Source organism: Kogia breviceps, chromosome 2, assembly GCF_026419965.1.
Source record: "Kogia breviceps isolate mKogBre1 chromosome 2, mKogBre1 haplotype 1, whole genome shotgun sequence".
Classification (NCBI taxonomy): Eukaryota; Metazoa; Chordata; class Mammalia; order Artiodactyla; family Physeteridae; genus Kogia; species Kogia breviceps.
The window spans coordinates 105,839,744-106,819,490 of record NC_081311.1 but is presented as its reverse complement, the minus strand read 5'-3'; the positions used below and the strand labels follow the sequence as shown (position 1 = coordinate 106,819,490).

The following is a 979,747-nucleotide window of genomic DNA, read 5'->3' as shown; positions in this document are numbered from 1 at the left end:
CTTCAATCACAAGTCCCTCAAGAGTTTGAGATCCTGAGACCAGAGTCTGTTTGTTAAACACTAAGAGGGCACCACTCGATGCCAGGAGCTGTTCCAAATGCTTTCCAGATAAAACTCGGTTAGTATTCATATCAAGCCTATGAAGTGGGTGTGATTATTATTTCCATTTTCTTGAGGAGGAAACTGAGGCACTGAGATATAAAGGACTTGGCCAAGTGGAACCCAGGTTTGAAGACTACACATCGGGCTCCATGGTCTTAACCATTGCACTCTGTTGCCTCCCATACTGTAAAGTAAAAGAATCCTCAGCCTTTTCATTTGAAAGCCAACCTTCCCTAGGATCTTCTGTTGTCTGCTATATTGGAGCATATTTTTTGACATGATGATTTTTGTTAGAGAAGGAATTCATAAGCGTGTGTGTGTGTGTGTGTGTGTGTGTGTGTGTGTGTGTGTGTGAGATACATGGGTAAAGCAGAATAGAACTTTATACACTACAACTCAGATGCAAAAAAACCCCAAGTAGTAACCTTATATTCATGAACTGAGCCCATCCTGCTTGAGACCAATGCCCTTCTTGCTCATGCTGAGGAAGACACTTACAATTTTTTAAAAAATTAACTCAGTCTTTTCCAGTTTAAAATTGTCAGCTGGGGGTAAATAGTGGATTCAAATTCACTTCCTGTCTCAGGGCTGTATCTCTCTTCTCCTTAGGCACTTGGGTGCAGGGGATGGGGGTGCTTTGGGTTTCCCCTGCCTTCCACGAGATGGGCCTCATCCTACAGGGTCACTGGACCAACCGTACCCATGATGCTGAGAAGTAATGGGTCCTGACTGGAATTCTGGGAATCACTGCTAAAGCTGAAGTTTCCTGATACAGCCTTTAGTCACAAGACCCTATGTTCTGTGACCTACTCCTCCTGATTCCCAGCCTTCCTCTGGTCTACCAGTTTTCTTAGCATTCTCTCATCCACTACTGGTACTTATGGGTCCTCCTCAAGCATCCTCATGTGACATGTAGACTGGGGTCCACTGGACCACTAACTCCTCTTGAATGAAGCTGCTCTATCACTCCTTAAAGGCATCAATGCAGGGCCATTGCCCAATGTGGGACTTCTTTGAATGCCCTGTGGTCTCCTCTGACATAAAACCCCAGTGTTCTCAGGTTTCTCAAAATGTAACAATGGGTTCCTTACACCCCTTCTGGAAGTTTCCACCCAACAAGACATTTGTATCTGACCTTTCGACCCCTCTCCCTTTCCTCTTTCAAATTTTTTGCCCTTATCCAAGTTCTTCCCTTCTCTGTAGTCCAAACTTTATTTCTTCTTTTTTTTTTTTTGGCAGTACGTGGGCCTCTCACTGTTGTGGCCTCTCCCGTTGCGGAGCACAGGCTCCGGACGCGCAGGCTCAGTGGCCATTGGCTCACGGGCCCAGCAGCTCCGGGGCACGAACCCGTGTCCCCTGCATCGGCAGGCGGACTCTCAACCACTGCGCCACCAGGGAAGCCCTATTTCTTCTTATTTAAAGGGAAAATTTCAGAATTTGGAAATACCTTTGTCACTCAGTAAAACCCAGCTTTCAATATTATTATCTTCACCATGACTTTCACATCAGTTTGACAATTAAAGCTGAGCTATGATTTCTTTGATCCCAGTAGTGTTGCCTTCTCTCTGAAACAAAGAACCATTGAAGAATTGTTGAAGCAACGGATGGAGAGTCGCCCAGCAACATGATTCCCCAGGAATGACAAGTAACATTCCTTGATTCAGGTACCAGTATTAGAGAATAATGAGACTTCAACTTAAAAATATTAATTATAGGGCTTCCCCGGTGGCGCAGTGGTTGAGAGTCCGCCTGCCGATGCAGGGGACGCGGGTTCGTGCCCAGGTCCGGGAAGATCCCACATGCCGCGGAGCGGCTGGGCCCGTGAGCCAATGGCCACTGAGGCTGCGCGTCCGGAGCCTGTGCTCCGCAACGGGAGAGACCACAACAGTGAGAGGCCCGCGTACCGCAAAAAAAAAAAAAAAATTAATTATATACTACTTATAGGAGTAGACTGATGTTATGGATAAATACACCTGAAAGCACCCTTTTAAAAATTACACCGTAATCGTTACGGCACGCGGTCTGCTCGCGTTTCTCTCTAGTTGTGGTGTGCGGGTTTTCTCTCTCTAGTTGTGGTGCTCGGGCTCCAGGGCACGTGGGCTCTGTAGTTTGCAGCTCGTGGGCTCTCTTGTTGAGCCATGTGAGCTCAGTAGTTGTGGCGCTCGGGCTTAGTTGCGCCGCGGCATGTGGGATCTTAGTTCCCCGACCAGGCATGGAACCTGCGTCCCCTGTATTGGAAGGCGGAATCTTTACCACTGGACCACCAGGGAAGTCCTCCGTCTCTGTCTTTCTTCTCTACTGCAGTCTGTCCTCGACCTCCTCTAACAGAAATATATTTTGTTCCTTCTCTGTTTTAAATCCCTTGACTTTCTGTCACCTTCAGGATTAAGTTCAGTTTCTTCTGCGATCCGGGCTCAGCCCAAAGTCCAGCTTGCTCTGCTGCCATCCTTTCCCCAGTGCATCCTGTGTCCCGGCTGCCAAAAGCTGAATTCCCTGGAGCCCCTCCTCGGCCTGCTGCAGTCACAACAGCACATACTGCACATGCTGCCAGCTGACCTGAAGGCCTTTCATCCTGCTCCTCCACCCTGGCCACTTGGCTTGTCCTTTAGGACCTAGCTCAAGTGGCGTCACCTCCAGGGAGCTTGTATATAGCTTTGACATAAATTTTCTGAGTTTGATATGTCTCCTCTGAGCTACCTGAGGCCTCACTATTCTAGTATTTATCAAGTTTTTCTTTGTTTTTTTGTTTTTATTGGCTGCGCCATGCACGTGGGATCTTAATTCCCTGACCAGGTATCGAACCTATACCCTCGGCAGTGAAAGCACAGAGTCCTAACCACTAGACCACCAGGGAGTTCCCTATCAATGTGTTTTAATGGTCTGTTGATCTATTTCTTTCTACCACCAGCCTCCCACAGACACACACACACACACACACACACACACACACAAGATCATGGGTTCCAAAAGGCCATAACTTGTGTTTTTATCTCTGTATGCTCAGAATCTAGCATGAGTGTCTGAAACACATTAGATGCTCAAAAATTCTTCATTACTGGGGAGAAGAAAGAAAGGGAGAGGGTACATCAAGGCTCAGGAGAAGTAAGCATTAAGCTTGAAGTTGTTCTACTTATTGGTACAAACAAATTGGCTATAATGAAAAACACTGAAGGCATCAGCTTTTGTTCCCCACTTGATTTACAACTCCTAACATGTTTTGTTTTGCCTTTGCTATTAACAAGACTGTTCATAGCAGGACTGAGTCACAGTGACTGGCACAGTGCTTGGCCCTTAACAAGAGCTCAATACCTATTGGTGAGTTGACTTGTCCAATGTTCTGTTTTGCCTTCCATGGGGCAGGCAACTAGGGATCTCCTGTCAATCTGTGGTTGTGAGCCCCCGCCAAAGGCCTGTGTGAATGTTCTCATTCCGTGCAGTACCCATGCTCCTGAACAGTCACCCCATCAAAATGGCCTTGTAAGGTAAAATGGAAATCCAGGAACCCCCAAATGTCCCAGTTTTCTCCATAATTGTCATTTGAAACTACCAGCTAGAGGGTCCCCATGACAAGCCTTTGACACAACAAGCTTTACCACCTACTCCTCTCCTCCCCTTCCCAGGAAGATAACACCTAAAATCACCAGAAGTGGTAGATAAAACTTCTTCACAAGCCCAGTAGAGGAAAAGGGACTATGTCCCTATTAAACCTCACAGAAGCCATAACTTGGATCAAGACCTCTGCTCTTGGATTGTTCCAACTGTTTTTTTTTTTTTCCAGGATGGCTTATACCTGCAACCATTACACACTTTAAATGCTGTATTGTATATAATTGTGCTTAGTTTCACTGGATGTAACTAATATTTTGGACTTTTCCAGTATGTAGGTAGGAAACGAAGTTACATTTGCTTTTAATGCCCAAACTGATTGTTTGAGTCTTGGCCAGCTGTACTGTGAGATATCAGCAGCTCTTACTTTCTACTTATTTCTGGAAGTTTCTAAAGGTGTGCCTCACGAGTGCTTAGAAATCTGTTTGTCCACTAGATGATCATGCAGCATCACCATGTTCTTCTCTTCCATTCACCACGTTTTGTCCCTCGTGTTCTGGCTCCCCCAGGACAAAATCCACTGCTCTCAAAACTTCCTAAAGGGGGACTTCCCCGGTGGTCCAGTGGGTAAGATTCCATGCTCCCAATGCAGGGGGACCGGGTTCAGTCCCTGGTCAGGGAACTAGATCCTGCATGCATGCCATAACTAAGAAGTCCACATGCCTCAGTGAAGATCCTGCATGCTGCAACTAAGACCCGGCACAGCCAAAATAAATTAAATAATAAATAAAAAGAAAACTTTCTAAAGGAACCTCACTGTGTATTGCCATCGGGGATGGTTTCCTGTTGAAAACTAACCTCAGGGATGGTTTGGGGAGATTTCATGGACCTCCACAATCTTCTCATAATAAAAACAAGTCTCAGACCAAACTCTGCCACCCCTGCTGATATTTATTACAGGAACATTTATTAGCAAGCAGCAGGGACCAAAATGGTCCTAAAACCTCTTCTGTAATTTCAATGAAGTTCCAGCTCCTTGCCATTAAACTTGCCCTGATGACTCCCAACATTCCAGAGGCTGGATTCAGTTCAGGTTAGAGTGGGCGTTGGCAACCGGGAATCCTCAGAAACAATGGCTGGATACGGGACCATTTAGGAACAATCCTTCCTCAAGGTGCAAGATTCTTTCTTCCTGACTATAAAGAGTGGGAAATGTCTCTAAAATATTTTGCCCAGCCTACATATCTTAAATATCATTTATTTTACCAAATGAGAGTGCATTTCTAAGCATGAATCATGTTAGTCAACAAGTTGCTAATTTCATCATTGAAAAGCAATTTCTGGACTTCCCTGGTAGTGTAGTGGTTAAGAATCCACCGGCCAATGCAAGGGACACGGGTTCGAGCCCTGGTCCTGGAAGATCCCACATGCTGTGGAGCAACTAAACCCGTGCGCCACAAATACTGAGGCTGCACTCTAGAGCCCGCGAGCCGCAACTACTGAAGCCCGCTGCACTCTAGAGCCTGCGAACCACAACTACTGGACCCACGCTCCTAGAGCCCATGCTCCTCAACAAGAGAAACCACTGCAATGAGAAGCCCGCGCACCGCAACAAAGAGTAGCCCCCGCTCGCCACAACTAGAAAAAGCCTGCATGCAGCAACGAAGACCCAATGCAGCCCCCCACCCAAAAAAAAGATATAAAGAAAAAAAAGCTATTTCTGACATTCACTGTTCCAGTTAGCAAAGCAGTGAAGGAAAGACTGATATCAGAAACACTCTGTTATGGCTCTTTTGATGTAAGGCCAACTGATCACCCCTGGAACACATATTCTTACTTTGGACAACTGACATACTTAGAGATGATGCTTGAACTAACTAGCACAAATGTAATCACACCTGGTCAGTGATGAAATATTTAAGGCAATTTTCAGACACAGTGGTATGCTCCTGAGGGTTTCAAGAATATCTGTTTCAAGTAGCTCTCTCCTGCTGTTGCTGAAGTCCACTTCCTGGACTTCTAGAGCAGTTGTGGGCAAAATATGGACATGGGTCCTCTTATCTGCTTCATGACCTCTATGCCATACTTTGTTACCGGCCTTGAAACAGTATTGCCCATAAAACTACCACTAGCCCTTATGGTACCTCTGTGCAGATTAGAAAAAATGCACCCCTTCCTTCAGGTAGATGCAGCCTGTGCCAGGAGTGGGTTGGATTTTTGTGTCCACTCACCCTGTTGGCCAGGTGCTCTTGTGCATGGTAGAAAAAAGGCCTTGACTCTCCAAGTATAGACTTCCATTAAACCTCTCACACAAGAAAAAGCTCCTTTAGCCTTTCCCTCGTGTCCTTATCTTTGAAAATTGCCCAAGTGCATCCTCATTTTTAAAACATACATACATACTTCTTAGTAAAATGTAGAAAAGTAACTACCCATCTCTGCAGGAACAAACACTCATTCAGGCACATGCTAGTCTCAGTTTATGGACAGCCAAGAAAGACTGTGCTTCTCCTCCTTCATGGTGCCCTCAATTTTCCCCAACCCATCACAAAACAAACTAGAAGATTCAGAGAAAGACGATTTAGCCTTGTGACTATTTATATGATTAAATTAGAACATTGAAAATTGACTTCAAGTCTTGTATCAGTTAGGACACTTTTAGTGGCAATGAGCAAAAACCTCAAGTGGCTACAACTATAAGAAAAATGTATTACCTCACTTAGCAAGAAGTCTTGAGGTAGAACAGCTGTCACGGCTGAGTAGTCCATTGGCTCAAACAATGTTGTCAGAAGCGCAGATTCTTTCCATCTTTCCACTTTGTGGTCCTCATTATATCAGCTTAGCTCCCTCCCTGTCACAAAGTGGCTGCCATGGTTCCAGGCTTCACACACAGACATGACAATGTCTGGCAGAGTGAGAGGAACTTTTTGTTTAATGTTCTTTTTTGTTTAATGAGTGGGAAAAGGGAATTCCCTGGCGGTCCAGTAGTTAGGGCTCCACACTCTCGCTGCTGAGGGCCTAGGTTCGATCCCTGGTCAGGGAACTAAGATCCCACAGGTGCACAGTGCGGCCAAAAAAATAAATAAATAAATAAAATAAATAAAATTTAGTTAGTGGGAAAACTTTTCCCAGAATCCCCTCTTCCCCCAGCACATTTCCCTTTCATCTCTTTGCCAGATCTGTGTTACAAGCTCACACCCAAACCAGTGACCAGCATTGCAATAGGGAGTGCTGGGATTGACCTTGGACACAACCAGTATTCACCCCTGGAGCTGAGATCAGGAGGAATGAAGGGCTCTTGTGGAGGCGCACAAGTGTGAGAGACACATGTTCTAGGATGTGAGTAAAGTTCTGGGCAGCTGGTAGGGGGCAGACATAGGAGGGACGCAGGGCATAGCACACCATGTTGAGGAGTCGGCCTTTATCCCGCCTGTCACATTGTATTTAATACTCATTTGTAGAAATTATCTTGAAACTAGAAGCTTTGACTTTAAGTTGAAACTGCTTTTATATTCCCTACTGCTCTCCACTGTATATCTTCTAGCGACGCCTAAGTGGAAAAGGATGAGATGGCTTATCTCCTGCCTTCCCATTTCCTCTGGGAGGACTCTGAAATGACCGTGAGATTACCTGAGGAAGCCATTCATAATAGTGGGGCTCAGGCATTCCTCTCGGGACCCACACACATGATTCTTCTGGAGGCCTCAGCAGTTCTCACTCTTCGAGACCCCTCAGACCCCGGGACAGGAACAACTTTTCAATACCCAGGCTGGCCACACTCCTCCTTCCTCACTGACTGGTGCTGTTGAGGCAACTTGGGAGAGCGTCGACACTTCCCCCTGAAGAGAGTTATGCACATTTTCCCAAATTAACTTCTTCCCCTAGGTCGTTTTCATTTTGAACCCTCTTTAGGCCCTGAACTGTGACTTTGAGTCTCAGCACTTCACCTCATATCTATTTTAGTATCAACTGCAAATGTCAAGGTTATGACATGTGATTCCCTCTCTGGAGCACTACTGAAGATGCTAAAGGAGAAGTGTGTCACCAGATGACCTTCTGAGGTCCCCAGAAGGAGGATGCAGAGAGGGAATCCACGTCAACAAGGCTGGTCTCCATGAACAAGAGCAGGAAATAACATTTGCTGTGACCTACTATGGACCAGGGGATCTGCAGACATTTTATTTAGCCTTGCCCCACAGACTTGGCAGGTGGGTATTATCATCTCAGTTTTGCAGGTGTGAAAACCAAGTCTGAGATTAAGTAACTTGATCAAGGTGGGATTTGAGCCCAGGTATGCTGCCTCTAAAATCTGTGGTTTTGGGACTTCACTGGCGGCACAGTGGTTAAGAATCCACCTGCCAATTCAGGGGACACGGGTTCGAGCCCTGGTCCGGGAAGATCCCACATGCCGTGGAGCAACTAAGCCCATGCGCCACAACTACTGAACCTGCGCTCTAGAGCCCATGAGCCGCAACTACTGAAGCCTGTGCTCCTAGAGCCCATGCTCAGCAACAAGAGAAGCCACCGTAATGAGAAGCCCGCGCACCGCAATGAAGAGTAGCCCCTGCTCGCTGCAACTACAGAAAGCCCAGCCCTCCCACAGCAACGAAGACCCAATGCAGCCCAAAATAAATAAATAAATTTATATATATATAAAAAAGTAGGATTACTTGGTCAAAAAGCAAGAATAGGACTTCCCTGGTGGTTCAGTGGTTAAGACTCCACCCTACCAATGTAGGGGGCGCAGGTTCGATCCCTGGTCGGGGAACTAAGATCTCATATGCCGCACAGCATGGAAGAAAAAAAAAAAGAATATTAAAAAAAAAATCTGGGGCTTCCCTGGTGGCGCAGTGGTTGAGAGTCTGCCTGCCGATTCAGGGGACGCAGGTTCGTGCCCCAGTCCGGGAAGATCCCACATGCCACGGAGCGGCTGGGCCCGTGAGCCATGGCCGCTGAGCCTGTGTGTCCGGAGCCTGTGCTCTGCAACGGGAGAGGCCACACAGTGAGAGGCCCGCATACCACACACACAAAAAAAAAAATCTGTGCTTTTATTAGCACATCATGTCAGGCTCTGGCAGGGGTGAATGAGGCTGTGTCTTATGGGCATTGTTGTAAGAGATGACTGACCTCCATGGTGATAAAAATCCTGACTCTGGGGCCCCTGTGGTTGTGTCACAGTTTCTCCTTGTCCTGGCGGGAGCATCTGGAAGGATGGGGCATGGAGTGGGGAAGGTGTGTGTGCGGGAGCAGGAGAAGGGCCAGATTTTGCCCCTCACCCTGTACTCCCTTTGCAAATCAGTATTTAGAGCAGCTGCTCTCTCTTTGGCCTCACAGTTTGCAAGAAATTCAGGCAAAATTCAGTCAGGTCACTGGTTCTGAGCCTTAGCACTAGGTCAGAAATAGAAAGATGACAGTTCCTCTCTGAATGAGATGTTCTGGGAGCTGAAAAGACAAAATGAATTCCCAAAGGTTTTCTCTCTCCACTGTGAAACCGCTGCTGAATACCCTTTCCTGAACCTTGCAGTTTGTGTAAGGAAGTAAATTTCCTGCTGCCACAGAACGAGCCTCTCACTTACCCAATTATGGGTGGAAGCCCCATGGCAGTGAGGCCTGTTATACAGAAGACAGTCACACCAGTCAAGTGCCCATTTATGTGTTTATCCACCAGGTGCCACAGGTACACGTCAGAAAGCCAGGCTCCTCATCTGCTCAGCAGACGGCAGAGCCGAGTGGCCGCACAGCCCAAGGGGAAGCATTGACCATCCTTGTGCAAAACGAGGCATCTTTGGGCAGAAAGCCTGCCTTGGAGAGAGTGATGATATTTTCATGGATGGATATTCACCAGGTGAGTCTCCTAAGGGGCCCCACATTTCCTTTCTCATATTTTTTTTTTTATAAAAAGGCAAAACCAGCTAATACTTTTGGGGCATTGTGTGCCATACAAAATATATACATTAGCAAGAGTCTGAAAGGAAATATATCAAATGGCTAAGAGCAATTATGCTTAATGAGATTATAGGTTATTTACATTTTTGGTGTTTATTATCTGGTGTCTCGTCTCTAAATTGAACATGAAATACTTTCCTACTAAAAAAAGAAAAATAGAAATTAATTGCTCTCAAAATCAAACAAAGGATAAGGAATACAGCTAGTTCACCTCAAATCTTCAATGTAGAAAGGCAGGACCAAGATCTGGGTCCAGACTTTGGCTTTGCCAACGGGTGACCCATTGTTCAATCTCACGTTTTTAAATGCCATTTCTCTGACTCCCAATTTTTATCTCTAGCCCTCTTTCCTGAACTCAAGATTTGGATTTACAACTGCCCATTTGGCAGCTCTACTGGATGTCTCAAAATTAACATTTTATGAACATTTATTAACATTAACATAGAATCTCAAAATTAACTTTTCCCAAACTGAACTAATTATCGCCCCCAAATCCACTTCTCTCTTGAACCTCTTTCTCCAGTGATGGCAGTTCCATCTTTCCAACTGCTCAGACCAAAACCCTTAGGGTCGTTCTTGACTTATCAGTTTCTCTCACATCCTACAATCTGTCTGTAGCTCTGGCTGTATGTCATATCCTGTCATATCATAAAATCAAATTGCTCCTCTTCACCTCCACTGCTAGTACCGTGAACCACGTTATCAATTTCTACCATGATTACCGTGATAACCTCCTGGCTTCCTGCCTTGCATATGAACAGAATTTTAGGAAGGCAGATCTTGTTAGTCTCTGCTCAGATTCCTCCAGAGGCTCTATCTCACTCCAAGGAAAAGACCTCCTCCCAGCTCTCTCTGGCCTTTTTCCCTACCATCTCTCTTACCCTCCACCAGCCCCACTTGTCACCTTCTGCTCTGTGAATGTATCAGATGCACTCCAGCCTCAAGGCCTTTGCACTCGCTGTCCCCTCTACCTGGAATGCGCTTCCCCTCAGGTGTCTGCACAGCTGCCCCCTTTCCTCCTCCAGACCAGTGTCCCCTTCCCCGTGAAGGCTTCCTGGCTCTAAATCCCTTCACCCAGCCTCAACTCACCTTTGCCTCCTTTCCTGCTCTGTACCTCTCCATAGAACTAATCACCATCTAACATGATTTATTTTATTTGTGTTTTTGTTTACTGCCTCCCTCCCCCTGTAATAGGGGCGGGGCAGGCACAAGCTGTAGCAGCCCCGCTCAGCCATTGGTCGGCGCTGCAGTGGCCCCGCCCCCTCCCCCTCTTCTGTATAAGAGGAGCCCGGAATTCGGACTGAGGGAAGATGGTTTTTTTGAGACGCTGGTGTGTCTTCTCTGTCTGCTAGCTTTCCGATTAAAAGCGTTATTCCTTGTTGCCACAGCTTGTCTCCCAATTTACGGGCCTGTCATGCGGTGAGCAGAATGAGCTTGGGCTCCGTAAGGCCCGCAGCTGGAATATGAACTCTATGAGGCAAGGGTTATGTGGCTACTGTCCTGCTGTGTCCTCAGTGCCCGGGGTAGAAGAGGCACCAGCTCAGTTGTGCCTTTTGGGGCAGGCAGAGTAATAGCCCCCAAAGATGTCTGAGTCCTACTCTCCATTCCTTTATTATAAAAGATGCTCATATTCGCTCATACTTTTTTCTGGTATTTTTATAGTTTTTCTCTTTAACGTTTATATCTAGAGTCACCTGGAATTTATTAGGTGTAGGGGTCAAATGAGGGATTCAATTCTTTTTTCTCCCAAGCTGGCAAACCAGTTGTTCCAATACTGTTTATTGAAGAACTTGTTGTTCCCCACTGGTTTGAAGGGACACCTTTATCCCATAACAATTTTTCACAAGCATTTGTGTCTATTTCTGGGCTCTTTTGTATTGAATTGATCTGCCTGTCTATTCACGGGCTACTCTCCAGCTGAGTCTATTAATTATTGTAGTTTTGACAGTGCATTTTAATACCTGCTAGGGTTTGTCTCCTCTCATTTCTTTTCCTTTTCAGAAAATTTTTGGTTATTCTAGTATGTTTATTTTTCCATATGAACTTTAGAATCAGCTTGTGAGATTCCATAAAAAGACCCTGTGGAATTTTCATTGGGAGAACAATCTATTTATAGATTAATTTATGGTGCACTAACATGTTTACAATGTCTAATATCTGTAAAAATTAGTTCAAAAGATATTTTAATACAGAAGTAATTCATGCTCATTGTAAAAAAGTTCTGGCAATTCTGTAATGTAGAAAGTACGGAAGTTCCATTTTTCCTCCTCTAGTCCTTCCCCTGGAGGTAACCATTATTAATAATTAGAGGCTCATCCTGCATGGTATTTTTTAATATGTACTTTTGTAATCATGTATACATATATACATTTTAACATGTGCATATTTTGTTATGTAGCTATATCTAATTTCCATTCACACATACTGTTTCAAACCCACTTTTTTTGTCAATTATGTATCATGAATATATTGATTATATACCGTGTTAATACATGTAGATCTATCATATTCTTTTAAGGGTCACATCGTGGGCCACTATGCAGTGGGACAAGGTTACCAAAATTAATTTACTCATTTGCCCCCGTTGACGAATATTTGCATGTTTCCAGCTTTTTTAAAAATTATTTTAAATTTTTATTTATTTATTTATTTTTGGCTGCGTTGGGTCTTCATTGCTGCGCGCAGGCTTTTCTCTAGTTGTGGCGAGCAGGGGCTACTCTTTGTTGCGGTGCACAGGCTTCTCATTGCAGTGGCTTCTCTTGTTGTGGAGCACGGGCTCTAGGCACACAGGCTTCAGTAGTTGTGGCTCGCGGGCTCTAGAGCACAGGCTCAGTAGTTGTGGTGCACGGGCTTAATTGCTCTGTGGCATGTGGGATCTTCCCAGACCAGGGCTTGAACCCGTGTCCCCTGCACTGGCAGGTGGATTCTTAACCACTGCGCCACCAGGGAAGCCCAGTGAACAGCTTTGAGCGTTATCTTTGCACATTTGTGCTGGTATTTGAACCAGGTAGATTTCTAGAAATAGAACTGCTGGATCAAAGTCTAAAGGCCCTTTCAATGGTCAAGTGTTATGACATAGTAATGACCTCTCCATCAAAGAGAAACTTGTCTGAGAAAGTGCCCTTCTTAAACGCTGCCCTCTCCCAAGCCTGAGCGATGGCATTGCCAGCAGTGTGCAATTCAGAACTCCTGGGGGAGCTCTTTGTCCCTTTACAAGTGCATACAGGTCCAGTGCCTGGTTCAATGAATGCAACTAACAAGTTCTCGGTACATAGAGGCTTGGTTCCACCAAAGGGGCTGTCTCCGAAGGCTGACCAAGTCTCTTACCACATGTTGGGCAGGGATGCTGGAGGAGAGACTCAGAGATGGGCGGTGGCGGCCGGAAGTGTTCCAGTTCTACCGATCTGTAACTTGGAATACCTTTTCCCTTAAATGGTTGTTAATTAGTAATCATGGGAGGTGATACTGAAGTATTAATATAGCATTAGCTCATGACTTCAGGAACTTTGAAGAATAAATGGGCTTTGGCAGTTTGCTGGCTGGAGAACTGAATCACTGTAAACAATAGTTCCAATAGGACAATGCTTTCTGAGTCCTGACAACTTACATAAAAGTAGTTTTGTCACCATTTGTGGATCAGAGGCTGTGCATGGAAGACACCCTTCCAGCCTTCAGCTCTTCCCCCGCTGTGTTTCCCAGCCTCCTTTTCTTTCTTTTGATGATCCCAGATCTGCCAGGGTCCTCTGTTTGTGCCAGACCTTTCACTTGTCTTTAGTCAACTCTCTCTTCCCTTCCAAGCCCTCATCCCTTTCCTTAAGCCTTTCACACAGCCCAGCTCTCTCATAATGGGATGGCTTCATCTCCTAGGTGACCAAAAAATTAGGTCGTTGGGCAAAAACTGTCCTTATTTCCTGCCTCCCACTTTACCCCTAATATATTCCCCTATCCAATCTCAAAGGATGAGTACTGCAACCTATGCTCTAGATCCCAGACCTATCTTCCTCTCCATCAATGATCACTTCTTTCTTATATGCACCTGGGCCACTGCATCACACAGCCATAGCAGGTGTCATCCACATGTAATGCCATGTAAACGATGCCACCTGGGGTTGGCAACGGACAGCGCTGACTTGAAAATCCTACTTCTCTCCCATCCCTTTCTCCTGCCTGTCCTATTAACAATCTCCCTGCCCTTTGTGTCTTCCTTTAACCACACCCATTCTCTCTCCTCTCAGCCAGTCTCCTTAAAAGAGTTGTTACACTTGTCTCCACTTCTTTACCTTCCTTTCCCTCTCCATTATACAGCAATTCATTTATTCCTTCCGTATATATTTATTAACTACCTATCAAATGCCAGGCACCGCACTAGCTGCTCAGACTACAATAGCAAGTAAAAAAAACATAAGCCCCCTCACACTCGTAGAGCTTACAGACTATTGAGAAAGAGAGAGATAACAAGAAATCACATGTTAAAAGTATGCAGTTTCAAACAGAGGTAGGTTTTACCTCCATATTAATGGAAGCAACATGTAAAAGTCTCATGTATAGCAAGGAAACTGATTTGCTATCCAAATTAAGTAATGTATTTGTTTTGTAAAAGGTACAGTCTGGAAATACTACTATATCCTAGGACTAAGGATAGGGATTTCTCACGCTGGATCAGGTCAGTGGGACAGACATTTGAACGTGGCTGAATCTTTTGGCAGCCCTCAGATCTATTTGCTTCAGCACCTGTAGGTCAGCCTATTGGGGTGCAGGGTTAGGCCAGGAGTAAGGAGAGAGGACATTCCATTCATCCTCCCCTGAGCCCTCTGAGTCCAGTACAAAGTGAGTAGCTTGATTTCTGAGGCCCCCTGATGAGAACATGCTGGTTTGGGGGAAGGACCTACCTGTTGAGCCCCAATTCCAGAAAACAGGCGAGTGGAGCATATCAAGCTCCAGACATAAGCACAGTGAAATGAAGGGGGTGCCACGAAGGCAGACGAGTGATGAGTCTTGTTGTTTATTATGACGGCCCCCTTGACAACAGTCTCCACAACACTGAGGGGGGACCTGACTCCCACGGGACTGACCTTCAGGAAGTGTCCGCCCAGAAGGGTGAGAGGAACAGCTGTGCTGAGATCTGGGTCCAGCATCAGCTGAGGCTGGGAAGCCCTTGCATGCTTGTTCAAGCCCATCTTCTCTCAGAGTTGCAGAGTTGGAATTAAACTGGGGGCGGGGCAGAGGTGAGAGCCTGTCCACTTTGGCTTTGCAGACAGGCAGACAGACAGACTCGGCTTTGCAGCCTGGTGCTGCCATGTCCTAGCTGCGTGTCCTTGGCAAGTTATTTATGTGTCAGTATGCGTTGGGTACCATGTGACAGCATTCTCGACTAGCCTGCCTTTATTCCTAAGGACATTTGTGATTTGCTGGAGAAGAAGCCCAGAAGTAGGCAGTACCAGGCTCAGTGAGACCATCAAGGACCAAACTTCCCATCCTTTCCTCCTGCATCCTCAGACACATCCTATCCCCCCACCTCACAACTGCCATAGACTGACAAAGCCGCCAGCTTTTCCTCCTCTCCTGATAACATCCAAAGCCGGAAACAGCAGGAACGAGGCATAAAGGGCTTTCTCTTCTGCTCCTTTTTCTGTCATGAGGGAGAAAATACTTTCCCAGGACCCCCAACTGCCTTCCCCTTGTATCTCTCATGCCCGCATGTGTACCAACTACAAGTAAAGCAGAGCATGGTCACCAAAAACTGGCTTTGACTAAATCTTGACTTGCTGACTCACTAGGAGCTGGGCTCATTGCCACCCCTGACAAAAATCAGGCTTGGTTAACAAGGAAGCAAGTGGTGGGGGCCCTGGGTTGGCAGCCAGAAGCATCTGAGTCTCAGGTGCCTCGTCTCTTCAAAGGGGGTATAATGATACCTGCCTCACTGGGTCGGTATGAGGATGAAATGAATAGCAGAGGAGAGCAGCTGGTGCAGAGTGAGTGCTTACTCAGTGCCCACTCCCTCCTATGGGTTAGACTATCTAGACCCTTGGGTCCAGCAGGGACCTCAGAGGTTAGCTAGGCCAGCCGCCTCCTTTTATGGGTCACAAAGCAAACAGGTGTTGAAGCCAGACCCAAGAAAGAGATAAATGTGGCTTAAAAAAGAGTGGTAAGGAAAGGTCAGACTAGGGCTATATTTTGAAGGTCTTGCCAATGGGATTTGCTGATGCCTTAGGCATATAGGCATGAAAGAGCAGAGTTGAGGATGCTCCAGTGTTTTTAGATGGTGCTGGGTGCTGAGATGGGTAACATCACAGGGGGCTTAGAATTACTGTGGCTAAAATGGGAAGAAGATGATTTGGTTTTTATTTATTTATTTGGCCATGCCATGTGGCTTTTGGGATCTTAGTTCCCCAGCCAACTCTCAGCAGTGAAAGTGTGGAGTCTTAACCACTGAACCGCCAGGGAATTCCTGGAAGAAGGCAGTTTGAAACTTTCAAACTTTCTTGTCTTTACATTCTTTGTTTTACAGATTTTGGAATTATTTATACCATAAAGAATAATGGGTAATTTCTAAATTGTCTGGGGGTGTGGCCAGGACATAAGCAATTTTTTAACACTCCTCCAGTGCTTTTAACATGCAGCCAGGGTTAAGAACCACTCACTTTGTTCCATTCTTCCTTTACAAATAAGCTCATTGAGTCCCAGAACTAGAATAAGGCCACATAGCTCATTAGCTAGTGTATGAGGATTCAAACTCAGGCTTCACAAATCTTCTATCAATGGTCTTAAGAAGAAGGAGGCATAGCCAGAGAGAAAAAGGAGGAAGACTAATTTAGAGGGTTAGGGGAAATGCTTGTGAATTTACTGAATCTAGATAGTTTCTGTGGGTCATCTAAGAGTTGTGGTTAGATCACTTCAAAATGTTCGCCAGTGAGAGGGCATGGCACGGGCAACCGCAGACAACAGCCCTGGTTAGTCTTTCTCCTCCAAAGCCATACCCTGCCTTGGGAGTGGTGCTCTCCACTCTGGGCAAACAGAGTTCAAGTGAGAAAGAACAGAGCTCATGGAGAATGCTGGACTTTTATTTATTTATTTTTTGGCCGCATCACGCAGCATGTGCGATCTCAGTTCCCCGACCAGGGATTGAACCCATGCCCCCCCCGAAGTGCAACCTTGGAGTCTTAACCACTGGCCCACCAGAGAAGTCCCTTTTTTTTTTGAACGCTGGACTTTTAATCTTGGTGTTCCCATGGCTGAAGAACTATGAATGGGAACAGGACACCTGTGCTCATGACATGAAAGAGGGTCACTGGTCAAATTTATAGGAACCAATAACCAAAGTCAAGCATTCTAACACTTTAAAAATAATGCCTGTAGCCCTACATTTACTTTATTTATTTACTTATTTATTTAAAAAATTTTTATTTTCTATTGGAGTGTAGTTGATTTAAGTCATGGTTGGGGGAAGGGTTAATAAGTTTGTCTCTCGTATTATAGATTTCCAAATAAATCCATAGGAACAATACTTCTTAGTAGGATTAATTAATAACTGTAGTCCTTATTTTTCAGACACTTTCTTGAATTAAAAGTTAACAAAGTTGTGACCTTGGGTAGATGTCTAGGAGTGGAATTACTGGGTTGTGTGGTAAATGCATGATTTACTTTTTATGAAACTGCCAAAATATTTTCTAAAGTGTCTGTACTATTTTATGTTCCCACCAGCAATTTTTGAGGGTTCCAGTGGTTCTATATCTTTGCCAACATTTGGTATCATCAGTCTTTTTGATACTTCTAGTAGGTGTGTGGTATCTCATTTTCGTTTTAATTTGCATTTCTCTAATTCCTCATGATGTTAAGCATTTTTCATGTGCTTAATAGCAATTTGGAAGTCATTTTTGGTGAAATGTCTATTCAAATCCTTTGCTCATTTAAAAATTGGATTGTTAGTCATTGAATTTATTAGTCATAGTAGTTTGGGTTTGTTTGCTTGTGTGTTTGTTTTTTGATAGGTTCCTTAGGATTTTCATGTCATTTGTAAATAAAGACGAAGTTTTCTACTTCGTTCTTTCCAATTTGGATGTGTTTTATCTCTTTTTGTTGCCTTATTGCATTGACTAGAACCTCTAGTACAATATTGAATAGGCCTGATGAGAGGGGGCATCTTCGCCTTGTTCCTGATCTCAGGGGTAAACCAATCAGTGTTTCATATTAAGTATGAAGTTAGCTGTAGGTTTTTCACAGATACCGCTTTGCAGACTGAGGAAGTTCCCTTCTTTTCCTATTTCGTTGAGAGCTTTTATCAGGAATGGTGTTGAATTTTGTCAAATGCACTTTTTACATGTATTCGAGATTTAATAGGCCTAATATTGGAATTAGACCTTGGGTGAAGCTGGGAGAGGGAGGTCTGGATGGCTGCAGCTGGAGGATCAGAGGAAAAATCACTAAAGACATGTTGCTGGATTCAGATCGCTAATATTTTGTTAAGAATTTTTGCATCGATATTCATGTCTTTAGTTTTCTTATGATGTCTGTCTGGCTTTGTTGTTAGGATAATAGCAGCCTCATCTAATGAACTGGGGAGTGTTCCTGCATCCTCAATTTTCTGAAATATATATAGGATGTATTATTACTTCTTTAAATACTGGATGAAATTATCCAGGTGAACTTTTAAATGTTTATTTCAAATTATGTTTCTTTTTGGCTTAAAATCCTGTTGCTTTCTATTCCATTCAGATTAAGACCCAACCTCCTCACCTGACTTAGAAAAATCCTAAATGGTCCCTTCTGTCTACTGTCCCAAACTCACCTCTCACCTGTTCACTACCCGCTCTCACTATACTCCAGCTCCCTGAGTTTTGTGCGTCCCTCAAACATTCTGACCTTGCTCTAATCACGCGCAACTTGTTTTCATCTCTGGACCTTTGCGCTAGCTGCTTTCTGGGCCTGGAATCTCCTTTCCCCACATCACTGCCTCATTCATGCCATCCTGTTTTTCAGATCTCAGCCTGAACCTCACTTCCTCAGAGAGGTCTTTCTAAAGTAGAGTCTAGACTAAAGAATCTGGCTCAGTGCTATCACATATCCTATTTTAATTCCCTGCATAACACTTAACCACTCTGGGGTTTTTCTTTTTTTTTAATTAATTTTTATCGGAGTATAGTTGCTTTACAATGTTGTGTTAGTTTCTGCTGTACAGCAAAGTGAATCCGCTGTATGTATACATGTAATCCCCTCTTTTTTGGATTTCCTTCCCATTTAGGTCACCACAGAGCACTGAGTAGAGTTCCCTGTGCTACGCAGTAGGTTCTCATTAGTTATCTATTTTATACTCATTAGTTATCTATTTTATACATTGATACTATTTAGTATCAATAGTTTATATATGTCAATCCCAATCTCCCATTCATCCCACACCCTGGAGTTTTTCTTGGTTATTTGTTAACCGTCTCGTCTCACTGGAAGCTCCCTAAGAGCAGAAACGTCATGTTTTTTCCTGCCAAAATCTTCCCACTACCAAGAACAGTGCTGACACATAATAAGAGGTCAGTAAATATTAGTTGAACAAGTAAACATCCATAACAACAACAGTAGCTGCTCTTTGGGAGCAGGCACTGATTTAAGTGTTTACAAATATCATTTAATCCTCTACCATAACCCTAGATGCAGATATTCTTTTCCTCTATTAACTGAGAAGGAAATGAAACTTAGTGAGGCCATGTTCATAGCCACACAGCTGTTAGGGTGCAGAGCAAGGCCACACCCCGGGTTTGTCTGACGGCAGAGCCTGAGCTAATCTGTACCAGGACATACATCCTCTTTGGTTACAGGCAGGAAAAGCGGATCCACCAAATGAGAGGTAGTGACCTCAGGCTGACAAGTTTTCGTGGAAGCTTAAGGTTGAGTTCCCTTGGTTCCGAGCAGTGCTCCCTGTGGATCAGAGGAACCGCTACCAAGGCCCGCACTTTCCATCCCCAGACAGGCTCAGGCTGTGCTTTCACATCGTCTTTTTGAAAACAGATTTGCTTCCTTAATCACAGTTGGCTTAATCTTGTACATAATGCAAATTCTTACTCCCGTCTTTTGTGAAGTAAGTCAGTGACCTCCACGTGTCTGTGAGCTAAAGCTCTGGTCTTTTAGACAGTCTGGCCTCAGAAGCTAAAAATAACTAAGAATTACTTGAGAGCTTCCTCTGCTCCAGGCAGTGCACCAAAAGCATCTCAGGGAGGATCTCGCATTATCCTCGCAACAGCTCCAAGAGGTAGCTCTGGTTATTAGCCCATTTTATGGATTAGACTCTGAGGCTTTGCAATATTGTGATTTAGAAGAAATATATATAATTAGGTCCTTCAGAGGATCAAAGAATATTTCTCAGATATATTTGGTCTTCATCCACAGCTCCCAAAACCCTTGCAATTTCCTGAACAATAAGAGCAATGGGAGCATCTTTTGTTACAATATTTGGTCTCTCGTCCTTAATTCCTGAAACAAAACAAAACAAACAAAACAAAAACAAAAAACAAAGCAAAACCAAAAATCCCCACAACTGCTCCGGAGCCAGGAAGGTGAAATGGGTGTCTTGTTATCCATAACAAGCCCTTTCCACCATAGCTGGGTTTATGTTAATGAGTAACGATTGGGGCTGGTTGCCAGGGCAACCAAACAGGAATAGAGGGTTGGAATTTTCAGTCCCACTCCCTGATTTCCAGGGAAGGGAGAGGGGCTGGAGGTTGATTCAATCCCCAGTGGCCAGTGAGTTAATCAATCATGCCTATGTGATAAAGCCTCCATAAAAACCAAAAAAGGAAGGATTTGGGGGAGCTACGTTGGTGAACCAGACACTTTCATGTGCCACTGAGCCAGGCTCCAAGCTTCCCAAGAACAGAAGCTCCTTGTTGGGGCCCTCACCCCATGTATCTCTTCATCTGGCTGTTGATTCATATCCTTTGTAAGAAATTGACAATCTAGTGAGTATATGGGTTCTCCTGAGTTCTGTGAGCTCTTCTAGCAAATTAATCAAACCCAAGGAGGGGTCATGGGGACCTCTGATTTAGAGCCAGTCGGTCAGAAACATAGGTAACAATCTTGGCTTATGACCGGCATCTGAGGTGAAGAGCCGTCTTGTGGGACTGAACCCTTTACCTGTGGAATCCGATTCTATCTCCGAGGAGATAGTGTCAGAATTGAGTTTGTTGGTATGGGAAGTCTACACACACACACACACACACACACACACACACACACACACATGCACACACGCACACACGTTGGAATTGGTTCAGGAACCCTTTCAGGCTCAAAGAGGTTAAATTACGTACCCCAAATCACAAAACTAGTCCACGGCAGTGCTGGAACAGGATATGAACCTATGTCTGTCTAGACTCCTACTTCCTACACATGCTTACATTATTGAGCGCAGCATCTGGCAGAGAACCATGCGTTATGTAATGTTTACTATTACTTTTGTACAACAGAGATAAAATGATGGTGATAACTCCCAGCATCTTGATGGGCACTTGAAATACATTACCTTACAGCAGCCCTCTAGGGGGCCCATCCAATCCCCTTTAATTGGCCACACTTCCCCTAGCATCTGTGAGTGCCAGCTGCTCACGGCTCTCAGCTGTTTCCTCCTTCTGAGTCCTGGGCTGCCTAGAAATGACTGCTTTCCCTGCGGAGATGACCCCCCAGCCAATGACTGACAGATATGGGGTGCAAAAGCCTACTCCCTTGTCTCAAGGCCAGACAACTCTGGCGCCATTAGTGCTATAGAGCTCCCTGCGGGATCAGGCTGAGGTTAGAACTCAGCTGCACCACATCTTTCTTGGCTTTTTCCTCTGTTCTCTCCGGCTTCCCTCATTCCTCTTCTCCCCAGAACACTCCTGCCAAGAATCCCCATCTCAGGCCTTGCTTCTGTAGAACCTCGGACAAGCCCTGTGAGTCCACAACTACCATCTGTATTTTTGCAGAGTGAGATCGTGGAGGTACTGTCCCCAATAAAGGCACTCCGAGTTGCTTCTGGAGGCGTGATGTGACTCTGGACTCCCTGCCCAGGGAGGCGAGGTTTCTCCTGTTTGAAACTACTGCTTCCCAAGGATAAGTGGAGTATTTTCACCTTTACGGGCTCTTCACCCTCTGGGTTCACTCTTTCTCATTTTCATCCTTTCCCTGGCTTCTGTTTCATCCTTGTCCCCCATCATCCACCATGGACCATGGCTATCAGACACACGCAGGCAAGCTGGGGGCCGAGGGAGCCATGGATTTTGGCTGCCTGGCATGATTCTCCTCGTGCCCCTTCTGCTGATAACACACCTTGCGCCCCGCCACCTGGCCCGACTTCAGCCACATGTGGGCACACGATGCAGCTGGGTGCAGAGACTGGTTCAGAAGTGAGCACATGACCAAGCCAGGCCAATCAGAGTCCTTACTGGGACGGTTCTGTAGAAACCAAGGAAAAAAGACAGCCTCCTGCCTCTGAGATGCTGGAAGGATTTGAACCTGGGGCTGTGAGTGGCCATCCTCCCCGCTATGTGGAAAAAGCCCTTCTGAGGTCATGGACACTAAGCCAGCCCCCAGGGACCAGCAGCGCTAAGAGGTGGCGAGAGAGAAAACAGTGGTCCTGACAACATGGATGCAATCCTGGGTCCGTCACGCCGAGGCATCCTGTCCTTCCCACTTAACACAACCCAGGGTAGGCCTTGCATCGAGTTCTGTCTGTTGCGCCTGAAAATGTTCTGATCAACACTGAGCACAGCTAGATGTCGCTTACAGGAGGAAGGATCCCAGGGGACAGGCTAGATTCTCCAAGGGCATATCAGCAGCTCTGTCATCAGAAGGTGAGAATTAGCACCAGAAATCACTTCTCCTGACTCCGGGTCCTGTTTCCTTTATTCCCTGGAAAAGCTGGAATTACCAGCCCTTGCACCTGGGTAGTGAATGACCAGGATGCAAATCAGCTGGAAAGGAGCTCAGGAGATGTAACTAGGTCTAGAGGATCCCATTCAGCTAGAAATCCCTCTGCAGAGACATCTCCCCCAGGTCTTTTTATTTATGGCGACTCTTGGTTGCGGTGCACGGGCTTCTCATTGCGGTGGCTTCTCTTGTTGCGGAGCACGGGCTGTAGGCACGCGGGCTTCAGTAGCTGTGGCTCGCGGGCTCTAGAGCGCAGGCTCAGTAATTGTGGTGCATGGGCTTAGTTGCTCCACCGCATGTGGGATCTTCCCAGACCAGGGCTCGAACCCGTGTCCCCTGCATTGGCAGGCGGATTCTTAACTGCTGCACCATCAGGGAAGCCGTTCCCCCCCCCCCCCCCCCCAGCTCTTTTCAGCAGGTGAAGCTCTGGAGCTGACGTCGGGAAAAGAAGTTGTTAAAAGGCAAGTCCCAGAGATATTTTTGGCCTTTGCTTAATCCCCGCAAAGCAGGGTGTCCTCATGGGACTCTCCGTCCTACTGTGGTTTTCCTTACTATGTTTACTCCTCCAGGAAAAATTTAGGAATCTACTCAGGGTGGGGCTGGGAGTTCTGATCACAGTTCGTGCAGATGTGAGCCATTCCAGTGCTGGTTCTGGGGAATGAGGGGAACTGCACATTGGCTTCCCTCTTTGTCCTCTTCCTCTACTTCATCTGACTGCATCTCATGTGTCCACACCCCTCCCTGCATTAAAGTCTCTTCGCAGGAGGGGATCGAATATCCCTTAACTATGGCTTCATGTGGAATGAGATACTGCATACTCTTCTCTGGGAGATTTTGGAAGCTAGATATATATTTGGGTAATAAAAAAAATACTGTTTCGGGCTTCCCTGGTGGCATAGTGGTTAAGAATCTGCCTGCCAATTCAGGGGACAGAGGTTTGCCAATTCAGGGGGCACGGGTTTGAGCCCTGATCCGGGAAGATCCCACATGCCGTGGAGCACCTAAGCCTGTGCACCACAACTACTGAGCCCATGAGCCACAACTACTGAGCCTGTGCACCACAACTACTGAAGCCCACGCGCCTAGAGCCCATGCTCCGCAACAAGAGAAGCCACCACAATAAGAAGCCCGTGAACCGCAACGAAGAGTAGCCCCCGCTCGCCGCAACTAGAGAAAAGCCCGAGCACAGCAACGAAGACCCAATGCAGCCAAAAATAAATAAGTAAAATAAATAAATTTAAACCACACTAATCTATAAAAACAAAACAGAACAAAACACTGTTTCCCATTAAAAGAAGACTTCAGGGAGTGATGGGTGTAGGAGGCATTTTTTGGTGAGAATGGAAAAAAAAAGCATCCCTCCAGAACCTTCTATTTTCACATATAAGGATATCCCTGACTAAAGGCGCTGTGGGGTCCTACCCCCTTCCTGGAAGTACAAGTGCATGATCACAGGTTCTTTTTGGAGACTGTCTCCTTGTTGACGTTGCTTATTCTAATGGACTGATTTTGCCTACTGCCTTGGTTTGAGTTGCTCCAGTTGCAGACCCTACGGTGAGAATTTGCGTGCAAGTAATTCATTTGGGAAGTAATCTTGAGAAATGCTGATAGTGGGGTATGAAAGTGAGAAAGAGAAGGGATAGAAATAAATACGTCGTGTGTTAGCAAGTCAGTTACTTCTAAGGGTAACTGGGACTCAGTCCCTCTGGACAACCCTGAATGAATGAATGAATGAATGGACATATGCATGAGTGACAGTAATTGCCTCTTTGAGTGGTTTCAAGTAAATCAAGGAAAGGGGCTGAGTCCCAGAACTGGATCAGCACAGAATGGGAGAAGACAAGGAGCCAAGAGAAGACAATGGCTGTAGCAGTTCAAATGCACGTATGATTAGGAATTCAATGGCTACAGGAACTCAGAGAGGGTGGGGAGAGATGACCTTGAGAAGATACGATGGAGGAGCTAGCCCATCAGAAGTTAAACAGAGCACGTTTAACTTCTCACAGAACCTGGGGTGGGGGCTGGATTCAATTTTACATAATCTTGAATGACAGGCCTCAGCAGACACCCAGAAGGTAGCTACACAGGAGCAGCCGTGTATCTACCATCCGTCCTGGCTTCTTCCTCATGGTGTCAACTTAAGCAGATCTCTTTACCCCATGCTGTAGCCTGCATAATGGCCCCAGAGATATCCATCTCCTAATCTCTGGAACCTGCGAATGTTACCTCACGTGGTGAAAGGCATTTTGCTGATGTGATTAAATGAAGGATTTTGAGCTACGGGAGATTATCCTGGAGTATTCAGCGGGCTCAAAGTTATCACAGAGGTCCTTATAAGAGGGAGGCAGGAGGATCAGAATCAGAGAGAAGAAGGTGATGTGACCATGGAAGCAGAGACTGGGATGAAGCGGGGGGCAGCCAAGGAGTGCTGGCATCTTGTAGAAGCTGGAAGAGGAAAGGAATGGATTATTCCCTGGAGCCTTCAGAAGGAACCAGGCCTGCTGACATGTTGGCTTTAGCCCCTCAAACTCATTTCAGGCTTCTGACTCCCAGAAATACACAAGAATACATTTGTATTGTTTTAGACCACCAAGTTTGTGATAATTTGTTATGGTAACAATAGGAAACGAATGTAATGCTCGTCTCAAGCTCCTCATCTGTAACGTGGAGGCTCCGGCAAACTTAGATGACCTCCATGGCACCATCTAACTCTCTTTCTCATTCCACAGTCATTATCCTGGCTTTCTTTTGGGCTAGGTAGAGTAAGTATCTATGTCTTTTACAGACATTAAGAAATCAAGGTCTAGTGAGATATAAGGACACATTTCTATGGCCGAGGTGAACTAAAACCCGGTCACTTATCTCTTCATTTCCATTAGATAAAAGAGTTAGAAGAGGTCTTTCTTGCTTATATTGTATTTGGATACAGAACAATTTGAGCCTATTTCAGTGGTGTTGGCTTCACGAGATGAGAGCTCAAGGTCAGACTTGGGACTTGAAAGTCAGAGTCAAGGTGATGAGCAACAGCTCATGGTGATGAATTAGAGCCAATTTTCAAGTTTATAAACAGCTACAAAACCTCATGATCTCATGAGGTAGTGCCATCGGGACTACTATTTTGGAATCAAAGTAACATCAGGACATTTTTCACCTATTAAGGGGCTTTTTATCAGAAGATCTTGATGTGTATTTCTACCCAATAAGTACTTATAATTTTCAGTCTCTACATGAAAAAAGGGGAAGAACGTATTATGGAGGAGAGAGAAGAACAAAAATTTCAGCCCTTGTATATGGGTTCCTTGGAAAATTGGCTTCTAAAATCCTACACAGGGTCTTCCCTGGTGTTCCAGTGGTTAAGACTCCACACTTCCACTGCAGAGGGTACAGGTTCGATGCCTGGTCGGGGAGCTAAGCTCTCACATGCCGTGTGGTGCTGCCAAAAAGAAAAAAACAAACAAACAAAAACCCCTAGGAGATAAAAAATATCAAATAAAATGTTAAAATCCTGCACAATACAGAGAAAAACTACACTGAGTACTTTTAATAGGGTGATTGTTGTTTATTCACTCTTTCTTTCATTAAACCAACAAATATTTATTAAGCATCTACCTTATACTAGATACTATTCTAGACACGGGTTGTATATGGACTGCACATTCTAAATATATTTGATGGAGGTGACATTACAGACAGGTCATTAGGGTACACCATGACCAATGGCAGAAACGCTGATGGCTATAGAATTGGGGCGCTGCCCATGGCCCCTTCATGGGAATGCGAACTGAGTCACTTAGTCAGCGTGAGTCTTGGGCAGCTCTTCCTCCCTCCCACCACACAGCTGCCTCTCCTTTCAATGGATGTGCACGTGGCCCAGCTGGGAGGGCTGGAGCTTGTGGAGCCAGATTCTGTGGTTCCATTCCTGGCTCAGCCGCTCCCATCTGTGCAATTCTGGGAGAGTCACTTTCAACCTCTCTGAGCCTCTGTTTCCTCCGCTGTAAAATGGGGATGATAAGAATGACTTTGTATTGCTGTCATAAGTATTAAAGACTGGAAAATGCTTGGCCCAGAGTAACTGTGATTCTGTTACCTGTTCTTACTCCTAGTTCTGGGCTGGATGAGCCCTGGTGCAAATAGTCTGGGATTTAAGTAGCTGTGGAAGCAGCAGTAAGGAGGGACTTCAGATCTGAGGGAGACAAGCCCGTTTGTGGATGGTAACGAGACAGCAGGCACAGGGCACAGCTGTGAGAGGGCAAGGTATTCATTCATCCATTCATTTATTCAACAAATGTTCACCAAACCCTCCTGTGTACCTGGGCACTGTGTTGGGACCCAGAGAGGCTGAGAGGAAAGATGGACGCAGTCAGGTAAGAGAGACAGATAAGTAGCAATTACAATACAGTGTCATATGTGATCTGACAGAGGCGGGCACTGGTGGGCTTCTGAAAAGGAGGCTCATCTCCCAGCCTGGGCATGGGGAGGGTGTCAGAGAAGGTTTCCTAGACCACGTCACCACTGAACTGAAGGCATTAGCCAGATGGAAGGGCATTCCAGGCAGTGGGAAAGCAAGGGTGAAGGCAGAGCGGTGAAGGAACTTGGTAACTGGGGGGAACCCAGGATGTGAGTGTGGCTAGAGCTTAGGGGTCGAGAGGGGAGAGGCCTTCAGGGGCCAGAATGTAGAGGAGTTTCAACGTCAGGCTACAGAGCTTGTAAACATTAACCTGACGTGATGAGGAGCTATTGATGGACTTTTTGCTGGGGAAAGATGTAACTAAACTCATGTTTTCTATTTCTTTTTGGGGGGTTGCACCACACAGCTTGCAGGATCTTAGTTCCCTGACCAGGCATTGAACCCGGGACCCTGGCAGTGAGATCACCAGGTCCTAACTCCTGGACCACCAGGGAATTCCCTGAACTCATGCTTTCAAACTGTTACTCAGACTTCATTGTGGAGAGTGAGTGAGGTGGGAGAGTAAAGGTGGGGCAGAGTGAGACATTAGGAGGCTCCTGCTCAATTCCGGTGCCAGATGAGGATAGCAAGGGTGAAGGGTGACTTTATGAAAATGGCAGTGGGGCTGGACCATTGGTTCTGCCTTTGGCTATGTAGAGATCACCTGAACAAGCAAACAAAAAATACTTATGTCCAGGCTCCACCCCAAGTTAATTAAATCAGAATATCTTGGGTGGGCTTGGCCATGGGTTTTAAAATCTCCCCAGATGACTGTAATGTGTAGTTAAGGTGGAGAACCACTGGGTTAGAGAGATAAGGGAGAGGAAATATTTTTGATGGGGTTTCTTAGAATTATCTGGAAGCATTTATTAGAAGTACAGGTTCCCTAGCCCCATCACTCAACTAGTGAATCTGAATCCCTGGAGCCCTGGTCTGGGAATCTGCATTCACAAAGCAGTGATTCTTAGCTCCCCAAGATTTGAAAACCACTCTACAGGCATAGAAAGGGAGGTAACCAGCAGAACCTGGGAGAAGCAGAGGACTTCCTGCTCCTGGGAGAACTGCCATCAGAAGTCCAAGAGGTCACAGGGGAGAAGAGACCTAGGGACCACCCAGACAGGGATGGAAGGTCAAAGGGGCTCCGCCTGGCCCAGTCAGAAGTTTCCATCCCATGCTTGGGTTTGGGCATTGTATCAGTACACTAGGGCTTCCATAACAAAGTACCACAGACTGGGTGGCTTAAACAACAGAAATTTAGTTTCTCTCAGTTCTAGAGGCTGGAAGTCCAAGATCAAGGTGTCAGCAGGGTTGGTTCCTTCTGAGGCCCTTGTCTTTCACTTACAGATGGCCCCCTTCTCCCTGTGTCTTTACATGGTCTTCTCTCTGAGTGTGTGTTTCCTAATTGCTTGTTCTCATAAGGACACTGGTCGTATTGAATTAGGGCCCACCTTAGAGACCTCATTTTAACTTAGTTACCTCTTTAAAGACTCCCATCTCCAAATACAGTCACGTTCTGAGGTATTGAGGCTTAGGTCTTCAATGAATCATTTTGCAGGGGACACAGTTCTGCTCATAACAGGCGACTTAGAGCTGGAAAGGGAGAGTAACACAGGCTCTAACACCCACAAGGAATGAGAGTACATAAATAGAACCTTTCTTTCAAAGGCGGGCTGAGAGAACACAGGCCTGAGCTATAGCAAGAGGGTTTTTAGATTATATCTCAGAAAACCTCTGACACGAAGGAGCAGATCTCTGGGACACCTCATTCAGGGACTGAATCAACTCTCCATCAGGGAGATGAATAAAAGGGACAAAGTTATGGTAAAAAATAGAAAAATATTATGAAGGAGAGAACATAAGGAATTGTGTCTATGGTTGAAGACAATGGGAAGGGTATTTCACGGAAAGTTGTTTGTATCAAATATTTTGTATTGACTCCAAATTGCTTCCAAGTGGCTTTCTAGCTAAGTGTCTGGGTGTGTTTGAATGGATTCTGGTGTGAAGGCAGAGGAATGGCTGGGTGACCACTGGGCTTTATTTCAATCCTCCAGTTCCATCAATTTCAGGTTCCTCCTTGACCAAATAACATTTTCACATTTCCCAGTCTAAATTCTATTTCTGCAACTGGCTTTTATTTCCTTTCAATCTAAACCAACAGTGAAATATTTACTACACCCTTGACAGAGGCAGTGTAGCCCATATCTATATTAAACAAAATGATGAAAGAAAAGGAAATTATTCTTTGGATAGAGACTGGTAGAGATATTCCTAGCTGACTTTTTTTTTTTTTTTTTTTTCGGTACGCGGGCCCTCTCACTGTTGTGGCCTCTCCCATTGCGGAGCACAGGCTCCGGACGCGCAGGCTCAGTGGCCATGGCCCACGGGCCCAGGGGCCCAGCCGCTCCACGGCATGTGGGATCTTCCCGGACCGGGACACGAAGCCGTGTCCCCTGCCTCGGCAGGCGGACTCTCAACCACTGCGCCACCAGGGAAGTCCCCTAGCTGACTTTTAAAGAACATTGTGTCCTCTTGTGTTTATAAAAATCATTTAAAACTATCTCTTTCAAATATTACATCAGTTTAAGATATTGTTGAGAATGAAATGATCAATGTAGAATTTTTGTAAAAGAAATGTTTAAAACAGTCTAAATGTTCACCAATTAAGGAAATGGTTAAAAAATTTATTGCTTGCCCATATGATAGAATATCCTGTAATTTTAAAAGTTGAGGTAGATTTATATGTATGTGAAGTTGCAGAATAGTGTTAGTTACAGAATACTGTGATCCCATTTTATTTAAAAGTTATGTTCATGTATATATGAGTGTATGTTTAGACCAAAAATATAAAAAAGACTCAAAGGATATTATTCACTGTAGTGAATAATATTGTGGTCTCCCCAACATCCATTCCAACCATATCCCATTGTGTAGTAAGTGAGTTTGGGTGGAATGGACCCCATGCCCAACTCCAGACATTGGACCTCTTCATGGAGCCAACTAGGATAATTCCATCCATTCTGCCACAAAGGTTGATTCAGGAATGGGAGTTGACCCAATCAATACTTGGCATTCCCCAGGTCTCAGTGGTGTATTTATAAATAAGCACGGGGCCAAATTTGGTCTAATCAGAATGCAGCCTAGGACGTTCACTCCACGGTTGTTGAGTTTCTCTCTCTCTTCCTTTCCTTTCCCTCCTTTCTCCCCTCTCTGAAGAAGCATGAGGCCCTGTTGGCAGTGTTGGGGAGAAAGAATTTTCCTCTTCCGTTCAGTGGTTCTTTTGGCTGGTCTAATAATCAAATCAACATGAGACAGATTAACAGGAGAAAAAGTACATTAATTTTGCACATACAGGAACCCCACATACATGAGAGTTTCAAAGACAGAAAGGTAAAATGAGGTATGTGGCCATCCGGAGCTAAGGAATGGGATAGAGTTCTGGGGCTTCCAAGGACAGGAGGGTCATTCACAGGATGATAAGAAGAAAAGCAGATGCTGGGTAATTAGATGTTTGCCCTGACATACAGATGGGCCACTCAGATAAAATTTAACTCTGATAATAATACTTATTCTGGGAAAGAACCCCAATTTAAATTCTTCCAGGTAGTTAAGGGAGGGGCAAAAGTTTCTCTTGACCCCAAAGGATCTCCATTGCCTTTACCCCAAAAGAATCCACAGACCAAAAATGGCACATTTTGGGGAGGTTCATCTGAGCCCCTTCAGCAGCTATGTTTTGATCATGAAGTGAGCCACTTAGGATGAAGCTGATATCTTGGAAGGCAGAGCAAGGAGACAGAAAGAAACTTGAGTCTTTGGTGACATAGTTGAGGGACTAAATAAAATCCCAAAGCCTGCACTACCTCTGGACTTTTAGAATCTCTTGACATTTTCTCTTTAAGATGTTCAAAATAAATTGGAAGATGTGGCATTGTTTACAACTAAGTTGAACATTACAACCTAAATGTTCATTCACTCAGAAAACAAATAAATTACCAGAGCCAATGCATTATCTTATTGTTTCAACCATTTGGAGTAGAATTTTCTCTCACATGTTGTATAGTCTTCACTGATACATGCACCCACCTGTTACAAGTGTTTAACCTTGGAAATGGGGTGTTCATATGTGTGTACTGTGGTCAGAGTGTAGATGGGAGAAATGCTTTCACTTTCCACATTTTTACACTTCTATTTAGTTTTCACTGCTTACAATGAGCTTATTTTCTTTTACAATTAAAAACTGATTTTTAATTATATAAAATACATAAAGATATAAACTTTTCACAAAATAGTTTGTGTCCAAACCATGTTGGAATTATTTCAATCTACCCTTGGGAGTGTGGGGATGAGGGACTGACAGGGGACAACAGAGGAGATTTGGGGGACTGATAGTATTCTGTTTATTGAATTGGCTCCATGTGGCAGTTCACTTTGTGAAAATTGAGCTTTAACCTTAGGATGTGTGCACTCTTCTGCATGTATGTTAAACCTCAGTAAAAGTTTTATTTGGGTTGGCCAAAAAGTTCATTTGGATTTTTCCATAACATCCTATGGAAAAACCGGAATGCACTTTTTGGCCAACCCAATACATAAAAACAGTGTGGGCTTTTGGGATGAGGTTCTGTCACGTTTAAAACCATGTAATCTCAACAGCATCTGCCGTTGAGAGATGGGTGGGAGAGGGTGTCTGCCATCTTTAAAGGGACAGTACAATTCATACATTTTTTCCCCCTGAAAGTTCTCCCAGTTTAGTAGTTTAAAAGCTAGAACATGGATTTCTCTTTCTCTTCCTACTGAGGGAGGGGCTATGAGGGAGGTGTAATTTCTGGGTACTGCTTCAGTAGCTGGCTATGAAATTAGTCATAAATGATCTATCTGGTCAACTCAGTTATCTAAGGCTTGATATGGGTGTAGCTGAGTTTATTCATTTATTCCTTCAACACTTTTTTTTTTAAACTCTCTGCATGCATTGTGATAAATGCCTAAAACACTAGGATGAATAAACTGCGTTCTTGCCTTGAGACATTTCCGATCAGGCAGAAAGAAGTCTGTATATAAACAAAATTAGAAAAATAAAGTGTGATTCGGGCTATAACAGAAGTTATAGCTGGTGGGTGTATTAGGAAAGACTTTCAGAGAATGGAACTCTTGAAAGAACAGAAGGTACTGGATGTGCTGGCATTTGGCTGGGATTAAGGGAGAGTCTAGAAGGTTCTTCCAGGAAGAGAGAATAGCAAACGCAAAAGCACAGAGGTGTGAATGAATTATCCAGGCAAGTTTGGGGAACAAAAGAGATTTTGCCCAGTTGGAGAGACAGGGGCTGGAGGAATGGGGAGGGTCATTTCAGTAGAAGAGAAAGGCATCGGGACATAGATGAAGAGGGCTTTCCCTACCAACCTAACAGAGTTTTAAAGTCTTTATTCTTTTTTTTTTTTTTTTTAAATTATTTATTTATTTTTGGCTGTGTTGGGTCTTCGTTGCTGTGCGAGGGTTTTCTCTAGTTGTGGCAAGTGGGGGCCACTCTTTATCACAGTGCGCGGGCCTCACTATCGCGGCCTCTCTTGTTGCGGAGCACAGGCTCCAGACGCGCAGGCTCAGCAGCCATGGCTCACAGGCCCAGCTGCTCCGCGGCATGTGGGATCCTCCCAGACCAGGGCTCGAACCCGTGTCACCTGCATTGGCAGGCAGATTCTCAACCACTGTGCCACCAGGGAAGCCCAAAACCTTTATTCTAAGAACAATAACGAACAGAGGAGCAACATGGTCAGTGACTTCTTGGAAAAAGAACTGTAACAGAGGATGGAGGGAGCAGGACAAGAGGAAGACAGACTGGCCAGGAGACCACTGCGACAGTCCAGGCAAAAGTTGGTGGAGGTTTGCAAATAAAACAATAGGAGCCTGGTTGAAAAGTTGGGGATGATATAAGGAGTGTCAAGAAGGTGGAATCAACAGAGGTCAGTCAACAATCACCTGCTGCTTGTAGGGGTGAGAAAGAGTGAAGTCAAGAGGAGGTATTTCTAGGATCCTGGCACGAGGTGACAGTGGATGGAGCTGTAATTCTCCAATAAAGGGAGACTGAAGATGCACAGGTTTGGGGGTGAAAGATAATGTGTTTTGCTTAGGGACAGATTGAGTTTGGGAGGGTTACTCAGGTGGAGATGGAGTTGGATTTAGGGCTCTGAGGGCTCTGGGGAGGTGGGAGGAGAATCAGGGGAGAGTAGATGCCATAAACTTTTTTTTACATGAGCAGGGGAAAATGCAACAGTTTTTTTGAGTTTATATGACTCCATTTTCCCATATCAGATTCAGCTAACTTTGTACTGCATTCTTTTTTTAAAAAAATAAATTTATTTATTTTTGGCCACGTTGGGTCTTCATTGTGGTGCGCGGGCTTCTCACTGCAGTGGCTTCTCTTGTTGCAGAGCACGGGCTCTAGGCGCACAGGCTCAGTAGTTGTGGCTTTCGGGCTTAGTTGTTCCGCAGCATGTGGGAATCTTCCTGGACCAGGATTTGAACCTGTGTTCCCTGTATTGGCAGGCAGATTCTTAACCACTGCGCCACCAGGGAAGCCCTACTGCATTCTCTTTAATGCCCTACCCCTCCCAGTCTTTGACAGCCCATTGAGCCGAGATGACTCGTTAGTCCTGCTGAGTGTCTCCTGGCAACCTCTGCCTGGGTTCAGTAAAAACTGCTTTAGCCACAATATCATCTATCCCTCACAATAGAGGTGGTCATTCTGGATAGACTTTTTATAAATATTTTATTGCAAAATAAAACACAGATGTTGCAGACCACACAAATCAAATGTATGGCTTAAGGAATGATTATAAAACAAGTGCTCCCCAGGTCAAAAACTAGAACTTCCCCAGTCACCCCAATGTGGATCTTGTCATTTCTGCCAAGTTTTGGCTAATTTTATCACAGAATCTTCATGCCCATCATTGCCCTGTCCTGGGATGCTCCCCACCCCCGTAACTGCAAATCACTGTTAGCACTCACCCCCAGGAAGCTGTTCCAGATTGCCCTTTTCTCTGTGTTGAATGCCCACTGTGTGTGTTGAGCATTGAGGAATCCCAGAGAGTACTGTGCCCTACCTAGATCCTACTCCCTCTCTGTATTGCATTACTAATTACTTACACTTTGCTTATTCGATTTTTCCCTTTTGTCAGTTTTGTCCCCTTATCTCTCTCCGTCCTGACTATGTGGTAGATTCTTTCGAATTAGAAACCAAACCTACTGCTCGTGCGTTCCAGACCTTTGCCACTCAGAGGGTGGGCCCAATACCAGCACTAGCATCACCTGGGAGCTGGTTAGATATGCAGAAAATTGTGCCCCACACCAGGCCTGCTGAATTGAAATCTGCATAGTATAAGATCCCTAGGTGGTTCTTGTGCACATTCCAAGTTGAGTAGAACTGTCCTGGAGCAGTACTTTCTCAAGCTTGGCTGCACATTGGAATCACCTGGGGGGTCTTCCAAAAACACTCAGGGATTCCGCTGCAATTGATCAGGGAATTGCTTTGGGCATCAGGATTCTAACAAGCATCCCTACTCTCCCAATTTTCATGGGACTGGGATTTTTTTTTTTTTCAGGATTTAGAACTTTCAGTGCTAAAGTCAGGAACACACTCACCTCAGCAAATCAGGACAAGTCGGTCACCCTAGCCCTGGTGATTATAACATGCAGGTAGAGCTGAGACGCGCTGCTGGAGAGCACATGGCAAAGGCTGCGATGCAGAACTACACCATCCTTAAGTCCCTTAAAAGCAGAGATGGCACTGAACGATTCTTTTGGTATGTCTTGTATTATGGTATTTTGCACACGAAGCCTCATACTAATGCTTATCACTAATATGGTATTTCTCTAAATGTTCCATAGTCACGCCCTCATTTACAAATTTTTTTTATGGTAAAGGGAGTTTATAATGTAACACTCACACCAGCAGGAATGTATGCACACACATACTTCCCACTTTCCAATAAAAGGTCTTAGGGCCCTTCCTGCCGTTCTGGGTTGACTTTGGCAGCCCGTTTAGACACCCCATCATGGGACAGCTCCTCACCCAGCCCCAGGCCTGGGGTTCACTCCTTCAAGGGTTCACTAGCTAGCTGTAAGTGTCTCTTATGTTTCTTCAAGACTTGCAAAAGATGATAATATATTTTACTTGGTTTGCCAAAGCCCACCCATGTAACAAAGTAAGACAAGTATACTTTAGTGTGCAATCCAACATAGGGAGTCAGGTGTAGAAGCCAAGCTCTTGGTCATCTTTAGATTCTTCTGTAGCAGCCATGCAGTGTATTGGTTAAGAGCAATGCTCAGGGAGCTACACTCATGGGTTCATTAGCAATGGTGCTTAACCTGTGCTTCAGTTTCTCTATCCCTAAGATACTGATAATACCTGCTTTATAGGGTTGTGAGGACTAAGAGGACTCTTACATGAGGTGTCCTTAGAACTCATGACCCTTAGCAGGTGGCTCTACCAGAGGTAACTGTGGACTTTTATTCCTGCGGAGGCTCTTACTGCCTGCTTTTTTCTTTGGGCTTCTTGTCCTTTCTTCTCTTTCTTGCATATATTCCTAGGATTAGGGGTCTGGAGACATTTACACGCCTACCTTGGAGATACTGCAGGTTCGGTTCCAGACCACTGCAATAAAGCGAATGTCATAATAAAGTGAGTCCCACAATTTTTTTGGTTTCTCAGTGCATATAAAAGTTATGCTTACACTATACTGTAGTCTAAGGTGCAATAGCATTATGTCTAAAAAGCAGTGTACATATCTCAAAAAAGATTGCTAAAAAGTTCTAGCTGTCATCTGAGCCTTCAGCGTGTCGTAATCTTTTTGCTGGTGAAGGGTCTTGCCTTGATGTTGTTGGCTGCTGACTGATCAGGGTGATGGTTGCTGAAGGCTGAGGTGGCTGTAGCAATTTCTTAAAATAAGACAACAGTGAGGTTTACTGCACGGATTGACTCTTCCTTTCACGAATGATTTATCTGTAACATGAAATGTCGTTTGATAGCATCTTACCCACAGTAGAACTTCTTTCAAAACTGGAGTCAGTCCTCTCAAACCCTGCTGCTGCTTTGTCAACTAAGTTGATGTCCTATTCAAAACTTTTGTTGTCAACAATCTTCATAATATCTTCACCAGGAGTAGATTCCATTCCACTTCTTTGCTCATCCAAAAGAAGCAAATCTTCATCCATTAAAGTTTTATCATGAGATTGCAGCAATTCTGTCACATCTTTGGTCACCACTTCCAGTTCTCTTGCTGTTGCTACTACATCTGCAGTTGCTTCCGCCACTAAAGTCTTGAACCCCTCCAAGCCATCCTTGAGGGTTGGAGTTGACTTCTTCCAAGCTCCTATTAATGTTGATATTTTGACCTCTTCTCATAAATCACAAATGTTATTAATGGCATCTAGAATGGTGAATCCTTTCCAGAAGATTTTCAATTGACTTTGCCCAGATCCATCAGAGGAATCACTGTCTATGGCAGCTATAGCCTTACAAAATGTATTTCTGAAATAATAAGGCTTAAAATTTGAAATTACCCACTGCTCCATGGGTTACAGAATGGATATTGTGTTAGCAGGCATGAAAACAACATGGATTGCATTGTACATCTCCATCAGGGCTCTTGGGTGACCAGGTGTATTGTCAATGAGCAGTAATATCTTGAGAGGAATCTTCTTTTCTGAGCAGTAGATCTCAACAGTGGGCTTAAAATATTCAGTAAACCATGTTGTAAACAGATGTGCTGTCATATAGGCTTTGTTTTTCCATTTATAGAGCACAGACAGAGTAGATTTAGCATAATTGTTAAGGGCTCTAGGATTTTCAGAATGGTGAATGAGCATTGGCTTCAGTTTAAAGTCACCAGCTGCATTGGCCCCTAACAAGAGTCAGCCTGTTTTTGAAGCTTTGAGGCCAGGTATTGACTTCTCCTCTCTAGCTATGGAAGTCCTATATGGTATCTTCTTCCAATAGGAGGCTGTTTCATCTACATTGAACATCTGTTATTTAGTGTATCCACCTTCATTACTTATTTTAGCTAGTCTTCTGGATAACTGGTTGCAGCTTCAGCACTTGCTGCTTCACCTTGTACTTTTATATTCTGGAGATGGTTTCTTTTCTTAAACATCATGAACCATCCTTTGCTGGCTTCAAACTTTTCTTATGCAGCTTCCTCATCTCTGTCAACCTTCACTGCACTGAAGAGAGTTAGTGCCTTGTTCTGGATGGGGCTTTAGCTTAAGGGAATGTTGTGTTTGGTTTGATTTTCTATCCAGACCACTAAAACTTTTTTCATATCAGCAGTAAGGCTGTTTTGCTTTCTTATCATTCATGTGTTCACTGGAGTAACACTGTTAAGTTCCTTCAAGAACTTTTCCTTTTCATTCGCAACAAGGCTAACTATTTAGGGCAAGAGGCCTATTCAGCTTTTGACACGCCTTCCTCCCTAAGCTTAGTCACTTCTAGTTTTTGCCTTAAAGTAAGAGAGGTGTGAATCTTCCTTTTACCTGAACACTTAGATGCCAGTGTAGGGTTATTGTTTTTTTCCGATGTAGGATTATTACCTGGCCTAATGGCTGGTGGTGGAGCAGTCAGAACACACACAATATTTATCAATTAAGTTCACCATCTTATATGGGCACTGTTTGTGGAGCCCCAAAACAATTACAATAGTAACATCAAAGATCACTGACCACAGATCATAACAAATATAATAATAATTTTAAAAGTTTGAAATATCTTGAGAATTACCAAAATGTGAGACGCATAGTGAGCAAATGCTTTTGGAAAAATGATGTCAATAGACTTGCTGGATGTGGGGTTGCCTCAAACCTTCAATTTGTTAAAAAATGCAATCTGCAAAGTATAGTAAAGCAAAGCACAATAAAAGAAGGCATGCCTATACCGAAGATGTAAAAAGGAATAAGTAGCAAAAAAAAAGACACCACTCAATTTGTGGTCTTTCAATAGTCAGGTTACATGTTCATGTGATCTTACCCAAATGTGACATTCTAAAGTGTCCTGGTGGAAGCTCGCTGATTTAAGAACTTGAGATTTCACAAAATTCACAAAAGTTACTAAATCCTTAAATATACTAACAAGTTCCAGTAAAAGCCAGTGGAATAGGCTTAAAATTGTGACTCAGTTTAATTTCATGTCATATTCTAACCATTATTCATGAACATTGTACTCCTGATGACCATATTAAAGTTTCCAAGTAACTTTAAAGTATTATTAAAGACCCCATGTACTTTGTCTTTCCATGGTTTTTCTTCTGCAATGGGCAAAATTTAAGGTTAGGATGTCTATCTCTACTCAAATCTTCCCATCTCCCCCACTTTATTTTACTTTTTTAAAAGTCTACTTTATTTTTTCAGACAGTTTTAGATTGCAGAAAAATTGAGAAGATAGTATAGAAAGTTGCAATATACCCTGCACCCAGTTTCCCCTATTATCGACATCTTATGTTAGTATGGTACATTGCTTCAATTAATGAATTATAATTGATATATTATTATTACTAAGGCCCCATTTGTTCAGATGTTTTAAATTTTAACCTAATGTTCTTTTTCTGTTCCAGCATCTCATCCAGGATATTTTACATTTAATTGTCATGTCTCCCTAGGCTCCTCTTGGCTGTGACAGTTAAGGCTCCCTTTTCATAACAATTATTATATTACTGTAAGTTATTTGGTACTATTCACTATTGTGATCATGAAATAGAATGCATAGTTAGTAGCTACACACATAGTTTAAATATCAGTATAATGACCTAACTATTGATATAATGGAGGAGTAAAAGTAAAACAATAAATATTTAATATGTAGTTGCTTTTATAAATGCTCAGATCTGCATCAGAAATCATAAAATAGTCAGATACTTCATTTATAATTCAAGAGCAATAAGACAAGACTCTGGAATATTACTGACACTTTTTCTTTATTTTTGACATTTTGAAGTAACAGCTAAATAAAAAATACTCATATACACATTTGGAATTACTGGGCCTGTGACAGTTGTACATTTGACAGGTGCTGATGTATTGATTGCCATGAGTGGAACTGGTGTCACTGTCTTGATTTTCCAAAACGGTGAACAAAGTACAATCTTGCCTAGATTTATGCAGTAGTTGCATTTACAGAAAATCCAGTGTGTACTCAAATGGTGCAAAAAAATATTTTGTCTATATGGAAAATAGAGTTAAAGTTCTAATGTAATTAGAAGCACATTTTAACTGCCCCAAATGTCCAGTCTGACACACAAACAACCCCTATGCTGCAAAATCCTGCCCTGGAGGCACTTCCTGCGTCCTCCTACATCTCCAGTTAAATGCCACTGCCCCCTTCTCATCATTGTGAGAACCAATCAAAGCACATGCAAATTTCCAAAACGCCCCCTAGGGGGCGGTACTGCTGTGGGCTGAGGTGCTAGATGGCTTCACAGGGGACTTGCCTTGATTTCTTCCTTTGTAAAATGAGGGTGTCAGTAGTTAAGGGATGGAGACAATGCAAGTAAAAAACACTTAGCAAGGTGCCTAGCACACAGTACGTCCTCCAGAATGTAAGATAATATTCTCTCCCAGCCAATCAGCAGAGATTGTTTGGGGGAACAGTGTGTTCCCCCAGATAGATGCGGGTGAGTGAAGATGGGAATCAGGCAAGCACCGCATTCCCTGCCTCCAACAAGAAATAAGGAGTGAATTATTAAACACAGCTCACAAAAATGAGAGCCCGGGGAGAGCTGGAGTCAGAGAAATCTTTCTGGAGACAAGATTGGCTTATTGAGTCAGGGCAGCTGGTACTTGAAGGAAAATATATTTATCCCATGAATAATAAATAACTCCTAGACCCTTACTTCTCAGAGCGTGGTGTTCAGATTAGCGGCATCAGCAGCGCCTGGAGGTTTGTTGGAAATCTTAGCTTTTACCCTAGACCCACAGAGTTAGAATCTGCATTTTAACAAGAATTCCAGGTGTTCAACTGCACATTCACAGTTGCGACGTGATGGCCTAGAGAACGTACTGAGGAACCAGAGGAAAGAACAATAATACTTTATCCTTTGAGAGAACACAGACCTTGGGTGCTTGTGTGAGAGGAATAGAGAGAGGAGAGAGAGAGAGAAAAGTTCAGATTGTGGAGGGTAGTTAGGTAGTGAGAATCTCAATGGTGGTCCTAGAGCAATCAATCAATATCAGAATGTGTGTGTTATTCAGAAAGATTCTCTGCCTGATCCCAGATTTACTGAATCAGAATCTCAAAGAACAAGGAATCAGCATTTAAATAAATTTTTTTAAAAAAAGCTTCCCTAGATGATTTAAGAATGGGGAGGGACTAACACACCATTGTAAAGCAATTATACTCCAATAAAAACGTTAAAAAAAAAAAAGAATGGGAAGGGAGCTTTAAAAAATACCCACATTATCACCTGTGATATTAGAATCTCTAGCAGCAGGTGAGTCCTGGGTATTTTTGTTTGTAAACTCCCCAGGTGATTCTTATGTTTGAGAGCCATTGCCCGATTTAATGCGAAAACCTGGAGGAAAACAGTCTGGGTGGGAGAGAGTAACAGAGGTGTGTGTGTTGGGGTGTCTGCAAATACCCGAAGTCTGTCGACCTCAGAAGAGAGAAGCAAGGCCAGTGGGTAAAAATTTTCGTTGTTTTTTTGTCCAGAGAATCACAGCGTTTTTCTTTGCTTTTTACCTCTTCCTTTCCTCCCTCCCTTCCTAGCAAGAAGGGGCCTTTGAAACGCCCTAGTCCCAACTCTTTCCGTTTGTAGTTAGATGAGTGGTCCAAAAGGTAACGATGAGCTGGCGAAGGTCAACTCAGATATTCTCATTCCAGCCCTACAACAGCAACACAATAAAATGAGACCCTCTTCCCAGTGCTAGTGCTGTTTCCCCTGCACGACAAAGGCATTTAAATCCCGCTCCGATTTCCATCGCAGGCAAAGCGAGAGTGAGAAAGGAAACTGGTTACTCTTCAGAAAACAGGGTGCCGTTCCCCACAGTAGGCAGGCTTTAAACGAGGAATTGGCATTTTAGAGAACTCATTAAATCTGAAGACTGATTATACATAGGAAGGTGAAAGCTAGGTTCGTGAATTTGGATATTGCTATTACATTCAAGCTGAATCTGACAAATGGCTGATCCCCCCTCGGCACCTCTCCGAGCTACACCGCCGGGCGTGGGTCCCGGAGTGGACGAATTCGCCGCCTCTCTGCGGAGATGAGCCCGACGGCGCAAAGGGACGAGCTCCGTGCGCTCAGAGGTGGGGACAGTTGGCCGCGCCAAGAAAGCCAGGGGAGGGCTTCTTGTAGGAGGGAGGCTTCCATCGGAGGCCTGTAGTACGGGCAAGAGTCGGCTACTCAGAGGGGAAGTAGAGAGCCGGTGGGGGACCGGCTGGGACCAAGGCCCAGGGGCAGTCGCAAGGAGGGCGGGGGGGGGGGTCCAAACATCTTCTAGAACGCCCTGTGGTCCTAAGATACCCGGTCCCCTTAAGTTGGTGCTGGAGGGCAATCGAAGCTCCTAGAAGAAGGCCCGACACGGATGGGCTTGGGGGCAGGTGAACCTCGTTTTCCCGGGAGGGGCGGTGAGGATGGCAGCCTAGGTAGGAGACCCTCCATAGTCTCTGAAGCCTGTGCGACTCCAGAGGAGAAATATGCCAAATTAGGGCGCTGATGGCTTTTTCTACACAAGCGCGGCCTCAGGCTTCTCGGACGGTAAAGGAGTGGGGTCGGGAGAGGGGGCGGTCTCCTCTGGTCACCATCCCGCGGCACGAGTGGGGCAGGTCTCCCGTCACACCCTCACCAGGCCCTGCCCCGGCCGCCTGCTAAGTCACGGCTCTCGCAGTCGTCCTCCCACACCGCCGAGCCTCCGGGTATCAGGCCCGGCCGCATCCCTCCCTTCCCACGGGCCTCGGAGCGCCGGCTCCGGCGCCCGTGCCTCGGGGCGGGTCCCTGCCGCACGCACCTGCCCCCGGGGGCGGAGCGCGGCGCCGACTACTGGGCTGCAGGCTCTGCCACCCGCCACGCGAGCCGCGCCGCGCCGCGCCCGCACCCCCCGCCCCCTGCCGCCGCCGCACCTCCACTCCTCGGCGCCCGCCCTCCCTCTCCGCGCGGTCGGTGCGTCCCTCCGCCTGTTCCCAGCCGCTGCGCCTCGCACTTCTGACTCGAGTCCCCAACGCGCTCGTCGTCGCCGCCCCGCGCCATGGAGCCGGCCGCGGGCAGCGAGCGCCGCAGCCCCCCGGGCCCCGCCGTCCCGCCACCGCCCCGGGTCCACGCGCCCTTGGCTGCCGCCCCCGGCCCGGGCCCGCTGAGCTCCCCCACGCGCGAGCCGCCGCAGCCCGAGGAGGAGCGGCAGCTGCGGATCAGCGAGAGTGGCCAGTTCAGCGACGGGCTGGAGGATCGAGGTGAGCGCGCGCCGCCGCGGCCCCTTTCCCCGGCCCGGCCCTTTCCTCCCGCCGGGCGGGCACGTTGAGGAGCCGCTGCTCGGGGCCCGCCTCTCCCCGCTGGCGGGTGGGGCCGGGCGCGGAGCCGGGACTTCCCGCGAAGGCGCGGAGAGCAGAGGGCGGCAACCCCACCTCCCTCGGCCGGCGCCGCCGGGGCCGCCGAGCCTTCGCCGGAACCCGCGAACCGTGCTGCCTCCTGGGAGACCCCGCCGGGGCCCGCGCCCTCCTCTCGGCCAGCCCTGGTCCCTCCGGCACCCACTGGAAAAGTTTGCGGGAGGCTTGTGTGTGTGATTTTTTTTTTTTTTTTTCCTTTGCTTTCGAAGCCGAGTGCTCCCGGGTACTGCGGGTCCCGCTCAGTTGGGAGGGTCCTGAGCTCGGTGCATCCTCTTTCCCGAGCTCCCTGCGGCCCCCGCCGGCTCCCTGAGAGAACTTCCCTCTGCGGATTTAGCCTCGAGGAGTCCCTCGGCGACCGCCCCGGCGAACGGGAGTCGGGTGACTCCCGACTCTCATTTACAGGGGACCCAGTTTACCGTGGGTCACTGCCCCGCTGCCTGCCGGTGGGAGGAGAGGCCTGGGACACTTGGATTTGGGCCACCAATCCTGGATGGATGCCTTTGGAACCTGATGGTTCCCAGAGCGCCCACCCCTAGCCCCTTCAGAATCCTTCCCAAGACACTGGCCGGGAAGCCCGTCCCTTTCTGGGGAGGCCAAACCCGACCCTCCGACCGACAGCTGATGCCATGCCCCCTTTGAGTTGCCCATAAGGAATGGGAGAGACTACCCTATTCATTCCCGTGTCTCTCTACATTCCTCTTTTTCTCCCTCCCTCGTTTCCTTTTGGCTTAGAGGGAGCCCTCTTCGTAGCCACGTCTATATCTTCTCTGCTTCTTGCTGAATCGAAATCCAAATCGGCCCCCTCAAAAAGACTCAGTGGCTTTCCTAAACCCGGTTAGTGGCCGAAACGGGATTCTGACAGCCGGCCCTTCGGGGGGAGCCGGCTCGTCGCCACTTCCACCCCCTGTTCTTGGAAGCCTTATTTTGTTGGCTGCGGCGGATTTGTATATTTCAGTCTTCGCAGGTTTCTGTCCTATTCTTAGTATCTCCTGTACATTTTTATTCCGGTTTAGTGTTCGGATGCACGATCTCTTTCGTCTTAGAAATTTTAAACTGTAGCATGTGAAGCAGGCAAACGGCAATTCCCAGAGAATCGGCAGGGATGCTCGGGTGAGAACTGGAGCCCCTCCAGGTGCAACGAGTTCCGCGCCTATGTTGCAGTTTCTCCTCCTGTTCTCACCTAACTCGATTATCATTTTCGAGCTGATGATGGGTGACGGGTGACATCACAAGCACCCAGCAAAACCTGTTATTTTTAGTGTAGGTCGTGTTAATTACCTTTCCCACTATAAGAAATGTTGTAGGATTTAAAATTTTTGCATTGAAGAAAGACCGAACTCTGGGCTGGGCTTATTTTTGTAGCATTGCAGGTCGTCTGTAAAAGCTGGCCTATTTCTCCCCACCTCACAAAATGATAGGAGGGAAAAAAGTGCTATGGCCAGTTAATACTTAGTGTCATTTTGTAGCTCCTGCTCAAGTGTAAAAAGCCCTTCTGAATTTATTCTTAAGGTTATTTTTCACTGGTCAACTGAATTTCATTTTCCATTATGTTATAGCATGAAAGCATTCACTGTTCATAAACTGTCACTGTGTGAAAGCGCTGCATGTCACACACTGCCTCTCTGTTAAGATGAACCCTGTCCCCCAAAGAACCCAGCGCCATGTGGCATTGAAAGCTGAAAGTCAGTGTGACATTCTTCTGTTTGACCCATTCCTGGCAGCAAAGAGTTAATGCTGAATGAGTCATTTGTATTAAATACATCAGAAGCTTACCTAGGGAGGTTTCTTATAATATTTTGTGTTTGTGTTATTTTTTCTTAACGGGGCTGCATCTTTCCAATATCGATTTTTTTTTTTGTATCCCTTGGGAACTGTTCCATTGCTGCTACCTTTTTCCTAATGGTGAGAGAATTTGGGGAGGAGGAGACCTCAGCAGTTGCCTGATGTGTATCTCTGCATCATACCTGGCTTGCTTTTTTCGAGGCCTAAATACCTGCCTATGGGTATGTGTGTTTGTGGTGGGTGGGCACCTGGATTTGTACCTATACTTGGCCTTCTCTCTTGCCCTGAATTCCTTCTGAGCTATCAGGACCCTGTGACAGGCTCCAATGAACTTTGATCAAAGGCTTGCTTTGTAAAAATCTAGTGTTTGGAGACTTGAGAGGTATTTTTTTTCCTTAGAAGTGATGTGGGCTGGTTCCCAGAACCCTAATGAGCTCATATTGTCAGCCAAATGACATTGCAGTTACTGAGCCTTGTAGTTCAGGGAGCAAGAGCTTTGTGGTCCAAGACCTTTAGGAACTAAAACAAAACATAGGCCAAGTTTGTCTTATGCATTTCCACGCCCTACCTTTTAATACCCACTCTTCTCCCCCACAGGTGTTTTCCCATCATTCTGCCCCAAGCCTTAGGGCCCTAGAGTGTTACATGCTTCAGCATTTCCTACTACCTTCCCATCTAATGAATATACCCCTTCCCTCAGAGAATCCAAGCGGGACTAACTCTTAGGAGAAAGCAATTGGAACTAATTCATACTAGCATGGACATGACTGATGGCTTCAATTTCCCTGCATATATTTCCATCTCCTCCACCCCAAATAAGGTATCAGTCCTTCATTAATACAACTCTTAGGCTTACTATTGCCAGGCCCAAATTACAAATAGGTGAAATTCAAGTGAGATTAAACATTTAAATGTGGAGGCCAACTACGGGTAGGAAGGATCCAGCCCTGTGTGCAAATGTGAGGCCTGCCTTGGCTTCTGAAGGCTGTGCTGCTTTTCTTCTACCTTTGACACAGCTTCCGGAGTTCTCAGCACATCTCTGTGGCTTGCGCGTGTGCGCGCAGCTAACACAGGGCGGAGGTAGGGACACCTGTGTGTGGACCATTCATTTATGAGCTGGATCCTCATAGGTCATCATACCCCACTTCCTTTGAGAAGTGGGAAGTTTTCCATTCTTGGTATTGGCTCTATTTTTAGAAAGGAAAACTAAGAGGAAACAGAAGGTTGGATAGAAATGGGAAAGTTCTTCCCTTCTTGGATAGTCTTCCAATTTACTCCAATGTTTAAAGTTTGAAGCCTCTCATGGGGAAGCACATACAGTATCAGATCTGGGGAAGAACTACCAGTCCTGCTGATCAGAGGATTCAACTGCCACCTTAGCAGGGCAGTGCAGCCCAGGTGAGCTGGCATCCCAGACTCCCTCCAAGGGGAGTGCTGGCCCACTCTGGGATGAGGCACATGATTGGTCTGTGCGGTCAGCTCCAGTCATATTGTTGGAAACAGCTGGCTTTGGTAGGGAAAATAAATGTCACTTGTTGGAATTGAAAACCCAGATCCTTGTTGTTTCTCTTAGAAAATTAAATCTACTTCTAGAAGAAACCTCGTTTTTACCCCCAGTGGATAACCTCTCAAGATGGTTGCTGTCAAAGTACCCAGCAAATGAACTGCTTATTTGAGTCAGTACTTAAATGTTACAGCTTCACTTTTCTTGAAAATCAATTGGCCAGGATGAAAGGAAGATTTCCATATCATTTGGGCAAAGGGAAATAAATTATTGGGAGTCGCTGGGACCTGCTTATTCTAGGTTGTGGCTTTCACTGGAGTCAAGGGTGATCACAGTTGAAAATTGTGTTTTTTCAGCAGCTAGAGAAGCAGGCAAAGGGACAGTTTGAAATCACTTGTACCCAAGGCACAATTTGATAAGAGAGGTCTGTCTTTTTTCTGTCTAAGTGCATTTTTAATGGAAGGTCTGCGGAGATTTTGACAGTGAGGTGATGGAGATGGAGTTTATTACCTTCCTTTTGCAAATTCATCTACCTTTTGGTTGTAAATAAGTCTATAGGTTTCAATGATTAAAAAATCTGTGGGGCCTTCCCTGGTGGCACAGTGGTTGAAAATCTGCCTGCCAATGCAGGGGACACAGGTTCAAGCCCTGGTCCGGGAAGATCCCACATGCCGTGGAGCAACTAAGTCTGTGTGCCACAACTACTGAGCCCACGTGCCACAACTACTGAAGCCCGTGTGCCTAGAGCCCACGCTCCACAACAAGAGAAGCCACTGCAATGAGAAGCCTGCGCAGCGCAACGAAGAGTAGCCCCCGCTCACCACAACTAGAGAAAGCCCACGCGCAGCAACGAAGACCCAAGGCAGCCAAAAATAAAATAAAAAATAAAATAAATTTATTAAAAAAAATTCTGTGGCTGTACACTGGACTCAGTAAGCAGGCTTCTCCATATTTCCTGTTTATTTAGACCCTCTTCAGGGGGCTTGAATCTGGGTAGTTCATGCAATTGGGAAGTTTTAATAGGGTCCTTGTTATAATTTTTGAACAAGATGCAGTTTTTGGCAACCAGAGGCTTAATGTGGTACCCAGTCAGTCTAACAGGAAGATGCCTTTTCCACAATGCTTAGATGTGATTTGTCGCACACTGTGCCTTATTTTACAGGTGGGTGCTTAATCTCTGACTACCAATTTCTTCATCACTTGGAGCTGTTGTGATGAGGCTGCTCCACCTCTGAAAGGTATATTATGGGTTGTTTGGCCTGAGATGTTGTCCTGTTTACGTAGAATGCCGGGCTGAGAGTTTGGTTCTTCATGCAACTAAGAGATGCCGTATATGATCTCTTTACAAAGGAGAAGAAAAAAATGTAAATCAAGATCGGGCTGAAGATGTTTTGGTCTTCAACCCACGACTGCTGAAGCTTGGGCATTGCCTCAGAGTCGTCCTGAATTTCTTTTGCTGATGAGGACTGTCAATGTTGAAAGCATCGGAGACGAATCAAACCTTTCTTACACGTGACCCACCTGGGAAGCGACCTCCAGTTTTAGCAGGTTTACCCCACTGCAATATTGTGAGAATTTTTGGACATTGGACTGATACAGAGGAATAGATACTATAGAGCAGAAAGAGGAGGGAAGAAAACATGGCTGTTGGTTGTGGTTAAAGGGAAATGGTTCTCCTTCTGTTAACTGTTGGGGAGAGGCATGGAGGCATTTGTATTCCACAACTCCAAAACCCGGTCCGCCAGTTAGGGCCGTGCTGATGGAGCAATGCAAATCAATGCCAAATGCCCAACCAGATGGGGGCTACTTGTGCTATTTTTCTAATGAAAAAGTCTCGTTAGAAGGAGAAATACCTATGTGAGCCAGTGAGCCACAGGGGCAGGGCGATGGCTGGGGTCATATGTCAGGTCAGGGGGTGGTAGGTATGGTACTTTAGAAAGAAGACAGCTGCCATTACCCTTGGGAGCACGAGCCAGATATTACCGGAGCCCGAGATCTTTCAACAGAGGCCAGAAAGCTTGATTTCCATGCGACTCTCCTAAATGTTAAAACACCTCTTGGATAACTGAATCACTTTGCTGTACACCTGAAACTAACACTGTTGTAAGTCAACTATATTTCAATTGAAAAACCCCACATCTTGGCCTGCGGGCTGTCCGTTTGCAATCCTTGGCTAAGAAAGAATAGCTCTAGTTGTGGGTTTCTTAATAAGGAAATGCCTAACTTCCTTTTCTCCTTGTTTTTGTCAGGCTTACTAGAAAGCAGCACTCGGCTAAAACCCCACGAAGCCCAGAACTACAGAAAGAAGGCGTTGTGGGTCTCCTGGTTCTCCATTATTGTTACACTGGCCCTGGCGGTGGCTGCCTTTAGTGAGTATCTGGAGTCTTGCTGATCGATGTTGCCTGTTTTATTCTCTGACTCCTATGGGATGTGCTTTTGCTTTTAGCTGACTATCATTGATGAGTAAATTTTTTTCAATGGTTGCATAGTCAGGGTGCTTATAAATTAGCAAAATGGCTTCTCTCCTCTGCAGAGCAGAGAGGTGGTTAAGACGAAGAAATAGAGAACGGGACTGGGAGATTTGGCTCTCATCAGTATGCGGGTTCGTGGCAGTAGATTCTGGCTGCCAGCTGAATAGTGAAAATATTCTCTTGGTGGATGCCTTTAGCCTGGGCTGACATGTGACAAATATACATTCTTGAGATTCGTATTTTGAGCTTCATGCCATCAGATGAGTGCAATCTTTCCCCCTATTATATCTGCGTAAGGTTTAGAATAAAATCATCCGTACATTTTAATGAAAGGAGAATGGGAGGTTCCTCTCTCAAGTTTTCAGTGGCCACGGAAACAAAAATATTTATTATAATCAAGAAGAACTAAGACAACTGAACACTTTCTGCCCATGGATTATCCTGTTTCTGTGTTAGGAAGCCCCATGACATGTGTTTTCTCCGCTAACATTTGCAGCCTATAGAGATGTGTGTGTGGTGTTTATTCTTATTAATCGTGCAGTGATTCACAAGCTTAAGCAGTGACATTCAGCTTCAGCTCAACTTGCTGGAAACCACAGTGTTATTTATTTTCTTTAATGTTAGGGAAAAGAATGTATTTTGTGCATTTCGTGATTAATTTGTGACTTTAACAGAAAGATCTATATTCTAAGTGATGAGTATCGTATGAGGTGTCTCATGTGACACCCCACAGAGTAGGAGAAGAAAGGGCGGTGTCCACCGGAAGATGCTGCCCTGTGTGTGTTTGAAATTCCATTCTGCACAGTTAGAGCTGCTGCTGGAAGTTGGTGTTGGCTCCCAAGAGGGAATATTAGAATTTGACCATGTGCTCCCTGCAAAACTCAGCATATATTCCTGGAAGCAATTTATATTGGAAACACTGTAGCATGTCTTGGGTTTTTGTTTTGTTTTGTTTTTTGTTTTTTTAAAGCCACACATTTAGCAGCCAAGGATAATGCACTTCATGGTAGAAACATTTACCAGTGAGCCAGAAATCTGATCAAGAAGAATTCTGGGAAGGGTAAACTGGGACGAAGTGAGAGAGTGGCATTGACATATATACACTACCAAAGGTGAAATAGATAGCTAGTGGGAAGCAGCCACATAGCACAGGGAGATCAGCTAGGTCAGCTCGGTGCTCTGTGACCACCTAGAGGGGTGGGATAGGGAGGGTGGGAGGGAGATGCAAGAGGGAGGATATATGGGGATATATGTATATGTATAGCTGATTCACTTTGTTATACAGCAGAAACTAACACAACATTGTAAAGCAATTCTCTCCAATAAAGATGTTAAAAAAAAAAAAAAGAGGAATTCTGATTCCTGAAAATAGCTCCTCCTCCTCCTTTTTTTTTCTTTCTTTTTTTTTTTAAATGCTGAAACAAGAATAACGAGCCCGATTGATGTCCCTGCAGGATAATTCGGTCGTGGTGGCTGGTGGTGGGGTCCGAATCTGACACCATAATTTACATATGGAAAGAAAGAGGAATGCCAGGAAGGGAGAGGTGATTTATGAACAGAATAATAGTTACTCAGATGCCCGGCTGTGTGCCTGATAGAGATGTTAACGACTCTATAATGTGGGTATTTGAATGAGGACCTGAATGAAGAAATACTGAGCAAATCTTTCATTTGGAAGAATCCTACATTTGATGTCTTTAATCTCAGAATAAGAACAAATTAGGAGGAAATTTTGGTTTCCCATATTATGCCTGATCAGTTGGGTTATCATAAAAACTTTGTTCCATTTCTTATAATAGGAAAAGACTGTTGCATAATGCATATGGAATTCGAATATTGCTTTGTGAGAAGCGTTCTGTTTCTTTTCAGAATGATCTTACCACTTTTTTATGGCAAGCAAACAATTTAACTCCTTAAGTTCTTGCCTATAAAATGTTGGCATTGACATATACATGATATGATCTTTGTTGCTTTCTATGGTACATTCAGTTTGTTCCCAAGTTCCTTTCAACATGTTCTGGTCCAGTGAAACTAAAACATGTAGAAGATAAACTATATTTTTTCCCGCTTTAACTTCAGTGTAGCTTCAGTGTATGTGCACCTGTCTGTGTTTCGTATTTTAGACCCTTGAGGTGGCCTGTGGCTGTGTTGTTAGTGCTGCTGGTTTTACTCTTTAGTTTCCTAAGTTTATTTTGTAATATGAAATATAAAAAAAAAATTTAAGGCATCATTTACATGTTGGCAGGCCTTCACTCAATCCTTTTCATAGTTTTGAAGGGAGAGAAAATCAGTAGAGATTAAGCAATATAAGCTGACTTTTGAAGTTGTGTAAATTAGTATTTCAAGGAAAGTGGTATGTTTCAGAAAGTGCAGTAAAAGTATTTTTAAAAAAGTGTCAGGGGCTTCCCTGGTGGCACAGTGGTTGAGAGTCCACCTGCTGATGCAGGGGACGTGGGTTCGTGCCCTGGTCCGGGAAGATCCCACATGCCGCGGAGCGGCCGGGCCCGTGAGCCATGGCCGTTGAGCCTGCGCGTCCGGAGCCTGTGCTCTGCAACGGGAGAGGCCACAACAGTGAGACACCCGCGTACCGCAAAAGAAAAAAAAAAAGTGTCAGAAGGAGCCCACAGTCTTATTCTCCAAGGAGGTGGTTGACAGAGAGATGGGATAAAATGGAATATGGTCTGGCTTGGCAAACCCCCTTTTCTCCTGTGAAATGGTCAGGTTGAATCAGTTAGCATTTTAAAGAGAATTGCTATAGAATGCAGTGCTTTGAGATGGCAGAGAAGTGTTCAGAGTGTGTGTCTGCACGCGCGCGCATGTGTGTGTGTGTGTGTGTGTGTGTGTGTGTGTGTGTGTGTTGCCAGGGGGTGATAATCATGGTGAAGAGTAGAAGACTGTGTTTATTGTCATGCCTTCTTGCCACTACTGGATGGTAAACTCTTTGGGGGCAGGATGAACATCTTTACATGGAATCAGATTGTTGAATGAATGAACTGAGAGAAATTTTAAAAAGTGATTTTTCAGTTACGTGGAAGGAAAAGATTTCTTAGAAATAAATTTCATCTAAACATTTGTTTAGATACCAGGCTTAGGTCTCATTTATTTTATGAACAATTGAAATCTTGTCGAGACAGCTGGAAAATCTGACAGCCGTTCTCTTGCTAAGGGCCCTGTCTTGGAGCTGTATCTGCAGGTTCAGTTAGAAACCCATCTTTATCTCCAACCTGCCATTTTCTCTTTACTCGTAGATGCTGATTTTTAGCTGAGCATCCTCTGGAGAAAGGCTGTTGTCTCTTTTGTGTTTGGAAATGAGGCTGCTGGATATATATTAGTTAGGGGGACACCTTTTCTCAGGGCTGGGAAGATTTGTATTTTTACAAAGTGTGTACATTGCAAATAAAGACTATTACCCTTTACTTCCTATATGCTTGCAAGTAATCAGGTATGCCGTGTTTTCCCAAATTAGTACTTTCCAAAAGACCATTAGATGAAACTAGCTTTGGTCAGTATTACTGAGTGATCTGTGACAAATCACTTACATATGTTACTATGGTTGACATTCATGTGTCTGGTGTAGTTTGAAAAATTAGGTGAATTTTCAAAGTTTGTGACTTGGAAGTATTTTGAGAGGAATATGTGCTTTGAAAGGGAAGTGAACTATTTTTGTTAATACTTGGTAATGTAGTGATTTTTTTGGACCTACTCAAATGCTGATATAAAACCAGATGGTAATACATCTTGAATATTTCAGAGAGAGCTCTACTTTGGCTTTAAAATTACTTCTGTTTATAATCGGTAGGCAGCATGGAAAATGGCAATCCTGTTATGAACAAACCTTAAAAAAAATCTGTTTTAATAATGAGGCTAGAAAGAGAACAGAAGTTCTGTTTCAAAATTCAGGGTTTTGACATCATTGATGTCTTTGTTAGAATGATTTAGGAAAATGCATTCTAACTCTTTCTGAGCTTTGAATGAGTGCAAGTTAATTTTTAGGCACTCAATACATATTCTGTGATAAATGAAGATATATTTGAAACATTCTCAGGGGAAAACTTTTCCTAAGATACACAGTTCTACTTAAAAAAAAAAAAAAAAAAGAAGTACTCCAAACCAAGATCTTCTCAGAAAAAGCTCACTCAAAAATTTTGTGAATCAGTAGATTTAAGAATTAGAAAATTTTCTGAAAGGCGTGATTTTTATATTTGGGAGTTTTAAAATAATATATCTGATTTTCATATAAACTGTTGACCTTTAAGAATGGTAGAATAAGTGTACTTATTCTTTTTATTTTTAATTTGTGAGTCCAAGAGTTGAGAGATAAGTGAAATGAAATTACAGATTCTTTTACAAACTCAGCAAAATATGTCTGGGAACTTTTTAAGGTATCTCTCAAGTGACACATTTGTGAGGTGGGAAAGAAGACAGAAGATCCTCCAGTGGCTTTCTGGTGCCCTAAGAGTAACGTCTAAATAGTTACAGTGGTGGGACTTCCCTGGCGGTCCAGTGGTTAAGACTCTGCTTCCAGTGCAGGAGGACAGTCGGGGAACTAAGATCCCATATGACCCGCGGCGTGGTCAAAAAAAAATTTACAGTGGCCTAAAACGTGTGTCCTGATATGACCCTTGCCCCACTTTCTCAGACACCCCAACTTCTCCTCAGGATGCGAGTGGGCATCCTTCAGCAAAGCTCATCTTCCCATGGATCTCCACGTGGCTGAATCCTCAGAGGGGCCTCCCCAGCCACCAGGACTCATCCGCCAGAGTAGTTTTACCCATCACATGGTGTATTTTCTTCATGCCAGTTTTCCCCTGTGTGTCCCCACCGCCATTGGATGATGCCGCCTGTGAGGCCCTTGCCTTCCCTGCCTGTGTCCTTAAGACTCAGCCCCTGAACTGTTTCCCTGAACCAAAGACTTCACCACTTGGGTCCTATTCTGTTCATAGAATGATCCTTCGTGTTGTTTGCTGTTCTTTTTTATTCCTATTGATAAAAGAAGTATGTGCACATTATAAAAATTTATGAGCCCAAAGGTACACGGTGCCAGTCTCTTTCCCATCCTAACCTCTCTCTCTGTGCCTGCTCCTCCCGGACGATGTTTGTTGCCCGTGTCTTGTATTTTCTTCTAGACATTGTCTGGGCATGGGAAGCCCAGATGTGGTGCCGTGCACACTTCCCGTTGGTGCTTAGGTTAGATATGGCGTCTTATTCTTGCTGGTCTTTCAAAGAGCCCGGCCTCTTCCCAAGCTGCTGTTTCCCTAGTGTAGTGTGAAGTCAGTTCGAGGTGGAGAGTTTTCTGGAACAACTTCCCAACCACGGCCTGCCTGGGCTGCTGAGCCGGGTGAGGCAGTGGGGACAGGATGTGGGCAGGAAGCTTGTGAGCTGCATCCTGGGCGTGCTGAGTAGGATAACTTGCTACCCGGGAGCGTGCCGGGCGAATGATACCGGGGATGGTGATTCTGAGAGGTAGAAACCAGGAGAGAGGAACAGGCTGAAACGCAGTTTGGGCGCCTCATCCTGACAACACGCCCTGCCTCTGGGTTCCTCCTTCATATCCTCGAGGTCGTGTCCTCACAGGTTGCTGCCTGGTCCCCTCCCCCATGCTGGCTCAGTGATGCCTCACAGATGCGGAGTAGTATTTTCGCCCCACCCCTTTGCTTACCTAGAGGCTCCTCCTGATCTTGGCCCCTCCTTCCTGGCTGTGATCGGCTCCTCCCATCTCCCAGCCATGCCAGCCCACAGTCACTCCGTGTAGTTCCCCAAATGCTACGTCCAACCCTTCGCTGTCATACCCATGCATCTGCTCTGCCCTTGGCCTCAGATGCCCTTTGTTCCTGACCCCCCCGCTTTGTTTTCTTGCTAAATTGTATTTATCCCCCAAAACTGAGATGAAAGATCCCCTCTTCCAGGAAGCATTCCCTGACCCTCGGGGCTGTCTGAAATGCCCCTTTTGCCCATGGCGACGTGGGCACCCAGCAGTCAGGAACGTGACACACTATCATTGTCTCTCTGTGCACTGATACACCCTCCTCACAGGCAGGGCGCCGTCTTCTCCAGTCTGCTTTCTCAGCCCCTAACACAGTTGGCGCTCAGATATTGGTTGGACTGGAGTAATTTTTGACATCTTCCTGCTGAGGCCACCGTGGCTGCAGCAGGTTGCAGATGTACATTTGTAGGTAAAGAGCTCCGAAAAAGGCACGGCAGCGTTTTCAAGTGAATGGAAACAAGGGGGAAAGCTGTCTTCAGCTTTGTGGGGAAGGGGGAAGGGGCACGCAGGCCCCTTCTCTCCCCCTCCCCCTCATTCCACTCTCCCGCCCCCCCCTCTCCCTCTACCTCCTCTTGGACCAAAGGATTCAGGGTTCTTTTGACCGGACTCGCTTGTGGCTGTTAGGAGAGCGCATCTTCCTGAGTCTCCACGCTTACCATGAGCTGCTGTTTCCAGCCACAGTGGAGGAGGGGTCTTAGCAGCTGCTTGCTTGTTCTGCCTTCCTTCTCCCTGCATTCTGCACAGAGCCTTTAATTAAAAGCATGGCCAAGGTGCGTTGGCATAGGGGTGTCTTTGTCACACAGCGGTGGCAATGACTCGGGAGCTGGGCAGTGAGCCCCGGCTGGACTCATCTCATTAGGCTCGCCGGGTCCTTGCCCCTCCATGCTTGCACCTGGACTCTGCTGGGAAACGGGCCAGAGCCCTGTGGGAAATTCCTGAGGGCTTTTCCTGTTGCCTCTCAGTCTCTTTCTAGGCATATTTGTTAGCGGGTTGGACAAGAAGGGGTTTTCTGGTCTGACAGTCTCTTGGTCCCCTTGAAGAGCTCCAGCCTAATGGGAAGGGGAACTGTGCAGATGTCAGAGCAAATAGTAGGGACTAGAGGACTTTTACCTTCAATGAAAGGATGGACCAGAATAAACCCACTCACCAGCCTAAGAAGACAATGAGGAAGCTTATCTGACTCATCTTAGCTTGGTGAGGGCTGGGGAGTGTTCCACTAGAATTTATAACCACTGGACTGACCTTGTGCAAGTTTGTGTTTGGAATTTTCATAGGTTGATTTCCTAAGAAATAGACCCTGAGACTCTGAGATTTACTGCAAGAGGTGTATTGGGAGTGGAGGCTGGGAGAGGCTCTAAGGAATAATACCTGAAAGGGAGCAAGGGAATCAAGATTCGGCAAAGGGAGAAATTGAACTTCGATGCCGTTACCTCAGAGGCTTGTCCCACAGGGACTTAGAAGCTGGAATGGCCCTTCAGAATTGTCTAATTGAAGCAAGGCTGTTACAGCAGTCATTGGTGTGAGCTGCCCCATGGAAAAGTGTAACCTTGGGAGAGGCAGCTTCCTTCAGTAGAGGTTGGTTCCAGGAGAGGGATGTAACTGTGAGCTGTCAGCAGCCCTCATTCCTGGTGGCTTGAGGCATGAATGCTCAGGTCCTGAGGGAGGATCCAGGGGATACACCATGGCATCCACTTTAGGAGTTTATCCTGCACGAGTAGCCTAGGAACCCTCAAGCTGAGATATGGCTCTAGGTCAGAAATATCCCTGGAGTGCCTGAAAGAAGCAAGTGTAGAACCTCAGCTAAGTCCCAGCAGCGTCCCATGGATGACGCTCCACCAAAGATGAGCTCATAATCCAACAATAGGAAGCTCCTGAGAAAGGATCCACCATGACTAAGTCAGACAGCATGTGATTAGAACTCCCAATTCCAGAGAGGAGAATTACCTGACAAAATCTGTAAAATGAGTATATTTAATGAGCAGACAATCAAAAAGGAATCAAACACATGAAAGGAAAAGACACCGAAAAGACCAAATGGAAAATAACCAAAGAAATATATATTTTTGTTGTTCTTATGGAAGTCATAACATGGATGTAGTTTTTAAAAATTTAAGAACTATAACAGTCCCCCACTATCTCTCCTCTCTATTTCCTCCTTGTCCCCACCCTGGCAAGCACTTTGCCTCTCTAGTTAGTTGATCCTTGCATTTACTTATATCTGTATAAATAACAGGCTTCTAATGCCAGCTTTTGAATTTTTGTCATTTAGGCATTATTTGTTGACTTCCCACCATGGAAGAAGATAATTTACTCTTTACCATCCTCCTGGTCCCACACAAACATGCTGACTTCTTGAATTTCCATCCTTACATAATAGTTATGGTTTGCATTATTATGACTACATAAATCTTGCTCACTGAGCTATATGGTGAAGAATGATTACTTCTTTCCTGCACCATTTTTTATTTTCTCTTGGTTTTAATATCTGTTTTGTTTAGTCCTATGTTTACTTCTCTCTGCATCTATCTTTTTTTTTTTTTGGTATGCGGGCCTCTCACTGCCGTGGCCTCTCCCGTTGTGGAGCACAGGCTCTGGAGGCGCAGGCTTAGCGGCCATGGCTCACGGGCCCAGCCGCTATGCGGCATGTGGGATCTTCCCAGACTGGGGCACGAACCCGTGTCCCCTGCATCGGCAGGCGGATTCTCAATCCCTGCGCCACCAGGGAAGCCCCTGCATCTATTTCTTATTAAACTCTGATTTAGCATTTATTTCCAACCTCAACTTCTCTGTAGTATTTTCAGATGCGCTAATAATTCTGTCAGTTTCGTCTTGAAGAAATCTCTCTTGGAGCCGTTTGACATCCTCTAATCTGTTTGGTTGCCCTTTCTATTAGGAGCCCAGGTGCATCCTAGGATCACCCTTCACCAGGGATTTGGGCATTCCCTGTATTTTTCTCCTCTGCTGAGTTCCCCGTTTCCTGGATACCACGTTTTTCTCTTCTCTGATTGACACCCTTATCTTCTTTTAGCTCCTCTACCTAGGAAGGGGCACAAGGGAAGGGAAGCTTTCAAGCCTGAAATGTCATTAATATATCGTGACACTTGACTGATGCCTTAATAGAAAATTCTTGGTAGGAAATAATGTTACTTAAGAGTTCTGAAGTTCTTATTTCTAGGGTTACTATTTAAGTCCTAAACCTTTCTAAAGCAGAACCCTTTGTATGAGACTTGCTGCAGTAGGGTCTTTTTCATGAATGTGTGCCATTTCTTTTAATTTTTTAATTTGCCATTTATCCTTTTCTGTCTTTTTGCTCTACATTCTGGGAAATTTCCTCCACTTTATACTCCTACGTTTCTATTGAGCTTTTCATTCCTACTGTCATTTATTTTTAATTGTCTAAGTGTGCCTTTAAAAAAAATCATCCAACTCTTGTTGATCTTTTCCATAGACCTTTTCTTATCTTTCTGAGCAAATATTAATGATGGTTAAAAAAAATCTTTTTCCAGTTCTGATGTTGTCTTCCTCCAAGGTGCTTTTTTTTCCCTGCTTGCCTTGGGTTCATGGCTCATGTGAGGAATCCTGTGAGCGGTGATCCTTGATAGTCTGCTCGTAGTAAGAGTGGGTGTTTAAAAAAAGAAAAAAAAGAGTGAGTGTTTACGCCTATGTTCATAGCAGCACTCTTTACAGTAGCCAAGACATGGAAACAACCTAAATGTCCATCAACAGATGAATGGATAGAGAAGATGTGGCATATATATACAATGGAATACTACTCAGCCATATAAAAGAAGGAAATAGTGCCATTTGCAGCAACATGGATAGACCTAGAGATTATCATACTAAGTGAAGTAAGTCAAACAGAGAAAGACAAATATCATATGATATCACTTATACATGGGATCTAAAATATGACACAAATGAACTTACACATGAAACAGAAACAGACTCAGAGACGTAGAAAACAGACTTGTGGTTGCCAATGGGGAGGGAGTGTGGGGGAGGGATGGACTGGGAGTTTTGGATTAGCAGATACAAACTATTATATAGAGAATGGATAAACAACAAGGGCCTACTGTATAGTACAGGGAATTATATTCAATATCCTGTGATAAAACACGGAAAAAAAAAGAGACAAAAAGAGTTTGTGTTTAAAAGCTGACTAGAATACACCATTGTAAAGCAATTATACTTCAATCAAGATGTTAAAAAAATTAAAAAAATAATAAAAGCTGACTAGAGTTCTGAACATGTAGATGGACTTCCCTGTGGGTTGGACTGTTTTGTTGGGTGGATTCCAGTTTAACTTCCTGATCTTTCCTCTTGGACTTCCCAGGTTGCCCAGAGAAGGGCTTTCTGATCTGCCTGGAGCGTAGGCACCTGATTGCCTGAATTTTGCGAGCTAAGTTGAGGAGGAAGATTGAGATCTCAGCATTCTATTTGGAATTCTTAACTTGGTCTTCCGGTTAAGAGTTCAGTTTGGTTTTCCCACCTTTAGCTGAGTCTGGTGTTCTTCCAACAAGAGACTCTTGCACCTTCTTCAGAGAATAAACCTCTAGTGTCTGATAGGAGTTGGGGAGGGAATTTGGAGGAGTGGTTTTTAAATAGACTTAAAACCAGTCATTCTGTTTTCAGTCTTCTCTTTGTTACCCTGTGCCACCAATTGTTTTTTTTTTCTTCTTCAGTGCCCTGAGTGTAAATTGGGTTGCCTTTTTGCTTTCACACAGCTGTCTTAGGAATTTGCTTTCTGGAGTCTGTTAAATCAATTACTACTTGCCCATATGTTTTCTAGCATCTAAAAATACTTTTTGCTGCCTCTTTCATTTTCTTTTTCTAATGGGGTTGTCTTTTTTTGTTTTTAATACCACTACTTTTAGTTTAGTGAGTTTTTTAGAGGAAGCAAAAGGAAATGTGAGGAACCATCCTGCCATATTTCCTGGGAAGTGTCAAATACAGCAATTTATGGTGAAAAATATACTAAGTGAATCAGAAACCAATGAGAAATAGTGAACCAAAATATAGTCTGAGGAACTTACCCAGAATGTAGCACGAAGTGATTCTTCTCTTTCATATTTTCTAAGAGTCATGGAAGTTAGGAAAATTTCTAAAATAAATGAATAAGGATTACAAAAGTAGAAAAAGAGGAAATGGAGAATAGTCAGTGTTTTTAGAAGTGACTGAGGCTGTTTTGGAATTGATGGAAGGAGTGGAGTACATACATTTCAAACCATTACAGGGGAAAAAGAATTAAAAACTTACCTTATTTAGTAGGCAGCAGGAGAAGTGAAAAAAATGGCACAGAAAAAGCATAGAAAGGGCAAAAAAGTAGAAACAAATCCAAAGTAATTTTAAAAATATAAATGGATTAAATCCATTAGGTAAAAGTCAGATAGGTTGGATTTTTAAAATCTAGCTGTATACTGTTAGTAAGAGATAAACTTAAAACATAAGGTCACAGGATGGCTTAAGTATAGGGATAGAAAATATGTCTGGCAAATAGGAACAGAGGTTTTTGTTACTGTATTAATCAGAGAAAATAGAGGCTTGAAGACAAAATGCATTATTAGATATAAAGGGTGTTACTATATAAACAAAGGTTCAGTTCACCCAGAAGACAAAACACTTGTGAATTTGTGTATACGAAACAAAGCTCCAAAGCCCCTACCAAAATTGATGGAATTATAGGTAGAGATTGATAAATCATAATCATAGTGGTAGACTTTATTGTACCTCTTTTACTTGTTGACAAATGAAAAGACAAAAAACTAGTGAAGACATCGAATATTTGAATTATGGAATTAAGTGGTTTTCAAACATTTTTGACTGCTATCTGTAGTAAAAGGTGCACGTCACCTAGTATATCTGAACTTATGTTTTATATATATACTACATGTCATCGTATCTAAGCACATTTAATTATAATATGGAGCATTTTTTGTGTGTGTGCTAGTAGGAAAATTAAAAAATGCTGTTATTGAACTATATCATACTGACCATGTGTGAATGACTTCATGTCAGAGATTATAAAATTAGAAAAAAAAAGTGCACTTGAACATTTCTCTTTCATTTGAAAAAAGTGCTGGTCACAACCTAACAAATGGATTTTGTGTGCTACCAGTGAGTTGTAACATACAGTTTAAAGAACACTGACCCAATGGGTCAGTATAGAACCATGCGTCCAACAAGTCTGTTTAAAGATATGGAATGTTTTAAAATGTGACCATTTCCATAGTTACAAAGGGAGTCTCATCCAATTACTAAGAGTTTATATTTTACAGTGTTCTCTATCCACAGTGCAATGAACATTTGGAATCAAATATAGTTAAAATACTTCTGTATATCACAACATATGTGGGAAATTAACACCTTTCTGAGTATCACAAGGGGGAGAGATATTAAATATTTAAAAATATTTAGAACTTAAAGGAAATTAGACACTAAAAATTGATGAGCAAAACTATCTAAAACAAGAGACTAAGAAAGGGAAAAGCAGTAAATCCAAAATAGGTGGAAGGAAGAAAGCAATACATTTAAGAGTACAAATTAATGAAAGAAAAAAGATACAGTAGAATCAATAAAACTAAAAGCTGTTTAAGACTAATAAAATAGTCTTAGCTCTAGTAAGACGGATCATAACAGAAAAGGAATGAGTGAAAAGTACTTAGAAGTTAAATGAAGAATAATAATTAGTAATAAAGAAAAATTTAGTAACAAGACTATTATTTACAGTTTTATGCCCATAAATTTGAAAGCTTAGGTGAAATGCATGGTTTCCTAGAATCATAATCTGTCATGATTGACTCAAAGAAAAAAATGACCAAGTATGCCTGATTTAAATTAAAGAAGTTAATCTAGGCCATTGGTTCTTATCCAGGTATGATTTTGCACCTAACGCCCTGCTCCCTCCATTGCCAAGAGACATTTGGCAACGTCAGGGGACGTATTTGGTTTTCATAACTGGGGTTAGGAATGCTACTGGCATCTGGCTGGCAGAGGCCAGGGATGCTACTAAACATCCCACAATGCATAGGACAGTTCCCCACCAGGCAAAGAATTATCTGGCCCCAAATATCAATAGTCCAAGGTTGAGAAACTCTGATCTAGGCCAACATGGTTTTACAGGTGTTTTTATGAATATTCAAGGATTAGATAATCCCACTCATGTATTCTGTTTCACTGAAAAAGAAGGAAAGCTTCCCATATCATTTTTAAAAATTTATGTATTTATTTGGCTGCACTGCACAGTGGGTGGGATCATAGCTTCCCAACCAGGGATTGAACTCGGGCCCCCTACACTGGAGTCTTAACCACTGCACCGCCAGGGAAGTCCTCCCATATCATTTTGAGAGTAGTACTAGCTTGATACCAAAAACCAAAGATGATAGAGAAGGATTTATAGATAAGTATCACTCATGAATATAGATGTGAAAATCTTAAATAAGATATTAGAAAGCTGAATCTCTCTGAGTTTATATAACAAAACAGTAAATAACTGTCATTACCATATTGTGTTAATTTTGGAATGCAAGGATGGTGTAGTTAGAAGAGTTATTATGTAATTCACCATGTTTATAAATTAAGAGGAAAAGTCATAGCATCTCTCAGTAGACATACAGAAAGCATCTGATAGAATTCAAGGCAAGATAAAAAAACTTTTAGTAAAGAAGGGAATTGTTTTAGCCTGATAAAGGGTATCTAACTTAAAATGTCAACAATTATAAGTGGTAAATGTTTGAAGCAGTTCCATAAAATCTAGAATGAAGATAAGGATGCTGCTATTATCCCTTCTCCTTAACATTATTCTTGATGTCCCAGCCAGTACAATAAGGCAAGGAAAAGAAATAAAAGTACACATACTGATTGGAGAGGGAGGAAGAAAGAAACCAGCATTACTCAAGGATAGTATAGTCTGCCCTACATAGAAAAGACAAGGGAGTCTGCAGACACTGTTAGAAGAAATGAGAAATTTCAGCAAAGCTGGTGTGGATGGATAGAAGTTTAATATACAAAAATCAGAGAGCAACAGTCAGCTCTACCCACCACCAGTCCCTCCCATCAGGAAACTTGCACAAGCCTCTTAGATAGCCTCATCCACCAGAAGGCAGACAGCAGAAGCAAGAAGAACTACAATCCTGCAGCCTGTGGAACAAAAACCACATTCACAGAAAGATAGACAAGATGAAAAGGCAAGGGTTAGGTACCAGATGAAGGAACAAGGTAAAACCCCAGAAAAACAACTAAATGACATGGAGATAGGCAACCTTGCAGAAAAAGAATTCAGAATAATGATAGTGAAGATGATCCAGGACCTCAGAGAAAGAATGGAGGCAAAGATTGAGAAGATGCAAGAAATGTTTAACAAAGGCCTAGAAGAATTAAAGAACAACAAACAGATGAACAATACAATAACTGAAACGAAAACTACCTTAGAAGGAATCAATAGCAGAATAACTGAGGCAGAAGAACGGATAAGTGGCCAGGAAGACAGAATGGTGGAATTCACTGCTGCGGAACAGAATAAAGAAAAAAGAATGAAGAGAAATGAAGACAGCCTAGGAGACCCCTGGGAAAACATTAAACACAGCATTATTCATATTATCGGGGTCTCAGAAGGAGAAGAGAGAGAGAAAGGACCAGAGAAAATACCTGAAGAGATTATAGTCGAAAACTTCTCTAATGTGGGAAAAGAAATAGCCACCCAAGTCCAGGAAGCACAGCGAGTCCCATACAGGATAAACCCAAGGAGAAACATGCCGAGACACATAGTAATCAAACTGGCAAAAATTAAAGACAAAGAAAAATTATTGAAAGCAGCAAGGGAAAAAATGACAAATAACATACAAGGGAACTCCCATAAGGTTAACAGCTGACTTCTCAGCAGAAACTCTACAAGCCAGAAGGGAGTGACATGATATACTTAAAGTGATGAAAGGGAAGAACCTACAACCAAGATGACTCTACCCAGCAAGGATCTCATTCACACTCGGTAGAGAAATCAAAAGCTTTACAGAGAAACAAAAACTAAGAGAATTCAGCACCACCAAACCAGCTCTACAACAAATGCTAAAGGAACTTCTCTACGTGGGATACACAAGAGAAGAAAAGGACCTACGAAAACAACCCCAAAACGATTAAGAAAATGGTCATAGGAACATATGTATCAATAATTACTTTAAACGTGAATGGATTAAATGCTCCAACCAAAAGACACAGGCTTGCTGAATGGATACAAAAACAAGACCCATATATATGCTGTCTACAAGAGACTCACTTCAGACCTAGGGACCCATACAGACTGAAAGTGAGGGGATGGAAAAAAGATATTCCATGCAAATGGAAATCAAAAGGAAGCTGTAGTAGCAATGCTCATATCAGATAAAATAGAGGTTAAAATAAAGAATGTTACAAGAGACAAGGAAGGACACTACATAATGATCAAGGGATCAATCCAAGAAAAAGATATAAGAATTATAAATATATATGCACCCAACATAGGAGCACCTCAATACATAAGGCAACTGCTAACAGGTATAAAAGAGGAAATCGACAGTAACACAGTAATAGTGGTGGACATTAACCCCTCATTTACACTAATGGACAGATCATCCAAAATGAAAATAAATAAGGAAACAGAAGCTTTCAATGACACAATAGACCACATAGATTTAATTGATATTTATAGGACATTCCATCCAAAGCCAGCATATTACACTTTCTTCTCAAGTGTTCATGGAACATTCTCCAGGATAGATGACATCTTGGGTCACAAATCAAGCCTCAGTAAATATAAGAAAATTGAAATCAAGCATCTTTTCTGACCAAAATGCTATGAGATTAGAAATGAATTACAGGGAAAAAAATGGAAAAAACATAAACACATGGAGACTAAACAATACATTACTAAGTAATCAAGAGTTCGTTGAAGAAATCAAAGAGGAAATTAAAAAATACCTAGAGACAAATGACAATGAAAACACAACGATCCAAAACCTATAGGATGCAGCAAAAGCAGTTCTAAGAGGGAAGTTTATAGCTATAAAAGCCTACCTCAAGAGACAAGAAAAATCTCAAACAATCTAACCTTATACCTAAAGGAACTAGAGAAAGAACAAACAATTCGCAAAGTTAGCAGAGGGAAAGAAATCATAAAGATCAGAGCAGAAATAAATGAAATAGAAACAAAACAATAGCAAAGATCAATAAAACTAAAAGCTGGTTCTTTGAGAAGATAAACAACATTGATAAACCATTAGCCAGATTCATCAAGAAAAAGAGGGAGAGGACTCAAATCAATAAAATTAGAAATGAAAAAGGAGAAGTTACAAGAGACACCGCAGAAATACAAAGAATCCTAAGAGACTACTACAAGCAACTCTATGCCAGTAAAATGGACAACCTGGAAGAAACGGACAAATTCTTAGAAATAAGAAAAGCTACCGCAATGAGAATCCCACACGCTACAATGAAGAGTATCCCCCACTCACTCACTGCAAGTAGAGAAAGCCTGCGCGCAGCAATGAAGACCCAACATAGCCATAAATAAATAGATTTATTTAAAAAAATAATAAGTGGTGCTGGGAAAACTGGGCAGCTACACATAAAAGAATGAAATTAGAACACTCCCTAACACCATACACAAAAATAAGCTCAAAATGGATTCGAGACCTAAATTTAAGACCGGACAGTATAAAACCCTTAGTGGAAAACATAGGAAGAACACTCTTTGACATAAATCACAGCAAGATCTTTTTTGATCCACCTCCTTGAGTAATGGAAATAAAAACAAAAATAAACAAATGGGACCTAGTGAAACTTCAAAGCTTTTGCACAGCAAAGGAAACTATAAACAAGATGAAAAGACAACGCTGAGAATGGGAGAAAATATTTACAAACGAATCAACGGACAAAGGATTAATCTCCAAAATATATAAACAGTTCATACAGCTCAATATTAAAAAAACAAGCAACCCAATCCAAAAGTGGGCAAAAGACCTAAATAGTAGACATTTCTCCAGAGAAGACATACAGATGGCCAAGAAGCCCATGAAAAGCTGCTCAACATCACTAATTATTAGAGAAATGCAAATCAAAACTACAATGAGGTATCACCTCACACCAGTTAGAATGGGCATCATTAGAAAATCTACAAACAACAAATGCTGGAGAGGGTGTGGAGAAAAGGGAACCCTCTTGCCCTGTTGGTGGGAATGCAAATGGATACAGCCACTATGGAGAACAGTATGGAGTTTCCTTAAAAAACTAAAAACAGGGGCTTCCTTGGTGGCGCAGTGGTTAAGAATCCGCCTGCCAATGCAGGGGACACGGGTTCGTGCCCCGGTCCGGGAAGATTCCCACATGCCACGGAGTGGCTGGGCCCATGAGCCATGACCACTGACCCTGTGTGTCTGGACCCTGTGCTCTGCAATGGGAGAGGCCACAACAGTGAGAGGCCCGCGTACCACAAAAAAAACCCCCAAAACTAAAACTAAAAATAGAATTACCATACAATCCAGAAATCCCACTACTGGGTGTATACCCAGAGAAAACCATAATTCAAAAAGATACATGCACCGCAATGTTCATTGCAGCACTATTTACAATAGCCAGGTCATGGAAGCCACCTAAATGCCCATTGACAGACGAATGGATAAAGAAGTGGTGGTACATATATACAATGGAATATTACTCAGCCATAGAAAGGAGCGAATTTGGTCATTTGTTGAGACGTGGATGGATCTAGAGACTGTCCTACGGAGTTAAGTAAGTCAGAAAGAGAAAAGCAAATATCGTATATTAATGCATGTATGTGGAACCTAGAAAAATGGTACAGATGAACCAGTTTGCAGGGCAGAAATTGAGGCACAGATGTAGAGAACAAACGTATGGACAGAAAGGTGGGAAAGCGGAGGTGGGGTGGGGATGGTGGTGTGATGAATTGGCAGATTGGGGTTGACATGGATACACTGATGTGTATAAAATTGATGAGTAGTAAGAACCTGCTGTATAAAAATATAATTAAAATAAAATTCAAAAATTCAAAAAAAATCAATTCTTTTCCTATACAATGGCAACCCAGAAGTAGAATTTTTAATTTTCATAACAATACCATGTCGTATAGTAACACTCCAAAAGGAATAAATCTATGTACAATTCCTTAATGGAGAAAGTTACAAAATATTATTAAAATGCATAAAATAAAATCTGAATAAAGTGAAAAATCCTGTTTTCATGATTCCGAAGACAATGTAATAAGGATATTAATTTTCCTTAGATTAACCTGAATACATGCAATTTCACTAAGAATTCCAATATTTTTTTTTGTTTTTCAGTAAAGTTGGTAAGCTCTAAAATTTATGTGGAGGAATAAAGGGCTAAGAATATTTAGGGTGATTTTGAAGAACAAGGTACATGCACTTGTCAAAACTTTAAAAACCAGAGCAGTTGAGGACTTCCCTGGCAGTCCAGTAGTTCAGACTGTGTTTCCACTGCAGGGGGTGCACATTCAATTCTTCATCAGGGAACTAAGATCTTGCATGCTGTGCAGCGTGGCCAAAAAATAACAACAACAAAAAAACTAGAGCAGTTGAGATTGTGTTTTTAGGGAGAAACAGACCAAGGAAGTGGAATAGGGAGTTCAGAATTAGCACCACACATATATGGATATTTGATATGCGAGAGAGGTAGTGTCACAAGTTGGAGAGGGAAATAACAGTACTGAAACAATTGGTTGTCTGCACAGAAAAAATGAAAATAAATTTCTACCTCCTACCATACACAAATATAAATTTCAAGTAAGTTAAGACATTAAACATGAAAAGCAGGAATTTAAAACTTTTAAATTAAAATATGATAACATGCATATGAGTTGGCAGTAAAGAAAGTTTGTAAATTTAAGACAGAAAGCACAAACATCAATAAATTTAACCACAGCATTAAAAAACATGAATAAATTTAACATTAGTAAAATAAACACGAATAAATTTATCTACAAGCAGACTGAAATCTTTGTGCATAAGAAAGAACTATGTAAAACAGAAGATGAGCCTATGACTGGGAGAAGATATTTTCAAAGCATGCAATTTTTATATGTGTTTAAGGAGCTACACAGACTGTTCACAGCACTTTTGTTTGTAATGACAAAAAACTGGGAGGGAGACAGATGTCCATTAACAGGAGAGTTGATAAATTGCAGTGTCTTAATACTGTGGATCTCTATATATAGCATCAGTTTGCAGCTTTATGAGATCCAATGTACCCTTTTTATAACAAATACTTCATCATACCCATTTCACTATCTTAAACTTCCATCTATACATAACGTTTACAAAAATAGTATTATATCTTAAGTGCAATATACTGGAGAAATAAAAGGAAGGTAATTTTGAAGAAAATAGTGTATATGTGAACATATAAATACTTGTTGTGATTATATTATTAGATACAACTAAGCGGTTAGTTTTTTACACCTGCAAATAAGGAGGAAGATGGTATATAAGAGAAATAAGATCCCATTGTTGACATTTTCCTTTGTAGGACATTTTGAAACAAGAGCTAAAGAGGTACATTGGTGTGCACATGCAGAGTTATCCTGAATGTGACAGCTACAAGGACAGATTGAAACACTGACCTATTGAAAAAATGACTTACTCATTGATACAATGACTTATTGAAAAAATGACAGATTGAAAAAATGACTAACAGTCTTATCAAACTATGTCTTGTTGATTGCTATTCTGGATCAACTTTTTCCAGGAAGGTATAGCTTGATGTCTTTCTATTTCAGAAATTCTTCTTGAATTATAGTTTTTAGTATTCTGTTCTACTGCTTTGGTTTTATACCTTAGGAACTTCAGGTGTAGGTGTTTTGTATCTTTTTAAAATTTTTTTTAAATTTTATTTTATTTACATTTTTATACAGTAGGTTCTTATTAGTCATCAATTTTATACACATCAGTGTATACATGTCAATCCCAATCGCCCAATTCAGCACACCACCATCCCCACCCACCCGCGGCTTTCCCCACTTGGTGTCCGTACGTTTGTTCTCTACATCTGTGTCTCAATTTCTGCCCTGCAAACCAGTTCATCTGTACCATTTTTCTAGGTTCCACATACATGCGTTAATATACGATATTTGCTTTTCTCTTTCTGACTTACTTCACTCTGTAGGACAGCCTCTAGATCTAGATCCATTCACGTCTCAACAAATGACTCAATTTCTTTCCTTTTTATGGCTGAGTAATATTCCATTGTATATATGGACCACATCTTTATCCATTCGTCTGTCAGTGGGCATTTAGGTGGCTTCCATGACCTGGCTATGTAAATAGTGCTGCAGTGAACATTGGGGTGCATGTGTCTTTTTGAATTATGGTTTTCTCAGGGTATACGCCCAGTAGTGGGATTGCTGGATCGTATGGTAATTCTATTTTTAGTTTTTTAAGGAAACTCCATACTGTTCTCCATAGTGGCTGTATCAATTTTCATTCCCACCAGCAGGGCAAGAGGGTTCCCTTTTCTCCACACCCTCTCCAGCATTTGTTGTTTGTAGATTTTCTAATGATGCCCATTCTAAGTGGTGTGAGGTGATACCTCATTGTAGTTTTGATTTTCATTTCTCTAATATTTAGTGATGTTGATGTTGAGTAGCTTCTCATGTGCTTCTTGGCCATCTGTATGTCTTCTTTGGAGAAATATCTATTTAGGTCTTCTGCCCATTTTTGGATTGGGTTGTTTGTTTCTTTAATATTGAGCTGCATGAGCTGTTTATATATTTTGGAGATTAATCCTTTGTCCGTTGATTCGTTTGCAAATATTTTCTCCCATTCTGAGGGTTGTCTTTTCGACTTGTTTATGGTTTCCTTTGCTGTGCAAAAGCTTTGAAGTTTCATTAGGTCCCATTTGTTTATTTTTGTTTTTATTTCCATTACTCAAGGAGGTGGATCAAAAAAGATCTTGCTGTGATTTATGTCAAAGAGTGTTCTTCCTATGTTTTCCACTAAGGGTTTTATACTGTCCGGTCTTAAATTTAGGTCTCGAATCCATTTTGAGTTTATTTTTGTGTATGGTGATAGGGAGTGTTCTAATTTTCATTCTTTTACATGTAGCTGTCCAGTTTTCCCAGCACCACTTATTGAAGAGACTCTTTTTTCCATTGTATATGTTTGCCTCCTTTTTCATAGATTAGTTGACCATAGGTGTGTGGATTTATCTCTGGGATTTCTATCTTGTTCCATTGATCTGTTTCTGTTTTTGTGCCGGTACCATATTGTCTTCATTACTGTAGCTTTGTAGTATAGTCTGAAGTCAGGGAGTCTGATTCCTCCAGCTCTGTTTTTTTCCCTCAAGACTGCTTTGGCTATTCGGGGTCTTTTGTGTCTCCATATAAATTTTAAGATTTTTTTGTTCTAGTTCCGTAAAAAATGCCATAGGTAATTTGATAGGGATTGCATTGAATCTGTAGATTGCTTTGGGCAGTATAGTATTTTTCACAATATTGATTCTTCCAATCCAAGAACGTGGTATATCTCTCCATCTGCTGGTATCATCTTTCATTTCTTTCATCAGCATCTTATGGTTTTCTGCATATAGGTCTTTTGTCTCCCTAGGCAGGTTTATTCCTAGGTATTTTATTCTTTTTGTTGCAGTGGTAAATGGGAGTGTTTTCTTAATTTCTCTTTCAGATTTTTCAGCATTACTGTATAGATATGCAAGAGATTTCTGTGCATTAATTTTGTATCCTGCAACTTTACCAAATTCATTGATTAGGTCTAGTAGTTTTCTGGTGGCATCTTTAGGATTCCCTATGTATAGTATCCTGTCATCTGCAAACAGTGACAGTTTTACTTCTTCTTTTCCAATTTGTATTCCTTTTATTTCTTTTTGTTCTCTGATTGCTGTGGCTAGGATTTCCCAAACTCTGTTGAATAATAGTGACTAGAGTGGACATCCTTTTCTTTTTCCTGACCTTAGAGGAAATGTTTTCAGTTTTTCACCATTGAGAATGATGTTTGCTGTGGGTTTGTCATATATGGCCTTTATTATGTTGAGGTAGTTTCCCTCTGTGCCCACTTTCTGGAGAGTTTTTATCATCAATGGGTGTTGAATTTAGTCAAAAGCTTTTTCTGCATCTATTGAGATGATCATATGGGTTTTATTCTTCAATTTGTTAATATGGTGTGTCACATTGATTGATTTGTGTATATTGAAGAATTCTTGCATCCCAGGGATAAATCCCACTTGATCATGGTGTATGGTCCTTTTAATGTGTTGCTGGATTCTGTTTGCTAGTATTTTGTTGAGGATTTTTGTATCTATATTCATCAGTGATATTAGTCTGTAATTTTCTTCTTTTGGTATCAGGGTGATGGTGGCCTTATAAAATGAGCTTGGGAGTTTTCCTTCCTCTGCAATTTTTTGGAAGAGTTTGAGAAGGATGGTTGTTAGCTCTTCTCTAAATGTTTGATAGAATTCATCTGTGAAGGCATCTGGTCCTGGACCTTTGTTTGTTGGAAGATACTGTTTTGTTGTTTGTTAAAAAAATTTTTTTTTAAATTAATTTTTATTTATTTATTTACTGGCTCCATTGGGTCTTCGTTGCTGCATGTGGGCTTTCTTTAGTTGCAGGGAGTGGGGGCTACTCTTTGTTGTGGTACGCGCAGGCTTCTCGTTGCGGTGGCTTCTTTTGTTGTGGAGCACAGGCTCTCAACATGCGGGCTTCAGTAGTTGTGGCTCACAGGCTCTAGAGCACAGGCTCCGTAGTTTTAGCCCACGGACTTATTTGCTCTGCAGCATGTGGGATCTTCCCAGACCAGGGCTCAAACCCGTGTCCCCTGCATTGGCAGGTGGATTTTTAACCACTGTGCCATCAGGGAAGCCCTGTTGGAAGATTTTTAATCACAGTTTCAATTTCATTACTTGTGATTGGTCTGTTCATATTTTCTATTTCTTCCTGGTTCAGTCTTGGAAGGTTATACCTTTCTAAGAATTTGTCTATTTCTTCCAGGTTGTCCATTTTATTGGCATAGAGCTGCTTGTAGTAGTCTCTTAGGATGCTTTGTATTTCTGCAGTGTGTGTTGCAACTTCTCCTTTTTCATTTCTCATTTTATTGATTTGAATCCTTTCCCTCTTTTTCTTGATGGGTCTGGCTAATGGTTTATCGATTTTGTTTATCTTCTCAAAGAACCAGCTTTTAGTTTTATTAATCTTTGCTTTTGTTTTCTTTGTTTCTATTTCATTTATTTCTGCTCCGATCTTTATGATTTCTTTCTTTCTGTTAACTTTGGGTTTTGTTTGTTCTTCTTTCTCTAGTTCCTTTAGGTGTAAGGTTAGATAGTTTATTTGAGATTTTTCTTGTTTCTTGAGGTTGACTTGTATTGCTGTAAACTTCCCTATTAGAGCTGCTTTTGCTGCATCCCATAGGTTTTGGATCATCGTGTTTTCATTATCATTTGTCTAGGTATTTTTTGATTTCCTCTTTGATTTCTTCAGTGATATCTTGGTTATTGAGTAAGGTATTGTTTAGCCTCCATATGTTTGTGTTTTTTCCGTTTTTTTGCTTGTAATTAATTTCTAATCTGTTAGCATTGTGGTCAGAAAAGATGCTTGATATGATTTCAATTTTCTTAAATTTACTGAGGCTTGATTTGTGACCCAAGATGTCATCTATCCTGGAGAATGTCTGTGTGCACTAGAGAGGAAAGTGTAATCTGCTGTTTTTTGGATGGAATAGCCTATAAATGTCCATGAAATCTATCTGGTCTATAGTGTCATTTAAAACTTCTGTTTCCTTAGTAATATTTATTTTGGATGATGTGTCCATTTGTGTGAGTGAGGTGTTAAAGTCCCCAAATATTATTGTGTTACTGTCGATTTCCTCTTTTATAGCTGTTAGCAGTTGCCTTATGTATTGAGGTGCTCCTATGTTGGGTGCATATATATTTATAATTGTTATATCTTCTTGTTGGATTGATCCCTTGATCATTATGTAATGTCCTTCCTTGTCTCTTGTAACATTCTTTGTTTTAAAGTCTATTTTAGCTCGTATGAGTATTGCTACTACAGCTTTCTTTTGATATCATTTGCATGGAATATCTTTCCATCCCTTAACTCTCAGTCTGTATGTGTTCCTAGGTCTGAAGGGGGTCTCTTGTAGACAGCATATATATGGATCTTGTTTTTGTTTCCATTCAGCAAGCCTGTGTCTTTTGGTTGGAGCATTTAATCCATTCACGTTTAAGATTATTATCGATATGTATGTTCCTATGACCATTTTCTTAATCGTTTTGGGGTTGTTTTTGTAGGTCCTTTTCTTCTCATGTGTTTCCCACTTAGAGAAGTTCTTTTAGCATTTGTTGTAAAGCTGGTTTGGTGGTGCTGAATTCTCTTAGCTTTCGCTTCTCTGTAAAGGTTTTGATTTCTCCTTCAAATCTCAATGAGATCCTTGCCGGGTAGAGTAATCTTGGTTGTAGGGTTTTCCCTTTCATCACTTTAAATTTATCATGCCACTCCCTTCTGGCTTGTAGAATTTCTGCTGAGAAATCAGCTGTTAACCTTATGGGAGTTCCCTTGTATGTTATTTGTCATTTTTCCCTTGCTGCTTTCAATAATTTTTCTTTGTCTTTAATTTTTGCCAACTTATTGCTGTGTGTCTCAGCGTGTTTCTCTTTGGATTTATCCTGTATGGGACTCTCTGCGCCTCCTGGACTTGAGTGGCTATTTCATTTCCCATATTAGGGAATTTTTCAACTGTAATCTCTTCAAATATTTTCTCAGATCCTTTCTCTCTCTCTTCTCCTTTTGGGACCCTTATAATGTGAATGGTGTTGTGTTTAATGTTTTCCCAGGGGTCTCTTAGGCTGTCTTCATTTCTTTTCATTCTTTTTTCTTTAGTCTGTTCTGAACCATTAAGTTCCATCTTTCTGTCTTCTAGGTCACTTATCTGTTCTTCTGCCTCAGTTATTCTGCTATTGATTCCTTCTAGTGTCGTTTTCATTTCAGTTATTGTAGTGTTCATCTCTGTTTGTTTGTTCTCTAATTCTTCTAGGTCTTTTTTTTTTTTTTTTTTTTTTTGCGGCACGTGGGCCTCTCACTGTTGTGGCCTCTCCCGTTGCGGAGCACAGGCTCCGGATGTGGCTCAGCGGCCATGGCTCACGGGCCCAGCCGCTCCGTGGCATGTGGGATGTTCCCGGACCGGGGAATGAACCCGTGTCCCCTGCATCGGCAGGCAGACTCTCAACCACTGCGCCACCAGGGAAGCCCTCTTCTAGGTCTTTGTTAAACATTTCTTGCATATTTTCCATCTTTGCCTCCATTCTTTTTCCAAGGTCCTGGATCATCTTCAGTGTCATTATTCTGAATTCGTTTTTTGCAAGGTTGCGTATCTGCACTTCATTTAGTTTTTTTTCTGGGGTTTTATCTTGTTACTTCATCTGGTACATAGCCCTCTGCCTTTTCATCTTGTCTATCTTTCTGTGAATGTGGTTTTTGTTCCACAGGCTGCAGGATTGTAGTTCTTCTTGCTTCTGCTGTCTGCCCTCTGGTGGATGAGGCTATCTAAGAGGCTTGTGTAAGTTTCTTGATTGTGTTGGATCTTCTTTACCTGTCATCTGTATCTGTTAATTTTCTTCAAGTCTTTTAATCTTTCATTTATTTTTGAATTTAAAAATTTTCCTCCTTTCCATTTTCTAGGAAATAGTATTACTATTTTTTTGGTGCTCTTGTGGTCTTTCTAGTGTTCTCTTCATTGCTGAACTGAAAATTTTCTTTTGGTTTTAAGCCTTTGCTGAGCTCTCTCATCTATGTTTTGCAAATATTTTATTTCTCCAGTCAAATGTTTCTGAAGTTTTAAATTCTGGTTTATATATACATATATTTCTGTACATGTGTCACTCTATTTCTCTGTGTTCCTTTTGAGATGCTATACTAGAGTTAGTATCAGTTTAGTGAGCATGTTTTTCTGGTTTCCGTGGTTCACCTCATAGAGGGACATTTTCCTGCTTCTCATTCTTTTATTTCATTGAATAATATCTGGGTGCAATCATTTTCTGTGACTCATGTTTAGTTATTTTAAAAATAAATTTATTTATTTATTTATTTATTTATGGCTGTGTTGAGTCTTTGTTGCTGTGCACAGGCTTTCTCTAGTTGCAGTGAGCAGGGGCTACTCTTCGTTGTGGTTCGTGGGCTTCATGGGCTCTAGGCAAGCAGGCTTCAGCAGTTGCGGCACTAGGGCTCAGTAGTTTTGGCACACATGCTTATTTGCTCCGCAGCATGTGGGATCCTCCTGGAGCAGGGCTCGAATCCGTGTTCCCTGCATTGGCAGGCAGTTTCTTAACCACCGTGCCACCAGGGGAGTCCCCTGTGACTCATGTTTAAATGTAATGAGTCTTCCTGTACTTCTACGAGGAAGGGAAGTCTGGAGAGCTTTTTGAGTAGGATAGCTTCTAGAAGTCTTTCTTTTTATTTTTTCATAAAGTGATTAAAGAAATATGGTCTTCTTCTTTGTGTCCACCTCCCATTCTTTGGTTTTGTGCCTTTTCTTCATTTTTCATTATGATGGAGTTTTCCTTTGCCTCAGTTGTTTCTGGTCTATTTTGTTTGGATTCTGCTTCTAGTAATTTTTTTCTCAGTGTGGAACTCTGTCCTAAAAAAGATGTTTGCCTTGCTAGTTCAGTGCACACAGCTTTAACAGACCTTATTGCTGTTCCTTGCCTGTGAGTTGGAGCTTGTAAGGCTTTCTCTAAGTTTGGGCTGCCTTTCTCAGATTGACCTACTACTCATTCTGGTGATTATCTGTTGATTTTGGGGTTTTCCCTTCTGTTTCTTCCTGATCACTGCTGTAGTATGAAGGTAAGTGCTCATATTTTATGTTTTCTGTAAATGCCTTTCACCTAGTTTTGTTGTAAATGTTTGAAGTTTTAGTTTTTCTATCCTAGTTTCTCAGATGTTTTTATGGGGCAATTCAGGGGGATTTAAAAAAAACAACAACCTACCACTTAACTACCATTTCTATCTTAACAGAAAATCTTGGAGTTTATGTTTCTTAACTGGGTACCTTTTCCAAGATGCATTTTTTTTTAAAATTATGGGAACTTTCTGGTATTCATGTTAATTGCATTTAGAAACATTGTAGCATTTTAAGATGACAAGTGAACTTTGTTTATTTGATGAAGTACATTTTCAAAATGGAGACTTCTTGATTTTTTTTTGAAAAAGAGTAGTGTGTATATATAGTCATTTTGTGAGCATTTGGATCGAATCCCAGGTTATTCTTTACTGTGAATGAGGAAATATGGTATCAGAACTGAAGAGATATTTATCACAGAGTAATTGATGTACCAGTCTCCTGAAAGCAGAGGCTTAAACTTTACATGTCCCATAAAGAGAGCATTCTTAGGGAATGATTTTTATACAAAAGATGGCCATTTTTTGTTCTAAGCAGGGACAGACACAATTTATTTCTGGTGAAATAAGAATAAGTTCTTAGTTGCAATTAGATTTCATTACCTTTAAGTGATGAAGTCACCATGCTGAGGACACTAGACCCTCAGTTCTACAATAGTGCCCACTCCATAGGGCACTACCCTACCCTCCAAGAGGGTAGGTCCCTCTTTCCACATACCACCATGTCTAAGTTGCCATCTTGGAGATCCTTTACTCTCTTTAGGTAAATTCTAATGTTCCTCTAGGCTCTGTTTGAATACATCTACTATTGAGATTCTAGTAATTTAGTGAGACCCAGTTTATGTTGCCCAGTCCTAACTTCAGAAAGTTTTGGGACTTCCCTGGTGATCCAGTGGTTAAGATTCTGTGCTTCCACTGCACTGCAGGGGGCACGGGTTTGATCCCTGGTCAGGGAACTAAGATCCTGCATGCTGCGTCCTGTGGCCAAAAATTAAAAATAAAATTAAAAATTAAAAAAAACCAAGAGTTTTTTTTTCATGGTCAGATGAAATGTCTGTTTTTCTTTTTTTAATTAATTAATTTTTGGCTGCGTTGGGTCTTCATTGCTGCGTGTGGGCTGTCTCTAGTTGCAGTGAGCAGGGACTACCCTTCGTTGCGGTGTGCGGGTTTCTCATTGCAGTGGCTTCTCTTGTTGCGGAGCACGGTCTCTTGGCGTGCGGGCTTCACTAGTTGTGGCACACCTGCTCAGTAGTTGTGGCTCGCAGGCTCTAGAGTGAAGGCTCAGTAGTTGTGGCGCACGGGCTTAGTTGCTCCGCAGCATGTGGGATCTTCCTGGACAAGGGTTCGAACCCGTGTCCCCTGCAGTGGCAGGTGGATTCTTCACTGTGCCACCGGGGAAGTCCTCTGTTTTCCTAACTACTGCTTCTTAGTTATTATTTTCCTAGCTAACATTTTATCAAGCACATATATACTGGACACTCTGGTAAATGCTTTACATACATGATAATATTTAATTTTTACAACAGTGCTCTGAGGTAGTTTTATCATTCCCCCCTTTGTAGACAGGGATTTTTAAGTCTCAGAGAAGTCATGGAACTTTCTGGAGGTCCTAGAGCTAATAAGAGATAGATATTGTGTTCACATCCTGACCAGCTTCACTGTACCGTCTGTGTTGTTAACCACAGGATGAATGTCTGTTTCCACATGGCAGAACTTCAGTGTGAGCTTATGCTGTTGACTTGTCACCTCTTCTAAAGACTGAGCATCCTGGACTCTTCTCCTTTTCCTGTGTGAGATAGATTTTGGAGCCCACTGTCTTGGCCAACCTTGTCTGGACTTACAGGTGATAAGTGTCCTTTTTAAAGTGATGACCAGAGGTGAAGGCTGTCCTCTAGGTTATGTCATCAAGAGAGACCAGTTATCAGTGATTACCTCTGAAGATGCAGAATTCACACTCATTCACATTTATGCAGGTAAAGTGTAGAAGATTCATCATCTGTAGGCTCTGGTTCAGTTTTGGGTTATCTAAAATTGCTGGAGTTAATTTTTTAAAATTTGTTTTATTTTTCATACCTTGCTGTTCAGGCAGGGGCCATAGTGGTACCTGATCATGCTCACAGAGGACAGGAGGAATGGCAGAATTTCTCAGAAATAAGGGATTAGGGGCTTCCTTGGTGGCACAGTGGTTGAGAGTCCGCCTGCCGATGCAGGGGACACGAGTTCGTGCCCCGGTCTGGGAGGATCCCACGTGCCGCAGAGCGGCTGGGCCCGTGAGCCATGGCCGCTGAGCCTGCGCGTCCGGAGCCTGTGCTCCGCAACGGGAGAGGCCACAGCAGTGAGAGGCCCGCGTACCACAAAACGAAAGAAAAAGAAATAAGGGATTAGAGAAAAAAAAGATGGTTCTGGTAGCAGGGATGAGGGTGATGCTGAGCAGAGGCAGGAGACAACTTCAGTTGAGAGATCCTGAACTTAGCTCCTGGTGGTACTTGGAGAAGGAAACAGCTGGTGATCAGTGCGAAATGTGAGCCTGGAGACTGAGGTAGGTATAGACAGACAGGTGGACTTTGGGGGTGTTTGCATCAGGGCAGGGGAGTGGGTAACACAGCCTAAGATCATGATGAGAGAGGAGGTGCTGGGGACTGAATTGTGTACCCCCAAATCATATGTTGAAACCCTGACCCCCCCCACATGTGATGATATTTGGAATGGGGCTTTTTGGGAGGTGATTAGGTTTAGATGAGGTCAGGTGGGTGGGACCCTCATGATGGGATTAGTGCCCTTAAAAGAAGAGGAAGAGGCACCAGGGAGCTTGTTCTCTCTCTTTCTTCACCCACATGAACCTAGGAAAAAAGGCCGTGTGAGGACATAGCAAGGAGGTGGCCCATGGTGGCCCATAGAGAGGTCTTACCAGGACCTGGCCCTGCTGGCACCTTGATCTTGGACTAGCAGTCTCCAGAAAGAACGGTGAGAAGTAAATTCTTGTTGTTTAAGCCATTCAGTCTGTGGATTTATGTTATGGTAGCCTGAGGTGACGAAGAAGTGGAGAGGACAGAGGACAGAATTTGGAGAATGACTCCTTTTGTGGGGGAAGACAATAAGGTACTAGCAGAAGACTCGGCAGTCAGAAAAGTCTGGGTAGAATGTATTAGTTTCCTGTGGTTACTGTAACAAAGTATTGAGTTGGCCAGAAACTTCGTTCGGTTTTTCCTGTAAGACCGTAGGGAATGAACTTTTTGGCCAACTCAATACTATAAACTGGATGGCTTAAAACACTAGGAATTTATTCTCTGATGGTTCTGAAGGCCAGAAGTCCAAGATCAGTATCCCTAGATGGAAATCAGTTATCAGTAGGGCCATGCTCCCTCAGGGTCTCCGTGCAAGAACCTCTTCTAATTTCTGGTGGCTGCCGGCATTGCTTGGCTTATTGCTGCATTACTGCAACTTTGAAGGCCAGGTCTTCAAATCTCTCTCTGTTCTTTCTTCACATCACCTTCTTTTCTGTAGACATGTGTCAAATCTCCCTCTGTGTCTCTCTTTGAAGGACACTTGTGATGGCATTTAGGGCCCACTTGGATAAGACCCCCCCTCCCCCATTTTAATATATGGTAATATTCACAGGTTCCAGGTATTAGGACGTGGATATCTTTTGCAGGGGGTGGGGGGAGATTTTTCAGCCTATCACAGGAAACAAGAATCGTACAAGGATACAGAAGCTAAATAAAGCACTTTACCAGGTGAGGTTGTGAGAGTTCCCTGGCAGTCCATTGGTTAGTACTCTGCGCTTTCTTTCACTGCCGTGGCCTGGCTTTAATCCTTGGCTGGGGAACAAAGATCTCACAGTCTGTGCTGCATGGCAAAAAAACCACAACAAAAAACAGTGAGGTTTTGTCCAGCAACGTTACATTGCCTCAGGTCAAGGCTGAGGAGACTGTCATTGGATTTGGTGTTCAGGAAGTCACTAGTGACCTCACAGAGAACATTATGTCAGAGAGGTAGACCAAGAAGGCAGGCTGCCAAGAGATGGGAGTGGGCATAGGAGAAGGAGAGGGACTGTCTGTTGGAGAAACTTGGGGTCACATCGGGGTTATATAAAAAGGTTTTGTGTGTGTGTGTGTGTGTGTGTGTGTGTGTGTGTGTGTGTGGTTAGAGGTGTTTTTTGGAGGTCTATTGAATAACATCCATTTTTTCTGCTGAAGTTCAGAGTCAGTTGAGAGAAGGATAGAGAGAAGTGAAACAGATGGAGGGGCAGACTATCACCCATCTTGCTGATAAACTCAGATTGGAGAACAGGGCTTGCAGTGCAGCCACAGTGGTCTCTTTACATCTGGTGCCTAAACAAGACACACTTAGCGAACTTGTGCCTCGTCCAGGGTGGCAGGGGCTGCCCTGCTCGGTGGGTGGGTCCCGGAGCAGACTCTGGGGCTGCTCTGAAGAGGCAGCAGCAGGGGGTGTATGGGGGCTTCACCCCACCCATCCTTGACATTCACCAGGTGTTTCAGCCACTCCCCTGCTCTCCCCAAAGTCTCACCCTGGGTCCTCACTGCCCTTTGCACAGACCGGCACCCTAATGTGTCCCTCTTGGTTGTTAAGGTGTCTGCCCCACCTCCATCACACTGCGAGCACCTCGGCAGCAGGCACCTGTTCTCTTCTGCTGGGTGTTGCCAGCACCTGTGACACTGCCTGCCTGGAGTCAGTAGCTGGGCAGTCAGGGTTTGTTGAAAACATTGATAAGTAAGTTGTCTCTGAGAGTCATTATTCAGGGCTCCACCTTTATTTCCCCCACCTCTCTTTGTTCCAGCCCTGGGGCAGGTCTCTCTGAAAGCCCAGGTCTCTCTTGCGTGGCGTCAGGCCTTTAGGAAGGGATAGCTTGGAGGGGATGTTATAGCAATGATTATTTGGGGATGTGAGCTGGATGAACCGTGTGTCTAGAGCAGCAGTGTCTAATAGAAACAAAATAGGATTTGAGCCACAAATACGAGCCACATATGCAATTAAAAATTTCCCAGGAGAATGTAAATTGGTGCAGCCACTATGAAAAACAGTATGGAGGTTCCTCAAAAAACTAAAAATAGAGTTGCCATATGATCCAGCAACCCCACTCCTGGCATATATCTGGAGAAAACTATAATTCAAAAAGATATATGCACCCATATGTTCATTGTAGCACTATTCAGAATAGCCAAGACATGGTAACAACCCAAATATCTATTGACAGATAAATGGATAAAGAAGATGTGGTACATATGTACAATGGAATATTACTCAGCCATAAAAAAGAATGAAATAATGACATTTGCAGCAACATGGATGCAACTGGAAATTATCATACTAAATGAAGTAAGTCAGACAGAGAAAGACAATACCATATATCACCTATCTGTGGAATCTAAAATATGACACAAATGAACTTATCTATGAAACAGAAACAGACTCACAGACATAGAGAACAGACTTGTGGTTGCCAAGGGGGAGAGGAGATGGATTGGGAGTTTGGGATTAGCAGATGCAAACTGTTATATTTATGTAGAATGGCTAAACAACACGGTCGTACTGTATAGCGAAGGAAACTGTATTCAGTATCCTGTGGTAAACCATAATGGAAAAGAATATGAAAAAGAATGTATTAATATATATATGTATAATGGAATCACTTTGCCGTACAGCAGAAATGAACACAATATTGTAAATCAACTCTACTTCGAGAAAACAAATTTTAAAAAAATTCCCAGGGCTACATTAAACAAAGGAAAAAGGAACAGGTAAAATTGCCTTCATTGATATTTTTATTTACCCCAGTAGATCCAAAATTTATACCAGCACTTGGTAATAAAAAGATAAGCATCATTAATGAGACATTTTTCACTTTTTTTCACACTGAATCTTTGTATATATGATTTTAAAAAAATAATTTATTTATTTTTGGCTGTGTTGGGTCTTCGTTACTGCACGCAGGCTTTTCTCTAGTTGCAGCGAGTGGGGGCTGCTCTTTATTGCGGTGCGCGGGCCTCTCATTGTGGTGGCTTCTCTTGTTGTGGAGCCCGGGCTCTAGGCACGTGGGCTTCAGTAGTTGTGGCACGTGGGCTCAGTAGTTGTGGCTTGCAGGCTCTAGAGCACAGGCTCAGTAGGTGTGGTACATGGGCTCCGTGACATGTGGGATCTTCCTGGCCAGGGCTCGAACCTGTGTCCCCTGCATTGGCAGGTGGATTTTTTTTTTTTTTTTTCAAACAGAAAGTCACAAAAATTATAATCATCCTCATCAGTTCACTCAGTCCCATGTAATTAATTATTTTTCATCTTGATCTTTTGTTAGCACTTTTATGAATTCATGAGTTTTCCATTAGAGTTCTGAAAATGCTTATTCATTCAGTTCAGCAGTATAGTCAGTTACCAGAAAACTTTACTTGTCAGAGTCTTTTCCATGAATTCCTTGAAGATGAAACCCTTTTATAAGAACTACAAAAGGGTAGTTTGCAAAAGCATCAGAGTACACCCAGAACTGTCTGTAAATGACAAAAGACTTAAAAATGACCACTGGTAAAGATTTGATGAAAGTTCATAATAATGCAATTGACAAGGAAATTTAGTTGTTTCTCAGCTATACATTTTAAAGTAATAACTAGAATTATGATTTATAACATACCAGAACATATAAGATTTTCAGGAATTTCATGTAATGTCTGAAACATCTATATTAACATATTTCCATACAAATAACCCAAAGAAAGTATAGTATTTGTTTTTTGTTTGTTTGTTTTATACTGCAGGTTCTTATTAGTCATCAATTTTATACATATCAGTGTGTACATGTCAGTCCCAATCGCCCAATTCAGCACATCACCATCCCCACCCCTCACAGCTTTTCCCCCTTGGTGTGCATACGTTTGTTCTCTACATCTGTGTCTCAACTTCTGCCCTGCAAACCGGTTCATCTGTACCATTTTTCTAGGTTCCACATACATGCGTTAATATATGATATTTATTTTCCTCTTTCTGACTTACTTAACTCTGTAAGACAGTCTCTAGGTCCATCCACGTCTCAACAAATGACTCAATTTCATTCCTTTTAATGGCTCAGTAATATTCCATTGTATATATGTACCACAACTTCTTTATCCATTCGTCTGTCGATGGGCATTTAGGTGGCTTCCATGACCTGGCTATGTAAATAGTGCTGCAGTGAACATTGGGGTGCATGTGTCTTTTTGAATTATGGTTTTCTCTGGGTATACGCCCAGTAGTGGGATTGCTGGATCGTATGGTAATTCTATCTTTAGTTTTTTAAAGAACCTCCATACAGTTCTCCATAGTGGCCTTATCAATTTACATTCCCACCAACAGTGCAAGAGGGTTCCCTTTTCTCCACACCCTCTCCAGTATTTGTTGGTTGTAGATTTTCTAATGATGCCCATTCTAAGTGGTGTGAGGTGATACCTCATTATAGTTTTGATTTGCATTTCTCTAATATTTAGTGATGTTGAGCAGCTTTTCATGTGTTCCTTGGCCATCTGTATGTCTTCGTTGGAGAAATATCTATTTAGGTCTTCTGCCCATTTTTGGAGTGGGTTGCTTGTTTCTTTAATATTGAGCTGCATGAGCTGTTTATATATTTTGGAGATTAATCCTTTGTCTGTTGATTAGTTTGCAAATATTTTCTCCCATTCTGAGGGTTGTCTCTTTGTATTGTTTATGGTTTCCTTTGCTGTGCAAAAGCTTTGAAGTTTCATTAGGTCCCATTTGTTTATTTTTGTTTTTATTTCCATTACTCAAGGAGGTGGATCAAAAAAGATCTTGCTGTGGTTTATGTCAAAGTGTGTTCTTCCTATGTTTTCCTCTAAGAGTTTTATAGTGTCTGTTCTTACATTTAGGTCTCGAAACCATTTTGAGTTTATTTTTGTGTTTGGTGATAGGAAGTGTTCTAATTTCATTCTTTTACATGTAGCTGTCCAGTTTTCCCAGCACCACTTATTGAAGATACTGTCTTTTCTCCATTGTATATGTTTGCCTCCTTTTTCATAGATTAGTTGACCATAGGTGTGTGGGTTTATCTCTGGGCTTTCTATCTTGTTCCATTGATCTATGTTTCTGTTTTTGTGCCAGTACCATATTGTCTTCATTACTGTAGCTTTGTAGTATAGTCTGAAGTCCAGGAGTCTGATTCTTCCAGCTCCGTTTTTTTTCCCCTCAAGACTGCTTTGGCTATTTGGGGTCTTTCGTGTCTCCATACAAATTTTAAGATGATTTGTTCTAGTTCCATAAAAAATGCCATTGGTAACTTGATAGGGATTGCATTGAATCTGTAGATTGCTTTGGGCAGTATAGTCTTTTTCACAATATTGATTCCTCCAATCCAAGAACGTGGTATATCTCTCCATCTGCTGGTATCATCTTTCACTTCTTTCATCAGTGTCTTATAGTTTTCTGCATATAGGTCTTTTGTCTCCCTAGGTAGGTTTATTCCTAGGTATTTTATTCTTTTTGTTGCAGTGGTAAATGGGAGTGTTCCCATAATTTCTCTTTCAGATTTTTCATTAGAGTATAGGAATGCAAGAGAGTTCTGTGCATAAATTTTGTATCCTGCAACTTTACCAAATTCATTGATTAGCTCTAGTAGTTTTCTGGTGGCATTTTCAGGATTTTCTATGTATAGTATCATGTCATCTGCGAACAGTGACAGTTTTACTCTTTTCCAATTTCTATTCCTTTTATTTCTTTTCCTTCTCTGATTGCTGTGGCTAGGACTTCCAAAACTATGTTGAATAATAGTGGTGAGAGTGGACATCCTTGGCTCATTCTTGATTGTAGAGGAAATGCTTTCAGTTTTTCACCATTGAGAATGATGTTTGCTGTGGGTTTGTCGTATATGGCCTTTATTATGTTGAGGTAGTTTCCCTCTGTGCCCACTTTCTGGAGAGTTTTTATCATAAATGGGTGTTGAATTTAGTCAGAAGCTTTTTCTGCATCTATTGAGATGATCATATGGGTTTTATTCTTCAATTTGTTAATATGGTGTATCACACTGATTGGTTTGTGTATACTGAAGAATTCTTGCATCCCAGGGATAAATCCCACTTGATCATGGTGTATGGTCCTTTTAATGTGTTGCTGGATTCTGTTTGCTAGTATTTTGTTGAGGATTTTTGCATCTATATTCATCAGTGATATTGGTCTGTAATTTTCTTTTTCTGTAGTATCTTTGTCTGGTTTTGGTATCAGGGTGATGGTGGCCTCATAGAATGAGTTTGGGAGTGTTCCTTCCTCTGCAATTTTTTGGAAGAGTTTGAGAAGGATAGTTGTTAGCTCTTCTCTAAATGTTTGATAGAATTCACCTGTGAAGGCATCTGGTCCTGGACTTTTGTTTGTTGGAAGATTTTTTTTTTTTTTTTTTTGTATGTGGGCCTCACACTGTTGTGGCCTCTCCCGTTTCGGAGCACAGGCTCCGGACGCGCAGGCTCAGCGGCCATGGCTCACGGGCCCAGCCGCTCCGCGGCATGTGGGATTCTCCTGGACTGGGGCACGAACCCGTGTCCCTTGCATTGGCAGGCGGATTCTCAACCACTGCGCCACCAGGGAAGCCCTGTTGGAAGATTTTTAATCACATTTTCAATTTCATTACTTGTGATTTGTCTGTTCATATTTTCTGTTTCTTCCTGGTGGCAGGTGGATTATTAACCACTGTGTCACTAGGGAAGCCCCACTCTGAATCTTTGAAATCCAATGTGTGTTTTGTACTTACAGCACATTTCGATTTGGACGAGTCACCTCTCATGTACTCAGTAGTTACACGTGTCTCCCATCTTGGACAGTATCAGTCTCAGGAGTGTGTGTGTGTCTGTGCCCTAGGAGATAGACACTCCATTGTTCAGTATTAGGAGGTATCTTAGTAGGGTTAACACTTTGATGAAAACTGAAGGTCGGTTTTTCCACTGTTGCCAAACATCGATTGCTTCCCCAGAAAAAAGTGGAGAGAGTGTCTATGACTGCTACTAGTGGAGAAACAGTTATAGCTGAGGGATTTTGGTGATGGGAGAACTAAAATTATTTCCTTCTCAAACTCCAAGTCATAAATGATGTAATTATTTTTACCTATTTAAGCATATTTTGAGGATTAATACATTCACATAGACTGGGAGTATATAGGAATTTATATAAAGAGGAAATTGATAGGGACCAGAGATTATAAAATTTCTCCTTTTGTCATTGGTTGATTGCTGTTTTTCATGGTACGCTCTGTGTATCTACTGTGGTGACATTCCTTTTGTGTTATTTTCTGGCCTCTCAATCCCCCTCTTGTGTTTGGAGACTCAGCATTTGTGTCTTGATGGGACAAGAAGGGCTCTGGAAGAAACTTGCTTTCCCAAGGCTGAGGCACATAACCAAAGCTAAACCAGTGAGAAGTCCTTGCATGGGGTTGTGAGTCTGGTAGGGCTGCCCTTTAAATTCCATCCAGCGTTGGAGATGACATCCCTTCAAGGTCAAATCCCTTCTCTGCTTGCTAATCAGAGTTGGTGGGTGGTGTTGACAACCAAGGATTAATCTCCTTGAGTTTGGGAACTGTTTCCATACTTCTTTGTACCATCCCATGGGACTCAGCTCATAGTTTGGTAGTCATTATTTGGTTGATAAACTAGTTCTGCTTTTTACCAAGGATCCATTGGTAAAATAACATGGGGTATGTAAATGTCGATCATGGCATTTGTGATTTTTAAAGAATTTGACCCTCCAGTTGGAATAGCTTTCCCTGTCATGTGGATCTCAGATTTCACAGTTGAACATCATTTAAGATCAAGTATTGCCACCTCTGCTGTATGTACTTTGTCACGCTGCATGACATTTAGAGAGGTCTCTGGTCTGCAGTTGAAACTGTATCCAAAGAATGCATACACAGTGGTTGTGGTTTTTTCCCCCCTCTTATTTTACTTATTTATTTGGTCGTGACTCGTGGCTTGCAGGATCTTAATTACCTGACCAGGGATTGAATCTGGGCCTTCAGCAGTGAAAGCACAGAATCCTAACCTCTGGACCACCAGGGAATTCCCAGTGGTTGTGTTTTGTTGTTAAATTTTTATATATTTAAAAATGAATTTTATTTCTCGAAATGATACATGCTCACGATTTAAGTCAAATAGTGTTAAAGTCAATAACAAAAAACTGTTCCCATTGGTTCTCCCGCCTCCTTCCACCTCACATAGCTGCATCTTATCCCAGAGACATCCACTTCCCAATGATTCTTCTGTGCTTTACTGTAAACCCTGTGTTTCCAAAAGTCATCACTTTTTGGCATTTCTGTTAACTTGTTTAGTCTGCGGAGGTTTTAACTTTCTTCCCCATTGGGAGATAGTTCTTCCTGCGTCTCTTGTGTTTCTGCATGTGTTGCAAGCAGACATACCAACTCCCCTTATTTCAGATTCTCTTTTCAAAGGTGTTTGTATAGTGACCAGCCTTGAAAGCTAGAGATAGTATCTCCTCCAGAGCAGAGGGCAGCTTTGCTTACAGCCTGGGAAGGAGAGAGAGTGTTTTCTTCCAGAGTGAAGAGCAGGCCTGCCTGCTGCCCATGAGCAGAGGTTTAGCTTCTTGAAGCTTGGGGTTCCTCTCCTGCAACACAACCCGTGGTGTGTGCAGGTATCACCAGGGCCTCTGTGAGTGGCCAGGGGAATGCAGGCTTTGACAATCAAAGCAAAAATGACACCCTGGCTACTGCTATTGCAGTGAGTAATAAATTGTCCTTTTTCTCTGACCCAAAGTCTCATGCCTTCTGCCAGCAAACGTGGCAGGTCTAACTTGTTAGTTTGTAAGTCAGGTAAAATCTCTGACCCTTTACAACTTTTCACTTTCATCTCCCCCATTTTCCCAGAATTAAAAATTTTGGTTAAATATGTATTAAGTATATTTATAATTTTGACTACATAAAAATTGTTCACTGATGAGCTGAGTAGCATGCTAGGATTACATCTCCTTTTCTCTACATTTTTTTTTTGCTCTTAAAGTCACTAATTGTCTTTTAAAAATATTTGGTTGATGAGTTTTCTTTAACCTCTGCTCAAGTCTTCCCTCGCTTTCTTTAAAAAAAGGGAGGGATTTATTTTAATTTTATTTTTCTGGTTTTATTTATTTATTTTTGGCTGCGTTGGGTCTTTGTTGCTGTGTGTGGGCTTTAGTTGCAGCGAGCAGGGGCTACTCTTCATTGTGGTGTGTGGGCTTCTCATTACGGCGGCTTCTCTTGTTGCGGAGCACGGGCTCTAGGTGCACAGGCTTCAATAGTTGTGGCGTGCGGGCTCTAGAGCGCAGGCTTAGTAGTTGTGGCACATGGGCTTAGTTGCTTTGCGGCATGTGGGATCTTCCTGGACCAGGGCTCGAACCCATGTCCCCTGCAGTGGCAGGCGAATTCTCAACCACTGCACCACCGGGGAAGTCCTTCCCTGTTGTTCCTTTTCTTTTTCTTTAATAAATTTATTTATCATTCATTTATTTATTTTTGGCTGCATTGGGTCTTTGTTGCTGTGCGTGGGATTTCTCTAGTTGCGGTGAGCAGGGGCTACTTTTTGTTGCAGTACATGGGTTTCTCATTGTGTTGGCTTCTCTTGTTGCTGAGCACAGACTGTAGGGACTCAGGCTTCAGTAGTTGTGGCACACCGGCTCAGTAGCTGTGGCGCATGGGCTTAGTTGCTCTGCGGCATGTGGGATCTTCCTGGACCAGGGCTCAAACCCATGTCCCTTGCATTGGCAGGTGGATTCCCAACCAGTGTGTCACCAGGGAAGTCCCTTCCCTTGCTTTCTAACAACTCTATAATATGTGAAAAACAGCTCAGAGATAGACTGTCAGATAATCTACCAGTTCTGCCTTTTAACTGGAGACCTACGTCTTGGAGCAGCCACTGTCCTGTTCTAATGTGTACCAATTGCTTTTGGGGCTGTACAGCTGCTTTCGCTGAGCCTGGTGGTAGGCTTCCAAACCCCCATTTCCAACCTCTTCTCCATTCCTCCACCTTCTTTAGAGGCTGAGTACGTTATGCTTTCTCTTCCCCAGATTCTGCAGTCTGGGGTGTCTATGTAAAACTTCTGGCAAGTGATATGTGAGCAGAGGTTTATCAGGGTGGTGCTGGGTTTAGGGAGAGTTTTTTTACTTTCCTGATAAAAAGGCCAAGAAGGACCCAGATATTCCTCCTGGCTTGACTGTGGGCATGATACCAGGACCCGTGGCAGCCATTTCTCTAACAGGACAGATGGGTATACAGGATGGTAGGGTCCTTGGCTCAAGCCATACCTAACGTTAGTTTTGCTCTAGATTTTCTTTTTGTAACATGAGTCAGTACATCTACTTTTTGCTTAGGCCAGTGTGGTTTGGATTTTCCATCTCTTGTAATGAAAAAGTCCAAATGATTGCAAAACCTATTTGCTGTCCCTGAATAGGTAATGGAGAATATGATCATGTTCAGGAATGTATAAGGTGGTAGTTTCAGAAAGCGGGTTTAATGATTTTGTGATTGATTTGTAGACAGAGAGTCCTGTCCTTGTTTTGACTGTATTTCATTCTGCCATGTTCCTTTTACAATAGTTTTATAGTGATTGCCTGAAATGCTGATGGACAGAGGTTGAAAGTGGGGCCTGTGGTTGGGAGGTGGTGTGGGCTCCAGATCCAATTAAGCTACTGCTGGACCTTACAGTGACTTTTCTGGAAAACTCCTGATATTATAACTCATATAGGTGTAACATGATGCCAAATTATACTTCATTACGCATAAATAATTCATTTCTGAAATTCGATATTCCTAGCATTCTGAATTGCTAATTTTAGCAAAGAGCAAAATTGTTCCCCCAAAATTGCTCCTGATAAAAACTTCTAGTTACTGATAGGTTGTTGATTTGTTGTTTTCTACCTACTGCGAAAGAAAAAAATGTTGCCTGCCATATCAGTAAACAAAGGATGTTACAGCCATCAAGCCATCACATTATAGGTGCGCTGACGGTGAGCCGTGAGGGAACTCAATATGGAGACAGGATGCCTGCCTAGCGGTCAGTTGCTGTAGCCATCCCCAGTGATGCACCCTGAGGAGACTCAGGATGAGAAGCACAGGATACTGGTCCCCAAGAGCTGAGGTGCACCTCAAAGGAGTGATTTCAGTGACCCCAGACTCTTGCATCTTCCCATACATAGGAAGGTGCTAAATTCCTTAACTTGAGATGTCTGGTTTTCTTTAATTAACAGTAATCTTCTGATGTTCCGACTATGTGCTCTTTGTTACAAAAACTCCTATATATCCTGGCTCCCCCCTTGCATCTTCAGAGCAGTCCCTCAGGGTTATCTGAGATGCTGTGTCCTGGACTTAAGTCCTCAGTCCGCATAACTCAACTTTTAGGTTGTGCATTTTTTTTTCAATTGACACTACCCAGAGGTCTTCCTGGACTAGAAATTTATATGTTATTCAGGATGTTTCGATGATTTGTGTAGAGGAAGAGAGCCCTCAGTGGTGGGTTTATAGTGGAAGTCTAGGGCAATTAGGTGGGAATTTTGGAAACAGTTATTTTTGAGGGTCAGACTTCTCTAAGATATGATGAGTAGCTTCAGTATCCGACTCAGCCAGGATCCTTAAACATAACACTGTGTTTGACTTTGGAGTGGGCACACATGTTTTATTTCAGTTATGACATCAGTGAGGTAAGGACACGAAGATTGAGAGTTAGATTGGAGAGACTGGACATTGTTAGAGTGCCATGTTTTTTGTTTGTTTGTTTGTTTGTTTAGTTGAAGTGTAGTTGATTGACAGTGTTGTGTTAGTTTCATGTGTACTGGAGTGCCATCTTTTATGTGGACCTCGACCTTGGGAGCTAATTCATTCTGCTCTCATGGTATCTCTCTGTGTCTCCAGAACACTGGAGTTGTAGGGCACCATTTTGTTCTTGTGCCCTTTGTTTGGTACCTTTGGAGACCAGCTTCACCAGCCAGTGGCTTGGCTCCAAGGGCTTCCCTCAGAAGGGCTTCCCATTGTCCCAAGCCATGAGAGAACTTTCCACTCCTCAAGGCCCTGCCTGAGCCTTCGCTCACGCTCATGATCGGAATTAATTACCATACTTCTGCCCACTCATGCTTCTACAGCACTGCTGCTTATGGTTTTACTTGGTGCTCATTTCATTTTGTCCTGTAGTGGGGTGTGTCTATAACCCTCACTAGAGGAGCCCCTAGAAGGGTAAGGCTTGTAATTGACAGATCCTTTCAGTTACTAGTAAATGGAAGATGCTCAGTTCAACGTTTGTTAAGAGAATAAATGGATAGGGTGTGTGTATAACAAGGCAAAGACCAAGAGCCGCTTGTTCTTTCTGTGACCTGGGACTATGTGTTGAACTTTTCTATGTCTTCCTTTCCCCACTTGTAAAGCAAAACAATAGTACTTACCTCCGGGTTGTGGTGAGTATTGGCCACCGCTTAGGGTGTTAGAGCACACATAAGTGGCAATGATTGTCATCAGACATTGCTAATAAATTGCCCATTTTACTGCTTTAAATTTACCGCGAGTTAAACTACTCTTCAGAGACCACTCGAAACCAAGGGCATAGTGTACAAAAAGGGTTCCTCCTGTGTTCCCAGTGGTGAGGATCTTAGTGTTGATACGTCAGGTTTAGGGAATTGCTGATCAAGTCACTTTAGTGTCTTCGTTGTCCTTTCATGTGTTGCTGGCCATATTTGTTTCCATAGCATATTCTGATAAACTGTATCGCCCCCTCGCCCCCGTGTCTACCAAACGGCAGAAGCCAGGGGCTGTGCTGGGGATACAGGACTGAGTTAGTAAGATCTGCACCTGCCATTCAGCATGTCTGGAAATGAGCAGGACTTATTACACACTTGATCAGTAGAGTTGCAGAACCTTTAATAAGCAGACATTTAGGTTCTACTGTCAAGTGATTGAGACTTTGTAATTCCCCCTGATGTTTACTCTATCAGAAAAGATGTTCCCGTTGTTTAGAGCTAAACAAATGAGCTTGGTTTGAAATCAGAGTTGAGTGTAGTGGAAAGAGTATGGAATGGGAAGTCAGGAGGCTTGGGCTCCCAGCTTTGGGACTCCAGAAGTCATTGCCATTCCTGGAGCCCTGGCTTCCTTACTCTTTTGTAAGATCTGAGAGTGAAGAACTCTCTTGAGGCTTCTCCAGCTCCAACAGTCTGTGGTTCTGAGGACTTGGGCCCACTTTTCCACTGATTTTATTCCCATATGCCTCTCCTAAAGGGATGGACACCATCCCCTGTGATTTACTGTGGACGATGCTGAGGTATGACATGGTCAGCTGACTGTGACATGGCTTTACCCCCCCCCCCCCCCCCCCCAAAATGAGCTGAGTGTGATCTGGGCCTTCACAAATAGGAAGAGAAGTTTTCAGCCCTGTGAAGTGACAGAGGAAAACAAATACAAATTAACAAGAAAGTCCTCCTCCTCCAGCCTTTCTCAGCATAGGCTCTGCAAGATTATTAAGCCCTCCTGCCTGAAGAAGAGTGCAGTGAATTAATATGCGATGAATTCATATGCAATTAATTCATGCCTGTCTCCTGCGTCTAGAATAGTAGTAGCCATGCACCATGAATGAGAAAACTCACGCTCACCATTTTCTGGGGTCTGTGGTTCAGATGAGGAATCCTGGTTGAAAAGGATTGCATGGCCAAGGGGCATCCTCTTGATTAATCTCATGCAGCGTCTTCTGTATTCCTTTTCTCAGACATCTCTTAAATAAGTATTTGATCAAGTGAGGTTGTTTTTCATATGTAACATGTGTCTGCCCACCCCAACTGCGAGCTTTTTAATTCTTAGTTTTAAAAGTTCCCTTTATATCTGGGTTCCTAATTTATATTTATGAAAATACGCCTACCATGAGGGTGCTTTGGGGCATATGAAAACTGTATTGGCCACATATGGACATTAGGCTGTTTTGTTCCTAGAGGAAAAAGGTGCTTGTTGGTGACCTGTCCATCTGTCCATTCCACAGACCCCTGATTGAGGTCTCTGTGCTGCACACCAGGTTCATCCCATGGAAGGCAGGCAGGAGGACTGGTAAAGCAAGGGTACACTGTGTGCCGTGGGGATGCTCTGCTTAGGGAAAGCATGATGCCTGGGTCCAGTCAAGGAGGCTGGATAGTGGGGTTTCCAAATGGGCTCTTCTGGTCTTCCTTGGTTAAGAGAGAGTGTGTGTGTGTGTGTGTGTGTGTGTGTGTGTGTGTGTGTGTGTGTGTGGAGCGGGGAGGCAGAGTTCCTCAAAACCCTAGTGCCTTCGGGGAATTGCAGGAGGTTAGATCGCTTTGGCAAGAGCACATGGATGGGCTGTGTTGTAGGAGCTACAAGAAGCTAAGCTGAGGAAGGTGGGGGCTGGGGATGCAGGGCCGGCTTTCCTGGCAGGGAGCCGAGACTCTGTCCAGTACTGAGCAGGGTCACCAAAGGAGGTCAGCTAAGAGGGTGGCGCGAGCTGATGTGCATGTCAGAGACGGCCACGTGGCCTGGGTGTGGGTGGAGGAGGGCGCCCTTCTCGCTGGCTGTGGTGGACACTTGGGCGAGAGAGGAGGGGCTTCTGTGTGCACGTACAATGTGCTGGATGGACAGAAGAGGATGACTTAGGAACTTAGGGTAGCTGTCCATGTGCCCTTAAACCACCCGAGGATCTCAGGCAGTTGATCTAAGTGGTTTTAAAGTTTAAACCTTTACTATTCAGTCTCCATCTCACATTATCCAAAGCACCCTATTTAACTGATTTTTAATTTTTTTTTCGGTCCGCAGGCCTCTCACTGTTGTGGCCTCTCCCGTTGCGGAGCGCAGGCTCAGCGCCCATGGCTCACGGGCTCAGCCGCTCCGTGGCACGTGGGATCTTCCCGGACCGGGGCACAAACCCGTGTCCCCTGCATCGGCAGGCAGACTTTCAACCACTGCGCCACCAGGGAAGCCCTGTTTAACTGATTTTTATTCAGTTCTATTTTTTTATTAAATAGTTCACAGTGGTTGTAGCAGTAATCACTATAAAGTTAATCTTTATTGTGCACTTACTGTATGCCAGGCTGTCTTCTAAGCCCTTCTCGTGTTGTTGTGTGATCCTCGCAACAACTCTATGTAGAAACAGAAGCGTGGAGAGGCTAACAGTGCGCTCAAGGGCCTACCACCCACATATGATGGAGCTGGGTTCCAACCTGGGACCTCCAGCTCCAGGGCGATGGTCATCCTTTCTCTATGTGCCTTGATGATAAGCCCTGCCTGCCTGAAACCTCTGATTCTGTGAGCAGGTACGGGAGGCCATCCCTACGTTTGTGAAATGGACAATGGGCAGCGGGTAGGTAACTCTCCAACATACAGATTGCTATCGGAAGGACCGATGGGAAGCTCGCACTGTAATTCAGTCCTTAACAAGCCTTTGGGAATACAATACCAGTGGAGAAGTACAAGTTTTGGTGATTTAGTTAATGAAAAAGTGAAAAACTTGTGGGAAGTGGACGTATGGTTAAATGTGACCAGTGACTGGGCTTTCCTGGTGGTGCAGTGGTTAAGAACCCACCTGCCAATGCAGGGAACATGGATTTGAGCCCTGGTCCAGGAAGATCCCACATGCTGCAGAGCAAATAGGCCTGTGAGCCACAACTACTGAGCCTGTGCTCTAGAGCCTGTGAGCCACAACTACGGAGCCCATGTGCCACAACTACTGAAGCTCGCGCGCAAGTGCAAAAAGAGAAGCCACTGCAATGAGAAGCCCACACACTGCAACAAAGAGTAGCCCCCGCTCGCCGCAACTAGCGAAAGCAGCCAAAAATAAAAATAAATAAATAAATGAAAAAAAAATGTGACCAGTGACTTTAAAGGCTAGTTTTTATAGGTTTCTTCTTTGTGCGTTAAATCTGCTCTTTGATTTAGTCTTTAATTTAATCCTTTTATCTCTCCCTTGAGGATAAGCATCCATTTAAATGAAAATTCCATGAAAACAGTAATGAATCATTTAGAAAATGATTAAAAATTCTTTTAAGGCCTCATTAACATTGTTTTTTTTTTTTTTTTTGCTCCAGAACCTCACATAGAAAAACTTACTTTCCCATGCAACCGTCTACATGGTTAAGAGCCTTCTAAACCGGCAGCCTCCTTCACCAGCCATTGTGCCATATGGCACAGAGTCACAGAACCTGAGATATTTCTGTGCCTATTTTGTGGCTTCGTTGGTTCCTTTGTATTTTAGGAGGAACTGGTGTTTAAGGAGTAAGTTAGGTTTGTTCTGGCAGGCATAGTGTGCAGTCGTTAGGGGAGCGGAACGCCGAACAGATAGTTGAGGACCACGTGGGTGAGTCCCTCCCCGTGGCATCACTCAGTTGTGGGGTGGTGGTAGGGGCTGGGGACCAGCGTCTGGGGTTAGGAAGCTCACTTCTAGACGGGGCAGCCCTTACTAGCTCTGTAACCTTGTGTAAGGTATTGAGTCTCTCTGAGCCTCTTTGACCATGTGTACAATCGGGATAGATATCCCCTCACCGTTGGCCCTTTCCAAGACAGGCGTACGAATCAAAATGCCTTAGAAAGCCCTGGTAAGTTCTGGAGTCATTTTGCAGCTCCTCACTCGCTCTTCCTTCCAACCTGGATCACTTATTCACCGAATCACTTGGGTGAAATTGTTCTTTCTAAAAGTAAATTTTCATAGGGGCCTGGCAGGTATGAATGAAAATGAGTGAAGTGTATGGGGCGGATTGGGGTGATGGCCCACGTGTCACCTACTTGAAATGCCCTCTTGCCTGAAGTGGAGAAGACCTCTTCGAATGTTATGATGTATGATTGAAAATGAATGAATTTGTCCTAAGTTGGTGGACCAAACAAATGAGGCTGCACGTATAGTCTTATACACATATGCAACATATGGTACAAACAAGTGAGACGTGCATGTAGAGTCATATATGCATTAACCAAAGGGCTGGGGGTCAGTGGTCCCTACCAGGACGGTCTGCTGGTTGTTAAAACACCACTTGCTAGTCAGCCACGGGCCCAATCTGCTGCCTCAACCCTTGCCTCCACCCCTACCTCCTACTGAGATCCTGTGGACATACCCACTAACCAGCAGCTGAAAAGGCTGATGACTGCTGTGGGCCTCAAGGACCAACCCTAGCCCGGGAACAGACGCTGTCCTTTATGGCTGATGGGGGCCAGAGCTCTGTTAGTTGTTAAATATGATGATCGTCACCTCTGTGTAGAAGTCCTTTGTTTTTCTTTTTCACTTGGTGAAAGACTTGACATGTCAGCTGTTGGAGTTAACAGTTGTTCTCAAATACAGTGACCTCGTTAAAACAAGGCTTATCTACTTGTAGTTAAGAGGGGAACAAACAGCTCAATAAAAATTCATTTTAAAGCAATTAAAAACCAGTAACTTGAAAGATTAATGTATTCAGCAGGCATTTATTGATCACCTGGAAAAATAATAACGTATCCCAAACAGCGACCATTGGATTGCCTCAGTGAATGTGCCAGGGCTGGGACTGCTTCGGGCACTTGCAGGCCCGTGTACCTGCCGTGGTTCTGGTTTTACAGGTGTGGGATGGGAAGGAGCTTCCCAGGGTAATGTGGCTTGTGAATAGCAGAGGCTGGGTGTGAACCCAGTTCTGAAGGTTCCAGAACCGCTGCTCTGACCTCGATCTCCCCCCCCACCCCACGCCACTGGATGACATGAAGGGAAAAGCTGAGAAAGATAGAGATGATTCTGGATTTTCCTGCAGGAGGTCATTCTAGTGAGAAAGATCTAGTTGTAAACATGAGCAGTCCTCACGATGCCATGTTACTTACAAAAAGGAAAAAACCTCTTCCTCCTTTTCTTTTCTGGAACCATTTGGAGCCCATGAAGCCTGAAAAGGCAGCCAAAGAGAGTAGTAACACATTCCTATGCTGACCTCGAGGGCCTGAGAATGAGGCAGGGCACACCTTTGTACTGTTTTGGCCACGAGCCTCAACTGACACCCGCTAAGCTTCTAGAACAGCGGGATTTCTCCCTGCCCTGGTGTAGCCCATGGACGTGAAACCTCAGAGCTCCTGAGTCTCTGTCCAGCTCTCCTTACTCCTGGTTGTATGCTAGTGGACCGGGGAAAGGGCAGATGTGTTAAAGATGATTTTCAACTGCCCAGTGCAGTTCTAGAAAATGTGCGTTTTGGAACTGAGACAGCAGAATAACTTCGCTTTCCTGAGACCAGAAAGAGAAAGCAACTCTGGCAAAGAGGGCGCTGCAGGTCCTGTTGGGGCAGCCCTGCACCCACTGTTTTCCTGGTTTGGCTGCAGGAGAGTTTTCTGGAAGGCAGGGGAGCTTTTCACGGCCAGAGTTTCTCCTGGCTGTTAAACCCTACCAGGAGAATAATGACCTTACTCGTTCTTGCCGACGTGTCCAGCAACGTGGGAAGAATTGCTGTCCATTTCATTATGAATGGGTGACACGTGGGTATGTTTAAGTTAAAAAGATAAAGATTACTTAGGGGGGCTTCCCTGGTGGCGCAGTGGTTGAGAGTCCGCCTGCCGATGCAGGGGACGAGGGTTCGTGCCCCGGTCCGGGAGGATTCCACATGCCGCAGAGCGTCTGGGCCCGTGAGCCGTGGCCGCTGAGGCTGAGCCTGCGCGTCCGGAGCCTGTGCTCCGCAACGGGAGAAGCCACAACAGTGAGAGGCCCGCGTACCGCAAAAAAAAAAAAAGATTACTTAGGTATTTGTTACCAAGTAATATTATAAAGGTAACACATCACCTGGAAGAAAAAATAGGTAAATAGTCTTCTGTTCTCCCATATCCCAGGGACAGCCATTTTAATATTCTTTGTTCACCCCTGCAACTTTCTTAATCTATTTTAAGAATCATATAGCTGTGGTCATATTATAAATATAGTTTTGTATTCTGCGGTTTGGGGTGACTTTATTATAAACAGACATTTTGGAGATTGAAACTATTTCCCTCCTACGCCACCCCTGCCCAGAGGTGAGGTTTTTCTTTTGTTTATGAGTTTAAACCATGGTATGGTCTTAAAAAAAAAAGGGGGGTGCTGAAAGCTGGTGGTTCCTTTGTTTTAAAAGGCTACTGGCACCTTTATTTTCTGTCTTCCCTGTGCCTTTTCCTACATGGATTTTGCAGTAAGCTTTTTATCTGTAGCGCTTCTCTTACAAGGAGTGGGTTTTCGCTGAGGGAAGGGCACGCACGACAAGATCAGCTGCTGAAACTTGGGAGACGCCTTTAAAAATAGCCCCATCACAGGAGTCCAGCAGGCCTCACGCTTCTGCTGCAGCCTCCGTCCTGCTGTGCGAGGATCCTGGCACATCTTCAAAGGCACCCTTCCTCTACATGGTCAAGGCTACGATGGGAGGGAGGAAGACAGGAGAGCAGGGTCACCAGCTTTGATTCTGGAGCGTCACAAGTTACATTAATGGGATGCGAACATGTTCATGGTATTTTACATCTTTCTCCTTGGTGGCTGTGTCTGCAGAAGGAAGATTGCTGACAGAAAACATGGATGTGTCAGACTCTCCTCTAGTTCATCTTGCCCTATTTATGGTGTCTTATCAGTTGGTTCTACAAGAGAACAGCGAGGGTGGTTAATTTTTTCCATGTAGCACTACCTCATGCAGCACTAGTTCATTATGGTCTGTTCATCTCAAATGTTTTTATGTTTAAAAATATATATACAAAATTACATGGTTTTCATATATGTGAGATACCCAGAATAGGCAAATGTACAGAGGCCGAAAAGTAGACTAATGGTTGCCTAAGGCTGGGGTTGTCTGGGGAAAGTGAGAGGTGGCTTCTGTAGGATAAGGAGTTTCTTTTCGGTGTGATGACAGTGTTCTAACATTAAATGTGGTAATGGTTGTGCAACTCCATTAGTTGTGCAGCTAACAATGATTGACTTGTACACTTTAAATCATTAAATTATATGGTATGTAAATTATGTCTCAGTAACACTTTGAAAAAAATATGAATGTATACATTTCCACAGCAGTACTAAACAATGCAGTTAATAAAACCCATTGAAAAGACATGTCCCTTAAAGAGAGAACCCAAAAAACCAATTCTTTACCCGTAAGAATGAGTGGAGATTTAGGCATCCAGATATGCCTAAATCTCCATATTTTTTTTCTTTTTTCTCTTTTTTTTTTTTTTTGAGAACGAGTGGTGAGCTACTCAATGGAGTCCGCTGGCTTGTGAGAGCCAATTGTTAAGTTTTCAGGATTTTCGTAAGTTGGTGACGTCAAGTTGGTAGCTTGACATTGGCAATGGTGGGTGTATTTGCACCGTGGAAATTGGCAAATGCTGCAAGTCAGGGCTCTTTCTCCTTCCAGGGGGCCATCACAACACTCACCAGCCCTACTCCATTGTACCTTGTATCACACACAAGTCAGCTTTCCTCCTGGCAATTGAATTACAAGCTGGGTTTCGGAGAATTGTATTGGGATGAGGGTGGGGCAGTCAGGAGAACTGATGCCCTGGGTCTCTGCTGCGCTCTCACATTCCTTCTGCCTGAAAGCATCTGATTGACATGTGTCTTTAGCATTTGGGGGTTAAAGACCTGAAGGGTCTTCTCTTTCTGGGGAGCTGTGCTCTGTGGAATGTCTGCTAATAATCAGTGATTGCTTTTGCCTGGCCTTTTTGCTTTTGAAAAAGAAGACAATTTGATTCCCAGATCCCAAGACCAGATTAGTTACTGAGTGCTGTTCTCTCCTGTGGAGGCTGCCCTATTGTGACTCTAGATAAAATTTCCAACTGTGACTTGTGAAGCTGAGGAACAGAATCTACTTTCCTTCTTATTCATCTTCTCTAATTAATTCAATCTGATTTGGGCTTAGGTATCTAAAAGTCATTTTTTCCAGACAGGAAATATCTGAATTATTCATATCCTTCCCATTATGAACTGTGCATATTGGTCCCCTGAGAAATCAGTGCTACGTATCTTACTGCTGTTCCCCTGTGTTAGTTTGTCAACATCTCTCAGGGAGATTAGTAATTAGACAGCCAGCCACACTGGAAATTGTGGAAATAATAGAGGGTTTGGGAAAACCTCAGGTGGTACAAGTGGCTAAAGTTGAAACCGAGATATAATTCTCTTCATACCTGCATGGTTCAGATTTCTTTCATTGGTTCATTATTTTTTTATTAATAAGAAAAGTGGAATAATGTGTTTCATTAAATTATATTAAAATATTTGGTCTGACTCTTTCCTTTGTGTGATGATCAAAATGAAATTTTGACATGAAACTTTGAGTGTTTCCCTCAAATGGAAATTTATTCATGTATTTCTTTTTGATAGTAGATTTGATAAAATATGATTAGTACATAGAAAGTAAGAGCTGATGCTTAATCCTGTCATCAGAGAGGTCCCTCAGATAAGGGAGAGGTACTTTTGTATTAATTGGGATGATACCTGTGATGTAATATATAAAGTGAAAAAGGCAAGTCAGAGAGTAGTGTGTATAGTACAATCTGATTTATGTACAGAAAAATGTACTCTGAATATGGAAGAATATATGCCCTGGACAAAAGTGTATGTATGTACATATGAATGATCAAAAGAGAAATAACAACCTTTTCCTTCCTAATGGATGTGAGGTACTTCATTAACCAGTCCCCTATTGATGGATGCTTAGGAACACAGTTTTAGAATTCTAAACAGTGATGTAATGATAATATACAACAATATAGTCATGTATAGTAATTTGTGCTAGTTTCCTATTGCTGCTGTAACATACAAACAACTACAAACCTAGTGGCTTAAAAACCACACAAAGTTATTATCTTACATTTCTTGAGGTCAGAAGTCTGAAGTCAACCTCAGTGGGCTAAAATCAATTTGTGGGCAAGGCTATACTCCTTCTGGTGGCTCTGGGTCTCCCTAGAGCTGTTTTCTTGCCTTTTCCAGTTTCTAGAAGTTTCCTCATTTCTTGGTATGGGGTCTTTATTCATCCAGCAATCACATTGCTTCAACTTCTGCTTCCGTTGTCACATTCTCCCAGTTTCCCTTATAAAGACTCTTGTGATGATGTCGGGTCCACCCGGATTATCCAGGATAATCTCCGCATCTCAATATCCTTAATTTAATCACATCTGCACAATCCCTTTTGCCATTAGGGTAACATCTTAACAGGTTCTGGGGATCAGGACATGGACATCTTTGGGGGGGGCATTATTCTGTCTACCATACGATTTAAGACAAACTGCTAGCTTAGAGTCAACTTTCCTTATTTTGTTTAACCCATTTCCTAGTCGGAGCACTAGGTTCTAGGGATACAGAAGGTAATGGCACAGTTTTTGCTTTTTCAGGGGGTTATATTGAAAGGAGAAGGGGACTCAGAATGAGGGCTTTTGGAGGGTCCGTGGGTCATTTGAGTACAAGGTGAGAGACCATTGGAAATGAAGGTTCATCAGAGGCAGACCAGCAAGTGCTGGTGTGAGTTTATGACATGGGTCTTCACCTTGTGGATCAGGGCTCCTTATCCTAGGTTAATGGAAGGACGCCAGGGGGTTCCTTGTCCCACCTAACCTTGTATGTGAAATTTTAGGTGTTGTGCGTTTTCCCGCGGTGAGGGTTGATGATATTCATTAGACAGGGACTGAGTTCCTGGATGAAGATGCACCACCCATGAGGAGGAAGGGATCAGCGCTTGAAAGAAAAGAAACGAGCCAGAACTATCCCAGACAGCTTTCGTTTATGCAGGCACCTAACACGGTGTTGGTTTCAAAGTCCTTTAAAATCGAGGACATTCATGTCAAGTAATTGGCTCTTTGTGGAGAGGTTTCTTGTTACAGGTGATCTCACATTCTAGCTGAACTCAGTTAAAAGGCCTTTGGTTTTCCAAAAGGGAAGCTCCCCGCTCCCAGGACATGCCCCTCCCCCTCCTTCCCAGCTTGTGCCTGGGCTCATCAATAAGCCTTTCTTCCCTTTACGTGTCGTGTCGTTTGCCGTGCTGCCCAAAGCCACCGGAGTCTAGCAACTCTTGGCAATTCAGTGAGTGTCACCAGTCCCTTTTTGTTTGTTTGTTTTTTAGTAGCAAGTGAGCCTGATTCCTGGTTGTCAGGGGCCTGCTCTGTGTAGCTATCGTCGTGGAGGAAGGATGGTTAAGGGCGAGAATGCTTGAGAAGAAGTTGGGAGGCCCACATTTTGCCCAGCTCTGCGGGGGCCCTGCTCTGGGTCTGCCCTTGGGGAACACAGGAGGGCCCTTCCCTTCTAGCTGTGGGGATTGCCTAACCCCCGTTCGAGTTGCCTCGAGGTCTCTCAAGGAACCCTGAAAGAGGTATTGTGAAATTCTCAACATCTTGAAGTAAAAATTTAAACTCATTTTCAAAAAGTGCCACGTAGCCTACCAGATGTTGAGTTGTGAAGTTGAACACTGACAAGATGTTCTAAACCTACCCCAGAGGTGACATGTTGCTATCTTGGGAGACAGGTCTACTAAAGATCCTGGGTTCCAGTCACTATGCTGCATAGAAAGGTAATGGCTCAAAACCAACAGTCATCCTTATTATCTCATGGTTTCTGGTGGGTCAGGAATTTGGGAGCCCCTCAGCTGTGTGGTTCGGGACCAGGGTCCCTGGCGGGGTTGCCATCAGAGAATGGTTTGGGTCATGTCAAAGGCTTGTTTACCCACACATCTGGGGCCTGGTGAGGGGACCCTTGAACATCTGGGGGGCTGGCACGGATGGGGCTCCTCAGACAGCTTTCTCTATCCCCATGTAGTCTGTCCACGTTCTCTCTCCAGGATGGTGGCATCAGGGTCACCGGAATTCTTCTATGTTGGCTCAGGGCTCTGAAGGTATGTGTCCCAAGAGAGAAAGAGGTGGAAGCCGGTTCGCCTTGTATGATGTAGCTTCAGAAGCTGTGCTACATTCTCTCAGTTGAAGAAGTTACAAAATTCTGCCCAGGTTCAAGGGAAGGGAATGTAGACCCACCTCTTGGTGGTGAGTGTCAGTGTTAAACTGTGAGATGCACACATGGGATGGGAAAGTTTGGAAACCCAATCTGCCGCACCCCGGGACAGGGAATTTCTTTGGAGGCTGACTTGTCAGAGCTGATGAGCTTTGGAATTGGAGCGTTAGAGAATCTTCATTAGAGATCTGGTTTCTTTCTTCCCTTTGGAAGTGATGAGAAGTGAAAGCAAAAAGAAAGGGACGTGGAGGTGGTCAGGGCTCTTGATTGTTGTTTTCCCTTTTCCATGTGATTGGAAGATAGGGCTAGACCTCAAAAGACTCCGTAGGCTATTGACCAAGGTAGGAGGGACTTTGCAAGGGGAAGAAGCAGCTCAGGAGCATATGATTGGGCATCAGAAGGCGTTAGTGTTAGCTTTGGGGAGGGACTTCGGTCCTTACAGAGTCAGAATATCCTGGAAGTGATCAAAAGACTTTTCATTCACTTCCTATCCTGTTCTTCAGAAGTAAGGGCGGGCAGCTGGAGGCTCTGCTCGCACAGGACGCTGCTGTGGTTGGGAAGTGGCCCTGGGCGCCATGGCCTCTTGTTTGATTCCCTCGTTGGTAGTGGTCTCTTACATGGAGCACATGCTGGAGGCCTGAACTGGTGCATCCCTTGGTGTAAGAGGAGTTCCCGTAGGAAATGACTTCGTTTAGTAACTGAAGTGGACAAGTGACCACACATGGTGGAGTTTGGTTTCCCAAGTGTGAAACAAACACGGGCTCATTTTGCTTCTAAAGGAAAATGATGTAAACATCCAACCACCTTTGTAAATTATTTTGTGGTTGGGTTCTTAGGAGATCAGTCATTTGTTTAAAGTAAATGAACTATGCGTTTACCATATGTAAGTCCACGATAGGGTATGAAGAGGAGAAAGGGCCCCAGAAGGCTTCCCCTGTCCTCTCTTTTGGGAACAACCTCTGTATTCTTTAAACCTAGTGAAAGGGGAAACAGAAGTGGTAGAAACGACCAAAAAAGAAAAAAATGAGGACCTGCTATCTGGGTCTGGGGGCTTGAATTTGGGGTCTGAGTGTCTGGGAAAATGTTAATGCCAATGATCAAGAGACTTTGTAGACCACACCCCATATCCCCCCCACCACCAGTTACCTCAGTGAGAGGAAGATGCGGCCAGTAGTGAGCACACACATGGGAATTCTCGGCTTGTTCCAGAAGAGGGCTTATAGATTTGATGGACTATTTTTGGGGGTTCAGGGTTTTCATTTTGTGTCCTTACTAGGTTTGTTTCTCCTTCCAGTGGCTACTGTTGGGCCATTTCTTCCTTTGGTTGTAGAGTTTTGGTCTCTGGCCCCTCTGAATCTCTCAGCTTCAGTGTTTTACAGATGTAGGAAGTGAGACCCAATGGGTCTTGCTGCCCGGGGCAGGGCTGGACCCACAGCTCAGATCTCCCAGCAGCCGGTCCAGAGCTTTGCCCATTAGAATGGTCCATATTGTTCCAGCTGTGTAGTTCCAAAAATTTGTTGGAAGAAAACATTGTAAATGTCACTGAATGTGTTTGGATGATATTGTCAGATTTAGACTAATGGATTGGTTTTTCTTCCCCATCTCAGGAGATGTAATGATTAACTATCCAGTGTGTGACTCATTAAACAAATAACATTCTAATACTCTAACTGACTGACTGTTCCCTTCTAAGGAGTCACTTCGGGAAATTTCACAGAGTGTTTTCCTTGCTAAAAATGTATTTTAAACTTCTCTTTTGCAGATACCTTTAGAAGTTGTTACATGTCCGAATTAGTCGGTCTATAGGTTCGGTTGCTATAAGAGATAGTCCAAATAGTCGTGTGTCGAGGCGTAAGCATTCCAGGGCTGCTATGGTGGCTCTGTGGTATCAGAGAAGCTGTTTCTTTTTGCTCTGCTTTCTCTAGCATGTTGATCGCATCCACATGAGAAGAGGTTTCCACGTTCTACGTTTCATGTCCATGTGCCAATCAGTGGGAAAGGAGATGGGAGAGGAGAAGGTTTATCCTTTCTCTGACGGGGAAACACCACAAGATGCAGGCCACATTCAGGTCTCATTCATTGGCCAGAACTTGCTCACGCCACCATTCCTAGCTTCAAGGAACACTGGAAATAAAGTCTTCTTCTGGATACCATGTTTCCAGCTACAAACTGGGCTTCTACTGCCACAGAAGAAGCAGGAGGAGGGAATAAATAGCAGAGGATGACCAGCAGCCTCTGCCACAATATTATTTTTGATTATTCTCAGAAGGAGCACTTCATTGGGTGTGGGTTTGATTTAGGGTATCATTAGACCCTCTGAGCTGAATAAGGGTGTTCAAGCACTAGGTCCTACTTCTACTGGGATAAACAAGGGGCCATCATGCGTGCTGAATGGAGTTCCCTAGCGAGGCTTATACTCTGAGTCAGAAAGGGACAGCATCATGGAAGGGCTTCAGTGATGTACTAAGGATGGAAGTTTTTTTTTTTTTTTTTAAACATCTTTATTTGAGTATAACTGTTTTACAATAGTGGGTTAGTTTCTCCTTTACAACAAAGTGAATCAGTTATACATATACATATGTTCCCATAACTCTTCCCTCTTTTGTCACCCTCCCTCCCACCCTCCCTATCCCACCCCTCTAGGTGGTCACTAAGTACAGAGGTGAACTCCCTGTGCTATGCTGTAGCTTCCCACTAGCTATCTAATTTACATTTGGTAGTGTGTATATGTCCCTGCCACTCTCTCACATCGTCACAGCTTACCCTTCCCCCTCCCCATATCCTCAAGTCCATGCTCTAGTAGGTCTGTGTTAGGATGGAAGTTTTGATAGAAAAGAATATAGCCTCCAAGGGTGACATCTCTGAAAGGGAACAGTTAGATTATGTAAGGTCTGGTAACAGCTTACATTTACTGGACACTTACTATATGCTGGACATCATTTGTTATGTGGGTTATCTCCTTTAATCCACATAAAATCTTTATGTGGTAGACAGATACTGTTAATCTATCTATCTAATGTATCTTTCTATATGTGTGTATATATTATATATATATATATACTTTTTCATATTCTTTTTCATTATGGTTTATTACAGGGTGTTGAATATTCATATTAATTTTGTTGTTTATCTCTTTTATATATAGTAGTTTGTATCTGTTAATCCCAAACTCCTAATTTATCCCTCCCCTACTCCTAATTTTTCCCCTTTGGTAACCACAAGTTTGTTCCCTATGTCTGTGAGTCTGTTTCTGTTTTGTAAATAAGTTCATTTGTATATTGTAGCTTCCACATATAAAGATATCATATGGTATTTCTCTTTCTCTGGCTTATTTTGCTTAGTATGATAATCTCTAGGTCTATCCATGTTGCTGCAAATGGCATTATTTCATTCTTTTTTATGGCTGAGTAGTATTCCATTGTGTGTGTGTGTGTGTGTGTGTGTGTGTGTGTGTGTGTGTGTGTATAAAATCCCACACCTTCTTTATCCATTCAGCCAGATGCTACTGTAATCTTTTTTTTTTTTTTTTTTGTCTGTGCTGCACAGCTTGTGGGATCTTAGTTCCCCGACCAGGGATTGAACCCGGGCCCTCCACAGTGAGAATGCAGAGTCCTAACCACTGGACTGCCAGGGAATTCCCTATTATAATCTCCTTTTTTAAAAAAATTAAAAAGTCTTTTAAAGTTTTTGGCTGCGTTGGGTCTTTGTTGCCATGTGCGGGCTTTCTTTAGTTGCCGCGAGCGGGGCCTACTCTTCGTGGTGGTGCGTGGGCTCCTCCTTGCAGTGGCTTCTCTTGTTGCGGAGCACGGCATGGGCTCTAAGTGCTTGGGCGTCAGTAGTTGTGGCACGCGGGCTCAGTAGTTGTGCCTTGTGGCTTTAGAGCGCAGGCTCAGTAGCTGTGGCGCACGGGCTTAGTTGCTCCACGGCATGTGGGATCTTCCCGGACCAGGGCTCTAATCCCCTGCATTAGCAGGCGGATTCTTAACCACTGCGCCACCAGGGAAGTCCCTGTAAGCTCCTTTTTATAGGTGAAAAACTGGAGTAAATCATCTGAGGTCATAAAATGAGGAAGGGGGGGAACAGGGTTTTGAACCTAGGCAGTCTGCTTCCAGAGTCTCTGTTTGTAGGCTTAAGTGAAAGTCTACCCTCTGGATGGTGAAGCTGCTAAGTTGCATTCTTCCACTCATTCCAGAACACGGAGAGCCAGGCTTATATCACCCACCCCCCAGGCAGGAATGCGGAGGAGTCCTCCCTGCAGAAGTTCAGCCTATCATGGCTGTGCTGAAGGTGGAGAAGGTGAGCACCGGGGAAGGGCTTTCAAGGCCGAAGAAGCAGCATGGGGGGGGGCGGGGAGGCAGAAACAAGAGCAGATTCTGAGGAAGTAGTTTGGTAAGTTTGGAGTAGGTGGTCTGTGTGGGTGAGAATGACAATGAGAAATTAGGCTGGAGAGATGGAGGAGCTGGTTGGGCAGAGTAGAGGATATGGTTCTCAAAAAGCTTCTTACTCTTTTTTGTTACTATTTCTAATAATTTACAGACAACATGGTCAGGTTGTGGAGCTGCTTACGGATGTGTTAGTTAGCGTATTATCAAGAAGGAGGCTTCCATTGATCAGAGTAGGGCATATCCATTCAGCTACTTTAAGAGGAGTTTCAAGTCACAAAAATCATAATGGTAGTAGATGTTTGATGAATACTTTGCATTAGCCGAGCAGAACTTAACCCACATCATCTCGTTTAATGCTCTCACTAGTGCCTTGATACTGGACAGAGGCTGGCGGTCGTGTCGCCAAGTTACACATGCAGAGACCAAGGCATGGAGACGTTAAGGGACTGGCTGGACCACAGGGCCCCTGCGTGGTGGAGCCAGGTATTGAACTGGGCTCTGTAACCACTGTGCCGTGCTCTCTCCCTCTCTAAGCCTTAAAGAGAAGGGAGGGGGTGGGTGCAACTTGTAGTGCTCCACACTGTTCGGAATCATCATATCTTCCAGGGGACTGACCATTCCTTACAAGGGCATTAGGTGTGGCCAGGGATAGGTAGAGTGCAGAGTTCTCCAAGTGTGGATCCCGACCAGCGATATCAGTGTCACTGCTGTATTAGTTTCCCATGTCTGTTGTCACAAACTACCAAAATTTAGTGGCTTAAAAAACCAGAAATGTATTCTCTTACAGTCTGGAGGCCAGGAGTCTGAGCTGAGGCTTGTGATGCTAAAATTAAGATCCTGTGGAGAATACATTCTTGCCTCTTCCAGCTTGTGCTAGCTGCCAACATTCCTTGGCTTGTGGCCACATCACTCCAATTTCTGCTCCTTGTTGCCACATTGCCTTCTCCTCTTCTGTCATTGACTCTTCCCAAGCTTGCCTCTCATAAAGACGCTTGACACTACTTTTTTTTTTTTTTTTTTTTGCGGTACGCGGGCCTCTCACTGTTGTGGCCTCTCCCATGGCGGAGCACAGGCTCCGGACATGCAGGCTCAGCGGCCATGGCTCACGGGCCCAGCCGCTCCGCGGCATGTGGGATCTTCCCGGACCGGGGCACGAACCCGCGTCCCCTGCATCGGCAGGCGGACTCTCAACCACTGCGCCACCAGGGAAGCCCGACACTACATTTTTGACCCACCCAGACAATCCAGAATAACTTTCCCATCTCAAGATCCTTAACTGAATCACATCTGCAAAGTCCCTGTTGCCATATAAGATAACATTTACAGGTTCCAGGGATTACGACCTGCATATATTTGGGGGTGGGGAGGTGCACTCTTCAGCCTATCACACTGGGAACTTGTTAGAAATGGAAGTTCTTTGACCCACCCCAGACCTATAGAATCAGAAACTCTAGGGGTGAGCCCAATGGGTCTATGTTTTAACGAGTCATTCAGATGATTTTGTTGGATGCTGAAGTTGACATTGAGCTCACACAGCTCAGCCTGTAATTGGAAACTGTGCTGAGTCAGGGGCTGGGGAAAGGGTAGTCAGAGGTACGAGCATCTTGTGTTGCTCCTTATTGATTTCCACAAGGATGTAACTGGTAACAAGAACCAATATGCACTAGCCGTGATGAAAGCCTGGCTTTGCTGCTTACTAGGGAAGCTGGTCTGAGAATTCCAGACCAGGAACTTACGAAGCAGGAGAGGGGCACATGGTGTAGATAAAAATGCCATGATACAGATGGGAAAAGAGGAGAGTCACAGCCCCCAAATGGGGAAGATGACATTGTTTGGGCCCTTCAGACTATGCCTGTAGGGTTACTGAGAGTCAGCAAGTTGGCCAGGTTGGGTGTTTACCTGTCATAGTGGCCTCAGGGACTCTGGAGCATCTGAGAAGGAGCCAGTGTGGTGGAAAGGGCAGGTGTCTGATGTTGAGTGTCCTGGTTTTGCCACCTTCTAGCTGGGCAGCCTGGGCACGTTGCTTACCATCCCCTCATCTCCCCCTCTCACCTGTGGGATGGAGGCGATTCCTACCTTGAAGGGTGGGAGGAAGGTGTAGGAAGATGCTGGAGGGTGTGTGCGCAGAGCATACAGCATCCCTGCCCAACATAGAGAAGATCAGCGCAGTCCTCTTGATGATGCTCCAGACTGACACCATAGCAGAGATGCTCAGGCAGAAAACACCGTGCGATGCACATATTTAGAGCGCTTGACCACAGCTTCTAAGCTGTCAGTTTCCAGATCTATCCCAGAACACGGTGCATCACTGGTCCACACAGCCAAGCCAGGGCCTCCCCCAGGGCTTATTATCTTTGACTTTTTATGAAGTAGCAAAAAGTTAATGAGGAATTTTGAATTTGATGAGCTTCTGGGGCCTCTGCTGAATTCTGTCCTGCACGTCTGCTTCACTAGCCAGACCAAGAACCTCAGGGGCCACCCTTCAGGCTTTGAAATATCAGGACTAACAAATTTCTGAGGAACAGAAACCAGCCTGAGCTGTCTTCACCCAAAATCAGGGCTTATTCCTAAGGCTTATTCGTACAGGAAGGGGGCCTGGAGCTCAGAGCCGGGACTGTCACCAGGCCCTAGAAACCTGCTGGGACCCCAGCCATCATTTCCTACCTCTGTGCCTCTCTCTGGGTCTGTCTGTTTAATTCTTCTTTCGCCGCAGCTGAGCTTTCTTCACTCCGTAGGCCACAGGGTGAAGTATGGCTGCCTACGAGAAAAGGTTGGTCACACAAAGAGATGGAAGGGTCCACAGGGTGAAGTATGGCTGCCTACGAGAAAGGGTTGGTCACACAAAGAGATGGAAGGGTCCTACAGACCCAATTCAGGGTTTCGTGGCCAGACGGTCTGATTGGCCTGCAGTGGGTGCCTGCTTCAAGCCTTGCTATCAGTGGTGGCTGGGAGGATACTGTCACCACCAGGGCCCCAAGTCTGCCAAGTGTGGCACCGAGAAACTGTAACTTGGTTATTAGGTATAAAGTGTAATGAGAGGTCTTGGAAAGCCCCTTGTTTTTCCTCATTCTTTTGAAGCCCATGATGTGATAAGTCTTGAGAGTTCTGGTGGATTTCAGGTCAGTGGTGCCAAGGGATTAAAACAAATAAATTATGCCCTCTCTCCCTTCATTTCTTCTTTCCTAGGAGATAAATGTAAAGGAGGAGTATAATAATTATTCACCTCTCAAATCCCAGAATGAGTCACTATTAACATTTTAATTATATTTACAGCTAGTCTTTTCTCCGTATGCATACAGGGATTGAAATTATATGAGAAATTATCTTATGAACAGAACATTACACATAAGGTTGTTTTTCATCAGTATCCCCTTTCTGGCCTTGCCTCCAATGTATCTAAAGATAGCCCCTTTTATGAATTTGGCATATATCCTTTTGGTCCTTTTATTATACCTCTCTTTGCATTTTTATGTATGAACTCTAGCCAGTTCAAATATCTATCTTATAGATATTTGAACTGGCTCTAGTTTCTCCTTTACTGACATTACTGAATGTCAGTAAAGAAGGAGAAACTATACCATATGTTTGCACATTGGTTCCCAGGGTAGAAGGGGCTGAATGAAAGTGGTAAGCCCACTACAACGATGCAGCTATAAGAGGAATAAGACCTAAGCTACTGTGGTTGACAATACTGTGTTGTATACTAGACACTGTAAGCATAGAGGCTAATATTCTTGCCATAACAACAGCAGCGAAATGGTAATCATGTGCGTAATTGTGGCAATCACTTCATACTATATACCTGTATCACATCATTACATCATACACCTTAAACTTATACAATTGTTATATGTCAACTCTATCTCAGTAAATCTAGGAAAAATAAAAATAGATGCCATGTGGCATCCTGCATGGGATCCAGGAAAAGAAAAAAGAACATTGGTGGAAACACTAGGGAAATCCACATGAAGTCTGAAGTTTCACTTAAAAACCATAAAAATAAAGTAGGGTAAGTGCTATTAAAAATTTCCAAGCTACAATGAGAGGACACACCAGGAGTAACTAATCAGGACACAAAGATTTCAAAGCAGAATAAAAATCTGGATGTAATTTTTTCAATGAAAAACTCAAGGTACCTGCCTCTAGAAACAGGCGATTATTCTAAAGGTGAACTGACTTGTTTTATTGTGGCTGTTGTAATTATTATTATAATTTATCATTTTTGTCTCTCCTTTGCTACACACACACACACACACACACACACGAATGTAACACACACACACACACACACACACACACTAGAATGTAAGCTTCATGATAAAGGGGTTAAATCTGTATTATTCACTTCCTTACCCCCAGTATCGAGGACAATGCCTGGCGTACAGTAAAACAATGCCTACTGTACGCCTACCTCGAAAAATATATGTGGTAAGTGAATGAATGAGCCATAGAATTGGAAATACTGTAATTCAGTCAATGATTTCCCTGTTAACATGTTCAGATGGTCTCCAATTCAGATTGGTTTTGTTGCGATTGCCTTCCAGTGCTGTGATATACAACATAATCTTTTGCTACTGAAACATATCCTTAACTACTAATCCCTTTGTTCCCGTAGTATAGATTCCTCAAGGTGAAACTTCTGTCATAGCTTTATGCCCCCTTTTAAAAAAATTTAACAGGGAATGCCTTTCCTAAAATGTTGTGCTAATTTACTGTCACATCAGCAGTGTAGAAAACTTTCTTATTTCTTTCCCCACTCTAGATAATGTCAGTGTCATAATGTCAATGTTTTAATATTTTCCAATTTGTTGAATGAATAATTGTATTTCACTTCAAATTCAAATTCAAAATCTTAAAACACTGGGAAAAAAAAGAAAGTAGTAAACCCACGAATATTTCCTTGAAAGACTGTAAAATTTTGATACTCATTTCCAATTCTGACTCCATTAAAAACAAACAAACAAGCAAACACCCTTTTTAAAATCACATAATTCTCCAGGAAATATGTGGAGCCTTCAAGCTCCTAATCTTGGATTGGCAAAATGTTTTTTTCAAGACTGTGGAAGTTTGTGAGCTGTGCACACATTTGCTTAATGTCTGAATGAAAAGGCGTTAAATTAGTCTTGATTCTATAGAATTTACATGGGTTCTATATTGTGAATGGCTCCCTGAGGTCATTCATAAGCCTCTTGAAACTTAACAAATACTGCTGTATGTCACCTGAAAAATTAAGGAGCCGCAAAGTTAAGTCTTCAGATCTCGTTGCATGAGCTTCGTCTAGAGCTGGCAAGATGTAAAGAACACTTAGTGAAGAACACTTAGGGCTGATGCTGTGCTCTCTGGTGAAGCCATTGTTCTGGAACATGAAGATGGCTGCAGATTTCATTTTCCAGTTAAATCAAGGAAGTTATCCTGTGAATAAATACGTTGTGAAAACGATGCCTTGAAACGTGAAAGTACTTTTTCCCAGGGTCACCTTTCATTTCTGAACTATCAGGAAAATACTCTTTCTCTCTCTCTCTCTCTCTCTCTCTCTCATGCACACAAACACGAAGCCACTGGGCAGTTGTTTTGGAAGTCTCCAGCAATACCAGTGGGCACCCAGCTCACCACCTGGCTCAGCTGTTTAAAGTGCGGGCCTGGTGAGGGTCCAGTTTAGATTTGTCTACTGGCCTGGTTTCTCTTGCCTCTGTCTGCTGTACCCTGGCCTTCAGGTGACTGACTTCAAACACTGGTCGTGGCTTAGCCATGTGGACCGTGTTTGGATGCTCAGGCAAATTAGTACCACTACAGAGAGATGTCTTTAAGGATGATTTGGGCATCAGGAAAGGAATTGTTTTTGTTTAAAATAATGTGTTTTGCTTAAACAGAAACAATTCCTTTCAAAGTAATCTGAAATTCTACCTGTGACATTCTTGATTTGCCCCTTTTTCTTATCCCTGCATCTAGTCCCTCTGTGAAGTTCATTTTTAGCAGTTTTCCAAAATGCCCCCAGTCTGCCCAGTCCCCTCTAAAATGGCTTACCTCCCACCTACCATAGCAGATAGATCATTTTGTTTTAAATTACAAACTAAATCTTCCCACTGTCTTACTTTAAAAATCTTCCTTTGCTTCTCTAATGCTCTTATATAAAAATCTAAACTCTTCCTTCTCACCTCTAGGTCTGCAGTGGTCTGACCCTGCCTGACCTTCCCACCTCATAGGGACCCTTCCTATGACTCATTCCCCTCTGACTACTACCACCTTTCTTAGTCCTCCAACACACCCAGACTCCTCAAAAATCCCCTCTGCAGAGAAGCCTGCCCTGACGCTCATCTAAGGTAGCCCCCTCCAGCCCGTATTACTTCATCAAATTGCCCTGTTTTGTTTTCTTCATAAGTTGGACATTACCCGAAGGTTTTTTCTTGTCTTTGTTAACTTTTAAACTATTTTTTCCCCCTTGCTTGAATGTCAGCTCAGTGGCAGGGACTTACCTTTCTCTCTCACCAGGGCACCCTCAAAGCTTAGAACAAATAGAAGGCACTTGGCAAATGTTTGTGGAGTGAATTAGCTAACATGCCTGCAGGAGATGGTGCGTCCCAGCCAAGGAGCGGGTTCCCTGCCTGTCCCGACTGTTCCTGGCGTGGCGTGGCATGGATGGTGGCAAGCTCTGAGCTGCTTGAGTCACCCGTGCTGTGTTCTGAGCGGTCCTTTACAGGGTCTCTGCTCAGTATGGCCGGGAGGCGAGGGGATCTTTATCGTCGTCTCGACTCTCAGACTTTCTTATTTTTTCTATCTTTATTGGAGTATAATTGCTTTACAATGTTGTGTTAGTTTCTGCTGTATAACAAAGTGAATCAGCTATATGTATACATATATCCCCATATCCTCTCCCTCTTGCGTCTCCCTCCCACCCTCCCTATCCCACCCCTCTAGGTGGTCACAAAGCACCGAGCTGATCTCCCTGTTCTATGTGGCTGCTTCCCACTAGCCATCCAGTTTTTACACTTGGTAGTGCGTATATGTCCATGCCACTCTCTCAATTCGTCCCAGCTTTCTCCCCGCCACCCCCATGACCCCAAGTCCGTTTTCTACATCTGGGTCTTTATTTCTGCCCTGCCACTAGGTTCATCAGTACTGTTTGTTTTAGATTCCATACATGTGCGTTAGCATCTGGTATTTGTTTTTCTCTTTCTGACTTACTTCACTCTGTATGATAAACTCTAGGTCCATCCAGCTCCCTACAAATAACTCAATTTCATTCCTTTTTATGGCTGAGTAATATTCCCTTGTATATATATGCCACATCTTCTTTATCCATTCATCTGTTGATGGACGCTTAGGTTGCTTCCACGTCCCGGCTACTGTAAATAGTACTGCAATGAACACTGTGGTACATGACTCTTTTTGAGTTATGGTTTTCTCAGGGTACATGCTCAGTAGTGGGATTGCTGGGTCATATGGTAGTTCTGTTTTTTCAACTCTCAGACTTTAAAGGCTGTTGTCCTCATTCTTTTTGAAGTATCTTAAGTTTCTTTGCAAACCAGAGCTTTGTAAAAACCTAAGTGATTTTTATGTTATCTGTTGCTTTGGAAGATGCATTCTGCTTTTCCTCCTTTAATATGACAGTTGTTTTGCTCATATCAATGCTCAGAACAAGGCCAGGATATTTGTTCTGAAAAACATTAAAAATATATAGTTTTACAGATTTATTATCTGAAAAACATTGTCTAACTTTCTGTGTCATGTGGGGGAGGAGGCAGGGGAAGAACTTATAATTTAAACAAAAGTACATAAAGGCCTATAATATTGCTTTTGCTCTTTGGCGTGAATAGAACCCTGAATTGAAAACTGTGTTTCTGTGATGTTAGAGCTGTTAGATTGGAACAGTGAACATGGCTGAATTTTTTTCTTAGAGATTTTCTTTCTGCAAGGGCAGCTCATGTTTTGGGGACATTGCTTTGTGTCCTCACAGGCTCTCACCCACACATCACAGAAGCTTCCTGAAGTCTATAGGAATCTGCCTGTGGTTGGCTATGACCAGCATGCCGATGAATAAAAGTCGCAGTAAAATATTTGATTCTCATTCCTACCTGTTATAGCTACTTGTTTCTAAAACAAGCTTTTACTTAGAAATAAACCTTTCAATCTTGATTTGTATCATCACCTATAATCTCACTGCTTCAACATTGTCTTAATGTTTTCTTTATTTCAGTTTGATTTTTGAATAAACAAACAATTGATTTTTTAAAATTTAAAAGTAATTTAAGTTGTTAAATATATATATGGTAGAGAAGGGAGTAAGTTAAAAATTAAAGGGTCTAAGCACACTTTTTAAGTGTTAATGTTTGAAATATGTAACTCCAGATTTGTAATGCATATATGTATATAATAAATCATGTACAATATAGTGTAGGGTTTTTTTTTTTTTTTTTTTTTTTTGCGGTACGCGGGACTTTCACTGCTGTGGCCTCTCCCATTGCGGAGCACAGGCTCCAGACGCGCAGGCTCAGCGGCCATGGCTCACAGGCCCAGACGCTTCGCGGCATGTGGAATCCTCCTGGACCGGGGCACGAACCCACGTCCCCTGCATCGGCAGGCGGACTCTCAACCACTACGCCACCAGGGAAGCCCTAGTGTAGGGGTTTTTTTAACACAAAAATATGATCATACTGTGCGTATTGCTCTACACCTTCCTTTTTTTCTCTCAGTAATATATTGAGGACATCTTTGCATGCTAACACGTACAGACCTATTGCATCCTTTATCATGGCTGCATAGTGTCCTATAGCAATAACTTATTTATTTCACCCATTCCAGTATTGGTTGACATTCAGATGGTTTCAAATTTTTGTTATGAAACTAGGCACCCATATGTTAATGTAAATTCCATGTACTTGCAAGTTTTTAATCATTATACACAGTTATCCATGTTTCTCTTTCATAGTTATCGTTTAAGATTGACCTCTTTCAGCCAATACATTACCTAAACAGTTGTAAGTCTCCTAAATTCCACCACATCCTTCAGTGGGTTACATTGCACTGTTGTTTGCAGAAGGGATTGTAAGCATTTCCAATGCAACTAGGACTTTGAGGGTGTATTGGTCCTGAGTACTGGACATGAGAGGGGTCCAGAGGGGAGTATCTGTGTTCTACTAAGCATGAGAATCCTTCAAGTTTTGAGGATTAGTTGAGACTGAACATTTCAAGCATTTATTTCCTTTTCTATGAATTGTGCATATATATTTTGCTCATTTATTTCTTGAAGCTTTGATTTTTTTATGAGTTTGAGAATTTTATGTATTATACATGTCATACTTGGTTATATTTCATGTAAATATTGTCACCAACCCTTTTGCCTATTATTTTGTTGCACAAACTTTTTTACTTTGATAGACCCAAGTGTGTTAAACTTTTCTCTTGATATATCTTAGGTAGAAGATTACGTCTCCAGAGTTCTGACATTCAGTTCTTTTTTTCTATTTCATTTTTTTCCCACTGCAAATAAATGGATGCATAACAATTCTTTAGCAGTTGAAATGATTCCACATCACCATACAAGTTTTTAGCCAGGAGCCATCAACTCCTTGGCTAGTAATATCCTGAGGAAGTGTTTACTTCTGGTTGAAGTGAGTCATTTACGTCCCATATTAGCAAGGGCTGAATGGATATAAGAAATATCACAGTTTAATACTGTTGGCAGGAAACAAGTCCTTGGCACCATGAATCATGTGACCCATTTCAGAGAGCCTATTATAATTAGAAGTAGCAATGCTTACACATATTGACTAGTTTTAAGTTTGTGTGGGGTTGTTGTCTTTTTATGTTTTTGAACGTGTAATTGAAATAGAAATGTAAATGCAATGATTGTTTACTGTTACAAGCTGGATGGTGGTTCTTCTTCACATCCTTAATATGTGTCTTCTCTACTCTTCAACTAGGTTTTCCAAATACTCAAAACTGGTGGTGGGCAATCTGATTTTGAGGTGTCGGCTATTTTTTTTTAAATATCTGTAGGATACAGAGAACATAAATCCTTCTATCAGTTGTGACAGGAGACTTTGTGTATCACCTCCACAATTTACATCGAACTTGACTGTTTAATCCAGATAGAATGAGCATCTAAATATAATTCCCACTGTACATGAGTGCTTAGGAATTGTTGAAGAGAATCCTTCATAGGTGATTTTAGAAGTTGGTAGAACATTCAAAGACCATTAGTTTCTAGCTCTGTTTGAGAGATGACGGATGCTGGGGGGAAATTAAGAGTTTTATTGTTTAAATTTCATAAAAAGACTATCTTTCATGACTTCATTTTGTGCATAAATGCTTCCTCTTTATCAGTTTTCTTTTTACTGCTTAATAAATGTGCTTCCGAGACATTTTGATTAATGAGTTAATGGATAATAATAATATAAACTCAATTTGTGTTGGAAGAGAATGTAAAGGATATTGAGGGGGCATCTTCCTTTCTCAAGTGAGGAAATTGAGGCATGGAGCAGTTAAGTGACTTGTCCAAGAACACACAGCTAACTGAAGGCAGGTCTGGTTTTTCTGAGACAAGTCCAACATCTTCCTTTTCCTTTTCAAGTTGGACATTTGCACCATTCCTTTTGTCTGTGTTGACAGAACTTCCTGAGAAACTGGAAGTAAGGACCCAAATTGGGAATAAACTTTAGCTGATTTGTCTCTAGCAATTACACAACTCCAGATGGGTGAAAATTGTGAGGATGAATTGTTTGTAAGCATGAGTTATCCTAGGGTCTCCTGGAATAGTTTCTTGTGTGGCTTCTTCATGAATCCAACCACAATGTGTTTGAATCCCCGGGCTCCTTCTATGGGCTCAGGCTTTTCATTTAATTGGAAGAAGCAGAATAGGGGGTTGATGTTGAAAACAGAGAAATGAACAACAAAGAAGCTGTTCTGTATGTTTACACATTGAGACTATGTTATGTATATTAACCTTCAGATACTAGAAGTGAATAAACATCTTATATAGGAGAATCATAATATTAGAAGCAAAACTTACTATTTTTAAACTTTACTTTCTAAATTAACATAGAATAAAATTGGCTTTGTTTTCGGTATATATAGTACTATGACTTTTTTTTTTCTTTTCTGGCTGTGCTGCACCACATGTGGGATCTCAGTTCCGGGATCAGGAATCGAACCTGTGCTGCCTTGCAGTAGAAATGCCAAGTCCTAATCACTGGACCACCAGGGAATTCCTGTATAGTACTGTGACTTTTAATATATGTATAGATTTCTGTAATCACCACCATAATTAGGATACAGAACAGTTTTATTACCCACCAAGAAAATCCCTTTGCACTTACCCCTCACACCTAAACCCGGGCAACCACTGATCTGTTCTTTGTCACTATAGCTTTGTCTTTTTGAGGATGTCATACAATAGAATTGTACAGTATGTAACCATTTGAGACTGGCTTCTTTCACTCAGCTTAATGTCTTTGAGATTCATCCAAATTGTGTGTGTCAGCAGTCTGTTCTTATTTATTATTAGTTAGCATGCGATTGTATGGATGTAACAGCTCATTTATCCATTAACCTGTTGAAGGACAGACATTTGGATTGGTTCCAGTTTTTGACGATTATGAATAGGGCTGCTCTGAACATTTGTTTACAGGGTTTTGTGTCAATGGGAGTTTTCTTTACTCTAGGGCAGATGTTGGCAAACTTTTTCTGTAAAGGGCCAAGTAGTAAATATTTTTGGCTTTGTATGATGTATGGTCTCTGTTGCAAGTATTCAACTCCACTCTTGTTGCAGGAAGCAGCCATAAACAATATGAAAACAAATGAGTCTGGTTGAATTTGGACCACTGCTGGGTTTGGCCTGAGGGCTGTAGTCTGCAAGAGTGTAAATGCTTAGGAACAGGATTTTTGGGCCATATGGCAAATTTATCTTTAACTTTCTAAGAACCTGTCAAACTGTTTTCCAGAGAGGTTCAATTATTTTGCACTTCTGCAAAATAAGAGTTCTAGTGGTGTGGGTTTATCTCTGGGCTTTCTTTCTGTTCCATTGATCTATATTTCTGTTTTTGTGCCAGTACCATGTTATCTTGATGACTGTAGCTTTGCAGTATAGTCTGAAGTCAGGGAGTCTGATTCCTCCAGTGCCGTTTTTTTCCCCTCAAGATTGCTTTGGCTATTCAGGGTTTTTTGTGTCTCCATACAAATTTTAAGATTTTTTTGTTCTAGTTCTGTAAAAATGCCATTGGTAATTTGATAGGGATTGCATTGAATTTGTAGATTGTTTTGGGCAGTATAGTCATTTTCACAATATTGATTCTTCAAATCCAAGAACATGGTATATCTCTCCATCTGTTTGAATCATCTTTCATTTCTTTCATCAGCGTCTTATAGTTTTCTGCATACAGGTCTTTTGTCTCCCTATGTAGTTTATTCCTAGCTATTTTATTCTTTTTGTTGCAAAGGTAAATGGAAGTGTTTCCTTAATTTCTCTTTCAGATTTCTCATCATTAGTGTATAGGAATGCAAGAGATTTCTGTGCATTAATTTTGTATTCTGCAGTTTTACCAGATTCATTGATTAGCTCTAGTAGCTTTCTGGTGGCATCTTTAGGATCCTCTATGTATAATATCATGTCATCTGCAAACAGTGACAGTTTTACTTCTTTTCCAATTTGAATTCCTTTTATTTCTTTTTCTTCTCTGATTGCCATGGCTAGGACTTCCAAAACTGTGTTGAATAATAGTGGCGGGAGTGGACATCCTTGTCGATTTCATGATCTTAGAGGAAATGCTTTCAGGTTTTCACCATTGAGAATGATGTTTGCTGTGGGTTTGTTGTATATGGCCTTTATTATGTTGAGATAGTTTCCCTCTATGCGCACTTTCTGGAGAGATTTTATCATAAATGGGTGTTGAATTTTGTCAAAAGCTTTTTCTGCATCTGTTGAGATGATCATATGGTTTTTCTTCTTCAGTTTGTTAATATGGTGTACCACATTGATTGATTTGCGTATATTGAAGAATCCTTGCATCCCTGGGATAAATCCCACTTGATCATGGTGTATGGGCGTTTTAAGGTGTTGTTGGATTCTGATTGACAGTATTTTGTTGAGGATTTTTGCATCTATATTCATCAGTGATATTAGTCTGTAATTTTCTTCTTTTGGTATCAGGGTGATGGTGGCCTCATAGAATGAGAATGGAAGTGTTCCTTCCACTGCAATTTCTTGGAAGCGTTTGAGAAGGATGGGTGTTAGATGTTCTCTGAATGTTTGATAGAATTCACCTGTGAAGGCATCTGGTCCTGGACTTTCGTTTGTTGGAAGATTTTAAATCACAGCTTCAATTTCATTAGTTGTGATCGGCCTGTTCATATTTTCTATATCGTCCTGGTTCAGTCTTGGAAGGTTATACCTTTCTAAGAATTTGTCCATTCCTTCCAGGTTGTCCATTTTATTGGAGTAGAGTTGCTTGTAGTAGTCTCTTAGGATGCTTTGCATTTGTGTGGTGTCTGTTGTAATGTCTCCTTTTTCATTTCTAATTTTATTGATTTGAGTCCTCTCCCTCTTTCTCTTGATGAGTCTGGCTATGGTTTATCAATTTTGTTTATCTTCTCAAAGAACCAGCTTTTAGTTTTATTGATCTCTGCTATTGTTTTCTTTGTTTCTATTTCATTTATTTCTGCTCTGACCTTTGATTTCTTTCCTTCTACTAACTTTGGGTTTTGTTCTTCTTTCTCTAGTTCCTTTAGGTGTAAGGTTAGATTGTTTATTTGAGATTTTTCTTGTTTCTTGAGGTAGGCTTGTATTGCTGTAATCTTCGCTCTTAGAACTGCTTTTGCTGCATCCCATAGGTTTTGGATCGTTGTGTTTTCATTGACATTTGTCTCTAGGTATTCTTTGATTTCCTCTTCAATTTCTTCAGTGATATCTTGGTTATTTAGTACTGTATGGTTTAGCCTCCATGTGTTTGTGTTTTCTACGTTTTTTTCCCTGTAATTGATTTCTAATCTCATGGTGTTGTGGTCAGAAAAGATGCTTGATATGATTTCAGTTTTCTTAAATTTACTGAGGCTTGATTTGTGACCCAAGATGTCATATATCCTGGAGAATGTTCCATGTGCACTTGGGAAGGAAGTGAAATCTGCTATTTTTGGATGGAATGTCCTATAAATATCAATTAAATCTATCTGGTCTGTTGTGTCATTTAAAGCTTGTGTTTCCTTATTAATTTTCTGTTTGGATGATCTGTCCATTGGTGTAATTGAGGTGTTAATGTCCCCCACTATTATTGTGTTACTGTCGATTTCCTCTTTTATAGCTGTTAGCAATTGCCTTATGTATTGAGGTGCTCCTATGCTGGGTGCATATATATTTATAATGGTTATATCTTCTTCTTGGATTGATCCCTTAATCATTATGTAGTGTCCTTCCTTGTGTCTTCTAACATTCTTCATCTTAAAGTCTATTTTATCTGATATTAGTATTGCTGCTCCAGCTTTCTTTTGATTTCAATTTGTATGGAATATCTTTTTCAATCCCCTCACCTATGGTCAACTAATCTATAACAATGGAGACAAGGATATACAATGGAGAAAAGACAGTCTCTTCAATAAGTGGTGCTGGGAAAACTGGACAGCTACATGTAAAAGAATGAAATTAGAATACTCCCTAACACCAAACACAAAAATAAACTCAAAATGGATTTGAGACCTAAATGTAAGACTGGACACTATAAAACTCTTAGAGGAAAACATAGGAAGAACACACTTTGATATAAATCACAGGAAGGTCTTTTTTCACCCACCTCCTAGAGTAATGGTAATAAAAGCAAAAATAAACAAATGGGACCTAATGAAACTTCAAAGCTTTTGCACAGCAAAGGAAACCATAAAGAAGACGAAAAGACAACTCTTAGAATGGGAGAAAATATTTGCAAACGAATCAATGGACAAAGGATTAATTTCCAAAATATATAAAGAACTCATGCAGCTCAATATTTAAAAAACAAACAACCCAATCAGAAAATGGGGAGAAAACTTAAATAGACATTTTTCCAAAGAAGACATACAGATGGACAAGAAGCATATGAAAAGCTGCTTAACATCACTAATTATTAGAGAAATGCAAATGAAAACTACAGTGAGGTATCACCTCACACCAGTTAGAATGGGCATCATCAGAAAATCTACAAACAACAAATGCTGGAGAGGATGTGGAGAAAAGGGAACCCTCTTGCACTGTTGGTGGGAATGTAAATTGATAAGGCCACTATAGAGAACTGTATGGAGGTTCTTTAAAAAACTAAAGATAGAATTACCATATGATCCAGCAATCCCACTACTGGACATATACCCAGAGAAGACCATAATTCAAAAAGACACATGCACCGCAATGTTCATTGCAGCACTATTTACAATAGCCAGGTCATGGACACAACCTAAATGTCCATCGACAGATGAATGGATAAAGAAGTTGTGGTACATATATACAATGGAATATTATGCAGCATAAAAAGGAACGAAATTGGGTCATTTTTGGAGACGTGGATGGATCTAGAGATTGTCATACAGAGCGAAGTAAGTCAGAAAGAGAAAAACAAAGATCGTATATTAACGCATATATTGGAACCTAGAAAAATGGTACAGATGGACTGGTTTGCAGGGCAGAAATAGAGACACAGATGTAGAGAACAAACGTATGGACACCAAGGGGGGAAAGTGGTGGGGGGAGTGGTAGTGGTGTGATGAATTGGGAGATTGGGATTGACATGGATACACTGATGTGTATAAAATAGATAACTAATAAGAACCTGCTGTAGAAAAAAATAAAATTAAAAGAAAAAAAAGAGTTCTAGTTGTTCCACATCCTTGTAAGCACTTTGTATAAGCAGTATTTTCAGTCTATGCCATTCTAATGGGTATGGAGTGGTATCTTTTGAAGGTTTTAATTTGTATTTTCCTAATGAGTAATGATGATAAATACCTTTTCATTGCCTATTTGCTGTCTCTATATGCTCTTTATTGAAGTTTCTTTTCAAGTTTTTTACCCATTAAAAAAATGGACTGTTTTCTTACAGTTGGGTTTTGAAAGTTTTTTTAGCATATTCTGGATAGAAGTCTTTTGTTTGATATGTGATTTGAAAATATGCTCTTAGTCTGTAGCTTGTCCTTTCATTCTCCTTACAGTGTCTTTTGCAGAAAAATATTTTTAATTTTATAAAGACAATTTATCAATTTTTCTTTTATGGACCATGCTTTTGGTTGCATGTCTAAGAACTCTCTGGCTTACCCAGGTCTCCGAAGACTTCTCCTATGTTTTCCCCTAAAATTTTGATAGTTTTATGCTTTACCTTTAGATCTATGACTCATTTAGAATTAATTTTTGTATAATGGGTGAGATGTAGTTGTGGTTTATGTTTTTCCCTTGTATGTGAATGTCCAATTATTCCAACATCATTTGTTGAAAAGACCATCTTTTCTTTATTGAATTGCTTTTGTAACTTTGTACAAGATCAAATGGCCATATATGTGTGGATCTATATCTGGATTCTGTTATGTTCCATTAATCTACTTGTCTCTCCTTTTGCTAATACCACAGTGCCTTAATTACTATAGCTGTATAGCAAATTTTCAAATTGAGTACTGCAGTTCTTTTAACATTGTATTTTTCTTTCAAAATTGTTTTAGCTAGTTCCTTTGCTTTTCTAAATGAATTTTAGAATCAGCTTGTCTATGTCTAGAAAAAAATTCCTGTAATTTGACTGGAATAATGTTAAATGTACAGATCAATTTGTGAGGAATTTGCATTTTAACTATGTTTAGTCTTTCAATTCATAAATGTAGAACGTCTCTCCATTTATTTAGTTCTTCTTTGACCTCTTTTGTCAGTGTTTGTAGTTTTCAACATACTGCTACTGTACGTTTTATTAGATTTACCTATATTTAATTTTTTTGAGCTAGTATAAACATTAAAAAAGTTGTTTCCAGTTATACATTGTCAGTGTATAAAAATATAGTTGGTTTTTGTGTGTTGATCTTATATCCCATATCCTTGCTAACCTTACTTAGTAGTTATATGAGGTTTCTTCCCCCATTTTGTAGATTCTTTGAGATTTTTCTATGTAGACAATGTCATCTGCAAGGAGACAGTTTTCTTTCTTTGCAATCTATTTGTCTTTTATTTCCTTTTCTTGCCTTGTTACACTGGCTAAGACTTCTATTATAATGTTGAATAGTAGTGTTGAGAGTAAATATTCCCTTCTATATGTAGTTTGTTGAGAGTTTTTGACATGAATGGATATTGAATTTTCAGAATTATCAATTGATATCATGATTTTTTTTCTTTATACTGTCAATGTGTTGGATTACATTTGTTGATTTTTGAATATGGAAGCAGTCTTACATTCCTGGGATAAACCTCACTTGTCCATGATGTAGTATTCTGTTTTATATAACTAAACTTTTAAAAACTAGTATTTTGTTGAGAATTTTTTTATCTATGTTCATGAGGGTTATTGGTCTGTATAATAGTTTTCTCTTTTTATACTTTCTTTGGTTATGAAAAAGTTGAGAAGTAGTCCCTCTTCTTTTATTTTCTAGAAGACTCTGTATGGAATTGGAGTTATTTCTTCCAATTTTGGTAGACTTTACTAGTGAAATTTTCTGGATCTGGAGATTTAGTCTTCAGAAGGATTTTTAAATTACAGATTCAATTTGTTTAATAGTTGTAGGGCTATTCAGCTTATGTTTTTCATTTTGAGTGAGTTTTGGTAGTTTATTAGAAATTGATCAATTTAATCAAAATTGACAGAATCAAGTGCATAGAATTTTTTGTGATTTTTATATTCCTTTATTCTTTTAATGTCAGTGGAGTCTGTATTGTTGTCTCCTCTTTCATTTCTGAAATTGATAATTTGTGTCTTCTTTCTTTTTTGGTCAATCTTGCTAGAGGTTTATAAATTTTATTTTTCAAAGAAGTAACTTTTAGTTTTATTCTTTTTTCTCTTTCATTTCTTTGCTTTCAATTTCATTGATTTTTTAAAAAAAATTATTTATATTTGGCTGCATTGGGTCTTTGTTGCTGTTTACAGGCTTCTCATTGCAGTGGCTTCCCTTGTTGTGGAGCATGGGCTCTAGGCACACGGGCTTCAGTAGCTGTGGCTCAAAGGCTCTAGGGCACAGGCTCAGTAGTTGTGGTGTGCGGGCTTCATTGCTCCATGACATGTGGGATCTTCCTAGACCAGGACTCGAACCCGTGCCTCCTGCATTGGCAGGCGGATTCTTAACCACTGCGCCACCAGGGAAGCCCAGTTTCATTGATTGTGTGTGTGTGTGTGTGTGTGTGCGTGTGTGTGTGTGTGTGTGCGTGTGTGTGTGTGTGTGTGTGTGTGTGGTACGTGGGCCTCTCACTGTTGTGGCCTCTCCCATTGCAGAGCACAGGCTCTGGATGCGCAGGCTCAGCGGCCCTGGCTCACGGGCCCAGCCGCTCTGCGGCATGTGGGATCTTCCCGGACCGGGGCACGAACCTGTGTTCCCTGCATCAGCAGGCGGATTCTCAACCACTGCGCCACCAGGGAAGCCCAGTTTCATTGATTTTTGATCTTTATTATTTCCTTCTGCTTGCCTTGCTTATTTTGCTCTTCTATTTCTAGTTTTAAAAGGTGGAAACTAAGGATATTCATTTGAGATCTTCCTTCTTGTCTAATATAAGCGTTTAATAATCAAAATGTTCCTTGAAGCACTGCTTTGTCTGCATCCCATAAATTTTGATATATTGTAGTTTCAGTTAAAAACATTTTGCAATTTCTTTTGAGACATACTGTTTAACTCATGGATTATTTTGAATTGTATTATTTAAATTCTAAATTTTTAAAGTGTTTTTGGTCATTTTTCCATTATTGATTTCTAATTTAATCCTGTTATGGTCAGAAAATATACTTTTTATGATTTCAAGTATTTTTTATTATTAAGATTTGTCTTATGATCTAGAATATGGTCTATCTTAGTGAATGTTCTGTGTGCACTTGAAGTGAATACTTATTCTCCTGTTGTGGGGTAGAGTATTTTATAAATGTCAGTTAGTTCCAGTTGGATGCTAGTGTTATCCAGTTTCTACTTCCTTGCTTATTTAACTAGTTTTATCTGTTAATGCAAGATTAGTATTGAAGTATTCATCTATAACTGTGGATTTGTCTATTTCTCCTTTCAGTTCCTGTTTCATGTGTTTTGAATCTCTATTGTTAGGTGCATGTGCATTTAGGATGTTATTTTTTCTTGATGATTTGAGCCATTTGCCATTACATAATGTCCCTCCTTATGCTCGGTTGTTGTCTTGTTCTGAAATCTACTTTATCTGATATTAATATGTCTACTCCAGGGCTTCCCTGGTGGCTCAGTGGTTGGGAGTCAGCTTGCTGATGCAGGGGACACGGGTTCGTGCCCCGGTCCAGGAGGATCCCACATGCCACGGAGCGGCTGGGCCCGTGTGCTATGGCCACGGGGACTGTGCGTCCAGATCCTGTGCTCTGCAACGGGAGAGGCCGCGACAGTGAGAGGCCCGCATACCACAAAAGATAAATAAATAAATAAATAAATAAATAAATAAATAAATCTACTCCAGCTTTTTTTTTTTTTTTTTTTTGTGGTACGCGGGCCTCTCACTGCTGTGGCCTCTCCCGTTGTGGAGCACAGGCTCCGGATGCACAGGCTCAGCGGCCATGGCTCACGGGCCCAGCCGCTCCACAGCACGTGGGATCTTCCTGGACTGGGGCACGAACCCGCGTCTCCTGCATCGGCAGGCAGACTCTCAACCACTGCGCCACCAGGGAAGCCCTCCAGCTTATTTTTGATTCATGTTTACTGACATATCTCTTTGACTGTTTCCTTTTAACTTAGTATTATTATTATTTTGGCTGCACCGCACGGCATATGGGATCTTAGTTTCCCTACCAGGGATCAAACCCACACCACCTGTGTTGGAAGCTTGGAGTCTTAACCATTGGACCACCAGGGAAGTCCCACTTTTAACTTTTTGATATAAGTGTATTTGAAGTGAACTTATTGTAGGTATAAGATAATTGGGTTATTTTTAAAATTCAGTTCTGATTATCTGTTTTTTAATTGGTGTTTAGACCATTCACATTTAATGTAATTATTGATATACATTCCTTTAAGCATACCATTTGATTATTTGTTTTCTGTTTGTTCCCTCTGCTTTTCGTTCCTGTATTTCTTCTTTTCTGCCCTTTTTTAGTTATTTGAATAATTTTTAGTATTCCATTTTAATTTAACTATTGTGTTTTTGATGATATGTCTATATATTTTTTTAGTAGTTTCATTCATATATATATATATATATATATATATATATACACACCATACACACACACACACACACACACACACACACACACACACACACACACACACACACATATATACACCATATTTTCTCCCTCAGTCTGCTGCTTGCCTTTTTATTTTCTTAATTTTCTTGATCATATCTTTTTCTGAACAGAAGTTTTAAAATTTAATTTCTCAGTTTTTAAAATGATACTGCTTTCTGTGTTACATTTAAGAAATCTTTGCCTATCCTCACTTTGCAAAGGTATTTTCTCATGTTTTCATCTACGAGTTTTATAGTAACCTTTATGTTTATGTCTACAGTCTATTTCAAGTTAATTTTTATGTATGGTGTGAGGTAGAAGTCAGAATCCATTTTTTTCCTTTAAATTGAATATTCATTTATTCCAGCAGCATGTGTTAAAATGATTTGCCGTTTGCCCTTGGAATAACTTGGCACCTCTGTCGAGAATCAATTGACCATATATGTGTGGGTCTATTTTTGTACTTTATGTTCTGTGCCATTGTTTATTTAACTATCCTTATATCAATTTTGATTACTACTGAGCATTTGCACTCGGGGCAATTTCCTTTGGTTTTTCCAGTTATTATATATTTTTTTTCTGACTGTGCCCTTCATAAACTTTCTAAACAATGCTATGAAGCTTTCTTTTTTGAGTTTGTAGTATGTTTGCACATTTGCTTGCTGTTTGCTCTATCACTTGGCTTAGCGTGGGTAAGTCTATCCAGACCTATTTTTTGTTTTTGTTTTTCTAAACATTTATTTATTTATTTGGCTGCACTGGGTCTTAGTTGTGGCAAGTGGGATCTTCATTGCAACATGCGGCATGCGGGGTCCTTTAGTTGCGGCATGTGGGATCTAGTTCCCTGACCAGTGATCAAATCCAGGCCCCCTGCATTGGGAGCACGGAGTCTTAACCACTGGACTACCAGGGAAATCCATAGACCTATTTTTTGTTTTAATAAACTGAAGCTGATTTCTTCAGGACATCCTTTCCATTTTAAATGATACTTGCTTGCCTTCTTCTCTGAGCTGCCGTTTGAGGACACTGAGTATTGTCTTCAAGTTTTCTGTGTCCTGAAGATGCATAGTAGGGAAAAGGGATTGGGGCTGGCACTTGGCTAAAGCTGGTTGCAGCTGTTTTGAATGAACTAAGCTGTGCTTTCTCTTCTGAGATTTGGTTAAAGGTCTTAAACCAGGGTTTACCCCATCAGAGTTAGGGATATGTTTGTTCCCATGAGGTCGGGGTATCCTCAGCCTTGGAAGCATTTTCCCAGTTCACATGGAACTTCCCAAATAACAAGCTCTGGCAGTTTCCCTGACTTCCACTAAGATCTAGAGATACTACAGTGATGGTTAAAACTCATCCCTGCTATTGCCATTTTGCTTGATACTTCTAGGCTGTTATCTGTTTCCTCATCTTGCTTCTCTCTAAATTGATTGGTGTTGGTAAGAATTTTCAATATGTTGCCATACTGAAATGAAACAGTATGCTTCTTTTTTGAGAATTTATCCATTTTCTTTTTATTTATTTATTCTTTTCTCTTTTTTATTGCCTTTTTGGGCTTCTGTTTTTCATCATTTTGTTAGGTATTATTGAAGGGAGGGAGTGCTGGTCCTTAAGCTCTGCCATCTTTACCCAGTTTTCTGAAGGATTGTTCATCCTTCCTTTTTCTGCCTTTGGGTCTATTTATAATTTTACCTTTTGATTTTGCATTTCATTTCCCATTTTACTGACTTGAGTTTTAACCTTTGCCGAAGTACTGGTTGCAGAACTGGTACTTTAAAAATTGAAGCTATATTACTAATAAATAGAAGTGTCAGTAAAGAGACCCAAATTCTTAGATAAACTACAACCTGGAAAAACTGGTTCTTTTAGTGAAATTTGAATTGTGGGCACTATTTATGAGAGAAGTAACAAGATGATTAAATATCCGAAAGAAGTAATTTGCAGAATTTAATGATGTTACTGACTTGATAGTAAAGGAATGAACCAAAGAGACATTAATGGTTTCCTTCCCTGGGAGATATGGGGCATATTCAGAAAAAATAATTTTCATTTCATTTCCAGCAGTAGTTTGGAAAGTATCTAATACCCTAAGCCTTGAGAAGAGCTGTATGTCATCTTTTGCATTGCTGCTTGTTTTTGTGACATTTTATAGATCTTTATTTCAGATTTTGCAGACGGTTTGCTATAACTAGACAAAAAGAGTCCTCCATGGACAAGATTATACACAAATATGGCACATTCAGTTGGCAGCCTGTGTCAGTGACATTTTGCTGTGAGCCTCTTAGAAGCTTCTCTTGATGGAGAAACACCACTGGGGGTTAGCAGCTCACAGCATTTCCAATGGAAGCAAAGGCTACCAGAAAATGGGAAATTGGAGTTGGAACCAGGAACCAAATATAAAAGGAACCATGGCAGTGTTTAAGCAGAGTGACAGTGGGCTGATTTTCAGATGATCGGACTCTCTAGTCAGTCATGATAATGAGGCATTTGGGGCCAATAGTCCTGAGATTTTGCATGTCAGTTACCTCCTCTGTCTTTTCTTCAGTTCTCTGTTCTTTTCACTGAAAACCTTCTCTTTGGCTTGTGAACTCTGAACTCTCTTCCTCTTTTCCTAAGAAAAATCTCATTTTACTGCTCCTCTTGAACCCTGGGTCCATTCTTCTCAGTGCCAGCTTGGTTGAATGCACCTTCTGCCTTGCTTCCTTGAGTTCCTTTGGTGTCTCCCATTTGTATTGAAGACTGGGCCAGGATGCCAGATCATCCCTTTACTCCTCTGCTGTGGGCTTGTCTCTCCCTCCAGGCTACTTTCTACTTGACTCGCCCCCCTGTTGGCTTTCATGACACACCATTACGCTTTTTGTCCCTGCTCTCTCTGTCCGATTGCCTCCTCCTGGCTTCCTAAATGTTAGTGATCCAAGAGAGGTGGTACTGGGCACTCTGTGCCCTTCTCTCCCTGGGTGGATCTGTCTGATCCCAGCCACCTCTATGGGTGGCCTAAATCCCTGTTTCCATTCCTCTTTCCTCTCCTGAGCTTGGTGAGACATTTCCAGCCACAGTTAATAAAGTCCACCTGGTCGTGCCATAGAGTCTCCGTATCACCATGTCTCCTTCATGTAGGACAGTGGACCTCACACAGAGGGTCTTGTTTGGTACCCATGTCCTCCTGCATTGCTCCTGAAATCCCTTTCCCTCTCTTCTTCTTCTTTTTTAAAAAAAAATTTTTAATTTTAATACATGTGAGTATTTATTTAGAATGAGGAGAAAAATCACAACAAATTAGAAATTTTTAAAAGCAGACAAACATCACAAAATCCCAAAATATAACATTTCATCTTTGTTAACTGCCTGAAATACTTTTTCCTTTACAATTTTTGGTTACATATTCTTTTTAAAATTCCAGTTTTATTGAGATATAATTGACAGACAGCACTGTATAAGTTTAAGGTGTGTGGTGTAATGATTTTATTTACATACATCATGAAGTGATTACCACAATAAGTGTATCATCTCGTATAGGTGCAAACTTAAATAGAGAAATAATGTTTTTTTCTGTGATGAGAACTCTAAGGATTTGCTATCTTAACACCTTTCATATATAACATACAGCAGTGTTAATTATATTTATCATATTGTACATTACATCCCTCCTTTCCTTCTCTCCTTGCCCTCAGTCAGGTCCTCTCACCTGTATATCACTACCACCTCCCAGGTAGTTTTCTCCATCATCTCCCTTCCCTGAACCTTTTTTCTCTTCTGTCCAGATTTCCCACCTTGACACACAAATGCCTCTAATCTTGTCCCCCTTTGTTTTCTTGCGTCTCCCACTCACTTAGGAACCTACAGTGGTCCGTACATGCTCTTTGACCCAGCATTTCCACTTCTGCTAGAATATCTCTCGTGAATTTACATAGTTGTGTGCACGTAAAGACTGACACTCCATGGTGTTGGCTGTCACGTTTGTAACAGCAAAAGTGGGTAATAACCTCTGTCTATCAATAGATCATTGCTTAAATTAATAAAGGTAGAGCCATATAGCGAATAGAATACCTTGCGGTGATTAATAATAATGAAATAATAATATTTGCTGACATGTAACAAACTCCAGGATACATTGGTCAGTTGAAAAAAAGGAGAAGGAACATTATAGTGTATATATTAATATATTTCTGTTTGTGTTAAAAAAAGGAAAAGCAGGATGAGTTTATACACACTCTTGAATATTCATAAAATATTTGTGGCAGGTTACCCAACACGGTTTTGTACAATTTATTTTTTGATTGTGTGTATTACATTTTTCCTAAAGAAAACTTAGTTAATAAATAAGCAAAACCTTGTAGGCACTTCTTATGGACTAGAGAAGCAAGTCTGAATTTCTGAACCAGCTTTGTATGAAAGCGCCTTTCGATATGGTGCAGTGGGTGTTGCCAGCCTCGTTTTTATTCCTTTCCTTTACACGGTCTTTGTTAGCCAGCCCGAGCCCAGTGAAGAAAGGCACAGACCTCTCACTCCTGGTCTGGTGGGTGTGGTGTGGGCACAGCCTTAACAGAACGGGCGCTGGACACCGGATCTTGCTGCAGCGTGTTCTCAGTTTAGTAACTGGATTGTGGCGACATGTGGGAAGTCCATGGGGAGACTGGGGAGGAGGACAGCTTGGGTGGCCAGGGTGATGCTGGCAGAGTTACCTAAGGCAGGAGCGGGTACGCCAGGGTGGCAGCCAGATAGCTTCTGATATGGGGGTTTGGGGGGGTCTTCACAACTGGCACAACCAATCTGTTCTCTCCCCTCTGAGTGTGAACCCAAGGTGTCCTTTCTTTGGCCTCTGCTGACCTAAGTGTGTGCCTGTTCCCTCTTAGTCTTTTCCACCTGGAAAAGCCCTCCTAATCTCTGCCTTTGCAGACCCTACCCACCCTTCAAGGTGGGCTGAGATCTTCATCTCTCCTCACTCCTGACTGTAGGTTATGACACTCTGCTCTCTGAAGCTCTGAGCCTTTTATGTATCTGGGTTTTCACATTTATCTCTTTCTTTTCCACATTTATCTCTTTTTTCCCCGTGTCTTATCTCCCCCGCTAAGGACATGCTGCGAAGACCAGAGTAATTCATCTTCATATTCTCTCTGCCATGTGATGAGATTTCCCAGGTCTCTTTCAGTGTTGAATGTTTGGTCTGGTCCTTCTAAGTAGAGTAATATTCCTCAAGTGCAATGGTCTTGACTTCTTTTTTGGAAGATTTTGTCACTCTGAGTTGCCTCAAAGGGTACCTGAACTGATGGGCGATGAGAGAGAGATGGAGAGGGCTGAAGTGAATTCTGCTCCTTTAGCAAAGGACATTAGCAAAGGTACTTCTAGAGTGTAGGTGGGGGGATGGGGGAGGCTCAGGGATGCACTGAACTAAGGGTTGGAAGAGCCCTCCACTGAGCAGCGAGTGCAAGTCCCTGTCACCAGGAAATTAGGTAGTAGTTATATTTTCCAGGTCAGCCCAGGAAGCTTAGCAAGGAATTGGAGACTGTAATTCTCTCAATGTGCAATGTAGATGGGCTTTCATAAATGTTTTTACTTATGTGTTTCTCTAACTTACTATTTTCTGTGAGAGCTTTTAATGTTTTCAGCCAATCCTTTTGTCCTCCCCAAGAACAAAGAAACACTAAATTTGTGAAGCCAGTTGTCACACTTGGAATTCTGCTGACTGGGGTACTTTAAAATTTGATCTTACTTGTCTCAGTATGTGTTTCTCATATCTGTGTTACCTTCTCTAAACCTAGCAGCTGGAGTTAGAGGTTTGAAAACGTTTGCCGTCTTTTATCACCGGGGTCAGCAAACTGTGGCCTAGAGGGCAGCCACAGCCTGTTTCTGTGAATAAAGCTTTACTGGGACACAGCCACACCCATTCATTTATGGATTGTCTGTGGCTGCTTTCCCGGTACGAAGGTAGAGTTGAGTAGTTGTGACGAAGTCTATGTGGCCCTCAAACCCTAAAATTGTTACTCTCTGGTACTTCTCAGAAAAAGTTTGCCGATTCCCTGCTGTATCACGTTAAATTGTCACCCATCCCCTCTCCCCACCCCACAATTGTGTTTTCTTCTTGGTTGGTTCTTCTCCTGTGTCCGGGTCATGACATACAGTCAACCATACAGCAGATACCACTGGCTGGTCGAGCACAGACCTGCCCTTCTCAGCGCTTCCCTCCCCTGGCTGTCCGTGCAGAGAGGGGACTAAGTCCCTGGCTTTCTTGGTCCCAGTGGAGGAGGGGCAGGAGGAGGTGTTGAACAGCTGTTGCTGTTGATGAGGGACCAGGCACTAGGCTAAGTGCTTTCCATGCTTAACCTCCCGCAGCTCACATGTAGAGAGTGGTGTTATCTTCATTTTCCTGGGGAAAAGGAGGCACAGAGCTATTTAGTAACTTGCCGCAAGGCATGATGGGCAAGGGCCAAAGCCGGGATATGCATCAAGGTCTAAGGTCTGTCTGACTGCAGAGAGCAGTGTCTTACCTCCTGCCTCATTAAAACCAAACTCAGCCCGAGGCCCCACAGCCTTGTGTTCCAGCTTGTCCTACTTCATCTTTCTGGTGCATTTGAATTTCTGCCTACTGTTGGTTCCCCTACTTCTTCCACCTAGAGATAGAAATTCCTTCCCGGCTTCTTTCCCTTACCCTTCCTCTTACTTTTGCATCTTGAACCTAGGCATCCTTTAAGATTCTTCTTTTTCAAAGGAACCTTCCTATGCTGTTGGTGGGAATATAAATTGGTGTAGCCGCTATGGAGAACAGTATGGAGGCTCCTCAAAAAACTAAAAATAGAGCTGCCACATGACCTAGCAATCCCACTCCTAGGCATATATCTGGAGAAAACTATAATTTGAAAAGACACATGTACCCCAGTGTTCATTGCAGCACTATTTACAGTAGCCAAGACCTGGAAACAACCTAAATGTCCATTGACAGATGAATGATAAAGAAGATGTGGTGTATGTATATGTGTGTGTGTGTGTGTGTATACACACACACACACACACACACACATACTACTCAGCCATAAAAAAGAATGAAATAATGCCATTTGCAGCAACATGGATGGACCTAGAGATTATCATACCAAGTCTAGTAACTCAGAGAAAGACAAATATCATACGGTGGAATCTAAAAAAATGATAAATGAACTCAATTTACAAAACAGAAAAAGACTCACAGACAAAGAAAACAAAGGGGAAGGAGCGGGAGGGATAAATTAGGAGTTTAGTATTAACAGATGCACACTACTATATATAAAATAGATAACCAGCAAGGACCTATATAGCACATGGAGCTATACTCAATATTTTGCAATAACCTATAAGGAAAAAGAATCAGAAAAAGGGTGTGTGTGTGTGTGTGTGTGTGTGTGTGTGTGTGTGTGTGTACACACATACATATATATATTATACATATTATATATGTATGTATATATATAACTGAATCACTCTGCTATACACCTGGAACTAATGCGGCATTGTAAATCAACTATACTTCATCAAAAATAAGAGATTCTTCTTTCTCACCCTTCTCTTAAGGACTTATCCATGGTTAAAGCTTGAAGAGCCAACATTCTCTAGAAAATCCAAACCTGGAACCTTCTTTGTGAACTAAATCTTGGTCCTGGTCCTCCACCCTCTTCTTTCTAATGTCCTATTGGACTTCCCTCACGTGTCCCCTTGAGATTGCAAACTCATTTTCTCCCTCAGGATCAGTTCTGCCTCTGACCCCAGGGTTTCTGTTCATGGCAGTATTGTTCTTCCACGCACTGAGATTCCAAAGGTAATGGCTAGGTTTCTCCTTATCCTCTTCCCTCCGAGCTTCTTGTGTCTGCATCATCTTGTGTGTTTGTCCCAGTGTGTCCCATACCTGCCACGTCAGCCCCAGGCTAGCCCTCACGATGCCTTTTGCTTACACTGGTAATAGCCTCTTTCTAATTGTCCTTAGTGTTCTGGGCCAGGAATGACAGACTGCCTCATGGTACAGAAGCCTTCTTAACACAGTAGGTGATGATGGCATTCCAACCCATCCCTTCCCTGATTTATTTATGCGGTTACAGTGAAATAATTTTCTGGAAGTGCAGCATCATTTATATCACTGTCCTGCCTAGGAGCTCAGTGGTTCCTTAGCAGTTAGGCAGCTCAGTGGTCCTAATAAGTGGTTGCTTACTTCCCACCTCTATGCTATGCCTTCTTCCTAGAATGCCTTTCCCATCTTGCAAAGCCCATCTCAGTTGCTGTTTCTTCTGTGTTTCTTTGATTTTCAAACTATTGTGAGTTTTCTTCCTTCTAAGCCTCCATATTGTTTTGTTGGAAACTTTCTTAGGGAAATTGTTCTTATGGAACTTGTGCCATGGTGACTGGTGGACTTGTCTGACTGTCAGTTCATTGCACTGCTAATGCACTGAAGCAGGGACTCTTCTCTGCTTAACTAATGTTGAAGATGCCTCAAAAATGCCTAATAAATATTTGTTGAATCAGTCTGAATGGAAGCATAGGAGAAAAGTCATATGGCTGGCCATGAAATTTAACAGGTTTTCATTTCAGTATCCCTAATATACTATTAAGTTCTTCAAAATATGCCTTTGGTAACATTTATTTTAAGTTTTAAAATATTGTCATCTTCAGTTTAAGCCCCAACACGAGCCAGTTCAGTGTGACAGAACACAGAACCGAGGAGCAACTCCCATGGCAGGTGCCCTGTTTTGGCCTCTGATTCAGCTCTATGGCACTGAGCCTGCCTCTTGGCCTTTCTGGGCTTCAATTTTCTCATCTGTAAACTGGGTGTGGATAAAGATCCTCTTCTGGTAGAGGAGCAGTACCAGGGCGTGATTTTGTTTCCCAGGGGACATTTGGCAATATCTGGAGACATTTTTGGTAGTCCCTACCTGGCGATATTGCTAAACTTCCTTGTTGCACAAGACAGCACCCGACATACGATTATTTGGTCCAAGATGTCAATAATGTTGAGGTTGAGAAACACTAAGGTGTAGAGTACAATATGACTCAAAATCTTATTTTAATTAATTGAATGAGTATTACAAATCTGATATTTTAATTATAATTTAGTCGGTGCCTTATTCTTTTTCTAAGAGGTGTTCTGAGATGTAAGATTGTTTTCATTTTCTTAGTGTTTAAGCAGATGGGGATAATTAACATCATTATGGAGGTTTAAAGTGTACGTAATTTAAAATCCTATCCACCTTTATCACATTGGGTCAGTAATTCTCCAGGTTTCTATCTTATTATTAGAACATTTGAAAGAATTTGTAGGGAAGAAGTTCAGAAGAATTGGAAACCACATGTACGTAGGCTGAAGACAGGCTTTAAATAACTGAGAGGAATTAAAAGTGAAACTTTTTTCCCTCTTAATCCCCTAAGTACCACATTTACAGGTGTTGGCTGGGGAAGTTCCTGAAGTCTGATGAAAGTGGGACCTGGGCAGTTTGAAGGTGGGACTATTTGCCATTCCTTGGGACCAGTAAATACACCCAGTTAATGGTGCTTTACAGTATGGAGAGTTTGTCTTGTTAAACACACCAGAGTCCACAAAAGAAATAAAGCTGGTGTGGAGGTAGCAGGGCTGGTCTTGTATACAAAGGTGGGTCCTGCCCGTGTACCGTGCTCGTTCTCCTAGGATGCCAGGAATCCAGTTTGTGCCTCTTGCCAATTGCAGACACCAAAGGGGGTCCTCTCTTACCACGGATGTGTTTGGAGCAGGTTGGGAAGACAAGATCGTTTACTCTTGCTTCTTCCCTCTCTCCATCCATCTCTTCATAGATGAGCTTTGGAAATGGTACCAGGTACAAGAGGAGAAAATGGAATTTAATTTATGGAGAATCACTGTCTTGAATTCAGAGCTGGATTCTAAGAACTTAGTGTGAAGTTGGCACAGTTGCAGTGATTGGCAAAAATATAAAAATAATTGACATATATTGGAATGAAAATGAAAGTATTTACTAATTAAATAGGATTAGATAATTTGGCATTCACACTTATTTATACCGCAGTGCCATTAACTGATGACAGAGAGAGAGAACTCCAACTCCACGATTCCAGCAGAATTCCTGCAGCGTAGGAGGACTTGTACAAAACCTGACTAAGGTGACTTAGCCGAATGGGAGGTTGTTCTCCTCATTTGAATCCAGAGGAAGGCAGTTCAAAATACTGCCAGCGGCCCAGACCTTCTAGCTTTTGCTTCTCCATCCTTAGCAGTATGAGTTTCATTGTCATGTTCATAGGATCGTGGTTTCACCTTCAGGCTTGGCATCCCTCGTGCCTGGCAGACAGAAGAGGGAAAAAGGTCTGAGCGTGCTCTGCTCATGCCTGGTTGGCTGGTTCTGGTTCACCTGGCCACCTGTAGTCGCAAAGGACGCTGGGAATTGGACAGACTGAACCAGGATATTGCTGTCCTACCAGAAGTGGGGTTCTCACGGCAAGGGTTAAAGGAGAATGGATCTCGGAGGAGCCTGAGGAGTGTCTGCCGCTCGGTGTTTTTTTGCACATCATCCAACAGACCTGTGCAAGGATTGCAGATGTATTCCTTCATTGGCCTAAGAGAAACAGATCAGGGAAAAGAATTTTCCTCAAGTTTCCCTGCTGCCATTCTCTTTCACTGGCTGGGTTGAAAGAGATTGTCTTGTATTTGATTTCTTTCTGTTGCCAGAAAGACTTTAAAATCGTCCTTTGCTATGTGCAGCATCCTTGTGCTATTTGATTTCCCTGCCAGGACTAAAATGTTCACTTCCCATGCTGGGGCATAAGTCTAGCTAAAAGGCCTCTGAATGCTGCTCCAGTGAGAGAGGCTACAGACCATGGGCACCTTTTAATTTATAGAGGGGGACATGAGCCCCTTTCTACTTTCATGTTGGTTAAGTGTATGGTGAGATGTTCTGTCAGAGAAAGATGACCTGGCTGTCCAGGTTACCTGTGTTTCTGGAATTTTCTACTCATGAGTGGGTGGAAGTTCTGTGGAAACTGGTAAGAGGTGATGGCCACACAGGCATTGGCTTATGTACTGTGTGCTGTATCTGTAAGGCTTAAGCATACATGCCCGCCCACATGTTTTATTGTTCTTTATTGTTAGCTGTGATTACTGAACAAGCTGTGTTTATTTTTGACCCATCTCACCTGCCTGTGACAGTCAGAACCTCAATGCCCACCTTGATTTATCTCTGGTAGAGATTTGATAAACCTCTTTTGGGTCTGCTTTTTCCTTTTTATCAGGATGTCCTTCTCCATGCCTTGAAGAGGCTCTGGACTGCCTTTAATCCATTCCTTTTAGGCTCTTGTTTGTACTTGGTTGCTGATTTTCCTTTTTCAACCAATTTTTCTTTTTCTCAAGTTTTTGACACTTAGCTGAGTGAGGTTGTCAAAATGTTTTCCTTCTTTCATTAACATAGCCTGTCTTAGCTCAGTGTTGTGTGTGTTTATGGTGGGTTTTTGTTTAATCTGCTGAGCCACAGATTAACAGCCAGACCTCCCCCTCTTCTCCTCACACATCTCCCGTACAGAACGCAGTTGTAAAAAAAAAATTAGTTTCAAAAAGCATTCTAGACATTTGACAGCGCTGAAGAGGACAGGCTGCCTGCTTCATAGACTGGAGGTGGTATGTCTTCTGATGGAGGGTTGCCATGGTGACCGTGTGCAAGCTAAGGCATCCTGGTCATGGGGGAGGGGGGCCTGGCCATCAGGCCCCCGTTCGGCCCCTCAGAAACGTCTTATTTCTTACCGCACCCTTGGGATCGGCATTCAACTCTCCAAGAGCACAATGGATGCGCGCGTGTCGAGATGGCTTTGTCAGTTGTGCCCTTATCTTGGTTATTTGCTTGTGCCTTTCTGTCGCATTCCAGTATCAGGTGTTTCCCTCTCTTCTAGCATCTCTTATTCTCTGCACAGCGCTGCATTGGAGATGAGGGACCTTATAAAGGAAATTCAGATCTGTTAAGACATCGCTACTTGAAAGTGCTGGAAGTGAAAGGAATATTATTTAGAGGGTTTTTTTTCCTTTCTTTTTGAAATGGGCTGGTTGTGTAGCAGGTGTATTAGGAGTGATGATATTTTCCTTTTCTTCAGTACCTACTGTATTCTAGAAACTTATCATGTGTTGTCTCATTTGATCCTCATGGTAATTCCCAAACATGTATGATTATTATTCTCACTTTACACATGAGAAAAATAGGATCAGGGAGTTTAGGTAACTTGCCTGAGATCACACAGCAACTAAATGACAGATGTGACTTAGTTTTATAAGATATTACTCAGTTAAGCACCGTGAACAATCCTGACACACAGTAGGCACATAGAACGTAGGTTGCATGGTTAAATTCAGTTGCTACTGACAAGGTCCTCAGAGGACCTGTGAATATTGATACTGATGTATAATTCAACATATCCTCTAATTAGAAAAGTAGCTCATTGGTGTTTAGACGTAGCTGTTTGCATTAGTTTGTATGTTCACCTGGAATGCCCAGTCATCACTGATCAGTTTGTCCATCAAACCCTTTCTTCACAAGCAGCAGCTGTCAACTATAAGCCAGCCCCCCTTGGAATCAGAAATTCTGAATTGCTGTTCTCTTTATTAATAAGGCTTTGTTCCTGTGTGAAATCCATGCAAATAACTCTAATTAATATACTAATGGAATTTTACTGGAGAACTTGATAGAGTGATACTGAAGTTTATTTAGAAAAGTAACTATGCAGAAATAACCCAGAGTTTGGTGAGGAAGGACTAGTATAACCAGAATTACAGTGAAGTAGACCTTAAAATAAAACAGAATGGTGCAAGGCCTGATCAGTGAAAGAGAACAGAAAGACCAGAAACAGCCACCCCTCCACCTCCCATGTGTCTATAAAAACTGGGCATATGAGAAGGCAGACCTCCTAACTACCAAAAATTATTATAATGTTAATAGATGCTTTTACATCAAAAACACAATACATACGAAAGTTCAAAATAAAAGTAATACCTTTTCTTCCTGTAATCTCACTCCTATGAAGAAGAGATTATTAATATATATATATATATCTTGATGTATATTACAAATGTATCTACAGATATGCACACATTTTGAGAGGGAGGCAGCATGGTGTATTGGTTAAGAATGTTGCCTTTTGATGTAAGATAGCCTGGTTTCAAATACCGGATATGTTATTATAACTCTGTGTGCCTCAGTTTTTCTCATCTTTAAAGTGATGATAATAAAAGTACTTACAGGGTTTTTGTGAGGATCGAATGGCATGATATATGCAGAACACTTAGATAAAGCCTTGCACACATCATGAATGTTCAATAAAAGCTAGCTTTTAAAAATGTAAGGTCATACCCATCATATTGTGCAATTAACTGATTTGTTGTAGGCATCTACTATGAGTGGATACTCATATACATATGTATGTTTCATTCCTTTTAATGGCTGTATACTGTTCCATTGCATCAGTTTATCAAAAGTCCTGTTGGTGTGTTGGGGGTTTTCAAGACCATCCTCCCTCAGCCTTGATGTTTCACTAGAAGGACTCACAAGACTCAGAAAAGATGTTACAGTGAAAGGATACAAACTGAAACCAGCAAGGGAAGAGTCACACGGTGATGGGGTGAAGCCAAGAGAAACTAGGTGTAAGCTTCCATATGTCCTCCCAGTGGAGTCACATGGATGTACTTAATTCTTCCAACAATGATGTGTGACAACACATGTGAAGTGTTGCCAAGCAGGGAAGCTCACCAAGTCCAGGATATTTATTGGGAGTCAGCATGTAGGCATGCACTGCCTGTGTGACTTCCCCTGAGCTCACCACACTCCAGCCCTTCAGAGCAAAAGCAGTCGTCAGCCATATATCATATTGGCACAAACCATCTGATGAAACTGGTAGCTCAGGCATACAAAAACACTCTTCTCAGGCAGAATATTGCAAGGGCTCAGAGCTCATCTCCCCAGAGCTAGTCAAGAGCCAGTCCTGAAGATGGGCCTTTCGTGGCAATGTGCAGGGTTTGATCAGTACAGGTCTACTGAGTTAACCCTATTCCACACAAATAGGCATTTAGAAATCTTCTAGCATTTTGTAAGTATTATGTGTAAAGAATACTTCAATAAGTAGCTGTATACATATTGTCTTAAGAACTTCTGTGAGCATTTTTGTATTATAAATTCATAAAATTTAAATTGTTGAGACAAAGAGCCTATAGAATTCAACTTTTGACAGTTTCGTAAATTGTCCCCAAGAAGATTGCTCTCACACTCCCACCAAAAAAATCAGTGTTGGCATTTCCCCACAACCTCCTCAGTGTTTTATATTCTAAAACTTTGTGATCTTTCCCAAACCAATCGTGACAACATGTCCGTTTAATTTGCAATTCATTGTGATTAGATTGTACATTTTTTATATGTATACTGGCCATTTCTATTTCCTTTTTGAGTTAAGTGGCATATGAAATTCAAAGAATAGAAGGATAGAATAATGTCGGGGCAGTTGGTTAAATTTCTTTGAAAAAGAGTAGGTTTGTATTTCCCCCCAAATACACTAAAGTACATTTCAGATGAATTGCTTTGTCTGTAAAGGACCAGGTAGCAAATACTTCAGGCTTTGTGGGCTATACTGTCTCTGTTGTATATCCTTCTTTCTTCCCCCTGTCAACCTCAAACAGCTCATTGGCCATAAAAAATAAGTATCAGGCCATAGTTTGCTGACCCTTATTTTAATAATTTACTGTAAAAAATAAGTCATCTGATTCTTATATGGTTTTTATCTGATTTTAGTATGAGAATATTTTTATATTAAGTAAAACTCAAATATATAACATTTTCTACCTGCAGTTCAGTATTCTGTTATACTTCAGTTATAAGCAACAAAGGAAGTCAACTTAAGGGAAAATAATGTACCAAAGGGAAAAGCCTGATGATTAAACACATTTTTTAAAATGAGGATTTAACTATTTAGTCCCAAACATCCATAAATACAATTCAAAAAGAAGGTGAAGGGCTTCCCTGGTGGCACAGTGGTTGAGAGTCCACCTGCTGGTGCAGGGGACACGGGTTCGTACCCTGGTTTGGGAAGATCCCACATGCCATGGAGTGGCTGGGCCCGTGAGCCATGGCCGCTGAGCCTGTGTGTCTGGAGCCTGTGCTCTGCAATAGGAGAGGCCACAACGAGGGCCACATACCGCCAAAAAAAAAAAAAAAAAAAGTGAAGAACTAGATATTTGTAAAATACATTTATGAGATGATATTAAAAAATTAACAATCTTAAAGACATTTTCAAAAGCGTAACAAGTAAAGTCCTATTATATTAGAAAATGGGCAAACGACATGACCAGACAATTTCAAAGGAAGAAATACAGGTGACTAGTTAATATAACATCTAGAACACAGTGTTATTGGAAAGAAAAGAAATACGAATGTAAACATTAAGCTAACATTTCCAACCAAGTTGGCGATGATTGAATAAAATGATAATATTTCATGATAGCAAGAGCGGTGTGAAATGGGCACTCTACTATGCTGCTGCTGAGCATGTAAATGAAAAGTCTTTCTAGAGGGCAGTTTGCAAGCTTGTCTCAAGAGCCTTAATCAGGGCCTTAGAGATTCTTAGATCTGAAAAATAACCACAGGAGCGCTGGGTGATTTACATAGTACAGTGTGAGTTTTAGCTTGGGCTATTGTAACCAAATACCATAGACTGGGTGGCTTATCAATAACAGAAATTTATTTCTCACAGTTCTGGAGGCTGGAAGTCTGACATCAGGGTGCAGGATGGTTGGGTTCTGGTCAGGGTCCTCTTCGTGGTTGCAGTCAGCTTCTTATTGTATCTTCACATGGTGGAGAGTAGGGAGACACAAGTACCTATGTCTCTTCTTATAAGGGCACTAATTCCATTCCTGAGGGCTCCACCCTCATGACCTAATTACCCCCAAAGGTCCCACCTGCTCATACTATCACACTGAGGGTTAGGATTTCAAAGTAAGAATTTAGGGGGGAGCACAAACATTCAGCCCTGTTAACGTATCTATTTCAGCATAACAGCAAAATATTTAGAAACAACCCAACAGAAACCATAGGAAAGTATGTGACTTACCCATAAGAGGGAACACTACACATACATTAAAATTCACATTCCTAAAGAGTGTTTTATTACTAGCTGTGGTAGACAGAATAACCACCGCCTTCCCCCACCACCCTGCCAAAGATGTTCATCCCTGGAACCTGTGTATATGTTACTGCACATGGGACCAAAGGGACTCTGCAGAATTAGGTGTGATTAAGTTAAGGATATTGAGATGGGAAGATTATCCTGGATTTTCTGAGTGGGTCTAATGAATCACAAAGCTCCTATGAGGGCGGGAGGAGGTTCAAAGTCAGAGAAGGTGATGTTATGACAGAAGCAGAGGCCAGAGTGATGTGGAGCCAGGAGCCAAGGAATGCAGGCAGCCTTTAGAAGCTGGAAAGGCAAGGAGACAGATTCTAGAGCCTCCAAATGGAATGCAGCCCTGCCAACACCAGGATATTTGCTCACTTAGTTGCCCAGTGAGACTGATTATGGACTTCTGACCTCTAGAACTGTAAAACAATAAATTTTGTGTTGTTTTCAGGCACTAAATTTGTAGTAATTTGTTACATCAGCAATAGGAGAGCAATACCCTAGGGGAAAGCTCACTTACTGTACCTGGTATGGGGAGACAGGATGTCCTCTATCTCAGTGAGGTGGTTGGTGAGGTGAGGTGCTCCCCATGCAACAGACTCTCTGATGAGCTGTTGACCCTGTCTGCCAAAAGCATAAAGTTGCCAGATTAGAAAAGTTGAGGCTGAATTTTGTCCTGTGTCACAGTCTTTTTTTGTATCACTATTCAGGAATGACATATGAAATGATCTATTTTTCAATGGGTGATATTCTCAGCCATTCGGGACCTATTTGGCTTTATTTAAAATTTTTTTTTATTTTTAATTTTTCTTTAATGCAAAGCTTTTTTAAAGTTAATTTTTATTGGTTTATAGTTGATTTCCAATGTTGTGTTAGTTTCTGTTGTACAACAAAGTGAATCAGTTACAGTTATACATCTATCTATCTATCTGTCTACTCCGTTTTAGATTCTTTTCCCATATAGTTCATTTCAGAGTATTGAAAAGAGTTCCCTGTGCTATACAGTAGGTTCTTATTAGTTATCTATTTTATATATAGTAGTGGGTATATGTCAATCCCAATCTCCCAATTTATCCTCCCCTCCCTTTTCTCCTTGGTAACCAACCATAGGTTTGTTTTCTACATCTGTGACTCTATTTCTCTTTTATAAATAAGTTCATTTTTTTATTCCACATGTAAGTGATATATGATATTTGTCTGACTTATTTCACTCAGTATGACAGTCTCTAGGTCCATTCATGTTGCTGCAAATGGCATTATTTCATTCTTTTTTATGGCTAAGTAATGTTCCATCATATATATGTACCATATTGTCTTTATCCATTCATCCGCTGATGGACATTTAGGTTGCTTCCATGTCCTGGCTATTGTAAGTAGTGTTGAAGTGAACATAAGGGTGCATGCATCTTTTCGAATTACGGTTTTCTCCGGATATATGCCCGAGAGTGGGATTGTTAGATCATACGGTAGCTCTGTTTTAATTTTTTAAGGAACCCCCATACTGTTCTCTGTAGTGGCTGCACCAATTTATGGTCCCATCAACAGTGTAGGAGGGTTCCCTTTCCTATTTGGCTTTTGAGTTAAGCTTAGCATCAGCAAAGCTTAGGAAAGTAAAGTCAGGATCACTCTCCAGCTATCTCTGCTTCTAACCTCCTGATTTCCCTGAAAGTTCATTTCCCCTATAGTGTTCTGTGACTCTGGCCCAGAACTGCATGTAGCTTGTGATCACAGAGCAGCCCTTCCCCCTCCGTGAAAGGAAAATATGTATGTGCAGCCGAGTTCCATCAAGAAATGGCTCTCTGTAGTTCTTGGGAGTAAAAAGATTGGTGACTGATTCTAGGTGGTGAGGTTAGTGGTGATTTCTGTCTTCTTGGCTATGCTCTTCTGTGTAGTCAGCTTTTGGCAGTAAATGTGTGTTGATTTCTTTAAATATAACAGTGCTATTTTTTTTTAATTTTATTTTAAGGAAAGTAGAGAAACTTCTATGTATACTTGATCTTTCTTTCTATGTGACTCCTCTACCTGATGATGGTTGTCGGCAATGATCATCTCTCCAGTGTCAGCCGAATACAAGTATTTATTTCCGGACTTGCCTTTATGTGCTGGCCCCAAATTATGGAGATGAAGGATTGTGGTGCCTGGGGGTTCTTGTTTCTGAGCATTCACGGAAATAATATATAGACTAGGGGTTGTCCGCCATCTCCAATTCAGTGATTTCTGTACTTTAATGCCTTGATATTGATTAAGAAACTCCATTTGTGGAGTGGCACATTTGTGTTCACTGACAACAGCAAGTAGTCATATTACTGTCAGTTGTCTTTTGGTCTTGGATGGTCTTTGCTTTTTTTGTTGTAAAAGTGAAGCATGGAATAATGAAAAGAGCACTAAACTCAGAGCCAGAAGGTCAGGATTCTTGGTATAGGCCTGTTGCTAACTGAACCTTGTGAAACTTGCTTCACCTCTCTGGGACCCATATGCCTATATTCCTTTAATAAAATAGGGAGTTGTGGATATTGTGAACTTTCTGGTCTTTCCATGTCTAACATTCTAGAATTCTTAGTTGAATCTAGTCCTTAGACGTAAGTACTGCTTCGACAAAGTGTAAATGGAACTCACAAGATGAACTTAATATGGTCATCCCTTGGTATCCACAGGGGTTGGATCCAGATGTGCACACCACCCACCCCCTGCAGATACCAAAATCCCCAGATGCTCAAGTCCCTTATAAAATGACATAGTATTTGCATATAACCTACACACATCCTCGCTTATACTTTCATCACCTCTAGATTACTTATGATACCTAATTCAATCTAAATGCTATGAAATAGTTAAGCTACAATGTAAATGCTATGTAAATAGTTGCCAGCACAGCAAATTCAAGTTTTGCTTTTTGGAACTTTCTGGAATTTTTTCTTTTTTTTTGTAATATTTTTGATCAAAGGTTGGTTGAATCTGCAGATGCAGAATCCATGCATACGGAAGGATGATCATATACTCTTGGGTATGTAGACTTAGTTGAATGGCTATCATCAGAATTTGTCTGGGGTCTGCATTGTTATATAGGAAAAGGAACACACAAAGCCAGTGTTGTTGAGAAGATGAAGTTCTGTCCCTTTATTTTTTCTCTTTCTCCTATTCTTTTTCACTTTCATCAGAAATCTTCAGAAGAGGGATAGAAAATAGGATGGGAGGGAAGAAATGGTGTGATCCACTGAAAATCCTTCTTAGGAAATTGATGCATGAGTCAGAGGTCAGAGAACCTCTGCTTGCACAAATTCTTGCTCATTTGTGTTTTAGATACCACCTCTCTGCTTCTGCCTTCTTCCTTTCTACTTTCTTCTTGTGGTGAGAGTAGATTTTGTTTAATATTAAAATACCCCAAGGGCCCCCCTGTCCTTCTGTGTAACCAGTGCCCCATTCAGCAAGCAGGCTGATAGTTTTTCAGGACTTAAGAAAACTCCTTGATTTAATATAATAAAAATCAACATACACCATAACTTAAACATCTGCATCTGGAGTTTTCTTGTCATAATACTTCCTGCTGGGAATTCACGTTAAGTCAGTGGAGTGAGTAGAAAGCAGTATCATTTACCCCAATACAGGACAGACCACACTCTCTTGGTGTCTTATGCACTTGGAAGCCAAATGCTTTAGTACAAGTTTCACCACAGGCTGTTGGTGATGCACAGTCTAGCCTTTGCTGTAATTTAGCAAAAAGATCTTCTTGGCAAGTTTCATTCCAGCAATTAGCGTTCTCCCTGTTAGGGAGTAAAGCCGTTGAGTCCCTGCTGTGGGAGTGACAGAGGCAGTGTAAGGATGGAAAACAAACTTATTTGCTGTACCATCCAAGCTATGATTTTTATTGAGGTATAATTTACATAGAAGATCCGCCAGTTGTAAAATTATCAAGTTATGCAACCGTGATCCAGTTGTAAAACATGTCATCGCCCCCCAAAGTTCCCTAATGCCTGTTTGCGTTCAGTACTCGTTCCCAGCCCCAAGTAACCCCAGTTCTTTCTGTTTCTATAAATTTGCCTTTCCTGGAAATTTCATGTAAATGGAACCATGCAACATGTAGTCTTTTGTGTTTTGCTCCTTTCATCTAACATAATGGTTTTGCCTTTCATCCATGTTGTAGCAGGTATCAGTGTTTTATTCATTTTATTTAATTGAAATATAATTTACATATATAATATTGTATAGGTTTAAGCTGTACAACATGCTGATTTGATACATTTATATATTGCATATGTAATATATAAATGTTAAAATATATAAATAATAAATATAATATATACATATATAATAGATATAATCATACTGCAGTATGATTACCATTGTAGTGTTAGCTAACACCTCTGTGTTGCATAGTTATTACTTCTTTTTTGTGCATTAGATCTCCAGGACTTATTTATCTACTAGTTGCAAGTTTGTAGTAACACCATCTCCCAGTTCCCCACCTCCCCAGCCCCTGGTAACCACCATTCTGTTCTCTGTTTTTATGAGTTCGGCTTTTTTTAGATTCATACTGTGAATATTCATATAGTGATCTCATACAGTATTTGTCTTTCTGACTTAATCTCACTTGACATAATGCCCTCAAGGTCCATTCTTCCTGTTGCAAACTGCAGAATTTCCTTCTCATGGCTGAATAATATTCCACTGCATATATGTACCATGTCTTCTTTATCCATTAATCCATTGATGCACACTTGTTTCCATATCTTGGCTATTGTGAACAATGCTACAGAAAACATGGGAGTTCACATATCTTTTCCATATCCTGCTTTCATTTCCTTGTATATACACCCAGAAGTGGGATTGCTGGATCATATGGTGGCTCTATTTTTAATTTTTTGAGTAACTTCCATACTGTGTTCCACAGTGGCTGAACCAATTTACATTCCTACCAACAGTGTACAAGGGTTCCCTTTTCTCTGCATCCGTGTCAACATTTGTTATTGCTTGTCTTCTTAATAATAGCCATTTTTAACAGGTATGAGGTGATATCTCATGGTTTTGATTTGCATTTCCCTGGTGATTAGTTATGTTGATCATCTTTTCCTGTACCTTTTGGCCATTTGGATGTCTTCTCTGGGAATATGTATGTATAGTTAATCTGCTCATTTAAAAAATCAGATTGTTATTGAGTTATATGAGTTATATATTTTGGATATTAACGGCTTATTGATATTTGGTTTGCAAATATTTTCTCCCATCTGTGGGTTGCTTTTTCATTTTGTTTATTGTTTCTTCTGCTGTTCAGGAGCTTTTTAGTGTGATGTAGTCCCATTTGTTGATTTTTCCTCTTGTTGCTTGTGCTTTTTGTATTATATCCCCAAAATTGTCAAGACCAATGCCAAGGAGCTTCTTCCCTTTGTTTTCTTCTAGGAATTTTATGGTATCAGGTCTTTATTTTAAGTTAATTTTTGTTAATTTTGAGTGGTATAAGATAGCAGTCTCTTCCAAACACCATTTGTTAAAAAGACTATCTTTTCCTCATTGAGTGTTTTTGGCTCCTTTGTCAAATATTAGTTGACAGTACATGTGAGGGGTAGTTCTTTTTAATTATTGAATAATATTCCATTGTACACATATGCCACATTTAGTTTACCCATTTGGTTAATGGGCATTCAGATTGCTTCCAGTTTGGAGTTTTTATGAATAACGTGGCTATAAGTATTTTCATAGTGTGAATGTTTTCATTTCTTTGTGTATGTTTTCATTTCTCTTGGTTATATTCTTAGGAGTCGAATTACTGGATTGTATGGTAACTCTATGTTTAACCTTTTAAGAAACTTAAACTGGTTTCCAGAGTGACTGTACCATTTTACATTCCTAACAGCAGTATATGAGAGTCACATTTACTAAATCTTCTGCTAACATTTGTCATTGTTTGTTTGTTTGTTTGCGGTACGTGGGCCACTCACTGCTGTGGGCTGTCCTGTTGCGGAGCACAGGCTCCGGACGCACAGGCTCAGCGGCCATGGTTCACGGGCCCAGCCGCTCCGTGGCATGTGGTATCTTCCCAGACCGGGGTACGAACCTGTGTCCCCTGCATCGGCAGGCGGACTCTCAACCACTGCGCCACCAGGGAAGCCTGAAGTGCAGAAGATTTAAATTTTAATTATATCTGGTTTATCAACTTTTTCTTTTATGGATTGTGCTTTTGGTGTCATATATAAGAAATCTTGACACTCAATCCAAGATCATAAAGATTTTCTCCTACATTTCCCTCCACAAGTTATATAGTTTTGACTCATATCTATTTTAGTCAATTGTCCATTTTAGTTAATTTTTTTTTCCAGGCAAAGGAAGGATTTATTACTTGCAGCAAGGAAGAACACTGGGGATCTTTCCCAAAGCAGTGTCTCTTATTTAATTTAATTTATTAATTTATTAATTTATTTAATATCTTTATTGGAGTATAATTGCTTTACAATGGTGTGTTAGTTTCTGCTTTATAACAAAGTGAATCAGTTATACATATACATATGTTCCCATGTCTCTTCCCTCTTGCGTCTCGCTCCCTCCCACCCTCCCTATCCCACCCCTCTAGGTGGGCACAAAGCACCGAGCTGATCTCCCTGTGCTATGCGGCTGCTTCCCACTAGCTATTTTATGTTTGGTAGTGTATATATGTCCATGCCACTCTCTCACTTCGTCCCAGCTTACCCTTCCCCCTCCCCGTATCCTCAAGTCCATTCTCTAGTAGGTCTGTGTCTTTATTCCCGTCTTGCCCCTAGGTTCTTCATGACCTTTTTTTCCCTTAGATTCCATATATATGTGTTAGCATATAATATTTGTTTTTCTCTTTCTGACTTACCTCACTCTGTATGACAGACTCTAGGTCCATCCACCTCACTACAAATAACTCAATTTCGTTTCTTTTTATGGCTGAGTAATATTCCATTGTATATATTTGCCACATCTTCTTTATCCATTCATCTGTCGATGGACACTTCGGTTGCTTCCATGTCCTGGCTACTGTAAATAGTGCTGCAATGAACATTTTGGTACATGACTCTTTTTGAATTACGGTTTTCTCAGGGTATATGCCCAGTAGTGGCATCGCTGGGTTGTATGGTAGTTCTATTTTTAGTTTTTTAAGGAACCTCCATACTGTTCTCCATAGTGGCTCTATCAATTTACATTCCCACCAACAGTGCAAGAGGGTTTCCTTTCCTCCACACCTCTCCAGCATTTATTGTTTGTAGATTTTTTGATGATGGCCATTCTGACTGGTGTGAGATGATATCTCATTGTAGTTTTGATTTGCATTTCTCTAATGATTAATGATGTTGAGCATTCTTTCATGTATTTGTTGGCAATCTGTAGATCTTTGGAGAAATGTCTGTTTAGGTTTTCTGCACATTTTTGGATTGGGTTGTTTGTTTTTTTGATATTCAGCTGCATGGGCTGCTTGTAAATTTTGGAGATTAATCCTTTGTCAGTTGCTTCATTTGCAGCTATTTTCTCCCATTCTGAGGGTTGTCTTTTGGTCTTGTTTATGGTTTCCTTTGATGTGCAAAAGCTTTTAAGTTTCATTAGGTCCCATTTGTTTATTTTTGTTTTTATTTCCATTTCTCTAGGAGGTGGGTCAGAAAGGATCTTGCTGTGATTTATGTCATAGAGTGTTCTACCTATGTTTTCCTCTAAGAGTTTGATAGTGTCTGGCCTTACATTTAGATCTTTAATCCATTTTGAGTTTATTTTTGTGTACAGTGTTAGGGAGTGTTCTAATTTTATTCTTTTATATGTAGCTGTCCAGTTTTCCCAGCACCACTTATTGAAGAGGCTGTCTTTTCTCCACTGTATATTCTTGCCTCCTTTATCAAAGATAAGGTGACCATATGTGCGTGGGTTTATCTCTGGGCTTTCTATCCTGTTCCATTGATCTATATTTCTGGTTTTTGTGCCAGTACCATACTGTCTTGATTACTGTAGCTTTGTAGTATACTCTGAAGCCAGGGAGTCTGATTCCTCCAGCTCTGTTTTTCTTTCTCAAGATTGCTTTGGCTATTCGGGGTCTTTTGCATTTCCATACAAATTGTGAAAGGTTTTGTTCTAGTTCTGTGAAAAATGCCATTGGTAGTTTGATAAGGATTGCATTGAATCTGTAGATTGCTTTGGGTAGTAGAGTCATTTTCACAATGTGGATTCTTCCAATCCAAGAACATGGTGTATCTCTCCATCTATTTGTATCATCTTTAATTTCTTTCATCAGTGTCTTATAATTTTCTGCATACAGGTCTTTTGTCTCCTTAGGTAGGTTTATTCCTAGATATTTTATTCTTTTTGTTGCAATGGTATATGGGAGTGCTTTCTTAATTTCACTTTCAGATTTTTCATCATTAGTGTATAGGAATTCTAGAGATTTCTGTGCATTGATTTTGTATCCTGGTACTTACCAAATTCATTGATTAGCTCTAGTAGTTTTCTGGTAGCATCTTTAGGATTCTCTATGTATAGTATCATGTCATCTGCAAACAGTGACAGCTTTACTTCTTCTTTTCCAATTTGGATTCCTTTTATTTCTTTTTCTTCTCTGATTGCTGTGGCTAGAAGTTCCAAAACTATGGTGAATAAGAGTGGTGAGCATGGGCAACCTTGTCTTGTTCCTATTCTTAGTGGAAATGGTTTCAGTTTTTCACCATTCAGGATGATGTTGGCTGTGGGTTTGTCATATATGGCCTTTATTATGTTGAGGAAAGTTCCTTCTGTGCCTCCTTTCTGCAGGGTTTTTATCATAAATGGGTGTTGAATTTTGTCAAAAGATTTTTCTGCATCTATTGAGATGATCATATGGTTTTTATTATTTATAATTTGTTAATATGGTGTATCACATTGATTGATTTACGTATATTGAAGAATCCTTGCATTCCTGGGATAAACCCCACTTGGGTCATGGTGTATGATCCTTTTAATGTGCTGTTGGATTCTGTTTGCTAGTATTTTGTTGAGGATTTTTGCATCTATGTTCATTAGTGATACTGTCCTGTCGTTTTCTTTCTTTGTGACGTCTTTGGTTTTGGTATCAGGGTGATGGTGGCCTCGTAGAATGTGTTTGGGAGTGTTCCTCCCTCTGCTATATTTTGGAAGAGTTTGAGAAGGATAGGTGTTAGCTCTTCTCTAAATGTTTGATGGAATTTGCCTGTGAAGCCATCGGGTCCTGGGCTTTTGTTTGTTGGATCTTTGTTTTTGTTTTTTTTTCTTTTGGTTCGCTGGCCTATCACTGTTGTGGCCTCTCCCATTGCGGAGCACAGGCTCCGAATGCACAGGCTCAGCGGCCATGGCTCATAGGCCTAGCCGCTCCGTGCCATGTCGGATCTCCCCAGACTGGGCACGAACCTGTGTCCCCTGCATCGCCAGGCGGATTCTCAACCACTGCACCACCAAGGAAGCCCTGTTGGATGATTTTTAATCACAGTTTCAATTTCAGTGCTTATGACTTGTCTGTTCATATTTTCTGTTTCTTCCTGGTTCAGTGTCGGAAGGTTGTGCATTTCTAAGAATTTGTCCATTTCTTCCAGGTTGTCCATTTTATTGGCATAGAGTTGCTCGTAGTAATCTCTCATGATCCTTTGTATTTCTGCAGTGTCAGTTGTTACTTCTCCTTTTTCATGTCTCTCATTTTAGTTAATGTCTTTTTTGTATATGGTATGAGGGTTAGGGTCTAAATTCTTTTTTCTTCTTTTGTATGTAGATACTTAGTTTACCAGTGCCATTGTTGAAAAGATCGACATATCCCCCAATGAATTGCATTGACACCTTTGTCAAAAAATTAATTTACCATTAACATAAGTTTTTTTTTTTCTGGACTCTCAGTTATTTTTGATTAGTAATTGTTTCTGCCTTATGCTATACTACACTGTTGATTTCTATAGTTTTATGCTGCTGAAATCAGAAAGTGAAAAATCTTCCAACTCTGTATGTGTTTTAAACAATTATTTTGACTTTTCTAGGTCCTTTGAATTTGTATATAAATGTCATGATCAGCTGGCCAATTTCTTTTAAAAAAAATGCTTGGATTTTGATAGTGTTTCTGTTGAATCTATAGATCGATTTTTGGAGAATTGCCATCTTGACATTATTGGATATCATAGTAGCACATTTTCCCATTTATTTATTTATTTGTTTGTTTTTAATAAATTTATTTATTTATTTTTGGCTGCATTGGTTCTTCATTGCTGTGCGCAGCTTTCTCTAGTTGTGGCTAGTGGCGGCTATTTTTCGTTGCAGTGTGCGGGCTTCTCATTGTGGTGGCATGTTTTGTTTCAGAGCTTGGGCTTCAGTAGTTGTGGCATGCAGGCTCAGTAGTTGTGGCTCACGGGCTCTAGAGTGCAGGCTCAGTAGTTGTGGCAGATGGGCTTAGTTGCTCCATGGCATGTGGGATCTTCCTGGGCCAGGGCTCGAACGCATGTCCCCTGCATTGGCAGGCAGATTCCCAACCACTGAGCCACCAGGGAAATCCTTTCCTTTTATTTAAGGTCTTTACTTTAGTAATGTTTGTAGTTTCTATTGTACGTCTTTTGTCAGTATTGTTCCTAAGTATTTCATTCTTTTTAAGCCATTGTGAATGGGATTGTCTTCTTCATACCATTTTCAGATGGTACATTGCAAGAATATAGTGTACAGAAATACACTGAACACCCAGTCTGTGTCCAGAACTCTGTTTGGTGCTAGAGATATGATGAGACATGGGTCAAAGGCATATACTTTGGGGATGTGGCTTTTTTTTTTTAAATTTAATTAATTTTTGGCTGTGTTGGGTCTTCGTTTCTGTGTGAGGGGCTTCTCTAGTTGTGGCAAGTGGGAGCCACTCTTCATCACGGTGTGCGGGCCTTTCACTGTCTTGGCCTCTCTTGTTGCCAGGCACAGGCTCCAGACGCTCAGACTCAGTAGTTGTGGCTCACGGGCCTAGTTGCTCCGCAGCATGTGGGATTTTCCCAGACCAGGGCTCGAGCCCATGTGCCCTGCATTAGCAGGCGGACTCTCAACCACTGCACCACCAGGGAAGCCCGGTGATGTGACTTTTTAAGGACCCCCAAACCCAGTCTACTCCTTCTGGTGGCTGTAGAGCCTGCTGGTTTTCAAAGCTAGTATGGAGCTGGAGAGAGGAGGGTGAGAGTAGTTTGATTTAAAACTCCCTGAGCCTACTGAAGTTACTGAGGTTCAACCTCTTCATAAATAATAAATGCTCTTTGTACTTTTTTTTGTGTGTGTATGGTATGCGGGCATCTCACTGTTGTGGCCTCTCCTGTTGCGGAGCACAGGCTCCAGACACGCAGGCTCAGTGGCCATGGCTCACGGGCCCAGCCACTCTGCAGCATGTGGGATCTTCCCGGACCGGGGCACGAACCCACGTCCCTGGCATCAACAGGCAGACTCCCAACCACTGCGCCACCAGGGAAGCCCAATAAATGCTCTTTGAATTGTTTCAAGTCTTTGGTTAATTTCCAGAGTTCTGAAAAAGTTGATTTTGACAATATTGTTTTTCCTTTTTGTCATAGGTCCTCATTCCACCATTCTGAAAATCCTGCACAGACAGGTCCTGTTAAATTTTTGGCTAGTCCTTCAGTATCCTGCATACCCCAGGATTGCATCCCCAGGCTAGGAGAGATGGGCATAGTTTTCCACCCTCTGGTCCAAAGTAAGTTAGCCCTTTCTGGTAGTGGTGGTACCAGTTTTCACATCCAGCTCTGCCCTTGTGTAACCATCCTGTTCATTGAGCTGTGCTGGGGGTGCTGGTAGCTCCAGGCAAGAGTGTCACAGAGTTCCACTCTACTCACCCAAAGTCGAGCAGTGTTTTGTGAACATATGCATCTCAATATATCGTATACCTTTCGTTATTTTCCAGAGACCTGAAATGATTGTTTTGACAGTTTTATCCACTTATGGTGTTGTATTTTAGAGAAAGGATTTATTGACCTCTTCTTTCCTTTATTACCAGAAGTCATGCCTATGATTTTAAATGTCTAGAATATGTAAGGCATGGTGGAGTATGTGTGAAAGCCTAGTGGAAGAGAAGCAAGGTTTATAATGAACCTCGGTCTGGCATTCCCAATTCTATACATTGTGATCATTTAGTAAGGTCAACTCAAAGTGAGTGTATCACCCAGTGTTGATGGGACCCTCCATGATGCTTATTCTACTGTCATAGGGTAATTCTTATTTAGAGAACCAGAAAAAAAATCTCTTTTGTGTTTATTTTTCCAGTGAGATAATCTGTAAAAATATGACATCATTGATGGAAGTTAAATAGGAGAGACTTAAATAATATTAAAATTAGCCTAGGTTAATTTGCTGCAGACGTCAATACTTCAGTATTCAACTATACTTTGAGTTTCAATAGAATTTACAGAAGAAAATACAAGTTATAATGCAGTTTAACAATGCCATTTAGGTAAATAATATAATAATGTAATTAATGCTAATTTTTTAGTAATTTGTTAGTTGATCATTGAAGATAGTTTACAGTAAAATGCTGACGCTACTGTGAGCTTTAAAATTCTGAGGCATTGTACAAATTAATTGCCTAACACAAGCAATATTATTTTTACATTTCTAAGACAAGTTGTTCACTCTTCTGTGCAGTGTTCTGTTTTTGACAGAGATTCCAAAGATCATTTCCCAAGAAGGCAGGATTATTTTATTTTCAAAGTTAAAATGTAAGCTATATACGGCAAAATGAATCCATCAATATGTAAAACATTATACTCAATAACCAGTGAGATTTATCCCAGGATGCAAGGTTAGTTTAACATCAGAAAATCAATTAATGTAATACCTCATATTAATAAAACAAATGACAAAAGCCACACAATCATCTGAATAGACACAGAAGAAACATTTCACAAAATCTTCCCTTTTGGGATCAAAATACTCAACAAACTAGGAATAGAAAGGAATGTCCTAAATCTGATAAAGAACATCTATGAAAAAGTTACAGCTTAACATCATACTTAATGATGAAAGACTGAATGCTTTCCCTTTAAGATTGGGTTATCTACTCTCACCATTTCTATTCAACATTGTGCTGGGGGTTCTAGTTAGGGTAATCAGGCTAGAAGAAGAAATATATGTATCCAGATTGGAAAGGAAGAAGTAAAACTCTATTTGCAGGTGACATAACTTTCCATATAGAAAATAAGAAGAATTCTCTAAAAAGCTATTAGAACTAATAAATGTGTTCAGCAAGGTTGCAAGATACAAACAAAATAAATATACAGAATCAATTACATTTTATGTAATAGCAATGAAAAGTTCGGGAAGGAAGTTAAGAAAACAGTTCCACTTACAATAGCATCAAAGAAAATCAAATACTTAGGAATAAATTTTATTCCTTAGGAAATTTTTTCCTTGGGAAAAAGAAGTACAAAACTTGAATCTTGAAACTACAAACCATTGTTGAAAGAAAATAAAGAATACCCGAGTACATGGAAATATGTCCATGTCCATGGGTCAGAACACAGTATTATTTTGAAATTCCAGCTCCCTGTTTTTTCAGAAATTGACAAGCTTAGTCTGAAATTCCTATGGAAGTGCAAAGAACCCAGAATTGACAAAACAATCTTGAAAAGAAGAAATTTCACCGACTAATTCTTCTCAATTCCAGAACTAACCAGAAAACTGCAGTATTCAAGACAGTCTGGTATTGGCATAAGGATAGATACATAGATCAATGAAATGGAATTGAGATTCTAGAAATAGACCCTTACATTTACATCAATTGATTTTTTGCAAGGGTGCTAAGACAATTCAATGGGGAAAGAATAATCATGTCAACAAATGGTTTTGGAACAACTGGATATCCACCTAAGAAATGGTAGATTAATGATGGAGCCCCTTTCTCACACCATATACAAAAATTACCTCAAAATGGATCATAGACATAAATGTAAGAGCTAAAATTGTAAAACTCTTAGGAGAAAAATAGAGTAAACCTTTGTGAACTTAGGTTAGGGAAAGCCTTCATAAATATGACTGCAAAAGCACAAGGGACAAAAGAAAAAATATAAATAAATTGAACTTTTTCAAAATCAAAACTTTTATATTGCAAACAATACCATCAAGAAAGTGAAAAGATGACCTACATAATGGGAGAAAATATTTGCAAATCATATATCTGATAAGGCAATGGTATCCAGAATATATAAAGAAATCTTATGTCCACAACAAAAGGACAGCTCATTTAAAAAGTAGGCAAAGAACGTGAGTAGATATTCCTCCAGACATGGTATACAAAGGGCCAGTAAACACATGAAAAGACATTCAATGTCATGTCATTAGTCATTAGGGAAATGTAAATCAAAACCATAATGACATAATAGTTCACACCCACCAGTATGGCTATAATCAATAAGAAAGACAATAATACGTGTTGGGAGGATGTGGAGAAATTGGAACCTGATGTGGGAATGTACAGTGGCGCAGCTGTTTTGGAAAAATTTAGCAGTTCCTCAATATGTTAAGCAGAGTTACCATATGATCTGGCAATTCCAATCCTAGGTGTATACCCAAGAGAAATGAAAACATGCATCTACATACACAAAGACTTGTACAGGAATGATCTTGGTAACACAGTCACAATAGCTAAAAAGTAGTAACAACCCAAATGTTCATCATCCAATGAATGGATCAGTAAAATGTGCTGTACTTATTCAATGGGAAATTATTTGGCAGTAAAAAGGAATGCAGCACTGGTACAGGCAGCAACGTGGATGAAACTTGAAAACATGCTAAATGAAAGACCACATATTGTGCGACCTCATTTATATGAAATGGAATAGGTACAGAAAGTAGATTTGTGGATTAGGATGAGGTGCTTGGGAAGAATGGATAGTGACTATTAGTGGGTACAGGGGTTTTTTTGAGGGTGATGAAAGTCTGCTAAAACTGTGGTGATGGTTGCACAGTTTTGTCAATATACTAAAAACCGCTGAAATGTATACTTAAAATGCATGAATGATATCTCAATAAAGCTGTTTAAAAAAAGCTTTATTTCCCATGAGAGTTTCATAGGGCTCATTCGTCCTTGAGTTTACCAAAACTCAGCTTTCCATATTAATTGTTTCATTGGAATTGTCAGGTTTTCAGAGGTCTTCTAGTGAAGGAGATTGTAGTTAGTACAAGACAGTGCATCATCTTCTAGAGCTTCTTCTGTACTGTTGCATATTTCTTGAGAGGTATTGAGAAACATACACAATGTTATCAACTTATTATTTTAGCATACTTATTATTATGATCAACATTTTCATTAGTTCCTGGGCATTTTGCACAAGCTCTTGAAATACATTTCCTCACTTAGTCATCTTGAAAACTCTATGAAGAAGGTGGTGTATCTCCATTTTTCAGATAAGGAAGTTGAGTCTTAGATACTAAGCAGTCTAGTTACAATTGATGTGGTGATGCTAAAACTAGCACTTAGTTTTGGTTTGATACCAATGATTTTGTCTTTTCCTTGGGCTTCATTGTGCCTGAGTAATATAAGTATTGGGTATATTTTCCTCTTTTGTTTTTTAATACTCTTCCTGGGACACTCTCCATTTGGGGGGGCTTGTTTAGCAGATATTTCACTGTTTTCAGGTAGACTTCTGGGTTCATTCATGAGCCTATCATTATGGCTGCTGTTTGGATGACTTTTCTGCAGGTGCCTATTGTTTAGATCCGTTCCCTCTGATGTGATACTGTGCTCTTTACTGTCTGCCCTGGCAGTCAGACAGAGGTCTGCAGGTGGTTTCTGGTGGTTGGCTTATCTCTCTGGAAAGCCTTGGTATCAGTTGAAAGTATGAAGAGTCCAGGGTGCCAGGTCTCCTTCAGATTACAGAAATGTGTTAAGTGGGTTGAGTCCAGCATTGTTTTCTGGAAAATAATGGAATTCATTTATTTTTGGCCTTTGTTCTTTTGCCCTTCACTCTCTGAAATGCCCTTCCTTTTTATTGTCCCTACTTCACCCCCAGTAAATACCTCTGAATATTTCAAGAGTCAGTCGATTGTCTGTACGTCTGTGGATGATACTTACTAATCCCTGCTCCTCTAGTTAAGTACACCTCACTTTCGTTTATAGCTTCACTGTACCCTGTAAAAATAGTTGCCACAGCACCTTTAACACTTCATTTTACTTTTGGTTTATTTAGGTACTTGTCTCTTCCCTCTAGCCTGTCAGTCCCTTATGGGTAAGGACTGTATTTCTCCATCTTACTAATTTTTGCATCCGTAGCACTGTGCCTGGGGACCTGGCAGCCTTTCAGTAAATGTTGAATGAATGTGTGGGAAACTTAGGTGAAGCCCAAGTATGGGTGAGTGATCCTGGTCCTTGCCATGCTCAGATAGCCTGGATTCTGCTGGTTAGAAATTACAGGTGTGTGCATGTGTATGCGTGCGTGTGTGTGTGTGTTTGTGTGTGTTTTAATGAAGGGTACCTATTTGGCCACAGAGTACCTATTTGCCTGTTAAACTTTTTTGGGTTGTGTTTATTTTATTTTATTTTATATTGGAGTATACTTGATTAATGATGTTGTGTTAGTTGCAGGTATACAGCAGTGTGATTCAGTTATACATATACATGTATCTGTTCTTTTTCAAATTCTTTTCCCATGTAGGTTGTTGCAGAATATTGAGCAGAGAGTTCCCTGTGCTATACAGTAGGTCCTTGTTGGTTATCTATTTTAAATATAGTAGTGTGTATATGTCAGTCCCAAACTCCCAGTTTATCCCTCCCCTAAATTTTATTTTTTTTGTTTGATTTTTCCAAATGCTTGAGTAAAAAGCATCTGTTTTTAATTATATCCTATTTGTCCGCTGTGTGTACAACATCCTGTGAGCTAGTTATTGAACATCGCTGACCTGCCTCTTTCAGAAGACAGTTTGGGAGTTGAAATTACAGCTTGGTAAAGAAGCTCTTTGGATTTAAGGATTTTGCCTAATCTGTAGTAATTACCCCCAGCCCTAGGGTCTTTCCACACACTCCACATTCCTCCCCAAAATTCCCTAAAGCTGTGCTTCTGAATGCTGCTGCTCATTGCATTCACCAGGGGAGCTTGAGAAAAACACTTCTTGGCCCCTCCCACAGAGAATTTCTAGGGGTGAGACCCAGGCGTGGGTATCTTTTGTAAAACTCCCAGATTGAAACCGAGCAAGACCCTTGTGGGGCCATCTTGGGTACAAGAAACTTTCTGTATCCCCCGATTCTTATTTGTAGGGAAAAGGCTTCAGCCTCCTAGTCCTTCCCTGAGTTCCAAAGGGCAGATTCAACAGTTACTAATTAGGAAAGTGAGGGAATGCTGAAACAAAGGAAAAGCAGTCAAGAGACAATAGTACAGCGATAAAGCAGAGTCCTAGTTCCTCCCCAAGGGATGTACATAGCAATCTGTACATATCTTAGAGTTGTTCTGTTGGAACTAAGACCCCCACCCAGGTGGAGGACGGCAACTTCAGGCTGAGCACAAGATTCCTGGAGCACCACCCTGTTACCTCACCACCAACCAATCAGGAGAAAGTTACACACTCTGCAGCCCTCACCCCAAATGTTGCCTATTATGACTCTTCCCTGAAAACCACTGGAGAGCTCGAGCCTTTGAGAACGAGCTGCCCATTCTCCTTGTTTGGCCCTTGCAATAAATAAACCTTTCTGAATGCTCCAAACTCTGATGTTTCAGTTTGTGTGGCCTCACTGTGCGTCAGGCACATGGACTCAGGTTTGGCAGTGAGGCAACTGACGTGCAGCCAGGGTTGAGAATCAAACCCTGTGTGCATCCTGGGGGCCTTTCAAAGATGATGCTGTCAACATGCGTATGAACTTTTTTTTTTTTTTTTTTTTTTTTTTTTGCGGTATGTGGGCCTCTCACTGTTGTGGTCTCTCCCGTTGCGGAGCACAGGCTCCGGACGCGCAGGCTCAGCGGCCATGGCTCACGGGCTTAGTTGCTCCGCGGCATGTGGGATCTTCCCGGACCAGGACACGAACCCGTGTCTCCTGAATCGGCAGGCGGATTCTCAACCACTGCGCCACCAGGGAAGCCCGCGTATGAACTTTTGAGGGCAAATACCTTGTTTGGGAGGATGAATTTAAAGCAGAGGTTCTCAAAGTGTGGTTCCCAGATCAGCAACATCAGCATCACCTGGAAATTAATTCAAAATGTGTATCCTTGGACCTCTACCCCAGACCTAATGGATCAGAAGCTCAGGGGTGGGCCCCAGCAATCTCTTTTCACAAGCGTTGCCGGTGACTGATGTACTCTGAAGTTTGAGAATTATTGAGTTTAAAAGGAAGAGCTCTGTCCTTGGAAGGCATGAGGGCCAGACCACAGCTGGCGATGGTCCCAGCTCTGAGAGTCTGCCCTCCTCAGGCCTCCTGTGTTGCAGGAAAGATTGTGGGGTGTGAGAGGGTGGTCACATCCCAGGACTCAGGCAAGACTCTGGGACGGCCACAAAGTGTGACTTCTTGGCTTTGGGCAGGAAAGAATTCAAGAGTGAGCCATAGTAAAGTGAAAGAAGGTTTATTCAGGGAGATACGTACTTCATAGACAGAGTGTGGGCCATCTCAAAAGGCAAGAAGCCCCCAAATGTGGGGTGGTTAGTTTTTATGGGCTGGGTAATTTCATAGGTTAATGAGTGGAAGGATTATTCCAACTATTTTGGGGAAGGGGCAGGGATCTCCAGGAGTTGTGCCCCTGTCCACTTTTCACCTTTTATGGTCAGCCTTGGAACTGTCATGGCCCTGGTGGGTGTGTCATTTAGCATGCTGATGTATTATTACAGTGAGCGTATACTGAGGCTCAAGGTCTAGTGGAAGTCAACTCATCTGCCATCTTGGAACTAATTGGTTCTAACCAGTTTATGTCGTGTCCTCAATGGCTGTCATTCTTTTAAAGGTTGTGCCCTGCCCCCTTCCTGTTTCAGCTGTACACTCAGCAGAGCAGAAGAAAGCCCAGCTCTGCCTCGATTCAGGAGATGAAGGTCCATCCCGGGCTAGTTTTGTTTTCAGCAGCCTTTCCCCCACTTCCCCCATAGGTAGCGGGACCTCCTTGTTCTTGTAAACACTGGTGCTTTGGCCGATTTTGTTTACCCCTCTTCCCCTTTCTGCTTCCTGCAGGATCTTCAGTTCCTTTGCCTCCCCACACCCAGCATCTTGGGTTTTCTCTCTCTGCTTTCTTCTTCCCTGTCCCAGCCTCCCAGCAGCCCATAAAACCTGCTGTGCTCTTTTCAACACCAGAGTGCCCAGAGGTCTGTGCTCTCCGTCCTCACCGCCTTGCCACGTTCAAGCCTATTTACCCATAAGTCACTTCTTCACTGTTCTAGTGAAGCTGCTTTTCACCGAACTGAAGTTTATGAAATCTAAAGATTCCCGCTGCCACACCCCCCACCCCATTAATCTTAGTCTTCCTTGAATTTTCTGTGGTGTTCGATGCTGTTGGCTACCCTTTCCTGACTGGTAGATAACTTTGTGTCGTTTGCGTGTCACTTACTCTCTTATTTTCCCTGCCTGCCACTTGCTCGTTCCCAGAGCTCTGCCTTCTGTCCACTCATCCACACTGTGTTTGACACTCTGCTTGGTCCTGGGGATATGACGACACACAGACAAAGCCGTCGCCTCCCCGGAGCCACTGGTCCCCCAGCCCCACTCTTCCAGAAAGACTTTGAGGGGAGTGATGGTTCTGCAGGCCTGGTCAGGAGAGACTCACAACAGAGGGGACTTTGGGTAGGGGATGCCCAGGAATTTGCCTGTGGCAAGAGCAGGGAAGAAATCATTCATTGTGAGCAGAGGAAACAACGTGACATTTTCTGACATTTTCTGAGAGTGGCAGTTTTAGTGTTAGAGCACGGGATGCAGGAGGGCAAGTGCTGGAAGTTGACCCTGAAGGGGTTTGGGGGGCCAGATGAAGACATTACGTTCTGTGTTTAGAAATTTGTAATTTACCCTTAGAGCAGTGAGTTTAAAAATACACGTTTCCAATTTAACTTTTGCCCCAAATAACCCATTCTCACTATATCCCCTTCTATAAAACAAACAGCCCCCCTCTGTAGCACTCAAACATTTAAAAGGAAACGTATTTCCTTTCCCACAAAATCACCCCAGGGGTGACTTGTTACCAGTTTTTGTGTGCCCCAGATGGTTTTTTTTTTTTTTAATCTTTACTGGAGTATAGTTGATTTACAATGTTGTGTTAGTTTCTGCTGTACAGTTATACATGTACATTTATCCACTCTTGTTTAGGTTATTTTCCCATTTAGGTCATTACAAAGTATCGAGTAGAGTTCCCCATGCTATACAGTAGGTTCTTATTAGTTATCTGTTTTACATATAGTAGTGTGTATATGTCAATCCCAATCTCCTAATTTATCCCTCCCTGCCCCTTATCCCCTGGTAACCATATTTGTTTTCTATATCTGTGACTCTACTTCTGTTTTGTAAATAAGTTCGTTTGTGCCCCCCTCATTTTTTTAAAGATTCCACATATAAGCGGTATCATATGATATTTGTCTTTCTGTGTGTAATTTACTTCACTCAGTGTGACAAAGTGTAGGTCCATCCGTGTTGCTACAAATGGCATTATTTTGTTCTTTTTTATGGCTAATATTCCATTGTATATATGTACCACATCTTCTTTATTCATTCCTCTGTTGATGGACATTTAGGGTGCTTCCATGTCCTGGCTATAGTAAATAGTGCTGCAGTGAACACTGGGGTGCTTGTTTCTTTTCACAGACTTTTATAAATATAAAGTTTGCTGCTTTCACTTAATACATTGCTCTCATCTTTACACATCAGCATGTTTGGATCTGCCTCATTCGTTCTCATACCCATGGCACTTCATTATATCAGTGTCCTGTATTTTCTTTAACCACTTTCCTATTGATGGGCATTAAGGTTGTCAGATTTTCACCGTTGTGAACACATAGCAGCAAACATCCTTGTCCATGTTTCTTCGTTCTTTCGTGTTCCAGTAAACTTTTGTAAGAGGGAACACAAAGGGGAAATTGCCAAGCCCAAGATTAAGCTCATTCAGACTGTCTCTCCAAGGTGGATGGAGGCAAAAGGAACTTTGCCAAACTGATAGGTGAAAAATAGGCATTTTATATTTTAGTAGATGTCCCTTTCATTAGCGACATTGAGAACATTTTCCTATGTATGTTGACCAGTGATTTCTTCGGCGAAGTGCCTATCGTTTGTCCATTTTCTTATTGGGTTGCTTTCATTTTTTTTCCTTCAAACTTATTTATTTATTTATTTCTGGCTGCGTTGGGTCTTCGTTGCTGCGCGTGGGCTTTCTCTAGTTGCGTTGAACGGGGGCTACTCTTTGTTGTGGTGCGCGGGCTTCGCATTGCAGTGGCTTCTCCTCGCGGAGCACAGGCTCTAGGCATGCGGGCTTCAGTAGTTGTGGCTCATGGGCTCTAGAGCGCAGGCTCAGTAGTTGTGGTATGCGGGCTTAGTTGCTCCGCGGCATATGGGATCTTCCCAGACCAGGGCTCGAACCTGTGTCCCCTGCACTGGAAGGTGGATTCCTAACCACCGCGCCACCGGGGAAGTCCCAGTTGCTTTTTTTTCTTGTTGACGCAGGGCGGTTTTAAAAATATTTGAGATATTATCTTTTCATTTGAATTTAATGAACATTTTAAGTTAAAATGCAGTCTGTAAGTACTTGCAGATACAAGTTTTGAATACTCATGAGGGCAGTCCCTCCACCTCCCTCCCCCAATCCTTATCTTTGTCCCCCTGTCCCAGAACTTTTACCATTTTGGGGAGTGACCTTTCAGGCCCCTTTATATCCCTTTACACACATATGTACTGAGAGAAAATATCTTGCATTACTTTGAGGGTTTTATTTTTCAGTAACTGCTGAGGCTACATTTCAAGTTCTGAAACTTGCTTTTTCATGAACAGTGTGTCTAGTTCATCTTTCTTTGTTGGTACATACAAATCCAGCTGTTGTGTTTACCTGCTGCATAATATTCTGTATGTAGCTGTAACAATTGTTTGAACCATATTCCCCATGGATGAACCCTGCCGACTCCTCGAGTCTTTCCTGTGTTATAAGCAGCGCCACGGTGACCATCCTTGTGCGTACCCCCTTGGGCACTCCAGTATTTGTCGTGCATGGTTTAAAGTAAGAGAGTTAGCATCAGATGTATCTGTCAGAAACCACTCTGACAGCATAGTGAAGGAAAGGGACCTAGCTTGGAACCAATTAGGAGGTTATTGCAATAGTCCAGGTGATAGAGAAATGAATCTGAGGGAATGAATGTGAACTGATGCAGTGGGTTTGGAGAGAGAGAGAGGACCTGTCAGAGGGGTGTGGAGTGGTTAGGCTGTCTGCAGATGAACTACAGAGCTTGAAAGTTGAAACAAAGCTTCTTTCTTCTTATTGATGAAGTCAGTACATAGATTGGCCTGATATGAGTAAAACAGTGCTAGCTGTAGGAATGTTTCCTGTACTGCCGGTCCCAGGGGACAAGGAGAGCGTCTTCAGCCCAGGGAGGATTAAGGGTTACAGCTGTCTCTCTGCCAGGCAGGACCCAGTGTGTGCTGAGGTTAGGGGTGTGTGTGTGTGTGTGTGTGTGTGTGTGTGTGTGTGTGTGTGTGTGTGTGTATGGTCCCAGTGACCTGGAATCCTGAGGGGTGCTACTTGGCTTTCTTTTGTCAGGGAAAGGACAGCAACTGTATTAGTGGTTTCCAGAAGATGCCACAGTAACCTCACCTAGCCCTGAGCAGAGGGCCGGAAGACCCCTTCTTTGGTGGTGCTTCTTTACTAGGGCATCTGGGAATGTATGGGATATATTCACTCACTGTCTTAAATTACTTTGCTAAAATCTCTCATGATCTTCAGTTCAAGATTTGGGGCCCCTTTAGGGCCAAATCCAAACCCTAATGAAATTCCATCATCTTTTATAATAACATTAAGGGTCTTTGAACTTGAACTAATTTAGAGGAGAGTCTGGTAACAAAAGGGCAAAAGCCTTGTTAAAAGGTAAAATCTGCCCAGACCCCTCTGCCTAGGAGGGAAATTTTCTGGGTGATCTCTTCCAGCAGAAAGACAGAAGGTTGAAATGACTTAATGTTGGATATGGGAGTGGGAAAGAAAAGTGAGAGTCGAGAGTGACTGAGTTTGTAGTTCAGGTGACCAGAACGATAATGTATAAATGGGACAGCAATATACATCTGTGCTAGAGTACAGTTTGTTTACAATGCCCATAGCCCATATATTAGGTAGGATTCTGCAGAGAAACAGAACCAATGGGAGACACACACACACACACACACACACACACTCACTCACTCACTCACTCACTCACTCACTCACTCACTCACTCACAACATTTATTATCAGTAACTGGCTCATGTGCTTATGGAGACTGAGAAATCCCCAAGCTGGAGGCCCAGGAAAGAGGTGGTATAGTTCAGTTGGAGTCTGAAAACCAGAGGCACCAGTGGTGTAAATCTCAGTCTGAGGGCCGGAGTACACAATGTCCCAGCTCTGAAGTCAGGCAGAGTGGCAAGTTCTTTTTCTTTCCCTTTTTGTTCTATTCAGGCCCACAATGGATTGGTGGATGCCCACCCACATTGGAGAGAACAGTCTGCTTTACTCAGTCTACTGATTCAAATGCTAATCTCATCCAGGAACATCCTCACAGACATACCCAGAAATAATGTTAGCCTAATATCTGGTCTCTCTGTGACCCAGTAAAGTTGGTACATAAAATTAACCATGCCACTCCATTAGACAGATGTGTCTAATAGGGATTACAGCTCAAGAGGTAGATGAGGACTACAGATATAGGTACACTCATGACTGTGAAAGTGGGAGTTAAAGCTTTGAGAGCGAATGGGAGCCCCAGAAAGAAGGTGTGTCAGTTGAATAGCTAGTGAGACAAGCAGAAAACCAGAGAAGAACTGGGTTCTAGAAGCCTAAGGAAGACAGTTTCAAGGAGGAAAAGATGAGATAATTTAGACATTCCAGTTTGGTTTAGTGTCCTTTGTCCTTGGAAATCAGGAGATCTTCATGCACCCTTTTCAGAAGAGGATGCTGGTCCTTTCCACTTTAAGTGTCTGCTCTGTAGCTGTGTCTGTTGCCTTCGGGCAATTCAAACTAGTTGCTTTAATTACACCTCTAGAAATCTCCTGGGCTTGACACAATTAGGTCATAGTTTCTCACTCATACCACATACTGTGCCGGTAGCTCTGCCTTCCTTGGCAACAGTCCTCCAAGCAGTGACTTGGGAATCTGAGAGCCCTTTATCTTATCATGTTGCCTTCTTTACAATGGTCACTGCACTTGCTGTGGAAGGGGAAGAGAGAGCATGGACAGCATTACAGGGGTGTATGGCCAGGTCTGGAAGCAACATAATTACCTTTCACTCATACCCTTTTGCCTGGAACTGTGTCACATGATCTCTACGTAATTGCACAGGAAAGCCAAGACTGGGAAATGGAATTAGTGAGCATTTAACCCTTCTCTGCTACAATACCAAAGGCATACCCACAGCCTTCACCTCTCTCTCTAGTTACAAGGTCCACATGTTGAATTTATTAGTGGACATTTCAGACTCTACTTGTTTGAATTACAGTTAATCCTTAAATAACATGGGTTTAGGGTGCTGACTCTCCAAGCCGTTGAAAATCCGTGTATAATTTATAGTCCACGCTCTGTGTATGCGGTTCTTCTGTATCCACAGTTCTTCTCTATCCAAGGTTCCACATCCTTGGATGCAACCAGTCTCGGATGGTGTGGTGCTATAGTATTTATTATCGAAAAAAAATCTGTGTACACGTGGACCCACACAGTTCAGACCCATGTTGTTCAAAGGTCAACTGTAGGTCTTAAATACTCCCTTCCTCCATCTACATGAGAGATTGCTTTCAGCTGCTTGTAACAGATTATAATTTTATCCTTTAAGGCCAACTCTGGGAGTCAGAGAGGGACATTCCTATCTCCAAGCCTTTGCTCAAGCTGTCACCTCTTGCTGGAATGCTTTTCCTCCAGGTATTTGCCTCACTGCCTTCATGTCTCTGTTGAAACTTCACCTTCTTCGTGAGGATTGCTTTGTCCTCTCTATTTAATACTGTAACACCCCACCCCACCCCACTTAGAATTCCTGATCCTCCTTACTCTGCCAAACCTGTTTTTTAAAATAATGTGGACCAGGCTTCCCTGGTCGCGCAGTGGTTGAGAGTCCGCCTGCCGATGCAGGGGACACGGGTTCGTGCCCCGGTCTGGGAAGATCCCACATGCCGCGGAGTGGCTGAGCCCGTGAGCCATGGCCGCTGAGCCTGCGCGTCCGGAGCCTGTGCTCCGCCACGGGAGAGGCCACAGCAGTGAGAGGCCCGCGTACTGCAAAAAAAAAAAAAAAAAAAAAAAATGTGGACCATTTTTAAAGTCTTTATTGAATTTGCTACAATATTGCTTCTGTTTTATGTTTTGGTTTTTTGGCCACAAGGCATGTGGGATCTTAGCTCCCCGACCAGGGATCAGACCTGCATCCCCTGCATTGGAAGACGAAGTCTTTAACCACTGGACTGCCAGGGAGGTCCCCCTACATCTTTCTTTATATCTCTTTTACCTTCGGCTGTACAATATACTTGTTTATTATACTTATTTTTTATAGGCTGTTGTCCCAGAAGAATATTAGCCCCAGGGCAGAGATCTTGGTTTTCATTTCCTGACTGAGGAGATCAAGTGTCTTGGACAGTGTTTGACATATAGTAAGCACTCTATAAATATTTGTTGAGTGAATTGCATTGATTCGCTTAGACCAGAAAATCTTGGAACCAGTTTAGGAGGTAGAAGCAGTACGGTTGGCGGTCAAGTCCAGCAGCGTCGTCTTTGCAGTTGCTGTGGCATCTGTTCCCTGGCGTGCTCACGGTTTAGTTACCACTACACTGTTTGGTTGGTTTCTGCATCACTGGCCTTTCAGCTTTGAAGACTCTGGCCTTGCCTTCTCCTGCCCCTCTTCTCACGTAGCCACGTGCATCTTCCTGCAGCGTCCCTGATGCTATGATCACTGTTGTATGAACACAGCTCTTGTACATGGTCTGCTTTGCAGGGGAGGGGGTGTGTGGGTGGGGCTGCCTGGTGTTCCTTGTTCCCGTGGATAGGTTTAGATTGACTTGTCCTCTGTACCAGGCAGTCCTGAGGGCCTAAGATACTTTTGTACTGCACCCATGAAAATATTTTAGTTTGTTTTAAAATCAGTAGAGAAAACTCAGAACTTTTAGGTTGAAGAACAAGCTTGAATATATAATAGCATACTCATCTACAAAGTTGTGAAATACAATAAAATATAATATGTAATTAATAGGTACTTGCTATGTAATTAATTAATATGTAATTACTGGAGGAAGGGGTAAAAGCGACCAGGGCTCATAAAAGTCATATTGCAGCCCTGACCATGACTTGCCTGAGGTCACTCAGAATATGGTGGACTTAGGTCTAAGATTGTCTTCAAGTCCCTCTCATGGATGAGGGAACTGGGGCCCTGAGAGGCTGTCACATAATGTTGAGTTTTTGAGGTCATATTTAGGTCTTCTGAACTGCTGGCTAATGCTTCTTGCCTGTGTGCCATGCCCCTCTGTCTGAGAAACCTTCCGAAGAAGTAACTTAGATGAGTATAGTTGCTAAGTATATCTCATTTATTTGAATTATTCAACAGATGCTTACTGACACTCCATTGCTTAGCCATTTATGAAGAAGATACCTGTGAGTGGCTGCGAAGTGTCCATCCCATTCTTCAGTCACGCTGGATAAAAAGCTTCACTGTGTTAACTAACAAGCCAAGTCTTTTTTTGCGGTATGCGAGCCTCTCACTGTTGTGGCCTCTCCCGTTGCGGAGCACAGGCTCCGGACGCGCAGGATCAGCGGCCACGGCTCACGGGCCCAGCCGCTCCGCGGCATGTGGGATCTTCCTGGACCAGGGCACGAACCCGCGTCCCCTGCATCGGCAGGCGGACTCTCAACCACTGCGCCACCAGGGAAGCCCTTTAGAGTTAATTTTAACTTTATAAAGTTTATGTGTCTACACTAAAACATGTAGATCCTTCCTTTGAATATGGATTTAGTGCCAGGAGTTCTGAATTGAGCTTGTTATAAACCGTATACAGAACATGCTGCCTCTGATTTCCAGTTGCCTCGGGTTAAAGCAGAGCAAGCACAAACACGTCCAGACATGTCAAGTCATCCAAGCCCAGGATTCTACATTTTTTATGACTTTTTTTCCCTCCTACTCTTTCACAATTGTCTTGCCCATACCTGGTGTCAAGCTATTTTTCAACAAAATGGCTATAATAAGTTTTTCTAAAGCATTTAATCCAATTTATACAAACTATTTTTTTTTTGGCCTCATGAATATCAATCTACCTAATATTTGTGTAGCCAAGCCTAGTAGTTAAAAGCATGGGCTGTAGGGCCAGACTGCCCAGGTTCTATCTGAGGTTTGCTACTGTGAGCTTGAAGCTTGGTTGTGGCCTCAGTTTTTTCACTGATAAAATAAGCCTAATGATCAGACATATTGCACAGGATTACTGAGAGAATTATATCAATTAACACCAATGAAGTCCTTAGAGCAACTCCTGGGACATAGTATGTGCTAGCACTTTTTTTTTAAAAAAAAAACTATATTTATTTATTTATTTGGTTGGTTGCACTGGGTCTTAGTTGTGGCAGGCGGGGTCCTTAGTTGCGGCTCGTGGGCTCCTTAGTTGCAGCTCGCTGCCTCCTTAGTTGCAGCATGTGGGCTCCTTAGTTGCAGCATGTAAACTCTTAGTTGCGGCATGTATGTGGGGTCTAGTTCCCTGACCAGGGATCGAACCTGGGCCCCCTGCATAAAGAGCTCGGAGTCTTATCCACTGCGCCACCAAGGAAGTCCATGTGCTAGCTTTTATGATTACTGTAAATATTTAGTATTATGTGATTGTATTAACAAATTCAACTGGCATAAGCAGGATTGGGAGCAGGCAACACTGTTTCCTGGCTAAAAACTGTTGAAGTTGGAATGGAGCAGGCATCCAGGGAGAACAGCCCAGATCCCTGGGTGTTTTACAGTAGTACTAGCGGCCGCTACTCTAGCTAGTGCATAAGTAGAGGTCAGTTAAGAGAGGTTATGCTCGGTGTATAATTGATCGTCTACTTGTGCATACTATAAGTCAGAACATGCATCACTGCCTGGAAGTATATTTTCCATCATTTTTTGTTGTTGTTGTTCAGTGAAAGCCATTGCCTTGCTACAAAACCATTCTCTCTGATTCTCTCAGAAAGAGAATGAGAAAAAGAGAGATAAATAGACAGACAGACAGACTGACCTACCAGCTGATCTAAAGCCCATGCTCCATATCGTGCTGTAGAGTTTAGAGTCTGCAGATTCTATGGGATTCAGAGAATTGGCCACCATGCTCTCTTCTGAATTTGGCACGCTGTATGCTTGATGAAATGATATTTACTTGCTGATCATCCAAACTAGTAGAAAGAAATGAACCTAAAGTAATGAACTCAGCAAGCAGGATTTCTGCCAGGGGGTGTGCCTCTCTGATTTACAGTTCTGCTGCATCGTCAGCTCTTGCAATGGGGAGAGTAACTTTTTGCACCACATATGTCTTTGTTTTCATCCTGCGGTGTGTTTGAGAGGACACGGTGACAGGCAGCCTATAAATAGCTAGCTTCCATTTCTATTTTTAGTGGTAATGACTTTTTTTTGAAATGGGATTTCTTATTTAATAAGTTATGGGATGTATTTACCACCTACTTACAATGTATCACGTTCAATTGAAACTCTCGGTAAAATCAAAGTCCATAAAATAAAATAAGCCTAGTGATGAAACAGATAACCTTTAGGCTACCTTAATATTCAATATTTCCCTCTCTCCCTCTCTTCCTCTCTCTGTCCCTCCCCCCTCCCTTCCTTCCTTCATTTTCTATAAATTGGAATGATGCCACTTAAAAGTGTTTCTGGTGTGAGCTAGTAAAACGCGAAAGATTTATATGATCTGAAGACAAACCAGAGTATTCTGGAGTGAGCTAGATGGCACGTGTCTTCTGCCATCCACAGGTCTCCCATTGTTCAAGGGCTGTACCTATAAGTGGATTTTTCCCTTTGCATCTTCATATAAGTAGTGGCCCACAGCCTTTAAATTTCTCCACCTAGAGAACATGAAGACTTCATTAAATGACCCTCCCTCTCTGGATCAGGAAAAGCTGCATAGTGGTAGTGGCAGAGCAGCCTTCGTAAGGGTTAATCACTGCAAGGCAGCCAGCATCTTCCTGAGCTAAACCTCTGCATATAAAAAAATCCCAGAGCCAGAGTTACCTTCAATTTTTTATGAATCACACTTAGTCACTAGAAACTAGTGACAACTAATTGCAGTTGAAGGAGATCTGAATGGCCTGGGCCCAGATTGGAGAAGCAGTGACGAACGGTCAGTTTCGGACTTGGCTGACTTCCCACCCCCTTCCCTCCCCGGCCCCCTCCCTGCTGGGCTGTGTTCTCACCACCAGAGGTCTGCACATACAGGTCTCTTCATCAGAGGGTTTATTAGGCGGTCTCCTCCAATAGGACTGCAGACAGCACCGGGGCATGTGTCTTTTGAAGAGCTTGGTGGTGACTGGGTCCGCTCAGTTCCTAGGAGACGCTAAGGGCAGAGGGCAAGGAGACTGTCTGCTTCTGCTGGGGCTGTTCTTCTCAACAGTCGGTCTCCGGGGGAAGGTGTGGTGTAGTGTGTGGTTTTTTCACTGGCCGTCAGGCTCAGTGCTACACAAAGGGGGTTCCTCATGTCATTCTTAATTGAATGCATTTAGAATCACAGCGGAGCTTTTAGGGGATTCTTGTGTCCTCTGAGAAGCTGAGAGCGCTTGTCTTTCTCTTCTCCATGTGTCTCAATTCTGCCCTCGCCTCTAAAGGTGAGCTCAAGTTCTAGTCCAGCCCTGTCGGCAGGTCCTGTCCATTCCCATGGATTTCTCCCTTCTCGGAGCTCATAGGAGCTTAATCTGTACCACACAACGCAGGTATTCATCACATAGTGTCTCATCTTCCTAAAAGCTTCATATCTTTATTCCCAGCGAAGCAGAAGCCCTTGGAGCCTGAGCTTTTGGAAGCCGAGTAGATGATTATTACAACATCGGTCTTCTCTCATTTCCAAGGATATATAATATCTATGTCATGCCTGTCTTATATGTGCACATTTCTGGGTTGTGAAGGCTACAGGAAAACATAACATTGTCATTGTTCCTAAAAACCAAATGGGAGGCAGCCACATCTGTAAAGGGTGGCATTTCACCGGCAGTGTGAGTCCCAGAATGTCCGGCTATGGAATTTGAGCTTTATTTGGTAGACACCGGCGGCTATGAACCTTTGTAGATGGAAGTGGTGTGGTGTAGATCTGGGGTTTGGAAGCACTGGGCAAGAACTGGGAGAAGCCAGACCAGAGGTGTGTAATTGGGCGTAGTCACAGATGCCAAGTGACAGCAGACAGGCTGAGTTGGGGACTCTGAGAGCAAGGGGAAAGGTTGGGTGGGAGACTTCAGGGAGGGAGGGAGACAGGTAAGAACATAGGGTTAGAGACAGATGAGCTGGTCTGGCCACTGGCTGTGTGCCCTTGGGCAAGTTACTTACCCTTTCTGTATCTCCACGCGGTCCTTGTCTGAAAATGGGGACCTCAACCTTAACTTCATAGGATTGGATTAGGTGTAGTTCATCAGCAACTCTTGGAAGAAATAAGAATCAGAGGGGCTTAGGACTGGAGGGTAGGAGAAAGCCTGAAAGATGATGGGAATGTAAAGTCTAAGTGACTGATGAATAAGAGCAAGTCTCTTTATCCTAAAAGTCCAAACCATATAGGCTGTTGCCATTAGTAATGTGGTATATGATTCTCTACCTCTCTGGGGTTTCTTGAGTGTTTGGGGGTGTGTTAGTCATATTTGCATTGCCAGTGCACTGCATGCAGTAGGCACTCAATGAGTGTTGAGTGGCTCATCCTTCTCTAAGTGTTGGCCTCTTCTTTGATCCTCGCCTCCCCTTTTCAGTGTCCAGGTCCTCTGTGTTCTGTCTGTACATCAGAGCTCACCCAAGTCCCTGCTCTTTCTACCTCCTCTCGCTTCTGAATATCAAGACCTTGTGCACAAACCATTGTGATAGCCTCATAATTATATTCTGCTTTCAACCTTTGTCTTGTCCAGTCCATCCTGGGGGGTTCCTGGATAATAGCACATCTCGTATTTCCCGCTAACATTCATCGGCCCCCTTTTCCTACTAAATAAAGCCCATGCTCCTTAGTCTGCTGTTTAAGGCCTTCGATGAACGCTACCCTATCCTTCAGTCTAATTGGTCCTCTGCCCTCCACCGGGAACGGCCTCCTGCTCTCCCAATTTTTTGCATATCTGATTGCTACCCTGAGATATTAGCTCAAATATCACCTATTCCATGCAGCCCTTCTTGATTCTGCCATCAGCAAGCAATAAATCTTATGGCCTTTTGGACTCTTAGGACAGGCAAACTTTACATCATGATACATTGGCCTTACTGGTGAGTTTCTAGGCATCAGAGTCCATGTGTATATCCTGGAGTATGCACATGGGTAGGTTCTCCACCACCCCATCTGGTATATGTCTTTTGCACACAGTAGGCATCTAATGAATGCCTACTAGATTGAAGACTCTCCCTCTGTGGTGTAGCCTTGGTTGCTGGCATGTCCTGGTTGAGCACCCTCTCCCTGTGTCCTGGGATGGCCTTGTCTTCCCTCTCAGATATAATGCCACTTCAGTTTCATCTGATTTAGGAACTGTAGATTGGAACCCAAGGTGATAATTGTCGTCTTTGTTTGGCTTTGCTTCTCTGGCCCAAATGATGCTGTGATGGGATGTGATTGGCGTAGGTTGACTATGGGGGCAGATGCCTTCATTGCAGAATCCTTCTCTCTTCCCCCCTCCTTTCTTGTTCTCTGATTTACTCTTTTCTCTTGGAGTTGCCAGAGAATGTTTTTTTAATTCCATTAACAGCTTAACAGCTTTCCAGGCCTGTGGGCTGACTGATTCTCTAGGTTCTTCTCAGCTCTACATGTAGTAGGGTTTATGGAAAGACAACAGTCCTCATATTCACCGGATGAATTCTCTTGGTTCCAGAAGTGTTCATCTAGGACCCCAAGGTAAGTGGACTTGGGCTTAGGGAGATGTTATAAGTTGGGTACAAATCTACCTGACGTTGAAGGGATTGGGGTCCAATTTTTTTTCTGGGCTTCTGTAACGTTTTACATCCCTTTGGATGTGGCGATTTACAGACACTGTAAACTGACAGGGTTATTTTTTTGTTGTAACACAACAGGGAACATGATGAAGCTTCTTTCCTCCTAAAAGTAAATTAAATGTAAACACTCTGTAGTAATTGGATTTGAAATGCATCCCTTCTTGTTATGTTTGAATACCTCTTCATCAGTGCCAAGGAGGTCTCTGGTTGCCTTTTCTGTTTTTGACATCATGTGGCTTAACTGAATCTTTGTTACCAAGGAAAGGAGTCCCACCAGCCACCTACCCCTGGGGCAGCATTTGTGCCTCTTTGCTTAAGCAACTGCTGTCCTATTCAGAGTCTTAGTATTCCAGAATTAGAACGGTCAGGTGATAAAGTTTCTCAGTGCCCTTGATACTTGATCTACCTATGAGTTCCTGTCTCTTTTGTGTCTTCGTTGGCCTTTGGCAGGGACATATATGCCTGGATATGTAGAAAGCCTGGCCCTGGGGAGTGTGACTTATGCAGAACTTTAAAGACCACGGGTTTTCAGGACTCTGGAGTTAGGTATAAAATAAAAAATGGACCCTTATTAAACCCTTGTTTTCCCACCTTTTCATTTTGCCCAATCCTCATGGGGAAGAAAAGTTCCACTCTGTCCACTGTTCATAGGTGTGGAAAGGATAAAGGGATCCTTTTGGATTTCTCTGGTGGATTAAACGTAGGTGATGCTTGACTTAAGATGGCTTGGCATAATAACCCCTGGCATTTTGTTAGATTTCTATGGTTAAGTAAAGCCTTCGGTAACAGCCAGCACTGAGACTTACCGCCATCTTGTGACGGGGTCTGCAGCAGCAGTCCCACTGGACAGGCCTGGACTCTCTCAACAGCTATTACAGGTTGACTTGAGTTTCCCAAAATTTGTATGTTGAAGACCTAACCCCCAGTACCTCAGCATGTGACCATATTTGGAAGTGGCATCAAGCAGCTATAATTAATTAAGATGAGGTCATACTGGAATAGGGTGGGCCCCTAATCCAATATAACTGGTGTCCTTCTACAAAGGAGAAATTGGGACATAGACACACACAGGGAGAATGCCACGTGAAGATGAAGGCAGAGAATTGGGGTAAAGTAGCATAAGGCAAAACAAGACAAAGATTGCCAGCAAACCACAAGAAGCTAGGAGAGAGGCGTGGAGCCTGTTACCTCTTGCAGCTCTCAGAAAGAACCAACCCTCCCGACACCCTGATCTAAGACTTCTAGCCTCCAGAAATGTGAGACAATACATTTCTGTTGGTTGAGCCACCCAGTCTGTGGTGCTTTGTCACGGCAGCCTGGGCACATGAATACAAGCTTGGCTTGAGATTAAGGGATTCCCAAAGAACAGGAAGTTGCCCTGGAAACAGCCCTTTCTGCAACAAGTATCATCCAAAGACCTTCTGGGGCATTTATGTACCTTAACCCAGCTGGGAAAGTTTTTACAGCTGACGGCCCAAACTTTGAATATTGTTTGGAGGTCCTCAGAGCCTTGCTTGCTCTTCATTACAGAATTAATTGCACTCTTATTTCAAAAAGTGTTTTGTGCTAATATAAAAGTCCTCCCCAGGAGGAAGACTGATGATAAGGTGTCTATGGTAAAATTTTGGCTTTATTTATATTTAATGAATGAAAAAACAGCTATTTCTTTCTTTTCATGGTTACTTTTAATGAATGGAATATCCCAATTTTACATCATGTTTTAAGAAATATTAATGATAATAATAGTTAACATTAATTGAGCATTGACTATGCCAGGCTCTGTTCTAAGCACTTTATTGTATTAACTTATTTGATTCTCATGTCAACCCTCTAAGAGGAAATGGAGGAACAGAGAGATTAAGTAATATGCCCAAAATTGCCCAGGTAGGAAGTGGAGGTGAGATTATAAGAGTTCTACAGATGATTCAATTTGCAGCCATCACCTGGAAATGGATTAGTTTAACAGAGTGAGATTGCTCTCTCTTTCTACTCCTGTTTCTGGGGAGGGATGGGGGTAGAAATTAAATGTATAAGTTTAACAAATGCCTCTACACGTGATGTGGTTATAATAGAATGAAAATGTTTGCAGGCAGAGCATGCAGTTTTGCGACCTGTCCTTTAAGTTCCTAAAGAACATCCAGGTGTCCATGAAGTGTCTTGGCCATAGAGCATCTGTGGGGTCACTGTGTGCAGTTGGGGTCCAGAGCTGGGCCTTGAGCTCTGCAGTGTACCAGCTCTGTGGTTCTGGACAAGTCATGGCCTTTGGTGGCCTGAACTTCCTTAGCTGTAAATGGAAATTACAGCTTCCCTATGTTTACAGGCCACACTCAGGGGGAAGGTTCTTTCTCTGCTTGAATTTTCACAGCCAATAAGGAGCACAAGGTTTTATTCAATGGCCAAAGAATGGAGAAGCAGGAACTTAATCTGCAAATCAACTTCTCAGTCTGGTTTGGGATGAGACACCATATGTATAGGAGGGTACAGGTAAAAGGGAGGGAATTGAGTAAAGAGAAGAAAGAATATTCATGAATTCTCTGATGACAGAGGTGTGGTTTGGATCCAGAACTGAGGCAACACTCCTTTTCAGTCCTTATATATGCTCTTCCTGTTGTTGTCATGGCGGTCATCAACTGTCATGGTGCTGGTGGGTGTGTCTTTAGCATATGCTAATGTATTATAATGAGTGTATAATGAGGCTCAAGGTCCACTGGAGGTCAGGTCTTCTGCCACCCTGGGCCTAGTAGGTTCTAACCAGTTTTTGATTTTCTCTTTGTAGCTTCCTCTTTTTGTAATTGGGCCTGAAACTCAGATAAGAGCAGTTATTCTCCATTCCAGGAAGGGGTAGGGATGTGATTCTGGGACAACAGCCTTGGTAACATAACCAGGATGCTTGACTATTCACTTGTGTAGCAAGATGGAAATATAATTGGCTGACTCGAATGTCACCCATTACATTTCTGGTTCCAGAAAGGCTATATCAGTGGAGGCATTGACATAACCAAAATGTTGTGCTCTTCCCTTAGGTGGGTCTGTCTGGGTTTTCCTGTTTGACTTTGGTGAGAGTAATCATTTTGAAATGGGCAAATCCAGAACACAAAAGTGCGAGCAGAATCTATATGTGAACTTTTTTTTCTAGTTAAGTCCTGTGATTAAGACTTTTAATGTAAACCTGTAATGGAGCAGGACCCTATCGGGCCTTCCCTGGACAGGCCTTTACGCATATCCTCTGATTTAGCTACTCTCCAAGTACCTAGATAGTAGTATTTGATGCAAATTTCCTGAGTTGTTTTGCAGATGTGAACCAACCCTCCCCTCCCCCAAAAGGAAGAACTACTTGAAGACTTTGAGCACATAGCCCCAGGCCTCCTGGAGCCTAAGGACTGATAATGTTAACCCCTGTTGCCTCACCATCAGCAAGTCAGAATCGTGAATCGTGCTTGAGCTGATCACACACGATCCACCCTCTCCTGGCCTTTTTTTTTTTTTTTTTTTTGCGGAAGGCGGGCCTCTCACTGTTGTGGCCTCTCCCCTCCCGTTGCGGACACGCAGGCTCAGCAACCATGGCTCACGGGCCCAGCCGCTTTGGGGCACGAACCCGTGTCCCCTGCATCGGCAGGCAGACTCTCAACCATTGTGCCACCAGGGAAGCCCCTTCTCCTGGCCTTTAAAAATGCTTTGCCGAAACCCTTCCGGGAGCTCGAGGCTTTTCAGGGCATGAGCCACCTCCTCTCCTTGCATAGCCTCGCAATAAACCTTTCTCTGCTCCAAACTCCGACGTTGCAGTTTGTTTGGCCTCACTGTGCTTTGGGCACATGAACTTGCATTAACAAACCTGCCAGAACATTGAATATCTCATCTGAAAACCATCTGTTCTCTTCTTTTAAAATTTTGAAGCTAATATAACTATTATCAAAAGTAGGAAAATTAAAGGAGTTATTCAGCCATAATTTCCCCTCATTTAGGATAGAGGTAAATATCCTGTGGGCCCCGAGGCTCACAGTGGCAGGTGGGAGAGAGCAGGGAAATGCCTCCCAGCTGGTGTGGGTGTGGCCTGGGCATCTGGGAGCTTCCTGCTGGTGATCGCAGGTAGAGGGGGAGGTTGGGACGCTTCCCTGCTCCCTCCGTCCTGCCTCTGAGCCTCTGGAACAGTGGCCCCACAGGGACTTCTTTCAGGAGTGGCACCTCTTGCTGGGCTCCAGGCTCCTGCTGGCTCTGGGGACACTGTCCCCTCCCCTTGTCACTCCAGCCTTAGGAGTGGAACCAGCTTCTGAATGTTACATGCCTGGGTGACTCACCATCTTAATTTTGCCCCCTTAACCCTGCAAGGTAAGGTCTGCTCATTTGCGCCATTTGGGGTGACTTCTGTTCCCTGCTGGGACCTTGGTTGATAGAAGGGATTCTTGAGGGAGGGAAAGGACCATCCAGAAGAGAGAGGATGTGATTCCCATAGAGAAAGAACACATATTTTGTTTCTCAAGGGGAGTTGACTTAGAGTCCATGCCATACGTATCTTTGTGTGTGTGGTGTATTGTAAGGTGTGGTGCATATACATGTGTATGTGTATTGTAGACAGAATTTGGGGTGAGGGCTGCAGGGTGTGTGACTTTCTTCTGATAGGTTGGTGGTGAGGGAACAGGGTGGTGCTCCTGGAATTTTGTGCTCAGCCTGAAGTTACCATCCTCCACTTGGGTGAGAGCCTTAGTTCCTGCACAACTAAAGATACCCTTCTGTATATTCCTTGAGGAGGAACCAGGACCCTGCCCCAAGGGTGCACTATTGTTTCTTGATTGCTCCTCCCTTGTTTCTGCATTCCCTCTCTTCCCTGATTAGCATCTGTTTGAATCTGCCCTTTGGAACTCAGGGAGGGTCAAGGAGGGTGAATGAAGCCTATCCTACCAACAAGAAACAGGGGAACAGGGGACAAAGGAAGGACTTGTACAGGGAGGACCCCTTAGGGTCCTCCTTGTTTCATGTGTATGAAATGTATATGTCTGTGTATCTGAAAGGCTAAAAAAAAAAAAAAAAAAAAAAAAGGCTGCTGTCTTCATTAACTTCAGGAGATATTTATCGGGTGCCTGTTTTGGGTCAGCGTCTTTGCTTGGCACTGGGGTGAGGTTGGAGGAGGGGCTTACAAATGGTAATAAGATAGTTGCAGCTGCTGAGTTGCCAGGCTGGAGAAGTCAGAAGAAGCAAACTGGTTTGAATGGGCTGTGTGTGATAGTGCACAGATAAAGGTATCTGCAAGATTTAGAAAGTGCTGGCTGTGCCAGCATATCAGCAGGGAGGATGTATTAGTATCTTTGTTTAATGATAAGTCCATTTAGGAGACTTTAAAGGGTTGTCCCTACCTCCTATCCTTAGCGTTTATAGCCGGAAGAAAGGAACCCTGTGCATCAGAAGAACAAAGGTGGACCTGTTTGCAAAGAGTGTTTGAAATGTTTGCAGATGCATTAGATTTGGGGAGAGCCGTGTCCCTTGCCAGCCCTAAACCCTCAGCTTTGTAAGCAGAGAGGCTCAGGCTTGGCTCGGCCATTATCTTGCGCTCCTGCTGGCTCCTGCTGGTTTGTGTGGGAGACCTTTCTCTCCTAAAAAAGAAAACCTTGGCCTCTGAGAGGCATTCAGCCTGATTGGTAAGGAATCCTGCTGGGCCATTTGTTGAAGCTGCAAATTCTCACTGCCGCATATCTGGTGGCCTTTCATATTGGGAGAGCTGCTTTGCAAGCTGAATTAGGCTCCCCTGGGATCAGGCCCTTATAACTTGGGTGTGCAGCTTTCTCCGAACACGTGAATACCAGTGGCCCTAATTGGTTTCCCAATGTAGGGCTTAGTGAGAAATATAACAGCAACAGACGCTTCATGACTAAAACCACTTTGTTGAATTTCACAGGCAGGTCATAACCCCGTACCTAATATTTTTTTCTGACCTTTTTAAGAGCTCCAAGAGTTTTCACAATCCTCATACTCCCTCTATTCTTCCTTTGTGTCCCTTGTCTCCATTTCAGCCTGCTCAGCTGACCAGTCAGGTGTCCTTTCCTCAGGGGCCTGTCCACCTCTGGACACTGTTGATGCTCCCGCCAGCCCTTCCCTTAAGCACTTAAAGCACTAAACCTCCCAGCCCTCATTTTTCTCCTCCCCGTGGCCCCTTTTTCTTTTTTCACTGACTCTTCCATCCTTGCCCAACTCTTAAGCAGAGGTAGTCCCCAGCGTCCTTCCTAAACCTTCTTTCCATGGAGAACTCCTTTTCCATACGTACCTCAGGGCCCTCCACAAGCCTAGTGCTGATGCTGAGAGCTCGGCCTTTGTGCACCTGTGCTGAATCGAATCTCAGAGACAGAGTTTTGAGTAAATTAGAAAAGAATAGCTTTATTGCTTTGCTAGGCAAAGGGAGATACTGTGGGCTCATGCCCTTGAAAACTGTGTGTCCCAACCTGGGAGGATTTGGTGAGTTTTATAGCATTGTTTCAAGGGTGGGGTTGCTGATAAGATTAGGGTGTGTGCAGGGCCTGCATGTCTCTAATCTGGTCTCAGCAGGCGTCTCCTAATCTTTTAAAAATAAATTTATTTTATCTTGGTTTCATTTGCTCTTCATTGCTGTGCGTGGGCTTTCTTTAGTTGCGGCCAGCGGGGGCTTCTCATTGTGGTGGTTTCTTTTGTCGTGGAGCATGGGCTTTAGGCATGGGGGCTCAGTAGTTGTGGTGCACGGGCTTAGTTGCTCCGCAGCATGTGGGATCTAGGGCTCGAACCCGTGTCCCCTGCATTGGCTGGCGGATTCTTAACCACTGCACCACCAGGGAAGTCCCGGTCTCTTAATCTTCATGAACTTCTCTGGTTCCTTTAATCTGGAATGAAGAATACTAACACTTTCCATTTGTTGGGGGTTTTAGTTCTGTAAAGAGATCAAAGATCCTGATATGTGTATCCCTTGAGGCTGCACTATAGTTTCTTGCTGCTCCTCCCCTGTTTCTGCAATTGCTCCCTTTCCTGATTAGCAACTGTTCTAATCTGCCCTTTGGAACTCAGGGAAGGTCACGGAGGCTGGAGTCTGTTCCCTACAAACAAGAAACCGGGGACAGAAAAGCTTCTGTGCCCAGGAGCACCACAGGGTCCTGCTGTTTCAGTGCCTCTCCTGGGGACTCAGTACTGCTTGGAGATTGTCTCCCTAAAATGTGCATTGTTGTGATGTAGAATGTTCATCACCTGCCGAAATCCTGCCTAACTTAAAATAGAACTCGGTTCATCTGTGAAATCTTTTGTGTTCTCTCCCAGCCCAATTGGACACACTGCACCGCTGCAGTGAATTTGTTCTGCCTTCCTGGAGGCTGGGCATGGCTCCCTGTAATGAGAGACCTATCTCATTAGAGGGTGACAGAGAGGGATGGCTTGGAGCTAGGAAAGATCCTGAGAACACTGCCTATGTGTCTGTTTCCCCTACCAAACTGTGAGCCCCGGGGGCAGGGATTTTTCTGTTCACTTCTGTGCCTGCAACTATTATTGGACTTAAGTCCATGTGCCTGACACACAGTGAGGCCAAACAAATGAAACGTTGGAGTTTGGAGCAGAGAAAGGTTTATTGCAGGGCCAAGCAAGGAGAATGGGTGGCTTGCACTCAAAGGACCTGAACTCCCCTTTTCAGGGAAGAGTTCATAAGCAAAATTTGGGGTGAGGGCTGCAGGGTGTGTGACTTTCTTCTGATTTCTGGTGATGAGGTAAGGCGGTGCTCCAGGAATCTTGTGCTCAGGCTGAAGTTGACGTCCTCCGCCTGGGTGGGGGTGGGGGGAGAACAACTGTAAGATGTATATCAGATTGTTAGGTTCATCCCTTGAGGAGGAACTAGGACCCTGCTTTATTAGTAGTACACTATTGTTCGACTGCCTTTCCTTTGTTTCTGCGTTCCCTCACTTCCCTAATTAGTAACTGTTTGACTCTGCCCTTTGGAACTCAGGGAAGGTCTAGGAGACTGAGGCCTTTTCCCTACAAACAAGAAACAGGGGGCACGGAAAGGCTTTCCTACTCAGGAGGACCCTGGTTTCACAACCCTGCACACATGGCAGACCCTCAGGCGAAGGAGCTGAAATAAAGGCAGGTGTGAGCATTACCCCCAGGGAATTGTCTGACAACCTAGGAGGTAGTTCTCAGCCTGGGCTCCTGGAAGAACATAAGCAGAAATGGTGGGGAGTCGGGGATGGGGGTCTGACTGTGGTTTAGATGGATTTGTTTCCAGACTGCTTAACCAGGTCCCATTGTGTAGGTGGAAATCAAGGCTGAGCATCTGTATAAAGTTATCCCAGCTGTTACTACGTGTGTTTTATGATCATTTCCTTCCTCTTCATTCTTCCCCCTCAAGCTATGCTAAAGAAAACTCCAACAGGGCCAAAGAGGTCAGGAGTCTTCCTCCCCTCCCCTCTGTCTGACCTTCCAGGCTATATGCTTAGGATCCCTACATTGCCCCCTTTCTCCCTGGAGCCTGGCAGGTCTGGGCTGGCCTTGCTCAGTAAATGGTTCCTACATTTTTCCCTACCATGTGGCCTAATCACCTCCAGGCCGTGGGACACCTTTGAGCATATTAGTAAAAGTCCCCCTTTTCTGAGCGTGCCTGCAGCCCCCACCCCAGGGTGCTCAGCTTGGTGGGTCCCCTGTCCCTCACTGGACCCCTTGGCAGGAAGCCCTTGTGTAGTCAACAGCCTGCACAGATGTACAGGGCTTTGCATCAATGTGAGCCATCATGCAATTTTTTCCCTTTTCTTTCTTTTTTTTTTTTTTGATGCCTGTCTCTTTTGCTCAAAGTAATGTTTTTGAGATATTTTTATTTGAATAAGCAGTTTATTCTCTTTTTAAAACGGAGTAATTTAACCTTGTATGAACACATCACAAAACACTTATCCATTCACTTAATAATGTACATTTGGGTTAGTTCAAGTGTGAGGTATTATGAACAAAGATATTGTGAAAATTAACTCACCTGTCTTTTTTTTTAACATCTTTATTGGAGTATAATTGCTTTACAGTGGTGTGTTAGTTTCTGCTTTACAACAAAGTGAATCAGTTATACATATACATATGTTCCCATATCTCTTCCCTCTTGCGTCTCCCTCCCACCCTCCCTATCCCACCCCTCTAGGTGGTCACAAAGCACCTAGCTGATCTCCCTGTGCCATGCGGCTGCTTCCCACTAACTATCCACCCTACGTTTGGTAGTGTATATATGTCCATGCCACTCTCTTACTTCATCCCAGCTTACCCTTCCCCATCCCCATATCCTCAAGTCCATGCTCTAGTAGGTCTGTGTTTTATTCCCGTCCTACCCCTAGTCTCTTCATGACATTTTTTTTTCTTAGATTCCATATATATGTGTTAGCATACGGTATTTGTTTTTATCCTTCTGACTTACTTCACTCTGTATGACAGATTACAGGTCCATCCACCTCACTACAAATAACACAGTTACATTTTTTTATGGCTGAGTAATATTCCATTGTATATTTGTGCCACATCTTCTTTATCCATTCATCTGTTGATGGACACTTAGGTTGGTTCCATGTCCTGGCTATTGTAAATAGAGCTGCAATGAACCTTTTGGTACATGACTCTTTTTGAATTACTGTTTTCTCAGGGTCTATGCCCAGTAGTGGGATTGCTGGGTTGTATGGTAGTTCTATTTTTATTTTTTTAAGGAACCTCCTTACTGTTCTCCATAGTGGCTGTATCAATTACATTCCCACCAGCAGTGCAAGAGTGTTCCCTTTTCTCCACACCCTCTCCAGCATTTATTGTTTCTAGCTTTTTTGATGATGGCAATTCTGACCAGTGTGAGATGATATCTCATTGTAGTTTTGATTGGCATTTCTCTGATGATTAATGATGTTGAGCATTCTTTCATGTGTTTCTTAGTAATCTGTATGTCTTCTTGGGGGAAATGTCTATTTAGGTCTTCTGCCCATTTTTTGATTGGGTAGTTTGTTTTTTTGTTATTGATCTGCATGAGTTGCTTATAAAGTTTGGATATTAATCCTTTGTCAGTTGCTTCATTTGCAACTATTTTCTCCCATTCTGAGGGTTGTCTTTTGGTCTTGTTTATGGTATCATTTGCTGTGCAAAAGCTTTTAAGTTTCATTAGGTCCCATTTGTTTATTTTTGTTTTTATTTCCATTTCTCTAGGACATGGGTCAAAAAGGATCTTGCTGTGATTTATGTTATAGAGTGTTCTGCCTATGTTTTCCTCTAAGAGTTTGATAGTGTCTGGCCTTACATTTAGGTCTTTAAACCATTTTGAGTTTATTTTTGTGTATGATGTTAGGGAGTGTTCTAATTTCATACTTTTACATGTACCTGTCCAGTTTTCCCAGCACCAATTATTGAAGAGGCTGTGTTTTCTCCACTGTATATTCTTGCCTCCTTTATCAAAGATAAGGTGACCATATGTGTGTGGGTTTGGGCTTTCTATCCTGTTCCATTGGTCTGTATTTCTGTTTTTGTGCCAGTACCATACTGTCTTGATTACTGTAGGTTTGTAGTATAGTCTGAAGTCAGGGAGCCTGATTCCTCCAGCTCCATTTCTCGTTCTCAAGATTGCTTTGGCTATTTGGGGTCTTTTGTGTTGCCATGCAAATTGTGAAATTTTTTGTTCTAGTGCTGTAAAAAATGCCAGTGGTAGTTTGATAGGGATTGCATTGAATCTGCACATTGCTTTGGGTAGTAGAGACATTTTCACAATGTTGATTCTTCCAATCCAAGAACATGGTATATCTCTCCATCTATTTGTATCATCTTTAATTTCTTTCATCAGTGTCTTATAATTTTCTGCATACAGGTCTTTTGTCTCCTTAGGTAGGTTTATTCCTAGATATTTTATTCTTTTTGTTGCACTGGTAAATGGGAGTGTTTTCTTAATTTCCCTCTCAGATATTTCATCATTAGTGTATAAGAATGCCAGAGATTTCTGTGCATTAAGTTTGTATCCTGCTACTTTAGCAAATTCATTGATTAGCTCTAGTAGTTTTCTGGTAGCATCCTTAGGATTCTCTATGTATAGTATCATGTCATCTGCAAACAGTGACAGCTTTACTTCTTTTCCAATTTGGATTGCTTTTATTTCTTTTTCTTCTCTGATTGCTGTGGCTAGAACTTCCAAAACCGTGTTGAATAAGAGTGGTGAGAGTGGGCAACGTTGTCTTGTTCCTGATCTTAGTGGAAATGGTTTCAGTTTTTCACCATTGAGAATGATGCTGGCTGTGGGTTTGTCATATATGGCCTTTATTATGTTGAGGAAAGTTCCTCTATGCCTACTTTCTGCAGACTATTTATAATAAATGGGTGTTGAATTTTGTCAAAAGCTTTTTCTGCATCTATTGAGATGATCATAATGGTTTTTCTCCTTCAGTTTGTTGATGTGGTGTATCATGTTGATGGATTTGCATATATTGAAGAATCCTTGCATTCCTGGAATAAACCCCACTTGATCATGGTGTATGATCCTTTTAATGTGCTGTTGGATTCTGTTTGCTAGTATTTTGTTGAGGATTTTTGCATCTATGTTCATCAGTTATATTGGCCTGTAGTTTTCTTTCTTTGTGATGTCTTTGTCTGGTTTTGGTATCAGGGTGATGGTGGCCTCATAGAATGAGTTTGAGAGTGTTCCTCCCTCTGCTATCTTTTGGAAGAGTTTGAGAAGGATAGGTGTTATCTCTTCTCTAAATGTTTGATAGAATTCGCCTGTGAAGCCATGTGGTCCTGGGCTTTTGTTTGTTGGAAGATTTTTAATCACAGTTTCAATTTCAGTGCTTGTGATTGGTCTGTTCCTATTTTCTATTTCTTCCTGGTTCAGTCTTGGCAGGTTGTGCATTTCTAAGAATTTGTCCATTTCTTCCAGGTTGTCCATTTTGTGTGTGTGTGTGTGTTTTGTGGTATGCGGGCCTCTCACTGTTGTGGCCTCTCCTGTTGCGGAGCACAGGCTCCGGACGCGCAGGCTCAGCAGCCATGGCTCACGGACCCAGCCACTCCGCGGCATGTGGGATCTTCCCAGACCGGGGCACGAACCCGTGTCCCCTGCATTGGCAGGCGGACTCTCAACCACTGCGCCACCAGGGAAGCCCCAGGTTGTCCATTTTATTGGCATACAGTTGCTTGTAGTAATCTCTCATGATCCTTTGTATGTCTGCAGTGTCAGTTATTACTACTCCTTTTTCATTTCTAATTTTGTGGATTTGAGTCTTCTCCCTTTATTTCTTGATGAGTCTGGCTAATGGTTTATTAATTTTGTTTATCTTCTCAAAGAACCAGCTTTTAGTTTTATTGATCTTTGCTATCATTTCCTTCATTTCTTTTTCATTTATTTCTGATCTGATCTTTATGATTTCTTTCGTTCTGCTAAATTTGGGGGTTTTTTGTTCTTCTTTCTCTAATTGCTTTAAGTGCAAAGTTAGGTTGTTTATTCGAGATGTTTCCTGTTTCTTAAGGTAGGATTGTATTGCTATAAACTTCCCTCTTAGAACTGCTTTTGCTGCATCCCATAGCTTTTGGGTCGTCATGTCTCCATTTTCATCTGTTTCTAAGTATTTTTTGATTTCCTCTTTGATTTCTCTGGTGATCACTTTGTTATTAAGTAGTGTATTGTTTAGCCTCCACGTGTTTGTAATTTTTACAGATCTTTTCCTGTAATTGATATGTAGTCTTATAGCGTTGTGGTCAGAAAAGGTACTTGATACGATTTCAATTTTCTTAAATTTACCAAAGCTAGATTTGTGACCCAAAATATGATCCATCCTGGAGAATGTTCCATGAGCACTTGAGAAAAATGTGTATTTTGTTGTTTTTGGATGGAATGTCCTATAAATATCAATTAAGTCCATCTTGTTTAATGTATTATTTAAAACTTGTGTTTCCTTATTTATTTTCATTTTGGATGATCTGTCCATTGGTGAAAGTGGGGTGTTAAAGTCCCCTACTCTGATTGTGTTACTGTCGATTTCCCCTTTTATGGCTGTTAGTATTTGCCTTATGTATTGAGGTGCTCCTATGTTGGGTGCATAAATATTTACAATTGTTATATCTTCTTCATGGATCGATCCCTTGATCATTATGTAGTGTCCTTCTTTGTCTCTTGTAATAGTTTTTATTTTAAAGTCTATTTTGTCTGATATGAGAATTGCTACTCCAGCTTCCTTCTGATTTCCATTTACATGGAATATCTTTTTCCATCCCCTCACTTTCAGTCTGTATGTGTCCCTAGGTCTGATGTCTCTTGTAGACAGCATATGTATGGGTCTTGTTTTTGTATCCATTCAGGCAGTCTGTGTCTTTTGGTGGGAGCATTTAATCCATTTACATTTAAGGTAGTTATCGATATGTATGTTCCTGTTACCATTTACTTAATTGTTTAGAGTTTTTTCTTGTAGTTCTTTTCCTTCTCTTGTGTGTCTTGCCTAGAGAAGTTCCTTTAGCATTTGTTGTAAAACTGGTTTGGTGGTGCTGAACTCTCTCAGCTTTTGCTTGCCTGTAAAGTTTTTAATTTCTCCATCAAATCTGAATGAGATCCTTGCTGGGTAGAGTAATCTTGGTTGTAGGTTTTTCTCCTTCATTTCTTTAAATATGTCCAGCCACTCCCTTCTGGCTTGCAGAGGTTCTGCTGAAAGATCAGCTGTTAACCTTATGGGGATTCCCTTGTGTGTTATTTGTTATTTTTCCCTTGCTGCTTTTAATATGTTTTCTTTGTATTTAATTTTTGATAGTTTGATTAATATGTGTCTTGGCATGTTTCTCCTTGGATTTATCCTGTATGGGACTCTGTGCTTCCTGGACTTGATTGACTATTTCCTTTCCCATGTTAGGAAAGTTTTCAACTTAATCTCTTCAAATATTTTCTCAGTCCCTTTCTTTATCTCTTCTTCTTCTGGGACCTCTGTAATTAGAATGTGGTGCATTTAATGTTCTCCCAGAGGTCTCTGAGACTGTCCTCAGTTTTTTTCAGTCTTTTTTCTTTAATCTGCTCTGCAGTAGTTATTTCCACTATTTTCTCTTCCAGGTCACTTATCCGTTCTTCTGCCTCAGTTATTCTGCTATTGATCCCATCTAGAGTATTTTTAATTTCATTTATTGTGTTGCTAATCGTTGCTTGCTTCCTCTTTATTTCTTCTAGGTCCTTGTTAGATGTTTCTTCCATTTTGTCTATTCTATTTCCAAGATTTTGGATCATCTTTACTATCATTATTCTGAATTCTTTTTCAGGTAGACTGCCTATTTCCTCTTCATTTGTTAGGTCTGGTGGGTTTTGACCTTGCTCCTTCATCTGCTGTGTGTTTTTCTGTCTTTTCATTTTGCTTACTGTGTTTGGGGTCTTCTTTTTGCAGGCTGCAGGTTCCTAGTTCCCGTTGTTTTTGGTGTCTGTCCCCAGTGGCTAAGGTTGGTTCAGTGGGTTGAGTAGGTTTCCTGTTTGGGGGGACTAGTGTCTGTGTCTTCCCGTCTTGTAGCTGGGAAATCTGCAAGCACAACACCTCCTGTGAATGAGTTTACCCTACCGTTTCATCTTCAGGTAATTTCTTCATCGAAAGTGGTGTTTTCTTGGTTCAAGTTGAAGAACACCGAAAGGCCTTGACAACTACTAAGTAACTTTGGGGAGAGGACATTTGAGCACACCTTCCTAGGTCTTTGACATTTATATAGTTGGTACCCTGCCTCTGTTTTACTCTCTTAATGCTTGACCATTCCCCCGCCCCCCATAAACACACAACAAGCAGATCTTATTTATTTTTATTGTATTCACCCACTCTGTCTCCTAAGCTACCAGGATCCGCTGCTTTTTGACTGCTTGGCAATGTGCATTTTATTTCCCACTCCTAATTGCTTTCTTGATTTACCAATATTTTTATAGTAGTTTAGAAAATTTTACTCTAAACCGTTAGAAAAGTAATTAAAATTACAAACTGCTGGGTGGTAGCCAGAGGCTCTGGCATGCAGGCCGCGTAACAGATGATGGCTGCCTGGGCTAGCTCTTGGCTGTGGGTCCCTCTCCAAGTTCACCTGAGGGTCTTAACTCCCTGAGTTCTAATAATGGAAGCAGAGCTGCAACTGGCCTCCCAAGTATAATGACCAAATTCTACCAAACAACATTCCAAGTTTTGCAGAATGAAAGGACACAAGCCTTAAAACAGTGAAATAAACAGACTAAAACTCTACCTAAATATTTACAGCAACTGGAATCCTCTGGTTAATTAAGTTAGGTTTTAAATTCTGTTTTAATGTTGGAAATTATCTTTAAATATCATCCTGCTTGACACTAAAGCAGTACAGAATTCTCAGAATCAATCTATGTACACATTCTCAAGAATTGCAAATTGGCCTTTATCTCTTTAGAGCAGTGTTTCCCAGCCTTGGTACTATCCATAACTTTCCCTGGATAATTTTTGTTTTGTGTGTGTGTGTGTGTGTGTGTGTGTGTGTGTGTGTGTGTGTGGTCTGTCCTGTGCATTGTAGGATGTTTAACAGCATCCCCAGCCTCTGCTCACAAGATGCCAGGAGTAACCCTTTGTCCCAAGCTGTGACGTCAGTGTCTCCAGACATTGCCAAATGTCCCCTGGGGTAGGGGCGAGCAATAGTGCCTGCAGGTGAGAAGCGCTGGGTTTACACTTTTCTGACACACCTTGAATGTCATTTCCTAGACTGAGCCCCTTCTATCCATTAGTTTTTTTAAGAAAAATTTGACATGTATTTCACATTAGAATATGGAAACATTCTCATCATTTGAGTCTCCCAGTTGTTTGATGCACATGATGAGAATCTGTTCTGTAGAGAAATGACCAGTTTTCTGTCTTTGTGTGCCTTGGTGGCTCTCTTCCTGTAGTATAATAATGATAACGTGCTGGGGAGCCTGAAATCTGAAATCTCTGTTCCCTCTGACCATGAAATGCCCCTTGATATTCTTTCATCTGCACACAGCTTGCTCAGGAGTTAGGACGTGGAAGGCCCCTTGGTGGTCAGTCCAGTGGCTGCCTTTGTGGGCGGTTGATGTCTTAGGCATGTTGAATCTTTGCAGATTCAGCACTGTGTTGTACTTCTGGGTAATCATGAATATTTACAAGGGGATACATATAAACAGCATCTAAATTTCATATCAAATATCCTCCAGTGTAGCAGTGATTTTTATTAAAATTTATTTCTAATTTGAGGAATATTGGCTCTTTGCAGGGCTATACAGATTTCCTTGCACAGGTCATGAAGAGGACTTTATTTCAGATCATTAAGTACTTAAGGGCGTATAATAAACGTATATGGTCTTCTGAGATATGAGTCTGGGCTGATAGGATATCAAGGGGCACTAGAAGGGCATGTGACTTAAAGTCAGGAGAGGAGGGTTCTAGTCCCAGCTTTTAGACACACTGATGATGGGGCTTCAGTAAACTTGCTTCCCTCCCTGGACCCCAGTGCTTTTTCTGTTAAATAAAGATGTTGGACTAGACGGACCATCTCTAAGGACGTTTCCAGCTTTAAGTGAAAATGTAAATTTTAATTAAAGTGAAAATGAGCTTGTTATTTTCAAATATAATTAAATTGAGTCAGAGAGGTATCTTTTTCTAAGAGGAGGGTTACTGGTAGAATATTAAAAAATTATATTTATTCCATCAGTGAAACTTGCAAAGTGATGGATATAATTAATGTTGCCATGGAGAATTTGTGGCTGGAGAATCAAAGCTCTCTTTGCAATTTCTTCATTTGCAGTCTCTGCTCTCAAGTGAACCTCTTTGGAAGATATGTGTCTGGAGGCTGAGGGTGGGGCTGACTGTACTTTCCTCTCTCTGGGAATCTGGAGACCTGGGTGCCAGTTCTAGCTTTGCTCTGTGCTTTTGGGCAAGCCACTTTGTGTATCAGGGCTCTGGTCTCACTCTGATGTGAGAAATGAAGCTTTGGTCCTGTCTAGAAACCGATAATGTAGCAGGTGGGCTGCTGCTATCCTAGCAAAGCCTGCTTGCAAGGCTGGCCTTTGGGTGGCATGTGGGGACTTGACTGGTGAAGCATGGATATGACACTTTCAATGATCAGAGGGGCTCACTGAGCCTAACCTGTCTGTAGAAACAGTGTGGTTTATGCTGAGCACCTGCTTGCCTTCTGGTAGTCTGGGGTTTTAGTACCTGCTGGACAGGAGGTACTTATAAGACAAGCCCCGCGGCCCGCGTCCTCCCCCATAAAATCGCCAGGTGCTGAGTCTCTAATGAGCTTCTCTGGGACACAACACTTCGTCCCTGTTGTCCCAACTTATTGCGGGAGGAATTAAGCACATCCTTCTCTACCTCGCTGGAAGAGGACTCTTGGAAACTTGTGTCTGGTCTCCTCTGGCCTTTGCTGATTTGGCTTTGTATCCTTTTGCTGTAATCAGTCTTGGCTGTGGCTGTGACTAAATGCTGATTGTTGTGAACCCTTCTGGTGAGTCACCAGGGCTGCTGATGTAGGTAATCTAAAAGTTGGAAAATCTATACAGTAGAATTCTTCAGATTTTTTTTGGGGGGTGGGGGGGTAAAAATAATATCCATACCTTAGGCTTTCCCCACCGCTGAACTTGGTAGTGAGTAAAGGTCATGGCAGAGGCAAGTGGGGGTGAGCTGTCAGAAATCCCCCTGTTCTGTGGTTAAACTATAGCCTAGTTGGTTAGAAAATAAATGCCAGTGAGAAAGGATCACTACAAAGTGAGACGGTAACTAGGCAATACCATTTCAGCCATTATCCTATTAGCTGTGTGCCTCCTTTGTTGTCAAATTGGATGTAATCGGATTCTTAAGACTGAGGATATTTATAATTTGAGGGAAGCTTATTGTTTGCAGAGATCCTTGCATGCATCAGTTCTTAATTTATCTTTGACATGAAGCCAACTTGAGTGGGGGAGTCGTGTTTAGCATTGAGTGTTCTGATTGAAAAAGGGGTTCATGTGTTGTAGCCGTCAAGAGTGTTCAGGTTACAAGCAATAGAGATGCCTCATGTTAATTTAAGCACAATAAATGAGAACATATTACTGAGTGCAATTGGCTGGATCCGTGGCCTCAAGTGATGTTGTCAGAATTCTGTGTCTCTCCTGCCAACCACTCCCTTCCTTCTCTCTCCCCTCTCCTTTATTCTGTGTCAGCCTCATTCTTAGGATGACTCTTCAATTTGTGGTGGCCTTGAATTATCTCAGAAGGCAGGGCCATCTTAGTATCAAGTACTCCCACTGGAAAGGGGCAGACACCCCCAAAAGAAAAGATTTCTTATACCTGAACAGAAAAGCAGAATGAGCAAAAATAACTGTCTAGGATATGTGGATCCCAGAAAAAAGTTCCATGGTGTCCACAAAGTTGAGTATTGTGGGTCCCCTTGGTTGGTGGTAGTTGGTGGACGTCTTTGAGGACCATCTCTGAGTATGGGAACAGAATATGGCCTTATTTTCCCAGCTGCGTAGTAATTTTATTAGGGGGGCCTTCCTGGTGGCGCAGTGGTTAAGAATCCACCTGCCAATGCAGGGGACTCGGGTTCAAGTCCTGGTCTGGGAAGATCCCACATGCCGCGGAGCAGCTAGGCCCGTGCGACACAACTGCTGAGCCTGCGCTCTAGAGCCCCCGAGCTACAAGTGCTGAGACCTCATGCTACAACTGCTGAAGCCCATGGGCCTAGAGCCCGTGCTCCGCAACAGGAGAAGCCACCGCAATGTGAGGACTGTGCAGCGCAATGAAGAGTAGCCCCCGCTCGCTGCAACTGGAGAAAGTCTGTGCGCAACAACAAAGATCCAATGCAGTCAAAAATAAATAAATAAATTTATTTTTTAAAAAAATTTGTATTAGGGGCTTGATTCGTGCCAGAGGCTGGGCATTGGCTAGAACACGAGTCCTACCTAAAAAGGACTGTATGTAGTGTGAAGACCATCCCCCTTATTAATGAGCATAGGGAGCCTTCATATATGTGTTTTTCAAGTGTTTTTTTTTTTTTTTTTTTTTTTTTTTTTTTTTTTTTTTTTTTTTTTGTGGTATGCGGGCCTCTCACTGTTGTGGCCTCTCCCGTTGCGGAGCACAGGCTCCGGACGCACAGGCTCAGCGGCCATGGCTCACGGGCCCAGCCGCTCCGCGGCACGTGGGATCTTCCCGGACCCGGGCACGAACCCGTGTCCCCTGCATCGGCAGGCGGACTCCCAACCACTGCGCCACCAGGGAAGCCCAGGTGTTTGTTTTAATTACCTCTTTGCAGCTAAATTTTGACAGAACCCTAGTTCTTTTTTTTTTTTTAAGAACCCTAGTTCTTAATCAAGGTAAAAAGGAAGTTTCTGTGATGGAAAGGGGGTAGGAGTAGAGTGGGAGACCCTGTGTGATCCCTAAAGGTTGTAAACCTATAGAGCCTAAGGAATTGATTTAGAAAAACCCTGAGGTAGATGGGCCAACCATGGTTAAGAGTTTCATTCACTATCCTGATACGTAGTTATGAGTTATTTATCAGCACTGAGTGGAAATAAAGCTGGTCCTATCAGGGAAGAATTATTGTCATAGGATCAAGAAAAACCATGACTCCTTAGTTATACTTTCTTCTAGGAGCATCAGCACTGATTCCTCTTTGATTTATAGCTCAATATCACTGGGAGATTGTCCCAGTTCATGTAAAATGCCAAAAACACAGCTCTCACGTATAAAATTCTACCGGAGCTTAGTTCAGGCTGTCTGTCTCAGGCACTATGGGTCTTTGGCTTAGTGACACCATGGAGTGTCTATAATTCACGTTCAGGGGTTGTATCGTCCATATTTGTTCTTGCGACTGAGCCTAGGCTTCTCCTGTGAAGTTGTGTTGATTGTGTGATGGGTCTGCTGATGTCTCTTTTTTTGCCGTTGTACTCTCCACACTTTAGAATGCTCACAGGGCACATGCATAGCTGATGCATTTTTTGATTTAGAAACTGAACTTAAGATTTATTTCCTTTATTCTTGTTTCTACCTTCTTGAAGGCCATGATGACTCATGCTCAAGGTTAGTGAAAGCTGACAATATTTTACTGAAACATAATAGACCTGGGACACCCCAAAATATAGCAGTTAACACATGCTTTCAAATATTGTAAGGTGAATTATATTTGTTGGGTAAATTGCCTTATTCTATGATAAATTTTATTTGGATCACATTTAATTTTTTTAAGTGATAAGAATGCTAAGCTTATGCACTGAACTACTTCAGGTGTGATGGTGACCTTTATATAAGAAAACAGGTAAGTCTTCAACCCCCTACAGAGGGTTTCTTCCTACAGAGGGAGCAATGTAGCCAAGTGGAGACCTGACCTTTTTAGCCACTGCAAAATACATTCTCTGACCTTCGTGTCTAGGAGAGAAAGTGAGTGTCCAGGAGGGTTGTATCACTGAGGATGTTTGCATCTGTTCCTTCTCCTCTTGATTTCCCATCACCACCATCCCCAACTAGGAAGGAAATGATTTGTTGCAATGGAGAAAAGTGCTATCTTGGGGCCATTAATTTCGGACAGTCTCTAACCTTTAATTTTACTTTGTGGATATTGACAAATAGTGGGTCTAGGTGATTTTTTTTTCTTTTTCTTTTTTGGGCTGCGCTGTGCAGCTTGTGGGAGCCTGGTTCCCCGACCAGGGATCAAACCCGGGCCCTTGGCAGTGAAAGCGCGGAGTCCTAACCACTGGACAGCCAGGGAATTCCCTAGGTGATTTTTAACTGGAAAGTAGGCCCAGGTAGTCTAAAAAGTTAAAGGCCAGCAACTCTAATCTCCATCTGCACAAGCCCTTTTTGGCTAAATCCAGTTGAAATGTACGATGGCAAGCACCTACATAATAATTGGTTGGCAGTGGCTGTATCAAAAGTGGTTAGCTTTCTTTCTCTGGTTGTGGCACATGAACCTCTATCTCCACCTTGGAAATAGATGCAGGTACGTATGCAGAGTAAGGGACCCAAAGCATACAAAAGGATGTACAGTGGAATGATAGCATCCTTTAAACTTCACACCCCCAGTCCCCTTCTGAGGTCATCATCATCATCTGCAGTTGCGTAACTTCTCTGAAATTTAATCTGCCTATGTATGCATTTATTTCTGTACATACATGCACAATCTATTAATTACCTTGCTTTATTCACTCAGTACATTTTGCAGCATTACACATCTTTTTCAAAGAGCTTAATTATATCATCTCATAGAATGAATGTGCAAAAATTTATTAAATCACTCACTACCTTCTAAATGGATACCTAAGTGGTTAATGTTTTGCTGTTTTGCTGTAATAAACACTCTTATGTGTATTCTTCCTGCACTTATGTCAGTACAAGTACAGTAATTCCCCTGCACACGAACCTTCACGTTGCAAACTTTCAAGGATGCGAACGTGTGTTCACATTTCCAATCACGTAAGTTAGTTCACATGTCTGGCGTACATTGTCACGTGCAGCTTGAACTCCGTCTCCTATTGTGATGATCCTTCAACTCTACCACCTCCCCACCTCCTCTCCCTCCCCCAGTCAGTAACCCTTCTTGCCTGTTCATTCAAAGCCAGCCTCTGTATGCCAGCCGTTGTACTGTACTACTGTACTTTTCAAGGTACTGTACTGTAAGATTAAAAATGTTTATTTTTTGTGTTTGTTTTTTATGTATTATTTGTGTGGAAAGTATTATAAACCTATTACAATACAGTACTATTTAGCCGATTGTGTTAGTTGGGTACCTAGGCTAACTTTGTTGGACTTATGAACAAATTGGACTTAATGAATGGAATTTGTAGGTAGGAGACTTACTGTACCACCAATGTATACATTCTACTGCTGAACATTTGGATTGTTTACAGTTTTGACAATTTAGGAACACTGCTGCTGTCAACATTTTTGTAAGAATCTTTTTTTTTTTTCCCCCGGTACGTGGGCCTCTCACTGTTGTGTCCTCTCCCGTTGCGGAGCACAGGCTCCGGACGCGCAGGCTCAGTGGCCATGGCTCATGGGCCCAGCTGCTCTGTGGCATGTGGGATCTTCCCAGACCGGGGCACGAACCCATGTCCCCTGCATCGGCAGGCAGACTCTCAACCACTGCGCCACCAGGGAAGCCCTGTAAGCATCTTTTGGTATCCATATATATGTATGCATTTCTCTTGGGGATATAGTAGTGGAATTGCTGGGTCATAAAGTGTGATTAGCTTTTATAGATACTGGCAACCAGTTTTCTTAAGTGTTTGTACCAATTTACACTTCCACCATCAGTTTTTAAGAGTTCCAGTTGTATCACATCCTTGCTAACATTTGAAATGGTCAGCCTTTTTTTTTTCTTGTGTAGTGGTATCTCTTTGTGGGTTTTAATTTTATTTTTCCTGGTGACTAATGAAGGTGAGCATATTTTCATATGTTTATTGGTCATTTGTCTATCATCTTTCATGAGGAACTTGTTAAGTCTTTTGCTCATTTTCCTACTGAGTTGTTTTTCTCTTTCTTATTGATTTTGTAAGAATTCACATATTTTGGATAGAAGTCTGCTGGTAGGTATAAGTTTTGCAAATATCTTCTACTGCTCTGTGGCTTGCTGTTTTGCTCTTTTAATGAGGTCTTTTAATGTAGTTTAATTTACTGATCTTTCCCTTTATGATGAGTATATTTAAGTCCTGTTTAAGAAATCTTTTACTTCCTGTAAGATTATGAAAATATTCTCCCATATTATATTTCACATATCTCCTATGTTGTCATTTACTTAGCATATTTTTATCTACAGCTCATCTACAATTGTGTTTTGTGTATGGTGTAAGGTAGGGTCAGCGGCCCAGCACCATTTATTGAAAAGATGTTTTTCACCCCCAGTGTACTTCAGGAGTATCTTTGTTGTAAATCAAGTGACCATATATGTGTGGTTCTTTTTTTGTTTTGTGGTCTTTCTGTTTACCCTTGTGTCAGTACTATTCTATCTTAATTATTATAGCTTTGAAATAAATCTCGATATCTGGTAGTGACTATCTTCCAGTTTTTGTGTTGTTCAGGACTGTCTTGCCTATTTTAACTCTTCACTTTCTATGTAAACTTTAGAATCATCTGATCAATTCTCTCACAAAAAATCTGGTAGAATTTTGATTGCCAGTTGTGAGTCTTCTATCCATGAACATGGTACATCCTTTCATATGTTTAGTCTTCTTTAATTTCTCTTGAAAATGTTTTATTATTTTTCTAGGTAGAGCTCTTACACATTTTTCATTAGTTTTTCCCCAGGTATATGATTTTTATGCTGATGCAAATAGTATCTTTTAAAAATTGCATCTTCTTAGTGTCTGTGGCTAGTATAGAAATAACCAGTAATTGTGTGTTAACTTAATGTCTGGTGGCCTTGCTGAATTAATATCTTAATTCTCTCTGGTTCCCTGGTTCTGTCTGCCAATTTTCCATCCTCCCTGTTCTAATAATTGGGGCTGTATGGCGAGCTGGGGCATGAAGGGAGTGTCATGCAGCTTTAATTTGAGTACCTTTTCTCTGGGTGGTTTACATTCAGACTCAGTTATCTACCTTGGGGAGCATCTTCCTGCCCTGTGAACATGGCTGAGGGTGAAACCTCTGCCCCTCTCCTTGAAGATGCCACTGGTTTCCCAACTGCCTGAGTGTTGTACCAGTGGCTGTCTGAGCAACCACTCCTTTGGTTTCACCTTCCTTGCTTTCTAGTGTGTGGAGTGTGGGGAAGGGGGAAGGGTTCAGGATTGAATGCTTCAGATCACTCCCAAACTTAGAAAACTCACAATTCGATGGTACAATCATCAAGAGCCCAAACAATGACCCCCTTACAGGCAACAGCAAGATTGAAGTATGTTATCAGCTCTCATCATATTCCTTCTGTATAATATAAACTTTAATGTATTTGGTAGATATTCTTTAAATTGGGGGTTTGAGGTTGTCCACTTCCTAGTTTCTTTGATCATTTTTTTTTTTTTTTTTTTTTTTTTTTTTGCGGTATGCAGGCCTCTCACTGTTGTGACTGCTCCCGTTGCCGAGCACAGGCTCCGGACGTGCAGTCTCAGCGGCCATGGCTCACGGGCCTAGCCGCTTCACGGCATGTGGGATCTTCCGGACCGGGGCACGAACGCATGTCCCCTGCATTGGCAGGCGGACTCTCAGCCACTGCGCCACCAGGGAAGCCCTGATCATTATATTCTTTCTCCATGCTTTTTTTTTCCTCCATAGTTTTCCTTGCTTCTTGTTGCTTTGGTGGGTTTTATAGAGAACGATAGGGAGGGAGGGGAGAAAAGGCCTTTATTCTACCATGTTTAACTTTCATTCTTTGAGTGATAATGTTAACTGTTTTCTAATGACTTTGATTCAGCTCAAGTGAGTAAATAATTATTCAGCTCCATCTCTTTAAGCTAAGTCTTTGAAGTCTTATTCAGTGTATTCCTCTTCCCCAACAATATATTCTGATTTTTAAAAAGTTCCTTTAGCACCTCTTTAAACCAAAGGAGTCCAATGTGTGGTATGTGTCAGCAGTGCCAGACTAAGGGGCATCTTAGTCATCTGACAAGGTTACCCTGGGTGGCAACATCGACACCATCACGAGCTCTAGTTGCCCATGGCATTAGCTTTTGGTTCTGATATGAATTAATGATTGCATGTTAAGTAAAAAGCTGACATTATTATTAGGGCTTAGAGATTTCTCAAGAATTTTTTGCTCAATAAGCATTTATTAAGCATCAACTCTGGGCTGGTGCTTTCACAGGCCTTGGAGATAGAGAGTTGAATACAGTGTAATCAGCTTGATTTCAGGTCTTCATAGGCTGGTTGGAGAAGACACAAGGATCATTTCTGTGTGGTGAAAGGTGAGGGCAGCAGGGACAGGGGCTTTGGGTGCCAGAGGACAGATTCTGAGCCAACTTGGAAATAATGGCCTGAGAATGAGCATTCAAGCTTCAAATTCACAGCAACCACACTCAAAACAGAAGGCTAGAGTTGACAAACTGTGAGGTTCTGTTTTATAACATTCCCCCATCTCTGATTTCTGTTCAGTGAATGCTTTATTTATGAGGCAAAAGTAGCAGCATTCTATGATTAAGGGATAGTTAGGGCTTTTAGAGGCATATTTCATCAATCGCAGGGCAAGTCATACCTGTATCCCCAGCTCATCACAGCAGTGTGTGGCACATAGTAGATGCTCAATAAGCATTTATTTATTAAATGAAAGAATGATTGGGAAGCTCAGGCTCCTCATGTTCATCTGGAGAGGGTTGCAGGACAGGGCCAAGTGTCATCTGAGGACCCCTGGCCAAGCCACCTACAGGCAATAGAGCTGTGCTCACAGTAACCAGAGTACAGGGAGGAATAAAATTATATGTAAGGCAGTTGACGTTCAGCAAGAACCTTGCTCCTCCCCTTAGTTCTGGCGAGTGAGGTCTTTGGAATGATTGTAAGAACAAGTGAGGGTGGATCGTTTACTCCACTGATGACTGTCCGTAAAGGATCATCAAAGCTGGGTAACCGTGCTTCCAGCAGCTCTTTATTCCCTGTTTGTAGAAGAAGCGAAGTGAAAGTGTGCTGTGTTGCTGAAGAAACTCTGGCATGAAAAGCTGGGCTCTTGGCTTTTCATCCATGAACTGGTGCCTCCTGTGCCTTGGGACCCTTGAGAGCCTCTCAAAATCCCGTCTTTCCCTGTTAAGTAGCAGTTGTCCCGTTCATGTTCCAGAAACGCTGTTTCCCCACTCTGGAGTGGGGGGTGGGGGGTGCTTTTCATGTTACACTCATTGAAGCAGAGCGAATGAACGTCTGGTGTGTGTTGGAAGGAGTGAGGTGCGCTGGTCCAGGGTGGAGACTTTCCATGGGTTATTCTCATTCTGACTTTCTTTTTTCATGTACTTTTTATTCTGTGCTGGCTCTTGGCTTTCTGGGTTCAAGGCCGTTCTGGCTCTTCCCATAGTCCCAGGTCTTTGTCATTTGCAGATGCTCCAAGTTATCTTTAAAAGAATGGGCCTTACAGAGGCTGCTTTCTCTGTGATGCCTTGCAGAGTGCTGGCTGCCACTCCTGTTTGCTCAGGGAATGGCTGCCTGGTCATGCATCTGGGCCTCTTGGTGCATGTTGAACCCCAGTCCTGTCTGCTTTCTCCCCGAAGAGTTTCTTCACTGCAGGTTGAAGCTAAGCAGTAGGTGTCGTTTCAATCAGTCAATCAATCAATCAATCAATCAATCAATCAAGTTGAGGGCTCCTGTGTGTTCAGGCATTGATTTAGGCATATGAGAGACACTGAGGAACAAAACAGAAAAGCCTATGGCTTTTGTAGTGCTTACATTCTAATGTGTGAAGTGGGGAAAATGGTATACAGTATTCGTAGATAAGTAAGTGGGATGGTGTGGTAGAAGATGTATGTGCTCTAGATAAACAAACCCTAGAGCATGGTAAGGGGAAGGTTGCAGTATTAAGTAGGGTTTCCAGGACAGGCCTACGAGGTGAGCTTTGAACAGAGACCTGAGGGCAATGAGGGAATGAGCCAGTCGGATTCTGTGGTAAGAATGCTCCAGGCGGAAGAATGAGATAGAACCCAGACCAGCAGGAGCATGCCTGGCTCAGGGGAGGTCAGTGAACAGGTGTGGCTGTAATGGAGGAGGTCAGTGCTTGGGACCTCCTCCATCGTAAGGACCTAGGCCTTTCCTGGGAGTGGGACGGCTAGAACCACTCTGGCTGCATGTTGAGAAAGCAGGGGGATGGTTGGGAGGATGGGGAATTCAGGCAAGACACCTTGGGAGTTGCTTCCTGTTATAAACCTGAATGCAAATTCATCTTTCATTGCAGAGCTCCCCAGGTCACCATCAAATGAGGCTCCCCGCCCCATTGCAGTAGCTCAAGGACAATATTTTCTAACCTCTTCATGACTGTCCTTGCTGTGGGTCACACAGGTTATTGTGGGTGTGGGATGGTGGAAGGGACTTTATGGCCACTTTTTGTACATGACCTGCCTCTTGGTCATGTGAAAGAAAGAGAAACCTTCATAATCATCCCTGAGGTCTTGGCAAGAGCTTCCCTGTCTGCAGACAGGCAGAGCCCTGGAGGGTGGGTGGGCAGTGCCCATAGCCTGCCTGGGCTAATGACTGCTTCTCAGGTTCTAGGGAAGATGAATCTCTCAAAGAATGGTGTTGGCTTTGAGAACTGACCCACCTACCGTACAGCTTTCTGTAATTTGTCAAGAGCCAGACCTGACAGTGGAAACGTTGGAGGCTACTGTTCATTCAGTAAAATGAATATTTAGCAGGGATTTTGCGGGCAACTGCAGACACAGAGGTGAAACTACTGTCCTTTCCCTTAAGCTGCTCAGGGCTATACCCTCAAGCCTGCCGGGTCAACTGGATACCAAGAGGGGCCAGGTGGGTGAGTGAGGCCAGCTGGGTCCAATGCTGCAGGAAAGGCAACTGGCCAAGAACACGCCCCATCCAAACACAGCGCTGCACCCCTGAAAGGGACTGCCCAGCACCCGCAGATCTCAGGTTTTCCTGACTTAAAAATGTTGGTAGCCAGTTCTGATGCTTGAATAATACTGTATCGGTCAAACAAAAACTTCTGAATTTCATCCTTAGGTGCCCTTTTGCAAATCATGGTCTAGACAGACCAAAATATTGGGCTGGCCAAAAATTTCGTTGGGGGTTTTCCGTACCATCTTACAATACGAAGTCGTCTCTGTGCTGCCGCTGAAGATGAGTAGTTGAACGGGCTAAGCAGTTCTGTTGATCTATTTTCCGAACTGCTTTACCCTCTTCCTTCAGCGGTGACTGAATTCAGCATCCTGTCACTCATTTATTGGTACGTTATATTCTTGTTTGAGTGGGAGGGAGCATCTGTAAGCTGTTGGAGGTTCTCATGAAGTGGGTCAGAACATCAGTCAGTTAATTTTGACTCCTGCTGCTGCCTGGGTTGCAGCAGCATAATGAAGGTGGATGATGGAAGAATGGGTTCGCAAATGGCGTTAGTTCTGTAGCTGTGGGAGGGGTGGTTGGTAGGCGTCAGAGGGCCAGAGGTGGTCTAATTAAAGTGGGGTTGATTTATTAACAGACCTGTACTGGGCACAGAATTTAGCAATGGGAGGTGTTATGGGACCTGGGGTATTGCTAAAGAGTGCTAAGGCTCAAGACAATTACTGCCTGACTTTGGTGAGAATGACAGATGGGTCCTCGCTGTTGGATAAATTTCGCCTGCAGCTGAAATGGCATTCTTTGTTTCACCCTTGAGGGGCTCTCAGCCTTGACCCTCAGTTGCCTTGCTGGCTCTCTCACCTCCCTCTGCATTTCCAGGACCTCCCTATGCATTTCCAGGGCACTTTGTCTGCACCTCTGCAAGCCTGCTGCTTACTCAGCTGCGGGATTTGCATGTGGCTTTGCCCTAACAATGGGTTGCCTGAGTCCGCTCCATTTTCCAGCTGTCCTTCTGTTTGAATTGGAGTTTCCAGCTGAAGTGATTTCTGGCCTGAGTGGGACTTAAAGAAGTTCTGGTCTTCAACCAGACCTGTATAAATATTTCCATAGGACTTCTGTTGTATGTGTGCTTCTGGGAGTGTAGCTGTTATTACCCCCTTGACATGTTATTGAAAGTGGAGAGTAGGACACGCAAAAACCGCGGAGGCTGGAGGTCCCTTAGACGGGAAGTGATATTTTGCTTGTGTCCCTGGCCTGCCTGCCCACACCATGCTTCTGAGATCCCTTTGGGGGCATTTGCAAGCTGCTCCTGTAGGTGATTTGGCCTCGGGAGATGGATTTCAGAAATGGAGACGTCATAAAGATGTGTATGGTAGTGTGCGTTCCTCTTAGCCAGAAGCATTTGTGAGCTCACAATGCCACCTGCTCTCAGATGTGCATGATAAATCTGATTTCTGCTGTGCTGATTTACATCTTTGACTACGTTGTTACAAGTCGGATAATTTTTCCCCCAAATAAAATGGATTTCTTTTTCTAACTTGAACGGTCATATATGATGGTTGTGGAAAACGTAGGAAATACAAAAAAGTAGAAAGGAAAGAAATCCACTCAAACAGCCCTCAAATATTCCAACCCACCAAAGATTAACCACTGTTATGATTTGAGGGATTTTAAAAAAGTTGCTTTCAATGCATTTTTAAAGTGTAGTTGTACTGTATCACATATATCGTCTTGTCTCTTGCCCTTTTCTACCTAATTTTTTTGCTCAAACAGTAAGGAAATCTCACACAACTTCCCTCTTACTCCCTTTTGTCTTGGACAGAATGGCCTCATAGATGTCAGGTGTCCCACCTCAGGGCCTTTGCAACTGACTCCTCCCATTATCTGGAAGTTTCTTCCTCCACATGATTGCACTGCTCACTTCCTCACCTCCTCCAGACCTTTGCTCAATTCTCACCTTCTCAGTGAAGCCTCTTCTGACCTCTCCATTCAGTTTGCACCTGTACCAGGCAGAGCCGCTCCTGACCAAGACCCATCCTTTCCCACAGCACCCAGTCCTGGTGGCACCAAATATGACAGCTGTTTATTGTCAATACCATTATTCTATCTAGTATGCTAATATCAACGTTAGCCAACAGCACTCTTGGTAAACATTTTTGAACAGCTACGTATAGCTTATTCTTTAAATGGACCATTCTTTAATCATTACCCTACTGCTGGATATTTAAATTGCAACCAGTGTTTTGCTATTATAAATCATGCAAACCTACTGTGAAGCTTTTGTGTAGAAGGTGTTTGTCCATTTCTTAGGCATTAAAAGAGATTCTTGGGGGGCTTCCCTGGTGGCGCAGTGGTTGAGAATCCGCCTGCCGATGCAGGGGACACGGGTTTGTGCCCCGGTCTGGGAAGATCCCACATGCCGTGGAGCAGGTGGGCCCGTAAGCCATGGCCGCTGAGCCTGTGCGTCTGGAGCCTGTGCTCCGCAACGGGAGAGGCCCCAACAGTGAGAGGCCCGCGTACCACACACACACACACACACAAAAGAGATTCTTGGAAAAGGGGTGACTGGCTCAAGGTGTATTAAGACTCATTTGGCTGCCGGTGATACAAACTCAACTCAGACTGCCTGAAAAATTATTGGATATTATTGACTGATGTATTGATATTTGAAAAATATAGGGCTAGACTTCAGGTAGAGCTGATTCCAGAGGTTCAGTCCTTGTCACCAGGGGTTTGATTTGTGTCTGTCTTAATAACTGCTTTCCTCCACGTTTGCTTCATCCTAAGGCATCTGCCCCTCATTTGGGGCAGAATTGCTACTAGGCAGCTCCTGTTTTCTTGCTGCCAGCTCTACTGTCCCCTCTTAGAAAGACATCTTCTTTCCAGTATTTTCAGCAGAAACTTAGGACTGGTTGTCACTGGCTCAAATTGAATTGTGCCATCTCTGAATCATTAACTTTGGCCTTGGGACAGGGGTAGACTAGAGTGGGGGTCACAGCGCCGTCCCACTCAAACCCCCCGTAGTCTGAGGGTAGGGGATATACTGTTTGCTGGAGGAGCCTCCTGGCCCTTCTACCCGAATGGGGAATGGCTGCTGGGCTGGCCCCAAACTATAGATCTTCACTTGACTTAGGAACACCTTAAGAATTCTGTGTCTTAGTATATAAAAAACAAGACACAAGACAGCAGGGAAAGTGAGAGGAGCCCAGTTGCTAATTGTGCATTTTTGGGTTTGCTAAGTGTGCATTTTTGGGTGTGCTAGGCCAGCCTAATCAGATGGCAGCCTAATTCCACTCTGAACATTGGGTCGAGGGTCAGGGTGGGGGAATGAGAGGAGGGAAGCCAAGGACTCAGCTCCCTGGGGAATGAGACTCACTGGCCTGTAGGCTGTACCACCTCCTTGTGTGCGTGGTTCAGTGATGAGTGTTAGAGACAAGTTCAGAATGTAAGGAGCAGAAACATTCCTGAAAATTTCCCTGATTTTCCCACTGCTACCAGTGGTATCCAGATGAACCTGTAGGCTGCTGATGGTTGGGCGTGTAGCCGAAATTCAGCCTCTGTACACCGCTCCTGAACTGAATCTCCGAGACAGAGTTTTGGGTAAAGTAGAAAAGAATAGCTTGGGCCACAGCAGGCTAATGCCCTGAAAACTATGTGTCCCCATTTGGAGGGGGCAGTGAGGAGGTTTTTTAGTAATGGCTGAAAGAGGAGGGCGTGATCAGCTCATGGACATTCTTCTGATTGGTTGGAGGTGAGGTAATTGGGAGTCAGCGTCTTCAACCCTCTGGTTCCAACCGGTCTGGGGTCTGCGTGCTTGGGGGCCGTAGACAGTTAACTTCTCCCACCGGCTGGGGGTTTCAGTATCTGCAAAACAGCTCAAAGATATTGTTCTGTGTATCCCCTGAGGGGGAACTGGGACCCTGCCCCAAGGCTGCACTATTGTTTCTTTTTAAATTTTTTTATTGAAGTAGAGTTGATTTACAGTGTTGTGTTAATTTCTGCTGTACAGCAAAGTGACTCAGTTATACACATATATATAGACATTCTTTTTTTAATATTCTTTTCCATGATGGTTTATCCTAGGAGACTGGATATAGTTCCCTGTGCTAGACAGTAGGACCTTGTTGTTTATCCATTCTAAATGTAATAGCTTGCATCTACCAACCCCAAACTCCCCATAGTGGGAGTTTGCACTATTTTTTCTTGACTGCTTCTCCCTTGTCTCCAAGCTCTCCTCCCTGCCCTGATTAGCAACTGTTTGAACCTGACCTTTGGAACTCAGGGAAGGTCATGGAGGCTGAATGAAGCCTGTTTCCTGCAAACAAGAAGTGGGGGACACAGAAAGGCTTTTGTGCCCAGGAGCCCCACAGGGTCCTACTGGGTTTCAGGTGTTCCATCCAGGAGCAGCTGTGGTGTGTGTTAAACAGCCTCACACTGCGTGCTGAGGGCCACAGAGATTTCATTATCTTCAGCTGGGCCTCTGCCTTGACCCAGAGCAGCCTTCCTAGGAGACCTCCACCCTTGCAATGGGATTGGACCTTGCCAGCTTGCAGCATAATGGTCTGAGGTTGAAATGGCCCTTTCTTCTCTGTTGTCCAGTGTTGAATCTAGCACCTGCCTTAAAGGCACCGCTGGACCTTTGCTGACTTCCCAGCTTCCCTCAGCCAAGTACGTGTGGGCTCCAGGGGCACCTGCCCTGTAATCTCTGCCTTGGTGGGTCATCTTGGCCCAGGATCTCTTGAAGTGAAACTCATTCTTAGCACGAGGGAAGTTGGAAACCCCATAGTTGGCTCTCTTACTGTGGGAGTAGCGGCTGTCTAAACCAATCCGACCCTTTCCTTTGAGTCCCTTCTTATCCCAGAATTAGGATGTGTCATGTCAGGTTAGGGCCAAGGAAAATAAAGTCATTTACTCTTCAGAAATTCCTAAAAGTTGGGCTGACCTCTTCCATTTGGGTCCCGTGCTAACGACTATTTGCTCTTCTGTCTTTGCGAGAGCTGGGGAGCTGCTCCCAAAGGGAAGCTGCCAGAGCTGTGCCCTAGTGGAGGGCCCTTCAGTGCTCCCTCAATTCCCCGTGCAATATTCAGCCTTTCCCCCTTTCCATTGCATCAAGGAAGTTAGATGGAGCCAATTTAGAAGTAAATGAGTCATGGGAATGCCTCCCTTCTCTTCAGGAGTCTAGGTGAACCTGGAGCCCTCCTGCTCCAGTTTTCCTTGGTGTGTGTGGGATAGAACAATATGAAGATTCTACCTGTGCTCTCAGTTATTCATCCACTGGGCAGGCTCAAATCCCACAAGCAGAATTTTCCAGTATAGTTCTGAGAGTACGTGGAATCTGTAGCCCACTCTACAAATGCCTGGTATTACCAAATAACTTGATTAAAACATTTTACAGCGATGGTTTATTGCTTGGAAAGCAGGAGGTCTTCTGTGAAGGCTAGTGGAGGGCTTTTCCACCTGTGTTGTCCATTCCGTACTGCCCGGTCCAGACAGTTCAGGTGGAGACAGAGAGGGGCATCCCGCCCGGGCAGCTCTTCATGTGGGGTATATATTGAGCATCCGTGCAAGATGCTAGTACGAGTTAATAAGGTTTCCATTACTGGTAAAGAAGTCACCCCCGAAAAGCACACAACTAAGATATCCTAAAAACAGATTGTAAAGGAAACAAGCCAGATACTCATTTCCATTCATTTCTATGAAATTTTATTAAGCTTCATTCACAGTTACTGAGAACTTACTGCGAGCCAGGATCAGTGTCTTACAGGGCACTTCAGACCTGGCAAGGGGTCTGCTGCCCTTTTTTTTTTTTTTTTTTTTTTTTGCACATGCCAACCTGGCCGGGAGTTGAGTTCTTTGGGAAGGTCCAGTGCCCCTTTGCATCATCACACCCACGTTGCCCTTGAAAGCTGCAGTCGGTCACTGCACACAGCTGGCTTTGCCCTTCTCTCTGTGCCAGTAAGAGTGACAGCAGGGGTGACAGGAGCAGCTCACATCACAAACACAGAAGGTCAGCAACGTAATGGGTTGCACTCACCTCACATAGCCCGAGGACCCGAAAGTGGTTGAGTCTCTGGAAAGGCTGGGAAACTTCGAGAAGCTAGCAGTTCTCTCTCGCCCCAGTGCTGTGCTTACCCCTGTAAGAGCTTGTCTCTGCTCCTCAGTCTGTGTAGAAAACAGTGTGGCCAACCCTAGCTCTGGTGTTTCAATTCCAACAGCATAAATTGAATGGCTAGACTCTCTCTCTGTCTCAACTCTTTTTTTTTTTTTTTTTTGCGGTACGCAGGCCCCTCAGTCTTGTGGCCTCTCCTGTTGTGGAGCACAGGCTCCGGACGCACAGGCTCAGCGGCCATGGCTCATGGGCCCAGCCGCTCTGCGGCATGTGGGATCTTCCTGGATTGGGGCATGAACCCGTGTCCCCTGCATTGGCAGGCGGACTCTCAACCCCTGCGCCACCAGGGAAGGCCAATTCTTTTTTTTAAGTTTCAAACTTTATTAGAACACTTGCCAATCTTGTGTTGCAATTATCTATAAAAATCAAGCCAGTAGTTGGTTGCTTATAACATTCAAAAATCCATCAAACTGTTGCCAGGCAAAGAAGATAGGTATATTGACAAACTAGATTAGTTCTACCAGGAACTTGGTCAGAATTGGGAGAAATAAGTTCCAGTATATTTATCAGCTACATCCTTTAGAACAATAAAATCCTTTCTATTTCTGCTACACAGAGGAATTCTTAATTCATAGAAAATGAAATATGCTTGGGTTACACTGGGTCAGATGACCCCCTCATGGCTGCGGGCAGGGGTACAAAGCACAATATGGCTGCCCGGGGTCCATATGGATAAGACAGAGAGGAACCCCCAGAGAAGGGACATGTGCTGAGTTGAGTGGGAGTCCAAAGGGGTATTGACCTCCATGCCCTGCATCCATGCCTCCCTTACTCATTGAGGGAGTGCTTGTAATAACATCTGTGCCCAGAACAATCCACTTCAAAGCCTTGCTGACCCACTGGGTTGGGTTTCATTCTTTATCAGTGAGTGGACATATGCTTGTTTCATATGGCTTTTGCGTGGAGACCTGCCTTATTAAGTCAAATTGAGAACTGTCTTTGAAGCTGGACATTGCTTTGGCTCAGAACAGATTACAGAATTAGACAAAAGCGCTACCCAGTCAACTTGCCCCACAAAAGGTTGACTGATTTTTGAATATGGATGGATGAAATGTGTTTTAATTATAACTGTAACACCTACTTTTGTAGACATCTCTTGTTTAAGATAATTTGTTCTTTCTTTTTCTAGACAGTTTTCATGAGGTCCACACTGGATTTTAAGCTCTGGTGGGCAAGAGATTTTATTCCAACCATGCCAGCAATGGTGTGTGCATGTAGTTACCACAACTAATTACCTTATTACGGGAACAATTTGGATGGTTACAGTTTCACTTTCAAAGTTTAATATGGTTCCCAGCTCTCTATTCCCAGTTGTTAAATTCTCAGAGCCTCAGCTGTCATTTGATTGACAACTGCTTGAGCATTTTCATTCTGAAGCTGGCCCTTTGCTGCTTCAGGGCACACTGGGAAGAGAGGGTGTTGCAGGTGAAGTCTGGACGCTTTTCACATTGCTCTTGAATTTTTTTAAGTCTCTGATTTGGCAAGTACAGTTAATTTTTAATTTCCTTCTCTTAGAACTTTTCCACTGATGTGTAAAAGGCCATATCAAATATATGAATAGTCTCACAAATGAGAGAAAATACCTATGAGGTCTTAAAATATTCTGAATAATATTTTCTTTCTTTTTAGCTGTCTCCGTTATGAGGTACAGCGCCTCTGCTTTTGGGTTTGCAGTAAGTAACCTGAAATGTACTTTTATGAAGTTTTGCACGTTTCTCCTGAGCCTGCAAATCTCACGCTGGGCTCTTAATTAAGAGGGTGGTTAGCAGATGAGAGAGAGCATGACAGTCACACCTTTTATGGAAGTGGCTTCTACAAACAGTTATAATTTAATAGAAGTAAACTGCCGTGACGCTGTCTAATTCTCAAAAAGAGATCAGGGCCACCATGTTTTCTGCAGCTGGTTGAGAAGGATGTCTTATAGGGTTTTAGCCCTTCCCTCCAACCCCCCAAGGTTTTAGGTTTGAAAATGGGCACACATTGGAGAGAAGCATTTGCTGGTGTGGGCAGTGCTGTTAGGAGTTAAGATCGGGGCTGCTGGCACTAGGACGTCAGTCCGTAGCCAGACTAGGGATAACCAGGCTGCCCTGCCTGCTTCCTGATGGGTGTTGGTTAGAGAAAATGGGTCTCAGATGCTGGAAACTTGAGTGAAGTCTTCCCACATCCCTTTAAGAGAGTGCTAGTAATTTTCCAGATGAAAAGTGCTGTGTGGTGACTCATGCAGAGAAAGCTCCTTGAAACAGCCCTCCTGCATAGCTTCAGGGCTTCCTGTACCTGAGGGTGTGTGTTCCTGTTCCCAAACCTACTTCTTCCCTTTGTTGTGGGGAGAACTAGGTTTGGGAACAGGAACACACACCCTCAGTGTTTTGAGGCTTGCAGATTCTTTTCAGAATGTTTTGAAAGGTGTGGACTGTCTCTCCAGAAAAATGCCAAAATGCCACATACACGCGCTCACACACTCCAGCCCACACCCCCCCGCCCCCCTGCCCACCTCTCTCTCATACTCCTGTCTCTTTCCCCTCCTCTCTTAACATTTCTCTCTCTCTCTTATGCATTCACTCGTTCATTTGAACAAAAGCATTGAATTTTGCATCCAATTTTACGGTGTTGGCAGACCTCCCGGAGCCCCTGGGTGACCCCACCCTCTGGACCCCTGGACCCCAGGTATCAATAGAACAGTCCCACTGAGAGCCAGAAACACAGAGTCCTTGGCCTGAATCTTCTACTTGGGATGGGCAGGAAAATGCTGAAATTATCTTGCCTGCCCTGGGGAAATCAATTTCACACGTGTCAGAACAGTGTCATCACCCTGCCCATGTCTCCAGAGGGCTGGGAGCCAGAGGCCCCGGGAGCAGATCCTAGCACACCAGAGTGTGGTTTCTCAGGCCCCAGGAGCGAGGGACCCAGGGGGAGCCGTGACCCTGGCACCAGGTAGGCGTGTTGGGTGCCCTGGCTCAGAATTCCCAGGATTCACCTTGAGGATGATGAATGACCAGCATTGTAACGTTGTGAAGCCAGTTTGCTTTGAGGTCACTGGCTCAGATGTTCTGAATCACAGAATGGTTACCTCGTGTCTTCGCAGTTGTACCCTATTAACTCTGGAAAACCACTAATACCGTGTCTCCTTCTCCTAGTTTGATGCCATCCTCGACGTCCTGTCATCTGCGATCGTCCTGTGGCGTTACAGCAACGCGGCCGCTGTACACTCAGCCCATAGGGAATACATGTAAGTGGATTTTTGTCTTCTTCCAGACTGCAGAACCCTCGCAAATGAGGGGCACGTAATTAGGCTGTCAGCACAGCTTACCCTGTAGCTTTGGTCCCAGGGATGAGAATAATAAGTTCCCCAAATTGCCTTTGTGACTGGCTGGTGTGATATCAGCTATATGATAGGCCCCTTCTGGGATGATCAGAGAGATGGCATGTCCCTTTATAATTCTCCCTGTTCTATGCACTTAGCCTGGAGTGAATATTTGTATGCTCATTTGTCTGTCCATCCATTCATCTATCCATGGATCAGTCCGAAACTGCACAACTCAGATTGGGACTTGAACCCCCAGGCCAGGACTCAAACCCCGTCAAACCCCAGTCTGGGACTTGAACCCACTGTCTTTTCATTGAAATCACACACCTGGTCTCAGGATTTACTGAGGCTCAACTTCTTTATGTCTCGGCACAGAAAGAATTCAGTGAGAGACAAAGTGATAGGTGTTTATTTAGAGAGATACACGTTCCAAAGACAGAATGTGGTCCCTGACTTATGGGGTGGCTAGTTTCTATGGGCTGGGTAATTTCATAGACTAAAGAGTGAGAGGATTACTCCAACTATCTTGGAGAAGGGGCAGGGATTTCCACTAATTAGGCCACTGCCCACTTTTTGACCTTTTATGGTTAGCCTCAGAACCATCATGGCTCTGGTGGGTGTGTCTCTTAGCGTGCTGATGTATACAGTGAGTGTATAATAAGGCTCAAGGTTTTTGTCATATCCTCAACGGCTGTGTCATTCTTTTAAAGGTTGTGCCCTGTCCCCTTCCCTCCTGTTTCAAATCCATCTACCAATCCACCCATCCTTCCATCCTCTCTCAATTTGTGTTACCGGAATCTTTGCTCCCTTGAATTTTTATGCTTTTTTTTTTTTCCCTTTCTTTTTAAGTAAGATGAGTTCTCTGCTGTAATTTACAGAAGACATCTTGAAGGCTTTCTAAATTATTCTACTTGTCTTCTCTTCCTCTCTGTATTAGAGGATATTGCTTGCCCCAGTCTCTACATCTTGTGGGTGATGATTTTGTCTTTGAGGTACTTGTGTTTGTGACCATAAAACATGTCTTTCCGATTTCCATTTTTTTATTCTCTTGGTAATCCCCAGGTTCCAAAGTCAGATTTGTTGGCTTTGAATCTCAGCTCCACAACTTGTCAGCTCTTTGACCATGGGAAGCTATCCTAACTGGTCTATGCCTTGTTTCCTTACCTGGAAAAAAGGGGAAATAACAGTACCTCCTCATAGGATTATTGAGACGATTATATGAGTGAGATAATCATCACATATACAATGTAATATAATATTATGTTATATATATTAACTTAGAGCAGTGTTGGGCATATAGTTCAGTAAGCCTTAGCTGCCATTGTTATTATGAGCCATCACTGGTCATTAGAGCAGCAGCTTTACTCCACCTCTGCAGCGTTTGGACAGTTGAATACAAATGAGTAAATGCCCTGTGCTTTGTTGCGGAGCCCAGACAGAAGGTATTCTTGATGGGGGATGCTGGGTCACAATCAGACATACAAATGTTGAGTGTCAGGGGACTCAGATAGTAATATATCTGAGGTTGCGTGTGCCAGATGGAAATCTTGAAAGATGATGCCAAAACTGATTCGAGAATGAGAGCAAATTTTAGTTTAGTTGTTGGCTTTAGATAGAGCACAAAAGCTTCTTTTAAGTGTTAACTGTGTATTTTAATTTGCATTAGCTCCTGTAACAAATATAATTAAAGTATCAAATCTCGGATATCACAGATGATATTCTTTAGGATAAGGTTAATTTTTGAAAAAGTGAGTCAACTTATTGGTTGAAAAAATTAAGAAACAATAGTAGTAAACTGATTTTGTAAAATTTCAAATGATGGTATTATAATGATAGAAGTTGAATTAACACTGGTCTAGCTGAAGGAGCAAGTGAATGCGTCTACCCAGGCTGTTGCTGACTGGTATTTGAGGAATACAGTGAGAACAATCTGGGGAGTGCAGTGCAGACACATACTTGACTTTCAAGAGCTGGTCCCTGTGCTATCAGAAGAACACATATTCTTTGGATTTGTAGTTGCGCTATCCAATATGGCAGCCACTAGAGGCTATTTTAGCATTTATATGTGGCTGGTCCTGAGAGGTGTTGTAACTGTAAAATACACACCAGATTCCAAAGACATAGTAAGAAAAATAGAGTATAAATGTTTTATTAATAATTTAAAAACAATATTGATTACATGTTTAAGAATATTTTGGATGTATTGGGTTTAATAAACTATTACAATTAATTTTACTTCTTTTTACATTTTTAATATGGCTTTTAGAAATTTAAAATGACATATGGGGCTTATATTATATTTCTATTGGGCCTTGCCCTCAGAAGAGAAAGCTCTTCCCTCTGACTTCCCTTATTTTGGAGTTAATAACCCAGAATTTGATTTGCAATTCTAGAAGGAATTGAATTCAGTGTTTCTCAATTTCTCTCTTCTAATTTGCTTTTTAAATCTGATTAGCTTTATGCTAAAATGAATCTCTTACATATTAGTCACAAAGCCACAAATTATTGTGGCTTTCTATATAGTGTTGGGATCTCTGTGAGCATTTGCCAGGTGGCCTGGAGTTTTTCCAACATTAAGGTTGATGACAAGACATGTCATTGGTTTCACTGTTTTTAATGATCCCCAAACAAGTACCCTTAAAAAATGTGTATCTTTATTAATACCCATAAGGCAGAAACTCACAGATTTGCTTTGATAATTCCCAAATGATTGTTCAACATGATGATACCCATGGATTCATTTGAAGATTCTTAATCTAAGGATTAAACTAACACTCAGTCACCTGTATCGTTGGCTTAAAGTTTTAATCTCTGGCTCATCTCATGTAAATTAAAAATTCGTGAAATCACTGCCAGCTGAAAAATTGATGATTGCATATTAATGAACATGAATGAATTATGAGGGGCATAGCCAGAAAAGCCTTTGGTTTTCAGTTAGTTGCTGGCGAATAAGATTTGAGAGAATTTGGAAATACCCAACTAGTTTTTAGTTAACTCTTCTAATTTTCCCTCCTCAGCCTTGCTGCCTGATGACAGTGGGTGTGATGGGTGTTTGATGCTCAGAGGAAGAGAGCATGCCTTCACCACCATCACAGAGCACAGCTCTAATAAGCTTTGCTTTGTTTCACAGTTTTTTTTTTTTAATGCGGTACGCGGGTCTCACTGTTGTGGCCTCTCCCGTTGCGGAGCACAGGCTCCGGACGCGCAGGCTCGGCAGCCATGGCTCACGGGCCCAGCCGCTCCGCGGCATGTGGGATCCTCCCGGACCAGGGCACGAACCCATGTCCCCTGCATTGGCAGGCGGACTCTCAACCACTGCGCCACCAGGGAAGCCCCACACATTTTTATTGTGCTAAAAAACATATCCTATTTACTGTCTTAAATATTTTAAGTTTATAGTTCAGTAGTGTTAAGTGTATTCACGTTGCTGTGGGTAGTCAAATTCACAGAGACAGAAGGTGGAACGCTTCGGTATTTTTAAACAATGTAAAGACATATTTGACTAGAAGATGGCAATAAGAATTGAACAATTATAAACCTAAGCTTCCTCATTTTCCACAGAGCAACTAAACAATAAATACATTTCAAGAAGTAGACGACAGAATACCTCATGCAAAATTCCAAAGTCATGTAGTCACTTAGATTAACCCAAACTGTTTGTAAATTTAAAGGCAACAGCAAAAGGTCACAAAAAGCCTATTTCTTTCACAGCGTCATGGCTGATTCTTTAAGCAGATAAGCAGAGTACTGTAAAGAATGGTCAAAACTTGGCCTGAACTGTCTTCTGGTAATTATTAATACCACTATTTGTAGTTTTGTTGTCCAAGGACAAAAGCTCCATGTGGTCGATCACCTTCTGCTGTTATTGGAACAGATCTCCAGGAATTTTTCATCTTGCAGATTGAGACTCTATACTCTTTAAACAACTCCCTATTACCCCTCCCCTAGCCCTTGGTAGCAACCACTCTACCTTCTGTCTCTATGAATTGGACGACCCTAGGTCCCTCATATAAATAGAATCATATGGCATTTGCCCTTTTGTGACTGGCTTGTTTCACTTAGCCTAGTGTCCTCAAGGTTCATCCATGTTGTAGCATGTGTCAAAAGTTCCTTCCTTTTTAAGACTGAGTAATATTCCGTTGTATGTATAGACCGCGTTTTGTGATTCCATTCATCTACTGATAGACATTTGGGTTGTTTTCATGTCAGCCATTGTGAATAATGGTGCTTTGAATAAGGATGTACACACATCTCTCTTCATGACCCTGCTTTCTGTTCTTTTGGAAATACACCCAGCAGTGGGATTGGTGGGTCATGTGGTAGGACTATTTCTCCCTCCCTCCCTCCCTTCCTTCCTTCCTGATCTAGTTCCCTGACCAGGGATTGAACCCACCTACCCTGCAGTGGAAGCGCGGACCCTTAATCACTGGACGGCCAGGGAAGTCCCAGGACGATTTTTAATGTTTTGAGGAATCTCCATACTTTTCTCCATAGCAGTTGCTTCATTTTGTAATTCCACCAGCTAGTTATGTATTTTGAAAAGCTCCAAATTTACATCATCTGCCTGTGGTAGGAAATATGTATGTGGGGAAGGTGAACTGTTGGGCTTACACGCGGTAACAGTTTTCAACAGGTGACTGCGTTAGAAGGGGGGCAAGGGAGTCATTTGTAAGGGAAGGATTCTAAGAATACACTAGGATATCCAGCTGGGTGAGGGCTAGAAGGACCACAGCAAGGTTAGTGAATAGTCAACGTTGGATTAGAAATCCTGCTTTGGTTGGCAGTTGTTGGTGTGGGGCAGTAACTTGACGGTGGGATGCTAAGGACCAGGATTTCACAGGTGGTTTATTTATTGGTGTGGATGTAGGGTGGGAGTGGGTGGCTGAGGTAGGGTGAGGACAAAAAGTCAGGGCCAGGTGTGAGGCCAGGCGTTGGCTGGATGCTCCGTCTGGGATCCAGGGGTGTTTGCAGAAGTCAGGGAGGGGATGAAGGCAGCAAAGTAGGTGCTATTGTCATCAGTGAACGGGTAGGGGGAGAACCACAGGGAGGGGTCCTGGGTGGTTTAGTCTGAGGGCAACTGGGAGTGTTGGCGGAGAGAGCCAGAGAAGTGGTTTGGAATTCACCAGAAGGAAGACAGGCTTTGAGACTGTGGATGAGAGAGAAACGCTGTCTCCACTGCAAAGGTAGGGAACAGCTTCCTTAGGGAACAGCTAGGGTTTTCGATTTTTTAAAAAACATTTCATTGGAGTATAGTTGATTTACAATTTTGTGTTACTTTCAGGTGTACAGCACCATGATTCAGTCGTACATATATTCATTCTTTTTCATATTCTGTTCCCATATAGGTTATTACAGAATATTGAGTAGAGTTCCGTGTGCTGTACAGTAGGTCCTTGCTGGTTCTCTATTTTATAGATAGTAGCGTGTGTACGTTAATCCCAAGCTCCTAATTTATTCCTCCTCACCTCCCCACTACCTTTCCCCTTTGGTAACTGTAAGTTTGTTTTTGAAATCTGTGAGTCTGTTTCTGTTTTGTAAATAAGTTCATTTGTATCATTTTTAAAAATTAGAGTCCACGTATGAGTGATAACATGATATTTGTCTTTCTTTGTCCCAACCAGGTTTTATTAGGGCAAGAGGTGAGGGGAAGAGGCAGAAAAGTCTGGGAATGTGGAGACTGGGAGTAGGATGGAAGCGTTTGGGGGCAAGGGAGCAGGGAGACACGGAGGAGTGCGGTGGTGACGGTTGTCCTGGCGATAGTGGATTGCTATGAGGCCACGCAAAAGAATGAAGCACGCTTTGTACTCTTATATTGTGATCTCTGAGGTTCATTAAGTGAGGAAAGCCTGGAGCCAAATCGTATTTAGAGTCTTTTCTCTCTGTGGATGCAAACCTCTTTTGTTAAAGCCACACACTGTTTGGGCATATGAACAAAAACCTCCTCAAGCATACAAAGGAGGCCAGCAGCAGGGTCGCCTCTGGGAGGGAGACTGGGGACAGAGAAAGAGGGGGAGACACTTCATATCCTTTAGACCAGAGCTGTGCATTGAACTCTCTGTGATAATGGACATGTTCTCTCTACTGTCCAATACGGTAGCTATTAGCCACACGTGGCCCTTGAGCCGGTGACATGTGGCTAGGATGACCAAGGATCTGGATTTTAAACTTTATTTAATTTTAATTAATTTAAATTTATATAGTCACACGTGTGGCTAGTTGCTACCTTATTGGACAAAGCCTCTTGAGCTACTTTGATCATTTTTACTCTATGTTTTAAAAACAGACAAAGTTGTTAATAAATCACAGTCCAGGGGACTTGGAAATGAGAGAAAGATACTGAGCGGGGATGGAGATGATGGAGGCAGAGGGTGCGGGAGAAATTAGTGTAAGAGGAATTTGGCAAGGTCGAAAGACACAGAGCATTTCACGCCTGTCTTAGCTGTTCTCAGCCCCGGGTACCGTGTAAGGCCACAGGAAGTACCACAGCCTCCTGCTGCCCTCAGCTGTGGGGGGCCCTCGGGATGCTTGCCTTGGAAGGTACAGCTGGATGCTCACTGGGGGCCTGTGACGTTTTGCATATGATTGCAGCACAGGTGGGAGGCCCCCCGAGGGCTCCCCAGCACCAGCTGTCTGTTTGGGCCATCCGTCCTTCAGCTCCCTGAGATGGAGAGGCGGAAGCAGATGGGAGGCTGTGCACCTTTACAGGCTTCTGATTCTGCCACATTGAGGCAAAAACGCAGCCTGGGAGGTTGTTCTCTTGTGCCAGATGTACCTCCAAATGGCATTATGCTCCGCAGCGTATTGGAAAGCGAATGTGAGAGGTACAGAGGAATATTCTTAGAGAGATGGAAATCCTTTGTGTGTCTTCTCATGTGGAAAAGGTGGAGCACGCTTGTTCTCACCCAGGCAGGGTATTTGCCCTGTTTCCTTTTCCAGTTTGCTTGGCCTGAAAACTACCAGTTGACAGGATAGCTCGATAGTCTTTTTAAAAAAAATTTTATTGTTTTTATTTTTTTATACAGCAGGTTCTTATTAGTCATGCATTTTATACACATCAGTGTATCCATGTCAATCCCAATCTCCCAGTTCACCCACCCCCCACCCCCCACCACGGCTTTCCCCCCGTGGTGTCCATACGTTTGTTCTCTGCATCTGTGTCTCCGTTTCTCCCTGCACACTGGTGCATCTGTACCACTTCTCTAGGTCCCACATACATGTGTTAATATGCGATGTTTGTTGATCTCTTTCTGATAGTCTTGATTCCCGGTTTCGGTAGCCCTCTTGCTGGTTTTGAAACCAAGCCAGAAATGGAAAAAGAAAACTGCTGCAGTCAAGAGAGGATGGGTTGGTGATTTGCTTTTGGCATCTGGTCTAAGTGGACTGCAAAGGCAAAGAGTTCCACCAAGAACGTATTAAAATAGCACCACGCCCCTCCACCCCCCTGCCCCCCTTCTCAGGGAGCATTCCATCTACCCTTAAACTGAGGGCTCTGGGAAGGTGAATTGCATTTCCTCCACATTTGTCTAGTGCTCTTAACTTTACAAAGTTCTTGAGTGTGTTTTAGCTCCAGAGCAGACCTTGAACTAGAAGAATAAATAACTTCCAAGATGACCTCCATGCCCGATGAGAGCTAATGCAGAAGGTAGAGCCTTGATAGCAGGGCATGAGCTGCTCTCCTGAGCTCCTCTGCCTGGAATAGTTTAGATTTAGTCTTGCCTGAAGGCAGAAGGGAGTTGCCTTCCGCTGTCAGGAAACGAACATAGGAAGCCCGCCAGACAGAGACATGATATTAATGGGTTGTGATGCGGTAGGCAGGATGTATTGAAGGAAGGAGGGTAGGCTTGGTCCCTGTTACCAGTTGAATTGTGTCTCACCAAAAGATGTTGAAATTCTAACCCCCTATGCCGCAGAATGATACCTTACTGGGAAATAGGATCTTATTGGGAAATCAGGTGTCACCAAGTTAGATGAAGTCCTAGTCCAGTACGACTGGGGTCTTTGTAAGAAGAGGAGACACACAGAGACAGAGGCACTCAAGGAGAAAATGACCATGTGACAATGGGGGCAGAGTTCAGAGTGATGTATGTACAAGCCAAAGAATGCAAGGATTGTTGGTAAATCCCAGCAGCTAGAAGAGACAAGGAAGGCTTCTGCACTGTAGGTTTCAGAGGGAGTGTGAGCCTGCCAACACCTCAATTTCAGACTTTGAGACCCCCAAAACTGTGAGACAAGAAATTGCTGTTGTTTTAAGACCCCCAGTTTGTGGTGCTTTGTTATAGCAGCACAGGAAACAAATACTGTCCCGGAGAAGAATTGTCTTTCAGACCTGCACTCACTTGCTCCGTGACCTTCAGTGGTTTATTAATCTTTTGAAACTTCAGTTTTCTCATGTGTGAAAGTGGGGAGGGCCATCATAGCTACCAAAGGGCATTGAGGTGAAGATTGAACATGATATTGAATGTAACATCAGTATACGCTCAAAAAATGTCAGGCCACTTCTTTTCCATCCCTAGAGGGTTTTTTTTGTTTTTTTGTTTTTTGTTTTGTGGTACGCGGGCCTCTCACTGTTGTGGCCTCTCCCATTGCAGAGCACAGGCTCCGGATGTGCAGGCTCAGTGGCCATGGCTCACGGGCTCAGCCGCTCCGTGGCATGTGGGATGTTCCTGGACTGGGGCACGAACCCGTGTGCCCTGCATTGGCAGATAGGCTCTCAACCACTGCGCCACCAGGAAAGCCCATCCATCCCTAGAGTTTTGAAATTTTTTTTTTTTTTTTTTTTTTTTTTTTTTTTTTTTGCGGTATGCGGGCCTCTCACTGTTGTGGCCTCTCCCATTGCGGAGCACAGGCTCCGGACGCGCAGGCCCAGCGGCCATGGCTCACGGGCTTAGTTGCTCCGCGGCATGTGGGATCTTCCCGGACCAGGGCACGAACCCGTGTCTCCTGCATCGGCAGGCGGATTCTCAACCACTGCGCCACCAGGGAAGCCCTGAAAATGTTTTTTATGAGTCAGTACTGGGATAGTTTCTCATTGTCTGCTGTACTGTTCTATTTTGCTTTCAAGAGTGTGGAATAAAAGACTCTGCAAAGAAAAATTGGAAAAACTGAAATACATGCTTTGGCCTATGTAGAAAGTTGCTTTTGACCTTGAGACATGGGGTAGTAGTGTAGCGAGGTGATAAAAGATTATTCCTTGATTTCCTGATTTCATCCCATACCCCTTCTCCATCCCCCATTTTGGATCAAGACAAAGATTGTAAAAGGTTGGGGTAATTCCTAGTGGCCCAAAGAATAGAGTAAAACTCACTTGTTATAGGACCTCCCTGAACTAACATTTTGATTTATAGCTTGTGTGTGTGTGTGTGTGTATATGCACACATGTTCATGGTTCCATATACATCCTTTTTTCCCACATAAATAGAGATGATCTATGTATACCCTTTTGAAAACTGGGTTTTCTCTGCTACCAGCACGTTTTGAATATCATCCCATCTTACGACAGAGATATGTTATTTTTTGATAGCTATGCGGTATTCTATGTATGGATTTAACATATTTTGTTTAAGCAATTTTCTACTGAAGACATGGGTTGTTTTCAGTGTCCTGAAGTTAGAAACAACCTGAAATAACTACCTGACACATTTATATTTTAATGCTTGTTCTCTTATTTCTTTAGGATAAATTACTAGAAGTCTGGGTCAAATAATATGCTAACTTATAACTGATGCCCGGTGTCAAACTGTGCTCCAAAAAAGGTCATACTGATTTACATTCCCACTGGCAGGGGTGAGGATGTATGTTTACTCACCTTTGCCCGCACTAAGTGTTATCATTCATTTTGATCACAGCCCTTTGTCCAGGTGGAAAATTGAATTCTCTATGTTAACACACATTTAAAGAAATGTTAGTTACCAGTCTAGCTGAGCATTTTCACATATGTGTTTTTGGCATTTGTATATTTCTTTTGGGAAATGGGTTGTCAGAATTTCAAATGGGATGAGAAGTCTTTTATTTCCATTTTGGGACATTGCCCAGACTAGATGGTAGAAGTTCGGTGACTAAGGAAGTACAACTTCCTGCTCTGCCCAACCCCCATCCCCCCATAATTGTTTTTTTGCAGTGCCATATTTTTTCTTTCATAGATCTAATTACCTGTATTTAGTTGATGTATTGGTATATGTGTTTATTGCCCATCGCCCTCACAAGATTTTACGCTCAAAAAAGCATGGGTATTCTTTGACTGTCATATTCTTTTCAACCCCTAGAATAATGCCTGGCATTTAGTAGGTGCCGGTTATCGAGTTGCAGAATGAATGATTGAACTATGGAACCCCTTCATCTTATGTAAATTTTCATAACCTTTATTAAGATGATAAGTATTTACTGAGCACCTGCTCTGTACCTGGTATGTGGGGCTGTGCGTTAGGTAGCGGTATTATTTAACACTTGGTAGAGAAGGTAAATATTGCTGCTGAAGGCTCATGGCTGTAAATGGATACAACTGGAGCTTGAACCTAGGTCTTGCTTGTCTGGAAATTTGCTTGTAACCATTATGTAACACTGCCTCTCCAAAGGACCATTTGTGTATCTTGGTTTTAGCACTTCTTTGTCCTTCTCACCCCTGGAAATGCCCCTTCCTAGCAATTAGCTGCAACCCAAAGTTGATTGGAGGGAGAGGGAAAGTAGAATTAAGAACTATACAGTATTCAACTTGAAGTGCAGTCTTGGGCTTTGGTTCTGTGTACATTGGGGAGACGGTTGGCAGCCGGCCAGGCAAGGATAAACTTGCTTGGGCCACCTCTGGGCAGTCTAGGGGGCAGGGTTGGTCTTCCCAGGAGCTGGTGGTCATGTCCCGGGTCGCCTGGCAATGGCTGCTGAGATAAGCACTGCAGCCCTGTGATGTCTCAAGGGCCTTGCGAATGAGGATCATTTGACTTAGCTGCAGCCTGGATTTCTTCCATGCTCCTTGCAACTTTGGTTCCTGTTTTCAGGCCCAGGTGGCAGCTGGCTAGGGCCTGCAGGATCCTGGGCTGAGGGCTTTGCCGTCAAGGAACAGGAGCCCAAGTTTGTCCGTGGCTGTAGCCTCTCCTCTGGCACCTGCTGCAGGATGGGACGTTTGCTGAGTGGAGAGCATTCTCTCTCCAAGAACACCGGCTGGTCAGTTTCACCCTAAAGACGGTCACCCTTTGGGATTTGGGTTTGGATATCCCATTGACCGTCACCCTGCCATCTGCCACCTTGGGCTGCGGTAGTCTAAACCACTGCCTGTGCTCTGAGGTGAGCGGACTTAGTTCTGAAGCCCTCTTTGAAGCGGGGAGATTTTTTTTTTTTAATATAAATTTATTTAGTTATTTATTTTTTGGCTGCTTTGGGTCTTTGTTGCTGCACATGGTCTGTCTCTAGTTGCAGCGAGCGGGGGCTGCTCATTGCGGTGGCTTCTCTTTGTTGCAGAGCAGGGGCTCTAGGCACGTGGGCTTCAGTAGTTGTGGCACGCGGGCTCAGTAGATGTGGTGCAGAGGCTTAGTTGCTCCGTGGCATGTGGGATCTTCCCGGACCAGGGCTTGAACCCATGTCCCCTGAATCGGCAGATGGATTCTTAACCACTGCGCCACTAGGGAAGTCCGAAGTGGGGAGATTTGAGGCAGTTGAGAATGAGGCCCTTCTCTCTTTTTTTAAAAAAAAAATAAATAATTATTTTTGCCTGCACCGGGTCTTCGTTGCTGGACGCAGGCTTTCTCTGGTTGCGACGAACGGGGGCTACTCTTCGTTGTGGTGCGCAGGCTTCTTGTTGCGGTGGCTTCTCTTGTTGCGGAGCACGGGCTCTAGGCACGTGGGCTTAGTAGTTGTGGCTTGCAGGCTCTAGAGCGCAGGCTCAGTAGTTCTGGTGCGTGGGCTTAGTTGCTCCATGACATGTGGGATCCTCCCGGCCCAGGGATCGAACCCATGTCCCCTGCACTGGCAGGCGGATTCTTAACCACTGTGCCACCAGGGAAGTCCGAGGCCCTTCTCTTTGTGACCACCTTTGTCAGTGGGAGACATTGGCAGATACTTTCCCTTCTCTGAGGGGTCCTATTTTCAGAGAAAATCTCTGTGGGCTTGGTTCCTCCATAGTTGTCTTTGAAGGTTCACAGTCAGAATTTTCAGGGCATATTTCCTCTCCCTTCAGTCTCCTATCGAACATTTTAAATTTAGTTTTGCATAGTACTTGCCACTAATGACTAATTAATGCCAAAATGTTGATGCTAGTTATAAATGGTGGTGACTTTCTTCTTTATACTTTCTGATTTTTGGAAAAATATTTTACAAGGTACATGTGTTATTTTTGTAATCCTCTCAAGCATCCTTTTTTCCCATTGGGGGAATAGAAAGGGCAAGCCAGTGTCGGAACAAAGACTAAAACTCTCCTCTCCTCTCTGTTTTTACTGCCTGCCTGTGGGTGCTGCTGTGCTTACCATCAATGCCACCCAGTGCTTTTACATATGCTTACTTCCTTGATGAACCAACCCACCACAGTGCCTGGAGCCTTCCTATGGGTGGTCATGAAATTGCCTTGATTAGAACTCTGGTGACTTTTTTCTCCCCGGTCTCCTGCCTTTCTCTCTAAATAGAGGCACCCTTTGAGCTTTTAGTCAGCATGGGTTTTACAAGCATCTCTGGCTGATTCAGCTTATTCATATCACTAAATAGAAGAGAAGGCACCTAGAGGGATTCTTGAGTTGGTTTTTTGTTTCCTGGTTTTTTGGGGAATAATTTCTACCTACCTCATGAAGTTGTTAAGAAAAACAAATGAGATAATGTAGGTAAGTTTCTTGTCACAGTATTGCTTGTTATGTATAGTAGGTGTTGGATAAATGGGGGTTATTTTAACTTTTTAAAAAAATATTTAGTTATTTATTTATTCACTCATTTATTTTGGCTGCGCTGGGTCCTGGTTGCGGCACATGGACTCTTAGTTGTGGCACGCATGTGGGATCTAGTTCCCCGACCAGGGATGGAACCAGGGCCCCCTTCATTGGGAGCACAGAGTCTTGCCCACTGGACCACCAGGGAAGTCCCAAACGGGGGTTATTTTTAACAGTAGGCTTTCCAGACGAAATAGAGATAGGTATGTGTTTGAAAAAATAGCTTTATTGAAGCAGACTCACAGATCTAGAGAACAAACTAGTGGTTACCAGTGGGGAGAGAGAAGGGGGGCAATATAGGGGTGGGGAGTAAGAGGTACAAACTCTTAGGTATAAAATAAGCTACAAGGTAAACAACAAGGTCCTACTGTATAGCACAGGGAACTATATTCAATATCCTATAATAAACCATAATGGAAAAGAATATGAAAAAGCATATATATTTGTGTAACTGAAGCACTTTGCTATACAGCAGAAATTAACACACCATTGTAGATCAACTATATGGTAATAAATTATAAAAAAAAAGATTAAGAAATATAAGCTAGGGGCTTCCCTGGTGGCACAGTGGTTGAGAGTCCACCTGCCGATGCAAGGGACATGGGTTCGTGCCCCAGTCCGGGAGGATCCCACATACCATGGAGCGGTATGTGAGCCATGGCCACTGAGCCTGCGCGTCCAGAGCCTGTGCTCCGCAACGGGAGAGGCCACAACAGTGAGAGGCCCGTGTAGCACACACACACACACAAAAAAGAAATATAAGCTACAAGGATACGTTGTACAACATGGAGATTATAGCCAATATTTTATAACTATAAATGGAGCATAACTTTTAAAAAGTGTGAATCACTATATTATATACCTGTAACTATATATTATTGTATAGCAACTATACTTCAATAAAAATATAAAAATAGATTAAATTATAATTCACATAGCATACTGTTTATACACTGAAAGTGTACATACACATCAATGGCTTTTAGTATGTTCACAGTTGTGCATCTGTTGCCACAATCAATTTTAGGACTTTTTTATCACCACAAAAGGAAGCCTCACTCTCTTTAACTTTCACTGTTCCAAACCCTCCCAATCCCTTTTTACCTCTTCCTAGTCCTCGGCAACCACGAATCTCCTGTCTGTCCTGTAGTTTTGCCTACCCAGGACCTCTCATGTAAGTGGAATCATACACTGTGTGGTCCTTTACTTGGCATGTTTTCTTCTTTTCCTTGGTCTGTCACTTAGTTTAATGTTTTCAACATTTCTCCACTTCATAGCAGATATCAGTGTTTCCTTTGTCTTTATTACTGTGTAATATCCCATTGTATGGACGTGCCACATTTAATTTATCCCTTCATCAGTTGATGGACATATGGGTTGTTTTCCTGTTTGGCTATTGTAAATAATGCTGCTGTGAACGTTTCTGCGTAAGTGTTTGTGTGGAAATATGTTTTCATTTGGGGGGATTTATACCTAGGAGTGGAATTGCTGTGTTGTATGGTAACTCTGTGTCTACTATTTGAGGAATTGTCAAACTGTTTTCCGAAGTTGCTGCACCATTTTACATTCCCGCCAGCAACTTTCGAGGGTTCTAATTCCTCCACGCTCTTGCCAACACTCGTTATTACCTGTCTGTTTGATTCTAGCCATCCTAATGAGTGTGAGTAGTATCTTTGTGGCTTTGATTTATACTTGAGGGTTCATATGCTTTGGAAAAATCACCTTTCTCTTCCCTTGTTTTACTCCTGGTCTTGATTCCCAAGGACCCTTTAGAAGGGTCTACCCCTTTGAGCTACCCCTGCTAGTAAAGTGGCTTGTGTCTGGAGAAAGCGGTCTCCAAGAGGCCATCCATCCCACTGACGATATCCTCCTGGCCTTCTGGCTCTGCAGAGTCTGGCATTTGGCCTTATAGGCTGAGGCTTGGTGTTAATGGCACAAGGACAGGGGACTCAGATTAATCAAGCTTATAGACCTGACTGTAAAAACAGGATGCCAATTTATCAGTGGATGCAATCTCCATTATAAGACCTTGTCTGGGTATTCACGTGGTTTTTTCCATCTCTACCCTTGTATGTACACCTATGTGGAAATCCCGGATATTGGAACAAACAGGGGTTACATGAATGCAGTGTTTTGTGGATTTGAGCTCTGGGAGCCTGATATATCCATTTGTATAGCAGACATACTGCTCAGGACTAAAAGGAGCTACCTTTGATACCAGGATACTGCCTGAGAGTCTGTCTCCTTTGGGAAGCATACTCTGGAGGGATTTATCATATTTGTCTTTATGATTAATTTTCTTTTGTGTGTTTCCCTAACTGACCAACCCCTTTCTGTTTTATGAGATTTTTCTTCTGTTTTGTTGAGAGTATCACTGTCTTCTAGCAATGGAGACTTCCCATTCTTTTTTTTTTTTTTTTAATTCCATATTTTCCGAGTGCCTATAGTCCCTAAACATACAGCTGTGGATTTTATAGTCTGGCAGGGAACTAGGGCCAGGGAGCCAAGGGATTTTTGTAGAGTTCCTATTCTGATCTGCTAGGTTTTGATCTAAAAGTTTAACTCTAAAGACAGTCTTAATTACTGATTTTCGTACCATGCTTTGGGCGCTGTGCCAAGTACTTTCTCTGATATGTCTCCTTGAATCCTCAGAACAGTCCTATGAGGTGCAGGTGTCACTGTTCCAATTTTATAGCTGAGGAAATGGAGGCTTAAAGAGACCCAGTGTCTTGCCCAGAGTTGGAGAGCTGGGATTTATGCTGGCAATTTGCACCAAGCCCCGCTGGACTCCAAAGCCTGGTGTTGCCTTCCTTTCGAGATGGCACCGTGTAGATCCTGTTGAGCTGGGAAGCCCCGTGGATTCATTGTGTGCTGATGACCCGGAGTGACATGGACTCAGAAGCAAGCAGGAATGAGGAGAGATCAGCTGGGAGTAGCTCCAAACCTTAGTCATTGCTCACAAGGATGTCTCAGGGCTTCACAGTGAGCTGGAAGGGGTTGGTGAACAGATGGATCTCTTTTCATTTTCCCTGCAGCCCAGAAAGAAGTCATCTTTCCAATGTGAGAGGCCAAAAGATCCCTGTTTTAGGTCTGTTTTTGCTACATATAATGTAACTACCCTTCACTTTTATTTCCTCCTCTATTCGGTAAAGATTAACACTGCCTTGGAGGTATCAGGTAAGGGACGAAAAAAAGAGTGTGTTCTGAAGAGATGAAAAGGATTGCATGTTTGTGTGTTTATATGTGTGTAGATATATACACACACATACATGTATACATAATATACAAGCAAATAAAAGTTTATATGTATAAAAATATGTATTCTTAAATACAATTAAACTACTAAACTTAAATTCTTTAAGACAGTTTTTATTTTATTGTAGTAAGAACATTTAAGGTGAGATCCACCTTAACAAATGATTAAGTCTAAGAAACAGTATTGTTACTATACATTGTGACAGTCGTTGTACAGCAGAATCTCTAGGACTTTGGCATCTTGCTAACAAAATTTTTGCCTGTTGCTAAGCAACTTCCCATTTGCCCCTCCCCCCTTTAGTTAAAGGCTTAAATACAGGGCAGTAGAGGGGAAAATCTCCGAGAAGATTTAGTATATGTACAGAAAATTTGCTGCAAGCTTTAAATGGCAGGGTTAACACCCATCACGCCCCCATAGCTTTCCAAGGGTGACTCTGAGAACCCGCGAAGTTGCCGTGTTTCTCTGTTTGCTACTGTGTTGCTCCTAAGGGCCCCTTTAGTGTGGGTGTGAGCACCCACGAAAATTTGTTCCTTGGAATTTTCAACCAAGAAATCATTTGCCCTTTCTGAGCGTGTACTTTTAATGAGACGACCTGTGTGAAAGATACATCAGTGGCGTGGACATCCCCTACAAACAAGCCTGACCTTACCTGCTTTTAAATCAAAGTTCAAATCCTCATCCTCTCCCAAGGTGACTGAGGCTGAGATCGTGGGAAAGTCGGGTTCTCCGAGGTGCAATTCTTTGGATGTGAAGACATGTGCGGAGTCTGAAATTGAGTGCCCTTCAAAAATAGTAGCGGTAGGGAGACTCTGTTGACAAGTTCTGTCTGAGAGAATAGATGGAAGTTTGGAAAAGTGACATGTCTACGTATTGCAAACATGGGACCCCTTTTTAACCCCTATTCTGAGTAAGCATTTTGTTGGCTCCAGTTAAGACCCGTCTGGCTAAATACCTGCTCTTCCTCAGGGTTCCTATGGCTGTCGGAATCAACAACTCAGGAAAGGTGGTCACAGAGGGGCTCTTTCCTGATGTGTGCGAGTGTAGGAAAGATTTATGGATAAATACATCTTAAGGGACTTCCATGAAGTATAGGTGAATCTAAACCTGGTCCTTCTTTTGAATTCTGTAGCTCATCTGCATTTCTGGGTGATGAATGATGATCTAGGCATCTGGTTTCTGGTCGGATAGGTGTTTTGTGAATTGCGAGGAGCTAAACTTTATTATGTATGTGTGTACGTATCTATGTATTTATTTATTTTCCTCATATGTGAAGAGCTAAACTTTGTTTTGTAGCAAGTCTAGTTTTCCCGATCAGATTCCTATCAGGAGTCGCATTTTCTAACACCCGACTCTGATATGTACTCATTGATTCAGCAATGAATTGCTGAGTGCCCACCAGGTGCCAGGTACTTATCGAGACACCAGAAAACAGACAAACAAGCCTCCGCTCTCATGGACCTAACAGGAGGAGACAGAGTGTAACATGATTGTAGACAGAAGTAACAGCTGTGAAGAAAATCAACCATGTGACGTAACAGAGGATGTGTGGAGGGCTTCTCTGAAGTTGGGGGTCAAAGAAGGTCCCAGAACTGATAATTCGGATGGCAGGAAGGGGCCAGGAGGAAAACCATCCCTGGGCAGATAGGTTGGTGGGAACCAGCCTTGGTGTGTTTAAAGGTCAGAAATATAGGTTCTTGTGGCTGGACCCTGTTAGTGGGGGGCAAAGGGGAGATGAAGCTGGGAGGTGACCAGGGCTTTGGGACCCTTGGGAGGAATTTTGATTGTCAGAACAATGGGAATCCTTGGGCAAGTCAGCGGGGAGAAGTGATCTGATTGTATAATTTCCGTCAGAGAGCTCAGGTGGTTTGTCATAAGGGAATTCTGCCATTCTTGTAAATGTGTGAAGCTGTACGTTGTTTCTTTAAAAATGAAAATATTTTTATTCATTTCACTGATTATAGTTGTACGTATTTGTAGAACAAATACATTTCAATTAATATAAAATTTAAAGTGAAAGTTTGATCTCATTCATACTTACCCTCATCCTTTTCTCTCTCTCCCATAAAAGAGAAATCAGTTGGGTGTATGTATTTCCAGAATATTTTCTATGTAAATACAATATAATATACCACCCATATGCTTTATACACACACGACTAGGTGTAAATGAAAATAGGATCTTTCTGTATATATTGTTCTGGAACCTACCTCTTTTTCCAACATAAAACCCAAGGATATTTCAAAATCTCCTACCTATGGATCTAACCCATTCTTTTTAATGGCCTCATGGAGTTCTGCTGTTGGCTAAACCAGAATTGATTTTGCAGTCTTCTATTAGGAAATGTGAGTTGCTCCAGCTTTTCTGTTGTAAGCTGTCATGCCGTCTACTGCTTGTGTGTGGATCTGTACACACCTCTTTGTGTATTCCTTTAGGCCCTGTGTTTGAAATATGGGGTCCCTTTTTTTTTTTGGGGGGCAGTACACGGGCCTCTCACTGTTGTGGCCTCTCCTGTTGCGGAGCACAGGCTCCGGACGCACAGGCCCAGCAGCCATGGCTCGCAGGCCCGGCCATGGCTCGCAGGCCCAGCCGCCCCGCGGCGTGTGGGATCCTCCCACACCGGGGCACGAACCCGTGTCCCCTGCATTGGCAGGCGGACTCTCAACCACTGTGCCACCAGGGAAGCCCTTTTTTTCATTTTTAATGAGAGACAAACTATGAATTTAAAAATCCCGTAGTTCATACTAGCCCAATCTGTATTCTGAATGAGGGTGAAAGCTGACTTGTTGGCAAGAGCGTGCCTTACACAGGAGACCTGTCAGTCTCCAAGTACGGCTGGGCTGCGGTTTGCCCTGATCTGTAACCTTCGTGGTTCGTGGGGTAGCCACTGTGGTTGGAAACGCCGCCAGCCACAAATGCAATGGAGAATGAGGAACATATGCAGGGGATGATAACCTTACCTACTTTATATGCACGTCAAGCCGGCAGGATTCCCCAGGTGTCTTTCACTGTGCGGGCCCAGCTGCAGGTCTGAAAGAGGTTGCTTTCCCAAATATCATGAGTAATCAGAGCTGGGGCCAGGCTCGCAAACAGTCGACTACACAAAGCTGGGTCGGCCCTTCACATAATTAACCAGCGATTCTGCATTTCCAGAAAAGTCATTGTTGGAGGTCCCAGTCAGGATCAAATACACCTTACTATCGAATCTACATCTTGCAAATACCACATCCTATTAAAAGCAGAGAGCTTAGGGAGAAGGATTTGGCTGATGCAAGGGCTCGGGAGAGAGCAATGGCTTAAAGGGAAGTCTTTGGTGTGTGTGGCTGGACCCAGTCCCCATGATGCAATGATCCAGGAAGGCTAGTCTTGCCGAGATGTTTGGAGAGGAACTGCACAGCACTTGGGGCTTGCTGCGTGTGGTTTGGACGTGAGGCTGGCCTCCATCCACTGCCTCTGTGTGCCCAGTCACCAGCAGGGAGGTGGTGGGTGCCTTCATGGGAAGGTGGATGGGCTTGGGATCCTAGCCCAGGTACATATTTCAATGGCCTTTCACAAGGGGGCTTTTTTGTTTGTTTGCTTTTAAAGGGCAAAGCAGAACCAATGTAGACGTTATCACTCCCTTCTCCACATCAGAGTCAGACAGTGATAGAAGCTGATAAAAGTCATCAGAGCTCAGGCCAGAAGGAATCAAAGCACAGTTGAGGAAATGTGAAAAAGTATGTCCATCAGTTTCTCTTTGGGGCCTAAGCTTTTAAAATGTTTGTTTGGCCCATTTCAAGAAAGGGAGGGTGTGTGTGCACGCGCATGTGTGCTGGGAAATTATACTCTGGGAGAAAATATATTTGCACATTAGCTACTTTCCAGAAATAGTTGCTTTGATTTATCCCCCCTTCAATCCCAGAGGGAAGCCCAGCATATTAGGTTTAGTTCCAAAAGAAGACATGTGTTATTGAGTCAAAGAAACAGCCTTAAAGTAGTAACTCATGTTTTTTTCTTTTTATAGAATAAAAGGATTTGGGTAGATTTATTGAGTAAGACACTTTTTGCATTTCATGGGGACCCATTTTATATTGGGAAGTCAATCTTTTTTCTCCTGTCTCTTAGAGAGTAGAACCCGGAGAGGCATCCACATGGACGGAGGGGCTGTGTCTTGGGCATCTGAAGAAACAGGGGCGTTTGTAGGATTAACTTGAAGGGGAAGAGTAGGTACTGCCCCCGCCTCTTCTCTCTACATATCTCTTCGTAGAGTTTGAGCCCCGTTTTCCTTTTGCTTTGGTACTCACATGGAGACATGGCAACTTCCTCACTTGCCTGATTATAATTTTCTTGTGAAGGCCTGGACACGCCATTACATTGGAAGTGGCCTTGGAGCTCATGATGCCATCTTTTCCCCGGTGTCGAAATCTTCCCTATTGCATTTCGATTACAGTGCCGAAGGGGCTCCCTGAAGCCCCTGCTTGGATATTCATAACTTACCATTTTAAGATTTTGGAAAACCAATTGTAAAAAAACAAAATAGTGTTTTATGACTTTCAACTAGTATATATTTATTATTTTAAAGTTGAAAAAAATCTCAAAGTATAAAAATAAAAATCACTCCTCATCCCTCCACCCAGAGAATATGGTTAACTTTCTTCCAGTCTCTTTTATACCCATTCATAGGTTTGTGGGTATTGTTTAAAAAATTGAGTTAATGCTCTGTGCTCGTTGTACATCCTCCTTTCTCCCCCACCTAACATCCTGGAGTGAGCGTTTCTCTGTCATTAAAAATTTTGATATTTCGTTTTAAGTGTCAGTGTTGCGTCTTATGGATGCACCATCAGTAACCATTCCCATTTGATTAAATACTTGTTTTTCTTCTTTTTCTATTATAATCCAGCAACAAAGAACCTTGTACATTCTTGCCTGTATTTGATTATTTTTTATGAAGAAAATTCCTTGAAATGGAACTTCTAGTCAGAGATGTGATACATATGACTGTATTGTCCTCTGAGAAAGTTATGACAATTTATATTCCAACTGGCACTGGAGTTTTTCATTTTAAAAATGAACAGTTTAGGACTTCCCTGGTGGCACAGTGGTTACGAATCTGCCTGCCAATGCAGGGGACACGGGTTCGAGCCGTGGTGCGGGAAGATCCCACATGCCGTGGAGCAACTAAGCCTGTGCGCCACAACTACTGAGCCTGTGACCCACAACTACTGAGCCTGAGCTCTAGAGCCCACAAGCCACAACTTCTGAGCCTGCGTGCCACAACTACTGAAGCCCATGTGCCTAGAGCCCATGCTCTGCAACAAGAGAAGCCACCGCTCAATGCAACTAGGGAAAAGCCTGCGCGCAGCAATGAAGACCCAATGCAGCCCCCCCCCCAAAATATATATGTATATATAAAAAGACAATTTAAGAGGCACAGTGGTGTCCATTACAACTTTGTTTACTTTACAAATATATTTTTAAGACATGGTGCTAGGTACCTCATTCCAAATCGATTGTGTTTGGCTAATCAAGATTTTCCTGAAGGGTTACCCAAACCAGAGTTTAGTTCACCTAACTAAAGCCATCTGTGAAGGAAATGAAGTTAGGCCAGTGCAATTTAGGTGGACAAAATCTTGTTCATTTTGGAATGTTTCCAATAAATCTGCTGAATAAGTCAACTAAGGGTCTGAAGTAGAGCTTTCATCAATCTTTCATTTCTAAGATCTATTTTAAAATGTTAAGACTTATTTTCAGACCTTTAGAAATGTTTTCTGTCTGCCCTGATTCCTTTTCAAAGACTGCCAGCAAATTTTCCGTAAAGTTGAATGATCCTTCAGTGATGATGGAGTTTGATGGGTTGATGATCCTTCAGGATGATGGGGTTTGGGACCTGGAGGCTGTTAGCGTGACCGGGAGCTTTTCTTCAAGCCTCTCTGGTTGCATTTCTGTGTCTTCTTCATGAATTTCCTTTTCTGTGCCTTGTCTGTGTGGAAGGTCAGAATGCAAATGAAGAGGGAGTGGTGCTTGTTCTGTGTTTTCTTGGTCTCCCCTGGACCATTTTCTTGGGTTCAATCCTGCCTGAGCATTCTTCTCTGAAAAGCACTTGAAAGGTTTTGGTTTTGCCTTAAATATCAAAAAGATGTTTTCAAGGCTCAGCCCATTTGGGACCTATATCTAATATATATGTTTGCACTATTCATTTGGTTGTGTCTTTGACTAATTAATTGACAGTATTTTCTTATGTTCCTCTTAAATCTCACCTCATCCGAGAGTTTCCCATGCTGTCATGATGATGGATTTATGGACATCTTTCCTTTCAATCTTGATATTTTCCAAGCCAGTGCTCCTGGTTTCAGCCAGGACCAGAACAACTCCCTCTATTAGGACAGGTGACTCTGGTACCCTTGCTCAGGACTTTGGAAAGCCAGGAATTGGAAAGTCCCTGAGATGTTGGTCTCACTGCCACATGCTTCTCTGGAAATTATAAAGCTCTTGTCCCTTGAAAACTTCCTGCCATACCTGTGGGTCTCTACTCCCATCCTCAGGCTATATTTTAGCAGGATTTGGGACTCAGGGACTTTTTTTGAGCAAGGATCCTTTGATGAGTTTGTGTTATTTCCCTCTGGAACATTTTCTGTGACTTTTCTGAAGTTTTTTACCAGTCTTTCTGAAGTTTCTTTACAGACTTTCTAAAGTTCCCTCCCCTCCCTCCTTGTCTGTCCATCTCTCTCCCTAGTATATGTATATCTGTATGTCCATAGGTGCACATATACACACATGCACATGACACATACAGGTAGACACACATCACGTGTATACATGCATATGTAGAGATTTTTAGAGGAACCAGGGGAAGTGAGAATGAGAGAATGAAAGTGAGACAGTATCTTAATGACTAAGGATATGAGATTTATTCCTGATTTTAGCTCTTAGTCATGTCTAAAAATGGTCTGTTATGATTGGAAAGGAGATGAGGAATATAGGAGATATACTTAAAACTGGTAGTACTCTAGAGCCCCCGTTTTGTTTTGAGGTGAGGCATTTTTATAAGGACTTGATTCAGGGGACAAGGCTGAGATGGTAGGTAAGTGATGGGAGCCTCTGTCTGTTCTTCTGTCTCCACTGGGGCACACTGGACCTTGCTGTCATGTAGAGGTATTTTATGTACGTTTTTATTACTGCGTTTTCCCAGTGAAAATCTGATTGGAGTTGGTAAGAGACAAGGCATGGAGGATGAGTGTTTACCATGTCCTTCTCAGAATAATTTGTAATGGCCCAGTTAGGATCAAAGCAGACACAGAACTTTAGAAACAATAATGTCTGGAAGTGATTTCCTACAGGACCTATGAGTGCACTGCAGTGGTGGGCTGTTTTCACTGCCGTTTCTAAAGCAATGTGAGCTCTGGTTTTAGAAGTAGGTAACCTAGATCCGGGGTCCCCAGCCTTAGCGGGCCGCACAGCAGGAGGTGATGGCGGGCAAGCAAGCGAAGCTGCGTCAGCCGCTCCCCCTCGTTTGCATTACCGCCTGAAGCGTACCACCCCCGTCCGTGGAAACACTGTCTTCCGCCAAACTGGTCTCTGGTGCCAAAAAGGTTGGGGACCGCTGACCTAGATGGAGAGGCTGCATGAATTACACAAAGGCTCACGTCAGGCAGTCAGGTTGTCTAGCATAGTTGTGGCGTGGATTTTAATTCAGCTCCTCCCTGATAAACTTTTGATATCAGTAACTTTTCCTTGAAATAGTTAGAAATCTTAGGTAGTTTTATAAAATTCTGTTGTCATGCTCAATGTGTCCTGGAGCATTCCTTCCCTTTTCTTTCTTTAAACATTAGAAAAACATGCCTTCCTTCCTATTGGCTTCAGAAAAAGAGTGTTCATTGCAAAGAGTGGAAGTCACCATGTTTTTTGACCTACTGTAGGCAGAGCAGATCTAACTATGAAAGCTCTGTGCCCAGAATTGTGGCTGGTACCCGAAGAGCCCTGGCCCAAACTATCTCTCCAGCATACTCTCTGTACCAACCCCCTCGCCTAGCCTGATGGGTGAATTTGTTTTGCCGTTTAAGTGCCCGTTCCTACCTGCTTGTTCTCGCGAGAAGCCTGCCGCGTCCTCACTCCACCTATCCTCACCTTGCTGCCCTGAAAGACTCACCCTCCTCTGGAAAGCTTTTCTGGACTCCATACACCCACCGGGTCTGGGAGGTTGATTAGGCGAAGAGGCCCCCTTGAAGTCTGACCAGGGGCCGTGGCAGGTTTTGCCGCGGTTTGCACGTGATCCCACCTTGCTCTGAGGTGTGTTGGGCCCTGAGGTGTGTTGGGCCCATGCAGAAGGCAGATTTCAGTGGATCCTTCCCTAAGGACAAAGTTGGAGGTCAAAGTTCATTTGCAGGGTTCCAAACTGTCTATCTATACACCTTTACCCCAGAAGTCAGTCTCAAAAACACACTGTCCATCCCCTTGGGCACACCTTCATACAACACGTGCAGGGCCACAATGAAGGAAACCAGGGCCTTACAAGGCTGCTCAGTGAGTGATTTTGTCATATGTGGGAGAACACAGCAATGTAATTCCAAATGATCAGAAACTGCTGGGTGGCTGGGGGCCTGTCGTCTACTGCAGTGCCACTCAATCTCGGGCACTCCAGTTGCCCGAGGACTGGTGAGAGCTCACGCTGCTGGGCCCACCCAGACCCTCTGGTCAGGAGAGGGAATGAAGCTGGGACTCTGCATTTCTAACAAGTTCCCAGGTGGTTCTCTTGCTGCTGGTCTGGGGACCACACTTTGAGTAGCCCTGATTTACCATATTGGAAGACAGTGGTTCTCACACCTGGCTGCATATCAGAATCACCTGGGGAGCTTTTAAAAGTCTTGCTGCCCAGACCGCTCCCCAGACCAGTTACACCTGGATGTCTGAGGGTGGGACCTATGCAGCGTGCGACCCTGTGATTCCAGGGAGCAGCCAACTTTGAGAACCATTGTTCGAAGTGCGTGCGGCTCAGATGTTAATATCCTTACAAATGCTCTGGGAGGTTAAAATGCAGATGCTGGTTCAGGAAGTCTGGAAAGGGAGCTGAGAGTTTGAAGAGCTCCCAGGTCAATGCTGCTGGTCCACGAGCCACACTTGGGGTGACAAGGCTTGAAAATATTGGAGTAGAACAGGGCATCTTAACCTCCGCTCTGTTGACATTTTGAGTCAGATTAATTCTGTGTTGTGGGGCAGTCCTGTGCACTGTAAGGTATTTTTAGCCGCATCCCTGGCCTCTACTCACTAGATGCTATGGACAGCCACCCACCCACCCAGGTAGGACAACCAAAAAACGTCTCTAGACCATGCCAGCTGTCGCCCCGGGGTGGGGTGGGGTGTGGGTCACCTCGCTGGAGTCAGAGGACTTACTGAGCTGGGACTTAAGGGCCCATCTCCCTTTTTCACATTTCTTTCTTTCATGGAAGTTTTCCCCCTCTGAACAGGAGAAAGACCATTTACTTGCATCTAGACCATTCTAAGTGCCTGGCAGAGGCCACAGATTCACCGCAAGATGAATGAAATACCAGCCCTTCTGCAGAAGGCACAGGGAGATGGCAGAATGGTGATGAAGCAGTAGTTGCCCGAGAAGTTGGGGGACCTGGGGTGGGGCCCACAAATGCCTGAATAATCTTTTAAATAATGGATTTTGAAAGTTGTCAGTAATAGCTTTATATATATTTCTACGTGAAATTTTGCTTGTTCCCAGTTCCAATTATCTCTGAGTTAAAAAAAATTTTTTTTTGAATGTCACATCTCAGCTCCTTTCTGTTAAAGGGAGTTTTTGGCATGTAACCTTTTAACAAGCCCATGAATAATTCCCTTAATTGACTGGCTGGTGATGTTTTTATTCCACGGTGTCGGAGCAGTGTAGCCACAGCACACACACTCCCACCCTGACCTACACACCCAGTGACAAGCTATTAATTCAGCCAGGGGTGCAAATTACATATCTCTTTCATGGTTTTGAATTGTAAGCCTTTTTTACACAGAGCATGTGAATGGTTAATAAAATTACTGTGTACACATGCATCAGTCTTTATCTACAAGACCCTAATTTTCTAATTCGGTTGAACCACCTCTGGCATTAATGGTGCAGATTGAATGCATGTTGTGATTACCCAGGGCCTCATTATATAGGCTCCATTAGGGGCGGTGTCATTCTTTTCCATCTGTCAGGAAACCAGTGGGCTGGTAATTAGGAAGGGAGTGAGCGTTGCAAGGGCTGCTCAGAGCCAGGTGGTATTTTTCTTTCAACATGCACGGGATTCCATCTTTCTTACCCCCTTGCTTAAAAAAAGCAGTGTCAGTTTAATTCAAAACCATTGGGTAGGCAAATTAGAGCAAAATGGGTTACTTGCAACGGTAGGTTGAATAATTATGGCGGGAATAATAAATGACTTTCCTCTTTACTGCTCCCATGATTGTTCATCCCATGTGGCTGGCAGTCTGTCCCTACAAGGCTCTTTTTGTCGTTGGCAAAATAAAGGCAGTGGTTGATAAAAGTCTCTGTTAGATCCAAGTGCCCCAACTCAGGCACAGTGAATTATTTTACAAACAGGCCCTCGTAATTTCTGGCTGTGGGGCTTTGGAGGGACAGATTATCTAGTGCATGCATCCATGAAGCCCTAGCTTGGGACACTGTTAGTGCCAAAATAGCTTAGGAGACTAATCCATTTAGGTGAAACGCATTTCCTTTTTTAAGGAGCTGGCTTCCTGTAGGAGGGGATACCATTTCAAACACTTTCCTTTTGTGTGGTTAATTGAGCCAGCATTTTGTTTTGTTAAGTTCTGTTTTCTCTTCAGGGGAATCTCCCTGTCTTTAGGTAGCAGAGCTGGTCTCTGCCCTCTGTGGGAAACAAGCCCCCAGCATTTGGCCTCAGGAACAGGCTTGGACAAAAGCTATAGAAGTATACAGTGTTTGGTTCTGAGACTTCAGGGCGCTCAGGAATCATCAGTGGAGCTTATAAAGACCCCAGAGTCTGTGCCCATCCCACTCAAGAGATTTTCTACAGATGTGGGGTGGGCCATGGAATGTTAGGTGTAATAAGAGCTTCAGATCATGCTTTGGAGAAATGAAGACCCAGAATGGGGTGAGAAGCAGCGGGGTGGGTGGCCATACCATCCGCTTCTAGTATACTGATGGATGAGGTGTTACCAGTATTATTGGTAATATCTCAGTAATACTGATGGATGAGGTATTACCCAGTATTATTTCTTGGGTAATACCCCCCAAGAAAAAAAAAATAATAATTTAAAACCCAAAGAAATAGAAAAAAGAAAAAAATTTAAAAACAAGAAAAAGAGAAAAGTAAAAAAAGACTGAAGGTTCAACTAGACCTTTCACTGTTGTTGCATTCGGATGGATTTCTCAGAACCTGTGTATGATTCCTTCTGAGAGGCATCCACATCCTTCATTAATGAGTTGACAAATCAGTCATTTTTAGGACATTGAGTAGATTATTTGGAGGAACGTGTGGACGTATCAAACACAGGTGGTCGTTTTGTTTTTTGTGGTACATGGGCCTCTTGCTGTTGTGGCCTCTCCCGTTGCGGAGCACAGGCTCCAGACGCGCAGGCTCAGCGGCCATGGCTCACGGGCCCCGCAGCTCCACGGCATGTGGGATCTTCCCAGACCGGGGCACGAACCCGTGTCCCCTGCATCAGCAGGCGGACTTTCAACCACTGTGCCACCAGGGAAGCCCCTAGGTGTTCTTCTTAAAATGATCCCTCTGTCTTTTTGGTAGTATGTACAGTTAGTGAAATTATAACAAGGTTTTCTTGATGTCCCTCACCCTTATTTTTTTCCTTTTTTTTGGCCTTGCCACGAGGCATGTGGGATCTTAGTTCACTGACCAGGCGAACCCATGCTCCCTGCAGTGGAAGCGCGGAGTCCTAACCACTGGACCGCCAGGGATGTCCTGCCCCTCACCCTTATACTGGCACGAGAGTTTGGTTTCCATATGAGTATTGAGGGTGGGACTGGTAATGTGAACTATCTTGGCCTCTGCAGTTGGCCCTTGGTATCCACGGATTCTGTGTCCCAAAGGACTTGAGCATCCATGGCTTTTGGTATCTGCAGAGGTCCTGGAACCAATGCCCCGCAGGTAGCAAGGGACAATTGTCCTTTGTGCCCCGAAATGTGACCCTGAATGCCGTTCGTCTGGTGCGTAGCTGTCTACACCTGCCTCTCTCCCTGTAGTTACCCCCTCCCTCTGCAGGCGTATCTGTGTTTTAAGATTGCGATTTCTCCCTCCGCTCTCCTTCTCTGCCTTTCTTTTTCTTTCTTTCTTTCTTTTTATTTTTTGAATCAGATCTCTGCCTTTCTGATTGAGCTTTTTCAGATGACTCAACACTCAGGTCTTCCCCCCGATCCTGGACAGTGCCAGCCTTCAGAGGGTCCACTGGCCAAACTTGCCGTGTTTATCTGGCCACAGGAGGCTCATGTCTCTCTCTGCTTCAAACTCCCCCCTGCCTCCTAGTCCATATGCCCAGATGCAGCTTTGTTCTCAGTGCCAACTTGCGGCACAGACCTCAGCCCCGACTCAGCAAGACCTCCTTTTATGGTCTATGGACAGAGGGGAAAATCACGACTTCAGAGGCAAAATATGTAATGATTTGAAGGGGCAAAGTCTCACTTTCTTTGACTCTCTGATCCCATTTCCTTGGCTTGGTTTATTCATAGCCTCGCTTTTGCATCTGTGAGTCTCCTACAGGGTAGTAGGGAATTAACAGGCTCCTACAGCAATTGTGCCCAAGACTGTTGCTTTGGTTGGACATTTGAGCCTGGGAGAGTGGCCCAGTTCTGGGGACCTTGAACAGATTTAATCTGCAAAACCAGGAGAATGTCGATGTGGCTGTCCTGGATCTGTTTGGTTGTTCACATGCATGTTTGTGGTCAGACACTGAGTTCAAACACGTCATCTCTAAGTTATCTTGCTTTCTCTTTGTTTTGACAATATACCACGACTGTCCTTCCTGGAACTCCTCCTGCCTCAGATCAGGGCCTCGGGCAAGGACCTGTCTGCAGGGAGATGATGGGCAGTAGATGATGGGCAGTGATTCTTTTTTTTTTTTTTTTTTTTTTTTTTTGTGGTATGCAGGCCTCACTGTTGTGGCCTCTCCCGTTGCGGAGCACAGGCTCCAGACGCGCAGGCTCAGCGGCCATGGCTCACGGGCCCAGCCGCTCCGCGGCATGTGGGATCTTCCCAGACCGGGGCACGAACCCGTGTCGCCTGCATTGGCAGGCGGAGTCTCAACCATTGCGCCACCAGGGAAGCCCTGGGCAGTGATTCTTGATCCCAGAAGGCAGGAGTGAGAGAGAAGGGAGAGTTAGCGGTGGTGGGGGTGGGGGGTGGGGGGAGGAAAAGAAGATAAAGAGGTGTGGGATTTGGTCGCTTCTGTAGTAGGGGCAGGATTCTCCCCCGGCCTCTGAGAAATGCACTCAGGCCACCGGGACGGGTGCTGAGCTGGGACTCTGTTGGAGAACCCAGAGCCTTCATCTCGGCTGCACCCCTACTCTGAGCTGGCCGAGGGGATGTGGTGTGGCTCTCGAGACACCTGCTATACCTCCCAACCCACTGCAGTCTTTCCGGTGACATCCGTGTGCCCCGCCCACCCGCCTGTGGTTAAAAAAAAAAAAAACCACCTGTTTACTCTGAGATGTCCTTGTATTTATTCGGCACTGCAGCAAGTTACATATAGACTCCTTAATTTTTCCATTCCTAAAATGGGCAGGATGATAATGGATGTGTGAGCATTTCTCTCAAGATGGTGTGATTGGTGATGTTTTTAGCTTACACTACTGATTTGGGGACCCAATCAGTAGCCTATTTGTAGGCAGTTCTGTAGTATTTTATAGGGAAGCATTAGCATTTTGTGACTCCTAATGAGAGAAATCAATGTAACTTAGAGTTCCAGAATTTTCAGGACCTAGCTCCTCCAGGTGAAGGCTTTTAGGATTACTCATTAATGTGCTTTTCCCAAGCTATAATATAGTGAGGCTACAGTATATGCATGTTATTCAAATAATTTAAACTGTTGTTCTGTTTAGAAAACTAGTTACCCAACTCGATAGATGAATAACATTGTGTTTTAAAGTGCTCTCTTTCTGTGTTAAGTATTTTTTCTCTCTTACTCTGGGAAATGTCAGCCTTTCAAAAGAGTAGAGTGTGTAGGTCACAGAGAAGTTGCGGAATTAAGTAAGAGCCCCCCAAAAACGTGGTGAATCTTTCGTGCCGCCTGACAGCTCTGTAGTAGTGTATGAAAGGAAGCCCGTAATTTATACATCGCTCAGTGGGAAACTCATATTTTTTTTCTCCTAACTTGCCAGTAGGTAAATAATACCTACTGTTCAGTTCTTACATCTCAGCTCTGCAAATAAATCTGTGCCTCAAACCTGTTGATTTAAACTAAAAATCTTTAATGAGCCAGAATTCCCACTGCTACCTTGAGACTTGAATATTAGAGTATCAGGACCTTGGTGATTAAATCAAAGTTGCTAACTCTCAAATGAGGAAGCTGAGGTCTAGAGAAGTTCTATTATACTATTCTACTGTTTTTCCCCAAGTTCACGACAAGGATGGTTCTAGAACCCAGGACTCATGAACTGCAACCCCAACTCAGTGACTCCAGCAGTACTGCTTTTTAAGTTAGAAAATTCTGTACACAAAACTGTGTGCAAAAATTGTGTGTGTTAAAATGGACAGAACATCCAAATAAATAAAACTCTAGCTTGTCTATGTTTCAAGCTTTAGATTTGGAGTTGAACTCCAAGTTAGCTACTGACTAGCTTTATAATCCTGTGCAGGTCACGAGGTCTTCCCTAGCTCTCTCTTTGCCTGCATCGTGCTCTCTCAGCCCTTCTAGCTTATCAGATGGCGGCACTGATAAGAAGTCAAGTCCTTGGAAGTTCTCTGTAAGCCACAGACTCTTAGCCACGTGCCAAGGTGTGTTTGCCCCAGGGAATTCATACCCATAGGGCTTGGCCCTAAGACTCTGCTTCAGACTGGACATGCTAAATAGTGGGTCCCAGATATGGAAGAAAATGACATAGGATTAAATGTTATTTTTATTACTTTTACATCTGTTCAGTGTCATCGTAATGACACATAGCATTTTAACCATTGCCTTATTTATGTTCAAAACAGTTTTGCAAAGGAAGTAGTATTTTTATCATCCCTATTTTACTTAGAAGGAAACTGAGTCTTGGAAAGGGGGACACGATCTGTAGAGCTCAGGTGGAAGCTTACTGTATTGCTGAAGTAAGAGTGCTGAAACCCACCAAAAAGCATGCCTTCTACCTGTGCCCCCCTCACCTTGCAGGACACAGAGTAGATGCTCAGTGAAAACCTGATCAGTTTGTGTCATCAAGTTTTTTGTTTTTTTTTTTTCTTGCGGTACACGGGCCTCTCACTGCTGTGACCTCTCCCGTTGTGGAGCACAGGCTCAGCGGCCATGGCTCACGGGCACAGCCGCTCCGCAGCATGTGGGATCCTCCCAGACTGGGGCATGAACCCGTGTCCCCGAACCCGTGTCCCCTGCATCGGCAGGCGGACTCTCAACCACTGCGCCACCAGGGAAGCCCTGCATCATCAAGTTTGAGACTTGATAGAGACCAGCACTTGAGGTCTTATGAAGATACGATAAAAAGAAATGTTAAAAAATGATACAGCTGGAGAAGGCATTTTTAGAAATTTTCTTTTCATTATAAAAGTATAACATACAGAAAAGTAGAAGGAGAAAAAAGTCCATGTTGTCACCACTGTTACTTTTCAGTGTGTTTCCTGCTAAATTTTTTTACCTGGGGTTGAGATTTATTTTTACCTAGTTCTAATCTGCATACATACAATTTTATATATTGCTTTTTTCACTTAATGTTTTACCTGTTGGTAAAACATACCACTTTTATGTTGTAGACAAACAACAGTTTTAAATAGCAGTTAATAGCCTTCTAAATTGATACATCACTGTTACTTAAACCCTCCTTTTGTGGCACATTTAACTTCCCTATTTTTAAATATAAATAAGGCTATCAATGAAGAATGCAGACATTCTTCTGCAGAAAGCTTTTTCTTCAGGGGTAGATTCCCAGAAGCAGATCAAAGAGAATGAACAATTTAAGCCAATTACTTTGAATACAGTAATCAAGAAGGTTAGAAACACTGGAGAATAGGTTACCAAGGAAATGATACAGTATTTTTGTAGGGATGAAAAGAAAGAAGATTCAATTAACCCAGTCATGCCAATAAGCATGTGTCCTGAAGGCTCAGAGTCTTTCATTTCCCACAGAGACAGAAGAGTGGATTAGGTGCCTGATGCCTGGAACGCAGAGATGGGAGTGCCAGAGATCAAGGAGGCTTCCATTCTTGTATACCTTTTTGATTCAGTAAGAATATTCATTCAAGAAGTGGTTTTCTTTGCATATCAGTGACACCAGGATTGCCTGCTTTTCGGGATGGACTAAAACTTGAGGTGCTTCCTCTTTGCCATAAGCAAGCTGTTATCAGACATGTGTTCTACAGTGATCCTTAATTAGCCAGTGTCCTGCTCCAATTTCAGGGCTGCTTTTTTGAGATAGCCTTATGCTGCCACTGCCATAGAGGTTTATCTTTTGAGAACCTCGTATCTGTCAGTTTTGCTGCAATAATAAACAACACCCACAACTAAATGACTTAAACCATAAACATGAATTTCTCAGTCATTTTCCATTTAAGCCGAGGCTTGGTGGTGGCCTTGTTCTACCTGAATTCTCTTTCCAGGTCCTGGGCTGAAGGCGTGGCTCCTCTCTGAGCACCTGAGCAGATGCGTTGTATGTGTTGTACATCATCTCCACTCACATTCCATTGACCCAAACAAGTCACATGTCCAAGCCTGAAAGTGGATAGGATGCCCACTTCCCCTACACAGAGGTGCTGAAAAGCACATGGCAAGGGGAGGAATGTGTAATTGAAATCAAACTGCTGTGAACAATGATGTAATCTACCTACTAGGAGTTGGCTTTCTTGTTTTCTTCTGACATCCATCCATCCTCTTGTCCGCTGCAGTACAGAACCTGGCTCTCTGTGTGAACTGCTTTGACCCTAGCATGAAGAGAGTCTCCAGACAAAAAGGATTTGCTAACCAAGTGTGTGACATTCTTTAATCTTGCCCTGTCCTTCCCCTATAAGAGATGATGTCTCTTTCCCCTCCCTTTAATTTCAGCAGGCTGATGACTGACTCATAACAGAATGCTCTGGAAGGATGCTGTCAGGTTTCCAAGTCTGGAGCCTTCTACCTGATTCTCAGGGAATGCTTGCTCTGGGGGAAGTCAGCCGCCATGTAGGAAGGAAGCCTGACTACCCTGAGTGACACTGGTTAACCACACTGGTCCAGAGTCTCAGCTGAGCTCAGCCTTTCAGCCATCCTTGCTGTGGGATGAATCATCTCTGTGTTCAGTCCTTGTTATCATTCATCTTGGATTCAAAGACCAGGGAAAAAAATATCAAATTAGCACAAGCTTGGGTTGAGTGCCTTGGTCCAAGACCAGGTGCAATGATGGTCAGACTTCCCTTTGAGGAGAGTGGGGCCTGAAATGGGGAACAGATGCAGGTCTGACCCAGCAGATGTTCCTAGAGGCTGTTGACTGAGTCAGCTGTTGAAAATGCAAATCTAATCATCTTACTCCATTTTTAAAGCCCTCGGGCTCTGCATGATTTTCATAAGAAAGTTTAGACAACTACACTTAGTCTGTGAGGTTCTTCAGCATTGGCCCTTGCTCACTTCTCTCCCGTGCTTCCTGGCCAGGATCCCTCATGGAAGCTTCACTCCAGTCTTACTGAGGGACTTGTGATACTTGAGCAAATGATCTCGTCCACTTTCAAGGCTTTTAAGTACAGTCTGTGTGATGACCCCCAGTATATGTCCTGACTTGGACTTTTCTTTGAAACTAAACTCCTGTCTCCAACTGTCTTCTCAGCACCTCCACTTGGGTGTCTAACAGACATCCAGAACAGCGTGTCCAAAACCCAACTCCTGATCAACCCCCTGACCCCCCAAACCCTGCTTTTCCTGCAGTCTTCCCCATCTCAGGAAATGGCAACTCCATCCTTCCCTTTCTTCAGGTCAGAAACCTCGAATCATTCTTGAGTCTTGTTTATTTCATGCTACTTGTCAACTGTACCTTCAGAATAGATCCTGAGCAGACCAAAACTTGACATCAGAATATATCCGACAATCACCTCTCAGTGCTTCAGTCCTGACCCAAGACACCATCATTTGTCACTCTCTCACCCAAGTATTACAATGGCCTTCTAACTGCTCGCCCTGTTTCTTTCTTCGTTAAGCAGCGTGATCCTGTTAAAACACGTGACATCATGTCATCCCCAAGTCAGAGCTTCCAGTGGCTTCCCATCTTTATAAATGTCTAAATCCTTACAGTGGCTTTAAGACTTGATGTGACCTTTACCCTCTGCCTTCAGCTACCATTTTCCTCCTTCATCTTCATCCCACTGGCTGCCTTGATGTTCTTCCATCAAGTCAAGCAGACTTCTGCTTAGAGCCTTGCTCCACCCTCTGCCTGGAAGGTTCTTGCCCCATATATCTGCATGGCCTGCTCCCTAGAATGGTGGCTGGCACAGAGCTTTGCAGGGAAAGTGTTTTGAATGAATGGATTCTGATAGGCCTCTGGATATACTCTTCTGGAAACATACTCTTCTACCCAGCTAACTTCTTTTGGTTCTTTCAAAGTCAACTTAAATCTCAGCTTCTCTAAGAATATTCCTGTGATTTAAATGCCCCCTTTCTCTACTCTTTGAGGAAAAGGACTATGTCTTATTTGTCATTTTATCTAGTGCATCGCAGGTTTCTTGGCATCTGTTCGACCCTCACTAAATATTTCCCTCAATTTCAAATTGATGTAGTATTTAATAGGTGGTGCATGCTTGTTGTTTACAAAATACATAAAATACATGCTAGGGTATATAGGGAAAAGCAAGCTGCTGTTCCCCATGTGCTTTCTGTAGAGGCTGTCATCACTCTTTTTGGGTATCTCCCTGCATATATTTTATGCATACACAAGCCGTTAAACGTTTTTTAAACATTAAAAAAAATTTTTTTTGTTTAAGAAAAAATTTAAATTGGTGCACAGATAATTGACACTAAATATAATTTTAAATATAAAATTGGGCTTCCCTGGTGGCGCAGTGATTGAGAGTCCGCCTGCCGATGCAGGGGACATGGGTTCGTGCCCCGGTCTGGGAAGATCCCACATGCCGCGGAGCGGCTAGGCCCATGAGCCATGGCCGCTGAGCCTGCGTGTCCGGAGCCTGTGCTCCGCAACGGGAGAGGCCACAACAGTGAGAAGCCCGCGTATCGCAAAAAAAAAAATAATAAAATAAATAAATAAATAAATAAATAAATAAATAAATAAATAAATATAAAATTGACTTAAATATACTTAATTGGTTCACTCTGAGTAACCAGTTTGCTTAAGTAGTAAGATTTCTTATTCTCTTGAGAAACAAGTATTACCCTGAAAGTCCTTTTTAAATCTCCCTAAAACCCATCAGTTCACTTCGTACTTCCCTAGGCTGAAAACAGTGACTATCAGCAAATCTGCCTTGGATATCACAAGAATTGGTAGGAAAGAGCCCCCTCTCCCCACCTCCACTTCTCCCGCCCTATTCTAGCATCATCTCTTTCCAGGAGCATTGCTGTTACTGTTACTGAATTAAGCCCTGTGGACCCTGCTTGGGCCATAACCCTACCAGGGCTGCAAAGAAGGTTCTTTTTCTGTTCCGGTTTGTGCAGCCAAAAATGAAAGCAAAGCTGAGATGGAAGCAGTGCAGGCTTTATTCAATGGCTAGAGAATGGAGAAGTGGGAACTTAGTTCGCAAATCAAGGTGGTGAGAGGGATTTGATTTTAGGGTAGAGACAAAGGGAGGAGGAGTGAGGCTAATGATGGGGAGGCATATGCATTAGTCTACTGGGGAAGGGGTGGGGCTTTCTGAGGGAGTGGGGTGCCACCCTCTCTATCCTCTTTTGGTCCTTGACTTCTGGTCATGGCCGCAGGTAGGTGTGTCATTTAATATGCTAATGTAGTAAAATCAGCATATAGTGAGATGGTTGGAGGTTGGATTAGTTGCCATCTTGGTTCCAGCTGGTTCCACTTTTGTTTTTCTCTTCCTTTAGCTTCCGTTTTCCTCTCTTAAAGATTTGTGTTAACTCCTGTTAAAGGTGGGAGCTGATGGGTTTTGATCAAGGATCTGGTACCTGTTCTGGCAACATTACCTTCTCTCTGGCCACCCAGCTTCCACCAGTGTCCCTCTTTGGTCTGTTCTCAGCAGAGCAGCTGGAGTGCTCCTGTTTACCTGTGAGGCATTTCTCTGCTTAATCCATTGTTGGTTTCCTGTCCTTAGCATGACCGTTAAGGTCCTGCATGGTCACTGTGTTCCAGCCTTGTGGGCCCCATCGCTGTTCATGGGCCCTTTCCAGATCCTGAAACAGCAATACCATAGAAACGAATCTCTCTTCCACAAGACTCTTAGGCAAGCAAAGCTTTTTTTTTTATTGAAAGAGAGAGCTTGTGTACAAGGGAGAAAGCAAGAAAAAAAAGCGCCAGCTCCCTGAGTAGAAGGGACAAGTTGCTTTTATAACAAAATGGAGGGTGTGTCTCATGATCACTGATAATTTCCAGAAATTGTCCAAGTTCTTTGATCAGCAGGAGGTGGCTCCACGGTGGCTGTAGGGAGTAGGGAGTGCTTCTGTGCGGGGAAGGGAGGGCAGGAGACTTTCTGCAAGAAAGCACCAGAACAGATGCGGTTAAAATTTATAGTTGAGCTTCTTGTCTTGTGGCAACTAGGTACACTCTTTAGTATAACAGAAATAAACTGAATCTTTGATTCTGCCAGTCTGGTTTTTGCCTCTGGGACTCTGGCCTCCAGGGCCTGTTTTGCCCAAGGCCATACCCTGGTCCTTTTCCAAAATGGATGTGCTCTGTGTCTTTGTGACTCACTTCCTGCATAGGCGCCTTTGCTCTCTGTTTCCTCTGTCTAGAGTGTTCGTCCTCAGGTAGCCGCACAGCACATCTCCCATCTCTTAGGTCTGTGGTTAACTGTCCCCTCCTTAGAGAGAAGTGTGACGACTGTATATAAAATACACTCCCATTGTTCTCCTTTGTGCTGCTTTATGTTTCTATGTAGACTGTGCTTATTTGTTGACATGCTTATTGTCGGTCTCTCCCGTGTAAGCTCCAAGAGAACAGGTAGTTATTCACATGCTTTTTCGCTGGCTGCTGAATCCTTGTACCAGGACACAGTAGGTGTCAATCGGTATTTGTTGGTCGATCAAAGCAGCCTGGGGCTCGTGGGTCTCAGCATGCACCCCCCCCCCCCTTGCAGCATATGTTGAAAGTAGAGGGACTGGGTGGGGTCTGGCAATCATTAGAATGGCTGTGCCCTGTTCCTTTGTCTCCTTGCATCTCTCTACACCACAGAAACAGCATCGTGAGACCGAGGGGCCCAGGAAAATGGCCCTGGGCGGCCAAGCTCAGGTGATGCCTCTTCAGCTAAGGTCCGTGTATCTGGCTGTCTGGACATTGCTTCTCAAGCTTCGCGAGTCCTAGACTAAACTCACTACCAGCTCCTCACTCCAGTCTCATTCCTCCTGCTTTTGGATGTGCCACGACCTCTTTCCTTTAGGAAAGGAAACTCAGGGTGAATTCCTGGCATCCTTCTCTGCTGTCCAGTCAGTTACCATGTTCCATCCACTCTGCCTCCGTAAGGTCTGTCCCGATCGATCCCTTTATCTTGTAGGGCCTTAACTATACTTACACCCCTACTTCCCTATCGATACTTTTGAGCTTTAAGCTTTTTCGGCTGGCAATAAGATACTGGAATGTCCCCCCTGGGCAGAAACCGTTCCGAGCAAACAAGTATGGCGGGGGATGAAACCTCGAGCAAACCAGTATGGCGGGTGATGAGAATGATTAAGCCAGAGTTTAAAGGTCGCCCTAGCCAACCATAACTCATGTGACTCAACCCCCCACCACAAAAACACGAAAATGTAAAGTAGGCATCCGACAGCTAACCAATCAAGGAACTAGAGCCAAGACCCCACTCCGGTAAATGTAAAGTAGGCATCCGACAGCTAACCAATCAAGGAACTAGAGCCAAGACCCCACTCCGGTAAATGTAAAGTAGGCATCCGACAGCCAACCAATCAAGGAAGTAGAGCCAAGTCCCCACTCCGGTCCAGGAACAAACAAACCAATGAGAAAAAAACCCTTGATATATCCACACTTTGCATAATGAAAAATGAAAGCTATAAAATGTATGTGATTCCGCTTGGGGGGGTTCCTCTTCGGCCTCCTGCGTGAGGACCAAGGAACCCCGGTGCACCGGCTCCTAATAAACCTCTTGCGTGTTACAGCGACTCTCGACTCTTGGCGGTTCTTGGGCGAGCTGGGATTCTTCGGAGACCGTTCAGGTCTAACAGATTGGGGGATCGAGGAGAAGCAGATCGGACTGCAAGTCTGGATATATCGCCTTCCGTGAGTCCGGGGCTTCAGATGACTTCTCGGCGTCCGGGGCCTTTTTCAGGGCCAGTACTTCCGACCGTGCTGGTGTGCATGCAGACATGCCTGTTGAGGGAACAAAGGGCCGGACCCACGGAGGCGGGGAGAGAACTAGATCTTCCCAGACCAGGATATATGGTGTCTGGTCTGGGTGTCCGTGGGGTCCTGTGTTAAAGACCCTAGACTTGACTAGCCTGATCTGATCTAACATAAAGGATCCCTCGGGTGGCCACCCTGTCTGAAATGTAGGCCACTCAGAGGTACACAGCGTTTGCCATCTCCCTTTCCTTACTTCTACCGAAAGGTTGTGGGCCCTAGACTTAACTTCGGTCCAGTGACTTAGAGTGAGAGAGAGAGGCGTCGTCATAGTTTGTCCCATTATCGTCCGTCAGGAGAAAGATAGAGCACAGGAGAACAATAAAATTTCAGAAGACACACCTTAATATTGCTGCCGCGAGCTCGTTTTAAAACTGCAACCAACTCAGATTCAGATGGCAGTTTGTATATCCTGCCAGGACCGGTGAAGGGGAGACAAAATTTGTCTCTCCTTCCAGATGGACCACCAGGGCGTCCCCCAGGGTCCGTGGACACCAGCTATTGGCACGTCTGCCTAGCCAGGAGTCCAATACAGATTTCACAGCGAGCCGGTTCGCACGGCTTCTTTCTGATGGCGGCTTACAGAGGACAGAAGACGAACAGACAGACAATTAGGCCTACCTGATACCTCCAACTCCCGAGGTTCCTGCGACCCGGGGCGAGTGGGGATCCCGGACGAGCCCCCAATCTGTTAGACCTGAACGGTCTCTGAAGAATCCCAGCTCGCCCAAGAACCGCCAAGAGTCGAGAGTCGCTGCAACACGCAAGAGGTTTATTAGGAGCCGGTGCACCGGGGTTCCTTGGTCCTCACGCAGGAGGCCGAAGAGGAACCCCCCCAAGCGGAATCACATACATTTTATAGCTTTCATTTTTCATTATGCAAAGTGTGGATATATCAAGGGTTTTTTTCTCATTGGTTTGTTTGTTCCTGGACCGGAGTGGGGACTTGGCTCTACTTCCTTGATTGGTTGGCTGTCGGATGCCTACTTTACATTTACCGGAGTGGGGTCTTGGCTCTAGTTCCTTGATTGGTTAGCTGTCGGATGCCTACTTTACATTTACCGGAGTGGGGTCTTGGCTCTAGTTCCTTGATTGGTTAGCTGTCGGATGCCTACTTTACATTTTCGTGTTTTTGTGGTGGGGGGTTGAGTCACATGAGTTATGGTTGGCTAGGGCGACCTTTAAACTCTGGCTTAATCATTCTCATCACCCGCCATACTGGTTTGCTCGAGGTTTCATCCCCCGCCATACTTGTTTGCTCGGAACGGTTTCTGCCCAGGGGGGACATTCCAGTATCTTATTGCCAGCCGAAAAAGCTTAAAGCTCAAAAGTATCGATAGGGAAGTAGGGGTGTAAGTATAGTTAAGGCCCTACAATCTGACTGTCAGGGCTCCTATGCAGGGGGTCGTCACTTGTTTTCTAGGCTACTAGCATTGTCTCCCCGCTGATTCCCTTGCCTCTAGTTTCTTTCCCTTCAACGCTGCCAAACTGTAAGCCCAGTCCGAGGGTCTTTGTAAAGCCGAGATCACATCATGGACCTCTCTCGCTTAAAACAGTTTAATAACTTCCTGTCGCCACTGCAGGCTTTCTCAGCCTCAGAAGTGTGTTCCACCTTGATGATTTTTGCCCTATCGTACGTACCACCTATGCTATTGCTTACTTAACATTTATTTAAATATAATCATATTTGACTTTTTTCCCCTAGGCAACAATATCCTTGCAGGCATGGGGTAAAAATCAGTTTTTCTAATGTACATTAAAATAAATAACTATTAAATACAATACACTGGTCCTTGTACCATCTAAGATCCGTTGTAAATATCACGTTCTCAAACTCCTCCAAAACATTGAAGAGGAGGGAACACTCCCAAAGACATTCTTTGAAGCCACATCATCCTGATACCAAAACCAGACAAAGGGACCAGCAAAAAAAAGAAAATTACAGGCCAATATCTTTGATGAATATAGATGAAAAATCCTCAACAAAATATTAGCAAACTGAATCCAACAATATAAAAAAGATCATACACCATGACCAAGTAGGATCCATCCCAAGTTCACAAGGATGGTTCAACATATGCAAATCAATCAACATGATACACCACACAGTCAGAAGAAAAGATAAAAACCACAGGATCGTCTCAGTAGATGCAGAGAAAACGTTGTGCATATCATGGCTGTTGTACTCTCCATCTCGAGGGGACTTCCAGAACACAGAGGGCCCTTCGTGTGGTCTTTGCACTGCTGCTCCCCTAGCCAGATGCTCCAGGAACAGCATCTCCACTTTGAATTGCCATGGAAGCAGGACCACCCAGTGTTACGTCTTCACATTTTTGCTTATGACGTTCCCTCTGCCTGGAGCACCCTCCACGTCCACGGCCTTCCGGCTTCACTGCTTGATGACTCCTGTCCAGTCTTTTAGACCCAGATGAACTGTCACACCACAGAACCATCCCTCCTTCCCACTCGGTCCCCAGGTTCTGTTTCATCCCTCTGACCCCTTTCTTTTTGTTCCTTGTCCATTATCTCTTCTCACATTCACAACTAGTGACTGTCCAGTAATGATTTTCAGGTTTCCCATCCCAGATCTGTGCTCTCGGGAGGCTGGGAATAGATTTTGTTTGCCTTAGCCTTGGCATGTAGACCTTGACATGTGAATGAATGCAGTTAGCCTGGTGGAGCAGTAGATGTGCTGGGACTGGTTGACATCAGATGAGAACAAGAGTGAGACTTGGCATGTAAACCTGGGCGCTGGGGTTTCCTGGAGGCATGGAAATGGTGCAGTGATTGAAGAAAGGTACCAAAGGCATGATGCCCTTTTGCAAGGTTTCCTAGAGCAGTCCTGCTGGCCCACTTTTTAAACTTACCTGATGGAGATGAGCAGCTTCTGGGTCTCTCTCTCTGTCTCTCTCCCTATCTATCCATCCATCTATATAAATTTATATATTTTACGAATTTAAATTAACGTTTTGGGTGAACTTCTTCTATATATTTTCAACCCAACCATTAGAGCTCCACTGTCTAATGTGGCAGTCACTAACCACATGTGGTCACTTAAATTTGAATTAATTAAAATTAAATAAATTAGAATTTTAATTCATTTTAAAAGTACTTAAAATGAACACTTCATGTCTTCAGTTGTATTAGGCACATTTGAAGTGCTGAGCAGCCACATATGGCTAGTGGCTGCCCGCTTGGACAGCACAGAATGGAACACCTTCATCATCACAGGAAATTGTATTGGACGGCACAGCTCTAGAATCTAATCCCTCAACAAATCCCCCTTGTTGACTTTTGTCCCTAAAGTTGAAGCCAGGAAGAAAGTTCTACCGAAATGAGATTTTACTTGGATGGGATTAGTCATCTTGTGAATTGTTAGGGATAAAAGTAAAGGGCCATTTGTTGAGTAAAGGAGAGGTTCTTAGTGGTTACGTTGTTGAGGAGTTGGACAATCTAACCATGGACAGGGTTTGACCCCATGCCTGGAGAGCTCTGGCCTGAGCGACGGTCCCTGGTCCAAGACAGCCTCCCCCTCACCACAGCCTGTTCACAAAGCAGCAGGTGGATGAGGTTGAAGCTAAAGAGAGAAGAGAGAGACTTCCTTGGTGGTCCAGTGGGTAAGCCTCCGTGGTCCCAGTGCAGGGGGCCCGGGTTCGATCCCTGATCGGGTAACTAGATCCCGCGTGCATGCCGCAACTAAAGATCCCACGTGCTGCAACAGAGATGCCGCATGCCGCAACTAAGACCCAGCGCAGCCTAAATAAATAAGTAAATAAATATTTTTTAAAAATCAGGAGAGAAGAGAGATGAGGATGTGGGTGGAGAGAGGAGAATGGAGTCTTAGAGCCTGGGAGGGTCAAGTAGGTAAGATGAGTAGGAACTGGAAGAGGAGGGGAGGGAAGTCCTGTGGTGGGAGAGGAGGTGGCTGGTGGTGATTAGTGAAGGAGCAGGGAGTCTTGAATAAAATGGTGGCTGTCAGGGGCTTCCCTGGTGGCGCAGTGGTTGAGAGTCCGCCTGCCAATGCAGGGGACATGGGTTCGTGCCCCAGTCCGGGAAGGTCCCACATGCCGTGGAGCGGCTGGGCCCGTGAGCCATGGCCGCTGAGCCTGCGCGCCCAGAGCCTGTGCTCTGCAACGGGAGAGGCCACAGCAGTGAGAGACCCACGTACAGCAAAAAAAAAAAAATGGTGGCTGTTTGGCATGGCTGTTACAGAGAAGGAGAAATGGCTCATGGCATGCTTGGCACCCTGTCTCCTTCCCTTTATCCTGCCTCCTAGCTGGTTTTGTTCGTGGCTTTATTTAAAATGGCAGACTACGTGGAGTGAAAGAGGACTAGCTGGAATGAAACAGCATCAGAAATCGTGCACCCCTAAGTACTATGTGTACTCACCGCTTGACTGTCTTTCGTTTTTCATTATTTCACATTTGACTGGACGACAACCCAGATTACATGTGCTTTGGAGACTAGGGTGACAGATGATAAATAAAACATTACACTTTAAGCTGTAGATTGAATTGGTTATGTGCCAGAGCTATTGTGTTTTAGGTCTTTTGTAAATTAGGGGATGGTTAGAAGAAGCTTCTCTTTGGAAAATAATTTAGAATGGGTATGATAAGACCCGGGCTTTATTCATGTGAACCACAGGCCTTTAAACCTGCAGTTGACCAGGGACCAAACTTCCAACCTTCTCTCCTTTGGATGTGAGAGTGTCTGCCAACAGGTTTTGCCCTTACAACTTCAGAGGCAAAAATTAATGCTGACTGCAAAGGTGATTCATATATTCACAATGCTGAACGCTATGAGAACTTGGCGGTCTTTCGGAGAAGAAAAAAAATGTGCTAGTGGCTTTAACCATTCCTTTGGATTTTCCTAGTCTTCTTTTAGATATTAAATGTGTCTTTGGCAAGAGCAATACTACCATGGTTCTCAGGCCTCAGCGAACGTCAGAAGGACTTATTAAAACAGATTGCTGGGTCCCACCTGCAGAGTTTCTGAGTCAGTGTGTCTGGGGCGGCCTCTGACATTTTCCTTTCTAACAAGTTCCCAGGCAGTGTGCACATTTCTAGTCCATGGGCCACGCTTTGACAGCCACTGGTCCTGTGGGAATTTAAATGCAGCTTCAGTCTCGGTTGGTTGGGAGATTGTGTTGAAAGGGGGTGGTAGTTCATTTGCCTCTTTTTTCTTTTAATTAAATTTTATTTTTTAAATTTTTATTTGAGTATAATGTAGTTGATTTACAATGTTGTGTTAGTTTCAGGTGTACAGCAAAGTGAATCAGTTATACATATACATGTATCTGCTCTTTTTTAAGATTCTTTTCCCATATAGGCCATTACAGAGTATTTAGAGTTCCCTGTGCTATCCAGTAGGTCCTTATTATCTGTTTTCTTTTTTTGTGGCTGTGTTGGGTGTTTGTTGCTGCACTCAAGCTTTCTCTAGTTGTGGCGAGCCGGGGCTGCTCTTCGTTGAGGTGTGCGGGCTTCTCATTGCGGTGGCTTCTCTTGTTGGGGAGCACAAGCTCTAGGCGTGCGGGCTTCAGTAGTTGCGGCACGCGGGCTCAGTAGTTGTGGCTCGCAGGCTCTAGAGCACAGGCTCAGTAGTTGTGGCGCACAGGCTTAGTTGCTCCGAGGCATGTGGGATCTTCCCAGACCAGGGCTCGAACCCATGTCCCCTGCATTGGCAGGCAGATTCTTAACAACTGCACCACCAGGGAAGTCCTAGTTTTCTATTTTATATATAGTAGTGTGTATATGACAATCCCAATCTCCCAATTTATCCCTCCTCTCAAAGTTTATTTTTTTTAAACTGAAGTATAGTTGATTTACAATATTGTGTTAGTTTCAGATGTACAGCATAGTGAGTTGGGGTATTTTTTTTTTTTGGTAGATTATATTCCATTAAAGGTTATTACAAGATATTGGGTATAATTCCCTGTGCTATACAGTAAATCCTTGCTGTTTATCTATTTTACATATAGTTCTTTGTATCTAGGAAAGGGAAAATCACAATAGGAAAGGCACATATATGGTAAGAATTGGAGATCTCTTAAACCAGTGCGTGGATTAAAAAAACAATCCAAAAAACAGGTTGTAAAAGCCATCATTTGCCTCTTTCTGTTTTTTTGTTTTGTTTTTTGGGTTTTTTTGCGTTACGCGGGCCTCTCACTGTTGTGGCCTCTCCCGTTGTGGAGCACAGGCTCCGGACGCGCAGGCTCAGCGGCCACGGCTCACTGGCCCAGCCGCTTCGCGGCATGTGGGATCTTCGCGGACCGGGGCACGAACCCGTGTCCCCTGCATCGGCAGGCGGATTCTTAACCACTGCGCCACCAGGGAAGCCCCCAGGGAAGCCCCCATTTGCCTCTTTCTGAATCAGTGTTTTCCTGCTGTGGGATTTGGGCTGGAGGGAGGAGGAGTCTGCCTTCACTGCGGTGACCTGGCTCTGCGGGCACACTGCCCTCTTTATGTGCCAGAATAGCCTTTCCAGATGAAGGCCAAGGTGCGCTGATGGAACAATTCCCCTCTCCTGCTCTTCCCCCGCCCCCCATCCATCTCCCCACAAACCAGGAAAGAGCCCACACTTGCTGATTCAGAAGCCTCCATATTTGCAGTATTTGCTCCTGACCCAAATCTTCCTTGCATCCTGGAGACGACTGCAGCCCCAGGGCAGTGGTGGGGTGAGGATGTCACGTGAATGGCCAGAGCCTTCGGGTGGCTGACCACTGGGAGGGCATCAGGAGACCTGTCTTTTACTTCTGGGTGGACTTCAAACTCCTGCGGTGACTTTGGGCAAACCTCCCAAATCCTCGACTTTCCCATTTCGACTCCTTGTGTTTCCGAAATATGACTCTCGCCACCCCCCAGCTCCCAATCCCTAAAATAACAGAAAATCAAAAACCCAGGTCTGGTGAGTGGCCACCAGGGCACTGATGAGCTGATGTGCAGAACTCTGAGCACCTGAGGAGAAAGCTGCTGTGTAAACACAATATATTATTAATAACACGTTAAAAAATAGCATCACACCCTCTGCTCATAATAGCTGCTTTCAGCTCTGGGGGAGCTCTGACACACAGGCTTCCAGCAGTGTTGATGGAAGGGTGACTGTGGGCCTTTGAATTTGCAACACATTTAAAAGAAGATGAAGATAGGTTTTTGAGTCATTTTGAGCATATTCATAGGTATATTTGTGAAGAAAATATGACAACAGATCTGTAAAATTCAATGCAAAAAACCCCAAATCATCCATTTCTTTGGATTTTTTCATTACCTTTCAGAGTTGTTTTACAGTGTGAGCTATTCCATAGGCATTTTGGCTCAAGTGTTAGGAGTCCCTTTCCTGTTCCCAACCCCACTGGTACGTGGTTGATGCCCCTTTAAACTCTAGGGGGGGGGAAACTTACAAGTCAGCTAGTGATTACGTAATCAGTTAATGATTACATCCACTCTACAGATGCATGAAGGGGCAGCTGTTGCGTGCTGCTGTAGATACTGAGAAATAAAAATATGGTTCTTGCCCTTAAGGGATTGGTAGGCAATTTTGATTAAAAATGTATAAGCAAGATATTATATAAGGAGACCACTGCATACCTATCTCTTTAACAAAATCCAACAAAATCCAAATCCACCTTTTGTGCATTATCAAGGTATGCCTGCAGTGATCAGGAGAAACATAGACTCCTGCAGCATCACTGTTCCCTGTCAGGAAGCAGCTCAGACATTTGTTCCTGTCCCCCTCAGAGGATTATGGAGATGGAGGCTTCTTGGGGATGTCGTGATAAATTGTAGAAGGTCTAGCACCCAAGTGGTGGCTGCCCTATTCATGTCTCAGGGAGAAAGGGCTGATCAAGTAACAGATATACTGCAAGTCTCTTAGGGGCCATTAGACCCTTCCTTCCTCAACACCTGGGCTGACTGCTCCCTTCTGTCCAGAGAGTGATGGATTTTTACCCCACAGTGGAAGCTCCCTAAAGACATGGCCTCGCCTGGGTCTAGTCCTGGGTGAGAGATTCTTCAGGGAATTGCCTTGGGAGCTTTTACTTTTTTAAAATTGAAGTATAGTTGATTTACAATGTTGTGTTAGTTTCAGGTGTACAGCTAAGAGATTCAGATACACACACACACACACACACACACACACACACACACACACATGCATATATATATAATATTCTTTTTCAGATTCTTTTCCCCTATAGGTTATTGCAAAAAATTGAGTATAGTTCTCTGGGCTATATAGTAGGTCCTTGCTGGTTATCTATTTTATATATAATAGTGTGTATATGTTAATTCTAAACTCCTAATTTATCCCTCCCCGTCTCTTTCCCCTTTGGTAACCATAAGTTTGTTTTCTATGTCTGTGGGTCTAGTTCTGTTTCTGGGGGGCTTTTAAACAAATACTTAAAAAAATTTTTAATTAAAAATTAAATTTTTTGGGCTTCCCTGGTGGCGCAGTTGTTGAGAGTCCGCCTGCAGATGCGGGGGACGCGGGTTCGTGCCCCGGTCCGGGAGGATCCCGCGTGCCGCGAAGCGGCTGGGCCCGTGGGCCATGGCCGCTGGGCCTGCGCGTCCGGAGCCTGTGCTCCGCGACGGGAGGGGCCGCGGCAGTGAGAGGCCCGCGTACCACAAAAAAAAAAAAAAAAAAAAAAAAATGCCTGGGTTCACCCCCAAAGATTCTGATGAAATTGATCCAAGGAGCAGTCCTTGGGCCACTGTTCCAAAAAAATTCCCCAGGGGAGTGTAAGTTGCCATCCAGGCTGAGAAGCTACGTTGCGGGTTGAATTTATCTGAAAGGATGAATCAGAGAGCATCTCTGCTGGTCACTCCGGAGCTTTTGGAATGGAGGCCTGACTTTCAGCCTCTTTTTCTGAAATGGCACCTCTCACGGTCCCATTTGCTTGAAGAAATGGTTGCTTCACGTGCCAGGCACGGGAGTCCATAGCCTTCTTCCCTGTGGCACAGCTGGGCCTCGGGCCAGTTGCTTCGGGAGCTTTGATTCCCGCAAGCCCTGGAATCCCTGGTCCTGTCCCAGTATCTCGTCAGTTAAAAGGCCCTCCAGTAAGCCACCTTATCCTGCCTGACTGTCCTCTCGGCTGTGGCCCCTCTGCCCCGAGCACCCTGCCAGGACTGTGGTGACCAGGTCCGGCACATTGCCTGCGTTAGCCTTCTTTTTTTTTTTTTTTTTTTTTTTTTTTTTTTGTGGTACACGGGCCTCTCACTGTTGTAGCCTCTCCCGTTGCGGAGCACAGGCTCCGGACGCGCAGGCTCAGTGGCCATGGCTCACGGGCCCAGCCGCTCCACGGCATGTGGGATCTTCCCGGACCGGGGCACGAACCCGTGTCCCCTGCATCGGCAGGCGGATTCTCAACCACTGCGCCACCAGGGAAGCCCTGCGTTAGCCTTCTTCACTCCTGCTGCTGTGTCCCTGTGTGCTTTTGGCCTGCTTTAATCTTCTTCCCCCTTGAGTGTGTGTTTTTCCCCTGGCTCCTTATGGGGATGTATGGCACCCGGGGCAGATTATCCTTTTGGTTTACTGGGCCAGGATTTCCTTTTGCTCAAGCCTGTAGCAAGAGCCGCAGCCTGTTCGTTACTTTTCCGACATCTCTATGTTCTTTTATGTTTCACACCAGCCCGCAATGATCCTTTGTTTCTGTCTGTGTTTTTGAAAGAATAAAACCTACAACTAACGTGTTAATTAGAAGCCTACAGAGTGGGCTCCAAGCAGCCTGTTTATATACTTATTTCTGACTTTTAGGTTTGGGGGAACATTTCTGTCTACAGGTTGGCTAGGATTCTAAGTAGGTGCCACGTTGGGCCATTCTGTTAGTGCAGAGAAGGGAATCCAAGGTGGGTAATGAAAAATGATTTTATCTGATAGCTGGGGAAGAGGGCTGAGAAGGCTGCCAAATGATGGTGACCTCATGTTGGGACAGGAATGATCTAGGGTAGACTGCAGTCATTCTTGTATTTCTCTTTTCTCTCTTTTTCGTTTGGTATTTTGACCCTGGTATTACTATCATCATTTCCTCAGGTTTACTTTCATTTTCTGTCTGTCTTTCTCCTGTGAGTTGTTGTGTCTGGATTGCCAGAGACAGTTGATGCCTCCCGAGCCCATAGACATCCTCCCAGCTCCCCCCACCTCCCAACCCTTGTCTGGGTGTCCTCTGCCTTTACCCTTGGCCTCATCCCTAACTCGGTCCTTCCTCTCCCTGCGCTGGGTGTCTTGGCTGACCTCATCCTTCCTTCTCTCCTCTCATTTCTTTTAAAAGAATTGCTCCATCCTGCCATGAATACTCTTCTTTTGTCATTACCAAATTATTCCTTCTTTTTATCTTTGGGAAAACCCAAAGGTGTCGATCCTGTCGTATCATCAAGAGACATCCAGGGTGGGCTTTTCAGTTACTTTGTTTAAGCCAACATTAATGGGTAACTTTTTTGTGCTCTGTGCAATTACCTCATTTTATCTTCAGGTAGGAAATAGTATTCCCATTTGACAGGCGAGGAAAATGGGGCTAAAAGGAGTTTGGTAGCTTGACCAAGATCAACCAACAGGTTAAATGGTAGGGTTTGGGATGTCTCGTGCCAGAGCCTCCACTCTCTTTTTTAAAATTTTATTTTACTGAGGTATAGTTGATTTTCAATGGTGTTAATATCTGCTATACAGCAAAGTGACTCAGTTATTTATATATATATATATATATATATATATATATAAATAATTTTTCATATTACTTTCCATTATGGATTATCCCAGGATACTGAATATGGTTCCATGTGCTATACAGTAGGACATGTTGTTTATCCATTCTGTATTATAATAGTTTGCATGTGCTAATCCCACACTCCCAATCCATCCCTCCCCCACCCCCTCCAAAGCCTCCACTCTTTGCTATTAAACTCTGCACCCTCCAGCTAGAGGAGAAGTGAAATGTTGTGTTGCCAGGCAAGGGGGAAGGATTTCTTGGCCTTGAAGACCCTCCCACACCAGCATTCATGGGATGCTGTGAGGTCATGTACCATGGTGAGCCCCTTTCCCACAGGATTGATTTTGGTGATATTTCTCTGAACTGTATTCTTCTGAAGATGATTCTGTACCAGTTCTGAGACTAGGGGTGGTCATGGTGGGAGTGTGGCAAATTATGGTGGATCCTAGTACCTCAGGCTGTGTCACTGTCACTGTCATTGTGTAAACCAACAGGGTGGAGTCCTCCCGGTAAAGAGTCCCAATGTTCTGTTTCTTTGCAGAGCCTGTGTCATCTTGGGGGTGATATTCCTTCTGTCATCCGTATGCATAGTGGTCAAAGCCATCCATGACCTCTCGACTAAGCTGCTCCCGGAAGTGGTAAGGTTCTTCTTTTGTCTTAAGAGTTTTTCCTGACGGTACCAGCCTCCTGTGTTACCTCTCACCCCAGAGGTACTGGGGGAAGTTGGGCAGGTGGAGAGAAAACATACAATATTTAGGAGTCCAGAAGAACTCACTGTAGAATGTGAATGACTTGGTGGAGAGAAGCACTGGGCAAGATGAAAAGGTAGTTGAGCTGGTACTGGGTTCCGTGTCCCTCTTCTTAGATCTTTTGACTACTTTTAAAGTCTTTTATGTTAAGAGAAGTGGAGTGAGTTTTATATAGCAGAGCGATCCCATCTGTGTTGTTCGCATCTGTTGTTCTGTGTCCATTCAAGCCCTATTATAATAAGAATTATTTTTTTCCTTTGTACCTCAATTCAGTATATAAATCTGTTCACATTAGGCTTTCTGACACAACTGACATTCAGATGCAAAAACTTGAGGACACAATTTCATATTGAAGTGTGTCTTTGACTGCTTTGTTTTCTGGGTGAGAGGCACCCAGATTCTTTTTTTGGCACTCTGATTCTTTTTTTTTCCCCCCCGCCCGTTATGAATGCTGTGATAAGGAATATTTTTACACTCTCCTATCAGGCTGTCTTCATGTTAGAAGGCAGCTGATTTGATTTACGTACTAGGAGTTTAAGATGCTGCCATTACAGTGCTTCACTGTACAGACATACCTCAGAGATATCGCAGGTTCGGTGCCAGATCACCACAGTACAGCAAATAATGCAATAAAGCAAATCACACAAATTTTTTGGTTTCCCAGTTCACGTAGAAGTTATGTTTACACTATGCTGTAGTCTATTAAGTACTCAATAGCATTATGTATAAAAAAAAAAGTACATACCTTGATTAAAAAATACTTTATTACAAAAAACATGAACTATCATCTGAGCCTTCAGCAAGTCTTAATCTTTTTGCAGTAGTAACAAAGATCACTCATTATAGATCACCATAACAAGTATCACAATCATGAAAAAGTTTGAAATATTGCGAGAATTAACAAAATGTGACACAGGGACAGGAAGTGAGGAAATGCTGTTGGAAAAATGGTGCTGATAGACTTGCTCAACACAGGGCTGCCACAAGCTTTCAATTTGTTTAAAAAAAAAAAAAAAAGCAGTGCAATGAAGTGTACCTGTATGTAAGTTGCATAGTGATTTAATACAAAATTATGGGCTCTTCTTTTAGGATGTGGTTTTGTTTGAGCTTGGCTATGTGCACCATCTTATGAAAGGCCTAAATTATGAGACCTTTAATTTCACTTTTAGAAAAATACATGTTAATCTTTGGGGGGTAATGTATTGCATTTGTGTGTGTGTATAGGGAAGATGAAAATGAAGCAGGGCATTACACTGCATTTAGTAGAGCTGTTAAGGTGAGTGCTCTAAGTTGTACTGTGTGCCCACCCCCCCGCCAACTTGAAACAGACATTAGAGCCATTCCTTTAGTAACTCCTGAGGACGTTAACCATTATTTATCATCGCAGCTGGCAAGGAACATGTTCTCTAATATCTCCATGACATGGAGGAAAGATGGAGAGCAGGGTAGGAGTGTACCTACCTCTGGATTTGGTCTTTGTTTTTTTTTTGCGGTACGCGGGCCTCTCACTGCTGTGGCCTCTCCCGTTGCGGAGCACAGGCTCCGGACGCGCAGGCTCAGCGGCCATGGCTCACGGGCCCAGCCGCTCCGCGGCACGTGGGATCTTCCCAGACCGGGGCACGAACCCGCGTCCCCTGCATCGGCAGGCAGACTCTCAACCACTGCGCCACCGGGGAAGCCTGGGATTTGGCCTTTTTCAGCCGGGCTAGCTCAAACAAATAATCCTATGTCTTGTACTCAGTGTGCTTCCTCTCACATTGTGCTTGTTGCACCTTGATCTTCCTGGTTGCCTGGTATCCTGGACTTTTCCATCCTTTTCCTCCATCAGACTGTCTATCCTGTGTTCCATTCCATCGGAATCTGAAGCTTAGGTAACATGGAGACATAAAAGTGTTAAGCGTGATTGCTTAAGATATCAGTCAGGTAACATCTTTGCATTTTATGAGGGATGGAAATCTGACTCCACTCTAAGAAATGTTTATTGGTGGGAATTTTCAGCCCTGGGCTAGTTGATGCCTTCATTTATTTAGACATTAAAAATCAACGTATAGCTCGGCTCACTTGATGTGGAATAAATAAGTGTGCTCTTGGACCCTTGTTCGTGGCCCTCCTTGTTCTTGTCTTGAAAGCTGAACCATTTTTAACTGGGAACAGTCTTACATGTTACAGTGCATGTACTCTTAAGAGAAGAAGCTCCCCATGTTAAAGTCCACATCAAGGTATAATGTCTGATGCCCACCCTGGCTGGTGTGGGAGAGGGTGAAGAGCTCCATGATTGTACCAAGACTGGCCCTGTTCTGGGAGGCCTCACACCCACTGCCTCTTTTATTAGTCCTGGTGTGGGATTTAAAAATCACACCTGTTTATGGTCATCTCATCAGAACTCTAAGGAAAGATGTAAGGTGGTGTTTTGTTTTGTTTTGTTTTGTTTGTTAAGCCTTCAGAGTTACAGAAAGGTAACAGAGGCATGTGATCTCCTGTTTCCACAGGGGAGGGCTTCTGGTCAGCTGAGTGGCACATGGGGACCAGGTAGATGCTGCCAGGTGTTATCTGACAGCATTTCAATCCCGAGTCTTTGGGTTCCTACTCTCTGCTCTAGAAGTTTGGGGAACCCAAACCCCTGGCCTGCAGTCATTCAAGATGAGCATCCATCCACAATGTCTCATCCGAATTAGCAGCCACAAAGTCAGATGCTCACAGAAGCCAGTCCCGAAAACAGGAGAAACTGCCTGGGTCTGTGGCATCCAGACAGTGTGTGCACAGAGGAAGGGTCGGCCCCTTAGCAGAATTGCCATGGAAACCTATGTTTAATGTGAAATAAATGGGCAACTAATTAAATTTTGGGAACCCTGGTTGGGATTCCGTTTCCCACAGGCCAAATACAGCCTGTGCCTCTCGGCAGCTCCTGGCCTGTGGCGGTAGAAACCAGGGAGACTGGTGTTTATGGCCTTGATGTTCTGAATTTTAAGTCCAAGTTACAGATTCACTCTTGCCCTCACCTGCAGAATTGCCTTTTGATGTATGATTTCCATCAAGTTGTTACTGTGGGTTTGTCTGAAGCAGTGTTTTCCCTGCCCCAGGTCCATCCTGCTTCCACCCCTCGCTCTGGTGGCTTTCTTTTTTCTTTTTCTTTTTTTTTAAAAGGTTTTATTATATTTTATTTTTGGCTGTGTTGGATCTTTTTTACGGCACGTGGGCTTTCTCTAGCTGCAGAGAGCAGGGGCTACTCTTCATTGCAGTGCATGGGCTACTCATTGCGGTGGCTTTTGCTGCAGAGCACGGGCCCTAGAGCACAGCCTCAGTAGTTGTGGCACATGGGCTTCAGTAGTTGTGGCACGTGGGCTCAGTAGTTGTGGCTTGGGGGCTGTAGAGCGCAGGCTCAGTAGTTGTGGTGCACAGTCTTAGTTGCTCCGTGGCATGTGGGATCTTCCCGGACCAGGGCTCGAACTCGTGTTCCCTGCATTGGCAGGCGGATTCTTAACCACTGTGCCACCAGGGAAGTGTCCTCGGCAGCTTTCCTTTTAATGTCACCTGCACAATTGTCAGAGTGTGAGTAATTGTAAGAATGGGTGAGTTTTGAAGAAGAAATATATGCCGTTAGTAATTTCCCACCTGTGAAGTCAGTTGGCTCTGAGCCGTGATGTCGCCTGCCTCTCAGTGTCCTCATGCTGGAGGAATCTGGCCAGCGATGCTCTCAGGGGACCCCCAGACGGGAGTCTGCAGCGTCTGCTGTGAGGGCTTCATGAGCAAATGACTCAAATCTGCTCCCTCGCGACTTGCACGGGGTTGCGTAGGATCATTGATGAAACAGATTCCGAAAGAACCTTCTCAGAAACTCTGCATGAACTGCGGTTCTAGAAGTTGGGGAGCCTGGGTGGTGCCGCAGATGCGGTGGTGATAGTCTGGCCTTATGTCTGGGGCTGCTTTGAAAGGAGTATCATCGTCTTGCTGTTTTTACACCTGCTACAGCCCACTTTGGTAGGTGGGGAAAGGTGGTATGCTTCTCTGTTATGGTGGCATATGGGGGCTCTGAAAGCTGAAGTGATCTTCCCGAGGTCATCAGCTGGCTAGTGGCAGTACCTGGATTTGAACCCTTGTCTCCCCATCTGGGGCTGTCTTGGCTCCTGATAACTGTGAGCTTACATGCTCCTGCTGTTCATAGGCCTTTCAGGTCCAGGCCTTCTGTCTTATTTCTTCTTCTTCTTTTTTAATTTGTTTTTCCTTTTCTGTCTTCTCATCTTCAGATTGGGGTGCCCACACCCCCAGCTGGTCCCATCCCTGGATTTTCTGGCTTCCACTGCTGCCCTCACCATGCGGGCCCCCTGCACTCTGTGCTGCTGACCAGGGTGTGCTCCTTTTACTTGGTCTCTTGAAAAACCTGCAGGCTGGTGAACCAAGAAGCAATGGAGAAGTAGTCCAAGTGTGGATTGAGGGAACTCAGGGGTTACATGGAATCACACGGACGAAGGTGCTTTAGGGAAGCTGCTTAGCGTGTTGAAGGGATGTGGGCATGGGGGGGAGCTGAGCTGTCGGAGGTGTGACGCCCCCTGTCGTATCCACGTGACCGCTGCAGGCAAGTCACTCCATCTCCCTGCCCTGGGCTTCCTAATTCGCACAATGGGGACAGTACTTCCATCAGAGGTCTATGGTATGGATCAAGTGAGCCGTTTATTTAAGATAATTGTCATGAGAAGACAGTGCTACTATGGCGGCTGCTGCTCTCAGCTGTCTGATGTTTAATGTTTCTGAACTGCTCGTCAAAGTTCCAACTTGTGGCCTGAGGTCATTTTAGACGGGCCCCTCCATCCCTCTTTCCTGCCTCCTGGTCCCCCTCCCTCCGGCTGGATGGAACTAGTGCTGTTCTCTCTCTGGCTTCAGGCTGCAGTAGCCAACTCTGGGCCACTGCATTTCGGGGAAATAGCGTGCTGTCTGAAGGCTGGTCCTCTGAGCCTAACTCACCACTCGTTGGCTGTGTGGCTTCCAGCAGATTGTTTCCTCTCTGACCGACGGTTTCCCCTTTGTAAATGGGTGCCATGCCCCCTACTGCACAATAAAAGTTGTGAGAATTAAATGATGTGATGAATGTGCAAAGGCTCTATCAGCCACCGTGTACTTTACAAGAGAAGAAAGTATTGTTTCTGATCCGAATGCCCTAGAGGTCCCATCCTTTCCCACGCACTTTCTCTCTGTGTCTGTTGTCCTGTTGTGTTGGACCCACTCATGAGCTCCTCTGTTAGTAGACTGTGACTTCTTTACCTTGAGCTCTTGACCAGTGTCTGAGTCTAACCTCCTTCAGTCATGTGCACTAATAGTGATAACAATTATAATGAAAATCATGCATGGTTCCCGATTGGCAATGCATAACATATGGTCACATGCTGAGAATAATAACAGTTGCTACCATGTGAATGCCTCCTGATCCCCGGACCCCCTGTCTAGGCACTGGGGATTCAAAGTCAACTAGCACTAATGGCTCAAGTTTTTCATTTCTCTCCAAAGTCCTTGATTTCTCATAGGAGCTGGCTTTTGCTCCCAGGGATCTCACAGCTGGGGAGAGACCCAGAAAGAGATACATCTGGTTTGGGTGATGAGGGTTGTGGTAGAGACAATCGTATGAGAACAGAGAAGATTTCCATATCAAGCCTGGTACGGGGGAGGCGTGTTGGGGTCTTCCTGGAGGAGCGCTCTCTCCATGTGACATCCAAAGGACGAGTGGGCACTGGGCAGGGGGTGGGGGTGGGACCCGGGGAGGAGGGGGCTCTCCAGGGCAGAGGAGCTACAGGAGCCATGGGGTCCGTGTGAGCCTGTTTTCTGTTTCTCGTGTCTTTGTCCTCTGTTGACACCAGCATGTCTGGGTAAGAGGAAGGAATAGAGAGAGAAAAACGTAAGGGAGAAGGAGGCAAAAGGAGGAAAGGAAAAATAACTGTGTTGTGGGTCAGGAGTGATGGCTCAGCATCATTTTTATTCTTCTTCCTTGAGTAACGAGGTTGCCTTCAGACGTCCCCTTGTCTCTCTCCCTGCTAAGTTCTTCCCTGAGATTCCATCCCACCCACCAGAAGAACAAAGGGGCTTCCACCAATAAAAGGGAGCCCCTCACAGTTGCTCATTTTCTTGCAGGCTGCCAGTCATGAGCTCTGTTTCATTTCCAGTCCTCGTGAGACATGAAAGTGGCTTCTGGCAGGGTGGCTGCCTGCTTTCATGGGTGCATGTCTTCACGCAATGTTGCTGCGAGCCTCCTGCGCTCCAAGGGTGGGCTGACTCTGCAGAGCTGGGGGAGGTCAGTGGTGTTCCTGCAAGAGCCTCCAATGAGATCCCACTCTTAGGAGCAAAGCTAGAGAGAAAACTCTTGTAACGGATATTTTAGGGTAATATGCACAAGTCCACAGCTGAGAACTTTCCCTCAGGATCTTCGTACGGAAGTGACCATGATTCTTGGATTTGTGGCTTTTGTGTTTGCAAGGTGTTTAGCGTTCAGTCTCTGTTGTGGGTGGGTAGGAGTTACTTATGTTCTTTAGCTGCGTCTTATCTGGCCCTTGGTGCGTCTTTACCTTGTGGAGAAGATGGAGATGGCCCAGCCTGCCCCATCCCCACACCCCTGTTTTCAGTACAGGGGACCATTTGCCCCCTCCCTTTCATCCTTCCCTCTCACTCAGGGCCTCTCCTTCCCACAGTTAACCCTCTGAACTTCCTCCTTGCCCACCTCCTTGGAAATCTCGCCTTGACCCTCATTCCTTCTCTTTCTGGTACTTTCCATCACTCCCTGCCTGCCACCTCCTCCTCAGGCGTTTCCCTTCAAGTCCTTCCTTGCCCCCTTTTAGTCTCTGCTGCTCTCAAAGATGTTCATGCCTTCCTTCCCGTTCCTCTTGTCACCTCAGGTTCAAACCTTGCCTTCCCTCAACCTGCCCCTGTGGTCTTTCAGGTCCATTCTATATGGCATCCCTTTGGAGGTAGGAACTGGTTAACAGGAGGACCTGAGGGAGGATGGTGGGGCAGCAGTGAAGGTTTGGGGCTGGGTGAGCAGTTTTCACCGAGATGCTACCCACCCAGTCAGCTTGTCAGCCTCAGATATTCTGAGGCCAGTGCCTCATCCATGGGAGCGAGTTTCTCAAGGCTGTTGTACTGAGTGCTCTGAGGCAGTGTCACCTTGTGGTTAAAGACGTTGGAGCTGAAGTCAGGGAGACAGCGCCCAACTCCTACCCCTTCCTAACTAGAGGAAGCTAGAGCATGTGGCTCAGCCTTCTCTGCCTCAGTCTCTTTGCTTGTAAAATGGAAATAATAATAGCGCTCTTCTCGGTAAGATTGTTAAGAAACAGAATAAAAAGATGCAGGGGACGTGCTTAGCACATAACTGTTGAATGAATGCTGGCTAATATTGTTGTTGTTGGACCAGAGAAGAGATTTCTAGGGAAGTTGGTGGACCTTCTGATGCCTTTAGTTCTGGAAGCTTAGGCTGTATTGAACCGCCCAGGAAATGCCTTCAAGGATCCTATTTTCAGCGCAGCTTGGGTAATGCTGTGGACGCCTTCTTGTGCAATAACCTAGAATTCCTGGATCCGCCATCAGCGATAGATTCATCTTCCTGTATGACATGCTCTCAAGCATAACTCTAAATTTAATTTGGGAGTCGCATTGACAAACACTTAAAAACAAACAGTTGCACACAGTCAAGGTCCTCACCATCCATCCACCCTGCCAACATCTCCCCAGCACTGCACAAAGAAAGGCAGAAATTCCTGCTGTTAGACCATCAGTGGTGTCCCACTCTTGTTACTTTAGACAGAATAATTCCATCACTGCAGCAAGACTGACCTCTTCATTCATCCTAAAGCCACAGGCCTACTGGCTTCTAAACAGAAGAGAACTGAGCATGGATCAAAGTGGGTTATTATTGGCTCAAGTGAGCTCAAGGAGAATAGAGCCCAGAAATAGATGCATACATATCTGGTCAACTGGCTTTCAACGAAGGTGCCAGGGCAATTCAATGGAGGAAAGAAAAGGCTCTTTTCCACAAATGGTGCTGGAGCAACTGGAAAGATTTATGGACAAAAATGGACATTCACCTTTATATAAAAATTACTTCAAAATGGATCATAAACCTCAATGTAAAATCTAAACCCCTAAAACTTCTAAAGGAAAACAAAAGAGAAAATCTTTGCAATGTTGGGATAGGCAAAGTGTCTTAGATATGGCACTAAAAGCTTGAACCATAACATTAAAAAAAAATAGAAAATTGGACTTCATTAAAGTGAAAAACCTTTGCTCTTCCAAGACACCAATAAGAAAATGACCAGACTGCACAGACAACACACACAGATCAGACAAAAGACTTGCCTCCAGAATGTATAAAGAACAGTTTCATAAGAAGACAAACAATCCAGTAAGAGAACAGGCATAAGATTTACCAGACAATTCCCCAAAGAAGAGATAAATGAATAGCCAATAAGCATGCAAAAATATGTTCAACATTATTAGTCACCAAGGAATTACAAATTAAAACCACCATAAGATATCACTACATACCCATTTGAATGTCTAAAATTGAAAAAGCAAAAGTACGTGGACCGTCTAGGGCTCACATACATTGATGGTGAGAGAGTAAAATGGTTCATCTGCTTTAGAAAAGAGTTCAGAGGTTCGTTAAAAAGTTAAACATCTGTCTGCCATATGACCTAGCCATTCCACAACCAGGTATTTACCCAAGAAAAATGAACGTATACATATGTACAAAGACCCTTACACAAATGTTTATTGCATTTTTATTTCTAGTATCAAAAACTGGAAAGAATCCAAATGTCTATCAATAGGTGAAATGTGGTACATCCATACAATGGAATACTACTCAGCCATAAAAAAGCACCACTGACTCATGCAACAACATGGATGAAACTCAGAATAATTAAAGTGGGTTCCAGATGCAAAGCAAAATGAAACATATACTAGGGACTTCCTTGGTGGCACAGTAGTTAAGAATCCTCCTGCCAGTGAAAGGAATGCGAGTTCAAGCCCTGGTCCGGGAGGATCCCACATGATGCAGAGCAATTAAGCCCATGCACCACAACCACTAAGCCTGAGTTCTAGAGCCCACGAGCCACAACTACTGAGACTGCACGCCTAGAGCTGGTGTTCCACAACAAGAGAAGCCACTGCAATGAGAAGCCTGCGCACCGCAACGAAGAGTAGGCCCCGTTCTCCACAACTAGAGAAAGCCTGCACGCAGCGACGAAGACCCAACTCAAGCAAAAATAAATACATTAATAAATTAAAGGAAAAAAAGCTATGTGCAAACACATAGCTTTAAAAAAAAAAAAAAAGGAAATATATAATATGCGGGCATATCTTGGAGATGTTGTGGATTTGGCTCCAGACCATCACAATATAGCGAATATCTCAATAAAGCGAGTCATGTAAATTTGTAGGTTTCCCAATACATAGAAAAGTTACATTTACACTATACTGTAGTCTACTAAGTGTGCAGTAACATTGTATCTAAAAAAGCAATGTATATACCTTAATTTTTAAAAATACTTTATTGCTGAAAATACTAACCATCATCTTGAGTCTTCATCGAGTTGTGGGTAACATCAAAGATCACTGGTCACAGATCACCACATATATAATATAATAATCACCACAAATATAATTTTAACGAAAAAGTTTGAAATAGAGTGAGAATTACCGAAATGTGATAGAGAGACACAGAGTGAGCAAATGCTGTTGGAAAATGGCACTAATAGACCTGCTCGATGCAGGGTTGCCACAGACCTTCAATTTATAGAAAATACGGTATATGTGAAGCACAGTAAAAGGAGGTATGCCTGTATCATTCCACTTACATAAAATTTTAGGTGCAATCTAATCTCTAGTGACAGAAGGCAGATAGTGGTTGCCAGAGGACGTGGTGTTAGAGGCGGGGGAGGGATTATTAAAGAGTCACAAGGAAACTAGTGAGGGTGATGGAAATATCCTCTTGCTTTTTTTTGGTGGTGATTTCATAGGCATAAAAAAAGGCAACACTGGGACTTCCCTGGTGGTCCAGTGGGTAAGGCTCCATGATTCCAACGCAGAGGGCCCAGGTTCAATCCCCGGTTGGGGAACTAGATCCTGCATGCATGCCACAACTAAGAGTCTGCATGCCGCAACTGAGAGCCCACATGCTGCAACTAAGAAAGGATCCCATGTGCTGCAATTAAGACCTGGAGGAGCCTAAATAAATAAATAGTTTAAAAAATGTTAATGCTGATTAAGCTGTCTAGTTTAAATATGTGCAGTTCAAGTATCAATACATCCAGATGCTATGCTTGGCCACAAATGACCTCACATTGCTACACCAGATAGGAATCCTGCTCAGATCTATTATAATAGGATAAATATTTTAAGATGCTGTGAAGTGAGGGTTTAGTTTTCTCAGTGTAACCCACATGTTCAGTACCTGGGATGTGGACAGCGCTGCTAAAAGTTATACTATAGTCAATAACATGAAGAAAAAGTGTATGATAAGAGGGGAAAGTGTAAATAGTAGGCTAAATATGACAGCTGTCATCAGAGGTACATAGTAAGAGGAGCTTCTGCTGAATTATGACTGATCTCATGCAATTGTCAGAAACACCCCTGAAGTGCCTGCTCGTGGCTCTGTCTCTTGAGAGTATTAACCTTTTTAAACCTGAAAGTGTGGGTAGTCTGTCCTTTCAGTTCCTTGCATACTGTATGATTTGTCTGTCAGTTCAGGTGTTACCTGGGAAATTGCTCTGAAGTGGTTCTGATTGGTTCTCATTTCCTTGCTGTGTAAGCCTAGGATTTTAATCAGAATGTGATATGTCCGTGATCGGTCTGCCATGTTGCTCTATTTCTATTATGCCTCTTTGCGTTTTCTGCTTCAAAAAAGGGCTTTTTAGCTTGAGGCTCATTAGACCTCCAACGTATTTCCGAAGTAGGCAGAGACATCAGACCCACTGCCATTTTATAACAAGGAAACAAAACCTCAGATAGAAAAATAAAATAACTGTATCAGATCCACTGTCAGAGACACCCATGGCAAATGGAACCAGGTCTTTGACTGGTCAAGAGGTCTTCTTCTGTTCCATGGATTGTCTCCTGAAGTACCCCAGGGTTTGAGAACCAAAAGTCAGCTTTTAAGAAAAGCTAATACAACTGGTTCAGTTTCCCAGTTGAGAAAATATAGCCCAGAGACTTATTCTCACAGGAGATTCTGAATTCAACTCCACATCTAGCATTTCCCACACTCAACTCAGTGGGAGTGAACTCATCTGCCCACCCCTGACGTCTTCGCTGTGGCCTTGAAGACTCCAGCATGACACCTGCTACCAAAAACCTGTCTTAGGAGGCTGCTCGGTTATGGTACCAAAACTGGAGAAGAGAAAGCAAGGCAGGGAGAGAGGGAAACGTGTTCATTCCTCTCCATGTCCTAGGAACGTCTGTGTATTTAAAGATAATGGGTGTTTATCAAAGATGGGCATTGCTGGGTCAAGGTCGAAGATGCTGCTATTCAAATGTGTCTATTCTTTTTTTTGTTTGTTTTGTTTTTTTTGCGGTACGCGGGACTCTCACTGTTGTGGCCTCTCCCGTTGCGGAGCACAGGCTCCGGACGCGCAGGCTCAGCGGCCATGGCTCACGGGCCCAGCCGCTCCGCGGCATGTGGGATCTTCCCGGACCGGGGCACGAACCCGTGTCCCCTGCATCGGCAGGCGGACTCTCAACCACTGCGCCACCAGGGAAGCCCCCAAATGTGTCTATTCTTGACCTTGGGAAACTTATTTAATCTCTTGGTATGAGAATGAGAGGATTTATCACTCTAACTTAGCACTTTTTTCTCTCTGTGAGGTTTTGAGAGCATTGTTATATTTGGAAGGAAGAAAAAAATATTTTTTTTTCAAAAGGTGTTTAACATTTTAAGGTAATTATTTTTTCATTCACTTCCCTAAGTATAACATGGACAACGCAGTCCTCATAATAACATTTCTGTTCTTCTGTTTATTGTTTAGCTAATGGAGAGAATCATACTGAATGCCTTTTTATTTCTCAAGCGTTGACTGAAATGCACCTGTGTGTCTGGTGCGCACAATACATCCTAGTATAGCAGAGCATTTCAGACTAAGTTCCTTCAGTGATGAGAGCTCCTCCTGTAAATTACTTGTGCTCCATTCCCCTTTCACAGGAGCAGTGCTAGTACTTTGCAATAGTCTGCCTGTGACTAGAATGTGAGTATTTGGTGACAAAGCCATACGTGTTACTGGATTGTTAGGGAAACAGTTGATACTGGGAAATAGTTGGGGGCGCACCGGGTAAAAATTCTTATTTCTTAAGTAATCCTATGAAAGTGGGCTCTCTTATCGTCCGAGCCCCCATGGACACAGACCTACTAGAGCATGGACTTGAGGATATGGGGAGGGGGAGGGGTAAGCTGGGACAAAGTGAGAGAGTGGCATGGACATATATACACTACCAAACGTAAAATAGATAGCTAGTGGGAAGCAGCCGCATAGCACAGGGAGATCAGCTCAGTGCTTTGTGACCACCTAGAGGGGTGGGAGGGAGGGAGACGCAGGAGGGCGGGGATATGGGAACATATGTATATTTATAACTGATTCACTTTGTTGTAAAGCAGAAACGGACACACCATTGTAAAGCAATTATACTCCAATAAAGATGTTTATATATATATATATATATGATCTTTACCCTAAAGAACTTTCCAAACAGAGGTAAAACACGAGAACTAGGCTGACTGTGGACACTCATGAAGGTCAGCTGCTTTAGGAGGGACCCTGGACGTTCTCCTTTATTTTCTGTGTGGTGGCTTTTCAAAGAGGGAGGGTATATGCTGAGAGGGTTATAAGAGGAAACAGCTGAGTTAAAGCTCTCATTGTTGAGAGGTGTGGTTGTCCACGTTTCCCCCCTTCTGCTAGTGAGAAACAGCATTGGTGAAAGTTAGTGTTGCACAAGGTCTGCCTGCTGTCCTCCTATTTTAACTAACCCCCTCCTCATCCCCACCCGAATCCCATTTAGAATTGCCCAAATGCCACCCAGCCGCAATACAGGTGCCTGTCCTCTGTGCTCCCATGGCACCCCCTGCTGATCGCTGGTCACACTGCAGTGTAATTTCCTGTCTATTTGCCTCCCTGAGTAGACTGTAGACTGAGGATTTAGCCTTGCTGTTCTCCCAGAACCTAATAGGGTTTGGCGTGTAGCAGAAACTCAATAAATGTGTTGCATGCATGAGGCCATTGGCCCTACCAGGTGACAGGCTAGAACCACACTTAGGAAAAGATTGTAACCAAGAGGAGCTCATCTTTCAAGGAACTCCAAACAGAGATTGCCTGGGACCTTGCCGTGGACATTTTTCACCCCTGTGGGAGAAACATCGCTTGCAAGGCGGGCTTAGTCCAAATGCACCCACCCCCCTTCCCATTTATAGCCTAGAGTCCTCTCTTTGTGCTGTGGTGCTAGTGATGTATGTGAATAGGTGATGCACAGGTGAGGCAGTCCATATATATGGCTCCTTTGACCATCACCCTAAATTTTTGTGATATATATTTATATCCATAGGAAATCCAATATTGTGTGTCATTACATCGATGGATATTGTATATATCACACTGCAACTTTTAAAATCAACATGTTGTTTAAATCTAGACTATTTATGATGTTAATTGCCCATGATATAAATTTATGTGCCTTTAACCCCTCTCCTGTTGATGGACATTGGGTTGTTTCCAGGTTTTTCACTATATCAAAACTGTTAGAATGAACCTTGTTGTACCATCGTGGTAATATGTAGTGTGAGCAGATCGTGTTTCCTGAGGGTAACGTCTTGAAGAGGAATTTTTGGATAGTAGAGGGTGCACGTATTTTAATAAATACTGCCAATTTGCCCTTCACTGTGGCTGTACCAGTTTACGTTCTCAGAATGTCACCATATTTGATATCTTCAAACTTATCACAGTTTTTCAGTCTAATGGGTGAGAAACGGTATTTCATTTTAGTTTGCTTTCCCTTGATTTTTGGTGAAGTTGATTATACTTAAAAAATCGTTTATTTTGTCGTTTGTGTTTCCTCTTTTATAAGCTGCTACTTTGCCCATTTCTCTGTTGTTGTCTTTTTCTTATTGGTTCTTAGGAGTTATTTATATGTTCTGAGTATCAGTCTTGTCATATACAAGTTGCAAATAATTTTAGAAGTAACCCCTTGCCCCCGCCTTCCATTCTGGTGTAATGAAATTTATCAGTCCTTTCCTTTAAGGGGTTGTTGTGGTTGTGTTTCACTGGAGAAAGTAAGGGGTTAAGAGTGCTTTTACTCCTGTGAATTAGATAATAATAGTACATGAATGCAAATAAATGAATGGATGAATGAATAAACCCATCCATCCATCCATCCATCCATCCATCCGTCCATTGGTTTATGCATAATCCTCCAGTAACACAAACTGAGAGTCTGCATTAGGTTTTGTTTTAGGATAAATGGTTATTTCTCATTCCTGCTATTTCCTTTCATATGAAAGAATCATCTATTAAAATAATCTTGGCCTGTCTCTGCCCTTTCATTCACTCTTCCCCAGGGAAGAAGTTTGTTTCTTATCTGATTGATGTATTGGGGAGAAGGGCCTCTCCCTATCTCTCTTTGAGATCTGTCTGTCTGCAGAAAGCACAAGTTCTCTTAACCTTTGCTTGTTTGATACAAAGGCTCTTCCTCCCCTGGGAAGACCTGTGCTTTTCCTGTTGGTCTATTTATGGAGATCAGATTTGGAAACCAGTTTTGCAGCACATCTAAGCCATGTTCTCCAACATCAACTTTAATGGTAATAAAACTTACATTTTGCTTAAAAAAAAAAAAAAAAGAATACCTTACCACCCTGATGCCATAAAGATATATGCCTTTATCTTCTTATTTTCTTTTCACATGTAAGAAATTAGACTTTAAAATTAGACCTTTAGTTCGTCTAGAATTTATTTTTGTGTTTGGTATAAGGTAGACATCCAATTTTGTTGATTTTTTTCCCGCCCTCAGGTGATTATACTACTTTCTCATCACCATTTCAAAGGCTACAACCATCATATGCCAAATTCCCATGGATGTGTGGCTGCCTTTGTCCTTGAGGTTCTGTTCCATGGATCTTTGGTTCATTCCGGTCTAGTGTCATACTTTTAGAATTTCTGTAATTACAGTAAGTGTTAATGTTTGGTCACCCTCTTTTCTAGGGTTTTCAAAGTGGTTTTGACTAATGTTGCATTTCTGGTACTTCATATGAATTTCAAAGTCAGTTTGACAAGTGTAATGAAAAATCCTCTTGAAGTGTTGTGTGAGTTGCTTTCAGTTCATTAATTTTGAGAGAACTGGCTTTTTTAAGCCATTTAATCCTCCCCTCCATTTCATGTTTCTCCATTCGGGTTTTCCTTTATGTTCTGTGGTGAAGTTTTATAATCTTCTCCATACGGACCTTAGGCATTTTTGTTAGGGCTATTCCTGTATAGTTTCTGAGTTCTGTTGCTTTATATATATTTCATTTTCTAAATTATTACTGCATAAAAGAGGTAATGATATTTCGATATTGATTTTGTTAGCCTGTAACCTTGCCGACTTGTAAAAATTAGTTTTGTTTTCCAGTTGATTATTTTGGATGTATTATATAATGACAGTTTCTCCCTTCCAACTGTAACATTTTTCTTTTTTTCTTGTCTTGTTTCTTAGCCAAGATCTTTAGTACAATATTGAATGGTTTGCTGCTGATTTTGGAGTGATGGCTCCATTTCTTTTTTTGCTAGGAGGGTTTTTTTTTTAATCACAAATATGTGTGGAATTTTGAGTAATTTTTCTGTGTACTCTGAGATATTTCTTTTCTTTAACATGTTCATATTTTAATTAATCAATAGTCTAATATTAAGTCATCCTTACCTTTTCAAATACACCCTGCTTGGCCAGATAGTATTATTATTTTATTCCATTTCTGGTTTCCACTTACTATTTCATTTAGGATTTTTGCATCTTTGTTCATAAGTGACATTAGTCTAAAGCCCCTGTCCTTGTGTATCACGTGTAATGGGTTATGTAAGCTTTTCTTCTTTTTCTGTGCTTTGGAGTACTGGTTATAATGTAGGAATTACTTGTTCATTTAAGTTTTAAGAGAACTCAAACTTGGGGCTGCTGCCCTTTGGAGAGACTGTGAAGGATGTTGTCTGTTAAAATAGTGAACTCTGGGGCCAGACTGCCTGCATGAATTAGCTGTGGCACTGGGATCAGTTTACTTCACCTCTTTGGTTCCAATTTTCTCATGTGTAAAATAAACATAACATTAGTGCCTCACTCATAGAGTCGTAACGCTTAACTCAGTTAATAAACATAAAAAGCATTTTAAAAAGTGTCCAACACTTAGTCCTATAATAGGTGTTTGCTGCTTCTATTATTACGATCATCATTATTATTATTGAGACTTTTTTCTTACCGTCTCAAATATTTAATAGTTTATGTTTTGGGAACATTTTTCAAAATTTGTTTTTCTAGAAAATTGCCCATTTTATTTAGACTTTCAAATTTATTGCAGTAAAGTTGCTCATATTACTCTCATATGATTTAAAAATCTCTAATTCATCAGTACTTATGTGCCCTCTTTTATTGCTAGTGTTTATTGATGCTCTTTTTGTCTCTGAAGCTAGCTTGCCAAAAGTTCTATTTATTTTTTTTTAAAAACCTGCTTTTGATTCTGTAGATCAAGTTGATTTTCTTTCTAGTTCATTAAGCTCTCATCTTTATTTTGTTCACACTCAGTTTTAGGGGGTGAGTAAGTGAGTTTCATGATTGTTTAGTTTTCCTTTTTAGTTTTTGCTTTTGGCATCTCATTTTTCTTTTTCTGTTTTTGTTCTCAAACTATGAGAGAGACAAAATATTCATTTATGTGAGGACCTAGCAAAGTCAGTTTGCTCGGAAGGGTGCTGTGTGTGGCACTTTTCCACATTGTCTCTTTTAGGTGTTAAGAAGCTTTCAGATTATGGCATAAACCACACTCTCCTGTGTAAACTGTGCCAGTAACAACCTCTGCTGTAGCCAGTATTTATAAGTGTGAGGAACAATTCAGGTTCTTAAGTGGTTGCCCACCAGTGAGTGCTCTTAGGGTAACCATCTGATGGACCTGGTCTGGAACATGTGTTACATAGTGTGATGGTCAATTTCATGTGTCAACTGGTGAGGCTGTAGTCCCCAGTCGTTCAATCAAACACTCATGTAGGTGTTGCTGTAAAGGCATTTTGTGGATGCGATTAACAACTATTATCAGTTGACTTTAAGGGGATTATCCTTGATAATCTGGGTGGGTTTGATCCATTCGGTTGAAAGGCATTAAGAGCAGTTCTGATGGGACTTCTTCACTGGCGGTCCAGTGGTTAAGACTTCGCCTTCCAATGCAGGGGGTGTGGGTTTGAACCTTGGTCGGGGAGCTAAGATCCCCCACATGCCTTGCAGCCAAAACACCAAAACGTTAAACAGAAGCAATATTGTAACAAATTCAATAAAGACTTTAAAAATAGCTCACCTCAAAAAAAAAATCATTAAAAAAAAAAAAAGAGCAATGCTGAGGCTTCCCTGAGGAAGAAGAAATTCTGCCTTAGAGTCCCAGCCTGCCCTTCTGCTTGGCCCTGTGGATTTGGGACTTGCTTAGCCAACCCTGTAATCACATAAGCCAACTCCTTGCAGTACATCTCTTTCTTTTTTTAAATCCCAAACTCCTATTTATCTCTCCTCCTGCCCCCATCCTTTCCCCTTTGGTAACCAAAAGTTTGTTTTCTGTCTGTGAGTCTGTTTCTGTTTGTAAGTAAATTGTCTGACTTCCTCCACTTGGTATGGTAATCTGCAGGTCCATCCACTTTGCTGCAAATGGCATTATTTCATTCCTTTTTATTGCTGAGTAATATTCCATTGTGTGTGTGTGTGTGTGTGTGTGTGTGTGTGTGTGTGTGTGTGTGTGTACACACATACCTATACATACTACATCTTCCTTATCCATTCATCTGTCGATGGATACTTTGGTTGCTTCCATGTCTTGACTATCGTAAGTAGTGCTTCTGTAAACATTGGGGTGCATGTGTCTTTTCAAATTAGAGTTTTTGTCTTTTCTGGATATATCCCAGGAGTGGGATTGCTGGATCATATGGCAATTCTATTTTTAGTTTTTTGAGTAACCTCCATACTGTTTTTCCACAGTGGCTGCACCAATTTACCAACAGTGTAGGAAGGTTCCCTTTTCTCCACTTCCTCCCCAGCATTTATTATTTGTAGACTTTGATGATGGCCATTCTGACTGGTGTGAAGTGATACCTCATTGTAGCTTTGGCAATACATCTCTTAATATCTATGTCCTACTAGTTCTCTTTCTCTGGCTAATACACTGAGAAATTACCACTCCGAAATATTTTCTTTACATTGAGTTTTAATTTTTATCCAAGCTGTATGTGTTTATAACCTAAATAGTCAATTATTCTATAAGACCCATAAAATATAACCCCCTTCCCAGAGGCAACCATTTATAACTCCTTTTAACTTCCACATCTCTAACATGCATATGTTCCTCCTTCTTGCTTTCTCAGTTATAGTCATGATTTCTTGACTTCCCTCTCCGGGTGTCCCTTTAACCATCGCCATTGCCCAATAACTACCCAGTATATTTACATTGTTATTTTTGTTGGATCGATATTCAACATTGTTATTATTATGATGGTAAATGTTATTAGTAGCTGAGCCCTGTAGTCTTGAGTGATTTGTTTTTCCCTTTAGTGCATTACATTTTGTGTTCCCTGATACTAATAAATGAATATGTAATATAAATTACACACACACACACACGCACACTCTGGGTCCGCTCCACAGTTGCCATCTTGGGATCCATTTATTGTAATCCTGGAGATTCATTTTATTTTTCTCTTGGGTTGCATCTTATTGAATCCCATGTTGTCATCTTTCATGGTTTACTCCATTGTTTTGGAGGAGCACATCCTGCAGTAGCTTCCTAAGAACAGATACAGGGAAGGCAGTTTTTAATTTTTTTTTTTTAGACTTTGAATGTCTGAAAATATTGGTATTCTATCCTCATACTTTATTTGCTGGTTGTTCTGAGTTTACTCTTTGAATTTTGAAGGCACGAATCCACTGTATTTTAATTTCTAAGTGTTGCTTTTGAGAAGTTTAACACTATTCTAATAACAAATTATCCAACCCCCGTTTTTTCCCACGGCACTGTTTTTCCTCTTGGTAAGCTTGTAAGATCTTCTGTTTGTCCTCAGTTTTCTGAAAGTTTACAGTTAGTATTAGCCTTGGTGTGGATTTTTTTTTTCATGTATTGTGCTAGGCACTTAGACCCTTTAATTCTGTAACTCATCCTTCAGTCCTGGGAAATTTTTAAAAATTATTTTATTATTAATGATTTTTTTTTGCTATTGTTTTCTCTGTTCTGTATTTTTATGCTTCCTATTATTTCAAATGTTGGACTTGTTTTCTAATTTTCTCTTCTTTGTCTCCTATATTTTATTTTTTGTATGTTTTTGTTCTACTTCCTGAGAGATTCCCTCAACCTTATCTTCTGATGCTTTTGTTAAGTTGTTAATTTCTGTTATTATACTTTTAAGTTCTAAGAACTTTTAAATTTATATGTTCTTTTCAAAACATCCTTTTCTTGTATGACAGGTGCAGCATCTCCTATCTCTGATGACAGTAACAATAATTTTTAACAGTTTTCTTCTGTTCACAAATGGTTTCCCCAAATTCTAGTGATTATTGGCTGTCTGATTATACTTAAGAAGAGTATACTCATGATTGTGTGTAGGTGAGTTTTGTCATATGTGATTTTAGTTCAAGGATAGGGGTTTATAACCTGGTATTTGAGTCCACGGATGGAATTTAGGGAATCCGTGAACTTTAATTAGAAAGAAGTTGTGTTTTTATTTTCATTTAACTGCTATCTGAAGTTTAGGATTTTCTTCCGTCATAAAATTAGGCAACAAGCCACAGTTGTAATATTAACGTAGTTGTGACGTTGCCACCAATAAAAATCAGATTTGTTTTTTATCTAAGACTGGTTTTGGCAGATATTTCAAAATATCTTTTGTCCTTATCACAACTTAAAATTACTGTACTTATTAGATCTGCTATTAAATACATTAATTTAGAAGCACTTATATTATTAAAGCACAGTGTTTGTTTTATATCTTATTAAGTGTCTGCTAATATAATTGGTTTCCTTTGGATGGCTCCTCTTAGATTCCGTGGCCACATCCAGAGATGAGAGTGCTAGTCCCCCAATGAGCCTTGCACTCCTATCTTGTATGAAAACAGAGTAATCAGACGGATGCTTCATCTAGAAGCCAGGCTGTGTCTGGGAGTGGCAGCCAAGCACTTCAAAGTCCCTTCTTGTCACCGAGGCAGTCGTAGTGCCTCAGCTGATGCTGCCTGTCCCTCCTCTCCTTCATCCCGTGATCCTGCCTGCCTCAGCATCCTGGCGCCTGTGGAGCGGGGCATCTGCTTTCTTCACAAGACTTTGCAGGGACTCCATGGTCAGGTTGGCTAGTGTGGCCAAGCGCTAGGGACTGGGGTTCCCAGTCTGTCTGTAAGTTCTGCCAGTGACCCCTATGGCCACCAGCTGCAGAACCTCCTGGCTACTAAACCTGATTATCTAAACACCAACACTCTTGACCCTCCCAACATCAGAATGGTTCGATGCTAATTTAAAAATTGTGAAGTCACTTAATGTGACTCTATGGCAATTTGTCAGTATAATTTAATAACCAGGGGAAATTGTGGGCTCCTGCTCGGTGTCATTTCCTCCACATCTGCCAGCTTTTCTCATCTGCGGGGGTGGGAAGGGAAGGGGGTGATGAAAAGATCTGAGGCTGAGAGTGACTTTTCATTTCACCTGGGGTCATAAATCAATCCACATTTCTTATTCAGCCAGCATTCGCATTTCCCTGGGTAATTCTATAACGTGTAGTGTCAGAATGGTTTGGAATTTGTCCTCATTAGGAAAGCAAAGGACGCCTTAAAAAAATTTTTTTTTGCAGACCTAAGCGAGTGAGTGAGCCTCCACATTCCCCACAAGCTGTCACACAGCTTACGAAAAGGGAGAGCGTTGGTCTCTGGGGGAATGGGCAAGTTGTATGTTCAGACGTGACCTCTGGCTGGTGTTAGTGGTCACAGCTCCCTGGGACCTGGAATTGCCACCAGTAGTGTCACCTATCACTTGTCACCTATAGGAAGTGACAAGTGGCACTTCAGAAAAGTCAGTGCTACCAAAGATTTTTCTGTGAGCAGCACTGTGAGTTAGAATGCTTTGAGATGAGACTGTATGGGAAAACGGGGGTGTTGGCAGGGGGCACCAAGGAACTCAGTGTTGCAATGTTAGAAATTGCTGCTGGCAGCTGGCCAGCCAGAATCAGGGATTGTCTGTTTTATGTGCTCCGTCAGAAGATGAATTGGATTTACAGGTGTTAATTTCACACCCCTCCCCCCTTCTATTTTGATGTACAGGGTATTGGTGGGAGAGATGGTGGAGGTACCTTAGTCCTTTCTGGCTGCTGTAACAAAATATTGTAGACTCGGTGACTTTACCAGCAAACGTCTGTTTCTTACAATTCTGGAGGCTGGAGAGTCTGAGAACAAGGTGTCAGCAGATTGGTGTTTGGCGAGCGCTCTCTTCCTGGCTCACAGAGGGCCACCCTTCTTGCAGTGTCCTCACGTGGCAGAGAAAGAGAGAGATCCTTTTCCTTGTGTCTGTCCTTACAAGGGCACTAATCCCGTCATGAGGGCCCCACCCTCATGACCTAATTACCTCCCAGAGGCCCCACCTCTAAACACCATCACACTGGGGATTAGTGCTTCAAATAGGACGTTTCGGGGAACACAAACATGCAAGGAGAGTGAGTGAGGTTCTATTTTAGCCCAGCCACTTGTTGAAGGGGTTGGAAAGTTGCATTGGGACGTCTTGGCAGCCATGATCTTGGTCAGTGGTGGGACTGGCCTTTTTGGAGGCTGCTCTCAGATGCTGATGGAAGAGGTGGTTCTAGTAGTTCTCCACCTGAGCTCATGCCACCCTGATATTTTGACCTGAAGGTTCAGCTCTCATGGTGGCAGGTGGTCTCCTATGTAAGGAGAGAGGGTCAGACCCCATCCGCCTCCTTCCTGTGTCTTTGCTTGTTCCTTGAATCAACAACTGTCTATCTTCATTGGGAACCTAAAGAAAAAAACCTGGTGTTAACAGGGGACATATAGATTGAATTATTTAAAAAATCTTTTATGTGAAAATAATCACCAGAATAAGACTCAACAATGCAGAACGCACTGTTGGTACCTACAACAACAGGGACGAGTCTCAAAAACATGTTGACAAAAGAAGCAGAGAAAACAACACATACTATAGATTCCATTTATATAAAATGCAAGAATAGACTAAATCTCTGATGATTGAAGTCAGAAAGTGGTTGCAGGGGGTGGAGAAAGGGACATGAAGGAACTTTCTAGGGTACTGGAAATGTCCTCTGTTTTGTTTGGGGCGGTGTTTAAATGGGTGTTACCATTGACAGAATTCATCAAATTGAATGTCTAAACTTGCACATTTTATCATGTTAGTTACACCTCAGTAAAAAGTATATAACAGTTAAGTCAAAATTGAATCCCTAGGTGCCTTTTGGAGACAGGGAGTCAATTGTGATAAACTGGAGCCCTATGATGGCTGAACTCGAGGTATGGTCTCCTTGGCTACTTTTTGACCATTTGTCAGGTCATAATCTCTATTTGCTCCTTGTCTAGACCACTTGCTAGCCGCTTACTACTTTATTCCAGTTCAGTTCTGTTCTACCTGTTTCTAAATCAACACTATCCAACAAAACTTTCTGTGGTGCTGGAAGTGTTCTAAATCTGCACTCTCCAGTATGACAGCCAATAGCCATGTATGGCTTTTGAGCACTTGAAATGTGGTGAGTCAAATGAGTTTTCAGTTTTATTACAGTAAGTCCCCTACATACAAACGAGTTCCATTCCAAGAGGGTGTTCGCAAGTGCAATTTGTTCGTAAGTCCAACAAAGTTAGCCTAGGTACCCAACTAACACAATTGGCTATATAGTAGTGTACTGAAAAGGTTTATAATATTTTTCACACAAATAATACATAAAAAGCAAACACAAAAATTAAAACATTTTAATCTTACAGTACAGTACCTTGAAAAGTACAGCAGTACAGTACAGCAGCTGGCATCCAGGGGCAGGTAGTGAGTGAACAGGCAAGAAGAGTTACTGACTGGGGGAGGGAGAGGAGGTGGGGGATGGTAGAGCTGAAGGATCGTCAGCAACAGGAGACGGAGGGCAAGCTGCAATGTCACTCACGCCTGACGTTGATGGCACGGGTTCCTTGCTGGATTCAATTCTATCTACCCTCTTGAAAAAACGATCCAGTGATGTCTGGGAAGTAGCTCTTTTTTTCTCATCATAGATGACACACTAACAGTGGATTGCATTCTGAACGGCTGCTGCAACCTTCGTGTACTGTTCTACGTTCCGGTCCTGTGCCTCAGAAACTAATGGTGCCTCCTCAAGTAAAGAAAAGCCCGTTGCCATTTCCTGCGTCATGTATCTCTTCGGTTCTTCAGTTACTTCTTCTTCTTCTTGTCTCTCTTCATCCTTTCTCTGGGCCTCCAGGGCCGTCAGGTGTTCATTAGTAAGCTCCACGTTTGCATCTTTGAAAGTTTACGACTTGAAGGTTCGTATGTAGGGGACTTACTGTAATTTCAAATTTAAAGAGCCAATATGTGTTTGAATGTGAAAAGCTCTGTTAAAAAAAAAACCAATCAGACTCTAGGGGGGAAGGATTATTAGTCAGGGACCGTCTCATTGAGAAGGTGATATTTGAGCAGTGATATGACAGAGGTAAGGGAGTGAGTAGAAACAGCATGTGCAAAGGCCCTGAGGCAGGAGCATGCTCAATGTGTTTGAGGAGCAGGGAGGAGGCTGGGGTGGCTGGAGCCGAGTGAGAGAAGGGGAGAGTGGTAAGGTGAGGGCAGAAGGGTCAGCTTCATACAGTGAGTTTAGTTGGGTTTGACTTCACTGAGAGGAGCTGGAAAAGATCGTCACTTGTGACCTTATGTGAGCATCAGGTCACAGTTACCGTCATCTGCCAGGTCACCAGACTGTGTGTGGGGCAGTGCAGGGGCCCTACATCCTCCTGGGAAAAAGCTGAGCGAGGCCCAGATCTGGCTGACCGAGGTCTCCTGAGCTAGTGTACAAGAACCAATGTCCCATGTCAGCACAAGGATCCTCCCTGGATCTGGTTTTATCAGCTCTTCCCTGATTGCCTTTGGATCCTAAAATTAGCCCTGTGACTTTCACCACATTCCAACCTGGGCTTAGAGAAGTAGAAGGCGTTGGTGGTGCCAGGCTGCTCTGGAGGAGGTGGAGAATGGGTGGGAGCCTCTGCCATCTTTGGGGAGCCACCTGCTCTTCCTGAGCCTCAGTTTCCCCACCTGCAGCATAGGTTACATGATCTCTAGGCTCTTTTGTAGTTCTAATACTCTATGATTTTAATTAAGATCACTTCATGTTTATACAGAAGGTATGCTCTCTCTTGTCTGGTGCTGGGCCAGATTTGGGGGGCTAGTGGTGGTGATGCTGGGGGCATGGGGAGGGGGCGTGTCTCCATGACCTGATCTCTTAGGTGAGACAGGACTAGTCTTGGCACAGACCAGAGAATTGGGGGTGGAGAGCTTTTTTTTTTTTTTTTTTTTTTTTTTTTGTGTGTGTGTGTGTGTGTGTGTGTGTGTGTGTGTGTGTATGTACGCGGGCCTCTCACTGTTGTGGCCTCTCCTGTGGCGGAGCACAGGCTCCGGACGCGCAGGCTCAGCGGCCATGGCCCACGGGCCCAGCCGCTCCACGGCACGTGGGATCCCCCCCCGACCGGGGCACGAACCCGTGTCCCCTGCATCGGCAGGTGGACTCTCAACCACTGCGCCACCAGGGAAGCCCGGTGGAGAGCTTTTTATACCCCAGGGGTCTATCAGGTTCCTGGAATTTCTCTCTAAGTGATTTATTCCACTGAGTAAAGGTGTTGCTTCTCACATTTGGGGATCAACAAAGTTAAAACATTACAGAGTTAAGGCATTACTGGCTCCTGGAAAAGACATGCCACTTAGATGGACTGACCTTTGTCCTTCATCCTATGCTGTCTGGAAGGGAGAGGGCGTGTTGAGAGCAGGCTGAGGGGCCTTCTCCTCAGCTATCCTAAAGTTTGGGTTGGGGGTCATGGGCTATTGCCCAGAAGGACAGGAGGCGCTCAGCAGCTCTGGAGACGGGAATGGGGAGGGCAGTCACGGTCGAGCCCTCGTGTCCCACAGCCCTGGCTGCAGGGAGCAGAGGGGTGTGTTCAGACCCAGCTTGTGTGTGGCATCCTGGAGAGTGAGTGTGGCCGTGAGGATCGTGTGTCAACCCAGGTTCCTCCTGGCGTGGCAGAATATCGGCCCTGCTGCACTGATGTCCTGCTTCCGTCCAGAAGTCCAGGGACACAGCTGGTGCTCAAGAACTGTCTCTGGGGTAGTGTTTCTTCCCACTCCAGGGTACATTCCAGCATCCCATTTGATCAAGGGAAAACCAGCCAGCTTAACCCTCTCCCCTCGCCTTCCCCACCACCCTAGGAATGCATTTACTCAGTTAGATTTTTAACCTTAAGCTCCCTACTTCCACAGAGGGTCAAGGTGATGGACAGATGTGTGGATAAACATTTCTGCAGCATCCATTAAAACAGCTTGTGAAAGACTTTGCTGATTATGATTTTGGTGTCTCTCTGTGCAGTGTAGCATTCCGTATCACAGACAATTTTTTTTTTTTTTTATTGCATTGGGCATAGTGGATGAGAAAGGACCTCTCCTCTCAGTGAGCTCACAAGAGAGGGAGACAGTGAAGGAAGGGTGGGTATCAGAACCAGAAGAAAGAACATGGTTCGGGGGGCATGGAGTGGAAGCGTTGTCAAGAAATGCTTAATAGAAGAGGAAACACTTGAGATGAGTCTATTAAAGAAAGTGTTTATCCACCCAGACAGTGGAAATACAGCAGTAGAGGAAATTCATGAGACTCGAAGGCAGCCCACCTGGGTCCATGTTCCACCACTGACTTGTCAAGCCTCTGATCTAATATTTATAATAACCATGCTGTGATCTCTGTCCTCTGCCTCACAGTATGACAGTGGACATTAAGTCCCTTGTAATAATGTGTATAAGCTGAGTTACGTAAATATTAAGGGTCATCACCTCGGGATTCCCTGAGATAAATTGATTTTTTAAAAAAGTTAGCTTTGGGACTTCCCTGGCAGTCCAGTGGTTTAAGACTTTGCCTTCCAGTACAGGGTGTGCAGGTTCGATCCCTGGTCGGGGAGCTAAGATCCCACATGCCTTGTGGCCAAAAACATAAAACAGCAGTAATATTGTAACAAATTCAATAAAGACTTTAAAAAATTTTAAAAATAAATTTAAAAACTAGCTTTATTGAGATGTTAATGTACATGCAGTAAAATTCCACCCATACAATTTGATGAGTTTTGATAGATGTTTATACAGAACTACCACCACATTGAAGATAGAGGATATTTCTGTCTCTCCAAAAAAGTTCCATCATGCACTTCTGCAGTCATCAATTACCTCTTCTCCCCAATGGCTGATCTGCTTTCTGTCAGCATGGTTTTCCTTTCTAGAATGTAATGGAAATGAAATCACGAACTGTTGAGTCTCTTGTATCTGCTTCCTTTCACTCAGCATGATGCTTTTCAAGTGCAGCCATGTTCTTGTTGAATGCAGCACTAGCTCACTCTTTTTCATTGCTAAGTAGTATTCCATTGCATGGCTGTTTCACAGTTCATTTATATACCACTTGTTGGACATTTAGGCTGTTTCCAGTTTTTCGATGCTATGAAAATGGTAGGTAAGAACGACGGTGTGCAGGGTTTTGTGTGGACTTATGCTTTTGTTTCTCTTGGATAAATATCAAGAAGTAGAATTTCTGGGTCTTATGATAAGTCCATATTTAACTGCTAAGGACTGGCCAGTCTCTTTTACAAAGTGGCTGTACCATTCATTCCTGCAGTACAGGAGAATTCCAGTTGTTCCAAATCCTTACCATAATCTGTATTCTCTCTTTAGTTTTACTGATTCTGATGGGTATGTAGCAATATCTCATAGTGGTTTTGGTTTACATTTCCCTGTTGACTAATGATGTTGCTATCTTTTCATGTGCTTATTTGCTAGTCATGTATCTTCTTTGGTGAAGTGTTTGTTCAAATCTTTTGCTCATTAAAGAAAAAATTGAGTCATCTTTTTTCTTCTTATTGAGTTGTAGAAATTCTTAATATATTTTGGATAGAAACCCTTTAACAAATGTGTTTGCAAATTTTTTTCCCCCAGTCTGTGATTTTCCTTCATTACTTTGATGGTGTCTTTCAAGGAGTGAAAGTTTTTAATACTTTTGTTTTGAGGAAAAATGGTATCTTAGTGTCATTTTTTTTTCTTCTCTTTAATAAATTTATTTAGTTTTGACCGTGTTGGGCCTTTGTTGCTGTGCATGGGCTTTCTCTAGTTGCGGTGAGTGGGGGCTACTCTTCATTGCAGTGCGTGGGCTTCTCACGGTGGTGGCTTGTTGCAGAGCACGGGCTCTAGGCGTGCGGGCTCCAGTAGTTGTGGCACGCGGGCTTAGTAGTTGTGGCTTGTGGGCTCTAGAACACAGGCTCCGTAGTTGTGGCAAACGGGCTTAGTTGCTCCGCATGTGGGATCTTCCCGGACCAGGGCTCGAACTCGTGTTCCCTACATTGGCAGGTGGATTCTTAACCACTGAGTCACCAGGGAAGTCCCTCTTGGTGTAGTTTTGGTTTTTGTTTCTTTTATGAGTGTGCTTACGCATCTTTCATATGTTTAAAATTTGTTTTATTTTTGCCCATGTCCCTTGCCCATTTTCTATTAGTTTTTTAATCTTTGTGTTTTTTTGGATTTCTAAGAGCTCTCTGTATTAGGGAGACTAACCCTTTGTGAAAACATTTTTCCTAGTTTGTATTTGTATCTAACCTATCCTCTGCATATGTTTTAGTTTTCCATGTAGTCAAATATATCAGTCTTTTATGGCTTTGTGATGGTTATAAAGGCCTTCACCACTACAAGGTCATAAAGAAGCTTGCCAGAATGGATGTGATTTACGTAAGCATTTACCTTTAATATGCAGTTATCCTGGGCTTCTGAGTGAGTGGCTAGTTGTCTTAACCTTTTTGCCCTGACCTTCTATCCATTCAATAAAGATCCAGCTGTGATAAATCACAGGGGCCCAGCATAGGTAACAGTGGAAACAGAATACCTAAGGAGGAAATGCCTGTCCCTCTGTTTTTACAGGGTTCACATTCAGCAATGTTAGAGCTGTTTAGGAGACCTTGGTTGAGGCATCCTGGTACAGATTATAGCCGGGAACAAATCTAGGTCCTGCCATTAGCTGAGTGACACTGGGCAAGTCATTTAACCTCTGTGCATCTGTTTCTCCACCTTTCAGATGCCTGCTTGACTGGGCTGTGAGGATTATGTGAGACATGACAGGTATGGCTGCACTTTGAGAGAAGCTACCAGTGGTGCAGACCTACTCGGGTTGCAATTTCTCATCCTCAGCCAGGTCTGCTCTGCCTTCCTGACTCTCAGGAAGGAATCCTCAGAAACTCCTTGTATTACACTCAGGACTGTCTTAGCTCAGGATGCCATAACAAAATACCACAGACTGGGTGGCTTTTATTTGTCATGTTTCTGGAGACCGCAACTCCAAGATCAAGGTGCCAGCAGAGTCAGTGTCTGGTGAGGGATCTGTCCTTGGGTCAGACAGCTGCCTTCTCACCGTGACCTCACCTGACCTTTCCTCAAAGTTTGTAGGTGGAGAGAGAGAGAGAGAGAGAGAGAGAAATCTATTCCTCTCATTATAAGGGCACTAATACCACCATGAGGGCCTCCTCCCTCATCTCCATCTCCAAATACCTTCACAGTGAGGGTTAGGAATTCAACATAATGCATTTGGGGAGGACACAAACAGTCCATAGCAAGGACTTACGTCCTGAGCAGGCTGATGACTACTTCTCTGTGACGTTATGCTCATGCTAACAGAGATGTGGTGTCTGTGTGGAGAGAGGAGAGCCAGGTGGGCTCTGGGTGGGAAAATCACAGCAGAGTTCTAGGATGTTGAAAGCTGCTTTTGGGTAAGGGCATTGGCAGGTCTGTGCCAGCCCAGGTCCTCCGTGGGTCCTTCTTCAGGGTTTATTTTTTCTGAAGCAGATCAGCACAGCAACGGTGAGCAAAGCCTGGATGAGGCTTCAAGGTGGCCACAGTCTCTGTTTTCCCAGACTTGGGGAAGGCAAATGTTCCTTCAGAGCTGATCCTGGGAGCAGACTGTGGTTGCTAGGAATAATCCACAGAGAGGAAAAACCTGAGTTTTGTACGTTGGCTTCTGCATATTTAAATATATCATTTACTCTGTGCCAGGCACTGTTGGAGCACTTTGGAACATCATTATGGAGTAGTATGTGAGGCTCAAGCAGCGTAGCGAACCTCTCTGAGTGGTCAGGACAGGGCTTTGTTGCAAGGATGGGGCCGTGCAGGATGACGGGAGCTGCTGCTGCAGAATCTGGGCCTGAAGTCTACAGGGCTCCCTGGCAGGAGGGAAGCACTGCAGGAAAACTTGGGACCCTGAAGGTGGCCTGAATCCACATCTGACCCTCACGGTCTCAGCCTCGGTGACACGGGTGACCTGCAGAGGAAGCGTGTGTCATGAAGCTGCACATTGACTGGCTCAGGATTCAGAGAAGCTGGAGGGAGGGGATCCAGTGGGAGCCGGCAGAGCTGAGGGCCTGGCTTCTACCCCAACCCCACGCTGACCCAGTGGATCAACAACATGTGCACGGCAGCACCTGGTGCCCTGTACCTGCCTTCAGGGATGAGGGGCCGCTACTTCACCTCCACCTTCTGAATCTTACACAGGTGTCTCTGGTGGCCGAGTGTGACTTGGAAGCACCTAGCAAGGGAATTCCAGGAAACGTAATTCCTGCGGATCCCTGTGGATACACTACACAGCTAACAGGGGTGGCAGGTCTCTTTTTTGCATTTTACAGATGTGTAAACAGAGGAGGAGAGGGGGGGAGGTTCTGTGACTTGCCCAGAGTCACACAGTTATTAAGTGAGGCTTCTGCTCCGGTGCCTTTAATTATCATACAATGCTTCTATTATACTTCATTACATCAGAAACCCCATCTCCTGTTCCTCCGGGATTCCAGTCCATCGGAAGCTTCTCTAAGGCGAAGGCTGGGTTCCAAACACCCCTTCGCCCTTGATAAGCCACTGTGGACCCCAATCATAGTTTCTTTTACATTTTTTTTACATTGCACCATGTGTGCTTCTTTCTAGGTAATAAATTCCCTATGTTTCTTTTATAGGGATGCTTACCATACTTCGGGGCTCACCATTAGCACCTAGCGTGGCTGTTTGGTGGAATAAGTGAGTGTGTGGGTAATGCGTTTGGGGCCTTTAATAACAGTTGCTATGTTTTATTGCACATCAGCTGCCTGCTGGGGGCTGTGGGTATCATACTGCTCTTTATGGAAGAGAGAATTGAAATTTGAGAGCTTGGGTTTGTTTCCCCAGTAAGCAATGAAGTCTAGATTTGAGCAAAGATCTGCTGGCGGATCACTGCCCTTTGTCAGCCAAGCCCCCGTTCAGCAGTTTGCTCCCTGGGTTAGCAGACCCAGGGGAGGATCAGCAAAGCCATGCTGGCTCTTCTCAAGGTGCATCTGGGGGTGGGAGCGGAACCTCAACCCCCAGCTCCCTGGGACCTGGATAGGGCGAACACAGCCTTTCTCTATCTCTGAACATGTAGGGATGAGGGCTTTGCCCACAGATCGGGTGAAGCCAGAAAGGTTTTAGGCATAGGGTGAGCAAAGTGAGAATTCACCTTCTCAATCTGGGGCCTCACAGTATTTAATGGACTGCCTCAGTTTCCCAACTTAGGCTTTTTAAAAAATAATTAATTAATTGATTTGGTTGCACCGGTTCTTAGTTGCTGCAGGCGGACTCCTAAGTTGCGGCATGCGAACTCTTAGTTGCGGCATGTATGTGGGATCTAGTTCCCTGACCAGGGATCGAACCCAGGCCCCCTGCATTGGGAGTGCGGAATCTTGGCCACTGCACCACTAGGGAAGTGCCACCAACTTAGGCTTTTTGAATCTTATCTGCATCTGGGTCTATGTTGGTACGTGATTCCTTAATCATGTTTGCCTTTTTTCTTATGGGCACCCTCTCCCATAATCAGACTGAGTTTCTGCACAAAGAGAGCTTGGGTTTGGGGGTCCTTCCCCACCGCCCGCCCCCGTGGCCCCTGGTGCATCAACCTCATGCACAGCAGGGACTGGGGATCCGTCCAGAGGCCAGGTTTGGCACAGTCCTTACTGGTCATTTGAGGAAGTGAAACTTCAGTGAGGTGATTATTTTTTAAAACTTCAAAATTTGAAATAATTTCAGATTTATACATCAGTTACAAAGACATTACAGAGGGGTCCCATATTCCCTTCCTCCAGCCTCCCCTAAGGTTAACGTCTCACATAGATAACCAGGGTGCCATTACCCAAACTACGGGATGACAACACCATTAACACAGCTCCAGCCTCTGCGCTGATTTATCCGGCTTTCCCACGTAATGAACCTTTTCTGTTTCTGTGGCATTTTGTCCTCACATCTCCTTAGCCTCCAATCTGTGACAATTTCTCGGTGGCTCCTTGTCTTTCACGACCTTGAAATTTCATGACCTTGACATGTGTGAAAAGTAGTGCTCAGGTGTTTTGTAGACTGTCCTCAACGTGGGTTTGTTTGATGGTTTTTCATGATTCAACTGAGGTTATGGATTTGGGGGTAGAACACCCAGAGGCCTTCTTCTTCACGTCCCATCCTATCCGGAGGCACATGATAGCAGCATCACTTATGCATGGTCATGCTCATGCTGATCACTTACTGGGTTTCCCCCCTGTAAAGTCACTATTTTCCTCTTTTCTGTGTTCTGTTTGTTAGCTACGAGTCATGAGTCCAGTCGACGCTCGGTGGAGGAGGGCATTAAGCTGTGCCTTTTTGGGGAGGGAGTAGCACAGGATTTGTGGACATCTGTTAAAACCAACCACCATTGATGAGTGCTGTGGAGGAGGTGCTTTTTGTTTTTGTTTTCTTGCTGCACCGTGTGGCATGTGGGATCTTAGTTCCCTTGGGGGAGATGCTTTGATGCTTTGCAGATGCCCTGTTTCCAGCAGGGTGATTTTTCAGATCACTTTGCTGAGTTTTGAACCCGGGGAAACAGGCTGTCTTCCCTCTTTCCCAGCTTTCTGTTATTTGACTAATAAACAGCTCAAGGAATCCTATTTCTTTGAGTATATATGATGCTTTGTGAGATTTCTGCTGGCAGTGGCATTTTAATATTGGGGAATCTGGAGGCTGTGTTTCATGGGAGTGATGCCTGGGAGCCCCAAGCTGAGAGGCCCTGTGGGCCCTGCTGTCAGGAGATAGATATACGGCTACTCGCTTTTGCATATGTGACTCGTGCATTTGCTTGCAAAGGTAAGCTAACAACTTATAGGAAGTGCTAAGATAAAATATCAATAGCAGACTCTGTTTTTAGATACCTTTTCCCACCTTGAAGGCTATATTTGAACTTCCAGTTGCTTGTGCGAAGTTAAGGAAAAAATATGGTTATAAGTCGCTCCAGCCATAATGGACCCCATGGCAAGTTCAGCGGGCGCTGTTCTTAGGCCAGTGGTCTACTTACATGTTCCGGACTTTGCAGTCGGCTGCTTTTTGACTTCTCCATGGAAAACTCTACATAGAAGTCACTATTTTTAGCATTTGACCAACTCCGTTATCGATCAGTGATTGCCAGCCATTTGGGCAGAATAGCGGGAGGGGGAACCTCCTACAGGAAAAGAAGTATGTAATCGGTTTCTAAGGAAATATAAGTCTGGATTATTTGTTTTTGATCATCTTTTTCGATTCCCAGTGACACAGGTAACTGAGGTATAAAAACAAGCAATATACTCCACCTGGTGGCAGCGTACTCCACTGATGGTTTATTTGTTTTGGGAACAAAGGCCAGCGGTTTGCAATCTGCTCTAGCCTGAGCTGAACTGTTGAAATCTGGAACTTTCTCTTCTAGGATGATTTCCTGTTCAGCGTCTCCATTTTAAGTGGGATCCTTTGCAGCATCCTGGCTGTGCTGAAGTTTATGCTGGGGAAGGTTCTGACCAGCAGAGCCCTCATAACCGATGGTGAGTAAGGCCAGTGTGTCTAGGGGCTGAGCTCACAGTGAGGGAAGGTGCCGTTTGGGTCACTTTTAGCTGCTCTTCTTGCAGAAGAGCTCAACAATTTGGAATCTGTTTCTCACTGTCCTCCCCTCCACCCAGGCTGTTTAGTGATTCTCAGGGTTTCCTGTCAGGGCAGATGTCTTGTGCCCTAGGAATTGAATACACTCTTCCTGAATCACCTCCACCGGGACCTCCTGCCATGGTGGCTCACGGCTCCCCCAGGCTCTTAATCATGGAGCACAAAGGGCTTCCCAGAGCCTTGCATTTGATGTGCGTTGCTCCAAATAAAAAGTAAATGTCTTCCCTGGATTCTATGCAGGTTTCTGTGGTGAATGATCCACGCCCGTTTCCCCCTCCAGCTAGTGAAACGCTTACCTGGGAGTTCAAGTTGCAGTGACCAGGGTTTCTCCAGGGAAATGAGCCCTGTGTTCTCTGCTTAAGACCCAAACCAGGCGGAAGTGTCCCTCTGTGTCCTGTGGGTCAGGAGGAGCTTCCTGCGTGGCCTTTGGGCTGACAGAGAAGGATGTGTGAAAGTAGAGAAAGCACGTTTCCGTTTTTGCAAACTAGTGCTGGCATGTAAACTAGAGACATGATGGACTCTACTGCCTGGCTGTCTTCTTTTTCTTTATCCTGGGGTGTGTGAAGTTTCTGGGGGTCGGGAGTAGGGACCTGAGCCCCTGTGCCCTGGGGTGGGAGGTCCAAGGGTAAAAGCTGGTGGGTTGGTGGATGTGCCTGCACAAAGTAGAGCAGAGAGCAGAGGTTGTTAGGTTTTTCTCTCTCTCTCTCTCTCTTCCTCCTTCCCTCCCTCCCTCTCTCTCCCCCTTTCTTTCTTTCTTCGCCCCTGCCCACCCCCCCCAACTATGCTGCACAGCCTGTGAGATCTTAGTTCCCCAACTAGGGATTGAATCCGGGCCCCAGCAGTGAAAGTGCTGCGTCCTAACCACTGGCCCGCCAGGGAATTCCCATGATTTCTTTTTTAAGGAAAGAACCACTCCGTCCTCCTCCAATTCTCAGAGTTCTCTCCTATGTGAAATACGTGGGTGCAGTCACGTGTGGGTAGCTGTTATCCGTTGAGGACGGGGCGGGTGGCAGTCAGAGGGCCCTTCTCTCCCAAGTGATGAGCATGGTGACACGGTATGGACTTGGACTCCCCATCCTGTGCTGATGCCCTGCCGTGTGTGGAGCTGGGCTTCTGCACGGCGGGGCAGGCAGGCAGGAGGTCAAACTGATGCTTCCAGGATTGGGGGAGAAGTGTTCACTCCCTGTGATTTTTGTGGTCTGGTGTTTTTTAAGCTGGAAAAGAAAACGCCTCCTCTGGCTGTGGAATCCTCCTTTTTTTTAAGAATGAGAGCACGGGCGGCCTTGTGCTGAGAGCATTAACCAGGAGTTCAGGTGTGGGTTCTCCAGCCACCTTTGAGGTTCCTTTCTGTTGCTCTGAGGGGCACAGCTCTGCCTGCACCCTTTAGGCCTGAACAGAGCAGAGGTCTGGCTGGACCTCGCATCTCCAGCGACGTGTTCTGTTCCTTCCTTTCCAAGTCTCTTTACCTTGCACATGAGGGACGGGAAGACAGGCCTGGGGGAAGCTGCACCAGTCAGCACAGTTTTCGGGGCTCCAGGTGGTGAGTACCCAGCAGGCGCTCCTCTGTCTCCCCTGAGTTGATCCCTTAAGTCAGAGAGCCCCTCTGACTTACAGATATCAGCACCTTCTGTATTCAGATGATTGCAGCCGAGACACTGGGCCGGGAGCCTGAATGTGGACCCGGCAGTCAGACCTTCCTCCCAGGCCGCCAGGCAGGAGGCCCTGTCCCCTCCCTACCCATGACCACGGGGCTTGACCCCCTTCTTCTCAGAACAGTGGGTGCCCCTCCCTCGACTGGTGACTTCACCTAACGCTGTATAGGCGTTCCAGATGCTGTTTCTATTTAGGCTTCACTTGTTCTTACGTCCCACCATTTTGTATGGTGTGAGAGAAGCCCCTGATGAGAAGTATGTGTTTTCTAATGAAATAACTCCTGATGTCACATCATCTTCACATACAAAACCATCCACGTGCATAAGCAGTACTTCCATCCTGCTCTTGACCCAGGGAGAGGGGTCATTACAAAGAGAAGTGGATGGTTTAAGTGAAAATTGTCCCACCGACAGGCGGAAAGCCGGGGACAGGCACTCCTGGGGCAGAGGAAGCCGAGTTGGGAGGGGGCCTGGGGCATCCGCGGCGTAAGAGGAGAGAGGGGAGGATGAGGGGCCCCGACGAGTGGGCGAGGGCGGACCATTCGGGACGTTAGGTCAGGTGTGGGATTTTGGATGTTTTGCTAAATGTTTAAACAGGCGAGGAGGTGACATGATGGATGTTTTTAAAAAGAGACTCGTGGCCATCAAGGTAGAGAACAGAGCGGAGAGGCCTCAGGGAGGGGAGAGGTCTCTGAGGAGCTCTCAGGGTGGTGGCCTGGGTCGGGGGTGGGGATATGGGGGAATGGAGGAAGGGTGGGTGATATTTATAACATGGGCAGGGCTGGGGATGAATTGGCTGTGGAGGTTGAGGAGAGACAGACAGGCAGAGCAAGACAGAGGGCGCTATTGCAAAGAGCTGAGGCAGCACCCAGGTCCCCTAGCCTGTCACCCATGAGGGCTCCCTCCCCGCCATCAGGGGGCATGGTTGGCGCACTCCGCAGTCCCCCGCTTGGTGGGAGCGTCAGCTAAATAGGCGGCGGTAATTACAGCCTCCTGCTAATTGCCTTGTCTGGGATCCCGATTTTCCTCATTCATTGATTAGCAGAACTAGGGAACCATCTGTAAGTATCTCCTCTCTGTTCTTCCCTCACGTGGGGAGGTCAGGGGCTGGCTCTGGCTGGGCTTTGGGAGCCACGCCTGCCTGCCGTGACTGTTGGTCCGGCCCAGGGCAGGGGGCCGGGCCAAGTGCTTTCTCTCCAAGCCCAGCCAATTGCTTCTGGTGCTGGGAGGGAGGCCGGGCGGGCGGGTCTCACCTGTCACCCGGCGAGGCGGCTGGTTGCTAAGCTGGAGCTCTGTGTGGACCGGGCCAGGCTGCGCCACCCTGTTGGTGGAGCCGTTTGCACTTATACCGTCCACTTCTCTTTGTAATGACCCCTCTCCGTGGTTCAAGAGCAGCATGGAAGTACTGCCCCTGTGTCCCTGGGTGGTGCCCTTACAGTCAGGAGGCGGGTCTTCAGGGCAATGGGGACAACAATGGTGCGGGTAAATTCCAGACTTCCTTCCCCACGCTGTGCAGCGCAGCGCAGGAAATCATGTCTGGTTGGTTTTCTTGCTTTGGATATTTAGTCAGCATAGGATCATTACTATCAGGACCAGGCTGAAGCTGGCTTTGTATTATTTAAGGCAAAAGGATTTGGGGCAGCAAGTTAATACTACAAATCAGACAGAGGAAGATTGTGGAAAGGTACCTGGGGGGAGTTCTGAACGAGGGGCCAGCAGCCGGGCTCCAGTGCTGCCTGCAGGACAGCTGGAAACCCGAGTTAAGGGGCCTGGGTTGACTGTTCTAAAGTATCAAGAGTCTGTGGTTGTTTTCAAGTACATGAACAACTTTGAGTCAGAATTTCCTGCGTAAAATTAATGTGTGCTTAATTACACAGATTCTTGTCTATTCATCAAAGCCAGACTGTTAAAGCCTCTAATCAAGATCGCCTCAGACATTATTTTGTTTTCTAAGATGATGACAGCGTTTATTTTTGGCAAGAGCCCTGGTTTTAACAGGCAGATAGAACAAGCGTATGGGCCTGGGTGGGGTGGGGAACAGCGGCCCAGAGGTGAGTGACTGATGGGGCCTTGTGTGCCTCGTCAGGAAGACGGGTGCCCTGTGGGCTCAGTGTCCTTCCTGAGGAGTAGCTGCCGCTAGGAAGCCTCGAAAATTCTGAAGGAGGCGGCAGGGTGGGTGCAGAGGCGTCCCCCAGTCTGGGTGTGCTGCTTCCCCGCACAGGCTCATAAGAGGTGCAGCTGAAATGAGCCAGGCTCTGTCATAACCACAGGTGGCCAGAGTGGAGCAGGTCAGAGACTCCTGGAAGGTATGGGTGAAAAAGGTGAAAGAAAGTTCCAGCAGCCGTCAACCGTCCGGAGTCTGCATGGGGTGGGTGGGTCCCCACACTGTCGAAAGGGGAGGCTGGTGGGTACTTGGCTGGCAGAGCGCGGTGACTTGGTGGAGTGAGTGGACATCTAGTGGCCGTCTGGGGGAACCTCCCACCCTCTGCAGCCTTTCTGAGCTCCTCTGGGCTTCTCTGGGGGCCCCGGGGGCCCACTGGTACCCACGATAAAGATGGAGAAAGAAGAGTAAAGGATTCCAGTCTGCCCTGGGGCAGCAGCCATCTCCAGCTTGTCTCTGCCTTTTTCCTGTAGCCACCCCCCCAAAAACAAAATTCCCCCAACGTGATGCCTGAGAGGTAAACTCCAGCCCAGGTAGCCCCTTGATGGAGTAGTGGTCTCTGTGGAAGCTTTTGGTGGCCTTCTGAGAAAAAACGTGGGCTGCAGAGACTTTTTTTTTTAAAGAGGACTGGTCTGATTCCATTTGTTAAAAAGAACAGGGAGATTCAAGGGACAGCCAGATGCAAGAGGGTAAATGCCAGCCTCTTCTAATGGGAGAGGGGAAATACTTTGATGATCCTGATGTATCAGAAGACAGGAGAGAAATATGGCCTCCCCCGTCTCAGAGTCGACCCACTGTCCCCCTCCTTGGGGAGAGATGGAAGCAGAATTGAGGGTGTGATATGCAGAGGCCAAAACCATGGGCAGGACAGAGAGGGGGGAGTTCCAAAGCGCTCTGCGTGCGAGGAGCCGGGAGAGACTCTGCGGTGACAGAAGGGCGGAGTGGAGTCAGCTACATGAGCTGCATGGCAAACAGAGATGGGGGGAGCACGCTGAGTGCTTTCGGAGGAGCTACGGAAACTAACGCCACAGGGGCCTGGGTTGCAGCCTTGTCCCAGGGCGGCCCTGAGAAGGGGAGGCCAGGACGTAGCATGGGGAAGGGCGCCTGTCTCCTGTCGGTCGAAGGTGGAAGGCTTAGAGATTTGGCCTTGGGACCTGGCACTGGTGGGACACATGTCAGGTGAAGCTGATGCTGGACAGGCCTCTAGAGGATATGGTCCCCGGTGGCAGGAAGGTGGAAGGGTTCGCCTTTGCTAACCCATGTCACCTGTATTGAGGTGAAACTGGGTTGGAAGGCTCCGCCAGCTGTGAACCTTGTGGAGAGCCTCGGAAGCCAGTGGGGAAGTTTGGCTTTCCAGGGGGCCCCAGCCCACACCCTGAAGTTCAGGGGTAAATCCTCCACCTTTCGTGGGGGCTGCCTCCCCAGAGCTCTAGCCGCAGGCCCTCCTCGGCAGGGAGGCCCCCAGAGCCTGGGCAGCGGTGGCTTCCTCTCTCCCTCGGGACGGCCCAGCCCGGCCGGTGGGAGTCCATGACTAAGGCCATGTCCATGCCTTCCCCTCCCCCTTCCCTCCGTCTGTTAACTCAGTATTTAATGCAGCGATCAGTCGAGTCCCCGAGAAGTGCCAGCCCCTGTGCTGGGACTTGGAGCAGAGCAAGGAGAGACACAAAACTCCTGTCCTTATGCCGGCATTTCTGGTGGGAAAGAGAGGGATGTCTGCAAAAAGAAAAATGGTAAAAATGTCATGTTAGCGAGAGCAGAGCCCCGGAGAACCTCGAAGCAGCAGCAAGGGCGCGCCGGTAGGAGGGTGTGGCTGGCGGAGGGAGGAGCGGCCTTAGGGCCTCTGAGTCCAGGCTGGGGAAGCAGTGTGGGAGGCCCCAGGACGAGGGGTCAGGCCGGCGGAGGCCTGGGGGGTGGGGAGGCCAGGGCTGGCGGCTGCAGGCGGCGGCGTGGCCGGAGGGGGGACGAGGAGCGGATCGGCGGGCCTGGTGCGGCCGAGGAGGGAGGGGCTGGTCACCGCAGGACTCGCCCACCGTGAAGAGGCTGGATGGTTTTCAGAACTGGGCTGCTGGTCGCTACAGAGGTCAGTCTGGCTGCCGCGAGAGGAATCATGGTGAGGATGGGGGATGCGGGCAGGGGGTGGACTGGGGGCGGGTTTCGGGGGTGACAGTTGGCAAGAATGACTTGATGGGTGGACGAGATTCGGGATGTGAGAAAAGTCCAGGCTGGGCTCCTAGGTGTTTGGCTTCAGCAGCTAGGTGCACGGGGGCGCTGTTTACAGAGAGCGTGGCCGGAGGGTGAGTCGTTGGGAGGCAGCAGTGTTTGCTCTGAGCGTGTTCAGTTTGAGATGCTTCCATGTCTGCAGCTGAGGGGAAAGGTCAGGACGCAAGAGAGCTAGGGAGATGCTGGCTTATGGGATGGAGGTGAGGACCTGGCCGGAGAATATAGGCGGAGGAAGTGTTCAGGGGACTAAGCCAGGCATGCAGATGGGGCGAGGAGGAGGGTCTAGCAAAGGAGACTGAGAAGGGGCAGCTAAGAGTGCAAAGAGGGAAAGCAGCAGAGCGCAGTCACTTGAGGCTGAAGAGACGTGTTCTTATTAGGAGGGCGTACGATGAGGACGAGACGTTACCCACGGCCTGTGGCAGCCGGGAGCCATCCAGGACCAGGGCAGCACTGGGAGGACGGAGGGACCTGTGTGGGAGGGGGTGAAGAGAGAATGGAAGGTGTGATGGGGTAGCCAGCTCTCCAGGGAGTTTTGCAAAGTGCGGTCGTGAAGGGGGATCGTGTGGTGGGTCAAGGAAGGAGGTGGAGGTGGGTGATGATGCTAAGATTTCTCCCAGTGGGAGTGACCCAGGAGAGGGAGGAGAAATTCAAGAGCAAAGCCCTTCAGTGAACAGGGATGAAGGCGCCAGTCTTACGTAGGAATGGCGGTAACTGGAGAAGCAGCTGAGTATGTGAGGGCAGCAGGCATAGGGGGGTGGTGTGGACTTGGTGTTGGGAAGATGAGGTGTTGGTGTCTGAGCTTGTGTGCTCTAAGAAGTACAAGGCCGAGTCCTCAGCTGAGACCTGGAGTGGGGAGATGATGGAGATTTGAGGGGAGAGAAGAGGGTGTGATGCAACAGGCAATCAGAGCCGTCCTCGTAGGCCCAGCTTCATCTCGGTCCCATCGTTGAGGGGCAGCCTGTTGAGGTCTACCCTGTGGATCCTGAGAAAGGGCTTAGCCTAAGTCATCTTTACCTTACACTCTTCTTCCTCTCCCCCAGCTCTTCATTTAGAACACCCCACACCCCCGCAGTGGTGCAGCCCACAGTGAGTGCATTTAAGGTTATTCAGCAGAAGCCTGGCGCCTTTACCCAGGCGGAGTTGCCAGGAAAGGCGGAGTTGCCAGGGCATAGAGCAGGCCTGCTGTCAGAGAGGTTACTGGCCTGCATGGGCAGCTGCCAGGGGACCACCGGGCAGCGTGGACCTGCAGCTGCTCTCAGGCCCCAGTTATGCTGGGGCAGGCGAGGAGCCTTGTGGCTCACAGCATGGCGAGACCCCAGGAGCCCCTTCTAAACCATTCCCTTCCCATGTGGCCTTGGAAAACCCACAGGTAGACTGGAAGTGCGATGCCTCAGTCGCGGGGACCCACTGAGGTGATGTGTTGTGAAAGGAGACGGTGATCCACATCTGTTAGCTCCAGTTCTGGTTGGATTGCCCTTTCTGCAACCAGGTAGCTAATCCTCCTAGTCTTTGCATTTCCTTCCTGGAGAGTCAAAAATCCTTGGGTGACTTAGGAGACACGGCAGAGAAAGATCATGAGTTCAGGCAGAATCCCAGCCCTGCACCCTCTCAATCTGTACAACCCTGGTCAGTTTATTAAACCTCACTCACTCCGGTCAACTTAGTTTTCTCATTGGTAAAACGAGGGTGATAACCTGACTTCACAGGGTTGAGACGATCCCAGCTCTGTACTTGCCCAGCAGACACTGGACAGATGTGAGTCACTGAGTATTGAATGTCCCCTGTGTGTTTGGCAGGCCTGGTGCCCCTGCCCCTCTGGAGACCTGTGTTCCTAGGGCATGGGAGGAAGACGACAGGAACCATACACAGGCTGTCCCCTGGGCATGGTGGCTGGCAGGGGATGGACAGTGAGGGTGACAGCTCCATCCAGGGAGGTTTCTGGTGACGTGTGAGCAGAGACGTGTCAAACCATGTGGGTGTCTGAGGTGGTTGCTATCACCCGAGAAGTGCTTCTGGAACATCCCTTCCAGTACACGTTCCGGGATGCAGAGGCATGCCTGGCATTTGGGTAGTTTTCCTGGTGGCTAAGCAAGTTCCCTGGGCACTGCCCTCAGGCCCTCTCTGCTTCTCTTCCAGGGTTTAACTCCCTCGTGGGGGCCGTGATGGGCTTCTCCATTCTTCTGAGCGCCGAGGTGTTCAAGCACAACTCAGCGGTCTGGTACCTGGACGGCAGCATCGGAGTGCTGATTGGCCTCACCATATTCGCCTACGGGGTCAAGTAAGTGCTGTTTCCTCTTTGCTCTCCTGGCGGCCATGGGTGCTATATTTCCCACCCCTGACGATCATGTCTTGTACCTGTGACCCCCTCAGGTCACAGGTCCTCTCGCCCCCGGGGGAGGTCAGGAGACTGGAAAAGCCCCCTGCAGCCGTCACATACTCTGGTGGCTGGGACAGAAGTGAGGCAAGGACTTGGACCCAGGGGCCTAGGCTTTCAGCCACAAAGGGTCCGCTTTTGTCTGCTGTCTTTATAGTTCACTGAATGGTCCTCCCTTTTTAACCGTTCGTGCCTAAAGATTTGTGCCCCTTTCTTTCTCTATAGTGAGGGTCGTAATGATGCACCAGGGAGGCGTTTGTGGGGGTGTCCTCACCCTTAAAGCCCCCTCTGCCACCTGCTGCAGATGCCAGGACCTCACACTTAGAGAACTTTTTACAAAAGGGACTCGGTGCAGAAGGGCTACATGTAGACTTGGTTCTAGCCCAGCCTGAGGCCTCTCACTGAAGAAGTGCCCAGCAGGCATCTCTCTGGCTCTGCATCCAGCATCTAGGCTGGAGTCGGCCTTTGAAAAGAGAAGTTTCTCAAAGGCGCTGAGCTTTTACATGTTAACATGCTTCCTCTCTCCCACTACGATGGCTATAATAAAAGAGAGACAGTAAGAGTTGGTGAGAATGTGGAGAAATCAGAACCTCCGTATCTTGCCTGTGGGAATGTAAATTGTTCAGCCGCTTTGGGGATAGTTTAGCAGTTCCTCAAAACGTTAAACACGGAGCCGCCATTTGGCCCAGCAATCCCACTCTTCGGTATATACTCCAGCGAAACGAAAACACACATCCACGCAAACACCTATGCGTGAACATTCATAGTGGCATTATTCACAGTGGACAAAAAGTAGAGACAACTCGTATGCCCAACGTATGCGGGTCTTAAAGAACCCAAGTGTCCATTAACTGGTGGATAAATAAAATGTGGTGGAGCTATGCAGTGGAGTATTTGTTCAGCCATAAAAAGAATGAAATACCGATTCATGCTACTGATGGATGAACCTCGAAAACACGCCCAATGAAAGAAACCAGTTACCAGAGGCTGCGTCTTGAATGATTCCACTTATAGGAACCATCCCCAATAGGCAAATCCATGGAGATTGAGAGTAGGTTAGCGGTTGTCATGGGGAGATGGGGTGGGGAGTGACCGCTAGAGGGCACGGGGTTTTTTTTGGGGGGCAATGAAAATGTCCTGGAATTAGGTGGGTGTGATGTTCACAGATACTAAAAACTGCAGAATTGTAGGAATTCTATAGTATGTGAATTATATTTATAAAACACAGAAAGCCCCCATCTGTTTCCCAAGTGCTCAAGCCCAGGGCTGCGGAGTGACTGTGTTGGGGTGACCGGCCCTTCTCTTCGCAGGCTTCTCATCGACATGGTGCCCAGGGTGAGGCAGACACGCCACTACGAGATGTTTGAGTGAAGGTGGCCGGGGCCGGCTGCCCTGCATCTGCATGAGGACTGTCAGGACCACGAGAGGTTTCCATGCAGGCAGACGGTACTGATGTTTAACTGAACAATTTCTTTGTGCTCAAGGGAACCAGGTCTCCCCAGCAGGTCGGACTGCACTGCTGCCCTCCCTCCACTGCCCCCGCCTAACACCGTAGGACAGTGAGCACGGAGCAGGCCCCCGTCTCCAGCGGGAGGACTGACCTTTTCCATCTTCTGCAGTAAAAAGGTTCGTGTGGGGAGGATACGATGTCTGCTCGGTGGAATGCCTCTGTGGTGCTCCCAGCCTCAAACGGATAGCAGCTCCCCAGACCCACCTCCTCGCTCCTCCACGTGGGCCCGGAGTCTCCTGGCAGATTTTGAGAAGAACCGTACCCTCTGGTCCCTCAACCCTGTATCACTCCCTAAATTTCTGTCCATGTATTTCATTCATTTCGTACTGTTTTACTAATCCTCAATCTAAACACCGGATTTGTTCTAAAGGAGGAGACCATTCTATTTTTAAAGTGCTTCGTGATAGATGTGTGAGCTTTTGCATGGTCGAACTCAGCCCCTGACCCTTTCTTGTACATTCACAACCCGAACTACCTGTAAACACAGGATCCCTTTTGGAGAGGTGTGAAACTAGTTTATTTGTAATAAATAATTATATAATCTATCCATATATGTAGCTATCTATCTATATGCTGTGTGAAGTGGTAATGGTACATTACAGTCTGTTCACGTCGTAAGGAACAAGCTGTTCTCGGTTTATGCAGCGTTAGGCATAGATTCTTTAGATTCTGTTAAAGACACACACACAAAAAAATGGTCTCCCCGTGGGCTTCCCTGGTGGCGCAGTGGTTGAGAGTCTGCCTGCCGATGCAGGGGACACGGGTTCGTGCCCCGGTCTGGGAGGATCCCACATGCCGCGGAGCGGCTGGGCCTGTGAACCGTGGCCGCTGAGCCTGTGCATCCGGAGCCTGTGCTCCGCCACGGGAGAGGCCACAACGGTCAGAGGCCCGCGGAACGCAAAACAAAACAAAACAAAACAGTCTCCTCACACGCAACATTCTGTACCTCTAGCACTGCTGCTTGTCCGGGCGACGGTGACGGGGAGGTGTCAGTGAAGGTTGTCACTGTTGTGGGTGAAGCATGGGGTGTCGGTGGGGGGGGTCAGGCTCACCCCCCTCTCAGGAAGGGGAAGAAAGAGAGTAGCCACATATGTCCATGTGGTGGTGCCTGGAGCTGACCCCCGCCCTGGGATGGTCGTGCCCTGCCCCTCGGCTACCTTAGCCTGGGGAAGGGGAGGTGGTGCGGTCCTTTCTTAGAGGTCGCTGACCTTGGAGAGAAAGGCCTGGTGAAAGCATCCGATTAAAACAACAGCATTTTGAGGCGTGTTCTATGGGCTGTTACCATGTTGCACAGGAAAGATGGACACTGTCCAGGTCTGGGAAACGCAAGATTCAGTAGGTTTCTTTTCTGAAGGTTTTCTCCCTGTATTTACTGTTTGATATAGTTCCCATAGTGGCAGCTATGCTGTGGCATCCCCCAAACTTAGGCACTCAAGTTATGCTCACCTTTCTTGGGGACGTGTGTCCCATCAAACATGCCGGCTGTCTCCCATGGTGTCTCTGCTTTGGGCAGCAACCAGACGGTCACCAGCTTCAGAGAGGCGGCATCACAGCCCTCCACCATCCCCACAACAAGCCCCTGGTGGGAGCATGAACTTGAACTTCCTTGTTCCCAAGGCCTGTGCTCACGGACCACACTGAGCCCTGGGGTCAAAGTGCTCTTTCTGAAGTGGGGAAACATGTTCCAGGTCTAAGAAGCCCTCCGATAGCCTCTTAAGGGCTATCTTGCTAGCACATCCTTCAAGATTTTTAAACATCTGACGTAGTACAGTTACCTACAAAACAAAAACAACAGTCTACTTGCAAACTCAATTTCCTTCTAGGTGAGTGGAGGGCAGGGAGAGTGCTCTGCAATTAGTACTGGTGGGTGTGATGATACAAGGGAAAGGGTATTCCATAGTGAGCCCCCCACCTCCCCAATTCCTTAAACCTACCTTCCCATCAGCATTTTCAGCAGCATACCCGCAAACGGTGAAACGCAGTCAGTGGCTGCCACCGCTGGGGGATGCAGCTGGACGGGGTCCTGCTGGCGCCCTGGTACCCACCCGCCCTGCCCCCCAAATCACTTCCATCTGTCACACAAGAAAAGTTTATTGAAAAATAAAGTTCTCCCTAGTTTTCTCTACAACAGTGGAAAACAAAGCAGTGCTCTCTACGCCGGTACAGTACATTTGACAGCAACACCTTATTTGCAGAATCCTGTACTACTTAACCCCAGAAGTGAACAGTAGAAAATGGTTGTACCAGGAGCTGGCTGAAGACACAGACGCGAATGGCCATTAGCTTACAGACATCAAGGCTGTGACAGCAACTACAGCAGAAAGGACGTCACCGTCTCCTTTGGCATAGACTGTTCTGCTCTTGTTCGTCCCGTTCATACCCGGGCAGGCCGGTGAGCAAAGGCGTCCCACGTGTGCTCCATCTCAGCTGTGCCAGAGGTGGCTGCCTGTGCTGGGTTCCTGGCTGGCCGGCCCAGGGAGCCCTCCAGCACCGCAAAGGCTCTGAGCCTCCAGGAGCACCACCCCTGCCCCCACGGACCCAGACAGAGCCCTGCCCGACGCACGAGCGCACGGCTCCCCTTGCGTCCCTTTGCCGTGCCTCACCGGATGCAGGGGGTTGGGGGGTAATCTGAAGGCTCCACAAGATCTGGGAAAAATAGAGGCAATGATGCTTTGAAGAAGGTAAATTCCAATCTTAAATGACCTGCTGATTCAGTTGAAGAGAATCCAAAGGATCTGAAAAAGACACCGGACTCCAACATATTCCTCCATTTTCCACAAATGTAATCTATGCAGAATAGGGCCAAGATAGGAGAGGAGATAAAATTCTAAACCTATCTAGGGAAGCAAGAGGCTGAAACCAACCCCCCCACCCCCGGAAAAAAACAAAAACAAAAAACACAAACTGACATTCAGGTGATCTGGGAAAATATCATTAAGCCCCGAGCAGCCTCTTGGAGCTCTGAAGACGCCCCTGCCACTCCCATAGAATAACCTTTAATGTGAGAGAAACGTAACGACTAACCAGGCTGATCCTCTTGGACTGGACAGTGCAGGAGCCACCCTGGCCAGCAGGGGGCGCCAAAAGGGGCTTCCTGGGGAGCGATTAAGTTCAATTGGTCATTTCCTTTCCCCTTCAATAAAAAACAGAAACGCCTCTATCATTGCATTTCAGAGGAAGATGGGTAACTTTAAGGGGACAGTCTGTCAGAGAATTCATTTTAATTTCCAGCTCACCAAGTCCTGCAAAGAAAAACCCTGGAAGGGTCCAGAAGATAAGAGTGGGGTGCGGTCCAGCATGTGGCCAGAGGTCATCCTCTTATGTTCAGTTTGCTAATTCTTGTGGCCCAGTTCCATCTGGGGCTGAAGTCAGGCATATTTTCCAGTCAGTGCATTTTAACCAGCAGGGTGGACACAGGACTCGGGTACCTTCCACCACCATGTCCTACAACATTCCATCAACTTGGAGTATTCTCCTGTAGGTATTACTTCTGAATCAATGATAAGAAGTGAGCTCAGCTCTTTCTCGAATTTTATGAAAGGCGAATAACAACAATATTTAACACTTACTAGGGCTTACTATATGCCAGACACTGCTAAACACTGCTAATTCACTGCTAAACTGAATCCTCGCAAAAACCCTACGTGCTAAGAAAGCTAGGGTAGTTTTTTTCTGCATCGGACACTAGACAGCTAATTTGGCCTTTTGCTATAAAAACTTGGTTTTCCATTTTTTTGTTGAAGCCCACAAGAAGGAAAGGAACCCGCCCTCCGCTTTAGGAAAATTCCTACCTTCCTAAAGAAGTCTTGAGTCTCTCTACATCCATCCATATCTTCACATGAAGGTGCTCTGCAGCCCCATAGGGATGGATGGGGTTAGAATGAAGCCAGTGTGGAAATGAAAATATTTTTCAATAAATAAAACATTCCAGGCTTGGGAGAGTAACACAACAGAGCCTGTCGTTAACAGACCTTTTTTTAAAAAATCAAGAATTCGGGGGGCATGGGAGAGGGTGGCAATGTCCCCATTAAATACACAATCTAGGTAAACCACCTTGGAGAATGGGGTGGCCTGCCTTGGTCTGGTCTAAAAAGCACAAATCCACCCATAAACAGAACAGTTTGTCTACCTGGTCACACTCGTGGCTTCACTACAAGTGAGCTGCACTGGGGTGCCCCAAAGTGAGCTTACCGGGAAGCTGAGTAGTCACTTTTATCGAACCCCACGTTTGCCAAAGAAACAAAAAAGGGGGTGCGTATGTCTTCCCCTTCATCCTGCTAACCAGATGAAGTGGTTTGGGGCCAGTGCTTCCATGAGTTCAGCAGGGCCTGCTTCCCTTCAGTGCAACCCCTCAGGTAGGGCTGGTCTTCTGCTGCGGCCAGACCTCACCAAGCTCCCAGGGTGGCACGTGTCAACCAGCAGTCCCCAAACAAACCCAAAGACCTGGCCGAACAGCCTGGGAAGGTATGGGCTGGTCTGGAGGAAGTCAGACCTTTTCTTGGGGGTTCTCGTGGCTTCATGGGGGTGTATGTGCCCCTACACGCCCAGGGGGGGCTTAGAGGGCATTTCTGGCACCCAGCCTGAGTTGCCCGCAGTGATGCCAGGGCATGTCCTATCTCCAAGCTGGAGGAGTCTGCTAGCTTCCTTCAACAAAACCCAGATTCCAAAAACCAACCCCACATTCCAAAAACCAACCCGAAAGAAAAGTGAAAAGGCACCTCAGAGAAAAAATAAATATCACCAAAGAAATATCTCCAAACATACAGCAAAACACACAAAAAGTAAACTATAAGCAGTGACAAAACCCAATCTAAGCAAAAATGCAAAAAGCTTCTCCAATTGTACGTGTGCAAATCGAATTACATACAAGAAATAAGTGAGGTGTTTACTGGTGTGAGAAGTGTTTCCCCTTTCAGGAACTTTACTCCCAAAAGTCTTTACATTTCAAAGGAAAGCTTTCTCTCCTTTAATAAATTAAATGTTTTCCCTCGAGTTTTTTTTTTAAGAACTTAGGATCACAGTGGAGGAAAAAAAAAAATCCCAAATCTTTTAGGAAAAAAATGTACGAAAACTAAAGACCAGGCAAGAGATGAGAGATGCTCAGAGCACAAGACACTAATCCTGATTGGGGATTTCTCTCCCCGTGAAATTGTCATCAATTAGCAATTAATTGGTTTAGGATTCTATTAAGATTGACATTGGCAAAACCATTGAAGGCTCCCAGCCCACACTCTGAGAGGTGCCTTCCTCTCCCAGGGCAGGCAGGAATCGCACCCCTTGCTGCGCAGGGCAGATGGAGGCCCCTATCCCAATGCCCTCTTGGGTCACTGACCAGACATGGGCCACGTGTGTGGAGGCCCGAGAGCCAGTATACATTCAGTGTCGCCGCCTCTGTTCATAATGCCCTCAAGAACTGGAGTGTGGGTTTCTTTGCCCCAGGAGTAGCAGCCCTGCGGGCAGAGAGCTCTGGCTTACTTCCATTGCTGGAAATGTGAGGAAGCCCCAGGAATCTTCAAATGGGGGAGGTGCTCTCCTGGCTGCCTGACCTGAGAGTCCTGACATGGAGACGAGGAACTCTCCAGAAGGCGGAGAGTCCCTGAGCTCAGGGGCAGCCAGCAAACAATCCCTGCAGCTTCTGGAACACAAGCCGGGCACAGCATCTTTCTGAGAACAGGGCTTTCCAACTCCCTTGCTTTCAGAGTTCCTCGGCTGGCTGTGACAGCTCTCTCTTGCAAAATGGCTTTATCTGGCAGAGTGGGAAACTGGTCCCGGCCCGCCGGCCCCCCCTGCTGGTCAAACACCGGCACTCACGCCCTCAGCACTGGAAGCTCCCAGAAGAGCCCAGAAGAGGGCAGCACCGGCCCAGGAATTGCAGGTCTGGGCCCTCAAGCAAATTGCCACTAGCGAGGCTGCAGCCAGGAGTTCCATCTGTAGGGAAAAGCAGTTCCCCACAGCAGGGATGGCAGTTGTTTCCTCCCACTGCAGGAAACCGCCCTTGCAAAGCTTCAAAGCACCCAGGCACTCACACCCTCCATCCTTGTTGCTGTTCTCAGCCAGGTTGTGACGGGCGGGCCCCTGCATCCACACTCAGAGCAGAGAGACCTCCCCGCCAGCATTCTCCCTGCCACATGTGGGCCACCTATGGGGTCGGGGAGACCCTGGCTGCCCTTCCTCCTTCCCTCCACTCTCTAAGATGGGAGGTGCAATTAAGACACACGGAGGGTCTAAGAAAAAAAGGCTGGCTGTGCACTTGATATTAATTTTATACCCAAGAAGAATCTAGAAGCAGGCGGAATCTAACTTCCCATAACTCAAGTCTCCACACTCCATCTGGTCCTCAGAAAGCAGAATTCTAACGTTAACCTCACGTCGCGAAGGCCCCCCCACCCAGGCCATTAGCCTTGCCCAGCTGCTCTGCTCGGCGACCAAGGCACTCAAAAGCATGAGTGAGGGCTGGAGAGATCATGGGACAGCTCATAAGGGGGAGACAGAGGAGGGCTCACTCTTACCAGTACGGAGATGCCAGGGGCATCGCAGAAACACGCTTACACGCACAGCACTGAAGCACGGGGTGGAGGTGTGCAGGGCCGGGGAAACTCACACAAAAGCGGGGTGGAGGGTGACTCCACGGTTTGGTTCAACCTGCCAAGCGGCTCACCTTCCACCCCGCTCCCCACAAATATTTTGTGCCTGGAGTAAAAGCCAGCATCAGATTCCTATCCCTTGCAAGCCGCACCCACACTTACAGGTGAGCGGCCAGGATGGTGCACATGCATCCTGGCCTGCCCTTGCTCCCCGAGCCAGCATCAAGTTCACCAAGAGCACCATTCCCTGGACTTCAGTGACACCAGACATTAGAGGGAATACAACACAAGCCCATCCGTCTAGAACCCAGCTCCAGTGGTGCCGCTGGTTTTTAGGGACCAGCTTCACTCCCGTCCAAACCTCAGCTCGAGGACAACTCTTAAGGGGAAAAGAGCACGGCCTCCATGAGCCCCAAGGGTAGCTCTTTTAATCCTAACCAGAAATTACAGCCAAGGTTGTATGTGGGTGTGGGTGGGGGTGCGAGTGTGGTTTTGGCTGGGGATGGGGTGGGACGGAGGAAAGGAGCCTCTAGCTGCAAAGCAGCCCATCTTTGGTCCCTGTGGGCTCTCTGGACCACACAGGCACACCCCCGCACGCCAGGGGCTGCCTGTCCCCTAGCTGCCGTGTGGCAAGCACACAAGATTTGTTCTGTTCTGCCACCATCCAATTTGAGGAGCTAGGTCCCCATAGCTGCCCTTAAGTATGCCATCAACCCCACAGTGTACCCTGCCCAAAGCAGACAGTAGTAATATTATCGTGAAGGTGGATAGCCAACAGTGGAAAATCAAAGACGTTACAGGACACGTGATCAATCCCTCTCTGCCCTCCCCAGCTCCCCCTCCCTCCCTCCCTCCCTCCCAAATAAATAAGTTAATGGGTTTAGGAATGTTCCCATACGAAGTTCTTTCCAACTAGCTCAATTCCTCCTCTGGTTTTGTTTCATTTAAATGAATCTTGAGATTCTCTTTCTACCCTGGAGCAGCTGCATAGACAGTCTCCCTACAGTAACTCCTCCAAAATTAAAAATGAATTTGTGCCAGGGAGAAGCCAGGCTCCCGGCCTGATGTCGACTCTCGTTTTGTTTTGGTGAGAACTCCGCTGTGATGCTCCGACCGCGGCGGAAGCAATACCAAATCGACACCTCCCGCCGGAAAGAGTTCAGGCTCTGTCGAGAGTCCCCGAATGATTGATTTCTGCCCACCGGCCTTGCCCCGATGGGGCTGGAGCCACCGTCTTCCCCAGGAGAGTGCGTGCGGGGACGAGCCGGTTGCTGCTAGAGACAGTCTTTACAGAGAGCCACCTGGCCCTTGATGAAGTCCCGGCAGGGGCAGATCCTCCGGTGCCTGGGATGGGCGCCGGCACAGCTGAACAGCAGGAGGTCACCCTGAAACACACAGTGCTTGTTCTTGGGGTCGAAGGAGGGCACCACGATGTCCTTGGCCATCTCTGAGCTTTGGCAGGTCACCTCGTACCTTGCGGGGGAAGAGAAAGGGGTTAGAGACGCAGGGGTCATCCTCATCCCTGGGCTCCCCCCATCCACCGTCCGAGGCCTGGGGAGCTCGTTTGGGGCTCCTGCAGTAGAAATGAAACATCAGCCAGCCTGTGACCCAGCCATTCTCACCTCTGGAAATCCAGGCTCGAGAAAGGCATGCATGTGCCTGGACACGTGTGTGGGGCTGTATGTTCAAGGCTGCTTAGCGAAGCACTGTCTGTAGTGGAGAAAAACTGGAAATAACCTGAACACTCAGCAAGTGGGAAATGGCTGAATCAACTATGGCTCATCTGTACCGACAGAGTTACATGCAGCCCTTGATGAAGGAGAGGTGGAAATGCAAGCACTAGCATGAGAGCTGTCCTCCTACGGCAGGCGACCACAGGGTGCGCGGTGTGCTGACAGTGTGTGTGTGTGTGTGTGTGTGTGTGTGTGTGTGTGTGTGTGTGTGTGTGTGTGTGTGTGTGTGTGTGTGTGTGTGTGTGTGTGTGTGTGTGTGTGTGTGTGTGTGTGTGTTGTGTGTGAGAGCGGGGGGAGAGGGGAGGGAGAGAAGTCATGAAAGACTACACACTAAAGACGTGATGTTTACTTCTGAGGAGTGAGACTGGGGGAAAGATATGCATTATTTACATGTTTTTCAAAAACTATGTTTAGGGCTTCCCTGGTGGCGCAGTGGTTGAGAGTCCGCCTGCCAATGCAGGGGACGCGGGTTCATGCCCCAGTCTGGGAGGATCCCACATGCCGCGGAGCGGCTGGGCCCGTGAGCCATGGCCGCTGAGCCTGCGCGTCCGGAGCCTGTGCTCGGCAACGGGAGAGGCCACAACGGTGGGAGGCCCGCGTACCGCAAAAAAAAAAAAAAAAAACCCCAAAAACAACTATGTTTAATTTTCTCAATTAATGGCTTAAAGATACCCCTGTTATGTGGCCTTAGTCCCCACTGGAGAGCAGTCAGACGGTCTCCTGGGGAAGGTGCCATCCTGGACCTGAGTCACGGGACCTTGGATGATGGTGGCAATAGTAACACCCCTGCCCCAGCCCTGTCCCCAGCTTGAGGTTTCTGGGTGCACAGAGCAGGGACTGAATCATCCCAGGTCTGTGTTCTTGCCCCTGTGCCATAGTCTCCCAACAGGTGAAAGTTCTGTGGGCTGGAGACCCCTGTGGCTTTGCTTTCTCAGCCTGGGACCACTGCCTGAGGGGGGCGAAAGACAACCAGATGTTTCTGTTTCCAACAGTGTTGGCCTCATATCAAAGAAGAGCCACATAAGTTCACCTCTTACCTGGGGTACCTGGGTCCTACCCACCTTGTCCCCTGTACCCCACATGCCTGATGGGGACCAGTTCAGAGAAGGTGGTATAGGAGGGCCAGAGAGATCTGGGTTTGAGTCCTGGCTTCATCTCTTATGAGCTGTGTGGCCCTGGACCAATGACTGAGCCTCTCTGTGGCTCAGTTTCCTCTTCCGTGAAATGGGGATAAAGAATCCTTACCTCACAGGGAAGGTCCAGGAATTAAATTAATGCTTACAGAGCAGCTAGCAGAGTCTAGCTCTGGGAAGTATTCAACACACAAGAACTATCATGATTACCATCATAGCCCTGCCCCAGCAGACGCTGGCTGGGCTATGCCACCTTCCTCCCTTGCCCAACAGTGAGAATTTACACACATGCCAAGCCAACCATCTCTATTTTGCTTTGTTCACGGAAGTCTTGATTCTTGCTGATAGGGAGGGGATCTGGATGTGGAACCTGAGGTTTCCTGCTGCCTCTGGAAAGCCTCCAAGTGCTGGGGGAAGAGCATCTGGCACCCCCATTACTCCTGCAGCCTCTTTTCTCTTCCTCCCGCCAACTAGCTGCCAGGGCCCACCTGCCCTCCTGCCAGTGTTAATCTGGTGGTTCCCAGTGCATATGCTGGGGCTTCTGGTGAGCTCTCTGAGGCTCCCTGCCTGGATCCTGGTGCCCAGGAGGGCAGCACCGGCCCATCTTGCTGCTGCAGTCACCAGGGAGCTCTGCGACTTCTCTAAGTGGCCCGATCGGTAACCCTTGATGTTAGGAAACCCAGCTGGGAGATGGAGGCACCCAGAGGGCATGGCGCAGGTGGGACGTGGAGGTCTTATGGGTTTCCTAAAGGAAACCTTAGTCAGAGACAGAGGCTAACAGCTCCTTCACGGGACACTCCTCCTGGCCAACACAAAAAGGGGTCTCCAGAGCTCCACAGTGCATGAAATGTTGCCATATGGAATGTGGCGTTGGGATCCAGATTTATGCTTATGCTATTTATTTATTTAGGCGAATCACAGCAGCTGCTGTGTCTTAACTCAAGCCATCTGCCTGGTACACTACTCGTCAGGAGCGTGGAAATCACCACAACTCGTCTCAGACCCCGAGGCAGGGGGGAGAATTGTCAGGAGCCAGGAAGAAACCCTCCTCCTTCTCCTGCCCCTGGCCTCCTGGACTCAGACGCCAGGCCCAGCCTCCTGGGGTGCGAGCACATGAGCCCGTGACCACGAGGCTGCAGCAGTAGCAGCCAGCCCAGGGCCGATGCCCAGAGATGACCACGAAGCACTCAGGCAGCAGGTGGTCCCTGGAGCCATAGGGGACCCGTCCCCAGGCAGCTCCCCAGAGGTTTAGCTGAGGGGCGCCGGAGCCAGCCATGGGTGTGACCCAACCCCCTACCCCGGGGAGCTCTCCCTTCTGTTAGCTGCAGGTCTCCGTCCCACAAGCCCTGGGCGGTCGGGAAGGCCCCTCCAGCATCCTTGCTGAGCTAGTGAGTCACAGTCCTCAGCTGTTGCCGAGGAGACCTTCCCAATGGCTGGAGTACATCCTCACGCTCTGCCGAGGTCCCTCGCCTCTTCAGGGCGTGCGTGTGGCTGTTTCTGCCCCTCTGTTCTTGGGATGTCTGTGCCGCACACACACGTGCACCCATGCGCGCGCGCGCGCGCGCGCGCGCGCGCGCGCGCACACACACACACACACACACACACACACACACACACACACACACACACACACACACACACACACACACACACACACACACACTCCCCGCTCAGACCTGTGGCCCAGTGTGCTGTTTCCTTTCTGTGGGCCCCTGTGGTCCTCACCTCTCTCCAGCTGGCCTCAGTGGCTTCTCTCACAGGATGGGAGCTGGGGCTTCCGAGGCCCCTCAGCCCTTAGTGTAGAGTTTATAGCTCTTGAAGAAGAAGAGAAGGGCAAAGCCCCCCTTCCCGTGGGGCTGCCTATCTCCTGAGAGGAGAGAAGCCGCCCACCCTTCCCCCGACGCAGACCCAACTCAGGATGAAGGGATGGAGGCAGGGCCCACCGGCCAGTCTTACTCCTCCGCCCACCCCATCCTCCTTAGCCGCGCCCTGTATCCACCAAGTCTCCCCAAGCTCCCTCGCCACCACTCTGACTCCGGGCCCCCTCCCTGCCCACGGTCCAGGCCTCATGCCTTAGAATTCCCGTTCTTCAAACCAACCAACCCACACTCAATAAATTAATCTTTTAGAAAGTACAACTTGCAGAGGTCGCAACATCACGAAGGAAGCCTGCCGCTAACGCACGTTCCCATTTCGGAAGCCGAGGTGCGCCCGCCCTGGGTCCCACCAGCCCAGACTCTGGCTCCTCCCGGGGCCTCTGTCCTCCGGCCACTCTGGGTCAGGTTGGGTCCCACCCGAATCACGCACGCTCCGTGCACAGGAGTTTGTGGTCGCCTCTCCATCACTCCCACCACACCCTGCCTGACTCCCCGATTCAAGACGACAGCACGGGGCGCTCCAAAGGGCTCTACTTAAGTCACATCAAGGCACACTGCAGAGCGAGGACAGGCCGGGGACACCCAAAGACGGAGAGGAGCTTCAACTCAGAGCCAGGCCCCAAGCTGGAGAAGCAAGAGCAGCAGCTCTCTGCTAACCAGCCATGAACACGAATAAGCCAGGAGTGCCTCACTGAAGAGAATTCTAACAGACGCACCAGAGAGCCGGGGTTTCAAACTTAGCGGTATTTACAAATGCAGAGGCAAGGTATTCACCAGGGCTCTTGCGCGCAGAAAATTAACTTCAGGCGGCTCCACTGCAAACTCAGCATTCGCGGCGGCCTCCTAGGAAGAAAACCCACGTATCTACACGGGGATGCGGTGGGAGGGGCGTTTAGTAACCCAGGGCACAGGGCCTGGTGCCAAGGTCTTCTGCTCCCTGGGCTCAGCTTGGAAGATGGGGGAGGGCAGACAGGGAGGTGGCAGGGCACTGGCGTTTCTGGTCTCAGCCTGGTGGCCTCGGGCCTGCCCCACTGCCCAAGCTCTCTGCAAGACAGGGCTTTTCTGCTCTGTCTGCAGCACCAGCTGCATCTTCTCTCATTATTACCTCGGCTGTCCCCATCTCACAGGTGAGGACATTGATGGGGACAGAGGAAACTGGTTCCTTGGCTCCCTGTTCTGTGCCTCCGCAGGACCTAGCCCTTGGCCCTGCAGACGGGCGGGCTGTGGTGGACCCCGTGCTCTCCGAGAGCGAGTGAGCCCCGGAAGCCCCGCCTCCGGCCTGGCCAGGGAAGCTGGTGCTGCTGAGGGTCCCGTCCGGGTTCCCTCCTCCAGAGCTGGGGCAGGGGCTGCACGTAGACAGTTCTGTGTAGACGGTCTGTAGTCTGCCCCCAGTGCATCCAGACTTCCCATCAAACAGAGGGAGACACTCGGGGTTCTCAGAAAGCCACTTTGCTACAGGAGCTGTCTGCAAAAGGGGCAAGTGGCAAGCTCCTCCCGGACCTAGAATTTGGGATACGTGCTCTGGAGATGGAAGCTTCTGGCACCATCAGAGGCCTCCCACAGACGTCAGACCAGTCTTCCCTCTCACAAGGCTTCACTGGCTGCAGAGCAGGCTGCCAACCGACTCTGCTGGCCTGGCCTTTATTCTGATGGTGGAATCGAGGCCACCTATGATCCAGGTCTTCATGTAAAAAGAATGAGAAGAAGTAGCATCGCCCACATCTCCACTCAGGAGAGCATCCCTGCAGGCGTGATGCTAGAGACCACGCGCTCTCTCTAAAAAGGGTTTTATACCACACTTGAAGGTAGTAAGACTTACAGGCAGGATCAGGCCAGCTCAAACCACTGGGCACGGAGGAGCACACTGGCCAACATGCTCTAAAAGGGTGTGAAGCCAGAACAGGGACCGGCAAGCAAGCCTCGAGCCCTGAGTCCACTCTGTGCCTTATTATTATTTTTTTTGGGGGGGGGTTGGAGGGGAGATGTACGGCATGCAGGACCTTAGCTCCCTAACCAGGGATTGAACCAGTGCCCCCTGCAGTGGAAGCATGGAGTCCTAATCGTTGGACTTCCAGAGAAGTCTCCAATCTGTTCCTTAAACATTCTCTTCAAGACTGGGGCAGAACCACAGCTCTGCGGAATATCTAGGGCTGGGATAGCAAATCCCTCAGGCGAAAACACCGCATTAGAGTTCTTAAGGTTGGGAGGGGGTGACAGGTAATTAACCAGGTTGTGGCCCAGGGAGGGTGTGATAAATATCAGGGCACAGATTCAGCAGGGACAGGGGGCATGAGTCAGAGGCCAGAAGAAACTTCACATGGAAATCTGCAAAGTGCAAACACCAAACTCAAAATGCCACTGCAAAGGGAAATGAATGGTGTGACTGCAAGTAACACAAACAGCACGAGAAAAGAAATCCCAGCAATAGAGAAGGTCCCTCCCGGTTCACTCTGTCCTGTGAGCCCAGTGCTGCACCCTCACCCCTGCTCAGGGACCCGGCAAAGCCAGGCCTGCTCATGCCCTCAAAGGGGCTGGAATAAAGTGCAAAAGGAGATGGGGCTGCAGGAGGGGAAGGTGGCAGGGAAATTTGCTGCAGGCAGTTCTGTGCTAGCTCCCTGCCCGTATTTTTCATTCCTTCCAGACTCCCTGACTCTGGGGACCTGGCTACAGCCAGGGGACCTCAGGGGCGGGTCCGTCCGTGCTTGTGGTTCTGTGCCCATCTCGGTTCCCATGGTTCTTGGGTACCAATTAGCAAACAACACCTCCCGCCATCTCCAAGCCCCGACTTCCCGTTATTTATGCAAACAAAACACACCCCTATTGGAATTCTAAATATATCAGCAGGCCAGGTGACCTCATCGACCTAACAATAAAAGCGCTGGGCCAACTTTCTCTGGGTGGAAGGGGGTGGTGGGATCATGCTATAACCTTTTCCACATCTTATTCCAACAGCCCACGAGCCTAGAAACGAAAACCTCATCCCTCCCAACCCAGCTCTGACCCAGAGGCGACCTGCAGGCTGAGCCGCCTCTCCCATGCTGCAGCACTTACTTCAGCAAGTCCTTGTCCTTGTTGAGATGCTGGAAGAAGGAAGGCTCACAGATGAGCTGTTTCTCCTGACACACCTGCTTGCAGGACCGCCCGGGCTCAGCAAGCTTTACCTGCAGGGCACTCAGAGGCGGCCACATCACTTGCCCATGGCAGAAGTCCTAGAACGACAATGAAACCATCAGCCAAGGGACCAGGGATGCAAGTGGGGGGTCCCCAGTCTGCCAACTAGTCCCAACAAGGGGGGCGGGCACCTGGTCATGGGAGAGCAGTCAGAGGCACGAGGCAAGACCAGACAGACTTGGGTTGGAACCCGGCTCACCTAGAGCGCGGTCTTGGCCTTGGTCTTCACCTCGACCTACCAGCTTTCTGTGCACAGCACTGTGCCTGCCAGTAACGGGGGCTATTCATCCGTATCGCCACCTACAATGATGCAACCGAGCTAAAGCCTCCACGTTTGAAAGCCCATCTCCAGATCCACCTTCACCAGCTGTTCTACGCCCTCTGCCCTAATTCCAAAGACACTCTCAGTATCTACCTAATTTGGCAGTTACCTAATATGACACTGTTTTGTGAGTGCTGGTTTCAACTTTGGGAAGCAAAGGAGCACAGCAAGAAGTCTGCAGGCCTCTGGGATAGAACCTATTGCGGGGTAGTGGTCTTGATAGAGGCTCGGTGCTTGTTGGTTGAAAACAACCGTAACACACAAATTCAACGGCTAGAGAAACAGTCTGAGGATGTGTGATAGGAGGTCAAGTAAGCTGGTATCCCCTGCAGGGAGGGGCGCCCCGAGGCATGGAAGGTGGTGGCATGCTCGGGATGGGGCTGGGTGGTCATTCCTAGGATCTAGAGGGTGTGCAGGAAATTAACACATCCAAGGAAGTCACGGGTGGGGAGGATCAGGAAGTAACCTGTGCAGCATGGTGAACGGGCAGCCTAGTTATGAAGCTGAGTGTTGAGGAGAAAGACGAACTGGGACCAGGGAAAGGGCAGGCGAGGAGTGGGAACTCTCTCTGCCCTGGGACCCCAGCTTTCATCTCAGCTGTGCTTGGAGCGACCCTGAACAGGTACTGAGGGTGGAAACTCATGCACCACTGGCAACCAGAGCTTGCTCTGCTTGCACGATGTTGATGGAACCCTAGTAAAATTCTTCTGAATCCCCGGGCCGCCCAACCTGCAGAAGATGATGTCAGGGCAGGAGCCCTGAAGAGCCATGTTTGTGTAAATTTTGGGGGGGCAGGCGAGCCCTCAGGGGTACCCAGTGGTTAGGGTTAGGATCCTGGGCTCTGAATTCCACTTGTAGGAATTCACCCCAGACAGTATGGGACACACTGGGCAAAGAAACCTACACAGGACACAGGAATCCCAGCTGTATTGTTAGAAGACTTGAAACAACCTAAAGGCTGTATTTAAACAGGTAACTGTTTAGATACAAAGAATACCAAAAAATGCAACAGGTTCCAATGTGCTGACATGGAAACATCCCCAGGACATACTGAGAAAGAAAAGAAACAGGTTGAAGGCTGGTGTATAGTGTGTTTCCATTTGTGTTGATATGATATGTATAAACAATCATGCCTGGGTTCCTGCAAGAATATCTCTGGTACCAATGAGGAGGGGAAACGGGTAACAGGGTCAGGAATGGTCAGGGAATTTACTTTTATGGTTTTTTTTTTTTTTTTTTTTTTTTTTGCGTTACGTGGGCTTCTCACTGTTGTGGTCTCTCCTGTTGCAGAGCACAGGCTCCGGACGCACAGGCTCAGCGGCCATGGCTCACGGACCCAGCTGCTCTGCGGCATGTGGGATCTTCCCAGAGCGGGGCACGAACCTGTGTCCCCTGCATCGGCAGGCGGATTCTCAACCACTGCGCCACCAGGAAAGCCCGGGAATTTACTTTTAAATGTATGTCCTTCTGGAATATTCTCTTTTTCCTCCTGCCTCCCGTCTCTCCTCTGCATGGATGAGGAGCTGATTAATCATATCAGGCTTTCAGAACCGGTGCTGGCAGGGGAATGTTCCATGTCCCCTGTCAGTCACGTGGAGAATTGCAGGAGGGCCGGGCCCTGCTGGGTCCCTGAGCAGTGAGGTGGGTACAGCCCCAGAATGCAGACCAGAGCTGAATCTAGTTGGGGGGGCCCTTCTGGGCTGCTTGCATTTTTCTCTTTTAAACCTCAGCTTCCTCCTCAGAAAAATGAAGACAATGATACTGATGATTTCCTAGTAAGAACACTGTAGAATGTCTCTCCTTACATGACATCTACAGGCAGTTAGAACCAAGGGTAGCATTTCTACACCTGTTGAGTTTGGCAGACTCTTACGAAACTTTGCTTCTTATCTATTGTGAGCCTTGTGTGGTTATGTGAAGTAGTCCAAGGGGTAAAGCCAGAACGAGGAGAAAGATTCTGCCATGTTAGAATAGGAGGTGATGCGGCCAAGGAATGCATTTCAAGTCTGAGACCCGGATTTGAGGCTAGGTCTCACCAGGCGCGGGGCTGTGGGTATGCTGCTTGGTCCGGTCCTGCCTCCATCGCTTGTCTGTAGAGAGTGATGCCAACAGACTGGGGGTGATGGAGCTGAGCTGAAGGCTGGCAAACAGCAGGAGCTCCCCTAACGCTCACCACCCTCCTCTTGTCCCTCTGCAGAGGCGTTGCCTGCGCCCTGTATCAGGGTTTGGAGGCACTGCAGCACTGGCATCTGTAGAAGCAGGGGCAGCCCTGGATAGATGGAGCACTGCATCTCATCCTGAGCAAGGCAGCACGGCTCTGCGAGGTCTGCAGGAGGGCAAGTGCCTCCAAGCTACGCTGCAGGGCAGATCTGTCCCACCTGCTCATTTCAATAAACTGTTGCAGGCAACCTCTCTGAGGTTCCCTTCATCAGGTGAGCTTAGCTCAATTACACATGAACTCTTAGGCCCCAGTCACTTTTGCTCGTGGCTCACCGGGGGCTGGTCTGGCATCCTCTCAGTACTCTGTTTTAGGGGCCAGTAGGATCAGAAGTAGTGAAAATATGTTGGTGAGAATGTATACTGGTGTAGCCACTATGAAAAACAGTATGGAGGTTACTCAAAAAACTAGAGTTGCCATACGATCCAGCAATTCCATTCCTGCGCATCTATCTGGAGAAAACTCTAATTCAAAAATATATATGCACCCCAATGTTCACAACAGCACTATTTGCAACAGCCAAGACATGGAAGCAACCTAAGTGTCCATCGACAGATGAACAGATAAAGAAATTGTGGTTGGCAGACAGACAGGTAGATATGGATACAGATATAGGAATACTACTCAGCCACGAAAAAGAATGAAATAATGCCATTTGCAACAATATGGATGGACCTAGAGGTTATCATACTAAGTGAAGTCAGTCCGACAAAGACAAATACCATATGATATCATTTATGTGTGGAATCTAAAATATGACACAAATGAACTTATCTATGAAACAGAAACAGACTCACAGAAATAGACTGGTGGTCGCCAAGGGGAAGGTGGGAGGAAGAAGGGGATGGATTGGGAGCTTGGGATTAGCAGATGCGGACTATTAGATGTATGTATAACTGAATCGCTTTGCTGTACACCAGAGACTAACACAACAATGTAAATCAATGAAACTTCAATAAAATAAATTAAAAAAGAAATGGTGAAAAGAGCAGCTAGCCCTTCTTAAGGCTTGGTGAACCATCTGGAAAGCCTGAAGGTGATAAAATTGAACAGATGGAGGCCTGAAGGTGTCCTTAGGCGGTACGACACCAGGGAAGGCAGGAGGAAGTGGGGATCTGAGTTATGATTCTGGCCCCAGCTAGGAGACTTCATAGATGCCCCTCAAGCTCTCTCTGCCCACTTTCCCATCTAAAATAGAGAAAATATCACTTGTCCTTATATAACTCCTGTCAGATAAAAAAAAAAAAAAGAGGTGACTCTTAAGAAGGCACCTACAGATGTTAAAGATAATATTTCAAGGAAGACCATTATTTGCTGCCAGGATCCAGAGGGAAAAGTTGAGTTGCGTATTATATATGATAATCGCCCACAAGGGCCATCCCTTTGCTCAGCTGCTTGAAGGACAACTGACACAGCAGCCCGTCATAAGCCTCTTCGCACCTCCAGGTGCCAGCCCCACTGGGTGCTCGCAGAAAGCTGGAGGTCCTCTGTTTCATTCAACCTCAGCACCGGCTATCAGGGCAATGCCGACATGCCTTGTCTCCTTGTTGGCTCACTCACTCATTCATTTGTTCATTCAATAAAATACTTGCTAAGATGCAGAAAAGCAAAAGGGTTTGGAGCTCAAACTGCTAGGGTTTGAATCTCAGCCTCTCCGTCTAGCAGCTGAGTGCTCTTGGCTAGCTCTGTAATTTTTCTTTGCCTCAGTTTCCTCAACTGTAAAATGAAGAATACATCAACTGCCACCTCAGAGCTGTTGAGGGGAATTAAATTAATTATAATGTGTAAAGTGCTCAGAAAAGTGCCAGATAAATATAACACCATGGGTTGGCTCTTCTAGGCCTTGGCGGTGACTTGGTGTAACAAAAAAAAAGGAACCAAAAACAAAACACCTGCCTTTATAGAGCTTATTTTCAGTGAGGGAGACAGAGAAACAACATAAATCAATTATATGTAATATAGTAAAGGTGATAATTGCTCTCAATAAGAACGAAGTGAGGAAAAGGAATCGGGACTGTTGGGGAAGAGGATATTCAGATAAGTCATCATTGAGAAGGTGACATTCGAGAAAAGACCCGAGGAAGTAAAGGTGTGAGCCATGCAAGTATGTGGGAAGGACATAGCAGGCAGAGGCAAACCCAGATTGGAGGCTCTTACAATGAAGCTTCTAGCAGGCTCCAGGAGGAGAAGGGAGTTGCATGCAGCTTGAGCAGTGTGTGCATGCTGGGGCTGGAGATGGGAGGAGATGGGGTCTGGGAGGTCCCGGGGGTCAGAGTACCCAGAGCTTTGGGGGCCCATGCAAAGCCTTGGCTTTTCCTTGGAGTGAGACAGAAACTACTGGAGAGTTCTGGGCAGAGGAGTGACTGAGCTGAGAATGGAAGGCAGGAGAAGCAGCAGAGGCAGAGAGACGGGAAGCCACACAGCAGTGTGGGAGAGAGAGCGGCCTCAGGCCAGACCCACGTCTTTGTCCAATAAACCTCCATGCCATGCTCATGTCATAGGGTGGCTTTGAAGGTTTTCTCATGCATCCATTCAAAACTTGACAAATGATCATTAAAGTCTATGCTGGGTGCTGGAAATAAGAACATGGATGAGACAGAGTCTGTGGGTTCAAAGACTCCATCTAGTAAGAGAGGCTGGCATTTAAAAAGTTACAGAACAGTACAAAACAGATGTCCAAACAGGATGTAAAGGTCACTGAGAGGAGAGAGAGAATTAACTCTGGGGAAGGGAATGAGGGTAGGGATAACAATCAGAGAAGGCTTCCAGGAAATAGGGACTTCTGGGCTGGGTTTTGTAGGCTAAATAGGAGTTAGTGGCTTATCATAAACATGGTGCTTTGCAGATAACTGGTGCTCAATAAAGAGCTGTTGAACTGCACTGAAGGGTTCTGGCATCGTGGGGCTTTGAGAGTAGAAGTAGAAAAGAATAAGAGTCTAACCCAGAAGCTTTATACAACCAGAAGAGACATAAATAGTCATTTCCACTCTGGTTAACAAGCCCAGTTAGAACACAGAACATCTGCATCCCTCTCTAAAAATTATTTCAACCAGTCACCAAATTTCCCTAAATTTCCTCGACTATGACATTCTCCTAGAGTAACTATAATAAGAAAGGTTGATTAACCAACAAATTTATGAGAAAAAGTAATGTTCAGAACCAATGAACACAATGTACTGTGAAAAAGAAGTAAGGATGCTGCCTTTATAACAAAGGCTAAGTAGCAGCATGGAGAAAACGTTATTTATCAAATACCAAAAGAGCTGGAGAAGACTGGGTAGGGGGACGAGGGAGGCTGCTCCTTAAGAGAGAAGCACCGGGTGGAAGGGCTGGCTTGTCCCTCCCTCTCGGTGGTACGTGGTGGGGTCTTTTCCACAAACCCCCCACCCCCAGAGTGGAGGTCTGCCCAAACCTTTGAGTTACTACGTCCATGACATATCAGGTGCAAGTAGATTTCTGTGGAAATGTACATTGTCGGGAACCAAGAAGACAGGTTCAGATACAGGTCTGGGGGCAGGATCTAAAGGAAGTAAGGTCAGGAATTTGCAAAAAAAAAAGGGGTGGTGGTGGTGGTGGTGTAGGTTCAAGGCCATGAAGTTGGGGTTTGGGCCACGTTCAGCCAGCTATCTTATAGCTGGGAAATCCAGGGCCAAGCACAGAAAAAGTGTCCAATACATTGTGACTGACTAGATTAAACACATTTCAGTCGCCTGCTGGCACCCGCCATTCTCAGCTTGTGCTGTCCTCAAAAAGAGTGAACTCTGTCCATGGGTGGCTCCTGGGGCTGATTCCCAGCAGTGGGTGCGAATTTACATTTCCACAAGGGCAACAGAGAAGGTGGCTGTGAAGCTGAGCTGTGGTGACTAATCTCTATGATGATCTTTACACTGCAATTCAACGAGCCAACCAGCTCACTCTGGAAAGAGTTAAACATAAATCTCCCATATTTCAAATTCTTCTACAACTAGGAGTCTATCGGGAGAAACAAAAACAAACGTCCACATGCATGCGAATGTTCAAGATAACACTCCACTTTTCACGACAGCTAAAAGGAGGAAATGACCCAACTGGAGAATGGATAAACAAACTGTGGTCTATCCATACAATGGAATACTATTCAGCAGTGAAAAAAGAATGAAGTACCAACACATGCTACAACATGCATGAACCTCACAAACATTAAGCTGAGAAATCTCCAGGAAAGGAAAATCTACAAAGACAGAGCACAGATCAGTGTTTTCCTGGGGCTGGGGGAACAAGCCAAGACTGACTGCATATAGGCACAACAAAGCTTTTTAGGGTGATGGAAATGTTAGGAAACTAGATTGTGGTGGTAACTGCCCAAGTCTATCAATTTACTAAAAAAAAAAAAAAAAATCACTGAACTGTACCCTTACATGGAGTGAATTTTAGGGTCTGTAAATTACACCTCAATGAAGCTGTTTAAAAAACTACACCTCAATTGGTTTCTGGGCTCCTGCAGCAGCAAGTACTTCAGGCTTTCAGAGGACCTACTCTGTGCCAAGCATTGTTCTTTGTCTTAAACATGTATTCATCTACTGATTCCTCCTCCACCAGCCCTATGGGGTAAGTAGTATTATCCCCACTGCACAGAAGAGGAAACAGCACACAGAGATTAGAAACTTGATGGAGGTCACCGAGACAGTGGGGGCTGAGCCAGGATGTGAACCTGGCTGTCAAACTGCAGGGCCCAGCAATGAAATCATTACCCACCCAGTCCCTCTGGGTTCAGGAACGGCTGGGCAATTAGCAACCACTGATTTTTCAAGAGGAAACATTCCTAAGTGACTGCCAACTTTCTCCCTGTTTCTATGCCTTTTCCTCTTCCTCTGCAAGCTGGCACCTCCACCATTCCCCCTACGCTGCCAACCAGCTTCGCTGCCAGGCTTGAACATGCCCCATGGAGTTAGGGATGGGCCCCAATGAGCTGGATATCCCAGGAGCTGAAGCTGATTCCACTGCGGCTCTTGGAGCTAACTCTTTTCTCCCCTCTGTATCTCCAGAGTGCTTTTCACATAAATGACACAGCTCCTTGCAAAATAATACGAGCACAGTCATCTTGTAGAGTATTTGCAGGGTCTTTACAGAAAGTAGACAATAGGGCTGAAGAGCATGTGCATGGTTTTCAGAAATCAATCTCAACATCACCAAGAACCTGCTCTACTCTCTAGCCTGAGGCCAAATACCTAAGTCTTTCCCAAGAAATGCACAAGGAGAACCTTAACAGGCCTGGACACACCCAGGTTAGGGAAGAATAGTGCTCTTGATCTTAGATTACAAGGATTTTTCTTCTTGGCACACATTCCCGCTGCTGGAGAGAGTGCCTCTTTTGGAGAGCTGATATAAAACAGCGCGCAAGGCTTCCCTGGTGGCGCAGTGGTTAAGAATCCACCTGCCAATGCAGGGGACACAGGTTTGAGCCCTGGTCCAGGAAGATCCCACATGTCGCGGAGCAACTAAGCCCGTGTGCCACAACTACTGAGCCCACGTTTCACAACTACTGAAGCCTGCGTGACTAGAGCCTGTGCTCTGTGACAAGAGAAGCCACTGCAATGAAAAGCCCACACACCACAATGAAGAGTAGCCCCAGCTCGCCGCAACTAGAGAAAGCCTGTGCACAGCAACGAGGACCCAGTGCAGCCATAAATAAATAAATAAATAGTTACTTAAAAAAAAAAGAAAAGAAAAGAAAGAAAAGAGTGTGCAATCCAAATCAACATTTTTAGTACAGTAAAGGGAGAGGGGGCATTAAGGGAAGAAGCAAGTGGCTTTCCTAAAGCCAGGATTTGTTCCCAGTGGTGCTGCCTGGGCTGGTAGGGCAGTTCAACCTGCTGTCAACCACTCTGTCCAGAGTATATGTTGAAACCTGGGGCTTTCTCAATTGCTGTCAATTGGCTTCCTCTGGTTCCTGTTGCCTGGGGTGAGTGTGATGGACAACCTTGAAAGGGTTCTGGGATAAAAGCTTCCTTATTCCCCTAGCACATCGCATGGAGGACTCTGAAGGCAGAGATCAGCCTAATTAGGGCTGTGATGCTCCTACAGTTTAAGAGATGGGAAGCATATGCTCCCACCACCCCTTCGGAGCTTGAGGCTTTCCTGTTCGTACCAGGAACACCGCTCTCTCCCATCACTGCTCTTTGAAGATATTCTTTTGGCTGCAAAAATAATGAACACCCCAAGCTCTAAAACACTAGAGCCTGGGGCTAATCGTTAGAGGCAGAAGACCCAATCCGTGAACCAGTGGGTTCTTGGCTTCCTAATTTCCCTCTGGTTTGTGGGAACATTATGGCTCTGACAAAACCCTCCCCAGAGGCCTGGGATAAACTCAAAATAGGCCCCTTGATTGCTCATTTAGCAGCACTGAGAGAATGTTGAGTAAGAAATGCCCCAAACACAAGATTCCTAGAATGACTTTTCTAAAACACCAATCTGAGAGCATCACTGCCGTATTCCTGGGTTAAAACCTTTCTCTAGCCTCTTGGCCCAGAAACGAATGCTGAATTCTCCAGCTGAGCCTCAGCATCTTTTCAGGATGTGTCTCCTCCTCCAACCTCTTCTCTCATATCATCTCTCTCTTCAGTCACAGCCAAACTTCCAATAATTCACCACCCAATAATTCACCACCATTTCTCTTTTTCACCCCCAGGCCTTTGCATCGCGACCTCTCTGTACCACGACTTTGCCTTTAGGACTCATCTCCCGCAACGTGCTTCCGTACAGACTCTCCCTCCCCTCCGCCATCCCCACCCTGCATCTGAGTTACGTGATCCCAAAGCACCTGGGCAGTCACTATGACAGGTGTAACCAATGGCAGCAGCATTGCCTGTGACCTTGACCTTGAAGCTACCTGAGGATAGGGCCTCATCCTTTGACACCTCTTCTTGCTCAACTCCCAGCACTGTCTGCAGCCCCCTCCAGCTGACAAATATTTCAGAGCGGATGAATGAATAAACAACAGCAGGCAAAAAAGAAATCCCCAGATTTTTGTGAACCACAGAGTTCTGCAGGAAAACATCTCTACCAAGGAGGTAGTGTAAAAGGGCAGTTTTACGAGCATGTCTTCCAGAAGACAATTTTACTAGCATGCTCTCCAAACCATAAGGGCCAAGATGAGCCTCCTGGTTCTTGGCACACAGGGAAAAAAAGCTCACACACTCACTCCCTTTCTCATTCATTCATTCATGTCTTTGGCTTTTGTACACCTACTCTGTGCCAGGCAGAGGGCTAGGCACTTGGATGTCAAGGGGAACAAGCTGGGTGTGGCCCTGAATCACGGAGCATTTGACAAAGTCTATTTGGGGAATGGGATCTTCCTGTTGGAAAGGAAACCTAGTAATAGATTCACAGAGAACAGGCCACATGAGAACTTCTAAGGACTGGCTGGGATTCAAGAATCTTAGGGAAGAAAGAAAGACAGTCTTCAAATAAATGTGATAAAGAGTCTTTTCAAGTATCATATGATATCACTTATATGTGGAATCTAAAAAAATGATACAAACGAACTTATTTACAAAACAGAAACAGACTCACAGACATAGGAAACAAACTTATGGTTACTAAAGGGGAATGATCGGGGAAGGGATAAATTAGGAGTTTGGGATTAACATACACACACTACTATATATAAAATAGATAATCAACAAGCACCTACTATATAGCACAGGGACCTCTACTCAATATTCTGTAATAACCTACGTGGGAAAAGAATCTGAAAAAGCATGGATATATGTACATGTAAAACGAAATCATTCTGCTGTACACCTGATTGATTTAGGTTGTACACAACATTCTAAATCAACTGTACTCTAATATAAAATTTAAAAAGTCTTTTTACACCTGGTGGTGAGTAACCATTTTCCCTGAGAGGAAGCAGAGACAGGAAAGGCGGAAGTGGGTTCCATAAGCAGCTGCAGGGGTCCTCGTAGGATCCTGGCCTCCTCGGAGGGTAGTTAAAGCTGTGATGTGTTAAATCTCACTGTCAGAGGCCACAGCCGCCCTGTCTGCACCTTCAGGAAGGGCCAGCAGCCCATTGAGATCAAAGAAGATGGGAAGTATAGCTCTGGGACAAGTGCCATCACCCGGGGCCACAGCAACGCTGCTGGTGCCGGCCTGGGATCAGACCAAACCAGCGTCAAACCCTGATTCCATGGCTAAGCCCTGCGACTAAGACTCTCTGTTCCCGTTATGCAGAGAACGGGGTGATGACCGCCACCTCCCAGGATTACTGTGAGGGTAAATGAGAAGATGCGTTGGGACGTGTTGGCATAAAGTCTGTACGTAAAGGGCTGCTCAAGTTATGATGATGATACTGTCATTCTTAAGTTGAGTGTCATGTGAAGAGTGACTGAGATAGTGATTCAAATGCTCAGCTCTTGTGGTAAAGTCTAATACTGTAGAATATATTATGTTATAAAATAATACACAAGAATATAATACAATAATGTATAATATAGTAACATCACTAGTGTGTCTTTACTGAGCAGTATGTGTTAGCCCTGTTCTAAGCACTTCATATGTACTAGGCTCAGTTAATCCTCACATCAGCCCCATGAGGTTCTATTATTACCCTCAGTTTGCAGGGGAGGAAACTAACACATCCAAGTCATACAACCAGAAAGTCTTGGCAGAGGGGCTGGAACCCAGGCGGCTGGCTGCACTGCACTCCCTTCTTGCCACTAACAAAAATTCAGAACATCAGACCTGGCACCCTGAAGCCTCTGCCTCTGGCTCGGCCCGTCCAGCGGCTGCACTCAGGGCTGTTGTCTGCTGCTCACCACGGTCTGTGGCCTCAAATCTTTCCTTTGAAACCTGCCTTGGCCTACGGTCTGCACCTACTTCCACTTTCAACATGCCATTTCTACTTTCAGCCTTCAGAGTCCTCACCCCCTGTTGTGTCAAGATCTCAAGACTGCCCCAAGACGCTCCGCTTTGTCTTTTAAGACCAGCCCCTTATTTCTGGCATCTGCTCAAGGAGTTCATATTCCCCTACCCACAGGGGTGCTCAGTCTGCCTATTTCTGGCTCTGTGTTGCTTTTGAACCCTACGGAATGAAAATGTTTTAAAATGACAGGAATGACACTTTTGGCCTTTACTTCTAAGAGCGCAAGACATAGTTTCCCAACTCTGTTCAGGGTGGTGGGACCCCTGGAACCCTCCTCTGCTTTGGAAGGGAACTTCTCTTTTATCTGTTTTATATACTTGGATTTCACGGGAAGTTTCATTTGAAAACAGGTCCTATTTTTAAAAACGTTTGAAAACCACTGAAGAGTCCGAACATATTTGGAATTACCAAACAGATATTGAGTCATCTCTCTGTTCCCTCCCCACCCAAGTCTTTGTAAGGCCCCTAGAACCCGGGCAGGGCACAGATCTGATGGTGAAGGACGTTTTCATCTTAACCATCCAGTCTCTCCCTTAAGTTTCCATTTGACTTTCCACCATCATAAAGAACATTTTTACCCTAAGGACAGACTGACTCCTTGGAGTGACCTTGACAGTTCATAATTTAGAATTTCAAGAAGCCATTCTCTAGCTTGTAGAGTCCTCCAAATCAGGAAAATAAGCACAGAAACATGGTAAACTCTTAACTGTTCATTGGAGTCCTCTGGGGTAGCAGGAGGTAGGACACAGCAAGGACAGACGGACTTCTGAAGAGCCTTACCTGTTTTTCGATGAAAGCGTTGATTCTCTGTAGCACCCCCTCGCATGTGAATTCATATGGCATGTACGGCTCAATCTGCAGAAACACAACACGGTATCATGAAAGAGGAAGACACAGGACATGCAACACTTACCCAGTCCTCCACTGATTCACTGACACTCAGGTGCCAACACCTGCAGGGATCCTTGTGAGGGGCTAAGACCATGAACTTGGAAGTCAGCAGACCTGGCTTCACAACCTCATTCTGCTCCTTATCAGCTGTGGGACCCTGAGCAAATGATCTACCATCTCTGAGCCTCAGATCCTTCACGTGTAAAATGGTGATAAGAAAAACCCATTTATTGGAACGTGTGGTAAAGATTACCGGGGGAGAAAAAGGGCTTGGTTCAGTGTCTAACACACAGTAGGGACTCAACAGAAGGTGGAGAGTGTCACTTGTTAGAAGGTAAGCTCCATGGGGCAGGGTCCCTGGCTGCTGGGTCATCTGCATCCCGGTGCTGAGTGGGGCGGCACATGTTGGAACCAGCAAACATCTGGTGAATGAATGCATGCTCCCTGCCCTGAGAAAGGCACATGATGAGTGGTTTCAGGACCCATGACAGTGACAAAAGCTTTGTTTTGCATTAGTAGGTGAGCACGTTCCCGAAGAACTCATGGTGCAAAAACAGAGTGATGAAGTGCCCCAGAGAGTTCAGCTAGAGGGTCCCAGGAAGTTAGAAGGTCAAAGCCAACTTCTGCTCATGCTAGGCTTTTAAGGTCAGCTATGACTCCAGCAAGCCAAGACTGAGGAGGGCAAAGATGCGGAAGACTTTCCAGGGGGGAGCATTAGTGGGAGATTTGACATGAAAGAAGGACAGCAGGAGGACAGAACTAGGATCATGGAGACTGATGAGACAGGCTAGGAAAAGGTTCACTGGATTTCCACAAAAGATTTGTGATTTCTACTCTAAGGAGCCTAGCCTTTACTTGAGGGTAGCAAGCAACGTAGAAGGTGCTTCACTGGGGTAGGGGAGGCAATCGGATCAATACTGTGACACCTGATGGAAGGGGAAGAAATGAGGGTTGGAGCTCTGCAATGCCTGTGCCAACACTATGAGGCCTACGTCTTCAGGAGCAGCCTGCTGGCATTATTAATCTGAAATGGAAATTTCACTTGGGAGAATATGGCCAGCAATCCAGTCTGTTACAGCTTCCGAAAGCCCAGTAGCACTTATCAGTACATTCACTACCTCCCTCTTAAGTCTACACTCGCCTATCTCAAATCTACAGGGTGGAGATCTGGACAAAGCATCTGTGAGTTGAGACCTACGAAAAATGGGACAATTGACAGAGAAGACGCCCTTCTGGAGGCAGCCAAGTAGTTGTCCTCAAGGCAGCTTCCCCCGTTTTCTGTGTGTGTTGATTCACACGTTACATTTGAAATCTTCTTCAACCATGATTAGTAATTTCATAACATATCTTTGAATGCACAATTAGATGACACATCACATGGGCTGTACCTCAGACATCCCTGCCCACATCCATCCAGAGAGAGCCAAAAGAGGCTGAGCCATAAGTATTGTAATATCAGGGTAGGACTATTCTGCATGAGCTGAGGTCCTTTTGTTCCTAGATAGTTTATCTCAGAAGAGCTCAAAATGCTTTAACTGACTTATGTCTTCCAAGCTGCGTCTTCTCATCTCAAGCTTTTGCACTTGCTGTGCCTTCTCTAACCCAAACACAGTCCTTTACACCAAATGTAGACTTTTTCTTTTAAAGAATATTTATTTAATGACCTTGTGAGTGACTCCAGAAGCTTTCTCTAACTGTCTAGAGATATGTCTCTTCCCATGTTTGTGGGAAAAGATATGAAGGAATAAGAACAACAACAACAAATGTACAATAGAGGACTTTCATATTGGGCTCATTTATAAGGGGATAAGTAGGATTTCTAGAGTGAGGTAAACAAACATCGGTGGGCCATCTGTCACGCGACTGACAGATCCAGTTATATGGTGGGAAGCATACTGAATACTCAAGAGTCATTCCTACAACATATTCTAAAGGGTATCCATTAGAAATGAAAGTGCATCAATTCAAAGGGCTTATGCAATAAAAACAGAAAAACGGCTCTTCCTGTGTCCTCCTACCAACCAAACCCAGTTTAACCAAAGGGGATGTGACTCATTAACTGCTCTGTGGCTAGTTCACTGTTTTGAAAGATAAGGAGCCAATTTTCCTATAAAGGAAAAGCAAAAAAAAAAAAAAAAAAAAAAAAAAAAAAAAAATGAAAAGAAAGAAAGAAATTGTATTCTTAATCCAACTTTGCCAGTGAGTTCCACTAGCCACCCTGCTGTGTACAGAAGCAGGGCCCTCTCTGTGAGAAAGCGCCCCAGAGCCCCGGCTTTGGGAATACTGAGCACTGGCTAGCCTCTGATGTTGGATCTGCTGCACAGATTGTGTGCGTGTGTGTGTGTGTGTGACAATTTTCTGTAGGACAGTCCTTAAGGAACAAGTCAAGGTCTTTTGGGGGATGAATGAAAGGGAATGTTGAAACCACACCAGTCACTGAGAATCCCAAGTGGGGTCAGTTACGGAGAAGCAGGGGGGAATGTGCTTGGTTATCTTGCTGGTGGACAAAGGACTGTTACTCATATGGCCATATGAAGGATGCCTGCAGGCTGCACCATGCAGTCCCTGCTGGCCTTGGAAACTTTCCCTACCCCCCATCTTTTCGTCCATTTTCTCCTCTTCACCTCCCTTACAGTGGGATTTCCTGTCTCTAGTATTACTCAGCGTTCTAAGTCAGAGTATGACTTCTACAGGGAACTGCTCTCTGATATCAGTTAACCTCTGCATGGTCCCACCTGACAGGTGGCTTGGCATCATTCAATGACAGACGGTCTTAGAAGGTACCAGAAGTCCAGGGGGTGAGTCTTATCTCCTCTATCTACTAAGCACAGAATTTTAAGTCAGACATTTCCTGGAATTTCTCTTGATGATTTCAAATGTAAAATAGGTCATGTCATTCCCCTGCTCAAAACTACCCATCATACTCAGAATAAAATCCAGAATTCCTGTTGTGGCCTATTTAGAGGCCCTACACACTCTGGCTCCTGCAGACCCTTTTATGGTCTCCATTACTTCTGACGGGAAATTGGCGGTCTTTCATACTGTTATTCCCCTGAATGTAATAAAATTTTCTCTGGCTGCTTTCAAGATTATTTTCCTCATCTTTCGTTTTTGGCAGTTCAGCTATGATGTATCTAAGTGTGTTTTGCTCCATATTTATCCTGCTTGGCCTTCACTGAGCTCCCAGGATCTGTAGGTTGATGTTATTCATTAATTTTAGAAAATTCTTAGCATTATCTTTTCACAAATATTTCTTCTAGACAGTCTCTCCTCTGAGATTCTAATTACACATAAATTAGGCTGCTTGATATTGTTCCAGAGATCTCATATGCTCTTTTTTATCTTGTTCTTTTTTCTCTAATTTCAGTAATTTCTATTGATAAGTCTTTAAAGTTCACTGATTATTTTCCTCTGCTGTGTATAGTCTGCTGATAAGCCCACTGAAAGAGTTAATTTCTGATATTGTACTTCTCAGTTCTAGCATTTTTTCATTTGGCTTTTAAAATAAGTTCCCATCTCTCTGCTGAAATCCCCCATGTATTCACATACGTTGTCCACCTTTTTCATCAAAGCTTTTTTTAAAAAAAATTATTTATTTATTTATTTATTTGGCTGCATGGGGTCTTAGTTGTGGCAGGCAGGTTCCTAAGTTGCAGCTCGCGGGCTCCTTAGTTGCAGCATGTGGGCTCCTTAGTTGCGGCACGCAGGCTCCTTAGTTGTGGCATGTGAACTCTTAGTTGTGGCATGCACATGGGATCTAGTTTCCTGACCAGGGATTGAACCCAGGTCCCCTGTATTGGGAACACAGAGTCTTAGCCACTGGACCACCAGGGAAGTCCCCAGCAAACTTTTTAATACATTTATCTCAGCATTTAAAATTTGCTGTATGGTAATTCCAACATCTGAGCCATCTCTGAGTCTGGTTTTATTGATGGTGTCCTCTCTTAATGATGGGTCATGTTTTCTTGCTTTTTTGAGTGTCATGTAATTTAAAATCTTGTAATTAAATATGAGAAAGCTTGGCACCAAATTTCTGACCCATTTATAACAAGCATAAGAATTATAATGATAATAGTCTTTGTATTAATTTCATTCCTTACTTTCTCACTCTAGTCTTTCCCTTTACTTCATTTAATGCTGTTTTTCTTTTTAAATTTTTTCTTAATAAACTAGTCAAAAATATTAGTTTCAATCCAGGTTCTACTACTTACTAGTTGTGTGATTTTATGTAAATTACTTAATTTCTTTAAACCTTAATTTTCTTATCTGCAGAAGGATTAAATGAGATAAGGCTCATAAAGATGTACAGAGAGAGATTCTGGAGGTATAAAAAGAGCTTCTCCCTACATATGACCTACTATTATAATTACTTTTTTTTCCCCCTTAAGTGGCCTTAAATGGTTTTAGGGAAAGGGTTGGTCAGGGTTTTAAAAAGGGGAGCGGTAGATGTTCCATGAAGTGAACAGAGCCTCATGTAGGAGTGGACAGAACTCAGCACCCACTTAGTGCTTTATGTGTCAGGCATTCCCATGAGATTTTTGTTTAACAAAAGGGATCTATTATCTAAAAAGTTTTGGACTCTATGATCCAAGATTTTCTGCCTCTATATTAGCTTTCAAATTACTCCTCTTGAAAAGCATGCACACTTAACTAAGTGTTGTGGGTTGAACTCTGTCCCCCCCCACCAACACCGCCAAAAGATATGTTGAAGTCCTAACCCCCAGTGCCTGTGAATGGGACCCTATTTGGAAATAAGGTCTCTGCAGATGGAATCAAGATAAGAAGAGGTCACAGTGATTTAGGGTGGGCCCTAATCCAACATGACTGATGTCTCTATGAGAAGTGGAGAAAACAGACAGACAGACAGACAGACAGACAGACACACACACACACACACACACACACAACACACCATATGACAGCAGAGGCAGAGATGAAAGCATTGCAGCTGCAACCCAAGGAATACCTGGGGCCACCAGAAGGTGGAAGAGGCGAGGAAGGACCCTCCATGAGAGGCCTCAGAGGGAGTACGGCCCTGCCGACATCGTAATTTCAGATGCCGACATCTAAATTTTTTTTTTTTTTTTTTTTTTTTGCGGTATGCGGGCCTCTCACTGCCGTGGCCTCTCCCGCTGCGGAGCACGGGCTCCGGACGCGCAGGCCCAGCGGCCATGGCTCATGGGCCCAGCCGCTCCGCGGCATGTGGGATCCTCCCGGACCAGGGCACGAACCCGTGTCTCCTGCATCGGCAGGCGGACTCTCAACCACTGCGCCACCAGGGAAGCCCCCGACATCTAAATTTTAATTGCAGCCTCCAGAACTGTAAGAGAATAAATTTCTGTTGTTTCAACCACCACTTTGTGGTTCTTTGTTATGGCAGCTTTAGAAGCTAGTACCCTAGAGGACGCTGAGACTGAAGAAAGAAGAGCCTTCGATCTCTGCAAGAAGGATCCTCTGGTGGGAAACTGCAGATGTGCAGCAGGGACTTGAGTTGGCCAGCAGTACCACACTCACTCGGCACTTCATCTCTTGGCTTGGCCACCAGAGGTCTGGAGGACTTCTGCCCTAAACTTGAGACTGGGGTGAGACTGTACACGTCGCTGACGGGAAGCTCTGAGCAGCTACCTCAAAGCTCAATAACTAGACCTGCTCTAAAGGGACATGGATAACACACTGGAGTACTCTTGTTCCCCAGGAGATGTGCTCAGTAAGCTGAAACTGGCAGTTGGGAGGGCCCCATTTTATTCCCCAAAGGGGAAAGACAGCTCTTTCTTTACATGGGCCAACTGGCAACTCCTCCTGGGATACACGTCTTTCTAGCCTCTTCCCCTTGACTCTCACTGTTCCTCTAACTCATGTCTTTCTGGGCTCACTTCTCAGTTTAACTTTGCAGATTCCTACTCATGTTCTGAGACTTAACTCAATGCTGCATTCTCCAGATGTCCTTATAAGGAGCAAAGAAGACAGAAATAGAAAACAAACTTATGGTTTCCAGAGGGGAAAGGAGCGGGGAGGGATAAATTAAGACTTCGGGAGGAGCAGATACAAACTATCGTGTACAAAGCAGATAAACAACAAGGACCTACTGTATAGCACAGGGAACTATATTCAATATCCTGTAGTTAAACCATAATGGAAAAGAATATGAAAAAGAATATATGTATTCATATATATACACATCTGAATCATTTTTGTTGTACACCAGAAACTAACACAACATTGTAAATCAACTATACTTCAATTAAAAAAAAAAAAAGAAGCAGAGAAGACAGACACTCCTCCATCTCTGGCATGTTGGTCTTGGCACTGAACATACTCTGCCTTACTGTGCTGATTTGCATACATCTATTCCTCGCTCCCTTCATGCCTCCTATCATCCATTAGGTACATCGCTATGCTGGGTCCTGAGAACACAGCAGTGAGACAGATATAGTTCCTGCCCATGTGGCTTACAGTCTAATGGAAATCCAGACTATCACTAACAAAAGAATGTTATAGTATTACGTTAGCCAAGACATGGAAACAACAGTCCATCGACAGATGAATGGATAAAGAAAATGCGGTGTGTATGTGAACACACACACACACACACACACACACACACACACAAACTGGAATATTACTCAGCCATAAAAAATGAAACAATACCATTTGCAGCTACATGGATGGACCTAGAGATTATCATACTAAGTGAAGTCAAAGACATATATGATATCACTTATTTGTGGAATCTAAAATACGACACAAATGAACTTATCTACGAAACAGAAACAGACTCACAAATACAGAGGACAGATTTGTGGTTGCCAAAGGGGTGAGGGGTCAGGAGAGAGTTGGACTGGGAGTTTGGGATTAGCAGATGCAAGCTATTATCTATAGGATGGATAAACAACAAGGTCCTACTGTATAGTATAGGAAACTATATTCAATATCCTGTAATAAACCATAATGGAAAAAGAATATGTAAAAGAATGTATACACATGTACAACAGAATCACTCTGCTATACACTGGAAATGAACACAACACTGTAAATCAACTATACTTCAGTAAAAAAGAATGTTACATTATTTATACGTAGTACTGACTTAATACTCCTGACTAGACATTTATTATGAGATTGACACTGCACTTAAGCACTTTATATTCATTACCTCATTGGATCCTCTCAAGTACCTGTAAAGTAGGTGAAATTAGCCTACATCAGGGATAAGGAAGCTGAGCCTCCGAGGTTAAGTAACTGCCCGAGGGGACACTGCTGGACCCCAACCCAAGTTGTCTGATTCTGGCGTGTCCTCACAACCACACCTATACTGCTTCTCTTAAAAAATTATAACAGAGTAATCGCTGCTCTGATAGGGGGAGGACAGAGGGCAGGATTTACTGGTAGAATCCAAGGCAGTCCCAGGGTTGGGAGAGAGAATAACTTGACCCATCCCTACAGGGTGGTAAGTTTCCTACAAGCAGGGAGTCAGCCCCGTTTATGCTTATGGAAGTGAGAGTCCCTGAAAGTGGTTCAGAGGGCGCTCTGCACACAGTAGGTACTTAATACATGTCTGCTGAATTGTTCTGGAAAGTCCAGAGATGTTAGTTACTTATACAAAATTTTGTAAGATGTTTAGGTAGAAAAGCCAAATAAACAGATGCTATAAAAAAGATTTCCCAGTATTTCCTTAAAGTCCTTTTCCTTCTCACTTTTTTTTTTTTTTTTTTTTTTTTTTTGCAGGGGAGCGGGTCTATCTTTTCTGATCTTTGGGAGAGCTACATAATGAGGTTACTGACACAAGTAGAATTCAAGTTTCTATTGCTGTGTCTGGGACCCAGGAGCCATGTCGAAAGGGTCTATAGAATCCATGCACACATCTGGACACCAGCTCTAATTCCATTTTACAGAACATCCACAAAAATCCCCAGGCCAGTCCTACAGCTGGGCCATTTTCTAATTTCAGAGTCAAGCTGACATGGAAACATTCTAATTACTTGAACGAGGGGCCTGTGATGCTTTCCACATGATCCCGTTCACATCACAAATGGGGGAAAATGGAATAAAAGAAGTAACCTTCTGACTTAAAATTGCTTTCACGGCGTCCTCCACCTCCTCCTGATTATCGAGGTCAACAGTCCAGACGTGTGGCTGGCCGATGAACACTTCGGCATAAGGATGCTGGGAGGTCAGCTGGAAAAGAAAAAACAGAACACCTCAGTCTCACAAACACTGGCTTTTTTCATTTTTCAACCTTCTGTGCTAGGTGAAGCGTTATGCTTTTTACAGTTCCGAGCTGTACCTGCGTAGGTAATGTCATTTCTTGTTTTTGACCCTGGACGATCGAAACCTCCTAAACACCCCGTAAGCAGATAACAATAAAAGAGGGAGGGTTCCACAGCTTTCTTTCTTTCCTTTTTGTTTTGACCAGCAGGACATCTACTGTCAGGACCACCTGGATAAGCAGGCACAGTGCTGACGGGTATAGGTAAGGACTCTGAGGCTGTAAAGTGTGCCCGCTGGCAACAGTTGGCGGTGCCCATGGGTGCCCATCAGGCTCATGTGGGATGTTTTAAAAGACACACGGCCAGGCTACGCTGTCTTAGACCCTTGGAGCTGGGATCTTGGGCACTTTGGAGGGGTTCCTGGGAGTCTAGGGGTCCCAGGAGGGCAGCATGTGGGCCGTGGCCCTGCGTGAGATGACATCCACAGGGCAGGTCCGGTGATGGCTCCTCACCTTGAGTCCCACTTTGGAGAAAGAGTCAGAATGTCATAACCAGGTGACATGGAGGCTGTTACAGATGGCTTCAATCCCCCAAATCACACCAAGAAATAATGAATATTTACCCTCAGTCATAGCCCAGCCCTGAAAATCACCTAGAGCAAACTAGCATCTGTTATAAAATACTGGTTAGGAGAGACAGATAAGTACAAGGAAATTACAATAAAGTTGTCATAGGCTTTAAAGTCAAAGAAGGACACGTAATGGCACATATGAAAAGTGACAGAAAGGGAAATAATGCTACCAGAAAAAGAGAGAATTTTGGAATAATAATTAGCATAACACTGGAGCCTTACGAGTCATAAAGGCAATGTGTGATCAGAAAAGCAAGGAAAGGCAGCTTTTGTTTTAAAGGAGGTTTTATTTTAAAAACTAAGGGTGGCCAAAGAAACCCACAGGAATATTAGCAATTCTCAGTTCTTAAAGAATCCGTTTTTTAAAGACAGTTAAATTTACCCCTCAAACTTATTCCCACCTTTATTCTTGTATCCTTTTAAGGCTGTGGTATAATGAAAGCATTCTGGTGCATTTTCAGTTCTCAAAGTTGGCGGGTGCTGCCCCAACCCGTGGCTGAGGACCAGGGATGCCAGACGACTTGAGATGTGTGTGACCGTCCTGCACAGGGCAGAGCTGTCCACTCCCCACAGGCCTTCACATGCCCCAAGCTCTCAGGTGGGTTCACAGAAGCTGACTCTTTGGCACAGTCTGAATATACACTGAGTTTTCCAGGAACATAATTGCCATGTAAATAAAGAGACGTTTTATTGGGAATTTCACCAATAAGCCGTTATCATTTCAGAAAAATCATGGCAGCAAAGTCAATGCCACGCAGAGGATCTGGGTCTCCAGTACAACATACCCAAACCAATCTGTATTTTTTTTTTTTTGCGAAACGCAGGCCTCTCACTGCTGTGGCCTCTCCCGTTGCAAAGCGCAGACTCTGGATGTGCAGGCTCAGCGGCCATGGCTCACGGGCCCAGCCGCTCCGCGGCATGTGGGATCTTCCCGGACCAGGGCACGAACCCGTGTCCCCTGCATCGGCAGGCGGACTCTCAACCACTGCGCCACCAGGGAAGCCCACCAGTCTGTATTTGAAGCTGTCACAGTAATGCCAATCACATATATCTGTGTGTCTACATGTAGGCACCTTTTTATTTAGCTTCTCTTTCTTTAATGTCAATTATAAGTAAAAAGGGCTGACCAGATTCAGCTCAATGTTTTATTCTTCTTAAATACAAACATATTCACTGTAAGGAGGAATGAGACACCATGATACCTTCTAGTGTGGTTCATGGGTATGATACAGTATTTCTGGACTACATATACACAAAATATCTATTACCTTATAGCAAAGTATTTTCCTTTTACTTCTCTTTCATATTAGAGTTAGAGAATCAGTCTTTGTTAAAATTACATATGTTAGCAGAGGGTATATTTTTCATTTCAGGAGTGAAAAGTAGATGTTATAATACACTTAGAATAAAAGAAGGTGTTGAGTCTGGAAGGGTTGAGGCCAAGCTGGTTCTTTTTTTCTTCAGATCCCAATATACTCAGAGGACTGGGTGACTCAACTGGCACCTCTCCAGCTTGCTCTTGGCCACCGTTCTCTGTGTCTTACCGCACCAATGGTGTGCATGCATTACTCAGGGGGGAAACCCAGAAGATAAATTACTGGGCCTCCACTCTGAGCCTTCTCTGGCCCCCACTCGTGGAAGTCAGGCGATTCTGAGGTGCAGGTATCCTAGACTTTGCTTCTGCCTCTTCTGCCAGAGTCACGCCCCTCGATAGCCTGCAGCTCCTCATGCTTCTGACATATACCCTCTTTCTTTTGCTCAGCTGTGTGGTCAGGGATAGAAGAAGAGTGCCCGCAGGCTCCTGGAGCTGGGGGAGCATCCTTTTCTTTTTCTCAGCACATATTTTACATTGAGCACGGATCAGTGAGGCCCGTCGGTTGGGCCAGGCACTGGGCTAATCACCTGAGCAGACATTATCTATCAGGTTTCCTGTGTACTGATGAGGATTCTGAGGGTTAGAGGGGCTTACAATTCCCCAAGACCACATAGCTAGAAAGCGGCAGAGCAAATTCAAATCTAGATCCTTCAACAAATTTTTACCTTTTGACAAAAAAGCAAGATGACAATTTTTAAAGGATGCTCTTGAGTTCTTAAGACAATGACCAAAAGAAGCTCAATGTAAACACCAGCCTTTTCATCACTTGCTTAAAACCGGCTAACCTAAAACAAAATCCCAGGACTGAATGTATGTCTGTATCAGACCTTTCCTGAAGCTGAGTGAAGTGTCACACCATTTTCATTTTGTGGCCTGGAGAACAAACTAATTAATCCTCCAAACTGAATCAGGGTAAATGAAAGTTGCCATCAATGTCACTATTTAGCAGTCTCTCTCCCCTCTGCCTTTTAAGGTCCCTGCTTATTTACAAGGTTGCTCTAAGCACTTGGAAAATACAAAATGCTGAGCCATTATCATTTTGTTCATTTACATTTATGGAGGGTCACTTAATTTTATGAGTAAGGCATTTTGTGATTCATTATTCCCCCTCTGAATCTTCCATTCCTCCTTGTTAGTTTATTGAGAACCATCTGATCTGAGCTATCGTATATCAATCAGTATATTTACTGGAGTATAGTCTGTAAAAGTAATGAAAATCTTATTAAATATGGGACATTGTTTCAGAGCGGCTGTTAAATCTCCAAGAAGAGCGCAAGTTCTCTTTATGGAAAAGGAAACCCTGGAGCCATAGAATTTCTAATGGTTTACAAAATGTCAGAATAATGATTAAGAACCTACTAATATGTTTCCCAATATAAAGAGAGAAATCCAAATTATATTACACTTAAAGTGTAACTTGAAACAACCACATTATACTTAAGGCATATGGAACTTCTCTTGAGTGTGTACACTGTGGTTTTAAAAATGGGTCCAATGCAAAAATAAAAACAATGCTTTTTGTTTTCTAAATACCAAGAAAAATTTACACTTCTCTTCAAATGAAGGCAAAGAGACAGATGCAATTTATATGGACCCATTTACATGGATCTATTGATGCTTAGCTCAAAAGATTAGCAAGGGCACAAAAAGATAGCTACATAATTATATACACTCTGGTTAAAATTTTTCTATTTGCTGAGAAAAAAAGGATACTTTCTAGGGATATTTGACCCTTAGAAATCTGTACAAGGGTTGATAGCTCTTTCCCAATTAAAAGCATCTTTGATCAGGGGGATTCTGTGAGCTGAAAGAGCAGAGTGGGGAGGCCCACCTGCCTGTGAGGTCAAGTTCACTGGCTCCTCTCAAAGCTGTGTCATGTCACTGGCTATCAGCCTGCTCTCTGCACCGTCTCCAGCGGAGAAGGAAATGCACATCAGATGGAACCTGCCCTCCTGCATAAAGTAAAGTGACCTGCTTGGGGTTTCCCTCCAATGCATCAACCTTCATGCTTCTCCAACTCAAAACCCGACTCTTCTTTTCCTATAAAGCACAGCTCCCTCACTATCCCCTTCTAGCTAACCCAGCACATTCTCCACCAGGCACCACTCCAAGTTAACTTCCCCCGCTTAATGTACTCAGCTATTTCCTTATGCATTCCCGTTGATTAGGCATTGCTCTTATCACACTTCCATATCAAAATCTGAGCTCCTGGGAAACAGGAAATGTGCCTTGGTAAGTTCCCCCAATGCACTGACTTAGTATCATAGGTCCTGTGGGGATACAATGAACATCTGTCAGCTGACCTCTGCATCCGAGCCCTCCCACGGGAGCCCAGGACTGATGGAGTCACCTGTGGGAGGTCACTTGCTGAGCAGCTGTTGAAAGCCTCTCCCAGTACCTTTCTAACTGCAGTCTCATTCCAGCACTGGTAGGACCATCTGAAAGGACAGCAGGAACCAAATATGCCTGAGCTCCAACACCTATTCCCTTTTTATGCCATGAAGAATGAAAACCTTCTATCACCTCAACCAAAAGCAAATTACTCAAGGATCACAACCAAAAGGATGAACATACTTTTCTCAACAATTTCGCACTGGCTGATCTGATCTGTGTAACATTACATCATTCACTGGGAAAGGGTTAGATTGTGTTTTAGAGGGTCTTAAATTTTTTTCAGGAAAAAGTACTCAGTTGTTATACAGTGTTATCAAAATCTTCAGAATTATCAAAATTTAAATTATTATCTAATTCTAATGATCAAGATGGTACCAAGTCAGTCCAAAATACTTTTTTTGTGTGTGTGTGGTACGCGGGCCTCTCACTGCTGTGGCCTCTCCCGTTGCGGAGCACAGGCTCCGGACACGCAGGCTCAGAGGCCATGGCTCACGGGATCAGCCGCTCCGCGGCATGTGGGATCTTCCCAGACCGGGGCATGAACCCGTGTCCCCTGCATCGGCAAGCGGACTCTCAACCGCTGCGCCTTCAGGGAAGCCCCAAAATACTTTTGATGAATCATTTCCCAACGTCTTGTATATAGAAACCGCAGTAAGAAAACTGATGGGTTTCTTTGCTTTTCATGCATTAGTAAGTCAGACAGAGAAAGGCAAATACCATGTGGTATCACTTATATGTGGAATCTAAAAAAATGATACAAATGAACTTATTTACAAAACAGAAAAAGACTCACAGACATAGAAAACAAACTTATGGTTACCAAAAGGGAAAGGATGGGGGAGGGGGAGGGATAAATTAGGAATTGGGGAATAATGTGTACATAGTACCGTATATAAAATGGATAAAAAAACAAGGGCCTACTGTATAGCACAGGGAACTGTACTCAATATTTTGTAATAACCTATATGCGAAAAGAATCTGAAAAAGAAAAAATACATGTATGAAACTGAATCACTTTGCTGTACCCCTGAAAGTAACACAGCATTGTAAATCAACTATATTTCAATAAAAAATCATTTTTAAAGAGCCCTTAGCACATAGTAAGTGCTCCAATAAATGTTAACTAAGATGGTTATTATCATGAGAAAACAGAAAAAAAAATCATGAGGGAAAAATCATCATTAGAATATCACTGTAACAATGGTTGCAAGAAAGATCCACTGATACATGGTAAAAATAAATGGACAAAATTTGGAGGAGAACGAGGGTATTTGCATGGTCTCAGAGTACTTCCCCCAATATAGAGAAAAACAGTAACTTTACGGTAGAGAAACCTGGCAAACACGACCTTAACCAAGTGATCAAGGTTACACCACCAAGTAATAAGACACTGGTATCACGTACCCCCTGACATGATACACTGAGGCCACATGACTTCTGTGGGATTCTTGCCAAAAATGTGTAACCTCAAACTAATCAGGAGAAAACACCAGTCAAATCCAAATGGAGGGACAGTGTACAGAACAACTGACTGGTACTCTTTCAAAATGTCAAGGTCATGAATGACAGTGAAAGACTGAAGAATTGGCACAGATTGGAGGAGACTAAAGAGACATGACAGGTAAAGGCCATGTGGGAGCCTGAACCAGAAAAAGGATGTTAGTGGAAAAACTGGTAAAAGCCAAATAAAGTCCGCAGTTTAGATAATATTAGGGTACCAATGTTAACTTGTTGGTTTTGACAATTACACTGTGGTTTTATAATATGTTACCATTAGCGGAAGCTGCATGAAGCATATAACCAAACTTTGTACTCTTTTTGCAGCTTTTCTTTAAGACTAATATTATTTCAAAATAAATAAAAAGCAAGTTCCAGCAATTCCACTCATAGGTATATATACCACAAAGAATTGAAAGCAAGGACTCAAACAGATACTTGTACACCCACGTTCGTAGCAGCATTTTTCGTAATAGACAAGAAATGGAAACAATACAAGTGTCGATGAACAGAGGAACGGATAAACAAAATGTGGGCTATTCATACAATGAAATATTATTCAGCCTTAAAAAGGAACGATTCTGACACATGTAACAACAAGAACGAACCTTGAAAACATGCTTAGTGAAATAAGCTGGTCACAAACACTGTACGACGACACTTGCATTAGGCACCTAGAATAGGTAAATATATATAGACAGAAAGTAGAGTAGTGGTTACTCTTCTATTCAGGGCTGGAGGAGGGGAGAATGGAGAGTTACTGTTAAGGTACAGAGCTTCCGTTTGGAACAATAAATCTATGAGAGTGGATAGCGGTGATGATTGCACAACATTGCGAATGTACTGAATGCCAGTGAACTGTACACTCAAAAAAGGTTAAAATCTTCGTTTCTCACTGTGTATAATTTATCACAAAAAAGTGGAAAAAACATTGAAAATTACAAATAATTATCCAATTTAGGCAGATGTAGAACTTCAGAGACTTCCTACATTCAAACCTAACACAGGAATGATTTATTAGCCCACATGTTCTACCCAGAGCTCCGAAGTTTCAAAGTCAGTCGCACGCTAAAGCACAGATGCCTAAGTTGAGACATTCTCACTGCTGGGGAGCATCCTTTCAAACCTTTGCAAAGGGTAAGTTCTTGGGTACCAGACTGAAGGTTCCTGATCTGTGTTCTGGTACCTGCCGCGCAGCACGGGAGTCCAAACACTGTGTGCATTAAGTGTTGCTGAGGAATGACCCCCCCGCCCCTCCCAAACACTCCCCAAAATGAAGAACTCAAATTTACAATACTAGCAGAAGGAAAAAGCAAGTGTGCGCGCACGCACACACACATGCGCACGCCTCGTTAACCTTTGTCAGAGGTAATCTGGGCCATAGGCTCATCTTTTTAAGGATAATCTGTGCTCTTGATCTTCTTCCATCTGCTTTGGCCCTTTCACCAGTGATGGGGAGGGTCAAAGAAAAGAACTCTCAGAATGATCAACTCTATTAACTGGTAAGTTCTCTGACTGAAAGGTAAAGAATAATCACGGAAAACGTCGTTTATATACTATTTGGGGAACGGGGCAATGGGGTTGGGAGAACTGACCCAGAAAGGTTTAAAAGTAGCAGAGGTCGGCTTCCCTGGTGGTGCAGTGGTTGGGAGTCCGCCTGCCGATGCAGGGGACACGGGTTCGTGCCCCGGTCCGGGAGGATCCCGCATGCCGCGGAGCGGCTGGGACCGTGAGCCATGGCGGCTGAGCCTGCGCGTCCGGAACCTGTGCTCCGCATCGGGAGAGGCCACAATAGTGAGAGGCCCACGTATCGCAAAACAAACAAACAAACAACAATAAAAGTAGCAGAGGTGAAAAATGTATGCTTTAGAAACATGTCCCGGGAGGGATGCCCAGCAGTATCCTCCCCAGTAGACGGTCCCAAATGACATGGACACCGGGACAAATCGACACTTAGAGGCTTCCTCCTTGAAAGCAGCCTGGAGAGCCACTTACAAACTGTGCAGAAATAAATAAGAAATAACAAGAAATCAATCTTATGGGTTCTTGCACATACGTGTTTCTAACCAGATATAGAAACACCCAGCCTGGTCACTCACATGCTCTAAATGACTTTCGTTTATTGTCCCAAATAGAATCCAACTGCCTTCAATGGTGATTCATCACCCACTGTGGATTTTCAAGAGGACCTCCAAAGGCAATCCAAATAAGGCTTCAGCAAATGGTTCGAGCAATGGCAGGATTGCTTCTCTGGATGGCACCTGATGACAGTCGGCTAAAATACCAGGCATGCTATTCAGTCACCCCGATATGTCTTTTTTCTCAAGGATGATGATTCTTCAAGAAGGACCCCACGGCCCACTTTTTATTCCCCAAAGCTCCTCACAGAGAGTAGGTTCTTTAAAAATACCTGTTAAGCCCTTGATTTTCTTTTTATTCCATAAACTCTAATCATCCAGGAAATCAGAGTTCAGCTAATTGGAAGGCTGGCGATATCTGTTCAAATTAGGATGGAGACAGGGTAGGGCGAAAAGACCCTGTACTTTGTAGAGGGACGGATATAGATTGAAATCCTGGCTCTGCCACAACTTAGTGAGGGGATGTAATCAAGTCATCCATCTCTCTGAGCCCCTGCACACCCTTCTCCTTCCACCCAACTAAGTGAAATGAAGTTGATGATACCTACTGTCCAAGGCTCTGAGGTTCAAATGGGCTCCTAGCACTCAATAAATAGCTACCATTCATATGAGTGAAAGTAGAATGAGTTTTATAGATGCTTACCTCTCTCAGAGTTGGCTTGCCAATGAAAAAGTCTGTGTTTTTGCTGCTTTTGGGTGGGTTGAACTTGGGATTCAGAAAAGCACATCCATTTGCAATGGCCTCCAAGGGAGCCGGGCCTTCATAAGGGAACCCAAGTCCAACAAACAGCTGTAAGACAGAGAAGCACACCACAAGTAAACACATCCATCAGACTGGCGTCCCTGGCTCATGGGGGTCTCTTCTGGCCTCCTTTCCTGTGCTGATGCCTCTGAGACTCTGGTAAGTTCCCAGGCCCTGGTTGGGGGTGGATAAATGAGAAACCAGCTTACACGAGGACCTGAAAAACATGACCAGGGACCTTTAAGGGCCCAGGAAGCTGCTCAGGTCATTAGGAATTTCCCTCCTTTGTAAAAAAGTAAAGCAGTAAGTGTCAGGCTGGGCAGCTGAGGGGGTAGGGAGGTGGAGGTATTCAAAGAATAAAAACAACAACAAAACCCAAGACCCAAAAATAACCTTTCTGTAACTTACCAGGAGACATGACTGCAAAAACACTTGCTTAACTAAACAGAAGGTTTCTTCATTGAACCAAAGGAACAACAGGCCCTTTCAGTGATGCTGGGCCGAGGGGACAGAAAGGTCGCTCGGCGGTTTGATTACAGTTTACACGGAGCTGCATTAAAATGATGGTAGGTCAGCAAACATGGGTTTTCATAATGGGGTTTTCGCTGGGGGACACCAGCATCTTGGGTTTTATTTTCCCCTCAATGTGGGGAGAGGGTGTAGAGCTGTAACTGGGCAAAAGGCTCTTCCACCCCAGCAAGTAAACCACGAGTCGTCCCCACGGCAGACAAGAGATGGCAGCAAAAACACATCTCAGAGTCCTCGCAGGGACCACGGCTGAGAGCCTCTGTGACAAAGGAGACTCCCTGCAGTTCAGTGGCACTGACTCCTGGGTCCAGAAATGAAACATCATCTCATAGAAAGGCATCCTTGCATACCCTCCCCTCGGGGTATTTCACACCACTGGACGGCTGTGGGTCCTGATGGGCTTGGTCCAAGTCTAGGCTTGGTGACATGACCCACATGAAGGAGCCTATCCTGAAACCTCTCCAGTCTCCCAGGCACATCAAGTGGCAAAGGATAACCGGGTCCCAGGGTGTCCTTTCCTTCTGCCATCATGTTGGGGAACATCCACACGGCGATGCCCCGAGAATGAAGGATGCTGCTGAATTGGATACGGCTAGATGCTTGAGTCTCCTTTCCCAGGCCCTCTCCCCAGTAATCCTGTCTCTGCAGTTGCTTTAATTGAATGGTGATTTGCAATACTCCTGCCTAGAAAGCCCTGAGTCTAACCCCGGCAGCACTGGAAGATGCAACCCGTATGTGCTGGGCACTCAATTCCAGGGCTGAACACGCAGTGTGGCCCATGTTAGACATATTGGAGAGTCATGAAGCCCCCGCAGGGAACTTTCTGGGGCAAGAAACTAAAATCTCAGGTTTTCTGGAGAGATGCCCAATCCTATAACTGTATGTTCTTCTGCACAGAACAGGGTACTTAACCTTTTTATTGTTTTGGAAGAATAACCTTTCATATCCTGTAAACCTTGAGATGACCCTCAGGGGCGTCCACAGAAGAGGGTGCTGTGGAAGAAAAGCTTTGAGAAGCCAGCCGAGCTCTCACTGCTGGCTGGGCCATTTCTCCTGGAGCAGAAGACACAGGGGTGAGGGAAAATGTGGTAGCAGAGGAGCTTGGAAGCTGTCTGCCGTGAGGGCATGAAGAACTAGTGCCAAGACATCCCAGCTTTGTTAAATATGAAGAACCAAGGGTTACTACCCTTGAGGCTTTTGATCTCTGTGATCTGCCACCCCCAGCAGATTTTGGAGGGGGGGAGGTGTCGGCTCTCCAGGGAAAAGAGGACCTCTATCAGGCCGTGGCTGGGCTCAGGAAAGCACAGGGCTTCCAGATCCTGGAAGATACAGACAGGGGTCTCCGTGGGTTTAACCAGGGGCTCACAGTGTTTTCTGACCTCTGAAAACCAAGGCCTGCCATGAAGTACTGATACCTTCAACAACACTAAATTACAAAGAATAACTTTGGAGGAAATGTAGGAAGCACAATGGTTGTCTATTTAAATAGAAAATCCCGGGAAAAAAAATTTAATTAGCTCCTTCAGGCCCACCAATCTGAACCCATTAATTAAAAGGATTTGAGGCTGCTGCTTAATGGACTTGAATGTGACCTAGGCTTAATTATATGTGAATAACAATTTGCACCACCTCTTCTGCCCTGCTGGCATCCGTATATCTGACTACACATAAACACTTTGCGCTAACTCTCCAAAGCCTCACCATTTCAGAATGAAGCTAAAGCAAATACCACACAATTTCTTGGCAATGAGTCTTCTCGTCACACTAATTAGGATCATGGGAAATGCATTACTTGGAAACACCAAAATAACAGTTCTTTGTCACTTCTGTCAATAAGCAACCTTCCTTCTTGCTTCCTGTGTACTCACTACCTGTGACATTATAATGGAGCAGATGTATGAAGGTCAAATAGCACACTTGAGGTTTGAATGACAACAGGATAGGCAGAGAGGTCATCACCACCAAAGGGTATTCCATGAACCTTTGAGGGCTTATGGCCTTGCCACACGCTGGTACCTTAACCACACTGAACTGCTTTTCCCCTAATTCCCCACTCCCCCCAACATTGTGCTCGCGTACGGATTTCCTTAGCACAGGGGCAAGACAGACACTGCAAGAATGCATTCAAGTGCAGAGGCTTAACTCCTCAGGAGGACACAGTATATTTTATTGATACTTCATCTGGCTTCCAGAAGCCTAGAATGTAATGAGGATCTTCCAGACAACGGGACATCTCCAAGGCCGCAGCTCTGACTCCATCAATGAGCATTTCTAAACAGAGCTCTAAATTACATGCTCTAAAACTTAACTTTTGAACTAACACTAAGGAAGAGAGAACAGATGAAGCTCCAGGATTGGGAAGTCCCTACATGTCGACAAAGAGTTTAGTTAAACCACTCAGATTTTCACTCTGTGTGAAAGGAGAAACGAAATTGTTTTAAACCCCTAAGCGGAGTAGTTCACAATGAATCCTTTAAAGGTGGAAAAAGGTAGTTCTGAGATCAGGACAATGTGGTGATTAAGAGCACAAGCTCTGGAGTCAGGCTGACCAGGTTTCCCACCCTGACTGCATCATTTCCTAGCTCTGTAACTGTGGGAAATTGTTATATGCCTCTCTCTATGGATTATCTGAGGTCCACTGATAATGCATTCTCTCTAGCTATGGGCCTTAGTCAAGGTAACACAAGCTCTCTAAACCTGTCTTTTCATGTGTAAAGTGGTGAAAGTAATCGTGCTTTCTCTCATGGGGCTGCTCTAAGGATTCGAGGAGATATTTCATGGAAACGATGTATTCCAAGGTTTGGCACTTAGTAAATGTTCGCTAAACGCTAGTCCAAGTTCAAACCCAGGTTCAACTTTAAGTGCAGCACATGCACGACCTTTTGTTATCTAGCTGGAGTTTGCTGTGCAGGAGTTGTGGTTGTGGGGTTTTACAAGAGGTTCAGCACCTGCTTATGTGTATTTATGAGTTCTCTGTGTTTCATAAAGTAGCTGGATTACAAAACAGGGAGGAGCATCCATCAGAAGAGAGAGAGGACATAGTTTACAGTGACTGCCTCAAGCAAAGGCCAGTCCCATGAGCCACATGTTATGGCCAAGCCTTACTTGTTTATTCTTCACATAATGATTGGGAATCATTACACTTTTGATAACAGGTATCCCTTTTATACCTTTAAAAAGAATCCATACAAGGCTGGGTATGGAGAAAATCTATTTTCCTGACAGGTGATACTTTTGTGTAGCCGGCAGGGTCCCCTCTCTGGACATCTGTCTTCCCTTTTGTACCCAACGCTGATGGAAGAAAAAACAGTGGCCAAAATCTCTCCCATATACGTTTGGCTACACCCTCTCCTGGGCTCCATAAGCCCCTAACCTACTCTACCTGAAGGCTGTCTCCTAAAGGCCTAGAAGGGCAAAGGAGACAGAGACAATGATACTTGCCAAGCACGTTTAAGCACCCCAGGTCAGTCAGTCTCGGCCACTAAATCAAAGGTCATTTCCTGGAGACCAGCTCACTGGGTAGACTCTCAGACTATGCCCACTACGTAAGTAGCCTTCCAGAAACAAAACAGAAAAACCAACCACAACATCAAGATCACAAGTCCCTGCCCTTCGGTCATTCGGAAGCCCCAGCACAAAATCAAATGCATTGCAATTTGCATTGCGAAAGCATATTACCCTGGAGATGGGGAGGAAGAGAACATTCAGATACATATACAGCTGTAGATGCCGACCATCTTCAGCTGTGCCAGCATGCAAGTTCCGCCACGAAAAGGCAGCTCAGGTGCACCTCCTTGGAGGAGCTGTCCCGGACTACCACGCTCACACCAAGACCTCACCAGGCCTACCCGTCAGCTCCTAACGGTGCGGAGGCATCACAGGCCTGGCTCACCACCGCAGTTAAGATGGGCTCTAAGGGAACCGAGGTCAGAGGACTTTAGTGATGAAGAAAGAATTCACGAAAAGGGCTTAACACAGGGAAGGGTTCGAGAAACGGTCGTTACTGTTGCAGTAAAACCCCATGGTCGTGCCCCGTGATAATGTGAATGGGTTGTGTGTATTTGGGTGTGAGGAGAGGTTAATGAATCCTGTGTCCGTACCTTTCTCATTCTGTATGCATATGTGGGAGGGGAGGGCGGAGGATGGAGTGTGTGTGCATGTGTAAGTGTATGCAAATTATTTTCCATCTAGTTGGAACGGGAATGGCTTTTGGGACCTGTCACCAGGATGAAACTTGCTTGACTGCCTGAGGTTGAACACTGGAGGACCTGAAGTAGACATGGAAGATGGGTCGCTCCAGCAGTAAGCTTGCTCTTGGGCTCTCTCTCACAGGGCCTGAGGATGTGGGCAACACCACGGAGAGGCAAGCATGGCATATCAGAAGGACAATGTCCCTTCTTGGGGAGATCTTGGAGATCTAGGCACATGATTCAGGAGAAAAGCAAGAAATCACTCCTAAGGGCATGGCCCCAAGATCCCAGATGGCGAGTGGATTTCGTCTGGACTCCTTCCTTCATTCTTCATACGGTTATCTGAAGGCCTCTGCAAGCCAGGCCCTGAGAAGGTACCTCTCAACAGAATAAGCAGAGCCCCTGGGTTCTCATGGAGCTGCACGAGGCTCTGGTCCACTGGTGGTGGCTGCCTTGGGCCCTGGGGTTTTGAGAGAGCTTGTGCAACCACATCCAAGCTTGTAGGAAGAGCCACGGTTGATACGGGAGGTCAGACCCAAGGATGGAATAGAACAGGGACAGTAGTACATACTGCCTATCTTCCAACCCTGCCCGGGCTTCTAGGCGAGTCCCACAGCTAAGCTGCTGAGCTGACGTGGGAGGGAAACAGGGCTGCCATGCCCCATCCAAGGGCTGGAGGGGGAAATGGCCAGAGTTGTGTGCAGAAAAGGTGTGTGGCAGCAGCAGGAGAAGCAGTTGCTTCTTCCTCTCCTTTCCCACAGCCAGATTTGTTCTCAACTCTCACTGTCAGAAAGGGAGGTATGTGTTTGGGCTCACTCCAAATGCTCCTCCAAGCCAGTGTGGGATGCGAATGCCCCAATCTGTAAGGAAATTCCCCTGGTGAGACTGGGGGAGTTGGGCACAGGGAGGGGAAAATTAGGAAGGAGAAGAAAGAAATCACGTTAAGAGAGATGGGGACTGAAGCCAAAAATAAAAACACGCTACCCCAGTTCAGTCCTTATTTGCTGGCTTAAATTGCTCTCCTGGAGTTTGCTGGCCCAAATGACTCGTCTCTGGTCTTTTGATAAATAATGAATTCATCCACATTTATATGCCTATTAGAAGAGACTTCTACATTCAACAACTTCCCAGCTCCTGAGCCCCGACTTGAGGGTTACGATGAATCCCTCCCACCTCCATAGGCTCTGTGGGCCCTTCATGAGGGCCCCTCCTCGCACGCAGGGACATAATTCTGCTGAGGAGACAGTTTTCTGGGCTTGGTGCAGAGACTCAAAGATTGCTCATAAAGAAAAATAATAAGACAAAAGCTGATTATGCATCAATCATTTCAATATGTCTCTAGACCTTGAGGGGCACCCGACTTGCTTCCCTCTCCCATAACGAGTCTGAGAAACGTGCAAATCCCATTCATTCCACACACATTTGCTTCTCTGCATCCCCAGTTCTGCACTTTCAATGTGGATTGGAATAAATCACTTTTAAATTGCTCAGAGACACCGAGAAAGGAGTTAGAGGCAGAAAGGGTTATAAGGGCAAAGCCTGACTAGTCTTTAGTGTCATTATTCCAAAGCCCAAGATTCATTCATTTCAGTGCTGCTGCTGTGTTCTGGGTAGCCTCAGCAATACAACTGCCTCATTTTCATCATATTTGCCAACGGTTTTAGCCACAATTCCACTCGGAGTCCTTTCACATATTCTAGTCTTCTGAACAGGAAATACAAAATGGGATCAGCGACATCCTCTGAAAGTACCAGTTTTTCAAGGATAAACAGATGACCCTTACACTCAAAATTCCAGCTGTAATCCTTGGGTAATCTCCGGCAATCTCCGACCTCATGGCCTAGGCCTTCCAGGCCTCTTCTCTGTTGCTCTCCAGACATCAGGGACCTTAGTTAGCTTCAGCCTATCTCTCATTCTCTGACAGGGTAAGTGGACAGTCTGTAAGTAAGTGTTCTTTTAAGATTTGTAAGGCTGAGTAAGACATTCACACAGCTGGGTTAATAGAAGCGTGTGGGACAGTGATGACAGAGAAGCAGCGCTGCCAACTGTAATTTTAAAGGAGCTTGAGCTTCTCCCACAATCTGATGTGGGGAAAAGTAAAATGAAGCAAAAACAGCATTGCGGCTAAAGAGCCCGGACTTTCTAATGATTCTAAAATGTCCTCCTAAGACAGAAGGTGAACAGAAAGCAAACAGTGCAAACGGGGGAGCACTGGTGATGGCCACCGTCATCAGACTGCAGATGACCTTGTAAAGAAATAAAATCTTAATGAAACAAACCAGATCTTTGGCCAAGGAGAGAAATTTATCAAGTGAATTTGTTCATGGCATCACACACATGACTTGGGAGGTAGAAATGATCAAATGCATTTACCTATGGAGAAACCGAGGCAGAAAGGAGATGCAGATTCTTTGGGCTTGTAAGTATGCACTGAATGTTCTTAAGTGTGTATGTTTATTCATGAGGCTGGTACGTCGAGGGCCTAGCAGAGCTTTCACTTGCAATAAAAAAATCACGAGTCAGGGTTACCCCCAGGGTGACCTCAGTGACAATGGACAAGCCCAACTCTCTAGTCTATTTCCTCCTGTTTAGAATAAAGTTAACAGTAACACCTGCCCTGCCTACCTCTGAAGGGTGTGGTGAGAAGTAAACAGGACAGCATATATGAATATGCTTTCCCACACTGAAGTATCACACACACTGATCAGAAATGCTATGATGCCACAGAAGCTCATCCGCTCAGCCTCTCCCCTCTACCTTGACAATGAAAATGACGTCAGGACCAGAGCTGAACAATTCACTATTGATAATGCAGGGCAGGGATCGTGCTTGTTGTCTTTGCTCCTGGGTCCCTTGCATGATGCCTGGCACATAGGAGCTGCTAGAGACACTTGTAAAATTCACAAATAAGAGCTTATTAATAAACATGAATTTTCATGATATGTATTGCAATCCTCTTTACTTATCTAAATAATTTACTGAAGTCTGATATATTTGTCTAATACCTGTGATGTTATTGTGTTCAATACCGTAACCCTTTTAATGGATTGCAGTATTTCACCTAAAGAACGTGTAGCATTTAGTGGCAGGAATCAGGAATCTATGCCATAAACATGTGAAAAGGTGCTCTACCTCACTCATAAAGAGAGAAAGGTAACAAACACTGACTGATAGACTGTATAATATCTACAGAGCCATTTTGGCTATAACCTTTAAAACTAAAAATGTATATATCCTTTAGCCCAGCTATTTCTCATACGGAAAGATTTTTAAGATATATACGTTTAACTTTTTTTAAAAAGAGCTTATTAATAAACATGAGGAATATATCAACGTGCCAGCCAACGCTTAAAGGCCTAACACTGATCTATTTGCAGGTCCGCTAACCTCACCGGGTGCATCCACATCAGAATTATAGAACGGACAGAGACCACTGGATGGACGCCCCCAGGATGTGAAAACACCACGCTCATCATGCTACTGAAATGACCGTCCATCAGTTATTCCTACCCACCTACCCACACCACGTGGCCTGAATTCTACATCTGTGACATTCAGACCCTCAGCCCCTTATCAGATTTTATCTTCCACTATTTCCTGACACACAGACTCGCTGGCTTGGTCTCTTGACTCTCCTGGGTGTGTCTTCTCCACCTCCACCACCTGACTCACTGCCGTCTGCGCCAAATGCCAGGTGCGTCCACAGCCGCGTCCTTCATCTCTCACAGCTCTCACGATGCCTTCCTTGCTCCCTGAGCCCCCAAGGACTCTTCCCTTGTCTGAACTTCTCCAGTGTCCAGTACAAACGTTTTGAACAGGCAGGTATGATGAAAAGCTAGTTGGGGGATGGGTTCCTTGAACAGGGGTGATTGGAGAGGTGGAGGAGTTAAGTGCCCCAGGCTTGCTGGGAAAGCTGCTGCTCTCTGAGAACGTCTGATATCCTACTTTTCCTGGTTGCCACCATGTCCCCAGCCCCTCACTTGACGCTTCTTGGCACAAAGCAGGTCCTCAGTAAATAAGTTTTAAATGGTAGCAACCTCCTTTCACAATTTGCTAACTTTTAAGCTACACCTAGGCTAGAAAACCACTGCCTAGCAATGACCTGAAGATCAACGGTACCACTGAAAAGAAAGCACTGAAGATTCTGACCTCATTTGCAATGGCAAGAGAAACAAACCTCCGCACAACAATACTGACACATTTTTACAAAACTACAAAAAACTTACCTTGGTTTCTCGGAGAAGAAACTGCAAGTCCCGTCCACTGAGGATCCCGTGGTTTTTCACGTAACTGGGAATGTTCTTTGTGCTGGAACCGTAAACAGTCGCATGCACTTCCATGTATGTGTGAATGATGTCCAAGTAGAGCTTCTTATTCTAAAGAGGGGACACAAGGAGAAGGTATTTCTCTTTTCGTTCTCATAAAAACCTGCCTCATAGCTGGAGGCCACAGAGACAGGAGCTCTTAACATAAAGATTGCATGAATTTGGCAAAACTAAAACTTTTTGTTCCTAAAACTTCTTTCAAAAGTAATCTGGGGCTTCCCTGGTGGCGCAGTGGTTGAGAGTCCGCCTGCCGATGCGGGAGACACGGGTTCGTGCCCTGGTCCGGGAGGATCCCACGTGCCGCGGAGCGGCTGAGCCCGTGAGCCGTGGCCGCTGGGCCTGCGCTTCCGGAGCCTGTGCTCCGCGGCGGGAGAGGCCACAGCAGTGAGAGGCCCGCATACCGCAAAAAAAAAAAAAAAAAAAAAAGTAATCTGACTGGATTTTGAGGGTAAAAACAGTCACATGGATACTGTACAATTCTGCAAGAAGAAACATATCCTATAGCGACATTCTACTGAATACCAACGATGGCTCAAGACCAGTTGTTTTATTTTTTTTTAAATTTTTTATTTTGGTGGTACACGGGCCTCTCACTGTTGTGGCCTCTCCCCTTGCGAAGCACAGGCTCCGGACGCTCAGGCTCAGCGGCCATGGCCTACCGGCCCAGCCGCTGCGCGGCATGTGGGATCTTCCCGGACCGGGGCACGAACCCGTGTCCCCTGCATCCGCAGGAGGATTCTCAACCACTGCGCCACCAGGGAAGCCCAAGACCAGTTGTTCTGAAGTATTGTCCTAGCCTTGTAAATTACCAGGGACCCAACACTTTGCTTTTGGCTTGTCCTCCTTATGGGGGAGTAAGTTTGGGGAAGGAACGCTCAGAGAAGGCAGTCAGTTGGATTGGAATATTTATCTGGAGACGCTAAACTGTCCCCGAGGAACACAAATATCCGCAGCTCTTGCCAGTATTTCTAGTGATGATTAACTTGTGTTGTCAGAACTGGATCCCACCTAATTCGGATCACGGGGAGATGAGAGTTTCCCACAATATACACTGATTGACTCAGCAGATGCAGAGATAATGAGAATATCCAGGTAGACAAAAGTGGAAAAAACGTTAAATGGAAACTTTGAGGAGGCCTGAAACATTCAAGAGTAGTTTTACTTTTCTTAGAAGCAAAACAAAACCTCTCCTCTGTGTTGGTAGGTAGTGAATTTCGAGGCACATTTTCTAAATCAAAACCACCTGAATGGAGGAAGCAAGCTCCTTTTCCCTTCCTCTCCACGTTTCCGTGTGACTAAGTCACACAAGCTGGATTTTGTGTGTTGTCTTTTTTTTTTTTTTTTTTTTTTTTTTGACATTTGAAAGATTCAAGTTCTGTAATGTTTTCCAGTTGTATAAAAGTGGGATGGGTTTTTCCCATGTGAAGCCTGTTTTCACACACTCCAGGAAAGTGTAATAATCGCCGGTTTTGTGACTTAAGACCGCAAGGGACACGGGGGTGTGGCATCAGCAGCCGCAGAGCACATGATGGGGAAGCTGGCTCCGAAGAGAGGAGGGGCAGCGACACCCCTGGGGCGCGGGGCCCTCACTCTGACCTGATAGGGCAGCTCCAGGCATCTTGAGCCCGGTTCAGGGTCTACCCCTTTGCCTACATCTGGCAGGTGAGAATATTACAAAGGACTCAACTTTGGGGGATACACGTTCCAAATCCTGTATCCAAAGTCTTCATGACTGGAAAAACAGTACAGTCCACATTCTCCATTTTATGCACTGAATGATTTTGTTTTGTTTAGAATCAATCAAGTCCACCCCTGCACCCTACTGTGTGAATAAAATGAACATTCCGACTTAAAGTCTAATTTCATGCCACGTTCGGCGTGGCTGGAAGATGCTAAATTCATTACCTCAGAAATGTATACCCTTCCATTCGTGCAGAGGTGCCTAGGAGCAGTTTATAAACCATGACTCCCATTCAGCTTGAGCCAAATTGAGGATCATCTTCCTGGTGTGAGTTAACTGGAGGGGGTCTATGACACAGTTTTTGTGCTAGAGGGACCTGATTACTCCTGAGCCCACAAACCCCCTTCTCAGGGGCTCTACCTGCACCCCAACCCCTAGTAGGCAGGCAAGGGTTTCTGAAACCCTGCCCACCCCCCGCCACTCCTGGTCGGCCCAGGGTGTGTCTGACCTGAGGGGCCCATCCCCAGGCCCACCTGCAGCCTTGGACAGTGTGGCCGGCAGCCTGGGACAGTGTGGCCGGCAGCCTGGGACAGTGTGGCCGGCAGCCTGGGGCAGTGCGCTGAGCTAGTCAGACTCTCTCTCAGGAGCTAAGAACCCTGCTCACAGAGAGAGGACTGACAGACGGCTGGGGTTTTGGAGCAAAAAGGCCATGCGGAGTTGGAGTCCTGGCAGTTATGGACCAGATGCAAGTTCTGGGGAAGTCAGATGCCAGTCTTGGGGGTGGGGATGAGAAGAGAACCGGATAAGAGCTGAAAGGAGGAGAGGGAGACAAAGATGCATAATAGGTAATAAGAGGGACCTGGAGTGACTGTGACCTAGACATTCCCCCTGTGAGTGTGATAGAAAGAGTGCAGGGGTGGGGAAAGAGCAGGGCAAAAGGAGAGGGGAGGTGGAGGGAAAGGGTGAGAGCAAGGGGGAGGAGGAGAGAGAAAGGGGGAGGAGGAAGAGGTGGAGGGAAAGAGGAGGGGGGAGAGAGGAGGTGGGAGAGGAGGGGAGGGGGAAGAGGAGGGGAGGGGGAAGAGGAGGGGAGGGGGAAGAGGAGGGGAGGGGGGAAAGAGGAGGGGGAGGGGAGAGGAGGGGAGGGGGAGAGAGAAAGATGGGGGAGGGGGAGAGGAGGGGAGGGGGAGAAAGGAGGGGGAGGGGAGGGGGAGAGCAGAGGGGGAGGGGAGAGGAGGGGGAGGGAGAAGGAGGAGGGAGAGAGAAAGATGGGGGAGGGGGAGACAGACTGATGAAGGGGCAGGGAGGGGGAGGAGAGAGTTAGAAGAGGGGATGGAAAGAAAGGTAAGAGGAGGAGGACGAAGGGAGAGGAAGAGAGGAGAGAGTGAGAAAAGAAAGCAGAGAGACAGAAGAGAGAAAAGCAGGGCCCAGAGGTGCTTCTGGGTCCCACCCCATCGGCCCAGAGTCTGTCTGGATCCCTAGTATAATAGCAGCTGCCCAAACTTCCTCCCCCTCCTCCCCAACTCTTTAGTCTGGGTTACTCAGGGTGGATCCCTCCCATCTAAAGGGAGGGTGTCAGGATGTCATGCAGGGCTTTTGGCAGGGACGGGGGTGGGGGCAGGCATCTTTTCTTTAATAAAGCAAATAGAGACATTTCCCTGTGAAAAACCAGCTGCTAACTAGTCAGGATGGACCAACAGCCCCTGAACCAGGCCCGCAGTGAGAGACAAAGGAGAACAGTGAATGATCACCCAGGTCCTAACCTGGAGACGAATACTCACTGCAGACAAACTCGAGGTTAGGATTCCCACACCGAATGCCTGGGAAGACACATGTGCTACCATCCCTCCCAGAAAAGGCGGGAGCTCCTTGAAGTTTAACAAGGGGGCAAGTTCAGGCAAAGAGAAAGAAGCATAGGCCAAGGCTGATAAAGTCTATGAACTTATTAACAAGAAGGCACGGTAAAGTCTGAAAACAGAAATTCCCTTCATAGAGGATTTCTGTAACTTCATGAAGGAGGAAATCACAACAGGTTATTACAGGGAAAAAGAAATGTTTCAGGCATAACCCTAACCTTTCAAGATGACATGACAATGAAGTGATTCCACCTCTGCTCTCTTGTTGTCACTTGTCAGAATTCTGAAGAAATCTGGCCAGGGTGATTCCGGGGAGGAGCCACCCCCTTCCTTCCCCAAGTGAATGCTCACATGATGCGAAGGGAACCCAAAGAGGCATCGCCAGCTCCAAACCACTGCCTGAATTTCCCAAAATCCAACTGCCTCCTGAACCTCCCCTCCTGGGTTGCCACGGACACTTCCACACCTTAACAGGTCATTCAGTGCCTTACTTTCCCAGACCAGAAACCTTACCCTCAGGCGCCCGATATCAATGATTGGCATTCGTCTCCTAGCCAGGTACCAGCATCACACTTGGCATTCCACACATCAAATTAGTCACAAAGCCCTGCTGATTCTGCCTCTGCAATATCAAATTGTCTCCTCCTCTCCAGGCTTTGATCCTCGCTCACCTGGACTGTGCCAGGGTGAACACAATGCGCATCTTAACAATCTGCCTGCAGCTCAAAAAGGTGATGCAACTAGTCCATGGTTTCTACAAGCAAGCAGCCGTGCTGGGACGGAATCTGTATGGCTCGATGCCATATATATATATATATATATATATTTTTTTTTTTTTTTTTTTTTTGCGGTACACGGGCCTCTCACTGTTGTGGCCTCTCCCTTTGAGGAGCACAGGCTCCGGACGCGCAGGCTCAGCGGCCACGGCTCACGGGCCCAGACGCTCCGTGGTATGTGGGATCTTCCCGGACCGGGGCACGAACCCGTGTCCCCTGCATTGGCAGGCGGACTCTCAACCACTGCACCACCAGGGAAGCCCCGATGCCATTTTTTAACCATGCAAAGCAGTAGTAGTCAATGTTATGCATATCAACAATAGTTTTACATATGGCCATTTGGAGTTAACTACAAAAATATGCATGGGGATGATAGATACAATTTCCAGCTATTGATCACTGAGGAGGCAAGGGAGGGTTTGGGGAGGCGGATGGAGCTTTCAAGGTATTTGAACTATATCATTTTTCTCTTAAGAAAACTATTGGACAATATCAACATCTGTACATCTGGGTGGTGAGCATATTTGATATATTTCACAACTGAAATAGAAAAATTAAAATACACGCAATCAAGAAAGAACAGAAACCAGTCGGTACGACACCAAAGCCTGCACCACTGCCATCTCACTGGAGGACCTAGTTTTTGCCAAAAAGAGGTTCAGAGGATCTCTGTCTCTCCTCAATGGAAAATGCTATCTTTATGTCTAAGAAATAAGGATAAATTAGGAGTTTGGGATTAACATATACACACTACTATATATAAAATAGATAACCAACAAGGACCTACTATATAGCACAGGAAACTCTACTCAGTATTCTATAATAACCTATATGGGAAAAGAATCCAAAAAAGAATAGATACATGTATATGTATAGCTGAATCACTTTGCTGTACACCTGAAACTATCACAACATTGTGAATCAACTATACTCCAAAATAAAATAAAAATTAAGGAAAAAAAAAAAAAAAAGGCGGCGCTGCAGTTTTGTAAATTAATCATGGTCTTGGCCTGCCTTTCCCCACCTACGGGAAGGCCCCCAGTGGGAGGGGTGTGTGTGCAACCGGGAACCCTCCCCTCTTGATTTTGGACATCCAGGCCCACGGTCAAGGTGACACCCCAGAACTGGGGGTCCCACTGATCCAAGAACTGGATCAATATCACTCTCCAGAAAGCTTTCCTCCTCTGACTTAAGAGACCAAGGTCAGAGAAAATCGTCTCCACCATAAACCCCATCACCTACAAATTTGTTGAGACACAGTCCAAGAGGGCTTGCAGGGAGTCACCACACCGCAGCATGCCACCACCCCTGTCTTGGGGGTGAGATGTGCCTCCAAAAGGTCCCAGCTCGCAGCCTGCAGCCCCTCAATGCTCTCGGTCTTCACTTCAATTTAAATTCCCATTAAATACAACCAATCAAACTGATTAAAATTTCAATCTACCTAAACTCATTTAAATCCACCCAAACTCATCAGGAGGCAGGGGATGGGAAGATGCTAAGGAAAAGGAGAGAACATGCTGGGGCCAAGGAGCAGGGCTTTCAGTGTGTAGCTGGCGGCAGCTGTTTGTAGAACTGGACATAAGATATTCAGAGCTTGAATCAAGAGCTTTAGGAAAACAATTCAATCTAAAGCAACACTCGCTTGAGTCCTTAGCAGGGGGAGAGGTAGAAGGCAGAACCACACAATCTGTAGCCCTCCTTTTCTTTTCCAGCTGGTGAGTCAGGGGTACAGGAAGGCTCTTTGGCGAATGGTAGCGTTCTGAGCTCTGGGTTGCAGTGGACATTATGTACTTTTCTCCCCATCAACACCCTTGCTCCTCATGGCAGATATGCACATCCCTTCTCCTGGACCCTCTTTTCCCTCATCCACAGGGCACCTTGTGGCCTCCCATTTAAAAAATAATAATCCTGCTGCCCTGCACAGAGTTAGTTGATCCATGGAGAGCACCTGGTAAGTGCTAAGCCAGTGGGCGTCCTTCCCAGGAAGGGCTGAATGGGTGTGAAGAGCCAATCCCTCTCCAGAGCCAAAGCAGTGAGTTGGAAACCAGGCTGCTGAAGCCAGCATCAGTCCTGTTGCATGAAGGTCGGCTCCAGACAGAGAGAAAGTAAGTCGTCACAAAGAGAAGGTCAAGTGTGAGAGGGTGCATGTCCCAGCAGGGTATTGGTCCACTGTTCCAGTTACATCTCTGCCCAGGGCATGCCTGCCCTTTCCTGGGTTCTGAGAGTCCCCCAGTCCTAAGCTAGGAAAGCTTGGCTTCTGCCATTTCAGCAGAAAGAATCCTGACAAGTACACTGGTGATCAGATTCTTTATTTCGAGCATCATGGATTTTTAACCATTTTTATAGTAGCTTCCTCTGCTTCCCTGGCAAATATAGGAATTGGCTGATTCCATGACTTTATGAATGAATATACAATGATGAATCATATATTTTCCTTAGGAAACCACAAGGCCATGGAGTATGCTATGCCTCACCCCACACTAGCCATGGAAGCCCTTACTGATTGCTACTGTGATGTATCTCCCCGAAAGGCTGGGGCTGGGCTTGTTGACTCTACAGAATGAAGATCTTGTACATCTTTCTGTACTGCAGCCTCCGCCTCGTCTCTGAGCGGAGCTTCTTGTCTGAATGGTGACACACCCCTTACGAGCCTTCTCAGATTCCCCGGACTGCCTGCTCTTCTTTCTCTGTCTCAGCTGGTGCTCACACAAGCCAGGCTCCCCTCCGCTGTCAGACTGGGAAGAAGCTACACCAGGGATGAGGGGCATGGTTTGGGGGGGACCTCCATTCCCAAACAGCATCCCAGATGTATGGGACGCCAGTTCCCCGTGACGTGAACCAGTGCCAAAGAGAAGCAGGGAACAGGAGGGAGCCTCTTTTCTCTCTTCTACAGACTATGCCAAGGTAGAGTCAGTCCCTCCTTGCAAACCTTCCAGGGGGTCCAGAGTGCCCAGCACCCGTGCTGCTGCGTGTGTGTGGCTTCTGGTGAAGCCGGAGCCAGCCTGGATCCATCTGGTACTTCTCCTGGCCCCTCCCCTTTAGCCTTACAGCCCCGGGCTTGCACCTCCTTCCCCAACAAGTAGTAATCTATCAATCTTTGTCTCAGGCCCCCTTTCTAGAAGCTCTGGGCTAAGACACTATTTCTAGGATCTCAGTCCTTCAATCCGTCCCTAGTGCCAGAGTTTCCAAAACTGAAGATTTAGTTCCCCTCTATAAAAGTTTCCAAAGGCTCCTCATGGCAATGAGAGACCACTTCCCCAACTGCACACACGAGGATCTTCACAACCATGGGCTTCTACAGGCTCTGCAGCTGCACCTCCGGCCATGCCCTCTCCTCCTTTGCTTAAGGTCCCCCTACAACCTACTCCATATTCCCGAACCTCTCCTGCTCTCTCGCGTGTGTCTGGCCCGCCATCGCAACGTCTTCCCCTGAGACGCCCTCTTTCCTCCTTCCTTTTCTCTCCTGAATGGACTCCTTCCCCCTCATCCTTGACAAGTCGGCATTCCTGAGCTCACCCGGGGGAGGTTGGCTACCACCTCCTGTGTACCCTTGGTATCTTCCTGCTTGGCCCCTTTGGGCTGCGCTGTCACTCTGTGTGGCCACGCAATGGGACTGTGAACTTCTGAAGGTCAGGACATTGTAGGTTCTGTGACTGCAGAGACCTGGCACAGAGCAGGTGCTCGGTAAACCCACACTGGCTGCATGAAGAAGACTAAGAGGGCGCACGAACAACAAGGCATTTACAGGAAAAGATGTCTCAGGCATGGCCCAGCTCCTCCCACCTATGGAGTCTAGCCCACCTTCCCACCCTGTTTCAGGAGCCCAGTTCTTCTACATCAAAACCTGCTCCCAGCAAATGAGCTTAAGGTCCGTGACTTTCCCTAAGGATGTATTTGAATCAAAATAAAATAAAAAGAGAGTTGCAAACCTTAAAAGATATATTTCATGGTTGATTCATCTTCCTTTCAACATAGCTACCAAGTATCAGGTTCTCTCTTGAGTTGGGAGGTCAAAGAAAGGGAGGGAGCAAGAGAGAGACAACAAGAAACTACCTCACCTGCCTGCTCCTGAAGTCAAACATTCAACAAAGATGAAAAATTCTTTTATTCCAAGATTAGAAGTCAAGTTCTAAAATGCAAATCTCTGTGAATTTCAGCAGTGAAGCAGAAACAATTTACATTACAGAATTAATTTCAAGTCTTTGCAGTCCTTGGCTCACTTATATTTCAAGTAGCCTCCCAAGGTTAAGGGGGGTGTGTGGGGGTCCTTGCTCTGTCCCATTCAGGCCTCGAAGGGCTCTGGAAGACTCCAGGAAGCTAAGATTCTTAAAGCCTACCTACCCACCCCTCACTCCTCCTCCCCCCAAATCCTTACCTCTCTAGGAGACAAGATGGTGCTCAATAATTACAGGGGGAATAACAACAAGAGGAAACTTGCTCTCGTCTCCAGCCTGGCCGGCAGTCCAGCTATGGGCCTGGGCAATAAAAAGAAGGGACTCTACTTCTTTTTGCTGTATTGGGCTCCACACTTAACTCTTTTTTAGAAGATATTTTATCTTATATTGGACTACAGTTGATTTACAATGTTGTGTCAGTTTCAGGTGTACAGCAAAGTGATTTAGTTATACATATACATGTATCTATTCTTTTTCAAATTCTTTTCCCATGTAGGTTATTACAGAATACTGAGCAGAGGTCCCTGTGCTATATACAGTAGGTCCTTGTTGGTTCTCTATTTTAAATAGACACTTATTCTTGACTGGGCCTCACCTGGTATAAATTACAACGCATCTAGAGCAGTGGGTGAATAGTCAGTCGTATGTAAGGCTGCCCTCAATTATGAAAGGAGTGGTTCTAGAGCCTACCTACCTTTGTGTTTGGGACGGAGGACAAAAGAACAGAGTGAGTGAAAAGGAAAGAATCTTCAAGAGCCATTGACTTATTATTCTCCACTGTCTGGTCAGGTGAAGATTTTGGTCTCTGGCCTGAAGAAAGAAATTGGGAGATTTCTGAGGCTAAATACATGAGTAATGTGGAACGAGCCATCAGCCCTGTTTTTGCAACTTGATGGATCTACAAACAGGGGATAATACCACTTCCCAGTTCTATTAGACACTGACTATCTGTGCTGAGCTAGAAATGGGAATAATGAAATGTATGTAAAAACTGTTTAAATACATACTCTTAGTTTAAAACACAGAGTGCTAACACTGCCCTGAGCCATCAAATGGGACAACCTAGCGATGAGTCCGGGGATGGCTAGAGCCTTCAAGTCACTGCCCAACGGCCCCCCTCCAGATCCTGCCCTCAGAACCAGCTGGTTAATTAGTATGCTTCCCCGTACCCAGCACTTTCAGGTTTCCGGGATCTCCTTGCCTTAGCACTGGAGCTTTCTGCTACTTAACGAATGCCTTTTAAAGGGCCTTGGGGATGTGCCAGCCAGTTTGTAAAAACAAGAAGCCCTTTGACACGACCTCCTTTCTGCTTTGAGACGGGCAGGAGGTCTTCAAATTGTAAAGCTGGCTGGTCTCCTCACCAATGCAGAGGCAGTCACTTAGGGATAATGTTACCCCCCACTCTGCTCCAGCCTGAAAGCCACAAAGCCCCCCCACCCCACTATGCGATTGTGCTCAGAAAACAGGCTGAAAGGTTGAAAACAGACCACTGCGGCCTACATGTGTAACCAGGCTCTTTCAGGAGCTCCGCTCATCAGTCTGTCTGGGCAGTAATCACAGAAACAGACTGTCCCATGACAAAGAGAGAGCTGTCACTATGGAAGGTTAGAAAACCAAGAGGTTGCCTGGCAAATCGGAAGCTGCATTTGCTATAGAACCTCCACAGGGTCAGTGACTTGTGGATGGAATGGACTTGACCTGAGAGACTCATCTACTCCCGACAAAGTGGAGATGATATTCTGATGGGCTCTGGCCCGCGCCCCGCAATCAGATGCTGTCTGATGGCAAAGGCGACCTGGCCGCTGTGCAGGAGTGTCCTGTGTGTCTCCAGGGAAGGCCTGTGGAGCACTGGGGCTGGGCACCACCTCGGCAGAGCAGCAAGACACCCGTGGAAGGTGGGACGGTGTGCCTATGGGCTTGCTTCGCCCCTTATACCAAGGCCCCAGAGGCCAGCAATCAAACATGGGTACCAAGTGCCCCCCAAAGTGAGCAGCCAGCCCACGTCCCACGCCCCAAGAGGGAAGGAGGGAGGCCATCCTGGGGGAGCTGTGGGCTGTTCCCCTCTGCTACCTAACCAGGTAAGAAGGGCCTCTAGGGGACCACTTGCAGAGCTTCACGTGCACTCCCGGGAATTTCTGAGGCACACAGATCAGTGCCAGACCCAAGCCCTGCAATGCCTCATGGGTGGAGACTGGGGTCAACGGGATGCCCTGAAGGAGGAATCGTGAGCAGGGCCTGCTTTGGCATCTCCCGGAGCTCCTAGAATTTCTCAAAGGAATGGATGCTGGTTTCTCTTGGTGCAGGTGTGGATCCCACAGAAGGGCACCCGACTAAGTCCTACTGGGAAGGGCTCTGTGCAAGGGGCCATGGGGAGTGTGGGCTACCAGACACTGGTACCAAGAGGAAGCCACTCAACCAGTCTGAGGTGGCATCGCCTGTGATAAGGGAACATATTACTGTGGATGAGTGATCTGTGGGAAGAGGGGGACCCCAAGGACCCGCAATAGTCCTGCCAGAGAGAAGGTCCAGCATCAGACACCTGCTGGGACTAGGTAGCATTCATACTGGATGGTGCCAGTAAGAGCTTACCTGCCCTCTCCCCACATCGGCCCTCTACCCGCTGTACCTGTTGGGATAACTATCAGCAGCTGGTCTGGGAGGTAGGAAGACGGTGGGGAGGGTAAGAAGGTGCCCTACAAGTTGGGGAGACAAAGATGCCACACCTGCCACCTCCCCTTCAGGTTTCCCAGGAGAAGCTGCACTTAGAGGCAGGAGGGAAGGAGCTTAACTTGAAATGATGTTCAGAGTTCCAAGTATTAAACTGAAGTGGATACTTCCATTACTGCACTTGGATTGTTCTTGGGACTAAAAGTAACAGAAAGGTTTTTTATTATTTGAGAGTTGCAAGGACCTGCCAGAATTGGATCCAAGGGGCGGAAAAAACAGTACGGTTCAAGGGAGAAGAGTTTTTCTTGCTTGTATTTTACGGGATCCCACGCTTTCAACTTAATGGTTACATATATAAGGGGATTTTAGGTGAAATACGTATAAAAATGTTTAATTTTAACAGTTGTAAATCTATTTATATGTGGTTTAGAAAAACCTAAGTAACATATCCATGTGATTTCATAGATAATAATCGCTTAGGACAAAGCTAAAGTAATTATTTTAAAAGTGAGTTCATTTAAAATATTCAGTTAGGGCTTCCCTGGTGGCACAGTGGTTAAGAATCCACCTGCCAATGCAGGGGACATGGGTTCGAGCCCTGGTCCGGAAAGTTCCCACATGCCGCGGAGCAACTAAGCCCGTGCACCACAACTACTGAAGCCTGCGCTCTAGCGCCCGCGAGCCACAACTCCTGAGCCCGCGTGCCTAGAGCCCGCGCTCCACAACAAGAGAAGCCACCGCAATAAGAAGCCCATGCGCCACAACGAAGAGTAGCCCCCACTCGCCTCAACTAAAGCCCGTGCGCAGCAACGAAGACCCAATGCAGCCAAAAATAAATAAATAAAATAAATAAAATTATAAAAAAATTTTAAAAATAATAATAAAATAAAATCGTCAGTTAATTGAAGTCACGATTTGGTGCAGATGACTGAACTTTGGAAACTGATGCCTGCAAGAAGTGTGTGGTAGAGGGCCTTGTGCTACAGGTGGGGACATGGAGCGGTGAGGAAGGGTCACACTGTCATTCCACCAAGCACACTGGTGGCAAGGCCACGGCCAGAGGACTCAAGATCACTCTCTTCCCTCCCTTTATCAGATGGCAGGAACACAGAAAGGCAAGAGGCACAGGGCAAAGCGCTTCTGAGCAGGGGAAGTGCAGATAGAGGGAAGAGGTAGGGTGGTAGGTCGGTGAGTCAAGAGAAAAAGGAGGTGGGCAAACATTTTCCGTCAGTGTTCTCTCACTTTGCCAACGTCCAGGGATGGAAAGCATCCTCATCAACCACTTTCACCCTGCGGCAGCTGTCAACTGCAAACGCCACACGTGACCTTCCTCCCTGCCGCCTGGACTTCTCCCTTGTGAATTTCTCAAGTTATCCAATGAGAAGTCTTGGGTGAGGCTGTGCAAGGCTGTTCAGAGTGAAGTGTTGTGAGGCAAGACATCTGGGTATAAGCTTTAGTTCTTCTGGAATGACCCAGAGAAGCCTGGACAACCTACTTTATCTTCTGCAACTTCAAATTCCTCCCTTGTAAAAATGAGGGGCCCGATGATTTGAAGGTCCTTTGAGCCCAAGAGTTGCAAGCTTTTTAAATTTATGACTGAAAGCACCTGCCTCTTTGCTCTCCCAAGGGCAACACCCATTCGTCTGCAAAGGAAAGGAGGCGTAGTGGCTGCTGACAGCCACTCAGGTCCACTTTCCTACCAGCTCACCGTCCCTGGATGTTTAGCACTAATCGTTAATCTCACATCTGACCCCTTTCCAGAGAGTGGCCCTCTACTGAAGAGGGCAGTGACTAACTGTCAGGGGTTCCAAAAGGCAGACCCCTTGTCTCCAGGTGGGGTCACCTCTCCAATAAACTCACTCTCCCCCTCCCCCTTCCCCTCCCCCAAAGAATCAGACCGAGGCTGGTCTCCAGCTGAAAACCCGAGGTGTACTTGGGCCACCTGACAGCTGTAGGGGAACATTTGTTAACACCCGCTCCTCTGGATCAAAGATTATTTTCAGCAATAACCATGAAACAAAATAAATAATAATAACAGAAAAGAAACACAAGACTGTGAATATTTTCTTTTCTGAACTTTGTATATAAAATCTACACAATCGTGTCTATAGGAAAAACATGACTGCATGAAAACCAAAAAGTGTTAGATTAATACTTTTTAATCACTTAATGTATTTTTTTTTCTACAAGAAGGGGAAAAATGTCTCTCTCTTTTGGTCTCTCTCAGTAACGAAAAACAACATGACATTTTCTGTTTTCAAGTGTCAGCTTCTGTGGATCTGTCACTGACTCCACCAAAATCAGGGCTTTTCATATACTCATGTTACTGGACAGTGCAGCTGTATCTGTCCATCTATCTTTACTCATAGTTTATCCAGGAACACTTTTTATTAATTTCAAAAAGTTTCTTTCACATGAAGCAAGATGTACAAATAAGCTCACATGAGGTGGCTGGAAGAATACATACCTAGCCTGGATGCATGCAGGATGAAAGGGAATTGCTTTCCTGCAGTTTCTAACGTTTCCACATGCAATTTCCTTACAGACAGGAAAAAAAAAAAAAAGGATAACACCTGTTTCCAAAATCACATTTGGCCACCCTGAAGCGTACATTTCATTGCAGTGACCATGTAGAAATCTGGGCAGGATAAACAGAGACAGCCCTATGTTGTTGGGAAACCAGGAAGAGAAACTGCATATGAGCCAGATTTACGGGACAGTGTACACCTCCATCCTTCGTTCTAAAGAGGGACGGTTTCCCACATGCCTCACTTTCCTGCTAGCCTCTCCCAGATTGGAATGAGAAGGGAAGCTTGCGTTTGCTGACTCACACAAGGACACGATTTAGGCTACACTGAATACGCACATGCTTCTCCTTGGACCTTGCAAACATGGGGGTCAGGTTGGGGGAGCTGCAAGACTGGCTCCATTAATTTAATTCTGAATTACAAAAACCACAAGACCAGGCCACCGTGTTGTAGAGAAACAGCAACACACAGTCTGGGACTGAAGAAAAGTTTCCATTAGCGTTTCACTGATTACTGGAGAATTAATAAAATGATTTGATTCTACGGTAGTATTTGGAGGTATTCTTCTCTTTGGAGCCTTAATGAATAATCAAAAGCACCTCTTTGGGAATACTGGGAAAGCCAAACAGATTAGGCAGGTCACAAACGTGCCCGCTGGTGCTGTCCCAGATCTTGACTGCAAAGTCTACACAGGAGGGAGACATCTCCGAATAAGATATAATTTAATGTGCCAACAAGCTCTTTCATCGTTTGACCAGTTACATGTCAGGTGAACAGCACTGCTTGAAAAAGGCTGAGGGCTTTCTGAAGATCCTTATGCTTGGGGGCTCTTACCAGCAGTTGGCACTCGGCATAAGCCCCATCTCCCAGAATGGATGGCAGACTTGGGCCACCCGTTCCAGCCCTGCTTCATCACTCAGAGTACGGAGAGGAGGGAATTGGTAATTGCCTGTGAAGAGCCCCCACACTGATCTGAAGTTATTTGGCCCCTTTTGGGGACCCATCCATATTTGTGTAAAATTTAGTAGGCACTCTGGGGTCAAGAATGAAGCAATCTGGATTTTCATCCAGCTCTGTAACTTCTTGTGGGACCTTTGGGCCACTGGCCAAGCTTCAGTTTTCTTGCCCGTAAAGTAAGGGAGGAGTAAACCTGCCCTATTATCTCACAGGAGCATTCGCAGAAACAAATGGGACTTTTTTATTATTACGTGCTGGGGTCATAATTCCCACCACATTATCCGACACACACGCACACACAATCACGCACCCCACTCTCTGCAGGCCTCTGAAAGAACACCCAGTGCTTCGACCCGGCAGAGACAGGGCTCACCGCTGACCTTGGAGGGTGCAAGGCCCCCCTGTGGAATACAACAGATCCTTCACTCACCAACGGGTCTGTTGTCCTCAATGCTGGGTCCCTGAGTAAGGGGATCCCACCTCCAGGTGGGCCCTCGCAGGCTTGCTTCCACTGCTGTTTTGAATTTCCAGGATTCAGCTCTACTGCATAAGGGCTGTGCTTGTTAAATTTCCTCTCCGAGGCACTCAGCCAGCTGCCATATGCATTAATACCCATGACTTCATGATGATGGATGTGTCCTTTGGTAATAATGTGCATAATCTCTCCCCTCTGAATAGCAAGTGTCAACACATCTTTGCTGTAAAGGCTGGGACCTGACATGTGATAAACCAGGCCATTTAAAACACAGGACTCTCCTATCTCAGGCTCTTTTCTTGCCCTGCTCCAATCAAAGCAAGAACCACCTTCCCAATGCCAGGCATAATCTGTCTGTGCTTACTGAGGAAGTTTTTTTTTTTTTTTTAAATAAATAAATAAATGTATATATGTATGTATGGCTGCATTGGGTCTTTGTTGCTGCATGCGGGCTCTCTCTAGTTGCAGCGAGCGGGGGCTACTCTTCACTGCGGTACGCGGGCTTCTCATTGCGGTGGCTTCTCTTGTTGTGGAGCACAGGCTCTAGGTGCGTGGGCTTCAGTAGTTGTGGCACGTGGGCTCAGTAGTTGTGGCTCGTGAGCTCTAGAGCGCAGGCTCAGTAGTTGTGGCGCACGGGCTTAGCTGCTCTGCGGCATGTGGGATCTTCCCGGATCAGGGCTCGAACTTGTGTTCCCTGCATTGGCAGGAGGATTCTTAACCGCTGCGCCACCAGGGAAGTCCAGATTAAGATTCTGATTTTGGCACAGCAGAGAACGTTCCCTTCAAAGGATAGCTAACCATTGGTGTTTAAGTGAAGGACCGATTTTAAGAGGGAAGCTAAAAATACCCTTCTTCCCTCTCCTTGAAATAAATCACGTCTCTTGAAATTTCTTCCCTTCATTCCTGACTTTCTGAAAACATGAAGTTAGCAAAATAAAAGGGATCAGACTAATCACACACATTTGAATCTAAAATGCTGCAAATAAATACATTTAGAAAAGAAAAACAGCGAAAGTGTCCAATTTAGAAGAGTTTGAAAACAGAAACAATTAAAATACACTGGGAATATAAAGCTGAGGTCTCAAGCTTGTCCATCACTTTGGAAACTCTCCTTCATGCTTTGTGTACCCTCCTCTCTCTCACTCAGTCCACACCTCTTCCTCGACCCCTCACAGATTTCCCAGGCACCATGCGAGTTCTGAAGCTCTGCCCCCAAACCGACGCTCACCATGACCTGCCCTAGGGAGGCACAGGGAAAAGGGTGAGAAAGCCGGGGTCAGGAGGCCTGGGTTTTAGCCTGGGCCCTACCATTTACCAGCTGTGTGCTCCTGGGCAAGTGGTTTCACCCACTTGAAACTGGATTCTTCAGGTGATAACCTTCCCTTCCAGAGAGGCCCCAAAAAAGTTACATGAGATGATGTGGACAAGTGACTCAAACAGCAAAGAGCGGTGCCAGGGTTGGGATTTTTCTTAGGACTTCTCAACCTTATCAAGCCTTTCTTCCATCCTGAGCTCATGGCTCAGACGCGCTCAAATGGTACCTTCTTTTTGACACTTTCCTCAAGCAGATCACTAATGGCAACCACCTGCCTCCCCCACTCTCCTGGTACTTACTGCGTCTCCCAGCCCACAGACCCTCATCCTTTCCCCTATATTGTGTCCCACCTCCTCAAACAGTGCTTGAGGGCATGGTGTGTCTACGTCCCCAACTTGCTTCCCAGTTTCCAGGGAAGGCAAGGCGTTAGTCATATATGTCTCTGAGCACCAGTGTAGATCAACACCGTCAGAAGTTGCTCAGTAGACATCTGCTAAATGAAACAGTCAGGAGTCCAAAAAGCAAAGACCTCTGGGGTTTGAAACAGGACAAAGAGAAACACAAGTCTGAGAACTGGCAAAACTGATACTGAATAAGAGATATTTATCCAGCAAAACAAACCGTGTAGAGAGATGGGGAGTGGCCCACTTCAGGGGAGACCTGGCCCCCAAATAATTTAATGACAAAGACCTACTGTATAACACAGGGAACTCTGCTCAACATTCTGTAATAACCTAAATGGGAAAAGAATTGCAAAAAGAATAGATCCATGTATATTTATAACTGAATCACTTTGCTGTACTTTGCTGTACACCTGAAACTAACACAACACTGTTAATCAACTATAAAATAAAAATTTTTAAAAAAGGAACTCTGCATTCACTATTTTAGCAAAAATCAGTGACCACTATGCTAGATTTTTTGGGAGGGGGGTGTGTGATTGAGTTTTCATATGCTAGAATACTTCTCATGACTTAACTTTATCCTTGGTGATAGTCACACTCTTTCACGCAGATACTAGTGGAAACAGAGTCAGATTCAAGTCCTTCGAGAAGTTCCACCTCTGAAATGGATATGGGGCCCTGCCATGTGATTCAAAATATAATTTCACTTCTGAAAACAATAGAAACTTTTATGTTGAAAATAACTAAAATAATTTCTTTCTGTATTTCCTGATTTTACAAATAAGGTGAAGTTGAATTTTGCTTTTGGTGTGCGGTTTGTCTGGAGGGTACTACTGCGTTCACTGGAACCTCATACAGTGCCTAACCTAGCTGATGAAGTGCACCCCAAAGTGGGATACACAAGGAGATCCAGGGGATGTAAGAAAAAAATGAGAAAATATTTGTTTGTAGTTTTCAAGGTTCTTAGAATGTACATAATATTATTATAGTATTGTTCATTTTTATCAATAAATTAATATCCTTAGATTTGGAGGGGGGGGTCATGCTCAAATTTTTTTTCATTGACATGGCTGTAACAATCAAACGCAAACTGAAAGCCAGGTAGCGATCCAGCCCTAAACAGATGCTTGCAAATAACTACTTGCCCACAGTGAAATAAAGTGGGCATGTCAAATTCTACTGGCATCTATTTTTCCTAGGAGGAAGGGTTGGAAATAAACTGATAAACCACACCAGTGCCTCATCTGTCTTGGTCATTTGCAGTTCTCAGTTTAGAAAGAGGAAGTGTAAAAGGAGAATGACGTGATCTTCCAAATTCCAACAGAATGTGAAAAAGGGAAAGCGAGTATCCTCATTAAAAAGATTCATGATCTCCTGTGTCTTTGACAGAATTTCTGAGCTCAGGGCTACATAGGTTCTCTACAAGAGAGTTACCTAATACCCACTTATGCAAAAACAGAAACATTCCAAATTTATTATAGGAGCAGCTTGCCATATTCCACATTAGCTCTCATTTCATATTTATTCAGGTCACCTTCACACACCATTAACTCAGTTACTCACCATTAGATACCATATGTGCACCATTGTGGGCCTCTGGATCTCTAGGAAAAACAATCACCAGGGAACCTGTCTAGATGGTAGGTCTGAAAGTTCAGCTGGTAAAGCATATGGAGACAGCAGAGGGGCTGAGGCTTAACTCCACTTAAAAACTGTAAAGTGAGAAAGCTTTCCTTTAAAAAAGGAGCAAATCTGGAAAAGACAGAGGGGGCCAGCTGAGTGCAGATGTTATCCAGGTCACTTTCCTTAGATGAGTTTCCAGATATTCCCAAACTTAGCATTTATGAAATTTAAATCGGCTAATTTTAAAAGTCAATATAATATCAGTAGGAATAACTTCGACAGACTGAAAAACATCCAATATATTTAAATTGAGCTTGTAAAGACACTTTAGTAATTAGAATATCACCACTGTAAGCACCGATGAACTAACGGATCTAGGCAATGATTTTTAATGGCTGAGAACATCTAGAAAAGCAAGATAACCAGACTTCTGCACCTCCTGATGGTAACCCCCAACCACATCTCCAAAGCAGCCTCGCAAAAAGTCAAACCTGAATTTGATCAAACTTGAATATCTTATCTACCAATTTGAGAAAATACAGTAGGGAGAGAAAGATGGCAAATCACACCATAGGTATGCGATTAGTAAAATTCAGACTGTGGGAAACTCTGCAGGATAAATAACCTGGTTTCTTCAACAAATAAACTTCCATTAAAAGAGAGTTAAGGGGCTTCCCTGGTGGCGCAGTGGTTGAGGGTCCGCCTGCCGATGCAGGGGACGCGGGTTCGTGCCCCAGTCCGGGAAGATCCCACATGCCGCGGAGCGGCTAGGCCCGTGAGCCATGGCCGCTGAGCCTGTGCGTCCGGAGCCTGTGCTCCGCAACGGGAGAGGCCACAGCAGTGAGAGGCCCACGTACCGCAAAAATAAATAAATAAATAAATAAATAAATAAATAATAATAAAAGAGAGTTAAGGAACATACTCAATCACAATGTGAGGATCTTATTTGCATCCTGACTGAATAAAACGAAAAAATTATGAGACTAATCTAAGAAATCTGCACACTGTATATTCTAGGTTAAAAACTTACTAGTAATTATTTTTAGGTGCAATAATGTTATTGTTGTTAAACTGTTTTGCGTCCTTATATTTTGGAAGTTCACACTGAAATACTTAGGGATGAAATAAGATGTCTTGGATTTGCTTCAAAATAATCTGGGGATGGGGGATAAAGATGAAACGTGACTGGCCATGAGTTGATAATTGGTGAAGCTGGGTGAGGGGTACATGGGGGCTCATTATAGTGTTCTTTTATTAGATATTTTCCATGATAACTATACATGAGTCACTATGTTTTATTTTGAGAAAAGCTTTCAAACACTCTGAAGTGTTCAAACACTCTTTTTTGCTGTCCTTGACTTTTGGGGGAAGAGGTGGCAACTTTTGAGGTTTAGACTCCTCTAAACTTACTAAAATTTTAGTTCTTTGCCTCTCTTTTTTTCAACTTTTGTGCATCCTTCCACAATCCAAGGCTCTGACCCCCATGAAGTCAAGGTAATGATTTTGGTGTGTCCTAATTTCTCATCACTGGGATTGCGTAATCACAGAATTAATTGTACATATGGGAAGTATCCTGATTCCTCAACAATCACCTAATCAGTCATTTTCCCTTGGGGGTTTTTGCAGGCATAGTCTTCCATTCATAGACATATTTTTTTCTTCTGGCTTTGAAGCTCTCAGGTACACACTGAATACTCAACTCTCCGTGGCTACGAGAGGGCTCCTTCCTCTCAATATTCCTGCCCCTTCTCATTCTCTTTCACCAAACAACTCCTCCGAGTTGTTCAGGACTGGGTCAGGATGAGTGTGACACCTCCTCGCCCTGCAGCATGAGGTGACAAGAGCTTGCCAGCTGCTCTGTTCTCAGCTGAACGGGACTTTTAGCAGCCACGTTAGTGGGTGTGGTGCCCCGTGTGCTGGGCTCTGCCTGTACTGGGACTTTTTATGCAGCTTTTCAGTTAATCCTCACGACTACCTTAGGAGGGAGGGACTGCCATTGCCACCTTACAGATGGACAAACTGAGGCTTAGAGAGATCAAGACACCTGTCTAAGGTCATCTAGTAAATGACATGGCAGAATCAGGATTGGAAAAAAGCTCTTCACCATGGCTCTATGAAAGGTAGTGTCTGTGCCAGCTTATTTAGTAAAGAGAATATATCATACATATCTTTTACCTGGCCAAGTGGGCTTTGACATACTCCTACTGTGATAACATTTTCTTGTTCTTTATTTTAATCTTTACCCCAACTTTTGTTTATCTGGAGATGTCCCACACAGGCATATTTCCTGGGCATCCTCCCTACCCTTCATTTAATACAAAGAGTAGCTCAGCACATATCTCCTCTGTGGCAGAAAGAGCTGGTGGTTACACTCTTCCTGCTTATGAAAAGAACTCCACTTTTATTTAGGGCTGCAATAGTTCCAGATAAAAGGTCACATTTTCCAGTCTCCTTAGCAACTGGAGTAGGTCAAGACTGGGTACGAGTTTCAAGAGAACTCTTTAAAGAGGGCTGCCTTACCAGAGATGTACCCTTTCTATCCTTCCCTCTTGCATGCTAAGTGGTTTGAAGACCTAATGGCTGGAGCTCCAGCATCCATACTGGATCAAGAGGTAACTTTGAGGACAGGTGCCATTACTAAGATAGCTGAGTAGAAGGACAAAAACAGCCTAGATTCCAGATGATAGGCCACTAAAATGGCCCTAAGTTGCCTGTCTTACTTAAATCAGAGAAAAACAAAACCCTTAATTTGTTTGAGAAATTTTTTTTTTTGGTGTGTGTATAATCTAATTCACATTTGAATGCAGTTCCACATTTAGTTAATACACCCACCCATTGCAACATTCCAACCTGGGGAAACTTTAAAGCCAACATTTTACCTATGCAGTTACTCATTTGAATGGCATTTCTTCTAAAACTGCTGAGGTCACCCTTCCCCTTCTCATTTTCCATCAATGGCTTGTTCAAACATTTCACATTTTACCTCTGACAGCTGCTCATACCCTGACACTTAACTGTCTCTCTATAGTCCAGCCACAAGCTAATTCTCAACACTTAGAAATAACCCATTATTGGGCTTCCTCGGTGGTGCAGTGGTTAAAAATCCGCCTGCCAGTGCAGGCGACACGGGTTTGAGCCCTGATCCGGGAAGATCCCACATGCCACAGAACAACTAAGCCCGTGTGCCACAACTACTGAGCCTGCGCTCTAGAGCCCATGAGCCACAACTACTGAGCCTGCGCTCTAGAGGCTGTGAGCCACAACTGCTGAAGCCCGCACGCCTAGAGCCTGTGCTCCTCGACAAGAGAAACCACTGCAATGAGAAGCCCACGCACCACAACGAAGAGCAGTCCCCTCTTGCCACAATTAGAGAAAGCCCACGCGCAGCAACGAAGACCCAACACAGCCAAAAATAAATAAATAAATTTATTTTTTTAAAAAATTTGGTCAACTCAAACATTTAAAAAAAAAAACCAAACAAACAGAAATAACCCATTATTTTACTTTGCATGAATTTTTTGCTCTGACACCCTTTTGAGGGTTTCTGCCAGCATACTAAAATGTTCCCAGTGTTTACTGTGATGTGATTCTGGCTGATTAACAAGGTGCTACTTACACCTTATCTCACCTTCCACGAGACTGCTGTCACTTAGAACAGCTTCTGCTGAGCTGCTCCATATTTTCTCTAGTAGGACCAATATGACCTCATTTTATATGCCCTGAGCAAACAATGCTAGATTTATCTTTCTTTTAACAACATTTATCAAAGTCTAATTTTCTGTATTTCTTCTTCCTCCTGAGACTGCTCAATATTCTTCAACTCCAGTGGGTTTGTTATCTTTCTCTAGGGTTATATTGTTAAGGGTTTTTCATTTTCTTATTGTCATGCCCTATACATGTGTTGATATATATTTATAAATACCCAACCTTATATGTGTCTTTAAAAAATTATAGACATAAGTCTAGAACTTGGTCTTTGAGGCTTACCTCACCACCTCAAATTTCGGTGGAATAAAAAACAATATTGTCCTCCATTCCCAATTTGTTGGACGTACATTTGCACATGATGGAGCCCATCTGAACTGAACATGCCACTCAATCAGCAGCTGAGAATTTCTCCAGTTGGGAGCTGGAAGTGAGGGGCTTTAAATGGCACAGGAAGGATTAGGTGCTTAGTAACCTTCCAGTCGCCCTTTTATTCTTCATTCTCTTTGCATTTAATATATACTGCAATATATACACGCTGTCTTGACATAAATGCTGACCTGAAATTTTTAACGCTCATTTGATATCCACTTGTGTTTTTGGCCAGTTATTGGGATTCAGATTCTCCTGCCCATACTGCTGTTTAATACGTAACATTATTTGGAGAAAGGTAAGAAGTGAGAGAGTCTAAAGGAGGAAGTACAGTCAGTTCTGCTAAAATGCATTCTTCTTCAATATTAATAACTCCTACATGGGGGGAAACTAGGGAATGATGTGAACAGAGCACTTTAGTGGCTCTGGTGCATATGCGATTTTTTTCCTGGCACATTAATATTCTGTAGAATCACTAACAGCAGCTGAATGCAAAAGAAACTCACTCAACTGCATGCAGTAAGCCACAGAGGGACAGAGGACTGTGCACCACACCTGTTCTCCCTCCTGGCTCAGGGCGGCCATGGGTTCTGTCTGGGAAGTGCTCCTGTGGGGTCTCTTCCATCACTGTGCATCTTACCGAGCTTCCGTGAAATGGAAGTAGCTTCAAATCATCCTAACCTCCCCTCCTGCACAAGCATACTGATTTGACTTTTTTAAAGGTAAAGTTATATAGTTATTATAGTATCTAATTTTTAGGTTCTAAATGTGTCTTTTTCAACCCTGCTGCAATTTTTATTAGGAGTGTTATGTTTTATAATGGCTGTGGTTCAGAGTGTTTAGATTTGAAGTAGACTGGTCTGACCCTATTTTTCTCCTAAGTTCTGTTATTTTTAGTGTGTGATTTCGCAGTTAGAGATGTCTTGGGAATATAGATATCATGATATAGCAGAAGGGCTTGTACATACAACTTCAAAAAGGTAATGGTGGCACCAGAAGTAAATTGAGGAATTTAAAAGAAATTTGTATTTGTAGAAATCAGATAGTTATTAACCCATTAAGTTGTTCTGAAAGCTGAGATTTGATTTTACAAATATTTTGTGCTTTAGAAGATCTAGGAGCTTGGGGTCTTCCACACCAGAGGATTGGCCAGGATTAAACAGGTGAACAAAGAACCCTTGAAAAACTGACCCAGTTACATTCAATACATTTACTTAAAAGCCAGGCTATAGGAAAGCCCTCAAGGACAATGGGAAAGGGGAGGACTAGAAGCAGTGGCTCCCTAGAGGGACAGCTAAAAAGGCAAGAGACTCGGGAAGAGCTGGCATTTGAGTCAGGGGTTCACAACTTTTTTTCTTAAAGGGCCAGATAAATATTTTAGGCTTTGTAAACTAAATAAACAAATTCAGTAAACTTGCAGGATACAAAATCAATACACGAAAATCTGTTGCGCTTCTATACACTAATAATGAACTATCAGAAAGAGAAATCAAGAAAATAATGCCATGTACAATTGCATCAAAAAGAAAAAAATACTTAGGAATGAATTTAAGCAAGGAGGTGAAAGACCTGTATATTGAAAATGACAAGACATTAATGAAAGAAACTGAAGAAGACACAAATAAACTGAAAGATATTCCATGCTCATGGATTGGAAGAATACTGTTAAAATGTCCATACTACTTGAAGCAATCTACAGATTCAATGCAATCTCTATCAAAATTTAAATGGCCTTTTCCACAGAAATAGAACAAATAGTCCTAAAATTTGTATGGAACCATAAAAGACCCCAATTAGCCAAAGCAATTTTGAGAAAGAACAAAGCTGGAGGTATCATACGTCTTGATTTCAAATTACATTACAAAGCTGTAATAATTAAAACGGTATGGTACTGGAATAAAAACAGACACGGAGATTAATGGAACAGAATAGAGAGTCCAGAAATAAATCCATGCATATATGGTTAATTAACTTATGACAAAGGAGCCAAGAATATACAACTGGAAAAGGAGTCTCTTGAATAAATGGTGATGGGAAAATTGGACAACCACATGCAAAAGAATGAAACTGGATTATTTTCTTATACCATACACAAAAATTAACTCAAAATTGAATAAAGACTTGAACAAAACAAATGAAATCATAAAACTCCTCAAAGAAAACATGGGCAATAAGCTCCTTGACATTGGTCTTGGCGATGATTCCTTGAGTTTGACACCAAAAGCAAAAGCGACAAAAGCAAAAATGAACAAGTGGGACTACGCAAACTGAAAAGATTCTGCACAGCAAAGGAAACCATCAACAGAATGAAAAGACAACCTACTGAATGGGAGACAATATTTGCAAATCATGTACCTGATAAGCAGCTAATATTCAATATATATAAAGAACTCATAATAAACATTTTCAGAAGATACGGAGAAGAAGATATAGAGATGGCGAACAGGTACATAAAAAAAGATGCTCTACATCATTAATAATCAGGGAAATGAAAATCCAAACCACAAGGAGATATCACCTCACAAATGTTGGAATGGTTATTATCAAGAAGGCTAGAAATAACACGTGCTGGCGAGGATATGGAGAAAAGGGAACCCTTGTACATTGTTGGTGGGAATGTAAATGGTGCAGCCATTATAGAAAATAGTATGGAGGTTCCCCCCCAAAATTAAAAACAGAACTACCATGTGATCCAATAATTCCACTTCTGAGTATTTATGCAAAGAAAGTGAAAATACTAATTTGAAAAGACATATGCACTCCCATGTTTATTGCAGCATTATTTACAATAGCCAAGATATGGAAGCAACTTAAGTATCCAATGATGGATGAATGGATAAAGAAAATGTGATACACACACACACACACACACACACACACACACACACACACACACACTAGAATATTATTCAGCCTTTAAAAGAACATACATTCTGACACATGCTACAACACGGATGAACCTTAAGGACGTTAAGTGAACTGAAAAGAGCCAGTCACAAGAAAAAAATACTGTATGATTCCATTTATATCAGATACATAGAGTAGTCAAATTCAGAGACTGAAAGTAGAAGGATGGTTGCCAGGGGCTGGGAGGGAGAGAGGAATGGAGTTGTTTAATGGGTACAGAGTTTCAGTTTTGCAAGATGAAAAGAGCTCTGGAGCTGGATGGTGGCTGCACAACAACGTGAATGTATATTTAATATGTGTGTGTGTATATATATATACACACACACACATTTTACACACACATATATATATATATACACACATATGTGGTGTATACATATACAATGGGATATTATTCAGCCATAAAAAAGAATGAAATCTTGTCATTTGTGGCAGCATGGATGAACTTTGAGGGCATTATGCTAAGTGAAATAATAAGTCAGATAGAAAAAGACAAATCCGGTATGATCTGCCTTATATGTGAAACCTAAAATCATGTATTTCTCACATGTCATAAATTACTATTCTTTTTTTACTTGTTTTCAACCATTTAAAAACATAAAAACTATGCTTAGCTCAGGGGCCATACCAGAACAGGTGGTGGCCTGTGGGCCAGAGTTTGCCAACCCTGATTCAGAGCTCTGAGATGTGTTAAGGACGAGATTAACCACTGTATGTATTATAAATAACAACTGCATACTAAGTGGATAAAGTGGACCATGGCAGTACTGACAAGAGCCTGGGGCAGCCAAGAAGACAATTTCCAAAGCAAATCTTTTAGTGAAGTACAGTCAATAGCTAGGTTAGTAACAGGTCCTTGACTAATTTTTCCTTTCAGTGATTGATTTAAATTAGAGGTATTGTGTTTTATAAGAAAAATAGAAAGTTCACTAAATTATTTACTATTGTTTAAGTAGATAGAAAATTAATTTTGTATCAATATGTTAATAGCTGATCACAGCTACTCTCCTTATTTACAGCAGATATCACTGTTCATTGTTTCTTATTTAACTAAAGAGGGATAAGTAGTTGATCAGCTAAAGAATCCTTTAAAGTAGACAAAAATGAAAAGTGATACCTATATACCAGTAATGTTTTATTTTAACTTAAAACTATAATGCAATCACTACCATTTCTTTAAAGTGTCGTGTAAACTTAAAAATACTTGTAGAGCAATGTAAATGCAGCCTCAAAACTCTTATGAATTTTCCCATTATTTTACTATTGTTTCAACCATCCATAGTTGAACAGCGAATCATTTTTCAGAGGACTCACTTTGACCAAATCCTTCCAAAGCTACAATCTAAGTTTGTACAGAAGTGACTGTTAATTTTCACACTTATATATATATTGGTTGACATAATATTTAATGAAATTATATAATTACAACACAAGTATGTGGCATAAACAGGTTTGGTAACAGACACACCTGACGTTTGATATGCACACAATTTTAATGGTGGGTGCCCCAAATTCCAAGGGCTGTTGGCCTCAGCACATTTGAAAAGGAAATGGCAGATGTAAGTTACTCAGGCCTTTGAGAAGTGGGGGCTGGTCAAGAGAACTTTTGTTCTACTCTCAATTTTCCAGTATATCCTGAAGTCTCTGGAATACCTTAGCATCATCTGGGAGGCAGAGGCTGAAAAGCTCTATCTAAGTTTAGTTCCCCTACTATCTATATCAAACTCACCTAGAATATCTGTAATCCTCACACCTTGCACAGCCTTCCTGCATCCAGATCTTTAGGGGTGGTACCTGCTTCTGCCCGGTATGGGAAGATCCCACATGCCACGGAGCGGCTGGGCCCGTGAGCCATGGCTGCTGGGCCTGTGTGTCCAGAGTCTGTGCTCCGCAACGGGAGAAGCCACAGCAGTGAGAGGCCCGTGTACTGCAAAAAAAAAAAAAAAAAAAAAAACCTGCTTCTAAATTCCCCCAAACCTAAACTTATTTCATACCACCAGGGTTTATTAGGCAAATAATGTTTTTCATTAAAATATACATTTCTAATGTGTTTTTACCATAAAAGACCTGTGTTCATACTTAAGCAGGGCCGAGGGAATGCACTCAGCTAAAAATCAACTTCTAAAGAACAGCAAATTGAAATGATGGACAGAACAAACCTCTAAAGGCCAAGTTCCCAAGAGTTAATAGCAAGGTTTGAAGAAGCTAAGACTAAGATATGCATTTGAGAGCCTGGGCAGGATTTTCAGAAAACGTTTGCATTTCTGAAGCCAATCGTTCTTTCCAGACATGTACCTGGGTACCCGGAATCACAATCATTTTAGAAAGTCTTGTAATCAGGCCAAAGACTTGAATTCGAACTCCCTGTGATTCAAGAAGAGTTCAAAACTCATTTCCACAAAAAATGACAGAGGCTCTTCTATTTGTAAGGACTTTACTGGAATTTGGGGGAGGGGGCAGGTGTACGTAAAACAAGAGCACCCTGCCCACCATTCTCAGTTTCCTTACCTAATTTTATCATTGCTCATAGAAAGTTTCACCGTACTACTATACTATGTATTGACTTAGTGGTTTATCACCGCCTTTTTCCTTACTACAATATAAGTCCCATGAGGGCAACCTTACGACCTATTTACTTTTGCAGTACCAGACCAAAATTACCAAAATACTGCTTGGCATACAATACACATCTATTCTAAATGAATGAATGAATGACAGAAGGTTCTTGCCTTCTAGAAATCGAATATAACCCACTTGGCGGCAGTGGAGCAAACACAAAGCAGCTAAATAGGGCAACATCTAACCATATGCGTGACAGTGAAAGCAATATGGAATTAAGACATAATCACAAAAATGATGGCTTCCACTCTGGCAAGGTGCCAATATTTACACTCTGCTCTCGTCAGATTTTGACAGCATACCTGCCAGGTAGATGAGGAAACTGAAGCTTGGAGAAGACAGGTGGCTTACTGACAGCTACAGCGCTGGAGGTGAGTGGGGTATGGGCGGGTTCTGTCCTCCCCTTTCTTAAATAGACTCCCTGAAGCACAAGCAAGGCCAGGGAGGGTGTACCTACATTTCAGTGGCCTAAAGCTGAGCCCAGATAGAGACAACGGTTTTTCCTTAAAAGGCTAACTTAAGTACAACCATAAATGCTGAATAGTGGTGTGAGTCAAGATAATAATAGTTACAATTTACTAAGCAATTACTATGTGCCAGCTAGGCTAATGCGTATTTCTAGTTTACTCCTTTCCACAGTCCTGTGAGATGAGTATTGTGATCCGTGTTTAGCAGATGAAGCTTTAAAAACTTGCTGTGTAAAGAACAGATATGGGAGAGGATGGACCAGAAAATGATCTCGTAATCCCTTTCTTAGTGCTAAAAAATCTCCGGGTCTAAATGACACCTTCCTTGACTTAGAGGAAAGGAAGCTGCCCGCAAGCCTTCCTTGAAACTTACTATGTGCTAGCCACTAAATGAACCATTCCCTGACCTTCCTTATTTCATCTCTGCAGCCCTATGACCCAGGCACTGTTGGTGTCATTCTTGTTTTACAGATGGGAAAGCTGGGTTTATGGAGGTTTAAAGGTGCCCAGGGCCACAGAGCAAGTGATGGAGTTAAGACCAAGTACAGAGCCCATGCCTAATCCCTTGCAACTGCAAGATGCAAAGCACTTTAATTTCCCCCTTTTCCCTTTCACTGCAAAATGCTGGAGTTGCTGTTGAGAGGGTCTGGAATCAACAGCACGTTGCCCTGGCCCATCTCATCCACAAGTTCACATCTCATTTCTTAAAAGATTATTTTGTTCCCCCTGTGGCCAGAGCCTGGCTGGGCACCAAGTTTCAAATGTGAACAAGACCACCGGTGCCTGCCCTCAGGCAGCCTGCCATCCAGCCCACAGCTGCTTGCTGGTAAAACAAGTCCCAATTCCATCAGAGGCAGCACTTGCCCACAGAACTACTTTCTCTGGGTTTCCAGGTGCTGGCAGGCTGCCCCCATCTGCTGGTTTGCCTACGTGAAATTTAATTCTTTGAACTCTATGTCCAGCTAGAGGAGGAGAGCCCTCAAAAGTTACAGATGTTTCCTCCCAAGGACGAGAAACCGCTTAGACTGAGACCTCTGTGTCTATTCCTGAGCTGTGACTCATCTGTCTTTCAGGTCATGGACAGAATAATGCTTCCTTCTTATCTTATTCCTGAAAGAACAAAACTAGAGAGGGAACACTTGGCCCTGGAGACAAGTAACACTAGCAAGTCACTATAAAATAAAATATTCAGAACAAACGCATATGCATTTCTGCAAGGCCCTGAGCAAATATTTCTAAACTGTTTCATCAAGCCCTTGTTAATTCACCACACAGCAACAGCCTAAAAATAAGGAGAAAGAATCAAGAGAAGCATGAGAACAGGATGGATGATCAGGGGAGAGAGGAAAGAGCAGAGATAGAGAGAGAAAGGTAGAGACAGGCAGAGATGCAGAGGAGGTAAGACAAGAGGCTTGAAGCCAGGTGGACCCACACGAGTGTGGATTCAGAGTGGAAAGGACTCAAGAATCACCCAGTCCAGTCACCTACAGAGAGCCTGAGTGCCCCAACAATTGACGGAGTGACTACTAGATGCCAGGCACTCCACTAAATGTTTTCACGTCTAAAAATGATCTCACTCTCTAACACCATACACATAAATAAACGCGAAATAGATTAAAGACCTAAATGTAAGGCCAGACAGTATAAAACTCTTAGAGGAAAACATAGTCAGAACACTCTATGACATAAATCTCAGCAAGATCCTTTTTGACCCACCTCCTAGAGAAATGAAAATATAAACAAATGGGACCTAATGAAACGTAAAAGCTTTTGCACAGCAAAGGAAACCATAAACAAGATGAAAAGACAACCCTCAGAATAGGAGAAAATATTCGCAAATGAATCAATGGACAAAGGATTACTCTCCAAAATATATAAACAGCTCATGCAGCTCAATATCAAAAAAATAAACAAGCCAATCAAAAAATGGGCAGAAGATCTAAATAGACATTCTTCCAAAGAAGACATACAGATAGCCAACAAACACACAGAAGGATGTTCAACATCACTAATCATTAGAGAAATGTAAATCAAAACTACAATGAAGTATCCCCTCACACCAGTCAGAATGGCCATCATCAAAAATTCTACCAACAATAAATGCTGGAGAGGGTGTGGAGAAAAGGGAACACTCTTGCACTGTTGGTGGGAATGTAAATTGATACAGCCACTATGGAGAACAGTATGGAGGTACCTTAAGAAACTAAAAATAGAACTACCATACGACCCAGCAATCCCACTACTGGGCATGTACCCTGAGAAAACCATAATTCAAAAAGAGTCATGTACCACAATGTTCATTGCAGCTCTATTTACAATAGCCAGGACATGGAAGCAACCTAAGTGTCCATCGACAGATGAATGGATAAAGAAGATGTGGCACATACATACAATGGAATATTACTCAGCCATAGAAAGAAACGAAACTGAGTTATTTGCAGTGAGGTGGATGGACCTAGAGTCTGTCATACAGAGTGAAGTAAGTCAGAAAGAGAAAAACAAATACTGTATGCTAATACATATATATGGAATCTAAAACAAGAAAAAGAAAAAGAAATGGTTCCAAAGAACCTAGGGTCAGGACAGGAATAAAGACGCAGACGTACAGAATAGACTTGAGGACATGGGGAGCGGGGAGGGCAAGCTGTGACGAAGTGAGAGAGTAGCACGGACATGTATACACTACCAAATGTCAAATAGATAGCTAGTGGGAAGCAGCCGCATAGCACAGGGAGATCAGCTCGGGGCTTTGTGACCACCTAGAGGGGTGGGATAGGGAGGGTGGGAGGGAGACGCAAGAGGGAGGAGATATGGGGATGTATATTTATGTACAGCTGATTCACTTTGTTATACAGCAGAAACTAACACATCATTGTAAAGCAATTATACTCCAATAGAAATGTTTTTAAAAAAACTGATCTCAAGGAATCCAGATAACCGTGTCTGTTGTATATTACTCTCCCCATTTAATAGTTGGGAACACCGAGGCTTAGATGAGTTCAGTGTCAGATGAAAGAGCTCACAGTGATTAAGCGGCAGAGCCTGGAAACGAATCCTGGTCTGTGTCTGAAGCCCATGCCTGTCATTGCTGGGCCCTGCCTCTAGGGTTCTATAGACACGTCTATGGCCAAACGGCCTGTTCAATCTGACTTTGGTAAGGGTAAATAAGAGAGAGACAGAGACTGATTTTAGAAGATGGGAACCTTGCCACAGGCTCTGCTTCCCCCAGCTCACACACACTCCGCCCCGGCCACATGGTCCCCAACCCCTCCTCTACTGCTTTAGGGCCTGGGTGCTGCACAAGCCACTAGAGAACTAGATGCCACATCCTTTCCCTCCTGCGAGGTCTTTAATGCACCCTGTACTGATAATGCTCTAGTACCAGTTTCAAAGGAGAAATACTGCCAGGGTCCAGATCCACTGTCACAGAGCAATTAGAAAGGGTGAATTTGTACCTGAGCATCAGTAAGCAGGTACCTAGCATACTGGCTTACCTTCCTGCTAAGGCCAGGGAACTTCCTGAGTCTAGAGGCCTAAGTGCGGTTGGGAGTGGAGGGCTAGAAAAAGCACCTAGGTGTGTGCTGGGTGACGTAGATGCCACACGGGTTTTGTTGAGGACTATGCTGGAATTAAGCCCATGGTACCTGCTTGGACACATCTGCTGATCAGGCCAGTACGAGCATCAGCCAGTTCTCTGTAAAAGAGCAGATGGCAACAAAGCTGCTCTAGAAAACAGGTGGGGAAGAGAGGACCGAATAAAGAAAAACTTGATCAGTTTTGATGGCGGGAGCCCTCGGAATAATCAAGTCACATCAGGTAGGGGAGGAAGGGCCCTGGAGCACACAGATTTTTTACTTTGTCTTCCTCAATATTGCCGACGACATGTTCTACCTCCAAAGTGTCATGTGACTTTGATAAAGAGAAAGGGGTAAGTGAACGTGCCACAGACACAAAATCCACTTCCCTTCCCTTCCCTTCTACCTTGTTACAGGAATCTCAGTACTCTTGAGGATATTTGAATCCTGATTGAAAAGCTGATCACGACTGCCCGTTCCTCCACTTTCCCGGCCACCCTTGTGCCCAAAGATGGCCATGTGACTGCAGTCAGATAACAAGACATACCAGGGGAAAACGAGCAAGGATGTTTCTGTTTCTGATAAAGGAACAGATGTGGCTGGCTCCAGCCCCATCACCCTCCTTTCTGCTTTGACCACAGACAGGATGCTTGCAGCTGCAGGAGTTTCTGTGACTGAAAGCCAGCATGCTAAGGGGGTCGAGCAGAAAGACAGAAGTAGCCTGGGTCTTTAGTGACCCTAAAGTGGAGAATTGCCCCTGCCCTGGGCTGTTGACCCCCAGATGAAAAGTAAACTCTTGTCTTACCCACTGTTGGTGACGTACTCTGCTCATTCCAGCTGAATGAACTTCTAATGGGTCTGAAGCAACAGTTCACCCGTCTAGCACGTGATAGTTTAAAAGGTATTTTCTCAACTATATATGGTTTGATTCTCATGTCAACCCCATTAAGTAGCCGAAACAGATGCTGTGAGCCCATGTGAAGGATAAGAACATGGTTTAGCAAGTGAAGCGACTTGGTCAGAGCACCGAGATGGTTAGTGGCAGAGCAGGGGTCTGGGTGCGCTGAGCTCATATCACCTCAGATGGTGTTGGTAGGAAGACCCACCCTACCAATGGTTGCAAACTGAGTTCCATTTTGGGGGGCATTATCCTTGGATTACAATCCTGCAAGTCAGCACAAGCTCACAAAATATAAGTAAGCAAAGGTAATCTAGTATTTTGGGCCCTGGCTTCAGCGGAAGGATGGGAAGAGGCCAGCTAGTTCCAGCGGCACCCAATAACCCACTGGGTAAGGGTAAAGAAGAGTTTTCTCCTTCCTACGGCTCCATCAGCCCAGGAGATGTGCTGTGCTGAGGGGTCACTGAAGAGGAATTAACTATCTGGTCTAAATGGTGAGGGATTTGTCCACGAAAGTGGCTACACCTCAGCTTCTCCTTCAAATTGTTACCAAACGCCACTGGTGTAATTGTCCAACTGCCAATTTATTCCATGTAAACATCATCCCTGAGTTAAGAAAATAAAAAGACACTGTCTGATTTAGGACAAATTCTCTATTATTACCTCCAGCAAACACTCTATATGAATTCTAGCAAATGATCTAAATATTTTAAAATATATAAAGAGGAAAGGGAGGGAAAGAAAGAGAGAAAAAACGAGGGGAGGAGAAAAGGTGAGAAGAAGGGAAAGGAGAGGAAGAAGGGGAAGGCGAGAAAAGGGGGAAAGGAAGAAAAGGGTGGAGGGGGAAAGAGGAGAGGGAGACAGGGAGGGAACAAGGGAAGGAGGGAAGAAAGAAAGAGAGGGAGGAAAAGAAAGTTAGTCTTTGAACTCGATGTATCCTCTCTTGGGCAGGGGTTCAAATTCCAGGTCTCCCAGACCCAGTTTCCTCCTGGTAAACGCAGGTAATGGTACTGCCTTATAAAGCTGGTGGAGAGGTCCCGCCTGTCTGACATTACTCACTGCAAGTTCAGTGGCACCATCTGGAGGCCCAGCCAAACCCTGGCAGGCTTCCAGGACCTGGAACGGTCACCAATTGGTTTGGGTCAACAGGGCTGTACACTGTTCTACTTCATTCCCTGTAATGGGAATGGTCATGACCTCTGGGGTTGCGTGGAGGACAAGCTGCAGGACCCTATGGGGGAGGCCCCTGCCGACTCCCACTCTGCAGTCACGAAACTCCCCAGCACTCTGGACAGAGGATGAAGATACGGGGTGAAAGCCAGCGCTGTTGGCTTCCTAGGCCCCTTCTCTCCCACCACTACCACCCAGGGCCCTCCCTCCTTCACTTGAGCTGTGAGTTGTGACTTCATTAAGGAAATCAGATGGAGTCCCCCAGCCCACACATGGACCATCACTCATGCCTTACAGAGGCCATCCTCATCCTCCAAGTCCCGACATCTTCAAAAGCCATTTATTTGGGCTCATGGGAGTACTCTTCCACCTAGTTTTAAACTTTTTTTAAAAAATAAAATTATTATTTATTTATTTTTGGCCGCATTGGGTCTTCGTTGCTGTGCGCGGGCTTTCTCTAGCTGGGGCAAGCGGGGGCTATTCTGTGTTGCGGTGCATGGGCTTCTCCTCTTGTTGCGGAGCACGGGCTCTAGGCGCATGGGTTCAGTAGTTGTGGCACATGGGCTCAGTAGTTGTGGCACATGGGCTCAGTAGTTGTGGCTCACGGGCTTAGTTGCTCTGTGGCATGTGGGACCCTCCCGGACCAGGGCTCGAACTCATGTCCCCTGCATTTGCAGGTGGACTCTTAACCAATGCACCACCAGGGAAGTCCCTAAACTTCATTTTTAAATTTCCCTCACTTTTCACTTGTCCGGGTCAGTATTTCTGTCTCTCCAGCTCCCCAAGAGCAAACATGTCTTTGTAAGTCCTGATATGCAAGTAGGTTCCTAATGACTGTTTCTAGAACAACTGTTTTACATATAATGAAAATGGACAGGTTTCACCTTTAGATTTGGGACAGAGGCAAATGGTTTCACGTATTCAGTTCCACTAGTTCTACATATGGGATTTTAAGTCTCCACACAGAATGCTACAGAACTTTTCCTTGAAATCTATCGATGCCATCGTGGATACAGTCAGGCTCCTGGGATTTGAGGGAATGCGCGGGAGAAAGAGGAAGACGTTACGGAGAATCCACTTCTTGGGAGGCGGTCCAGTGTAGGGGCTGCGGTATTCAATACTTCAATTCAAATCCTGACTCAGCCACTTACTACATTCGTGCAGGATCTTAATCTCTGCCTCAGTTGCTCACTCGAAAATGGGGTTAATAACAGTACTGACTTGATAGAACTGCTGGGAGGATCACGCCTGGAACACAGGAAGTGCTCAAATATTTGCCATTTTCATCATCGCCTCCTCAAGGAGCTCAAGCTAGTTAAATAGAATCAGGGAAGGGAGATGCAAAGGCCAGCCAGCTATAAAAATTCCAATTGACAAGGGATAATTCCAGTGTTCCCTGGAGCTCTGCCGTCCCTGAGGCTGGACCAGGATTCTTGGGGGGGGAGGGAGGGAGGGAGTCCCGAGTTATCTTGAGTACAGATGGACTCATTCAGTACTGAGGGCTGCACAGCCAGATTTTATGAGCATATGCTACTTATATGATTTTTATTTAAGTATGAAATTGTACATAGATGCTAAATGATTTGAGAAGCACACATATAACTACATTAAAAAAACTTCTCAATTGGTTTATCAGTTTCTCAATGGTCATAATACCTCTTCTTGTAATAAAATGATGAATTCTGCTTCCAGAAACACTGTACATTGTAAACGATGCTCCCAATCTGTATTTTTGCTATGAAACCCTTCCACTTGCTCTGTCCTTGCAGGGCCTGTTTCAAAGCCTCAATGACATGGCTTTGTGCTGATGTAGAAGGTTGTACAGGGTAAAGTCCACAGCTTCATTTCCTACCAAAAATTATTCCTCGAGGATTCCAGCTGGCCTGGGAAGCCACCTGGGTGCCAACTCACAGAGACACCTTGTACACTTGGTGCCCGTGGCACTGTAAACAGCACCAGCAAGAGCTCAAACTTCCTGCAACCAGACCAACACACTCGATCAACTTATTTGACTACCATACTCAGATTTATAATCTGAGTTGCTTCTAACCTCGTTTTAAAACAATACTTCTACCTGGCATTTTTCACCAAGAAACAGCCAGAAATCTACATTTCTACTTCCTTCTACTGCCATGAGTTTGCTTTCTTTGTTGAGTTTCTAAACGAGGGATGATATACGGACCACAGGGACCCCATGTAAAGGCATCCCCTTTTCGTTGTGTCTGAGCCCCTCTCTGGCAAGGCTGATGGGGAATGAACTTCATTCTCCCAGGACGAAGGCAGGTAGCCTCAGAAACCTGTATTCCTCAACCAAACACAGACATCCAAGTTTTCCTCCCCCCATGAAGCTTTCCTTGAGGGGGGACGGTGGTGACGTCCTGGTCAATCTCTCCACGTCTCTCAAGTCTCCTGGGACTGCACATCTTCAGCTGGGCTGAGATGCTGCAGGCAGGTGTGTGGGACCACTGTGCCGCTCAGCCTCTGCTCTCAGGATCTCTGCGTTTAACAGGGTAGCTACATCCTCCGGGCCCAAGCAGCTTCAGCCTGGCGCGGCTGAGTACAGATGTGTGCCGTCTAGTTGTGACTGCGCTTTTGGAAGAACTCGAGTGATGCCTAGAAGTCTCATCTGAAACCATATTCCTAGAAGCTGTCCTTAAATAATGTTCTATTTGAGGGAAACATTATATCAATACGATATCTCAGTTGTTCTTACAAATCTGTGCCTCACATTCAGAATGGCACGCCTTTCAGACTGTTATAAATTCACAGGCATTATGTCTCTCTCTCCTTTCGAGAATGATCTTAACCCCTTCTTCGCTTGAAAGGAACAGCCTCCCGGCACTTTTTGTAACTCCCCTCTGCACGGTCCTCTGGCCGCGCCCCATGCTGCTCAGCAAGCACATGGGTGCCTGAGGCCTGCTGGTCGCCCTGCTTCTCCGTGGAGCATGGCTTCCACACGCTTGGCATCGCTCAGTGGCTTCTGGCCAGTCAGCCGACACTCTCTTCTCGGCTCTCAGCAACTTCTTCACCCATCCCTAAGCACCATTGTTCCCATACCCGTTGCCGAACTATTAGGGTTGGAGTAATAGTAAAAAGCCTCGAGGCAAATTACAACCACAACAGCTGTGTTTACTAAGAGCTACAAAGGAATTCATCCCAGAGTTATGAGAGCAGGCAGGCAGTGACTCGGAACCTTCCAGAAGCACCTCACCCTCAGGATGATCGCTGGCTGCCTCAGCCTCCTGCTACCCCAGCCGGTCCTGGTTTTTGGAGGGGACCCTCTATTGGGCATGAGGGGCCTCTTTTCACCCACAAGACTTTGATATGTTTTCTTCTCCCAGCTGCGGTAATTTACACTCAGCTGTTTATGCTCTGTGGGAGCTGCCAGTCACCGACAAGAGTAGGCAACTGGATGGTGGTTCTCCAGAGGGGCACCAAGAAAACTACTCTCCACCCCTAGGGCCCTCAAACAGCTCCCTAACCACCTGTGACAAGGCCTGAAATTCCACCATTCATCGTTCACACTTTTGGACCATCGGTGACCTCTCAAAGTATACACATTGCAGTAAAAAGAATGGAATGGCATCAAGAGAACCATCATCCATACATACCTTAAGGTGGACTGGTTTTTTTCTAAACGTTTCTGAGGCTTTATCACCTGTGAAGCTGATGCCTGTAAAACTGAGGTGATGTGGAAGTGCTTTGTAACTTCTCAAACTCCTACAAATTCTTATTTGAATTACTGGATTAGAAGGCAAGCAGTCTTGAGACTTCAAACTGGAACTGGTACCAGGTGATGGCACCCTTGCACAGATTAACTTAGGCAACTTGCTATTACCATGGAAATAAGAGGGTGGGTCCTTGGGGGAGGGGGCTGGGGCTAGGAGCACAGGATACTGCCTGGTAAAACAAGGACACACACATCTACAGCATGAGGCGGTTCTTGGCTACATGGCAGCGGTCCACCATATGTGGAAAGGAAGCGATTAAGGTTTTACTGATCTAGGAAAACTGTGACTACCTAGTACAGTGTTTCCCAAACTCGCCTATCTAAAAGAATCACCTGGAGTAACAAAGCATTCCCAGGTCCTTTCCCTAGAGGTTCTGATTCTGAGGAGGGCCCCTTACATCAGGATGTTTAACAAATTCCCAGGTGGAACTTATGATCAGGCAGCTTTGTTTAACACTGACCTAGATTCTAAGCACTGACTTAAGCTTTCCTGCGTTTCCTTGGAACAGAGGCTGGAAATCATTTTAGCAAAAACACCCCCATAAATCACTGCTACCCTAGAGGACCAGGCCAAGTCCCTGCATGGCCCTATAACAGAGCTGCTGCTTCAGCTGTAGCCCGGAGAGGCTCTAGCAGTTGGGTTGAAAGGAGAGGTTTTCACTCCCAGGTGGGAAGGAGCCTGAAGACTTTATTACATTATACATGAGCAGTAAGCTGACTGGCTCCAAGCCCCAGATACAGAGTCGATGGCCATGCTTTCTTCCCAGATGCCCTGTCAACCCAAAGGTTGAAACTGTTTCAACTACAAGACCACTTGGCAGATGTAGCTCTGGCAGTATGTTATCAGGGCTGGGCTCTGACCAGAAGAAAAGCTCAAAGCCTCACATCCAGATTTCAAGGACCTGGGCTTCCTGCTGGAACCACAGGCTGCAAAGGGCCTTCGTCCTCCTCTCAAACTCCCCTTATGCCTCACAACTTGGCAGACTTCCACACAGGCCATTCAAAGGATGACGTGGCCCGGATGAAACATGGAATTCATTCTTCCATTCAACGTTTTTTCTGTCACTTCACCCTCTTCATTGGAAACCTACTCCCTGAAAGCAGGAGACAGAAAGGGTGGCTTCTTCCTAGCCTCCCTAGGGCAAGGTCACAATCTCAAATACCTCTGGGGGCCAAGCAGGCCATGGAGGTTAGAGATGGCCCCAGAAGGGCTATCGCCCCTGGAACATCCCCGAACCCATTCATGGAGGCAGCCACTACTTAGCTCAGCCACTCTTTGGCACATGAGGAGTTAAAGAGTCCAGCCAGCCACACCACCTACATTTTCAAGAGAAACTGGGGATTCTGGCTTTTCAGATGAACCTTCCCAAATGGGAAATTTCCCAATTTAGGAAATGTTGTGCTGGGCATTCCCTGGTAGTCCAATGGTTAGGGCTCCATGCTTCCACTGCAGGGGGCACAGGTTCAATCCCTGGTCAGGGAACTAAAATCCCGCATGGTGCGTGGTATGGTCAGAAAAAAAAAAATGTTGTGATGGCTAAACAAAAATGTTCATGGGGTAACCTACATGGCAAAAGAATCTGAAAAAGAATATATTCTTTTCCAGAAACATGTGTGTGTGTGTGTGTGTGTGTGTGTGTGTGTGTGTATAAAACTGAATCACTTTTTTGTACACCTGAAACTACAATATTGTAAATCAACTATACTTCAGTAAAAAAAAAATTAGGGGCTTCCCTGGTGGTGCAGTGGTTGAGGGTCCGCCTGCCGATGTGGGGGACGCGGGTTTGTGCCCCGGTCCGGGAGGATCCCACATGCCGCGGAGCGGCTGGGCCCGTGAGCCGTGGCCGCTGAGCCTGTGCGTCCGGAGCCTGTGCTCCGCAACGGGAGAGGCCACAACAGTGAGAGGCCCGCGTACCGCAAAAAAACAAAAATAATAATGATAATTAAAGAAAATGTCCATGGGGGCTTTTCCTTCTTGGAGTGCGTTCTCCTGTCTCCCACCCTCCTGCCCTTTTCCACCCGCCTTCAACGAACACATCCTCTCTCAGTACACTTCAGGCAGCCCGAAATCCCCTGGTACCAGTGACACCTCTCCAAATCCTTGCCAACGTTCCTGCAGCCAACAGCAGCAGGGTGTTTAATGGCTTCCCAGGAGGCCTGCCTCATCTCTGGACAGCACTGACGGTTGTTATGCTTCGCCTGATCTTCCTTGAAAGCTCGGCAAGTTCATGAGCAGCGACCAGCCCGTTTACTGTCCTTTTGGGTCATCCAGGACCAATCTGATTCCTCATCTGTTTGCCGCCCCTTTGGAGTTCTCAGCCACCCACATGCAGCCTCAATCAGCCTTGTTGTTTCCAGGACAGACACGCCAGTGTCTTCAAGCAGTCTTCCTAAAGCATGCTCCGGAGTCACCCCACATGGCACTCCTTCCAATCAAAAGACTCTAATTTGGCTAGCTGATGATAATAACAGCAAAAACTAACAGATACTAATGAATACCAGGCACTGTTTTAAGAGCTTTGTATTTATTAACTCATGCGATCTTCCTAAGAACGCTAAAGAGGGCTGCTATTATTACCACCCGTTTCACAGATGAGAGAAGAGAGCCACAGGGAACCTAAGGCACCTGCCTGCAATCACACAAGTGGTCAGGGCAGAAGCAGGACGGAACCCTATCAGAGTGACCGCCGCACCCTGAAGCCCACTAGGTGCTCTCCAACGGATGGGAACACCAGTCCTTCATTCTTTACCGCTGAAGGGCTGTGACCCACTCTCGGCAGCTCCCCCCACTGTTGACTCACAGAAGCTTTTACCGTCAAGGACCTCCTGAAACCTCTTCTACACACACGAATGCTGTGTCCCAGCAACCCCGTCCTTTTCCCCAGGCAGTCGGCTTTATGGATTCTGTGCCTGGCCCAATTATCCTGCTGCCCTATTTCTGACGGCCCAGAAGCTTGTCCTGGAGGTGATCTCCCTGTGCCTTTGCCCTTGAAAGAATGAGAGGAGGCCAAGAAGGAGCTCATATTACAGAATCATGGAACTCTGGGGAACAAAACCAAAGAACATCCAGGCCTCTACCTCATTTTGCAGATGAGGAAAGTGAGACCCAGAGGGCAAATGAATTCCAAGCACAAGCAGCCAGCGAGCGAGCAAGCGGTGCCACTGAAATCAGAATCTGGGCATCCGCTTTCCCACCCAGGGTTCCTCCAACTGCCCCAGACTGTCTCTAATCTGCGTCTCTGGGCTTAAACGGAAGGATGACAAGGAGGATGTGCTCTCTCTGACAAACAAAAATCCTTGGTGGGTTTTAGATGACAGAGGAGAGCTGGTTGAAACAGGGGGCAGACCGCTAGGATGATGAGATGGGGAAAAGGCCACCCAAGGCTCTCTGAGCTTCGAGTTCACAAGTTCGCTCCTCACACACCGACGGGCTCACTTCAGATGCCACACAGGGTTAGGTACGGTCAGCACGTGGCTCACGCTGTTTTCGAAAAGTCCTTACGTCTCTCGGACTGCAGCCCTTAAAATCTTAAAAGCCATTGATTCACGCCTGATGTTCTCTTTGCATTTGGTTTCTCTTCCTTCTCCTCCCCCCACCCCACCCCCAAGCTTGTACTTGAACGTGGGAAAAGGCTCTGCAGAGTGACTGTCCTTTATTGTGGGCCAGGCGCTAAGCCAGGCAGGACGGCACGCACAGGCGACTGAGGCTCGGTCAGCAGCCGTCCTGGAGGGGCACATCTGCACGGGGACATGCAAGTCCTGCCTCTAGACAAGTGTGGTCTCGCAGGGATGGTGAAGAGGTCTTTTCTGACTGACTCCCCGAGCCCAAGGGGAATAAACTGGGGGAGATACAGGGATGCTTCTGAATGCTCTTCTGGTTGCAACCAAAACCCCAAGCTGTGATCACAATACATTTTCCAGAAAAATCTCACCAAGACTGAGCCCAATTTTGTTATTTCAAAACGTATAGGCCAATTTGACTGAAGGTAGGTTTAAATGTATCTGGTTTATCTCTACCTCATCTGGGAAGAAAAGTCTGGCCAAGTACCTTAAAGAACAGGATGACAAGGTTTAACCTCTTACAAAAATGTGTTTTCAAGGATTTCAGTACGTCCTTTAATGAAAAAGGTCTTTGGCGATTCATTAAAACAATATACTAAAAGCAGTTAAACCCAATTACGAAATAAAACAGCATTTCTCCAAACAACTTCCGTTTCCAATTTTGCTTTAATTTAAATTAGGCCCAATTCAACGAAATCACTGAGCTAGATAATGACACCGTTTTCAGTATGGGATTCTATCTCAGACTCAGAGGTCACCTAGTCTAGAGACTTTCAATATTTATTTTTGGTTGTTTAAAGCAGTTGAACCCTTTCTCCCAGTGAAATTTGACTGGAAATCCAAATCTATGCCACAGATAAACCAGAGCTGCTGTGCTAAGTGGGGACCATATCGTGCAGCCGCCCCTCTATTTCCCACAGGAGCTGGTCCCCAGGGCCCCAGCGAACACAGGTGAATAATTACTGATCTCATCCAGGGCTTAGCAAACTTTTTCTGTAGATGGACTCAGAGTAAATATTGTAGACTTTGTGGGAACACATAAGGTACCTGTCATATATTCCTTTGTTTTTATTTACTTATTGTATTTTTTATAACTTGCAAAATGTAAAAACCATATTTAGCTTGCAGGCCATAGGCCCACAGGCCACTGTTTGCCAACTTTGATTTAATTTTTAACAGCCTTACTGAGGTATAACTGGCATATAATAAACTGCACATTTTTTAAACTTGCATCCAAGGCCACATGTGCTTTCTAAAGGCAATATAATGGCTTCTGGCAACATCATAACAATGAACGTTTGCTCTCCCAGATGCTTGGTTTCTGAGGCACCTTGCACAGAATAACATATTCAAAAGCCTGCTTCCTCCCCCCACATGGTCATCTGTTCAGATTTTTGCCCTCCAAGGAAAACACTGCACATATTTAAAGTGTACAATTTTATAAGTGTTCACATATGGATATAATGTGAACCCATCACCACCATCAAGATGGCAGATATACCCACCTCTCTCCCTCAACCCTCTCTAGGCAACCACCCATCTGCTTTCCGACACCATGGATTAGTCTGTATTTTCTAGAGTTTTATATACACAGACCCATACAGTAGAGACTCCTTTTTATGTCTGGTTTTTCCATTCAGTGTAATTACTTTGAGGTCCGCCATGCTGTTGGGTGTATCAATAATTCACTCCTTTTCACCAATACCTTCTTCATTCATACAAGGGAGGAAAATGAGGACAGAAGTGCTGCTCCAAATCCCAAAGACGACGGTAGAGCTGGCCCAGAACCAGGTTCCAGCCTCTTCCCAGGTCCTCTCACTACTAATTTCACCAGGGGTTTTGAAAACCTCTTGACACAGGTAGAGTTCCACTCCTTTTCCTTCAAATCCCTCCTTCCAGTGTCCCACAGACAAGAGCACAGGGCAATGGCCAAAGCAAAGCACATTCCAAGTCGTACCCTAAACTCCACATATAAATCAGTGTTAAAAGAAATCAAAAGGAGATTCATCCACCCACTAGTTACTGCATGCCAACCATATGCCAGGTACCATGCTGCGTACAACAAAAGCATAATGATTCCTGTCCTCAAATCACTTAATTTCTTAGCAATTAAGAAGAGACTGACAGAAAAAGATAAATATGATCCCAAAATGATTAAAATTACATAAAAGGAAGGAAGAGGCTGTTGTGATACAGATGGGGAGAGGTGACATTTGGTTGAGGACATACACGTGGGACAAGGGGGCCCTAGGAGGCGAGGGTTGCACGGTGCCAGGGCAGGGAACAGCCTACAGAGGCTGAGCCCCCGGCATGAGGGAGTGGCACCTGAGGCCTTGCGTAGCCAGAGCCTGGGGAGCAGGGGGAGCAGCGGGTGCAGAGCACATGTGGCTTACTTGCAGAGAGGCTGCTTAGCCACCGACTGACCGACCGGATTTCACCTGAAACGCAACCTACTCTAAGTTTACAAGGAAGCCATTGGAGGGGTTTGAGAAAAGGAGAAACACAATCCAATTTACATTTTTAAAAAGATCACACGGGCTGCTGCTGTGTGGAAAATGGATTAAAAGGGGCAGGAAGAGGGGCTCCCCTGGTGGTGCAGTGGTTGGGAGTCCGCCTGCCGATGCAGGGGACGCGGGTTCGTGTCCCAGTCCAGGAAGATCCCACATGCTGCGGAGCCTGCGCGTCCGGAGCCTGTGCTCTGCAACGGGAGAGGCCACAGCAGTGAGAGTCCGGCATACCGCAAAAAAAAAAAAAGGGGAGGGGGCAGGAAGGGGCTTCCCACGTGGTGCAGTGGTTAAGAATGGATTCGAGCACTGGTCCAGGAAGATCCCACATGCCACAGAGCAACTAAGCCCGCATGCCACAACTGCTGAGCCTGCACTCTAGAGCCCACGAGCCACAATTACTGAGCCTGCGCGCCTAGAGCCTGTGCTCCGCAACAAGAGAAGCCACCGCAGTGAGAAGCCTGTGCACCGCAACAAAGAGTAGCCCCCGCTTGCTGCAACTGAAGAAAGCCCGCGCACAGCAATGATGACCCAGGGCAGCCAAAAATAAATAAATAAACAAACAAATAAATAAATAAACTTAAACGCAGGGGGCGGGGGCCAGGAAGTTACGATGAGAGAAGGAAAAGGTTGTATTACATTGCTGTTTGCAGTTGTATGGATTTATATTCTATAAGACGCATTATAGGCTTAGAAACTTGTTCTCTTTCATTTGTGCATTTGCACTTTCGTTTTGAACGGTTGTTAGTTATATCGAGATGCTTAAAACATTATTAAAGACTAAATGCAATATCATCTCTTTTCTAATGCACTGCCTAGTATGCCAGGAAATGTCTCAGAAACAAAATTTCAACTTACAGTTGATTTATCAGAAACTTGAATATAGAGTAAACACTGAATGTGAGAAGAAACCATAGTAGTGTAACATTTTTACTGAAAAAAAAAGAGGTAGTTCTGTGGGATATCTGTTTGGAAATTTCATTGTTTAATAATTGAAATGTGATAATAAAACTATATTACAAGTAAAAATAAATCATCCTTTTCCCTGTTCTGGGGCCTGTGGGTATGGGACTACGTGTCATTTTAGGGGAAGCTTTAAAACCACAATCTTTCATAAAGAACAGACTTGTATAAATCAACTATACTTCGATAAAATTAAAAAAATAAAAAGACTTGTGGTTGCCAAGGGGGAAGAAGGGTGGGGGAGGGAAGGACTAGGAGTTTGGGATTAGCGGATACAAACTACTATATATCGAATGGATAAACAACAAGGTCCTACTGTATAGCACAGGGAACTATATTCAATATCCTGTGATGAACCATAATGGAAAAGAATATGAAAAAGAATGTATGCATATGTATAACTGAATCATTTTGCTTACAGAAGAAACTAACACAACATTGTAAATCAACAATACTTAATTTTTAAAAAGTAAATTAAAAAAAAATAAACACACAGTCTTTGTCATCTAGGTAAAAAGGAGTTTTCTAAATTCAGGTGAGACTAGCTGACTTTGGTTGCTGCCAGGGCAGGCTAGGACTGGGGCAAGCCAGAACCCTGGGGCCTGGAGCCAGGAACACTTGGAAGTGCTCAAATCAGGCGTATTTCCTGGGCAGCACTGGCTGCAAGGCTGTTGCTGAGTTCCTCATCTGTGTGGTGAGCACCCGGGAGCAACGTTTTACCTGTTATACCAGTATTTGCCCACGGTTCCTGCTGTGCACCTACGTCACACATGCAGACCTTGCTTCCTGGCTTCTGAATCCTGCTCTAAGCATGGACTCACCGATGGGGGTGGGCGTGAGGGGCGCAGAACAGCTCCTCCAGCAAGTGGCAGCAGGGAGGCAAGTTTCCAAGAGGGGCGGTGGCCAGAACCTCGATCCTGGTTCTGGATTTGTCATGTCATGGGCTGCAGAAGCTCGGCCAAGTCCCTCCATCTCCTTGAGACGGTTTCTCCTCTAGAAAGCAGCATGGTGAAGGAGGTAACAGCTGCCCTTGCTTCCTTGGAAGGAATCATCACGCACCTCCCTAAATGATGGCTGTGAAAGGCCCAGAGAAGTGTAAACACCGCACTAATAAGGCCCTCTTTTATTATCAACGCGTTAGCTGTCAAATAAGCGGTAGCCTTTGCCTACTGCCTGCTACTAAGAGGTGCCAGGCCCAGGGCTGGGGCCTCTGTCTTTATAGTAACAGAGATTTTAGTAAAATCGCACTTCATTTACCATGGATTGCTTATCCATCGGCCTGAATTATACAGAGGATAACCAAGAACCCCCAAAACAAGCTGAAAAGACCCCTGATGAGATCCAACAGGGACTGTTGGCCATATGTGTCCTCCCAGAGAGATTTGGTTTACATGGGACATGGTGTAATTCAGGGGTCAGCAAACTTTTCCTATAGAGGGCCAGATAATAAACATTTTAAGCTTTGCTGGTCATACAGTGTCTATCACAACTACACAACTCTACCACTTTAGTGCAAAAGCACCCATAGGCAATGGACAGGTGTGGCTATGTCCCAATAAAACTTTATTTACAAAGACAAATTTCACTCAGGGACCAGAGTTTCAAAATTGGAATCTGGATATCTGGGCGCAGGCTTGTATTTGCCAGTTCCCCACAGGCTCTACCCTGCACACCCCCAATCTCACAGCCCCATCAATTCTATGTTTCCAATCTGACCCCAATAATGATATTAATAATAGCAGCAAACATTTATTTAGACTTACTCTTTGCCAGGCCATTTTCTAAGCACTTTACACATACTATTGCATTTAATCACTACAGAAACCCTATTGCCATCACCCCCAGGAAAAATGAGGCCGAGTAAAGTTAAGCCACTTGCCCAAGATCAGGCAGGGGTGGCCGAGGCAGGATTTGAACCCACATCTGTGTTCTTGACCACTACACCCTACTGCCCAGTAGGCACCAACTGTACAAACCAGGACGGCAGATGACCAGCAAGACACCGGGCCTCCCGCCCCTCAGAACCCACTACTCACCACAGGTTTGCTCCACTCGAAGGGGCCACGCACCAGAGACTAGCAGAGTAGCAATGTTTGCAAATGTACAGAAATGTGCTTAGTGGGAAGTGAGACCCGGCGGGTGACTGGAATCAGGCACTATCAGGGGTAAAAAGTAACTTAAGAGCTGGCAGCCTGACAGGAGGAGCAGGAAGGCCAAAGTGAAGAGGAAAAAGGTTTTTTTGTTTTTTTTTTTTTGCGTTACGCGGGCTTCTCACTGTTGTGGCCTTTCCCGTTGCAGAGCACAGGCTCCGGACACGCAGGCTCCGCGGCATGTGGGATCTTCGCGGACCGGGGCCCAAACCCGTGTCCCCTGCATCGGCAGGCGGGCCCTCAACCACTGCGCCACCAGGGAAGCCCCAAAAAGGGATTTATTATTCACTGATTGGCCAGCTACTCAGGGCCAAGCACTCTCCACAACCCCAAACATCCCAAGGCCTTGTGCTTTTTTTTTTTTTCTTCTTCAAGTTTCAAACGTGTTATTTGCTATTTTAATGACTATAAATAAGTGTTTCCACTATGGAAAAGAAAGTTAGCACAGTACATTCTCACGACTGGGTAATGGATTTTCTGAAGTCGTCTTCATTAGGGCAAAAACTTAGAAAAAAACAACCTGAATGTTGGAAGTCAGTTCTTTATATAAAGTCCCTTATAAAAACAAAACAAAAAGAAGGGTGCAGGGCAAAATTTAAAAAAAGAAAAAGGGAAAAGACAGGGAGAAAGAACACAATGGGAGCCGACTCACTGCTCCTCCTCAGCCACCTCCTTGGTCTCCTTCTCGGGCTCCTTGCCCTCCTTCACCGAAGGAGCGTCTAGCTTCTCGGCACTATCATTTTTGCCAGATCCTTTCTTTTCTCTCTCTTCAATCTCTTTCCTGCATTCATCAAACTTCGTTTTGAATTTGTGTGCATTCTCGGCGTTAAGGAAGCGGATGGCCAGCAGCTCCTGCTTCGGGCACTCGTCGGCGAAGTCTGCGTGGGTATTCCAGACCCAGGCACGGTCGCTGCCTACGTTCGGCTTCAGCTCCATCATCGGCGTGATGTAGTGGTTGGCGCAGATCTTGAGGGTCTTGTCCTTGCGCATGAGGAGGCGGATGGTCCCCTTCTCCTTGTGCTTCAGCAGCTTGACGTCCCCGGTGCCCCGCACCTTCCACTCTGGGAGGTCGTTCTCTGAAGCGAACCGGAACAGCTTGGCCCGCATTTTAAAAAGCTCCTCTTCATCTTCTTCCAGTGTTTTAATTTCTTGTTCAGGAAGAGAAACTATTGGTTCAAACTGGAGGTCATGGTTGGACTTGTCGGCATTCTCGGTGGAGATGTCGTGGTCCTCGTGAGTGTCCTTGGCGGCCGCCATGGGCGCGGCGGCGGCCGTGGCGGCTCGGCTGGCTCGGTCTTCGCGGGCTCCGCGGCCTCTCAGCGGCTGGTCGCAGCTCCTTCCTCCGCGTCTGGCGCCAGCATCTCCCGCCCGCCCTCTTTTCTCTCCGCCCCGCGACCCGAACTCCGACCCCTGACCCCGGTGCGGCGATTCAAAACAGCCTTGTGCTTTGATCAGCATCACCTATGCATCAGCTGGGTGCTTTCAAGAAATGCGGGATCTCAGCCCTGCCCCAGAAGGTCTAAATCAGAGTTAGCAGCTTCTAACAAGATCCCAGGTGATTCCTATGCACGATGAAGGCCGAGAAGCCCCGCTCTACATGGTACTTGTTACTGCTCCTAATTCCCAGGTCAGGCATCTAAGGCTCAAAGTGGTTAATTACCTCTCACACTGGTGAATTGCAGGCTAACATCGGAACTCCAGTTTGTTGGTTCAGCAGCTATGCTTATTCCCTGGAGGGGCTCAAAGCAAGGCCTCCAGAACAGTTACTTTCGCCACAGGTGTGTATCAAGAAGTAATAAGAAGAACATCATGGTGGGATCGTAAATATGTGTAAAATGCTGACCCACCATCAACAGAAGCGTCAGTTGTGCTCAGGATAATTTTTTTTTAAGAAACATGGAAATAAAGAATACAGTTAAGCAAGATTTCAATTACTTCTAATTTCTACAATTTTCAAAATCCCTTATTTTTACAAAATTGCCTAAGTTTTCACTCCCTGATGACTTAAGGTAACAGGATGTTGAAGGAGACTTTGAATCTGGCCACACTGGAGAGAATTCTCTCCTTCTAGGCACATGTGTTAGCTGATGCCAATGACGGGACTGCAGCAGGGTAGACAGGGAGAACCTAGAACTGTGGACTATCAGGCTAAGAAAGAGATTTGTTCTTGGAATCAGGCTGTATTCCATCCCATTTGATGCTAAGGGTCTTGGGTAATGATGCTTCCTAAGCAGGCATCTTTGGGTTCTGGAATCAGACAGCAAGGTCCCCTCTTTCCCAGCCACCTCTCTACTATGGATTATAACATGAGGACAAGACCACAGGGTACCTCAGGCATGAACTGGGGGCCAGCGGGGGGAGTTGAAGAGTCAGCCCACTCCTCCTTAGCCTGTATATTTAACAGACATTTGCAATGATAGGCATTTGCAAGGCAGGGAAGACATATTTTTAGAAGATACCCTTCATATGACTATAAGGGACAGAAACAACTCAGGATATTAGAAGGGAACAGAGTGTGATAGACATGTATGATCTGGAAAAAGAAAGCTTCCAGAAACTCCAGCAACTACTCTTTCTCTCTCTCCAGGCTGCGCGGGGTGGTTTCTGTCTGCCTTCCTACCTGGTCCCTGCAAAGCACCCCACATTTCTCACAGTGGTGCCTCTCCTACCTATAGTTCTGCTGCATCATCCTCCCAAAAACACCCTCTCCCTTTCCAAATCAGTCCTGCTTCCTCATCACTGGACTCCTGGAAGGCTTTGGGGTCTCATCACACCTCTGGACACACCCTTTTGACTTCTGCACCCACGGCTCACTGCCCTTCTACTTTCCAATGTCAAGTGAAGAATTTCATTGATCTAGCTTGGCTTTCTGAGCCAGAATCACAGAAGCCACCAATGTCCTTCTGCCTTGGGTCAGAGGACAACCCGCTGGGCCAATCGGCGAAAGGTGGAGGGGTCATGAGGTGGCATTCCCCAGTCACGTGCCCTGGCAGGTGGGGAGGAAGTGGAGTAGGAGCAATAGCACAGCAGCTATCTTCAGAATTTCAGTGAGTCCTAGAAACTGAGGGTGAGGGAGGACCGCCCAAATCATCTGGTCCAAAGCTGTGCCAGCCCACATGCCCCTGCTGCAATCCTAAACCTCCCAGGATTGACAGTCCTGCTCCCTTTCCCAAGGATGTCTGGCTGGGTGGGAGGAGAGAATGGGACAAAAGACTGGAAAAAAATACACCAACCTTCCTGCTAGCTAAAGTCAGTGCTGAACGTGACTGATTTCTATGCACTAGGTACTACGGGATGGGGAAGTTTTGAAGAAAGAAACTAAACTCTCATATACTGTGCTGTGTTCAGAAGTCTGAGATGATGTCCTGAATTTATGTGAAAACTGTACAGTATTTTTCATCTTTTGGGGTCTTTTGCATCAAAGAATGCTGGCTAATAATAATGTATTAAAATGGAAACAACTCCCCAGATTTCTGGTATTCAAACCAATTCTAACGTAAACTCACCACTTACTCAGTCTTTGGTAATTCTTGAGTGATGCACAGCATGGAAAGGTCAGGTCACCTGTGGGGTTTTGGAGGGATTTCCAACCCTAAACCACTTGGGCCAACATGGTTAATACTTTGGGGATTCTGACTGGCATCAAGAAAATCATCCTTTTACTGGCAGTATTACTTTGTCCAAAAGAAGGTGGCCAAAAAGCCTTCAGAAGCAATTTATTGTTTTATTTTTCGAGGGAAACTGAAAAAGCTGCCAGAAGCACCTAGGAAGAAGCTGCACTTGGGTCCAAAACAGAAGTGTATCATTTCAAGGTCAAGTCCACGTGGACATGCAAACTAATTTTTTTGAACAGGTACAGGAGGGAGAAGGGAGTTACAATTTTTTTTTTTTTTAAGAGCCCAAGTCTTCCTAAAACCAGTGCCATGATCCATTCTCTTTACAACGGAGCTGAGAATGAGAACATCCAATGTGCCCTTTTCAACACAAGTTCACCTGAATGTCAGCAGAAAAATGCTCTGTGCACACAGGGCTGATTTTGACACAAAGGAAGCAAAGATATAAATTCATGGGAACATCTTAAATAACCATTTATAATCTCAACTGATTTTATTCTACTTGAGAGGAGAAAATGTGGAATAATATATTAAGAAATAAATCTTATTAACCAGCTCTAGTTTCTCAGGCTTGGCACTACTGATATTTTGTGCCAGATAATTCTCTGCTGTGGGGCTGGCCTGTGCACTGTTAGATGTTTAGCAGCATCCCTGACCTCTACCTAGTAGATGCCAGGGTCCCTACCCTCGATCATGACATCCAAAATTGTCCCTAGGCATTGCCAGATGTCCCCCTGCCAAAACTGTCCCCAGTGGAGAACCACTGTACTAAACTACAACAGGATTCTAGCTGTTTATAGCAAAGACAGTTATCTGGAAATAAATTTCAAATCAGTTTCCCTGGAAATAGGCTGATGTGTTGTCCCTTTCACATAGTTAGCATTTTAGAACTGCAAAGGGGGTGGCAATGTTTTCCCTTTTCTGAACATGGGGTCAGAAAACCAAGAACAGGGAATCCTTCACCTACACATCATGTGTGCTCTCTCAGTGATCAGATTTCTAACTTCCTAAGTAAGGGAGACAGGGTGACAGGAGAGCACAGTTCCTGAGCATTCCAGAAAGTGATTAACTTTTATGTTTAGGAAGAGGCACGTTTTCGAAGTCCTGGAGACTGTTCCATCTTGTACAAACACGTCCTCCGAAATACTGCAAAATTTGCATACTAAGGCGGACTTTCCTTATAAAAAGACTTGCATGCCATGTCAACAGGTCAGGCCCCAATCTGGTTCCTCTTCTCTCGTACCTTCCCCAGATGGGGCCTGGAAATAAATAACCCAGGAGGACCAAGGGGCCCTCCAGGGCCCAACAGTCCAGTGTTCTTGGAAAACCTGGCTCAGCCTGTGGCCAAGAATGTTGTTTCAACCAAGATGTCCCCATGTAAACTGCCTGTGGTCAACCCAGGCAGGCAGCTCCCTTTCCCACGTAGTGGAGTACTGATCACAGCCAAGAGGATGCAAGGGCCACTGCCCTCCCCAGGCAAAGGGAGCTGCCTCCCTTTACAAAGCATTTCACAGAGGGAAGAGGAAATGAGTCACTTGGCAAAGGGTCTCCTTGTGCAATGCTTTGCTCCAGAAAGGTATCCAGCCCCTGTGAGGCCCTGGCTTCTGGAAGTAAGCAGAGGATGGGAAAGGAGCCGGAATGCATCACTTCCAAAATGCAAAGAGTGAGGGGCACTGCTGTGCAGTCACTGTACAGATGAGCAGGTACATACAGCCTTTATTAGACCCCCAAACGCCGATCAGCCCAAATCTCTGCATGTTCTTTTTTTACTAAGCAGACCCTGTCAAGCTGTGGGCACTTGGCTTGATTACTCTCCAGATCAAAGTTAAATTAAATTACGCAACAAGCTTCTTTGCAGAGCGAGAGGCACGCACAGACTGACTCACCTTCCAGAAGCTATCCACTTTGCCGTACACAAGGGACTGGTTCTGCCTCTTGATTTCGTTAATGTGGTGGATATCGCTGGAGTTCAGGTGTTGCTCAACCACGAACCCCAGGAAGCTGTTGTCTGGGGTGTGAGCTGGCGTGGAAAGGATGGGACAGGGCAGTTAGGATTCAATCAGCAAGAAGAAACACCAACAATTACAAATGTCATGTAAGCTATCTCAAACATCTTTAAATGTTTTCATTTCACCCTGTTCTCTCACCTGGGAGGAGCAAGGGGTGGCTTGCTCCCACCCAGCCCCAGCTCCACCTTCACAGAGAACAATCCTCTCCAGGATGGATTAATCCAAGCCCAATCCTGCTTTGTTCAGTGCAAAGTCCAACTGTTTAAAACCCATTCAGCTGGATTCTCCCCTCCTTCCTCTTTCCTCAGCCCAAGGCTACTGTCTCCCTCTGTCCAGGTTTTACCAACTAGTGGCCAGAAATCTGCAGGGAGCAGGGCTGAATCCATGGTCCTCAATAGGGTCAGTGCACCCAGCTGCTCTCATCTACTCCAGCTGTGTGTTCACCATCCAGTAGGGCAAAAGGGGATTTGGGGGGCAAAACCAAGCAACATCACCCCAACCCTGCACCTCCTCCAAGAATCACTCACTAATGACAGATGTAATTCTGGGGCTGTGTACTGAATGGATGGATGGGAGGAAGACAGAATAAAAGGTGAAGCTCACTGGGAGGGGAACCCGCCCCCTCAAAAGCCAACCACCCCAAGGAACCGTGTCTAGTCTCCAGGATAGACTACTCTGGAAAAGAAGAGGCATTTTCCTTTGGATCACTCCTCGTCTGAGTTCTAAACTTCTCTATTCTAACACTTGACCAAGGGAGAAAGCAAACTCATACCCTTCTCTTCTCAAACATTTGTCTCTTGTGCCTATAATTTTAAAACGGAATTTCACCAGAAGGCCACAATCAGACAATGAGTCTCTCTTGAGGAAACACAGACCCTCCTCTCCTATCCATTCATCTGGCCAGAGAAATCTGCTTTTCAGGAGATGACCAAGCCTGCAGAGGCCTCACAATATGAAATGAAGCAACTGCTTGGCTTAACTCTGACCTTAATAGAACAACTAAAAATAACTTAAGTGGAGAGAGACTGGATAGTCAATAAAATCCATACAGTGCTGCCGTGCCCTATTCATTCACCAGTGGGTAGTCAACAATGGACAACCGGAGGAAGCTGGTTCCTGTGTCTTGTTTTGGTTTCCTCAGGCCTCTCCCAGGTGGGAAGCAGGGACAGAAGCCCTTACAGATGCTCTAGGGATCTGAAGGCCCGGGCCCCACTCATGCACCCACAGGAAGATGAACCAGGAAGCCGGTTGGAGAGCCATGAGCTGTGGATGTGAACGAGATGCCTAAATACTCCTGATCACCATCCCGTCTCCCAGGCTGCTGCCTAATGGGGGTGACAGATGAGGAGACGATAGGGCTGTGACTGGGAGTCGTGTGTGGTCTGGCCAATCTGTTAGTTCATTTCCCCGTTTTTGAACAAGTGCCCAGAGGCAATGGCAATGGCTGCAGTTGGCTGGAGAGTAAATTGCTGAATAAGTTCTACTGCCAACAAGAGGCAATAGTTGCTTTCATTCTTTCCTTTTGGAGGAGATGGCGGGAAGGGGGTTTGAAGGGGTCTGGGGGAGGGGAAGAGAGCCTGCGTGCATTTGAAATGTCGATAAGGCAGCTCAAAAAATCTCTTTTTAAAACCTTTGGGGCTTCCCTGGTGGCGCAGTGGTTGAGAGTCCGCCTGCCGATGCAGGGGACACGGGTTCGTGCCCCGGTCCGGGAAGATCCCACATGCCGCGGAGCGGCTCGGCCCGTGAGCCACGGCCGCTGAGCCTGCGCGTCCAGAGCCTGTGCTCCGCAGCGGGAGAGGCCGCAGCAGTGAGAGGCCTGCGTACCGCAAAAAAGAAAAAAAAAAAAGAAACCAAACTTTTGGTTCGTCGTAGAAATTCTGAAATAGAATCGGACACTTTAAACTCTGAAATCGTGGTTTTATCTTCAGAAAATTTATGCAGTGACTAAAGTTCCATGCTTTAGATACTCGTTTCTGCAGTTCAGTTATCTAGTCTCTAGGTGGGCCTGTCTTAAAAAAGGAAATAAGGGGAGGGAGGGGGGGAGGGAGGGAGGGGGAAGGGGGGAGGGGAGGGGGAGGGGTGAGGGGAGGGGGAGGGGTGAGGGGAGGGGAGGGGGAGGGGTGAGGGGAGGGGAGGGGGAGGGGTGAGGGGAGGGGAGGGGGAGGGAGGGAGGGGGAAGGGGGAGGGAAAGGGAAGGGGTGAGGGGAGGGGAGGGGAGGAGGGAGGGGGAGGGAGAAGGGGGAGGGGGGACAGGGGAGGGGAAGGATAAATAAATAATAAAAAAACTTGTGGGGAATGGTGAGTGTTTACCATTATGACTACCATTTGGTACTAAATTGACTATTTGGACACTGTATGAGGAATAAATTACACATACAAGCTCTCCTCTACGTTTTCATCTACACACCTTATTTCAACTCCTCTCTCTCATCTGCAGTATTAAACTTGGGGACCAACAACCTGCAGGAGCAGTTTAAGAAGCTCAGGTGAGACTTAAGGAAAAATAGAGGTAGCACTTAGAAACGCACTGCCACATTTCAAGAGCAGCAGGCAGACCAGCCACGTCTCTTCCCAGGCCACACTGGACCCACAGGACACTGACTGTCTATAACATGAGGGGATGCTCAGCTGAGACTCGTCCGGCAGGTGATTCGGAAGTAACCACACAGTAGGTGTGCATTGCTTCCAAGGAGCCAGCCAGAAGCTGGGTGCCTTTCTGGTGTCATCCCCATCACCGGCCCTGGTCTGAACACAAGTCTTCCTAAAGCTGCTTAAAATAAACCAAAAGCCAAAAGTACAGGCTGATGGATCTGAAAGGACCTTTCTGTGGAGATCTACCCTCAGGCCAAGCTTTGTCTTTTGCTTTGCCTTCAGATGGGAACATAGACTTCAGCTGTGGGAAGGGTATTCAAAGGGAAGGTATTTACATTTCAAGGTAAATCAAAGAAATCCCATCTTAAATGAGACACAGGAAATCTTGTACTTTTGGAAATCACTCCAATGCAGGCGGTAAACAAATGTGATTTTTTTTTAAATAACTGACAGTCTGAGTGCTTTATAGTGACCATTTCATTATATCTTCATGACAACCTTATAACATGTTTGTACAGATAAGAAAAGAGAGAGTTACTTAAACTACCCAAGTTGACACGCCAGGAAATGGCAAAGTTGGGATTCAGAGCCAGACCAGCTGTTTCCAGAGCCCAAGCTCCTTAAAGCACTTTAATATACAGCTTCAGAGTCCAAATATTTTATTTTCTGGACTCTGTGAACCAGAGTGGTAAACATGCTTTGGAGAAAAATAATATTGTAAGGTAGACTAAAATACACATAAAAGACTAATAAATAAATAAATAGAGAGGGGGGGGAGAGAGGGAAAGACTTTCCTCAGCTTCTTGAGCAACTTATATGTATGTGGAAGCAAGCTGATTTTTTCTACATGGTACAAACTGGAAGGGATTTCCTAAACATTAGTAATGACCTTTAAAGAATTTTAGGACATTTTTTTCTTATTAAGAAAAGCATTATTTTAAGTACTTGGAAAGCACCTATTTATAAATGATTACAAACCAAATCAGGTTGGTGAGTTTCCTGAGCTGACTCCTGCAATGACTTCTTTTAAGAATTACTGTTAGTTTAGATGGAATAGTTCATTCAGTAACAAACATTTTAGAGCACTCTTTCTATGAACCACATTTATATGCTAGGTATTGAGGAACTACAACATAAAGATGAGTTTCTGCCTTCATGGAGCTTACCATCTACTTAATAAATTAGGTATACACTATATCTACCAAGCAGTTAAAATGTCCTCATTTGAAATGTAATTCACAATTTTTATTAAGTCAAACTGAACCTTCTTTGAACAGCATAAATTCTCCTAGGTCTCATTTTTCAACCAGTCAGTTCTAAACATCTCTTAAGAAGTACAAAATTCATTCTAACAGATGTCTGCCAGCCTTTAACCACGGCTGGCCCTGCAGTGTTGGGGACCCCCATGCCACCTAGTCACCAAGGAAGGGCAGAAACTGCAGAGCCAGCTGGGTTCCCTCTGCAGCCTCACAGCCATCCAATTCACCAAGTCCAGGGGATGTCAGCTTCTCAAAAGCCAGCACCTCCTTCTCTCCTGTTTACCTTTCCTAGTCTGACCTCATCAAATCTTGTCAAAACTTCAATAGGTAAGTTTTTCTTTAAATAGAAATGGTTTTCCTGGTTATAACAGAAACACATTCTCAGTGTATAACTTTTTTTCAGACAACAGAGAAAGATAGTATAAGGAAAGAATGATGTCACCCATCATTTTACCACCTAGAAATAACCACTATTAGGCTCCTTTTTTCTAGACTCATGGATCCTTTTTAGTCTTCAAACCAAAGTTGGGTCTTACAAAATTGGATTTTTTGTGAATTTCTTTTTTCTCTTACAGCAAGTGCTACAGGTATCTTTCTGGGGTAATAACCATAGCTCATCACTACTTGTTAAAGCAGGACAATACCTCAGTGCCTAGACTCACCCCTTCAAGATGGAATGCCCATGGGTCTGGTCTGCCAGCATCACTTCGTGAAACTAACTGCACTTCCCAAACCAGCCATGCAGTTCTGTTCCATTCGGGTGGCTTGAACTGGTGCCAGTCCTGACCCCTTATCTCCCCCACTCCCCATGCCTCCAAGGATGGGCACATGATCCACAGGACTCGACTTGACCAAGGCTCACTTGAAAGATGGGTTTACCATCCAACACAGTTTCTCCATGATAAGCATGCTACTTTTGGAGTCAACATCTTGCTGCTACGGTTACTAAGCTGGCAGGGTAGAAGTCTAGAGCTGCAAATGTCATCTCCGTGCCCATGTGAGGAGAGCCTGCCTGAGAATGATGCCAATCCAGAGACATGCAAAGCCGAGATAGGGAGAGAGTAAAGAGATCCTCCAAGCCCTGAATCCAGCTCTGCCTAAAACCGGTTTTAACAATTCCCAGTGACAAGAGCCAACAAACCCTTGTGACCGAGCCAGTTTGACTGAAATCCTGTCTAATACACCCTACCACTTTAGGATGTTTCCAATTCTTGACTATCTAAATCAATGACTATCGAATATCACTGCACCCGCGTAAACTCTGCAGTGGATTTCCGAGTAGTCTCCACACCTCCAGCCTTGCCCCTTCGTCCCATTCTCACTGCCTCCTAACTCCAATCCATCCTTTGTGTTGCCTGACAAGGTATCCTCTGAAACAAAGATGCGACTATATGGCAGTTTCCTGCTGAAAAGCTTCACTTCCCTCCAGGGAAAGCAGCGCCCAAGTACACCTGTCATTCCAGGTCACCCTTCCACGGATATCTCTTCTTCATGACCTACCCGGAGTTTTTAATGCCATGTTTTTCCATCTTATCTCATGCTGGCATGTGTCTGGCATGTCCATCACTTCCTCTTGCCTTTAAGTCTCACCTCTCATCGCCTCCTAGTTGAAGGGTTCCCTGACTCCCTGAGGCTGAGGTGAGCACCCTTCTTCTGCTCTCTTAGACCACAAAGAGTTAGAGTCCTTACCACACATCACTGTCTCCACTTATGACTATATGCTCCTTGAGGACTGAGCCATGTTTTATGTGCCTCCGACTTCCAGGAGCCCAGAGCAGAGTAGGAACTGAGGAAATATTTTTTGAATGAACGACTGATTAAGTCAATGATGAATGCTTCATTACCTGGTGTGACTGACTTTGTAGGCAGAGCTCTGTTACTAGGCAGCAGAGGTCATGCCTGAATTACTTCCAGCATCATGTTCTTTGCACACAAGCTCCCAAACCAAAGCCCATTCTTCTCAGGATTCATCATTAGCTAAGGCAACTCACCACTCTACCCTAGAACCTAGCTCAGGCCTGGTATAGTACAGATGTTCAATAAATATTTATTAAATAGATAAATGAACATATCTTTTAATCTAGGTCACAAAGGAGATGTTGGGAAGAAGGGAAACAAATCAGTGATCCAGGCTTTTAAAATTCTAACATCACAGGTTTCTCAGTATCATCATTCATTCAAAATTCGGCACATTTACTGAGCACTTACTATGAGCCAGGCAACAACTTAGGAGTTAAGGATATACCAGTGAACAAGATAAGCGTGGATGAAGCTCCCCTCATGAAGCTTATATTCAGCCAGGGAGGAAGACAGTAAACAATTAAATAAAATAATTCAGTTTTGTAGATTAAAAAAATAAATAAACACAATCTGGTGACCAATATTGAACTCTAGTTAATGATGTCATGCTGAAACATCTAAGGGTTAAATGGTCTTTTATGCATAAAAGGAAAAAAAAATGGATTGATGGATGGGGAGAAGATAGACATACAGACAGATAGGTCATAGAACAAATAAAGCAAACTGTTAACTGTGGAGTCTAGGCTTTGGGTTTCTATTTTACATTTCTTTCCATTTTCTTACATTTCAAAAATTTCATAACAAAACAGGGAAGAATACTGGCTGCTGTCATTCACGGCATTCACAATTTTGATGCTGATTCTGGTGATGACGAAACCTACGTGACAGAAAAAAACTCTACTGCAAAATAGCTACATCACACGAGTAGTCATCTGATTTTAAAAAGTGCACATGGTGATGTTTTGCTTCAAATTTCATCAAAATTGATTTTGTTTCCCAAATGGTAGTGATGCTAGGCTCTTTGAGAGACAGGAAGGAGGCTGGGATACAGGCTAGGGAAACTATTATGTACAGTTGAGTTGAAAAGATGAGCATCTGAACTGTTGACAGAAGGCACACCAGAGTAAATTTTTCAAGTGTCAAAAAGCAATTTAGGAAGGAATGGTCCCCTTAGAACATTACTCCTAAAGGCTGAGTCTCAGACTGAAGGAATTACAAGGCTGATCCTGTTACTCACTGTTCAGCACAGATGTAAAAGGCAAGAGCCCTCCTGGTCCAAGTGAAAGGCCAAAAAGGCTGTGTGAATCACGAATAGCTCCTTTGCTTGTCAGGCCCTGAAAATAAAGTCGTACATGGAAGCCATGGATCCTCAGCTGAAGCCAACATGTTTCACTTGCATGAAAGGGAACTGGCTTGTTTCTAAAATTCCTGTTTTGTCAGGCAAAATTTTTGGTCTACAAGCCACTATTCCCATCTGATCACGCAAATAAACATGGATGCAAACCCCAAGTCCTTGGAGAAACTCAAAGAGTTAGAATGTCAATGACAACGACCACCAGTATGATTTGAACAACTCTTGAAAACCCAACCATGTGTATACTTTCCGTGGGAAGACAAGGGAGAGTAACATGAGTTCACTGGCTTCAGGAAACTTCTGTACCCTTAGATTGTTTTTTAATTGAAGTATAGTTGATTTACAATGTTGTGTTAATTTCTGCTATATAGCCAAGTGATTCAGTTTATACACACGTGCACACACACACACATATTTTTTAAAATATTCTTTTCCATTGTGGTTTATCACAGGATATTGAATATAGTTCCCTGTGCTACAGTGTAATCTTAGATTTGTACATTTCTTACCCTTCCCTACATTGTGGCATGGACTAAAGATAGAAGAGGCATTATCGTTCAATTTAATTTAATTCAATTGATAAGTATTTTCTGAATGCCTACTATGTGCCAGAGAATCTTCAAGGTATTGGAGTCTCAGCAATGAACAAACACAATCAAAACTCCTACTAATACTATCCTCAGATTCCAGCAGAGAAAAAAAAGAAAATAAACAAAAGTCCGTGAAGCATACATGCTAAGTGATAATACAGTTACAGAGGAAAAGAAAGCAGGGAAGGGGTATAAGAAGTTGGAGGACAAAGGAGCTGCATTTAAAAGAGGTGGGGGGGGGGCTTCCCTGGTGTCGCAGTGGTTGAGAGTCTGCCTGCCAATGCAGGGGACGCGGGTTCGTGTCCCAGTCTGGGAAGATCCCACATGCCGCGGAGCGGCTGGGCCCATGAGCCATGGCCACTGAGCCTGCACGTCTGGAGCCTGTGCTACGCAACGGGAGAGGCCTCAGCAGTGAGAGGCCCAAAAAGAAAAAAAAAAAAAGGTAGGGGGGTCAGGGTTAGTCTCACTGAAGTGACATCTGAGTTAAAGACCTGAAGGAGAGGATATGGAAGTCTAAGGGAACAATGTTCTGGAGGATGGAACAACCGATGCAAAGGTCCTCGGGTACGAGTGTGCCTGGCCCATCCAAAACACAGTAAGGAGGCTAGAGAGTAGTAAGCAAGAGGACACATAGTAAGAGATGAGGCCGGGGTGGGGGGTGGCGGGGCCAGACCACTCCAGGCCTTGAGGCAACTGGGGTGACTCATCTCTCCCTACAGTGAGAGGCTACGTCATTGTGGGCACAGGAGTGCCATGATGTTACTTACATTTTCATTAACTCCATTCTGTGGTTGGGCCTACTTTGTTCTTTATTCTTAAGTCAACCAATATTTATCACCAGTGATGTTACAACTTCAGGGACTGAGGACTCAGCAGTGATGATGCTCGTGGAGATCGCCAAGTGGCATCTGGGCAGGCCCACAGGGGTGGGGTGGGGGAGGGGAAGGAGCAGAGGCTCAGGGAGGGAAGGCTTTCTGGAGGACAGGACACCTCCCTGGAGGGTGAGTAGCGGGGACGGGGGAGCGAGGGACATGGTTTCCAGCCAAAGGAACAGCACATGCAATGGCCTGGCTGTCAGAGAGAACTTGGCACCCTGGGAGACCTAAAAGCCTACAGGAGAAAGCACAACATCAGAGGCCAGATGGTATAACAAATGCAAAGGGGTTGGAGGTGAAACAGGGAGGCTCTCATGCCTCCAGAATCCCCAGTCTGTTCCTCACTCAACTCTATCACAGCTCCCGAATTTCTACATGTATCGAGAAACACTGAGTATCTCCCAGCTCAGACTATAATTACACAATATGAGCACCCAGAAGGCAAATTCTCAAAAGGACTAAAAAATTACTCAAGTAAAAATAAACCAATACAAACAGACTTTGCCTCGAAAATACGAAATGTTCTGTTACAGTGATATGAACAGTGAGTTTGCTAAACAGACTAATAAACGTTACGGAAACTTGTCAACAACAGGAAGTAAATATAAGTCTGAGATGCAGCTTGCCTGAAACTAGGAATGAAGAATCTGGTAATTGGGCTTCCCTGGTGGCGCAGTGGTTGAGAGTCCGCCTGCCGATGCAGGGGACACGGGTTCGTGCCCCGGTCCGGGAAGATCCCACATGCCGCGGAGCCGCTGGGCCCGTGAGCCATGGCCGCTGAGCCTGCACGTCCGGAGCCTGTGCTCCGCAACGGGAGGGGCCACAACAGTGAGAGGCCCGCGTACCACAAAAACAAACAAACAAAAAACCAAAACATAACACAAAAGAATCTGGTAATCTCTGCTACTGCTACTTTCAGCCACAGTCTTCAGGGCAAGAGAGGAGATAACTCAATTAGATGAAGATGTTTTCCCACTACTGATGTTTTTTTACATAAGCCTGATGAAGTTGTGAAAGAGGGTGTCAGGCAGATAATTAGAACTATCCAAATACGGGATAATTCAAGGTGGAAGACACCAACTTCAGGGTTTTATTTTCTCTTGTAAATGGTACAGGCAGATGTCTTCTCTATTTGATTTTTCTGTGTGGGCAGATTCCTTTCATTCCTTTACTGGGGTATGATGTACCTTGTTTGGGACTGAGAAAAAATAAGAGAATACCTTATTTTTTCTAAACTCCTTCAGGAGTTTAGAAAAAGCAGTACGCACAGCAGATTAAAAGCTGTTGACTGAAATAATCCCTAAATATAGGGTCAAGTCCCTGGCAAGCCCAGAAAAAGCAACAATTAATTCTCAACAAGAATTAGCAAAAGTACCCCAAATAAATACAAAGTCCACTTGATAGACTATATAAAACAGCCTTGGAAACAAGGGTTTTAAAAATTGAAAATATTTTTTGATACAGTAAATGGAAAAAAAGCATATATAAAATTTTAGTATGTGTGTTATAACTATGCAAAAATATACCCCTGAAAAAGATAAAAATGCTTACATTAGGATATGGGGGCCTTTTTCCTTGGGGAGGCTTTCCCTGTTTTTATAATAGAGTTATTATTTTTTTTAATTTGATTGGAAAGATGGAAGTCATTTAAATAGAGACTTCAAGAGAAAAATAAAATTTTGCTATAAGTGTGATATGAAGGCGGCAGAGGTGGTGAGGAATCATGGTGGCACCTTCAGAGACCAGCAGACTGTCTGGTGAGGTCGGGGAGGCCAGGGGAGGGCTGTGGTAGGGGAGAGAAGGCAGGGGGCCAGAGAGCTATGCTATGGACTTTGGACCTGACCCCATGGGCAAAGGAAAGGCACTGTGGTTTTTGAGGAGGAATAGCTTGGTCCAGGCTGAGCTTTTCAGAGCTGGCTCTGGGGCAGGAGGAGGGTCTCAGCGCCCAGCTCAGAAGTGACACTAGAGTATGGACAAGAGGGAAAAGGAACAAGGGGCCTGCCCTGATGGAGGAAGAACTGCACTTCTCAGCTCAGCTTCCTGGAAAAAACCATCGCTCAAAGATCTAGCTAAATGTCCTTACTGTTGTCTGACCGCTCGGTTGGTCCCTATAGAAGCTGCTTAGGAAGGTGCTGGGAACAGTCTGTGCTGACACACGAAAATGCCCCAATGCAAACAATACACAGAGAGGATAGTTCTAGTGAAATTCTGAGATTTGGGGCAAAACAGTGAAGAAAAGCCAGGCTTTTCAGCTTGTAGAAATTCTACCAACTTAGTGAGGAAATGAGTTAGAGGAGAAATACAAGCAGCCTTAAAGTGAGACGTGCTCTCTGAATATTCAAGAGCATCAGCCTGGTCAGGAGCATCCATCTCACTTCCCTACTCCTAAACATGCTTCAGGAACAGTGTGGGTGCGTTCTTCTCTTTCCTTATCCTCCTGCTGGGCCCCTTCTAAACAGCCTTCTCCACCCTCTCCCTGTACTGCACACCTGCCAGAACACTGGTAATCCCATAATAAGACAGCTGGACTTGACGACGACCGGATTCTACAAGAACAACACTACTTCTGTGGTCTCCAAACTTTTCCTTGTGCATCCCATCAAGAGAAAACAATCCAAGTACACCCACAGCGTATGTGCACATTATACATCAAGTGTGTCATGATTACTATCAGCCCATCTATTAAGCACTAGTAAATCTGTTTCAATTTTTAAAAATTGACAAGACATAGGTACACTTTTGACACTTTCATCTTCTACTCCAAAGAATGGTCTTCCCCTTCAGGCCTTGAGAATAGTCACACTTACCCGAAGGAAGATTCTGTGGCAACGACCGAGTTAGACTGGACCCGGACTTAGCCACGAGGAAATTTTCCATCACCCTGTTACTTGATGGATTTTGCCACCATTGATGGTCCCCACCTTGCTCCACTGTCTCATTAGGAGTTATAAAATGATGATTTTCTAATTTTTCATTCCTTTTGCATTTATTAGCCGTGATTTCCCCATAATTAACAACGTGCTCTCATCAACTATTTGATTATCTTCAAATACAATTTGTCCTAGAAAGGCGCAATCAAAGCTGGATTCTTTCCACTTATTTTTCAGAGTAATGAAGCTGGTGTCTTAGCAACTCGCAAAGGTGATCGATTGATTTTCTGGGTTTTTCTTGCTTGGACTATCATTCTGGATTCATGGATTACTTTCCACTGGTTTGATTCCAATCCACTGCAGTCATTATTGTTTTTGATGCTCAAACTACCCCAGCTTTGGCTCCTGTGTCCTTCTGACTCCACCCCAGGGGTCCTTCTTAGCTTCCTCGCTTCCACGTTAAAGATGTCCCATCTTCAACGGTTCCTGCCCTAGACCTGGAATCACCTATTTATCTTAGAAAGAGGTTCCTTTAGTGGGAAAGGTACTTAGGAAATCCCAGTTTGAGTGTTAAGGATACCCACTGCCACTGGATTGTCTTTACTTTTGATCCTTTTCAAAGTACAGAGTTAGGAAACATTTCCTTTTCAGAGAGAAAATATAAGTTCATAGTGATATTTCCTATTCAAGCTGAGTATTATACAATCTTTACATTCTTTATACACTCCCCCCTTCCTATATACTGCAAACTGTAGTTCCTACAGTAAAACTGTAACAGTTTCAAATAACAATATAAATATTCCCCACTACAACTGTATGGTCCAGACTGTGCTTTAAAGTCACTTGAAGGGCTTCCCTGGTGGCGCAGTGGTTGAGAGTCCGCCTGCCGATGCAGGAGAAACGGGTTCGTGCCCCAGTCCGGGAAGATCCCACATGCGTGGAGCGGATGGGCCCGTGAGCCATGGCCGCTGAGCCTGCGCGTCCGGAGCCTGTGCTCCGCAACAGGAGAGGCCACAACAGTGAGAGGCCCAAGTAACGCAAAAAAAAAAAAAAAAAAAAAAAAAAAAAGTATAAAGTCACTTGAAATAATTATTTTATCTGTGTGAGAGATTAGCACCAACCTGATACAGATTTGTTGTTTCATTTTTTGATCCCTTTTCAATCTTTAGTGAATTCTTTTTCTTTTAAAATTATGCAAAACATTTATATGGTTCCAAAGTCAAAATAAAGTACGTTAAGAGACATCTAGCACAGGGAACTATATTCAATATCCTGTAATAAACCATAATGGGAAAAAATATAAAAAAGAATGTAGATGTATAAAAAAGAATGTAGATGTATGTATAACTGAATCACTTTGCTATATAGCAGGAATTAACACAACATTGTAAATCAACTATACTTCAATTAAAAAAAAAGAGACATTTATTTTCTATCCCTGTCCCTGAAAACCCTCCTCCAGTGGTAATCATTTTTATTAGCTTGCTATTCTTCCATTGTTTCTTTTGAAAACACAAGCACATTCATACATGTACACACACTTCCCTCCCCCCATACCCTTCTTATATAGAAGGGAGTGACTCCACATACCTTCCTGCACTTTGGTTTTTATCACTTAATATATCCTAGGCATCTCCCTCCAGAGAATGGAGTCTCCCCTTGGCCCTTTTGCACAGTTACACATGACTTCACTCTATCAATAGACCATATTATTCACTCCGTCCCCTATTAGGAACCTCTGGGTTATTTCCACAACTAGTACAAATAGTGCCACAATAAATGGCCTTGTACACATAACATGTCTGACCTTTGCTCACTTATCTCTGGGATGGATTCCTAGATATGACCTTGTCAAAGGAAGGATGCCTAGGAAGCTATGCTAGACAGTGACAAATCCCTTGCACAGGGGCAAGTGCCAGCTGGGCTGCATTCCCACTGCTTTCCCTAAGTCTCACCATAGGAAGAGCTGCGTTAGCAAACTTTCAGATGTTTGCCAATCTGATATGCGGGACATGGGATCTTGGTGCAGTTTTAAAATGCACTCCTCTTATCATGAGTGAGGTTAACATGTTTTTATACATTGGGGGAATACATTTCTTTTTTCTCCAAACTGCTTTTGCCCATTTCCTACTGGATTGTGGAATGTTTTCTTCTCAATTTTTAGAAACTCCTTATACATTAGTGATATTAATCCTCCGCAACACAATTTGCTATGGTGTTATTTTTTGTGTGTTGTTGATTTTGCCATATAGGTTTCTTTTTTTTTTAGGCAGACAAATGTATCAGTTTTGCCCCCGATTCCTGCTGAATTCTGAGTCAGTTAAGAAACTATCTCTTTCTCGGGTTAACAAGAATTAATCTATTTTTCCACCTTTAGTTATATTGTAAGCAGTGAATTGATTTCAATTCAATCAACCAACACTGCTGAAATCCTCCATTCATGGACAATAAAAATAAGTTCTTTTGGACTCTGAATTCCAACATTCTAAAAGAGAACTTCTTTCTGGAAAAGCCTCCTATTTCTACGCCCCAGATAGAGGGAAATACCATCCCATGGAGGGCATAGATATACTGTGTCATTTAAGTAGTGTTGGCTGTTTTGGACACAGCTAACATTTTATGTATGTGAAGTAACACACAAGTCACTTCTTAGGTTATTTTGTGCCACCTCATCCCAGGCCCTCAAAGTTACACAGCAATGTCGATCCAAAGGTAACTCCAGCCAAGTCTCACCATGCTGCCAGACACCTGTCACCCACCATGCCCTATATTAGTTTGTCCCCTGAACTGTGCCCCCGTGACAGGCTACGATAGGATGACAGAGCTCCAGGAGTGGTAATAATAATGTTTATGATGCATAGAGAACATTCTCAAACACTGCTCTGAGCTAAAATGAACATTTAAACTTGAGCCGATTTTTAAAATCACTTCCCCATCTGCCACAGCCCTTCTTAATTCATCCTTCCTTCTCATACTCCACACCCAAGGATTAGTCCAATGTGTTCGCTGCTGCACTTAGTGAACCTGACAAAAGGTCACCTTCAGGTGGCTGCACGTGAGTGGGGAGGGTCAGTACATGGGGAAAAGGCAGGCAGAGAGCCTTGGGTCTTAAAGAAGGAAACAGATTAGCAGCTCAGATCCTAATTCTAGGATGGAAATCTCTGGATTAAAATTATTCCGATAATTTAGGAAAATGGAAATCTGCACTCTGAGTGTCCAAATGAACTGTTTAACTCAGGGGACCTTTCATTTCCAGAACAGGAATTCACGTCATCAAGGGGAATCACCAAGGTCTACGGACTTAAACAATAAATTCATTTTGGGCATGAATACCACAGGATTTGGTATTTGGCTTCACAGCCCTCAGCTAATTATAAATGAAATGAAGCTACAGGCAGGTAGACTGATGGCAGCAACAAGAAATGCTGACTGTGGGAAAGGGACACAGAATATTGCTTAAAGGCTACAGCTGGGGTCAGCGGGTTCATCAACTTTTAGCCTGTCCACTATATCACTTTACAAAATAATCACTGCTCGTGGCCACATGGATGCCACGTGAGCAAGAGAGGGTGAGATTTCATCTTAGGCCCAAGGTTTAAGAAGTCAGTAAGGTATGAAACAGTTTTAAATCATTCCATTTTGAAAAGACTTTTTTTTTTCTTTACAAAGTTTGATGCTTAAATAATGAAGGTTTAATTATTTGGAAAACGTATGCACATGGAAGACCTCATTCCTCCTGAATCATCAAGTGGACCCTAAACAGTGCCTGTGTGGCATGAAGCATGTTTACCGCCTGCCAAAGTCCATCCAAAGTCCTTTCCCAGATGGTTTCCAGTGATACCTCATATTGAATATTTTTCTCCGGAACATTTCTAAGGCTTTTTACAAAATGTTCACATAGCCTTTCAATTACGGTTTAAAAAAAAATCCAGTGTTTCCCAAGAAAAAGCTTCCACAGCACCCATTTCTACAGCTAAGGGCTCTGGGAATCACAACTGAAAATACATGGTGGCCTCATTTCTTTTCCCATTTGTCTTTGGCGGCATTCTGGAAAGTAGAGGTGAGACACAACTACTCACGGAACATGGTGTAAAACTGCTGCGGGTTCAGATTCCACTTGCCCCAGGGGGTCTTGTGGCCTTTCAACTGGGCATAGTTGGCATGGTTGAACTCTGGTTCTGTGCCGAATGAGTCCAGGACACGCAGCATGCACCTGAAAGATAAAAGATGCCATGGGTAAAACTACAACCTTGACCCCAAAGTCAAAGAAACAAAAGCTCTACCCCCTCAGGGACCACCAAAGATGGACAAATCCTTTAAACTGAACGCCACTGGGCAGGAATTGAGAGGTTTTACGCTAGCATGTCTACCAAACATCCCCACATGTGACTTCCGAGCCAGAGACATCACAAATCTCATACAATCTGCTCTAGATGAGTTGACTAATCACAGAAGATGCTCAAATACCAGAGAAATAAAAAGCTGGAACTGCAGACTGCCATGGTCACTGGTGTACCCCAAGCCTGGGTTGAGCATACAGTGGTGCCTAATGAACAACTGTGGAAGAAATAAAGAACTACCATTTTTACGGGCTTCCCCGATGGTGCAGTGGTTGAGAGTCCGCCTGCCGATGCAGGGCACACGGGTTCATGCCCTGGTCCGGGAAGATCCCACATGCCGCGGAGCGGCTGGGCCCCTGAGCCTGCGCGTCTGGAGCCTGTGCTCCACAACGGGAGAGGCCACAACATTGAGATGCCCGTGTACCGCAAAAAAGAACTACCATCTTTAGAGGTTACTATGTCCCCCCAAATTCATACGCTGAAATCCTAAGCAGGTGGTATTAGTAAATGGGCCTTTGGGAGGTGATAAGGTCATGAGGGTGGAGCCCTCATAAATAGGAATAGTGCTTTTATAAAAGAAATTCCACAGAACTCCCTAGCGCCTTCCACCATATGAAGATACAACGAGAAGTCTACGACCTCACCTGACCACGCTGGCACCCTGATCTCAGACTTTCAGCCTCCCAAAATATGAGCAATACATTTCTGCTATTTATAAGCCACCCAGGCTGTGATGATTTGGTACAGCAGCCTGGGCAGACTGAGACGAGGTCTTATTCTGCTTAGAGCACATGGCGTGTCCTGTCTCCTTCAACAATTATTCAAGATTTTCATCAACTAACTACAGTACGTGATTTTAGGTAAAGCTTAGAATCTCACTCAATAGGCAGTGGTGATTTTTATGTATTTGATAGTAAGAGGGCATTATTGTTTTCTCCCAGAGCTCAAAAAGAAGTGAAACTGAAAATGTTTTGTTTGGCTATTCCACAAAAGCCTTAGAACAGCATCAACCAAACCTGGTCTATTGCCTGTTTTTGTATGGCCTTCTAGCTAAGAATGTTTTTTACATTTTTAAATGGTTAAAAAAAAAGGGAGAATATTTTGTGATGTGAAAATTATATGGAAGTCAACTTTCAGTGTTCAAAAATAAAGTTTTATTTGAACTAGCCAAACCTAGTTGTTTCTGTATGTCTATGACTGATTTCACACAGTAGCAGTAGACTTTGGTAGCTGCAACGGAGACCACATGGCCAAGCAAAGCCTAAAATATTTACTATCTGGCTCTTTACAGAAAAAGCCTTCTGACCATTGTTTTGGAGTACATAAGGAATGACCAATCGGAAGAAAGGAATCAATACTAAAACAGAATTTACTGATTTCGGTTACATTTATTTCATCACTGGTTCTCAAAACACTGATGTAAATTTAACTCATGACTGGCCAATGAAAAAGCACTATTTTCTGTTGTTATGTATCAGTAATAATTCTGAGTGGCTCTTACTGGACCAATAAGCATAAAAGTAAATGAAGATAGAGCCCACATTTTAGAATCAGATGATGACAATGACTTTTAAGCATCTGATTCACTTTCTTTCTTCCTTTCCCCACTAGGAGGAAGTCCATCTTCCAATTATTTTTACATCAATGCATATTGCACACAAAAAAGAATGCAAACACCAGATTGGATTTCCCAGGAAGAGCAACAGTAAACTGTCATTTTAGTGTGATGATTTTTCACATCAGAGATCAGCACTATTTGTCTAGACAAGGAAGAAAAGAAAGAGGGGAGGCAAGGTGCAAGGAGCGTGGGCCAGGACCACAAAGTAAAATACAAACTGACCACAGAAACAGTGTCGTTTTTCGGGATTCCCATGTGGCTCTCAAGGAACATTCGATCCTCACAGTGACTAGATATATATGTATAAATAACTGAATCACTTTGCTGTACACCTGAAGCTAACACAACACTGTAAAACAACTATACTTTAATTAAAAAAAAAAAAAGGAAAGAAACAGCTGGGATGATGGTGGCAGCGCTGCAAAGGTCGCTACAGGAGAGGGGCGGAGGGGATGGAGGGACACACACTGACAACTGGGGCTGGGGAAGGTTCAGCTCCCACAAGAGGGACAGAGCTGGGATTCAAAGGTGAGCGCGCCCTGAGCAGGCACAGCAGGGAGAAACAGGCCACCCTCATCAGAGAAACCTCTGCCTTGAAGGCTCTGGCTACCTCCACTTGTTTGTAATTGACTGACCTTTTGTAGCTTGTGACTCTTTTTTTTTTTTTTTTTTTTTTTTGCGATACGCGGGTCTCTCACTGCCGTGGCCACTCCCGTTGCAGAGCACAGGCTCTGGATGCACAGGCTCAGCGGCCATGGCTCACTGGCCCAGCCGCTCCGCGGCATGTGGGATCTTCCCAGACCGGGGCACGAACGCATGTGCCCTGCATCGGCAGGCGGACTCTCAACCACTGCGCCACCAGGGAAGCCCCGTGACTCTATTTTTAACTTGGAGTTTTACTGGTGTTATTTTAAATTTGGATAACTAAAACAAACCCTGATGAGTAAAGATGGCTCGCAGGAGCCTAACTCCTGAAATCTTGGACTTTTATTACATGGGGCCTATATGTACGCTACGTGAGGCTGGCTTCTACTTAACGGAAGGCTACAGAATGAACGATGGGATGCGTGAGATACTTGTAACTCTACATGCTTATACTTGAAGCTTTGGTTTGGGAGTTGTCTATTTTTTTAGCTTATCTGGGTTTGTCTTATAAACCGGAGGCAGGAGACTGATCTCTTGTCTATGACAGAGGAGGCTGAACATTATAGGCTTCCCTCTTCAATCACTTTCTACACCTGTGTGTTTTGGAAATGGGTGTGTGCCCTTAGTATTGATGCTGTTCCTCTAATGTATTTTGTGTGTCTGGAGCATCAAGAACAGACTGATGACTTAAAAAGGCAGCTGGCCTCCTAACAGAGCTGTCTGCAGAAACGCCAAAGGATTCCTGGAACATTCTTTCTGCACTAAGCCACACTATTACTAGATGGATGCTCACAACCTCCTTGCCAGGACCTACTTTCTAATTTGGAGTTTGATGTAAAACATGGTATATCTTGGACTATTTGCATCTCACTTTCCTGTGTGTTCTCCGTGCTCGGCCAAGGCCTCACATGAAGCAACATGGATATGAGTTTTGCAGTACCTAGCAGAATACTAGTTGCATGTAGGTATTTAATAAATGTTTCATTGAATGTCCTGGTTCACTATATAAATTGGACAGAATTTATAAATATTTTTCCAAGATCAACAGGACTCATAGATTTGCTCCTAAATAAAAAAACCCAAATGATAACTTTACATTTAATTCTTATCATCTTCCATCACCCAAGATGAATACAGAGAGTGCCGACAATTTCTAATCTTTAAAAGGGAAAGAAATGGGCAAGAAACTTTCTAGAGGACCTGCTTGGCCTTTGGATGAGATCTTAGCTGCATCAGACCACAAAGACAGCAGTACTAAAATCCTAACAGACCTCCTGCCAGCTAATATCACTAACACAGATGATTTATTAAAGAAAGGAGGGATAAAACATTACACTCTTCCATAAAATCCCCTCAGAGAAAATATGCCTTTTCATCCAACAAGATCCAAATACCAATGGTGACCATTTTGATAATAAAATCATCCTTTTTAATTGACCTAAATGCTACCACTGAGAATATATTTCCATCCAAACAGCCCTTCTTAATCATGAGAATATGTAAGTCTAGGGACACTCAGTTCCTTTTGTACATTTATCAGACGCTTGCCACTCACAAAACGCCAGAGAAAAACAGCTGTCTTTCTTTTTTTTAATGCTGTAGCTAAAAAGAAAAAAAAAAGTTTGTTTATTTACAAGGCCTATTAGCAAGAAGAAATATGGCTACTCCCATATAGCGGAGAACATTTATGGCAGCCCATGATTCATGATTTCAAAAAACCAACAAACCAAAAATCAGAAAAAACCTGATGCAGAAGGTAGAGTGCTATCCTGGACCAAACCCAGATTTTTATCTTGCTTTTTTATGAAACTGCAGGCACACCTCATTTTATTGTGCTTCACATTTTTGCACTTCGCAGATACTACATTTTTTACGAATTAAAGGTTTGTGGCAACCCTGCATTATCAGAGGTTGGTTAGCATTAGCAATAAAGTATATAAACTTTTTTTCCCTTTCCAGTTTTATATTGAAATATAATTGACACACAGCACAGAATATGTTTCAGGTGTACAGCATAATGATTTGATTTGTATACAACATGGAATGTCTACCACAAGTTTAGTGAACAACCATCATTGTATAGATACAAAATAAAATTTTTTTTCTTGTGATAAGAACTCTTGGGTTGTGCTTACTTATCTTAGAGCTGCAAGTTTACACCTTTTGACTACCACCCCCCAACTCCTCCTCCCCTCAACCCCTGCCTCTGGTAACCACAAATCTGATCTCTTTTTCCATGAGTTTGTCTTTCTTTTCAAAGTATAGTTGACCTGACTATAGTTGAACTGGCACTATGCCAGTTCTTGGTGCATAATATAGTGATTCCATATTTCTATACATTACAAAACGATCACCATGATAAGTCTAGTTACCATCTGTCACCATACAAAGATATTACAATATTATTGATCATATTCTCACACTATGCATTTCATACCTGTGAAAGGATTTTTAAAATTAAGGTATGTACTTTGGGGTACATGTGTCCTTTATACAATGGAATATTACTCAGCCATAAAAAAGAACGCACTGGGTCATTTGTAGAGATGTGGATGGACCTACAGTCTTTCACACAGAGTGAAGTAAGCCAGAAAGAGAAAAACAAATATCATATATTAACGCATATATGTGGAATCTAGAAAAATGGTACAGACGAACCTATTTGTAGGGCAGGAATAGAGATGTAGACGTAAAGAACGGACATGTGGACGCATGGGGGGAAGGGGAGGGTGGGACGAATTGGGCGATTAGGTTTGACATAAATACACTACCATGTGTAAAACAGATAGCTAGCAGGAACCTGCTGCATAGCACAGGGAGATCAGCTCGGTGGTGTGTGACAACCTAGAGAGGTAGGGGGTGGGTGGGAGGGAGGTCCAAGAGGGAGGGGATATAGGTATTCATATAGCTGATTCACTTCATTGTACAGCAGAAACTAACACAACATTGTAAAGCAATTATGCTCCAATAAATAAATAAATAAATACAGGTATGTATTTTTAAAAAATACATAATGCTGTTGCACGAAACAGACTACAGTACAGTATAAACATAACTTTTATGTGCACTGGGAAACCAAACATACTGTGTGACTCTTTAATTTGATACTTGCTTTATTGTAGTGGCCTGGAGTCAAACCCTCAGTATCTTCAAGGTCTGCCTGTATATTCAAAAGGCAATGAAAAGTGGGTAGTCTCCCCTCAATGAATCCCTTTCCTCTGCCCAAGACCATTTCACTGCCCAGTGAGAAAATCACTGCCACTGCAAAGAAATTCTACAACAATGGGTGTTCCCCCCGACTCTGTTTTTGAGAAGATTCTTAATATTTTGAATTTTCATTTTTTCTTTTCTATTATGGTTTATTACAGGATAGTGAATATACTTTCCTGTGCTATAAAATAGGACCTGTTGTTGATCCATTCAATATATAATAGTTTGCATCTGCTCATCCCAAACTCCCAGTCTATCCCTCCCCCACCCTCACCCCCAACCCCAACCCCCAGCAACCACAAGTGTGTTCTCTATGTCTGTAAGTCTGTTTTGTAGATAAGTTCATTTGTATCATATTTTAATTAATTAATTTTAAAAAATTAACTTATTTTTGGCTGCGTTGGGTCTTCATTGCTGTGTGCGGGCTTTCTCTAGTTGTGGCAAGCAGGGGCTACTCTTTGTTGTTGTGGTGTGCAGGCTTCTCATTGTCGTGGCTTCTCTTGTTGCGGAGCATGGGCTCTAGGCATGCGGGCTTCGGTAGTTGTGGCATGTCGGCTCAGTAGTTGCAGCTCGCAGGCTCTAGAGCGCAGGCTCAGTAGTTGTGGCACACAGGCTTAGTTGCTCTGTGGCATGTGGGATCTTTCTGGACCAAGGCTCAAACCTGCGTCCCCCCTGCATTGGCAGTTGTATTCCTAACTACTGTGCCGCCAGGGAAGCCCCCCTGTCATATTTTAGATTCCACATATAAGTGATATCATATGGTATTTGTCTTTCTCTTTCTCACTTACTTTGCTTAGATTTGATGATAATCTCTGGGTCCATCCATGTAGCTGCAAATTGCATTACCATTAAGTGCCCAACATACAAACCTTGAAGTTACAAACTTTCAAAGATGAGAACATATTATAAACCTATTACAGTATAGTACTATATAGCCAACTGAGTTAGTTGGATACCTAGGCTAACTTTGTTGGACTTATGAACAAATCGGACTTATGAATGCGCTCTCGGAATGCAACTCATTTGTATGTAGGGGACTTATTTCATTCTTTTTCATGGCTGAGTAATACTCCACTGTAAATATATACCACATCTTCTTTATCCATTCATACGTTGATGGACATTTAGGTTGTTTCCATGTCTTGGCTATTGTAAATACTGCTGCTATGAACATAGGGGTGCAGGTATCTTTTTGACTTAGAGTTTTGTCTGGATATATGCCCAGGAGTGGGATTGTTGGATTGTGTGGCAACTCTAGTTTTAGCTTTCCAAGGAATCTCCCTACTGTTCTCCATAGTGGCTGCACTAAATTACATTCCCACCCTCACTGTAACAGGGTTCCCTTTTCTCTACACCCTCTCCAGCATTTGTTATTTATAGAATTTTTAACAATGGCCATTCTGACTGGTGTGAGGTGGTACCTCACTGTTGTTTTCATTTGCATTTGTCTAATAATTAGTGATGTTGAGCATCCTTTCAGGTGCCTACTGGCCATCTGTATGTCTTCTTTGGAGAAATGTCTATTCAGGTCTTTTGCCCATTTTTTGATTGGGTTGTTAGATTAATCCCTTATTGAACACATCATTTGCAAGTATTTTTTCCTGGTCTGTAGGCTGTCTTTTCATTCTGTTTATGGTTTCCTTTGCTGTGCAAAAGCTTGTAAGTTTAATTAGGTCCCATTTGTTTATTTTTGTTTTTATTTCTATTGCCTTGGGAGACTGACCTAAGAAAACATTGCTACAATTTATGTCAGAGAATGTTTTGCCTATGTTCTCTTCCAGGAGTTTAATGGTATTGTGCCTTATATTTAAGCCTTTAAGCCACTTTGAGTTTAATTTCATGTATGTTGTGAGGGTGTGTTCTAGCTTCACTGATTTACATGCAGCTGTCCAACTTTTCCAACACCACTTGCTGAAGAGACTGTCTTTTCCCCACTGTCGATTCTTGCCTCCTTTGTTGAAGATTAATTGACAGTAGGTGTGCGGGTTTATTTCTGGGCTCTCTGTTCTGTTCCATTGATCCATATATCTGTTTTTGTGCCAATACCATGCTGTTTTGATTACTGTAGCCTTGTAGTATTCTCTGAAGTCTGGGAGGTTTATGCCTCCTACTTTCTTCTTTTTCCTTAGGATTACTTTGACAATTCTGGGTCTTTTATGGCTCCATATAAATTCTAGGATTATTTGTTCTAGTTATGTGAAAAATGTCATGGGTAATTTCATACAGATCAAATTAAATCTGTAGATTGCTTTGGGTATTATGGCCATTTTAACAATATTATGAATTTTTATTTTTTTCAATTCTAAAGGACTTCCAATCTGGAATAACCTTGGACATTAAAGTTAATAATACTAAACGATAAGCTAACCTGAAATGGAGAAACCTAGGTCAGGCCATTAAAGATGCATTTATTGATTAAGTTAAAGAACACATCAAAACATCTCTTTACAGAATAACAATAGAAAAGAAACATATGAAAGGATTTCCAAGTTGTACTAACTGAAAGATTTCAGACTGCTCTCTTAGGAAGGTGATTCAAAACGAAACGTAGGTCAACATATACTACCAGTTAGTAATGTTGGTACTAATTTCATGATTTTTACCCCAATTCATGACCATTGACACTATTAAATAATTATGATATTTAGTTAAATGTATTCACCTTTTAAAATTTATTAGAGACTTTTATAGACCACAAATAAAAGACAGTATCAACTGTAATAAATGGAAGACACAAAAAAGCATATTACTATTCTTCCCTTTTTTTGTGATTATTTTTTCAGACTATACTCTGTTAAAAGTTACTACAAAATAATGCCTATAATTCCCTGTGCTTATCTATTTTATAAATAGTCATTTGTATCTCAATACAATGCCCCTATCTTGCCCCATGCCCCTTTCCTCTCCCCACTGGTAACCACTAGTTTGTTTTCTGTATCTGTGAGTCTGTTTCTGTTTTGCTGAATACATTCATTTTATTTTTTAGATTTGGCATATAAGTGATATCATACTACATGTGTCTTTCTCTGTCTGACTTATTTCAGTAAGCATAATATCCTCTAGGTCCACTGATATTGCTGCAAATGGAAGAAATTCATTCTTTTTTTTTCAATCACTGGGTAGTGTTTCACTGTATATATATGCCACTTCTTCTTTATCAATTTGTCTAGTGAAGGACCCTTGGGTTGTTTCCATACCATGGCTATTGAAAATAATGCTGATATGAACACTGGGTTGCACATACCTTTCTGAATTAATGTTTTCAACTTTTTTGGATATACACCACAGCAGTGGAATTGCTGCATCATATGGTAGTTATTTTTTAGTTTTTTGAGGAACCTTCATACTGTTTTCATAGCAGCGACACCAATTTACTTTCCCACCATGCTGTTTGGGTTACTAAAGCTTTGCAGTATAGACCAGTGGTCCCCAACCTTTTTGACACCAGGGACCGGTTTCGTGGAAGACAATTTTTCCACAGATCAGGGATGGGGATGGTTCAGGCTGTAATGCGAGTGATAGGAGTGGCAGATGAAGCTTCACTCACTCACCTGCCTGCCGCTCACTTCCTGCTGTGTGGCCTGGTTCCTAGCAGGTCGCAGACCAGGACTGGTCCACAGCCTCGGGGTCGGGGACCCGTGGTATAGACTGAATGAAGTCAGGAAGCGAAATACCTCCAGCTTTGTTCTTTTTCCTCGGACTGCTTAGCAATTCGGGGTCTTTTGTGGTTCCATATAAATTTTAGGAATATTTGTTCTAGTTCTGTGAAAAATGTTATGGGTATTTTGACAGGGATCACACTAAATCTGTAGATTGCTTTGAGTGGCATGGCCATGTTAAAAGTATTCTTCCATTCCAAGAGCTCAGGGTATTTTTCTATTTCTTTGTATCATCTTCATTTTCCTTCATCAATGTTTTACAGTTTTCAGAGTATAGGTATTTCACCTCCTTGGTTAAGTCTATTCCTAGGAATTTTCTATTTTTTGAAGCGATTTTAAACAGGATTTTTTTTTTACTTTCTCTTTCTGATAGTTCATTATTAATGTATAGAAAAGCAACAGATTTCTGTATATTGATCTTATATCCTAAAACTTCTCTGAATTCATTAGCTCTAATAGTTTTTTGGAGGAGACTTAAGGGTTTTCTACATAAAGTATTGTATGTCATCTGCAAATAGTGACAGTTTTACTTCTTTCCTTCCAGTTTGGATGTTTTTTATTTCTTTTTTTTGTCTGACTATTGTGGCTAGGACTTCTAATACTACGTTAAATTGAAGTGGCGAGAGGGGGCATCCTTGTCTTGTTCCTAAATTTAGAGGAAAGGCTTTCACCTTTTCAACACTGAGTATGATGTTAGCTGTGGGTTTGTCATAAATGGTCTTTATTATGCTGAGATATGTTACATCTATAACCAATTTGATGAGCCTTTTTACCATAAATGGATGTTGTTTTGTCAACTACTTTTTCTACATCTAGTGAGATGCTCATGTGATTTTTATCCGTTTGATTGTTAATGTGGTATATATCACATTGAATGATTTGTGAATACTGAACCATCCTTGTGCCCCTGGAATAAATCTCACTTGATCATGGTGTATGATTCTTTTTATATAATGTTGGATTTGGTTTGCTAATATACTGTTGAGGATTTTTGCATCTATATTCATCAAAGGTATTGGCCTGTGATTTTCTTTTTCTGTAGTGTCTTTTCTGGTTTTTGTATCAGGGTAATGGTGGAATTTTAGAATGAATTTGAGAGTGTTCCCTCCTCTTCAACTTTGTTTTTGAAATAGTTTGAGAAGGGTAAGTATTCGTTTTTCTTTGTGTTTGGTAGAATTCCCCTGTGGGGCTGCCTAATCCTAGACTTTTGTTTGCTGGGAGGTTTTTTTTGTTCGTTTTACAAATTCAATTTCACTACCAGTGATCGGTCTGTTCAAATGGTCTGTTTCTTCTTCCCTGGTTTTTTTTTTTTTTTGGTACACGGGCCTCTCACTGTTCTGGCCTCTCCCGTTGTGGAGCACAGGCTCCGGATGTGCATGCTCAGCGGCCATGGCTCACGGGCCTAGCCGCTCCGTGGCAAGTGGGATCTTCCCGGACCGGGGCACGAACCCATGCCCCTGCATCGGCAGGAGGACTCTCAACCACTGCGCCACCAGGGAAGCCCCTATTTCTTCTTGATTCAGTCTTGGCATGTTGTATGTTTCTAGAAATTTGTCCATTTCTTATAGGTTGTTCACTTTTTTCCTTATAGATCTTCTTATAGGTTGTTGGCATTTAACTGCTCATAGTACTCTTATGATTTTTTGGATCCCTGCTGTACTGGTTATTCCTCCTCTTTCATTTCTTCTTTTGTTTATTTGGGTCCTCTCTCTTTTCTTCTTGGTGAGCCTGAATAAAGGTTTATCAATTTTATTTAACTTTTAAAAAAACTAGCTCTTGGTTTCATTGATCTTTTCTGTTTTTTTGGTCTCTATTTTATTTATTTCCTCTCTGATCTTTATTATTTCCCAATTTCTGCTGACTTTGGGCTTTGTTCTCCTTTTTGTAATTCCTTTAGTTGGTAAGTGAGGCTGTTTGAGAATTTTCTTGTTTCTTGAGGAAGGCTCGTATCACCATAAACTTCCCTCTTCGAACTGCTTTTGCTGCCTCCCATACATTTTAGAGACTGTATTTCCATTTTCATTTGTCTCAAGGTATTTTCTGACTTCCTCTTTTTTTCTTTGATCCATTGGTTTTTTTAGTAGCGTGCTGTTTAGTCTCATGTGTCTGTTCTTTTCCCATTTTTCTTTCTGCAATTGATTTCTAGTCTCATACCGTTGGGGTCAGAAAAAATGCTTGATATAATTTCTATCCTCTTGCACTTGTTGAGACTTGTTCTGTGGCCTAGCATGTGATTTATCCTGGAGATGTTCCATGTACACTTGAAAAGAATGTGTATTCTGCTGTTTTCAGATGTGATGACCTGTAGATATCTATTAAGCCCAACTGCTCTATTGTGTCATTTAAGATCACTGTTGCCTTACTGATTTTTGGTCTGGATGATCTGTCCATTGATGTAAGTGGGGTGTTAAAGTCCCTACTATTATTGTCAGTTTCTCCCTTTATGTCTGTTAGTATTTGCTTTATGTATTTGGGTACTCCTGTACTGGCTGCATACATGTTAACCGGTATACTACCTTCTTCTTGTATTGATCCCTTTATCATTATACAATGCTCTTTTTCTTTTATTATAAGCTTTGTTTTAAAAGTCTATTTTGTCTGATATGAATATTGCTACCCCAATTTCTTGCCATTTCTGTTTGCATGAAATATCTTTTTCCATCCCCTCACTTTCAGTCTGTGTCTTTAGCTTTAAAGTGAGTATCTTGTAGGCAGCATTTAGATGGATCTTTTTAAAATCCAATCAGTCACCCTATGTGTTTTGATTGGAGCATTTAGTTCAATGATATTTAAAGTAATTATTGATAGATATGTACTTACTGCCATTTTATTACTTGTTTTCTGGTTGGTTTTTTGTAGTTCTCTGTTCATTTCTTCTTCTTTTTGTTTCTTCCCCTGTGGTTTGATGATTTTCTTTAGTAGTATGCTTTTGCTCCTTTCTTTGTATGTTTTGTGTATCTATTGTAGGTTTTGGAGTTGTGATTACCATGGGGTTCTATGTTGACCTGTAACTATATCTACTTGTTTTAAACTGGTATTCATTTAAGTTCAAACTCATTCTAAAAGATCCGTATTTTTTACTCCCCTCCACCACATTTTGTGTTTTTGATGTCATATTTTAATCTTCATGCTTCCCCCCTTATTGTTTATTATAGCTATAGTTGCTTTTATAATTTTTTTGTCTTTTAATCTTCATACTTACTTAACTGGTTGATCTTCAGTCCTTACAATATATGTGGCTTTCCCAGTGGGATTTTCCCTTTCCTATAGATTCTTACTTCTTTTACAGTTAGCAAAGACCCTTTAACATGTCTTTTCGGGTTGGCTCAGTATTGATGAACTCTTAGTTTTTGCTTGTTTGAGTTCTCTATTGCTCCTATTCTAAGTGATAATCTTGTTGGGTAGCATATCCGAGGTTGCAGGTTCTTCCCTTTCAGCACTTTGAATATATCATGCCACTCCCTTCTGGCTTGCAAAGTTTCTGCAGAAACATCAGCGGATAGCCTTATGGGGTTCCAATGTATGACTTATTTTTCTCTTGCTGCCTTTAGAATTCTCTCTTTAACTTTCGTCATTTTAATTATGATATGTCTTGATGTGGGTCTGGTTGGGTTCATCTTGACTGAGACCCTGTGGGCTTCCTGTACATGGATATCTGTTTCCTTCTTCAGATTTGGAATGTTTTCAGCCATAATTTCCTCAAATACATTTTGGATCTCCTTTTCTCTCCCTCTCTGAGACACCTATAATGTGAATGTTGGTAGACTTAATGTAATCCCAGAGATCCCTTAAACTGTTCTCATTTTTTAAAATTTGTTTTTTCTTTTTGCTGCTCTGATTGGGCAATTTCCATTATTCTATCTTCCAGACGACTTAGGTGTACTTCTATATCACTTAGTCTATTATTCATCCCTTCTAGTGTGTCTGTTTCTTTTTATTTCACTTATGGAATTCTTCATTTTTGTTGGGTCTTTTTTATACTTTCTAGTTCCTGGTTAAAACTCTGTGTTCATCTACTCTTTACTCTAGTTAACATTTTTATTACCAATGCTTTGAATTCTTTATCCAGTAATTTGTTTATTTCTGTTTCGTTATTTTTTCAGGGGTTTTCTCCTGTTCTTTCGATTGAGACCACTTCTTCTGCCTTTTTATTTTGCTAAACTTTCTCTGCCTCTATGAATTTAGGTGAAAAAGTTACCTACTGCAGTTTTGAAGGGGTGTTCTTACATGGGAGTACCCCGATACAGACTGCATGTGCCCAGTGCCTTTGGTGGGAGAGCTGGATTTGATGTGAATGCAAGTCACCCTTTCCTCAGGGTGTGCTGGCAGCGATCACCTTGGTATGGGTGGGGCTGGAATGAAGGGGCCAGAGCTGAAGGCGGGTGTGAGGTGGGGCTTCCTCTCTGCTTGGTGGCCATCACCTCCCTATCAGGGGTGGAGTCTGATGCCAAGCTGCTGAAGTAGAAGCCTTGAGGTTCAGGCCCGAGCTGGCTCTGTTCCTTTAAGTGTGTGCTTCCCCTTCTCCCAGCACTAGGACCCTGACCCCAGAGGACGAGGGAGTGCTGAAGCAAGGGCAGAGGATGCAGGCTCTCGGCTTGTGTAGCTTGACCACAGAGATCTGAGCTGTCTCCAGTGCACTGTCTATATAGGCACCAACAATTATATCCCTCGCTCTGCTCCGCTGCAGCCTCAGGTCCAAGTACCCTTTGCCCCTCAGTCATTCATCACCTCCAATCTCCTCCACCCCTACCTTGCTGCAGCACCCCTGGCAGCTGGAGCCTGCGTGGCCTCTCAGCATGTAGTGGAGGGTGAGTTGTGGTTGAGTGGCCGCCGTTAGAGGTCTGGGCTGCTTCTGATACACTGCTTGAGTAAGTGCCAACAATGGCCACTGCCTCCCCCACTGCCCAGGCTCCATCCTGGGACCAGGTCGTCTCTGTGTCCCACAGTCTTCTCTCTCGTTGTGGCCACCCCAGCTCCAGTGCCATCTTGTGACATGGAGTAAGTGGGGCTAGAGCATTTGCTGGGCTAGGGCTGGTACGTGCTGAGGCATTTGCAGGAAACCTCTGTCCGTCCTCTCTGCCCTGCCTCAGGGGCAAGCCAGGGCACACATGCTCCTCACAAGCAGGGTCTAGGCCTTCCACAGCTCTCCTGTTGGTGCCAGTGGTCCTCCAACCTAACAAGGGGGCTTGTTTCTCCTGTGTATAACCCCACGACTCAGGTGCCCAATCTGTGGCTCTCACCGCTCACTTCCCAGGGCAGGTATCCACTTGTGCAATCTCCCTTTTCCTCTGAGTCCCCTCCCAGGGGTCCCTACCTGATCCCTTTTTTTCCCTTCCTACCCGATTACATGTGAATCTTTCTTACGGTCTTGGTTGTACAGGAGTCTTTCTGCCAGTTTCCAGTTGGTTTTGAATGAGAATTGTTCCACAGTTAGATGTATTCTGGATGTGTACATAGGGGGAGGCGAGTCCCACATCGTCCTACTGGGTCATCTTGATCAATCTTCCATAGTACTCTTCTTTAATAAGAATTACTAAACTCAAACTAGGTATTTTTTTTGCCGGCTGAATGTTGAGACTTACAGCTACTCTCACACAAGTGTTAAAAGTAGTGTTGGAGATACAGTAGCATCAAACTAAGCCTTTTTTAGAAAGATTGAAAGGAAAGTGAAAAAATTAATAAACTTCATTACATAACTCAATGTTATTTAGTGTCATGCTTGTGTACCACGTAAAATTGTTTCAAATACTAAACCATGGTCTCAAACCCACAAGAGGGAAACAGTGAGATCTTCTACTAAGTAATAAAAACTGTACACAGAGTAACACATGCACTCTGGTGATACTAAGCATGAGGCTTATCTTTAAAAGTACAAGACCCCAGCATTCAGACAAGCTACGCCCAGATTCCTCTTCTAAGAATGACAAGAATACCGATGGGGGAAAGGGACAGGGAAATAAGTCATCAACTCAAACCTAAGGAACACAAGAAATGACCCTGTCCATAGTTTATCAAAATCATTATTTGATTAAACAGATGAGATTAGTGTAGGCAGACTGACAGAGGCAAGCTAAGTGTTAGGGAAGGTAAAAAGGAGGTTCGATACTTGTTTTCTATTTTAAAAAGAAATCAATGAAAATAATGAATAGCACTTGAAAGTCAAAAGGCACCGAGGAGAATCTGAACTTCAATTAGGAATGAGAAACACTCTACACAGGGAAGCAGCCGTATAGCACAGGGGGATCAGCTCTGTGCTTTGTGACCACCTAGAGGGGTGGGAAAGGGAGGGTGGGAGGGAGACACAAGAGGGTGGACATATGGGGATATATGTATATGTAGAGCTCTTTCACTTTATGATACAGCAGAAACTAACACACGATTGTAAAGCAATTATACTCCAATAAAGATGTTAAAAATAGAGACAATTATAAAATAAAAGAAAAAAATGATAATATTTGATAAGCATTTTCTACCAGCAACCATGTGACCCTTGTTAAAGAAATAAAAAGCTCTAAAAACTTAAGAACAGTATGTAGCACTTACTGGTAATGAACCCAGGATGGTCCAAGAGTTTTCTTGAATTGAGCGAGTCCTACAATATCAATATAAATGAGCTCGACAATTCTGTCTCCTATAGTTGGGCAGCCAGATCGGTTTCCTACAACCTTCTTCATTATTCTAGAGAAAGGACAGAAGAGAGGGAAAAAAAACAAACGAACAAAAAAACCAATTTACTACAAGGTACTGTACTTAGCAACTTTAACAGGTAAATAAACATCCCAAGAATCCTTATCAGGGAGGAGGGCATGGCCCTTCCCAATCAGCTGCCTATCCAAATTCTGCCCACTCATCACATCCATCCAAAGCCTCAATTCTGACTCTTGCAAAAGCAAATGGTTGTATACAAACACAGCCTTGGAAACCAAGGGAGATCTGGGTCTCAATCTGTCTCCATTTAATTTGCTGGTCAAGAAGATTAGGGAGGTCTTTAAGTACTGGTGACAGGGCCAGATGTGTTTCATTTAAACAGATAATTGTAGAAGCAACATGAAGCAGTGGTTTCCCAAACATGCCCACACATTAGAATCATCTGGGGATCTTTCCCAATTTCCCAAGCCGAGACCGTATCCCAGACTAATTAAATCACACTCGACTGTCTAGCAGCTGTGAAATCTTAGACAGTTACTTAACTTCTCTGAATCTTTCCTCATTTGAAAAAAAACAAAAAACCACACAAAACAGGATTGGATACAGTGAAGAGGGTAGGACAGCAACCTCTCAGGAATTCTTCAGGTAGTTAAATTAGGTATTCAGTGGAAAGTACCTATGGATACTAGATACTCAGTTTGTATTAGTTTCTGTCAAAGAGACTGTTCTTATCATACAGCCCTTACTGACCTCCTAAATGTGTTCCATTTCTAGCCTCTACAATATAAACTTCTTTCTGTACTGTCTTGTATTGTTTGCAAATTTCTTTTATGTCTGATTTTTCCTGCTGACTAGACTATATTACAGAACTGCACTATGGTTTATACTTTTTCATTATCCTTCCTTCCATCCACCCACCCATACAAACCCATCCATCCAAACCCACCCTTGCACTCAGAGCCAACATGCTTGATCGTACATCAATTTCACATGGGTGGGGCAAATAAGTGCTACCCATACTGCCATTCACCCAGAAATCAGTCATCATTGGGCTCTGTATCCCTGCTCACACCCCGTAACAGGCCTTCACCAGATTATGGACACCCTACTCCAAAGGGCAAGAGTCATCAATAGGCCTCTGCCCTAGAGCTCCATACTGACACTGCTCCAGGCACCCTTTTCTCCACTGGGTTTCTGAAAGAGGTAGGTTCCATATAACCAATTTCTTCCCAAGGATTTGAAAATTTTTTCTGTAAAGGCCCAGGTAGTAAACACTTGCATCTCTGCAAGCCACACATTCTCCATCACAGCTATTCAGCTCTGCTCTTGGAGAACGAAAGCAGCCACGGCTGTGGCTTTGGGCCCGTGATACTTGATTAACAAAAAACTCAGAGGACTGCATTTGGCCTGCTCAGCCATCATCGCTGGCTCCTGGTCCACCCTGTATTCAGTGGTTCCCAAACCTGCCTGCACTTTGGAATTACCTGGAAGCATCAACAGATACTTATGCCTGAGTCCTACCCCCATAGGTTGTCATTTAATTAGTCTGGGATATGGTCTGGGCTTAGGGAGCCTAAAAAGATCCCCAGGTGATTCTAATGTGCAGTCATGTTTGGGAACCACTGCTCCATGTTGCTCCCACAAGTATCTACTCAAATAAAACACATCTGGCCCTGTCACCAGGGCTTAAAGACCTCCATAATCTTCTTGACCAGCAAATTAAGTCTCTGCCTGGTAGATCCCTAATATGCCTTTTTGGAGCTCCCTGGGGAGCACCTATCCCCAGAGCTCCCACTGTACCCCATTTCTTCACCCCCCACTCATTCATTCATCCCTTCACTCATTTGTTCAGTAACTAGTTATGGGCACCCACTGTGTGCCAGGCACTGTTCTAGGTGCTCAATACACAGTGGTAAGCAATATTCACAGATTCTGCACTCCCTGTGCTAAGCATCCTCACCTCAATTAGAACTAATCACATTGCAATTAGTGTCAATATTGTGCAACGTATTAGTGGTAATTATCAAAAGGTTCGCATCTCCTTGGCAACACACTGGTCATCTCTGTATGTTCCGTACCAAGAAGCAGCCCACAGAGAGCACTGAAGGAATGAACGCTCAATGTATGAAGGCACCCACTTCATTCATACGTTGTGTTCCCCAGTGTGTTTTAAAAGAAGCAGGAGGAAGGCAACAGGAGGCAGCTGTTAAAGGGACAAAAGTGGTGAAAGGCTCAGAAGACCTCAGGTTTATTGAGTTCTGAAAGGAGCACTGTGGTTCGGTGGTCAAGAACACAGGCTTTGAGGTCAGACAGACAGAGGGCTCAAATCCTGGCTCTTCCACGTACCCTGCATGGGACTTCGAGGAAATCTTTTTTGGTCTGAATCTCAGTTTCCTCATCTTTAAAATGCAGAAAGCGACAGTGCCTACTTCCAGGTTTGCACTAAGGACTAAATAACATAAAACGTGTAAAACACTTAGTAACTGGTGCACGGGAAGTGCTCAACAAATGTTAGCTTTTTTTTTTTTTAATATCTATTTATTTTGGCTGCTGCGGGTCTTAGTTGCAGCACACGGGATCTTCATTGAAGCATGCAGGATCCTTAGTTGCGGCATGCAGACTCTTAGTTGCGGCATGCATGCAGGTTCTAGTTCCCCGACCAGGGATCGAAGCCGGGTCCCCTGCGTTGGAAGTGTGGAATCTTACCCACCGGACCACCAGGGAAAACCCCCAAATGTTAGCTCTTAATAGGCATCATCAGTGTTATGGTTGTCATAACTGTTGCTACTACCACTGTAACTAAAGCCCAGCTCATGGTTTCAGTGTATGGAAATCACTTAACAAGAGAGCTGACATTATTTTATGGCTATTACTGCTTTGATCCCGATACTGCAACTAAATCGAAGTGGACCTCAGACTTAACACAAGTGACCTCTCTGGGCATCAATGTTTTAGACAATAAAGTAGGCGCAGGGTGAGACATAACATTGTCTTAACACCTCTTCCATTTCTAGAATGTTCCTTCAAGCCATTTCTCTTGGAACAGTTGACATATTGCTAGATGTTAACTTGGCTGTTGGGTAGAGAGTCTCCATGGGCAGTTATCCAAAAAGGAGGGAAGGGGCTCTAAGCATTTCTGTTTAGCCAGTCGTGTCAATCTAAAAGGGATTAAGAGAGGGCTTGAGCTAGAAGCACATTTCAGAGAAACCAAAAATCCCAGGCAGAGTTGAAATTGGGCTAACTGAAATAGGATTGGATCAGGGCTTTCAAGAAACTCATTCTATCCAAATTAAATTGCAAACAGGAACCTGCCCCGTTTGAAGATTTAGAAAGCTTGCTGTTGAGTAGGGAAGGGTATGAGTTTCAGCAAGAGACAGGGAATTAGGAAAGTCAATAATGTTTCCTGCTGCAGATGCTGGAAGCACCTGTAACAGCAAAGAATAAGCTCTTTAGTTTGAATTTTCTGGCATTCATTTATCAAGCCTCTGGAGGCTGCAGCTACAATGAAAACATATTAGCCTTTTCACAGTGTATGTATTTAGCTTCTGAAAATAATCTTCTTATCTCCTGTTTCGTGAATCATCACTTTCATTTTCCTCCACAAGAAATTACACACCAATAGAGGGCTTTAAGAGTTTACAATTTCTTTTTTGTATTCTGATTTTAAAATTGAAAAATAATCTCCTTACTCCTTGAGCTCCGCCAGTGAAGCTGAAATCCTAATGTCATGGCCCAGTAAGTACAGAGATGTAATTAAATCACTCCACTGAACTAATTCACCAAGAGGGCCACCACTGAAAGCTGTCTCTGCAATCTTAAATCCAGATTCCTTAGTCAGGAGGCCCAGGTGAACAAGGACCTGAAAAAAAAAAAAAAAAAAAAAAAAAAAGAGGCACATACTGATTCCCGTCGGACAAAGTACAAACTCCACAGTAACCTACCAAAAAGCCACCACCAATTCCAAAGTCATGTTTACGTTCTAATGAAATCTCAACATGGGGTAAACAATTTTTCTAGAAGGTACAGAGAAAGGAAGGAAATGATTTTTCATTGTTGTTTTAGAGAAATAAAGTCATTACTGCATTTGGTATGGCTATGAGTGTGAGGTAGGGACAGATAATCCTACTTTCCAAAAGTGGAGTACATTTGGAAAATCGGAATTAAAGGAGAATCAAGTAGTACAATAAAATATCTTTTAACTATATTGGGCTTTTCTTCCACAGCTGGAATATCTTTAAGCTTTTAACACGGAAAATTTCAAACACTAACAAAAGCAGACATGACAATATAGTCAATTCCACTGTACTCAACAATTATTAACTTCAACAATGATTAACTCCTGACAAGTCTTATTTAATGTACATCCCTCATTTTCTCCCAACCTCTCTAGCTTATCTTGAAGCAAATCCTAGACAGCCCATTCTTTCATCTGTAAATAGTTCAGTTGGAATTTCTAAAAGAAACAAACTTTCACTTAAAAAACATAACCCTAACATCACCCCAATGCCCCTAACATAGCTATTAAATCCTTAGTATCATCCAATACCCAGTTAGTCTATACACTTGCTCAATTGTCACTTATTTTTTTCAAGAGCAGTTGGTTGAGTCAGAAGTCAAAGTGCACAAATTGTAATGCCTCATACATCTCTTCTTTAACCTACAGTGGTGCCCGATTATATTTTTTGGGGCGATAGAGGCTTGTAATTTATTTGTCAAAGAAATTGGGTTGTATTTCCAATAGAGTCTCTCACACTCTAGATTTTGCTGACTGTGTAACAGATTCTTCTGTCCCCTGGGTTTATGGTAAATTAGTAATCAGTTCTGCAGCCAGGATCAAATTTGTATTTGATTTTTGGGGCAACACTACTTCACAGGTGGTGCCGTATACTTCCAGTAGTGAGAACAAAATCTGGGTGTTTCTGTTTTGTGATGTTAGCAGCTACTGATGATCAGTAACTAGATGCAATAATCCATTAGGGGTTGCAAATGGTGATATTCTATCATTCCTTCTGCATTTATTCGCTGTAATACTTCTATAAAGAGAAACTACCCCCTCACGAAGGACAGCTTACATAGAAAAAACCTGGTAGATACTTGATTCTTTCCTTTTACTTAACAGTTTTCAAAATAACTAATTTGTTCTTTAGTGTACTCTAATGATGACCAATGAGGATTTTAAATATATATATATATCATTATAAAATCATTAATATAAGTATATTTGATGTGTTTCAATAACTGCAGTTATTATTCTTACTGATTGCCAAATTGTGCCATCTTGGACAATGGGAGACTATTAAAGTTGGCTTCTAAGTTCTTTGACAAAATCCTAGTGGTCTTTGATAGTTTCTTTGCTCTCTGACACGACAAGGTGTTCCAAGCTCATCTTGTACAATGTCTGTCTCAGGCCTTAATCAGCCATTTTTCCAAGAACCTTTTAGATCATATAGTGAAAATGGTATTTAAAGATCAAAGTCTGGTGCCTAGCATACTCTAGATGATCACTGTTTATAGGCCTTTTCAGTGGACATAGCTAGAAAATTTATTTTTCTTCAAGGATAAAAATAATCATGAGTTCACACTGGTTTTTCCAATTCAAACCCAGGATTACAGCAGCTTTATCCGTTTTTATAACATTATCCATCTCACATCTGTTACTTCCTCTCTCCCACACTGAAATTTCCACTTCTCTGGGACACTAACATCATTGCTAATTTGCTTTATTCCAATACACATAATGGATTCGGAAGGAGAACATCAACACCACCACCTCTTACAGATTAGAAAAACTGTTTTCAGGTATTTTTGCAGTTTTTTAAATCATTTGTGATATCCCATCAGAAATATTCAAAGTACTGTGCTCTGAAGTCACTAAGAAGAGCCCTTCTCTGTGTGCTTAGAGTAAAAGGGGACACGTGGTCAGTCCATTTGCTTTATTTTTTCCTTATGATTTTTTTTTGGTAATTAAATTGTTTTACACTTAAGTAAAATGATTCCAGGGTCAAATCTACAAAAAGCAAGATCTATTCAGCGAAGTCTAGTTTCTATACTTGTTGCCTCGACACTATCCCCTCTGACTCCCCTTATTAGACCTTTTTTTATAGTGGTAAAACATACATAAGCTTTACCATTTTAACTATTTTTAAGTGTACAGTTCAGTGGCATTAAGTACATTCACACTGCCGTGCAATCATTACCACCATCGATCTCCTTTTTTTTGGGGGGGGGGTACGCGGGCCTCTCACTGCTGTGGCCTCTCCCGTTGTGGAGCACAGGCTCCGGACGCGCAGACTCAGCGGCCATGGCTCACCTCTGCGGCATGTGGGGTCTTCCCAGACCAGGGCACGAACCCGTGTCCCCTGCATCGGCAGGCGGATTCTCAACCACTGCGCCACCAGGGAAGCCCAATCTCCTTTATTTTTAATTGCATGCTTTGCTATTCCATTTAAAAAATCTGAGCAAGAAGCATATATGTATATCATATATACATTATATATGGGTATATATGTGTGTGTATATGTATATATAGGTACACATGTAGGTGTAGATACAGATATATAGATAAATTCCTTCTTCCTTTTAAAAATAATCTTCACTATTCTCTACCTACCATGTCTTCACATAACAATACATCCTGGAGATAACTGCAGAGGATTATATAGAAATTACTCTTTCTTTTCATAGCTCACCTGGATCTATGACCACATACTCTTTCCTGGAGGACTATTTGATGCCAGGATGTCTGGTCCTGCTGTCCCATAAACTCAAGGGATCTAAGCAAGACTGACTCATTAAACTGTGACTTGGGGTTCTGTAAGTGTATCTGTATTTTAGCCCCAAAGGTATCAAATTAGTCAAATTATGAATACCAAATTCATTTTTCATTGATTTTTAGATATGGGAACAGATTGTTTACTTTTCTCGTTTATTCTTCATCAGAATAGTTAATCTAAAGTCATGGCCGCTTGATGTATAACTAAGAGGGTATAAGATCTTCATGCTCAGGGATATTACAGAGGTTTCCCAAGCATCTCCTCATGAGCTTCACAACAAATTGGCTCACGTTTAACTCATAGTATCTCTCTCTCAGAAACATAAGCAGAAGCACCACCAAACACAACAGCAATGAAACTCACCAGTTAGTTGCCCAATTCCCAGAGCTGACAAATACCAAGAATATAAAATTGTCATGATGATGTAAACAGGAAGTTCTTCAAGATTGTATTTGGGTAAAGAAGAGAGAATTAAATTTCCTGATGCCACTGAGACAGAGTCAGAGGGTTCAGAGCAAAATCGTATAAGCAGATATTCTGCTTGGCTTCACCCAAGAAACATGTGTGCCAGTTCCTGCTAAGTATAATTATTGTAACTGGGGAAAAGGACAGCCCAAAAAATGGCTGTACAGGAAGAGACTGCACTGATTCACCCTGAGGGAATATCATTTGAGACATGACATTTCTCTTAGTCTTGTCTCCACGAAAATCAAATTTTCAAGAAAACTGGCATCCAACCGAAGTGAATTAATCAGAAACTCACTTTCTTCCGCTTTCTCTTTTCAAGATTCTGCTTCTCTGCCAGGGACTTGATTGCCTGGATCCACGCATCAGCCATTCGCCGGATCCGTAGTCTCATCCATCGGAATTCTTCATGCTTTTTCATCATATTGTAGAGAATATTAAAATCCGTACGAATTTCTGCCTAGAAACAGAAATTTAATAAAAATGAGTAGAAGATAAGAAGTCCAAAAGCATAATGGTTTTCATGATGTGACGTTTCAAAACTTGAAAGAGATAGTCAATTAAACACAGGGCTTCAAAAGTCTGGTCTGCTAAACAGCTTTGCTTGAAGCTCCCAGGACTGCAAATTGAGGCAAAGCCCTCTTGACTGCCATCTGCCATAAGGGATATCATTAAAAAATCAGAAGCGGGGCTTCCCTGGTGACGCAGTGGTCGGGAATCTGCCTGCCAATGCAGGGGACACGGATTCGAGTCCTGGTCTGGGACGATCCCACATGCTGCGGAGCAATTAAGCCCGTGAGCCACAAGGCCCATGAGCCACAACTACTGAGCCTGCGCGTCTGGAGGCTGGGATCCACAACAAGAGAGGCCACGATAGTGAGAGGCCCGCGCACCGCGATGGAGAGTGGCCCCCGCTTGACACAACTGGAGAAAGCCCTCACACAGCAACGAAGACCCAGCACAGCCAAAAATAAATAAATAAATAAATAAATAAATTTTTTAGAAAAATCAGAAGTGGAGAAAGGCAGCACAGACTTGCAAAGCCCTGAACTACGTCAAAAATGCATATTTTACAGTGAATGTGCTCGATACACCTTGAAATTCTCTGCACCCGAATTTATTGGCCCCTTGATCTACTGCAGGGTAGCAGACTCCTGGGAAAACTGAAGTCAATTCTTAACAGGTTACCTGCCATTGTGTAGGCTGCCAAAAAGCCTCATTCTGTCCACAAAGTTAAGTAGAGAAATAAATGCTCATCCTCTAATTTTGTCCCAATCCAAACAAACAAAAGTCTATTATTTTCTAAGGAATTTAAAAGCCAGGAATACCATTTTCCTATAGTAACTGAATAAAATTTCAAATTCAAGCCAAAAGGGCTTCCCTGGTGGTGCAGTGGTTAAGAATCCACCTGCCAATGCAGGGGACACAGGTTTGAGGCCCAGTCCAGGAAGATCCCACATGCCGCGGAGCAACTAAGCCTGTGCGCCACAACTACTCAGCCTGCGCTCTAGAGCCCGCGAGCCCCAACTACTGAGCTCGCATGCCTAGAGCCCGTGCTCCGCAATAAGAGAAGCCACCGCAATGAGAAGCCCACGCACTGCAACGAAGAGTAGCCCCCGCTCACTGCAACTAGAAGAAAGCCCACGTGCAGCAACAAAGACCCAACACAGTCAGAAATTGAAATTCAAGCCAAAATAACTTAAAAGTCAGGAAGACTATTTTTCTAAGATAGGTGGATGCAACCAGCAATTGAAATAACAGAGAAAAATAATAACACTAGTATTTTTTTCATCTAACATCTAAATAAAACATTCACGAAATCCATCTTTCAGCAGTTACTATAGTTCATTCTAACACTCATCTGACCATGTCCTTGACTCAACAGTTTCCCAAGAATCCCATGGTCTAAGCGAGGCTCAGCAAACTTTGGCTCTTGGACCAAATCCCCCTCACTGCCTGTTCTTCTACTTAAAGTTTTATCAGAACACAGTCACGCCCACTCACTTACACATTGCCTAGGGCTGCCCTGCGCCACAGGTCAGAACTGAGTAGTTGCAACAGAGATCTGGCCTGCAAAGATGAAAATATTTACTATCTGGCCTGTCACAGAAAAAAATTAGCTGATCCCTGGGGTGAAGAATAAAGACTTGAGCTTTGAATACAAAACTTTTCACAGCCCCTACCTACCTTTCCCATTTCGTCTTCATTCCAGCTCATCCAAACCCCTATGGCCTTGTTCCACTGAACCAGGCTCTACTCCCTGAAAATGCCAGGCTCTTGTACAGGCACCTTTCCCCCTGCCATCAGAGACATCTTTCTCTCCTTGACTTGCTATAAACTCATTCATCGCTTTCAATTCAACTCCAAGGTCATCTTCTCTTTACATGCTCTCCCGACCCATGCAGGCTGAGATCGCCACTTCTTTATTAATTTCCATGGGCCTATGTTTCAGTGTTGACACAGTCATTATTTACAACCATCACCCTCATTATTAAATCACTGGGCGCCTCCACGTCTGGCACCAGGTCTTATTCATATCAGTAGCCTATCACGTAGGAATCCTCAGAGAACTGCTCAATAAATAAACATATGCTAACCGGTTGACTGATTTGGTCACTCAGACTTCCACAGGGCTGGGGATAGAAGTTCTTCAGTTTACCGTTATTTCAGATTACAGCTGGCAGAAGACTCCACATGCATCACTTGGCATCATACTCAAATCACAAGCCTAGTAAGAGGTTTCCAAAATCACTTACCAATGAATTACGATCAGCTTCTTCATAGGGATTTTTTGCTCTCCAAGGTAAATGAGGACACCAATTTTCAACCTGAAAAATAGAAATCAGAGACACTAAGTATGCTGGTGCATCTGTAAATGAATTAATGTCTGTGCAAAGCTCCAAGCACAGCTCCTGGTACACAGGAAGTGGGTTATTACTATTATCGGTCAGACTCCCACACTTTTAGCTAGCAATCCAGAGGCAGGGCCCCTCTCAGATGAAACAATAATCAGCCAAAATCCCAAGGAACATAGCATGACATGTCACATCTGTCCTTCAAAGACTTCACAGTGACTGATTCCTTAATCATTTAATCCTCAAACTTCTACACAGGAGAGGGGGGTCTTGCAGCAGAAAGTGAAAAAACTTGAACACTGTTGCCAGGGAATGGGAATGCAAAGGTACCTCTGTACTATTTAGCAAGAGGACAGGAATGACTCGTTATCTGCTGTGGTGTGACGGGCAAGGAAACATCAAGGCATCTGAGCCACAGAACTCCATCATGTATCTCCAAATTAGGAATGCAACTGAGAGTTTAAGGCTAACTGATCAAGGCTTCCCCTCATTTTCTGGCTGTTCACTTCACACTAACGCAAGGAACAGGGCGATGAAACCTATTGGAAACAGAGATGAAAGAAAAAATAAAAATCCCTCAGCAATCTTGTGAGAGCCATTCTGGAAGATGGAGCGTTCTGTCAACGCACCGGAGTTTAGAGAGCTGGGGGAGGAGGAAAAAGAAAGGGGAAGTGCCAGATTTTACAGGAATGACTTTGACAAAGGTTACCAAAGAAAATTAGGCAAATTCACACTTTCTAGTAAATGAAAAATGCACTGAGCGATACTGATGTCTGACCTCTTTGCCAAAACTGGTCATATAATTCCAAGATAGCATGTCACCCATTTATTAATATATGAGGTTATTAAAGATGGCTAATAAACAGGTGCTGAAAATAATGTTTCTGTGGCCAGGTGGACCTATAAAAATGAAGAGTGGGGGCTTCCCTGGTGGCGCAGCGGGTGAAAATCTGCCTGCTAATGCAGAGGACACGGGTTCGAGCCCTGGTCTGGGAGGATCCCACATGCCGCGGAGCAACTGGGCCCGTGAGCCACAACTACTGAGCCTGCGCGTCTGGAGCCTGTGCTTCGCAACAAGAGGGGTTGCAATAGTGAGAGGCCCGTGCACAGCGATGAAGAGTGGCCCCTGCTTGCCACAACTAGAGACAGCCCTCGCACAGAAACGAAAACCTAACACAGCAAAAATAAATAAATTAATTAATAAACTCCTACCCCCAACATCTTTTTTTTTTAAAAAAATGAAGAGTGCAAGACGGTGGGGGGTAGGGGTGGGGGTAGGGGGTGGGGGTGGGGTGGGGCATCCTTGGAGGGTCACCAGGGAGGCAGGGATGTGTGTGAGGTCAGAGCTCCTGGGTCAGCAAGGCACAGTCACACAAGTTGGTTGGCCCTCCGGCTCCCCCGTGAGTTTTCAAAGAAACAAAGCAGTTTCACTACTCTAGAAAATACCTCTTAAAGCAAGGTGATTTTGACTAGGACCCGAAATAATTGGGCAATCTGCATAAAAGCCCTCTGCCACTGCAAATGATCTGAAAGTAACAAGCAGAGGGCAAAAGCTTGGGGGAGGGTGGAATTCCTGGATAGGAAAAGGACACAATATTCTCTTTTCTTTTTGTGGAGTGAAATCAGACTTGACCATATTTGTGAATGACTTCAGAGACTCAAAAGGACTCCTCATAAGAAAAGTTGCAGTGGTTTTTACTCATAAAGAAAAGAAAATACTAACTTACCTGGAATGCCTATGTCTAAATACTGAGCCCTTATACAGCAACAACACCATGAAAGGCAAAATCATCAAGGAAAAGTACACTATTGACACAAATGAGAAAAGTGAGGGAGAAGCAGCAGAAAAGAAGCATCCAAGGGGATGAAGCCTCGGCTGGTCCCAGCAGCACTACACACGTGTGTCTTGTGTTCTCAGGCCAGACTGAATTATTTAATTCAAATTAAATTTTTGTAAATGGACTCAGTAAGATAGTGCTTTAAAGCATATTTGTAACATGAAGGCTTCAAATGGATTGTAGACCTGATTGTGAGACCTTCCACTGCACAGAAAAAAGCATGAGGATGAGCAAGCAGGGTATAGATCTGTAGTCAACCCCACACTAAATAAATAACAAAATGTACACAGCAGCATGTCAGGATAAAAAATGTCCTCACGAAGAGCATGAGATGAAACACGACTATGAATAAAGAAAATCAACCAAAAGGAGAGACATTAGTGAGGTCAGATAAAGGAGAGTACATTCACTCCTCTGCCCTTAGAAGAATCTTCTGAAATTTACTCTCATGAAAATACAGTCCAAGGTGATCTTCTAAAGTACCAAGACTTTAATTCCTCTTTGAAACTGATCTTTATCTCAGTTCTTCTTACTTTAAATCACTGGATAAGACTGGGTAAGATTTCAAGGGCATCCCTGAAAGAATGGAAAATGGAGTCTACCTATTTTAGCTTTAGCAAGAAATCTTACCGTTACATATTAACTCATAATGGAGGAAAAACCAATTCTGAACATCTTGACACAGGAGTAGGGTGGGTTTTTAGGGTGGCTGTTCTTGTAAGCAGTGATAGAATAACTGGTTAACAAAATAATTAAATTATACATAAACCAATTACTCCACGGGGAGAAGGGGAAAAAGAAACAAAACACATTTCTTTCTGAAACCTCGAGGATTACCAGGATTGGAAGAAAGCCAGCACCGCCAATAATTCCTCCTACTGAAACAAACAGCCCTCAAATGAGCAACATTTTCCTAAATCAGAACATAGTCAATAACACTCAGGGAAAATCTTGCTCAGGGCTAATAATTCAACCTCCTCATCCCTAACTGTTTTGTCTGATCTACCGTGGCTCCTTCAGTGAGTCTAACCATCCGGCACAGCATCCTGCCAAGAAAGCTGGACCCCAGAATGAGCCCACTGTCTTCCTGCTCAGGAGGCTCTTCTCTTTCAACTCATTCTTAACGTCTCTTTTCCTGGCTCTCAGAACCCTAGTGTCGTCCTATGTCTGCCTGTGGTCATCCTGCTTCATCTACTGCCTTGGCTGTGCTTTTTTCCAGCTGTGACCTTGGTGCTCTCCCTGGGACAGGATCTGTGGCACTGGACCCTCTCAGTGTCTACCCTGACCTCTACCTGACTCCTGCAGGCTGGCAAGTCCTCCATCAAGCCCTCTGCCAGGGAAGGGACTGGACAGACTTAAAATAGTCCACAAATCACCACAGTAAGTCTCAAAATTGAAAATCATCTGAGTTCACGGCAACATGAACACAACACTCGATAGAGGAGCAGAACCATGACTCTGTTAACCATCGATGTGAAGGCAAAACTTCTACAGGGGGCTTCCCTGGTGGCGCAGTGGTTGGGAATCCGCCTGCCGATGCGGGGGACACGGGTTCGTGCCCCAGTCCAGGAAGATCCCACATGCCGCGGAGCGGCTGGGCCCGTGAGCCACAACTACTGAGCCTGCGTGTCCGGAGCCTGCGCTCTGCAACGGGAGAGGCCGCAACAGTGAGAGGCCCGTGCACCGCGATGAAGAGTGGCCCCCGCTCGCCGCAACTAGAGAAAGCCCTCACACAGAAACGAAGACCCAACACACCTAAAAATAAATCAATAAATTTATTTTTAAAGAAAAGTTTTATAGGAACTAATCTTTTTAGCGCACTGGACCCAGGCTACAAAATGAAGAGGCAGCAGAAACAGAAAAGACCAGCCAGGCTAGACCTTTGGAACATTAAGGCATCTTCCACAGAGAGGGCACAATGAATCACTTTTCTTGAGCAAGAAGATCTAAAATTAACCAATTTTATTTTTGACATTCCTCCTCCCAATGATTTAAACTTCTTTGATCTGAAAAGGTTTTGCAGCTTCATCACATACAGTGTAAATAAAAGCAAAGTTCCTAAACAGACCTCAGGTAGGTCATACTTACTTTCAAGTTCCGTAGGATGGACAATTCATTACATTTAAGAAAAAGGAAACTGCTTATAGAGATTCCTATAGCTTGAGTTGGAATTTAAAGGGGGAAAAGAAGCAATAAAATTATAGCAAAAATGAGTAGATTTAACGTATATATGTGTGTACTTTGGTGTAACTGGCCTAACTCTCTGTAGTAATGTTCTGTTCTTTTGAAAGAATAATAATCAGACTCCATTATGGCCTCTTCTCTCATGCTTAATGTGAAAGGTTTTGCTTTAATGGATCACTGACATATAGAATTTCATGCTGTTTTTTTCCTAGAGTAAGTGCAACCAAAATTAAATGAGCGGGCTTCCCTGGTGGCGCAGTGGTTGAGACTCTGCCGGCCAATGCAGGGGACATGGGTTTGAGCCCTGGTCTGGGAAGATCCCACATGCTGTGGAGCAACTCGGCCCATGAGCCACAACTACTGAGCCTGCGCGTCTGGAGGCTGTGCTCCACAACAAGAGAGGCCGTGACAGTGAGAAGACCCGCGCACCACGATGAAGAGTGGCCCCTGCTCACCACAACTAGAGAAAGCACTCACACAGAAACGAAGACCCAACACATGCATTAAAAAAAAAAAAAAAAAAAAAAAGATCTGCTTTAAAAAAAACCTAAATGAGCAAAATGCATAAGAAAAGTCTGAGGTTACTTCTGGATATTGGTGTCATGGGTGCCTTGCATTTTCTTCTTTATGTGAATCTTCATATTATGACTTTTTTTTTTTTTACAAAGAACATTTCTTAATCAAATAAGTTTTAAAGGCATTACATACAGTTCAGGGAAAAAAACAAATGAACTTGACTGCATCCCATCATTTAATCCCCTGAAGTGCCCTATGATGTGGGTACCATTGCCAGGTTACAAGTGAGGGAAGCAAGGCTTAAAGGGGCTGAGAACTTGCCGAGGTCCACTCACTAGTGAACAGCAGGGCTGGGTGATGACTGAGATCTGTTGGTTCCTGGACCAGGACATGTCAGAGCCACCTTAAAGGCCAAGCTCAGTGAAGGGCAAGGATAAGAGAGCTGCTGAATGTGGAACCCACCAAAATGAATTCTATGCCCAACTCCACAAACAACTAGGGGGATAGCCTTAAACCATTTGACTTTCAAGTTTTCTCATCTACAAAATGAAGGTGCTGGCTTGGGTGACCTCTTAATAATTCTATTAGCTATAAGATCTGAAAAAGATGGTTGGACATCATCCTGTCAGGATAGTCGATTACATACCAAAAGGATACCATTGACTATATTCATTTGATCCACTGATGATACACACATATATACATCCACACATATTTGTTGAACTGATGACATATCAAATGTAGTTACTCATTAAGGGGCATGCTTTTAAAAAAGACTTCTTTACCCCACTCCATACCACCCCCTGGCCTACACCCCCGTCTAAAGTTTTGAACAGGAAATGCACATGGTAAAGGATGTCCACACATGTGAGTGGTTCTGCTATCTGGGCTCATCCTCTCCATCAAACACCTGAGATGACGAATATTTGGGCCAAATTGCTTATTAGGAAAGGTTGTGCCTGTGGGGTGAATAGGAGACGAGGAAGAAAAGCGACAATATGCCAGGAGCCAAGCACTAGGAAAAGCGCTTCACACACATCATGTCCTTCGGTCTCCACATAATCCTCTGGGCAAGGCTCATCATGACAGATAAAGACAGAGGTGCAGGGCAGCCCCACAGCTGGGGACGGAAGTGCTGTCTGTCCTGCACAGGACCGTACACTTAGCAGAGAAGCCAGACATGTGGTTCCTGCAGTCCTACGAGCACAGTCCAGCCTTTGATATTAGAGTATGAGCCCCTAGATCTTCTCTACAAAATCCTTTAGAAAGGGTTTACTCTGCTCCTATTGCAGGGCAGTGCTGGAAAGGCCATGAAAGTGATGGTAATTCCCTGCCTGCAGCCCTCGACCCTGATGTCTCTTCCACGCAGCAGGGGTGAATGTTTCAAAGCCTAAAGTGGATTACATCCTACACTAACTCAGACCCTTCAGTGGCTTCTCCTCGCCCTCAGAATAAAACCCAAAATTTATCCTCAACCTTACGCTGCCTGCCTCACTATCCCCATCCCCCAAAGAACTCCCTTCCAAGTCCAAACACACGCCAGGCTCATTCTTTCCTCGGGAGGGTTGCCAGGTTTGTGAGGGGAGGGGAAAAGATGCTCAGTTAAATTTGAATTTCAGACAAAGGATGATTTTTTTTTTTTTTTTTTTCGGTACGCGGGCCTCTCACTGTTGTGGCCTCTCCTGTTGCGGAGCACAGGCTCCCGATGTGCAGGCCCAGTGGCCATGGCTCACGGGCTCAGCCGCTCCGCGGCATGTGGGATCTTCCCGGACCGGGGAACGAACCCGCGTCCCCTGCATCGGCAGGCAGACTCTCAACCACTGAGCCATCAGGGAAGCCCCAAAGGATGATTTTTCTTATTGGTATGTTGCATGCAGTATTTGTCATATACTCACAGTTAAAAATTAAATAAAACACTCTTTCCCTGAAATTCATTATCATTGGGAATCTTGTATTTTACCTGGTAACCCCATACGTCAGCACTTCTGCATGTGCTATCGCTACCTGAAACACTCTTCCTTCCAGAGTTCCTGTGCCTGCCTGCCTCCCTCCCTCCCTCCCTCCCTGCCACACTATGCTCCAACTTCTCCTCTGAAAAGCCTTCCCTGGCCACTCTACCTCCTTACTCTGTTTTTCCTCGGCATACCTACCACATGTGGAAATTATCTGACCCATGGGTTGACTACTAATTGCTGTCCCATCTGAATGTAAGCTCCTTGAGGACAGAAACTTCAGCTGGCCTGTTTCCTCAGCCTGGAGTGGAGGCCCTGGCACACAGCAGGTCCTCAATGGTTACTTGTTTACACAGTAAACAAAATCAAAGACATGACTTGAGTACTTAAGATATTCATGGTAAGGATACTCTTTTCCATTTAAGTGACACTTATCTATTTCCATCCTTTCATTAGAACCTTTCAAAATACCCTGAGGGAAGCAGGGCAGGCTTTACTTTGACTTCAGTGGGGAGAAACCAGTCTGAAAACTCAAGGGAATGTTCCAGGCCACACAGGTAGGTGTTGGATCCAGATAGGCAATCAGGCCCATGTATTTTCTTTTCTTTTTTCCATGTAAGGCATTTTATTTTAAATATAGCAGTTTGTACATGTCAACCCCAAACTCCCAATCTATCCATATATTTTCTATAATATGTAATGCTGCCCCCTACCACGGGAGGGGTGGCAGGAGTATCACAGAGAGTATAGAACTGATCATGTGCAAGAGAGACCTGAGGGCTGGGGAGATCCGAGACAGGGCTACTCAGGATGTTAGGGAAGGGGCAGGACTTCAAGAGAAATTGCTGTATGTTTTCAACATACCACAAACCAGTGGGGTTCTAATGACAGGATGTCAGAGTTTCAAAAACCCATCCCAAATCTCTGTGGGATGAGACCTGTCAATTTCCTTTACACAGGAGAGGCAGCAAACGAATTCCTCCGGCGTGAATCACACAGATAATACAGAGAGATGCTTCTTCCATTGCAGAGTGGAAGAACCGGCCTCACTGGGCCTGCATCCACACTGAGGACACAAGAGTCACAGTAACCCCATTTATAAAGGTAGTCACATTCCAGTGACCAAGGACAGAGTCCCTCTTTTGTGGTAACGTGCAATTTTGCCAGAAGCATAGATCCAGGCAAATAATGCAGAGTGACAATAAGAATAAAAGCTGGGTGAGAAAACTCTGCCTTCCAATATAACTGGCTCGTTCCATTCTAATAGTCTAAACTGATCCCCTGCATTCCCTTATAGATAAAATATTAGAGAGCATTATATTAAAATTGTTAATAAGTGCTCAACATGCCCTTGCTTCATGTCTCAAACTTAATGTTCTTAGCAGATTTTAATGTTACAAATTTTACAATAATGTTTTCTTCAAGATTAGAAAGGTGATAGCTGGGGGAGTCACCCACTTAGAACAAGGAGACAAAAAAGCTATTGACTATTTTTAAAAATGCTTTAAATAGAGTTATTCATTCAACAAATATGTGTGCCAGGCACTATTATTCCTGTGAACAAAACAGACAAAAAAAAAAATCTCTCTGGAGATGACTTTCCATGTACTTACTCTTAACGTTGGATATTGATGGTCACCCCAGGACCTTTGCACTGAATTGTTCCCCCTGCCTGTTAAAATACGTGTGCCAGATATCTGCACCTCTTACTCTCTCACCTCTAATTTGGTGCTCACATGTCCTCCTCTCATCTGCTCAGTAGGGCATATTCTGAACACGCTGTCTAAAGCTGACACCATCACTCCTCATGAGCATTCATGAGCCCCCTCTCAGTTTCATTTTTCTCCATAGCTCTACTGTAATCTAAAAGATATGTATTTTACTTTTTGTTGCCTGTCTCCTCCTAAAAAACATAACTTCAAGAAATGTTTGTCTTTTTGTTCACTGTCATATCCCCAGCACCCAGAAAAAACCAATAGCAATGAATTCCTCTGGTACCCAGATGAATGGTCTCTAGTCATTTCCCACTAAAGAGAAACCAAGGGTACTTAGAGAAAAGGCTGATTCTAGGTCTAGGGCAGAAATTATATAAGATGAACCTGGAAGCTCTTGTCATACCAGACGAGATCAAAACTATTAAAAACTCCTAGGTTATGTCAAAAGGACTCAGAAGACAATGTGAATTGGCCCCCACTGGTCAAAGAAGGTATAATATGAGAACTAGTAAGAAAATAATTGGAATGGATCAAACATATCAAATATGTTTCAATCAATGAGTTCATAATGATGGTAATAACCAACAAGCATACAAACAAGCAAGCAAACAAACGACTAGTCACCGGTGGAAGATGCTAGGCAATCAACAGAGAACTCAAGATTTCTCTTATGGACTGTTCGGCAGGGTAACCAAATATCAGATGAGGACTCATTTCTCTATACAGGGTATTCCTGATATATTAAAAAGGAATCCCTGATGAATCCAGGCAGTGATTATCAATGGCTGCTAACATCCCCAAAAGAGAGAGAACCAGGCATTTATGTGCCTCTTAATAGACGTATTTAATACCACCCATGAAACAGTTTTGAAAAAAGTATTAAGCCTGACTCATCAAACCTCAGCTCTACTATCAATTTACAGGAGTACAAGGGGCAGGGAACCAGGTTATACAACAACACGGGTATATAATCGTGAAAATTCAGAGGACAACAAACTCTTCTAAGGCAAATAAAGTTTCTTCAGTGAAAAATCACAGGAGGAAAAAAATAAGAGATGAAAGGAAACCTAAATTAAAGGGACTTAAGAGACACCAACAACGGTAATTTATGGTCCTTGCTTGAAACTCTGTTCAAATAAATAAACTTTAATTTACAAGAAATGTGAATACTAACCTGATATTTGATGATATTAAGGAATTCCATAATTTTTAAAATATGGAATAGTATTAGGAGTTATATGTTTTAAAAGAGCCTCTTTTAAAGGTATGCAGTGAAACATTCACAGATGATGAGATCTTTGGGATTTGCTTCAAAATAATGAACTGGGAGAGGTGTCAATGAATGAGATTGGCCACGAATTGACAATTATTGAATGTGAGTCATGGGCACATGGGGGTTCCTTACACCCATCTCTTTTACATATGCTTGAAACTTTCCATATTAAAAACAGTTTAAAACATAAAACTTTACAAATATTTTACTGGTGTATAATAGAAATAAATGATCAGAGACAATATTTAAAAGTTTGTAAAAAGCAAATTGGAGATGACTGCATCACAGCCCCAGTCTGCCACATGTATTCCAAGCAGCAAAGAGGCGTTGGTTTGGGGATTGGCAATTCCTGCCATTTACCCTTAAATTTTTGTTTAAGGTAGAGGTCAGAGTGAGAATCTCAATCTAAATGTTGTAGTATGTGAAAAAAAAAAGAAATAAAAAGATATAAAACTAAATGTTGTCGTTTATGAAACTACGGACGAAGAGGAGGTGTCACTAAGAGGATGAACGTGGGAGAAGGAAGAGGTTGGGGGAAATTGAGAGATCAATCAGGCTGATGACAAATGCTGTTCTGTAAACTTGGGATTGTTTTAAAAAAAAATCCTTTTTCTAAATATGTCTTAGACTTCAGGTCATAAGAGCCACGAAAACACATAGATGAAAAAGATAAAAGTAAAGGCTGAATTCAAGAAGTGCAAAGAACACGATCATAAATCTCTGTCACCTCCGGTACCGCCAAAAAAATATTATCTCACAGAAAGAGAATTTCCTATGTCAAGGCCTAGGTATTTGAAAGGTGTGTGTGGGTATTCTCAGGCAACAGTCTAGTGGCATTTTTAAAGTACTCCCTGACCCGTCCCAAATGTTAGTTATATTTTCTCATTCGGATTTCTTCCTGAAACCTAAACAGTCAATTCTTTACTGTTGCCCACTCCGACACATTAGTTTGTGAAACACCATTTCCAAGGTATCTTTAGCAGCCAACACAACCCATAAATCCAAATCATTGTACTGGTTATTAGGATTTCATTTCATGCTCACATTCACAAACATTTAAGCTTTCAACCTTTGCTGCTGGACATTAATCTTGGCATTAATCAAGGGATTAAGTACGCTGAATTTAAACTCAAGGTTAACAGCATGCTCAGCCAATATTAGTTTTACTTATTGCCGAGGGCGAACAGAAAGAGGAAGAGACCTTTATGCCTGTTGTTTCTGAAATATAAGAAACAGATTCATGAGTACGGCATGAAATTGCTTCTTTTGTTCCTTTATGAGGGAGTCACACACACAGGCAGGCGCGCGCACACACACACATACACACTCACTCAAGCAGTCCAAATTGGCATTAGAAGCAACACCTTGTACACATCCTAAGATCTAGCAATCAATCACTGAGCAATTTGATTATTTCAGAGCAACTATACTTCCAGTGGCAACACAGTGCTTAAAAAAAAAAACAGTACAAACAAATTAAGAAGTCTGGCAGGGTATGATGGCTGCTAGTTGCTAGAATAATTGTGTAAATAGCAAAAATGTGTGGGAGTCAAATATATCAGCACCATCTATCAACATAATATCAACAGGGGTAAAGAAATTTATTCTCAATTTTGTAAAAGCTGACAGCTGTAAAAGGCTCTGCAGAGGGCTAAGTTAATACTACCTGAAACAATGACATTTAGAGTAATTACTTTATAGGGTCTTGTGTCTATAACGGGAGTAGTTAGTTACATGGCTCACAAAAACAGACACAGAAAATGCACTGCTCGATGATCTGGAAATGCAAGGCTGCTTAACGCATCATTCTTTCAACCCTCACCACTTGCAATGGCTAAGTACCTGGTTTCCATGACTTATATGTTCAGGAGGATTGGCACCGTTTCTTTTTTTTTGTGGGGGGGATGGATAAAGTATTAAAATTATGAGTATCCAAAACTAGCAATGAAGACTGATTAATGGAAACCAGCTAACTTAGAGCCATATTTCAAACACAGGTGGATTTGAGCATAGAACTGAATGCAAAGGCAATGGTGACAAACGACTTCACTTGAGTTCAGCTTTCCTTTGACGTGAAAGGGCAACAGGAATGGTCGATGCAGAAGCACTAAGCAATTTAACCTCTCGGAGCCTGTAGGACGCGGCTCTCTACTACTCAGAGCTGGGGAGAGGTTGAAATGACGCTGTGTATTTGAGGTGTCAGGCACACAGTGCAGCTCAGCCATGTTTCATTCTTATTGTCTGCCACTCAACAAGGGCAATGATGAGACTTTTAGTATCACACCCAGTCCCCAATACAGCATCAGACATATAACAAGCATCCGTGGGGATAATGGAAGGGGAAACACTGATGGCTTTGCCTCCTGGGATTTCCCATAAAAGGCTGGGAGACTACAAGTTGGTGAAGGTAAAAGCAGAAGTTTGTACTCCCATAATTCAGCAGAGTTGGCACATTGAGACAACTGGGGGAACGAAAAATGCAGGAAGAGCACTATCTCCTAAGACTGGTCTGAATCTAAATGCCTCAGTTCAACCGGTGACTGACTATACAGGAGACATTTTACTTCATGTCCTCTTTTATATCTGTCAAAGCTCTGCAGTTAAACGTAGATGGAAACAAGAACTGGCTCTTCAGTGAGGATTAAGAAAAGAAAGTCACCAGTACATCCACTGATCAAGTAAACAAATCAAATGAAGATGTCTCTCTCAATCATTTTACCAATTGCAAGAGTAACCTGGCATACGGTACAGGTTAAATGAAGTAACAAAAGATGGAAAGCTTCAAGAAAGCAAGAGGAAAAAAAAAAAAAAAAAACTAGACAAAATACATCACCACAAAGCCATAGATGTTGTCTAGGATTTACAGAATACTAGAACACAATTAACTGGCTTTAGGAAACATCTCTAATAATTTCACATAGGCAACGGCAGAGGGGCACTGCTGTTCCATGCATCCGGTTCACGATTTAACTGTGAACAAGTTGCACATCCTGAGAAAGGATGTCAAGGGGAACAACTTAATTTCTATGTTACCAGAAGCCTAGGGATCTAAAATTAAATGAGACTGGTGAATGAGAACCTGAAATTGATTCCAATTCTAAGACAGAATCAAGGTCCCACATAAAATGTCACAGGCTAAGTGACACCCCACAACTGAACTCAAATAATGGCAATATCAAAAACCTATCATGTATAGACACAGAAACAAAAAGGGAAAGGTGAGGGGGAGGAATAAATAAGGAATTTGGGATTAACATATTCATACTACTATATATAAAATAGATAATCAACAAGGACCTACTGTATAGCACAGGGAACTATACTTAATATTTTGTAATAACCTACATGGGAAAAGAATCTGGAAAATAATATATAACTATACACAACTGAATCATTTCGCTGTACACCTGAAACTAACACAATATTGTAAATCAACTTTACTTCAATCAAAGTAACCACTCCCCCCACAGAAGTAAAAAAAAAAAAACAAAAAACCCAAAAAACCTATCATAAAAGTGTCAGTTCTACAAACCGAGTATCATTTATTTGCCAGGTTCTACTCTAAGCATGCTCCCATATAGGCTCAGGAATTATTCTCACAGTAGTATCCTTTAAAAACAAAATGAAAACATATGATAAAGGAAGAACCTGAGGCACAAAGAGGGCAACTTTTCCAAGAGCATAGTGTTTAGAAAGCATTAGAAACAGAAGCTGAAGTCAGCTATGAGGCTCTAAGGCAGTACTGCCTATTAAAGTGGCCATGTTGGTTAAATTTTCCTCTCTTATAGGATCCCTATTAAGCTGCTTTGATAAAATGGAAAATTTTTTTTAAAGGCCAGAGTTTCAAGGTAATTTTCAGATTAAAACTTTGAAAAAGAAGTTCCTAGTTCTTTCCCAGGACCGTTTCCTGGCTTAATTACCTGTATCCATGCTTCCTCTTCCATCAGACTTGAAAGATAATGAATGCATAGCATGGTGCCAAGCAAATGAGTCCTCAGTAATTGTTGACAATGGATGAATACAATAGATGTTCAGTAAGTGTTCACTGAACTGAGTTCAGTGGAGCAAAAAGAAAAGTCTGATCATTTGCATAAGAAGAGCGTAGAATAGGCAAATGAAGCACCCTTCCACATCCCCAAAAGGAGAAAAAATAGTTAAAGGTTCTGCAATGAAACACCCGAGCTCCAATATTAAGTCTACATGATCCATCACATCTTTATGCAGCCCCATCTATCCCACACTCCTCTCAGTTTACCTGCACCAGAAACTCCCTTTTCTCTCATCTTAACTAGGTCCTTCCTTCTCTGTCAGTAGGGGTAGGGTGGCAGTTTCAAAGGAAGGGAACCAGGTCATATATAATTACAGCCCCTCTCCACCTGGACCATTCTCCCACACCTCCCAAGCTCTGGCTTGGGAGATGAAGACCCAGGCTGGAAGGACCATGTCAAATCCTCTTCCTCTCCCTTTACCTCGGCAGTCCTACCCACCCCCCACCTTCCCACCAGATGCTGGAAGGTGTGAAATTAGCTCAGCTTGTCCATCAGGGAGCCTGGTAAGACTCTGGCTAAATTCTATTAAATGGAAATGGGAAGAAAACTTTTGAAAATTGAACTAAATGAGGAACTTCTTCCTCAGGGCAGGAAAGGTGCCTCTAACTGACTTCTCAGAAGAGTGAAGATTCACCCATAGCCCCAGGCGGTACTCCTCTGGAGAAGAAAATGAGGCCAGCCCCAGGCCACCCAAGCCCCAAACACACTCAAATACAAGCTACAAAGTCAACTGCCCAGCAGCCTCTTAATGAGGAACATCACACACCCAAATCTCTGTGCTTTTCATTTCCAAGAGGCATTTTAACTGTCATTAACTCTGACGGTTCCCATGATGGCCCTGTGGTGGCCATGGAGCAACCTTGGCAAAAAAAGTCTGACTGGATCTTACAGAAGAAAGAGAAGTAAGAGTGCAGAAGAGGGACAAACCCCACAGATTCCAGGGCCACATGCCCTATAGCAATACTGGCTTGGCCTCCATCCCCAAAACTGTCCCTGTCACCTTATACCAGAGAGAAGAGGTATCTGAATCCCACAAGAGAAATTATGGCAAAAACATTTCATTTAGCTTCAAAACGGAGGCATTCTCCTTTCTGCATGGCATCACCAGGGAGCTGTTATTAAACTACTGGTTAAACAGCAAGAGTACCAAAACCAGGGGGTGCGAATCAAAAAAAAAAAAAGGCAGTCAAGAGCCTGCCAAGTGCACATCCTCAGAAATTAGCCAGCATCCGTTTCACAAGCCCCTACGGCTGCTGGCCCTGCTCATAATGGGGGTGGGGAGGTGGGTAGCAGGTGAGTTTTCATTCCCTACTCAGTTCTCTCCCAGTACTTGGTGCTGGATAAAGTCTTAACCCCAACCTATCCCCTCAACCTTTCTAAAGGTGAAATGGAGATTGCTAAAGCATGAAATAAATTCCATGTGGTCTGTAAAATACCCTGTAGCCATTAAAAAAAAAAAAAGGAAAAAAAGCTGCTATTTAAATTCGAGGGTACAAATGAAGTTCAGATAAAAGGGGGGAAAAGGGTAAAAGTAAATAATTCAGCCTGTAAGTAAATAGCTAACTCAGCCAATAAGCATATGAAAATACGCTCAACATCACTAATCATTAAGGAAATGCAAACCACAACCAGAGTGAGATAACCCCCAAACCCATTCAGATGGCCACTAAAAAAAAAAAAAAAAAAAAAAAAAAAAAAAAAAAAAAAAAAAAAAACCCAGAAAATAACAAGTGCTGGCGAGGATGTGGAGAAGTTAGAACCCTTGTGCACTGTTGGTGGGAATGTAAAATGGTGCAGCCGCTGTGGAAAACAGTTTGGTGGTTCCTCAAAAAATTAAAAATATAATTACCATATAATCCAGCAACTCTGCTTCTGGACCTATACCCCAAAGAATTGAAAGCAGAGACTCAAAGAATTATGTGTACACCTACGTTCATAACAGCATTATTCACAATAGCTGAAAGGTGGAAGCAATCCAAGGGTCCATTTGACAGATGAATGGGTAACAAAATGTGGTCTATACACACAATGGAACATATTATTAAGCCTTACAAAGGAAGGACACACTGACACATGTACAACATGGATGAACCCTGAGTACACTATGCAAAGTGAAATCAGTCCATCCCAAAAAGACAAATGCTGTACATTGCACTTATAGGGGTACCTGGAGTAGTCAGAGTCAGAGGCAGAAAGTAGAAGGGTATTTGCCGGGGCTGGGAGAAGGGAGGGAACGTGGAGTTACTGTTTAAGGGGAACAGAGTCTCAGGTTGGCAAGATGAAGCATTCTGGGGCTTCCCTGGTGGCGCAGTGGTTGAGAATCCGCCTGCCGATGCAGGAGACACGGATTCGTGCCCCGGTCCGGGAAGATCCCACATGCCACGGGGCGGCTGGGCCCGTGAGCCATAGCCGCTGAGCCTGCACGTCCGGAGCCTGTGCTCCGCAACGGGAGAGGCCACAACAGTGAGAGGCCCGCGTACCGCAAAAAATAAAAAAAAAATTTAAAAAAAAAAAAAAAAAAAAGATGAAGCATTCTGGAGATGGATGGATGGTGGTGATGGTCGCAGTGCGAATGGACTTAATGCCACTGAACTTTTACACTTCGTGGTTAAGAAGTTGTACTACATTTTTTTGTTAGGTGTATTTATTTTACTACCTTTTTTTTTTTTTTAATTGGGAAAAAATTAAATAGTGAACTCAGACTATTCTTCCCTCAAGGGAAAAAAAAAAAAGTCATGCTACTTGGGGACAGAGGAGAGTAATGCAGAAGGAAATCATAGGCCCTTCCTGTGAAAACAATACCCGTTTTTCAGCCTTTCAAATTCCAGGCTCAGCTACAGAACAGACCATCCGCCCCCAGCCCACAAAGCCACAAGAAGCTCCTCACCTCACTGAGGTAAATAAAAAAAGAGCAGGTGGACCCGTCCACTCCGTATTCTGCGTAGCAGGGATCCGAGCGCCACATATCTTTCATCCACTGAAATGACCAGAGAAGGTGAGAACACTGATGAGCAGCCTGCTCTCTGCAGCCGGGCACACCGGCCAACAGAGACGGCGAGGGCATGGAGCGGGAGGGGCACGGCTCAAGCTGTGGCCTGAAGCTCAGGATCCCTGAGCTGAGGTCAGGAGACGGATGCTCAGCTCTTGGACGATCACGGCTTGAGCTGGGCCTTAGCAGAGGCCTTTGGAGTGGACAGAGGCCATGAGACACACCCTGCAGTGCAGCCCGGGAGAAGCAACGGCAAGGAGCATTTCATCAAGAGCAAGTGCCTAATGAAACCCGGCATCAGAGTCCCCTCCCCGGAGAATGACAGTTTCACAAGCCTCAGCACAGTGCCTGGAAGAGAGCGCACTATGTGACACTTGAACAGTAACTTTTCTCTGCAAACTACTGAGAAGGGGAGTGGTCTTCCCCAAGGGCTGGCCGTATAAATGGGATGGAAAAAATAAATGTTAAGAGTCAGAGTGGCCAAGAGTGTCTGGGTACTCAACTGCACATGCAAATGTGACATGTAAATCTCAATCTGGAGACCTCACAGCAGAGGCCTGGGGCAGAGGGAAGGTGGATACTAAATAATGGCAGCCCCTTGTCTTTGGCCCTTGAGGGGTCACCTGCTGGAGGAATGGGAAGGGGGTGGTAGTGACAGCTTCAAAGCCACCGCAGGTGCCTGCAACGGCCCAGCCCTTTCACTCTGACCACTTAGTCACTGTTGACTAACCCCACAGAGCTGGCATAAGCAGGGAAGGGTTGTCATGGCCACAGCCCTAAATGGCAGGACTGAGGCGCCCCTTAAATGACTCCCTTGAAGGGCTCTCTTGCCCATCTGTATCGCTGGGGAGAAGAAGGGAGGGGAGGGGAAGCAAGGGGCTGTTTGTGCAGATTGAGGAGGACAGGGATGAATAGACATCCCTTCTGCCTTACCTTGATTTTCCCCTCGCAGTGGGGGTAGCCATCCATAGGAGGCAGTACGCATTTTTCTTGAGCTCCATTAATGATATCTGAAAAGGAGGAAAAAGAACAAAGGATACTATCAAGTTTATTGCAAGTGAGGGTCAGAAAGAAAAAAGGAAAAGAGAAGTCTATCCTGGGAGCCCCTCCAGCTGACGACAGTTCTGACTGGTCTGCAGGGAGGACCTGACCCAACCAGAGCCCACCTCCAGGACGGCCAGAGACCTGTGACATGCATGGCCCAGCCGCAAAGCGTGAGCCGGGCCAACCAGAGTGCTTGCCTGAAAATCTTCAACTGGGAAACTGAGAAACCATATGAGTGGGGGGCAGGAAATGAAGCCATGAGATTGGGAGGGTCACAGGGCCGGCGAGGCCAGGCTAGGCTATGAGGACAAACTGAGCCCACGAGCAGCTTCACGAACACGTGTGCCTATCACTTGTGGAATCTAAAAAAGTGGTACAAATGAACTTATTTCCAAAACAGAAACAGACTTACAGACATAGAACACAAACCTATGGCTACCAAAGGGGAGGCGGGGGGGGATCAATTAGGAGTCTGGGATTAACAGATACACAGTGCTATATATAAAATAGATAAATGATAAGGAACTGCTGTATAGCACAGGGAACTATACTCAATATTTTGTAATAACCTATAAGGGAAAAGAATCTGAAGAAAAGAGATATGTGTGTGTGTATATACATATATAAATAACCGAAACTACTTTGCCGTACACCTGAAACTAACACAACACTGTAAATCCGCTATACTTCAATAAAACAAAACAGACGTGCGCTTGAGCTGAGACAGCCCACAGGAGAGAGAAAGGCAAAGAGAACCATGTGCAGAGGAGCAGGAAGCCACAAGATGCATCTGCAAGGTGCAGCTTCTTACAGACCCAGTTCTTAAATTTCCACCAAGATCTCCTTATTCTTCCAATATTTCCTCCCAATAAACTCCCTTTGTATTAGCAAGCTAGAGTAGATTCCTATTCCTTGAAACTACAGAGTCAAAACTAAAAAGAATGCCTCCCAGAAGCTTTAGTGATGGACAACAGACAAACCAGTAAACAACTGAACAGCAGTGTAAAAGGCCTTATGTTAGGGCGGGGCAAGGGAAGGACACCTGGCTTCCCTGGATCCAGTGACTTCTCAGCTGAGATGTGAAGATGAAAGAATGAGCCAGGTAGAGGGACAAGGTAGACATGGTGTTCAGGGAAACATCCAAATGCAGGACCTGGTCTGACTGGAGTGAATTAGTACGAGGTACTGAGAGGCAGGGCCCAACCAGAAAGGCCTGAAGCACCAAAATAGACTCTGGTCTTTGTACTAGGGCCTGGGTGGTAGAGCACTGAAAAGTTTTAAGCAGAAGATAGTTATGATCAGTTTTTTGTTTAGGAACGATCATTTCTGCTGGAAAGGCCGACAACCCTAAACCTACATGCTTCTGGTTTTGGACCAACTATATTTTCTGGACATGCTTGGAAAATGTCCCAATTACTCACTGCTGACAGTTTCCTATACCAAGAACTAATCGGAAATTAGATCCCAAACTACAATATCAACCTAAGGATAACTGGAGTGTAAAATCAATATCCTCCTTATCATAGGTTGGAGGCAGTGTCAGTTAGTTGTTAACATGGAAGACACTTAGTTTGTTGGAGGCTTTGTTTCCCCATCTGTAAAATTGGAATAACTGCACCTCTGTTTCATCCAGGTCTTATTAAATAAGTTAAAGTTTGTAAAAAGCCTGGTCTGGCACTCCCATCACATGATACCACAGACCATGGCAGGTGCTTAAAAGTTGGCATTTGCTGTATAATTCCACACAACTCACTATACCCAGGAAAGCAATATTTCAAATGCATATGCTTCTGGAAATGCATTCTCTTTGTTTTTAAAATAAATGCAAGCTTGAATGGTGGCTCTCCCTAAAGCTCCCCTTCTCTCTCATGTGTATGGGGACAGCCAGCTTCAGAATCCACTGACAGAAAGGCTCCCTCACCAAAGAAGAGAAGTGCTCTCCAATGACTACTGCTCCTATCACTATTTTAAATTCCAATTTTGTTTACTACTTAAGCAAGTAAGACGCAGCAGAGGTTTCGAGAAATTAAGCAGAGTCGAAAACAGCCGAGGGTTGGGATAATCAGACATCTGAGATACTCAGGGGTAAATTACCCCCCTTTCTTTACACACAAGAGGTATTATTCTAGTTCCAGATGTTCAGAGCCAGAAGTTATTGAAATAAGGTGAGTTGGAGGTATGGCAGTGTGGGACGAAGAGAGATCGCCGAGTGTTAAAATAAACCAGCAGGTCCGTGAAGGCTGCAGGCAAAGCCTAGTTGCTGGCAGTGTGGGTCCTCTTCATTTAAGAGTTTCAAGAAATAAAAAAATGTTATGCTAAGAGTCAGCAAACTTTTTCTGTAAAGGGCTGGACAATAAATATTTTAGGCTGGGCAGGCCACATGGTCTCTGTCTGGGATTTAGCAAGAAAGCAGCCACAGACAAGAGGGGGAGGATGGGTGTGGCTGTGTTCCAATAAAACTTTATTTACAAAAACAGGCACAGACCCCAATGTTGGCCATGCTAAGAGACTCCCCAGATGAGGATCCTCGCTTCTGCAAAGACCTGCTGAACTGACTTTTTAAAGGACATCTGCAGGCACTCCCCTGTCCGGCGTGCCCTTCCTGTCACCCCTCCCGGTTTCCTCCACCCATTTAAAGCCCCTTCTCCCTTAAGACCTAGCTCGAGCGCCCCCACCTGAAGAGAGCCCTGATCCTTCTCCATCCCCATGCTGAGTCAGGGCTGAGTGCTGCCCTAAGGCTCCTGGCCCTCCCACCACAGTGAGCAATCCTGTTCCCTTGTTCACATCTGTTCACCTCCCCTCCTAGGAGGTGGGAACGTTTCAGCTTTCTGCTCCATCACCAGGAACTCAGTGAGCACTGCTGGGCGGAATAAACATACACATGTTCTGCCTGCCTCCCCTCCATCCCCCGCCTGACCCTTGGGCTCAGGGAGAATGAGACTGAGCTGAGATCTCTGCTAGACCAGCATTTTTTACTCCTCTTCCAAGCAGCAGTGTGTCAGCTAATCCAACAGGGGCTCCTCTGCATTTCCATGATCTTGTGAGGAACTTTCTCATTATTTTGTTACACAGTGATGGGTTTGAATAGACAGTGGCTTCCAAAAGTGTAGTTCGATGACTTGAGGCTCTGGGGTGGAAGGGATCTGTGAAAGGGAGACACAGGAAGTGCAGTGGGGCCGAGCTGCTCACAGAATCCAAGCCCCAGTAAGTAACCTGAGTAAGACCCTTCATCACCTCCCAGGCCCTGAGGAGTTTCAGCACACCCCACACGACAGCTCCCTGCCTTGTTTCCATCACAATGACAAAAACTCTATGAATCACGTTTTCATTCCTTTGTGTCCACAGGAGACATTTCTACCTTTGCAAGAGCCTCCAACCTAAGGCTGGTTAAAAAAAACACAAAATTTCAGGCCAAAAGAGGTTAACGTGACTGCTTTTCAGGGGACACTTAGCTTAATGAGGCCCCTCCCCACAAAAGGTGTCAGGATTCTACCAAGATACATTACTAGAAGGCTCTCCCTGCTGTACACCCCACCCTCTCACACAGATCATCTTTTTTTTTAAAAGGTGAAAGGGCAAAGGAAAAAAAAAAAGATGTTAATGTAAGCAAAGTAGCTCAGCTCTTACTACCGTTTAGGATTCAGTTTCATCTCTTACCCTCATACACCAGCCCAAGTAGCATCTTGCACTGAAAACTTCACCTCTGAACTGATTCTATGGTACCGTCAACCAGGTATTAGAAAAAAGGCAGGGTACCCTAGGTGCAAAAACTCTGTTATTTTATCAGGGTAGTAGGAGGTCAAATATTAGGTTTAATCTAAGAGAACATTTCTCTTATTATCCAAAATGCTTACAACTCAGGAAGAGCACCTGTACAGCAGAAGTGATGAAAGATGCCATAAACACACCCAGAGCAGCGTGTTCCCATCAAGCGTGGAGCCACATTCTCCCCGATGGTCCTAACATGCACACACAGATTGACAGAGACACAACGGCATTTCAAATACATATCTGGAAGTGACAGAGACAAAGAGATATGGAACCAGACACATAGATTTTTTTTTTTCCACATAGATGTTTTTAACTCATGCTTTCCTCTAGGCCCAAGGAAGGAAGGAAAGTGGGAGAGAATAGGGCAGAAGTAAATGGTAAAGACAGTCTCAAAGGGTCTGTGAGAATTGAAAAGGGTGAAACAGGAAACAGAGGTGGACAGTCATGACCTCCCTTGATACAGTAACAGCCTTTCCAAAGTGCTGGCACACACATTATCACATTTTATACTCACCACATCCTCCTGAACAAGGAAGACAATTACCTCATCTTATAATTTGGAAAGGAGACGTTTCAAACTCCTCAGCATCTACCTCCAAACTCAGCCCACAGCCGCTTGGAACATCTCTCAGAAGCCTGCTGCTTGCCATGTGCTTTGATGTCAAAGCTGCAACCTTGAAAGACATGGTCCATACCCTGGAGGAGCTCCGCAGGGCTAGCGGGAGGGACCACATACAGCAGAGCGAGGCACATGTCAGCAGAGGCCCCTCCTCGGGTCTAGCCTCCTGGAAGGCGGGGCACCCACCCTCGGGGCTGTGGCCCAGCACCCAACCTACTGCCTGGCACCCTGGCAACTCACCCTGGCAAAATACAACCATTGTATTTTTTTAGACAGATGAACAAATATAACAGAGGGATGAAGAGCCCCAGTTCCAGAGAAGCAGAAGAAAGAGCCACGGAAGAAAGGGGGTGGGCGGTCCTCACTGGGAATCTCTGAACCAGAAACTCAAGAGTTCTGGACCACATACTAAACAAGCCAAAGGAATGTGGGTTCCACACAAGGAGAAAAGCCAGGAGGAGGAGCAGTGAAAGAAGACTCATTGCCAAGGCAGGGAGGGAGGAAGTGGCCTATCCCCCATGTGAATGACTGATATTCATACCTTATTAGTATTTAAAAAGAGAGGCTTGCAGTTTTGTGAGATATGATCGTAATGAGTCACATATTAACTGTCCTGATGTATTTACAAATCAAACACAAGATCCATTGGGTACCATACAAGGATACCTTTAGTTTTAGCTGCCAAGTTCAATACATACACATGGAGATGCTGTCGTGTTTTTAAAGTCATCAACTCTCAACTATGCAACATCATAAAACACTCACCTACTACAAACTTATTTCAAGTTCATGATAACCTTTCCTGACTTTGCTGAACAAAAGAGCTCTAGAAATATGGTTATAAAAAGAGGCTCACAACAAACAAGACTGGCAGCCAGGTGTCACCCTTAATCCGATTCTATAAATACTTGTGGGTGGCACCACCTGTAAGAAACTCAGCTACATGCTCCTGGGTGGTGATGATAAAGTGAGGACATGGAGGGGAGGGGAGGGGAGGGGAGGGGAGGGGAGTGGATGTGTGTGGTGGGTAGTGGGAACCAAGGGGGAGGCGGTGGAGAGGGGGAGAGGTGTTTTGTGAGCCCTACACACAAGACAGTTATTTTAGAATGAAAGTTGACCCTCCCAAGAGAGCCTCCTTTGGCAAGGCTCACTTTTCTGAATATTAACTACAGCAAAGACAACGTGTCTGAATATTAATCATAGCAACGACGACGTATCTGAATATTAATTACAGCAAAGATGACGTGTCTGAATATTAATTACAGCAAAAACGACGTGTCTGAATATTAATTATCGCAAAGATGACGTGTTTTAATATTAATTACAGCAAAGACGACGTGTCTGAATATTACTTAGCAGAGACGACGTGTTTGAAATGGCACTTCTTTTTAAGAACTTGTAAAACACAGTGCCATTGATTTTTTATCTAGAACTGAACAGGCATCAGATAGGTTAAGGGTGCCCGATTTCTTCACCATTGCTATTTTAATGGAAGATGAAAAAGGAAATTTAAAAATCTCTCAGAACTCTCAAAACACGTGACCATCTGTCTACCCCTGGAAGTTTTAGGAAACCGAGTTCGATCTCCTGGTCCAGTTTCTCTGCCAGCAGCTAAGATAACCATCTTCATGACGGAGGGCTCGATTCGGCCCAAAGGTACCCCAAGCACATTTCCTCTCAAAAGATAAAGGGTCTCCAGCAATTCTGTTTTGTGTGTAGGACAAGGTAGTGTTTCTCTCCGAACACCTGATAGGAACACGCGGCCCCAGTTATCAGATGGCCCCTGCAGGGTGCCCACGTGAGCACTGCACCAGCCGGGAGCTGACTTCATCTCTGTGCTCAGCCTGGAGACCGTGCTCTTGCCAGCGCCTCCATCAGCCGGGCTCGCGTCAGGAGTTACCAGCAATGAATTGGCCAGAGATCAGCCATGGTGAAATACAATCTCCCATTACGAATGACCTCACCAGTCATTCTCAGTTGGCAAATATTCATTTAGGGCCACTTTTTACATTTGCATTATGAAAAAGTGATTTCATTTCCATAACTGAATCATGTACACATATTCCAGACCCAGGGTCCATAGGAACAGGAAGCTCTCTGCCCACTGAAGGAGCTGGGGGAGTCATGACGGATAATGGGCACAACACACTCACAGACCCCCAGGGATGGACACCGGGCACCTTGAAAAGAGTTGTTTGCATTTTGTTGGTTTGGTTTTATTTTTCAATGTAAGAAGCTAGAAATGCAATCACTGTACCAAAGAATCTCAGAGCTGCAGAGGACTTCTGAAGCCATATTAGTAAGCTGTTGACTTTTCCTGATTCATAATAAGGCCTAGAGAGATGAACTGCCTTCTGCGTTCAGTGGTTTAATAAAATTCACTAGTTACCTCTCATGCACAGCACATTCTGCACGTTCAACCCAGGCTTCTGTCTTCTGGGTCAAGACTGTTTCCACTACTCTGGCTCTTGGTATTAAAAGGCACATGACCACCATCATCACCATATTCACATTCTACACCAGAAATACGAAGAGTCAACCCTGAAGAATAAAATGATCAGTTTTCACTTGTCTCGGAATAAGCACTCCAAGGGCCACAGGGACTTGCTAAAAACCTGGAGCTGCAGTATTGCCCATAAGCAAACACTACAGGCATAAAGGAAGTCAACAGGAAAATCATATTCAATGAACAGTTGTTCAATGGTGCACAGCTTTTCAAGGATGGCGTTAATGTGTAAAAAAAAATGAAGTTGTGAGGACTGTGAAAACACATTGCCAAGTAAAATCAATGTCAAAAATTTCAAATCACAGTAACAGCCAAATAACCCTAGATTATTTATGCTTTCTTCTGTTATATCCTGGGTCATTTGTTTGTTTATTTATTTTTGCAGAATTTCTACCTAATTAAGCTTTGAAGCTAACATTAATACCGTTTTACCTTTCATTGGTAAAACAGAATTAAAAAGAAGATCTAGGATTAAGATTCTCAGTACAATAAGTTATCACCTCACTCTGGTCAGACTGGCCATCATTAAAATGTCTACAAATAATAAATTCTGGAGACAGTGTGGAGAGAAAGGAACCCTCCTACACTGTTTGTGGGAATGTAAATTGATACAGCCACTATGGAGAACAGTATGGAGGTTCCTCAGAAAACTAAAAATAGAGCTACCATATGGTCCTACAATCCCACTTCTGGGCCTTTATCCAAAGAAAACTCTAATTCAAAAAGATACATGAGGAAAGGTCTGGAGTTGGCAGAATGAAAACAGCCTGAAGGGGCTAGTGCGCCACGGCTAGCCGGGAGGGAGTCCGGTTGAAGTCTGGAGCTGCCAAAGAGTGTGGATTAAAGCCTCTTGGCATTCCAACCAGGTGTCAAGGCTGTGTCTCTGAGGTGGGAGAACCAACCTCAGGACACTGGTCCACAAGAGACCTCCCAGCTCCACGTAATATCAAGCGGCGAAAATCTCCCTGAGACCTCAATCTCAACACCAAGACCCAGCTTCACTCAAGGACCAGCAATGAACAGTGCTGGACACCCTATGCCCAACAAAGAGCAAGACAGGTCTACAGCCCCATCCATTAGCAGAGAGGCTGCCTAAAATCCTAATAAGGCTACCAACATCCTGATACACACCACCAGACGTGGACCTGCCCACCAGAAAGACAAGATCCAGCCTCATCCACCAGAACAGAGGCACTAGTCCCCCCAACCAGGAAACCTGATCAACCCACTGAATCAACCTCAGCCACTGGGGACAACCACCAAAAACAGAGGGAACTACGAACCTGCAGCCTGCAAAAAGGAGATCCCAAACACAGTAAGATAGGCAAAATGAGAAGACAGAAAAACACACAGCAGATGAAGGAGCAAGATAAAAAACCCACCAGACCTAACAAATGAAGAGGTAATAGCCAGTCTACCTGAAAAAGAATTCAGAATAATGATAGTAAAGATGATTCAAAATCATGGAAATAGAATAGACAAATTACAAGAAACAGTTAACAAGGACCTAGAAGAAATAAAGAGGAAGCAAGCAACAATGAGCAACACAATAAATGAAATGAAAAATACTCTAGATGGGATCAATAGCAGAATAACTGAGGCAGAAGGACGGAGAAGTGACCTGGAAGATAAAATAGAGGAAATAACTACTGCAGAGCAGAATAAAGAAAAAAAGAATGAAAAGAACTGAGGACAGTCTCAGAGACCTCTGGGACAACATTAAATGCACCAACATTCGAATCATAGGGGTCCCAGAAGAAGAAGAGAAAAAGAAAGGGACTGAGAAAATATTTGAAGAGATTATAGTTGAAAACTTCCCTAATATAGGAAAGGAAATAGTCAATTAAGTCCAGGAAGCACAGAGAGTCCCATACAGGATAAACCCAAGGATAAACACGCCGAGACACATAATAAACAAACTGTCAAAAATTAAATACAAAGAAAACATATTAAAAGCAGCAAGGGAAAAACAACAAATAACACACAAGGGAATCCCCATAAGGTTAACATCTGATCTTTCAGCAGAAACTCTACAAGCCAGAAGGGAGTGGCAGGACATATTTAAAGTGATGAAGGAAAAAAACCTACAACCAAGATTACTCTACCCAACAAGGATCTCATTCAGATTTGATGGAGAAATTAAAACCTTTACAGACAAGCAAAAGCTGAGAGAGTTCAGCACCACCAAACCAGCTCTATAACAAATGCTAAAGGAACTTCTCTAGGCAGGAAACACAACAGAAGGAAAAAACCTACAAGAACAAACCCCAAACAATTAAGTAAATGGTAATAGGAACATACATATCGATAATTTCCTTAAATGTAAATGGATTAAATGCTCCCACCGAAAGACACAGACTGGCTGAATGGATACAAAAACAGGACCCATATATATGCTGTCTACAAGAGACCCACGTCAGACCTAGGGACACTTACAGGCTGAAAGTGAGGGGATGGAAAAAGATATTCCATGCAAATGGAAGTCAGAAGAAAGCTGGAGTAGCAATCCTCATATCAGACAAAATAGACTTTAAAATAAAAACTATTACAAGAGACAAAGAAGGACACTACATAATGATCAAGGGATAGATCCATGAAGAAGATTTAACAATTGTAAATATTTATGCACCCAACATAGAAGCACCTCAATACATAAGGCAAATACTAACAGCCATAAAAGGGGAAATCGACAGTAACACAATCATAGTAGGGGACTTTAACACCCCACTCTCACCAATGGACAGATCATCCAAAATGAAAATAAATAAGGAAATACAAGCTTTAAATGATATATTGCAAAAGATAGATTTACTTGATATTTATAGGACATTCCACCCAAACACAACAGAATACACATTTTTCTCAAGTGCTCATGGAACATTCTCCAGGATATATCATATCTTGGGTCACAAATCTAGCCTTGGCAAATTTAAGAAAGTTGAAATCGTATCAAGTATCTTTTCTGACCACAACGCTATGAGACTAGATATCAATTACAGGAAAAGAGCTGTAAAAAATACAAACACATGGAGGCTAAACAATACACTACTTGATAATGAAGTGATCACTGGAGAAATCAAAGAGGAAATCAAAAAGTACTTAGAAACAAATGACAATGGAGACACGATGACCCAAAACCTATGGGATACAGCAAAAGCAGTTCTAAGAGGGAATTTTATAGCAATACAATCATACCTTAAGAAACAGGAAACATCTCTAATAAACAACATAACTTTGCACCTAAAGCAATTAGAGAAGGAAGAACAAAAAACCCCAAATTTAGCAGTAGGAAAGAAATCATAAAGATCAGATCAGAAATAAATGTAAAAGAAATGAAGGAAACAACAGCAAAGATCAATAAAAGTAAAAGCTGGTTCTTTGAGAAGATAAATAAAATTGATAAACCATTAGCCAGACTCATCAAGAAAAAAAGGGAGAAGACTCAAATCAATAGAATTAGAAATGAAAAAGGAGATGTAATAACTGACACTGCAGAAATACAAAGGATCATGAGAGATTACTACAAGCAACTCTATGCCAATAAAATGGACAACCTGGAAGAAATGGACAAATTCTTAGAAATGCACAGGATGCCGAGACTGAACCAGGAAGAAATAGAAAATATGAACAGACCAATCACAAGCACTGAAAGTGAAACTGTGATTAAAAATCTTCCAACAAACAAAAGCCCAGGACCAGATGGCTTCACAGGCGAATTCTATCAAACATTTAGAGAAGAGCTAACACCTATCCTTCTCAAACTCTTCCACAAGATAGCAGAGAGAGGAACACTCCCAAACTCATTCTATGAGGCCACCATCACCCTGATACCAAAACCAGACAAAGACGTCACAAAGAAAGAAAACTACAGGCCAATATCACTGATGAACATAGATGCAAAAATCCTCAACAAAATACTAGCAAACAGAATCCAACAGCACATTAAAAGGATCATACACCATGATCAAGTGGGGTTTATTCCACGAATGCAAGGATTCTTCAATATACGAAAATCAATCAACGTGATACACCATATCAACAAACTGAAGGAGAAAAACCATATGATCATCTCAATAGATGCAGAGAAAGCTTTTGACAAAATTCAACACCATTTATGATAAAAACCCTGCAGAAAGTAGGCATAGAGGGAACTTTCCTCAACATAATAAAGGCCATATATGACAAACCCACAGCCAGCATTGTTCTCAATGGTGAAAAACTGAAACCATTTCCACTAAGATCAGGAACAAGACAAGGTTGCCCACTCTCACCACTCTTATTCAACATAGTTTTGGAAGTTGTAGCCACAGCAATCAGAAAATAAAGAAATAAAAGGAATCCAAATAAGAAAAGAAGAAGTAAAGCTGTCACTGTTTGCAGATGACATGATACTATACATAGAGAATACTAAGGATGCAACCAGAAAACTACTAGAACTAATCAATGAATTTGGTAAAGTAGCAGGATACAAAATTAATGCACAGAAATCTCTGGCATTCTTATATACTAATGATGAAAAATCTGAGAGTGAAATTAAGAAAACACTCCCATTTACCACTGCAACAAAAAGAATAAAATATCTAGGAATAAACCTACCTAAGGAGACAAAAGACTTGTATGCAGAAAACTATAAGACACTGATGAAAGAAATTAAAGAGGATACAAATAGGTGCAGAGGTATACCATGTTCTTGGATTGGAAGAATCAACATTGTGAAAATGACTCTATTACCCAAAGCAATCTACAGATTCAATGCAATCCCTATCAAATTACCACTGGCATTTTTTACAGAACTAGAACAAAGAATTTCACAATTTGTATGGAAACACAAAAGACCCCGAACAGCCAAAGCAATCTTGATAACGAAAAATGGAGTTGGAGGAATCAGGCTCCCTGACTTCAGACTATACTACAAGGCCACAGTAATCAAGACAGTATGGTACCGGCACAAAAATAGACATATAGATCAATGGAACAGGATAGAAAGCCCAGTGATAAACCCACACACATATGGTCACCTTATCTTTGATAAAGCAGGGAAGGATATACAGTGGAGAAAAGACAGCCTCTTCAGTAAGTGGTGCTGGGAAAACTGGACAGCTACCTGTAAAAGTATGAAATTAGAACACTCCCTAACACCACACACAAAAATAAACTTGGAATGGGTTAACGACCTAAATGTAAGGCCAGACACTATCAAACTCTTAGAGGAAAACATAGGCAGAACACTCTATGACATAAATCACAGCAAGATCCTTTTTGACCCATCTCCTAGAGAAATGGAAATAAAAACAAAAATAAACAAATGGGATCTAATGAAACTTAAAAGCTTTTTCACAGAAATAGATACCATAAATAAGACCAAAAGACAACCCTCAGAATGGGAGAAAATAGTTGCAAATGAAGCAACTGACAAAGGATTAATATCCAAAATTTATAAGCAACTCAGGCAGCTCAATAACAAAAAAACAAACAACCCAATCCAAAAATGGGCAGAAGAACTAGATAGACATTTCTCCAAAGAAGATATACAGATTGCCAACAAAGACATGAAAGCATGCTCAACATCATTAATCATTAGAGAAATGCAAATCAAAACTACAATGAGATATCATCTCACACCGGTCAGACTGGCCATCATCAAAAACTCTAGAAACAATAAATGCTGGAGAGGGTGTGGAGAAAAGGAAACACTCTTGCACTGCTGGTGGGAATGTAAATTGATACAGCCACTATGGAGAACAGTATGGAGGTTCCTTAAAAAACTACAAATAGAACTACCATATGACCCCACAATCCCACTACTAGGCATATACCCTAAGAAAACCATAATTCAAAAAGAGTCATGTACCAAAATGTTTATTGCAGCTCTATTTACGATAGTCAGGACATGGAAGCAACCTAAATGTCCATCAACAGATGAATGGATAAAGAAGATGTGGCAAATATATACAATGGAATATTACTCAGCCATAAAAAGAAATGAAACTGAGTTATTTGTAATGAGGTGGATAGACCTGGAGTCTGTCATACAGAGTGAAGTAAGTCAGAAGGAGAAAAACAAATACTGTATGCTAACACATATATATGGAATCTAAGAAAAAAAAATGTCATGAAGAGATTAGTGGTAGGACGGGAATAAAACAGACCTACTAGAGCATGGACTTGAGGATATGGGGAGGGGGAAGGGTAAGCGGTGACGATGTGAGAGAGTGGCAGGGACATATACACACTACCAAATGTAAATTAGATAGCTAGTGGGAAGCTGCCGCATAGCACAGGGAGTTCACCTCTGTGCTTTGTGACCACCTACAGGGGTGGGATAGGGAGGGTGAGAGGGACGGTGATGCAAGACGGAAGAGTTATGGGAACATATGTATATGTATAACTGATTCACTTTGTTATAAAGGAGAAACTAACACACTATTGTAAAACAGTTATACTCCAATAAAGATGTTAAAAAAAGAAAAGATACATGCACCCCAATGTTCACTGCAGCACTATTTACAACAGCCAAGACATGGAAGCAACCTAAATGTCCATCGACAGATGAAAGAATAAAGATGATGTGGTATATGTAGACAATGGACTATTCCTCAGCCATAAAAAAGAATGAAATAATGCCATGAATGGACCTAGAAATTATCATACTAAGAAAGCCAGATAGAGCAAGATAAATATCATATCGATATGATATCGCTTATATATGGATTTTTTTTTACAAAAGGATACAAATGCATTTATTTACAAAACAGAAATAGACTCACAGACTTAGAAAACTTACGGTTACCAAAGGGGAAAACGGGGAAGGGATAAATTAGGAGACTGGGATTACCATATACACACTACTATACATAAAACAGATAACCAATAAGGAACTACTGTATGGCACAGGGAACTAAACTCAATATTTTGTAATAATCTATAAGGGAAAAGAATATATATACATATATATATACATACATATGTAAAAAACTGAATCACTGTACTGTACACCTGAAACATAACATTGTAAATCAACTATATATACTTAAAAAAAATAAATTAATTAAAAGGGATTCTCAGCAGGAGGGACAGGGTCTGTAAGAATGTTGTGTACACACACACAGAAACACACACACACACACACACACACACACACACACACACACACACACACACCCTCCATTCTGATAGGCCCCCAGGTACTGCTACTAATACAAGCATGTCACATCCCTTAGAATATTCAGGCAGAAAAGGTTGGTCATCACACACCTAGGAACACATATGTGTAGTGGGCAGAAAACAGCTGGGGTTAAACACCTGACAGTGACATGAAAAAAAAAAAAGTTTATCATCATTAGCAATCAGGGAAACGTAAATGAAAAACACCATGATATATCACCTCATCCACTGAAATGGCTATAATCAAAAATTCAGGTCATGACAAGTGTTGGCAAGAACATAGAGAAATGAGAACCCTCAAGCACTGCTGGTAGGAATAGAAAATAATGCAGCTCTTTTGGAAAACAGTCTAGCAGTTCCTTAACAAGTTAAACATAGAGTTACCCTTTGACCCAGCAATTCCACTCCTAGGTAGATACCCAAGACAAATGAAAACCTAGACCCACACAAAAGCTCATGGCAGCATTATTCATGAGAGCCAAAAGTTGAACACTGGAAACAATCCAAATGTTCATCAGTGGATGAATGGATAGACAAAATGTGGTACATCCACACAATAGGGTATTATTCAGCCATACTGGGAATGAAGTACTGATTCATCCCACACCATGGATAAACCTTGAAGAAATTAAGCTAAGTGAAAGGAGGCAGTCACAAAGACCACATATTATATGAAATATCCAGAACAGGCAAATCCATAGAGACAGAAAGTAGGTTAGTGGCTGCTTCGGGCTGGGGGAAACGGAGGTTGAAAGGGGGGTAATGACTGTTAATAGTAGGTACAGAATCTTTTTTGAGACCAGAGATGGAAAACCGATCTTTTATCCTATGTTTTAACCCCGAGTGTCCTACTGAGAAAGGAAATCTACCCCCAGTGGGTAAGAGCAACCAATCAAACATCAATGTCTGAGCGGGTGTGGGAGAGGGGAGAGGATCAATGTGGCTAAAGCAGCAGACTCAGAGCAGGGCAGTAGGAAATGGCTTGGAAAGGTTAGCTGACACTGCACCCTGGAGAGCTGCAAATTCCAGGCAGAGAACACCATCACCCACTGCGGGAATACGAAGGTCACTGCGTACACTCGGGGAGCTGGGTGCTGTGACGCTGGGGAAGAGACAGTCTTTGAGGAGAGAAGCAACCTGCTGAAAAACGTGAAAGCCAAGGAAAAGGAGAGCTACAGCTACATTATGAGGATGAAAATTTGACCCTGTGGACTTCCAAAGATACTGATGCATCAAGCCTTTACAACTGAATAGAGTTTATACCTAAAGTTGTAACTTGTCAAGGAGCAGAAAGCTGTCTTTCACCAGTAAGGAAGCCCATGTTATTTTTCCGACATGGGGTCTCTAAAGAAACTATGAATGTTTAAACTCTTCTTTGATTTACAGCAGCTTCTAATACCCTTTTTCATCCCTTTACATTTAATTAAGCTCTCACTGATGCCTACTTGGCAGGTAATAGGTAAATTCTTTTCAAATTTTCAAATGTATTTCCAAAATGGCACAGCATAAGCCTCTAAAGTTGCAAAACTATAAAAATCTGTCTTCTGACTGTAGTTAACACTGCTGTATGGTTTATCTCAAAGTTGCTAAGGGAGATCCTAAAACTTCTCATGACAAGAAAAAAAATTTTTTTCACCCCTGCCCCTTTTTTAAATATCTATTTGAGATGATGGATGTATGTTAACTAAACTTACTGTGGCAATCATTTCATCATATATGTAAGTCAAGCCATTATGCTGTACACCTTAAATGGACATAGCACTGTATGTTGACTCTACCTCAATAAAACAAAGGAAAAACGTCTGTCTTGTCCGTGCTTCAGATAGTAGATGAATCCTCTCATGAAATGCCATCTTCCCTCCTCGGCCACCATGCTACCTACCTTCCTGCTCATTATGAAGCGACCTGCTCCTGGAATTGACACTGTAAAATGCTCCAAGAGAAAGTGGCCCTCCTGCCCTGGTATTTGAGTACCTGACCACATTCCACACCAGTAGTGGAAACAGGAGAAAAGGTGAGTACACATTATGTGCTGGATTTCTTTCCTTAAATTTATTGCTAAGTATTTTATTCTTTTTGATGTTATTGTAAGTAAAGTTATTAGTTTATTTTTGGATTGTTAATTACTAGTGTATAGAAATATAACTGATTTTTTACATTGATCATGTTTCCTGAAATGTTTCTGAATTCATTTATTAGTTCTAACTGTGTGTCGGGGGATATATTTCTTAAATACAAGATCATGTAATCAGAAAGTAAATATATTTTTACTTCTTCCCATCCCCCCCAAAAAAAGATTACGTGCTAGAAAGGGCAGGGTGTCTAAGAGATCTCAACTGGGATTCTCTCTCTGGCTTACCAGGAGACAACCCGGGCAAGGTTACTGGACGTTCCTGAGCCTGTTTCTTCATGCAATAGATGGAGTCAGTAAAACTTTCCAACATCTGAATTACCCCTTCTGTGCCAGGTACCACACCTGGCACTCATTTATTGCCTCATGTCACCCTCAGCCTTCAAAGTCAAATAAGAAGTGCTGAGGGAGATAAAGCTGTAAGAAAGAGAGATACCTATGTCACACTGAAATATTACACGCTAGCTCTCGTTCACTCAATTCGTCTATTTGTTCAATAGACTTGTCCTGCTGTCCGTATATCTCTGTGCGTGTGTTACCTATCTCTGATTCATTTTATGCCACAGCACTGGACGGAGTGTGAGATACAGCCAATGACTAAGGTGTGAGATACAGCCGGTGACTAAAATGCTTTGAATTTACGAAAGGAAAAAAGTTCAAATCTTTTTAAATGAATAGCACATAGGCATCTGCTGTATATTCTAATAGCTCTGGGATTGGAAGATAAAACTGCGTGTGCAATATGATTTAGGGAATCAGAGTTCTTTTCATGCATAAATCTACATGTATTCATCTGTATGGGAGATATATTCTCCCATATTCTATTGATATATTCTATTGATATATATATATATTCTACTGATATATCCCTATTCTATTCATATAAGTTCATACTTAATTCCTGTTATCATTTCTTCTACAACAAAATGTTCTTCAGCATTTTAAGTAACAATGTAAGGGACATAAAACATTCCATGTGGCTATTATCTTATATATCCAGTTATATAGACATAACAGTCCCTAAATTGGGAGAATGCTAGTTTTATGCATCAAAAACAAAATAAAAAATTATAATGGTATCGTATTTCCAGAAAAAAAGTTTTTAAACGTTTTTAATATTTTTAAAAGTAAGATATATGCCATCTGCAGCAACAAAGATTGACCTAGATTATCATACTAAGTGAAGTAAGCCAGACAAAGATAAATATCATATGATATCGCTTATATGTAGAATCTAAAAAAAAAAAAAGAAAAAAGATACAGAACAACTTATTTCCAAAACAGAAAGAGACTCACAAACTTATGGCTACCGAAAGGGTGGGGGGGGGGGACAATTAGGAGTTTGGGATTAACATATACACACTATTGTATAAAAAACAAATAACCAACAAGGATCTACTGTATAGCACTGGGAAGTCTACTTAATATTTTGTAATAACCTATAAGGGAAAAGAATCTGAAGAAGAATATATATAGTTATAACTCAACTATATGCCAATAAAAAAGTAAATAAAAATTAATACAGACATTCAAATAAAACAAATAAGATATAGTACTGACAGATTTTAATGCATCCTCAGCTGTCAACTTAGATTTAAGAAAAGATACTGGGAAGTAGATGGCGGACATTAAAAATTCAAGATTATACTTGCAAAAAGACATCATAGTCTCAAGTTGGGAGCCTAAAGCGATTTTCACACCTATTCTCCTTTTCCAATAAACAAGGGAGGGCCTTTCATAACATCCCTCTTTGCGCATGCAGTTTACTGCAGCTATCACACTGTAACAGTCACATCCCCTGGAACTTGGAGCACACACATCTCCCTCCTCCCCTCCAACAACAAATGGTTCAATTTTTCTTCTAAAACATGGTTAAGCTCACACATTTCTGACTATTCTTATCAGACTGTCAATGTGTTTGGAATTTCTATTTTGTTAAGAAAAAGAAAGAGGGACTTCCCTGGTGGCACAGTGGTTAAGAATCCACCTCCAATGCAGGGGACACAGATTAGACCCCTGGTTCGGGAAGATCCCACATGCCATGGAGCAACTAAGCTCGTGCGCCACAACTACTGAGCCTGTGAGCCACAACTACTGAGCCTGCGTGCCTCAACTATTGAAGCCCGCGTGCCTAGAGCCCGTGCTCCACAACAAGAGAAGCCACCACAATGAGAAGCACGTGCACCGCAACAGAGTAGCCCCCGCTTGCCGCAACTAGCGAAAGCCCGCACGCAGCAACAAAGACCCAACGCAGCCCGAAATAAATAAAATTAATTAATAGAAAGAGAAATATATACCCAGTTTATGAACATCTGTTTGTATTTCTTTGTTGAAACTAAAGAAGAAAAGCAAGCAATGCAGAGTTAGTAACTGTAGAAGACTGGCTATATCCCTGGGCTATTTTGATTGTACAAACTGCCAGAAATAGGTGTTTTCTCTCCCCATCATATAATGCCCTCCGCCTTTTTTTTTTTTTTTTTGGCTGCATGGCTTGCAGGATCTTAGTTCCCTAACCAGGGATTGAACCTGGGCCACAGCAGTGAAAAAGCCAAGTCCTAATCACTGGACCGCCAGGGAATTCCCAACAACATACATACATACATTTATTTATTTATTTAATGTTGGCAGCACTGGGTCTTCATTGCGGCATGCGGATGATGCCCCTTTTTGAATCACCTGTCACAACCTTTTTTGTCGCTGTTGGTGAAGGACAGGGATTCTGATTAGACATCAAGACATCTACAGGCACTGAGGGAGTACTTTGATTATTCTTTTAATGGGAGATCAAGATAAATTTTTGTTTTCACTCACTCATATGAACTGAGTTTTTCATTTTGTTTTGGTTGCTTGGTTATAGTCTCCCTCCTCCCTTTTTAGTATGGAAAAATAAACCATAAGATAATTTAGAATTAAGGTGACACCCTGATAATAAGTTTTGGGTACTACAAAAAGCAGCAGAGTAAGTATAAAACACAACAACAAAAAAAGAAGCTTAAGGCCTACAATATTGAGAACACCCCCAAGTACATCAAACGCTTGGGTACAAGTTTGAAGAAAGGCTGAGAGCTACTTAATTTTTAGTTCCATTTGATTTATCCAGACTTTCATGAAATCTGCAAGCCCACTGGCGTAACACATACACGCTATGCCTGCTAGATATGTCCTTGGCTAGCGATGTCTCTCAAAAACCAGGCTGTCTTATAACTTAATTCCTTTTATCTCTCCCAGCCCTTAGCAGGTTCTTCTTCCTGTGGAAAGGAAACATATCTGCTTAAGACCATGTAAATTTGGACAATGATACTCAGTTTGTGAGGTTGAGAGAGTAATGTGCATATACCTAAATGTATGTCTTACCCTGGAATGCTATTCATCTACTCTATAGAAAATGTTAGTAAATATGTGAACACTAGTTCTTTCCAGTATGAAAAACAAAGGTTTTGCCTAAGAATCTGTTTCAGGAAGTAATCTTCTCTCAGATGGGAAGCTGGTTTTTGAATCAGTTCTTCGACAGCACTGGTCCTCTGGCGGTGGGACTACCACCTGCAGGTCTTCACCTGAAGACCCATGCCACTATGCCAGTACCCAGGGCAAAGTGCACTCACCCACTCACTCTCTAGCCCTGGTGTCCAGGAGAGGGAGAGCCCTCATTAAAAATACACTCTCTTTGCCAACCTAGAAAGGTGGTTACTGTGTTGAAAGCAAGAGAGAGCTGGCATATATACCAAAAGGCAGGAGAAGGTCAGAGCAGTGATAAGAAATAACTCAGATTGTTTCTTGGCCAGGGCAGACTCCTGAACTGCACTACCCCACAGTGAACAGCAACTGAACCCTCTGAACACCTTTAGAGCTTTCCTTTAGAGTTCTTCCTTGTGTAAGAACTGTGTGATCAATTTAACTTGGAATTCTTTATAAAGCAAAGCTGAGAAATTATTGAAATATATTGGCAATGGCAGAGAAGCTTATATTGGAATAATCTTCCCACAGATATTGAAACTTATAAACTTATAAACTTATAAGACAATGAAGAGTAAGGAAAAGGGGCAAAATGAGAAGGAGTTTGAAACTTAAAAGAAAGGAACTACAGTGTATAAGACCCACATTAAATGGCTTTGCCCCTCAGGGGACTCTCTGGGTGGTGGGAGATCACTAGAAGGTAAGCAAAAGACTACAGTCTTAGGATGAAATTTGGGCCATCAGGATAACAAGAAATTGAGGTAGGGTACTCCCATAAAGAGGGAACCAAAGAAGGGGAGCCCTCAAATCTGCATATAAACTACCTTAAAATCCTTGAATGACTCCATAACCAAGCCTTTGTAGGGGACACTCCAAGGAAAGCTCTAAAGGTGTTCAGAGGTTCAGCTGCTGTTCACTGTGGGGTAATGACAGTTTCAATCTTGACCTATCAGAGGGGTTTGGCCAACATTTCAAGCTTTCCATTGAAATCACAGAAAGGCCTTGCATCAGGCCCAGGACTTAAGACTTCCTAAGACTAGGGCAAAAATTGAAACAGACATACCCAACAAACCACAAAATCAAGACTTGTTAGGCTCAAGGTGGTAAGTTAGTAAATTAACTGCTTGCTAGAACAAAAAATCAACTCTTCAGAGGATAACAGAATACATACACTCAACAACATATTATAATGCCCAATATATAACAGACAATTACTAGACATGTGGAAAAACAGGAAAATGTGGACCAGAGTCAAGAAAAGCAGTCAACAAAAACACATCCCAAGATGATGAAACACTGGAATTGACAAAGAATTTAAAGTAGCTGTTATAAATATGACTGAAGACAAAGAAATGGACACTTTTTTTTTTAAAGTAGAAATTCTGGAAATAAACTGAAAAGTCAACAAATGGAATTAATGACAGTTTGCAGGTGGCAAAAGAAAGGATCAATGAACTTGAAAAAATAAAATTATATCCAATCTGAAAATCAGAGACAATAAAGATTGAAGAGAAAAATAGAGCAGAGTCTCAGTGACCTGTGGGACAACATCAGGTAGGCTAAACTCTGTATAAATGGATATGTAGAGGTAGAAAAGAGAAAAAATACTTGAAGAAATAATAGCTGAACACTTTCCAAATCTGGTAAAAAACATTAACTTCAGGTCCAATATCTCAATGAATTGCAAGTAAGATAAATACAAAGACAAGAACATTTACCATCATCAAAATGCTAAAAGCCAAAGATGAAGAGGAAATGTTGAAAGCAGCCAGAGAAAAATGAGACACATTATATAAGAGAGCCCAAAGATAGAAATGTCGCCTGACTTCTCATCAGAAAAGGATGGAGGCTAAAAAACAAGGAAATAGTATTTTTTAAGTGCTGAAAGAAAACTGTCAACCTAGAATTCTCTACCAGATATCTGTATCTCTGCCCTTGAAAAATGCAGGTCCCCAAAAAGCCATTTCAAGATAAATGAATAATTTGAAAATTCACCACCTGCAGACCTGCATGGCAAGAAATAAACAAAAGTAGTTATTTGCACTGAAAGGGAAATGTCATCAGATGGAAACTTGGAACTACAGAAAAGAATGAAAATCATCAGAAATGTTAATATGTGGGTAAATATGAAAGACTATTGTTTCTTCCTTCCCTTAATTTCTTTGTCAATTGACTGTCTAATGCAAAAATTATAGTAGGGTATAGTGAGGTTTAAAATATACATAGATGTAAGATATTTAACAATAGTACACAGGATAAACATGCAGGATTAACGGAATTAAACATGAAGTTTGTAATGTTAACCACTAAGTAGACTGTGGTAAGTTAAGAAGGTATATTGAAATCTCTAGAACAGGGGACAGAAAACTATAGCTTAGAGGTCAAATCTGGTCCACTGCTTATTTCTGTAAATAAACTTTACTGGAATACAGCCATGCCATTCATTTACGTATTGTCTATGGCTGCTTTGGCACTACAACCTCAGAGTTAAATAGCTGCAAATGAGATCATCACAAAGCTAAAATATTTACTATCTGGTGCTTTACATAAATAGTTTGGTAATCCCTTTCTTACAGAGTCCTTCCGTCAGTCTTACTACTTAGAGAATTTTGTGGGGTATCTAGGAGGTGGAATAGTAATGATTTGCTTCCACCAAGTCTCTTTCATTTCAAGACAAAGGGCCCAACCTTCTGCAGAACATCCACATCCCAAGGTCAGAGGCAGGAAAAAAAAAGACAATGGGTGTCACTCTGTCAACATGGGCTCCAGGTCATACTTGTGGATTCCAGCACGTTATTATTCTCCTCTACTTAACATTCATCTTCCCTTCCTGGCTGTCTGACTTATGGATTTCAAGCTCCAGTGTCAAACATAAATACCTTACAGAAACTGTTAAACCTGCCCCCACAACTGTGTAAGGTCAAAACCCTTCAACAAATCCCTTAATACACATGCACGCACGTAAGCACATGCTTGTGTGCGCACGCACGCACACACACACCACACACAGATACCCCCTGTGGTTCTGCTTCTGATTTAATCCTGACTGAGAGATAAATAAAGCCAAATTTGGTTCTTTGGAAAGATGAATAAAACTTAGAATTCCTAGCAAGAGTGATCAAAAAGAGAAAATTTAAATGAGCAGCATTATGAGTTAAAAGAGGACTGTCACTACAAATCCTATAGATATTCAGAGCATAAGAGAATATGAACAACTTATGGCAATAGGGTTTACTATTTAGAAAAAATGATGGGCTCATGTATTTCCAGCAGTATTTGTAATAGTCCAAAACTGGAAATTACTCATATGTCCATTATCAGGAAAATAGAAATTATCAATTATGTTTATACTCATAAAATAGAAAATCATTTGGTGATTAAAAAAAGAACAAACCGATAAATGCAATACCATGGATGAATCCAAAAATATTATCCTGAGAAAGAAGCCAGACACAAAATATGTTTATACTGTATGATTCCATTTTTATGATGCTCAAGAATAGGCAAAATTGGGCTTTCCTGGTGGCACAGTGGTTGAGAATCTGCCTGCTAATGCAGGGGACATGGGTTCGAGCTCTGGGCTCGGAGGATCCCACTTGCCACGGAGCAACTGGGCCCGTGAGCCGCAACTACTGAGCCTGTGAGTCTGGAGCCTCTGCTTCGCAACGAGAGGCCACGATAGTGAGAGGCCCGCGCACCGCGATGAAGAGTGGCCCCCGCTTGCCACAACTGGAGAAAGCCCTCGCACCGAAACTAAGATCCAACCCAGCAAAAATAAATAAATAAAACTCCTACCCCCAACATCTTCTTTTAAAAAGAAAACAAAATAGGCAAAATTAATCTATGATGATAGAAATCAGAACAATGGTCGCCTGTAGGGGAGGGAGATTAAATGGAAGGAGGCATGCGGGAACATTTGCGGTGAGGAATGTGTTCGGTATCTCGCCTGCAATGCTGGTTTTATCGATGTACACATTTATTAAAACTCAGATGGTACACTTAAGATCTGTCTCTTGCATTATATGTAATTTTGCTCTCAAATAAAAATTAAGCTAAGTTCCTTTTAAAAATGTATGCTTCCTCTATGATTAGGAACATAGATGAAGGAACACTATTTTCCTTTGCTAATCTCCTTTTATTAATCCTTTGCAACCACCTTCAGAGGAAAAGATGTACTCTCCAATGAGCTCATATGCATCTCAAAATAACAGTGCCTTCCATGGCCTCTAATAGTACATGTTTCACCATGGCTGGCCATGATAGGGGCTCCCTCATTTGGGTTGGTTACAAAAGCACACAGACAACTGACGTTTAACCTTTCTTCTAGAAATTACAATCTCGGAGTTAAACACAATCTGTTGGGAAAGTGTTTTCTTCGGTCACTGACTGCATCTCGGTGTCCCTTATTTGCAGTAGACTAGTTAATTGTGTATTTATAGTGCTTGGCTTGAAGCTGAAACAGGGGTTTAAATAATATCTTTAGCTCTAAAATGTATCTGGCACATGTGAAGAGTGAAGAGTCACCAGTCCCACGAAATAATCAGCTGAAAGACACTCAGCAGAAGGGAGGCTGTGATTTCACTCCTCCCGTCTGCAGCCTTTGACAGAAATCACTTGACTTCAATTTGCAATATGCAACCCTGATTGCTCAGCCTATTTGTAATATGTGATGTTCTGCCTGTCAAAATAAGCTTCTAAATAAGTACTGAGAAGGGAAGATGGTCTAAGTGAGGGCAACGGGAGGAGTGATTAGGAATTTTTCATTCTTCAGCATCATGCAAAGGTAATAAACCAAAGGACTGGAGAAGGGTTGCTTCTTGCAAAAGGTATAGCAAACAACCAGTACTATAAGGAATGAATCTCACTTAACTTCCATTCCATTCACTAGAACACGGAAACTAACTTAGTAGTAACTTATGCCACAGAACTGCAGATCAACTAGTAACCACTAATGATTTCTATAACTATCTGACAAAACTGCAGGATATGAGCTTGGAGGTATTCACAGAGTTCCAGGCAAGTTCAGTGCAAGGGAAGGAGAAAGCCAGGGAGCAGCAGCCCATTGGGAAGAAGCAAAGTTTATGTGTTCAGGGCTGAGTGGTTGCTACAGGAAGGGGACATTGCCCAAGGAGGCCTTTGGGATTAAAGAAAGACAGCTTTGAAGTGAAAACTTTTTTGGGGGGGAGGCTGGAGACTGTACATATCATGTCTGAAGTTCTTGAGTAATAAAAGATGAGATGGGAAAAATACTTGATATTTATCTAAATATTATCTAAATACTAGATAAGAGAGGAAGAGAATTTCCAGGAGTTCTTTTAGGTATTCCTGTTTGTCTGGGTCCTCCCACTATGGAATCAGAACAGAGGGTGTACCTACCCTTACCAACACTTGACGTTCATCTTGCTGAAATAAAGAAGATCCTGATGCAGACACACTCAATTTTAAAAATCAAAGAGCTACAAAACCTGAAATGTAAATCCTGTTTCCATTTATTCAATGTATGAAGTTCATGCAAGTAGCTTTCGAAATCTTAGCCAGCTTGCAGGTCCAGCTCAAACTCTCCCTTATCTACAAAGCTTTGCAACAGTACTTCCACTCAAAGAGATACTGTAGGCTGCTCATGAATGTCTATAAAATTTTTACTCTATATTGCACAGTCTACAACTCTGTCTTGTGTTCGTTTTTTCCTCTAATTGGGGTGTGTTTGTGTATGCACAACCCCAAAATACTGCAAAGTCAGTAAGACTAACTTCTGCAATGTCAGTGACTATCTATCAGCTTCTTTTACTATTCTCCAGAACAAGAGAACAACAAAGGGCTCACACAACTGATACAGGTTTTATGAATTAAAGATGGTGATGGCAGTGTTGGTACTTGGAAAGGTCAGCTGTGAACCTTAGGGGAGAAGAAAAAATGATAAGGTCATGTGTTTCTGGGAAAGATGGAAGATTGCTGTCAGAAAGACCTAGGCAAAAATATTATTCTCAAATAAAGACATCACTCTTTCAAAGGAAAGAGGAAGACTCTTTTGCTAAATGTCACTGTCTTCTTCCGTTCTTCTGTTGCTTTCTTCATTCAGAAGGAAGTCAGAGTCTTAACCTGCTTTCATGTTTGTCGCTGTGAAATCAACTCAGCTTTACACATTACACCTAACGAGCCCGAATTCCAGCCTCAGCCAACCAACACAAACAGCCCCCAGGCACATATATACACTCCACCACCATCACCTCCACTATCACCAAGAAAAGCCATCCCTTCCCCCATCCCCAGCCTAGATTCAGTTCTTTGGTATACTTCCAATAACATCCAATCAAAGACACTCTAAGGGACTACCCCAAATCATCTGTGGTCCTCATTTATGTCACACTGAAAATAGCTTCCAGCACCTGGAAACTTGAAAACTATATTTAGTTGACATTAATTTTTGATAAACAAGGATTTGTAACAACAGAATTTGATTTATATGTCCAGTTTCCATTATAAATAGCTCCTCCAATTATCTGATCATTCTTAGGGCTGGAAAAAAAAATAAATTGACATGACTTTCTACAAATAGAGATAATGTTCTAACTCTAAATTTTCAATTATATTATTTATACAAGGAATTCAGTGTTAACACAAAGATATACACATTCATACTCCAAAAGAAAAAAATTGCTTACATTACCTTACAATTTGGATAAACAGAAAACACAACAGACTTAAAGACTTAAAAGTTGTGGTTTTTTAAATATAACCTAGGTTATTTTTTATGTTTCTATTAGAAAAAAATTTGAAATATACACAACAGTAGAAAGAATGATACAATAAACTTTTACTACCCATCACTTAGCTTCAACGATTAACAATATATTCTTGAATAGAAGTGACAAGAGCAGACAATCTTGCCTTTTTCCTGATCTTCATGGGAAAGCATTCAGTTCTTCTCTATTAAGTAAGATGTTACCTGTAGGATTTTCCCTAGTTTGTTGAGAATTTTTTTCATGAATCAGTCAGATTTTCTCAAATGTTTTCCTGCATTTATTAAGATGATATGTAATCTCTGACCTTTGTTCTATTAATATGGTGTGTTATATTAATAGTCTCTGAGTGTTATACCAACCTTGCATTCCTGGGTTATATTTCAATAAGTCATGATATATAATCCTTTTTATATATTGCTAGATTTGGGTTCCTAGTATTTTAAGAATTTTTGTGCCTGTGTTCATAGGAATTCATGATTTGTAGTTGGTTTATTTGTGATATCTTTGTCTAATCTTTAGTGTCTGGGGAACACTGCACTGATAGAACATGTTGGGAGGTATTCCTTCCTCCTACTTTTTATGGAATAGTTTGTGAAGGATTGGTATTATTTCCTCTTTGAATGTTGATAGAATTCACCAATGAAGCCATATGAGCCTGTAATTTCTCTTTGTGGGAAGAGCTTTAAGTACTAACTCAACTTCCTCATTTGTTAAAGAACTAGTCAGATGATTCTGAGTCAGTATGGATTATTTGTACCTTTCTAGGAATTTGTCCAATTTCACCCAAATTGTCAAATTTGATGGCATAAACTTATTCATATATTTCCTTATAACCTTTCTAATTTCTGTGAGGTCATTAGTGATGTTCCTTTTCTCATTTATGATTTTGGTAATTTATTAATACATTACTCTTTTCTTTTTCATAAGTCTAGCTAAGGATTTGTCAATTTTCTTGATCCTTCCAAAGAACCAACTTTTGGTTTCACTGATTTCCTCTATTGCTTTGATTTCTATCTCATTGACTTTTACTCTAATCTTTAGTATTTCTTGATTCCTGCTTGCTTTGGGTTTACTTTGCTCTTCTTTTTCTCATTTCTTGGTATAGAGGCATAAGTTACTGGTTGGAACCTTCCTTATTTTCTAATATAAGGATTCAAACTTATAAATCACATTAACATATGTTATAAACAATATTATAATTATTTTATAAAATCTTGAAGAAAAGAAAAAAACATACCTATATCTATCTATAGGTAAATCTATCATATTTACCCACACATTTACTTTCTCTGGTGTTCTTCATTTCTTTGTGTAAATTCAAGTTACCATGTGGTGTCATTTCCTTTTAGCATAAAGGACAACTTTAGCTTTTCTTGTAAGGCAGGTCTTAGTTAGCAACAAATCTGAGTCTTTATTTGTCTGGGGATGTCTTCATTTTGAAGGACAGTTTTGCTGGAAAGAGAATTAAGTGCTAGTTTTTCTCTTTCGGCACTCTGTTCAACAGTGTCTTCAATAGTGCCACTGTTTCTGATGTGTGAGTTACTTTCCACTTACTGCTTTCAAAAATTTCTCTTTGTTTTCTAACAGTTTGCCTATGATTTGTCTACATGTGAATCTCTTTTTGTCTATACTATTTTGGGTTCACTGAGCATCCTGGTCACTAGATTAATGTTCTTTATCAATTTTGGGAAGTTTTCAGCCTTTTTTTAAATCTTCATTGGAATGTAACTGCTTTACAATGGTGTGTTAGTTTCTGTTTTATAACAAAGTGAATCAGCTATACATATACATATATCCCCATATCTCTTCCCTCTTGCATCTCCCTCCCTCCCACCTTCCCTATCCCACCCCTCTAGGTGGTCACAAAGCACCAAGCTGATCTCCCTGTGCTATGCAGCTGCTTCCCACTAGCTATTGGTTTTACATTTGGTAGTGTATGTATGTCCATACTACTCTCTCACTTTGTCACAGCTTACCGTTCCCCCTCTCCAGGTCCTCAAGTCCATTCTCTAGTAGGTCTGCATCTTTATTCCCAACCTGCCCTTAGGTTCTTCATGACCTTCTTTTTTTTTTTTTAACATTCTATATGTATGTATTAGCATATGGTATTTGTTTTTCTCTTTCTGACTTACTTCACTCTGTATGACAGACTCTAGGTCCATCCACCTCACTACCAGCCATTATTTCTTCAAATGTTGTTTCTGACCTCTTTTCCTCTCTATCCTGTTGGGGCTCCTATTAAACATATATTAGTATGCTTGATTTCCGACAAGTCTCTGAGACTACTTTTCATCATTCTTTTATACTTTGTTCTTCAGATTGGATAATTTCTATTTACCTATTTTCAGGTCCACTAATTATTTCTTTTGACATCACAAATATTGTCATGAGTCCCTTTGGTGAATTTTTCATTTCAGTTATTTCACATTAAAACTCCAGAACTTCCATTTGGTTCTTTTTTTTATACTTTTTCTCTTCATTGTGATTCTAATTTATGAGTTATTGTCATCATGCTTTCCTTTAATTTTTTAAAAAATTTATTTTATTTATTTATTTTTGGCTGTGTTGAGTCTTCGTTACTGTGTGCAGTCTTTCTCTAGTTGCAGCAGGAGGCTACTCTTCGTTACGGTTCGTGGGCTTCTCATTGCAGTGGCTTCTCTTGTTGCGAAGCATGGGCTCTAGGCACGCGGGCTTCAGCAGTTGTGGCACGTGGGCTCAGTAGTTGTGGCTTGTGGGCTCTAGAGCACAGGCTCAGTAGTTGTGGTGCATGGACTTAGTTGCTCCACGGCATGTGGGATCTTCCTGGACCAGGGCTCGAACCCATGTCCCCTGCATCGGCAGGTGGATTCTTAACCACTGCGCCACCAGGGAAGCCCCTGCTTTAATTTTTAAAACGTAGTTTCCTTTAGTTCTTATAACAACTGCTCTGAAGTCTTTTTCTGATAAGTTCAAGATCTATGCCCACTAACAGAGAGTCTCTATTAACTGCTTTTCCCTCCTTAAGTGTAGTCTCACTTCCTGTTTCTTTGCACAGCTCGATATTTTGGATATATGTTGTAGCAGCTCTGGATTCTGTCCACCCCCCTACCTCACCCCTGCTGGGAGTTGTTGTTGCTAATATTTCGTTTGTTTAGCAATTTGCCTAGACTTAATCTGGAATCTGTTTCCTCCTTGGTATTTGGCTCTGACATTCCTGCTCAGGTGTTTTTGTTTTTTAATATCTGGTTTTTAGTTTTTAAGCCTAGAGTTCTAGGGATCACCCCATGTCTGCACAGCTTAGTAGTCAGCCAAACATTGTTCAGAGATTGGTCTGTTGGTGGGGCATTCCATATTCAGCTGTATTTAAATCCATCCAGGCTTTTATTTTCTGCCACATCCCCTTGTGTTCCCTCTGTACATGCACACAGGTTTATGGTCAGCTAAGGATGAGTAGGTAGCTTGAGCCCTCTCTGGTCTCTCCTGAGCAAACTTGTGGAAAGCTCATAAAATCTTCTTATGACTGTCTTATTTCCCAGATCTCCATATCTGGCTAGTCTTCTGGTTCACTGCTTGCCCCAACCCAGCAAGCAACCTCCATCCAGCAGAGCCAGTGGTGTTCCCATTCATTTGCCAAGATCACTACTGTTACTGACTGGACATGAGATTCTTCTCTACTCTGCTCCAAATCAAGTCAATCCCCTCTCTATCGATCAAGCTGCTGTTTTTCTCACATTGCCTTTCCCTGGTAGGCTGAGCTGGGGTAGAAAACAGCAGCAACTCCAGGCAAAAGGCTATCAAAGCCCATTGTTCTAATGCAAAATTCCTGAGTTTCTCACGAGTAATTGCTTCTCACATTGATGTATGCCTTTTGCCAGTTTCCAAAGCCGTGAAATGATTATATTTGACAAGTTTGTCCAGGTTTATGATTGCTTTTTTTAAGAGAGGATCTGCCAAGCTACACCCCCCACCATATTGGAAGTTCTGACCCCAATACACATGGTCTCTTCAGCAAGAACTACAAATATTATGCAACAAAAAAGTGTAATTTCTTCCTATTAACTAGTTTGGGAAATCAACTTTCATCTATCTTCCCTTTTCTGGATTCTATAGCTCTCATCATTTGAATACAGATTTTTGGGTTTTTTTTCCTCATCAAATAGCAAATCTATTTTAGCAAAGTAAAATGACAGAAGAAAGAGAGGTTACATGAAATAGATTACAACATCTGCAGAATAAGGTCAGTTGTAAAAAGATTCTCTATTTTTGACTGTCTCTCGTATATACTCTGTAAGGAATAAGAAAAGCGGGTTTTTCTTTCAAGTATTAAAATTAACTCCAAACGATGAAAGGGAGAAAGGGAGAAACAATGCAAAAAGAAAGGGGAAGGAAAAGAACCTTAAGTTCTAGTCCTATGCTATGAAGAAGAAGAAATAAAAAAGAATATTTAAACTTCCACCGATAAAAATTTGAAGCCAAGGATATTAAGAACAGGAAATTCAGAAAAACTCAATGAGCCAGACTCTCCCTCAATACCAAACCAAGTTATTTAATATTTGGTGTTTATTTAGTGCCCACAAATTCCAGAAAACGACTCTCAAGTTCAGCCAGTTATATATGGTTTTAAATTGTGTACGGTTTTTTGAGTACCAGATGTCCATCCCCGATTCCCGGAAACACGGATGTGTGAAGAACACAGCAACTCAAATACAATTGGCTCTGCCTACCATACTACACAAAATTTAATGAATTTAGTCTGTTCCCCACGCTTTTTTCCTCCAACCCACCTCTTTGCCTAAATGGCCAAGAACAAGTATTTCTTTGTCCAAAGAGTCAAAATTCAAGTAAGAACAAACATGTGTGCTTGAGGCTGCCAAATACTACTAGATGAACCATTCTTCACCTCCAAAGGATTTCACCTTACTTTCTACCTCCCAAATCACTCGCAGTCATTTCTGGGTCCCACTACAAACCATAACCCCATAGATTTCTATAATTTGGAGAGAATGCTGTGAAACCATCTAACCATCCCCCCTATCCTGAGGCAGAACTTACATCAAGACAGAGAAATATTTGTTGCATTAAGATTAAGAGACTGAGCTGAAAGACAAACAGTACCTTGGTGTAAAACTCAAGCTTCCTGAAAGTACTCTGCTGGGCCTCAAAGCTGCCCAAACAGCCGTCCTGATGCTTCCAACAGAAACTGTGAATGGCCCTTTCCTGTTTGGCTGAAGCCAGGGACATCATCAACGAACCACTGTCAGGCCACTACTGCTGCTCCTATAATCCTTGGAGAGAATCTATGTGATATATCAAAATGGAATGAATACCCTTGGTAAAATGATCATAAAACTCCCTGCCAAAATTAAGGCGGAGAAGAGTGAGACTAAAAGAGAAGGCCAAAAGAGGGACAAATATTTTCAACGCCATGAAGATTTCCTTCCAATTACATCCTATTTCATAGCTCTCATGTTTGGAAATTACTGAAAGAGGATCCCAAAATGACTGCATCTTCTCTGCCTGACTGAAGACAGCCATGTAACTGACTTGGGCCCACTGACCTCTATCCCCACCCCGTCCCGCAAGACTCCAGCAGATACTTTTAGCACAATCTGGCTCTCCTATGACTATATTCAACTTATATCCATAATTTCTACATTTTCTGGCCACTCCAAGTCTCCAATTGTTCTTTTCTGGCATCTTCAAAGATCTTAAGAGCCACCAAATGTCAGTCAATGTATGGGCACCCATAACTATACATCTGGACCTGCCAACCAAAGCCTTCAGCACGCAGGACTACAATCCATTTACATAGAAGCTGACCTGTAGTGGGATGTACGTGGGCCAAAAATACTTTGTTAGACTATATATTTCTAAGTTGTCTCAGAAATATGAGTATCCTACCCTGAGTACTCCATCCTAGTGGTTTCTCAGGCAAAGTCACCCAGCGTCCCAATAAAATCCTTATGTTGAGACCCTATGTTAAGACTTGGAAACAGATGAAACTACAAATGAAAAACTTAAAATGAAGACAGTTACTTTACTGCCAGCATGGAGATCTTCCCACTACTTACAAGGTCTATGGGGCTAGACAGCGGGTGCAGCCCTTAACCACGGCCTGAAATAGTGCAGACCAGCCACCAGGAAAGAAGGCAGAACACAATTTCATCTCTCCTGTGTCCCTCACTCAGAGGCAAAAGGATTGTGGCCACCAGAAAAATTCTTAGGATCTCTTTGCCGGATGGGAAATGCTGTGTGAAGCAGTCCGAGGACTAGTCCCTGCTAGATGTACCTTCCATCCATTTGGACATTGAAACACCCAGAGAACAAGCAGGCAGAATCCAGGAGGGGAACAAAGGGAGCGAGTTATCTGCCAGAGCGTGTGGTCCAACCCTCCCACCTCCCCACCATCTTTCTCACTCGTGGCATCACGTGAGAGAAGGGACAGAGAGTATGGACAGAAGGGGCCTCCCCTCATTACAGCAAAGCCACGATCACAGACCTGGGAGTGGCTGCATATGCCCATGTCAGCCCACTCTAGCTCCCAAGGGCTCAGCCACTATCAAAATAGACACTTTTCCAGCTTGGCTCTTCTTCAGTTGAAAGGAGGCGAGAGTAGGAGAAATAAAAAGAGGAAGGGAAGGAGGAAGAAAAGGGTAGATATGTGGAAGAAGAGGGAAGAAAAAGAAGGGAGCAGAGCACTTACTTACTCACATCAACATCTACAGGCTTGTGTAATTTCCCTGCATACTTATTATCCTAAAATCACAGCACAAGTAACCAGCCTAGTGCTTGGAACCAAGTACCCGCTGATAATGGATTCATTTGCAATTCAATGAATCTACCAGTCATTTTCAATTTTCATATTTTCCACTCAATGAATAGTAACACTTATTATCATACACACGTTATAAAAACAGGCAGGAGAGACCAGGGTGCACAGTGGTACCCAAAATGAATTGTAATTACATGAGAAGAGGCTACTTCTCCTGTGTGAAGGTTTGCTAAGGACCTGAGCTCCCCTGGAGACATGCTTGCTTGCTATTTTTACCAGTGACAACAGTGGGTTTGCCCTGAGCCAGGCACCTATCTGGGAAGGGGTGACTGGAGACTCATGACCTCTCATCTGAAAGCTATTTGGGGAACCCACCTTGAAACACGGCCTTCCAGGTACCTGCCTGTTCTTATCAACTTAGGTATCTGGGGCAACTGCAGTGCCTTTCAAAGAGCTGCAAGAAGAGGGGGTCAGAAATTCAGCCACCAGCTATGGTCCAAGGCCAAGAATAATGAGGAAAATAGATCCTAATGGGGGAAAAAAACACTAAGTGATATCTGGGATCCTGGAATGGTCGGGGTAGGGGGGTGGGAGGGGATAAACCTAAATTCTATTAAAATCACAGAATTTTATAGTTGGAAGACGTTAGAGAGAACCCAAATCATCTAACTCCAAAAATAAACAAAGCAGAGTCTGGCTTATCCTCGAGTTAAAGCTCCATTTAGCAGAGCTGGCAAGAGAAGCAAACTCTCCTGTGACCGGATACAAGATGATAGACTAGAAAGAGCTTGGAGTCGGGTCGCAGATGTTCCAGTTAAGAGTGGGAGATCTTGGGGCTTCCCTGGTGGCGCAGTGGTTGAGAGTCCTCCTGCCGATGAAGGGGATGCGGGTTCGTCCCCCGGTCTGGGAGGATCCCACATGCCGCAGAGCAGCTGGGCCCGTGAGCCGTGGCCGCTGAGCCTGCACGTCCGGAGCCTGTGCTCCGCAACAGGAGACACCACAGCGGTGAGAGGCCTGTGCACCGCAAAAAAAAAAAGAGTGGGAGATCTTGAGCAAAGGACACTCCTCCCTGCTGTCCTCCAAAAGAGAACTAGGAGGAATATTCTAGGACTGCTTCCTGAGGTACACTCTGCTCTGAAGACACAGGCACGATCCGAAAACTCCTCACTAAATGAGGGCATGTTTCCCTGTCGAGGTAGTGGAAGGTTTCCATTTTACTCATTCATTCTAAGGGGGCCCAACCCTTTCAACATATTAAAAATGTCAAACTCCAGACAAAACAAAGATGATATGTATGTACATCAACCCAGCCTGGCCTGACCCAGCCTGCTGGGTGAATGAATTTGAGAGGGGAACCTTCTAGATAAACAGTCATGGAAGGTCCCAGAATGGAGCAAACTCTATGACTGCTGATAAACAGGCAGAGACAAAGCACCATGCTTAATGAAGCTTAATGAAGCCTGAGCAACCACCAAATACAGAACATCCACAGATTCTAGCAGGGCCCAAGTTTTATAAGCTGTTAGGAACAATGGACTAGACAAGTAATCATAGCAGCTGCTATCACAATTAGCATCAATATATTCTCCCAGCAGCCAGTGAATGACCCTAATTTGGCCTGCAGGGCTCTCAAACCTCAGCCTGTATCCCTCTCTCCCCGGCACTGGCCTCACCTGGACCTACAGAAATGCTAAGGAACGTCCTGACTCCTAGACTTTCTCTCCCTGCTGTTTCTTCCCGTCCCCAATGCCCTTCCAGGCAGTGAGTGGCTCCCTCACTTCATTCAGATTTTGGCTCAGAGGCCTTCCCCACCCAATCTAAATACACTCTCAATCAGCCTCAGGTCATTTTCTCTCTCTTAAACTTGCTTTATATTTTTTATCACACTTATCACTACTTGACATTATTATATGCAAACTTGTTCATCTACTGCCTGACTCACTTGCTAGAATATAAGTTCCCTGAAGGGAGGTTTCTGTCCACTTCATATTGCATTATGTCCCAGCACCTAGAAGAGGCTGCACAAACACTTACTGAGTTACTTAATTAATTTTCAGACTCCACGTACCCAATCTAATCGTGAACTGGTCTCGCCCTGCTTGGTTCCACTGATGAAGTGTTCTCTGCTATGCTTTTCTACCACCACTGTAAAGTGCTGAAGAAATTGGATTTGCTTCGCAGTTTGGTCTCTCTAGTATATTTTTCTCTGCTGGCAACAGATACTAAATAGAGAAAAAGCCACAGAATCAGCAAATCCCTCTGTCACAGTGATTGACTATGCATGACCGGCCCACTGGTGCCCATTTTGGGGGGGGGCACCCCTTTCAATGCAAAACCAGCCACAGCGGATGCATGTCCAGTGGAAAACCGAAGGGTGATCGGGAGAGGTTTTAAAAAACAATTTATTGGGTTGGCCAAAATGTTTGTTTAGGTTTTTCGTAGGATGTTATGGGAAAGCCTGAATGAACTTTTTTGCCAATACCACGTGTGTGTGTGTCGGGGGGGGGTGCGGGTCAGAAATCAGTACAAACCCAACATGACATGACTAAGACAGGAAGGGATGCCTTGTTCGTGTGTGGAGCAAACACAGGAAGGAAGAGTGTGACAGAGGAGGGGGGGGGGCGAGCAAACCACCGGCCCCATATTTATTGCACTGTAAGTAGAATTGATCTCTGTCACCTGCTTCAATCTCCCACACAACCCTCAGAAAAACAACAAGGCAACACAATCAGAGAAATACAAAGGAGACAGCTCCTGCTAGAAATGATAAGAGCCGAAGCTCAGAACACACTACAGTGCATCAAGTGGCCAAGATAAAGCTGGTGGGAGCAGCTCTTCTTGGTTTCACCTCATTGGTTCAAGTGTACGCTTTCTGAAAGAGTGGGCAAACATGAGAATACGTGTGTAGAATGATCCGACACCAGATAGCCTGTCTTGAATTTGCATAGCCTGCAAGGTTCGGCACGTTTTGAGAGCCAGCCCTGAGAATAAGCCGTTTTGTCGGGGGTCAATATACAAGACCGCTCCCAAGTTTGGCGATTCGCTAGGAAGACACAGCTAACATCTATTACAGCAAAAGCAAAACCAGCCAAGAGAAAGAGCGCAGGGGGCTGAGTCAAAGGACACGAGGCACAAGCTTACGCGTCCTCTCCTGGTGGCGTCACACAGGATTCAGCTGAGTCCTCCAACCACAGGTTGTGACAACACGTGTGAAATGTCTAGCTCGTTAGAGACTCGATGCCCTGGGTTTTTATTGGGGGCTGGTCACACAGGGACCCTCCGCTCAGCAGGAGCCAAGGCTTGAAACTCCCAGAAGGGGAGCAGGTGTTTGGCAAAAACCACATTGTTTGCACAGGTCATTTAGGCACAGAGAGCCACTCCTAGCACGACATGGTAAGAACCCTCCTGAAATCCAAGTCCCCAGATGCCAGCCATGGGTCAACCTTGCAAGCAGGCCTTTCTAAGGATAACAGCCTCGGGAGCACAATGTGAATCCTTTCTGCATAGACAGCCCTACACCATACCCAAGTCTGTCACCTCTATACATGCATAACACACAGGGCACTGCTGCCAAGATGCCCTGCCTCACGTAACGTGCAAGATTGCACGCAGGAAGCCGCAGCTGGCAGCCTTGTGTCCGGGCCACTACCCAGGCACTGTCATTGGTAGGGACTCTGGAAGAGCCACAGAGGGGTTATCAGCACCCAGGAAGAGAGAGGAGGTCTCCCAGTGCACAGAGCCCAGCAGTAGCTCTCCACCCAAAGTCAGAGAGGGAGAGGCAGGGCGCACTGCAGAAGAGCAGTCCCACCGAGCACAGGCTGTGCAGTGGGGGGCCAGCCACATGGGACGCTCAGCCCCCAGTGCAAGCACAGCCCTGGAGAAGTGGATGGAGGTAACAGCCACAGGGGCAGATGTGGAGAAGTCACACAAGGAACACTGGGGCCCTGCAGACAAGAGAGATGAAAGACATCCAAAAAAGACTGGTGGTTCAAACATACAGAGGCTTTCAGCTTCCACATGCTAACCACTGGCACCCACCCACCCACCCACGCGCTGGTTGTCTTTGCGATGCTGTGAAAATAGTGACAAAACGAGGTTTGAGCAGGTTAAGCCCATGTTGTACATCTGATATTTCCAGAAGGCACGGGGAGCAGGGGAGAAGAGTGGAAAGGGAAGTGGAGTGGCTTTCAGGTAGCATGTGGCTACAAAAGCAATATTCTGGAACCCTCTTGCACTGTTGGTGGGAATGGAAATTGGTGCAGCCACTACAGAGAACAGTATGCAGGTTCCTTAAAAAACTAAAAATAAAACTACCACATGACCCAGCAATCCCATTCCTGGCCATATATCTAGAAAAGATGAAAACTCAAATTTTAAAAAAATACATGCACCCCAATGTTCACATTAGCACTATTTACAATAGCACAGACAGGGAAGCAACCCAAATGTCCATCAACAGATAAATGGATAAAGAAGATGTAGTACATATATACAATGGAATATTACACGGCCATGAAAAAGAAGGAAATAATGCCATTTGCAGCAACATGGATGGACCTAGAGATTATCATACTAAGTGAAGTAAGTCAGAAAGAGAAAGACAAATACCATATGATATCACTTACTTGTGGAATCTTAAAAAAATGATACAATGAACTTATTTACAAAACAGACTCAGACATAGCAAACAAACTTATGGTTACCAAAGGGGAAAGGGAAAGGATAAATTAGGAGTTTGGGATTAACAGATACACATTACTATATATAAAATAAACAGCAAGGACCTACTGTATAGCACAGGAAACTATATCCAGCATCTTGTAATAACCTATATTGGAAAAGAATCTGAATAAGAACATATATATACATATATGTACATATATAACTGAGTCACTTTGCTATATACCTGAAACTAACACAACATTGCAAATCAACTATGCTTCAATAAAGAAAAAAAAAGCAATATTCCTGGAAACCAGTTATCTGGGAAATTCACAGAAGGGTGGACTGACCAAGTATTACACTCACACACACCATTTGAAGAAAGATGACTGCCACTGTCATTCATTTATTAGTTTTTGCAGAAGGCATGACAATCACACTTATTAGTTTTTATTCATAAGAACAAGAAACCATCCATCTTCCTGAGCCTTTGCAAATATTTATACGGTACGAAGCAACCAACAAACATCTAGTTCAAGGGTTTGTGAATTTTTTTTTTTTAAAGAGCCAGATCATAAATATTCTACACTTTAATGGTCTCTGTCACAACTTCTCAACTTCTGCTATGAAAGCAGCAAGAAAGTAGTCATAGGCAACACGTAAACAAATAAGCACAACTGTGTACCAGTAAAACTTTTTATTTACGTAACAGGATGTGGGCTAGATTTTGCCCCACAGGCCATCATTTGCTGACCACTGTTCTAATTTATATATGGAACTTGTGAGAGGCAGAAACAGGTCTTGGATGGCCATTTAGGTTTTTAGTTGAACTGGTGTTGACCTATCTGATAAGAAATGCATGTAGAGCATTTCAGGTCCCTCTATCCTCACAGGAGACTACTAGTGCCATGTCACAGAGGCAGACTCACACAAAGCCAACAAATATAAAGGAGGCCCTTTACTTCCAGACACCAAGATTCAAACTTCAGTGAGTGCTCAAGAGAATAAAACCAAAAAAGAACATGAACAGGATATATATGAAATATACAAGTCTCATGAAACATATGGAAAACATCCACCCTGTCTAGTAATCAGAAAAACACACATAAAATATCATTTTCTATTTATTATGCTGGCAAAGTTTTTTTTTTAAAGGAAAATACCAAGTATTTAGACAGAGGATGTAAAACAGGAATATTCAGACATTATTGGTGAGAGTGTAATTTGTAATGGTTATACTTCAGATGCTTACACTAGAGATTTCCAGTCAGAAACAGCAATGGTTTACTCCCTGGAACCAAAAACGGTTCTGGATCTAGAACAGCAGAAAGGGTAGAGAAGTGGGGATAAAGTCCCTACTCCAAGTTTTAAAAAGCCCCAGTCTCCAGCTCTGTAACAGAGTTTTAGCAGTGATGCTTGGCAGTGATGGCACTGAAGGATTCATCTCTGAGGAAACTAACCAGAGAGATAAAAGACTAATCCAGTTGCCTGGGGTCGTCTTGTAATGTCCTCTATAGCTCCTGTGAGGGGTCCAGCAGCTGTCAATCCTCATCCATCACCAAGCCCTGTGTTCCCCATAGCTTCCCCCTCCAGTATGAAAAAGCATGCACAGGTTACCTGACATTTGAGAAAACATTCTAACGTGAAAGAAACCCAAACAAACTCATAAACAGAAAGAGAGAAAGGGACAGAAAAAGAACTGAGGAAATAGAGATTACACAGAAAACAGAAAATGATTTAACAATATTTTAAAAATATAATCAATATCTGACAGATACCAAGAAATATATTGATTCAGGAAACCAGAACAAGAACGGGATGCTTCTTTTTTTTTTTTTTAAAGAGGAACCTTTAGGGCTTCCCTGGTGGCGCAGTGGTTGAGAATCCGCCTGCCGATGCAGGGGACACGGGTTCGTGCCCCGGTCCGGGAAGATCCCACATGCCGCGGAGCGACTGGGCCCGTGAGCCATGGCCGCTGAGCCTGCGCGTCCGGAGCCTGTGCTCCGCAACGGGAGAGGCCACGACAGTGAGAGGCCCGCGTACCACAAAAAAAAAAAAAAAAGAGGAACCTTTAGAGAACAAGCACTCTTGGAAACGAAGAGTGAAATAGAAGAATTAACACATTTATAGTAAAGGAGCTGGATATAAAGTTGAGGAAATCTTCTGGAAAATAGAGCAAAAAGATGAAGAGAAGGATAATAGGAGAGAAAAATTAGTAGTGAGGAGAGGGGAAATCAACCACAAGTGCAAATTCCAATTAATGTTCTAGAAGAAAAAGTAGGGGGAAATGCGGAGCTGGGCAGGGCGGCAGGGAGGGAGAGGGACTATAAATATAATAGTTCAAGAAAAGTTCCCAAACAAGAAAAACATAAATATCCCAATGGAAAGAGTCAGAATCATGATGAAATACAGCCCACACCAGGCATAGGAAATGCAGAGAACAGGGCAGAAAGCTAATCCCACAAGCTTCCAGAGGGGCCACAGGTCACACCCAGGTATGAGAACGCCACCAGACTTCTCAAAAATAACACAAAGGAACAAGGTCTTCAAATTTTTAAGAAAAATAATTTTCAAAGTTAGCATCTTATATTCAACTAGTTTATCATTCAAGGTACAAGGAAGATATTTTCCATTTACTGAGGCTTACTGTGGTGATCATTATGCAATATATGCAAATATCAAATCGTTACACTGTACACTTGAAACTAATGTTATGTCAATTATATGTCAATTAAAAAAGGATATTTTCCAACAGTCAAAAATTTTCTCCCTATGTACCCTCTTCTCCTCAGTAAACTACCTGAAGTTGAGCTTTATCTGGATGAGGTAATAAACCAATTTTAAAAAGACACTGAATCCAGGAAATAGAAGACCCAGCACAAAAGAGAGGGAAAGAGTCTTCCCCAGGGTGTTAGAAATAAGGCAGCCCCAAGACAACAACTGAATAGGAGGCCCAGAAAGACCACACCAGACTGCAACAGGAGGGCAGAGGCTCCAGGAAGAAAGCTGCTAAAAAAAAATGTATCCAAGACACTATCTGATATGCTGGCCAAATTAAGAGGGATTCTGATGGAAAGTTTAGGGCTGAATTTTGATGAGGGCAAGAGTTTTTGTTTGTTTTGTTCAGTGATGTATTCCTAGGACCCTGAAAGTAATTAGTAAATATTTACTGTACCTATTAAAATGAAACAAATATAAAAAGTAAATTATTAACTGGGAAAAACAAAAAGATGTATCAGGAAGGCAATTCAGTATCATACCACTTTACTGGAGAGCTAATCAGTATCTTTACAGCTTAAGCACTGACAGTTGATTTAACTCTTAAAAAAAAAAAATCAGGACAATAGGATTCTAGAGGATGGGGAGAGAAGTGTGTGTGGAAGGGGTTCCTGGCCACGGTGGTATGTAGTGTCTGAAAGCTATATTCCCATCTTCCACAACAGAAAACCAGTAGATAACGTTGAAAACTACAAGATAAGGAAGGGCAGCATATATGTGTTAATGAGAAATATGAAGATATATATTGGAAGAAACAACAAAATAGAGGTAAAGGTAGTTACATTTGTCAGGGGGAGGGAAAAATGAATAAATACAGGACAGGCGACTGGTTTTGTAGAAGTCTTGTATTATTTGACTTTTAAAATTAGATGCATGGCCTAATTTGATAAAAATAAAAATTAAACCTAAGAAAAGGCTTACACTTTAGGCCTAGCCATTTGATAGCTAAGAAACTCTCCCAGGAGAATAATCAGATGAGCAAAGATCTATGTTCACTGCAACAATCTTCTTAATAGAAAAAAAAGGAGGGGGGGATCTGTTATTTCTTTCATAATAGAAAATATTAGGGATTTAGTTAATGAAATAAGAATAATGAAATATTATGTTGTTATTTAAATAATCAAGCTTTTGAAGAATAATAAAAACATGATAGAATGCTCTCTTAAAAATCAGGATTTAGAAACTATACAGAGTGCAAGGATAGTTTTCATATGCATAGAAAAAAGGAAAAAGCAAGTATATGTTAACAGCTATGTGCTCCAGATAGTAGGATTACAGGTAGTTTTTCTTTCTTATTTATACTTTTCCATATCTTCTAAATTTCCTACAGTGAATTTCTATCACTTGGTCAAATACTTTTACAGTGTTTTTAATTTATAAAGCAGGAAAAAAAATATAAAAATTGGAAAACAATTTTTGGTATTTCTCTAGAGAAAATGACCTCATTTGAAATACTTAATGGTTAAGAAAAAAATAAAAGGGTAAGCAATGCACAATGGCAAAAAAACAAAAATCAAAACCCACAAAATAAAGTACGTCTGGTGCCTGAAACACAATCACATTGGAATCGCCAAAAAAAGGTCCTATGTCTTCGATTACCTTCCATTGTTGAGCCTTAAACTGGTCTCATCTTTTAAAACACCCTGGATGTGACCTTTTGGCTTGAGGGTCAGTGAAATTCTATTGTCCCAGCTGTGGGCAGCATCTCTGGATGTGAAGTTTAGATCCAAGCCAACCAGGATCTGAGTCCCAGCTCAGGCCTTCACCAATGTGGGCAGATTATACACTCTCTCCTACCCTGCTATTCCCTGTCTATTAAATTGGGGTCATTATTTTGCAGGTTTGCTCTGAGAAAAGAACGAGTAAAGTACTTTAAAATGATTATTTGTGTCTGGGACATAGTAATCCATCAATAAGTGGTGGCTGTTTTTTTTTGTTCTATTTTATAAACACCTCACAAATTAAATCTGTTTAGCCATAGTCACTGATAGAAAGTACATACTCATCCACTAACTGACTCCTTCTCCCAGACTTAACTATGGGCCATGTGTGCTCAATTTGAGAACGGGCAAAGGGACAGACTGATTTCAAAGAGCTACACAAGGGCTTCCCTGGTGGTGCAGTGGTTGAGAATCCACCTGCTAATGCAGGGGACACGGGTTCGTGCCCCGGTCCAGGAGGATCCCGCGAAGCGGCTGGGCCTGTGAGCCATGGCCGCTGAGCCTGCGCCTCCAGAGCCTGTGCTCCGCAACGGGAGAGGCCAAAACAGTGAGAGGCCCACGTACCGCAAAAAAAAAAAAAAAAAAAAAAAATCACCGTGATCAAGGGAACTTGATCAACTTGCAAAGGATTTGTGAGCTCTTTTTACAAATCACAAATAAAGGTTGAAGAGGTACAAGAGATGTGCAGTGTGAATAACAAAAAGCTATACCTTTGGAAATTAAATCAATCACAGCATTATTAGGCTGACCTTTACCAAGGTCAGGGTGTTACATCCACACAAGGCATACCTTGGTGATTAGTTTCATCAGGACTTTAAATATTTTTAATAGTGTTTTCAATGACTCTGCTTGTAGTTTCTATCGCCAAAATACGTAGGGTGTCAAAGTATAAGTATGATGTAGATTTGAAAGATGGGGAAAATTGGCACCATTATCAAGAAACTGTTGAGAAGACCAGAGATGGGCGAACGTTTCCTCCACTCAAATGTGGTAGAGGAATAAGATTATAAAAAGTAAGAATAAGCTTCCTGTTCATTCTTGGCAAAATTCTAGAGAAGATTACTATACAGATGACTTAAGAGTAATTAGCATACCAACTAAACTATCACTATCCACAACTCTCTCCCTCCCCCTTTTTAAAGGGTTACCAGATCAGGAAAGGAGGGAAGGGTGAAATGTCCTCTGACATGACATCTCGACATTAGTCTTTTAATGATAGCCTTGTGAATAAGATTAGAAAGTGACTGGCCAACTAGTTGTATTTGTACCTGGTCCAGCAGTTACACCAGAATGATACTGATCAATGGACCCACGTCAGCCCAGAAGTTGCCTCTAGAGCTATCGCCATGCCTCTGCTCTTCAACTCACTGACTGAAAGCCAAAGTGGAAATACTGATGACCCACCTGGAAGAAAATCTAATAATTCAAAAGACAACAAAAACTTTAAAGAGTCAATAGGAGGGTAAGGTCCCTCTTTTCTTCCAAGCTCCAGACTACTCAGCTACTTTCTGGAGGAATGAACACAGCTCTGGCATCCCACCATAAGTGGAGAGTCTTGGCAAACTGGAACATGCCCAGAGGAGGGCACTGGGGCAGGGGCAAGGGATGGAGACACCACACACCAGGAATGGACTGGTGACAGACCTGAGACGGTGAGGATGTACTGCCTGAAAAGGAATACTCTGCAGACGCATGACACAAGTCTCCAAAGAAATAGGAGTTGTTCTAGAAGGCGAAGCCAAGATCAGCAAGTGAAAATAGCAAACTAGAACTGCCCCAAGCCCAGCTGGTTATCTTCTACAGTGGTTGAGCCCTACCAGGGCCAGAGCTCATGGGGCACAGGTGGTGCACTGCACACCAGGGAGCACCATTCATTTACAGCAATGGGCAGCAAGCTTTTTCTGTAAAGAGCTAGATAGTAAATATTTTCAGCTCTGTGGATCATATGGTCTCCACCACAACTTCTCAATTCTATATTTGTAGCACAAAAGCAGCCCTATATGGAAATAACTGGATTCCAACACTTTATTTAAAAAACATGTGGTTGGCAAGATGTGGCCAATGGACCGTAGTCTGCTAACCCCCTTATATAGACTAAGAGGTCCATTGACATTGTATAAGATCTAGGCTAGAAGATCATCCACCAAGGATTTCAGAAGATTGCAGTCCCTCAATTTGGGGGAAAGGTTAGAACATCCAAGTCTCTTCTACTTCTATACTCCTTCCCCATGGCACACAGTTCCAAGTCTGGCATTCCTCAACTTGTGGCCAGCTTACACTCAAAATTTTCTAAATGCCAGCCAGTCAATCACTAGCCAGTCACGTATTCTCAGAAACCTTCCTGCATTGATGCCCATGTCTTTGCATCCCTGATATCACACAGAGAGAACCCAGTGGCCAGGAGAATTCATGCGATTCTCTCCTTTGGAGACCAAGGACAGAGTAGGCAGAGACCGGATGTCATCTGTAGAAGAGTTTCTTGTGGAGCCTGGGAAGCAGGGCCAGACTTTCACCTCATGACTCTGTGTGTCCAAGATTTCATCTTGAGTCAAGGGGAACAGAGATGATTGAAACAGTGAGAAAATCTGCATCTTGGACCCAGATAAACCCTGATGACTTCTAATCCAAGTACCATCTTTCAGGAAGCATTAAGCTGAAAGCAAGAAACCAATGTAGGTCAAGCCACACAAATACCACATAGGACCAATCATGATTTCACTGTGACCTTCTGAAGACTCGCTGTCACACACCCACATCCCCAAATCTGAAATGGTTTCTGAAAGACAAACACTGCATTCTTCAACAATGGTTTTAAATCTGAAGAGAGATAGGCAAAAACAGACAAGAAGTTGATCTCCACTTCGTGACCAAAAGCCCAACCCTACGCCAAATGTGTGACCCTTCTGCTAAAGACTTTTTATTTAGCCTACTTGGCAAATGAATAGAATTTGCCCTCATTTTGGTGCCTTAAATACAATTTTTAAAAAATTTATTTCATCAAAGTATAGCTGATGTACAACTTGTGTTCATTTCTACTGTACAGCAAAGTGATTCAGTTATACATGTACATACATCCTTTTTCATATTCTTTTCCATTATGGTTTATCAGAGGACATTGAATACAGTTCCCTGTGCTATACAGTAAGACCTTGTTGTTTATACATGCTATAAATAATAGTTTGCATCTGCTAATCCCAAACTCCCAATCCATCCCTCCCCAACCCTTTAATACAATTTTTTTGTGTGTGTGGTACGTGGGCCTCTCACTGCTGTGGCCTCTCCCGTTGGGGAGTACAGGCTCTGGACGCGCAGGCTCTGTGGCCATGGCTCACAGGCCCAGCCGCTCCGCGGCATGTGGGATCTTCCCGGACCGGGGCACGAACCCGTGTTCCCTGCATCGGCAGGCGGACTCTCAACCACTGCGCCACCAGGGAAGCCCTTTAATACAATTTTTGAAGCTTGTTAAATTTGGCTAAAACGTCTATGGAACAAAGTCACCTACCATTTGCCAAAACCACTTTTTGATCGTTACAATAATTGCCAGTATTTTCTGAGCACTTTCTGTTTCCCAGCCCTTTGTACACACTTTCTCACGAGGTCCTCACAATGTCCCCATGAACTAATTTCTGCAGTACAGATGAGGAAACTGAGACTTGATCTCTCTAAATGACTCAGCCAGAGCCACAGGGCTGGTGGAAGTCAGATTCAAAGGCCAGCAGCCTGAGCACGGAGCCTGTACTCTTGGCTGCTATACACACTTAGGATCATCACACACAAAACCATTGCATTAACACAACACCTGGCCATGGTTCCGATACCATCTCTCAAATACCCAGCCTGAGTCTAGCATCAATCACAAGTGATAGAGTTTGCTAGTAAATGTTCTCTTTGGGGGTTTTAATAGACCATCTTCCGCAGTACAAGATTAAAAGGGCACAATAGTGTTTCTTGAATACACCCAGGAGGAATGTGCCAGTGACCCCTGTGTGTGGACCAACCTTCCCCAGGTGGCCTCATGGCTCCCTTCCTCACCCATTTGGGTCTCCATCAATGTCACTTCTTCAGAGAGGTTTTCCCTGCCAACCCACCCAAACCTGAAGCAGTCCCCCCTGCCCTGCTATCTCCTCATTCTGCTTCGCTGTTTCCTATACCATTTATCACCACTGGGCATAGTATATGCTCGGGTATTTGTTGACTATCTGCTTTCACTGCTGGGCTGTAATCTCCATGAAAGAAGACACTTGGTTTTGCTCACCCCTCTATCTCCAGCACCTAGAAAGGACCTGGAGCAGAACACATGCTTACAGTATCTGGTAGGAAAGCAGCAAATCAATCACTCTCTGGGTGATAGAATAACTGCTGCTTTGTATTTTCATCTTTGTGCTTAGCTGTAATTTCTAAATTTTTAGCAGTCAAATTTTATCCTTTTTTTTTGTAATACAGAAGTAAAGTTCTATTTACAAAGCCCTTCCTTTAGAGAATACTACCTATTCTGACATAAACTCAAAAATGGAGATTTTGGCTGCTTTTGGTCGTTGGTAGCCTGGAGGCTTGAAAACCACGCTAAGTGAATCCCCCGGTGCCCTCAGATGACAGGTCAGCATGGCCAGCCATGGGCAGGCACTCATCACAGGCTTTGCTGGCCAACTCGGCTGCTGCTAGTGGCCCTCTGCCTTCAGTGAACAGCGGTCCCCCCCAACTGGCCCAGCCATGTGTGCCAGAGCCTCTGCGTAGTCCTCCCAGCATTCCTGGAAGTGCAGGGAAGGCAGTTAGGCAGTTTCTCCTCGTCACCACGTTACTCCATCTCACGGGGGCCAGCAATGGAAGGAGAGGACGGAGCTCATAACAGTCCCCTGGAGGATACCCATGGGTGGCCCCCGAGCTCAGCTCAGGAGCGCCACTGAAGAGAAACCACTGGAACCGCAGCCAACTGGTCCACTGTATTTCCATCTCAGATACCATCAGATCCAGCTTTTACTCATCTTCTCTTTACCCCAAGTCAACTGCACCTTGAAATGAAGTCTTAAATATTTCCTCTGTCCTTCAGCTCACCTCACTATAATGTGTACTGCTCCTATTAACTTCATACTTAATGGGAGCAATTATTGAGAAAGTTCTATTAGCATAAAGTTTAGACAGGTTAATGACTGCCTTCCCTTGAGAGCTGACCTCTACAGCACAGGAATTCCCTACCCTGCTTTGCAGGGAGATGGTGTAGCGAGGGGTCAGGCACAGCTTCCAGAATGCTCGAGTTTGCTGTCACAAAAGGCCATATGACATCTACCGTGTGACAGTGGACATTCTTTCTGTGCCAAATTCTGTAGGTTATTCCAAACCCTATCCCCAGATGGCTATAGAGTTTGAAGGTCATTTCTCAGGCAAAGCCAACAGGTCCTCCCAGATTACAGTGAAAGAAACTCGAGGTTGAAGGTCAAGGAAGGTACTCTGAGCATCGCTGATCCTTGCTTCCCTCTCCTCCGCTACACAGTGAGCCCTACGTTCCCAGCAGCAGCCCGAGCTTCTGACCTGGCTGCATCCCCACTGCCTGATACAAGGCCTGGCACCATCCAGGAAGCGCTGGGTGTATAAAGGGCACATCAGTGCTTGCTGTATTATCTTCGGGCCCCTCCCTTCTAACAGGGTACTAACCACAAAGGGTGGGGTCTGCAGGTATGTGGCGACAAGATGTGGTCAGGCTCTCAGCACATCTTTATCTCATACATCCTCACCACTCGTGGGGAGAACGTTGGTATCACTATCTCTCTTGCACAACGAAGCTGAGGCTCAGCGATAGTGACAAAACACCAACAACAGGTAAGTAAGGGGTGCTGGGAGTGCTGCTTAAGATTATCTGATACCAATGGTCCAGCCTGTGAGTGCCAAGAGCTTCCAGGAGTCCCTTTCCCCAGGTCCAGTTTCTTCGAGGAAATACAGCATCAGAACTGGGTAGTTTACACACTCACAAGCACTGACCAACTGCTACATGCCTGGCCACAGGTCGAAGCCTGAGCTGCATCCTTAAGACGTGCATGTCTTGGGCTTCCCTGGTGGTGCAGTGGTTGAGAGTCCGCCTGCCGAGGCAGGGGACACAGGTTCATGCCCAGGTCTGGGAAGATCCCACATGCCACAGAGCGGCTGGGCCCGTGAGCCATGGCTGCTGAGCCTGCACGTCCGGAGCTTGTGCTCCACAACGGGAGAGGCCACAACAGTGAGAGGCCTGTGTACCACAAAAAAAAAAAAAAAAAAAGAAGCGCATGTCCCAGTGGCCAAAACTTACTGAGCTCTTATTTTTTGTTTTCCATGTATTAACTCCTCACCATAGCACCACAGCCCAGGTACTTTAATCCCAGTGTACTGATGAAGAAGCTGACTGGCTTTCTCCAAGGACACATAGCTAGAAGGGAGCAGAGCTGCTATTTGAGCCCAGGCAGTCACGGCTCAGAGTCTGAGCCAGAACCTATGGCTGCTGTTAGATCACACCCGCCGGACAGGGCAAGCATTAGCTCAAGCCCTTCACTTGATGTTCACCGTGGTTCTTCCGTTTCAAGAGTCCATCTCCAGCTGCATCCAAGTAGAGAGAAAGTCCCCACTGTAGATGTTGACTTGAAAAGTTCACCAACATGAAACATCAAGACAGCTTAAAAGCAGTTCAAGACTTGTGGTTGTCAAGGGGGAGGAAGGGAGAGGGAGGGAAGGACTGGGAGTCTGGGGTTAGCAGATGCAAACTACTATATAGAGGATGGATAAATAACAGGTCCTACTGTATAGCACAGGGAACTATATTCAATATCCTGTGATAAACCATAATGGAAAAGAATATGAAAAAGAATGTACATATATGTCTAACGGAATCACTTTGCTGTACAGCAGAAATTAACACAACATTGCAAATCAACTATAACGACAATAAAATAAATTAAAAAAAAAAAAAAAAGCAGTTCAGAGCATAGCTGGTCACCTCTGACAAGGCACATCAAAATGCAGTTTAATCCCTCTGTTGACCCCGACGGGAGTCCCGCAGCTGGCCCTGCTGATGCTACAGGCCCTCAGTCTGACATAAATGGACTTGGGGGCTGTGATCATGAACATGAGATGTGCCTGATGTCCAAAAGCAAAGGAGGGACAGAAAAAGGAGACCACGAGGAGATGATGTCTGCAGGCCGAACTGTGGGGCAGCTCAAACTCTCTTCTTCATGTTATCGAATTGGACACCTCTTTCCTTCATTTCTAAACTCATCCAAGAACTTCAGACCACCTTTACCATATATGCTCCATCTCCTCTTTTTCTGAGATCCAGTGAGGATGGGAAAACCAAACTAGCAACTGACTTTCACTGAGGCCGCCTAATTTTAGAAGCTAGGGATATGCAAAGCCAAAAGCGCAGCTTAAAAGAAAATCCCTCAAAACCCCAAAAGCCTCTGAACCTAAGAATCCTTTCCAACAACGTGGAGACACAGACAGTCCCCCGCTTCCATCCAAACAGCTTTCATTCTAAACTATTTTTGAATTTTTTAAATTTCAGGCTCTAGAATGCTTCTGTTGAAATAACGTGTCAATGCAAACAGGTAGAGGATGAAATGGCAAAGACACAGGAATGTCTTCAGGAAAGCATATGCTGAGCTGTCACTGTGGAATTTCTTTTCAATCAATACCATATGTAAGCTGATAGCACAACTGTATACACATACCTCATTAAGCCAAATTAGAGCAAGTGGGATCTGTCACCTTCTGATGAAAACAAACACGTCTAATTTCAGTACGTCCTATCTCCGATCCACAGAAGCACCCCGCGTAGAGGTATTTTCACAAATAACAGTAAAGCCCACACAAGTTCCCAAGGCCAATACCACCACGCACATTCCTAAAGGCTGCTGTTCTTCCTGATGTTTCCCCTTAAACAGCTGGGGAACAACAACATCCCCTAGAGGGATACTCACTTTTACTTTTTCAAATGAAAACAGCCACGTATTCCTTGAAGGATCAGTAATGAGTCCAAAGGCATTGAGATTGGTGGGCCCCTGCCTCTTTTCTGCAAAAACTCTTCATTCAGAGCAATCCCTAATAGATTGCAGCTGGTGAGAATTTTTTTTTTAATCCTACTTACATTTTTATAATTAGCCATGAAGAAATAACAAAGTAAATTATCTTATTATGGAATCATAGTTTTCAGAAAGCATAGGAAAGCAAAAACAAGCATTTCCCTTTTGATCAATGCAGCAGTCAACTTTCTAGGTGCTTTCAGGGAATTCCTAAAATATTTAGGAAACTGCCAAAGCAGGTGAGCAGCAGACACTGCAATTCAGAACGGAGCGTGTGGCTACCACTGTCGTGCTAAAAGCTTCAGGACAGTGGCTGACCTGGTGTGTGGCCAGGAGAGGGAAGCATGCGTTCAGCTGGACAAACACTTACAGAGAACCCGCTGTTTGCCAGGCTCCCGGCTGGGTATTGGGATGAAAAGAAAAATGTAGGGTACTTGGTCCATGCCTTTGAAGAGCTTGGAGCCTGGCTGTGAAAGGTCCAAAGATGCACACAGCAGTCATGGGAACATAAAGCAAGGGCACCAGAAACCTCTGGGGCACGAAGGACATCAAGGAAGTCTTCTTATCGGAGAGAGGGCTTCAGGTGAATCTTGGAACAGATGATAAATAAGGGTAAGCCAGAAAAATGGAGGGCATTCCAGGCTGAGGACAAAAACATGGCAATGTATCAGGGCATACATGAACAGCATGCTGTGGGCTGGGCTAGTTCCTGGCAGGGCTGGGGCACATTCAGCCACAGCAGTATTTAAAATGGGGGTAGAACAGTTAGCGTTCCAGAAGCTTTGCCCTCTGAACTCTCCTGGAAAGAAAAGTTGGAGTCAGGCTTAGGATGACTCTGGAAATCCAAACCATAACATGATGAAGGTCTCTGATCACTTTATCTCTTTTATCTGCTTGCTTGGAATCTCTTTAGGGACCCTCACCCATCATGAAATCTAGGGGTGACCTACGTGATGCAGGCCTAGCCAATCAGGTACACTGGGCCCTGTCACTGGGTTACGGAGAGGCACACACTGCAAGGCAAGGCAAGCCAAGCCAAGCCAAGCCAACAGAACGCTCCCAAAGAGTGTTGCCAGAAACCCAGAGCCTCCTGCGGCCACTTCTGCCACCACCCTGGGAAGATGGCCTAAGAATGAAGCCAAGGCCGATGGCAGTACCGCTGAGGTTCTTGGAGACGGTTCCTGTGTCTGTATCTAGCAATACGAGCTCAGCCTCATCTTCTGAACTTTCCAATTACATGGGCACCAAATTCCATTTCTGTTTGAGTATTTTTGCCTCTTGCAACAAGAGATTACTGACAAATACGTGGAATTCCCGTTAAGCCTCTAAGTATTGATAATAAAGGTCTCCACGTACTGACAAAAAGGTAAATTTGGGAACTTCAAGTTTAAGGCACTCAAAATTAGTAATACACATGTATGAAAATATTTGCTAATCCATAAAGCACTATAGTTTCACCATGGTGATATCAATAACTAGTCAATATTATATTGCATATAAATATTAATAACTAGTAATTAGTCGATCCAATTTTCATTCTTACATCAATATTCTAAATGTGTAGCCTTTAAACTGTAATTAACAGATGCTCATTTAATGCTGACTTTGCACCAGGCACGTTTCTACGTAGCATACTGATCTCCCTTAATCCTCATAAACAACCCCCATGAAATGTGCACTACTATTATATCTCCCCCATTTTACAGAAGAGGCAAAGCAGGCATTGAAAGGTTAAGAAACACATCTGAGGTCACACAGGTATGAAGTGGAGCCAGGATTTGAACCTGGGCAGCGTGGCTCTACAAACAGTGCCTTTCACTGTCCCTCATCTCCTGAGAATCAATGTTCCAACTTCCTTTAAACTGATATTACTAAACAAATGACTTGCGGCAAGGCAATTTACACTCCCTAAATCCACATTAACACATGGCTACTGTCCTCCCCAACTCCTGCCTTTGCTGGCTTGTTTCCTCCATAAATGCACCACCCCAGTCATCCTTCAAGCTCCATCCTTGGGAATCATCAAGGGCTCCTCCCTTGCCCCCTCCCATGGTCCACCAGCATCCCCGTCACGTGAGCTCCACCCACGTACGTCTCAAATCCTCCCCTTCTCCCTGGCCTCACGCACATGTCTTTCAATCCTTCTACACGAGTCAACTAAACTCTCATCTGCCTCAGTATGACCCCCTTCGCAAGCATCCTGCGTCCACACGGCCATTAATTTTTCTCTGAAAATACAGACCTCATCTAATCATCCTCCTGCTTCAAACCCTCTTCAGCTGTCACTGCCTACAGAACAAAACAGAAACTCCTTAGTGTTACATTGAAAACTCTTCACAGATCCCCCAACCCACCTTTCCAGTCTCATCTCCTTTGATGTTGCTCCAGATAAGGTCTGGAGGGTATTTCACGCTGTGAAAGTAGATCTTTGGGGACCTCTCATTTTCCTTAACTTATTTAATTTACTTGCTCACATCTCGATAATTATATACTCTGCTTAAAAATTAATAATATGGAATTTCTTCTAAAACATTCTGGTAATTTAAATCCACTCTCTCCAACTACTTTGCCATCGTTATTCTGAATTAGTGGCTCTTTCATGGAAAGAAATAGTTACCTTCTATATAAGCCAGAGTAAAATGCAGATTGCCAAAATTTTACTGGTTTGTGTCCAGGAAAGAGGTTTCTTAAGGTCAGAACTCCAGAAGAGTGTTCTGGGAGTTTATAAAATCTCTTAAAGCTTTCAAAGACCAGTTGCAAAGCCAGAAGTGGTGAGGATTGGGAGCTTTGCAAACAGCCTTGCTTGGAAAGGGGAAGGAGACTGAAGGTCCCAGCTGGCTGATCAGGAAGCCTCAATGTCTCAAACATCATTCTGCACTGATCATAAGTGAGAGAACCAGTTTCCAACAATACCTTATAGATCAGAGTTTCTGAACCACTGCACAGTTGACATTTGGGGCTAGATAATTCTCTGCTGTGGGGCTGGCCTGTGCACCGCAAGCCATTTAGCGGCATCCCTGGCCTCTATCTAGTAGATGTCACTAGCACCTCCTCAGTTGTAACAACCAAAAAATGTCTCCAGATATTGCCAAGCGTTGCCTGGCTGGCAAAACTGCAGGCAGTTGAGAGTCAATGCTGTAAATACCCAGGCACACAGGTCAGCACCACTCCTCTGAACTGTATTTTCTTCCTCTTCCTCCTTCTTTGTGATAAAAATAGAAGTGCCCTTGACCACACAAAGAGAAAACCACACCAACAACGGCATACATTTTCTGTGAAGATACCAAAGGGACTGTTTCTCACAAGCAGCTAAATACTTATTGCTGCCTTTGCAAAGAACGAAACAGAAAGGGACACACAGATAGAAGGAACTCATTTGTTTCTTGCTCAGATTAATAATAATTTTACAAAGCCCCCTGCAGTCTCACCTCTCTCCTGTCTCTCGGGCAGCATCTGGGGTGCCACTGACAGGTCAATACCTGATTCTGGGAAAGTCACCTGCTAAGCTCCTGCCTGGGTGGGGCTGGAACACTTCAGGTGCTACACCAACACATCTGATAACTTGAGGACACAAGCAAGGAAATAGCACAGGTGCAACTTCATTTCAAGGTCCGTTAGCAGCACCAAAGGGGGGAAATTGCACTTCCAAATACAGGCCCTGGAACTCAGCAGGGACATTTTTCATTATCAATTTTCCAATGCTAAGAATAACAATTATGGTTCTTTTATTGAGAACAACACCCAAGTTCAAATACACTGCACTTCAACCCCAAACACGAGAATATGTTGCATGCTGAAACTGACGTGTGGAAAATGCAGGGCTGCCTAATGTTCAATTTGAACTCAATAACAGAAAGCATCCACTTGGGTTGTGCTTGCATTTTCGATTTTGTGACTGTGTTTCCCAATTCACCTTGCAATTGTAAGCAATCAAAACAGAAGGGGATGCTATCATGATGTTCAGCCTTGTAGTGAACCATTAGTGTTGGCCAGTTATTCAGCTGCTGCTGAATGACAACAACAAGTTCTTGAGAGTATAAATGAATAAATTTGCAAACACACATGTGCCCACGTTCCTCCCTCCCCTCCCCCACACCACAGAGAGCTGCACAATATCGCCATTCCCCCCAAATATTACAATCTAGAGTTGGAACCATCACATTCTAGGAAGGCTCCACAGCACCAAATCATCCACAGGAAGCTCAGTCATGACCGACAAAAACTCGTATTTCTTAGTCAGTGTCTGCTGCTCAAGTCTGAGAAAGGAACACGAACGCCAAGTCCCACTTCCAAGCAAATCCTCATACATATAAATGGAAAAGAGGAGCAACAAGGAGAAACCCTTGCAGAAGTGAAACCAAATGCCACCCACCTCCAGCATAATCCAACCCATGTGGACAGTATTTATTAAACACCTTCAACAGCCATGCTTTGAACAACATACTGTGGACAAAACGAGGATAAAAGCAGACACTGACAGTCCTCAGAAGGCCAGCACTGTCACATCATACACCTGTAGCTTTTTACCTTTCCCCCATGTCAGTACATGGCCAAGAAGTGCAGACACCATCCTACTCACTCCACTTCATAATTTAAGATTCCAACTCTAGAGAAAAGCAGAATCGGCCTTTCAAAAAAATTAAAGTATCATTCCAAAAATAAATAATTTTGACAAAAGTACACTCAAGTCCCTTCAGGGATTAAACCTGGAGAAATCATAATTGGTAGAAAGGTGGTTTTTCTATTTTTCAATCTATTTTTTTCATTTCCTTGATTCACTGTCCTCTTCAGTAAGATAAACAGAGCTCAGAAATGCAGTTCATTGGGTCACAAATCAAGCCTTGGTAAATTTTGAAAAACTGAAATCGTATCAAGTACCTCTTCCGACCACAACACTCTGAGACTAGATATCAATTACAGGAAAAACACTGTAAGAACTGCAAACACATGGAGGCTAAACAATATGTTACTAAATAACCAAGAGATCACTGAAGAAATCAAAGAGGAAATAAGAAAATACCTAGAAACAAATGACAATGAAAACACGACGACCCAAAACCTACGGGATGCAGCAAAAGCAGTTCAAAGAGAGAAGTTTATAGCAATACAATCCTACCTCAAGAAACAAGAAACAACTCAAATAAACAACCTAATCTTAACACTTAAAGCAATTAGAGAAAGAAGAACAAAAAAACCCAAAGTTAGCAGAAGGAAAGAAATCATAAAGCTCAGATCAGAAATAAATGAAAAAGAAATGAAGGAAACAACAGCAAAGGTCAATAAAACTAAAACCTGGTTCTTTGAGAAGATAAACAAAATTGATAAACCATTAGCCAGACTCATCAAGAAAAAAAGGGAGAAGACTCAAATCCACAGAATTAGAAAAGAAAAAGGAGAAGTAACAACTGACACTGCAGAAATACAAAGGATCATGAGAGATTAACGCCAAGCAACTATATGCCAATAAAATGGACAACCTGGAAGAAATAGACAAATTCTTAGAAACGCACAACCTTCTGAGACTGAATCAAGAAGAAACAGATAATAAAAACAGATCAATCACAAGCACTGAAATTGAAACTGTGATTAAAAATCTTCCAACAAACAAAAGCCCAGGACCAGATGGCTTCACAGGCAAATTCTATCAAATATTTAGAGAAGAGCTAAAACCTATCCTTCTCAAACTCTTCCAAATTATAGCAGAGGGAGGAACACTCCCAAACTCATTCTATGAGGCCACCATCACCCTGATACCAAAACCAAAGATGTCACACAAAAAGAAAGCAACAGGCCAATATCACTAATGAACACATATGCAAAAATCCTCAACAAAACACTAGCAAATAGAATCCAACAGCACACTGAAAGGATCATACACCGTGATCAAGTGGGGTTTATTTCAGGAATGCAAGGATTCTTCAATATACACAAATTAATCAATGTGATACACCATATTAACAAACTGAAGGAGAATAACCATGATAATCTCAATAGATGGAAAAAAGCTTTTGACAAAATTCAACACACATTTATTATAAACACTCTCCAGAAAGTAGGCATAGAGGGAACCTACCTCAAGATAATAAAGGCGATATATGACAAACCCACAGCCAACATCGTTATCAATGGTGAAAAACTGAAACCATTTCCTCTAAGATCAAGAACAAAACAACGTTGCCCACTCTCACTGCTATTATTCAACACAGTTTTGGAAGCTGTAGCCATAGCAATCAGAGAAGAAAAGGAAATAAAATGAATCCAAATTGGAAAAGAAGAAGTAAAACTGTCAACTGTTTGCAGATGACATGACAGATACATAGAGAATCCTAAAGATGCTACCAGAAAACTACTAGAGCTCATTAATGAATCTGGTAAAGTAGCAGGATACAAAATTAATGCACAGAAATCTCCTGCATTCTTATACACTAATGATGAAAAATCTGAAAGAGAAATTAAGGAAACACTCCCATTTACCACTGCAACAAAAAGAATAAAATACCTAGGAATAAACCTATCTAAGGAGACAAAAGACCTGTATGCAGAAAACTATAAGACACTGATGAAAGAAATTAAAGATGATACAAACAGATGGAGAGATATACCATGTTCTTGGACTGGAAGAATCAACATTGTGAAAATGACTGTACTACTCAAAGTACTCTACAGATTCAATGCACTCCCTATCAAACTACCAAAGGCATTTTTCACAGAAGTAGAACAAAAAATTTCACAATATGTATGGAAACAAAAATATGCCGAATAGCCAAAGCAATCTTGAGAAATAAAAATGGAGCTGGAGGAATCAGGCTCCCTGACTTCAGACTTTACTACAAAGCTACAGTAATCAAGACAGTATGGTACTGGCACACAAAACAGAAATACAGATCAATGGAAAAGGATAGAAAGCCCAGAGATAAACCCACACACATATGGTCACCTTATCTTTGATAAAGGAGGCAAGAATATACAATGGAGAAAAGACAGCCTCTTCAATAAGTGGTGCTGGTAAAACTGGACAGCTACGTGTAAAAGAATGAAATTAGAACACTTCCTAACACCACCATACACAAAAATAAATTAAAAATGGATTAAAGACCTAAATGTAAGGCCAGACACTATAAAACTCTTAGGGGAAAACATAGAAAGAACACTCTGACATAAATCACAGCAAGATCCTTTTTGATCCACCTCCTAGAGAAATGGAAATAAAAACAAAAATAAACAAATGGGACCTAATGAAATGTAAAAGCTTTTGCACAGCAAAGGAAACCATAAACAAGACAAAAAGACAACCCTCAGAATGGGAGAAAATATCTGCAAATGAAGCAAGTGACAAAAGATTAATCTCCAAAATATACAAGCTGCTCATGCAGCTCAATATCAAAAAAACAAACAACCCAATCCAAAAATGGGCTGAAGACCTAAATAGACATTTCTCCAAATAAGATATACAGATTGCCAACAAACAAATGAAAGGATGCTCAACATCACTAATCATTAGAGAAATGCAAATCAAAACTACAATGAGGTATCACCTCACACCAATCAGAATGGCCATCATCAAAAAATCTACAAACAATAAATGCTGGAGAGGGTGTGGAGAAAAGGGAACCCTCTTGCGCTGTTGGTGGGAATGTAAATTAATACAGCCACATGGAGGTTCCTTAAGAAACTAAAAATAGAACTACTATATGACCCAGCAATCCCAATACTGGGCATATACCCTCAGAAAACCATAATTCAAAAAAAGACATGTACCACAATGTCCATTGCAGCACTATTTACAATAGCCAGGATATGGAAGCAACCTAAGTGTCCATCAACAGATGACGGATAAAGAAGATGTGGCACATATATACAACGGAATATTACTCAGCCAAAAAAAGAAACGAAAATTGAGTTATTTGTAGTGAGGTGGATGGACCTAGAGTCTGTCATACAGAGTGAAGTAAGTCAGAAAGAGAAAAACAAATACCGTATGCTAACATATATATAGAAAATCTAATAAATAAATAAATAAGTAAATGGTTCTGAAAAACTTAGGGGCAGGACAGGAATAAAGATGCAGATGTAGAGAATGGACCTGAGGACACGGGGAGGTGGAAGTGTAAGCTGGGACGAAGTGAGAGAGTGGCATGGACATATATACACTACCAAATGTAAAATAGATAGCTAGTGGGAAGCAGCTGCATAGCACAGGGAGATCAGTTGGTGTTTGTGACCACATAGAGGGGTGGGATAGGGACGGTGGGAGGGAGTCGCAAGAGGGAGGGGATATGGGGATGTATGTATACATATAGCTGATTCACTTTGTTATACAGCAGAAACTATCATAACGTTGTAAAGCAATTATACTCCAAGAAAGATGTTTAAAAAAAACCATGCAGTTCAATCTGATTCTTGATTTTCATGAAATTCATTTCCCCCTAAATTTATCTGGGGGAACATTCATTTTCACATAATAAAAAAGCCCAAGAGTAATAATAAATTTGGTAAGACAAGCCATTTTGAATAAAAGCCACACAGAACACAGCTAAAGAGAGAAAGAAAAAGGGGACACACACACACACACACATCCCTTAAAAGAAAATAAATTTAAAGAATTCTTCTTCAACTGCTATGGTACCCAATTTAGATGCAGTTTACAGCCAACCAGAAGATCTATCAGTGAGCAATAAGACACAACAGTAAGCAATCAGAAACATCAGTTAGCAATAAGACACCAGAGTAAGCAGTAAAGTCACACCAGGGAGAACATTTCTGAGCAATTACCACATGTCTGAATGCAGAAAGGAAGAAGGAAAACTTCACTCAACTAGGATTGGAACCCTATAAAAACAATCTCTCTCACAGCTCAAGAGCCACTCCTGCTATGACAGGAGGGGTGTGAGGACTGCCAGCACAGCCATGGATCAGGAAAAGGACAAAAAAAGCCATGAGGGGTTGACCATGAGCTAGGACTAGGAACTTAAGTGCTTGTCCTTCTTTTTGGCACCCTAATCTATAGACCTGGCAAATAAAAATAAATATATGGGTTATTTGACAAGATAAAAAGGACCCTCCAACCTCTGGAGGAAATAAAGGAGGATGCCCGCATTCTTCATTCCACATCTATAGCCACTGTGGCTAACACAGTGTCTGGGCAGGGAATGCATATGCACCCACACACACAGAGGGACCAGTTTTTTTTTGTTTTCTAACACACAGGTCAGCCAAAGAAACAGACCCTCAGTCATAAAGAACTTCCTTATTAGACAGGATATTAAATAGTCCAGGAAACTGTCAGCTCTTTAGGAACATGTAAGAAAATGGTTGCACATTTTTTCTAGGCTCACCCATTTGGGATGATTTATAAGTGGAAGCAAGAAAGAAGGAGCAAACACAATGTCTTCTCTACTTAGCACGAGGAGGTCTTCAGCTGAGCTCAGCAACAAAGCCTCACCCTATCCCAAATGCTTAAAGTCACAAAACCTGCGTGAAACAACTTCTCTGAGATGCTGAGAAGAGTAAATAAAATCACGTGCCTCCAAGGCTCAGGAACTGTACTGGTATTTACTGAATGGTTGCTAGTTGGAAGGAAGGAGAGGAAACTAATAACTTTTTATCTGTGTCACAATCCATTTCTAGTCTGTTGTCTCTTTCTCAATCACCTCAATCCTACCCACCTTCAGAGTTTACCTCTGAGTATGTCAGAAGCCTTTCACAGTCACCCTGGCTTAGAGTGACAATAATTTGTGTTATTCTAAGCATGTGTATTGTTTTACTAATTGGCCAAGTAAACATCTAGAAGGTATGGAGTATGTCACATACAAGAGATGCAAACGAGTAAGAATGAGGTTAATTATCAAAGGCATAACTTTAAATTTGCTCCCTTTTCCAAAAAGGAAACAAAATACTCTGGTTCTATAAATATCAGTAAAAACACAGTACCAGTGGCACCTCTAAAGGAGCCCTAGTCAGAGCCAATGACTTACAGAATGTGCTCAGAGATATGTGTTAGCCAAGTAAACTAGCTCCACACACAGGGCTGGGATCCCACTTGAAATAAGTAGCCACCACCTGCCTTCCATTTCATTCCACAATTTTGTACCCTGAGACTTGGAGCTCAGGCACCAAGTCTCCCTGTGAGACCGGCACACAAACCGGACAGTCAGAGGCAGCGAGATCCCTTATCGGGAAGAGAACGACAGCAGACATGTCGACACAGGCCCTACAGGACAGAGGCAGTGGGAGGCAGCAGTGTTAGAGGCAGAGCAATCTTCACCAACCCCCCGATAAAGGGTCCTGCGGAGCTGCCATGAAATCAGACAGGACCTTCTGAACAGCATCTCCGACTGGGAACAGGGGTGTAGGAGTGGAGGCTGGAGAAGCATGGGTTCCATTTATTAATCAGTAGCTCAACACAGTGGGAGGTTTTCTTGTCTAATTACAGAAGCTGCTGGAAACTGCAAGTGAAGACAGGTTTTATGGCCTAGATGACACTGCCTCTGCGTTGTAATTAAAAGTTATTTTTAATAAGTTTGGTGGGATACTTTGGATTATTAAAAATATATTTCGCAATTTAAAACTTGCTAAACAGCAAAGAACACAGCAGAAAATACAACAAGCTTGCCTAATGTGAAACAATTAAATGTTTTGACACTGGGAGGTAGGAAAAAAATCTCTCTCCTACTTAAGGCTGTGAATTTCCTATAAGAAAGAGGGAAAGAAAAGCCAAAAAGGGTACTCAAGTCGGTTTTTAAAATTTCAAAAGTAACCCAGCTACTTATTTTATCCATTAACTAGAGTTTGCATACCACCCACCAGGAGTATAGACAACTCATTCACAGCCATTCACCCAAAGCACTTAATCTTTATCCTTGAGCTCTTGCTTTGTCCTGGGTCCCTAGGAAACGACAGTGGTCACCCTAACAAGGTCAAGGCCTGGCTCAACCACAAAGGCCCAGAGGCCGGTGCCAGGGCAGTGTGATGGGAGGTCCAATGTGAGCTGTGGACAATATGTGCTGTGTATGATTTGGGGTTTGCTTTAAATCCATTTCTCTTCTTTCATCCAAGGGTCCAGTTTCAAGAAGGGGACAGGCAAATTGCATCCCGATGTCCACAAGTGGCTACAGAATCAGGCCAAGATCAGGCACGGACCATTTATTCCCCAAGGGTCATTTCTAGAATTTCTATTTCCTCAGATACACAAAGGAGGCACTTTCTGCCATGTTGGCTCTTCTTTAACAGCAGGGAGGAGAGAAACTATTATGTGAAATAGACTTTTGAAACTGTCTGATAAATATGGGGAGGGGAAGGAACCCTCACTGGCATGAGTTTCCCAGCTCACCTCTGTATTTCATTTATCCCTGCTGTGAATATTCTCATTAAAAGTAATTCCAGGGCTTCCCTGGTGGTGCAGTGGTTGAGAATCCGCCTGCCGATGCAGGAGACATGGGTTCGTGCCCTGGTCCGGGAAGATCCCACATGCCGCGGAGCAACTAAGCCCGTGAGCCATGGCCGCTGAGCCTGTGCGTCCGGAGCCTGTGCTCCGCAACGGGAGAGGCCACAACAGTGAGAGGCCCGCATACCGCAAAAAAAAAAAAAAAAAAAAAAGTAATTCCAGGAGCTCATTATGGAAAATATGCCATGGAGACCACCAGATATTACACATCATGAAGAGACTATAAAAGCATTTGAACGTGTTATTCAAAAATAAATTTAAAATTAGCTTTACAGGGGCCATACCAAGTTTATGGGATTTATCTTATGCCAATAAGAACACTGTGCTCCTGTATTCTCTTCCCAGTTCGAAGCAGGCTTTGACTTCATGTCAGGGCATAGGGTTGCGGTCCTTACCTGCCACATTAATTTTCTCAAGTGCTACCAAGCTGGGAACAGCTGTGGTGGAGTTGGTCAAGTTTGTCCCTGTGCCATTGATTACGAGGTTGTCCACCTTTGACTCCAACTTGCCAATGCGCTGCAAAATGTTATCCAACAACACAGCAAGAGTCTTCTTCAAATCTGTAAAAGAAAACGTACGTAGTTTAAAAATCCTTTGGTCCCCGCACATTTGCCTGGCACGCACACACTCCCCCTGCCTTTGTTTCTCTCTCTGACATGAAGAACAAAAGGTGGCAAATCAAAAAGTACCACTTGAGGACCTGTCCTAACAAACCACCTCTTAGGGATGACAGAGGCCACACTCACATGGCCCAAAGAGTACAAAACAAATCAGTTCGCTCTGTAAGACAACTTTCGCGGTAAGTAACATTAAAATTATTCCTGGCTACTAGGCTGAGAGAGAAAACTCCCTGTTACTCAGCATCCTACCAAAACACTGTTAAATTCTTCCTCGTTCTAGCATGGTGGTTACTGACACATAGAATGACAAGCCCAAAGTGTAGCAAGGCCCTGAAGTAACTTCCGGATCAAGTTCATTGTTAGCTTTTTTTAGTGCTGTAGACTCTCGCATGTCCAAATTTTTTGCGAAGTCTTTACTGCTGTTGGTTACATATGGTAATACTTAATAAAAGCTACAGTTCCAGATTCCAGACGTGCTGGATAACCCAGAGTTAGCTGTAATGCAATTTAGGAAGACACTTAAAAATAAAGACCAGATTCATTCATTCATTTAAGACATATTTATTAAACAACTACTATGTGCCAGGCATTGTTCTAGACGCTGGGACTATTCTTTTCTGGTGCTTACATTTAAGAGTTGATTCTCTTTCTTATGTATCTGGCTGTGGGTTATAGACAAGTGTTCTCCTCTCTGGACAAATTACAGACACATTATCTTCATGCCTACATAAGTATTTACTAAGTTTGTATACAAGGTATTCTACACACACAGAGAGAAAGTAAGTTAGCCGCCCCCTCCTCTGGAAACTCATAATCAAAGAAAGATAGCCTGACTTGTACATGTGAGAAAAGCAGGAGGACCACAGGATGGCCATCTATGCGAACAGAATTCAGACTCACTTATGAATTGGGAGTGGGCCAGGGGAGTAGGACATAAGTGTAGGGAGCAGGATGCAGAAAAGTCCTGAACTGAGACAAATGGGAAGTTGTCACCTTCCATTCTGCTGGGAACAGAGCACACTCGCGCCGAACAGGTGCTCTGATCCGGCCAGGAAAGAAACACACACTGGATCAATCCACCCACCCCAGAGCACAGGCCATGACCCTCCACCAACAGACATGCAGGCCTCCTATTTTGCCAGGTCAAGAGAGACACTCATCTGAAGAGAAACAAAGCTGTGTGTGTAACTGACATGGAATTTTGCATTCTTGGTGGTTTACAGACAACTTCACTGAAGCTGACTAAAAACTACGAACAGGGCTTCCCTGGCGGCGCAGTGGTTGAGAGTCCGCCTGCCGATGCAGGGGACACCGGTTCGTGCCCCGGTCCGGGAAGATCCCACATGCCGTGGAGCGGCTGGGCCCGTGAGCCATGGCCGCTGAGCCTGTGCGTCCGGAGCCTGTGCTCCGCAACGGGAGAGGCCACAACAGTGAGAGGACCGCACACCGCAAAAAAAAATAATAATAATAATAAAAGTTTTTTAATAAATAAATAAAAACTACAAACACAAATAGAACCCACATCTTCATCCTGAAAGTCTGGTTCTATGTGCTCATTAGCATAATCTCAATCGCTCCACCACACCCAACACCAAACATCAGACTTCTTCACCACATTAAGATCCGTAGCAGATTGTTCATTCACTCACTCTAACAAACATCCGACCAGGTCTATTTTTTGCTCTTCAGTGTGTACCTTACCCACAGGTAGTTAAGACGAGCTGGCCATGACAATAGAGCAATTGGCTAAAAATATGATTATAACAAAGAAGGTTAGAAGGGAACTAAGAGTTCCTGAATGCCTATCACGTGCCATGCACATTTATAAGGAATTCCATGTATTTTCACATTCCCCATGAAGCAGGTATGACTTCATTTTACAGAAGAGAAAACTGAGGTTCACAGACAGAAAGTAATACGCTCATGGTTAAAGAGATACAAAATCGCAATGCAGACTCGACTCAGGTCTGCCTAACTCCCTGACATCTCAGTGTGACCAGCCAGAAGTCAAGAGCTGGGCTGAAAAAAGAAACCAAGCATGAAATTCAGTGACTTTCATCCATAGCATAACGATTAAGGGCTTATTAGACTCTTAATCACTTTCTAGGTTTGAGTCCTCACCATTTTTGCATCCTTATTTGTAAGAGTTGAAAGAATAAGCCTACCTCTTGGGAGTTGTAATGAGGACTTAATGAGTTAATATTTATAAAATGTTTCGAACACTTGCCTGGCACACAATAAGCACCACATAACTGTCTGTTACATAGATAAATAAAAAATAAAACCTTTGGAAAATGCTCTCATCCTTCCTAGAGAAATCTCTCCCTGAGTGATGCAAAGCTTTACCGTTTTATCCAAAGGGTCATGAGATCATTCTCCTCCGGGGGCTGCAGTCCCACAGTCAGCATGACCCACAGCCTATCGCTGACACATCTTTAGCTGGCGTGGACAGCAGGAGTCCGCCACCAGCTCTGCTCTTACACTGAATCTAAAGCACTGACCCCTTCTGCAGAGCTCTGAAGATTGCCAGAGGATAGTCACACAGACAGGGGCAATGGTGCCATTCGGGGGCTGTATTCACTGCAAAGAAACCACTCCTCAGATAAATGATATCAATCTCCCCCATCTCCAGACTCTTTGCCCAGAGCCTGAATTACCAGCAAAGGAGTCCACGTGTAAAAACAGCATTTAACTCTTCCCAGAAATTGTCATTGGCCAGACGCAGAGGCCCTGACCCTCCAGTTTGGGTTAACTCAGGGTTTCTCAACTTTGACACAACTGACACTTGGGACCAGATAATTCTTTGCCGAGGGTGGGCGGCAGGGGATGGGGGAGGCTGTCCTATGCATTTAAGGTGTTTGGCAGCATCCCTGGACTCCAGCCACTAAATGACAGTAGCAATCCCCCCACGTGACAATCAGAAATGTCTCCAGACTGCACCCCATTTGAGAATCACTGAATTAAGCACACTCCCCCAACCCCTGTCCTCCCCGTTGCCCTTCTGTGGAGATGTCCAGAGTGAATCTGGACAGAAGGGTAATGGGAGAGGGAATGAAGTGTGAGAACACAGTCACTAAACTGGCATTCTGTGTGACTTCCATGGTGGCACTGCTACAGATACGATGGGAAGTACAATAAGGGAAGGTGGGGGTGGACAGCAGCCTAGCCCATGCTGCAGGTCTCTTAAGGGCTGGTAACCTTTTTCGTTAAAAGGTAACAGGACTACTGGACAGAGTCCCCCAACCCACGATTTTTGGTGATAGTCACTGATGGCAGACACCTTAGGTAGAATACAAAGTTGTCACATCAGTGTTAAGAAGACATTCTTCCTTGATTCTTAAAATACAGTCCATCAATAAATGTGACTATCTCTTGTTGATCCCCCCTACAGAGATGGACCTTTTGTGACTGTGACATGGTACGAATAAAGCAATTCATGATGATGATACAATGTTGATGGTCACCATCACCGCTACTGACCCAATTCTACTGCTGCTGCTGCTATCACTAAGGTTGCTGCTGCTACCCCTCCTCCACCAACACCAGCAGCAGCACTACTTATTGAGCCCTATGTGTCAGCTACTGTCCTAAGCACTTTACATGGATTAACCCACTTGATCCTGCCAAGACAATATGAGAAACGTGTTGTCATTCCCATCTCCATTTTACAAACAAGTAAACCACAGTAGAGAGAGGTTAACTAGTTTGTCCCACGTGTCTGCAGATCCAGTGTCCAAACCCAGATAATCGGGTTCCAGACCCAACAGCTCTTACCCACTATGCTACAATGCCTCTCGAGGACCACTATGGACCTGCCAGCCAGCAAGCATCTCTGACCTGCTACTTCTGAACACGCTTAGCAGGGATTAACTCCTGAGCTTCTGCCACGTGTTTCTGTTAAACCATATTCCAGCCACCCTCCAGACTCGCGATACCACTGTGCCGTGAGCAGCTCCAACACTACAACGTAATGAAGAACTGATCTTTCTATATCACCTCCCTTAAAATGAAAGTGGAATATAAGTCTATCAAAACCTTGGCCTCTCTAGACACTTTACGTGGGTAGGCATGTTTTCTCTCCCAATGTGGGGAAAAAAAAAAAAGTTCATTTTCAACTCAAGCAGCTATTTGAGTCACAATTTCAAGGCATTCCAACACAACATAAAAGATACTGTGTCAATAAAACACACAATTGTTTTGGCACAGTGCCTGACACAGTACTCAGTAAGTGTGTGTTACCAAAATGAATAAGTGAATGAAAGAATGAACCAACAACTAAATGAACTACATTTAGTCTTCCCACAAAGAAGGCTAAATAAACTATACCTCTCTAGGTGATGAAATTGTTTCTCATCTTTGTATTTCACAGCTAAACCTGCTGTAAATTGTTAAGAGTTTTATTGCAATTTTAAACTAATGCCAGAGTATTTTTGTATATTTTCATCTTAATGTTAACCCATATATTTGATAAGACTGAACACCCAAGAATAATTTATATATAGTTTAGAAATGAAGAAATGAAGGTGAGGGGCTTCACTGGTGGTGCAGTGGTTGAGAGTCCGCCTGCCGATGCAGGGGACACGGGTTCCTGCCCCGGTCCGGGAGGATCCCACATGCCGCGGAGCGGCTGGGCCCGTGAGCCATGGCCGCTGAGCCTGTCCGTCCGGAGCCTGTGCTCCGCAATGGGAGAGGCCACAACAGTGAGAGGCCCGCGTACAGCAAAAAATAAATAAATAAACAAACAAAAAATAAGTGAAGGTGAAAACATTCCTCCAAATTCTAGTATAATATTTTCATATTTATCATTGTGTTTTATAGTTATTACAGCCATAAACTGTATCCTCAGCAGGATTACAATTCCCAATTACTAACGGGCTTTAAAAATTTTGTTTGTGCTTCAAAGCCTCAGTAATAAAAATTTAATCTCAACATTACTACTGCAATTCTGCATTCCGAAAACTTACTGTACGTGATAAAGATGAGATCAAAGTAGGTGAAAACATGTAAAATGTCGCTCTGAGGAAAGGAAGCTTTTCGTTTCTATCATGCCAAGAGTTCTCTGATAAAGGGTGAGATCAACAAAATCTCAGAACAGGTGCTCTGGCAGCTTCTGTACATTTTCATTTCCTGAAAGCCATGACATTAAGGACAAGAGGGGCTGGAAGACGCTGCCACATCCTTGAGGCAGGACAGTCAAGGAGATATCACTGCCAGCTACATCTTCCCCCGTAGCTGGAGTCCAAGGAGATGAAATATCAGCAGAAAAGGGGTCCTGCTGATGGAAAAAGATCTGTCAGTTTATAAGTCTATCAGTTAAAACTGTGAGACTGGGTGGTAAACCCTGATTGCCCAGATCAGCAAGTCAAGTGAGAAAGGCCAGTGCTTGAGGCCAGTGCCTCAAGGCTGGTCCCACCCCATTCCCCTGGGACATGCTTCCCAAAGCAGTGGTTCTCCAGCCTGCTGTCCATCAGGCTTGGCTGTGGAGTCAGAGGTACCAGGTCCCATCCTCAAGCCGCTCAATCGGAATGCAGAACCTGCATGTCAAGGATTCTGGGCACACACAATCAAGAATTACATTTAAGATGCAGCCGCCATGATTCACTGGCACAGAACCAACTGGGCAATAAGCAAGGACTTACAGCGGAACTGCCAGAGATCATTTACATCTGTGCTTGTTCCTAATGCAAATCCTTCTCTACCATGGCTGTGTTTCCCCGCCCCCCAGTCCAGAGCAGTGCTCGAACAGCAGGACCACAGAGCAGATTCACTTGCTGCTCCAGAGAAGCCAGCAAAAGACAGGCTGCTAATGAGAAAGGAAGGTGCTAATGAAAAAAGAATTAACCCCAACCTCTCATTCCCACTGACTGCCAGGAATGTCAAGTTTCATCAGTTACATGTTTGAAAATTAATTTTAAAGTGACCTTTCCACAGAAAGATAATACGCTTAGAGTAATGACCAAAATACAGTCCATTCATTATGTACAAGGACATTCAAGACAGTGTTAGTTATAAAAGAGAACAATGCTATTTATTATAGATAAGCAGTGGACACTCCCCAAATACCCTACACAAAAAGGTTACATTATATGGTGTCCATCTATTCCTAAAATGGAATACATCACTAGATTGGAGGCCAGGGAGGGCAGAGAGCAGGTCTGTTCTGTCAACTCTGTTTACTGCACAAGCTACTGACCTCAGGAGCTCAATAAATGTTTATTGAATGGTTGGATGAAAAAGGAAAAGTGTATGGCCATTAAAAATATATGTAATGGACAGGGAAATAAAACAAAGATGAGTTCAAAAAGCTCTATGTAAAATAGTCCAGTTTTTAAAAATAAGCATACACACACATATATCTGCATTTAAATACAGGATGGAGAGAAATCAAATTTATCTGGTTTGGGGGTAAAGAATATTTTATCTCTTATTCTTTATTTGTAAGAATGCAAAGCTGGGCTTGGGATCATCTCTGCCCTTGTGCGTTTTATGGACAGTATCTTTTATCGTGTGTTGAACAGCTTTGAAACAGTAACTCAAACAGCTGCTGGAATTGAAAATGAATTTTTTTTTCCTTTCACATGGGGAGAAAAAAGAAGCCAGCCCAGGAAAAGTGCCTGGAGGGTCCCAGGTTTTTGACAGCCTCATATTCCAGAAGCTCTGAATTTTCTATAAATGTTCACATCACTCTGACAATCACAAAGGCATGAAATGCTACCTGAAAATGCAATCAGTACTGTGTATTCTACCCTCGGAACTCAAGGATACTGGCCACAGGTACCCTGATGTCCCCTCCCCCCTCTCAAGAAGCATCTCAGTCACTGACCCTCACTGCCTCATCTCAGCTGGGTTCTTCAAGCTCCCCGGTGGACAACTCACCGGCCCCTAAACTCACAAATATGCCCTTCCCCCTGCAGCTGTCACAGTCTGTCCAGGTCACAAAGGGAACAATCATCACCCAGCGAAAGTGCAGCTCAGAGGCTCGGTATCACTGACTTCCGTGCTCTCCTGGTTATCTGTATGGAATTAAGCTTTGACTTGAACTTGTACCTAGAAGTAAACGCTATTCCTGTGCTGGGGGAAGGGTAGAAGTTCATGGAACTTCTAGGCAGCAGAAGCTGAGAAAGAATCCTATCTAGGGCTGTGGAGGATAGTTAACTGCTTTACGGAATTTGTAAACATCCAGAATGGAGTTCTTGGGCTGTCCTCTCCATTTTCCTAACACTTCGCCAGCTGCATGGAATAGGACTCAAGCCAACTTAGCCCTCTGTGTAGAAAAGGACTCAGGCTCTGAAAGGTCAAGTCCACTGTCACCCGTAGTCCCCACTGACTCCAGGGCATCTTCCCTGTTGGGAAAGGACAGCCGTCGCACAGCTCTCCCTGCTCACCACCCACACCAGAAACTGTGCCCCAATGGTGCCCACTTCAGAGATGACGTGAGCTCGGCCATGCCCCACTTATCCCACACCACAAAGGAAAAAGCTTTATCTTTCCAACAGGAGAACAATGACAATCACATGTCCCGTTTCTATGATGACAAAGTCACTCTGTGGAGCTAACACACCTTTGGAAAGGGATCCAGGGAAGAGCCAAACAGCACCTCCCTCGAGTTCAGACCAGCAGGTCTCAACCCTGGTTGGGGTGGAGTCCAGCATCCATGATGTCACAGCAGCCCAGGGGATTCTGGTGGACAAGCCTTGGGCATCTTGTTTAATTAGCAGTGGGTGGCAAGCCAGCCTTCCTCCAGTCCACAGCTTATTTCTTCTCCTGTCTGGTCAGGCCCCGTCCCCTGTCAACCCTAAAAACAGCTATATAAACAGGTTCCTGAAGCCCTGTGTTCAAATGAATAAACAATGTCAACTCTACATGGACAATTCTTGTTAGGTGGTAACTACTGATGGTCCATGTAGGCCAGGGTTAGCGATAACTCACAATAACGAAGGCATGTTACTAACCTAAGTGCTTTGATAAGCTCGGTCCCATGCAGTCCTATGAGGTCTACAAGCCTATGATATTATATCCTCTACTGGACAAAAGAGGAGGCAGTCTTTTAAAACATCAGTGACTTGCCCAAGGTCACACATCTAGTAAGGAGACCTTCCACAAGCCACAACTAAACACACTCCAGCCGCTTTCCAGAAGAAACAATGGTTCCCACGTCAGGATCGTGGGAAAGAATCTGTGAAATTCATAATCGCTACTCGGAGCCACCTGACACCAAGTCCATAGGGAATCTCTTCTTGTTTCCTGTCTCACTAAAAACATTACTGTGTTACTGTGATTTTCTTTTTGGTTTTTTTGGCCGCACCCCTTGGCTTGCAGGATCTTAGTTCCCCGACCAGGGATCGAACCTGAGCCCCTCGCAGTGGAAGTACACAGCCCTAACCACTGGACCGCCAGGGAGTTCCCACTGTGATTTTCAAATTAGCCTCAGCTGTAACTGTACTAGACAGAGTCAGGGTGGAGGGGACACTGCTGCTATTCACTCATGGTTCCTACTATGTGCCAGGCACGTGCTAAGGCCCTGGGGCACAGCAGGGAACAAGAGAGACAGGACTCCCTGCTCTCTGGGGGCTTACATTCTACTGGGGGAGAGAGATGATAAAGACAGTGACTGTGTCATGATAGGTAGTTTAAGTGTCCTGAAGAATGAGAATGACGTAGGGGTGTGGCCCTACTTTTGATAGGGACCTGAAGGAAAGGAGGGAGGGATCTCTCTGGAGGAAGGACATGCAGGTGGAGGGAACAGCAAATGCAGAGCTCAGAGGCAGGTAGATGCCCAGCCACCATTCAAAAGCTGGTCCCAGAAGACAGCTGCACTGCCAGGCAGCATGAGAAGGGTGGACAGCGCTCTTCAGGGTGGCCGTGAGCTCTGCCCAAGCAGTTCTGGCAGAAAGTGCACCAGCACACCGCTGGGAAGGGGAGGAGCTACAGGGAAGATGAGGGACCCACTTCAGGGCAGGACTCTGAGGCAAATCCCTTTACACCTGTATCCCCTCCCCCCACCAGGACTGGAAGCAGTGGTGTGGTGTGCAAGGAAAGGGCTTGAGGACAAAGGATGTATAAGCGAGAGCCTCCAGTTCCCCCTGGAGACCCAGATTCTGATTGCACTCCTGTCTCAAACACACCCGAGGTCCTCCTCAGACATCCAAACTGGGCTGGGCGTGCCCGTGAACTTGGCCTGGCTCTGATGGCGATGCTGGGTGGGGGTCTTCCTACCACAGGATCACTGGAAAAGCCTCAAGCCCCAAAGAGGCCCGTTTTTAGGTCCAAGCTCTTGAAAGCAGAGAGCCCTTTCCGGAATCACACCAGCCACGTCATTGTAGGGTAACCAAGTAACCTCCTGAGACACACCAAAGAAAGGGCCCAGCTCTTTTTTCCCCCGTTTTGCTCCAAGAACAGTGCATTTCCCTCAAGGGCAGAGAATTTCTGCTTCGGCGATGGTGGTTTTCCACATCACGCGGCCCTCCAAAAAACAGTCCCTTGATCACATTTGGAGGAACAGAGGCAAAAAGAAAAAATTTAAACAACAATAAACCTTCACAGGCTTATCCAATGTAAGTGTTTTCTTCTTTTTCATAGGAGAGGTGGAATGAAACACATGAACAAGCTCTTGTCCGACTCTCAGATGGTTACCTAGGTCTGCAACACAGGATGGGGGCTACACTTTTGGAGCAGCCTCAGGCAGCCACGCCAGCATCACAGTGAGGAGTCCCCCACTGGCTTTTTTTTTTTTTTTTTTTTTGCGGTATGTGGGCCTCTCACTGTTGTGGCCTCTCCCGTTGCGGAGCACAGGCTCCGGACGGACAGGCTCAGCGGCCATGGCTCACGGGCCCAGCCGCTCCGCGGCATGTGGGATCCTCCCGGACCGAGGCACGAACCCGTGTTCCCTGCATCGGCAGGCAGACTCCCAACCACTGTGCCACCAGGGAAGCCCCCCCCACCACTGGCTTTTAAACCAACTTTTGAACAAACCCTAAGCGGTGTTTATGTCTTGGCAATGGACATCGCCAGGCTGACAAGGGCCACAGAAGCCCAAAGCTGCTACCGCTCCACTGCCCCCTCGCCAGCAACCAAAAACTCCCCCCTGGTTCTCCACCCCTATGTCCTTAAGGAAACAGAAAAACTTCCTTCCTCTTGACCTCCCTGTGGAGGTGACAGTGGACAACAGGTCAGGGTCATGGCCGGCGCCAGCCAGGGGCCATCCAGGCCAGGCTCCCTTGCAAGAGCATTCTCTTCCTCATCCCCTCCCCCTCTTCCATCACACTGAGACCACAGCCTTCAGGGCCTCGGTACCCATGCCCTCTTCCTGATCCTCCCACATCAGCACCGGCCATACAGCCCTATGCTCACCTTGTTCTAGCTGCAGCAGCCTCCGCTCTGCTCTTGGAGTGCGCATGAGGCCTTAGGACCTGGCACAAACCCTGCTTTACCTCAACCCCCCGCCTCCCAACCCACCCGGCGGCTCCTCAGCATCATTTGGGCTAAAACACATCTCCTGGGCTTCCCTGCTGGCACAGCAGTTAAGAATCTGCCTGCCAATGCAGGGGACATGGGTTCGAGCCCTGGTCCAGGAGGATCCCACATGCCGCAGAGCAACTAAACCCGTGCGCCACAACTACTGAGCCTGTGCCCTAGAGCCTGTGAGCCACAACTACTGAGCCTGTGCCCTAGAGCCTGTAAGCCACAACTACTGAGCCTGCGCTCTAGAGCCCACAAGCCACAACTACTGTGCACGCAAGCCACAACTACTGAGCCTGCGCTCTAGAGCCCACAAGCCACAACTACTGTGCACGTGAGCCACAACTACTGAGCCTGCGCTCTAGAGCCCACGAGCCACAACTACTGAGCCCACATGCCACAACTACTGAGCCCACACGCCTAGAGCCCGTGTTCCGCAACAAGAGAAGCCACTGCAATGAGAAGCCCACGCACCGCAACGAAGAGTAGCCCCCACTTGCCACAACTAGAGTAAAGCTCATGTGCAGAAACAAAGACCCGATGCAGCCAAAAATAAATAAAATAAAAGACACCTCCTGGGAGAGGCCTTCTTTGACCTTCTCCTCCAAAGTAGCTCCTCAAGTACTTTTTAAAAAAATCCCATCTCCCTGTGTCATTTTTCTTCCTGGAATTTACTGCTATCTGTCATTCTCTTGTTTATTATTTCTCCCCCCAAATGAGTTCAGCCTCTGTGAGAGCAGGGACCCTGTCAGTCTTTTCCCAGCTGTGCACACAAAGCATCGACAGTGTTGCCCACGGCACAGACACTGCCCAAAGTGCCAGGCTGGAAGGATAAGAGCCAATGCCGGGGACAGTCTAGGCCCAAGGAGTTCAGGGAACCAGGAGACGGGAGGTAAGGCAGAGCAGGTGTAGAGACCTGGAGGCCAAGGGGGAACCAGGCAGCAGGTAAACGGAATATTGGTGGGGGGCTGGCAGAGAAGCTGAGGGCTCATAGCTACTTCAGCCTGATCTGGTGCCCAGTCCAGAGCAGAGTGTCCCAGCGCCCAGAGAATCAAGTAGGTGAGAAAAGTCAAGGTTAATAAGGTGTGGTTGTACCTCTGGGTGGGGGAGGGGTGTCTCTCATCACCCTAGATTTCTATTCCTGCTACTCTGAGAACACAAGTGGACCAGGCCTGGCCTGTGAGATAAGAGGTGATCACTGGGCATCAGAATTTGGGTCAGGCCATTGGAGATAGAGATCAATTCACCTCAGAAACAAGCACAGCATTGACTGGGCGAGTGACACCATTCGTGACGCAACTCCCGAGAAATCACAGACAGGCATGGCCCTGCCACGCGGGCCTGGGAGATGCAGTGGAGGCTGAGCTACAGACGGCTCTGGCTGCACATGCTCCTCTCCGCAGTGATAGAGAAGCACCCAGAAACGCCCTCCACACCCCAGGAATGAATGCTGCGACTGTTTCACACAGGCTGCCCGGGGTGTCTTCCAGGCACTACTGCTGAATGGCCATATCCTAAAAGAAAGTCAGAAGTCTCTCTTCAAATCACCAGAACGAGGATGGAGGAGGGGGGGATACCATTCGAAAGTTCTTCTACTCTTGTTTAAGGACTAGTCAAACAAACAACAAACAGCAACTGCATGTCAGAGATTGACAAACATTTTTGGCAAAGGACCAGACAGTAAACATCTTAGGCTTTGCACTCTCTGCAGCAACTACTCAGCTCTGGGATACTACCACAAAAGTAGCCACAGACAACACATAAACAATGGGGTGCTGGGTTCCAGACCCATATGAAAACAGGAGGCTCTGGCCCAAGGCCATGGGAGTCCTGGGAAATTGTTGAGTCAAGGAGGGACACGATCGCACGAGTGTTTTAGAATGAACTATGGAGACTACTGAAAGATGGAGTCAGCACACTTTAGGTGTCATGTGAAATAAACACTGGTACTGTCACGTTTCTCTGTTATTACAGTTGTTATAAACAAATGGCAGTGTTTGTGTTTCAATGAAACTTTATTTACACAGACAGGCAGAGCTCCAAATATGACCCACAGGTCACGGTTTGCTGAACACTTCTGCTCTAGCATCTCAAGTCAGGAATTTTAATCTAAAATCAGCTACTACGATTCTTCAAACACCTGCCACAGCTACTTAAGACAAATTTGTAGCACATTCAGAGCCTCTGATTATACCAATATGGGATGGGAGAAGGAAGAGGTTTTTATGGTGGGGTCTATTAACTGGATTCATTCAAACCAGACACAGGTCCCAGCCACAGAGGGTTAGCTCTTCACTGTTCCAGAGCAGACATCCAGGCAAGTGCTCTGTGGATGGGCTGCATCCGTGGCAGAAAAAGAGACTGCAAACCAATGGCTCACACATCCTCGTCCCCACTCCACCAGCCCAGCTAAACCACCGAACATCCGGCAGTCTCCATACCTCCACCTGACACATAACAGCACCCACCGGAGCTGCCTGGCAATTGACATGCCCACAACTGCTAGTGATGGAATCCAGGGGAAGCACACATCATCAGAATGGCTCTCCAGCTTTCCAGGACTGGCTCTGGACTATACCACCTGGCTCAATCCCAGCTGTTGATACCAAGAGCTGAGAACCAGGGAGAACTAGCCTGGCAAATTTTAAACAATAAAATCCAGATATCTGCTTAAGGACTTCCATAAGAAGATGCTGTTAGATGGGGTTTGCTGTTTCCAGTCTTCCTGCAGTGGTTCTCCAAGGTGGGGAGGAGGGAAATTTTGCCCCCCAAGCCCGGAGACATTTTTGATGCTACTGGCATCGAGTGGGTAGAGACACCAGAAATGCTGCTAAACATCCGACAAGGTACAAGCAGTCCCCCACACATAGAATTACCCGGCTCCAAACACCAATAGTGCTGAGATGAGAACCTACGTCTGGGTAAGATTTCATCGCGTGATGATCCCCAAACCTCAAGCACTAATGCACAGTCCAATTAAATTCCCGAAACTCAGATCCAAAGACCACTTTGATTGGCATGTCAAGTTGACTATATGAAAGAGAAAAATACATTAGACTTGCCGATGGGGCCGTTTGGTTGTTTCTTTGCTGTTTTTGAGAAGAATTATTTTGCTAAGGTTCGTCTGTAAATAGAGGAAGTTGAAATAAATTTCTGTAGTTTCTTTGAGCTCTAAAGTCCTATGATTACAAGCATATACAGTGGTTGATATTCTAACAGACTACTCTGGGATTTTTGATATCTTTCTAAAAAACATACTGCCTCGGTCAGGCTGAAAAGCTAACACCAGATCATTGCTCTTTAGGGCGTGGAGGAAACCCACCCTATGAGATGCTTAGCAGTACACAAGAAATAAAACTGGTCGAAAACAACTAGAAACAATAAAGTCTATACATTTACCATTCATGTGGCTTCTTCCTTCCCACGGTAAAGGTTTGAGAGAGACCGAGATAAACCTAAGGAGGAAGTTACTACAGGACTAGACCTCTTTCTCTCCAAATGTGTAATGTGGAATGCACTGAACCAGGAACTAAAAAACAGCATCTGTTTTACTTGTGACATTTACTTGTAACCCCACTGGTAACACCAACGATGACAATTTGCTTTGTCTTTTTCTGGCAGTTTACGTATGACATTTGGGAATTATTACAGAAGATCGAAGTCAATGAGTAATTTAAAACGCACCCTCTGAAAAACTACCTAGCTGTTTCTCAAGGTCAGCTCTCAAAGAAGTCTCATTTTTTGATCCATTAGATCGAAAAAGGTGACATTTTATTTAGGCATGTTAAAAACCAGTGCCTACAAATCTTGAAGGAATAGATTAAAAGCAGACTGTGTGATCATTCAAATAGTAGGCACTGAAAAAGAATGTCCACGTTGTATGTTAAAAGCAACCTTTTCAAAAAGAAAAGCAACCATTTCCTCCTTACCAAAAAAAAAAGTATATAATTTTTATATCTATATATTTATAAAATTAATTAATTATATATATATAATTTTAAAAATAACCAAGTTTCCTGGATCCTTTTGAAAAGAAAGGAACATTGAGCATGATTTCCTTTGTTTAAATTCAAGCTTCAACCTGTGGCTACACATTTTCAAGAATCATCATTTGACCTCTACATACTTCAAAGACCTTGAATGGGTCACAAAGTAGAACATCGAACTTTCCCACCTTGCCTTACTCCACTCTTCTATCTGATTTATAGTATACCTCAGATCTCAAACCGTGAGGCCACTGAAGTCTCCCTTCAATGACCAGAACTGTCACTGCACAGTAACCAAGGTCATCTTCTGAGGATCAAGTCCACGCCAATACTCGGTGACCACAGGAGGGCTGGGACTTGGGATTCTCCAAAATACAGTCTGATCCAAATTTCATTTGCAATTTTCGTTTTGTATTTGTGTGTGTATGTTTTTGTAAATATTTTATTGACACAAACATATATATACATGTTTGTGTGTATATATACATTATGTGTGTATACACATATATATCAGAAAGATATACACTGAAATGTTAATTGTGATTATTTTCTACAGTAGTAGATTTATGTGATTTTCCTTTTTCTTCTTTTTTTTTTTGCTTGTCTACAGCTTCCAACTTTTCTATATTAAGCCTAACTTTTGCTGAAAGAAGAATAAGTAATACTCCATATGTGTATTTTTTTTCACTCAACCTCATTTCAAAACGGATTTCAAGCACCTGACAAAAAAAGCAACGAGTACAAAAAGATTTCTTTCAAAGCGAGGGCAACCAGAGACAAGAGCAAGACACAACAGCGGTAAACTCTGAGGAAGGCAAAGGCTTCTGAGTTTCTTGGCGTCCGTAGAACATTCTTCCCCACCCTCCTTACCTCACCCCCACCAGTCCTAATTAAGGTTTGTTTAGGGAAAGATAATGAGAAGATTTTTCTACATGCCCTGATCATCCCCCCAGATGAGATCATGCAGTCCAGCAATGTGTCCAGGGAGGAGGAGGCAGCTGCAAATACAACTGAAAGAGCACTAGCTGGGAAGCCCCACTGCTCCTGGCGCTAAGTGTCAGCGTGTACAAGAGGTCAGAATCTCCCAAAGGGCGTAGCTTTAACTTTCTAAAAGTGTCCCTCTGTGTGCAGCTTATTGCCATGAAGGTAGTGGCGAGGGATATACTCAATCCATGACCGAGTCTGAGAGCCTCTGGGGTCCCTTGGAGGCAAAGCCACACTCGACGGAGGAGCCCTGGCAGCGCAGTGCTTACCGTAAGCTGTCATGACCCCCGCGTAGGGCCCATCCACCACATTTCTGTTTTCTTCTGCCAGCGCCTTGATGTACCTCTTGCTGAGGTCCAGGATCTGTTCCCGAAGCATGGAGCTGCTCTCGGGCTGAGTTCTCTGCTGGATGGTAAAATGCAAGAGCATCATACCCCAAATAAAGCCAAAAGTCACGAGGAAAAAGCCCAGCTTCTGAGAGGACAGCTTCCATGGAGTAAAGAGAGCCATTGCTCTCTGGCAACTTCACCTGCCCTGGGCTCTTACAGTGTGCAAAGGAGACACAAGTTCATGGCGTAGGCTGGGCTTGTGGGTTTTCTTCGTCTCACTCGGGCTCCTGCGTCAGCTGATTTCCTTTCCTCGTTTCCATCCTGCTGTGAAGAAGGGAGACAGTTAGCAGAGTCGTTGTGGCAAAACGCAGTGAAATAAACTAGAGCCTTGTTTTCACCCAAATAGCTCTAAAATGTGAACTTCCTTTTTTCTTAATCCGCCAGCTCCCTATCTTATGTTACGATTCAGGATCTGTAAACGGAGAGGGGAAATCTGGCTGGGTGATGAGAAAAGCTGTACAAATACGGAGGCGGGAAATGTGTGTCTGCACGTGTTCACAGGTGTAGCGGGGCTGTTCCAGTCTGGACCAAGTTCAAAACAGGAAGCTTGTTCTGCAAGGTGGGGAGGAGATGGAAGGATATTTCACTGAATGTCAGCAAAAACCCAAGTGGAGGGTGGAGTCTCATCACCACCAGGCACTTTTGTGCCTCTGAAACTTGAACTCACAAAGTCATCTTTATGCGCTCTAGCAAGGATGAGAGCCCGCGGCTGGAGAGGTGAGCCGGAAAGTGGATGCCCCTGGTGGGTAATCAGACAAGGAAAGGGGAGAGAGCCCTCCGTATTACTTAAGCACGGCCAGCTTTCAGTAGCAGTGTCCACCGCTGAGCTGAATGCCTCGGGGCCACCAGGTGGCCTCGCCCTAGGCACCAGCACAGAGAGGCTATGCCAGGGGTACCCAGCCGTCTTTCCGTGCTAGCTACCACGAGTGAAAGCTGCACCACATTCCTCACTTGCACACTTCAGCACAGGAAATGCGGGGCACACGATGGCCTGCTTTTTTGTGGTTCTCATTTTCACTCACACCATGGGACAAAGTGCAAGGTTAAAAGCCATCGTTTCAATACGAATGCAGCCAGATACTACCAGGTACCAGCACAGGCTGGACAACAGATGGTACCGTTTTTTAAGCAAAGGCTGAGCATGACCTCCTACAAGGGACTAACCCAGGATGTATTCAGAGTGTGCCTATGTTTCAGATCAAAGGATTCTTCTTCCTAAGCAGCCTAAGAAGAAATGACAACAGGATCCTGCGACAATTCGCTTTCAGCGTCTGCGATGCAGCGGATCTGTGTTGGTCTTTCTCTCTCACTCTTTTCCTTGCCTATCAGCAGAGTCATCAGTACCTGGTAGTCCCTCTACTAATAGTAAATGATAAATAAATTCTAGTTATGTCCCAGGCACTGTGATAGATGCTGTTTGTGCCTTAGTTCATTGAACTCTTGAAAGAGTCCTATACATATGGTAAGAACTATTAATATTATCATGTCTGTTGTTTTTCTTTGTTTTTGGTTTTTGTTTTTGTTTTTTTTTTTGCGTTACACGGGCCTCTCACTGTTGTGGCCTCTCCCATTGCGGAGTACAGGCTCCGGACGCGCAGGCTCAGCGGCCATGGCTCACGGGCCCAGCCGTTCCGCGGCATGTGGGATCCTCCCGGACCGGGGCACGAACCCGTGTCCCCTGCATTGGCAGGCGGACTCTCAACCACTGCACCACCAGGGAAGCCCCTGTTTTTGTTTTTTGTTGTTTGTTTGTTTGTTTGTTTTTTGTGGTACACGGGCCTCTGACTGTTGTGGCCTCTCCCATTGCGGAGCACAGGCTCCGGACGCGCAGGCTCAGTGGCCATGGCTCACGGGCTCAGCCACTCTGCAGCATGTGGGATCTTCCCGGACCGGGGCACGAACCCATGTCTCCTGCATCAGTAGGCGGACTCTCAACCACTGCGCCACCAGGGAAGCCCTATCATGTCTGTTTTATAGATGAAAAAACAAGGACACAGGGAGATTAACTTGGCAAAGGTCAGCCAGCTATGTGGCAAAGGAGGGATAATCTAGTGATAAGCCAGCCCAGGAGTCAGTAAACCACACCCTGCCTTTCTAGGCCATCCTTCCTCCCCAGTTTCTTTATGACCAAGAATGGTCTGTACATGCTTAAAGGGCTGTGAAAAGCAACAAAGAATATGTGACTGAAATCTTATGTAGCTCAAAAGCCTAGAACATTCACTCTTGGCCGTTAACAGAAAAAGTTTACCAACTGCTGAATTCTAGGCCAGTGGATCTCAAAGTGTGGTCCCTAACTCAGCACAGCAGGAGCATCAGTGAGAGATGCCAATCCTCAGGCCCCACCCCAGACCAACTGAATCAGTAACTGGCGGCGGGGGCGGGACGGGGTGTCCAGCATCCTGTGTTTCAGTCAGCCATCCAGGAGATTTTTTGTTGTTTTTTTGGCTGTGTTGGGTCTTCGTTGCTGCATGCGGGCTTTCTCTAGTTGCGGCGAGTGGGGGCTGCTCTTTGTCGCGGTGCGCGGGCTTCTCACTGAGGTGGCTTCTCTTGTTGAAGAGCAGGGGCTCTAGGCGCACGGGCTTCAGTAGCTGTGGCATATGGGCTCAGTAGTTGTGGCTCGCGGGCTCTAGGGCACAGGCTCAGTAGCTGTGGCACACAGGCTTAGCTGCTATGCGGCACGTGGGATCTTCCCGGATCAGGGCTCAAACCCACGTCCCCTGCATTGGCAGGTGGATTCTTAACCACTGCGCCACCAGGGAAGTCTGTCCAGGCGATTTTGATGACCACTCAAGTTTGAGAGGCCTGGATGCAGGCAGATGGATGCCGTCACGATGCCACACCACCGCACTGGCCATCAATGCGGCAGGAGCTCCCTCTAGGCCCCTCTTTATCACATAAGTTCCTCTGGCCCATCACTCTCCACTGTGATGGCACTGTGGCACTTCATTCAGCCCCTCTAACGTGAGTCAGATGAAAGTCACCTGACATCCACTCCTTCTACTAGGATACACTGAGCAAGGACCCACTTGTCATCAGGCCCTGGGGACTGAACTGGGAACAAGACAGGGCTCCCACCCTCAAGGGGCTGACGCTTTAGAAGCCACCCTTCTAACCGGTGCTGCCCTTAGTTCCCCAGGAAATGTCTGCACTTCCTTTTCGATAACCCACGCCAGTTAGCCGATGTCACCCCAGGACTGAAGGGATTTTCCGAGAGCAAGCAAACGAGGTGCTGTACCAAGAAAGACAGTCTCTGGTAATTTTCTTTTGCTATTTTAGGAGACAGCCGCACGTGCAGACAGGAATTACCTGTCAGCTTTCAGACAGGAAGCCCTGCTCCGCTTCCTCGATGAACCCCCCTGAAGGAGCTGCTCAAGGCTGCAAAGTTTAAGCAAAGGAAAGACCAGGCTCAAGAACTGAGCAAGGACCCAGTACAAGGTGGCACGCTTCTCTGCCTTGGCCTTGGGGACAGTCAGGACCACCCAAGTGGTGCATTTGCGGGGCAAAAGGATGGTCAAGAAACCCAGTCGTGGTTAAATTTTTCCAGCTCAGAGACATAAAAATTTGGAGTGAAAATCTCTAAGTTCAGAGCACAGTTCTGACTATTGAGGATCCAGCTTTTAAGTGACTACAGAACTGCCAGAAATATTCCTTTCTCCAATGGGATCCAGAGTTTGAAATAACAGCATCTATATCAGCACACACACACAGAATTAATTTGGAATCCATCTCTACAATTCCTACTAGAAAGAAAGAATTTTAAAAGACTTTTCAAAATCATCATTAGGGAGACATCCCTAACTGCAACAGTAACAGGACAATAATAGGACAGCATTCCATACCAGAGGGTGTTGGTGCCACGAAGGACTTAATGATAATTATCAGTCATGGCCATGATATTCATCAAGAGGCCACAGAACAATAGCCATCAAAATGTTGTCAGTCGGGCTAAAAATGTGCCTGCCTCCTGATCTCCTAACAAACAGCTGGATCCTCTCCCAAACTGGATTCAGTAAGGCACAAAAAGGGCTACACAGTATATCTCAAAAGGTCTTGCTGCCAACCAGAGCAGTGACAGGCCAGGGCCATGGCTTCATCTATCCCCCTCCAGAGAAAAGTTTGTACCCAGTCTGTTCCTAATATGGTAAGCTTCTAGATTCATCACGGACACTAATCACCCTAATATGCATCTCCTCTATTCTTGTACTTGTGAGCAGCGAGCACTTCCTCCCTTCCCATTCACTCCCCAACAAAATGTGATCAAAGATCTGTGGCAAGGAAATGCATCTTAATTTCAAAAATAAAATATATGAAAAGACATTCAACGTCATTAGCCACGAGGGAAACGCAAATCAGAAGCACAATGCAATACCAATTCCCATCCATCAGGATGGCTACAGTCAAAGAAGACAGATTAAGAGCAAGTGTTGGTGAGGATGCGGAGACATGAGCAGCCTATAGACCCTGTGGGTGGGACTGTACAATGGTGCAGCCGGTGTGGACAAGCGTCTGGCACTTCCTCAAATGATTAAACAGACAGTTATCATATCCACCCCTAGGAATTCTCCCGAAAGAAATAAAAGCACGTGTCCACACAAAAACTTATACATGAACGTTCACAGCAACATTATTCATAGGAGACAAAAAAATGAAACAACCCAAATGGTCATCAACTGACAAGTGGATGACCAAAATGGGGCAAAACCCATACAACGGAGTTCTATTCGCCCGTGAAAAGAAATGCAGCACTGATACATGCTACAACATGGACGGTCCCAGGAAACATCAAGCTAAGTGAAAAAAGGCAAAAAGGCAGTCACAAGACACCACGTAATGTATGATTCCACTGAAATGTCTCGAATAGGCACATCTCTAGAAGTAGAACTTACAAGAGTAGTTTCTTAGGGCTTGAGAGGATGGGGGAAAACTGGGAGGTGACAACTAAGGCCTGCCAGGTTTATTCTGGGTGGTAATGAAAATGTTCTACAATGGACGCACAATTCTGTGGATACTCTAAAAAAAAAAAAAAAAAAAAAAAAAAAACCAACACTGAATTATATACTTTAAATGGGAGAATTGGATGATATGTGAAACATATCTCAATAAAGCTGTTATGAAAAAAAAAAGCAAGCAAGCGAGCCCCACCTCCAAAGTTGGGGTAGGAGGAGAAGGTGAACTTGGAGACAGACAGATAAGCCTCGGGGGCGCACTGTGGCCCCAGCGGGGAGCCACCCTTCCCCCACTGCCCACAGCACAGCCAAGGTAAGGCTGTGCCCTTAACTAAGGGCTGACCACAGGCCCAGCACCAGAAGGAAATTACACAGAGAAATGTGCCACCCCGTTTACAAGACACAGCTGTCCTTCCCAGCTCCGGGCCACCCTCTGAGGCAAGACCTGCTTTGCCCGCCAGATGCCAATTTCTCAAACCACTTGAGGACGCTCTCAAAAACAGCCCCATACCAACGGGGTCAAAGCCAGACTTAGGAAGCAGTGAAGACGTTCCTTCAGAGGCCCATCCACCACCCTTGGAGGACCACTTCTTACATCAGGACCTGTGTCGCCAGAGGATGGATGAAGCTGGAAATGCCCGTCCCTTCAGGAACGATGTCAGCCCCAACCAGAGAGCTGTGATCTTTTCCTCACTGCCCACAGGATCTCGACACAGCTTGCTGGTCCCACATTCCCATGGGTAGCACTGCTTGAACTTAGTCATTCACACCCCTCTGCTGTCCTACCACAGACCACCCCTTCTTCCCACCTGTCTTTAGATGGTGGCTGTCAGGGCCGACCTCTCGCCTCACCCTCGGCAGCAACATTCAAGCAATCCTAACAGTGTTCGCAGCCGCCGCCGTGCGGTGCTCGCTCTCCAGCGCCAGCGCGCCGCCTAGTCTAGCTCGCCGAGTTCCAGCCGAAAGGGAAGAGGGTAAGGGAGGAGGTCTCTACACACCGTGGCTCCTAGAGAGCCGACTGCCCGCAAATCCACCAGCGGTAGAGCACCGAGGAGGCAACTGGGTACGAAAGCTGCTCGCAAGAGTGCGCCCTCCACCGGAGGGGTGAAGAAACCTCACCATTACAGGCCCTGCTGATTCGCAAACTCCCCTTCCCCCATCTGGTGCAGGAAGTTGCTCAGGACTTCAAAGCAGATCTGCGCTTCCAGAGTACAGCTCTTGGTGCTTTGCAGGAGGCAGGCCAGGCCTCCCTGGCTGGCCTTTCTGAAGACACCAACCTAGGAGCTATCCATGCCAAATGTGCGACAATTATGGCAAAAGACATCCAGCTAGCGCGCCACATACATGGAGAATGTGCTTAAGAATCCACTCTGGGAGACGGCTTAAAGATGGCGGAAGAGTAAGACGCGGAGATCTCCTTCCTCCTCACAGAGACATCAGAAATACATCTACACGTGGAGCTTCTCCTGTAGAGCACCCACCGAACGCTGGCAGAGGACCTCGGACCTCCAAAAAGGCAAGAAACTCCCCACATATCTGGGTAGGGCAAAAGAAAAAAGAATAAACAGGGACAAAAGAATAGGGACGGGACCTACGCCAGTGGGAGGGAGCCGAGAAGGAGGAAAGACTCCCACACACTAGAGGCCCCTTCGCGGGCGGAGACTGCGGGCGCCGGAGGGGGAAGCTCCGGAGCCGCGGAGGACAGCTCAGCCACAGGGGTGCGGAGGGCAAAGCGGAGAGATTCCCGCAGAGGATCGGTGCCGACCGGCGCTCACCAGCCCGAGAGGCTTGTCTGCTCGCCCGCCGGGGCGGGCGGGGCCGGGAGCTGAGGCTCGGGCTTCAGTCGGATCCCAGGGAAAGGTCTGGAGTTGGCAGAGTGAAGACAGCTTGAAGGGGGCTAGTGCGCCACGGCTGGCCGGGAGGGAGTTCGGGAGAAGTCTGGAGCTGCCGAAGAGGCAAGAGACCTTTTCCTCCCTCTTTGCTGCCTGGGCGCGAGGAGAGGGGATTAAGTGCGCCGCTTAAAGGAGCCCTAGAACCGGGCGCGGAGCTGCCGAAGAGACAAGAGACTTTTTCTTGCCTCTTTGCTTCCTTGGGTGTGAGGTGAGGGGATTAAGAGCACCGCGTAGAGGAGCTCCAGAAACGGGCGCGAGCCGCGGCTGTCGGCACGGACAGTAGAGACGGGTGTCGGACGCTAAGGTTGCCGCTGCCACCACCAAGAGGCCTGTGTGTGAGCACAGGTCACTCTCCACACCGGCCCTCCCGGGAGCCCGTGCAGTCCGCCACTACCGGGGTACCGGGATCCAGGGACAGCTTCCCCGGGAGAACGCACGGCGCGCCTTGGGCCTGTGCAGCGTCACGTCGGCCTCTGACGTCACGGACTCGCCCCGCCCCCGTGCCACTCCCTCCCCCCAGCCTGAGTGAGCTGGAGCCCCCGAATCAACTGCTCCTTTAACATCGTCCTGTCTGAGCGAAGGGCAGTCGCCCCTGGACAACCTACACGCAGAGGCGGGACCAAGTCCAAAGCTGAACCCCAGGAGCTGTGCGAACAGAGAGGAGAGGGGGAGATCTCTCCCAACAGCCTCAGAAGCGGCGGATTAAAGCTCCACAATCAACTTGAAGTGCCATGCATCTGTTGAAAACCTGAATAGACAACGAATCATCCCAAGTTGAGGAGGTGGACTTTGGGAGCAAGATATACTATTATTTTCCCCTTTTTTTTCTTTTTCTGGGTGTGTATGTGTGTGCTGCTGTGTGAGATTTTTGTCTGTATAGCTTTGCTTGCACCATTTGTCCTAGGGTTAGACCGACCCATTTTTCTGTTTTTTGTTTGTTTTTTTGGTTTTTTTGTTTTTTTTTTGTTTGTTTGTTTTTTAAAAGGAAATTTTTCTTCTTAATAATTATTTTTTATTTTAATAACTATACTTTATACTATTCTGTCTTCTCCCTTTCTTTCTTCCTTTCTTCCCTCCTTCCCTCCTTTCTTCCTTCCTTCCCCCTTCTTTCCTCCCTTCCTCTCTTCCTTGCTCCCTTTCTTCCTCTGCACCTTCCATCCTTGCTTTCTTGCTTCCTTCCTTCATTTCTTCCTTCCTTTCTTCCTTCCTTCCCTCCCTCCCTCCTTCCTTCCTTTTCTTTCCTCTCTATTTATTCTACCTTTTATTTTGAGCCGTGTGGAGTAAAGGTTCTTGGCGCCCCAGCCAGGCACCAGGGCGGTGTCCCTGAGGTGGGAGAACCAACCTCAAGACACTAGTCCACAAGAGACCTCCGAGCTCCACGTAATATCAGACGGCGAAAATCTCCCAGAGACCTCCATCTCAACACCAAGACCCAGCTTCACTCAAGGACCAGCAAAGAACAGTGCTGGACACCCTATCCCCAACAAAGAGCAAGACAGGTCTACAGCCCCATCCATTAGCAGAGAGACTGCCAAAAATCATAATAAGGTTACCAACATCCCCAAACACACCACCAGACGAGGACCTGCCCACCAGAAGGACAACATCCAGCCTCATCCACCAGAACAGAGGCACTAGTCCCCCCAACCAGGGAATCTACTCAACCCACTGAACCAACCTTAGCCACTGGGGACAGCCACCAAAAACAACGGGAACTACGAACCTGCAGCGTGCAAAAAGGAGACCTCAAACACAGTAAGATAAGCGAAATGAGAAGACAGAAAAACACACAACAGATGAAGGAGCAAGATAAAAACACACCAGACCTAACAGATGAAGAGGTAATAGCCAATCTACCTGAAAGAGAATTTAGAATAATGATGGTGAAGATGATGCAAAATCTTGGAAATAGAATAGACAATTTGCAAGAAACAGTTAACAGGGACCTAGAAGAAATAAAGAGGAAGCAAGCAACGATGAGCAACACAATAAATGAAATTAAAAATACTCTAGATGGGATCAATAGCAGAATAACTGAGGCAGAAGGACGGATAAGTGACCTGGAAGATAAAATAGTGGAAATAACTACTGCAGAGCAGAAGAAAGAAAAAAGAATGAAAAGAACTGAGGACAGTCTCAGAGACCTCTGGGACAACATTAAACGCACCAACATTCGAATTATAGGGGTCCCAGAAGAAGAAGAGAAAAAGAAAGGGACTGAGAAAATATTTGAAGAGATTATAGTTGAAAACTTCCCTAATATAGGAAAGGAAATAGTCAATCAAGTCCAGGAAGCACAGAGAGTTCCATACAGGATAAACCCAAAGAGAAACACGCCACGACACATAATAATCAAACTGTCAAAAATTAAATACAAAGAAAACATATTAAAAGCAGCAAGGGAAAAACAACAAATAACACACAAGGGAATCCCCATAAGATTAACATCTGATCTTTCAGCAGAAACTCTACAAGCCAGAAGGGAGTGGCAGGACATATTTAAAGTGATGAAGGAAAAAAACCTACAACCAAGATTACTCTACCCAGCAAGGATCTCATTCAGATTTGATGGAGAAATTAAAACCTTTACAGACAAGCAAAAACTGAGAGAGTTCAGCACCACCAAACCAGCTCTACAACAAATCCTAAAGGAACTTCTCTAGGCAAGAAACACAAGAGAAGGAAAAGACCTACAAGAACAACCCGAAACAAGTAAATGGTAATAGGAACATACATATCGATAATTACCTTAAATGTAAATGGATTAAATGCTCCCACCAAAAGACACAGACTGGCTGAATGGATACAAAAACAAGACCCATATATATGCTGTCTACAAGAGACCCACTTCAGACCTAGGGACACATACAGACTGAAAGTAAGGGGATGGAAAAAGATATTCCATGCAAATGGAAATCAGAAGAAAGCTGGAGTAGCAATTCTCATATCAGACAAAATAGACTTTAAAATAAAGACTATTACAAGAGACAAAGAAGGACACTACATAATGATCAAGGGATCGATCCATGAAGAAGATATAACAATTGTAAATATTTATGCACCCAACATAGGAGCACCTCAATACCTAAGGCAAATACTAACAGCCTTAAAAGGGGAAATCGACAGCAACACAATTATAATGGGGGACTTTAACACCCCACTTTCACCAATGGACAGATCATGCAAAATGAAAATAAATAAGGAAACACAAGCTTTAAATGATACATTACACAAGATGGACTTAATTGATATTTATAGGACATTCCATCCAAAAACAACAGAATACACATTTTTCTCAAGTGCTCATGGAACATTCTCCAGGATTGATCATATATTGGGTCACAAATCTAGCCTTGGCAAATTTAAGAAAATTGAAATCGTATCAAGTATCTTTTCCGACCACAACGCTATGAGACTAGATATCAATTATAGGAAAAGATCTGTAAAAAATACAAACACATGGAGGCTAAACAATACACTACTTAATAACGAAGTGATCACTGAAGAAATCAAAGAGGAAATCAAAAAATACTTAGAAACAAATCACAATGGAGACACAACGACCCAAAACCTATGGGATACAGCAAAAGCAGTTCTAAGAGGCAAGTTTATAGCAATACAATCATACCTTAAGAAACAGGAAACATCTCGAATAAACAACCTAACTTTGCACTTAAAGCAATTAGAGAAAGAAGAACAAAAAAACCCCAAATTTAGCAGAAGGAAAGAAATCATAAAGATCAGATCAGAAATAAATGAAAAAGAAGTGAAGGAAACAATAGCAAAGATCAATAAAACTAAAAGCTGGTTCTTTGAGAAGATAAATAAAATTGATAAACCATTAGCCAGACTCATCAAGAATAAAAGGGAGAAGACTCAAATCAATAGAATTAGAAATGAAAAAGGAGATATAACAACTGACACTGCAGAAATACAAAAGATTATTAGAGATTACTACAAGCAACTGTATGCCAATAAAATGGACAACCTGGAAGAAATGGACAAATTCTTAGAAATGCACAACCTGCCGAGACTGAACCAGGAAGAAATAGAAAATATGAACAGACCAATCACAAGCACTGAAATTGAAACTGTGATTAAAAATTTTCCAGCAAACAAAAGTCCAGGACCAGATGGCTTCACAGGCGAATTCTATCAAACATTTAGAGAAGAGCTAACACCTATCCTTCTCAAACTCTTCCAACAGATAGCAGAGGGAGGAACACTCCCAAACTCATTCTATGAGGCCAACATCACCCTGATACCAAAACCAGACAAAGACGTCACAAAGAAAGAAAACTACAGGCCAATATCACTGATGAACATAGATGCAAAAATCCTCAACAAAATATTAGCAAACAGAATCCAACAGCACATTAAAAGGATCATACACCATGATCAAGTGGGGTTTATCCCAGGAATGCAAGGATTCTTCAATATACGCAAATCAATCAATGTGATACACCATATCAACAAACTGAAGGAGAAAAACCATATGATCATCTCAATAGATGCAGAGAAAGCTTTTGACAAAATTCAACACTCATTTATGATAAAAACCTTGCAGAAAGTGGGCATAGAGGGAACTTTCCTCAACATAATAAAGGCCATATATGACAAACCCACAGCTAGCATCGTTCTCAATGGTGAGAAACTGAAACCATTTCCACTAAGATCAGGAACAAGACAAGGTTGCCCACTCTCACCACTCTTATTCAACATAGTTTTGGAAGTTCTAGCCACAGCAATCAGAGAAGAAAAAGAAATAAAAGGAATCCAAATAGGAAAAGAAGAAGTAAAGCTGTCACTGTTTGCAGATGACATGATACTATACATAGAGAATCCTAAGGATGCTACCAGAAAACTACTAGAGCTAATCAATGAATTTGGTAAAGTTGCAGGATACAAAATTAATGCACAGAAATCTCTGGCATTCTTATACACTAATGATGAAAAATCTGAGAGTGAAATTAAGAAAACGCTCCCATTTACCATTGCAACAAAAAGAATAAAATATCTAGGAATAAACCTACCTAAGGAGACAAAAGACTTGTATGCAGAAAACTATAAGACACTGATGAAAGAAATTAAAGATGATACAAATAGGTGGAGAAATATACCATGTTCTTGGATTGGAAGAATCAACATTGTGAAAATGACTATACTACCCAAAGCAATCTACCGATTCAATGCAATCCCTATCAAATTACCACTGGCATTTTTTACAGAACTAGAACAAAAAATTTCACAATTTGTATGGAAACACAAAAGACCGCGAATAGCCAAAGCAATCTTGAGAACGAGAAATGGAGCTGGAGGAATTAGGCTCCCTGACTTCAGACTCTACTACAAGGCTACAGTAATCAAGACAATATGGTACTGGCACAAAAACAGAAATATAGATCAATGGAACAGGATAGAGAGCCCAGAGATAAACCCCCACACATATGGTCACCTTATCTTTGATAAAGGAGGGAAGGATATACAGTGGAGAAAAGACAGCCTCTTCAATAAGTGGTGCTGGGAAAACTGGACAGCTACATGTAAAAGTATGAAATTAGAACAATCCCTAACACCACACACAAAAATAAACTCAAAATGGGTTAAAGACCTAAATGTAAGGCCAGACACTATCAAACTCTTAGAGGAAAACATAGGCAGAACACTATACGACATAAATCACAGCAAGATCCTTTTTGACCCATCTCCTAGAGAAATGGAAATAAAAACACAAATAAACAAATGGGACCTAATGAAACTTAAAAGCTTTTGCACAGCAAAGGATACCATAAACAAGACCAAAAGACAACCCTCAGAATGGGAGAAAATATTTGCAAATGAAGCAACTGACAAAGGATTAATTTCCAAAATTTATAAGCAACTCATGCAGCTCAATAACAAAAAAACAAACAACCCAATCCAAAAATGGGCAGAAGAACTAAATAGACATTTCTCCAAAGAAGATATACAGATTGCTAACAAACACATGAAAGAATGCTCAACCTCATTAATCATTAGAGAAATGCAAGTCAAAACTACAATGAGATATCATCTCACACCGGTCAGATTGGCCATCATCAAAAACTCTAGAAACAATAAATGCTGCAGAGGGTGTGGAGAAAAGGGAACCCTCTTGCACTGCTGGTGGGAATGTAAATTGATACAGCCGCTATGGAGAACAGTATGGAGGTTCCTTAAAAAACTACAAATAGAACTACCATACGACCCAGCAATCCCACTACTGGGAATATACCCTGAGAAAACTATAATTCAGAAAGACTCATGTACCAAAATGTTCATTGCAGCTCTATTTACAATAGCCAGGACATGGAAGCAACCTAAGTGTCCATCAACAGATGAATGGATAAAGAAGATGTGGCACATATATACAATGGAATATTACTCAGCCATAAAAAGAAATGAAACTGAGTTATTTATAATGAGGTGGATGGACCTGGAGTCTGTCATACAGAGTGAAGTAAGTCAGAAGGAGAAAAACAAATACCGTATGCTAACACATATATATGGACTCTAAGGGAAAAAAATGTCATGAAGAGGTTAGTGGTAGGACGGGAATAAAACACAGACTTACTCGAGCATGGACTTGAGGATATGGGGAGGGGGAGGGGTGGGCTGTGACGAAGTGGGGGAGTGGCAGGGACATATATACACTATCAAATGTAAATTAGATAGCTGGTGGGAAGCTGCTGCATAGCACAGGGAGATCACCTCTGTGCTTTGTGACCGCCTGGGGGGGTGGGATAGGGAGGGTGGGAGAGAGGGTGATGCAAGAGGGAGGAGATGTGGGAGCATGTGTGTATGTATAACTGATTTAGTTTGTTGTAAAGGGAAAACTAACACACTATTGTAAAACAATTATACTCCAATAAAGATGTTAAAAAAAAAAAAAAAAAAAAAAAAAAGAATCCACTCTGACGGGAAACATTTCATTCTATAAAAAAATATATTCTCTTCTTCTTGCTATTGGTAGTTCTGAATGTTAGATATTTTTCTCCCATGGGGTCAAAAGGTACCTAACTATATGACTATAAGTGGAAAAACAGGGGGCGACAGAAATCAGGTACTGGCAGTTTTTCCATTTTCGTGTGTGTGAATGTTTACTATCAATGCGGGGACATGAAGCATTAACGCAAGTCAAAATGTTTCCGTGAACAAGTTTCAGCAGTTCAACCTTGTAACAATTATAAATAAACCTGTTAAATTTTTCTGGACAGTGCCAGCATTTGGATTTTTTTTTAAACAGGTAAATGTCTTATTGACTGAAACTAAATGGTGTTTGCAGCGTTTTTATCATACAGTGGATTCCATCCATTCACTATACTTTTCTAACTACATGCAGGTACATATTTTTAATGTTGTCTGTCTTCTGTGCTGTTCCTGTAAGTTTGCTATTAAAATACGTTGAAGTATAAAAAAGAAAGAAATCCTGAGTCTGCTGTGTTCATCCACGTTGCCCTGGAAACCCCACCCGTCTCACAACTGAACCCCACATCCTGCCGAAAACCTCCCCTGGCTCCCTTGACGGAGGAGGGCTCATCCTCCTTGGAGCACTCCCAGCAGTACGTGCTCTTTCTGAAGAGCTTACCTACTGCTCTGTCGGATGATCTTTTCTTTCATTTCTCCGTAAGCTCTCTAAAGACAGGAAGTGCCAGGAATGGGACTGCCTTGCACACCGGGGATGGTCATTATGTGTTTGCCAGATGAAAAAACAGGATGAAGAGGATGAGAGGATGAAACACAAATGAGCAGTGACCTCCAGGGCCACCTCCTGGTGTGAACCACAAAGAAGCCAGGCACTCTGAGACTGTAAGTTAACCTCACCTTTTGGTAGTTTGTAACCCTAAGATCTGTCACATAGCAGTGAAGGATCATTATGCCCTTGACTAGATGGGGTTAAACTAAAGGGGATATGGTGGTAGATGCATACTAATAGGGGGAAAGAAAAGGAAAAACAGCTTCAGAAGATAATTCTAGAAGGGGCAGTGACTGTGGGACCAAAATGATGTCCAAGACAGGGGATGAGAGGGGAAACAAGTTGAGGGGAACTCTGGGGGAGGCTGTTGGTTTCATCACTGGGTATCCGAGATGGTGACAGGAAAAGATCAGAAGGGTGATGAGGGGGAACTGAATGGACTCCTGCATCCAAGGCCTGGAAATCTCTGATCCACAGCGAGCCCCACCCATCAGCATCGGTGGGATCCTAGGCAAGTCTGTCTCAGGTTCTGCATAAGTAAAATGGGCAAAGTTGGAGAACCACAGAACACTGTTAAGCTAGATGAATAGGGGGTGACTGATCCTAGTTACTGGTTTTCGAACTGTGTTCCGAAGGACTTCAGGGTCCCCAGAGACGTTTCCGGGGTTTCACAAATTTTTTAATTTGAATTTTGTTTCCGTTGTTTAAAGTATCTTCTCTTAAAACAACTGGTTAGAAAAAGTCTTATACTATAGAGATGCTCAACAAAACTTCCACATACCGCTGGATGTGGAGTTTGAACTTTGAAATCCTATGCTAATTTGCTCAGGAATATTAATGCTTGGCAGTGGTCTTGTTTGCTTATTTGTTTTATCACATTCAGGTCCACATATCTACTCATGTAAAACTGCACAACAGCAAACGCTATGAGACCCTGATTAAATGCTAGATGAGGGTCAGTCATAAACTGTAAGTTTCAAAGACATCTGTCTGATCACTCCTAATTATAAGTAGCAGTTACAGTCTTTAGAGAATGCTAATGACTCAACTCTGAAACAATTTCCTACTACTTCTCTTTCCAGCCTCGGTACAGCTTTACATTAAGAGCAACTTAGAGTGCTTGGAAAACTGTGTTAAAACAAAAATACTAGCCATTAACATCTGCTATCAGGGTGAATCTGGACTTCCACTATTTTGCAACCAAAATGCGGCACAGAAATCAACTGTGTGCTAACCTTGACACGAGCGCACACTACGCCTGACTCTGCTCACCAGAGCAGCTCACTGGCCTAGTCATCCACTTTAAAAGGAAGTAGGATAAATTTAAAAGTATAAAGTACCTTCATGCAGACTGGGACACTACATGAGATCTTGCTCAGCAACATAATAACCAAGTACAAACTCTTGATTCACAGAGAAGGATACTGAGGTCCTGAAAACGTTATGTTTTCCAACTAGAGTCAGAATCAAACCATGACTCAAGTCCTGCTTCCTGATCCGATTTGGTCTCCACCACACCAAGCTGCGTCTCTCAGCTGCCTGCAGAAACTCAAAATGGAAGAGACTTACCAATATGAAACACCAACCAGAAACCACAGTCTGGTGACAGTAAGGAACTGTGAGTCTCCTGCGATGTCCCACCAGCCACGAGGAGCTGGGAGAATCAGCAGATGAAAGGAAGAGAAACATACATCCACGGAATTACTGGTGCAAGGCAGGCAGATGGCCTAGGCTGGGGTGGGAGTCTTGCTCTAAATATGGTGTCTTCTGTTGTTAAAAGGAGAAACTGAGCAGGAGGGAAGGACAAGCAAAGCAGACTTTTCTTCCAAAATCAGCCCAAATTCCTGGGAAGATGCTCCGAGGCTAGATGCTCACTCCCTGGATGGCTCGGTGCCACGAAACTGAAGCCAGCCCCCAATATGAGGTGTGAGTCCTTGACAGCTGTGCTAGCCATGAGCTCCCCTCCCAATCTGTGGAGCAAAGGAGCCCAGGAACCAACGGTGGTGGGATACTGCTGCAGCACATATGGACGGGGCCCTTCTCTTCCACTTTCCTGACTCGGTTCTCTGACAAATCCTGGGCCTTTATAAAAAGGAAAAACACATCTGAAGTGAAAACAGCCTGCACTTTTTAGAACCGGCTAAACAAGTCTTATCTTGAGTCACTAACCAAAAGACACCCACTAAAACAACACACCTTTGCTATTCTCGAGACCGGGGGGAGAGGGGTGGTTGCTTTCTGATGCCTGGGTCTTACACGGCCCGTCCTTTTTATTTCATTTTTTTTTTAATTTTTTGAATTTTATTTTATTTATTTTTTTATACAGTAGGTTCTTATTAGTCATCCATTTTATACACATCGGTGTATACATGTCAATTCCAATCTCCCAATTCAGCACACCACCACCACCACCACCCCGCCCCTTTCCCCCCTTTGTGTCCATACGTTTGTTCTCTGCATCTGTGTCTCAACTGCTGCCCTGCAAACCGGTTCATCTGTACCATTTTTCTAGGTTCCACATGTATGCGTTAATATACAATATTCATTTTCCCTTTCTGACTTACTTCACTCTGTATGACAGTCTCTAGGATCCATCCTCGTCTCTACAAATGACCCAATTTCGCTCCTTTTTATGGCTGAGTGATATTCCATTGTACATATGTACCACACCTTCTTTATCCATTCATCTGTCGATGGGCATTTAGGTTGCTTCTATGACCTGCCTATTGTAAATAGTGCTGCAATGAACATTGGGGTGCATGTGTCTTTTTGAATTATGGTTTTCTCTGGGTTTATGCCCAGTAGTGGGATTGCTGGGTCATCAGCTCATCCCTTTTACCTTTGAAGTGATCAAACCAAGACAGTCCTGTGCCCAGCTTGCATTTATTAGGCTGCACTTGCATTCTTGGTGTGGGCGGGGAAGGGAAACAGCCAGCCCTGCCCACCTGAAGCAGGATCTGCCTTGCAGTTACACTGCTTGCTAAGTGTAGCTCAGGGCTCCTTAACTGACATCAACAGCTAAATAAATTTTCAAACACTGTAATAACGCTAATGACTCTGTATCCAGAATAGGCCTTCCTACCGGCCCCCTCTATTCCATCCCACCCTCCACTCCCTTCCAACTGTCCTCTGGTCACTGTGCATGTGGCCATGTCCACTAGGGGGAGCAGAGGGGCAGGAAAAACAGTTGGAAACACACATGGATGAACTGTACTCTGCCTCTCAGGCAGGAGGCATGCACATTATTGGCAGTTGGACTAAAGAGAGAGGTGACAAAAGAATGAGAAGGAAGCTGTCACTTCTGGATAAGAATCTTCCCATGTTCTGTAAGTTTCATTTACCAGGCTCACAGGTTGTTCACAGTTGACAGAATTTCCCATCAACAACAAAAAAATGAAACCACAGCAACTCTAAGAATTCTGAAAACATCTACTAAACCAAAACAAAAAGCACGGGTCCCTGAAAAATGAAATAAATCCATTTAATCCAAGGTGTCTCGATTCTTGGCACAACTGACATTTGAGGCCAGAGCATTCTTTGTCACAGGGGGCTGTCTTGCGTGTTGTAGGATGTTAGGCAGCATCCCTGTCCTCTAGCTACTACACGCCTTTAGAGATAGATGCCATTAGAACCCGCCACCACCAACCATGACAACATAAATGTCTCCTGACATTGTCAAATGTTCCCTAAAGGATAAAAGCACCCAGGTTGATAACCACCGCTTTAGCCCATCAGCAGGACCTTACCCGCCCCATAGGATGAGGCTCAGGGTAGGGCAGCCCATAGGACTAGATCGCAGGGCAAGGAGACGCAAACCAAGTAAACTCAGGAGCCAGTCACCAGCCCTGAAGATGTGCAGGCTCAGAGCCCTGAGCTAAGATTAGAGGCCACACAGAGACGAGAGGGGGGCAGATCCCTGACGCTGTCCCAAGCTGACTGACGGATGAGTCTCATTTTCTTCCACATCCTTCAGTGCCAACACTATCCTGGCACCCACCAAGGAGTTCATGCCTGGGCTGGCTATGCCCCCATGTACTAATTAGTATATGGCATTGACGCTCCACTCCACAAAGATCCTACTCTACAAATCAAGGTACAGGGAAGAAGGCTTTGAGAAGACAAAAGCTGAATGATGCTACATCAGACAGCCTTAAATAGAAAAGGATTGTCATCTGGCTTCCAGCCCAGGAAACCATGAACACATATTGTGACAGGTCGATAATGACTCTCTAGGAAGAAAAAAAGGAATGGTCTGTGAAAAGATCACAGGGTGTGTAAATTCGTTAGGTAGGTCTCCTTGATGTTGGATGAAAAACTCAAAGATTCGCTTCCACTCAGAGGCAAAGAACAGTAAAGCCACAAAGGAATTTTATGGTAAGTACAAAATGCACTTTTTTCCTCGGAGGATCAGACTTCTGGCAACTCCTTATATGTAGAAAACCCCCACGAATGATAACAGACCCCAGATGGCCCCAGTAATAAAGAAAACAAGAGTCACAAAAATCATCAAAATTACTTCCAAAAACTAGGACAATGCCCTGAAGATAAAGCTCATTATTCAACAAGTGCTCCCTGAACCCTACAAGTCAACCACCCCAGGACCCCACTCCGCCATCCGGAGAGCAGCACACGCTGGGGCTGGCTCAAGAGTCTGCACTGTCTGCAGGAACGGGACAGCCTTTCAAGCACGAGATCTGATAAAGACCAGCAGGTTACAAGTTTTTAAAACGAGCTGGCGGGGACTTCCCTGGTGGCGCGGTGGTTGGGAATCCGCCTGCCAATGCAGGGGACACGGGTTTGAGCCCTGGTCCGGGAAGATCCCACATGCCGCAGAGCAACTAAGCCCGTGCCCACAACTACTGAGCCTGCGCTCTAGAGCCCATGAGCCACAACTACTGAGCCTGCGAGCCACAACTACTGAAGCCCGCGCACCTAGAACCCGTGCTCCACAAGAGAAGCCACCGCAATGAGAAGCCCGCGCACCACAACGAAGAGTAGCCCTCGCTTGCCCCGACTAGAGAAAGCCCGCGCGCAGCAACGAAGACCCAACGCAGCCAATAAATAAATAAATAAATAAAAACTAGCTGGTGAGTGAGAAGATGAGCACACATGTGCGAACATGCACACACCATCAGCAAAAGTGGCCACTCAGAGGCTTATCAAACGTAAATGCTTTAATGAATTTCCCATCACTTCTAAAACGGGGTTATAGCAAATCCCCATGGAACGCAAAGCCCAGGCTCTGGCAGAACCTGGGTCATAAATGCCCCAAGTCTGAATTTTCTTAGGGAAGAACTCAACCATTAGATGCTTACTTGTCCCTTAATTTATAAATGAAGGTCAACTCTACCAACACTGCATATACCTGGTCACAAGGCATAGGAGCACACAAATGATTAATTATCTCAAGCTAAAGTGGAGCATCTCACGAGAGTTCCCTGCCCTCAGAGTTAAGGATTGCCTAAATCCAGGCCTCTCAACCGTGATATACTTAAGAATCACCTGGGCTCCTTTTTTAAAAAAAAAAAAAAAGACAGCTGCTAGGTCTCACACCTAAAGATTCTGATCAACTTGGTCTGAGGTGCGGCCCAAGCCGGGGTATTTTTATGTAATACATGGGCAGACATGATAACTATTACATCCTTGGAAAGATGTCCTTTCTATCATGTCTATGGATCCTATCTCGTGGGATCCAAAACATGGTCTACTCCAGTATTTAAGATCATAAACTCTCTTCCCTGGACAAAGACAATCTACATGCAAGGTACTCTGGTTTTCTCCTTAAAGAATCATGCGCTGGTCTTCTCAGACCGATGCCCAAGAAGCCCTGCCCAAGGAGGCAGTCTTTCAGGAAGAGCTAGTCCACTACAGAGCCCCATTAGACCTCTATGGCACGGAAGGACTTGTTGGACTGTTGGGGCTTTTATTAACCTCTCCTTGGCATTTGGCTCCAAAGATGAGAGATTATCTGAGGCTAAACTAATGGCCTCAATGTCTACCAATGCATCTAGTAACCAGCACCTCTATAATCTTGCTACTCAAAACCTGGCCTGCAGACCAGCAGCACTGAGATGAGCTGGTAGACTGTTAGAAATCTCAGGCCCAATCCCAGACCAAATGAGAACTGGTATTTAGAACGCGATCCTCAGGTATTTGTTTGCACATTAAAGTTTTGAGAGGCATTGTTTTTTATCTCATCCAGGATACTAAGAATGAGGGCCAATCGGACACGACTTTCCAGTGGGGGGTGATGGAGAATATGGCACAATTCTTCTCCTTTTCATAATGTGCAAAGAACTTAATGATTTGGTATTACTTCTGAATAAACTGGAGGCATGTCAGGAAGACCGGTTGTCTTATAGACACTCTTAGAGTTACTGTAAGATGCATCCCGCTGAGATGAGAATGACATCGGCAGATGGCAGAGTTTTATCACTGTGAATTAGGAGTGCTTATAAGACAACTGGCCATGCTTTCTAACTGCAGGATTTTGATCCATTTTGCTAAAATCCAAGACACAATGTGGATCCATGTCTTCCAACTTTAACTCCGATATAGCAAATAACTCTATACAACGAATCACTCTATGCAGCTACCCATCATATACTCTGTGCTGCTCAAAGTTAGACATCAGCAGGGGGTTACTGGGCTTTTGTTGTCTTTTAATTGCTCAAGTACTCAGTTTAGAAAACCTGCTTAAGGATCCTGACCATTGTCCCACATGACTTCAAAGTGAAACAGCCTTCAACTCAGGTAAGCATCCTTTATCAGGGCCTTAATTTTGCCTAAGATGATGTGAACCAATATTTAAGTTTCTAGAAATGCCTCTAATTCTTATATCTTCCAGGGCATATAACTAACTGACTTTATGGCCACTGAAAGCCTTTCAAAGCTTTGCTGAAAGAAACTATTTTTGAAAGATGACTTAAGTTCTTTCTGAAAGAAACTATTTGAAGGATGACTTAATCCATCTACTGTTCTGATCGACTTTGCCCAAACTTCTGTAACAAACAAGCTCCTTTAACAGTCTTTCTTTCTCTCACACACATATGCATAGGCACACATACCTTAGGAACTTTCTAATCCTTTCTTAATTCCTATTTCATTTTTGAAACAAGATATTAGTTTATGAAGTTCATTCATTTTGATACCATCTTTGTTCATGTGCAAAATGATTAACGACAAATTACCTTTTACCCATTTAGCGTGTAACACACAGCATCTAATTATGTAAGAAAAAAGTATGACTGGTCAACAAAATCAATTACACAATTACAGTCTTATTAGTATACATTTTGCATGGGGACCCAACGTCTATTCAAAACCAGAGAGCAATCTAATTACCGGCCCCAGCATCAAAACTAGATGGGAAACAGCCCAATGTTTGGATTTCTTGTATCTGAATTTAAAAACAACAAATCAAATGGTTTATAAAGGGAGGACTCTTTACTTCCTCTGGACACATTTTCATGCAGAACGTGTGCTCCACTTCCCAGGAAGAACCACAGAGGGGACTATAACTGCTCTTTCATCAGTGTTCACAGGTCTTCTTGGGGAGGAAGGACAGCATCTCAGCCGCGGAGCAGGGAAGTGGGGCATACCTGCTGGGTTTCCTGCCCTCAGGAGGTGCACTCCCCCTTTCCCTGCCTGCAGAAGTTAAAGAGGTGGGGCTTCCCTACCCAGCTGAGTCCACCCAAGGCTTCCCGGCAATCACCAGGGCAGCTGTGTAGATTTCTATCTAGGATGGATCAGAAGTCTTGCACCCAAGACCTATCTTCCAACTCAGCTTTACTCTAATAAAGCTGGTTCTGTAATCTTCATCTGGCTTCCACTATTCTCTCTACTTCAGGACCCAGAAGGGAGGAAGGCTGTGATTAACTGGCATCTCCAATCCCTCATAAGTTTATTTTCTAAGTTTTCCATGTTTTGTTTCTAAGTATCAGGTTAAGACAGGTGGTTTCCGGCAGCTATTTGAAAGCATTTCTCCACAAATAACACATTGCAGGTGTATGAGTCTTTAATTCTAAAAAATTAAAAGACAAAATGACTATCACAGTCAAAATATTTTCTCTAAATATTGATTTTTTAAAAAATACTGTAAGATATGCCAAAAGATTTCTGATCAGATGAATCCAACTTGTGGCTAGAAGGTAAGATAATCTGGAGGAAAATCGGCAGAATTATCAGTAAAATGCTCGATAATTTATATTTTGCCCTGAGTGTTCCTAATGCATCATGCTTGTAACCAACAGTCCACTGGGGATATAAATAAATATTTTTATAACATATCATTTCCAAAAACTTTCTGGGTTGCGGGTACAGAACTACTAACCACAATGCAAGCTCTTGATAAATGCTGGCAGGCTTTCAAACTCTTCCATCTTAAAGTGGGATCGGAAATCATATATGTAAATATCTATTTTATTTAATGACTTTGAAAAACAGAAATGGTGAAAAGGACATCACCGCCATTCAGAATGAAAGCCCAGGGCACCCTCAAGAACCCCCAGGGCATGAGAACCATCGCATGGCAACTGCTGCTCTAGACATTTCCAATCTCTGGATTTGGCCTGACCCCAGACGACATGTCTTGGAAGAAATCTTCAAAGCAATGTATATATTTGACCTAAAATAGAAGGCAGTAAAAAAGGAAATGGCCAGATAAAACATATCTCTGGGTTTACTGTAAACCTGGCAAAGGTTTTCCTCATTATTCTTCTTGTATTCAGAAGGACCTAGAGAAGAAAGCTCACTTTCATCTTAGTATCATCTGGGCATCTAAACAACTGGTTGGATCTTCCTCAATGACACGGTAAAATGTAACTGACATTGCTTCCCCCTTCAAGAGAGTGGCTTGGAAAAACTCAAAGCCAAAATCACAGTCCACTTCCAGGAAGTAAATTGGTGTCTATTTCGTGTTTAAAACTCATTCCTGACTCTAAATTTCCTCTTATTTTCTCCCTGCCTCATCTGTTTCCAACTTAATTTTAAATGTATTTTTATCTTCCTGTATTACATATTTTAATCCTTTTTGAAACATATTATAAGTAATTAATTAAACAAAAAGGAACAAAACAACTCTAGCACATAGAATAATGGTCCTCCAAATATGTCTACATTCTCATCCCCAGAACCTGTTACATTACATGGCAAAGGGGGATTATGGTATCAGCTAGAATTAAGGTTGCTAATCAGATGACCTTAAAATAGGGAGGGGCTTCCCTGATGGCGCAGTGGTTGAGAATCCGCCTGCCGATGCAGGGGACACGGGTTCGTGCCCCGATCCGGGAAGATCCCACATGCCGCGGAGCGGCTGGGCCCGTGAGCCATGGCCACTGAGCCTGCGCGTCCGGAGCCTGTGCTCCACAATGGGAGAGGCCACAACAGTGAGAGGCCCGCGTACCACAAAAAAAAAAAAAAAATAGGGAGATGATCCTGGCTTATCCCAGTGGGCTCACTGTAATCAAAGGATCCTTAAAAGTAGAAAAGGGAGACAGAGGGTAGGTCAGAAGGATACAACAGTCTCTCCTCAAGAACTCTCAGACTGTGTCCTAACTTGTTTGCATAAAGCCAAGTATATTGATGTAACAAGTCTAGTCATTTGGTTTCTCCTGGTGACCTTTGGTTCTACCCTAGTGGTGAGAGATTAGGAATTTTAGAAGTCAGGAGGGCATGAATGAAGATGACAGCACAGAAAGTAACTGCAGAAAAGGACCATAGTTTAGGGCCATTTGGTGTAAGTACCAGCAGCCTCTCAGGAGGGCCTGGGAGCATCACTCTATGATTCTAACCGAAACTGATCTTCACAATAATGACATTGCACCACCTCACTCATTAACAAGATGTAATACAGAATTCTGGGATATTTCTCGATAAATTCATATAGCTGAGCTCCTCATTTATAGATAAATGAGGCATGGATGGGGGGTGCAGAGGGAGAGAAGACTGTATGGTGAGATGTGAAAAGCACAGATGGGGTCAAATGTCACATGTGCTGACCATGGTGCTTTCCTGCTGGACCCTGGTTGCTACCCAACTATCCACTCCCTAAAGGCAGGGCTGTCCTCATCCTCACTGCAATAAGAGCTGGCCGTTATCACTGTAACACACATCCTCTCAGCTTATGAGGTCCCCCACTGAGGTATGAATGACCAAGCAATCTGTTCAAGGCCACACAGCTACCAGGTGGCAGAGCTGTTGAAGACCCCGGCCATCAGGCTTAACCATGGTTCTCGGATGCCTCAGCATCTATCAGAGAGCCTTACACCTCGAAGGTATCTCACAGATGAATAAATGGAGTGAGTCTGCAAAAAACCAAAGGGATTAAATCACTTGCTGGGCCCACGACAATAAGCACTTAATAAATATCAGCTGCTTTCCACCCAGTGTGTTAGGGTTTTCCCCCAATTTCAAGGAAACCCTGTAAGGCAGCTCTTTTCAAATGAGGAGCTGGGGAGATATATAATCATCATCTGGAAAATTTTCAAAACATTTAGCCCTGAGCAGAGCCCTCTCTCATCTTCCTCCCCTAAGGTTTGCTTTAGTCATCCTGAGTTGGGCTTCAATTTGGGGATTAGAAAAGAAAACAAGTTCCCAGGTGATCCTGCAAACACCCACTCCTATCCCCAACCAACTCCCACCCAGCAAAGCATCTCTGGTACCAGGTGTCTTGGCTCTCACGACAGGGAGGAGAACCCAGAATGGGCTGAGTGTGGAGCCTCACGGTGGAGACTTCATTTCAAAGGTTATGAGGAGGCACAACTAAAATTTATGTGATCAGCAAAATAATTCCAAATATTAGAGCTGGGCATCCAGGTATATAGCAAGGGCGTAAAAACACACACATACCTTACACCGCAGAGGCTATCCTGAGGAAAATGGCAGATTACTAACACCTCCGTCAGACAGACATGCACAGAAGGAGCACGCTGTGTGCCCTCTGCGGTTCCACACGGTGTGGAGAAGACGCTGAAGGTTCAAGAGATGGTCCGTGCCCTTAGAGACAAGTGCCATCTCCACCAACCCTCCCAGACAGCCGTGCAGAACACGCGAACTCAGGGCTCTCTCCAGGGCACCACACCAGGGGGTCCCAGAGACTCAGGAGATGGACAGAAGCCCCCCAGAGGTTTCCGAGACCCTGTGATGTAAACTGGGTCTCTTCCCTTCATTTTCCCTCATTTTTTAAGCTCCAACTAATGCCAGGCTCCAGGCTAGACATCGGGGGATAAAGGATGAATAAAAGTTCTGGAAGCTACTGACTGCAAGCTGCAAGCTTGAGGAAGGGTACACAGCAAGAGAGATACCCGGTTTCTCTGCAGTCCTGGGGACCTGGGGAGAGTAGCTGTACACCAGAGGGAGGGGACCATGAGATACAGAGTTCCAGGACTCAGGACAGTTTTGAACGAGTCACTTAACATCTCAATTTGGTTCTGTCTGCCCTTAAAAGGAAGCCGCAGAAATAGGGCGTATCTAAGTCCCTTCCATTTTAAGATTCAAATGAGAACAGACTTTTATTGACTCAAATGTTTTGATAATTCAGGATGAACAAATCTCACAGCCTAGAATGCGATCCTGGCGGGAGAGGGAGGGGCAGGTTGGCATCAGATGACAGAAACTGATTTACAGTGAGGGAATTATACATGAATGAAGCCATTATGCAAAACGGAAAACCACCGAAGTTCATTTTAACTGTGCCCCCTCCATTTTATCCCTTGCCTCGAACGAATATACTAAATTTATGTCACTTGCCTCTCACGACCGCTAGATTTATAAGCCCATTAAAAAATACTTTTATAATCACTGTGCAAAATACTATGATCATTATTATAATGATTTAAATGCCTGCAGCAGTGCAGCAGGACCTGGGGAGAGTTTATTAATACCTTGGCAAAATGTGCCGTGAACATGCCATCAGGATGTTTGCTTTGAAAAAAGTTCACTGATTTTTTTCCGGTGAGCTCAGTTCACACTGCGCTCACATTGTGACAGCCCCAACCAATGGGGCAGGTGAACTGTTTCCTCATTTCCTCTGCCCCATGGTGCTTCTCCCCACCAAAACCTACCCCAGGATCAAGCTAAGGCACTGGTTCTCAACCCTCACTGTGCATCAGAATCACCAAGGGAGACTTTTTAAACACAAATGTCAGCCCACCACCCTCCCCAAGATGACGACTCAATTGGCCTGGGTTAAGGCCAGGAAACCAGTGCAACGTTAAGCGTGCCCTCAAATTCTAAGCGCTATTGAGCTAAAGTGTCCACTTTATCAGACAGATAATTGAAGCGCGCAGAGAGAAAAATGGGGGAAAAGTCTGAGGGGTGAGGGTGGTAGGTGAGGGAAAAGGGGGGCTGTGATAAACCAGAGACCCATCTAGAGGCAGCAGCCACTCTGCAGCTCCAGACATGGGACAGCTTGAGGGTAGACAGTCTGCGGTTGGCCAAATCTTTCAGTCTTTCCAGAGAACCAGAAAGCCCAGAGTCTTGGGACAGACCTCTGTATTCATCAATGTCTGCACTAATTTTGTTCTGTTGTTGTTGTGAAGTTCCAGGTGGGCCCAAGTTCAAAGGAGTTTACAGTCTTGCTCACCTGCTCAGCCCACCTCATTACAGGTACCTGTTACTTTATCCTAACTGCCTAACCATTCTTAACTTTCTAAACAGTAGCCGGTATTGTTCTCAACCAGATACTAGTTTCTGATCATCAATCTCAAAGGCTTCAGAGCTCTAGCTTCTAGCCCACATGCTCTCCCCAACACAGGCTTGTGAATCAGTCATACCTAACTGCCAATCCTAAGAAACTGGAAAGGCATTTAAAAGCCATCTAGAAAGAGAGATGCAGACCCCAGGATCCAGAAAGTCTAAGTGACCTGCCCAGGACCACAAAGATGGTTGAAGGTGGGGTGAACAACTGCACCCTGGTATTAGCACTGGAAGTCCCCTGTCCTGGGAAACCCGGGCAAAGCGGGATTGTTGATTGCCCTGGATGAAAGACAGAGCCACACGGCTGCTCCTTTGGAAGGCACCCCCAACATCTGGAACTCTTGATACGTAGACACATTCTAGCGTCAAGGTTTGCTCCCTGTTAAGATTCAAAGTCCCTGAAGGAAGGAATTCAGATCCTGCAAGTTAAGTGCTTGATATCTGTTGGGAAAAGTCCTTATGACTCCTTGGTCAATGAAGATGCCTGTTGGTCTTGTCCTTGGAAAATACAGGCATCACTGCTCTGGGAATCTCTCTGAAGAACCCAAGGTCTTGACTATTCACTGGAGCTTCCTTCTCAGCCTGCAATGACCACTTCACCACTTTACTGACAGCCAGCATGAGAAACATGAAGAAATGAACTAGATGAGTCACTTTCAGCTGGCTGCTCCTTTCTCTCCTCGTACCACGAAGTCTCCTTCCTACCCTAATGAGGTTATTACCCATCATCAAGGACGTGGCAGCTCGTATGTTCTGAATTCTCCACTCAGAAGGCAGCCTCTCAGCCGTGAAAGGAGTCACCCTCTGCAATCCTATCTCAGAAGCCTGCTTGGGAATTACTCAAGAGGGTCGGAGCTGAACGCCGAGTGTCTTGCATGGATGGAGGGGCAGTCTGGTGTAGCAGCGAGAGCCAGATTCCGATCTCAGCACTGACGTGAACTGCCCCTGAGCCCACTCCCTTCGGGAAACTACAGAAATGGAGACGCAGCTTCCTCATCTGTAAAACGTCTACCTTGCAGGGTTTTCATTTTCAAAGGGCCTAGTCCAGTGCCTGGTCCTGTAAGGCACCCCAGAGGCCTTTGCTAGTCAGGTGGGAGATCTCCCCCTACTGCCTGATTTCAAAACACACAACCGGCCTCCGCTAACCTAGTTTTATTCCGAGTCAGACAGTGGTTTTCTTACTGCCCCTCAGTTGCCTTTCTCAAAAGATGCAAGCAAATCTGTGCGAGACACAGAAAGCAGAGGCAAGTGTTAGCAAAATGTCACCACAACTGACACAAAGGATTTTTCTACCTCGTCCGTCAGTGTTGATGGGGAAGACAGCAGAGCTCTGTCACCAAGCCCAATTCCCGATGTTGGTAAAGATCACTGCTTCAAAGAATTTCCTAGGTCAGCACTTAAAGTCTGAAATCCGTTCCCCGAATTCATTATATCCCCTAGTAATTCATTATAACTCCATCTCTCAGAGCAAAACTCCACTTTCTGCTTCACGGTCTAGAGCCATTCCCTTGTAGATGCTGTTGTTTAGAATTACGACCAAAGCAAGACCAAACAAGCCCTGTGCCCTTACGCTTTACCATCTAAACAAGATAAAACAAAGCGAGATGTACACATGCTCGGGAAACAATTCACATGGACATCATTTTAAGCAAACTGTATCTTAGATTCAAGAACTGTCTGCATTATTCTCCTAGCATAAAACCTGTTGTGGCAGTTCCGCCTTTTTACATAACAAAGTTACCACCTTAGGTCACCAGATAGAATTACACTGCTCAAATTTATTCTTGGCAAGCTCTTTGGAGGTATAATCCACTTTGCAAGGATAAACAAGTGGCAGCTATCAAACTCTTACAGACACTCACATACAACAAACACCACCGCCATGACCCTCAACTATCACAGACTCAAGACTGTCCATGCCAATCCTAAATTAAAATGTGTCCCGATAAAGTCAAGAAATAACCCAAGAGCCCATGTAACAGGAAGTGCGACGTTCTAACCTGGCAAGAGGAATGGGCATTAAAAAGCATTACTTAGGTCTGTAGTCAATGTCCTGGCACTAGAGCATACAAAATGACACCACTGGGGGCAGCTGGGTTCATGAAACTCCCTGTACTCTTTTTGCAACTTCCTGTGAAATAATTACTGCAAAACAAAAAAGTTGCCTTTTAAAGCATTACTTATTGGGTTTCTTCTTATTTGGGGAGATTTTTCATAATACAGAAGCCCAAACCCCATTCTGAATGCCCCCTTTCTACTTGTGGGTCCAGGATAGGACCTACACCTAAATACTTTGAAAAAGGTCTGCAGATGTTTCCGGAAAAGCTCCCCTGTTCAATGAGAACGCCAAACGATGTAAATCACTGGAGACTTTACGAGTGGAGAGACTGCCATATGTGATCTTGGCTGCTGTGTGGAGGATGTGAAGAGGACACGGCCAGAGCCCAGGAACCTAGGGAGAGGCTCCTGCAGCTCTGGGTGAGGACTGAGTCAGATAAAGGCCTCAACAGGGTAGTGGCAGTCTTGGTTGGTAGAAACATTTAAGAGGTCACATAAGCAGGACAATGAACAATGACGAAGTGGAGGGTATGGAGGGAGGAGTCTCAGATGTCCACTAGACTTTCATCTTGGGCAGCTGAGGCAATGTGGTATATCATCCACCAAGACGGGAAAATGGAGGAGCCGGTGTGTAAGAGAGGATCAGGAAGGCTGCCTGAAGGTTCTACAGGGCAACAATATTAGGTATCTTCTTCCTCTAGTGGAGGAATCCCCTCTTCCTTGTCTGACAGAGCATAAAGAACTGGGGATGAACAACTTGGCACAGGGGGTGAGAAGAGCGGCTGTTGTTCAGTCACATCAGTCACTTGACCCTGGTCAGATCATTCTCACAGCCAACTACATACCCAGGCATTTAACCTCATGTACCTCCATTTGGAAAAGAGCTACCCAATCAAGCTGTCGTGCCCCACAGGATCTAGAGGCGCTTGGATTCTAACATTCCTATAAAAAGAACTGAACACCACAGGAAATCTGACTTAAAACTTTTTTTTTTTTCCAAAATTGAATATCCTACAACAAATGTTTTCACGTTTCTTTCTTACTTGTAGGAGTACAGGTTATTGGGAATAGGAAGAGGGTCCCTGGACACACATTTCCCCAGGTAGACTGCCACAGCCCCCCAAAGTTTCACTTAGAAATGCTTTGGGGTACAGAATTAAAACTCCAGGAACCCCTTCAACAAAAGGAATGTTCCTAGAATAAACTACCAAGAATCATAAGAAGTAGAAGAGACCTCAAAAATAGTTACCTCTGCTGTACACCTGAAACTAACACATCATTGTAAATCAACTATACTTCAATTAAAAAATAAATTAAAAAAAATAGTTACCTCCTATTACCTTCTCTATACCTAAAGGAATCCTTTCAGTATCACTGATTATCAGAAATTAGTCTCTTCACCATATCCCCCATCCTCCACCCCAGTCTTTGTCTACTGAAAGGCCATTTTCAGATGAAACACTGCCTTGTCAGGCCCTAAGCATACAGGATCCCTCCCTTCTGTTTCTCTCTTATAAATTTTATGAAATTTCTGTGCATGGTTACTTTTGTATTTGAATTATTCCTGATTATATTATTATGCTATATAATAAGTACTATTTCTTGAGTGCTTGCTATGAACCAACTAGGTACTTCATGTAAACCTTAATTCTCACAGCCAGTATAGTATCTATTTTACAGAAGAAGAACCCAAGACTGAGAGATACAAGTACAGAAATGCTCTTACTACTTCTCTCTCCTAACCCAGGCTGCCCCTTCCTGTAAACCCTAGTTCCTTCCACATTATACGTGTGATGTGAGGGTTTTATCCCCACTGCATCTAACATAGTTTTCCCACAGAAGATACTCAATGATTATTTGCTAAACTGCACTGACATCTCCCTGTCCCTCCCCCAGCAGGGCCACCCTCTACCTGCACTCCCTGTCAGTCGATGATTCTGTTAACCAGATCCCAGTGTTCCCAGTGGGATCTGGTTCTTGCCACATACTGGCAGCGTCTCTTCCTTAACCTAGAATCCCTATTTCTAGAACCATCATCTCTGTCACCATCATATAGTGCCTATTAGGTGCACAGCTTTAAGGCTTCACAAACATTAACCTGGCTGATCTTCACAACAATCCTGTGAGGTCTATACTACTATCCTCATTTTACAGATGAGGAAACTGAGATTTGGTGAGGTTACGCAGTCTGCCCTGGGCCATTCAGTCATTAAGTGATGACCTGGGGTCTGACCAAAACTTCAGTGTTAGCTTTCTGGAAGCCGCAGCAATCTTTGGTTCTTATTTAACCTTCCTCCCCACCATAACCCAATTGAAACCACCGTGGCTTTATTTCTAATTGGAATGACCGTTAAGCAAGGTCTTTGCCACTCTGGCTTGGTGTAATCGATTGTTTTGCACCTACGTGCAAGACTTCCTATTTACAGTGCCCCCCCTTATCCTTGGGGGATACATTCCAAGACCCCCAGTGGATGCCTGAAACTGTGGGTAGTACCAAACCCTATATATGTTATGTTTTTCCTATACATACCTACCTGTGATAAAGCTTTATTTATAAATTAGGCACAGAAAGAGCTTAACAATAATTAATAATAAAATACAACAGGGCTTCCCTGGTGGCACAGTGGTTGAGAGTCCGTCTGCCGATGCAGGGGACGCGGGTTCATGCCCCAGTCCAGGAAGATCCCACATGCCGCGGAGCGGCTGGGCCCGTGAGCCATGGCCGCTGAGCCTGCGCGTCCAGAGCCTGTGCTCCACAACGGGAGAGGCCACAACAGTGAGAGGCCTGCGTACTGGAAAAAAAAAAAAAAAAAAAAACCAAAACAAAACAAACAACAACAAAACCCCAAACAAACAAAAAAATACAACAATTCTAACAGTATACTATAATAAAAGTTATGTGAATGTGGTCTCTCAGAATATCTTATTGAAGAAATTTAATTCTTTTCCTTGTTAACTAAACACCATGCACTGTGGCTGTTAAGTTTTGCAGTCTGAGGGGCAACAGCAAAACTAGCACAAATTTCTTTTTTCTTCTTCACAGTTTCACAGAAGGTTCGTTTTTACTGTATATCTTAGCAACCTCATTAAGTTGAGAGCTTTCACCTTTTCACTTAAAGAAATCACTTTAGGGCTTCCCTGGTGGCTCAGTGGTTGAGAATCCGCCTGCCAATGCAGGGGACACGGGTTCGAGCCCTGGTCCGGGAAGATCTCACATGCTGCGGAGCAACTAAGCCCGTGCGCCACAACTACTGAGCCTGCGCTCTAGAGCCCGCGAGCCACAACTACTGAGCCACGTGCTACAACCACTGAAGCTGGCGCTCCTAGAGCCCGTGCTCTACAACAAGAGAAGCCACCGAAATGAGAAGCCCACGCACTGCAATGAAGAGTAGCCCCCGCTCACTGCAACTAGAGAAAGCCCGTGTGCAGCAACGTAGACCCAACACAGCCAAAAGTAAATAAATAAAATAAATAGATTTATTTTTTTAAAAAATCACTTTACAGCTTCTCTTTGGTATATGTGAATTGCCAGCATCACCACTCCTGCAGTTTGGGGCCGTTATTAAGTAAAATAAGGGTGACTTGAACACAAGCCCTGCAATATCACAGCTGTTGATCTGAAAACTGAGATGGCTACTATGTGACTAACGGCAGATACACTGGACAAAGGGCTGATTCACATCTGAGCAGGATAGAGTGGGATGGTGCAAGATTTCATCACTGCTATTCAGAATGGCGCACAATTTAAAACTTGTGATTGTTATTTCTGGAATTTTCCATTTAATAATTTCATACTGTGGTTGACCGAAGGTAAGCGAAAGTGCAGAGGGCAAAACCGCAGATAAGGGGAGACTGTATACCCACGATATTTTATATTGTTACTTTTGGTCCATTGTTCTACCCCATTGGTTTTTCTTTGAATTGTTTCTGTCAATCAAAGCTCTAGGTATCATTTTGGCTTTGTATCATTTGTAAATTAAATAATTTACAAATTTACAGACTCCTTCAGCAGCCACTATCACAAGACTTTGACAGGAAAAGATACAAAATAAGACTTTAAACACGTAAGTAGTGATAGAAAACCAGGAGAAATAAAGGTTCCAATAAAGCATAGGTTCTCCAAACTGCTTCCAAAGCTGAGGGGATGGGGAGGGGAGGAACATCCTGTTAAGAAATCCTGCAGCAATTCAGTTCATTTTGCAATAATCTTCCTTAAAGAAATGGTGCTCCAAATTAAAAAGGAAAGTTCTATGTGAGAGGACATACAAAGAGAAAGCCCATGAAGATCTTCTGACCTGCGGACAGTGGATCTGTATGTTCACGCACAGGCAGCATTCACCACCCACCACTGAGGAATTCAGTTTATCTGATGACCATTTGTCTAGGTTACCTTTTTATTGGTCACAGATTTATTGCGCTGTAATTCATATACCATACAATTCATTCTTTCAAAGTGTGCAATTCAAAGGTTTTTAGAATGTCCATAGAGTTGTGCAACTATCACAACAATCAATTTTAGAACATCTCCATCAACCTAAAAAGAAAACCCTTTATTTATCACCTCCTAGTCCTCCATCCTCCCCCACCTCCCGCCCCCAGGAAATCAGTAATGCACTTTCTGTCTCCATAGATGTGCCTACTGTGGATAGTTCATATAAGTAGAATCCTATACTATGTGGTCTCTTGTGACTGTCATCTTTCACTTAGCACAATGCTTTCAAGGCTCATCCTTGTTATAACATGTATCAGTACTTCATTTTGTTAGTGGCTTAATATTCCACTGTATGGAGAGATCAGATTTCATCTATTCATCAATTGATGGCTATTGTGAATAAGGCTGCTATATAAACATTCATGTCCAACTTTTTGTATGGACACATCTTCATTTCTCTTGGGTTTATATCTAGGTGTAGAATTGCTGGGTCCTATGGTAACTCTATGTTTAACACTTTGAAGAACTGTTAAAATGCTGTCTACAATGGCTGCTTACATTCCCAACAGTAGTGTATGAAACTTCTCATTTCTTCATATCTTCACCAACACTTGTTATCATCTGTCTTATTATTATTATTACTGTAGTCATCCTAGTAGGTATAAAATGGTATCTCACTATGGCTCTGATTTGCATTTCCCTGATGACTAATGATGGTGAGAACCTTTTCATGTACTTACTTGGCTATCAGTATTTCTTTGGGGGGAGTTTATCTATTCAGATTCTTGGCTCTTTTTTTTTGCATTATGCTGGTCTCTCACTGTTGTCACCTCTCCCATTGTGGAGCACAGGCTCCAGACACGCAGGGTCAGCAGCCATGGCTCACGGGCCCAGCCGCTCCGCGGCATGTGGGATCTTCCCGGACCAGGGCACGAACCCGCGTCCTCTGCCTCGGCAGGCGGACTCTCAACCACTGTGCCACCAGGGAAGCTCTCTTGGCTCATTTTTTAATTGGGTTGTCTTTTTATTACTGAGTTGGAAAGTGGTTTTAACATATTCTAAATATAAGTTCCTTATCAGATATATGATTTGCAAATATTTTTCCCATGCTGTGGCTATGTTATGAATCTCCCCCCCCCAAAATTCACTGGTTTTATTTAATTCAACAAACATCTATTGAGCACCTTCCCAGTGCAGGACATTGTCCTCAGCAAGCAAAGGTTAGAGCCATGAGTGAGCTCAGGACCCAGGTGAGGACTGGGGCTGACCACTCCCTGATCATAAAACAGAATGGCGACAGTATAGAAGGGACAGAGAGTGTTGGGGGCCGGTGCATGTGTGGAGAACAACCCCAGATGAGTCACTGGGGGCCTTCATACAGGCAGCCATCTGTGAAAGGGGTCTCTGAAGTGGTGTGAATGGTGGCCTATTGCCAGATCTCTCATTTTCAAGAGACGTCAGAAATCCCTGGTGGTGGTACACATGGGAGTGGACACTGGTCACCCAGGTTCCCTTGGGAGTCCACCCATGGCCTCCTCTGGTTCCTCTGGTTCCAGCCCCCATGGAAGCAGACCTGTGGCCACTCCGGGACCCCCGTGGGAGTCTCTTCTGGTTCCCCTGGAGAGGACTCGAGGACCCCCTGGCGCCGGTCCCGTGGGAGGGGCCCCGGACCCCCGACATGGGAACCAGCGAGCACGGGCGCAGCCTGGGGAGCTGCAAGCAGACTGACGGACCCTGGCTGCCCGCCGCCCCGGTCTGCTATGTTATGAATCTTTATCTTCTATGTCAAAACATAACTGTAATACTTATTTGTTCTTTCAAATAGATTTTACTTCTCTATTTGTCCAGTTATAAAACACTAAAAATGTTTCTAAATCAAGCAATTCATATCACCATTTTCTATGGTATTTTTTAACATAAGTGGGCATATCTCATGAGCTCCTTAAAGTACTATATTGTTATGATTTTTATACAGATCAAACCATGACTCTTACAAATATAAAATGAACAGATATCAAAGATTTTACTTAGCTCATTAATTAAAGAGGGAACCAGAAGGATATTACAACAGATTCAAAAGAGATTACAAAGAACACACACAGAACACATCAGGAGTGTTGAAATAAATTTGTTAATATATATAAAACTGGTTTCTTGAGAGCAACCAATAGTACCTCCACTGGACAAAATTAATTTGTATTTCTATGAATAAGAATCACTTCCACTGCTATCATTTTTCTATAACTTGCCACATTAGTACAATAGTTCAAAGAAAATGAAAGGCACAGATGACCCAGAAGGGTGCACTGGACACTAAATAATATTTTTTGCCTATTTCAGAGTCAACAATTTTCTTGACAGTACTTTAAAAGGTGTCTAATATCAGTCAATCCAATCAGGAGATGGAAATCACACAGTAACAGTAACAGGAAAAGCTTAATATAAACAATAGTTAACTACAACTAGGGTTAGGGTAACAAGAGATTGACTAGTAAGCAGTTAATACAAGGGATGCTAAAGCATATAGGAAGACCAGCTATAAGGAACAGCCACTACCCTTGGGACTGTGACAGAGAACCCAAGGAAGAGGCAGCACCCACCCCAGGGTGGAGACCCTAATTGTTGGAGAGGGCACAGCTTTGACTCCCTAGATGGCACAGAAGCCACTGTGGTGCCAGTAGGCCAAATTTTCTAGAAATGCATCCTCTACAGTGCCAAGGAAAGCTGTTCACAGGGAGGTATCTCACTGCAGGCAAGCTGCTATATATCACCAAGAGGGTGCTCGGGAAGCTGCTGGCCACCGTGCGCTCTTGGCTGCTACATGACACAGGAGCCAACACTGGAGAAGACACACACTCTGGAGGAGCCCCCCAGAAAGCACGAAGAATCAGGAGCAAAACCCTTTCCTCCTACCAAGTCTCCCCAGTGCCCTCTACTGGCAAAGCTTAACATTGTGCCATCTGCAAAGGAAAAAAATTGAAGGGGCCCAGATCCAGTTTTACAGAGCAGGGAAAAGGGACAAATTTGAAGTTGAGAGGCCATAAACCAACAATGGCACAAGTGGTACAGTCAAATACATTTGAGAAATGCCAGATATGTATCCAGAGAAAGACATTTGTGTTATACCCTCTGGCTGGACAACTTGAGGCAACTTTCACCAAAACTGAAAATGAGGATTCTAATTGGGGCTTTTCTTACCCTATAATTTGTCAAAGGCTGACCCTGAGTGTTTATAAATTTATAGTACTAAGAATCCTCGTCAACTTTCCTATGTATCCTCACCTTCCCCTTCAAAGGAATACCCTCCTTACCTTCCACTTGACTCCTGCTCTTTTCCTGCCCTCCTAAACACACACACACACACACACACACACACACACACACACACACACACTCTCATAAACACAACGTTGTCACAACTGTTGTCACAGTCATCTGTGACTCACCCCACACCAACTCTGTACTGTTCTGACTGATTACACTCTGACTGAAACAGTGACTAAGAATATGCCAGTCCTTTCCTCTCTTAACATTACATCCTCCATAAATCCTTCCAATTTTGTGCTAATATTCTTGCTTAGACATCACCATCCTGAGCCTGATATTTTCTGGATCCAATTCTTCCCTGCCTTGAGCTTTTAAGCCAGCCTGTGTTTAGTCTCTCTAATGGCTGGCAGGTGAGTGAAAAGCTCCACAACTGGGCCCTAGTCTAGGTAAAAGAAACGTGGCTGATTCTAACCTGTCACACTCCACAGCCACAGGCAACACAACCGTTAGCACCAGACCTGCCACTTCAAAGCCCATGGAACTGACCGAAGAATACAACGCCTCCCACCCCTGATGAACCAGGACAGTCTGAGGCTGTATGAAAGGCTGAAGAAGATCGCAGTTAAAGAGGGTTCTAGACTAAGCCAAGGGCCTTCTCAAGGACACCATCTCTGCCAAGCCCACCCCAGGAACCATACTATATAATTCAAAGTAAGTAGGTATGGGTGAGAGTACAGCTTTTCCAGAATCCAGCCGATAGAAAAGCCAGACTAACGAAGAGGTTGGTACCAATGTTGTCTGTTAGGGGCAACATTTGTAGCTCAGAAATGAGTGCTCATAAATGCTGAACCCTGCAGAGAATGAATATAAAGGTCCTGCCAATAGAGCTCCTCTCTCAAACTTACTACTTCAGGTTTTCATTTTGGGGTTCAAGGGGAAGCAGCAATTAGGACAGAGAGATGGAAAGACCATACCCAGAGCTCAATCCAGTATGAGACTTTTAAACGGTTTTGTTTCACAGACAAGTAGCCATTCCATGGTCAAGTTTCTTACCATTGCAGCCCACGACTCACAAGGAAGAGAGTGTAGACAAGGCCCTGGGATAGAGACTCCAGGCGTGTGCCCTGTTAGTAGGAAACAAGATGGGGTGGAGGATAGGGGCCCTGCTTTGTGGTAAAGTGATGGGCCAGAGAGGGCAGAATATCAAAATTACATGCGTTGATAAGGATATGCCCTTACTGTTATTTGATGGTAGACTAGAAATCAGGTCAAGGAGTTTTTTTTTTTTTTTAATGACTTAACAGCATTTGGGCAACAGAGGGATTTCATAGAAAACTCTTAAATTTCTGGCATCTCCTGAAAAAAAAAAATGGGACTATCTGGTCACAGTGAACCCTTTCCTGTGAGAGGACCTTGGCAGGAGTGAAGTGTGGAGCATGTCCATCCAATATTCCATGGAAACTACGCAGGCTGCTTTACATATCTGCCACCTGCCTAGCATTTTAGTACAGTCATGTACTAAAGGACTACAAGCTCCAAGGAGAGCAGGTCACGTGTTATTTTTCTTTGTAAGCATATTTCAACATAGTGCCAAGGGCACAGTGCCCAGCAACTGTGCCTGCTGGGTGCTAGGCACTAGGTATCAAATACTCTGCTTAGACCCTCTGCATACACCACCTCATTCCATTCTTACCCTTTTGAAATATTTGCTCCCCACTTTGCATATGAGGTTCAGAGAATCAGCTAACTGCCCTTCCAAAGCTCACACAGCTAAGAAGCAACTGCAGAATCTCATCCCAAGTTTATGTGATTCCAAACCAGTGTGGAAAAGCAAGTCAGGCTATGGAAAAAAGAGTTTCTAGTTTAAAAAAAAAAAAAAGAAGAGTTTGATAGCAAACACTCTCTGGTTTCCCAAATACAGTTTTTGTTCCACATCTGTCAACAGAAAGTACATATATTATAGGGTCATTGCTTCTCTCTTCTGCAACTCTTAAGAACCTTGCATCAAGAAAGCCAAGGCCTCTCTAACCTTTGGAGATGGTCCGCACTCTGTCTGTGGAGTATGTTTCTCTCAAGGCCCCCCCAACCTTCTGAGATGGTCTACATTCTATGGAATGAGTTCCCCTCAGGGCCTCTCCAGCCTTCTGAGATGGTCCACACTCTGTCTGTGGAATGTGTATCTCTCTATATAAACTCACTTTCACTTAAAAAGAAAAAAAGAGAGAGAGAGAGAGAAAAAGCCAACATCTACCTCCTGTATCTTCAAATGGGTTATTTCAGCTACAGGGATTAGTGACCATGCTTCATCTAGGCAATTTGGAAGGAAAAGCATTACGTTTAAACATAACATGCCTTCAATGTGAGATCACAAATACAAAAAGTCATAGTGGGAAGTCATTCCATGTAATAGGAAGCAGGGACTCTTAGCCAAGGGGCAGAGCACACACAGAACAAGCTCTCAAGGACAAACATTCTCTCTCGGGCTACATATCAGCTGACTGGTGACTGAACAAATGGCTATTTAAGCTACTTGCTTGAAAACACAGAAGGTGCTTCCCATTCACAGCTTTAAGAGGCATCAGGGCAGCTCCCAGAAGAGATCAAATTCTGGCAAAGGTCTAAAAATGACTTTATCATATAGGGTTGTCCACCTATCAATGTATACTGATTTTGGTGACATGCCAGCAGTAGGACAAAAAACTACCCGCTCTTTTCTCTGGTCCCTTATGCAATCACAAGTTACACTACAAGATGAAATTACTCTTTTAATGTTTATCTCCCTGGACCAGACTCCTCAAAGGCAGAACAAGTGTCCTACTGCTCGAATTCTCAGCACCGTCTATGGTGATTGCATACAGTAGGCATGATGGTATCTTCCCATCCCCAGACCTCAAGTAGATAGTCAAAAAGGATTCTTTTTCTGATCCACACATTTGCCTGTTAACACAGCAAGGTGCCAAACTAAATCACATACAGATGTATATCTAAACCACTTTGTATTAGCATTTACCAAAAAGTGAAAGGAAATCAGAACTGAATCTAACCCATGGACAGGCCATGCCCATGACACAATGCCTCAGAGAGACCTGACTGCTGCTCATGGAACAGGCTGAGCTTAGAGTTTTGCTCCTTGAACGTTCACGTGCCTATGAATCACCTCGGACTCTGGTTATTCTATAGATTCTGAGTCTGTGGGCCTCAAGAGCCTGCATGTCTTTTTTTTTTTAATTGAAGTATAGCTGATGTACAGTGTTGTGTTAATTTCTGCTGTATAGCAAAGTGACTCAGTTATACACATATATGCATTCTTTTTCTCGTTCTTTTCCATTATGGTTTATCCCAGGATACTGAGTATTGTTCCCTGTGCTATACAGTAAGACCCCGCTGTTGATCCATTCTGTATAAAACAGTTTGCATCTGCTCATCCCAAACTCCCAGTCTACCCCTCCCACAGCCCTCCTCCCCCTTGGCAACCACAAGCCTATTCTCTATGCCTGTGAGTCTGTTCCTGTTTCATAGATAAGTTCATTTGTGTCATATTTTAGATTCCACGTAAAAGTGATATCATACGGTATTTGTCTTTCTCTCCCTGACTTACCTCACTTAGTATGATAATCTATAGTTGTAAGAGTCTGTACTTCTAATAAGCTCCCAGCTGTTGCCGACACTGCCAGTTTGTGGAGCCCCTCTGAGCAGCAGGGATCTAGGAGCTCCAATGGGGACCGTAACTACCTTGGTTCCTTGCAGCCTACGCCATGCTCTAAGGAGCTGGGCTGTTTTACAGCATAGCATAACACTGATGTGATGTGCTTTAGATGGGATATTCCTAAGGCAACAACCTTTTCCTTTTATTCCATTCAAGCTCTAACAATCTATCAGAAGTCAATCCTAAGGGGTAAGAATTAGTACGGGGTGGGGGGGAAGTAAGTCAGAAAGAGAAAAATAAATATTGTATATTAACGCATATATGTGGAATCTAGAAAAATAGTATAGATGAACTTATTTGCAGAGCAGAAATAGAGATACAGTTGTAGAGAACAAATGTATAGATACCACAAAGCGGAAGAGGGGGGATGAACTGGGAGATTGGGATTGACATATATACACTACTATGTATAAAATAGATAACTAATGAGAAGTTATTGTATAGCACAGGGAACTCTATTTGGTGCTCTGTGGTGACCTAAATGGGAAGGAAATCCAAAAAAGAGGGGATATATGTATAGGTATGGCTGATTCACTTTGCTGTACTTTGCTGCTTTGTGTTAGCAGAAGCTAACACAACAGTGTAAAGCAACTATACTCCAATAAAAAAAAAGAGAGAGACAGAATTAATACACAGGGAAAACTCTCAAAAACAAATAGCAAGTGCCTTCATGACCACCATCCCCTATGTGGCTGTCACAGCCGTGGCTGCCTGGGCTATGCACCTCTGGGTGACTGGTGAGGGCTTTATCCACTTTAGAAACAGGTTCCTAAATACTCCTGTAGCCTCTATCCTTTTCTTCCAGATAGCACAATATAATTTCCAATCTCTTTAGGCTTTCTAAATAACCTAGGCAGGGGGTCCGAATATTGAGGGGGGCACAGACTACAGGGGAAATCTGATAAAAGCTATGAACACTCTTTGCCCCACAAATACACAGACACTAAAGGTTACTTAACATTTAATGGGTTTCAGAGACAGTGCCTGAAGCTATAAAGGGAAGCATGCTCCCTGTCTTCTAGAAGATGTACTTTAAAGACACAGGGTAACACTTGGAACATTTTTAAAATACGAATCCTTTTCAACAAATACTCCATGGGCGATACCAAGCCCCTGCCTCTGGAAACTTACTGCAGATCATAAAACGCCTGCAAACAGGTTACATGCCTCATTACAGAGCAAGATGACAAATGAATAACATCCCAAATTTCAAGACAAAGCCGCAAGCCTAGAAACAATAACCGTGATGGACACTGCTCTGACCCACATTTTCTGAAAAGCACGCAAGAGATGGTGGGACTTGTTCTGTTTATCCACAGAAGGACTGCAGGATGGAGGGGACCAGAGGAGAAGCAGGAGAGGAAAACTAATTAAAAAGCAAATGGGGAAAAAATGAGCTTGGAAAGGGCTCACTGAACTGCTGACAGCCTAAAGTGCAGAGGTGAAAAACAAATGCAAAAGAGATTTGGCAGAATCCAAAAAGAGCAGGATCAGAATGAGAAATGAGGACACAGCCAACTTCCAGCTACAAGTCAGAGAGAGGAGTCAGAGTGATATCGTCGCGCGCGCGCGCACACACACACACACACACACACACACACACACAGGAGAATCTCACCCAATGCAACCCAATGCCCTCTTAAGAAAAAAGAGGGAGGGGCCAATGAGCAGCCTAAGCCATCGCAAATCAGCTTAAAACCACAAATGAAAGCCCACCTGGGGTGTGGAAGGATTTGCAGGCACTTGCAAGAGCACCTCCCACCGCCACATCACAGGCTGTCCGGCTCCTTTCCATTAATGCAGGAAAGGACAAGCCAGAGACACCCTCTTATGCTCCTTTCATCTGGGCCATTGACTGCAGAGACAGGTCATTTCACAGGGGGTAGAGGTGGGGCTGCAGGAAAAAGACAGACTATGAATGGAGGTGCCTAAGAACAAGACTTTGAAACAGAACCGCTTCTGGAAAGGAAAGTTTCCTGAAATGAGAGGCTGGGGGAGAAGAGGATCCCGTGGCCGACTGCAAAGATGCACAGCACTGCCCACTGCAGCCTGTAGTTTCACGCAGAATAGAAAGTCCCACTGGCCGCTCAAAGGCTTGTGAACTTCTCTGTAGACCTTCCTTCCAACAGGGGTACCTGTGCTGTGCTTGTGTTACCCTCACAAAAAAAGACAACGGACCCGGCAACAGCCCAGTTTCGGGGGAAGTGCTGAATGAGTAACTGTGATAAGGCAGCTAGGCACTTCCCTGGCAGTCCAGTGGTTAGGGATCCGCGCTTCCACTGCAGGCGGCGTGGGTTCGAGCCCTGGCTGGGGAACTAAGATCCTGCAAGCGTGGCCCCCCCCAAAAAAAAAATACAGCTAACCAATTAGTGTTTACCCACTGCCAGGCTCCACTTACAGCCCTTTACTTATACAAACTCATTTATTCCTCTCAATCACTCTGGGAGGGGGAAGTACCATTCCCACTTTACAGATGAGGAAACAAGTCTGAGAAAGTAACTCGCTTGCCTGAGGTCACACCTCTAATAAGTGGCAGGGGTAGCGTTCGAACCCAAGACGCTTAATAATTTCATCAGTGGTTTCCAAACTTTCTCACCTTATTGTGCCCTTAGAGTTTCAGTAATTTTTTCATGATACCTTTCAGCCAAAAGGAGTAACTCAGAAAAGCTCCACTTACCAAAGAGTTAGGGCCAAACAACTTCATGGCAGTAGTTAAGTGCTATCTGGCAGAGATAGCTATTTTCCTCAACATTGCACAATATCCCCATGGTGCCCTCATGACTTTCTCCAGGAATCCCAGGGCCCCTCAGCACACAGTTTGGAATCCACAGAACCACACTTGCCTGCCTTCCTCCTTCTGGTGAGGGAAAGGCATCAGCCTGCAATAATCACACTATCTGTTCCTTCAAGTGCATGAGTCACTAGAATGAGTCCTTTGGCCATCAGGAATGGCTGAGCCCCTGAGCCCTCCTGGCAGTGGGGTCCACCTGGCCCACCTGATCTCCTGTCACTTCAACCCAACAGTGACCCAAGCCTTCCAGAAGAAGCTACTAAGGGTCCTGCCACCTGCTTCCCCTTCCCTCCAGCCATTTCCTGCTCTCAGTTCCTGGGTGACTCAGTTCCTATTCTGGGAAACCTCTCCACCCACAGACTTGGTTCACCCCTTCCTTGGAGGTCAATGCCCCCTTTGCACACAAACTTTGCTGGGCTACTCCAACTGGCCGCCTTCATGTGCATCTCCCCCACCCCTTTGGTTATAAACTTCTGCAGGGTGGGCTCATACTTCGCTTATCTTGGTGGCTTCCTCAGCGACTATGCACAGTAAATGGTACAGTCTTTCTTGAGTTTTCATTAAGGAAGAATAGAACTAGAGAGCAAAGGATGGCTTAAGGGGCCACAAGAAGGATTATGGGATGAATGAATAAAAGAATGAATGTGGTAGATGAATGGCATTGATGGCCCTAATTAATGGTCTCCCTTATCCAGGCACCTTGCAATGAGACTCCACAGCAACTCTTATCAAGACGAGTCTTTATCCTTATCATTTGAATATGGACCGAGCCTGCACCTTGCTTTCACTGATAAATGCGGTGGAAGTCAGGAATGCCAGTTCTGAACCTGAACCTCAAAAGGCATTCATTACATGCTTCTGCTTACCCTCTTAGAACCACATAAATAACCTCGGCCAGCCTGCTGCAGGAGGGCAGGCCATGTGGAAGGGAGCCCAGCTGTCCTGAGATAGGCTGGGTCCTGGGACCCTTCGCTGCAGTTCTTGCACCAGGACAAACGTCTCCTCCGGCAACAAAGGACAAAGAACATATAAGGAACTAAAAGTAACTACGTGCATGCGCAGTTGGGACAAATTATGGACAACAGGATACAAAGATCAAATCACCCAACTGCCGCTGCTGAAGAGCCATGAGCAAAACCAGGGGGTCAGGAACAAAAGCAGGGTACTGCGCATGCCCCCTGCACACACCACCACCGAAGGGGTGGGCAGACCACCTAAGCCCCGCCTCTGGCCCAACCCCTGGACACACCCCTACCCTCACCGCATATCAGGGACCAGCTCCCCCCCCCACTCGCTCCCCCGGGGAGCAAGTGAGCGGGGTGGGGGGGGGGACACGTTACTTGTTTTCTCTCCCCTCTGCTGCAGCAGGGGCCCCAATAAAACCTTGCCTGAATTTCCTGTCTGGCCTCTGATCAATTTCTATTGATTAAGGAGGCCACGAACGAACACTGGTCAGTTACAATCCCAGCTGAGACCATCCTGGACCAGACTCAGCCAGCCAACCCCCCAAACACATGAGAAGCCAGCTAAGAACAGCAGACTAACCCCCTAATGGCATGAGTGAACCCAGCTGAGACCAGAACCACCACCCCCACTGACCTGAGACCCAGGAACACTTACCGTAGTAAGCCACTTAAGACTTACTGATTTAAGCCACTAAGTGCTGGTGTAGCTTGTCACGTTGGCATGGCAACGGCTAACTGCTGATGAATGAACTGAACAGTGTAACTTAGGGCAGTAAAGAGTGTCTGTCCTGTGCCATACTGAGCACCCAAGTTCTTAAGCAGATTGTGGTCACATGTTAGGAGGCATCTCATGATCTGTCGTATTTTTTTGTTGGCTTGCTTGTTTGAGAGAATAAAATAAGAGCTTTATTCATGTGCACTTACATGTTTCCCAATGTTTCTTACATTTTTATAAAACAGGCTGATTTCATATCAGTCCTTACCGTCATGCTCACATCTGGAGAGAAACCCTGTTTTAAGGGATTTGAATACAATTCTGAACAAAATATTTCTGAACTTTACAAGAGATTTATACTTGAAGTTAGGTGTGGACGCATCACCACCCTCATCTGTAACACTCCGTCCTCTGTGCATTTTGATCATCTTTCTTGAGGAAAGAAAGGGGCAGAGGAGGACCAAGATCCCACCTCCTATTCCACCTCCTGGAAGCCAATAAGAATAGCAACAGCCAGCAGGTATTCATCACCTGTATAACCCACCCTTGTCACTCACACCACCTGCCTGGAAACCAGCTCCCAGCGAATCTAAACTACCATTTCCGGTGAAGATGTCGAATCCTTTTGAGAAAGAAAAATATTTTTATGCCTTGCCCTGAGTTATAATTCATTTCTTTTCCCTCGACCGTTCCATGCTTTTCCCCCTTCAGTCAACATATTGCCTAGTTCCGTGCTCAGCATCCGAGGAAAACGAAAAAGACTTGTCTTCTGCCCCCAGGGAACTCCAGTCTGATGGACTTAAGAGGCCCTCTTTCTCTAAGCAAGAGGTTAGATAAGGGCCCAGCCTTACTCCTTCTGGCTGTAAGTCGGAAAATCCACAGCAGGTGGTGAGCCAGGGCCTGCCATCTAAAATGGGAAAGTCCTAGTAACCACACCTGCAATGGTGGTTGTCCCAGTTGTGCTGCAGGAAGCCTGTAATCTCAGCCCCATTTCTGAAATGAAGAACTTTAATTAATGTCCTCGTGGAGGGTGACTGCTTCTTCGGCGGCAAATGCAGCATCTCTCCATGATGTATTTCCTCTGGAAAGTGGTTTTCGGTTTAGTTTTTAGGTACCCACACCCACTTTCCCTCACACTTTCCCAGGGAACTCTAGCCCAGCAAATTCTCAAGGCCTGCAAACCTCAGTTTCACATACGTAAACTGGAGGAGAAATGAGATTGAATAAGATGCTATGACATGAAACTCCAAAGCTTGGCATAGTCCTGAGCAGCTATCAGTGCTCACAAATGCTTGCTTTCTTTCCTTGCAGCTACAAAAACCCAGTTGGTACCCTACACACACACACACACACACACACACACACACACACACACACACACACACTCCCTCAGGCCACACTCATCCCCTTCTGCCCAATATAATGTCACATTTGCAATAGCATGAAGTCCTGAAAGTCAGATCCCCAAAACACAGACATTCATTCAACTTTTAGCCAACACCACGCTGGGTATGATCAACATGGGGCCCCTGAGGCTCTTACCAACCTCCAGGGACATGTCTCTTACTAGAAAGGGTCACTACAACCTCCTGAACAATCCACAGAACAGCTAATGAGAAAACAAGCCACCGGGGTCCTAGCAAACAGCATCCCGTTATCCTACTGAAGTCGGTCTTCTACCAAGTCCACAGTGGCTTTATTTTCTGGTAAAGGCATCCCTGTGCTAAGCAAGAGTCCTGTCATGTACAGATGAGGGCTCTGATCTATTCAGCTGGCCCTCAACTGTCAAGTACAAGATGGATGGTGCCTCCCGTCTGGAGACCTCACTCCCCAGCTCCCATCTCCCTCATTCCCTGAGCACCCGAGATGGTCCCCAGACAGAGAGCAGTAACGGCAAAAAGTAGCAGCACAGAAAACGATGCCAAATCTGTCTGCATTAATCATCTTCCTATGCTGGGTGTGAAACTCTCAGGAAAAGAGCTGGAGAATGATTCAGATCACATGCTATGTAAGGCAACCTGGGTGTCTAACATGCTTCACGTACCAGCACTATTTCCTAGTCAATCTTTAATTTCCCTTCAGTATCTTCACGGTACATTCTTTAGATGATGAAATTGCCTCAAAGAACAGAAAAACTTGGACTCCATTCTAGGAAGTAACACAACAGTGTGCTTTCAGGTTGTCAAGGGGTTTTGAGCTACTTCATGTTCATTTTCCTTCGTTGTAATCCTTCCATCCTGGAAGTGTATTGGGTTGCAACGGGAATTTCCCATTACAAACCTGAAAATCAAATTTGGTCTCATTGGACCTGGACATCAACAAGCTTCAGACTTATCCATCTTTTACCTGCTGAGTACCCTGGATAGAACTATAAATGCCCAGGGTGAGTACTAATAAATTCAGCTAGACCAAATTAAGCCAGCCTGATTTGGACCTTGTTCCTTTTTTCTGCTGATCTCACGGCAACAAACCAAACAAATGGTGAGAGCAGAACGGTATGCAGTTCAAGACACCAACTTCACAAGCTTCTCCCCTGCAGAACAGCTGAGAGATGGTGGGGTCCATTAGAAAACATCAGCCTCTTCGAAAACTTCATTATGCCTGCCTAAGGTCAGCATCTAAAAACAGTAAAGATTACAAAGTCCATTATAAGCACACAACAAAAGCACATAACCAAGGCCTTTGGAATCAAATATAAAGGATGAGGTTAAAACCACAACATAGTACCAGGACACACCCACCAGAATGGCTAAGGTGAAAAGGACAGGAAATAGTCAGTGAACTGAGGATGTGAGGGAGGGTAGCTCTCACACACTGATGGTAGAAGGTAAATACAAGTTGGTATGACCAGGAAAACTGGCAGTTTTCTCATACAGCTGAGTATGCGTACTCCCTGTGACCCAGAAATGCCACTTCTAAGTATATATACTCAACTGCAGTGTGGGCCTATGTTCACCAAGAGCCATATACTAGAGTGTTTCCAGACGCGCCATTCAGAACAGCCCCGAACTGGGAACTATCCAGATGCCCGTCTACACTAGAACGGACCAATAAACAGCAGCATATCCACACAACGGAAGACTCTGCCGCAATGAGAACAGATGGTCTACAAATATACACAATAACATGAACTTCATAACATCATACTGAGCAAAAGAAGTCAAACACAAAAGAGTACACACTCCATGAGTTCATTCACATAGAGTACGCAGAAACAGACCAAAGCAATCAGGGATAGTAAAGGTCAGGACAGTGGTGGGAAGGGTAGCGCGGGTACTGAGGACCAGAATTGGTCCTCAGAATTCTGAATTGCTGGCAGTGTTCTGTTTGCCCGTCTGGCTGGTTAGGGGGCTGTGAGCACTTTGTGCCAATCCACCAAGCTGTACGCTTGTCATGGGTACTTTCCTGCATGCATATTATATGCCAATAAAAAGTTAAATGGAAATCAAGGGTGCTGGGTTGTTGTTTGTTTTAAGACCCAGCTTGCCTCAATGACTCTACCCAATGCTGCTTGGCCGGTAGGTGGAGCTAAGGTTCCTGACAAAGGCCGCTCTGGGAAAGGTACCTACCCTTAGGCGCTAGCTGGTTGTATGGCGTAGGGCAAATTCTTTCACCCCAAGTGCCTAAGCTTGTTAAAGATTGGACAGAATGCTGACTCAGGTTTCCTAGCAGTTCTAATTCTTGAAGATTCTAACGCTGTCCTCCTCACCCATTCCTTCATGAAGTGGATCAGATCACAAGTGGAAGGTGGCCAGCCTTCAGTGTACCGCCGGAACCAGAGGGAGCACGTGGCACTGACCCTTTTCATCTTCGAATTCAAGATTTCAAAGGACAGAGGACCAACTCTCACCACCTGAACGTCTTTGATGTTTCCAAAGCCAGCCCAACCCCTGATCAGACAAAATGGCGCCTCACCATCAGGACCACCTATTTGTCAACCTGCAGTTTCAACCCGAGAGTCCAATTTGCTGCCAGCCTGTCACTTGCCTCCTTTCCTTTCCTCCAGGAAAATGAGGCGATGAGGTATATACAAAGTCATGCTTTTACCCAAGTCAGCAGCAAAGGCCCTCTGAAAATAAAGTGCACATATTCAAAATGCTTGTCCACACAGGGCTCTTCCAAAGAGCAGGAAAGATCTCAATGTCAAGGAGAAGATGAGCCAAACATTCTGCACCTGCATCGACTTCCTCAAATCGGGCCTTCCTCGCCCAGTGAGGCTCAGCACAGCACTCAGGCTGGTTCATTCACCACCATCACCCCAGAGATGTGCAAGTCTCAAGGTCTTCCTGACACCCTCCTTCTCCCCAGTTTGATGTATCACAACGGAATAATAAAAGGAGTATTTCTGGAGAAGAACGAGAAGATGATGAAGAGGAGGGATAGAATGCAAGTACAGGGGAAATTCAAGTCTTCCCCATGATTTTCCATGTAAAACGAAATCCTTGTTTTGGGGGGGAAGTTGGAGATGCTCCATGTTTCCAGAGAACTCTGACTTTACATTCTCTCAAAACTGGACGAGAGGAGGCCCAGGAAGCAAGGTAATCATTTTAAGGTGTTTTATGTTGCTGTACAAAGAAGCCAACCCCATATACAAGCCCCCTGACCCCAAAAAAGATGCAAAAGCAAGAGAAGAGGAAGACAAGTGGCTGCTGGTGACAAACAACTGCAGGACAGGCCTTGGTCTTTCCATGTACATGGCCTTCATGCCAATGGAACAGAGACCACCTGGCAACGCTGCTCTCAAGATACTCAGAAAATCTGACACAGATCACAACCGTGGGGCCTTTCCTTATTGATTTGATTTTCTTTATTATTTAATTCTTTCAATTTCCCCAGAGGCTGAAAGTGAGATCAAGTTTTATTAAAACAAAGAATATTGTATAAAAATTTTTAAAAGTTTAAAGCCCGGTCAAGAAAGGTCAAACAGATATAGAGAGTTATGTTTATTACATTTTTGCTTCACTTGGATGTTGAGTTTCATGGTCTGGTGAAGGCTCTGTTTCGACCTTGTTTCCTAAGACATTTCATATAGACATACTGTAAGTTCTTCCTTAGCTTTTATCCCTAAGTGGGACAAAGATGAAGGTTTTGGGGCGGGAGGGTTATATACATCTCTGTGTTATTTATATTGCAAATACTAGTGTAAGAAACTACACTCTTTTGCTTGCTGAGAATATCAGCTTGTCCACTCCCTGGTGGACAGGAATTCTACTTGCAATGTTCCTAAATAGCTAACCAGCCACCCTTTTTGCCGCTAAAGCTAACAGAAGTCTGGCTGATGACTTTATCTCCCTAGGGTGCAAAACGTCCGGGGGAGTCAGCATGGTCTAATACAGTTTTTTTCTGAGTGGGGGACATTTATGCCCTGGCACACATAATATCCAAACACACCCTTGATTCTCACAGTTCAGTAATTATTTCAACATGTAGACACACACCAAATCTGTATGTTTGTATATGTTGTCAGTTAGCATGAGACCAAATTAAAATAAATGATAAATTTATTATACATAAATAAAATAATAATACATTCTTATTAAAATAAGTTTGAAGAAAAATGCTAAGTAACTAGTACAGGTGGTAACAGGAAGATGGTAAAAAACTGTGCATGAAGCTTGGAAAATACTGGTCTGCTTTAAAAAGAAAAGGTCTTGCCAAGATTCAGAAAGCTCTGGTTCTACAGGCTGCCTGGCTGTGCTGTGTCCTTGGGGACCCTCCACCTCCCTTCCCCCCGCAGCCCTCGCTAGAATGACAGCAACAAGGCTGACAGGGTTGGGACAGGGTGACAAATGCGAAATCTTTTAGAAATAGAACACAAGGGCTTTTTGCCTTCAAATAAGGTGTGGTTACTGTCCAGCTGAATCTCATGCACCTTTACTGAGTTTTGACACACACACCAACAGGGCAACAGAGTAAAAGCTTAAACCTCCTTAAAACCTCCCTGAGCTGTGGAAAGTCATTCTGCCAAGCCTGCAGGCACTGACCCCCTGAGGTCTGCTTGGTGGCACCACACCAACTAATACATATCACTGAGGCCTGGGGTCTCAATGCCAACGGTGCCTAAGATTCCCAGGAAGGCAGAATGTTCCAAGGTCATTCATTACTGGGCTCTCAAGATCACTTGTGAGCCTAGCAGAAGCAAATGACCAGTACCTCTGGTAAGCAACTATCTTTTTTTAACCTGTTGGTATTATCCTGGGGTTTGCCATGTGCCTCAAAAAAGCAAGTTTGATCTGGAGGCTAAAACGTAAAAGTCTGGTGGGCTCAGGGAGCTGAAGGAGGAGCTTGCCCAGATGGGGAAGTTAAGCTTCCCAGAGAAGACCTATTTCTTCACCTTATACACTTTTCTTAAGTAACTGCCCACTGTGCTAGGCAGAATGATGTCCCTACCCTCAGCAAAAAATGTTCCTGTCCTAATCCCCAGAATCTGTGAATATGTTGCCTTACATGGCAAGGGGAATTACAGTTGCACATGAGGGTGGGGGGATGGGTGAATTAGGGGAAGAGGATTAAGAGGTACCAACTATCAGTTATAAAATAAATAAGTCACAGGAATATAATATACAGGGAACACAGTCAATATGATAACTTTGGTGTATTATCTGTAAAAATATCGAATCACTATGCTGTACACCTGAAACTAATATTTTCAGTCAACTATACTTCAGTTAAAAATATACAGTTGCCGGCCTCCCTGGTGGCGCAGTGGTTGAGAGTCCGCCTGCCAATGCAGGGGACACGGGTTCGTGCCCCGGTCCGGGAAGATCCCACATGCCGCGGGGCGGCTGGGCCCGTGAGCCACGGCCGCTGAGCCTGCGCATCCGGAGCCTGTGCTCCGCAGCAGGAGAGGCCACAGCAGTGAGAGGCCCGCGGACCGCAAAAAAAGAAAAAAAAAAAAAATACAGTTGCATCTGGAACTAAGGTTGCTAATCAGATGACCTTAAGAAGAGTAGGCTGGATTACGCAGGTGCATCCACAAGGCTCCTCACATGTGGACCCTTGTCAATGTCACAGGGTCAATGTCTAAGAAGTATCAAGACAGACTGGCTTTGAAGATGGAAGGGGGCCACCAGGTAAGGACTGTGGGCAGCCCCTAGAAGCTGGAAAAGGCAAGTCAACATTCTCCCCTGGACCCTCCAGAACAGAACACAGCCCTGCCTGCTGAGATTTTAGCCCAGTGAGACTCTGTATTAGTTTCCTATTGCTGCTGTAACAAATTACCACAAACTTAGTAGCTTAAAACAACAGAAATTTACTCTTTCACAGTACTAGAGTCCTGAAGTCCAAAAATCAGTTTCACTGGGTGGAAATCAAGGTGTCAGCAGGGCTGTGCTCCGCCCTCCCCACCAGCCTAGGAGACAATCCATTCCTTGCTTCCTCCAGCTTCTGGTGGCTGTGGACATTCCTTGGCTTGTGGCTGCATCAGGCCATCCACTTCCATGGTCCCTCTGCCTTCTCCTCTCCTGTCTCTGTGTAATTTTCCTCTGCCTCTCTGTGACAAGGGTATCTGTGATGGCACTGAGGGCCCATCTTGATAATCCAGGATAGCCTCCCCATGTCAAGATGCTCAACTTACATCTGCAAAGTCTCTTTTTCCATATAAGGTACCATTTACAAGGTCTAGGAGTCAAGAGCTTGAAATCTGTGGAGGGCATTATTCAGCCTACCACAGACCCACTTCAGACTTCTGCTGACCTCCAGAACCGTAAGATGAATGTGTGTTGTTTTAGGTCACGGAGTGTGGTCATTTGTTACAGCAGCAATAGGAGACTAATACGCCCCCTATCTCCCAAATGTGGGTTACCAATCAGGAGACAGCGTGGGTAAGAGGAAGGAGCTAGCCCATCCCTACTAGGCACATCAGCATCCTGGGGGGCCTTTGTATCTAACGATGACACCCCTCTTCCCCCACTAGATGTGAAAGAATGCCAAGATTCTGAAGTAGGTGGCCAATAGAATCTTCAGAAATCACCCTTCTCTCCTCTTAACTACCAGAAGTTTCTTAAATAAACTTTATGGTAATTCATAAAGCAAAGCTTAGGGGCTAAAAAAGAACTGACATTCATTTCAGGGAATTCCTCTTCATACAATGAGTATGCTCCATCCACAAATGTCAAAGGGTTTTGCTCACAAAGCCCATAATCCCTACCACAAATATAAGACAGTGTCAGACCCTTAAGGACCATATTCCTCAATTAGGAACAGCCTCTTCAGATAGCTTCCATATCAACCCAGGGCCAAAACATCACACTTTCAAGCACCCATTCATCACTGTTCTTTCTCGGGGCATGTTATACTGCTGACTTGCTGTCGTCTCTGGAGGAATTTCTATTTATCGAACTGCTCCCTTCTCACTGACCTACCTTCAGGATACTGCAGCAATTCCTGGACGGACTCCTCGTCCAGAACTCACCACATTGGGATACCCATAGGTTCTGTCCCCCGCCTTCTCCTCTCTGCATTCTCTCCCTAAGTGAGTGTACCCTGGCCCACAATCTCAGATCCATATACCCAGCCTGGACCCCTCCCATGAGCAAGCTCCAGATCCAAACGTCCAAGTGCCTACTCCACTTGAATGTTTAGTAAATCCTCCCAGTTTATCCAGACCCCAAACAGAGCTGCTCATCTCATACAAATGCACCCATCCACTCGGTAAATGGCACCACCGTCCACCCAGAGCGCCAACGAAGTCAACAGCCCTCACATTCACACTCTCTTCATACCCTCCCACCCCTCGTATTTAATCCCCCAGCAAGTCTATCAGCTTTGCCTCCAATATTTATGCCAAATCTGACTATTTTTTCAATCCAGTCCAAGCTCCCCTCACTTCCCAACCAGACTATGGCTACCAGCTGGTCCTTTTGCCACACTCACCGTCTCCTCCAACCAGACCGTCACTCTCCACAGGTGGTTGGTCATCTTTCTAAGTAGAAATCAAATCCACTCCCCACTGTGAAACTACCCAGGCCCTTCCAGCTACACACAAACTTACACTTGACCATGATCTATGATGCGCTCTGGCCACCGCCTAGCCCTCAGCCTCTCTTCCCCTTTGCTAACACGCACACATGCTGGCCTCTGTCCTCGCCTGGAACATGCTAGGCTCATCCCGCCGCAGAGCCTGGGCACTTGCTGCCCCTCACCTGTGAACGTGCGTGCCTCCTCCAGATCTAGGTGTGACTGTCCTCTTCCATCCCCGAGGCCTCGCCTCAAACGTTTAAGACCCGAGCACAGCGAAAGTGACCCCTCAGTCACCCGCTTTTCTACTGCCCTACTTTGTCTTCTTCAGAACACGTAGGAATACCTGAAAAGGTCTTCGTGGTTTGTTGATGCAGGCGTGATGCCCTTCTGGGGGAGTGCACGCTCACAGAGGGCAAAAGCCTCTTTACCATGGTCTCCCCAGTGCGGGGCACGTCTCGGGGGCTTAATCAATACTTGGTCACAAGCTGCCGAGGGCTTTACAATCCAAGGGGAATAGCAAATCATCTTAAAAGGTATTATCTTAGGGGACTTCTCTGGTGGCACAGTGGTTAAGAATCCGCCTGCCAAGGCAGGGGACACGGGTTCGAGCCCTGGTCCGGGAAGATCTCACATGCCACGGAGCCACTAAGCCCTTGTGCCACAACTGCTGAGCCTGTGCTCTAGAGCCCACGAACCACAACTACTGAGCCTGTGAGCCACAACTACTGAAGCCCATGCACCAAGAGCCCGTGCTCCACAAGAGAAGCACTGCAATAAGAAGCCCACATGCCGCAACGAAGAGTAGCCCCCGCTCGCTGCAGCTAGAGAAAGCCCGCGTGCAGCAACGAAGACCCAACACAGCCAAAAATAAATAAATAAATAAATAAATTTTTTAAAAAAGGTATTATCTTAGTCTCTGTGTTTTGTTTGTCTGTTTTTACTTCTTTTTCCTTTATTTTTTAATTGAAGTATAGTTGATTTACAATGCTGTGTTAGTTTCAGGTATACAGAAAAGTGATTCAGTCATATATATATATTTTTTCTTTTTCAGATTATTTACCATTATAGGTTATTACAAGATATTGAATATAGTTCCCTGTGCTATACAGCAGTCCTGCTCGTTACCTATTTTATATATAGTAGTGTGTATATGTTAAGCCCAAACTCCCAATTTATCCAGTCGCCTTGGCTTGGAGCAAGAATTATTTCCTGGGTTCCAAGAGGAAAAGCATCAAGATCCCCACCCCCCCTGCACATCATTCCCATCCCCTCTCCAGGTTCCTCCACTATCTTTGGGTGTGTCCCATTCTTTCCTTCCTACCAGCTAGCTGACTCCCTAACCTTCCATTTTATATTGTTTCTGCTTCTTCATAGAGCTCAGGGCATCATGATACTCGCTAACAACAAAGCTTTCTTTCGAGTCTCTCAATTCTTCTTACTCAGAGGCCATCTCCCTGGCCTGGATATAGAACAAGAGCACTTGGGCAGAAATTAGAAGTTCTAGTACTGAGATGAAGAAATCCTCCCAACAGTAGTGAGACCAAATGCATCTCCATTCACTCTCTTTTAAAACATGAGTACTGACCACAGGATCCTCCCCAAAGGATGGGAGGAGTGTCAAACCCAGCAGATGGCAGGAATCACAAGGACATGTGAAATGAGGATTGAACGAGAATGAAGACTAGGAGGGAAACAAATCTCTGTATAAACAACATGATTAAGAAAAATTAAGCCGTGGAAGGACAAGCCTGATCCTTTCTTAAATGCCTGTACAAAGGCTCACTCTTAGAAGGAATGCTTCCTCTTGGCCACTATACAACAACTCCAATTTGTGCCAGGCAGTAAACATGTTAGAAGGTTTTGCTCAAATTGGATCTAATGCCTACAACATGCCTGCAAAGGAACTACAACCTCCCTTTTCAGGGGGAGAAAAGGATGTTCAGAAAGGCGCAAGGACAGTTTATCCAGGAGGCGTGGCATGCATGGCATGGAGGGCCTGTGAAACTCTTAGGGGCCATGAAAAAGCTTTCATTTTTTTAAAAATAAGAAGAAAAAAAAGGGCATATAATTCCCCCTGGATACAATCAATAAAATGTAATTTTCAATACTGTAATGGAGGAAGGGGTCCATTAAACCGCCAAGGTGGCTCTGAAGAGATGGAGTGAGATTTACCTACAGTTGCCAGAAGCAAAGAGCTGAGAAAAGGCCAGATCAGCCCCTACTCTTTTCTATAACACCACTTGGCCTCCTCACACTTTCAAGCCTCATGAAACCCTGAGTAACTCTCGAGTTTTAGGATGTCTCCATCACCTGAGCTTTTTGAAAATGCATTTTTTTTCAATGCAAGAATCATGGAGCTAGATACTGTCTAGCACAGGGAACTCTCTTCAATATCCTGTGATAAACCATATGGAAAAGAATATGAAAAAGAATGTGTGTGTGTGTGTCTGTGTGTGTGTGGTGTGTGTATGAATCACTTTGCCATACAGCAGAAATTAACACAACTTTGTAAATCAACTATACTTCAATAAATTTTTTTTTTTTACTTTTTTTTTTTTTTTTTTTTGCGGTATGCGGGCCTCTGACTGCTGTGGCCTCTCCCGTTGCGGAGCACAGGCTCCGGACGCGCAGGCCTAGCGGCCATGGCTCACGGGCTTAGTTGCTCCGCGGCATGTGGGATCTTCCCGGACCAGGGCACGAACCCGTGACCCCTGCATCGGCAGGCGGATTCTCAACCACTGCGCCACCAGGGAAGCCCAATTTTTTTATTTTAAAAAAAGAATCATGGAGCTAGAAATGTACCTTATAGGACTCACCAAAAATCTGATCATTCCTCCTGTGACTAATCCTTAGCTTACTTTGGAGACGGGTTGTTCTTAACATATTAAAACAAGTAGGCTCTGAGTGTTCCTATCCCTAGGACATCCCTTGGAGAGCCCTCAAGGCAAATAAAGACTGAGTTTCAAATAACGTGTCTCAAAGCTTGTCTCAGGACTGATAACTGCATTGAAATGACCTGGCATGCTCCTTTAAAAAATGCAGATTCCAGGGTCCTACCCCAATACCTGCTAAACCAGCAGGATTAGAGCCCAGAAATCTGCATTATGAATGAGCAGCACAGGGGATTCTGACCTGCTGTGGAGATTAAGACCCACTGTACTGGTCAGGAGTCCAGATGGGGACAAACTACTTTTTGCACAGTTTCAACATTTTCTAAATTTTCCCAGTACACAAATATCAGGTACAATGAACCAACAATATACTTTGTTTTGTTCTCAACTTTACCACAAGCTACTAAGCATTAAAAAAAAAAAAAATTGTGCTTCCCTGGTGGTGCAGTGGTTGAGGGTCTGCCTGCCGATGCAGGGGACACACAGATTCATGCCCCAGTCCAGGAAGATCCCACATGCCGCGGAGCGGCTGGGCCCGTGAGCCATGGCCGCTGAGCCTGCGCGTCCAGAGCCTGTGCTCCGCAACGGGAGAGGCCACAACAGTGAGAGGCCCGCATCACAAAAAACAAACAAACAAACAAACAAAAAACATATCACTGACGACAATGCCACTTCTGGAAATATGAGTCACCAAATCAACCCCGTATTTGGAGTTGTTACATTTATTGGTGATTTTACCAGTACATACATGGATCTGATGACATCATTTTGTCTTGATAGTACAGTGGGGCCCAAGCATTTAGATAGTAAAATACCTACTTGATTATGCATTACTTTCATTTCTCTTTCACATTAGTTAGGAAATTGCATTGATTTTTTTTCTTCTAATTATGTGTGCCGGTAGGTTCTATCATCTATGACTTGCATTCCATGTGGCAAAGAGAGCATGACAAAATAATTGTTAGAAAGGAGACCATGGGCGTTATAGGATAAAGTTGGACTAAAGAAGAACCTGGCTAAAATGTACTCTCTGAGATGCTGCTAATCTCACAAGTAGGGGAGGTCCCGAAGGACATTTCCTACCCATCCACTCACGCACATACAAAAAAGAAGGAAAAAAACAGTGAGCTGGGCTACAGGGGCTGGCAGCCAGAGCAGATACCTAGAGCAGCACCTCTATCCAGGAACTGAGCCCTGGGCCAGCCACAAGGTAGACAAGCTGTATGAGAACACAATGAACATGAAATTCTGGCACGTGGTTGCTGGGGCAGGAGGCCAGGGATGGGAGAAAAGAGGAATAGAGAGATGAGAGTTCCTGGCAAATCCAGGTCCTTGGGTTGGGTCGTTTAAAAGGTATTCAATAATAATCATAATGACAACAGTAGCAACAACAGCAATAATGATGATGAAACCAGTTGCATATATTCATTAGTATCAATCAACTACTGTATCATAGAAAGGAAAATAATTAATTTAGCAACAGTACCAAACCCTGGCAGCTTGCACTACAGACAAGAAGCTATATATTAGCACAGAGCCTCCCGAGCACTGTCAGGCAGATAAAGATGCTGGCGCCTGGCAGCCACCAAGGCCACCGCAACCAACCATTCTGTTTTCTCATTAGCATCGTGCAGCTGTTACCTCACTAGACAATAACACCCGTCTCAAGGGATCTGACAAGCACAGGTCACCCTGAAGGCGAGGGGAGACAAGGATCTGAAGACAAAGCATAAAAATTGTTTCACCCTGACTGGAGCTGTCACAGGTTGACTGGACATGGCAGAAGATGGTGACTTCTTTTCCGAGTGGCCTCCGGAGGCTTCGAAGGGGCATTTACCTGTCTACTCTTAACCCCTCCCTCCCCATCATCCCATCTTCCCTCCTATCTGCTGGTTCCCTAACACAGAATATGAAAAGAAAGAGGCTTTTCAAATAGAAGACACAGAGGAAAATAATTTGCTGATTATGGCCAAAGCCTAAGAGAGAACTACAATCTCCTACCCACTCCATCATCTCAGAAGAGCAGACAAGCCCCTCTTTGGTGCCCCCCAAAAGACACATCTTTGTGCCCCCCACTGATCCCTGGACCTGCCTTTACATTATCACTTAAGACCTCACTGTACCTATTGCCCCGACTATGTCAAGAGAGGCTTCAAGAGGGCAAAGACCACATCCTCTCCATTTACCAGAAACAGCACCATGAGTAAGATCAGGCACAAAACAGGTCTTCAATAAAGGTAGTTGAACAAATAAATACAACAGATAAGCCCCCCGCAAACTGAAGAATAAACCCATTTTTTGTGTTCAAAATCCAAAGCAGCTTATGGGAAACTCAGGCACTGACATGACTTAAAGTCCATTTACTATGCTATATCACACATGACCTTTACGTCTTTATGAGACCTGGTGATAATTTACAGGAACAGCAGAGGAGGAGACAGAAAACTTTAGGCACAGCCCCAAATGGGGACAGAAAAGGGAAAGGCAGGGACAGAAAGCCAGCCATAGCTCTCAGGATGTGGATAACGATGATTTGTTCCAGGCATACTTTATTCAATTTCTCTCTTCTCTCCCTCCACCGGCGAGACAGGGAAGAATATTAGTTAATATCAACACAGGGACAGAAAGGCAGTTAGAGTGGCCGGAACTTTCCTTCCCATGGCACCTTCACGAGCCAATATAATCACAAAGTACAGATTCTGCTGTGGCAGATAAAACCCTTGGTTGTGTAAGATGAATCTATTAAGGCAGTGAGGATGGCAATGGCATGTCCCTTCTAGAAAGGAAATCAAATGTATAACCTGGCACTTAGATCTCAATGTCCACATGCAAGTAAGTAACCCAGAATACTGGCCCTGATGGAAATGTGAGGCCATTGGTACAGCTTTCCTTAGTAGGGCTGTCCTCTTTATTCCAATGATTCCCATTACACCGCAGGGAAATTCGCAACCCCTTACCCTGGCTGTATGCCAGGTCTATCTCAACCTGGGCTCCTGTCTTCTCACCAACCTCATTTCCTCCCACTCCATACTTCCCGCCCCCGTCCTTGGTGATGAGAACAGGGTCCAGTGCATAGTGAATGCTCAACTCTTCCCTCAATGAATAAATACGGGGAGAAAGGCTAACAGCCAACCGAGATGACACTGAAAGACATCTGACCTGTACCAAATTGGGTTTATCTGGTTACATTGAGCGGGTCAAGGACAAAGAGTGGCTAAATAGAGAAGAAAAAGAGACCAGTGGTACCACTAATTGGCAACAACCGCCCTGGTCCAGGAAGAACAGCTGTGTCCCTGCCAAGGCGGCATCACTGCAGAGATGAGAGAAATTTCCAGAAGAACTCACAAAGGAAGCCGATGTCAGGGGACCTTCAGACGGCCCTGTCTGAAGCATTCAGGCTGAAAGCAGCATTCCCTTGGCAGAAAATCTGTTGAAACCCTTCAAGCATGACTATTAGCAGTGTCCTTAACAAGGTCAGTCACCCACATATATCTGGAACACTTCCCCAAAGTTGAGACCTTCTCAGCCTTTACTGAGGAGGGCGGAAGGGTCAGCTGAAATACTCATCTATGTCCAGATAAAAGGCTTATTGCTATGTGCAAAGTCCTAGGTAATCAGCTCTTAGTTTCAGAGAAGTTGACCTAAGACAGAGAAAAAACAAATCCTCAGGTATTCCAGAAACATACTTCTAGTCAATGGCTTTAATTACGCATGAAGTGTTATGTTTGCCAAACTACGGAAGTTCCTTGTTGGCAAGGATGTTCAATTCTGCCATCTGCTCCACTTCAACAGAAACAGCACCTAGTAGCTACCCAATTAATACCTACTTCCCTCAAACCTGCAGGACCAATGAGCAACAATGGATACCAGCCATCATGCAGAGTCATTCCCAAAGTAAAGGATTTTTTTGGTCACCTTCCCAAAGTTGAAAGTGCAAATAATACGGGAGAAGAAAAAGCGAAGGATTCCAGGTAAACCCTAAGAAGAAAATCCTGAATGACTAAGGGAACAAAACCACAGAATGAATGATCAAACAGTTGGAAAAAAAAAATCACAGAACAATGACATGAAAGAGTTGTTGGACCAGCAGGCACAACAGGGTAAAAGTCATCATGTTTTTCTCAACAGAGATTTAATCCTCCAGCCCCACAGAGTGAATGGAACAAAGAGGTACAGGCTACTGGCTTTAGAAAATGAAAACAGAGCAAGCAAACAAAATACAGCTGCAGCCAGCCCTGAAACGCCAGCTTCCATCAGAGACCAGCCGGATAGCCTACAGGTGGCATGAAGGGGAAAGCGGGTTTCTGTCAACAGCTGGTCTCACAGCTTCAGACACTTGGCCCTGACTCCCTCCAAGAATCCAGCCCCAACCCATGAGATTTTGTCTCATGGGATACACAAGCTTCTGAGTCCTACCAGGAAACAGGAAAACATACTGTCTTACCACGAGAGGTGGAGGATGGGAGGCAAAGAAGTGCAGTTAAGAAAGGAAGGAAATTCGGTACTGTGAGAATCTAGCCAAATTACTTGGAAAAGATTTCCCTACCAAACACTGGCTTAGTCTAAAAATTCCAGTATGGAGTTCAATGTTTACTTTCCAATCTACCACCAATTTTGGAAGATCTGAAAGTATTTCATTTCCCTGTAATGGTACACATGCAACATTTCCTGGCGTGCTCATTTTTACCTTCTGTTAACCAAAATGTTTGAAACAACTTAATACGCCACGAGAATACATTTCAAGGGAGACTGGGAGCTGCGCACAAATACCATTCATTCCGAAAATAAACTTTTGTCTCTTTGGTACTTACTGAGCGTCAAAAACAGCCCAGCGCTTAGCACTTACAAGTCAAGCTGTAATATAAACCCCTTCGTGGATGGGGAAATGAGATGCAGTTACCTAGAGTTGTAAGTAGTAACAGGTTACAAAGCAGTGGGTTCCAAACCTGGGACACCATCAAACCCACATGGAAGAGGTATTGCTTAAATGTCCACTCTTGGGTACCACCCTAAGAACCTGCTGGAGCTGGTCTACTATGGTGGATCGCAGGAACCCACAAATTTAACCAGCCCCGCCTTCAGGTGATTTTGATCATGAGGCAGGTTTGGGAACAGCTGCTATAGGAAGCATGGGCAAGGATGAGTTGACTGCACTCACCCACACCAAGCGAACTCCAGGTCCACAGGCTGGTTTGTACTGGAATGCCCAAGAGATCTCACTCACTCAGCCACCTTGGAGGGAGTCCAGATGGACCAAGACAGTCCAGCTTCCCATCCAGCTGGACTCTGGAGCAAAAGGAGTCCTCCAAAAAATTTCCTGGGCATTGCTGCCCATAGCTTGGCAGTTCTGAAGAATGCTGGGTTGGAATGCTAGAAATCTTCAGAGCTGGACGGACCTTGAGAGCATGCAGTGTGCATGTCCGCCCAGGCATTTGTATTGCCCGTGATGCTGAACCTCACAGAAGGCAGCTGGAGGCCAGCTCGTGTGCTCAGGGAGTCTGAAGACGCAGACAGAGAGAGGAAAACCTGTCTCATTTTTCAGTGTGAAGCACTATGAGAAAGTACGCCGTGCCTACCCTTCTTGATGACTCAGGGTTTAAAGAACCATTTCTTTGTAGTTACCACTAGTTGCAGCTGCAGAGGACAAGGTCCAAATAGGGCTGTGATGGACTGCTACTGTTCCCCCAAAACCATTCTCCACTCCTTCCATAGAAACAGAAACTGAGCAGAGTACGAGCATCTCCTTCAGTAGGTGGCAGTGTGATCAAGTTCTGCCCAGTGGGGTAAGAGTTGAAGAAATGTGTGGGAGATGCAACCCAATGGAAGGAGGCCAGGCCCTGAGCCTTTAGCAGAAGAGAAGTGCCATTCTAGCCAACTTGAACGTGAAAGAAAACTAAACTCTAGGTTGTTTAAGTCACTACTGTCTTGGGTTTCTGTTAGAGCAGCTGCACGTGTATCCTAATACAAGGGTTTTCTTTCCTACATGGGCTATCAAAACTACTGCTCAAGAAGCGATCCTTTCGTACTTCTTTTTCCTCCTCAGCCTATCAATATGGCAGATATTATCACCTTCGGCTCCAAAGGATAGCAAGTTACGTCAGCGGACTCAAAAATCTCCCCTTGGGCTTCCCTGGTGGCGCAGTGGTTGAGAATCCGCCTGCCGATGCAGGGGACACGGGTTCGTGCCCCGGTCCGGGAAGATCCCACATGCCGCAGAGCAGCTGGGCCTGTGAGCCATGGCCGCTGAGCCTGCGCGTCTGGAGCTTGCGCTCCGCAATGGGAGAGGCCACAACAGTGAGAGGCCCGCGTACCACAAAAAAAAAAAAAAAAAAAAAAAAAAAAATCTCCCCTTAATCCCAAGCAACAAACTTTAAGTGCTACACCTATCTGAAAATACAAGCTTTTGTCCTTTGGCCAATCAACTCCTCAATCTACCTTTTGAAGTGAATCTTCCACCAGTAATTACCATGTACACGATTCACAGTTTCTGGAACAAGTCTAGTATCACTTCTCCAATGCTAATGCTGTTCCCTCTGCCTGGAAGGCCCTTCCTGACCTAGAAGATTCCACAACATCATAGCCAAATTCATATGTAAAAATGTCCCAACTCCTAAGGGCTCAGAGGACTTTTTTAGAAATGGATTGGAGTATATTATAGTATATATGCCTGTTAATCTTTGAGTCTGCTGGGTTCTTGATGCCAAGAACAGCTTATTCATCTTTGTAACCCTGATCACCACTGCCCTCCACTGCATGCATCTCAGTACTTGGCATAGTAAGAATGCAATGAACGTCTGGTGAACTAATGAATGAAACTGTTGAATGAAGTGTGTCAATGTTACCTTGAGTGTAATTTCAAAATTTTCAAAAATTCAAAAGCAGAGCTTATACTTTAACGACATCTCCATGTAAATCAAATAACCACAAATATTCCCCTTAAACTATTATACCTTAGTCTGTTAAGATAGGAGACTCAGATTTTAAGGATAAAGGCGGAGTTAAAGATCCATGGCACTTATGAGCATCAACTATCATTTATTAAAAGTTACACTTAATGGAAAGACAATTTTGCACCTGAGAAAAACAGCTAGCTCACTAAGAAGTCTGAGCAGTCATATTTTTTAAATGATCATTTTGCTTTGAAAACAGATCCTACATTGAGTAAAAACATACACACATTAAACAATATTTTTAAAAGTTCCCTTAGATACGATATAGATTTGTTTTTACCTAAAGATCTGAAGGAAAAAATTATACACACATCCCATGCTAGTACTTGAGCGCCGGAAGCAACAGCCTAAAATCTCTCTTTTCAAAGATAAAGGAAACAATATTTTCACAAACACCAAGGACAGGTCATGGGTCACAATTCCCAAGCACAAGGCAAATCTGGACCAATTCTACACTCAGTGGAAATTTCCACTCTGCTGCTTGCTTATAGCTTGGCTCGGGGACTAAACAAATGTCTAACAAAAGGTTAAAGAACAATACAGGCCATGAGAAAATTCAACTATCAAAGAATACCATGTCCAGAGTATAGAACAGGAGCCTAAGGGGACCCCCCTCAAATGATAAGCTGGGGGAGAGTTAATTCCATGAGGATCATCTAAGCCTTTTACCCTGGAGGTCCCCAAAATAAAGAAGGTCTATCTTATTCTGAAGCTCACGGCACTTTAATGGTTGAGGGACCTTCAAGACCATCTGTTCTAGATGCCCAGACATATTAAGTGACCTGCTGGAGAACACAAGCCAGTTATGGGCATAGCAAAGCCTAGACTCCCCAGTCCTTAAAGATCTAACCCAGGGTGCCTCCAGCACAGCACAGAGAATAAAGACTACTCCTTAATACAATCTACACAAAGAAAACCAACTCAGGGAGAGGAGATCATCCAGCCCAACCAGAAGTTCTTCCCCAAAACACACACACACACACACACACACACACACACACACACACACACACACACACACGCCAGGCATCAAATACAACAAAGAATATAGACATTAAAAAGGCTCCAGGCAAATTTTACAATGACATTCACTTAATGCAGTAGGTATTTAGTAGGAATTCAAAAATGAGTGCGGCTAAAGGAAACCCATTCCAAAGGAGCTCACAGTTAGTGAAGGAAACAGAGGGGTCTACATACATAAATTATAAAACTACATGCTTCATCCCATATTGGAGATAGAAACAGGGTACTATGGGACATTTCTGACTCCGTGATTAAATGTTTATTTGAACCTTTCTTCCCTCTGTAATTTCTAGGATAACTTCTAGAAAATTACACTCTAACCTAAGTGGATAAAACTGTACAAAGTTACAGACAATGCCCAGACTAAAATCAAAAGACTCTTTCAGAAACTTTGAAAAGACGAATCCTTCTCCAGAACAGGAAATTCATCCTTGAAACTTTTTTCTAAGTCAAGTTTAAAAATATTGAGAGTATTACATTTGTTGAAGACAAACAAAGATTCAGTTCTAGTATAATGACTTGTAAGTCAGATTCAGGTCACCCTCTCAGGTGGGTGAGAAATGAACCCAAACAGTTGACAGGAATATTCCAAACAGTGTTTGTCCTGGAGGTGAAACTCCATTATGCATGACCCCAATGCCAACTGTATTCTGGGAACATTTGAGGTCAGAGACCATGAAAATAAAATAGATATGTGACCTTCAAAGCCTCAGCCACTAATACTATGCTGGTGGACGTTAAGAACCTGAGCAAGTCACTCAGATCAGGGAGAAAAGGCTTCTGGATATTGGTAAAAGAGCTCCCAACTTCACCACTCTCTTGGCTTTCCGAAGTGAGGGTCTTGGGGTTGTATGGACCATTTGAACCACAAAATACCATCTAATATCGTGGAGAGGCATAAACGCCAGAAGACATCCCACTAGGACCCTCACCAGTGCAGAAAGTGAGGGCAGCACAGAGGAACACTCCTACCACTAGAAGGGCTGGTGCAGGAGGCAGAATCTCAGAACCTACTTAAACAATCGGAGCAAAACTGTGTCCACCATATGTTGCCTGAGGGACCTATATCTCCCGGGGAAGGGAAGGAATTCATGTGGGCAAGACCAAAGCTCTTGGATTCTAAACATGCCCCCACCATTTCTTGCACAGCCTGTGAGCCAAAGATACGATTAATTCAAACATTTATTACTGGGACTTCCCTGGTGGCGCAGTGGTTAAGAATCTACCTGCCAATGCAGGGGACAGGGGTTCAAGCCCTGGTCCGGAGAGATCCCACATGCCGCGGAACAACTAAGCCCGTGGGCCACAACTACTGAGCCTGCGCTCTACAGCCCGCGAGCCACAACTACCAAGCCCGCGTGCCGCAACTACTGAAGCCCACGAGCCTAGAGCCCGTGCTCCGCAACAAGAGAAGCCACCGCAATGAGAAGGCTGCCCATCAGAACAAAGAGTAGCCCCCGCTCACCGCAACTAGAGAAAGCTCGCGCGCAGCAACAAACACCCAACGCAGCCAAAATAAATTTTAAAACAAACAAACAAAAAAAGTCTCTTAGCTGGTTCTGATCACTGTCTGCTTTGCCATACAAAAACATTTAAAAAAATTTATTACTGCACAGCATACAGACATCTCACCCTTTTCAAGCTGTTGACTGATCATTGGGTGGACTTCAGAGGTAATATTCTACATATACACACTACTGTACATAAAATAGATAACCAACAAGGACCTACTGTATAGCACAGGGAACTCAATATTTTGTAATAACCTATAAGGGAAAGGAATTTGAAAAGGAGTAAATAGATAGATATGAATGAATCACTGTGCTGTACACCTGAAACTAACACGATATTGTAGATCAACCATACTGCAATAAAAAAATTTTTTAAGAGTTAATATTCTACAACCTGCCTCCTTATTGCCACCCAAGGTTGTACCAGGAATGAGTGACAGAGAACGGATATCGAACACCATAAGGAAAGTGATATTACAGCCACCAGCATCATTTTCCTAGCCCCCTTCACACTAATACCTACGGGCATCCTATTCCACCGGAGGCAATAAAGCTATTTTAAGCTACACTTGCAGACAGCTCTGAGAAGAAATGTACTTTTCCCAGAAGTTGGCCCAATGTGTGTTTATTTAGGGAGACATATCTATACAACACTAGCGATAAAACTAATTCGACTCATGGGAAGTTATTCCAGAGAGACAGTGTCACCTCCTTCTCCTTCCTAAAAAATCCAAAGAGGGAGAGGAGGAAAAAAAAAAAAAGCAAATGCAAATTGCCACTGGTAGAGTTTCGTGTTTAAGGTGCACAGAAGGGTTCAAGTGCAAGTCAAGGTTCCCAGCAAATGCCTATTCATTAACCCAGTAGGAGGTGCCACGCCATCTGGCACCCATGTCCAGTGGAAGATATATTGCTTAGGATCAATGCTGAGAAGCGAGCAAGTTTATTTTTATACTTTTATGCACAAAACTACAAGGACATAAACGCCTGCATTAGACATACCAGAAAGACGTAACGAGACCGGAAAATGGGATCCAAAAATGGGATCCGGCAGAAGCCAGCTTTCATTGAGCTTGATTAAATAACACCCTCCTCCCAAACATTCAGGAATCCCAGCAAACCCCACAGCGTCTCAGTTAGAAACTCCTTAAGAAACCACGAGGACTCTGGGCGTGTAAGGGAGGGGTGACAGCCCTGCATCCACTGATGCCAAAAGACTTGGAGGGGCTCACATTCAAGGCGCGACTCTGGAGTTTGGCTGGACAGAGAGCTCTGAGGGCACCTCAGCGGCTGGGCACAAGGCCAGCCACCAGGGGACAAGACAGCCAATCACTGGGTGTGGGAACCCCTATCACACTGGCCACTCTGCAGAGTTCTCCCTCTGAGGCTCTTTGAGCCTCACATAAACAACCAGAATCTTCTTTCTCCAAGTGAAGTTACTACCTTTTTCTCTAATAGAAACATAATGCTTGTCCAACGCCAAAAATCTGTTCAGTGCCAAATAACCAGAAACTCACAAATAACTTTTAAAAATGTTATCATTCCACCACTCACAATGCTAAGATTTTGGTATATTTCATTCATACACACATACACACACACACGCAGTGTGGATACACACATATATGTATCACAAAAATATCATATTTGCTTTCTTATAGTCTGCTTTTATATCTTAATAACACATTTTAAATGCTTTCTCATGACAATAAATATCTTTCCACCACAATTTAAAAGCTAAATAGTACTCACTATTTCACCATGTTTTACTTAAATAATCTCCAGAGTATTAGGCATTTATTTTTCTCCCAATTTTTCTCTATTAGAAAATAACACAACAATGAACTGTTCCTCACTCTTACCTTTGCAATTTCAGATATCTGCTTACAATAAAGGAATGACCAGATCAAATAAAATTTTTAGGCTTTTGATGTAGTAATATTCCTAAATTTTCTTTCAGAAAAGTTATGCCAACCTATGTTCCCTATTAGCAAGGTATAAGAATGCTCCTATAGGGCTTCCCCAGTGGCGCAGTGGTTGAGAATCCGCCTGTCAATGCAGGGGACACGGGTTCGAGCCCTGGTCTGGGAAGATCCCACATGCCGCAGAGCAACTAAGCCCGTGCACCACAACTACTGAGCCTGTACTCTAGAGCCCCCGAGCCACAACTACTGAGCCCACGTGCCACAACTACTGAAGCCCACACGCCTAGAGCCTGTGCTCTGCAACAAGAGAAGCCATCACAATGAGAAGCCCGCGAACCGCAACAGAGTAGCCCCCTCTCACTGCAACTAGAGAGAGCCTGCGTGCAGCAATGAAGACCCAAAAAGCAGCCAAAAATAAAATAATAAATTTTTAAAAAAGAATGCTCCTATACCCTATGTTCTTACCAAAATTTTTATTATCTATATTTTATTGTCACTTAAAAAATGATTTGCCAATAAGACAGGTGCACATGACCACTGCTAATAATAACAGGAATAATAATAATAATTCAACCACGACATTCACCAGGCACTTACTATGTACCAGTCACTGTTGTAAGAGATTTACATTTGTGAAGTAGGGCTATATTCTTAAACCCCATTGTATGGATGGGGAAAAGTAGGCACAGGAAGGTGAGGTCATCTGCCCATGTGGTAACTGGAGGAGTTAAAGTCTGAGCCCATGTAATCTGGTTCCAGAGTCCAGGCTCTTGACCACTAGACCATACAACCACATGGGGAACTATCAGGAAGAAGGAGAGAAGGGATAAGATTAACATCCGGTGGAGAGATCACTGGAAACACAACCTGCCCTTTATCACACCCTGACTTTTATTTGCATGTTGAATATCACCAATGGTGGGTCATCCGTGAGTGATGAACACAGCCGTCTATTCTAGCAAACCAAATCTGAAAGCAGACTATTAACTTCTCATTGGCTCACTCATCAGCAAGTGACCTGGGTTTATTACTTTGGCATGTAACTATTTGCCTGGTCACACTAATCGCATAAAAGTAAGTGGATTATTTGTTTCCTTGTGTAATAAAGGATTAGGGACCCAATAATTCCACTTCTTGGTACAGAGATAGTGTAAAGTACTGAAAGAACTGGAACAGATACTTGAACACCTATGTTCACAAAACCAAATGGTGGAAGCAACTCAAGGGTCCACTGACAGAGGAATGGATAAACAAAATATGGTGTACATACGCGACAGAATATTATTTAGCCTTAAACAGGAGGAAAATTCTGGTACCTGCTACAATATGGATGAACCTTGAAGACTTTAGTCTAAATAAAAGAAGTCAGTCACAAAAGGACAAGTATATGATTCCACTGATGTGAAGTATCTAAAATAGGCAAAGGCAAAGAGACAGAAAGAAAAATGGTGGTTGCCAGGGGCTGTTGGGGGGGGGTGATAGGAGGAAGCAGGGGTTGTTCTTTAATGGGTACAGAGTTTCAGGTGGGAAGATGACAATAGTTAGGGCACTTCAGCCATCTGGGCCCTCATCAGATCCTCATAAGCCTTTCTGGGTAATGCCACCCAGCAGACATTGAGCGGGGATACAAATGCTCAAGAAGAGAAGAAAATGCTTCTAGGAACAATCTTTAATTGCAGGGAAGGACTTATACTGATGTTCACACAAGTGAGCACTTTGAATAGCAAAGAAAAAACAGACTCCAAGGAATGTACTATAAAAACCACACCTGGGGCTTCCCTGGTGGCGCAGTGGTTGAGAGTTCGCCTGCCGATGCAGGGGTCACGGGTTCATGCCCCGGTCCAGGAGGATCCCACGTGCCGCGGAGCAGCTGGGCCCGTGAGCCATGGCTGCTGAGCCTGCGAGTCCGAGCCTGTGCTCCACAACGGGAGAGGCCACAACAGTGAGAGGCTCGCGTACCGCGAAACAAACAAAAAAACCACACCTGTACAGGAATCAAAGAACGAATGGGGAAAGGAGGTTAGCATTCCCTAATGACTACTGAGCGTAGCAAACACAACCACGAGAAAGGTCTTCCCACGAGCCTGTGGACCCAAAGAACTCAGGTTTTCAGTGATCAAGAACATCAGGCACAGAAAGATTGCACACCCAAAAGCCAGATTTGGGATACACTTGTTGAGAAGCGTACCTCTGGGAGCCAGAAAGACAGCTTCTGACCACTCAGTGATTCACAGTATTCACACAGCATCACAGAATAGTTTTTAAAAGACTCAAAGTCAGAAATGCTGTCTTTGTGATTTATTTCATAGAAGGTCACTATAAGAACCCCAAAGACAGCTTAATCACCATGAGACTATATAAAGCTATTCCAAAGAAAGGAAAGTTACAGCTATCAAGGCTAATCACAGGCTACTGCCGAACCATAAACCCAACCTGACAGACACAGGATTAGAGGGGCAACACCAAGACAAGGGCTCAGCTCACTTCCCAGGCCACCATCTTGTATTTCGCTAACTCAGATATAATCCCCTCCTCGTACAATAAAGAATCTGACTGGTTTTTGTCCCTGGTTCCTTCCGCAAAGGGAGACTATAAATCCCTGGAACTTTCCAAGTAACAGAAGGGTCTTTATTATTCATGAGTCCCTTGAGTCACACCTGAGATTATGTAAAATGAGAAAACTCAGATTGAGGGCTGATCACCAGTCAACCATGCGATTAGAGGGGTGCGGCTTTGAGGCAGCCCAATCCTGGGAAGAAGGAGGAGGCTGGAGACTGAGTCCATCCACATGGCCAATGATTCTATCAATCGTGCCACCATAATGAAACCCCAATAAAATCTCTGGACACCAGGTTCAGTGGCGCTTTCTGGCTGTTGGATACAATGATGTGCCAGGAAGGTGACACACTCTTAATCCCACAGGGAGAGGGCATGGGAGCTCAGCATTTGGAATCCTCTCAGACCTCACCTATGTCTATTTGGATGGTCCTGATCTATATCCTTTAAAATTAAACTATAATCATAAGTATAGCACTTTCCTGAGTTCTGAGTCATTCTAGAGAATTATCGAGCCTGAGGGAGTCATCGGAGCCCCCCAGACTTGTAGCCAGTCAGAAGTGTTAGCGGCCTGGGGACCCCATTTGCAGTTGGCATCTGAAGTGGGTGCAATATTGTTAGGATCAGACCCTTTAACTTATGGGATTTGCACCAACTCCAGGTGGTTAGCGTCAGAACTGTATTGCAGTCCACCAGCTGGTGTTAGAACACTCTTCCGGACACAAATTCCCAGCTGACTCAAGTGCTACACGCTGGTTCAATACTCAGGTCTGTATAACATAGCTTTTATCTGCTAAAATTCATGCCAAATGTTAGTGACTAGAAATTTTCTCCCAGTTCAAATATTGCCATTTGCAGCAGCATGGAAAGACATAGATATTATCATACCAAGTGGATTAAGCCAGAAAGAGAAAGATAAACATCATGTGATATCCCTTATATGTGGAATTTAAAATATGATACAAATGAACTTTTTTTTTTTTTTTTTTACAAAACAGAAACAGATTCACAGACATAGGAAAAAAACTTACATTTACCAAAGGGGAAAAGAGAGGAGGGAGGAATAAACTAGGAGTTTGGGATTAGCAGAACTACACTACTACCTATAAAACAGATAAAGCAACAAGGTCCTACTGTGTAGTACAGGGAACTATATTCAATATCCTGTAATAAATCATAATTAAAAATATGAAAAAGAACATATGTGTGTGTATATATACACACATATGTGTATATATAACTGAGTCACTTTGTTGTATACCAGAAACTAACACATTGTAAGTAAACTATATTTCAATACCACACACAAAAAAGAAAATTTTCCCCATTCAATACTAGTAACAGCTAAAATGTTTTGAATAATTGCTATCTCAAACATGGTTCTAAGACCTTCTACATGTATTAACTCACTCCTCATAGCAACCTCACAGGGTGAGTACTATTACTATTCCCTTTATAAATGAAAGCACCGAGGCACAGAGAGGTTAAGGAAATTGCCTGAGGTCACACGATGAGCTCACGTGGCAAGGTCACATGGTCAAGGTGCCAGGATTCAAAGCATGTTCCTCTGTCTCTGAAACCGTCCCTTAGCCACAAGTCCAGAGGAAAAGGCGTGACTGCTGGCCGCCAACCCCTCCAAGGGCCCACAGGTCACTACCCTTCCCCGTCCCCAGTGGCTCCCTTTCTCCATCCTTAGAATGGCCACATGCTGAGTTCCCTGGGGAAGACTGCATGCTTTCTGACGATAGATTCATCCGGTTTTGACTGTAGCTCAGGAAAGCTAATTTTGAAAACACTACAGCACTGGGGAAAATTAACTATTTTCCTGAAAGTCTTTTCCAACAAAAACACAAATTAACAGCTGGATGGTTCTAGATGTAAAAATGAAAGTGATAAATTTCCCTGCAATAAATGAACAGATTCAAAGTTGTTCCTTTTCATTATCACCTCCCTCACCGCAGGCAGAACGTCTCCACGGGTGACACAAACCCCTTCTCCCTTCTTTTTCCCCAATTATTTAAACTCAAAAGTGCTACATAGGTACTTCTTCACTTTTATTAAATTACTAGTACAGGTTGATGTTCTCAGTGTTCTTAGTACTGCAATTAAAACCTCAGCGGTCATGGTGGTGATTTTTCAAATATAAACGACGTAATAAGGTCATCAGCTGCCGTCCTTCCATTTCACATCCTCTTTTAGTAACTCTTTTGAGCATGCTATAAAATAAATAAATCTGAGAAAGTTTCTGCTTGCCCTCAGGGCACTTACATAGCAGCAGGAAAGAAAGTCAGAGAAGGGACAAGTGTGTGCATATATTGCATGTGTACGTATGCATAATTTAGGGAAATGATCAATGATATTAAAAATAGAGTGAGTGTAGATCTGGGGGATGAACAAGAAGATGTGTGTTTCTGGAGTGAAATCAACATGGGAAAAGGGTGGGAGATGAAGACCGAGAGGGGACCAGATCATTCTGAACTGAGGTATCCAATCCCTTATCACCGTCTCCCTCCCCTTCCCTGGGTCTAGGCCTCCATCACTTTACACTGGACCACTGTCTTTCCTACCTGACCTCTAGGCTTCCTCACAGCCAGTTCTCCACACAAGCTAAATGACCTCTGTAAAACAGAAATGAGATCAGCTCACGTCCCTGCTCAAAACTCTCCACATATCCATCCCAATCAAAATAAAACCGTTAACTCCACACCACGCCCAACGAGGTCCTCCATGTTCCAGCACTACCTGCCCTCCAAACTCAGCATCTTACTCCCTCCCCCTGACCACACGGCCTTCACACTGGGCCACGTGTGTTCCTGCCTCGGGCACCTCACCCTGGATACCACCTTGACTCCACCACCATTCAGCTCTGGGCACCAACATCCCTCCCTGGTCTGACGGAGGGGGCACTTAGCGCCCCCTAGTGGAATTCAGGCTTGAGTGGGACATGGGGTTCCTTCCTTGAAGGGGGGGTGGGGTAGAGGGAGGGAGAGGATACCCTCACCCTTGCCTGAAATCTCACCCCTAAGGCTGCCTTCAATACTTTCACGGTGGTCAGAGCCAACTTTTCTCTTTCTCTGGACAAGGGTAGTGACACCGAGGACAAGTTCATGGTGACAGAGCCTACCGGGCTTAGTTCATGGTGACAGAGCCTACCGGGCTTAGCCCTGGGAGAGAGAAGGTCCCTCTCAGGTGGCACTGTGTCACAGCATAACAGAGATGGACAGCCTTTACAGACAAGAGCTTCCCCGCCAAGAGAACTTTCTGGATGGCAGTGGCTGTCCTAGGGCTGCTTAGTCCTCACCTGTGTTCTTTCTGCCCATGAGACTGAGCAACTCTTATGTCCTCAGGCCAGCATAGGGTGCTCCATTCAGAGTAACTATCACTCCAAACCAGGCCTACACATTCCAGCTAAAGTCATAATGGGCTTTGGGACATCCCTGGTGATCCAGGGGTTAAGACGCCACACTGCCAATGCAGCGGGTGTGGGTTTGATCCCCTAGTTGAGGAACTAAGATCCCGCATGCAGTGTGATGCTGATAGACAGATAGATAGATAGATAGATAGATAGATAGATAGATAGATCAATAGATAGATCGATAGATAGATCGTAATGGGCTTTGCCTGGACCATGTACGATGATCTGCTCAATTCTCCAGTTTGGGGAGAAGCAGGGTTAGGAATGTGTTTAGGAATCAGTCTTCTCTCTCATTTTCTTTCCCCCAGGTTGGCAGCAGCGAGCCACACCCTGTAAGCCATGGGCCTCAGGCAACGTGCCTCTGTTTCTAATCCAGGGGTCCCCAGATGTGTGAAGCAGCAGAACTCTGAATGTCTTAGGCTCTGGGACACCAGGGGATCCCTTGGACGCCCTTCTTCTGAACCAGGACAATCCGACTAGCAGGACAGGGTACATGTTGTGGGCAGAGGCCTCAGCATCTCCGAAGAATGCAGAAAATATTAAAGAGTCACAACTCCCTGCTATCCTACAGAATGTTTTTTTCCTGGTTATTCTTGTCACCACCCATGGCACTTACTGGTAAATAAGTGATTGCCACAGATCTGGGCAGGTCAGGGGAAAAAAAGACTCAAATTTGGGAAAGCTCTATCCTATTACTTAATCTCTTTTTCTGGGAACTGAAAAAACACCACTATGATATGATTCTAGGGACTGAGTACCTGAATCCAGGTAAGCACTTATACCAAAATTACTGTAGAAATAAGATATGCAACACATAGAGCCTTTACTGGGCTGTACAGTCATGTAAAAATGACAGTTATTTCCCTCAAGGAATGATAATTAATGCTGCATTTACATAAACCACTGTTGTTTAAGTTTTTTTTCTTAATGTTTTCCTACATTAGCAATCAGCAGGGTAATCCACAACAGCGTTGGGCATTTTCTCTGAGAGATGAACACTTTCATCAACACTTTCCCATATGCAGAGGCATTCCAATTTGAATAACAAGGCAGGGGGACTTCCCTGGTGGCACAGTGGTTGAGAATCCGCCTGCCAATGCAGGGGACACCGGTTTGAGCCCTGGTCTGGGAAGATACCGCATGCCGCGGAGCAACTAGGCCGTGAGCCACAATTACTGAGCCTGCGCGTCTGGAGCCTGTGCTCCGCAACAAGAGGGGCCATGATAGTGAGAGGCTCGCGCACCGCGATGAAGAGAGGAACCCGCTTGCCACAACTAGAGAAAACCCTCGCACAGAAACAAAGACCCAACACAGCCATAAATAAATAAATAATTTTTTTTTTAAAAAAGAATGTTAGCAATAATTTCACAAGTAACAACATCACTTTACTATTTTTTTAACATCTTTATTGGAGTATAACTGTTTTACAATGGTGTGTTAGTTTCTGCTTTACAACAAACTGAATCAATTATACATATACATATGTTCCCATATCTCTTCCCTCTTGCATCACCCTCCCTCCCACCCTCCCTATCCCACCCCTCTAGGTGGTCACAAACCACCTCGCTGATCTCCCTGTGCTATGAGGCTGCTTCCAACTAGCTGTCTAATTTACATTTGGTAGTGTATATATGTCCATGCCACTCTCTCACTTCGTCACAGTTTACCCTTCCCCCTCCCCATATCCTCAAGTCCATGCTCGAGTAAGTCTGTGTTTTATTCCCGTCCTACCACTAATCTCTTCATGACTTTTTTTTCTTAGAGTCCATATATATGTGTGAGCATACGGTATTTGTTTTTCTCCTTCTGACTTACTTCACTCTGTATGACAGACTCCAGGTCTATCCACCTCATTACAAATAACTCAGTTTCATTTCTTTTTATGGCTGAGTAATATTCCATTGTATACATGTGCCACATCTTTCTTTATCCATTCATCTGTTGATGGACACTTAGATTACTTCCATGTCCTGGCTGTCGTAAACAGAGCTGCAATGAATATTTTGGTACATGACTCTTTTTGAATTATGGTTTTCTCAGGGTATATGCCCAGTAGTGGGATTGTGGGGTCATATGGTAGTTCTATTTGTAGTTTTTTAAGGAACCTCCATACTGTTCTCCATAGTGGCTGTATCAATTTACATTCCCACCAGCAGTGCAAGAGTGTTCCCTTTTCTCCACACCCTCTCCAGCATTTACTGTTTCTAGAGTTTTTGATGATGGCCATTCTGACCGGTGTGAGATGATATCTCATTGTAGTTTTGATTTGCAGTTCTCTAATGATTAATGATGTTGAGCATTCTTTCATGTGTTTGTTGGCAATCTGTATATCTTCTTTGGAGAAACGTCTATTTAGTTCTTCTGCCTATTTTTGAATTGGGTTGTTTGTTTTTTTGTTATTCAGCTGCCTAAGTTGCTTATAAATTTTGGATATTAATCTTTTGTCAGTTGCTTCATTTGCAACTATCTTCTCCCATTCTGAGGGTTGTCTTTTGGACTTATTTATGGTATCCTTTGCTGTGCAAAAGCTTTTAAGTTTCAGTAGATCCCATTTGTTTATTTGTGTTTTTATTTCCATTTCTCTAGGAGATGGGTCAAAAAGGATCTTGCTGTGATTTATGTCATAGAGTGTTCTGCCTATGTTTTCCTCTAAGAGTTTGATAGTGTCTGGCCTTACATTTAGGTCTTTAACCCATACCAAGTTTATTTTCGTGTGTGGTGTTAGGGAGTGTTCTAATTTCATACTTTTACACGTAGCTGTCCAGTTTTCCCAGCACCACTTATTGAAGAGGCTGTCTTTTCTCCACTGTATATCCTTCCCCGCTTTATCAAAGATAAGGTGACCATATGTGTGTGGGTTTATCTCTGGGCTTTCTATCCTGTTCTATTGATCTATATTTCTGTTTTTGTGCCGGTACCATACTGTCTTGATTACTCTGGCCTTGTAGTAGAGTCTGAAGTCAGGGAGCCTGATTCCTCCAGCTCCATTTTTCTTTCTCAATATTACTTTGGCTACTCGGGGTCTTTTGTGTTTCCATACAAATTGTGAAATTTTTTGTTCTAGTTCTGTAAAAACTGCCAGTGGTAATTTGATAGGGATTACATTGAATCTGTAGATTGCTTTGGGTAATAGAGTCATTTTCACAATGTTGATTCTTCCAATCCAAGAACATGGTATATTTCTCCACCTATTTGTATCACCTTTAATTTCTTTCATCAGTGTCCTATAGTTTTCTGCATACAAGTCTTTTGTCTCCTTAGGTAGGTTTATTCCTAGATATTTTATTCTTTTTGTTGCAATGGTAAATGGGAGTTTTTTCTTAATTTCACTCTCAGACTTTTCATCATTAGTGTATAAGAATGCCAAAGATTTCTGTGCGTTAATTTTGTATCCTGCTACTTTACCAAATTCATTGATTAGTTCTAGTAGTTTTCTGGTAGTATCCTTAGGATTCTCTATGTATAGTATCATGTCACCTGCAAACAGTGACAGCTTTACTTCTTCTTTTCCAATTTGTATTCATTTTATTTCTTTTTCTTCTCTGATTGCTGTGGCTACAAATTCCAAAACTATGTTGAATAACAGTAGTAAGAGTGGGCAACCTTGTCTTGTTCTTGATCTTAGAGGAAATGGTTTCAGTTTTTCACCATTGAAAATGATGTTGGCTGTGGGTTTGTCATATATGGCCTTTATTACGTTGAAGTAGGTTCCCTCTATGTCTGCTTTCTGGAGAGTGTTTATAAAAAATGTGTGTTAAATTTTGTCAAAAACTTTTCTGCATCTATTGAGATTATCATATGGTTATTCTTCTGCAGTTTGCTAATATGATGTATCACATTGATTGATTTGTGTATATTGAAGAATCCTTGCATTCGTGGAATAAACCCCACTTAATCATGGTGTATGATCCTTTTAATGAGCTGTTGGATTCTGTTTGCTAGTATTTTGTTGAGGATTTTTGCATCTATGTTCATCAGTGATATTGGCCTGTAGTTTTCTTTCTTTGTGACGTCTTTGTCTGGTTTTGGTATCAGGGTGATGGTGGCCTCATAGAATGATTTTGGGAGTGTTCCTCCCTCTGCTATCTTTTGGAAGAGTTTGAGAAGGATAGGTGTTAGCTCTTCTCTAAATATTTGATAGAATTTGCCTGTGAAGCCATCTGGTCCTGGGCTTTTGTTTGTTGGAAGATTTTTAATCACAGTTTCAACTTCAGTGCTTGTGATTGGTCTGTTCATATTTTCTCTTTCTTCCTGGTTCAGTCTTGGCAGGTTGTGCATTTCTAAGAATTTGTCCATTTCTTCCAGGTTGTCCATTTTATTGGCATACAGTTGCTTATAGTAATCTCTAATAATCTTTTGTATTTCTGCAGTGTCAGTTGTTACATCTCCTTTTTCATTTCTAATTCTAGTGATTTGAGTCTTCTCCCTTTTTTTCTTGATGAGTCTGGATAATGGTTTATCAATTTTATTTAACTTCTCAAAGAACCAGCTTTTACTTTTACTGATCTTTACTATTGTTTCCTTCATTTCTTTTTCATTTACTTCTGATCTGATCTTTATGATTTCTTTCCTTCTGCTAAGTTTGGGGGTTTTCTGTTCTTCTTTCTCTAATTGTTTAGGTGCAAAGTTAGGTTGTTTATTCGAGATATTTCCTGTTTCTTAAGATATGATTGTATTGCTATAAACTTTTAGAACTGCTTTTGCTGTATCCCATAGGTTTTGGGTCGTCATGTCTCCATTGTCATTTGTTTCTAAGTATTTTTTGATTTACTCTTTGATTTCGTCAGTGATCACTTCGTTAGTAAGTAGTGTATTGTTTAGCCTCCATGTGTTTGTATGTTTTACAGATCTTTTCCTGTAATTGATATCTAGTCTCATAGCGTTGTTGTCAGAAAAGATACTTGATACAATTTCAATTTTCTTAAATTTACCAAGGCTAGATTTGTGACCCAATTATATGATCTATCCTGGAGAATGTTCCATGAGCACTTGAGAAAAACATGTATTCCGTTGTTATTGGATGGAATGTCCTATAAGTATCAATTAAGTCCATCTTGTGTAATGTATCATTTAAAGCTTGTGTTTCCTTATTTATTTTCATTTTGGATGATCTGTCCATTGGTGAGAGTGGGGTGTTAAAGTCCCCTACTATGATTGTGTTACTGTCGATTTCGCTTTTTATGGCTGTTAGTATCTGCCTTATGTATTGAGGTGCTCCTATGTTATGTTGAGTGCATAAATATTTACAATTGTTATATCTGCTTCATGGATTGATCCCTTGATCATTATGTACTGTCCTTCTTTGTCTCTTGTAATAGTTTTTATTTTAAAGTCTATTTTGTCTGATATGAGGATTGATACTCCAGCTTTCTTCTGATTTCCATTTGCATGGAATATCTTTTTCCATCCCCTCACTTTCAGTCTGTATGTGTCCCTAGGTCTGAAGTGGGTCTCCTGTAGACAGCATATATATGGGTCTTGTTTTTGTATCCATTCAGCCAGTCTGTGTCTTTTGATGGGAGCATTTAATCCACTTACATTTAAGGTAATTACCGATATGTATGATCCTATTACCATTTACTTAATTGTTTCAGGTTTGTTCTTGTAGGTCTTTTCCTTCTCTTGTGTTTCTTGCCTAGAGAAGTTCCTTTAGCATTTGCTGTAAAGCTGGTTTGGTGGTGCTGAATTCTCTCAGCTTTTGCTTGTCTGTAAAGGTTTTAATTTCTCCATCCAGTCTGAATGAGATCCTTGCTGGGTAGAGTAATCTTGGTTGTAGGTTTTTCTCCTTCATCAGTTTAAATATGTCCTGCCAGTCACTTCTAGCTTGCAGAGTTTCTGCTGAAAGATCAGATGTTAACCTTATGGAGATTCCCTTGTGTGTTATTTGTTGTTTTTCCCTTGCTGCTTTTAATATGTTTTCTTTGTATTTAATTTTTGATAGTTTGACTATTATGTGTCGTGGCGTGTTTCTGCTTGGATTTATCCTGTATGGGACTCTCTGTGATTCCTGGACTTGATTGACTATTTCCTTTCCCATATTAGGGAAGTTTTCAACTATAATCTCTTCAAGTATTTTCTCAGTCCCTTTCTTCTCCTCTTCTTCTTCTGGGACCCCTATAATTCGAATGTTGGTGCGTTTAATGTTGTCCCAGAGGCTTCTAAGACTGTCCTCAGTTCATTCTTTTTTCTTTGTTCTGCTTTGCAGTAGTTATTTCCACTATTTTATCTTCCAGGTCACTTATCCATTCTTCTGCCTCAGTTATTCTGCTATTGATCCCATCTAGAGTATTTTTAATTTCATTTATTGTGTTGCTAATCGTTGCTTGCTTCCTCTTTAGTTCTTCTAGGTCATTGTTAAATGTTTCTTGCAATTTGTCTATTCTATTTCCAAGATTTTGGATCATCTTTACTATCATTATTCTGAAGTCTTTTTCAGGTAGACTGCTTATTTCCTCTTCATTTGTTAGGTCTGGTGGGTTTTTATCTTGCTCCTTCATCTGCTGTGTGTTTTTCTGTCTTCTCATTTTGCTTATCTTACTGTGTTTGGGGTCTCCTTTTTGCAGGCTGCACATTCGTAGTTCCCGTTGTTTTTGATGGCTGTCCCCAGTGGCTAAGGTTGGTTCAGTGGGTTGAGTAGGTTTTCTGGTTGGGGGGACTAGTGCCTATGTTCTGGTGGATGAGGCTGGATCCTGTCTTTCTGGTGGGCAGGTCCACATCTGCTGGTGTGTTTGGAGATGTTGGTAGCCTTATTATGGTTTTAGGCAGCCTCTCTACTAATGGATGGGGCCGTAGTCCTGTCTTGCTATTTGTTGGGCATAGGGTGTCCATCACTGTTCGTTGCTGGTCGTTGAGTGAAGCTGGGTCTTGGTGTTGAGATGGAGATCTCTGGGAGATTTTGTTGTTTGATATTACGTGGAGCTGGGAGGTCTCTTGTGGACCAGTGTCCTGAGGTTGGTTCTCCCACATCAGAGAGACAGCCCTGATGCCTAGCTGGAGCGCCAAGAGCCTTTAATCCACATGGCTCAAAATAAAAGGGAGAAAAAATAGAAAGGAAAGAAAGAAAAGGAAGAAAGGAAGGAGGGATGGAAGGAAGGAAGAAAGGAAGGGAGGAAGGAAGGAAGAAAGGAAGAATACAAGAAAGGAAGGGAGGAAGAAAGGGAGGCAGGTAGAGAGGAAGGAAGGGAGGAAGGAAGGGAAGAAAAAGAAAGAAGGGAAGAAGGAAGGAAGGAAGAAAGAAAGAAAGGAAGACAAAATAAAGTAGGATAAAATATAGTTATTAAAATAAAAAATAATTATTAAGAAGAAAAACTTTTATTAAAAAAAAAACGGGTCCGTCTAACCCTAGGACAAATGGTGAAAGCAAAGCTATACAGACAAAATCTCACACAGCAGCACACACATATGGATTCACAAAAAGAAAAAAAGGGGAAAATAATAGTATATCTTGTTCCCAAAGTCCACCTCCTCAACTTCGGATATTTCACTGTCTATTCAGGTTTTCCACAGATGCAGGGTACTTCAAGTTGATTGCGGAGATTTAATCCGCTGCTTCTGAGGCTGCTGGGAGAGACCTCCCCCTCTCGTCTTTGTTCGCACAGCTCCTGGGGTTCAGCTTTGGACTTGGCCTCACCTCTGCGCGTAGGTCATCTGAGGGCGTCTGCTCTTTACTCAGACAGCACGGGGTTAAAGGAGCAGCTGATTCGGGGGCTCTGGCTCACTCATGCCGTGGGGGAGGGAGGGGCACGGATGTGGGGCGAGCCTGCGACGGCAGAGTCCAGTGTGACGCTGCACCAGCCCGAGGCGCACTGTGCGTTTTCCCGGGGAAGCTGTCCCTGGACCCCAGGACCCCGGCAGTGGCGGGCTGCACGGGCTCCCGGGAGGGCCAGTGTGGAGAGTGACCTGTGCTCGCACACAGGCCTCTTGGTGGCGGCAGTAGCAACCCTAGCGTTCCACACCCGTCTCTGTTGTCCGTGCCGACAGCCGCGGCTCGCGCCCGTTTCTGGAGCTCCTTTACGCGGTGCCCTTAATCCCCTCTCCTCGCGCACCAGGAAACAAAGAGGAAGAAAAAGTCTCTTGCGTTTTCGGCAGGTCCAGACTCTTTCCCAGACTCCCTCCTGGCTAGCTGTGGCGCACTAACCCCTTCAGGCTGTTTTCACTGCCAACTCCAGACCTCTCCCTGGGATCCGACTGAAGCCCGAGGCTCAGCTCCCTGCCCCTGCCCGCCCCGGCGGGTGAGCAGACAAGCCTCTCGGGCTGGTGAGTGCCAGTTGGCACCGATCCTCTGTGCGGGAATCTCTCCGCTTTGCCCTCCGCACCCTGTTGCTGCGCTCTCCTCCGCGGCTCCGGAGTTTCCCCCTCCGCCACCTGCAGTCTCCGCCCGCGAAGGGGCTTCTAGTGTGTGGGAACCTTTCCTCCTTCACGGCTCCCTCCCACTGGAGCAGGTCCCGTCCCTATTCTTTGTCTCTGTTTATTCTTTTTTCTTTTGCCCTACCCAGGTACATGGGGGAGTTTCTTGCCTTTGGGGAGGTCTGAGGTCTTCTGCCAGCGTTCGGTGGGTGTTCTATAGGAGAAGTTCTACGTGTAGATGTATTTCTGATGTATCTGTGAGGAGGAAGGTGATCTCCACGTCTTACTCTTCTGCCATCTTCTTGCACCCCTCACTTTACTATTAAAAAAAAAAAAAAATTCACCTGCCAATGCAGGGGACACAGTTTCAAGCCCTGGTCCAAGAAGATCCCACATGCCGCAGAGCAACTAAGTCTGTGCGCCACAACTTCTGAGCCTGCACTCTAGAGACCGCAAGCCACAACTACTAAGCCCGTGCGCCACAACTACTGAAGCCCTAGAGCCTGTGCTTCGCAACAAGAGAAGCCACTGCAATGAGAAGCCCACGCACCTCAACGAAGAGTAGCCCCCGCTCGCCACAACTAGAGAAAGCCCACGCACAGCTACGAAGACCCAACGCAGCCAATCAATCAATCAAAAAGAAAAACAAGGCAGGGGGATGGGGGAGTTTGAGGGTATAGTTCTTGCCCCCAGAGCATTCTGGGATTCCCTTGCACCTGATCACAAAGCCACAAGAAGGTTCTGCCCATACACTCAAGACAATACAAACGACTGAGGTGCAAGAAAAACTCCCGCGTCTCTAAAATGCTCTCCGCGCCAGACTGGTCTTTCCTCCCTGCCATTCAAACATTCTTGAGTACTTCTGTCAGGGACTGAGTACGTGACGATGAAGAGGCATAATCCTGGCCCTCAAACTGTAGCGGGGAGACACACAAGTCAATGGATCCTTAGACTATAACATAAAAGTAGAATCTACCCACTGATTAAACAAGTGTTTGTTGAGCACCTACTACATGCAGGGCACTGTTCTGGATGCCAGTGTACAAAAGCAAGAGTACGTAACAGACACAGGATAATCACAAGAACACAGAAGAAACCCATCACATCCTATCCAGGAGGATCAAGAAAGCCTTCTCTGAAAAAGGAAACCCTGGAAGGAGTCCTGAAAGATGAAAAGAAGATGGTGGAGGAAGGCATCCCCAGAGTGGAGTGGGAGCCTGTGCGTGGAGCAGAGGTACCAGTGACCAGTGACAGTCAAGGGCACTATTGCCCTGCACGCCTAGAACAGAAGGGGAAGCAGGGGGGCCAAGATGAGTCTTGGACGGCTAGACAAGGTGACCAGGGACCTTGACGCCACAGCAGGACTTAGGGCTCCCCTGTAGTTGAGTAATTTTGAAGAGCCTGAATTCCAAGAGTGGCGTGATCTGATTCCCATCTCAGATATAATACCCCGAAATGGTTTTTATTTGCAAGCACTGCCTCTCCTGCCTCAGAGGCTTGAAAATGCAGAAGACGGGCAGATTTAGATTTAGTAACTGGATACAAACAAGTTTCAAAAAAATAAGGCATAGAAGATTCTTCCCTGTCTTAATTAGAGAAGATGGCTAGAAACTACTAAGGCGGCGAGGGGGAGAAAAAGAAGAATGTTTTTTCACAAACCCCAAAAATCAAGTGAGCAAAAAGCAGCTTCCCAGAGACAAACCGTCCTGACTTAGTAATTCTGCTAGAACTGCTCATTTTCATCTCTGCTGGGACCAACAGAAGCTGCGTGACAAATGCTCTTCACGTCCCGTGTGGCCTGCTGCCACATCACACCTCGGTACGAGCCACACCAGCCTCCCAACTTGGCCACCAAGCTCGTGGTGAAGGAGCCAACCTCTGACAGATCCAGAAAGAAGTGAGTGTACATATTATCACCATGGACAATGGCTGCAAGGAAGGCTATATTTTCCAAATAATATTTTATATTAATTTAACAGTTCAACATTCCCAAAGGCCTTCAAACTGAGGACTGAATTTCCCCTAAAACATGAAGGGCAATTTCAGATCCCTATAGCCCAAAATTCAACTATTAAACATCCCACCCATTCTGTCCCTATAGACAAGACACACTCACTACTCAGAAAATGGTACCCTGTATATAATAAACTGATGCAATGAGATTGCATTGCCATGTTATGGTTTCCAACCCAAAACCAGTTAAAAGTTCCTATGTTATATATCCTGTTTATTGACCACACTTTAAGCCTCTCAGCTACTCTAGCTTCAAATGAACTTGATTGCTTCGATACAAACACAAACTCCAATTTAATTTCTACACGACTATCTGCCTTCCAAATGAAATTCTAAAGCCCAACAAGTGAGATCATAATTAGGTTGGTTACGTTTTTTATTATAGAAGCAAGCACATTAAATGTTACTGCCTTCAAGGCCAATGTTTCTATTAGAGAAGCCACACATGAAACAGACTGGGAATTTTTCTTCATCTACCGCTGTGAGTTGCCAAGATGTTTAACTGCCACATTTTGGAATATTTCAAATGTTTCCAGTCAGAATCAAAATTGAGAGATGGGTTAAAAATTAGTCTTCACTGTATGCAGTGTATAATGAATTCCATCACTTAACATCCTAAAACAGGCAAAACTAATCTTGCTGAGAAATCAGGTCGGTGCTTACGCTTGGGATGGGGGTGAATGCAGATCTTGACTAGAAGGAGGCACAGGGGAGCTGCCCAGTACTGTGCATGGTTTACTTCTTGATCTGGGTACAAATGGCTGTGATAACTCACCATGCTGTCCACGAACCACATGTAAGCGTTCTTTACGTATAATTTAGTTAAGTTTAAAATATTAGGGGAGAGGACAACTATTTGTCTACTCTCATGAAGACTGTAATAGGTCAGTACTTCAATTCTATGTGGCATTTGAAAGAAATCAGATCAACAGAAATACTGATCTGTTTTACTGGACATGCTTTCATTCTCTTTCATTCATTTTTCTGAAAGATCTCAACTATGTATTTACAACTGCCAAGATACAGAAACAACCTAAGTGCCCATCAATGGATGAATGGATAAAGAAGATGTGGTGTGTCTATATATACACAATGGAATATTACTCAGCCATAAAAAGATGAAGTCTTGCCATTTGCAACAACGTGAGTTAAAACAGAGAAAGATAAATACTGCATGATATCACTCATATGTGGAATCTAAAAAAAAACACGAACAAGAAAACAAAATAAATGAACAAGCAACAAAAACAGGTAGATACAGAGAACACACAGCAGTGGTTGCCAGATGAGAAGGGGTGGGGCAAAACGGGTAAAAGGGACCAACTGTTTGGTGATGGATGGAAACTAAACTTTGGATTGTGAGCAGCCTAGAGGGCATACAGAAGTAAAGATATAATGTATACATGAAACTTACATAATGTTATAAACCAACAGTACTACTTCAATAAAAAATACATATATACTAACCATCCTAAGCGTCACGTGCGCAGCATGGAGAACACCCAGCGTGAATCATTATTTAACATCCCCTCCTCCATACAACACAACTAGTTCCAGCAACAATCAGGCAATAATCATCATTCTATTCTTGAATCATTTAGTTTTAAAATAACCATTTAAAAAGAAGGTCGAATTTATTTTTTTTAACATCTTTATTGGAGTATAGCTGCTTTACAATGGTGTGTTAGTTTCTGCTGTATAACAAAGTGAATCAGCTATATGTATACATATATCCCCATATCCCCTCCCTCTTGTGTCTCCCCCTCCCACCCCTCTAAGGTGGCCACAAAGCATGAGCTGATCTCGCTGTGCTATGCAGCTGCTTCCCACTAGCTATCTGTCTGACATTTGGTAGTGTATATATGTCAATGCTACTCTCTTACTTCGTCCCAGCTTACCCTTCCCACTCCGTGTCCTCAAATCCATTCTCTATGTCTGCGTCTTTATCCCTGTCCTGCCCCTAGGTTCATTAGAACCTTTTGTTTGTTCGTTTTTTGAGATTCTATATATATGTGTTAGCATACGGTATTTGTTTTTCTCTTTCCGAATTACTTCACTCTGTTTGACAGACTCTAGGTCCATCTACCTCACTACAAGTAACTCAATTTTGTTTCTTTTTATGGCTAAGTAATATTGCATTGTGTATATGTACCACATCTTCTTTATCCATTCATCTGTCAGTGGACACTTAGGTTGCTTCCATGTCCTGGCTACTGTAAATAGTGCTGCAATTAACATTGTGGTACATGACTCTTTCTGAATTATGGTTTTCTCAGGCTGTATGCCCAGTAGTGGGATTGCTAGATCATATGGTAGTTCTGTTTTCAATTTTTTAAGAAACCTCCATACTGTTCTCCATAGTGGCTGTATCAATTTACATTCCCACCAACAGTGCAAGAGGGTTCCCTTTGTTCCACACCCTCTCCAGCATTTATTGTTTGTAGATTTTCTGATGATGGCCATTTAAAAAGAAGGTCAATTTTAAAGTGACTTCTAAAATGCAGCAAAACATTTCTTCCATGAACTAAAGTATGCACTTACCCAGCAATATGACACCTAGGAGTTCTCACTCTCTCTCACTGTTTTAAATTTTAAGTACATATTAAAAACTCCAGGGACTTCCCTGGTGGGGCAGTGGTTAAGAATCCCCCTGCCAATGCAGGGGACATGGGTTTGAGCCCTGCTCCAGGAAGATCCGACATGCCACGCAGCAACTAAGCCTGTGCACCACAACTACTGAGCCTGCCCGCTAGAGCCCGCGAACCACAACTACTGAAGCCCGTGCGCCTAGAGCCTGTGCTCCGCAACAAGAGAAGCCACCGCAGTGAGAAGCCTGCGCACCGCAATGAAGAGTAGCCCCCGCTCGCCACTAGAGAAAGCCCGCACGCAGCAACGAAGACCCCAGGCACCCAAATAAATAAGTAAATAAATAAAAACTCCAAATGGTCACACAGTGACAGAAGTGAAGAAACTCAATTTCCATTTGTTCATCTTCAACTGCACTATCACTGTTTATCTCAAAGCCCTATTTAAACATAAGAACATGTTGTACCATAAGGACGAAAGGCATGAAGTACTCCTAAAGCAGCTCCAACACGGCCAAACTGCTAGGAACTTAACCCTCAAATCAACGTGCATCACTCGGTCCACATGTACCGGAGCCAACTGTGTTACAGAGTTGCCCAAATTAATTTCCATGTACAATACAATGCTTATTAAAGGGAACTTTTTTTAAGTGTGCTGATCTTATGTGTGTAAATAAACATATACTCACACATATGTATATATAATTATTAACAGCAGCAACTATTCAGAATGTAGAGGAGCAAAAGAGGTTTTACCAGAAACTATTTTATCAGTGGCTTCATTTAGATCTGCCCACACGTGGTGGTAACAAAACGCAGACTGGCTGAAGTCAGCTATACTGGTTTTAGCCTCTGTAAAGGCTGCCCCCCCCCCCACATCCCCACCTGCAGGGGACCGCTCCCATGGCTCCACCCATGGGAGGCAGCTGCACACAGCCAAAAGCAAAAGAACCCTGCAGACAGACGGCCTCTGAAGACACAAAATAAACGTCCAAGTTCAGACACAAAAGCTTTTGTGTTCCGCACTTTAAGACAGCCCTTGCAGTTTAGAGTGAGGGTAAAGCCAGGGTTTCTCAATGTCAGCACCGTTGGCTATTTGGGCAGGCTAATTCCTTGCTGTGGGACCATCGTGTATGCTACAGGATGTGAATCTGCCTGCCTGGGCTCTCTCCACTGCATACACCGACCAGTAAACACACTCCCGTACCCTTGAACCAAGATGTAACACAGGTCCCCCTTCACCCACAGCTCGGAATCCCCTGGGTGGAGGTTAGAACACCTCGGGATGGCACACAGGAAATCAAGCCCGGTGCTCGCCCCAGGGAAGGGACATGTTTATTATCAGAGCTCCCTTTTCATTCTTAGCAAGTGCATCTATTTCCTATTCAAATACACATTTAATTAAATACACAAAGAGAGGGTGTGCCACTGAAAAAAAATGCCAGCAGCCCTCTCAAATTACTTTTCCTTTATTTTCAAATATGTACCTAATGAATGGAAACAAAACGAACATCTTTCCCAAAAGGCCATTCCAGCCCAAGAGAGATATTCTATAAACACGGGCATAAGTGACCACTGTAAAGAAAATATTTCCGGACATGCCTCCACCCCCGAATCACTTCTTTTACACACGATTCTAACTTGCTGTGGTTCCTCCAGGTCAAAGCAGCATGGAAGCGGCAAATCAGAACAGCAGCAGCAAGGTTAAGCATAGTGTCCCCAGAGGGCATTGGGAGAGGCAGCCTGGTTACTGCAAAAAAAGAGCCGAGGATTCGGGGACAGGAAACCTGGATCTGAGTCTCTGTTCTACCACTTTCTCACCCTGGGGCTCTGACCAAATCACAACCTCCCAAGATGCCAGCTTTTATTTATGAAATGGAGAGTGATGTGTGCTTCTAAGAGCTGCCTTGAGAACTAACTCATTCGAACTAAGTGAAGGTTTTCATCCAGGTGTCAAATGTTATTACCTTTATTGTAGAATTACACACATCACCAGTCTCTGCCAGATGTAACTGCTAGCTTTACCAATAGGAGTTTTGTCACTGAAAACAGCCCCAGGGTTGGTTCCAACAGCATGCACAGCAGATTCAGAAGGTAGAAAAGAGTAGGAAACGTGGAAGCGTAGAGCACAGGAGTGAAGGGCAGGGAAGCCAGACTGCCTGGATTCTCATCCCACTGGGTGATGCTGGGCAACTTTTTTTTTTTTTTTTTTTTACTTCTACATGCTTCAGTCTCTATCTACAAACTGGGGATAACAGTGGCACCGTCGGTGCCCATTATTTGCAGTAGTGATACTTTACAAAATCTCTGTGAACACTGACTTGGCAAATATTAAACCAGTGATCCTAGGGGAAGGGAATACGGGCTTAGATTCTCGTGAGCCTCTGGTCAAAACATTTTTGTCCACTGATCAACACGTAACCATAGGGACTTCCCTGGCGGTCCAGTGGTTAAGACTTTGCGCTTACACTGCAGGGGGCAAGGGTTCAATCCCTGGTCGGGAATGAAGATCCCACGTGTCTCGTGACCGATAAATAAATAAATACATACATAAAACATTCGCTGTCACCTATTAAAATCTTTTAAAAATCAGGAATAAATTATTTTTAAAAATACATAACCATGTTCTATGTCCTTCCGTTTTAAGACACCTTATTTAATATATGCAGTTGATTCATCAATATTGAACTCACAACAGGACTATAACTCATGCTTGAAGAAGCTTATCTAACACACCTGTTTTCTCCCTAAGGCACAGCACAGCCTTCTAGCACTTTGGAACTCTCGACATAATTCCAGCACTACGCTTGGGGGCCATTTTAAACAACAAAATCACCAACGGAAAAAAAAAAAAAAAAAAGCTCAAATATGCCAAGAGTTGCACTAATGAGACCATGAAGAGGACACCTAGTTATAGTAGGAGACCTGAAACAAGAAGGCAGAGCATCTCCTATCTGAACTGGGAACATGCACCTCAGTAACTCAAATTTTCCTCCACTCTGTGTGTGTCTACAAAGGGTCGCACAGTGCTACAACTACTGATTTGAGCGTTACACAAATAAGTTTTAACAAGGAGGCAAATTTGCATGTACAGAATCCGCAAATAATGAGGATCAACTGTACCAGACTCACAAGTAGCTCTGATGATTCAATGAATGAATACAGATAAAGCACTGAGAACTTCCCTATGTATAGGAAGCACTCCACAGATGTTCATGATTATTGGGGAGTCAAATATGTCCATAACACATCACAAGGCTTAACAAAACTGTGAAGAAAGAACACAGATGGTGGTAGAGAACCACAGATGAGGGAGTATGGCATAGAATAAAGAAATCAAAAACCAAAACTCAGGAAATTTCTTCCCTAAAGCAATCTTCCACTTAACCTATTTATCTTTCTTTCTCTCCACCAAAAGGTTACACTCCCCAGGCTAGCCGTCTACATTTCTGCTCTCACATACATTCACTGAATGCTTTGTCCTTTTTTGCAACATATGGTAGCAAACTACATTTCCCCAACTCCCTCACCAACTGGCTTCCAGGTAGGGTTGGCCTGCGGGAGACACCGGCAGCAGCTGGGAGGACAGGTGCAGAGAAGAGGCCGGGGTCTCTCATCCCCTTTCCATCTACCCACCAGCATCTCCTCCAGGGATGCAGCCCTTTCCAAAGGGTTCTACTTCCCGTTTCTGGTAACACTTCCAACTCCCATGCCCCCTGCAGCCCTCGGGGTGGATTTCTTCTGGTGGCTGCAAATGTCTGGGTTGCCACATGCTCTTTGGTACATCAATGTCACCTCTTCGATCACCTACAAACCCAGTTTTCTGTAGTAGGTCCTCTGGTCACAATGCCTAGTCCAGTTATCCTGACTGACATAATACCACACATGGCTCCAGAAGGATGCTAAACCTGCAACTCTCCTGCCAAGACCAGCTCCACTACACACACACACACACACACACACACACACACATCCTTCCCACAATCTCACCTCACATTCAGACTCTGGATTGAGGACAAATAAAGGTGCTTTGGTTTGCTTTCTTTTAATTCACTGCTGCCGGAAGAAAGTGCACTTACAAAACTATTAGAGCTACTTCAGCTTTTCATCAAGTATGTTACCTCCCCCTTTCAACATGGGTTAGTGGTTGCCCCACTCCAACAGTCTCCTGCTTAAGTGCTATGTACTTTTAAAAGACTAAGCAGTACTCCCCCCTCATATACCTTGCTTTAAAAGAAAAGAAAAAAGATCCAAATGCGGCCGATGGCACATGGCCAATTTCCTCTCATGGTCAGCACTAGCCACGGCTGCTGCTAACAGCGGTCAGTATAATCAATGTCCATTAATTCTGAGGCAATTTCCAATCTTCTCTTCCCATTGTTTCTTACTCAGGGCATAAAAATGCAATGCCTGACCATAATCACGAACAGGCATAAAAGAGGAGTCAACAAGTTCACGTGGATAAAAGAATGCAAGAGTGAACGAGATTCTGACAAGTGAATCAGAGAAGCAGGAGAAAGGGGGCCCGTGGGCAAGGCTCGCTACTCACTGAATGCCTGTTCTCTTCTCCTCCCGAGACACACAGCTGGATGGCGTGTCCCAGCAAGGTGAGGCCAGAGGACCTGCGTCTGTGCCCCCTTCCAGGGCACTAGAATGAACACCACTGCAGGGTAATCCTGGAGGGCAGGGGCTCACAAAGTCAGGGCCTATTTAGCTTTGGTCGCTAAATGACTTTTTCTTTTTTTTTTTTTTTTTGCGGTACGCGGGCCTCTCACTGCTGCGGAGCACAGGCTCAGTGGCCATGGCTCACGGGCCCAGCTGCTCCGCAGCATGTGGGATCCTCCCGGACGGGGGCACAAACCCGTGTCCCCTGCATCGGCAGGCAGACTCTCAACCACTGCGCCACCAGGGAAGCCCTGACTTTTTTTTTTTTAATTGAAGTAGAGTTGATTTAAAATATTGTAAAAGTTACGGGTGTACAGCAGTGATTCAGTTATACATATATATGTATATTCTTTTTTCTCTGATTCTTTTCCATTTTCGGTTATTACAAGATATTGAATATTGTTTCCGGTGCTATACAATAAATCCTTGTTGTTTATTTTATATACAGTAGTATGTATCTGTTAATCCCATACTCCCAGTTTATCCCTCACCCCTCTCCTTTGGTAACCACAAGTTTGTTTCCTATGTCTGTGAGTCTGTTTCCTAAATAAGTTCATTTGTACTATTTTTTAGAGTCCACATAGAAGTGATATAATATTTGCCTTTGTCTGACTTACTTGACTTAGTATGATAATCTCTAGGTCCATCCATGTTGCTACAAATGGCATTATTTCATTCTTTTTTATGGCTGAGTGATATTCTGTTGTATGTATGTACCACATCTTTATCCATACATCTGTCGATGGACATTTAGGTTGCTTCATGTCTTGGCTATTGTGAATAGTGATGCTATGAACATTGGGGTGCATATATCTTTTCAAATTCGAGTTTTTCCAGATATATGCCCAAGAGTGGGATTGCTAGATCACACGGTAACTATTTTTAGTTTTTTAAGGAACCTCCATACTGTTCTCCATAGTGGCTGCATCAATTTACATTCCCACCAACGGTGCAAGAGGGTTCCCTTTTCTCCAAACCCTCTCCAGCATTTATTATGCTAAATGACTTCTTAAAAGGGGTAATTTCCCCACCTCCACCAGCCTAAAACTATGAACTAGGAAAGAAACCTGTACTGGGTATAAAATGACTATACGTACAGACACACACACACACACACACACACACACACACACACACACACACACACAGGGGTCCTTCTGTTACAGAAGGTCACAAACGCAGGACATGTGCCTTTCAAATGAGCTGGGCAGACATCTGGTCAAGGTGGCCAAAGGTGTATATGAAATAATCCCCAGCAGGTCCCTTCCAGACGGATCTCTAAAAAGAGAGATCACCATTTGGGTGAGGAACACAGGAATGGGCACTGTTCCTGGTTCCCCGTCTCCTGCTGGGGAGAACAGTGCCCTGCAGACCAATAACACTTTCACTTTGTAGCATAAAAACCAGGATTCAGAGAGGTCAGGGTGGGCCCTCCGCAGAAACAGAGCTGAGACCCCCATCTCCCAGGTCAGTGCTACTACTCAAAGAGGGTGGGAGCATCCACAGAGGGGGGCCAGTCCACCAAGGGTTTCTGGTCTTTGAAGAGCTAAGTACCAAAACTGAGGGTAAGTGTCCTTTTAACTTTTACAGCCAGTGGACAGGGTAACTTTATGTCTTTGAATCTCGTAATAAAATTGAAGGCTAGTATTTTACACTTCCTTCTATTTTTTTTTAGATTAAGTTGTTTCAAACTAGTTTATTTAGGGGTTCCATTTTCACTCCTCAATAGATTTTATGTATTTCTCATATGCTTCTTCACTCATTAGTTCACCTAGTTCTGAAGGGTTACTGAGTGTCAACTTGATCAGCCAACCATCTTCGTAACAAGATTTGTTGACAAATCCTGGATTTTCTGCTAGAGCTTCATTAATTTCAGTTACTTCTGATAGAGAATAGAGTTCACGAGCAGCTTTCACACTTTAAAGCACCAAATTCCTCGTTTGTTCAATTTTGTCCCAACTATAGGCAGTAAACAACATCTCCCAAAGCTTCCTGTGCAAAATTGCTGATTCCCACTGTCCCAACACCATTTTCTGTTGTTACCCATTCATGTTTGTGAATTTACGACCCGACAGCAGAGCGGGTCCGGCGCGCAGCACCCAGACGGCGCCCGCCCGCAGTCCCCAGGGCCGCAGCGGGCAGGGCGCGTTGGGCGCAGAGATGGCGCGCAGGCTGCAGACCGCCATGAGCGCAGGGGACCACTTCCTTTTTTCTTTAATCTCACTTTTTCTAGCAATTTATTTTTATGGTACCATACCATGATGGCTTAGAATTTTTAAAAACAGTTCCATTTCTGCAGGCACCCAGAGTCCCCAAATTCTTCAACCAAATTCCCATGGTCACCACACCCCCTTCCCCAATCCTTCCTGCCTCACCCTCACCCAGGCTCTCCTCTACCTTTCACCCTTCCTTTCCAGGAGGAAACTCCCTTTAAATGGGTGGTGGTAAACTTTCCGGTAGGCCCTCCAATGCATGCGCAGTGGACACTGACTCCTGTGAGCCATCCTGAGCTCAGACCAAAAGGAAGAGGTTAAAAGTGATCAGTCATCCATCCACACGGCGAAAACAACACAGGACTCCGGTCCCAGAAAGCCATCACGGTAAAAGAAGAAAACAAACTGTCCGTGGCCCTTACCCATGTTAATTAACCCGAGGGAGAGCCTCAGCCTGCCCAACAGATGCTCTCTATCCATCACCTAAACCTGAGACGCAAAGTAAAGGAGCCTTCGCCTGTCTCCTCAAGGTAGGTCGACATACGTGGAGAGATGCCACGCCGGCTTGGGGAGAAAGGAGAGGTTACTGACAGAGTGAGTCACATGTGCGGCATGAGGTACGATGAAGTATTATGGGAAGGGAAGGGGACGGGGAGACGGCATTAGCTCTGTCCAGCAGGACCCACTGAACTGCCCATTACAAGGGAGCCCTGAACTAGTGGAGGAGGAGGACTTGGAGAGAAGGATTTAAACACATACACCTCCTTGAAAATGAATGAAGAGAAACCGTCTAGACGACAATGAAGGGACAGTGACATAAGGAACGAAACCATAGGAAACGGCGGAGCCAGGCAGCACCAACCCTCCCCGGAGCGTGGGTACCACGGGGCTTGCTGTAGGTCTCCGTTCTAGGCAGGTCACGTGTTTTAGACTTCCAGGGACAAATGAATGGTAATTTTAACGGACACCAACATCGGCACCCTTCACAGTTACTAAGACATGTCATCCACGAGATCAGAAATGCAGGCATTAGAGGGGGATGTAAATGAGCAAGTACTCTACCAAGTCTCTGCACTTGTCTGGGTATTTGAAATATTTAAACATTTTTCAGTATTTTTTTTTTTCAAGTATAGCCAGAGAACAGACACATGACGCTGTTTTGAAACGTCTTTGCCACAAACCGGGAATTCTGATTAGATCCAGTCCAAACCAGTCATGCCTTGGGAAGACAACTGCTCTGCTGTCCTACGTCTGGCCTGGTGACAAGGGGCAGCCCCAGCCCTGAGCTCTGCCCTGCACCCCACCTTTCCCTGGGGCCGACAGGGCAGCGGGGTTAATCCAACACGCCCAGCTATCAACTGGCGGCAGCTGTCTAGACAGACTGCAGGCACCTCTAGGGCTTCGAGAAGGAGGGATGAGATGGAGATCCAATGTGCGCCACAGGCAAAGGGCCGGGAAGGTGACAGCCATCCTCAGCTCTCTTCCCAAATCCTGTGGCCACCATCAAGCCAGTTCAAGAGCCTGTCCCTGCCCCACTCCAGGCAGGCCACGCAGTGGACGCGGCTGCACGGCCCACAGCCAAGGTCAGGCACTGACATTTTTCAAGACGTGACTAACATCCCGGGAAGCACAGAAAGCAAGCTGAGCACGGACAGGGAAGGCTGCTCCATCTTAAGTGCGCCCAAGACTTGCCATCTAAGCCCCCATTTGTGTTACACCTCTGCCAAGATTACTCATCTTTGATGCCAACAGGAGAATGCCATGAACTTGAAACTCCATCATCTGGATTTGTTGGGGACTGTATTTCAATGCCTGCATGAGCAGGATGAAAAGAAAATGAAACCAAATGTTGCCTACCTAACACCTGTTTCTTTTTGATGCTCATTGGCTCGGCTCATCCTGCTGCCACATGCCAGGTTGTGTACTCGCCACTGATGGTGTGAAAAGGAATAAGGCCAACCCTCGTGCTCAAGGAATATACAGTCTAGACAGACCCACGGTGAGTAACACACCTTCTGCTGCCCTCCTACGCCTTAGCCTTCTCCTCTGGCAGTGTGGGTTCACGAGATCTGCTGGCATGGCTATGGTTTTAACTTCCATTTTTATCAACACTGCATCCTTCTCTTCCGGTCAGGTCTCCAGAAACGAAACTCTGCGATTGCTCTTTGAGAAACTAAGGCATAAAAAACCAGGTACAGGATCTACCAACCTACGTGAGAAACATTTTCTGACACCCATTTCCCAGCAACACCCCTTCTTACCACAGACTCTGTGGCAGAGTTACAGTCATTTGTTTCCAGAAGCCAATCATCTCCCTGATCTACACTGACTCAGGGTTACACATAAACCCAAGCCTAAAGCTGGGACAACTTCTTTCCCCTTGAATCAGAAGAAAGACAGTTTTACAAAATGGCCAGGGGAGAAGGGTGACTGTTTCTCCACCTTCAGGAAGACCCAACCACCTCCAAAGTCCTGGGCGTCGTCAAAGTGTGGAGAGTGTGCTTTATAATCTGAGGGCTAATTTAAAAGATGGTAAGACATGCAAACTCATCTGTGATACGGCTTTCAAGTTATAAATGTCAGTGACAGCCAGTCTGCTGCGTTGGGAACTCCTCCAACAGGTTGACAGCAGCCCAATTCCACGGCTCTGGAGGAGGCTGACAGACAGCTGCTCTTTCAGTAGTTATTTTGAAAGGAGCCAAGAGGCCCTTCCAAAGGCAGCTAGGTATTGGCGCGCTGAAGGGGGAAGGTGACACCATATCTGGTGGCAGGTAGACACAGCCCAGGAGTGCCACATGACGCCAACACGTCTGCCTGCTCCACGAAGACTGTCAACGCCACACAGTGCAGGAAAAAAAGAAAAAAAGAAAATCACAGCAGAGGAAAGGCAGAAAGATGCACATCCTTCCCAGAGCACAAGCCATTGCACCTGGGTATCAGGGACCGCAGACCCAGCTCTAGTCTCCACGATGCCATCTTGCTACAGCCCCAGCTGCCATGCCTGGCACCTCTTGGAAGGCAGTGAACGGACTTCCTTATCTGTCGGCACTTCACTAGTTTCAGAACAGACCCTTGAAGATAGATGGTTTACTTGTCCGGTCCCTGAACTGAAAACCACCCCCTTTCGGTCATGTGTGTGATGTGGAGGTAGGGGGATGTGTACAAGGGATTAAATATGCTTGTTCTGTCTTAGACAAAACCCTAATGTCTTCAGAGATGCAAAATCTCTTTGAGGTCCTGACAGACGCTTCTTGTTTCTCTGGTTTCTCCCAGCGGGACAAACTTTCAAGGTGACAGCTAGAGAAAAGCCTCTGATAAAAGTCACATGGTCACATAATTTGAGTTCTAATTAAGGCTTTTATTCACATCAGACATTCATCGGCTTGTCAGTTGCTGGAGTGGATTTTCCTGTGATGCTGTTAGGGACAAAGTTTATTCAAAGATCCACACACATAAGAGAAACTAGAATTATGAATGTTTCATGTTTCATTCTGCTGGCCCCATAACCTTGACACCCAAATCCTATTAGTCTGTAAAATCCAAAAATTCTGCTCCCAAGTTGAATGTCTGATTTACCAAGGTGACTCTCAAAGGTAGCTTAGACAGTGGTTTTAAGCACTCAGGACTATTCATACAGCTAGAACAAGGAAGCACTCAGCAAAGTGCTTCCTCCGTAAAATATGTTCATAACTGGGGGCTTAGGAAAATGTACTCCGTGAACAATTCCTTGATACAGACATAGTTCAGAGATTGTGCAGTCATTCTGAGTCATACTCTCCACTTCATTGGCTTTGCTTATTTATGTTCACACCATGATTCTCTGTGTCTGAAGGGGCCAGCCCTTCCACCTAAGAGTATCAGGCCATAATCCAGCCCAATACATTTACGTTTGATAATGACTAAGTAATAAATGACCTTCTTGCTCCAGTCAATTTACTAATTCGAGGCAGATAAAACATTCTTGCCCAGTTAACCCAAAAGATAAATTCCACCAGGTCTCAACCAAATAGCCAGAGACCTACGTCTCCTTGGGATTGAGTTGCACTAGAAGGGCAACCCCCTGGCCCTTTGGAGCTGTGGTGCATTTTGATAGTTCCAAATGCTAATGTCTGACTCAAATCCTCAGTCCTCTCCCCCTAAGGGCAAATATCCCGGGTCTGTGCTTAGCCAGGTAAATATGTGCTTACTATGGTACTTACATGGCCTGATGGATCCGCCTCCAATGTCTACTATAGAGCAGTAATCACTCCTGCAATCACAAGGACAAAGACATTTTTAAGTTTCTCCTCTTTAAGAACTTGATCCATTGCAAACAGACAGGCTGACAAAGAGCTTCTGCGAACCAGGCCTCTCACATTTCAGAACCCGACTGCCTTTTAAGATAAACACCGAAAAATAGCTAGGTGAGCATTCCCTATCACTTCAACACCCAGAGGCATTTATCTAAAAAATTACATTATCTCACTTGTTAGGATCCAAATCCATCCATTATTAGTTCAGCAGGAGTAAGGCTACATTTGGCAAAGATGGAGCATCTCCACAAAACCTCTCTTTGTTCCAAGTCTCAGGAGGAATTAAACCAAAGCTTTTACCAATCCTTATGCTTTCCCGACTGGACTACATTAATTTATACACACAGTCTCAAGTAGGTGTATACACATGATTTAAAAAATACACGGCTCTATGACAAAAAACCAAGGAGTCTGCAATACAAAATAAAGCCAGTTGAATTACAAGCCTGTTCTTTTAAATATAACAGATTACTTGTACCTGCTTCACCTTGAATAAAACCAGAAAAGCAGTAAAAAACCATTTTAGAAATATACCTACTATGTGCTTCTGATATCACTAGTATTTTCCCTCTATAAAACTCCTTTACAGAAAAACAGAAGGGGGAAAACATGTCCTTTAACAGATACATACAGTGTTTCTGATATTCATGGAATTTATCAGCAGAGAATTATAAAACTGAAAGAGAGCTCAATAGAGAGGGAGGGAAGGAGAGGGAGGGAGGGAAGGAGAGGGAGAGGAAAAGAATAAAGACCTTGCTGAACAGACCCATCTTCAAGCTAACTGCCCAGACGTCTTCTAAGACTAGCCAACTGGTCTACTTTTTACTTAAGACCCTCATGGAAGAACAGGTACCATATTCTGCTGGAAAATGTCTGAAAGAGTTTTGTTTTTTTAATACAAAGATGATTCTCTTTATATGGTCTGCAGCATATAACTACCCTTCACAGCACTAACATTTCTGTGTCAACAGTCTCTGAACAATAGCACAAGGTTGGTGCACTGGGGCACCTTACAAGAGCAGATTCAACCTGCTGTTATTCCAAATCCACCATCTCCATGAAAGAGTCTGGCCTCAAATGCTTGCTAAGGAAGGGTAGAAGGCTGGAAGGAACTGAATCAATGCTGGTGACCATGGGGCCCCTTTTGTACCAGCTTCATTCTGAGATAGCTTTGAGGTGAAGGAATGGGTTATCATGATACAGAAAAAGCTACTAACTCATGTAAGCAGCACCAAGATACATTTCAAGAAAATAATCCTAAGCATCTTGGTCAACATCAAAAACACATTCTCATGTAGTAGTATCAGCTAACAAAACGAACACCCATGTGCCTCCGACCGAAATAATATCAACTTACTTTCAGTGCCTTAACTCTTTTCTGTATGTTTTCATAGACACCTAATTTGGTATATTACATGGCAATTTGCCTTTGAATATTGCGATCAAGTGCACAGGCCGTGGTGACTTAATGAATCATACCAGCAGTGAGACTGGTATGATTCACAAGTCAAAATGTTCATGATGTGCCAAAAGGAAGAGAAAAGTTCATTACCCTTTACCTCCCCCAACGCTTTCAAATCTGGATTTTCTTTAATAATACTCATACTAATTAAGAACTCAATGTCAACTTCACTTTAAGAATCAGACAAGCTATTCCCTGAGTCATACGAAAACTACTGCATTATGCTTGGCTCTATATATTAGCAAAATTCGTGGTCACCAAGAAACACAAAGGCCATTCACTTTTATCCTCAGCAAAGCTTAATGTTCAACTAATCTTATATATCATTTCCCGCAGAGCCAAGTATATAAGATTAAAGTTTACAGCCATTTCTAGCTGCATCTATAGATAAAGAAAATGTTGAAGGAAGTCCTTTCTCCTTCCTAATTTTCAAAACCAGCACCACTCCACAGCTTTCATCAAGATTTTACCCAAAGTATCTTTTCTAGGTATTAATAATAGGTTCCCTCAATCTCTTCTTGGGCTTATGCTTGGCTTTTCCTCCCTTGATTATACCTAAACTTGTGAAAGCACTTGTAAATAGAGATCATGGGAATGCAATTCAATCTAGAAAGAATAAGGTAGCAATCATTGGAGATAGAGAGTAGCTAGGAAAAATTGGAATCCCATTTTCAACCAACCTATACCCCTTTCTTTTTATATTTCGGATAAAATATATTATAAATGACCCACAAACAAAATAATCTACTTGATGAGCTCTGCCCTCTAGAGCAGCATTCTATCAGAAATCTGCATCTGAGTATCTTGCCTATTGCCCCCTCCCCATTCAAAGCATCTCTAAAGGTGAGCCATGATAAACCCAGCTTGTTAAAGGACCACCTCTGCAGCACCTACTCTGCATCTGATGACACAGGATAATGGAGGCCAATTCCAGACTGGTGGGTCTCACACCTCTTTGTCCCTAATGCCCTTCAGCACCGTCATCTGTTGGGCTGATCCCTTTTCAATTTTATACTCAAGTGTTCCATCCTCTTATTCCCTATGGACAATGTCTCTCCAAATAGAGAATCTCAGAATCTTTATGTGACCAGGGATACAACTCAAAGCAGGCTTTCCCTCTCTTCTTTTCCACAGCCTAAGCAAAGGTGGCTCACTGTGAACACCAAAGCTGTCCCGACACTGATTCATGTGAGCAAATAGTTGAAGGGAGTTTATGGCTCTGCTTAAAATATCTTCATGTCTAGAAAAAAGATTTCCAACGATAAGGCCACTGAGCGCTTACACATTGGAAACAAATCATGACCATCGTTATAAGCGTTTTTAAAATTTTTCCCTTTAATTCTTTTTATTTTTTTAATTGAAGTATAATTGATTTAAAAATATCGTGTTAGTTTCAGGTGTACAGCACGATTCAATTTAATATATATTTCTATATATTATACATATATATTTTTTCTTCTTCAGATTCTCTTCCCTTAAAGGTTATTACAAAATATTGAGTATAGTTCCCGATCATTGTAAGATTTAAGTCATTCAATCTTCCGTAAGGAACATCAGATAGTCACAGAGAAAAAAAGGCCCATAATTACAAGAGTGGCTTCATATTTGGCTTTCACCTTAGGTTGGGCAGAGCAGCTAAATTTACCACACAGCAAAATTTTGCCCAGTTACAAAGATCTAGAGTGGTCCTTGACATCAGAACTTCTACAATTTTGACCTGATACGTTTGGTTTCATCACATTTAAAACTTGCTAGCATCTTTCCGTTTCGGTGAGGTCTTTCATCAAGGCTCCACTGAGAGCTTCCCAAAATAGACTCCAATCTAAATTTGCCTCACATGGCTCACACTGCCTGGACTCAAATGCAGAGGCCCAGCCTCACAAAGCCAGTGCCTCTCCAAGCCTCTGTCTCCTTGTGTCTAAAGGAGAGATAACCACAGTGCCTCAGTCAGAAAGGATGGGGGGGGGGGAGGATTCACAAACTATTGCGCCCAAAAAGCACGGCTGCCACATCAGAGAGGCAGTGAACGCTCCCAAAGGTTAGCAATTATTATTACTGTGGTTGTTACTCCTATAAGAGGATAATAAGCTAATAGGATAATAAAAGGGCAGTTCTACCCCCGCACTCCGTGCCCCGCCACTCCCCCGGCCTGAGTGAGTCAGAGTCCCTGAATCAGCTAGTCCTTTAACCCCGTCCTGTCTGAGCAGAAGAACAGACGCCCTCCGGCGACCTACACCTAGAGGCGGGACCAAACCCAAAGCTGAACCCCGGGAGCTGTGCAAACAAAGAAGAGAAAGGGAAATCTCTCCCAGCAGCCTCAGGAGCAGCGGATTAAAGCTCCACAATCAACTTGATGTACCCTGCATCTGTGGAATACCTGAATGGACAACGAATCATCCCAAATTGAGGAGGTGGACTTTGGGAGCAAGATATATTATTTTTTTCCCCCTTTTCTCTTTTTGTGAGTGTGTATGTCTGTGCTTCTGTGTGAGATTTTGTCTGTATAGCTTTGCTTTCACCATTTGTCCTAGGGTTCTGACGTCCCGTTTTTGTTGTTTTTTTTTTTTTTTACTTTTAAAATTTTTCTCCTTAATAATTATTTTTTATTTCAATAACTTTATTTTATTTTATCCTACCTTATTTTATCCTCTTTCTTTCTCTTTTTTTTCCCTTTTATTCTGAGCCGTTTGGATTAAAGGCTCTTGGTGCTCCAGCCAGGCGTCAGGGCTGTGTCTCTGAGGTGGGAGAACCAACTTCAGGACACTGGTCCTCAAGAGACCTCCCAGCTCCACATAATATCAAACGGGGAAAATCTCCCAGAGATCTCCATCTCAACACCAAGACCCAGCTTCACTCAAGGACCAGCAACGAGCAGTGCTGGACACCCTATGCCCAACAAAGAGCAAGACAGGTCTACAGCCCCATCCATTAGTAGAGAGGCTGCCTAAAATCATAATAAGGCTACCAACATCCCCAAACACACCACCAGACGTGGACCTGCCCACCAGAAAGACGAGATCCAGCCTCATCCACCAGAACAGAGGCACTAGCCTCCCCAAGCAGGAAAGCTACTCAACCCACTGAACCAACCTTAGCCACTGGGGACAGACACCAAAAACAACGGGAACTATGAACCTGCAGCCTGCAAAAAGGAAACCCCAAACACAGTAAGATAAGCAAAATGAGAAGACAGAAAAACACACAGCAGATGAAGGAGCAAGATAAAAACTCACCAGACCTAACAAATGAAGAGGAAATAGGCAGTCTACCTGAAAAAGAATTCAGAAAAATGATAGTAAAGATGATCCAAAATCTTGGAAATAGACAAAATGCAAGAAACATTTAACAACGACCTAGAAGAACTCAAGAGGAAGCAAGCAACGATGAGCAACACAATAAATGAAATTAAAAATTCTCTAGAAGGGATCAATAGCAGAATAACTGAGGCAGAAGAACGGATAAGTGACCTGGAAGATAAAATACTGGAAATAACTACTGCAGAGCAGAATAAAGAAAAAAGAATGAGAAGAACTGAGGACAGTCTCAGAGGCCTCTGGGACAACATTAAACGCACCAACATTCGAATTATAGGGATCCCAGAAGAAGAAGAGAAAAAGAAAGGGACTGACAAAATATTTGAAGAGATTATAGTTGAAAACTTCCCTAATATGGGAAAGGAAATAGTTAATAAAAGGGCAGTTCTAGAACCAGTCAGAAGCCTGGAACCACACAGCCTGGTGGTGCCCAAAGCATTACATTCTGATTTTGCTAACAGCTATTTTGTCAGGCAGACGTGACAATTAACAATGATTTAGTGCCTTGTGCCCTGGAATACCCTTACTTAACATGAGGGTTCTACAGATGGTCCCTAGGTAAAGTGCCCCACTTACAAATAAGAAAAAAAAAAAAAAGCATTCCTTGGGACTTCCGAATTCATCACTAACTTGGATTACAGAGAGAATACTTGTAGCCAAGCAAGTTTACCCAAGATTTTACCAAGACACGGGCCAGGAGACCACTCACCAAGGTTTGCAACTATTTTTAACATTCATTGACAACGTCACAAAGAGCAGATCCCCTTTACAAAACTGGCACATAACACCAAACAAAGCTCAGTATTTTCATCAAAATTATTTTTAACAGCCACCAGGGAATTAATCTTAAAATTCTGGTTTTGGAACCATTTGAGTTACACCTGTTTCTCTCCCCTAGCCTAATGGCTCTCAACATACAGCCCTGGAAGCAGCAACATCAGCATCACCTGGGGAAGCTGGGAATGCAAAAATCTCAGACCCCACCACACACCTACCAAATCAGAAACTTGGTTGGGGTCCGGCCATCTATCTGAACAAGCCCCCCAGGAGGCTGGGATGTAGTCTCAAGTCTGAGAACTGCTGCCAATAGGCTATTCACATGTGGCCTGGGACATCACTTCAGGCAGCTCTTTTCCTTAAAAACTATCTGGCATTTTTCTGTTCCTTAAAAACCTGCTATAGGATGATGTCAACTTCTCCTTTCTATTTTTAATTCCTCATGATGAGGCTGAGGATGATTCATTTAGCACCTTATGTGATCACTTAAATAAGTAAGGCTCCTTCTCTCCCACCCCTAATGGAAGGTGACTGATGCTTGTTAGTTCTGATGTAATTATAGGAACAATTCAGTAACAAAAGCTTGTCCTTTATCAACCTCCGGGAAAGCTGTAACAGAGAGTTATAATTATAATGCTCCATTCTTTTCCACAATGTGTGCATAATAATGTATCCTTTGAAACTGATCATACTGCATGTCATAACAAGGAAACACAGAACCCAGGATCAAATTTAGTTTATTGTAAATAGAGATCAAAACTGCAAATGTTTGGGCAAACCTTTTCAATTGACAGGGAACAAGTATGCATTAACCATCTGTCTTGGTCTCATTTATCTAAGTGAAACATGAAAAAAGAACATTGATTTGATGCTTTCCATGGGTCTCAAGGCGACCTCACAATACTGAACTGGTCTTATCACCAGACACCACCCATCATATAACTAATTATCAAAGCGGGAAGCATTAAGGGGCATTTCCTAAATAACAAATAACCCTTCTCTATACCTTTAATTTGTTGAAGCACGTATTAATTCGAAGTTAATTTCATACCTGCTGTGAGGTCTCCTGATGAATTGCGACTACCTACTATTATTAATTGCCCTTTCCTTTTTGATTAATTTCACACTTAGGCCGGGTAAGAAAGGCAAGATTAATGATCTCTGGAAGACAATGTTTGGTTCTTGTAAGATACTAAATCAACCTCAAGTGTTGAAGTAAACAGAGAACCCAGATAAGGAAATGATAATGGAATCATCTCCAGGAGGTGTCCAAGGTGCCAAGCAAATAAATGCCCAGAACCCCAGAGAGTGTTTAAGCTGTAAACTCCAGTTTATACTCTTCTGGGAGGGGAGGAAAATGAAAGTTGGAACTCTGAAGATTGCAAGACACCCTGATAAACTTGTGCCCTTACCAGTGACTGCAGCGACGGATTTATCACATTATAGTTCTCAGTTTGGTAAGGGTCCCTCTGTGTATTACTTAGCCTCTTCACAGCCTTCTTGCCTTCTCCCCACTCTCTCTGTGACAGTCTCAGGACTCCTAGCTCAATGTGTGAAGAGACAGATCTCCTTCATCAAAGGATTTAAAGAAAAGGAGTATAAACTCAATCCAATCATGCACTTTTCAACAGTCAGGGACCTTTGTGTATATATGTTAATCCTATTTCCAATAACACCTACATACATTGAGAACCCGCTATGTGCCAAGACACTAGGAACTCTGTATAAGTTATCCAACCTAACAAGAGCTCTTGGAGGTACTATCACATACATTTTACAGATCAAGAAACGGAGGCTTAGAAACCTAAATATCTTGCATAAGTGAACCCCATCTTCACACAGATCTGTCAGGCTCCTAAGCCTGGAGTCTTCCATACCATACTGTTTCCCTGGGCACATGAGTAAAGAGAACATTTACGGCTGTGTGGAAATTATTCCAGAAGACCTGAAAGCTACGGGCATGCCATTCTCCTCTAAGAAACTTTCCTGCCTACTCCAGCTCCAATGACCCAAGCCTTCTTTGAAGTCCAACATTTTTTCTGTTATACTAGAGTATAGTTGATTAACAATGATGTGTTTAGTTACAGATGTACAGCAAGTTATACCCATACAAGTATCCATTCTTTTTCAAGTTCTTTTCCCATTTAGATTATTACAGAATATTGAGTGGAGTTCCCTGTGCTATACAGTGGGTCCTTGTTGGTCATCTATTTTAAATATAGCAGTGTGTACATGTCAATCCCAAACTCCCAGTCTATCCCTCTCCCCCCACCCACCCTTTCCCCTGGTAACCATAAGTTCATTCTCTAAGTCTGTGAGTGCTTCTGTTTTGTAACTAAGTTCATCTGTATCATTTTTTAGATTTCTGAAGTCCAACATTTAAATAAAATTCCACAATTCTATGCTATCTCTTAGACTTTCTAATGTCTACTAGAGTACCCTGTATCTTACATCTCCCCTCACAAACAAGCCTGCCCAAATAAGACCTATATCTAAGTTCTAAACACGTCCATCGGTCATCTCTGGCCATTGTCTAGAGCATCATCAATATAGTATTAGCCACTTGCTACATGTGGCTATTTAAGTTACAAGTAAGTAAAATAAAAAAACTCAGTTCCTCAGACACACTAGGCACATTTCAAGTACTCCACAGCTTCATGTGGCTAGTGGCTACCAGGTTGGACAGCAGAGATACAGAACATCTCCCTCGTGGCAGAAAGCTCTACTGGACAGCACAGGGGTAGAGATATTTCAGGACAGCATCTTTTCATCTAAAATCCTTCTGACACTGTACAGAAGGACACAGCCTCTTCACAGAACTAATTAAGGGCTTCACTAGGCTAACTGAGGCCATACCTACATGTCCTCAGATGTCATCTTTTAGGAATAACACTCCTTGAGAAGTTCGGTCACTGGATAAACTTATAAAGCAAGCAGACTGACCTCATACAACACAAAGTGTCAGAAACTAGAGGTGCTAAGAAACAATCATCGTAATAAGGCCTTCCATTTGGGAATAACCACCCTATGGAACCACAGGTCGGGATTCACCAGGAACAATCACACAGACACACGCGTGGCCACCCACACAGGGGCACCCCTAGGCCCTTCCTCACCAAAGCCCTCTCCACTATTCGTCCTGGGCAAGACAAGGTCCCCGCATTTGGTCTCTTGTTTCTAATTATTAAGTAAGTCAATGCAAGAAAATCACCTTTCAATCAGATTGGTATTTCCCACCAGTCACTCTCAATTGCTTCATTAAAAGCTGGAGAATCAGCAATGAGACAGGTGTTTGGTGACAATGACAGTCTGACAGTAGGCTAGAAAAGACAGCCTCAGTCCCCTCAGTGACACCTGACCTGGAAGGAGTTACTTAAAAGACTTCCAAGAATTAAAAAACTTGAGAAACTCTGTGTATAGCTCCACTTTGGGGGAGGATCCTAAAATACAGTGTTGGTTACTGTTGGATTAGAACAGCTCTGGGTGCGACACACAGAGTGATAAAGAGGCAAGGTCACTGAACTGACCTTCGACTGTTCCAACCTGCAAGTGCCCTACACAAGGCATTTCTTCTCTCTCTCCCTCCATTCTTCACTGCTTTCTCCTTCCTCCCTCCCCACTGCTGTCTATGCACCAGGCCCCTAAGATTGAACTCCACGCCCAAGATAAGCCAGACTTCACGGCTGCCAATACTGGTCTATAAAGTGGTAGACCGACAACTGAACGCCACCTCCACTGCAAACTCCTTTAGGTAATTACAGTAACCCCTTGACAGTCCCAGACTCAAATCAGCATGCAGGTCAGACCTGGGTCTCTCTCACCACAGTAATGGATGGGAACTTTGTAAAGCTAAGACAAGAAATCGAGGAGGAGAGTTTTCTAATGAAAATGCAAATCAATTCACCCTCAGTTGGGGAAGGTGATGATAAACTAACATGTTCCTCTCTTAGAGCCTAGGAAAGTCACCTCTGAACTCCCAACCCATCACATGAGTAAGGCCGACTTCAGCCTCTCTTCTCAGCATTACTCACCTTTGCTTAAGGACCACGGCCAACGGATAACTCTGAGAGGTCCAGCATTAACCCTTTCCTGCCCAGTAGCTCACAACAGCTTTGTAACCTGGGGGACCTTTCTCTAGCCTCATCCCTCCACCTCCCAATCCATTCCTGACCACCCGCCAGGTGAGCCTGGGGAAGCAACCCCCAGGCCAGGCCTCTCCATATCAATAAGGTGGGTAAGGTGCCACCATCTCTAAGATCAAACCCTGGCCTTGAGGCTCTCCTGAATCTACTTCTTCGCCCTCTTGTCTTCAGGTCTTCCCTGCCCCCAATACATCCAACTTACGCTCCATAACACCGACAACATCTGCTCTGGGAAATTTTCCCAGGCCTGAAATGCCCATCCCCTTTTGGGTGTGGTAACACTAATAACCGGTCATCTCCTCTAGAACAGGGAACGTCCTACACTTCCCAGTATCTCTGAATAGCGTTTCAGAGCCAGACTCTTACACAAAAAAATCAACGCTCTGCAAGTATTTGCTAATCCACTGAAAACAGTTGCTATCCATGCTGGTAAATTCATTATTTCGAAAGTGGATTCTCAGACCATGAAGACCCCTTCCACATCCAGTTTGCTCCCTGTGAGCCCATGGAGGCTCCAGACTCTGTCTTGTGATTCCAGCTCCACCATTTATCAGGAAAGGCACTTAACACCTCTAAGCCTCAATATTGTCTTTTGTGAAACCAAGGTCATAAGAGTACCAATCCCCAACCCACGCTCCCTGACCCCAGGCAATGTGGCCTGGAGACAAAGGTAAAGCACTCAGCATAGGGCCTAGCACACAGCAGGCATTCAGTAACCATTACCTTTACCCTCTCTCTTTCTCCAGTTATCAGTTAAGTCTCCTTAAGGGGACATGTAGCATAGTAGAAATAACACGGTCATGGGAACAAAAGAAACCTGTGTTCAAATCCCAACTCAGTTCAGATCCCAGCTGTGGAACCTTGGGGAAATTATTTCACCACTCAGCTTTAGTATCTTCATCTGTAAAATGGGGTTAGCAATCAACCCTAAAGGGCTAGTCTAAGAATTATACAAGGGAATATACCTGAAGTTCCCCGTACCTAGTCAGCAATTCACTCTGTGCCGTTTATTAAATATGATTTTAATTCAGTCAAAACACAACTGAAAGGAAAAAAACACCCATGTATCCTCACATCACTGTCAGCCCCTTCCAGTCACGTTCTTCAAGTCCATAAACCAAGCCCTGGCCATTTTGAAACCGAGCAGGACCCTGTGGGGTGCTCTTAGGCACAAAAGCCTTGCCGTTTGCCCCCGTTTCTTGTTTGCAGAAAAAAGGCTTCGGAGTCCCAGACCTTTTCTGAGTTCCAAAGGGCAGAGTCAAACAGTTACTAATCAGGGAGTGAGGGAATACAGGAAACAAAGGAAAAGGCAGTCAAACAATAGTGCAGGATGGGGCCCGGTTCTGGTTCCTTGGGGGGGGCGGGGGGGGGATGTGTGTAATAATTGGATCCGAATCTCTGAGTTCTACAGGAGCCAGGGCCCCCACCCAGGTGGAGGAAGGTAACTTCAGGCTGAGCAAAAGCACGGGACCCCAGACCGGCTGGACCCAGATGGCTGACGACCGAGATCCCTGAACGCCACCCCGTTCCCCCTGCAACAACGGATCAGAGGAAGCCCTCGGCCCAAACTGTGCCCATCCAAACTGTTCCCCAAAAACCATCAGGGAGTTCGGGTCCTTGAGCACCAGCTGTCCCGTTCTCCTTGCTGGGCCCTGCAGTCCACATTTCCCCCCTCCAGACAACCACGATTCGGTTTGTTTGGCCTCACCACGTGCTGCGCACACAAACTCGGCTTCAACAAAAATTTCAGCTGCCAATCCGCACCCCCGGGGTCATGAGCCAGAACATTCCACCCTGCGCTGTAAGGAGACCCACTGCCTTAAGGCCAATCACCTGTGTTCTCACTTCCATCACGTCCCCATCTCCAAATATTCACATCTACTCAGACTGACACTTAACACTAGTGAGGCCATTCCTGAAAGGAAAATACACTAGGACAATTAGGTACTTTTCCAAAACAAACCTATGGTTGAAATCATTCTAACCAAACAAGAGCCCCAACACTAGGGGAGAGAAAAACCCACAAGTCTGAATATTCAAACAAGTGGTTGAAACTCTTGCAACCCCAGAAAGGAAGTCCCCAGCCAGGATCACACTCTCATTGGAAAGAAAAAGAAACTCCACTCTTTCAGATCAATTTGCAAGTCTCCGGAAACTCAAGAGTGGGCGCTGGAGCATTACAGAGGCCTGGTGCTTCCGCTCTCCCCTCCCACGGGGCCCTGAGGGTCCTGACGTCTGCCTCCCCCTAGCTCCAGGCCGGGGGCCCAGGAGGCCCAAGTGCTGAATCCTTGGCTCCTATCCCTCCAGGGCTGGAGGGAAGAGGAAAGGCAAGAAGGCAGCATTCAGGGGTTACAGGAGTTACTGGGTAAGCAGGTTCCCAGCAGAAATGTGTGTCTTCCCTGAGACGGTCTTAATCCCCAGAGCTGAAAGAGGACTTCCTTTCCTTCCCATTGCACCCAGCTCAGCTCAGTCCAGCCCAGCCGACCCCTCGATTACCTGGGTTCGCTCAAGCTCACAGTCTCTTACCCCAGTCCCACTCAGTCAGCTGGTCCAAGGACAGCCATTCTCCCCGACACAGGCGTGGGGAGGCTTGGCGGCATCCAGGGCGAGAGAGCTGTGCTTCACAAGGGCCTGCGTGTCCCGAAAGAGCTGCAGACTCACCGACCATGCCCGAATCCTCTGAGCAGCTCTTCACCTCAACCTTCCTCAGCTCCACTACCTCCCTCCAGGTATCCCCAAGTTTCCCCCCACCCCCCTCACCCACCCCAAATCTGCCCCGGGGGCAATCAACTGGATGCTCCTGGATGGAAGTTCACCAGAAGGTATCAGATAACACAGCAGAGGCGGCCAGCATTACCCACAGCTCCCCAACCAGCCAAGAGCTCCAGGACCGATGACTTTTACAACCACCCCGTTTGCAGATGAAGGAACGGAGGCTCAGAGAGTTAAAGTAACAAGCACCAAGTCACACAGCTGACAGGTGATGGTGCCATGATGTGGGCCCAACTAACCACACAGCTCTCCCTTGTAACCTCTGGACGGGCCACGTACCTTCCAGCCACTCTCCACCATCTGTTCTCTCACTGCCTCTTCACTGGAGGAAAGGATGACCTTTTAATAAGCCCAACTCACCATCATCAGGTGCTGCGTGCTGGGGGAGGGGAGCAGTGAGGACCAGCTGCGTCCACCCCCAGCTGTACCCACCTCCTCATCAGCATCTCTCTCAAGAGGGTCGGGCAAGCGCAAGCCAGACGGCACTTTGCAGACATGAATATTGAGGCTTACGCTGCAGGCCAGGCTGCACTATCACCCAAGTCAGGCCAATGGGTCCACTGACTTGTTTGGTGTACATCGAGCCTCATTCCTGGCAACACCAGCATGCAGAGCTCAGGAATCTGCATTTCACTCCCCAGATGACTCTGATGCCACTTAGGAACGAACCCCTGGACCACCCTCCTTCCCCAGAGTGGCAGTTTTGGGAAAGGAATTTTAGACTCCCCTCGGGGGCTGTTAAAAAGATATGCCACCAGCCCCAACAAAGATAAAACCAAAGATGGGCTTCCCTGGTGGCCCAGTGGTTAAGAATCCACCTGCCAATGCAGGGGACACGGGTTCGAGCCCTGGTCTGGGAAGATCCCACACGCCGCGGAGCAACTAAGCCTGTGCACCACAACTACTGAGCCTGCGTTCTTGGGCCCGCGAGCCACAACTACTGAAGCCCACGTGCTTAGAGCCCGTGCTCCACAACAAGAGAAGCCACCACAATGAGAAGCCCACGCACCACAACGAAGACCCAATGCAGCCAAAAATAAATAATAAAATAAAATAAATAACTTTATTAAAAATAGAACCAAAGAAATAAATCCAAAGAATCTGAAAACTTCTCAGGCGTAAAGAGTAAGGTGGGGAGATGGAGACAGTGATGAACTTCCCAACTGTATGGGCCGGTGTAAAGCATGCTCTGCCTTCTCTACTGAACAACCTCATTATGCTTCAAAGGATTTAACATTCCCAGAGATTCATTCAACAAGCTAGTTGCAAAAGGCGGGGAGAGAGAGAAAAAGACAAAAAGACAAACGCAGACAGGGGAGGGAAAGAGAAATCCTGGGGAAGCCTTTTACATATCACAGTGACAGGAATAAAAAGACCCTTCACACACACACACACACACACACACACACACACACACACACACACACACACACAAACTCACAGATGATGAGTAGGATTTAGCCCAGCACTCTCCAAAAGAAAAACAATGCAAGCCACACATATAATCTTAAATGTTCTAGTAACCACATTAAAAAGAAACAGGTGAGGGAATTCATTCCCTGGCAGTCCAGTGGTTAAGACTCTGCGCTTCCACTGCAGGGGGCCGGGGTTGGATCCCTGGTCGGGAAACTAAGATCCTGCATGCTGCGCAGCACAGCCCCCACCAAAAAAACAAAGAAACAGGTGAAATTAATTTCAATAACGTAGTTTAACCCAATATATCCAAAATATTATTGTAAAACATGTAATCGGCATTTCAATACCATTAACGAAGACTTTTACGTTCTTTTCTTCACACCAAGTCTCCAAATGTCAGTGTGTATTGACAGCATATCTCAATTCAGATTAGCTGCATTTCAAGGGCTCAAAAGCCACACGTGGCCACTAGCTGCCACGCTCGGCAGTCCAGATTAGACAGAGATGGGCAGGTAAAGAGGAAGAGAAGGGGTGGAAATAAGGCCTTGAACAAAGAACTAAGGGAGTATGGCATCCAGGATCATCTATGACCCACCGAGAGTGTTCATAAGGGGTCAGATGTAATCAGCCTTCAGGCTCAACAGTGAGTATGTCAGCACAATTTGCTAACCGAGAGAGAGCTGGGGTCACCATTTCGGTGCCCAAAGTACCAAGCCCACATCTGAAGAATCAAAGTCCATTACCACTCAGTAACATGGCACCCAGTTGCACATCACACACATGTGGCTAGACGCCAAGCCACAGTCTGAACCCCCAGCAGCCACCCACGTGGAGCTCAGGCCTCCAAGGGAAACAGCTGAGAGCTGCCCTCTCTCTGCCCCTTGGGCATAAGCTCCACCCAAGGAAATCAAACAACAGGTTCCTCCCACCTACAGGCTGTAAAGGGGAAGGGGAACACAGGCAGGTGAAAAAAGGAGAAGAAAGATACCTTAGCACTTGCGGTGGGCAAAGGAATGGCCTCCAAAGATGTCCTCGTCCCAACTCCCAGAACCTCAGAATGTTGCTTTACGTGGCAAAAGGGCCTTTGCTGATCTGATTAAGTTAAGAATCTTCAGCTGGGAAGATTATCCTGGATTATCCAGGTGGGCCCAAGGTAATCAGAAGGGTTCTTATATACGAGCGGCAGGAATGTCAGTCAGAGAAACATGGAATCCCAGAAGCAGAAGTCACAGTGATGTGATCACTTGCTTTGAAGATGGGGGGGTGGGGGGGAGCCGTAAGCCAAGGAACACATGGCCGCCTCTAGAAACTGGGAAAGTCCAGGAAACAGAGTCTCCCCTACAGCATCCAGAAACAATGCAATCCTGCTGACATCTTGATTTTAGCCCAATGAGACCTCTTTTGGACTTCTGATCTCCAGAACTTAAACAAATCTGTGTTAAGCCACCAATTTATTATCAACTTGTTACAAAAGCAATAGGAAACTAACATACCATTTGTAGAGTGGTCAGCTAGACACACACGTGAGTTACCATGACGCTGCAAGGTATCAGAAGTAGTAACTGTAGTTGTCTTAGTAGTAATGGTAAGGGCCACCATGTACTGAGGGTTTACTAAATCTCAAGCACCCTAACTACTTCGCCAACATTTTTAAAAATATACTTTTCATTTTGGAATAACTTTCAATTTACTGAAAAGTGTGGCAAAGGATAGTAGAGTCCCTGTATCTGTTCACACATCTTCCCAAATGCTGATCTCTTACACAACCATGATACATTTGTCAAAACCAGGAAATTAACATCAGCACAACACCATTAACGAAACTACAGACTTTACCTGGAATCCACCAGTTGTCACAAATATTTTATCTTCCCAAGAGCCCTACAAGGTGTGAGTACCATTCTAATCATCATATGATAAACGAGGAGGCTGAGGCTTAGTAAGATCCAATCACTTGCTGGGGGTCACAACAGTGAACACAACACTAGCAAGGCTTTTCAACTTGATGCCTCTGGTTTGGCTTTTCAACTTGACCCCTACACCATAAGCTCCCCTGGATATCATCATCCCTGTCTTATAGGACAGGAAAACCCAAGGAGAAGCACGTTACCCAAAGGCATATGCTACCGGAAGCAACTGCAAACCTGGGGGCGTCTGACTCCACAGATCACGGTCCAGCAACAGTCTCCCTCCCTGTCACGGAGGGATGAGGAGCCTCCAGGGGCCATGAAAAGCTTCTGAGATCCATGAAAATATCGTGGTGGCTGGGGTGGGAAAGCAGGGATCAGGCCTCTGGGCGATACCTACCTGCCTAGGACCACTTGGTAAACCTAAGAGCTTCCTGTGTCTCTCAGTCAGCAAGGGGGCTACTAAAGAGGCCTTTACCAGGAGCTTTCCTATAGAGGAACGGGCAGCAGGTGCAGCTGCCATCAACAACTGTCCTGAATCCAGCTTCCATCAAACCACCGGGATCCCCGCTCAGGGCCTTCACAACATGATTACAACGAGCTCCTTGCAAACATTCCTCTCCTGCGGGATCCTGTACCTCCAACCTTTCTAGCCCCTAGATTCTACCAATTCAGCAGCAAAAGAAGCAGGTAGAAGAGATTCTCCCACCGTGAAGTCATCAACGACCTCACCCACAACTACACACAGCAAGTGGGACAGGAACCAGGACAGACTCACCTGGATGGCCCACAGCGAGCCGCCCTGTTCACTTTTCTCCCAGCCTTTATTTCCTTCGTGGCATTCCATGACCCAGCAGGTCTCTGAGCACTGTGATTGCTGGTTGCTTTGCTATCTGTACACCTCTTTCAGTGGTTCTCAAAGTGGGGTCCCCAAACCAGCAACCTCACCTGGGAGCTTGTAAGAGATGCAAATTCCCAGGCCCCAGCCCCCAGCCCAGGCCTACAGAATCAAATTCAGGGGACGGGCCAACAATCATGTTAACAAGCCCTCCAGGTGTTCCTGATGCCTGCTACAGTTTGAGAACCATTAAACTCTATCCCCTGCACCTCCTCCATGGCTGACTTATGACCCAGAAATGTGTTCAGAAAGGTCTCTGTCTGCAGAGATAAACACTAGGTCGTACATACACCGACTGTGGGCCCAGGGCAGGAGCTCACAAGCCCGACTGGGTTACAGGATTCATTCATCACAGTCAAGAGAGCAGCGCAGGCCAGTGCAGGGCAGGCCTGTGCCACATGCTGTGGGCCCGTCCTTGGCTTCATGGCGCTTAATGGGAGGAGAGCTTGAAGATACCAATCGAGCAAACCTACAGATGAACGGAAAATTACAAACTGTGGCAAAGACTATGAAAGAAAAAAAAATGGGGGTGCCGCAGCACAGAATGACAAGGATCTCCTTCCACCTCAGTGGTTGAGGGAGGGGTCCCTGAGGATGGGACACTTAGACCAAGATACAGAGGAGGAGCAGGAGTCGGTCAGGCAAAGAGGCAAGGAGGCAAACATTCGCAGTAGAGGAAAAGCTTGTGCCAAGGCCCTGGGGCAGGAGACAGTACGGTGCTTTGGAGATACTGAAAGAAGCTAGGGTGGGTAGAAAACAGGAGGAGGCAGGAGGAGTCCTTGGGAGATAAGAGAAGTTGCCCAGCCTTGGATCGTGCTGCATCTCACAAGCTTGGTTAGAAGTCTGTGTTGGAGTCTAGGCTTAGGAGGCCCATGAATTTGAGGCAGAACATTGACAATAAACATAATAACTAACATTTATTCAGCAGGGGTCTAAATGTTCCAGGTAAAAATGTAATCCTTACAACAACTCATGAGTAGGTTCTATTAGCATCATCGTCTCCATTTTACAGATGAGGACAGAAGCTAAGTTGCCCAAGTCACCCAGCTAGTGAAGGATGAGAAACCAGTCGGACCAACTTCAGATCCCAAGCTCTGGATCACCTCGCCACACGGCCTCTTGGCAGGAAAAGACTGATGGCAGTGATCTGGTTTGCATTTTCAAAAGCTTGCTGAGGGCTTCCCTGGTGGCGCAGTGGTTGAGAGTCTGCCTGCCGATACAGGGGACACGGGTTCGTGTCCCGGTCCGGGAAGATCCCACATGCCGCTGAGAGGCTGGGCCCGTGAGCCATGGTCGCTGGGCCTGCGCGTCCGGAGCCTGTGCTCCGCAAAGGGAGAGGCCACAGCAGTGAGAGGCCCGCGTAGCGCAAAAAAAAAAAAACCAAAAAGCTTGCTGAAAATGCTGCACCGATAGGAAAGAGACGATGCAGGCAGAGGCCACTGCATGATCCATGCAAGAAATGGCAGCAGCTGTGTGACAGGCTGGGACCCAGGACCCTCTGCTGCAGTGCTGCAGTGCTCGCACCTGGACACACCTCTCCTCAAGCAACAGGATACAAAGAAACCATATGGGACTAAAAATAAGTGCATGCATGCACAGTTGGGGCAAATTCTGGACAAAAGACACAAAGAGACCAAAAAACCCAACTGCCACTTTTGAAGAGCCTGGAGCAAAAGCAGGGTACCGTACATGCCCCCTGCACACAACAAGGGGTAGGCAAAGCACCTAAGCCTCGCTCCAGCCCAACCCTTGGACACACACCTACCCTCACTCCATATAAGGATCAAGCTCACCCCGGCTCAGGGAGCGAGCAAGCAAGGGAACCTGTTGTTTGTTCTCGCTCCCCCCTGCCACAGCAGGGGCCCCAATAAAGTCTTGCCTGAATTTCTTGTCTGGCCTCTGATCAATTTCTCTATTGATTAAGGAAGGCCACGAACCGTGGTGGATAACAGCCAGGCCAGGGGAGTGGCAGCAAAGTTGTCCAGGCAAGAGAAATGTCTGGGTGCAGAGAAAGAATGGTCTCTCTCAGGGGCACTCACCAAGTTCCCAAACTCCTGAACAAAAGTCAGTGCCTTCTAACCCACCCCCTGCACCTTCCATCAGAGAATCAGAGTAAGGGCTGAGGAGAGGGCTCCCTGTCGTGGGAGGTAAACCCAAAATACAGGGCTGTCATCGTGACAGAAACAGCACTTGGCCTCTTCAACCCAAGCCACTGTCATTCTTTTCTTTATTTTTTTATTGAAGTATAGTTGATTTACAATGCTGTGTTAGTTTCTGGTGTACAGTAAAGTGATTCATTTATACATATACATTCTTTTTCAGATTCTTTTCCATTACAATTGATTACAAGATATTGAATATAGTTCCCTGTGCTATACAGTAGGTCCTTGTTTTTTTTATCTATTTTATATATAGTAGTGTAAATCTTTTAATCCCAAACTCCTAATTTATCCCTCCCCACCCCTTTCCCCTTGGTAACCATAAATTTGTTTTCTATGTCTGTGAGTCTGTTTCTGTTTGTAAGTAAGTTCATTTGTATCTTAAACGTTAGCATTTTCAGGAAAAAGTCTGTCCCTTGTTCAGAATGGATGTCGTTAACCACCAACAAATGTCCCCAATGGCCAAGATACCTCACACAGTACCCTCACATAAACAAGGACCCTATTCAAACTTAAGAGGTAAAGAGAGGTTTCTCGCTGGCATTTGAACAAGCACAGTTTTCTTTTATTACCTTGATTGCCTTGCAGTTCATCAGGGAAAGTATGACAGCACATTGCTCAGGGTGGCTTACATTTCCAGAAAAGTCCCGCCTATGACTAGGTAAAATGGTGTGGGTCTTGGGGAAACCAGTATTCAACCATTTCCTTGGGTTCAATTTAGTCTGAGGGGTGTGGTCAGAGTTACCCGACTTTAAAAGGGTGGGTGAGGGTGCTGAGGCTTCACCCCATCATCTGACAGAGCCTGAGACTCAAAGCCACTGACTGAGATCTGTGTTGGCAGTGGGCCAGACCACCAGAGCCACTGGGTTTCCTGTCCCGGAAAGATCGAGTCTGGACACCACTGGCCTGCCATTTCCCCAAGATAAGCCTGGCTTCTGCCCTCTGACCTACAGGTCTGGACGTAGCTTGGACAGGCCAGCTGTGGAGTCCCGTGGGCCTCTACAGGACAGGCTGGGCACATTCCCTTCTGTAAATCAGTCACAGCCTCACTCGGTACATTTGTGAAAAGGCAACATGGATTTCAGAGCTCTGAAGGGCTCTGTCTTGGAAGGCTGTCAGAAGTGGGCAAGCTGTCCTTCTGAAGCCCTCTCTGGCATAACCATCCATGCCCCACCCACCATTCCTCTGTCCCATATTCTTCTTTCTTGCACTGGCTGCCTTAATGAGGTACAAAGTCTCTGTTTTGTACACTGAAACTATTATAACCTGGGCAGTGAAAAATGCTACATCTTTCTCTTGCTTACAAAAGTATTCAACTGCCTCTTGTTTTGCAGTGCTCGTGTATTTTTTCCCTAGAGGATAATGAACCTTAAAAAGAGAGAGCTGTTAACTACTGGGCATATACCCTGAGAAAACCATAGTTCAAAAAGTCATGTACCACAATGTTCACTGCAGCTCTATTTACAATAGCCAGGGCATGGAAGCAACCTAAGATGTGGCACATATATACAATGGAACATTATTCAGCCATAAAAAGAAACAAAATTGAGTTATCTGTAGTGAGGTGGATGGACCTAGAGTCTGTCATAGAGTGAAGTAAGTCAGAAAGAGAAAAACAAATACCGTATGCTAACACACATATATGGAATCTAAAAACAAAAAATCGTTCTGAAGAACCTAGGGGCAGGACAGGAATAAAGATGCAGACGTAGAGAATGGACTTGAGGACACGGGGAGGGGGAAGGGTAAGCTGGGAAGAAGTGAGAAAGTAGCATGGACATATATACACTACCAAATGTCAAACAGATAGCTAATGGGAAGCAGCCTCATCGCACAGGGAGATCCGCTCGGTGCTTTGTACCCACCTAGAGGGGTGGGATAGGGAGGGTGGGAGGGAGACGCAAGAGGGCAGGGATATGGCGATATATGTATACGAACAGCTGATTCACTTTGTTATACAGCAGAAGCTAACACAACATGGTAAAGCAATTGTACTCCAATAGATATGTTTTTTTAAAAAAAAGGGGCTTCCCTGATGGCGCAGTGGTTGAGAGTCCGCCTGCGGATGCAGGGGACGTGGGTTTGTGCCCTGGTCCGGGAAGACCCCACATGCCGCGGAGCGGCTGGGCCCGTGAGCCATGGCCACTGAGCCTGCGCGTCCGGAGCCTGTGCTCCGCAACGGGAGAGGCACAACAGTGAGAGGACCGCGCACCGCAAAAAAAAAAAGAAAAAAAAAAAAGAAAGAGCAGCAGGGACCTCCCTGGCGGTCCAGTGGCTAGGTCTCCGCACTCCCAATGCAGGGGGCGCCAGCTGGATCCCTGGTCGGGGAGCTATGATTCCATGTGCCGCGTGGCACAGCCAAAAGAAAAACACCAACGTCAACAACAAAAGAGCTACAGCCCTGCCTTTGCCCCGCGTGAAGGGGCCAAGAAGCCTCTGATGCTGTAAGAAAGATAAAGGGGCAGGGTGGGAAGGAGTACCCCTCCTCCCTGGGCCTGAACCCCAACAGCATGAGGCCCTGGGGAGCCTCCCTTCCCAGGGAACCATAAGCAACAGTCAATGCACGCGCTCTGGGGGAAATGCAGTGCCACCTCCAAGCTGATGGTCCTCCAGAGGCCTGTAAGATGCCAAGTGAGTGGCTTAATGACCCAGCAGGATCCAGTACGCGATACATAAAACTCCTCCGAGACGGCAGGCCTGTCAATGGAAAAGTATTATCATTTGTGACAGCATTAATAACAACCCAGGCTTGAAACCAACAGATACCACTGGATTACTTTTCCAGCCTCTTCAGGGAGACCACCTAGTTTGATGGAGGTTTTTATTTCTTTGTTTTCAAGCATGACAGCATCTCCCACCAGGTGACAGCAGGATCCCCTTCCAGGGAATTTACCTCTGATGCGTCTGTCCTGCCAATGACAGGCTGCCTGAAGTACAGGGATTAAAACAAACAAAACAAAAAAATACAGTCTGGAAGAAGGTCCAGAGGAATTTTACCATTCTGATTTAAAAAACAAAAACAAAAAACCAAAGATCTCCAGATCAAGCATCAATACCTTCAAAAAAGGCTTAAGGGGGCTTCCCTGGTGGCGCAGTGGTTGAGAGTCTGCCTGCCGATGCAGGGGACGCGGGTTCGTGCCCCGGTCCGGGAAGATCCCACGTGCCGCAGAGCGGCTGGGCCCGTGATCCTGCACTCCGCAACGGGAAAGGCCACAACAGTGAGGGCCCGCATACAGCAAAAAAAAAAAAAAAGGCTTAAGGGAGAGGCAAGGATGGAGGGTGGGGAATAGGATGAAGGCAGTCAAAAGGTACAAACTTCCAGGTATAAGATAAATAAGTACAAGGCATGTAATATACACCATGATAGATGTAATTAATACTGCTGTTACATTTATGTTATATTTGAAAGTTGTTAAGAAAGTAAATCCTAAGGGTTCTCATCACAAGGAAAATAATTTCTTTCTATTTCTTTAATCTCGTACCTATACAAGATGGTGGATGTTCACTAAACTTACTGTGGTCATCATTTCATGATGAATGTAAGTCAAATCATTATGCTGTACACCTTAAACTTAAACAGTGCTGTCAATTATATCTCAGGGGAAAAAAAGCTTAAGGAATGTTTCAGTGTTTTCTAAGCCATGTTTCTGGAACCACCTGGGGAGTTGGCTACAAAGGTGGGCTCTGTGTCTTGGGACAGGGTTGGGGGACTGAGATCTGCCTTTTTAACAAGCTCCTTTGGTCCTTTCTTATACAACTGAAATTGGCAAACCACTGCCCTACAGACAGCTGAAGTCTGAGAATGATCCCGACTTTTCTGTTAAAACTAAGGTAGTCTCAATCACGTTTGCTTGTAACTTGGGAGATAAAACAGAGTCCACCATGTTCACCAGCCCGAGTCTCTGGTCCCCAAATCTTTCAACAAACAGTTTATTATTTTTAAAAATGAAGAAGACATTGATTTCACATTTGCTTCCTTTCTTCTCCTTCGGTGAAGTCTCTATGGACTAGCAGTGATCTACAAAAGTCAACATCTGGAGACAGAAGGATGAGGTGTCCCCCCGGCGGTGAGCTGAACCTCGCTGCTCCACGAGAGGTTCCCGCAAGGCTCCCACACTCATGTTCTATCAGCCCGACAATGATGCAGAACACAGACATACTTTCTAAACCTGGGTCTCAGAAGGCACAGAGAGGCCAAGGGAATCAAAGCACACAGAACATGGAGGGATGGGGTGTAGATTCGGCAAGAGCTCAAGTCACCACAGCCTCAGACCCCGACATATGATACTTTCTCCCAGGGAGTCACAGAGCCTCAGAGAGACACCGTGATGGGGTTGAAACAGAAGACATTCATCATATAACTTTGAATTGATATCCTATTACCAGATCACACCACTTAGAGTGTGCTCTCTCCATAGTTTTGTAACTCCTGTAATTATCTTGTGAAAAGCGTGATTAGGTCATATTATGTTTCTTTGTATTATAAACATGCAGTTCTCACATAAAAATTTAAAATTCCCTAGGGTGTTTCTAATCCTAATATGCATTTTCCCACTTTTCAAATATACCAGGAGGCTCTAACAATGGAAGCAGCCTGGTCTTCTCTTGAGCTCTGAGAGGCTGACCTGCAGAGTGGCTGGTGAGGCTACTCTGGCACCAGTGTGGTGTCCTAGCTGCCGGAGATGAAATCTACGACTGGAAATCTCCAGGCATGTGTGTGAGAGGAAAAAAGAGAGGGAGTTTCCTAATTAAAATTAACATCTCCTCAACTGGACCTCCGTATTTTTGGTGTATTACCTGCCCAGTGGCAGCGGTGAACTAGGGGACAGCATACATGGATACCTTCTCTGCAGACACCAAGAGAGCCAGAGCTCAGAAAATACATGACAGATCTTGACTCGAGGGTTTGTTTTTTTAGTAGGTGAAGCTCTCCCTCCTTTTCTGTCTGCCTGAATAGGCTTGCTGCTGTTTCTTTAAGACAAGGGTGAACAGCTGCTGTCCAAATCCTAGGAGGTGAGGGGAAGGGAACACCGTGTACTGGGCCCCATCTGAGTGCTCAGCCCACTGGCAGGCACTTCACGCACTTCTGATGTCTAACAGCCACTGTATTGCTTAACTGGTTATGGTTATCATCACTGGGGCTCCACTGTCCTCTGGCTTCCCACTGGTTCATCCCAGCAGAGGCCCAGCAGAGGACTGGAGAACACAGGAGAGAGGGCAGGGTATTTCTTCCCAGCTCCACCCCTCCTTGGATGCCCCATCTTGGGGCAGATTCTTCTTGAATGCAGCTCCTGCTGGGCAGCCCTTCTCCAGTTCCAGATCCCACTGGGCTCCAGTGACTCTACTTCTTCCCTTGCCCCCTTACCCCTAGCAGTGATACTGGTGTCCCACTGCGTTAGTCCCTGGGTGCTTCACTGTACCTGGCCAGCACCTCTGTAACTGTTCCTTTCGTTAGGAAAACCATTCAAACCATCTGTTTCTGGCCATGTGCTCTGATACTAGCTCTCACTCTAAATGTAACTGCTTTTGCAAATGAGATGAAATGCAAAGATGGGGGTCAATAAGCTTGGAGGAGCATTTCTAAGAGTGTGTTAAGCTGGTAGTATAAGTACTCAGCTAAGAAGAGCTAATAAGGTTAATTCATCATCAGTGTGGCCTTGAACCCAACTCCTAATCCAGCCAGATGATGGCTATCCCAAAGTGTGGTTTAGGGCCTCTAGATTCTGTCTGTAGTTGTTGCACAGGGAGTGTTTTTTGTGTTTTTTTTTTTTACTTACTCCGTGTTTTCTGCACTCTGAGGGGCCCCAAGGACCATGCCAAGCTCCTTTGGGGAATACAACCTGCAATGAGGGTCATGATAATTGCTACCTGTCACTGAACTTGTACACATTTCACAGCAGCCCTGGGAGGAAGCCTTCTTTGTCTCCCTCTGATAGGAGACAACCACTGCGCCACCTTTTGCAACAGATGAGCAAACAGATTCAAAGAAGTGTGCATGGATAAGCAGCTTGCCCCAAGTCCCACATCCCAGATGGACCCGACCCCAATGCTGCTCTTTCCTGTCCATCCCACTAGTTCTTAAAAGAGGGAAATCAGAGCTTCCCTGGTGGTGCAGTGGTTGAGAGTCCGCCTGCCGATGCAGCGGACGCGGGTTCGTGCCCCGGTCCGGGAAGATCCCACATGCCGCGGAGCAGCTGGGCCCGTGAGCCATGGCCGCTGGGCCTGTGCGTCCGGAGCCTGTGCTCTGCAACGGGAGAGGCCACAGCAGTGAGAGGGCCGCGTACCGCAAAGAAAAAGAAAAGAGGGAAATCAGGATTCATGGTCTCTCCTGAACTGGGCCTAGAGGGATCAGGCTCCCTAGTTGTAGGCAAATCAAAAAACATCAAAGAAAAAGAATTTAGTCTCAAGGACCAACTTAGCTCAAAATTAGTTTTGAAAGCTCTCTATAAGTGAAAAAACGTGTATGCCTGTATGATGTAACATGTATAGTATATACCATAGTGGGTATATGTGTGGATGTGTGTGTCTATAATGATTGTTTATGCACAAAAACTGTCAACAACAATTATCTCTAGGAAGGTGAGGGAGCTGTGCTCCCTGTACAGTTTGAATTTTCTACTGTGAGCATGAAACTCAAGTTCTTATTTAAAGAATCAGAATGGAGGGGGCTTCCCTGGTGGCGCAGTGGTTGAGAGTCCGCCTGCCGATGCAGGAGACACGGGTTCGTGCCCCGGTCCGGGAGGATCCCACATGCCGCGGAGCAGCTGGGCCCGTGAGCCATGGCCGCTGAGCCTGCGCATCCGGAGCCTGTACTCCACAGCGGGAGAGGCCACAACAGTGAGAGGCCCGTGTACCGCAAAAAAAAAAAAAAAAGAATCAGAATGGAGGGAAAGAGGGAAGTACGCTAGTTTACCTGAACATACAGACCAGTGGTCTTCAACCTCAGCTACACACTGGGATCACCTGTAATCGCCAAGATCCTATCCCCAGAAATTCTAACTTAATTAGTCTGGCGTATGGCCCGGGGAACCAGGGGTCTTGAAGCTCCCAGGTAATTCTTGTGGGCAGCCAGGGTTAAGAGTCCTTCAGTCACCTCCAGTTCCTTAGTATAAAATTTAAATCACAAAGCGTAGGGTCTTAACCTTTTGTACATGGATCCCAGTGGCAATTGATTGATGCCTCTGGACTTCTCCGAATAACGTTTGTAAATGCATAAAATAAAACAAAACATTTCAAAGCAAACAAATTAGATTTAGTCATCACAATGTTTTTAAATTGTGATAGGTGATATGAGCGTTTCTTTATTAATACACGAAGTAACAAGATCAAAAAGTAGCTCTGGGATCTAGCATCATTGTGAAGTAGTGAAGTGCGTGAATAACATTTGGAGGTATCCACAACAGCGGTAATGTGATGTGGATTTATTGGTGATGAAATCGGGATACCTCTAACACTACTTTGGTTTGTTGCCTAGGTTCATAATTGAAGAAAATGCCAAATTTCAGTTAGAATTAATTGTACATAAAGATGGAATGTTTTTCCCATTCAAGCTCACAGATTCCCCGGTAGACAGGGAGGAGAAGAGGGTGCTGTTAGGGAACACAGCTCTAGGACTCGCTCATTCCAGCATCAGTATTACCACTAGGTGTAAGATCTCAGACAGAAAGGAAGGGGAAAAAAAACAACTTCAACCCAATCACGTGCTAATTTCCAGTAGAGGTTGTTTTTTTTTTTTTTTTAAAGTAACTCTAAGCCTCCTTCAAGACATGAAAAATGTACATTTCCTGAAAACTAACCACACCGTATACTTTAATTACAGTAATATTTTTCAAGTACCACTTCATGTGAAAGGATCCCTGTTCCTTCCACTCAAAAGACTCAACTGTTTTATCTGCCTCAAGACATCCATCACAGGAGGGCCAAAATCTTGGGATTTAAAAGGAGGTTTCTGGAAACTTTCTAAGTGTTTAATCAATAGGCTCTTTTTCATACCGTGCTACGCTGCCTGCAGAGAACCTGAACCCTTTTTTTCTTTAATCTGAATTTAAAATGGCATTTACCATGTATTGAATAGCTGTTATACTGCAGGCACAGCACCGCTCTCTTTTTCTGAATTAGCCCTAATGCTCACATCCATGCAGCACTACTATCCCACCTTACAACACAGAAATAAAAGGATTAGGAACTTCACAACAGAGCCTGACGTTATAAAATCACTCTCTCAGGAAGAAAAAAAGAAAGAGGAAAAGAAAGCCCCAGGGGCTTCCCTGGTGGCTCAGTGGTTAAGAATCCACTTACCCGTGCAGGGGACACGGGTTCGACCCCTGGTCCTGGAAGATCCCACATGCCGCGGAGCAACTAAGCCCGTGAGCCACAACTAATGAGCTTGAGCTCTAGAGCCCGTGAGCCCGTGTGCCACAACTACTGAACCACACGCCACAACTACTGAAGTCCTCGTGCCTAGAGCCCGTGCTCCGCAAGGAGAAGCTACTGCAATGAGAAGCCCACACACAGCAACAAAGAGTAGCCACCGCTCGCCGCAACTAGAGAAAGCCTGCACGCAGCAACGAAGACCCAACGCAGTCAAAATAAATAAATTAATTAATTAAAAAATATAAACCCCCCAATACATTAACATCTGTGCTGACACTCCAGTTATAAATTAAAAGGTAGTCATTTTTAAACAATAAAATATTTTCCTGGGGTGGGGAGGGACTACCACATCCACGTATCCTAGCAACAGACTGAGTTAAGTAATTAAAAGGCCTATTTTTTTTCATAGCCATACTTTTCTAAAGAATGACTTTTAGGGACTTCCCTGGAGGCCCAGCGGTTGGGACTCTGAGATTCCACTGCAGGGGACGCGGGTTAGATCCCTGGTCAGGGAACTAAGATCCCACATGCTGTGTGGTGCAGCAAAAAAAAAAAAAATTAAAGAATCACTTTTAAAACTTCTTCCAGTCTTCCAATCTTCCATTCACAAAGTATACAGCACTCAGATTAAATGCAGGAGAGAATGTAATGGTCAGACCCAGCATGCAGGCCGTCCAAGAAGTAGCTGCCAGTACCCAAAGGTGACAGAAACCCAGCCAAGGAGACAGGCACCCAGCAGTCCCAGAAGCCTGGCCTCTGTTATGTCAAAACAGGCTGGGGAGGGTCCCCAGGCCACCAACACCATCATTTTCAAATAAGAAGGTTCCCAAATCTATAACCACAAAAGGGCTTTTGAAATACCCCTACTAAAACATTTTGATTTGAAATGCTCTCAGAATTAATTTCCTTTGACTCAGTATCTGAAATACGGGTGGTGGGGGAAGGTGGCATTATTTTGTTTTCTGCCCCGTATGAAATAAGTAACCAGTTCCTCATGAAGGCATTTCGTGGAGTGAGGGAGGCTCGTTAATTAGTGAGCTGTTTCAACATTAGCCAAACACCTTAACAAAACTTAGGATGCCCCAAATTATCCTTGAAACAGAACAGAGAGGCTGTGTAAAGAAACCCACGCAAGAGATCACGAGGTAAAGCGAGGCAACGTCAAGGATACCTTTAAACCAGCTCAACAGGAAGTCTTAGCGATTCACCCTTTGTTCTTATCCGTCTCCTCCACCAGAGCGGAAATGTACAAATGGCAAGCATAGGCGGAGACTGGGGGTGAGACGACGGTGTCCAGGAGGAGGAAGAACTGGCGTTTATTGAGTCCCAGCAAGCTTAAGGGGCTTCCACGTGTGTCAGTAACTCCTTTAATTTTTCCCATAACCTTATCAGATAGAAAATCACCTCTCCAATTTTAAAATGAAAGCAGCTGTCAGAGAAGTTAAGCAACTTGCCCAGAAGCACATAGCTCATAACAGCAGTCAGAACTGGAAGCCAGATTGCCTTTGCTCGGGACCACACTCTATTTCTCCTGCCCCTGACTCCTCAGATCTCGAGTTCCTTTCAATTCAGATTGCAAGATTCAGGAAAACGTTACCCCAGGTTCCTAAAAAAACTCCCCTAGGTCATAATCTCTTGAGGGGAGGGGGGGAATATTAATGAATATCCAGGAAGTCAGAAGAAAAACGTCCAACTTTCAAAAAAAAAAAAAAAAAACTGGGTTGGAGGTTGGGGATGGATTCCAGAAAAAACCAACATTGATGAGAATTCAGGTTCTACAGGAATATTCGGCAAATGGTTTGTGGTCAATTTTAAAAGGTGATCCACAGTGCATAATGGGTTTGCACAGAGCCAGTGAGTCCAGGGAGACCTCATGCCCTTTCTGGAAGATAAACCTCACTTGGTCAACCAGGCGATGGTGACAGACACAGGAGACACGGGGCTTCTGTTTCAGCAAGCCACGTGGCCTGGTCTCCCACGTGACATCACTCCCAAAGATGTCATCCCAAGCCTGCCAACCTCCCAAACCAGTCGCCTTCACAACTACTGGTTTTTTGTTGTTTAGTTTTTTTTTAACTTAATTTTATATTAGAGTGTAGTTGATTTATCAATACATTGTTGTGTGGGTTTCAGGTGTAGAGCAAAGTGATTAAGTTATACATATACATACATATATTTATTCTTTTTCAGATTCTTTTCCCATATAGGTTATCACAGAATATTGAGTAGAGTTCCGTGTGCTATACAGTAGGATCTTGTTGATTATTTTATATATAGTAGTGCGTATATGTTAATCTCAAACTCTGAATTTATCCCCCCCCCTTTTTCCCTTTGGTAACAATAAGTTTGTCTTCGAAGTCTGTGAGTCTGTTCCTGTTTTGTAAATATGTTCTTCACAGCTATTTTGGCCACACATCCCATTAGTAAAAAATGAGCATGCACCCCTAATATATGTTCATTTATTTAAAAATAATAAACGTGTAAATATTACTAAAACATAAGTGCTCAACTTTTAAGGGAAAAAAAAAATTAAAGGTTTCATGTTTTCTTCCCATATCCCAAAAGGTTACCCTGAGTACCAAATCTTGGAAATCACTGCCCTGGGCCTGCAACACTGTGACCCCTTGGTACCCAGTGACCGTCACCTACACTCCACCTGATCCACACCCCTGTGACCTCTTCTTGTTTGGGTCAGCTGTCCTGGTCTCCACTCCCAACAATGATGACCTGCTCTTCACATCTTAAGAGTCCTGGGATCACTTCTTTCCATTTCCTCCAGGTCCAAAGCCGACCCCTCCCAGATTCCCTTACCTCCCTGAACTATTTATCACCAATGCCCTCTTCTTCCCTAAATCCTCGTCTTTCCACTGCAATCACCCAGCAAAATTCCCCAACTTGTGGCAACAAACTCAACCTCACAGCCCACCTCTTCTGCACTCAGTAGAACCAGGGAAAGCCAATGTTCCCAGGTGCCTTCCTGTCCTCATCTCCTGCAGGCCTCTGACCATCAGGAACCCAGGCTTTTCCTGATCCTCAGGCTCCATTTACCTTTATCCTCAGCCAACGATTCCAAACGGGCAGCCCCTTCCACCCCCAATATCCAAAAGCCCACCTGACCTTCCGTCCCATCCATCCCCACCACCATTCTTTCGTTCATTACAACACTTACTGAGCACCAGTATTAGAGACAGGATGGAATCTCACAGCCCTCTTTTATGTTCTAGTAAACAAATCGACATCAGCTGTTGGGAGACGATGACAATGAAGCTGTTACATAACAGGGAGCACGCAGGGGCCAGAAAACCGTGGTCGTTGCATGTGACCCACTTTCTCCCTCCCACTTCTCCCTCTTCCAATTTTTATTTTTTTATTATTGAGGTAAGACTCATGTAACTTTGAATTTAACCATTTAAAAATGTCCAATTCAGTGACATTTGGTACATTCACAATATTGTGCAACCAGCACCTCTGTCCAGTTCCAAAACGTTTTTATCAGCCCTGGAAAGACACCCCGAACCCATTCAACAGCCCTCCCCAGCCCCTGCCAACCGCTAACCTGCTTTCTGTCTCTGTGCATTTACCTATTCTGGATATTTCCTACCAATGGAACCCTACGACTCCCCTCCAATTTGGACAACAGCTCTGACCTTCCTGCCTTCTTCCCTCCAGCCACCTCCTCCCCCTTTTCCTCCTCCAAGGCCTCCTCTCTTCTCTGTGCTTGTCATCCATCACCTTACACACTGGTCCTCAAATCCCAGGCCCTCTCCTGCCTCTATCTTCAAAATCTCCTTCTGAGCTGGCTCTTTCTCTCATCCTTTCAAAACAAAACAAACACCCACCTGAACCCCACCTCCTCTATGCCCTCAAGACAGCTCCAACACCCCCCTTCTTTTCTCAGACTCTGATTCAGGATTTGCAGAAGTCTTCAGAGATTACCATATTGACAAAACACATGCGCGCACGCACGCACACACACGCAAAACCTAGCGGGCTTCATCTCGCCAGGACACTCTGGTCCCACGATGCACATGACCTCGGGTTAACTGTGATTAACACTCTGTGCCTAGCCTTCCTCCTCTGTCAAATGGGGATCAGAACAACACTTACCTCATAGGGGTTTTATAGAGAACAACTGAGTAAAAGCACCCCCAGGGCTTGTCCAAGTGCCAGGCACACTGTAAGGGCTCAAAGAACGTTATCACTCCGGTGAGGATGACCAGTTCCATAAAACCCACACCCTGCTCTACTCCAGCAGGTCCCAGGCCTATCTGGCTGTTCTTCCGGGGCTTCTTTTGGGCTCAGCTTCCAGAGACTGGCTCTCTCAGGTTAACACTGTTTGGGGGATGATATCATCCACTCTCCTGTCTTTATCCACCACCTGATGCAGGCACCGCCCAAACTCCCATCTACCCCATCCTTCCCCTCCAGTTCAGGCTACCTTTGCATTCACGGGGGAGCATCTGTGTTGCACATCAGCAGCCCTAGGACCCTTGAGCTCAACGTGCCCAAAGTTAAGGGTCACCCTCTTCTCCTACCCCTCTAGCCACCTCTACCCCCTCCCCCACTCCAGCGTCCCAAGATCTCTTGCTGGGACTCTTGCAGTAGCCTCTCCCTTGCCCAATCTCATTCATGTTCCTTCCACCCTTTACACTATAGCCAGAACACCCCATCAAAAATCCAAAGCTGCCCATGTCACTCCCCTGCTTAAACCCTTTCAAGAGCTCTCTCTCCACTGTCCTCAGGAGCGAGCGCAAATGTCTTTCCCAGGAGGGCTTCTCCTGACCTTGCCCCATCTCTATCAGCCCCTGCCTCACCCTCTATGCTCTAGGAATAGCTGACTGCGGTGGCAATGCTATAGTTAGTTCACACGGCTCCCCTGCTTGGCATGCCTTTCCCACCAGATTCTCCCAAATTCTGCACATCTTTCAAGGCTCAGTTCAGGCATCAACCCCTCAAGGAAGGCTCCGCTGATGCCTCAGATTGGACTAAGTAGCCCTCCTGCCTGACAGCAACTGACATTAGGTGTTTATGGGTCTGTTTTCCTCCTTAAACTCCCCAAAGACCTTGTTTATCTCATCCATCCATCCATCCAACCAACCATCCATCCATCTATCCATTAATCCATCTATCCATCCATGCAACCATCCGTCCAGCCAGCCAGCCATCATCCATTCATCCACCCAACCATCCAACAAAAATGCCTCAAGAGCCTGTGTTGGGCCGGGCACTAGGAATACAACCAGTTAACAAGACAGACATGGTTGCTGCCCTTGGGCAGCTGACAGTCCAGCAATGGAAACAATAAGAACATGTGACAGCTACTCCCCCCCCACCCCCCCCCACACACAGCAGCTGCACGGTGTGAGCTCTAGAGCCAGGCTCCCTGAGTTCAAATCCTGATTCCACCACTTGTTAGCTGTGAAACCTGGGAGAAATTACTTCATTTCTTGGTGCCTCGAAAATTAGAACACTCGTACCTACCTCACAGAGTTGTTGGGAGGATTAAAAGAGCTAACAGATGTAAATCAATGGGAAGTAACCATAACCCTGCCTGGCACATAACAAATGCTTTCTAAGAGTTAGCTGCTCTCCTTGTTGATGGGGCAACAGGGGCACTTAGGACAGGGCCCCACCCTAGATGTAGGGCCACGTGATGCATTCGCTTTTTGTGCCCCTATGCCTGACATACAGGTGCTCAGGAAGTATTCACTGGGCCACGCTGGTGAGCCCTGCAAAGATGGTTCAGCATCAAAGACTCACAGAGCTGGAAGTCATGTGCGTCACATTTGACCCGACTCGCCCAATCCTGCAGAAGAGATGGAGGCTCACCAGGTGAGTTAGCAGGAGGAGAGCACCAGCCCCCAGATCTCCTGACTTCCCAGCTGATGTCTCCTGCCCTGTTCCAAGAAGGCCCTTGTCCCCCGAGTCGGCACAGCTGCTCGGCACCTTCCACGGGCTCTCGTTATCCACAGCAGAAAGGCTGCGGCTCACCACCCAGGTCACCTCTTTTATCTCCCTGCTGCTTCCCCTTCTCACACCTCTCCTCCAAGCCTGTTTTCTTTTCCTCTCTGTCTCGTGGCCTGTGGTTCTCTTATTTCCAATGGGAAATCTGGCCCTTCAAAAAGGCCACCAGAGATCGTGGTCCTCCTCAGGGAGCAGCTCAAACAAATCACAGGAGCAGGTACAATCCCCGGGCCCCCAGGCCCTCTCCTGCTCCCACTGGATGGGGGAAGGCTTCTCCTCCATCTCCAGAAAGTTTCATTTTGCCTTCTCCGGGAATCAGTCTTTTTTGAATGCTCCAAGTTTCAGAAGGCAGATTCCCCCAGGGACCTGGGTGCAGCATGAAGCCCCAGTAACAGCTCTCATCTGAAAGCCAGATCCCGTATTTCCAGCCAAACACATAACTCTTACCCATCCGCCAGCTTGCTCTGGTTCCCAGCAGTGGCCTTTGAATGACATGCCATTCTTTGGCACTGCTGACTTGATGACAAGTGGCAATCCAGCAGGACGTTTTTAGAAGCTGTGGGATTTACAGAACCTACTCTGCTAGGAAACTCTTCCTTTCACACCTCAACTGGCCTGGAAGGTGGAAAGAGAACGTGACACAGAAAAAATAAATCTTGGAGTGTTGTGTGATGTTCTTTATTACTTTCCGTGGTTGGGCCATAGTATCAGTTATAAGTACCTTGAGCTTCACCTACCTTTGTGTCTGCACCTCTGCTGGTTGTGTTCACACACGTGTGTCTGAGGCTCACAGCGGCACAGAGGCTGGTCACTAGCCGGGGTATCCAATCCTGAGAGTGCAATATATTCAAGTGCTGGGAATTTATCTTAACATCTCACGGTAATGATTATACCACACAGATCTGCCTTGATAATAACAGTCATGGACAGAGTGCTAAAAACAGGGGTAGTAAATTTCATCTCCACACCTTACTATTGAAGAATTCATTATACGACCCTGTATGGCAACAGCCACTGGCCATGAAGATGTTTGCCCTGCATATGAGATGTTATGGAAAACCCATTTTTTTTCAGAAGAGAAAAACCATCTGCCTTCCCAACAAAACCCTTTCTACATTTTCGTATGAAAGACAATCTCTAGTAGACCTTTTTCTTGCCAAAGGGAACTTTTACCTAGCCTAAGGGGAATTTCTCTTTGGCTCTCTACTTAGCAGCAGTACTCACCTTCAGAAGTTCATTCAATAGGTGCCTTAACAATTCATTTGTCGATGAGGCAGCCCAATTTAATGCATCTAAAGGAGAGTAGGCAGCCTCAGGAATCAGGCCAGAATTAAACCCCCAAATCTGCACCTGATTAGTAGGGGGACCACACATCCCTGTTTATGGTTGTTATCCCAGCTTCCTCATTAATTTAATAGCACCCCTTTCAGTCACAAAAGTGTTCAGGTTTAGATGATAAATTATATGATCACCTTATATTTATGTGAGTCACTGCAGGCAGGGCACTTAACTTTCCCATACTGTGGTTTTACATGTGTTTAATGAAAACAAGGGATTCTAATTTACAGGGTTGTGGTAAGCATGAAATCAGACAGTGTGCTCAAGGCTTGGCTCCCAGGAGTACCCAGCACTCCCATGAACACCAGCTACGTGCTCAAGAGGTCCACTTTCCAGAAAAAGCATTACTCTGTATGTGAGGTCTTTAGATTGTCAGTTTGAAGGCAGGACCTGTATTTTCCATTTTTCATTGTGATAAGATCTATAAAACAGTGACGGCATCTGTGTCCGGCAGCTGCACAATTAATTCCACCAACTCTGACCAGGAAGTGAATCGCTTATGGATATTTTAACTCCTATACTCTAGATCTTCTGGACTTCATTTACTCTCTCCACAAAGGTAGGGTTAAGATCAAAATTCACCCCAAACCAGACCGGTATGAAAAGGAGGCCAAGTGCACATGGCTCAAAACCAGAAGGGGGCAGGGGGGATAAGAGATTCTTCAAACTGAGTGAAAGCCCTACCCCTCAGCCAATGAATCTGGTGAATTTCTTGCTTTCTCTAGCCAACAACAAAAACAAACAACCGGCCTTACCAATCCAATGATAGGGATAGCTCCTCGATAAAAGGATCTGAGGTATCTCATTTTAAAAATTAGGCCAGGGACTTCCCTGGTGGTTTAGTGGTTAAGACTCTGTATTTCCAATGCAGGGGGCACGGGTTCCATCCCTAGTCGAGGAACTAAGATTCCACACACCCCATGGCACGGCCAAAACATAAATAAATAAATAAGAATTAGGCCAAAGAGTACCCACAATCTTGCACATGAATCTGTGACAGCATCATCATCTCAGGAAGCAACGGAATTTGCTGTTCTCTTTTACGAAAAGAGAGAGAGAAATGCTATCACTTCATTGACAAGCTTGTTAAAGACACCTATGTTCTCTTTAGTCTGACATGAGCCGTAACAATATCTTGCAATGGGGCTGCTCCTATTTCTTTAAGGGAGTGGCTTCGACTCAGTGAGAGATTTGATCAATAACTAAACCCACAGAAAAATGAAGGCACAACATTTGAAACTATTCAATTCCAATCTTATAATATTTTCTGAAACAAAGAATCAAACAATATGATTCCCATTATTATTTAATATGATTGCCCAAGGTATTAGTAGTATTGAATGCGTGAAGACCCCTCCCATGCTCAACTTGTAAAGAACTAGAAAGGAAATGTTCAGCATTTTCATGCTCTAAATACAGATTTAGAAGCTGTGAGAGGAAAAAGATGCACGTGGCAGCACAGCAATGACTCGAGGAACGGTGCAGTAGGCTACTCTGTGGCAAAGTCATTTCCTCTCAGCAGAAGTTTCCAGAAACAGAAAAAGGCTGACACCACTCCCAGAAATCCAGTTATAGCTGAGGCACAGCCTCTAGGGTGGACTCACTGGGCAGCAAGGTAGCAACCAGGACAAAGGGCACCCCTTAGGAAGCTGTCTACCTCCACCCCAAACACTACTTTCTGAGAAATGCCCCTTCCCCCGCAAATTAGGAAAACACCCAGGCAGCCGTTTACGCAACATATTTCTTGGGCAACGGGGTACTTCATAGGGCCGTGCTGTGATTCTATCACTTTGAAGCGCACAAAGAGGAAAACAGAAGTGGTGCTGTACATAGGGACTTCTCCTGCAGAATGTCTGTGTGTTTTCTCCCCTTGAAAAGCTGAACCAGAAACCACACTTCTGTTAAGGATTCAGATAATCAGTACGTTTGGCTTTAAATGCATCTTGTACCCTGTAGTGATCAATACAAGCGCTGCCGGAGGACTGCTCTGACAAACTTGCCTCCTTGTGTATGATAAAAGAATGACCCAAGGGCAAATCAAGCACAATTCTTTGACCAGGTCTGTGAAGAAAATGAGCCAACTGGAGATAAGCCCATGCCCCCTCTACACCCATACCTGGCAGTCTTGGGGAAAGGCTGGGTCACGAGGTGGTCAACTCCCCAATGAATGGAAGAGACAGCGCAGCGGTGGGGTGTGTAGTGTCCAGAGTGCTCCCCAATTCTACTCCACGATTTCTGTACCACCCACCCCTTGGCAGATAGGTGAGATGGTACCCATTCTCCAAATGTTTGAAATGCATAAAATAAAATACATAGGATTACAGAGGAAGTCAATTATATTTAAATATGGTTACCAAAAACTTTTAAAATTGTGACATAATAACACATATGCTTGGGACTTCCCTGGTGGCGCAGTGGTTAAGAATCCACCTGCCGATGCAGGGGACACGGGTTCGAGCCCTGGTCCGGGAAGATCCCACATGCCGCGGAACAACTAAGCCCGTGCGCCACAACTACTGAGCCTGGGTACCTAGAGCCCGTGCTCTGCAACAAGAGGGGCCACGGCAATGGAAGGCCTGCGCACCGCAATGAAGAGTAGCCCCCGCTCGACGCAACTAGAGAGAAAGCCTGGGCACAGCAACAAAGACCCAATGCAGGCAATAAATAAATAAATAAATAAAATTACTAAAACAAACCCCCACACATATGCTCATTTATTAATACATTAAATAACACTGTCTAGCAGCATGTAATAACCATAATTTCTAAGTCATAATGAACATGACATTTCAAGATTAACTGTTAGCCATCTAAAATCTGATATGAAAATATGGGCTTCCTGTTGGTGACAAAGTCGCAGACAATGCTAATATTACTGTGGTTTGTGGCCAACATCCAAAAGTTAAGGGATTGCTCAATTTTGGTTAGAGGTGAGTGAAAATCAAGATGTAATATTCTCCTATGCAAGCTCACAGATCCCCTTGAATCTCTACAAAGAGGGCTGCAGTAGTTCACATGAAACTCATGCGATAATTTGATTTCATCCCCTACTCTTACGGCTCTTCCAGAATCATGAGACCCACAACAGAGCCGGAACCTGGCAGTAGAATCAACCACTTATAAGGGAGCAGGGAGGATCTACCACAAGGAGAGCCAGCCACCCATGGAAGAAGCAGAAGGGGCCAACAACTCTACTCCCTTTTTCTCCATCAGTTGTACCCAATGTGTGGGCTACAGTTTTTTATTTTTTAAATGGCTAGTGTTAAGAGTTATCTAATTCAGTTGACTCACGGGTGGGGGGATTACTTTGCCAATCATTTCCCCTAGTGCTGCGTTCTAAACATTGTTAGCCCCAGAGTTCAAGGCTTATAGCAAACTAACATCCCTTTAACTCCCTGAAATCAAATTCTTAGATAACCTTCCTAAACACATTTTCAAACATATGTATTTATTGCTTTAATAGTAATATAAATGAGAATAAAAGGAAAATAATTTATAACAAACTAAACATGTATTTCAATATGCAATTAGTTGGGCAAGACCAATCTAGAAGGCTTAAGAAGTTGTTAGATGCTTGTACTTTACATAAAATCAAAAAACATGTGAGTTACAAATGTGGACTGTCACAGGTGATATGGTGATCTCATGGGGGAGGGGTGTTTCCAAAATGGCAAACACCTCTTGGTAAATTTCCCAATAAAACAAAGCACAATCTTTCTTCATTGACTGGAAAAGTCAACATTTATTTGCAACATGCAAAATACTCTTCATGTATAAGTTAGGTCTCTAGGTTCAGGTAATAAATGGGTTTTGTCATGCACAATAATCTTGTTACCAAATTGGCCCACCAGACCTGCGCCAGGCAAAGCCCCCCTCGTCTTCACCGAGGATGCTCTTTTTCAGATTGGATTCGAGTATCCAATAACTAAACCAATGCTGAGACTGGAACAGCACAAGCTGTATTCAGTAGCCAAAGACTGGAGAATCGGGAACCTAGTTTGCAAATCAACTTAACCCGATTCCGGCAGAGACACCAAATATATAGGAGGGTGGAGATTAAAGATTGGGATTTGGAAACAGTGGGAGAAATATTGATGAGTTATCTGAGAAGAGGGGTGTGGTTTGGACCCGGAACTGTACCAACTCTCCTTTTCAGTCATTGCATGGGGTTTTCCAGTGGCTGTCATGGCAATCGTCAAGTGTCATAGCGCCTGTGGGTGTGTCATTTAGCATGTTAATATATTACAATGAGCGTATAATGAGGCTCAAGGTCTACAGGAAGGCAAATCTTCTGTCATCTTGGGCCTAGTTGATTCTAACCTACACTTGTTTTTTTTTTTTTTCTCTTTGCAGCTTCCACCTGAAACTTAGATCAGATTTGGTTTCTATTCAAGGGAGGGGCAGGGGTATGATTCTGGGGCAACCGCCATGGTAATAGTCTCATAGTGAGACACAGGATACACGTAGGGGTGTAAGACTATTCTACCCATCAGAGGTGTTGGCATCCCTGGTCCCCATCCAGTAAATGGTAGTAGCACACCTCACTCACAACCAAAACTGTCCCCTAAATTTCTAAAATGCCCCCAATAGACTCCCTAGAGCTGGCCAAAATCCACATTGCAGTACCCACGCTCTGCCCACCTCTGGGTGACATCAAGCTGGACCGCTCAGGGGACACTCCCCAGGAAACTTGCATTTGCATATAAGAGAAAGATCAGTCTTGCTGAGTGTCTTACCCAGCAACAAGTGCCCCTACCCAGAGTTCTGCTCTTGGGACACAAAAAGCAGAACAAGGCAGGGAAGAGAATTAAGCAGTGAGGCAGATGGAGGCAGCAAGGAAGCAAGGGGGGTCCTGGGGTCCCTGGGGTCCCCAGAGCTTTGATCCCAGGCTTCTGGCACCTCACAGCTCTGCTCCTGTAGTAGCCCTGACGGGAATTCTCCACTTGTGCTGAAGCAAGCTCCAGCGGGTTTGTGTTGCCAGCACCCAAAAGAGTCCTTATTCATTACACACGTCCATTCACCTGCTGGGAAGGCCACCCACCTGAACTAAGGAGGGCAGCTCACATCAAAAATGTTTAGAAGAACCTATTCTTTTTCAAAGAACCTCCTTTATCTGGGGGACACTGCTCAGACTTTTACCAAAGCTCCCCATGCCGTACTTGAAACTCATTTGGTTTTGACTCTGTTCTCACTGCCAGTAAATAAATGGGCCAGTGCCCATTCTTCATCTGGCATTTCAGATTCTAGAAAGACAGATCCAGATCATTCTGAAGCCTTTTCTGCCTCAGCTCCTTCTCATCAGTCTCATGAGCCACACAACATAAATAACAATGTGGTCCTCCCCTGGCAGGCTTGGGAAATTTAGATATCGGAGAAATTTAGCCTTTAAGGGCCCAATTAGATTATCTGAGTAAAAAGAAAAGACTTTCCAACTCCATAAGCCCATGATTTAACGTCTCTAAATTTTATTATGCTCAGAATTAATATCAGCCTAATTCAGAAATGTGACAACAAGGACCAGTTGCCAGAAAGGTGTTCTAAAAGAACCCAAGATGACTGTTTTTCAACCTCTTCCACTAATGAACTCCATTATATCACAAAAAAAGGCACTGCTGGAATCTAATGAATAAATAACTAGCACTTGAATAGAATTTGTGTCCATTTTTAATGCCAGCTGCTTTCCACAAGAAAGCCTCATTTAAATTAGAAAGCGGGGAGTGGGGGGGAGCATGCTTATAATGAAACACTTTCGAAATGCTTGAAAAGTTTCCTATATAAGCCAATCAGGTATAACGTTAAATTGCAAAAACTTAATTGTTTAATCTAAGTGAATAAACCAGAGAGTTTGAGTGTAACACAGGAAAAGGGTTAGTTTTCACATCTGCCGGATTTTGTTTAGTGTAATTTCCAGAAGAGTTATCAGGAGAGCTAATAGTCCCTTGAACGGTGTGTCTTCTAAATGGAGGATCACAACTCACCGATGGGTTATGAAACCAATTCAGGACAAGGGTCAGAAAACTCTGTCTTCAAGAGCGGGAGAGTAAATACCTTAGGCTTTGCAGGTCAGATACCTCTGTCACAACTGCTTGACTCTACCATTGTAACTTGAAAGCAGCCATAAACAATCTTTGCATTCCAACCAAACCTTATTTACCAAATGGGCTGCAGGCCACAGCGCTGACTCCTGACCAGCATTTTTTCAGCAAACGAAAGAGTAGAAAACATCAGAGGCCATGAGAGGTAGGAGGGTAGGTACTATCTCATGAAAGTTTTCTTGCTGCTATACACACATGTATATGTGAGTTCTGGTCAATATGTATTTCTTACTGTAGGTTGAGGGTCAAAAGCCACCATATTAGAAATGATAAACAGTTTGAGAAGAAAAAAACAAGTCTTCTGACTGAAACTGGTAAAGAGTTTACAGGACTTTCATGTTTTTAAAAAAAGAAAGAAAAAAGGGTAGATATAATGGGCAAGTTCTTAAGCCTAACGTATAATCTTAAAAGAATATTTTAAAATATATTAAAATTTGAAAAAAGAATATGAATTAGTTACAAATAGTCCAAAATGATCTTCGAAAGGACGCTAAAACTGCTTCTTATGCTATGCAAATATCTGATCTGAGCTACCGGTTAGCAATGGCTGTATAACAAACTTCCCCAGAACTCTGTGGCTTAAAATAATCATCAACGCTTTCCACAACTCTACAGGTCAGCTGGCTGGTTGGTTCTGATGTCCTAGGACAGGCTTAACTAATCTTGACAAGATAGCTCGGAGTCTCGAGCAGCTCGAAGGTCAGCTGGGGGCTGGCTAGTCCAGGAGAGCCTCAGCTGACACAACTTGGCTCATTCCCCTGCATCTCTCAGTCCCTGCCTTAGACTAGCCCTAGCACGCTTTCATGGGGGTGGCAGGGATCTGAGCAAGCACGCCTAGCTGTGTAAAAAGGTCAATCAGAAACTCATAGGCTCTTAAACTGTTTATATGGCATCTGCTAACATCCCAGGAGCCAAAGCAGTCACGTGGCCAGTAGTGGGGAAGGGGAGGGATGGGGACTAGTAAGTAACAAGGCAAAGAGTGTGGATACACGGAGGCCATTAATTGGGGCCATTAGTGCAATCAATCTGCCACAGACATTATTTACTGTTTGCCATCACCTTGGCAGAAGCAGAGAGATTTTACATTATTTTAAGCTTTCCCATTACCATTTCTCATTTTGGTTTTCCATTATCACTTCTAAGGCAGGAAGGCAGTGAAAAGAACATAGGCTTTGGAATCAATGAGATCCAGTTCTGCAGCCTGGCTCCGCCCCTTAGGGCTACATGACCCTGGGCAGGTCTCCTTTGCACCTCAGTTTCCTCATCATAAAGACAGGACTACTAACATAACATCAGCTGGAACACAAAATGTGTGTAGTTCAATGTCTGGCCACCTCAGATCTCAAATCTTAGACACTGTTTGCAAATAGTTAACTTAAATATATTCAGAAAGATGAGGAACAAGGCAATAGGAAAATTTCCTGAGAAGTAAAGTTTCTCGACAGAAAAGTACAGTTCCTTTACATAAAGACTAGAAAACCATTTTTTTATAAAGAGTTTTGGGGACTGTGGCAGCAGAAAAATGGCCCCCAAGGATGTCCACATTCTAATCCCTGAAGCTTGTGAATACAGGACAGGTGTGATGAAGTTACGGACTTTGAAATGAGATTATCCTGGATTATCTGGGTGGACCAATCTAATCACATAGATCCTTAAAATCAGAATCTTTCCTAGCTGTGGTCCCAGCCTGATGGCAGAGAGACAAGGAGTCAGCCCAACATTGCTGGTTTTGAAGCTGGAGGAATGGGCAGGAGCCTGTGAATGTGGGTAGCCACTAGACGATAAAGGGGCAAGGCAAAGGATTCTCCCCTAAAGCTTCAGGAAGGAATGGACAACTTGATTTTAGCCAGTAAGACCCGTGTTGGACCTCTGACCTACAACATAACGTAATAAGACAATAAATTTGTGTTGCTTTAAGCCACCCAGTCTGTTGTTATTTGTTAAAGCAGTAACAGAAAGATAATGTAACTTGTCATCTTTATACAAAGGCCTACAAGGAGGAAATAGAAAAGTCTTTCTTGAAGCCACTGAACCAGGAGGAAGAAACTGTGGAACCTGGAGAACACTAACCAGGCATGGCATCAGAATCGGAAAGCTGTATCTAATTCTGGTTATAAGGGCAATGAGAGAAAAGGCAGTATGACAGAATAAGCAACTCATTATCAAGGAAAACACTTTATTGCAAGCTACAGGGAAATACAATAAAATCATTATTTATCCATACACTCTCCAAGGATCCCCTGGCTATAGCTGACAAGCATGTACTAGAGGAAAAGCCATATTTTAAAAATACTACCACAGAAACTTTCTACAGGTTTCATTTAACTGATGGCTATTCCAGAGATATGCAGCTCCAACTCTGATTACTTCCACTTCTGTTTATAGATAATAGGACAGTAAGGTAGCAAGCCCTAGTGGTGTGTGGACATGAACACACACACACACACACACACACACACACACACACACACACACATACACACAAAGTCTCAATTTGTTGGGCTTCCTGAGCCCACAAATAATGCTCAGAGTGAGGGAGAAAAAAGTGTACAAAAAGACCACTGATTGATTTGAAAAACAGAACTCCAAACTGGCACAAAGAGGACCCCAAAATTAGGAATACATCTAAGAATATTCTTAAGGACAGATTAAAGAAATTACAGTAGATGAGTGTGCTGGGTTCAGCCTGGAAGTCACACTAGCAGAATCCCACAGATGCAGGAGACACTAAAGAGATGCCTCATTTGATGTATGAGAAACCAGAATCACCCAGTGCTGAAATGACCTGCCTGAGGACAGCCCTCTAACTGCGGAGAGGCCTCACCTGCCTGAGCCCGAGCTAACGCATGACGCCACGGCTGCCCAGCTGATCACGTGACTCTCGTGCAGGGCCCTGTGCAAGGTAATAGGGATTCCGATCATACCTATAGAGCTCCAGACTCCTTGCTGCGAAACCCCTGGAGCCAGATGTAATTAAAATTTTTAACCAACCTGGGGGAAAAATACTCTCCCTTTCTAGAGCTCCCATCAGAATAGGAAATAAGGAATGGTGAAATACAGAAGAAAGTTGATAACATTTGCCTGAACTAAATTATGTACCGTGAAAGATTACCCACATAATGTCACCTTTAAATCTAGCAAGCACAATAGTTCGGCCTCACAGAAGGGGAGGAGGGGGAAATGGACCATTATTAGTTGCCGGAGCTGAGAACTCTGTTAAAGAAGGTAGGCCATCCCTATGGACAGAGGGGCTGGAAGCTATGTTTGCAAGGATCTCACATCAGACTGGGACTCCTCATATGATGAACATTATTGGGGAGGGAGATGGAGGAAAGCATCCCTTCCCCTACAAGTCCCCACTTAGGGCTGCCTCTAACCTTGGTGGCTTTGAAAAATTCTCGGAGATGGGGTAAGGGAGGTATACAAATACTAAGAAAAGTATGGAAGGAAAACAGAAAGATCATACTTAGCAAGAGGCAAAGACAGTGCTTTCCTAAACAAGATGTGTAAGAGAAAGAATTGGTCATTTAGAAAACTCCTCAGTGGAATAAACACTAGTAAATTAAAAAAATCAGAGTTGAAAATAACAGACAGTCCAAAAAAAAAGCAGCTGCAAGGAGACTGATATCAAAGTCTCCATTCTTTCAACATAGTTGTTTCAAAGGGAAGCAGGGATGAAGGTATATGAACAGAATTTGGTCCAGCTTGTGGCAGTGCAAACTCTTAGCCACTTTCCCCTGGGCGCTATGCCACAGAACCACAGAACTCTGTGAGCCTGGTCTTCTTCTGCTCTTTGAATCTCAATGTCCCAAGGGGGGAAAAAAAAAAAAAGCTTCACTAGGGGAAGCTGGCTAAGCCGGTTATTTCTAGGCTGAGAAGGATGGACCATGGCCTCTTATTTCTAAACATACAAAAACACACATCCCAAAAGATAGTGATCATAAAGGGCTGGTTCTTCTTAGGTAAGCATTTAAACTGTCTACTAAAGATTCTGCCAGCAAAGGCAAAAACAACTTGAGTTTTTCCTCAATCTTTTTTTATTCAATAAGGGAATTTTATTTCTTTATTCTACACTTCCTTTGCCACATGTGTAAGATTATACAACTTTAGGACTGAACAGAACGTTGGAGCTTGTTCAATCCCCTCCTACTTTCCAACATAAGAACTGAAGCCCAAAGCGGTCATATGGGCTGAATTAATGTGTTCTTCATTTGCATACTGCTTTATAACTGCACTTAACTCTTCTGTGTGAGCCCTGACCAGGCCTAGACTTTAAACTTTTGAGCAGCTAGGGACTCTACATTAACCAGAAATGTTCAGAATCAGGAACAGGTGAGAGCAATGTCATGTCTGATGCAAGCCTGGTCATATGTAAGGAATAAAATGAAAGGAAATGGTACTTGTTGGCACACAGAATGGGAAAATTCCATGAAGCACGAAAATCCCAGTAGTCAGAGGAATATTTTGCAGGGCCTTAGCTCTCTTTCTAGGATCCCACAGACACTAAGGGAATGTCTTCACAGGCCCTTCCTTGGAAATGTTGAGAAATAGCCCTGACTCCTCTGCCAGGTTACCCCCGGCCCACCCCATGCTCCTAAAGGGTAGAAATCAACACTGAGAGGGGCCAGGAGCTATAAGACACAGCTACAGAGACAGACACAGAGAGACAGAGAGAGAGAGAAAAATGAATATTTAAGAGTGAAATGTAAAATCCATCCCAGGCTAAATTCCTAAGATGTCAAACTTAAAAGGTGACATGAGCAAGGGAGCACCTCATGTAAAAGCACGTAAGTTGCTTAGATCCTCCCATTTGGGCCTGGAGAAAGGAGCGGGGCATGCCCACCCGTTCCCCACCAGATGGCAGGGTAAGGCTGGGTGTGAGCACACAGCATTCTGGAAGTGGGTGGGACAGACGCCAAATGACCATCACATTCTCCTCCTGGGTCATTTCTCTAAACAAGACAGGCACACATCTGTTATCAGCTGTTGTCACTGTCCCTGAGGGACCAAGGCCCAGCTCAGCCACTGCTGTCAGCCAAGGGGACTTCGAGCAAGTCCTTCTACCTCCCTGCACCTCCAGGACCGCAGCTATAAAGAGAAAGGAGATGAAGGGAGATCTCCCTGAGGTCCCTTCCAACCCCTGAGTGCCTAAGACTCCTCTTGGCTTTAGTTGGAAAGCCGGCACTGGCCAGTACAGGGTGAGCCTGCTAGCCTAAACAACTAAGCACAGTCCAGCTAACGCGGGCTCGGGACCTAGACCACCCGGGTTCGAATCCTTACCCTGCCGCAAGTGGCTAGCTGTGCGTGACCCTGGCCAGCTTTCACAACCTCCCAATTCCTCAGTCTCCCTACTGTGGAAACTGGGAATAACAATACCATCCACCTCGGCGTTGTAGCGAGGAGTAAATGGGATAGGAAAGAAGCCTCTGCAATCGTGTCACCTCTAGAAGAGATACATTTCTCATCACCATCGCTCCGAGTTTCCTCGCCCACCTGCTCTCGACATTTCTCCACCCAGACGTACCATCTCCGCTGATCACCAACATACCACACTCCCATGGGTGGACGGTGACATGCAAGAGATCCAAAACTATCATACTGGAGGACTGTTCTGTGTGGGATATTAGAAAAAGCATCTTGCCAGCATGCCAGGCCTTAGAAGCCGGCTGTGCCGAGAATGCAGCCCTAAGAAGTGGCGCTTAAGCAGGAGTCGGTGGGCGGAGCTTAGGCAGGAGTCAGTGGTCGGTACCCATGCCCTCAGGGGCCATAGCCCCCAAGTCACAGAGGGTGCAAATCAGTGAGGCTGTTATTCTTCTACGGATAACGCTGAAATACTGACATTTTTGAAAAAGTAAATCAGTTGCAAACACCCACCCGTACTTAACTCTTACAGGTAATGAAGTACTTGCATACACCTCGCTCCTGAGTTCATGAGCAACAAGGTGGAGAAATACTCCTTAGCCATCCTAGGTAACCGCCCCAACTGGGGCCAAGGTTCAGCAGGCGTTAACTGCTCGGGGTGCCCATTTACAGGGAGAACTGCACCCCGCCCCCCCAAGCCCAGCCCAGGTAGCTTATCCCTCTTGCTTGTCCAGATTTGTGAGGCTGGACAAAGGGTCCCGATAGGAAGGACCCTGTTCAGTTTCCAGAAGGTTAGGTGTTCAGACAAGAGAGCGGTGGGATTTTGAAGAAATAAAGTGATTCCTCCAACCTTTCCCATGCACACATACAGCTTTCCAGATATAACAAAGTCGGGGAAGGAGGCCCTTCGTTGTGGAAATGAAAAAACAAACACATAAATACAACAGTCCAAGTGGGCAAACAGAGATGGAGCCCCAACTCTTCCAGCTGAGAATGTGGTTACAGTACTAAGGCTCCTGGGACCCATTTTGGCAGCTTTCCAAAAGCTATTAATTTGCCTTAATATACTGAAAGAGAAGGTGAGATGAATTAAAAGTGAGAAGGTAATTTTGAAGGAGGATGTACGTCTTCATACCCAGCACCAACGCCCACCATGTATGGCTCAAGCTGGCTGCCTGATAAACACCCCGTGAGAGCCCACAGCTGGCACTGAGGTCACAACTATGCTTGGACTTTTCGTGTTGACCCAGGATGTGACATAGTATGGGGACATGGCTTAGATTAGCAACTTTAAGAAGAGGGGGTTAGGGAGATCTTGACTCAATTTCAAACAGGAATTTAAAAGTTTAGCCATTTATTCAATATCCTGGGATAAACCGTAACAGAAAAGAACATAAAAAAGGAATGTCTATATGTGTATAACTGAGTCATTTTGCTGTACAGCAGAGATTGACACAACCTTGGAAATCAACTACACTTCAATTTAAAAGAAATTTTGTTTAAAGTGAAGCCATCTTCTGGCTACTAAGAGTGACTCTATACTTCAAAGCAATTATGAACTTTAAAGGCAGCCTAGTAAAACATGCCCTGGCAAGTACCAAATTTATTTCTGACCCAAATCTCTCCACTGTCACCCACCTGGCACTCTCCCCCAAATATAAAGGTATTACCTCTCTTTTTTTTAAGTACCTAGATTCTGTATCTTTTTTTTTTTTTTTGCTGGATTTTAGTTCTCCGACCAGGGATCAAACCCGGACCCTCGGGGTGAGAGCTCACAGTCCTAACTGGACAGCCAGGGAATTCCCTAAAGTACCTAGATTCTGAAACACACACACCTTCCTTCAGCTAAAACTATCTGTTAATTTTGGCTGACACCTGGTGTCCCCTGACACCGGGACCCTTCCCCAAACTTTGACATCCCCCATAACAAACCCCCAGAGATAATGCTCCTGACAGCACGGGCTTTCCGGAGAGCTACTGTGACAACATCGGCACAGAACGCCACCTCCAACCACCACGCCACCCCGCCACCCTCCTACAGTCAGTAAGCCAAGACACAAAAAGAGGACGGAATAACAGTCCTCACTGCTCTTTAGGCCTCTAGGGAAGGAGCAGAGCAGCTACGTGCCTAGAGGACCAGAGCGCAAAAGGACAGGAACTTTCCAACCCAAGCAAGACTTGGGGTGGGAAAACTGCTCTGGGCAGTTTTCCAGACATCTCTGCAGTAGACACTGGTCACTGTCTGTCCCCCCCCAAAAAAAAAAATTAACCTGAGAGTGACTCTGCAGTGACTTAGATCCAGAACCACATGGAACGTTAGGAAATGTCATGTCAAATATCAGAGTGACACCTAGAATGATCGCGAGGAGACTCACTTCTCAGTGGAGGAACCAAAGGCGTCCCCCCCGCCCCCCACCCCCGGCTAGGATCACAGGGGGACTCTGCTGTTGCAATGCTTTTGGAGGCCAGCTGGGCAGAAGGCTGGCTGGTTATTTTTAAACAGAGAAAACTGAATGGGAAGGTAGCAAATTTGAATTCTTGTGATCTCCTGAGGTCCCTTCCAGCTCCAAGATGCTACCAAAGAACACTGCATATGCACATACATATGCACATGCTTCTTTATAAAAAACGTATATACGGATGTGTGAATATATATAAATGAGTACTATATTCACACTTCCAAACACAAAGCACTTGAAATGCGCACTGCTGAGGAGATTCAGAGGCCCACCAGGCTGGAACACAGATGCAAATGGCAGATCTGAGCAGAGCCACCAGCCCTCCTGCACTACAGTCACCTTAAAACCAACCTGCAGCTGCTTGTGTAGGTGTGAACCCTGCCAAGCCCCAAAGCAGGACTGCAGACTCCTTTCTTCCCGTGACTCTAGTCACAAGTGTCCCAAACTCAGGAAGGCAGGCTAGAACAAAGGAGGGGAAGAAAAGAAAAGCCCAAACCTCTGTCCAGGCACCCAGCTCTGCCAGAGTCAGGGATCGGGCAGGGCAGCACCCTTCTCCCCTTCCCCTGTCCCTCCAAGAGGCAAAAAGGTCACCCTCTTCCCCCTCTGCCATCACCTCCTTGCTCAGGGCCTCTCCTCTTCAAATTGAACTGCATGGACATCAAGTTGGTAACTGGAGAAACTAAAAAGGCCTCTAGAAAGGAGAGCTTTGCTCTAATCCTAACCAAGCCAAACAAATTTGAGGGAGCCTATCTTAGCCCTGAACAATAACAGCAAAAAGAATCTGTGGTTTGGGCGGGGAGGCGGGGGGGGCGGAGGTGGTACGAAAATTTATTTATTAAGAAAGATCTGTGATGGTGTGCCCATCATGAAAAACAGTTTGGTGATTTTCTCCAATCAAAGACAAGGAAGTTCTGATCCTGAGTCAAGGCTCAGGATGTGGGTAGCTAAACTGGGGAGGGGGTGGGGAGAGGTGGGCAGTAGGGGGTGTGTCTCTCGGAGTAAAAACCCACCAAGTCGCTCAGGTCTTGACAACGAACGGGGGCGGGGCGCACCAGCTTCCCACTTGCCACTCTAGAGAATGAGATCGTACCTCTCTAACACTTGGATCTGTGCTGTTTACAGGTGCAGTGCTGTCATGCCACGGAACCCCGCACAAACCTCAGCTTTCCCCTCCTTAACTTCACAGCCCCAGAAGTGCCGGCTGCAGACAGCGGCGTCCGCCCTGGGCCGGGCCTGTCAGGAATACCGGGCCACAGACCTCGACTCCGGCATCTCCGAAAACCTGCATCTCCGAAAACCTTATACGTCTCCAGGTTACCGCAGCCCCCAAGCACCCAGCACCCTGTTGGCGCTCCAAACGCGGCGGGGCAATGCAAGCGCCACCTCTTCCCTCTTCCGCGCGGCAGCTACGAAACCATGGCATTGTGTGTGACAGCCAGTGTGTGCGCGAACGTCCCCGGGCTCACACACCCCCTTCCACCCGGTCGGCTCACGGCGCCCGGTCTATGCGCGCGGCGAGCGCATCGCGAGCCGGTCCCCCCACCAAGCGGCCTCACCGCCAGGCCTCTGGCCACCCGGCCAACGACCTGACCTCGGGAAGCTGGGGGCAACATCCACGCCCCCATTCTCGGCCGCGGGGGCGACCGGCGAGAGCAGCGCTAGGAGCCGGGCAAAGGCGAGGCAAGGGCCGGGGGTACGCAAAAAGGCGACTGGCGGGCGCCGCGCCCCCAAGTTTGCCAGCCGCGGGCCGGGAGGGGGCCAGGAGCCGGCCGGGGCGGCTCGCGACTCGGCAGGAAGTTCCCAGGGCTGCACTGAGCATGCTCTTGGGGATTATGTGCGCGGGTGTGGGCTCTGCGCTCCCCGCAGCCTCTCCGGCCAGGCAGCCTCCGGAGCGCGCCGGCGGGATCGTGGGCCCACAGAGGTTCCTTAGGGGTGGGGGGCACCCCCGGACTTCCCTGGTCCCCATGACCAGAGCGCCCGCCCGCCGCATCCCCCTTCCCCCGGGGCCGGGAGCCAGCCTCCCTTGTTGTTCCTCCCCACTGGCCGGTGGCCGAGTCCACCCTGCGCGCACAGGTACCGGGGACCCCAGCCCGGCCCACACCCGCAGCGTGACCCCACCAAGCTCCTCCGCGGTCCGAGCGCCCCTCTACCATCCCTGGCCGCTCGCCTCCAGCCCGCGCAACCAAAGCCTCCTCCGACAGTCCCTTGAAAAGCCCAAACCCCCCCACTTCCCAGGGGCCATGGGGGCCTGCAGTCTCCCCTGGGAAGAGGTTGCCCCGGGCAGGCGGGCGCCTCCAGGCGCGTCCCCGGCTTCACTCCCGGCTCTCTCAGAGCGGCCGGGGCACCCACGCAGGCGGCGGAGGGGCGGCAGGCGGAAGCCCCCAGCCGCGCAGCCCACGGAGTAGACTCTCCCTCCGCCTCCCGCGCCCAGCTCCCCGCGCCCTCCGCGGCCCCTCTGCGTTCATCTCCCCGTGGAGATGGAAAGCGTCGACGCGATCGCCCCGACCCACTGGCTCTCACCTCCTTGTTGAGCAGCAGCAGCAGCAGCCGGGAGTGCCTGCCAGCTGCCGTCCCCGGGGGGACCCAAGGCTCCGCGGGGCACGGGGTCGCCGCTCCCCGAGCCTGCGGCGGGGCTACCTGGGCTGGATCGAGCCCGGGGCCGCCGCGGCAGCCGCGGCAGCCGCAGGGCCGCCGCCGAGCGGGCCGCGGCAGGGACGGTCTGCAAACTCTCAGCCCTGGCGGGGCCGCACACGGCGCGTCCACACTCGGCCTGGACACTGCAGAGACGCTCCTCGGGGGCTCAGCTGACCAGGGCGGGGGTCTGGCTTCAAATTCTTCCTCCCCTTCCCTCCCGACCTCTCCAACTTCTCCCCGCTTCTGGGCTCGCAGCTCTCTAAGGCAGGGATTCCGGCCGCGGACGTTCGGCAAACTCCCCGCCCTCCCCGTGGAGCGCTCAGCCAATTCGGAACGCCCCAGCCTCTCAGGGGCCGTCTGCAAACTCCCAACCCTGTCGGAGAGGACTTTACCAACCTCTCAATTCCGCAGCCCGAAGGGAGCAAGGGAGACACTTCGCGGCCACAAATAATATTCTAGCAAGGTCAGGGGCAAATGTGCAAATGCTGATGTGACAATGCATCCTCCAGAGAGGTGCTGTCCAGGCCTCTCAGCACCAGGGGCCTTCCAGCAGTTAAGCCCAGTGACGGGAGATTATGGACTCAACCATCTACAGGACGGGCAGCTTGAATCAATGCCCTGAGCCTCAGTTTCCATCTTTGTAGAATGGGCTTTATGAAGCAGTATATGTTTCTGCCACTTGGTTGCTGTGACCTTGGGCAACCCACTTAACCATCTGAATTCAACTTCTTTATCTATGAACATAATAAATGGGGCTTCTTGAGGTTATTCTGAAGATGAAATAAAATATATGTAAAGTACTTAACAATACCTGGCACATAGTAGGCACTCAGTAGATGAATTCCATTTCTCTTTCTCTTTCCCACTCCCGCTCCCAGATTTTATGAACACTCTGGACTGGCTAGCTGAACACTGTGCTGTTGTAAATTCAGAAAGAAATAAAACGCATCCCATGCCCTGAAGGCACCACGAAGAACATTGACTGACACCACATATTAAATCCAACCAAGCCCGGGGAGAGAGAATGCTGCACGTTTACAATGCTAAGCATTACAGATCCTTGTTAAGTATAGTATCTGGAATGGAATGAGAGTGACCTGGTGAATTACCTAGGGGTGGAAATGACAGGGTTCATAACCCCATCAAGTTCCAAGCCCTGTAACCAGTCACTACATCAAGTCACTGTATGAAGGTTTATGTTCAAATTTCCCTTACCTTCCCTGCAGAATTTCTCCACCCCCATTTCACTGTCCCCCCTGGGGTCTTCTTTCTTAAACTCAGATCACCCTACTCTGCTGCCCACCCTTCCCATCAGAGGCGTTTAAAAACTGAAGATCATGGAATTCGTAGACCCTAGAAATGACTTAGTCCAAGTCCTTCACTTAGTCCTTCACTAAGTAAGCTCTCAGGACCACCCGGCTGGTTGGGAAGGTCTCCTGTCTCCAGGATCTTAGTAGAACACACCCTGTAGCACCTTTCCACGGAGTTACTCTAGGCTCTAGGCACATTAGGTCAGTCCTGCCTTTAACTTCAAGCTGGAGGCAATGGCTCTAACAATTCCTGACCAGATGAGCCCCAAATTATCAGCCACTTAGATCCTCAGCTGTCAAGAACTGTCCAGGTAACGATCAAGAACCGCAAGGAAATGTGCATGGACAGGATGATTCCTCTTAATAAGACTTTTAGGTGAAATGCCAAGAATGTTGGGAGGCACGTATTTCCCTCAGTCCCTTGGAAGAAAAATAACATCTCTCTTCCCTCTTTGGGCACTGAGAGGGAAATAGAAGAATGGTGACATCTGGTGGCCAGGACTTTCTGTGCTTTGGATATGGATGGTACAGATTTTGATCCTAACAGATTCGCTTTGAAGCCAAGTTCCTGCGGGTGGTTAATAATTGTACCACCTGGTTGCCTAGAGATTTCTGAAAGACATCAATCATTTAAACTCTGCGGACCCACTGCTATAGAGGATATTTACAGATGGTTATTATTTCAGGATATTTTTTATACAAAACTGTATGTGTATATAGAGAAATAAAGTAGAAGGATGTGATATTCATATGTACACACATCATATATATTTATATAATATATATTGTATTACATAGATTCTATTTATTTGTATGAATAATGTACTTGCAATGCCTTTGAGGGACATTATACTATCCCAATTGTTTTTCTTACAGAGTTAAGATTGTAAATTATAATAATAATTGCTAAAGGACACTGCTTGTAGAAGTAAAGATGCTTACTAGGATGGAGTTGTATATTTCATCATGTCCTATCAAGACAGAACTGATTACAAAATTACAGAGGAAGAAAATAACACAGTGGGGTTTCAATAGTGAAAGCCCTGGAAGCTGATGGTCAAGGCCAGGCTTACCTGGTGAACAGTGACTCATTTTCAGCATTTCCATCACTTGTGAACAATAGTGTTAGGTTCAAGGAAGAAAGATGTTTGGGATTAATTCACAAAAATACAACAGTGGGCTTCCCTGATGGCACAGTGATTGAGAGTCTGCCTGCCAATGCAGGGGACGTGGGTTCATGCCCCAGTCCGGGAGGATCCCACATGCCGCGGAGCTGCTGGGCCCGTGAGCCATGGTCGCTGAGCCTGCGCGTCCGGAGCTTGTGCTCCGCAATGGGAGAGGCCACAATAGTGAGAGGCCCGCATACCGAAAAAAAAAAAAAGCAACGGTGTCTGCTGGTGTTATTAAGTGTTCTTCATTTCTTTCCATGTTTATCCCATGTACCATACTTCAGATAATTGCTCAGTTATAAACTTAGAAAACACAACTCTGTCCACACAGCCAAGTCCATTGTTTCTCAGCATCACTTATCAAGTTCTATGTGAATTATGTTAATCTTTATAACAACTCATGGAGCAGATTTTACTATACCCATTTTATAGATGAAGAAGAGTAGACTCTGAAAAGTTAGGTAACATGTCCACCAGAAGGCACGACTGAGTAGAGTCAGTCAGGATTAAATGGAAAGTTTTCTGGACTCCAGAGCCCAGAATCTTTCTACTATGCTGTGTTGCCTACCCCAGGAAGAAAGAAGATCAGAAACCACTCTGAAGATATGGGGATATATGTATATGTATAGCTGATTCACTTTGTTATAAAGCAGAAACTAACACACCATTGTAAAGCAATTATACTCCAATAAAGATGTTAAAAAAATTAAAAAATAAAATGAACACTGGAAAGAAAAAAACCACTCTGAAGAGCACACTAAAGACTAAAGGGGATACTTAAGTTACTACAGATAAACCACATTTCCTGACCTATTCAAATGGAAAATTATAAGCAGCAAAATAACAATTGTGTATGTAAACCTTATAAAGCTGAGACCCATGTGATTCAGTCTTGGAGCAGCTAGCTCTCTGTGAAATAAACAAATGAATGTTTTCCTGCCCAGGACCTGATCTACCTTTAATGGCTTGGGAATTACCCACTATGTAATCCTGAGTGATGCCTAACACTCCTACGTTAATGATTGTTGTTCCATCACAGATAATTTTTAACTTTAACTTTTAAACTAAAACTCTTTAGTTTCCTTTGCTTATAAAGGAAGTTTCTGTATTTCAGATCCTATTAGTCACTTGCATTTTTAAAGGAAATATGCCTTCTCTTGGAAGACAAGTTGGTCCCAGTATGAAGTCAAATTACATTTGAGAATGTCTATGTTCACAAACTGCACACCTTAAAATGATACAGGATATTTTAAAAATAATCATAATGCTTAAGATGACATTATATGTAAAAACAGGGGAGTTAGGTTTCCTCCTATATATGATTGTATTGATGGTGCTTTATTAGTTTCCAGTTGCTGCTGTAACAAATTACCACAAACTTGGTGGCTTAAAATAATACAAAGGTATTATCGTATACAGTCCTAGAGGTCAGAAGATCAAAACGAGTATTAAGGGGATAAAATCAAGGTGTCAGCAGAGTTGGTTCCTTCTGGAGGATCTAAGAGAGAATCTATTCCTTGCTTCTTCTAGCTTCCAGAGGCCGCAGCGTCTCTTAGCCACTGGCTACGTAACTCCAACCTCTGCTTCTGTTATCACATCACTTTCTCACTGCCTCTGTCTTAGAAGAACCCTGTGATTATATTTAGGGACCATTTAGATAATACAGGATGACCATCCCACCTAAAGATCCTTAATAGTCAGAGCCGCAAAGTCCCTTTTGCCATATAAGGTAAGAGTCACAGGTTCCAGAGATTAGGCTGTGAACATCTTTGGAGGATCCTTACTCAGCTCACCACAGTCTGCCTTCTGGACCCCAAAGATTTACATGCATCCCACATCAAAATACATTCACCCTTTTCCAACATGCCCCAACATCTCAACTTATTACAGCATCAACTCAAAGTTCAGAATCTCTTTGAATATTATCAGTTCAACAGTCCCGCATCACAGAGATTTCCTCCATCAGACAAGAGGTTTATGCACGGACTTTCCCCGGATAAATCTACGAGGTAGCTGGCTGAGGAGTTTGATGAGCCACATGCGTAATCTCATCAAAGAACCCACTGTGTGACAGAATACTGAAAAATACATATATTATTCCCAGGCTCTAGCAAAAGATTGTGCAGCCACATCCTGGGCTTTCTCTCCAGCGCATGCTTTCCTGACAGTAAGTCTCCTACTTTTAGCCAAAATCTGGACAGGCTGAGAATTTCCAAAAGTCACTTAGTCCTGGTTCTATTTGCCTAATGGTACTTTTATCAATTTATCTCTTTCTTCTTGCATTTTACTACAAGCAATAAGAATAAGCCATGTGGCACCTTCATCGCTTTGCTTGGAAATCTCTTCAGTTAAGTATCTAAGTTCATCACTGCCAAGTTCTCTTTCCATGTAAATAGAGGACACAATTCAGCTAACCTTTCTGCCACTAGATAGCAAGAATCCTCTTTCCTCCAATTTCTAATAACATATTCCTCATTTCCTCCCAAGCCCTCAACAGTAGTCTTTAACATCTGTATTTCTACTAACAGTGTATTCAAGGCAATCTTAAACTTCTTCCATAATCCACCGATTATCCAATTCCAAAGTCACTTCCACAGTTTTAGGTATTTGTTACAGCAGCACCTCACACCCAGATACCAAAATCTGTACTGGTTTTCAATTGCTGCTCTAACAAATTACCACAAACGTGGTGGCTTAAAACAACACACATTTATTCTCTTACAGTTTGGAGGTTAGTCTAAAATCAAGGGGTTGACAGGGCTGCATTTCTTCTGGAGGCTTTAGAGGACATTCTGTCTCCCTGCCCTTTCCAACTTCTGGAAGTTGTCTTCCATCCTTGGCCCCTTTCCTCCCTCTGCTACCATTGTCCCTCATCCTTCTTCTAACTCTAATCTCTTGCCTCACTCTTACATTGGACCCTTGAGGTTACATTGGGCAAATCCAGAAAATCCAGGATAATCTCTCCATCTCAAAATCCTTAATCACATCTGTAAAGTCCCTTTTGCCATATGAGGTAATATTCAAAGGTTCCAGAGACTAGGATGTAACATCTTTGTGGTGCTTTTTTCAGCCTATCCCAGGCCCCAGTTCTTCACCCCTCCTTGGAACTGGGCAGTGCCCTCTCTCTGGAAGGGAGGGGGTGTCCTCTTCACCCTTGGACTCTGAGCTTGGCCCTGTGACTTGCTTTGGCTAAGAGAAAGAGGCAAGTGATGCCCTTGAATGGTCTTTCAGATTTTCTACTGTCTTTGAGCTCTTGCCATTGCTATGAGAAGGAATGTTTCCATCAGTTTAGCTCAGTGGTCCCATGAGATAGATGAGGGATGTGTGGAGCAAGGCTGCCCCAGCCAAACTCAGCTTAGAGTGGAGCCTCCAGCTGCTCCACAGACAAAAGAATAAGCCCAGTTAAGAGTGAATAGTTTCTGCAGCTAACCCTCAAATGTGAGAAATAAATGATTATCGTTGAATGCCATTGACCGCAGGGTGATTCGTTAAGCAGCAAATACAATTCTTTTGTTTCCACAATAACTTTAAGGCCTAAGGAAAAACTATCAATGCCCATCCAGTTGTTCAGAATACCTAGAGTCGTGCATTTTAACACACACACACACAGACTTCATTTTATAGAGTATCAAACACATTTTTTAGTGCTTTGTAAAAACTGCTTCCAAAGAAAATGTCATGTGGGCTGAAGCAAAGAGGAATCAGAGAAAAATTGGAGAAGGCAGTGATTTAAACTAGAGGGACCACCTTTCTTGGAGCATCCCCCAATAGATTAAATTATGAGGGAGGGTGCTTACTGAAATTGGTTTCCTAAAGGCCTAAAAATTCTGTAAAGAACACCTTCAGGTAATGCACATTGACTCTTTTCCTTGTTTTACAAACTTTGAAAATTAGAAAGCATTTCCCAAAGAGTTCTTTGCAACCCTAATTTGGCAGTCTTAACTGATGTTGCTGTTGTGTGTGTGTAGCCACTGTGTGCTGAGAGCAGATTGCGTACATCTCTTCCCAACTCCACATTCAGTGGTTCAGTGACATCAGGTGATAACTAGTGATGAGCCTTGGTGGAGTATTTACACCATGGAGATCTTACTTCAGTTCTGGATGTGTGCACTGAGTCATAATAGAAATGGTAGTTTTTACACTGGGTCATGGTCAAAAGCTCTGAAGGCCATGGCTCGCATAGTGATTGAGTAAACTTCAACTTCCCGCAGTACTAACAGTCTATTTGTGCAAAACATTTTTGCCCCTGGAAGCAAAGTTTGACATGGCAGCTAAGCAAATGGTAACACTACCCACATTAATTTGGAAACAGGCGTTTTTCTGTGGCTGTTTCTGCCATGCGTGTTCAGGTTTCTGTGTTTTTCTTTGTCCTCTATCCAGCTGCAGGAGCTGGCGGGCAGTGTGTGTGTGTGTGTGGGGGGTAGTTCATCCTAATGCTTCCGGCTACAAATTATAATGCATGTTGATAATAAGAAATGAATGGGTGTTTTGTCTGGATAACTTCAAAAGATGGTGGTGGTCCCTGCAGCCCTTCTCTCAGACCATGCCAGCGTCCAAACAATGTCATTCTTTTTTTTAAAAAAAAAAAATATTTATTTATTTATTTATTTAATTTTGGGCTATGTTCGGTCTTTGTTGCTGCGCGCGGGCTTTCTCTAGTTGTGGTGAGCAGGGGCTACTCTTCGTTGCGGCACGCGGGCTTCTCACTGCAGTGGCTTCTCTTGTAGCGGAGCACGGGCTCTAAGCACTTGGGCTCAGTAGTTATGGTTCGCGGGCTCTAGAGTGCGGGCTCAGTAGTTGTGGTGCGTGGGCTTAGCTCCTCCCCAGCATGTGGGATCTGCCTGGACCAGGGCTTGAACCCATGTCCCCTGCATTAGCAGGCGGATTCTTAACCACTGCGCCACCAGGAAAGCCCCCAAGCACTGTCATTCTTGAGTGAGGTGGGGGCCAGAATTGGCTTTGAACCATGCTGGTTGCCCTTGTCTGCAGCCAGCAGGCCCTTGCACAGCAATTGGAGAGAACTTATGCTCCCGAATAATTCACCAGCTCACCTGGGCTGGGAACTAGAAGTAAATCCAGTTGGCATTGCTATGAAGGTTGGAACAATCTCTGTGTCAGACAAGAATCTTAAAAGCTACTTTTGAGTATCCATCTTTATGAGGAGGCTGAGATGTTGTTCTTCTTTGAATTTCCCATATTTTATGAAACACATCATATGTTTTGATAAACATACTCAGGTTTTGCTTTTGCTTTATGACTTTCTGTGCATTCCAAGACTCAGACATATTTAGGGCCTTGGTGCTTCTCCTTGCCCATTTTACTGGGTTTTCCACTTTCACTGTAGCTGAAGTTTAAACGGGGCACTGGGGGGAGATACTGATGTAAAAGGAACCTTCCTGGAGTCATATGGGGCAAACCATCTCCACAGCCCTTAGTCAAGTTTGCTTCCTACGCCCCTCCACCCCACACCCCACCCCTTACACACACAATGAGGGTGGCATTGACAGGATTTTACCCACACCCCAGTCTCCAATACCTCACTGTTTGATTTGATCAGTTGACTAGTCACTCTGGCTTAAATAGCTATGCAGCTGCAGTATCAAGTCAAGACCTCCCTTACTCACCCTCACAATTTCCAACTAGATTTGTGCCATTGAGCCGCTCCTGTAGGTGAGCATGGGAGGTCCGCTTGTGTCAGTGCTCCCAGAAAGCAGCACTTAGCCAAGGAAAGCCTAATACATAACAGTAACAATGGAAGGTCTAGCGGTCCTCAGAGCTCATTCTATACACCAGACATCATTCTTGGGGCTTTACATCTATTAAATCACACAATTCCTCTGAAATGGGTGCTATTAGCATCACTTTACAATTGAAGAAAACCAAGGTTAACTAACGTGCTCAAGATCACAGAGCCGTTTAGTGGCAAAATCTGGATCCGACCCCAGAGAGTTTGGCACCAAGGCTCAGACTCTTATCAAGATGGTCTCACACCCCTGATTCCAAACCCTTTACATCCCCCACCAGATTGAGTTCTAGGTAGTAAGAGGGCCCTCCTTGTCTTGCCTTTGGCTATCTCTCCAGCCTCACCGTTCTCTGGCCCTCCTCACTCCACACTCTCCCCAGGCTGACCAACTCTCAGTGCCCTGAGCTGTGGCATTGTTTGAAGATGTTCTGGCACAAGTTACTCCCTTTTTGGTGGCCCAGCAAGTGAACAGGAAGGCCACTGACTCTGTCTGAAGTTACATTTTCAAAGATAAATCACCTTTCAAATATCAGTGTTTGACTTAGATGTAGTAAAAAAACATTCTTATGATTCATCTTACAACGGATTACAATGATCAGTGTGGTATGAAGCCAATGTCAAAAGCCACTAAAATGACAAGAATAACCGGAGCTTCCATTCAGTTGCTTGAGAAGCCCTCACCATTGTAAACTTGACCCGAGACCTGGACTCCAGGAAAACGGCAGCAGTTAAGAAATCCTCCTATTCTTTTTTTTTAATTGAACTATAGTTGATTTACAAGGTTGTGTTAGTTTCAGGTGTATAGCAAAGTGATTCAGTTATACATATATTTATATCTATTCTTTTTCAGATTATTTTCCCATTTAGGTTATTACAGAATATTGAGCAGCATTCCCTGTGCTATACAGTAGGTCCTTGTTGGTTATCTATTTTATATATAGTAGTGTGTATATGTTAATCCCAACCTCCTAGTCACCCCTTCTCCCCTCCTCCTTTCCTTTTGTTTTCTGAAATCCCCCATCCTTTTGTGTTCCAGGAAACAGCTAAAGGCAACATAGATAAGACCTATCTCCACTGGGCCTCAAAGGTCCCTCATTTAACTGATTCTCGACAAAACCCCGGATCTCCTTCTTCTCTGAGAGTCTTCATTCATGGATGTTCTCCTCACTGCAACAGCCTGAATAAAACCATCCCCTTAATTGTACAGGACATTTTGTCTTTGAGAGTTTGCTCTCATGACTCAGATTAGACCGGGCCTCTCCCTTCAGATCCTCCTTTACCTCACCCTGGTCATGGGACTGGCAACTGGGTGGCCCAATGGTGTGTCAGACTCTTGGTCCTGTGTTCCAGACTCTTGTCCATTGATAGCACAGTAAGGATTTGATTTGGATTCTTGCTTGATTTCTAGTGCCAGCTTCCTCTGATTTTATGATCTGACCATTTGTGGTCTCTGTAAATGGATTGAAGGTTTATAGAGATCTTTTCTCTGCTGGGTGAGAGAGAACAGATAATCCAGCTTGTTATCCTTCTTTGTTTGTGTGCCAATTTGTCTATTTTGTGCTCAAATCGATTAAGAATTTGTACCTAATGAGAACAGCTCTTTGAAATGAACCAGTGAGTTTTGTATTTCTGTGTTTATGCTTGACCCATGGCTGAAACTTTAAAATTGAAGCTATAAGCTCTCTATCTGTATCTGTAAGTATATGTCTATTAGTTTATGATAAATTTCTATATCCAGGCAGTATTAACAAATTAGATTATAAAATCTCTTTAAAGAGCTCCATTCTGATTGACTTAGAGATAAATAAGCACTTACACAGATTGAATATTCCTGAAGTTCCCACATGATACAGAGAGGCTATTGCTTTGGGTCTGTTAATAAATTTGTTCATTTTTTGCCACTTTGAGAAATTACACTAAAGGGGATGTGTTTTTGTTAAGAAAAAAGGAGAGTAGTTTTGTCCTAAAGTAAAATGACTGATGGTTCAAGATTAAGAAATAGGAGAGTTTAGGATGAAACCTGAATAGTTATGAAAAGTTGTAGAAAGTTTGCAGAAAGGGAATTTTACTTGCCACAGTCAAAGGAGGCTAAGGTTTATGACTTATTTATAAAATTTTCCAAAAAGAAGTTTTAGTGTCAATTGCTGTACTGATACAAAACTAGAATTTGGTTTTCTCTTGATTAAAATGACAAAATTTTCTGAGATGACTGGTCTGCTCTTGACAAGAGCTTGTAAAAGGTTATTCTTACCTTCTGTGTGGTCTGCTTAGATAACAAAGATTCTGTATATTATAAGAACAATTTCCTACTCTTGATGTTGACTTTGTCATGTCCTTGATTATTTAAGAGAACAAAGTTTTCTCACTTTTGAAAGAGCTAGGTTAGGGTTCTTGACCACCACTGTACCACCTATGTTTCCTTTTTAAATCTGTTGCTGTCACTTTGATTAAATGAGTAGCCAAGTATTATTCTGGGTAAACTACGATCCTATTTTAACCAGTATTCAAATCTCCTGACAATTTTTGATATTTTGCCTTTCCTAAATCGAATCCTAAATGATACCTTTTACTTTCAAGGCTGTCTTTAAGAGTTCCCAGAGGGCCCCCAGAAAATCACAATAAATTTGTTCTTTCACCTTTTAAAAAGAGAGGTGCTGAAAATAATTAGGTTTATTTGATATGTTATGATTGTTGAGTTGCATGGAAAACATTGTCAAATGAGAAAAGATACTTAACCTTCCCTAGGTTAAATGGGTATGGATAAAATATTATTAATATGAATATTCTGAAATGATATGCCCTATCTTTAAATTATCCTAATGTGAGAGTGCTCACTGTTTTCTGTTGGGACTCTCATTGACATAATTAAATTTTATTTTAGGACCTCAGAAGACATTTTGGTTTTCGGGAATCCATTCTCCAAACACTCTTGGGAAGGAAAATGGCTTAAATTATTTTCCAAGAACAAGGCCCACCATGATCTGGCCCCTTTCTCACCTCTGAACCTCTTCTCACACATTCCATGCTTGAGGCAACTGAAATTATTTGAAGTTCCCCAAGCGTGGAATGTTATTTTACCCAATCATGCTTTGACCCAGGCTGAGACACACACTCATCCAGTCTGGCAAACTCTTACCATCTTTCAGGATCCAAGTCAAAGCACCCTTCTTAGAAAGCTCCACTCCCTGTGCCTTTTGGGCAGGGATGCCCACTCCTTCCTCCACAACCCCTGGTACTTACCTCTAGTTCTGCACCTGCCATGCTATCCTAGAGAGGTCTTCTCCATGTCTGTCTCTGCAGTACATTCTTAGCCCCTTGAAGACAGGGTCTTAGTTAATTCATGCTAGCAAATGGCTTGCATATAATTAGCCCTCGAGAAATACTGGGTTTGTTGAATTAATGTACAACTGATTGAATTAAAATGAGAGTCCAATTCACACTGGGATAGCGAAGAAAGAGAGGGGCATTTGAAACGGGAAGGGTGGGATGTTCGATCTTGACTTTTTGCCTAGTGAGGGCCTCACATAACTTTTATAGCCATAATAAGAAAGAAGAGAAAAGAAAAAGCTTCAGAGTTAATATCTTGCTGGCAAACTGGGTCATAGTGAAGCTGGGGGTATTCAAATTGTTCTTCTCTCTAGGGAGGCACACTACATAGATTAATACACTGAACCATGGCCTGAAGGGCCCCGAGGCTTTAATAAATAAAGAGCTGCACTGGGCCAAATAAGAACATAACACTGCCAAATGTCCCAATGTCTCAGTTACAATAACAATGTTTCCTGGGCCTGGGCCAGAGAGCAGCTCAGAGAACATTAAAGAATTTTTGTGCTCCTCTTAAATTCCTCTTTGATTGAAGAGACAACTTTGGCATCTCCCAAAAGCAAAGTAGACATTTCCAGTCTGCTTAAGGTTCCTGCCTGACTCCAGTTTGAAAAGAAAGGCTATTTCTAGAGACTTTCTCTCTGCACTGTTTTCTCCTCTGTGACTTCTCCATTTATTTAGGACAAAAAACTAGCTGGTGTTAAAGGGATAATTCTGCTTAGTATGGTAGGGTCTTTGTGAACAAGATCTCTTTAATAGAGAAAAAGAGGGTAATTCTTGGGATGAATTCCCCCTACCCCACTACATAATATCAGAATATTTGAGTAAGAAGGGACCTTAGAAGTTAGCTAATCTCTTATTTTACGGGTAAAAAACTAAGATCCAGAGTGGTGATCAAACTCACTCAAGGTCAGAGAGCAGGGCAAAAATTGGTTTAAGTTTCCAGTGTGGTGCTTTATTCATTCAGCACTCTCTGTTCTTTGAAATATCTCTAACTTTCAATCAACAGATTGAAAAAAAAACTTTGAAAAGAACAAAAATTTCAAAGGATTGAAATTTCACCATTTACAGCACCACGGATAGAATCGGAGGGCATTATGCTAAGTGAAATAAGTCAGACAGAAAGACAAATACTGTATGATATCACTTATATGTGGTACCTAAAAAATAAACAAACTAGTGAATATAACAAAAAAGAAGCAGACACACAGATATAGAGAACAAACTAGTGGTTACAGTGGAGGGGTGGGGGGGAGAAATATAGAGGTGGAGGAGTGGAAGGTACAAGCTATTGAGTGAAAGATAGGCTACACGAATGTATTGTACAACACGGGGAATATACCCAACATTTTGTAATAACTGTGAATGGGGTGTAACCTTTAAAAATTGTATTAAAAAACTTACTAGGAAATATACACAATAAAATATTGATCACAAAAAAAGAAGCTACTGCAGTAAGTAACCCATATGGGAGATGATGAGGCTGAAATAAGGAGGGATGGCAGTAATGAAGAGGCAAAGACAGGGGCTTCCCTGATGGTCCAGTGGTTGACTCCATGCTTCCACTGCAAGGGGTGCAGGTTCGATCCCTGGTCCGGGAAATAAGCTCACACATGTCGCCACATGGCCAAAAAAAAAAAAAAAAAAAAAAGAGGCAAAGACAGATGAGACGTATACAGGAGGTGGACCCAAAGGGCTGTAGTGATGGATTGGATGAGTAGAGAGGGAGTGATCAGAAATTAGCCAGCCACAGACAGTCTCTAGAGCAGCATTTCTCAAGGCTTCCTCAGCACCATGAATATTTTTAGCCAGACAATTCTTTGTTAGGAGGAAGCGTGTAGCTGTCCCAGACATTTTAGGATGTTTAGCATCATCACAGGTCTTTACCCACTAGATTCCAGTATCACATCCTGCCTCTCCCGAGTTATGACAACCAAAAGTGTCTTAAGACATTGCCAAAGGTCAGGGTGGAATTGGGGAGGGGAGCAAAATCATCACCAGTAATGTTTCTCAGCACTTGGTCTGAAGACCAGCAGCTTTGACATCACCAGGAACCTTGTTAGAAAGGCGTTTTCTAGAGCCCCAAACCAGATCTACTAAGTCAGAAACTCCAAGGCGGAGCCCCACCAGCTTCGTTTGAACGAGTCCTTCCAGTGAACTTTGGGAACCAGTGGTACCAGAGAGGAGGGAGGAAGATGAGGTTGAGGTTAGAGGCTATGGACTGGATCGGGTACTTCAGACACAAAGAGGGTGTGTCCTAGACAGAGATTCGGTGACTCCTAGTCACCCTGGTTAAAAGAGGTGAGATCACTTTTTCCTGAAGCTTGGGTGTCAGGGATGGAGAGAGAGTTAGAAGATCATGCAGGGTCCAAAGATGGTGATTTACTTTTCGGAACTTGGCTTAAATATGCACACAAGTGTAGTCCAAGGAGCCAGCCAGGACAGGGCTTAAAAGCTGCAAAAGGGAGAAGTAGGTGTAAGAGAGAGTAGTAGTTCAGAAGAAAGTGAAGTTCGTGGGTGAACAATGAAAAACATCAAAGAACACAGTGGCAAAGGACCGTCGTGTGGTTTAGACCACAGTCTCAGCAGAGAGGTATGGAAAAGTTCATTATTCAGGTTCAAAGTCAGCCTTGGCAATGTGCCTGGATCCTGCAAGGGTCTCAGTGAAGATTCAGGCCTGGTCTACATTCATGCAAAATACCTACCTTTTCAGGCCAAGGACGAAGAACTGAGTCCTTAGTTATTCAGACATACCAATTAAAAGGGTTTCCTTTATTTAATGAGTTTCATTGCTCAAATTAAGAAGTTCTTTCCCCACCTTATTGATCCATTTATCTTGCACACAGATCCCACTTCAGTGGCCTAGAAACTTCAAGTTCATAAATCACTGTAGAGTCCTGGACTCTTGGTGTGCGAGAGTATCTTAAGAGGTGAGCCGGTCTCTGCCCTCTCTTTGGGCAGGTGAGGCCTATTTATGCTCACCTTCACAGGTAATTCAACTGAGTCACCTTGTATGTTAAACATTAAATGATTGATACTTGATACTGATGACTCCGCGGCTGGGTGTCTGAGCATCATCAGGGCATAGACCATAACTGACAATTACAGGATGGTGAATACAAATCCTGAAACAAACAATGTTGTTGAGGAAACAACTAGTTAATGCTACACAACTGGAAAGACCCCATGGACCAAAGAGGTAAATTCTCAGGCTATTTGTTGCGCTCACAGATCCCTTAGTGACCTCCTTCCAGTGAATCATAATGCTGGTGCCCTCTGAGCCTCTTTTCCTCCTAACCTCAGCAGATAGGATAAGGAGTAGACCCCTGATCTAAGCACAACCAGGTTACAGGCTCTGCAAAATCTCTGTTCAAACAGAGACTTCACTGATCAGCTGGACCAATCAGATTTCCTCTCTTTGGACTTTGAAATGCAGCTGAAAGCAGAAAGGTGGTTAGTTGGCAATGTGAGCGCAGTAGAGACAGGCTTGGAGAGAGGAGTAAGAAACCTTGTCACACTGATCATGGAGCCCTAGAGTAAAGCTCAGCATGATCTAGGCACTGGTGTTGCTTTGGATTCAGAGCAAACCCTGAGCTCCTGACTCTAGAAGCCCAGTTGCCTCAGGATCCTGGTACTGTTGCCGTTCCTGGGCTAACATAAGAACAAACATAAGACTATGATTCCAACCGAACCAAATCAAAAAACAAAACAACAACAACAACAAAACAAACAAACAAACTTTCTTCCTTCCTTGAGGGATCTGGAATCTCTGTTGCTTACAACCAGATATGCCTGGCCTGGCATTCCATTCTAGAACCCCCATCCCTGGTGCAGCCCCAGCACGTAGATAACCTAAAATGAGGCCAGAGAATCCCAAGCAAAATCTCCATGTCCTAGTCCATAGAAAACCTTCTATCAAAGGAATATGTACAGAGGGAAGGAAGGCCAGTTGATCCATGGTTGTCCTCTGTACTTGCAGTACAGACAATGCAGCTAAGGTTAGTGATAATAGTAATGTCTGTGGAGGAGAGGGTAAGAGGCAGTGTCTAGCCAGCAGGATTCTCAACAAAGTTTCTGGTAACATACTTACCCCTTTTCCTTCCATCAACCAATGCTGGGTGAGCAAAATCTGTTGTTTGCTCTCAAGAACTCACTGTCTAGTGGGAAAACAAATATGCAGGCAAGGAAATGCCATACAATGTGATAGGTGCTCTTATTGTTGCAAATACAGGGGAAGTGAGAGGATACATTGAAGACAGGAGGGAGGAGAGGGCCGTTCCCACAGAGAGGAGGTCATGTGTAAAGTCCTGGAGGCAGGAAGCATGGCAAGTCTGGGGAATAGCAGCCAGTGCGCTCCGGGAAGGCACAGGATGAGGGATCTGCGGAATGTCAGAGATGGATGGGGCCAGGCCAGGTCACAATGAACCTCATCAGAGATTCCCAAACTTTCTCACTTCTCTGCTCTCTCAGAATGTGAGTTACTTTTTCATGGTGCCCTGAGGCCAAAAGAAATATCTAACAATTCCATGTATTAAGTAGTTGGGTTTAAGCAGTTGAATAGGTATTTATGTCCTAACAATTATTGCCGCTCAAAAAAATACACATAAAAGAAAAATGCATGTTTCCATTCTATTTTTAAGAGATCACGATTAATTATGAACAGGATACACGTACCTGTTGGACACGGCACAGTTTCTCAAAACTTGAAATCAGATTGGACTCTGCCACCTCATTTTCTGCTTCACCTTGAATTTGGGTGATATTTCCTTTTCATCATCGATACCACCAGAAACCCAGCTTGGCAAAATCATAATGTTATCAAAAAGAACGAGTTGGGTGGAATGCTGAACTGGAGCTATCTCAGGCGGGTGTCCCTCAAAAAATGTAAAATATCCTGGGTTGCCCTGAGAGTTCCCCACGTGCTCTGAGGCATCCCAGAGCCCAATACGGGAATCCTGGGACTATGATATGGTTCCTGGTTTCCAAAAGACATATAGCAGTGAAACCACAAAACTAAAAACTTGGAGTTAATACCAGGATACTATGCAATTGTTGATACGATTGGTGAAATATAGAGAAACTCCTTGGACACAGGCAAAGTAGATGCGGAGAAGGAACACCGGAAGGTAGAGATGATAGCGAAGGAGATCCTGTGTGCCGGTGAGGTTGTTATTAACCCTCTCTGAATGGTTTTGGTTTCTGTTACCCCATAATAACACTCAGTCTGGGTGGGAGGAGGAAGGATGTGGACTCGAATCAATCAACCCCCTCCCAGGTCTGAACATGGCAAGCAGTTCTTGGATGAGCCCTTACACCGCCCTTTGTTGTTTTGGTGGTTGTGTGCTATGTGCAGTGCAGGCACTTTTCTGTTTCAGGTAAACACAAAAGCACTGAAATAATTGCTGTGGACTCCAGGCCTTTTCCACTCCAATCCCCAGCTTTTCATCCATTGTGAGTGGAATTCCAGGATTTCCAAAGGACTGTAGCAGCAACAAATGTCAAAGGAGACAAAAGAAATGAAGAAGTAAAAAAAAGAGAGAAAGAGTCAGCAGGCAGCAAAGACAGAACTTACCTGGAATGGAAAGACCCCCTCAGTGAAGAAGATAGAGGAGAGAATGCCTGACCTTTATTCACAGGAGATGAGATACAGTCAAAAGAGTGATGCCTTAAAAAGAAAGGGGCACGAGAGCCCTGGAGAGAGAGGGGCATTTTCCTGTCACTTGGACAGTGGTAGCATTGTTGAGTCCCTGCCCACGTTGCCTCTGACAGGAATTGTCTCTCTGGCCCTCCTGAGGAATGGGTAGAGACGCCCCTAGGAAGAACAGGCAGAGGGCTGCATGGAATGATTAGAAAGTCACATCAACTCCCCAGCCCTAGACCAAAAATAACCTCCCTACAGGCCTGCCACCAAGCCTGAAATGCTCTCCATTGTCACAGTGCTTTTGAATTGGGGCACTGTGTCTTCAGGGTTCTTCTGTTAAAATAGAAAGGTGTTATTTAGGGAGGATAAAGCATTAACCCAACAGCGTTTGTCCAAAGTTTAGCTCAGATTGGCTAATGGTTAGCCAATATAATCTAATGAATTATCTAATAATATATTCTTCTGTATCTAATGTCACCTATTCCTATAAGATGGATTATCCCAAAACTCAGTGGCTTAAGACTAAGTAAAAATTATCTCACAGTTTGTGTGGGTCAGACATTCGGGAATGGCTTAGCTGGCAGTTCTGGCTCAGGGCCTCTCATGAGAATGTGGGTAAGATTTGGGCTGGAGCTGCAGTCATCTGAAGCCTTGCATGCTTCCAGGATGGCTCACTCATGTGGCTCTTGCCAGGAGGGCTCAGTTCCTTACCACAGGTGCTTGTCTCGGGGCTGTATGAGTATCCTCACAACATGGCTGCTGGCTTCCCCTCAAGAGTGAGTGATCCAAGAGCGAGAGCAAGGAGGAAGCTACAATGCCTTTTATGACCCAGTCTCAGAAGTTATGCTCTCTCACTTCTGGCAGACCCCATTCCTTGGGATATAGCCACTAAGTCCAGGCCATACTCCAGGGGTGGGTAATTAAGCTCCATCTCTTGAATGCAAGAGTATCAAAGATTTGTAGGCATATTTAAAACTCACCACAGCTAATCACCCAGTAGCCATAAAGAGAAGGGGGATGATACAGGTAAGGATATTTTTTAACAGCTTTCCTGTAGTATATTTGACATAACCATACCATCCACCAATTTAAGGTGTACAATGCAGTGGGTTTTAGTACAATCACAATGCTGTGCAGCCATCACCACTAATTCCAGAACATTTGCATCACCTCAGAAAGAAACCCTGTTATCATTAATGGTCACTCCTCATTCCTCCCACTGGCCCAGCCCTAGGCAACCACTAATCTACTTTGGGGATTAGGTTAGATTTTTAAATTTTTAGTTGTTTTAATTTAATTTTTTATTTTTATACAATTCTTTGAAAATGTATTTATTTATTTTTGACTGCATTGGGTCTTCATTGCTGCGCGTGGGCTTTTCTCTAGTTGCAGCGAGCGGGGGTTACTCTGTTGCAGAGCACGGGCTCTAGGCGCGTGAGCTTCAGCAGTTGTGGCTCACAGGCTTAGTTGCTCCACAGCACATGGGATCTTGCCAGACCAGGGCTCGAACCCGTGTCCCCTGCATTGGCAGGCGGATTCTTAACCACGGCACCACCAGGGAAGTCCTAGTTTTTATACAATTTTTAAAGGTTACTTTCCAGTTACAGTTATTACAAAATATTGGCTATATTCCTCGCGTTGTACAGTTCTTGAGCTTATCTTACACCCAGTTGTTTGTATCTCCCACCCCCTCCACCCCTACATTGCCCGTACCCACTTACTGGTAACCACTAGGTCTTTGCTATAGGGGACTGCTACTTTTGACCGATGGTTAGTGAAGAAGAAAAGCTCAGAATGGAGTTCTATCCTGGTCTCCCATCTTGGAAGGCTGGTCAGTGGATGGCAGGCAGAGGCAGGAACCCAAATGAGATAGTGATAGAGATATTGCCAGGCCTACTTGCGTGCTACAGCAGTCAGAGCTCACTCAGGACTTCTCACCAGCAGCAGCCCGAGCACAGACACTGCCTAGTAAACTTGATCTGCCTGGTGGTCTTTAGTGAGGACTGAGAAGCACACCAGCAACCTGAGGATTGTGATGCCTTGTAGGGAGGAACAGGGGCCTGAAAGGAGTGCTACAGGTTGAGTGATGCTGGATCTAGGATCAGATACAGCTGTGTTGGGATCCCAGCTCTGCTATTGACTAGCTTGTGTCTCTAGTCAAATTGCATAAATTTATTGAAATTGAGCCTTCCTCGGAGGATAGTACAGATTCTCCTTTTGATTTTCCCCCCTGCCTACCAGTTCCTGAGACCTACCATGGAAGTACCAAACTTGCAGTTTAGTTCTAAGAATTAGAAATATCTGGAATATACTTAGCTCGTGTACCCTGCATATACAATGTCTTCAATAGAGGATGGTTATTACTATTATTATTCACAAGGTTGCCTGGGAATCACTTGGATTTAGGCTGGGAGTCTCAGCACTTCGGGATAGAAATGCAGGTAAGTCGAATCTCCCTTGGATTACCTTTCTCCAGCATGGGACCTACCAGGCCCTCTCTTGCCTCCCCTGGGGATGTTTCCAATCTTTCTTTCGAATGCAGGATGAATCTGAAAAGCTGTTTTGCTTTCACTGCACTTAGAAATACAGCAAGAGCTTAGAAATACCATGTAAGTTTATACTTTTATATAAAAGTGGGTTGCTTCCGTTTTAAATGCACATCATCTCACAAACACATGTATACACAAATGCGCTGCTCTGCAGTGTTAGCAGAAAAAAGTTCTACAGTTCAAACAACAAACCAACAAACGAGCAGCTTAGCCCAGCTGCAGAGGCTGTACAGAAGGAAGGCACGTAGCTGGACAGGGTCTCCTCCTGAGCTCCTTTCCAGACCCGTGCACGGGCTAGGGTGGTTTTAACACTACCCTCTGCTGCCCTGCTTGGCGCCACCAACATCAGACATACCTCACGGCAGAGGAGCACCAGGGGGAGGACTGCAGTCTGAAAAAAGAGAAAACAAGCTGCTCCTCTAGCATCCTTCCTCCCCGAGGCCAGCACCGCCTTGGCACTGCATGGGCACAGAGGGTTTACAAATGCCCCCACATCCTTCCTTCCTTGCATGGGTGGCATGGCTCTATAGGGAGCCCCAGAACAGGCCCCTTTTCCTGACTTCCCATCTCACTTGGGCACGCCATCCATCCACCCACCACCAGGTCTCCACGTTGTATTTCCTTCATAGCACTACACATCCAAATCTTTTGTTTGTTCACTTGCCCCACACCATGTGAACATAAGCTCCAGTGGTGCCAGGGAATTTGCCATCTTTCCACCCAGTTTCCCTGGGTGATGCACGGCAGGCATTGGGCAAATATTGCTGAAAGAATGAATAGAACCATCCAGCATTCAGCATCTTATAAAGCCCTCTCTCATGTGTTATCTCATTTGATACTTCCCCAAACCCGTGAGAAAACCATTTTTATTGGCTTTATTTTATAGATGAGGAAACGGAGGACTGTATGCCTTGAATGACATGTCTAAAGCCACACAGCTTGAAAGAGAGGGAGCCGGAGTCTGAACGAGCTTCTCCAGATCCTTTGTTCTTTTTACCAAATCCTGCTACTATTCTGTGTGCCCCATGATGGTATCCCTACTTCCAGAAAGATTCCTGCCCCCCCGGCCCCTGTTTAAGACTGATGAACTACTAACACTATGTTTTCTCCCTCAGCAAGAATTTTCATCTTCCATGATCATGTCTCATAAGAAGGCCACCAAAGAGAAAAGTGTCCGGGTTGTCAGAAGCTTAGATGCATGATGCTTTCCATGCATTTTTAAAAACTGCCTTTAAGAATTCATTGGAATTGATATGGAGTGATCTCCAAAATATAAATGAAAAAAGCAAGATGCAGTACACTGTGTATGGAATGCTACTGTTTGGGTAAAAAGGGAAGGGAAATCATTCAATCCAGCAAACGGTATTTACCCAAGTGAGCGGAAACCTTATGTCCACACAGGGACCTGCACACAGATGTTAACAGCAGCTTTATTCATAACTGCCAATACTTGGAAGCAACTGAGATGTACTTCAGGAGGTGAATGGATAAGTAAATTGTGGTACATCCAGACAATGGAATATTACGTAGTAAAAAGATACATGCACCCCAATGTTCATAGCAGCACTAGTTATAATAGCCAAGACATGGAAGCAACCTAAACGTCCATCAACAGGTGAATGGATAAAGAAGATGTGGTAGATTTCTATACAATGGAATATTACTCAGCCACAAAAGGAATGGAATAATGCCATTTGCAGCAACATGGATGGTCCTAGAGATTATTATACTAAGTGAAGTAAGTCAGACAGAGAAAGACAAATATCATATGATATTACTCATTTGTGAGTAATCTAAAAAAAATGATACAAATGAACTTATTTACAAAACAGAAATATATTCACAAACATAGAAACAAACATGGTTACCAAAGGGGATAGCATGGGGAGGAGGGAGAGAGATAAATTAGGACTTTGGGTTTACCACATACACACTACTATATATAAAACCAGTAAACAACAAGGACCTACTGTATAGCAAAGGGTACTACACTCACTATCTTGTAATAACCTATAATGGAAACGAATCTGAAAAAGAATATGTACGTATATATGTATAACTGAATCACCTTGCTGTACACTTGAAACTAACACAGCATTGTAAATTAACTATACTTCAATTTAAATAAAAAACATGGAGGAATCAAATGCATATTACTAAGTGAAAGAAGCCAATCTGAAAAGGTTACATACTATATGATGCCAACTATGTGACGTTCTGGAAAAGGTCAAACTATCGAATGATGAATGGGGGAGCCCAGAGGAGCTTTCTGTGAGTGAAACTGTTCTGTGTGATACTATAAAGAAGGATACGTGACATTATGCATTTGTCAAAACCCATAGAATGTACAACATCAAGAGTGAACCCTAATGTAAACTATGGTCTTTAGGTGATAAATGATGTGTCAATGTAGGGTCATCAGTTGACACAAATGTGCGACTCTGGTGGAGGATGTTGATAATGGGGGAGGCAGTGCATGTGTGGGTGCAGGGGGTTATATGCGAGATCTCTGTACCTTTCAATTTGCTGTGAACCTAAAACTGCTCTAAAATATAGTCTATTTTTTAAAAGTTCAAAAATTTAAAAATAAAATTGAAAAGAGAGGGGAGAGAATACTTATACGTGTTTGCTCGTATATGCGTTAAATATTTCTGGCAGGATATGAAAGAAATTAATTACATTAGTTGTTTCCAGTGAAGTAATTAGGTGCCTGGAATCAGGGGTGTGTAGCCTTTTGTTCCTTTAAGATTTTACAGCATGTGACTGTGTTATATACTCAAAAATAAAATACCTCACTGATAGAAACCACGACCACACCCAGTGTCTGCTTTTGTTTAAGTCTAGTGACAGGTGAGTTCTGAATACCCAATATGGGTTTCCCTTGACTTTCCACCAAAAAAAAAAAAAAAAAAGGCAGGGCAGCAGGATCCTGGCAGGGGACCAAGGGCAGCTCTCATGTCCAACTCTCCCATGCAGACCCACCCAGACCAACGCTGTCCTGGAAGGAAGTATGGCTCCTGGCACGGAAAGTGGATGTCACTCTTGGAGACCCCCAGGCCAAGCGCTCCGACTCCTTTTTCACCCTCCAGTCCCCAGAAGTAGAGATTGGGGCTAAGGCAGGCATTCTGGGGAGCAGTTGTTTCCCTAAGCATGCTTTCTAAGTGCTTTTTCAGTATTTTTTCCCTCCAGGTATGTGAGTTGTTAGAACTATAATGAAAAAAATTTTCACAAGAGCACATGACACCAGACAAAGTAGGCCAGAGGAGTTGCTACTCTTTTCTGTCACCTGTTCACTCTCCCATCAACTACCAAGCACACGGCTGTGACACCCCCAGAGCCTTCCTCCCCACTGCCTCTAAGGTGAGAGCCTGGCCATCCCTATGCTTGGCTCCCACCATCAGCTTTTCCCTCTTTAAGGACAAAATGGTGAGAATTACACACAAAAAGTTAAGATCTTCTTTTTCCCTTCTGGTCTCTCATGTTTAGACGACTGTTTTAGACGTCCTGTCCTGGATTTTAAAGCCCAGCAGCTTGCATAGGCTTTCAGAATCGATGGCAGATGATTTCCTATTTACTGCAAGTCCTCCTCCCTAGGAGGTAAGAGCATGCTTGCGGCCTTGCCTGCCACTCAAAGACGCCAAACATCCCCCAGAGATTCCTTAACCAGCCAGCGCCCTGTCCCCTCAGGCATCAGTTAAGTGCCGGCTCTCAGGCAACGGCAGGGAAGAAGGAAACAATCAATCTGAAAGTATGTACCATTGTCTGAGGAAGTCTTGATTCCAACAGGGGAGGTGTACATCATACTTAAAAAAAACAAAAAACCCAAACATAATAACATAGTGCAGTAGCAGCAGAAGCTTAAGTACGCGACTAATTACAGATGGGGAAGCAGATGGCCTCAGCCTCGTGGGATAGACAAGGAGCACCTCGCTGAGCAAGGTTCACCAACAGCTCTGATAGGCCCGTGGCAGATGGAAGAAAGGCAGGCTTTATCTACCTTCTCATCGGTCCTCCCCACTCTTCCAAGGCTGGAGAGGCTCTTTGTCATTAGCGTGTCAGAGCTACAGGCGTAAACAAAGACAAAGGCCCTCACCTTTTGGGCAACTTGAAATAGGGAGAGAGAATAAAAGACATTGAGTGAAGGAAACGAAATGCCACTTTGAGCTATTTCCTCTGCACTTCCTATTTGGAAGCATTTAACCTAGGTGACCATCTCTGACTGCGTGTATCCCACCGACGGAGCTCGGGAAATGTTGGTCTTGCACGTCTCCTTCACCTTGATTCACGTGATTGTCAGGATCACAGCCCCCAAACACGTCCTTGTCTTAATCCCAGGGACCTGTGAATATGTTATGTACATGGCAAGAGGGAATGAAGGGAGCAGGTGGAATTAAGGCTCTTAACCAGCTGACCTGAAGAAAAGGAGATGATCCTGGATTGTCCACGTGGGCCAGTGTCATCACATGGTCCTTAAATATGGAAGAGGAAGGCAGAAGAGTCAGTGTCAGGGTGATGCAGTCTGAGAAGGACTCAAACAACCATTGGTGGCTTTGAAGGTGAAGGAAGGGGTCATGAACCCAGGACTGTGGGCAGCCTCTTGAAGGTGGAAAAGGCAAGGAGAAGGGTTCTTCTCTAGACTCTCCAGAAAAGAACACAGCCTTGCTGACACCTTGATATTAACCCAGTGAGATCCACTTTGGACGTCTGCTCTCCAGAACTGTAAAATGATCCATCTGGGTTGTTTTCGAGGACCAAGTTTGTGGTAAGTTGTTACAGTTGCAACAGGAAGTGAATAGAATTAGAAAATCAGATCCTGCTTGACTCAGGTTAGGGCAGGACTCAGGTTAGGGCAGGACCTGCCTCCGGGGCCATCCTGGAGGGGGTCAGCTACATCATCGTCATTCACAAATGAAGATCAAAAGAAAGCGAATTCCACCCATTGGCTCTGAGCTGGGGCGGCAGGAAGGTTTGAGAAGGAGTCTCTGACCTTTGGCTTCCAATGTCTTGGGGAGAAATGAAATTAAATAGTGCTCAATACTCAAAAGAGGACATGACTGGAGCATTTGCTTAGAGGTCTGGGTACTAAGTGTTGGAAAGAAAGTCATGGTAAGAAAGTACTACGTAAACTCAGGTGGCAGAAGCAGACCAGGCTTTGGCCTGAAGGTTGGGAGGATCTAGCAAGATGGAGTCAGGAGAGGATGCTGAGGGGTCCCCAGGAGCTGGAGAGCTCTAGAGGGGGCAGTGCTTATCCACTCTTCAGAAAGAGCCACCTTGGCCTGAAGGATTCACTCACACATGACACAGAGTCCCTCCTGAAGCTCTGAATTCCTTGCAAATTACAAAACTAAACCTGTGGATTCATCAGAAGGGGGTAATGACTGCTGAATGGTGCGACTAGTACAACTTTAAAAAATTCAGCAGAAACTCATTACTAATTCATTCCTAGAATCAGCTTTTAAAAATCCTTATTTTCAGTGCTCATGAGCTACAGAATGGGGCTTCACAGGCTGTTTATTTTTCTCCCAGAGGAAAGGCAACACATAATGAGTCCAAGCCTCTCTTTATTTCTCAACCCTCCCCCAGCTGACTCCATCTTCTTTCCCCAGGAAAACTGTGGGGAGTGCAGAGAGGAAGCCAGGCCAGCGTTGGATGAAACCCAGAAAAGCATTTCTTGCCCATCCTGCTCAGTAGAGGTGATCCCTGCTTACGGAAACAGGAAGCATGACCCCCCCAGAGGGGGTGGTGGCCTGAGATGGAACAGGTTGAGGGATGAGGGACTGGGATACCTGTGACAACCAGAGCAATTCTAAGCGACATACTCTGGGTTCCCTTTAGCTGGAATCCAACCCTTAGCTTTGGAAACTCTAGAAGCGGAGCTCATGTCTGTTCACACTTTTCAGCCCACTCCAACCACCCATCCCAGTGCCAAGTAGAATGCTGGGGACAGAAGGACATTCCACCGAACCCTTGCTGAATTGCATGGGATTGAAGATGCAGCCAAGGTCTTCTTTCCCTGCCAGCCACTGTGACTGAAGATCTCTCTTGCCGCTGACTCCAGACCTCTCTCTGTACCATGTCATAGGGGTTTAAATGAGACCATGTAGCATTCATGTAAATTGCAGAAGGTGTCATTCAATGAATGCTTCCAATTGCAACACTACTGGATGGCTAATTTGGGGTATAATCTAACTTCTGAGGAAAGCAAATTTATGATAACTGAACTTGTCTCCTGTTCTAACCATACTCCTCCAGTTTCTCTCCCTCTTTGCTACAGACCCACTGAATGAGTTGGCCCTCTGTGAACACCAGATGCTTTGGGGTTATTCCTCTGCCTGGAATGCTCTCCCTGTACCCTCTTCCCCACCTCTCTGGCAAATTGCCGTTCATTTTTCTAAGACTCTCTTTAGGTCTCATCTCTCCCAGGAAGCTTTTCCTGATGCTCCAGGTTGGGTTAGGTGCTTCTTCCCCAGGAACCTCTATTGACGGTCAACTTGTTTCAAGCATGGTTAATAGTCTCCCCTTCATTTATCTTTGTACCACCACAGCCTAACAAAATGCCTGGCATGTAATAAACTCTCTGTAAATGTCTATTGAATGAATGACCCAGTATTAACAGCTACTATTTATTGAACATATTTCACTCTGGACATTGCATTATGCTAAGCCTCACATGTATACTATCTCATTTAGTCATCTCAACAGTCACATAAAGGTCCATTGACAGATGAATGGATGAAGAAGATGTGATACCTATATACAATGGAATATTACTCAGCCACAAACAAGAATGACACATTGCCATTTGCAGCAACAAGGATGTACCTAGAGATTATCTTACTAAGTGAAGGAAGTCAGACAGAGAAAAACAAATATCATATGATATCACATATGTGGACTCTAAAAAAATAGTATAAATGAACTTATTGACAAAACAGAAACAGACTAAGATATAGAAAAGAGCCTTATGGTTACCAAAGGGGAAAGAGGTGGGGGGATGATTTGGGAGTGTGGAATTAAAAGATGCACACTATGATGTGTAAAATAGATAAACAACAAGGATTTACTGTACAGCACAGAGAACTAGGTTCAATATCTTGTCATAAACTATAATGGAAAAGAATTTTTAAAAAATATATATTAATATATGTATATTTATAAATAGATATGTACGTATACATATATATGTATAACCAAATCACTTTGTTGTACAACTGAAACTAACACAATATTCAACTATATTTCCATTTTTAAAAAAGTAAATTTGCCCTTCCATTTTATAGATTCAGGAACTGAAGTCTGAAGTTCAATAATCTCCCCAAGTTTACCCAGCCAGTCAGTGGAAAAGCCAGCATTCAAACCTAGAAGTTTTATCAGATTCTCTGTGGGTTCTCCTAAGGTTCCCAAAAGGGTTATGGACTACTGCTTTAGTTTAAAATAGAAAAGATCAGGATGATCATATTATGTTTCCCACTTGTCCTCCAATCCACACCCTTCATCACGTGAGTCTGCAGTCCCTACCATGAGAGCTGGAGTGATTTTTTGGCTCCACTGATGTTGCTTTTGGCTGTGTGATTTGCTTTGGACAAAGGAACATTAGTGATGGGAAGTGAGCACAGACTTTCAAGCCATCAGTGGGGCTGGGCTGGTTCTTTGTGCTCCTACTTTTCCCCAAGGGAAGGCATGCCTCAGGGTACCACTGATCTGCAGAGAATAAGGAACGAATAGAGTAGCCCTGGTCCCAGCCGTGGCTTGGTGCCAACCTAGCTGAGGTAAACCTAGCTGAGTCAGATCTCTCACAATCCACAAATGCCTGAGCAAGAAATCAGTGCTTTTGTTATGCCACTGAGTTTTGACATTGTTTCTTAGGCAACAGCCGATGAAGACAATTAAGAAAGTAACTTTAGAGACATCAAATATAATAATACACGAATAATATCCTTTCCCAGTGAAGATTAAAAGGGACCTCTAGCTTTTAGAATCATAGGAAAAATAATTTGTTGGTGGTAACTGTGTTGTCCTAGATTGGTTATTTGGGGAACACTGGAAAATTTTTTCCAGCAGAGTTTAACGAGGAGTCATTTTTCTAGAATTTCTTGCAGAGACTCAGATGTGGTAAGAGAATAAGCTAGAGGTCCTTTAAAAGTCCCTAAAAACCCTGCAGGTTTTGCTGGACTGTAATGGTTTCGAAATGGAGTTTAAAAGTTTTTGAAGTCACAAACACATAATTGAAAAAAAAATGAAACTGGCAACCTTTTGATTAAGTAGCAAAATTGTACTATTTACTTTCTGGCAAGGTTGCTCTTGGGAACAAGGGTACCACTCCGTGCTTAAGGTAGGAATATAAGTTAGAGACCAAAGAAAAGAAAGGATTTGGATTCAGGAAAACTATGCACACATAGATTATGAAAGCTTTCAGTATGGTCCCATCACTCACAAACTTCCATTGAATTCTCTGCCTTCTAGCAAGTTTCTGCTGATTCCTCAGTGTGAAAAGCCCTTCTCTGGGCTTTCTGGGGAGGAATGTAAAGCTGAGAGGCGAGGTTCATTCCAGGTTCCTCTTCCTGCAGCTTGGCCTTTCTCTGGAGCTGTGTCAGCCTCCTTCTCAGACAGCCAGGAGGGAGACTGAATGTTTGCGGTCAACCATGGCAGGCTACTGAAGTGTCCATTGTGTAATACTTACCTCACCTCCCGTCCTTCTTTTGATAACAAGTTTCATGATGATGAACTCATTGGGGATAGAAATGGAGATCGTCAGCCCTTTAGGAGCTTTTCTTTTTCTAGGGCGATTTTTCTTTAATAAATTGGATGTGTTCCCCTCCCTCTAAGCCCCCAAGTGTACCCAGTGAAAGAATTAAAGAGAATTGTTAAGATTTATAGCAACACAGTCTGACCTACTTTGGAACAAGCACATTCTGGGAAGCAAAAGAGCCTAGATTTCAGCTATCTGTGCTCTTTGTGTCTAAATCCTTCTCTCTTTTAGTAAAGAATGTCTAAAGATAAACATGGCTTCACTGAGATTTAGAGAATTTCATTCTCTGTGGCAGATCATTGACTAATAAGCTTGATTCTGATGCGGGTGAAGGCCATCATGTAAAGGAAGAGCCTTTGTAGCTGGGTCAAGGGAGTAGTTTTCATTTCAGCTTTAATAAAAACTCAAAACTCAGGGCAAAAATCTTAGCACTTGCTAAAGCTGACCAAATTGGAAGGATAAATGTGTAACTTTTTATGAGCATCTTAAAAACAGAAATGGAGGGTAGAAATACAAATGAATAAATGTTACTTGACAGTGTTGCTTGAAGTCTTCTAGAGCAGTCTCTTAAAAAGAGCTATTAAAAAAAACTCAGAGACAATTGATGGGAAAAACAACAACAACAACAACTATTCCGGGTCCAGAGAATTAGTCAAATGTGTTTGAAGAACTTTCATATCCATGACATTTTAAACCTAATGTTCAAAAAGACAGAGTCAGGGACTTCCCTGGTGGCACAGTGGTTAAGAATCCACCTGCCAATGCAGGGGACACGGGTTCGATCTCTGGTCCGGGAAGATCCCACATGCTGCAGAGCAACTAAGCCCGCGAGCCACAATTACTGAGCCCATGTGCCACAAATACTGAAGCCCACGCACCTAGAGCCTGTGCTCCGCAACAACAGAAGCCACCGCAATGAGAAACGCGCGCACCGCAACGAAGAGTAGCCCCCGCTTGCCACAACTAGAGAAAGCCCGCCTGTAGCAACGAAGACCCGACACAGCCAAAAATAGATAAATAAATTTATTTTTTTTAAAAAAAGACAGAGTCAGAGTCAACTGCTTCCCAATCAATAAATACCTGAATATATGACCTCCACATCTCATTAGAGGCCTTAGAGCTCCACCAGAGCAGGAATTTGAGAACTGATCATGGGGTGGGGTCAGGGCCAGTTTTCCCCGAGGCTTCTTTTCCCTATTCTACTCTTTAGCAGGGTATTCCTTACATGTATCTCCACCTGCCAAGTTGTCCTGGGTCCAACTCATCCATTGCATTACTGCTCTCTTTCCTTTCCACCCTCCCCAGGATGACACGATAGGCATTTAGTTACAGTGCACAGTGGCGTGTAACTAGAATCTACGCATATTTGGGGAGCAGCTACTATCACAGGTTACTTAGCTTGGTGGGGAAAGCACTGGAAGTATCAGGAGACCTGTGCATGAATGTTCATGACTGTACCGCTATTATGGTGGAAGTGTCCTAAATGTTCACAAGCCTGAAGATAGATAAAAATATTATGGAATATTCATAATATAGAATACTACAGAGGCGAAGACATGGGTACATTTTAAAAAATGCTGGATGAAACAAAGTTGCAGAAGAGTCCCAAAGTATGACAGCAAGAATATAGTTTAAAATATGGAGAAAATATGCCATAATAGAGCACAGTAGTAAAGGCATGAAGATCCTCATGGGGACAAAGAACAACACATTCACGACAGTGGTCACCACTTGGGGGTGAGGTGGGAAGAAGGGCAGGAGCCTTCATTTCTATTTTTATTCTTTTCTGAAGTTGGGTAGTGGTCGCAAGGTATTTGTCTTATTTTCCCATATTTTGTTATATGCTGAAAAACTTCATTATAATAAAAATATGAGAAAGAGAGTGCTATAGACTGAATGTTTGTGTCCCTCCCAAATCTATGTTATATATGTTAAAACCTAACCCCCAGTGTGATGGTGTTAGGGGGTGGGGCCTTTGGGAGGTGATTAGGTCATGAGTGTGGAGCCCTGATAAATGGGGTTAGCACCCCTGTAAAAGAGGCCGCGGGGAAACTCCCTCAGTCCTTCTGACAAGTGAGAACACAATGAGAAGACAGCCATCTGGGAACAAGGAAGAGGGTCCTCACCAGACACCAAATCTGCTGGCGCCTTTCTCTTGAACTTCCCAGTCTCCAGAAATGTGAGAAAGAAATATCTGTTGTTTATAAGCCACCCAGTCTGTGGTATTTTATTACAGCGCCAAATAGACTGAGACAGCGAGCAAGCATCGGGGCAGGACCTGAGTTCTCCTCTCGGTGTTACCCATCACTCGCTCGCTCAGCCTCGGCTCTCTAGACCTCAGTTTCCTAACCCAGGAGCTGGAAAGAGTTGGATTCCACAATCTAGGATGTTAGGCACCCACCTGCAAGAAAGAGACCATTGCATCTGTCTGCTTGTCAGCATCCTTCTAAGCTGAGTCTGGACAACAGGGTGAGGATAAGAGTGAAAAACTGAAGTGACTAAGTATGACCCCCAATAACTGACATGCCTGATGCTTTTAAAAATTGCACTGACTGTCTGCTTCAGCACCTGTTGAAGCCACCCTGGCTGGATGGGACTCTTCTATCCTTGAATTCTTCTAGAGAAAAAAGATGCTACAGTTTCTCTTGGTAGCCCATGCTAGTATCTGGCAATCACTGCTAAGGAGCATAGTGCATGAGGAAATAATGCTATAATCATCCTTTTCCCCCTTTCCCCCTTAGCATTTTTATATTAATAAAATTATAGACTTAGGTAAAAATCATGCATTAAAAACGCCACTAAAATAATCTTTTTTAAAGAGAAAACTTAATGATTTGACAAAATGCCCATGATATAAAGTACTATAATGGAGGATATATGACTATATATGGTATGATCCCAATTCTGCTAAGAAGTCACACACACAAATAAGTGACCAGAAGGAAATGCATCTAGGAAGTGGAATTACGAGTGATTTAATATTTTTTCTTCATATTTTAATGAATTTTTCAATTCTTCTACAATAAGCATGTATTATTGTTGTAACAGATTATCTATATGCATGCATTACTATATATTGTTAAATGTGGTTTCTTTTGGACTGGAAGCTGTATTTCTAGCACTACCTGCCTGTCCCCAACCCCTGCAGTGTGAAGGAGCCTGGGGCAGGCTCTGAGTTCATCAGTAGGGATACAGCACAAACCCTTCCTGGGAGTCATTCATACACTAAGCCAGGTGTTCAAAAGCTTAGTTTCCTAGAGGCTTTCAAAGCTCCGTTTGACACATTGCAAAAGACCAAACACATTGCCAGAGAGGATTCCACTGCTTCCAGGGACTTATAAAGAGTGGAATGGAGTCGGTTCTGATTGCCAGCATAAAGTCTGTGTCTAGGGATTAATAAAATGCCCCAATACATTTCCACAGCCAGCTCAGCAGCCCCAAGTCTTAGTGAGACATCCCCTTAAACCACACAAACGTCTCTGTCTTAGTCAGCTTGGGCTGCCATATAATACACCACAAACTGTGTGGCCTAAACTTTATCTTCTCACAGTTCTGGAGGCTGGAAAGTCCATGATAAAGGTGCTGGCATGGTTTGAGCTCTGGTGAGACTTCTCTTCCTGGCTTGGTGGATGACAGCTTTCCTGCCGTGTCCTCATATGGCCTTTCCTCTGAGCTCACCTGTGGAGAGAGCAAGCTCTCTGCATCTCTTTTTCTAAGGGCACTAATCCTATCAGATTACAGTCGCACCCTTCTGACCTCATTTAACCTTAGTTACCTCCTAAAGGCTCCATCTTCAAATACAGTCATATTGGGGGTTAGGGCTTCAACAAATCAGTTTGAGGGTGGGGGTGGTGGTGAGGGCGGTGGGTACCATTCACTACCTAGCAATCTCCTAAAAGTGAACTTTGGAGAGAACCCAATCTGCTTTTTCTCTGTGCGGTCAACCAGCCAATGCCCTTGCCCCACCTGCCTCTGCAAGGACCAGTTCTTTGAAGAACACAAAGGAAAGGGCACAGACCGATGTAGAAGCAGATGGAGAGAAGACAGCAGTTGGAGAGGAATACAGGGTGACATCTGAGGGGAACACCTGTAAGGAAACCCCACTGGGTTTCTTAACAAACCACCATCCAATCCTACAAGGTTGGAAATGAAGGGAGAAACTCCAAGTGTGTGGGTATGGCTGGAAATTAGGACCCAAAGATTTAACCTTCTCTCCAGAAATCTCCTGCTACTCATGACAACCACCCTGATGGCCAAAGGGATTTCTGTTCCCTCTCATGGAACCCCCTTCTAAGGGTGTCATTGATTTTCTCTTCTCAGTTCCCAGATGAATATGAGCAACCAGAGGGGGTCATCTCCCCAGTAGGAAGGTATTTCTTTATGCTCTCTTGTGCACCCAGAGTTGACTTATTCATCTCAGACTGAGTCATCTAGGACATTCTTTGGTTGACAGCACAGGGTATTCACTCAGTATTACCGCCTACAATGTTAATCTTGGAAAAGGAAATGACTAGTTGGCAGAGACTGGTGTTGCTTTAGAACAGTTAGTGAAGTGGCTGTGGAATGAGCCTGGGTCCCCAAAGATGCCTGTCACTGTGTTAGGTTCATTACCAACATATGACGGCAACTGGGCCAAGGAGAGAATTTATTGTCCTTGTATTAGAATGATGACATGCTTCAAATGACTGGCACTAGTCCAGCACCTAAGCACATAGTAGGTTCTCCAAAAAGTATTTGTTACTGTATGCATGAATGAAATGGCCAGGCAGGGTGTCAAGCACAGCTATGCTTCCATCCTCCTCCTCCTCATCAACTACAACAATAATAGTCAATCCTTATTGAGTATTTCCTATGAGGCCAGAATTTCTGAATGTGCTTTTGAAAGGGAAAGTCACTGACAAGTCAAAGACCCATAACAGTCATAGAATCTAGTGTTCTCACCTAGGAACCCTAGGGTAGCCCAAATGTGTCTCAGAGGGGTTGGGCAGGGAAAGCCCAGAGGAAGAAGCATCATTTTTATCAGTCTTCTATATTGGCAGCTGCAAAAAAGGTTATCATGAGAAAGAGGGTTCCACTGCTAAAATCTGAAGAGCTTTGTTTCATTCAACACTCTCATTGAGAAAATCAAGTACCAGAGTTAGGAAGAGGCTTAGCAAAATGTCACACGGTTAGTAAACGGCAGAGCTGAGCCTAGAAACTTGTCTCAAAGGCAGTGCTCTTTCAACCACCCTCCATCACCCTCTGCCCATGATATTGATAATAACCATTAAGGTAACAATGTAATGATCTTTGGATTATATATATTAGGCGACTACAATAAAAAAGGCTTTGTTGAGTCCTCACTGTGTGCTGGGCATTGTTAAGTACTTTGTAGGTATTTATTTAATTTTCTCAAAAATCCAGAGAAATAGATGCTGTTCTTGCTGTCATTTGACAGATTCAGAAGTTGAGTCAACGAGAGATTGAATAACTTGCCTGAGGTCTCATAGGAAGTGTGTGATGAAGCCGGGATTTGACCTCAAACAATATAGCTTCAGAGTTCATCTCCTGACCCATATATTATTCTGCACCCCAAGATCAAAAAGAATTCACATTGGGCTTCCCTGGTGGCGCAGTGGTTGAGAGTCCGCCTGCCGATGCAGGGGACACGGGTTCGTGTCCCGGTCTGGGAGGATCCCACATGTCGCGGAGCGGCTGGGCCCGTGAGGCCATGGCTGCTGGGCCTGCGCGTCCGGAGCCTGTGCTCCGCAACGGGAGAGGCCACAGCAGTGAGGGGCCCGCGTACCGAAAAAAAAAAAAAAAAAAAAAAAATTCACCTTGCAGCAACATGAATGGACTCGGAGGGCTCACTTATTATAAGTGAAATAAGTCAGAGAAAGTATCAAATACTGTATGATATCACTTACACGTGGAAGCTTAAAAATACAACAAACTAGTGAATATAACAAAAAAAGAAGTAGACACAGATATAGAGGATGAACTAGTGGTTATCAGTGAGGAGAGGGGAAGGAGGGGCAATATAAGAGTGGGGGAGTGGGAGGTACAAACGACTGGGTATAAAATAGGCTCAAAGATGTATTGTACAACATGGGAATATGGCCAATATTTTGTAATGACTGTAAATGGAAAGTAACCTTTGAAAATTGTATAAAAATTGAAAAAGGAATTCACATCAAAGCAAAGATGCACAGTGTTAGTCCTTAGCCTTTTCTCTCTGCTTGACAGTTCTTTTTTTGTTTGTCACCTTATTTCCCAACCTTTAAGAAACGAGAATTATAGAATCCTCAATGGATTCATTGAAATCTCTGCAGTGAAGAATTAGCGGTGAGAGAATTCTTTCTGCTTTATAGATGAGGTGCCTCACAGAGGCTTATAGATAAACTTACCATTTCTCATTCAGCAAATGCAGATAAAGTGGGAAATTGCATTTGTTTGAGTCCCCTTACTTGGTTCACCCGAGAGTGTGAGCTGCCTAACGGCAGAACAAAACATGTGTGTTTGTGTGTGTGTGTGTGTGTGTGTGTGTTGGGGGGAGGTCAAGTGGGGAGTGGGTGTTGGGACATAAGGCTAGAGAGGTATGCAGGGAGGGGTCCTCAGTGGCCTGGAAACTCATCAGCTCTGTGCATGACACAGACGCCACAGAAGAGCTTCAAGAGAGACAGTGAACAACAGTTAGCTTCATGTTTCAGAAGTGTCACTTTCCATGGTTAAGACTGGAATGTAAATCGGTGCAGCCTCTATGGAGAACAGTATGGAGGTTCCTAAAAAAATTACAAAAAAAGAACTACCATATGATCCAGCAATCCCACTCCTAGGCATATATTCAGACAAAACTGTAATTCAAAATATACCTGCACCCTTGTGTTCATAGCAGCACTATTCACAATAGTCAAGACATGGAAACAACCTAAATGTCCATTGACAGATGAATGGATAAAGAAGATGTGGTACATATACACAATGGAATATTACTAAGCCATAAAACAGAATAAAATAATGCCATTTGCAGCAACATGGATAGACCTAGAGATTATTATACTAAGCGAAGTAAGTCAGAGAAAGACAAAATACCATATGATTTCACTTATATGTGGAATCTAAAATACGACACAAATGAACACATCTATGAAACAGAAACAGACTCAGACATAGAGAACAGACTTATGACTGCCAAGGGGGAGGGAAGGATTGGGAGTTTGGGTTTAGCAGATGCAAACTATTATAATAGGATGGATAAAAAACAAGGTCCTATTGTATAGCACAGGGAACTCTATTTAATATCCTGTGATAGACCATAATGAAAAAGCATATATACATGTATAACTGAATCACTTTGCTGTACAGCAGAAATTAAACACAACATTGTAAATCAACCATACTTCAATAAAATTTTAAAAAGACTGGATTGGAGTTAGCTAGTCTCCTTGAAAACTATACAGGAGAGTGGGGGTCAGGGAATCGAGTTAGGAAGTGGATGCACTTTTCCAAGAGAGAGTCGCCAGTGCTGTTTGAGCAATGACAGAGGTGTCTGACCACATCTGTAGGCAGTCTCCATGCCTTGAACGCTCTGCATTTCAGTGATAAAAAATACTCTCTAGTGTCATTTAAGCTCTCAGGAAACCCTCCAGTGTTGATTGGCTATAACGGTAGTTAGTTGAAGGCTCATGGTGTGTGGATGCCTGATTAGAGATTTCAAACTAACTAATCTGTCCCTGGAGGTGGTAGAGGATGAAAATTAACATATATATTTATTACACTGTGGATGCCACAGAATTGAAGAGTGCGCAGCCAACAGCAGAACTGAGTGATGGGAGAGTAAATGACAGGCAAGGTGAGTTGGAAGAGATGCTTACCCTTTGGGATCATTCCAAACAGAAGGAAGATGAAATGATAAAACGTGCAGCCGTTGCCTGCTCGGGTGAGGCCAAGTATGACAAAGGATCTAAGCACGGGTCATTAAGAAAGACAAATGTCCTCATAGTTGGCCTGCGGTAAAATGGACTGGTCAGGAGGAAACTTAGCTTTACATCCATTTAGCAAATATTTATTTAGCAGCAGCTACATGTCAGCCTCTGTGGGAATACATCAGTGAACAAAAGGGATGAAAACATCCCTCCTCATGGGGAGCTTACATTCTTGGAAACATTCTTAGAGGAGGTGGGACTTGAGCTGGATTCGGCAGGAAGGGGAGCTTTGATTGGCAGAGAGCAGACAACATCAGAGAGGGGAATAGCAAGTATGAAACTCAGACACAGGAAATGCTTACAGTGGGAAATAACAGGAGGAGACTTGGGGAGTGGCCAAGGTGACTTTGTACTTGGGGGTGGGGGCAGCAGGAAATCAAAGTGGAGAATGAGGATGAGGCTGGGCTTGAAAACCTGACAGGGGAGACTGGACTTTATCCTGTAAATATCACAGAGCCCTGGGATCAAATGTGAGCTTCAGGTCAAAAGGTGGAGGCAGCAAAGATAGCAGATGGTGGGGCAGGAAAGCCGGGGCCATTTCAGAAATCAATTATTTTTCTTTCTCTTGCTCTGTCTTGTCGTTTTCTCCACCCTCTGAGTTTTAAAGATATCTAAAATGTTGTAATTATTTCTGAATTCATAAGAAGAGTAGAACCAGGTGGAAACAGCATACAGATCCACAGAAATCCTTATATAAATGACTTAGCAATAATCTACACTGTGTCCCCAGAGTGAACATTTAGCCATTCTTCTACTGGCTACTTAAATATAATGTGAGCTTAAGAATAAATCCAGGAGATTGATGTGCTTGGGTGAAGTAGGTCCCTGGGCAGGGTGATCTGAACATAGTTCTTCCACTGGAAGTCCGCATGGAGAATTTAATATTAAATGGATGATAATAAAGTGGAGAATTAAGGTTCAATGAGAGGGAAGGAAAATGAATAAAGACTCTGAATTCTTCTCTCTCTCTCTTATGCATACCACATGCTTTACGGACTCTTTTATCATTTTGACACTTGCCATTTATAGCCCCAGTGTCATCTGCCAGATTTACTTTACTTTTACTGTTGAGGAGAGATAAAGCTGCTTATGCAATTCTCCAGTTTGCTCTGCAAAGAGCAGCACTCCATGATCATTTCAAGAGTCCATCATCTCTGGAATTTCTCAGAGCAAAGATGTCCATCAACTTTACCTTGACAAAGAATATGGGAGTCTTTCTTTGTTCAACAGAGGTCCCCAAGCTCTAAACAACCTGATGGTACAAATAATCGTGGGAGGATTGTGGAAACTCAGAGCTTGGGCTGAGTCTCCCGCAGTGACTTGGGGGTGTCTCCAGAGGTGCCTCCCTTGTGCTCATGTCCTCCTTTGCTGCTGGTAAATGTGTGCGAGCATGCGCTCTGCTTGGCAAGCCAGTCCTTGAACGCTTAACCACCTGTGTCTTCAGATGATGAATGAGGCTGAAGGGTGAGCCCCTACATCTTATCATGAGGCCCTGAAGCATCAATGCTTGTATCCATTCTCACAAAGTCCTTATGACTTTCAGCTTTGAACGCCTCTGTTCACAGAGCTCAATAACAGGCCATCAGAAATAGGCAGAAGAATGTGCATTGTAGATATGTTTGAGTGCCGAGTAATGGGAAATAAACTGATTCCCCATCAAGAAAAGAAATTGCCTGAATAAATCGTGATATACTCATACTGTGAAATTACAGGCAGACATTAGAAAGAATGAACTAGAACTATTTCAGATGACTTGGAAGGATTTGAGTTACAAATAAAAGAGGTGGAAACGTTTTTGTACAATGAAAACCTGTATAACAATGGAACCTGTAGAAATAACGTACAGTGTATTGTACATTATTTGTACAATAAGGTACACTGTAACTCTGTATGTTTTAGTGTATGTGCAGATGTAAAGGAGTTATTTAATATGGTTGTTTATAAGATTTTATTAATATTAAGAAACAGGATATAACCTAGGTTGTTTGGTTTTTTTAAATTAATTTATTTTAGTTTTTTGGCTGTGTTGGGTCTTCGTTTCTGTGCGAGGGCTTTCTCTAGTTGTGGCAAGTGGGGGTCACTCTTCATCACGGTGCACGGGCATCTCACTATCGCGGCCTCTCTTGTTGCGAAGCACAGGCTCCAGACGCGCAGGCTCAGTAGTTGTGGCTCAGGGGCCCAGTTGCTCCACGGCATGTGGGATCTTCCCAGACCAGGACTCGAACCCGTGTCCCCTGCATTAGCAGGCAGACTCTCAACCACTGCGCCACCAGGAAAGCCCCAACGTAGGTTGTTATAAAGGTATCAGACACCTCTTGTGCTCCAACTCATACCTTTTCAGTCCACCTTAAAATGAATTAAAAATTTTTTTAATTGTTGCAAAATACACACAACATACAATTTACCATCTTAACCAAGTGTATAGTTCAGTGTATAGTTTCAAGTGTACAGTTCAGTGTCACCATGTATATTCACCATGTTGTGCAACCAGCACCACGATCCATCTCCAGAAAGTTCACATCTCTCCAACTGAAACTCCAAACCCATTAAACAATAACTCCCTGTTCCTCCTCCCCAGCCCTGGTAACCACTCTTCTACTTTCTGCCTATGAATTTGACTACTCTAGGTACCATATACAAGTGGAACCATATAGTATTTGTTCTTTTGTGTCTGGCTTATTTCACTTAGCATAATGTCCTCAAGGTTCATCCATGTTGTAGCATATGTCAGAATTTCTTTCCTTTTTCAGGCCAAATAATATTCTGTTATCTGTATAGAGTACATTTAGTTTATCCATTTGTCTGTCAATTGTCACATAGGGCTACTTCTATCTTTTGGCTATAGAGAATAATGCTGTTCTGAACATGGATATACAAACATCTCTTTGAGACCCAGCTTTCAGTTCTCTTGAGTGTATACCCAGATGTAGTATTGCTAGATCATACAGTAATTCTATTTTTAATTTTTTGAGAAACTGCCACACTGTTTTCCATAGTGACTGAATTGTTTTATGTTTCCACCTACAGTGCACAAGAGTTCCAATTTCTCCACATCGATGCCAACACTTATTTGTGTTTTTGGTTTTGTTTTTGATAGTAACCATCCTAATCGGTGGGAGATGTTATCTCATTGTGATCTTGACTTGCGTTTCCCTAATAATTGGTGATGTTGAGTACATTTTCATGCATTTATTGGCCATTTGTGTATCTTCTTTGGGGAACTGTCTGTTCCAGCCTTTTGCCCCCTTTTTCATCTGGTTGTTTGTTTCTTTTTTGTTGTTGTTGAGTTGTAGGAGATCTTTATATACTCTGGATATTAACTCCTTATTCGATATATGATTTGTAAATGTTTTCTTCCATTTTGTGGGCTGAATTTTCACTCCAGAGTTTACCATTTTGATGCACAAATGTTTTTACTTTTGATGTTGTTCCGTTTGCTTATTTCCTTCTTTTGTTGCCTGTGTGCTGGTCCGCCTTTTACGCCAAACTTTGCTGGAGCTACCAGCTTCAGCAGGTGTAACTTGACAACACCTCCCTTCACCTCTGCTTCTTCCACTGGGGATTTCTGGGGCCACTGTGTGGGATGCCTGCTGGATCCACCCGACCTTCACACATGCCTACACAACCTGGAAGTTCCAAGTGGTTAACACCTATGTGGCAACCCTTGACCAATGAGGCTTGGAGGTGGTGGATTAATCTTCTCCTCTTTCTTCCCTGAGGTGGGCAATTCTGAGGTGCATTCTATGGAACTCCTCAGATGTCTGTGCTTGGCCGAATAATGACCTGCCCAGAGATCCATGTCAAATCTCTAGACTCTATGAATGTTATTTTGTTTGGAAAAAGGGTCATTGCAGATGTGATTAAATTATGGATTTTAAGATGAGGAGAATATCCTGGTTTATCTAAGTGGGCTCTAATTCCAATGACAAGTGTCTTTTTAAGAGCAAGGCAGAGGAATATTTGAGACAGACAGATGAAAAGACAGACACAGAGGAGAAGGTGATGTGAAGACACAGCAGAGGGAGGTGCAGCCACAGCCAAAAAATGCCAACAACCCCCAGAGGCTGGGACAGGCAAAGAAAGATTCTTCTCTAGAAACTTCAGCGGGAATGGTCCTGCTGACAACTTGATTTCAGATTTTTACCCCATCGAACTGTGAAATAATACATTTCCGTTGTTTTAAGCCAACCAGTGTGTGGTGTTCTGTTACTGCAGCCACTGAAACCAACAGTTTCCTAGGAGGATATAGCCCCAGTTGCCCACAGCTGGGGCAAGCTCAATAACTGAAGGACTGGCTTTCCTTCCTTTACTGTCTCACTCTTCCCAGGCCCCCATTCCTGTTCCCTAGAATCATTTCCCCATATAAGTTTCCTGCACGTAAACCCCTGGTCTCAGGCTCTGCTTTCTGGGTAAAGTCTAGGCTAAGACACTTGGTTGCAGAAGTGACCCTAGAAAGCAGAACCTCAGCTGGGATTGTGGAATTGATTTATTCACTAGTCAGACAGTGGTAAGGACTGTGTTGCTGGTGGGAAGCAGGCTTGTAACAACTGCTGGCATCCGGCACACTGGCGACGTGTTTGGTGGCCCCGATGACAAGGGGTATGCGAGGACAGTCCCAATGAGTTGCAAAGGTCAACTTATCTTTTTTCTTCTACCTCCTACTACCAGGTAAGAGATATTATACTTGTTGTACCTCTTTCAGTTTTGGAGGCTGCCCTGAACACATCTGGGAATATGGCTCTTGCCCTTTGATTGGGTGACTCAAAATCCTGTCTGTTCTGAGAAGGCTCTGCAGCATGTCTAGGCTTTGGGGTGGGCTGTCCTGCCACTTGAGTCATAAGACTTGGCAAGTCCACAAGTGTGAGAAGTATCTACGGTAGATAAAGATGCTGTGTGGAGTCCCTGGACAACCTGAATGGGAAAATCACAGCATAGAACCCTAGGGACAGAGAGCAAGGTCATGCCTTCTGCAGCAGAGATTAGCTCACTGTTTGAAAAGCAGATGTATGCCACCTTATATGACACTGACCACCTGTCATGAACAGTCAAGGGACTATGCGACCTGAGCTGCCAATCAAAAGTTGGGTATTATGGCCTGCACCAAATCCTAAGATTGGACAGACACAACAACAGAGATATGGCTAAAAGGAATGGAAGATGTTTGGACTGCATGTGAAGAGGCACCAAGGGCACAAATAAGTGACAGGAATAGGTAGCCCTGAATCTCATGTCACCTGCCTCTGTTGTACCATTGCCTCAGCTTAATAGCTGCAGCCTTGAGGTCGCAGGTAGGGGCGGGGGTTATGACCAGCTGACATAGGGGGAAAGAACTTGGAGATTGTTCATAGATGGATAAGCTCAGAATGTTGATGGACCCCTCTGCACTGCAGTCCCACCCAAGGGGGCCCTGTAGGACAGTGAGAAAAGAGGTACTCTTTGTGGGAGGAGCTGCAGCAGTACACTGATGACTTAATTTGCATGGAGGCAGAGATGGCCTGAAGTATGGCTTATACATAGACTGCTGGCAGGGGGAAGGGGCTTGGCTGAGTGGCTAGGGGCCCGAGGGAACAAGATTAGCAGATGAGAGTTGAGGAAGTTAGGAGATGAGGCATTTGTGTCCATGGAAGTGGGCACAGTGTATAAGATCTTTGTATCTCATGTTAATTCTCACCAGAGAGCATCTACCATAGAGGACATCCTTTTGTGTGGATAACAGCCTCTCGCTTTGGACACCCAGGTTTTATTCAATAGTCCCCTGAATGCCATAGGAACCGAGATCAAGGCTATATAACTGGGCCCAACAGCATGAGCTTCTTCTCCTCAGGGTCCATCTAGCCTTTGCCACTGATGAATGCCTAGATTTCCAGCCAAAGAAACCACAGCCAAGCTCTCAGTGGGATAACACCACTCAAGGAGACCAACCAGACACCTGGTGGCAGGTGAATTTCTTCACCCTGGTGGGGCAGCAATTTGTTCTTATAGGAATTGACACCTACTCTGTATATGAGATTCTGCTCCCAGGCTGTCAACATCACCATCCAAGGGTCTACAAAATGCCTGATTTACCAGCATAGAGCCTATAAGTACATTGTCTCAGATGAGAGACCCATTTTATAGTGAAAGACGTGTGCCATTTGGATGTATGGCTACAGGAATCAACTGGTTCTACCATACGGCACAGCACCTGGAAGTTGACAGCAAAGAAGAAGGATGAAGGATTTAGTAAAGATTTCTGTAAGATGTTGTCTCGGGCACAACACTCAGTGGTGTCAGGATGTAGCTTTCAGGAGTGTTACATGCATTGAATCAATGGTCAGAATATGGTTTGTGTCCTTAATAGCTTTTGCCGTGGAACCAAGGGGTGAAAGAAGATTAGCCACTCTCACCATTATTCCCAGGGACCCACTTGAGGAATTTATACTTCCCACACTGAGACCTTATGCTCTGTTGGATTAGAGGCGTACAAGGGGATGGAGTGGAATAAGAGGTTGGGAGGCATGCTTGCTCTGCTGTACTTGAAGTTGCAAATACTGCCTACTTCATTTTAGATTTCTTGAGCCAGTGGACTGTAAATAACTATATTGGTGGGGATAATTGACCCTGATTACTATAAGAAGCTAGGATTACTGCTCACCAATGGAGTAAGAAAGGAGCTTGTCTGGAACCCATGGAACATTGGTGCTTCATGCCAAGTGGTAAGTAGAAAAGGGCCATCGGAGCAACCATGACTAAATAGGAATAAGAGAACTAAGGCTCCAACTCTGCAGGGATGAGGGATAAAGGCCTGGCCAAGGTGAGGGAAGTCTGGAACGAGTGTGGGGGAGAGAAACAATGCACATCAACAATGGTACTGGGACTGGTTGCAGCTGGGAGGACTGTAGCTTGGTCTACAAACTCTCCTGTATTAAGTCTTTTGTAGAGATTGTCACTGGCCACCACATTAAAGCAAAACAGAAACAGTCTCATAAATACAGAGGACAAACTGGTGGTAGCAGAGGGGAGAGGGGTAGGCGGACAGATGAAATGGGTGAAAGGGATTAAGAAGTACAAACTTCCAGCTATAAAATAAATAAGTACATAAGTTATGTACACATAGGGAATATAATCAATAATATTGTAACCACTTTGTATGGTGATGGATGGATGGGAACTGGACTTACTGTAGTGACTATTTTATAATGTACAAAAATACTGAATCACTATGCTGTACATGAAACTAATATAATACTGTATGTCAAGCATAACAATGGAAAAAGAATCTGTGACTAAGTAGACTCCAGGAAGGGCATGAGTGGATTCAAGTGGTGTAAGGAATGAACTGTATTGGTCACTTCTCATGCCTCATGCCTTGTATCCCTTCAACCTACCTTTTACCGTGTCCATTGCTGCAGTGACCAGCTTCACACCTGTATAATCTTCCAGCACCTTCCCTCAGCTGAATGTCATTTCTTACTTTCTGTCTGGAGGCCTCTCTGAAGCCACTTGATGAGATGCCTGCTAAACAAGTCTGGCAGCTGCTCACTCATGCATAATCTAGAAGTAAGAGGGAATTAATACTCCATGGGGCAATCCTTAACCAGTGAGTGACAGAAGCTAGTGAATAAATAAGTGCTTGCATCTTCCCTCCCACAGGTGGACAATTCTGAGGTATATTCCACACAGCCCCTTAGAGGGTCCCTGGGAGATTGAGTCCCAGTTGCCCATGGCCGTGATCAGTCCAGTAAAGCATCCTTGTACTGGCTTTTCTTCCTTCCCTGCTTTGCTCTTTCCAGTCCCTCGCTCCTGTTCCCTGGCTCACTGCCTCAAATAAACTACTTGTGTGTAAATCCTTGTCTCAGGCTCTGCTTTCTGGCTAAGACACATGGGTTAATTGGGAAAAATGGAGATGGATATGGGCTGCTGATATGGGTGGGGACAGAGAGAGGTGGGGAAAGGTGTCCACGGGAAAAATGATCATTTATATAAGATCCTATTTTTATAAAATTACATAGATATGTGCATGTATGCATAAAGAGATGCTTGCAAAAATGGTCACCAAAATATTAGTGTTGGTTATTTAGGATTGTGCCATACATTTTATTACATTTTTATATTTTAAAAGTATTATATTTTTATAAGTTGTTGGAATTATTTACAATGAACATGTGATTTTGCATATTGTAATCAGATAACATTGTAAGGAGGGGGGTATAAATGGTGGGGAAAAAAGTAGACCTTCAAGCCAAGGTAGGACTCCTGCACCTAAATATCTGTGCACAAAACTCTCCCTCCTTCCTGAGGCCAGGAAACAAATCCCTCTCTACATACCAGCTCAAGATAAATAGAAATTCCAAGTTATGATAAGACCCTGCTAGTTCTATAGCAGGGGCTGAACTTTGATTTGAGCTCAACTGGGATTCCTGCTACACATACACACAGTATTCCAGCCTTGTTGAAACCAGATGAATCAAACCCCAACTTGTAGGGAAAGAAAAATAAAGTCCTGAGCTCATTGGGATTTGGTATTTCCTCGAAATTCCTCTTATGCTAGATGGCAAAGGCAGCTAAAAGGCTTATAGATTAAAGAGGATGAGTTGGATGCTCTGAAAAATGATGCCTTCTATTTATTATCTTCTTTTTTCCTCCAGTCAAAGGTCACCACGTGGGGGTCCTAAGCCCATCTGATTCTAAAGGCCTCAATCCGGCCACAGTTTCAAGTGTCTTATTTAAAATTGTCCTCAGTCCATCAGGGAACCAGGCCCTGGGTAACACATGGTCAGGACACAAGGCTGTGCTTTTGGGAGGTGGGGGAAGCCATGGAACTCTTTTGTAGGACTGGAAATTGGATTTTGGAAGATAGAGGAAAGTTTCTAATTTGAAGAGTGGGCTGTCATGCCCCTGACAGAGGAAACCTTCTGGGTAGACGATTCTAAGTACAAAAGATTTTAAAATGTGACCTAGAAAAAAGGTTGGTGAAATCAGATCCCATATCCCAGGTTGACATCAGCCTTGTGTGTTATTAAATCCTGACTTTAGGGTGGAAGAAAATTTCCCACTGGAAAAAAACAGAGTGAAAACTGATACTTGGTGCTTGATTCCACAATCAAGGAGAGAGAAAAGGCATCTCCCTGAAAATATCAGTTTAGGGATTTAAAAGCAGTAGCAGCATCTTTTTTAGGCCTCAATGCTTCCACCACTCATGGGCTATTAAACAAGCTTGTATATGCTTTATTGAAAACTGTAATTTATGAGTCAAACCTCTTTGGTTTCGCTGTTATCTTTCTCTTGTCCCCCGTATCTGGGTTTTCCTTAAACCTCACATTCATTGCCATCCTCACCCAGCCCCCATACCCTTTTTCCTTGCCTTAAGGCTTCTTTTACTTTGTCAGGAAAATGTTCTCAAGGGCATGGGGCTGCTTGGAGAAGGCGATTGGTGGGGAATTCTGAAATTAGGTGCCTGAATGTCTTGCACCTGCCTTTAGGAGAAATCTTTCCTGCCATCTCCGCCGGCTACCCACGGGGGTCCATCCCACATTTGGGATAATTTGGTCACCTCAGCGGGGGAGTGTGGAGGCTTCAATTTGCATAATCTTTAAATGTTACTTACATATTTGTGCACCCTAGGAACCTTTTATTTTTTTTTTGCGGTACGGGGGCCTCTCACTGCTGTGGCCTCTCCCGTTGCGGAGCACAGGCTCCGGACGCGCAGGCTCAGCGGCCATGGCTCACGGGCCCAGCCGCTCCGCGGCATGTGGGATCTTCCCGGACGGGTGCACGAACCCGTGTCCCCTGCATCGGCAGGCAGACTCTCAACCACTGTGCCACCAGGGAAGCCCCTAGGAACCTTTTGGGGGCACTGGAAATGTTCTCTACCTTGGTTAGTGTGGGGGTTACCAGGTTTATAATATGTAAAAAGTAATCAGCTTTGTACACTTTGTTGTATATAAGGTATACTGCAATAAAAAATTTAAAACTATGTATGCTTTCAAAATGTGCATAGATAAAACCTCACACTGTCCTCCTTATGGCTTTGGAATTTGAAATATGCAATAGAAGCCATTGCTATTTTATAGGACGCTAAACACCACTAAGATAATATACATTTTGAATCAGCAGCAGTTTTTGGTTTGTACTTGCATCTTGTAGCTGTAAAAACATTCCTTTTTCTGGGAGAAAAATCAGAATTCAGAGAAGAAATGGACTTTTTATGGCATGACATTGTGATGGGAGGCAGCTGTCTCCACTTAGTTGATTGGTTTCTCTTTCTTTTTAAGGTGACATTTGATTTATAGGTGACAGTACCCAGGAATGCCAGTTACTTTCAAAACTGAAAATGCTCAATTCTTGAGTGAGTTGCGGACAGCTCCCGCTTTCAGGATCCTTTCCCAGGAGACCTCCTTGGACAGCCTGCAGGACTGTGTCGCTGGTGGCTCTTGGCTGCAGCCTGTGGGCTGGAAAGGGACCATCCCTGATATCGTTCCACTGGGCAGGGGTCCGAGGCACTGCATGTGGCTTCTGCTCCCAGGACTCTAGGCTCTGGGAACAGGACAAGATGCTCTTCAAACCACAGGCCAGGTGTCTGTTTATAACTTGGCGTTGTCTGCTTTTATTGATATTATATTAAATCAGCCAGTCTCTGGGCAACCTGCACAAGCTTTTTATCCATACTTCTCGAGGCTTTGGGTTTTTCATCTGTAAAATGAAGGACCTGGTCAGACCCAGTGGATGATAGCCCCTGAGGCAGCTGAGACTAACTGGGAGATTTAACCAGAACAGAAAACAGGTGCTGTAGCAGACGTTTTCCAAGGCTTTGGCTTAAAGAATGCTGATCAGACTGTAACCGAGCAGGACCCTATGGGGCATTCCCTGGGAACAGACCCCTCCCCCATATCCTCTCCTCTAGCGTATCTCACGCATATTTCCTGAGTTTTTCAGATGCTAAAAACCACCACCAAATGTTAGAAATTAACTACTTGATGATCATGAGCACGAAGCCCCCAGACCTACTGGTGCCTAAAGATTTATCATGTTAACTGCCCTGTTACCTCACCGTCAACCAATCAGAGAACTGTGCACGAGCTGCTCCCATACCCTGAGACCCTCCCCCCCTTTCCTCACTTTGCCTTTAAAAATGCTTTGCTGAAACCCTTCGGGGATTTCGGGGTGTTTGGGGACACGAGCCACCTTTCTCCGTTCTTGGCTCTGCAATAAACCTTTCTCTGCTCCAAGCTCCCACACTGCAGTATTGTTTGGCCTCACTGTGTGTCAGGCACGTGATGAATTTGCATTTGGTGGAAAGTCCTTAGGTTTTTTCGTCATGGAGGACATGCTTTTAAAAACACATGTCTGTACTTACAGATATAGAGAACAGACCTATGGTTGCCAAGGGGGAGGGGGTGTTGGGGAGGGATGGTTTGGGAGTTTGGGATTAGCAGACGCGAACTATTATATACAGAATGGATAAACAACAAGGTCCTACTGTATAGCACAGGGAACTATATTCAATATCCTGTGATAAACCATAACGGAAAAGAATATGAAAATGAATGTACATATATATGTATAACTGAATCACTTTGCTATACAGCAGAAATTCACACATTATAAACCAATTATACTTCAATAAAATAAATTTTAAAAAACGTGCCTGTATATCTGGAGAAAACTCTAATTCAAGAAGATACATGCACCTCAATGTTCATAGCAGCACTATTTACAATAGCCAAGCCATGGAAGCAACCTAAATGTCCATCGACAGATGAATGGATAAAGAAGATGCAGTACATATATACAGTGGAATACTACTCAGCCATAAAAAAATGAAATAATGTCATTTGCAGCAACATGGATGGACCTAGTGATTATCATACTAAGCGAAGTAAGTCAGACAGAGAAAGACAAACACCATATGTTATCACTTATATGTGGAATCTAACAAAATGATACAAGTGAACTTATTTCCAAAACAGAAACAGATTCACAGACATAGAACACAAACTTATGGTTACCAAAGGGGAAAGGGGTGGGGAGGGATAAATTAGGAGTTTGGATTAAAAGATTCACACTACTATATATAAAATAGATAGACAAGAACCTACTGTATAGGACAGGGAACTATATTCAATATCTTGTAATAACCTATAATGGAAAAGACTGAAAAAAGATTATATATATGTATATATATATATATATACACATATGTATATGCACATATGTATATATATACATATGTATATATATACATATGTATAAAACCAAATAACTTTTCTGTACACCAGAAACTAACACAGCATTGTAAAACAACTATACTTCAATAAAACAACAACAAAAAATGCCTGGTGAAACAATCTTCACCCTCCATCTCATTGAATGACATTCAGAACACATTAGCCTTGCAATTAGGTATTTTGAGTATGTTCCATAACCTGCCCATTCCTCCGCCTTCACCCCACCTCAAGTCATCCATTCCTTGTTAGGATAAATGAAACTATTGTTTGGTTATTATTATTTTTAACCTTTGTCTCTTGAAATAATTTTAACTACAAGAAATTGCAAAAAAAAACCAGAAAGTTCCTGTGTATCCTTTACCCAGCTTCCCCCCAAAGACAGCATCTGACATACCCATCCTCACTGGTCATTATTTCACATCATGATTAACTTCATTCTCACCCCTTAACCCCAATCGGTCTTGGAATCTGAAAGAGCCTAATATCAAACAGCAGCATGTTTGCAATGAAAGAGTGAGCATCTGAGACAAAAACTTGTTTCCTGGTTCCTAATCCAGAGCTTGTGTGTCTTTATGTGATCTGGCTTTACAAGGAGGTTAAAAAAATCCCCAAAAGAAAACTGATGGTTTATTTATTTAAAGTAGATGCAGTGAATAACTCAGGAATGCACGCATTTGCTTATTAGTCTCTCTTGCAGTGGAGATGGATGGGTAAATCAATGTATCTCTCTGCCTACACACCTCTCTCCACCATGGAAGGAAAATGAGGTAAGTTGGGGAAGGCAGTGAAGTGTGACAGAAAGATGACATGACTGAGACTTGGGAAGCAGAAGATTTAGCCCTAGTTTTGCCAATGGGGTGAACTTGGTAAGTCGTTCTCTGAGCCTTCATTTCCTCATTTGTAAAATGAGGAAGGAGGCCTGGGTGGAGGTGCCATCAGAGGCTCAAATTGTATGTCTGTAGGAATGGGCATGGCATGTTGGGTTCCCTGAACATCTGACTTGAAGAAGGGGGTTAGCTTTCAGCATGCTGGTTAAGGAGGAGCTGTGGGTGCAATGCCACGGAAGGAAGGGGCAGAGAGGGAGAAATTGAAGCCAAGTGAAAGCCTTGGACAACTGCATGGAGACCTCTAGAACTGGAATGCCCTTCGGCACAGTGTCAGTCGGGGTGAAAAGGCTGGGTATTTATACTCTCCATCCACCAGTGTGGGCTGTGCCAGGACAGGCTGGCACTCTGCAGCTTGAGGCACTTCTTCCCAGTGAAACGCCTAACAGCTGGGCGATAAGGTCTTCATTGAAGAGGAGGTTCCTTCATAAGGAGGTGCATCACCCTGTCCATCTCAATGTGAAAGCATACATTGCTGTTAATTAATAGAATACTAGGAATAGTAGGATATTAACATACACAGGGATATTAGAAATCATGCAGCTCAACCTTTTCATTGAATAGGGAAGGAAAATGAAGGGTTGTGACTTGCCCAAGTGAATTACAGAAATTCGTCTCAGGGAGGGGGAGCTCTGGGGAGCTCCAGTTCTCTATGTCTCAGTGTAGAAATAATTCAGTGAGAGGCAAAGTGATAGATAAGAAGTGGTGTATTATAATGGGACACTTGTGAGGCTTACAAGCAGGCGGGTGAAAGGGTGCCACGCCCCAAGAACTTAGTGGGCTACAGTTTTATAATCAAAGGCAAAGTGGGGTGGGGGAGAAGACCACCTTCTTCCTCGTTCTTGAGTAGACGTCAAGCTTCCATCATCAGCTCCTCCTCCATGTCAGGTGGGGGAGTTTTCTTGTCCCTACATGGTCAAGCCGGGACTGTCATGGCAAATGGAAATGATCAAAAATTCCATAACGTATACTAAAAATGGTAAATCATCTCAGGTTTCAGTATAATAACACCCTCTCTGAATATTTTTGTTTTTAGTGTGCCCAGAGGAGCATGTGCTGGGAATCATTAACTTACTGAGCTCACTGGGCAGGATGTGGGTCTCATTCCACCATTGTTTTATTGTTTGGGGGCATGTCTCAGGCTTCTGTTGCATGGTTTTGTTGCTAAGCAAGTCTGCTGGGTTTTGTGGTTAAGCAAACCTGCTTTCTTGAATGATCATTAACTTACAGGGGTCTCCCATGCTTTCTTTCTTTACTTACAATCCCCTAGTGGGATTAACTATTTAATTACCTACTTTGTCCCTTTACTCTGTCCCTATCACAAGGTTACACGGTTAGGTCATGGTCGACCAAAGCCTTGTCCTTGCCTTTGTTCTTTCCAGGACAGGGCAGCTCACGTGCTAGGCATCTGCCTTACTCTCCACACGAGCAAGGAGAGGACCAGGCAGGCCACAAGTTGGCCTCAGCCACAGCCAGTGGGACCCGGAGCCCACGTTGATGCTTTTTTTTTTAACAACTCTTTTCCTCCCAGTGCCCTTGGCCTTTCCAAAAACATGGCACTCATCCTTCTGGCTTCCTGTGAGCCTGCCCAGGGAAGTTTTTCAAGGCGATCTTTTCTCTTTGGCGCTGGGTTAAAAGGGGGAGAGTTAAAAATACGTTACGTTTTCTCAGGGTATATGCCCAGTAGTGGGATTGCTGGGTCATATGGTAGTTTTATTTTTAGTTTTTTAAGGAACCTCCATACTGTTCTCCATAGTGGCTGTATCAATCAATTTACATTCCCACCAACAGTGCAAGAGGGTTCCCTTTTCTCCACACACTCTCCAGCATTTTTGGTTTCTAGATTTCTTGATGATGGCCATTCTGACTGGTGTGAGGTGATACCTCATTGTAGTTTTGATTTGCATTTCTCTAATAATTAGTGATGTTGAGCATATTTTCATGTACCTCTTGGCCATCTGTATGTCTTCCTTGGTGAAATGTCTATTTAGGTCTTCTGCCCAGTTTTTAATTGGATTGTTTGTTTTGTTGATATTGAGCTCCATGAGCTGTTTGTATAGCACTACTTACAATAGTCAGGACATGGAAGCAACCTAAATGTCTATCGACACATGAATGGATAAAAAAGATGTGGCACATACATACAATGGAATATTACTCAGCGATAAAATGAAATGAAATTGAGTTATTTGTAATGAGGTGGATGGACCTAGAATCTGTCATACAGAGTGAAGTAAGTCAGAAAGAGAAAAACAAATACCATATGCTAACACATATATATGGAATCTAAGAAAAAAAAAAGGTACTGATGAACCTACTTGCAGGGCAGGGAGAAAGAGGAAGACATAGAGAATGGACTTGAGGACATGGGGTGGGAGGGCGAAGCTGAGGCGAAGTGAGAGTAGCATGGACATATATACGCTACCGAATGTAAAATAGATAGCTGGTGGGAAGCAGCCGCATAGCACAGGGAGATCAGCTCAGTGCTTTGTGACCACCTAGAGGGGTGGGATAGGGATGGTGGGAGGGAGACAAAAGAGGGAGGGGATATGGGGACATATGTATGCATATGGCTGATTCACTTTGGTGTACAACAGAAACTAGCACAGTATTGTAAAGCAACTATACTCTAATAAAGAGCTATGTTTTAAAAATGCATTAGGATTAGGCCCAGTGGCCATGGCGCCTCGGTGTATTCATCTACATGGGAAATTCATCAATTCATCATCCAAAGCTGGATGGACAGACCACAGAGCCAAGCCTGAGAGGATCATGAACTGGCATTTTTCTCTTGATTTGCACGATTCATCCATAAGGGTCACTGGGGCCCAGCTTGGAGAGGCCCACGTGGCTGGATAATGAACTCTTGGTCCCGTGCTGAGAGCTTGCTTGGGTACCTGGCAGCACTTGGTGGGGTGGGGGGAATCAAGGAGGAAAGAGTGTCAGAAATGATTACATTTTGCAAGAGACGTGTCTTATCTTGTTCCATTCACAGAGGAAAAGAAAACATCAATTCCAGCGCCAAACCTATGTCTCCAGGTAATGCATCTGTGTACAGCTGCTCCCTGCAAAGCTCTCTTCCATTAGGTTGCCTGGGCTTCAGACTAATTCACACGCTGCATTCCTCAGAAAATTAATCAGAGCCCTACGTGTCTTCTGTAATTCGTGTTGCTGTGCCTTATCTCCACATAATGTGTTAATATGGAAATTAATTTCGTGCTTATCAGATTAGCAGAGTGAATCGTCAAGGTGTGGGTTTCTTTGGGCTTTGTTGAAAGCTTTTCCCGCCCCCTCTCTCACAGCTGAATATTTAATATTATCCAAACAGGAGGAAATGAGCTTGCTACAAATACAGAGAAACTAGTTTAGAGCCGAACGGATTCCTTAGCTTTTCAAGCCTGGATCCAAGCTGGCCTTCCCTGCTCAGTCTGTTTTCCCATCACTCCTACCTGTGTACACCCTGGGTACCTTTCTAGAAGATTCCTAAATGCTCACACTTTCCCAAGTCTCTGTACCTTAGGATATGCTGGTCCCTTCGCCCGGGCCACCGTTCCTTGCCTTCTTTACAGGAGAAACATCTTCACCTTTTAAGATCATTAAAATGTCCCTTCCTCCAAAGGATTGGGGCTGGAGTCCTTCCATGCTGAAGGTGTCATCAGTGGCCGGGGATGGGGAATACATTCCTTCAGGGGGGCTTATCAGAAACCCCTGGGCAGCTTCGATTCGCATTAATTGTGACGCTCTCTCCATGGACAGATTTCCTGCAAGGGAGACCGGCTCTCGCGCCTGGGGGGCTGTTTCAGAGTGTTTGCTTTTACTGGGCTCCTCCTGGATAGATTGTCAGCAGTACCCACGTAGGAACCTGGGCTGCCATCGTTGGTTTCCAGCGCTCAGCAGGTCCAGCAAGGGGGCAGCTAGCAGGAGTCTTTCTCAGTGAATACATGAACGAAAGAGGGACGGCGTGAAGTAGGAACAGGAAGTAAATATGTTTCCAAGAGAAAACGGCTGCAAAAATTATTTTTCTTCTGATTTGCAAGATTACAGCTTTTTTGTTTGTTTGTTTAAAGTACCGTTCTCTTTAATAGAGAAAAAGTTTAAAAAGCAAAACAAAAGAAAACAGGTAAAAGATTCCTCAGGTCAGAAGCCAGAAAGAATTTTCACAGTTCTGAAACGTGAGAACAGCAAATTCACTCCCCTTGGGCCCAAAAGACACGTGGAGAGCCAGCATTCACCTCTCCCTGTGAGCCCTTTGTCTGGAATATTTGGGAGGAGGAAGCTTGTCTCGAATGTGCTCCCCTGAGCTGTCCCTCTGTGAAGTCCGAGACCCTCCTTCCCACCCCAGCACAGCCACCGACCTCTTCCCTGACCACATGCCGCCTTCAGTAGCCCCTGGTTCCTTGCACCTATACCCCCATCAGCACCACTGCCCTGGGTGTGAGGGCGCGAGCATCCTTCCTTCCTGTTACCCCATCCTGTGCTTCTAACAACCACCTCTCCGAAGGCTGTGTGGGAGGGTCTGATTTCACTGAAGGATGGGGAGAGGTAGAGAAAGGGGATGCAGACACAGGAGGGAACCATTAAAAAAATGGAAATTTATATTACCACCTATGGTGACCAAGAGAAAAGCACAGTTAGCCCTTCATAGACATGCCATGCCCCAGTCCCTAGCCTTCTTCCCTCGCCTCAGGTCGGCCTCCTTGAAAGAGAATCAGGGGCTACCATGTACATTTACTTACAGCATGGTAGAAACAGCGTCCCCTGGAGTTGTGCAATGCAGCAGCCCTGGGGAGAAGCCCTTTCAAACCTTCACATCCTCAGCAAAGAGACCCCAGAGGGCTGGTCTTGTCTAATTTCACTTCCCTCCATCCTCCCCACCCAACCCCTCCTCCCCTCTGGAGACAGCCATCCCCAGCAGTAGACGTGGCAGAACAGACCTCATTGGGCCTTGGCAGTTGCGTTGGTCTCTTTTGAGCTCTTCCTGCTAATATGAGATTTATTCACACCACATATTTTTTTGTTGTCCTGGGGATAACGACTGACACAATTCCCAAAGTCATATATAGACACACCTCAGAGATATTACAGGTTCAGTCCCAGACCACTGCAATAAAGTCAATATCGCAATGAAGTGAGTCACACAAATTGTTTGGTTTCCCATTTCATATCAAAAGTTATGTTTAGGGCTTCCCTGGTGGCGCAGTGGTTGAGAGTCCATCTGCCGATGCAGGGGACACGGGTTCGTGCCCCGGTCCGGGAAGATCTCACGTACCGCGGAGCGGCTGGGCCCGTGAGCCATGGCCACTGAGCCTGCGCGTCCGGAGCCTGTGCTCCGCAGCGGGAGAGGCCACAACGGTGGGAGACCCGCGTACCGCAAAAAAAAAAAAGTTATGTTTAGACCATACTGTAGTCTGTTAAGTGTCCAATAGCGTTATATATATACACACACCCTTAATTTTAAAAACTTTATTGGTAAAAAATGCTAATCCTCATCTGGACAAAGCAGGTTGCCATAAAACTTCAACTTGTAAAAAATACAATAAAGCAAAGTGCAGTTAAAATGAGGTATGCCGGGCTTCCCTGGTGGCGCAGTGGTTGAGAGTCCGCCTGCCGATTCAGGGGACGTGGGTTCGTGCCCCGGTCCGGGAAGATCCCACATGCCGCGGAGCGGCTGGGCCCGTGAGCCATGGCCGCTGGGCCTGCGCGTCCGGAGCCTGTGCTCCGCAACGGGAGAGGCCACAACAGTGAGAGGCCCGCGTACCGCAAAAAAAAAAAAAAAAAAAAAAAAAAAAAAAAAAAAAAAAAAAAAGAGGTATGCCTATACTAAATCTCTCGGATAGTACAATCTCCCTAGTCCACATTAATACTAGTCCACATTAATAAAGTAAAATGTCTCCCTAAATGAACAATTATCCATGCACCAACCAGGGTGCACCAATTCATGCACCAGTGGGCAATATTATTTTCTAGAATCATGCATTATGATGTCAGAACACCGTCCCCATCTCCAATCTTTCAAGGCTTGCCTGGGTCTCTGTGAAGAAACACTTTCCTGTTAGTGGCAAGATAAAGAAAATACTACTTCACTGGCGGCAGATACATTCACTCTCTGGTTTCACGTGTGGTACTAGTTCCCACGAGAGCCCCCAAGCACCCTGTAGGCACAGCCCTGCTGGCCCTTCTTGGCTTTGCAGGCAGGAAGGCAATCACTGGAAGCCTGTCCTGGGAGGAATGAAGGTGCTGCCTTCCGGGAGCTCCCCCAGGACTGGGAAGGCCAAGCCTCCCTCCAGAGAGGAGCACAAAACCCTACGAAGCCCAGAGCAGCTAACAAACACTGCCCAGCACACACCCGGGGATGCTGAGGGCTGTGGGCCAGGGGTCCTCACTCAGAGGAAACATCTTACCTTCCGTAAGGCAATGTGGGGCACATGATCAGAGGGCCAGAGCATCATTTTCCATTTACATGTACCACCTTGGTTCTCTTCATTTTCCTTCCCCAGTATTTCCTGCGGGAGACTCTGTGGCAGTTGTCACCATGGGGAGGGAGGAAGCATGGGTCGCATACGATGGACCACTGACACTTGTTCATTCTGAGTAACGTATTCAATTCAAGGGACACAATGAATTTACTCTGAGCTGGGACTGCTGGGCTAGGTGTGTGTTGCTTAGAGTAAAAAGGGGAATGACACATGTTCTGAGCCCTAAAATAATTTCAGTCCAGTAGAATGGTGTTTCTCAAACTTTGGGGGCCCTGAGTCACAGTAAGAAATATCTTTAAAATTTTTATATTTAATTGCAGTAAAAGACACATAACATAAAATTAACCATCTTCACGATTTTTAAGTGTGGAGCTCAGTTACGTTAAGCACATTCACGTTGCTGTGCCACACATCTTCAGAACTCTTTTTGTCTGGCAAAGCCGACACTCTATACCTATTAAACAACTCCCCATAAGAAGTATATTTTATGTTGAGCCCAACATGTTCATGTGTGTACATACATGCACCCACCACTGATACAAAAATGTCATGGGACAATGCTTGCTCCTTCTACATGAGACTGATATTCTATTATAGTCCTATTCTATTCTATTCCACTCCATTCTATTTAGTATTCTTATTTTTTAAAATGCTGATCAAGATCCAACAACTATTTCAGTACACTTTAGTTGGTTTTATACCTGTGCTTTGAAACGCTCAAGATCACAGGTACCCCTGTTACAAGGCAGAGCCAGGTTTAGGGCAGAAGGTAGAGGCAGGAAGAAAGTTCTGGCAGATTCACAAGAGGGAGGGAGTCTATTTAGTCGGGAAGATCACCATGTGGAGGCAGAGGTCTCCCTAAGAAGAATCGATATAGAATCCACACAGTCCAGGGCTTAGGTTTGAAGGACTGGGCTACTAACTGTAACTCCAGATCAGATGAAAATATGCACATAAAGGGCTTAATTGCATCCTTCAATTAATGCCAGTGATTTTTATTGCTGCTTTTACTGTTTACTAGTCTATAGATGATAGTCTGTTAAATCCAGTTCTTCAGGTACAGGGAAGTCTTTTTAAATCTAGCCAGGCTGGGAGAACCACCCTGTAGAAGGCAGCAGGAGTCCTGGGGTTTTTTGGAGCAACATTGGAGCTGGCGCTCTGCTCCTGTGGCCGCCCAAGGCTGCAGAGAGCATGGCCTGGATAAACATTTGACCTTGACTCAAGAGCTGACCCGACGACTTCCTGTCTCTAAGCCTTAGTCTATCATTTGTGGAAACTCCAGGCTACAAATTGTTTAGCTGCATTTTCTAGTGGCAAACCTAGGAAGCCCTGCCAAGCTCCATCAAGGGTGGCATCGAGCTCCTGACCCAGCGTGTAGATCACTTAGTTTGTCATCCTCATCCTGTACGTTCAGCTACATGACAGCCAACTGAAGACAAGGCAGGAAAGCTCTTACTCCTTTCTTGACAGACCACCTCTCAGGCCCTCACTCAGAGCCTGCTAATTCTTCTATTAGTATAGATATATTCTGATCAGTCCAAATAGCTGACTTTCTGTCTGCAAGCAGATTAGAAGCAGCAAAGCAGAAGGGAGTAGGATGTGTGATGGTTAATTTGATGTGTTGACTTGACTAGGCCAAGGGATGGTCAGATTAAACATTATTTCTGGGTGTGTCTGTGAAGGTGTTTCCACAGGAGATTAATATTTGAATCTGTGGACTCAGGGAAATAGATTGCCCTCCCCAGTGTGAGGGCCTGCCTGGAGCAAAAAGTGGAGGAAGGAGAGATTGCCCCGCTTTTGCTTCCTGCCTGCTTGACTGAGCAAGGATATCCATCTCCTGCCCTTGGACTGGGAATTACACCATTGGCTTCTCTGGTCCTCAGACCTTTGGACTCAGATTGGAATTACACCCTGGCTTTCCTGGCTCTCTAGGTTACAAACAGCAGATCGTGGGAATTCTCAGCCTCCATCCACATGTGAGCCAATCCCTCCTAATAAATCTCTTCATATATATATATATATATATATATCCCATAGGTTCTATTTCTCTGGAGAAGCTTGGCTAATACAAGGTGTGTGCATGAGGGGAGATTGCTAAAGACAGTGAGGCCTAAAAAGAAATGATGGAAATGAACTTACAGACTCACAGACATAGAGAATGAATTTATGGTTACCAGGGTGGAAGGGTGGGATGGGGGGGAGGGATAACTGGGGAGTTGGGGACTGACATGTACACACTGACATATTTAAAATGGGTAACCATCAGGGACCTACTGTACAGCACAGGGAACTCTGCTCAATATTATGTAACAACCTAAATGGGAAAAGAATTTGAAAAAGAATAGGTACATGTACATGTATAACTGAATCACTTGGCTGTACACCTGAAACTATCACAACATTGTTAATCAATTATACTCCAATGCAAAATAAAAAGTTAAAAAAATAAAGACAGCAAAGGAAGAAGAGACTGAGACATTACACGTAATAAATGCATATGCACAGAGAACTCCACACCTGGGCTCAGAGGGGGGTATAACCACTCGACACCGCTTTGAAGCCCACTGGACCCCGTGCAGGACAACCCATGGACAGAAGGAGACCCTGAGTTCTCCAGGCGAGGTTAACTGCTGGAAGGCAGCGGCAGGCCTAAGTGGAAAGAAAAGGAGAAAATGACCCCAAACACCAAGGGTCAGGCCCAATCCCACCACTTAACAGCCATGTGACCTTTAGCAAGTCACTGTCCCTCTCAGAATCCCAGTTTCACATTCGTGTAGCAGAGCCCAGGGTTCTTGTGAAGACAAGATGATACAGATAGAAAGTCCTCTGTGAGTTTAAAAGCACAAAGTAAACGTTTGAGTTTAATTATTCAGCTCCATGTTTAAGAAGAACTGTGTGCGGTACGATTTGAAAAGAGTTCTGGAATGGAAAGGGATGACTTTCAGTTTTTTGAAGATTTCACTTAAGTAAATGTATGTGTGTGTGTGATCTATATATCTCTATCTATCTATCTATCTATCTATCTATCTATCTATCTACCCCTCTACAGAGAGAGGAATGGAAAGTTTCACTGATGGTAAAAGCAGGGGTTCTGGAGTCTCTTATGTATAAGGTGTATGTTCATTCATTCATTGATTCACTGAATATCTACCATGGAGCAGGCCCTAGACTGGGTGCAGGGGATACAATGGTAAGAAGAGACCAATATGGTCATGTTCCTTTTAGTCTAGTGGGAGGATTAATAAAATAATCCCATGAATGAATGTACTGTTACAAACTGCAGTAGTTACTCTGAAGTAGGGTCTGGTGGTGCCAGTTTGCCTGGCTTTGAGCCCAGATTTCTGGCTGGGTGACATTGGGTGTGTTACTTAACTCCTCCAGACTTCAGTTTCCTCATCTGTTAAATGGGGTATAATAATGGCACCTCTTAGGGTTGTTGTGGTGATTAAATGAGATAATACACCTAGAGTAGGGTTTCTGAACCTCAGCACCATAGACATTTTAGGCTGGATAATTCTTTGTTGTGGAGCACTGTTCTGTACATTTCAGGAGTTTGCATCCCTGGCCTCTACCTGCCACATGCCACAAGCACCCTTCCCCCACACCGTGATAACCAGCCATGTCTCCAGATACTGCTAGACAAGGCCAGATTCAGAAGTGCTGATCTAGAGCACTTAGAGCAGTACCTGGCACGTGTTGAATACTCTGTGTATGCTGGCTTTTATCATTTTCATGAAGGAGGGGTACATGGAAAGACCTAGGATTCAAATCCTGATATTGTCACTGTCATGGGATCTAATTTGGGGAAGATTAATGATATATGCATACCTTGGTTTCTCCATCTCAGAAAAATGTTGATTATTACACATAGCTTACTTAGTTGATCTTAAATAAAATATATACACTACTGTATATAAAATAGATAGCCAACAAGGACCTACTGTGTAGCACAAGGAACAATACTCAATGTCTTATAATAATCTAAAATGGAAAAGAATCTACAAAAGAATATATATAAAAATAAATATATATATATATACACACATATATATAGAACTGAATCACTTTGTGGTACACTTTTAGTGGACCCTAAATAAAATAATATATTACGTATCAATTTAGCTCCACATAAGGGTATCTTAAATAATGTTTGTATCTTTAAGGCAAAGGTTGACAAACAATAGCCCTTCGGTCAAATCTGGCCTGCTGTTGGTTTTTGTGTAGTGCACAAACAAAAGTGGCTTAAATTTTCTTTATATTGAGTTGAAATTCACATACCATAAAATGAACCATTAACCATTTTATTTTATTTTATTTATTTATTTATTTTGGTACGTGGGCCTCTCACTGTTGTGGTCTCTCCCGTTGCGGAGCACAGGCTCCGGATGCACAGGCTCAGCGGCCGTGGCTCATGGGCTCAGCCGCTCCGCGGCATGTGGGATTTTTGCGGACCGGGGCACGAACCCGTGTCCCCTTCATCAGCAGGTGTATTCTCAACCACTGCGCCACCAGGGAAGCCCAATTAACCATTTTAAAGTGTACTATTCAGTGACAATGGCTTTTAGGCTTTTTAATGTTGAAAAAAATCAAAAGAAGAATACATTTCCCTGACTTGTGAAAATTATATGAAATGCAAATTTCAGTTTCCACAAAGTTTTTTTTTGGAGCCCAGCCCCGCTCATGCTATGGCTGCTCTCTCACTGCAAGAGCAGGGTTAAGCAGTAGTGATGGAGAATGGTATGGCCCAGAAAGCCTAACATTATTTCCTATCTGGCCCTTCATAGAAAAAGTTTGCTGACCTCTGCTTTAAGGTATTACTAAGGTGGGAGATTTAAAGCACTTGCTTTTGGGAAATACGTGCTTCCTTCTTTTTGGCTCTGCTTGCTGATTTCAGTGAATGACAGAGCATACTCAGAAATAGGAGGCGCTGGTATTTTCCCCCATCAATTTGTCATAGTAGGCAGGATCTGTCGCCTTGTGGCCCCGGAGGCCAGCGAAGAGATTGGTATACCATGAGGACCACGGGCAGGCCTCCTCCTGTCTGATTTTCAGTTCCTGCTCTTGACTTCCCTTTGCCATCTGGGGCCAATGCAGCTGTCTCTGACTCAGATGGCTTCAGTTTGGAACACTTAGTCATCTCAACTTCTGGTCATAAACCTAGGTTGCCCTTGTCTTTCTATTTTCTGTGTCACCTACTTCTACCTATGGTATCTTTTCTATAAGACCCCATAAAACATTTGACTGCCTGTTTTCATCCCTGGTCTAAATCAATTGACCATGAAACACTGCTTGGTCCAAGGTTGAAAAAGAGGTTCCAATTACTGCTCAGCTCATGCCAAACCATTAGACTGCCTGGTCTAGGAAGTTTGTTAGAATATGAAACATATATAAGATGAAGAACTAGAAATTATGCTTTCCTTTTGAAGGCCATAGTGTAGGAAAAACCTGAGGAATCTTTATCTTGAGCAGATACAGGTAAGATGGAAGCAGAAAGAGAATCCTATATGAGAAGCAAAATTCTTGAGTGTCTCCCACAGAAACACTCTGGGACAGTGTGCAAAACATGAATCGACAGGCAAAGAGAAGGCTTCTCAGGTACCTGAAAAAGCCTTCCCGTGTGTTTATTCCAAAAGCCCCACCAGAGTATGGGATTCTTTCCTGGCTTCTGCAACTTGATAAGAGCTGAAGACCTTCTAGCCATTATTCCCCAAGACCCTTAGGGGATAATATCTAGACAAAAGGAATCTAAAATACTGGGCTTTTCACCCTAGGAAGCCTTATTTTTCACAGTGAATGAGTAAGAGTCCTTCCTGGGTGTATACTACACAGATGTAGAGGCTTCCACTGAACACTTGTTATTCTGACATGATAAATCTGTAGATCAACTTATACCCCAAGAATGCCTTTATCAAAATCCATCTATTGTCTTGTCCCACAAGACCCTGTGTCTCCCAGACTGGGTCTGAAATTGTAGCCACGGTCAAAACATCAGAGAGGAACTGGGAAGACGCACAACAAAGCTTGAAAGCTTTTTGATGTAGCAGATCTTACTTAGGAGGAGGTCAAAACGTTTCTGGCAGTAGCTTTGAGCCTCCACAAGGGTGAATGTTGATTCCTCCTCAGCCACATGTTTGTCTCCCAATCTGAAGAACTTTTAGACTCTTTTAAAATTCCTTAGCTCTGTGATAGTTTAACTTGGAATGAAAAGAACTAATGTATGACACAAGAAAAGTATGCCCATTAGTTTTATATTAGAGATAATTATCTAAAAATTAACGGAATAAAAAACAGAAGTCAGACAAATGTCCTCAAGGTTCTTATAATCACTTCTGGAAAGTCTTTTTTTCAACCAGGGGAAAAAAAGCCAGTGAGAATGACTATGGAAGTTGGACAATCTACATCATATCTGTATGACACTGAAAACCATAATTCTTTCAGCCTGTATTTTGGGGGCTGTCATATGGATTTTGCACTTTTCCTTTAACCTATTGATGCAAAATGGAAAAGCGGGAGTTTTTAACATCCTGGAGAAGTGTTGCCCAAGACATGGGACTTGCAGCGTTAACAGCAGGACGGGTCTAGGTAAACCAGTTCGGTCACCCTAACTGCCCTCCAAGACTCTATACCACCTTTATCACCACTATCTTCCAGATTGTGTTCTGGGTGCTGGAACCCCAGAATTCCTTGCACAGATGGTCCCAAGACTGTTTCCGGAACCTGCACAGACTCTCTCCTGGGTTTGCTCTTGACTGTGCCATTGGTATTCATTTGCCTAGGCCCACAGTGAATGTGTAGGGAGAAGGGGTATACTCTTTGCAAGTATAAGGATAGAGCTTAGCCAGTAGGCTGGGGTGTCCACATGCATGGTGGAGCAGTCCCTGGAAATATGCAACAGAGCAGGGGTGAGAAGAGTAAGGCTCGACCTGAGACTGACTCTCTCCATGTCTCCCTCTTTGATATGGAACTCTAAGTAGTCTGAGAATTTTAACTTGAATATGGGCTTCCAAGTTATTAGGAAAGTATCTTTTTCTAGGTAGGATGACAGAACTTCTTTTCTTTAATAATTTTCTAGCTTGATTTATAACTTTTAAACATGGGTAGAAATGGTTATATGAATGTCCATTTGTACTTTTACTCCAGGCCCTGGCAAGCATTATGGATGGGATTTGCTTCTCTTAGTCTTATGCTTGAACAGAAATTCTGTGGTAGAGAATTTTGAAGGTCCTTGGGGGGCGTACTCCAAATTTTCGTCTATGGACAGACAGTTATCTGAGGTATCTGAAGAAATCAAAAAAGCAGCTCTCAGTGAGAAGCCAAGACTGATTAATGAACTTATCTGAGCAGCCATCCATGGGCACAATAAGATTCAAAACCTAAAGAAAGGGAGGAAGCTAATTTTAAGTTCCTCCAAGTTAAAAGTTTACAAAAGCAATGGATCATAAACTCATTCCTTAAAGGTAACCTCTCCCTAAATCCTATCTAACAAATTGCTACTATATAAAACTCCAGGACGTTGGAAAAACGAATGTCTTAGAAAACCTCTGAGATTCTCACATTCCCTTTATATTTAATCAGGACTTAGGGTGTCCTGTCAGCCTGCCTCAACCACTCCTAACAACACTTTCCTCTCTTTCACCTACAAATCCCACATTACAGACATATTCAGTTTTCTTCACAAGGGCTACTTATTCAATGTTGTCATTTGTTTGTTCTGTCCACTGTCTGGTTGAATGATTATTGCTCTAAGAACTGAAGAAGAGCAATCAGCCATCATCTTACTAAATGACTTCAAATCATCCCATAATCCGTCATGAAGGAATGTACCTTCCTCCTTGACCTGTGTGTGTACTGAATTGAGATTTACTTTGTAAATTAAGTACAGCAATATACTGTACTTTGCACCAGATCTTCCTACCTGGACAATCTTGAGTGGAAAACACAATGACTAAGTCACAAGCACTGTATCATTTGGGACTGACCCTTGCAGAAGTCCCATCTGTCTGTGGGCAGCTTCCCTAATGAAATGGGGAATCAGCTTAGAGTAACTTCTGCTAAAACCAAAGTCAAATTGCCTATGTGGCCACTATGATGCCCTAAAATCTGTGTTTAAAATAAGCAGAAGTTTTGAGGGCTTCACTAATAACCTCCTTAAACGGGATGTCTTACTTCTAATCTAGAGTCCACTAGACACCTAGTGAAGAAAGAGGTCAGGGAATTTTAACTCTGTTGACAGACAAGTCTATTGCTTTGTTGAGAACCTTTGCCACCTTAATGTGTATGTCAGCCCTGTTCATCCCATAGTTCCCAATTTTAATACCATCTTCTCCAGGATCCTAACTCAGGTCTCTACTGTTTTACCTGGCCAATGTATTATTTTTCCTCTCCAGTATATTCCTATTCCTAACCTCTTACCTTTTCTACCATGACTAATAGCTCACATCAATTACATCGATGAGATTAGTCAGGGAATTGCTTGAGCTGTTGCAGCCACTGAAGTTGCTTCTCTCAAAGACCATCTATTTCCTCTTGCCACTTACCAACCATAAAACAACTATGTGACTTAAAGAATGAGGCCCCTCATTAGAAAAAAGCCATCAGGAAAACAGAAGCTTGCCTTCTTCACCCTTTTTACAACCTGTTTACATCCATACAGTCATCCCATAACTCCTAAGTCCCCTCTACCAGTCAGTATATCAGTTGGAGGGGACACCCAGGAAAGTCGAGGGAACAGAACAAATCAGAACTGTCTTATGCGCCTGGATTATTCAACAGAGCAACTTGTCATTGTGTGTGCTCTCTGCTTATAGTGCAGGGTAGTTGATCCAGGAACCATCCAGGATTTGACTGGGAACTGGATGCCTTCTATCCACTAGCAAATTAAATGTATCAACAGTCTCCCATCAAATGGTAACCCCAAGTCCTACTAACAATATGCTTTTTTTCTGGAGGGTCCAAGGATTTTCCCTCATAGAGTAGTTTCCAGACTTTGGTATGCATGAGGACCATTTGGAGGGCTTGTTAGAACACTAACAACAATGGTTTCATTACACTAACAATGAACTATCAGAAAGAGAAATTAAGGAAACAATCCCAATTATCACCACATCAAAAAGAATTAAATACCTAGGAATAAACCTACTTAAGGAGGCAAAAGATTTGTACTCAGAAAACTAAAAGATACTGATGAAAGAAGCTGAAGATGACACAAACAGATGGAAAGACATACTGTGTTCTTGGACTGGAAGAATCAACATTGTTAAAATGACCATACTACCCAAGGCAATCTACAGATTCAATGCAATTCCTATCAAAATACCAATGACAATTTTCACAGAACTAGAAGAAATAATTTCAAAATGTGTATGGAAACACAAAAGACCCTGAATAGCCAAAAGAGTCTTGAGAAAGAAGAACAGAGCTGGAGGAATCAGGCTCCCTGACTTCAGACTATACTGTAAAACTATTATAATCAAAACAGGGTGGTACTGGCACAAAAACAGAAATATAGATCAATGGAACAGGATGGAGAACCCAGAAATAAACCCACACACTTATGGTCAATTAATGTACAACAAAGGAGGCAAGAATATACAATGGAGAAAAGACAGTCCCTTCAATCGGTGGTGCTGGGAAAACTGGACAGCTACACATAAAAGAATGAAATTGGAACATTCTCTAACAGCTCAAAACTCAAAATGGATTAAAGACCTAAATGTAAGACCAGATACTATAAAACTCCTAGGGGAAAACATAAGCAGAATACTCTTTGACATAAATCACAGCAATATTTTTTTGAATCTGTCTCCTAAAGTAAAGGAAATAAAAGCAAAAATAAACAAATGGGACTTAATTAAATGTAAAAGCTTTTGCACAGTAAAGGAAACCATAGACAAAACAAAAAGACAGCCTACTGAATGGGAGAAGGTATTTGCAAATGATATGACTGTTAAGGGATTAATATCCACCATATATAAACAGCTCATACAACTCAACATCAAAAAAACAAACAACCTGATTAAAAAATGGGCAGAAGAACTGAGTAGACATTTTTTCCAAAGAGGAAATGCAGATGGCCAAAATATGCTCAACATTGCTAATCATCAGGGAAATGCAAATCAAAACCACAATGAGATATCACCTCACACCTGTGAGGAATGGATATTACAAAAAAGAACACAAATAACAAACGTTGGTGAGGTTGTGGAGAAAAGGGAACCCTCATACAGTGTTGGTGGGAACGTAAACTGGTGCAGCTGAGACAGGCTGGGACTTGGGACCTGGGACCTGGACCCCTTGGCTGCAGTGCTTGCACCTGGACAAACATCTCCTCAAGCAACAGAATACAAAGAAACTATAAGCGACTAAAAATAACTGTGTGCATGGGCAGTTGGGGTAAGTTCTGGACAACAATATACAAAAAGACCAAAAAAAAGCCCAACTGCCACTTCTGAAGATCTGGGAGCAAAAACAGGGTGTCAGGAGCAAAAACAGGGTACTGTGCATGCCCCCTGCACTCAACACCACCAAAAGGGTGGACAAACCCCCTAAGCCACCCCTCTGGCCTGACCCGTCGTCCTGCCCCTATCCTCACCCCATGTAAGGAACCAGTTCATCCACCCTCAGAGAGTGAGCAAGGGAAGCTGTTACTTGTTTTCACTCCCTCCTGCGGCTGCAGGAGCCCCAATAAATCCTTGTTTGACCTCTTATCAATTTTTATTCATTAAGGGAAGGCCAAGAACCCTGGGAAGTATCACAGCCACTGAAGAAAACAGTATGGAGGTTTCTCAAAAAACTAAAAATAGAATTGCCATATGACCCAGCAATTCCACTCCTGGGTATATATCCAAAAAACCCCCGAAACACTAATTCAGAAAGATACTTGAACCCTAATGTTCATAGCAGCATTATTTACAATTGCCAAGACACAGAAGCAGCCTAAGTGCCCATCAACAAATGAATGGATAAAGAAGGTGTGGTATATATATATACAATGGAATATTACTCAGCCATAAAAAAGAATGAAATTTTGCCGTTTGCAGCAACATCGATAGTCTTGGAGGGCATAATGCTAAGTGAAATAAATCAGACAGCAAAAGACAAATACTATAGAATGTCACATATGTGGGATCTAAAAAACGCAACATACTGGTGAATATACAAAAAAGAAACAGACTCACGCATATAGAGAACAAACTAGTGTTACCAGTGGGGTGAGGGAAAGGCAGGAGGGACTGTATAGGGATAGGGCGGTAAGATATACAAACTATTAGGTATAAAAAAAGCTGCAGGGCTTCCCTAGTGGCGCAGTGGTTGAGAGTCCGCCTGCCGATGCAGGGGACATGGGTTCGTGCCCCAGTCTGGGAAGATCCCACATGCCGCGGAGTGGCTAGGCCCGTGAGCCATGGCCGCTGAGCCTGCCCGTCCGGAGCCTGTGCTCCGCAACGTGAGACGCCACAACAGTGAGAGGCCCGCGTAAAGCAAAAAAAAAAAAAAAAAAAGCCTGCAAGGATATGTTGTACAACACAGAGAATATAGCCAGTATTTTATAACTATAAATGGAGTATAGCCTTTAAAAATTGTGACTCACTATATTGTACAACTGTAACATATAATATTGTACAGCACTATACTTCAATTTAAAAACATGCAGGTTTCTGGGCCACACTTCCACTTCATCATTCAGTAGTTCTGTGGTGGTGCCTAAGAATCTGCATTTCTAATGAGTTCCCAGGTGATACTGGTGTTATCAATCTTGTGACCACATTTTGAGAACCATTGTCCTAAAGGAAAGCAGACACATGGCTTTGCCAAAACCTTGCTCCAAAAATACATTCCTCAATATAGACTCAGATTGTTTCCAGTTTTATGGGATAAATTTTCCAACTTTTATGTAAAGCCCAAAACATTAAGTTCTAACCACAGAACCCATAAGCTTGAAAAGCTTTGACAAGGTAGATTATGACATTAAGCAAGAATTAAGTTGACTTTTCAGTGAAGACCTTAAATGGCCTGAGACCTCCCCAATTATCATAATGAACATGTATGTTCATGTCCAGAGAGCTCAGCCCATGTGAAATTGTAAGGGGATGGCCCAGGCTGGTTCCAACTTACGTTCCAGCTGTTTTCCTCTAGAACAGCGGTTGGCAAACTATGACCCACAGGCCAAATCCGGCCTGCCATCTGTTTTGTATGGCCTACAAGCTAAGAATGGTTTTTGTATTTTTAAATGGTTGAAAGAAAAAAGTAAGGATGACTGTTTCATTAAGTGTGAAAATTATGCAATTCAAATTTCACTGTCCATAATGAACATGCCATGGAACATGGAACATGCCATGCCCATTTTATGGTGTGTTGTCTGTGGCAGAGTTGAGAAGTTACAACAGAGACAGTATGACCCACAAAGCCTAAAATTTACTATCTGGTCCTTTATAGAAAACTTTTGCTGATCCCTAGTCTAGAGGGAAAGGGGTTACCTTGCGGCATCTACTGAGTGAAGACCATGTGAAGCCTGCAAAGAAGTGGTGAAGAACTCTTTGGAGCCACAGGTCATGTGAGTTCAGGACTTAAGACATGCACTGGAAAATGCTGAGTTTCCATATTCCCATTGGATTATTAACCATCTTTACTGTGCTCATCACTGCAGTTGCTATGTCTGCTAGAAAGACCTTTCCTCCTGCCATCTGCATTTTCTGTGCCCAAAACCCCAGCAGAAGGTTTAGAAACCAGTTCCCTAAATCCAGCAGCTGTGTTGGAAAATACGTCAGTTCTGGGCTTCTGTATATGGCCCCCCGATGATGGTGAGCTTTCTTTTCATGGTCTTACTGTAAATATTCCATTTTGGAACAATTCCATGGGTTGAGTGAAGGCCCCCAGATCGAAACAGAGTTGGAACAATGCTAGGTCAGAGGCTGCATACCCATCAGTGTGGTCACATACAAGCCCCACAAACTTCATAAGAGTGACATATAACCAATCACTAGGTCAGTGGCACAAGTTCAGTCTCATAATCTCCTATGACTGATCACTAATGGAACATACTGCATCAGAGCATATTACCCAAAGACAAAAACATTCAGCAAAACAAACAGATACTTTTGAATAAAAATGGTGTTTTGTGATTGCAAAGTCTCAAGAATGACTGACAACTTAGAACATTCTTTCCAAGCAAACAGTTAAAAAATACTTGATTGAAAGTGTTAGGCTTTCATTGATAAAGCCATAAGTACTCTGGAGGTTTACTAAAATCTGTGTATTTTTATAACCAGGAAAAATATGTGAATTTCTTTGTATATAACTAAAACTTATGAATTAAAGTGCTTTAAAAACAAGACTTCTATTTTTCTACCATAGTCTTAAGCTCAAAAATGTTTGATCTGCTAACAAGAGAACACAAGTCAAGGAATAAAAAGTCCTGGTTCTAGAAAAAGGGAATACGTGGGGCTGATTTTTTTGGTTTAAAAAGTCTTTTGTAGTTCTTATTTTTCTTAAGCATATTTTTCAAATATAGATACATTTGTATAATATCCCTTTAAGCTTCAAAGGTGCTTAAACATATTTATATAATGAAAATGGGAAATTTAACATTTTGCTTCAATATTAAGAATGTGATTTGTTGCTTTTCTCCATAGAGGAAATATTTTATTTTATTTCAATAGGCAATATAGTTTCATGATTCAATAAAATCGGAACAGTACAAAAAGGTATGCACTAAAGTGTTTACATTCACCCTTTTTCCATTCATTCCATTCAGCCTGTTCCTCAGAGGTAACCATTATATTAATTTCCTGCTTACATTCCAAGTGTTTGTTTTTGAAAAATATAAGTATGGATATTTATTCTTATTTCTGTGCCTTTTCTCGTATAAAAAGTAGCATAATAAAGGCAGTGTGAGACACTTTGCTTTTGTCATTTCTATATAACCTGTAGATCTTTCTTTGTCCTACATAGAGAGCCTCTGCATTCTTTTTTTTCAGCTGTATGGTACTCCATTGCGTGGCTCTACCATGGTCTATTCAACTGATCTCTTATTGCTGGACTCTGCTTGTTTCCAATCTTTTGCTATTGTGCCCTTCAGGCATGTTTTAAAGTTTTCCTCTATTGGTTTTGTGCATTTCCTGTTAAACAACTGGTCTTTGTGTATATGTAGTTCTTTCTCTTGCTCTGAGTAAAATTTTAAAGTATAATACCTGTCACATTTTTCTAACATCTGTTTATTATAAAATGTATTTTATCCGGTTAAACTTGGTTATATTTTTTAAGATTCTTTTTTAAAAGTTGAGATATAATTGACATTTAACATCATCTTAACTTCAGGTATACGACATAATGATTTGATATTGGTATGCATTGTGAAATGACCACCACAATAAGTCTAGTTAACATCTGTCACCACACAGAGTTACAATTGTTTTTCTTGTGATGAGAACTTCTAAGATGAACTCTCTTAGCAACTTTCAAATACGCAATACAGTATTAACTACGGCCACCCATGCTGTACATTGTATCCCCATGACTTATTTTTATTTAACAGCTGGAAGTTGGTACCTTTTGACCCCTTTCACCCATTTCTCGCACCCTGCCCTCACCTCTGGCAACCACCAATCTGTTTTCTGTATTTATTATCCTGGAATTTTTTTTTTTGCTTCTGCATATAAGAGAGATTAGTATTTGTCTTTCTCTGTCTGTCCTATTTCACTTAGCATAATGCCCTCAAGGTCCATCCATGTTGTCACAAATGGTAAAACTTCCTTCTTCTTTTATGGCTGAATTTTATATATATATATATATATATATATATATATATGAATTATATATTTATATTATATAGATATATAATTTTCTTTTCCCACTCATCTATTGATGGACAATTTGGTTGCTTCCATATCTTGGCTATTGTAAATAATGCTAAAATAAACATGTGTGTGCAGGTATCATTTTGAATTAGTGTTTTCATTGTCTTCAGAAAAATACCCAGGAAGGAGTGGAATTGCTGGATCAAATGGTAGTTTATCTTTAATCTTTCAAGGAAACTCCATCCTGTTTTCCATAGTGGCTGCAACAATTTACATTCCCACAAACAGAGCACAAGACTTCCCTTTTCTCCATATCCTCACCAACACTTGTTATTTCTTGTCTTTTTGGTAATACCTATTCCAACAGGTGTGAGGTGATATCTCATTGTGGTATTGATTTGCATTTCCTGATGACTAGTGATGTTGAGCACCTTTTCATGTACCTGTTGGCCACCTGCATGTCTTCTTTGGAAAAATGTCTATTCAAATCCTCTACATAGGGCTCCCCTGGTGGTGCAGTGGTTAAGAATCTGCCTGCCAATGCAGGGGACATGGGTTCGAGCCCTGGTCTGGGAAGATCCCACATGCTGTGGAGCAACTAAGCCCATGTGCAGCAACTACTGAGCCTGTGCTCCAGAGCCCATGAGCCACAACTACTGAGCCTGCGAGCCACAACTACTGAAGCCCACATGCCTAGAGCCCGTGCTCTGCAACAATATAAGCCATGGCAATGAGAAGCCTGCGCACCACACTGGAGTAGCCCCCACTCACCGCAACTAGAGGAAGCTGCACACAGCAAAGAAGAACCAAAGCAGCCAAAAATAAATAAAATAAAATAAATTTATTTTTAAAAAGATCCTCTATATATTTTTAAACTGGATTGCTTGTTTGGTTTTTTTTATTGAGTTGTATGAGCTTTTATGTATTTTGAATATTAATCCCATATGAAATTTATGATTTGCAAGTATTTTCTCCCACTTGGTAGATTGCCTTTGTTAATGGTTTCCTTTGTTGTGTAGAAACTTTTTAGTTTGATGTAGTCCCACTTGTTTATTTTTGTTTTTGTTGCCTTTGCTTTTGGAGTCAGATCTAAAAAATCATTGCCAAGACTGATGTCAAGTAGTTTACCACCTATGTTTTTTTAGGAGTTTTATGATTTCAGGTCTTTTGTTCAAGTCTTTAACTCATTTTTAGTTTTTGTGTACAGTGTAAGATAATGGTCCAATTTTCCCAACACCATTTATTGAAGAGACTGTTCTTTCTCCATTGTGCATTCTTGGCTCCTGTGTTATAGATTAATTGACCATAAATGAGTGACTTTATTTCTCAGATCTCTATTTTGTTCCATTAATCTAGGTGTTTTTTTTCATGCCAATACCATACTGTTTTGATTACTATAGCTCTGTAATCAGGGATTGCGATGCCTCCAGCTCTGCATGTCTTTCTCAAGATTGCTTTGACTATTCAGGGTCTTTTGTGGTTCCATAAAAATTTTAGGATTGTTTGTTCTATTTTCTAATATTCTTAATTTGCTTTGAAAAATTTGAATTTATGCATGATATTAGAGTAATGAACATTTGTGTTTATATAAAGCCCTCTCAGAAACTGGCATTTCATACTGGGCTTGTTTTTAATTAAAAGTAAGATTCATAATAACACATATATTATAAGAAATATTGATATCATAATAACCATATGAACTTATGTTTGCATGTATCATTGTTTGGTAATCACATAGATTTCCAAGATGTTAGGGATTATATATAAAATTTCCTGGGGGGTTTCCCTGGTGGCGCAGTGGTTGAGAGTCCGCCTGCTGATGAAGGGGACATGGGTTCGTGCCCTGGCCCGGGAGGATCCCACATGCCGCAGAGTGGCTAGGCCTGTGAGCCATGGCCACTGAGCCTGTGCGTCTGGAGCCTGTGCTCCACAACGGGAGAGGCCACAACAGTGAGAGGCCCGCATACCACAAAAACACAAAAACAAAAACTTCCTGGGAAAAAAGTAAATATTTTAACTGGTATTGGTCCAAAATAACAGTAATTGGGATAATGATTTAGATTTATATGCTATAAACTTTGGTATAACAGTACATGATATAATTTTTATGTAATTAAGGGAACATTTATTGATCATTGTAAGAGGAAGAAAATCTTCTAGTTCAGAAAATATATAAAGACAACATAAAAAGTTCCAATATCAGATCAGGATTCAATAAAGTAAATAGCTGAATATGTAAAAACATGTAAGTTCTAATATTACTAGAAACTGAATAACAGGAAGCACAATTGGTATCCTTAAACTAGATCTTGTGTTTATGAATCTTCAGCTATAACCATGCACTTTATCATTGCACATGGCCCAGAGGTGAAAATAAAACTCTTATACATGACTTTCTACATATATCTTAAAGTGGTGTGACAGAAATGATTTCTACCCTACTCTCCTAGCTGAATATTGCCACCAAGAAAATACTAGTAGTCAAAGCTACTCTCTTTATTTTTATTTTTTTTACAAGGAAAAAAGTATCTATATTGAGAAAAGCCTTTCACTATATTTAATACAAATCAGAAAAATGTGCTTCCTTTTTAGAAGAGTATATTATTTAAGGTAAAAGACTAAAATAAAGAAAAATAACATTCTAATGCACTGAATGCAAAGCTATTCTCTTGTAAGAACTTAGAACTACCATCTATTAGAATGTCAACACTTTCTAATTGAAAAATAAATGGCAACAATGAGACTAAATGAAACATTAGATAAGTACTTTACAAATGCACAGAATACAGAATGATAGGTGACTTTAAAATTCAACAATATTTATTAAGTGAGGACTCTATGAAGAGTGTTGGGATATATCAGAATACAAATTAAGGGGAGCGACATCAGCAAGATGACTAAATAAGTCATCTCTCACATGTATCTCCCCCTCAACAACAATAATTTGGCATCCATCCCAAAAGTGCCTTCCTAGGAGCTTTGGGATCCAGGTGGGAGATTATGGAAATTTAGTGTAGTCCCAGATCAAGGAAAACCATTTTAAGAAGACAGGCCTGCAACCAGGTGGCTGACTCTCTAACTGTGCTACAAACACAGAGTAACTCTGTATCCCTGAGGACTTTGCTACAGCTCTGGTTGGCTTGGTCCTGTGAAGCATCTGGGATATGACACGCCCACCTGTGCATTGGGTAATAGGCATACAGACCTCAGTCCCAGCTGTGGACACCAAAGTGGCCCATGATCTGGCTGCGGCCCCACTCAGCTGTGGTCTGGGCGTCCCTGGAGGTAAGCCTGCCAAACTCAGTCAGATTGTGGATCCAGAAAGGACACTATAACTGGGCTCCACCCCATCCCCGCTACAGTCCACAAACAGTCTTGCTGGCACAAGGACCAAAAGGAGACACTCTGATCTGCACCCCTGGGGACCATGAAAGGGCCCTCTATACAGCACCAGCTTCCTTACAACCACAGTCTGCTGGTAGTCTGGAGGGTCCAGGGTCTCAAGAAAAGAGATTGTCATCTGCAACCCTGGAGATTCTAAAAGGGTCCTATACTCAATTCCAGCCCCTTCCAACCATAGTCTGTGAATAATCCTGCTGGCACAGGGACCCAGCAAAAGACTCTACTGTTTGCATCCCCAGAGATCCTGTAGGGCCCCATGCTTAGCTCCAACTCCATCACAACCATAGTCTTCCCCAGACTTGCCAGCCCAGGGATTCAGGAAGAGACAATCCTGTCTGTGCTCCTGGAGATCCTCAAAGGGCCCTATCCTCAATCCAGTCCCTCTTAGCTACAGTCCATGAGCAGTACTGCTGGCGCAGGGGACCAGTGGGAGACACTTCCATCTGTGTCCCTGGAGATCCTTGAAGGGCTGTATGTTCTGTCCCAGCCCATTCTAGCTGCAGTCTATGTGCTGTCCTACTGGCAAAGAGACCAGAAAGGAGATACTCAACATCTGTACCAGGACATCTGGAAAGGGGCCCAAAAATGGGCTCCAGCTCCTCTAGCCATGGTCAAGGACCAGTCAGGCCTACACAGGAACATGATGGAGGCATATCCATCCATATCTGTACCTCCAGAGCCAGGTCTGCAGACCTCAGTCATGGCTGTGGAACCTGAAACAGCCCAGGGGGTTGGTTCCATTCCTTCCCAGCCATGGTACAAGGCCAGTCTTGCCCACTCAGGGACTCATCTAGTGACCAGGCTGTAGCCCTCTCAAGAGCTTGGTCAGAGCCACACCCACCATGCACATGGTAATAGGCTTACTGACTGAGAACCCTAAAGTGTACCCTTGGCCCAGTGTCACCCTACTGAACAATGTACTGGAAACAGGGACCAGATAGGATCTATGACCACCTGAGCTCCTGGTAACAAGCTGACCAACTGTGGACTCTACTGCAGACCCAGTAACAACCTCATAACTGGTTCCAACACAGCATGACTGCAATTCCAAAGGTAATCCCATCAGCTCAGGGAACAGACAGGAGAAGGTCTTTATCTGGTGAAAGCAGTCTATAAAGAATGGAAGAGGTGTTTGCTCCCTAAATGCACAGACATCCATGCAAGTCATCATAGATCATGAAGAATCAGGCACATATGACTCCACCAGAGAAAATTAATAAAGTTCTGGTAACTGACCCCAAAGAAATGGATATCTATGATTTGCCTGACAGAGAATTCAAAGCAATCATCTTAAAGAAACTGAATGATACGCAAGAGAACAGAGACAACTAGAGGAAATTAGGAAAGCAATGCATCATGAAAATGAGAAGTTTAAGAAAGAAACAGAAACCATACAAAAGACCCAAACAAATATCATAGCACTAAGAATACAATAACAGAACTGAAAAATTCAGTGGAGAGGTTCAACAACAGACATGATCATAGAAAAGACAGAATCAGTGAATTTTAAGAGAGATCACTTGAAAACAACCAGTTAAAGGAACTAAAAGAATAAAAAAGAGTGAAGAAAGCCTATGTGAATTATGCAACACCATCAAGTGAAGGAATGTTCACATAATGGGAGTCCTGGAAGGAGTGGAGAGAGAAAAGGTAGCAGAAAGCTCATTTAAAAAACTAATAGCTGGGGCTTCCCTGGTGGCGCAGTGGTTGAGGGTCCGCCTGCCAATGAAGGGGACACGGGTTCGTGCCCCGGTCCAGGAGGATCCCACATGCCGCAGAGCAGCTGGGCCCATGAGCCATGGCCGCTGGGCCTGCGCGTCCGGAGCCTGTGCTCCGCAATGGGAGAGGCCACAGCAGTGAGAGGCCCGCGTACCGCAAAAAAAAAAAACAAAACAAAAAACAAACAAACAAACAAAAAAAACTAATAGCTGAAAACTTTCCAAATCTTGAGAGAGATATGGACCTCCAAGTAGAGCAAGTTCAAAGGACCCCAACTAAGATCACAAAGATTACTATGAGACACATTATAATCAAAATGTTAAAAGCTGAAGACAAGGAGAGGATTCTGAAAGTAGCAAGAAAAAAAATGACTTCTCACATACAGAAAACCCTCCACTCCCCCACCATAAGAGCAGCAACAGATTTCTCTGCAGAAACTCTGCAGGCCAGGAAGGAGGGGGGCAATATACTGAAAGTGCGGAAAGAAAAAAAAAAAAGCTGTCAACCAAGGATACTATACCCAGCAAAATGGTCCCTTAGAGATGAAGGAGAAATAAAGACATTTCCAGACAAACAAAAGCTAAGGGAGTTCATCACCATTAGATCTTCTTTACAAGAAATACTAAAGGGTATTCTTCAAGTTGAAATGAAAGGATGATAAGTAACAACAGGAAAACATAAAAAAGGTAATGGTAGATATATAGTGAAAATCAGAATGCCCTAATACTGTAATAGTGGTGTATAAATTACTTTTATCTTTACTATAAAAGTTAAAAAACAATAACATTAAAAATAACTATAGCTACAATAATTCATTATTGGATACACAATATAATAAGATATGAAGTGTGACATCAGTAGCATAAAATGTAGGGGAAAGAAAAGTAAAAGTGTAGAGTTTTTTTATGTGATCAAAGGCAAATTGTTATCAGTTTAAAAACAGACTGTTATATCTATAAAATATTTTATATAAACCTTATGTTAACCACAGAGACAGAAATTATAGTTGATACAAAAAGATAAAGAGAAAAGAATTAAAGCATACCACTACAAAAATATATCACACAGGAAGACAGTAAAAGAGGACTAAAGGAACAAAGAAACTAAAAAAAAAAAAAAAAAAAAAGACAAAATGATTAATGAAATGGCAATGGTAAGCTCTCACCTTTCAATAATTACTTTAAACATAAGTGAACTAAATTCTCTGATAAAAAGACACAAAGTGGTTGAATGGATAATAAAACAAGATCCAAAAATATGCTGCTTATAACTTAGTCAATTTAGGTTTAGGGACACAAATAGGCTAAAAGTGAAAAGATGGAAAAAGATATTCCATGCAATGGTAACCAAAAGAGAGCAGGAGAATAACAACTGTATATCAAATAAAATAAACTTTCAGTCAAAATTTGTCATAAGAGACAAAGAAGGTCATTATAGAGTGATAAAGGGATCAATTCACTAAAAACATAAAGCAACTGTAAATATATATGCACCTAACATTGGAGGATCTATATAAAGTAAATATTAACGGAAGAGAAGGGAGAAATAGACAGCAATACTATAATAGTATGGATTCAATATCCCACTGTCAACACTGAATAGATCATTTAGACAGAAAATTAATAAGGAAATAGTAGACCTGAATAATATTATAGACCAAATAGACTTAACAGACACACAGAAAATCACGTCCAACAGCACCAGAATGCACATTCTCCTCAAGCACATGCAGAACATTCTCCAGGACTGATTATATGCTGGATCACGAAGAAATCTTAACAAATCTAAGAAGACTGAAATCATATCTAGTATTTTTCCCAACCACAATATTATGAAATTAGAAATCAATAGCAGAAGGAAAACTGAAAAATTCACAAATACATGGAAATTAAACAGCACACTCCTTAACAACCAATTGGTCAAAGAAATGATATCAAAAGGAAAATTAGAAAGTATCTTGAGACAACTGAAAATGAAAACACAATATACCAAAACTTATGGGATGCAGTCAAAAGCAGTTCCAATAGGGAAATTTAAAGTGATAAATGCCTACCTTAAGAAGAAAGAAAAATCTTAAACAAATGATCTAAGTTTACACTTCAAGGAACTGGAAAAAGAAGACTGAAATAAGCCAAAGTGGGTAGAAAGAAGGTAATAATAAAGATTATAGCAGAAATAAATAAAAAGGAAACTAGAAAGAGAATAGAAAAAAATCAATGAAACTAAGAGTTGACTTTTGAAAAAGTAAACAAAATTGACACACCTTTAGTAGACTAACCAAGAGAAATGGAGGGGGGACTCAAATAAACATTATAAATGAAAGAAGAGACATTACAACTGACACCACAGTAATACAAAGAATTGTAAGAAGCTACTATGAACTATTATACTCCACCAAATTGAAAAACCTAGAAGAAATGGATAAATTCCTAGAAACATACAACCTACAAAGACTGAATCATGAAGAAATAGAAGATCTAAATAGACCAAAAACAAGTAAGGAAATTGAATCACTAATCAAAAACCTCCCAACAGAGAAAAGCCCAGTACCAGATGGTTTCAGTGGTGAATTCTACCAGAATTTTAAAGAAGAATTAATATGAATTCTTCTCAAACTCTTCCAAAAAACTGAAGAGGAGGGGACATTCCCAAATTCATTTTATGAGGCCAGCATTACCTTGATATCAAATTCAGATTAAGGACACTACAAGAAAAGAAAACTACAGGCCAATATCCCTGAGGAATACTGGTGCAAAAATTATCATTAAAACCTAGCAGGGCTTCCCTGGTGGCGCAGTGTTTGAGAGTCCGCCTGCCGATGCGGGGGACGCGGGTTCGTGCCCCAATCTGGGAGGATCCCACGTGCCGCGGAGCGGCTGTGCCTGTGAGCCGTGGCCGCTGCGCCTGCGCGTCCGGAGCCTGTGCTCCGCGACGGGAGAGGCCACAGCGGTGAAAAAAAAAAAAAAAAAAAAAAAAACCTAGCAAACAAATTTAACATCACATTAAAAAGATTATACACCACACATCAATTGGGATTTATCCCTGGGATGCAAGGATGGCTCAACATAAACAAATCAACAAATATGATATACCACTTCAATACAATAAAGGATACAAATATATTATCCTCTCAATAGATGCAGTAAAAGTGTCTGACAAAATCCAACACTCTTTCATGAAAGAAGGCTCTCAACAAATTGAGTATAGAAGAAATGTACCTCAACATAATAAAGGCCTATATGACAAGTCCATTGCTAATATTCAACTTTGGAAGTCCTAACTAGAGCAATTAGTCAAGAAGAAGAAATAAAAGCATCCAGACTGGAAGGGAAGAAGTAAAATTATCTGTGTTTGCAGATGACATGATCTTACACATGGGTAACCCTAAAGACTCCACAAGAAAATGTTAGAACTAATAAATTCAGTAAAGTTTCAGGATATAAAACCAACATACAAAAATAAGTTGCTTTTCTATACACTAAAAAATGAAATATCTGATAGAGAAATAAAGAAGACAATTCTATTTACAATATATTCAAAACAATGAAATAATTAGGAATAAATTTAACCAAAGTGGTGAGAGATTTGTATACTGAAAACTATAAGACACTGATGAAAGAAATTGAAGAAGACACAAATAATTGGAAAGATATCCCATTTCATGGATCAGAAGTATTACTGTTTTAAAATATGGATTCAATTCAATGCTACCTATAGTTTCAATGCAATCCTTCTCAAAATTCCCATAGCATTTTCCATAGAAATAGAAAAAGAAATCCTAAAATTTGTATGGAATCACAAAAGAACCCAAATATTCAAAACAATCCTGAGAAAGAACAAAAGCTGGAGACATCTCATTTCCTAATTTCAAATACAACAAAAATAGTAAACAAAACTGTATGGTACTGTCATAAAAACAGACACAAAACCCAATGGAATCGAAGAGAGAGCTCAGAAATAAGTCCATGCACACAATCAAAAATATTTACATATTTTATGATCCTCCAAAATCACCTAGGACAAGTTTCCCATTTAATGGGACAAATTTTCCAACATGTAAGAACAGGCTTAATCATCAAATTTTAACCACAGACATCAGCTTCTGGGAATATGGTGGACTAAGGATACAAAATGACTATACTAATGAAAACTACCTGAAATGCTGTACAAAATACAGTTTTAAAATCTTCTCAAAACCATTGAAGGGCTTCCAAGAATGTAAGTAATTTTCAGGCCAAAATCTAAGTGAGAGAAAAATACAAAATGCAGCATAAAGAAGCCAAGAGGTAGATAATATAAAAAAGCAATTAGGAGACATGGAGTATAGAGTGATAAGGCCTAACATACATATAACTGGAATTTCAGAAAGAGAGGAGAGATAGGGAATGGGATAGAGGCAATATTATAAGAGATCTTTTTTTGATATTGTCCAACTGATGAAAAATACCAATCCACAGATTCAAGAAGTATAAGAAATTACAAGGAAGATTACAAAGAAAAGAAAGGAAAAAGAAAAGAAATCCACATCTATAGAAAACTAATGGCGAAGAGAATATCTCAAAAGCAGGTCAAGAGAAATGACAGATGATCACCAAAGGAGTTAATGTTTGACACCTGACTTCTCAACAGAACATGGAAGCCAGAAAACTATATCCTCAATGTGATTAAAGAAAACAACTGCTAACTTAAAATTCTGTATCCATTGAAAACATCTTTCAACGATAAGGGCAATAGCAAGACGTATAGTTTTCTGGCATGCACTATAAAGGTAGTGAAAATTGTAAGAGTCTCAGTAGAGTGTACAAAGATATTTAGGAGTGTACCTAAATATCTCAGGTCTCATATTATGGGTTGAGAGGCCCATATGGGTTTTAATATGGTATGTATTATTCTCAACAGTCTATGCTTGCTTTTGTAGGTTTTTGCTACTTGCCAGGAAAGACTGTTCTCTCCCTGCCCTGTAATTCCTTGACCTGATAGTTACCAAGTGACATTTCCCATGTTATTCATAGTGAGCATAGTAACCTTGGTACAGTAAAATGGAAAGACATCATTTTACAGAAGGAATCTTCCCTCCCTCTTCATCCCCCATAATAAAGCTGCATGTCACAGAGACTGCTAGTTTAGACCTTGGAAAACAACCTTATGTTTTAGTTCTCCTGAACAAATAGTGTGACCCATTTCAAAAGTCAGTTATAAGTATGCTTTACAAACGGCTCTAGAAACTGCTAACCCAGGCTCTAGTTTAAGAGAACTGCAATAGAATACCTCACCATGTTGCAATATTTTGCCATGATCAGTTTGCTTCTTATTTAATGTACCTGAAATAATCCATTATTTCTTTTGTAGATTTAATTTGTAAGCCTAGAAAGTCAGTCAAGGAACTGGGTTGAGTGTTGTAGAAACTTTGTGTCATGTGTGTGTTTCCCTCGTTTCTTCCTGTATGAGGACTTTTGGTAAACAATAAGGTCTTCCTCAAAGCCTGGAGTCTGAGGACTTATTTTCTACAATAATCAAAATTACTCTTGAAGAGAGCAATTTGATAAGCCTATGAAGTAGTGGCTAAGACCCCAAGGTCTTCTTCAAGGGAAAAAACATAACCTGTGAACTGCCTTCATAGGAAGTTGGGTTTTATACCTGGAGAGACCCTCATTTTGCTGAGTACCTTGACAAGGTTGCTGAGGTGAGTTGTCCTGTATAGTTGAGTGGGGTGAGGACTCTGAAGTTGGGGTGAGTGTGTATAAGAGTCTGGGAGTGAAGAGAGAAGAACCAGTGAGGCTCAAGACATAGATGCAGAAGCAAAAATAAGAACAAAACATCTTAGGAGAACATATCTATTATCCTAGAGTGAGAGTTCTTAACCTTCCATGTGCCATGCACTCCTTGGGCAGTCTGGTTAAGGCTACAGATCTCTTTAAATGCACAAAATAAAATATATAGGATTTCAAAGGAAAGGAAACCACTTATATCAAAATATAGACAAAGAAACAAATTTCAAATATGGTAACTTATGAGCCTTGTTAACACTTTACGTAAAAAGATCTAGTGATGGGTCTAATAACCACCATAGATTTTGAAGTAGTGGTGAGCGTAGGATATATTTCCAGATACAACAACTATAATGTGATATGAAAATGCCTGTGATTTCTGTTAGTGAGAAAGTCACAGGGATTGCTAACAGTGTTGCAGATATTCATAAGGGAAGGAAAAGCTTAACTTCAGTATTTTTGTCTAACCAAGGTCACAGGTCCTAGACTAAGAACTCTGCTGTAGAGTGTAATGTAAATTTTCTTCTTCCCCAGGTAGTTTCTAGCAAAGATTACCCTGTTATGCCTTGCTTCCATATCAGTGCATTCTCTTGGGGGAGCTCAAGGATGAGGAAGCAGGACGAGGACCCCCATGTCCAGCCAACTCTTAATCCTAAGACATTTGCCAAGAGCTCAGCCACCCATGGCTCTGTCTTGCTGAGGGTGAAGACATGGCCTCTGCCTGTCACCTTGTACACACACAATGCAGGTGACAAGGAAGAATATACAATGAACGTCCACCTGTAAGAGAAATGCACTTAAAAACCAGGAAATGAGTAGATTAAATATTTCCCTGAGGTACACTGAGAGCCTTTATTAGGAATGCTGAAAGGGTTTTGTGATTTCTTCCACCTCCTCATATCTGTGCAGTGCTTTTAACTTCTCAAAGCATTTTTTCTATCCATTATTTAATTTGTCATTCACAACTACCCTGGGTTTGGCAGTGCAGTTCTTATTCTTTTGCTTCTTCTTCTACACAGATATATTTAAAACACAAATTTACCAGAATTAGAGCAAAAATTCAAGATGGAATAAACAGTGATATTTCTGAGAAGAATACAACTGTTCCCTCCTCAGAGTGAAAATTTAAATGAAACAAGATATTTAACACATAAATAATCCCTTTCTGCTAAAGCATAGTACTAAGTGTTTATTAAAAGAGAACACATTTTTAGGTCAAATTTTTCCAAGAGAGAAAATGCTTATAAAAAGTTCAGATAATGTGGTAGTGTTGTAGAGAATACTTTAAATTTTTCACCAACCTAATAATAATAATAATAATAATAAATCAGAGAACTTGTGTGAGGCCTAGTCCAGTTAAGAGACAGAAATAACAAGTTATTCGAATGAAGTCAATTTTATATAAAGAATTGCTAACTAGGTATAAAGTTGTCAACTTGTTAACTGAAAGGGTAAAAAGAGAATAAGGCAGAGGTCTGCAAACTGCAACCTGTGGGCCAAATCTGACCAGCTGCTTGTTTTTGTAAATAAAGTTTTATTGGAACACAGCCATGCTCACTTACATATTGTTTATGGCTGCTTTGTGCTATAATGGAAGAATGAAATAAGCTCAACAGAGACCATTATGGCCTGCAAAGCCTGAAATATTTACTATCCAGCCCTTGGCCAGAAAGGTTTGCAGACACCTGCTCAGTATCAAGATATCAAGGATGCAGCAATTGCAGGAAGCAGCTTTGACCTCTAGAACTGGGGGAACAAAGAGAAGGGGTTGGAATTATTAACTCTTAGAAGCTTGGAGGAGCCGCAAGTCAGACCACCGAGGAGGGGGTTCAAGTTTGGCAGCTGCTGGTGTTTCAGGGACGGGGCGCCATGATGATGGTTCCCTAAGTGTTGGCAGAACTGTAAACCAGGTCTGTCTGAGTGAAGAAATGAGGCTCACAGCGGTTAAGAGACTTGCCTTTAGAACACACAGCCTTCGCAGCAGAACTGGAAGTTCCTCCAGGAAATGGAATTTCAGAATTGGCTTAAAAATGTTGGAAAGGAGAGAGAGCCTGGCAGGATGGTGATGTGGGAAGGGCCTTCTTATTAGGGAATAGCTCAAGGGGGAAAATGCAATGCAGGCATTAAGCTTGGAAAAGAAGATGAAAAGAGCACCAGATCCCCAAGCCCAGGTCACAGCTCAGACGGATTAAATCAGGACCTCTGGTCATGGTCCATAGGCATCAGTGGTTTTGAAAGCTCTGCAAGTGATTCCAATGTAGGGGCCAAGGCTGAGACCAAGTGCTTGAAATGAGACATGGATGCACTCATTTTCAGAAGCATCCCCTTATCCTCTTCCTGCTTCACTCATGGAATCTTCCACCTTGGAAGGAGCCCATTGTTTTGGGGTGGAGGGGGCCACTTCTGCACTGCGTGGGGAGGTGGCAGGCGGCAGCAGAGAAGCAGCAGCCCCTATTCCTCAGCAAACAGAGACCCATGTACACCTTGGTGCTGCAGCCACAGGGGTGAGCAGCTTTTCTCAGACTCCTGGCTTAGAGCAGCTTGGCTCTATCCCCTGTGTTCCTATTGCAGTCAAGCCCCTTAATGAAGCTTTCATCGAGTGAGGTCATTTTCAGAGCAGTAGCACTTGTGTATCGAAGATAAAACAAATCCTCGTGAGGGAGGAAAACACCCACACAGGAGGAGGCAAGGGCAGGAACCTCACCATCCCAGGTAGCTCTGAGCTGGGGCCTCCTGTGGAAGGTGGCACCAGAGGGACCCAAGGAAGGCAGCTTTGCTTACCAAAACAGCCTGGGGCCTTAAAAAGCAAGCCTGATCCTTCTGTTTTCCACAACAAAAGAAGTGCATGTTCATTTTTTTAAATTTGAAAAATACTGAAAGCACAAAGTAGAAAATTATCACCTGTATTCTACTACCCAGATATGATTACAGGTAGAATTATAGGGTAATAGGCCTGGGCAAGCAATGCATACATAAAATAAAATATAGATAGAGCAAAATTCAGATCATATTGATTGCATGCCCTTGTACAGTTTTTTTTAACTAAATGATATATCTTGAGCATTGTCATTTGTAGAGTTATTTTTAATGGTTTGTTGGATTCTATTGCATGGATAGGATAGCTTATTTATTTAAGACTTTTTTTTTAAGAGCAGTTTTAGGTTCACAGCAAAATTGAGAGATTTCCTACATACCTCCTGTCCCTACACATGCACAGCCTCTACCATTATCAAATCACCCACCCGGGTGGTACATTTGTTACAATTGATGAGCCTACACTGATACATGGTAATCATTCAAAGTCCATAGATTACATTAGGGCTGACTCTTAGTGGTGCACTTTCTATGGATTTAGACAAATACATGTCAGAATACCGACATGTATTCATCATTATAATATCATATAGACTTTCTTTGCTGGCCTAAAAATCCTCTGTGTCATGGCTTATTTAATTATTCCCTTGTTATTGTACACATGGGTTATTTTTCATTCTCATTAATGTTACTCTAATCATCTTTACAGATAAATCTTGATACAGGTAATTATTTTTCAGTTCCTCTTAAGTTCAAGCTGTGGGTTTTTATACCCTCTGCCTGGAACACTTCCCTCTCTCTTGGCTCTTTATTTAGTTAACTTCTACTTATTTCCAGTGTGAGCCTGAAATATCAGTTCCTCCAGGGAGCCTTCCTGACCCCAAAGCTAGGTTAGATCTACTATTATATACCTTGGTAACAACTGTACTTTGCTTTCACAGCAATAGGACTTTTATTTCTGCCTTGTTCTCTCCCAGGCCCCCACAATTTGAATAGTGCCTGGTCTACAGCAGGTATCTAAGCATTTGCTAATTGAATTTATATGGGCATCAATGCTTCTCAGCTGGGTTTTCAGATATCTTTTTCATTTTTCAGAGAAAAGTTTATGAAGACTGAGTGAGCCTCCAGTTCACCCATAGCCCTAAGGCCGCATTGCCCAGGTTGCAGGTAATGAAGCCAAGACCAGAAGCTTGATAATTTCAAGTGTTAATTAACTGTACTTGCCGATGGCCACACTCAGCTCCTCCAATTCGGGCCCAAAAAGCATACCTTGGTTTCCCCAGAGGACACATTTATCTTTGCTAGAGGAAAACCTACATATCTCTCTATCCAGCTCCCATCTGTCAGCCCATCCATCCATCCATCCATCCATCCATCCATCCATTCACTGATCCATCCATCCATCCATCTATCCTATTTAGAGTGAACATATATTATTCCTTCGCACAACAAATATTTATTGTCTACCATATGCCAGGCATGGTTCAATTTTCAGTGAAAATGATGGATAACACCTCTTTCCTCTTGGAATTTATAATTCATCTATTATATGAGAAACATTGTGTCATCAATTTAGAAAATATCTACATAGAAAGGGACATGGTTCTTATCCCTAAGGAACTTATGTCTACTGATGACACAAATAGCCATAACACTAGAGGATAGGAGAGATAGAAACTAAGAATTATGGAGAGTACAGCATTACATCCTTCATGATGGAGTACCCATGTTCATATAAAATTTCAGCTCTTGGTCCAATGGTGGGACATCATTCAAGTTGGTCAGTATCTTCTGGTCACAGCAGATTGGTCTAGAGAAGGAATCTGACCAACCCTGGCCAATCTGCTTCCTTCCCTGGAAAATTTCACACTAAAATCGAAAGTTTCTATTTCTTTCTAAGAGTGTGCATTTTAAGAGGAATAGTTTCAAGGAGCTGTAGGCAGCACGTTTCTTGACATGTGGGAAAAAATGGGCTGTAGCAAGATAGAATGGAGCCTAAATGAAAGAGATGGAGAGTCTGGTGCTTTTTATGCCATGGTTCCTGCTGTTCCTGCTGCCCAGCTGTAGTTTCTCCCTTGTATTGTTTGTTCAAGCCTTCCTTGTATTTCACAGCTGACATACTTACCACTGGTATTTATTGGTTAGGGTTGGGTTTGTGTCACTTGCAACTAAAAGAATCCTTCCTAAAACTAAAGGCTTTCTAGAAGAGGTGAAATTGAACTGTCTTAAAGGATAAATAGGACTTAGGTGTTTTAAGTTTTGGCTTTTGCTCCAAGCCTGAGCTACCAGATAAAATGAGTCAAATCACATTTCAGTTGTCATTCTGTACTTAAAAAAAAATTGAAATAACTTTTCCCCTGATAATATTAAAAGTATGAAAATTTCAAATAATACAGAAAAAGTTAATGTTTATCCCCTATTGCCATATAATCCCACCCTCCAGAAATAACTTTTGTTAACAATGTGGGATGAATACACAGTATTCTATAGTCTACTATTTTCCCCTATGGGTTTCTTTAAAAATGATTTTATTTAAAAAAGCTTTTTATTTGGAAACAATTTCAAAAACATTTGAAAAATCAAAATAGTACCATGAAAAGAAAACCCACATAGATTCATCTTATCTCATTTGCTTTTCTTTTGCTCTCTCTCTTTGAAATGTTTGAAGGCAGGTCATATACATCATGGCCCTTTACCTCTAAATTCTTTAGTATGTATGTCTAAGAATAGGGATATTCTCTTATATCACTACAGTATAGTTGTCAACTTCATAAATTTATACTGATATGACACTCTTACCTAACTTACTGTCTATAGTCCAGTTTTCCAGTTGTCCTGATGATGTTCTTTACAGCCATCTTCTCTCTCAGTACAGGATGCAATCTAGGGCCAGGGATTGCATTTAGTTGTCATATTTCCATAGCTTTCTTTAATCTGGAATGTTTCCACAGCCTTTCTTTGTCCTTTATGACATTAACATTTTTAAAATAGAAAGCGCATCATTTTGTTTTCATCTGCTATTTCCTTATGATTAGATTGAGGTTACTTATTCTCTGCCAGAATATTGCATAGGTGATATTATAGTCTTTTAAGAGTATTTCACCTAAAGTTATAATTTATATGCATAAAAATGCATGAATCCTAAGTGTACAGCTTGATGAATTTTTTAAACTGAAGTATAGTTGATTTACAACATTGTGTTAGTGTCAGTATACAGCAAAGTGATTCAGTTATATATATATGTATATATATATTCTGACTCATTTTCTTTTCCATCATAGGTTATTACACGATATTGAGTATAGTTCCCAGTGCTATACAGTAAATCCGTGTTGCTTATCTATTTCATGTGCAGTAGCTTGTATCTGCTAATCCCATACTCCAAATTTATCCCTCCCCTCTTCCCTTTCCCCTTTGGTAAACGTAAGTTTGTTTGATAATTTTTTTTGCATATTCATATACCCATATGACAAGGTCAAAATCTAGAATATTTCCATCCACTCAAGAAGTTCTCTTGTGCCCCTTCACAGTCAATGCCCACTCCCAGCCCCCCACCTCAGGGGAGCCACTATTCTTCCATCACAATACATTAGTTTTTTGTGTTCTTGGGTCACATATAAATGGAATCATGCAGATGGTACTCTTTTACATCTTACTTCTCTCATTTTACATAATTTGTTGATATTCTTTCATGTTGCGTATATCTGCAGTTCACTCTTTTTTTCACTGTTGTTTAGTACTCCATTGTATGAATGTACCACAATTATTTTTATCCATTTTCCTGTTGATGGAGAATGTTTTAAGTTTTTAGTTACTGTGAATAAAATTGTTATAAAAAACCTTTTACAAGCCTTTTGTGGATATACAGTTTTATATGTCTTGGGTAATTAGCTTGGAGTAGAATTGCTAAAGAAAGCTTATGCTTACATTTTTTTTGAAAGTACTAAATAGTTTTCAAAAAAAAGTTCTATCATTTTAAACACAGCAGCTATTTATGAAAATTCCAGTTGTGCCACATCCTCACCTAGCCTTGCCATTGTCAATTTTTCATTTTAGCTTATTCTGGTGATTAAACAGTAGTATCTGTTTGTGGTTTTCCTTTGCATTTCCCTGATGATTAATTATTTTAAACGTCTTTGCATGATCATTTGGATATCTTCATTTGTGAAATGCTTCTTGGTTCTTTTGCTTGTTTCTTTTTTAATTGGATAGTTTGGCTTTTCTTCTTGATTTCTAAGAGTTCTTTACATATTATCGTATACAAGTTATGTCAGATATATAGATGGTGAATATTTTCTCCCAGCTTCTCTTTTAATTCTCTAAATGATGTCTTGTCATGAGTAAAAGTTTTTTTATTTTGACCAAGTCCAATTTATCAATTTAAAAAAATAATTTCAGCTTTCACATTTCATATATCTATGAATTATTTTTTGCATGTGGTGAGACATAGGGTCAAAGTGTTATCCTATATGTGTTATAGGTCCTTGCCTCTAGCAGGACTCTGAACCCTGAGCCCTGGTGACTGTGGCTGTTTCTCTCTGCCCTCCATCCTGGCTCTAGCTTCCCTCCCTGCTGTTACTGCACACCCAGAAAATGTGACATGGGGAGAATTGGTAGACATGGAGAGCTAGCTCTGCATTAAAAGCTCTAACAGATCCCAGTCTCTCTTGCCAACCCACAGGTTGTTCTAAACTCCACTGGTTTCTCCTTATCCCTGTAAAGTCTCTGCCTACAACAAGCTGGATTCTTCATACAGTTGTATCAAGACTCAGCAGGCACCTCGAGGGAAGAAAGCAATCTCTAATCTCTTCTCATCTGTGGAGGTCCCATCCTTTGCTGGCACTTTTTTCCCTTAGACAACTTTGCTTTCCCAAATTTCTGATGTCCTTTAAAAATGTACATTTTAAAAATGTATCCACTATTTTTAAATTATTACAGGGAGTGTGATGATCCACTACAATTGTCTCCATCAGAACTGAAAGCTAGAAACCTAGTTCCATGACTTTCAACTAGTATCATCTGGTTGTTAATTCTCAATTCTTTATTTGGAGCCAGGACTATGCTAATGAATCCCAGACCTTTATCTCTAGTTATCCTAATGTTCCATTACCCTCTTACATTTGCAGAGGACTCATCATCTTTCCCCATATACCAGCTCCTACCTGGAATTTCCTGTCTTGGTGAATACCATTCCCACCCAGCCAGCCACCGAACACCTGGACTTGTTGATTTCTCCTTCTCTCTCACTATCCCAGCAATGGGTTACTAATTTCACTGGAGTCTGTCTCTGAAATTCTCACAAATCCATTCCCTTGATTCCCCTGCCACTGCTCCAATCAAGGCCTTAAGAATCACTGGCCAAAACTATTGTAACAGCCTCCTGACTGAACTCTGGTGTCTCTCTCTCTCTCTCTTTCTGTGTAGAAACACACACACACACAATATTTTCCTTACTACTTTAACAGTGACCTTTTAAAATAAATATCATTTTGAAGCATTAAGCAAGACTGAATAACTCCAAGACTTTGGGCTTGGTTATGAGGAATTTTGAATTCTAAAGAACTTACACTTTCTTCTGTGGGAATTAAGAGAGCTATCAGGAATTCCCACAGAATAAAGAATAAATTCTTTAGACTACAAAGTCCTTTATAACCTAGACCAAACCTACATTTCCAGTCACATGTCCAGTCCTCCCACTTAGATGGTTGGGGACCAACTAATGCTGTGCAGCTTCAGGGTGCCAATCATATGGAATTCTATATAAGTGGCATCCTATAAAATTCAATGTCACTGGAGTTTTTGCAGTGAAATAGCTTGGTTATACTTTAGCATCTCTGGATTGTTCTTTGTTCTCTAGAAAAAGTACATTTACACCTTTGTATTCTTTCTCATGCTCCCTGGAAACCCCTCCCTTAGCTGGCAAAATTCCTCCTCCTACTCCAAGACCCAGCTCAAATGACTCTCAGCCATCTTAGGTTTTCCTAAAAGCCCCTTCATCCTACACAGAGGAATAATTATTCCATTATTACATTGTATTATTAATATTTGTTTATCTCTCTCTCTCTCTCTTACTAGGCAGTCAGATTTTAGGAGAAGCTAATGCGGTTATATACCTCCGTCTACTAGGCTGAGTAAATCTTTGCTCATTTGAGTTGGAAATAATTTAGATGGATGGGTGTGTCTGATTGTTGAGAGCTTTGAATGTCAATTTGTGGAAGTTGCATTTCATCCTGTAGACAATGGAGAGGCATTAGTATTGGGGCGGCTGGGTGTGTGGTAGGTAATAAAATGGACCCTAGCACACTTAACAAAACCGAGGCAGCATCAAACAAAAGAATAGTCCATGTGCGTGTGGAGGTGGGAAGGGCAGATGCGTTGCCTGCCCAACCCACATGCCTAGATAATAATCTCCTGAAACATTACGAACAGTCATGTGAAGGTGTTATTCCTGCAGAAGAGAACAGTTAGCCAATTTCTGAATTGTCCCCATGTTAGCTTTCAATTTGAATGTCCCATTTAATAGTCCAAATGTTGATTTGTTGAAATAACCCTGTAAGCACATTCATATAGATTTCTTTCTTTTTTAAAAAAATTATTTATTTATTTATATGTTTGGGTGCATTGGGCGTTTGTTGCTGTGCGCAGGCTTTTCTCTAGTTGCGGTGAGCGGGGCTACTATTCGTTGCGGTCCATGGGCTTCTCATTGGGTGGCTTCTCTTGTTGCAGAGCACGGGCTCTAGGCGCATGGGCTTCTGTAGTTGTGACACTCGGGCTCAGTAGTTGTGGCTTGCAGGCTTTAGAATGCAGACTCAGTAGTTGTGGCGCACGGGCTTTGTTGCTCCGCGATGTGTGGGATCTTCCTGGACCAGAGCTCGAACCCATGTCCCCTGCATTGGTGGATTCTTTTTTTTTTTTTTTTTTTTTCGGTACGCGGGCCTCTCACTGTTGTGGCCTCTCCCATTGCAGAGCACAGGCTCCGGACGTGCAGTCTCAGCAGACACGGCTCACGGGCCTAGCCACTCCACGGCATGTGGGATCTTCACGGATCGGGGCACGAACCCATGTCCCCTGCATCGGCAGGCAGACTCTCAATCACTGTGTCACCAGGGAAGCCCGGCAGGTGGATTCTTAACCACTGTGCCACCAGGGAAGCCCCATATATATTTCTTGATGGCCTTGGCTGGGCTGGTGCTAGGTGTAAGGAGCAGCTTCTTCCTTTATGACCATGGCTGCATATTCTGCTTTCTGCTGGGCTATGTGGGGAGAGAACCACTCAGCTCAAGGGCAGGTATAGGTCATTGCTTCATTCCTTTGTTTGACTCTCCTTTCCTAACTGGATCCCACTGACTCAAATAAGAGGGCCTACGGCCCTTCCAGGGTGGACATGTAACATTTTATTTCAGGACAGAATCAGATCAATTTTGCAGCTCATTTGTTCACCCCTCCTTTTCCTTATTTGCTTTCTTTGTTTTTCCCTTCTTCCCTATTTTCTACTTCATTAACTTCATTGTATATTTCTTCTGATGAAAACCATGTCAAATACATTTTGGAAAAAGACAGGCTATAAATAAAACCAAGGAAAAAATGAAACAATAGCATGCTTTTGGAAAAAGAAAGCAATACACTTGTATTATAGAAATTTTATGACATGTAGACAGGTATAAGAAGGAAATGAAAACTATTTAGAGAAGATGAGTATTAACATTTTGGTATATACCTGTGGACAAAGAATGCTGCACAACATCAAGCCATCAGCCACTGCAACCCCCCCCCCCACCACCACCCAGTGTTTCCCGAGGGGGATTCAGGATGGAGAAAACAGGATACTGGCCCTAGATAGATAAAATGCACATCAAAGGAATAATTTCAATGAGCCCAGACTCCTACATCTTCCCATACATAGCAAAGCACTAAAATCATTAACCTGAGGTGTCTGTTTTATGATTAGTGTAATCTTTTGATGTTCGACTACGTTTCCCTTTTCAGCAAAAACTCCTGTATATCCTGGTTCCTCCCTTACCTGTTTGGAACGTTCTTCAAGAGCATCTGAGAGGCTGCCTCCAAGGCTATAGTCCTCAGTAAGGTTCCTGAATAAAACATAATGCACAATTTTTGGTTGGACATTTTTTTCAATTGACATACCCTTACAAATTTTTATATAAAATTTATATATTATAGTTTTATTTATCTATCTATATCTACCTATTCTTCTATATCTATATCTTTAGGCTTCAGTATAGATACAGATACATACACACACATTGATCAAATATGTATTTTAATAACAATAAAACAATTGTTTCATAACCTGCCTCTTTTATTCAAAAGCTTATCTCTCCACGTCAGTCTGTATCCATCTAGTTTCCAGATAAATGTAGTGGAATGAAGTTGGAGCATAGAGTTTATTTCCCTCTATGTCTAATAAAATAAAAGCAACAAAAACAAAACCCAAACTAAAACAAATAGCAACCAAATAAACAGATAAATACAACCACATCATAACCTTCTAATCTTCTGATCAAGAAGACAAATGCTTCTTTTTCCAACCCTTAGAAGTAAGTTATGAAAAAAAGAATATTAACAAAGTCCTGAGAATTTTTGCAAATATCTTCTAATAAGTAAGGGAAAAGAATAAAAGTTGAAAAGGAAGCTTGGGATCTTTTCTACCTAGGGAAGTAAGAATATCTGCTGGGAAGAGGTGGGTAAAAAGAAGAGGTACACAACTGGAACTGACAGTCTTATATGACATATAGTCTCCAGGGACTCACACTGAATTAAGCAAATAATCCAAAGTTGAAGTGCAGCACTAATACTTCCCACTATATTAAGTGGAACCCTTTTACAGGACATTAAACTCACATGAGACAGGTCAGAGCCAAGTTTTCCAACAAAGATTGCATACAGCCCAAGCTGAAATCTTCCTCTATCTTCAAGTGAATCAAATTTTATACTCAGTTCATATGGAGCAGTAGGAAACCGATTTCAAGTGGGAAGGAGTCAAGGAGAATTCATCTACCTTCCATTAGCGGACAGAACTTCCCTCTTAAGCATGAACAAGATCTAAAGAAACTGTGTGGCACTTAGGTCTATGTACCATAGCAACCAAAATAATAATATTAATAGAAATTATAACAATAAGTGAAAGGAATATAGAATGCAGCTGACAGCTAAAGACGCCATTCTGGAAAAAAAAATAACCTAAGGAACAGAAGAAAATTCTCTGCAAATATTTCATTCTATACAACAATTTAATGAGAATTTGAATGCAATATTTAGAAGAGTTCTGAACTTAGATGATAAAATATCTAAATGAGATGGATATGCAATTGCAAAGCTAAGGAATGAAAATTAAGAATAAAGCACTATCACTACAGAAGTAATAAATAATTTAGAAACAGGAAGGAATAGAATAATTGTGGTTGGAAATGTAAACATGGAAATCCAGGAAAAGCTAGAGATAATTTCAACAAATATAAATGATTTAGAAAGAGACTAAAGGAATTAGAGAAAGAGAAGATAAAAGCTATGGAAGAGAGATAATAATAATCAAATGTTGATAAACTCAAAGTAGATAACCCAGCAAGTAGAATAGAACATTTATTAAAAGAATTAATAGAAGAAAAATTTCCCAGAAAAGAATACTTGAGTTGGATATTAAAAAATAATCTGTGGGGCTTCTCTGGTGGCACAGTGGTTGAGAGTCCGCCTGCCGATGCAGGGGACACAGGTTTGTGCCCTGGTCCAGAAGGATCCCGCATGCCACGGAATGGCTGGGCCCATGGGCCATGGCCACTGAGCCTGTGCGGCCGGAGCCTGTGCTCCACAACGGGAGAGGCCACAGCAGTGAGAGGCCCGTGTACCACACACACACACACACACACACAAATCTGTGTTGTACAAAACCATTGGTCCAGATGGTAGACTCTGGGTTATATCCTTTTAAGCTTATTGGGGAAGGAAAAAGATGACCTTCTTTAGGTCACCATGAATAAAAAAAAATCTTTTGAAAAAGAATCAAGTTATCTTTACACTTTCCATACCAACATTCAATGGAGCAATACCTACAATCACATGGGGGAAAGTATGAAAAAAAACACTTAGGAATTAACAAACATTAAAGAATCAGGGAATAAGTACATATGAACCATTCTGGAAGCAAATAAAACAATAACTACTTTGTGATAAAATCCAGTTGATCAAGAGATGAATGGAGAGGCCACGGGGGAAAAAACCACAAAAGACTAGTGGAACAATACATGCAAGAACATGGTGAAATTATACCTGCAAATTTCTGAGGTAAAGAAAGTATGACTCAAAGATATTATAGGCCCGTTGATTTTATATTAGAAAGATGAGGACTCCCCTCAACCACCCCCAACACACACGTGAGAGTTGGATTTTGTGCCTAGACTCAGAACTCTTTCAAAACAGAACTGAAGCCCTCTAGTGATGAGCATGTGCTGGGAACTTCTTCCTTGGACCACTGCTGCCTCTGTGCCTATTCTGACCTTAGTAGCTCCACCACTTTGACTGTTATTCCCTTGCTCTGCCAATAGAAAGAGAATGGTATTTAGTGTAAGGGTTTTGAATCTATGTTCATGAGTGAGGTTGAACTGAAATATTACTTTCTCATCATGTCCTTGCTATGGTTTTGAATCAAGGTTATGTTTGCCTCATAGTATGAGTTGGCATGTATTATTTTTATTTTATAATCTTTTAATAGTTTGGGTAAGATTAGAATTAATTTTCTTTAGATGTTATAATGTAATATGTGTTTTTAGTTGTAAATTTCTCTATTAGTAGCCTAGTAGTAAAAAAGGATAGTCTGATGCTACCAGTTGTTTGAAATTTACTGAGATTTATTTTATGGCACAGTAGAAATATCAATGTTATTCTTACAAATGATATTCTTACAAATGTTTAATGTTTGCTTCATATGTTCTCTTTTATTATTGGTCCAGATTTACATATATACTATTAGGTCAAAATTGTTTATTATGTTGTTCAAACTGTTTATATCCTTACTTATTTATTTTTTAATCTGCTTGAAACAATGAATTTCTGAGAAAGATATGTTAAAATGTCCCACTATGATTGTGAGACATACATCTGTAACTCTTAGCAGTTCTGTCAAATTTTGCTTTATATTTTTTGAGACTATGTTATTAGAGAAATATTATATCAATTAAATCAATCATATCAAATATTATATAATTTAAACTTTGTTTCCAGGAAGGCTTTATGCTTTAAAATTGATTTTTCTGATTTAATATAATTTCAGTAGCTTTATTTTGGTTAATATTTACCTGGGATAGCTTTTCCATTCTATTCTTTTTTTTTTTTTAACCCTTTTATATCCTTATTCATTTTATTTACATGCTCTTATAAACAGCATATAATGGGATTTTTAAAAATTCTGATACTCTTTGAGCATTAATGAGTGATAAGATTTATATGTATATTGTTATTACTTGTGTATTTAGATTTATTTCCACCATCTTATGTTGTGTGTTCTATTTGTTGTGACTTTTTCATTGTGATTTTTCTCTTGTCTCTTCTTCTGGAGAGATTAAATATTTTTTTGTCCATTTTTTTTGGTCTATGGATTCAGAAGTTTTACCCTACTACTTCTATTCTTTTAGTCATTAGCCTAGAATTGTAACATTAGTGCTTAACTTATTATATTTCTAAAGTTACCCAAGATGTTTGCTCAACATCTCAAACAGTAAACATCAATTCCAATCATGTCCTTCTTTGCTTATATGCAGTTTTTGTCATGTATTTTCATTGTAATTTTGTTTTATTTTCTCCCCATAAGATACTATTGTTCTTTGATATTTAGTTGGTTTTTATAATATAGCCCATGGTTCAAAAAGTCAAAACACAATATAAAAGGGGAAGTTCAATAAAAATTCTTCTCCTGTCACTGACTACAACCCACCTCCTTACATACCTCTCTAAACAGAAGATTTTTGTAATCTTCTAGTATTTCTTAGTATTCATACAAACAGCTATCAATATAAATTCTCATTTTTCTACCTTCTCATACAACTGCCAGCATACTGTAAAACTCTCCTGTATTTTGATTTTTTGAATTTAACAATATACCTTAGAAATGATTCATATCAATACATAGAGATTGTCATTATTCATTTATATAGCTGCATAATATTCCACTGTCTGTATGTATAGTAATTTATTTAATGAGGCCTTTACTGTTGACAACTTGGGTTTCTCCGATCTTTTCCTAATACAAACAGTGATGCAGTAAATACTCTATATGTGAACACTATCATTTTATAGGAGGGCAATTAAATCTGTGAAGCAAATTCCCAGAATTGTGATTGCCAGGTCATAGGATAAATGCATTTTTAATTGAACAGATTTTTCCAAATTGTCCTGGTGGACGTAGTTTGCTAATATTTTGGTTAAGATTTTTTACATTGATGTTCCTGAGTGAGATTGACTTATAATTTTGCTTTCTTGTAATGTTCTTGCCAGATTTGGGTATCAGGATTATGTTTGTCTCAAAAAATAAGTTTGGGATATCCCCTTGTTTTCTTTACTTTAGTAGAGTTTGTGTAAGATTGGCTTTATTTTTTATTACATATTTGGTAGAATTTGTTAGGGAAGCCATGTGGGCCTGGAGTTTTCCTTGTGGGAAGGTTTTAAATTATAGCCTCAAATTTTTAATAGAATTATATAGTCTGCCATTACCAGAAAAGGAAACTCCCTATGACCTTAATATAGAAAGATACCTTCACAGGTAAAAAATTCAGGCTGACAGTTATTTCTCTCAGCACAGAGAATTAATTGAATATAGTGGTCAAGGACACAGTCTCAGAAACAAGGCTAACTTGACTTGAGCTCTAACTCTGACATTTACTAGCTGTGTGAACATGTTAAGATTTCTACTTCAGGGCTTCCCTGGTGGCGCAGTGGTTAAGAATCCGCCTGCCAGTGCAGGGGACACAGGTTCGAGCCCTGGTCCAGGAGGATCCCACCTGCCAATGAGCAACTAAGCCTGTGCGCCACAACTACTGAGCCTGCACTCTAGAGCCCGAGAGCCACAACTACTGAGCCCGTGTGCCTCAACTACTGAAGCCTGTGTGCCTAGAGCCCATGCTGCACAACAAGAGAAGCTACTGCAATGAGAAGCCCCCACACTGCAACGAAGAGTAGCCCTGCTTGTCACAACTAGACAAAGCCCGTGCACGGCAACGGAGACCCAACGCAGCCAAAAAAAAAAAGATTTCTACTTCAGTTTTCTTGCATGTAAAATGAGAATAATATCAGTACCTACCTCCTTGTGATTTTGAGGAGTGAATGGGTTGTTAAAGCAAGAGAAGCCTTTAGGACATTCTTAGGTGCATTATAGATACCATGTAAGTGCTGATTTCTATTATCCAAGATATCATCCTACTATACACTGTGGTTTATGTTGAGAGGAGACAATTTTTGTTCCTTTGAAATTCACCTTTGTTTTCTTCCTGGCTACTTGTATGATCTGCTTTTTGGTTTTGGTATTTCCCAGTTTGATTATGATGCACCTCGGGATATATTTCTCTTTATCTGTCCTCTTACTTCTTTTAAAATCTGTGCATAAGAGTAATTTATCACTTTTAAAAAATGTTGAGCTCTTTATTTCCTCAAAGATTGCTTCTGCTTCCTTTTTCTTCTGCTCTTTCTGGAATTCTAACAATACATATGTTGTACCTTTCTATTTTATCTTTAATACCTTTTTTTTGATGTTTTCCATCACTTTGTGTCTGTTTAATCTTGGATAATCCCTCCAATTCTCACTTCCAGTTCACTATGTCTCTCTTCAGCTGTGACTAATCTGTTTTGTAACCAGTCATCAAAGTTTTAATTCCAATCGTTAGATTTTTTTCATTTCTAGAAGTTCTTTTTTTTAATGATCACTATATATATATTTTGGCTGCACCCTACGGCATGTGGATCTTAGTTCCCCGAGCAGGGATCGAACCCAGCAGAGGGAAGCGTGGAGTCTTAACCACTGGACCACCAGGGAAGTCCTACATTTCTAGAAGTTCTGTTTGGTTCTTCTTGAAATCTGTTTCGGTACACTTTATATTTCTAGTTCCTTGATCATTTTTCAAGTGTCCCTTCGGTTTCTTTAAGCATGTTAAATGCAATTTTAAATTATGTGTCTGATAATTCTAAGGTCTGAATTATTTACTGTTGCTTCAGCCCTCTCTCTTGTTTTGGCTTATTCTCAGATCTGGTGACTTGTGTTCTTGTGTGTTTTGTGACATTAGATTCTAAGCTGCTCATTGTCCTTGGAACTTGATCTGCAGGAATTCTCAGGATTCTGGGATGAGTGGGTCCTCCAGAGAGGAACTGTGTTTATTTCTACTCTGTGTCCTAAGGCAATATCACAGTCTGGGATGATTTGAAACACTATTTTTGGCTTGAAGTTTTTCAAAACATGACGAAGTATGAATTTGGGGTGCAAATTTAAGTAAAATTTAAATTTAAGAAAATCTAAGTAAAATCAAGTCAAATTAACTTTCACACTTTAAAAGTAACATTTAGTAAATATCTACCTGTGTGTTCAAGTGTCCATCTGTGTGTCCATGCACCTATTTATCTATGTTTCTGTCTGTAATGTCCTTAGAGTTGTCTGAAATGGCATCCATCTAAGGGGAATAAAACTTATTCTTTGCTAATACAATTTAATGTTTTATTCTTTGACCTCTGTTCCTTTTCATATTGCTTAATTTTATGTTATAATGACCACATGTTTATTTCCTAAAACAATGAAGTAATTTTACTTTAAAAACAAACAAATATGCAAACACTTTCCTATCTGACCCGAGGCATCTTGCCTGGCCTCTCCTTGTGCTTCTGTTCTGTATCTGGATTCCTGCCTTGTGCTCTGGGCCTAAATCTCTTTTGTAACCTTGGATGAGAGTCCAGTCTCTACAGTCTCTGGTTTCTAATCCAGCATGTGTGGCTTCACTACTTGCTGACAGACTTTGACTGAGCCTGCCTGCTTGGTTCTCAAATCTGGTCTGCGGGGAGAGTCTTCCTGCCAGGGCCTGGCATCTGGCAGGTCCCTCTTGTCAGATCTTGGTGCTGCCTGCTGTTCTGGCATCGCATCAGGCATCTGTGGTCAAGCCCTCAGGATGAGGTGTGCTGCTGGCTCAACCCAAATCCCCTTGGTACCTTCTGCTGGACCTGGGCTTCCTTTGGGGCAAAGCTACTTGCAGGTGCCAGTTGCTCTCTCTTTAAATCTCTCCCTCCTTCACTCTTTCTCCACCTCACCTCTTCTTGAGTCCCCTCCCCACCCCCCCTTCCCCTTGTGATCCTATCCTGCCCCCTTTTCTTTCCGCTCTCCACCCATCCCCCTCCCCCTTTCCCCTCTTCCCTCAGCCTCCTTCCCTTCCCTCCTCTTTCTTTTCCCAGTTAGTCTCCCCCTCCCCATTTCTTATATGTAAAATGATTTGTTAGAGGATTAAGACGGATGATAAAATGTAAGTTGTTTAGTGTAGTGCTGAATACATAGTAAATGCTTGTTCTATATGGGTGCCAATTTGTTATCTATTTACAGAATCCTTCATTCATTCAACAAACATGAATGAACCTACCATACACCAGGCACAGTGCTAGGCATTCACGGTCACAGTGAGGATTCAGACATTTCTGCCCTCAAGGAGCTCACAGCCAAGCAGGGAGAATAACACAGGAAGGGCCAAATACCATGTGGTTAGCTGGCCATCTGCGTTCCTGTGTCATCTTCTGTACAGAGGCCAGGGATCGTCAGCTCTATGGCGAAATCCGAGACAACCGCTCCACAGCTTGTTACTGTTGCTGCTGAAGGACTGGTTCCCTGAGCCGGGAGGGGAATAACACCAGCAGGGTGTTACGGCCAAAGAAGGTGGAGTCTAAAGTCTTAACTAAATTGATATTTTTGGTCTGCTCAGAACTCTAAGTCAGCCTGCTTTTAGTGTCTAAGCTGGGACAGCCCTGAAGCAGAGTTTAAGTCTGTATTTGAGCCATTTTTATAAAGAAGGCCGTGGACTGGAAACACGATGGGGCAGCAGTGCTTGCAGGAAGCAAACTGGGTCCCATGAGAACTGAGATCTATTTTAAAAAAGAATCGCCACACATTCTGCCATTTTCATCATGAGCCCGATTCGGGGCTCCGCCTCTTCTTGTTCAAAAAATTTTGCCTTTGGATGTCCCGAGACATTCAAAGGACAATTTTCCACGAACAGTCCAACTGCTCTTAAAACTTAACCGTGTGTGAAATGTATTATCTCCACCTGTATAGGCCATTTGGCCCTTGCAGCAGCTTCCCTGCCAAGCCTCTGTGCATGTTAGCTGTCCCCAGGCAGGGCAGCTCCAACTTGGCGCTCCAGTGCATCCCCAGCAGGCAGCCCTGTTGCCAGGGGGAGGTGGGAACTTCTCAGTCTTAATGTTATTTGTGCAAATTGGCCTTTAGTTCCTTCTCTGGATGACCCCCGGATGCCCACAGCTGCCCACTGTTTCCTCCAGGCTGGGTGGCGTGCCCTGGAATTTTTGATACTGAATCCACCAGCAAAACTGATCTATCACCTGTCTTCTTAGACTCCTGTAGTCTCCTAGTGACCTGAGGTCAATCTAGGCATCGTATTAGATCACAGCTTTCCTGGTTGGAAAGTGAACGCTGATCCGTACCAGGTAATGGGTGATGATGCACATCTTCCAAAGTCTTTTAGGGCACAGTCTCCTAAGCAATCTCCAGGACCATAGCAGGTGGGTGAGGGGGGTATTTAAGGGCCTGGGGGATTTGCTTTACGCCTCAAATGAATCACACCTATTTGGTGGCTGCTCCCTTTGTCTTATAAATAGATTGCTTTTTGCTGTAAAGTGTCTATAGCACAAGGTTCTGGCAAGGGAAGGGCCAGCCCAGGCCTGGAAGGAAGAGTGAGTGCTCCGCCCCTTGGTCAGTCTCATTTTCTAAGATTATATTAGACAGACCCAACCAGCAAGTTTCTTTATCTTTTGAATAACACTTTTGACATATATGTTTTTCAAATTCCGAGAGAAATACATGCTCGTTTTCGGTAACTAGAAAAGTTCATAATGCATGAAGTAAAAAATATAAACTATCTATAATCGTACAAGCTAGTTATAATCACAACTGCCATTTGGTATACGTACTTCCGGTCATAGATGGCTAGATAGACAGACAGACAGACAGACTGACAGACGGAGAGAAGCCTCAACATCACTACCTTTAGCTGTGCTCAGACCATGGTGTTCCTTAACTCTCTAGCAGAGTGGTTCTCAAGATGGCATTCCAGGACTAGTAACATTGACATTATTTGGGAAGTTCTTAGAAATGCAAATTCTGAGGCCCCATCTCAGATTTCATGGGAGTCAGAAGCTCTGGGGGAGGGCCCAGTGGTGTGTGATCTAACCAGCCGTTCAGGTGATTCTAATGTACACTAAAGCCTCAGAACTTCTATATCTATAACTAGTCTGGTCCTCTGCCCCGTTCTGCCCGCTACCCCACACTATCACTATACGGAATTGCTAGAAAATATTCTCCATTTAGCTCACTGGAGTTTAAACTTAGTCCAAATCGGTAACTGATATCGTCTCTTTAAGCTTAACTTCATCTCCTTGGGACAATTGTTGAGTCTTTTAGATTCTTTCCCTGCCTGCCTCACCAAGCTCTTGTCTAAGTGGCATTTGGGAACACGGGGCTTAAGCCTCCCTGTCCCCATGGCCAGAGGGACCCCCCACCCTGTGCTTGTGTTCCCCGTGCGCTGATGGTGCTGAGAGACAGCTGGCCTAGTCTCATCACTGGACATCCTACTGGCATTTGCCCCCGCCATGTGACTGCTGACACGCGTCCTATTCTTTCTCAACTTGTTCGGGGGCCAGGGGCCTCCCTCTGCAATCTGGGTCCTTCCACAGTTCCTGCAGGTGCTGCAGACCCCTGAGTTTCTGCCGTTTCTTCTTATTTACTCTTGACCGGCTTGATGCACCCATGCTGTCAAGTGTCTGCGTCTTGACTCATGCTCCACAGGGATGCTTGCTCTGCTCAGCTGCGTCTCTCTGCCTTATTAGTCCTGCACCATGGACTCGCCCTCTCCAAGGAGAGAACAGGGTAAGGTTCTGTCTGCCCTCGGCCTGGTCCCCTGAGCTCAGGGGAGACAGCTTCTCCGGCACTCTGTCTCCATTTCCCTTCCCTCTAATCCCTTATGCAAAGCCATTGATATGTACACCCGTCCTTTTTAACGAGTTCCCAGCTCTCAAGCTCATCTCAGGGGTAAAATCCTATTTTGAATGTCAAAAGCTTAACAGTCATTCTTTCCCTTGGTTTCTGTTATCATGCCTTGCCCTGAGGCAGATGGATGTAGCAAGGCAAGATGGAAAAACACAATGTGTTTCCAAATCTTACACTCTTCTCCTAATCAAATATACACATCACTTTCATGTAATCTGGATTCTACTGCAGGAACTTTCGGATAGGTCTTTTTTTTGGTTTTTTTGTCACTTAACCATATATCATGAACACTGTTTCCATGTCATTAAATACTTTTCTATGACATGACTTTTAATGGCTCTGAGGAATTCAATTAAATGTGTAGTGGGAAGGAAAAAAATTGCTGTTTTAAAAGCTATTGGCAGTTTGTCTTCGTTTCTCTAGGGTGAGGTAGCAAAATTCATTTGAGGGAGAAATTTTTTTTTTTAATTGAGATAAAAGAAACATTTCAATGGGCCTTTGATGATGCAAAGGCAAAGAATGAATTCCTTCAGTGGAGCCAAAGTTTGAGACAAGGAGGAAATAAATGGCAGTGAAAAGTGCCTCTTTGCATTGTTCGGATGGTTACAGATTTCTGGCTTCCTTTTTGGGGGTATGGAGTCTGGGTTGCAGGCCTAGGACCCAGGATGGTTAGAAGAACGTGGATATAAATAAGAGTGGACTCTCGCAGGGGGAGGTGGACCAGGGCAAAGAGGTGAGAGGTCAAGAAGGCGCTCCTTGCGTTGAAGCACCAAAGATGGGTTTAGGAATATTGATGTCTGACTTTGAGATTTAAGTTTTATGTTTTTGGTCTTGAACTCTCTTTATGATCTGCCTGATAAAGACTCATAGTTACACACCCAAGTGATGCCTTGAGAAATGAAAGAAGGGGGCTATTTCCATGTTTGCGGTAAAGCGGAGAGAGGGTAAGGCCAGAAGATATTAGAAGTCAAGAGGGCATGAACCAAAGGGTGAGAGCCACCACCAACTGCTATGGCTATTCCCCAGGAGTGGTTAAAAACAGTCAGGAATCCCAGTGTCATGAGTATTAAATAGCAGGTGACTGACTACTCACGGTTGGAAGGCCTGGGACACTTTAACTATAAGTGTATCATAACTTATTTAACAACCCCCCTCACTTGGGGCATTTTCCTCCCCATTTTCTACTATCATTCATAACACTGTGATAAGCAGCCTTGTAGATAAAGTTTTGGGTATATATATATATATTTTTTTGTGGTATGCGGGCTTCACTGTTGTGGCCTCTCCCGTTGCGGAGCACAGGCTCCGGACGCACAGGCTCAGCGGCCATGGCTCACGGGCCCAGCCGCTCCGCGGCATGTGGGATCTTCCCAGACCGGGGCACGAACCCGTGTCCCCTGCATCGGCAGGCGGATTCTCAACCACTGCGCCACCAGGGAAGCCCTGGGTATATTATTGATTGCAAATCCCTAGAAGTGGAATCACGTGGGTGACGGTATGCCCATTTCAGATGCTTGTGATGTAGAGCAATTTTGTTTCTGTCTTTGAACTCTGCAGAAGAACAGCCATCTGTAGGGTCATGCATCTATCAGAACTGTTACTTTGCATGTAGTCTGTGAACCAGGCGGAGGATTCCAGTGTTTGAAGGAATGTCTACATCCTAGGTGCAAACCCTGGCACCACACTTGGACACATGGGGTGAATCAGATGCCTGAGACTTTTCTCATTTCAAAAACAGGGATGATTCCATATCAACCTCATCAGTTTGATTTCATGGGAATTACATACAGAAAGCACATGGAATTTTGTATGTATCAATACAAAAAAATCCATAGATATTAAAAACATGGAATTCTCTTCCATTTCTTTTTTTTCTTTTTCTTTTTCTTTTTTTTGGAGTGAAAGTAATGAAGATTTCAGCACTTTCGTCTCAGCAATTCCAGAAAAGAAAGAAAAATAAACCACATAGAACCTGCTTGCTCTGGCGGCCGCTGTCAGACATTAGCCCCAGTAATTCAATTCAAGGATATTTATGACCTACTTTTTGAATCACTGCAGCCCAGGCTGTGTTATTTCTCATGTTCCCTTGCTGAGAACCCAATGTCCAAGCAGAGGTTGTGTGGTTTTCTGTAAAGGGGTGGGAAGGCTTCTCTGGGAATTTTGGAAACCTTCCCAAGTGTGCTGTACAAGTTACCAGAATGATAGAGATAGGCTGCTCTGCAAACTTGGGTCTGCTTTCCTAGGAGTCGTTGCAGGCCTGAGCCTTGGGGAAGTTCTTCTTGCCTCCGTAGATGCTCTTTCTCTCTGACAATCACTGGCAATAATGAGATCCCATCTGGCATGAAGGATGGTTTCTGCCTCTCTCCTGAATGCCTTTCTTGCGCTGAGGATGGCCAGCCATAAAAAAGAATGAAATAATGCCACTTGCAGCAACATAGATGGACCTAGAGATTATCTAAGTGAAGTCAGTCAGACAGAGAAAGACAAATATATGCTATCACTTATATGTGGAATCTAAAACAATGACGCAAATGAACTTATCTACAAGATAGAATAGACCCACAGACAGAAAACAAACTTATGGTTAACAAAGGGAAAAGGCAGGGAGAGGGATAAGTTAGGAGTTTGGGATAAGCAGATATATACTACCATACATAAAGTAGATAAACAAGGTCCTACTGTATAGCACAGGGAACTATATTATCTTCCAATAAACCGTAATGGAAAAGAAAAAAAAAAAAAGAATGGAGTCATGTCAGTATGGACATGACTGGGTACAAGAGGGAATAGAAATATTTTCAACCATGCTTGTGCACCTTGACACCCGAGAGGTCAAATCCCAGCAAGAGATGATATTTCCACACGAGAACATGTACAGAGCGAAGTGGTAGAAGAAATCAATGTTGAGCATGTCTTTCTAGCTCCCTGACCTTGTTCTGGAGGCTTTTTACAGAGGTGATCTCGTAAGGGCTGGGCCTAGGGGAGGCGAATGAAGTGCCCTGTGCGAGTGCAGGGGCGGATCCTATATTTAGAATTTTGAAATTTCGTTCTTCTTGGATTTTTTGCATGAATTTTAATCTAAAAAATACTGCTTGGGTTGAATAGTGTCCCCTTCAAATTCAGAGCCTCAGAATGTGACCTTATTTGGAAATATGTGGAGTCTGTGCGGATGTAATTAGTTATGATAAGGTCATACTGGATTAGAGTGGACTCTAAGGCCAACGACTGGTGTCCTTATGAGAAGGTCACCATGTTTTTGTGATACACAGAGACACAAAAGGAAGACAGCCATGTGAAGGCAGAGACTGGAAGGATGCAGCTACAAGCCGAGGGAGGCCAAAGATTGCTGGCAACCAGCAGAAGCTAGGAAGAGGCAAGGAAAGGTTCGTCCCTAGAGCCTTTGGGGGAGGCGTGGCCCTGCTGACACCTTGATTTCTGACTCCTAGCTCCCAGAACTGTGACAGAATAAATTTCTCTTGTTTTGAGCCACTCAGTTTGTAGTACTTTGTTATGGCAGCCCTAGGAAACTAATACGATTGCATTAAAATATTACTTATCTGACTACTGAGATTTTGGGTGTCCCCTTAAATTTTGTACCCAAGTTGGGTGCCTTCCTTTTCTCACCCTAGGTCTGGCTCTGTCCTTCCATTTAACCATTTGCAATAACCCAATGAGGAAACTGTTCAGAGGAAAATTTGACCATAGGCTCCTTGATATCATATATCAAATATATGATATATGATTGAGTTTTTAAATTGAAGTATAGCTGGTTTACAACACTGTGTTAGTTTCTGGTGTACAGCAAAGTGATTCAGTCATCTATATCTATGTCTATATCTATATCTATACCTATATCTATATCTATACCTATATCTATATCTATATATCTATACCTATACCTATATCTATACCTATATCTATATCTATACCTATATCTATATCTATACCTATACCTATATCTATATCCTTTTTCAGATTCTTTTCCATTATAGGTTATTATAAGATATTGAATATAGTTCCCTGTGCTATACAGTAGGTCCTTGTTATTTATCTATTTTATATACAGTAATATGTATCTGTTAATCCCAACCTCCTAATTTATCCCTCCCCCACCCCCTTTTTCCTTTGGTAACCATAAGCTTGATTTCTATGTGAGTCTGTTTCTGTTCTGTAGACAAGCTCATTTGTATCATTTTTTAGATTCCACATATAAGTGGCACATGATTGATATTAATGTGACTTTATTTGAATCCCTGGTTGGTGAGGTCTGAACATATCCAGGCTATAGAGTGCCCAATGGCATTCGTTCATTTAACAAATACTAGGTACAGACAGTGTTAGAAACTGTCCTGGGTGATAAATGCAAAATACACAATCTCTGCAGTGAAGAAAGGGAGATAAGAGATAGAGGCAAGCACCACAGAAAGAGATGGCACAGAGCAGGGGTCAAGGTCCCCCAGAGGTTTTCGTCTCCCCTGGGATCCTTCCAAGCCTTTCACAAGACACTCTCTAGACCTCATCCTTCTCATCCATGGGACAAGAGATGAGAGCTGTAGGAGAGTTTCCTTTGCCCTGTTCCCTCCCTCATGCTTCCCGGTAGGTGTGACCCTCCTGGTGTTCTGCTAACACCTCCTTTCTCTTGGCCAAGGTTGTGAGTGAGGAGTTCAAGTCCATGATGACGTCAGAAAAATACTCAGAGCCAGGAAGCCCACGCCAGGGTTCGGAAAGGGCGTTGTCTAAAAAAACTAGGAATAAATATTTCTTTGGGGAATGATGGGGTAAGGATAGGGGGCCTGAGTGGGGCTCAAGGTTCAAGAGCCACTGGGTATCCACTGATGGATGGGAAGAGGATAAATCGGATCTCTGCTGGTTTGGAGAGCCAGCTGGGCAGGAAGGGCAAGAAGGAAGAGACAGGTTGATGGTCTCATGAGCCTGGGATTTGCAGGTGATGCCATATTGGAAGAAGAACATCAGGGAAAAGAGGGATAGGCAGTGACTCTGGTACATAATTTTCCCAGCTGGAGAAAACTCAGCCTTCTTGGAACCAGCTGTACATAAAGCCATTTGCCTTAGTGATGCAAGTTAAAAATCGTGGTAATTGCCAGCTCCCTGAGTGTGGCCAATTATTACCATTATTATAATTGGACTGGAAATTAACCCATTGTGTATGGAACCCACAACGTATCCAAACTTGTTTCAGGCCAGCTGGTTTGCAAAATGCTAGAGTTAGCGTGGTTGCTCTTTTCTGAGAACTCAAAGCAGAGGTGGAGGTGGGGGAATGGTGCCAGCTGCAGCCCTTGTTTCTTCCAAGTCTTCTGCAGCAGTTCTAAAATCCAAAGCAAGGGGAAGCTGTGCCATGGGGCTGAGTGGCTTTGCCCTTCCTGGTGAGGTTGCATCTAGCCTGACCATCCTGATGTGTCTACCTGCTCTCTAGGGGTGATGGGGACATGGCTGTGATGGTGAGACCTACATGTTCTAGAGGGTCTGAAAAGGTCTGAGGTCTCTGGGAAGCCCCAACTGATCGAAATTCTGAGGCTCACATGGAAGGTATGCCCATTTTAGAAAACCAGATCTAATGGGAAGTCATTGTCCCACACAACATGGTGAGGAGAAAAAAGGGCTGGACGTTTGCAACTGGAAACTCAAAGGTAGAGCTGGGACTAGGATGAGGCCTGCAAGGTGCCTAGGATGCGAAATTTAAGGAGGCTCTCAATCCCAGGTTCACACAAGTGGAGCTTCGGCACTTGCACAAACCTGAGAGAGAGGGCCTCCTTAAATTTTGTGCCCTGGTCCCAGTCCTGCCCTCTGGATGCCTGATCCTGATCCTTACTCAGAGAAGAAACTGAGCAGGATGCCTGTGATGGGACTGACCTCGAAGGGGGCTCAGGGGGATGGGGGCTTTTGTGGCAACTGTTGGTCACCTCCCTCAATGTTCATTTTCCTTCCTCCTTAGGGACAGGAGCCCAATTTTATTTAGGGTGATGAGCAATGAGCCTAGTTTAATACAAGCACATAAAAGAAGATTTCCCTGGTGCCCTTGTACGTTACAGCTTGGTCAGGAGAACAAGCTCTCCTCCTTGAAAGAGAAGTGTAAATGCATGTCGTGTGGGCAGGACAGGCTGCTTAAGAGGAGCTGACTAAACCAGAAGAGGCTTTTTTTTTTTTTCCTTTTCTTTTGCCATTTTGACTTTTCTCTTCCTTCCAGCCTGTACTGTAATTAGGAAGCTCCAAGGGCGTCTTGGACCATTAGGTAACCCTGAGAATGGAAGCCTTGTACCGGGGAGACACAGTAGAAAGAGAAATCTGGGTCTCTAATGACAGTGTGGAGCTGTTAGTGATGCTGTAATGAAATCCCAAATGAGACAGGTCTTTATAGACAAAGAAGCATAACTCTGAGGGAAAAAGTGACTGGCTTCACATCTTCTTCCTAAGAAGGGCCAAACAGGACTTGAGACTCAGAACCATCTGATTTTAAACCTGTGCAACTCAGAACCAGCTGATTTTAAACCTGTGCTCTTAGCTGCTACCTTGTTCTGCTGTGAGCCAAGGGTGCTTGTGGCCAACCTTTGGGAAACAAGCTGTACAGCGGCCTGTTTGGGGCAGGACTGAAAGTTAGCCATTTCCCTGACCCGGCTGAAAGGTTTCTGCCAAGGCCCCCTGAGCAGCTTGTGCTTCCCAGACCTGAAGCCTGCCCATTGGCTCTGCTGCCCCACCCCTACTTCTGCAGGCCAGGCCTAAGATCAGCTTCACTCCTGGGACCTTTGAGCTCTCAGCTTTCAGAGCACCAGCTGCACTGTGCTGGTCCCACCTACCCAGCCAGGAGGGAGACACTCCCTAGGGCTTTTTTTCCTTTTCCAACCTCCACGCCCTTAACTAGATTAGGTTTCCATGAAATATGTATGCTTTTTCCTACGTCCCGGCAAGTCTGTGTCTGCCAGGATCATCTGGGTGGGCTGATAAGTCAGGCAGAGGAGAGCCACTCTTTTACTTAGCTGTTTGCCCTCCACCAAGGGCGGGGGAGGGAGGGGAGTCCTGGCTGGAGGATCTTCATGTTTCAGGGCAGCTCAAGATCAGAAAGTCTGCCCACGGACAGGTTCTCTGGGTGGCAGGGTAGGTAAAATGGATTGTTCTCAGGGAAACCATTCGGCCAAGAGGCGGGACAGGGCATATCTGGTGTGACTTGGGGCCCCCGGTTCCATACCACTGCCCTCCAACTTTCCACTTGTCTCCTCTCCCAGATACTCTACTCTGCTGGCACTGGCAGCACATTCCTTTTGTCTTGAACCCTTTGAGAGCTTCAGCAGGTTTCTCATTCTGGTTGAAATTTTGAATTGTGTTTATCTTCAGGTTCAGCCTTGCCTGATCACGTGGAGAGCTGATGGTGGGGTAGCTGGTGTGAGAAGCCCTGGGTGGGGGGTGATATTTATCTGAAAAATAAAGGAGTTTGTGGGGAAGGAGCTCAGTGGAAGGGAAGAGAAGGTCAAAGGTCATAGTTTGGTTCAAAGGGTGAGTAAGAGGATGAAGGGGAGGTGGGGTACACTCTCTTCTAGCAGAGGAGGCAGCCACCATAAAGGATTTGGTGCCAGCCTCACGAGTTACATTCCTGCCTTCTTTGTGGAGGCCTCAAGCTGCCCTGCAGCAGCCCCATTAGTTCTAGGTGGTGTGCTGGCTGTGTGATGTGGGTCACGGTGCTGGGTGCTGGTGGCCTCTGGGCACCCCTGCTGCAGACTGTAGTGGCACCAGTGGCTGTGTCAGCGCTGGGGAACACCCACACCAGCAGGCATAAGCAGCACAGCTGCCACCTCTGCTACTGGCGCTGGGGGATGGTTAGTTTTAGGTGTCAACCTGCCTAGGCCACAGGGGGTCCAGACATTTCATCAAACATTATTCTGGGTGTTTCTTTCAGGGTTTTTTTGGAGGAGATTAACATTTACATCGGGAGACTGAAAAAGAGCAGACTGCTCTTCCTAATGTGGGTGGGTCTCAGCCAATCAGTTGAAGGCCTGAATCAAACAAAAAGGCTGACCCTCCCCGAGCGAGTGAGAATTCTGCTTCCTGATGCCTTTCAAACTGGGACATCAGCTCTTCCAGGTTCTAGAGTAGCTTCTGGCTTTTGGACACAAACTGGGACATGAGCTCTGCAGATTTTGGACTTTTCAGACTCCATAATTGTGTGAGCCAGTTCCTTATAATAAATCTCTTTGTCTATACCTATATCTATACCTAAATGTAATCTCCTTTTGCTCCTATTTCTTTTGAAAAACCCTTAACTAACACACCATAAAGAAGCATCACCATCAAGAGGTAGGCAAGAAGGTCAGAGAAGAGGGTGAGGGATGTGATGGTGGAGGTTGCAGCGATGTGCTCTGAACATGGAGGAAGAGGTCACGAGCCAAGGAATGCAGGTGGTCTCCAGAAGATAGAAAAGGCAAGAAAGACTAAGAGCTGGAAAACACATTACTGTCTTAATGGGCAGGGCATTAAGACGTCAGCCTGAGCACAAAACAAGCCTCTCTCTACATAGCTAGGAAGGCAGACACTGAGGACGGCTCCCCCAGTGGCACTGACTGATGTACTGACAACATAGAACAGCTAGACTGACCCTGGAACTAGCTTGCCCCAATTGTCTTGTTACATTACAACAACGTATACACCCTGATGGATGAGGTCACTGTTCAGGGGGATTTTCTGATGTGACAGCCAGATGTATCTGAGCAGACCCAAATCTTAGCTGGGTCTCCTGTGAGTGTCTCAAAATGTTGCGTGGGAGCTGGGCATTTTTTTGAAACACAAGGTTTTGCAATTTACCTCCCCTGTGCATAAGGCAGGTCCATCCCACTGATGGTAGAGAAGGGTGTGGGGCCCCTCTTACTGCCGCAGGGTTTCGATTTTCTTTGATGTGAGCACAGTAGTAGACAAGGCGGCTTGCTTATCTGATTTGAATGCTTTGATGTGCAGTGCAGGTGACCTGGGATGGTTTCCACCTGGGAAGGAACAGGAGGGAGAGAGCACTGCTAAGGTAACTGACAACAAGGAGGGATGTTAACTGTTGCCGGGGAGGGAGGTTGCGGTTCTGTTTGCTCGCTCTCCTCCCATCTTGTAGTTTTTCTAAGTTTGGCTTGGCTGCCCAAATAATCTGATTTTCACATTCTGTCTTTGTGTTTGCTTTAACTATTTTTAGATCCTTAGCTGGCAATTGCTCTTCCCACAAATACTTGAAGAACTTACAATTCCACCGTCAGATGAGGCAAAGTCGCGGGGGCTGGGAAGCGACCCTCTTCCCGCTGTCACTTCCCTGAGTCACCAGGACACGGGTGGCCTGGGCTCAGCAGGGTGTCTGCTGGCCAGCAGTTGGCGTTCTCCATGGGAAAGCTCCAACGGAGGCTTTCTCACGCAACCTGAGAGCCACGTCACCTCCTGCGAATGCAACTTATGGCAACGTTTTGAGGGCAGCCCTACAACTCTTTCCTTCAAGAACCTAAGATTGCTCTTCTAAGGTGCTCTCCGCAGGAGTGGGCAAAAGCAGGACTTTCCAATTGGCTCCATGGCAAAGGCATGGTTTTTCAACTCAGCTGAGATTTCAAAACGACTTTCTGATCCTTCAGTCATTCCCGGGATATTCCTTCTCTAAATCCTGACATTGGTTGGTGTTCCCCTGAGTTCAAATCCTCACTTTGTCACTTACCTCCTACATGACTGTAACCTGTCTGAGCCTCAGTTTTCTCTTCCGTAAAATGGGTATGATGATGATAGTGTCTCCCTCCTGGAGCTGTGGGGAGGATTAAATGAGTCAATATATATAAACTACTGAGGACAGTGCCTGACACAAAACACACACTGTAGAGGTGTTAGCTTTTTTTGTTCCTAATCTTTGCACCTCTCCTCAAGCTCCCACCCCCAGCCCAAACTCTGCGTTCTCGGGTGATGGTGTTGCTGTCTCATGACTAAGGAAATAGAGGCCTCTGCTACCAATGATCTCAACTTTGTTCTGCTTCAAAAAATTGATATTTCATGCACTTTTATCCCCTTCTTTCTGACCTCAAAGGGCAAATGGCCCCTCCTCTTTGCCAGTGCTAACCCTTCTACACATGGGCTTGATCACTGCTCATGTCTTTAAGTCTGAGTCTCCAGGGCTTTCCCGTCCTGGGTTGCTGTTTCTCTTCATGGCCGTACTTCTTAATTCCAAAGGAAGTAGTGAGTAAAATACATTCATGGTAGGAAAAAGGACAAATAACTAAAAATAAAAATCACCCAGAATCTTACTTAACTGACCCCCCTCCAGTCGGTTCTTCCCACACATACCAAGTAATCTTTCTATGTGTCTGTTTCCTCACACCAAACCTCTGTCCCTAAGGGTCTCCACTTTCCACAGAAGAACGTTCATCTTCTTCAGCCTGGCCTTGGGGCTCGTCGTAATCCACTGTCCCATCCTTGTCTCCCTCGCAGGAGGCCTTCATGACCCACCCCGCCAACCTTTGTTCCTGCTCTTTTCTCTATCTGGTAAAATTCTACTGGTGATTCAACTCCACACTGAACATCGGCTGTTGGGTAAAGCCTTTTACTATCTGCAGTCAGCAGGGATGGTTGCCTCTGTACTCAGCTGTATTGTGTTCAAATTTATGATGAAGCCCTTATCACATGCTACCACCTGTGCAGGTGCAAATTTACATGATTCTCTAGATTCATGGCATTTGGCTGTTGTGTGATTTTTCTCTCATTCAGCACTCCCAGACATGGCTGAAATATAGGCGAGTATTCCTCAGAGTTGCATGCATAGGCATTTAGCTTACTTTTGGAAGTAGCATGTCATAAACAGTCCCAGATTTCCATCTGTAACCGAAGAGGGCATTTTAGGGGCTTATCTTGGGAGCACCTCTGTCAGGGACATCTTTTCTGGTCTCTCCAGGAGACAACAGGTAAGTCATCTGTGCCAGGTTTTCTGCTGTGCATTAGCCTTCCTGAGTTATTTTAGAATCTGCCCCTCACTGAATTTTCAATCAGGGGTCCTCAGGCTTCAGCAGGTGTCAGAGTCACACAGTGGTGGAGGTGGGAGATAGGCTGAGGTGGGTGAAAAGGGGGAAAATGCAGATGGCTGGGCCCCGCCTCCAGGGTTTCTGATTCCCAGGAGGTCTGGGATGGGGTCCATGAATGTGAATGTCTAATAAGGCCTCAGGAGATGCTGATGCTGCTGGTCAGGGGACCACACCTGGGCACCACTGCTCTTAGAACACAGACAGGCTTAAACCCTGCTTCTCTCCACTGTCGCTGTCCTACATTTTTTCCCGTCACTATGGCGATTGCCACGGGTTTTTCCTTTGCTTATTACCGTCACTGCTTGTGACTTCCATTCATTTTATACCCATTCTTTGCTTTTCCCTGGTCCCCTTTTCCTTTTCCAACCTGCCTGTTATGAGCACCCAAAGGACAAGGATTATGCCAATGAGGTTTTTATATCCTCATTGTCCACAATGCGTGACACACAATAGGTGCCTGAATAAATGTGAGATTGATTGAGTTGCACATCTGGTTCTGGCCCTGCTATTGAACTGGTTCTTTTGCCCGTGAGTTAAATACTCTCCAATTCATTTTTATTGTTTGTAAAATGAAGGGAATGGTGTATGTGTGTGTGTGTTTTTAAAAATATTTATGTATTTATTTGGCTGCACCGGGTCTTAGTTGCAGCATGCAGGCTCTTCAGTTGCGGCGTGCCAGTGGGATCTAGTTCCCCAACCAGGGATCGAACCTGGGCCCCCTGCATTGGGATCGTGGAGTCTTAACCACTGGACCTCCAGGGAAGTCCTGGGAATGGTGTTTGACAGCAGATACGAATTAGAGAATTGGGTACCAAAAATGTTTTCCTAGGAAGAAGGTGAATTGATAACGTGTTAATCCATAAGATGGAGGTGCCTGTGGGTGGCACCAGGAGTAGTCGTGCTGGTCAAAGCCCAGGTGGCCCGCAGAGCTGTCTCCCAGGCAGGACGCTTCCAAGTTTTGTTCCTCAATTTTCTCCACAGGAACACAAGCTACTGCAGCATCCATGAGAAGAATTCTCCCCAAAGGATTTCAGTTTGGGAAAAAAATAAGGAAATGTGAGCCCTTACACAGCTGCCCTGGCCTAACACTTCACAGGAAATTAAGATAAGCCTGGCTATAAAAAATAATCATGTCTATTTTTTTCTGATTTAAAAAATTAATTCACATTTTAAAGTTTTCAGAACACAAAACGTATCCTGAGGGACATACAACCTTCATACCCAGAAATCACCTACATTGGCGTATTGAATTATTTTCTTCCTTTCAGTGTCTTTTTCTGCCTCTTTTGCATGTGTGTGTGTGGGGAGTGCATATTTTATGGGGTTTTAGCCTTTACATATTATATGTCCTACTTTTAAAAATTAACCTTGTATTATAAACATTTCATCATTCATCAATCTTCAAAAACAATTTTTAATTCTCATTTTTTAATTACAAAAAAATAATTATTGTAAGTAAACCCAAGGATTCAGAATTATATTTAGTAGGAAAGAGAAATGTTCTCTTCTCCAAATCCACTCCTTAGAAGAAATCACTGCCAACAGCTTGAGACTTCTTTTTCCAGGCATAGTCAGTAATTTAAAGTTTAAAGAAAATAAACAAATGGGTTTATATCATTCTTCCATTTGCTCTTAAAAAAGATTTAGCATTTTGTGGCCACTTCTTTTATACTAAAAAAAAAAAGTGAACACATGATTTTTCCTAGCTACTCAAGACTCTATTATTGAATATCCCCATTGTTTGGCATTTTCAGTATTCTAAAGAATACTGAGAACACCCTAATATACGTTTCTTTGTCTATGGGAGGTAAGGGTATTTTTAATGGCACTTGTATATTAAGCAAGTCAGTATCAAGGACCCTTTGTGGTTGAGTGCTGTCTTCAGTGTGGATCACTGAGCCCTGGGGCCCTCAGATCATGCTCAGGGTAGCATTTTCCCAGAGAAAGGAAAAGTTTTTAGAAATTCAGAGTAGTAGAAATGTCCTGGAGGGAGAGAGGGCTGCTATCATTCATTCCTGTGAACACCCAGGGTCAGGGGGTTGGGAATAAATCCTTTTTCCTGCTTCGCTCTCTCAAGTGGAAGCCTTCTAGCTGCATCTCTGTTCCTGAGCCCCACTAGAACAAGCACCTTTGGGATAGGAACTTCTGAAGTTATCAAGATGATTAAAAGTGGAGGACAATGTTATCAGCCTTCCTGGAAAATCAGGTCCACTGCTTGTGTGGGAAAGGCACAGGATTCTGAGAGAAAGCTCTCAAGACAATGGATGGCAGGGCTAATGGCTTTTGATAGGGAGGTCGCAGACCTTTCTTGGAAGCGAGCAGAAATATGTGCAATTTCACACGACAGGAATATGTGCTTCTTGGTGAAAGGCTGGAGAGGGTTCACAGTTCACTGGGAATGAGCAGGAAATCACATCCTCCCAAGATGCAGAGACATAAGGGAGGAATCTTGGGTCCTTGAGGACCACAGCTGATGTGATTATTCCAGGCCTGGGACACAGTTCAAGGGTCTTGGCAGCCATTTCTCCCAGTATTTCTTGCTCTGGGATCATCTCTGTCATAAAACTCTCCCTGAGATGGTGCAACGGGGAAAAGGATGAGCCTAGAAGGAACAGAAGAAGCCATGAAGGTGCAAAGACTTCTCCTTCAGACACAGGGTTGGAGTTTTATGATGGATGGCTGTTGCCCAGGATGGGAGCTCTTCAGACTCTCACAGGGTGTGTGCCTGGCAGTCATGAGTCTCTAATCCTTTGAGCTAGACCTTTGTTTCTGTAACTGAGCAGGACCCTATGGGACTTTGCCAGGAGAGACCTCCCACCATGTCCTCTGCTGGCCTCTTTCTTCTAGGAAAACTTTAGCCTCCTAGGCTTTCCCTGATTTCCAAAGAACAAATTTAGTCAGAGAAGTGAGAAAAAACAGAAACAAAGGACAACAGGTAAGCAAGACAAAATAATAATAGCTTATCCATTAAACAAAGTCAAGAGTCTTTATTTCCTCCTCAAGGGCTATAGATAATATTCTGAGCCATATCCTTGAGCTGTTTTGAAGATACTGAAACCCCCACCAGATGGAGGAAGTTAACAGCATGCTGACAACAAGAACATAGACCATAGACTGGTTGGAACCAGAAAGTTGATGATGTTGACTACCAATTACCTCACCACCAGCCTATCAGAAGAATGTCTACGAGCTGATCACACCCTCCATGACCCTCTCTCTCAAACTGTCTATAAAAAATCTTTCCATAAAAGGGGAAGTTCAGGCCTTTTGAGCATTAGCTGCCCATGCTCCTTGCTTGGCCTTGCAATAAATGCTACACTTTCCTCTCCTAGAACCTGGTATCAGTAGATTGGCTTTACTTCAACAGGGCAAGCGGACCCAAGTTTGCTTTGGTAACATATGGGTCAGGATTCAATCAGAGAAGCAGATTCACTAGGAATGAATATCTATGCCAAATCCCTGCAACAAATTATTTATGTATATTATATACAATATAATGTTTTTATATTATATATTTACACAGAGTTCTTATTATTGGTAACATCAAATCCCTGCAATATATCATATATATATATATGTTGTTGGTTATATTTAGAAAGAGAGACAGTTCCCACTATTTATTGGTAAGGTCAAATTTCTGAAACGCATTCTATACATATGTATGTGATGGTAAAGTAGAAGAGAGCAAAGGACAAGCTGGAACCTACAGGACGAGTGGGGGCCCACGAGGATGAACCAAAGCCCATGGCAGTTCTTGCTGCCTCTGGCCTGGGTGGTATGAATACCAGAAGAAGCTGAGCCTCTTCATCAAGGTGTGAAACACACACCTAGCCCAGGAGTTGCACAAGCTGAAGAAGGATCCAGGGGATGGAAGAGCAGTTGTGGTCCCGACTCCTCCCTCACACCAAAGAGATGATCCAACAGATAAATGAGAACATGTGTGAGCTACACAACACCTGCCATGACACTTCCACCAACCCCCTTTGAATCTCCCACAAGAATATCTCTTGTGTCCCATCCCAACCAGAAATACCAAACCAGAAAAGGAATCTAGCAAATGTAGGTCAGCCTAACCACATTGACACATCACACATATACTGTAGTCTTCCTGACCACTTGGCACTCATACACACTCCTGGAACCACATTTAATCTCCAAATAAAGACAATAGCAAATTCATCCTCCTGCCTCCCACAGTACAACTATTCAGTGTGCAAAAAGAAACACTCCAACCCTTTCTCCAAAAGAGAATATAAAGTCCTTCTTTGTCTTTAGGTAATGTTCATTCTTCCTCCAGGAGATTCACACACCTGCTTCTATATCCTCTACCTTAAATACTGAGATTTAAAATTAATCTCTTGCAAGACATCTGATGTAAGATGATAAGGGGAAGAGAGAGGGAAAGAAAAATATTCAGTTAATATGCATATAAACATTCATATCAAAATAAGGAATAAATATTCTAGTCCTCTATGCAACTGCTCAGAATTGCAGCTCGTTTTCACAACTACCTTCTTCCACTACCCATTCCATATTTTCCTTGTCTTCAATCAGAACCTCAGCTTGTCATGGTTCTTTGCTAGTAGGTTTCCTAAATTTTATTGCTAAAGGGTCTGGGCCATTAGTAGTCCTGCCTGAATTGGATTGCTGAATTTAATCCCAGAGCATGGGAATGCTAAGAGGTGGCCCAGAAGATCTACAATCCAGACATACTCCTCCCTACCCTTCTTGTGGAGTAGCAACTCAATTTCCCCTTGATAAGCAGGCTCAGTTACACCAAACTGTACGGTAACTCCCCCCTTTTCTGCCTGTTGATTCACTGGAACAAGGAGCCCAATATGGCCAGATGGTAGCCTCAAATTCCAGTTCAATGGAATCATTCTTGTGCTGCTAGTGAAAGCATTTCTCCCTTTGGAACTAGACCTCTAGCTTAGCAGAATCTAAAGTTGAGGGGACAGAAAGCAAAATTTTACCAGTGGATCACTAGAGGTTATAGTGAGTGGTGCCACTCCCATCTCTAGCCCTTGATTCCCAAACCTGTGAATCCTGGTTGTGAGAGAAATAGCACGATATGCTGATTTAGAGCATATACTCAATCCTAGGGAAGATTTTCTCAACCCTCCAATATTTTAACATACACCTACTGCTGTAACCGAGCCTTCAAAAGGCTATTCCCTGATCCTGTCAAGCTAGCTGCTGCAGGATGATGGGTACATCATAGAACCAGCAGAACCCATGAATTCCATGAACATGGGCTCACTTCTGTACTTCCATTTTCTTTTTTTAAATTAATTATCTATTTTATACATATTAGTGTATACATGTCAATCTCAATCTCCCAATTATTCCCACCACCACCCCCCTAATTTCCCCCATGGTGTCCATATGTTTGGTCTCTACATCAGTGTCTCTATTTCTGCCTTGAAAACCAGTTCATCTGTACCATTTTTCTAGATTCCACATATATGCATTAATATACAATATTCATTTTTCCCTTTCTGACTTACTTCACTCTGTATGGCAGTCTCTAGGTCCAACCACGTCTCTACAAATGACCCAATTCCATTCTTTTTTATGGCTGAGCAATATTCCATTGTATGTATGTATCACATCTTCTTTATCCATTCATCTGTCAATGGGCATTTAGGTTACTTCCATGACCTTGCTATTGTAAATAGTGCTGTAATGAACACTGGGGTGCATGTGTCTTTTTGAATTATGGTTTTCTCTGGGTATATGCTCAGGAGTGGGATTGCTGGGTCATATGGTAATTCTATTTTTAGTTTTTTAAGGAACCTCCATACTGTTCTCCATAGTGGCTGTATCAATTTACATTCCCACCAACAGTGCAAGAGGGTTCCCTTTACTCCACACCCTCTGCATCATTTGTTGTTTGTAGATTTTCTGATCATGCCCATTCTAATTGGTGTGAGGTGATACCTCATTGTAGTTTTGCATTTCTCTAACAGCTTTACACGTGCCTCTTGGCCATCTGTATGTCTTCTTTGGAGAAATATCTATTTAGGTCTTCTGCCCATTTTCTGAGTAGGTTGTTGGTTTTTTTAAATATTGAGCTGCATGAGTTGTGTATATATTTTGGAGATCAATCCTTTGTCTGTTGATTCATTTGCAAATATTTTCTCCCATTCTGAGGGTTGTCTTTTCGTCTTGTTTGCAGTTTCCTTTGCTGTGCAAAAGCTTATAAGTTTCATCAGGTGCCATTTATTTATTTTTGTTTTTATTTCCATTACTCTAGGAGGTGGATCAAAAAAGATCTTGCTGTGATTTATGTCAGAGTGTTCTTCCTATGTTTTCCTCTAAGAGTTTTATAGTGTCCGATCTTGCATTTAGGTCTTTAATCCATTTTGAGTTTATTTTTGTATATGGTGTTAGGGAGTGTTCTAACTTCATTCTTTTACATGTAGCTGCCCAGTTTTCCCAGCACCACATACTGAAGAGACTGTCTTTTCTCCATTGTATATTTGTGCCTCCTTTGTCATAGATTAGTTGACCATAGGTGCGTGGGTTTATCTCTGGGCTTTCCATCCTGTTCCATTGATTTATATTTCTGTTTTGTGCCAGTACCATATTGTCTTGATTCTAATTTTATTGATTTGAGTCCTCTTCCTCTTTTTCTTATCAGTCTGGCAAAGGTTTATCAACTTTGTTTATCTTCTCAAAGAACCAACTCAGTCCTACTGATCTTTGCTATTGTTTTCTTTGTTTCTATTTCATTTATTTCTGCTCTGATCTTTATGATTTCTTCCCTTCTACTAACTTTGGCTTTCGTTTGTTCTTCTTTCTGTAGTTCCTTTATGTGTAAGGTTAGATTGTTTATTTGAGATTTTTCTTCTTTCTTGAGGTAGGATTGCATTGCTATAAACTTTCCTCTTAGAACTGCTTTTGCTGCATCCCATAGGTTTGGATCATCCTATGGTATGCAGCAATGTTTTCATTGTCATTCGTCTCTAGGTATTTTTTTATTTCCTCTTTGATTTCTTCAGTGATCTCTTGGTTATATAGTAGCATATTGTTTAGCCTCCTCCTGTTTGTGTTTTCTATGTTTTTTCCCTGTAATTGATTTCTAATCTCATAGCATTGTGGTCGAAAAAGATGCTTGATATGATTTCAATTTTCTTAAATTTACTGAGGCTTGATTTGTGACCCAAGATGTGATCTATCCTAGAGAATGTCCCACCTTCACTAGAGAAGAAAGTGTAATCTGCTGTTTTTCGATGGAATGTCCTATAAATATCAATTAAATCTATCTGGTCTATTGTGTCATTTAAAGCTTGTGTTTCCTTATTAATTTTCTGTCTGGATGATCTATCCATTGGTGTAAGTGAGGTGTTAAAGTCCCCTACTATTATTGTTACTGTCTATTTCCTCTTTCATAGCTGTTAGCATTTACCTTATGTATTGAGTGCTCTTATGTTGGGTGCATATATATTTATAATTGTTATATCTTCTTGGATTGATCCCTTGATCATTATGTAGTGTCCTTCCTTGTCTTTTGTAACATTCTTTATTTTAAAGTCTATTTTATCTGATATCAGTATTGCTACTCTGGCTTTCTTTTGATTTCCTTTTGCATGGAGTATCATTTTCCATCCCCTCACTTTCAGTCTGTATGTGTCCCTAGGTCTGAAGTGGGTGTCTTATAGACAGCATATATATGGGTCTTGTTTTTGTATCCATTTAGCAAATCTGTGTCTTTTGGTTGGAGCATTTAATCCATTCACATTTAAGGTAATTATTGATACGTATGTTCCTATTACCATTTTCTTAATTGTTACGGGTTTGTTTTTGTAGGTCCTTTTTATCCCTTGTGTTTCCCACTTAGAGAAGTTCCTTTAACATTTGTTGTAGAGCTGGTTTGGTGCTGAATTCTCTTAGTTTTTGCTTGTCTGTAAAGCTTTTGATTTCTCTGTTGAATCCGAAGGAAATCCTTGCTGGGTAGAGTAATCTTGGTTGTAGGTTCTTCCTTTTCATCACTTTAAATATATTGTGCCACTCTCTTCTGGCTTGTAGAGTTTCTGCTGAAAAATCAGCTGTTAACCTTATGGGAGTTCCCTTGTATGTTATTTGTCATTTTCCCCTTGTTGCTTTTAATAATTTTTCCTTGTCTTTAATTTTTGTCAATTTGATTACTATATGTCTTGGCATGTTTCTCATTGGGTTTATCCTGCCTGGGACTCTCTGCACTTCCTGATATTGGGTGGCTATTTCCTTTCGCATGTTAGGGAAGTTTTCAACTATATCTCTTCAAATATTTTCTCGGGTCCTTTCTCTCTCTCTCTTCTCCTTCTGGGACCCTGATAATGCAAATGTTGTTGCATTTAGTGTTGTCCCAGAGGTCTGTTAGGCTGTCTTCATTTCTTTTCATTATTTTTTCTTTATTCTGTTCCACAGTGGTGAATTCCACCATTCTGTCTTCCAGGTCACTTATCCGTTCTTCTGCCCCAGTTATTCTGCTATTGATTCGTTCTAGTGTATTTTTTCATTTTAGTTATTGTATTGTTCATCTCTGTTCATTCTTTAATTCTTCTATGTGTTTGTTCTTTAATTCTTCTAGGTTGTTGTTAAACATTTCTTGCATCTTCTCGATCTTTACCTCCATTCTTTTTCCGAGGTTCTGGATCATCTTCACTATCATTATTCTGAATTCTTTTTCTGGAAGGATGACTATCTCCACTTCATTTAGTTGTTTTTATGGGGTTTTATCATGTTCCCTCATCTGGTACATAGTCCCCTGCCTTTTCATTTTGTCTATCTTTCTGTGAATGTGGTTTTTGTTCCACAGGCTGCAGGATTGTAGTTCTTTTTGCTTCTGCTGTCTGCCCTCTGGTGGATGAGGCTATCTAAGAGGCTTGTGCAAGCTTCCTGATGGGAGGGACTGGTGGTGAGTAGAGCTGGGTGTTGCTCTGGTGGGCAGAGCTCAGTAAAACTTTAATCTGCTTGTCTGCTGATGGGTGGGGCTGAGTTCACTCCCTGTTGGTTGTTTGGCCTGAGGCACCCCAGCACTGAAACCTACAGGCTCTTCCATATGGCTAATGCTAGACTCTGGGATGGCTCACACCAAGGTGTACTTACCAGAACTTCTGCTGCCAGTGTCCTTGTCCCTGCAGTGAGCCACAGCTGCCCCCTGTCTCTGCAGGAGACCCTCCAACAATAGCAGTTAGGTCTGGTTTAGTCTCCTATGGGGTCACTGCTCCTTCCCCCTGGGTCCTGGTGCGCATACTACTTGGTATGTGCCTCCAAGAATAGAGTCTCTGTTTCCCCCAGTCCTGTCAAAGTCCTGCAATCAAATCCCACTAGCCTCCAAATTCTTATTCTCTGTGAATTCCTCCTCCATTGCTGGACCCTCAGGTTGGGAAGCCTGGTGTGGGACTCAGAACCTTCACTCCAGTGGGTGGACTTCTGTGGTATAATTCTTCTCCAGTTTGTGAGTCACCTACCCAGCCATTATGGGATTTGATTTTACTGTGATAGTGCCTCCCTACCATCTCATTGTGGATACTCTTTTGTCTCTGGATGTGGGGTATTTTTTTTGGTGAGTTCCAGTGTCTTCCTGTTGATGACTGTTCAGCAGTTAGTTGTGATTCTGGTGCTCTTGCAAGAGGGAGTGAGTGCACGTCTTTTTACTCTGCCATCTTGAACCAATCTCACTACCTGCACTTCCATTTTCTATGAAGTGAGTTCCTTAGTTAGAAGTGGGGCTGTTTGGCAGCTCATACAAATCAATATCAAAAAACCCAAACAACCCAATCAAAAAATGGAATAAGATCTAAATATACATTTTTCCAAGGAAGACATACAGAAAGGCAAACAGACACATGAAAGATGCTCAGCATAGCTAATTGTTAGAGAAATGCAAATCAAAACTACAATGAGGTATCGCCTCACCCTATTCACAATGGCCATCATCAAAAAGAGTACAAATAACAAATCCTGGAGAGGGTGTGGAGAAAAGGGAACCTTTGTACACTGTTAATGGGAATGTAAATTGGTACAGACACCATGGAAAACAGTATGGCGGTTCCTTAAAAAACTAAAAATAGAACTACCCTATGATCCAACAATTCTACTCCTGGGTATATAGATTCAGAAAAAACAAAAACTCTAATTTGAAAAGGTACATGCACCCTAATGTTCATAGCAGCATTATTTACAATAGCCAAGACATGGAAGCAACCTAATTGCCCATCAACAGTCAATTGGCTTAAGAAGATGTGGTATACAAATATATTTGAAGGAATATTACTCAGCCATAAAAATAATGAAATACTGCCACTTGCAGTAACATGGATATTTTAGAGAATATTATGCTTAGTGAAATAAGTCAGACAGAGGAAGATAAATACTGTATGATATCACTTATATGTGGAATCTAAAAAATAATATAAATGAATCTATATACACAATAGAAACAGACTAGAAAACAAAATTATGTTTACCAAAGGGGAGAGGGAGTAGGGTGAGGGACAAATTAGGAGTATGGGATTAACAGATATAAACTACTATACATAAAATAGATAAGCAGTAAAAATTTACTGTATACACAGGAAATTAAATCCAATATCTTATATTAACCTATAGTGGAATATAATCTGCAAAGAAAAACCTATGCTGTATACCTGAATATACAATATAATATACAATACAATATTGTAAATCAACTATACTTCAATTAAAAAAAATAGTGATGCTGCTTGGAATACCATGAAGGTGGATAAGGCATTCTGTAAGTCCACTGATGGTAGTTTTGGCAGAAGACTTGCAGGCAGGAAAGGCAAATCCATATCCAGAGTAAGTGGCTAAGAACAAAATACTCTCTCATCCATAATGGAAGTAGTCCAAAGTAATTAACCTGCTGCCCAGTCCTCCTAAGAAATGGCACCATATTACTGGCTCAGTGTTGGTCTTTGCTGTTGGCAGATTGGACACTCAGCAGTAGCTGAAACCACATCAGCCTCGGTGAAGAGAAGTCCCTTTTCCTGAGTTACATGATCACATTGTTCATGAGTCCATTGGCCAATGACAGGAGTGGCTGGGGAACGAGGCTAAATGGTATCCACAAGACGGGTCATCCTATCTACTTGATTATTAAATTTCTCCACTGAAGAGCTCACCCTTTAGTGAACATTTATGTATGAAGCATTAATATATTCACATCCCAGTCTCATTTGGAGAGGCCTATCCATGTACTTCTCCCCAATACCTCCTTACCATTAATTTTCCAGTCTTCTTCCTTCTAAGCCCAGATATTAGCTATAGACCATAGCAGCTTAGGTACATATTTCTGGTCATTTCTCCTTCAAGGCAAAATGAACAATCAGGTACCCTGTTCCAAAATCTACCCACTGGGAATATTTCCCCTTTCCACTGTCCTTCTGGCTCATCCTAGAGTAAGGCTGTAATGATGTAGCCACCTGCTTTCAAGTAAACAATCAACTGTAAACCATAGCCAAAGGTTCTTCTTTCTTCTCCTCAAACAACTGGTTTTAGGGAATTCCCCGTGAAGCCATAGGTGTGGGTTAAAAGAGAGAAAGTGATGAGCAGATATAGGAGCCGTGGGGATCTGATCTAATTCTTCATGTAACTTGTATCTTCAAACCTGCTCAACTCTGACCTCATATGTACCACTTCCATTTGACGATGGGGTACTGCTCTGGGTCAGACAACCCCCAGTGCACGACGTGTAGCTCAAGTCACATAATAATGTGGTATCCGATAGCCAAGCATTTTGTTTCCCCTAAGGCCCAGTAGAAAGCCCAAAGCTCTTGCTGTTTCTCAAAGGAAAGTAGCTATTTGCAGAGGATGGCATTGTTTTGTTCCCACATCCTAAGATTCTGCCCTGTGATTCACATACAAGTGCCTTCCAAAGCCTCCATACATCATGCCTATCAGCCACTGACACTTCAAGTGTGATTGGATCTGTGGGTTTTGCTGTCCAAGTGTTAGAGCAACTTGCATGGCAGACCTGTTTCAAAACCTTCTCTTGGGCTTCCCTGGTGGCGCAGTGGTTGGGAGTCCGCCTGCCGATGCAGGAGACACGGGTTCGTGCCCTGGTCCGGGAAGATCCCACATGCCGTGGAGCAACTAAGCCCGTGAGCCATGGCCACTAGGCCTGCGCGTCCGGAGCCTGTGCTCCTCAATGGGAGAGGCCACAACAGTGAGAGGCCCGCATACCGCAAAAAAAAAAAAAAAAAAAAACCTTCTCTTGTTCTAGGACCCACTCAAAATAGGCAGCTTCTTGAATCACGTGGTAAATGGGTATGTGTTGCCTCCAAAATCCAGAGACCCACTATGCAGGATGGGACAGATATAGGAACTTGTCCTTCATATTGGAAGTGATATCTCAACATGCCTCAGACAATGAAATTTCATTAAGGTTTTTGTGGAATTTATTTCCCTTATCTTACTTAAATGTTATCTCAGTGTGCCTAAACGTGGTTGCTCACCAGGTCCAATCAGTGTAATATCATCCATGTAATGGACAAGCACAGTATCCTATGGGATGGAAAGGTGGTCATGTCCCTATGGGTGAGATTAAGGGACAGGACAGGAGAGTTCCTACAGCCCTGAAATAGAACAGTGAAGGTGTATTGCTCACTTTGGCAGCTGAAAGAAAACTACTTCTGATGATCTTATTAATAGATATGGAGAAAAGGGCACTTGACAGACCAATAGCCGCATACCAGGTGCCAGGGGATGTGTTGATTTGCTCCAAAAACAAAATAAACCACATCTGGAAGAGCAGCTGCAATTGAATTTACCACCTGATTAAGTGTAAGATAATCTAAGCTGCATCTGTTTTCTACACAGGCGAACGATTACAGGCTAGCTGTGTGGGATGTGGTAGTAATCACCGTCCCTGCATTCAAGTCCTTGATAGTAACAGCAATCTCCACAATCTCTTCTGAAATGTGGTATTGCCTTTGGTTTATGATGTTCCTGGGTGTAGAGAGTACTAGTGGTTTCCCTTAGCTTTTCCTACCATAAGAGCCCTCATTCTACAGATTAGGGATTCTGCTGAGTATGTCTATTCCAACTGTGCCGTTCAGAACTGGGCAAATAACCACAGGATGATTTCAGGAACCCACTAGGCCGCTATGAAGTGAAACTGAACCAGAACCCCATCAGTCATTTCACCTTCATAACCCCTACTCTGATGGGTGGGTCACAGTGACATTTTAGACTTTTTAGGAATTTGTGCCAATCCAGACCCAGTGTCCCAGAATCCCTGAAAAGCCTCATGGTGTCTCCTTCCCCAATCATAGCCACCCTGGTAAATAGTCACAGGTCTTTGGGGAGAAGGCTGGGAGGGAGGTAAACAAGGTACATTTCTGATGCTAGAGAGAGTGTGGAGAAAAGGGAACCCTTTTACACTGTTGGTGGGAATGTAAATTGCTATAGCCACTGTGGAGACCAGTATGAAGGTTCCTCAAAAAAGCTAAAAATAGAGTTGGCATATGACCCAGCAATCCCACTCCTGGGCATATACCCAGACAAAATCACAATTCAGAAAGATACATGCACCCCAATGTTCATAGTAGTACTATTTACAATAACCAAGACAGGGAACCGGGCTTCCCTGGTGGCGCAGTGGTTGGGAGTCCGCCTGCCAATGCAGGGGACGCAGGTTCGTGCCCCGGTCTGGGAGGATCCCGCGTGCCGCAGAGTGTCTGGGCCTGTGAGCCGTGGCTGCTGGGCCTGCGCGTCCGGAGCCTGTGCTCCACGGCTGGAGAGGTCGCAACAGTGGGAGGCCCACATGCCACACACACAAAAAAAAACAAAACAAACAAACAAACAAAAAAGACAGGGAACCAACCTAAATGTCCACTGACAGATGAATGGATAAAGATGTGGTACACACACACACACACACACACACACACACACACACCACCACACTGGAATATTACTCAGCCATGAAAAAGAATGAAATAATGCCATTTGTAGCAACATGGATGGACCTAGAGATTATCATACTAAGCGAAGTAAGTCAGAAAGAGAAACACAAACACCATATGATATCACTTATATGTGGAACCTAAGATATGACACAAATAAACCTATCTACAAAACAGAAACAGACTCTCAGTCATAGAGAACAGACCTGTGGTTACCAAGGGGGAGGGGGGTGGGAGAGGGAAGGACTGGGAGTGTGGGATTAACAGGTACAAACTATTATATATAGAATGGATTAACAACAAGGTCCTATTGTATAGCACAGGGAACTATATTCAATATCCTGTGATAAACCATAATGGAAAAGAACATGAAAAAGTATATATGTGTGTAACTGAATCACTTTGCTGTACAGCAGAAATTAACACAACATTGTAAATCAACTATACTTCAATAAAAAGGATACATTTTTGACAGTGTGGCAGGCTTCTTCTTCAAGGACCCACTGAGTCTGGGTTGGTGAACTGGCTTAAGTCTGGAGGTGGATTGAGAGGCTGCAACTTTCTAGTTTGTTAACTTGAGTCAGAATTCTGTTCACTAGACTTAGAGCTTTGAAGATTATACAGATAAAATGAGGCTTTAATATACTCTCCAATTATTTTAGTTATAGGGGCAGCATGATCAGCTAGTCAGTGTCAAAGATCTCTGTGAGTCAGACTATTTTGATTACTGCTTGGACTCTTCTGTGCCACTCCAGAATCCTATCATTCCTATTGCACTTAGGAATCACAGCTGAGTCACAGGTCACACTGTAATATCTGATCTACAGAGAAGAGCAATTGCAAATCTCTTCAAGGATGCTGGATACAGCCTTAGTGAAAGGTGTATCCTCTGGACCCTTCTAGAATGGATGAGGCGATATTATGTAAGCATTCCATTCTAACATTCCAATCTCAGCAAGGAAGTTGCAGCATTTCATGTTCATTTACCATAGACCGCCTTTGGATACAAATTTCAGTCAACCAGTCAAGCAAAATGTGAGTGCTATTCTAATCTCTTTGAGCTAATCCTTAATTATGGATTCTCTGCTCAGTGATCCTGTATTAGTTAGAGTTCTCAAGAGAAACAGAACCCATCAGGTGTGTGTGTGTGTGTGTGTGTGTGTGTGTGTGTGTGTGTGTGTGTGTGTATGTGTGTATGTGTGATTTATTATAAGGAAATGGCTCACATGATTATGCAGGTTAATTCCAAGATCTGCAAGGCAAGATTTGTGAGGTGAGTTCCAAGTCTGCAGGGTGAGTTGGTAAGCTGGAGAACACAGGACACCTGATGGGATAGTTCCAGTGTGAAGGAGGTAGGTTTGAGACCCAGGAAGACCTGATGTTTCAGTTCAAGCCAAAGGCAGGAAAAAGTCAATGTCCTAGTTTGAAGGTCATCAAGCATGAGAGCTCTCCCCTACTTGGTTCAGCATTTTTGTTCTATTCAGGCCTTCAACTAATTGGATGAGGCCACATTAGGAAGGGCAATCTGCTTTACTCAGTCTACTGAAAATAACATTAAAAATGTTAATCTCATCCAAAAACACCTTCATAGAAATACCCAGTATAATATTTTACCAAATATCTGGTGGGCACCCATGGTCAAATTAGCATGTAGAATTAACCAATTTAGAGTCCTTATCAATAAATTTGGCCTGATCCAAGTTTACATTTCTTCTACCTGAACTATGGCAGGAATGGAGAGGCAGTGGAGGAGAAAGCTAGGTTAGAGAATCTACAAGATCTGATGACCTCACTGGTCACTATTTATTTCATGATGTACATTCTGTAGGTTCCCATAGAGACTGGTAAGGCACACCTCCTAATTAGCAAGGCAGCTAACTTTTCCCTTAATTAACTTACCTTTGCATTGTCAGCTTATTCTTGGCAGTTAGTAATGAGGTAAGCTGACAACTGAATTGGGAAAGGATGCTACTGTCACCTGGATTCTATCCCTGTTCCTTCTTTTGGAAAGGAAAAGTGCCCAAACTACAGTTTCTTCCTCTTTGAATGGGGTCTTCTTCATGGAAGTTGTGATGATTAGAGATACTGCAAAGAGCTTGGCAGATAATAGGCATGAAATAAATATTTGGTATCTATTCTTATCATTAGGCCTAAGCATGCAAGTAAATCCCATTCTCATCTTTTTTGCTTGAATAGTGTTTGAGAGCTATTTTGCTTTCAATTTGTTAATTTCTCCTTCTAAATCCTGAATTTTGTGTAATCAGCAAATTACATACCCTTTCATACCCATATGCAACTCCTTAAGAAAACTATCTGAAGGATCTGAAATCACAGAGAGAATCAGAAGGTGCTGGTTCTGGAGTATTAAAACATACTTATGACTGGTTTATTTTGTGCAAACCTCAGTGCAAATGCTGTTTGGCCAATGAGTGACTTGCAGATTTGCATCATTCACTGATTTTGCTGTCGAGTTTTTGGTTATATACATTTGTTTATTTTATTTTTTAGATTCCACATGTGAGTGGTAACAGAGTATTTGTCTTTCTCTGTCTGACTTACTTCACTAAGCATAGTACCCTCGAGGTCCACCCACGTTGCTGCAAATGGCAGAATTTCATTTTTTTTATATGGTTGAGTAATATTCCATATATGTGTGTGTGTGTATACATATATATGTATATATATAATCAGTTCTTTATCCATTTATCTATTGATGGACACATAGACTGCTTCCATATCTTGACTATTGTAAATAATGCTGCTATGAACATTGGGGTTCATTTATCTTTTCAAATTAGTGTTTTCACTCTTGATTTTAACAATTTGTTTCCTAGTGCTTAGAAGACTGATCAGTTTTCAATAGTCATCCAATAAATATAGGTTTGGGTATGGGGGAAAAAGGGCAACTACAATCTACAGAGTACTGAGTACTTGGTACTATCCTGCCTAATTTAAAAAATAATCTTGAAAGAAACTTAATTTTATAAACAGGGGGTGGTACAGGTAACTTGGCTAAGGTCACATAGAAGAAAAACCCAGGGTAGTGGAGTGCTTCAAAGCATGTATTCTTGTAATTCTAACTAGGAAAAGTAAAGCTCAATATAATCTCCTTGGCTAGGGGCTTCCCTGGTGGTGCAGTGGTTGAGAGTCCGCCTGCCGATGCAGGGGACACGGGTTCGTGCCCCAGTCTGGGAAGATCCCACATGCCGTGGAGCGGCTGGGCCCATGAGCCATGGCCGCTGAGCCTGTGAGTCTGGAGCCTGTGCTCCGCAACGGGTAGAGGCCACAACAGTGAGAGGCCCACGGGTAGAGGCCACAACAGTGAGAGGCCCACGTACCGCAAAAAAAAACAAAACAAAACAAAAAAAAACAACTATTGAAAAGTTCTGGATTAGATGGTATGACTCTCTGATACCCTACATCTTGTTTGCCCCACCTCTATCCTCCCTCCCTTCCACCATTGGCCAAGAAAAACCGGGATGACTGCTAAACTATTAGCAGAAATTTTTCTTTGGCATAATTGATGACTCAATATTGGGAAGGGGAATTGGAGAAACATTTTTCCATGGACTTCTGCTCTTTCACTGATCCAGAAAAGCTGAGTCCCCTGAGCTTCAAGGAATAGCTCAAGGCCGATTTTTTTCCACCTGGGTTCCATGAACTATAGACTACACATCACATCATACCTTTCCTCTGTAGTCTTGTTTGACCAGGTTGATTGCTAGACTTGCATCCTGTTTCAACTGCTTAAAAGCTGAACTGTCCTGTGTGACACATTTAATCTCTCTGAACCTCCATTTCCTCATCGATAAAGTAAGAAGGATAATATGAGTACTCCTAAGGTGGTCTTTGAAATGCGTAAATGAGATAATGCATTTAAAGCCTCCAGCACTTAAAAAGCCCTCAGTAGTATTAGTTGTCATTATTATCTGGGGATGGAATTAATTGATCTTTTGCTCTCCTTCACCTAAATGTCACCACCCCCTTGACTGCTCCACATGTTTTCAGTCCTATCATGGTATCTTATATAAATGCTTGGTCATGTTCCAAGTATACATTTGTTTTATGTGTAGGAAGACAGAATTAATCAAGTAGAATCAGGATTAGGAAGACCTAGACATTTAATCTGTAATTTGCCCACTGGTCAAGGTGGAATCTGAGTATAAAAGACTGAATTCCAGACACCTCGACATGGAGCATCTCTCTGGTTAGGAGAGGCAGGAATAAGACCTAATAACAATCCTTGACCTTGCCTGCTAAATTCTTAAATTCCAAGTGCTATCCTGCTTAGGCTTTCTCCTGGGGACCCTGAAACACCTCTGGTTTCAGAAAACGGGACCTTTGCTGTCCACCCCCCTTTCAGGTGGGAGTGCTTCCATTCTGTGAGAACCCAAGGGTCTAGGTCACCATCTTTGTAACAGATGATCAGCTTTTCCAGCTGATGATCTGGTGCCTAAGGCTCGTGTACTCCCTGAATGCCCAGCCTGCATTGTCCTGTGTCTCCTCTCTGTGAGCTCAGCCTCTCTTGAATGGAAGCCAGCTGAACTTTGTGAAAGTGACCTTAGGACTACTCACATTTACATTTCCAACTTTTTTTTTTCTCTTTGGCATTTTGTTTCTATTTTTTATGCTCCTTTTCTTGTATTTTATATATCCTTATAAGCCATCTGCCATCCTTTCTGGAATGAGATGGCATATAAATACATACATAGATGCATACATAAAATGTATGCTGAGATTTGAGAGAGACATTAAACACAAATGCATCCCTCTAGGTTACTGATATTCAAGAGAGTGACAGGGAGGAAAAAGGCAAGGGAGCTCTATTTTTCAAAATATACATCATAGTATTTTTTTCTGATCCCTCCCTACCCCGACTCCCAGTTTTCCAGGTAACATGAGAATCATGGTGGAGGGTGGATTCATATCTTGAAAAATTCAGGTGATTCTGATGCACCTCTTTGCCTCCCATTCCTCCACCCAGAGCTCAGAGCCACATCTCCAGGTTTTCTCAGCTCTGTCCCTGTGTTTGGTCAGCAAGCAGCTCAGTCTGCCAGAGTAGCTCATCTCTCCATGGAAATACCATCCTGGAGTTATGATGGAGTGTTATGCCCTTGGCTTTTAAAGCAGGATAATATAAGAAACAAACAAGATAGTTGAAGGGCATTTCTGAATCTTTTGCAAAGCTTTAGATGAGGCCATAGTCTGTTATATGACCAAATGTCACCTAAATAAAGATTTCTCGTCACAATCCCGTACAATAGTCAGTGTTTGAGAAAATTTTGACTCTCCAGGAAATCTTGAATATCTATAGAGGAGGAGAATTGCAGTGCCCATCACGCTGTCATTTTTTCCCCTCATTATCTACCAGGGGATTCTATTCAATGCAGCAAATACTGAATGCTGGGTACCATGTTACATACAGGGCTGTAAAGATCAGCAGGGCCAGTTCTGGGCTCTGGAACATTTAAAGTCTATGAAATGCAGAGTGAAATACATGTTCCATTATAGCTATGCTTTCTCAGATTCCTCTTATAATGATATTTCTCTTCTTTCTCAGTAGTTTCTGTAAGACTTTGTTGTCTGAATTTTAAAAAGATTTATTTCTATAGAATTTTAAAGGTTACTTTCCATTTACAGTTATTACAAAATATTGGCTATATTCCCCGTGTTGTACAGTACATCCTTGAGCCTATCCTACACCCAATAGTTGTTGTCTGAATTTTTTAATGCCCTGTTTTTGTTTCTTCCCCTAGTGGAAGACAGACTTTTGGAGGGTTTCCTGTTTTGTTTTTGACTGTTCGCTGTCCTCTATTTTGTATCACCCTTTATCCCCTTCTCAGAGCAAAGTCTCTTTATAAAAGCCTCCTGTGCAATGTAACCCCTCCTCCATAGCCACAGCTGAATGGACTGGAGCTGACCACCTGACCCAAGCTGGGCCAATCAGGTTTTTCATACTGGGAATCTAGAGTTGGAAATCTGAGAGACAAGTCAGGTGGTCTTGGGGGCTGAGGTTACAATTTTGAGGTGACTGTGGTGGAACTCAGGGTGGTAAGAAAGTGAGACAGGAATGATGATCAGAGGAGGAGATGGAATTAAACACCCAAGGAAAGCTGACATGAAAGACCACATAGAATGAAGGAAAAATGGGCATGAGCCCAAGAGGGTGAGAAAAGCAGATGGCGGCACATGAAAGTTCTCTTGATTATTTCTATTTTCTCAGTGAAATGAAAGGTGAGGTCTTCAGCTGAGACTAGGGAGGGGAAGGAGGTGGGAATCTTGAGAGGAGAGAAGGTGGTGTGAATTACTCATCATGCAATGGGGGAGTGAATTGACTCAGGGAACGTGGAAGGCATGACGACCAGCACTACAGCCTCACTGGAGTGATTAAATGGGGACAAGTCATCCTAGTGGTCTGCTTTTCTCTGACCACTTTCAGCTGTGTGGGTAGGGAGCTTCCAAGACACAGCTTCCAGACTGTGTCTGGGAAGGAATGATTCTAATAATGGACCATGGAATCTAATGAGGGAGCTTCAGATACAAGTGGACAGTGAAATGATGGCAGGGTTCGTGATCCTAATGTGGTCAAATAACCAGTGATACTGGAGTAGAGAGGGAATAAGATCGAGATAAAAGAGTGTGTTTGAGAATGAGATACTCAAAATATAGATTGTTGAAGGGTGTGGTAAACGGTAATCATAAAGAATAAAGGGGGGGGTGAGCAGAAGTAGGGAGGACAAAATAAATGTAGATGAGAAGTTGGCGAAACTGGGAGGTAAAAGTCCTGAGGTATCATCTATGTGAATACTGAAATTATCAAGTGATGTACAAGGAGTATTAGAGGGCGAGAGAGGGAAACAAAGACGTTTACATGGCTCTGATAAGATGGTACCGTATGGTGCATAAGTTTCAAAGAAGTTGTGTGTGTGTGTGTGTGTGTGTGTGTGTGTGTGTGTGTGTACAGGAGGAATGAAGCTCTGAAAGTTGCAATGAAGAGGAAGGAGGACACGTTTCCCACTTATAGGTTCAGGGGTTGGAGAGGAGTGTGATAAATCTAGGACTTGAGAGGGCTGCAGGGGTGGGGGAAAGTCCTCAGGGAAGAGCCTGGCTTCAGCCAGGGCTACAAGAAGGAAACATTCAGCTGTTAAAGATGGAAATAATTTTGCTGATGATGGACCATGAGTTTCAGAGGGCACAATGAAAGAGTTTGAAGAAACAGGAAACTGGATTTGATTAGGGGATGTTTTGTACTTTATGGGGGTGAGAGTCCAGGTGAAGAAGAAAGACCTGGTATTGTGGAATCGTGTGGTGACTTAGAGAAACAGGAAGATAGGATCAGATGGGAGTGGCATTGATGGTCTCCTACTGGAAGGTAGAAAATCTACTGTAAATGTATCCTCCTTTTTTTCTTTTTTTATATCCTCCTTGTTGAAAGTAAGTTTTTGGGCAGATGGTAGCAGTGAGAAGGAAATCCTGGGGAAGGGGTGCTTTGTGGTATTCCTGATGGTGGAGGCATGGCTGCGTAGGCATGGTGGGGTAGGGGCATGGGACATAGGAGCAGGCACATGACACATGTTCAACTAATCACAGACCCCTAGCTCCCATCAGAGATGGTCTCTAACACGGGAAACCGGTATCCAGTTTTTAGTGATCTTTTCCCACATCCTTGCTATAGCTCCACCGTTTCTTATCTCTTATTCTGAAATCCTCCTACTCTGAAAACCAAAAGGTTTTACATTATGCATTTAGTGGCAAAGTCTGACCTGACCTGAACTAACAAGACAATTTATATTAACATGGTTACCTTGAAAGTCTGAATATTCAAACATCTTACCATAAAAAAATGAATGAGTTTGATGATGGAGTGCTGCTCCACACTCCGCTGGCAGTGATACATAATACATTATATATATACCCTGTATTATGTTTTTAAAATCTGAAAAGTTCTAAAATTCATCTGACTCCTAAGGTCTTGCATAGAGGTTTTTGGATTTATACTCCTAACCAAGTGTGTAAAAGCTTCTCCCAAGCCACTCAAAGGTGGGGCAGCTTCTTGGGACTTGGCCCCATCTGGGAACACTGTGTGGACTCCCAGGTCCTTGGGGGGTCCTGTGTGCTTGACCTGCTTATTCTCCATTCCTGCTTCTAGTCTCTTCCTCTACAGGCCGAAACAGGGTGGGAAGAGAAGCAAAAATACATGCTTTCAAAGAAGCTATAACTATTTACAATAGCCAAGATATAGAAGCAACCTAAATGTTCATCGACAGGTGAATGGATTAAGAATATGTGGCGTGTATATATACACAATGTAATATTACTCAGCCATAAAAAATAATGAAATAATGCCATTTGCAACAACGTGGATGGACCTAGAGATTATCATGCTAAGTGAAGTAAGTCAGAGGAAGACAAATATCATATGAAATCACTTCTATGTGGAATCTAAAAAAATGATACACATGAACTTATTTACAAAATAGAAATAGACTCCCAGACATAGAAAACAAACTTATGGTTACCAATAGGGAAAGAGGTAGGGAAAGGGATAAATTAGGAGTTTGGATTTAGCAGATATAAACTACTATATATAAAGTACATAAACAACAAGGACCTACTGTATAAGCACAGGGAACTATATTCAATATCTTGTAATAACCTATAATGGAAAAGAATCTGAAGAAGAGTGTATATATACATATATATGTGTGTGTGTATTTATATATGAATCAATTTGCTGTACACCTGAAATTAATACATTTGTAAATCAACTATACTTCAATTAAAAAAAATTAAAAGAAGCTATAAACCTCCATATTTCTCCTCTATTGCTGAGAGAAAGAGAAGGATTTTTTTTATAAGCTTGAATTCTGTATTTTTAAAATGCTTTATTGAAGTATAACACAAATGGAAAATGCACAAAATGTGAACCTACATTTTTATGAATTATCACAAAGGAAAAACCTGTGTATTCACCAAGACCTAGAAAACAGCCAATCATCCTTATGTTCTACCCACCTGCCACCCTTCCCCTCCTTCCTGAAGGTAATCACTATCCTGACCTTTGGTAATGTAATTTAGGTTTTTTTTTTAAAAAATATATTTATTGGAGTATAATTGCTTTACAATGTTGTGTAGTTTCTGCTGTATAACAAAGTGAATCAGCTATATGTATACATATATCCCCATATCCCCTTCCTCTTGTGTCTCCCTCCCACCCTCCCTATCCCACCCCTCTAGGTGGTCACAAAGCACCGAGCTGATCTCCCTGTGCTATACAGCTGCTTCCCACTAGCTATCTGTTTTACATTTGGTAGTGTATATACGTCAATGCTACTCTCTCACTTCGTCCCAGCTTACACTTCCCCCTCCCCGTGTCCTCCAGTCCATTCTCTACGTCTGTGTCTTTATTCCTATCCTGGCCCTACGTTCATCAGAACCACTTTTTTTTAGATTCCATATATATGTGTTAGTATACAGTATTTGTTTTTCTCTTTCTGACTTACTTCACTCTGTATGACAGACTCTAGGTCCATCCACCTCACTACAAATAGCTCAATTTCATTTCTTTTTATGGCTGAGTAATATTCCATTGCATACATGTGCCACATCTTTATCCATTCATTTGTTGATGGACATTTAGGTTGGTTCCATGTCCTGGTTATTGTAAATAGTGCTGCAATGAACATTGTGGTACATAACTGTTTGAATTATGGTTTTCTCAGGGTATATGCCCAGGAATGGGATTGCTGGGTCATATGGTAGTTCTATTTTTAGTTTTTTGAGGAACCTCCATACTGTTCTCCATAGTGGCTGTATCGATTTACACTCCCACCAACAGTGCATGACGGTTCCCTTTAAGAGAAGGAATTTTAATTTAGGTGCTGAACTTCATACCCACTAGAGATGCCAGGGCTGCTGGTGGCCTTGGTTCCTGCCATTAGAGAAAACTGTCTTTAGAGAGTGAAGGTGAAGCCAAGATTTAAAAACAGCAATGGTGAGAGGCAGGACTAGAAAGTAGGTCCTGACTATGTTCCAGTCCAGGCATCTATTATTTCTGAGCCCCCAAAATCCTCATCTCCTGCTTAAGCTGGTTCAAGTGTCCTGTTCATACATGAAGCAGCAAGGATGTCCTTCCAGGCAGGCAGTGTAAAGTGATAGGGATCCTTGTACCTGGGGATGTTGGGCATCTTAGAAGATAGGTAGCTGTGAGTGTCATGGAAGTGTGTCAGCCAATAGCAAAGTCTCAACTTCTGGGCTGGGCTTCAGGATGGGAATCAAGTCCTATATAGAGAGAAGAGGGAGCTGAGAGTCCCAGAGGAATTGGGGTCCTAAGTGAGTTCCAGGTCAAAGACTCAGGGTCATGAGGCAAATGTAGATATCTGAGTACTACCCTCAGCCAAGCAGGGTCAAATGTGCTGGACCCAGAAGCCCAGATGGGGTCCCCGGTAGGCATCACTGATAGGTAGTCTCTGGTGCATAGAAATAAAGAGGCAGTCTCAGGGGTAGCATCTGGGTTGAAATCCAATAATAAAAATTAATCAGCTTGTCCTAAGTAGTAGTTATCATTTGAAAGAGGCTAGGTAGAGAAGGTGCATATGGTAACACTTATAGATAGAAGAGAAGAGAAGCAGATGAGAGAAAAGATCTTCAAAGAAGAACGAAAGAGGTAGAGTCTGGACAAATTCCTGAGCTGAAGAGAACATAGGTATGGCTGCTTTTGATAGGTTGTCTGTGGCTCAAGTTGCGGGTATAGAGAAAGCTGCTAAAGGTAATAATTCACTGGAGAAAACAGAAGCACAATGGTCAGAACTGGGGCACAGGATCAGGGCTGTACAGGACTCAAGAATGAACCAGATTGTTGATGTGGTAACAGTTACACGCATGGCCCCCAGTAAGCCATGTCTCTCAATGTTCATACTCTTGTGTGGTCCCTCCTATAGTGACTCTGGGCTCAGCCAGGTAAATTGCTTTGACCAATGAGATGTCAACAAGTGTGATAAATGAGAGGACTGAGAAGCACTTGTACATCGAATCTACGCTCTTAGAATGCTCCTTCTTTGAACTCTGAGGCCACCATGCAATGAGGAAGCCCAAGGTAGCCATGTAAGTTCCAGGATTGTCCAGTCCCCCAAATGAAGCCCCAGTTATCATGGAGCAGAAATGAGTCTTCTCCATTGTGTCCACCCAATTTCCTGACTCATAGCATTGTGAGCAAATCAAATGATTGTTGCTTTAGGCCACTAAGTTTGGAGCCCTTTGTTATAGAGCAATGGGTAACCAAAACAGGTGGCCTCCTACATACAGAGATCCCATCTCAGGTCAGAATTGGCCCTAGAGCTGGTGGGGTTGGGGGTGAAAGGTGTGGGAAGAGAACAACCAAGCAACCTCCAAGCAACCAAAGAACCTCCATACTGTTTTCCATAGTGGTTGTATCAATTTACATTCCCACCAATAGTGCAGGAGGGTTCCCTTTTCATCACACCCTTTCCAGCATTTTTGTTTCTAGATTTTTTGATAATGGCCATTCTGACTGGCGTGAGGTGATACCTCATTGTAATTTTGATTTGCATTTCTCTCATAATTAGTGATGTTAAGTATCTTTTCATGTGCCTCTTGGCCATCTGTATGTCTTCCTTGGTGAAATGTCTATTTAGGTCTTCCATCCATGGAGCTCAATAGCAAAAAACAATCACTTACCTTTTTGTGAGAGCTTTTCAGTAAGTTCAGTTACTTGTAGCTGAAAGTGCATTAACAATACAGGCTTGTGCTTTTTCTTTTTCTTTTTTTTTTTTTGTGATACGCGGGCCTCTCACTGTTGTGGCCTCTCCCATTGCGGAGCACAGGCTCCGGACGCGCAGGCTCAGCGGCCATGGCTCACGGGCCCAGCCGCTCCGCGGCATGTGGGATCTTCCCAGACCGGGGCACGAACCCGTGTCCCCTGCATCGGCAGGCGGATTCTCAACCACTGCGCCACCAGGGCAGCCCGTGCTTTTTCTTTTTAATTTATGGAATTAAAATTCACAAAATGACATGGGTGTTTACTGCAAGCTGGAAATTCTGTAAATAAAAATGTTTGCAAACACTGTCCATCTTCAATGGGGAGCTCTATCCTTGTCTCCATACTTTCTCCCTACATGATCCCCTCAGTACCAATTTCTGAAATGCACTAGGATGCAGCAGGGAGCCAGGCTGGTAATTTTAGAGCATTACAGCCATGCAGAATTATTATGGGTTATGTGTGTTCATCTTGAACTAAGACAGACCTTTTGGTTCCAACTGTCATCTTGTGACCCAAGTGGGCAATACCCATTTATCCTTACTACCAAGGGCTTTGAGGAGGACACCAGATATAAACACTTCTCCTATCCATTCTTGCTCAATACCTAACACACCTGCTGACTTTTCCTTCTGGTATCTGAAACTTTAAAAAGTCAAGAAAAGACACACATCAATATGCTGAATAACTGTATCTTCCAAATATCATATTCTGGTTTTCTAGACATACAAATGTGTACAATAGCCTTGTGCAAAAACAGAAGTACAGCTTATAACACCATTTCCATCTGACATGTTCTGCTACAGAGAAGACTCTGTATTACATTCTCTAATGTTTCCCCAACATATTCTCTACCTGAGTATCAAACAACTGTAAGATGCTGTTATAGAAATTAGTAGTTATTTATCTGTAATTGTCTTCAGCTTTGACTGTATCTATAATAAGCCACTGTGCTGAGGTCATTAAACTCTAAATAAATCAGAGGATGGGGATGACTAGTATCTATCCCCACTACTGGGTGACAACTCAAAGCTTGTCCTTATTACTCACTCTGGGGTGTCTTCCCAAAGAAAGATCCTTATTACTGATCCCAAAGACAGATCAGCAAGGCTGTGTTATTTGGGGAAAGCTGAGACCTGTGAATGCAGAGGGACAGCAATGATCAATGGAGCATCCCCATAATTCATCACTGGGAAAACCTAGAGAGGGAAAATGTGCCCTATTTCCTCTCACTGCCCTTAATGGAACACAGTCTCATCGGTCCATCTCTCTTCTGAGCCTGTGCTAGAGCAAATATTTTTGGGATGTGCACAATTTGAAGCGATCCTGTTAAGTCAGGATGGCAAATGTTGTAATGCATTTACCCCCACGCCCTTGGAGAAGATGGATGAATGTTGCAGGTGGGCTTCCTAGGTAGAGACTGTGACAGAGCCTTAATGAGGTTTAGAACAATAGGTCAAGGTCCTTTCTCAGAAGAGAACCACAGACTCTACCTCCACTTATTGTGGTAGATATATTAGAAATTCAAGGGTCTGCACTAAGTTTGCAGCTGGAAGCAGGGCAGTTCTTGGGACACTTAAGTCAGAGTTATTTCCCCTGATAAGTGCTGCTATTCCAGGAAGGCTCTAGGTGAGGCAACTCAAATGTTCAGTGGGTTCCGTATTTTAATCTTCATCATTTGGTTGGCACTTGCTCTTATCCTATTTCCATCCTTTTCTTTTCACTCTTAGGCCCAGATGTCTTCAAGCTACAGGACTTCTTCCATAGCCAATCAGAGGGTATCTGGTCACTACAGCCTCACATGCTACCAGAAGCCAAGCGGGATAAGAAATGCTAGCAACTCCTTTTGTCCATGGAAAGAAGATGGTGCAAGGGAATTCCTGTTAGTTCAAGTAAGAATATGTTGAGTACCACATACTGGTGAGGCCCTCAGAGGACACAAAGACAAATGGAGCATGGCCCAACTCAAATACCTCACTGTCTAGAGTAAGGATTGGTAAACTACATCTGAGAGCTGAGGACTGCTGCCTGTTTTTGTAAATAAACTTTTATTAGAACATAACCATGCACGCTCATTTACATATGGCCTACGGCTACTTTCCCTCTATAATGGCAGAGTTGAGCAGTTGTAACAAAGATCATATGGCCCACAAAGCCTATGATATTTACTATCTGGCCCTTTACAGAAGATGTTTGCCCACCTCTCTACAATTCAGTGATTTGGGGCATATTTACAGAGTTATTGCAACTGTCACCACCATTGAGTTTCAGAACATTTTCATCACCCCAGGAGAAACCCTGTGTTTGTTAGCAACCAACCCCCTAGCCCCTGGCAACCACTAATTTAATATCTATTTCTATGGATATGCCCATTCCTGACATTTCATATAAATGGAATAATGTAATATATGGCCTTTTGTTACTGTCTTCTTTCACTGAATATACTGTTTTCCAGGTTCATCCATGTTGCAGCATGGATCAGTACTCCATTTTTTTTTTATTGCCAAATAATATTCCATTGTGTGGATATACCACATTTTTCTTATTCATCAGTTTATGGATATTTGGGTTGTCTCCACTTTTGGACTATTATTGGTAATGCTGCTATGAACATCTGTGTACAGGTTTTGTGTGGACATAGGTTTTCAATCCTCTTGAGTATATAACTAGGCGTGGAATTGCTGGGTCATATTATACAATAACTATATGTTTAACATTTTGAGGAAGTAGTGAACTGTTTCACAAAGCAAATACACTGTTTTACAATCCTAGCAGCAATGTATGAAGTTTCCTATTTCTCCACATTCTTGCTAACACTTGTTATTGTCCGTCTTTTTAAAAAAACAAATTTATTTATTTATTTGTTTTTATTTTTGGCTGTGTTGGGTTTTCGTTGCTGCACATGGGCTTTCTCTAGTTGCGGTGAGCGGGAGCTACTCTTCGTTGCGGTGCGTGGGCTTCTCATTGTGGTGGCTTCTCTTGTTGTGGCGCACGGGCTTAGTTGCTCTGCGGCACGTGGGATCTTCCCAGGCCAGGGCTTGAACCCGTGTCCCTTTCATTGGCAGGCAGATTCTTAACCACTGCACCACCAGGGAAGACCTGTCCGTCTTTTTGATTCTAGCCATCCTACTGTATGAAGTGGTATCTTATTGTGATTTTCCCTCGTGATGTTGAAATTTTCAGGTGACTACTGGCCATTTGTACACTTTCTTTGGAGAGATGTCTATCACATTCTTTGCCCATTTTAAAATTGGGTTCTTTGTCTTTTTATTTTTGCATTGTAAGAGTTCTTCACATATTCTTCATCCTAGTCATTTATCAGATACATGATTTGCAAATATGTTCTCCCATTCTGTGGGCTTTTCACTTTTTTGATGATATCCTTAGAAGTTTCTTTTGTCACGTGTGCTTTTGGTGCCATACCTAAGAAACTATTGCCTAATCCAATGTCACAAAGATTTATTCCCACATTTTTTCTAAGAGTGTTATGGATTTAGCTTTTACATTTAGGTCTGTCATCCATTTTGAGTTAATTTTTGTATATAGTGTGAAGTTGGGGCCCAAGTTCAATCTTTTGCATGTGACACTGTTTGTTGAAAAGATTATTCCTTCCCTATTAATTTTTACATCTTTATTGAAAGTCAATCAACTGTAAATGTGAGGGTCTATTCCTTGATTCACAGTTCTATTCCATTGATCTGTATGTCTATCCTTATGTTTGTACCACAATGTCTTCATTACTGAAGTTTTGTAATAGGTTTTGTAATTGAGAAGTGTGAGTCCTCCAACTTAATTCTTCCGTTTCAAGATTGTTTCAGCTATTGTGGATTCTTTGCATTTATGTATGAATTTTAAGATAATTTTTAAACTTCTGCAAAAAAAAGCCAGCTGGGATTTTTGATAGGGATTGTATTAATCTATAGATCAGCTTGGGGAATATTCTAGGATCAGTGTTCATCCTTTTGCTGTCAAAATGTGAGAATGGGTCACCTGGGTAACTTTCCTCAATGATTCCCAACAGTTTAGAGCATCAAGATCCCTCTATAATGCAAAACATTACTGTTGACTGCTCAAAGGATAAAAATTGTACTTTTAAAATTAATAGTAACTGTTTATTACCTAAGGACAAAAACTATTATGAATTTGATAATGATTTTATGTGAGTTTGTATTTTATTAGTTCTTAATAACATCTAAATATATTCAGAAATCATAAGGCATAGTGTGGAGAGATGTGGAGTACTCTGTCTTAAGTCAATGTATGGTGTAATTATGGGGTCTTTGTACCATATGCAAAATGACTCCCATTTTGAGAACCTCTGGTCAATATAGAAGTCCTTCTTAGGCAGCATTCCATCTTTTTGTACAGAATGCCTCAGCCACAGTAGAAGGAAGCTTGGCCAGTACTGGCCCCTGAGAACTAAGTAACAATGCCAATTAGCCCACAATCAACCCAGTGCTTGTGATGACTTCATTTTCTTGTGGGGGAAGGAAATCCCAAACTGAGTTGCTGCCCCTGCTGTCTCAGGTCGACCATGCTGATTGCCTCACCTGGCTTTGGAATCCTTGCTCCCAAAATGAGCTAACAATTGAGCTAACTGGCTGTAATGCTCAGATGAACAAATCAGCCACAGACACCTTAACATTTTTGCTTTGATACCTCTGATTACCAGTCTTTATAAAAATAGAAAACAGGCAAACAAATCTCATGAGAACATTCTAATCTTTCCTGCTGCTACCATTTTTCTTTATATTTGGAACAAAGTGAAGAAATGAAAAAAATTTTTTGTTTTTGAGTCAAGGAGCTCTACTGAAGAAAAAGAATGATGTACATTGATTGCTTACACCTGCCCAGAAAGACGTTTGACTTTTTATTCTCTTTTATTTGGAAAGATCTATTTTGCCATATTTTAATTGAAAGGTCACTGATTTTAGAATAAGAATACTTAAGCTCAAGTCTCAAATCCCTGTCTTGCTGGTCTCCGTTTCTTTATCAGTTATAAAATTAGTAATAGCTAACTTTTGGATGTGAGAATTAAGGAGAAACTTGAAGAGAGTAGTTTAATAATTTAAGGATTGTTTTTATCATTAGTGCACTGTTTCCGCATTAATAATAATGTACGTGCTACTTCATGAGATTCCCAGACTCTTCTAGAGGACCATCTATTTCCAGAGAGGCATAGGTCTATGCGGGTTTCCCTTCCTCTGGAATGAGGGGGCTGTGCACATTCTCAGAAGTGTGCCCAATCACGGAAGATTCAGGAGATACCAGCCCCCAGGAGCTTCTTTCTGATGGCAGGAGTGGCCAAAGGCTGTGGGCCAGAGGCCAATATGAAGTGAGACCAAGACAGCTAGGAGAGAGAATGTCATCTACCAGAGAGAAGAGCATACACTTTTTCTCCCTCTAACTTCCCACTTGCCCATGTAACTGATATTGCTTTTAACTCTGTGTGCCCTTTGGATCCCTGTATTTTCTTTTTCAGTATCAACTAACATTTTTTAGACTTCTGGCTTGGTGCAAACTCTTTGCCTTTGTGGAAAATAATATATTTTGAAAGACTCACTAATAAAAAAATCCCTCTAATTTCCCCTTCTTTTCTCTCTTTTCCGCCTTCTGTACAAGCCAGATTCCATTCTGTGTTCATTGCCTCAGGAGCAGCTTGAAAGGGAAGGCTAACATGCCAGTCACTGGCTTCATGTTTCTGAAGCCTGACCCATGAGCAAGAGTGGTAAGGTGCCCTGGGTAGGGTTGGGGGATAATAGGAAAGCATGAAGATGGAGGAAGTGGGAATGCCTCTGAGGGAAAATGCCCAAGGTCAATAGAGAAGAGGTTCTTTCCACTACTCTCCTATCTCCAGCTACAAAAGGGTCCTCTGGTCTGAGGGTTAGGATCAGAGGGAAGAGGGAAGAGCAGAAAATCAACAGGTCTGAGAGGGCCATTGTGCACCTTACTTCAAAGGCAGGGTTTGGGAGCCCTTGCAGCCACAGAAATTTTGGGGAAGCTGGAGAGCAGAGGGGTTCTTCAACCTTCCTCCAGGGCCATAGTCCTGGAGGCTGCAAGTGCCTAGATCGGTTATGTTTGAGCAGGATATCTCACAAGATGGACCACAGAAAGCCTGGCTGAGAATCTTGTGTCTCATTCTGTATCAGAAAATTCACAATGGGTCAAATATAGAACCGAGAAGTACAGCCCCAAAGGGGTCACATGGACAGGAATCTCAGAACGTGGACAGGTGACTGAGGACCAAGTGGGGTGAGGCACATTTCGGCCAACACCTGTGACTCAAGGACCAGGAGATGCCCCTCTCTACCTCCATGCTCATGGCCTTGGCAGAAAGTAATCTCTCTTAAATTAAAAAAACCACCCTGGACAAAAGAGAAGTGGATCCCCACGATCTAAGATTACATCTTTGCCGTCCTGGCAGGATGAGGGCTCAGATAAAATTTAAGTTGAGTTAAAGAAAATTTTGTAATTCTTATATATTTGAGTTGGTGGAATGAAATTCATACCCACCACACCATTCTTTGTTGATTCCTTTTATATATCCTACTCTACTTAGTGTGAGTGCTTTGGGTGGGATTAATTCTGGTGCAACAAGTATAACTGAGCCTACCATTTCCCTGTCCCTGTATTAGGTGCAGAGCACACCCCTGTGACTGAGATATGATTGGTGGAACAAAGCCTCTAGGAAAGCCCAGGTAAACCCTACCTGCTTGGGCAATCTCCAAGCTCTCCTGATATGTATGACCTTGTGAATCCTATCCACTTAGGTGTGGGCCAGACCTAGTGACTCACTTTTAGCAAATAGAATATTGCAAAAGTGATGGGATGCCATTTCTGATATTAGGTTACAACAAGACTATAATTTCCATCTTGTTCATTCTCTCTTCTGGCTCATTCTGAAGGAAGCCAGCTACCATGTTGTTAGCTACCCCATGAATAGATCCATGCAGAAAGGCACTGATGTCTTTGGCCAACAGGCAGTGCAGACCTGAGTCCTGCCAACAGCCATGTAGGGGAGCTTGGTGTCTTCCCATGTTGGACCTTCAGATGAGTCAGCCCTTGTTGACCCCTTGATTGCAGCCTTGGGAGGGGCCCTAAGCCAGGGACACCCAGAGAAGCCACCTGGATTCTTGACCCTCAGAAACTATGAAATAGTAAATGTTTTCTGTTTTAAACAGCTAAGTTTGGGGGGTATTCATTATAGAGAAATAGTTAGCCCAATAGTTATAGAACAATTCATTATAGAGCAATAGCACGTGGTCCTTGCCCTCCAGTAACTCTTGCTCTAGGATGAGAATTTCTTTGGAATGGGTATCCATGATAATCAATTAGAGCTGGGCATAATGGCATGGGTTCTGTTAATTAGTTTTCAGGTGGTGAGATGGGAAGGATGGAAGACACAGATTGGTGAACAGGCAATAATGGCTTTTGAGGTCTGTGATGGACTTTCTCTAGCCAAGGCATTTTCTTTAATTACAAAAGTTCATTTTCTTGGAATGACAATATTTGCATTTTCACTTAGTGGGTTGGCAGAAGTTGGAGAAATAGCATTGTGTGGTAGAGAAGAGAAAGCAGGGTTGTTCTGCTATTGACTTTAGATCAAAGCAACACCTGATTTTGGGGTGTCCACACTATATATATATACACACAGATATTCTCATATACACACGTGTGTGTGTGTCTCATATACACACGCATATTCCGCCCTAGCCTCCATTGCATAGGCCTTTACTAAGGGCATCTTTGCTAGGAGGGACTGCCTGTGAGTGACATCCTTAGTCTCCATCACTTCTGTGATGAGGGGAGCTCTAAGTCAGTGATTCTCATCAGCCATCATTTACATTTATAAACAATTCAGGTGCTACTTTATTGAAAATGGAAGAGGGTGGTGGTGGAAGTAGCCATGAAGGAGAAATTGGACAACAACCTTTTCTCCTGAAAAGTCTCAACTTAGTCCAAACCTTGGGAGCAGTGCAATCTTTTTGATTCTGCTACGTGTAGCTGAGGATCCCTAAGCCACTATGAGGGTAAACTCCCTTCTCATCTCAAATATTGTATTCTAACAAAAGCAACCCTGGGAACCTAGATCATTTTCCTCTGATTCTTTCCCTTGGGTGTCATCACACTGGAACATTATTCCTGGTTCTTAATTTTAGGAGACTTTAGAAGAAAAGACACTTCAAACTGAAAGAGGGCATTGAAATCAATTATGAACCAATCAGCTTGAAACAGTTTCCCTGTTCTTTTTCTTTTCCCTTCTGTACTGGCAAATCCCCACTCACACTGCATATGGGTGCAGGCAAGCTGCTCCAACCTTCTGATAACTGCCTCAAATGTCAGAAGTCAGAGGGAGTACCAGCAGTCGGGCCCCATTTCTGCAGAAATACCACTGAGTTATATGGAACTACACGAATCTCACTGGAATAGCTTACATTTCATCTTGTCAGCCCAACTGGCTTAGGTTACTGCTTGTTATATGCGATGTTTTAGAGATAATCCATTCCTGGGCACAATGTGTATTTCGCCTGCTGAGTATTCACTCCTTTGTCTTCTGTTTACAGCACTCTGACTTTCAAGGGGGAAAATTGCACTCTTGGTCCACATGATCAGGTGGGACTGCTCCTACCCTTGGCTGTGGAAGGGGGCATGGGACCTAGTTATGAGCCATCAGAGGACTGTATCACCTGGACCCAATGATTGGTTTAGGATGGACATGTGACACAACCCAGGCCAAACATAACCATCGAGACTTGATTCCTGGACTTCCCTTAGAAGGGTTGGAAAAAGCATGTTCTGTTTTGGGGTTGGTGCTATAGGCAGCCCTCTTACAATTTCAAGAGAAGTGACTGTTAGTGAGTGGAGACAACATAGAGGAAAGGAGATCAGAGAGAAAAAAGGAGAGAGAGAGGAGTTTTGTGAGTCAATATATTTTTTTATGTCCTCTTTTTTTGTTGTTTTGTTTAAACAAATTTAAGCTGGGTTTCTGTAATTTGCGGCATGATGAGTCTTGAGTAGATGTCAGGGAACAATCTGCATGGTCCCCTCACACTCTTGCTGGATATGCCAAGGACTCAAGGCCCTGACTGATCTTTTCTTGACATGCTTTTCAGGATTGTGTTTGCACTGAGCAACGTGAAGGATGAGGTAACCTCTCCCAGAAAGAGCAGGCTTGCTTCCATTTGTTATAAAGGTGGAAAATCCCCCCAATTCAGTGCTCCTTTCTTGCAACACCACCCACTATGTGTGCAGACATTCCTTTGGCCCACCTGTGTGCACTGGGGGACCTGGGGGTGGGGACAGGAGGAACAGACACAAACGAGCAGAATGCTCATGCTTTCCTGACTGTGACTTTTGTCTCTGACCCAGGAGTCTTGTGTCTTCTGCCAGCATCTGTGAAAAAGTAACAGACTAACTTATTAGCTTGAAAAGTAAGGTGAAGTCCCAGACCCTTCACACTTGTTGACACTGTATAGCTCCTTGGGCTTCTCTGGGCCAGGGCAGGGTGCATGGCAGCTTCACTAGGGGCATATGCCTGACAGGAACACAGACTGAGTTGAGTCCTGGCTCTGCCACTGACTGGCTTTGTGATTGTGAACTAGTTACCTAACCTCTTAGGTCTTTTGGGTCCTCCTCTGTGGAATGGGGCTACTACCGCCAATCACACAGACTTTTTCAGGAGGACTAAATAAGAAGATGATTGTACTGTACTTGACACAGAACCTGGCATAGAGTAAGCTCGGCAAGAGTTAACTATTATTAACTCCTTGGTAGTGGCACTTAATACATTAGGTTAAGTGAAATAAGTCAGAAATAGAAATAAAAATACCATATGCTAACGTATATATATGGAACCTAAAAAAAAAAAAAAAAGGTACTGATGAACCTGCAGGGCAGCAATAAAAACGTAGACATAGAGAATGGACTTGAGGACACAGGGTGGGAGGCGGAAGCTGGGGCGAAGTGAGAGTAGCATCGACATATATACATTACCGAATATAAAATAGTTAGCTAGTGGGAAGCAGCAGCATAGCACAGGGAGATCATCTCGGTGCTTTGCGATGACCTAGAGGGGTGGGATAGGGAGGGTGGGAGGGAGGTTCAAGAGGGAGGGGATATGGGGACATATGTATGCATATGGCTAATTCATTTTGGTATACAACAGAAACAAACACAGTATTGTAAAGCAATTATACTCCAGTAAAGATCTGTTAAAAAAAAAAAAGAGCTAGGCTGCAGACAGTTTGAGGATAAACTTTTTTAAATGTAAATTTATTTATTTATTTAAAAAAATATTTCCAAATATTTTCTCATTATAAAAAAAGTTCATTGTTGAAAAATTGGTACATACATATCAGAAAAATGAGAAAAGTTTTAAAAAATTATAATTCCAAAACCCACACACTTCTTAATCGCATTTTGGTCAATATCTAGCTAGAATTTTAGTGTGGGGGTATATGTGTCTTGTCAAGGCAGCGTCATGATGTACACACTGTTTTGTTGTCTGTTTTTCCTCACTTAATATACCAGACCATCTTTGCAGTTTATACTTCTTTTGTAGCTTTCTATTAAAAGTTATTACAAACTAGTAATATACATGAAAGAATGAGTAGCATAGAAGTTATTAGGAAGAGGGATAAAATGAACACCCAGGACCCCACCATGTAACTTAAGCAGGAGGACATCCCCTACACTGTTGAGGCTCTTGTGTGCCCCTCCATGATCAGATCATCCTGCCCCATCCCCTTGATCTCAGGATACCATGATCCTGAATTTCTATTTATAATTTGTATAGTTTTACCATGCATGTATATATTAATAAATACAACATCATTTGGTTTGCTCACTTTAGATCTTAATAGACATGGTATTATGCTGCATGTATTTTCTGTGACTTGCTTTTACGCTTGGCATATGTCTCTGAGACCCATCTGTGTTGATGCCATTGTTCATTCATTTTTCAGGGATATATGGTATTCCCATGTAGACATATGCCATGATTAAGTCATGATTAAGTATTTGGCTAAATCACCAAGGCAATGGTTTGGTGAAGGATGTCTACCTCCCTTGACAGGTGCTTCAGACTCTGGATGGGGGGTGGGAGTCCCACCCTGATCCAAGCCATTTGCTCCCAGGACAATTAGAGTTTTCCAGCACTAAGCAGAGTGACCCAGATAATATAGGTCCCAGGGCGTAATGTGGAGGAGATCCTCAAAAGCACAGAGGAGAAAAAGAAGGGTTGGGGGTTCAAGGTTATAGATAGAAGACAGTCTGGATGCCATAGGTGGATTGCAAAGATTCCACTGGGGGAAAATGTAGAAGAGATAAAAATATTTTCCCATAAGGATAAATGGCTGGAGATGTAGAACTGAATAAGCTAAGATTATTCTGCCTAAGAAAAAGCATGGAAAAGGTTATACAATTTAAAACAACCTATGTGGGCTGAGAGTGTGGGGAAACAGACACTCTCTTATGTTACTAACAAGAGTATAAATTAGCAAAACCTTCATGGAGGGTAATTTGGCCAAATCTACAAAAATGTAGATTTAAAATGTACCTACCCTTGGATCCAGTGATTAAATTTCTAGGAACTTATCTTATAGATGGGTAAAATTATATATGTAATTAGTTATTGCAGCATTATTTATGATAATAAAATATTGAAACAATTTAAGTGTCTTTCTATAGGGAATTAGATAAATTATGGTTGATCCATCCAATGAAAACAGTGTTGCCGCTACAGAGGATGAGGTAATTTCTGAGGTACTAGCCAGGTCCAATCTCCAAGTGTATATGCTGTCTATGAATACAATATTCTTGGCTATGGTGGTTGCTTCTGGGGATCTGGATTGTAGGGAATAGAGATGGGAAAAAGATATATTATTGCTACCTTTCTGTGTCTTTACAATTTTGTACCATATGAATGTATCAGTGAGCCAAAGAGTAAGTAAATAAACATAAAAAGAGGTGAGAGGCTGCAGTCAAAATGAGGGAAGTAGAGGAGTGAAGACGATGCAGGTACAAGCAGGAGCTTTGAGGAGCTTGCCCTGAAGGAGGGATTATCAGAAGATACGATGGTGAAGAGGATTTTTGAGAAGTTTTGCAGACTGTTGGGGTGTACGGTCTTTTGCCAAGATGCCCTTTGCCCAAGGAGATCTTTACTTCATAATGCAACTTGTGAAGTTGGATTCTTTTTCTCTTTTTAAATGTGTTTTTGTTTTGTTTTGTTCCTTTAAAGCAAAAGTTCTAAGAGTGATAATAACAATAACAGTAAAATAATGATGTAATAATAACACCAAAAATGAAGGTTGATTATTATTTTAGCATTTAGAGTGTGACAGCCATTGACTAACATTTACCATGCCTGATCTCATTTAATTCCTATATCAACTGTATGAAGTTGGTGGTACTATTATTCCCATTTTATAGATGAGGAAATTGAGGCAACAAAATATTAAGTAAGATATATTAAGATTACACAGCTAGGAAGTGATAGTAGTGAAAGGTGAGCTCACTTTGGTCTGCCTTCAAAGATTGTGCTTTTAACTACTTTGCTATATTCTTTTCCTAATGAATGAGTCATTTGTTAAAAAGTGTAGTAGCCTGAGGGTGTGCATGTGCACACACATCCCCACCCCCCCCACACACCCCTCATCTAACTTCAGATGTTAACTGTTTACAAATATTTATGGGCCAACTTTCAGGGAGAGTTGGGTTAAGAAAGAGGAATCAATGCTATAATCTTGTTCACCCAAGAAAAATCTAGAGATATTAGGACAATAGGCAGGGTAGTCATTTGCCGAGTGTTAGGAAGAAAGATGCCTGCAAACTGACAACCAAGCAGGTGTTGCTGCTATTCCTATTAGGCCCCTGGGAATTCCCAGAATGTGAGGCTGAGGAAGAAATCAAATAAATAGTTTGATGACTCCACTAACTTGCAAAAGTATTTTCAAAAGTCCAAGCAGATTGCCCACTGTTCAGAGGCCATCAGACTCTAGGTGATCTTTCAGAGATAATGTGTTAACCCCAAAACTCTTACAAATCACCCCAGAGCTAATATGAGCCAAGCTATTTCAGCTCAAATGGGGCATGAAGGAGCCAGTATTTTCCCTGGAAGACTCATTCTTTCTTCTTTACCCTTACTGTTCCAACAGGGCTGATTCCAGTGAGTTTCTGAGAATAATGCAAGGCTTATTTTCTCTAGAGGGAGCTGAAGTAACAACAGTATCTTTGCTACCTCTGAGGGAGAAAGTGTATTCTGCATTGTTCCCCACCTTAAGCCTTGATTTGTTTGGACAGAAAGTTTCCAATCAGCTACTCATATTTCCACCAACGCCAACACTGTTCAATTCCAGTTTAAAAAGAAAGGACACTTCAGATTTGTGCTGTCAAATGCTGTAGTCCTAGTCTATGTGGCTATTGAGCACTTGGAATGTGGCAGATCTAAATTGAGCAGTTCTACAAGTGTAAAATATACATCATGGTAGTTTGAAGACTTAGTATGAAAACAAGAATGTAATATACCCCAAAATTTTATATTGATTGTATGTTGAAATGATAATATAGGCAGTCCTTGCTTTGCAAGACAGTGCAGAACCATAAAAGTGACTTTGTAAGCCAAAACTACACAAATGATTACAATAATCAATGGGGGGAAATTATGATTGTTATGTGACCTTTAGTGCTCGCTTTGGCAGCACATATACTAAAATTGGAATGATACAGAGAAGATTAGCATCGGCCCTGTGCAAGAATGATATGCAAATTCATGAAGCATTCCACATATTTAGCATGAGAAAGGAAACACTCACTCCAGTCCAGGAAGCGCTGAGAGTCCCATACAGGATAAACCCAAGGAGGAACATGCCAAGACACATATTAATCAAATTGACAAGTATTAAATACAAAGAAAAAATATTAAAAGCAACAAGGGAAAGCAACAAATAATATACAAGGGAACTCCCATAAGGTTACCAGCTGATTTTTCAGCAGAAACTCTGCAAGCCAGAAGGGAGTGGCATGATGTATTTAAAGTGATGAAAGGGAAAAACCTACAACCAAGAATATTCTATCCAGCAAAGCTCTCATTCAGATTTGACAGAGAAATCAAAAGCTTTACTGAAGCAAAGCTAAGAGAATCCAGCACCACCAAACCAGCTTTACAACAAATGATAAAGGAACTTCTCTAGGCAGAAAAAAAAAAAAAAAAAAAGAGGCCACAACTAGAAACAAGGAAATCACAAATGGGAAAGCTCACCAATAAAGGCAAACGTACCGTAAAATAGGAAAGCATCCACACACAAATATGATATCAAAACCAGCAACTGTGAGAAGGGGAGAATACAAATGCAGGAAATGGGAGATGCGTTTGAAATTAAAAGACTAGCAACTTAAAACAACCTTGTATGTATATAGACTGCTATATCAAAACCTCATGGGAACTGCAAACCAAAAAATTATGATAGAAACACACACAAAAAAGAAAAGGCAATCCAGAAACAACACTAAAGATAGTCATCAAATCACAAGAGAACAAAAGAGGAAGGGATGAAAAAAGACCTACAAAAACAAATCCAAAACAATTAAGAAAATGGCAATAAGAACATACATATTGATAATTACCTTAAATGAAAATGGATTAAATACTTCAATCAAAAGACATAGACTGGCTGAATGGATACAAAACAAGACCTGTATATATGCTCTCTACAAGAGACCCACTTCAGATCTAGGGACACATACAAACTGGAAATGATGGGATGGAAAAATGTATTCCATGCAAATGGAAATCAAAAGAAAGTTGGAGTAGCAATACTCATATCAGACAAAATAGACTTTAAAATAAAGACTGTTATAAGAGACAAGGAAGGACACTACATAATGATCAAGGGATCAATCCAAGAAGAAGATACAGCAACTGTAAATATCTATGCACCCAACATAGGAGCACCTAAATATGTAAGGCAAATGCTAACAACCATAAAAGGTGAAATCAACAGTAAGATAACAATAGTGGGGGACTCTAACACTCCACTTACACCAATGGACAGATCATCCAAACAGAAAATCAATAAAGAAACAGAGGCCTTAAATGACACATTAGATCAGATGGACTTAATTGATATTTATAGAATGTTCCATCGAAAGCAGCAGAATACACTTTCTTCTCAAGTGCATGTGGAACATTCTCCAGGATAGATCATATCTTGGGCCATAAATCAAGCCTCAGTAAATTTAAGAAAATTGAAATCATATCAAGCATCTTTTCTGACCACAATGCTATGAGATATGTGACCTTTAGAATTTTTTGTCCAAACAATAAAAATTCTTGCTATCAGTTATAAATGTATGCAAAAATTTAAAAAGTGGTAAAACGAATTTATTTGGTTCCCACTAATTTAAAATATTAGGAACACTGAGAATAAAAATTTTTTTTTCGTAATAAACATATCAAGAGTAGGTTGAACAGGGCATGCCACCTTCTTGTTATATAGCTTGTAATATGGACCAACATCTTATGAGCCTTGGTGAATTATCATGTTCCTTCCTGAAATCAGTTCCCAGCATTTTATCCATTGCTTTCCCAATGTCATGAAATATCTCTGAAAGTTTCTTTAATGTGAAATTTTATTGCTGGTGTCACTTCTCCTGAGTCATCTGCATCCTTTTCGTCACAACCACATTCCTCATTTCTGTCAGTAAGTTTACCTTCACTAAGTTTCTGAGGCTATTCATCTAGAGTCTCTTGAACAGGAGAAGTGTCAACGTCCCCACAGTTGCTCATCTTGTACTCACACCTGTTTTCACTTCCAACAACATCTTTTTTAAATGCCTTTGCTTATCTCTCACCTCGTTGGCCAGTTCCTTCTTTAGATTATCCATTTTTATAAAAGTGTCATGTGGATTTAACACTGAGAGACAAGGAGGCAACACAATTACACACTTCGCTCTCTATGCATGAACTGCATATCAGATGTGCACTGACCAGTCACCAGTGTACTTTGAAAGAAATGCTTTGACTAGTCACTGATAATGATGTCCACCTGTTGTTTCCATAGTCATTCGTGCACTGAAATTATAGCAGTGAATTTTGTACTTTATGCAATTACTCACAGTTATTATACCAGAACAATTGAGATTTGAGCCGTGTTATTAGAAGACTAGTTTTATTAAATTAAATGGTGATAACTAAAATTAATGCATATTGGAGCCATCCAAAGCAAAATCTGTCTATGTTTTGGATACTGGGTTAAATAAATTATATGATTAAAATTAATAATACTTGTTTCTTTTTACTTTCTGAGTGTAGCTAATAGAACATTTTAAATCACATATGTGGCTTACATTACATTTCTGTTAGTCAGTGCTGCTTTATACCATATATTAACAAAAATGTTAACAGAACAACAACCAAAAGAAATATGCAGGGACTTCCCTGGTGGCACAGTGGTTAAGAATCCACCTGCCAATGCAGGGGACACAGGTTCGAGCCCTGGTCCAGGAGGATCCCACATGCCACGGAGCATCTAAGCCTGTGTGCCACAACTACTGAAGTGCACGTGCCTAGAGCCCATGCTCCGCAACAAGAGAAGCCACTGCAATGAGAACTCTGTGCCCCAAAATGAAGAGTAACCCACACTTGCAGCAACTAGAGAATGCCTGTACACAGCAACAGATACCCAACGCAGCCAAAAAATAAATAAATAGATTAATTTTAAAAAGACATTATAAATAACTTTATGTCCATTTAAATGAAATAAATTCCTTGAAGAATATATCGTACCAAAACTGACACAAAAAGAAAGAATAATCAGAATATCATATATCTACTAAAGAGATCAAATGTTTTACTTCAAACCTCTCCATAAAGTATACTCCTGGCCCAGATGGTGTCTTTGGTGAATTCTAGCAAATAGTAAAGTAGTAACTTCAATTTTATATATACTTTTCCAGAAAATAGAAAAAGAAGCTACCCTTTTCAGTATTTCTATGGGGTCAGCATAACCTTGACAGCCAAATAGTTATGAAAATTACAAGAAAGGAAAAATTACAGACCAGTATGTAGCAGGAATATATATGTTAAAAAATCTAAATAATATATTTGAAAATGGAATTCAGCAATATATGAAATAGGTAATGCATCACAATTAAATGAAGTTTATCCTAGGAATGTTAGGAATAGTTTACCATTAATAGTCCATATAATTCAATGTATTCACAGAAAATGGAGATAAATAAAATGATGATCTTAATAACTGAGAAAAAACTTTTGATAAAACACAATATTGATTTACGGTAAAGACTCCTAGCAAGTCAAAAAGAGAAGTCAATTTAATTGTCAATTACCGAAAACTTTCTTCCTAGGGTTGGGGGCACTATATGGATTCTACTATCACTATTTCTATTAAAATAAAATTGAAGATCTTAATCAATGCAATAAGGCAACAAAAAGAAATGAAAGTCATAGGTTTAGAAAAAGACAAAATAAAACTGTCATTATTTATAGAAAATATGATTGTGTACATAGAAAATCTTTAAAAGCATCTAGAGATAAACAACTAGTTTAATAAGTTTATTATCCAGGTTATTGGATCCAAGGTCAGTGTATGAAATCAATTGTATTTTTATATACCAGCAACAAAAAAGTTGCAAATGAAATTAAAGTAAAATAGATAAAATTTACATTAGCATAAAACGCTTCAAATCTAGGAATGTATTTGATGATAAATGATCAAGACCTCTACACTGAAAACTATAAAACTTTGATAAAAGAAATTTCAAAAGCCTTAATAAATAGAGAAGTTGTTTCCCCCCATCTTCATGGATTGGAAGAATTAAAACTGTTAGGATGTAAATTTTTCCCAAATTAATCTTCAGATTAAACACCATTCTAATTAATGGTGTTTTCAGTAGGTTTTTGTAGAAATTGACAAGCTGATTTTAAAATTCATATAAGAATGCAAGAGGTCAAAAACAGTCAAGGAGATCATTAATAAAAAGAAAGAAGCTGGAGGACTTATACGATCAGGTGTCAGGACAATTATAAAGACTGAAGTTTGCATAAGTATAGATAAAAACCTTAATAGAATAGAAAAGAGTCCCACATCCGCAGAACTACCTCATGCTCGGCAGGGGTGACACTGTGGTATAGTGTAGAAATAATGCTCTTTTTAATAAATGGTGCTATTTGGTTATTTGGATATCCAAGTGGGAATAATTAATCTTTATTGTCACCTTACACAAATAAATTCCAGGTGGATTGTAGACTTACATATGCAAAAGTTAAACAAAGCCTTTTAGAAAAAAGTCAGAAGATATCTTTATTAACTCAGGTAGACAACGTTTTCTTAAATAGAATATAGAATATGCTAATCATAAGACAGTAATTCAGACTACATTAAAATTAGGAAATTCCTATTCCTCAAAAGACACCGTGAAGAGAATGAAAACCCAAGCCTCACAACAGTGAATATGTTGGTAATTCATATAAAAAGACTCATATCCAGAATGCATAAGAACTAAAAATCATTAAGAAACAGTTAACCCAATATAAAAACAGGCAAATCACTTAAATAGTCATTTAATCAAAGAGGATAGCCAAATGGCCAATAAACATATGAAACATGTTTAGCCTCATCAATCATCAAGATATGCAAATTAAATTGACAATATAACACCACTACACTTTCACTGGAATAGCCAAAGCAAAGACAGACGTGACCAAGTCTTAGCAAGGGAGTACGGCAACTGAACTCTCATTCATTGCTGGCAAATTAAGTATAAATTTGTACAATCACTTTGGAAAAATGTTTGACAGTCTCCATTATAGCTAAATGTATGCATATCTTATAAGCCAGTACTTCCACTCCTAGGTATTCACTCAGTAGAAATACAAACACAGGGCACCCCAAAATGTACAAGAATGTTTATTGTACTATTTGAAATAGCTCTGAACTGGAATAATATGTTCATCAATGGTTAATGAATGACTGCTCATCAATGGTTGAATGTATAAATAAATTTTTGTATACTTATACAACAAATACTATAGAGCAATGATAATAATGACCCACTGCTACATGCAACAAAGAGTGAATCTCTAGGAATGACATCAGCATCACTCATAGAAGCATAAGTTACCCCTCTTTTCTCCTTTTTAAAGGAGACTAATTAGACATCCATGACTGAACAAAGGTGCCTCTGCAGATTACAACAAGGCACTCAGCAGGTTTCTAGCCCACCTGTGCATCTGGAAAAAAAAAAAAGAGCAAAACCTTAGCAAGGGCTGAAGATTCAAGCGAGTCAGCAAGCCTGCCCCACTCCACTTGCCATGACTGGGAAAAAGGAAACCTGAAGAGTGTACAACTAGGTAGATACCCATGGATGAGAGAGAATTTGTGGAAGTCCAGACTGCCTAAGGGGTAGAGTCCAGCATGCCACTGGAGAGGGACAGAGAAAAGTTTGAATGCAGAGGAGAGGAAGGAACTTAGCAAGGTGGCCCCCCTCATCAAGGTGACACTGCAAAGGGCTAGGCTTTTGATGGTAGCAGCGGAGACTTCTCCAGCAGAGGAAGAGGAAAGAAGTGACCATTCCTATGGAGGAGGTGGAGAACAAAAGTGGTGAGTGACTGCCCAGCTATCCCCGTTAATGAACAGAAGGAGTTCTTTACCAAAGAGAGTGAAATTAAAACAAAATAATCAAACAGAAATTCTGGACCTGAAGAATTCAATGAATGAGATGAGGAATGCAATAGAGGGCATCGGCAACAGGACAGACCAGATGGAAGAAAGGATAAATGACTTGTAGGATAGAAATATAGAAGTAATTCAATTAGAAGAGGAAAGAGATCTAAGACTTTTTAAAAATGAAGAAACCCTACAAGATCTATTGGATTTAATCAGAAAGGCAAATATAAGGATAATCAGCATACCAGAAGAAGAGAGGGAAGAGGCAGGCAGAGAGTATATTTAAAGAAATAATAGTGAGAACTTCCCAAACCTGGGGAAAGACTTGGACATAAAATTCCACGAAGCTAATAGAACACCTGATTATTTCAATGCAAAAAGATCTCCAAGACACATTATAGTGAAACTGTTAAAATCGATACTAAGTAAAGAACCTTAAACGTAGCCAGAGAAAAAAAGAAAGTAACCTACAAAGGAACCTCTGTTTGGCTACCAGTAGATCTCTCAGCTAAAACTCTACAGGATGGCAGAGAGCAGAATGATATATTCAAAGTGTTGAAAGATAAAATTTGTCAGCCAAGAATAATTTCAGCAAAGTTAGCTTTCAGTTATGAAGGAGATATAAATGTTTTCCCCTCTCAGAAAACAAACTAACAAAAAACAAACACCCACCCCCCAAAAACTGAGGAAGTTCACCACCACTAGACCTGCCTCACAAGAAATATTGAAAGAAGTTCTTCAAGCTGAAATGAAAAGAGACTAACTGGCAGGATGAGAATATGTGAAGGTACACAACACTGGTGCAGGTGAAAATAGATAGTCAGAATTAGAAAACTGTAACTCTATATTAGAATGGTGTGTTAACCACTTAACTATAGTATAAAGATTAAAGAAAAGAGTATTAAAAATAACTATGGGTACTATAATTTGTTAATGACTACACAACATAAAAAGAGGTACATTGTGACCTCAAAGGTATGAAAGAGAATGAGTAAAAGAGTGGAGCTTGTATAGGTGAATGGAGATAAGTTGCTGTCTTTATAAAATAGACTGTTTTATCTACAAGATGTTTTATGTAAGCCTCATAGTAACTACAAAGCAAAACTCTAGAATATATTTATGAAACATAAAATAAGGGGGAGACAGAGCTTACCAGAGGGAAAAAGAAACAATGGAGATACAGAAAAAACAGAAGGCAAACAATAAGATGGCAGTAGTAATCCTTATGTATCAATAATCACCCTAAATGTAAATGGATTGAATTTACCAATCAAAAGGCACAGAAAGGATGCATATATAAAAACTATATGCTGCTTACAGGAGACTCATTTCAGCTCTAAGGACATACACAGAAAAAAAAGTGAATAGGATGAAAGAAGATACTCTACGCAAGAGGAAACCAAACAAAAGCAGGGATAGCCATACTTATATGACACAGAATAGACCTTAGGCTAAAAATGATAACAAGAAGCAAAGAAGGTCATTATATAATGATAAAGGAATTAATACATTAATAAGATATAACAATCATAAATATACATGCACCCAAGATTGGAGCACCTAAATATATTAAGCAAATACTAACAGATCTGAAGGGAGAAATACAACAACACAATAATAGTAGGGGACTTCAATACCCCACTGTCAGCAATGGATAGATCATTTAGACAGAACATCAACAAGGAAATGTTGGAATTGAACCTACTTTAAACCAAATGGACTTAACAGATATATATATATATATATATATATATATATATATATATATATATATATATAAAACATTCCATCCAAAAGCAGCAGAATACACATTCTTTTCAAGTGCACACAAAACATTCTCCAGGATAGAGAATGTTGGGTTACAAAAACAAGTCTCAATAAATTCAAGAAGACTGAAATCAAGCATTTTTTCCCTACAACAATGGCATGAAACTAGAAATCAATAACAAAAGAAACCCTGGAAAGTCTACTCATATATGGGAAAAAAAAAAACCATTTCTGAACAACCAATGGGTCAAAGAAGAAATCAAAGGGAAATAAAAAATTATCTTGAAACACAACATATGAACAACAAATGAAAATAGAGACACAACATATCAAATTCTATGGGATGCTGCAAAAGTAGTTCTGAGAGGAAAGTTTATAGCGATAACTGCATATTAAGAAATTAGAAAAATCTCAAATAAGAAACCTAACTTTATACCTCAAGGAACTTGAAAAAAGGAAACAAATTAAGCCCAAAATTAGCAGAAGGAAGAAAATAATTAAGAGAAGAATAGAAATAAATGAAATAGAGACCAGAAAAACAAAAGAAAGGATCAACAAAACTTAGACTGGTTTTTTGAAATGATAAACAAAATTGACAAACCTTTAGCTAGACTGAGAAAAAAGGAAAGAAGATTCAAATGAATAAAATTAGAAATGAAAGAAGAGACATTACAACTTATACTACAAAAATCCATAGGCTCATAAGAGACTGCTATGGACAATTATATATCAACACATTAGATAACCTAGATGAAATGGCATTTTCCTAGAAACACACAACCTACCAAGATTGAATCACAAAGAAATAGAAAATCTGAACAGACCAGTAACAAGTAAAGAGATTAAGTCAGTAATCAAAAACCTCCCAGCACAGAAAACCCCAGGATGAGATGGCTTCACTGACAAATTCCACCAAGCATTGAAAAACGAATTAATGCCAGTTCTTCTCAAACTCTTCCAAAAAATTGAAGTGTAGGGGAACATTTCCAAATTCACTCTACTAGGCCAGCATTACCCTGATACCAAAACCAGATAAAGACACTACAATAAAAGAAAACTATGGACCAATATCCCTGATGAATTTAGATCTGAAAATTCTCAAAAAAATTATAGCAAACCAAATTCAGCAACACATTAAAAGGATTGTACATCATTACCAAGTGGGATTTATTCCCAGGATGCAAAGATGTTTCAACATATGCAAATCAATCAATGTAATATATCACACTGGCAGAATGAAAGATAAAACCCACATGACCATCCCAATAGATGCAGAAAAAGCATTTGACAAAATACAACATCATTTCATGATTTAAAAAAAAAAACCTCAACAGATTGGGTATAGTAGGAACATACCTCAACATAATAGAGGCCATGTATAACCAACTCACAGCTAACATACTCAATGGTAAAAAAATTGAAAGCTTTCCCTCTCAGATCAGGAACAAGACAAGGATTCCCATTCTCACTACTCTTATTCAATACAGTACTGGAAGTCCTAGCTAGAGAAATAGGTCAAGACAAAGAAATAAAAGACATCTAAACTGGAAAGAAAGAAGTAACATTTTATTTATTTGTAGATGATATGATTTTGTATATAGAAAATTCCAAAGACTCAACCCAAAATGTTGGAACTAATCAACTAATTCAGAAAAGTTGCAGGGTACAAAATTAACGTACAGAAAGCAGTTGTATTTCTATACACTAATAGTGAAACATCTGAATAAGAAATAAAGTGAACTATACTATTCACCATAAAATCAAAAAGAATGGAATACCCAGGAACAAATTTAACGAAGGAAGTGAAAGATATGTATGAAGAAAACTATAAAACATTGTTGAAACAAATAGAAGAATACACATACAAATGAAAGTACATCCCACATTCACGAATAGGAAGAATTAATATTGTTAAAATGTCCATACTACTCAAAGCCATCTACAGAGTCAATACAATCAAAATCAAATTCCAATGGCATTCTTCACAGAAATAGAAAAAACAATCCTAAAATATGTACAAAATCACAAAAGATTCAGAGTAGTCCAAACAGTCCTGAGAAAGAAGAACAAAGCTAGAGTATTACACTTCCTGATTTCAAACTATATCACAAAGCTATAGTAATCAGAACAGTACAATACTGGTGTAAAAATAGACACATAGACTAATGAGACAGAAAAGAGGGAGAGAGCCCATAATTAAACCCCTGCATATGTGGTAAACTAATATTTGCCAAGAATACTCAGTAGGGAAAGGATAATCTCTTCAATAAATGGTGTTGGGATACAAGGATATATTGTACAACACAGGAAATATAGACAATGTTTTATAAGAACTATAAAAGGAATATAACCTTTAAAATTGTGAATCACTATACTGTATATGTAACTTATATAATACTGTACAGCAATACTTCAATAAAAATGAAAATAATAAAATAATCATACTTTAAAAGAGAAAAATAAGTAACTAAATGGTGTTGGGACAACTGGAGAAACACATGCAGGAAAATGAAATTGGACCCCTTTCTTACACCACTCCACAAAAGTTAAGTCAAAATTGATCAAAGACTTAAACATAAGACTGATAACATTAAATTCCTAGAAGAAAATGTAGATAAGAAGCTCCTTAACATTGGTTTTGACAATGATTTTTTGGCTATGACACCAAAATCATAAGCTCCAAAAGCAAGAATCAACAAATGGGACTGCATCAAACTTAAAAGCTTCAAAACAGCAAGAGAAACAATAAAAAAAAAAACAAAACCAAAAAACAGAAGCTTACAGAATGGAGAAAAATTTTACTAACCATATATTGGATAAGGAGTTAATAAATATTCAAAATATACAAAAACTCATGCAACTCAATTAAAAAATCGGATTAAAAAATGGGCAGAGGAATTAAATAGCCATTTTTACAAAGAAGAAATCCAAAGGGCCAACAGGTACATAAAAAGATGCTGAACATTAATAATCCTCAGAAATATGCAAATCAAAACCATGAATTAGCACCTGAAAATTTTTAGAATGGCTATCATAAAGGAGACCAGAGATAACAAGTGTTGATGAGGATGTAGAGAAATTGCAACCCTTGAACATTGTTGGTAGGAATGTAAATTGGTTCAACCATTATGGAAAATGATAAGAAGGTTTCTCAAAAACTTAAAAGTATAGAAACACAAAAGATCACAAATAGCTAAGGCACTCTTGAGAAAGAAAAACAGAGCTGGAGGAATCAGGCTCCCTGACTTCAGACTATACTACAAAGCTACAATAATCAAAACAGTATGGTACTGACACAAAACAGACATTTAAATCAATGGAATAGGATAGAAAGCCCAGAAATAAGCCCACGCACCTATGGTCAATTAATCTATGACAGTGGAGGCAAGAATATACAATGGAGAAAAGAGAGTCCCTTCAATAAGTGGTGGTGGAAAACTGGACAGCTACATGTAAAAGAATGAAATTAGAACATTCTTTAACACCATACACAAAAATAAACTCAAAATGGATTAAAGACCTAAATGTAAGACTGGATACTATAAAACCCTTAGAGGAAGACATAGGCAGAACACTGTGACAAAAATCACAGCAAGATCCTTTTTGATCTACCTCCTAGAGTAATGGAAATAAAAACAAAAATAAACAAATGGCACCTAATGATACTTAAAGGCTTTTGCACAGCAAAGGAAACTGTAAACAAGATGAAAAGACAACCCTCAGAATGGGAGAAAATATTTGCAAATAGATCAACAGACAAAGGATTAATCTCCAAAATATATAAACAGCTCATGCAGTTCAATATTAAAAAAAAAAAAACAACCCAATCAAAAAATGGGCAGAAGACCTAAACAGACATTTCTCCAAAGAAGATATACAGATGGCCAAGAGGCACATGAAAAGCTGATCACTAATTATTTAAAAACATTTCACTAATTACTAGGGAAATGCAAATCAAAACTACAATGAGGTATCACCTCAAACTGGTTAGAACGGGCATCATCAGAAAATCTACAAACAACAAATGCTGCAGAGGGTGTGGAGAAAAGGAAACCCTCTTGCACTGTTGGTGGGAATGTAAATTGATACAGCCACTATGGAGAACAGTATGGAGGTTCCTTAAAAAAACTAAAAATAGAATTACCATATGACCCAGCAATCCCACTACTGGGCATATACTCAGAGAAAACCATAATTCAAAAAGACACATGCACCCCAGTGTTCATTACAGCACTATTTACAATAGCCAGGTCAAGGAAGCAACCTAAATGCCCTCCAACAGACAAATGGATAAAGAAGATGTGGTACATATATACAATGGAATATTGCTCAGCCATAAAAAGGAATGAAATTGGGTCATTTGTAGAGACATGGATGGACCTAGAGACTGCCATACAGAGTGAAGTAAGTCAGAAAGGGAAAAATGAATATCGTATATTAACGCATATATATGGAATCTAGAAAAATGGTTCAGATGAACTGGTTTGCAAGGCAGAAATAGAGACACTGATGTAGAGAACAAACATATGGACACCAAGGGAGGAAAGTAAGGGGGCAGTGGTGGGAATAATTGGGAGATTGAGATTGACATATATACACTAATATATATAAAATAGATAACTAAAAAAAAAAAAAAAAGATATTTCCCCAAAGAAGACATACAGATGGCCAAAAGGCACATGAAAAGATGCTCAACATCACAAATTATTAGAGAAAGGCAAATCAAAAGTACAATGAGGTATCACCTCACACCAGTCAGAACAGCCATCATCAAAGTCTACAAATATCAAATGCTGGAGAGTGTGTGGAGAAAAAAGAACCCTCTTGCACTGTTGGTGGGAATGTAAATTGGTACAGCCACTATGGGGAACAGTATGGAGGCTCCTTAAAAATCTAAAAATAGATTTACCATATGACCCTGCAATTCCACTCCAGACATATATCTGGAGAAAAATGTAATTTGAAAAGATACATGAATCTCCAATATTCACTGCAGCACTGTTTACAATAGCCAAGACACGGAAACAACCTCAATGTCCATTGACAGATGAATGGATAAAGAAGATGTGGTATATATATATATATATATATATATATATATATATATATATATATATATACAGTGAATATTACTCAGCCATAAAAAAGAATGAAATAATTTGCAGCAATATGGATGGACCTAGAGATTATCATACTAAGTGAAGTAAGCCAGACAGAGAAAGACAAATATCATATGATATCGCTTATACGTAGAACCTAAAAAAAAGATACAATTGAACTTATTTACAAAACAGAAGTAGACTCACAGACATAGAAAACAGACTTACCATTATCAAAGGGGAAAGGGGAGGGAAGGGATAAATTAGGAGGCTGGGATTAACATACACATACTACTATGCGTAAAAGAGATAGCAACAAGGACCTGCTGCATAGCCTGGGGAACTATACTCAATATCTTGTAATAGCCTATAAGGGAAAAGAATTTGAAAAAGAATATGTATGTATATATAATAACTGAATCACTTTGTTGTACACCTGAAAGTAACATGACATTGTAAATCAACTATACTTCAGTGAAAAAACCCAAAAAACAAAAAACAGAGAGAGCTACCATATTGTCCAGCAATTACAATTCTGGGTATATACCCAAAGGAAATGAAAAGAGGATATCGAAGCGATATCTGTGGTCCCATGTTCATTGCAGCATTATTCACAATAGCCAAGATATGGAAACAACCTAAGTGCCATCAATGGATGAATGGATAAAAAGGTGTGGTGTGTGTATATGTATGTATGTGTTTATATATATATATATATATATACACACACACACACACATATATATATATACATATATATATAATATGATTCAGGCATAAGGAGGGACATCCTGCCATTTGTTACAACATGGATAGACATGAGGATATTATGCTACGTGAGGTATGTCAGAGAAAGACAAATATGTATGATATCACTCATATGTTGAATCTGAAAAAGTCAGACTCATAAAACAAAGAGTAAAACAGTGGTTTCTGGGGGAAGGGGGGTAGATAAGACAGAGGTTGTTTAAGGGTAAAAACTTGCAGAGTAGTAAATAAGTCCTAGAGCTCTAAGGCACAGTATAGTGAATATAGAAAACAATATCATATTATAATCATCAAACTTGCTAAGAGACTAAAACTTACTTATTCCAACTACTACAAATAAATGATAATTATGTGCTGTGACAGAGGTGCTAATTATCACTATAATGGCAATTATATTACAATATATAAATGTATCAAATTAACATGTACACCTTAAATTTACATGTTATATGTCAAGTATATTTCAATAATAAAGGAATGAATCTCCATACTTAACGCTGAGATAAATAAGCCTGACACATAAGACTTCATATTGTATGACTCCATTGGTTGTGGAAATCAGAAGGGTGGCTAGCTTTGTGGTGGGGTGGAGTACTGTGGAAGAGTCTTCTGGGTTTCTGGTAATGTTTCGTGAGTTGAGCTGGGTGATTGCTTATGAACTTTATAAAAATTTATCAAGTGATGTTAAGATTTGCACACTTTTTGTGTGTATATTTTATAAAAAGCTTTAAAACAGAATATGAACAGGTGTGTGTTTGTGTGTGCGTGTGTGTTTGTGTGCCCACTTATCAGGATTGCTGACTGTCTCTGTGACTGTAGGAAAAGAACAGGTCCAAGAGAGAAATAGGAGGTATGTTCACAGACCCAACTGGGTTGATAACATAGTTACGGTTAGGAAACCTACATAATAGTCATCAAGACAGAGTCTGCCATGTGTTCTGTGCTTTCTAGCTCATAAATTTCTGTTCTATACATTAACTATTAACTTCATTCCTTTTCATAACAACCTTTTTTTTTTGTGGTACTCGGGCCCCTCACCACCGCAGCCTCTCCCGCCGTGGAGCACAGGCTCTGGACGCGCCGGCTCAGCGGCCACGGCCCATGGGCCCAGCCACTCCGCGGCACGCGGGATCCTCCCGGACCAGGGCACGAACCCGCGTCCCCCGTATCAGCAGACGGACTCCCAACCACAGCGCCACCAGGGAAGCCCCCATAACAACCTTTTGAAGTAAAAATTATTATCCCTAGTTTGCTTCTCAGGAAACAGACTCACAGATATTGGTGGTATTTCCAAGGGATCAGAGCCAAGGAGTGTTAGAAGCATTGATGTTCTAGCCCCAAATCCTATTCTCTTATCTGTACACCACAGGTAGAGAAACGGATAATTGGATAAAAACAGGTCATGTGGAATCAATTATTTCTCTATGAAATTGGCATTATCCTCGATTTATGGATGTGGCTCAGAACTATTAAATAACCTATGACTAAACGATCTTGTAAGCCACTAAGGTGGGATCTGAACATGGATCTATCCCACTCTAAAGCTCACTTCTTTCATCAAATGTAGCCAATAGCTGTCCATTGTAAAAGCAATCCAGTTACAAGAACTCAGACAGCAGAAAGAGCACTTCAGGCTGGGTTGATTTGGGAGTCTTGTGGTGGTAGGGGTACCCTTTGAGACTGGATTTAAACAGGAGACCATGGAGAGGAGCGAACTCTGGGTTGGGGGGTAGAAAAGTGCTGGAAGTTTCAGTGGTCAGTGAGCAGACTTGTTTGGGTGAAGAAGAGGGTTTTTAAGTTCCTTGAAGTCAGGGACTGTGTCTGTTTTGAGAACCGAGTTATCCCCAGAGCTTGACACATTTTACTTTATTTTATTTTATTTTTTTTCAGAGCTTGACACATTTTAAAAGCTTGATTAATACCTGTTGAATGGGGAAGGGTAAATGAAGAAACTGAAGGTTTCACATCAAAAGTGGGTTGAAGGTAGTTGTTTATGGATGGCAAATTTAATTCACTCCACTGATAACACAATTTGACACACCAGTTAAAACCTGAGAAGTACCCAGAAAATAAGATGGTATTAGCCAAGTCTGTTGAGAAAACGTTCAGGGAAATCAGAGCTTTTCAAGCATGACTTTGCATCTGACTGCTGAGAATATCTTAAGAGCACAGCGTGGAGATGGCTTAGATTAGTACCTATCCTGTGGCCAGCACCTGGACATCCTACCCAAGGCTCCTGCCCCAACCTCTTCCATCTATGGCATTTAGAGCCTTTGTCCTTCCTGTCAAAACTGCATTTCTTGGAAATTTCTCTCTGAATTCTCTTTTCACTAGAAAAATGATTTGTTGAGATAATGATCTGTACAATGCTACAAAGTATTTCAGGCACCACCTCTTCTTTGAGGGGGAAAATTGGCACTTTAGGTCACTGTTTAAGAATTTCTTTTTTGGTGTTGCAGGAACACTGCCCCTCAAGTAGTTTTCTCCTGTGAGATGAAGAGATGATGAGTCTTCTAACCTCAACGTCTCTGACATTTACATCTGTGGGCTTCTGGAAAGACTCATTTCTAAGACACCATTGTTGGTGGAATGATGGAATACAAAAGGCACTGATTAATGGACCCATGTCAACCTTGAAAGAAGTTTCTAATGGACTGCAGCAAGGTTCTGTCTGTAACTGTGTCCATTTTATTATCTACTTGAGAAGATATGAAATCAGACAATTGCAATACATTAGTAAGGTACGTTGGATAAAAATTTCTAATAAAAAATTTCAATAGGCTGCAAAGGTGTGCTGAAATTCAGTTAGTACAAATGATGTCATAGGTTCAGAAAGCCAATATCACAAGTACAGAATGGGACATGTGAAACTTTACATCAGGTTAAATACAAATGGAAAAGGTGATTTAATTAACTGCTAGTCAGAAAATGAAACCTAAAACAATGTATTCTCTAGTAAACACTTGCAGGACTGTCTGTACAGCATATCTTTTCTGCAAATTGCCCCTTCACTGAATCCAAATGGTTGCAACGAAAATACTTAAATCACAACAAGACCTGGTTCCCTGCCCATTGTTAAAGTTTCCAGGAATGGACATGTGACTCAAGAACAAGCATCCATCTCTAAGTTCTGAGTTAATAATTATAAGCTCATGTTCATTTAAAAATATGATTATTTTGAAATTAGGGAACAGGGAGCCAATCTCTCTTTGAAACCCTGGGTTCTAAGAGATAAAGGTCTGGATTTGTCTGCAGTCATGTCTCCACCACTGGGACAGCAGAGGAATCTGGTCCATGGAGAGAACACCAGATGAGAGATGGCAAAAGAAACTTCTGTCTAAATTTGGGTTCCTTGGGTCAGTTGTGCCTATGGCTCAGCTCCATTCATCCTCTCTCAGTGTTATTCTATTGTAATAACCTAAAAGAACCTGATAAATTATTTTTTTTAACTCAAGCTAATTAAGTTTCTGTCATCTGCAATACAAAATGTCCCAAGTAATAATACACAAACTTAAGCTCCAACTCTAGTGCCTGGAGTAAGGGTGTGATATTCATAATATACTAAATCTCTAGGTAGCCCTAATCTAAGCTCTGCCTTGACCACACTAGTATAGACTGTTGTGGTCATTTCTAGGTTTAACTTTCTAAAGATGACTGTCAAGAGGGAGAAGTCTTGGAGGAGGAGGATGCAACTATGTAGAAAAGTTTAAAGGCTGCCATGTGGAAGGCACAGTAGATGTTCTACTTGCTTCAATGGACAAAACTGGTACCAAGAGTAGAAAGTTGAAATAAAGATTTTGAATCAATATAAAGATGGTCTTTCTAAGCTTTGGAGTTATCCAACAATGGAATGAATGACCTAATGAAGGATCAAGGTCTCCATCAATGGGAAGGTTGGATCAGAACTTGGATATTCACTTATTTGGTAATTTGACAAACAGGTAGCACTAGTAACTATAATTTGTTGAAGGCTTTTATGTGTAAAGAGCAGTGCTTAACATATGCTTTATATAAATTTACTGATTTAATCTTTGTAACAATCATACAAAATAGGTATTCCATATCCATTTAAAAAAACTTACCAAATATTGTGCATAGGGCAATATTTTGATAATTTTTAAATGCAAAAGATAATGTGTAGAATTACACTATAGTGTCAATCTTTGTCATAAATATTTATAAGTTTATCATTTCATGGATACTTTAAGTTAATAAATAGTTTTTGATTTTGACTCACTTCTATAGCAAATGGTGACCTATCAGATTTAAAACATGGACAAGATATAGCACTTTCATTTTGATTATGATTAATTCATTATGTTTACCCAATAACCTCCCTGTAGTGTCTTCAGGACATAGTGGATAATGGTCTTTCACTTATTCTATAGTAGAAAAACTGACATTTGTTGTCCTAATGTTCCCTAGTTGTGAAGCTCAAATGCTTTGTCTTTCATAGGTGGGTAAGACAAAGAGTTACACCTTCTACTTTACTATTGCTTGTCATCCTCAAATCTTTAATATTATCTGCTCCATGAAAATTCCAAAAACCACCACTTCTTAACATCAGACTGGAAATGGATCATTTCCTTTGGAAGATAACCTAAATTTGATAACTATCCCAACCCACCATACTCTTTAGACAATAAGGAAATTTTACCCATCACACTAAATTCTTAAATATATTTCTGAGCTTTAAAACACTTTCTATATGGTAACCTTATTTTTATTATTATTATTTTTGTGTGTGTGTGTGTGTGGTACGCGGGCCTCTCACTGTTGTGGCCTCTCACGTTGCGGAGCACAGGCTCCGGACACGCAGGCTCAGCGGCCACGGCTCACGGGCCCAGCTGCTCCGCGGCATGTAGGATCTTCCCGGACCGGGGCACGAACCCGTGTCCCCTGCATCGGCAGGTGGATTCTCAACCACTCCACCACCAGGGAAGCCCGGTAACCCTATTTTTGATAAAAGGAAAGAATATACAATGGAGAAAAGACAGCTTCTTCAATAAGTGGTGCTGGGAAAACTGGACAGCTACATGTAAAAGAATGAAATTAGAACACTCCCTAACACCATACATAAAAATAAACTCAAAGTGGATTAAAGACCTAAATGTAAGGCCTGACACTATAAAACTCTTAGAGGAGAACACAGGCAGAACACTCTATGACATAAATCATAGCAAGATCCTTTTTGACCCACCTCTTAGAGAAATGGAAATAAAACCAAAAACAAACAAATGGGACCTAATGAAACTTAAAAGCTTTTGCACAGCAAAGGAAACCATAAATAAGACAAAAAGACAACCCTCAGAGTGGGAGAAAATATTTGCAAATGAAGCAACTGACAAAGGATTAACCTCCAAAATTTACAAGCAGCTTATGTAGCTCAATATCAAAAAATGAAACAACCCAATCCAAAAATGGGCAGAAGACCTAAATAAACGTTTCTCCCAAGAAGATATACAGATTGTCAACAAACACATGAAAGGATGTGAAACATCACTAATCATTAGAGAAATTCAAATCAAAACTACAATGAGGTATCACCTCACACCAGTCAGAATGGCCATCGTCAAAAAATCTACAAACAGTAAATGCTGGAGAGGGTGTGGAGAAAAGGGAACCCTCTTGCACTGTTGGTGGGAATATAAATTGCTACAGTCACTATGGAGAAGAGTATGGAGGTTCCTTAAAAAACTAAAAATAGTTTTCACTTTTTTATGGATACCATTAACCACAGTGATTCTCAAGATTTATTGCCTCTCTCACCAGAAAGGCAATTTAAATTTATATACATGCCATATAGCATCTATAAGATAATAATTACCTGGAGAAATTTATATGTCTTTATAACTCATGTGTGTCATAAACATAACGGTCACCTGATAAATATTGGAGTGAAATAATAATAAATGCTTATTTGCCAAACAGATTTGATCCTCAGGGTCTCCTAACCTATAATTCTAGAAACAGTCACTGTCACGTCTAAGGCTCAGATTAAGCCCCGATACAATGTGATGGTAATTCTATAGCAGGATTCTGTGCTTTGTGAGTCGGCAGTCTGCTTATACAGTGTTCCCAAGGCTCTTTCATAAGCACATTTATGATAAGAGGCCATGGCCGTCTGTGTGGATTATTAGCACTTGGTAGATCTTGGCAAAGGATCTAAACTTCAGGTAATTTTTCTTGTTAAGATTTTTGGTATTTGGGGGCTGGAAGGCATCAGTGTTAGCAATAACATCCTGCAGTTTCCTATACTCAGACAGCAATACTCAGAAATATACCCTGAGAAAACCATAATTCAAAAAGAGTCATGTACCACAATGTCCACTGCAGCTCTATCTACAATAGCCAGAACATAGAAGCAACATAAGTATCATCGGCAGATGAATGCACAAAGAAGATGTGGCACATATATACAGTGGAATATTACTCAGCCATAAAAAGATATGAAATTGGGTTATTTGTAGTGAGGTGGATGGACCTAGAGTCTGTCATACAGGGTGAAGTAAGTCGGAAAGAGAAAAATAAATACCGTATGCTAACACATATATATGGAATTTAAAAAAACAAAACAAAACAAAACAGGTTCTGAAGATCCTAGGGGCAGAACAGGAATAAAGACGCAGACGTACAGAATGGACTTGAGGACACTGGGAGGGGGAAGGGTAAGCTGGGACGAAGTGAGAGAGTGGCACTGACATATATACACTACCAAATGTCAAATAGATAGCTAGTGGGAAGCGGCCGCATAGCACAGGGAGACCAGCTAGAGGGGTGGGATAGAGACGGTGGGAGGGAGACACAAGAGGGAGGAGATATGGGGATATATGTATATGTATAGCTGATTCACTTTGTTATAAAGCAGAAACTAACACGCCATTGTAAAGCAATTATACTTCAATAAAGATGTTAAAAAAACCCACTTTCTATAACCATCTATTAAATTTTGCATTTATTTTTTACCAGGTACCATAAAAATTCTGCTATGACACATCAGTGTTGCTTTCATTTTACTCTTTCTCTTTCCCTAGTTTGTCCCACATTCTTTTCTTTATAAAATGTCAGTGAAAAGACTAATCATAAATATACAAAATTCTAGCTAAGCCAGATGCAGAGAGACTGACAGTTAATGCCAGATGCTGGGGATTCTCTTCAAATTAAATATTCAGCACCAGGTGTTTGAGTTGGCCTAACAAAGGAACATGTGCTTATGAGGGATACAAAGATGGAATTAAAGGGACCAGTTCTCATTTGGATAAATTATTTAATCAAAGTATGTAAGAAGGGTTTGAAATCAGTAGAAATGAGATTAAGTTAAATCATTCATTCTCAGCTATACAAAAGGGAAATATTGCAATTTGTAAAATTTCTTTTCAAAACATACTTAGGACAAATGTTGGTATTTATAATATTGGCTAAAGGAAAAAAACCTTTAATTTGCTTAGTGACAGCATAATATTAAGTCTGTTTCCAACTCCCCACAGACTAGTAATAATTAAAATAATCATCTTTCTTTCATCTGGGTTAAAGTACATAGAAATAGAATTTCTTGTAAAAGTATATCATATTTCTTTTCTGAAAGATCTCATAGCTGAAATTCAGGTTGGTACCTTTACAACTGGCTGCAGTAAGTAAACTGACCATGTAGTATGACTTCACACAGAAACTAGTGACCTCAGGAGCATTTTAAGATGTTTCCTTAACACAAATGAATCACGTCATCACAAATATACTGTGACATGCGTTCAAGGTATATATCCATGCATGTGTGGATGATACATGTTTGTGGGCAGGTGAATATTGTCATCACCGAAGTGGCCACTATCTCAGAAAGCAAACAAATGAAGGCAGGATGTTAATTTTACCGTAAAATGTATTCAAGGTACCACTGTCATCACTTATATTTATTTCACACAAGTTACTTTTTAAGTATATAATAGAGATGAATGAGAAAGTAGCCCCTTAAAAATACATCAGACTAGGGTTTCCCTGGTGGTGTAGTGGTTGAGAGTCCGCCTGCCAATGCAGGGGACGCAGGTTCGTGCCCCGGTCCAAGAAGATCCCACATGCCGCGGAGCCGCTGGGCCCGTGAGCCATGGCCACTGAGCCTGCGCGTCCGGAGCCTGTGCTCCGCAACGGGAGAGGACACAACAGTGAGAGGCCCGCGTATCGCAAAAAAAAAAAAAAAAAAAAAAAAAAAAAATCAGACAATACTACAAACAGAGCAGAGGCACCTCTGCGTAGTCAATACAGGAATCTCCGTTTTTCCTCCGCGACCCTCACCTTACAGAAGTAACCTGAATTTAGAGTTTATCATTCTGGAAGGAGTTCTTTCAAATTCCAGTAGCAAATTGTTTTTATACTAAAAATAGTAGAAAAATAGAAATAAATTTCATTTCTGTTACAGATACTTTGTTGGACTTCCTATGGTTTACAACAAGAAACACTTCAATATTGTTTTAGCTCTACTCTAAAACCCATCTTCACTTCAGAATGCTGAGATTTATTCCAAAGACTACACACTGGTCATGATCATAAGGGGCTGAACATGGCAGGAATCAAGAGAACATGGGATGCCCTGCTAGTCAAATGATAAAACTGTAAAAGAAATACTGTTGCACTCATGTAAACATCATATGTTTAATGATTTCACACATATGATGATGCAAATATTTATACTTTAAGCATATAACATTGACTATGTTTATTTATTTAAATGTTTTTTTTTTTAAAGTCTTTATTGAATTTGTTACAATATTGCTTTTGTTTTATGTTTTGGCTTTTTGGCCGAGCCATGTGGGATCTTAGTTCCTGACCAGGGATTGAACCCTCACCCCCTGCATTGGAAGGCGAAGTCTTAACCACTGAATCACCGGGGAAGTCCCAACATTGACTATTTAAATGATGAGAGAGGTTTAAAGTAAAATGAAAAACACATAATAGAATAATATGACATAGAGCAATCTTGCGCGTTACAGAATGGCTGGGTCATAACTGGTTAATTGAATTGTTCAGAACATGGTTTTCATCACCTGTGGCAGACCAAGTTGACTATATCTAAATCTTCTAAGAAACTTAGTGGTTTTTTAGTTGTATTTTTTACCATAATATTGTAGCAAAATTTTAAAGGTTACACGCTTTTACAAGACTTACAATGAAAACATGCAGACTCCTTATCTACTCTACCCCACCACCAACTCCCTCTCCCCAGCCATGTTCAGTTTTTCTAGTGGTTTCTTCTGGAATCTATTCTGTATTTCTAAATGACATGCATGTACTATACTATTGCTTCCTGAGGGGATGGATTAGTTTTCTGTTGCTTCTGTAACAAATGACCATAAACATGGTGGCTCAAACAACAGACTTACTACCTTACAGTTCTGTAGAACAGAAGTCTGACACAGGTCACGCTGGGCTAAAATCAAGGTGTCAGCTGTGTTTTCTGGATGCCCTAGAGCAGAATCCATTTCCTTGTCTTTTCTAGCTCCTAGAGGCCACCCACATTCCTTGGCTCATGGCCCCCTTCATCTATCTTCAAAGCCAGCAAATCTGCATCACTGTGCTTTCCTTCTGTAGTCACATCTTCCTCTGAGTGACACTCTGCCTCCCTCTTTCAGTTTTAAGGATGCTTGTGATTATATTGGGCTCACTAAATGATCCAGCATAATCTTCCTGTTATAAAGTCAACTTATTAACTACCTTAATTACATCTAGTACCTTAATTTGTCTTTGCCATGTAATGTAACACATTCATAGGTTCTGAGGATTAGGATGTGGACAATTTTCGGGGAGGGGACATTTGTTTTGATTAACACAGGGATCTTGTGGACTTCACCATCCCCAAAGTAGACTTTTTGCCCAATCCCCTTGTTTTTAGTGTTAGCAGCCTATCTTTTGCTATTCCTGGCATCTCTGAGTCCCTTGGTTCAATTTCTCCTCCAATCTTCAGCTGCTGTGAAGGAAGATCAGACTACATGTGGCTGGAAGTGGAACCCAAGACTTTATCTGCTTCCTTACCAATTTTTCTATTTCCTATCCTGTCCCATTCCCCCATCCTTAGCAATGCCATGTTCCTGCCAATTCCTGAAACTCTCTGTGATTCTTCGGGTTGTGAATTGGCTTTTTTCCTCGAAAGAAGTTGGCTTCTTTCTGCTTACAAGCATTTTTGCCCACAATTTTTACCTCTCTCATTCGCTTGTTTCTTATGGGTAAAAAAATTCTTTGCTGCAATTTTATGAGGGTTTCAAGAGGGAATGGAGACAAACATGTGTGTTCCATCAGCCATGTCCAACCAGAAGTCTAGGATACTCATTTTACAGAAGAAAAAGCAAGGTCCCAAGGATATCAACTAACTTGCTTATGCTCACAAAGCCAATCAATTTGAAACCAGAATTTCTGTCTAGGCTTTTCTGAGTCTTGCATTAGGAAGACTATTAAATGAGATGAACTTTAAGTTCTCTCCCTAATCTAAGACTTTATGGATACAGTTAACCACAGTGATTCTCAAGATTTATTGCCTCTCTCACCAGAAAGGCAATTTAAATTTATATACATGCCATATAGCATCTATAAGATAATAATTACCTGGAGAAATTTATATGTCTTTATAACTCATGTGTGTCATAAACATAACGGTCACCTGATAAATATTGGAATGAAATAATAATAAATGCTTATTTGCCAAACAGATTTGATCCTCAGGGTCTCCTAACCTATAATTCTAGAAACAGTCACTGTCACGTCTAAGGCTCAGATTAAGCCCCGATACAATGTGATGGTAATTCTATAGCAGGATTCTGTGCTTTGTGAGTCGGCAGTCTGCTTATACAGTGTTCCCAAGGCTCTTTCATAAGCACATTTATGATAAGAGGCCATGGCCGTCTGTGTGGATTATTAGCACTTGGTAGATCTTGGCACAGGATCTAAACTTCAGGTAATTTTTCTTGTTAACACTTATGGTATTTGGGAGCTGGAAGGCATCAGTGTTAGCAGTAACGTCCTTGCAGTTTCCTATATTCAGACAGAGTGAAGATGGTGTTAAGTCTGGGCTATAACCTTAAAGGGTTTAAGAACTGAAAAACTTATAGTGTCAAGAGAGTGAGAAGATAAACCACAGACTGGGAGAAAATATTGGCCAAACACACATCTGATAAAAAACTGTAATCCAAAATACACAAAGAACTCTGAAAACTCAACAATAAGAAAACAAACCAACCAATCAAAATGGGCAAAAGACCTTAGCAGATACCTCACCAAAGAAGATATACAGATGGCAACTAAGCATATGAAGACACTCCACAGCTTAAGTCATTAGGGAATGGCAAATTAACACAACAGTGGGATATCACTACACACCCAGTAGAATGGCCAAAATCCAGAACACTGAGAATACCAAATGCTGACAACGATGTGGAACAACAAGAACTCTCATTCATTGCTTATGGGAGTGTGAAGTGATGCAGTCACTTTGGAAGATAGTTTGGCAATTTCTTACCAAACTAAATGTACTCTTACCATACAATCCAGCAATCGTGCTCCTTGGTATTTAACCAAAAGAGTAGAAAACTTATGTTCACATCAAAACCTGCACATGGATGTTTGCTCATAATTGCCAAAACTTGTAAGCAACCAAGATGCCCTTCAGTAGGTGAAGGGATAAACTGTGATACATTCAGATAATAGAATATTATTCAGTGTTAAAAAGAAATGGCTATCGAGCCACAAAAAGGCATGGAGGAACCTTAAATGTGTATTACTAAGTGAAGGAAGCCATCTGTAAAGGCTACATAGTATATGACCCCAACTATGTCGTTCTGGAAAAGGTAAAAAACTATGGGGTAAGCAAAAAGATCAGTGGTTAGAAGGGGTTCTGGGGTGGGAGGGAGGGATGAATAGGTGAAACACAAAGGATGTTTAGGGCAGTGAAACTACTCTGTTTGATACTATAATAGTGATACATGTTACTCTACATTTGTCCAAATTCATAGAATGTACAACACCAAGAGTGAACCCTAATGTAAACTATGAATTTTCGTTGATGATGATGTGTCAGTGTAGGTTCATCAATTGTAACAAACGTACCACTTTGGTGCAGATGTTGATAATGGGTAAGTCTGTGTATGTGTGGTGACAAGGGGTACATGGCAACACTCTGTATCTTCTGCTCAATTGTGCTTTGAGCTTAAAACTGATTTTTTAAAAATCCATTAAAAAAAACTTTACAGTGCCCTACCTTCATATAATACGTAAATTATAAATTTTAAAAATTATGATATTCTCCATATAGAATTCAAAATGGAAACAGTATAAATTATAAATTAAATTTTAAAATTTTTTCGTAAATGACAATGTCCCTGTTTTGAGGGGAAATAGCAAATTCTTTCAAAGAATATTTTTCTCTCCTTTTTGTAGGGGTGCTCCTGCTTACTGAAGCTAGTGGTCTGCATTTGTTTACCCAGCAGTAGGTAGAGGCACCTTGTAATTCCTGTATCCTTTTTCCTTCCCCAGTGGTTCCCTCAGTCCCCATGACCCAGACACACAGAAAGGGGCAAGGCCTGAAAACCCCTGCCCACAGCGAGGTAACTGCTTAGGCCACAGATATATCCTTCCTCATGGTTCCTGAAGTCCCTCCTGAGCTTGGTGAACCTTCAGAGGCCATTTCCAGGGCTGAAAATGAGGATTTAGACAGATGTGAATTTAAGAGCTACCCCTCTTGTCTAACTCTGCAAACTGAGGCAAGTCATTTTATCTCTCCAAACCTCAGATGCTTCTGTAACATCTGTTTTAAACTACCAACCCCTTAACACATACACACTACTATGTATATAATAGATAACCAACAAGAACCTACTCTAGAGCACAGGGAACTATATTCAATATTTTGTAATAACCTATAAGGGAAAAGAATCTGAAATATATATATATATATATATATATTTTTTTTTCCTGAATATATTCAGGAAAAAACGCATATACCCTTTTTGGACAACTGCATCATTGTCGAAGTTCTGCTGCTTATTTTTTTTTTTTTTAATTTCTTTATTTTATTTATTTATTTATGGCTGTGTTGGGTCTTCGTTTTCTGTGCGAGGGCTTTCTCTAGTTGTGGCAAGTGGGGGCCACTCTTCATCGCGGTGCACGGGCCTCACTATTGCGGCCTCTCTTGGTACGGAGCACAGGCTCCAGACGCGAAGGCTCAGTAATTGTGGCTCATGGGCCCAGTTGCTCCACGGCATGTGTGATCTTCCCAGACCAGGGCTCGAACCCATGTCCGCTGCATCGGCAGGCAGACTCTCAACCGCTGTGCCACCAGGGAAGACCCTCTGCTGCTTTTCATGTGCTTTAAAGGTGAGTCCAATCTACCTCCTGAAAACTGTTTCCTGAAATTCTGCCTTGCTTTCAAATCCTCTTGGTTTACCTTACCTCAATATATTTTTGGACGATAGTTATCATTTATAACTCTGCAGGCTTGTAAATTGCAGTGCCCCTAAGCTCCATTTTTCGACTCACTTTTTTGGGAGCCGGCCGCAAACCCGCAGAATTGCTTCAGGCCCTATTCTGGTTCCGGGGGGCAGGTTGAGCCTTTGGTTAATTCTTCTTCCTGTTGGGAAATTAGAGTGACATGTGCCTGTCCCAACACCTAGAGCTAGTCTCTCATTGGTTCCTCCTCTTTCCGTTCATCCTCCGGACAAATTGCAAACTGTACGAAACAGGAGGTTAAAGGTGCTCATTCTCCAAGTGGGGAGATTGTTAGTAAAGCGGTTGGAGGTGTGAACCTGAGCACCAGGAGATGAATAGATGACGTGCCTTTTAGACACCTTTCCCAATCAGACCATGTACCATCTCCTTGGTTTCTTATGCATGTCTTAGCTGTAGGAAGATTCCCATGAACCTGGAGATTTGGTACCCATGGAATGGGTACCAGGCAGTATTACTTTAAAGGGTCTGCATTTGCTCATCCAACCTCACTAATCCTCTCAGCCCGAGCAGTGTCCAGCCTTATCTCTCATTCTGCTGTGTGTCTAGATGTTTTCAATATAGGTTGTATCACATCCCCTGAGCAAATTTGTAAAAATTTCTCTCTCACTGTCTTTAAAAAAAATTTTTTTATTATATTGGTTACAGCTGATTTTCAATGCTCTGTTTCTTGCTACTGTATATCCACTTGATTCATGTACAGACATCAATAAATTCTTTTATAGATTCTTACCAGTCATATATATTCTTTTCCAGTGACTAGAGTGTGTTGAGTGCAGTTCTTTGAGGTGTAGCATAGGCCTTGTCGATTATCTATTTGGTATTTGGTACAGTATTTTTGTTAATTTCAACTTCCTGGATAATGCCTCACCCCTCCCCACCTTTCCCCTTTAGCAGCCTTAAGTGTGTTTTCTATATATTTGACCATGTTTCTGTTTTGTAATTTAGTTCATGTGTAACCATTTTTGATTCCACCTGTAAGTGATATTTTATGATATGTGTTTTTCTTTCTGATGTATGTCACTTAGAATGATCATATGTAACTCCTCCCAAGTTGTTGCAACTGGCCTTATTTCATTGACTTCCTGGCTGAGTAATATTCCACTCGACATAAGTACCACATCTTCTTTATCCATTTTTTCCTTCCAAGGACATTTAGGTTGTATCAAAGTCGAGGCTCTTTTAAACAGAGAGGCGGTAAACGTTGGGGTGCCTTTGTCCTGTTGATTTTTGTTTTTCCCAAGATATACGCCCATGAGTGGAAGTGCCCTATGCTCTGTAGCTCATTTGTTTAGATGTTTTAGTAAACACAATACACTTCTTCAGAGTGCCCGTTGGCAATTTACATTTCCACTATCAGCCTCACAGCGCTCCCTTTTCTCCTCGCCCTGCCCTGCATTTCTGGTTTTTACACTTTACGAGGATGGCCCTTCCGACTGATGTGGAATTGATACCTCTTTGTAGTGTTGATTTTCAATGCCCAGCTGTTTGGTTGGCTAAAAAGGGTGTATGCCCTTTTCTTGAATATATTCAGAAAAAACCATACGCCCTTTTTGGCCAACTGCATCATTGGTGATGTTCAGTCCATTTTCCTGTGCTTTAATGGCGAGTCCTTTCTACCTCTTCAAATCCCTTTCCTGCAATTCTCCCTTGCTTACAAGTCCTTTTCAGTGACTTACCTCAAGACATTTTTCGACGATATTTTCAACTGTGCAGTTTCGTGAATTTTAGTGCCCCTGAGTTCCATTTTCAACTTGTATTTTTGGGAACTGGCCACAAAACAGCAGGATTTCCTCAAGCCCTATTCTGTTTCCATGGGCAATCTTAGTCTTTGGTCAATTCGTCTTCCTGATGGGAAATTAGAGTGGCATGTGCCTGTCCGAACACCTAGGGCTTGTCTCTCATTGTTTCTCCTCCTTCCACTTCATCCTCTGGACAAATTCCAAACTGTGTGCAACAGGATGTTGAAGGTGCTGACATCCCCAAGTGGGGAGATTGTTAGGAAAGAGGCTGGAGGGGTGAACCCGACTACTGGGAGATGAGGAGATGACGTGTCTTTTCCAAACTCTTCCCAATCAAATGACGTACCATCTTCTGGGTGACACAGGCCGGTTTTAATTGTAGGTAGAGTCCCTTTCATGTAAGGAGAACACCAGGGATTTTTCCTAAATCAGTGTCTCCCTGAACCCCAAACTGGGAAATTTTTAAGCTACGGGTACATGTATATTCATTAAGGGCCTTGAGCAGTAGGCAGAGTCCGAGCTTTAGATGATTGAAATCTTCAGTGTCAGAAGCACTCACCATCGGCCTTCTTTAGGTTACATTTTATCTGTCGTTGATAGATGATGTAGATATAGATATCTATTCTTTTTCAGGTTATTTCCCCTTATAGGTTATTTCAAAATATTGAGTGTATTTCCCTGTGCTATATAGTAGTTCCTTGTTGAGGACCTATTTTATACATAGCAGTGTGTATGTGTTAATCCTAAACTAATTTATCCCTCCTCCCGCATTTCCCCTTTGGTAATAATAAGTTATAAGATTTTATCCTTCTCAGAAATGGGGGAGCTGAAAGAGAGGTATCATTTTCAATGGAAAAGCATTCAAAACAATATTGAAGCTTCAGCCAAGATTATTAGATGTACATCCTTGGAAAGAAATCACGTCATTTCTCTAATGTTGACCTGACAAATAAGACAAACCCCTCCACTGACCTTGCTTATAATAAAGTGGTGGAAATATCAAATGGAAGTGTTGGAAACATCTTATTTTACCCGAGCCTTTTACACTGCTCTAGGTTAATTACAGTTTGGCTCACACATCTGTTCATTGAGGTTACAATGTTCTCAATTTCTGTCACTGATCCTGCAGAGTGGGCCCCAACAAGGGTCCCCTGCCCCGTGTCATTAGAGCCAAGAGAACGAGACTGAGTTTGGTTCAGAAGCAAAGGAAGCTTTATATTTTGATCAGAGAATGGAGAGGTGAGAACATGCCCTCCCCCGCGGGCTGTGGGCCGGGCTGCTGTGTAGGGATCCCGGCAGCATCAGCGGGAGGGAGGGGACCGAGCTCTCGAGGGCCGGGTTGGCAGGAGCTCAGGCTCTATGTCGCGGAGTCTGCACGGGGCCCCGCGAGCTGAGGTGTCCGCCCAGCCATTTTGCACCAGGAAATAGGTTCTGAAGTGCCGGGTGTGGGACCTCTGCATGTGGAAACCTAGGAGCAAGTGAAATTAGACAAAGCACAGAGGAAAAAAAGGTTAGACTTTATTTTATTGCCCAGATTCTATTTTTATCTCCCAGGAATTTTTCATGGGCTTTGCTGGTGACAAACCCCTCCTCTGCCTTCTGTCCCATTCCTCATTGGGGTGCTGAGGGTGCAGAGCCCTCTTCTATAAATGCTTTGTGCTGAGTTGGGAGGCCTCATACCTGGGGGGGAGGGGCAGAACTTCTCCCCAGCAGCCTCCAGGTGAGGTTGATTGTCCCCAGGCCACCTGCCTCACTGCTCGTCCGCCCGAGCCCCAGCATTGGAAGTGTTATAGATTCTAATGACTTTTTTTTTTTTTTTTTTTTTTTTTTTTTGCGGTCCGCAGGTCTCTCACTGCTGTGGTCCCTCCCGTTGCGGAGCACAGGCTCCGGATGCACAGGCTCAGCGGCCATGGCTCACGGGCCTAGCCACTCCGCGGCATGTGGGATCTTCCCGGACCCGGGCACGAACCCGCGTCCCCTGAATCGGCAGGCGGACTCTCAACCACTGCGCCACCAGGGAAGCTCCTGTAATGACCTTTAAGCGTCCAGGAAAGAGATGCCCAGAGATGCTGGGGGGGGGGCAGTTTTACCCCGTTCCACATTTGTTCGGCCACCTTAGGCAGACGGTTTCTGCCAGCCTAGATGCTCTGACCAGTAGTCTGCGCTTTCTTCAATTAGGCCCCTGAATTAACGTACAAACAGCACTAGGTGTCAGAACCCTGCCTGCTCAACTCCCACACAGTAGCCAGGAGTCCAGCCGGTCTCATCGGCCACCGTCACCGCGGTGTCTGTAGGCTTTTCTATGGTGACAGTGTTATTTACGGTTCCCCCGCCAAGCTTATTATCTCCGCTCTGGGTGCAGTAAGTCCTGCAAGCAGTAGTCTGCTCTTTGGGGGCACGCTCTTGTTGTTTTCTGAGAGAAGATCCACGTCAAGTGATAGTCACGCGAGTCATCATGGGGACCCGTTGCCCCCGGTTGTCCCTCTGGAGGTTGGAGTTGGAGGGCTTCCTCACTCGAGGTCAGTGTGCCCACGGAGCGACCCCTGCAACTTCAGGGCATGGTGGGTGGTTAGGATCACCGCGTGCGGTCCTTTTCCCTTAGGAGGGAGCTGACCTTGCGGGCTGCGGATTTCCAGGTTCTTAGATACCCCCAGTATCTTGGCCGGATGGGGCGGCGGGCCAAGCCCTTGGTGACCGTACTTTCTCCTACCTAGAGGGCATTCTTGCATTGTTCCATTTCAAGAGGTCCCAGTTTTTGCACTAATACTCCAAGGGCGATTTACTTTCTACCCGGAATGTAAAGGTCAAAGGGTTTAGCTAAATTAGGGAGGTCCAGGGCCAGGGTCTGAATTAACTGCTCTTTCCATTCTTGAAAGACCGCTTCTGGATTCTATTCGAACAGATCATCATCTTTTCCTTTCAGTGTTTCATGTAGAGGCCCAGCTATTAGACTGTAGTTAGGGATCCAGATGCAGCAAACCCCGACCTCCCCAGGAACCCTTAAGCTGTCTTCTAGTTTTAGAAGGGGTAAGGCTGCAAATGACTTCTTCCCTTTCCTGGGATGGGCTTCTCCGACCTTCTGTGAGAATGAAGCCCAGGCAGGTCACCTTAGTCTGTGATATTTGAGCCTTTGTCTTGGACACCTTCTATCCTTTATTGGCTAGGTAGTTCAGAGGCCTCCTTAGTAGGGCTGGGGATCAGAATGTCGTCTGCATATTGAAGGAGGGTTCCCTTCTCCAGAGGTAGATCTTTTAGGTCTTTAGCTAACATTTCCCCAAAGGTGGTGTGGGAATTTTTGAACCCTTGGGGCTGGACGGACCAGCAGTATTGTTTTTGTTGTATGTTGAGTCCTGCCACTCAGAAGCCAAAATTCCTTGTGACTCTGGGACTAATAGAATACAGAAGGCATCATTGAAGTCTAATACAGAATAGCATGTCCTGGTGGATGGTAGAATAACCAGCAGTGTGTGGGAATTAGGAACTACTGGATGTATATCCTCGGTGGCTTCACTGAGTGTCCTGATGTCCTTTACCAGGTACCCAGCAGCCCACAGGGCTCTCATGGTCAGGCCCCTCCTAGAATATGGAGCTCACCTGGGCAGGTACCCAGAAGCCCACGGGGCTCTCATGGGCAGGCCCCTCCCAGGATATGGAGCTCACCTGAGTCGGTACCCCGGCAGGGCTGGGCACACAGGAACCATGCACATAGCCCTCATTGCAGAGCACCCCCAGCTCACCTGTTGGTCAGAGCTGACACAGAGCACCTCAGAGCAGGACTGGAACTAACAAACAGCAGCTCTGACAGGTCTGTGACCCTGGGCTTCACCCTGTGTGGCCTCCCTTCGCCTGGTCTCCCAGAGGCTTCCACTGCAGCCAGGGCACCAGGCCTCTGTCTCCACCCACCACCCCTCCTCTCCCTGACTCCTGGGTTCCTCTCATGAGGAGAGGGTCTTCTTGAAGTTGTCTCCACTCATGGGCCAGATAAAATGATTAGAAAACAAGCCAGGGCTGCAGCCCCTTGTCCATCCTGACTCTCAGGACCCTACACCTGTTCCTTGGACCTGGCTGGTGCAGCAAGGCCCATTTTCTGAAACTGTGAGCAGCTGAGGGGCAAGGATTGGCTGTCTTGGGCAGCCTGACTCAGCCGGCCAGCCCTCCCCAGGTGTGCCTGGGCTAAGGTCAATATAAACACCACTCCAGGAAGCAAGATCCCCTGCAGCTGTGCCTGACGCCATATTCTCTGCCCCGTCAGTAGTCTCGGGGCTGAGCTGGTGGGAAGGAGTAGGGCCCACGGCTCTGTGGGTGGCCCGGTGTGAGTGGGGCTCTACTGGACTTTCTGCAGGAGCTGCCGGGCTGCCACCTGCTAAAGAAGAGGATGTGTCACCCATACCTGCTGCTGGAATTTCTCCCAGGGCAGAGGTGAGAAAGGAAAAAAGCAGTGGGGTCAGGGACAGGAGGGGTACTTCAGGCAGGGAAATGGAAAGCTTCCAGAACAGCGCCTGGGACCAGGACCATCCTGGTTGGCCTGCAGATACCAAGTTGGCCTGCATGCTGTGGCTGGTGTGGCTCCACGGCCCTTCCTCTAGGCTTTCAAGTCCTTGCACATAGTCAGGTGTTTTAGCTGGGAAGGGTGGGAACAGTTCAGCAGCACCTGGCCTGGGGGTCAGCCCACGTTTACTCAGATACGCCTCCTGACGGTGCCCCAGCTTTGCAATGAGGACGCTCCTTGAGGGGGCGCTGGTGGCTGCATGGGAGACGATTCCCCACCTCTGACCACCTTCAGAATTGTTTACCACTGGAGCAAGTGCCCTGATAGGGTTTTCCTCTGTATGACCAGTGGGTTCTGTTTTTTCTCTTTTTTGGCTCAAGGTAGGTTTTATTCCTCTTCTTGTATTTATAGATAAAAACATGGAAATAATTCATTCATATAAATATGTCTATGGGAAGGAAAGAACTTTTCCTCTGTTTTTTAAAAAATATTATTTATTTTTAAAAATTTTAAATTAAATTTATTTTTTTATACAGCAGGTTCTTATTGGTTATCTATTTTATACATATAAGTGTATATATGTCACTCCCAGTCTCCCAATTCATCCCACCACCACCACCCCGCCACTTGACCCCCTTGGTGTCCATACATTTTTTCTCTACATTTGTGTCTTTATTTCTGCCTTGCAAACCGGTTCATCTGTACCGTTTTTCTAGGTTCCACATGTATGCGTTAATATACGATATTTGTTTTTCTCTTTCTGACTTACTTCACTCTGTATGAGAGTCTCTAGATCTATCCACGTCTCTACAAATGACCCAATTTCATTCCTTTATATGGCTGAGTAATGTTCCATTTTATATATGTACCACATCTTTTCCATTCATCTGTCTATGGGCATTTAGGTTGCTTCCATGACCTGGCTATTGTAAATAGTGCTGCAATGAACATTGTGGTGAATATGTCTTTTTCAATTATGGTTTTCTCTGGGTATATGCCCAGTAGTTGGATTGCTGGGTCATATGGTAATTCTATTTTTAGTTTTTTAAGGAACCTCCATACTGTTCTCCATAATGACTGTATCAATTTACATTCCAACAAACAGTGCAAGAGGGTTCCCTTTTCTCCACACCCTCTGCAGCATTTGTTGTTTGTAGATTTTCTGATGATGCCCATTCTAACTGGTGTGAGGTGATACCTCATGGTAGTTCTGGTTTATATTTCTCTAATAATTAGTAATGTAGGGCAGCTTTTCATGTGCTTCTTGGCCATCTGTTTGTCTTGGGACAAATTTCTATTTAGGTCATCTGCCCATTTTTCGATTGGGTTGTTTGCTTTTTTTTTACTGTTGAGCTCCATGTGCTGTTTATATTTATTGGAGTTTAATCCTTTGTCCGTTGAGTCATTTGCAAATATTTTCTCCCATTCTGAGGGTTGTCTTTTCATTTTGTTTGTAGTTTCCTTTGCTTTGCAAAAGCTCTTAAGTTTCATTTGGTCCCATTTGTTTATCTTTGTTTTTTATTCCATTACGCTAGGAGGTGGATCAAAAAAGATCTTGCTGTGATTTATGTCAAAGAGTGTTCTGCTTATGTTTTCCTCTAAGAGTTTTATAGTGTCCGGTCTTACATTTTGGTCTCTAATCCATTTTGAGTTTATTCTTGTGTATGGTGTTAGGGAGTGTTCTAATTTCATTCTTTTACACGTAGCTGTCCAGTTTTCCCAGCACCACTTATTGAAGAGACTGTCTTTTCTCCATTGTATATCCTTGCCTCCTTTGTCATAGATTAGTGGACCATAGGTGTGTAGGTTTATCTCTGGGCTTTCTTTTTTTTTTTCTTTTACATCTTTATTGGAGTATAATTGCTTTACAATTGTGTGTTAGTTTCTGCTGTATATAAAAGTGAATCAGCTATACGTATACATATAACACCATATCCCCCTCCCTCTTGCACCTCCCTCTGAACCCCTTATCCCACTCCTTTAGGCGGTCACAAAGCACCGAGCTGATCTCCCTGTGCTATGTGGCTGCTTCCCAGTAGCTATCAATTTTACATTTGGTAGTGTATATATGTCCATGCCACTCTCTCACTTTGTCCCAGCTTACCCTTCCCCCTCTGCGTATCCTCAAGTCCTTTCTCTACATCTGTGTGCTTAATCCTTTCCTGTCCCTAGGTTCTTCATAAACATTTTTTTAAGATTCCATATATATGTGTTAGCATACGGTATTGGTTTTTCTCTTTCTGACTTACTTCACTCTGTAGGACACACTCTAGATCCATCCACCTCACTACAAATAACTCAGTTTTGTTTCTTTTTATGGTTGAGTAATATTCCATTGTATATATGTGCTACATATTCTTTATCCATTTATCTGTCAATGGACACTTAGGTTGCTTACAGAGCAACTGTAAACAGAGCTATAATGAACATTGTGCTACATGACTCTTTTTGAATTATGGTTTTCTCAGGGTAAATGTCCAGTAGTGGCATTGCTGGGTCGTATGGTAGTTCTGTTTTTAGTTTTTAAGGAAGCTCCATACCGTTCTCCCTAGTGGCTATGTCAATTTCCATTCACACCAACAGTGTAAGAGGGTTCCCTTTTCTCCAATAAATGTCTCTCCAGCATTTGTTGTTTGTAGATTTTTTGATGATGGCCATTCTGACTGGTGTGAGGAGATACCTCACTGTAGTTTTGATTTGCGTTTCTCTAATGATTAATGATGTTCAGCATCCTTTCATGTGTTTGTTGGCAACCTGTATATCTTCTTTGGAGAAATGTCTTTTTAGGTCTTCTGACCATTTTTGGATTGGGTTGTTTGTTTTTGTGATATTGAGCTACATGAGCTGCTTTTTAGAGATTAATCCTTTGCCATTTGCTTCATTTGAAAATATTTTCTCCCATTCTGATGGTTGTCTTTTAGTCTTGTTTATGTTTTCCTTTGCTGTGCAAAAGATTTTAAGTTTCATTAGGTCTCATTTTTTATTTTTGTTTTTATTTCCATTTCTCTAGGAGGTGGGTCAAAAAGGATCTTGCTGTGATTTATGTCAAAGAGTGTTCTGCTTATGTTTTCCTCTAAGAGTTTTATAGTGTCTGGTCTTACATTTAGGTCTGTAATCCATTTTGAGTTTATTTTTGTGTATGGTGTTAGGGAGTGTTCTAATTTCATTCTTTTACATGTAGCTGTCCAGTTTTCCCAGCACCACTTACTGAAGACACTGTCTTTTCTCCATTGTATACCCTTGCCTCCTTTGTCATAGATTAGTTAGCCATAGGTATGTGGGTTTATCTCTGTGCTTTCTATCCTGTTCTATTGATCTATATTTCTGTTTTTGTGTCAGTACCCTATTATCTTGATTACTGTAGCTTTGTAGTATAGTCTGAAGTATGGAAGTCTCCTTCCTCCAGCTCTTTTTTTTCCCTCTCAAGACTGCTTTGGCTATCTGGGGTCTTTTGTGTCTCCCTACAAATTTTAAGATTTTTTTGTTCTAGTTCTGTAGAAGATGCCACAGGTAATTTGATAGGGATTGCATTGAATCTGTAGATTGCTTTGGGTAGTATAGTCACTTTCACAATATTGATTCTTCTAATCCAAGAACATGGTATATGTCTCCATCTGTTTATATCATCTTTGATTTCTTTCAACAGTGTCTTATAGTTTTCTGAGTACAGGTCTTTTACTTCCTTTGGTAGGTTTATTCCTAGGTATTTTATTTTTGTGTTGCAGTGGTAAGGGGATTGTTTCCTTAATTTCTCTTTCTGATCTTTCATTGTTAGTGTATAGGAATGCACGAGATTTCTGTGCATTAATTTTGTATCCTGCAACTTTACCAAATTCATTGATTAGTTCTAGTAGTTTTCTGGTGGCATCTTTAGGATTCTCCATCTATGGTATCATGTCATCTGCAAATAGTGACAATTTTACTTCTTCTTTTCCAATATGTGTTCCTTTTATTTCTTTTTCTTCTCTGACTGCTGTGGCTAGGACTTCCAAAACTATGTTGAGTAATAGTGGTGAGAGTGGACATCCTCATCTTGTTCCTGATCTTAGAGGAAATGCTTTCAGTTTTTCACCATTGAGAATGATGTTTGCTTTGGGTTTGTCGTATATGGCCTTTATTATGTTGAGGTAGTTTCCCTCTATACCCACACTCTGCAGAGTTTTTATCATCAATGGGTGTTGAATTTTCTCAAAATCTTTTCCTGCATCTGTTGAGATGATCATACGGTTTTTATTCTACAATTTGTTAATATGGTGTATCACATTGATGGATTTGTGTATATTGAAAAATCCTTGAATCCCTGGGATAAACCCCACTTGATCATGGTGTATGAGCCTTTTGGTGTTGTTCGATTCTGTTTGCTAGTATTTTGTTGAGGATTTTTCATCTATATTCATCAGTGATATTGGTCTCTAATTTTCTTTCCTTGTAGTATCTTTGTCTGGTTTTGGTATCAGGGTGATGATGGCCTCATAGAATGAGTTTGGGAGTGTTCCTTCCCCTGCAATTTTTTTGGAACAGTTTGAGAAGGTTGGGTGTTAGCTCTTCTCTAAATGTTTGATAGAATTCACCTACGATGCCATCTGGTTCTGGGCTTTTGTTTGTTGGAAGATTTTTAATCACAGTTTCAATTTCATTACTTGTAATAGGTTTGTTCTTATTTTCTATTTCTTCCTGGTTAAGTCTTGGAAGGTTATCCCTTTCGAAGAATTTGTCCATTTCTTCCAGGTTGTCCATTTTATTGGCATAGAGTTGCTTGTAGTGGTCTCTTAGGATGCTTTGTATTTCTGTGGTGTCTGTTGCAACTTCTCCTTTCTTATTTCTAATTTTATTGATTTGAGTCCTCTCCCTCTTTTTCTTGATTCTGGCTAAAGGTTTATCATTTTTGTTTATCTTCTCAAAGAACCAGCTTTTAGTTTTATTGATCTTTGCTATTGTTTTCTTTGTTTCTATTTCATTTATTTCTGCTCTGATCTTTATGATTTCTTTCCTTTTACTAACTTTGGGTTTTGTTCTTCTTTCTCTAGTTCCTCTAGGTGTAAGTTTAGATTGTTTATTTGAGATTTTTCTTGTTTCTTGAAGTAGGCTTGTATTGCTATAAACTTCCCTCTTAGAACTGCTTTTGCTGCATCCCATAGGTTTTGGATCATCGTGTTTTTGTTGCCATTTGTCTCTAGGTAGTTTTTGATTTCCTCTTTTATTTCTTCAGTGATCCCTTGGTTATTTAGTAACATATTGTTTAGCCTCCATGTGTTTGTGTTTTTTACGTTTTTTCCCCTGTAATTGATTTCTAATCTCATAGCATTGTGGTCAGAACAGCTGCTTGATATGATTTCAGTTTTGTTAAATTTACTAAGGCTTTATTTGTGACCCAAGATGTGATCTATCCTGGAGAATGTTCTGTGTGCAGTTGAGAAGAACGTGTAATCTGCTGTTTTTGGATGGGATGTCCTATAAATATCAATTAAATCTATGTGGTCTATTGTGTCATTTAAAGCTTGTGTTTCCTTATTAATTTTCTGTCTGGATGATCTCCATTGGTGTAAGTGAGGTGTTAAATTCCCCTGATATTATTGTGTTACTGTCAATTTCCTCTTTTATAGCTGTTAGCAGTTGCCTTATGTATTGAGGTGCTCCTATGTTGGGTACATATATATTTATAATTGTTATATTTTTTTCTTGGAATGATCCCTTGATCATTATGTAGTGTCCTTCCTTGTCTCTTGTAACATTCTTTATTTTAAAGTCTATTTTATCTGATATGAGTATTGCTACTCCAGCTTTCTTTTCATTTGCATTTGCATGGAATATATTTTTCCATCCCCTTACTTTCAGTCTGTATGTGTCCCTAGGTCTGAAATGGGTCTCTTGTAGACAACATATATATGGGTCTTGTTCTTGTATCCATTTAGTGAGCCTGTGTCTTTTGGTTGGAGCATTTAATCCATTCACGTTTAAGGTAATTATCTATATGTATGTTCCTATTACTATTTTCTTAATTGTTATGGGTTTGTCTTGGTGGGTCCTTTTCTTCTCTTGTGTTTCCCACTTAGAGAAGTTCCTTTAGCATTTGTTGTAGAGCTGGTTTCGTGGTGCTGAATTCTCTTAGCTTTTGCTTGTCTGTAAAGCTTTTGATTTCTCCGTCAAATCTGAATGAGATCCTTGCTGGGTGGAGTACTCTTGGTTGTAGGTTCTTCCCTTTCATCACTTTAAATTTATCATGCCACTGCCTTCTGGCTTTTAGATTATCTGCTGAGAAATCAGCTGTTAACCTTATAGGAGTTCCCTTGTATGTTATTTGTCATTTTTCCTTGTTGCTTTCAATAATTTTTCATTGTCTTTAATTTTTGTCAATATGATTACTATGTGTCTCAGCATTTTTCTCCTTTGGTTTATCCTGCCTGGGACTCTCTGCACTTCCTGGACTTGGGTGGCTATTTCTTTTCCCATTCTAGGGAAATTTTTGACTATAATCTCTTCAAATATTTTCTCGGGTCCTTTCTCTCTTCTCCATCTGGGAACCCTATAATGCGAATGCTGTTGCGTTTAATGTTGTCCCAGAAGTCTCTTAGGGTGTCTTCATTTATTTTCATTCTTTTTCTTTATTCTGTTCCACGGCAGTGATTTCCACCATTCTGTCTTCCAGGTCACTTATCCATTCTTCTGCCACAGTTATTCTGCTACTGATTCCTTCTAGTGTAGTTTTCATTTCAGTTATTGTATTGTCCATCTCTGTTTGTTTGTTCTTTAATTCTTCTAGCTGTTTGTTCCTTAATTCTTCTAGGTCTTTGTTAAGCATTTGTTGCATCTTCTTGATCTTTGCCTCCATTCTTTTTCCAAGGTCTTGGATAATCTTCACTATCATTATTCTGACTTTTTTTTCTGGAAGGTTGCCTATCCCCGCCTCATTTCATTGTTTTTCTGAGGTTTTATCTTGTTCTTTGATCTGGTATAAAGTCTTCTGCCTTTTCATTTTGTCTATTTTTCTGTAAATGTGGTTTTCCTTCCACAGGCTGCAGAATTGTAGTTCTTCTTGCTTCTGCTGTCTGCTCTCCCGTGGATGAGTCTATCTTAGAGGCTTGTGCAAGCTTCCTGATGGGAGGGGCTGGTGGTGGGTAGAGCTGGGTGTTGCTCTGGAGGGCAGAGCTTTAATCTGCTTGTCTGCAGATTAAATAAAACTTTAATAAAAAGTTTAATCCACTTGTCTGCTGATGCTTGGGGCTGGGTTCCCTCCCTGTTGGTGGTTTGGCCTGAGGCAACCCAGCACTGGAGCCTACCTTGCTCTTGGTGGGGCTAATGGCCTACTGCCAGTGTCGTTGTCCCCACAGTGAGCCACAGCCACTCCCCACCTCTACAGGAGACCCTGTAACACTAGCAGGTAGGTCTGGTCATTCATCTACGGGGTCACTGTTTCTTCCCCTCGGTCCTGATGTGCACACTACTTTGTGTGTGCCCTCCAAGAGTGGAGTCTCTGAGTGCAGTTGAGACTCTGAGTGGAGTCACACAGACTCTGGGTCCTGTGAAGCTTCGATGCTTTGTGGTTCTAGGAATCCTATAGGAGACAGTCCACAGCAGGTGAAGCTAATGCTGTCAGTAGAGGTGGTGAAGCCTAAGATCTGCAGTTCCGACTAGAGGTGCCGATGTACATACAGGACAAAATAAACTCGTGTGAATGTAGTTCAGGCACGTTTAAGATGACTGCAATAATCTTAATGCCTAACATCTTCTATCTTGTGCCTCCAGTCAGGGAACCCTTCCTCATTTCCTGAGGCTCCTGTAAGTCATGTACAGGGGAATGGAGAGTGGGCTTTGTCCAGTCTGAGCCTTGAGTTACCCTGTGTGTATCTTAGGATACTTTGTATTTCTGTGCTATCTTTTGTAACATCATCTCTTTCATTTCTGATTTATTTGGGCCCTTTTTTAAAAAAACATACTACTGTGGTCTTTTATTCTTTACAGAAGTTTAATAAGTGTTTGATCTACTACCCTTACTCTATGTATACTTTTTGCAGTGAGATTTTTACTTTTGTTTGTTTTCTTGTTACTATCAATAATTACTGAGACTTCTTTTAAGCTACCTCAACATTGCTTATAAAGTGGCTTTATTAGTGAGGACAGAGCCTTAATGCAAGTCGTATTCTGGTTGTAAATTAGAATGCAATGTGCGAGCAAAAAGCCTCTTAAGTTTATGTCTCATTACTTCTTGTTCTTTTTTTAGTTTAATTTTTATTTTTTATCAGAGCAAATTTGATTAAATGTTTTCTCTGTTCTACGTGTGAAAGATGTGGTTCTTTTACACATATACATATATCTAGACTTCTTTGGATTGTTTTCTCATGTAGGTTATGACACAATGTTGAGTAGTCTTCTCTTGGTATTCCATAAGTGTTTGGTGATTATATATTTCATGTGTGTTTCTATATCTATGTTAACCCCAATATCCTAATGTATCCAATCCTCACACCTTTCCCTTTGGTGAACCATAAGTTTGTTTAATGAATCTGTGATTGCCTTTCTCTGTGGAAATATCTTCATTGGTATCAATTTTTAGGTAACACCTATAAGTGATATTACAGGATATGTGTCTTTTGCTGTCTGACTTAGTACAATTTGCCTGATTACCTCTAGAATCATCTATGGTGCTACAAATGGCATTGTTTTATTTTTTTCTCTAGCTAGTATTCCATCTGTACATGTACCAGTTCTTCTTTGTCCACTCACCTCTTGATGGACTTTTTGGTGCCTCCATGTCTTCGCTATTGTAATACTGCTGCAATGCACATTTGCCTGCCTGTGTCTTTCCAATGCTGTCTTCTTAGGTTATAGGCCCAGGAGTGGTCCTCCTGTATCATGTGGTAGATCAGTGTTTACCTTTTAAAGGCACCTCCATTCTGTTCTCATTAGTGGCTCTTTCCAGGTTACATCCCACTTAAAGTTGAGGATATTCATTCCTCCACAACACCTTCAGAATTTATTGTTTGTAGTTTTCTTGCTGAAGGATATCATGACTGGTGTGAGCTGATACCTCTTTGTGGTTGAATTTGCATGTGCCTCATAATCCATTGAAATTGAGATTTAAGCCATGTCCTTTTTATTTTTCAAACTGTGATTATAGCTTAGTTCTTCAAAGTGTTTTCTTAAAGTATGTGTCACATATTGAAATTTTTTGGCCATTACCTCTCTCAAGACATTTTGAGGGCAGGTTTCGTTTACAGCCCTGCAGTACTTGTTCACATGAAGTGATCATTAGCACCGGCTTTAAAGCTGCTTGTGCAGGTAATGGCCAGAGGGCGGCAGCCTTTCTAAGTTCCCAATGCTGGTACCAGAGAAACAGAACTTCCAGCCAGTGGTGTTCCTCGGTTATAAATTAGAGTGGAATTTACCCAGATAAACCCACAAAAGCTGATGTCTCCTTACTTTTGTTTGTTTTTTAAATTTAATTTATATTTTTTATTGGAGTAATATTCCATTGTGGACATGGACCACTTCTTTTTGGTGCATTCCTCTGTTGATGGACATTTTCATTGATTCCAAGTGATGGCTATGGTAAATATTGCTGGAGTGCAGGATTGCCAGCCTGTGACTTTTTGATTCTCATTTTCTCAGGTGAAAGGCCCAGCAGTGGGTGTGAATGATTGACTAGTAGCTCAATGTTTCCCTTTTCAAAGCACCTCCATTGTGTTTTCATTAGTGGCTCTTACCATGTCCCCCTTAGAACCAAGGGTACGCATTTCTCCACAATCCCCTCAGCACTTATTGTTTGCAGCATTTTTGCTAATGGCCATTGTGACTGCTGTGAGCTGATAGGTTTTTGTAATTTGGGTTTGCATGTCTTTAAAAATTCCTAAAATTCATCATTTTTCCACGTCTTTTGCTTTTCTGTTAAAAAAAAAAGAAAAAAGTGTGAATACAACATACCTCTTAAAATTGTCTTTTTGGAAGGTTGCCCTCTTTTGAATTTTTGGTCGATTTTCGACCCCAGGATTTTTTTGGAGGGCAGGTGTAATTTACAGGCCTGCAAATTTGGTGAATATTTAGTGACCATTGGCACTGGGTTTAAAGCTGCTGTTGTGAGAAACGGCCACAAGGAGGCAGCATTTCTCCATTCCCAAATCTGGGTACTAGGGCAGCAGAGCCTTTCTGGAAGTCGTGTTCCTAGGTTGTAAATTAGAATGGAATGTGCTAGGAGAAACGCCCATACGTTTATGTCTCATTACTTCTTCTGGGTTTAAAAAATTTTTGTTATCAGGGTAATAATTAGAATATTGTTTGTCCTAGGTGTACACAATCTGGTTCAGTTGTACATTATATATGTCTATTCATGTACAGATCCTCTTTCCATGTAAAATATTATGGAGTGTTCCGTAGACCTCCCCTGCTATATTGTCGGTCTTTTTGATATATGTATATAATATTTATTTGTATACGTATGGTAACGCTAATCTTAATTTATCCATTCCGCCCACCTTTCCTTTTAGATAAGCATAGTTTCTTTCTATGTCTGTGAGTGTCTTTCTCTGTGGAAATATGTTCATTTGTGTTAGTTATTAGACAACACCTATAAGTGATATCATAGGATATAGGTCTTTTGCTTTCTGACTTACCTCATATTCTGTGATTATCTCCAAGCTCATCTATGGCACCTCAAATAGCAGTATTTCATTGTTTTCCATGGCTAATATTCCATTGTGTACACGTACCACTTCTTCTTTATCCATTCATCTGTTGATGGACTTTTGGTTGCTTCACCGTCTTGGCTATTGTGAATAAGGCTGCAGCACAGCTCTTGCAGCCCAGGTTTTCTTGATTCTGGTCTTCTCAGGTTGAGAGGCCCAGTGGTCTGACTGCTAGATTGAATGGTACCTCAATTTTTACTTTTAAATGCAGCTCCTTTCTGTTCTCATTATTAGCTGTTACCACTTTACATCTCACCAGCAGCTAGAGAGTACACAGTTCTCTAAAACCCCTTCAGTATTTATTGTTTGTAGACTTATTGCTGATCGTGAGAAGAGAGGTGTGAGTTGAAACCTTTTTGTAGATTAGATTTACATGAGTCTAATAATTCCTGAGGTTGAGCTTTTATCCATTTTCCTTTCTAAAAAAACAAGATGAGTAAGTGAAACTTACCACTTCATATTATCTTCTTCAAAATTTTGCCTGTTTTAAATTTTTTTGTCCATTCCCTACCTCAGCACAACTTTTTAGGGCAGGTGTCCTTTATAGCCCTGAGTCCTTATGAATATTAAGTGACCATTAGCTGTGGGCTTAAAGCCGCTCTTGTGGGAAACGGCCACAAGGCGGCAGCATTTCTACATTTCCAACTCTGGGTTTTTGGGCAACAGAGCCTTCCTGGAAATCGTGTCAATAGGCTGCAAATTAGAGTGGAATGTGCCAGGGCAAACCCCCGAGAGCTTATATCTCCTACTTCTTGTTTGTTTTTAAATTTAATTTTTATTAATTATCAGAGCAAATTTAATAAAAAATGTAGTTTCTCCTAGGTGTACAGAATCTGGTTCATCATATCAATGTATCTGTGTATTCATCTTTGGATCCTTTCCCGTGTAGGTTATTACAGAGTGTTGAGTAGACCTCTCTTGGTATTCCATAGGTATTTTGTGATTATATATTTCATATGTATTAGTACATGTCTGTTAACCCTTATATTTCATATGTATTAGTACATGTCTGTTAACCCTTAATCCATGTTTTTCCTTCTCTTGGAAATAAGTTCATGGGTATCAATTTTTTGGTAACACCTATAAATGATGTCATATGGTATCTGTCTTTCAGTTTCTTTCGTACTTCAAGTTCAGTGATGATCTTTAGGTCCTTCTGTGGTGGTGCAAACAGCACAGTTTCATTCTTTTCCATGGCTAATATTCCATTGTATATGTGGACCACTTCTTCCTTGTACATTTTTCTGTTGATGGACATTTTGGTTTCTTCCAAGTCTTGGCTATGGTAAATATTCCTGCAGTGCAGGATTGCCAGCCTGTATCTTTTTCATTCTGGTCTGCTCAGGTGATACGCACATCAAAGGACCTACCAGATCACATGGTAGGTCAATTTTTAACTTTAAACACACTGCCATTCTCTTCTCACTACTGGCTGTTACCAGTTTATCTCCCACCAGCAGCAAGAGGGTACACAGTTATGAAAAACGCTTTCAGCATTCATTCTTTGTAGACTATTCTCCTGATGATCATTCTGATGGCTGTGAGGTGAACGTTTTTGTAGATTGGATTTGCATGGCTTTATTAATTGCTGATGTTGAGCATTTTTCCATTCCTTTTTTCTTTTTAAAGAAAAAAAAGCAAGAAAAGACAAAATATGCATAAAACATGCCTCTTGAAATTGTCTTCTTGAAACATTGACATCTTTTGAATTTTGTGGTCGCTTTACGACCCCAGGATCTTTTTTTGATGGCAGGTGTCATTTACAGTCCTGCAATTATTTTGAATATTAAGTGACCATTACAGCTGTTGTGTGAAACGGCCAGAAGGCGGCAGCACTTCTCCTTACCAAATCTGGTTACTAGGGAACAGAGCCATGATGGAAGTTGTCTTGTAGGTTGTAAATTAGAATGGAATGTGCCAGGGAAAAGCCCCTTAAGTTTATGTCTCATTACTTGCTGTTCGTTTTTTTAATTTAATTTTTATTTTGTATCAGAGCAAATTTGATTACAATGTTTTGTTTGTTGTAGGTGTACAAGATGTGGTTCTTTTACACATAAACATATATCTATTCTACTTTGGATCCTTTTCCCTTGTAGGTTGTGACACAATGTTGAGTAGTCTTCTCTTGGTGTGCCGTAGGTCTTTGGTGATTATGTATTTCACATGTGTTTGTATATCTCTGTTAACCCCAATATCGTAATGTATCCAATCCTCACACCTTTCCATTTGGTGAACCATAAGTTGGTTTAATGAATCTGTGATTGTCTTTCTCTGTAGAAACATCTTCATTGGTATCAATTTTTAGGTAACACCTGTAAGTGATATCATAGAATATTTGTCCTTTGCTTTCTCACTTACTACCAGTAGCATGTTTACCTCTAGACTCATCTATGCTGTTGCAAATGGCATTGTTTCATGTGTTTCCCTAGCTAGTATTCCATCTGTACATGTACCAGTTCTTCTTTGTCCACTCACCTCTTGATGAACTTTTTGTTTACCTCCATGTCTTGGCTATTGTAATACTGCAGTAATGCACATTTGCCTGCCTGTGTCTCTCCAATTCTGTCTTCTTAGGTTATAGGTCCAGGAATAGGCCTGCTGGATCATATGGTAGCTCAGTGTTTACCTTGTAAAGGCACCTCCATTCTGTTCTCATTAGTGGCTCTTTTCAGGTTACGTCCCACTTAAAGTTGAGGGTATGCATTTCTCCACAACACCTTCAGCATTTTTTGTTTATAGTTTTCTTGCTGTTATTCTGAGTGGTGTGAGCTGATACCACTTTGTGGTTGAATTTGGATGTGTCTCATAATCCGTTGAAATGAGCTTTAAGGCATGTCCTTTTTTTTTTTTTTTTCGGTACGCAGACCTCTCACCGCTGTGGCCTCTCCCGCTGCGGAGCAGAGGCCCAGCGGCCATGGCTCACGGGCCCAGCTGCTCCACGGCACGTGGGATCCTCACGAACCGGAGCACGAACCCGCATCCCCCACATCGGCAGGTGGACTCTCAACCACTGCACCACCAGGGAAGCCCAACATGTCCTTTTTATTTTTCAAACTGTAATTACAGCTTAGTTCTTCAAAGTGTTTTTTTTTTTTTTTTGCGGTACGCGGGCCTCTCACTGTTGTGGCCTCTCCCGCTGTGGAGCACAGGCTCCGGACGCGCAGGCCCAGCGGCCATGGCTCACAGGCCCAGCCGCTCCACGGCATGTGGGATCTTCCCGGACCGGGGCACGAACCCGTGTCCCCTGCATCGGCAGGCGGATTCTCAACCACTGCGCCACCAGGGAAGCCCCAAAGTGTTTTCTTAAAGTATGTGTCCCATTCTGAAATTTTTTGGCCATTACTTCCCTCAAGACATTTTGAGGGCAGGTTTCATTTACAGCCCTGCATTACTTGTTCACATGAAGTGACCATTAGCACAGGCTTTAAAGCTGCTTGTGCAGGTAACGGCCAGAGGCCGGCAGCCTTTCTACATTCGCCACGCTGGTATTAGGGAAACAGCTTCCTGCAAGTGGTGTTCCATGTTTATAAAGTAGAGTGGAATTTTGACTTTATTGTTTAATAAAAGTCAAAAAGGAAAATAAATAAATAAATAAATAAAGTAGAGTGGAATGTGCCAGGAGAAACCCCCATAAGTTTATGTCTCATGAATTCTTGTTGGTTGTTTTAATTTTTGTAATCGGGGTAATGATTAGAATATTGTTTGTCCTAGGTGTACACAATCAGGTTCATTTGTACATTATATATGTCTATTCATGTATAGATTCTCTTCCCATGTAAAATATTACAGAGTGTTCCATAGACCTCCCTTGCTATATGGTCAGTCTTTTTCATATATGTATATAATATGTATTGGTATACGTATAGTAACACTAATCTTAATTTATCCATTCCGCCCACCTTTCCTTTTAGATAAGCATAGTTTTTTTTTTTTAAGTCTGTGAGTGTCCTTCTCTGTGGAAATATGTTCATTTGTGTCAGTTGTTAGATAACGCCTATACGTGATATCATAGGATATAGGTCTTTTGCTTTCCGACTTACCTCATGTTCTGTGATTATCTCCAAGCTCATCTATGGCGCCTCAAATAGCAGTGTTTCATTGTTTTCGATGGCTAACATTCCACTGTGTACATGGACCGCTTCTTCTTTATCAATTCACCTGTTGATGGACATTTTGGTTGCTTCACCGTCTTGGCTATTGCGAATAACTTTGCAGTGGAGCTTTTGCAGCCTTTGTCTTCTCGCTTCTGGTTTTCTCAGGTGAGAGGCCCAGTGGTGCACCTGCTGGATTGAATGGTACCTCAATTTTTACTCTTACACACAGCTCCTTTCTGTTCTCATTATTGGCTGTTACCACTTTACATCTCACCAGCAGCTAGAGGGTTCACAGTTCTCTAAAACCCCTTCAGCATTTATTGTTTGTAGACTTTTTGCTGATGGTCAGTCGACTGGTGTGAGTTGAAACCTTTTTGTAGGTAAGATTTGCATGAGTCTAATAATTCCTGATGTTAAGCTTTTATCCATTTTCCTTTTTTTTAAAGAGAGTAAAACTTAACACTTCATATTATCTTCTTCAAAATTTTGCCTTTTTTGAATTTTTTTAGCCATACCCTACCTCAGGACATTTTTTGAGGGTAGGTGTCCTTTACAGCCCTGAGTCCTTGTGAATGTTAAGTGACCATTAGCTGTGGCTTTTATGCCGCTCTTGCGGGAAACGGCCACAAGGCAGCAGCATCTCTACATTTCCAATCTGGCTTTTTCGGCAACAGAACCTTCCTGGACATCCTGTTAGTAGGCTGCAGATTAGAGTGGAATGTGCCAGGGCACACCCCAAGAGCTTATATATCCTTATCTCATTTGTTTTTTAAATTTAATTTTTATATATTATCAGAGCAAATTTGATTAAAATGTTGTGTTTTTTCTATGTTTACAGAATCTGGTTCATTATTGTTCTATGTTTACAGAATCTGGTTCATTATATCTATGTATCTATCTACCCATCTTTGGTTTCTTTCCCGTGTACTTTATTACAGAGTGTTTAGTAGACCTCTCTTGGTATTCCATAGGCATTTTGTGATTATATATTTCATGTGTTAGTACGTGTCTGTTAACCTGCATATCCTAATTAATCCATTCATTACACCTTTCCATTTGGTTAAAAATAATTTTGTTTTCTTAAACCATGTGTGTCCTTCTCTTGGAAATATGTTCGTGGGTATAAATTTTTAACACCTATAACTGATGTCATAGGATATCTGTTTTTTGGTTACTTTATTACTTCAACTTGGATGATTATGTCTAGGTCCTTCTATGGTGGTACAAACGGCAGTATTTCATTCTTTCCATGTCTAATATTGCATTGTGTACATGGACCACTTCCTTCTGCATGCTGACGGGGAGGATGTAAATAGCCAACAGCCACTCTGGAGCAGTGTACGGTGTTTCCTAAAACATGGAAAAACAGAGCTACAGAGCATAGGGCACTTTCACTCATGGGTGTATATCTTTGGAAAACTAAACATCAACAAGACACAGGCACCCCAAAGTTTAGGGCTGCTCTGTTTACAAGAACCTCGATTTCAGTACACCTTAAATATCCCAGGAAAGAGGAAAATGAATAAAGAAATTGTGGTACTTAAGTACAATGGAATATCACTCAGCCATGAAATCAATGTCATACAGTTAGTAAAAGCATAATGAGTGGATTTAGGTACGATGATTCTAAGGAAAATAAGTCACACAGAAAAAGGAACTTATCATAAGATATCACTTATAGGGGGAATGTAAGAATCGCTACACATGAACTGAATTACAAAACAGAATGAGTCACACATTTAGAAAACACACGTATGCCTGCTTAAGGGGAAAGGTGAGGTGGGATGATGCATAAAACAAGAGTTTGAAATGAGCACAGATACCGTTCCATAAACCAAATATGTAACAGACAAGACCTACTCCTTGCTCAATGAACTGGACTCAACACCCCCTGTTCAACACAGACGAATATATCTGACTAGTAAGAATCTTAAAATCTATGTATTGATATTTATCTGTAAGTGAATGAAGTGTGTGTAAAGCGGCATAAATACAGCAGTGAAAATCAGTTAAACCCCATTTAAAAAATAAATTTCGAAAACAAAAAACAAAGACAGTGAAAGAGAGAGAAATTCTTACACAATTCGTTCAGGGGCTGTGATGCAACCTGGATTGACCACATCTACACCCACAGCTGGATGAGACATAAGGCTGGATACTCTTGGGGCTGAGAGGATTGGTGAGGTTGGGTGAGCAAATGCAGATCCTTTAAAGTTATACTGCCTGGTACCCATTAAATGGGTCCCAACTCTCCAGGTTCAAGGGAATCTTCCTACAGCTAAAACATGCATGGAAAACCCAGAGGATGGTACACCATGTGATCGGGAAAGCTTTCTAAAACGCACCTCATTTTTCATCTCCTGGTGCTCGGGTTCGCCATTCCAGCCACTTTACTAACAGTCTCCCCACTTGGAGAATCAGCACCTTTAACCTCCTGTTTCCTACACTTTGCAATTGGTCTGGAGGATGAACGGGAAAAGGGGGAACCAATGAGAGACTAGCTGTAGGTGTTTGGACAGGCACATGTCACTCCAATTTCCGGGCAGGAAGAAGGATTAACCAAAGACTCAGCCTGCCCCCCCTCCCCCACCACAACCGGAATAAGGCCTGAAGTAATCCTGTGGTTTTGCGGCCAGCTCACAAAAAGCGGAGCTCAGGGGCACTGCAATTCACAAACCTGCAGAGTTCTAAATGATAAGTATCACCCAAAAATATATTGAGGTAAGGCAACGAAGAGGATTTGAAATCAAGGCAGAATTTCAGGAAAGAGATTTCAAGAGGTAGATTGAAGTCGCCTTGATAGCACATGAAAAGAGGCAGAGCTTCGACAATGAGGCAGTTGGCCAAAATTCAGGAAAAAACGCATACGCCCATTTTGGCCAACCAAGCAAGTGAGGAGAGCAAATCAGCACTACAAAGAAGTCTCACTTCCCACCGCTCAAAAGGGCCATCCTAAGAAAGTGTAAAAACCAGAAATGCAGGACAAGCCAAGGAGAAAAGGGAGCCTTGTTACGCTGATGGGCGGGATGTAAACTGCCGACACCCACTCTGCAGAAGTGTATGGTGTTTCCTAAAACATCTAAAAAACAGAGCTACAGAGCATAGGGCACTTCCACTCATGGGCGTATATCTTGGGAAGACTAAAAATCAGCAAGACGCAGGCACTCCATAATTTCGGGCTACTCTGTTTACAAGAACCTTGACTTCGGTACACCTTATATATCCCAGGAAAGAGAAAAATGTATAAAAAAGTTGTGGTACATTTGTACAGTGGAATATCACTCAGCCATGAAATCAGTGTCATAAGGCTAGTAGCAGCATAATTAGTGGATTTACGTACAATGATTCTAAGTAAAATAAGTCACACAGGAAAAGAAACTTACCATAAGATATCACTTATAGAGGGATTGTAAATATCACTACACATGAACTGAATTAAGAAACAGAACAGAGTCACACATTTAGAAAACAAACTTATGCCTGCTTCAGGGGAAAGGTGAGATGGGGTAATGCATAACACAAGAGTTTGAAATTACTACAGATACCTTTCCATCAACCAAATAGGTAATAGACAAGACTTACTACTTGCTCAATGAACTGGAGTCAACACCCCCTATTCACCGCAGAAGAATATATCTGACTGGTAAGAATCTTAAAAAGTATTTATTAATATCTCTCTGTAAGTGAATCTAGTGGGTGTAGAGTGGCATAAACACAGCAGTGGAAATAAGCTAAACCCCATTATAAAAATAAATATATGGGCTTCCCTCGTGGCGCAGTGATTGAAAGTTCACCTGCCGATGCAGGGGACACAGGCTCGTGCCCCAGTCCGGGAAGATCCCACATGCCGCGGAGTGGCTAGGCCCGTAACCCATGGCCGCTGAGCCTGCGCGTCCGGAGCCTGTTCTCCGCAGCGGGAGAGGCCACAGCAGTGAGAGGCCCGCATACCGCAATCAATCAATCAATCAATCAATCAATAAAACATCAATAAATCAATAAATATAGTCAGGAAAAAAGCATACACCCTTTTTGTGCGTCCAAACAAGTGTGAAATGCAAATCAGCACTACAAAAAAGTCTTACTTCACATTCATCAAAACGGCCATCCTGCAAAAGTGTAAAACCAGAAATGCAGCACAGGCCATGGAGAAAAGGTAGCCTTTTTACGCTGATTGGGGGGGGGGGGTGTAAATAGCCAACGGCCACTCTGCAGAAGTGTATGGTGTTTCCTGAAACATCTAAAAAACAGAGCTACAGAGCATATGGCACTTCCACTCTTGGGCATATAACTTGGGAAAACAAAAAATCGACAGGACTCAGGCACCCCTACGTTTAGTGCTGCTCTGTTTAGAAATGCCTCGACGTTGGTATAACTTACATGTCCTTGGAAGGAAAAATGGATAAAGAAGATGTGGTACTTATGTACAATGGAATATTCCTGAGCAATTAAATCAATGAAATAAGGCCAGTTGCAGCAACTCGTGGAGACTGAGGTACCATCATTCTAAGTGACATAAGTCAGACATAAAAAGAGACTTCTCATAAGGTAACACTTATAGATGGTATTTAAATATGGCTACACATGAACTCAATTTCAAAACAGAAACAGAGTCACACATTTAGAAAACACACTTATGGCTGCTAAAGGAGAAAGGTGGGGTGGGGTGATGCATAAACCAGGAGGTTGCAATTAGCATAGATACGGTTCCACAAACAAAATAGGTAATCGACAGGACCTACTGTAAAGCTCAAAGAACTGGACTCAGCACACTGTTGTCACCTGAAAAGGATATATAAGACTGGTAAGAATCTGTAAAAGAATTTATTGATGTCTCTCTTTAAGTGAATCAAGTGGATAGATTCAGAGCAGGAAGAAACACAGTATTGAAAATCAGCTATACCCCATTATAAAATTAAATAACAAGAACAAATTTAAAAAGACAGTGAGAGAAATTCTTACAAAATTTGTTCCAGGGCTGTGATGCAACCTGGACTGAACACATCTAGACACACAGATGGTTGGGACCTAAAGCTCTACACTTGTGGGTCTGAGAGGCTTGGTGAGGATGGGACAGCAAATGCAGCACTTTTAGAGTAATACTGCCTGGCCCCCATTCCACGGGTCCCATATCTCCAGGTGCAGGAGACCCTTCCTACAGCTAAAACATGCATGGGATATCCAGAGGATGGTACACAGTCTGTTCGGGAAGAGTTTGGAAAAGTCACTTCATCTCCACTTCTCCTGGTATTCGGGTTCCCTAGCTCCTTTCCTTAGAGTCTCCCCACTTTGGGAAGGCAGCACACTCAACAGCCGGTTTTGCACAGCTTGGAATTTTCCGGGTGAAGAAGGGGAATGGGGGGATGGAATGAGACACAAGCCCTAGATGTTTGGACAGGTATATGCCACTCTAGTTTCCTAATCTGGAAGAATTTCCCTATCCTTCAGGTGCCCCAGTAACCGGAATGGGTGTGTAGAAATCCTGCCCCTTTGTGGCTGCTTCCCTAAACAACAAGTTGAAAACTGGTGCTCAGGGGCACTGCAATTCACAAACATGCAGGGTTGTAATTGACACCTCTAATGGAGTCATTTCTTGAGCCAAGTATTCGTAAAGGCCTTGTAAGCAAGGCAGAATTGCAGGAAAAGGATTTCCAGAGGTAGTTTGCACTCTCCATTAAAGCACATGCAAAGCTGCTAAACATCGCCAATGATGCAGTTTGCCAAAAAGGCCGTATGCGTTATTCCTTAATATATTCAGGAAAAACCCTATCTCCATTTTTGGCCAACAAAACAGGCGGGCAATGTAAATTAATACTACAAAGAGGTTTTGCTTTGCACCAGTCAGAATGGCCAACCTCACAAAGTGTAAAACCTGAAATTCAGGACAGGGCGTGGAGAAAAGGGAACCCTGGCAAGCTGATGGTAGGAATGTAAATTGCTAACAGCCACTCTGGAGAAGTGGGTGATGATTCCTTAAAAATCTAAAAAACAGAGCTTCAGAGCATATGGTGCTTCTGCTCCTGGGCCTGTATCTTGGAAAAAACATAAACTGACAGGACCTAGGCACTCCAAAATTTATGCAGCCCTGTTTACAAGAGCCTCTACTTGGAAGCTATCTAAACGTCCTTGGAAGGAAGACTGGATAATGAAATTATGGTAGATATGTACAATGGAATATTACTCAGCCATGAAATGAATGAAATAAGGCCATTTGCAGCCACTCAGAAGGACCTAGATACATTCATACTAAGTGGCATAAATCAGACAATGATAAATATCATATGATATTACTTATTGGTGGAATCTAAAAATTGATACAAAGGTAGTATCTTACAACACAGAAACAGAATCCCAGACTTAGATCACAAACTTATGCTTAGCAAACTGGAAAGGTGCGTAGGAGGTATAAATCATGAGGTTGGAGTTAGTATATACATATTTACAGAGAGAAAACTTGTAATCAACATGGACTTGCTGTAGAGCACTTGGAACTCTTCTCACCACCCTTTAGTAACCTCAATGGGAAAATAATTCCAAAAAGAATATATAATCATCTCTGTATAAATGAATCATGTTGGTGTATGTCAAAAACGAACACAACATGGTAAATCAACTGTACTCCATTGTAAATTGAAAATTAAATTATAGAAGAGAAAAATGATCACTAAATTCGCTTAGTCGTGTTCAACGTGCTAGTGTCACATCCCTGGACACAGACCCAATTTGGTCCCAAGGCTGGACTGCTGTGGGCCTGAGGACCTCGGGAGGATATGCCAGCTAATTCACCTCCCTTGAACATGTAGTACCTGGCCCCCTCTGTATGGGATCACAATCTCCAGATATAAGTGTGCCCTCATACTACTAAACCAACCCTCTGACACCCAAAGGATGGTGGACTCTCTGGGCTGGATGACATTTGGAAAATCACCTGGTCTCAACATATCCTGGTGTTTGGGTTCCGACCTCCCGACTCCTTCGTTAGGGTCGTCCCACTCTACAAGACAGCACCCTCAACAGGTGATTTTGCAGGGGTTTCGGCTTGTTCGGGGAATGTAGGATAAGGGGGAAGGAGGAATGGGACGGAAGCCCTTACATGTTTGGTCAGGCACATTCCACTCTAATTTAAAACCCAGGAACAGGACTTTCCCTACAGCTAAGGTTGTGTCAGTAACCAGAGAGGGACAGTAGAAATCCTGCCGCCTTCTGTTTCCCATAACAACAATTCTAAAACTGGACCTTATAGGCACTTCATATTCACAATACCTGGGGAGCTGTAAATGAAAACAGCCCTCAAAAATGTCTTGGAGTAGGTAATCGAAATAGACTTCAAAACAAGGCAACCTTTCAATAACCCTTTTTCAAGGGGTAAATTTTACTCACACTGTTCAAAAAAAAAAAAAAAAAAAAAGGAGAGGATTGGTGCCGACCAGCACTCACCAGCCCGAGAGGCTTGTCTGCTCACCGGTTGGGACGGGCGTGGGCTGGGAGCTGAGGCTCGGGCTTCAGAGGTCAGATCGCAGGGAGAGGACTGGGGTTGGCGGCGTGAACACAGCCTGAAGGGGGCTAGTGCACCATGGCTAGACGGGAGGGAGTCTGGGAAAAAGTCTGGAGCTGCCGAAGAGGCAAAAGACCTTTTCTTCCCTCTTTGCTTCCTGGGGCGCGAGGAGAGGGGATTAAGCGCACCGCATAAGGAGCTCCAGAGATGGGCGTGGAGCTTCTGAAGAGACAAGAGAATTTTTATTGCCTCTTTGTCTCCTGGTGCGCGAGGAGAGGGGATTAAGCGCACCATGTAAAAGAGCTCCAGAAATGGGCACGAGCCGCGGCTATCAGCGCAGACCCCAGAGATGGGCATGAGATGCTAAGGCTGCTGCTGCCACCACCAAGAAGCCTGTGTGCGAGCACAGGTCACTCTCCACACCTCCCCTCTCAGGGGCCTGTGCAGCCCGCCACTGCCGGGGTCCCGGGATCCAGGAACAGCTTCCCTGGGAGAGCGCGCGGTGCGCCTCACGCTGGTGCAACGTCACGCCGGCCTCTGCCGCTGCGGGCTCGCCCGGATCCGTGCCCCTCCCACCCCGTGGACTGAGTGAGCCAGAGCCCGCGAATTAGATGCTCCTTTAACCCCGTCCGGTCTGAGCGAAGAACAGACACCCTCGGACGACCTACACGCAGGGGCGGGGCCACGTTCAAAGCTGAACCCCAGGTGCTATGCGATCAAAGAGGAGAGGGGGAGGTCTCTCCCAGCAGCCTCAGAAGCAGCGGATTAAATCTCTACAATCAACTTGAAGTGCCCTGCATCTGTGGAATATCTGAATAGACAGCAAATCATCCCAAGTTGAGGAGGTGGACTTTGAGAGCAAGATATATTATTATTTTCCCCTTTTTCTCTTTTTGTGAGTGTGTATGTGTGTGCTGCTGTGTGAGATTTTGTCTGTATAGCGCTGCTTTCACCATTTGTCCTAGGGTTCTGACTGTCCCTTTTTTTTTATTTAAAATTTTTTTCTTCTTAATAATTATTTTTTATTGTAATAACTTTATTTTATCTTACTTTATTTTATCTTCTGTCTTTCTTCCTTCCTTTCTTCCTCCCTCCCTCCTTTCCTTTCCTTTCCTTTCTATTTTTTCTGCATTTTATTCTGAGCCATGTGGATTAAAGGCTCTTGGTGCTCCAGCCAGGCATCAGGGCTGTGTCTCTGAGGTGGGAGAACCAACTTCAGGACACTGGTCCTCAAGAGACCTCCCAGCTCCACATAATATCAAATGGTGAAAATCTCACAGAGATCTCCATCTCAACACCAAGACCCAGCTTCACTCAACAACCAGCAATGAACAGTGCTGGACACCCTATACCCAACAACTAGCAAGACAGGACTACAAACCCATCCATTAGCAGAGAGGCTGCCTAAAATCATAATAAGGTTACCAACATCCCCAAACACACCACCAGATGTGGTCCTGCCCAACAGAAAGACAAGATCCAGCCTCATCCACCAGAACACAGGCACTAGTCCCCTCAACCAGGAAACCTACTCAATCCACTGAACCAACCTTAGCCACTGGGGACAGACACCAAAAACAATGGGAACTATGAACGTGCAGCCTGCAAAAAGGAAACCCCAAACACAGTAAGATAAACAAAATGAGAAAACAGAAAAACACACAGCAGATGAAGGAGCAAGATAAAAACCCACCAGACCTAACAAATGAAGAGGATATAGGCAGTCTACCTGAAAAAGAATTCAGAATAATGATAGCAAGTATGATCGAAAATCTTGGAAATAGACAAAATGCAAGAAACATTTAACAACGACCTAGAAGAAATAAAGAGGAAGCAAGCAATGATGAGCAACAAAATAAATGAAATTAAAAATACTCTAGATGGGATCAACAGCAGAATAACTGAGGCAGAAGAACGGATAAGTGACCTGGAAGATAAAATAGTGAAAATAACTACTGCAGAGCAGAATAAAGAAAAAAGAATGAAAAGAACTGAGAACAGTCTCAGAGGCCTCTGGGACAACATTAAACGCACCAACATTCGAATTATAGGGGTCCCAGAAGAAGAATAGAAAAAGAAAGGGACTGAGAAAATACTTGAAGAGATTATAGTTGAACACTTCCCTAATATGGGAAAGGAAATAGTCAATCAAGTCCAGGAAACACAGAGAGTCCCATACAGGAAAAATCCAAGCAGAAACACGCCAAGACACATAATAGTCAAACTATCAAAAATTAAATACAAAGAAAACATATTAAAAGCAGCAAGGGAAAAACAACAAATAACATACAAAGGAATCCCCAAAAGGTTAACAGCTGATCTTTCAGCAGAAACTCTGCAAGCCAGAAGGGAGTGGCAGGACATATTTAAACTGAAAAAGGAGAAAAAACTACAACCAAGATTACTCTACCCAGCAAGGATCTCATTCAGACTGCATGGAGAAATTAAAACCTTTACAGACAATCAAAAGCTGAGAGAGTTCAGCACCACCAAACCAGCTTTACAACAAATGCTAAAGAAACTTCTCTAGGCAGGAAACACAACAGAAGGAAAAAACCTACAAGAACAAACCCAAAACAATTAAGTAAATGGTAATAGGAACATACATATCGATAATTACCATAAATATAAATGGATTAAATGCTCCCACCAAAAGACACAGAATGGCTTAATGGATATAAAAACAAGACCCATATATATGAAGTCTACAAGAGACCCACTTCAGACCTACGGACATATACAGACTGAAAGTGAGGGGATGGAAAAAGATATTCCATGCAAATGGAAATCAGAAGAAAGCTGGAGTAGCAATTCTCATCTCAGACAAAACAGACTTTAAAATAAAGACTATTACAAGAGACAAAGAAGGACAGTACATAATGATCAAGCGATTGATCCATGATGAAGATAAAACAATTGTAAATATTTATGTACCCAACACAGGAGCACCTCAATACATAAGGCAAATACTAACATCCATAAAAGGGGAAATCGAGAGTAACACAATCATAGTAGGAGACTTTAACACCCCACTGTCACCAATGGACAGATCATCCAAAATGAAAATGAATAAGGAAACACAAGTTTTAAATGATAAATTAAACAAGATGGACTTAATTGATATTTATAGGGCATTACATCCAAAAACAACAGAATACACATTTTTCTCAAGTGCTCATGGAACATTCTCCAGGATAGATCATATCTTGGGTCACAAATCTAGCCTTGGTAAATTTAAGAAAATTGAAATCGTATCAAGTATCTTTTCTGACCACAACGCTATAAGACTAGATATCAATTACAGGAAAAGATCTGTAAAAAATACAAACACATGGAGGCTAAACAATACACTACTTAATAACGAAGTGATCACTGAAGAAATCAAAGAGGAAATCAAAAAATACTTAGAAACAAATGACAATGGAGACACAACGACCCAAAACGTATGGGATGCAGCAAAAGCAGTTCTAAGAGGGAAGTTTATACCAATGCAATCCTACCTTATGAAACAGGAAACATCTCGAATAAACAACCTAACCTTGCACCTAAAGCAGTTAGAGACAGAAGAACAAAAACACCCCGAAGTTAGCAGAAGGAAAGAAATCATAAAGATCAGATCAGAAATAAATGAAAAAGAAATGAAGGAAATGATAGCAAAGGTCAGTAAAAGTAAAAGCTGGTTCTTTAAGAAGATAAACAAAATTGATAAACCATTAGCCAGACTCATCAAGAAAAAAAGGGAGAAACTCAAATCAATAGAATTAGAAATGAAAAAGGAGAAGTAAAAACTGACACTGCAGAAATACAAAACATTATTAGAGATTACTACAAGCAACTCTATGCCAATAAAATGGACAACGTGGAAGAAATGGACAAATTCTTAGAAATGCACAACGTGCCGAGACTAAACCAGGAAGAAATAGAAAATATGAACAGACCAATCACAAGCACTGAAATTGAAACTGTGATTAAAAATCTTCTAACAGACAAAAGCCCAGGACCAGATGGCTTCACAGGCGAATTCTATCAAACATTTAGAGAAGAGCTAATACCTATCCTTCTCAAACTCTTCCAAAAGATAGCAGAGGGAGGAACACTCCCAAACTCATTCTATGAGGCCACCATCACCCTGATACCAAAACCAGACAAAGATGTCACAAAGAAAGAAAACTACAGGCCAATATCACTGATGAACATAGATGCAAAAACCCTCAACAAAATACTAGCAAACAGAATCCAACAGCACATTAAAAGGATCATACACCATGATCAAGTGGGGTTTATTCCAGGAATGCAAGGATTCTTCAATATATGCAAATCAATCAATGTGATACACCACATCAACAAACTGAAGGAGAAAAACCATATGATCATCTCAATAGATGCAGAGAAAGCTTTTGACAAAATTCAACACCAATTTATGATAAAAACACTGCAGAAAGTAGCCATAGAGGGAACTTTCCTCAACATAATAAAGGCCATATATGACAGACCCACAGCCAACATCATCCTCAGTGGTGAAAAACTGAAACCATTTCCACTAAGATCAGGAACAAGACAAGGTTGCCTACTCTCACCACTCTTACTCAACATAGTTTTGGAAGTTCTAGCCACAGCAATCAGAGAAGAAATAAAAATAAAAGGAATCCAAATAGGAAAAGAAGAAGTAAAGCTGTCACTGTTTGCAGATGACTTGATACTACACATAGAGAATCATAAGGATGCTACCAGAAAACTACTAGAGCTAATCAATGAATTTGGTAAAGTAGCAGGATACAAAATTAATGCACAGAAATCTCTGGCATTCTTATACACTAATGATGAAAAATCTGAGAGTGAAATTAAGAAAACACTCCCATTTACCACTGCAACGAAAAGAATAAAATATCTAGGAATAAATCTACCTAAGGAGACAAAAGACCTGTATGCAGAAAATTATACGACACTGATAAAAAAATTAAAGATGATACAAATAGATGGAGAGATATTCCATGTTCTTGGATTGGAAGAATTAACATTGTGAAAATGACTCTACTACCCCAAACAGATTCAGTGCAATCCCTATCAAACTACCACTGGTATTTTCTACAGAACTAGAACAAAAAATTTCACAATTTGTATGGAAACACAAAAGACCCCGAATAGCCAAAGCAATCTTGAGGACGAAAAATGGAGCTGGAGGAATCAGGCTCCCTGACTTCAGACTATACTACAAAGTTACAGTAATCAAGACAGTATGGTACTGGCACAAAACAGAAATATAGATCAATGGAACAGGATAGAAAGCCCAGAGATAAACCCACACACATATGCTCACCTTATCTTTGATAAAGGAGGCAAGAATATACAGTGGAGAAAAGACAGTCTCTTCAATAAGTGGTGCTGGGAAAACTGGACAGCTACAGGTAAAAGAATGAAATTAGAAGACTCCCTAACACCATGCCCAAAAATAAACTCAAAATGGGTTAAAGGCCTATATGTAAGACCAAACACTATCAAACTCTTAGAGGAAAACATAGGCAGAACACTCTATGACATAAATCACAGCAAGATCCTTTTTGACCCATCTCCTAGAGAAATGAAAATAAAAACAAAAATAAATAAATGAAACCTAATGAAACTTAAAAGATTTTGCACAGCAGTGTATACCATAAACAAGACCAAAAGACAACCCTCAGAATGGGAGAAATATTTGCAAATGAAGCAACTGACAAAGGATTAATATCCAAAATTTATAAGCAACTCATGCAGCTCAATAACAAAAAAACAAACAACCCAATCCAAAAATGGGCAGAAGATCTAAATAGACATTTCTCCAAAGAAGATATACAGATTGCCAACAAACACATGAAAGAATGCTCAACATCATTAATCATTAGAGAAATGTCTATCAAACCTACAATGAGATATCATCTCACACCGGTCAGAATGGCCATCATCAAAAAATCTAGAAAGAATAAATACTGGAGAGGGTTTGGAGAAAAGGGAACACTGTTGCACTGCTGGTGGGAATGTAAACTGATACAGCCACTATGGAGAACAGTATGGAGGTTCCTTAAAAAATGACAAATAAAACTACCATATGACCCAGCAATCCCACTACTGGGCATATACCCTGATAAAACCATAATTCAAAAAGAGTCATGTACCAAAATGTTCATTGAAGCTCTATTTACAGTAGCCAGGACATGGAAGCAACCTAAGTGTCCATCAACAGGTGAATGGATAAACAAGATGTGGCACATATATACAATGAAATATTACTCAGCCATAAAAAGAAATGAAACTGAGTTATTTGTAATGAGGTGGATAGACCTGGAATCTGTCATACAGAGTGAAGTAAGTCAGAAGGAGAAAAACAAATACCGTATGCTAACACATATATATGGAATCTAAGAAAAAAAAATTCATGAAGAGACTAGGGGTAGGACGGGAATAAAACACAGACCTACTAGAGCATGGACTTGAGGATATGGGGAGGGGGAAGGGTAAGCTGGGACGAAGTAAGAGAGTGGCATGGACATATATACACTACCAAACGTAGAGTGGATAGCTAGTTGGAAGCAGCCGCATGGCACAGGGAGATCAGCTAGGTGGTATGTGACCGCCGAGAGGAGTGGCATGGGGAGGGTGGGAGGGAGGGAGATGCAAGAGGGAAGAGATGTGGGAACATATGTATATGTATAACTGATTCACTTTGTTGTAAATCAGAAACTAACACACCATTGTAAAGCAATTATACTCCAATAAAGATGTTTAAAAAAAGCACATATGAAGATGCTCACCATTGCTCTATGTTAGACAAATGCAAATCAGATGTACAAAGAACTATCACCTGGAATCACTCAGAATAACCATCATCACAATGTGTAGAAACAAGAAATGCCTCAGGGGGTGTGGAAAAAAGACAAACCTACTACTTATTATTTTTTAACCTGCATTGGGTATTCATTGCTTCACACAGCTTTTCTATAGTTGCAGCAAGCGGGGGCTACTCATTGTTGTGGTACACAGCTTCTCTTTGCAGTGGCTTCTCTTGTTGTGGAGCACAGGCTCTAGTCACACAGGCTTCAGTAGTTGTGGCACGTGAGCTCAGTGGTTGTGGCTCGTGGGCTCTACAGCACAGACTCAGTAGTTGTGGCACATGTGTCTAGTTGCTCTGTGGCATGTGGAATCTTCCTGGGCTAGGGCTCAAACCTATGTCCCCTGCACTGGCAGGCAGATTCTTAACCACTGCACCAAAAATACTACGCTATTGGTGGCAATGCCAATTAGTAACATCCACTATGGAGCACAGAATGGAGGTTACCAGAGTAAGGGGAGGCAGGAGGGATAATCTGGAAATTGGGATTGACATATACACACCACTATATATAAAAGAGATAACAAATAAGGGCCTACTGTATAGCACAGGGAACTCTACTCAATACTCTGTAATGACCTGTATGGGAAAGGAATCCACAAAGGATTGGATATATGTATAACTGCTTCACTCTGCTGTGCAGCAGAAAGTAACCCAACATTGTAAATCAACTATACTCCAAAAAAATTGAAATTGAAATGAAATGAAATAAAATAGAGGTACCAGATGATCCAGCAAGTTCACTCCTGTGCGCATATCTGGAGGAAAGCATAAATCAAAAAGACACATCTTCCCCAAAGTTCACTGCAACACTCTTTACAATAGCAAAGACATGGAAACAACCAAAATGTCCATGAACATATGAATATAGGTAAAGAATATGTGATACATATATATAATGGAATATGACTCAGCCATAAAATAGAAGAAAATAATGCCAATTGCAGTAACATGGATGGACCTAGAGATGATTGTACTAAGTGAAGTAAGTCAGAGAGAGTAAGACAAATATTGTATGATATAACTTCCAGGTGGAATCTAAAAATTGATACAAATGAACTAACTTACAAAACAGAGGCAGACTCACAGACTTGGAAAACAAACTTATGGTTACCAAAGGGGAAAGGTGGGGGGTAGGGATAAATCAGGAACTTGGGGTACACATACAAATACTACAATATATATAATATAGATAAGCAACAAGGACCTACTGTATAGCACAAGGAACTCTACTCAATATTCTGGGAATACCTTTATCAGAAAAGAATCTGAAAAAGAATGAATATATGCATATGTGTAACTGAATCACTTGCTGTGCAGCTGAAATGAACACAACATTGTAAATCAACTATACTCCAATAAAATTTAAATTACAAATAAAGAAAATCACCTATATTTCAAAAGAAAAAAGAATTCCCATATATTTTTATGGCTTGATAACTTACTTTTTTGGTGCTCAATATTATCCCATTCCCAGAATATATTAATACGATGTCATTTCATTCACCTATTGGAGGACACCTTAGTTTCATTCACATTTTGGCATTATTGAATTAGGTGCTATAAATATCCATATGCAGGTTTTCATCTGGAAGTATGTTTTAAACTACTTTCAGTAAATATCCATGAGAACACTTGCCAGATTGTACAGTAAGGGAATGTTCAATATTATAGCAAGTGTTAATCAGACTACCAAAGTAGCTGTATTATTTTTCATTTGCACCAATAACAAATGACATTTCCTAATGTTCCACGTCCCCTACAGAATTTGTTCTTGTCATTGTTCACATTTTTATTTTCCTTTAGAAGTCTTTATTAGATCATAAATGTACAAAACCTTCTTAAGTCTACACAGACACTTCAGTTTTTTAGGAATACATGTAACATTATGTCTCATTACACCATGGTCCTGGATAACAGCTTTTCAAAACTTTGTGAGAAAATTCTTGAAAATGGTTTCATATGTCACCCGACACAAATTTCAACATTATCAAAGAAGGTATGCTTCTACACTCTTACAAATAACAGTAGAAAGAAACAATGAGAAAGCTAAGAAACTGTCTCAAAAGCATTTTTTTCCACAATCTTTCCTCCATAGTAAGGTAATGTTCTTAAATAATCCAATCCATTCACAAATGGCTGTCCGCATCTGCTCCGATGTCTTCTGCCATATCACTGCATATTTCTGCATGACTGAGGTAAGAGTTTCCACGACCTGAAGATGTTCTGCTGCCTCTGGGCTTTCCCGCTTGCCCACAGCAAATAGTGGCTCAGTATCGGATGGTCCCTCCATAATGCCCACTTCCTCCACTGCCTCCTGGACCATACTTTCCTCCACGGTGTAATCCTTGTTCCTGCAGCCAAAGTTTCCACCCTTTGCTAAGCTTAGTTAGAAGGTTGCTGGTTATGATTTCCGAAAATCATTGTCATATTCACTTGCACACTTTCCTCCTCCATAGATGCCATACCCACCCCCAGAACCTCCACCCTGGTTGCCAGATCCAGGTCCTCCACCACCATATCTTCCTCCTCCTCCATAACCAGGGCCACCTCCAAAACTGCCACTTCCAGGTCCTCCTCCACACCTATTAGAGCCACGACAAAGTCCACCAACCACTCCTGAATCCACCAGATCGTCCTCCAAATTTCCTTCCTTGTCCTGGTTTGCTCCAACATTTCCACCACCACCAGGAGAGCCTCCAAAACCGACGTCACCTCCTCTTCCACCTCCAGAACTGTGGATTTCCTGCATTTTAGGCCGAGACAAGGCCTTTCTTACTTCTGCGTGATGACCATTGATGGTATGGTATTTCTGCAACACAAGCTTATCCACCGGATCATGGTCATCAAAAGTAACAAATCCAAAGCCTCTTTTCTTTCCAGACTCCCTATCAGTAATTATCTCAATGGCATTGATTTTTCCATATTTCTCAAAGTAATCTCTAAGATGATGCTCCTCAGTATCTCCTTCAATTCCACCCACAAACAGCTTCTTCATAGTCAAGAAAGCACCACGCTGTCCAGAATCCTCTCTTGGGAGAGCACGTTTGGGGGCAACCGTTTTCCCATCAATGGAATGAGGTCTGGCAGCCATGGCAGCATCCACCTCAGCCATGGATGAAAACGTGACAAAACCAAATCCTCTTGATCTTTTGCTGGCAGGATCCCTTATGACCATGCAGCCTGTAAGTTTTCCCCATTGCTGGTAGTAGTTCCTCAGACTTTCTTCTGTGGTTTCAGAGCTCAAGCCACCAATAAAGAGTTTATGGAATTCTTCTTGTTCCTTCTTCTTCCTCCAGAAAGTAACAGTTTTGAAAGTTTCCTCCATCTCGGACTCCATTGCTTCAGCCATTTTCTTGAAGCAGAGTCTGATTTGTGAAAAAGGCTGATGCAGGTTCCCCAAGTTCAAGAGCTGTCCTGGGACCCACTCCTGAGATGCAGACAGCCTGTAGCTTGCTGGCAAAAGCCCATTGTTCACATTTTAGCCATTCTAAGTGTTACATAGTGGTACGTAATTGTATTTTTTTTTTTTTTTTTTTTTTTTTTGCAGTACGTGGGCCTCTCACTGTTGTGGCCTCTCCCGTTGTGGAGCACAGGTTCCGGACGCGCAGGCTCAGCGGCCATGGCTTACGGGCCCAGCCGCTCCGTGGCATGTGGGGTCTTCCCAGACAGGGGCACGGACCCGTATCCCCTGCATCGGCAGGCAGTCTCTCAACCACTGCACCACCAGGGAAGCCCTGTAATTGTATTTTTAATTTTCTTTTTCATGGCAGCATGTAATCTGGATTATTCTTCCATGTACTTATATGTATAGTGTCTATTTTCTTTGGTGAGGTGTCCATAAAGTATATTGGTCCACATTTTATTTAGGAGGCTTTCATTATTTTCTACCAAATCTGTATTTGTTTTATTTATTTTCATGCCTTATTGCATTAGCAAGGACTTGGAGTAAAATATGGAAAAGGAGTCATGAAAGGGGACGTCCTTGCTTTTACCTGAACTTAGTGGAAAAGCTTCATGTTTTTGACCATTCATCATGATGCATAAAATTTCCTGTAGACCTTTGTTATCAACTTGAGAAAGCTCCAGTCTATTACTTTAACTGAGAGTTTTTTTAAGAATGGGTGTTAGATTTTTTCAAAGGTCTTCTGAATCTACTGATATGGTAATGATTGTCTTTAGAGTGTTGATATGATGGATATAATTATTTGATTTTAGAATGTTGAACCAGGCTTGCATACCTGGGATTATTCCCTCTCATTCATGATATAAAATTCTCAAAATATTGTTGGATTCGCTTTGTTAATATTTTGTTGAGGATGTTTGCATTGATGTTCCTGAGAGATATTGGTCACTTTTCTTTACTATTCATATGTTCCTCTAAGTTTGCATGTTGTGGATTTAGTGTCAGACATTCATTTGGGGAGATTCTCAGTCATTTTTAAAAAATATTTTCTGTTCTTTGTTATCTTTATTCTCCTCCTGCTATACCCATTATGTATAGGTCACAGCATTTTCATTGTTCCACAATTATTGATTACTCTGTTCTGTTGATTTCTTTCCTGACCATTTTCTCTTTTTTTTTAAGATTTAAAGATTTCTCTTGATATGTCTTCAAGCTCACAGATATTTCTCCTCAGCTAGCTCTTTGACTGCTAAAACAAAATACGAGAGACTTGGTATTTTATAGACAACAGAATAGTTTTGTTTTCCCATAATTGCTGAGGCTTAAAAGTTCAAGAACAAGTTACCAGGGGGCTTCTCTGGTGGCACAGTGGTTAAGAATCTGCCTACCAATAAAGGGGACATGGGTTCGAGCCCTGGTCCGGGAAGATCCCACATGCCATGGAAGAACTAAGCCTGTGCACTACAAATACTGAGCCTGTGCTCTAGAGCCCACAGGCCACAACTACTGAGCCCGTGTGCCACAACTACTGAAACCCGCACACCTAGAGCCCATGCTCCTCAACAAGAGAAGCCACCCAATGAGTAGCCCACGGACCGCTACAAAGACCCAACACAGCCAAAATATTAATTAATTAATTATTTTTTTTTAAAAAGAACAAGTTGCCAGCTGACTTAGTGTCTGGTGAGGGACCAGACACTAATAATGTGGGTCTTCTCGCTCGGCAATTAAATCATGTAATGGGCATAAGATCTTCTGTGTGCTACATTTATTTTGTCACTAATCCCATGTTTGAGGTCTCTGGCCTCATGACCTAATCACCTCCCCAAAGCCCCACCTCCTAATACCATCAAAATGGGAGCTGGGTTTCAAAATTTTAAAATTAGAGGTACAAAATATTTACACCATAACAGGGACCACAGAGTTAACTGATTTTTCCTTTCACGTTAAAGGTTTGCACATTTATATTTATTATATAATCCAAAACCCTTGTTTTCTGTTTTTATAAGATTCTTTTCCCGTATATGCCAGTACAAACCATTGAGTAGAGTTCCCTGTGCTATAAAGCAGGTCCTTATCAATACTTATCTATTTTATATATAGTAGTGTGTATATGTCATTCCCAATCTCCCAATTTATCCCTTCCCCACTTATCCCCTGGTGACCATAAGTTTGTTTTCTATATCCATGACTCTATTTCTGTTGTGCAAATAAGTTCATTTGTACCCTTTTTTTTCGTTTTTAGATTCCTCATATAAGCAATATCATATGATATCTGTCTTTCTGTGTCTGACTTGCTTCACTCAGTATAACAATCCCTAGGTCCATCCATGTTGCTACAAAACCCTTAACTGTTAAGGATAACTATCATTTTTTTTCCAGTATCATCAGCAATTCTTTCTGGCAGACATGTGATAACACATTTTAAACAGGGATATTGAGACCAAGGCTCCTGACCTGCAAACAAACAAAACATTATTCATATAGTAAAGACTTTGCACATCAAAGGATGAAAGCACTTGGTCTAAATCCCTTTGCACCCACTGCTGACAGAGGGCAGAGGAGTTTGACTCACTAATCTTCCTTACGTGCACTTCTTCCTAATGGGGTATTCCATCTAAAACTTATAAGAAGCGGGAATGCATAATGGAACACACCAATCTCTACTACAGATTCTGAAGCAGCAAAAAAAAAATAAACCAAAAACATGATGAATCCATCCAAAGCATTCTGTCCACATTGTTACAGTAGTTTTCCTGGCACTGTGAGCCCTTTTCAAAGGCTATCACTTGAACCTATTTTTATTTTTTCAACAAAAATAATGCTAATCTGCAGTCACACGCTCCAGTAATATTACACTATTCCTTGTGCAATTACGGAGGGATTCAAGGAGCTATGGGAGGCTATCATGAGAGGTTGCCTAGAGCAATTAGGACATTTCATTTATTGTTGGCTCTTCTCCCTAAGCTGTCTGCTGTCCTCTTCTTTTTATAGCTACTAGCATTGAGAAAGTGACCAAGACAAGACCCTTCTCTTTTACTGCCCATGAATGCAGCTGTGATGAACCCCACTGACCTTGGTGCTTCCAGAATCCCCTGGAACTACTGACCCTCCATGCATGGCATGACATAGATAAGGATGGTGACGTGTATACTTGTACAGAGCATGCTACAAAATTTTTGACTCTTCCCTTCCTCATAATTCCAAAGAACAGATTTCTTTAGAGTTCTGCTTAATGCTGCTGGAGTTGGTACATAAGTTGAAGGAGGTATCAGGGCACACCAAAAGAAAGGGTAACTAAACAGAAAATACAAGCACGTACATTTCTGTGTAGTTTCAAGCAGCTTATTAGCTATATTAACCATGGTATCATGTTGACCTTTCCTCTTTCTACTATTAGTACAACAAACGTAAGGGATATTTAGGCTGTTTGATTTATTCCCACCTCTCACAATTGATCTGCATTCACATATAGGACAATAAAGGGAACTTTCTACCATCTTAACCAATACTTGAGAACTAGAAAATATCCCGATGTTTCTGGGGATTATTTTGATATTCTCCAATCAGGCCTATGAAGGAACCTTACCTATTGTGTTTAATGAAGTCATATGTCTGACGGTATCCCATCATCAACAAAACTGGAAAGAAATTTGAAGGATCTTAGATTATACCATATTTGAAATTCCAATATTTTAGCCTGACACATTTTTGGATTTTAGACAAAAATACTTTAAATGAGACAAAAAATCATTTTTATGACACAAAAAGACAGTTTTACATTTTTATTTGTTCCACTTGCACACAAAAGTCTCATGGGGTTATGTAAAGCAGTCCTGTTGGGTGCTGTGCATGATGCAAGTATGGATTAAAGTTTAGGAATCTTAAGATTCAGTCACCTGAAATTTTTAAATTGGGATGCAAGCAATCCTGTGCAACATTTGAACAGAGCAAGACACTGTCTTTATTTTATTTGTCAGGTAATTAATCTGTCTTTTGCCCCAAGGAGAGAAACAACTGGCATCTTCCATCAATGTGTTGTACACAAATCTTTGAAAGCAGAATGCAAGCAGAGGCTGATACAACATGTGAAAATAAAAGAGAGACCCTTGTGGTATTTTCTCCTAACTTATTGCAATGTCCCATTTAAAATGTGGGAATAATCAATTTTCTGAGGAAAAAGGCCCAAGGAAGGTTTGTGCTTCTGTGGAATAATGGGATTGCTAAAGATTTCAGGAGGCAAGATGAATTGATGAGAATGACCATGAGAAATCAGAGAAAAGTCAGATGCATGGATGAAGTGATGTTTACTCTGTAAATCAGTGAGAAGTAGGAGCAAATGATACATAAATAAATAGAAAGAACTAAATAAATAAATAAATAAAGAGAAAAATACGAAATTAGATGTTATTAACATTAAAAACTGACACTCATCTAAAGAAAGAGAAGGAGAGACAGAAAGAGAGAAGAACTCATAGCAAGCATATAGTAAAAACTCCTAAATAAGAAGTCTTCAGATGTTAAAAAAAAAAAAAGAAGTCTTCAATAAGAAGACAATGTAATAACAAAAATGGGAAAAATATACCAAAAGGTATTTCAAAAAAGAGAGTACAAAATGTTAAGTAAACATATCAAAAGATGCTTGGCTTCTTAGTAGTCAGTTTAATGCAAAATATTGATTCCTGGAATTATCACTCACCAACCAGAAAATTCAAATGAAAATGACAGGTATTATCAAGTTTGACAAGAATGTGTATAATCCTTGAATCTCATTCACTGCTGCTGAGGATGACAAATCATACAAATGTTTTGAAAATATTTAGAAATATCTAAAAAGATAAACACATGAAAGCTATGACACAAAAACTTTACTACTACATGAATACTGAGCAATAATTTATACACACACCACCAAAGCTCAAGTTCTAGAATTTATATACCAGCGCTATTCTCAATAGACACAAACTGAAAATCACTCATATTGTAATACACATTGGAATAAATTAATTAATAGTTAAATATTTACACTATGGAATCCTATGCAACAGTGGCAATGCATGATCACAACAACAGGCAACCATATAGGCATATTCACAAGCAACATAAAGTAAAAAAAGCCCAATCCAAAAGTGATTTTACTGTGCCATAACATTTATATAAAATACAAAATACAGGTAACGTGATCTTTTTGTTAGATACAAGAACAACATTAAACCTTAAGGGGAGTCACTAGAATGGGACCAGGGGGCAACTGAGTATCTGGCAATTTTCTGTGTCTTTAGAAGCTATGTATAGAGTGTATTCAGATTCTGAATTTTCTGAAATTTGTCATTTCCTTACAAACCATGCACGTTTTTAGTTGTTTCTTATACATAACAAAAAGTAAAAAATGTAGACTAAGGAAGGTAATTATATTAACACTTTAATATCCATGCTTTTCAAGGTGGAAGTGAAAGGTATTAAATACTTGACATTGTGATTACTTCTTAAAAGTAAGGTGAAAATTTGAGATTAATAAATAAGACATACTTCTTCATATATAATCCTCAAAGAGGAGGGGTAGAAAGGAGTATTATTTTTAAATTTAATACAGAATCATTAAGATAGAAAATAATGAAAACAGACTAGGTTTAAAAAAAAGCACACTGGACTTCCCTGGTGGCACAGTGTGTAAGAATTTGCCTGCCAGTGCAGGGGACAGGGGTTCAATCCCTGGTCTGGGAAGATCCCACGTGACGCAGAGCAACTAAGCCCGTGTGCCACAACTACTGAGCCTGCCCTCTAGAGCCTGCAAGCAACAACTATTGAGCCTGCATGACACAACTACTGAAGCCCATGCACCTAGAGCACATACTCCACAACAAGAGAAACCACTGCAAGGAGAAGCCCATGCACCGCAACAATGAGTAACCCCTGCTTGACACAACTAGAGAAACCCTGTGCAGCAACGAAGGCCCAACACAACAAAAAATAAATAAAATTAAATCTTTTGACTTCTGAGATGACTCACTCACGTGGCTGTAGGTAAAAGGCCTCAGTTCCTTGCCGCATGGATCTCTCCTTAGGGCTGCTTGAGTGTCCTCATGACATGGCAGCTGGCTTACCCCAGGATGAGTGATCTAGCAGAAACTAAAGCAGAAGCTGCAATGTCTTTTATAACTTTGGAAGCTGCACTTTGTCATTTCTGCAATTTCTTATTAGTTAAACAGTCAGCCCTTTTCAAGTGTGAGGAGCCACACAGGTACGTGAAGACTGGGAGATAATTATGGGATAATTAGGGCCATCTTGGATGCTGGATACCAAAGTGCCTGACTAGCCGAAGACTGAATTTTATTTTCTTCACTTCTGGAGAGAAAATGGTCAGTGAATCCCATTGGTGGTCTTTGAGATGTACCAAAGCTACCTCTTGCTCTCACTCCCAGCCGTGTGGCTGACAGGATCTTGCTGCTCTGGCCAGGTGTCAGGCCTGTGCCTCTGAGGTGGGAGAGCCGAGTTCAGGACATTTGTCTACCAGAGACCTCTGGCACCTTGTAATATCAAACGATGAAAGCTCTCCCAGAGATATCTGTCTCAACGTTAAGACCCAGCTCCAGTCAGAGACCAGCAAGATCCAGTGCTGGACATCCCATGCCGAACAACTAGCAAGACAGGAATGCCGGCCCACCCATTAGCAGAGGGGCTGCCTAAAATCATAATAAGGCCACAGACACCCCAAAACACACCACCTGATGTGGACCTGTCCACCAGAAAGACAAGATCCAGACACACCCACCAGAACACAGGCACCAGTCCCCTCCATCAGAAAGCCTACACAACCCACTGAACCAACCTTAGCCACTGGGGACAGACACCAAAAACAACAGGAACTATGAATCTGCAGCCTGCGAAAAGGAGACTCCAAACACAGTCCCCAAAGCCAAATGAGAAGACAGAGAAACACACAGCAGATGAAGGAGCAAGGTAAAACACCAGACCAAACAAATGTAGAGGAAACAGGCAGTCTACCTGAAAAAGAATTCAGAGTAATGATAATAAAGATGATCCCAAATCTTGGAACTGTAATGCAGAATATACAAGAAACGTTTAACAAGGACCTAGAAGAACTAAAGAGCAAACAAACCATGATGAACAACACAATAAATGGCATTAAAAATTCTCTAGAAGGAAACAATAGCAGAATAACTGAGGCAGAAGAATGGATAAATGACCTGGAAGATAAAATAGTGGAAATAACTATTGCAGAGCAGAATAAAGAAAAAAGAATGAAAAGCATTCAGGACAATCTTAGACACCTCTGGGACAACATTAAACACACCAACATTCGAATATAGAGGTCCCAGAAGTAGAAGAGGAAAAGAAAGGGACTGAGAAAATACTTGAAGAGATTATAGTTGAACACTTCCCTAATATGGGAAAGGAAATCGTTAATCAAGTCCAGGAAGTGCAGAGAGTCCCAGACAGGATAAACCCAAGGAGAAACATGCCAAAACATATATTAATCAAACTATCAAAAATTAAATACAAAGAAAACATATTAAAAGCAGCAAGGGAAAAACAACAAATAACATACAAAGGAATCCCCAAAAGGTTAACAGCTGATCTTTCAGCAGAAACTCTGCAAGCCACATGGGACTGGCAGGACATATTTAAAGTGATGAAAGGGAAAAAGCTACACCCAAGATTACTCGACCCAGCAAGGATCTCATTCAGATTTGACAGAGAAATTAAAACCTTTACAGACAAGCAAAAGCTAAGAGAATTCAGCACCACCAAACCAGCTTTACAACAAATGCTAAAGGAACTTCTCTAGGCAGAAAACACAACAGAAGGAAAAGACCTACAAGAGCAACCCGAAACAATTAAGTAAATGGTAATAGGAATGCACATATCAATAATTACCTTAAATGTAAATGGATTAAATGCTCCCACCAAAAGACACAGACTGGCTGAATGGATACAAAAACAGGACCCATATATATGCTGTCTACAAGAGACCCACTTCAGACCTAGGGACACTTACAGGCTGAAAGTGAGGGGATGGAAAAAGATATTCCATGCAAATGGAAATCAAAAGAGAGCTAGAGTCACAATTCTCATATCAGAAAAAAAAGACTTTAAAGTAAAGACAATTACAGGAGACAAAGAAGGACACTACATAATGATCAAGGGATCAATCCAAGAAGAAGATATAACAATTGTACCTACTTATGCACCCAACATAGGAGCACCTCAATACATAAGGCAAATGCTAACAACCATAATAGGGTGAATCGACAGTAACACAATCATAGTAGGGGACTTTAGCACCCCTCTTTCACCAATGAACAGATCATCCAAAATGAAAATAAAAAAGGAAACACAAGCTTTAAATGATATATTAAACAAGATGGACTTAATTGATATTTATAGGACATTCCATCCAAAACTAACAGAATACACTTTTTCTCAAGTGCTTGTGGAACATTCTCCAGGATAGATCATATCTTGGGTCACAAATCAAGCCTTGGTAAATTTAAGAAAATTGAAATTGTATAAACTATATTTTCTGAACCACAACGCTATGAGATTAGATATCAATTATAGGAAAATATCTGTAAAAAAATACAAACACATGGATGCTAAACAATACTACTTAATAACAAAGACATCACTGATGAAATCAAAGAGGAAATAAAAAAATACCTAGAAACAAATGACAATGAAAACATGAAGACCCAAAACCTATGGGATGCAGCAAAAGAAGTTCTATGAGGCAAGTTTATAGCAATAAAATCCTACCTCAAGAAACATCTCAAATAAACAAGCTAACCTTACACCTAAAGCAATTAGAGAAAGAAAGAAAAAAATTTAAAAAAACCCCAAAGTCAGCAGAGGAAAGAAATCATAAAGATCAGATCAGAAATAAATGAAAAAGAAATGAAGGAAACAACAGCAAAGATCAAAAATAACTAAAAGCTGGTTCTCTGAGAAGATAAACAAAACTGATAAACCATTAGCCAGACTCTTCAAGAAAAAAAGGGAGAAGACTCAAATCAATAGAATTACACATGAAAAAGAAGAAGTAACAACTGACACTGCAGAGATACAAAGGATCATGAGAGATTACTGCAAGCAACTCTATGCCAATAAAATGGACAACCTGGAAGAAATGGACACATTCTTAGAAAAGCATGACATTCCAAGACTGAACCAGGAAGAAATAGAAACTATAAACAAACCAATCCCAAGCACTGAAATTGAGATTGTGATTTAAAATCTTCCAACAAACAAAAGCCCAGGACCAGATGGGTCACAGGCAAATTCTATCAAATATTTAGAGAAGAGTTAACACCTATCCTTCTCAAACTCTTTCAAAATACAGCAGAGGGAGGAACTCTCCCAAACTTATTCTATGAGACCACCATCTCCCTGATACCAAAACCAGACAAAGATGTCACAAAGAAAGAAAACTACAGGCCAGTACCACTGATGAACATAGATGCAAAAATACACAGCAAAATACTAGCAAATAGAATCCAACTGTGTATTAAAAGGATCATACACCAATATCAACTGGGGTATATCCCAGGGATGCAAGGATTCTTCAAAACATGCAAATCAATGTGATACACCAAATTAAAAAACTGAAGGATAAAAACCATAGGTCATCTCAACAGATGCAGAAAATGCTTTTGACAATATTAAACACCGATTTATGATACCCTCCAGAAAGTAGACATAGAGGGAGCTTTCCTCAACATAATAAAGGCCATATATGACAAATGCACAGCCAACATCATTCTCAATGGTGAAAAAGTGAAACCATTTCCACCAAGATCAGGAACAAGACAAGGTTGCCCACGCCCACCACTATTATTCAACACACTTTTGGAATTTTTAGCTACAGCAATCAGAGAAGAAGAAGAAATAAAAGGAATCCAAATCTGAAAAGAAGAAGTTAACGTCTCACTGTTTGCAGATGACATGACACTATATATAGAGAATCCTAAACATGCTACCAGAAACCTACTAGAGTTAATCAATGAATCTGATAAGGTTGCAGGATACAAAATTAATGTACAGATATCTCTTTCATTCCTGTACACTAAAGATGAAAAATCTGAAAGAGAAATTAAGGAAACACTTCCATTTACCACTGCAATAAAAAGAATAGAATACCTAGGAATAAACCTACCTAAGGAGAAAAAAGACCTTTACTCAACAAACTATAAAACACTGAGGAAAGAAATCAAAGATGACACAAACAGATACAGAGATATACCATGTTCTTGGATTGGAAGATTCAACATTATGAAAATGACTATACTACCCAAAGCAATCTACAGATTCAATGAAATCCCTATCAAACTGCCAATGGCATTTTTCAGAGAACTGGAACAAAATATTTCACAATTTGTATGGAAACACAAAAGACCCCAAACAGCCAAAGCAATCCTGAGAAGAAAAACAGAGCTGGAGGAATCAGGCTCCCTGACTTCAGACAATACTACAAAGCTACTGTAGCCAAGACACTATGGTACTGGCACAAAAACAAAAAATATAGATCAATGGAACAGGAGTGAAAGGCCAGAGATAAACCCATACACATGGTCACTTTATTTTTGATAAAGGAGGCAAGAATATAATATGGAGAAATCACAGCCTCTTCAATAAGTGGTGCTGGGAAAACTGGACAGCTACAGGTAAAAGAATGAAATTAGAAGACTCCCTAACACCATACACAAAAATAAACTCAAAATGGATTAAAGACCTAAAGGTAAGGCCAGACACTATAAAACTCTTAGAGGAAAACATAGGCAGAACACTGTATGACATCAATCACAGCTAGATCCTTTTAGACCCACCTCCTAGAGAAATGGAAATAAAAACAAAAATAAACAAATGAGACCTAATGAGACTTAAAAGCTTTTGCACAGCAAAGGAAAACGTAAACAAGATGAAAAGACAACCCTCAGAATGGGAGAATATATTTGCCAAGGAAGCAACCGACAAAGGATTAATCTCCAAATTTTACAAGCAGCCCATGCAGATCAATATCAAAAAAACAAACAACCCAATTCATAAAAGGGCAGAAGACCTAAATAGACATTTCTCCAAAGAAGATATACAGATTGCCAACAAACACATGAAAGAATGCTCAACATCACTGATCATTAGAGAAATGTAAATCAAAATTGCAATGAGGTATAACCACACACAGGTAAGAATGGCCATCATCAAAAAAATCTACAAACAATAAATGCTTGCACCGTTTGTGGGAGTGTAAATTGATACAGCCACTATCAAGAACAGTATGGAGGTTCCTTCAAAACCTAAAAATAGAACTACCATATGACACAGCAATCCCACTACTGGGCATATACCTGGAGAAAACCATAATTCAAAAGGAGTCATGTTCCACAATGTTCATTGCAGTTCTATTTGCAATAGCCAGCACATGGAAGCAATCTAAGTGTCCATTAACTGATGAATGGATAAAGAAGATGTTGCACATCTTCAATATAAAATGGAATATAACTCAGCCATAAAAAGAAATGAAATTGAGTTATTTGTACTGAGGTGGATAGACCTAGAGTCTGTCATACAGAGTGAAATAAGTCAGAAAGAGAAAAACAAATACTGTATGCTAACACATATATATGGAATCTAAAAAAAAAAGAAAACAAAAATGGTTGGGAAGAACCTAGGGGCAGGACAGGAAGAAAGATGCAGACATAGAGAATGGACTTGAGGACGTGGGGAGGGGGAAGGGTAACGTGGGACGAAGTGAGAGAGTGGCATGGACTTATATATACTACCAAATGTAAAATAGATAGCTAGTAGGAAACAGCTGCATAGCACAGGGAGATCAGCTCAGTTTTTTGTGACCACTTAGATGGGTGGGATAAAGAGGGTGGGAGGGAGACACAAGAGGGAGGAGATATGGGGATATATGTATATGTATAGATTGTTCACTTTGTTATAAAGCAGAAACTAACACACCATTGTAAAGCAATTATAGTCCAATAAAGATGATAAAAATAAATAAATAAATAAATAATGTATGCCCCCTCAAATTAAATCTTTTTTACAAATAAATAAAAAAGAGCACTCAATAACATGGTAACTCTAAACCTAAGTATTTTCAGTACTATAGTAACTGTAAATGGATTAATATCTCCTACTAAAGTGTAATTTTTAAATTATGTGCAACTAAATATTTTTCACAATATACACGTAAAATAAAAGAATTACATTAGAAAGGAGAAAAGTTTCCACGTATTTAAAAACAATAAAACAATAAGCATATAATATCATGCTTATAATAAGCATATAATAAGCATCTTAGATAAAGTAGTCTTTAGGTTCAGAACAATTTGTCATTATTGTAATTAGCATTATCCCAATTTCTTAAAAATATTTCAATACTTTTCCTATTTGAAAAAATATTTTAATTTTTTTTTTTCTTTGCTCTCTTGTGGTCTAACACATGGTAAGTATTTAGGTGCTAACATAACCTAAAAATATATGTTGTTTTTTTACAGCCGTACAAAAGTGAATCAAGAAGAAATAGATAACTTGAACATACTGATCACTAAAAGCAAAATAGAATCTGTAATTAAAAAAATCTCCCTACCAACAAAAGTCCAGGATCAGATGGTTTCACAGGCAAATTCTACCAAATATACAAAGCAGAATTTACACTGATTCTTCTCAAACTCTCCGAAAAGATTGAAGAGTAAGGAATACTTCCAAAGACATTCTATGAAGCTACCATCACCCTGATATCAAAAACAAATGGGGCGGACTTCCCTGGTGTCACAGTGGTTAAGAATCTGCCTGCAAATGCAGCGGACATAAGTTCGAGCCCTGGTCTGGGAAGATCCCACATGCCATGGAGCAACTAAGCCTGTGTGCCACAACTACTGAGCCTGTGCTCTACAGACCAGGAGCCACAACTACTGAGCCTGATAGCCACAACTGCTGAAGCCTGCGCACCTAGAGCCCATGCTCTGCAACAAAAGAAGCCACCACAATGAACAGCCTGCACACCACAACGAAGTGTAACCCTTGCTCACCACAATTAGAGAGAGCCCTGGCACAGCAACGAACACGCAATGCATCCAAAAATAAGTAAAGAAATAAATTTACTAAAACAAACAAACAAACAAAAACAGATGGGGACTTTTCTGGTGGTCCAGCAGTTAAGATTTCGCCTTCCAGTGCAGGAGGTGCAGGTTTGATCCCTGGTGGTGTAGCTAAGATCCCACATGCCTCACAAACAAGAAACCAAAACATAAAACAGAAGCAATATTGGAACAAATTCCATAAAGACTTTAAAAAAACACAGACAAAGACACTACCAAAAAAGAAAATTGCAGGCCAATATCTTTGATAAATATAGATGCAGAAATTCTCAGCTGAATATTAGAAAACTGAATCTGACAACACATAAGAGGAACATACACCATGACCAAATTTGATTCACCCCAGTGTCACAAAGTTGTTTCAACATACGCAAATCAATCAACATGATACACCCCATCAAAAAAGGAAAAACACAAAACAAATGATCATCTCAATAGATGCCAAAAAAGCATTTGAAAAACTTCAACATCCATTCATGATAAAAACACTTATCAAAGTGGGTATAGAGGAAACATATCTCAACATAATAAGAGCTATTTATGACAAACCCACAACCAAAATAATACTCAATGTTAATAGCTGAAAGCCTTCTCCCTAAAATCTGGAACAAGACAAGGATGCCCACTCTCACCTCTTCTCTTCAACATAGTATTGGAAGTCCTAGCCACAACAATCAGACAAGAAAAAGAAATAAAATCTAACCAAATTGGAAGGGAAGAGGTAAAGTTTTCATTATATGCAGATGATATGATAATATATATAAAGGAAACCCTAAAAATTCCACACAAAAACTACTAGAACTGATAAACAAATTCAGCAAAGTAGCAGGATACAAGATGAATATACATAAATTGGGTGCATTTCTTGGTTTTTCTTTTCTTTTTAAAATTTATTTTGGCTGCATTTGGTCTTCATTGCTGTGCACGGGCTTTCGCTACTTGTGGCCAGTGAGGGGTAGTCTTCATTGTGGTGCACAGGCTTCTCATTGTAGTGGCTTCTCTTGTTGTGGAGCACAAGCTCTAGGCATGCAGGCTTAAGTAGTTGTGGCACACGGGCTCAGTAGTTGTGGCTTACGGGCTCTAGTGTGCAGGCTAAGTAGTTGTGGCACACAGGTTTAGTTGCTCCACGGCATGTGAGATCTTCCTGCACCAGGGCTCAAACCCATGTCCCCTGTATTGGCAGGTGGATTCTCAACCACGGAGCCACGAGGGAAGTCCCTGGTTGCATTTCTTTACACTAACAATGAAATATCAGAAAGGAAATGTAAACAAGCAATCCTTTTTTAAATGACATCAAAAAAATGAAATACTTAGGAATAAACCTCACCAAGGAGGTGAAAGACTTATATGCTGAGAACTACAAAACATTAGTAAAGGAAACTGAAGATGATTCAAAGAAATGGAAAGACATCCCATGCTCTTGGATGGGAAGAATTAATACTGTTAAAATGGCTATACTATCCAAAGCAATCTACAGATTTAATGTGATCCCTATCAAATTACCCATGACATTTTCCCCAGAACTAGAACAAATAATCCTAAAATGTATCTGGAACCATAAAAAGTCACAACTGTCAACACAATCCTGAGGAAAAAGAAGAAAGCAGGAGGCATAACCCTCCTAAACTTCAGACAATACTACAAAGTTACAGTAATCCAAACCGCATGGTATTGGCACAGAAAGAGATACATGGATCAATGGAATGGAAGAGAGCCCAGAAATAAACCCACACACCTATGGTCAATTAACCTATGACAAAGGAGACAAGAATATACAATGGGGCAAAGACAGTCTCTTCAGCAAGTGGTGTTTTGAAAGTTGGACAGCCATATGCAAATCAGTGAAGTCAGAACATACCCTCACACCATACACAAAAATAAACTCAAAATGGCTTATATGCTTAAATATAAGATAGGACACCTTAAAACTCCTAGAAGAGAACACAAGCAAAACATTCTCTGCATAAATCATACCACAGTTTTCCTAGGTAGTTCTCCCAAGGCAGTACAAATACAGTAACTCACCAACATACGAACCTTCAAGTTGCAAACTTTCAAAAATGCAAACGTCCATTCGCATGTCCAATCATGTAAGTTAGTTCACGTGTCTAGCATACATTGTCACGTGCATGCATCCTCTATAAGTGGTTGTGCTTTTGTGTAATTTACAGTACTGTAGAGAGTACAGTAGTACAGTACCATTATTTCAAGCCCAAGATGTCTGGAAGAAAGCGTAAAAGCAGTGGTGATGTAGCTGGTACTGTTAAGAAGCGCCAAGCAATAATGACGGAAACAAAAGTGAAACTAATTGAGAGCGTGGAGCGAGGCAAAAAGATGTTAGACATCGCTCATTCTTGTAACATGAATCATTCAATAATTGGCACGAATCTAAAGAACAAGGACAAGATCATGGAACATGTGAAGTCTGCTGTGCTGACAATGTTGACAAAATATTGAAGAAGCATAGAAAAGTGATGGAGGAGATGAAGAAACTTCTCAGTGTGAGGGTGCAGTATCAACATCAGTGCTGAGTCCTGCTCAGCTTAATGCTGATTCAAGAGAAAGCTAAAAGCCTTTATGAAGACTTGAAGAAGAAACACGGCAAGGAATCAGAGGGCACATCTTTTAATGCCAGCCATGGCTGGTTTCACCGGTTCAAGGCTAGAGCCAAACTTCACAATGTAAAAGTAAGTGGAAAGGCAGCAAGTGAAGATAGGGTAGCTGTCCTGGAATTTCCAGCAACACTCTGAGAAATTATTGATGATGGTGTGTATTTACCCAACCAGGTTTTTAATGTGTATGAGACACAACTGTACTGGATGAGGATGCCAGACGGAAGTTACATCAGTAAGGAGGAAAAGTTGATGCCGGGTTGTAAAGCAGCAAAGGATAGGCTAATTGTTGTTTGGTGGCAATGCTTCTGGTGAATTGAAGCTGAAGCCTCTCTTAGTTTATCATTCAGAGAACCCAAGAACCCTTAAAAACATAGCCAAGGGCTCTCTTTCTGTTGTGTGGAAGCGTAACCCCCAATCCTGGATTACACAGGCCCCGTTCCAGGACTGGTTTTGCCTCCACTTCATCCCAGATGTAGAGAAATATTGCTTGGAGAAGACGTTCCAGCAAAACATTCTTTTGCTGCTCGACAGTGCTCTGGGCCATCCCCCATCCATGGATGACTTTCATTCCAACATCAAAGTAGTGCATCTGTCACCGAATATTACGTTGCTCATACAACCGACAGACCAGGGAGTTAGAGCGACTTTCAAGAAATATTATTTATGTCGCACTTTTTGTCAGGCAGTACAGAGTAGTGACAAATCAGGAACAACCTAGGGACAACTTTGGAAGGGCTATAACATCTACAAGACCATAAAAAACATTGACTTTGCATGGTGTAAGGGTATGGTGGTCACCATGAATGGGGTTTGGAAGAACCTTTGCCCACAGTTTGTTCATAATTTTTGTGGATTTGAGAAGGTAGATCAGAAGTCCGAAGAGGTCTTCAGCAATGTAGTGACGCTCAGCGAGAAGCTGGAGCTAGATCTGCAAGAGGACAATTTCATTGAACTCCTTGCTGTGCAACATGAGGAGCTTACTGATGGAATTGGAGGCCCAGAGAAAGGATGAAGAGGGACAGGAGGAAGAAGTAACCGAAGAACTGAAGAGATTCACGACACAGAAAATGGCAAGGGAATCTTCTTTATTTGAGGAAGCACTGTTAGTTTTTGAGGCACAGGACCTGAACATAAAATGGTACCCAAAGTTGCAGCAGCCATTCAGAATGCAATCCAGTGCTACCTTGTCACCAATGATGAGAAAAAAAGAGCTACTACCCAGACATCAATGGATCATTTTTTCAAGAGGGTAGATAGAATTAAATCCAGCAAGGAACCAGAATCTGTGCCATCAACGTCAGGCGTGAGTGAAATGGTAGCTTGCCCTCCGTCTCCTACCACTAAGAATCCTTCACATCTACCTCCTCCCACCTCCTCTCCCTCCTCCATCAGTAACTCTTCTCACCTCTTCCCTCGATGCCAGCCCGAGCATCCCAGCTGTTGTACTGTTTTTCTCTACTTTTCAAGTTACTGTACTGTAAGATTAAAAACGTTTTCTTTGTTTTTGTGTTTGTTTTTTATGTACTGTTTGCATGGAAAGTATTATAAACCTATTACGGTACAATACCATATAGCTGACTGTGTAAGTTGGGTACCTAGGCTAACTTTGTTGGACTTACAAACAAATTGGACTTACAAACGCACTCTTGGAACAGAACTTGTTCATATGTAGGGGACTTACTGTAAAAGCAAAAAAGAAACAGGAACTAATCAACCTTATATAAGCTGTTGCACAGAAAAGGAAACCATAATCAAAATGAAAATACAACCTATGGACTGGGAGAAAAGATTAGCAAATGATGAGACTGACAAGGGCTTAATTTCCAAACTATACAGCTCACACAACTCAATAACAAAATAACAAATAACTCAATAGAAAAATGGGTAGAAGACCTAAATAAACATTTCTCCAAAGCAGACATACAGATAGCCAATAGGCACATGAAAGGTGCTCATCATCACTAATTATTAGAGAAATGCAAATCTAAATTACAATGAGGTATCACTTCACACTGATCAGAATGGCCATCATTAAAAAAAATCTACAATTAACAAATGCTGGAGGGGGTATGGAGAAAAAAGAACCCTTTTACACTCTTGGTGGCCATGTAATTTGGTACAGCCACTATGGAAAACAGTATGGAGGTCCCTAAAAAAAAGTATAAAGAGAGTTGCCATATGATTTAGCAATCCTGCTTGTGAACATATATCTAGACAAAACTATAATTCAAAAAGATACATGAAACCCTATGTTCACAGCAGCACTATTTATAATAGCCAAGACATGGAAACAACCTAAATGTTCATTGACAAATGTATAAAGAGGGTGTGGTATGCATATACAATAGATATTACTCAGAGATAAAAAAGAATGAAATAATGCCATTTTCAGCAACATGGATGGACCTAGAGATAATGATACTAAGTGAATTAAGTCAGAAAGAGAAAGACAAATACCATATAATATCACTTATATGTGGAATCAAAAACAGGACACAAATGAACATGTCAGTGAAACAGAAACAAACACACAGATATAGAAAACAGAGCTGTGGTTGCCAAGGAGAGTATGAAGGAAAGATTGGGAGTTGTGGAATAGCAGAAGCTAACTATTCTACATAGGATGGACAAACCACAAAGACCTACTGTATAGCAGAGGAAACTATATTCAATATCCTGTGATAAACCATAATGGAAAAGAATATATGTATATAACTGAATCACTTTGCTGCACAGCAGAAATTAGTACAATAATGTATAAAGGCTGCAGAGGGTGTGGAGAAAAGGGAACCGTCCTGCACTGTTGATGGGAATGTAAACTGATACAGCCACTATGGAGAACAGTATGGAGGTTCCTTAAAAGCTAAAAATAGAACTACCATGTGACCCAGCAATCCCACTACTGGGCATATACCCAGAGAAAACCATAATTCAAAAAGATACCTGTACCACAATGTTCACTGTAGCACTATTTACAGTAGTCAGGACATAGAAGCAACCTAAATGTCCATCAACAAATGAATATATAAAGAAGATGTGGCACATATATACAATGGAGTACTACTCAGCCATAAAAAGGAACAAAATTGAGTTATTTGTAGTGAGGTGGTTGGACCTAGAGTCTGTCATACAGAGTGAAGTAAGTCAGAAGGAGGAAATCGAATACCATATGTGAACACATATATATGGAATCTAGAAAAATGGTACTGACGAACCTAGTGACAGGGTAGGAATAAAGACACAGATGTAGAGAACGGACTTACGGACACAGGGCAGAAGGGGAGACAGGGACGTAGTGAGAGAGTAGCACTGACATATATACATTACCAAATGTAAAATAGATAGTGGTAAGCTGCCGCATAGCACAGGGAGATCAGCTCCGTGCTTTTTGTCCCCCAGAGGGGTGGGATAGAGAGGGTGGAGGGAGGCTCAAGAGGGGAGGATATGGGGAATATATGTATACATATAGGTGATTCACTTTGTTGTAAAGCAGAAACTAATACAGTGTTATAAAGCAATTATACTCCAATAAACATGTATTGAAAAACCCACAACATTGTAAATCAACTACACTAGAAAATATTTCTTAAGTGCAAAAAATTTTTTTAATATAAGTTTTATTGTGTGTGTGTACCAGAGGTCCAATATATGTGAATTATGTCAAATTGAATACACTGTTTTTCAAAATAAAGAATTTTTGATATTCTACATCAGCTTCATAATATAAATGGAGAAAAACTATATTATTTTTTATAAAGTTCAGAAATAGCCATTTTGCTCATTTGGTATACTATAAACCACTATTAAAAAGGGATTCGTGACCTCTTCCTTCCAAAGAAATATTTCTTCACTCACACAAGTTTAATAGAATGTTCCGCCATGAACTGACTTCCCACCTTAGAGACACGAGATTTGCATCCTGAAATCCCTTTCTTGCAAAAATGTCAAATTAGCATCCTAGCGTTACAGAAAAGAAATGCTTTTTTCCAAATGTCAAATTGCATACAACTTTATCAAGATATCATACATGGTTTTTTTGACACACACAGACTGTATTTTATTTTTACAAGAGATAAATCAACTGATACCAGGCATTGTAAATGGATGACCACAAAAAAAGCAGCAATGATTGTAATTACCAAACACGAAACACACTCACACTATGTCATAATATTGATATTCACTCCAGTAATCCTCCAACTGTAACAGCTCCTTTACTTTGCAGTGAAAGACATCATGTATTTTTAAATTATCAGCACTCACCTGACGTCTTTCAAAATGAACAAAAACATAATATTGTGTTATCTTTCATTTATTCTGGTTCTAAGTGGTCATTTCTAAACGAAAGTATTTAAGTATGTTAATGTCATCTTATAACATCATATTTCAAACGACTGACTACTGTCTCTCCAAAGATGAAATATGAGTAACTCATAATTAGGCTCTCCAAAGTATTACTCTCTGAATCTGTATTACTCTTCGGCTGAACTACACAATGTTCACTATTCTCTGAGAATATTATTTTTCTTGTATGGTCATCACATGCTCATTCATTTCATGAAGTTTTTTCCTACAAGTTTATGCCTAGTTTATTTCTGAGAATATGCATTATTTCAGATTGATATTTATAGACACAAAGACTTCTCTATAATTCCCTGAGAGTCTCAAGAACTCCTTCTTCTTTTTTTTAATACCTAGATTCTGAAGCTCTCCACAAAGCATTACTAAAATTGCATTTACATAAATATCTACATATTAATCACACATTAATGCATTTACAATTTCATTATGTTTTATTGCTAATTTTGGAGCATAAACGTAGCTGTCTTATTTATAACCCTCTTGTAAATCACTTTAATATTTGCATTTAGGACTTGAAAGAGAAAGGATAAATAAGAACCTGAAGAATATGCAAATACAATTTATATATTTTGCATAAAATTATCCAGAATAAAGAAGAGCCCAGATACTCTGCAGTCATGATACTCGAGAATGTGTGGTCTTCCAGCAGGAAAACATGCAGTAATCCATATGGCAGAGTTTATCTGTGACCAGCTGGGGTTAGTGACCCATGCATTCCTTACATGCAACATATCAGGTGTGGAAAATGGGAATTTGTCAGTTGTGATAATAAGTATAATGAAGATATGTAGCAGGTCATGCTCATAACACAGGTACAATCAAAATTTTGCTCAATTCTGGTCGATCTAAGTCTGTATCTGTTACCTTGTCTTTAACGAGGAAATGTCAGAACTGACTTACAAAAAAAAAAAAGTGTTTTGTTTGTTTGTTTGTTTTAATTACAGTCACGGTGAGTAAGACATAGCTCAGAACAGCTAATGTGACTTACTGATTCTTTCATCAGGAAATACAGTTTCAACTTTCCTGTTTATTCTCCACATCCTGTAGTAAGTTAAGTTTTAATGAAAGATAAATCTACAGGGAGAAAAAAAAAAGAAAACTTACATGTGTTGAAAAGACCATTCTGACAGGTTTGACCACGTATGTCAGTGTTTCAGGGGATGGACACAAGCCAGAGCTCCCTACTCTGACGTTTTCAGTGATGTCATTCCCCTTGATCCTCAATTTGAAAGTGGATAAAAATGTTTTCTATGTTTTCTTCTTTAAGAAATTAAATAAAGAATGCTTTCTAGACAGGATCCTCTAATGATTTTCAGTCAGTGGTCATCAAGAGAAGAAAAGCACAGAATCTCATCCTCACAAAAGGGTGACATTCAGTCAGGTAAGAAAATTCTCCCCAAAATCAGAGCTTCATCTTTAACATGGAATCAAAGCTTTTAACAGGTGCTGCATCACTCTGCAGTCAGCCCTACCATATGGGATTGGCTCTGAGAATCTCACATCAGATGACTGACAAACATGTCATAGTACACTGATCTGGTACCAGATCCTGCCTCTCTTAATGATCTCCCGCAGGGACATTGGAATATTCTAGGATATTTCCTGGAGCCCTCTACTCTATACAGGTACACTTCCAGGTAGAAACAGAAGCTTTGATTCTCACTGGGACCCCTGCTCTGTCCAACCAACCTCTCTAGAAATATGATGTTCTAATCTCTCCTGATTAGAACATTTCAAGGTCTCTCCCTGTGCTAACTTAGTAAAGGTAAAAGAGAAACAAGAAAGAGCAAACTATGCAGGGAGCAATATATAAGATTCCTTTACTTAATGTATTTATCTGATATACCCCAATATTGAGAAATATAGATTCATTTCATAATGGTCAAGAAAAGAGGAGGAGGAACCTCTATGCCAACAGTATATATAAAATGGAATCAATATTGCATAAGCTTCAGCTTAAGCTTAGCTACGAGGTACTAACTTTTCTCATAAAGAAGTTCTCCATCACTTGAAGCACCCTGAGGACTCAGACAGCTGGACACTGAGAGTGTAGTCTCCTCACTCGAATTCTGTACCTGCATCACAGAGCAATGAAATATTCCCAAAGAATTATTAAGGATGAGGTGGGGAGCCGAAATAACAATGATGAATCCATACTCTCCCCTACCATCTGTTCTGCTGCATATTACCACCATCTTAGCCCAATATGACCTTCCCACTTTTCTCGGGGCCTCCCTACTTTCCACCTCCATCCTCTCAGTATATCTCACCTACACTTGGAAACGACTCTAGTTTTTCCACTGATCTTTACCAACAAGTAATCCAAATAGCAACTGTGTATATAACTCCTTAGAAACCTCAAGTCTGACTCAGTAATACATGACCTTCGAAGTCCGAAGTTTTCCTAATTCCCTTTATGATTTTTGTTCTAATTTCCATGTACTTACACTCTCAGGACCTCCACTTTTCTCAGGTTCGGCTTCTCTGCAAAATCCGTCAACCTAGACATAGACTTAAGTACCACTCTCTAATTATCTCCTAGGTTATCCAGTTTTTTAAAAAGCCTCAGCAAGCCTTATGGACTTTATTAAAGACTCTTTAAGATAACCCATGGGAGATAGCAGTACACCCACAGATATCTATTTAATACACCCTCAAGAGTAATTTTTTTCTCTTTTAAAAGTCTCTTCTGGCCAATGAAGACTCTCAGCTCTTCTTCTTCAACATATGCAGTGTCTCACCCTTCTTATTACACTCTGCTCTATCCCAGATCCACTCCCTTTCCTCATATTACATTCTTTCCCAATTGTGTATGTTGGTAAAATCAAATAACATAAAATATAACATGTTATTATAAAGTGCACCATTCAGTAATATCAAATACATTCATATTATTGGGCGATCAACATCGCCATTTATCTTTCTAATTCTTTTCTAAGTTTTAAAACTCTAACTCTATATCCTTTAAACATAACTTTCCTTTTAGTTCCATACCACCTGAAAAGCATCATTACTTTCCCAATTTCTATGGTTTTGATTACACTAAGTACCCCATATAATTGAAATAAGTAGTTGTATTGTTATGACTCACTAAAAGTCACAAAAATGGCATTTTTGGAAGCTAAATTTCCTCAGGATTCATCCATGTTGTAGCACATTCCTAGATCTTTTCCTTCTTAACACTGAATAATATTGTATTATATGGGTATACCACACTTTGTTTATCCAGGAACTAGTGGATGAACACTTAGGTTGCTTTCATATTTTAGATACTCTGATTATTACTGCTCTAAACACTGGAGTACAAATATTTAAGACCCTGATTTCAATTCCTTTGGGTATACCTCAGAGTAAGATTCCTGGATCATGTAGTAATTCTATTTTTCAATATCTGAAAACCTGCCATACTCTTTTGCAAAGCAGCTGTATCATTCTACATTCTCACTGACATAGCACAATGCTTCCTACTCCCTCACATCCTCACCAATAGTTGTTTTCTGCTTGTGCATGTGTGTGTGTACTTGTGTACATATGCATGCCCACAAATATATAAACATGCATTTAGTGATATGGAGCATCTATTCAAGTGCTTAGTCGTTTGTACATCTTTTTGAAGAACCATTTATTCAAGTATTTACCCATTTTTGAATCAGGGTGTTTGCTTTTTGTTGAGTTGTAGAAGTTCTCGGTATATTCTGAACAGAAATCTCTTGTCAGATAGAAGGCTTTCAAATATTTTCTCCCATCTTGTGGGTTGCCATTTTATTCTGTTTATATTTCTTTGATACACATTTTTAAAAATTATGTACTGCAAATTTTTTATTTTTTTGTTAGCTGTACCTTTGTTGTTCTGTCATTTCATACTGAGGAAAACACTGCCAAATCCAATGTCATGAAGCTCTTGTCTTGTGTCTTCTTCTAAGACTTTTTATTTTATTAGGTCTTACATTCAGTTTCTTGATACGTTTTCATTAATTTTTGCATATGATGTTAGGTAAGGGTCCATCTTCCTTCTTTTGCACGTTGACAACAAGACTTCTCAGCACCATTTGTTGAAAATACTATCCTTTCTACTTTGAAAAATCTTGGCACCTTGTCAAAAATCATTGGGCCATATATCAGGGTTTATTTCTGGGTGTTCTATTCTATTCTACTGGTCTTGAATAAGGGAGAAGATAGGATAACCTATCCAGGTTGATGAAGAACATAAATAAAGACCAGGACTGAGAATTAGGAGGGCAATATAAAACAGCAGGGAGTAAAAGACAGTGTGAGAGAAGATCTTGTATTTGCGAGTTCATGGAAATATGATCATGGTAAAACCACTAAACGCCTGACTTTGAACAATAAAGTAAATGTGCTGGCAAGAAACATGACACTTACGTATCTCTGGAAATATAGTATGGGCATAAAGATAATCGACACACAAATATATTTAAAAGGGAAGGGTTTTCATGGTGTGAGAATATTGTGGGATTTGAAATACAATTTACTTCTCTTCTAACATTGTCTCTAAAATTTAGCAAAGTGTATTTACAAGCAATTCCAATTCTGGTAATGTGTTTGACAGGTTTATATATGAACTTCAGCAGACCAGTAAATGTACATTCATAGTAGGACTGTTCCCTAAACCAAAAAAAAAAAAAAAACCGCACAAAAACTGGAAACACTAGAGTTCACTTTGCCAACACACATACAGATGCAGTGATGGTTTACGGTCCAAAAACAGAAGGTGAGCATGGGTGCAAGAGGTTAATCCCAGGCTGGGGTGGGGTGCAGAGTTTGAGGGTAACAGGTAGAAAAGGCTTTTGTCCTATCCTTGATTTTTGAGGTATGGAAATTCACAAGTCACTACCTTCATTTCAAAATGAATGAATGCACTATTCAATTTTTTAAAACAGGCAAAGTAAACATGAGTGATAATAAATTTCAAACTGTCTCTAATCAAAAGAGATACTAAGAAAAATTAAATAATATGATTTAAGAATGAAGTGGAGATACTGTCCAACATGGTAACATTCAAAGACCCAGAGCTGGATGCCTCTCATGTGCACACCAAAATCACGACTGTTTATAGAACAGCAACTGATGAAAAAAGCCGGGACCCACCATAAAAGATGTTTCACAGGGCTTCCCTGGTGGCGCAGCGGTTGAGAATCCGCCTGCCGATGCAGGAGACACGGGTTCGTGCCCTGGTCCGGGAAGATCCCACATGCCGCGGAGCGACTAGGCCCGTGAGCCATGGCCACTGGGCCTGCGCGTCCGGAGCCTGTGCTCCGCAATGGGAGAGGCCACAGCAGTGAGAGGCCCGCATACCGAAAAAAAAAAAAAAAAAAAGATGTTTCACAGCTAAACATATAAGGAAGGCCCCTCGGCAAGACAGGAAGGAAGGGCAACATCTCAATAGACTCAAGATGCATACCACCGGGGGGGGGGGTGGCCCACAAATGGGAGAATAATTACAATTTCTGACGTGCTCCCAGGTAGCAAGGGCTATGAACCCAACATCAGGCTCCCAAGCCCAGGGATCCTGTACTGGAAAGAAGAGTTCCTAGAAAGTTGGGCTTGGAAGTCCAGTAGTGCTTACTTTCCAGAGAGCCAGAGGGTGGTGGGAAATAGAGTTTCCACTCTTAAAAGATGCTCACAAAATCCCACATGATCCGAGAATCAGAACAGAAGCAGTCATTTGAAAGGATCCTGGGTCACACCTACCTCTTCATCTTGGAGAGTCTCCCAGAGAGGCAAGAGGCAACTACAGCACAGCCTCAGGGACATGGACACTGGCAGCAGCCATCTGGGGGAGCTCCCTCTACCTCGTGGCCACTGGTACCAGCAAGCATAATTTCAGAATCCTCCCTCTATCTTTTTAGCCTCAGGACCTAGCCCTACCCATTTCCACCAGACTACAGACACAAGCACTAGGATGCTGCAGGCCAAGCAACTAACTGAGCAGGCGCATAGCCCCATCCACCAGCAAACAGGCTGCCTTCAGACCCTCTCAGTGCACAGCTGCCCCTGGACATGGGCCCAGACACCAAAAGCCCCAGGACCAGCCTCCACACCTCAGTGGACAGGCACCAGCTCCAGAGTCCCTGGTCCCTCTGACAAGTGAGAATGCTCTGGCCCTGGAATCAGCCTCACCGTTGGCAGGTGATTACTGCATGGGGACTGGATGGAGCTTTGACCTACCCAACAGCAAACCTGCTCTAGCAGTGGGATCAGCCTCGTACACCAACAGGCACACACCAGCTCCAGAAATATCACAGCCCAGCAGCCTGTGTGACCAGAACACTCACTTGCAGGCCAGAAGCAGCCATGGGCTCAGCTGGGTCCTGACTCTGCCCGTCAGAATGCCAACACAAAACTAGGGATAGCCCAGATCCTGCAGAGAGCTGTGTCAGAAACAGTGATCAACACTAACTCTGCAACTCCTGGGCCCTGCAGCCAGAACTCAGGACGTGGGTCTTCCTCCCAGTAGCCAGCATAGCCCCAGGACCAGTGACTGGGCACTAGCCCTGGTATCACCTGGACTGCAATTCTACCCAGAAGTGAACCAGCACTAGATTTGGTGTCCCCCAGACTTGTGCAGCCAGCTGCCTTATGATTTAGCCTCACCAAGCAGCACAGACAGCCCCCATACAAGGCAGAGTCTGGAAAACAAGCACTCTGGGGGCAGCCAAGCCTACCAGACCACCCACAGTAGTCAGCCCACCACAACAGAAGAGCCCAAGCAGCCCACATAGGGGGTACACCTAGAACATATAGTTCTAGTGACCAGGGGACAGTGGCCTGCTGGGACACATAGGACCTCTCCTACAAAAGGCCACTTCTCCAAGGTCAGGATATGTAACAAATCTACTACATACAGAGCAATAAAAACAGCACATTAAGAAAAATGAGGTGACACAGAAACACGATCGAAATTTAGGAACAAGATAAGAACTCAGAAAAAGATCTAAGTGAAGAGGAGATAGCCAATCTCCTCAACAAAGAGTTCAAGGTAATGACTGTAAAGATGATCAAAGAACTCAGAAGAATGGACAACCAGAGCAAGCAGTTAGAATTTTTTTAAAAAGAGTTAGAGGGCTTCCCTGGTGGCGCAGTGGTTGAGAGTCCGCCTGCCAATGCAGGGGATACGGGTTCGTGCCCCGGTCCGGGAAGATCCCACATGCCGCGGAGCGGCTGGGCCCGTGAGCCATGGCCGCTGGGCCTGCGCATCCGGAGCCTGTGCCCCGCAACGGGAGAGGCCACAACAGTGAGAGGCCCGCATACCACAAAAAAAAAAAAAAAAAAAAAAAAAAAAAGAGTTAGACCATTAAAGAACAACAAAACAGAGATAAAGAATACAATAACTGAAATGAAAAATACAGTAAAAGGAAACTACTGTAGACTAAATGATACAGAGGAATGAATTAGAAAACTGAAGGACAGAGTACTGGCAATCACTGAAGAGGAACAGTAAAACAATACATTAAAATTAAATGAGCAAAGTTGAACAGACTTGTGAAACAACATCAAGTGTACTAATATTTGCATTATACTGGTCCCAGAAGCAAAAAGGAAAGAGAAATCAGTGTAGAACATACCTGAAGACATAAGAGCTGAAAACTTCCATAACCTGGGAAAGAAAACAGACATCCAAGTCCAGTAAACACAGTAAAGCCAAAACAGGATCAACCCAAAGAGGACCACACCAAGACTCATTGTAATTAAAATGGCAAAAAAATAAATATAAAAAGACACTATTAAAAGGAGCAAAGGAAAAGCAACAAGTTACAAACATGGGAACTTGCATAAAGTTATCAGCTGACTTTTCAGGATAACCTCTGCATGCCAGAAGGGAGTAGCATGGTATATTTAAAGTCATGAAAGGGAAACGGCTATAACCAAAAATACTCTACCCAGCAAGCCTCTCCTTCAGATTTGATGGTGAGATCTAAAGCGTTACACAGAAGCAAAACTAAAAGAGCTCAGCATCGTGAAACCAGCTTTATGAGAAATCTTAAAGGGGCTTTTCTAAGTGAAAAAGAAAAGGCCACAACTGAAACATAAAAATTAGGAAAGGAAACTTTCTAAAGGAAAAACCTCATTGGATAAGACAAATATTCAACAAAGGTAGTAAATCAACCATGTACACAGCTAATAGGAAGGATGAAAGAAAATACTAATAAAATCATCTATATTCACAATAAGAAGGTAAGGGACACACAAAACAAGTAGATGTAAAATATAAGGTCCAATTCAGTAACTGTGGTGGAGCAGAGTAACAATGCAGGGTTGTTAGTGTCCTCGTGAAATTAAGAGCTCAGCAACTTAAATAATCACACACACACACACACACACACACACATTTAAAAAAACTGAAAGTAATCCAAACATAATATTAAAGATAGTCCTCACATCACAGATGAAGGGAATAAAAGGGGAAGAAAGAAAAACTGAAGAAATTAAAGAGGCATTCTAGAAATACCCAAGGGAAATGAAAATGAACAAAAAAGAACCAAAATCTATGGGACACAGCCAACGCAGTTCACAGGGGGAAGTTACAGTGATACAAGGTTATTCTTAGGAAACAAGAAAACTATCAAATAAAGAAACTAGCAGTACACCTGAAGGAATTAGAAAAAGAAGAAAAAACAAAACTCAAAGCTGTCAGAGAGAAAAACATTAAGACAACAATACAGGGCTTCCCTGGTGGCGCAGTGGTTGAGAATCCGCCTGCCAATGCAGGGGACACGGGTTCGTGCCCCGGTCCGGGAAGATCCCACATGCCGCGGAGCAGCTGGGCCCATGAGCTGTGGCCGCTGAGCCTGCGCGTCCGCAGCCTGCGCTCCACAACGGGAGAGGCCACAACAGTGAGAGGCCCGCGTACCACAAAAAAAAAAAAAAAAAGACAACAATACAATATGCAATCACACAAAAAGAATAAGATACCTAGGAACAAACACACCTAAGAAGGTAAAAGACATGTACTCAGAAATCTATCCGCCATTGGTGAAAGAAGTTGAAGGCAACAGAAAACGATGGGAAAATATAGCATGTGCATGGACTGGAAGAATTAATACTGTTAAAATAACCATACTACCAAAGACAATCTACAGATTTAATGCAATCCCTATCAGAATACCAAAGCATTTTCACAGAACTTGAAAAAGTAATTTTAAAATTTGTATAGAAACACAAAGACCCCAAACAGCCAAACAATCCTGAGAAAGAATAGAGCTGGAGGCATCATGCACCTTGACTTCAGATTATACTGCAAAGCGACAGTGATCAAACAGAATCGTACCAGAGCCAAAACAGACACAAAGATCAATGGAATAGAATGGAGATCGCAGAAATAACCCCAGACACTTATATTTAATTGATTTATGACTAAGCAGGCAATATGGAGAAAAAACTGTCACTTCAATAAGTGGTACTGGGAAAACTGGTCAGCTACATGGAAAATAATAAAATTAGATGATTTCAGCACACCATATATAAAATAAAAGCAAAACTGTATAAAGACTTAAATGTCAGATCAGATACCATAAAACCCCTAGAGGAAAATACAGAGCATTCTTCAAAATAATGATAGCAACAGTTTTAGGTTCAGTCTACTAAGGCAAATGAAACAAAAGCAAAAATAAACAAATGGGACTTCACTAAACTTAAAAGATTTTGCACAGCAAAGGAAACCAGAGACAAAATGAAAAGACAACCTACTGAAGGAGTGACAATTTTTGCACATGATAAGACATTAACACCAAAAAGGTGACCAAGCAAGGGTTCATATCTAAACTACAGATACAGCACATACAACTCAATATCAAAAAAAACACCCAAAATCTTTTTTTTTTTAATGAGAAGACCTACATAGACATTTTTCCAAGGAAAAAAATACAGATAGACAGCCAGAACTCACAAAGATGCTAAACATCGCTATTCGCAGTAAAATGCAAATCAAAACTATGAGATATATCACCTCAGTCTTATCAGAATGGCTGTCATCAAAAAGATCACAAATAACAAAGGTTAGTGAGGATGTGGACAAAGGGAAACACTTGTACACTCTTGATGTGAAGGTGAAGTAGTGCAGCTACTGTGGAAAGCAGAATGGAGGTTCCACAAAAAACTAAAAATAGAACTACCATAATATCCAGCAATTTCACTCTTGGGTATATCAGAAGAAAACAAAAACACTATTTCCAAACAATAACTGCACACCAATGTTCATAACAGTGTTATTTGCCATAGCCAACATATAGAGTCAAAATAAGTGTTCAGCAATAGGTTAGGGGATAAAAAAGATTTTTTTTATGACTTCAGCAAAAATTGAAATTTTGCCATTTGCAAGAACATGGATGGACTTGGAGGGTATTATGCTTAGTAAAATAAGCCGCAGAGAAAACAAGCATGGTAGGTTACCAACAGGGAGAGATAGAGTGGAGGAGCAAAATAGTGGTAGGAGATTTTGAAGTATAATCTACTATGTATAAAATCAATAATCATCAGTGAGGTACTGTATAGCATGGGGAATATGGCCACTCTTTTATAATAAGTATAAATGGAAAATAACCTAAACATTTATGAATCACTATGTTGTACCTCTGAAACTAATATAATAATGTAAATTAACTATAGATCAATAAAATATAAAGGAAGAAACGGTAAAGGGGAGACAGATTATTAGATAGAAATCAATTAAATAAACAGAAGTTCTGAAAATCAAGGAACTAAAAAAACAACATGCAAAACACAACATTGGCATTTGAAGTCTACAATCTATGTATTTAAAAGAAATCATTTAAGTGGTGAAAAATGGTACCCATTGTCTCAATTTTGTATATCTAGGATAAATTATTATCTACAAAAAATATGTTACAAATATTCACTCAAAAAGAAAGAGAAAATCTGGATTTTGTCTAAACCATTTTAGTTACAAATTTAATATCAAAGTCTCTATGTAAAATTGATTTGAGTAAGTTCTGTTAGCCACTTCTAGTTTCTTTGTGATGTAAAATCTTTTAAAGCATAAAAATCAGCCTTTCTACATTATTCCATTAGACATACATAGAAGTTAAAAGAAATAGAAGTTAAAAGAAATGAGAAGACAGAACAATCAACCAGGAAGGTGAATTTACTGAGAAACAGCCATTCGTTCTCCCTCCTCCTTTTCTTTTCCTCCTTTTACAGGTCTCTTTCGGTTCCAATCAAGAGAAGTCTTAAGAGTTCTGAGAATATTTCTTTGAGGGCTTCAAATCACCATAACTACATCCTCTGCCACATCTACACACACGGGAACAAAAATAAACCTCTGCTATCTACTCATGTAGGAGGGATTCATGCAAAATAAACTCCTACATGGAGACCAACAGGTGACTTTTCTACCTGTTCCTTCTAATGTCCTTCCATTATAGTAAATCCCACACATTATGAGGCAGAAGCAGTTATGTGAGCTTTTCCTTGAAGTCAAAAAACTTGCATTCATTTCAAGTACCTGGTGATCATAGGGTACAGCCAGGGAAGGTGCCATCCCCCTGCGGGGTGTGGCGGTGAATGGGCTCCCGCAACCATGCACCTCCTGATGTACAGATTCTGGAGAAACAAAGGGCGGTCACACCGCAGTCAGCCTGTCAGACTGTGGGGCCACTGCGCAACCCGACCAGCCTGGAAGTGCCCCATCAGCTGCTGAAAGCAAAACTCTGTCCCCCCTGTGAAGCCAGGAAATTTGGGCAAGAGAGTCAGAAGAGACCGGTAATCAACTCCTCCTCTCTGCTCACCTCCTTGGGGTTACAGCCACCTCATCTCCAAACCCAAATCTGACCCTAGAGTGCCAAGGTGGGAGTGGCAGGTGGGCTCTGCCTGTGCTTCAGCGCCCTCTGGAGGTTGTCTGCTCTAATGGCAACTCTCAGCCCTTCCTCCTCCTCTTTCCCTAGTCCTGGGGGCTGCCTTGGCCTCCTGCAGCTGCTGGCCTGATTCCATTCTTCTTTTTCTTCAATTACAGTGAAGTGCCTTACAGAAGTGTGGAAGCTCTTGAAGAAGGAAGGTCTTTTAGTCAATACACCTTAACCGTGAGAAGTTGGTTTCAAGAATGAACCTGAAACACAGTATTTTTCTCCTGATGATTCCAAGGAGAGACAGCTCAAGTTTTCTAAATCATAATAAAAACCAAGGTAAATATGATACTCTGAGCCAGAGATGAAAAAGCCGTTTTTAGCATCCCGTCCTCATGTCATATGACCGGGATTTAAATCAATCAACTGCCACTGGTTTTTTTGTTTGTTTGTTTTGCGGTACGCTGGCCTCTCACTGTTGTGGCCTCTCCTGCTGTGGAGCACAGGCTCCGGACGCGCAGGCTCAGTAGCCATGGCTCACGGGCCCAGCCGCTCCGCGGCACGTGGGATCTTCCCGGACCGGGGCACGAACCCGCGTCCCTTGCATCGACAGGTGGACTCTCAACCATTGGGCCACCAGGGAAGCCCTGACAATGGTTTTTAAATCACACGACCCAACTTTAAATCAATCAGCTGCTTCCCTGTAACTCACGTGACTTGGCTTTGAATAGTAAGAAATGAAGAGGTATAAAAATGATGCTCTGAACAATAAATGGGAAAACAAGATTTTAGAAAGTTTTTTTCTTTTCGAATGGACCATTCATTGCATACAGAATAAAGGATTCTCTTGTGGATTTCCTGAACTGTAAACACATACAATGTCTCCGCTGGCTTGACTGACTTAGTTTTTTTGGGTTTTGTTGTTGTTGTTGTTGTTACCATCTTTATTGGAGTATAATTGCTTAACCATGTTGTGTTAGCTTCTGCTGTATAACAAAGTGAATCAGCTATTCGTATACATATATCCCCATATCCCCTCCCTCTTGCGTCTCCCTCCCACCCTCCCTATCCCACCCCTCTAGATGGTCACGAAGCACTGAGCTGATCTCCCTGTGCTATATGCAGCTGCTTCCCACTAGCTATCTATTTCACCTTTGGTAGTGTATATATGTCAATGCCACTCTCTCACTTCGTCCCAGCTTACCCTTCCCCCTCCCTGTGTCCTCAATTCTGTTCTCTATATCTGCATCTTTATTCCTCTGCAGCGACTCCTGCTAGGGATAGATACTTCCTTTCATGCTCAGGGAAATCCCCTAGTTTGAATATGATTTGAGTTTGATCCTGTGAAACCATCAGAACTTCCCACGAGAGATAAACGAGGAGATTCTGGCCTTTATTAGTATGCACGGTGAACATGGGTGTCCTGGCTGTATTTGCCAAACCTCCTATTTTACCCACGTATTTTTATCCACCTTCCTCCCTGTGAGTACTTTGACCAACCCTGAGCTCAGACTCCTGACCTATTAAGTGACTTTGTCAGTCTTTCTTTTAAAATGGACAGGTAATAAATTGAATTTAACCTAGAAGCAGCAGCTCAGTAAGGGAAATAAAATCACCAGAAATTATATAATCACAGCCACAGCCATCCAGGGCTCTGTCTTATCTGCTGGGTCATAAGAATGGGACCTTCGTAAACTTGAAGGGCATCCAATCAAATAAGTAAAGGTGTTGCTCACCTCTGGCTCTTGGAGGGATTGCTAGGCAGTCTACCCAGTGTATACTAACTGCAAAACACTGTCATGGTTTTGAAACACCTATGTTCCAGGAAAGCTTTTTGGGGTGCATGGGGAAGGTATCCTTTTGACATCAAGCAAAAAATAAATCACCAAGCTCTTTGAGCACAGGGGTTCTTAAGAGTGCAGGAGAAGGAAGACATACATGGGCAGAAAAGACGAACTCCTCTGAAGTGAAGTTCGTTTTTCCAAAAGAGTAGGATTTAGGGCTTCCTTCGTGGCGCAGTGGTTGAGAGTCCGCCTGCCGATGCAGGGGACACAGATTCGTGCCCTGGTCCGGGAAGATCCCACATGCTGCGGAGCAGCTAAGCCCATACGCCACAACTACTGAGCCTGCAGGCCACAACTACTGAAGCCCGTGCACCTAGAGCCGGTGCTCCACAACAAGTGCAGCAAGAGAAGCCACCACAACGAGAAGCCCGTGCACTGCAACAGAGTAACCCCCACTCGCCGCAACTAGAGAAAGCCCGCACATAGCAACGAAGACCCAAAGCAGCCAAAAATAAATAAATAAATAATTTTTTTAAAAAAAGTACTATATCCTTCTGTACAACTACTCTGGGAAGAACAGAGAGGTGGCGTGGGAGAGGGAGAAAGACCGATATTTAGTGCACATCTCTCATGCAGATGCTCTGCTGGCTCAGATAGATTTATCCCCACTTTACAAAGGAGGAAATAAGCTCAGAGAGGTTTAGTAATTTTCCCAAAGCCAAACAGCTATTGAGTGGCAGAACCAAGATCTGAACCAAGTCTGTTACCTTCAAAGGCTAAGTCCTCATCACAACAAAACTCAATTAATATTTACTTTTATCGAATTACATTGCAACCTGGAGAGTTCTTGGCACAATCCTGAATAAGAGTGAGAAATAAATAAATAGCATTGTTCCTATAGTCAACCAAAATTTTTGGAGCAGCTGCTAGATGCCTGGCCCTTTTTAGGGTTCAGCAGTGATCACGACAGGAACAGTCCTGCTTTCATGAACCATGTAGTGGGAAGGAGAGATGGGTGCAACTTGGCTGAGGGATTTCACCTTGCTGGGCCTCTGTTCTCTCATCTGGAAAATGGGATGGGTGTTCGTCATTTTCTGGGATTGTCCAGCCCTCACATTCTCTGATTCTATAAGAAGCATTTGTTTTCCTGTTTCTTTAAAAGTCATTCAGGCCATGAGCTGTGATGAATGTTGTCAGCTGCTCCACAAATCACTATATTCCCACCCTTTTCCTGTGATCAGGTCTTTCCCAAAACATGACTCACAATCAATCAAGTCACAGAATCTAAGGGGCACCCAGCAGAAAAATTCGAGCCCTGGCTTCTCAGGAGCTCTAAGGGCTACCTGCAAGGTAAACTTAACTCACCTGGCACAAGGTGGCCATCCCTGGTTTCACATCAACATGATCTCAGGCACAAACCTCCTTGTTTTTCCATTTTGTCTTTAAGTTACTTGTTGAAACAACTGCACAAATATGACAAGGATATAAAATCTGGCATCTTCTGCCTGCAGTGCCTACTAATAAATGATTTTCTGCCACTTTAATGATAAAGATAGAACTTTTCAACATTCTGCTGCCCTTAATGTCATTTCTGTTGATATTTCCATTGACTACATCTTTCAGTATTTTAACAATAGAACATTTATTTAGATTGTTTATTTAGATTGTTCCAGACCCAGCCTTTAGTGGTGAAGGTTTTGTTGTTATAATTCTATTATGTTTCCTTTAAACATCATTATCCTAATTAAATGGATTAAGTCAATCTATAGGCATTTATCTTATGATATTGATGAAATTAATATAGAGGGCAGTAGTACAAGTTGATTGGACTTGAGAGCCTCTATCAGCACAGTTAAGTATAAATATTATCTATATGTAAACCAAAGTACATGCCGAGTGAGATTCTCCGACTCTTTTTCACTGTCTTCCCCTCAAGCCTGTGAGAAATGGAATATTTCTTGCCATCTCAGTAAACAAAGGATGTCACTTCAGCAGCACTTGCAGCCCTCCAATGTGAGCTAACAGGCCCTGAGGAACTCAGGATATGCAAACACAGAATGCAGGCCCCAGAGAGCTGAGGTGCATATCAAAGGAAGGAATTCGGTGAGCCCAGACTCTGGCATCTTCCTATACAAAGGAAAGCCCTGCATTCCTCACCTTGGCAGAGCTGGTTTTCCTTAGCTGACAATCACCTTTTGATGTTCCCCATCACCTGTGCCAGTCCCCCCCACCCCGTCCCCTCCCCCCGGTACTTTAGCTCAGGGAGGAAGGGGCGCAGAGGACCTCGGCTGAATAAGGGGCCTGCGAGTCTCGGGAGGAGCTTTCGGTCGCTTTCCCCGCAGTCGGGAGAAGGGGCGCTGACGCTGCAGCCGGACCCTGCGCCTCCCTTGACCAGTGTCCCCTCAGGACGCTCAGGCCGACCCCCTCCTCACGCCCCACAGACCCCGCGAGCCAGGCCGACGGCAGGGGCGAGAGGAGGGCCCGAAGTTCTCCGGGACCAGACTCTGGGGGCCGCTCGTTCTGCACAGCAGCGGCGGGTGGCAGTGAACCCCTGCCCCTCAGAAGCTGGTCTTGAGCTGACGCCCGGGCACAGGACCAGGCCGAGGGTCGGCGCCCACTTACCCGGCCCGCCGTCTCCACGACTGTCGCGGCTTCGGCCGCCGAGGTCCCTCCAGAGCCGGCAGCCTCAGTGAGGCCGCCCTCCCCTCGGGCCGCGGGGCAGGGGCAGCTCCGTGACGGCGTAGGGAAGAGACCCCGAGCCGGGAGCTCCAGCTCTGCGGAAATGCGGGCTCCGTTCTGGGCGCAGCAGGTGGGACGGCTCAGCCCTGAGGCCTTCCGGTAGGGAGCGGGGCGCCGGGGGAGGAGCCGCCAGGAGCACAGGGCCCCGTCGGGGGTCCTGGAGGGGCGGCCCGGCCTGGGGGCCCCGCCCACTGTGGCCGCAGCCCAGGCCTTTTCCCTGGAATCCTACACAAAAAAGTCGGAAATATACACAGTCTACAGTAAATATTCACAAATGATTGTTGCTGCTGTGCTTACTATCCTATTAAAGGTGTAAAATCCATAAAACACTAAGTTCAAAACTAAATATGAATTTTTACCTTTCTAATTATGTCTTGGGTATTCACAATTGTCGTTAATGAATCAGAGACTGTGGCATCACTAGTTAAAAATGAGCTTGTTTAAAAAATAGAACTCAGGCCCACCGGCCCTTCTGTATCAGAATCTGCAATTTTACAGTCTCTCCAGTGTACTTGTGGACCCATGAATAGTTGAAAGGTACATTTCTACCTCGACATGTCTTTTCTGTCTGAGAAATACACACATTTTATCCAGTTTGATATAAATAAAACACTCAAAAATGCATATGCCTGTGTTGAAACCATCATTTTATCATTTCTTTTCCAGATAACTATAGTCTCTATACTGGTTTTGTGGATCACATGCCACATACTCTTTTCTTGTAGTTAGAAATAAGGTAGAGAAAGTTACTTTGTAAAAAATATATATGTATAAATAAATATATATAATATATATATTATATATATATATTAGTGGATAATTGAAGACACTCTTCTAAATTAAAACCAGTTCTCTTAACTTGCTGTTTTCTTCTTGGGTCACATTACGAACTCTTCCCGTGGCCACATGGCATGTGTACTTTTAATTTCAGGGACTGCTGACATTCCAGGATATGGCCATAGATTTCTCTCAAGGCGAGTGAGAGTGCCTAGACCAAGATCAGTGGGAATTGTACAAGGATGTGACGTTAGAGAAGTATAGGAACCTGCTCTCCTTGGATGGGGATACTTTCCTTCCAGAATTCCTTATCCAACCACAGGGTTTAGAGTCCTTCATTTGTAGAATGTCTCCTGGAATCTTCTGCTTCTTACAATAGGGTTTCAGATTGCAACGTTTCAGGAAAGATTGGGAGTTTGTGGGTATAATTTATCTTATTCTTTTAAAATTGCAGCCTCCCTTTTAATATACTTTGTAACTGCTTGGCATGTGTCTATATGAACAGTGTACTATATGCTTCTGTTATAGTCCTTACAATATTTTATTGTCTTATTTTCTGTAACAATTTTCCATGAATTCTTTGGGTTTAAGGTATATTAAAAGGGAGACTGAGATTCTGGGACTTCCCTGGTGATGCAGTGGTTAAGAATTCACCTGCCAATGCAGGGGACACGGGTTTGATCCCCGGTCCGGGAAGATCCCACGTGCCACGGAGCAATTAAGCCAGTGGGCCACAACTACTGAGCCTGCTCACCACAGCTACTGAAGCCGGTGTGCCTTGAGCCCGTGCGCCATTTATTGGTTGGAGAATAAAATCACCTCTGAGTGATTAAAATTTAGACCAGCTAGTCAAAATGCTTTATCACCTGTTCTTCTAAAACACTGATCAACGGAACAAGTTTTACTGGGGATAGCAGTGTCATTGTATTCTGGAGTTAATATCGGCAATATGGTTTATGACCTTGATGATGGATCACGACATTTCACTGGTATAACTGCTATCAATTGTCTGTTTGTTCAACGATTAAAGTCTCACGTGATCTGAGTTCAGACTGGAGTCATCCTGGTTGGTTTCTGTCTATTGCAGATTTCTTCCAGTATGAAAGGACAAGAGCAATACGGTTTACTTTACAAAATGTCTGCAAACTAAATGACGATATAACCTACATTCAATTAATTTATACATACCCTACTGTAGAGCAGGGTTTGTTACGGTGGCAGAGACCGGTTATTATGTAAAACTGAAACCTTTATCAGCACTGGTTCAAGTCCTCTTCCTAAGAATATGTTTATAATCAACATACTTTCACAAATTACCCAATTTAATTCACCATAGCATTCCTCATATTAACTAAATGGAAAATCGTAGGCTATATACAAATCCAGAAAAGGCCAAAAATCATCAGCCTCCATGGATTATTACAACCCATTGCTGAGGCATTCAAATTACTTATTAAAGAACCACTATGTCCATCAACATCATCAATTTATATACTATTGCCACAAAGCTAGCCTTTACCCTGGCTCTCACAGCATGACTTCCTCTTCCCATATCTTATCCACTAATTAATATAAATGTAGGCATATTATTTATATTAGCCATATCACACCTAGCCATTTATTCCATCCTCAGATCTCGATGAGCTTCACATTCAAAATACTCACTCACTGGAGCTCTAGAGACAGTAGCACAATCTCATATGAAGTAATGTAGCAGTTATTCTATTCTCAGTATTACTGATAAATGGATCATTTACACTTTCAGCAGTAATTATTACACGAGAACACCTATGACTAATTTTCTCCTGACCCCTACCCAGAATTTGATTATCTCTGCAGTAGCAGAAATCCAATGAAGCCCCACTTGATTTAACAGAAGTAGAATCAAAACCTGTATATGTCTTCAATGTAGAAAACCTAGCAGGCCCATTCACCCCGTCCTTCCTAGATAATATGTCAATTTCCTTATAATAAACATTTCCACAACAATCTATTTTTAGGAGCATTCAACAATCCCTAGGTGCCACAATTATATACAGCCCAAGTCATCATTAAAAAACATCTAACAATCTCCTTTCTATGAATTTGAGCATCCTACCCACAATTTTGATATGATCAATGTATACATCTCTCATAAATTTTTTTTACTACTAACATTAGACCTATGTATATGAGAGTTTTCACTACCTGTCATCATACCAGGCAACCCACCACAAACTTAAGTAATACGTCTGACAAAAGAGTTACTTTGATAGAGTAAATCATAGAGATTTAAATGCTCTTATTCCTGGAATTGAATTCTTCCTAAGAATTTTACATTCTCCATGCTACAACATTACACCACATGCTATATAGTAAGGTTCTCTAAGTAAGATTGAGGCCCATACCCCCAAAATGTTTTTGTATATCCTTTCTGTACTAATAAATTCTCATTGTTTTTACTATCATTCTACTGACCATTATCTCAGGAAATATAATTGTATAACAAGCTCACACTGGTTAATGGTATCCCCATTCTAATAAAAAATACGAACCCATACGCTACAGAAACATCCAACAAATATTTCCTAAAACAATCCACCATGTCAATACTACTTACAATGGCTATTATCATTAATCTAATATACTCTGGTCAAAGAACACAATGAATAACAAAAATCTTTAATCCAGCAGCATCCACCCTCATGACAATCACCCTTGTCACAAAAGTAGAACTTTACCTATTTCACTTCTGAGTGCCTGAAGTCACACAAGGCATCCCATGAACAGCAGAACTGATGCTATTAATATAACAAAAGTGCAACCCTATCAGTTTTATACCACATGACACCATCCATCAACCTAAATATACTATTAATCATAGTGATATTATAAATCATAGCTGGAGGCTCAGGCAGACTTAGCCATAGTCACCTGGAAAAAATTACACCCTCCTCATCAATTGCCCATATAGGATGAATAACAGCTATTATAATGTATATTCAGATTATAACAATCCTAAACATACTAATTTATATCATAACAAAACTATCTTCTTCTTATTTATGCCCAGATCATGTACTACAAAAGTATCATTATCACACAGCTGTGATAAAACACCTCCCATCACAATCCTTTTCCTCACCATTATAGTATCATTAGGACATCGCCCATCATTATCAGGGTTTTTACCCAAATGAATAATTATCCAAGAGATAACAAAAATAACAACATCATTCTACCAACACTAATAGCCATCATAGCAGTCTTCAGCATATATTTTTACTTGCAGCTAACAAACTCCACATCACTAACTATATTCTCTTCATTAAACAACACAAAAACAAAACAATTTGAATATATAAAGAAATAACCTTCCTATCATTACCAATCATAATACCCACACGATTCCTACACATAACACCCATTCTATTGGTGCTGGACTAGGAATTTAGGTTAGTTCACACCAAGAGCTTTCAAAACCCTAAACAAGTAAAATTTACTTAATTCCTAAAAATAAGGATTGCAAGACTTCATCTTACATCAATGGAATGTAAAGCAAGCATTGTAATTAAGCCAAATCTTTATGATATTGATGAGTTTTAACCCCAGGAAACTTTAGTTAACAGACAAGTCCTCTAGTCAACTGGCTTCAGTCTACTTCTCCTTCACTTGGGAGAGAAAAAAAAAGGCAGGAAAATCACTGGCAGAATTGAAGCTGCTTCTCTGAGGTTACAATTCAATTTGTTGATTCACCATAGGGTTTGCGAGAAAGAGGGCTCAATCTCTGTCTTTAGATTTACAGTTGAATGCTAACTCAGTCATTTTACCTCTGTTCATACACTGCTGATTATTTTCAACAAATCACAGAGATATCGGCATTTTATATTTACTATTTGGTGCTTGATCTGGAGTAGCAGGCAGAATCTTAAGTATATTAATCCAGGCTGAGCTATGCTAACCTGGAGCGCTACTTGGAGATGCCCAAATCTGTAAGGTAGTCATAACATTCCCTGCACTTATAATAATTTTCTTTATAGTTGTACCCATTATATTGCAGGGTTTGAAAACTGACTTGGGCCACTAATAACTTGGACACCTGAGGTAGCATTTCCCCAAATAAATCATGTAAACTTTTGACTACTTTCCCCATCATTCTTACTCCTACTCATATCACCAATAGTAGAAGCTGGTTCTGGTAGCAGTGGAACCGTATATTCAGCTCTAGCCTGCAATCTGGCCCACACAGCAGCCTCTGTTGAGCTAACCATTTTCTCCTTACATTTAGCAGGTGTCTCTTCAATTCTTGGTATTATTACTTTTATTACTATAGTCTTCCATACAAAACCAGCAGTCATATCCCAATGCCAAACACCATTATTTGTTTAATCTTCCCCAACTATAGCCATATTACTATAATTACCAATGTCAGTCCACGCAGCAAGAATTGCCATACTGTTAAGAGATAGAAATCTAAACACTACCTTCTTTGACCCTTCAGGAGGAGATCGAATCCTATACCAACACCTGTTTTGATTCTTTGGTCACCATGAAGTTTGTATTCATGGCCTACCAGGGTTTGTTATAAACTCACAGATCATTACATACTATTTAGGACAAAAAGTGCCTTTCAGCTATTTGGGAATAGTATGAGTCATGTCTACTGGTTTTTTAGGATTTCTCTTGTGGGCCCATCAAATGTTTACCATAGGGATAGCTGTTGACTCAGGAGCATACATTGCATCAGCTACCATAATTACTTCTATCCCTACAGGAGTAAAGGTATCTAGCTGATTAGCAACACTTTCGTTAATTTTTCTTTTTTTCTTTTTTTTTTTTCGGCTGCGTTGGGTCTTGGTAGCTGCACGTGGGCTTTCTCTGGTTGCGGTGAGTGGCAGCTACTCTTCATTGCAGTGTGCAGCCTTTTCATTGCAATGGCTTCTCTTGTTGCAGAGCACGGCCTCTAGGTGCGTGGATTTCAGCAGTTGTGGCTCGCCGGCTCTAGAGGGCAGGCTCAGTAGTTGTGGTGCACTGGCTTTTTGCTCCGCGGCATGTGGAATCTTCCCAGATGAGGGCTCAAACCCATGTCCCCTGTATTGGCAGGCGAATTATTAACAACTGCGTCACCAGGGAAGTCCCTGGTTAGCAACTGTTCAAGGAGGTAATATTATATGACCTCCCACTATATTATGAGTTTTAGGCTTTAGTTTTTCTTTTCACAATAGGAGGTTTGACAGGAATCATCTTAGCCAACTTTTCCCCAGACATTGTCCTCCAGGATACATACTATGTAGTAGCACACTTCCATGACCTAATGTCCATGGGAGCAGTCTTCACTATTATAGGAGGCTTCCTACACTGATTCCCACTATTCTCAGGTTATATAGTTAACTCAGCATGAGCAAAAATTCACTTCACAAGTGTATTTGTAGTAGTAAATATGACTTCCTGCAGCACTTCCTTGGCCTCTCAGGGATGTCACTACGTTAGTCTGAGTACCCTGAGGCACACAGAACATGAAATATGTTGTCTTTAGGCTCATTCATCTCAGTAGCAGCAGTAACGCTAATAATCTTCACACTTTGAAAAGCATTTGCATCTAAACAAGAAGTCTTAGCAGTGGAAACTGCTACTTGTAACCTAGAATGGTTACACGAATGCCCTCCACCATATCCTATGTTTCAAGATCTTACCTATGTAAATGTAAAATAAGGAAGGTCTGAAGTCCTTTTCAACCAGTTTCAAGCCAACAGCATAACAATTATGTCTTTCTCAATAAATGAGATCAAAGTAAAAAGTGATGTAGCTTTGTCAAAGTTAAATCATAAGCTAAAATCCTGTATATCACTAAGGCATATCAATTTCATGTAGGCTCTCAAGATACAACATCACCGATTATGGAAGAACTTTTACATTTTCATCATCACACATTAATAGTGATTTTTAAAAGAAGTTCTCTAGTCCTCTATATTATTTCACTAATATTGACATCTAAACTAACTCATATACATACAATAGATGCACAGGTAGACAAAATGTGAACAATTTACTAGCCATTATTGTAATCTAATCTTAGTTGCTCTATCATCATTGTGAATCCTTTACATGATACATGAAATCAATAACTCTTCCCAAACCATAAAAACTATGGGTCAGTAATGATACTGAAGCTACAAATACACAGATTATGAAGATTTAAATGTTGAGTCCTCTATAATCCCCACATCAGAGCTAAAACCAGGAGAATAATGACTAATAGAAGTCAACAACTGAGTAGTTAGAGAAAGTCATTGAATATTAGTTTCATTTGAAATTGTTGTACACTCCTGAGCTGTTCCTTCTCAGGCCTAAAAAGAGCTGCTTTCCCAGGACGTCTAAATTAAAGAATCCTAATACCAACAGGACCAGGCCTAGGTTGTGGACAAGAGAGCTCATTTTCCTCAGTTCAAAGACAGGACAGAGGAATATGGCTGAAATATGGGATGAAACTGGAGCCCATGGGGATGCACTCTCCAAGCTCCTGGATAGGAATGGGGCCTCTCAGGTCCCAGGCCACCCACCATGCCCTCCAGAGCAGCATCTGGGCAACATTCCCTGTCAGTGATGAGGCAGCCCTAGCACTTTTCACGTTCCGATGTTGTGTCCTATGTGGGCCCCATGCTCTTGGGACCACACCCCACAATCTGCAGGTCCATGCTACAGGGTCCTTCGTGCCTCAGGAGTAGAGACCACACAGCAAGCAGTTCCCTCACCAACCAGCAGGAGGAGGGGAGGAGAGCAGGGGCACCAGGGGAATCTCACTCAGACAACAACACCCAGAGGTGCCAGCGGGGACAGTGATGATGCAGATGAGGCACAGACCAAGAGATGCGACCAGAGGACACAAAAGGCAGCTGATCAGGTCCTGGCCCAGCTGCACCCCAGACACCTTTGTCCCTCACACACCCCCTTCCTCATACACCCTCTCCTTAAAAGCAGATTTTTCAGATGCAAACAGGCAGAGCTTCAGACCGAAAGTCATCTCTTCCAAAATGACCCGTCAGCAAACACTGCAGGATTCCGCTCCAGTGCGTCCCTGGAGTCCACAACTCAGGGACTGCAGTGGATATCGGGGCCAGGGCCAGTATGAGGGGATGGGGAGGGAGACGTTCATGGTTGTGGAATTTTGGTTTTGCAAGATGAAAAGTTCTAGGGATGGTGGTGATGGCTCCACGAGAAAGTGAATAGATCTGATGCCTCAGAAACGTGCACTTAAAATGGTGATGATGGTAAAGGGTATGTGACGTGTGTTTTATTTCACGTAAAATAAATTCTTAAAATATCTTGTTAATTGAGATTCCATTTCATCTCCCCTTCATCACAAACGTCAGAGGCCCAGACACAGTACCCTTCCTAGGGGCCATCATGGTACCCTCACAGAGCATGTGGGAGACCATTCTCAGAGGCGCCTAGTCTGTGCTCACCTGACCTCTATCCAGGGGGACCCAGGCAGTGGTGACTCCCATAGATTAGACATATGATATGCGATGATATTAATATGATACCACCAAGTGTTGTCACTCACCAGAACACAGAGCAGCACCCCACTCAAACATGCCTGACCTCATATGAATGTGATAAGATTAATAGAAGAAAAGGAACCACAGGTTAATCAGGGCAATACCATTAATGCAGAGGTTGGAAATCTCAAAGTGGACAGGACACACTGCAGGCAAAGAGCACATATGCGTTCTCCCCGTACATATGATCCAGACCCATGCAGATGTGGTGAGACCCAAACAGTCCCCGCACCCTATACCTGGGGTCACACATCCACACTCACCAGGGTGACCCACCACCCCAGACCCTGCATCTAAAGTCACACGTTCTCTCTCAACAGGTGACCCCTCCTACCCAGACACCTCCACCTGGGTCACATGTCCACAGTCCCAGGGTGACCTCACGTCCCCAGACCATGCACACCTGGGGTCACACGTCCCCTTGGTCAGGACACCATGGTTCTGCTGGTGGCTCCCCTACTGTGGAAACAAGCTGGGTCCCTGGGACCTCCTGGGATGGGAAAAAGTGTAAGGTGGGTCTCCTCTTCACACACTTGTCCCAGAGAAGTCCTCCTCTTTTCTCGTTGGTTCTGTGTTATTTTACCTGTTTTTAAAGCTTTCATGCTAGAGTTGAACACACGACCTTGGTTCTGGCAGGCTCAGTCCTTTCTTGTCTCACTTACGTGTTGCAAAAACTCACAGGACAGCAGGGCTGAAAGCCAAGGGGCAGCTCTGGACGCTGCTGAGTAGGGACGGTAGACTGGAATGAGAGTTCAGCAGCAGTCTCAGCTGTTGCCCATCGGCCTTTTGCCTGATCTGTGTGCCCTGCAATCAATTCACGAGCTAAACCTGCCGCCCTATGCCCTGTGCATGTGCTGGTGAATTTGAATTATTGCCAGGTAGCCCTCCTGCGGATTCTCCACGAACCCCAGGGAAGGTGAGCCTTGCAGGGATTAAGACTAAGGCCCCGACCATAGCACTGACCCTTGGGAGGACCAGGTAACCACACTCAGAAGAGAGGCTGTTACATAGACAAGCCCACCTCAGCTCTAGACCCCAACATCCAAGCACTGACCTTCTGATGGAGGCACGGAGCTTCCCAGTACTGAGGCCAGGTCGGGTTTCTATCCAGGTTCCCATAGTCCTAGCATACACAGAACATTGTCAAGTCTAAATCTTATTATATACAACAGATGGTTAGCTCTAAACATAATCAGTAGACAGGACAAGCAGAGGTCTAAATCTACCGTGTAGACAGAACTTGATAATGTTTAAACTAGCTTAGGGCTGATCTCATAGGAAGTACAGATCACACACATGGGTCTCTCATCTTTGGAAACCCACATCAGGAAACTGACCAAAATCTTTGTCATTAAATATTTCAACAGGCAAAACAGAAATGTTACCAATTTCTCTGGCCACCTGATGGTCAGGATCCACGGGTGAGCCACGAACTTCTTAGAGTGCAGTCCAGTCTGCCTCCAGGATAGACAAGAAGTAGCCTGATTCCAGCCTCCCAGGCTTCCAGGAGGCAGCCACACTGGAAGCCCAGGCAGGACAGTCCTTCATGGTCTGGGCTGGGAGATCCAGTCTGTCCATTCCACTGGCAGATTCCAGGAGGGGAGCTCAGGGCCGCTGAGAGCCCTGCACTCAGGTCCTGCTTCCCTGCAGCATGTGTGTGTGTGTGTGTGTGTGTGTGTGTGTGTGTGTGTGTGTGTGTAGAGGGGGCGGTGGCTGACGGCTCCCATGGGTCCCATCCCGGGCACCGCGCTGTGTTCGAGGGGAGACAAGGGGAGATGTAGGGGCACAGAAGCCGTTGGAGAGGAGAACCCACCACGGAACTCCTTGCACACTGGCTCGCCCCACCCGGGGACTGGCCTCCCCATCGTGGGCCGCATGCCACCCCCCAGCCCCCACCCCCGAGGGCAGGGCACCTGCTCTTTCAACAGCACAGGGTCTCACATGAAGGAGACCAGTGGGGACTGTCACCCACCCCCCTCCTGATGCTGTGTTTGGGGAGAATGAGCCCCCTTGACTGGGCGATGGGACCCTGTGAGGAAAGAGGTGGTGGCCCCATCCAAGTCAGGGCCTGGCTGAGAGGTGGGAACACAGGAGCCAAGCGCAGGGACTGGAGGCCAGGCCAGCAGGAGGGGCACCTCCAGCCTTGGCCGGGCTCTCCAACTGTGACATTGTAGCTTTAGGAGACCTTGCGCAGGTGACTGAATGTAATGGGGGTCTAAACTGGACCCTGAATGGGGCTTAAAGAAGTTGTGAAGGATGTTACTGAGACAGTGATAGTCATTGGAAGACAGAGTCTGTGTCAGGACATCCTGCTGCATCCATTTAAGTACCTGAGATGTGTGACCTTTACGTCGCTACGCAGGATTGTTAGAGCAGCTGCGTGTGGATACATCTGGGGCACAATTCAGTCTGCAACCAACTTGCAAGTTGTTCCAGCAAACACACAGTTGTGTGCACAGGCAGGCACAGCACACACACAGACATATGCACGTGCACAGCACAAATATATTCACACACTAGCATATGAACACACACGCACGCATATGCCCATGCACACACTAACGTGTGCAAGTGTACATACCTATGCACATGCACAGCATATGTATGCGAACAGGCACATACACATTCATAGCACACACACAGGGAATAAAGTGAATCCATAAAGCATTAATTCCTGAACACAAGTGAAGCTGACATGTATTTTCCCTTTTCTTAGCTTTGATGTTTTTCACAATAAAAAGTTTAAGAAAAAAGTTAATGGCAAATGACTTTTTTTTTTTTCGGTACGCGGGCCTCTCACTGTTGTGGCCTCTCTCGTTGCGGAGCGCAGGCTCAGCGGCCATGGCTCGTGGGCCCAGCTGCTCCGCGGCATGTGGGATCTTCCCAGACCGGGGCACGAACCCGTGTCCCCTGCATCGGCAGGCGGACTCTCAACTACTGCGCCATGAGGGAAGCCCCCAACAAATGACTTTTGATTCATAGGACTTTCTGACGTTATTCCACAAATAGTATGACAGGAGAAATGAATGTAGATATTACATGTGTCCACTAATGGATGAATGGAGAAGAAAAACACGGTCCATCAATACAAGGGAATGTTATTCAGGCTAAAAAGGAAGGCAATTCTGACACAGCCTTCAGCAGGGATGAACTTTGTGGGCATTATGCTCAGTGATGTAAGCTAGACACAAAAAAGCAAACAGTCCTTGATCCACTCATACAAGGCCCCTAGAGCAGTAGGAAACATAGAGACATAAAGTTGGATGTTGAGTGCCAGGGGCTGAGGGAGGGAGCATGGGGAGTGAGTGTTTAATGGGCACTGTTTCAATTTTGCAAGATGAGAACGTTCTGGAGGATGATTTGCAGATTTGCACAACAGTGCGAATTATTTCTTGACCCTGAAATGTGCGTTTAAAAATGCTAATATAGTAAATTTTATGTTATGTGTATTTGATCACAATTTTTAAAACTTTTTAAAGAACAACAGGAAATAGTCCATGAATACCACAAGATGCACAACTTCACTAACAACTGAGGGATTAAAACCATAAGAATACTTTGCATACACCTACCAGAATGGCAGACATGAAAGACATAGTATGAAATATCAGCAGGCTGTGGAGCAATGGAAAGCCTGGTATGCAGTGGGGGGGTGGGGATGCAACCACTTCTGAAACAATCGGGCCTCAGAGAGCGAAGTCCGTGCACACAGACCAACAGTGCTCCTCCCAGCTGAACACAAACCCACCAGTCCTGCACCAGGACACACAGACATGGACTCTGCAGCCACAGGAGCCAAACCTGAAAGAACCTGAAGGCCACCACAAGTGGATGCAGAAATGAAGCGTGCATGCTCCTACGAAGGAATATTCCACAGCAATGGAGTACATTTTGTTTAAAGGTAATAAAACGATAAAATAATTTTTAAGAATATATTCACAAGATAAAAGAATCTATAATTGTGGTACCTAGGGATTGTCGAATGCTCCTAAAAATAGATTGTAGTGGAAATGTTTATTATAAGGAAATTGACATATTCTCTAGGAAGGACGGGGTGAATGGGCCTGCTAGGTTTTCTACATTGAAGACATATACAGGTTTTGATTCTACTTCTGTTAAATCAAGTGGGGCTTCATTGGATTTCTGCTACTGCAGAGATAATCAAATTCTGGGTAGGGGTCAGGAGAAAATTAGTCATAGGTGTTCTCGTGTAATAATTACTGTTGAAAGTGTAAATGATCCATTTATCAGTAATACTGAGAATAGAATAACTGCTACATTGCTTCATATGAGATGTCTGTGCTACTGTCCCTAGAGCTCCAGTGAGTGAGTATTTTGAATGTGAAGCTCATCGAGATCTGAGGATGGAATAAATGGCTAGGTGTGATATGGCTAATATAAATAATATGCCTACATTTATGTTAATTAGTGGATAAGATATGGGAAGAGGAAGTCAAGTTGTGAGAGCCAGGGTAAAGGCTAGCATTGGGGCAATAATATATAAATTGATGATGTTGATGGACATAGTGGTTCTTTAATAAGTAATTTGAATGCCTCATCAATGGGTTGTAATAACCCATGGAGGCTGATGATTTTTGGCCTTTTCTGGATTTATATATAGCCTACGATTTTCCATTTAGTTAATATGAGGAATGTTATGGTGAATTAAATTGGGTAATTTGTGAAAGTATGTTGATTATAAACATATTCTTAGGAAGAGGACTTGAACCAGTGCTGATAAAGGTTTCAGTTTTACATAATAACCGGTCTCTGCCACCGTAACAAACCCTGCTCTACAGTAGGGTATGTATAAATTAATTGAATGTAGGTTATATCGTCATTTAGTTTGCAGACATTTTGTAAAGTAAACCGTATTGCTCTTGTCCTTTCATACTGGAAGAAATCTGCAATAGACAGAAACCAACCAGGATGACTCCAGTCTGAACTCAGATCACGTGAGACTTTAATCGTTGAACAAACAGACAATTGATAGCAGTTATACCAGTGAAATGTCGTGATCCATCATCAAGGTCATAAACCATATTGCCGATATTAACTCCAGAATACAATGACACTGCTATCCCCAGTAAAACTTGTTCCGTTGATCAGTGTTTTAGAAGAACAGGTGATAAAGCATTTTGACTAGCTGGTCTAAATTTTAATCACTCAGAGGTGATTTTATTCTCCAACCAATAAATGGTGCACGGGCTCAAGGCACACCGGCTTCAGTAGCTGTGGTGAGCAGGCTCAGTAGTTGTGGCCCACTGGCTTAATTGCTCCGTGGCACGTGGGATCTTCCCGGACCGGGGATCAAACCCGTGTCCCCTGCATTGGCAGGCGAATTCTTAACCACTGCATCACCAGGGAAGTCCCAGAATCTCAGTCTCCCTTTTAATATACCTTAAACCCAAAGAATTCATGGAAAATTGTTACAGAAAATAAGACAATAAAATATTGTAAGGACTATAACAGAAGCATATAGTACACTGTTCATATAGACACATGCCAAGCAGTTACAAAGTATATTAAAAGGGAGGCTGCAATTTTAAAAGAATAAGATAAATTATACCCACAAACTCCCAATCTTTCCTGAAACGTTGCAATCTGAAACCCTATTGTAAGAAGCAGAAGATTCCAGGAGACATTCTACAAATGAAGGACTCTAAACCCTGTGGTTGGATAAGGAATTCTGGAAGGAAAGTATCCTCATCCAAGGAGAGCAGGTTCCTATACTTCTCTAACGTCACATCCTTGTACAATTCCCACTGATCTTGGTCTAGGCATTCTCACTCGCCTTGAGAGAAATCTATGGCCATATCCTGGAATGTCAGCAGTCCCTGAAATTAAAAGTACACATGCCATGTGGCCACGGGAAGAGTTCGTAATGTGACCCAAGAAGAAAACAGCAAGTTAAGAGAACTGGTTTTAATTTAGAAGAGTGTCTTCAATTATCCACTAATATATATATATAATATATATATTATATATATTTATTTATACATATATATTTTTTACAAAGTAACTTTCTCTACCTTATTTCTAACTACAAGAAAAGAGTATGTGGCATGTGATCCACAAAACCAGTATAGAGACTATAGTTATCTGGAAAAGAAATGATAAAATGATGGTTTCAACACAGGCATATGCATTTTTGAGTGTTTTATTTATATCAAACTGGATAAAATGTGTGTATTTCTCAGACAGAAAAGACATGTCGAGGTAGAAATGTACCTTTCAACTATTCATGGGTCCACAAGTACACTGGAGAGACTGTAAAATTGCAGATTCTGATACAGTAGGGCCGGTGGGCCTGAGTTCTGTTTTTTAAACAGGCTCATTTTTAACTAGTGATGCCACAGTCTCTGATTCATTAACGACAATTGTGAATACCCGAGACATAATTAGAAAGGTAAAAAGTCATATTTAGGTTTTTTTTTTAACATCTTTATTTGAGTGTAACTGTTTACAATAGTGTGTTAGTTTCTCCTTTACAACAAAGTGAATCAGTTATACATATACATATGTTCCCATAACTCTTCCCTCTTTTGTCACCCTCCCTCCCACCCTCCCTATCCCACCCCTCTAGGTGGTCACAAAGCACAGAGGTGAACTCCCTGTGCTATGCTGCAGCTTCCCACTAGCTATCTAATTTACATTTGGTAGTGTGTATATGTCCCTGCCACTCTCTCACATCGTCACAGCTTACCCTTCCCCCTCCCCATATCCTCAAGTCCATGCTCTAGTAGGTCTGTGTTTTATTCCCATCCTACCACTAATCTCTTCATGACATTTTTTTTTTTAGATTCCATATATATGTGTTAGCATACGGTATTTGTTTTTCTCCTTCTGACTTACTTCACTCTGTATGACAGATTCCAGGTCTATCCACCTCATTACAAATAATTCAGTTTCATTTCTTTTTATGGCTGAGTAATATTCCATTGTATATATGTGCCACATCTTCCTTATCCATTCATCTGTTGATGGACACTTAGGTTGCTTCCATGTCCTGGCTATCGTAAATAGAGCTGCAATAAACATTTTGGTACATGACTATTTTTGAATTATGGTTTTCTCAGGGTACATGCCCAGTAGTGGGATTGCTGGGTCATATGGTAGTTCTATTTGTAGTTTTTTAAGGAACCTCCATACTGTTCTCCATAGTGGCTGTATCATTTTACATTCCCACCAACAGTGCAAGAGTGTTCCCTTTTCTCCACACCCTCTCCAGCATTTATTGTTTCTAGAGTTTTTTTTTTTTTTTTTTTAACATCTTTATTTGAGTATAACTGTTTTACAATAGTGGGTTAGTTTCTCCTTTACAACAAAGTGAATCAGTTATACATATACATATGTTCCAATAACTCTTCCCTCTTTTGTCACCCTCCCTCCCACCCTCCCTATCCCACCCCTCTAGGTGGTCACTAAGTACAGAGGTGAACTCCCTGTGCTATGCTGTAGCTTCCCACTAGCTATCTAATTTACATTTGGTAGTGTGTATATGTCCCTGCCACTCTCTCACATCGTCACAGCTTACCCTTCGCCCTCCCCATATCCTCAAGTCCATGCTCTAGTAGGTCTGTGTTTTATTCCCTCCTACCACTAATCTCTTCATGACATTTTTTTTTTTTTTTTAGATTCCATATATATGTGCTAGCATACGGTATTTGTTTTTGTCCTTCTGACTTACTTCACTCTGTATGACAGATTCCAGGTCTATCCACCTCATTACAAATAACTCAGTTTCATTTCTTTTTATGGCTGAGTAATATTCCATTGTATATATGTGCCACATCTTCCTTATCCATTCATCTGTTGATGGACACTTAGGTTGCTTCCATGTCCTGGCTATCGTAAATAGAGCTGCAATAAACATTTTGGTACATGACTCTTTTTGAATTATGGTTTTCTCAGGGTATATGCCCAGTAGTGGGATTGCTGGGTCATATGGTAGTTCTATTTGTAGTTTTTTAAGGAACCTCCATACTGTTCTCCATAGTGGCTGTATCATTTTACATTCCCACCAGCAGTGCAAGAGGGTTCCCTTTTCTCCACACCCTCTCCAGCATTTATTGTTTCTAGAGTTTTTGATGATGGCCAATCTGGCCGGTGTGAGATGATATCTCATTGTAGTTTTGATTTGCATTTCTCTAATGATTAATGATGTTGAGCATTCTTTCATGTGTTTGTTGGCTATCTGTATATCTTCTTTGGAGAAATGTCTATTTAGTTCTTCTGCCCATTTTTGGATTGGGCTGTTTGTTTTTTTGTTATTGAGCTGCATGAGTTGCTTATAAATTTTGGATATTAATCCTTTGTCAGTTGCTTCATTTGCAAATATTTTCTCCCATTCTGAGGGTTGTCTTTTGGTCTTGTTTATGGTATCCTTTGCTGTGCAAAAGCTTTTAAGTTTCATTAGATCCCATTTGTTTATTTTTGTTTTTATTTCCATTTCTCTAGGAGATGGGTCAAAAAGGATCTTGCTGTGATTTATGTCATAGAGTGTTCTGCCTATGTTTTCCTCTAAGAGTTTGATAGTGTCTGGCCTTACATTTAGGTCTTTAACCCATTTTGAGTTTATTTTTGTGTATGGTGTAAGGGAGTGTTCTAATTTCATACTTCTACAGGTAGCTGTCCAGTTTTCCCAGCACCACTTATTGAAGAGGCTGTCTTTTCTCCACTGTGTTTCCTTCCCTGCTTTATCAAAGATAAGGTGACCATATGTGTGTGGGTTTATCTCTGGGCTTTCTATTCTGTTCCATTGATCTATATTTCTGTTTTTGTGCCAGTACCATACTGTCTTGATTACTGTGGCCTTGTAGTATAGTCTGAAGTCAGGGAGCCTGATTCCTCCAGCTCCATTTTTCGTTCTCAAGATTGCTTTGGCTATTCGGGGTCTTTTGTGTTTCCATACAAATTGTGAAATTTTTTGTTCTAGTTCTGTAAAAAATGCCAGTGGTAATTTGATAGGGATTGCATTGAATCTGTAGATTGCTTTGGGTAATAGAGTAATTTTCACTATGTTGATTCTTCCAGTCCATGAACATGGTATATTTCTCCACCTATTTGTATCATCTTTAATTTCTTTCATCAGTGTCTTATAGTTTTCTGCATACAAGTCTTTTGTCTCCTTAGGTAGGTTTATTCCTAGATATTTTATTCTTTTTGTTGCAATGGTAAATGGGAGTGTTTTCTTAATTTCACTCTCAGATTTTTCATCATTAGTGTATAAGAATGCCAGAGATTTCTGTGCATTAATTTTGTATCCTGCTACTTTACCAAATTCATTGATTAGTTCTAGTAGTTTTCTGGTAGCATCCTTAGTATTCTCTATGTATAGTATCATGTCATCTGCAAACAGTGACAGCTTTACTTCTGCTTTTCCTATTTGGATTCCTTTTATTTCTTTTTCTTCTCTGATTGCTGTGGCTAGAACTTCCAAAACTAGGTTGAATAAGAGTGGTGAGAGTGGGCAACCTTGTCTTGTTCCTGATCTTAGTGGAAATGGTTTCAGTTTTTCACCATTGAGAACAATGCTGGCTGTGGGTTTGTCATATACTGCCTTTATTATATTGAGGAAAGTTCCCTCTATGGCTACTTTCTGCAGGGTTTTTATCATAAATGGGTGTTGAATTTTGTCAAAAGCTTTCTCTGCATCTATTGAGATGATCATATGGTTTTTCTCCTTCAGTTTGTTGATGTGGTGTATCACGTTGATTGATTTGCGTATATTGAAGAATCCTTGCATTCCTGGAATAAACCCCACTTGATCATGGTGTATGATCCTTTTAATGTGCTGTTGGATTCTGTTTGCTAGTATTTTGTTGAGGATTTTTGCATCTATATTCATCAGTGATATTGGCCTATAGTTTTCTTTCTTTGTGACGTCTTTGTCTGGTTTTGGTATCAGGGTGATGGTGGCCTCATAGAATGAGTTTGGGAGTGTTCCTCCCTCTGCTATCTTTTGGAAGAGTTTGAGAAGGATAGGTGTTAGCTCTTCTCTAAATGTTTGATAGAATTCGCCTGTGAAGCCATCTGGTCCTGGGCTTTTGTTTGTTGGAAGAGTTTTAATCACAGTTTCCATTTCAGTGCTTGTGATTGGTCTGTTCATATTTTCTATTTATTCCTGGTTCAGTCTTGGCAGGTTGTGCATTTCTAAGAATTTGTCCATTTCTTCCAGGTTGTCCATTTTATTGGCATAGAGTTGCTTGTAGTATTCTCTAATAATCTTTTGTATTTCTGCAGAGTCAGTTGTTACATCTCCTTTTTCATTTCTAATTCTATTGATTTGAGTCTTCTCCCTTTTATTCTTGATGAGTCTGGCTAACGGTTTATCAATTTTATTTATCTTCTCAAAGAACCAGCTTTTACTTTTATTGATCTTTGCTATTGTTTCCTTCATTTCTTTTTCATTTATTTCTGATCTGATCTTTATGATTTCTTTCTTTCTGCTAAATTTGGGGTTTTTTTGTTCTTCCTTCTCTAATTGCTTTAGGTGCAAAGTTAGGTTGTTTATTTGAGATGCTTCCTGTTTCTTAAGGTATGATTGTATTGCTATAAACTTGCCTCTTAGAACTGCTTTTGCTGTATCCCATAGGTTTTGGGTCGTCGTGTCTCCATTGTCATTTGTTTCTAAGTACTTTTTGATTTCCTCTTTGATTTCTTCAGTGATCACTTCGTTATTAAGTAGTGTATTGTTTAGCCACCATGTGTTTGTATTTTTTACAGATCTTTTCCTGTAATTGATATCTAGTCTCATAGCGTTGTGGTCAGAAAAGATACTTGATATGATTTCAATTTTCTTAAATTTGCCAAGGTTAGATTTGTGACCCAAGATATGATCTGTCCTGGAGAATGTTCCATGGGCACTTGAGAAAAATGTGTATTCTGTTGTTTTTGGATGGAATGTCCTATAAATATCAATTAAGTCCATCTTGTTTAATTTATCATTTAAAACTTGTGTTTCCTTATTTATTTTCATTTTGGATGATCTGTCCATTGGTGAGAGTGGGGTGTTAAAGTCCCCTACTATGATTGTGTTACTGTCGATTTCCCCTTTTATGGCTGTTAGTATTTGCCTTATGTATTGAGGTGCTCCTATGTGGGATGCATAAATATTTACAATTGTTATATCTTCTTCATGGATCGATCCCTTGATCATTATGTAGTGTCCTTCTTTGTCTCTTGTAATAGTTTTTATTTTAAAGTCTATTTTGTCTGATATGAGAATTACTACTCCAGCTTTCTTCTGATTTCCATTTGCATGGAATATCTTTTTCCATCCCCTCACTTTCAGCCTGTAAGTGTCCGTAGGTCTGAAGTGGGTCTCTTGTAGACAGCATATACATGGGTCCTGTTTTTGTATCCATTCAGCCAGTCTGTGTCTTTTGGTGGGAGCATTTAATCCATTTACATTTAAGGTAGTTATTGATATGTGCATTCCTATTACCATTTACTTAATCGTTTCGGGTTGTTCTTGTAGGTCTTTTCCTTCTCTTATGTTTCTTGCTTAGAGAAGTTCCTTTAGCATTTGTTGTAGAGCTGGTTTGGTGGTGCTGAACTCTCTCAGCTTTTGTTTGTCTGTAAAGGTTTTAATTTCTCCATCCAGTCTGAATGAGATCCTTGCTGGGTAGAGTCATCTTGGTTGTAGGTTTTTTTCCTTCATCACTTTAAATATGTCCTGCCACTCCCTTCTGGCTTGTAGAGTTTCTGCTGAAAGATCAGATGTTAGCCTTATGGGGATTCCCTTGTGTGTTATTTGTTGTTTTTCCCTTGCTGCTTTTAATATGTTTTCTTTGTATTTAATTTTTGACAGTTTGATTATTTTGTGTCTCGGCGTGTTTATCCTTGGGTTTATCCTGTATGGGACTCTCTGTGCTTCCTGGACTTGGTTGACTATTTCCTTTCCTATATTAGGGAAGTTTTCAACTATAATCTCTTCAAATATTTTCTCAGTCCCTTTCTTTTTCTCTTCTTCTTCTGGGACCCCTATGATTCGAATGTTGGTGCATTTAATGTTGTCCCAGAGATCTCTGAGACTGTCCTCAGTTCTTTTCATTCTTTTTTCTTTCTTCTGCTCTGCAGTAGTTATTTCCACTATTTTATCTTCCAGGTCACTTATCCATCCTTCTGCCTCAGTTATTCTGCTACTGATCCCGTCTAGAGTATTTTTCATTTCATTTATTGTGTTGCTCATCGTTACTTGCTTCCTCTTTATTTCTTCTAGGTCCTTGTTAACTGTTTCTTGCAATTTGTCTATTCTATTTCCAAGATTTTGCATCATCTTCACCATCATTATTCTAAATTCTCTTTCACGTAGATTGGCTATTACCTCTTCATTTGTTAGGTCTGGTGTGTTTTTATCTTGTTCCTTCATCGGCTGTGTGTTTTTCTGTCTTCTCATTTTGCTTATCTTACTGTGTTTGGGGTCTCCCTTTTGCAGGCTGCTGGTTCGTATTTCTATCTATTTTTGGTGGCTGTCCCCAGTGGCTGAGGTTGGTTCAGTGGGTTGAGCAGGTTTCCTGGTTGGGGGGACTAGTGCCCCTGTTCTGGTAGATGAGGCTGGATCCCGTCTCCCTGGTTGGCAGGTCCACGTCTGGGGGCGTGTATGGGGATGTCGGTAGCCTTACTGTGATTCTAGGCAGCCTCTCTGCTAATGGATGGGGCTGTAGACCTGTCTTGCTCTTTGTTGGGTATAGGGTGTCCAGCACTGTTCGTTGCTGGTCCTTGAGTGAATCTGGGTCTTGGTGTTGAGATGGAGATCTCTGGGAGATTTTCGCCATTTGATATTACGTGGAGCTGAGAGGTCTCTTGTGGACCAGTGTCCTGAGGTTAATTCTCCCACCTCAGAGACACAGCCTTGACACCTGGCTGGAGAGCCAAGAGCCTTTAATCCACACGGCTCAAAACAAAAGGGAGAAAAAAATAGAAAGTCAAGAAAGGAAGGAAGAAAGGAGGAAGGGAGGGAAGGAAGGAAGAAAGGAAGGGAGGGAGGAAGAAAGGAAGGGAGGGAGGAAGGAAGGAAGGGAGGAAGGAAGGAGGGAATAAAGAAAGGAAGGGAGGGAGGAAGAAAGGAAGGGAGGAAGGAAGGAGGGAATAAAGAAAGGAAGGGAGGGAGGAAGAAAGGAAGGGAGGAAGGAAGGAAGGAATAAAGAAAGGAAGGGAGGGAGGAAGAAAGGAAGGGAGGAAGGAAGGGAGGGAGGAAGAAAGGAAGGGAGGAAGGAAGGAGGGAATAAAGAAAGGAAGGGAGGAAGGAAGGAAGGAGGGAAATAGGAAAGAAAGGAGGGAAGAAAGGAAGAAAGAAAGGGGAGAAGACAAAATAAAGTAGGGTAAAATACAGTTATTAAAATAACAAAATAATTATTAAGAAGAAAAATTTCTATTATAGAAAAAAACAAACAAACAAAAAAAATGGTCGGTCTAACCCCAGGACAAATGGTGAATGCAAAGCTACACAGACAAAATCTCACACAGCAGCACCCACCTACACACTCACAAAAAGACAAAAGGGGAAAATAATAGTATATCTTGCTCCCAAAGTCCACCTCCTCTACCTGGGATATTTCGCTGTCTATTCAGGTTTTCCACAGATGCAGGGGCACTTCAAGCTGACTGGAGCTTTAATCCGCTGTTTCTGAGGCTGCTGGGAGGGACTTCCCCCTCTTTTTGTTCGCACAGCTCCTGGGGCTCAGCCCTGGACCTGGCCCCGCCTCTGCGCGCAGGTCGTCCGAAGGCGTCTGCCCTTCGCTCAGAGAGGGCGGGGTCAAAGGAGCAGCGTTAACGGAGCAGCTGATTCGTGGTCTCTGACTCACTCAGGCGGGGGTGGGGGGCACGGATGTGGGGCGAGTCCGCGGCGGCAGAGGCCGGCGTGACGCTGCACCGGCCCGAGGCGCACCGCGCGTTTTCCCGGGGAAGCAGTCCCAGGATCCTGGGACCCCGGCGGTGGCGGGCTGCACAGGCTCCCGGGAGGACCGGTGTGGAGAATGATCTGTGCTCGCACACAGGCCTCTTGGTGGCGGCAGTAGCAACCCTAGCGTCCCACACCCGTCTCTGTTGTCCGTGCCGACAGCCGCGGCTCGCACCCGTTTCTGGAGCTCCTTTATGTGGTGCCCTTAATTCCCTTTCCTCGCGCCCCAGGAAGCGAAGAGGCAACAAAAAGTCTCTTGTCTCTTCGGCAGCTCCGCGCCCGTTTCTGGAGCTCCTTTAAGCGTCGCGCTTAAACCCCTCTCCTCGCGCAGCAGGAGGTAAAGAGGCAAGAAAAGGTCTCTTGCCTTTTCGGCAGCTCCAGACTTCTCCCGAACTCCCTCCCGGCCAGCCGTGGTGCGCTAACCCCTTCAGGCTGTTTTCACTCTGCCAACTCCAGACCTTTCCCTGGGATCCGCCCGAGGCTCAGTTCCCAGCCCCGCCCGCCACGGCGGCTGAGCAGACGAGCCTCTCGGGCTGGTGAGTGCTGATCGGCACCGATCCTCCGTGCGGGAATCTCTCCGCTTTTCCCTCCGCACCCTGTTGCTGCGCTCTCCTCCGCGGCTCTGAAGCTTCCCCCTCAGCCACCTGCAGTCTCCGCCCGCGAAGGGGCTTCTAGTGTGTGGACACCTTTCCTCCTTCACGGCTCCCTCCCACTGGTGCAGGTCCCGTCCCTATTCTTTGTCTCTGTTTATTCTTTTTTCTTTTGCCCCACCCAGGTACGTGGGGAGTTTCTTGCCTTTTGGGAGGTCTGAGGTCTTCTGCCAGCGTTCGGTGGGTGTTCTATAGGAGAAGTTCCACGTGTAGATGTATTTCTGATGTATCTGTGAGGAGGAAGGTGATCCCCGCGTCTTACTCTTCCGCCATCTTCTCGCTACCCCCCATATTTAGTTTTGAACTTAGTGTTTTATGGATTTCACACGTTTAATAGGATAGTAAGCACAGCAGCAACAATCATTTGTGAATATTTACTGTAGACTGTGTATATTTCCGACTTTTTTGTGTAGGATTCCAGGGAAAAGGCCTGGGCTACGGCCACAGTGGGCGGGGCCCCAGGCAGGGCTGCTCCTCCAGGACCCTCGACGGGGCCCTGTTCTCCTGGCGGCTCCTCCCTCGGCGCCCCCCTCCCTCCCGGAAGGCCTCAGGGCTGAGCCGTCCCACCTGCTGCGCCCAGAACGGAGCCCGCATTTCCGCAGAGCTGGAGCTCCCGGCTCGGGGTCTCTTCCCTACGCCGTCACGGAGCTGCCCCTGCCCCGCGGCCCGAGGGGAGGGCGGCCTCACTGAGGCTGCCGGCTCTGGAGGGGCCTCGGCGGCCGAAGCCGCGACAGTCGTGGAGACGGCGGGCCGGGTAAGTGAGCGCCGACCCTCGGCCTGGTCCTGTGCCCGGGCGTCAGCTCAAGACCAGCTTCTGAGGGGCAGGGGTTCACTGCCACCCGCCGCTGCTGTGCAGAACGAGCGGCCCCCGGAGTCTGGTCCCGGAGAACTTCGGGCCCTCCTCTCGCCCCTGCCGTCGGCCTGGCTCGCGGGGTCTGTGGGGCGTGAGGAGGGGGTCGGCCTGAGCGTCCTGAGGGCACACTGGTCAAGGGAGGCGCAGGGTCCGGCTGCAGCGTCAGCGCCCCTTCTCCCGACTGCGGGGAAAGCGACCGAAAGCTCCTCCCGAGGCTCGCAGGCCCCTTATTCAGCCGAGGTCCTCTGCGCCCCTTCCTCCCTGAGCTAAAGTACCGGGGGGAGGGGACGGGGTGGGGGGGACTGGCACAGGTGATGGGGAACATCAAAAGGTGATTGTCAGCTAAGGAAAACCAGCTCTGCCAAGGTGAGGAATGCAGGGCTTTCCTTTGTATAGGAAGATGCCAGAGTCTGGGCTCACCGAATTCCTTCCTTTGATATGCACCTCAGCTCTCTGGGGCCTGCATTCTGTGTTTGCATATCCTGAGTTCCTCAGGGCCTGTTAGCTCACATTGGAGGGTTGCAAGTGCTGCTGAAGTGACATCCTTTGTTTACTGAGATGGCAAGAAATATTCCATTTCTCACAGGCTTGAGGGGAAGACAGTGAAAAAGAGTCGGAGAATCTCACTCGGCATGTACTTTGGTTTACATATAGATAATATTTATACTTAACTGTGCTGATAGAGGCTCTCAAGTCCAATCAACTTGTACTACTGCCCTCTATATTAATTTCATCAATATCATAAGATAAATGCCTATAGATTGACTTAATCCATTTAATTAGGATAATGATGTTTAAAGGAAACATAATAGAGTTATAACAACAAAACCTTCACCACTAAAGGCTGGGTCTGGAACAATCTAAATAAATGTTCCATTGTTAAAATACTGAAAGATGTAGTCAATGGAAATATCAACAGAAATGACATTAAGGGCAGCAGAATGTTGAAAAGTTCTATCTTTATCATTAAAGTGGCAGAAAATCATTTATTAGTAGGCACTGCAGGCAGAAGATGCCAGATTTTATATCCTTGTCATATTTGTGCAGTTGTTTCAACAAGTAACTTAAAGACAAAATGGAAAAACAAGGAGGTTTGTGCCTGAGATCATGTTGATGTGAAACCAGGGATGGCCACCTTGTGCCAGGTGAGTTAAGTTTACCTTGCAGGTAGCCCTTAGAGCTCCTGAGAAGCCAGGGCTGGAATTTTTCTGCTGGGTGCCCCTTAGATTCTGTGACTTGATTGATTATGAGTCATGTTTTGGGAAAGACCTGATCACAGGAAAAGGGTGGGAATATAGTGATTTGTGGAGCAGCTGACAACATTTATCACAGCTCATGGCCTGAATGACTTTTAAAGAAACAGGAAAACAAATGCTTCTTATAGAATCAGAGAATGTGAGGGCTGGACAATCCCAGAAAATGACGAACACCCATCCCATTTTCCAGATGAGAGAACAGAGGCCCAGCAAGGTGAAATCCCTCAGCCAAGTTGCACCCATCTCTCCTCCCCACTACATGGTTCATGAAAGCAGGACTGTTCCTGTCGTGATCACTGCTGAACCCTAAAAAGGGCCAGGCATCTAGCAGCTGCTCCAAAAATTTTGGTTGACTATAGGAACAATGCTATTTATTTCTTTCTCACTCTTATTCAAGATTATGCCAAGAATTACCCAGGTTGCAGTGTAATTCGATAAATGTAAATATTAATTGTTTTGTTGTGATGAGGACTTAGGCTTTGAAGGTAACAGACTTGGTTCAGATCTTGGTTCTGCCACTCAATAGCTGTTTGGCTTTGGGAAAATTACTAAACCTCTCTGAGCTTATTTCCTCCTTTGTAAAGTGGGGATAAATCTATCTGAGCCAGCAGAGCACCTGCATGAGAGATGTGCACTAAATATCACTCTTTCTCCCTCTCCCACGCCACCTCTCTGTTCTTCCCAGAGTAGTTGTACAGAAGGATATAGTACTTTTTTTAAAAAAAATTTATTTATTTATATTTAGCTGCCTTGGGTCTTCGTTGCTATGTGCGTGCTTTGTCTAGTTGCAGTGAGCGGGGGTTACTCTTTGTTTCAGTGCGTTGTCTTCTCATTGCGGTGGCTTCTCTTGTTGCACTTGTTGTGTAACTTGGCTCTAGGCGTGCGGGCTTCAGTAGTTGTGGCCTGCAGGCTTAGTAGTTGTGGCGCATGTGCTTAGCTGCTCTGTGGCATGTGGGATCTTTCCTGACTAGGGCTCGAACCCATGTCCCCTGCTTTAACAGGCAGATTCTTAACCACTGCAACACCAGGGAAGTCTGATATAGTACTTTATAAAGAGGGGTTTTAATTTATTTCAGGTAGTGTACATTTCTTTAGTAGAAAAGATTCTTCCACTATAGAAACATTAACACGCAATACCACTACAAATGCAGTATTTTATGGGTTAGATATTATCAGTATATTTTATAAGTAATTGGGCAAATGCCAAAGCACTAGCTAGGTACAGGGGAATAAGAAGACTCATATCTGGGGTGCCCCTACCCCGGTTCCAAGAGCAGCATGTGTTTTCAAATCCATGTTTCATCTGGTATTTTTTTCTCATCCATCCTCTGTGTTTGCCTTTCTCAAGAAGGCTCAGGTCCTCCGCTTTCACAGTCTCCTGGCTGGCTGTGCCCCGTCTCCTGCCCTGGAACCTCTGCATGCCTGGCTGTGCCTGCTCTCCCTGTGCATCACCAGCTTTGCCAGGGAGCTGCTGCATCCTGCACTGCTTGCTGTACCCCAGAGTACCTAGACCCTT

At 43.2% G+C, this 979,747-nt stretch overlaps 2 protein-coding genes, 1 non-coding gene and 4 pseudogenes across 7 annotated transcripts; 3 read left to right on the top strand and 4 right to left on the bottom strand.

The window, feature by feature from the left end:
- Positions 1-40,864: 40,864 nt before the first annotated feature.
- On the top strand, positions 40,865-305,829 carry TMEM163 (transmembrane protein 163). 3 transcript variants are annotated; one of them, XR_010839320.1, is made up of 9 exons: positions 42,005-42,341; positions 48,030-48,149; positions 210,009-210,052; positions 211,514-211,605; positions 261,715-261,811; positions 295,141-295,252; positions 303,537-303,678; positions 305,085-305,220; positions 305,394-305,829. XR_010839320.1 is itself a non-coding variant. In XM_067027500.1 (8 exons), the coding sequence occupies exons 1-8, from the start codon at positions 41,159-41,161 to the stop codon at positions 305,143-305,145; spliced, it is 711 nt and encodes a 236-aa protein (XP_066883601.1). In that variant the 5' UTR covers positions 40,865-41,158; the 3' UTR covers positions 305,146-305,829. The 3 variants fall into 3 exon arrangements, 2 of the variants coding, with proteins under 2 accessions (XP_066883601.1, XP_058911349.1); XM_067027500.1 differs by lacking the exon at positions 42,005-42,341 and adding an exon at positions 40,865-41,201 and having other exon boundaries at positions 305,085-305,829; XM_059055366.2 differs by having other exon boundaries at positions 305,085-305,829.
- Positions 305,830-309,023: 3,194 nt separating this feature from the next.
- Positions 309,024-698,051, bottom strand: MGAT5 (alpha-1,6-mannosylglycoprotein 6-beta-N-acetylglucosaminyltransferase). 3 transcript variants are annotated; one of them, XM_067025906.1, is made up of 18 exons: positions 697,654-698,051; positions 646,604-646,653; positions 548,052-548,435; positions 532,130-532,294; positions 469,843-469,919; positions 468,808-468,897; positions 452,295-452,366; positions 449,837-449,998; positions 445,990-446,159; positions 442,196-442,330; positions 426,260-426,393; positions 410,718-410,851; positions 358,044-358,193; positions 349,001-349,147; positions 340,174-340,290; positions 332,005-332,079; positions 319,663-319,820; positions 312,751-313,341 (listed from the first exon to the last, which is right to left on the bottom strand). In XM_067025906.1, exons 3-18 carry the CDS (start codon positions 548,290-548,292, stop codon positions 313,143-313,145), a joined length of 2,226 nt encoding a protein of 741 aa, XP_066882007.1. In that variant the 5' UTR covers positions 548,293-548,435; positions 646,604-646,653; positions 697,654-698,051; the 3' UTR covers positions 312,751-313,142. The 3 variants fall into 3 exon arrangements, with proteins under 3 accessions (XP_066882008.1, XP_066882007.1, XP_066882009.1); XM_067025907.1 differs by lacking the exon at positions 646,604-646,653 and having other exon boundaries at positions 309,024-313,341; positions 548,052-548,432; positions 697,654-698,032; XM_067025908.1 differs by lacking the exon at positions 646,604-646,653 and having other exon boundaries at positions 697,654-697,848.
- Positions 405,782-406,594, bottom strand: LOC131751499 (ran-specific GTPase-activating protein pseudogene; annotated as a pseudogene).
- LOC131750374 (histone H3.3A-like) lies at positions 552,559-554,478 on the top strand (annotated as a pseudogene).
- LOC131751500 (glycine cleavage system H protein, mitochondrial-like) lies at positions 641,878-642,377 on the bottom strand (annotated as a pseudogene).
- A 152,876-nt stretch (positions 698,052-850,927) lies between the features above and the next one.
- On the top strand, positions 850,928-851,034 carry LOC131751780 (U6 spliceosomal RNA). Its single transcript, XR_009334337.1, has one exon. It is a non-coding gene; the product is annotated as a U6 spliceosomal RNA (small nuclear RNA).
- Positions 851,035-915,582: 64,548 nt separating this feature from the next.
- LOC131751497 (heterogeneous nuclear ribonucleoproteins A2/B1 pseudogene) lies at positions 915,583-916,751 on the bottom strand (annotated as a pseudogene).
- Positions 916,752-979,747: the final 62,996 nt, after the last annotated feature.

Coding starts and splice junctions, on each gene's coding strand:
- TMEM163 (XM_059055366.2), top strand. CDS start 42,140: ATGGAGCCGGCCGCGGGCAGCGAGCGCCGCAGCCCCCCGGGCCCCGCC. Junction 48,150..210,008: donor CCTGGCGGTGGCTGCCTTTA/GTGAGTATCTGG, acceptor CTTTCTTTTTAG/CTGTCTCCGTTATGAGGTAC. Junction 261,812..295,140: donor CTAAGCTGCTCCCGGAAGTG/GTAAGGTTCTTC, acceptor TTTCTCTTCTAG/GATGATTTCCTGTTCAGCGT.
- MGAT5 (XM_067025906.1), bottom strand. CDS start 548,292: ATGGCTCTCTTTACTCCATGGAAGCTGTCCTCTCAGAAGCTGGGCTTT. Junction 468,898..469,842: donor ACTGCGAGGGGAAAATCAAG/GTAAGGCAGAAG, acceptor TGGTCATTTCAG/TGGATGAAAGATATGTGGCG. Junction 410,852..426,259: donor GCAGTTTTACACCATGTTCC/GTGAGTAGTTGT, acceptor TTTCCACGCCAG/CTCACACCCCAGACAACAGC.